The sequence below is a fragment of the Leucoraja erinacea genome, chromosome 5 (assembly GCF_028641065.1).
Source record: "Leucoraja erinacea ecotype New England chromosome 5, Leri_hhj_1, whole genome shotgun sequence".
NCBI classification, from domain to species: domain Eukaryota; kingdom Metazoa; phylum Chordata; class Chondrichthyes; order Rajiformes; family Rajidae; genus Leucoraja; species Leucoraja erinaceus.
Window position 1 is genome coordinate 18,098,949 of NC_073381.1, and position 1,074,486 is coordinate 19,173,434.

The following is a 1,074,486-nucleotide window of genomic DNA, read 5'->3' on the forward strand; positions in this document are numbered from 1 at the left end:
TCTTCCTCGCAGTTCACCACTGCTTCAAGTTTTGTGTCATGTGCAAATCTGAAAATTGTGCCCTGTACCCTCAAGACCAAACCATACAAAGAAAAGCAGTAGCTCAGGTAGCAACCCCATTCAGTACTTCCTCTTGTCTGCAAAGCAACATTTCACCACTTCTGGTTCCTGTTACTTGGCCAATTCTATATCAACATTGCCACATATCATTTTATTCCACGGTTTGTAATCTTGATGACATTACGATCTATTACATGGCACTTTGTCAAACGTCTTTTGAAGGACACACACACCACTGCGACCGCATTTCCCTCTTTGACCTTCTCTGGTACTTCATCGACCATCTCCATCGGTCATAATTTACCCTTAATAAATGCACACTAAGTTATTTTTACATTTATCTGAGTGGTAAGTATCTTTTTGGTTATTGTTTCCAGAACGTTGTGCTAGTGGGGAAGGTGTGTTCAGGATTGAGGCGGCACAGTGGGGCAGCAGTAGAGTTGCTGCCTCACAGTGCCAGCAACCCGGGTTCGATCCTGACTACGGGTGCTGTCTGTGTGGAGTTTGTCATTTCTTCCTGTGACTGCGTGGGTTTTCTCCGGGAGCTGCAGTTCCCTCCCACACTCCAAAGACATGCAGGTTTGTAGGTTAATAGGCTTCTGTAAATTACCCCTAGTGTGTAGTGTGGATAGTGGGATAACATAGAACTAGTGTACGAGTGATCCATGGCTGGCATGGACTCAGTGGGTCAAAGGGCCTATTTCCAATCTGTATCTAAATTAAACTAAACTACAACTTTTCCCATCATTGAAGTAAAATTGGCTAATCCACAGCTCTTAGGTTTAATCATACAACCTTCCTACAGATGTTATCGATGTTTTTTTGATTAACTGTATACAGTTTGTATATACAACTTTGTATCCATTCCAATTTATTAATATCCCATTTCTAATCATCGCAATCCAGTTACAATATCCCAGCCTAGCAACGCAAGCTCACTTTCTGCCACGTTACATTGCCAACAAGAATCCGCTTCTTTCCATCATAAATGTACAGTGGCGGCAGTGCAGTTGTTAGTCTGGCCACACAGGCTCCGGCAAACAACCCAGACACCTGAATTCAAATCCCAAATCAGTGGCTTCGGAATTTAGATCGTACAACATTGGGAAGCATCGAGCCCAACGTGTCTGCTCTGCCATTCGATCATGGCTGATCTGTTTTTCCCTTTCAACCCCATTCTCCTGCCTCTACCAGACACCATTGGTGGATCAAGAACCTATCGATATCTGCTTTACAAATACCCAATGACTTGGCCTCCACCTCCATCTGTGGCAATGAATTCTATAGGTTCGCCGACCTCTGGCTAAAGAAATTCCTCCTCAGAGCAGCGTAGGTTCACCAGGTTAATTCCTGGGATGGCGGGACTGTCATATGTTGAGAGGGAGCGGCTGGGCTTGTACACTCTGGAATTTAGAAGGATGAGAGGGAATCTTATTGAAACATTTCAGATTATTAAGGGTTTGGACACGTGAGAGGCAGGAAACATGTTCCCAATGTTGGGGGAGTTCAGAACCAGGGGCCACAGTTTAAGAATAAGGGGTAAGCCATTTAGAACAGAGATGAGGAAAACCTTTTTCACACAGAGAGTTGTGAGTCTGTGGAATTCTCTGCCTCAGAGGGCGGTGGAGGCAGGTTCTCTGGATGCTTTCAAGAGAGAGCTAGATAGGGCTCTTAAAGATAGCGGAGTCAAGGGATATGGGGAGAAGGCAGGAATGGGGTACCGATTGTGGATGATCAGCCAGGATCACATTGAATGGCTGAAAGGGCCGAATGGCCTACTCCTGCACCTATTGTCTATTGTCACGCTTGCATCTATTATTCACACCCTGTTCGCAGAGCTGGCTCGAGGGGCCGAATGGCCTACTACTGCACCTATTGTCTATTGTCTATAGTCATCTCCATTCTGAAGGTACAGAATTACAGGGGGAGTGACTCCATGCAGTCAGATAATCAAGGTCTCCATCACTGTGTGATGAGGGAGGTAGATCCCCAGAGATGGGAAACCCAAAATAACAGTCATCTGCCATTCCATTCCAGTCATGGAGAGTAACGCAATGTGGAGAGTGGAGATGGAGCGGAGTGACTCCGTGTAGGGACCAGAGATGGAGAGTGACTCCAGGTAATGGCCAGAGATGGCGAGTGATGACAGTCATGAGGGGAGTGACTCCATGTAGAGAACAGTAATGGCAGGGAGTAACTCAATGTAGAAACCTATCATGGAGTGGAGTGACCCTGTGTGGAGGCCATATATGGAGAGTGACTCCGTACAGAGGCCAGTGCTGGAGAGAGTGACTCCATGTAGAAACTGGAGATGGAGAGTGACCCTCCATGGAGACGGGTGATGGGGAAGAGTGACACCAAGTGGAGACATTCGGTGGAAGAGCGGATTAACTCCTTGTCAAGGCCAGCGATGGAGGGGAGTGACTCCATGCGCAGACCTGTCCAGGACTGGAGTAACACTGTGAAGAAGAATGAGCCAGAGCAGAGACTAATATTGGAACGGAGTAACTCCGTGTGGAGACCTGTGAGTGAGAGGAATGACTCGATGCATAGAATAGGGATAGGAGGGATTAACTCATGTGGAGCGAGAGCGGCACACAGACTCTTTGTGGAGGTCAGAGATGGAGGGGAGTTAGTCTACGTGGAGACCATGACGGAGAGGAGTGACTCAATGTGGAGCCGAGTGTTGTAGAGTGACTCCGTGTGGAGATTAGTGGTGGTGCAGATTGACTCCATCTGTTGACCAAGGACGTAGACGAGTCTCTCCATCTCGAAGGCGAGTGGAGACCAGTGATGGAATGGAATGGTTCATGTGGGCAGAGTAATGGTGAAGGTGCCCTGCTATAGAGGGGAGTGAATATGGGGACACCAGTGATTGAGAGTGACTGTGTGTGGAGCCCAGTGACGTATCACAATCCTCTCACAATGGTGCCACTGTACCGGTTGTCTACATTGTAGCCCAGTTCCTCGCTCCAATCCTCCTCTCCCCCCCATTGATTCAAGCCTCCAACATCAGGCAACCAACATAATCAAGGACCACTCACACCCCATTTATTTTCTCTCTTTTATGTTGGGCTGAAGATACAAAAGGTTGAAAACATGTAACCCCAGTTTCAGGAACAGTTTCGTTTCTACTGTATCAGACTCTTGAATCGACCTCTTTATCATATAAGGATGAATTTCCAATCTTCCAGACTACCTTGTGTCATTGTATCTTCTTTCCTTTCTTCTGCATTGTCTGTAGCTGTCAGAGCGTGTATATTTTCTCGCTGGTTATTTCTCCCTGTTTTTGCACTGTTTATTTTGTCCCTTGCACTCCCTGGTGGACTCACGCATGGTTTGATTTACCTGGATAGCACGCAAATCAAAGTTTGAAGAGTCAAGTGTATGTAATTGTCATATGTACTGGCAACGGAACAATGATATTCTCATGTGCTGCAGCTTAACATGTCTGGTAATGTAATAACGAATATCCAACAATAAAATAATAAATTATCGCTAACACTAGGTAACCATCAAACCGTAAAACCAAAATCTGTAGTGTAACGGAAAATAATCGCCATTAAAAAAATTATGGAGACAGGAATCTTAAGCAAAACGCAAAATGCTGGAGGAACTCAGCGGGTCAGGCATTATCAATGAAGGGAAATGGATGGACGATGTTTCTTCAAAAGAAGGGTCACGACCCGAAACGCAGTCTGTCTATTTCCCTCCACAGATGCTACAATGACACACTGAGTTGCTCCAGCACCATGTGTTTTCCATAGATTATAGTTGCTGAGGTGGTGGTTAGTATCGTGCACTGTTCAAGGGCCGGATGGTTGTTGGGAAGAAGCTGTCCTTCAACCTGGTGGTCATGGTTTTCAGACCCTTGTATTGTCTTCCCAATTGTAGGAACGAGATGAGAGCGTGGACAAGGTGGTGTGTGTCTTTGATAACATTCATAACATTAGCTGTGTTTTGAGACAATGCCCTCTTATAAATCCATTTGATGGATCTGTGATGGACTGGGCAGTGCCTTCCACACTCTGCAGCCTCCTTCATTCCTAGGTCTTTGAGTTACCAGATCATAATGCAATTAGTCAGTATGCTTTCTACTGTACCTAGAAAAATGTGTCAGTGTTTGGCAACATACTGAATCTCCTCAATCACCTGAGGAAGTAGAGGCATCAATGAGCTTTCTTTGGATTGCATCAATGTGCTGCGCCCAGGACACATCTTCAAAGGGGTGCACATCGAAGACTTTGTGCCTGTTGATTCATTCCCCCATTGTCCCGTTAATGAAATCAGGTTCATGGATCCTTAGCATTCTCTTCCTGGTCAACAATCAGCTCATTGATAAAGACCAAGATTGTGGTTCAGGCGCCAATGAGCCGAGTTTCCAATGAGCCAATCCCCCCCCCCCCCCCCCTACACTTGCCTATGGTTACCAATAATTCATCCAACAACAGTGGTATCATCGGCAAATGTAAAGATGGTGTTGGAACTGTGTCTGGCACCATAGTCAATGGTGTAGGGAAAGTAGAGCAGGGAACTGAGCACAAGGACTTAAGGTTCTCCTGTGTTGATGGTTATCTAGGAGGAAGTGTTGTTGCCAATCGCCCACCGTTTCCCAACCCCCAACTCAGAGCGAAGGGGGCAACGTGTGAGAGATGCCCTGCAGAATACTTTGGCTCAGAAGGGGACTTCTGATGAAGTGACCCATCTGGGCAGAATTAATCAGGAAGGGCCGCTGTGACTGCGACCCCTACCCACGGTATAATCCGCCTAACAATGTCTCCCCGGCAGTTTATCAAACGCCTGCGCCCGGAGTTGAGATTGAATGGACGGGGGGGAGAATGGTGCAGCCACAAAGGAACTGCAGATGACGGAATCTGGATCAAAAACGTAAAGTACTGGAGGAACTCAGTGGGTCATGCAGCATCTGCGGGGGGAATAGAAGGGTCTGAAGAAGGGTCTTGACCCGAAACGTCACCTGTTCATTTCCCTCCACAGATGCTGCCTGACCCGCTGAGTTCCTCCAGTACTTTGTGTTTATCCGACAAGTGGAGGGAGGGAAGGGGGGGGGGGGGGGGGTGTCTTGGACGCCTGTGCTGCCTGTCCTGCTGAGTTACTCCAGCTTTTTGTGTCTATCTGTGCTGTTCCTCTTTATTTTTTTTACCAGGAAAGGGTTAATTTTACAACGGCGAATTATCCACAATTTCCAAAACCGGAAAATAGTGAAGGCTATTTTAATTTTGTTTTGCATGTTCCCAATAAATGAGTGAGCGCTGAGATAATGTTGAATGGGTCTGTGCAAACCAGGGGCTGGCGAACGGGTGGGTAATTGTCGGTGCAGTATCCGACCCCCTGGTGGGGTCCAGGCAATGAGAGGCTGGCGGGGGGAGCGAGGGCTGCATGAACAATATCGCGCTGACCTTGCTCAGGAAAGTATTCTCAGCGATGAAAGTGCTTAAAACGTATTTAGGTCTGGGCGATTGAAATAAACACTCGGGCGCTTCTGAGATCAAAGGGCTCGGATCAACGAGCTGCGCCGATTGAATAATAATTTACATTTGCACAAACTTGCTTTGGTGGGGGCGGGCTTCTTCAAATATATTTCATCATCCTGTGATATAGATTGTTTGCAAGAACCTCGTATCCCCTGTTGCCATGGAAACCTTCGACGTACTTCTCCCAGTCTGTCCAATGTTAATGGGTCGATTCTTGACAGTGATTGCTCTAGGGACTTGGCTCACAGCGCGTTGCCAAGTCTCCGCCGGCACAATCATATTCGGTCTGGGGAACTGTTTCACAATCAGCCTATTTGACATATATATATATATATATACATACACAAACACACACACACAAGTAGTAAAAAGGCAAGTAGTCTACGGAACACAAATTCCTTTCTTGGTATTAGCCGCGGGGAAGAATGGTTGCTGAAAGCCAAGTCGTTTATCTAATTATAGTTCCTCCAGCTGGTCCCATTAGTTAGCATTCCTTGTTTAGTATCGACCTCCCCCCTCCACCACCACCACCCGGCCCCTCTCCTTTCCTCCCAATCTCCTGCAGCAGAATGCAAAGGGATGTGTGTTTTTTTTCTCTCTCTCTCTCTTTGTGCAGTGCCCGGCGTTCGCTGTTAAAATTAGCATTCGCCTCCCCTGCCCAAAGCAGCTGGGGTCTGGGCCCCGCTTGGTGCGGCGCTTACATTCTCTGCACGAATATTCCGACCTACATTGCTGCCTCATGTGGGTTGGGGGTGGAAATGGGGAGAGGGGGAGAGAGAGGATTGATTCAGTTGCACAGACAGATTGGAAAAACATAGGGGTTCTCCGTAAACCGGGTAAAGTGGGGGAGGGAGGAAGAAGGAGGAGAGGGGGAGTTGATGAGAGTTGAGACTTGGAGAATGCTGATATAGTTAACGGGGAGACGCTGCACCATATGGGCCGTGACCCCAGCGTTTCAGGTCGTCGGGAAAATAACCAGAGGGAACATTTTTTTAAAATTTACAGTGAGTTGTTTTGATGAGGGATGCGTAGTCTGAAAGGGCGGTCGGGAGCAGATTCCAAAATAACTTTCAAAAGGAAACACGCGAGAATAAAAACAAGCCCTCGGCTGCAGCGAGGGGGAGCACGTGACTCTGTCAAAGGGATTCCACGGGTAGGTTGGCCCGAACGGTCTCCTGGTTCATTCATTTCCGCTTCGATGCAGGGGCCCCGGACGCCAGTATAGTACCGTGTGAGGTTTCAAGGGGGAAATCGCTGGTGAAGGGGAAATGGAGAGGCTGTTGGTAGATAACGGGACCTCTGGCAAGTGAGAAGCTTTGAAAAGTGAGAGTGTGTCGTGTTTTAAGAGCTAAAAGGCAACTGGGGAGGGGGCGAATAGGTCCACATAAGCATCAGTATGGTCGTCTAAGTGTGTAGCCACGGGTGGGAAAGGTGTTAAATGAACATGTTACCTCTGTATTTGGTATAGGGAAGGTCATGGGAGCGACTGAGTTCAGAGAAGAGGACAGTGATGTCCTGAAACGTGTTGATATCACAAAACAGACGCTGGGCGGCCTTGAAACACATAAAGGTGGATATGTCCCCTGGAACAAGCCAAATTTATCCTATGGCATTGTGAGAAGAAGCAAATAAAACAAATTGCTGGGGCCCTTTCAGAGATGTTTGCATTTTTGTTAGCTGTGGGTGAGATACCAGAACACTGGCGGGTGGCTAATGTCGTGCATTTATTTAAGACGAGTTGCAAGAACAACCCGGTGAACTGTAGGGCCCGTGGGCAGAACATCAGTGGGGAACTTACCCGAAGGGATTCTGCATTGGAAATGGAAATACAGACGAGGGATAGTCCGCGTAGTTTTATATAAGGCAGGTGTATCCCCAAGACAACACAATTAAACCATGACTTGTGTGGCCCCCATTGGTGTGTGAAGTTTCAAGGTGAAATTGGGAGAGTGCTCATAGGTGCTGGTGAAGCCATCTCGGATTTGGGAATTGGTGTGAATATAGGGGGGAGATCTCTGATGTCTTACAGTTACCCCTTTCACAAAGAATGTGCGTTCTTGTAGCATCTTTTGCGGCCATGACACCAACCCAGTGGTGTGGTTGAAGACACAAGGGACTGCAGATGCTGGAATCTACAGTAGAACACAATGTGCCGGAGTAATTCAGGGGTCAGGCAACGTCTGTGGATAGAATGGACAGACGGCGTTTGGGATCGGCTCCCTTTTTCAGACTTCAGTGTTGTTGATGTGCAGTCTCCGTTTTAATGCAGGGGTGAGTCTTTTAAACACCGTGTGATCTCGGCAGGCAGACTTGTGAGGTTTTACGGGTCTGCCAGCCTTCCACAGGAAATTTACATGTCAAGGCAAGGAAGAAAAACAAACCAACTCCTCAAAACATGCCCGCATACCTTGGCAAATGACAGCTGCCGTGCAAATTCTTCCCCTTCATGCAGGAGCTTGCTCGCTCTCCCTGTGCTGTGTGTAACACACAATGTGTGGCCGTCATACACACAAAGCCTCCGGGCACTGGCGGTGCTTTATTCCTCCGTGTCTGGCTCTGTTGCCCATTCAAACTTCCAGACCACAACAACGTGTGTGGGGGGGGTTGACTCACCGTAGACTGGATCAAATAGGATGGCGCGTTCACCTCACCCCAAATAAAATGGTGCCCATCTCTCCCACCTCACACCCCATCCCACTGCCCCGCACAACCATGTTTCGACGAATATCTTGCAAAAACAAAAAGCCAGCCCGGACTTGCCATAATTTCAACGTGAGTTTTAATGTTTGCCGACCTGTAATCAAAGGTGCCACGTACGTTCAAAGTAACTCCATGTCTAACCATGGTCTGGGTTTGTAAAATCAAGTTGCAACTATCCTTGTTAACACCAGCTGAATTCCTCCAGCACAGTGTGTTTTGCTCAAGATTCGAGCATCTGCAGTTCCCTGTGTCTCTCTTTGGTGAGAAAAAAAACTTTTTGGGAGTCCACCATACTGTAATGGCACAGGGCGGTCCACTTACTGTAATGGCACAGGGTCCACATACTGTAATGGCACAGGGTGGTCCACATACTGTAATGGCACCACAGTCATTCTTCATTTGGCTGACCTTTTGCAAGTCCAAAGCATTGCACCTCGCCTCTGATGACTGAGACCATTGGGAGGTTTAAATGTTATAAATGGAATCCATACAAACAGAAGCCGCACAAACCAACAATATAAAAGGAGCATGTGCGGCTGACGGTCCGAGTCTGTGAAACCATTGCCCCTCAAAATCAATTCAGTAACTGCAGTAGCGAATGAGAAAGGGGGCCACATAGGTCTAATCTCAACCTCCCCACTAACACAACGCCATCCAATTTCATGCAGCCCTTTGGATACTTGGAGAGATTGTGAATGTATCTATATTCTATATTCCGTTGTGCTGATGCAAGAATTTCATTGTCCTAACTGGGGCACATGACAATAAACTCTTGAATCTTGAATAACCTAACAGGCACTTCCATCAGTTTTCTTGTTCCATGTCCCCTTCATATGTATTTTTTTCTGCGTCTGTTTTAAGAATGGAGTCATTAAGCTTATTTTTTCCCCCTGCGAAATCCAACCCGGTTAACACACAAGAGGCCTAGAGTAGGAAATGTGGAGCGGAATGGAATGTGAATTTGTAGGGGGGAGGGGGGGAGGGGGGGGAATGTGAATTAAATTTGTTTGAAGGAAATCGCCAGTTTAAGGAGCTGGGCATGTGAGACAAACAGGGAAAATGAACTGTATAGTTCCTTTAGGAGACATGTAGATATTGCTGCTGGCCTAGTACCGGGCAGTCCCACGAGTAGCTGTGGGTTATTGACACCGTTGTTTGACTGATCGTATAACTCGGCTCCCTGACTCTCAGATTTTCCATCGGTTTTCCAGCGGACCATATCAACGTCACCTTTCCTTGGAAATGGCAGAGAAGCTGCAATGAGGAGTGAAGTGTGGCCTGGGGACTGCCAACCTGCCCATGTTTGTGGGAGAGGTGGTATTGGAGTTGCTTTTGCAGCTGCCCCAGGCTGTTGACAATTTACCAATCACATTGCACTGCGAAAGTCTGCTTGGTCCATCGCGTATGTGCTAGCCCATTTGGAATGAACTTTCCACTTTGCCCCCACTGGTTAGCACGCAAAAAAAGCTTGTTACTGTACCTCGATGACTCAGGAAGTGGAGGAATAAGTGAATTATCTGCTTATTCCAGACCAGGGCAACTCGCCATTATCAGAGTCTAACGAAGGGCCTCGACCGTCACCCATTCATTCTCTCCAGAGATGCTTCCTGTCCCGTTGAGTTACTCCAGCACTTTGTGTCTATATTCACCATTATCAGGGATACAATGCAAGAATTCCCAGAGTGACAGTGGTTCGAATCTACAGCAGCTCTTGGTTAGGCACACACCACCTTCACATTGGAACGGAATCATTCTGTGAAATCAAACGTAACTAGAGACTGGACTATTGAAATATCTATGTCAATAAGTAGTGACAATGGTCAGTGAATTAGTCTTAAATCCGCCCTGTGACTGGCACACTGGTTTCTCCACTTCTCTCCCACTGGAAGTAATCCAGAGATGGGTGTAGCAACTTGAAACAAGGATGCTGATTTACAAAAAAAAGACACAAAGTGTTGGAGTAACTCAGCAGATCAGGCAGCATCTCAGGAGAACACGGATAGGTAACATTTCCGGTTGGGACCCTTCTTCAGAATGATTGTGTGCGGGGTGGAGTGAAGAAAGCTAGAAGAGAGGAGAGGCAGGACAAAACATGGAATGTTTCATTTAGATCAGTTGATTGTCACGTGTACTGAGGTACAGTGATAAGCTTTTGTTGCATGCTAACCAGTCAGCGCAAAGCCAAACATGAATACAATCGAGCTGGCCACAGGATACGGATACAGGATAAAGGAATAACGTTTAGTCATAGATGACTTAGTACAAATGAAAGTTCAGTGAAGTCAGTTTAAAGATAGCCCAAGGGTCTTCGTAGATGGTAATTCAGGACTGCTCTCGAGTTGTTGGTACAATGGTTCAATTGCCTGATAAGAGCTGGGAAGAAACAGTCCCTGAATCTGGAGGTGTGCATTTCCACAATTGTATATGAGGGGGAGTTTTGATAGGTAGATGATTGGACAAAGGCCAGAGATGGAAAAAAAAATGATTATGGTATTGTTCGATAAGTTTATTAGGGACATGGGCCAAGAGCCCCTGGAGTAAGGCTGGGCTACCATTGTCCTATGGGGGCTTGTGTGACTGCATCTTACTCACCACTGGGGTAATGGAAACAAAAATCCCAGTAGCTCTCTTTACATAAATAAATAAATCTGTCTGCTTGTAAGCTGTCACCAACAAAACATGTCAAATCAGAATGTCTTCGAATGTCACAGCTGCTACACTGATGCCACATGTACACTTGATGGGCTTTGTGGCAAACTTCCCGAGTCCTGAATATAACCAGTGCAGGAAAATGAAAAGGTAAGGAATATGGCCTTGAATGAACAAGCACTGTGATAAGACTATGGAGTCTTGCACTGAAATGAACAATTGCATTAGACATAACAGCTGACTAGTGCAATAATGAAACCCACCCACTCCGGAGGTTGAATTTTCACTTAGCCTTTTAACAAGATCACTGGGCTGGATAGTCCCCAACCTTGCAGGAAATGGGGAGATTTATTTGCCATTTCAACAGCCACTTAACATACAGAGCATGACCATCTTGGGAGGTTTGGTAAGACGCCTTGTTCCTTCTGGAGGAGTAGCAAGAACAAAGCCTCATGTTTGATGGCACTCTCTGCAGCCAAACAGAGAGCAATGTGTCAGAACGGCACCCAACCAGGCAACCTTACCAGTATAGCTGTGGTGGAGTTACTGTAAGGGGATGATAGGGAGCAGTGTTAAGGAAGTGGAGGGGTATTAACATCAGGCAGGCAAGTTACCCGTCCCTGCTACTTTGCAAGAAGAAGCCTAACGTCTGGATTTATTTAAAAGTAAAAGGATAGTGGAGGTAGAGACTTTGGCTCAATTAATGCAACACAACAGTTTATGCTTTAGAACTGGAGTCCTTAATAACTAGCCTTTTGTTTAATTCAAAAGGGAAGCTTTTAAAACAGAATCAGATAGTCACAAACAAAATCGAAAAATGTTAACATTTTACAATATTATAATTTTAAATATCGAAATATAATTGAAATGTTAAAATTCTATTAGGTTTTAAAGTATAATTAAAAATTCTATTTGGTTAAAACCAACAGGATTTGAATGAACAAGCATTGGTAGGGATTTGCAGAGGGTTGTGGTAGATTGGATGTGGAAGTGTAGACAGAGGCATTCCCTTTCAAGACCGGCATCTCATTGTCATCTCAGAACACTTACAATAAAGTCAGTCCTGGTAGGACTATAATTAATTATTTTGGTTGCACTGAACTAGCTGTGACAGGAGGCGTGCTAACGCCACATTGTATCGGAACAAAAGACATTGGGTGACTCAGGGATTCCAGAAGCTGTAGATCCTTAAAAAAAAATACTGAATGATCTCATATCGTCAACTAAGGCTCGGGAAGATGTTAATGCTGACGGGCTGGGTTTAAGCCACCAAAATAAACATCAACGGGATTTTTTTTTTAATCTCAAGATTTCTACACGAGTAATTAAAAAATATTCTGGCTTCAATGAAAATCAGCAAATTAACTCCACCCTAGGGCATCGTTCCATTTAAAATGATTTAAAATGGGTGGAACGTACAAAAAAAAACAAACGTACAGGCTCGTTTGGTTTTACTGCACGATTTTCTTTTCACAAGGGCGAGGTTGCTTCATACATTTAAACCTAGCATTACATCTCCTAGGGTAACAAACAAACACAATCCATGATCGTTAAAGGCAGACGGGGCGAGTGCGGGAAAACAAACGAGGATGGTTAGAATATTTTGTAACATTCTTCCTGTTGCAACAGTTTAAAAAAAAAACGTGTACTCCTCTCTCGTGTGTGTAGCGCTGAAACTCGCAGCCGTTGATCATGAATGTACATCTGAGATCAGTCTTTTGTGTCAGGGGAAATCACGTGGCCTGCCTCCACTGCTGATGCTGCAGATTCCCCTCCCCCTGAAGTACAGTGATGCAGCAAAACAACGTGCACCATTCACACGGGTCCTCACTCAAAAACACGGCCGTCCTCACCCCTCCACCGCACCGATTTAAAGAGAGGGGAAATCTAAATTAGTGTTTCTTTGTTTTTGTCTCGAGGAAAGGTTCAGGACAATCGGGTTCAAAAGTTAGTAGTGTGCTATGGCAGGTTTGTGCTGCTGAGGATGTTTACTTAGATTTTTTTTATTCCTGCAGCACCGCACCCTCCTCAGCACTCCTAGTTTTGTCTGTCAATAATCGCTGAAAATATTAGCATTAAAGACCCTCTATTCTGTTTTATGTCTGGCAAGTGCGAATTGCTCAAAGTCACTCTCAGCTGGCCCTTGGAACGGCACTAAATGGAAGCTTTGTTAAAGAATTATACTGCCTGCCAAAATCTAAACACTGAATTATGCCAAGCAAGTATAATGGTCTAAAGGGGGAGAGGGTGTGGGTGAATTTACAGATTTACCCCACACTACCCTGGTTCTTTGTATGTGTGTGGTGAGTGAAAGAGTGATGCCTTTGGCAATTATGGCATATATATGGAGTTATACGGCATGGAAACAGGCCCTTCGGCCCAACTTGCCCATGCTGACCAAGCTACCCCATCTACACTAGTCCCACCCGCCCGCATTTGTCCCACATATCCTCTAAACCTGTCCTGTCCAAATGTTGTTATAGTAAGCAACTTCCAGAGGTGCTATCAGTCTAAAAAAAATCAATCATATATGTGAGTAGCCGAACATTAATAATAGTCATGCTAGTAAAGTCAAAGTACGAGCATGTTGCCATGTTTTGTACACTAAAACAGGAACGTCTGCAGTTTTCAAGGTCAAACTGTAGCAGATCTCTTTTACACAACCTCACACCCTACTGTACACAGTGACATCACAGCGTTTCAGCAGTACTGTCAATGTACCATACCCACGCACCACCCTCCTGCACCCTACACCTTACCAGGAAAAAGTCACAGACACTAAGAGGTATTAATAAAATGCCAGAAAACTGTATTTGGCAATTTTAACAAGTGCATACAAGTACAGCTAGAAGCATTCAGTTTTTTTTTGCCAAGTGCTCTGAAAGCAATATTAGTCACAGTCTACATTTAACAGTTACTGTCACCAAGAAAAGGCCAGTACACAAAGATTTTACCAATAAGGTATAATAACGATTTACATCAACAGAGAGAGAGAAAAAAACCGGGAACGGTCATTATGAGAACATACCTTGGTAATCTTCAAAAAATATAGAAAGACAATGTATTGAAAATCAAAATTTTACAGCCATGTTTACTTGTTGAATATATACAATTAATCAGTTTTTTGGGGGGAGAGGTTTCAAAAGAGTGTCTTTAAAAAAAAAACCACAAACACACTAACGAATCATGGGTCTCTCTCCTTTTTTACTTTGACGTCTCCAGCCAGAATGGTGGCGATTTCTCCTTGCATGAAAGCCCAGGGCACGTTGGAGCCGACCAGCGGGCACTTCTCGCCGCTGGGACAGTACACCTCGCCGGTGGCACCCTGCTGCTTAATGCTCTCCCGGGAGCAGGGGAAGCAGAACTTGTGCGAAGGCACCGAAGGGCACTGGACGAAGTGGGTGTCCTCCAAGCGTTCGTGGCATATGGTGCAGCAGAGCGGCACGCTGTTGGGCACCGACGAGTCTGGAATGTTGGGCGGGTGAACCGGCTCCATGCCTGGGTGTGGGGTGCCCACCGGCGCCGGCACGTCCCGGTGACCCAGTCGCCGCTGGCTCAGCGACGCCGGCGACAGGGGGCTACTACTGTTGCGGCGGGTGGTCGAGTGCACCTGGCCGGCCTCCTTGGGCGAATGCACGCTGCCCGCGTTGTCCGCCACCAGGATCAGGGCCGCCATGGGCGACTGTCCGTTCTGCCCGGCGTCCGGCGGCGTCGAGTGCGGAGAAGGCGACGGGGCGTACGACACAGAGGTCATCTTCAGGCCATCGGCCGACAACGGTAGCCACGACTGCACCTCTCCGTTGACCTTGTTACCGAGTGGTGGTCCCCCACCTTCGGAATCGGGCTCGGGGGAAGCTTTCCTCTTGCGGCCTCCTCGGGTACCTGGTTGAGGGGGTTAGGGGAAGGAAGGTCGGGACGTTACATCAAAGGTTGTCTGACCAGCACAAGGACTTCAAGCCGAACAGCCCATGCCACTTCCTGGAAGAGGCGTGCTGCGGATAGCACAGGCGCTGAGGGCAGAACGGCCTCCTGACATGGCACTTACTAAAACTCCGCTCCCCCCCACCCCCTCCCCGAACTTAGCTCCACACGCACCTGGCATTATCCTTTAACATTGTGGAAAATAAAATACAACCAGAAAGATCCACTGCATGCAATACATTCCCTGCCATCCCAACAGCGCGTTTGCATTCAACCCATTGCAGGATGGGGGAAGCCCGTGTGCAGCAACTTTCATTGCTTACCTGATTTGGCCGACGCTGTGGCATCGAAGGCGAGCACCCGGCCATGTTGCAAGGGGTGCTCCTTCTTGAATCGGACGTCGAAGGGCGGGTGTCCCGGTAGACTTAGCAGCGTGTCCTTTACCGTCTTGGGCTTGGTGGCCCAGTCGTCGCCCCGGCACTTCAGGCTGTCGGGCAGCTCGTCCGCCCGGTGCTTGCTGTCCTTCGCCTCATGCTCGGCGCCGCTGCCGCCCGGCCGTTTGTTTACATCCATCAGCCGCCCGTTGACGCCGTGAACCGGGGGCGGCGGGGGCAGCGAGTGCGAGCTGCCGTTCACCATGGGCACCAGGTTAGGCGGAGGCGGCGCGCCGTGCGCCCGCCGAGAGTTCGGGCTTTGCCGATTCAGCTCCGGTGGCTCGTCCGCCTTCGAGTATCCGTTCAACAAGTTAACGGCGCCGTTTTGCCGGGACGGCGGGAAGTCCAGGCGAGGAGGCGGCCGGTCGGAGGCCAGCGGGTAACGATCCAAGGGCTGTGGCGGGCGAGACGAGCAGCCATCCGCCGAGTGCACCATCGAGACGGAAGACTCTTTGGTCAGGGTTGCTTTGCCTGGGGTCGGGATGGGACCGGGTGAGCGGCCGTCTTGGAATCCGTGTGCCCTCTTGAGCTGACGGGCGGTGTCGATCACGAACTCGATGCGGTCGGCTCCTTCGTAGTTGACGCACCCTCTGCAGACGGGCTCCGTGAAGTCCCAGATCATCGCCCACGGCATGCGGGGCAAGTCACACAGGTAGCAAGACTGCCTTCTGGTCGATGCAACCGCCGCGGACGACATGGCGCCGGCTCTCTATCCGTGTGTGTGGGTATAAGGGGGCTTCTCCAAGTGCACGCTGGCAAGTCTGTGTCTGGGTGTGTGTCTCACTGTCTGTCTGGGGGGAGGGTGGGAAGGGGGGTGTGTGTGTGTATGTGTGTTTCTGTGTGCACAGGATTCCCCCCTGTCCCCGCCCCTTCTGCTGACTTTGCAACAACCCCAATGTTTCCAAAAAAAAGAAAAAAATCTCCCCAGAAAAAAAGAGAATGGAAACAAAGTATCTACATGAGCTGGTTACTAACTTGCAACTTCATGGCAGTCAGTGCCTGTACCCGGAGCGCGCGCCCCAGACTCGCTCGTTCTCTTTCTCTTTCTCTGCCCCTCTCGCGCTGCTACTCGCTCACCCCCGGCCTGACGTCACCTGTCCCTCAATCACTCCCTCCCTCCTTCTCCCTACTCGGTCGTCTTTTCATCAACGGTTCTTGGACAGCTCCGCGGCGCGCCTGCGCAGTCGCTGCCCCCCACTCCCCCGCGCCTGCGCACCGGCTCGCTCACACAACAATGTAAATAAGAGTTCCGTTTACCAACATTCTTTGGAATGCCGGGCGGGCGGGCGCGCGCGAGCGAGCGAGCGCGTCACCGGCGCCGTGCATCGATCGATCGCCTGCCTGCTCTGCAGATTTGCAAGGACGAACGAGGGCGAGATTCACATTTGCAAAACTGTGGCAGCATAGCAGGCGGAAATGATGAGTTAAGAGCCGAAGCGAGTACTATTTACAAAAGCAACACATAGGACAGTGAAAGAGGATTCTGAGCATTGGAAATTAATGATTCAACCACTCTAAAATTAGAAGCGTGTTGTCATGAATGGGACTTTTCTTTTACAAATTAAAAGAAGTGTAAATGTGAATATCCGTGTTCACGACTGTGGATTCTTTTCTCCATCTGGGTCACACGAACGGGCTTCGCCTTCTTTAACCCAGGGGAGCCTTGGCTGCATTCCAAATTTCATTAACCCTTTCCTAGCAGCCCACAGTCAATTCCCTTTTGATGAGGATGAAGTGCATTCGGAACTTTGAAAGATGCTCACCCGACCTCCCAAATGGCGTGCAAGCTGAGCTATTGCAACCAAAGATCATAGATGATCTATGATATTTGATTGCAACAGCTGTATATAAAAAAAATAATAAAATTAATGGCGAACGTCGAGAAGCCGTGCTCTGCTAACCAATCTCCTCCACCCATATAGTGCCGTTTAGGGTGACGTCAGGGCCCGGAGACTGAGCGCTCTTGTTGATGTTGGAAATGTCACAGGAACTGCAGCCAAGAAATGGTGGAAGCGTTTAGGTCTCTCTTGGGTTTTTTTGTACCACAAACGGAGGCGTCTTAAAGTGCATTTATTTACAATTAAAAATGAAACTCTTTTGAGATTTATTTTGCTAATCAAACTGCATGGAAACCTCTTGCTGTACAGTCACAAGCATATATTTTTTAATAGTTACTCTTTAAATCGCTTGGGACTTAAGATTTAAACGTCTGCAGTTGTACATCGTTAATACATTACACATTTTTCGTTCTCAGAGTTCATTTGTCCGTGTTACATTGTGGCGTGTGTACAACTTAAAGAAACTTGTGTTGGCGTCCTGTATAAATAATAATTAATTACAAAATGTGTCATCAAAAATTACTCCGGCGGGGGTGTGGTTGGAGTATTGTACGAGATGTGTCATTAACATTGAACCAGAAATGCGGAACAGTAGACATTGCAATAATTCAAAAGGGGCAAGACATTCTGTTTTACAAAGTTTCTTAAAAGACGCGGTTGAATATTTACAAAACACATTTTCTTGGCGAATGAAAGAACAGTTGTTAAAATTTAACATCGGAGAATGCAGTTTTTGATTAAAAAAACATTTGCTACACTGTGCCACAGGCTGGATACATTCCCATTTTGGTTAACTTAAAACGAATGGCAAGTTAAAACTAGTAACACGTCCTATAGTGAAAATATTAAGTTTGCAATCTTAGCAAAATTGGGCGAGCACAATTGCAATGCACGGAAATAAAAATAAATGACTTTAAAGCTAGTTATATGTTCGAATCGGATTCAATGTAAGTGAGGTTAAGGACGCGCAGTTCTAAATAAATAAATAAAAATGAGGATCTGTTTTTTTCGCCTTGAGGAAATATTTTGGTGAGTTGTAATTGTCTTTCTGTGCGGACATAGGGTTGGAGCAGTAATGTATGGCGCCCGCACTTTCTGTTTTTCCTGCTTCGTCGCATTTGAGCGGTTGCCAGCGAGGTTGGGAGCCCAGGAGCAAGCAGGGTGAGGCAATGCGTAGGAAATGTGCAGACACGGAGCACAACAAGGACTCAGAGGCTGGAGGGGGTGGGGGAAGGGTGCGCGCCGCGGCTGCTTTTATGAAAGAGGATGTTGGACGGTAGGGTCACGTACACTCTCCCAAACCCTGAGGCTCTCGCTGAGCCGGGCACCGAGCCAGGTGGCAGAGCGCATGCGCGCCTGTCCTGGACGCAAGCCAGAATCAACTGCAGCACGGAATAACTCAGGCAAGCGCCTCCATCGCAGTCACTACACCATTGCCAGATAAGCCGTGGCTCACATTTATAATGATGCCTTTCAAACACACCCATAGTTTGCACATATTTATCTAAAATACTAGTATTATAAAAAATAGTGGCTGTTATTATAAAAATAGTATTATAAAATAACACTAGCTATAAAAATACTACTTTTTATAATATTTTATAATAGCATAATACAAAACATTTTAGTATAAAAATACTAAATAATAAAATAATACTAGAAATAATAAAATAGTATAAAATAATACTAGCTGTAATAAAAATGTTATATGGCAAGCTCGTATTTTCAAATACTATTAGTATAAAATAAAATATTTTCCTATAAATAATGCTAGCTAGTATTAAATAGTATTGGCATAAAATAAAAACAAATAGTATAAGAATACTAGCTAGTATCATAAAATAGTAGTACGAAGCAATACTAGTTAGCGTAATAGTTATCAATTTCAAATTTTTATTTCAAAAATAAACTTTATTTAGAATAAAAATATAAACACAAAACAGAAACTACAAAAACTCTTCCTGCATTCTCCATCCGATAGTGTCATATTCAATAATTAATCTCATTGAGGATTTTATTTTGCTCCAGGCGAGGTGAAGCGTGATAGGAGGTGGGTAGAAACGCTAATACAAGCTTGTTAGGAGGCCGAGTGCTCCAAATTTTAAGCGCCCACTGGTGCATTGATCATTATTTTTATAACGGCCTGTATTGTGGTTAAAATATGTATGTGTGCATGCATGTTAATGCAGGGGCCTCTGGGGTCGCTAGTAATTCGATCCCGAGAACAACTCGCCTTTCATTTCGCCTTCAGTAAAATTATTTAGCGGGAGGAAATAAAATTTGCCACGCTGAACCAAAATATTGCGAAATGCCGTGGCATGAAGCGCTTTTCACAGCCGTGTTAAAAATAAATGGAATATTTCCCGGGCTTCCAAGACGCTGCTGGGAGACTGTTGCTGAGATGCCACGTCGGCTCATTTCTCAGCGCCTGCTCTCTCCCGGGCTAGCCATTCCAGCAGGCAGAATGTCAGCATTTGCAACGGGGTGTTTTTTTTTGCAGTGGAAATATCGCATGGACGTGACCTGACAAATGCAGAGAGGGAGAGAAAGAGAGATGGCGGGGGGAGAGAGAGTCTGGGAAACACACCACTGGTATCAGCCCTCTCTGTCTCCCAACTATTTAATACATGGAACTGGAGCTGAACTGTGATGCCGGATATTTCTTAACACAATCGGCCAATTCTGATAATCGGACTCCCCAGGGCGTGTGTGTGTGGGTTGGGATTGGTGGGGGTCTTGGTAACAGTGCCTCTGTTTTCAATTTCCATGCGCGCTGGGATATGTTTTCTGTCCGACATGTTCTATATCCCTATCCTCTAGCAATGTGCACGGCCAGAGACTGGGTTCCAAAAATGCGTCCACACGGTCTGTTTTTAATCAACCAGCGTTGGAAAGAATATATTAATCCAGCTAACCCCCCTCTTCCAGTCCTCCATGTAACAAGAAATCTCGTGTATTTGATGCAAGCGACGAAATGTAGGTTCTGACTGTCTAATTTCCCATGTTTAAACATTCGCTGCCAAATCCATTGCCTTTTCCTGTTAGCCTCATGGAAAAAGGACATACAGGCGGGGGAGAAATGTCAGACTAGAGGGGGTCTCGGTTGAGAGCGTTTGTGTTTTTATTAAATAACTCCTCATAACAAGTTGGGAGAGGTTTGTGTGTTAATGGCCAGGGCAAACGAGCTTAGTCATTTCGCCCCGGTACAACAGTGAGTGGACTTTGTTCACTCGTACAGATAATCTCGTGGTCTGAAGCAACACGTGGCCCTGGCGCAGACAGCAGATGGGAACTTTCTGACATGAAGTATTTTGCAAAAAAAAACACATTGTAACCCTTTAAGCTCTGCATCATATGTTTCAACAGCGCCAAAAGGATTACAGGAGCATATTGATTTCATTAAAAGAAAGCTGTTTCACTGTAGTAAGGCGAAGGCTTTCAGGCAATTCCTGCATTTCATCATCTTATAAAAAGAAAGGGAAGGGCTTACTTCCCTTTCAGTGTGAAATACTCTCCATACACGACTTGCCACAGGCTTCTTCACTCAGTGACCAAGCTACCCACGTCACACCCTAAGCAAACAGCCGACAGTGTCTAACTTGAATTAGCCGGGAAAACAAGACTGGTGTCTCAATTTTCCCTGAGTCAGCGGGGTGATATCTGTGGCCAAATTAAGTCTTCGTTGCATGATATGTATTTCGGTTATGAAAGTGATGTCACTTGACACAAGGTCTGCCAAGACAGCTTTGCTCACTTCTGTGGAATAGGATTTGGAACCACTTGAATCTTCCGATGAGAGTCACAGCTAATGGAGATACAAGGAAGTGTAGATGCTCGACTCTTGAGCAAACACACAATGTACTGGAGTAACTCGAAGGGCGGCACAGTGGGTTAAGGGGACACCTCTTAGATGGTCTGAATTAGCCTTCAATAAGATCAGCAAACCCTAAGAAAATTTTCACCATGCAGGATTTCATGCTAAATATTTCAGTTCAAGGAGCAGATTGGCCTGAACGAGTTCCCAGGAGCTGGGTTCCAAGGGTATTCCTCCTGTCTCCTTCAACCTCTATAGCATTACCCCTCCACACTCTGCCCCTCCCTCAACAACAGCAGCCAAAAGCCTTTCCTTTGTTTATCTTCCAACCAGACTAACCAAGGCACATCTGGCTGAGCTCCCTCCCTCTACTCTTCACGCACAAGCTTGTCCTATCACCTACTATCCAAGAGTTTATCTAGTAAGGGCCAAATGGCCTCCTTTAGCATCTTCAGTTTTCTTTGACTGGTCTCACCCCATTCTCTACTTGAACCAGTCTAACTGACTTTTGAGAGTATCGCCGTTGATTTTGAACTTACCTCTTCACAAGGTTGTAGATATTTCCAGCCCCAATAACACACCAAGATATCTGTACTCATCCATTGTTGTACCCTTGCTTCCAGGTCGACATGTGCCAGTTGCACAAAACACTGTGGTGTTGAGACCGCATTTAATCACTTAGAGACTAGCGTACAGTTCCAGATGTCTCACTACAGGAAGGCTGTGACAGCAATAGCGAGAGGGCAGAGGAGACTCACCAGGATGTTGTCTGGAAAGGAGGGCTGTGGTTATAAGGAAAGATTGGAAAGACTAGGTTTATTTTCATTGCGGGGTGGGAGATTGCAACCTTCGCGTGGTCCACCCTGTTTTGACTAATGCAATCAACCCGATGTGCACAAGCAAATAAGATCAAATAGAACAAGTTGACCTACAACTTTAGGTTGTGCAGGCCGTGCGCAAGAAGATTTTCATTGCAATGTAGGAGGCTGAGTGGTGACCGTCTGTAGGTTCAGAAAATCATGAGGGGCATAGATTGGGTTGATAGTCAGAATTCTGTAAATCCTTCGCTCAGTCCGCCTGGACTAACCTGATCTCCCAGTTGCCAAACACTTTAATTCCCCTTCCCATTCCAACACTGACCTTTCTGTACTAAACCTCCTTCACTGTCAGAGTGAGTCCAAACACAAATTGGAGGAACAGCATCTCATATTTCGCTTGGGCAGCTTACAACCCAGTGGAATTACTTTGATTTCTCTAACTTCAAATAACCATTGTATCCCCTCTCTCTCCATCCCACCCCACCCAAGCCTAACCAGCTTCAAAGTCATCCTGTTCTCATTGTATATACTCGTTCACACCTAGCAAACAGCTAATAATGGCCTGTTTCCTTTCTCATTGTTACATTTTTGCATATCTTTCATTCATTTGTTCTGTATCTCTCTACATCCCCACCTATATCTCTCGTTTCCCTTTCCCCTGACATTCAGTCTGAAGAAGGGTCTCAACCCGAAATGTCACAACTTCTTTTTCTCCACAGATGCTGTCTGACCCGCTGAGTTGCTCCAGCTTTTTGTGTCTATCCTTTTTTGAAAGACGGGGAGTCCAGAACTAGAGGAATCATGTGTAATGCGAAAGAGATGTTTAAAGGAGATCTGAGTGGTAGGTTTTCCACACAGAGGGTGGTGAATATTTAGAACAATGTTCCAGAGTAGGTAAAGGAGGCAGATGCAATGTTTAAATGGCATTTGGACTGATACTTGGATAGGAAATGTGTAGAGGGATAAATGCTAAAGTGGGAAAATGGGATTAGTGCTGCTAGTCATCATGGTCGGGATGAGCCAAACAGCCTGTTTCAGTGCTGTACCATTCCCATCTCTATCTTTTGTACCTCTCCACCTCTCATTCCTTCTTCAAGGATCTTCTTACAACCACCCCTCACTGGTGACCATCGGCTGTAGCCTCACCAGGCTCAGCATCAAAGAACAAAGTGCTGGAGGAACAGAGGGTCGTAGCATCTGTGGAGGGACTAAGCAGACAACGTTCCGAGTCGGGACATGTGCACTTTCTTGCGTCAGCTTCAAAGTGTGCTTGATAAAACACCTCTGAGGTCTCTTGGTTCTCTTTCTGCTTCTAAACCATTGAATGGGTTTCGGGATGGGAATGGGACTTGCTGTCATTCTCTATGTGGTTATATTAAAAATCATTTTTAATTGAATGTTTGAGAATGAATTGAGAATGTTTGTGGGTAAAAAACAAAAATGTTGGTCACAAAAACATGCTATCAAAACCCACCAATCTTACATGGGTGTTTAAGAAGGAACTGCAGATGCTGGAAAATCGAAGGTACACAAAAAAGCTGGAGAAACTCAGCGGGTGCAGCAGCATCTATGGAGCGAAGGAAACAGGCAACGTTTCGGGCCGAAACCCTTCTTCAGATCTTACATGGGTGTCTCTCTGGCTTTTTTTGATGCAGCTTCATGAAGTGAGGTGACGTTTCTGTTCCTGGAGCAGATAGGAGAATTGCAATCAGTATAATAACAGACCTCTCCAATGCCACTCATTTTGTATTACATTACATCCAAACAATAACTACATGTGAAATGGGAAATAATGGCAAACTCACAACATTTGTGATAAAAAACAAATTCACTTGGTTGCAAAGATGTTGGAGGTGTCGCCACTGTGCACTAATGTAGTGAGTGGAACAACAAACAGAACACTGGGAGAAGTCCAGGTCAGGTGTGTTTAAGTGTCAATCAGTATGTACCACAATGGAACAATAACATTCTTATTTGCAGCAGCACAACAGGCCTGTAAACATGTGTAGGCAGGAACTGCAGATGCTGGTGTAAACTGAAGATAGACACATAATGCTGGACTAACTTAGCGGGATAGGCAGCGTCTCTGGAGAGAAGGAATGGATGACGTTTCGAGTTGAGACCCATCTCCAGACTCTGACATAATACACATGTTATATATTATGCATGTAACAATAATACACATATAATAAAGAAGCATGCAATAAATTAAAAAGTGCAGAAACTCCCAAAGCCCTTAGTGCAACCAAAAACAGTCCATAGTACATAGGTTTGTGCCTATGTCAGGCAGCATCTGTGAAGGCAGGAGGTGTTGGTCGAGGTTTTAGATTAGGACTTTGTACCAGGACGTTCATTCCTTTGAATGTACAAATATGTGTCAGTCAGTCCCTCCGCCCATGACAGTAATACATACAACATGGAACAGCACAGGAACAGGCCCTTCAGCCCGTAATGTCTGTGCCGCACAAACTCTTATCTGCCCGCACGTGATCCATATCCTTCCATTCCCTGTATATCCAGACTCCCAGGTAAAAGCCTCTCAAACGCCCCCATCATATCTGCCTCCACCAGCAATGTTGATCATCTGTTGACAAATGTCTATCAAGATTTGATATCGTAATCTTATCTGGGCGTCAAAGGGAATTATTGACAACACTAGTGAAGTGTGCTGAAGCAGTGCTGTGCCATCAAAGTGTCTTGGGTTCATGGTTAAATCTCCAAAGACTCCAGGACACAGCTGGGAGTGGGTTGTTTGGCCCTCCAGCGCAGGGCTTGATTACATCTGTGGCTGCTTGCTGTATAGAAATTGGCGGCTGTGTTTCAGAAGAGGACCTCATCGGCTGTGAAGCATTTTCGGATGTGCTGAGTCATGACGGATACCATGTACAGGTAAGTACAAGTTTGCCTTTCTTAGTCCTCCATTTCACATTCCCCTGACACTGTGATTGATTGTAATCCTTTCAATGCAGAGAACAAAGGAGTTGCACCAATTCCATTCTTGGATCCTCCTTGCTGTAACCTAATTCCACCCTAGTTACAGCATGACCCAGATTTCAAAGGAGGCCTCGAGATTAAATTCCACAACAGAGTATAACTCATGTGCCTGTTAACTTCAGACAGTCAGATATGAAAGGTCTTGTAATTAGCAGTTGAAGATATAAATTTAATACCATCAAAACATTTGACAAACGGAACAGACAAGCTCCTTATTAAAGAGCATCAACCCTTTGACCAAAGAGATGGTTACAGAGTCTTTGAGTCACAGTTTGTCACCAGGTCCTCTGGCACACCATCTATCAACAACACATTGATCCCAACCCACTTTATGCTCCTCACTTTCCCAACAGCTCCTCCTCCACAATCTAACTCTCACTCACACGTTTACAGCGGGCAGTTAACCCGCCAACTCACACCTCTTTGGGCTGCAGGTGCCACAGTGTCACAGCTGGTAGAGACGTCAGAGGCCCGGGTTTGATCCTGTCCTCGGTTGCCTGGAGTTTGGAGTTTTGCACATAGACTCCCTTCCTCTTTGTCACACTCCTTTGAGTTCAACACAGTTGCCAACACTTTATGCTCAGTCTTTCCAACAGTACAGTTTGTCCAAACACTTGAGTGTCCTGGATAACGGCACTCATACCTCGGGCACAGTCTGAAACATCGTGACCTTTAACACGTTCATAGGAGGCCCGGGCATTGATCACACACCATGTTTAACATGCAGGTTCCACCTCACAGCAACGTTTACAGCGGCCAGTTAACCCGCCAACTCACACCTCTTTGGGCTGCAGGTGCCACAGTGTCACAGCTGGTAGAGACGCTGCCTCGCTGCATCAGAGACCCGGGTTTGATCCTGTCCTCGGTTGCTGTCTGTGTGGAGTTTGCACGTTCTCCCTATGAAAGTGGGATAACATAGAACTCGTGTGAACGGGTGATCGTTGGCCGGCGTGGGCTCAGTGGGAGTTATTTACCGTCCAAAACCACTCCCTTAAGTGGTTTTGGATAAGCACGTGCGTATACATGGAATGTGCAAGAATATGGATCACGTGCAGGGAGATGGGGTTAGTTTTACTTGGCAACATCGTGGGCTGAAGAGCCTGTTCCAATCATGTACTATGTTCTATGTTGTTCTATCACCAGAAGACACCTGACTGATGCAGGCAGGCTGACACTGTCCTCGCCCTGCTGAAGCAGATGCCTTGAGCTGATAGTTCCCCAATTATTCCTGGTAGCCTCTAGTCTCAAAGCAAGAGAGCAATAACGTGTGGCCTTTGGCAGCTCTGACCTCCTTGTGGCACAGAATGCCATTTGCAAAAGAATATCAGCAACCTGCTCCCCTGAAGTGAATGCAGCAAAAGTGAATTCCCTCCCTGTGTTGTGAGCGTCTGAGAAGCAGCATTAATATTTAAACAGATTAAAAAACCTTTCTCCAATATTAAGAGTTTTATAGAGATTAAAACTATAAGATGCTATGATTCCGTCACCGATATCTCTCCTGCTGTTATTGCAGGCCGTCTTAATTAACTGGAGTTGTTTGGTAGCAATGGCAGGTAAACCCATTCAGCAAAGGAACCAGCATGTGCCACGTGGACAGGTACAAGATATTGGCCTCTGCTTCAGGAGCGGAAACCAATATTGGTCAAAGTTCATCCTGGCGATATTCCTCTGCTGACAGGTTAGAAAGGGAGCCTCAGCAGTAGTCTAGTTTAGACTCTAGAGATACAGTGTAGAAACAGGCCCTTCTGCCCACTGAGTCTTCCCTGACACTATCACTGTACACTAACACTATCCTACACACTAGAGACAATTTAACAATTTTCCCGAAGTCAATTAATCTACAAACCTGTTGATCCTTGGAGTGTTGGTGGAAAACCAGACCACCCGGAGAAAACCCACGTGGTCACGGGGAGAACGTACAAACTCCGTACAGACAGCACCCATAGTCAGGATTGAACCCGGGTCTCTGTCGCTGTAAGTCAGTCATTCTACTGCTGTACCACCATGCCACCTTGGTTCCTATGCTTCAGGAGGCTTGAAAAAAACTAACACAACAACCTCAAGAATGGCAGAGTTGGTCACCAGGTAGGGAGAAGCAAATTCACTTACTTCCTTGTAACCATGTATTCACCAACATTGGATTCAGTATACCTCTGTTAAGTCAGTCTATTTCCGCAGCTCCGCACACATCGTTCCACAGTTTTCAAAAGCTGACGGACTTTCCATAGTTGACAGAAATGTGGGAGATACTGTAATGTTAACAGAGCGGCTATATGCAAGATGTCATTGCCTGGGCTGTGATCTGTTGTGGAGATTCCCAGTTCAAATTGTGATGCCTCATCTGGCCTGCTCCAGACTGTGGGAATACGTGCTGAGGGACTCACTGATGCTCCGTGCTGCCAACGCAAAGCTCTGTGGGGGAGGACCACAGTCCTTCCACTGCTGCTCATTGAGGGGCAGAGTCTCAAACAAGAGAGAGGATATCACCCCAGGGGGGCCACATGAGAGGCAAGTGTGTAAAGACAGGTGCAAACACTATGGAGCAAACACTATTGAAAGTATAGATACTGAGAATGTAGGAAGAGCTTTCATACGATTTTGGGTCTTGTATGTTTTGATTCTGAATAAAGTTTATTTTTTTGAAATTGTAAACAAAAATGGCTGACGGGGAATGTCTCACGTGCCTTGGGTTCCTGGGTGCTAAAGCTGTGCATCATTCACTTGGGAAAGGTTGTAGGGAAGCAGGAAAGTATGAGAGCAGGGAATATCCCCATGGATCCTGCTGGACAAGTAATCCTGTGGGATCCATGCATTCAGAGAGGTAGCACCTTTTAAACGATATCTTCAATCAAGGCATTGTTTGCCCTTGGATGTTAGAGATCCCATTATATTTCAGTTTCTTGTACAGTGAAAAGCTTTTTGTTGTATGCCAACCAGTCAGCGGAAAGACTATACATGATTACAATGGGGCCGTCCGTAGTGTACAAGTACATGATAAAGGGAATAATGTTTAGTGCAAGATAAAGTCCAATTGAATATAGTCTGAGGGTCTCCAATGGGGTAGGTAGATGCTCAGTACTGCTCTCTAGTTGTGAGTAGGATGGTTCAGTTGCCTGATAACCGCCGGGACAAAACTGTTGGTGAATCTGGAGGGGTGTGTTTTCACACTTTTGTACCTCTTGCCTGATGGGAGAGGGGAGCAGAGACCTAAGACCACGATCCCATTATATTATTCACGGGACATGTCCCAAGTGTTCTTGTTAACATTTTCCTCTTCTGACCCCACACAAACAGGCCATCTGTCCATTATCCCATGGAGATGGTAATGTCTAAAGATGTCTGGCTGTAGGAGATGGTAATGTCTAAAGATGACCGCTCTGTCTTGTGCATTGCATCTAGCTGATAAACAAGTATCGGGAATTGTTGCTGTTGTTTTCTTCAGGAGAAATTTTAGTTGCTGATGCAAAAAGTACCTTTCATTAAATTGTGTTGGCCATACATGATAGAAATGCTATTTCTCGTCAAATTGGAGGTGGTTAAATCATTGTCCAACCAAAGCAATCCAGGGGCGGCACAGTGACGCAGCAGTAGAATCGCCTGACACGGTTTCGTTCCTGATTATGTCTGTTATCTGTACGGAGTTTGTACTTTCTCCCCTTGACCGCGTGGGTTTTCTCCAGGTGCTCCGGTTTCCTCCCACACACTAAAGATGTAGAGGTTTGGGTAAAGTTGTAAATTGTCTCTAGTATGTAGGATAGTGTTGGGGATGACTGATCAACGTGGGCTCGGTGGGCCATGGGGCCTGTTTCCACGCTGTATATCTAAATCAAACCAAACCAATTGATCATGGGCAGATAGTTTGCACTGTGTAGCTATCTTCCACTCACTTGTGTTCTGCTGCAGAAGTCAGCGCACTGTTATCAGATGTAGAAGGGGCTGCAGATTTATAAACATGTTCCATTAAAGTAGATGGCAGATTGTTTCTCTCATGTGTTGAAATATCGACTGTCTATTGAGTAGAGGGCATTGTTTACTGAGCAAATAGACTTTTATTTGCTGTAAAACAACTTGGTCATTGAAAACCCCACAGTATCCACTCTCACATTTCCAACACATTAGATGACGTCAAGGTAGTCTGCTCTAGTCTACCATTAAAATGGTCTTTGACATATTTCCCCCATTTAAAAAAAATGTTACTGGAGCGATATTTCTGACTTTCACTGCTATCAGATTCCTGAATCGAGCACCTCTTTCACAGCTCCCACAAGTTGCAGCCTTGTACTCACGTGGTATCTCTGCCTCATTCGGTTATCCCATTACTGCACATTAGTTATTTTTTGCACTACCTCAGATTGCACCATAATCTCTGTACAACCGCCGTGATGTTTTTCACTTGTCATTGTTGTTCCCCAGTGTGGGGAGGAGATGAGGGGCCAGAGCAGGGGGTGGGGAAATCTGTTACGCCAGGCGCTGTCCTACCCCCACCTCTCTTCCAGCTTCCTCCCCACCCCTACCACAATCAGACTGAAGGACCCACCTCAAAATGTCACCGATCCATGTCATCCATAGATGCTGCCTGACTGGCAGAGTTACTCCAGCACGCTGTGTATACTGCGTTCCATGTGTAATGTTATACTGTGAGCTTCATGTGAATGAGGAATTTCATTGTATGCTGATGTATAGGACAATATACAACTGAAGCTGATGAGGAGAGTAACGTCTAATTTCCTGCAATTCCCGGACTGTGCAAGGGTGATCACCCCCTACCATTACAGTACACAATTAACTTGAATCGCCTTTGAATTTGGCTGTGCTGTGTTCTATAAATAGTATGTAGGCTTCAGAACAACACCCACATCCCGGGATTAGATTTCAGAAAAACAACCTACACTTGGACCGTTTAGGCTAGATGAATCATGCGGTACAGTGGTATGGCTGGTAGAGTCGTTACCTCACAGCTCCAATCACCCAAGTTCAATCCTGATTTCCGGCGCTGTCTGAGTGGAGTTTGCACGTTAATAGAAACATAGAAAATAGGTGCTGTAGTAGGCCATTCGGCCCTTCGAGCCTGCACCGCCATTCAATATGATCATGGTTGATCATCCAACTCAGTATCCTGTACCTGCCTTCTCTCCATACCCACTGATCCCTTTAGCCACAAGGGCCACATCTAACTCCCTCTTAAATATAGCCAATGAACTGACCTCAACTACCTTCTGTGGCAGAGAGTTCCAGAGATTTCACCCTGTGCCGTGGGTCTCCTCTGGATGCTCTGCTATCTTCCCACTTTGCAAAGACGTGCAGGATGGAGGGTTAAATTTGCTCTGAAAGTTGCCTCCAGGGCAGGGGAGGGATTGCAGGAGACGGCATGGGATTGGTGTAGGTTTGGGGTAAGTGGGTGCTTGATGTTTAGTGGACACTCAGTGGGTAGAGGAGTCCGTCGCTGTGCCCCTTGACACCAAGTCAGTAGTTATTTTAATGTTGGTGCTAGCTCTTCAGTTGCGTCAAACATTGCACTTTGTTTAAAAAAAAGTCTCTGATTAGTACAGGGGCGCAAATGGGGAGCATCAGGATCACAAGACCAGCAGCTCGTTCACCTTCAAATACTGGACTCACTTCATTGGCAGCAAAATGCTCACTCCCTGTGCCACCTGCACCCTCTGGCTGTGGTGTATCTGCCCACAGACCTCCCGCACCCACCCACCAACATCACACGCCCACCACGTGCGTGCGTGCGTGCACCAGCTGAGGGTGGCAGTGGATGGCGATGCTGAACAATTCAGGTTCTTCTCCAAATCTCTCATCAAACCGGGTTTGGAAGAATATCACCAACCCTTCACCGTCACTGGGTTGAAACGCTGCGATTCCCTCCCCAACAGCACCTTGCCAGCAGCTTTGTGGGCAGCACAGTGGCACAGCGGGTAGTGTCGCTGCCTCACAGTGCCAGAGTCCTGGGTTCTATCCTGACCTCGGGTGCTGTCTGTGTGGAGTCTTCCTGTGACCACGTGGGATTCCTCCAGTTTGCTCCCACGTACCAAAGACGAGCTGGTTTGTAGGTTCATTGTTCTACGTAAATTGCTCCCTGTGTGTAGGGAGTGGATGCAAAAGTAGGATTATATGGAACTAGTATGAACAGGTGATCGATGGTTGCCGTGGATTGGATGGGCTGAAGGCTTGTTTCCATGTTATGTATTTCAACGTGAACCTTTTTCCCAGGATTGTAAAAAAAACGAATACGAGAGGGAGTAGCTCTAAGGTGTGAGGGTTAGAGTTTACAGGAGGTATAGGGCAACCTTTTTACACAGAGTGGGGTTAAGTGCCTGGAATGCACTGCCATGGTTGGCGGAACAGGCAGAGAGGTTAGTACTTTTAAGAGGCTTTTGGACAGGTACAAGGATATGCAGGAAGTGGAGGAATATGGACTGTGTACAGGCAGATGGTCTAGCATCATATTCTACACAGACATTGAGGGCCGAAGGGCCTGTTAGTATGCTGTACTGTTCTATATTCAAATCAATTATCCTTCACAACACTGCAGTTGTTCAACGAGGCAGCTCACTGCCACCGTCTCAAGGGAGAGGTGGGGCTCACAATAATCACTGGCCTTGCCAGGAGCATCCACAACCCAAGAATTTAGAAGAAGTGCATGGCTGGAACTCACTGTGCAGTATATGTCCTGCTCAATGGTGGGCTTAGAGCCTATCCATTGTACACAAAGAGGCCAATGACCTAAATGATGTGTCACCCAATAAACTAGGCAGCACTGTGGCGCAGCTGATAGAGCTGCTGCCTCACAGCGCCAGAGACCCGGGTTCGATCCTGACTTCGGCTGCTGTCTGTGCAGAGTTTGTCCTTCTCCCTGCGACCGAGTGCTCTGGTTTCCTACCACATCCTAAAGACCTGCAGGTTTGTCGGTTAATTGGCTTCTGTAAATTGGCCCCCAATGTGTAGGATGCAGAAGGGGGATAATATTGAACTAGTGTACAGGGTGATCGATGGTCAGCATGGTCCCAAAAGCCGGTTTCGATCTCTAAACACTGAAAGACCCATGCAGCAAATATGTTCCAACTAAGCTTCCACCCCTCCCCATAAGCTGAGATTCTGTCTAATTCACCTCTACCCCATTGCAGAAATTGGACTTTGTCCATGAAACTGGCACACTAGAATGTCATATTCTGCACTCTGTATCTTCCCCTTTCCTCTACCTACTGTTCTTGAGTTTGGCTTGATTGTATTTATGTGTAGTGTTATCTGATCTGATTGGATAACATGCAAAAACAAAGCTTTTCACTGTATCTTGGTACACGTGACAATAATAAAACTAAATGTAAACCTATTCTATCTCTCTCTCCTCCTTGCAGTTGGTTAATGCTAAATATCCACTTTATCACAGGCTATCTCCTATTTATGGTCCCTGGCTCGCTTGTGTAATGGAAGCCATATCAAAAATTCTTCAAACTACTCCCGCACGATAGTGATCTCCAAATGTTTAACAACATTTATTGCGAGTTCTAACCTTGTACCCTGCCCGAGCAAAGCCAGCCAAATTACTTCATTGGTCATTTCTAAGTATGCAATTGTAATTTATATTCATGGTCATTTGTTTCCATAGAAACCGTGGCACTCACCAATATTTTTTTTAAACTTTTTGAACCTCCCTTTATTTTGACACAGCGCAGTGAGTGATTTTAATAAAACGCTTCGTGTGGGGGTGTTTTCTGTGACAATAAATGCTTTCATCACTACCTGTCACTTTAGTCCCACTGAACAACCAGCAACAAACAGCCTTCAGTCTCAATGGCGATCTCCACGCATGCTTCTGTTTCCCATTGGGTGTTTTCTCTATGTTTGGTTTTGCACCCATCGTATATAGTGTTTCAAAAAATTCTGTCCTGTCTCTGCCTGCAAATAAATGTCCTCCCCAATGAGATCACAACAGCAAAATACCCACAAAATCAAACTGAGGCAAGGCAACTTTCTTAAAGATATGGTTGCCATGACAATTAACCATCCATCCAACCTAAAAGTGTGTTAAAAATATAATTTCACTTCAAGTTTCCCATTATAAATTCCTGTGCCTGCTTATAATGGATGACTACTGTGTAAGCATGACATACAGTGATTTCTGTGTGGGCTCCTGCCAGCAACACGCATAGTAAGTAGGGAGAGACTTATCAAGCAGTAAGGAGAGATGCCAGCATAATGAAAGGGTATAGACATTAGGGTATGTCTGCGGGCCGGCACGGGGGCACAGCGGTAGAGTTAATGCCTTACCGCGCGTGCTAGAGACCCAGGTTTGATCCTGACTACTGGTACTTTCTGTATGGAGTTTGTACGTTCTCCCTGTGACCGCATGGCTTTTCTCTGGGTGCTCCGGTTTCCTCCCACATTCCAAAGATGTACAAGCTTGCAGGTTAATTGGTTTCGGTGAAATTGTGTATAGGATAGGGCTAGTGTATTAAGCGAATACTGGTTTGCTGGGGATTTGGTGGGCCAAAGGGCCTATGCCCACACTAAAGTCTAAAGGTGGAAACTGCGGATGCTGGTTTACCATGGAATGACGCACAGGGCTGAAGTAACCCTGGAGAATAGGGATAGATAATGTTTTGGTTTGGGATCCTCCTTCAGACTGGGATATGTAGCATGGAAAACGGCCCTTTGACCCATTGGGTTGTGCTCTCCATCAAACGTCCATTTACACTAATCCTACACAAATCCCATTTCATTCAACCAACATTCTCATCAAGTCACCCCTCATCTGCCACTGGGGGCAATTCACTGTGGACAATCAACCAACCAATCTTTGGAGTGTGGGAGGAAACCCCCGCGGTCGTAGGGAGGACGTGCAGACTCTGCACAGACAGCACCCGAGATCTGGATCTAACCCGGGTTTCTGGAGCCACGAGGCAGCAGCAGATGGGTGTGGAGGTGGATGAGGAGGGAAGCAGGGAGAGAATGAGGAAGGTGGTTTTGTGGTAGTCCGTGTACTACGGGTCTTTGCTGGGTTTTCCTTCCTGTGGAGCAAGACCAGCAGGAGACAGCAAACACACCAATGAACACAACGTGGATTTGTGTTGACTTTTGCTGTTGCTGTTTCAATGAGATCACATCGGGGGTAGGTGAAGAAAATAGCAAGTCCATCAGAATGCCACAGATCTGCTCTCAACGTCTCCCATCCAGACTAACCTCTGTTTGACCGGTATTTCTCACCAATGCTCCTGGGACTTGTGGTTAATGCTTTACAACCAGAGCTCTCTAGGGATGTCCATTAGTGACACAGCATCTGGACAACAGCACACCAGCGTGCGAATTCAAAGCCGGTTACTTAAAGCAGCAATGCTCACACACTCTTTCATTAACTTTTTAAAAATAGAATGGAAGGCTGTGGAGGCCAAGTCAGTGGATATTTGTAAGGTGGTGATCGACAGATTCCTGATTAGTGCGAGTGTCAGGGGTTCTGGAGAGAAGGCAACAGAATGGGGTTGAGCAAGAAAGATAGATCAGCCATGATCGAATGGCAGAGTAGATTTGATGGGCCAAATGGCCTAATTCTGCTCCTAGAACTTATGAACATGATTTGGTATGATTTGCCTGGTAAGAATTCAATAGGCAAGGTCTTGGTCAAGGTGAAGAGCTGTGAAGTTGGATATAGCCGTGTTAATTGTTTCACTGTGCTTGGTGTATGAAACCTTCAGATCTCTTTGAGTGATCGCTTGTCTTCGGTGCCTTGTTTGGAGTGTCCAGACGGAAAAATGAAGAAAACCCAATGTTTATTTTAGTTTATGCAGGACAGCAATAAATAGATGGGTTTCCTGGAGAAAACCGTGATTCACTCATTCAAAGAAAACAAGCTAAGATACAATTGTGCCAACAACACAACATACCTTCAGTACTTCCCTCTCAGCACTGCCTCTCCAACATTGCACACTCCTCCAGTTGTGCACTAGTAGTTTAGGTTAGAGATACAGCACGGAAACGTTGGCCCACTGCGTCCACACCGACCATCAATCACCCATTCACACTAGTTCTATGTTATCCCACATTCTCAACTACTCCTTACATATGAAGGGCACGTTTTCAGAGGCCAATTAACCTACAAACTCACACGCCTTTAGAATGTGGGAGGAAAGGGGAGGAAACCCAGGGAGAACGTGTAAACTCCACACAGACAGCACCAGAGGTCAGGATCGAACCTGGATCTCTGGCGCTGTGAGGCAGCAGCACTACCAGCTGCACCATTGTGCTGCCAATATCTCACAGTGGAGCCTTTCTCAGTTGTTTGAACCTTGACCATGTCCTGGGCGTACATCCATTGAGCCAGTTATTGCAATGCACGGTGTTTGTCTTGAGAGCCCTTTAGGGTGGAATTGTTCTCTTTGGATTCATTCCCTTGGCCGGCTTGTTATGTCTGAATCACATTTCTTTGCAGATATGACATGGTTTGCTGCTGCCTGTCCAACAATAACACATGCTCTGCAGCCTCATGTTTAATGACAGACTGTACTCTGGCTCATCTCCCAGCTCCTTGTTTAGGAACCGGTCCGCGGCCTTGGAGAGGGAGCCACATTCCCGCGAGGAATTCAGCGAACCTTGCTGCTGATATGACCATGATATTATGGCACATCCGTGCTTGGGAGCTGGGCACAGCTGGCATTGCAACTGGTAACGGGGCAAGCACCACCTCATTCTTTGTACTGGGCTTTGTTGAATGATTGCCTTTAATAAAAACGATAATAGATGCTTTTTAGAAACAAGGAACTGCATGAGACAGGTCCACTGCAGGCCGTGCCAGACGTTACCTCCAGCCTGCACCAGCCTGCTCAGTTGCTCTCCTGTTGCAATGCCACCACACTACATCCTCTCCTAAATCAATAGGAACCACAGGGAGAATGCTCCAGTGTCGGGTTAGTGTGAGATCAGGGCTGGAGGGAGCGCAGGAATACCAGAGTGGGAGAAGGCCACTCGGCCCTTCTGCCCCTCCAGCCTGCCCCACCTTTCAACATGTTGTGGCAGAGACACAGGAGGCTGCAGATGTTGGAATCTTGAGCAAAAAAATCTTCATCCAGCAGTTTTTCAAAAAAATTGGCTGATCTGCCCCAGTCCTCAGCTCCAGTTCCCTACAACCCTTGGTTCCCTGACCTTATCCACTTCCTCTTGTTTTCCCTCGGTGATCCAGACTCACACCTGACGATCCCATGGATTCACTGCACTCGATGAACTCCAGCCTATACACCTCAGTGTTAGATTGCTGTCTCTTACCTTGTCTGCTGCTGTGAGATGTGAATCTGGAATATTTACAGCTTCCATAGAACGTAGAACAGAACTGCACATGGACAGGACCTTCGGCCCACAATGTCCATGCCGAACATGATGCTAGTTAATCTCTTCTGTTTGCACATGGCTTTATTCATTGGAGCGCAGAAGGTTAAGGGGGGACTTGATAGAGGTCTTTAAAATGATGAGAGGGATAGACAGAGTTGACGTGGATAAGCTTTTCCCACTGAGAGTAGGGAAGATTCAAACAAGGGGACATGACTTGAGAATTAAGGGACTGAAGTTTAGTGGTAACATGAGGGGGAACTTCTTTACTCAGAGAGTGGTGGCTGTGTGGAATGAGCTTCCAGTGAAGGTGGTGGAGGCAGGTTCGTTTTTATCATTTAAAAATAAATTGGATAGTTATATGGACGGGAAAGGTATGGAGGGTTATGGTCTGAACGCAGGTGTATGGGACTAGGGGAGAATATGTGTTCGGCACGGACTAGAAGGGTCGAGATGGCCTGTTTCCGTGCTGTAATTGTTATATGGTTATATGGTTATATCCCACCAGTCACCTGCATAGCCATGTGCTTGTCTATAAGCTAACATGGAACATAGAACAGTGCAGTGCACGAACAGGCCCTTCAGCCCACAATGTCCATGCTGAACAAGATGCTAGTTAAACTCCTCTGCCTGCAATTGATCCATATCCCTCCATTCCCTGCACACCCATGCGCCAATCTACAAGCCTGTTAAATGCCACTATCACATCTGCCTTCACCACTCGCAACATAACGTGACATAGTTCTATCAGGTCTCCTCTCATATGCTCCAGAGAACACAATCCAAGTCTGTTCAACCTCTCCCTATACCCTCTAATCCACGCAGCATCCTGGGAAACGCACCCTCTCCAAAGCCTCCACATCTCTCCTGTAATGGGGCAACCAGACCCCCACACAATGCAACCTGCCCGATGCAGCCTGCCCACAGTTATAAAAAGCTCCGTTGTTGCTGTCTGACCTCCTGAAATTTTCCAGCAGCTTCGTTTTACTTCCTCGTGGTTCTTCATGATCGCTGCTTCTTCATGGTCTCTGGGTCTGGATCGAGAAGGACTGCAGCAGTTCAATAACTTGTGGATGGGCAATGATTGCTGGCAACACCCACACACCAAACATGATTGCAATGCAAGTCAATTCCAAGTACTGCAGGACATAAAGTGCTGGGGTAACTGAGCGGGTCAGGCTTCATCTCTGGGGAACATGCATAGGTGATGTTTCAGCTCAAGACCCAAAACGTTGTCTATACATATTCTCCATAAAATAAGCCTGACCTGCTGAGTTACCCAAAACATCACCTATCCATGTTCTCCAGAGATGCTGCCTGATCCCCTAAGTTACTCCAACATGTTGGGTCCTTTTGTGCATTAACCAGGATCTGCAGTTGCTTGTTTCTCCATTCTCAGGAGATATTGCAGAATAAGCAGCCACTGCATCCTGAGGTGACGCACCCTCCCTCAGCTCAGCGCCTCACCGCGTGTTTAAGGAATGAGCAACAACATTGGTTGAACAGTTAGATCCATGAATATTTTTGCTCGATAAAATAATATGAATCAAACGCCACAGAGCTGCCAGATGGTGCAACATGCCGATGCTTTGATACCACCTTCCGGTTCTCCCCCACTCCCCTGCCCTGTGCCTGTGGGCAAGTGTTTTTCCTTCTGAAGTATGTACGCAGTTCGGCTGATGAAAGTTATTGCTGCTCCAATCCTCTTTTCATTGAAGTGTCAGACTTGATTAAGTGAACAAGCCTCGGGAGTGGGGCTGAACCCACAACCCTGTGACTCAGAGGTGAGTGCGCTAAAATTAGCCCACACTATCACCGTGGAAGCTGCGCCAATGCAGGGGTCACTCGTCCTGCTGCATGTCTGCCTGCATTGTTCTGGGAGGCTGTGGATGAGTCAACGTGAACTGAGCCCAGTCGTGTTCACTAGGAACTAGAAAGAGATTTTGGATGTGGTTCAGTGGAAAATAAATGTCTGATGTTCTGCCAGGCTCCAGGAGAGTATCAAACAGCGGAATTCTCACGAAGAAGAAGGTAAAAATTCCTGGTTTAAATCCAGCCCAGTAACCGAAAGACTTACTGATACAGTCCAGACATGGTGATACTATCGCAACTACTCACGTATAATCACACACACACTAATGTATATTCACACACACACATGTATTCACACACACACATATACAAATACACACACATACACACCAACATACACATGCACACACTCACACAAATTCACACACAGATATGCACTAACCTCACTCATACACACAGATGCACATTTATTCAGAGACACACAGATTTAAAGGACAAAGGACATTTATTGTCACATACACCAATTAGTGCAGTGAAATTTGAGTTACCATACAGCACACAAATAAGATAAACACAACACTATAGAATTTAATATAAAACATCCCCCACAGCAGAATCAACGTTTCCCACTATGAGGGAAGGCAGCAAAGTTCAGTCCACTTCCTCTTGTTCACCCGTGGTCGGGGCCTATTGAGGCCTCTACAGTCGCCGCTACGGACTGCCCGATGCTTCAGGCCCTCTCGCCGCATGATGGTACCCGGCGTCGGAAGAACACTCTCAGCGGTTTGGAGTTTCCGAATCAGCCGCTTCCTACCATGCACATAGACACACACAAAGATACACACACTCATACACAGATACACATTCACTCACACACACACACACACATTCATATTAATTCATATATGCACATTCATACATACACTTACCATTCATACCAACATTACCATACACATGTGCACTTACAGATACCTACATACCTATAGATACGTCAATATATTAACTCACAATTATTCACATATACCCATAAAATTATATCCATTCACATTCATACGCATAAATGAGTAAGCAGTCAAACAAGTATACACATGTATTTGTACACATTTCACACACACACACACACAAGTATACGCGTCATGGAGTCATACAGCATACTTGCCCATGCCGACCAAGATGCTTCATCTAGTCCCACCTACCTGCTTTTGGCCCATATTCCTATAAACCTTCCTTATCAATGTACCTGTCCAAATGCCTTTTAAATGTTGTGATAGTACCAACCTCCCTTGGCAGCTCGTTCCATACCCCGACCACCCTTTGTGTGAAATAGTTGCCTCTCAGGTTCCTGTTAAATCTTTCCCCTGTCACCTTAAAACTATGTCCTCTGGTTCTTGATTCCCCTACTCTGGGTAAAAACTAGCCCCACCTGCCTGCGCTTGGCACAGGTCCCTCTAAAGCTATCCTATCCATGTACCTGTCTAAATGTTTCTTAAATGCTATGGTGGTACCTGACTCAACTACCTCCTCCAGCAGCTCGTTCCATACATCCACCACCTTTTCTGTTAAGAAAGTTGGCCTCAGGTTACCAAATCTCACCTTAAACCAATGGCCTCTGATTCTCGACTTCCCGACTCTGGGTAAAAGACTCTGTGCATTTATCCTATCTATTCCTCTCATGATCTAGTAAGATCACCCCTCATCCTCCTGCGCTCCAAGGAATGAAGTCCTAGCCTGCTCAACCTATCCTTATAGCTCATGCCCTCGAGTCCTGGCAACACCCTTGTAAATCTTCTCTGCACCTTTTCCAGTTTAACAACACCTTTCCTATAGCAGGGTGATCAAACTGAATACAATACTCTAAATGTGGCTTCACCAATGTTGTTTACAACTGTACCATAGCAACCCAAATTCTATACTTAATCCTCTGACTGATGTAGGCAAATGTGTAAAGCCTTCTTATCCACCATGTCGACATGTGATACAACATTCAAGGAACTCTGTACCTGTACTCCTAGATCTCTCTGCTCTACAACACTCCCCAGAGTCCCGCCATTCACTGTGAGAGTTTGCCCTGGTTTGACTTCCCAAAACCTCACATTTCTCTGCATTAAACTCCATCAACTATTCCTCAGCCCACCTGCCCAACTGATCAAGGTCTTGCTGTGATGTTGTTGTTGTTTATGCACTGGGACTGTTGGAGAGGGAAGGTGGCCCTAGGTTCTATTCACTCAGCTCCTTAGTTTGGTTTAGTTTAGTTTAGAGAAACAGCATGGAAAGAGGCCCTTCAGCTCACACGGACCATCGATCACCCATTCACACTCGTTCTATGTTATTCCACTTTCTCCCTACACCCTAGGAGCAATTATAGAGATGAATTAACCTCCAAATTTGCACATCTTTGGGATGTGGGACGAAACCGTAACACCTGGAGGAAATGCACACAGCAACAGGGAGAACGTGCAATCTCCACACAGACAGCACCTGAGGTCAGGATCGAACCCGGGCTTTTGTCTCTATGAGGAAGAGACTTCGGTTTCTACCCACATCTCAACGACGTGCGGGTTTGGGGGTTAATTGTCCTCCTGGTGTGTAGGGAGTGGATGAGTACATGGAATAACATAGAGCCAGTGCGAGTGACCAGCATGGAAAGTGGGCCGAAGGGCCTGTTTCCACAATGTAACTTTCAATCAATTAACCTATGACTTGTAAAATCAACTAGGCTTCACTGTGTCACATTTTCCTCACAGGGAGCCTACCAACACAAAGAGCAGTTTGTTTACTCTCCATAAACCACTGGTGACCTAATTTGCAAAGACGTCTGTTCCGACAATGCCTTTCAGAGGCTCAGTCCAGCCCTGCAGCCAATGGGAGTACTCTCTGGTGCAACTCTGGGTATAGCTCAGGCACTGCAAGCTCCCACGCGCACCAGCAACATGAATGTACAGGCAGCCTGGCTCATACTGTGCAGCACCGTGACGCAGTGGTAGAGCAGCTGCCTCACAGCGCCAGAGACCCATGTTCAATCCTGACTGCTGTCTGTGTGCAGTTTGTACCTTCTCCCCGCTATATTTAACATAGAAACATAGAAATTAGGTGCAGTAGTGGGCTATTCGGCCCTTCGAGCCTGCACCGCCATTCAATATGATCATGGCTGATCATCCAACTCAGTATCCCGTACCTGCCTTCTCTCCATACCCTCTGATCCCCTTAGCCACAAGGGCCACATCTAACTCCCTCTTAAATATAGCCAATGAACTGGCCTCGACTTCCCTCTGTGGCAGAGAGTTCCAGAGATTCACCACTCTCTGTGTGAAAAAAGTTCTTCTCATCTCGGTTTTAAAGGATTCCCCCCTTATCCTTTAGGTGTGACCCCTTGTCCTGGACTTCCCCAACATCGGGAGCAATCTTCCTGCATCTAGCCAGTCAAACCCCTTAAGAATTTTGTAAGTTTCTATAAGATCCCCTCTCAATCTCCTAAATTCTAGAGAGTATGAACCAAGTCTATCCAGTCTTTCTTCATAAGACAGTCCTGACATCCCAGGAATCAGTCTGGTGAACCGTCTCTGCACTCCCTCTATGGCAATAATGTCCTTCCTCAGATTTGGAGACCAAAACTGTACGCAATACTCCAGGTGTGGTCTCACCAAGACCCTGTACAACTGTAGTAGAACCTCCCTGCTCCTCCTATACTCAAATCCTTAAGAGGGAGTTAGATGTGGCCCTTGTGGCTGGGTGTGGGCCGAAGGGCCTGTTTCAATGTTGTATCTCTAAAGTCTAAAGGGGGGGCTGGAGGGGTGGGGTGGGGGGGATTGGACCACGGGGTTACAGCGGGCAAATCCATCTTTTGTCAGGCACTTCCCCAACCCCCACCATCCCTCCCTCCCGAATGTGGAGGTGATGTCACCACCGTGCCCAGAGGCAGCTGGGAGCAGAGGAGAAAAAAACAAGTCCTTTCAGGGCTGGTGGTGCGGGAGGGAGAGGCGAGCAGCCAGGAGATGCTGGGAGGGGAGGGGGAAGGGAGTGGTGGGAAACCAAACAGGAAGAGGAGCCATTGGCCTGCAGCGGCAAGAGCTGACAGCCCTGTGCGTCAGAGCTTGGCTCAAGGCGAGCTCCTTGTTCTGAGCTGCTGCTGCTCCCCTCCCCTCTCACTCCCTCCCCCCTCCAACATCCAACATCCAACATCCACAGCTGCTCAGCAGCGTAGGTGGGAGGGAGCTGCACCAGTGCGGGGAGATCAGAGCTGGAGGCTGCAAGGTCGGGGGGAAATAACTCCCCTCCAGTGTGCCAGATGCAGGGGGAGGTGAGAGGCCTGGCGGGGCTGGGGCTGGGGCTGTGTCTGTGCTGCTGAGCAGAGTTTCCTTGCCGGAGCAGGGAGGGGAGAGAGGAATGTTATACAACACGTTGTGGAGCATTTGGTTCCCTCCCAATGGAAACACACACACACAGTTGCGGGGCAGGGTTTGAAATGTTGCCAGGGTAGCTTCCTGTGTTGTCAAGTGACTGTCCATGTGTTGTATTTCACTTAATAGGCACGGTTTAACCCCTTCTGGCCCAGGCTGCTCACATTATGGCACCCCCTGCTCTGTTGCAGAGCATAGAGTCAAGGGGAGATACAGCGCAGAAACAGGCCCTTCAGTCCACCCAGTCCATGCCAGCCAACCTTGCATTAATCCTATCCTAACCCATGTTATTCTTTCCACATTCCCATCAGCTGCCCCCAGATTCTACCACTCCCCCTACACACCGGGGCAATTTATAGAGCACAATTAACTCGCGAATATTTTTGAAATGTGGGAGCAGACAGGCGCACATGGGAGGAAACTCAAGCGATCACAGGGAGAATATTCTACATTAGTAACATACTCCACATCATACCACACATACTACACACAGACGCATGTACTCACACACATACAAACTGCCCTTCACACATAAAGACATGTACATACACACGCACACACAGATACATACACTCACACAGACGCAGCACTATAGACACACTCAGAATGTTGTATGCTCTCAGATTCATACACAATCACAAGGATATGTACTTTACATTCACTTTGAAACGTAAACACTAATTTCCACATATATATTTTCACACAAATACACAAGACTGCTCTCTCACTAACTTACAATTATACCCAGTCTCACTCATAAATTCCATCATAAAGTCACAAACCTCCGCAGAAGAGGTTTCAGTATTGCAGCTTCTACAAAGAGCAGGCAGATCAAACGCCAGTAATTATTGCTGCCCAGCCATGTTTCCAGGCAAACACATCAAATGGCAGGGACACAACAGATCTCCCCATCAGTAGCAACTCACTCAAATTCACTTCTCCTGTGCAGTCTACCGTGTTTTATTTTATAAAATCATTTCTATGCGGTGAGTGTGCTTCTGCTGAAGCCCAATATGTAATCAGAATGTTGTGTATGTGTATGTACGTGTGTGTGTGTGTGTGTGTGTGCGTGTGTGTGTGTGTGTGTGTGTGTGTGTGTGTGTGTGTGTGTGTGTGTGTGTGTGTGTGTGTGTGTGTGTGTGTGTGTGTGTGTGTGTGTGTGTGTGTGTGTGTGTGTGTGTGTGTGTGTGTGTGTGTGTGTGTGTGTGTGTGTGTGTGTGTGTGTGTGTGTGTGTGTGTGTGTGGTGTGTGTGTGTGTGTGTGTGTGTGTGTGTGTGTGTGTGTGTGTGTGTGTGTGTGTATGTACGTGTGTGTGTGTGTGTGTGTGTGTGTGTGTGTGTGTGTGTGTGTGTGTGTTTATGTGTGTGTGTGTGTGTGTGTGTGTGTGTTTATGTGTGTGTGTGTGTGTGTGTGTGTGTGTGTGTGTGTGTGTGTGTGTGTGTGTGTATATGTATATGTGTGTGTGTGTATGTATGTGTGTGTGTGTGTGTATGTGTGTGTGTGTGTGTTTGTGTGTGTGTGCATGTAAGGTACCCTGGGGTTTACATGACATCGGACGGCAGAGTGTCAAGGATTGCTCAACGAGGGTACTCCTGTAGTCTGTGACAGAGGTTAGAGGGCAAAACCTCACCCAAAGACGGTGGGCAGATCCACACTGATGTGCCGGGCCAACGCTGTACTGTGGCTTTCCCAAGCCTGAGCCGTGCTGACAGTGGATGGCAGGTCTGAACAGCACTGCCAATCTTCAGCCAGGCACCACGATGGGCAAAACCGGGCCTCCTGAGCATGTCAAGCCAAGTCAAGTTTATTGTCTTCTGCACAAGCGCAGCGAGGGTACAGGTACAATGAAAATCGTGCTTGCAGCAGCACCACAGACACATAGACTCAGACAACACACAAAACATAAATTATGCATCAATTCTACATGACTGTGGAAAGGAAAACTTTGCAAAATCCGAGACATCAGTGCCAAACATGACTAGAAAAAAGAACATGGTGCCGCAATAGGTCCGTGGTGTTCCATTGTTAAGGTAGGATTAGTGTTGTGTGGGTCCCTTCAAGAACCTGATGCTGCCTGTTCCACTGAGTTACTCCAGCTTTTTGTGTTTATCTTCAGATCAGCATCTGCAGTTCCTTCTTACACACTGATGGTTGCACTGTTAAACATGGAAGTCTAAGCTGCCCCTATCACTGGAATTGCCCTGGAATCTGCCGGAGTTACTGGGATTTTCCAGCATTATTCTGGGAATGTTCTGTTCGCTCTTAGACTCTTGCACTCAATAGGCGCACGGATCACAGGCGTAGGGTGGGGATAAAGTAAATTGAAATTATATTGGAAAGACACAAAATGTTGGAGTAACTCAGCGGGTCCCAACCTGAAACGTCACCTATCCATGTTTTCCACAGATGTTGCTTGACACACTGAGTTGCTCCAGCACTTTGTGTCTTTCTTTGGTTGAACCAAGAGTCAAGAGTGTTTTATTGTCATGTGTCCCAGATAGAACAGTGAAATTCTTACTTGCTGCAGCACAACAAAATATGTAAACATAGTACAGTAAACAATATGATAAACAAGAGGAAAAAAAAGTTATGTGTGTATATATACACACACACATACCCACAAGTACACACACACATATATATATATATATATATCTATATTACTTAAAGTCTGTTCTTGACCGGTTTTGCCCATCTGTGCTGCGATTTCTGAGAGAACGCCGCCACCTACGGCCGTCATTTTTGGCCACCTTGCTCAGAGCCCCCCCTCCGCCGCATGTGTGCCGAGGATTTTTCCCGTCGATTAAAAATGACAGAGATATTAATGTTTTTACAAAATTCCCCATTCTCTTTGCTGCCCCTGCTGGCGGTAGGGGGGAGGGACTATAAAACCAGGAAGTGGTGTGCCACACAGTCTCTTCAAGATGGAGGAAGGCAGCGGATCACGTTTCTCTGAGCTGTGAATAACACTGAACACATGTCTACACAAATGTAAGTGCCCTTAGTGGTTCTAAAATGCTTGCAGAATGTGTCTATTGGTTCTAAAGCTGCAAAAAAGTGCCTATAGGTTCTAAAGCTTGCAAAAAAATGTCCATTGGTTCTAAAGCTTGCAAAAAATGTCTATTGGTTCTAAAGCTTGCAAAAAGTCTCTCTATTGGTTCTAAAGCTTGCAAAAAGTGTCTATTGGTTCTAAAGCTTGCAAAAAATGTCTATTGGTTCTAAAGCTTGCAAAAAATGTCTATTGGTTCTAAAGCTTGCAAAAAAAAAAGCTTGCAAAAAGTTCTATTGGTTCTAAAGCTTGCAAAAAAAGTGTCTATTGATTCTAAAGCTTGCAAAAATGTCTATTGGTTCTAAAGCTTGCAAAAAGTGTCTATTGGTTCTAAAGCTTGCAAAAAAATGTCTATTGGTTCTAAAGCTTGCAAAAAAAATGTCTATGGTTCTAAAATGGTTCATACTAGCGCTCCAGAAAGCCCCCCCCTCCCCCCACTGGTCAGCAATATTGGAAGTGGTGCAGAGGTGGAATAATGCGTTGGGGGACCAGCCCTCCCGTGTGAAGCTGGAACCCAATGGGTCCCACTTAGTCTAGTATATTACTAAAAGTCTGATCTTGACCACTTCCTGTTGTTCTATATATTGATTTTAGAAAAAACGCTGCCACTTAAGGCTGTGATTTTTGGCCATCATACTCAGAGTCCCACTCAGCTGCGCAGGACAAGAGGATTTTCCCCATCCATTAAAATAAAAGAGTTATTAGTGTTTAAAAAATGGTGAGATTCTCTCTGCAGAAGGCCACTCCCCTTCCGGAGAGACTATAAAACCCGGAAGTGTTGAGTGCCTCAGTCAGTCTCTGCAAGATGAGGGAACGAGAGGGCCCGTTTCTCAGTCTGAGCTGTGAATAACACTGAACACATGTCTACTAAACTATGAGTAATTTTACTGACTTGTCAGTGCCCTTAATGGGATTTGAAAACATAGTTTGGAAATGCTAAAGCTGTGTTGCTTTTGGTTTGGAAATGTTAAAGCTGTGTTGCCTTTGGTTTGGAAATGTTAAAGATGTGTTGCCTTTGGTTTGGAAGTTGCCTTACCTAATTAAAGTTGCCTTCTATATAATTAAAAGTCTAATCTTGACCACTTCCTTTATACTGCGCTTTATATTGGTTTTGGAAAAAAATGCTCCCACGTATGGCTGTGATTTTTGGCCATCTTACTCAGTCCCCCTCCGCTCATCAAGTGCCGAGGATTTTCCCCATCGATGAAAAAGCATAGAACGCATTGAGTTCGTCAGGGAGTGATGGTTCGCTGTCGCTTGAGCTGCCTACTGGTTTTGCCTTGTAGGAGGTGATGACATTCAAGCCCTGCCACAGTTGCCGAACATCCGTCCCATCCTCCAGCTTTGAGCAGAAGTCCCTTATGGCCTTTTTGATGGCCTTGTCAAGGTCGTATATGGACTTCTTATAGACCTCCATCACCAAACCTGAATGACCGGGATCTGGTCTTCAGAAGAATGCAGATCTCCTGGTGCATCTAGTTAGGAAACACTTGAATGTTTTTTGTTGGAACACAGTTCTCCACACATTTCCTTATGAAGTCTGTAGCGACTGTGGCAAATTCATTCAGGTCCATTGCCGAGTCCTTGAACATTGCCCAGTCTACTGGCTCCATGTAGTCCCATAGTTGTTCTTCTACCTCCCCAGACCAGCTCTGTGCAATCCTCACCTCTGGGGGGTGCGCTCTTCAGTTGCTGCCTGTATGCAGAAAGAAGCAGCACCGCTGAATAGTCAGATTTCCTGAAGTGAGGGCGAGGGATAGAGCGATAGACATCCTTGATGGTTGTATAGCAGTGGTTAAGGGTGTTTAATCCTCTGGTGCTGCAGGCGACCAGCGTCTGCAGTTTCTTGTTTCTACATCTTAAAATTATATTGCTTAGTCTTAGAGCTTGTAATTATTTCTGGGGTTATTGTGTTTTAATTCATTATAAATAAGTGTGTTTTTCTACATTATTTATTTATTTCTCAATATTCCCCATTTAACAGTTGTGAAGCATTTTCCGATGTCCAGGACATTGAAACGACTCGCAGTGACTCCAGTTTTCCCAGGACAAGACACTGCTGCTCCCAGACGACGCACAGCTGTCCAATATCAAGAATGAACCATTTCCTATCTGAGAGCTGCAAATGAGTCAGGTCCCACATCCCCCTCACCTCACTGCAAACTCGCCCCCATTACAGAAGTGTCCACGTCACGGGGCTGGAAACTGGAAGTATCCTGAGCTAATTCTGCTACCACCATTCTCTATTGCAACAAGTGATCGTCGCTGGATGTTTGTGTCCTTTTCAGGACGGACGATGAGAGCGATGTCAACATTTGAAACATGGAAGATGGACACCATATAACCATATAACAATTACAGCACGGAACCAGGCCATCTCAGCCCTTCTAGTCCGTGCCGAACACTTATTCTCCCCTAGTCCCATATACCTGCACTCAGACCATAATCCTCCATTCCTTTCCCATCCATGTACCTATCCAATTTATTTTCAAATGAAAAATCTAACCTGCCTCCACCACTTCCACTGGAAGCTCATTCCACACAGCCACCACTCTCTGAGTAAAGAAGTTCCCCCTCATGGTACCCCTAAACTTCTGTCCCTTCATTCTGAAGTCATGTCCTCTTGTTTGAATCTTCCCTACTCTCAATGGGAAAAGCTTATACACGTCAACTCTGTCTATCCCTCTCATCATTTTAAAGACCTCTATCAAGTCCCCCCTTAACCTTTTGCGCTCCAAAGAATAAAGAATAAAGAATAAAGAATAAATGCATTTCGTTGTCTCTGTACTGTACACTGACAATGACAATTAAATTGAATCTGAATCTGAATCTGAGACCTAACTTATTCAACCTTTCTCTAGTTGCTGAAACCCAGGCGACACGAAAGAAGAAGACTGCACACTCCACCCCCAGAAATTAAAATTAAAATACTGCCAATGTCTAAATACATGTTTTGTTTAGAGTAGAGATGCAGCATGGAAACAGATGCTTCGGCCCACTGTCCACAACCATTATCGATCACGCCTGTTCACACTAGTTCTATGTTATCCCCTGTTCGCCTCCACTCCCTAAACATTAGGGTAACTAGGGAGGAAACCGGAGCACCCGGAGAAAACCCATCGGGAGAATGTGTAAACTCCACACTCACACAGCACCCGAGATCGGGGCGGACCCTGGTTTCTGGTGCTGTGAGGCAACATCTCTGTCAGCTGCATCACCGTGTTGCCTTGTATTGAAAGGTTTAAACCCAATCGTCAGCATGGGCTGGATGAAGCCAGTGCCGTGTCGCTGTGTTGCTTCGGGAGGGGGCAGGGGGAGTTGAGGATTGTGTTCCACATTCCTCTCCCAGTCTGACGCTGCTGCACTTCATTTACTGACAGGTTGCGTCCAGACCCATCTCACTGAATGCGGGCCGTTTATAGATTCCAATCCTCAGGTTTCACTTACTGTGCGGCAATCTATGAATAGAGGAACATATGAAAAGGAGAAGCCTATTTCAGCCCTTGACCCTGTTCCACCATTCAATATGATCTGTGACCTACAGTAACGATATCTTCTCCTTTTCCCTGTATGTCTCCATATCATGATTCACAGCGTCACAGCATGGAAACAGGCCCTCGGGTCTGCTGAGTCTGCAGTAACCATTAACCAGACAGTTGCTTTAATGCTACCTTAATCCCGCTGTTTTTTAGATTATTCCCACGATCCCATCAAATTCCTCCCCCCACCCACACTTACTAAGGGCAATTTAAAGTGGACAATTATCTCACCGTCCCATACGTCTTTGGGTTGCGGGACTCAGGGGAAGACCAGGACACAGGTAGAACGTGCAAATTCTACACAGGCTGCAGTGGATGTCAGGATCGAACCTGGTGCAGCGGGGCAGCATTTCTACCAGATACACCACTTGGCTATTGGAACCTCTCGGATTTAAAACTGACTATTGATCGGACACTGGCTGCAGCTTGCAGATTTCTACCATGCTATGGGCAGGGGGTCTTCCCATTCTGCCCATCATCTGATCATCGCTACAACCAATACCCTCACTGGTGTTTCTGACCCTTCCATCTTCCCACCTTCACGGCTGAACCACGTCTTGCCCCAGTCCTGGAGCGTACAACCAGGGGAAGTGATTAGACTCCATCCATCCCTGGAAACCAGTGAAGGGAGCCAATAATCTGCGGAGCAGCATGTCGGGGTAGAATAGATATCGCAGGGAGAGAGATACCAAAACGTTCCACTGTGGGGATAGTCCCTTAAGTAGTTGATTGTGGGGGAGGTGTGGGGAACAGTGTGCAAGAGACGTTGTGTGAGGGTGGACACAAAACCAATGGTGAGACAGATTCAAGGCGATGGGGATTGAGCAGATGATATGGGGAAGGGGAGTGAAACAGCCAGATGACTGGGTCTGTTGAGGTGTTATTGAGGGTGAGTTGGAGCAATTGAATACAGGATAGATGGGGGATCAGAAACACCAATGTGGATTGGTTTAGAGATGATGATGATGGGTTTTGGATAGATGGTGGATCAGATGGAGTGTGGGCAGATGGTTAGGGGTATGATGGAGAGGGGTTGTGATCCCGAATGCATTTCGTTGTCTCTGTACTGTACACTGACAATGACAATTAAAATTGAATCTGAATCTGAATCTGAGATGACAGGGAATCAGATAAATGTGTGGATGGGGTGGGCTGTTTAGAGGGAATCAGATATTGGGGTGGGGTGGGTTGGCCAGTTGATAGGGTGCAAACAGATGTGTGGGGTGGGCTGGGTAGTGGATAGAGGGGGGTTCAGACAGTTGTGTGGGGGGGAGGTTAGATGATGTGGGAATCAGGCTGGTGTGTGGGGGGTTGTTGGACTGATGGTGGATCAGATGTGGGGTGGGGAGGGGATAAGACTGGTGTGGGCTTGGGGATGTTGTACAGTCGTAGGTCAAGCAGATGTGGACAACAGGACAGATGATTAGGTTGTGATGTTCAGTGTACTGTACTACAGATGGGTGGGGGGGGGGGGGTAAGTTGGAGAGTCAATAAAAGGAGGTAGGGAGGAACTGCAGATGCTGATTTACACCAAAGATAGACACTAAATGCTGGAGTAACTCAGCGAGGCAGGCAGCATCTCTAGAGAAAAGGAATAGGTAACGTTCCGGGGAGCGGGTTGATTTGATGAGGGTCCTTGCTGGCAGATGAGAAGAGATGGGATCCTTTACCATTCCCTGGACATACCATTACGTCCTCAAAAGCACTCAGTCAAGTTTCTCCGACACAACCCAGTCTTTACAAATCTTTCCTCGCTCTCTGATCCCTGCGAATGTTCAATGTTTTCAGTTACCCTGGTCTTAATTAGAGACTGAAGTAATTTCCTGCCAACAGATGTCATGTCAATGACACTATAATTCTCTGGTAGTCTTTTACCAATTTTCTTAAATAGCATTGCGACATGCACTGTTTTCCAATTTAAAGGAACGGTATCCAAATTACACGGACTGTGGGAAATTATAGGTTGAGGATGTGAAATATTCTCGTCATACTCATGAGGAAGCCACCCAGCCACGGGGTTTGTCACTCTTTAGAGCCATTGCATGATTCATCACTTATGTCAGTGTTGGTGAAGCCCCCTCTCTCTCTCTCTGTGCTCTTACACCCTACCTTGTGCACCTCTGTGTATCTCCCCCAGTCACCACACACCCATTAGTTAGCTTGCTCTCTGTTTCTTTTGCTGCCTGTGGCAAATTAACTCTGAGCTGATCCCGAGGGGTACAGTCAATCTGCATTCAATTAAGTCCCTTTCAAGACCTTCTCCTGTTGTTTTACCACACGCAGACCAGTGGGCTGATGGTGGGCAGACTCTCTCTCCCTCAAGTTGAACGCTTTTTGCTTTTCCAGAGCAGATAGAAGCAATTGGGTGTCCTCCTCCTGTTCCCACATCATGGGATCGATGGGCTGAACAGCCTCCTGCCGTTCTCATGTATCAGGGTCGATGGGCTGAATGGCCTCCTCCTGCCCCATGGATCAAGATGTCTGTCTATCAGCTGCCTCCCTTCATCACTTCATTGGGGTCCCGGCAGAAGGTCGGCTGGTCGCACTTCGACCTTTCAACCCTTGGCTGGTTACCCGGAAACAGCAGGAGTCCATTCAGCCCCTCAATCATTTTATATAGGGACAGCAGAAGGGTGTTCAGCTCATCAATCTTGAAACATGGGGGAAGAAGGAGGCCAATCAGCCCATCGATCCCGATATACAAGAACAGCAGGAGGCCGTTCAGCCCATCGATTACATAATGTGGGGACAGCAGGGGGGCACCCAGTTGCTTCTGTCTGCGCTGGAAAAGCAAAAAGCTTTAAACTTAATATTTGAAATAAAAAGAAAAATGCCGAGAATCCCAGCCTTCCGGGCAGCAGTTGAGGAGAAAGAAACACAAAGCAGTGTTTCAAGTTAATGGCTTCACATCAGCTGTCTCTGTTTCTCTCCGTAGCCCTGACCTGACCTGATGCATTGTAGGCTGCCCTGTAATCTTGCCTCCAACCCTCAGGCCCACCTCTTTAGTGACAGGTTAAACCCCCAGGTACTCCTGCCAGCACAGTACCCCGGCTAAAAATGATAAAATCACATATTTTTCTTCCTAATATCTTTGGTGCACTTTTGAAGGGTGGTGCATTCAGGGACGGGAGGTCACATTGAAGGTTTGAGAATCCCTTCAGCCTGATGTGCCAATGCCACAGAGAGGCTGCATGCTCTTGCACTGCTTTCCCAAGCCAGACCCACCTACTAGACCATGGTGAGGGTCACATGGTGAGGATCCTCCATTGAAAGCATCAACATGATACACTTTCTCAAGAAGGTGGCATCTATCATCAAGGAACACAAAGTGCAGGAGTAACTCAGTGAGTCAGGCAGCATCTCCGGAGAACATGGATAGGTGACATTTCGGATCAAGACCCTTCCTCAGACTGCTGAAGACCCCAGTCTGAAGAGAGGTCTCGGCCCGAAACGTCACCTATCCATGTTCTCCAGAGATGCTACCTAACCCACTGAGTTACTCCAGCACTTTGTGGCCTTTTGAGTGATAACCAGCAACTGCAGTTCTTTGTTTCTACATCTATCATCAAGAATCCCCACAATGTGGACCATACCCTCTTCTTGTGGCTATCACCAGGCAGGAGTTACAAAAACATAGAAACATAGAAATTATGTGCAGGAGTAGGCCATTCGGCCCTTCGAGCCTGCACCGCCATTCAATATGATCATGGCTGATCATCCAACTCAGTATCCCGTACCTGCCTTCTCTCCATACCCCCTGATCCCCTTAGCCAGAAGGGCCACATCTAACTCCCTCTTAAATATAGCCAATGAACTGGCCTCAACTACCCTCTGTGGCAGAGAATTCCAGAGATTCACCACTCTCTGTGTGAAAAAAGCTCTTCTCATCTCAGTTTTAAAGGATTTCCCCCTTATCCTCAAGCCTGAGGTCCCAAACCAACAGGTTCAGGAACAGTTACTTTCCTACAACCTTCAGGTTCCTGAACTAACTTGCACAACCCGAATCCTACCTCGGCAACTGCTCACTACAGTCTCTTGCTCTTCTGTGGACTTGTATTGATTTCTAAGCATGTTTTTGCACTCTAATGCCCTGTTGTCCGTAGTCTTCTTTCCTTTAAGAAATGTGTGTGTAACTTATGCATCATTTGTTTATGTGTGTGTTGTCTGAGTCTGTGTACCTGTGATGCTGCTGCAAGCATAGTTGTAATTGTACCCGTACCTCACTGTACTTGTTGAACTCGATGCAGGGTCTCAAACTGATATGTGGACCAACACTCTGCCCCAATGGAAGCAGCCTGAGTTCGCCCAGCAGTCTGTTTCTGTTGCGGGGATTTTACTCAAAGTTCATCCCCACACCTGCAAACCAGAATTGGGACACTCCTCCAGATTCAGGGACAGTTTCTTCCCAGCTGTTATCAGGCAATTGAACCATCCTTCCAACAATTAGAGAGTGGTCGTGAGCTACTATCTACCTCATTGGAGATCCTTGGACTATCTTTGATCAGACCTTATTGGATTATCTCGCACTAAACATTATTCACGTTTTTCTCTTATCATGTATATGTACAATGTGGACGGCTCGATTGTAATCTTGTATTGTCTTTCTGATGACTGGTTAACACGAAACAACAGCTTTTCACTTTATCTTGGTACACGTGACAATAAACTAAACTGAACTTGCGAAGGTGTGTGGGAATAAACTGCAGATAGACACAAAATGCTGGAGTAACTCAGTGGGACAGGCAGCATCTCTGGAGAGAAGGAATACATGACGTTTCGGTTCCAGACCTTTCTTCATAACTTGCGAAGGAGCCGGCGCTGAGGAGGAATGGAACCAACAATAGGAAATGCAGGCATGTTTTGCGAGGATCTGCTCCTTCAAGCTGAGAAGGTGAAGGAAGATTCAATGATAATGGAGGAGCTTTGACAGAGTAACTATGGAAGAACTGTTTCCTTTGGCTGGAGGGTTGGAAACCAAGGGTTGGAGACTTTAGATAATCGGCAGCATCACTGGAGATGGTGTGGAGTGACTAGGTTCACCCGGTGAGATGGCAGCACATGGTTTGGGAAGGAAGATTCAGTAACAGGTGCCGAGAACGTGCACAATGAGGTATAGTACAAAGGGCCAGCATAGCCCAATGGGCTGATCAGCCTCTTTCGATGCACCAGGATCCTAGGGACCCCAAACACTGCACAGGGGAGGGGCTGTGGGGGGAGGACGGCAGCAATGTGCAGCCCATTACCAGCGGCCAGTGTGAAGCAGTATTACAGTGTGTAGCGCATTCCTGGCAGCAGTGATGCAGTATATAGTGCATTCTGGGCAAGTAACGGGAACCATTGTTGCAGTTTGCAGTGTGCAGCAATTCGGCAGGCAGTGTGAAGTAATGTTGCAGTATGCAGCCCATTCCCAGTGTGCAGTGTGAAGCAGTGTTGCAGTATGCAGTCCATTCCCAGTGTGCAGTGCGAAACAGTGTTGCAGGATGCAGTCCATTCCCAGTGTGCAGTGTTGCATGCTACAGCCCATTCCCAGTGTACAGTGGGCAGAGTTGCAGTCTACAGCGCATTCCCAGTGTGCAGTGTTGCATGCTACAGCCCATTCCCAGTGTACAGTGGGCAGTATGCAGCCCATTCCCAGTGCTACAGCGCATTCCCAGTGTGCAGTGCACAGTGGGCAGTGTTGCGGTTTCCAGCGCATTCCCAGTGCACAGTGTGCAGTGTTGCAGTATGCAGCCCATTCCCAGTGGGCAGTGTTGCAGTATGAACTCTATTCCCAGTGCACAGTGGGGAGTGTTGCAGTGTCACAAAGTGGGAGCTGAGCTCGGCCTTTGCAAGGTTAATTATCACCCAACCTTCTCTTCTGTTTCATGGCCTTGGAGTACAGATAAGCCCCTCTCTGATATGATTGCACACTGCCTATTGCACAAGACATTGGCTGTGCCTGTAGACACAACTCTCCCACTTTCAGCCCCAAACCAAGTCAAAACTAACTTCCTGAGGTGAGGCTCTGGGTCCCAGGGTCTCCCAGTTGTTGCTGCTCCTTGCCCTCTGGGCTCTGTGTGTGGGGCTGCTCCTTGCCCTCTGGGCTCTGTGTGTGGGGCTACTCCTTGCCCTCTGGGCTCCGTTCAGTTCAGTTTAGTTTAGTTTACTTTAGTTTAGAGATACAGCGAGGAAACAGGCCCTTTGGTCCATCTAGTCCGCACAGACAAGCAATCTCAGTACACCAACGCTATCCTACGCACACTAGCGACAATTTACACTTTTTACCAAAGCCAATTAGCCTACAAACTCTTTAGAGTGTGGGAGGAAACCGGAGCACCTGTAGAAAATCCACACGGTCACTGAGAGAACGTACAAACTCTGTACAGCCGGCACCCGTAGTCAGGATCGAACCCGGCTCTCTGGCGCTGTAACACAGCAACACTACCGCTGCACCACCGTGCCGCCCTCTGTGTGCGGGGCTGTTCCTTGCCCTGTGGAGGCTGCTAGCCCTGTCTGTCAGCCCTTGGCGTGACTTCTTGCCTCCCAGCCTTATCCCCACAGCATCAGTCAGGCCTGGTCACTGGGACAGAGACCAGTTGGAAAGGGAACAACCTTTTGGTATTTGACAGCATGGTTCTCAGCTCTCAACTTCCCTCTTCTGGTACCTGTGCACCTTTCCCTGGCCCTTGAGGCTGAGGACTGGAGTTGCTTCCTCTCCAGTTGCTGGGGATGGGGGGAGGTGGAGACCCTTCCACAGGCTGGCCAGTTAGGAAGCCAGTCCTCTTCCTCCACCACTGCTGCTGGGCTCCTTTGTGGTGGCATGGTGGCACAGCAGTAGCGTTGCTGCCTCACAGCGCCAGAAACCTGCGTGGGTTTTCTCTGAGTGCTCCAGTTAAGTAAGTAAGTAAGTAAGTAAAAAAGTTTATTGGCCAAGTATTCACATACAAGGAATTTGCCTTGGTGCTCCGCCCACAAATAACAACATGACATAGTGACAGTTATGAATGACTCAGAAAACACTAAACATTAATATTAATAAAACATTAATGATAAAACACCACTGATTAAGCATGTGAACCAACAAAATACCAGATCAAAGGGAGGCTACAGATTTTTGGTTGTTGAGTAGAGCAACTCAAAGAGTTCCTCAAAGATGTGCAGGTTCGTAGGTTAATTGGCCTCTGTATAATGGCCCCTAGTATGTAGGGATTGTATGAGAAAGTGGGATAATGTAGAATGTGTTAACGGGTGATCGATGGTCGACGCCGGCTCGGTGGGCCAAAGTACCTCCTTTGACGAGTGCAGCCAGGTTGTGCTGACATTGACCAGTGGAATTGGACCCTTCTGGGGCAACAGGCCAGTGGGTAGTGTTTAAGAAACATTTAGACAGGTACATGGATAGGACCGGTTTAGAGGGATATGGGTCAAATGCAAGCAGGAGGGACTAGCGTAGATGGGGTGTGTTGTTTGGTGTAGGCAAGTTGGGCCAAAGGGCCTGTTTCCATGCTGTATGACTGTGACTAAGACAGAAGAAGTACATTGTACGCTGTTGAGACCAACAGGCAGCACCACTGGGATCTACTGCCTGTACCAGGTCAAACAGAGGTGCAGTTGATCACTCCTCACCCTCCCCTTGCCTACTTTCACAGCTACCTAATCCAGCACTCAAACTCCCGTGTTGCTTTTGATTCAGGATCTAGAACAGTCACAACTGAGCCACATCCCTCAATCACAAACAGGTCTTATCATTTAAGTACCAAGGAGATCTTGTTGCTGTTACTATAAGGGAACTGTGCTCCCTTGTAATGGCGACATTATACGTATGGCCGGCTCAATCTCTCTTCGTCAGCGGATAATCATTAACAAGAGTCAAGGGAAAGGAGGCCTTATTCTTTATCAGCAGAGATCTCATTTATCAGGACAAATAAGTCACCCAACTGTTACAGCAGGCAGCTGCCAAAGCCTCAGATCTGAGTCCCGGTTTCTGTCAGTGAGTTTAATCACTAACGTACTGTTATTTGATTTATGCAATCGGGCTACAGAGGACGTTTCTGAGCTGCTGGCTGTTAATTAACAGAGTTTACTGAAGGGTACGGCAGTTCACCTGCCGGTCTCGGCGGAGGAGTGGAGAGTTCACATTGCTGCTCACCTGGCAGCTCACCACACCAGTTCATGCACATCCCCAGCAGCTACAGCCGGTCCACGCAGCCCCACTGGTCAATCCTCACACTGACCACATGTACCCAGCCAGACTGCAGAGTTATGAGGAGGCACGTGTGAGGACCTCATCTATGGTGGAAGAGGGGAACTGCCATTCCCTAAAGAATGAGGACACCTTGGATGCCCTGGTATGGAATACCTCTTTTTGGGCACAGACGCGGCATAGACGGAGGAATTGGGAGGAAGTGTTTGCAGGAAGCAGAGTGGGAAGAAATGTAGTCAAGATAGTTGTGGGAGTCAGTGGGTTTGTAAGAGATGTCAGCCAGTAGCCTATCTCCTGTGATGGAAAGTGAGAGACCAAGAAAGGAGAGTGAGGTGTCGGAGATGGTTCAAGCGAATTTGAGTGCAGGATGAAAATTGGTGGTGGTTAATAAAGTCCATGAATTTTGCATGGGTGCAGGAGGTAGCACCATGCAGTCGTCAATATAACGCCAATAGAGTCTGCAGATAGGACCAGTGAACGCCTGGAACGGATTGTTCAACGTACCCTACAAAGAGGCAGGCATAGCTGGGACCCATGTGAGTGCCCATAGCTATGCCTTGGATTTTGTGGAAGTGGGAGAAGTCGAGGAGAAACATAGAAAATAGGTGCAGGAGTAGGCCATTCGGCCCTTCGAGCCTGCACCGCCATTCGATATGATCATGGCTGATCATCCAACTCAGTATCCCATCCCTGCCTTCTCTCCATACCCCCTGATCCCTTTAGCCACAAGGGCCACATCTAACTCCCTCTTAAATATAGCCAATGAACTGGCCTCAACTACCTTCTGTGGCAGAGAATTCCACAGATTCACCACTCTCTGTGTAAAAAATGATTTTCTCATCTCGGTCCTAAAAGATTTCCCTCTTATCCTTAAACTGTGACCCCTAGTTCTGGACTTCCCCAACATCGGGAATAATCTTCCTGCATCTAGCCTGCCCAACCCCTTAAGAATTTTGTAAGTTTCTATAAGATCCCCCCTCAATCTTCTGAATTCTAGCGTGTACAAGCCGAGTCTATCCAGTCTTTCTTCATATGAAAGTCCTGCCATCCCAGGAATCAGTCTGGTGAACCTTCTCTGTACTCCCTCTATGGCAATATCTTTCCTCAGATTAGGAGACCAAAACTGTACGCAATACTCCAGGTGTGGTCTCACCAAGACCCTGTTATTAACGGTGTTAAGAAGTTATTAAGGGTGAGGAGAGTGTTAGTAGAGGGAACTAATGGATGGTACAAGTGAGGGGCAGTTTGATTAGCAAATGGGAGGAGTAACTAACAAAGACCAGAGATGAAAAGAAGACAAATAGGTGGAGGAATAAAATGGATACACAAAACTGTAGATGCTTGTTTCAATAAAGTGCTCACCTCAACAAAGTGCTGAAGTAATTCAGTGGGTCAGAGATTATTTCTGGAGAACATGGATGAAGGGTCGAGGCCCTTCTTCAAACTGATGGTGATGAAACAAACTGAGGGCAGAAAGCTGGAAGTGAGGTAGTGGAAGATAAAAGCCTGCTAAGTGAATAATGGATTAATACCCATGGCTGTGATATTGAGTCCGGATCAGATAAAGTGAGAAGTGAAATATAAAGCCAGAGGGAGGGATGGAGGTGGAGGGATATGGAGTGGAGAGAGATGCAGGATAGTCATAGAATGGGTGCATTCAGGGATGTGCATTGCAGACCACAGGAAAATTTACTTAAAATTGGAGAATAAGTTCTAGAAGCAGAATTAGGCAATTTGATCCATCAACCTTTATTCTCTGGAGCGCAGAAGGTTAAGGGGGGACCTGATAGAGGTCTTTAAAATGATGAGAGGGATAGACATAGTTGATGTGGACAAGCTTTTCCCTTTGAGAATAGGGAAGATTCAAACAAGAGGACATGACTTCAGAATTAAGGGACAGAAGTTTAGGGGTAATATGAGGGGGAACTTCTTTACGCAGAGAGTGGTGGCGGTGTGGAATGAGCTCCCAGTGGAAGTGGTGGAGGCAGGTTCATTGGTATCATTTAAAAATAAATTGGATAGGCATATGGATGAGAAGGGAATGGAGGGTTATGGTATGAGTGCAGGCAGGTGGGACTAAGGGGGAAAAAAAATTTGTTCGGCATGGACTTGTAGGGCCGAGATGGCCTGTTTCCGTGCTGTAATTGTTATATGGTTATATGGTTATAAGCCTACTCCGCCATTCAATCATGCGTACTAATCAAGAACCTGTCAGTCTCCACCTTAAACGTTTCCATTGACTTGGCCTCCACAGCCTTCTGTGACGATGAATTCCACAGGTTCACCACCCTCTAACTAATGAAATTCATTCTCATCTCCTTTCAAAAGGTACGATCTTGCATTCTGAGACTATGGCCTCTGGTCCTAGACTCCCCCACTAGTGGAAACACCCTCTCCACATCCACTCTATCCAAGACTTTCACTATTCATACCATTGTGTTTTAAGCTACCCAGGCGTGGCAGTGTGGAGATTGGATGAATCTTGGGATGTTGAATCATGGATCTTTGTTCAGCAAGGTTTACTGTGGGCCGGGACCCGTTTTACTCTTGGGTCAGCAGTGGGGAGCTCACCTGAATAAGTTTGCCAGCAACTCCAAAGAGGGAGTACAGAGAAGGTTCACCAGACTGATTCCTGGGATGTCAGGACTTTCATATGAAGAACAACTGGATAGACTCAGCTTGTACTCGCTAGAATTTAGAAGATTGAGGGGGGATCTTATAGAAACTTACAAAATTCTTAAGGGGTTGGACAGGCTAGATGCAGGAAGATTGTTCCTGATGTTGGGGAAGCCCAGGACAAGGGGTCACAGTTTAAGGATAAGGGGGAAGTATTTTAGGACCGAGATGAGAAAGTGGCGGCGCTGGTGAACGGCTGCGGCTCGCCTGCAGTCCGTTTGTTTTTACTTTTTTGGTGTTGTTTTTTTCGTTTTGTTTAGCTAAGTTTTTGGTTTTAGGTTATGTTTATGTGTGTGGGGGGCGGGAGGGGGGGTTGAAACGGGGCTTGCTGTCTCTCCCTTCAAGGTAATGCAACTTTTTTGTCGTAGCCCCCTTACCTGCCTCCATCTGCGCTGATGCCTAATAGCGGAGCTGGCGACCTCGAGGCTCCGGAGGCAGCCAGTCAGGACTCGCCCTGGGCTTGCTCCCATGAGGGCGGCCCAGCTCGGGGCTGGAACGGCGCTCCCGTATGGGGCTGAGACGCTCCCGTCCGGGCGGCCCAGCTCGAGGGTAACGGCGCTCCCGTCGGGGCGGCCCAGCTCGAGGGCAACGGCGCTCCCGTGGGGGTGGCCTGGCGCGGGGCTGAGACGCTCACGTGAGGGTGACCCGGCTCGGGGCTGGAACGGTGCTCCAGTGGCTGAGAGCGGTGGCCTGAGTCCGGGGTTCGGCCGTGGGCCAGTGGACGACGTTGTCAACAGCTGTGTCCGCTGGACTGGAGGGCGGCAGCTTCGACCCCCCCCCCCGGGCCGCGGTGTTTGAACCGGCCCGTTCGCGGAGCTCGGTGAGCCGCGGGACTGATTTTAACATCGCCCGGTGGGGTATCGCCTCAGCGCAGAGGGAGAAGAGGAGGGAAGAGACTGCAGCCCTAAGACTTTTGCCTCCATCACAGTGAGGAGGTGCTTGGTGGACTCACTGTGGTGGTTGTTAATTTGTGTTTACTGTCTGTTCTGTTGTTTATTATTGTATTATTGTATGTATGGCTGCAGGTAACGACATTTCGTTCAGACCGTAAGGTCTGAATGACAAATAAAGGATCTATCTATCTAAAAACATTTTTCACACAGAGAGTGGTGAATCTCTGGAATTCTCTGCCACAGAGGGTAGTTGAGGCCAGTTCATTGGCTATATTTAAGAGGGTTAGATGTGGCCCTTGTGGCTAAAGGGATCAGGGGGTATGGAGAGAAGACAGGTACGGGATACTGAGTTGGATGATCAGCCATGATCATATTGAATGGCGGTGCAGGCTCTAAGGGCCGAATGGCCTACTCCTGCACCTATTTTCTATGTTTCTATGTTTCTAACTGCTAACGTTGTGCAATGCCCAGGAGACCCACACCTGGCCCAATCCAAGAAACCTTGCACGTTATTGTGCTTGTTGGGATTTTATTTTTCCTTTGTAGAGACGTTGGAGAGTTTTGGGTGCGGTGCAGGGATTATCGGAAAGGCATGTTCGAGCTGGATAAATGTTCACCTTGCTCGGAAATCAAAACAATTTGAGAAGGGAAAGATCGTCATGAAATTTGGAAAATCCTGACTGACGCCTTGAGGTGATTGCTTGGAAATAGAGTGGGGAAACAATTTGGAAACTCTCTCTTCCTCCATCAGGCCGTCCTTTGGGTGCCAGGAGGACGGTTTCATTTCTGATTAAACTCACAAGGGACATTAGTCGCTGCCACGTGTGGGCCTGACAGGACGGATACACTCTGTCTGCCACTAACACTGGCCTTCTGTGTTCTCCTCGTGCTTGGGCCGAAGGTCCACCCAACACCAGTCTCCCGAAGCAGGCACACCCTTCCCAATTCTGCCATGGTGAGAGATTGTGTAGAAAGGAACTGCAGATGCTGGTATATGCCCAGATAGACACAAAGTGCAGGAGCTAATCAGCGTGTCAGAGGATTCTTTGGAGAAAAAGGATGAGTGTTTATTGGATGGATAAAGGGATTGCAGTCCTAATACAGCATGGAAGCAAGGTTATGACAATACAGATGGGGAGGTGACCCTCTGTCCACCGCTAACACCAGGCCTCCCTGTTTTCTTAGTGCTTGGGATCAACGTTCTCAGTGCTGCTCCAAATGCTAGTTCTTTACTTTGAGCGGTCGTTGGTCAGGGATTCCAAGAGGTTGCTAGGGATGTTACTGGGCCTGTTCAAAGGGGCTTTAACAACACCCTTCAATCAAAGGGTGCTAAAGAGGCATAAATCAAGAACTGGACAGCTTGAATTGTAAGCAGAGGCTGGACATGCTGGGACTTTATTCCCTGGAGCGCAGGAGGCTGAGGGGTGACCTTATACAGGTTTATAAAATAATGAGGGGCATAGATAAGGTGAATAGCCACAGTCATTTCCCCAGGATAGGGCAGTCTAAAAGTAGAAGGCATAGGTTTAAGGTGACGGAAAGTTATAAAAGGGAACTAAAGGTCAACATTTTCACACAGAGGGTGATGAGTATATGGAACGAGCTGCCAGAGGAAGTGGTAGAACTGGGTGCAATTACGACATTTAAAAGATACTCAGACAGGTATGTGGATAGGAATAGTTTAGAAGGAAAGGGGCCAAGTGCAGGTAAGCAGTTCGGTAACTTGGTTGGCATGGACAAGTTGGGCTGAAGGGCCTGTTTCAGTGCTGTATGGCTCTATTATTCTATATCCTTTGACCACCTGGAATCTTTTATCATGATGAAGCTGGGAAGGGAGCCTGTTTCGGGAGTCTAGTGTCTGGAAGCCAATCAACATGTCCTGCCAATGTAGTCAATCAAGTACAATCTTTAGCTTAGAGATGCAGAGCAGAAACAGGACCTTCAGCCCACCGAGTCCACGCTGACCAGCGATCCCTGTGCACTACACTATCCTACACACTACGGACAATTTGCAATTTTACCAAAGCCAATTAACCTACAAAGCTATACATCTTTGGAGTGTGGGAGGAAACTGGAGCACCCAGAGAAAACTCACGCAGTTACGGGGAGAACGAACAAACTCCTTACAGACAGCACCCATCGTCAGGATCGAACCCGGGTCTCTAGCGCTGTAAGGCAGCAACTCAACCGCTGCGTCACCGTGCCGTATTATTGGGGCATTAGCTCAGGGTGCGTTGACCTGAGGGAGGAATGTAAAGTGGGTTTGTTGACCTGTAAATTTGGAGGATTTTGTAGAGACAGTATCGGAGATGACTTCCCAGTGCCTGGAAACTCCTACTCCTGGCAGTCCATATCTCCAAAGCGTACAGGATGGCAGAGATCACTGCTGGCTGGTAGACCGTGAGTTTTGTGCCAGGTCTGATCTCTCACACCCTTTTCCTCAGGTGCACAGGTGGGCACAATAATTATCCTATTCCAAGAAACCTCATGCTTTATTGTGATTGTTGGGATTCCTGGAGGAAAAGATTTGAAAACAATGGGATTGTTTTTTCTGTTAATCCCAGTTTTTTTTTTACTGGTTATGAAACACATTTGAAAATGGAAACATAGGCTGTCTGTTTGAGAGTCAAACTCTCCAGGAACATGGCAATAAGGGTTAGCGTCCCTAATGCCTGACAGAATAGGAGGGCAGGTTGACTGGATTGGGCTGGAGACCTCATCTATTGATACTCCAAAAACCTACAGATACTGAGAATCAGAAACAAACGCAGAAAATGCTCCAATATTCAGCAGGTCAGGCTGTATCTGTTTTGCTTCCCACAGATGCTGCCTGAGCTGCGGGATAGCCCCATCCATTGAGTGTAGCAGGGCCAGAGGCTCCCTCTCCCAGGCCGAGTGTCAGGCGGTTCTCCCAGGCACCGTAAGCACCGACACAGAGAGCTGCCAGATCCGATTACACCAGTTCTAAAGAGAAGGCGTGTGTTGGAAACATTACTCACGGAAAGTCCCTTCAACTCCCCACCCCTTGACCCAGCCCTGCTCCTTTGATACAACGACCTTTGACCTTACTGACGGTAGAGGAGGAAAACAGGTTTGACGTAGAGGCAGTGTGTTCCTGGTAAACAGTCACATGTTGTAGAGGGGGTGAGCCAGCTAGTCGATGCATGGAAACCTTATCCTCTACATCGGCTGTTGTTTACATCACCGAGGTGGTGGGAGGGTGGAACTAGTGCAGCTGCTGCAGAAACAGCTAATTTTTTTAATAAACTAGACACAGGAAATGCCGGCATGAATGGAGAGATTTCAGATTGTGAATCTGCAGAATGACAGCTGAAGGACCTCTTGAAATAAACAAAGACACACGTCTTCTCACATCCCCTCCAACACACCTCACCACACACACACACACACACGCACACCACATAAACACACACACACAATGAAAACACGCACATTCCCACGATTTCTTGGATGACACACACATATTCATGCACACGCATATACAAACACACACAACACTCACACACACAACATAAGCATTTGCACACATGTATGGATGCATGCACTCACACAACTCCATAATCTCTTCCACACACACAAACACACTCACACACAAACAATGCCCCACACACATGTACCCACTGATATTTGCATGTACATAAACCTACCCATGAACACCCTCGTTCAGTGCGGGCAGTGGAGAGGCCATAAGGATGTGTGTGAGTTCTTGTGGCTCCACCAGCCACAATCTCAAGAGAATCTCAAAGAGGTTTTCAGTTGGCGTGTGGCCAATCTGGCTTCTTGTTGGTCAGTAGTGGTGGCAATACTAGAATGGACGGTATGCTATGGAATACAGGTACAATAACAATATTTAAAAGACATTTTGATAAGTACATGGATTGGAGAGGTTTAGAAGGATATGGGTCAAATGTGGGCAAGTGGGGAAGCTTAGATAGGGTACCTTGGTCAGCATGGACAAGTTGGGCCAAAGGGCCCGTTTCTGTGCTGCATGACTCTGTGACCGTGTCACAGTCAAGGTAGTTATTTTAAGTATTCCTTCCGGGAGCTGTTGACTTCTCTATCATAGAAACATAGAAAATAGGTGCAGGAGTAGGCCATTCGGCCTTTTGAGCCTGCACCGCCATTCGATATGATCATGGCTGATCATCCAACTCAGTATCCCATCCCTACCTTCTCTCCATACCCCCTGATCCCATTAGCCACAAGGGCCATATCTAACTCCCTCTTAGATATAGTCAATGAACTGGCCTCAACTACCTTCTGTGGCAGAGAATTCCACAGATTTACTACTCTCTGTGTAAAAAATGATTTTCTCATCTCGGTCCTAAAAGATTTCCCTCTTATCCTTAAACTGTGACCCCTTGTTCTGGACTTCCCCAACATCGGGAACAATCTTCCTGCATCTAGCTTGTCCAACCCCTTAAGAATTTTGTAAGAATTCTGGCATCTATCTCCATTCCTAGCTCGCAGTGCAGTGGGAGTTGGGGCAGAGATAGATATATAGATATATATATATAGATATATATAGATAGATAGATAGATATAGATATGCCATTTATTGTCACTATACATGTACAGTGAAACTGAAAGCTGCTCGTACTCAGTGCATACATACAATTTAGCACAAAAAACAAGAAACAGAAAAAAAACATAAACAGAATGGAGAGGGGGGGGGGGATGGGGGGGGATAGGTGCACAATTCTGCGGCGCTACATACATATATACATATATACAGATGGAAGTCCGGATGTTGGGCAGTGAAGTCAGTGCATGTGTGAATTTGAATTAAGAGTAGTTATAATTCTCGGAAAGCAACTATTTCTGAGTCTATTTGTCCTGGATTTGATGCACCTATAGCGCCTTCCAGAGGGCAGCAGGTCGAACAGTCCAAACGCAGGATGGGAGCTGTCTTTGATGATCTTCTTTGCCCTGCTAAGGCAGCGGGAGGTGTAGATGTCCATCAGGGAGGGGAGAGGGCAACCAATGATCTTCTGCGCTGTCCTAGTTACCCTCTGAAGCCTCTCCCTGTCTGCCATGACACTACTGAGGAATCTGTTCATGCCAAGGTAATCAACGAGTTGCTGGACCTCCTGTACTCCTTCCATACTCCACATGTTCTTAGGTCTTTCTGATAGACTTTGGCCTTCAGCTGCCAGTCAAACTGTTCTTCCCTTGAGAATGAGTGATTCCAATCCAGCCATATCAACAGCACTGGGCAAGGGGTCGAGGATTGGGATTCCAGGTGAGCATGATGAGATTGACAGATTCTTGATTAGTACGGGGGTCAGGGGTTATGGGGAGAAGGCAGGAGATGACGAAGGTTGAGAGGGAAAGATAGTTCAGCCATGATTGAATGGTGTAGTAGACTTGATGGGCTGAATGTCCTAATGCTGCTCCTAGAACTAATGAAGGATCTAATGAGAAGGACCCTTCTTCCCAAGCCGGGGTCTTGGTGATTGCTTCAGCGTTCTTGCGATGAGGCATTTGCCAAATAACTTTGACCGGCTGTCCGGAAAACTATCCCATACAACCCATCTCTTTTTCCCTGCAGGACATTCCATGGAGACCACTGCCTGATTCACTTATGGTGAAAGGAGTTTTTGCGCAGAAAACATTCCATGTAGGACAGGGTGCCACACACGTGGTGATCTAGACACTCTTGCAGCCTCTCACTTGAAGTAGTATAATCTAACAGGTGCCTGTCCTAGGACCATGTGCCACGGGCTCTTACACTTTTCTATCTGGTGAAACAACGAACAAATCACTTTCAACAGTTTTTTTCCTCGCTGTTATCACAGCATTGGAATCAGATAGCAAACTGCGGAGTGCAGTGAGGAAACACCACCAATATAGGTTGGTACCTATATGGAACAATATGCCAGACAAAGTGGTTGAGGCAGGTGCAATAGCAGCATTTAAAAGACGTTTGGACCTAGATTGGGAAGGTTTAGATGGATATTTAATTTTGTTTATTTTTATGTGTACTGAAGTTCAGTGAAAAGCTTTTGTTGCGTGGTAACCAGTCACTGGAAAGACAATACATGATTACAATTGAGCCATTCACAATGGACAGAAACATTATAAGGATATGGGTCAATCATGGACAAGTGGGACTTGCTTTGATGGGTACTTGGTTGGCATGGACTAGATGGGCCAAAGGGCCTGTTAATATGCTGTATGAGTAGTCTGTCCGCCTTCGCGTTGGGGGAGAATAAAGCAATTGATGCATCAACCAATAGCACTGCCCACATCGAGACATAGCAACATGGCTCTTCACCGGCCTCGGAGGTCCCACAGTTCTGGAATTAGCAACAGCAAGAAATTGCAGGCCTTGTCCATGCCCCTGAAGGAATATCATCTTGTATCTGCCTGAAATCTCCAGCCTTCTCCTGTGGGCGTCTGATCACCCCTCTTTGGAGCTTGACTGTTCAAAGTTTCTGGCTCAGAAGCTCCTTTCCCAAGCCTCCCTTTCCTCCATCCAGTCACTCCTTAAAACCTCTTCCTCTGACGAGTTGTTGACTGTAGATAGACACAAAATGCTAGAGTAGCTAAGCGGCTCAGGCAGTATCTCTGGAGAAAAAGGATGGGTGATGTTTCGGGTCAGGACCCTTCTTCAGACGGGTTCCTGACCATCTTCCCTGAGAGCTTCATGCGTAAGTTAAGTGACGTGCTTAGTTTTGCATGACTCCTGCACTCTGGGTGTGGAAGGGTTAAGTGTCGAGTGCGCCGCCGTGCTCATGGGCTGAACAAGATGGAGTGGCAGGGTGGCAACTAATGAATCAGCCATGCCCACCAGGCACGTCAGCTAATCTCTGCTGCTGCAGTCAAGACCCTGAACCGGACTGATAGCTGCCACACACTGCCTTCAATGAAACACTGCAATCCTGCAGGCTTATGTTTACCGTCACTGCAAATCAGCAGCCAGGCGGTGATGGAGGTTCAGCCTTGCGCAAGCCTGAGATCAGCTCCCTCATCACACTGTGTAGGAAGGAGCTACAGATGCTGAAGATAAACACAAAATGCTGGAGTAACTCAGCGGGTCACGCAGCCTCTCTGGAGAAAATGTTTGGGAGATGCTGCTTGACCGGCTGAGTCACTCCAGCATTTTGTGTCTATCTCTCATCACACTGATCTCTTCTAACAGTCTAAAGGGCAGCATGGTGGCGCAGCGGTAGAGTTGCTGCCTTACAGCACCAGAGACCCAGGTTCAATCCTGAATACGGGTGCTTGTCTGTACAGAGCTTGACTGTTCTCCCCGTGATCGGTGTGGGTTTTCTCCGGGGTCTCAGGTTTCCTCCCACACTCTAAAGATGTAGAGGTTTGTAGGTTATTTGGCTAGGTATAATTGTAAATGGTCCCTAGCGTGCGTAGGATAGTGCGGGGGGGGGGGGGGGGGGGGGGGGTCACTGGTCGGCACGTACTCGGTGGGCCGAAGGGCCTGTTTCCTCACTGTATCTCTAAACTAAATGAACTCAATTGATGGGATTTCAATTCACCCGTGATTTCAATTTTCCCTACAGCCCCTTCGAGACCTCAGTGGCCCTCATTCCCATATTCCATTATTGGCAGATATGCCCCTTACAGGCAAGGCCCTAACCTGTCAGACTCCTTCCCTGAGCGTCTGTCTCCTCTGGTATCAGCATGGCTCTGGTGGCTGCTTCCCCTCATCATCTGGAACTCCCACCTCATCCTGCAAGTCCTGGCCTCAACATCTGGTCATATCATAAACGGCAGGTGCCGCCAATCTGAAATAAAGCAGGGAATCAGGTAGCATTTGTGGAGAGAAAAACAGAGTCAATATCTCAGTCATTGACCCAGCTAGAAACCAGTGAGTTAAGATAAAAAGTCAGCCACCTGAGGCACTAACTATTTCTTTCTCCACAGTGGCTGCCTGACCTATTCAGTGTTTCCAGCACTTTCTGTTTTATTTTTAATATCCTTGCATGTGTGTCAAGCCTAGTTATCAGCTGTTATCAGGCAACTGAACCATTCTATCAATAACCAGAGAACGGTCCTGAGCCACTGTCTACCTCATTGGAGACCCTTGGGCTATCTTAATCGGACTTTATCTTGCATTAAACGTTCTTCCCTTTATCTTGTATCTGTATCTATGGCTCGATTATAATCATGTAGTCTTCCGCTGACTGGTTAGCACACAACAAAAGCTTTTCACTGTACACGTGACAATAAACTGAACAAACTACAGATGTAACATCTACATACATGGTTATTAATAGCTTCAATTCCTTTGTCCAGCAGAAAGCTAGAAACATATTGTCAGAGATGACTGGTGACAGTTGGGAGTATTCCTCACACTGTCAGCTGCAAGGCAATTGCAGTCGACTCTCTAATGTAATGCTGATGACAAGAATCGAATCAGGGAGTTGTCACCACACACCATGCATTGCTCCCTGGGCGAGTCTCCATAGTGCAATCTGAGTTCCCACCCACAGTGTCCAAGATTGGACATTGCCTGGCCCATCGCAGGTATTGACCTCCCCACCATTGAAAGGATCTTAGCACAGGGTTATCCAAGCTTCTTCCCATTAACCATCAGACGTTAAACCACACTGCACAACACTATCCACAGCCCCACCTCAGCAAAGAACTACTATGGACTTTGTATAACCTTGTGCTAAGTACTTCAGCTTGTACTATATGGTCTGGTTACCTACAGTATAACTGATAATTTATTGCATGGTTATATATATATATTAGAGTCTGAAGAAGGGTTTTGGCCTGAAACGTTGCCTGTTTCCTTCACTCCATAGATGCTGCTGCACCCGCTGAGTTTCTCCAGCATTTTTGTGTACCTTCGATTTTCCAGCATCTGCAGTTCCTTCTTAAACACTTTGTATATTTATTTATTGTGTTAAAATGCCTGCAAAGCTGCAGTTAATAAGATTTTCATTCTCCATGTTCCTGTGTTCTCTGTTCCTGGGGCATATGACAATTCAACAGTCTTGGCTTGACTTAGTATATCCCTGAAGACTGTGCTTACATGAGATCCTCCAACTGCCCCCATCCTCCTGTACCCTCATGAATTGTAAACCATGGACAGACCCAGTGTGCCCACACACTGTCTTGCAGGAGTGGAGAGATGCCACTCTCTCTTGAGCAGTCCCACTCACACAACTGGACTGTAGAGAGAGCTGACTCGGAAGAGGGTGATGGCTGCAGGCCGCAGACACTTGGGATTTGGAGCCAGTCAGGAGGTCCAAGGTCAAGTCTTGGAGCCAGCACACCATGTATCATTGTCCAACAAGTGCCCCAACAGGTGGCCTGGTCTGTACCTTCAGGAGACTCTTGTCCTCTCACCATATCACCATTTCACATCGCAACACAGCCTATCAGCCGGCACATCACAGCAGTGCCCACAGGTTGCTCCTTCAGTCTGACGCTGCTCCTTCTAGAGCAATGTCTTCTCCTGGATTATCAAGGACATCTGTGTTAGCTCAGAGTGAAACAGAGCAGCCTTTCAGAAGCCAAACACAAGGCATAACCAGGCATTGTGCATGCTGAAGGTACCTACAAGGTTGTGAAACAGGAAAGATAGCATGGTGTATAACTTTACAAAAAAGGTAATGATTTTCCATTATAGAATCACAGCGAATCATAGTCATACAGCCCAGCTTGCCCACACCAACCTACATGTCCCATCTATACTAGTCCCACCTGCCTGCGTTTGGCCCATATCCCTCCAAACCTGTCCTATCCATGTATTAATTTAATTGTTTCTTAAACATTGTGATAGTCCCTGCTTCATTAATGTACCATTGATTTGGTTAAAAACAATTCTCAGGTTATTAGTTTAGTTTATTGTCATGTATACCAAGGTACAGTGAAAAACTTTTGTTCCATGCTCTCCAGTCAGCGGGAAGACTATAAATGTTTACAATCAAGCTGTCCAGAGTGTACAGATACGTAAAGGGAATACGGGTTTTGTGCAAGATAAAGTGCAGTAAAGTCCGATTAAAGATAGTCTGAGGGTCTCCAATGAGGTAGATGGTAGAAGGACTGCTCTCTAGTTGGTGATAGGATGGTTCAGTTGCTTGATAACAGCTGGGAAGAAACTGTCCTGAATCTGGAAGTGTGCATTTTCACACTTCTGTCACACACCTCTTGCCTCAGGTAAAATGCCATGTTTAATTGTACAGAGATAAATAACCCTGATGTAGCAACTGCTGGCATAACCTGCCATGACTCACCTAGAAAGATTGCTACATTGTGCATGACATGTGACGATGCTCACCCTGAATGCAGGTCTTGGCAACATATTGTTTTCCTCTTTAAAAATGGAGCCTCATTGCTGTAAGGCCCAAATTGCGAAATATTGATATTCACGTTATTTCTGCCATTCTTCCAGCACTACCCTGCTTGTTCTTACAATTCTGTGTGATAGAGAATGGAAACAGGCCCTTAGGCCCAACTTTTCAACATGATGCCGTATCTACATTAGTCCCACCTGCCAGTGTTTGACACATATCCTTTTAAATCTTTCCTATCCATTTCCCTGTTCAAATGTCTTTTAAATGTTGTTATAGTACCTGTTACAATGACCTCCTCCAGCAGCCTGTTCCATATACCCACCATGGTCTTTGTGGGAAAAGTTGCCCCTCAGGTTCCCACTATTTCTTTCCCCCTCACCTTAATCCCATGTCCTCAGGTTCTTGATTATCCTATGCTGAGTAAAAGGCAGGCTCAGGTTTTCCAAGTCCTCATCGCCATGGCCTTCCCTGAGAGAGCGAGTCCTATGACAGGAAGAGAAACATAAGGGGATTTTCACGGTGAGATGAACGTTTTGCTCCAAGGTTCCCCTCCCTGACGAACTCCCTCGGTATGGATTACCAAAGGGGACGGGATTTGGTGGGAGAGCCTTACTGAAAAGCAAAATAGTGCAGCAAAGTGTGATGCTACCTTCATCAATCCTGTGTCGTGAGCTGAGTGAAAGTGGGTGCTTCTACTTCTGCCTCTTTGTCGGTTGTGCCCCTATAGCATAAAATGGTCAATGTTACAATGATTTAACACCAGCCTCACATGGGAGTTTCATTTCTCTTTGTCAAATGATTGTGCACTTACATCATTGGCATAAAATGTTAGTCTCTCAACGCATCTCCCTACCGAGTGCCTAACTGATCAGAAGCCTGTTGTGTGTCGGACTCACTACTCTGTGGCAATATGTTGACCGTCTAGAGTTCAAGGTCCAACCAATGAGTGCAACTACTGATTTCAGTGGTGTACTTTGTGCCCAGATGACGCGGCTTAATGAGGTGATCTCAAGTCAAGGGTCGTCATGCCAAGTCAAGAGAGTATATTGTCATGTGTCCCAGATAGGCAATGAAATTCTTGCTTGCTGCAGCACAACATTGCAGAATATTGTAAGCATAAATACAGAACAGTTCAGTGTGTCAATATAGCATAGACCACACATATACACATAAATAAACAGATAAAGTGCAATAGGCTGTTACAGTTCAGAGTCTATTTGTTGGCGAGTTTAATAGCCTGATGGCTGTGGGGAAGAAGCTGTTCCTGAACTTGGATGTACCAGATTTCAGGCTCCTGTACCTTCTAACCAATGGTAGCAGAGAGATGAGTGCGTGGCCAGGATGGTGTGGGTCCTTGATGATTGGCTGCCTTTTTGAGATAGCGACTGCGATAGATCTCTTCAATGGTCGGGAGGTCAGAGCCGGTGATGGCCTGGGCGGTGGTCACAAATTTCTGCATTCTTTTCCGCTCCTGGACGCTCAAGTTGCTGAACCAAGCCACGATGCAACCAGTCAGCATGCTCTCTACTGTGCACCTGTAGAAGTTCGAGAGAGTCCTCTTTGACATACCGACTCTCTGTAATCTTCTCAGGAAGTAGAGGCGCTTGCTTTCTTTATAATTGCATCAGTGTGCTGGGACCAGGAAAGATCTTCGGAAATGTGCACGCCTAGGAATTTGAAGTTCTTGACCCTTTCCACCATCGATATATAAACTGGATTGTGGATCTCTACCCTACCTCTTCCAAAGTCCACAATCAGTTCCTTGGTTTTGCTGGTGTTGAGGGCCAGGTTATTGTGCTGGCACCATTTGATCAATCGGTCGATCTCACTTCTATACTCTGACTCGTCCCCATCAGTGATACGTCCCACAACAGTGGTGTCGTTGGCGAACTTGATGATGGAGCTCGCACTATGACTGGCTATGCAGTCATGAGTATAGAGTGAGTAAAGCAGGTGGCTGAGCATGCAGCCATGAGGTGCTTCCGTGCTGATTGTTATCGAGGATGACACATTTCCACCAATACGGACAGACTGTGGTCTGTGGATGAGGAAGTCGAGGATCCAATTGCAGAGGGATGTGCAGACCCAGATCTGAGGTAACCAGCTTGGAGGGGATGATTGTATTAAATGCCGAACTGTCGTCAATGAATAACAGCCTGACATAAGAGTTTTTGTTGTCCATCTCATCCTCCAGCTTGGAGCAGATGTCCCTTTTGGTCTTTTTGATGGCCTTACCAAGATCGTATCTAGACTTCTTGTAGACCTCTGTGTCTCCAAACCTGAATGCCTGGGATATGGAGTTCAGAAGAGTGCTGATCTCATGGTTCATCCAAGGCTTCTGGTTAGGAAACACTCGGAAGGTTTTTGTTGGGATGCAGTCCTCCACACATTTATTAATGAAGTCTGTGATGACTGCGGCGTATTCATTCAGGTCCGTTGCCGAGTCCCTGAACATTGCCCAGTCTACAGACTCCAAACAGTCCTGGAATTGTTCCTCTGCCCCCACCCCGACCAGCTCTGTACAGTCCTCACCTCTGGAGGTGCGCTCTTCAATTGCTGCCTGTAGGCAGGAAGACACAGCACCGCAGTATGGTTGGATTTACCGAAGTGAGGGCGAGGGATAGAGCGATAGGCGTCTTTGATCTGTACAGCAACTGCACTCTCTCCATTGACTAGTGGTATGCTGGCGTTAAGGACCAGACTGTGTGGAGGGTCACTTAGTTTACACTGGGCATTGTGTAAGAGTCATCTCTCTATGAAAGTTCCTTCCAATTCCTGGCATCCAGTGAAATTATTCCCGTTAGCTTCGCCATTGCACTTTAACTCCTTCTGTTTTCTAGGCCATGCATCAGTCAGGGCTCCTTTCCCGCACCTCTGCCACTGACCACGATTGGAAAGTCTGGAGAATTTAACAGTGGAGTCTCTGCTTCTTGACCGGAGTGCGCTACAGGACATCCCTGGAATGATGCCGGCAATGAAATCTCCTTGATAGAACTATTTCCATTAAGATCCCCAAACCTGTGTTCAGCTACTGTGAGTGGAGATTGTACTCTGGTGAGGAGAGAGGTGGTCCTCTCTGTCCATATCCATCTGTCCAGGCAGTTCCAGCCAGTGAAAATGTCTAGAAGTGCAGACAAATCTAGGGTAAAGGAGACATGTGGGCTTCCTGGAGACACGACAATCTTCTTGAGAACCACAATGACCTGAACATTGTGGGAATGAAGACCTTTCCTGTTGACGGAGGATTGGACAATCACATGTGGCTCTTACAATCGATAGCTGCTTGCAGTGGGTGAGCGAGCAATGCTGGCAAATCCCGGTGCTCAAGATGCCAACTGGTCTTCACCGAAAACATCTCTATGCTCACTGTGCCCGTGCGACCTCTGATAAAGTGGTGAGCAATGAACCGAGAGGGACTGTGGCTGCTCAGAAAGATCCCATGGTGAGGAAGTTGTGAGCCGACGTGACCTTGATGTTGATGAGGGGAGTCCAGGCATGGAGGCACCAGTGCGTGGACTTGCTGCAGGTCATCCCACATCATGGTGACGAGGCTTTGGAAAACCTGAGTCTGTCACTATATTATACATAGGACAGGCCCAGATGGGACATGGTGTTTCTGCTAACAGTGGGAGGAGGTTCCCTGGATGGGCAGGTCAGTGCCTTCTGCCCAGAGGTCCCCGACTTCCTGACTGGCCACAAACACACCTCCGGTACTGAACGTTACCCACTGAGTGAATGCTGGGGAGAGGTCGGCTGTAGCCCTCCCCATGGACTTTGAACAAGAGCAGCCTGCACTGAGATCTGAATCTGTCATCTCAAGTCTACCCACGTCAGCAAGCCCTATAAATAGCGATAAGATTAATAGAACATACCACAATGTGCTTCTGGTTGTATTTAGATTGGCTGCAGGTGGTTTAGTGTGGATCTTTGGTTGTAATTTATGACATTGAGAGTTGGGCAATGTCATATTTGGGTGGGAGTACACAGGGCTGCCAACATTGGGTGAGAGTTGGCAGCCATGGAGTACATCAGGCCTCCGAAGAGGAATTGTGCTTAAGTGACTGGTCCCATGGCAATTGGAGCACAATTACTAATTGCTAGCATGATTTACTATGGGCGGAATCAAAATATATTGCAGAAGTACTGACAAAACTCAAGCCAGTTTCTAAGCCAAGCTGCAAGAGTGAGAGAAAAGGCAGCAGCTGCTAGCCAGCAAACAGGCCCAACATGTGTAAATTAACCTAGGACTGTCCACCTTCAGATGGTACAAGGTTCCACCGTGCTACTTCAAGCTGACCGTTTCTGACTCAGATTGACTGGGCTTGCACATTATGGCCCTGGTTTGTGTTTCTTTTCTGTCGTCAGACCGTTTGCTGCTTTTGCCTGCATTGCATTTTAAAACATGCCACAGGACATGAGAGGCGTGTCTTCCTTCTTTCTTTCTGTTCTCGATTCTTGCCAGCAGATGATTCATCCTGCCCGTCACAAGTAGAGTGAGAGCTGCGAGTTCAAATGGTTGCAGGAAGCACCGGGGCTAATCATCGTCAGCCCATTGAGCTCGTCTGTGTCAGCACAATGGGCTCATTGAATTCTGCACTGCCTACAGTCAGACCACATTCCTTCCAGTTTCAGGAGCTGGCTTCAATCCATCGCTCTTCAGCTCACTGTAGTTGTTGAACTAAGGGAGAAACATCGGAAAAGGAATAGGCAGTTCAGCTATGATTTAAAAAAAAACCCTTATCCATTTAGTAGATTCAGGCCAACCTTTACAGTAGGTCTATTTACCCAAAATAATTCTGCAATCCCTCAATGAAACTAAATCCTACTTCAAACGTGGAACACCATGGTCCACCTCTGCCATGGATGTGTTTTTTTTCTCTCACTGGCTATGTTTTGCACTAATATCTTTTTTTTGTTTTTGCAGTCTTTTTATTTTAATTTTGTATGTAATTTATGTAGAAATTGATTTGCCTGTGATGCTGCTGTAAGCAAGATGTTCATTGCGCTTATACTTTGCCGTACTTGTACATATGACAATAAACTTGAACTTGATGCAGGGTCTCAAACCTGAAATAGGGATCGCGTCGCTGCCGCCACAGAAGCTGCTCGACCAACTGAGTTCCCCAGCTGCTGTTTGTTTCACAAGGATTTTGTCGAATGAAAATCTTCGCCCTATTCCTCACTGTACTTGTGCATAAACTCGAGTTGACTTGATTCAAAGGTTGGTCAGTTTCAGTCGACTGGAAGGGTCTAGAGCAAGTTTTCTGTGATCAAGTGCTTCCTGCTTTCACCCCCCATTCCTCCTACTCGCCCGGCTCTAAATTGAAAGCCAAGTCCTTCGGATCTGGACTCTGTGTAGACCCAATCAAATCTTTTTAACATTTTACACATTCTAATCACTTTAATTTTCTGAACTCATGAGAAAGCAACGTGTGCTCAGATCTTAACTCCTTCATCCGTGCTATCAGACTGGTGGATCAGTGTAATCCTCTCCCTCACAGCTGTGCATCCCTGCTATTATACTCAGTCACAAACAAAATTCTCCAACTCAAATTCAACCAAACCTTGTGTTAACTCAAATAGAACAAGCACTTCATTATATTCCAGTTTTCCTCAAATGAACTTTGTTGCATCCGCCTGGCAGTTTTGATGACTTCATTCTTCAGATTAAATCACTTGGATGATCCATGGCTCCTTGCTTCTTACCACTTACAAAATAACCTTGATGATTCCAACTGTCCGACAGTACCTGAAGCAATCAGACAAAGCTTGCTGCAGAGAGCTGGCCCATCAGAAGGAGGCTCCCGTTCTCAGAAGAAAATCTTAACGATACGAATCAAATCAGAAGACATCCTCTCGCCTTGTGTGGAAAAGCTGAAAGCAATTGATGCAACTGAATGCAAAGAAACAGCTTCAAACAGCCTGTTCCCGCCTGAACAAGTCTACTGACCTGAAACATCAATTGTTCATTTCCCTCCATAGCTGTTGTCTGATCTATTGATCTCCTCGAAGTTTGTATTTTGGTCAAGATTCCAGCATCTGCAATTTCTTTTGTGTCTGTTGCTCCATTTGATGAGACAGTCCCCGCAGAGGGCTCAATGCCACAAAGCATGTACCAGGTACAAGTTCCCATCCCATGCCAAGCCCTTGAGTGACCATTCATGGACACTTCTGGTGCGGTCACTGCCTTTGGATGAGGTGTTGAATCAAGGCCCCACCTGCTCCCAAACGTGAATGTTCTTGACCACACAACCCTCCTTTGAAAAAAAGCAAACAACTCTTCCTGTTGTTACAAACAATAAATGCCCATCAGCTACAACTATTGAAGCAAGGTATCTGGCCATGAATACAATGCCTGTTGTGCTGAGACAAAATACTATGCTCCCTTAATCATACTATAATAAATCAAGAATCTGTGAAATGCTTTGGGCTAGGCTGGATGTTGTGAAAGTAGGTGCATTCCTACCGATGTTACACAATTGATGACTTCACCTCCTCCACTCTTCCTTGCGGGGTTTCCCAACCTGTTAACTCTCTGCTGCTTTCTCATGGGGCTAAAGACTAATCCACAGAGCCTTCCTGTAATTAATCCTGGAGCTAAACTACAGCAGGTAGTAAAAAGAGATATGAAGAAGGGTCACAACCGAAAACGCCTGCTGCATTCTTCCAGCACTGTGTGTCTTTTTTTTTTGTAAACCGGCATCTGCAGTTCCTTGTTTCTCCAGTCAAAATTCAATGCTGGTTTTGAGATTCAGCTCTTTTAGAATTCCATTTCGCATTTTGTATCCAACCAGTCCTCCTCCTCCCTCAACCCCACCACACTCTGCACACCCCCAACCACCAACTCTCAATGTGTAAGAAGGAACTGCAGATGCTGGTTTAAACCGAAGATAGACACAAAATGCTGGAGTAACTCAGCGGGACAGGCAGCATCTCGTGAGAAAAGTAATGGTTGACGTTTCAACCCCTCAGGGTCTCAACCCTCAATTCCAAGTCACCTCCTTCAGGATTAAAGGAGCCAAGATCCTTGTTGCTCAGAACTTCCACAGAAGACCAAATACCCTGCCAGCTACTTTGCTCCTTTTAAAGGGCCAAGCCCTTCGTGTTACAACATCTGACAAAAAACTTTCATAAAGTGTTTACAAAGTGATGACACTGAATCTGGTCAGAACAGACTGCTGGATTAATTGCTTGTTTGTGACAGAAGTTTCCCAATGAACCCATGGTCAAGTTGCCTTTAAGGACAGGAACAGTGTATTAATACGAAACTGCTTACATCAGGAATTTGCTATGAATTCACTTTTTCCATTTACGGTTACCAGAAGGCTTGTTTGAGGCTGACTTTTCTTTCTGAACTCACATGCTTTTAATCAGGGGAAGTTTCTAAAAAAAAAACTGTGCGCTCTTAGTCAAGGGCTGAAATACCACACTCAAAACAAAACCCCAGCTCTGCAGTCACATGCTTTCGTCAAAGGCTTGCTTAGTAAAAGTGTCTGCCTTGTGCCAGAATCTGGCTCTCGTCCAACAAAGTAAACCAATGACAGACCGAGGCCACTCAGTTTCAACTTGCTCACTTCAAGCTCGGTATCACCAAGTGGAGTTTACTTTTGAACCGATGACTCAGTCTTGAGAGTTTCAAAATCCCCCCACACCCACTCCAAGGCTGAGCTTCATCCCCCAGTCACGCTAATTTCCTGGCTGGCTCCCGCACTGGTCTCAGGCACACAGTGGCTGCGAGCGGGGGAAGCTCTGAAATGCAGTAGTACATGATGCAAGAGCGGTCACGCTCCCTGCCGTCTTATTGCCCCCAAAGTGAAGACTTCTTCCCGCACCAGGGATGTAGGAACTGAAACTGTACTCAGAGGTAATGGAGAAGCCAGAACATGTCAAAATGAAACCTTCCTCGGCACAATGCTGCCTTTTCCATGGTTGCCTCATTCTGACTGACATCCCATGTTGACAGATCTTGGCACACAATGCAGCCTTTATTATTCTGTCTCAAGGCTTAAAACTATTAACTTGAGAATAATCCTAGTTTAGCTGGAATGGCACTGTTTCTATCAGGGAGGACGGATTCAAGTCCCACACTACAGCTCCCAGTGCGGTGCTGAGGGGCTGGTGTTCGGTGTTTTTGGCAAGATGTTAATCTTGAGGTCCAATCTCAGGAAACTATTTCCATTATTCTCCCTGCAACCCCAGGCACCATTTAAGATCCCTCCATTCGTACGGCCAAAACACTCGGCCATCACCACATTGCTGCCTGCGGGATCTTGCTGTGCACAGGTTAGCCCACATGCTATCCCACATGCCAGCCAGCATGTGAAGACATTGTAATACCCATCTAGAATCTGAAGAAAAGTCCTGACCCAAAGTGTCCGTCAATAAGCGAGTTTGGTATTCCGACTGCGCATGCAAAGGTTATAGGTCACTCACTATAAACATTCTCGGCAACTGTGGTGCTGCATTGTGTGCAGGCTTGCGTTTCGTCCAAGGTCGGCCCGGGTGTCCGGCACTGTTAAATTGCTGCTGGACCGTCCCCGTTCTCTCCTGGGTGTCCCGTCCCTGTCCAGAGGTGTCCGGGGTGGCCTTGGGCTGGCGGGGCACCGGCTGCAAGACCGGGGCTGCCACCGCCAGTCCAGGGCTGCCAGCCAACCCGGCGGGAAAAGCAGAGCCGAGCTGGAGCCAGGTAGCAGGAGAGCGGGGTGTAACAGCGTGAGAGAGGGGGCAGATGCGAGTGGGAGACAGAGGGGGAAAGGGATGGTCCAGTGGCGGTTCAGCAGCGCTGCTGGGGACCCAGGATCGATCCTGGCTGCAGATGAGGCGTGGGTCTGTGTGCTCGCTCTCCCACTCACCCCCGTTCCTCAGATTTAATATATTTTTACACATAAATCATGAATAAAGATAAGAATTTGTACACAGTTTATATAGCCAGCATTGTCTTTATAGCTGGTGACATTTTCTTTATAGCGAGTGACCTTTGACAAATCACATGATTCCTTCTGTTTTTCGGAATACCGAACTCGCTTATTTCCCCCCGCAGATGCTGCCTAGGGTTGCCAACTGTCCCGTATTAGCCGGGACATCCCGTATATTGGGCTAAATTGGCTTGTCCCATACGGGACCGCCCTTGTCCCGTATTTGACTGCTGCTATCGGGTTGAAGGGACTGTCGGGTCAGAGCGCCGCGTCCGGCCCCGTCCCTGACTTAGTGCAGCCAATGGAGTGCAGCAGCAGTGCCTCGCCCATGGCCCCGTTGGTCGGCAGCCCGGCCAGCTGTCCGACCTTTGGACACCACTACCCTTCCTTCTCATGGCCGATCATCGGTTCATGAGTTGGATTAAGGTGCCGGACTTTGAGATGAGGGCCAACTCCTCATCTCGCCCGCCGGCTGGGCTTTGTGTGCACTCCAGCACCTTGGCCAACCATCATTCACCTAGCCACGGCCGAGTCGGTCAATGAATTGCCGTCGGGAATTTGTCCCTTATTTTGGCCTTTTGTCCCTTAGTTGGGAATGAGAAAGTTGGCGACCTTAATGCTGCCTGACCTGCTGAGTTCCTTGTTTCTTGCACCGGTTACTCACAGGAACGAACCCTTCGTCCACAATGTTTGATCCCAAATTGATGCTTAGCTGAACTGATCTCATTTGCCTGCTGATCCATGGATCAACTGATCCATATCCCTCTATTCCGTGACCTTCCATGTTCTTATCTAAAAGCCTATTTAACACCACTAACATATCTGCCTCCACCACCACTGCTGGCAACGCTTTTCAGGCCCCCAGCATCCTCTGCGTAAAAAAACATGTCTTGTCCTATTTCCCATTTTTATAATTTTTTCAATATCTTCCCCTCATCTTCTTCCTAACCTCTCCGATCTTCTCTTCCCCCTACACCCGGACTTGGTCGCAGGTTGCGTAAACAGAACTAAGATGTGTGGTGTAGAACTTCCACCTCCAGACGGGCCGTATAATCTGCTCCAGGTTTTCAGTCAACTCGTTGGGGGGGAAATACTTTGCTTGCAGCAAAGGCCTTGGCTCAGAAACACACCTGTTCTGCCAGAGCATGCGTACAGTATATACATGAATATATAACTGCAGCCCAAGACTGGCAAAATAATTAAACGTCTGTCTGCAGAGAAAAAGCAAAAGAATAATTCATACTAGACAAAAAAGACAAAAGCCCATCTGAACTTGAGAAGGAATGACTTGAAGTGGGCCAGCAGGTGTTTGTGTTTGATCTTCCACACAGTCGGAGGGTGTGCAGCTGTGGATATGCTTCTGATGTCCACTTAAGGCATGTGGGACAACGTGGCGTCTACTGACACTGTGTCAGCCAGAGAGGTGGTGCCTGCCGTGGTGAGACTCGGAGCACAAGGGCTATTTTATAGCAAAGAATGTCTGCACCTTGGGCAGAGTCTATTTAAATAGTCCAAAAAATGCAGCTTGGGGAGTCTATTTAAGGACACCACTCACCACAGCAACGGTGTACTAAGTCTAAATCAACCTCTACAATTCAACCATCTCACTACACCACCCTCGTGCATTGGGTCATTGAAAATGTCACCCATTTCAAGCGCCAGTAATGTCTCCTCACAATAGCAGGATCACTTATCCAATGTGATGCGGTGATTTGAGAATTTGGGTAAATGCCAGATTTAGAGGCTTTTGTAAATGCTCAGCACCCCCCCACCCAGCAGGGAGCCTTTAAATCCACGGCTCTCCTTGTGCCCAAGTTACATCCAAACCTGTGATGGGAGGAAACTGGAGCATCCAGAAGAGATCCACACAGTCACAGGAAGAACGTGAAGACTCCACCTGAGGCCAGGATCGAGCCCGGGTCTCTGTCGTAGTGGCTCTACCAGCTGCATCATGTGTGGTAATGAAGGAAATATAACAATCAATCAGCACACAGCAAGATCCCACACAAAGCAACGTGATAGTGACCAGATTATTGGCTTTAGAGGTGTTGATGAGGAAATAAGGCCCACACACTGGCTAGAAGCTCACTGCTCTTCCATTACTGCACTGGCATCTCTGACAACCCCACTCCTCACCCAGGGCAGCGCATGCAATACTGCGCTAAGTTCTCTCTGAAATTGAACTCTGAGCCAGAGCAACGAGTGCTACACACTGATCACAGACTAGGCCCTGACTAACAACATGGGTTCCATCCTGATCTTGGGTGCTGCCTGCCTGGGGTTGTTTGCATGTTCTCTCTGTGACTGCTTCAGTCTCCTCAGGGTGCTCCAGTTTTCTCCCACACAGGCTGGGATATGACGGGTCAAGCCAGTACTTCATGAATAAATGCATGGCGCTGCATGCTAAATTGGGCCTTGCTACCCGCCTGAGGCCATCAGGTTCAGTATGACTACCACAATGTAGCGCCGCAGAAATTGTGCACCTATTCCTGCCCCCATCCCCCCCCCCTCTCCCTTCTGTTTTTTGTTTTTTCTGTTTCTTGTTTTTTGTGCTAAATTGTATGTATGCACTGAGTACGAGCAGCTTTCATTTTCACTGTACATGTATAGTGACAATAAATGGCATATCTATATCAGACTGCATGTGGCAGGTATGGGTTGGGACAGGTATTAGTCCCGGGGCTCAGAACAGAATGGGTGGGGCTGGCTCTATAAGTGCACACACTTCTACTATACTAGGCCGAGTGTTCACACATCCCCAGCAGTCAGGCAGTACACTCGAGTCTCCTACTGTAAACCCCCTCATCTCCGACCTTCTTTCATATATCTGAAGCCCCCCGTTCCTGACTCAAATCAAACACCCAACCTCTACAATCCCTGTCATGAGCTTCCTCCCACAAACCTCTCTCAACTTTAATTCCACAACACTTACTACTTAGTTTAGATTTCAGATTTTTTTTAACTGTTGTTAAGCTGAAAAGATTTACGAAGACTGTCAGGACTCGAGGGCCTGAGCTGTAGGGAGAGGTTGAGCAGGCTAAGACTTTATTCCTTGCAGTGCAGGAGGATGAGGGGTGATCTTATAGAGCAGTACAAGATCAAGAGAGGAATAGAAAGGGTAAATGCACAGAGTAGGGGAATCGAGAATCAGAGGCCGTAGCTTTAAGGTGAGATTTAATAACCTGAGGCCAACTTTCTTTACATGGGTGTATGGAATGAGCTGCCGGAAGAGGTTGTTGAGTCAGGTACCACCATTACATTTAAGAAACATTTAGACAGATACATGGATAGGATAGGTTTAGAGGGACCTGGGCCAAATGCAGGCAGATGGGACTAATGTAGATGGGGCATGTTGGTTGGTGGCAAGTTGGGCCAATCGGCCTATTTTCACGCTGTATGACTCTACTCATGACCCTCATTAACAATCCCACTGAATATTAATTCCCCAAACCTTTCCTTGACCCAAACCCAAACTCACCCCCCCCCCCCCCCCCCTCCCCCCGTTCCTCTCCTTCCCCAAACTTCTCCAATCATATTCCACTTTGTAACTTTGTCACAACTCTACATTTGCAGACTCTTTGCATTCTACGTTTATGGTATGCAAAATAAAGAATTTCATTGTGACATGTCGTGTGTGATAATGAGAAGGTAAACCAAAATGCTGGAGAAACTCAGCGGGTGAGGCAGCATCTATGGAGCGAAGAACTGGGCGACGTTTCGGGTCGAGACCCTTCTTCAGACTCAATACTGTGATAATAAAGTATTAATCAATCGTATTCCTAAAGCTTCACACTCTCCATATCTGTCCCTACAATTGCCACTTGTCCTCAACTTTCAAACTAGTATGCGCTTCTTTTCATTGCTGTGACCAGGCATTAACCTTTATCCTGTCCATACGTACCCTTGTTGCAATTTGCTTCTACCCAGTTTAATGGGGGGCACCTGAAGTTTGATTAACCTGGTATTATTCCAGATGGAGGGATGGGCTTGGAGGACAGGTTAGGGAATGGGATGGTGATGGTTCTTCAGACTAGAAGTCCAGAACTGTAGTTCAGAAGAGACATCACCTTATCATTACAGTTCAGCTACTGAGGAAGTGCAGTCTAACTCAAAGATCATCACAACGCATTGCAGTGGAAATACGGCACTCTCTCCCTTAGGAGATCATTAAGCCTGGTGTTCAGTTGAAGAAGGAACCAAATTCAGCAACAAGTTCAGGAATAGCCTCTTCCCAACTACCATCAGGCCATTGATCACTATGAACTCCAACTAAATTTCAAACTACCCAGGTTGCTTTAAGGAGTTTGGGCTTTGTTTTGATTGGTGAACAATATAGTCTTTTTTTCATTGAACTGTTTTTTTTATGTCTGTTTATTATATTATCTATTGGGTACTGTGTTTACAAACCCTTTGTGTTGTTGCAAGTAAGAATCTCATTATTCTGTTTTGGTAAAGATGACAACAAAACCTTCTTAATTCTTGAATTGTTCCCGATGTTGGGGAAGTCCAGAACAAGGGGTCACAGTTTAAGGATAAGGGGGAAATCATTTAGGACCGAGATGAGGAAAACATTTTTCACACAGAGAGTGGTGAATCTCTGGAATTCTCTGCCACAGAAGGTAGTTGAGGCCAGTTCATTGACTATATTTAAGAGGGAGTTAGATGTGGCCCTTGTGGCTAAAGGGATCAGGGGGTATGGAGAGAAGGCAAGTACAGGATACTGAGTTGGATGATCAGACATGATCATATTGAGTGGCGGTGCAGGCTCGAAGGGCCTACTTCTGCACCTATTTTCTATGTTTCTATGAATTAACCATGATCTCACCGACTGGTCAGACTAGTCTAAATGGCCTCTTTTTTCTCTTCCTGTGGGGATATCTGTAGGATACACATCTGATGGAATCCAGCACCTCGAGGAGACCATTTGGCCCATTGTACCAGGACCAACTCGATGAAGGAGGGATCTGCCATCAGCATTAGCTCAAGGTGTTCTGATGCTCATTGTTGGCAGGGCCCACATCCTGTAATCCCAGCCTTGCACCCTCTTCCCACGCTGTGTGACTCTACTTGCACCCTTTGTTGCTGTCTCCAGCTTTGGACCCCGTCTCTGAATGAAAGTAATGGAGCAGGGTGAAAAAAAAATAAAGCGGTTGCAGGAACATCTGTTTGGTTTCGTTGTTATTGCCAGCTGCAGCTCAGGGGTTTTCCACAGTGCAGAAGGAGACCGAGTGTCAAAAGCTGAATGTTTTTAACCACAAACTGCTGGATGGAGGAAGCAGTGATAGTTGCCGAGGCCCTGCGAGAGTGGGAGTAGGTGGGGGCGGTGGAATGTGTAAAGAATGGAATTACCAATAAAGTCTGGAAGCACTAAGCCTGCTGTTAAACACTGCCTGTGGCTGAGTGTGCACCAGTCTTGACTGAGCCAGAGACCAGGATCTCCAGACTTACGATTTGAGCAGATAATCCAAGCTGAGAGTCCCTGAGCAGCACTGGTCAGGGCACTGCAAACTGTGCCCCCCCCCCCACTCTCCCTGTTATCTTAGGTGAATGTAAAGACCACACTGTACAACTCAAGTCAGTTCAAAATGACTAGGCCAATATTAAAAGTGGATCATCAGTCCCAAAGGACAAAATGGCTTCTGCGTTTCCTTCACTGCAGTTGTGAACAGACTTGAAAAAGACTTCAATCAAGCTTTCATCTCAGATCCCAAATCATCCCTCAAAGTGACTAATGACACTCCAAAGACTGTGACCATCCTAATCTATGTCTTCCCTAATCGTCCTTTTCAAACTCTCTACCCCTGTGATGTGGGTAACCACAGTATCATCCTTCAATGACCTTTCAGTGGGGAGGATTGTGTGTTCCTGGTTCTATCATCATCTGTCTGGTAATGGTCAGATTACTTCCAACAGTTGTTTGTGCTCCGCGTCATTGCCTGTCCCCCTTCCTGGGCCCCCTGGTGTTTCTCAATCGTATGCAACCACTCGGTAACATCATCTGAAAGTACAGTTTCAATTTCCACATGTATGTTGACAATACTCAGCCCACCTCAGCCTTGCTTTACTGCTCCGCATCTTCTGATTTGACCCACTACTCCCTTGGTAGCCAGCCACGGTAGTTCACACGCAACTCCTCCAACTTCCTCTACTGCAACCGGCGTTCCCCCATATGGCCTACTGTACATCGGCGAGACCAAATGAAGACTCGGCGACCATTTTGCTGAAGACTTCCGCTCGGTCCTGCAAGGCCTACTGGATCTCCCCATTACTAACCATTTTAACTCACCTGCCCATTCCAATACCGATCTTTCTGCCATTGACAGACTGAGGCCACACGCAAAACTGAGGAACAGAACCTTGTAGGTTTGTACCCCGTTCCAGCAATATGAATATTGAATTCTCCAATTTTCCAATTTTAGCTGACAACACTCTCAGTCAGTCAATTTTATTTGGAAAGCACATTTAAAAACAACTCACGTTGACCAAAGCGCTGTACATCAGTGCAGGTACTAATGTGCTACATACAATGGTACACAGACCTAACAATACATACATAAACTGTTTACAGCGCCCCCTCAGAGAGCCTCAAAAATGCTAGGGAGTAGAAATAGGTTTTGAGCCTCGACTTAAAGGAGTCGATGGAGGGGGCAGTTCTGATGAGGAGAGAGATGCTGTTCCACAGTCTAGGTGCTGCAACCGCAAAACGCGCGGTCACCCCTGAGCTTAAACCTAGACAGAGGGATAGTCAGCAGCCCCAAGTCGGCCGACCTGAGGGACCTGGAGGTAGAATGGTGGGTTAGAAGATTTTTGATATAGGGGGGGCAAGCACGTTAAGGGCTTTGTATACGAATAAGAGGAGCTTGGTTGATTCTGTACCGTATTGGGAGCCAGTGGAGAAAGGCCAGAATCGGGGTGATGTGGTCCCTTTTACGGGTACCCGTCAGAAGTCTCGCTGCGGCGTTTTGAACCAATTGCAGGCGGGACAGGGATGATTGGCTGATGCCAGTGTTAGGGAGTTGCAGTAGTCAAGGCAGGAGGAGATGAATGCATGGATGATTTTTTGAAGGTCGTCGAATTGGAGGAATGGTTTGATTTTAGCTACAGTATGAAGCTGGAAGAAACTAGCTTTTACCACAGAGTTGACTTGCTTGTCAAACTTTAATTCAGTCAAATATCTGCCTTGCCTTACCTACACACTTTGTCCTGCCTCTCCTCTCTTCCAGCTTTCTTAACCCTCCCCCCCACATCAGTGTGAAGAAGGGCCCGGACCTGAAACATCAAACTTGTGCAATTTTGGTCTCCTAATTTGAGGAAGAACATTATTGCTATTGAGGGAATGCAGCGTAGGTTCACCAGGTTAATTCCCAGGATGGCGGGACTGACGAATGATGAAAGAATGGTTCGACTGGGCTTGTATTCGTTGGAATTTAGAAGGATGAGAGGAGATCATAGAAACATATAAATTTTTTAAGGATTGGACAGGGTAGATGCAGGAAAAATGTTCCTGATGTTGGGGGCATCCAGAACCAGGGTCCACAATTTAAGAATAAGGGGTCATTTAGGAGTGATATGAGGATTTTTTTTTTCATCCACAGTTATGAATCTGTGAAATTCTCTGCCACAGAAGTCAGTGGAGGCCAATTCAATGGATGTTTTCAAGAGAGTTAGATTTAGCTCTTGGGCTAAGGGAATCAAGGGGTATGGGGAAAATGCAGGATCTGGGTACTGATTTTGGATGATCAGCCATGATCAGATTGAATGGCGGTGCCAACTCGAAGGGCCGAATGGCCTACTCCTGAACCTATTTTCTATGTTTCTATGTCACCTATTCATGTTCTCCAGACTGTCTGACTCGCTGAGTTACTCCAGCACTTTGTTTCCTAACAGTATTTTCCTCCACTTAAACACAACAAAATCCAAAGCCATCTTTTCTGATCCCTGAGCGAAATAAAGTGAGCTGCTGGAGGAACTCATGTGTCAGTCAGCTTCTGTTGGGGGAAATTTATAGTGGACATTTCTGGTCAGGATCCTTCATCCATTCCTTTCTACTTAGAAACATAGAAAATAGGTGCAGGAGTAGGACATTCAACCCTTCAAGCTAGCACCGCCATTCAATATGATCATGGCTGATCATCCAAAATCAATACCCCGTTCCAGCTTTCTCCCCATATCCCTTGATTCCGTTAGCCCTAAGAGCTATATCGAACTCTCTCTTGAATCTTGAGACTCCTGGCACACGGCCTGCTCTCCAATAATCAGCTTCATCCCTGTCCCTGCCAATTCCCTAAGCTTGGCCCATTGGCAGTGGTGCTACCATCTTTGACCCTGCACCAGGGCACAAGACCATTTACATGTCAGCCCTTACCTGTGCTCAGATGAAATCCTTGCCTTTGCTGCCTCTGTGTTTCACTCCCCTCACCCATCCAAGCACTAATCCTGACCCCCCACCACTGTAGCTGCGCCTCTCCTCCACAATGGCCAAGCTTTGGGCCAAATTATTCCTGTGCAACTCAGAGTCAAATTCTTGCAAGCGGCCTTGGAACATTTACAGTCTTACGGGGCTGTACAAAATACAGAATCCAAGGCTTCACATCATGCAGAAGGGCCCTGACCTAAAAGCCACCTATCCATGTTCTCCTAAGCTGCTGCCTGACCCGTTGAGCTACCCCAACCCTTTGTGTTTCATTGTAAACCAGCATCTGCAGTTCCTTGTTTCTATCTTTCACATCTCTTTTTGCTGCTATATCACAAGGGCGAGGATCAGTCAGAGCCGGGGATATCCGCACCACCATGAGTGAACAGAGTAGGTGAAGATCCGAGCTCTTCCACTCACCATTCCTTTAAGGCTTTCCCTCAATGGTAAACACAGCAAAATACCATTGAGGGAAAATACACAGCTCAGTAGTGGAGGTGCAGCTCCACCTTGTGGGGATGCTGCGGTATTTCTGCAGCATAAAATGGAGGCGCTCGTCCCGATGCATTATGGATCAGGCTGATGTTACCTCAGAATGACACAAAAGTGCTTGAATAATTCAGCATCCTGCAGGTTGTGTCTTTATCTTGTAAACTAGCACCGGCAGTTCCTTGTACCTGCTCTTACCTCTGGCCAGGCAATCCACATAAAAACTACTTCGGAGGGCATCCCAATCCAGAGCGTACTCGGAATGATGTTCTGATCTCAGGAACTGGATGCACTTCCTATCTGGTCCCTCAGCCTCACCCCAGCTATGTAGCATGACTCCTTTCATTGGAATTAGCTCACCAACCTGAATGAAAAGATTAGTGGCCTGGTTATTCTCTTTCACATTTCATTTTATCCTAGCATTTTTGATTTATTTCTAATCATTTAACGTGCCTAATATATAGCTTTATTTTTGTTATTAATTACCTGAAACTTACCAAAACTATTTGAACTGTTGTTAAATGTTTTTGATTTTCAGAAACAATTAAAAATGGAGCAAAGGTCTTTGACCCTGATAAGCTGATAGAAGACGAAAAGGTTGTGTCCAGAAAGTGATGGCCAAGTGCTGAAGACAAATATGGGCCATAATATGGAGAATACAAGGCATCTTCAACCTCTCATTTCTATGGTCTGAGGTACCCATCTGTTGTACTGGAGCATAAGAAGCGAGGGTCGCCAAAGAAGAGCTCAGACTGCCGGCCTGCGGCCTATAGGAGTGGCCGATTCAGGCACTCCAGGCCGAGTGTGTTCGACCGTCCCGACGTCGGAGTTTCGATCATCCCGACGAGAGGGCATGTACATCCGGCTGTCACTAGCAGCAACTGCAGAGGGTTTATGGCCCCGACCACAGATGAACAAAGGAGGACTGACTGAACTTTGTTGCCTTCCACTACAGTGAAGAATGCTGTGGTGGATGTTTGTGTTAAATTCAATTGTGTATTGTGTTATTTTTTCATCTGTATCGCTGCATGGCAAATTCATTTCACTGTACCTTAGATGCTGCATGTGATGAATAAATTTGACTTTGACATAATTGACTACCAGTCTGAAGAAGGGTTTCGGCCTGAAACCTTGCCCATTTCCTTCGCTGCCTAGATGTTGCTGCACCCGCTGAGTTTCTCCAGCATTTTTGTCTACCTTTGATTTTCCAGCATCTGCAGTTCCTTCTTAAAAAAATTGACTACCGTCTGGTACCACTTATGTCCACCACAATGAAGTTCTTCAAGAGATTGTTTTTTGCTCAAATAAACTCCTGCCTCAGAAATGGCCTTGGTCTGCTTCAACTTGTCCAACACCATAACAGGTCAACAGCAATGGTATCTCACTGCAGCTCCACTCTGCCCTGGACCATCTGAATAATGGGAACACACGTCAAGGTGCTGTTCAACTACACGTTGATATTCAACACAATAAATCCCTCCAAACTCAGATTGGAGCCTCCGTACACCTCCTTGTGCAACTTATTGAGATCATCAGCTGATCTCAATCAGTATGTATCAGTAACAGCTCACTGCCCATAAAGACAGTGTGCTTAGCCCCCTGCTCTACTCTCTTTACACACGAGTGTCTATGTAGTTATAATATATAAATTTGCTGACTTAGCCAAAACACGGGTGTGATTTGTCAGCGCGCAGGAAAGTGATGAAATCCCTGGTTGAGTGTGCCGCAATAACAATTTCTCGCTCAATGCCAACAAAACTAAGGAACTAATCATTGATTTCAGAAAGGGGAAGTCAGGAGACCACATGCCAGTTTTCATTGGCGGGTTGGAGAGTTTGCAGCAGATTTGACATGTCACCAAATACTATCTAAATGTACTGTCCGATGTACTGTAGAAAGTATCCTGACTGGTTGTATGGTAGCCTGTACTTCCAACGCACAGGAATGCAAAGGGCTGTAGAGTGCTGTACTCGGCCCGGTCCATCACAGGCACAGTCCTCCGCACCATTGAAACCATCTACATGAGGCATTGCCACAAGGCGGCATCTATCACCAAGGATCCCTCTTGCTATTATCATTGGGCAGTCGATACAGAAGCCTGAAGTATACCACCACATTTACGAACAGTGACTTTCCTGCAAACATCAGATTATTTTACTGCCTATAGAACCCTAATCCCACCTACTGCACTACCAGACTTTTCTAATTGTATTTTGCACTGCCTTGTAGAATATATGTTCTTGTGTGTTATCTGAATGTGACTGATGCCACGGCAAGCAATTTTTTCATTGCACCTGTAGCTCACCATATTTGTGGTCATACAGCACAGAAACAGGCTCTTCAGCTCAACTAATCTATGTCAACCAAGATGCCCCATCTAAGTTAGTCCCATTTGCTTGCATTTGGTCCATATCCCTCTGAACCTTTCCCATCCATAAGCCTGTCCAAGTGCATTTTAAACGTTGTTATTGTACCTGCCTCAATTATCTCTTCTGGCAGCTCATTCTATACACCCATCACCCTCTGATTGAAAATGTTGCTCCTCAGGTTCCTACAAAAACATTTTTCCTCATCTTAAATCTATGTCCTCTGGTCGTTGATTCTCCTACCCTGGGTAAAAGACTGAACACAATACTGCAAATGCAGCCTCACCCTCAATGTACGTATGACAATATACTCAACTTGATTCAAGGGTGTTCTTGGACATGGCCTTAGGATCTGCCACTTAAAGCCTAGCCACCACTCAAGCGCGACTCAATGTCAGACTCTTGCGTAGGGATGGTTGACTCAGGACCCATACAGATCGATCCTACAGTGATATCACAGGAAGAGTGGCTAACTGCACCAACATGGATGGGAATGAGCGGTTGAAATTAGACACATAGGTAAAAATTGACCGCACGTCAATGTACAAGCTGCACGAGGCAGAGACAGCTAATATCATTTCTTCACCCACCCCTTTACTGCAGCACCTTGTAATAACAATGCAGTCATAAATAGGTTCCCTAGTCCCAGGTGCTATTTCTAGCTTTTGGAAAAGATGATAATCAAACAGTGTTCATAAGTGATAGGAGCAGAATCAAGCCATTCGGCCCATCAAGTCTACTCTGCCATTCAATCATGACTGATCAACCTCTCCCCTCTCCAAATCGCCTGCCTTCTCCCCATAATCCTTGACACCCGTTAACAAATATCAAAAAGTGAACCTTCAGCTAACCAAAGGAGATAGATTAGAACCCTGCTATGTGCATCTGAAGATCTTTTCCATTTACACATATTTCATGTCAATACGGGTTTAGCTTAGGTGGGGAAGTTTTGAAGTTTGTATTTTTTTAGCTGAAATTCAATTTATTGCTAAATATGTAATTCCATTCAACCTGTCTTCCCAATTTAAGTGCAATGCCATTGTAACTATTGAAACGTGAAATGTAATTCAAAACAGTGGAATTATAGCATTTTATAATATTAAACAGAGTAGAGGGGGAAGGCAGCTCAAGTCCAGTTCGATCAGGCTGGGGAGGAGTACATTGTCTGACCCGCAATATTCTCATTGCTCCAGAACGTTTCTGGGAGACAGAAGCTTGTACAGCCGCACGCGAGACACATTGACCCTAATTGCAGGTATTCACAGATGGGCTTGAATTCACAGCACTGGTAGCCCGTTTTTTTTCAGAGCTCCCCCTATGCCGCAAAATCAAAGACAGTCATTCTCATCTCTGGTGCTCAACACTCTGGTCCATGTTTGGAACAAGGCTGGAATGATATCTGGAGCCAAGCGGTCCACCTTGGACACGCCCTAGTTGTGGTGAACAGAGTATTCCACGTTGCCTGGTAATGCCAGTGTTGTAACCAGTGCAACAACTTGGTTGAAGGCACGGCTAGTTTTGGTGCACAAGTTGCCAGCACTACACCTGGTGGTGCCACAGCCTTGCGAGTGCTCTCAGCCATGCATTACTGTGCAGAGTGACATGAATTGGTTTCTATGACAAGTTGAAATCTTGGAAGCAGAAATGAATCATCCATTCATCGCGGTCACAAAGGGTCTCTGGCACACTTATGCTGTGCCCTCCCTTTATTGTGGATGGAGAGTTGAAACACCACCGTTCAAGGAAGGGGACAAGCAGAAAGTTAGAAATTATAGGCCATTTAGTCTGAAATATGTCATTAGCAACATCCTGGAATCTGTTACCCAGGGAGCAACAGCAGGACATTTAGACAAAGGTAAGAAAATCAAAGGGGAAACAGTGCTCTATCAATTTGCTAGAGATCTTTGAGGATGTTACAAGCAAGACGGATAAAATGGAACCAGTAGATGTATTGCATCTGGATTTCTAAAAGGCATTCAATAAGGAGCCACATAAAAAATATTTCTGCACAAGAGTACACAGGGTTGGGGGTAACATATTGGACAGGTGAGGGTTAATAAACAAGTTTTTCATCAGACTGGCAACTAGTAACTAATGGGGTGCCACAGCGATCAGTGCTATCGCCAGAACTATTAACAAGCTCACAGAATCAAACGGAATAATCAAATCAAGAAACTATGGTTTGAAATAGTGCATTCTACCACAATGGCTTAATTCCACCGTTTTACATAAACCTACATTAAGCATTCTTCAACAAAAGATGCTTCAAGTTTAATAACTTTATTAAAAATCTCTTTAGATGATCAGCATTCATTTTAAGTCAGACAGATGTGGAGCTCTGGTTTTGAGATCCAGATGTGCAAGGAAAGAAGGTTCCTGTTGTCAACCCCAACACATTCTGCATCAGTACGTTCCCAACACAGTTAAGCTGAGAAAAAAACTTCACTGTCAGCATTATAACCGCAACACAAGATCCATCAACGTAGTATCGAAATATAGCCGGCACACTGGCACAATAAATAACGTGATGCTACAGGAACTTCTAGTGAAGAGGACCACATTTAAATTTCCCAGTTTCAATCCAGAGTCCATCTTACGCTAAATATATACAATTAAGGGGGAGGGGGATAGAGGTTGTGTCTGCATGTTGTGGTCCGGCCTGTCATAGGTAGCTCACTCCACATCATCTTCAACCAGGCTCTGTGCAGTCACGATCCTCTGCAGAGAAAAAGGGCAACGATTAACGATCTCCACAATTGGCCAAAACTATCCATTGGGCAAGTTCTGTATCAATTTCTCCTCCGCCTCCTTTCCTTTTCATGGTCACACCATCACATTTGTATTTTTGTGGACAGCTGCTGTAACTCTGCTGGCACATTATTTAATAACACTGGTGGCCATAAAGCAAGTGGAGACTTCATAGATCAATACTTACAGTACGCTCTACACCTTCCCAACGTAATTGTGGAAATGCAGCACACACCAACCTCCCACAGAACGATGTGGCCGTGACGAGCCAAACTGATTTTTTTCCTCCATGATTTTGATTGCAGGATAAACACTGGCTTGGACACCGGAGATAATTCTTTTGATTTCGAAACCAGTGCTGAGGGGTGTTTCCACTCAACTTTTGAGTCAGAGGCAACAGCTGCTACTTGTTGAATCAATGCTCTGTTTGTTTAGAGATGCTTCATTCCAAAGTGAAAATAGAAGCAGGAACAGCAGCTACATTGATGGAGTTTTAACCAACCAAAGTCCTTAATGCTATTCAAAATCATCCAGATCACCCTTCTACCTCCAACTCCACAAACATGCACCATCTCATCACGAGTGTTTTTAAACCCTCCTCTTCATTTACAACTTCAGCAGCACTTGGTGTATAAACTCTCACCCATCTCTCCAGGCTCACAACCCCTGTTCCAGATTGGGCCAAGGACAAACTTTCAGCTGGAAAGCTTGGAGCTGCCATCAAAGGGTGCAATAGCCTGAACCTTTGTAAACAGACGGTTCCTTTCCCCCTGGTCATTACCATCTCAATGGATATTTTTAAAGCAGAGATGGATAGATTCTTGATTAGTATGGGTGTCAGGGGTTATGGGGAAAAGGCAGGAGAATGGGGTTAGAAGGGAGAGATATATCAGCCACTATTGAATGGCAGAGTAGACGATGGGTCGAATGGCCTTATTCTGCTCCTATTATTTATGACTTATAGTTCCGTGATGCTGTTAACACTAGTAATGAGAGGAGGAACAATCTTCCACCTGTGGAAATGTATATCTTCCATCAATGGGCCCATACAGACATGTCAGAGATGTGAAATAGTGACAAGCACAAGTGAAGCTCAGCACATTGGAATTCTCCGGAGATTTCATTTAGCATTCCATTTTGTCCTGGATGTTGAGATCCAAAACAACCAGGAGGTTTGAGAATGCAGCCCTGACATCCCAAAACACCTGCATGCTTAACATAGACATTCAATAAACTAAACACAAACAATAAGTGATCAAGAAATCTTAGAATGGCAAAATTTAAACAGTGGAGGACAAGGAATACTAGTCAGAAAACCTTGGCATTACAACCTCCTCCCGCTTGCTGTCCAGAATGGCACCCACCCACGCACCGTCGTCACACCCAAATCCTTTCCAGCACAAGACTATACACATTCCCCCAGCAGTCTTGGCCAGATTACTTACCAGCTACTAGCAGCAAAACAAATATTAAGTGTCATGTTTTGACACAGAACATTGGGAGAAAGTCATTCCAGGATTAGTTACAGAGGATGCAAATTTCAGAAAATTGGCAAACGGAACCTGGAGTCTTATTTAAAGAAAATTATTATTTGCTGTTAATTGAGACTCTCACAGGGGAAGGAAACCGTTAACGCACAGATGCGGATCGAAGACTAACTGGAAAAAGTGGACATGTTTTTTCTGGTTGGCGGTGGGTAATAGGGGGAGTTCCATGTGAATCTGGAACTGCAGTTATGTACAATTTATATAAACTTGATGATTTTGAGAATCTATATCAATTACTTGTATGAATGTGCTAAAGGTATGGATACTAAATTTGTTGATGATAAAGGTAGGAAGGTAAGATGTGAAGAGGATAAGTGGAGTCTACAACTGGATGCAGCAGCGGGCATAGATCTTGAATATAACGTGGATAAATGAAAAACAGTCCGTTCTGACAGGAAACATAACTAAGCAATATTATTTAAATAGTGAGAGAGTGCAAAGTTCAGGGAAGCAGTAGGCTCTTAATGTCATCATGCACAGTCAGTGTGCAATTAAGAATGCTGATGGAACATTATTGTTTATTGCCAAGGGAATTGAATGTAAAAGTAGGCAAGTAGAGGATGATGGTGAAGCAACATCTGTGCAGAATCAGTCTCTTTACTCTCAATTCAGAAAGGATGCTGGTGCATTGAGAGTAGTTCTGAGAAGGTTTACTAGACTAATACCTGGAATGGGCAGGTTATCTTATGAGATAGGGTGACACGATTATGTTCCCAGATGCTGGAGTTTAAGGTGACACGATTGAAACGAGATCTTCTGACAGGTGTTGACGTGATGGATATTGTGAGAATGTTTCTTCTTGTTGAAGAATCTAGAATGTTTTTAAATAACACCATGCCCATTTCAGATGGAAGAGGTATAGTTTTTATTTGAGGGCTGCGAGTCTTTAGACTGCTCTTCCCAAAGGGTGGTGCAGTCCTTTAATATTTTTAAGGCAGACGTAGATATGTGACACGCAAGGTAGTGAATGAAGAGTTGAGGTTATTATCACATTATCCATGATCTTATTAAGCAGCACAGCAGGGTCAAGGGGACGAGTGATCTAGCCCTATATGTTCATATTTTCACTCGACTACTATTCAAAAGGGAGAGTGCATATAGAAAAACAAATGTTGCCGGTCTGTCAGGAAAGAGCAAGCACAAACTGAATTGATTCTTTGGGTGGCAACCTAATTCCTAGCATGGCTGTCATGTTTCAGAGATTGACACATCTGCCAATGCAGACAGAATAAATAGTAAACAAATGTTATACATTTGTGGAAAACCATGGAGCAGCCTTGCGAGAGTTACAACTGCAGTCAGAACCGCTGGGGTTGAGAAGTGGAAGCCTTGCAGAGTACAAAGAGTTGAACTCCCTAGCCCCCATCATTACCAACCCCTTGCCTCTTACCTGACTGATGGTAGGCAGTTTGGTCAGCAGCATCTGGAAGACCGGTGGAGGCAGGGTTTGCTGCAGCACCTGCAAGAGCTGCTGAGGTTGTCCACAAACAGCAATAGCGTTCGTCAGGTGGTCCACACCCTTCTCGTAGTCACCTGCAAAAAAGGGAGTCACTTAACTTTCAGCGAAGTTCACATAAAGCTTTGAACTGAGGTTTACAGGGCGCTGTTCCAACCCTGGTCCTGGATCAAGTCCACACTTCCCATCTCAAGGCCAGTAGATGAGCTTCCAGCACTCTAAGTTCTGAAATACCTTCCAAGCTGCTTCTCTGCTATTCCTTCCATGACACTCCTGAAATGTACAACTTTGACAAAGTTTTTGGTCACCTATCCCAATAGCTCCAAGCATCAAATTGATTACATTCCTTGGAAACAATCTTGGACATTATACAGCATTAAAGATGCTGTGGTACTGACCCTCCAAGTGGAAATCTCATCTGTTTCAGTTAATTGATTCAAGTATCACCACATGATCTAACGGACACATCTGGATCAGTACTGAGAGAGTGTTGCACTGTCAGTGATGAGAAACCAAGACTCGACCGCCGTTCTCAGTCAGGCATCTAAAATCCCACCATAGCACTCTGAAGAGCATGGGAGTTCTCCCCGGTTCTTTGGCCTCGTGCCTCAAGTATACATCACTGAAACAGATATTAGTTTCCAATCCAACGGGGCTTGTGGGAATTTGTTAATAAATTCAGGAATACTGCCTTCACCAGAAAAAACGACTATACTTCAAAAACACAGTAAAACTCCAGTATTCCGGCATTTGATTGCTTGAAAACCCCGATGATCCTCCACCTACTATTTTTGGGGCAGGTTTTAAAATGGAGTTTAGTTTTAGGTACAGTGGCTAAGGACATCAACCTTTTAAATATAACATTATCTTTACCTGGAAAATATACTCACTTAGTTAGCAACTGGTTTAGTAGCATTCAGTTATTAAAAGTAATTTATAGACGGCGGACTATATGTTCCGATTAAAATGTTTATTTTGTGTCCTATTTTCAGCTATATCAATAAAAATGCATTCCACTCAAACACATGATAAAAGTTCATAGTCATACCGCTCAGAAACAGTCCTTTCGGCCCATGACTCTGGGCTGGCCATCCACCACCTATTAACATACATCCTATATTAATCCCAGCCTGCAAAGTGGGATTTGAATATTGCATTCTAAATACTAATTGATGCCATACACTGAAGATTTGAGCAAAATCTTGAATGGCAGAATCCCATAGGGAAAATGTACTTCTCAAAAGACCAATTCTGAAAGCAATTTCCACCCAAAGCAGCAAATTCTGACCAACTGTCCTGGTCTGTTCAGAGTTGCTGTTCAACAGCAGAATGGAAAAGCCAAACCTGCACACCATAGCAGTTCCACACCATCCCAAGCTGGGAACCAGCTCGAACCACAAACACCTACAAGTTTCCAGTGGAGTGGCATCAAAATGGACTTGGAGTCTAAAACACATCACTTGTCCCAGAGAAATGCATCATTCATTATAGTTGGAACTTTAATATACTGATGACAGCTCAACTAAAGCAAAAACACCAATTAATTTAAGATGGAAGGCTTGCTTCTTCACTCTGTAGATTACATAATTCTTTATGCTCGTCTCACAAAAGTCTTTATGCTCGTCTCACTCTCTATTCCTTTCCACTCATGTAGCTTTCCAGTTTCCTCTCAAAATACATCTACACTCTTCATCAACGCCTGACATAGAAAATTCCCCATTCCAAATAAATTCATTTTGAACCACAAACAGCTGTAATCTGTTCTGTTACACTCTTGAATGTTGTTCTGCAGTTTGGTTTGATTCACTTGACTGCTCACTTGCTTTGTTGCGACGTTGCTTTCCAACTTTTTTTTTTTTTTTAAATCAACTGAGCAAATACAGATTTACAAGATTCTGGAACTGCATTTTGCATGAGGAGCATCAGACAGGGCACTGAATGGATTCACTGTTTGTGAAGATAATTATTGTGGCGGGCCACACCATTGAATTGGTGCTGTTCACTCAGTACTCCACAGTCAATCACCTGAACCTCATTTAGTCTTGGAGCAAGTTTCTCACCGCCCCCTCCCCTCCCCTCCCCCATGACAAATTCAGTGAAACAATGGTGATGTTATGGCAATCTTCCTTCACTGCCACTTCCACCTGTTCACTAGCATTTAATAATCTAGAGATGACAAAGGCTTTAAGTTGTGGATAATGAAGTAGATTTTCAAAGTCTACAGAGAGATTTAGGCCATTTGGAAGAGTGGGCTGAAAGATGGCAGATGGAGTTTAATGGTGATAAGTGTGAGGTGCTACATCTTGGCAGGACAAATCAAAATAGGATGGACATGGTAGCGAATTGAGGAATGCAGTTGAACAGAGGGATCTAGGAATAACTGCGCATAGTTCCCTGAAGGTGGAATCTCATGTAGATAGGGCGGTAAAGAAAGCTTTTGGTGTGCTGGCCTTTATAAATCAGAGCATTGAGTATTGAAGTTGGGATGTAATGTTAAAATTGTACAAGGCATTGGTGAGGCTAATTCTGGAGTATGGTGTACAATTTTGGTCGCCAAATTATAGGAAAGATGTTAACAAAATAGAGAAAGTACAGAGGAAATTTATTAGAATGTTGCCTGGGTTTCAGCAACTAAGTTACAGAGAAAGGTTGAACAAGTTAGGTCTTTATCCTTTGGAGCACAGGTTAAGGGGGGGGGACGATAAAGGTCTTTAAAATGATGAGAGGGATAGACAGAGATGACGTGGATAAGCTTTTCCCATTGAGAGTAGGGATGATTCAAACAAGAGGACATGACTTGAGAATTAAGGGACAGACGTTTTAACATGAGGGGGAACTGCTTTACTCAGAGAGTGGTAGCTGTGTGGAATGAGCTTCCAGTGGAAGTGGTGGAGGCAGGTTAGATTTATAATTTAAAAATAAATTGGATAGGTATATGGACAGGAAAGGAATGGAGGGTTATGGTCTGAGTGCAGGTAAATGGGACTAGGGGAGAATAAGTGTTCGGCACTGACTAGAAGGGCCGAGATGGCCTGTTTCCGTGCTGTAGTTGTTATATGGTTAAGCTGAAAACATGGTCTGAAAATTGTATGAGATGATACTTCATGCAGTGGTAGGGCGAAGCGTAGCCATCTGCCATGATGGGAGACTTTGATCCACTTTCTGCAGAAAGTCAGCTTCATAATCCAACCTTTGCTGAAAGTCACTTTATTTTATCAGTCATTCAGAAAATGACATACAATCTAAGTTTATTTTTACAACTCCAGCTTCCTGTTCACACCTTCCTCTCAGGAGGAAGAGTATTCTACACTCTATACAGAAACTGGCTGCACTCACCAGTACTGTACCTTGTATTATTACAATAACAGAACAAGCCAATCAGTACACAATATTAGCATTCAGACTTGCATCAGGCCGGTCCCAAATGTTGGAACCAGGCCCAAGTCTCAGATCCCTGACTGCAAGCCCAGCATCGAATATGTCCCAGGAAGCCACCCTTACCCGTCTGCTGCCACACCACTCTTCAGAGACCAAGCAGGCCAACAAACGCATGGGCCACCCCTTTTAAGGAGGCGGCGGTGTCCCTGGGATTCTTTAGAATGGTGACGAGTATACAATTGGGGCAGCAAGGGCAGTGAGCGGCTGTGGGCCTGACTGGACAAGCAAAAGTCACCACACTGTCACCACGGCTCCGACAGTAGACCGGGAGGTTGGAAAGCCACACGCAAGGTTGGAATCCAAAGGTCCAAAATTTCACACCCACAAACTTAGTTTGTGGGAGTTCAATTGGTTTTCTCTCTCCTCTCAATCCAGTGCTAATCCTGTATATTTGGCTTTTTGTTGTTTATGAGAGGAAAGGGCCTGATTTTTTTATACAACAGAAGATATTCTCAATATGTACAAACCTTGTGCCAGCAACTCTTCACCCAGTTGGATTTCTTCTAAGAAAAACTTCTGCACCGCTTCTGCATCTTTCAGGTCTGGTAGCTGCAAGCCAGAGAGGAAGCAGGTAAGTTACAGGAGGCTTACTATTCAAAGCCAGCATACAGTGGAGATTGTAGGGTGCTGCTTGTAGAACTGAAGGTCTTAAAAGCTGCAAATCGGGACGTGGCACCCCTTTGATGGGCGAGGTGACCAAGCCCAGACACTTGCTGCAAGTGGGACCCAATAAGCATCAAATGCAAATGACCAGAGTCTCCTTGTCTTCACCCAAGTTCAAAAACTAAAAGGCACAGCAAAACATTTGCAACACCCAGAGAAGACCACTCTTGGTTGTGACCCCACACCCCCAGATGGTGGAAAAGCATAAGAAACATCAGCAGTTTAGCATGGTTTCAAAATATTTTACGACGCAAGAGTAATTAACTTACTAAACCAGCAACATCATACGGATGACAGGAAAGCTATGGAAATACCATAGTAGCCAAGTTCCCTTCCAGTCATTCACCATTCAAAATTCCTTAATTGTCAAATGCTTGTAATTCTATACCCAACAGAATTTTGGCAGCCCTTTCAGTGCATGTGTTGGTGGAGTTCAAAGAAGACATCTCACTAACATATCCTGAAAGGCAATTGGTGTTCCCTTTAAGGCAAAATCCACATTCTGAAAAATAGGCAATGTTATTTATTTCATAGAACACTATGACCAGACATCTATAAAAAAAAAAGACAGCCATTAAGGGGAGGGGGGGGGGGGCAAAGAAGAGTGCCTGCACATAACACCACTTGTACCCAGGTAAGGAACTAATGCTTCAAGATAAAATTCTTACTAGACTGCTCAAAGGCATATGGTGTGAGTGAAGGAGGAAAAAAAGTGAAATCCCACTTACATAATAGTGTCCCAAACCCAGGTACCAGTTCAGCACTCAGTTCAGTCACCTCCCTACTCCAGACCCTGGCTCCTTCGCAACCCAGAATGAGGTCCTTCCTGCCGCCTTACTTTCAGACTGCAAGAATACCTGGGGAGCAGTCATCAGTATGCCACACAGTAGGGGGGGACTGAGGTTTGAGAGCAATTAGGATCGTTCAGCACTGGGTACTGGCCAAAGGTGAGCAATCTTTTCAAACTTCCCAAAGATAGGCACAAAAAGCGGGAGTAACTCAGGCAGCATCTCTGGAGAGAAGGAATAGGTGACGTTTCGGATCGAGTCTGAAGAAGCGTCTCGACCTGAAACGTCACCCTTCCCTTTTCTCCAGAGATGCAACCTGTCCCACTGAGTTACTCCAGATTTTGTGTCTAAATTTGGTTTAAACCAGTATCTGCAGTTCCTTCCTACACTTTTCAAACTTGCCACTCCCTCACCCCCAGCCTGTTCTCTATGTTTCTATGAAAATGCCCAATCACAGTTCAATGGTCCTTTACAGACATGTCAGAGACGTGAAATAGTGAAAAGCACAAGTGTAGCTCAGCACGTTGGAGTTCTCTGGAACTTTCATTTAGCATTCCTTCTTGTCCTGGGTGTTGAGTTAGCAAAAACACCCAGGGGGTTTGAGAATGCAGCATCAATAAACACGCAGACCGCACAACCCTGTCGTGCCTTCATCAAACTGAACTCTAACAAACAGACCAGTAATACAGATAACTAGCACTATAATGGAGGCAAGTCACAAACCAAGCCCTTACTTGTCATTGCATCATACAGCAACAAAACAGACTCATTGGTGCAACACATCCAGAACTGCCAACTTTTGTCAGAGTATTTCAGTATACTAGTACCTGAAAATCAGTATTTTGCTGAGGAAATCAGTATTTTTACGCGGTTCCATTTTGCTGAAAATTATTTTTTTAATGTGTGGTCATACCCATGTAAGAGTACAAGAATGCATAACTTGGCTACCAATTGACATGTCTTCTACGCACCTTACTTGACAGTGCATTCATTGCCATCTCTTTGTATACTGCTGTTTGAACAGCTGCTTCCTGCTTTTAGCAGCAGATGATGTAGAAGCCATTTTGGAAGCCTCCCTCTCCCACCCTCGCTCCCTCTCTCTCCCTCCCCCACTCTCCATCCATCCATCCCTCCCGCCCTCTCTCCTCGTTCCTTTTTTTCTCCCCCCCTTGAGCCCACCCACCGTCTGTAAAATCAAGGCCAATCCCAATATAAAGGCAATAACACTGGTACCCTTTCACCACTAGACTTATCCAGAATTCTGCCAGTGCCTGAAAAGTAAGCAAAGGCTCAAAGAGAATTCCAAAGACTCATTGTTATACGGGAATTTTCCTGAACAGTCTGTAACCCATAGCACTGTGGCCATAGCGCTATGTGTAAAGCCCATAGCTCTCCAGCCGGTAGCGCTATATTTAGATCACAGCGCTATAGCCGACAGCTCTTTGTTTCAATTCACACGAGTTCAACTGACAGCGCTCAGTTTAAACCTGGAGCAGGACAGGCAGCGACTCTGGAGAGAAGGAATGGGTGACGTTTCTGGTTCCTTCTTCAGACGGAACTGAACGCCGTAATTAAAATCCGTATTTAACAACACAAAATCATACATCCGTATTCTAATCGCTCTGCGCATCCATGCCAATCTGCAATTACTAACTACATTACTAATTACTAACTACACTAATTCCATTTACCAGAACCTGGGCTGTGGCCTTCGATGTCATGGTCATCAAATTCTAGACACTACTTAAATCTTGTGAGAGCCTCTGTCTCCACCAGCCCCTCAGGCAATGTGTTCCAGATTCCAACCATCCTCTTAGTGATCAAATTCTTCTTCAGAATCCCACTAAATCTCTTCCCCATTACTCTCTAGGGTTTGACATCTGATATATGGAACATTTCCTCTAACTACCTTGACTATACCACAAAAACCAAAGTGGACATCTTTGTGTGGAACCTTAGGAGATGGGCAAGGTCCTCAAAGAATATTTATCCTCTATTTTTACTGCAGATAAATACATGAAGATGAGGGAACTTTGGACTGCAAATGGGAATGTATTGAGAACAGTCTGTATTATGGTTGAGGAGCTGGACATCCTAAGGTGGATGGAGTTCGATAAATCTTTTGGGCCTGATCAGATATATCCAAGAACACTTTTGGCAGCTAGAGGAGAAATTGCAGTTCTGGCTGAGATATATAAATCATCCTTAGACACGGGTGAGGTTCCTGAAGACTAGGGGGCAGCTGGTGTTGTGCCTCTATTTAAGAAGATCTGCAAAGAAGAGCCTGGGAACTTTAGGCCAATGAGCCTAACATCTGTGGTAGGTAAGTAACTGGAGAGGTTTAGCAGAGATAAGATGTACATGCATTTGGAATGACAGGAGACAGTCAGCCAGGTTTTGTGCTCGGGAGATAGTGTCTCGTGAATTTGATTTGAAGAAATAACCAAGGTTGACAACGGCAGGGCTGTAGGCGGTCTATGCAGACTTCAGCAAGGCCTTTGATAATGTTCCGTATGGTGGACTGCACTGAAAAGTTAGATTGCATGGGATTTAAGGAAAGGAAGCTAGCTGAATATGGAATTAGCTTTGTGGTAAGGTAGCAGAGGGTGGTGGTTAAAAGTTGTTTTCCAGACTGGCAGTCCATGACTAGTGGTGTGCCTCAGGCATTGGTGCTGGGCCCATTCGTGTTTGATATCTACATCAACGATTGGGATGGAAATGTATAGAGCATGATTAGTAATTGCTATAATAGGTGGTATCGTCGACAGTGAAGATGGTTATCAAAAATTACAGTGGGGCCTTGAACCATTGGGCCGATGCAATTCAATTCAGATAAGTGTGAGGTGTTGCATTTTGGGAAGTCATACCAGGGCACCACCTTCACAGTGAATGGCAGGGCTTTGGCGAGGATTGTAGAGCAAAGGGATCTAGGAGTATAAGTTCATAGTTCCTTGAAAGTGCAGTCACGTGTAGACAGGGTGGTGAAGCAGGCTTTTGGCATGTTGGTCTTCATCGTCAGGGAATTGAAGTTGGGATGTTATGTTAGAGTTGTACAAGACATTGGCTTCACTTGGGGTAATGTGTTCAGTTTTGGTTGAGGGCTGAGTATAGGGAGAGATTCGGCAGCCGAGGACTTTACTCATTGGTGATCTATTAAAATTCAACTAAAACTTTATCTATATTACTAAAACTCTGTTCTTGACCGGTTTTGGCTTTCTGTGCTACGATATCCGAGAGAACGCCGCCACCTACGGCCGTCATTTTGGCCACCTCGCTCAGAGCCCCCCTCCGCCGTATGTGTACCGAGGATTTTTCCAGTCGATGAAAAATGACAGATATTAATGATCTTACAAAATTCCCGATTCTCTCTGTTGCCCCTGCTGGCGGCAGGGGGGATGGACTATAAAACCAGGAAGTGGTGTGCCTCAATTAATCTGCAAGCTGGAGGAGGGCAAAGGGTCATGTTTCTCTCAACTGTAACACATGTCACACAACTGTGAGTAAGTACGTAAGTACCCCTAATGTGGTTTGAAAATGAAAATATGGTTAAAGTAAAAAAGCACTGCCTGCAAATGGTTGTTTGGGGGATTTGGGTTGAAGTAAAAAGGCACTGTCTCTCCCCCCCCTCTCCTCCTCCCTCTCCTCCCACCTCTTCTCCCCCCCTCCTCCTCCCCCCCCCCCCCTCCTCCTCTTTCTCCCCCCCCCTCTCCCTCCCCTCCCCCACCATCCCCTCCCCTAACCATCTCCCTTCCCCACACCCCCTTCCCTCCACCCTCCCTGCTCCTCACCTCTCCCCCTCACTCTCACCCCTCTCTCTCTCTCCTCCCCCCACCCCCACCTATCCCCTCTCACCCACCCTCCCTCTTCTCCTCCTCGCCACCCCCTCTCCCTGTGTCTCTGCCCCTTCTCTCTCTGCCCTCACTCTCTACCCCCCCTCCCCAGATGTGACTGCAAGTTGGGAACTATGCGTCAGTAGATAGGGTGGTTATGGGGTAAAAGGAGCAAATTAATAATATTCATATAATATCAAGGGGGGTAATTAGCGTGTGTGGGGGGGATAGTTAGTGTGTGAGACGCTGCATGCCAACCCCCCCACAACCGCACGTTGGGGGAATAGACCCAACGGGTCTGTACGGTCTAGTAGGTGTATAAAATCTTGAGAGGAATAGATAGAATGCAGTTTTTCCCAGGGTAAGGGAATCAAGAACTAGGTGGCACAGGTTTAAGATAATACAGAAAGGATTTAATAGGAACATGACAGGGAACTTTTTTGCACAGAGGCTGGTGAGTTTATGGAACAGCCTGCCATTGAGAAAGTAATTGAAGCAGGTACAATGATATTTCAAAGACATTTGAACAGGTATATGGATAGGCAAGATTTAGAGGGATACAAATCAAAAGCAGGAAAATATGATTAGCTTAAATGAGGCATCTTCATTGGCATGGATGAGTTCGGATAAATAGCCTGTTTCCATGCTATATGCCTTCATGGCCTCTCATAATTTTGTACACTAGCTCACTCCACAGTACTGAAAATTGATACTTACCCGTGAAAGCCCAGCCTTTTGTCTGGCAAGTTTCTGCTTCCTCCTTCCTGTAAAGTGAAAACGTTGGAAAGTGTCAAAACATAGAAACAAGGAACTGCAGATGTTGATTTATACAAAGTGCTGGAGTAACTCAGCAGGTCAGGTAGCATCCTTGGAGAACACGGATAAAACCCATCTGAAGAAGGGTCTTGGCCCATAACGTTATCTATCCGTGGTCTCCAGAGAGGTTGCCTAACCTGCTGAGTTACTTCACCACTTTGTTTTGTAAACAGGCTTTAATGCAAGTACCGAACCTCTGCTGAAATATAAGGACTAAGCCAACAATGTTGTAAAAGGAAGGTAGACATAAAATGCTGTAGTCTCAACCCAAAAAGTCACCCATTCCTTCTCTCCAGAGATGCTTTCTACTTTCGATTTAAACCAGCATCTGCAGCTCTTTCCTACACGTTGTAAAAGGATTTTGGCTATCAGAGAAAAACAATCTAAAATATTGGAAATCTAAAATAAAAGCAGAAAATACATTGGTAACATGCAATAGGTCAGGCCACGCCTGTGGGATGAGAAACACAATGAATGCTACAGGTCAAAGTCTGACAAAAACTCTTGTACCTGTTAAGCCAGTTTCTCTTCCCAAACGTGTCCTGACCTGCTGAGCATTTTTAGTTTCTATGGTTAATGGAGTCAGGCATCAAAGTAACCCATCAAGATTGTGCCAACTCATTAACATAAGCATTTTATTCGACCCACTGCCCTTGCCAATATCTGGTCAACCTTTTAAGGTATTTTTTTCCAATCTGTCTTTGAATCTTGTTAATGAGACTGCGATCACCGGCTTTTTAAGCAGAAATAATCATTTACAAGCTATGTCAGAGAGGTGAAATAGTGTCAAGCACGACTGCAACTTAAGCACGTTGGAAATCTCCGGAGTGATCATGTAGCATTCCTTCTTGTCCTGGGTGCAGAGGTGGTCAAGGACACCCAGGGGGTTTGGGAATGCAGATACCCCACAGCTGCCCTCTGGGGAGTGCAGAGCCTGGGGGTGGGGGTGTGGACATTCGGCCCGTCCTCAAGCCCCGCGCTCTCTCTCTCCCCCACCCACCCACCCAACCCGTCCACAGCGGGGCCGCGCCTGCACCACGTGCGACCCCAAGATGCCGGTCCTGGCGGGCACGCGCGGACACAGTGACCCACGCGGGAACGCGCGCCCCCCCCCCCCCCCACACCCACCCGCCGTCAATGAACCCCCCCCCCACCATGAACCCCAATCCCCCCCATCTCCACCCGCGCCGCCCCGGTACGCACGCTCCCGCAGCCGGTTCCTGAAGTCGGGGTCGCTGCGCCGCTTGCGGTCGAAGTAGATGCAGTAGGCGACGAAGAGCGCCCCGCACAGCCCAGCCGCGATGGCGCCCGTCCTCCCCGCCATCGCTCCCGCTCCCGCTCCAGCTCCCGCCACGGCCCCGCGCCGCCCGCCCGACCAACCGCCAACCGTCCACGCGCCCGCGCGCCTGAACAAGGACCCCGCGCGCGCGCGCGCGCACCCCCGCATGGGTGGCCGCTGCGCTGCCTGACGCCGCCACCAGCCAGCCCCGCCCCCGGGCAGTGGGGCCAGCGACGCGACCCGACCCGGCCCGACTCACGGCACTTACTCGGCCGCGGTAGGAGACAAAGATCCTATAGCCATCGCCTCTCCTACCAAAGATCTTATAGCTATAGGATCTTTGGTGGGGATAGCACTCCGTGCTTGCATGTCCCACCCATGACCAAGGATCATAGATCTTTGCCCATGACTTCCCTCCAGCGTGGCGCCCGGTTGTGAGAGCGCTGCCCAAGAGTTGGTCCTGGTCCTGGTCCTGCTTCTTACAGCGCTGGGGATCAGCATCCGACCCACTGCTCCTTGCTCAAGTTGCTGGACCCCCAGAGAGCAGCCCTTTTAAAGCGTGTCCCTTCCCTTTTAAAGCCCCTCTATTCTTAAATTATAGGAGCATAATCAGGCCATTCGGCCCATCGTCTACTCCCGTCAGTCAATCAGGGCTGATCTATATCTCCCTTTCAACCCCATTCTCCTGCCTTCTCCCTATAATCTCTGATATCCGTCCTAATCAAGAACCTATTTTAAACCCCCTAAAATTAATTTTAAATCGATCATGTTTTATTATTTAATGTTTTATGTGACATTCCTAATTGTCACTCATGTTTTCGACAGTAGGCCATTCGGACCTTCGAGCCAGCACCGCCATTCAATGTGATCATGGCTGATCATCCCCAATCAGTACCCCGTTCTTGCCTTCTCCCCATATCCCCTGACTCCGCTATCTTTAAGAGCCCTATCTAGCTCTCTCTTGAAAGTATCAAAAGAACCAGCCTCCACCGCCCTCTGAGGCAGAGAATTCCACAGACTCACAACTCTCTGAGAAAAAGTGTTTCCTCGTCACCGTTCTAAATGGCTTACCCCTTATTCTTAAACTGTGGCCCCTGGTTCTGGACTCCCCCAACATCGGGAACATGTTTCCTGCCTCTAGTGTGTCCAAACTCTTAACAATCTTATATGTTTCAATAAGATATCCTCTCATCCTTCTAAACTCCAGAGTGTACAAGCCCAGCCGCTCCATTCTCTCAGCATATGACAGTCCCGCCATCCCGGGAATTAACCTTGTAAACCTACGCTGCACTCCCTCAATAGCAAGAATGTCCTTCCTCAAAATAAGGTAACCAAAACTGCACACAATACTCCAGGTGCACTTGCGGCGGAGCACCAAGGCATATTCCTTGTATGTGAATACTTGGCCAATAAACTTATTCATTCATCCCACTCCCCGTCAAAGCCCCCTTGAATCATTTGCCTCTCGAGCTAATCTAAAGGGGTAACAAAGTAAAGAATAAAAAAGATGCTCAGCAGTCATGCCACATCTGTGGCAAGAAACATAGAAAAATAGATGCAGGAGGAGGCCATTCGGCCCTTCGAGCCAACACCGCCATTCATTGTGATCGTCCCCTATCAATAACCCGTGCCTGCCTTCTCCCCATATCCCTTGACTCCACAAGCCCCTAGAGCTCTATCTAACTCTCTCTTAAGAGAAGCAGAGTGAACAGTTTAATGTCACAATCCACACAACCTGCCAGCTCATCTTTGGGAAGGTAGCAGTAGAAGGGATGCCCTTAGGTTTATTATTGTCAAAAGATACCGAGTACAATGAAAATCTTTATTTTGTTTGATATCCAAAACAGATCAGATATACCATAGGTTACACAAAAAAGCTGGAGAAACTCCAGCGTGTGCAGCAGCCATCTATGGAGCGAAGGAAATAGGTAACGCCATCCCGGGCCGAAACCCTTCTTAGACTGATCGGGGGCGGGGGTGGGTGGGGACAAGAAAGGGAAAAGGAGGAGTAGCCAGAAGGCTAGGGGATGGGAGGAGACAGCAGGGGGGCTGAGGAAGGGGAGGAGACAGCAAGGACTAACTTAAATTGGGAGAATTCGATCCCCGTTCAAGCCCCCTTGGGTGCAGACTCCCCAAACTAAATAAAGAGGTAACAAAGTAAAGATTTCCGGTGCTGCTCGCTGTGGCCATGGAGGAGACCCAGGACAGAGAGGTCGGAGGAGGGAGTGGGAGGGGGAGTTGAAGTGCTGAGCCACCGGAGGTCAGCTTGGTGATGCGTCCCCGATCGGAGGTGTGTTCGGCGAAACCTTCTCCCAACCTCCTTTGGTCTCACCGATATATAGATCTCTATCTAGAGCTCTCTTAAGAGATGAGAGTGGAAGTGGTTTCGGCCCGAAACGTTGCCTATTTCCTTCGCTCCATAGATGCTGCTGCACCCGCTGAGTTTCTCCAGCTTTTTTGTGTAACCTTCGATTCTCCAGCATCTGCAGTTCCCTCTTAAACACTCAGATATACCATACATAGATACAATTAGTTCAAATGCAACTACAATAGATAGAGCAAAGGGATAATATAGAGTGCAGAATATAATTCTCGGCATTGTAGTTCATCGTTTTCAACGGGGGAAAAGGGGGAAGATGTTATCAAAGATTTAAGGCAGTGAAAAAAAAACAATTAAGGTAGAGATTGATGAATATTTGAAAGGTTGAGGGTTATGGAGAACTTGCACAGATGAGATGAAGCCAAATGGATTACCACAATATTGAATGGAGGGACCTACTCCTGGTATATTCTTGTGTCAGAGATTGTGAGACAGATTAACAGAACAAATATCAAGAACTTCCCCTTGTTGGCTGACCTAAGTTGGTACCCACACATCCAAGATAATAAATCCAACTGCGAATGCAGGAGACACTTACTCACCCAGCGTGACTGAAATTTAAATCGTATGCAAATTTCAAAGGCAAATGTAGATAAGCACGAGTGGAAATTATGTTGATAGGATAGGAATGGAGGAAGAATTGAAAGCTGACTAAATACTGGTATGGAACTGTGGGGCTGAATGTCCTTTTTGTGTTACACATTCAGTGGAATTACACTATTTTAAATCAATATTTGTCCATTCCCTCCACAGATGTTGACTGACCAGCTGATTTCCTCCCCTACTTTGATTGTTTTTCCTCTCAAGACTTCAGCAGCTGCAGTTTCTTGCACCTCTTTAGTGTTAGTCTATTTTTCATTGAAAATTAGACTATGGCCATCTATTTGTACCTGTCAGTATTTTATAAAACACTATAAAAGGTCACCCCTCAATCTACCTCACTCTAGGGATAACAATCCCAACAAATTCAATCTCTTCTTATGACTCAAGCCCTCCAGCCCAATCACATACTTCCTAGTGTGGTAACCGGACTGTGCACAATATTCCAGGTTTACTCAGAGTCAGTTTTTGTACAACTGTAACGTGATGTCCCAACTCTTGTACTCCATGCCGGTCGATGAAGGTAAGTGTACAATGTGCCTTTTCTTCACCGTCTTCCTGTGTCACCAGTTTTAGGGAACTATGTACTTGTACCCCCAACTCTTTCATCTTATTGATGGTAAAGGGCTGGACAGGCTACTGCTGCTACTTTGGTTCAAATTACTTTCTTATTAATCTTGACTGCAACAGTTAAAATGAATAAAAGACTTGAATGGTTAAGTGAATTCAATGTGTAAAGAATGTTCATTTCATCATCTCCCCATGTACTGATCCCTATACGGGTCCTCTGGCTCAGGATTCCTCTGCAAAACTTCCATGTCCATGAAATTTGGACAGGAATAACTAAAACACATGGATATTCGGAGTTTGAGGCCTGGACTGCCTGGTCCCGAAAGCACTTTACTTTACATCCGGCCAATGTTTCCCCCTCTACTCTCAAGCTCTGTGCTTTACAACTGGCACTGGTCTACACAGACATTTTCAACCAGTCCCTGCAAACCTGTACTGTCCCTGCCTGCTTCAAAGTCTCCACTATTGTCCCTGTACCCAATAAGGCAAGGATTACTGGTCGTAATGACTACCGGCCTGTCACACTGACCTCTGTAGTCATGAAGACCCTTGAAAGGCCTGTGCTGGCCACGCTGAAAAATATCACAAACCCCCTGCTGAACCCTCTGTAGTTTGCATATCGGGCTAATAGATCTGTGGGTGACGCAGTCAACCTGGGCCTGCACTTCATCCTCCAGCACCTAGACCACCAGGGGACCTATGCAAAGATTTTGTTTGTTGATTTTAGCTCTGCATTCAACACCATTGTGCCACAGCTACTACACTACAAACTTTCTGAGTTGACTGTGCCTGAACCCCTCTGTCGGTGGATCACCAGCTTCCTGACAGACAGGAAGCAACATGTGAGGCTGGGAAAGCACATCTCGGACCCACAGCATAAGAGCACAGCTAGGCTGCATACTCTCCCCTCTCCTCTACACCAATGACTGCACCTCCACCGACTCCTCTGTCAAGCTTCTCAAGTTTGCGGACGACACAACCCTGATTGGACTGATCCAGGATGGGGAGGAATATGCCTACAGACAGGATGTGTCACAGCTGGCGTCCTGGTGCCATCGCAACTACGTGGAGCTCAATGTTCTGAAGACAGTGGAATTGATTGTAGACTTTAGGAGAGCTCTCCCTCCACTCACCATCAACCGGTCACATCTGTGGAGTCTTTTAAGTTGCTGGGAACCATCATCTCCAAGGACCTTAAGTGGGGGGCCACCATCGACTCCACAGTCAAAAAGGCACAACAGAGGATGTACTTCCTGCGGCAGCTGAGTAAGCACAATCTGCCACAGGCAATGATGGTCCAATTCTATACGGCCATCGTAGAGTCTGTAATCACCTTCTCCATCATGGTCTGGTTTGGCTCAGCCGCCAAGCACGACATCCAGAGGCTGCAGCGAATCGTCCGATCAGCTGAGAAGGTTATTGGCTCCAACCTTCCCTCCATTGACAAACAACACTGCAAGGGCCAGGAAGCGAGCGGGTAAGATCATCTCTGACCCCTCTCACCCTGGCCACAAACTCTTTGAATCACTTCCCTCTGGAAGGCAACTCCGGAATGTCAAAGCTGCCACAGCCAGACATAAAAACAACTTTTTTCCACGAGTAGTAGCTATACTCAATAACCAAAAATCTGTAGTCTCCTTTTGCTTTGGCATTTTATTTAATTCACATGTTTAATCAATAATGTTTTATTTTTAATGTTTTATGTGTCATTCCTAACTGTCACTGTATGTTATGTTGTCACTTGCGGGCGGAGCACCTAGGCAAATTCCTTGTATGTGAATACTTAGCCAATAAACTTATTCATTCATTCATTCACATCCACAAAATATTTCTTGATGCTAGTTGTAATGGGGACAATATGGTTGTCCTGTGCAAAGAAAGCTCACAATTTTCTTTACGTCAGAAACACCACTTCGCCCATCAAACAATGCACAATCACAATCCACTGGTGAGAAAACAGTTCACACAAGAGCCTCCTGGAGATCCTCCATGTTGTCATTTATATCTATTTTATTTCATAAGAGTGCTGCACTGACCATTTGCTATCAATTGAACTGCATTAACATTTGCAGTTGAATATTCTTAGTCATACCCTTAGACAAACGTACCTCCAGATGAGGACTATGGTTGATTAAATGGGATGATGGTTAAACTGGGATGTGGTTTAATGGAGCATACAACGGCAGGATAACGTACAGTGTTTTAAAAATGTCTCAAAGAATTGAGTCGAGCAGACAACACCTTTGATGCAAGGTAATAAAATCAAACCACCCAAGGAAACTAAGGTCTGCTGGTCAATTTTTGATGACCCATCTAATAACCCTCATTAATTACTGAGTGTTAAACGGCAGCTGTCCATGTCTAAACACTTGCTTTTGGCAGAAGAGAAGCAGCTTGTTGAATGAGTGGGTCTTGTTCTTCAGTTTGGCTCTAGCCTGACCGAACGCTGATCAGTGTTACTGCAGTTGCCACTCAGGATGGATTTTGGCCGAGCTTGGACGTGCTGCAACCTCTCATTTCTTCTTTTTCGACTTGGTCTTCCTCTGGACTCGGTTGCTCTTCTTCCCTTGATTTTTCTTCTTGTTTTTTTTTCCCTCCACTGGCTTTGCCATCAGCCCTGTGAAATCCTTGGCTGCAGGTTTCATCCTCTTCCCCTTTTTTTCTTCCCCCGCTGCTGGGTCCTGGGAGACTCTCTCCTTCTTCACCGAGCGGTTGATTCGCACCTTGCGTCCTTTGAGCTCCGAGTTGTTGAGCTCAAGGGCCAGTGTCACGGAGTCCGTGTTCTGCCAAAACAGAAACCAAGCTTATTGTCGGGTCACGCAGCACAGAAACGGTCCCTTCAACCCCATTCACCCACGCCAACCAAGATGCCCATCTGTGCTAAAAAAATGATGACTTGCAATGTCACAGTTTTCAAACCCAATTAAATGAAAATCAGGATTTTATTTTGAAAACTGATTCAATATTGCTTTGTTTACTTAATTATCTAAAGTACATTTTTTATATACTTGCTCATAATTTTTTTTAAGATCCCACATTACTTTTGTTAAAGAGCAATTTGGGGGTGAGGTGGGGTTGAATGCTAATTAACATAAGAAAGGCAAGGTAAACTCACTAATTCCTTCACAGCATACATGCACTCGAATGAAGTCTCTGATTCTAAGCTTCGGAGAAAAAACTGATATACAACAGGTCCCCCCACCAAGTCTTTATCACCTTACCTGAAAAAGCACATATCCAAATCCCTTCCCCATTCCTGATTCTCGGTCTCTCACTATCCGTACCGACTCCACTTCTCCACATTCATAGAAGTGATCACGCACATCATTTTCCTGGATATCTGTGTCCAAGCAGATTATTGATTATTGATTTAGTCCTTTGGGATGACTTCTTAAAAGTAAACAATTTTGTAAATCTTAAAACAGATCAAAAAGCATGGAGGAGGAGTGGTTGCTTTGTGGACAACCATCTCGCATACCTACTGGCTACATCAGGAAAGAAGGCTATTCAACATAGAGTTGGAGCTGTATAGCACGTACAGGCTCTTTGGCCTAACTAGTGCATGTCAACCAAGTTGTCATTCTTTGCTAGTACCATTTACCTGCATTTGGCCCATATCTCACTAAACCCTTCCAATCCATGTATCTGTCCAAGTGTCTTTTGACATTACTATAGTATTATTTTCTCTAGCTTTCTCAGGTAACTTGTTCCTGAAAGGGGCCATCCTCCGAGTGAAAATGTTTTCCCTGAGGTCCCTATTAAATCTCTACCTCTCACCTGAAGCCTATGCTTTAAAAAACTCCACTCTGGGAAAAAGACCAAGTCTTCACTTTATCCATGATCTCAATCCATGACCCTCACGATCTTGCATACTTCAATAACTCAAGTTTGCAAGGCCAAGGACTATCCTAATGAACAATTCTGGACCCTTTCTAACTTAATGACATCCATCCTATAGCCGGGCAACCAGAAGCGTACACAGTGTTCCTTTTGGTCTCACCCACGTCTTGTATAACTGCATTATGATGCCCCGGCCTTTGTACTCATACATTTCTCAATGAAGGCAAGCATGCCAAACACCTTCTTTACCACCCAGTCCCACCTGACTTGAGTTCACCCTACTGCAAGTGTCCGTGTAGTGACTGCCGAACCCTGTGTCATCCCTGGTCCCACAACCCAAAACGTCACCTATACATGTTCTCCAGAGATGCTGTCGGACCTGCTCCAGCACTTTGTGTCATTTTAATCATCCATTCATACTAGTTCTATGTTATCTCACTTTCGTATCCACTCCCTGCACACAAGGGGCAATTTATCAAAGCCATTAACCTGCACTTCTTTGGGATGTGGGAGGAAGCTGGAGCACCCAGAAGAAACCTGCACGGTCACAGGGAGAACATACAAATTCCACACGGACAGCATCTGAGGTCAGGCCAAGCAGCATCTGTTGAAGGAAATTTACTGACAATGTTTTGGGTTGGGATCCTTCTTCAGATTGTTGCAGTAAAGGAGAGAAAACTGGTAGAGGGGTGAGGAGAAAGTGTGGCGCAAAAAACAGCAAGAGATAGATGGATACAGGTAAGGTGCAGTGGAGATAGTAACAAAGAAATGAATGGAAAAAAACCGATGCAAGGTAAGGAAAAAAGGAGTGAAATATAAAGCTCCAGGCAAGTCTGTAACCTGTTCTGGAAAGTGCCAAGGTGGTGGAAGGTGCTTTGTGTGACCATTGCCATAATCAAGTTCAGGTGTTATGGTAAGGATACAAATTTGAAAATCTATTCTGCATAAATAATAAATTCCTATTTGTTTTAAAAGAATGCTGCAGTTCAAAAGAACAGAGTGAAAATTCAGGAGAAAAGCACAGAGTGTCTTACCATACGGCAAGTTGCCCAGGAAGATAGATCGCCGGTGGTTATGCTGCAAGAAACAAGACACATGAGATACCAACCATGGCCAGGGAAAGCACAAATTGGTCGACTGCCGTTCATTCATGACTCACATCATTCCAGTTGCTTGCCAGGTCCACTCGAATATTAAATCCCGTTTGTATTTCACATCCATTCCTTTTAAAAAAAAAACAAGATTTGTTTAGTCTTTGTTTTTGCAAAATAATGGAAACAGATCCATTATATCTATAAACGGAGCATAAGAAATATCTTTACAACTGAATTGAAACACTAAATGCGGACTATAACTAAAAACATGGAATGCAGTTTATAAATGAATTACTAGAGTTAAATTATAGATTACCTAATAAACATTCCACACAGGTTATAAAGGAGGAGCAAAAGACAAAGTGCTGGAGGAACTCAGCGGGTTAGGCAGGATCTGTGCAGGCGTTCAGATGTTTTGGGTCGGGACCTGAAATATCGAATCAGTCTGAAGGAGTTTCTCCTGCATGTTGGGTTCTGCTTGAGTTTCCAGCATCTGCAGTCTCTTGTGTATCTATTATAAGACACAGCATAACAATTTTCCCGATGCCAATTAACCTACAAACCTGTACGTCTTTGAGATGTGGGAGGAAACCGGAGCACCCAGAGAAAAAATAACACGATCATAGGGAGAACGTGCAGACTCCGTAAAGACAGCACCCATAGTCAGGATCGAACACAGGTTTCTGGCGCGGCAACTCCACTGCTGCGCCATTGTGCTGCCTCCTCAAGGGAAGATGCAGCCCTCAATAAAATTTAGTGCACCGTACGAGTTTCTATTGACTGCAGTCATGTGAAACTGGTCAATAGCATCCAGAAGCAAGAGACAGAACAGAAGTTGGAATCGTACTCGTACCTTGCTAGTGCTTTGACTGCAGCATCACTCTGCCGAAACACAACGTAGGCATTCATGTTTTTTCGTTGAGGATGAACCTTCCTCCTGAAAAGGGGGTGGGGAGAAGGGATTAATTAGAGGAGGGTATGAGGGCAGTCATCACAGTGAGGATTCTGCTATCTTTTAAACCTCAGACTTGCATCAGCTGCAGGCAAATGAGGAAGACTATTTAAAAAATAAAGATAGACACAAAGTGCTGGGCTAACTCAGCCAGGCAGGATGCATCTCTGGAGAACATGGATAGGTGACATTTCAGGTTGGGACTCTTTCTCCAGAGATGCTGCATGATCCACTGAGTTACTCCACCATTTTGTGTCGACCTTTGGTATAAACCAGCATCTGCAGTTCCTTTTTATTACAGCTTATCTCCGAATCTGCAGATTTCCCAGTAGCTTCTCATCCTTTGAAAAGCATGATGACCAGGATCGGGTGCAATCCAATAGTCCTGATAAATGGCTGTTATCTGGAAACTGAATCATCCTACCACTACCTGAGAGCAGCCCTGAACTACTATCTATCCCGTCGGTGACCCTCGGACTATACCTATTCGGACTTTGCTGGCTTCACCTTGCACTAAACGTTATTCCCTTATCATGTATCTATACACTGGAAATGGCTCAATTGTAATTGTGCATTGGCTTTCCGCTGACTGGATAGCACGCAACTAAAGCTTTTCATTGTACCTTGGTACACGTGACAATAAACTAAACGGAATATTCCAGCTGTGGTGCAAACCTGAATCAGCATCACCTTCCTGCCTTGTACTCTGCCTCCATTTATGATGCTTGGGATCTTAAATACTTTACTAACAGCCTACTCAACAAGCACAATTACTTTCAGATATTTATGTGCATTTAACAGTTATAGCAGAAGAGTGCCATTTTGTTAAATTCATTTCTGCCCATTCAGTTACTTCACACCAGTGCTCCACATTTCCCCTGCCTCTTCCCTGCCCATTCTGACAGTCTTTGTTCGCACTTTATTAATATCCTCCTCACTGTTTGACACTGCTTAGAGTTTGGTGTCAATGTGCGAGTTTATTTTCCACACCCGGGTGGTGCAGAGACACAGTTACCAGAGCAGGTACACAAAAATGCTGGAGAAACTCAGCGGGTGCAGCAGCATCTATGGAGCGAAGGAAATAGGTAACGTTTCGGGCCGAAACCCTTCTTCAGACCCTGCTCAGTTACCAGAGCAGTTGCCACACAGCTCCTGTGACCTCTGTGGTTTCTTCCCACATCCCAAAGATAGTCACAGAGGTGTTACAGCACAGCACAGAACCTGTCACTTCAGTCCGTCATGCCCTTGCTGACCTTTTTGCCCATCTACACTAATTCCATTTACCAAAAAAGCCCTGGAAACATCATGTATGCCTCGCCAGTTTAACTGCCTGCTTAAATGCCTCTAAATATCTTCATTGTATCTAGCAGCGAGTTCTTTTTATATCCCCACCCTTTGCGAAAAAAACAAAAACAAAAAAAAACCTTGAGTCCCCTTTAAACCTCCTTCCTCCTACTTTAAACTTAGGGCCTCTTGCTTTTGATTCCCTTCCATGGGAAATTGATTCTGATCATCTACCCATTCCATCATTCTTGTAATTTTATGTACTATTATATCACCTCTTGGTGGAATGTGGGAGAATAGAATGGGATTAGTATGGGGTTGATATGAATGGATGATTGAAGACAGTGCGGACACAATGGACTGAGGGCCCTGCCTTTATTCTGTATGTCCCTACAACTATCACTTTATGTCATCAGATTCACCATCTTCTTTATCATCTGGGTATCTCCCTCTGTGAATGTACCTGGACCCGTGCACAGGAACATTTTAAGGTCTTCTATTATTCTGCTACACTGCATTTTTGCTCACCGCACCCCATGATACAATGTTCCTCAAGTGCCCTCCCATGTAAGAACACGTCAATTGCTTTCCACAAAACCAGAACAGTCAATCCCTTGTTCTGCATTGTGCCAAAGATGGATTTAATAGGAAACTGAGGGGTAACTTTTTCCACACAACGGGTGGTGGGTGTATGCTGCCAGAGGAGGTAGTTGAGGCATGTACTATCAGCAACGTTTAAGAAACATTTAGACAGGTTCATGGATAGGAAGGGTTTAGAGGGATATGGGCTACACGCAACCAGATGGGACTAGTGTAGATGGGACATGTTGGTTGGTGTGGGCAAGTTGCGCCGAAGGGCCTGTTTCCATGCTGTGTCACGGGACCTGTCTCTACCTACCAGGGAAGTCTGCATGTAAATGCACTGGTGGACAAGCAGAGTCACTTACTGGATGGTGGCCAATTTCCTGGAGATGGTGGGTTCCTCACGTGCCTTCAGCCAAGGGAATAAAAGGGGGGAAGAGGATTAGACAAAGCACCCCTACCTCTTTAAATAGGAGGAATAAAGCAGTAACAGACTAGGGGTGAACAAAGTATCATTGAATGCATGCTTTCAGCGCCACAGTCGGTATAGTTCAGTGCAGACCCACCCTATCAATCAGCAGCTTCAAGCAGCACTCACTCTTCAGTAACCTGCTTATACCCTCTCCGTAAGATCACAAGACATTGGAGCTAAATCAGGCCAGTTGTCCCATCAGATCTACGCCACCATTCGATCATGGCCGATTTACCTCCTTCCTTCTCAACCTCATTCTCATGCCCTTACTAATCAAGAACCTATCAATCTACCTACCCTTTAAAAATACACAATGATGGCCTCCACAGCTGTCTATTGCAATGAATTCCATAGATTCAGCACCTTCTGGCTAAAGAAATTCTTCCTCATCTCCTTTCTAAAGGTACATCCTTTTATTTTGAGGCTGTGCCCTCTGGTTCTGGACTCTCCAACTACTGGAAGCATCCTTTCCACATCCACACTATCTATAGAGTGCCTATTTAAAATTCCCCTCACCTGTATCAACCTATTACCTGCCATGCTTTGTCTAGCCCCTTCTCTGTTCCAGCTTCCCCCCCACACCCATCCCTCTACAATCCCCTCTACTATAAAAGGACTGGACAAGCTAGATGCAGGAAAAATGTTCCCAGTGTTGGGCAAGTCCAGAACCAGGGGCCACAGTCTTAGAATAAAGGGGAGGTTATTTGAGGTGAGAAAAACCGTTTTCACCCAGAGAGTTGTGAATTTATGGAATTCCCTGCCCCAGAGGGCAGTGGAGGCCAAGTCACTGGATGGATTTAAGAGAGAGTTAGATAGAGCTCTAGGGGCTAGTGCAGTCAAGGGATATGGGGAGAAGGCAGGCAAGGGTTATTGATAGGGGATCACAATCAATGGCGGTGTTGGCTCGAAGGGCCGAATGGCCTCCTCCTGCACCTATTTTCTATGTTTCTAATCAGTCAGCTCCCATCCCTCTTGCCTGGGTAGTAAGGTACGTTTATATTACAGGGGTGTGTATTTGTAAATGGAAGTGGATAGAATGCCTCCCCACTGCCCGGTTTATCTTCTGCACATCCAGGAAGGGATGTAAAGTGATCACTTCACGAGAGCCAGAGTAAACAAAGGTAATGTTGGATATTACCCTGCACCACAGGACACCAAGTGGTCACCAGCGTCAGTTTTAACCAGCTTCACTTCATTCCTAAAAAACAGAACTAAATGAACTTACCACTGAACGGAACCGCACAGATTCTATCGGCCCAAACTCCTTAAACAGCGCTGTGATCATCTGTTTAAAAAGATACAAACAATCACGAGTAGATTAGGATTTAGGTTTATTATTGTATTTATCGGAGGAATAAAGGAGGAGAAAAGCTATGTTTTACAGGCTATCCCATCATGTCAGATAATACTATGCATAGATATACTCAAATCAAACATGTGCAATAGGAAGAATGAAGGGAGATACAGACAGTGTGCAAAATATAGTTCTAAGTATTGTACCGCAACAGATCCAGAGACAAACCTCTACAATGGGTAGAGGACATTTGGACAGTACCCTGGCTTATGAAGGATCGTTCAAAACCTGGATAAGAGAGGGGAAGCAGCTATTACCGAGTCTGGTGGTGTGCGCTTTCAAGCATCTGTATCTTTTGCCCAACAGGAACGGGGAGAAAGAGAAATGACCGGTGTGGAACAGGTATTTCATTATATTGGCTGCTTTCCCAAGGTAGTGTGGCATGTCGATGGAGTTAGTGGAGGGGGAGTCCGGTGTGTGTGATGGAATGGGCTACTTCTACAACTGTCTGCAATGTCTTGCTGTCTTGGATAGAACTGTTCCCATCCCAAGCTGCGATGCAACTACTTTAGATGGTAATTGGGGACAAATTGAATTGACTCTTTCTCCTGAGGAAGCAGAGGCAATACTGTGCCTTTGTGGCTGTTGCTTCAATGTGTTGGTCCATGGCAGATTGTTGGTAATATTTATACCAGGTGATCATTGTTTTCAGATACTGAGAATACTTTGTATTATTTCACTCCAATTGGGTAGGAAATGTTAAATGGAAGCGATGAATATTCATTTAGTTTTGCTTCAATCTTCCAGGTATGTGCAAGAAAGGACTTATCTTTACATTACGCTGTCCGTTCCGTGAGCTATTTCAAAAACAAGGTGCTGCAGAAACTCAGTGGTCCAGCAGCATCGAGGAGGAAACTGGAGAGAGGATGTTTCTTTTGGGTTGGGCCTTGGATAATGGAGAATGTAGTAGACAGGACTGTAGAGTGATGGACTACTTACATCCACTGAAATAGCCACAATATAATCAGAAAATCACTTTTAACGGGGTTGTTGAGGGAAACATAAAAGCTAGATAAAAATGACAAATTAACAGATGGGATTTTGAAATAAAAACAGAAACTGTTGTGTTGTACTATTTGTTCTGTGTTCTATCTCCTTTTCAAGGCTCAGATTCCGAGAAAGCTTCTGCGAAGCATCTTGGAATATTTAATCTATTTCAATGCAAGATGTTGCATTGTCAGCATTGTTTAAATCTGTGGCAATAAATCACTGATTACCTATGGTCTATTAAGCACTCCACTTCTTGACTAGTACATTGAACAGCAGGCGGGTCACTGAAGAAGCCACCTCTCACCTCTTTACTGTATTCAAAGGGCAGGTTCCCCACAAACAGAGTCCTCTCGCTCTTTAGCTTCTCCAACTCGGTGCTGACCAGGCGTTTCCTGCGACGTTTCACCTTCCGTGTCTCCAGTGCTGCCAACGATCCATCTTCTGTCGGCTGCTTCTTTCGCCTCTGCTTCGTGCCGCCGACCCCTTCGCCGTCCTCATCTGCTGCGCTCAAGGCTCTCTCCCTGCGAGGGGCACGAGGGCAGTCAGCCACAGGCAGGCCAGGACCGTGCAGAGGAACATGGAGAGAGCTCAGTCACTGCTCCCACCCATCGTTACATAGACCGTATCCAGTATGCACCGATCACAAGGCAAGTAACCGAACTGGAGAGGGGGCCAAATGCATAAAGGGAGTTGTTTTGGGACGACTTTGGATATCCACAAACATTCGTACTCTAATAGGTCCTTAAGCTCAGTCACAAGCTCCCTCATACCTCTTAGCCTACAGCTACTAACAATTCCCTCCACCCAGAAAAATTGTAGACATTTACTACACAAGCAAAAGCCATTCAGCCTGTCACATCCATGCTAGCCAATGATGAAGTTATTTTGATGACCTGTGTCCCAAATTCCAGTGCCTGTGAATATTTTCATTCATCTTTCAAGTGTTTATCTAGCTTCCCCTCAGATACCTTATTTTAGTCAGATGGTGGTGAATCTGTGGATTTCATTATCATAGACGGCAAGTCATTGGGTATTTTTAAAACAGAGATTGAGATATTCTCGATCATTATGGAGAGAAGGCAGGAGAATGGAGTTTAGTGGGAAAGATAGAACAGCCATGAATGGCCGAGTAGACTCAATGGGATGAATGGCCTAATCCTGCTCCAATAACCTACAACCACCCTTCAGTCAGACTTCCAGATCCTTATTATTTTTGGGTGCAAACATTTTCCTCAACTATCTTCCAATCCTTCCAAATCTGTACCCTGTATCCACCTCTCTGCCAAGGGAAGTGAGTTCTCATCATTTACCTTGTCCAAGCCTCTTGATTAATTTACCTTTGGTCTCCTTTCCTTCTAAGTAAACCACCGTAACCTCTGCAGTCTCTCTTTACAACAGTATATCTCCAGCCATGGCAATATGCTTGTGTATTTCCTGCACCATCTCCAACACCATCAACATTGTTCAACAGCATTGTGACCAGAACTGGCCAAGGGCCCCCGACCCAAAAATGTCACCCGTCATGTCCTCCAGAGATGCTGCCTGACCTGCTGAGTTACTCCAGCAATTTGTGTCTTTTTAGTGTTTATTACACCTCCTTTCTCATACCTTTGTCAATTAAAGCAGGTTCCACCTCACCAGCGGCATTGCTAATAGAAACATAGAAAATAGGTGCAGGAGTAGGCGATTCAGCCCTTCGAGCCTGCACCGCCATTCAATATGATCATGGCTGATCATCCAACTCAGTATCCTGTATCTGCTTTCTCTCCATACCCCCTGATCTCTTTAGCCAGAAGGGCCACATCTAACTCCCTCTTAAATATAGCCAATGAACTACATTTTGTGGCAGAGAATTCCAGAGATTCACTACTCTCTGTGTAAAAAATGTTTTTCTCATCTCAGTCCTAAAAGATTTCCCCTTTATCCTTAGACTGTGACCCCTTGTTCTGGACTTCCCCAACATCAGGAACAATCTTTCTGCATCTAGCCTGTCCAATCCCTTAAGAATTTTGTAAGTTTCTATAAGATCCCCCCTCAATCTTCTGTACTAACGAGTACAAGCCAGTCTTTCTTCATATGAAAGTCCGGACATCCCAGTAATCAGTCTGGTGAACCTACATCCCAGGAATCAGTCTGGTGAATCTACCACCACTCACAAGACAAGTCCACAGATATCTTCCCAAAGCCTGGAAATTCTTCCTCGTCATCAACCAAGTACTATCTCCGTACACGTGACAATAGTAAAACATTATTATTACCACTCTGTACTTGAATTCCCATGTTGGCAACTTCTGTCATCAATATGCAGGTTTCTCCTCAATTCCCAGTTCATTTACTGGAGCCTCCGCATTTGTGCAGCTACTGGTTCTGGTCTCAGCAGCTTGGAAATAGTGTTAATAAAAACAGCAAGCGAAGGAAACATTGGCTAGGTGGGATCATTGACGATCATTGCCAGTGTTCCTCTTTCTCTGGATGCTGCCAGAGCTGTTGAGTGTTGCCAGCATTCACTGCTTTTAAATGTTCAATTATTGTGGATTCTCACCCCATCCCCACCCTTCCAGAACAAGGGGTCATAGTTTAAGGATAAGGGGGAAATCTTTTAGGACCGAGATGAGGAAAACTTTTTTCACACAGAGAGTGGTGAATCTCTGGAATTCTCTGCCGCAGAAGGTAGTTGAGGCTAGTTCATTGGCTATATTTAAGAGGGAGTTAGATGTGGCCCTTGTGGCTAAACAGATCAGGGGGTATGGAGAGAAGGCAGGTACAGGATACTGAGTTGGATGATCAGTCATGATCATATTGAATGGCGGTGCAGGCTCAAAGGGCCGAATGGCCTACTCCTGCACCTATTTTCTAGAGGGTGGCGGATTTCCGCTTCCTGGGAATCCATATTGAGGAGGACCTGACGTGGAGCGTGAACACCACTGCGCTGCTGAAAAAGGTCCAGCAGAGACTGCACTTCCTGAGGGTGCTCAGGAAGAATAACATCACTCAGAGACTGCTGCTGTCCTTTTATCGGTGCTCCATTGAGAGCATACTAACATACTGTGTATGCGTGTGGTACACCAGCTGCACAGCGGCTCAGAGGAAAGCGCTCCAGAGGGCCATTGACAATGCCCAGAGGATTGTCGGCTGCCCTCTCCTTACCTTGGAGGACTTACACAGTTCCCGCTGCACCAAAAAATCCCAGAATATCATAAAGGACATTTCCCACCCCGGACACTCCCTGTTTGAACTGTTGCCGTCAGGCAGACGGTACAGATCTACAAGGACAAGGACAAATAGACTAAAAAACAGTTTTTACCCCACTGCTATAAAAGCACTAAATGTAGCCGCCAAGGAACGCAGGGGCGATACAGACTAAGGGACTGTGGAATCGACAGAAGGATGGAGGGTTGGGTGTGTATGCGTGCTTTGTCCGTGATATTTATTTAGTTGTTTATCTTTAATATTTTACCTTGTATGTATCGTTAGCTTTTAGAAATGTTTGAATGCTGCACTGACTGGCTGACATTTTAAATTTCGTTGTACATGGTTCATGTTACAATGACAATAAAGAAACTATTCTACTATTCTATGTTTCTCTATCCTATCCGACCGTATATAATGATATTGGGCCATCCTTAAATATTTTCTTTCTACAAAAAAACAGCCACTGCCTGTATAACGTTTCCTGAGAGTTATAAGTTTGTGGTTTATAGTATTGACCTTGTGCAGCCTTTATTTACAGATTTTCCAGTGCCTCTCTCATCATTCCATGACACAGTGCCAGAACAATACAGGGTGCTCCAGGCTGCTTTGTGAAGTTAACTGGACCCAGCGATCTCCTACTGTCAGTGAATGCTCACCGTTGGGCCAAAATCTGCTCAGCCTCTGTGGGCACCTTCCGTCGGACGGTCTTCTTCCCCAACTTTTGTTGCTTGGCCTCTTTTCCAACAGCAGGCTCATCCTCTGGAATCTTTCTTTTCTTACCACTGACCTGGAATGGAGAACACAATCCCAACTCACTGCATCATAGAAGCAAATAGATTCATTTTTCTTAGTGTCGAAAGGATAAGCATGAAAATACTAGGGCTTCTTAAGTGCCTCCATGACCTCAGGATATTCCATCATGCTTTTCTGCCAATAAAGTGGAGTCATTGTTGTCACAGAGAGCAGCAGATCATTTACACACAGCAAGACCCCAAAATTAGCAGCGAGATACTAACCTTGGTGATAGCAATCACAGAATGAATATAGGCCTGTATGCATGCTCTTCTTCAAGATGCACAACGAGCACGGTGGCGCAGTGGTAGGGTTGCTATCTTACAGCGCCAGAGACCCGGGTTAGATCCTTACTGCAGGTGCTGTCTGTACGGAGTCTGTACGTTCTCCCCCATCACCTGCATAGGTTTTCTCTGGGAGATCCCATTTCCTCCCACACTCCAAAGACGTACAGGTTTGCAGGCCAATTGGGTTGGTATAATTGTAAATCGTCCCTTGTACATGTAGGATAGTGTATGTGTGTGGGGGTTGCTGGTCGGCATGGACTCAGTGGGCCGAAGGGCCTGTTTCAACACTATAGGGAGGTTTCACGGCAGTCGGGTCACGACACATGACCCGTACTGTTGCTACGCTACTCCAAATGGATTACACGCGATGTACTGCGGGTAGACACTTACCATTGTTTCCAGCGTAGCGGGTCCGTTAAAACCCGCCGAAATTGTCAATTTTTGTGCTGTAAATAATTATAGATATCGGGATAAGCGTGTGAGACATTTAGCCTACTTCAGAATTCCAAAAGTGAGGAGAAATTACGGTAGATAGAAGCGAGAGCTGAAGGGACAACAACAGCCAGAGTGCTTGGCGAATATTGGCCGTTTGCTCACTGCATTTCATCAACTAAGGCATTATTTGTGTTTTTTTCTTGATTTCTTTGGCATCTAAAAAGTTTCAGAAGTGATAAACCTGGCTGTAAAATTTTTAAATCGCCCATGGTTCTCAAGTGTGTTTTTAACATACAAAATGAAAACGCATCTGAAGAAAAATTTACATTCAGATTTATCACTTCTGAGACTTTTTAGATACCAAAGGAATCGAGAAAAAACACAAATAATGCCTTATTTTTGATGAAAAGCAATGAGCAAAGGCGATATTTCCCAATATTTTCAATTACGATATCTGCACAACCAATGTTTACCAAGCACTTTAGCTGCTGTTGTCCCTTCAGCTCTCGCTTCTCTACCTTCATTTCGCTTCACGTTTGGAATTCTAAACTTGGGTATATGTCTCTCACACTTACCCCGACTTCCACTATTTTTTACAACGCAAAAATTCAACATTTTGGCGGTTTTTAACAGGTAGGAAAGTACGCGTGTCAAGCCCTATGACCCAGTGACCTTATGTGCAACCCCCCTATATCTCTAAACAAAACTATAGTAGATGGGCTTAAATTTAGCATTTCATTTGAAATGTGGGGTGGTGGTGGGGTGGGGAGGAGGGTGCCAACAGTTACCAAACTCTCCTCCTCGGCCAGAATGTGCCAGCTGTTTTCCATGCATGTGTCCGAAAAGAGCTGCGACTTACTTGACCTTAATCAGACCTCAACGGCCCCCCCCCCCCCCCCCCCCCCCCCCCCCCCCCCCCCCCCCCCCCCCCCCCCCCCCCCCCCCCCCCCCCCCCCCCCCCCCCCCCCCCCCCCCCCCCCCCCCCCCCCCCCCCCCCCCCCCCCCCCCCCCCCCCCCCCCCCCCCCCCCCCCCCCCCCCCCCCCCCCCCCCCCCCCCCCCCCCCCCCCCCCCCCCCCCCCCCCCCCCCCCCCCCCCCCCCCCCCCCCCCCCCCCCCCCCCCCCCCCCCCCCCCCCCCCCCCCCCCCCCCCCCCCCCCCCAGAGCCTGGACGACTTTACTTGACCTCAAAAGCCCACCTCTACCATGCTCTGCTCTTCTTGGTCCTTCTTACCTCACATCCCCCCCCCCCCCCCCCCCCCCCCCCCCCCCCCCCCCCCCCCCCCCCCCCCCCCCCCCCCCCCCCCCCCCCCCCCCCCCCCCCCCCACCACTTTTGGCCCATCTCCTGCGATCTGCCATCCTACCTTCTTACCGCAACACCAGGGCTTTTTTGGCCCCTTTCCCCCCCCCCCCCCCCCCCCCCCCATAGTCCACGTCAATCTCAGTCACCTGCTTATTTTGTAATACTCAGTCTTTTTCCATCGGCCATAATATCCCTTGATTCCCACCACCTCCTACCGCGAGGCAATTTTAAAGCAGCTCCTTCACATAATAAACCTTTAATGCAACTGATCAGATTCATTTTAATTGTCATTGTCTGTACCTACATAGACAACAAATGCATTTACATCTCCTGGAAGATCTACATAGCAAACGTTTGCATAAATCCCCCCCCCCCCCCCCCCCCAATATAAGGGGCCGGGGGGTGGGGGTGTTGGCAGTCCCCGAGGTACGTTGTTGAGTAGAGTGACAGCCGCCGGAAAGAAGCTGTTCCTCGACCTGCTGGTTCGGCAACGGAGAGACCTGTAGCGCCTCCCGGATGGTAGGAGGGTAAACAGTCCATGGTTGGGGTGAGAGCAGTCCTTGGCGATGCTGAGCGCCCTCCGCAGACAACGCTTGCTTTGGACAGACTCAATGGAGGGGAGCGAGGAACCGGTGATGCGTTGGGCAATTTTCACCACCCTCTGCAATGCCTTCCGTTCGTATTAACAGAGCATTTGGCCATACATACTGTTAACCAACGTTGGTACGGATGCTCTCGGGGTGCAGCGGTAGAAGTTTCACCAGATCTGCGGAGATGGGGGTGTGCGTGCCGCCTCTGACTTCCTGAATCTCCACTGAGCTCCTTGTCCTTCTTGGAGTAAAGGGCCCGGTTGTTGTCAGCGCCCCATGCTGCTAAGTGCGTGGACCTCCTCCCTGTACCGCAGCTCATCGTTGTTGCTGATGAGGCCCATGTCACCGTTGTACATCTGGTTTTTTGAAGGTGTTAGTATACAGGTTCCAGGTGGTGGCGTCCTAGGTGAGATGGAGTATAAATGGGCTCATCAACAGCCCCTGGGAACGCCGGTGTTCAGGGTGAGGGTTAGAGGTGTGCTTTGTCTAACCTCACAGACTGGGGTCTGTGTTAGAAAGTCCAGTATCCGTTTGCAGAGGGAGGGTCGATGCCAGGGTTACCGAGTTTGGTGATCATTTTTGGATGGTATATAATGGTGTTGAATTCTGAGCTGTAATCGATGAACAGCAGTCTTACGTAGTGTCCGTCTGTTTTGTCGAGGTGGGAGATAGCGTAGTGAATTGCCGTTGAGATGGCATCCTCCGTACTCCTGTTCTTGCGGTAGGCAAACTGATAGGGATCCAGTGTGGGGGGTAGGCAGCTTTTGAGGTGTGCCAGGACCAGCCTCTCGAAGCACTTGGTGATGATGGGGGTAAATGCAACTGGGCGGAAGTCGTTGAGGCTTGCCGCAGTGGAGTGTTTTGGCACTGGCACGATGGAGGTGGTTTTAAGGCAAGTGGGTACAAGCTGCTTTGGCAAGTGACGGGTGAGATGTCAGTCCACCGGTCGGTCAGCTCTGCGCAGCCAGGGCCATGATCCGCGCCCGGGGATGCCGTGGTCCAAGCTTGAGCACTAACAACGGGATTAAACTACAACAGGTTTCGTTCAGTTTGTAGAATACGCCGAAACAGGCCATTCCGGCCCACCATCGTCAGCGCTGTCAGCCATCCCTGCCACTACCCTATCCTACCCACACTAGGGACAATTTCCAATTTTTACCAACCAATTGACTAAAAACTGACGTCCTTTGGGTGTGGAGTAAATCCGGAAGCTCCCGGAGACAAACCCGCACGTCACAGGATAATGTACCAAAACTCCGCACGAGGCAGCACCTGTGGTCATGATCGGACCCGGTTCACCTGCCCATCATGCTGCCCACTGTCTGAACTAACTTCCATCCTACATGCTTTTTGGTCCCATTTATTCTGTGCGTTCTAAATTCTCACTTTGAGCCGTAATTTTTGGAACTCACTCTCAGCGCCCTTCTCGGATCATTATCCAAGGCTTGGCCATGGTATTATATGTATAAGTATTAGGGGATTGCAAGCGAGTTTGCACAGAAGCGCCAGATTCTGGACTGTGATTACAGAGCTGAACCAGGCACCTCATAACCTTTTATCACGAGTGATTCCAGACGCTTCAGAATTTTATTGAATAACGATTGCTCGCATCAGCGAGATGCCTTGCCCTAGCCGTCTGCTTACAGGACAGATCTGTCTTCCACTGCCCCTGTGTAGCTTCCCTGTTGCTCTTTTTCTGATAGTGCACAGCAAGAGGAATCAAACAAATCAAGAGTGTTTTTAATGTCATATGTACTGGCAAAGAACAATTAAATTCTTACTTGCAATACACATAGATATATATAAATACAAAATGAAAGAAAATTTTATTTTTCTCCCCTCCCAGCCTTCTCTCTGATGTCTCCAATGGTCCCTTCTTAACTTGCTCTATCATCCTTCTCCCCACAGCTCTTCAAATTGTCCATTTCAGCACTTTGCCATTCCTCATTGAAAATTAATTTCCACCAATTCACTCAACATTTCAGATGTTAAAACAGTGTTTCAACCTCTCACTACAGCTGCGGTCACCCTCGCAGATATGTTTATCTCCTCCAAGCACCCTTCCCCATAATCGCCACATCTGCCAGTACTCCCTTCTTCCTCCTGCCTCTGTTTACTTTCCATGCTCTGGCCCTCCTGTACCAGGACCCACTCCACCATCTTTAATAAAATGAGAAAACTAATACCACAAGGTAGTATCTGTGTGGAAGAGTTAACTCTAAGTCTTTCCAGTTTTCATATACTTTGTAGAAACTGGGAAAGTGGACAAAGCAAGTTAGTGGTCATATGTGGGAGGGTTTGAGAGTAAGGGGGAAAGGTGGAAATGTTCGAGTAAAAAGACAAAGAGAATGTCGCATAGAACACACAGTGCCCTGGAGTACTCAGTGGGTTGGGCAGCATACTGTAGGACCAGGATGAGCGATGTTTCGGTGGGACCCTCCCTCCCCCCCCCCCCCCCCCCCCCCCCCCCCCCCCCCCCCCCCCCCCCCCCCCTTCAAAGTCACTCATTCTTTTCTCCAAGATGCTGCCTCACGGGTTACCTCCAGAACTCTGTGCTATCTGCGATATTTAGTGCATCTACAGTTCCTTTCTATTCAAGAGAATTTCACAGATAGGTGAGGCAATATCTTTTCCAGTCCCTCGTCCAGTCCCCCTCCCTCCCACAACCCGCCTGCCAGACCACTGAACACCATTCATCCACCCACCCGTCCAATCTGAGCCTCCCTCCTCTCATCCCCTCTCCAAACTTCCCCGCCGCCGCTCCTCGCCAATCTCTCCCACTATCCGTCTCTCCAATCCCCCACCACCTTTCCTCACTCCTCCACCCATTTCCCTCATTCCTCCACCGTCCCCCCATCCCCTCACTCCTTATCCTCTTCCCTCCCCTTCCTTCCCACCCCCTCCCACTCTCCCCCTCCACCCCCTTCCCCAAAGCCTCCCCCCTCCACCCCCTTCCCCCTCTCTCCTTCCCCTTCCCACTCTCTCCTCTCCCCTTCCACTCTCTCCCTCTCCCCCTTCCCCACTCTCGCCCCTCCACCCTTCCCCACTCTCTCCCCTTCCCACTCTCTCTCTCCATCCCCCTTCCCCCCTCTCTCTCGTCCCACCCCCCTCCCCCCCTTCTCTCTCTCCACCCCCTTTCCCCACTCTCCTCCCCTCCAATAGCAAACGATTTGAAATAAAATAATATAAAAAGTGTCCCCCCCCCCCCCCCGGGGGGGGTGGGATTTAGCCAAGCAAGTCCACCGCGAGGACGTTGTTTTGATTTTAACCCTCCACCCCTTCCCCACTCTCGGGAAATCCCCCTTGTTCCCGGGAGCCTTGCGGTTCCGCCACCGTAGGAGACCCTGTAGCCGCTCCCCGATGGTAGGATGTAAAACAGTCCATGGTTTTGGGTGGAGAGCATCCTTGGCGATGCTTGAAAGCGCCCTTTTCTCCATAAACAGCGGTTGCTTTTTGGACAGACCTCAATGTAGGGGAAAATCGAGGAACCGGTGATCACCTCCCCCCCATCCCCCCCCCCCAGTTTTTTGGTAAAGGATGCTGCTCGATGGTGCAGCCTGAAGTTCAACAGGAATCCTGAAGGAACCAAGATAGGACCTTCTTCAGTCTCCCCCCTCAGGAAGAAGAGAACGCTGAAGAAGCCTTCGTGTCCACCCCCACCCCCCCCCCCCCCCCAAGAGAGGTCATCCGAGAAGATGTTGACTCCCCAGGCACCTGAAACAGCTCCCCCCCCCCCCCCCCCCCCCCCCCCACCCCCCCCCCCCCCCCCCCCCCCCCCCCCCCCCCCCCCCCCCCCCCCCCCGCCCCCCCCCCCCCCCCCCCCCCCCCCCCCCCCCCCCCCCCCCCCCCCCCCCCCCCCCCCCCCCCCCCCCCCCCCCCCCCCCCCCCCCCCCCCCCCCCCCCCCCCCCCCCCCCCCCCCCACCCCCCCCCCCCCCCCCCCCCCCCCCCCCCCCCCTCCGTCCCCCCCCCCCCCCCCCCCCCCCCCCCCCCCCCCACCGCCCCTCTTGGACTTCCCTGAAAAGTCCCTACCAATGAGCCCTTTTTTCCTTGGGTCGTCTTGGCCGTTAAGGGCCATGTTGTTGTCAGCGCACCACTGCTAAGTGCTGGACACACCCTCCCTGGTACCCCCCCCCCCCCCCCCCCCCCCCCCCCCCCCCCCCCCCCCCCCCCCCCCCCCCCCCCCCCCCCCCCCCCCCCCCCCCCCCCCCCCCCCCCCCAGCTCATCGTTTGTTTGCTGACCCCCCCCCCCCATGACCCCCCCCCCCCCCCCCCCCCCCCCCCCCCCCCCCCCCCCCACCCCCCCACCGTTTTGTATCCATTCCCTGCATACTTTTGATTGTGTTGTTAGTACCATGTACAGGTGTTGTTGGCACCCCCCCCCCCCATGGTGAAGAAGGGAGTCCCCCCCCCCCCCCCTTCAGCACACAGCCCCTTTTTGAACGCCGGGGGTTTTCACCCCCCCCCCACCCCCCCCCCCCCCCCCCCCCCCCCCCCCCCCCCCCTTGTCCCCCTACCCTCACAGACTGGGGTCTTGTTTTGGTTTGAAAGATCCAGTATCTTTTCAGAGGGAGGGGTTCCCCCGATGCCCAGGTTTACCCACACCACCCCCCCCCCCCCAGTTCGTTTTTTTTTTGATGGTATTAATGGGTGTTGAAATGCCCTGAGCTGTAATCCCGATGAAAAACAGCCATTCTTCCTTATGTCCTCTTGTTGTCGAGGTGGGAGAGGGCCGGATTGAGTGGGCCGTTTTGAGGAGTGGCATCCTCCGTTCTCCTGTTTCCCCCCCCCCACTGTGGCCAAAACCCATAGGAAAATTCCAGTTTGTTGGGGGGTAGGCAGCCCCCCCCAAGGTTTTGCCGAGGACCGCCTCTCGAAGCACTTAGTGATTGATGGGGTTAGTGGTGCAACTGGCGGAGATCGTTTGAAAGGCTTGCCGCAGTGGAGGGTGTTTGGCCACTGGCACGATAGGTGGCTGCTTTTAAAGCAAGTTGGGGGACAACTGCTTTGGGCAAGTGGACAGGTTTGAATTGTCCCCCAGGTCCCGAGACGTCTTCAGCTGCGCCAGCCACAGCCCCTGAAGCACTCACCCCAGGATTGCCGGGGGCTTGGCACTAACCAAACCAGGGCTTAAACTAAAATCAGGTTTTTCCGTTCATTTTTAGAAGAATACAGCACCGGAAAACGGCCCCAGTGTCGTGGCCCACAACCGCTTATCAACTGGCGCATCCCCTTGCACACTAACCTATCCCACACCGCTAGGGACAATTTCCCAATTTACAGCCACTTTATACCTAAAAAAACCTGGAACCGTCTTGGAGTGGTTGGGAGGAAAAAACCGGAGCTCCCGGAGACAAACCCAACCCACGTCCAATCTTCTTCTTCCTCCTCACCCCTTCTTACCAGCCACCACCGTCTTTCACCCCAACTCCCATTTCTTACAGCACAAAGGGCTTTGGGCCCATATTTAATCGTTTTGCCAGTACTCAGAATAGTCACATCAATCTCATTCACCTGCTTATTTTGTAATAACTCAGTCTTTTTCATGGGCCTATTAAATATCCCTTGATTCTCCAACCAACCTCCTACAGCAGAGGCAATTTACAGCAGCTCCTTCACATAATAACTCATGTAATTGGAATATGCCATTGGTTTAACTATACAGTCTAATTGCCTGGGGATCAGAAGCAAATTTATAAGATTCCCTGACTACATTTTGCGTTTGCTTTGATAGAACAGCATACCTTTAATGCAACTGATTCAGATTCAATTTTAATTGTCATTGTCAGTGTACAGTACAGAGACAACGAAATGCATTTAGCATCTCCCTGGAAGAGCGACATAGCAAACGATTTGAATAAATAATAATAAGTGTCCGGGGGGGTGGTGATTAGCAGTCACCGAGGTACGTTGTTGAGTAGAGTGACAGCCGCCGGAAAGAAGCTGTTCCTGGACCTGCTGGTTCGGCAACGGAGAGACCTGTAGCGCCTCCCGGATGGTAGGAGGGTAAACAGTCCATGGTTGGGGTGAGAGCAGTCCTTGGTGATGCTGAGCGCCCTCCGCAGACAGCGCTTGCTTTGGACAGACTCAATGGAGGGGAGCGAGGAACCGGTGATGCGTTGGGCAATTTTCACCACCCTCTGCAATGCCTTCCGGTCAGAGACAGAGCAGTTGCCATACCATACTGTGATGCAGTTGGTAAGGATGCTCTCGATGGTCCAGCGGTAGAAGTTCACCAGGATCTGAGGAGACAGATGGACCTTCTTCAGTCTCCTCAGGAAGAAGAGACGCTGATGAGCCTTCTTGATCAGAGTAGAGTAGAGTTATTGTGGGTCCAAGAGAGGTCATCGGAGATGTTGACTCCCAGGAACCTGAAGCTAGATAAAACACGTTCCACCTCCGTCCCGTTAATGTGGATGGGGGTGTGCGTGCCGCCTCTGGACTTCCTGAAGTCTACAATGAGCTCCTTGGTCCTCTTGGAGTAAAGGGCCAGGTTGTTGTCAGCGCACCATGCTGCTAAGTGCTGGACCTCCTCCCTGTAGGCCAGCTCATCGTTGTTGCTGATGAGGCCAATCACCGTTGTATCATCTGCATACTTGATGATGGTGTTAGTACCATGTACAGGTGTGCAGTCATAGGTGAAGAGGGAGTAGAAGAGGGGGCTCATCACACAGCCCTGTGGAACGCCGGGTGTTCAGGGTGAGGGTTGAAGAGGTGTGTGCTTGTCTAACCTCACAGACTGGGGTCTGTTGGTTAGAAAGTCCAGTATCCAGTTGCAGAGGGAGGGGTCGATGCCCAGGTTACCGAGTTTGGTGATCAGTTTTGATGGTATAATGGTGTTGAATGCTGAGCTGTAATCGATGAACAGCATTCTTACGTAAGTGTCTCTGTTGTCGAGGTGGGAGAGAGCGGAGTGAAGTGCCGTTGAGATGGCATCCTCCGTACTCCTGTTCTTGCGGTAGGCAAACTGATAGGGATCCAGTGTGGGGGGTAGGCAGCTTTTGAGGTGTGCCAGGACCAGCCTCTCGAAGCACTTGGTGATGATGGGGGTAAGTGCAACTGGGCGGAAGTCGTTGAGGCTTGCCGCAGTGGAGTGTTTTGGCACTGGCACGATGGAGGTGGCTTTAAGGCAAGTGGGGACAGCTGCTTGGGCAAGTGACAGGTTGAAGATGTCAGTCCAGACGTCTGTCAGCTGCGCAGCACAGGCCCTGAGCACGCGCCCGGGGATGCCGTGGGTCCAAGACTTTGGACACTAACAAACAGGGATTAAACTAAAATCAGGTTTCGTTCAGTTTAGAGATACAGCACGGAAACAGGCCAGTCGGCCCACCAAGTCAGCGCTGATCAGCCATCCCTGCACACTAACACTATCCTACACACACTAGGGACAATTTCCAATTTTACCAAGCCAATTAGACTAAAAAACTGGACGTCTTTGGAGTGTGGGAGGAAACCGGAGCTCCCGGAGACAAACCACGCACGTCACAGGGAGAATGTACAAACTCCGCACAGGCAGCACCTGTGGTCAGGATCGGACCCGGTTCTCTGGCACTGTAAGGCAACAACTCTACTGCTGTGCCATCATGCTGCCCACTCTGAACTAACTTCCATCCTACAGGCTTTTTGGTCCATTTAGTCTGTGCGTTATAAAATTCTCACTTTGAGCAGTAATTTTGGAACTCACTCTCAGCCAGCCCTTCGGATCCATTATCCAGAGGCGTTGCCATGGTATTATATTGTACTAAGTATTAGGGGAGTGCTTATGCTGCCAGTCTAACTGTGACACAGCAAGCGAGTTTGCACAGAAGCGCAAGATCTGGGACTGTGATTACAGAGCTGAAACCAGGGCACAATTCTAACCACATTACACAGTGATTACCTTACGCTCCAGAACAGGAGTGAAGAACGACTGGCTCGTGGAAATTGAGGGCGTGGAGAAGAGAAGCATCAGCGGAGATGCCTTGCCCTTAGCCGTCTGCTTACAGGACAGACTGTCTGCCACCTGGCCCACTGTGTAGCTTTCCCTGTTGCTCTTTTTTCTGATAGTGCACAGCAAGAGGAATAAAACAAATCAAGAGTGTTTAATGTCATATGTACTGGCAACAGAACAATTAAATTCTTACTTGCAATACACATAGATAATATATAATACAAAATTAAAGAAAATTTATTTTTCTCCCTCCCTAGCCTTCTCTCTGATGTCTCCATGGTCCCTTTCTAACTTGCTCTATCATTCCCTTCTCCACCACAGCTCTTCAAATTGTCCATTTCAGCACTTTGCCAGTTCACCATTGAAAATTAATTTCCACCAATTCAAATAAGACATTTCAGATTTTAAAAAACAGTGGTTTCAACCTCTCACACAGCTGCGTCACCCTCGTCAGATATGTTTATCTCCCCAGAGCACCCTTCCCCCTAATCGCCAACACATAACTGCCAGTACTCCACTTCTTCTTCCTGCCTCTGTTTACTTTCATGCTCTGGCCCTCCTGTAACCAGGACCCACTTCCACCATATATTAATAAAATGAGAAAACATAAGAAACACAGGTAGTATCTGTGGGAAGAGTTAACTCTTAAGTCTTTCATTTTTCAGATACTTTGTAGAAACTGGGAAAGGGACAAAGCAAGTTAGTGTTCAGATGTGGGAGGTGAGAGTAAGGGGGAAAGGTGGAAATGTGCGAGTAAAAAGACAAAGAGAATGTCGCATAGAGACACACAGTGCTGGAGTAACTCAGTGGGTTGGGCAGCATTACTGGAGGAAAAGGATGAGCGATGTTTCGGGTTGGGACCCCTCTTCAGAGTCACTCATTCTTTTTCTCCATAGATGCTGCCTCACTGAGTTACTCCAGAACTCTGTGTCTATCTGCGATATTTACGTGCATCTACAGTTCCTTTCTATGCAAGAGAATTTCACAGATAGGGTGAGGCCAAGATCTTTTCCAGTCCCTCGTCAGTCCACCCTCCCTCCCACAACCCTGCCAGACCACTGAAACACACATTACATCCACCCACCCTCCAATCTGAGCCTGCCTCCTCTCAGCCCCTCTCCAAACTTCCCCCGCCGCTCTCGCCAATCCTCTCCCATCTATTCCTTCTCTCCCCAATCCCCCACCCACCTTCCCTCACTCCTCCACCCATTTCCCTCATTCCTCCACCCCATGTCCTCACCCATCCCCTCACTCCTTATCCTCTTCCCCCTCCCATTCCTTCCCACCCCCTTCCCCACTCTCCCCCTCCCCCCCCCTCCCCCCACTCTCTCCCTCCCCCCCCTTCCCCACTCTCCCCCTCCACCCCCTTCCCCACTCTCTCCTCTCCCCCTTCCCCACTCTCTCCCTCTCCCCCTTCCCCACTCTCTCCTCTCCCCCTTCCCCACCTCCCTCCCTCCACCCCCTTCCCCACTCTCTCCCCCTTCCCCCTCTCTCTCTCCTCCACCCCCTTCCCACTCTCTCTCTCTCCACCCCCTTCCCCCACTCTCCTCTCCCCCCCCCTTTCCCACCTCTCCCCCTCCCCCCCCTCCCCCCTCCTCCTCTCCCCCTTCCCCACTCTCCCCCTTCCACCCCTTCCCCACTCTCCCCCCTTCCCCACCCTCTCCCCCACTCTCCCCCCCCCACCCTCTCCCTCCATCTCCTTTCCCTCCCGTTACCTCTCTCCGCTCTGTGTCTCCGCCATCTCCCCGGCGGTGCAGCCTACACCGGAAGCACGCGCTGCGGCCGGTCCCGTCCCGTCGCGTCACTTCCCCCGGGCAGGTGCGGGGCCTCTCCACCGTGGTCCCTCCACCGTGGTCCCTCCACCGTGGTCCCTCCACCGTGGTCCCTCCACCGTGGTCCCTCCACCGTGGTCCCTCCACCGTGGTCCCTCCACCGTGGTCCCTCCACCGTGGTCCCGCCGGCAGCGCCCACTGATCCGCTCCGGTCCGCTCGCCCTGGCCCCGCTCTGGTGGCGACGGTCGGACCGTCAGTCTGCAGTCCAGGCCGGTGGCTCAGTGGCCCCACTACACAACACCGCTCCAGCCCTCACATCTAGATGATGGTTGCTTCCCTCGTGTTATAGAACATCGTGATTAAAAAACCCAATTGTATCAATGGGTAAAATAGGACAATAACAAAGTTGTTTTTTCTGTAGTATTTAAACAAAAAATGAAGGTCTTTTTTTTCTTCTTTTATTTTATTAGAAGTAAGTACAATCATATGGCACCAAAGTGCCTAATATATATTATCATAATATTATCATTATCATAATATGTACAACTTCCTTTTTTTTAAATATTAAAGAAAGATTAGAATAAGAAAAATAAATTAGATAGTAAAGGATAGAAAAGCCTGAGTTATATAGTGTGTGAAGAAAAATAAAAAAGACGAATGAGTGAAGAAAGTTGAGAAAAAGAAAATAGAAAAAAGAGAATAAAACTAAAAAAAAAAAAAAGGTAAGGAGATCATTGTTTATAATCTTGACCAACCCTCGTCCGGTCCTGAAACAGTTAGTTTTTACAATTGTGTTGCACCATATGATTCCAAAAAGACGACAAATTGAGACCAACTCGTTATGAATTGGTCTGATTTATCCATTAGGAGGAATCGCATTTCCTCAAGATGTGCGGTGTCCAACACACTTGCAATCCACATTTTAAGCGTTGGTATTGATGTATTTTTCCAAAATTTAAGTATTAATTTTTTAGCTATTATTAAACCATAGTTAAAAAATAAATTTTGAGATGTGTTCAATTTATTCCCATCTTCCATTACGCCAAATATAATCATTTCAGTTGGTTACTCAAAAAAGCTGGAGAAACTCAGCGGGTGCAGCAGCATCTATGGAGCGAAGGAAATAGGCAACGTTTCGGGCCGAAACCCTTCTTCAGACTGAAGAAGGGTTTCGGCCCGAAACGTTGCCTATTTCCTTTACTCCATAGATGCTGCTGCACCCGCTGAGTTTCTCCAGCATTTTTGTGTACCTTCGATTTTCCAGCATCTGCAGTTCCTTCTTAAACACTTTGTATATTTATTTATTGTGTTAAAATGCCTGCAAAGCTGCAGTTAATAAGATTTTCATTCTCCATGTTCCTGTGTTCTCTGTTCCTGGGGCATATGACAATTCAACAGTCTTGGCTTGACTTCAGGGTTTCGGCCCGAAACGTTGCCTATTTCCTTCGCTCCATAGATGCTGCTGCACCCGCTGAGTTTCTCCAGCTTTTTTGTGTAACTTTCGATTCTCCAGCATCTGCAGTTCCTTCTTAAACATAATCATTTCCGTATTAGGTTCCATTCTTATCTTAAATAATTTTGTAAATATTTCGAAAATATCACTCCAAAATCTATAAAGTTTTATGCAGGAAATTAAGGAGTGTGTTATAGTTGCATTTTGGGATAGAAATGGCGGATATATTTGGATAAAATTTGTTCAATCTTGTTTTTGAATAATATAATCTATTTAAAATTTAAAATTGAATTAGATTATGTCTTACATTAATCGAACATTTGTGAATATATATCAAGTACTTTTCCCATGTAACCTTCGTAATTTTTATCATTAGTTCCCGTTCCCAATCTTCTCTCAGTACCTCTGTCAATGGTAGGTCTATATTTAGAATACTATTATATAAATATGTCTTTTTTAATAACTACCAGTTTATTTGTTACTGCAAGCTAAAAATAACCAAAGGCTATATGTTGTGTTACATTATAATCTGAAGTCTGGATGACATTATAATCTATAGTCTGAGGAAGGGTTTCGGCCCGAAACGTTGCCTATTTCCTTCGCTCCATAGATGCTGCTGCACCCGCTGAGTTTTTCCAGCATTTTTGTGTACCTTACACTATAATAGTGTCCTTTGACAAGTGTTAGAGCAATTACTTGTCAATTTCAATGCTCCCCCCGTGAAACCTTTGCTTCAGATCGTGTTCTTAAGAGACAACGGTGCTTGATTGCAACAGGAAGGTTAGATATTCCCTCAGACTGTTTTTTTCTCTGCTTGTCAATTTCCAAAATATTTGGAGTGTTTTTGTATTTGCAGTAAATCCAAAGCATTTCAGTGGATCTGTAGTTCTTGGTTGAAATCCCGCTGTAAGTAGTTTGGACCACATAATACAAATACTGCGCCTTAATTCATCATGTATCTTTTATCCAACTCATGTTGTGGAAACACACATTATAGCCGAAATACCTGTATTCTCAACAACTGAGTCTCCACCTATCTTGGATTCAAATATTACAGAATTTAATATATTAAACTTTATCCTCTGGGTAAACACATTTCTTCTCGTGTCCTCCCTGAATGTGCCAACCATTATTTTGGGATAGGTCCAATATGACACAAAGGTGAAATATCAATTCAACCTCAACTTTCTCAAGCCTTTTACGAATTGTGCACATTCAATGTACATTGGCCATATACTTGAGATTAGTATAATGTAAATTATGAATTTGAAGGAAAGGCCTGTCACAGCAGAAATTGAACAGATGATTCAGAGGCAGGGAAAGGGGACATATAAGGCACAGAGCTACTGCCTTACAGCGCCAGAGTCTGGTTCGATCTTGACCTTCAATAGTTTACACATTCTCCTCGGTACTCCCAATTTCCAAAGATGTGTGGATTTGTAGGTTAATCGACTTCTGTAAATTGCCCGTGAGTAGGGAGTGATGAGAAAGTGGGATAGCATAGATTGGTTACAATGTGACAGGCAAGAGTGAATTGAAAAGTGCTGTGAAGGGGAAGAGTATTGTGGTTGGTCATGTTGAAGGTTACTGGATAAAATCAATGGGATAATGGAGCCCTGTTGTGGACACTTGGCTTAGAACTCTTGCAGCAAGAGGAGCATGATACTAATTGAACCCATTTCATCATTGGGCATCTCAGCTCCATCTACACTATATGGTGAACCAATACCCAAAACAAAATCAGTCCTGATCTTGACATTTTGAATTGAGCCTCAATTCCGGTGCAATAGGAATGGTGGAAAGATGAACTGGGAGCAGCTCCAGTAATCCAATTTCAATCCTGACCTCCAGTGCAATCCATGCGGGGTTTGCACATTCTCCATATACAGTGCCCTCCATAATGTTTGGGACAAAGACCCATTGTTTATTTATTTTCCTCTGTATGCCACAATTTGAGATTTGTAATTTAAAAAAAAAATCACATGTGGTTAAAGTGCACATTGTCATATTTTATCAATATGAGGACCAAAGTTGTGCCAATGAAAGCCAAAGAAGCCATTATGAGACTGAGAAACAAGAATAAAATGTTAGAGACGTAGGCCAAACCTTTGGCTTACCAAAATCAACTGTTTGGAACATCATTAAGAAGAAAGAGAGCACTGTGGTGAGCTTACTAATCGCAAAGGGACTGGCAGGCCAAGGAAGACCTCCACAGCTAATGACAGAAGAATTCTCTCTATAATAAAGAAAAATCCCCAAACACCTGTCCGACAGATCAGAAGCACTCTTCAGGAGTCATTTGTGGATTTGTCAATGACCACTGTCCGCAGAAGACAGAAATACAGAGGCTACGCTGCAAGATGCAAACCACTGGTTAGCCACAAAAATAGGATGGCCATTTTACAGTTACAGTTTGTCAAGAAGTACCGTATTTCCTGGCAATGAAGACGCTATTTTTTACCCCAAAATAAGGCACGAAAATTTACCTGCGTCTTGGAGGTTAAGTTGTTAGCCAAGATAGACTTGGCTATCCCTCAGTACAGCAACATCGAGAACAATGTCAAGTCTATCCCTCATTGCTGGCAGCTGATGGGAAGCGGCTGTAAAGTGGGAAGCGTCTGTAAAAGGCCAGCGCCGCTGTGGGTGGGGGGGGGAAAGAGTTCCTTTCACAGCGTGTGGGGAGTCTGGCCGGGGAGGAAAGTAGCTCGGGTGGCTGCGAGCGGCCGCCGGGACCGGACAGCGGATCCAGCTGCCACCTCACTGACTTCTGCCGGCCCGCCCGCCAGTCAGCCACGGTGTCCTTCGGCACAGGCGCAACTGGTGGAAGTGGTGGCTACTGTGCGGCAGGCTTGCTGCTCCGTCCCGGGCTCGCTCCCTCTCTCTACTAGTCCCAGGGCAGGCGACCTGGGAACTGGGAACTGAAGCCAGTCCCCAGTTCTGCGAAGGATCTAGGAACTGAAGCCAGTCCCGGGGCACGCAGGCGATGTTGCCGACCCTGGACTAAACCAAACCCTTGATCCTGTCCCGCCATTCTTTTTTCAAAATGTAGCAACTTAAATTGGGGGTGCGTCTTCGACGCAGGTGCGCCTTCATTGCCGGGAAATATGGGTACTTAAAAGAGCAACCACAGTTCTGGAAAACGGTCTTGTGGACAGATGAGATGAAGATTTACCTATATCAGAGTGATGGCAAGAGCACAGGTTGGAGGAGAGATGGAACTGCCCAAGATCCAAAGCATACCACCTCATCTGTGAAACACAGTGGTGGGGGTGTTATGGTCTGGGCATGTATGGCTGCTGAAGGTACTGACTCACTTATCTTCATTGATAATACAACTGCTGATGGTAGTAGCATATTGAATTCTGAAATGTATAGACACATCCTATCTGCTCAAGTTCAAACAAATATCTCAAAACTCATTGGCCGGCAGTTCATTCTACAGCAAGACAATGATCCGAAACATTCTGCTAAAGCAACAAAGGAGTTTTTCAAAGCTAAAAAATGGTAAATTCTTGAATGGCCAAGTCAATCACCCGATCTGAACCCAATTGAGTATGCCGAATATGCTGAAGAGAAAACTGAAGGGGACTAGCCCCCAAAACAAGCATAAGCTGAAGATGGCTGCATTACAGGCCTGGCAGAGCATCACCAGAGAAGACACCCAGCAACTGATGATGTCCATGAATCGCAGACATCAAGCAGTCATTACATGCAAAGGATATGCAACAAAATACTAAACATGACTACTTTCATTGACATGACATTGCCGTGTCCCAAACAATATGGTGGCCTGAAATGGGGGGGACCATGTATACATACAGTTGTAATTTCTACATGGTGAAACCAACATGTATAAAAAATGGCCTTTATTAAAATCTGACAAAGTGCACTTTAACCACATGTGATTTTTTTTCTATTACAAATCTCAAATTGTGGAGTACAGAGGCAAATAAATAAATGATGGGTCTTTGGCCCAAACATTATGGCGGGTACTGGAAGTATGTGGGCTTGGCCCATGTGCTCTTGCTTCCTCCTACATTCAAATCTATGCTAGTATATTGTTTGGCCACTATACATTGACTCTAGTGTGGTTCTAGAGTGGTTAGGTAACCAGAAGATCTAGGGAAGCTGATGGGCGTGCAAGAGAAAATAGGTTACAGCAACGTGAATGAGATGATACATTTATGAAAGGGCTCAATGAGCTTGTGTAGATTTGATAGACTGCACGTTTGAAGGTTTGATGGAACCTTCACCGAGGGTCACCACGTTGTCGTAGTGGAGAAGCTTGCAAGTGCCGAAGATCCTGTGAGCTAAAGGTCTGAAGGTATGTTTCTGCAGGGTCACCCATGGCGGGCAGGTTGAGAAGAGGCTCTTAAAGTATGGCCCAAGGAAAAACCTCAACAGTGATGGTGGCTGGTGAAGCACCACAATGGCTGAGAAGGCAAATGAAGGCTATGCCATTACATCCGGCTCTGTCTCTGTCAAGGACTGTATGTGGTCTATACACCAGTCTTGTCACGTTAAAATAATTTATTTTTTTTCAATTTATTTTTATGAGAAGCAGTGTACAAAAGTATAAACCGCGGCATATGACAATACATTTATTGTACAGCTTCAATTTTAATTTTTAGCTAAAGAGAAAGAAGAAAGGAGAAAAAGCGAGAGAGAAAGTGAATGTGCAAGAATACAACCCTAGACTACCAAATTGGTGTAGCCAGAGTGTAGTAAAAGAAATAAGAAAAACGAAAAGAAATAAAAAGACAAAAACAGAAAGAAAAATAAAAAAGTGACGATATACCTGCTTCGTTTCTCTTCCCACCCATCACCCAACCTGTAATTCGATTTAATTCCAAACTTGTGTTGCACCATACTATCCTTGTAATGAATCAATGAATGGTGTCCATATCTTCGAAAACGGCTCTGGTTTTTCTGCTAGGACTAGTCTCATATTTTCAAGATGTAGCGTCTCAGACATGTTTGTATTCCACATTTTAAGAGTAGGGGCAGATGTGTTTTTCCAGAATTTAAGTATTCATTTTTTCGCCATTATCAGGCCATAATTAAGGAAACGTCTTTGAAATATTGATAGCTCAGGGCAGCTTCTGATGTTCCAAGAATAATCAGTTCCGCGTGGGGGTCCAGTTTTGTTATTAATGTTTTTGAGAAAATTTCAAAAATTATTTCCCAAAAGTTATGTAGTTTTATGCAAGAGGTGAGGGAATGTGTTATAGTTGCTTCTTGAAGGAGACATTTGAAAATATCTTATTCAATTTAGTCTTTGAATAGTACAGATTCAGATTCAATTTTAATTGTCATTGTCAGTGTACAGTACAGAGACAACGAAATGCATTTAGCATCTCCCTTGAAGAGCGACATAGCAAACGATTTGAATAAAAAAATAATAAGTGCCCGGGGGGGGGGGGTGGTGATTGGCAGTCACCGAGGTACGTTGTTGAGTAGAGTGACAGCCGCCGGAAAGAAGCTGTTCCTCGACCTGCTGGTTCAGCAACGGAGAGACCTGTAGCGCCTCCCGGATGGTAGGAGGGTAAACAGTCCATGGTTGGGGTGAGAGCAGTCCTTGGCGATGCTGAGCGCCCTCCGCAGACAGCGCTTGCTTTGGACAGACTCAATGGAGGGGAGCGTGGAACCGGTGATGCGTTGGGCAATTTTCACCACCCTCTGCAATGCCTTCCGGTCGGAGACAGAGCAGTTGCCATACCATACTGTGATGCAGTTGGTAAGGATGCTCTCGATGGTGCAGCGGTAGAAGTTCACCAGGATCTGAGGAGACAGATGGACCTTCTTCAGTCTCCTCAGGAAGAAGAGACGCTGATGAGCCTTCTTGATCAGAGTAGAGGTATTGTGGGTCCAAGAGAGGTCATCGGAGATGTTGACTCCCAGGAACCTGAAGCTAGAAACACGTTCCACCTCCGTCCCGTTAATGTGGATGGGGGTGTGCGTGCCGCCTCTGGACTTCCTGAAGTCTACAATGAGCTCCTTGGTCTTCTTGGAGTTAAGGGCCAGGTTGTTGTCAGCGCACCATGCTGCTAAGTGCTGGACCTCCTCCCTGTAGGCCAGCTCATCGTTGTTGCTGATGAGGCCAATCACCGTTGTATCATCTGCATACTTGATGATGGTGTTAGTACCATGTACAGGTGTGCAGTCATAGGTGAAGAGGGAGTAGAGGAGGGGGCTCAGCACACAGCCCTGAGGAACGCCGGTGTTCAGGGTGAGGGTTGAAGAGGTGTGCTTGTCTAACCTAACAGACTGGGGTCTGTTGGTTAGAAAGTCCAGTATCCAGTTGCAGAGGGAGGGGTCGATGCCCAGGTTACCGAGTTTGGTGATCAGTTTTGATGGAATAATGGTGTTGAATGCTGAGCTGTAATCGATGAACAGCATTCTTACATAAGTGTCTCTGTTGTCGAGGTGGGAGAGGGCGGAGTGAAGTGCCGTTGAGATGGCATCCTCCGTACTCCTGTTCTTGCGGTAGGCAAACTGATAGGGATCCAGTGTGGGGGGTAGGCAGCTTTTGAGGTGTGCCAGGACCAGCCTCTCGAAGCACTTGGTGATGATGGGGGTAAGTGCAACTGGGCGGAAGTCGTTGAGGCTTGCCGCAGTGGAGTGTTTTGGCACTGGCACGATGGAGGTGGCTTTAAGGCAAGTGGGGACAACTGCTTGGGCAAGTGACAGGTTGAAGATGTCAGTCCAGACGTCTGTCAGCTGCGCAGCACAGGCTCTGAGCACGCGCCCGGGGATGCCGTCAGGGCCAGCAGCCTTACGTGCATTAGTCCTACTCAGTGCCACGTACACGTCGTAGGGGGTGAGTGTGAGGGGTTGGTGATCGGCAGGTAGCACAGCCTTGATGGCTGTCTCTAGATTGTCCCTGTCGAAGCGGCCATAGAAGTGATTAAGCTCCTCAAGGAAGGAGGCGTCGCTGGATGTGGGGGTGATGTTGGAGGGTCTGTAGTCCCTGATGGCCTGGATGCCTTGCCACATGCGTCGGGGGTCGGAGTTGTTGTTGAAGTGCTCCTCGATCCTGAGCTTATGGCAGTGCTTGGCCTTCCTGATGCCCCTCTTCAGGTTAGCCCTGGATGAACTGTAGGCTCGAGCATCGCCTGACCTGAAAGCGGTGTCCCGTGCTTTCAGCAGTAGCCTGACCTCGCTGTTCATCCATGGCTTCTGATTCGGGTATATGGTCACCTGTTTGAGGGAGGTGACACTATTGATGGTGGAGTTTATAAAGTCCAGAACAGAGGATGTGTAGGAATCAATGTCCGTGTGAGAGTCAAGGGTGGCCTGGGCTGCAAACGCCTTCCAGTCAGTGTTTCCAAAACACTGCTGAAGTGTGAAGTCCGCTTCCTCTGAATAGTAGAGTCTGTGCAGTGTTTTAAATTGAATTAAAGTATGTCTAACTTTAATCGAACAGTTGTGTATACATAAAAGATTTTCTCCCCATCTGTCTTTTGGAATTTTTAGGCCTAGTTCCTCTTCCCAGTCTCTTCTTATTGCGTCTGACGATGGGATTTCAATATTTAGAAGGGTGTTATACAAATATGATGTTAAATTGTTTGACTCCGAGTTTCTATTCATACATTTGTCTAATAATATCTGGCAGCAGAGTTTGGTAGTCATGGGTCTATGTTTTCAAATAGTCTCGAATTTGAAGATATCTGAAATATTGATTAATTTTCAGGTGGTATTTCGAATAATTCCTGAAATGACAGAGAGTTCCCATCTTGTAGAGATCTCCAAGTTTTTTAATTCCTAGTCTTTCCCAATAAGTAAACGTTTATCTATAATAGATGGCTTGAACAAAGGGTTATTAGCTATTGGTGAGAGAAGAGATACATTTCTTAGTTTAAAAGTTGATTTTACTTGTCTCCAGATTCGTAGCGTGCCGTGAATAATCGGATTTTTATCATATAGTGTGTTCTTCAACTTTGTTGGGGAGAGAAGGATCGCGCCTATATTAAAAGGCGAGCAATTCTCTCTCTCCATTATTAACCAGTCTACCTGTTGGCATGAGTTATCCAGCCAGTAAATTACATTTTTAATATCCGTTGCCCAATAATAGTATAACAAATTGGGGAGAGCCAATCTGCCCATTTCTTTGGGTTTACATAGATGTCGTTTATGAATTCTATGTGTTTTATAATCCCAGATAAAGTTTGTAATCCGAGAATCAAGATTTTAAAAAAAATGTTTAGGTAGGTATTGATTGATTGATTGAAATAAATAGGGAATTTGTGGGAGGAAGATCATTTTTACAGCATTTATTCTGCCTATTAGAGAAATCAGAAGTGTTTTCCAAAATTGAATAAGAGCGTTTAATTTAGTAACTAAAGGCGGGAAGTTTGCGTTGAATAGAGAAGTATATTTTCTGGTTACCTGAACACCCAGATATTTAACTTTTTCCGTAGCAATTCTGAAAGGGAATTTTAAAAGATGTGTCGGCTCTTGAGGTTTTATTGCCATAATTTCACTTTTGTTCCAGTTTATTCTATATCCTGAAAAGGAACAGAATTCCTCTATAAGATATATTTGGAATGCTAACTTGGGAATTGGTGATATATAATAATACATCATCTGCATATAATGATATTTTATTATTTATTTAGTATTATAGCCGTGAATGTTCGGATGTGCTCTTATACTTTCCCCTAGAGGTTCAATCGCAAGGGCAAATAACAGGGGTGATAATGCACATCCCTGTCTATTGCCTCTGGATGGCCGAAATTTAGGAGAGAGTATATGGTTAGCCAGTATTCTGTCAGTCGGCTTATCATATAACAATTTTATCCACGAAATAAAATTTTCTCCCATCTGAAATTTTTGCAGTACTGTGAAAAGATATTTCCATTCTACTTGGTCAAATGCTTTTTCTGCATCCAATTGAATAATTGATAAGTCTTCTTTAGTTCTGCGCGAGTACATTATGTTAAAAAGGCGTCTCAAATTATTAAACGAGTGTCTCTTGGGTTTCAATCCCGTTTGATCCGAATGTAATTTATTAACGTATTTACTTAATCTTCTTGCCAACGTTTTCGCTAGTATTTTCTGATCTGTATTTAGCAGGGCGATTGCTCTGTATGATCCCGGGTCTTCTAGATCTTTATCTATTTTGGGTATAAGTGTGATAGTTGATTCAGCTAGTGTTTGTGGTAATGTCTGTTCTTGAAATGCATATGTATAAAGATTGTATAAACATGGGGAAATTACCTCATAAAATCTTTAATAAAATTCACTACTAAACCCGTCTGGTCCTGGTATTTTACCGTTCTTCAGTGAATTACTTGTCTCTTCTATTTCTTTAATTGAAATCTGTGCTCCTAATTCCTCTTGTTCCAGCGGATTAAGTGTTGGAAGTTTACAGTTGTCAAGAAAGTTTATAATTTTTCTGCTTTCTGTTGATGTTTTGGATATGTATAAGTTTTAATAAAATTTGGCAAATCTTTCATTAATGTCTTTTGGAAGCGTTAACAGTTCACCTTTATCTGATTTAATTTTTAGGATAGTATGGTCCTTTTCAAATTTTCTCAGCTGGCGTGCTAAAAGTTTGTGTGGTTTGTCGCCGAATTCGAAATTTTCCTGTTTTGTAATTTGAAATAATCTAATAACTCTTGCAGATAGATTTTAATTTAGCTTAAATTTCAATATTGCTATCTTGTTGTGTTTATCTATAGTCGGATTATCACGTTTTCTGAATCAAGTTGTCTAATCTGTTCTTCTAATTGCAATTGTTCCATCCTATTCTTTTTATTTTGAGATGCTTGATATGAAATGATAGAACCTCTAATAAAAGCTTTAAAAGATTCCCATAGTAAGGAGGGCAAGATATCTTGGTATCATTGGTCTCAAAAAATAGTTCCATCTGTTCTTGTATTTACAACAACCGGATTATTTAGTATTTGAGGATTAAACCTCCAGAACGATTTTTTAATTAAACATTCCTTCTAGTTTTAAGGAAAAGGTTAGCGGAGAATGATCGGAAATAGTAATATTATGGTATTTAGGGTTAGTTGTGAAGGGTATTAATTTAGTGTCCACTAGAAAGTAGTTAATTCGTGTATAGGTTTTATGTACTGATGAGTAGAAGGAAGGGTTTGCAATCTTCCATACGTCTGTTATATTTGTATTTTAGGTTAAAAGATTTCACGTTAAAAGATGTCACGCACTTGTTGGGATATACTAAAACTGTGGCTCCATTGGCCTCTTCAGCCAACTCATGCCTCACTGAAAGGGCCCACCAGGAGTACAATCATATTCAAGCGAGTGATCGCCGATGATAGACTGGATGGTTTCCATCTATACATAAGGAAATATGAGAGCTTTAAATGTGAGAATGCAAGGGGTGAGCAGTTTGAACCCTGCAGATAAAAGACATGTTCAAGTGGAATCAAAGAAGTTTATAGCGAATGGGCAACTATTTATGGGTGTTGGTTATATGAGTTGGGGAATTGGGTGAAGGTGGAGAGGCAGAGGGAGTTACTAATTCTCCAGGATTGTTCTAGTTAGCAGGAAATCGAAGCAGGAAAATCGGATTTTCCCCATATTTTTGAAATACTCCTTTTTATGTTTTTGAAATAGATCAAAAGGGAGGACTGTTAGAGGAGAGAAACATGGTGAAATTGCCAGGAATATGTTGTATCATAGTTGAGAACCCCAGGGTTTGGGAAGTTAGGGACGGTGTTTTTTTGTGACTCCCCAGTTGCTGTGTGCTGGACAAAGGTCGAACGCTAACACTGCAAATTGAAACCTTGGTTACGCAACACATGTATTAAACTATAACTTCAATTTTGGTGTACGAGAAAAAAAACTTTCACAAACTATGGCATTTTATTTCAAATGGAAGCCTTTCAATTTGCTTACATTTTTTTTACAATAAATTACATAATTTCCAATCTGTTTGGAATCTAATAAATATTATATAACTTTTAATAAGTTCTTTTTAAAGTACATTGAGCTGTCAAACAAAGGTCCTACAGTCATGTACAAGGTCAAAATATTCTGAAACCATTGTCAAAAATTGTTTTTAAGAGCACAAGCTACACAGACCAAACGAATAGGCTTTTCCTACAAAGATCCTGTGTTAATTCAGAGGCAAAGAAAACCCAACAGCTACAAACATAAAACCACCTTGCAGGTCTTGCAAAAGACACACACCCCCGTCAACACTTTTTGATACTTTTTAAAAAAAGATAAAAAGCAACATGCTAACTTTGAATCAAGGTACACCAAAGTTATCATCAAAACAGTGAACAGTCTGTACAGAGACGTGCAGTGCATTAATAGCACTGCTCTTTAAATACAATTCCAAGGGGGTTGGTGGGTGGGGACAGGGTGGATGGTAGGGGAGTGTTCTAAATATACAAAAGGCATTATAAAAAGTAAAGATTCACTGGTAAGTACATGTGTTGGACAAAGACAAGACCTATTGTTACATACAACAAAAAAAACAGGCAGAGGGTATTTTTTGTTTATTCCAGGGCATGGCTGTGAACTGTGTATCTTGATTTTAAATCCTTTGACTCTACCTTAATAATCACAGCAGATCCCAAAGAGAGCAGATAGGCAGCTGCTACATCGCCAAGATGTGAACAAAGCCAGGTTTTGGACTGCTTCGTTGATGATAAAATAAACATTAGAAACCAAGTATTCATGTCTTCAGAAAAAGAAAAAAAATCCTCTTTTCATTTACAAGGAAAAGAAAACACAAAAATATAACTTGTCATCATTTCCCTAGAATAAATATATCTTTTAGGCTGGCAAGTACAATGTTCACTATACACAGTTCTTTTAAAGATTTTTTTAAACAGTTTTTGTTAGGTATTTTCTTTCATTTTTTGACGAAATGTTCTGTATCAAAATTAAAGAAAAAATATCAATGACTTTATATAAAAATGACAAAATAGGTTTCCTCTCCAACTGAACAGGTCAGGGAAAACTCACAGTAACCTTTCCCCTAGATCGAACCTGTAAACACAAGGCAGTAATCAGGAAGGAATCTCATCCGCATTTTGGTTACACGTTGAAGGCTGATGCCAAAAGCACTATGTTCCACCACTGTCTGCCCGCTGTGATCTTTGAATTACCTGTGCTTGTGTTACACAAAATAATGCAAGCAATTTTCCATTTTGAGTTTTAAAAACCTTAACAGTAAAATTCATTTAAGAAACAGCAAGCTTGTGCAGTAAAAGTGAATCAAATCAACACCAGAGATCGTCACGTGGTCCGGCTTCAATGGGAGTGGAGGATATGGTAAGGTGGGGTGGGGGTGGAGGGGGCTGTAGCAGAGACAAATCTCGCCAACACTACTTGAACTGGTTAAAATCGGCCCTGTAAAATAGTGTGCTGTGCATGGAATCTTCCAACAAGGAACACACAGAGGCAAACGTCCTTCTTGCAACCGCACTCCCACCCACAAAACAAATAATGGTAGGCCCGTCCATCAACAGTTACAAGATTCCCAGGCAGACTGCAAATGGTTATTGCTCCGACAGAACACTAAATTGTACTTCTACATCTTCATGAAAGTGCACTTAAGTGCTGTTAGTTTTGCTGAGAAGCAGTTTTTCTTGTGGCGTACAGCGCTAGTTGAATTGTTATTTTGCTTTGTATTTTTTCTTTGTGCCTCTATCCAGCGTCTCTTTTAAAAAAAAATATTAATAATAAAAAATAAAATAAAAGTAGCCCCGGGAGCCGTTTAAGTGCACTGTGCGTCGGGAGGTCCTTTCATCACCTACATTCTACCGACAGCCCATTCTGTGATGAGTTGGATACGGACGGGTCGGCCAGCGTTAACATAACGGCTGCTGTGAGAGAACTGGATGAAGGCGAGGAAGAGGAGGATGCCGTCGTCACAGTCGCATTTGCTGCAGATTAGGGAAAACAAAAGACATCCTTGAACATCTTCCCAAGCAAATTTGTACATAAAACTGAAATAAAATTACTGCATTTATATATATGAGCAGTTAAAAACCCCCGACATGTCAAAGGACTTTACAGACAAGGACGTTTTTTTGAAGAAGCTATTATTGGTTTGTTACACAGGAAAAATAATGATCAAAGTGTGCCCAGAATTATTGCATAAACACCGAGATGGTAAGCCAGATAGTCTGCCTTGGTGATAATTGAGAAACAAACATTACCCAGGACAGTGGAGAGCAGTCTCTGCCTTGTGCTGGCATTTGTATCTACCTGCAGGTAAATGGAGTAGCTGGTAGAGTTGATGCCCTATGGTCCTGACCTCCGGTAGTGTCTGTGGGCGGGGAGATGCATGGTCTCCCTATGACTGTGTGGGTTTCTTCCGGGTGTTCCAGTTCCCCCCCAAAGTCATGCAGGTTGGTATCTCAATTGGCATTGTAAATTACCCCTAATCTGTGGCTAAGTAGTAGAATCTGAGGGAGTTGATGGGAATGTGGGGATGATAATAACAAAAATATATATGGCTATCAGGATGAGTGGTAGGGTGCAGACTTGGTGGTCTAAGGGCCTGCTTTAGTGCTGTATCCCTCTGACTCCATGAGATGTATCAGATCCCATGGTACAATATGAGAAAAAGCATGGAAGTTCGACCCAGTATCCAAAAACCAACATCAATAAAACATATACAAGCAATATTGCAATAACATAATTGCTCTGAAAAGGCTTAACAAACGAGGGACAGATCTAGGCAAATCACCTGGCATTTACCTTGGCATTGAATTCAGACATAGCAAAGTCACTCCCTACCCACTGAACTTTGCAAAATCCACCTCACTCCTCTGGGTTTGTATACTGGGAGTGCTGTGCCCCAGACAAGTCGAGCAACAGCCATCATCATAGAGCCATAGCTTGCAGACAATGTGGCACTCAACCCCTTCAGCAATTCCTAAAAAAGTTTGGCTTAATCAGCAGCACAGATCCATCAGAATGGCTGTACAGGCAAGAGAGTGCAGCTTCGGAAGTAATCAACATTCACTTCAGATTCCACAAAGTCTCGTAGTATTAGATCAAATATGGTCACGGATCCCTCCTCCTAATTACCACCTACCATCTTCCCTCAACCAAGGAATCTGTGCTCTTTCATGTTGAACAACACTCAAAGGGAACACCATCGTCAACAAGGGCACAGAGTGTACCCTTCCAGGCCACTTCATGGCTGACATACCTCTCAATCTACCATTATGTCAGGCCAAGGGCACAATCAGAGTGCAGAGGGCATGCCTGCAGCAGCACTTGATCCACTGGAAAATGAGCAGTCAACCAAATGCAATAGCAACATTGGACTAAGTGCACATGAAACAGCTTGGAATAGGAGGCAAGTAATCCTTCAGCTAATATGATCAAAGCACTGCAGTACTCTCAGATCCAGTCCAGAAAGGAGATAGACAGTTAAAGAAATAAAGGAGGTCATAAGTGATAGGAGCAGAATTAGGCCATTCGGCCCAGCAAGTCTACTCCACCATTCAATCATAGCTGAGCTATCTCTGCCTCCTAACCCCATTCTCCTGCCTTCTCCCCATAACCTCTGCCCCCCGTACTAATCAAGAATCTATCTACCTCTGCCTTAAAAATATCCATTGATGGCCTTCACAGCCTTCTGTGGCAAAGAATTCCACAGATTCACCAACCTCTGACTAAAGAAATTCTTCCTCATCTCCATCTTAAAGGAACATCCTTTAATTCTGAGGCTATGACCTTCTGTCTTAGACAATCCCACTAGTGGAAACATCCTCTCCACATCCACTCTATCCGTCTTTATCTATTCGGTACATTTCAATGAGGTCCCCCCTCATCCAAACTGCAGCAAAAAAAGACACCGTGTTGGAGTAACCCAGCAGATCAGGCAGCATCTCTGGAGGACATGGATATCCTGACCCAGTGTTACTCCAGCACTTTGTGTCTTTTTTTGTAAACCAGCATCTGCAGTTCCTTGTATCCACATTTTATGGCATCTAGCTGTTCATAAATTGATTGCCACGTTTTCTATACACTACATTTTGACTTATTTATTTTGGGACGTATTGAGGTTGTTAAAGGGTCTATACATTCGCAACTCTTGATTTCCCCCTCTCCCAAATTATGGTGCCAGCCTATTACAATGAGCCTCATTGTAGAACACAGAGACTTGGTTCTCCGCTGATGGATATCTAAAGGGCTTTTTAAATCTCCATTCCCTGCTTCTTTGCTCAGTGTCTGCTTGGACAATAAGATCAGATAGTTATACAGGGACTACCTGCAACATACCCTCCTTTCATTGTTCCAGGACAAGTCATGACTCTACTTGCAAACACATCTCTATTTGTACAGCAGATTCAATACCCTAATCTGCTTTACCCTACAGGACCATACAAATTGTGAGAGTGTAGGGTACTTCTCAACTTACTATCACGGTCCTTCTTTTTCATGCGCTTTCTTCTTCTGTCAATAGAGGCCACCTCTGATTTTAGGGAGAGGTAATGTCGCCTGATCTCTTGTAGCTTCTCTTGAAGAAATGCGATGCGTTCCACACCATTCATATTCTCAACATCAGCTGAAGACAGAGGCGTTAAAATAATAAATAACATGCATTGGTGTGGTAACAGTGGCAAATAAAATGCAGCCTGGGAAGGTGCAGTGTATCCCCATGTTAGGAGGGGTTGCAGTCCTAGAGAGCAACTAATTGGCTGTTATTTATTTTGGAACATTTTGAGGTTGTTAAAGGAACTGTATATAAGCACAACGTGATTTCCCCAATCGCAATTTCCCTTTTTCTCATATAACATTGACTCCCATGTTATAAATGAAAATGCCTTCCTATGGGAAGTTTTTCTTTCATTGTCCATTGTCTGTGCTAGAAGCAACCTGAAGGTAGTGGAGAGGCAAACTGGGTGGACAAGTATTTTATTCCTTTGGAAAATAAAGGAGTTCGATGAAAGATTTTATTGAGATATATAAAATTGCTAAGGGCCTATATTGGAGTGAATAAGCAGAATATAATTCCTAGAAGACAGGTACTAGTAACCAGGTGGCAGACTTTAACTTACTGGCAGAAGCATTGGAGTGAAAGATTGGATTTTTTTTCCTGACACAGATTTTTGTCTGAAGGTTCCAGGACAAACGTTAGAGAATGCAATTGGGATATAGTGTTTTTCTTGTCCCATGGAAAGGTTTACATTACACATGTATGTGGTAATCACTTATTTGAAACATTAGCGATCTTGAACACATCAACAGCAATTTTCATTGATATGGCAGCTTTAATGTAACAAATGTCACTGGAACGTTAGCCAATCACATTTGGCACCGAGTCACATTAGCAATCTTAACACATTACCTAATGCTTACTTGAAAAGGTGGGGTTTAAAGAGTGAAGATTACCAAGTGCAGGTGTGTAAGCGCAATTTACAAGACGGATAGTGTACACCAGCTCATAGTGATAAAGGTACGATTCTCATCAATAGTAACAGTTTTCACAAGTAAGCTTAGTTGCAGAGATTAGCAACAAATTGTCCAGTGAGGTTGCCTTAAGTAGATGCACGCCAGCAAGAATTATATCCATAGTGACATAGTACATTACAAAGGTATATCTGCCTGGATTTCTAAAACATAGACTACTTCATGATGGAGCTAAAAGAAGGGAATAAGTTCATGTTGCAAAATTAAGTAAAGGTAGTTCTACTATAATGCATATTTTCATAATGCAAATCGGATATAACACCATTAATGATTTAGGAATCTCCATTTGCATTGTGGTTTGGTTTGGTTTATTATTGTTATTATTAGAGTACCGAGACACAGTGAAAAGCTTTTGTTTGCATGTTATCCAGTCGATTGTGGACTAAATTGGTTGTAACACGATTTCTATTGGGAACTAGAGAACCACTTAAAAGTTACTTTGGAAATTAACAAGCAGAAAAACTGCTGTCTCGATAAAAAGTGATTCGATGGAACATCCTCCGCTGTAATCAGGCAGCATAATCTCTCATGAAATGTTTGTCAGTTTCACCGAGGATGGGCCCTGCAATAGGCGAGTTCGGTATTCCGACTGCTCATGCCCAGGTCATAGGTCACTTGCTATAAACATTCTCAGCAACTGTGGTGCTGCGTTGTGTGCAGGCTTGCGTTTCGTCCATGGTCGGGGTCTGGCCCGGGTCTCCAGCGCTGCGGGCGCTGTTGAGTTGCTGCTGGGCTATCCCCGTCCCCTCCCGGGTGTCCCGTTCCTGTCTGGGGATGGCCCTGGCGGTCCCGGACTTGGTGGGGGAGGCGTGGCTCCAGCTCGGCTCTGCCTGTCCCGCCGGGTTGCCCGACAGCCCTGGACTGTCCCGCCGGGTTGACCGGCAGTCCAGGGGCGACCCGGAGCGGTAGCGGTTCGGCCGCACTTGTGGCGCCGGGAACCTGGGTTCGATTGTGGCTGCGGATGAGCCGCGGATCTGTGTGCTCGTAGCTGCTGAGACTGTCTCTCCGTCGGTCCAGTCTCTCCCCGTCTCCCACTTGCATCGGCCCCATCTCTCTCGCTGTTACACCCCGCTCTCCCGCTACCTGGCACCCTGTTCCTCAGATTAAATATATTTTTACACATAAAGCATGAATAATGATAAGAATTTATACACAGTTTATAGAGTCAGCGCTTCATTCGCTTTTTCTTTATAGTGAGTGACCTTTGACAAATCCCACGATTCCTTGCATTTCTCGGAATACCGAACTCCCTTATTAACAATAATCTCTCTATTGACATTTGTGCAATGATTAAACAATACAGCCTTTAGTAATTTTAGTTTGGAGTATAAATAAAGATACATTTGCAGCTATTAAAAAGGCCTATGTGTTGAAAATTCTATGGAAAAGTAACTTTGTTATTGTGAGTAAAATTCTCTAGGCCCTGAACCCCGTTGAATATATTTCTGATGAGAAATAACTTAAGGATATTTCATACTCTGCAGATCGATATGGACATGATTACAGAGTTGTTGTACACATCGGTGCCACAAGGAGGAGTCAGTTGTCTAACGGTTTACTTTCCATTAGCCATCACAGCTGATTTGCAGTCTATTCAAAAGACGGGAATTACCTGGTTTCACTGCTGTAATTGTGGAATATTAAAGATCAGACTGAGAAAGGAGGGTAGGAAAGAAGGGTTAAAAGTTTAAATAATACCCCAAACTTGTCTTTCCGCTTTACTATGCAAGAAGAATCTACTTGAATTACTTTACTGTCAGAGACAGACTCACCCATCTGAATACTCCATTTGTATGTTCTGGAAGACCTGCTGCCCTGTTCCTGGGTGGCATTCTTCTCCCCGTTCAGAGGAGATTTTCCGAGGGTCAGTACTTTGGTGGCAGATGTACTTCCTGGCAGAGAATTGATTGCCGCTGGTACGACGGAGGAATTGTTCTTCACTTGTACAGATTTGGCAGTATTTTCACCCGCAGACATCTCCTCACTATCACTACTGTTTGCTGTACAGGGAAAGATAAAAATGCATTTACATACTACCTTTTGTGGCCTCAGGGTACCCCAAGTGCTATTTGTGAAGCACAATAAATTTTGCATAACTGGAAATGTAGCCCATAAATTTGAATGAATGAATGAATGTTCATTGGCCAAGTATTCACAAACAAGGAATTTGCCTTGGTCCTCTGCCCACAAGTGACACCATGACCTAATGACAGTTAGGAACAATACAATAGACAATAGGTGCCATTCGGCCCTTTGAGCCAGCACCGCCATTCAATGTGATCATGGCTGATCATCCCCAATCAGTACCCCGTTCTTGCCTTCTCCCCATATCCCCTGACTCCACTATCTTTAAGAGCCCTATCTAGCTCTTTCTTGAAAGTATCCAGAGAACTGGCCTCCACCGCAAAGAATTCCACAGATTCACAACTCTGTGAGAAAAAGTGTTTCCCCGTCTTTGTTCTAAATGGCTTACCCCTTATTCTTAAACTGTGGCATCTGGTTTTGGACTCCCCCAACATCGGGAACATGATTCCTCCCTCTAGCATGTCCAAACCCCTAACATTCTTATATGTTTCAAAAAGATCACCTCTCATCCTTCTAAACTCCAGAGCGTACAAGCCCAGCCGCTCCATTCTCTCAGCATATAAAGTTAATAATTCCTTACTTTTGATAAATTCAGCGAGCAAACGCGATAATTCCCGATATTTTGGACCTGTAAATATCCACGGCAAATGTCGGCTGTTCATTTCCGCTGGTTTTCTACCTTCAGTTCCCTCTTGAATTTACCTTATTTGCTATCTTTTTTTCCCCCTGTAAATCTAGGTAGCTGTGCCTCACGGTCACCCCGACTGGCACAGTAAATTGCAGCTCACAACCTCGCCGTTTTCTATGTTTCTAACGGGTGGGAAAATGCGTTTTTTCCCATCCACTAACATGTACCGAACCCTCGAGTGTCCTCCACTTGAGAATTTTGGTCACGTGGGTGCGGATCTACGCTCCAGTGACCTTTAGTGAAATCACCCTATACTCGACTTCTCTTGTTATAAAGGCCAACATGCCATTCGCTTTCTTCACTGCCTGCTGTGCCTGCATGTTTACTTTTGTAGACTGATGAACAAGGACCCCCAGATCCCGTTGTACTTCTCCTTTTCCCAACTTGATGCCATTTATATAGTAATCTGCCTTCCTGATTTTGATACCAAAGTGGATAACCTTACATTTATCCACATTATACTTCATCTGCCACGCATCTGCCCACTCCCCCAACTTGTCCAAGTCACCCTGCATTCTCATAGCATGCTCCTCACAGTTCACACTGCCACCCAGCTTTGTGTCATCTGCAAATTTGCTAATGTTACTTTGAATCCCTTCATCCAAATCATTGATGTATATGGAAGAAGATACATGAAATACTAAACATTAATAATAAAACATTATTGATTAAACATGTGAATTAAATAAAATATCAGAGCGAAAGGAGTCTACAGATTTTTGGTTATTGAGTAGAGCAACTACTCGTGGAAAAAAAGCTGTTTTTATGTCTGGCTGTGGCAGCTTTGACAGTCCAGAGTCGCCTTCCAGAGGGAAGTGATTCAAAGAGTTTGTGGCCAGGGTGAGAGGGGTCAGAGATGATCTTACCCTCTTACCCGCTCGCTTCCTGGCCCTTGCAGTGTAGGGCATAATAAACTCCAATAAAGTGACAAGATAAATCACTGGATGATCTTTCCATAAACCGATGTTGATAGAAGGATAAATACTTGCCAGGTAACAAGGCTATTGCTGAATTAGTGACTTAGGATTCTTTGCAAAAACCTGTGAGGGCAGGTAGGGTCTCAGTACTTAGTTTTCGGGATACAGCGTGGAAACAGGTCTTTCACCCCAACCACAGACTGTTTACCCTCCTACCATCCAGGAGGCGCTACAGGTCTCTCCAGCAGGTCCAGGAACAGCTTCTTCCCTGCGGCTGTTACATTACTCAACACTGTACCTCTGTGATTGCCTATCACCCCCCCCCCCGACACTCCTTCCACCAGTAAAAAAATAATTGCACTACTATGACTGTATGCACATAAATATATTTATTTATTGCTCATATTCTATGTCGCTCTTCTAGGGGGATGCTAACTGCATTTCGTTGTCTCTGTACTGTACACTGCACAATGACAATAAAGTTTGAATCTGAATCTGAATCTGAAATCTTCGGCCCACCAAGGGGCCGGAAACCAGAGGCAGCTTCGTGGATACCACAGGAAAAATGTGAATGTACTCAAAAGAGTACAGTAGAGATTTACCAGAATGGTTTTAGGGGTGAAAGATTTCAGCCACAAGGTTAGATGAAGTTATGCCTCTTGGAGTGAAATGTTGAGAGATGTTGTACATATCACGTGGGATTTAGATAGGTAAATAGAAAGTAGCTACTCTTATTCAAGGGAATATGTTTCAGATTTAAAGTGATAGGCAAGGGATACAGAAGGTATGTAAACAAAAAACATTTTCTTCTGCACATATAGGATTTACACCAGCAAGGGTTAACAGAGGCTTTCAAAAGTAAATTGGATAGACCATTGATGGAATACAATTTGGACCTCCATCGAAAAGGAGCAGGAGGGCGATTGAATTGCTATACAATGTGCTGGCATATGCTCAATATACCTCTGTGCACTTCTATGATTTAAGGTTTGTTGAATTAGCCTGGACTTTGCTGCAATCCAAGATCTTGTTCCACTATTAAATTGATGGTAAAAAACATTAAAGAGAGTGTGGGGAAACAGCAAGCTCCCAGGGTCAGGCCAGGAGATTGGTATCAATTGATGTGATGTTTTTAAAGAACTGGTATGGGAGCAGTTAGGAAATTGTGTGGTCTATTAAATGTGGTAGAAAAGTAAAAAAATATTCACATTACATCCTAAGATGGTTTAAACCTCCTCCAGTCAAACTAAAACAAAACAAGTAGCAATAATATAGACAAAGTCAGAGAATCAGGTTTACCAAAGTCCGCGTTGACCAGCGAATTATAGGACAATTTACACACTAGGGACAATTACAATTTTCCAAAGCAACCTGTCTCTACGTCTTTGGAGTGTGTTGAGAAAACCCAGAGCACCCGGGGGAATCCTATACAGTCACGGGATAGAACGCGCAAACTACGCGCAGACATATGTTCTGATCGCAGTCAGAAACAAAAAAATTATAGGGAATAAATAATTCCAGCAAGTCTCTCCTCTTATTGTTGTCCATCCTATACAATGGATAGAGTGAAGGAATATGTTCTGAGCGCAGACAAAACTGGCAGTAAGCCACCAAATAAATGGTTATGATTATTCATTCACAAATCGTGTAACTTTCTGGCAAGGCTGACACGTACTGCATTCTGAAAGGGAATTGTGTTTGACAAATCTACAGATGTTTTTTTTGAGGATGTAACTGGAGGAATAAGATAAAGGAAAATCAGTGGACATGCTGTACTTAGATTTTCAGGAAGGTGATAAAATCCCACATAGAAGATTATTGTGTAAAACAAAAAAAAAAACCCCATTGTATTGGATGAATACTATTTGGATGTACTGTTTCTTAAACGTTGGGATAGACCCAGCCTCAACTACCCCTTCTGGCAGCTTGTTCCATACACCCACCACCCTTTGTGTGAGAAAGTTACCCCTCAGATTCCTATTAAGTCTTTTCCCCTTCACCTTAAACCTATGTCCTCTGGTCCACAATTCGCCGACTCTGGGCAAGAAACTGTGTATCTAATCTGAAATGAAATAGAGTGTGATGGAGAAAGTAGCAGCGTAAAGGGCCTGTCCCACTTTCCCGAGTTATTTGCCGAGTTGAAAGGACCGTAAAAAAAAAAAATCAAGATTTTTGTGATCTACGAACTCCTCCTCCGGGCTATCTTTTTACTCGTGGACATTTTTTATCGGGCTGGAAAAAACGTCCCGACTTACCTGATGCCCCGAGTACCTACGTCTGGCATAACGAGCCGCAACGATATATCTACGGACTCCTATAGCCTCGCTACGGACGTTCTCCGAGTTTGAATCAAGGGGAAAACTCGGGAGAATTCCTGAGTAACTCGGGAAAGAGGGACAGGCCCTTAACTGATCCAAGAAATGAATTGAAAATTGTCAACTTGAAACATTAACTCAATTTCTCTCCCTCAGATGATGTCTGAACTGCTGGACATTTCCAGCATTGCTTCATTGAATACTTCCATTGTTTTTCTGTATTTTCTTCTTGAGTGAGCATGCTCATAGTCAGAAGAAAACACACACAATGTTTTTATAAAAGTAGTAACAATTAGATATCCTCACCAGTTTGACTTTTCTTTTTATTGTTGATCCCTGATCGTTTGTGGCTGCGTTTTTGCTTCTTCGTTGAACTTCCTCCCTGAGCATCTTTTGGCCGTTTATGACCAGATGCAACTGGAACAAAATGAAAACACAAGCAAAATTAGAGCCCATGTCTGAAGAATTGAAAATCAAACAAGGGTGGGCAAAATCACTCTGATTCTTAATGCCCAATATAAATGCCGACGTTATTAAATCTTCTCTACCATACTTCAATATGGACAAAAATGATTGGCAAATGTAATAGTTTTACATTGAAACTACAGACTGCAGCACTGATTTAATCGCATTACATTAATGGACCATCTGTTTTCATGTGTCTAACACGAGCATTTTACATTCAAACATCAGAAGGCTTGACATTTCACAACAACGCTATGCAGCCAGATTGGATCAGAATGGGATTAGCTGTACCAGAGAATGTACACAAGAGGGCACCTTTGTCAACTGCGTAAAATAAACAACACAATCAAGACATGCAACTCAATGGCGAGGAGTCAGTGTTTTTGTTGTAAGTGAGCTTCCTCCCACCATTGTAAGAAACCCTCTTCATTTCTTCTTTGCAGTCTTTGCAAGTTTATTTTCGGCATGAAGGATGCACTCGGCAAGACGTAGCATCTTCAGAGCACAGCAAGGAACCATCAACTTCAACCAACAGCTATGAGATTATGCAGTAAGTACAAAGCAGGAATAATAAATAAAAACCTTGGAAACTGGAAATCTGAAATAAAAACAGAAATTGCTGTGGACACAGAGTGAACAGAAAAACAACGTTGCTGCATCGGTTGGTTCAGTCTCATCATAACTAACAGATGTTGAAAGATTCAAGAGTTTTTAAAAGATACTATGGAACTGTTGAAAAGAATGGACTGGGAAAGAGCAAACGTGAATTGATTGGAGCACAGGAATGATTGAACAAAGGGGAGGGTAGCACTTGATAAAAGGGATGGACATGCTGCAAGGAAACAAAAAGGGTAGAGAAACTGTAAATTGTAAATGGCTACAACTATATGTAGAGGGAAATAAGCATAAAAATCTGGAGAAATCTGCCATGACTTAGGATAATGGATCTAAGAGGTAACATAGTCCCAGTGTAAAAACAGCCCACCAGTCATGTGAGTTGAGCCATTCTTACGAGCTTCGATTATAGGAAAAGGCAGGTACATTCAATGCATGAACTGCATTTAAGTTTTCATTTTAAAATCTCAAACCTTCACTTCTGTCTGCTTTTTCCCTCGAACCCAGGCATTCCAAGCTTGCTGTTTTGATCCACAATTCGGCAGTGAGACAGAACTTGCTTATATAAAGCAGCTTATCATATCCTCAGGACGTCTCAAAGTGCCTCACAGCTGATGGATTACTTTTGAAATGTTGTCACTGTGGTAATGTAGGGAACGCAGCAAGATCCCACACACTGCAAACAAAATGAATGGTCAGATGATATGCTCCAGCCATGCTGCCCGAGGGATAAATGTTGACCTGATCATTGGGGAGATTCTCCCCTGTCCTTTCATAGTGCCGGAGATTTTGCTAATCACCCGAGTAGAGCAGACAGGGCCTCGACTGAATATCTCAAATGAAAGATAGTACCTCTGACAATACAGCACTTCCCCAGCTTTGGCATTTGGCTGTATTTTTATTTTATTGCAAATGACATTGGGATATCCTGAGGTCATGAGAGGTGCTACAACAATGAATGTCTTTCTTGCATTGCTATTTGAATTTGAAATGTAGATCCCACATTTATCATAATTAAACCCTATTGCTAGTTGTCATGGGCCTGATAATGGCTTAAACAGTTTGATACTGTGAGGCTGCAAAGGGAGAAATGCAAAAGCTAGGAATTTTGGTGGAGTTCCAGTAAATATTCCTGTAAATATGATGAAATGATTCCGTAAAACTCTTGTCGCAGTGTGATGAAGGGTTCCGACCCAAAGTGTCGCCTATTCATTCCCTCCCCAGAGGATGCCTGACTCGCTGAGTTCCTTGCAGCATTTTGTGTTTTGCACAGTCAATCTTCTCTTGGGACGTGTAGAAAAAAACGGAATTTCTCAATTAAGAAGAGCAATCATGGACTCATAAATCCCCCAGCATCTGCTGAAAGAAAGCGTTCTGCACAACAATTGAATAATGATTTTGATAAGAATTGATCAATACCTTATGAGCGTTTGTAAGGTGGGATTATGCTCACTGTCTTTACTATGCAGAATCTCTGTATTATTATGAGTAGTACAGAATACTGTTAGAGTGGAAATGAACCAATAAAGTAAAATTTATACCATGCCTTCATTAAAAATACTATGTGCTTCAAAGTCATTGTACTGTAATCACTGCTGGAAGGTAAGAGACAAGGTAACTAACTGGTTTAGAGCTAGATCTGATCACTACATGAAAATGCCCGTTCTGAGTGAGTGGTGGAAATGACAGTTTTCAAAAACAATCAATTCAAGTTTCACATTCCCTCCCAGATGTCATGGCCAATACTTTGAAGAGAAGTAAGATTCTCAAGTCAAGGAGTTTATTGTCATATATAAGCATATGCACAGTGAAGTACAGGTACAATGAAAATATTGCTTGCAGCAGCACCATATAGACACGGGCAAACAAAAACATATATTAAACATCAATTATACAGAATTTCCGGTGCTTCTGCAAGACAATAGGTGAAAGATTGCAAGAAACAAGATATCAGTGTGCAAAATGATTAGAAAAATATGTCCATGTTAATGCAAGAGGAGTTCCATCTTGTTCAGTTGCGGAGATGTGTCCTCACCAATACACATGAACAAATAAATCCTCAAACAAATTACTGGGACACTGTCGAATGTGCAGCTTTGCTATATGCAACTTGGCGATCTCAACAGTGAATACATGAAATAAGTATTTCACTGATGCATCATTTGGACCAGCCTGAGGAGAATATATTGCACTGTATAATAGCAAGACAAACTGCATTTTTCTGTTTTTTACCATGCTAGTACCACAATATACTGCATGGGACATTGGCAGTTAATCATTAAAACAACAGGAAAGTTCAGCTCACAAATTAAAATAAATCTACCTGCACATATTCTTCCTACAATTTAAGCTTTTTATTTAAGCTGAAGATTGTTATTTATTAGGCTGGCAGTCCTCACATGAATGGAATCATCACATTTCCATACTACATCTTAAGTGATTCAGTGAGTGCAAACCATTTGAGATAGAAACATAGAAAATAAGTGCAGGAGTAGGCCATTCGGCCCTTCAAGCCATTCAATATGATCATGGGTGATCAGAATCAGAATGCTTTATTGTCATTGCACGTGTCACATACAACGAGATTACTGTGTCTCTCCATTTAAAAGAACTTCAAACATTCCCATACTCATACTTTTTACACGCCCTCCCTCCCCAAACCCACCCATGGATTCACATTTACATAAATTAACACTGTCTCCCACCCCCCCTCCTTCCCCATAACCCGCTTCCGAGACAGAGTTCAGTTCCAAGATTGCTGATGGGTAAAAGCTGTTCTTGAGTCTGGCAGTGCGTGACTTTAGCGACCTGTACCTTTTTCCTGAGGGCAGCAGTGTGAAAAGGTGGTGACAAGGATGTGTAATGTCTTTCACGATATTACAGGTCCTGCTGCGGCACCTGGAGTAGTAAATGTCCTCCAGAGGGGGCAGGGGGAGTCCAATGATACCCTGGGCAGTTTTTATCACCCTCTGGAGAGCTGCTCTGTCAGCTGCTGAACAGTTCCCAAACCAGGCAGTTATGCAGTAAGTCAGTGTGCTTTCTACCGAACAGCGGTAGAAAGACTCCAGTAGTTTAGCAGACAGATGGGCCTTCCTCAGTGTTCTGAGGAAGTAAAGTCTCTGTTGCGCCTTTTTTTACAACTATAGCAGAGTTCACAGACCATTTAAGATCCTCACTGATGTTGATCCCCAGAAATTTAAAACTAGGCACCCTCTTCACCTCCTCGCCCCCTATCTCCAGTGGCCTGAGCTCCGCTCTATGTCGCCTGAAATCAGTGATGATCTCCTTTGTCTTTTTAGTGTTCAGAGAGAGATTGTTGCGAGCACACCACAATCATCCAAAATCAGTACCCCATTCTTGCTTGCTCCCCATATCCATTGATTCTGTTAGCTGTTTAGATGTTTTGAAAAAGGGAAAGGGAAAGCACAATAAAAACCCATCTTCTGTTTGTTATCATTGACATTCACATTATTAACAGTGTCATTCTACTGAAATTCAAATTTGCAGCAAATAATTGGGACGCCTAATGCAACATATTGCACATGTTGGAAATCTAAAATAAGACAGAAACTATTAGAAAGATTCAAAATATCTCATAGCATCCAAGGAAAGAGAAACAGAGTTAATGCTACCAGTTGCTGACCTTAATTCTGTTTTTTTGTCTCCATAGATGCTGCCTGGACTGCTGTGTGTTTTCAGCAATTGTTGTGTCACCTGAACCCCATTAAATTGGCTTCAGCACACAAATCTGAACACAAGCAGGTTTTAAGATGATTACTGTTCCTGGTCAGTTATGGAGACTTAAAGATAAAAGTTGATCAAAATGGCATTCAAACAGGAGCAGGCCATTCAGCACTAGCCGCAGTCCCATCCTGAAGATCGTTGCTGTACACATTCCATTTCAACACCATCTTTCTCGCCTCTATCTCATTATACCCATTTCACAACAACTCCTGGCACCAGGAGATGAGGGAGCTGTTCTAGAGTTCAATCTCTTCACCCTTTCTGTGAATTTGTGTCCATTTTTTGCACGTATCTATGACACTTGAATTTTCCTTTTACATGGACTAATCTCCCTGCCCACCATCTCTGATAGCATGCTGCACAAGTTCAAAGTGATGACGTTTATTTGCTATGTTTCTCCTGTTCATTGAATCTTATTGTCTTTTTCTAAATCAATGCCTGTATAGAAACATAGAAACATAGAAATTAGATGCAGGAGTAGGCCATTCGGCCCTTCGAGCCTTCACCGCCATTCAACATGATCATGGCTGATCATCCAACTCAGTATCCCGTACCTGCCTTCTCTCCATACCCTCTGATCCCCTTAGCTACAAGGGCCACATCTAACTCCCTCTTAAATATAGTCAATGAACTGGCCTCAACTACCCTCTGTGGCAGAGAGTCCCAGAGATTCACCACGCTCTGTGTGAAAAAAGTTCTTCTCATCTCCTTTTAAAGGATTTCCCCCTTATCCTTGAGCTGTGACCCCTTGTCCTGGACTTCCCTAACATCGGGAACAATCTTCCTGCATCTAGCCTGTCCAACCCCTTAAGAATTTTGTAAGTTTCTATAAGATCCCCTCTCAATCTCCTAAATTCTAGAGAGTATAAACCAAGTCTATCCAGTCTTTCTTCATAAGACAGTCCTGACATCCCAGGAATCAGTCTGGTGAACCGTCTCTGCACTCCCTCTATGGCAAGAATGTCTTTCCTTAGATTAGGAGACCAAAACTGTACGCAATACTCCATGTGTGGTCTCACCAAGACCCTGTACAACTGCAGTAGAACCTCCCTGCTCCTATACTCAAATCCTTTTGCAATGAAAGCTAACATACCATTCGCTTTCTTTACTGCCTGCTGCACCTGGATGCCTACCTTCAATGACTGGTGTACCATGACACCCAGGTCTCGCTGCATCTCCCCCTTTCCCAATCGGCCACCATTTAGATAATAGTCTGCTTTCCCGTTTTTGCCACCAAAATGGATAACCTCACATTTATCCACATTATACTGCATCTGCCAAACATTTGCCCACTCACCCAGCCTATCCAAGTCACCTTGCAGTCTCCTAGCATCCTCCTCACAGCTAACACTGCCCCCCAGCTTAGTGTCATCCGCAAACTTGGAGATATTGCCTTCAATTCCCTCATCCAGATCATTAATATATATTGTAAATAGCTGGGGTCCCAGCACTGAGCCTTGCGGTACCCCACTAGTCACTGCCCGCCACTGTGAAAAGGACCCGTTTACTCCTACTCTTTGCTTCCTGTTTGCCAGCCAGTTCTCTATCCACATCAATACTGAACCCCCAATGCCTTGTGCTTTAAGTTTGTATACTAATCTCTTATGTGGGACCTTGTCGAAAGCCTTCTGGAAGTCCAGATACACCACATCCACTGGTTCTCCCCTATCCACGCTACTAGTTACATCCTCGAAAAATTCTATAAGATTCGTCAGACATGATTTACCTTTCGTAAATCCATGCTGACTTTGTCCAATGATTTCACCACTTTCCAAATGTGCTGCTATCCCATCTTTAATAATTGACTCTAGCAGTTTCCCCACTACCGATGTTAGACTAACTGGTCTGTAATTCCCCATTTTCTCTCTCCCTCCCTTCTTAAAAAGTTTGCTACGCGCCAATCTTCAGGAACTACTCCAGAATCTAAAGAGTTTTGAAAGATTATTACTAATGCATCCACTATTTCTGGAGCTACTTCCTTAAGTACTCTGGGATGCAGCCTATCTGGCCCTGGGGATTTATCGGCCTTTAATCCATTCAATTTACCCAACACCACTTCCCGGCTAACCTGGATTTCACTCAATTCCTCGAACTCCTTTGATCCGCGGTCCCCTGCTATTTCCGGCAAATTATTTATGTCTTCCTTAGCGAAGACGGAACCAAAGTAGTTATTCAATTGGTCCGCCATATCCTTGTTCCCCATGATCAACTCACCTGTTTCTGACTGCAAGGGACCTACATTTGTTTTAACTAATCTCTTTCTTTTCACATATCTATAAAAACTTTTGCAGTCAGTTTTTATGTTCCCTGCCAGTTTTCTTTCATAATCTATTTTTCCTTTCCTAATTAAGCCCTTTGTCCTCCTCTGCTGGTCTTTGAATTTCTCCCAGTCCCCCGGTATGCCGCTTTTTCTGGCTAATTTGTACGCATCATCCTTCGCTTTGATGCTATCCCTGATTTCCCTTGTTATCCATGGATGTACTACCTTCCCTGATTTATTCTTTTGCCAAACTGGTATGAACAATTTTTGTAGTTCATCCATGCAGCCTTTAAATGTCTTCCATTGCATATCCACCGTCAACCCTTTTAGAATTAATTGCCAGTCAATCTTGGCCAATTCACATCTCATACCCTCAAAGTTACCTTTCTTTAAGTTCAAAACCATTGTTTCTGAATTAACAATGTCACTCTCCATCCTAATGAAGAACTCAACCATATTATGGTCACTCTTGCCCAAGGGGGCACGTACAACAAGATTGCTAACTAACCCTTCCTCATTACTCAATACCCAGTCTAAAATAGCCTGCATGATTTACAGTGCTGCCAACTTGTATACATTGCAGGTACCTGTACAAGCCAATTTAGACATTCAAGCCCAAAGTCTGGGCTATTAGTGTTTGTGCTACTCTGTAAAAATGTTGCATTGTCCAAGAAACAGTTTATTTTGGCTTCTCCCGTCTCAGATGAATATAAATTATTTCACAGCCACTATTCTGATGAAGGACCGAGGAGCTTACATAGAAACATAGAAAAAAGGTGCAGGTGTAGGCCATTCGGCCCTTCGAGCCTGCACCGCCATTCAATATGATCATTGCTGATCATCCAACTCAGTATCCTGTACCTGCCTTCTCTCCATACCCCCTGGTCCCTTTAGCCACAAGGGCCATATCTAACTCCCTCTTAAATATAGCCAATGAACTGGCCTCAACTACCTTCTGTGGCAGAGAATTCCAGAGATTCACCACTCTCTGTGTGAAAAATGTTTTTCTCATCTCGGTCCTAAAAGATTTCCCCCTTATCCTTAAACTGTGACCCCTTGTTCTGGACTTCCCCAACATTGGGAACAATCTTCCTGCATCCTGTCCAACCCCTTAAGAATTTTGTAAGTTTCTATAAGATCCCCCCTCAATCTTCTAAATTCTAGCGAGTACAAGCCAAGTCTATCCAGTCTTTCTTCATATGAAAGTCCAGACATCCCAGGAATCAGTCTTGTGAACCTTCTCTGTACTCCCTCTATGGCAAGAATGTCTTTCCTCAGATTAGGAGACGAAAACTGTACGCAATACTCCAGGTGTGGTCTCACCAAGACCCTGTACAACTGCAGTAGAACCTCCCTGCTCCTATACTCAAATCCTTTTGCTATGAATGCTAACATACCATTCGCTTTCTTCACTGCCTGCTGCACCTGCATGCCTACTTTTAATGACTGATGTACCATGACACCCAGGTCTCGTTGCATCTCCTTTTCCTAATCGGCCACCATTCAGATAATAATCTACTTTCCTGTTTTTGCCACCAAAGTGGATAATCTCACATTTATCCACATTATACTGCATCTGCCATGCATTTGCCCACTCACCCAGCCTATCCAAGTCACCTTGCAGCCTCCTAGCATCCTCCTCATAGCTAACACTGCCCTCCAGCTTCGTGTCATCCGCAAACTTGGATATGTTGCATTCAATTCCCTCGTCCAAATCATTAATATCCTCAGTATTCCTCAGTATTTGAGCCAATACTTATGCACTGACTGAATTCATAAAACAGATTATCTGGTTGTTATCTCATCACTGTTTGTGGAAGCTTGCTCTGCAGCCATAATTAGCTGCCAAGTTTCCCACAACAATTAATCAACTTCAAAAAGTCCTTTGTTGGTTGTAAAACATTTTGAGGAGGCATAAAGTTGTGAAAGGCCCTACTTTAGCACACATTTCTCTTTACTGGCAGGATAACAGCCAGACATCAGAGCAATAGCCAAACCACTCATTTAAATGCGCCACAAATGAACAGCCAGCTGAGGTGGTCAATGAGAACCTCAGTTGACTTTTTCCCAAATTACGGGAGGGAGATAACGCCAAACATCACCTCAATCCCAGGAGCTTCCTGAACAAGCTCAAAACTGTTTAACTTAAGACGTCAAACTTTGTAAATCAATGCTCACTCATTGGGATGGGCCAATCTTTCTTCACACATTATATTAAATAAATGACAGTGAGTCAGCACTGCATTTTACATCTTATCAATAGGAATAGAAAGTAGGGAGAGATGTAGAACTGTTGCCAACTCCTTATCATTCAAAGTCAAGTTCACTGGTTCAACATGCTAAATCCCCCTTCACTGTTAGTCCAGATGAACTGAGCTGGTGGAAACATGGTTCTGACAAGCATGTGCCAGGGAAAGGTAGAGCAGACTGGAAGAGCACCACTCCTCTCAATCACAGGAAAGGACTTCCATTGGACACAAAGTGCCATCACTGTTGGAGTGTGTGGTGAAGCCCACATCCTATGCTTGCCCTGCATCAGTCACCCGAGCCATCTTCGCTGGAGATTCAAGTTGGATGTTGCTTACTTACAAAGCATCAATCTCCAAAGAAATTGGCAAAAACTGCTCCCAGCATGACCTTGAATCCAATGGCTATCACTGTGTGTGGTTGCATTGAACTTTAGTAGACGAGCATCAAGCGTCACCATATGCTGGTGTCCTCAGTATACTGAAAGATGGGCCTGTGCAGGATACCATGGAACATTACATTCAGTTGGATCATGGTGAGCTATCCAACTATTCAAGAAGAGAAGAGAGACCTCTTTTGGGGAAGGTGCGACCTGTACAGAAAGGACGGGTTGCACTTGAACTCGAGGGGGACCAATATCCTGGCGGGGAGATTTGCAAAGGCTACTGGGGAGACTTTAAACTAGTATGGTTGGGGGGAGGGACTCAAATTGGGAAAGCTAGCAGTCAGTGTGTGAGGCAGGAGGCAGAGAATGGTAGCACTCTGACCCAAAATGTAGGGGAGAGAGAAGAAAAAGACAATAAACAGAGAATAAGATAGGGTGGGTTTCTTAAATGTGTATATTTTAATGCTAGGAGCATTGTAAAAAAGGTGGATGAACTTAGAGCCTGGATTGACACCTGGAAGTATGATGTTGTGGCGATCAGGGAAACATGGTTGCAGGAGGGCTGTGATTGGAAACTAAATATTTCCAGGATTTCGTTGCTTCAGGTGTGATAGAATTGGAGGGGCAAGAGGTGGAGGTGTTGCATTGTTTATCAGAGAAGATATTACAGCAGTGCTTTGGCAGGATAGATTAGAGGGCTCGTCTAGGGAGGCTATTTGGGTGGAACTGAGAAATGGGAAAGGGGTAGCAACACTTATAAGGGTGTATTATAGACTGGTAAATGGGGAGCGAGAATTGGAAGAGCAAATATGTAAGGAGATTGCAGATATTAGTAGTAAGCACAAGGTAGTGATTGTGGGAGATTTCAATTTTCCACACATAGACTGGGAAACACATTCTGTAAATGGGCTGGATGGGTTGGAATTTGTAAAATGTGTGCAGGATAGTTTTTTGCAGCAATACATAGAAGTACCTACTAGAGAAGGGGCGGTGCTGGACCTCCTGTTAGGAAATGAGACGGGTCAGGTGGCAGAGGTATGCGTTGGGGAACAGTTCGGGACCAGTGATCACAATACCATTAGTTTCAATATAATGATGGAGAGGGTCAGAACTGGACCTAGGGTTGAGATTTTTGATTGGAGAAAGGCTAACTTTGAGGAGATGTGAAAGGATTTAAAAGGAGTAAATTGGAACAGTTTGTTTTATGGGAAAGATGTGGAAGAGAAATGGAGGACATTTAAAGGTTTTAAGAGTACAGAATCTTTATGTCCCTGTTCGGTTGAAAGGAAATAGTAAAAATTGGAAAGAGCCATGGTTTTCAAAGGAAATTGGACACTTCGTTCGGAAAAAGAGAGAGATCTACAATAATTATAGGCAACATGGAGTAAATGAGGTGCTTGAGGAGTATAAAGAATGTAAAAAGAATCTTAAGAAAGAAATTAGAAAAGCTAAAAGAAGATATGAGGTTGCTTTGGCAAGTAAGGTGAAAGTAAATCCAAGGGGTTTCTACAGCTATATTAATAGCAAAAGGATAACGAGGGATAAAATTGGTCCATTAGAGAGTCAGAGTGGACAGCTATCTGCAGAGCCAAAAGAGATGGGGGAGATATTGAACAATTTCTTTTCTTCGGTATTCACCAAGGAGAAGGATATTGAATTATATGAGGTAAGGGAAACAAGTAGAGTAGCTATGGAAACCATGAGATTCAAAGAAGAGGAAGTACTGACACTTTTGAGAAATATAAAAGTGGATAAGTCTCCAGGTCCGGACAGGATATTCCCTAGGACGTTGAGGGAAGTTAGTGTAGAAATAGCAAGGGCTATGACAGAAATATTTCAAATGTCATTAGAAACGGGAATAGTGCCGGAGGATTGGCGTACTGCGCATGTTGTTCCATTGTTTAAAAAGGGGTCTAAGAGTAAACCTAGCAATTATAGACCTGTTAGTTTGACGTCAGTGGTGGGCAAATTAATGGAAAGGATACTTAGAGATAATATATATAAGCATCTGGATAAACAGGGTCTGATTAGGAACAGTCAACATGGATTTGTGCCTGGAAGGTCATGTTTGACTAATCTTCTTGAATTTTTTGAAGAGGTTACTCGGGAAATTGATGAAGATAAAGCAGTGGATGTTGTATATATGGACTGCAGTAAGGCCTTTGACAAGGTTCCTCACAGAAGGTTGGTTAAGAAGGTTCAATTGTTGGGTATTAATGGTGGAGTAGCAAGATGGATTCAACAGTGGCTGAATGGGAGATGCCAGAGAGTAATGGTGGATGGTTGTTTGTCAGGTTGGAGGTCAGTGACTAGTGGGGTGCCATAGGGATCTTTGTTGGGTCCACTGTTGTTTGTTATGTACATCAATGATCTGGATGATGGTGTGGTAAATTGGATTAGTAAGTGTGCAGATGATACTAAGATAGGTGGGGTTGTGGATAATGAAGTAGATTTTCAAAGTCTACAGAGAGATTTATGCCAGTTGGAAGAGTGGGCTGAAAGATGGCAGATGGAGTTTAATGCTGATAAGTGTGAGGTGCTACATCTTGGCAGGACAAATCAAAATAGGACGTACATGATAAATGGTAGGGAATTGAAGAATGCAGGTGAACAGAGGGATCTGGGAATAACTGTGCACAGTTCCCTGAAAGTGGAATCTCATGTAGATAGGGTGGTAAAGAAAGCTTTTGGTGTGCTGGCCTTTATAAATCAGAGCATTGAGTATAGAAGTTGGGATGTATTGTTAAAATTGTACAAGGCATTGGTGAGGCCAATTCTGGAGTATGGTGTACAATTTTGGTCGCCTAATTATAGGAAGGATGTCAACAAAATAGAGAGAGTACAGAGGAGATTTACTAGAATGTTGCCTGGGTTTCAACAACTAAGTTACAGAGAAAGGTTGAACAAGTTAGGGCTTTATTCTTTGGAGCACAGAAGGTTAAGGGGGGGACTTGATAGAGGTTTTTAAAATGATGAGAGGGATAGACAGAGTTGACGTGGAAAAGCTTTTCCCACTGAGAGTAGGAAAGATTCAAACAACGGGACATGACTTGAGAATTAAGGGACAGAAGTTTAGTGGTAACATGAGGGGGAACTTCTTTACTCAGAGAGTGGTGGCTGTGTGGAATGAGCTTCCAGTGAAGGTGGTGGAGGCAGGTTCGTTTTTATCATTTTAAAATAAATTGGATAGTTATATGGACGGGAAGGGAATGGAAGGTTATGGTCTGAGCGCCGGTATATGGGACTAGGGGAGAATATGTGTTCGGCACGGACTAGAAGGGTCGAGATGGCCTGTTTCCGTGCTGTAATTGTTATATGGTTATATGCTCCTGTTGGATGGTTACTTGAGCGGAACCTTCATACACGCACAGAAAAGGATGTAGTAGTCTTTGTCAAGGTTCATCCCGAGTAGGTACTCTGTGCTTTATGTGTTCCCGAGGACACACACTAAGACAAACATCCATGTCTGTTGAATGATTATGAGCGGTGAAGAAGCCTTTGGTGGCTCTAAACTCACTGGTCTTCCAGAGTGAAGAGTAGGCCATAGAAGACTGTGGACTGGCGCGTTCCATGGTTCAGAGCTACATACTGAGGGATATGCTGAAGATCAGTGCGGCCATCCAATGCTCCACAGTAAGGGCTATAGTAAAAGGCCCACCCCAGTATTGCACACCAAGGGTTGTAATCCCTTCCACTTAACACTTGTGGGATACACGATCAAGCAAAATTTATTGCATTGTAATCTAATGTATATACTGAGAGCTCATAGAATAATATTTCTTGCAGAGCGATTGGTGACATTTGAAGATATATTATATATTTGCAAATTTAATGTAACAGGTATACTTTAAAACAAGCCACTGACCAACTGAGTTCCTCCAGCAGTTTTTTTTTTTACTCAAGATTCCACCATCTGCAATCTCTTGAGTCTTCACTGAATACAATCTGCCACAGGCAATGATGGTCCAATTCTACATGGCCATTGTAGAGTCTGTTCTCACCTTCTCCATCATGGTCTGGTTTGGCTCAACCACCAAGCACGGCACCCGGAGGTTGCAGCGAATCGTCCGATCAGCAGAGAAGGTTATTGGCTGCAACCTTCCCTCCATTGATGAACTGTACACTACAAGGGCCAGGAAGTGAGTGGGCAAGATCATCTCTGACCCCTCTCACCCTGGCCACAAACTCTTTGAATCACTTCCCTCTGGAAGGCAACTCCGGACTGTCAAAGCTGCCACAGCTAGGCATAAAAAGTTTTTATCCACGAATAGTTGCTCTACTCAACAGCCAAAAATCTGTAGCCTCCCTTTGATCTGGTATTTTGTTGGTTCACATGCTTGATCAATGGTGTTTTATCATTAATAATAATAATAATAGTTTATTTATATAGCACTTTTCAACAAAATCAATTTGAACCAAAGTGCTTTACAGAGATTGATTAAACTAATTGAACAGATGAAATGTCAATAAATCCATACAAAATAAAAAAGAAAAAGAAAAAAAGAAAAAAGAAAAAAGACACAGAACAGTACACTATAGAAATCAACAAGAAACGTCCCCCCACAGCAGAATTCACTGTGAGGGAAGGCACTAAAAATACCCAGTTCTCCCCCTCATAGTCCACCCGAGGTCGGGGTCTATATGTGGCCTCCTCAGCCAACTCGATGTTTTCAGGCCCTCTGCCGCGAAGCTGGATCATCGGCGTCGGGTGAACATGCTTCAGCGGCCTGGACTGAAGCGGCCGCTTCCTCCCTGAAGACTGCAATGTCCAAAGTTCTCAGGCCGCGCTGGCCGGACCTCTGACACTGGCGAACTCGGATACCAGGCCCCGCGGTGTTGAAATCCAGTGCCGCCCGCCCGTGGCTGGACGCTCTGCAGCCGCAGCTCAACGACGTAGGTGTCCCAACATTTGCACCGCCGGCGAATCTGCAGTCCCGGCAGGAAACGCCGCCCCAGCGCTGCTCCAGCGTGATGGTAGGCCGCACAGAGAGGACGAAGAAGCGGTTCGGAAGAAAACCGCATCTCCGACCAGGTAGGACTGGGATTAAAACAGTTTCCCCTTTCCCCCCCCCCACCCACCACATAAAAGAAGACCTCCAATAAACATTTTGTACGGACAGGACTAAAAATAAAAATAAAAAAGGGTGAAAGGACGGACTGCAGGAGTAGCAGCCATACACAACGGCGCATCACCCCCGCAGTCCGCCATTTTTTAAAAATGTTTTATTATTATTAATGTTTAGTGTTTTCTGTGTAATTCATAACTATCACTGTATGTCATGTTGTTACTTGTGGGCGGAGCATCAATGCAAATTCCTTGTATGTGAATACTTGGCCAATAAACTTACTTACTTACTAATAATTGGGACTCCAGATTCCACAGCAAATGAAAATCTAAAATTCCAGCTGCATTGTACCAGACAACATCGCTCCTGTGCTGCAGAATTGTAGAACATTTGCTATCTCCTCCATCCTTTCTTTATATACTTTGTTCAAGCACATGGTACAAATAATATTTGCTCTGCATGACAAGCTGTGGTCTCTCCCAGAGTAATGGGCCACAACCATTCCTGTTCTAACTTCCACAAACATGGTGTAACAAGCACTGTGATCCATTTTCCAGCTGTGGTCCATCTGCCTAAACAATAAAGTACATTTGATGAACCGGTGTTAGATGTTCAAGAAGGAACTGCAGATGCTGGAAAATCGAAGGTACACAAAAATGCTGGAGAAACTCAGCGGGTGCAGCAGCATCTATGGAGCAAAGGAAATAGGTGACGTTTCGGGCCGAAACCCTTCTTCAGATGTTGGGTATCCTTGAGAAAGCAATGAGGTACTTTGGAAATGCAAGGTCTTGTATTCAAACTTAGGCCAGCACTACAGCAAATATGCTCCAAAATTATACAAAGTGGCATTTTGGATATTTGATCTTCCAGTGTGCGATCTAACTCAATTTGCCTTTTCGTTGGTATTTTAAAAAAGTTTTAACAAAGTCACTGGTCCGAAGATAACTTATAATCAAATTAACGCCATGTGCACAGACTCCTGCCACTAGATCCATGTGTGCATATGTCAGCAACTTTAGACGGACTGGATAAAATGAGCATGGATGTGGTGGATGGGCCAAAGGAACCATTTCTGTGCTGTTCGACTCTATGATTTCAAGTTGGGAAAAGGTAGGTCGATGTGCTTCTTTAGCCTATCCATGTTTGGCATGGGCACGATGCTGTACAAAGCCCATTCTTCCACTACTGAGACAGGATTTTGACAACACAGTGGAAACAATCCATATGTTTCTATGTATCTCATCCTATCCATGATGTTTTCAATCAACCTTGACACCACCTTCACCTAATGATAACAATTCAATCGTGATAACGTCATGCACACATATTCTAGCTGTGAAAACCTCAGTAGATATAAAAGCAGTGTAGCAATCAATCAAGGCTTTATCAATAGCACCATTCAAACCTGTGACTTCTAGCAACAAGGACAAGTGCAGAAGACACATTGACGCACCACCACCTGCAGGTTCCTGCTCCCAGAATGCAGGGTCTTTCTACATGGAAATGAATAATGTTGTTCCTCCATCGTCACTAAATCATAATTGTGTAACTTCCAAGCTAATCCTGTCATGGAGAGATTGCAGCTGTTCAAGGTAACTCTGCACCATCCGGGAAATGCGGACAAGCAATAATGCCACCTTGTGAACAATGCCTGTATGATGGAAGTTAATTTTAAAGAAAGCGATAAAATTCTGTGAAATATAGAAAATGACAATTGAATTTTTTTTTTTTGTGAAATTTGATCTTAAATTATTGGTTAATGTCACAGTCGTCAACATTAGTTTGCACTTTATTTACAACTTCACAATGATCCCATTACCTCGTACTCCATTTTCAGCAATCAATCTTCCCAATCAAGGATCAAACATGAACATTACTGCCACAAACTTGGGACAATAAATTAATTTGCTTTCCATGGAGCCAAAAATAACTCTGGAACCACAAATATGGCTAATTTATAACAGGTTTTCAACCACAATAGATCATAAATGCAAATGTTGGCATACACATGTTTGGTCACATGTTCACATTCTTTTGTGCATACATGAATATTCACGCGCACTGTCAGAAGATAGAGAAGAATCTCAGACCTCCAACTAAATTCTTGAAATAATTGGTTTGTTGAACAAATGCCTTTGTTACTGTGCAATGCCTTACCTTTCTCCTTATGCTCTGGTTCTGGCTGATTGCTGCTGCTTGAGCTAATGCTAGCGTCAAATCCAGTTGGAGAGACGTTGCCTTCAGACTGTCCCTCTTGCATCTCCCCGGTCATACTATCAACCTCATTCGTGCTGTCAGTCTCGCTTTTAACACTCTGGGCTTCCTCCTGGCTTGGAACCAGCCTTTGAGGGATCACTGTGTTTGGCTGTGGTCTGTTGGCCTCTGTCACTGTAACCAAAACAGGAGACTCAGGGGTGGTGGGCGGAGTATTGAGCACAGAGTTGCTGCCACTGCTGGGCATCTCACCCTTCTTGTCCACTTTTTCTGTTGGCTTCTCTTCATTTGGTTTGACTGGGGAAATAACTAATGCAGCTGTTTCTGCTTCCACATGTGGCAGCCTCTCTTCCTCTTTAGCAGTTTCAGCCAATGTCTCTGCCTTTGCCTCTTCCTGGGCCACGGGTGGGGATGACGTGGTCTCAGTATCAGAATCGGAAAAGAGCTCCTTGAGAACTTTTTTAGGCCACTGGACCTGGATGCTTGACCACACATCTTTTCGGTCCTTTACTTTTGTGTTGTGAGCCCTTAATTCAGAGTTATTTAAAAGCTTGACCCTTTTCTCAGGCACTTCTGAAAAACCAGAATACAGTTGGGTCACATGCAGTGGTTTCCTCTTTTCCTGCAGACCATTATGCTTTCTAGTGGTGCCATTTTTCACATCAGTTCTTTCCTCATCCTCATCGGAGCTGGTGTTGCTGCTTGTGCTGTTGAGGGGAGACTCTTTGCCCTTCGACCTCTCACCCTTGCGGTTTGGCGATTCTGTCTTCACCCAGTCTTCAGCACCTACCTTTCTCCTCCTGGCACGTTTCACATGTGACTTTATCCGCCTCTCACCCAGTTCTTTCTGTCCCGTTAGTTTTGTGGACTCCTCTCCTTCCTCCTCATCCTCTTCCTCCTCAGAGCACTTGCCTCTTCTCACCCAATCTAGAGAGTCTGATAAGTTTCCCAACTTGGTGCCAGTGGGAGGCGTGCCCGGCCGCCCGGCCAGTGGAATGCTCCTCTGGTCCTCGAAGGTGGTCTCATTACTTTCCTGAATCCTTGCATCCTCTTCTAGGCCTTTTCTCCAAGTGGCCTCACTGTGGTCATCATCATCATCACTCTCTTCAGAGCTGTCTGAGCCTGTCAATAAAAAAAGTCAAATAAATGAGTCTTCAAACCCCAGTGGTATGCCACTCTTCCTACCGATAGGTTTTAAATCCTTTATCTGTATCATTCAAATGAACCGTCTTATTCAAAATGTTTAAGAAGGAACTGCAGATGCTGGAAAATCGAAGGTAGACAAAAATGCTGGAGAACCTCAGCGGGTGAGGCAGCATCTATGGAGCGAAGGAAATAGAAGGGTCTTGACCCGAAACGTTGCCTCACCCGCTAATTTTCTCCAGCATTTTTGTCTACCTTCTGATTCAAAATAGCCACAATTAATAACTATTTACCTGAAATATGACAGCAAAAAGGTAACACAACCAAAAGTTTAGATTTTCCTCTCCCACCACCTTGACATAGCAGAACACCCATGTTATTGGAATATTGCTTTCTAATGTGCAACATCCGTTGTATTAGGACAAATCCTGTTGACCTTGTGATTTTAAGCCTTGCTTTAAGTAAACCATAAACTGTGAAAATTGAAAATGCTCGAAACACTCAGCAGGTATAGGCAGCATCTGTGGGTAACCTTTCAGTTCTATTGATGGGTCTTCAATGAGTAACATTATCAGTGAGCATTTCCAGTAATTTGTTTGCTTTAATTTCTGGTCTTTTTGAGCTGGGCTCCTGTCTTAGGGTGTTACACTTGCTCTAACGTTTAAGCAAACTACCCAAACTGGTAATCTGACATGGTGGAGAGCATCTGTACATGATATAGGTTGAGACCAATAACTAAGGCTTTTTTCCATCTACTCAGGCAGGCAGGCACAGATGATTCCTCTGTATGAATTGAAATAAATTAGGTGAATCTTCTGTGTTCTGATGATATTTCACACTCACTAAAACAAACTAATAACAGGTTAAAATGTCAATGATGCTGCATGGGCCTTACCGAATGCAGCCATTTGGTGACTTGATACTGGATATGTTTTGAGGAAGTCATAAAGGTGGCATGTGCAGCCTGATCCTACTTTAATGTGATTACAATGTACACATACATATAATTATGCAGATTGTAATTCATTTATTAGCAAAGGAATTAAGGATACAATGAATGAAATGTGCATGTAACATTTGCAAAAAAACGATGTTCCAATGACTTTGTTGAGGTGGACCAAAGTATCCACAAGGCCTTTTTTTAAATTAAATTATTTTTTTTTAAAGCAAATGTACCTAAAGTTTTTTTTCTCACTTAATTTGTACAACTGTCTTTCCCATTCTCTTTTTTACCAGCAGTACATTCCTTTCTTTCTCCCTATAAATTCCAATTCAAGCATGAATCAGACTACCCCACTTGTCCCCATCATTGCCCATCAATCTTCTCCCTCTTCTTCCACAAATGTTAAAATCATTTTTGAAAAGTATTAGCCATTGGAATAGTCTATCTTCTTCAATTTATGCAAAGATGTGCTGCAATTATTGCAGCCTCACAACCAATGCCCCTCAAATCTTCATTCACTCATTCAGGTTTCTACAAGTCGTGTATGAAATGTGTTTTTACAGTCCCCTTTCACAACCACAGGATGTTCCAGAGGCCATTACAGCTATAAACTACACTTTGAAGTTGGATAATGGTGCAGAACATACAGTAGAGAATTAATGCACAGAAAGTCTTGCAAACATGAATGGCATCACATAAATGACCAAATGCATTGATATCATGATGTTGGTTGACAGATAGCTATTGTCCAGCTCACAAGGGAAACCTATTAATGACCCATGACTGATTACAAAATAGTGCTTGGGATCCTGCACAACCTCTGAAGGAAGACAGGCTTTGGTTTAATATTTCTGCATAGGAAAGTGCAACACAATCTTCCAGCAGCAGAAGGTGATGGGCTACATTATCTCCTAATGTCTTGAGCGAGACCCAAACTCATGACATTCCCACCCAGAAACCAAAGTAAGGAATACAAATCATACAGCCCCATTCATGCCATTTCCACCACTTACCAGAGTAGAACTTCACCCTTGAGATTAGTCTCAGATCATTTACCAATCGCTTAGGGAATAAAATTAATCAGGGTGCTTAGTGTTTTTTCCAAATATCAGTCAGAAACATATATTGTTCTTACATTGTTCGGGAGTACTGCAGTCAAGCATTTAGCAAATATTATTTTGTTTTAATCAACCAATCTAAGATGCAAGTATAAATCCTCACAACGTTCAAGTGCCCCTTTTCAAAAGTTACTTATTACCTTGCACTCCATTGATGATGCCCATTGTAGAAATGTCTGCTTCACAGCTCCTCGCGCCAGCTCCCATTATTTTGGGGGAAATGTCTGACGCCACAGCATGAGCTGTGCTCTTTAAGAGCCGGCGGACACGCATTGACTTGCTTGGAGATTTATCTTCCTTATCTTTTTTATCGCTCCTTTCCTTTTCTTTATCCATCTTACTCTGAAATGCAGATGGACATCAACATTCCCTATTTTGCAAAATATATTTTTCCCCAAGACAGCAATGTATTTTATAAATCAGGTACACAAAAATGCTGGACAAACTCAGCGGGTGCAGCAGCATTTATGGAGCGAAGGAAATAGGCAACGTTTCGGGCCAAAACCCTTCTTCAGACTGATGGGGGGGGGGGGGGAGAAGAAAGGAAAAAGGAGGAGGAGGAGGAGCCCGAGGGCTGAGGAAGGGGAGGAGACAGCAAGGGCTAACAAAATTGGGAGAATTCAATGTTCATGCCCCCAGGATGCAGACTCCCCAAACGGAATATGAGGTGCTGTTCCTCTCATTTCCGGTGTTGCTCGCTCTGGCCATGGAGGAGGCCCAGGACAGAGAGGTCGGATACAGAATGGGAGGGGGAGTTGAAGTTCTGAGCCACAGGTTGGTTAATGCGGACCGAGCGGAGGTGTTCGGCGAAACGATCGCCCAGCCTCCGCTTAGTCTCACCGATGTAGATCAGCTGACATCTAGAGCAGTGGATGCAATAGATGAGGTTGGAGGAGATACAGGTGAACCTCTGTCGCACCTGGAACGACTGCTTGGGTCCTTGAATGGAGTCGAGGGGGGAGGTAAAGCGACAAGTGTAGCATCTCTTGCGGTTGCAAGGGAAAGTGCCCGGGGAGGGAGTGGTACGGGAGGGAAGGGAAGAATTGACAAGGGAGTTACGGAGGGAGCGGTCTTTGCGGAAGGCAAACATGGGGGGAGATGGGAGGACGTGGCGAATGGTGGGGTCACGTTGGAGGTGGCGAAACTGATGGAGGATTACTTGTATGTGACGGCTAGTGGGGTGAAAGGTGAGGACTAGGGGGACTCTGCCCTTGTTGCGAGTGGGGGGATGGGGTGAGAGAGCAGTGTTACGGGGTATGGAAGGACCCTGGTGCGAGCCTCATCTATGGTTGAGGAGGGGAACCCCCTTTCCCTGAAGAATGAGGACATTTCAGATGCCCTGGTGTGGAACACCTCATCCTGGGAGCAGATGCAGCGTAGACGGAGGAATTGGGAGTGGGGGATGAAGTCCTTACAGGAAGCAGGGTGGGAAGAAGTGTAGTCCAGATAGTCATGGGTATCAGGTGTTATTTTTGTGCAAATTTACCTGAATTGCATTTGTATTATGATATTCAATTCTGCACAATTTACCTCAGGAAAGATACACCAGTCTATGAGAGGATGTAGTTAAGATTCTGCAACATCTTACCAGGCTAAATGGCATGTTGGCCTTCATAGCGAGAGGATTTGAGTATAGGAGCAAGGAGGTCCTACTGCAATTGATATAGGGCCCTGATGAGACCACACTAGGAGTATTGAGTGCAGCTTTGGTCTCCTAATTTGAGGAAGGACATCCTTGCTATTAAGGTAGTGCAGCATAGGTTTATCAGGTTAATGGCCGGGATGGCGGGATTGACAATATGTTGAAAGAATGGGTCGACTGGGCTTGTATTCGCTGGAATTTAGAAGGATGAGAGGATATCATAGAAACATATAACATTTTTAAAGGATTGGACAGGGTAGATGCAGGATATTGGAGTAGTCCAGAACCAGGGGTCACAGTTTAAAAATAATGAAAGGCCATTTAGCGTCATGTCTGGAAGAAATCAGGCACCGCTCATCACCTGGCCAATACCATACCTACGGTGAAGCATGGTGGTGGCAGCATCATGCTGTGGGGATGTTTTTCAGCGGCAGGAACTGGGAAACTAGTCAGGGTCGAGGGAAAGATGAATGGAGCAAAGTAGAGAGATCCTTGATGAAAACCTGCTCCAGAGCATTCAGGACCTCAGACTAGCGCAGAAGTTCACCTTCCAACAGGGCAATGACCCTAAGCACACAGCCAAGACAACGCAGGAGTGGCTTCATGACAAGTCTGTGAATGTCCTTGAGTGGCCCAGCCAGAGCCCGGACCTGAACCCAATCGAACATCTCTGAAGGGACCTGAAAATAGCATTAACGCTCCCCATCCAACCTGACAGAGCTTGAGAGGATCTGCAGAGAAGAATGGGAGAAATTACCCAAATACAGGTGTACCAAGCTTGTAGCGTTATATCCAAGAAGACGTGAGGCTGTAATTGCTGCCAAGGTGCCTCAACAAAATACTGAGTAAAGGGTCTGAATACTTATATAAATGTGATATTTCAGTTATTTCTTTTTAATTATTTTGCAAACATTTCCAAACACCTGTTTTCGCTTTTTTATTATGGGGTATTGTGTGTAGATTGATGATAATTGTTTTAAAATTTAATCTGTTTTAGAATAAGGCTGTAACACAACAAAATGTGGAAAAAGTGAAGGGGTCTGAATACTTTCTGAATGCACTGTATGTTGGCTAACTAAGCAATCTCATTCTTAACTAGGATTCCCTTAATCTATTCTTCCTATATTTCCATTACGAGCCTCCAGATTCTACCACTCACACCTTGCAATTTACAGCAGCCAATTAACCTTCCAACCTGCATGCCTATGGGATGAGGGTGAAAACCAGAGCACTCGTAAGAAAGTTATTGGCAAACACCATATAGACAGCACCAGAGGACAGATCACAGCTTTACTAGTTGTGCCACCTTTTACATCCACTTAGATACCTATTATCCCCTCTTTTCTGATGGTAATGTAGAATTTCGCCCATTTATAATTATAATGACCATTTCAACAGTGATAACAGCCGAGAAGTGTGTCATCTCATCTGTTCACCTCATCTAGGTTTCCCAGCTCCATGCATAGGTTGTACCCTTGGTGCCCTATCCTTTCCTTAGTTATTCTTTTGCCCATATGTGTTGTCTGTCAATGCTAGTTCAGGCACCCTCCCAATTCCTTTTAAATAGATAGTGTATTTTTTAATTTAGTTTAATTTAAAGATACAGCGCGGAAAAAGACCCTTTGGCCCACTGAGTCCGCGCCGAACAGCAATCCGCACACACTAACGCTATCCTACACACACTATGGACAATTTTACCGAAGCCAATTAACCTACAAACCTGCAGGCCATTCATGGCCCCGACCGCGGGTGAACAAGGGAGGAGGACTGGCTGAACTTTGTGAAGAATGCTGTGGTGGATGTTTGTGTTAAATCTTATTGTGTATTGTGTGTTCTTTTTAAGTGTATCGCTGCTGGCAAATTCATTTCACTGCACCTTCGGGTGTATGTGACGAATAAAATTGACATTGACTTTGACTTGTTTCCCTCCAGTTCAGGTGCAACACATCCCTCTTGTACAAGTCACCTCTACCCAGAAGAGAACACAAATGTCCACATAACCTTGCTCCTTGTACCAGCTCCTCAGCCACTCATTAATCTGTCCTATCTTCATGTTCCTACCCTCACCAGCACGTTGTTCTGCAACCAATCTGTTGATCCTATCCTGGAGGTCCTGCTTTTTTATCCTTTCACCTAACTCTATATGCATTTTGTAGGACCAAATTGATTTTCCTACCCATGTCATTTGTGCCATCATGCACAATGACTTGTGGCTGCTCACCCTCTCCCTTGAGAATGTCATGTACCCGCTCCAAGACATCCTGGACCATGGAACCAGGGAGGCAACATGGAAAGGTTAAATGTTTTTAAATATATAAAAGATACATGGTGGAATACTTGACTAGGTTGTAGCTTGTATTCCAAGTAGTAAAACATGGCTTGTCTCAGGTGATGTATATTGAGACAATGACCGATGCCTTTGAAATGTCTTGTCCTGTAAGTACCAACTGATACCAACTGATAAGATGCCTTTGAAATGTGTCTACTAAATGATAAGAGACAAGCTCAGACGCGTCGTCAGACGTGATGTATATTGGCTACATTTAGACCATGACTAATATCTTTGGTTACACAGAAAAGCTGGAGCAACTCAGCGGCTGCAGCAGCATCTATGGAGCGAACCAACTAGATAAGTTTCGGGCCGCCTTCTTCAGACTGATCAGGGGTGGGGGTGGGTGTCTACTAAAGAGAAAAGGAGGAGTACGGAAGGCTCAGACAGCAGGGGAGTCGTCAGAGACGTGACTAACAGAATTGGGAGAAGTCGATGTTATGCCCCCGGGGTTGACTCCCCAAACGGAATATTAGACCATTTGACTAATATCTTTGGAATGGAGGTGACCCAGGACAGAGACGGAGACGGAGTGGGAGGGGGCACTGAGCCACCGGGAGGTCAGCTAGGTTATTGCGGACCGAGCGGAGGTGTTCGGCGAAACGATCGCCCAACCTCCGCTTGGTCTCACCGATATAGATCTGCTGACATCTAGAGCAGCGGACGCAATAGATTTCGGCCCGAAACGTCGCTCCATAGATGCTGCTGCACCCGCTGAGTTTCTCCAGCTTTTCTGTGTAACCTTCGATTCTCCAGCATCTGCAGTTCCCTCTTTAACACTAATATCTTTGGAATGTGACTAAGTGACGCACACACACAATATAAAACACCATGCTAAGCTTTGTTCATTGAAGTGGTAGCATGGGGAAGTCAAGTGTCTGTTGCTTACTTGACTGGTATATCCCTGTCATTTCCGCCGGCCGATGATCTGTAAAGCTTGAGTTGGTTTACCTAACGTTTTTGTGAGTTGTCTGTTTATTAAGAAGTGAACCTTATCATTGGCGTAGTCGGCAGGATCTCACTGGGACCATCAACAGATGACTGTGTAAGGGGCTACAGAGTGACCAGGATCGGACAGGGAGAAAACAGCTCTAATCGGACCCTTTGAGATCGACTCCCGTAGAATCTCCCGGGAACATCTGTGGTCCTTCTCCAACGGCACAAATGAGCTGGTTCCCCGCTGAGGTCCTTAATACAGACAACGGTAAGAACATTTGTGCCTATATCTTGCTACTAAGAGAGTAGTCAGCGATTGGATAGAGCAAACTAAAAAAGTTTGTCATAAATTATGTATTTTGTTACGAGGAGAGTAGTCGGCGATTGGATAGAGCAAACTAAAAAGGTTTGTCGTAAATTAATGAATTTTTGCTACTTGGAAAGTAGTTGGTAAGAGATTTTGCTGCTAGGAAAATAGTTGGTAAGGTATTTTGCTACTAGGAGAGTAGCCGGTAAAGTGTTTTACTACTTGGAAAGTAGAAGTAGCCGGGCTGAGAGAAACATGCAGTTAGATTGAGAAGTTGCCAGCAGAGAGAAACTCACGGCTAGGTTGAGAAGTTGCTGTGCAGAGAGAAACTCGCGGCTATGGGGAATAATCTGGATAAAAGTGACGGGGAAACACCCGTCCCACATATGTGTTATTTGAATCCTAAAGTAACAAAGACTATAAAATATTAAGTTATAAGTTAACCGAACGTTTGGGAGATGAATCCTGGTCAGTCGGAGGAACATGGAATGTAGAAACTGTTAAAAAGGCAGAAAAGATGAAAAAGGATGGTATACCTAAGGATTGGGATGTGTTACAAGTAGAATGTAATTGGCATAATAAAACAACAGGGAAAGGCCAAAAAGGTAAAGACCCGATTGAGTCGCAAATTAAGCGACAATTAGTAAAAAGAAAAAAGGCGCCAAAACGAAATATCCCCAGGGACCCATTGTCTGGCATGGCGACCCTGTTTATGGAAGAGGGGGGGGATAAGGAACAAATTCGGGAGGGAAGGGGGAACAAAGTTGGGAATAGTGTACACCTACCCTGTATGTCCTGGCAGCAGGAGCTACCCCACTAAGATCCCATAGGGAGAGAGGGGGGGTTTAGAGAGACAAGAGGAGATTGTGAGTGACCCAACGGTTTGTGGGGCGTGGCATGATCCTGAATGACAGGGAGTATGACCAATCACAATCTGGATCACTGTCTAATCACAGCCCCCAGGATCCTGACTGACAGGGAATTGGACCATCCCATTATGAATGATAATGCCCATTCCTAGCAGATGAGTGTTTTCTGTTCTGGGCTTGGTTAATTCTTTTTCATTTTAACTCTCTCATTCCAACGAGAAGACAACTTTCACAACTTAAAGACAACGCTGGCCACTGCTCTAGCCACACTGCTAGCCTCAGCCCTCCCAGTCCACCTGGCCATTGTTAAGTGCAATGCCCATACGAGTGGCGTGACAAAGTCTCCCAGGGGAATGCCCTAGCTTGCGAATTTTGCACATTGGTCCCCACAGAACCAAAGATTCTAGTAGACAGAATGACCTTGCCAAGACATGGGTAATGTAAAGTTAATGCAGAGGGACGCCTCTAACGTGCAGCGCGATTTTTCGAAACGAGAGGGCTGCGCCATTGACTCTTTGATTGGCCTCTGACCTCGCCCTCTCGGACAAGTTTGTGTAACTGATGTTTTTCTGTCCGTTCTTTCATATTATATACATTGCCTTACGAATGCTGGTAACAATGGAGATATACATTAAAATTTAAAAACTTAATTCTGATGACCATTTTCCTTTGTGAAAATTCCATGTTAATTCAGTACATCACGTGTGGAATGGTGGGCAAGCTTATGAGTGTATTTGGGTGTATCAAAGTTTTAAGATTTTGAATAATTTCCATGAGGTGTGTATAATTGTGTTACTTTTGAGTGAGAATTTTGTTTTAAAGTGTGTGAATATCTGTGAGATTTAGCATATGGCATGAGGTGTGGCAACATGTGAGTGAATATCCCAGAAAAAAAATGAATTAAGAGATAGTGTCTCTTTATTAAGTTGCAGTTGTGTGGGGGTGGAGCCACACAGTTAATTTATTTCCCTTTGTTCTTTGGATATGCTTATCTATTTATGTGGAAATTAAATGATTCTTTGTTTTCTTTTAGCTCTTAAACAGAGGAGAGATGCAAATATGCAGTTTGTTTTGTATTATTGCTATTTTAAGGTTTTTTTTCCCCTATTTCTTATCTTTTGAACTGAGTTCAAAAAGAGACATGAATGCTTTTGGCATCTTGGTTAGAGTGAGATGAGATTGGAGCCAATATCACAGAGAAAAAATGTTAATTGTGGGAAAATTGTGATTAGTATACATTTATGAATTTGGGGAGATAGATTGGAACTGGGAATAATTTTTAAATTGTTTTTTCTTAAAAATGATCTATTTTTAAAGGGTTTAAGGATATTGGATTACTGATTTTGAGTTGAGTTGTTTTGAGAAAACTTGTTTTGATGTGATCATAGTGTTTATCTTTTAGAATGCAAATGAGCAGCCAGGTTCCTGTCTACAGGGAAGTAAATGTGTGGAGGCTTGAAGCATGTGCTGTGTTAGTGCTGTGGGAATTGGCAAACCTCTGAAGACTACTAAAACAGATGATATGGTCAATATCTCATTGACATTGTGGGACCTTCCAAATACAGTTCGCAAATTGGTTACCCTCTTTCCAGATTATACCTCAATAGATTTAATTGGCTAAAAACCACCAGCAAATCAGGATATTATAAAAGTCATCACACCAATTTATTATCGTCTGCTCAGCAATCCATAAATATATAGATGTTGAGTATTAGTTGAGCATGTTTAGTCCTTTATCCCCTTGATTAACATTCTCCTGAAATGCTCATACATCAGAACGCCCACGGTTACAAGCACCTACAGGGATGGCAACTTGTTTGGAATTCACTCTTAAAAATCAGGGATTGTTACATTATCAATTTTTACTTCTGCTCCCTACAATTGAAGAGATATTGAACTAAGGGAGACGTTACATTGAAGTAGAATGCTAACTGGCTGGAAGAAATGAAAATATAAACAATATTATAAAAAAAGAAGCTATTTTTGTTAGAATTGTAGGACAAAAGACTTCAAAATACTGAATGGACATTGGGACGCTGTGGAAAGTGTTATGTAAGTCAAGCAATTAAAGCAGTGATCATGTTAACTAGTTAAAGAAAACAGGAATAAAACAATACAGAACACAATATCACAGGGTTACAATGTCATTTGTTGAGAATAAATGGTCTAATTGCAATATTTATACTACTTTGAAATCCAATGCACAGACCTAACTATTTTTCAACAGGGCCATGATCAAACCATGATACATCATTTGTACAGTTTAAATATATTAGTTGTTCTTTTACAGAATATTTATATGTCAGGTGTCTGATATTAATATGCCTACCTTTATTTTCTTTCTGTGTTTGATTTTTGGAACATTTTTATCTGCAGGTCGCACTATTTTATCTGCCTTAATCCATTCATCATACCTGAAAAACAAAAAAGGAAGCTCACACCATGTGTTGGAATGATTAGCACAAGTAGTACAAAAGGTTCACGTATCACAATTGGCTCCCCACTGGAAGTGCAGTGTGAGTGAATCCACCGGCAGTGTAAACACTTATGATCAAAGCAAAGCTCACTTGAAATGAGAGAATACATGTATATAATTTAGCATTAAAATGTGCTTAATCCTGCTATGAGCCTCAGACAGAAATGAATATTAAAAGTTGCTGCCATGTGAATATGAATTCCAACAACATGGTCATCTTGAACAACACTTCAACATAGAAAAAAAAGAGAATAATTAATTTAACATAACGTTTTCTTTAACTGGTCCATGCAAACTAAATATGTGAGCAATGCTTTGAAATAACTTCCCCAATTAATTGGTAAAAATAAGCATGCATATCTTTCTTTTCACAAAAACAATTGAACAGCCCATGCATGGTAATGCCACTGTCAAAGTAAACAAGCCAGGGTTAAAAACAACCATGCTGCAGAATGGCTTTCTGGAACTTTAACAAATTAGCAAAATGTGTTTTTTGAAAGGGTTCAAATAGGTTCTAAAATGTATTCCAATGAACCAATTTGCTCGAATTATAAACTTAAGGAAATTCTCAAATATGTGCAACAAAACATTTTTCCACTTGGGTAGAAAATCATCAAATGGCTTGTTAACAGATTGGTCAAAAATTCTAGAGAGCTGTGGGAGGGATCGGTTGGGATAGTGGGGGGGAGAGCAGTGCAAGAAAATACTGCGGTAGTCTAAAAAAAACAACCAGAGGAATTGTAAATTTTGCTCCCCGCTTCAACTACATTTTAATTCTCCCCAAAAAATATTAACTCCACACCTTCCTTTTCTGAAAGGGAGAGTGATACAGAGCTGAGCTACTTCTACACCACTACGACAGAGCAGAGGGAGACAAGCCACACTTTCACCCACCCTCAATGCAGGCTCCACACAACATTTCAGGTTAAAAACAGAGCAGATTGTTTGCACAAGGAGCTCTGAATTGCTAGTGCCTCAACACTTAGTGAACCTTCCCATCAGTAAATCAGTAAACGCATTTACTCTTAGGCAGCTAAGAAGAATTGCATGTCCAAGAGGATTCTCTCAAACTGCAACAGATGTGCTGTAGATAGTATTCTGACGCATCTCAGCCTGATATGCCAACTGCTCTGTTCTTGACTACCTGAACCTGCAGAGAATGTTACACTGAATCCATCACAAGCTCACCACATCCTTCGATCCAGTCCATCTTCACGGTCCGTTGCATCAGGAAGGCTGAAAGTATTGTCAAGGATGTCTGCCATCCTGCCCATTCCCATTTTCTCTCTCCTACCTTTTGAGAGAAGATACAGGAGCTCGAAAGCCCAGATGATCATATTTTAGAACAGCTTATTCCCCGTGGCTATCAAACTCCTAACCAAATGTCACTTTCACATCCTCTTCCTGGAGGTGCTGCTATTACTCTTATAGCTCTACCTCATTCGGTTATTCCATTATCTTTTTACACTAATTCAGATTGCACTGCAATCTTACATCCTGCTGTTTTGCATTTGTTGTTATATTCATTGTTGTTAATACCATTACTGAATGCTATCTACTATATAAGCTACATGTAAACAGGGAATTTTGTTGCATTCTGGTCATATGATAATACACTAATCTGAATCCGCATATTACTTCTGAGAAGCAAAGTGAGCAGAACCATCTCATGAGTAAACATGTTCTCACTGTGCTGGCATCTTAAGTCACACTAAGTTCCATACATGCAGTATTACTCTTGCTCATCTGTGCTAGCTCCCCAATTTTAATCCTAATGTTCAAACATATCCACGGTTGTGCCTCTCGTCATGTCTTAACAAGATTTCAGTGCTTACTGACTCTGGCCACTTGTCCTTTCTAATTTACACCACTCTCCCCCCAACCTGCAAATTGTTGCTTTCTCATCACTCCTCCAACCCCAAACTCCATATCAAATCTCTCTGATCTCCATCCATTACCAAGCTTTTAAACATCTTTGCTTGGTATTATCTCTTGTGGCTTAGTTGAATTTTGTTTAATATGCAGGTACTATCGCAACATTTAAGAAACATTTAGACAGGTACATGAATTGGACAGGTTTGGAGGGATATGGGCCAAATGCAGGCAGATGGGACTAGTGTAGATAGGACGTTATTCAGTGTGGGCAATTTGGGCCGAAGAGCCCGTTTTCATGCTGTGTGACTCTTTGACTCTATGCCTGTGCACCACCTTGGGACATTTCCTCAGTGAAAAGCCAAACCAAATGCAAGTTTATTTAAGGAACACGCCAGACATTCAATTTAACAGTTAGAAGCACTACACATGCCTCATTCTTCGGGCACCGATGGGATAAAGTAGTTACTACTTTTGCCCTTTGAAATTCAACCACTCAATTCTGTTAGTTAGGAAGAAGGATGTTTTTAAAGGTTGATTGGTTTGCTCCCTTCTTTGCCGTAAATGCAAAGCAACCAGCGAACCCAGGCTTCTGCAGTTGAAAGGCATCTGGCGTTCAGATAACAAGGTACTACCTCTCATAACCACTGGTTACCTAACCCAAGATGATTATGCCAGAGGTTTATCACAGTGTCAGAATCAAGGATAGACACCAAAAACTGGAGTAGGCAGCATCTTTGGAGAGAAGGAATGGGTGACGTTTCGGGTCAAGACCCTTCTTCAGAATAGAATCAAGGATCCAGATTGGAGGATACAAATTTTCAATGCAATCTTTAAATTATACCCAGGGCCTCAGCCCTCCTTTCTTTTTCCCCATCTAAGTTTTTTTATTTACTAGAATCTATAATCACAAAGAAACAATCTTCAAGATTCTCCAAATCAGACTCCATGCACGCCTCGTTTGTGTCAGTCCAATGTTGGCAGCAGTGCCTTCAACTGCCTAGGTTCTCCCATAGGCCCACTTTTTCCAGTTTTGCCTACTTCTCTGAGACTCTCTTTAAAACTTTCACTTGTATGTGGTCATAACTTCCATTATTTCCTTAGGTTTCTTGGTTTTCCTGTGAAAAGTCCTGGGATACTTTTCCACATTAAAATGGTGTTTCAAATGCATGTTGATGTTGGTTAATATGACGTGTTCAGTGTAGATAGTGTTCAGTGAAGTAATGCTTTTATTATGCTCAGTTTTCTTGCCCCCTTCATTAAGGAATGGAAACACTTCACATCAAGCAAGAGCATCTCCGAGCCAGTAGCAATGGAAAATGAGGGAGGGTCAACAAAATTTGAAAAAAAAGTCAGTCTCTGCAGTTAATGCAATGATGCTTCCAGTACAGGAATCTAGCATTTAGCGGGACTAACAGCGTAATTTACAGCAGCAAGGCAGAGAGTAAAAGTGCAAATACGTCAATTTACTTCAAGGGTGGTAAAATATTACAGCAACAGAAGGAAAAGTGCTGGGCAATGTTCACTAGATCTGCAGAAAACCCAAGTCCTCCTGCACAAGTTCCAAAGCACTAACTGGAAGTCTACAGGCTAGAAGGATAACAAGACTATTAGGAAAGAGAAGGAAGATGCGCCATATTAATGGAGTGATTTAATTTGCATTGACCTTCCCCTTTAACAACTCTGTATGCGGTTTATACTTCTAACTCACCTCACGTTCCAGCCACAGTAGTGTACCAGGTACAGGACCATTCCACCCTCCACGTCACAATCTTTAATGCTGGCTTCATAGAGCTTCTGGTTCCTCCCTCGACCATATCTCACTTGGACTTTCATTCCTGGTGGGTAGCACTCAAATTCTTCCTCTTCATCTTCCCTCTCTTCACCATCATCACCAACCTCCTCCTCTTCATCTTCCTCATCCTCTTCATCTTCCTCATCCTCTTTACTGCTTTCATCCCTAACCCCGGACAAATGAAAGACATGTATGTTTTTAAAACAATATTAACAACTGCCTTTTGAATATTAAAAATGGCCACTGTGATGTGGTGAAATACTGCAGTATGGTTGTACTAGCTTCTCTTTCCAAAATATTACTAATGCTGAGCACCCACACCGTGCTTCCTTCTGCAGTAACAGTGGAAACTTGTGCTGAAAGTATGCCCAAAGGATAAACAACTCTTGACCACCTTTTATTACCACTTTAAAAGTGTTGTTTAAAAATGCTATTATATGGAAGTGATTTAATGCAGTATTATTTTAAATACATGAGGGGACTCCACATTTCCTAAGCAGCTGAAGCAGTTTGCAATGGTGCAGAGAGCCAAGGGCAGACACTGCACACCCGAAGGATGGTACTGAAAAGTGTGTGATAGTTGGAAGATCTGTCACCTTCCAAGGGAGGTGAGCAGAGACAGAGAAAATCCTTCCTCAGCACTGCACGCCACAACTGCCACACACAGACACAATGTTCACCATGCATTATATACCCAATGCTAGCACCATTAGAAACACTTTTAAACTTGAATTAGAACTATACAATGCGGGAATGTTTGTATAATTCTCAAGTTTTCATCTAACTTTTATTTAAAAATAATTTTACTCAAATTATTTTTGAGTTGCATGGATGACAAGATCCGACCGAGGTGACAAACTAGATAATAAAAAGGTGCCCACATCTTTGCTTATAAACCATAAAGCTCTCAGGTTCTGCCAATTCCTGCCTTTAAGGTCCAGCAGTGCAGCCCTACCTGTGCTTCTATACCTATTTTTTTTTTCTGGTTTACCTTGTTTGAACATTTTGCAGGCACAGTAGCTTGGTAAAGCATTCATTTATTGCCATTGTTCCATAGGCAGATGTAGTCTCAGTCTGTTAGGAGCAACCATCTGATACATCAAATTAATGGGAAAAGTGAGTTCCAATTCCAGGTATTTGAGGTTAACATAGAACACAACTCAGTGCAGCACAGGAGCAGGCCATTCAGCCCACATTGACCGTGCAGAATGTGATGCCAAGATCAACTCTTATCTGCCTGCATATATTACATATCCCTCCATTCCTTGCGTAGCATGTGCCCATCCAAAAGTTTCCTAAATGATACTATCATAATCTACCTCCACCACGACCTTCGACAGTGTGTTCCAGGCACCCACCACCCTCTGAAAAAAACTTGCCCTGTCTACACCTTCCGTGGTTGTATATACTTCTATCAGGTCTCCCCTCCACGTCCAGCTTTCGTTACCACTCTATCTACTTGTGTTGCCACTTTCAGGGAGTTATGGACTTGGACCCCAAGATCTCTCTGAACATCAATGCTGTTAAGGGTCTTGTCAATAATTTGAGATTTTCCCCTTACATCCATGAGAGGAAAAGATCAGGTATATGCACAGAGTCTCTTGCCCAGAGGGCATAGGTTTAAGGTGAAGGGGAAATGATTTAATAGGAATCTGAGGGATAACTTTTTCACACAAAGGGTGGTGGCTGTATGGAACAAGCTGCCTGAGGTGATAGTTGAGGCAGGGTCTATCCCAATGTTTAAGAAACAATTAGACAGGTACATGGATAGGGCAGTTTTGGAGGGATGTAGACCAAACACAGGCAGCTGGGATGTTGGTCGGTGTGGACAAGTTAGGCCGAAGGGCCTGTTTCCACGCTGTATCACTCTATGACTCTATTCGACCTCCAAAGGTGCAACACCTCATGCTTCCTCGGATTAAACTTCATCTGCCATTTCTCCACCCATTCGTTGATCTATATCCTGCTGTATACAACAGCCTTCCTCACAGTCTTCAACCCCAACAATATTGGTGTCATTTCCAAACTTACTAACCAACCCATCAACATTTATGTTCAAGTCATTTGTAATTATCACAAACAACGCAGATTCCTGTGGAAATCCACCGGTCACAGACCTCTAGCATATATTCCTCCAACCACAACCCTCTACCAGTAAGCCAGTTTTTAATCCATACGATCAAGTTACTGGCAATCCAGTGCAATTTAATCTTCTGCATCAGCCTACCCTGGAGGACTTCATCAAATACTTTTCTACAATCCAACACTGTAGATCATCAATCACCTTTGTCACCTCCTCAAAATAAAATCAATCAAATTTATAAGGTATGACCTGTTGCATAGAAAGCTGACTGTCTCTAACTAACCCATTCTTTTCCAAATGGGAGTAAATCCTATTCCTAAGAATCTTCTTAAATAGTTTCCCTAGCACTGACAGGAGTCTCACGAACATAATTCCCTGGATTCTCTCTACTTCCCTTCTTAAACAATAAAACAATATTAACTACCCTGCAGTTCTCCAGGATCTCGCCCATGGATAGTAAGGATGCAAAGATCTTTGTCAAAGATCCCATAATCTCTCTTGTCTCTCTCAATAACTATGGATACATTCTGTCACGTCTTGGGGATTTATCCACCTTGGTGTTCTTTAAGAACCTCAACACCACCTCCTTCTTAATCTCAAACAGCCCTTGCATATTTAACTCCATATCCTCCTTCTTGGTGAAGGCAGATGCAAAGTACTTGTTTGGTACCGCACTTACATCTCCTGCCTCAAAGCACAAATTCCCTCCTTTACCCTTGAGAAGTCCTATCTTCTCCCTGGTTACCCTCCAGCTTTTAATGTAGGTATAAAGATCCTTGGGATTTTCTTTAATCTGCCTCACCAGTGACATTTATTGGCCCCTTTTGGCCCTTCCAATGTGCTGCTAGAGTACTTTCCTCCTTGTTTTATATTCTTCAATGTTCCTGTCGGATTTAAATCCTCTTAAATCTTGTATACGCTTCCTTTTTTTTGGACCAAATTTAAAATGTTTTTATTCATGCAAAGTTCTATCCTCTTTGCTATCCTCATCCCCTCTCCTCACTGGAACATGATTGTACTTTGATCAACTGGCCTTTAAATGACTCCCACATGTCAGATGTACCCATAACAACACGTTCCAGGATAAACACGATAAAACCAGGTAATTCACAATGTTTTATATATTTTTTCCTGCATGAGATACTCCCAGAATCTAAGTATAAACATTATCTCGTAAAGTAAAAGTTCCAAAGATATATTTCTCAATTAATTTTATCGTCACGAGCAACCTTAGCAACCTTTGTGGAAGCTTTGATTTTTTGCTCTATTTTCTCCCTCCCTTTACAGCACTGCAAAGTCTTTCTCCAATAAACAAGGAACACTGCAGAAGTGGAAGTTGTATACTTCAACAAACATTCCACAGGGATTTTAAAACAAGATTCTGATTAAAGTAATCTTCCATATAATTAGAGTAAAGCCTTGTTTGCTCTTCAATTGACTGACAGTTATGAAGTAAGCCTGCTGCCTGGAGCTAAAATAAATTAGATCAAATTAGTCTTCACATTTGGCTCGCTCACAGCCTGCTCAATACAATTGGAACGAACGTTGCAGCAAGTTTAATGATGCAGCCAAAAAAAACACAAATGATTACGACATCTTTGCAATCCATCCCACTCTGTATCCCATCTCAGTCTGAATTACTAACTATCCAACTATGTGCTATATCACTATAGGGAGGTTTCACGGCAGTCGGGTCACGACCCGTACTGTTGCTACACTACTCCAAATGGATTACACGCGATGTACTGCGGGTAGACACTTACCATTGTTTCCAGCGTAGCGGGCCCATTAAAACCCGCTGAAATTGTCAATTTTTGTGCTGTAAATAATTATGGAAATCGGGATAAGCGTGTGAGACATTTAGCCTACTTCAGAATTCAAAAAGTGAGGAGAAATGATGGTAGATAGAAGCGAGAGCTGAAGGGACAACAACAGCCAGAGTGCTTGGCGAACATTGGCTGTTTGCTCACTGCATTTCATCAACTAAGGCAGTATTTGTGTTTTTTCTTGATTCCTTTGGCCTCTAAAAAGTTTCAGAAGTGATAAATCTGGCTGTAAATTTTTTAAATCACCCATGGTTCTCGTGGGTTTTTACATACAAAATGAAAACGCATCTGAAGAAAAATTTACAGCCAGATTTATCACTTCTGAGAATTTTTAGATACCAAAGGAATCAAGAAAAAACACAAATAATGCCTTACTTGATGAAATGCAGTGAGCAAACGCGATAATTCCCGATATTTTCAATGTTTACCAAGCACTTTAGCTGCTGTAGTCCCTTCAGTTCTCGCTTCTCTATACCTTCATTTCGCTTCACATTTGAAATTCTAAAGTTGGGTACATGTCTCTCACACTTACCCCGACTCCCACAATTTTTTTCAGTGCAAAAATTCAACATTTTGGCGGTTTTTAACAGGTAGGAAAGTACGCGTTTCTAGCATTAATAACATATACCGGAAGTGACGGATGTCTTCCAGTTGGATTTAGCGGCTCCGTGCGTCGAGCCTTATGACCCAGTGATCTTTCGTGCAACCACCCTATTCCTGCATCAATCTACCCGATCCTGATTTGAAAAGCAAACCTACTCTAATTTTACTCACCCATATCCAGATATTACTTGGGTACACAAAAATGCTGGAGAAATTCAGCGGGTGCAGCAGCATCTAAGGAGTGAAGGAAATAGGTAACGTTTCGGCCCGAAACATTACCTATTTCCTTCGCTCCATAGATGCTGCTGCACCCACTGAGTTTCTCCAGCATTTTTGTGTACCTTCGATTTTCCAGCATCTGCAGTTCCTTCTTGAACTCCGGATATTACTTGCCAGGTTTTGGCCTGCCCCTCCCCTTTTCCAGCTCCCTCCCCTCCCCCACCCCAACATCACTGAAGAAGGGTCTCAACCTATCCATGTTCTTCAGAGATTATGCTTGACCCACTGAGTTACTCCAGCACTTGGTGTCTTTTTTGTAACCCAGTATCTGCGGCATCTCTAATCTTACTAACTATATTGTCAGTTTTTGTGCCTTTTCTTCATCTTGAATACCTCTGCTACTTTTACTCATGATCCCTCCAGAGATTTCCTTGTCTTTGTATTATGTATTCCTGTGCTAGCATTCCTATCGCTACTTCCCTGTTTGCATATTTCATCCTTCAAACTCTAAACTCACAGTCCCCATTAACAAAAGGTACACAAAAATGCTGGAGAAACTTAGCGGGTGCAGCAGCATCTATGAAGCGAAGGAAATAAGTAGGCATACCTTGAGATTTCGCAGTGGAGTAGACAAAGTGTTTAAGAAGGAACTGCAGATGCTGTAAAATCGAAGGTACACAAAAATGCTGGAAAACCCATTAACAAAATGTCATTCCCATGTATTGCAATTTATATAAATTGCAGACCCTTGAATTACCCTCTTCATAAATTGACTTAATTGAGAGTTAGGCAAGAGACACGAGCGAGTTAACTCCCCCTTTCCCTTCCTCTCTACCCTCCTCTCATGCCTTGTTGCATGTTCTCTTCATACTTTTCTCCACAGTACCTTTTCCTCTGCATTTCAGTTCAAGGGTCTTTTAGCCTTTCCTCTCCTCTTTATACTTTTTATCGCAGGCGCGCTTCTTTCCCTGTTCTCCCCTGCCAAGAATGAGTTCAGAAGCACAGCCAAATTAAGAAAAGTACCATGATATTCCATTCTCAATCACTTCCCCGATTCATCCTTCATTAGACTCCATGCGGCATGCCTGACATGGATTGAGATCATTACCCTTAGGAAGGGATATTTTTTTCACAGGGTGGGGAAATGGAAAGGAGAGGCTGGGATCTATCCTGGAAGGAGCTATTACAATGCTGTTTTGGAAAGTTAAGTAGCTAAACATATTGAAATATTAATTATGTTTTCAATACCTATCGATATAACCTGGTGCTTCATTGAACGTTCATTGAAATAAAATAAATAATCAAGCAAAGGAAATACATGAAGATAGAAGTAAAGTTAAACGTAGAAAATAATTGACTTGCATAGACTCAAAGATTACATTTCAGCACACGTAAGAATTTGGGAGCCAGCTTTATTGCCGTAGAAAAAACAGCCATGTGGTAATGGCCAGAATCATTGGCTAATCTGAACAAAGCCATTTGTATCAAAAGTCTTGATTTCACAGCAGCAAAATTCCTTTAATTTGCAAAATATCTAAAACTGTCAATGTTTTTGTTTTGAAAAGCATAAATTCCTTTAAAATGCAAAACTGAAACAACACAAAACGCTGAAACATTCAGCGGGTTAGACAACATCTGTGAAGAGAAAAACAAGGGTAATGTCTTAGTCTATGATCTTTTGTCAGAACTGGGAGAATTTGTTTTGCGCAGAGTGGGGGGAGAGGGGGGGGGGGAGATAGAGAGAGAGCGCAAAGGGAATGAATGACTGTGAAGATTTGGGGTAGGGTAAAAGACCTAGAAAGACTAAGTAAACCCCTCAACTGAGAGGCTGTGAAGAAGACTTTCACAAACAGCAACTGATCGGTCTGGAGGAGATGTAAATAGAAATCACAGGAGAAAAACAAAAACATGCTGGAAATGTGTGACATAGAACACAGCAATTGCTCAAAACCTGAAATAAAGGAAAATGTCATGAAAACACTTACCATGCTAAAACTTTGACATTTCTTCATCTTTCCATAATCCTGGCTTCTTCTCTACCATAGCTGACATGCTTCAATCAGTCCGTTTTGTTTCCTGCACTTCCTCTCAGAGAAATGGCAAAGTTCCCTTTCTTCTCTCCTTCCACCTCACTGGCCTCCACATTCAAAGGATTATCCTCCATGTTTCTGCCACCATCAAGATGCCATGACAAAATACATCTTGCCCTTCACTCTGTACCTTTCAGCATTCCGAAGAGATTTCCTCTGCGTCTCCTCAGTTCAGTCTCAGATCTTCACCAACATCCCCCCCACTTCCCACAGTACTTTCCATGCACCCACAGACAAGGCAAAGCTTGCGCTTTCACCTCATTCCTTCCCAACATCTGCAGACCCAAACACTCCTTCCAAGTGAAACAATCAATCATTTGTACTTCTTCCAATTGCATTTAATGTGTACAATGTAGTCTCCTCTACAATGGAGGAACCAAGCTCAAATTGGTTTACCTGGAATTTCCAGTTGACCATCACTTTAATTCTCAACACACAGCCACTCCGACTGCTCTGCCTTCATCTTGCTACACGTTCCAATAATGCCCTAAGTAAACTTCAGGAATAACACATCGGAAGGGTCTTGACCCGAAACGAGTCTGAAGAAGGGTCTCGACCCAAAACGTCACCTTTCCCTTCGCTCCATTGATGCTGCCTCACCCGCTGAGTTTCTCCAGCATTTTTATCTACTTTCATCTTCAGTCTAGGTTCGCTACAGCCCTTGGGGTTCAACAATGAACTCAACAATATCAGAAAACCAGCCTTTCCAGTTTCTGCCAAAACGACAATTCTGTGTATTATAGAAACGTGGTTGTGAGAGGCATGCGCCTGGCAGCTCAATGTGCCCAGGTTTTGACCTTTCAGACGAGATTGGGGGAAGGGGGGGGGGGGGAGTAAAAAAGATGGAGATGCTGCTTTACTAATCAGGGAGAATATCATGGCGTTACTCATAGAGAGGGTACGTCCACTGAGGCATTATGGGCTGAGCTAAAAATAACAAAGGAGTAATTACTCCGATGGGATTATATTATAGGCCATCCAGAGCCAGTGGGAAATAGAGTATCAGATATGTGGACAGATTATGGAAGGATGCAAGAACCACAGGGTTGTTGTAGTGGGTGACTTTAACGTCCTCAATATTGACTGGGACAAGACTCGGGGCAAGAGGATCAAACGGGGCAGAATTTGTTAGGTGTATACAAGGTGGTTTCCTTAAACATTCCACGACTTGTGCAATAGGCGACTCTCGTACTCAATTCACAATAGGTTGTCTTGTTTCCTGAACGACCTGTGTTATTGCAACGAGAGCATGGCGAGGGCCTCATGTCCGCTACACAGGGTTATTGTGGCTCTTGATATAGCCTCTGGACGATAGCAGGTGAAGAAAGGCTCACTGGTGCAGACTAGTAGTGGCTACTAGTTTTAAGGTGAAATGGCACAAAGCGCTGGAGTAATCAGCAGACATAAATCACCTTAAAGAACAGACCTGACCGGAAATGTCACCTATCCACGTTCTCCACAGATGCTGCCTGACCTGCTGAATTACTTCATTACTTTGTGTCATTTTGTACATTAACCAGCCTCTGCAGTTCTTTGTTTCTACCTGGTATATAAGGTGGAAAAACTTGCATAAAATCTGACTTGCGTAAGGGTTTATCGAACATAACCCTTACATAAATCAGGGAGTGTCTCTATGCGAATAGATCGACATGAAGAGGGACCATACTGGACTTTTTGTGAGGAAACGAGCCTGGCCAGGTATCTGGTGCTATGGTGGAAGAAGATGATCCTTCACTGTTGGCTGATCCAAAAGATTAAGATGTACGGAATTCACAATGACTTGGTCATATGGATTCAGAACTGGCTTATTCATAGAAGACAGAGGATTGTGTAGGAACTGCAGATGCTGGTTACACCAAAGATAGACACAAAATGCTGGAGTAACTCAGCAGAACAGGCAGCATCTCTGGATAGAAGGAATGGGTGACGTTTCGGGTCGAGACCCTTTTCCAGCCCTGGAGGATTATGTTGGAAGATAGATATTCTAGCTGGAGATCTGTGACCATTGTAGTTCCACAGGGATCTGTACTAGGGTCAGAAAGTAGGCGCTGTTGATGATAGCAAACTTTGAGGAGTTACAGACAGTGAGGAATGCTGTCAGATGATACAGCGGGATATAGATCAGTTGCAGGAATGGGTGAAGAAATCGAGTAAATGCTAGTATGAGGCGTTGCACTTTAGGAAATTGAATGGAAGGAGAGAATATACGGTTATTGGCAAAACCCATAACAGCATTGATGTGCAGTGTGAGTCCAAATTCATAGCAGACTGAACGTGGCAGCACAAGTAGATAGGATAGTAAAGAAGGTAGTCGCTAGGGGTATAGAATATAAGAATCAGGAAATCATGATGCAACTTTGAATATAGGATATAGGACTTTGGCTAGGTCGCATTTGGAGTCATAGAATTATATAGCGTGGAAATATAGTGTGGAGTACAGTGTGCAGTTCTGTTCGCCCCATTACAGGAAATATTAAAAGGCTTTGCAGAGGGTCAAGAGGAGGTTTACCTGAATTAGAGGGTTTCAGCTACAAGGAAAGGTTGGATAGACTTGGATTGTATTCCCTGGAATTTGAGGTTGAGGGGAGATTTGATAAAAAAATATTCAAAATTATGAGGCATAGATAGGGTACACTATCTATCATAACCTTTTTCCAAGGGTGGAAATGTTCAATACTAGAGCTATATGGTGGGAGGGGGGAAAGTTTAATGGAGATGTGTGGGGCAAGTTTTTTGTTTTACACAGAGAGTGTTGGGGGCCTGGAATGCATTGCCTGGAGTGGTGGTGGAGGCAGATACGATAGTAGCTTTTAACAGGCTTTTATTTTGGTACATTGAAGTGCAGTCCATTCTATTCTTCCACAGTATGGTATAACATTTTCTTCAATTCATTAACACATCTTGCAATTCACACACCTTCCCCAAACACATTGCACAGGACATCTTTAACACCTTTAGATGAAGCAATTTCATGGTTTAGAAATTAGTTTGCATCAGACCCAATCTTTAGCACAGCTTCACTATGCGATTAGACGGAGGGGAGAATCAACAGCTTTAAGTTCCTGGGCATGCATATCTCTGAAGATTTGTCATCAGCCCAGCACAGTGAAGCAAGCATAAAAACCCCCAAAAGCCTCTACATCTGCAGAAACTGCAGAAAATGGTCCATCATAGATACTGACCTACCCACCACCGAAGGGAACTGCTCAAAGAGGCAGCTAATATCATCTAAGACCCACACCACCCTGGCCACAATCTCATCTTGCAACTACCATTAGAAAAAAGTTACAGGAGTCTGAAATCCCTGACCTCAAGGTTCACGAACAGCTACTTCCCAGCAACTATCAGGCTCTTGAACATTGCACAACACTAACCACAATGTTACCTTAGCAAACTATGATCTAGTAAGGACTTTGTTTTAGTTTGCATTACATTATTTGATTTTGCACTATTATGGTCAGGGTATCTAGTATTACTGAATATTTATTTAATGTATTGTTGCATATTTATTTGTGTGTTTTGCATCGATGGGCCTGTAAACCTGCAGCCAGTAAGAAATTCGGTGTTCTGTTGCCGGTACACGCCAATGAACCACCCTTGAGATAAGCAACTATGCTCAGTAATTCCTTTTATAAAATTATGGAATACTCACCCATGTTTTTCTTTATCCACCATTTTTTGTCCTTTTAATTCTTCAACTTTAAATCTTGCTTCATCTTTGGCATCATAGATTTGACCTGCTTTCCCTTCCGCACTTTCTTCAATTTTCACTTTGCTGCTATCTGGTGCCTGTGCCAAGCATTCGGGCTGGTGTCGTTTTCTTGCCTGAGAGGATAGAACAGCTTGGTTATTAACTCACAAAGATGAGGCCCATTCTATTTGTCAGGTGGTTTTGGAGGGGTAAGGGAGCAACGTGCAGGATTAGGGGTTGTTAGAGGGTGGCAGGATAGAGTAGTAGATAAGGGTTGATATGCTCTCAGTTTCACTTTTGCATACAAAGGCGTGGGATAGAGAGCAGGTTTGTTCTGAAGATAGATCTTTACAGTACCTCAGAGGTGATGGAATAGACCAAGAGTTATCAGCACCAAGTCACTGATTCAATGATGACTTGGCGAAACCCGATGTAGTATTTTACCAGAATAATGCAAGCCACATGACAAGTATTTCCAGTTCCCAGTGGTTTTATGAAATGTACCCAGGCTTATCTCTCAGAAGGAGGTCACACTTTCAAGCTGCTGATTGAACTTGTTGCCTTCTTATTCGATGTTTACCAACTAAGCCACATTTAATGGTCCTATCAGGAACAGTGGGCAAAACTAGGACACAAGACTTTTGGATGTGGGTAATATCCAAGGCAGGGCTCCGGTCAATGAACACAGGATCATGTATCAAAGGAAGCCATTCAGCCCACTGTATCTCTAATATCAATTGCTACCAGAAGCAGCAAGATCCATTGGAAGAGAAAAGGTCTGCATTTCTGCAGCACATTTCGTACCTTCACACATGTTAAATACTTTAAAGCCAGTAAAGTACAGTACATATCAATTTCAGGCATTGATGTTTTGCAAGCAAAGACAACAACCACAAAAGATAATAGACGTAAACGTCTCAATCTGTAAATCTGATTTTGTGCTTAGTTGATAATACTACTTGAGGAACAAAAGTCTAGCAGGACAGCTGGAAGAACACCAAAATATTATCATCAAATCTTTAACATCTAATAAATGAGAATGAGGCCTTGTTTCAGCCTTTCATCGTAGAAATGGTACCTGCAATAGTGCAACACTCCCCAGTACTGCCAGTCTGAGGTTGTCAAGTATATGAAATAAGGACCGACTCTGGTAAAGTTGACAATATGGGATAAACCTCGATGTGTGTGTGTGTGTGATGGCTTGCTTGGGTAAGACAGATGTTCCAGGGTCTGATATAATGCACGTTTGATTAAAGCCAGTTGTAACATGGAAAACAACAGCCTGTTACAAGGCTGATGGCTGACGATGTATATCCACCTGTGATATACAATGCATCCAATGAGTATACATGATTAATCAAATCGCTTTTGAAAGGCACCATTGAATCTATCCCATTACTATTTCAGACAATGTATTTCACATCATAGCAATTCAATGCGGAAATATCTTTCTCTTCATCTCAGCAGTACTATTTTCTATAATTTCTCTGGGTCTAGAAAAGGGCATTATTGTATTGGCTTTTTATGGCATTAAAACAGCAGAATAATGCTGCTTGTGGAAGTCGTATGATCAAGATTTTCAAAAGCATGGTTCACAGTGGTGTCATCAGGTTTCTATGAATCACGTCCCGTCAACTTCAGTACAATTTATTTTGAGTGAACTATTACGATTCTTAAAGCAGTTGCTATCTCAGCGGCCAGTGTTAAAGGGACATATTACAAGATAAACAGTACTCCTCCAGCTACAGTGAAGTATGGCCAATGAATAGATGTTGCAATGGTTGGAGGGAGGAGAGTGCACCCAGCTGTCTGTTGCCAAGAACAATATATTGTCCAAGAAGCTCGTGGAGCCCCTCAAAACTAATAGACTTGTCTTAATTGACAAACAAGAATTATTTGCTAGAATATGGTCTCCATTTATTGACTTTTTGAAAGGGTAAATTGGTCCTGCACGGACGTCTGACTGAAGCTTGAACCCAGGATTAGATGAATAGTTATGTTTTATAATCTACGGACCTATCTCTAAAGTTGTATTATTGATAATTTATTTTATTCTTTTTTTATCATGTTTTTTTCTCTTCTTTCTCACTATCTATAAAAAAAAATAAACAAATAGAAGCAGAGTTAATATATAATTGATAAATGAGAATCCCTATTACTCTGATAGCTGGAATCCCATCTATTAACAATATGTAATTGATATACTAAATGTGTTTTGATTATGATATGTACATGCTTCTAATAAAAATATTATTAAAGAAAAACAACAAAAAAAACTACTGCTTGGCAGGAGGTAATCAATGAGGTTTATAGAGTGGAGTCCATGAAAGCCCACGCTTTGGGGAAGCCTGCAGCCACAACAAATTCAGTTTCCTCACTATGCCTGCTCTTGTGGATCGAAGAGAAAATAGAGAAATTCTGTCACCATATGGTGGAACTCCTACATACTGTAGATGTGGTAGGAGAACCCCAGAAATAACAGACGTGCCTTGGTTAAGTCTGATGCAACTATGGGGCAATGTGAAGAACTTGCTAGACCATATCCTCTTTTGTGACGGAAATAGTTTCATTCATTCAAAAAAATTCATTCAGGAATTTGAGTATCTGTCAAATCTCCCCTCAACATTCATTGTTGCAAGCAATAGACAATAGACAATAGAAAAACTCTTTTTTTTTCTAATCAAAGTGCAGAGTCTGCCCCTGGACATCTGTTAAAGAGTTGCACTCTTTAAAGAATTAAAGAATTAAATTAAAGAATTATTCCAGAGCCACACCTTCCTTTTGTTCATCCTACAGCTGTTGGCAGTTTAATGAAACAAGACAAAAGTAACCAGACAGCAGCCATTTGATAAGGCGAAAATTGAAAATAACAGCTGACTGCCATCCTCACCTTTGACATGAGATATTTAAAGGGTACCAGTTATTTTTACCCTGCACGTTGCAACAATTCACAAACATCAGCCAACAAATTAAAGTAATAAAATATCTTCCAAAACTTACCCTTAGGGATTTTGCTTCCTGGCCCTTCAGTTCTTCATCCTGCACAATCCTTTTGCTTTCATTCTCATTTTTGCCTTCAAATTCGGCCACTGGTGATGTAATACTGGCAACCTTGTCTTTTTCTTCTTTGTGATCAAGGTCATCATGACCCTTTTCACACTCTTTTTTTTGTTTTTCTGCTTTAAAGTCTGCTTGCAGTGATGTTGGAAACTGAATGTTAGCTGACTTGCAATAGTCTTCAAAGCCACATAAATACCTGAAAAGAAGACAAACATTTAAGATGCTAAAATGTCTAGTCCCTTCAACAAGCCAACAAGGGTATCAAAGGCCTCATCTACTCTACAATTCCTTCACAGATAATCGTTAACCAGCTTAGTTCCTCCAGCAATTTATTTTTGGCTCCAGGTTCTTGCATGTGCCGGCTCTTGCATCTCTCGAGCCTCCTTCCTTGCTGTATTTCCACATCACTTGGTTGGATACACAAACGGGAGGACACGTTTAGCATGAATAATTTGGACAGGCGCTTCATGGTCATATGCTGATACAGCATTCTAAAAATTAGCTAGAGTGCCAAATGATTTGCAGCATATCAAATTTCTGCTTTATGTCGGCTAATGAATGCAAAAGGAAAACTGAATGAGGTCATGCAACTGATGTGAGGTTTTGCTGTGAAATACGAGGTATTAATAGATGTTGCCTTCATTAAGCTTTAGATAAATTCAATCTTTTAAACAACTCACGATGTTATCTCCATAAGCATGGAGCTGTTTAATTATGACGAGGAGAACACAGGACTGCTGAACTTGGTTTGGAAGTGCGATGAATCAATGTTGTAAATTATGTTAAACCACAACGCAAAAATGATAATTAATAGCTTCAGGGGGACACCTTACCAAGAACATAATAAAACTAGTCTGCGAATCATTTGAAACAAAAGTAAGCTTTCAAAAGGGAGCTTAATTAAAAAATATTACTAACATTTTCTCAAGTTTAACAGTAAGAGAATTAAACAGCTCCTGGTTTATGCAGATAACATCATGAGTTTAAAACTTCTCATATTTCACAGCAAAACCTCACGTCAAACAGTTCTTTTTGTTCTCCATCACAAATGGAATCATAGAAAACAGGAGGGGAGCATTAGGCTCATCGTGCTTGAGCTGGCACTTTATGATTTATCCAATTAGCTGCACACCCCACCCCCACCGCTATTATCCGTACATCCCTGAAAAAATGTCCCTTTTCAAGCATTTATTCAATTTCCCGTTGAAAGGTGCAACTGAATTTTCCACTGCCTTTTCATGTAGTGCATTCCAAATCATGGTCAGTAGCTGATTAAAAGATATTGTCCTCATTTCCCTCTGGCCCCTTTGCAAACTATCTTCAACCAGCGTGTTCTGGTTACCAACTCTCCTGCTGTTGCTCTTAGTTTCGCATTAAAACTGTTTGCGATTTTCAACACCCCTGTTAGATCATCACTTACAACACAGTATGTTTATTCCAGAAATTGTTCCCTTCCAACTTGGTTATCTGGGTGTTTTTTTAATTAAAAAAGAGGCAAAAGGGTGCATATGATCATACACAATCCTGTTTATATCAATGGGTCGATGGTGGAGAGGGTCAAAAACTTCAAATTCCTGGGCGTGCATATTTCCAAAGATCTTTCCTGGACCCAGCACACTGATGCAATTATAAAGAAGGCACATCAGCGCCTCTACTTCCTGAGAAGACTATGGAGATTCGGTATGTCAAAGAGGATTCTCTTGAACTTCTACAGGTGCACAGTAGAGAGCATACTGACTGGTTGCATCGTGGCCTGGTTCGACCCTTGAACGTCCGAGAGCGGAAATGACTGCAAAAATTTATGAACACTGCCCAGTCCATCACCGGCTCTGACCTCCCCACCATCGAAAGGATCTATCGAAGTTGCTGTCTCAAAAAAGACAGCCAACATCATGAAAGACTCACACCATCCTGGCCACACACTCATTTCACCATTGCCATCGGGAAGAAGGTACAGGAGCCTGGAAATTGTAATGTCCAGGTTCAGGAACAGCTTCTTCCCTACAGCCATCAGGCTATTAAACACTACAACAAATAAGCTCTGAACTACAACAGACTATTATTATTATTGCATTATATTTATTTATTTATTGAGTATGTGTGCATGTGTATATACACACACACTGAACTTTTTTTGTCCCGTTAAGTACTATGTTTACATATTCTATTGTGCTGCAAGCACGAATTTCATTGTCCTATCTGGGACACATGACAATAAAACACTCACTCTTGACTCTTGATGATCACATAATAGCTTTAACAATCGACAAACAACAAGACAGGAACAATTAACCCTGTAACGCCATTACATGAAAATATCAACTGTGAATTCAACTCGAATGAATCAACATTCAAGGGATGGTCTAATGGAGGTACAGTGCCCTCCATAATGTTTAGGACAAAGACCCATCATTTATATATTTGCCTCTGTACTCCACAATTTGAGATTTGTAATAGAAAAAAATTACATGTGCACATTGTCAGATTTTATTAAAGGACATTTTTATACATTTTGATTTCACCATGTAGAAATTACAGCTGTGTTTATACATAGCCCCCCCCCCCCAGTTCAGGGCACCATAATGTTTGGGACACATGGCTTCACAGGTGTTTATAATTGCTCAGGTGTGTTTAATTGCCTCCTTAATGCAGGTATAAGAGAGCTCTCAGCATCTAGTCTTTCCTCCAGTCTTTCCATCACCTTTGGAAACTTTTATTGCTGTTTATCAACATGAGGACCAAAGTTGTGCCAATGAAAGTCAAAGAAACAAGAATAAAACTGTTAGAGACATCAGCCGAACCGTAGGCTTACCAAAATCAACTGTTTGGAACATCATTAAGAAGAAAGGGAGCACTGGTGAGCTTACTGATCACAAAGGGACTGGCAGGCCAAGGAAGACCTCCACAGCTGATGGCAGAAGAATTATCTCTAAAATAAAGAAAAATCCCCAAACACCTGTCCGACAGATCAGAAACACCCTTCAGGAGTGTGGATTTTATTAGGCATGTTTATGTCTAATAAAATATACCTAAGCAATAAACTTACTTCCTGTATGCACACTTGACATTGTAACCGGCAGCAGAGTTCATCACAGGGATCCCTAGATCCTGATAGACCTGCTTCCACACAGCACCACTTTCAATCTTGGAGGAAAACAAAAAGCAGTAGATGAGTAACATCACATTGAAACAAAAAAGAAAACACCAAAAATTCCAGCCCTAGTGTAAAATGTTGTTGAAAAATTAACCTAAGCAAAATGAACTGCTGCTCAAATGTGAAAGAATTTGAGAGAATTATAAAGAAACATTAACCTATTGAATCTTTTTGAAGTATAATAAACACCCAGTGAGAAATTCTAGCTCTCAGATGTCACCCATGTCTCCTCCATATCCCATGATTCCCCCTGCCCCCAGACGGAACAAGACTGGCGGACACTGGTCCTCACCTTTCACCCCACCAGCCACTGCATCCAACACATCATCCTCTGACGTTTCTGTCACATCCAACATGATTCCCACCACCAGTCACATCTTCCCATCCCCACCCATTTCTGCCTTCCGCAGAGACCGCTCCCTCTGCAACTCTGTGTTCAGTCATCCCTGCTCACCCAAAGACAATAGACAATAGGTGCAGGATTAGGCCATACGGCCCTTCAAGCCAGCACCGTCATTCAATGTGATCATGGCTGATCATCCCCAATCAGTACCCCGTTCCTGCCTTCTCCCCATATCCCCTGACTCCGCTATCTTCAAGAACCCTATCTAGCTCTCTCTTGAAAGTTTCCAGAGAACCAGCCTCCACCGCCCTCTGAGGCAGAGAATTCCACAGCCTCACAACTCTCTGTGTGAAAAAGTGTTTCCTCATCTCCGTTCTACACAGCTTACTCCTTATTCTTAAACAGTGGCCCCTGGTTCTGGACTCCCCCAACATTGGGAACATGTTTCCTATCTCTAGCGTGTCCAAACCCTTAATAATCTTATATGTTTCAATAAGAACCAGGTACTTTACCCTGCAACCGCAGGAGATGTAACACCCATCTCTATTGTATTGTATTGTATTGTTGTATTGTATACCTCTTCCCTCACATCTTTTCAGGAAACTCAGCAGTCCATCTAGGTGCGACAGAAGTTTACGTGTACATTGTCTAATCTCATCTACTGCATGTGGTGTTACCGATGTGGTCTCCTATAAATCGGCCTGCTGGATCTCCCGGTTGCCAACTCCTCTTCCTATTCCTACATAGACCTTTTTTTCCTGTGTCTCCTCCACTACCAGGGAGAAACCAGATGCAAACTGGAGGAACAACACCTCATATTCCGCTTGGGTAGCTTACAACCCAATGGTATGAACATTGAATTCTCCAATTTTAAGTAGCTACATAACCCTCAAGTAAGAATGTAATTCTTGAATTTCACCCCCTCTGCCTTCTTCCCCCCCTATAACACCCCCCATCCTTATTCCCACTCCTCTGTGCCCCACCTGGACTCCACCCCCCACCTATATTCCTTCCTCCGACTTCAAAATTCACATCTCTTCAATCCTTGCTCACACCTCCTGTCTTTTCATCTCTGGCATTTTGCCCAAACATCTACCTATCAAACAACTGTCCTCACTTGTATTGACCTATTACCTGCCAGGCTTTGTGCTGCCCCTTCTTTCTTACAGCTTTCTTTCCCTCCCCACCATTAGCCCGAAGAAGGGTCCCAACCCGCAATATCACTTATCTATGTTGTCCAGAGATGCATCCTGACCCGCTGAGTTACTCCGGCACATGGTGTCGTCTTTTGAAAACCAGTATCTTGAGTTCCTTTTTTCTACCCAACTCTCAATGTCAGTTAACAAAAAGGTATATTGAAAGGATATGAAAATTCAGTTTTGATAAATTCATATGAATTTAGCATTGTCTGCTAATTGGAACCGCTGCAAAACCTTAAACTGAAAGATGAAGCTTCCATAAAACTGACCAACTGATAAGCTCTTTGGAGAAACCCTCCAAGCCAGACAATGCAGGTGCCGAGCAGCTTGTTTGCACCAACAATGAGCTGAGATGGAACCCATTTATTCAGTAAACCCCTTTTATCAGAATGCTGCAATAAGGCATCTAACGAAAAGCCACACGTTACTTTTCATAAAACATATATTTGCATACAACGTACTTGATCTCCTGTTAGGGAGTTCTACTATTGAGTTTTTGAAAAATAATAACTACTCACATTATCAAATCCTCCCAGTTGATGGACAAGTCTATACAGCTTGAATAAGTTCAAATCCCTGTATCCTAGCACTGGGCGTTTGTTAATTGGAGTACCTGTGATTAAATTAAGATAGACATTACAAACTATGATCTTCAGTAGGGATTGACAACAATCAAATAAAATTGACAGGGACCTATCACGCAAATCTCACAATTACACAAAACAATTATATATTAAATTGGGGGAGGCAAGGTGGCGCAGCGGTAGAGTCGCTGCCTTACGGGACATGGGTTCGATCCTGACCACAGGTCCTGCCTGTACGGAGTTTTTACATTCTCCCTGTGACCGCATAGGTTTTCTCCGGGAGCTCTGTTTTCTCCGGGAGCTCTGGTTTCCTCCCATACTCCAAAGAAGTACAGGTTTGGAGGTTAATTTGCTTCGGAAAAATTGTAAATTGTCCCTAGTGTGCAGGATAGTGTTAGCGTGTATGGATCGCTGGTCAGCATGGACTCAGTGAGCTGAATGGCCTGTTTCGGCACTGTATCTCTAAAATAAACTAGAGTTGCAATTAAAAGACAAATAGAGAACCTGCAATATTCATTTTTGAACTTTAGCTTGGTTTCATACTGTGAGGCTGGATGAACCTCACTTTGAAAAGAAGAAAAGGGCTGATGAGTAAAATGGTCAATAAATTACAGGGATTCAATATCACCCATACTGGTCACAACCAAACCCACAAATCAGAAACCAACGTGACTGAAAAAATCATGCCACTAAAACTAAATCCCATTTAGCTGATACCCTAAAAGCTGATACAGGACTTGCTTTAAGGTTAAAACAAAATGCCAAGACAAGTCCCCTCACCTCGATCCTCCATGAACTTGTACAATTGTTGCAGGAAATTCTCTCTTTCCTCTGGAAAAGGCTCCACCTCTTCCTATATGTTTGGTACAGTGGCAGGATATAGGAGAAAGAGAGAAAAATATATTAAACATTTGCTTTTTAAGTTATAAAACCATGAACTGGCAAGAGTAAAAACTTTAAAATTTATAAAGAAAGGAAGTCAAACTTTTCTTTAACTTTAAGATGAAAAGTAGCAAATCAGGAATTCAGGTTAAGAGTTTTGGATCATTCGAAGGCTGTGTAAGGTGCAAAAGAATTGAAACCATCCTTTTAAAAGCAATCAAAAATGCTGGGAAATGTCATGCTAAAGTATGGTGGGAAATGTCATGCTGAGGTAGGATAAAAAGTAGGATACAAATAATAAAAATGCTCTGGTGTTTAATATTGAAAATGTCCATTAACCCTTGCATTGGAGATTAAATGAGTTTTGGTGTACAGATTGTGCAAGGTGCCAGACTGTAGGGTTTGGTGGGTTAATAAACCAAGACTTAAAAAAAATAAAACTAAAAGCACCTTTCATTAGAAAACTTTAAAACAGTAACAACAGATAAGAGGAAAAACACGAGTGAAAATACAATGGCTGCCGAGTGATACTGTTCAATTATTTGCACGTTAAATTTAGAGTGAAAAAAAGTTCCAATAGTAACAGGGTGTGTATTTAAGTGTTATATTTCACTGAGAAGTAAATCCAACATATTCAAATTTACAGTCCATAAACTGGCTATTATGTTCAAAAGGTCTATGTAACAATGTTTTCATGACTCTTCTTGTACTTGATCCAGAGCACGCTATCATCATTCCTTTTACCTTTTTAATTTCACATTATCTAGCTCACCTCACTCTCCCATAACAGCTATGTTCATCATCCCACTTCGCTACTCATCCCACCGTAAATATATCAGCATTGATCCCTCCTTTCACACTTGCTTTATGACAATGGCTGCATTGTCTCCCATCTATGACAATGTTACTTCTCCCTCTCACTAGTTCCCAACTTGCAGTGTTATTATGCTCTTTCAACTAAAGTTGTGATGCTGCCAATCTCTCATGCATTCCCTGGATTGCTTCACTTCCATTCTGCAGAATACTATGCATCCACATTTCCACTGCAAGCAACTGCTATACAAGTCCCTGCGAGACCAGATTAAATTTCCAAAGCTTTGCCAGTATGGAAAGAGCAGTGGATATTTTGCTGGATGGATGGGATTGACAAATCGGGAGTATAAAGATGGAGTTAAAGGGGAAGTGAGTGCAGGAAAAGTTACAAAAGGCTCCCAAATTAATGGGAAGGAAAAGTTACAAAAGACTCCCGAATTAATGGGAAGGAAAGTTCGAGAAGGGATAAAAGAGTGAGGTCAGGGCCAATAGTTAGCGGTGTGATGGGAGGTGAATACCAAAGTCAAAGTGTTGTATATGAATGCGCAAAGTATAAGAAATAAAGTGGACGAGCTTGAGGCTTAGTTAGAAATTGGCAAGTATGATGTTGTGGGAATTAGAGACATGGCTGCAAGAGGGCCAGAGTTGGGAACTGAATATTCAAGGGTATACCTCCTATCGAAAAGACAGACAGGTGGGCAGAGCAGGTGGGGTAGCTGTTGGTGAGGAATGAAATTCAGTCCCTTGCAAGGGGTGACATTGAAACAGATGTGGAGTCAGTATGGATAGAACTAAGGAATTATAAGGGTAAAAAGACCCTAATGGGACATCTATAGACCCCCAAACAGTAGCCTGGATATAGGGTGCAAGTTGAATCAAGAGTTAAATTTGGCATGTCGTAAAGGTAATGCTACGGTTGTTATGGGAGATTTCAACATGCAGGTAGACTGGGAAAATCAGGTTGGTACTGACCCCAAGAAAGGGACTTTGTGGAGCGCCTCCGTGATGGATTCTTAGACCAGCTTGTACTGGAGCCTACCAGGGAGAAGGCAGGAGAAGGCAATTCTGGATTTTGTGTTGTGTAATGAACTGGATTTGATAAGGGAAATTGAGGTTAAGCAGTCATTAGGAGGTAGTGGCTATAATATGGTAAGTTTTAATCTACAATTTGAGAGGGAAAAGGGTAGATCAAAGGTGTCACTATTACAGTTGAACAAAGGCGACTATGGAGCCATGAGGGAGGAGCTGGCCAAAGTTGACTGGAAAGATACCCTAACAGGGATGACAGTGGACCAACAATGGCAGGTATTTCTGGGAATAATACAGAAGGTACAGGACCAGTTCATTCCAAAGAGGAAGAAAGATTCCATGAGGAGAAAGGGACAACCGTGGCAGACAAGGGAAGTCAGGGACAGTATAAAAATAAAAGAGAGGAAGTACAACGTAGCAAAGATGTGCGGGATGCCAGAGGATTGGGGAACATTTAAAGACCAGCAGAAGATAACTAAAAAGGCAATACGGGGAGAAAAGATGAGGTACGAAGGTAAGCTAGCCAAGAATATAAAGCAGGATAGTAAAAGTTTCTTTAGGTATGTGAAGAGGAAAAAATTAGTTAAGACCAAACCCTTGAAGACTGAAAAAGGTGAATTTATTATGGGGAACAAGGAAATAGCAGATGAGGTGAACAGGTACTTTGGATCTGTCTTCAATAAGGAGGACATAAACAATCTTCCTGATGTACTAGTGGCCAGAGGATCTGGGGTGACGGAGGAATAACTGAGGCAGGAAATGGCGTTGGGTAGACTGATGGGACTGAAGGCTGATAAATCCCCAGGGTCTGATGGTCTGCATCCCCGGGTACTTAAGGAAGTGGCTCTAGAAATCGTGGACGCATTGGTGATCATTTTCCAATGTTCTATCGATTCAGGATCAGTTCCTGTGGATTGGAGGGTGGCTAATGTTATCCCACTTTTTAAGAAAGGCGGGAGAGACAAAACAAGGAATTATAGACCAGTTAGCCTGACACCGGTGGTGGGGAAGATGCTGGAGTCAATCATAAAAGATGAAATAGCGGCACATTTGGATAGCAGTAACAGGAGTCAGCATGGATTTACGAAGGAGAAATCATGCTTGACCAATCTTCTGGAATTTTTTGAGGATGTAACTAGGAAAATGGACAAGGGAGAGCCAGTGGATGTAGTGTACCTGGACTTTCAGAAAGCATTTGATAAAGTCCCACATAGGAGATTAGTGGGCAAAATTAGGGCACATGGTATTGGAGGTGGAGTGCTGACATGGATAGAAAATTGGTTGGCAGACAGGAAACAAAGAGTAGGGATTAACGGGTCCCTTTCAGAATGGCAGGCAGTGACTTGTGGGGTACCGCAAGGCTCGGTACTGGGGCCACAGCTATTTACAATGTACATCAATTAATTAGATGAAGGGATTCAAAGTAACATTAGCAAATTTGCAGATGACACAAAGCTGGGTGGCAGTGTGAACTGTGAGGAGGATGCTATGAGAATGCAGGGTGACTTGGACAGGTTGGGTGAGTGGGCAGAAGCATGGCAGATGCAGTTTAATGTGGATAAATGTGAGGTTATCTACTTTGATGGCAAGAACAGGAAGGCAGATTATTATCTGAATGGTGTCAAGTTGGGAAAAGGGGAAGTACAACAGGATCTGGAGGTCCTTGTTGATCAGTCAATGAAAGTAAGCATGCAGGTACAGCAGGCAGTGAAGAAAGCGAATGGCACGTTGGCCTTCATAACAAGAGGAGTTGAGTATAGGAGCAAAGAGGTCCTTCTGCTGTTGTACAGGGCCCTAGTGAGACCACACCTGGAGTATTGTGTGCAATTTTGCTCTCCAAATTTGAGGAAGGACATTCTTGCTATTGAGGGAGTGCAGCGTACGTTCACAAGGTTAATTCCCGGGATGGCGGGACTGTCATAGGCTGAGAATGGAGCGGCTGGACTTGTATACTCTGGAATTTAGAAGAATGAGAGCGGATCTCATTGAAACATATAAGATGGTTTGGGCACGCTAGAGGCAGGAAACGTGTTCCTGATGTTGGGGGAGTCCAGAACCAGGGGCCACAGTTTAAGAATAAGCGGTAAGCCATTTAGAAGAGAGACGAGGAAACACTTTTTCCGCACAGAGAGTTGTGAGTCTGTGGAATTTTCTGCCTCAGAAGGCGGTGGAGGCTGGTTCTCTGGATACTTTCAAGAGAGAGCTAGATGGGGCTCTTAAAAAATAGCGGAGTCAGGGGATATGGGGAAAAGGCAGGAACGGAGTTTTGATTGTGGATGATCAGCCATGATCAAATTGAATGGCTGTGCTGGCTCGAAGGGCCGACTTGTCTACTCTTGCACCTATTGCCTATTGGATGTAAATGCCAAAAAACGGCAAACTTGCAACTCAAAATAGGAATTGGTGAAGAAAATGTATTCACGGGTCACACTCCTTCCCCTGACTAAAACAAATGACTCACCTCCTCCTCACTGCTCTCCTCTTCCTCATCATGTTCCTCTTCATCACTGGTGGAGCTCTCTTCCTTCAACTCAGTCTTCCAGTTGTGGGGAATGGTTCCACTCCTCAAGAATTCCAGTGCCTGGTCCAAAGCTGAAAACCCCACATAAACACTCATGACTATGTTTTGAAAGTCGAGACAATTCGTTGAGATAATTAGTAACAGTAAAGTGATATCCCAGGATGCTGGTGGGAATTTGGGACATTAGCTCCCATTTTAGATGAGCCTTCATCTTAATGAGGGCAGTGTTGGAGAACGAGTAGAGTTTGTGTCTCATTAAGTAGCAGCAGAGAATGTTCCAAATCAGGTCAAGAAATTAAACTGGCTGTTTGATAAAGGTTATCAATGTGCAATGTGAACTCAGTTTTTCTCTCCGCGAGCACTGCCTGATCTGCTGGGTTTTTCCTGCACACACTTCTATTTCAGATTTCCAGCAACTGCACCGTTCTGTACACAACGGTCGCACTAATGTTTTTTCCATTAGATTTCATTGGTCTCCCTGTCCTTCAGAAATATCAGCTCCAATTAATAGCTTTCACCTCCCAATCTCTGCTGTCATCATTGCCGTTTGTATCATTCTCCTCCTCTTGGTCTGAATCCAATCATCATCATTTCCTTTAATCTCATCACCTATCTCTACACTGCAACTTAAAACATGCTTTTTATTTGTCCCCAATTCTGATTAAAGGACATAATTCCAAAATGTAAAGGAGAAGAAAGGAACCGCAGATGCTGGTTTACACCGAAGATATAGACACGAAATGCTGGAGTAACTCCAGCATTTTTGGATAGAAGGAGTGGCTGCATCTTTGGATAGAAGGAATGGATGACGTTTCGGGTCGAGACCATTCTACAGACTCCAATCTGAGATTCAGATTCAGATTCAAACTTTATTGTCATTGTGCAGTGTACAAGTACAGAGACAACGAAATGCAGTTAGCATCTCACCCAGAAGTGCGAACACAGAATAATGGAAGAAGGGTCTCAATCCAAAACATCACCCATTCATACTATTCAGAGATGCTGCCTGTCCCACTGAGTTACCCCAGCGTTTTGTGTCTATCTTCAATCCAAAATGTAACTCAGTTTCTATCATCTTGCCTGCTGGCCAGATGATTATTTCTGAGATTTTCTGTTTTATTCCAGCAGCTGTAGTTTGTTTGTTGATTTTTCAGGCACAGAGTGAATCTTATAATCTCTAATGCACGGACTAAAAGCATGATTCGAAACAGATTCAAACGACACTTTCAAAAAGTTGAATACAAATTTTAAGTGAAAAGATTTTGATGAACATGAGAGAGAGGGGCAAGAGTGGAACTAATTAGATGGTTCTTTCAAAGAGATAACGCGTTTTCAATAGGATGAGTGGTCACTTTTTGCACATTATTTACTGCATTTAATGCTGCCGCAGCTAAACCAGTAACAAAACTGCAAATGGGAATACCAGAGCTTTCCATTAGGTTATGAGGATATAAGCCTGGGGCAGTTCTGGATTCAGATCTGGACGTTCCATAATGCCATAAAACATTATCACTGCAGAATAAGTGTATTCATATATCCTGCCCAAATATTTCAAATGGTCAACATTTCAATTTTTAGGCAAAGATGTTAAAGGTATGTCAATGGGATGGGCAGATGAAGATGAGCTGGAGGTCAGCTTGGTCTTTCAGTAAGGTTGAACAGCCTGAATAGCCTCCTTCAGTTCCTCAATTCCAATCAGAATTCTTCACCTGTTGTCAGCTTGTTTATATTGCAGTGATTCAATGTGACTTTGATCACCTGTTCGATCATTTCACATGGACTCACCAAATCTCAGCGAGGTGATTAGTAAATATGATCTTGCACTATAGCACATGGGATATGACTGTTTTCTGCTTATTGGTTTTGCATGACAAGGCATAATTCTTTTTACCTTCCTTCATAGCTGCATCATATTTGGAGGCCATTTCACTGTCAAATTCTGCAACGTCCTTCCTGGGCACAGCCACACTAGGCAATAAATCAGACACAGAATTAAGGTCAGTGGAAGCTTTGAGTACAACATAAATACCTCCCTGGGCTGAAGAGTTAGTTTTTGTGTAGCAAAGGTATGTGATTCTTGGATTCCGCATTTTTAACCCACGACTTTATGTTTGTGAGGCGACATGACAACACAACTGCTGCAAAAGCAGAAAGACAAAGCCTACATATGAGCAACAGGTTCCAGCAACTGTTTACTAATATGCCATGTTAAAGATCATCCAAGGACATTAATCGAACAGTATCAGGGAACCACACAATAGCGAATAGGGAACAGAGGACCAGCAACAGGAATAATACCAGACAGAACAGTGAAAACAAAAGAGATTGCTTAATCTATGTTTTCATCAAGTTCAGTGGCAATGTTACTCCACTGAATGCAGAATATTTAGTTTGAAGAAATTTCAAATACTGGATGCTATTTATCTGAATATACAAACCAATAGAAGAGTCGAGAGACTAAACAATAGCGTTGCAGTAGGAATGTGGAATCTAATATGTGCACAGCAGAAATGGGAAATGTTAAAGACAGCACCTCAGTAGTGAAATTCCCAGATTCATTAGAAAGGTTAGAGAATGTAAAAATCAGAATAAGATGCCCCCATTTGAAAACTGTCAGACTTCAACTGGATTCAGCAGCAGCAGAAGATGTTGAAGCTTTGAACAATATTACCATGCACCCTAGAATGTGAATATGAAACTTAAGAGTTCTCTATTTGAGACCTTTTTTTCTTTGAACAACATTGTGCGATGATATAACAGTAATACAATAATTTTGCAAGGATGGGACAATGTCTGGTAGTTATTCAATTACATATAAAGGGTTAAAAAACACAAACACGAGAACTTCAGAATGGAACAAAAGAAACATCAAAGCAATATTTGAAAGGCTGTGGAATTCTCTTCCAACATTAGTAGCTGAGGCAGAGATTATGTCCACTCAAGGGTTAGTTCAGTTCAGTTTATTGTCACGTGCGCCGAGGTACAGTGAAAAGCTTTTGTTGTGTGCTAACCAGTCAGCAGAAAGACAATACATGATTGCAATTGGTCAATTTTGGTTTGGTTTATTGGTGCATTGATATGAAAGCAGGCTTTCTGAAATCTCGGTCATACAGCAGCTCGTATCCCTGCCAAATATCGTGGCCATCTATACTAAATCAATACAGGCCTGCAGCTGCCTTCTGTGCCTTGGCTATTCAAGGAGCATCGAGTCACTTATTAAAATGTCATGAGAGTACTTGGCTCTACCATGTTCTCAGTCTGTATATTTGTAAGTACTACTTCTGGGTGAAAAAAAGTCTTCAGATTTTCTCCAAACTCTTAAATCAACTTTAAATTGTGTCCTTTGGTTTTGAATGTCTCCATTATGGTCCATGGTTTCTCACTGGTCATCCTCTGCCCCTCATTATTTTGTATACCTTTCTCAGATTCTCTCAGCTTCTTCTGTTCCAGGGAAAATAAACCCAGCCTATTCTGTCTCTCCTCGTAACTGAAACATTCTTTGACAGCCATATACTGGGAAAACATCTCTGCACTCTCTCTCAGTGTAATCCTATTGTTTGGCAAACTGCACGTGGGACTCCAGCTGTGGCCCAACCAAACTTCCATGACCTTCATACTCTTATATTCTATTCCCTGGCTAATGAAGGCCAGCATTGTGTATGCCTTCCTCACCACTTATCTACCTGTGCAGTCACCTTTAGGGATCTATGAATTGATGGTAGATTTCCCACCCTTATTAGACCTGCCAAAATGCATTACCTTGTACTTATGAGGATTAAACTCCATCTGCCTTTGCTTCACCCAGTTTATCAGCTGATCAATATAATTCTGTAACCTAAAGTTATCATCCTCCCTTCCAACAAAACCACAAATGTTTGCAACAACTATCATTCCTCCCACATTTGTTAACACCTTTTGCAAATAGTAAGAGTCCCAGCACTGATCCAATACTTGCATCACTGGCCTCAAGCTTCCAGTCACAAAAACAGCCATCCTATTGCCAAGCCAACTTTGTATCCTATCTACCAAATTGCCTGGATTCCATGGGCTCTGAGCTTTTGGATTAGATTTCCATGTTGGACCTTGTCAAATGCCTTGTTGATGCCCATGTAAAATGAGAAATTATGGATTTAATAAGCCTGATAACAAATGTCAGGAAAATACTGGACTCCATAATTAAGGCAGGATAAATGTGAAACGTTAGGAAAATTATAATATATTCGGGAAGAGTAAACAAGTTTTTCTTGAAAGGACACAGTGATAGGCAAAACAGATTTTTTTTTAAGGATATAACTAACAGTTTCAAAAGGCAATTGATTAGGTTCCCAACCAAATGTTACACAAACTATGGGATAGTGGATTTGGAGGTATCCATGTGACAGGAAGACAAACAAAAGGAGCACAAAAGGGGTATTTTCAGGTTGACAGCTGTTGGTCTGTGCTTAACAGTGATCAGTACTAGGCTCTCTGCTACAGTATATGCAATTTACATTGCTTCAAAGAAATAGTGGGAATAGTTCAAACAAGAGGACATGACTTCAGAATTAAGGGACAGAAGTTTAGGGGTAACATGAGGGGGAACTTCTTTACTCAGAGAGTGGTAGCGGGGTGGAATGAGCTTCCAGTGGAAGTGGTGTCGGCAGGTTCGTTGGTATCATTTAAAAATAAATTGGATAGGCATATGGAGGAGATGGGAATGGAGGGTTATGGTATGAGTGCAGGCAGGTGGGACTAAGGGAAAAAAGTTGTTCGGCACGGACTTGTAGGGGCCGGGATGGCCTGTTTCCGTGCTGTAATTGTTATATGGTTATGTATGGTTATATGGAATGAAAAATTCATTTGAGAGCAAAGTAACAGCAATAGTGGGTGAGTACAACAGAATCTGTACGAGTGTCAGAGGTTATGGGGAGAAGGCAGGAGAATGGGTTAGGAGGGAGAGATAGATCAGCCATGATTGAATGGCAGAGAAGAATAGATGAGCCAAATGGCCTAATTCTGCTCCTAGCACTTATGATCTTATGAATTTTGCTGCGCTGGTATATGAATTAAGACAATATTGATTTTCTAGGGACACATGGGCAGTCCTGTAACTTGGGTCTATTTCCTGCTGGTTTCCCACCACTCTTTATTCCCCACATATGTCAACCTCAGCTTTGAATATACTCAACAGCCAAGCATCCACAACCATCTGTGATGGAGAATTTAAAAGATTTGCAACGCGAGTAATAAATTCTCTACTTTTACAATTCACTACCATAATAGTGGAATCTTATTTTGATATGATCATCTAGTTCGAGATTTTCCAGCCAGAAATATCAATCATTCAATATCTATGGTGTAATTCACTTTCAGAACCTTATATATTTCACCATTCTTATTTTTTCAAAAAACAGCAAATGTAATCCAATCTTATTCAATCTCTCCCCATCCATCAAAAAAAACTCTTTGCAGGAATTGATCTGATGAAAAATGTGGTAGTGCTACCAACGAAAGCACATATTAGAAAAGAAGGGGAATCAAGAATGTGAACATCGGGAAAATGGACCTGAGGTATAGCCTCAGTCATATTTTTGTGAAGCAGAAAGCAATCTCAAGGGGATTTATGGCCTACTTCTACTGCTGTTTTACTTTGCTTTTTAAACATACTTAAACGTTCAATTACAACAAAAGGAATGCACAGCCGTGTCGGGACAGAGCCTCTGTTTTTAATGATGCTTCCATCAGCATAATGCAAAACGCACTCTGAAAATGTGCTGTTCAGTAAGATTGAATTTCAGGATTAAATTTGTGCGTCAATAAATTTGAGTCGGGTCCCATTTTGCACAACCCAATCCATGAAAGGACTTACAATTTCCCATCCTTGAATGAGCGAACTAAAACACTGTCCTTTTTCACTGTGACTTCATCACTGCAATCTGGAGAAATAACCTTTAGAAACAAAACAATGATTTTTGATTTTTGCAGATGAACATCAAAAAAAAAAAAATCAATTTGATAGAATACGTAGCAAACCATAATAACATGTGCATAAACACATTGCAGAGGGATTGTTTCTACATTGATGTCATCAAGTGTGTGTTTTGTGGTTAAACCTTTGATACATTTTTAAAAAATCACTGCAGCTGATGATTTCTTTAAAACAGAATATGCGGTAAATGTTAATCCTGGATTTTAAAGTTTCATCAACATTTCAATGATTTGGTTACATAGGGTGGAAGGTAGTACAGCAGTTGGTTCTACTGCCTTACAGCACTGGAGAATCAATCCTTTCTGTACGGAGTTTGCATGCTCTCTCTGTGACCTTGTAAATTTCTGCCACATGCTGCAGATTCTTCCCATATCCCAAAGCTGTGCTGAGAGGCTAAAAGGCCACGATAGATTATCACATAGTTTAGGATAAAAAGCCTACTGCCTTTTGCATTGAAAGGATCAAAGCTCCGAGGAACCAGCTGTTGTGATCTATGGCTCCTGTAAATATATTGATTTGAGGACACCAAGTATAGACTTGACAACACGACAAATATAAAGCTATGTTTTGTTTTATATTTCCTGTATTTTCTTCCATGAATACAGTTTACTTTTGAAATTAAAAGGTCCATATTGGGGTTTGGCCTGCGCAGCTGTGTAACGGAGGACTCTCTTGATTTATAGGCTGTTCCCATGGACACACACATGTCTCACAGATATCAACTGCAGCTGAAAAATCGTGGTTTGCCCAAAACATTGCCATTGCAGAGTTAGGAGATGTCCCAACATTTACTGTTGCTGACCAGACAATTCCAGGGTGCAGGAAAACGTGATGAAGGACACACTGATGCTCAGTACAGCCACTACAAAAGCTCTGTGAGGAAGGATAACAGTCTAGGGTCCTGCCGCTGCTGACACTGAGGGGCTGTGCTCTGTGTAACAGCCCCCTCAAACACTTTGTGTTTGTTATAAAGACAAACAGTACTGCATTGTAAGAGAATGCATTCATATGATTGAACAAGATTGTGACGTAAGACATGGAGTTTTGTTATTTTCTAGAAATAAAATATGTATTTAATTTTTTTTAAATTACAATGCAATTTCGAAATAGCCAAAATGGAGGCCAATCATAGCAGGGTGTCTGATTGGACGGCTCCATTGTGTGGACAGGACTCTTCAAAGCATATTGTTCGACCCTCCCCCTTATTGCCATCTCTTTCTATTTTCCACTCTCTCAACTCTGTTTCTCACCCGTTTCCATGGTAGCCAGCCATGAAGAAATCACTTTAAAGCACTAACACACTTCCCAGTGGGCAGTGTACAAGCGAGATGGCAGCTGTGTGTTGAGGTAGCAGCAGCTGCTGGTGTATATGCAAGTCAACATATAATACTTTGAAATGAGACAAAAACCACAAAAACAATTTATTAAAACAGCAATGTTCCAATTTAGTGATTTTCTGGTAATACCCATTTGGCAATAAAGCAAAATGCTAATTTAGTGTCCAATTGCATATCAAAATGTGGTAAATTCAGATTTATAGTCAATTGTATTTAAACTTAATTTACATGCAAACTTAAATGTAAAAGTTTGCTTACCAGAGCTGGGTACCGGGATGTCTTCCTTTTGTCTCCATTAGAACACTCTACACAGACAATTTTTCCAATTAATTCATCGCTTAATCGTCTGTTTGCATCATCTTCATCACTAGATGAAGATGAATCTTCATCATCAGGGCTGCAATGAAACCACACCTGAAATTAGATTATTCTGCCCACATGTACAATATCTAAAGTCTCAAGGCATGTAAAAATAATAAAAACCTCATTGCAAGCCAGGGCACTACCGAAAGGTAAAGAGTGTAAAATTTGAAGGTGATGATTGTGAATGTATAAACTTGGGACAATGACAGAATTTACAAGCACATTATGACACGAGTTAAATATAGGCTTTCCCTGGGTTATGAAAGCCTAACGTATGGACATCCCTACATATGAGGTCCCATAACATTATTGAATTAAATGTCTGATATGCGTACATAAGGCTGTTCCTACGAATAGCAGAACTATTTTTAAAATGAAAGCAAACAAACAACATTGAATAATTCATTGGGTAAGTAGCGGGATGAAGGAAGCTCTGAACTCACATGGCTGACATCTAAATAAGGGCATGCACATAATATGAGAATTGCGGATTAGTGAGAGAGATGGGGATTTTGTAAAGTTACTTTTGGATGGGGAAATAGTTAATCTGGTGGAAATTCCATGTAAAGGTGGGAAGCAGCAGCCATTGTGCTCAGTTTGGGCTTCTTAAGGTCGCTAGAGGTAACTGGAGGACATTTATTGCATCGACGGCCTTCATGTACATGCAGTGGGCATAGCTGAGAATTTGTACGGTAGTGCCTAACTTAGCATGCAGGAAAGGGATCACAGCAGCATTATACATAGAAAGATGCACCAACCGCAGCACTGGAAACTTGACGTGATCCCTTGTGCTCCCTTACCAATGCTGCGCTGGGTCTTTGACTGAGGGATCAGCTCCTGCTAGTGCTCCCACAACAATGAAATGCTTTACATGATCGTATCGTCACGTGACTCCATGTGGTGGCTACCTGTGAGGGCATGGGGCCAACGGTGCAGCCATTCAGCATTGAAATGTGGAGCGCAGGGGTGAACACAGAGAGAGTGGGCATTTCTGGGGACGCAAAGTGGCTGGATCCTATGTGCACCCCAATCATCTCCTGCCCTCTCTTGTCTGGATGTTTTGCTCTCTCCAGCCCAGAGATTTTGCCACACTAATCTTTCTCTATGGTGGTCACCGACCGGCTGGTGAACTCATTGCCTCAGGGAATATCTGGACTGAGAAGAGCTGTGCAGACAAACAAAAAGAAGGGGCGACAACAGCTTTCATCACATCCAAGGGGAGGTAATGAGAAAGATGGTACAATTGGGCACTATTTATCCAGACTTCTGAAGTATGGTCTACAAATACACAGAGCAGCCTTGACTAGGTCCCACTGAGGGCTTCCACTCACTCTTCTGGCAAGATGCATTGAGGGCCACAGAGGGCAATGGAGGCCAAATCACTGGATAGATTTAAGAGAGAGTTAGGTAGAGCTCTAGGGGCTAGTGAAGTCAAGGGATATGGGGAGAAGGCAGGCACGGGTTATTGATTGGGGACGATCAGCCATAACCACAATGAATAGTGGTGCTGGCTCGAATGGCCGAATGGCCTCCACCTGCACCTATTTTCTACGTTTCTATCTATGCAGCACCTCCCCCATATAAAAGTTTGTGTAAATGTTCTCCGGTTTGTTTTACATGGGGGGAGGGGGAGGGGGTCGGAGGAAACTTTTTTTTCCAGTTTCTTACCTTGCCGGAGATGCGATTGCTTTCCAGATCGCATCTCCGGTCGTTCTGCGGCCTAACATCGTTGGAGCTGGAGGCCTCCTCGGACTGACTTTGAGCCTCACCTGGGTTGGCTCCACCTGTAGACTTTACTATCGGGAGAATGTTTTGGGGACGCGACTATCGTATGTTGCAAAACATACTTGGCTAATAAAGTATTATTGTGATTGGGATTGTGATTGTGATAAGGAAGCCCCTCCACACCAAACCAGGCACCATTTCATTGCTGTCTCAGTCCCGGCAAAGGGCGGGTATTTGTACTGCGCTCCTGGCATTGTGCATTCAGAATAAATGTCAGCTAGGATACATAATGATAAGTGTTTGGATTCCAGGATCAAGAGCACTATAAACATCAGCATTCCATCAGTGCCAATAGAATAAGCATAACTTAAATTTTAAGAAACTAAGCGCTCAGCTGATTCATCAGTATCAGCTCAAAAAAATCTCAAAAGTGCAGTTTGATACATGCAATTTATATTCCATAATAATCTTCCCTGCCAAAATAAACCCTTCATAACATGCTAATGAATTTGTTAAGCATATCATAACCAGTGTTTTGATCATGTTGCAATTCATTTTCAGAATTGATTGACTTGACTTGGTGACTTTCAAAACACATTACAAAGATAAACATGTTTTTATCCAATTACTTCTTAAGTTAGGTCTACAAACCACAGACAGGAATAAAGTAAAACACAAGTAAAGAGTCTTTACTGAGAGCATCCCTGTGCATGGAGAATGCTGCACTCATTTCAAGATTAAATTTTTGTTTACCTTTTTAATTGGAGGGGATGGTCACACTTTGAACTGCTACTTTCAGCTTTATATCTGCATTCAATGGCAAAGATCGATCTTTCAGAATTGGATTATACACAAACCATTCCCAAATGACAAAGGTCCTTCTCACTTGTGAGACAATGACTTTGGGACTCTGCTTAGGAATCTCACTCAACATAGTCCCAAAGCTTTGAACACAACGGCATTGTTGTGCATGTATTAACCAAATTAGACTGGGAGATATGGAAACATTTTTTGAAGCCATGCGCTCTGTAACTTTGTCTTCAATTTCATCCAAATTTAACAGATTGGAAAATATTTATACAGAAAATGATCCAATTTTAACAACATTGAGTAATGTTATAGTCATAGATCAAACTCATATTTTACTCCAAAAAGAGTTATCAGGAAAACAATCACGGGAAATATCACAAAATTCTTACAATCGCATGCTGGATTTATATTCGTTTCCAGAAATGCTGAGAATATGGCACACTAAAACAAAACAGATAATGTTCCAGCCAGCAGCAGAGATTTTATATATAGAACAGCAAAATCAGCATTTCAAGTATGGAGCCTTCTTCAGAACTTCAGAAAGCTACTCGAAATGAACAGCAAGGCACCACAAAGGGCACATGTACACCACAGATGGTTTAAAAACTCCAAATGATATTAGAGCAAGATGATAGGAATCATGCAAAGAGAATGTCACAGAAATAAATGAGAATTAATCACATGAAGGAAACGGGTGTTAAAACAAGAACAAAGAATAACATCTCCAGAAGCACATCTGACATGATTACTTAACTGCTTTATCTACAGGTACTGAATGTCCACCTAACAACTTCCAGAATTATTAATTTCACTTTCTAGCCTATGTAAAATTCTTTCTATTTGGCTTTTGCTCATTTCAGATGTCAAACAAAACAATTACAAATAAAGCAGCTCTTCTCCCAATCAAGAACAGTTTTGTTTACACCAACTATCCCTGGATCCAGCCACTAACAACACACAAAAACATGACATTGCAGCTAAACGATAACCAGCTCTATGAAGGCCATTTATACAAAACTGCAATGGCCTCATTACTGAAAAACATAAGGGAATTGAGAATGAGAAGTTCATAGACACACTGTCAACTCGTGCTCATGAGGCTCCCTGCTAGTAGTTAAACTGTGAAGTAGGCGACACAATATACTGATTCATCTCCTCACTGTGTAACAGAGCAAAAACATACAAGAAAACTCTGAGCTCATTACATTCATTTGTATATATAGCCTGCACAGTCAGTGAGATTGCATAAATGCAATTTGCTTTGGTGCAGTATCAAGGGCAAGAAACAAGTGACAATGCAAGGCAGTGAAAGGAGAAATCTCAGAATATTTCTGTTCAGCACATAAAGGAGGGGATTCCAAAGCTACAGCGACAATGAAAACACAAGGACACCATTCAGACTTTACAACCTGCCCCACCAATCAGTATTTAATTCCATCGTTTCACATTGATTTCATACCGCTGCGTGCTGGTCTTTTAGTCTCAGTCTTAACATTTCAATTAACCATCAGCGTCAACAGGAGTGTGGAAGTGAGTGGTCTAGTTTTCCAACACCCGCTGTGTGAAGACTCTTCTTAAAACTTACCTCCATTATTTACATGATGCCTAAAGCAATCTAACCGCCAGGCCTCTGTAACAGAGTGGTTAAATCGTACAGGAGATGCTATCTCACATTTAAATACAGAGCTGGGAACAATCAACTCAAAAGAATACAAAGTGCTGGCGTAATTCAGCAGGTCAGGCAGCATCTCCAGAGAACATGGATAGGTGATGTTTCAGGACAGGCCCCTTCTTCAAACCGACCCGAAATGCCACCTGTCTATGTTCTCCAAAGATGCTACCTGACCCGATGAGTTACTCTAGTACTTTGCATCCTTCTATTTAAACCAGCATCTGCAGTTCTTAGTTTCTACTGCTACAATTCAATTTAGTTTTAGTTATATATGTTAGATTATACTTAACTCCAATTTTAAATGCCAAGGAAAAAAACAGAAGCAGAGGTATAATGATCACAAACTGGCAAGGAGCAATGTTAGGAGGCAATGGTGGGAATGTGGTGCAAGATGAAAGAACAACCCATCACAAGTCCTTGCCTGACAATATAGTGACACTTATGCTGCTATTATCTCCAGAGATGATGCCTGCCCCGCTTAGTTACTCCAGCATTTTGTGTCTATATTTTCTGGAATAAGTAAGTGGGTCAGACTGCATCACTGGAGAATTTTAAACCTAAAAACCCACGTCTTTGGGATGTGGGAGGAAACCCATGCAGTCACAGGGAGAACGTACAAACTCATAACATTTTATGCCACATATCCTGTCCATGAATGTAAATTTACATTACGTAAACAAAATTTACACTGTCCTTTATAAATATAGAAATGTGCAATGTTTGCTATGCTGCACTTTTTCTCTCCCACCCGTGACAGTATTACAGTGCCTCAAGAAAAAGAAATATGCAATTACAACGTGCTAGATTTAAGTAGGTAGTTTATGTTACAAGCGCTCGCGCTAATAATAGAAACAAGTTGACAGGTGTGTGCTAATTTATAATTTTTATAATATTAATAAACGTTTCCAAAAGCAACGACAAGGCAACGTCTTTGCAAGCTATGATCGTACATGTTCCAAGGATAGCTAACAATGTAGTCACAGAATGGTCAATGCTCCAGCATGGAACAGTTGCTAACGTAATTTTTCATTGCATGATTTAAATGACAAGTGACCTCTGAAACAGTTTAAAATAAATGAGGGAGACCCCCATAAAGGGGAAGTCAACTTTTCATTTGGATTAGGTGTAAATCATTTATACAGTTTTTCTTACAGCACCGAAGAGAACTATTTGACATGTCAGCATAAATGAACAGAAGGGCTCGGAAGAATGTAGATGTCGGGGATTCAAAAATACACCTAAACGTTTGCTCATTAATGGCTTGTATCTTAATATTTATTTTCATTTTCCAAATTTATGCGTTGTAAGTTATTACTCACATTGGATTGGACCTTCTTCCGCGGTTAGACTTCTTTCCGATGACAGGGGTGCCAAAATGTTCAGGATTAGTAAGAGGCAACTGGTCAAGAGTCTAAAGCATCAAACAAAACACAAGTCACCATCACCGTTTGTAGAAAACACTGGATGAAATGGGCAACTGGTAATGCTTTTTTTCTCCACTCACCTCACTTTCAGCGAAGTGTCTCTCTCCTTTCAGGCAGAGGGAAGTCCGTCTCAATGTTCTCTCATCGCCATCATCAAAAACTGGAACCAGACACAAAGCACTAGTCAGTAAAACTACTGCAACCGGGATACATTACTTCCCCAATGTAATTGTGGACAGGAAGGTATTTCCAAGAAACTATAAATCTTCATTGACACAACTAGCAAATGTCCAGACACTGACAGTCATATTACAAGAGGTTCCAGAGGCTCTCATGAAAAATCATTTGTTTGAAAGGTTAAATGGTTCTCTCTTCATAGATGCTACCTGACCTGCTGTGCATTTCCAAAATGTAGCTTTATTTTTTGAGAGATTACACTAATTGCTGTGCTTCATGTCTAATCCAGCTAGCCTGCAACCAGGAAGACCACCGAGGAACTGATGTGCATGACATGCAGCTCCTCCAGTCTCCAACATACATGATTATAATCAACTGTGCACAGTTTACAAATAAAATATAAAGGGTACAACATTTAGTGCAAGATGAAGTCCAAATAAACATTATCCTATATGCCCAGGATTGCACTGTAGTTGGTGAGAGGACAGTTCAGTTGTGGGATAACAGCTGGGTAGAAACTGTTCCTAATTCTGGAAGTATATTTTTTCAAACTTCTATACCTCTTGCCTGATGGGAGAGGGGAGAAGAGGGAAGGGGTGAGGCTGGGCCTTGATTATGTTGGTGGCCTGGTGAGGCAGGGTGAAATGTAGATGGAGTCAAGGAAAGGGAGGTTGGTTTGCGTGTTGGACTGGGCTGCGTCCACAACTTTCTGCAATTTCTTGCGGTCTTGGATGCAGCCGTTCCCAAACCATGCTGTGATGTATCCCAATAAAATGCTTTCTACATCGTATCTGGAGACGTTGGTGAAGGCTGTTGGGAACATGCTAAACTTCCTAAGCCTTCAAAGGAAGTAGAGGTGTTGGTACGCTTTCTTGGCAACCCATAGTTTTGACGTGGCTGGTCCAGGACAAATTGCTGGTGATATTTACACGAAGCTCTCGACTTCAAAAGATAAAGGTCAGGTTCAAACAAAATTCATTCAATGTTGAGCTTCTTAATACAAGGGCCAACATTCCATCAACATTTTTGTTTTTTATTAGCATACCAAAGTAATCATTATGTTTTAATGATCCACAACATGAACTCCTAAAACTCAAGCCTCCATTGTTCCAAATCTTTTTATAATTTAAATAATTCTCTGACCTGCATAATGTTTGGTCCAATTGGATAACCTCAATTGTCTGCATTGAAAATATATCTGACAGATTACCCAAGTGGATAAATTGGTGCATGGTCTGTCTCTTGGTAATTTTATACTTACATCAGAACCGTGCACATCTGAAACAGGTTTTGTTACCCTCTCTCTTTATACTCACCCGACACACTGAAACAAAATTATACTGCTGTGTAATATCTTTTTTTTTTTTTTAATTGAAAGTTGTTGGGATATAAATCTGCCAGTCCAGCAATAAAGTTCTCAGGGTGCTGGATTATTGGAGTTTTATTGCACCTCCAAATATTTATGCAAATTTTGAGTTTTGGAGCGTACTTTAAAATAGTATGATGTAATTCTGAATATCCTTCATCATTCTTCCTAAAAAAAACCATACAAAGCTGCAACATTTTTCTGTTAAATTTAATCTACAATGTGCCCACTAATTTGGTCAATCGTGCCTCCACAGGTCCACAAATATCGTCCTCACTGCTTGCTTCATTTCCTAATTAGGCAGGTCATTTGCAAATGTTAGAATAAAAGCCTGCACCTGCATGTGCACATTATTAAAGTGTAGCAAACACAGCAATGATCCTGCTTATGATCCCTGGGAACCGCCAATATATACCCCCCCCCCCCTTCAGTCTAAAAATAGTTGCTGACCATAATCCTGCTGCGACAAGTGTCGAATTTTGCACCATCTACATTTCTTAATCATGCCTCTGAATCGTTGTCATAAGAGGGGTCTTTGCGCTCAGTCCTACAAAACCTGATTATAAACAGCCTTGCTTACATAAAAAATACTCATCATCCTACATATGATGATCCATCACAATATTTTCGAATAAGATTAGGTTGTTTGGCCTATGACTACTCGAGCAAACCATTGCCTTTGTATCCTACCACTAAGTGAATTTTGGTTCTAACCTACTAAACCTGCAACTTGCTAAACTTCATATAATCTAATGCACTACCCTTCTTGCCCTTTCTTTGTACCTTCTCAAAATATGTGATTATCAGTTAGATACAACCTTCCTAATACAGATCCATGATAAATATTTTGATTGCCGTTCATAATGATGTTCTATCACAGTATTTTCAAATAAGATTAGGTTGTTTGGCCTAGAACTATTCAAGACTATTCCTTTCTCCATTTTAAAACACAGCACAATGTCAGCAGTTTTCTAGCAGCTCCCTGTAGCTAGAAAGAGTGAAAGACAACATTCAGAACCTAACACCAGCAGTCTCGGTTACAGTTCATCCATGACTGGCAATTTATTTACCTAAAAAAATGCTGAGATTCTTCATACTTCCTTTCACACTACGATTACCTCAACAAATACTCCATACACCTCTCCTCAACTACCTTGTCTACAGAGGCTTCATATTTTGCTGGTCAACCCATTTTCTGCAAATAACCATCAAATAAATCAAATCAACTTAAATATAACATTTCTTCAATAAATCCCTGCTCTTCGTTTCAGAATCCGGTAATGATCTCCAATATTCCCATTATTGATACTCAATCCGTAATATTTTTTCTTTCCCGTTTTGCTGCATGCTACCAGTAAGATCTAACGATACGTATTTTAAAGTTACTGTTTTCTTACCTACGGTGTACCAGCTTGCATCTGTCAGCTTATTGATGACTGCTTCTTGGCAAGTTCCAGCAGGGCTCTTGACTTCAACAACTGCTCCAACCTGCAGTGTAAGTCACACCCAATCAGTAACACATAAAAGTATCATTCATCAGCTGCAATTATTAAAAATTGCTGTAACCTAGGGTTAGGAAGAAGGCTGTTGGATCGGAGTTTACTTTGCATTTTGAGAACTGAGCAAGTATCCAGAAAACAAAGTAGCTTACTCTCAATAATATTCAGGGCAGCCTAAAACTCATTTATTTTACAGTTGTGACTCGTTAAATGCAATACCGGCCAGCATCACATACAATAACTTCTCTTAAAACAGCACCTTTAACATACTTTTTGCCCCAGAGGGTAGCAAATATCTGGAATGCTCTTTAGTTGGTGCAGTGAGTGCCAACTGTCTTCCTCAAAATGGAGTGGGAAGAATTGCTGAATGGGCAGCAATGACATCACAAAGAAGTATCTTTACAGATAATACTGGGTACACATGATTAACTGGACTGGATCTGATCACCCAAGAGCAAAACAGTATTTTCTCGTAGTTTCTGTTTGTTAGGATGGAGTGGTGTAGATGTATCTTCAGATGTTGCGAGACAAGCTTGGTGGACTAGTTGGTCTTTTCCTGCCAATCATGCGTATATACAAGGTAAAAGAAAAGGCCGATTGGCAACTACATAATTATATAGGACAGCTAATTGTCTAGGTTCACTTCTGTTTTTATCAAAGTAATTTATACTCAGGAAAATAGAGTTTGTTTCATAAGCAGGCTAAACAGAAACCATGGCTATTTCCCCCCCCCAATAAAAGCAAACAAATTTTCCTGGAAAATGCAGGAAGCCGAGCATAATTACAGAAATATGATGTGTAAAATCAATCTGAATCACTTATACCAATGTAGTCTTTACTCTCAAATTACTTGGCAACTACCCAAACACTCCTCTAACTGTGAATATCACTGTCACTAACTGTAGCCAAAAGCAAAGCTTATCGAAACAAATTCATGGGATGTTATTAGATCATTTTAAGTCTAGTCAACATGAGAGATATTGGGCAGAAAACCAAACGCTAGGTCAAAGAGAGAGAATTGAAGTGCTGAAGAGAATAGGGAAGGACTTCCATAATTTAGGGTTCAGACAGCCCTGGACTGACGGGTCACCGGCCTGGAGCAGTGGCGGCCCCAGGCTCACAGCCAGGGATGTTGGTTAACCCAGCAGGACAGGCAGAGTTGAGCTGGAGTTAGAGCTTCTTCTCCATGCTGGCCAAACACCTGGGGCCGCCACTGCTCCGGGTCGGTGTCCCGTCAGTCCAGGGTCACCCCGGACAGTGATGGGACACTCAGGAAGGGACGGGGACGGTCCAGTAGCAATTCAACAGCGCTTGCAGCACCGGAGACCCGGGTTCGATCCTGACTACAGATGAAACGCAGGTCTGTACACACACAGCAGCTGAGCTGTCGAGAATGTCTCTCCACCGGTCCAGTCACTCCCCCTGAATCCCACTCGCATCTGCCCCCACTCTCTCTCTCTCTCGCGGTTACACCCTGGCACCCCCGGTTCCTCAGATTAAATATATTTTTACACATAAATTATGAATAAAGATAAGAATTTATACACAGTTTATACAGCCAGCGCTTCGTTCACTTTTTCTTTATCACGAATGACCGTTGACAAATCCCATGATTCCTTGCGTTTTTTGGAATACTGAACTTGCTTATTCTGACAAGATGATCCCTGGTTCTAGATTTGCCAACCAGGAGAAATATCCCACCAGTATTTATCTCACTGGTGCTTTGAGTTTCCAATGTTTTGGCCTCAAGGGAAAATAAGGCAAGCCAATTCAATGTCTCCTAATTGACCAATCACTTCATCCAAGTTGAGTGAAGTCATCCTGTTCTGCAGGAGTTCCTTCAATCTGACAACCATCAGAAACTGTGTAATATTGTGGGCATGTGAAGAATATAATATAGATACTCAAAATTGCAAGAGGATACTGTAAACCAGATTACTCAATAGGCATGGTGCAGTACTGGAAAAAAGAAACAGGATCATGGATTCCTGATTCATGGGGTCAATTAAGGAGGGGCAGAGATGGAGTCTGTCTGACATTTGGAAAGTATAAGGTAGTGGGAACTGAATGGAGGAGAAAAAATGAAAACATGGAAAGTTGTTAAAAATAAGAAACCGCAAACATTCCCTTCCACCGGATTGTCCCGAAACTCATTTCAGAAATATAAAACGAGGACAAGAAGAGGCTTTACTGTCTTAGTCCAAGATATCGAATGATGCCTTAGATGCCAAATGATGTCTAGATTCAAGCAAAAGGAGTGTTGAAAAAAATTCATTCTAAGGGGAAAGAGTAGACTTCAATGATCTCTATAAATATGTGTACCCAATAAGAAGGAAATCCCATCATTTATGTGCAAGTTGAATGCTAACCGTATCCAACTATTGCCACAGAGAAAGCAGTATGAATTAATGGGATCTGATTTTTTTTCTGAGCTTTTGATGATAACATGTAAGGCGTCAGACACAGGAGGAAAGAAAGCATATTTAAGAATCATTACATCAAAGTGAAATGCAAAGTATAATCAGTGGAAGAAATAATTTGTTTTAACAGAAATGGCAAAAAGTGCATATGAAAAGTTACAAAATTGATTTTGCAGCATTTCCACAACCTCCCCCCCCCCCAAATACTATATCGATCAGCCACTAGGAAGGTCTCTGGTTACACCAGCCGCCTCTGTGATGTCAGCTGATCGCATTTGAATCAGAGACACTGCTAATCTCAACATTCTATGTTGGAAAATGAGAACAGATCAATAAACCAAGCGATGCAACATCGGGCAAGGACAGGATTGGAGCGAACTAGAACTGGAGTTTCAGGAAAAAGCAAGATCAGTGTGACCTGAAATAACCTGTGTCTCAGGTGAGGACAGGATTGGAGGTTGAATACAACATTCTGTGTTTCAGCAAAGAATAGGATCAGGGTCTCATGGAATGACAGATATGGCTGGGTGACTGGCCAAAAAAAAAATCTTTGTTTCTGTTGAACAGCCCCTGTTGTGATATTTCAGGCCAATAAGCATCAGTAGACCAACATCTTTTTTAAGAAAAGCATGTTAGGAATGTGGTACGAAACAGAACAGAACCACATTAAGATTTCCTTTATAAATTCAAATCAGCACGGTGCTGATTTATTGGATAAACATTACGCATTTTAGTGCAGTAAATTTGGGTGACAGAAATACATTCAGTAGACTCAGAAATGGGTTACTCTGTTTACAGGAAGGGTAAATCAAAGCCTTATGAATGATAATTAGTATGAATTACAGTAGTCATGATATGAAAACTAGAATCATAAACTCCAATAACACACGTCTCATCTGTTACATGTCAAGTTCAATCTGCCACAGCCAATATTATAGATTCTAATTCTGTATAATTTAGATCATAAATAATGTCACTTGTCTTTCTCTCTTTAGTGCCAGTTTAAACAAATCTTCTATTCTGATATGTGGATGCCACTGGCAAGGTTAGGATTAATGGACCGTTACAACAACCATCTTCCATTATGAATCATTTCAGTTTTTAGTGTTTAAATAATTTTGAAACCACTGGCATCTGGACAAGCAATGAAAATCAACACATTAAAATGGTACATCTAATGTAATGCATCACACAATCACTCAATGGGTGGGTGGGGTGAATGGGATATCTTCCAGACTTGGCAGTGGGTAGCAGAGTAGGATATATGTGATTTTTTGCTTTGAAAAATCTGGAAACTGGCAATGAAATGATCTGCACACTCCAGCGAGAATGTTATTTGCAGGATAGAGTAGGAATGGGAGGCACTCACATCATCTCTTCACCTCTATAATTCTGGGAAGGAATGTTTCCTGCCAAATCTTTTTCCATTAGCATGGTGCTCAATAACTCAGTCCTGGTGTGGTGTGGCGGCGCCTAACAGCAGCGGCTCGACTGCAGTCCGTCTGTCGTTTTTTTATTTTTGACTCGTTAAATGTATGTTTTGATTCTAGTTTTTTTTTTTAAAGCTGTGTATATGTGGGGGTGGGGGGTGAGGGAAACCGTTTAATCTCTTACCTGTTCAGGGACCCGACTTTTTCCCTGTCGGGTCTCCAATGTCGTTGGGCCTAACATCATGGAGCCGGCAGCGGCCTCCGACCGGAACCAATCTGAGGGCTCCAGTCGCGGAGCCTGCAGACCTGCAGAGCTGGCCGACTTCGGAGCGGAGAGAGCTGTGGTGGCGCGTGGCTGCAACCCGGCTTCGGAGCTTCTGAGGCTCCGGCCGCAGGCCCGGTGGACAGTAACATCGGGAGTTCGCAGGTCCCGGGTGGGAGACCACTTTTCGGAGCTCCTGCAACGGCAACTTCTCCCGCTGGAATCGCAGGGTGAAACGACTTGGAGCGGGGCCTAACATGGCCCGGCGCGGCTTAACGGCCGCGGGACTTACCATCGCCCGCCGGGGGCTTTAACATCGGGAGCCCCAGTTCGCCTCGACGTTGCAGTTGGACTGCTGGACCGCGGGAGAAGACCAAGGGAAGAGATAAGACTTTTGCCTTCCATCACAGTGAGGAGATTCACTGTGATGGATGTTTGTGTAAAGTGTGTTAAGTGTGGGTCTTGGTTTTTTTTGTAATTGCTAAGACTGTAGAAATGCAATTTTGTTCAAACCAAGCTGTTTGAATGACAATAAAAGGCATTCTATTCTATATAAAACAAACTTTTCAAAGTCACAAATTGAATCCTCTGCGACTAACTCTGGTAAACCTCTTTGCAGTGGGTCAACACTTGTGAAATGCCTGCTTTTCCCAAATATCTAGCCCAGCAGGAGTGTATATATATATATATACCTGTTGTGTTCAAGAAGGAACTGCAGATGCTGGAAAATCGAAGGCACACAAAAAAGCTGGAGAAACTCAGCGGGTGCAGCAGCATCTATGGAGCGAATGAAATAGGCAATGTTTCGGGCCAAAACCCTTTTTCAGACTGATAGGGGGTGGCGGGGAGAAGGAAGGAAAAAGGAGGAGGAGGAGCCCGAGAGCTGGGGGATGGGAGGAGACAGCCTGTGGGCTAAGGAAAGGGAGGAGACAGCAGGGGCTAACAAAATTGGGATAATTCAATGTTCAAGCCCGCAGGCTGCAGACTCCCCAAGCGGAATATAAGGTGCTGTTCCTCCAATTTCCAGTGTTGCTCGCTCTGGCCATGGAGGAGACCCAGGACAGAGAGGTCGGATTCGGAGTGGGAGGGGGAGTTGAAGTGCTGAGCCACCGGGAGGTCAGGTAGATTCTTGCGGACCGAGCGAAGGTGTTCGGCGAAACGATCGCCCAACCTCCGCTTGGTCTCACCGATGTGAATCAGCTGACATCTAGAGCAGCGGATGCAGAAGATGAGGTTGGTGGAGATACAGGTAAACCTCTGCCGCACCTGGAACGACTGCTTGGGTCCTTGAATGGCGTCGAAGGGGGAGGTAAAGGGACAGGTGTTGCATTTCTTGCGGTTGCATATATACCTATCCAGTGGATACTCCATCTCATAAAACCACATCCGCCAATATATTTGCCATTAGCTCCAAAGTCTTCCAAAGATCCCTCTTGTCTCTCTTTTTAGAATGTTGCTCCTTGAAGATAACATCTCCAACAGCTCACAGCGAGTTAGAAAGGTTGGTTAACATCGATCACAGATTAACTATAATTTTCTTCAGACAAAACACTGGCAGTCTGTCAGTAACTCCATTTTCCATCAACTTCATCCATGTCATCTTATTCCATCCCCAGTGAACTAAGCTAGACCTTAAAATAAACTCATAGGCCAATTTACATCCATGAAATCAGTTAAAATTACCCACAAAAGGCAAAAGATATGGAGGCTGCTGCAGGTGCTGGAACCTTGACCATAAATATAAATGCACGGAAAAGAGGAACAGTTGGGTCAGACAGACAGCATCCACACCGCCACCACCTGGCGTAAAGAAGAAACTTGGACAGGCGACAAAGGGAAAAGCTTGTCAGACTCATCATTTTAAAGAAGTATAACCCTGTCCTGAAACTTGAGTGAGGAACTGTCCATCTGGGAAGAAATGGACAGGCCCTCTCTAGACGTGGCCTGTCCATTCCCTCTCTAGATGCCTGACCCGCTGTTTTCCTCCTGCACTCTGTGTTCTGCTCAAGACTCGCATATCCTTGTCGCATTTTGACTTGAATGTGTTAACGCTCTCAAGGCCAGCTCTTAGTTTCATCAATCAGGTTATCTAAATGTGTCCTACCTCCTACTGCTCTCACCGATCATAGAAGAAATCCCATTCATTCATCATTGGTAACCTAAATTGATTTCCAGTTCTCCCATCACCTCAAAAGTTAATTTGATCACTGAGATAATTTCTGTCCGCATTAATAAGGTTCTTTTCCCTCTTCCCACAACCCACAATGACATCACAATGGGATCTAATTTATCCATCCCACCATTACATCACAATGGGATCTCTACATTAAAAACTTGCTGTTACATTGGACAAAAACATTGCTGGGCTGGGGTTCCGCCAGGGGGGCTGCTGCTCCGGAGCGAAAAGCACGCTGGACAGACACAGGGGCGACACAGACTGGGCCCGTAGCATGGTTTACTCCTGGGGAGGTGAGGAGGGAGTTGGGGGGATTGAGGGGAGAGGAGGGTTAGGGATGGGGGCCCTGAGGATAGGGGGTGTGGAGCGGGGGAGGATGGGGATCGAGGAGGGGGCAGGTGCGTTATGGAGGGAGCCCAGGGGTGAGGAAGTTGCTGGTCCGGAGCGAGAGGAGCCAGATAGGGGTAGGCCGCAGGTCTCGGCTTCTCAGAGGAGGGTTGGTGGAGGGTGGGGATTGGGAGTGACTCCAGACCGCTGAAGAGGGAGAGTGCGTGCTCCCTATCATATAACCCGTGCCATTCTGATCATGGCTGATCGTCCCCTATCAATAACCCGTGCCTGCCTTCTCCCCATATCCCTTGATTCCACTAGCCCCTAGAGCTCTATCTAACTCTCTTAAATCCATCCAGTGATTTGGCCTCCACTGCTCTCTGTGGCACGGAATTCCATAAATTCACAACTCTCTGGGTGAAAAGTATTTTCTCACCTCAGTCTTAAATGACCTCCTCTTTATTCTAAGACTGTGGCCCCTGGTTCTGGACTCGCCCAACATTGGGAACATTTTTCCTGCATGTAGCTTGTCTTATTTTTCACAAGTTATTGTCAAAACTTTAAATTTTAAAAACGTCAGTTGCGCATGCAAAGTTGGGAGATATAGGCGAGTTGTGGAATATTGCGTTCGAGGACCAACCGTCCTGTGTGACAATTGGTCCCACTTGCGTTCTCGCGCTCTCTCTCTCTCTCTCTCCATCCATCTCATCTTGTTTGTTTCTGTGCGCGTGTGTGCGTGTGCGTGTGTGTGTGTGCGTCATTGTGATCACGGAACTAAGCCAAAACGGTACACGATAGCGCTAAAATGTTTGCACCACCTTACTCATAATTGTCCGGTGGTGGTTTGTGTCATTTTTCGTTCAGATTGATGTTATATTTTACATGTTTTTTTACATTTTTAGATTTACAAAACCCTAATTTGAGAAAAATGTCTTCCCTGTGCTTACAGCTATGTCATCACAATGGGATTGTAGCCCTGCTCACAACATTGTTGCTATCCATGAATCCTGCTAGCCCTATCAAGGGCAAATGCATTTTTTCGAAAGTCACCATAAACCGAGTTCTGCGAGTTAGCAAGTGCAATTGGATTTTTTTTTAAAGTTTAAAAATGAGGGAGGGTGACTAAGGCGAAATGAGCACCCTCTGCACAGTTGGGAGCTATGGGTGAGTGGTGGAATATTGTGTTGGGGGAACGGGTTGAGTTGGGGAAACAGATGAGTGGTGGAATATTGCGTTGGGGGACCACGCCTCCCATGGGGGCTATGGGTGAGTGATGGAATATTGCGTTGGGTGGAATATTGCTTTGGGGAACGGATTGCGTTGGGGGACCAGGCCTCCCTTGGGCGAGTGGTCGAATATTGGGTTGGGGGAACAAGTTGCATTGAGGGACAAGGCCTCCCGGGTGACAAGGACCTAACGGGTCCTGATTGATCTAGTATAAATCTATATTACTAAAAGTCTGATCTTGACCACTTCCTGTTGTTCTGTATATTGATTTTAGAAAAAAACGCTGCCACTTACGGCTGTGATTTTTGGCCATCTTATTCAGAGTCCCCCTACTCTGCGCACGATAAGAGGATTTTTCCCATCGAAGAAAAATAAAAGTTATTATTGTTAAAAAAAATTTTGAGATTCTCTCTTCTGAAGGCCACGCCCTTTCCGGAGGGTCTATAAAACCCAGAAATGTTGAGTGCCTCAGTCAATCTCTGCAAGATGGGGGAGCGAGAGGGTCACGTCTCACAGTCTGAGTTGTGAATAACACTGAACACATGTCTACTAAACTGTGAGTGGTTTTACTGACCTGTCAGTGCCCTTAATGTGGTTTGAAAAAATAGTTTAGAAATACTAAAGCTGTGTTGCCTTGGGTTTGGAAATGCTAAAACTGTGTTGCCTACTTAAAGTTGCCTTGCCTAGTTAAAGGGAGTGGGGGAGGGGAGGAGGAGAGGAGAAAGAAGAGGGTTGGTGAAGAGGAGGGGGAGGGATGAGGGGAAATGAGCCGCGCCTGCGCAGTTGGGGGCTATGGATGAGTGGTGGAATATTGCGTTGGGGGAACGGGTTGCGATGGGGAAACGGGTGAGTGGTGGAATATTGTGTTGGGGGAATGAGACCTAAGTGCCTTTCTTCCTTTTGATTCGGGGCTTCCAACACACTTCGAAACAAAGTTGAGTGAACACTGAATATTGCGCAGCAGGGGGGAGGTGCAATTGGGTTGCAGGGGAGTGCTGGAAACTTACATGGCAACGCCTTCAGTTCCATTGGAGGAGACGGGTGCATGGTGGAATATTGGGTTGGGGGAATCACACCATTGGGGGAGCAGACCCAACGGGTCTGCACTTGGTCTAGTGTATTACTAAAACTCTCATCTTGTTTGTTGCTGTGCCTGTCTGTCCGACTGTGATGCCCTGAAATTACACCAAAACGATACACAATAGCGCTACAATTTTGGACCTATCTTACTCACCATTGTCCTGTGGTGTGTTGTATCAAGTTTCGTTCAGATTGATGGTATATTTTACAAGTTATTCACATTTTAAACTTTACAAAACCCCAGTTTGACAAAAATTTCTTCCATCTGCACTGGCAGTCAGCAGCGTATGACGTCACAATGTGATCTCGTTTACATAAACTGCCCGTAAGCAGTGTTGCACCCCACAATTACATCACAATGGGATCTCATTTACATTAAAAAACTCCCATTTAAAAAAAAAACAGCTGCGTTCCACCATTACATCACAATGGGATCTCATTTACATTAAATGAATATTGCGTTCGGGGACCAGCCCTCCCGTGTGACATGGGCCCAACGGGTCCCACTTGGTCTAGTAATCAATAAAATTCACTCAATAGATCAGTACAGATATTACAAACTGCTATTATAGGTACTGGGATTTATTTCCATCAATCATTAAAATAATGTATAAGCAATATATAAGAATGGGAGTTCATACCTTGAGTGGTCCCTTGATGTGATCATCCTGTACTTCCACAGTCGATGAATCATGTTTGAAAGTTACCTATAAGAATAAAATTATCAAACAATAGTAAGGACAAGTGCAAAAATCTGTCAACACTGACAAGTGTGTTAACCTTTATATATACCTCTTCTGGTAAATAAACAGACTTTTGTGCAATCAATTCAAACTTCTCCTTGATTATGTTCTGTATCATTTACAAGAAATAGAAGTCATAATGTAGTAGTTCTACATTTTATCCTTGACCGCAGGTTTCTTTAAAAAAACCAATTTCAAATAAATTTTATAACAATTTTGAAGAAGAAATCATGACAATTAAACGGCAGTGGCTTAAGTTATTTAGTTCGGTCAATTGAAATGTAATCATGTTGAGGAATTTTGTAGGAATGCACAGATGCACTGGAATATCACCAACTCATATTTGTTTACTTGATCACACCATGCTGTCCCTGTTTTCAACAATGATTTCTTCAAAGTTGTGAAGATAAAATTGTGCATCTCCCAAACACCGCAAAAGCATTTTTACTAAATAGTTCAGAGATCAAAGCAGCTCACTGCCACCGTCATTGATGCAACTAGCAATGGGCAATAAGTGAAGACACAAAATGATGGAGTAACAGCGTGTCAGTCAGCATCTCAAGAGAACATGGACAGGTGACATTTTAGGTTGGGTCCCTACTGATTGTAGTGGAGGGGGGTTGAAAGCTGGAAGTAGAGGTGAGGGCGATACAGGCATGCGATACAGATGGGGGAGGGGTTGATTGGCAGGTGGGTGGACAAAGACCAGATGAGAAGAAGACATAAGGCTCTGAGACAAGGAGAGAAGATGCACAAAAAGTGTTTCCACCACTTCCTCACCTCTCTTCTCACCTACCACAATCAGTCTGAAATAGGGCCCAGTCCCAAAATCTATCCATGTTCTCCAGACATGCTGCCTGACCCACTGAGTTACACCAGCACATTATGTCTCTCTTTATAAACCAGTATCTGCAGTTCCTGTGTCTACAATGTGCACTGTGCCTGATTTCTAAGGAATACTATTTTAACATACTCGTGTTTCTCACAATGCATATTAAGGGAATCGTGTAGCTTCCATATTGTTTTGATATTAAATCATTTTAGAAGATCAAAGGTTGGAAAGAGACACAGACATGGACCAACAAGCAGGAATGAGCCATTGATTATTTATCCCTTCCCTATCCTTAAGGGCCTCTGCTGCCTTCGTACACAGCACAATTTTTTTAAAGCATTTTGGGTGATAAACATGTAGTTGAGAGTGAAAATGTGTTTGATTGGAGTCCAACAACAAATGGTCTGAAGGTTTCAGCATGTACGGCTGAAGTTGTACAGCTTTTCCATGTGGAACTCCCAAACTAATTTAGCCGAACACGTGCACTCGGTCTGTCAAGGCCTAATGGATCTCCCAGTTGCTAAACATTTTAACTCCCCTTCCCATATTGAACTTTCTGCCATGAGCCTCTTCCATTGCCAGAGTGAGGCCCAAAGCAAAAAGGAACAGCACCTCATATTCTGCTTGGGTAACTTACAACCCAACAATATGAATACCGAATTCTTCATTTTTTGGTAACCTCCAACAACTCCCCCTTCCCACTCACACACAACCCCCCCCATGCCCCACCTAAACTCCCACCTATTTCTCCCGTCCCATCTTCCTCCTACATTCCTTCTTCTGGCTGCACAATTTGCAATCGTTTCGTCTCAAACCTTTTTTTCATCTCTGGCCTTTGTCCAATCATCTGCCTATCAAAACCTACTCCCCTGTGTTGACCTGTTACCTGCCATGCTTTATCTTGCCCATCCTCTCTCCTAGCTTTCTTCCCTCCCCCCTACATCTGACCTCTTATTCCTATACAGGCTATGCTTTCACAAGGTTCCCTTTTCTGTACTTGTTTTGGTTGCAGCGGTTCAGTGGTTAAGTTACAGCCAGGATTTTTGAAAGTCCACCAAGATAGTTGAAGAATTTAAATTCAAGTAATCAGTTCTTTTACATTTGACTTAAGGGACAAAAAACAACATGCCGCTTTAAGTTTAAGCCTCCAACTAGTCCAATGCCTTGACAGTGATCAACTCCCAAGATATTGCATCGCAGCTTCGGTCACAGGCTGTGTGTTATTATGTCCCCCGTAATTTGAATAAATCAATACAAATATGGAATTAAAACAACTAGTAGACATGGTTTATATCATTATAAGCGACTGATCAGCTACTGGAAGACCAAACATCAGAGTTTACATATCCCTAAACAGCCGTCAAGCTCTGTTGTTCTGTTGGACAATGCTTTCAAAACAAGGCAGCCTAGCCAATAAAGATATCACTTTGTTCCAGGGGGTATGGGCAAAGTTGGCGTTAAGGCAAAGATAAACCACCTCACTGAATGGAAAGAAACAGGCTAAATGGCTTATTGCAGCTCATGTCTTCACAATACAGCAATCAACAGGATGAACCATGCCTTTTTTATCCTCTCCCCGACCTGGAGTTTCAGAAAATTATAGAACCTTAGTTACAAGGATGAAACATGCTGACACTTCATAGGCTAAAAGATGAGGCTCTCGGCTTCTATTTATATGGCTCCCTCAATGTTAAAATCTTCCCTTTAATATTATTATTTTAAGAAGCACACAATGACATGCATTAGCAAGAGGATTGTATTCTGTGGAAGGTAGACAAAAATGCTGGAGAAACTCAGCGGGTGTGGCAGCATCTATGGAGCAAAGGAATAGGCGACGTTTCGGGTCGAGACCCTTCTTCAGACTGCTGGGGGGGGGGGGGGGGGGGGGGGGGGAAAGAAAGGAAGGAAGAATGCGTACATATTCGCAAGCGTCATGCAAGCCGTCTTAAATGACCACCTAAACTGTCATTTGGCAAACGACATTTCCTAATACCACCACTGCTACTGCTGTATGGACGTCTGGAAATTCAGCAAAGCTGCAAAGCATCAGGTAGAAAGAACAAGGACAGGACCATTTCTAACTATCCTACATCATAATCCTGCAGCATTATAGTCTGTTCATAGCCTTGGCCTATGAACAGACCACAATATTCAAACTGCAGTGACACACCAAAGTTCCAATTGTGTGACTCAATAGTTGGAGATATGCCATTCACTCCTGCTAGCTGCAACATATAGAACCAGGAAATGCAAAGGCATTGACAAAAGCGCAGACTCTTCTTGAGAAGACCACGTTTCAAGGTCATAACAAGGCCTGCAATTTCACTTGACCCCATGATGCAATCTGCTCAACCACAAAGAGTGGATTGCAAGAAAGGCTGGAAAATTTGTTGTGATCATACATATTTCAATAAAGCAATAGATGCACACAATAAGCACACAGACAGGTCTTCAATACACGAGTGCATACATGGCTGAAGGAGAATCAGAGTCAGAGCAAAAGAAAATGTAGTTGCTAAATTTGATTTATCAAGGTCTATCATAAATAGAACTCTGGGTAACAGCAGGGCTCGAAATTAGCGGTTACCCGGGTGCCAATGACCACCTAAAGTGCCGCCGGGCCACCTAAATGCCGAGTCATTTTGCCCGGCTTGGCACTGCAAATGCTGGTTTATACCAAAGACAAACACAAAAAACTGGAGTAACTCAGCGGGTCAGGCAACATCTCTGGAGAAAAGGAACGTGATGTTTTGAGTCGACAGCGGCAATAGCTGTAGTGCGGGTCAAAGATACTAGGTGCGGAGTGACGGAGAATCGGAGTGAATGACGGGCCCCGCACAGCAGCAGCGACAGTGGCTCCTCCTGCCCGTCCTGACAGCGGCAGCTGCTTGCCACTCTGCCAGCTACGCTTTCAAAACAAACCCTCTCGCACGCCGAGGCCGGGAACAGGGAGCGAGCGAGCGGGAGGCCCCCTTCTGCTGTCTGAAGCGTCTGCACCGCTCGGCCGCTTGAGGAGATCCATATAACCATATAACAATTACAGCACGGAAACAGGCCATCTCAGCCCTACAAGTCCATGCCGAACAAATTTTTTTCCCCTTAGTCCCACCTGCCTGCACTCGTACCATAACCCTCCATTCCCTTCTCATCCATATGCCTATCCAATTTATTTTTAAATGATACCAACGAACCTGCCTCCACCACTTCCACTGGGAGCTCATTCCACACCGCTACCACTCTCTGAGTAAAGAAGTTCCCCCTCATATTACCCCTAAACTCCTGTCCCTTAATTCTGAAGTCATGTCCAACTGCCTCCCCCTTTGGTGGTGGACAGGGACGGCCTAGGCAGCAGGGCAATGATGCCGGTGTTGTCTGAGGAGCCCTGACCTTCCTTCCTCCCCACCTCCTCAATCTCCCTCTCTCCCTCTCTCTCCGTCTTTGTCTCTCTCTGGTCTCAAAACCGCCGGCAAGGCCGCAAAGCTTGTGTGCTTGGGCTTCACTGTCGGGTTGTCAATAGGCCGGGGACGAGCGAGTATGAGTATTTGAACCACCGCCTTCAGGACAGAGCCAAGGCAATGGTCCGTAGGTGCGACGTGTTCGTGAGCGCCTGTAACTAGGGGCCAGTGCTCCTTAAAGGGGCGTGATCTAAGTGAACACATGATTTAATGCCTGCCACCCGGGGCAGGATCTATGTGAACACGTGGTAGATGTGCCCCGCCATCCGCTCACAGACATGCGTCCCGGCCCCTATGCAGAACAAGGTTGCCGACCCCTGGTCTAAAGCCTCCACGCTCATCGTTCCCCAGCCCCTCGCGGCCCGATTTTATCTTCTCCCCAAAATCCCAAACAGATCCAAAGGTCTTATAGCGGAGCTAGATGGCCTACTCCTACGCAAAACACGTAGTACGGTCATGGGCAGATTCATGGGCGAGTATAGGACCCATTTTATTTAGTCTGTTCAATCTCTCACTATAGTTGCTTCATTGAGCTCAGATAGTCGAGGCCTCATGGCACCATTCTCTTAAAAATCTTCTCCTCAAGAGCATTTTCTTTCTACCTCCGTGTTATTTAATGCAGAATATGAACATATTGACTCTTTTGTACTGAGAATTTTATTAAGTCTGCCCGAAATTTCACGAGAGCTCAGATTATGATCTCTCTGGGTACTCCCCTTTGTCTCAGGTACAGTCGAGGCCTCAGGCCAACATCCTTGTACTGAGAATTTTATTAAGTCTGCCCGAACTCTCACTATAGTTCAGATCTTAGAGTTGAGTGCTCCCCTTTGTCTCAGGTACAGTTGAGGCCTCAATAGACAATAAGTGTAGGAGTAGGCCATTCGGCCCTTCGAGCCAGCACCGTGGGCATGGCTAATCATCCACAATCAGTACCCCGTTCCTGCCTTCTCCCCATATCCCCTAACTCCGCTATTTTTAAGAACCCTATCTAGCTCTTTCTTGAAAGCATCCAGAGAACCTGCCTCCACTGCCCTTTGAGGCAGAGAATTCCACATTCGTCAAATAACTGCCATCTTATGTACATTGTGTGAAATTGTGATTTGTTAGCTGCGCAAAACAATGCAAATGGCGATTTATTTATTATTGTATCTACGTTGGACGTTTTGCTCTTTGGTGAAGCAGGGGTAAGGCTATCATTGTGTTACATACGTTGAATTGTATATCACTTGCACTGGTTAGCTGATATGCTGAACTCTGCAACCCTGTATATCTCGCGCACAGAATAATGTGAATTATGTAATGCTTATTGTGTATGTCAGAAATAAAGTGTTAACCATGTTAATGGATTTCTATTATGAATTATTTAAAATTGAGTGGGTTGATGCAATATTGGTGCCATATGTTGCTAATGTGTCGTTATCAGATATTCAGTGTTAAAAAGAGAAATAAATCACAATAAAAGCGAAAAGATGTTCCTTCCACAGCGTCTGGCCTGGATCAGCACGGCTGAGGCCCCAGGGTGAAGTCGCGGGGAGGTTTACAATGTTTTTTTATATAATGTTGTCCCTTGTCTAGTCTGAAATAAAGTTCATCATTGGATATAAAAATCGGAAGAAATGTAAATGTGTGTGTTATATTATTATATACATCTATATCACATTCATGTATGTGTGTTCTTTCCAGCACAATCTAATCAGTTGTATGCTCGCTGAATAAAACCATCCTTAAGTTATACATCATTTGTAAATCTTGCTTACACAAATTTAATTTTGTGAAATACTTAATTTAGATAACCCCACCATTTACAGACAGATCTCATTCCACTCTCTGGCTATCGGGAAGACCAGACCCATTTTATTGTTGAGAAACAACTCCATAGACACAAAAACATTATGTAACATTCCAGGGCTAGAGCAACTGGAATCTTCATATTGCTATTATTTTCCCAAATACTGCAGTTGTGAACAGTGTGATTGAAAAGAAAAGGAGATGACCAATGAATTACAGAGTGCAAAAAAAAAAAATGGAACCAAATCATTAGGAGGAAACTCAAACACACTTGCAATCCACATTTTAAGCGTTGGTATGAGTACCCTTCCATTTAAAAATTTTTTTGCTATTATTAACCATATTAAGGAATAAAACAATTTATTCCCATCTTAAAAAAAAGAAAGTATTACCAGTCAAATTTTATAAACATTTCATTCTTTAAAAAGAACTATCACCGAATTTTATGAATCTAACCCTACATATGAACATCATTTTTCCCACACCTTCAAACATTAATTGTTCCCCCCTTCGCTAAGTACGTTGGATTACTTAGAATTATTATATGATATTAAAAGCTTCAATATTCATTGCTTCTTCCAATAAGTCAGGAGTTACTTTTTGATATCCTTGTATATGTTTTTTCACAAAGTCGCAAATCTGAAGATATTTAAAATATTGGTTGTTTTTCAATTTAAATTTTAATTGTAGTTGTTGGAATGATAGTAGGTTTCCTGTTTCGTAGATTACTGTTAATATGTAAAAGAATATGTGTGTTTATGATTGTGTTTATAGTTTGTTTGGTTGTTTGTTTGTTTGTCTTTTTGCACAAAGTCCGCGAGCATTGCCACTTTTCATTTCACTGCACATCTCGTATGTGTATGTGACGAATAAACTTGACTTGACTGCGAGTCGGGTCGGGTAGGTTCCGGTTACTGGAATGGACAAAAAAAATGCCCACGATCCGCTCCGTAGCGTACTACACGTCAGCCCATTGCATTTCGCAGGAGTGGCCTATCTTGCTCCGCTATACGATCTTTGAACAGAACTGTCCTAGCAGACCCATTGTTTCTGCTTGTTCGTGTCCCACCAAATTAATTTCCACATACCTCGACTACATCCTATTCCCCCTGGTCCAATCCCTCCCTACCTATGTCCAAGACACCTCACACGCTCTTATAAAAATCAGACTCGTGACCAGAGTCCTAACTTGATTAGCCTTTCCATACCTAGAATCCCTCTAGTGAATTTTCGCTAAACTGCCCCATATTAAATAATATCCTTTGTTAAAGAGGATTACTAAAATTGTTCACAGTATTCCAGACGTGGGGTATCTTGCGCCTCATGTGGCTGCAGTAACACATTACTAGTTTTCTACGGCACGAACATTAGATAAGCGCCAGATCCGAGGCGATTCTTGTGTACTGCCTAGGTGAGGTCTGCGGTATGAATTTACCGGGTTACATGTGACAATAAAGTACCTTTTACTTACCCACTCACCTAATGCATGTGCAAGCTTTCTCCTTCTCACTTACTTTCTTACTCCAAGTTATTTATTTCCCATAGGTGGTCTTTGGCTTGAGACTGTGCACACAGGTTCTACAGAGTATTGTGCTGCCCAGTCACAGAGACCAAGCTTCAATACTGACCTCTATTGCTGTCATTGCAGTTTGCGTGTTCTCCCTGTGATGACTATGTGGGTTTCCCCCAAGAATTCCCACTTCCCAAAGATGGATTATTTGGCTCCTGTAAATTGCCCCTAGTGTATAGGTGAATGACAGATTGAGGGAGAGTTGATGGGTATGTGAGGAAATTTTTTTAATGGGTTAGTGTAAATGCGTGCTTGATGGTTGGAGAACTCAGTGGGTCAAAGGGTCTGTTTCTCTGCTGAATCCTGCTACGACTGTGACCCTATGGTAGGGATGGGTGCTGGAATCAAGATTATTGGAGGGTATCTGAGTGGTGTATTGGGGCGAGAGCAAGTCAAAGAGTCGGTCTCTGAATGTGTTGTGTTTGAAGGTAGGATTTTCTAATTCTTCAGCATAGTCTGTGTTCCTTGACCACCAATAGTGCAAAACTGGGCAAGTTTACTTTGGCATTGGCCTTTGGCTGCTGAGTAGTTTTGCATGCCAGGACCCAATGCAGTAAATACAACGTGGAGAGCATCTTTTATAATTAAGGCTCACTTGTCAGTTCAGTAGAGCCAGTCCCCCTAATCCACGAGAGAGGAACAATGCCCCTGGAGATACGGCCAAACATTCCTCCTACCACACGTGGCAGGAAGAAACAGTGACCTTGTCAATCACCCATTTGCTGTTATTAACATTACTATGGCAATCCAACAATGGTGACTGTTGACAGGATTTCAAGGCAATGCTCAATACACATTTATCTTTTATTTGAGGGGCCTTTTGGGAGGATCCAACTTTGCTAAAAAAAACTCATACAAAGAGCAATTTCGGTTTGTGCATACGAAGCATATACTGTATAACTTCCCAAGCAGCTGGTCTCTGTAAGTTAGAGTTCTGGAAGTACACGTGCATGGGTCCAGGGCATGACTTGCACAGTAAATGGCAGAGCCCTGGAGAATGTTGCAGAACAGAAAGATTTGGTGCATGGTTCCCTACAAGTCAGGTGGAAAATGTGGCGAAGGATGCGTTTGGCACAAGTGCCTTTGTTAGGAAGGGCATCGAGTGCAAAGGCTGGGACATCATGATGCAGCTCCACAAGCCGTCGGTGAGATCTACACGTGGAGTGATGCAGTTTCTGGTCACCCAGCTATGGAAGGATGTCATTGAATAGGAAAGGATGCAGAAGAGGACATTACCCGCAGGCTTGAGTTATAAGGAGAGGTTGGATAGGCACTTTTCTTTGGAGAGCAGAAAGCTGAGGAGTGGCTTTATTGAGCGGCACATGATCACGAGGAGCATAGATAAAATGAATGCTATTTTTTTCCTAGGGTAGAGAAATCTAAAACCAGAGACTTCAAGTAAAAGGGGAGATGTTTAAGAGGGACCTCAGGGGCAACCTTTTCACTCAGAGGGTTTCCATATCAGGAATGAACTGACAGATGAAGCCATAGAAGCAATATAATATAAGCAATACAAGCAATATATAAATTTCTGAATATAGAATCACGAAATCAACAAATAACCTCATCTTCCCCTCCATCTCCTGATAAAGCCAGCTCTATGGGACAATGACTCAAGAGTAAGTACTGATAGGTTGTCAGATTTGTAAACTCTACTCTGCCTTGCACTGTAATAAGGCAAGTAACAATTCACACTGCTTTTGCTTTGCTCCTTAGTATCTTCGTATATATATATATATATGACTTTTTACAATACTGCACACAAAAATGTGACAAATGGGGTCAAATTTCAAAATCCTTCAAAAATGTTGACAAGCACTTTATTGGGTTCATGACTAACATGGTATCAAAACAAATATAAGAAAATATAGCATTTTGATGGCAAGTTTCTAAAAATGGCATCAGAATACACAAATACATTTTGTGTAACGGTTGTTGCGTGGTGTCCACCAGTGACCTGGTTGGTACAGTAAGTACACATATTTCTTATTTATTTCTATGTTTATGAATAGTACATGGAACAATAAAATTGCAAACACCATTTCCACTTCATTTACCTGATCATGTAGTACAGGGGTCGGCAACCTACGGCCCCCGGGCCGAATGTGGCCCGTAACCCGGAATCATCTGGCCCGCAGGCGTATTTTTTTCCCTGTAATTATATGGCCCGCAGACTCCCGTCATCTCCAGTACTCCCCGGGCCCGAAGCCGTGGTGCCCAGGCGCAGTGATGCAAGGTGGCCGCAATGATGGAGCCGCCGAGCTCTGGCTGTACCGCATCCTGCGCAAAGCCGCTGGCATGGTCGCGCGCCTTCTGTGACTGGGCTTCACTGTCAGGATCGGGGTTGTCATTTGAGCCACGTATTTGAGCCACAGCCTTCAGGACAGAGCCAAGGCAATTATCCGTAGGTGCGCCATTTTCGTGAGCGCCCGTAACTAGGGGTCAGTGCTCCAGGTGGGGTCTTCGAAGGGGAGGGATCTATGTGAACACGTGATTTGATGCCTGCCATCCATGTGGATGTGGCCCGCCATCCGCTCACAGACATGCGTCCTGGCAGAACAAGGTTGCCGTCCCCTGATGTAGTAGAATACTGCATCCATCTGAGCAGACAACGCGACGCGCGTTGCACATCATACACACAAACTTTTGTTTGGGTGTCCCAGCGAAAACCAAGCATTTTCACCAATGCAATCTAAATGGCACATTACCTTATGGATCTGAGCGAGATCGATAGCCGATGATTTGTCAGATCGTTTGATTTGGGTGGATTTTTTTTTGTAAGTGAAAAGTCTCCGTAACGGTTGTTACGGAGCTTCCCGAAGTTGACACGAAGGAATGAAGTTAGCGACTTGGTCTGTACAAAAGGTAAACAAGAGGCAGTGTGTTGCCAAATCGAAGATTGGCTCAGTTTCTTTGTTTTGATTTATGTCAAAAAAACGCTTCAATTTTTTTTTTTTTTTTTTAAAGTTGGGAAATATCATAAACTAACGTTGCTTTTTTGACACCACGATGTTTTTGATATATTAAAATGCAAAATAAGAAAAAATAATTAACTCACCCAAAGATCGCAACTACCATAGGATACTTCGTTGGGTGTTTGAAAAGTATTAGAGGTTTGGAGCGTCCCTGGTTTAACTTACGGAGGTACCGGTTGTTGTGACAATGGACACCAAACACAACGTCCGTTACAGGATCTTTACTGTACTGTATTACCTTTATGTTACTATATTTTTCTCCTAGTATAGATGAAGATATTTCCCTAGGTCATTATCAACACGTATATATGGCCATATGAAGTTTATTTATGAATTAAATATTCATGACTAAATGTGGCAGAGACACCCAAACAAATGTTACACTTTTGGTGTCCAAAATGGTGGGAAAACAATGAAAATTTGTCTATTATGAAAAAGGTTTTTGACTTTTGGTCTTGAAGTTATCTAAGTTATATCTGCTATTTATAAGGTTTCACATGATGGGTAGATTTTTGTTAAGAACAGTGTATTGGTGTACAAAAGTGAATACTAATCTTGTTCGTCAAAAACTCTCCAGTATTGTAAAAAGACACATATGCTTTTCACCTTGTACTATTTTTCTTTACACCATATTTAGAACTTTAGGCACGGAACTGTAGATGTTAAATTTTGAGTAGAACAAGGTGCTCAGCGGATCAGCAGCATCTCTGGATGACATGGATAGATTAAGTTTTGGCTCGGGACTCTTCTTCAGACTGATTGTACTGGGGGAAGACAGCTGGAAAGGAGGTGGGGGCAGGGCTAAGTCTGGCAAGTGATAGGAAGTAGAGTCCGAATGGTTGAAGACATGATGTAAGAAGTGTCCAAAAAAACAGCAACAACACTTATCATGAAATAAAATAATAATCTTGCAGCAAAACTAATACAATATTTTTGAGTAGTTAATCAAATTAGTAAAAGCAGTTTACAGGAAGAGTTTGGAAAATGCATTCAGGACAATTTTCTGCAACAATGTGTAGTGTGAACAGCCAGAGAACAAGCTATCTGAGATGTTCAGTGTGATGAAACAGTAATTAGTAATCTCACAGCAATAGATCAAGGGAAAATAATTATCACTGAATTTTACATGCACTTTTGGAAAACATCTCAGTCCAAAACTGGAATTATGAATTTCATTAAATCCAATTATGAGTATTGGAGTATGTATTGTAGAGTTACATTGGAAAATTAGTATAATACGTTTGCTCATACATAAACAGCAGTAAGGATTTAAAGAGATATTTCAAATTTCGCAACAAATTAAGATTCCATGGAGAAATGTTAAAAGTCTGCGTTGAAAGTGATTTGTCTGTGACTAACCAAGAAATTTAAGAATTACATTTAATTACACGAGGCTTACTGTAAAACACAGGAGTTTGGTGGTGCCAGACAAACAGGTTTTAGAACTATTGGATATTACTCATATTAATGCATAAACAGGCTTTTAATTTACTTTTTTTTTTTCAGATGACACAGTGGTATAAATCTTCTAGGGAATCTGGTGAATTTAAAGGAAGCGGAGGAAACAAAGCCCCATAAATTTAAAGGGATTGCTGAAAACAGGTCCTCGGATGTTAAAGAGAACAATACCCATGTATGTTTAAAGGGACTGCTGGAAACGGAATCAGGTGAGCCAAATTATGAGCTAAAGTGACTTCCCAACAACAGGATAGCAGATGATCAGAGTTTTACTTTAAAGCATGGAAGACTAAAGATTCGCAGAAGTTGTCAATGCAGATGGAGAAACTGAAAATAGAGATCAGTGTCTTAAAATAAAGTCGGACATTTGGAGCTAAGGTGGGAAGAAATTTCTGATGCAGATGGTATTAATCTTTGGAATTCAGTTATTAACTATATTCAGCAATGACACTGATAGATTTTTGGTCTCAAAGAGGACTGGGGACACAATTTTTGAGTTCAAGACAAAGGGTCAGCCGTAATCTTACTGAATGGCAGAATCACGTGGCTTAGCCCTGCTTTATTTTTTATAATCTTACCGCCAGCTTCCGGACTTGATCTAACCCCCATTTGCATTTCTGCACTTCAAAAAGCACATGCTTTGAAAACCTCAACTTGGCAGCTCTGTCAAAAAAGCTGCCCAAACAGATTGTGCTAGCAACATTTTCATTTTTTGCTTTAAATAACAAGAATCTTTTGCTTTTTTTTTAAATAGTTGATTTCAAATCAGCTTCTTCAGAACCATTATGACATTATTAACACACACTTGCAAAGACAGATTGTTCAGAGCAGCTAGCGAGGAGAGAAAATAGTTTGTTTTCATTGATAATTAAATTGCAAGTTAGGCTTTAAGCACAGATTTTGAGAATGAATTTAACATAAGAGAAAACTACTGACATTATTTTTTATTAGAGGGATATGAATAAGAATGGCCTCCAGTGGTCAGCATGAGGACCAGTTATCCGAACTGGCCACAGATGTGCATGTCTCACAATCAAATTGCGCTGATCAGGTTAAATGAATGAGTATGATTAACAGTGAAGACATTAATACATGATTTGGAGGGATTTGGACAGGAATATTAAGCAACAGATGTCAGATTTAATGTGCTATGATTTGTCCTGGGGAAGTTAAAATGGAACATACGTCAAAGGAATAAAGGAATAAATTGACTTTTTTTAAATGAAGAAAATAACTGAAAGTTTTGATGAAATCCTTTTTTTTCTCTAACAAGAAAATGTTATCATAAATTTGATGGTGGTTTGAATATTGAAGCCAATTTTAAGAAAAGGGAACAGAGATATTTACTATGATGTGTGAGAAGGATCTCGACCCGAAACGTCAGCCATTCCTTCTCTCCAGAGATGCTGCCTGTCCAGCTTCTAGAGTTATTCCAGCTTCTTGTATTTACTATGATAGCAGGTCTGCAAGGTTCTAGCTATAAAAGGAACTGGAATTATATCAGTCTGAAGAAGGGTTTCAGCCCGAAACGTTACCTATCTCCTTCGCTCCATAGATGCTGCTGCACCCGCTGGGTTTCTCCAGCATTTTTGTGTACCTTGGAATTATATTCAGTAGAGCAGTTGGCAAAGACAAGGAAGATGAAAATCAAGAGGGGATTTAACAAGATAAATGGGAAATTGTCACTTCCAGTGACAATGTGACAGAAAAATATCACTTTTATCATTATGACAACCACGAAGATCAGGAAAGATTTTAATGCAGAGAGTTATCCTGATATTGTAAGCTGTATCCACAATAGGTTTTAAAAGGCAAGTTGATAAAATTGTTAAAATTAATACTATCATGTTGCATGAATGGGCAAAGGAATAAGAGTGAATGCATATATCCTTGTAAGAAACAAAAATCTGTTATCAGGCAACAATGAAAGGTCCTCTCATCAGCTAGAATGCAATTCTGACCTTCCATCTACTTCATTGGAGACCCTCAACTATCTTTAATTGGACTTAATCTTACACTAGTACCTATTATCTAGTACCTAATCTTGTACCTATTATCTGTGCACTGTGGAAGGCTTGATTGTAATCATGTACAGTCTTTCCTTTGACTGTTTAGTTAAGTCTAGTTTAGAGATCAAGTTGTCTTACAACTTTAGGCTGTGCACGCCACATGCAAGAAGAAGAAGTTTAGAGATACAGCGCGGAACAAGACCCTGCAGCCCACTGAGTCTGCACTGACCAGCAACCCCAGCACATTGACTCTAGGGACAATTTACAATTATATCAAGCCAATTATCCAACAAATCTGTATGTTTTTGGAATGTGGGTGGAAACCAGAGATCCCAGAGAAAACCTTCCATTGCCAGAGCGAGCAACACCGGAAATTGGAGGAACAGCACCTCATATTCCGCCTGGGTAGCCAGCGGCCGGTGGGCATGAACATTGAATTCTCCCAATTTTGCTAGCCCTTGCTGTCTCCTCCCCTTCCTTAACCCTCGAGCTGTCTCCTCCCATCCCCCCCGCCCTCGGGCTCCTCCTCCTCCCCTTTTTTCATTCCTTCTCCCCCCCCCACCCCCTATCAGTCTGAAGAAGGGTTTCGGCCCAAAACGTCACCTATTTCCTTCGCTCCATAGATACTGCTGCACCCGCTGAGTTTCTGCAGCATTTTTGTGTACCCACCAGAGAAAACCCATGCAGGTTATGGGGAGATCATACAAACTCCGTACAAATAAACACCAATGGTCAGGATCGAACCCGGGTCTCCAGCATTGGAAGGCAGCAACTCTACCGCTGTGCCACCATGCCGACCTGATAGCACTGAAATTTAAAAAAAGCTTGCACTGTACCTCAGTACACATGACAATAATAAACTAAACTAACAATATTCTCCTGGCAAACATTCTATTAATCACCTTGTATGAGCACAACCAGAACTCCATATTCTTGACCCAATCTAGATATTAGCTCAGTGCTTCCACACCTCAAAAAAAAAAATTTCCTTAAACAGAATCCCAAATTTCCTACAATAACAATGTTAGGCGTCAGCTTTCGTTGCCTCCAACAGCTTTCGTTGTCTCCGTTTTTTCAACCAGCTCTCATGTCGCCTAACATTGTACAAGTGAGTAACAGAAGCAGGCAGATACGGTGTAGTTACATAGATCTGTTTTGCCTTGTTCTTTGTGTTGTTAACTTGTGCTCGCGAAAAAAAACCCAACAACAAATAGCACGCAGGAAGCATTTTTGAAAATTAAGGGACAGAAGTTTAGGGGTAACATGAGGGGGAACTTCTTTACTCAGAGAGTGGTAGCGGTGTGGAATGAGCTTCCAGTGGAAGTGGTGGAGGCAGGTTTGTTGGTATCATTTAAAAATAAATTGGATAGGCATATGGATGAGAAGGGAATGGAGGGTTATGGTATGAGTGCAGGCAGGTGGGGCTAAGGGAAAATAATTGTTCGGCATGGACTTGTAGGGCCGAGATGGCCTGTTTCCGTGCTGTAGTTGTTATATGGTTATGTGTCTCAGACTCTGCTCTCTCTCCCTCTCTCCCTCACTTCGTCTCACCCTCACTTCGTCCATCCCTCCTTCTCCCTCCCCCTCCCTCCTTCTCCCCTCTTTCTCTCACCCGCTCTCTCCCTCCCCCCCCTTTCCCTCCCTCCCTCTCTTCCTTTTTTATCTCCTTCCCTCTCTCGCTCCCCCTTCCTCTCTCCCTCCCTCCTCCCTCTCCCCCACTCTCCACTCCTCCCTCTTGGCCCCTTGAGCCCACCCACTGTTCTGTAACATCAAGGCCAATCCCAATGTAACTGCAATCCCATCACCCACTGGTAACATTTCAACACTAGGCTTCTATCACCATCTTTTCAACACCCAGAATTCTACTACTGCCTGAAAAATAATTAAAGGCTCAACTTCCACTGAGAAAGAGAATTCCAAAGACTCATTGTTATACGAGAATTTTCCCAAACAGTCTGTGACCCATAGCGCCGTGGCCATAGCACTATGTTTAAAGCCCATAGCACTGCAGCCAGTAGCGCTATATTTAGAACCCATAGTGCTGCAGCCAACAGCTCTTTGTTTAAATTCCCACGTGTTAAACTGACAGCGCTCCGTTTAAGCCGTTGAGTGCCAAACCGGCAGTGCTGTGTGTATTACCTTTACACCCCTTCGCGGGCCGGATGCAGAAATTTCCCAAAATTCTTCCATTTCCCTAAAATTACCCGAAGACAACCAGAATTTCGGGTAATTTCCTTCAAAGTGGAAACACTGTTAACACCATACTTATTATACTTATTAGTAGGTTCTACTATGGTCAACAAAATAGTCGCACAAGTACATGTGAACCAGAAGGCAATCAATCAACAGAAAGCCTGGAAAATCTTAATCCCTCTCTTACATGAGGCTGACAGCCACTCTAGTCTCACAAACACCACACAACAGTTTGCAGACAGCGGAGTAAAAGGAATGAAGAAACACAAAAAAAGAAAATGTTGACTTTCAGAAGGCTTTCGACAAGGTCCCACATAAGAGATTAGTATACAAACTTAAAGCACACGGTATTGGGGGTTCAGTATTGATGTGGATAGAGAACTGGCTGGCAGAGAGGATACAAAGAGTAGGAGTAAATGGGTCCTTTTCAGAATGGCAGGCAGTGACTAGTGGGATACCGCAAGGCTCAGTGCTGGGACCCCAGCTATTTACAATATATATTAATGATTTGGACGAGGGAATTGAATGCAACATCTCCAAGTTTGCGGATGACACGAAGTTGGGGGGCAGTGTTATCTGTGAGGAGGATGCTAGGAGGCTGCAAGGTGACTTGGATAGGCTGGGTGAATGGACAAATGCATGGCAGATGCAATATAATGTGGATATATGTGAGGTTATCCACTTTGGTGGCAAAACAGGAAAGTCGACTATTATCTGAATGGTGGCCGATTAGGAAAAGGGGAGATGCAACAAGACCTGGGTACACCAGTCATTGAAAGTAGGCATGCAGGTGCAACAGGCAGTGAAGAAAGCGAATGGTATGTTAGCATTTATAGCAAAAGGATTTGAGTATAGGAGCAGGGAGGGTCCACTGCAGACCACACCTGGAGTATTGCGTACAGTTTTGGTCTCCAAATCTGAGGAAAGACATTCTTGCCATAGAGGGAGTACAGAGAGGTTCACCAGACTGATTCCTGGGATGTCAGGACTTACATATGAAGAAAGACTGGATAGACTCGGCTCGTACTCGCTAGAATTTAGAAGATTGAGGAAGGATCTTATAGAAACTTACAAAATTCTTAAGGGGTTGGACAGGCTAGATGCAGGAAGATTGTTCCCGATATTGGGGAAGTCCAGAACAAGGGGTCACAGTTTAAGGATAAGGGAGAAATCTTTTAGGACCGAGATGAGAAAAACATTTTTCACACAGAGAGTGGTGAATCTCTGGAATTCTCTGCCATAGAAGGTAGTTGAGGCCAGTTCATTGGCTATATTTAGGAGTTAGATGTGGCCCTTGTGGCTAAAGGGGTCAGGGGGTATGGAGCGAGGGCAGGTACAGGATACCGAGTTGGATGATCAGCCATGCTCATATTGAATGGCGGTGCAGGCTCGAAGGGCCGAATGTCCTACTCATGCACCTATTTTCTATGTTTCTGTGCTCAATAACATGACAACACATGTGGAAGATGTACAGTCAAGACAAAAATAGTGGAAGACATAGTAACTTAAGGAGAACAATCTTTGTCAGTGAGCAACAGCAGAGGAGATCCAAGTAGCAGGCAAACAAATTAAACCTTCCCCCAGGCCATATGCTACTTTGGAATTCAGTCATCAGCTGAGGAAATCCCCAACAGCACATAGCCCGGCGCCGCAGTATAACCTGTTGTTCTCTACTCAGTCATGCTCACTACGCTAAGAAAGGGACTAACCAAATCTTTACCCGAATAAGAATAGCATATTGATCTTTTATGAACTGGCTGATAGAAAGCAGATATAGTAAATGTATTACCTAAATAGGAGGGAAGTAGAAACAGCAAAGGGGAGATTTGGTCAGATTAGAAGAGAAATTCTCCTCTTTCTAGCAACTATTTGAATTCCAATATATGATTGTCACTTTGTTCTTCAGTAAAGTTACAACAGCTACAACATAAGGTATGCAATTTTAGTTTACTTTTTTTGGGTAAAATTTTCAATCTACCATGCAATCAATGATTAATACCATGCCATAACAATCATCAAAAGTCATTATTGTCATAATGTATTAACTGCAAATTAACAAATTGACTGTTCATTATCAGCGAACCCAATACATTCCAAAAAGGTAACATTTACACTATTTTTTAATCCCATGGTTATTTTACAACAGCTCTCCAAAATATTCTATCCGGAGGACAGGACATGTTGTTCTATAAACAAGATCAAGATTTTTATTTTGATAGCTGCTAATATATTGAAAAAAAGTAACACATCAACAAAACATCCACGTGCACTATCTATAGTTAAAGATCAGGCTTCTGTTTCAAGATCATGGTACAGCTTTTGTGATTCAATGAAAGGATAGAAAATTGGCGACAGAATGGAAAATAGAAGGGCCTAAGGTTAACATTAGGATTAGCAATCGATTAAAAGATATATTCCACAAGGATCAATTATATTACACTAAACGGCACAGGGGCGCAGCTGATAGAGCTGCTGTCTCAAAGGGCCAGAGATCAGAGTTCAAACGTAACCTCAGTTGTCTGTCTGTATGGAGCTTGCACGTTCTCCCTGTGTTACCACGAGGGTTTCCTCCCACATCCCAAACTCCTGCAGTTTTGCCAGCTAATTGACCTTTGTAAATTGCCCCCTAGTTTGTAGGGAATGGGATAACATAAAATTAGTGTGAATGTGTGATCTGTGGTCAGCATGGACTCGGTGGGACAAAGGACCTGTTTCAATGCTGTGCCTTTAAACTAAAAATACAAATTACAAAGTGTAGTTAACATGGCGAAGGGCAACAGCCAGGATGATGTAAATGCCTGCAATTTGCACAGTAACCTCAATATGTAGGTGTAAAGTAACACATTTTGTTGAGAATAAGAATAAAGATACGAATTTCTTGGAAAGCCAGTGTCTATTACAGGAACAGAAGAAAGATGAACACATACAGATATATGTATCAATTAAAGTTAATAACACAAGTAAAAAGCAAACATATAACTGTTCATTTTTACGTGAAACACAAATAAACACGCATGGCACTGGTTACATCAAACAGTGAACTGAGCACAATCGGGTCTCAATATTTGTAAAATGTCTGTCAATATTAAGAAAACAAGGTGCCCAAATCTTAAGGCTTCCAGAGCCCTTTTCTGGTCAGAGCAGAAGTTTGTATGCTAGAATTGGTGCCAGCATATGCATGCCTCTGAAATGCTAAGGGAATAAGATTGGTACTCATGGACATGGTTTGGGATTTTGCAGGCATTTTAAGAATGGCTGCAGAAGTCAGTTTGACTGGGTTAGGATCATGGGATTCAGGGATTTGTGATATTTCAGGATTTTAAATTGTGGGGGATGATGGCTAATTTCCTCTGGTGCACCAGTTTTCTTTTGCATTCCTAAAATATGCGAGCTTGTTGGTTAATTTGCTGCCCTAAATTGGCCATACATGTATTTGAATGATAGAATCAGATGAGAGTTGTTGGGAATATTGGGAGAATAAAGGTGAGACCAAGTAGGATTAGTGTAAATGGGTGGACGATGAGCAGCATAGACTTGGCATATTAAGAAGGGTCTATTTCCAATCTGTCTTTCTTGATGACTTTATGACTGGACATGTGCATAATATGTATAAACTCGACAACCTAGTAGGGGACTTGCTGGAATGCTGTGGCCGGCTTCGTTGCAAGACTGAAGGGTTTCACATGACCAGAATTGGAGGAATTTAACATGCAGCCATGAACATGGAATAGATCACCACAAGACCTGATTATGGGGAATGGCGCAGAGACATTTCACGTTGAGCCAGCATCGCAGAGAAAGAAATATGGTATTACGATAGGCTTAGATGAAGAGTGATGGCACAGGTTTGCTTGAGTCACACATACTGGCATGGATCTGTGCGGCAAAATGGTCTGATTCTGTGCAGTAACTACCACGTAAGAATAAAAGTGCTTCTTTGTTGCATTCAGCAACTGATTATTCTTGTTGTTCCTGAAATCAGGCATCACCAGCATTTATTGCTCTCGAATTGCTGTAATAAGATGGTACTACACACTCTTCCTGAACACTTCAGAAAGGTTTGATAGAAATGAAGGGCATTCTATGCTGCTTCAAAGAATAGCTTAATCTTCCAATTGAGATCTACTTCAGCATTCTAGCAAAGCAGTGAACTGAAAACCACATTCCTATGGAATGGAAATCACAAAGGCTTAAATTGGATAAGTATGTTAAGCTCCCTTATAATAATGACAACACAAAATCACTGGGGTATTTATGATGATCTGTCAGCCTTTTACTGCACCCAGATTTTTATTTCCACACATTAAGAATAAATTCAAACACTTGGCAGAATCAGAATGTACATTCTACAAGAAAATTGGTGTAATGACTTCGACCAGTAATTCTTTCTTCATCGGTAGTTACTAGGAATTGAGAGCAGCTTACTTCCAGCAGTTCTGTTGCTTCTAAGAGTGACTGGAAGGGCAGTGTGGGGCTTACAATTGTGTCACTGGTAGGGCAGGAATTGCTTGGCAGGACGGGCTCATGAGCAGTTTGGGCGGTGATGTGCTCCTTCAGCTGTTTATGTCAAACATCTGAGCACTGTAAACAAATAGTCTTCATCCTATGCAGTCGAGGATAGTGGATGATGGGTGTTTTGTATTACAGGAAGTCTGCAACAAGTGACGGGACTGCAGGCAATAATGTTGGTACATTTGTTATTTGTACTACTTCCCTACTTATGCCACAGGCGACTTATGTAGACAGGCACTTACGTAAGCAATTACATACTCAGTCCCTAGTGCAATCAAGGAAGTTTGTAATTTTCACAACACTGTATGTCGCAAGGTTACATCGGAAACAAGCCAGCAATGGCAGCGGTGCTTATCCAGAAGGCCGCTCACCGCAGAAAGTTCCCTGGATCACCTGAGACAGTTAATACTCTCAGCGAGTTATTTTGGGCAGGGAATGGGGATTTAGACTTGTGCAAAGTCTGAGTTATGTGAGAGTACACGGAACCCAACCCTTACGTAAATTGGGGAGCATGCGCACGTGACTTGAATGAGAATGTAGTTGGCCTCATTAGTAAGGAGCAGCACAAGAATTGGTGGTCACAAATAGTAAAAGAACTTGAAGAATGCAGCAGGGAAAACATCAACTGGAAATTTGGGTGGTGATGATAGCAGATGGAACATAAACCAGACAATTGAGAGGTAATGCACTTTGGCAAGACAAATTCTATAGGAAATATGGAATAAATGGTAGGGACCTTCAGAGTTTTAATGAACAGAGGATTCTGAAGTGTAAACCCTAGCTTACTGAAAATGGCAACACATTTGGATAGAGAAGAAAGCATTTGGTACGCCTGCCTTCATGAGTCCTGACCCGAAACTTTACCCATTCCTTCTCCCCAGAGATACTGCCTGTCCTGTTGAGTTACTCCAGAATTTTGTATCTATCTTCTTTGAATATATGAATTGGGACATCATGTTGCAGTAGTTAGACTGCACTTCAGTACAATTCTGGTTGTCACTTTACAGGAAGGATGAGACAGCAATAGAGTACAGAATATATTCACTAGGATGCTGCGTATAATGGAGGGCTGTATTTATGAGGAAAGATTGGATCGTGTGGGTTTGTTCTTGGTTTCTGATCATCTGGTAAGCTCTTCCCAAGAATGAACTTGGAATAAAGTGTCTGCAAGTCTGGCGTGCAAACAATATGTACCGCCCAAAGGAATGTAACTGCGTGTAATGAGGCCTCAGCACTGGAAATAACCATATAACCATATAACAATTACAGCACGGAAACAGGCCATCTCGACCCTTCTAGTCCGTGCCGAACACGTATTCTCCCCATGTCCCATATACCTGCGTTCAGACCATAACCCTCCATTCCCTTCCCGTCCATATAACTATCCAATTTATTTTTAAATGATAAAAACGAACCTGCCTCCACCACCTTCACTGAAAGCTCATTCCACACAGCTACCACTCTCTGAGTAAAGAAGTTCCCCCTCATGTTATCCCTAAACATCTGTCCCTTAATTCTCAAGTCATGTCCTCTTGTTTGAATCTTCCCTACTCTCAGTGGGAAAAGCTTATCCACGTCAACTCTGTCTATCCCTCTCATCATTTTAAAGACCTCTATCAAGTCCCCCCTTAACCTTCTGCGCTCCAAAGAATAAAGCCCTAACTTGTTCAACCTTTCTCTGTAACTTAGTTGCTGAAACCCAGGCAACATTCTAGTAAATCTCCTCTGTACTCTCTCTATTTTGTTGACGTCCTTCCTATAATTAGGCGACCAAAATTGTACACCATACTTCAAAATTGGCCTCACCAATGCCTTGTACAATTTTAACATTACATCCCAACTTCTATACTCAATGCTCTGATTTATAAAGGCCAGCACACCAAAAGCTTTCTTTACCACCCTATCTACATGAGATTCCACTTTCAGGGAACTGTGCACAGTTATTCCCAGATCCCCCTGTTCACTTGCATTCTTCAATTCCCTACCATTTACCATGTACGTCCTATTTTGATGTTTGCGATCACTCGTTTCTCTTTCCATAGATGCTGTCTTCTGTTGAATGTTTACAGCATGGATCACAGATATATAATAACACAGCAGAGGGACAGCCCTTTTGCCCCAAAACGTCCATGCTGAATATGATACCAAGTTAAACTAATCGCTCTGGTAGCGTGTGATCCATAGCCCTTAATTCCCTGCATATCCATGTGCCTATCTAAACGCCTCGTAAACGCCTCTGGCAATGCTTTCCAGGCATCCACCATTCTGCATTAAATAGCCTGCCCTTTAAACTTTGCCCCGCTCACTGTAAACTATGCCCTCTATCCTTTGACTTTCACCCTGAGAACAAGTTTTTGTCTAGCATCTATACCGCTCATAATTACATAAAAACACAATCCAAGTTTCTCTAACCTCTCGTGATAGCCTCTATCCTCTAATCCAGGCAGCATTTGCACCATCTCAAAAGCGTCCACATTCATCCTACATTGGGGCAATCAGAACGCACACAATACTCCAAATATAGCCATGTTTAGTCCTAAAAAACGGATCATGGCTTCATATACATTTCATATACTCCATCCCCCACTGATTAAAGCAAGCATACCATATGCCTGCATTGCCACTCAACTTGTCTTGCCACTCTCAAGACTCTGACCCCCAAGATCTCTCTATACATCAATGTTGTTAATGTTCTTGCCATTAACGGTATACTTTCTCCTCACCCTAGCTCTCCAGAAGTACAACACCCGACACTTGCTCGGACTAAATTCCATCTGCCATTTCTCTGCCCATTTCTGTAGTTGATCTATATCGCACTGTACACATTCACAGCCCTCCTCACTAACCGCAACTCCACGAATTCTGGTTATAGTCTGCAAATTTACTAACAAACAGAGTTTCTAGCACAGATCCCATCGGAACTCCTCTGGTTATATTTCCTATTATTTTTAAGATTTCCCGTATCGGTAGTTAAAACAAATTAATTTACTCTACACCTTGTAAATGATCTTGCCTCAATCACAATAATTCAGCCCTAAAATAGTTACTTGTGCAAGCACTTCAGGTGCTGTTACCAGGCGCCATTTTAAATCAAACGCGCAAGTTTAACCTATTTTCTAAAATCTTGTTTCCAACTGTTAACTTTGGTAACTACCTCAGAAATTACTGCTGCGCCACTTCATCTTTTGTTCAATAACTTAGCTAAGTGGGAAAGCTTCAGAGGTCAGGAAACTGGCAGCAGTGAGAAGTGTTGAGAAATCCAGTCATGCCCTGGATGAGTCAGGACCAAAAGCTGATATCCAGCTTTCAAGTGCAATGGAACAACTCATTTTCATGAACTATATCCAGTGATAAATCATTATCTTCCAGTGATATTCTCTCAAAGCATTAAAGACTGCTTTGCAATGTGATCTTATAACAATCTCTCAATACAAAAACACTCTCATGGCCTAAAACCATTTTATTTTACTAGGTCAAAGATAATTGCTTAACCAAACTTGATTAAAGTAATGACCTCAAAAATATTGCCAGGTTTTAAAACCACAGTTTAAATAGTCGAACTATTATCAGCTGCACCATTTAGGATCATCATTTGAAATCGTTTTAAAAAAGTGTTTCCGAAAATGATGCAAAATTGGTTCAATTTCCCTGTCACAGTAGTTGTGCATTTTAAGTGCTACAATGATTATTTGCAGATTATAAGTTAGAAAAGTTATTATACACTAAGAATCATAAGTGAGCCCTGACATATTTACATAAGGCGACCAGCATCCCACAAGTAATGACTCAGCAGATGACAGAAAACATTTACACATGCAGCAAAACAAGATTGTTGGCAAAGTACAACTTTATATCAGGATCCAAAGTACATTTTATGTCATTACATAAAATTATTACAGTGATTATATTGATACAGACACAGGTCCAAATGGAAATGTCAAAAATAATGAAATAAATGTCTTCTCTTCTGACATCACAGCAGTATGTAATATCACTGATTAGGTCTGAATTATTTCAAGGATTGCAGCTTCTTTCCCTAATTTACAAAAACCTTTTAATGTGACCACCTTAATCCATATGCTTCCTATTTCTGGCACTACATTTAACCTGGGCACTAATACAAAGACAGGAAACATAACAAAAGCCAAAAATTTGAACCCCACATTTCTTGTTATCAATAAGTTACATACCTTAACTTTCACAAGCCTTTTTGCTGTCTTGATCTTGGCTTCACAGAATGCTCCTCTGTATTTAGCACTCACATCAGTACCAACTGTTAGATAAGGAGGTTCATCGATTGCCTTTAAAAGTAAACAAAAGCATACTTCAACATCAGTGGTCCAGTTAGCTGCAGTTAAACAGAATGCAATGCACAATATGCAACTTCTGCAAGAGCTATCTTCCTACTTGAAATGTGTTGAGAACATAATCTGAGCCCATCAAAGATGGCAAACTGCAAGTTGGGAGTGCCTGCTTCCCATTCATCTTGGTAGAATATTAAAACAACAGAGTATTCATTCATGTTCCATTCCCGGTTGGTGAAAGTGGAAACAGCACCTTACACTGCAACACGATTATGCGCTGGAACACTAAACAGAGTACAACCTAGGCACTAGAACTTCAGATTCTAGAACTTACAGGAGTAACAATCAAAACAATTAATTACTCTATGTAGCTATCTCAGTAAGCTTTCAAATCAATGGTTCTTTATAAGCTATTTGAAAAGATGGCATTGTCTCAGTTTCCTTGTTAGACTCGGAACTCAAAATCAAAAATGTTACCAGCTTCTTCCCAACTTTGATTTCCCAGCTGGAAATATTCATGAAGCAGTAACTGAAGGAAACATACCATTTGAAGTTATCATATTTTAGTTGTAAACTGCAGGAGCTAAACATTACAGTTTGTTACCATCTGATTTTTTTCAGTCTTTGAGTCCCTAACAAGTAAAAAGAGTAACTTATACCAAAAACAAACATAAGGAAAAAAAAAACAGATATTTAAAGTGCCCAATAAATGAAATGTAATTTCTCTTGGGAGGGTGGTTTTTCCAAATTTGTAATTGTGTCATTTTCAGTTAAACAATTGGAGAAAAATATTGAGGTTGATGGTTTGTGGAAATTAGCAATTTTGTTCCCAATTGCAATTAGAAATACTCCCTGTCATCAACACTGATTGGAACATGACCTATCAATATTTACCTTCCTACATTGCCTCAGAACTCCAATGAAAACAACAAAGCACATTCCAGCATCACACTCAATTTTTACAACAATATCCAGGTCCTGCAAATAGACACAAAAATGCTGGAGTAACTCAGCAGATCAGGGAGCATCTCTGTAAAAATGGATATGTGACATATCAGGTCGTGGCTTTTCTTCAGACTGGTCACCTATTTATTTTCTCCAGAAAAGTTGCCTGGCCTGCTGTTACTCAAGCATTTTGTATCTAATTTTCCTTATAAACTAGCATCTGCAATTCTTTTCTATATCAAGTTCTGCAGCTAATCTTAATTTACGTGAACGTAGCAGCCGACACACTCGTTACACTGAATCAGTTAAGTGGGTGTGTAAAACCACTGTCTGCAACGATTACTTTCCAAACATTCTGCTGCAGCTCAGTTGGCAGATTATTGGTTCAGATCCACTTACGTAGGAAACTCAAGTATAAAAATAAGACTGATAATCAAATGAGCCAGATTGAACTCTTTTGTATGAAACTTTTGCTTCCAGGTGCCCTCCAAGACAGGAGAAATTCCATGGCATTACTTATTAGAAGCGCTAGGGAGTTCTCTATGGTGTCCAGGCCAGATCTCAATCAGAATTGCAAAAACACATTATCTGGTTATCAATCTTATTATTTGAGTGTAAATGTGCTGCCGTATTTCCTACAACATTGACTGCACTTCAAATAAGTTCTTCATTGCCTGAAGAATATCTTAAGACATCCTGAAATTATATAAGAAGCCACAGAAATTGAAGGTATTCTCTTTGTTCAAGGTATGCATTTGTTCTGGATGGATGAGATTTAAACAATCACTGGTTTATTGTGGTGACCATTTTAAATGTCAATAAACTAGGAGATTCCAAAAATGTTACCCATGATTTAGCAATGCAATTGAGTGATCACATTCATTTTTTTGTAAACACAACTCTAGCTGTACTGTGCACTCCCATACTTTCAGAATGCAGCAAGCACCCAGTTTCACAATTATAACATACTTCCAAGACACACTGTGCACAATTTTAAAGCCAAACGTTAATTACAAACGCAATCCAGATACAGGTGCACAACCTTTTATCCGAAAGCCTTGGGACCAGACACTTGTCGGATTTCGGACATTTTCGGATTTCAGAATGGAAGATTTTTAGCGTAGATTAGGTAGGTAGCGCGGGCGGCTTGAAAAGTCTGGAGCAGCTGCCTCCTCCCCGGAGAATCATTGCATAAATGTTAGTCAGTTAGTTTGGAGGGATTTTATGTGGTGGTGGTGGTGTAGGGGTGAAGGGGGAAACTTTAATTCTTAGTCCCCTACCTACCTGGTCGGCGACTCCCAACCTCGCGGAGCTGGGGGCTCCGTCCGGCCGCGGGCGGCGCCGTTTGGAGCTCCGACCCCGGCAACTCTACCCCTGGCTGCGCGGCTCCAAATCCAGCGACGCTCCGCGATGTTGTGTGTCGGCGGCCACAGCGCTCCGGAACTTGCCGCACGGCGACCCGGTAAGGCATTGCCCGCACCCCGCTGGTGCGGAGCTGGGGCGTCCGGCCGCGGGCCACGCTGGATTTGGAGCGCCTCGCAGCCAGGGGTAGAGTTGCCGGGGTCGGAGCTACAACCGGCCACAGCGCTGCGGAGCTTACTGCACAGCGACCCGGTAAGGCATTGACCGCTCCCCGCCTCTCCGACCAGGTAGGGGACTAAGAATTAAAGTTTACCCCTTCACCCCCTTCACATAAAAGCCCTCCGAACTAACTGACTAACATTTAAGCAATGATTTACAGATGTTTAAGCGTCTCCCGGTCTCCAGGGAGGAGGCAGCCGCTGCAGTAGTACAGACCTGGGTTGACCGTGGGTCGTTTTGGGTCAGGTTTGGCGCCAAACGCGAGCTTTGGTGCGCAGACGACATCTGGAAAAAATGGCCGGTTTTCGGAGCTTTTCGGTTTCTGGAACACCGGATAAAAGGTTGTGCACCTGTATATTCATTTGTAGTGCACCTTTCTCTTTCTTGGGACAGCTAATGCTACAGAAGGACTTTTTGGAACAAGGACACTGCTATAACATGGGGAATGCAGTGACCAACATAATCACGCATAACAATGAAGCAATCTGACTTTGAGATACATGTTGAGTCGATATGCATGTTGAGCCAGGATTCACTACTTTCCACCTCAGGGATGATAGTACTGCCACAGAACCACTAAAATTAGAGTCCTCCTTGTTGTACTTCATTGAAAGGGCTTAGATTAACACAATTAAAAGTAATGCTGTATATTTAAATCATCACATTGAAAACACAGATACAACTTTTATATCTGAAATGTGCAGACGGTGCCTGGCAGACAAGTCAGGGAATTGTGGCGAGATTTTGAAGAATTGTAGTTGAAAATATTCTATGCATTATATCAAACTGGAATGTGGGTTACAGATTAGTTCCTGTAATGGAAATTCAAAACCTGTTCTTTGATCCCTATGAGTGACATCTTCTAGAATGACCTGTTTAATGGATATGGAACAAATCGGACTGATGAACATTTACCAAGGGCATGATGTGCTATCTACCAGTTCCACTGGTCCACACACCATCTACTTTCAGAATCATCAATCTCTTCTTCCCAAATTTCCCACCTGAATACCTGTTGGAGCTTGAGGATAGCGTGAAAAACGAGATTTTTTTCCTCACACAATAGGTGAAACTCTCCCATTTAAACTTATTCATGGTCAAAGTCGAACACCGATTTTCCGGGAAGTGATGGTCCGCATATCCCTATAATCCGGAAAGTTTTTTTCGAGAGCACAGTTGAAATTCCCTGAGCGGCTACAGATGGCATTGTGAATGGCCAGCAATCTTTCCTGTTGTGACCCTTCATCATGAAAGAATCAACTATACTTTGTCTGAAGAAGGGTTTCGGCCCGAAACGTTGCCTATTTCCTTCGCTCCATAGATGCAGCCATATAACCATATAACAATTACAGCACGGAAGCAGGCCATCTCGGCCCTTCAAGTATTTCAACAATTTCTCGTTTTCAGGTTTGCCATCAACAGTACTTTGCTTATGTACTAAACTTATTTTTGAATTTAGAGCAAATAGCAGCGACATAGTTCAATGATTATTACTAACAATATAATCATATAACCATATAACAATTACAGCACGGAAACAGGCCATCTCGGCCCTTCACGTCCATGCCGAACACTTATTTTCCCCTATTCCCATCTACCTGCACTCAGACCATAACCCTCCATAGAAACATAGAAAATAGGTGCAGGATTAGCCATTCAGTCCTTCGAGCTTGCACCACCATTCGATATGATCATGGCTGATCATCCAACTCAGTATCCCATCCCTGCCTTCTCTCCATACCCCCTGATCCCTTTAGCCACAAGGGCCACATCTTACTCCCTCGTAAATATAGCCAACGAACTGGCCTCAACTACCTTCTGTGGCAGAGAATTCCACAAATTCACCACTCTCTGTGTAAAAAATGATTTTCTCATCTCGGTCCTAAAAGACTTCCCTCTTATCCTTAAACTGTGACCCCCTAGTTATGGACTTCCCCAACATCGGGAATAATCTTCCCGCATCTAGCCTGTCCAACCCCTTAAGAATTTTGTAAGTTTCTATAAGATCCCCCCTCAATCTTCTAAATTCTAGCGTGTTCAAGCCGAGTCTATCCAGTCTTTCTTCATATGAAAGTCCTGCCATCCCAGCAATCAGTCTGGTGAACCTTCTCTGTATTCCCTCTATGACAAGAATGTCTTTCCTCAGATTAGGAGACCAAAACTGTACGCAATACTCCAGGTGTGGTCTCACCAAGACCCATTCCTTTCCCGTCCATATACATAACCAATTTATTTTTAAATGATAAAATCGAACCTGCCTCCACCACTTCCACTGGAAGTTCATTCCACACAGCTACCACTCTGAGTAAAGAAGTTCCTCCCTCATGTTACCCCTAAAATTTTGTCCCTTAATTCTCAAATCATGTCCTCTTGTTTGAATCTTCCCTACTCTCAATGGAAAAAGCTTATCCACGTCAACTATGTCTATCCCTCTCATGATTTTAAAAACCTCTATCAAGTCCCCCCTTAACCTCCTGCGCTCCAAAGAATAAAGACCCATCTTGTTCAACGTTTCTCTGTAACTTAGGTGCTGAAACCCAGGCAACATTCTAGTAAACTTCCTCTGTACACTCTCTATTTTGTTGAGATCTTTCCTATAATTTGGCGACCAGAATTGTACACCATATTCCAGAATTGGCCTCACCAATGCCTTGTACAATTTTAACATTACATCCCAACTTCTATACTCAATGCTCTGATTTATAAAGGTCAGCACACCAAAAGCTTTCTTTACCACCCTATCTACGTGCGATTCCACCTTCAGGGAACTGTGCACAGTTATTCCTAGATCCCCCTGTTCAACTGCATTCCTCAATTGCTACCATTTACCATGTACATCCTATTTTAGAAACACAGAAACATAGTAAATAGGTGCAGGAGGCCATTCGGCCCTTCGAGCCAGCACCACCATTCATTGCGATCATGGCTGATCGTCCCCTATCAATAACCCGTGCCTGCCTTCTCCCCATATCCCTGGACTCCACTAGCCCCTAGAGCTCCATCTAACTCTCTCTTAAATCCATCCAGTATTTGGACTCCACTGCCCTCTGTGGCAGGAATTCCATAAATTCACGCCTCTCTGGGTGAAAACGTTTTTTCTCACCTCAGTCTTAAATGACCTCCCCTTTATTCTAAGACTGGCCCCTGGTTCTGGAATCACCCAACATTGGGAACATTTTTCCTGCATCTAGCTTGTCCAGTCCTTTTATAATGTTATATGTTTCTATAAGATCCCCCCTCATCCTTCTAAACTCCAGTGAATACAAGCCTAGTCTTTTCAATCTTTCCTCATATGACAGTCCCGCTATCCCAGGAATTAATCTCGTGAACCTACGTTGCACTGCCTCAATCACTGCTTTTGATTTGTCCTGCCAAGATGTAGCACCTCACACTTATCAGCATTAAACTTCATTTGCCATCTTTCAGCCCACTCTTCCAAATGACCTAAATCTCTCTGTAGACTTTGAAAATCTACTTCATTATCCACAACACCACCTATCTTAGTATCATCTGCATACTTACTAATCCAAATTACCACACCATCATCCAGATCATTGATGTATACGACAAACAACAGTGGACCCAACACAGATCCCTGAGGCACCCCATTAGTCACCGGCCTCCAACCTGACAACAGTTATCCACCATTACTCTCTGGTATCTCCCATTCAGCCACTGTTGAATCCATCTTGCTACTCCACTATTAATACCCAACAATTGAACTTTCTTAACCAACCTTCCATGTGGAATCTTGTCAAAGGCCTTACTGAAGTCCATATAGACAACATCCACCGCTTTACCTTCATCAATTTCCCTAGTAACCTCTTCAAAAAATTCAAGAAGATTAGTCAAACATGACCTTCCAGGCACAAATCCATGTTGACTGTTGCTAATGAGACCCTGTTTGTCCAGATGATTATATATATTATCTCTAAGTATCCCTTACATTAATTTGCCCACCACTGACATTAAACTAACAGGTCTATAATTGCTAGGTCCCTTTTACTCTTAGATCCCTTTTTAAACAATGGAATAACATGCGCAGTACGCCAATCCTCCGGCACCATTCCCGTTTCTAATGACATTTGAAATATTTCTGTCATAGCCCCTATTTCTACACTAACTTCCCTCAATGTCCTATGGAATATCCTGTCAGGACCTGGAGACTTATCCAATTTTATATTTGTCAAAGTGTCAGTACTTCCTCTTCTTTGATCCTCATAGTTTCCACAGCTACCCTACTTGTTTCCCTTACCTCACATAATTCAATATTCAGCGGCTCAGGATCTCTGGGGAAGACGGATAATTGACATGATGGTGACATAGACTGATTCAGTCAACTGAGTTATGCCAGCATTGTGTTGTTTCACTTCAAAACTAAGCTCCGATGTCACTGGCTAACACCCCTCCTGTTCACCAGCGAGCCCTTCTTCACCGGTTCATGCAGCTAACATTTTCTTCAGCGTGCCCCCTCAAGCAGAACACGTTCAGTCTCTCACCTGCTGTCATTTCCAAGGTGATGTCGGCGACTCCAGCACAGGAGACGGCGGGGGGAGGAGAGGAAGGAAGAGGAGGAGAGGGATAGGACCCAAAGAAAGCTCTGTCGCCAAAGGCTACAACACAAATTACTGCAGCCATGTGAACTGGTGAAGAAGGGCTCGCAGGTGCACAGGAGGGGTGTTAGCCAGGGGTGTATTGTTGTCTCATTATCACATGACCTCTGTTGGCCTCGAAAAACAGATAAACCGGAAAGGCTCTGAATGTGCCAGAAAATCGGTGTTCAGCCTGTACGATTGCTTTTCGAATATCGCTTTTGTTATTTCTATTTAGCTCAATCTAAACAGCAGTCTGTGTGTGGAAATACTAATTTAATATCAGCTAGAAATAACAGCCAACAGAAAAGCCAAGTACTGTATCTCTTTGGTCTACGTATTTTGTGACAAATGCAGAATCTCTCTCCACTATTTTCAAGTTTTATCTCATTTGGACCTGTATCCGAGATGTTTATTACAATTCTCATATAGTACTGCAAATTGTAGCATGATCCAATCATGTAAATTGGAATAAACAGCGGTATGTTTACCCCCAGATTATTTTTTCACATTTAGTATTCGGCACAAAGTCAGCAGACTAATCAAAGTACAATATGTCAGAGAGATTTAAATCAGTACTATACAGATTTGGTAATAACTTAACAGCAAGCACAGGTTCTTCCTTCTGCCAATATCACGCAATGCTTGTGTCAGTCAACAACCGAGCAATACAGACAACTTCAGAATCTCAAAGTACTGAAGAAAATAGCTCAAGCACATGCCCATTGTTAACAGACTAATTATCTTAACCAATACCTTTGAGATCCATGTTTTTCATAAGATTTAATTTGTTTTGATTATTACATTTCTTATCTGTGTGAATTGCGTTTACGGGTTTGTTAAGCTGTTGCAAATAAGAATGTCATTGTTCTTTTGTCAGTATGTATGACAATCCAACACTTAAATCTCTTAATTGCTGCCCATAATTTTAAACTATAATATTAAGAATTCAGAACACTCACAATTCCAATTATAGTATATAATATTAGCAAACCGATCGGGAAGACTAGACTCATTAAAGACACAACTTACAGTTCTATAGCATCTCCCACAGCCTCAGCTCATCTTAAAGTGCTTTATAGGCAATGTGTAGTTTTATGCTGTGGACATATTGCAATATAGGAAACATGGCAGTCAATCTGTGCACATTATGATCCCTCAAACAGCAATTTGATAATCTCCAGACAATCCATCTTTGTGATGTTGAACGAGAAGTTAATTTTAACCAGGATACAGCATAATTGGTAAACTTTCTCATAATAGTGCTATCAAATCTTTTACATTACCCAGAAGGCCAAATGTAAAACAAATATAGAAAAGGTTATACAAGCGGGTACAATCACAATGTGTAAAAGACATGAACAGGTACATGGATAGAAAGGTTTCAGAGGAATATGGGCCAAATGCAGACTCCATGACTAACATTTGCTCCCTTGGGTGAATGCAAATTCTTGTATGTTCACTACAGTTCTTGTAATGAAGGCACTCACAAATGTCAGCACTTCTAATTGTTCAGTAAACATTTTGCAAAAGCCATATCCGTCTCAGTCTTGCAAGTAAATCTGATATAAATGGGCTAGCAATTTTCTGTAATTTGTAAACAGGATCCAAGAACTAGGTAATTACAGGTCGAGATACATATCAAAAAATTAGTCTTTCAAACCAAAGGATTATACGTGCATGTTAAACAGCAAAAAAAATAGCATGGAATTGACAGAGCACTCTAAATCTGCCAAGTCTAGTCATAAATAGCGATTATCAAGCAAGCAGCCACCTGGAAGACGAGATTCTAAGGACGTCCTAATCCTTGTTGTCACTAATAAAGATGCTTCGCATGAGGCTGAACTTCCAAGTGAATAATTCATCACATTTTCTTTCTAATATCCCTCCATCACAGAAGTCATTCAAAATAGTATCAACAAATTGCTGAGATCACCATTTACCACAAAGGCAGCTGTATTCCTGAAGACCTGCGCTCCGGAACCTGCCATGCCTCAAGCCAAGCTCTTCCAATACAATAACTTGCATTCACTCAAGGCAACCAATATTAGAATTGAGTTATACAATATGGAAACAGCCTTTGGTCCAACATGTCCTAAATAGAGAGGGTGGCACAGTGGTAAAGTTGCTGCCTTATAGCGCCAGAGATCTGGGTTAAATCCTGACTATGACTACAATCTTTACGGAGTTCGTACATTCTCCCTGTAGTGTGTAGGATGCGAAAGTAGGATAACATAGAACTAATGTACGGGTGGTCGTTGATTGGCCTGGACTCCGTGGACCAAAGGGCCTGTTTCCATGCTGGTACACAAAAAAGCTGGAGAAACTCAGCGGGTGCAGCAGCATCTACGGAGCGAAGGAAAAAGGCAACTTTTCGGGCCGAAACCCTTCTTAGATGCTGCTGCACCCACTGAGTTTCTCCAGTTTTTTTGTGTACCTTCGATTTTCCAGCATCTAAAGTTCCTTCTTAAACAAACTGTTTCAACGCTGTACCTCTCAAACTAAAGTTGTATAATTTGGGAAATTACCTAGCTTTGTCCTGACCAAAAAAAGGAGGAAAAGTACAATATGTACAATTGGGCATTGAGAGGAAATATTCCATTTGCTGGAGTCATACCTCACATGCAGGCTGTGGTTATTGGAGATTAATTATTCTAGCTCTAGAACACAATTACAGGAGTTCCCAGAGCAGTGACTGAGGCCTAACCATCTTCAGTTATTTCATAAATAAACTTTTTTTCAACAAAAGCTCAGATATGACAATTGCACAATATTCATTCCATTCAAAACTCCACAGCAAATGAAACAGTCCATGCCACATGCAGCTAGATTGTAATGGCATTGCACCATGGTCTGATGGTGGCGAGCAGCATTTATGCCACAAAAGTGCTGAGCATCACTATGTCCAACAAGAATATCCCTGCACATATCTTTGACTTTAATGCTATTAACATCAGAATTCCTAATCTTCAATATCCTCAGAGGATATATAATCATTTGGATTGTCATCACTACAAGAACAGATATGAGGCTTGGTGATGAGCAACTTATTGCCTAACATCAAGCACTCAAGGCACAAGTTATGATGAAATAGTTTATCTTGTTTATACTGAGGTACAGTGAAAAGTTTTGACGGTTATGGTATCCAATTAAATCAGATAATACCCAGGCACGTGCCGTCAGGGTAGGTAAGGTAGGCACGTGCCAAGTATCTTGGGAAACAAAGAGAGAAGATTGGAGCTCTATTTGTGTACTAATAACGTGGTAAGTATATTTCTTGGTGCTTTACGTTTTTAAATACCGTATTTCCTGGGGTGGGGGGGAGAGCTCCTTTCACAGCGTTTGAGGGGTCTGGCCCAGGTTAAAGTTGCGGGGAGGGCAGGAGCGTTGTGAAGGAGGGGATCGGGGCCAAGTAACCCACTTGCGACGCTCGGGGGAGTGAATTAGCTCGGGTGGCTGCTGGGACCGGACAGCCCCTTCTGCCGGTCCCCGCTCACCTCAGGCAGTGCTCCCCGTCTGAAAACCTCTCTCCTGTCAGCCGCTTCCCGCAAATCCTTAAATTCCGACTGCGCGATCGAGGGACCAATTGAGGCAATTCGGCTGTGGGAATTTAAGGATTTGCAGGAAGCTGCTGACATGAGCAAAGCCGGTGAGAGGTGTTCAGATGGAGAGCACTGCCAGAGGTGAGCGGGCCGACAGAAGGCGCTGAAGTGGCGGCCAGTTCTGCTGTCGGGTCCCGGCGGCCGCTCGCTGCCATCCAAGCTGCTTCTCTCCCCGGAAGTGGCAGCCAGTTCTGATGTCCGTGCCCGGAGCGCTGCGGCAGTGGTGAGCGAGTGAGTGAGTTACTGACATAATCCCCAACCCCCTCCTTCTCAACACTCCTGCCCTCCCCGCATCTTTAACCTCTGACACTGACTCTCCACACACTGTGAAAGGAACTCTCCCTCCAATTGGTCCCTTGAATTAGTATTGTCATTCAATAAGATGACAACTGATTCAATTTGTCCCGCTGTGCTCCCTTTTTCCCCACCATCTCTTCACCTGCCATCATCCACCACCCATTCAGTAATTAAAGGAAAGAGATTTAGAAGCCTTGGGAAAATTGAAATGTTACTTATTTTTATTTTTTATTTTTACGGAAACAACAATCTGCACATGCGCGGTTTAAGATTTTTTTTTTTTTTAAAGCCGACTGACTGCCTACCTTGAGTAATTACTCACGGCAAGTGCCTAATAATACCATACGCACATACAATCAAGTCAAATACAATGGGTAAGCGAAGACACAGAGGGCAGACTATAGCTCTCAGCATTATAGCACAACAGTTCCAGAGACAACATCCAATGTATGCAATGAGGGAGATGAGAATAAACTGTGCAATAGTTTGAGGAAGGACCATTTAAAAGCCTGATAACTTTATACACCTTTATTTTAGTTATCACATGTACCAAGGTACACTGAAATTCATTTTTGTATACAGTTCAGTACAGTATCACTATACACAAGCCCTTAGATACATCTCGGATAAGCATCTCTGATACAGTACAGGTGTATACACCGAGCAGTGGAACACTGAGATAGTATTAAGCCACGGTGTCCTCTACTGCTGGCTGTTGGATGGTCCTCCTGTGGCCCACTCCACCGTCGAGGCACTGCAATGCTTCCTGCAGGCGGTCTGCTTACCGGCCCTCGTACCACTCCTTCCACTCTGGGTGGGTGAGCCGGCCAGGTTCCCAGGGTCCTCATGGCAGGCGAGCCAAACCTTCCAGCCGGATCCAGCTGTTCCTGGATCTCGTGACTCTCAACCATTTCCATTTTGGCACCATTGATGCCGATGGGAGTAAGTACTCCACCATTCTTCCGTATTCCACCATGCTTCCTGGTCAGTAAATGTCTCTTACAACTTGCTAAATTTGAGGGAGAGGTTGCAAACCTGACACCTGTGACTAAGTTCTATATGCCTGTACTGAGTCTCACCATTGTTCCTGATCTGACCCATGAAAGTGCTGTCATCAGCAAACGTGAAGATAGGAGTTAGATTCAAATATGGCTACGTTGGCGTCATTATATAGTATAGTATACTGAGAATGCATGCCTGCGAGCATCAGCGCTGAGAATTATTGGGGAGATGATCATCTATCCTCACCGATTGTGTTCTGTGGGTCAGAAAATTGAGGATGCAGTGACAGAAGGGGGTCGCCAACTCCTACATCCAGGAGTTTGGAGATGCATCTGTATGCTATTATGGTATTGTCATTATGGCAGAGTTGTTTTCTAGAGTTACATTGCCTTGTGGTCCAAAGACAAACTTAGTGCCAGGCAGGAGACGAATGCTGTGGACCTGTTGTGACAATATGCAACTGAAATGGATCAAAGCTGCCTGGGAGGCTGTAGTTAATGTAGGCCATCACTAGTATTAAAGCACTACACGATGGTGGATGTTAGAGCCACTGGACGGTAATCATTATACTTTACTTTGGATTTTACCAAAGTCAATTAACCTACAAACTTGTACGTCTTTGGAGTGTGGGAGGAAACCAGAGCACCTGGAGAAAACCACGCAGGTCACTGGGAAAACATACGAACTCTGTACCGACAGCACCCGTAATCAGGATCAAACTCAAATCACCGACCCAGAGTAAGGCATCAACTCTACCGCTGCGCCACCATTTGCTTGGTTCTTTTCAGTACAAACTTTGTTAGAATTTCTGGAAGAATTCTGGTGGGGCAGATACTAGACCCGTGAACCTTTCGAAGGAAAATGAACACCAACTTTAATTCAAGGTTTCTTCTCTTGGAAAGTAAACATGTGCTGTTTTTTTTCCATTTTACTTTAGGTGCCTCCTCAAAGCTGACCAAGGTGCAGCAGTGACATCCTTACCATTCCTTGCTAATGATCCCCACAACCCATTCTACAACTGAAGACAGCAGCATGGATGCGAGAATAGAAAAGAAGCATTATATCAAATGGAGAATACTGTACAAAGCCACCACAGAAATACTTTCATTAAAATGCAAGAGTTTTGCATACTTCACATTGCACACTCACCTGAAAATAAATAACAAGTTATTGGTTAAATTCGTCCTCCATCACACCAACTGACCTGATTATCCAGGCCAACACTTAATGTAGTACCGAGATGACAGCTTAAAATACTTCATTGCAGCCTGCGGTGGGGTTTGTAGTATGTTCAAATTCACACATTTGAGCAGTACAAGCCTGGCAACAAGAGGCAGAGCCTAGACCTTTAAAGAAGGGATTTCATTTCTACAGTGATCTCAGCTACTTTACTGTCAATGCAATGCATTTGACGTGCAGAGACTGTTGTGATATCGGCAACATGACTTTCAATTCCCATAAATAGCAATTTTAACAGTGTTTTAACATCCTATCTGATATCCTTCTCACATCTACAGTTTGGTGCAGTCGGATAATAGGCAAGGTACTGGACTGGTATTCGCAGATCTGGGCTTTTAACTGAGAGGCTCAAGTCTGAATTCAACATGATCAGCTAGGTGCTTTGAAATCAAGTAATTAAATGAATCTGGAATTAAAAACTAACGATCAATGATTGTGATCCTAGACTTATCAAACTATCATTAAACTCATCTAGTTTACTAATCTTCTTCAGAAAAGAAAATCAGCTGCTCCTGCATAGACTGGACTAAAGGCAACTACAAACCACAGCAGGAGCATTGATGCCTTACATCCTGTATCTCTAAAGTTCAAAGCAACCTGAAACGTCACCCATTTCTTCTCTCCAGAGATGCTGCCTGTCCCATTGAGTTACTCCAGCTTTTTGTGTCTATCTCAGAAAAAGAATGATTAGCAATAAATGCCAGTGACATCTACATTCTACGAAAAAATAAAAGTACACTGCCTGTTTCAAAGAATCATCAGACAGGACTTTCTGCACAAACTCAGAAGTGAAAGTATAACTGAATAAATCACTGCTAACAGGTTGGCTTTGATACAAATGAAATATCAGTGCAGCCAAAAACATGCCAGTACAATCAACCCCTTTAAACCCTTGACAAGCAATTGAGCTCATTCTCCTGAACTATCAACTCACCAATAATTTTCAGAATAACCGAGGGCTAACCAATGCTACAATGGTCCTCCCTAAACACACAAATGTATGAAGAGCATACACTCGGTTGTTAAAAAACACCTGAAACAAGAAGCAGTGAGAATGCCAGAGACCGCAGCATATGGTCTCTTTGTTCTTTTGGATATTCTGTTCTTTCCATTTTCTCTGTATCCTTGCCCTGTTCTTATACAACAAAATATCCAAATAACTTCCGCAAAAGCTCAGAAAAAGTGGTAGACTTTTAAGATCACCTCAAAATAGAATGGCTTAGAGGGAATTGTGAGCTTTGGGCCAAAACATAACGTGGTCTCTGACAGAATTCGAGAACTCTCAGACGATTCTAGAGGTTGGAAGAGGTCACAAAGAAATGACAAAGAGAAGCCTCAAGTGATGCTCTAAGTACTCTAGCATTGTCAGAACGGGAGTCAGAGTGATGAGAGAATGAGAACTGAGAAAAGCTCGACAATTGTGTGGCTACCTGATTTTTTTCTTTCTCTGCCACTGTAAGGGGTAGGGTAAACAATAATCTGACCTGCAACAAGTAATTCATGCTAAGGAGACCACTGAGGTTAAGACCAGTTAACCTTCCACGAGGGATACAAACACAATGATTCATCAAGGCAGGGGCTTCTAATGAGCACTATATGTGCAATGTTACTGTTACAACAGTTTGAAGATGCTCAACATGATGCTAAAAAAATGTATTTATACATTTTAATGTGATTAAAACATACACTAATGTCATAACTCACAAATTCCTACAATAAGACAGCGACTAATCTGATATATTAATGTAGTGGTGGGATTTAAACCAAAAATATTTAGAAACTGGAATGCTGGAACTATTTATAGACTTTTAAAACATTTTAGCATAGTGCACTCTGACCTACAAGTCATTTTGACCCACTCTGCTATGGCAAACACCACTCCCATTGGTCTGCAGGCCACTGCAGGTGTTTCAGCCAAGGGTGACAAACCTATTATTTTGGAGAAATCTTAAGGGAAACTTACCTGATCAGAATCACAAATGTAATTGTAATTACGCACAAAGCTTGCTTCTGTGCTATTTACTTATGTATTAAGAGCAATGTTTCTGTTAAATTCAAAAGAGTATGAATCAATCAGGTCGGTCTGTCTGTCTATTACCCACAATTTCCATAGAAATTTGTGGAGGTCGTTTGAGGAGTACTGTATGGTTGTTTCTCTGTACCCTGTAGAAGTAAATAGACAAAGCAAGAGCCGGCTTCGGAAGCTGGTTAATAGAACATAACAATGACTAAGAACTGTTTTTTCTGTAAAGCGCCGCGGAACCGAAACTAACCCTGAGTAACCATTTGCAGAAATACAAGCACTGGCCTCGACTTTTAATTCCGTCCCAGTAGCCTGCCGTTAAAATACGGTGTATGAAATACAAGTCAAAATAGGTTTATCTGATTACATTGTTTGCACAACTCAGTCGAAATTCTCTGCATCGCCTGAGAAGCTTCGCTTTTACAGAAAAACGCAGGTAGCGCAAAAATACCATTGAGACGTTTCAACCGAGTCTCAAGAAATCAACATACAAAAGGAGATTTTTTTTAAAAATCCAAACATTTAAAAACTAACGTAGCTTATACACACACCGGTTGAAGAAACAAACAACCCGATCATTCCGTCAGAAATGTCACTGCTTTACTTATACTGGCAGTTGGAGGAATAAAACGGTCCCTGTGTTACACCGCCTGAGCTAGCCGTAATGTTGCCGCACTAAATAATCAGTTTGTATTTGCCGTTGCTTTGTCATGCAGCATACTCCAACTACATCAAACACACAGCTGCAATGGGAAAACCCCAGTGCAATAACACGACATCCGAAAAAACATAATTAAACTACAAAACCGGTCGATTATTTTTTTTTTCATCAACCCGGAGGAAAATATCCAACGTTTTCTTTTACCTTCATGTTAATTCAAAATACACCAACAATCGGCGTCCGAAGCACGAAAGTCAACTGTCTTTATACCTAAAGAAAAAGAACACAAAAAAATCCATTTGGAAAAAAAGAACTGATCGACATCTCCTTTCAGGATCAGACTCCCCACCACCACCCCCCAACCCCCACATCGAGAATGGCAAGCGAGGCAATGCCAACACAGGATCATCGGTCGCAAGTGACGATGTAATTCCCCACATTATCTTTATCACCTCGCTTAGATCAAACGCTACCTTTGCCCAGCACATAGTCACAGCGCCGGAAAGAAAAGATGATGAATGGCGGATGGGTTGAAGTACATGGGATCAGGAGGGGTTGCAATCGTGCGGCTCAGACTGATGGAGCTGATGCGTTTCTCTCCCCCCCACCCCCACACTCCCCACCGACACTCTAGTTATGTCAATGACGCCATTTCAACCAGATCCCAAAGTTACACAGACTGCATCAGTGCCAGTGCTCGGGGAATGTGAGACGAGTTAAGAGGGCGAAGCGATTGAGGAGGAGAAGGGGGTGGGAAGATGGAAGAGGTCAAAAGAGAGTAGTAAGAAAAAAGCAGGTGAAGGGAGAAAATAGATAGATGGAGTCTTCTCAATCGTTAGCCACACGTACACAGAGCGGAACTGGCACGCCATGATCACCATTTAATTGCGAGGCGCTACTGGAGATCCCGCAACCCTCTCTCGGCCGAGATCAGAGCTTGCCAGAGCACCGACCGACACGGCTTGAAAGAGGGCCAGAGCCGCTCAGTGGCAGGCCTGGTCTTTCCTGTACTTCGCTAGGTCGCGCCTTGCAGGAGGAGGAGGGGGTCGCGGAGGTGATTTTGACACGAGTGCCCCTCGGACTCGCCGCGGCTGCTCATTGTTTGAACCGACCTCCCCCCTCCCACCTTGCCCTCGCCAGCTCCTCTCCTCACCGAATGTGTAGACTGCAGCAAGCAGCAACGTCGCTTCACAAGCCAGGGCCGCCCGCCCGCTGCCCGGCCCGGCTCTCGTTCGGCATTGGAGCCGCGATCAAAAGGGACGGTACCTCCTCCTCCTTCTTCCCCCTCGGAGCCGCACGCAAGGCCGACTAACTGCCGGGACTGACAGGGAATGCAGGCCGTTGTTAAAGCGCCAGCCAAAAGCAACAGAGAGGGAGCGGAGCGGAGAGAATAAAAAAAACACACACACTCGACCCCACTCAGCAACAAACAACCCTTCCCATTGGCTCGCCGTCACACGGCAACCACGGCACCAGCGCTCCCATTGGTGTGTCCCCTCCTCCCGCTGGCCTGTGCAGCACGGGCGGCGTCAAAGCCGCCGGGAGATGTAGTTCCCGTCTCCCCTCCGTCGCAGCGACTACATCGTCAAGGAACTACATCTCCCGGCGCGCTTTGCGAAGCACAACGACCCTAAAAAAAATCCGCATGCGCACTAATCAGGTGGGTGTCTTTATAAGAGATTCCTGCGCAGGCGCACTGATATTAGGATGGCGTATTTTTTGATGAACTAAAGTAGGGGGAATTGTCTGGGGCGATTACTCGGCGGTGAAGGGCGGCGAGTCGGCTCTTTCTTCCACCTACTGAGATGGGATATCGTGACCGTTGTTGCTCAATCGTGTTTTCAGACGACGTTGGATTGTTCCGTTAATATTATAACGTTTTTTTTTTAAATCCGCGATGAAATAAAATTAGAAAAAAAAGGGAGGCGAAAGCGGAAGTGGGAGCGCCGTGACCCGGACGCAGATGCTGGTAGGTACAAGGCGGATTTTATTGCTGCGTCATGTTGTCCAGGCTCCTCGAACACGACAGCTGTTCATCTCCACCACGCCTACACCACCGTCTACCGTTTGGATGTACGATCCCTGTTGTGATGTGGGTAAAGTTGAAGCCAATCGGGTACAGCAAGACCCACATACCTAAATACAATAGACACTATATAATCTTAAAACGCATCAAGTTCCCAAAATGGGTGGATGCTTCGATAAAGTGTTGAAACCTAGCAACGGGGTTGCGGGGAATGTCATGACGAGTGTTGATCACGACTTTAGGCCTGTACATTTCTCAGCACTCTACCAATTAAATGTTTCCTCACGAACTCACTGGAGTTACTGGGCTTGGTGTTCTCAGTCTCAGGGGTGCAAATTGAAGAGCAGCGCCTCCTATTCTACCTGTGTATTTTGTGGCATGAACGTTGAATTCGGGTTCCACAAATGTACACACATATTTCCCACATCACCCTGTTCCTTGCCACGTATCTTCCATTCTCCCATCCTATATTTCCCTCTCCACTGTCCCATTCTACCCATATCCCTCCCACTGTCATTACATTTCAAACTCCCTTCTTTATCTTACATCATTTTGTCTTCTCTTCACCTCCAGCCTTTGTCATTTCGCCATCTGCCAATCATGCACATATAACTTGCCACCACCCTTACTCTGTTCAGTCTGAAGAAGGGTTCTAACTTGAAATATGTGTCCATTCCCTCCACAGATATTGCCTGATCTGCTGCGTTCCTCTGGCACTTCAGATTTTTCTATAGAATCTGATGTCTGCTTTCCCCACTAGTCCATCCAATTCATTTCTTCGGTTGAACCATGTATTTTCATCTGACTACACTGCTCCTTGTAACTCGTGCTCTTTCTCATCCTTGCCTTATTCTTGCACTCTAAACTGTCCAGTGGATCCTTGTTCTTTTAGGTGAACATTGTTTCTCAATGATTCTTGAGATTTTGCATTATAATCTCCTGAGTGTACACAAAGGTATTTCAGATTTTTACAGTAATCTTCATTAATTAGTATCCCCCTTTGACTGTCTGATTCTCTCACGCTTATCTTCATAAATGTCACGTTGTATTCATGGCCATTTCTCAGTGCCTTGCTGTTCCTGCTTGTGATCATAGTGCATCACCATCCATGTGCATCTTCAATTTACCCCTCCCAACCTATGTGTATTTCCATTAGAAACATTTTGCCACTTATTCTGCTATAGATTCCATTCCAGAAGTCACAATTATGTAGCCTTTGGCCCTTCGATTACCATGGCACTTCTTCTTAAACTCTTTGCTCCCCAAGGGAGCATAGTCCATTGCCAAATGCCACTCTCAGACATTTCTGTAACTCCATTTCTCCTTCAAATTTGTAAGTCAGTGGGCTCCTGGCTTGTTCTTTTCCACAAGTCCACATTGTTTACTTTGTCTCTCCACCAGATGTTAAGTATTTTCCTAAGGCAGATGTTGATGAATGTTTGCAGCCTGTTTGTAGTGTGTTTTGTTTTCCATGTCTCTGTTCACAGCATCGCCTGTTTCACATTTGAGTTAAAGATGCGTATTTTGGTGTTGATTGAGGTGTTTTGAGCTCCAGACCTTCCTGAGCATGTTAAACATCACCCTAGACTTATTGATTCTACTTTTTACATCTGCCTCTACCCCTCCCATGATGTCCACAACACTGCCTAGGTATGTGAATGTTTCTACATCCTCTAGAGCAGTGCTGTGCATAAGGATAGGGTTGCTGGTTTTGGAGTGCATCCTCATCACCTGTGTCTTTACTGTATTGGGTGTTAGACCAAGTTTTGAGAGAAGCAGCTTGTGAGAGTCTGTCTTCTCCTGCATTTGTATTTGTGTGAAAGGAGAGCTATGTTGTCTCCAAAGTCAAGATCATCTAGCTGCTCCCACATTGTCCACTGAATTCCATTTATTTTCCCTTCAGTTGTTTACACCATGAGCCAGTCAATTGCCAGGAGGAACAGGAATGGTGACAATAGACATCTATACTCAATGGTGATTGAGTGATTCAGCCCACACCACTCAACAAAGTTGTTGAGTACACCTCTTTATTCGGCTTCCCTCCCCTCACTGATGTAGCCCACAATTACAGTCATCCAAAAAGGTGGTAGGAGGTGGCACGAGGCAGGTGAGATGGCACCTTCTGCAGGTGGCAAGAGGCAGGAGAGATCTTTCCTCCCTAAATGTGTTCATTCAAGTTTCCGAAACATTATGATTTTGACACCATAAATCCAGAAAGTATTCTGCTTTCAAAGAGGAGACTCTTTACTTTTCCTTTTGAATATTCATTGCAAATAGTGGTTCATGGGGTGAATTGCTTGTAACTTGACAGAAGCTCAACAGTTTGTAGCTGTTGGTTTTGTGGTTATTGCTGCCAGTTAATTTCATCAAATTATTGTAAGACCACATTTAACAACTAGTTTCATTCCCTGACACACTTTGAGAATGAGCTGATGCACTAACATCCTGTTCCTCTGCTGCACAGAAAGGGTATGCTGCTGTTTCACAGAAAGAGGTTTTAGTTTAGCTTAATTAATGTTTGTCTTTGACTATTGTCCAGAGAAAAGCATAAAATAAGAGTAAAATTTAACTTGGATTTGTTTATTGATCTCATGAAGAATTGATTACTTGTTAAATGTTTAAATATAATCTTCGAGCTCGTATTAGTAATTATGGAGTTGTTACTGTAATATTCTTGCAGACAATATACACAAACGTATCAGCTTTGGTCTCCATTGTTATTGACTAAATATTTTGGAAATGGTTTCATTAGAATCAGCTGGGATTATAGATTGCAACTCTCTGTCCAAAATGCTGAAAATTATACCATCATAAGAGAATGTTTATTTGGCAGTGCTGCTGGTAATACTCGGGTCAGTGGTTCATGCTTGTTAAGTGCTCTTCGCCACAAGCATGTTGTGAAGGACAATGGCCCTTTTGGCCAATTAAGACGTGAACATTTTCAACATTTCTGAACTTGAAGGGTATAAGATAATGCTAGAAACGTGATGCCTCGTGTAGTGCCTCAGTGTAATCTACTGTTCTTACACTCTTGTGTAAAAGGAGGAAGACTGGCCAAATTTAGTGCCTTCCGCCACAGTGATGAATGCTGTGGTAGCTGTTTATGCTAAATTTTTATTGTGTTTTTATGTGTTCTTTTTCATTGTAGAGCTGCTGGCAAATTCATTTTACTTGCATTTTATTTGCAAGTGAAGAATAAAACTGATTGATTGATTGATTGTGCTTAAGTATGATTATGCCTAAGTATAATAAGGTTTTTACTGTATTTTATGCACAAAAAAAATTTAATTGTATGACAGTTCTCAGTGTCATTTCCATTATGTTTGGGATCGTTGTCTTGCTGTCGAATGAACTGTCGGCCAATGAGTTTTGAGGCATTTGTTTGAACTTGAGCAGATATGATGTGCCTGTACCTTCAGCAGCCATAAATGCTCAGACCATAACACCCCCACCACTGAGTTTCACAGATTTGGATCTTGGGCAGTTCCTTTTCTCCTCCCTACTTTGCTCTTGCCATCACTCTGATATAAGTTAATAATCTTCGTCTCATCTGTCCACAAGACTTTTTTCCAGAGCTGTGGTTGCTCTTTCAAGTACTTCTTGGCAAACTGTAAGCCGGCCATCCTATTTTTGCAGCTAACCAGTAGTTTGCATCTTACAGTGTTGCCTCTGTATTTCTGCTCATTAAGTCTTCTGCGGACTGTGGTCATTGACAAATTCACACCTGACTCCTGAACAGTGTTTCTGATCTGTCAGACAGGTGTTTGGGGTTTTCTTTGTTATAGAGAGAATTCTTCTGTCATCAGCTATGGAGGTCTTCCTTGGCCTGCCAGTCCCTTTGCAATTAGTCAGCTCTCCAGTGCTCTTTCTTAATGATGTTCCAAACAGTTGATTTTGGTAAGCCTAAGGTTTGGATGATGTCTCTTAACAGTTTTATTCTTGTTTCTCAGTCTCAAAATTGCTTCTTTGACTTTCATTGGCACAACTTTGGTCCTCATGTTGATGCAATAGAAGTCTCCAAATGTGATGGAAAGACTAGATGCTGAGAGCTCTCTTGTACCTGCTTTAAGGAGGCAATTAAACACACTGAGCAATTACACACGCCTGTGAAGCCATGTGTCCCAAACATTATGGTGCCCTGAAATGGGGGGACTATGTGTAAACACAGCTGTAATTTCTACATGGTGAAACCAAAATGTATAAAATGGCCTTTATTAAAATCTGACAATGTACACTTTAGCCGCATGTGATTTTTTTTCTATTATAAATATCAAATTGTGGAGTACAGGGGGCAAATAAATAAATGATGGGTCTTTGTCACAAATATTATGGAGGGCACTGTAATAGAATGAAAGCTGGATTCCATGTTTAATACAAAAGTACATTAAATGTGACAAGTGTCTAGCTTGAACTAGTTTGGGAATTACAAAAAATTATAGAGCATCCTCGTAAGCCCTTGCCACATAACGCTTTATTCCTCGCTTATCTAGCTTTCTCTTGTTTCTTTCCAATTTCCCCATGTGATAGTGAAACTGTATGCTAGTTTTCCTTGGTTTCCTTGTGAATTCATCAGTGATTCTAAGTTTTATTTCTAGTTTATTTAATGATGGTATGACGTGCCCTGCTACTATTTTCAAATTCTCTGACATGAGAATTTGGGGGCTGGGGGGAGAATTACATTTTCCTCCATTTGAACACTCGGCAGGAAACTGCATTCTTTGTTTATCCTCTGTCCAATGATGTGAAGCTAACTGTAGAGATACAGTTCTATGATAGTTATCTCGCACAGGTCAAATCGTGCCATCTGAACCTGTATTTATATTCAGCTATGTTTGTAGAAAGTTTTACTTTCATATAGATTGATTTATACAGTCTCCCTATTTCGGAAGAGTAGTGAGTTTTTGAATTATTTCATGCAACAATGTCCTAAATCCAACAAAGGAATTGGTTATATTAAATTTACTATTACGTAATTAAAAATTAGTTAAATGTTCACACCTAATATTACTGAAATAATGATCATATTATTATTTGTAACATTTGAGAAGGAGAAAAATGAGACCGTTGGAGTTCCAAATTTAGTTAAGTGTGACTTCTGTGCAATGAGATGGTTGAGTAAAGATCCTTGTATTGTCTTTTATCCCCATTCCCCTTGAGTCACGAGCATTGTTTTTCTGTTAGAGCCGAGTGTTCATCTCTTATTGTCCTAATCTGGGTCTGTACACAGTGAATTTTTTGAACCTATGTTTGACATTAACTGGACAATTTGCTAATGTGCAAAGTTAAAATGGAGCAGTGGGAGGTGTTCAAAAAATAATTTTGCTGTGGTACAGAATTTGTTATACCCTTACAAAACTAAAGTTTTCAAAAACAGCCGTGGTTAACTCGAAAGGAAAGGTACATAAAATTCACAGATGCACAAAAAGGGAAACCATTGTTTAATCTAAGAACTGCAGATGTTGTGACATCAAGCACCTGGGAGACCTTCATTGGTACCTCAGTGTCAAGATGCATTCCCAGGAGGGAGGGTGCTGGTGGAAGTGACACTGTTTTGTTTTTGCTGATGGCACTGCTTTTGAGTTCAGCACTCTGCTGTTAAATTGATCTCATAGCTGCAAGGCTTGGTGTGAAGTGAATCACCAAAACAATGTGCTGGTGTTCACTAGACTGGCAAGTATTGCTGCTGCTCAGCACTGAGATGCAATGCTCAGGAGGAGTGCATCATGACCAGGACTGAGTGTGTGTGTCTACCCACAATACTGTTCACTTGTGGTCAAATTGTCTGCTTTATATTTTCTCTTCTCACCTACTACTGCAACCCTCACCCATCTTTGTTGCCACTGACCCTTTTATATTCGTATGCTTTTTCTTAGTCAGCCATTTTGTTGTAATATGCACTTCAAAAAAACCTTTTGTTTCCACCAGCTTGTTTGGCTGGTACTTCCAAGAACTGTTGGTTGCATTTATCTGTCCTCTAAGCAAATTGTGACCTCCAGTCTTGGTGTAATTTGTAAAGCATGCAATGGCTGCACCAGACGGTAATAAAGTTAAATGCAAACAAAATGAAATGTGATAGAAATCCAACATCATAACCAAGGCCACATCACAGCTGATTTGTTTTTTGTTCCTCGGACAAGTGGGTACCTATTTTACTATTCTGCATGACAATGAGAGTATTCATTTTCTTTTAAGATGTTTAACTTTCTTTATGTTTACAGCTATTCTAAGTCAATGGGCTGTGGATGCTTGATATCTCTTGATCGGCTAATCTAGATACCACTAGTAGAGGCCACCTCTAGTTTACTAACACCCAGTTTGTGTTGAAAGCATGAGAAAGCGTTTGGGAGATCGGCAGGATAAATCTCCTGGCTGCTACAGGATTGCAGCCGACTGTTCTTGACGTTGCCTGGAATTTTGTCACATCAAACCCAAGAAAACACATTTTAGTTTACACATTGATGTACATTGAATCATGGCTATATATGTTAGTGTTTTTTTCTAAAATCAATATACAGCGCAGACAGGAAGTGGTCAAGATGAGTTCTAGTTATATAGATGTCCTTCCTCAGATTAGTCTTATAGTTATAGTGGCGCAGAGGTAGTTGCTGCCTTACAGCAAAATGCAGCACCAGAGACCCGGGTTCGATCCTGACTATGGGCACTGCCTGTACGCAGTTTGTACTTTCTCCCCATGACCTGAACGCGTTTTCTCCGAGATCTAGTTTCCTCCCACATTCCAAAGACGTACAGGTTTGTAGGTTAATTGGCTTGATAAATGTGAAAATTGTCCAGCTACCAGTATAGTCCCTGGTGGACTCTTCAGAAAGTGCAAGATACAAGTCATGTAATGAGTGCAATAGATTGGGTAAATGCACAGTCTTTTACCCAGCGTAGGGGAAATAATGAATCTGGGAAAATGTGTTTAAGGTAACAGGGTGAAGATTTAATGGGAACCTGAGGGGCAATGTTTTCAGAAGGCGCTGGTTATCTGGGATGTGCTGCCAGAGGAGGCATTTGAGGCAGGTACCATAACATTTAAAAGGAATTTTGACAGGAACATGAACAGCTCACTGTACCTCCGTACACGTGACAATAAACTAAACTGTAACTAACTGGATAGGAAAGATTTGGAAGAATATGGGCGGATTGAACCTGTGAAAATCGGTCATCTTGGTCAGCATGTACAAGTTGGCCTGAAGGGCCTGTTTCTGTGCTGTATGAACTCTGACTCTAATAAAGCTGACGTTTTGAATGGCAAAACAAGGTATAAATGCTTCTCCAGACTCTCAATTCTTATGGGCTAACCAGGGACATGTGGGATGTCAATTTGTGGCTGCATATCCAACATACAAACTGGGTTATCTGTAGCATGTTTTTCCTTTCTGTCTACCTTTCCCTGAAAATGCCAATTCATTTCCAATTTAATCAAACAGCTTTCTTGTTTGTGACGACAACAAACCACCCCAAACACATACTTGACCAGACGCACAGTTTTATTAAGCCAGTCACATCCAGTACAATGAAATTACACTCCGAATAGACGGTCTGTTCTGAAACCTTGGGTTTGTCCCCAAGTGACTGATCTCTTATTTTGATGTGTTTACTGCAGCTTCTCCTTGTTCTTTCTCTGTAACACCATATTCCATATTATTTTTCTCTTTGAAGTTACCTGCTAACCTAGTTTCCAGGGATATTGTGACCCTCTTTCATAAAAACATAGAAATTAGGTGCAGGAGTAGGCCATTCGGCCCTTCGAGCCTGCACCGCCATTCAATATGATCATGGCTGATCATCCAACTCGGTATCCCGTACCTGCCTTCTCTCCATACCCTCTAATCCCCTTGGCCACAAGGGCCACATCTAACTCCCTCTTAAATATAGCCAATGAACTGGCCTCGACTACCCTCTGTGGCAGAGAGTTCCAGAGATTCACCACTCTCTGTGTGAAAAAGGTTCTTCTCATCTCGGTTTTAAAGAATTTCCCCCTTATCCGTAAGCTGTGACCCCTTGTCCTGGACTTCCCTAACATCGGGAACAATCTTCCTGCATCTAGCCTGTCCAACCCCTTAAGAATTTTGCAAGTTTCTATAAGATCCCCTCTCAATCTCCTAAATTCTAGAGAGTATAAACCAAGTCTATCCAGTCTTTCTTCATAAGACAGTCCTGCCATCCCAGGAATCAGTCTGGTGAACCTTCTCTGCACTCCCTCTATGGCAATAACGTCCTTCCTCAGATTTGGAGACCAAAACTGTACGCAATACTCCAGGTGTGGTCTCACCAAGACCATGTACAACTGTAGTAGAACCTCCCTGCTCCTATACTCAAATCCTTAAGAGGGAGTTAGATGTGGCCCTTGTGGCTAAAGGGATCAGGGGGTATGGAGAGAAGGCAGGTACAGGATACTGAGTTGGATGATCAGCCATGATCATATTGAATGGCGGTGCAGGCTCGAAGGGCCGAATGGCCTACCCCGCCGCTATTTTCTATGTCTATGTTTCTCTGTGACCGCGTGGGTTTTCCTTTTTATGCTTATTTACTCTCCCACACACAGAACACTGATTAAGTACTTTATTTTGTTAGTATGTTCCTGGTAGGTTTAATTGGTTTGTTCTATCCCAGGTGATCTTACACCATTACACCACAATCTTAAATTGGTGGCCTGGATCTCTCATCCTGCAAGTTGAAAACATTTTTGCATTTAAGCCCATTCTGTGCAGTTGGCATTCGTGATTTACTTAACTAGTCATTGTGCTTTGCTTCTCCACTTTACAACATGTAGTGTTTGGTATTAAAATGTATTCTCTTTACAACCTTTGTTAATGATCATTACAAATGTTCTGGTGCAGCAATAATATATGGCCATCACAAGCACTTTAAAATAACGTTGTACTTAATGCATATTGGTAACAAGTAATTCATCTTAGACTTGTTATAGTTTCTGTTGCTTTTCCTTTTTATCCTGGCACTCAAAGTTAATTCTATGATCCTTGCTTTGGTCCTTTCTCATGTAATACTTGCTGATTATAATGGGAACCATGTGGAGCATTGACAGGGAATTTCCTCAGTGGGACTGGGCCAAGAACATTCTTTCCTCCTGAACAAATGACAATGATCGCTGATTTGGTGTTGAAGATATTAGGAAAGGAAATTTATGCCATTGAACTAGGCTGGAAATAAGCAAAGAGAACTTAAGGGTGAAAAAGATTTACACAGATTTGGCACTGCTGCAGGTAACCAGCTTGAAGTATTCTAACTCCAAATTGGAAGATAAGGTTTTGATATCTTGGGATATTCTTGTGGTCACCGTGAGAATGTGTAAAATCTCCATACTACTGGAGGTCAGCAGAAAACCTGGATTGCAATCTGCTGGTGCAGCAATAGGTTCACGGTCACTTGTTCTGCACTTTTTTTTTTTTTTTTTTTTAACCCCAGTTTTTAGAGACCGCACCGACCAGCGATACCCGCATTAACATTCTTACATACACTAGAGCCAATTACACTTATACCAAGCCAATTAACCTACATACCTGTACGTCTTGGAGTGTGGGATGAATCTGAAGATCTCGGTGTAAATCCACACGGTCACGGGGAGAACATACAAACTCCGTACAAATGGCACCTGTAGTCAGGATCGGACCCAGGTCTCCAGCACTAAGGCGACAACTCTACTGCTGTGCCGCCCGTAAATTAGGACCATTTCTTGCTGGCATTCATCAATTGTTATGATCCCAATACTGGCATCCAGTTGGAGTCCCATAGATTATTTTCTCAACTGATACTTTCCAATTGAAGTAGAACTACTTAAGACCTAGACGGGCTGTCCAAGGGAGTTGGTGAAGAATAAAATTGAGAAATTTGCATTTTCTCTACTGAAAGAAAAAAAATGCTGGGTGTGTTGCCCAATTAAGGAAATTACTAACAAGTAAATCTTCCCAAATTTGTGCAGTCTTAATGATAAACCAGGAAATCAGGTAAACCAGGAAACCAGAGCAGGTTCACTGACCTATTTTTGCTCCTGCTCTCCACTGCTATCTGTATGGAGTTTGCACATTCTCACTGTGCCTGTTTCTGCTTTCAGTCTGCTGCAGCTTTCTCCCATAAACCAAACACCTGGTTGATGAATTGGCCGTTGTGATTTGCCCTCATTGTAGTTGAGAGCAAAGAGTACATTGGGTCGAGTTCATGGGCATATAAAAGAAAATGGGTCACAGAGAGCTGGCAAAAACTTGATGGGCTAAATGACCCCCTCTTATAAGGGAAATATGAAATGATTTGTTGATGAAGGCTTGCTGCTTTTTCTAAACTCATTTATTTGCACTGTTGCCCTGTTTGGAGTGTTAAAACAAAGGCAAGTATATTGTTCTGAAGGTGCAAATGTGCAATGAAGTTCTCAAGTACCAAATAACACACAGGACCATTTTGAACAATGGCTTTTCTGATTTGTGCTCTATTGATTGTAATTTCCAGTTCAGAGTCTATTCCCTTTGTGCATTGTAACCCATCAGTCACTAACTGACAGGTTTTAGAATTATTTTTTCTATTCTTAATCCCTTTCAGTCTCAATCATTTCCAGCCTACATTCTGTGCAATTTACGGTTTGATTCTGTCATAGATTCACCCAGTGCTCTGCACTCTCATTCTCCAATAAATTTCCAAGTATCCCTGTGACCGTTTAGTAATATAACATTTGTCTTTCATGAGATGCTGACTCGCATCAATTTTTCACTTTATATCCCCTCTTTTCTTCCTCTCGCCTCCTTCCAAACCAACATTATTCATTGTTTTCAGATTTATATGGTACACTGGCTGAAATTACGAAACCAAGTATTAACCCGCTTCCTTGCATTTTCTCCAAGAAAGTATTTATTTCAATGCAACAAATGGCCCTAGCTGTTTTGCTGCCTTTTGTGCGGGATTAAAGTTTGCAGCAGCCAATTTGAGATTCCACTTTGAGAATGAAGAATTTGCGCAGCCAGAATCTTTCTGATAATACTATTCCTGATGTATTTGAAATATTTTGCTTCAATGTGATGGGATTCTTTCATCATCAGCATGCCAGCCATTTGGAAACTTGGCATATTTGAGTCTGCAAGCCAAACTGCTGTGAAGTTTGCATTCATTACAGGATTTCTCAGATTCAGATTCAGATTCAATTTTAATTGTCATTGTCAGTGTACAGTACAGAGACAACGAAATGCATTTAGCATCTCCTTGAAGAGCGACATAGCAAACGATTTGAATAATAAAAAATTGGCAGTCACCGAGGTACGTTTTTTAGTCTGACAGCCAGCTGTTCCTTGCTGGTTCGGCAACGGAGAGACCTGTAGCGCCTCCCGGATGGTAGGAGGGTAAACAGTCCATGGTTGGGGTGAGAGCAGTCCTTGGCGATGCTGAGCGCCCTCCGCAAAGCGCTTGCTTTGGACAGACTCAATGGAGGGGAGCGTGGAACCTGTTCAATTCTGTCGTTCTGTTTAAAGAAAAAACTTTTTTTCTGTAAGCTTTTCATTTGTTCGTGTTCACCTCACAAAGCACTTCATTGGCTCTTCAATTTTAAGAAAACACTTTAAATCATTATCATACCAAACCCCACTGCCCCATGGCAAATTCCCCTTCAATTCCTGTTAATTGTATAATGTTCAATTTGAGCATAATCCAACCTCCTGGTGTTCAGTCCAATCAAATAGCTAGGTTTGGCTGGAGAATTATTAATGACACTAAAAACTAAAACACTACACTCCTGGCTGAATCATTGGCCACAAAGCCTTCAATCCCCTCATCCAAATCATTAATACACAACATAAAGAACACTGGCAGCCAATCAGAAAAAAACAACCTTTATTGCCACTCCTTGCCTTCTGCCAACCAGGTATCCATGCTAGTATCTGCCTTTTGATACCATGGGCTCTCAGCTTGGCAGCCTCCCATGTGGCACCTTATCAAAGGCTTTCTGGAAATCTAGGTCTACAACATCTACTTAGTCTCCTTTATCTGTCCTGCTATTTACTTCTTCATAGAATTCCAGCAAATTTGTCAGGCAAGACCTCCCCTTCACAAAGCCATGCTGATTTTAGCAAATTTTATTGTGAACTTCTAAGTACTCCGTACTCTCATCCTTTATAATGGCCTCGACAATCTTACCAACTACCGAAGGTAGACTAACCAGCCCATAGTTCCCACTATTCTGCTTTGCTCTGGTAAAGAGCTGGTAAAGTATTAGCTTGGTGGAAAGTTGATCTGAACAAACTTTTCAAAATTGAATTGGTTGAAACTTAGTAGTGCCATTTCCCCACAAAAAATAAAGCTGTGTTTCTATATTTAATGTAAAAAGTGAACAAAGCAAAGATGGAGTGCCTGCCTTGGGGTTCTGCTTGCTTTTTTCTTTAACGCCCCAATGTTAGTTTATTGAATTGAAAGTCAGACATTGGTTTGGTTAAATGCTTCTTTTGTTGAGAACGTGGATTTTTTTTTGGGGGGGGGGGGCAGCTGGCAAGAGATTGTTATTTCTGAGCAAGAACCTCAATTCTTGGAAGCCATTTCTGTAAAAATGTCTAACAGAACTGGCAAACGTAAAATACTGCATTTTTTCTCCATCGGGTCAGTTTGAAGATAATTTAAAGTTGAGATTCATATTAAATTTCAATGACAATAGACAACATTGTCTATATTGTCAGACAATGTAAATCATTATTTTCCTTGTTTTTTTATGTCAAGGTCATATTTAATTAATGCACTTTATTTCAGTATGGACCAAAGGTTTAAAAAGCATAACATTATCATAATATACATATCATCCAAAAAGGGGATATCCAAAAACTGAAATTCTGCCACTTTTTTGTCAATGTTTTCATAACTTGTATTTCTAAAAGTTAGTTTGTAAATAACTTTCCCCCATATTCCATACATCCTTTGTTTGAATTTCATTTGGTTATTGCTTCATGCTATCAGTTTTAGTAGTGTTTGTGTTTGCCACATAACTTTCCAACAAAGCAAATTTAGAGCATAAAAAAACAAGGAATGCCACGTTTGACATACAAGATGCTGGTTTGCACCGAAGATAGACACAAAATACTAGAGTAACTTTGTGGGACAGGCAGCATATCTGGAGCGAAGGAATGGTGACATTTTGGGTCGAGACCCTTCTTCAACTTGGATTCCAGTCTGACTGTCCTACAGATTATATTTTACCTTGCATGCCTCGTTGTCCTCCTTCCCCTAGCTAACAATGATCTATTCTACATTTTCCTTGACCTCCGTCCCCTTTGATCTCTCGTTTTTCCACACCTTGCCCTTCCATATCTCATGTTTTTCTCTCCCCTGGCTCTTAGTCTGAAGAAGGGTCTTGACCTGAAATGTCACTCGTTCTGACTGTTGAGATATGGTGCCTGTCCTGCTGAGTTACTCCAGCATTTTGTATCTATCTTCGGTGTAAACCGGCATCTTCAGTTCCTTCCAACGCAATGAATACTGATATGTGGACTCCCAACCTTCCCTTTTCTTAAATCAACGATTAGTTTATAAACTTTGAGCTAAAGCTGCTACTTGCCAGTTTTAACAATGTAATTCTAGCAGTTTTGTAGCTGGAAGAAAACAAAACTCTTTTCTGACCAAATTGGGGCACTGTTTCAACAATGGAGTATAGTAGTGCAAGACATGGTGTAGGCTCCATGAATTGTTGAAGCATAATTGTTGCCACTGGTCCAGACAGCCGTCCTTTCTGTTTGATCTGAGGAGCAATTCTTTCAGTTCCATTGCACTGCTCTTTCCTGTAAGCCTACAAATTATTCATTTGTCTCTCCAATTCCTTTCAGAATGCACTGATTCTGTTTCTGCTGCAATGCTGTGAATTCCAGATCCTCAGTCAGCCCCTAGGTATTTTCCCAAAATCCATTTTGTCGCTGGTCTTTTGTCGTCGTCCCTCTACTTTGTTTAATCAAATTTTATAAATCACCAATAATTTTCAAATTCCAAGGAAAACAACCTTGACTGTAATCTTGTAGCTTAAAATGCTAGTCTCCACAAAATGTTTTCTGTGTCCTCGATGACCCATCTTATTCTTACTGAAGAGAGCAACAAAAATTGTATGCAGTGTCTAAGTAGCCTAACCAGTGTTTTGTATCTGTTCAATGTCTCTTTTGCATTATTTCTGTTAATATATCCCAGGATCTCATTGTTTTACTACTGCTCTTAACATGCCTTTCAACTTTCAAAAATTGAATACATGTAAATCAGTCCTATTCCTGTCCACATTTTAAAACTATGGCAGTTTATTCTGTTTCATTTATACAAAGATACTTTGCATAACACTTGTGTATTTTGTTTAATCTGCATCTTGTGTGCTCATTAAACCCAAACTATTATCATACACCACAATGAAGCAGGTGACCAAGTACTGCCCATTGGAAACTCCAGACTACCAACATTGGAATAACACCTATTTACTACTCTGCTTTCAGCCTGTCCAATTCCCTTTCTATACTGCTTGGACCCCTTTAATTACATGGACCTCAATTGCATGGGCTTTCATAAATGCTTTCTTAATTTTGCAGACAACATTCTTTTCATTCCATGAAACAACTTTCTGAATTTGTTTTACTTGGGTTGGTCAAATCTGGTTGCCATATGTCATGTCTGCATGTCTTTATTTTTCATTCAGATTTCGGAGGTAGGCCTTAAATAGGGAGAAGTTAATGCCAAGGTATGGTGTGAGCATGGTTCTGCATTTGCCACAGATATAAACCTTTGGTTTATTTTGTTGGGGGAATTTAGTTATGAACACTTGGCTGTTGAGATTTGTCTCGAATAATGAAATCAACCTTGATAGATGGTATGCATATTAGAAGTAGTAATGGAAGATGAAAATGCATATTGTTCCCTGTTCCCATAAAAATGCCAGCAGTCTCTGACCTAACCTAGGAAATGTTGGCATACCAACTGATGCCAGACTAAAGATGGGAGAAGTGATCCTCTGCCCCAACCACCACATGCTACTGAAAAATCAAATTCATACTTGTAGGTGATTGCTGGTGTGAACCACATTAGAACCCAGTGCAATTTGTAAAGAGCGGTGTGGTTCCGAAACAGATTTGAGATTTTATCCAGGGTTTATGTCAGTCTGGATTACCACTTCAATGCAATTTATTTAATCAACTAAGCATGTCTTGGTCATGTATGCAAACTAAGGTTTGACATTGTAAGACTGCTAGACTGGAATATCATACATCTGTTTTGGACCATTTTATTATTTTAAATCTGTTGCCTTGATTACTCGGAGAATCGAATATTGATAGGTATTCTAAGGCAAAACATTTTCTAGCTTCAAATTCTGCATAAATCTAATTCCACATTATGTCCCTGGCATTAAAGCTGGAAAATAACATAATTCTTACATAATCCTCCAGCATTCTCAAATTGCACAATTTTCTCTGGACATTTTAAAATTTAGTGCAACAATATGGCCCAGTTTAGTTGTTCCTCGGTAGTATGCGAGGGCAGCAGCAATATTCTATTTTCATTACAGCTGATGACAATAAAGGCATACAATCACATTTTTCTGGAGGGTTGCCATGTTATTCAAAGTTAATTAATTGCATTTTGCAGCCAAGTTGTGTTCATGCAACTAAAGCTAATTTAAAACAATTTCTCTCTTGGAAGAAATATTAATAGCAGTTCTATTATAACATGTTAATGTTTTGTCTACAAATGCTTGTTACAGATTTGCATTTGTCCCTACAACTGAGAACTATGGAGAATAAAAAAGGAACTTCTGAACAGATCCTACTAGAGCCTTACCATTACGTGCTTCAGTTACCAGGTAATGTTTTTATGATTCCCTTGTTTAAGAATGGTATTAAACGGTTTGAGAAGGAGGGGTAGTCAGCTGTTTTTATTTTGGAAAGCATTTGCTGTAACAATATTGCATTCTAACATTTTGCTTGATTCTTGCCATTTAATCTGGGGAAGAGGGTACTGCTGCCATTTGTTGCCTATATGTGCTTTGATGTGTCTTGGGGGTAGTTAAGACATCCATATTGACATAGGCTGTAAAATGACATGCCCTGACAGATTAAGGCTGCAGTGTTTCCTACCTGTAGTAAGATATTTTGAATCTTTGCAAATGCAAACCAACACATCCGGTCTGCAAATCCTCAGTGGCAGCACTGGTCTTTCTTGTGGGAAGGTGGCTGTATTGGTTGGATGGCTTGTTGATTACAGAGATGATTGGCATGGAAACCCTTGGATTGTTTTGCAGCTGTGACCTTTGGATAGTACAAAGTGCAGCTGACTTGTTGGGTATAAGTAGTGCATGTTGCAGCTACAAACTATTTTCATCTTTTTAGTTTGGTTTATTATTGTCACGTGCACCGAGATATAGTGAAAAAGCTTTACTTTGCGTGCTTTCCAGTCAAAGAAAAGACAAAAGAGTCGCCAAGCTCTGGCAACATTGTGGGCTAACGCCCTTCATTTTGTTTAAACTGAATTCGTAACATCTAATTGCCCTTAACAAATCCTATTCTCTGGTTGCTGGTCCTGTAGCACTAAACCAGTACCTTCATTTGGCTGTTGATTATCAAAAGGTTATCATATTATTAATATCTGATTATTGTCAGTGGCTGAATTGGCAACACGTGCTCCTGAGTCCATAGTTGGAGGTTTAAGGCCATCCCAGGATTTAAGCACAAAATGACATTTGGCATTTGTGTTTTTGATGCATTGGATAAAAACTACATGTATTTAGATGATATAAGATTCCATCACAATTTCGAGGAAGAGCAAGCCATGTACCCAGTATTTTGCCTTATGCCAAGATCACCAAAAATGGGTGTTAATCTGATTCCTGTTTATGGGATAAAAAGGAAATGCAGATCATGCAGATACCAAAGATAGACAAGCAATCCTGCAGTAACTTAGCTGGATGGGCAGCATCTCTGGAGAAAATAGATGGGTGACATTTCGAGTTGGGATCCTTCTTCAGTCGGAAGGGCCCTGAGCCGAAACGTCACCAATCCATTTTCTCTTAAGATGCTTCCTGCCCTGCTGAGCTACTCGAGCATTTTGACTATCATGTTTGGGAGAGTTTTCTTGACTCATCTTTGTATTTCTTACAACAGTGACCACGTGTTCAGAAAACCTATTCAATTACAATTGCTTATGAAGAACTTTGGGATCTGAAGTTGTGAAAACCATTATGTAGATAGATATCTATATAATTAAAAGTTTCATCTTGACCACTTCCTGTCTGCTCTCTATATTGATTTTAGAAAAAAATGCTACCATATCGCTATGATTTTTGGCCATCTTACTCAGTCCTCTGCTGAGCAGGACCCAAGGATTTTTTTGCATCAATGAAAAAAAAAGTTATGAGTGCGTAAAAAAAACCTGTCAATCACCACGATGAAGATAACGCCCCTTCCGGGGAGGGGGAGGGGGGGGGGGGGGGGACATGACATTAAAATCCCGGATGCCTGGACGTAACTCAGTCACTCTGCAAGATCGTGAGGGAGAGGCCATGACTCTCATTCTAAGCTGTGAATTGACTGAACTGTGAGTCTGCAATGTACTTGCAATAAATGATTTGTTAGCCCTTAATGACAATGCCATAAGTTGTTTGGCCTGCTGCCCTGCCTGTGCTTGAAACTGCAATGCTTTATTAGGTCCAACTGTGTTTGGAAGGAATAAATGCTTTATTAGACTGACTGTGTTTGGTTCAAAAGTCCCGCTCATTTCGTGACTTCCGCTTAATGGACAGGTTGCGCTGATTGCATTATTTCTGGTGAGTGCAGAGGTCGCTCTGATTGCGTAATTTCTGTTGAGAGTAGAGGTCACGCTGATTGCGGAAGTGCCGCTGACTGCAGAAGCCCCAAAGTGGAGAAGCCACACTCAGCCGTGTGAGTATTCAAGAAAGTTTACTGGTGGAGAGGTGGAATATTGCGTTGGGGGACCAGCCCTCCTGTGAAGCTGGAACCCAATGGGTTCCACTTAGTCTAGTTTTTTTATAAATTGCTGAAACTGCAGTGCAATTGGAGTCCTACTCTTTTGAATAATAAACTGATTTTTTTTTGCTCTATGCAAGGGAAAAAACAGATGGATTTTATCTACTGTCCGAGCTAAACTGGAATAACCTAAATTATAACCAACATCCCTTTAAAGTCCCTTTAACTCCATACAATAAGCAAAATGGTTGCTGTACTCGCCTTTTTTTTTTAATCAATGGGCACAAGTCTTTATTGACCTGTGCAAAACCATTTGGAAAAACCACATTGCCAAAAACATTATGAAGATAATACTATCATTATTACAGAAGTTTTCAAATCGCTCATTTAGGCACCAAGATGTGTCCAATTGCATATTGATTTATAAACTTGTTCATACATTCAACATATTCAGCTGTTTAAAGTCTCTGGCAAGTCCTAGAACTTGCTACCCCTTACTTACACGGTTAAATGAGCCTTTACAAAATTAAGATGGAAACTGCCAGGAATAGTCATTTTGGAAAGCCTTGCCGAGTAAGGGAGAGGGTTGACAATTTTTGGATCTAGAATTTTGATATGAAATCTCCAGACACTGACCAAAGTATTTCAACAATTTCTAGTTTTCAGGTTTGTCATCAACAGTACTTCGCTTATGTACTGAACTTATTTTTGAATTTAGAGCAAACAGCAGCAACATAGTTCAATGATTATTTCTAACAATATAATCCACTGAGTAACTTCAGCATTTTGGCTGTATATGGCATCTGCAGTCTCGGGTTTCCATGGGTGCTATCAGACCCTCCTAGATTCCTTTGGGAAAGCTATAACTCCATTCTTGCCTCTGAAATTGGCCAAAATTAGATCGGGCAAGGAGGCAAATATGTCCCTAGTTAGGAAAACTCTAGTTATTGCAGTGAGAGGTGAATTATAGATGTTCACTTCAATCGTACTCTATGGTTAAGCTTTTACAGCATAAAATTCTAAACTAAAATTTTAGCTCCTAAAACTGAACTAATTTTTGAAGTATGCTACATTTAGAAACATAGAAAAAATAGGTGCAGGAGTAGGCCATTCGACCCTTCGAGCCTGCACCGCAAACATCAACAAATTTAAAAACACTTGCATTGTGTTTCCAGGAGAACGTTTTATGGTTTGGTTGTTTAACAAGTGCTTCATAAATTAGTGAGAAATAAGTGATTTGGACTGCACCCAGCAGGATCACAGCTCTCTAATCAATATTTGCTGCACATGGCTGAAGCAGCTCAAGTAATCTATGCACATGTTTGGGATTCTATTCATGAAATTTTACATTTATATGCCTTTTAATATGGTAAAACCAGGATCTTTCATGAGTAATAAAGCAAAATTACACGATACTCAAACAGATTATCAAAAGCTTGGCCATAGATTTGAGTAGTAAAAGACGAGACATTGGCTTTGTGAGGTGATTCTAGAATTTGGATCTTTACACCTAATCGAGATAACTACTGGTGGTGTAGTAATTTATAATTTGTAAGCAAAAGGTCGGCATTGGAAGGTTGCAGATATGAAGGTTGCATCATTAAGGTTACACAGCATGGAAGCTGAGAAACTGCAGAGGTCAGTAGATGTAGTGGTGATGTGTGAACACAACTTGTGTGATTTAAAGAACTACTTTAAATAAGCATATCTTTATTTAGGCAACAAATTGGGAGACTACCAAAGACTGCAATGGATTAAGAGGTGTATGGACGAGACTTTTGTGTGCAGGTGATCCAAAGTAGGGTTGGAGCCTTGGTTGGACAGGGTCTTGGTGAGACCACACCTGGAGTATTGCGTACAGTTTTGGTCTCCTAATCTGAGGAAAGACATTCTTGCCATAGAGGGAGTACAGAGACGGTTCTCCAGACTGATTCCTGGGATGGCAGGACTTTCATATGAAGAAAGACTGGATAGACTCGGTTTGTACTCGCTAGAATTTAGAAGATTGAGGGGGGATCTTATAGAAACTTACAAAATTCTTAAGGGGTTGGACAGGCTAGGTGCAGGAAGATTGTTCCCGATGTTGGGGAAGTCCAGAACAAGGGGTCATAGTTTAAGGATAAGGGGGAAATCTTTTAGGACTGAGATGAGGAAAACTTTTTTCACACAGAGTGGTGAATCTCTGGAATTCTCTGCCGCAAAGGTAGTTGAGGCCAGTTCATTGGCTATATTTAAGAGGGAGTTAGATGTGGCCCTTGTGGCTAAAGGGATCAGGGGGTATGGAGAGAAGGCAGGAACAGGATACCGAGTTGGATGATCAGCCATGATCATATTGAATGGCGGTGCAGGCTCGAAGGGCCGACTGGCCTACTCCTGCACCTATTTTCTATTTCTATGTTCTATGTTGTATTGTGGCCTCTCAAATTATTGTCCATCTTCAGTGAATCATTGTTTGAATTCTTCCAGTTGGGTTTATGCCTGTTGAATTTGGAAATAGTCCCGATCAAAATCACAAATAATAGTCAATGTGATTGTGAGAAGTTATTTTAGATATTTCAGTGCACAGTTAACAACGATATCCACTTGTCATCACCAGTGCATCACCATCTTCATTCAGATTGTGGAATTATCAATATCTGTTCCATTTTTATCCAGTCGTAGCCCAAGAATATTGAGCATTGGCTTCTCGTATCCTCTGCACAAAACCATTACTCATGTCTCCAAAGATCCTAGTTTTTATTTCTCTCAATCATGTACTCTTTCAAGTCAAGTCAAGAGATGTTATTGTCATGTGTCCCAGATAGGACAAAGAAATTCTTACATTGCTGTAGCACAACAGGATATTGTAGTCATAAATACAGATCAGATCAGTGTGTCCATACACCATAGAATATATATACACACATCAGTAAGATGAAGTGCAATAGGTTGTTATAGTTCATAATTTGTTTCAAGTTGTGTTTAATAGTCTGATGGCTGGGGGGAAGAAGCTGTTCCTGAATCTGGATGTTGCAGATTTCAGGCTCCTGTACCTTCTACCCGAAGGCAGCGGATAGATGAGTGTGTGGCCAGAATAGTGTGGGTCCTTGATTTTGCTGGCAGCCTTTTTGAGCGATAGATCCCCTCGATGGTAGGGAGGCCAGAACTGATGATGGACTTTTTGTGGTTACGACTTTTTGCAGCCTTTTCTGCTCCTGGACGCACATTGCCGTGCCAAGCCACGATGCAACCGTTCAGCATGCTCTCTACTGTGCACCTGTAGAGTTTCGAGGGAGTCCTCCTTGATATACTGACTCTCCGTAATCTTCTCAGGAAGTAGAGACGCTGATGTGCTTTCTTTATGATTGCATCAGTGTTCTGGGACCAGAAGAGATCTTTGGAAATATGAATGCCCAGGATTTTCAAGTTCTTGACCCTTTCCACCATTTGATATAAACGGGACTGTGGGACCCCATCCTCCCCCTTCCTCCACTTAATGGCACCTCCACTTCCCACTTTTCACCCAGCTGAGCATTATCTAGACTGATGGCAGACACGTGTACCTTATTTTATTCCCTAACTGTTCTACTGCCCCCGAATTGCCAGATTATTTGACATCAAGTATTGTACAAGTAGAAACTCGCCATGCTAAATCCTGGATGATCCAAGCCTCTGCTTTGTCACAACCTCCCCTTTCCTAGCCATCCTTCTAGATTTTGTTCTTTACTGTTGGCATATTTGACGTGGTAAGCTTCAGTCCACATTATTGCAATGCAGTTTTTAAAGCTACTTCTGGCTCGACTAACCATGTGAAACTCTTGCAACGGTTTGTAGGTGCTGCTTGGCTATTATAGCGTACTGTCTTCTACTCTTTTCTTAAAATGTTGCCTGAAACTATGCTGCTCATATTTTAATCTGCACCAAATCCTGTTTACCCATCACTCCCGTGCTTTTTTTTAGCTCATTGAGAAAACCTCTGGCCCTAATTTCCAAATGAACTTGCCATCCAATTTAAGTTAATATTTTGTTAACGTGAATGCAATTTTTCTATTCACAAAAGTTACATGAGCTGAATATTTAGTCTGTTTTTCTCTTGTGGCTTCCAGCACTTTTTTTTGTACCTCAAGTTATTGCATCAGATAATGTTACTTGGAATGGGGAAGATGGGTGGACATGACCATGAATGGTACTGGTAATAGAAGTGAATGTGGGTGGAAGTTTATCCTCGAATTACACCAAGCTAGCAAGCAGAGGAGCAAAAAGTTAAGTGCGAGGAAGAACTCAATGGCACAGGCAGCATTTGTGGAGTGAATTGCGTTGGCACCCTTCAGCGTGAAGACGGGGCCTGATCCAAAACGTTGTCTTCCCTTTCCCCCCCACAGATGCTGCTCTCCTGTTGAGTTCCTTCAGCATTTTGTTTTGCTCAAGATTCTACAATCTGAAGTCTTTTGTGTTTTAGATTTTGTTGATGGCCAGGGATAAGAGATGATCCAGGACAAGGGGTCACAGTTTAAGGATAAGGGGGAAATCCTTTAAAACCGAGATGAGAAGAACTTTTTTCACACAGAGTGGTGAATCTCTGGAACTCTCTGCCACAGAGGGTAGTTGAGGCCAGTTCATTGGCTATATTTAAGAGGGAGTTAGATGTGGCCCTTGTGGCTAAGGGGATCAGGGGGTATGGAGAGAAGGCAGGTACAGGATACTGACTTGGATGATCAGCCATGATCATATTGAATGGCGGTGCAGGCTCGAAGGGCCGAATGGCCAACTCCTGCACCTAATTTCTATGTTTCTATGATGGATTCTGGATTTTTTCTGTGCTTAATTGAATGAAGTTACTTGGAGTGAAGAGGTCAGGATCATTGGTGAAATGGAGTAGGACATCGGCCAACGTGTGGAAACAGTAGGACAGGCCCATCTGTTTTCTTGAATTTGAAGCCTACCATTTGAGGCTTGAAAGTACATGCATCGGCTGAGGGGTGGGTGAGGTTAGCAGATGCATCAACTTTGTGTTCCACCTGGACCTAATTGAGGGATACCCTGTAATGGACAGAGGAACGGATACACTTCTTACCTGCTCCTTCGCTTTTCTTACAATTTATGCAGCCTGCATTTGTTTGAAAAAGGAGCTTGACTAAAGCATAACATTTTTATTTTTAATGTACACAAATTGAATATGGTTGTAAATTATTTTTTCACATTTAAACTTCAACTGTAATAATTTCTGATCATAGGCCTGTAGATATGGTGAACAACTCTATCAGGCTACCCTGTAGCACAGCTTGCTTCTCACCTGCAGACTGATTCATTTAGCAGAAAAGATGCAGCTGTGAGGGCAGCAGATAGTTGGGTGCAAAAGGTAAGTGAATGCGAGGCATTTGCAGGGTTGGGTCTAATACACCCCAGTGTTTTGAATGATCTCTGTGTGGCAGTGTGTGTGAGAAATGTGAAGCACGAAGAATAAACCATTGAGAGTGTGGTAATGGAACTGGAGCAGGACAAGATACTGCAGATAATTATCTTGTAATGTCTGGCTAGAAAAGAACAAAATCATTTGAAGTTAATTCAAGATTCAAGAGTTTATTGTCATGTGTCCCAGATAGGACAATGAAATTCTTGCTTTGCTTCAGCACAACAGAATATTGTAGGCATAAATAAATACAGAACAGATCAGTGTGTCCATATACCATTGAGAATGTATATGTAGTGCAATAGGCTATTAAAGTTGAGATTTTTGTTTGAGTTTGGTTTAATAGTCTGATGGCTGTGGGGAAGCAGCTGTTCCTGAACCTGGATGTTGCAGATTTCAGCGACTGTGGTAGATCCCCTCGATGGTAGGGAGGTCAGAGCCGATGATGGACTGGGCAGTGTTTACAACTTTTGCAGTCTTTTCCGCTCCTGGGCGCACGTTGCTGAACCAAGCCATGATGCAACCAGTCTGCATGCTCTCTACTGTGCACCTGTAGAAGTATGAGATAGTCATATCTATTTAGCAATATGGGACAGTGATGTGGTTAACAATGCCACAGCCCGTGGAAGGTTTGAGATATAAAATTACGTGTCATAATCACAAAAGTATGTCATTTGCTCATTTGACCTTGGAACATTGATTGGAGGAAAGATGGGCACTGATTTGGGAGGAGGTACACGTTGGAAAGGGGTGGTAATTCACAAGGGTGTTTGTTTCTGTGGAAATCCATGCTACTGTATGAAGGTTGAGGGACATGTGGGGTCCTTGTGTAATTGTTATTTTTCTTGGCATGAGCTATTTATCTCATGACTTCCTCACACCCCTTGATCATTCACTCCAAGTTTTTCATTTCACGAAAGTATAGGTCATAAATTTGCACAGTCATGTTGCACAGTTCCATTACATCGATCTTGGGTTATTAACTCGTTCAATCCATCTTTGTCACACAATTGTTAATACCTTTGCCTAACAATCTTTTGTGGTAGTTTTGAAATAACTATCTGCCTCAACAACTTTGATGGTGGGATTAGAAACATAGAAAACAGGAGGAGGCCATTCGGCCCTTTGAGCCAGCACCACCATTCATTGTGATCATGGCTGATCGTCCCCAATCAATAATCCATGCCTGCCTTCTCCCCATATCCCTTGATACCACTAGCCCCTAGAGCTCTATCTAACTCTCTTAAATCCATCCAGTGACTTGGCCTCCACTGCCCTCTGTGGCAGGGAATTCCACAAATTCACAACTCTCTGGGTGAAAACGTTTTTTCTCACCTCTGTCTTAAAATTGTTATTGGGAATATTTTTCCTGTGTCCAGCTTGTCCAGTCCTTTTATAATTTTATATGGTTCTATAAGATACCCCCTCATCCTTCTAAACTCCAGTGAATACAAGCCTAGTCTTTTCAATCTTTCCTCGTATGACAGTCTCGCCATCCTAGGGATCAATCTCGTGAACCTACGCTGCACTGCCTCAATCACAAGGATGTCCTTCCTCAAATTAGGAGACCAAAATTATACACAATACTCCAGATGTGGTCTCACCAGAGCCTTATACAACTGCAGAAGAACCTCTACTCCTATACTGAAATCCTCTTGTTATGAAGGCCAACATTCCATTAGCTTTCTTCACTGCCTGCTGTACCTGCATGCCAACTTTCAGTGACCAGTGTACAAGGACACCCAGGTCTCGCTGCACCTTCCCCTTACCAAACCTAACCCCCATTGAGATAATCTGCCCCCTTGTTTTTGCCACCAAAGTGGATAACCTCACATTTATCTATATTATACTGCATCTGCCACGCATCTGCCCACGCACTCAATCTGCCCAGGTCACCCTGCATCCTCCGAACATCCTCGTTATAGTTCACACTACCATCCAGTTCTGTCATTCACAAACTTTCTTGTGTTGCTCCTAATTCCCTCTTCTACATCATTAATATATATGGTAAACAGTTGTGGTCCCAACACCGAGCCTTGCAGCACTCCACTCGCCACTGCCAGCCATTCTGAAAAGGACCCGTTCACTCCTACTCTTTGCATCCTGTCTGCCAACCAATTTTCTATCCATGTCAATACTCTACCCCCAATACCATGTGCTCTAATCTTAGTCACCAGTCTCCCGTACGGGATCTTGTCAAAGGCTTTCTGAAAGTCTAGATACACTACATCCACTGGCTCCCCTTCATCCATTTTAGTGATATCAGGATTTCCCGGTGGCTCAGCACCAACTCCCCCTCCCATTCCGAATCCGACCTATCTGTCCTGGGCCTCCTCCATGACCCGAGTGAGGTCCACCATAAATTGGAGGACCAGCACCTCATATTTCGCTTGGGTAGTTTATACCCCAGTGGTATGAACATTGACCCCTCCAATTTTAGGTAGTTCCTACTTTCTCCTTCTTTCCCCTTCCCAGCCCACTGTCTCCCCCTCTTCCTTTCTTCTTCCCACCCCCACATCAGTCTGAAGAAGGGTCGCGACCCGAAATGTTGCCTATTTCCTTCGCTCCATAGATGCTGCCTCACCCGCTGAATTTCTCCAGCATTTTTGTCTACCTTCAGGATTTCCGTGATCATTTACATTTGAAATGTTCCCTCGATACCTCCAAACTGATCAAAAAGGCGCGGCAGCGCCTTTACTTCCTGAGGAGGCTCAAGAAAGCTCACCTGTCTCCCCAGATCCTGACCAACTTTTACCGCTGTACCATCGAAAGCATCCTGACCACCTGCTTCACGGTATGGTACAGCAGTTGCACCGTAGCTGACAGGAAGGCACTACAATGGGTGGTGAAAACTACTCGGTGCATCATCGGTGCCCCGCTCCCTGCCATGGATGCCCTCCACCGAAAACGGTGTCTGAGATGGGCCGGGAAGATCATCAAGGACCCCTCCCACCCTAACCATGGACTGTTTGCCCTCCTCCCATCAGGGAGGCGGTACAGGAGCCTCAGGTCTCGTACAAGTAGGATGAGGAACAGCTTCTTCAACAACACTATCACATTGCTGAACTCAGAGTCCCGCCGATAGATTTCTCCAGTCTCCGTCCACATTGTTTGCTTATTCTGTATTTTTATTTCTATATTGCACTATTACTACGAACAGACGCTAAACTGCATTTTGTTGTACCCATACCTGTATCTGTGCAATGACAATAAAGTTGAATTGAATTGAATTCACCTTTTCTGAATAGTTAAGCATAAAATTGACAACACTGGGACAGTACTTCGCAGGGGTAATATTTTATCAACCATGCTTGCATATTGCTATTACCTTATCAGTGCAAACATGTCGACGATTATCTGTATACATGCTTGTAATGCAGTACAATCCAGTCAGTGATCATAACTACTTTCCGCCCAAACTATATAACCATATAACAATTACAGCACGGAAACAGGCCATCTTGACCCATCTAGTCCGTGCCGAACACTTATTCTCCCCTAGTCCCATCTACCTGCACTCGGACCATAACCCTCCATTCCTTTCCCGTCCTATACTTATCCAATTTATTTTTAAATGATAAAAACGAACCTGCCTCCACCACTTCCACTGGAAGCTCATTCCACACAGCTATCACTCTCTGAGTAAAGAAGTTCCCCCTCGTGTTACCCCTAAACTTCTGTCCCTTAATTCTCAAATCATGTCCTCTTGTTTGAATCTTCCCTACTCAATGGAAAAAGCTTATCCACGTCAACTTTCTATCCCTCTCATCATTTTAAAGACTTCTATCAAGTCCCCCCCCCTTAACCTTCTGTGCTCCAAAGAATAAAGACCTAACTTGTTCAACCTTTCTCTGTAACTTGGTTGCTGAAACCCAGGCAACATTCTAGTAAATCTCCTCTGTACTCTCTATTTTGTTGACATCTTTCCTATAATTTGGCGACCAAAATTGTACACCCTACTCCAGAATTGGCCTCACCAATGCCTTGTACAATTTTAACATTACATCCCAACTTCTATACTCAATGCTCTGATTTATAAAGGCCAGCACACCAAAAGCTTTCTTTACCACCCTATCTACATGAGATTCCACCTTGCAATGTATAAAGACTCAGTAATGGCAATTAAAAAATGTAATTGGCAAAGAGGCTGATTTATTAATATAAGGGATCGCAGGTGTTAAATGTGGACCAAAATATTGTGGGATGTAGCTGGAGAAACCACTTGGTAATGCACCACTATGATCTCGCCAAGAATGGTGTAGGGAGGAAGGCAGGTAGTTTTAGCAAACCAAATTTATTTTAAAAATTTCAGTTGCTTAAGGATCAGCTCTGAACAAATAATTACATTTTAGAAGGGGTGAGCTAGAAACAAACCTTTAAGTCTTGTGGTTTTGCATGGTAAGTTGCACCTTAACAAGGTGGCTTTGTACATTTTTCTGCTTGATTTACACTATTCTTTTGAGTGCAGTAAAAGTAGTGTGGCTTGCACCTAAATGCATGTTATCACTGTTTAATGCTAGAATCTAGGTAAACGTCTTCTACATGAGAAACCTGTTTTTGCTTGGATTATTTCATTGCCTTTTGTGCAAATGAGTACATTGAAATGTATTTGGGGTTGTATTTTAACCTTTCCATTTTACAGGTTTTTCTACATTAGAGGCAAAGGAATAATTAATATGTCATGTAATCAAATTTATAGAATTGTGAATTTTGAATTAAGGTTCAAATTGAAGTACAGGTGCACAACCTTTTATCCGAAAGCCTTGGGACCAGACACTTTTCGTAATTCGGAATTTTTCGGCTTTCGGAATGGAAGATTTTTAGCATAGATTTTAACGGCTGGCTCGGTGGTAGAGTGCTCGGCTCATATGCGCAAGGTCGCGAGTTTGCGCCTCGATCCCGGCAGTTACTCGATTGCGAGTTTGAGTCTTCAATGTAGTTTTTTTTTTCTTGCAGAATAGGAGAGAATAGGGAGGGTTGGGCTGGGATAATTCTCTGCGAGATGATCTTAGTGCGGGAGACAAGTGTAGGAGAGGTGTACTGACTGTGTGGGCAGAACTTTGGAAGTGATTGCCCACCGTTCTCAAAAGCCGCTGCGTCTCCCTGTCCCTCCAACTCCAGAGGAATTCGCTCCCCGATGGGCCGCTACGGTGACAAGTGGCAGTTCGCCCACAGCCCGAGCTGCGCCACCCCAAGAACAAGACGTACCTTGCACACCATCAGCTTCTGCCCCTACGGGGAGCGTGTTCCTCTGGAGTTGGAGCGGGGCTGGGCTGGAGTTGCTGATCTGGGATCTCCGTGCTTGCAGTGGGCCTGGGGGTCGGTGTCCCGTTGGTCCTGACGTCTCCGGTGACTGGCACTGACCTGCTGGCATCGCCGACGTGAAGACAGTGCAAAGCCCCCGCGCCGGTGCAATGGGCGGGGAGTTGGAGAGGGGCGGGAAGGGGTCACACACATGGCCGGGAAGCAGAGGGGTGTAGGTGGGGTGAAACTGAAGGGAGCGACAATCTGCTGCTGCCTGCCCGCTGAGTTAAAAAGTTCCCACGCAAGACTCGCGATACACTGTGTATCGTGAGTCTACCGTGGGAACTTTTTAACTCAGCGGGCAGGCAGCAGCAGATTGTTAATTATTAACCCTCCCACACAATATACCCTCACCTTCTCTTTTATGAATGGGGATTTAGTTTCCCTTTCTTCGAGGACCGACCGGAGGTTCCACTGTCATCTCTGCGGGCCGCCCTCGGTGAACGTCTTCAAGGACCGAAAAAATGTCCGCTATTCGGAGCTTTTCGTTATTTGGAACTTCGGATAAAAGGTTGTGCACCTGTAATATTATTCTTGATTCACTTATCTCTTAAATTATGCATTTTAGAGCCTGAAAATGAGCCACAAAAATTAATTGTTTGGATGTGATGAATTGATAGTGTGATGGCTTCGGTATTTAGTGCAGGAATGGCAGGACTGTCATATGTTGATAGAATGGAGTGGCTGGGCGCGTATACTCTGTAATTTAGAAGGATGAGATGGGACCTTATTGAAACGTATAAGATTATTAAGGGTTTGGACAAGCTAGACGCAGGAAACGTATTCCTGATGTTGGGGGAGTCCAGAACCAGGGGCCACAGTTTAACAATAAGGGGGAAACCATTTAAAACGGAGATGAGGAAAAACTTTTTCACACAGAGGTTTGTGAATCTGTGGAATTCTCTGCCTCAGAAGGCAGTGGAGGCCAATTCTCTCTATGTTTTCAAGAGAGAGTTGGATAGGGCTCTTAAAGATAGCAGAGTTGGGGGTTATGGGGGAAAAGGCAGGAATGGGATACTGAGTCTGGATGATCAGCCATGATCACAGTGAATGGCGGTGCTGGCTCGAAGGGTCGAATGGCCTACTCCTGCACCTATTGTCTATTGTAATGTAAAGTTACATGAATTATACTGGTCATATGGCAGGGGAAACATGCTAAGGATCAGTCTCTGAGAAATCCTGCAACATTGTGCATTCTAAGATTTGGCACCATCCAAGGAATACTGGCTCAGATCATGTTGCCTAGAGATGATTCATGGAAAAGGTAGCAGCAATAACGAGAATGAATTGAACTTGCAGTATGACAATTTGACTTTAATAAAAATTGTAGAATTGAAAATTTTAAGGAAGCTTTTAGGTTGTTATTAGTCTTATCTTGTTCATGTTCTTCAGGAAAGAAAGCATCTGCTATTTATGTCGGACTTCAGCTACATACAGTATGAATGTCATTGACTTTTGTCCTTGCATCAGTGCCCACCCATTTATCCTGAAGATGTTAAATTTGTGTACACAGTAGGATACACTCCTGCAGCTCTCAAATTTCAATCTCCCAACTATCTGGAAAGACAAGGCCTCAGTGTCACACATTTTATCACATTGTTCTATCGTCGTCATTAGTGATTCTCCTGGAAGATATTGGAAACCTGGATACGACCTAAAAAATGTTCACCATCACAAAATGTTTTATTTTTGTTGGTTCAAGCAGGCGAATTATTACTACCATCTAGAAAACAACCAGGTATAGCCAATACATTCAGTCAGGGAAATGGATTTAAAAAATAATTTGTGTGAGGTTGCATATCATATGCGGTATTATTAGTGTCAGTAAAACTCGTACTAAAATGTAGATATTAATTGAAAAAAACAACTGCCCAGGAAATTGGTGATTCCATCTCTTGGTCTTCTATTTTGTGGGTACAGGGCTGAAATGTGAAAGATGACCGTTAGCCACTAATTGTAATTAGTCTTATTTCTTTCAACAAGGTAAACAAGTGAGAACCAAACTTTCACAAGCCTTTAACCATTGGTTGAATGTCCCTGAAGAAAAATTGCAGGTAAGAAGAGTTCCTTCCTTTGTCTTGCATGATTTGCAAATAACTTATTTCCTGAAATACAATGTCGTAATTGAGTAGATTAATGCTGAAATGGGAAAACTGAGGGGATTCTATTCTGTGCAGCTGAAACCAATTAGCAACAACCCATTTGTCAAGTTAGGTGAACTTAAGTGGAAGATTTCTTCAAAGGTGTATGATAAAGGTGTATGGTATGCTAGCCTTTATAAATCAGAGCATTGAGTATAGAAGCTGGGATGTAATGTTAAAATTGTACAAGGCATTGGTGAGACCAAATCTGGAGTATGGTGTACAATTTTGGTCGCCCAATTATAGGAAGGATGTCAACAAAATAGAGAGAGTACAGAGGAGATTTACTAGAATGTTGCCTGGGTTTCAACAACTAAGTTACAGAGATAGGTTGAATAAGTTGGGTCTTTATTCTCTGGAGCGCAGAAGGTTAAGGGGGGACTTGATAGAGGTCTTTAAAATGATGAGAGGGATAGACAGAGTTGATGTGGACAAGCTTTTCCCTTTGAGAATAGGGAAGATTCAAACAAGAGGACATGACTTCAGAATTAAGGGACAGATGTTTAGGGGTAATATGAGGGGGAACTTCTTTACTCAGAGAGTGATAGCGGTGTGGAATGAGCTTCCAGTGGAAGTGGTGGAGGCAGGTTCATTGGTATCATTTAAAAATAAATTGGATAGGCATATGGATGAGAAGGGAATGGAGGGTTATGGTATGAGTGCAGGCAGGTGGGACTAAGGGGAAAAAAAGTTGTTCGGCACAGACTTGTAGGGCCGAGATGGCCTGTTTCCGTGCTGTAATTGTTATATGGTTATATGGTTATAAATAGCCATACAGTTGTTAAAAATTTCTTGACGTTGCTCTGACTGCTACGTCTGATATCTGCTTTGTTTACGATGGGTAATAAATTTTGGCAGAGTTGGAACCTAGTGCATGTTGCTTCTGGTTTTACGGATTTTAGATTTTGTGCAGGCTGGGACGCGTAGTTTGAATTTTAATATGTTTAACCTCCATCATAGTGAATCTGTTATATCAATGATAGGGTGAGGTTTTTTTTATTGACAAGCAGAAGAACATTGCAAAGTTGGGACTAGTCATATTTAGGTCCTGATCTCATTCCGTCAGAATTTTTATTGTTGATTAAGGCCTTCGCAATTACAATTATACATCAACTCTTGAACACTTTGTTCAATTTTGCTACTGTGAGTATTCACTGGCTCTCATCATGCCCTGTTACTCTGTAATTGAGTGGTCAATGCAATTCATTATTTAAATGGTATCCTGGCAAGGGTGTCATTATTGTCTGTCCCTAATTGCCCTTGAAAGTCGAGAGACAATGCTGTAGATCTTGTTATTTTTTAACATAATTTATATTATTGAGCCCAACATCTCATCTAGCTGTATTTGACAGGACTTAAAGGTCAGCATGGCCTACTGATCATTTATCTTTGTCGATAGTCTTGGGAGCTTTTCCACTCCCGTTGATTTGCTGTCCAGTCATGTTAGTGGCTTACAGAGGCTAATTAATAAACTCTCATAAATTGGAGACAAGAAATTGAAGATCTTGGAATCTTGAGCAAAAAAAGTGCCGTGGGATCTCAGCCGGTCGGGCAGCATCTGTGAAGGAAATGCACAGGTGTTTCGTGTCAGAACGCTTCAGATTTGAAGGATGCTGGCCTGAAATGTCTGTGCATTTGCTCCATGGGTGTAACCCGACCCCTCCAGCGCTATATTTTACTGTCATAGATTTATCTTTGGTTTTGTTCATGTCCAGTCCAGAGCCACCATAGGAGCCTGTTTGCATCTTGGTTGAGCACTTGTTGCAATGCGACACAGGTTTTGCACTTCAGTTGCTAAGTGCAAATATTGAATATTGATCTTCAATGCTGCATGTGGAAAGTAAAGATGACATAAATTTGCTGAAACTACAAAAGTGTGTAATTAAATATTAAAATATAATGGAACCTATAATATGAAAGTACTTTTTGATATATGTCTGCATTTCCAGCATTGCAAAATGACACGATGCACTTCACAGGAACCTTATCAAACTAAATTTGACACCATGATATATTTGGGTGCTGGTATGTCTTAAGCAATGTAAAATGGGGAAAGCAGCTTTGAGGATAGAGACATTTCCAGAGCACTGGTCTGAGCATTTGATAGATATTTTGCTGATGAATAATTAAATTCACAAATACTCGGTCGGGAAGAAAATGAGGGCTGTAATGTTGGAGGAGATTATTCATGCACAAGTACAAACAAAAGACAACAAATGGAATGCAAGGAGAAAAACTTTAAAACCCTTGAACATTGCTAACTCCTGGTGCACCAATTAATTATTGCAAAGTTGATGTGCGAACAGAGCCGAAACATTTGGGTAAATTCTTGAACAAGGCTCTTTTTAGTACTGTTCCAATATCTGCTGCGCACTTCATTTTATTTTAGGAGCTTCATTTCACATTTTGTGTGTTTACCCTTTAACTCCCAAACTCACTGCTGTCTCAACTTGGTCTCTCAACTTGGTCCATGTGAGTTTCTGGTCATTGATGATTCCAGGATGGTAATGACATTGGACTGAATGTAAAGGGTAGATTCTGCTTAGCATTTTTTTGCAAAACAACACCCTATGCCGTGCAGCTTGAGTCTCGGCTCATTTGCTGAGACGTTGAGAATGGAATTGAATATTCAGACAATGATTAGTGATTATCCCAACTTCTGTCCATAAGGTCATTGCTTAAGTAGCTGAAGATGATTGGGCGTGGACCTTCAACTATTTTTAACAATAGGCAGAAAATTATGTGCGCAGCAGCTACTTCCATCTTGCACTTTTGCTGCTTACACCTAGGTTTAAAATCCCCTTGCCAACAAGCTGAAATGTTGATCCTTGAACCTTTCCATGTTAATAACATGAATCTTTGTAGTTTCTGTGGTAGAAGTATATTTCTGAACGTAGAAGAAAGGCTCCCATTTAGTCTCATGCAGGCACACCCCGGCTTAGTTGAAGATTCTGTTCCTTTTCAATTCATTTTATTGAATAATCTCCCTAATACGACCCAATTTAAACTAATGGAATATACGCTTTATTCACACTGTATACAAAATGTTTTAATTGTATCCTCAGTGAATCTGTGGTTGTACCTGTTTCATAGTTGTACATGTGCATCTGTTGAGCCTGAATATTTGGCACATTCACACTGGTATGCAAAACTACCCAGAGCGCTCTCACTCGGCATCCTCCCAGACTCTGGGATGGTTTTGGGGAAGGTTCAATTCATGTTCGAATGGTAACGAAAGCTTCTTCAAAATATGAAATGGTGTAGAAGAGTTTTACATGCCACGGACTGGAAAAATTGCAAAACTGGTAGAAATGGGTAGTCTTTGATTAGTGGAATATACACTGCATCCAGTCATACTGTATACCATGTTAAAATGTCATGGTAGAACACTGAAAGTCAAAGGCTTCTGGAGTGTTTTTATTTTGGGGACTGAGTGCACAAGAGTTAAATGAGTCTACTGCTGCACAAAGCCCTGTTTATGCAGCACCATGGAGAACGAAGAGCAGTTGTGATCTTTTGAATGATTTATGGGTCTTGGAGGAAGTATGGTAGAAATTTCCTAGAATAATATTGGAGCTCCTGGTATTAGATTCAGAATAAGTTACACAACTATAGCTGTATTCTTTGGAATTTCAATGGCTTAAGGAGCAATTTTTTTCAGATTGTAACATGTTAAAGGATTCTGATGATGGAAAACCTAATTTCCATGAAGCAGTCTTAAAATTAGGACCTGGCCTTTGGGAAGCACGAGGTTAGCGGAAATTAGGAATAGTCTTCTGCAAAGCCGGCAATGTCAACTTTAAACCGAGGTTTTGAGAGAGAGAGGGAGTGTGTATAGTTAATCAGTCTTGATATCAATGAATGGTGGAACGGGCTAGAAAATATATAGGCACCTCCTGTTTGTCTTAAAGTCAGGCCCCTTATTAGGAATTGGTGGAATTATCTGTCTGCCTCTCATTCCTTTTCAACCCTTTCACATTGTCCTGGAACTAATGACATTTTTGGCAAACACTAGAAAAATTGTGCAAACTCTAGCATGGACCACAACCAAGTTACCTGGTTTGTACATTTCTTCTGTACATTGAAGTAAACAATTCAGTTGGGACATGTTAGCTTAAAGAAAACAGCTTTTCAGCTTGGATAGCAGTAATGACAGCCATACGATACGATAGAATATTTATCGCAGGAGAAAAATTGATCTGCCAATAGTCATAAAAACACAAAATACATGAAATGAAAGAGACGAGGAAAGGATTGGCAATATGCAAAAATTGGGTGAGGGTGGGGGGGGGGTCAGTCTCAGTCTACCCCATGATGGAAGGGGAGCGAGTCGTACAGTTTGTTAGTCACAGGGAAGAAGGATCTCCTGTGGTGTTCTGTACTGCATCTTGATGGAAAAAGTCTGTTGCTGAAGGTACTCGGGTTGTTTAAGAAGGAACTGCAGATGCTGGAAAATCGAAGGTAGACAAAAGTACTAGAGAAACTCAGCGGGTGCAGCAGCATCTATGGAGCGAAGGAAATAGGCAACGTTTTGGGCCGAAACCCTTCTTCAGACTGATGTGATTCAGGTTGGCCAATGTGTCATGGAGGGGGTGAGCTGCATTGTCCAGAATGCTCTGCAGTTTGATGAGCATCGTCCCCTCCAAGACCATGTCCCATGAATCCAACTCCGCCCCCAGGATGGAGCCAGCCTTCCTGATGCGTTTGTTAATTCTATTGGCACCCGCAGCCTTCGCCCTGCTGCCCCAGCACACTGCAACGAAGAAGATGGCACTGGTTACCACCGATCTTACTGCAGACATTGACATTCTCAAAAAGTACAACCAACTCTGTCTCTTCTTGTACAGGGCCTCAACGTTCCTGGACCAGTCCAGTTTACTGTCCAAGGCAATGCACTCCTAGGCATTTGTAATCCCTGCTAAACTGAACATGCACACCATTGATGGAGATAGGGGACAGGGGTGTTCCTCCCTTCCTAAATTCCACCATTAGCTCCTTAGTCTTGTCTGTGTTGAGCTGCAGGTGATTCGGCCCACACCACTCAAAGTCATTGAATGACACCTCTGTAGAGTCAGCTGAAACCTTCTGCGGGTGGGAGAAGTCCAAGTTATATCTGAATTCTGAGGTATATATGGTAAACAGGAAGGGAGAGAGGACCGTCCCCGTGGGACCCACTGCCATGTCCGGGACACCGTTCTGTAGCCTGACATATTGTAGTCATCCAGTCAGGTTGTTGATGATCCAGGATACCAATGGAGCATCCACCTGCATCATTTTGTCAGTTTGTTCCCTAGCAGTGCAGGCCGGGTGGTGTTAAAAGCACTGGAAAAGTTTAAAAAAACATGACTCACACAATGCTTCTTGACTTATCCAGGTGAGCATAGGAACAATGGAGCAGATGGATGATGGCATCCTCAACTACCATCTTTGTTTGGGGGTCCAGGTAGGGTTTAACCAGGGGTTGCAGGTGAGTGAGCACCAGCCTCTCCAGAGACTTCATGATATGTGTAGTCCGTGCCACCAGTCTGTAGTCATTGGAGGAGTTGGGCCACTTCCTCTTTGGTACAGGAACCAGGCAGGATGTCATCTACATCACAGGAACCCTCTCCAGGCTCAGGTTGAAGATATGCTGGTGTACTCCACGCAACTGGCTGGTACACGCCTTGAATACCCCAGGGCTGCAACACTGCTACCCCGCTGAGTTTCTCCACTGCTACCTCAAATTGGGTTGTGAACACTACAACCTCAAATAAGCGAGGCCCTGCCATCAAATCTTTTTTTTTTTTTTAAAACAGGTTTAGCTCATTGGCCCAGTCCCGATTGCTTTCCCTCCTCAGGCTATTGGTCTTCTTGTCGCCTGTAATGCTCTTCATACAGCTTAAAACATCCCTCGTGTTGTTCTGCTGAAGTTTCAGCTCCAGCTTCCTCCTGTAGTCGTCCTTGCCCTGTCTCGGTCTCGCCTTCAGGTCTTTCTGCACCCGTTTCACCTCCTCCCTTTCACCATTCCTGAAGGCCATCTTTTGATTGAGAAGGGCCTTTATGTCAATTATTGTTGTTTGTTGTTGGGGAAACAGTCTCACGGACAATGTTATCTACACAGACCTTTATGTGGCTGGTAACACGATTTGTAAATCCACTAATGCCCTCTCCATGGGGAGTACAGAGTGCTGTCAGTGTCACCCGATGGTGTCAGTCTGTGACCTTAAAATAACCCTGTAGAGCATCACAGGCCTCCTGTGATACTCTATAGTTTAACAGGAAGCAAACATTGCAAACCTTTTTAAAGTAAACTAGACCAAGTGGGATCCGTTGGGCCCCGTTCCCCCAACGCAATATTCCACCATTCGCCCATAGCCCCCAACTGCGCACGTGCGGCTGAGGGGTTCCCTTTGTGACACCAGAGATTCCCATTGTGACGCGAGTCAGGGCAGCCCTCCCCAAACTGGAGCCTCGCCATCCGTCTTCCTACCACTATCCCCCTCAATTCCTCCATTTCCCCAGCACTCCGTCCCTCTCCTCTTCATCCTCCCTCTTCTTTCCCCTCTTCCCCCCCCCACTCCTCACCTCCTCCCCTATCCCACCCCCTCCACAATGAAAATTGCGATGTTTTTAAAAATGAAACCTCCCCCTTATCCCCCCACTGCCCTCTTCCCCTTCTATCCCTACCTCTCCCTCTCCTCTCCATTTTCCTCCCCCACTCTCCCACCTAACCTGTTATCTGTTAATGAAAAATCAAGAATTTGATTAAGACGGAGTTTTTTTTTAAATGGCGATTTAAAAAAAAAAAAAAAATGTAAATCAGATTCGGGATCCCATTGTGAAGTCATTGTGATGTCGAACGGGGCTGACGGGCAGGGCAGGTGGAAAAGTGGTTTGAAAAGTTAGTTTTGTAAAGTTTAAAATGTCAATAACTTGTAAAATATACCATCAATCTGAACAAAACTTGTTTCATTTACCTCACAGGACAATGGTAAGGTTGGACAAACATTGTAGCGCTATCGTGTACCGTTTTGGGATCGCACACACTCATACAAACAAGATGAGGGTTTTAATAATATACTAGACAAAGTGCAGACCCGTTGGGTCTGCTCCCCCAATGGTGTGATCCCCCAACCCAATATTCCACCATGCACCCGTCTCCTCCAACGGAACTGAAGCCGTTCCCAAATGTAAGATTCCAGCACTCCCCTGCCTCCCTAAGCAGTGGATTGAAAAAAAATTCCGATTGCACCTTTTCTGCCTGGTGCAGCAGTTCCAATTGCAATACCAATTGGCCCTCCCCCTCCTGTTGAAGCACTTGGTGTAATATCCCATTGAGGTGAAAAGTTCAGAGTGTTCCAGTCTTGCAACTTTGTATTGAAGTGTGTTGGAAGCTGATAGGAAGGAGCAGCCGTCAAGGAATGAAAAGGCAGCCGGACGGACGGTAGGCGGCAGCCACATAGTTTGGTAGGTAGGTAGATAGATAGATAGATCTGTTTTTGCAGCTGGAAAGGCTTCATCATTCATTGTGTTGGGAGCAGCTAAACACATTGTTATAGGCATTATTAGGTAATTGTTTAATTTCCCTGGCTGCAATGTCCCAAGTGAACTGGAGTGTTCCTGTCTTCAACTTTGTGCGAAGTGCGTTCAGATGATCATGTAAATGGAGAAGCCTGTTTTTTTTGAAATACTTTTAAGGGAATTTTTTATTAAAAGTGTACTTATTACGAAAGAATGAGGAGTTATAATATTAAAGAAAAAAGAATCTCTTCATATACATATCAGATTGGGCGTACATGAATCAAAGGAAAATTTTCAGCCGTTATCAATGAATACATTTGATTGGACATCTAGAGTTTTTGATTTTTTATAGAATCGAAAGAGAAAGAGGGTAGAAAGTTACAAATAAAAAAAACAGAAAAACGGAAGAGGTGGAATGGGTCACCTGTAATATGTCAATGGAGATAGGTTCGTAGATTATATCACTGCTTTTCTACACCTCTATTTTAAGATTGTCAACACGAGTGGTGGCCATTTTCAATTTTGGTCATTGTTCGGGAAACACCTCATAAAACATAAATTGACAAATTTATTGCTTTTTAAATTGTAATGTCTTAGTGCTTCAACAATCTCCACATTTGTTGCTTCAACTTTATTTGGACATTGTTGAAATGAATCGGTGTTTGTGAAATATGTAACCCAAATATACTCCTGAAACAGTAGTAATTTCTAAAGTAAGGAATCCGAAGTCAAATCATGCATTGTCTTTGAAAGTTACGCACCAGAGTGCAATGGGAAAAGACTGCTGAATACAACATTTTAAGATTGTCAACATGAGTGGTGGCCAATCTACCCTGTCCAATCGTCTAAGAATTTTATGTTTCTATAAGATATCCTCTCATCCTAAATTCCAGTGAATACAAGCCCAGTCGATCCATTCTTTCATCATACATCAGTCCCGCCATCCCGAGAATTAACCTGGTGAACCTACGCTGCACTCCGTTAATAGCAAGAACGTCCTTCCCCAAATGAGGAGACCAAAATTGCACACAATACTCCAGGTGTGGTCTCACCAGAGCCCTGTACAACTGCAGTAGGACCTCCTCGAGGGAGATTGGGGATTGGGAAATTGGCCTTCACTGGTCTTGTTTTGAGATTGTTAATGAAGTAACTTGGTCTGGTCTCGCTTTGAGATTGTTAATTAAGTAAATTGGGTACCTAGAATGTAACCAGGTGACTGTGCAAAAATCTAGAACATTTGCACAAGGCAATGACCTGAGTGGGGGGAAAACATTTGTGCACCTGATGGCCATGATCTTGAAATTCACACTAAATTGGGAAGTCAGAGAGAATATTATGGAGTTCTGAAAGAAGTAGTGAAAGTAACTGGATTGCTCTTGCAAAGTGCTGGCATTAACTCCAGTTGAATGATTTTCTTCCATCCTGCAACCTTAGATTTGATTGGCATCAATTGACTAACACATGCCATTTCTTCTGACCCAGTGCAAACCCGCAATTAAACAAAAACATTCCATCTGTTTGTGCTGTACCTTTTGGGCATTTCATAGTGGTGTAATAATTGACTGAATAATGTAACTGTTTTAATAGCATCACTGACTTCAGATTGTGATTACCAGTCAAAACATTGTGAAAGATGTCTTGATGTGCAGGGTACAAAGGTTTGTCCTTGATCGTGACAGCTTGAGATTTTACAGCAAATATGCCACTATAGACAAATAAGTGTCATTCTGAGTGCTGAGCAGATGCTGTGACCTTTTTTAGGAGGAGGTGGGGGGGCAGGGTAGTGAGGGGAAGGTGTTGTGATAATGAACATTGAATATACATTCTTCATTTCACTGTCTTTTTGAGGTCTGTTTTGAGCCTATTGTAAGTGCAGTGTATAATTTTGTTTTCAATATTTCCATCGGTGTGTTTTAGCAATTTTGTAACTGATTTTCATAACAAATGTTGCACTAAAATAGTTGGACATTAAGAGTTATGGTGAAATATCCACAATTCTTGTCCCGGGGTAAAGCATCTTTACTGAATGCTTGATTGCTTTAAGCTTATTAGGTCATGACTGCAGTTTCAACATAATATCAGCATTTGTTTTGGAGCAGAGTTTTTTAAATGAGGGATACAAGTGCATGAAGTAATGCATTGCTAATAATAGCTCTTTTGCGCAGTGCTGTCATTTGATATTTAAGTAGGAAGATCAAAAGTGGTTGTGTGGTTAACGATTTAGACGAGGGAATTAAATGTAACATCTCTAAGTTTGAGGATGACAAAGTTGGGTGGCAGTGTGAGCTGCGAGGATGCTATGAGGCTGCAGGGTGACTTGGATAGGTTGGGCGAGTGGGCAGAAGCTTGGCAGATGCAGTATAATGTGGATATATGTGAGGTTATCCACTTTCGTGGCAAGAACAGGAAGGCAGATTATTATCTGAATGGTGTCGGATTAGGCGAAGGGGAGGTGCAACGAGACCTGCATGCTCCGTTTCAATCACTGAAAGTGAGCATGCAGGTATAGCAAGCCAATGGCATGTTGGCCTTCATTGCGAGAGGATTTGAGTTTGGGAGCAAGGAGGTCCTACTGCAGTTGTACAGGACCCTGGTTAGACTGCACCTGGAGTATTGTGCACAATTTTGGTCTCCTAATTTGAGGAAGGACATTATTGCTATTCAGGGAGTGCAGCGTAAGTTAACCAGGTTAATTCCCTGGAAGGCAGGACTGACATATGATGAAAGAATTGGTCGACTGGGCTTGTATTTGCTGGAATTTAGAAGGATGAGAAGGGATCTTATAGAAACATAGAGTCCTAAGAAGTCCAGAACTAGGTCACAGTTCAAGAATAAGGGGTAGGCTATTTAGGACTGAGATGAGGAAAAACCTTTTGACCCAGAGAGTTCTGAATCTGTGAAATTCTCTGCCACAGAAGGCAGTGGAGGCCAATTCACTGGATGTGTTCAAGAGTGAGTCAGATTTAGCTCTTGGGGCTAAGGGAATAAAGGGATATGAGGAAAAAGCCGGGATGGGGTATTGATTTTGGATGATCAACCATGATCATATTGAATGGCGGTGCTTGTTCAAAGGGCCGAATGGCCTACTCCTGCTCCTATTTTCTATGTTTCTATGTATTGGGCTGTGAAAAATGTTGGATTGAAATTGGAATGTTTTTGTTATTTCTGCCATTTATTTGATTTTCTGGGGATGTTGTCTTGAATAGTGATTAGTATAAAAGGAATTCTTTTTGTAGCTCAGATTATTAAAATAACTAGGAATAAAATAGCTCATTAGGGTCAATATCTATAATTGGGTTTCCATTCACTGCACTCTGGGGATGGGTACAAAGTTTTTGATCATTTAGGAAGCTTGACTAAACTGTTCAAAATATATATTTTGAATAGATATATTTTGTGTGCCATATTTAGTGTTTTCTCCCACTCCTGATCTTTGATTGGGTGCAATACTATGGAAGGTTTCAAATCTGATATTCAATTGATCACAGACTTCAGAAAATCCTTTGAAAAGTCATGATGTTTTGATCCTTAGTAACTTGGCAAGATCGAGGAGGAAAGAATCGCCTGTGGCAGAAACTGCTGAAAGCATGGTCTTTCTTGGTGGGGTGATGTGGTTTTGGCATTTGTGAAGAATGAGGCAGTGAAATTGAATAATAAAATTAGAATCCTGCGCCGTTAAGACTGTGCCACACTGGCTGATTTACACATTATTGGATTTTACTCGTATTAATACTCAACACAAAGTAATATAATTTTCCAGCAAGCCCATTGAATTTAAAGGAGCATGGAAAACACGAGGTGAGCCAGGTGCCAAACCACAAGTATTTCATTACAACCATTGCAAGAGTTGTACTGTAGATGAGAATTTTAAACTGTTGGTATTGGAAACAATTGCAAGTGAGGATGAATGGAGAGTGCTGTGGTGAAATGGGACACAGAAAACACAATTTTGGATGCCTGAGTGTAAGATGGATGACAAATTCACACTCTGAAAATAACAAAAGCACAGTTGTTTAGTAGATGAACTTCGTCGATCGCAGATGACACTGATGTAGTTGGGAGCTGATGTGTGGGATACCAAGTCACAGTAATCAGCCTCAAACAGTGGACTTGAGTGCATTACCATAGATGTAGTGGAGCTGAAGATAACTGCTTTGTTCTATCCATATATTTAACTGGGAGTAGTTCCAGCCCATCCAAGCAGTCTGATGACAGTGGAAATATCTTCACTGCTAGAGTTGGGTATCATCAGCACACACAACCAGTTAACATAATTCCCAGATGACTGAATGAACTGGAAAATATGTGTGGTTTAAGAACTTAGTACAGGTGTCAGAGGTTATGGGGAGAAGGTAGGAGAATGGGATTAGGAGAAGGTAGGAGATAGATCAGCCATGATTAAATGGCAGAGTAGACTTGATGGTCCGAATGGCCTAATTCTACTCCTATCGCTTATGACCATGTGAACTTGGAAAAGGAGTAAGTTTGATTATAGGGTATTTGCAAAATAGACTTTTATCTATTTGGCAGCTTGAAAAATCGAGCAAATATTCACAATGACTAGCACGGGAGGAGGTTGGGGGTGTTGTTAGTTTGGGTGCAGTTAGAAATGAATTGAACGGGACAATTCAGTGGGGCAATATGGGGGAAGAAACTGGACAGATTTCGGAAGGAAGGATTTGGAAATGATGTAGCAATAAAAGATTGGTTTGCGCTCAAGTGTCAGATTTAACGGGTCACTCAATTAATAGGCTTCGTTGTGGCCCCTTCCACTGTTGGGAAGTTGAGATGGAGATGGGTTTCAGGAGGAAGTATTGTAAACCGTACTGTAGGGAGGAACTGCAGATGTGGTTTAAACCAAAGACGGGCACAAAAAGCAGGAATAACTCAGTGGGTCAGGCAGCATCTCTGGAGAAAAGGAATAGGTGACATTTCGGGTCGAGACCCTTCTTCAGTGTCTGTCCAATTCTTTTTCTTTTTTTTTTATCTAGTCAGATCTAGAAGGGGGTAATGTTCATGTGTGATTTTTGTTCTTCAACTTGGGAATAAACATTTTTTCTTTTTGTTCCAGGTTATCATAGAAGTTACAGAAATGTTGCACAGTGCCAGCTTGCTAATTGACGATATTGAGGACAATTCGAAACTGCGCCGTGGTTTTCCTGTGGCACACAGCATCTATGGCATTCCATCCGTCATAAACTCCGCCAACTATGTCTACTTCTTGAGTCTGGAGAAGGTGCTGACTCTCGGCTGTCCAGAAGCAACTAAAATCTTCACCCAGCAGTTGCTGGAGCTGCATCGTGGGCAGGGCCTGGATATCCATTGGAGGGATACCTACACCTGCCCCACCCTGGAAGATTACAAGGCTATGGTGCTGCAGAAGACTGGAGGCCTCTTCGGCTTGGCTGTAGGCCTCATGCAATTGTTCTCTGCCAAGAGATTGGATTTAAAGCCGCTTCTTGACAAATTAGGTCTCTTATTCCAAATCCGTGATGATTATGCAAACCTGTTTAGTAAAGAATACAGCGATAACAAGGGGTTTTGTGAAGATTTAACAGAGGGCAAGTTTTCATTCCCTACTATTCATGCTATCAGGTCACACCCAGAAAGTACTCAGGTGCAGAATATTTTGCGTCAAAGAACTGAAAATATAGATGTAAAGAAGTACTGTGTGAATTATCTTCAAAAGGTTGGTTCTTTTGATTACACGAGGCAGACTCTCCTGGAGTTGGAAACAGAAGCGTACAAAATTATTGACAACCTTGGAGGCAACCCACAATTAATAGCACTAATAGAAAAACTTGGCCAATTGTATAAAGAGAGTTGAAAGAACTTTCACTTTTTTCCTTTGCTCACTCTTAATTCCTTCTGTGCATTTAAGCATACTCTCATGCAGTCCTATTATTCGTGAGCACCCTCTTCAGTCTTTTGAGCTCACCCAAGTGTTCCTGAACCTTTTCTCCCCCAACACCTCCAATCGTGTGGAATGAATTTAAACATGTACTTGCGTTTGTGTGTAAGGATATTTATTCTGTAATATCCTTGCCCAGCTAAAGAGTATTGGCTGTGATGGAACACTACTTTTAATATGGCGATAATTAGGTTCCAGCATATTGCTAGGATTCTACCCATGACTAGACATATGATCTGTTCTTTCAGTGACTGAATTTTGAAGAGTTCAAGAGACATTTATTATCATATGCACCAATTGGTACAACGAGATTTGAATTACCATACAGCCATACAAATAAAAAGAACACAATACACAATAGAATTTAACATGAACATCCCCACACAACAGAATCAACCTTTCCTATTGTGAGGGAAGGCAATAAAGTTCAGTCCTCTTCCTCTTTGTTCACCTGTGGTCAGGGCCTTTAGGCTCTCCGCAGTTGTCGTTATGGGCGGCCCAATGTTTCAGGCCCTCTCGCCGGGATGATCGGAGCTCCGGCGTTGGAACGGAGAACACTCTCAGCGGCTTGGAGCTTCCAAATCGGCCACTTCCTACCGGAGACCGCGGCTCCCGAAGTCCACTGGACGAGCTGAACGGAGCTCCAACATTGGCAATCCTCGGCAAAGATCCCAGGCTCCGCAATGTCAGCACCGCCCGCGGCTGGAAGCCCCGCAAACCACAGCTCCACGATGTTCAAGTCAGCTGGCTCAACACTCCAGAGCCTCAACACAGCGATCCCCAGTAAGGCATCGCCCGCTCCGCGATGGAATAGTGCTGCGCCTCCGCTGAAGCTCTGCCAGTCTCCGGCGGGAAAGGCCGCGCCAATCAAGATGGGAGGGCCACGAGAGGGGGGTGGGGGCGGAGGGTGCGACTCGGAGGATAGACGCATCCCGACCAGGCAGTGACTGGGAAACAGTTTCCCGCTTCCCCTCCCCACCTCTCCCACATAAAAAAGATTAAGCAACCCAGGAACATATTTTAAACTGATTAAAAATAACAAAAAGGGTGAAAGGACGAACAGACTGCTGGAGAGGCTGCCGCGCAGCGCCACCCAATGACATGAGCATGGACTTAAGCTGCTCGCTACCATAGCAGTAGTAACCTCTTCTCCAACCTGCTGCAGCAACTGGAAGTGCTATTGAGACACTATTGCCAGTCATCCCAAGAATGCCCAAAAGGCACTGTTTTCATACTTGCCATACAGGTATTGAGAAAAGTTGGAAGAAGGTTGAACAAAGACTAGGATCTTACATGAGATCTTTTAATGGGGTGAGACTATCACTGATATTTTTTCGGGCTTGCAGATCTGCCACGTGTAATTTCTTTCTTGTGCACTGGGACTGCTGAGGCAATTTCAGTAGATAAGAATGATATCTTGTTTTCTCAGATATTGCAGATTACTCACTGCTCGTACTGTGGTAGCAAATGATGTTCAATCACAGTTTGCCAAAAACATGCACATTTTCTCCCAGGGATAGTGTATAAAATATAAACCTGCAAATGCTGGTACAGAAAAGCCCATATGTCAAACATTTTAAAAATAAATTGGGTACTTTATGAGGCCACGGTCATGATTGTTTTTACATTTTTATGCAGATCAGTCTCCAAGTGATGCACATTTGGGCCTTTTCAATGTTTTGGAAAAAAAACCTCTGGTCCATTGTTAGTGAACTTTTGTGTAGAGAAATAGGCCTGGCAGCTTGCTTTCAGAGCTGGACAAGGAGAGTTTATCGCCAAAAATTATGTAGGGGGTGCTTTTTTCCAGTAAACATACTTCTAGGATGTTTTTTAAGAATGCTAGTATAACTGTCTGTTGTGTAAGTGGTATTAGGTTATTTGCAGGTTCAATGTCTCTATGCTGTGTGCCTTAGCATTTTTGCACTGTTCTTCTTACTCCACTCAGTTATTTTGTTTCCTTGGTGGTGGGGTATGGTGAACTTGAAATTTGTCCTTGTAAGCACTCCGGCAATTTGGGATTTGCGATCCCTTATGATATGGTTATGATCTGTATCCTTTTGTTTGCTCATAGCCATTGGCAACACTCAGTTTGCTTCAGCTAATTTTAGACCAATGTTTATTGATCTTGTGCACCATTCTGATATTGTAAAACCTCTATATAAAAATGCCACAATTTTCAATTTTAATTCACTCTGCTTCTCAATTACTTCTATTTAGTTAGGATCTTAAGTGCAAATGAGACATCCTACAAGGACTGTTATCAAATCTACCTTGACACTCGGCTACGCTAAAATAATTGTGTGAGTGGCTATGTAGTCAAGCTCTATGTAGATGCAAGATCTTAAAATGAAGGACCATGTAGGACCTCTGGCCCATTGTTGAAATATCCATAACCAGAACAAACATGAGTAATCCCATTCAGGTAAATTAAAGGAGCATGACACAAATATAGTTTTTCCAGATAAATTGTTGGATTGGGCTGGAGTTGAGATTAATGGAACATCATAAGATTAGATCTAGGCTATTCAGGAATGACATCAGTAAGCAGTTAAAAAGCCATTCATGATTGTTTGTCTTCTAATGATTTGTTATGGGGATACAATTAGTTCTCAGGATTGATCTGCTTCTGGTAAGGATATTAGGGTAAATGTCATTTGGATACCACACTACCAAAATTTGAATTGCATTTGGCCTAATAGCCACAATTCTTAGTCAAACATGAACTGAGCTATGTTCTGCCTATTTAGCAGTATGTAAAGCTTTTGGGCTCATTGATTATCCTGATTTTTTTTTTTTGTCCCCCTTGCCCTCCACTTGCCCTTTAATTCAACCTGTTTATATGCATCATGTTTGATTATAGATCTTTCTTTTGGTCAGCACTTGTAGTTGAACAATGACCAATGCCTCTAAGATATGAATCTTATTGGATTTCTGTGCACTGAATGCTGCAGTAGATTGACATTGTGTGGAATTCAGCTTATACCTCCAGATCTTGATCATAGTCAAGGTCTTGCACAATGCAACACTTTTTCTTAAGAAAATAGCCTATGTCGGCTCTTTTTAGGGAGACCACGGGTCAGTGAGGTCAGCAAGCAAATGGGTGTTCTATCTATAATATACCACTGCTGAATGGACTTCAACACTCCTTGGAATTGATGGAATTTGCACAATGGGATTTTTTACAATTATGTAAAACAAACAATAAAATCAAATGCATTATTCAACCAATGTGTGAACTTTGATTCCAGTATTATAGCATCTCATTATCTGTGGTGGTTCTGATAAGGTACATCCTATTTGTGCAGTGCAGGAGATCCCTAGGTTATGAATGACCTGACTTAATGAAACTTCTTTCATACATTTTTCAAGCTGGCAATGAAATGGTTCATGTTATTCATTAATGACTGGGTACATTATTTATTCAATTAGTTTAGTTTTGGGTAGTGTTGGGGTGAATATTCAATGAATTGAAAGTAGAACGATCAATATGTGTAACTACCGAAAATTGTTTCAGACTTAAAGAGAAATTTGCTTAAAAATATCTCTGGAATGGAATCCAGGCTTTTCCATGTGATTGTACATAACATCCTTGGCTCATGAACAAAATAATAGATTGTAAAGTCACATTGGATTGAGTGTGACTGCTGGTAAACTCACTTTGGCCTTACTGGAACAACCCACAGAACTACTAAAGTCTGTTGGTCTTAAATGTGGAAAGATCCTCTTTTCCATGTGATCTCTACACTGTAACCTTGATGGTGATGAACCTGCAGTAGTGCTTTCCTCAAGAGGAGTTCATATGTTGAGTCATATTGCAAATGTACTCAAGTCACTCCACAACTTTGCAGGACCAATTTTTTGAAATGCTCCTTTTGATTTGACCTGCTCCTTACCAGCTGGTAAAGCACTTAATTCGCTCAACCTGTTGTAAGATGAAGCTTATTCTACCCATCTTTCTGAGGCACATTAATTTACCCTTCTCTTACATCTGTCATACCAAATCATTTCTGGTGCCTTCTTGGGCAAATTTCATCCAGTGTTGGTAACTCTGGACAGGTGTCCAATCTTTTCAAAGTTTTGAATTTGAGCCCATCTAAAACTTTTTCAATTTCTCTGTCATCCCCTACTGGGCCTGTGGACAATTGAAGTAAAAAGTCGAATGAAAATTAGAAGGTAGACAAAAATGCTGGAGAAACTCAGCGGGTGAGGCAGCATCTATGGAGCGATTGAATGGGTGACGTTTTGGGTTGAGACCCTTCTTCAGACTGATGAGGGGGTGGGGTTGGGTGGCGGGAAGAAGAAAGGTAGAGGCGGTAACAGTGGGCTGTGGGTGAGCTGGGAAGGGGAGGGGAAAGGGAGAAAGCAAGAACAACTTGAAATTGGAGAAGTCAATGTTCATACCGCTGGGGTGTAAACTACCCAAGCGAAATATGAGGTGCTGCTCCAATTTACGGTGGGATCATGGAGGAGGCCCAGGACAGAAAGGTCGGATTCGGAATGGGAGGAGGAGTTGAAGTGCTGAGCCACCGGGAGATCAGGTTGGTTATTGCGAACTGAGCAGAGGTGTTAGGCGAAGCAATTGCCAAGCCTACGCTTGGTCTCACCAATGTAGAGCAGCTGACACCTAGAGCAGCGGATGCAATAGATGAGGTTGGAGGAGGTGCAGGTGAACCTCTGCCACACCTGGAAAGACCGCTTAGGTCCATGGATGGAGTCAAGGGGGGAGGTAAAGCGACAAGTGTAGCATTTCCTGCAGTTGCAAGGAAAAGTACCGGGGAGGGAGTGGTTTGGGTGGGAAGGGAAGAATTGACCAGGGAGTTATGGAGGGAGCGGTCTTTGCGGAAAGCCGACCGGGGAGGAGATGGGAAGATGTGGTCAGTGGTGGGATCCCGTTGGAGGTGGCAAAAATGTTGGAGGATTATCTGTTGTATGTGAAGGATGGTAGGGTGGAAGGTGAGGACTGGGGGGACTCTACCCTTGTTACGAGTGGGGGGGGATGGGGGGGGGGATGGGAGTAAGAGCAGAGTTATGGGGTATAGAAGAGACCCTGGTGAGAGCCTCCTCTATAATTGAAGAAGGGAACCCCCGTTCCCTGAAGAATGAGGACATCTCTGATGCCCTGGTTTGGAACGCCTCATCCTGGGTGCAGATGCGGCGTAGACGGAGGAATTGGGAGTAGGGGATAGAGGCCTTACAGGAGGCAGGGTGGGAAGAAGTGTAGTCCCGATAGCCATAGGAGTCAGTGGGTTTATAGTATATTAGACCAAGTGCAGACCTGTTGGGTCTGTTTCCCCCAACGGCGTTTGCGGGGGGGGGGGGGGGGGGGGGGGGCTGTGGCATCACACTCACATTAACCAACCCCCAAACACACAGGTTGGGGAGGGGGGGGGTGAGAAGAGGGGAGGGAGGGGGGGATACAGGACAGATTTGGGAGGGAAAGGGAGAGCGGGGTAGGGGGGTGAGAGGGGGATGGGAGGGAGGGAGGGAGGGGGAGAGGGGTGGCGGGAGAGAAGGGAAAGAGTGGGGAGGGAGAGTGGAGGGGGAAGGGTGGAGGGAGGAAGAGAGGGGTAGGTGGAGTGATGGAAGAGGGACAGAGGGGTAAGGTGAAGGGGGCAGGGGAGAGGGAAGGGGGGTGGAGGGAGAGGGAGGGGAGGAGAGAAGAGGGGGAGAGAAGTGGAAGAGGGGATGGAGGGAGGGGTAGCGGGAGTGATGAAAGAGGGATGGGGAGTGGTGGAAGAGGAACAGAGGGGAAGGGGGGGGGGGGGGGGGGAGGGGGGGGAGAGAGAGGGGTCTGTTAAGGGGAGAGAAGTTTGAAGAGGAGGGAGGGGTAGGGGAGAGGTTGAAGAGGGACAGAGGGGAAGGGGCGGGGCGAGAGAGGAAACGGTGGGGTAGAGAGGGAAGGGGGTGGGGGAGAGTGGGATGGGTGGGAGAGGAGGAGGAGAGGGAAACATAATAACATAGAACTTAAGTGCAGGTGTAGGCCATTCGGCCCTTCGAGCCTGCACCACCGTTCAATATGATCATGGCTGATCATCCAACTCAGTATCCTGTTCCTGCCTTCTCTCCATACCCCCTGATCCCTTTAGCCACAAGGGCCAGATCTAAACCTCTTAAATATAGCCAATGAACTGGCCTCAACTACCTTCTGTGCCAGTGAATTCCAGAGATTCACCACTCTCTGTGTGAAAAATGTTTTTCTCATCTCAGTCCTAAAAGATTTGCCCCTTATCCTTAAACTGTGACCCCTTGTTCTGGACTTCCCCAACATCTGGAACAATCTTCCTGCATCTAGCCTGTCCAACCCCTTAAGAATTTTGTAAGTTTCTATAAGATACCCCCTCAATCTTCTAAAATCTAGCGAGTACATGCCGAGTCTATCCAGTCTTTCTTCATATGAAAGTCCTGACATCCCAGGAGTCAGTCTGGTGAACCTTCTCTGTACTCCCTCTATGGCAAGAATGTCTTTGAGCATTGTGACATCACACGATGGAACTTTCACCAGGGGCTGTGGCAGATTCTATGGGTGAGAAGCTAGTATTTTTTGAAATATTGGGGGGGGGGGGGGGGGCTGCGGCATCACACTCACATTAACCACCGCCCAAACACACAGGTGGGGGGAGAGGAGGGGAGAAGGGCGGAGGGAGGGGAGTGGAGGAGGAGGAAACGGGACAGATTTGGGAGGGAAAGGAGAGCGAGGTAGGGGGTGAGAGAGGGGGATGGGGAGAGAGAGAGAGATATGGGGGAGGGGGGGATAGGGGGGGGGATGGGGAGGGGAAGAGGGAGGGAGGGGGAGAGAAGTGGAAGAGTAGGGAGGGAGGGGTAGTGGGAGTGGTGGAAGAGGAATAGAGGGGGTAGGAGGAAGGGGTGGGGGAGAGAGGGAAAGGAAGGGGAAGAGAGAGGGGTGGGGTAAGGGGAGAGAAGTGGGGAGGGAGGGGTAGGGGGAGTGGTGGTAGAGGGTCAAAGGGGTAGGGCAAAGGGGGTGGGGGGAGAGTGCAGGAGTAGGCCATTCGGCCCTTTGAGCCTGCACCACCTTGTCGGCTTCGGAAGCTGCGGTCTCCGGTAAGGAAGCGGCCTTTCCAGGTGTCCCAAGCCGCTGTGAGGACTCTCCCGACGCCGGAGCAACAGCACCCGGCGAGAACGGCCTGGAATATCGGGCCTCCATAGAGGCAACTGTGGAGGCCTCAATAGGCCCGACTATGGGTGAACTGGGGTTGGGGACTGGACATTGTGCCTTCCCTCATAATGGAAACCATTGTGGGGGGATGTTTTTATGTTAAAGATTCTTATTGTTCTGTTTCCAAGATGGCTGCCAGAAGGGAGAGTGAACGCTGGTGCGATTAGCTGCCGCTGCTCTATCTTTGAATTGTGTATTGTTGATGTCTTTACTATTTTTTTATTTATTTTGTTTTGTTTCATTCCGCTTACATGTTTTGTAATCTGTGTACTAAATTTTGTAAGGTGTCCTTGAGAGTCTTGAAAGACGCCCATAAGTATAATTTATTATTATTATTATTATTATTATTCCCTCAGCACTGTGGTCCAACATGGGAGCACTTCCTCAAGATAACTGCTCCCACAATGCATATTCAGTCAACACTGCCCCTCCAACAATGCATTACTCAGTTGGCGTTGTTGATATTTGTCCTTGCTTCTTCCCTCCCAGTAATGTGTTGTATGCCCAGTTGGTGTTGCCCCTCCACACATTGGATTTACTGTGCATTAATTATCTTTTTCCCTTGGGGTAGATTTTAGTGCAACATCCAGCCAAGGCATAGTGAGTGTTCTGAATGCAGTAAAGATTCTGGATTCATTTTCAGTTTGTAATGGTTAACCTAAACCTGATGAGAGTTCCACCTCTGCTTTGCAATTTGTTAAAGTCATCAGTCTGGTCAAGTACAAGAGGATTGTTCATTATCAATGACGACAACTTTGTATGCAATCTGAAATAGCTTGATTTCACGGTGTAGAAGCAGCCTCAGTTCATTACATGCAGAGCTCGTCCCTACATTATTTTGACAAATGAGTATTGAGCTGTCAAAAGTCACGTATCACCCGTCAACTATTCATAGCAAAGCTCCCAGGCCAACTCTTTTCTACCTGCACGTAATCCATATCGCTCCATTCCCTGCATATCCATGTACCTACCCAAAAGCAAAGATCGTAGAGGGACAAGATAGACCACTCCTTCGAAATTCAATGGGCTGACGTGTAGTACGCAACGGAACGTCACGGCCGCCATTTGTTACAGCGACACTCGACTTCCGGTATTCCACCCGCTGTGATCCAAAGCAAAGATTACAGAGCTCCGCTATAATCTTTGATCCAAAGCAAAGATCCTCAAGTATCTTGTAGCGGGAACAGCCCCCTCCTTTGTGTAGTTTCCCTTGCATTGTATTGCTTTAACACACACTGCAAAAAATTAAATTTAACGTATATATATTTAATATATTTATATGAATGTGTGTCTGTGTGTGAGAGGCAAGTTAGAGATAATAGTTTATTCTCATGTATCAGAAGCTACTTTGATTTAAATAATCGCTATTAATTTATTTGTCTTGTAAGATGATATACATAAACCATAAAGGCAATTATATATATAATTATATGGTAATAATATATATATATGCATATATATATTTACACACACATATATATACACATACACATATACACACACATATATACACATACATACATACATATACACATACATATGCACACATACAAATACACACATACATATGGATACATTTATATGCATACATACACACATATAAACATATATATACATACATATATACACACATATACATATACATATGCATATATATACACATACATATATATTTATACATATGATTAACATGTAGAGGAACCAACGAGAGAGCAGGCTATTTTAGACTGGGTATTGAGTAATGAGGAAGGGTTAGTTAGCAATCTTGTTGTACTGCCCCCTTGGGCAAGAGTGACCATAATATGGTTGAGTTCTTCATTAGGCAGGCAGTGACTAGTGGGGTACCGCAAGGCTCAGTGCTGGGACCCCTCCTATTTACAATATATATTAATGATCTGGATGAGGGAATTGAAGGCAATATCTCCAAGTTTGCGGATGACACTAAGCTGGGGGACAGTGTTAGCTGTGAGGAGGATGCTAGGAGACTGCAAGGTGACTTGGATAGGCTGGGTGAGTGGGCAAATGTTTGGCAGATGCAGTATAATGTGGATAAATGTGAGGTTATCCATTTTGGTGGCAAAAACAGGAAAGCAGACTATTATCTAAATGGCGGCCGACTAGGAAAAGGGGAGATGCAGCGAGACCTGGGTGTCATGGTACACCAGTCATTGAAAGTAGGCATGCAGGTGCAGCAGGCAGTGAAGAAAGCGAATGGTATGTTAGCTTTCATAGCGAAAGGATTTGAGTATAGGAGCAGAGAGGGGCTACTGCAGTTGTACAGGGTCTTGGTGAGACCACACCTGGAGTATTGCGTACAGTTTTGGTCTCCAAATCTGAGGAAGGACATTATTGCCATAGAGGGAGTGCAGAGAAGGTTCACCAGACTGATTCCTGGGATGTCAGGACTGTCTTATGAAGAAAGACTGGATAGGTTTATACTCTCTAGAATTTAGGAGATTGAGGGGGGATCTTATAGAAACTTACAAAATTCTTAAGGGGTTGGACAGACTAGATGCAGGAAGATTGCTCCCGATGTTGGGGAAGTCCAGGACAAGGGGTCACAGCTTAAGGATAAGGGGGAAATCCTTTAAAACCGAGATGAGAAGAACCTTTTTCACACAGAGAGTGGTGAATCTCTGGAACTCTCTGCCGCAGAGGGTAGTCGAGGCCAGTTCATTGGCTATATTTAAGAGGGAGTTAGATGTGGCCCTTGTGGCTAAGGGGATCAGAGGGTATGGAGAGAAGGCAGGTACGGGATACTGAGTTGGATGGTCAGCCATGATCATATTGAATGGCGGTGCAGGCTCGAAGGGACGAATGGCCTACTCCTGCACCTAATTTCTATGTTTCTATTATTTTCCAACGATCAATAGATTTACGATCAGTTCCTGTGGATTGGAGGATAGCTAATGCTATCCCACTTTTCAAGAAAGGAGCGAGAGAGAAAATGGGGAATTACAGACCAGTTAGCCTGACTTTGGTGGTGTGAAAGATGCTGGAGTCAATTATTAAAGATGTAATAATGGGGCATTTGGATAGCAGTAAAAGCATTAGTCCAAGTCAACATGGATTTATGATTTTACAATGCATTTAAGCCTCTCCCATTTTTATGAGATGAATTCCTGGAATATGCAGGAAGTTTATTGTAACCTAGTGCTACTTGCCTGAACAATGGATGATATATCACTTAAATGCAATTGTTTTCAGTTGTGTGGAGAGACCTGTATATTGAAACTGTGTTTTGCCTCTAATATGTCAATTTACCTTAAATGTAGAAGAGCTTATTAAAATCTTCTTACAAAGACAATTAAGTATTTTCTATCTATCCTCTTTTGGACCCAAGGCATAGCAGAGCTGCCAACTCTCACGAAGAGGTAAGGGAGGGAGAGATGGAAGGGTGGGAGAGAGGGAAGGGAAGGAGATCGCGAAGAGAGGGAGAGAGAGAGAGAGAGAGAGAGAGAGAGATCGAGAGAGAGAGAGGGGAGCGAGAGAGGAGGGGAGAGAGAGAGATCGAAAGAGAGGGAGAAGGGGGGGGGGGAGAGGGAGAAGGGGGAGAGGGAGAAGAAGGGGGAGGGAGAAGGGGACAGGGACAAGGGGGAGAGGGAGAAGGGGGGAGAGGGAGAAGGGGAGGGAGAAGGGGAAAGGGGGGGACAGGGAGAAGGGGGGAGGGAGAAGGGGACAGGGACAAGGGGGAGAGGGAGAAGGGGGAGAGGGAGAGTGGAACGATAGCACATTATAACGCGCAGCCGTCCCATTCCGACCAAAGATTATAGAGCAGAGCTCCACTAGTGTCTTTGATTGCGGCCGCCGCCACCGAACCCCCCGACCCACCATTGCACCCAAAGATGATAGAGCAGAGTTATATAATATTTGATTGCACCCTTCTTCACGGCGGGCTTGTGATGTCTTGTATGTATGTGAGTGTTGTTTGCTATGTCCCTATGTTCGAGGAATATAATGGGTAACAGCCGCCCATTCTCGGACTCGAAAAATCTCCTGGTCACTGGACCTGATGTGTCCGCGGGCCATATTGTGCAGACTAATCCCATACAAAACAAAACCAAAAACGTACAGAAGTGTTAAAATTGTCTTTATTATTGTGGTGAGTAAAGAACTATTAAAAATAAGTCTAAGAACTTTCTAATGTACCGACAAACCAAGTTTCCCAATGGCCGTTGATGGGAGAACAGAAAATACCATTTTCACGACAGAATATCGACTGAAAATAATAAAAATATTTTCTCACCTTTCTTTTTTATTGGGGAACCTAAAGAATGACAGGTTGGGTCGTTTAGATTTACGATTAGAACAGTTGATAGCGGAGCAGTGAGATGTAGATTTAGCTGAGGACGCCATTACAGCCCAATAAATGCTTAACAATATGGCGTCGACGGTCACACACGTCATACTACGCGTTTTTCGAGGAGTGGTCTATCTTGTCCCTCTACGATCTTTGCCCAAAAGTCTCTTAAATGCCACTGTTGTATCTGCCTCTACCACCACACCTGGCAGCATGCTTCAGGCACCCACCATTTTCTGTGTGTAAAAAAAATACTTGCCCAGCACATCTCCTTTAAACTTTGCCCCTCTCACCTTAAAACTAGGCCCTCCAGTGTTTGGTATTTAATTAATTAGCTTCCTGTAATTGTCTTAAAGAAATCTCATCCCCCACACCCGCCCCCAACTCCCTTTCTCTGTGGCTTTGAATTCATTGGGTTGCGGAGGGTAACAGTGGATCATGGTGCCTGCCATCGATGACATGTCTTCACGCACACCTTCATGTGCACATTCAACATCAATCGACCCTTGTAAAGAGTGAGGGTGTGTAGTTGTGTGACTGCGATTTTTATTGAATCCAGTCTGGTCATTTTGTTATCCCATGTATCCATCTTTCAATCCAAGTTGCAACATAAAATCCGCAAGGTCGTAGGGAGAACAAGCAAACTCCAGGAAGACAGCAGGGTCGCTGGTGCTAAGGCAACACTTCTGTGTCATTTCTGTAATGGAGCGACCTCTCACTTTCTGTTACAAAGTACAGGTGTAACTCAGCGAGTCAGGCTGAGATGCTGCCTAAACGGCTAATTTACTCCAGCACGTTGTCTTTTTTTGTAGATCAGTATCTGCTGTCGCGTGTGTCTACTTTCTGCTCTTTGCCTATTCCACCAAAGCCGACGACTCTTCGTGTCTTTATTCCTTTCTCTTTGTCCTCTGCGTCGCTCTGCTGCGCCGTTCCCTCCTGTCCAGGCAGATAGTCCCGGAAACCACCTTAACCCGAAGATGGTTAAGCCACAGAGTTCCAGGCAATGATTGTTGGAGCTATTCGCGGCCGTAGTTCGCTTGGTGTGTACGCGCAAGGTCGCTTCATAAGAAACAACATCACTGCATTCTGCAGGATTCTGGGAGCCAGTGGCGTTTCAAGACTTCGATTGATATATCTGGGTTCTACCAGTGCGTGGCATGTCTGAGAAAAAGGCAGAATGGAGAAATAAATCTGTCCTGGGCTAATTGAATCCCTTAGACTCAAATGATTTTTATCCTACTCTTCCCACGTAGCCGAGATCTGTAAAAGCCGGTCACTCATCAATCAAGTAGCAGAAATCTGATTCCTCAGCATGGGGAAATCGCCACCACAAAGAATGATTAAGAGCGAGTAAAAGATGTATTTAAGGGGAACCATCACTCACATACGGGAGGAACAGACTACGGAGAGGTGACTCGGATAGAGCCTGTGTGGTGTACAAACGGGATGGCTCCCCTATGCCGACTCCTCCCTTCTCCCATTCTTTTCTGTTCCTGCTTGCTCCGCCAAATGCATTACTCTTCAGCATCTCTTACCTTTGCTCTTTGTTCTCTCCCCACATTGTGGCAACGTGAGCTGTTGTCCGAGAGGGTGCACCCAGTAAATCTTGCCGTTCACAAGCTGCCAGGCACGGCCCTCTTGTCATCATTGTCCCGGGGATTAAAGAGTTCCCGTGGAGATGCAAAGAACTGCAGATGCTAGAATCTTGAGTAAAACACAAAGTGCTGGAGGAAGTCAGCGGGTCAGGCAGCATCTGTGGCGAAAGTGGATAGGCGATGTTTCGGGTCTGAGCCCTTGATAGATTCCAGAGGAGATGTGGGTTCATTTATGTGTGTGCATTTAATTGCATGAGAATATGTTTTGGCTCAATACCGAGAAAGTGTGGTCAATTACAAAAAAAAAAGTATTTGGACAGTATTTGAGCAGTATTTCAATAATGCTTTGATTACTTGCAATTTTTGTGTGCTAAGTTACTATTTGATTCTGTTTCTCCGTAACACTGGGCTGAGTATTGACTGTTACTGTCGCCTGCTGGATGAATTCAGTATTACAGAGTGGACAGAAACAACAGGGGAAACCGAACTAGCACTTAAAGGCCATTCAACCCTCCCAGCTCATTGAGCTAATAAATTCCTTCTCTTCAGAGATGCTGCCTGCCCCACTGAGTTACTCCAGCATTTTGTGCCCATCTTCGATTTAAACCAGCATCTACAGTTCTTTCATACACATTTTGTCTGCTCCATTGCAAAATCTAGTCGAGGTATGTCTACTTGAGGATTTTAGTTTCAGAGCAAGGAGGTCCTACCGCAGTTGCACAGGGCCCTGGTGAGACTGCACCTGGAGTATTGTGTGCAATTTTGGTCTGCTCATTTGAGGAAGGACATTCTTGCTATTGAGGGAGTGCAGCGTAGGTTCACCAGGTTAATTCCCGGGATGGTGGGACTGACTATGATGAAAGAATGGGTCGATTGAGCTTGTATTCGCTGGAATTTAGGATGAGAGGGAATCTTATAGAAACATAAAATTCTTAGAGGATTGGACAGGGTAGATGCAGGAAAAATTTTCCCGATGTTGAGGGAGTCCGGAACCAGGGGTCACAGTTTAAGAATAAGGGGTTGGCCATTTAGGACTGAGATGAGGAAAGACTTTTTCACCCAGAGAGTTGTGAATCTGTGGAATTCTCTGCCACAGAAGGCAGTGGACGCCAATTGACTTGATGTTTGCAAGAGAGAGTTAGATTTAGCTCTTAGGGCTAAGGGAATCAAGGGATATGGGGAAAAAGCTAAAACGGGGTACTGATTTTGGATGATCAGCCATGATCATATTGAATGGCGGTACTGGCTCGAAGGGCCGAATGGCCTATTTCTGTACCTATTTTCTATGTTACTTTTGAAGGTCCTCTCTGACGAGAATTCAGCAACATCCTCTCCCATTCTGTAATTCCTTCTGTTCTCAAACTCTCTTCTACATTTTCCATGATCTCCATTCCCTTTGTCCTGTTTTCACACCTTTCGCTTCCTTTATATACACTTCCTTATCTATGTACCTCCCACTCCCCTGACATCAGTCTGAAGAAGGGTCGCGACCCGAAACGTCACCCATTCCTCTCTCCTGAGATGCTGTCTAACCCGTAGAGTTACTCCAGTATTTTTTCTTTTTCTCTAAACAAGCACCTGCAGTTTCTATTTTAAACATGATAGTAGCAGAGAGCTGCAGCCAGCTGAGGTTAGCGGGAGGAGAGGGGGAGGGCGGTAAAGGGATAGCGATTCCAGCCACTTAATGCCCCGAAATAGCAAACGGAACTAAGATTCAGTTAAATGGAACGAACGGCGAGGCAGGAAGCAGGAGGAAGCTGACATTTTTAAATCGTTTTAGCAATTGAAGCAATCGATAACACGAACTGTAGAAAATGTAATTTAGGAATATCCAGCAAGTGAACAACATTTGTGTGGAGGAGTCAACATGCAGAAACAAACATTGCAGATGTTGGTTTACACAAAAAGACGATGTGCTGGAGAAACTCAGTAAGTCAGGCAGCATCTCTGGAGAACATGGATAAATGAAACGTCGTCTATCCATGTTCTCCGGAGATCAGCCGCATTACGCCAACATTTTTGTGGGTGGAGGAACGTTCCAGGCAAATGACTACCAAAGGCACCCGAGACCGACACATTTTCTCACCCAAGTCTATGAAATATTCTGATCATTTTAAACACCCGTTAATTACTTCTTAAAAACCCATCAATTCAACCGCTAGAAATACAATATAAAAACGTGGTACACGATGGGATATGGTGTTGCTTCTTTGTTTGTTTATTGTCTTTGGTTGGCCATTGCCGCAACATGCAAAACTTATTACATTTTTAACACATGAAGATAAACAGATTAAATGCGATAGGCCAGAGAGAAACTATCTTTTGTGCAGGGATCTGAAGCATGACCTAGAGAATAACATTAAACTTAAAAAACGGCAGGTGCTGAAAATTTGAGCAAATCCCAAAGAGCAGGAGGAACTCGGCGGGTCTGGCAGCATCTGTGGAGTGGAGATGATAGACACAACGTTTCGGGTCGGGGCACTTCTTCGGGGGGAGAATGCTGGAAAAGAGGCTTGGAGTTTGGGAGGCATGCAAGCAGCGAACCAAGGACTGGTACATGAACAGAAAAGATTTCGGGGGATATTGATAACACGCGAACAAACAGCTTGCTCGGCATCGATGAATTGACGTGAAGCTAGAAACAAAATGCTGGAGTAACTCAGCAGGTCAGGCAGCTTCTCTGGGGAAAAGAAGGATCGGGCCGTTTCTGACGCATCTGCAGACCCCTGAACTGATGTTTCCATGGCCTTTGACTGTGAATAAATCACACCCAGACAGTCCAGGGACGGAGTGGGGGAATCTCCCTGTCCGTCTGGGAGATTTCGGGGTCGCCGCGGGAGGTTGAGTGTTTTGTTGATAAAGTTGTCGTTATATTAATTTGATGATCGTTTGTTTGTAAAACTGTCAACACAGGCAGTCTTTGATAAAAGTATTTGTATAATTAAAAAAAAGACAGACCAGGGACAGTGGGAGGCGGCACCCGAGCGCCGTGGGCAACCTGCCCCCTCACCTGGAGCCCTCCCTCCCTCACCTGATGACAGCACCTGGAGCTCGCGCCGCTCACCTGTCACCTGATGACAGCACCTGGAGCCCTCCCTCACCTGTCACCTGATGACAACACCTGGAGCCCTCCCTCCCTCCCCTGCTGCCAGCACCTGGAGCCCCCCCCGCCTCCCTCACCTGTTACCTGATGGCAGCACCTGGAGCCCGCGCCGCTCACCTGTCACCTGATGACAGCACCTGGAGCCCTCCCTGCCTCCCTCACCTGTCACCTGATGGCAGCACCTGGAGCCCGCGCCGCTCACCTGTCACCTGATGACAGCACCTGGAGCCCTCCCTGCCTCCCTCACCTGTCACCTGATGGCAGCACCTGGAGCCCTCCCTCACCTGTCACCTGATGACAGCACCTGGAGCCCTCCCTCACCTGTCACCTGATGACAGCACCTGGAGCCCGCTCCCTCACCTGTCACCTGATGACAGCACCTGGAGCCCGCGCCGCTCACCTGTGACCGCGGGCAGCAGCAGCCGCTCCCTCACCTGTGTCCCTCGCGCGTGTTCACTGCCGTTTCCCGCGTCCCTCTCCCTCCCGCCGCCAGGGGCCGCCAGCGCCCAGCAACAGCAGCAGCCGCCGCCGGTCCCCGGTCTCCACACCAAACCCGTCCGTGCGGGAAACGGCGGCGCCTGGGCTGCAGTTCCGCCGCGTTGCCTGGAGACCGAGGGAGGCAGGAGGCGATGGCGGGTGAGTGAGTGAGTGAGTCAGTCTCTGTGGGACCAGCCTGGGCATCGCAGCGGCACTAGGGGGCGGGGAGCGGGGGGTGGAGGTCGCGGCCCCCGGCTGGCGGGGCGGGGCTGAGCAGGGCTGGAGGCCGATGCGGCTGGAGGGAGATGCGGCGGCGGCGGCGGCGGAGACCCCGGGAGGGAGGTGGAGGTGGAGGAGGGGATGATGGAGCCGGGATAACCCCTGTCCCGGGGTGAGGACCAGGCCGGGCCGGGCGAGGAGAGGAGAGGAGAGGCGAGAAGGTGAGGTGGGTTTATGACTGATTGCTGGATGGGCTGCACAGCGACGGCGACATGAGTCGGCTTTTCTTCATCCAATAAAACATCGTTTCAGTTGTGATCTGGTGAAAGTGTTTAGTGTGTGTTGCTAGGGAGACGACCCGTTTCCTCTGGCGAGGAGTCTCAACACAAATGTTAATACTGGAACAAGGCTAGTTAGCGATGGGTAGCTCCAACTCTCTCCAGAGCCTGTAGGGCAGAGACAGGCCCCTTTGGCTCTCTGTGTCCATGCCCTGGCTAATGGAGGACTCTTCACCTTCAAGGATTTATGGGTGAAACACCAACGTTGCTTTAATCATCAATCCCACTGGAGATCCACCATTCATGGAGCACTTTCCCAAAATACGTCAGTTTACAAGTACATAGATTAAATTCGGTTTGCATTTGTTTTCCCCATTTTATAATCTGGTCAGAAAAAATCAGTACCAAAGACTGTCCTCTCCACTAGCCATGTTATTTTTTTTGTTAATTGCTAATTGTACCTACTGCATTCATATCCAATTCATCAATGCAAATGACAAACAGTAAGAATCCCAGCAATGATTGCCCTGGTACATCACTGGTTTCCAATCACAAAAGCATCTCTTCAGCACCATCCTCTGCTCCCTGTGATCTAGCTCAATTTAGATCCAATTGTCAATTTGCATTGGATCACATGAGCTCTAATTATTTGGACTAGTCTACCGCATGGGCCCGCTGAAATGTTATGTCAACCATAACACTACACTGTCTCATCAATATATTATTTTATTTCTTCTAAAAGTTTAGTTAAACTAGTAAGGCAGGATCTCTCGTCAGTAAATTGTGCTGACTATCCCAGATCAAACACTGCACTTTCAATTGTAAATTATTCTTGTCCCTCATGATTTTTATTCCACCATGGGAACTGGGTGCCGGCAATTAGTTGCCCAGTTGCAATTGAGACTAGGGCTTTTAGTGGTTACCCTGGCAGATAAAATGCAGATCAGGTGTGATCTAATTAAATTACATAACAGACAGATGTTGAAATCTGCTCCTGTTCTTGTTTTCTCACTCATGCAGCATTTATCCTGTGGAACTTGCATCTTGATCTCTGTCTGGCCTTAAATCATCCTAAACTTCATTTGTTGGATACGTGGCTGTACAATGTTTAACTCCGCAGTGTACATTTTGTTAAAACCCAAGCAAATATATATTAGTGACCTCAAACATGCTGTGACCAGGTGCCAGCTCTTTGACACATCCTCGTACCTACCCCTTGACCAGGACCCCATAGACAAACACCCCATATCATCTCCCAAACTGCTACTGATTTCACCATATCTGGTGATCTCTCCTCCACATCCTCCAACCTTATCGTTCCCCAGCCCCACACTGCCTGTTTCTATCTCCTCCCCAATATCCACAAATGACTGCCCCAGCATCCTGCCTGCTGCTGTTCCACTGAACTCATCTCCACATACTTCGATTCCATCCGATTCCCCCCCCCCCCTTGTCCAGTCCATTCCTACCTACGTCCAAGACACCTCGTATGCCCTTCAACTCTTCAATAACTTTCATTCTCTAAGTCCCACCATTGCCTCATCTTCACCATGGATGTCAAATCCCTTTACACCACCATCCCCCACCAGGATGGTCTAAAGGCCCTCTTGTTTCTTCCAATAGGGATACAATCCTTTTCCCTCTACTAACATGATGGGTGATGGGGATGAAAGTTGGAAGAGTGGAGGGGCAGGATAAGGCCTGGCAGGTGATAGGCTGACACAGGTCTGGTGGATTATTTGATGGGCAGATGATTAGACAAAGACCAAAGACGAAAAGACAGAAAAAGGTGAGACAAAATAATTAAAGAATTGAGAATCACTTGCAAATGCACAATGCTAAAAACAATCAAATTCCTCTGACCCAAACTCACTACAGTTCCTTGTTTCTGCTTTTTACATTGTCTTTGCAAGTTTCTCATCTCTTCTTGTCTGGATTTTCTTTGATTGATTGAAAAATACAGCACGGAAACGGCCCACCGAGTCCATGCAAATCAACAGTTTACGCTGAGGTAGACATAAAATGCTGGAGTAACTCAGCAGGACAGGCAGCATATCTCGAGAGAAGGAATGGGTGACATTTCGGGTCAAGACCCTTCTTCAGACTGTTACGCTAGTTCTACGTTATTTCACTTTCACCTATCTGACCAGTTAGATTTCTTTGCAGCAAACTAATTGTGGTATTTACAAGTTTAATTGCTTCAAAGAAATGAAGATTCCATTTATTATAACAGTAGGTATGCAAACTTTATTTGTAAGGAGTGGCATGGTGGTGCTGCATTAGAGTAGCTGCCTTATAACGCCAGAGACCTGGGCTCGATCCTGACTATGGGTGTAGTCTGAACAGAGTTTGTACGTTCTGCCTGACTCCGCATGGGTTTCTCCGAGACATAGAAACATAGAAAATAGGTGCAGGAGTAGGCCATTCGGCCCTTCGAGCCTGCACCGCCATTCAATATGATCATGGCTGATCATCCAACTCAGTATCCCGTACCTGCCTTCTCTCCATACCCCCTGATCCCCCCCAGCCACAAGGGCCACATCTAACTCCCTCTTAAATATAGCCAATGAACTGGCCTCAACTACCCTCTGTGACAGAGAGTTCCAGAGATTCACCACTCTCTGTGTGAAAATCTTTTTTCTCATCTTGGTCCTAAAGGGTTTCCCCTCTATCCTTAAGCTCTGACCCCTTGTCCTGGACTTCCCCAACATTGGGAACATTCTTCCTGCATCTAGCCTGTCCAACCCCTTAAGAATTTTGTAAGTTTCTAAAAGAAACTTTGGTCTCCTAATCTGAGGAAAGACATTCTAGCTATAGAGGGAGTACAGAGAAGGTTCACCAGACTGATTCCTGGGATGGCAGGACTTTCATATGAAGAAAGACTGGATAGACTCGGCTTGTACACGCTAGAATTCAGAAGATTGAGGTGGGATCTTATAGAAACTTACAAAATTCTTAAGTGGTTGGACAGGCTAGATGCAGGAAGATTATTCCCGATGTTGGGGAAGTCCAGAACATGGGGTCACAGTTTAAGGATAAGAGGGAAATCTTTTAGGACCGAGATGAGAAAATCATTTTTTACACAGTGGTGAATCTGTGGAATTCTCTGCCACAGAAGGTAGTTGAGGCCAGTTCATTGGCTATATTTAAGAGGGAGTTAGATGTGGCCCTTGTGGCTAAAGGGATCAGGAGGTATGGAGAGAAGGCAGGGATGGGACACTGAGTTGGATGATCAGCCAGGATCATATCGAATAGCGGTGCAGGCTCGAAGGGCTGAATGGCCTACTCCTGCACCTATTTTCTATGTTTCTAAGATCCCACCTCAATCTCCTAAATTCTAGCGAGTACAAGCCGAGTCTATCCAGCCTTTCTTCATATGAAAGTCCTGACATCCCAGGAATCAGTCTGGCAGACAGGAAGCAAGTCAAGTCAAGTCAAGTCAAGTTTATTTGTCACATACACATACGAGATGTGCAGTGAAATGAAAGTGGCAATGCTCGCGGAACAACAAAACAACCAAACAAATTATAAACACAATCATAACACACATATTATTTTACATAATAAATAATAGAAGGAAAAACGTTCTGTACAGTTAGTCCCTGGTGAGAAAGGCGTTTACAATCCGAATTGCCTCTGGGAAGAAACTCCTTCTCAACCTCTCCGTTCTCACTGCATGGCAACGGAGGCGTTTGCCTGACCGTAGTGGCTGGAACAGTCCGTTGCAGGGGTGGAAGAGGTCTCTCATGATTTTGTTTGCTCTGGAGTTGCACCTCCTGTTGTATAGTTCCTGCAGGGGGGTGAGTGAAGTTCCCATAGTGCGTTCGGCTGAACGCACTACTCTCTGCAGAGCCTTCTTGTCCTTGGCAGAGCAATTCCCGAACCAGATGGTAATGTTCCCGGCCGGACAAGATGCTTTCCACCGCCGCTGCGTAGAAGGACTGGAGGATCCTCGGAGACACTCTGAATTTCCTCAATTGCCTGAGGTGGTAAAGGCGCTGCCTTGCCTTACTCACCAGTGCTGAGGCGTGTGATGACCATGTCATATCCTCAGAGATGTGGACTCCCAGATATTTAAAACAGTTCACCCTATCCACAGGATCCCCATTTATACTCAATGGAGTGTACGTCCTCGGATGATGTGCCCTCCTAAAGTCCATGATCAGCTCCTTCGTTTTTTTGATGTTCAAGAGGAGGCTGTTCTCCTGGCACCAGAGTGCTAGATCAGCCACCTCCTCCAAAGAGTAGAAGTTAACGGGTCCTTTTCAGAATGGCAGGCAGTGACTAGTGGGGTACCGCAAGGCTCAGTACTGGGACCCCAGCTATTTACTAGGTGGTGTCCCAGCACTGAGCCTTGCGGTACCCCACTAGTCACTGCCTGCCATTCTGAAAAGGACCCGTTAACTTCTACTCTTTGCTTCTTGTCTGCCAGCCAGTTCTCTATCCACATCAATACTGAATCCCCAATACCGTGTGCTTTAAGTTTATGTGGGACCTTGTCGAAAGCCTTCTGAAAGTCCAGATACAACACATCCACTGGTTCTCCCTTATCCACTCTACTAGTTACATCCTCGAAAAATTCTATAAGATTCGTCAGACATGCTTTACCTTTCATAAATCCATGCTGACTTTGTCCAATGAATTCACCACTTTCCAAATGTGCTGCTATCCCATCTTTAATAACTGACTCCTTACCGATGTTAGACTAACTGGTCTGTAATTCCCCGTTTTCTCTCTCCCTCCCTTTTTAAAAAGCGGGGTTAAATTAGCTACCCTCCAATCCTCAGGAACTACTCCAGAATCTAAAGAGTTTTGAAAAATTATCACTAATGCATCCACTATTTCTGGAGCTACTTCCTTAAGAACTCTGGGATGCAGCCTATCTGGCCCTGGAGATTTATCGGCCTTTAATCCATTCAATTCACCTAACACCACTTCCTGGCTAACCTGGATTTCACTCAGTTCCTCCATCTCCTTTGACCCGCGGTCCCCTGCTATTTCCGGCAGATTATTTATGTCTTCCTTAGTGAAGACGGAACCAAAGTAGTTATTCAATTGGTCCGCCATGTCCTTGTTCCCCATGATCAATTCACCTGTTTCTGACTGCAAGGGACCTACATTTGCTTTAACTAATCTCTTTCTCTTCACATATCTATAAAAACTTTTACAGTCAGTTTTTATGTTCCCTGCCAGTTTTCTTTCATAATCTATTTCCCCTTTCCTAATTAAGTCCTTTGTCCTCCTCTACTGGTCTCTGAATTTCTCCCAGTCCTCTGGTAGGCTGCTTTTTCTGGCTAATTTGTACGCTTCATCTTTTGCTTTGATACTATCCCTGATTTGCCTTGTTATCCACGGATGCACTACCTTCCCTGATTTATTCTTTTGCCAAACTGGGATGAACAATTGTTGTAGTTCATCCATGCAGTCTTTAAATGCCTTCCATTACATATCCATCGTCAACCCTTTAAGAATTAATTGCCAGTCAATCTTGGCCAATTCACGTCTCATACCCTCAAAGTTACCTTTCTTTAAGTTCAGAACCATTGTTTCTGAATTAACAATGTCACTCTCCATCCTAATGAATTAACAATGTCACTCTCCATCCTAATGAAGAACTCAACCATATTATGGTCACTCTTGCCCAAGGGGCAACGCCCAACAAGACTGCCAACTAACCCTTCCTCATTACTCAATACCCAGTCTAGAATAGCCTGCTCTCTCGTTGGTTCTTCTACATGTTGGTTTAGAAAACTATCCCACATACATTCCAAGAAATCCTCTTCCTCAGCACCCACTGCCAATTTGATTCACCCAATCTATATGTAGATTGAAGTCCCCCATTATAACTGTTTTACTTTTATTGCACGCATTTCTAATTTCCTGTTTGATGCCATCCCAAACTTCACTTCACTAACACCCACTAGCCCCTTGGCTGATCATCCAAAATCAGTACAGGTGCACAACCTTTTATCCGACGATCCAAATAACGAAAACCTCCGAATAGCGGCCATTTTTTCGGTCCTTGAAGAAAGGTCCTTGAAAACGTTCACCGAGGGCGGCCCGCAGAGGTGACAGCGGAACCTCCGGTCGGTCCTCGAAGAAAGGGGAACTAAATCCCCATTCATAAAAGAGGTGAGGGTATATTGCGCGGGAGGGTTAATAATTGACAATATGCTGCTACCTGCCCGCTGAGTTAAAAAGTTCCCACGGTAGACACGATACACAGTGTATCGTGAGTCTTGCGTGGGAACTTTTTAACTCAGCGTGCAGGCAGCAGCAAATTGTCGCTCCCTTCAGTTTCACCCCACCTACACCCCTCTGCTTCCTGGCCATGTGTGTGACCCCTTCCCTCCCCTCTCCAGCTCCCCGCTCATTGCACTGGCGCGGGGGCTTTGCACTGTCTTCAAGTCGGCGATGCCTGCAGCACAGAGCAGTCACCGGAGACGTAAGGACCAACGGGACACCGACTCCCAGGCCCACCGCAAGCACGGAGAACCCAGAGACCCACAGCCAGCAGCAGCCCAACCCCGTTCCAACTCCAGAGGAAAACTGCAAACTGGCCGGAGACGTCAGGACCACCAGAAGCCGCTCCCCAATGGGCCGCTACGGCGACAAGTGGCAGTTCGCCCACAGCCCGAGCTGCGCCGTCTCATCGGGACACCGACCCCCCAGGCCCACTGCAAGCACGGAGATCCCAGATCAGCAACTCCAGCCCAGCCCCGTTCCAACTCCAGAGGAACACGCAGTGTATGGGTAGAAGTTGATGGTGTGCAAGGTACTTCTTGTTCTTGGGGTCGCGCAGCTCGGGCTGTGGGCGAACTGCCACTTGTCGCCGTAGCGGCCCATCGGGGAGCGGATTCCTCTGGAGTTGGAGGGGGAGGGGGGTATTGTGCTGTTTGATCGCCCCCTACTATCCCAGGGACAGGGAGACAGGACGTTCACCGAGGGCGGCCCGCAGAGGTGACAGCGGAACCTCCGGTCGGTCCTCGAAGGGGAACTAAATCCCCATTCATAAAAGAGAAGGGGAGGGTATATTGTGCGGGAGGGTTAATAATTGACAATCTGCTGCTACCTGCCCGCTGAGTTAAAAAGTTCCCACGGTAGACATGATACACAGTGTATCGTGAGTCTTGCGTGGGAACTTTTTAACTCGGCGTGCAGGCAGCAGCAGATTGTCGCTCCCTTCAGTTTCACCCCACCTACACCCCTCTGCTTCCCGGCCATGTGTGTGACCCCTTCCCTCCCCTCTCCAGCTCCCCGCTCATTGCATCGGCGTGGGGGCTTTGTACTGTCTTCACGACGGCGATGGCTGCAGGTCAGTGCAGTCACCGGAGACGTCAGGACCAATTGGACGTCGACCACCAGGCCCACCGCAAGCACAGAGATCCCAGAGACCCACAGCCAGCAACGGCCCAGCCCAGCCCCGCTCCAACTTCTTCTGCCGGGATCAAGGCGCAAACTCGCGACCTTGCGGATATGAGCCGAGCACTCTACCACTAAGCCAGCCATTATAATCTACGCAAAAAAATTTCCATTCCGAAGACCGACAAATTCTGAATTACGAAAGGTGTCTGGTCCCAAGGTTTTCGGATAAAAGGTTGAGCACCTGTATCCTGCTTTTCCCCCATATCCCTTGATTCGTTTAGTCCTAAGAGCTAAATCTAACTCTCTTGAAAACATCCAGTGAATTGGTCTCCACTGCCTTCTGTAGCAGAGAATTCTACAGACTCGCAACGCTCTGGGTGAAAAAGTATTTCATCTCAGTCCTAAATGGAGTACCCTTATTCTTAAACTGTGACCCCTAGTTCTGGACTCCCCCAGCATCTGAAACATTTTTCTGGCATCTACCCTGTCCAATCCTCTAGAATTTGATGTTTCTATAAGATCCTCTCTCAACCTTCTAAATTCCAGCAAATACAGGCCCAGTTGGCCCTTTCTTTCATCACATGTCAGCCCCGCAATCCCGGGAATTAACCTGGTGAGCCTACGCTGCACTCCCTGAATAGCAATAATGTCCTTCCTCAAATTAGGAAACCAAAATTGCACACAATACTCCAGGTGTAGTTCACCAGGGCCCTGTACAACTGCAGTAGGACCTCATTGCTCCCCCAAATTATTTTGCAATGAAGGCCAACATGCCTTTGGCTTTCTTCACTGCATGCTGTACCTGCATGCTTACTTTCAGTGACTGATGTGCAAGCACACCCAGGTCTCGTTGCACCTCCCCTTCTCTAAATCTGACACCATTCAGATAATAATCTGCCTTGCTGTTCTTGCCACCAAAGTGGATAACCTCACATTTATCTACATTATACTGCATCTGCCATGCTTCTGCCCACTCACCCAGCCTATCCAAACCCTGCAGCCTCATAGCATCCTCCTCGCATCCTCCTCGCAGCTCACACTGCCACCCAGCAGTGTCATCCGCAAACTTAGAGATGACGTTTAATTCCCTTATCTAAATCGTTAATATATATTGTAAACAACTGGGGTCCCAGCAACGAGCCTTGTGGCACCCCACTAATCACCTACCATTCTGAAAAGGACCCGTTAATTCTTACTTTCAGTTCCTCCCTCCCACTAGATCCTCAGTCCCCTCGTATTTCCGGGAGATTGTTTGTGTCTTCCTTAGTGAAGACAGAACCAAAGTACTCGTTGACTGTTCTGCCATTTCCGTGTTTCTCATTATAAATTCACCTGTCTCTGACTGTACGGGACCTACATTTGTCCTCACTAATCTGTTCCTTTTTACATACCGTTAGAAACTTTTACAGTCAGTTTTTATATATCCTGCAAGCTTTCATTCATGCTCGTTTTCCCAGTCTTAATTAACCCCTTTGTCCTCCTCTGTTGAGTTCTAAATTTCTCCGAGTCCTCTAGTTTGCCGCTTCTTCCTTGGCTTTAACACTATCCTTGATTTCCCAGGTTGAGTCGCCTTCCCAGTTTTATTTTTTCGCCAGACAGGGATGAACAATTTCTGGAGTTCATCCATGCAGTCTTTAAATCTTTGCCATTGCATCTCCACCGTCAACCCTTTAAGTATAATTTGACTGTCTATCCTAGCCAATTCCCAACTCATACCTTCAAAATCTCCTTTATTCAAGGGGCCTTGCACAACAAGATCACTAACTAATCCGCCCTCATTACACAATACCCAGTCTAGGATGGCCTGCTCTCTAGTCGGTTCCTTTACATATTGGTTTAAAAATCCATCCTGTATACATTCCAGGAAATCTACCTCCTCAGCACTGTTACCAATTTGGTTGACCCAATCTATGATTAAAGTCATACAGGTTTATAGATGAATTTGCTTCTGTAAATTGTGAATTGTCCCTAGTGTGTCAGACCGTGCTAGTGTATGGGTGATCCCTGGTCTGCGCAGACTCGATGGTCCGAAGGGCCATTTCCCCCGCTGAATATCTAAATTCTACTAAATTTTGTTGTGCATTATCGTGAAGGTTTTAGGCCACTTGTTGCATGAGTGCTCCTTAACTTTATTACACTCTTAAGATTGGAAGTTCTTCAGTACATAGCTAATATATATTTTGGCGACATTTTGGAGATACAAGGAACTGCAGATGCTGGTTTGGAAAAAATTACACAAAGTGCTGGAGTAACTCATCGGCTCAGGCAGCATCTCTGGAGAACATGAATAGGTGATGTTTTGGGTCAGAACCCTTTTTCACAGGAGACATTTTGGTGCCTTTCTCCAGATGCTGCCTGACCTGCTAAGTTCCTCCAGCACTTTGTGTTTTGCTCAGGATTCCAGCATCTGCAGACTTTTGTATCTTTATTTGATGGCATTGATATGAACCAGGATGATGGGCGATGGCTTTGTTCCTTCCACCCCCTCCCACCCTGCACCCCCATGCTTTACAAAAAGATGTTCTTTCTTTGGGTATTGACCAAAGTTCCTTCATTTTGGCCAACTTCACCCTTCACCTGAAATCCTTGCAGGTTGCTATGCTACTTCCCACATCCCTTCTCTTAAATATGTTGGGCTCTTCCAAACTGTGTCCACCTTTTCCTGATCTCCAAGTTCAACTTGGGTATAAAATGAATACCCAATCTTACTCAACCCCCAAGGACTACCTGACCCTAACCAGAGATGTATGATTATTATGATGGCCAACCTGTTCTAAGTCCACCACACATAGTCAGGTCTAGGCCCTCCAGAGGGTGCTGCTCTGAGCCAGGGCTCCACCAGTTTGACAGTGGGCATCACCTTGGACATTGTCTTTGGGGAGTTATGAAGGGGGTGGGAGGTTGAGGGAGCTTTATACGTCAGAGGTGCACGACCCTGATGCCCAACTACGGATTCCATCCCTGTCTCTGATAACTGAGCAGAAGGGAACCAAACTATTTGTAACCTTGGAATTGTACTTGACCCCTGAGGTGAACTGCATAGCAATGTCTGTGCTAACACTGCTGCCTCTGCAACATCACTTCCTCTGCAGCTCCCACCTTCCTCAGCTACTACGCTGCTGAAACACTTGTCCTTATCTTTGTTACCTCTAGACTTGACTATTCCAGTGAGTATACTGTTGCCTGGCCGTCCTATCCTTGATAAACTTGATCACATCCCAACTCTTTCCATGTTTCATTCATCCATCATCTCTGTACTTGCTGACATGCTTTGCCTCCTTATAACCATATAACCATATAACAATTACAGCACGGAAACAGGCCATCTCGACCCTTCTAGTCCGTGCCGAACACATAATCTCCCCTAGTCCCATATACCTGCGCTCAGACCATAATCCTCCATTCCCTTCCCATCCATATAACTATCCAATTTATTTTTAAATGATAAAAACGAACCTGCCTCCACCACCTTCACTGGAAGCTCATTCCACATAGCTACCACTCTCTGAGTAGTTAAGTAATCCTTGGCCTAGTTTTGAAATCCTCCAGGGTTTCAGTCCACTGCTTTCCTTCTGTTTACTTCCTCCTGCTTTGCGACTCTACACTTTGTTTATGGTTATCCATTTCTAGCCTTTCTCTTACAGTGCCATTCAATCATTACACCATTGGCATCAATGGTCCGAAGCTCTGGTAATGAAAATTGCTCGTTCTAAGCTTCCCCCCAGTCTAGTTTCAGTCAAAAATCACTGAGTCAAGCACGTGCGCATCTAAACTTTATTTTGACAAAACACAATTACAGTTCCTACTACTGTACCTAACCACCGCGGGTCCGATCCTCGTACCTGCTTGATCAAGCCCCCTTGGCCTCACTCAAACAGAGACACTCCAGAAGGTAACGCAGTCCTAAGCGCTCTCCCAGAAGATCGACACAGGACCTCGTGGTACTGGACTCCTCGAGGGGCCAACCCACATGGGGGTGGTCTCTTTACAATCCAATTACAGATATCGATAAATCCTACACATGACAGACATTTCCCTAACCCAATAATACACTGGGGAATACATTGTAGTCAACAGTTTCTCAGAGGAAACGAACATTGCAACATGTGCCCTGATATGCAAGAAAACCAGACAAGGCTCAATACTTAATCCAATCAACATCCAGCAAAGTAGCTTTGCAACATTATTTACAATGTGTATGTCTGGTTTGCATTCATCCAATTCATTCTATACATTTTGCACTTAATTGTCAGGGTCTGCAGATGTTCCCATTCTCTTCCTGCAGCTCTGATCTAGGCTCTAGAGAAACTGGCACCATTCTGCAGCTTGTCCCATTTCTACAGAAAGTACTTTTAAATTGACCAAATGGCCCAGCAGCCCAGAAGCCTTTACTCAATTTTAGGGTCCTGGCATCTCCAATTTGGCCAGAATTAACAGTAATTCCTCCATAAACTACTGTGTACTGCTTTTCCTTTAAAATGTTGCTTGATCAACCTTGATGTGTGATTTGTTTCAAGTTTTGATTCACAGCTATCATTGGTTTGTATTCTTGTTATTTTTTCTGTCAAGTGGTTGTTTTAGATTTACTTTTGCTATAACCCATATTCATAAAGTACGTTACTTATGTAATTGCACACCTGTAAAGGGCCTGTCCCACTTACGCAATATTTTTTTGGCGACTTGCTGGCACCCGTCATAGTCGCAGTAGGTCGCCGTTAAAAATCCAGCGGCAACCAGAAAAAGGTACGACTCTTTGGGCGACTACTCACGACCAAACAGGCGTCACCACGACCATACAGGCGACATGTCGCAGGGTGACGCCTATATGGTCGTGAGTCGTCGCCCATGGAGTCCTACCTTTTTCTGGATTTTCAACATGTTTGAAAATTTTCGGCGACCTACTGCGTCTATGACGGGTGCCGGCAAGTCGCCGAGAAAAAATTGCGTAAGTAGGACAGGCCCTTTATCATATAGAGTGGCTACTGGATGATGTAATATATATATTTTTTCTCAACAAATTGCTGACTGTTTCTGATAATGAAAAACATGTTACAAAATATTTTGGATATTAGAAGATAGAACAAAATTGGATCCTCTAAATTTTTTTTAATTAAAAAAAAAACATTTTTATTAGAGGTATCTGCATATCATAATCCAAACCAGTACAGACTTTGTTTAACAGTTACATATTAAATATCCAGGTTTCCAGGGACCCAGTTACCAAAGTAGCTGGGATCCTCCTTTATCGGTTACCTATTAACATTGCCTCTAATTATTTATTTATAGATAGGAAAAATAAAGAAAGAAAGAAAGAAATTAGAAAAATAGGATAAACTATCAATAATACAACTTGGGAGATAGGTCCGTAGGTCAGAGAACATAACTATTCATCTAGTCCTGGGTTCAGGCTTCAGTACGGCTCCGTGCCGGTCCAATCTACCCCTTCAAATAATCTATAAATGGAGACCATATTCTAATAAATAATTCTGGTTTGTCAATTAAGACATATCTAATTTTTTCCAAATGTATCTCCATAATCCACATCCTGACTGTGGGGGTGGATCCTCTAAATTCTAACATCCAAAATAACATTTAAAATGTGTTTCTAATTATTTGGTCCAGGATTATATGATATAATTATCTTAACTATAATAGAAACATCAGTGGAGGAGGCATTTTTTTGTGATTGTGTTTGTGGAAGTTTTTTGTAAGAGTTTGCTTGAAAGGATCAGCTTCCCCTCAACTATCTCCACATGTTTTGTCCTCTTTGACTGTCCATTCACTTCCCTCATGCGAGTTACTGGCAAATCTGCGATGCTTAGATAAAGAATTTCAGATTGAAACTATCTTTCAGTAATACTGTTCTGTTTTTTTCAGTAATACTTGACATCATTGTCATATAACCATATAACAATTACAGCACGGAAACAGGCCATCTCGGTCCTTCTAGTCCGTGCCGAACAAAGATCCTATAGGATCTTTGGTGCCGAACACTTATTCTCCCCTAGTCCCATCTACCTGCACTCAGACCATACCCCTCCATTCCTTTCTGTACACTAACTAGTCATTCCTCATTTATTCATTCTGAATATCTGATAAATTGAGCACCTGCCCTCAGTCTCTTCTCAGCTTTCAGTCTTTATTTTTTATTTATTTTTATTTTATTTTTATTTTGCTCAAAGGCCTCAGACTCTCTGAAGTCTGTGCTTGGTGATAATTAATTTTGAATCATAGAAAATTTACAACACAGAAGGCCATTCGGCCCTGGCCGATCAAAGAGCTACCCAGCATAATCCCAGTGCGTGATCAGTAGCTCTGCAGATCACAGTTCTTCCAGTTCACATTGGGCTCCTTTTACAGGTGATGAGGGTAACATTAAATTCTGGAAATTTTTGGTTGGCTACATTACAATGTGATGTGAAGAAATGCAAGAGGATATGTTTTAAAAGATTTATTCAATTGCATCTCTGCTTTGTTTTTTGAGGGTCTGTATGAGTGAGTCAGGTGGAGTTTATTGTCATTTGCACAAGGGAAGGTACAGGTTTTTAACAGGCGCCTACCTGATACATTACTCAGGTCACCCTTTTATCCTAAATTAGTCAACTTATGAAATTAGAAAGGTTTGAATCCAACTAATTACCTGACTTATTTTTCTCTCGAAGTAATTATTGTAATTGCTTCCACCTGTGAGGCACAGATTCTAATTAGCAGCAACTAAGCGTTTACAAAATAATAATTGAACATAATTAAATTTCAGTGACTGAGATGTCTGTAACAGTACTCGTGAGCAGAGATCTGGATATATGCCTGGTGTCTCTGGGGCTTATGCAAACTAAAAAAAAAACTTAAATGCCTCCCCTGCCACTAAAAAAAATATTGTCCCGATTTCCTAATAAATCATTTCAGTAGTGCCAGAGTAAGTAGTTGGGGCAGGTACAATACTGTAAGTAACATTTAAGGGACATTTGGACAAGTATGTGGGGCAACTACAGCAAAATGGCACAGTGGTAGAGCTGCTGCCTTGCTTAGAAAATAGGTGCAGGAGTAGGCTATTCGACCCCTCGAGACAGCATCGCCAATCCTAACTGTTGCTGTATTGAGTTTGTACGTTCTCCCCGTGACCGCTTGGGTTTTCTCCGGGATCTCTGGTTTCCTTCCCACGCTCCAAAGATGTACAGGTTTGTAGGTTAATTGGCTTGGTAAAATTGTAAATAGTCCCTATCGTGTGTAGGATAGTGTTACTGTGCGTGGATCGCTGGTCAGTGCAGACTCGGTGGAACGGAGGGTCTGTTTCCGCGCTGTATCTATAAACTAAACTATGTGAATAGGAAATGTCTAGAGGGATATCGCTCAAACAAAATCAAATCAGAGATGGGCGTCTTGGATGGTATAGGGCATAGACGAGTTGGGCTGAAGGGCCTGTGTTTGCTGTATGCCTCCACGACTCTTGTGCCCTCATAATAAATCCTCTGTCCTACTCTGAGGAACACAAGAAATCTGTTAGGAACAGGTGAATTCTCTCAAGTGCAGACTTTAAGGGTAAAGGCATATTCAAATGTAACTGGCTCCACATTATTGGGATTTATTTATCTTCACTATTCAGAATACTGAACTGGACTACTTGGATAGTGTTTGAAGAAGCTGCACGTGTCTTGTCCCTGCATGTGCCTTGTGTAACAGAAGGGAGCTGCAGACTTTGGCAGGAAGCAGGATGTGCCAGACTGTGACCTGGTAATTCTCTCAGCACAATCCATGGGATGTGTGTACAAAAGGTCAGATTTTTGCTTTGCACAACTCTATAGATTTGGACGAGCTGTGACATCTGAGGCAAGGCGAAGATGATGCAGAGTGACAGTGTACCCAGCGATGCTGTGGGGCGACGGATCGCCTGTCGGGATGAATGTGGCACTGTGCGCTTTGTGGGAAAGGTCACATCAGCACCAGGTATATTTCTTGATCCTTGTCGTGATGGTTAAATAAGGTAGTTTTGCTATAATATGTGTCTCCATACCATGAATCGCATATAATGATATTGATGAATTAGGGAGCTCTACTAGTATTATGCAGGCTGATTTGGTTAAAATATGATTTAGATCAGAAGACTACTTAAAAGTTACTTTGGAAATAGGCAACAGTAAAAAAGACGCCTTGCAATAATAACAGTCTAGGGACCAAAATAATTGTTTCGATGTAACCTTCCCGCAGTAATCACACACCCATTGTCTCTCGAGAACGCAGTCTGACCCTTTCACGACAAGTGGCAATTTAAATTTAAAGCTTAGCGTCTATTAACAAGTACAATGATACTCTATTAAATAAGGTTACTTATGGCCTTCAGCACTTTAAGCACACAGTAACAAAAATAACACTAAAAATTGGACACTAAAAAATACATTTTCAAAATCTTTGAAAAATGTTTATTATTACGTCTGAAATTCTCTAGGCCAGATCCACCTTTTGCCCATTGACACAATAATTTTTCTAATGTTAAATTTCTCTAACACAAGGTTCACCACTTGTACTGATTTTCTCCCTTATCCGTTCTACTCATATACATTCTCAAAGAACACCAGCAGATTAGTTAGATGTGATATTCCTTTCGTAGACCCTTGCCTCCGATCAGATTTTGGGTTGCAGTCTTGGATTAGAAACTTGAACAGATAACCTCTAGAGCAGTGGTTCCCAACCTTTTTTTGGCCATGCCCCACCTAATCACCTCTAAAATCCTGATCCCCCCCCACCCGCATGTGGTGATATATAATTCTTATCATTTAAAAAGTGAACTCCGTTTCAGCTGAAGAAGCTTAAAACGCCAATATCTTGGTTTAAACAAGCGTGCATGAAGAGCGATGGCGCGGTGATTATGTAATAACTACACAATAAAGACCTTTTTTACCCCCAAAAAATTATTTACTCAAAATAACATCTCAAACATAAACTACATATGTTTACCTGATGGAAAATCCAAAAAAATAAAAATCGAAAATTTGGACCCAGACCTCCTCAGTCGCGCTCAATTGCCCCCCTTAAAAATCAAATTGCCCCCCTGTGGGGCGTACGCCCCACGTTGGGAACCACTGCTCTAGAGTAACTGCAGTTCTGAGGGAATTTTGTATTGTCGCAGGTAGCTACCTTTGGGCAAGACATTAAATTATGGTTCCATCTGCCTCATGGGATGTAAACGATACATTGGCATGAGAGGGAAAGCAAGAAGGTTCTTGAAGTGTTGGCCAAAACGTTTCAGCCAACAGATTATTCTTGCAACTCGTGGGACCTTGCTATGGATAAATTAGCTGCTGTGCCCTTTACAATTTTACATAATTGGATGTAATTGAAAAAGCTACTTTTCTTAACAACTGAACAGGTTCGCTTCTTAATAAACAAACACCACACAAACTGTTTGGTAGACCAGTTCAAAACTTTACTTATTATCGGCCGATGGAAGGGAAGGAGAACTCCAGTCAAATGACCAATACAGGCACTTGACCGTCCTCCGTCCACTTCTCTGAACAACAGAATTACATTGCATTAAATAGTTTTTTTTTGTCCCCTTAGCACATTCCACAGACATTAGTCATGGTCAGAGGTACTGGAAAAGGTTTCCACAGAATGCATCACATCAAAGGCATTTTGTTTACATGGTACAAGATATACTAAAAACATTGGCCATTTGGTTTACGACATTTTATCTTTCTACTTCCCTGGTTCCTCTCTCGTCACTTCGTCCCTCATAAACATTGGCCATTTGGTTTATGGCATCTTACATCAAAGAGATCTCTCTAGCTTTTCCTCTCTGCTTGTCACTTGGGAGACAATGTTATAGGATTTATTATCTCACACACCGCAACCTGAGGCAATTTGAGACTAAATATAAGCTGTAAGCTAGCCCAGAAGCCAATTTAATATCTTCTTATATTTTTAACTAAAATTCGGTTTCATCATAATGTGCTACGAAACATTCAAAGGTTATGAAAGGCAGTGTAGGCATGAAGTCTTTGCTTTCATATGGGACTGGATTGATGCTCTGTAAACTAAAATAAATTAATTCTTGAAAATTGAAATCACTTAATCTGTAAAACAAATTTATAACAAAACATTTCAGATGCTGCCTGACCAACTGAATTCTTCCAGCTGCTCTTTGTTTTTTGCTTTTAGAATGTGATATTCATGTTTGCCTTTAACTTTTCTGCTGCCATAAAGATAGTGATAATGGTATTTTAGAAAATGTATAAGATGACTTATGCCTATTGCTAGAAATTGTGCTTTGATAGTATGCGATGTGACTGCAGAATCACCAATGGCTGCTTCTCAGAAGCTGCATATCGGGTGAAATCAATGTGGCCATTGAAATACATGTTGTTTTCCAGAAATTTGGCTGGGTGTGGAATGGGACAATCCCGAGCGAGGAAAGCACAACGGAACTCATGAAGGGGTGCATTATTTCCAGTGCAGGTGATTGAATTTCTTCTTTGTGTAATTTTTGTACTCTGGAATGACGTGTGTTTAAAACATATATCACTTCCTATTTTCTGCTGACTTTGTTTCCTTCCCATGAACCAACATTGAGAGCATGGTAAGGTGAATGAAAGCCAGACCTGTGCCATTCCTATATCACTGTACATTCCCAAAATATTTTGCTTTCAACATTTCCTCGCTGGTGACGAGGCAGACACTCACAACGTTCAGTTTCCTCTTGCATCTCAATGGTACTGATACAAATTGTGATACTGGTTGATAGATTGTTATGTGTACTGATTAACTTTATACACATGTTAGTTCAGTTTAAAGATGGAAACAGGCCTGCAGCCCACTGAGCTCACGCCAACTGTTCAAGCCTGCTCTATATTATCCCACTTTCGTCTCCACTCCTTGTGCACCTGGAGCAATTTACAGAGGACAATTAATCTACAAACCCGCACATCTTTAACATGTGGGAGGAAACTGAAGCACCTGGAGGAAATTCATGTGTCGGGGGTTATGCGGAGAAGGCAGGAGAATGGGGTTAGGAAGGAGAGATGGATCAGCCATGATTGAATGGCGGAGTGGACTTGATGGGCCAAATGGCCTAATTCTGTTCCCATCACTTATGACATGACCGTATGCGGTCACAGAGAGTACATGCAAGCTCGACACAGAGAGCACTCGAGGTCAGGATCGAACCGGGGTCTCTGGTCCAGTGAGTCAGCAGCTCTACCAACTGCGCCACCACATGAAGTGCTTCAGTCTGAGTAATGTGTTTTCCAGTAACATTTGTGCATGTTTTAGTCTAGTTTAGAGATACACTGCGGAAACAGGCCCACCGAGCTCGCACCGACCAATGATCCCTGCATATTAACACTACCCTACACACACTAGGTACAATTTACACATAAACTGTCAATTAACCTACAAACCTGTACGTCTTTGGAGTGTGGGAGGACACCAAAGATCTCAGATAAAACCCACGTGGTCACAGGAAGAATGTACAAACTGCGTACAGACAGCACCCGTAGTCGGGATCGAACCGATTTTTAGCAATATATTATTAAAAGAAAAACATGGATTCTGCTGTGTGGCATTGTTGGTGACCCTGATGTTTTAGCTTATTCCAAGTTTCCCAAATATTTGATATTGTTGAGAACTAACAGTCAACAACATTGCACTTTCTTATGTGTGCTAATTAAGTGCCTTCCCTAAAGGGCATTGAAGCACTTAGGTGTATATAACAATCCCGACGGTATCACAATCACTTTTATTTCCCGTTGACTTGAAACAATTCCTTTGTCAAAGCCTCTAATGTGGACCTTAGTTTGCATTGTCTGGATTATTTCTGTTTGCATCAGCCCCCTTCCCTGCTTCCCCCTTCAAGCACTTCATACCTATAGATAAGATATTGTGATCCTTCCCTTAGTATTTATGTAAAATCAAAGGTCTTTCCCAAAGATTAGCCAAGTCCAGTCGGTCATCATTTCACCATCCATTTTGCTGCCACAGACCAAGAGTATCCCAAACCACCACAGTTTCCTGGCTGGAGGGATCGGAGGAGGCTGGAGCTAGAGCTAATTTTGAACTTTATCTCTACATTAGTCATCCCACAGGAGGATCGTTCATTCGTCCCCAAAAGGCAAGCTTCGGAGTTGATTTCCTCCTGGCATTGAAGGACCGCTACGGGCAGGAGGGAAATCAGGGAATACAGGATTGCCGAGGCAATCCTCTCCGCTGGTGCCAGAAACCCATCGAATTTTTGGGAAGCCGAGATGCAGAAGTTAAACAAAGGTATTGCGAGGATAGTCGCGGTGCAGGAGGAAGCTCTTTGAAAAGGCTGTCTCCTTATTCCCACACCTTCTGCTCTGATATATTGTAGCAAATATAGCACAAGGTTTACTGCATTATGACATATGCTGGTCATATTTCTAAGATGTACTTGTCTTTTTATCTTTTTATATTACAGGTAGTTCTGCGAAAACAAGATAGTAACATTCTTAAGAAACCTTGCATTACAGAAAATTGTGTTATAAAAACATTTTTGTCAATGGGAGAAAGGGTTGCGGACTGGCGAGTTCCAGACTTGCAATAACAATGATAAATCTCCGACAGGACCTGCACAAATAAAGGCATAATTTTTTAATAGCTGTTGTCATATGTGCAGAATACATTTAGAGTCACACAGTTGTACAGCACTGAAACTGGCCCTTCATGCTGACCTTGTTGCCCATCGACATTAATTCCATGTGGCTGCATTGGTTCCATGTTGTTCTGTGCCGTGCCCATTTAAGTACCTGTCCAAATCAATCCAAAAATAAAGTGAATGTATCTGAATTTATCGCCATCTCTGTCAGCGAGTTCCAGATATCACCACTCTCCGTGTAAAAGAAAATCTTTACAATCAAATTTCCTTTAAAACTCATCCCTAAGAGCCCTCAAACTGAGAGGACCTTATATATGGATAGGTGTACAGTGTAACTTTGGTTGATCTCTGTACTTTTGTTTTTGGACTTTCATGGCCTGGTTTACTAGGAATAGGTGATAATTTATTGTATATTTATTGTTGCAATTAACGCGTACCTTAAGCTGCAGCTGGTAAAAAATATCATTGGTCCTTTGCAAATGACAATAAATAAAAAAAACTCAGGACTAGGAACAGGAGTTTGTCCTTGGTGTTTACCCATTACTCATGGCTAACAGCTATTTAACCTTGATTCCCTTCTTTTATTTAATGAGATCATGGCTCATTTGTGACTTTCTTCCTTTAGCAGCATTTGGCCTTTTTTGCTAATGTCTTGTTAACAACAAATGCATCAATTGCTGCTTTAAAATGAGCCTTTGCAAGTGAAAGCCAAAACTTTACTATGCTCTCTGCTTAGAAGTGTTTCCTAAATTCTCATCCGAAAGGCCTGGTTCTGATTTGGATTTCCCAATCAGCAACAAAAAAAGTTGTTCATTTCTATCTATCTATATATTACTAAAAGTCTGATCTTGACCGCTTTTGGCCCACTGTGCTGCGATTTCCGAGAGAACACCACCACCTATGGCCGTCATTTTTGGCCACCTTGCTCAGAGCCCCCCTCCGCCTTCCGGGACCGGAGGATTTTTCCCATCTATGAAAAATCAGAGAGATATTAATGTTTTGTTAAAAATTCACCATTCTCTCTGCTTCCCTCGCTGGTGGCAGGGGGGTGGGACTATAAAACCCGGACGTGTTGTCCCTCACTCAGTCTCTGCCAGACTCAGGAAGCGAGAGGGTCACGGCTCTCTGAGCTGCGAATAACACTGAACGCACATCTACTACACGGTGAGTCCCCTCGATGCGGCTATAAAGTGGCTGCTGCCCAATTGTTTGCCAGGCAATATTGGAATTGATGGAGAGGTGGAATATTGCGTTGGTGACCAGCCCCCCCCTGTGTGATGCTGGGACCCATCGGGTACCACTTAGTCTAGTCTATTATAGTCAGTCCTGAACCTCATAAAATGCAGAGAATACAACCTAGTATTTGCAAATTTAGTTTTTTCTAGAGCTCCAAATATCATTCTACTAAATCTTTGTGGTACTGCCTCCAAGCCCAATGTGTAATTCGTAAAATATGTGCTATTCACAATACTTGGGGTTATGTCTGACCAAGGGTTTGTTTAGCTACAGTATAATGACTAAGTTATTATTGTCAAGTCCTTGGAATCTCTGTGATGTAACATCCATTAGCCTCTCAATCTATTGTTTTTTGCTGTTCCATAATCCCATGTTCACAGATCACAACGTTTATTTTAAACTAGTCTGTTGTCACGCAGAAAGTGCTCTGCTCTGCCTTTTAGCACTGCTTTGTATAGGTCCAAAGTGAATAATTTTATGATGTTAACACTGAGATCTCTGTACTTGTCTGCGGAATCCCCTGAATTCCCTACATATCAGATAGCGAAAGAGAATGATGGTAAATGTCTTGCATTAAAGTTCCCCAAAACACAGACCACAATTCTATTACATCTCTAGATCTTCTGAGAGTATATGACATCAGGAATGTCCTTTCACATTACATAAAGTGTTACAGGAAACATTTGCCATCATGCTGTGAAAGCAGGTCAAAAACTTGGAAGCATGAGGCACTGCACCCATGGTCCCCATTTAAGATAGTTAGCATACATATGTACAAAGACAAAGTTAACTTGATAATTACGTGCATACTCAACGCGACTTATCTTGAACCAGGCATGAAATGAAGATATTGAAAAATGTGGGATTTTTTATTTACACATCGTTTTAGCTTGTGCTTTATGAACTACATTTCACTAATCCATGTGTGCTTAAGTGTCATGTTTCTGAAAGCCATTGTATTTTTGAACAAAAGTGCCCATGCTGGGAATGAGTAAGAGCTTTAACCATTCTCTCCACCTCCCTTATTTACAGGTGGTTTGATGCATTGTTGGTTGTTTCAGTCAGAGAGTGCCATGTGAGCCATGTCATAGAAGAGGACCAAATCTCCAATGTCTGTCCCAGTATCCTTGCAATGTTCAGTAAGCTGCATCAATTTAAAAAAATGCTTAGGAACCATGAATAAAATGCAGTGTTTTTTCTTTCAAAGTCCCAACCTATTTGAACCTCTTGTAGTGTCTTCAAGCATTGCAAGTAACAGAGATTGAATGAAGGGCAAAGACTAGCTGATCCACAAACCCTGACCAAATACCGTGGTGGTCAACACGTGACTTTTGTTGTGCTTAATAGTATGGACATAGACAAACAATTTCTGCTTGTGCTGTATCCAAACCTGAGCCATTCAAATAAGAATCACCATAATTCCAGGAAGAAACATGTTTAAGGGGAGGGGGCAGTGGCGGACCTACAGCAGGCAGTGAAGACAGTGGCAGACCTACATTTTTGGGGCCCTGAAGCTTGAACTGTTATGGAGCCCCTTCACAACCAGCAACGAGGTCTGGGTAACCACTGTTATCTTCTCAACTTAACTAAACCTTCCATCTCACGACTAAACCTCCGACCTCACGACTAAACTCCACCTATCACCTAATCCATGCCTTGACTAATCGCTGCCTCTCTCCCGCTCCCGCTATTTATAGGGCCCCCCCCGGCCGTTGGTGGCGCCTCATGTGAGCGGAACAGCACCAACCAAGGGGAGCGGGGCTGAGCGCGGGCGCATTGCCCGAGAGAGCTGGTTGGAGAGGAGGGGCGCACACGCGCTGATGCTGAGACCGAACCCCGCCTCCCTGCCCGTGGTGGCTGCAGCCCCTCCCTGCAGGAACGGAAGAGAGGTGGCGATTAGTCGAGGCGGGGATTATGTGTGAGGTGGGAGGTTTAGTTGAGGCGAGGTTTAGTGAGTTGAGGTTTAAGTGTGAGGTGAAGTTTTGTCGAGGCGAGGTGTTTAGTCAAGGGGAAAAATCAGATTAATTTCTAGGAAAACAAAAAAATCGGAATTCCGATTTTAATCAGAAGAATATCTGGACTAAAGTTGCTGCTGGGGCCCCTCTGGGATTAGGAGCCCTAAAGCTTAAGCTTCATTAGTTTCATAGTAGATCTGCCCCTGGGAGGGAGGAAGTAGGCTCTTCTTGCTTATTAGGTTTGTTATAGTAACACAAGAAACAGTAGATGCTGGAATCTTGTGTAGAATACAAAATGCTGGAGTTATTCAATGATTCAGGCAGTATCTCTGAAACACGGATAGAAATCTTTCAGGTCAGAAGCCTTGTTGTGGAGTAGTTGAGCCACTTGACCAAGTTTTATGTTCTGGATTGCAGTTGTGGTTTTCAAATTCTGCATGTATAAACACGCCTCAAACTGTGTTGATGTACAAGTGATATACAGCATGTGGTGTGTGTGTGTGAAGTTTTTAAAAAGTGGGAAAGTTTTAAAAGGTGCTCCTGGCAAGTGTCTAAAGTGTGGATTTGGCCACTTAACACTTTTCATTAGGCATTAACCGTTCGTTTCCTCCTGCATAATGCTGCCATAGAGAGTATGGTCAACACTTGTATAACTTGTTTGTTCAGTAGAACAGTAGTGGTGCCATATTTTGGAGAATTTCTCCTTCTTCAGACTTGGTAAAAAGGCAGGTGTGTGCTATTTTTTAATAGTGTTTCAACCGTAAAGTCTAAGGATGAACAGCTGGAGATTTTTATGCTTCCCGGTGAATTGGCATGCTGCTCCCTGTACTTGGAGGGAGACCCTTGAGGGCTTGCACAGCATGGAAATCTCCATGAAAGATACAAAAACTTCATTCCAAATTAATTTAACCAGTACACTTCAGTGAGACACCAAGTTGTTTCTGCTTTGGCTTTCTTCACCTTTCATTACATCTTCACTGGTTTTCTCGAAGCTGGGAAGTAAGGCTATTCGCTTAGCTGAGGTCATGATTTGTAAAGCTATTCCTTCGAGTTAAATGCAAGTACTGGTTGGAGCTGCTCTCCAGATAATTCTCAACACTTCACAATGAGCATCAAACCCCATGCTCACCTGGGGTTGCCGTCATTGATCCAGTGATTTACTCTTAACCCAATGGTGAAATCAACGGGGACTGCATCAGGACAAGCTGGGATATGTTGGATGAGGTGGGAATGAATGTAAGCATGTGTTTAATGTAGAAACAAGGAACTGAATACCGGTTTACCAAGGAAAGACACAAATTGCTGGAGTAACTCAGCAGATCAGGCATCATCCCTGGAGAACATGAATAGGTGATGTTTTGGGTCTGCACCCTTCTTCAGCACATTTGCTAGTTTAACCAGCAGATGGAGCAGTTGGAACACCTAATGTAGATACTGGCGGTCTCCTGGCTGTCTCCTGAGAATTCGTTGTAAAGGGCCTGTCCCACTTGGCTCGCAAATTACGGGACCTCATGGTCGCTTGAGGCGTACGGGCACCGTATGGCCGGGCGGCGCTGGTCCCACTTAGAAGCGCGGAGGAGTATGGAGTTGTGCGGGGACGGTCCTGACATCGCGCGGGGCTCTGAAATTCTTGCAGTGAATGAAATCTTCGCTCGCCAACGGCCTTTCGCGGAACTGACGGCCAAAGTGGGACAGGCCCAAGACCCTGGCGCGATGCAAAGTCTCACCTCCAACAGCAGCAGAAGCAAGCAAACGATCGCCGAGCTCGGCCTGGCGCTCACGGCCGTTGCGGAATTGGATCCGCCCTAACTTCTACTCCCAGAGCAGGGCCAAGAAAATTGAAGATAGACACAAAATGCAGGAGTAACTCAACGGGACCGGCAGCATCTCTTGAGAGAAGGAATGGGTGACGTTTTGGGTCAAGACCCTTCTTTTCAGACTGAAGAAGAGTTTCGACACGAAACGTCACCCATTGCTTCTCTCCAGACATGCTGCTGGACCCGCTGAGTTACTCCAGCTTTGTGTCCATCTTCAAATAACGTCACGTGCTCCAGACGGCTGTGTGTACGCATGTAATCGCGCCCGACCTTCGCTCGAACGTCTCAGTTCAACGCGACCATGAGGTCGCGTAATTTGCGTGCCAAGGACACGTAAGTGGGACAGGCCCTTAACCTGAACTGTTTGCAAGTCAGAAATGGACAGAACCACTGTCACGGAAGAGGGAGCAGGCATGGGAAGAGATCTCACCAGCTGGCCTTGCTAACCGAGTGAGTGAGTTAGCTCAGTGCTCCCAGCTCTGCTCAGCTTTATCCAGCCACCAGTCGCTGTGACTCGGGAGGGGTAGGGGGCGAAGGCACATGAAAATGCCACGTAACCACCCAGCAAGTGATGCCTAGAACCCTATTGCAGCTGTCAAATCCACCCTGCCAGTCTCCTGAACACTTGCATGTATATACAGTGCCCTCCATAATGTTTGGGACAATGGCCCATCATTTATTTATTTGCCTCTGTACTCCACAATTTGAGATTTGTAATAGAAGAAACTTCACATGTGGTTAAAGTGCACATTGTCAGATTTTATTCATTTATTTTATTATTTTTATACTTTTTGGTTTCACCATGTAGAAATTACAGCTGTGTTTATACATAGTTTCCCCATTTCAGGGCACCATAATGTTTGGGACACATGGCTTCACAGGCGTTTGTATTGCTCAGGTGTGTTTGATTGCCTCCTTAATGCAGGTATAAAAGAGCTCTCAGCACCTAGTCTTTCCCCCAGTCTTTTCATCACCTTTGGAAACTTTTATTGCTGTTTATCAACATGATAAACACAAAGTTGTGCCAATGAAAGTTAAAGAAGCCATTATGAGACTGAGAAACAATAAAGAAAACCGTTAGAGACATCAGCCAAACCTTAGGCTTACCAAAATTAACTATTTGGAGCATCATTAAGAAGAAAGAGAGCACTGGTGAGCTTACTAATTGCAAATGGACTGGCAGGCCAAGGAAGACCTCCATAGCTGATGACAGAAGAAATCTTTCTATAATAAAGAAATATCCCCAAACACCTGTCCGACAGATCTGAAACACTCTTCAGGTGTGGATTTGTCAATGACCACTGTCCGCAGAAGACTTCATGAACAGAAATACAGAGGCCACTGGTGCAAAACTAAGATGGCCAGTTTACAGTTTGCCAAGAAATACTTAAAAGAGCAACCACAGTTCTGGAAAAAGGTCTTGTGGACAGATGAGACGAAGATTAATATATCAGAGTGATGGCCAGAGCAAAGTATGGAGGAGAGAAGGAACTGCCCAAGATCCAAAGCATACCACCTCATCGAGGATGTAACTAATAGAGTGGATAAGGGAGAACCAGTGGATGTGTTATATCTGGACTTTCAGAAGGCTTTCGACAAGGTCCCACATAAGAGATTAGTATACAAACTTAAAGCACATGGTATTGGGGGTTCAGTATTGATGTGGATAGAGAACTGGCTAGCAAACAGGAAGCAAAGAGTAAGAGTAAACGGGTCCTTTTCAGAATGGCAGGCAGTGACTAGTGGGGTACCGCAAGGCTCAGTGCTGGGACCCCAGCTATTTACAATATATATTAATTTGAACGAGGGAATTGAATGCAACATCTCCAAGCTTGTGGATGACACAAAACTGGGGGGCAGTGTTAGCTGTGAGGAGGATGCTAGGAGGCTGCAAGGTGACTTGGATAGGCTGGGTGAGTGGGCAAATGCATGGCAGATGCAGTATAATGTGGATAAATGTGAGGTTATCCACTTTGGTGGCAAAAACAGGAAAGTAGACTATTATCTAAATGGTGGCCGATTAGGAAAAGGGGAGATGCAACGAGACCTGGGTGTCATGATACACCAGTCATTGAAAGTAGGCAGGTACACAAAAAAGCTGGAGAAACTCAGCGAGTGCAGCAGCATCTATGGAGTGAAAGAAATGGGCAACGTTTCGGGCCAAAACCCTTCTTCAGATTGAAAGTAGGCATGCAGGTGCAGCAGGCAGTGAAGAAAGTGAATGGTATGTTAGCATTCATAGCAAAAGGATTTGAGTATAGGAGCAGGGAGGTTCTACTGCAGTTGTACAGGGTATTGGTGAGACCACACCTGGAGTATTGTGTACAGTTTTGGTCTCCAAATCTGAGGAAAGACATTCTTGCCATAGAGGGAGTACAGAGAAGGTTCACCAGACTGATTCCTGGGATGTCAGGACTTTCATATGAAGAAAGACTGGATAGATTCGGCTTGTACTCGCTATAATTTAGAAGATTGAGGGGGGATCTTATAGAAACTTACAAGATTCTTAAGGGGTTGGACAGGCTAGATGCAGGAAGATTGTTCCCGATGGTGGGGAAGTCCAGGACAAGGGGTCACAGTTTAAGGATAAGGGGGAAATCCTTTAGGACCGAGATGAGAAAAAAAAATTCACACAGTGAGTGGTGAATCTCTGGAACTCTGCCACAGAAGGTAGTTGAGGCCAGTTCATTGGCTATATTTAAGAGGGGGTTAGATGTGGCCCTTGTGGCTAAAGGGATCAGGGGGTATGGAGAGAAGGCAGGTACAGGATACTGAGTTGGATGATCAGCCATGATCATATTGAATGGCCGAATGGCCTACTCCTGCACCTATTTTCTATGTTTCTATCTGTGAAACAAGGTGGTGGGGGTGTTATGGCCTGGACATGTTTGGCTGCTGAAAGTACTGGCTTTCTTATCGTCAATGATGATACTACTGCTGATGGTAGTAGCATAATGAGTTCTGAAGTGTATAGACACATCCTATCTGCTTAAGTTCAAACAAATGCCTCAAAACTCATTGGCTGGCAAGACAATGATCCAAAACGAACTGCTAAAGCAACAAAGGAATTTTTCAAAGCTAAAAAATTGTCAATTCTTGAGTGGCCAAGTCAATCACCCGATCTGAACCCAATTGAGCATGGCTTTTATATGGTGAAGAGAAAACTGAAGGGGACTAGCCCCCAAAACAAGCATAAGCTAAAGATGGCTGCAATACAGGCCTGGCAGAGCATCACAAGAGAAGACACCCAGCAACTGGTGATGTCCATGAATCACAGACTTCAAGCATTCATTGCATGCAAAGGATATGCAACAAAATACTAAACATGACCCCAACCAATCTGGAAGTCATCATAATATTGCTCTACTGGGCAGGTTTCTAATGTCTGGCAGTTGGTTATTCCCACTTCCCCTTTTTGTCATGTCCACAAAGCCGTTGCTGTTTTGAGACCTTGCGTAAAGTGGTTGGTCTGCCATGTTTCTGCTTTGCCACAACACCACACTTCAAAATGTCTTCTCTGTCTGCGGTGGAGCGTATCTGGGGTGATCTGAGGTGTTGAAAGATGTTAATTCAATGTATTTATTTTTCTTTACTGGCACTCAGAGGGGGTCTTTGATAATTTTTATTTTTCATACAAAATTAAGTTACAGCTCGCTCTTGAATAGTGATGTTCCCTGGGTGAATTTGTGGCCCCAAACAAGATATTGTAAGATGGGGTATTACACTCTTGATCACAAATACGGCAGGTTTGTCAAATCTATTCCTTCACTATGTTCTTTCAGATATTGTAGAGCTGGATTTGTCCAAGAACCTGTTTGCATCTTGGGAAAACGTAGCACAAATTACTCGACACTTAAGGAACCTGGAACATCTTGACCTCAGGTATAGAATCAATGTAGGTTACTGAAGAATGTTAAATGGGTTTTCAGGGATTAAGATTGCCTTGCTTTTGACATATGACTGCAATCACAGAATGTGGAAGTGGGTCATGAAATAACTTGATCTTGCATTTACAGTCATCTCTTCCTGATGAGTAGGAAGTGCCATTAACGTTACAAAACGGGAGTTATCCTTCCGTTATTGCTTGGATTGTGAATGTGTCTTTCAAATAAAATATGAAACGTGAATATGTTTGCAATGTACATATCTGTGTTTGGGTGAATAGGTAAATTACTTTGGATTATGTAATTGATCTGTGCAACTGGATCAGCATGTGCTGCATTTTCTTTGTTCCTTAAATGATCGATAAGGATTCCCCAGCCACCCTCCAGTGCAGACCCGTGTAGCTTTTCTGTTCAATAACCTTATATGTGTTTTTTTTATTTCACACCAGTCAAAACAAGTTGTTGCTCCTTTCTAATCCAGTCTCACTGTCTGATGCTTTTGCCAACCTGAAGGCCTTGGCCATTCAATACAACGGACTGACGTGGGCCCAGGTAACCCAGTTGCTGTTTCTTTCATGAACTAATTGAAGGGATGTGGCACAACGCTAACTCTGATCTCATCGCAGGTTCTGGAATGTGCCCCAATGTGGCCTGTGCTTGAAAGAGCCCACCTAGCATCTAACGCCATTTCGGTATTGGAAAGGTAATGCTAATTCTTCTGCATCTTATCATTCCCAGAGATTCACAGCAGTGATGGGTCCGGATCATAAACAGGCAGTTTGGTACCTGACTAACTCATCTCTTACATTGGCCGACATCTGGAGCACAGTGGAACAGAAAATAACTGGACTGAATGAATCTATGATTTTCTGATCAAATATTTTAGACAGGGCTTCAAGTCATATTTCTCTCCATTAACTCTAGATTTTAGATCGATTCTTTCCTGTGGGTTTATCATAAATAATGTTCAAATTGACTTTATTGTTATATGCACATGTATATTGGGATAGGCACAATGACAATCTTGCAGCAGCATTACAGGCACAGACTTGAACATCACGTGAAAACATAAAATACACACACTTTCTGCAAGATAGTAAAAGAAAGACATTAATGTAAATCAAAATTAGAAAACAAGTCCATGTTAGTGCAAAAGGTGGTCAGTAGTGTTCTGTGCCGAAGTAGGATTAAGGTGATTCGAGAACCTGATGGCTGTTCCTGAACACAGTGGTGTGGGACTTCAAGTTTTTGTACTTCCTGCCTGCCGATTGCAGCAAGGGGGCATGACCTGAATGGTGGGGGTCCTTGTTCTTAGACCCTGCCTGCTTGAGGCAGCACCGTGTGTAAATACGTTCAACGGTGGGGAGGGCTGTGTCTGTGATGGACCAGGGTGAGTCCACCACTCTGCAGCCTCTTGCGTTCCTGTGCATTGGAACTGCCTTACCAGGCCATGATGCAACCAGTCAGGATACTTTCTACAGTGCATCCGTAGATGTTTGTTAGATTATTCATTGACATGCCAAATCTTTCTCATGCTCTCCAGAAGTAGAGACGCTGGTGCGCCTTCTTCATGATTACATCCATGGGCTGGGCCCAGGATATCTCATCTGAGATGTTAACACCCAGAAATTTGAAACTGGTAACACTCTCCAACATTTCAGCGCACAATCTACAAACATTTACTGTTTTGATTATTTAATCTTTTGAAGCCTGTGGTCCCAGTTTAATGCAAAATTGATTTCTGGGTTTTCTGACCTTTTTTGCTCCATCCTAACCACCCACTCGTTGATCTTATTCTGTCGGATTTGACCTTTGACCGAACAGTCAAAATGTGTTGAATTATGGTGCCGTACAATACAGAAACTTGCCCATGCCGACCAAGATGCCCCAATGAATTATGAGGTCAGTTTGCATTTGAAAGCTCAAGGGATGATCTGGTAGCGTTACTTAAGATGATTAGCGAGTATGTTGAGAGAAACAATTTCCTTTGGACTATGGGACATGATAAAATCGGAGTTAGTGTGAGCAGGGGTGATGTAAGGAAGCATTTGTTCACAGATTGAAGTGAAATCGGGCTTAACCCCCAGAAAACTGAGGTTGGAGGTGAATGGTAAAATTTCAAAACTCAAGATAGAAAAATGTTCACAAAATATTGAAATTTTGGGAACAGAGACAGGCCAATGAAATTACAGAACAGCCATGATCAGTTTGAAGATAGAAGCAAAAAGCTGGAGTTACTCAGCGGGACAGGCAGCATCTCTGGAGAGAAGAAATGGGTGACGTTTCGTGTCAAGACCCTTCTCCAGACTGAAAGTCACGGGATAGGGAAGCGAGAGATATAGACGATGATGTAGAGAAATATAGAACAATGAAAGAAAGATATGCAAAAAAGTAACGATGATAAAGGAAACAGGCCATTGTTAGATGTTTGTTGGGTGAAAACGAGACGATGGTATGACTTAGGTGGGGGAGGGATGGGGAGAGAGGGTTCCATTCCTCCCCCATATTATGTTTACCAATCAGTCAGTATGTGTAAAATTACTTTAAGATGTTTAATTTTTTTAAAAAGCTCCTTGCTGTTCTTTACCTAAACTTGACTTGTTTTATTGAAGTGTGCTTGAGTATGTGCGTGCATGTTAATGAGCAGTACCTTCTGCATCATTTTGATCATTCTGTGCCTTATTTCCAGGCCTGTCGGGGTTCTGCAGAACTTGATATTACTGGACCTCAGCTCCAATCTGCTGGCAGGTGCAGATCAACTGGTACACATTGCGTATTTGCCAAGGTTAGAGGCTGCTCTTTGTGCTGCAGCTCCAGATTCAACTGTAACCCAATTTCCTCTTTACTTTCAGTGTAACCTTTATTGACACTGTTGCTTCCCTCATCACATAAGTGTAATTCCGCTTCCCTCAGTTAACTTTCTTTAGTAATATCACTTCAAAGCATTACACTTTTTTTGGTAAATGACTCCCATTATCCTTATCCTTTGGTTTTTCATTGCATTTATCACTGGTACTTTCAAAGTGATGGATTTTGCTGTATCCAAAATTAGCTGCAATAATTCTTGCATTACCACCGTTGCTCCTAGAAAAATACTTTGAGATATCCTGGATTTTGAAAAGCACCAGAGAAATGCAAGTTTTTTTTTTTTCTCGGTGTCTTCCTTTGTCTCTTTCCCTGCACTTAGATCCCTTTTGTTCCAATAACAATGCAAATTCCTGTGACGTGTGCAATATGGGATCTGCATCACAATCCTGTTTTTGTAAATCTGATTTTATCCATCATAGTTTAGGTATTGCTTTTTTATTGTCACAAATACTGAGAAACAAAGGGTAATTTTTGTTTTGCATGCTCCAGTCAAATCATGCCATACGTGAGGACCAAAGATACTCTATGATCTTTGGTGAGGACAATCAAACTAGACACAAGTGCAGCAGATAGTGCAAAGAATAAAATGAGCAGAGTACAAAATGCCCAATAGCTACAGCAAAAGTGCAGATAATAATAAAGTGTGAGGGCTGCAATGCAGTAGGTTGGGACATTGGGACTTAGTTTCTGACACATCTGCTCAGTAGTTTGGCAACATTGAATAAGAAACTGTTCCTGTTGGCACATGCTTTCAAACTGTTGTATCTTCTGCCTGACTGGGGGAAGAAGGAATGACCGGGATGTAAGTGGTCCTTGATTATGTTGGTATACTTGTCTGTGGCAGCATGGTGTATATGCAGTCGATTGGTGGTGGGGGTTGGGTTGTGGGGAGGGAAGAGAGCTGGTTTGTGGGATGAGTTGGGCTACCTTCACAACTTTTGGCCATTTCATGCAGTCTTGGGGAAGAGCATTTGCCAAACCAAGCTGTGATGCATCCCAATAGGATGCTTTCTATGCTGCATCTATAGAAATCGGTAAGAGTTAAATGGGTTGTGCTGAATTTCTCCAGTCTTGTAGAGGCTTTGATGTGCTATAGTATCAATGTCTGGGAGAGATGAAGGCCTCCACCATCTCTACTTCAACACCATATATGCTGACTGCAGAGTGTACACCATCCTTTTCCTGAAGTCAATATCTAGCTCCTTTGTTTTGATGACATTGAGGGAGAGGTTGTTGCCTGCACATGTTACTAAGGTCTCTATCTTCTATTGTATAATTTAGTTCCATGTACCAAATTAATCTTGTGTCATTGCAGGTTGGAACAACTCATATTGTCAAATACTGGGTTAACTTCATTGTATTTTGAAGATATTCAACCAGGTATGTGAAATTTTAACGTAAATAATCAATATATTAGAGGATTTGTTTTCTTAATCCTCTTGCTCTATCACTCACCACAACTTGTGGCAGCAAACTCTGAAATCTATCTTCAATGCCTGCCATTCCAAGGGCCTTTTATCACACTGTATGACTCTAAGTATTAGAAACCGTGACACATCTGAATGAATTATTAACATGCTGTGAAAGGTGGAGAAAATAGTCTCTGATGCTAACTGATTCATTTAGAGTAACAGTGGGGAAATAGGCTATTTGGCCCACCAAGTCCACGCCGAGCATCGATCACCTGTTCACACTAGTTCTATGTTATCCCACTTTCTCATCCACTCCCTACACACGGGGCAATTTTACAGAGGGCCAATTAACTTACAAACCTACACATCTTTGAATGTAGGAGGAAATCAGAGCACTAGGAGGAAAAGGATCGAACACTGGTCTCTGGTGCTGTGAAGCTCTACCAGTTATGCCACTGTGCCACCCGTAATGATGCATAAAGCCTGTTTATTCTATATGGTGAAGTGTTCTGAGGACTAGCCCCAAGGATGAATATATTAACACTGGAAAATGATGTGGTGTAGATTTACCAGAATGCTACCTGGGCTCTGAGGATCTCAGAAGAAAATATACAAGCTCTAGACTTTTAATTGTTAGGGTAATCTGATCAAACTATCAAAATATTGAGGGAACTAATGGCATAAATAGAAAGTATTATTTGGTAAGACTAGGAATTGGGGGGGGGGGGCACAGATCACAAATCTCTAATGAACTCCGAAATCACACGGGTGCAAGATGTTGAGGTTCTGTGAAAATGATACGCTATTATTAATTTCTGAAATTAATTATCAAAAATCTTCCGAAGATTGTGCCCACATTTCAGGTTTGTTGTCCTCTGCAGAGAATTGTGTTGGTTGTAAAAATGGACTCTCTTTGCCATCCTCTAAGTCTAAACTGTGAACGGATAATTAAATAGTTTTAAAACTTGGGTCATATGGATGTTGTTCATGTGATTTTACAATTTCTTCAGCTGAAATGGTGAGACAATTGCAGTACGTTTAAACAGCTGCTTCAGGCTGGTCATGCTTTATCTGCATTTGCATCTCATGCAAAATAATGCAATAGGCAGGAGATTCTCTTCCTGAATGCTGGGCTGTGATTTCTGTAGCTGTAGCTTCATACTTGCCAATATGTTGATTGACTTAAAGGGCAGAGGGGAGTGCTTGGCTCCCACAGCACAGACAGTGAAGGGGAGTGAATACTCCATGGGTCATGAGAATCCCATAGGATGTCAATCCAAGAGTTTTACTGGAGCTCCAGTCTCCCATTTGTCAGGACTGGCATGAGGAGGAATAAAAATTTGATTCTAAGAGCAAAGTATGATTTTGCGGCCTTTCTCCCAGTCAGTATAACTGTCTCAGTTTTCCCCTTTCCCACACCATTTCTGAATTGAATTGAATTGAATTTCCTTTATTGTCATTCAGACCTTACGGTCTGAACAAAATTTCGTGCCTGCAGTCATACATACAATGATACAATAATGAACAACAATAAACACAAATTAACATCCACCACAGTGAGTCCTCCAAATACCTCCTCACTGTGGTGGAGGCAAAAATCCACTTTGCTCTCATTTGATCATTGAGCTCTCCTATCTCACCAGCATCTCTGTATCAAATTAGAGTTCATCTTCCACCTTGTGCCTAGCCTCCCCTGTTTCCCCCACAATCTGCTGCAACCGAGTGGTTTGAAATCTGGCACCTAATGCAATGGTGGCTGGAGTTTATGTTGTGAGAACTCTTGTCCACAGCCCAAGGGAATATTTAGTTCCTCCTGTGCAAATGGGGAGCAAGCTGGCACGAGATCCAAGCTGCTTATTGACATTACAGATCAGATCATTTGAATTGTTAGGTGACCTGTAGTTGGCTTTCAGGATTATTTAATTAATGTTTGGAATGCGTTATTTTGTGTTTTCACTCAGCTCTTTCTGTTCTCTGTCAGATGGTAAAACTGCAATGTTTCCCAAATTAACATTCCTGGCTATCGACAAGAACCGAATATCAGAGGTAAATGTATATCTGTAAACTTCATTCAGTAAAGTAACACAAGGACTGGATGAATATCTGTCCATTTGTTTTTGCTTTACTCAATTTACTTCGGAATGTTAATATTGTCTACTTGCAAATTGCTGAAAGTCGTTTAGAAATAACATAAATCGCTTGATGTGTAACGTACATTTTTGTAAGAGATTCTACTGTTATATTCTTAATCCAATGTAGTGGATTATCTCTTCTCTCTGCTGCTTAGTTCAATCTGGACTTGGTTCTGCAGACTGGAAAGCAACTATTTTAGTAATGTTCCTCGAATACAGTGTGGCTCCAGAGGATCAGCAAACTAGCAGTTCTTTGCAGAGGGATAAGGGTACTAATTACAGACCAGTCAGCATTAACAACTGTCATTAATTTATGGGTAAAAGCTCTAATGGATATTACCTTCTGTCCGTCTAAAAAGATGATTTATAATCCAGAATAGCCAGTGTGGTTGTGTTATGGAAATCGAACGTTCAATTAAAGATTGACTTTATCTCCTCAAGATCACTCGATGAGAGCATAGCATTTGATATACTCTTTTTAAAATGTGACAAACACTCTGGACCTTGCAAAACTACCCATGTTACTGACCTTCTGGACAAAACCCAGCTCCAATAACACACAGGGCCCACCTTGGCTCTGACGACATTCCACGCTTTTAGCGTGGATCCACATTCCAAGTGAGCTTGGTGCCAAATAATCGTATTTTGGATCATCGGGCTTTATTGGCTCTGACATACCTTACCAAGGAAGAAGATCGTTTCTATGACAATAAAAACACCAAAGTGGGCCTCATCAGGGGTACTCTGCACTGTTCCAGTCACACATCAATCTTGAGGCAACAGAAAGAGTGAGGGAACATGAGGATTTTGCAAAGCGGGGAAACTTTAATTATGAATAAAGGGCGGTCACGGTGGCAGAGTTGCTGCCTGACAGCAAATGCAACGCCGGAGACACGGGTTCGATCCCGACTACGGGTGCTGTCTGTAGGGAGTTTGTACGTTCTCCCCGTGACCTGCGTGGGTTTTCTCCAAGATCTTCGGTTTCCTCCCACACCAAATCTGTACAAGTTGATTGGTTTGGTAAATGTACAAATTGTCTCTAGTGGGTGTAGGAGAGGGTGTAGTGTAATGTGCGGGAATCGCTGGTCAGCGCGGACCCGGTGGGCCAAACTAAATTAAACTAAACTAAAATAGAGGTTAACTAGGAAGACCTGGTTTCCTTTGGACAGGGTAAGCGGAAAATACTTATCTACCTTAGCGGGGAGGCCAATAATACGAGTATATAGATTTAAGGTAAAAAGATGAGATGAGAAATGTTTTAGCCACTCCTCAGGTGGTGAACATCTGGAAGTCACTAACGGCAGTAACCAAGAGAAGGTGTACTTTATCAATGCGTGCATTTTGGCACTAGCCAGTAAATGGAATCATAAGTGATTGGAGTAGAATTAGGCCATTCGGCCGATCAAGTCTACTCCGCCATTCAATCATGGCTGATCTATCTCCATCCTAACCCCATTCTCCTGCCTTCTCCCCATAACCTCCAACACCTGTACTAATCAAAAATCTATCTATCTCTGCCTTGAAAACAACCACTGACTTGGCATCTACAGCCATCCCCCTCTTCCATCTCCAGACTGCACCTCCATCCTGAATCCAGATTGAAGAGCTACCACCAGCCCCTCCCTAATCCTCCTTCTCTACCTCACGGTTACTGGCTTTCATAAGTAATAGGAGCAGAATTAGGCCATTTGGCTCAAGTCTACTCCGCCATGCAATCAAGGCTGATCTATCTCTCCTAACTCCATTCTCCTGACTTCTCCCCATAACCCATGACACCTGTACTATTCAAGAATCTATCTATCTGTCTTTAAAATGTCAATTTATTTGCCTTCTGTGGCAATTAATTCCACAGATTCACCACCCTCTGACTAATGAAATTTCTCCTCATCTCTTTCCTAAAAGAATGTCCTTTAATTCTGAGGCTATGACCTCTGGCCTTAGACTCCCACTAGTGGAAACTTCCTCTCCACATCCACTCTATCCTAGCCTTTCACTATTCTGTATGTCTCAATGAGGTCCCCCCCTCATTCTTCTAAACTCCAACACTCATCACAGGTTAACCTACTGTTTCCTGGGATCATTGTTGTAAACCTCCTCTGGGCCCTCTACAGAGCCAGCATGTCCTTCCTCAGATGTAGGCTCAATATTCCAAATCCGGCATTACTAGCGCCTTATGGAGCCTCAGCATTACATCCCTGTTTTTGTATACAAGCCCCTTGAAATAAATGCTAGCTTTGTTTGCAGTGGGAATAAGCTTATGGAGCCTGCCACCAACACCGTGACTGGGTGCCAGGTTCCTGGGCTTCGGTTTCTTTACCAACTACCTGCTGCCCACAGGCTGACACACCTCTGGGACTAAGCTGTTTGTGGTCTCCCTGTTCTGGTCTAGTCGCTGGAGTACAGAGACTTGCAGCCCTTGTGCTCCTCTGTGAAAATTATAGTCGAACCACTTCCTCTTCAATCTGCCAGCACACCCATGGATTGGGGATCTGAAATGTTACTCATCTATTTAATATTAGATAATTCCCCAAGTAGCTGTCATTGCTACTTATAAACTTTCTGCTCTACACATTTGGTCATTGGGAGTTGTCCAGGTTCACTTTAGTTTGGGGGATGGGGAGCAGTGCTTTACTTAAGATCCTAAAGCTGTAGTGCTAATGCAGAGTTTGGCCTTTCCCTTCCCTCTGCTGCTTGGTTCCGTCTGGACATGCCTCCTTAGATTGCACCAGCCTGCAGTTCATTAGGACCCGACTAATCCCTGCCTATCCATAATGTTCCGCAGTAGACTGCGGCTACATTCTTGATGGATCACTTTTTTCCAGCCCAGTAAACTAAAGCTTTTAGCTGTCTGAGGATAGGCACAAGCTGTATGCTTTTAGCTCCGGTTATTGTTAACAAGGCAATAAGAGCATTAGTGATTCCCAGAATTGCACTCTCATCGCTAAATGTTTATCCTTCCATCCGTTTATTCACAACATCTTAGTGTTCTCTCAATGGGAGAATATGTTTTATTGCTTGTGGCAGTTCAACAGCATCTTCCATTTATAATGCAATAAAATGTCTCCAGAGCACATATAAACAATGTGACACTGAGTCAAAGGACAAGACCTATTAATGCAAGGGGTTGACTTTAATGAAGAGCGAAAGGTTTAAGAAACATCAGCATAACACCCAATGGAAGTGCAGCATTTAAGAGATTTAATTCACATCTGATATTTTCCAAAAAGCTGTACCATTACTGATGCTAGCTTTTTACTCCTGATATAGATTGACCATATTTAACATTTTTAGCTGCCACAGGGCTTTTTGCACTGTGTGTCAGGATGATCAGTCAGTTACATAACCACAATGCTGCCATTCCCTTTATTGCATAGCTTCTTGTTAACAGAAAAGGTAATGACAATATCATCGAAAATGTTCTCCTTTTGTGTTTTGAAGTTTTCAACGGTGAACGAATTAAACAAGTTACAGAACTTGGAACAACTGAAATTTAATGACAATGCAATAGTGGAAAGTGAGAAGAATGCAAAGACAGTGCGGCAGCTTATCATCGCAAAGCTAGGAGGCCTGAAAGTATTAAACAGGACAGAAGTAAGTGCTTTTACGTAGAATCTCGTGAAATGTACGCCACAGAAAACAGACATCAGCCCAACAAGCTAGTACTGGTGTTTATAAAGCATGCAAGCAATTTTCCATCCCCATTTCATTTAATATTAATAAATCTCTCCATTTGCAGTTTCTCCTTAAATGTACTTGAGCTGTTCACATCGACTGTTGTAGTCTATTCCATCATCTCATCCCTCTGAGTTTCTCCTGAATTCCAAATTGATTTCAATGTATACCACATCTATTCTATAGAGCTTTCTGAAATTTTAAAAGTAGCCAGGCAACTTGATAAGGCTGCGTTTGTTTTCTAAAAAAAAGTGTTTGTTAGGGATATAGTTCTAAAGCAATAAGTTATGCAAAAGCTGGCTGAAAGGTTATAGGCACCACGCCTTAGCAAAGGGTACAGAACTGTTATGAGCATTGTGAAGAGATTTATTAAAATGGATGAGGGACTGTGTGGGAAATGAAGGTTCTGTTCACAATTCTCTGACAAGTTTGTAATATATAAAAATTCTTCCATGATATCTATGCTGTTGGACTGTAGACTACCAGGTGGAATATGAGATGCTGTTTCATTTGTGTGTCATGTCAACTCCCTGCCCATTCCCACACTGACCTCTCTCTCCTTGGCCTTTTACACTACCACAGTGAAGCCAAATGCAAATTAATTCTATCCTGTCCTCATAGTTCTCACACTTCCTTTCATGAGATAATATCTTGGTGCACTCTTAATCTTTGAGATACCTAGCTTGGGCTCTGATACCTAAGGAAGTTCAACTCAATTTACAATTAAAAAATTTAGAAGCAAAGGCAGATGCTGTCAATTTGAATGAAAGGTGGAAGAAGCTGGATACACTCAGCAGGCCAGACAGCAACAAGTTTTTGTTTGGCCTCACTGGTAGTGGAAAGGCCCAGGAGAGAGAGGCAGATCAGTATGGGAATGGGAAGAGAGTTGAAATGACACGCAAACAGAATGATAACATTGCACATCAGGGATCATAATCAGCTTTGTTTGTTTGAAAAGTCCTGGATTAAAACATCAAGTGTTTCTCTTTCTGCAGATGTTGCATGCTGGCTGAGAGTTTCTTGTATTTGTTTTTCTTGATTTTTCTTGAATTTATACCTGTATAGTTTAAAGATTAATACCAAGTGAAGACGGTCTGATTTATTTATACCCAATGATTATCGCTGCAATTATATTGATTTAATAGCCCTGTCAATCCTGCCCAGTTAAAACTTCCTTTATTGCGACCTGATAGTGTTTGTCTGAGAACTCTTGACCACACTGAATTAATTCCAGATATAAAAAAGAGGCATGTATTACCCTGGAACATAATTCATCATAGAATGATTGCTGCTATTAATCCTCTCCTGCCTATACACTTGGACATCCACTCCATTTCCACCTATATATGGCACCACTTGATGTTATTTGGCTGTTGCATGTTTTTTTTTTACAATTACTTGTTTGAATATCTGTTCCAGTTCAGTGGCCAGTGAAATCGTTTAGGAAAGTTGTTGGCAATACCTTTATACATTTTTGGATGCATAAGCCTCCATTTAATTAATGTGTTCTATTTTTCTGTTCTTATTTCTTCTACAGTACGTTTGATTCATAGAACATAGGAAAGTACAGCGCAGGAACAGGCCTTTTGGCCTACAATGTCTATGCCAAACATAATGCCAAGATAAATTAATCACATCAGCCTGCATGTGATCTATATCGCTGCATATCCAAGTGCCTGAGTAAACATCTCTAAAACACCACTATCGTATCTACCACCACCACCACTGGCAGCGCGTGTAATTAATAAAAACTTGCCCCCCTCACCTTAAAGCTATGCTCTCTAGTCTTTTGACATTTCCACTCTGGGGAAAAAGGTTCTTCTGCCCGTCTATCCTACTATCACTTCACTAATGTTTGAATCTTGGTATAGATTTCAACTGACGAGAGAAAGGGAGCAGAACTAGACTATCGCAAGAAGTTTGGGAAGGACTGGCTCAAGGCTGGAGGGAGTCGTGATCCTGCAAACAACACACCTGATAAGGAATTCTGTGCCGAACATCCCAGATATCAAGTACTCCTAGAGAGTGAGTAAATGGTTAAAAGTACTTGCAATGTGTCAGGTCAGTCTCTCCTCTTCCCTGATTACATTTAAAGTTAGTGATTGGTCTTCAATGAGCTGGTGTAACTTATGAAGCCAGGCAAACATTTCCAGACTGAGATGATAATACTTTTATTGGTAAATGTATTAAGGAAAGCAGAACAAAGTTGTTTTGTTACAGTTGTACACAACATTGTTGAGGCCACATTGGAGTATTGTGTTCTGTTTTAAGATGGAAAGAGTGCAGAGAAGATTTACGAGGATATTGCCAGGACTTGTGGGCCTGAGCTATCGTGAGATGTGGGACAGGCCATGACTTAATTCCTTGGAGAGTAGGAGGATGAGGGATGATCCTATAGAGATGTATAAGATCATGGGGGGAGGAGATGCACAAAGTATTTTACCCAGACTCGAGGAATCATGATCCAGGTGACATAGGTTTACGGTGAGAGGGGAAGGATTTAATAGGCATCTGAGGGGTAACATTTTCACACAGTGGGTTGTATATGGAATGAGCTGCCACAGGAGGTAGTTGAGGCAGATTTTCTAACTGCATTTAAAAGACATTTAGATAGATAGATAGATAGATAGATATAAAAGGTTTAGAGGGATATGGGCCAAACTTGGGCAGGTGGGACTAGTGTAGATGAGGCATCTTGGTCAGCATGGGCAAGCTGAGCGGAAAGACCTGTTTCTTTGACTGTGACAAAGGAAGTAGAGATTTTCAGCAGTCGTGAATTGAATGAAGGAATGGATTCATTGGGTGGAACGAATTCATTCTGTTTTTGTTATTTTTCACTTGGAAATTTGTGAAATCCTGCCTCGCATTAAGCACCAATTTAACCCTTTAATGTGGAGTTTACCAGGTTCAATAGCACAATATGTTGAGAGTAGAAAAATATTAATTTTGTAATAGTTTTTAGGACTGGTTTTATTTTTGGCCACTTATAGTCTCTTATTTGGTGAACAATAAGGATGGGTAAATATTTGGTATGAAATGTGTTCTGGTGCATGAGGGTAGTGGTCTTCGAAATGTTTTGGAACGTGAAGGAATGGATCAAAGGAATATGTTGCTCTAAATGGTTAAATCTTTTCATTTCCTGGAGGTTATAACATTACACACTGCTGAAATAAATTTTACAGCTTTTTGGGGCCACTTATTAACATTTGCAAACACTAAAATTCACCGTTAAGCTTGTTAAATTACCTTGAGACTGGCATGAGATGTCCTTCCTTTTGTAGGTATTCTTATTTTCAAATTGGCCTCTGCACATTATTCTTTTTGACCAAGATAGTAAATGGGAAGGTTTTGTTTTTATCCAGTATTTGTATAATTAATAGTAAGCCAGATGGGACTTCAGAGCAGGATGTAAAGAGGCTTCAAGAGCGATAGATAAGCTAACTAAGTGGGAGAATACATGACTGAAGACAATGTGAAACAATGTTAGGTTATCCACTTTGCCCAAAACAAGTGTGTGTTAAATGGTGATAGATGAAGTGGTTTTGATGTTCATAGGGAGCTAGGTGTGCTTGTGTCCGAGTCAATGAAGGCCAACATGTAGCAAGTAATTAGGAGGATATGTTGCTCTTTATTCCAAGAGGATTTGAATACAAGAATAAAACAGTCCTATTGCAATCGTATAAGGTCCAGATTTGGATTCACCAAGAACCATTCTGGGTTCCTTGCCCAAAAAAGGATGTGCCTGTCATAAAGCAAGTGGAGTGAACATTCACCAGACTGGTTCCATGGACGGGTTTGTCTTATGAACAATAAATGAATCTCATTGCAACTTACCAAATTTCTTAAAGAGCTTGACAGGGTGGTTATGGGGAAGATAATTCCATTACTAAGGGATCTAAGGCCAAACTATGAATAGCGCTAGGCCACAGCACTTACATGAGTTTGATAGTGGTGAACCTTTGGAGCTGTCTACCTCGGGGAGCTGCGGAGGCTCAGTCATTGTGTTCACTCAACACAGATCATTAGATTTCTGATGTTTAAGGCAGATAAGGGCTTTGGGTAGTATGCTGGAACATGACGCCTAGATAGAAGATTATAACGAACCCAATGAACGGAGATGGGTGACTGACTTTTGCTCCAATTTCTTATGTTCAAAGCAGCAGAGAAGATGTGCAAACCAACCCCAGGGAAAGAACAGTTTCCCCAAAAGTAAAATGTTAATGTAGGAGCAAGCAAAATTAATAAAAGCTTTGCGGAAGGAAATAATTTATTGTGCAAATTGTTTCCTGGATCTGATCTGCACTTTATGCTGAGTACTTGCTCATTGAAGATGGTTATAGTTTGTAATTGGTGACCTTTCGTGATCGCCTCCTACAGACTTTATTAAGCAAAGCACCATTGGTCTTTCAATAGCCTTCCCTCATCCATTCTATAGAAGAGTCCTTTCATACACTTTTGAATTGTTTTATATCTTAACACGTACTTTACCATTGGGCATAAGAGTGGCTTGTGTTTTGGGTGTGAGTTTGATTTGTATGGAAATATTGTTTAAATACACTCTTGTTTTAAACATTTAATCTAATGGACTGTGGTTTGAAAGTTCTGTCCCTCCTGCCGCAGTTATGTCAAAGATCAGTGTTTTTCGTTGTATTTGCTGCACTCTGGGATATTGTCCAGAGGCCAAGAGAATCCCAAGTAAATCCACCAGTTTAAGCAAACCTTTGCTCAAGCATAAATTATGTAATTGGTCATGTGATTTCTGTTTGAAACTGGGTTGATCTTTACAGTTTAGCTTTCAAGTGTTCAATGTCTCCTTTGATTTTCCTGGGCAGTGTATGGCGTTCCTGAAGAGGCTGAGATGGAGCAACAGAAGTTGTTTGCCCTGAAGGATCAGCTGTTGGGTGAGAACATGTTTGCTAGAAGTGAAAGTTAAACTGTGCTACAAAGCTTTTTTAAAATTTAAAACATGAAGTGTTACTGACTATAGGAACCAGTTGAACAATGAGATATTGCATTTTGATAACAAGAATATTCCTTGTAAAATCCCTGCATATGGTGGGTCTTGGGTCACAAAAATCCAAAACTTGAAAGTAGCAAAAAAATCAAACAGCTGGAGGAACTGAGCGGGCCAGGCAGCATCTGCAAGAGCAAAGGATGGTGGACATTTCCGGTTTAGACCCTGTATGAAGAAGGAAGAGTGTAGAGGGAGGCGAGGCAGTATAAAGGGAAGTGGTGAGACGGACTGACAGGTGATAGATGCATCAGGGGAATGATGTTTAGATGAAGCTTTAGGTTGCGGGCTGGGGGTTGGAGGAGTATAGAGAAAGAGGCTGGTTGGTGATGGATGGAAACGGATAAGGAAAAAATACAGGCAAGTGGAGCTGGATTAGAAATGGGTTGCCCGTTGTAGGCTACCCGTGGAATATGAGGCTTTGTTCTTCTAGATCATGTGGCAATGGAAAAGGCAGGGAACAGGTGGGTCAGTGTGCGAATTAGGAGCAGAATTTGGCCATTTAGCCCATCAAGTCTACTCCCCTATTCAATCATGGCTATCTATCATTCTCTCTCAACCCTGAAATGACATGCAACAGGTAGTTGGCAGTCGCCTAGTCTGCACGCTCCAATATGGAGGAGGCCACATCAAGAACGTCAAATGCAGGAAACAAGGCGTGGAGGAGATGCAGGTGAATCTCTGCCTCATCTGGAAGGGTCAATTAGGTCTCTGGATGGTAGTGAAAGAGGAGTTGCAGGGACAAGTGTTGCATCTGCTAAGGTTGTAGGGCCACTCTAGGTCAAGTGCTGAAATAGCTACAAACTGCAGCGAGAAGCAGACGATAGAAAAATCTGCTGGTCATGATGGGCATGAGGGATCTGCTGCTTGTGCTGGGGTAGGAGCCTGGTGCATTTGTGCTGAGTGCTTTGTTAGTCGTGTGCAGAGATTAAAGGTGGCGTGAATAATGGTATTTATTATAAATTATGTTTTTACATTACAAGTTGGCAATTTTTTATTGTATTAATTAAAATGTAACTATTTGTAAAGTAGAAAATATCTTAAACTCTTTGTTGGGTGGATCAAAAGTCCAAACAGTTATTGAGTTCCAAACTAATAAGGGTTTTGATATCTTTAAAGAAAATTATATAATTTGTGCCCAAAAATCCTGTGTTTTAACCAAGGAAACAATTACCTCCATGCTGTTTCGAAATAATCAAACTTGAGTATTATTTACATCTTTATCCAAGTGACTGATGGTCGAGTGTGGTTAACATAAAACATTAACAATTTTGAGATAACATTGATTGGTTGCTTGTCTCCACTGTATTGAAGGCACTATACCTGAGCGGTGGACTATGTCAGGGCACTGTGAGTGCACCTAAAGATAGATAGATCTGAGTTTTAGTTCTGGGACCACAACGATGGAATTGACTGAAAGGAATGCATTATGGTCATGTTGGGTATGTGAGGGAGTAGAAGAACTGAATGGTAAAGTCATGCTTTATTAATTTGTCATTTGTCATAAAGCTGTTCATTTGTCCCTCAGTTTTATCTATTAAATGTCCAGATAATCCAGATCAGAAGTTATTGGAGAAGAAACTACCAGGTAAGAAAAATAGTTAATTATCTACACTTTTGGAAAAGGATAAAGCACCTGGTATACCTGTATAAAGAATATTCATTTCTATAATACCCCTGCAACCATAAGATTACCCAAAGCTTTTTACCAACGATGAGTTATTACTATATGTAGTCATGATTAAAGAGAATCATGGCTGCCAATTTCTGCAAAGTCATCTCATAAATATCCATATTGTGGGTGGGGTCCTGTGGCGGCTCCCGAGGGTCGGGCCATCCTGTCAAACCCCTCGGCACGGGAATGGTTCAGTCCAGAGGCAGCCCTTAACCAGAGGGTTTAAAGGCAAGCATTTGGGTGCCATCTATTTCTCGTGGACTTCCCTACAACCGGGAAGAACATAAATAAAGGTGCCTTTCGAAATACCTGACTCCTCTCTTTCGTTTCGGGACCTACGCACCACAATATTATGATCATCTACTTAAATCTGCCTTCTGGAGTTTTGGAATATTATCCATGGAAAATGAAAATTAATTAAAGCCAGATCACTTAAAAATGAAACAAAATATACTTTATTACTTGATTTTTTTTAAAACTGAAATTGTCTTCCTCTTACCTTACCCAGCCACTGAAATTTGAATGCTTCTTGGGATAGTATTCAGTAATTACTTCTGACTTTTGCCTCCATCACAGTGAGGAGGTGCTTGGTGAACTCACTGTGGTGGATGTTAATTTGTGTTTATTGTGTGTTGTTTATTTTTACATGTATGGCTGCAGGCAACGACATTTCGTTCAGACCGAAAGGTCTGAATGACAAATAAAGGATTTAATTCAAGTAATATATATCATGGTATTTTTAAGGTAGAATGTGTTTGCGTACCAGTCCAAAACAACCACATCCCAAATCCTAAATGATTGCACATTATAATACAGAAAAAACTGCAATAATCTAGCCCCTGCAGGTCATTGGTGCCGCACTGGAGTGTTGATGTTATTAATATGCCACCACATTCTTTCTTAAGGATCCCTTAACTACAAGATTATTATATTAGATCTGACAAAGGTTACTGGAGACATAAGGAGCTGCAGATGGTGGAGTCTTAAGTAAAACACACACTGCTGGGTCAGGCAACATCTCTGGAAGACATAAATTGGTGACGTTTTTGGGTTGGGACCAATCTGAAACACCGCCTATCCCTGACCTCCAGAGTTGCTATCTGACCTCTGAAGTTACTCCAACATTTTGTGTTGTCCTCCTTTTGTAAAAGAGCTTGCTCATCAGTTTGTACTTAAGGAATCCATCTTGTACAATCTCCATGAATTTATCCTCAATGCTAATCCTTCTAATTGGGTTGCCCAGCCAACCCACGATGAAAATGGAAAAATGTGCATGCTGGAAATACAAAATACTGGAAAAACTCAGCAGATACTATCTGACATGCTGCATTTTCCAACAGCTTGTGTTTTTGGTGTAAATGTTATTATTGTTTGGCTCTTATTATATGTACCTCTAGTTTCCTGATTAACATTATATTCTATGTCATATCCGTTGATTATCAGCCAAATGGCAGATCCCACCAATGCTTTCTGTCACTTGCTGTTTTTGACCTCAACCTAAAGTGACTATTTGGTTATTCACGTTAAGATCCTTACTCTCGGCTTTTTTTCTGTCATTTATTATCATAGCAACTCTATGTCCACCTCATTTTGCCTATCATTTCTAAATATTTCATTCCCAATCCTTGCTCAATTTGCAACTGTGTGTCTAAATACTACTAATTTATTATTTCATTAGCTTTGCAGTGTCTTAGGCTATTTATCATGTTAAGAACACACTACAAAAGAAAATGATTCTTCTTAACGGAGATCTTAAAACCTTCAACTCACAAACTAAACTATGTTTTGTCATTAATATAGAGTCAATGACCATTCAGAAAGTGAGGGGGCTGCTTCATCGACTGCTGAGAGTTCCAGATGCTGAACTAAAATTAACTTACGTCAGTTCAAAGGTGAGGCAATTCTAATTAAGGCGGTGCTAAATGTTGCTTAGTTATTTTGGCAATCTGATGGCATAGAATTACAATATACAAGGACATGTCAGTGTGGACACACAATTCTGCATAATACGGTACTAAAATCAACACCCCAATGAACATGTATTATGTGGTTTTGTATTAGTGTCAATTGCAGTATTATAGGGGCTTATCTTAACATTGTGGTATTAAGAGTTTTACATTAATACGCCATGCAGTAATCTAGGTATTTTACTAACATACTATTCTGTATTGTATAATCCTATGTTAGTACAATGCGTAGTATGTATGATTTCACTTAACAATGTGCATTATTGAATGTATTTACAATACTAATTTGTGCCAAATATTTTGTTCTTTTGTTAGATGGACATGGAGATAGACATGGATAATGATCTGAAGTCTCTTTCATATTACTCAGTAGAGAGTGGAGATTGTATATTAGTGCGATGGTAGATGTGTACCTATATATTAAGGAATGGAAGAACATTCAGCGCTTAAGGGAAGATATTTTGCAGCATTGATCCAGCACCCTATTGCAGATGCACGTGATCTTGTGATACATACATCTTTGGGATCAGTTCCTGTCACGTGCTGTCAAGCAGCAGTTTCTGAGTGTGCTGATTTTAAAGCCATAGAATGTGATGCGAATGTTACTGAGCTTTCTATGTGATTTGCACCTGCAACTTAACTCTGAGCTTTCCATTGAATTGTTTCTGGTTTTAAAAAAAGGAACACGGTGCAGAGCTGAAGGTGCGGTTCTAAAATAACATCATCTGTTTTCCCATAGTTGTAACTATCATCTCTAAATGTTGCAAACATTGAGTGGTTATGTTTACTCTTTGCATCCTGTGGTTCTGAACCCAGAATAATTTGAACTGAGCTGAAAGGTTCACTGTTAACTGTCTTTTGGTGGTTTAGGCATTTAGGCAATGTTACTGCATTGGACACTTGATTCAGTTACTGAACAAACATTTTAACTTCTAGTAATAAGTGAGTCTGGATGATTCTTGCCTGAACTTTGCGGTTGAACATGCAATGATTCTATACCTTCCTGGGGAGGGACATTATAAGTCCTGCATTGAATGATTGAGTGGAGCATTGTCAGAAAGTTTTAGTTAGGAAGCACTTGCTAACATACACCATGAGGTCAACGTTATTTCCATCAAGAATTTCAAGTAGGTGTTAATCCTTTAAGTGAGAGTGTTGTTCAAGCTTGGCCCCACAACATCTTTAACAGTATTGAGCAGATCTTTGGTATTGAGTATCACAAAAGGCTGACAATCTCCACAGTATAGTGCTGTCAGATAGGCAAGTGAAGAGTAATAAATAACACAAAGTTAAACCTCAAGGTTTTATCACAGTGTAATCCGTGCTGTAACAATATCCTCTTCCTATTTAATTTCTATATCTTTATGTGAAAGGTGTTCAATTTACTTAAGAGTGATGGGATCTAAAACAGAATTGTGATGAAGGGGTAGATCAGAAACATTACCTCTTCTCTTTATAAATTCAGTCCCTCTCTTTTATTGTCCACTCAGGTTTAAAAAATCTTGAACTACCTGTCTTTTTTTTCTTCTTGTAAGACTCAGCAAAATTCCCAGAGACTCGTACATCTTTAGGATGTTGCATGGCAAGTATTGTGGGTTCTAAGAGTTCTGATTACTTTTGACATTGAAAAGCACTGTAGAAGAAACTAATACAAAATCCATTCCTCTCGCTCTAAATAAAAGTTTTTTGCTTCAATCAGATTTCTATTCTCATTAGCTGAACTGAAACAACATGGACCTTTCACACAGAGTACAATGTCTGTTTGGTAATTATAACATGGTTTGCTGTGTTCTTTAGACAAGGTGGTTATAAAACTAACTTTGTGTGTGTGTGTGTGTTAATCATTTTCACATAATGTAATAAAATTGGCATTATACACTTCACACTGGAAAGTGCTAGCTGTACAGTTAGTGAAATACTTCCATACATTTTGCTTAAGATGCACAAGAAAGCCTTCCCTATGTTAAGTCTATGCGATCATTTTCCCTTGCTCATTTCCTTGATGCATGGACTTTGTTTTCAACTTCTGTGCTCTTTGGCCCTCAATTAAGACAGAGCTAGGCTTTTCTAATGCATCAGAGAAATTACAATGTACCTTCAGCTGCAATCTCACCTCATCCTACTGCAAAATAACAAGCACTCTTGACATTTAGTGCAGCCTTTGTGCACTTCCTTCCCCCAAAACGAACAACTTCTACCTGGCCCATTCCTTCACAGTAGGAGGGTTGGTTGATGATGTGCATGGGAGAGAAACAGTTACTGTAGAATTAAGGGAATGGGATTATTGTGAAGGGTGAGCTGGATTTAATGGGCCAAATGAACTCCCCCATTGTGAGAAGGAAGAAAATACTCACCAATCTGGTGTGAAGATAGTAAACTTCGACGGTGGACGTGTACTTTCTTGGCAGCTTGAATTCTTCCTCCCCGCAGCGTGTTTGTGTTAATATTGAACATTTACTTTGCTAAAGAGATTAAGAAATCCCTGTAAAGTCATCTCTAAACTGCTTCATTTAACACCAGTCCTCTTGGAGGTTAGCTGTCCTAATCTCAATTATCCCTTCACGACAGCATCCAGAACCGTACATGCCAGCCACAGAATGCGTCCCACCAATTTACCTGCTCGGAAGTTTACTTAAGTTGCACGTCTAAACTCCTGAGTGAATTATTCAGCAATCTCCCATTATAAACATGTAGCTGCAACTATTTTGTTTTTTTACAGTTTACTGCTTCAATCTAATTACCAACAAACTTAGATAATGGAAAGAGTTGTATAAACTTATCACTGACAAATAAAATAAAAGGTTGGGGTCCCAATTTTTAATTTCCCCAGGGAACTGTAGACAGATGCTGCTACTCAGAATCAAGACTACTTAGCCCCAATTTCCCATCTCCTATTCAATCCCTGTCCTTTTAAGATGTTTTCCACTCAAATCCTCTTACCATTAATTTCCAGCTGTCATCTTCTAGTCCCCTATTTTTAAACTCTGTTAAATTACAGCAGACAAAAGATCCTGAAAAAAAGGATTTAGAGTACTTTATTTTTTCGGAAATACAAAAATAGGAAAGTTTCTATTGTTGGCTTAATGATCAAGACCATCTTCCACTGTTACCCAGAACAATGTGTGTAGCATGTGGCACATAGAATACCATCAGCTCCCAACCATTCTGAAGATTGGTAGCAGGTGCTCAGTAAAGGCCATGGGACCAAATGGAGCTGGCAGCACACGCCTCCAATCCTTTCCTACCCACACCTACCTAGTTCACAACTCTGATGCATCATTCTTTGATAATAGATCGGTCAGAGTGAGCAAACTGCAGCAAAGAGAAGAATTTGCATTCTGGACCAACAGCATTCAAAGTCTTCGATGTTTATCCTGTCTCGTTCAGAACCCACTAGTGGTCTTCACTTTTGACAGTGACAGGGGTTTCCACACTGTTCCTTATTGTTCCACAGGTCCATCAGCTCTTCTGCAGAGTACTGGGGAGACGAGAGTGCACCTGACAGACACTTCTTCTCACACAGCCACAGGGGGTCCTTCAGGCAAAAGCAGGAAGAGAAAAGTGATGTGTACACTTCCTTGATCGACACTGATAAATGCATTCAAAGTGAAGAGTACCCCAAAAGTGAGTTGCAAGAAACAAAAGTCACGCTTTCAATGCTAGAGGTTTTGAAACAAGGACAGCGAAGTGCTGCAGCTGGTAGAGTTGCTGTTTCACAGCACCAGTGTTGAGCCCTGACCTCCAAAGCTGTGCAGTTTGCATATTCTTCTAGCAACCTCCTGGGTTTTCCCCTGGGTCGTCCAGTTTCCTCCAACGTCTAAACACATGCGGATTGATAGATTAGTTGGCCACTGTAAAATTACCACTCACCTACAGTAAAGGCACACAGTCTAGGGGGAGCTAATGGGAATGTGAAGAGAATGAAATGAGATTAATGTAACTGGATACTTGATGGTTGGCATGGACAAGGACTAAAGGGCCCGTTTACATGATGTATGATTCTAAACCTACTACAACATTTAAGATGGTCTCAAATAATTTCATACGGTTTAGAGAAATTAGGTAGGACGTGATAAAGAGAAAGGTAGACTAATAGTAGGGAAACAAGACAGGGTGAAAAGGCAATTCGTATGGGTCATCACAGTATTCAAATGGCCTAACTGTTTCTGTACTTTCGATTCACTCCTAAAGTGCAAAGCCAAAGGCACTGCAAAAACCAGCCCCTTGCACAGATTTTAAGCGTTCAGTCAACACTAGAAGTGTGTATAGTTGATCTACCTGATGTCGTTGGGGTCCAACAGCAGCCATCCAGATGCCCATGCTGACATCTTCACCCTGCGACCACAATACAGACAGCATGTTACTTCACAACCACAGCCTGCTCAGATTGAACTATTGTTTGTAAACAGTATCAGAAGGTTAATTTGAAGATTGTCATTTGAAACAAAAAATAAAGCCATCTATCCAGCCAGTCCCAGCAGATGAGGACAAATGGTGATTACTTTTCAAGTCACATATAATCCCATCAATCGCTTGACCCAACACAATGAGAAACCACTTTACAATATCAATTGCAATAGTTCAGCAAAGATCCACCATCACCACCTCATCAGTGAGCAGAGTGGACAGCAAAGTTCTACACTTCTCAGAGACATCTGCCCGAAAATACTTCTCCTGACCTATGAAAAACCCAAGCTTCATTTTGAGTTGGATCTCCTGGTTTCACTTTATGCGACAAGAAATTGAAAATGAGGTGGAAATAACTGCGGATGCTGGTTTAAACCGAAGATAGACATAAATGCTGGAGTAACTCAGCGAGACAGGCAGCATCTCTGGAGAGAAGGAATGGGTGACATTTTGGTCAAGACCGTTCTTCAGACAAGAGTCAGGTAAGGGAAACGAGAGACATAGACGGTGACTTAGAGAGATATAGAACGAATGAATGAAAGATATGCAAAAAATAACGGTGATAAAGGAAATGGGCCATTGTTAGCTGTTTGCTGGGTGAGTACACTTTCATTCCCATTCCCATACCCATACTGACCTTTCTGTCCTAAGCCTCATCCATTGTCAGAGTACCTTTTTGTACTTTTTTGCATATCTTTCATTCAATTGTTCTATATCTCTATATCCCGGTCTATATCTCGTTTCCCTTTTCGAAGGCCTCGACCCAAAACATCACCCATTCCTTCTATCCAGAGATGCTGCCTGTCCCGCTGAGTTATTCCAGCAATTTGTGTCTATCTTCAATTGAAAACGAGGTCAAGTTTCCAGTGACAATCTGTTGAGGGTATGAGATGTGAATTGGCCAAGATAGACTGGCAATTGATTCTTAAAGGGTTGACGGTGGATATGCAATGGAAGGCATTTAAAGACTGCATGGATGAACTACAACAATTGTTCATCCCAGTTTGGCAAAAGAATAAATCAGGGAAGGTAGTGCATCCGTGGATGGCAAGGGAAATCAGGGATAGTATCAAAACAAAAGATGAAGCATACAAATTAGCCAGAAAAAGCAGCCTACCGGACTGGGAGAAATTCAGAGTCCAGCAGAGGAGGACAAAGGGCTTAATTAGGAAAGGGAAAATAGATTATGAAAGAAAACTGGCAGGGAACCTAAAAACTGACTGCAAAAGTTTTTATAGATATGTGAAGAGAAAAAGATTAGTTAAAACAAATGTAGGTCCCTTGCAGTCAGAAACAGGTGAATTGATCATGGGGAACAAAGACATGGCAGACCAATCTGAAGAAGGGTTTCGGCCTGAAACGTTGCGTATTTCCTTCGCTCCATAGATGCTGCTGCACCCGCTGAGTTTCTCCAGCTTTTTTGTGTACCTTCGATTCTCCAGCATCTGCAGTTCCTTCTTAAACAATTGAATAACTACTTTGGTTCCGTCTTCACTAAGGAAGACATAAAAAATCTGCCGGAAATAGCAGGGGACCGGGGGTCAAATGAGATGGAGGAACTGAGTGAAATCCAGGTTAGCCGGGAAGTGGTGTTATAGGTAAATTGAATGGATTAAAGGCCGATAAATCCCCAGGGCCAGATAGGCTGCATCACAGAGTACTTAAGGAAGCAGCCGCAGAAATAGTGGATGCATTAGTGATAATTTTTCAAAACTCTAGATTCTGGAGTAGTTCCTGAGGATTGGAGGGTAGCTAATGTAACCCCACTTTTTAAAAAGGGAGGGAGAGAAAAAAACAGGGAATTACAGACCAGGTAGTCAAACATCGGTAGTGGGGAAACTGCTAGAGTCAGTTATTAAAGATGGGATAGTAGCACATTTAGAAAGTGGTGAAATCGTTGGGCAAAGTCAGCATGGATTTATGAAAGGTAAATCATGTCTGACGAATCTTATAGAATTTTTTGAGGATGTAACTAGTAGAGTGGATAAGGGAGAACCAGTGGATGTGTTATATCTGGACTTTCAGAAGGCTTTCGACAAGGTCCCACATAAGAGATTAGTATACAAACTTAAAGCACACGGTATTGGGGGTTCAGTATTGATGTGGATAGAGAACTGGCTGGCAGACAGGAAGCAAAGAGTAGGAGTAAACGGGTCCTTTTCACAATGGCAGGCAGTGACTAGTGGGGTACCGCAAGGCTCAGTGCTGAGATCCCAGCTATTCACAATATACATTAATGATTTGGACAAGGGAATTGAATGCAACATCTCCAAGTTTGCGGATAAAACGAAGATGGGGGGCAGCGTTAGCTGTGAGGAGGATGCTAGGAGGCTGCAAGGTGACTTGGATAGGCTGAGTGAGTGGGCAAATGCCTGGCAGATGCAGTATAATGTGGATAAATGTGAGGTTATCCACTTTGGTGGCAAAAACAGGAAAGTAGACTATTATCTGAATGGTGGCCGATTAGGAAAAGGGGAGATGCAACGAGACATGGGTGTCATGGTACACCAGTCATTGAAAGTAGGCATGCAGGTGCAGCAGGCAGTGAAGAAAGCCAATGGTTTGTTAGCATTCATAGCAAATGGATTTGAGTATAGGAGCAGGGAGGTTCTACTGCAGTTGTACAGGGTCTTGGTGAGACCACACCTGGAGTATTGCGTACAGTTTTGGTCTCCTAATATGAGAAAATACATTCTTGCCATAGAGGGAGTACAGAGAAGGTTCACCAGAATGATTCATGGGATGTCAGGACTTTCATATGAAGAAAGACTGGATAGACTTGGCTTGTACTCGCTAGAATTTAGAAGATTGAGGGGGGATCTTATAGAAACGTACAAAATTCTTAAGGGGTTGGACAGGCTAGATGCAGGAAGATTGTTCCCGATGTTGGGGAAGTCCAGGACAAGGGGTCACAGTTTAAGGATAAGGGGGAAATCCTTTAGGACCGAGATGAGAAAAACTTTTTTCACACAGAGAGTGGTGAATCTCTGGAACTCTCTGCCAAAGAATGTAGTCGAGGCCAGTCCATTGGCTATATTTAAGAGGGAGTTAGATGTGGCCCTTGTGGCTAAAGGGATCAGGGGGTATGGAGAGAAGGCAGGTACAGGATCCTGAGTTGGATGATCAGCCATAATCATATTGAATGGCGGTGCAGGCTCGAAGGGCCGAATGGCCTACTCCTGCACCTAATTTCTATGTTTCTATGTTTTAATTCTGCCAATTCTTAAATTAAGTGCATTCACAGCAGCACCGCAGTGTTCAGTACCTGGTAGACTTTGAGTGCCCTTGCATTATCTGCCAGCCACTGGATCAGGTTGTGAGAGGCAACGTAACCAGAGCCACACGCAAAGTCAGGATACACCAGGCTCGGATATTCCAGCTCCATCCATTTCCCACTGCCGTCCACTGCCCAATTCTGCCTGAAACTGGGAAACCATTCAGGACAATCAGTGCGCTGCAAGACGTTGGATATTTGTAAAATATTTTACACTGTTAAAAATCTGAGCTGGTTAAATAACATCCATTTGGAGAGGAAAAAATAAAACTAATTAAACAGGAAGATTGCTGAAACACAAGTTTCAGCAATCACATCTCATCTTTCTACAAGGCCCATTACAGCTTTCATATTCAATATACAAATTGAGGAGCCTCTCTGCCTCTGAATCTGAAGAATTGTCCATACCCGTAATGTCGCCTATTCCTTCCGCAGATGCTGCCTGACCCGCTGTGTTACTCCAGCACTTTGTGCTTTACTCAAGATTCCAGCATCTGCAGCTCCTTGTACCTCTTATTCATTGGTCATTCCATGATCTTTAACACCTGCTGTACACACGTTTATTTTTCAGATTTTGCCCATGATCAGCAGCCCCGGCCCTGCACCATCCTTTCTATCATCTTTTCACTCCTGCCCTCTGCTCGACAACACAATGTACCTTTTGCTCACCCTGCAACAAAACCCACTTTGCCATGCCCTACTGACTGCAAGCACCACAGATCAATGAACTCTTTTTATCTATGCTACAAATCGTTAAATTAATATTTTGCAATTTGAGCAAAAGATCACAAACATCTGTTTGCTGAATGCTAAGATTGGAGAGATGAGGTAGAAAATTCTGCTCACCCCCCCTTCTTGACCTTGCAGCTCAGCAATTTTAACTTACAAGTAGACATACAATTACACTCCAAGTATTACTATTATAGGTTTCCATGGTTCATTCAGGAGAGTATTTCAGATCACAATGCTGTTTAAAAGAAAAAGTTTCCTTATGTCTTTGGCCGACCAAATTAAATGTGTGCCTGCTAGCTACCAATAATTCTGGTTCTTGAATCAGTTTTCCTTTTATTTATTAAACCAATCACAGTTTTGAGCATTGTGATCACATCTCAACTACCCTTGCTCTAACAACAACCTAACCTCTCACTTGAAGCCACTCCTTCCTTCCTGGCATCAAGACAACAATATGTTTTCTGCACCTTCTCAAAAGCCTTTACAGAGTTATGTGGTCTGCTGTACATGTACTGTGGAGTTGTTATTTTATAAAGTTTCTAGGCAGCTTTCTTGCTTTAAGAATGTAGAACAGTACAGGAACAGGCTCTTCAGCCAACAATGTCTGTCAAACATGATGCCAAGTTAAAATTCTCCTGGACCACCCATATTGAAGCAACGACCAACAAAGCACACCAACAATTCTACTTCCTTAGAAGGCTTAGGAAGTTTGGCATGTCCCCAACTCTCACCAACTTCTAGTGTGCAGTAGCATTTTATCAGGATGCATCACACCTTGGATTGGGAACCACTCCATCCAAGACAGCAAGAAATTTCAGTGAATTGCAGACATAGCCCAGAGCATCACACAAACCAACCTCCATTGACTCCATTTATACCTCACGCTGCCTCAACAAGGCCAGCAGCATAATCAACGTCACACCTTGGCCACTGCCACTTTTCACCCATTGGGCAAAATGTATAGAAGTGTGAAAACGCACACCTCCAGATTCAGGGACAGTTTCTTCCCAGCTGTTATCAGGCAACTGAACCATTCTATCGCAACTAGACAGCAATCCTGAACTACTATCTACCTCATTGGTGACCCTCAGACTATCTTTGATCGGACTTTACTGGCTTTATCTTGCACTAACCGTTATTCTCTTATGATGTATCAGTACACTGTGAATGGCTTGAATGTAATCATGTACTGTTTCCACTAATTAGTTAAAACGCAGCAAAAGCTTTTCACTACATGTGACAATAAAATAAACGGAAGCTAAACTGATCTAGAAAAGCATGATGAGTTAAAAATGGAACCAAAGAACATGAAATGAATGCAGTGTTAAGGTGACAGATAAATTAGTGTGTAAGTTGTAAGACAGATAAATTAGTGTGAGGCATGGTGAGGGCAGAGGCACATTAATTGCACCCCTGGGCTTTGGTCAACAGACGTTACCCAATAAAAGGAATAATGAACCATGTTAAACAAATGTAAACTGCAGCACATCATTGATAGCCAGTTCCACATTAACAGCAAAGCAAGTCACCAAATCATCAGAATCACGCACACCATAGGAGCCACTAACCTACTCTTTGCTAAAGAGACCCGCAAATCTCTCCTTTTGAACTACTTAGGATTAACGGATTTTGCAAAGAATTTATGATTACACTGACACTAACTTTCCCCACCACACGTTCGTTGCTTCCAGCCGGTCTCCTGCTCTCTCCAGCACAGCCTCGATATCCACATAACAGTCGTCGTCAGTTTTTAGAAGCAACCGGAAGTTCGTCGATTCCACAGACCTGTTTGTAACCAAAAAAAGGCATAGTTTGAATTCAGTTCATCACTAAAATGTCTCCAGCTGCTAGTTAGATTGGGAAATGCTCAATGCTCAACCTCCAAACTTAAGATCATTGTATATTTAAAAATACTTCTCATCTCTAACTCCAGAATCTCCCTCAAGTTATCTTAAAGCACTTCACTGGATTGTACGGTTTCATGAAGTCATATTGTGGGAGACATTGTAGCCAAATTGGAAACAGCAATGGCAATTAAACACTCTTGTCTGTTGACCCTGGGGTCCAGAAACTTCTAAATCAGATTGGACCTGGATACCCACCAAGCCACAGTTGACACAACACATGAATATATTGATGAGTATCTCTTACCATTGATAAAAGTGCAGTAGCTTATGTGGCACATTTCTGTAGGTGTCTATCACATCCACAAAGACAATATCCTGATAGGTTTGGCTTTCTTCCTGTAAGGCAGCATTCTCTTCCCTGAGTTTGTTTTTGTGGCATTCAAAGCGCTTGGGCCTTGTGGCAAGGCTTTCCAGCAGTGCGGCACCATCTGAAAAAGAAGAGCAGAATGTCTTGCAGAGTTTGTGCTTGGAGAGATTCCTGTTTGTCACACTCTCTGGCAAGTCTCAAATAAGTTGTGCTGGAAGGAAGTGCTGGAGGTGGGAAGCCATTGGTTGGGTACAGCAGAGGTTGCCCAGATTGGTGGGTAGTGGGCTTTGTTGTATGACGAGTGATTGTAACGACACCATCAAAGACCCACATCACTCCTATCATCAGGAAGAAGGTAAAGGAGTCTGAAAACTATGACCACCAGGTTCAAGATACGTTTCTTCCCAACAACTATCAGTATCTTGTACACTACACAGCACTAACCTCAACAAGGGTGGCATGGTGGCACAATGGTGGAATTGCTGCCTCACAGCGCCAGAGACCTGGGTACGATCCTGGCTACGGATGCTGTCTGTATGGAGGTTGTACGGTCTCCCCGTGACCTGCGTGGGTTTTCCCGGGATTTCCAGTTTCCTCCCACACTTCAAAGACGTACAGGTCTGTAGGTTAATTGGCTTGGTACAATTGTAAATTGTCCCCAGTGTGCAGAAATTGCTGGTCTGCGCAGATTTAGTGGGTCAAAGGGCCTGTTTCCACGTTGTACTAAACTATGAACTTCTGTGAACTGCCTTTGGTTGCACTGAAGACTTTGGGTTCTTTGCACTAGTATTGCAGTTAATTAATTCATTATTTATTTTTAATTATATGGTATCTATGTTTATTGTGTTTACGTGCTTGCAATGCTGCTTCAAGTAAGAATTTCATTGTCCCATAGCCAGTACATTTGACAATTAAACTCTCTTGAAATGATTAAAAAGATACATTATCTTAAACCAAGCATGGGCACAAAGATGACTAATTCAGTTGGACCAGCATGTCCAATACTGAGCATCACATTTGAGGAAGGACATGAAGTCGTCAGAGACAATGCAAAACAGACTTATTAGAACTATCCCAGGGAGCAAGGACATACATTTACAACCTGCATCCTTACTGAAATTGTGACACCCAGTTCTGGACTCTCTATCCAGCAGAGACCTCCTCCCTTCCTCCAGGCTGTAAGAATTTAGCAAATTTCAATTAAATCTCCTCTCATTCTTCTATACCCTACCGAAGTCAAAGAGGACACTAGAGAAAGTTGTTTAGATTTTCAAGAGGAAGGTCTCAGTGGTGGATGGGACACAGGAGTGTAAAAGGCACCAGACAAGGAAACACAACGCATGATCGGGATTGCTGTGCACTTCCTTGCAGGGGAATGGAGGAAGGTTCAAAAAGAACCTTAACAGGAAGTGTTAAGTGTTGAATAGGGAAGTGGGGCAAGACAAGCGGAATGAAGTTGGTTGATATTCAAGTGTAGATATAGACCCGGCAGATCCCCCTGTGCTCTCGCTGTCAACCCTCACGACTAAAATGTTTTACACCCATGTCATGCATTCACGTAGTCATGACTGCAGTGTGATAAGGGCATTCCAAGGATAACCTCTCCTTTAAAAGGATGTCATATTCTGCTTGCCCGCGATAACGGCCTTTCCTTCGGAAGAGAAGGTGAACGCTAAGCTCCCATTTATGAAGCCAAGTCCTTGGGGCCTGGACCTTCCTTCCCAGCTGCATCACTATTTTGGAAGCACTGCTGTCATGTTCAGGGGTGGAGAGGTTTACATAGCAATGTGTTGGATGGAGTGGTGCTGGTCTCCGAGTGACTCACCGTGGATGGTGTAGGTGAAGCCTCCCGCCACTGCTGCCACGTCCTGGCCAAACCCATCCTGGATCACTTCCTGCTCAGCCTGCAGCTGGGCCTGGGGTTCAAACACAAATACAATTCAACATTGTGGGAGGCAGACGGAACTATCCATAACACATCCACCACCTGGCCAGATGGGCACCACGCCCACACACACCGACCACTTGTCTGCTTACATGTGGATCACATCTGCATGCAACAGACCGCATACCCACACATGCAGACAGCATGCCCACAAACCTATCCACCCACTTAAGTGGAACACACACAAACACACGGGTGCACGCACACACACACGCACACACACAAGCAAGAGCACACATGCATGCACACACCCACACAGGCCTACCACACACACCCCAGACAACTATCCCACTAATATCAAACTCCAGTTACATTGAAATCACTAATTTCAGCACATTTAACTGGAGTGTTCACTCCGACAAGGCAGTGGGGCTACTGTAAACACTCCCTGGTGTTGGCCTGAAAGACACTGTAAAGCTTTTTTCTGCCATGGCTGACATCAATCTATTCAGAGGCTGATTGCCTCTTGCCCATTTGGGGATATATTCCTGTGTGAATACCATAATACGAGGATCAACTTACTGCAAAGAACCTGAGGACACCTCCTCCATTGTTAAGCAGAACATCAGAGAGGTTCATGGTGATGAGATAGTCTGAGTCCTGGGTCTCCCAAGCAATTGTGCCTTCAAAGCCCTGGCAGAAGGAGGAGAGGGTGTAAAGTGTGTGAGCCATCCCTGCTGCACAGTGTGGACTGGTCCCACACGTTCACAATTTAACCACAACAAATTGCAAACACTAGATCTGCTGTCATTTGAACAGCTACAAGCGACCCAGCCACATGTGGAGTATTGTGTACAGTTTTGGTCTCCTAATTTGAGGAAGGACATCTTTGTGATTGAGGCAGTGCAGCGTAGGTTCACGAGATTGATCCCTGGGATGGTGGGTCTGTCATATGAGGAAAGATTGAAAAGACTAGGCTTGTATTCACTGGAGTTTAGAAGGATGAGGGGGCATCTTATAGAAACATATAAAATTATAAAAGGACTGGACAAGCTAGGTGCAGGAAAAATGTTCTCAATGTTGGGTGAGTCCAGAACCAGGGGCCACAGTCTTAGAATATTGTTCTCGATGTTGGGGAAGTCCAGGACAAGGGGTCACAGCTTAAGGATAAGGGTGAAATCCTTTAAAAGCGAGATGAGAAGAACTTTTTTCACACAGAGAGTGGTGAATCTCTGGAATTCTCTGCCACAGAGGGTAGTTGAGGCCAGTTCATTGGTTATATTTAAGAGGGAGTTAGATGTGGCCCTTGTGGCTAAGGGGATCAGGGGGTACGGAGAGAAGGCAGGTAAGGGATACTGAGTTGGATGATCAGCCATGATCATATTGAATGGCGGTGCAGGCTCGAAGGGCCGAATGGCCTACTCCTGCACCTAATTTCTATGTTTCTAATAAAGGGGAGGTCATTTAAGACTGAGGTGAGAAAAAACTTTTTCACCAGAGAGTTATGAATTTATGGAATTCCCTGCCACAAAGGGCAGTGGAGGCCAAGTCACTGGATGGATTTAAGAGAGAGTTAGATAGAGCTCTAGGGGCTAGTGGAGTCAAGGGATATGGGGAGAAGGCAGGCACGGGTTATTGATAGGGGATGATCAGCCATGATCACAATGAATGGCGGTGCTGGCTCGAAGGGCCTAATGGCCTCCTCCTGCACCTATTTTCTATGTTTCTACTACATCTTGCATTACAATGAACTTGATTCCTAATTGTATTTTATTGCACAGTCTTTTTCTTTTCACTGTCTTATAGAATTTATGTGTCATTTATGTATAATTTGTGTAATTAATTTTGTGGATGTTGTCTATGTGCAAGCAAGATTTTCATTGTACCTATATCTCAGCATACTAGTGCATAAGGCAATGAACTTGATTTGACTAGGGAAGCACAGTGGCGCTGCGGTGGAGTTGCTGCCTTATAGCGCCAGACACCCGGGTTTGATCCTGACTAAGGGTGCGGTCTGTACAGTTTGTATGTTTGCCTTGTGACCGCGTGGGTTTTCTCCGGGTGCTCCAGTTTCCTCCTACATTCCAAAGACATGTGCGTTTGTAGGTTAATTGGATTCTGTAAATTGTCCCAAGTGTGTTGGATAGAACTAGTGATGGGTGATTGTTAGTCAGCGCACACACAGTAGGACAAAGGGTCTGTTTCCACTCTATATCTCTAAACTAGATTAACTTGCTTGACTAGTCTTTGGAGAGTCTGGCCAGGAAAGTGTTGGTGTTACGGGTGGAATGGAGAGACTGAACCACATGCATGGGGGAAAAAAAATTAACATGGAGCTGGTTGGTTGGTTGGTCAGGCAGGAAATGGAAGTTGAGATGGGAAGGAAGCTGGAGAAAATGAGGACTTGAAGGCGACTACCATCATATGATGCCTGGGCCCATAATCAAAATAGTCGAAAGACTGAGCCTGGGTTCGGTAGCCACATGTTTTCCTGAGGGAAAAGAGCAGGGATTCCACGAGAATCCAAGGCTACTCACATCCCGTTGCCCATTAGCCAGAGAACAGAGCGTTACATCACCCAACCTGAAAAACGGAGAGATCAAACATTGCGGAGCTACAAACTGAGCTTTCCAACACTTGTTTAGCACAGGCTTTATATAAAGGAAAGAGGAAATAAAAACAGGCCATAGCCTTTGCCCCTACCTTTGGCAAGAGGAACCTCTCCACAGGTTTATACCACATCTGGTTGACTTGGAGCCCAGAGCTGAGTGGACTGAAGCGAGCACTAACAATCACCTCCTGGAAAACATACGCATGGTGAAATGGTTACTCATGAATTCTTGACATCGTTACAGTGCTGCCTCATTCAGCTCACTTTCCACAACACTCACTATCCAATTTACAAGGACTATGCTACTCATCAGCTGGTTGCCACAAGGACTCTACTGGTCCAAGAGGAACGCCTCTTATTCATCATGAGAACCAACATATGGCAGCTATGTCACCAGAACATGTGAATGAATAAACCAATAAACGTTTGAGACTTTCCATAGTACAAATTCCCCTTTCACGTGAACATGGAAAGTATTGAGATCTTCCGATCTCAATCATATGGGAGATATGAGGAGAGGCTTGATGAAACTCTAAGTCAAAATAAGGAGGATGCGGGGTGTGGATTGCTGAGATTAGGATCAAGTAGCTGAATGTACACGGGTCACGAGCATTGCAACTAAGGCAATATTTTAACGAAGGATGAAAATATTACGCGGGCCATTCATTGCCTGAGGAAATCACTATATCCCGCATAACATTGGTGGTTGGATTCTGGTATGGTATCGGATAGAGGCAGCAGAATTATGGAAGAGATATATAGAATATAGAAAATAGGTGCAGGAATAGGCCATTCGGCCCTTCGAGCCTGCACCGCCATTCAATATGATCATGGCTGATCATCCAACTTAGTATCCCGTACCTGCCTTCTCTCCATACCACCTGATCCCTTTAGCCACAAGGGCCACATCTAAGTCCCTCTTAAATATAGCCAATGAACTGGCCTCAACTACATTCTGTGGCAGAGAATTCCAGAGATTCACCATTCTCTGTGTAAAAAATGTTTTTCTCATCTCAATCCTAAAAGATTTCCCCTTTATACTTAAACTGTGACCCCTTGTTCTGGACTGAACAATCGTCCTGCATCTAGCCTGTCCAACCCCTTAAGAATTTTGTAAGTTTCTATAAGATCCCCCCTCAATCTTCTAAATTCTAGCGAGTACAAGCTGTTGTAAGAATCAGTCTGAAGAAGGGTTTCGGCCCGAAACGTTGCCTATTTCCTTCGCTCCATAGATGCTGCTGCACCCGCTGAGTTTCTCCAACATTTTTGTGTACCTGCCTACTTTCAATGACTGGTGTCCCATGACACCCAGGTCTCGTTGCATCTCCCCTTTTCCTAATCGGTCAGATAATAGTCTACTTTCCTGTTTTTGCCACCAAGTGGATAACCTCACATTTATCCACATTATACTGCATCTGCCATGCATTTGCCCACTCACCCAGCCTATCAAAGTCACCTTGCAGCCTCCTGGCATGCTCCACACAGCTTACACTGCCCCCCAGCTGCATGTCATCCGTAAACTTGGAGATGTTGCATTCAACTCCCTCATCCAAATCATTAATATATATCGTAAATAGCTGGGGTCCCAGCACTGAGCCTTGTGGTACCCCACTAGTCACTGCCTGCCATTGTGAAAAGGACCCGTTTACTCCTACTCTTTGCTTCCTGTCTGCCAGCCAGTTCTCTATCCACATCAATACTGAACCCCCAATACCGTGTGCTTTAAGTTTGTATACTAGTCTCTTATGTGGGACCTTGTCGAAAGCCTTCTGAAAGTCCAGATATAACACATCCACTGGTTCTCCCTTATCCACTCTACTAGTTACATCCTCGAAAAATTCTATAAGATTCGTCAGACATGATTTACCTTTCATAAATCCATGCTGACTTTGTCCAATGATTTCACCAGTTTCCAAATGTGCTGCTATCCCATCTTTAATAACTGACTCTAGCAGTTTCCCCACTACCGATGTTAAATGAGAAAGAGGGGTTTGACCTGAAATTGCAGAATTCGATGTTCATGCTGTTGGGTTGCAGGCTACCCAAGCAGAATCTTGCTGGACAGGATATAGAGTAAGAAACACAACCCGGAGTTAAACAGGACACAGCCAGCTTATGTGCAACTTGCCTCCAGCGTGGTCTGGTAGAGTCGGACTGTGAGGTTCTGGTTAAAAGCTGCTTCCCTCTCATCGTGGAACACACCCAACCTCGTAATGACAATAGGATGGAGAACTCGGAAATCAATCTTTGAAACTTTGCTGCCAAGCAACATCAAGTCAGGACTTCCAGATAGGGTGACCGCTTCAATTTCCTGTCCTATGACTGTAGAAATAAAAAGAAAATTACTTTCCTAGAGTGGGTTCCACAACCTCCAGATGTTCAAAAATAGTGCAGGGCTACAGAGCCGATGAAGATATTCCTTTCAGGTGAAATTATATAACTTTTTTAACTGATGGGACACATAGTAACAAAACCAATGGCCAGTTTTGTTAATGTTGATTGAAGGATGAATATTAACCAAAATATGGGAGAGAACCTCTTCTATTTTCATCTGCTTTAATGGGCAGAAAGGCTCTCAGTTTAATGTCTCATCTGAAAGACAACACCATAGTGCATAACTCTGCCATTGAAGGGTGTCAGCTCAGATATCATACTCGAGTCTCTAGAGTGAAACTTGCACCCTCAGCCTTCTCGTACAAGTATACAATTGATCTGTGACCGGCATATTGATTATGGATGCACGGAATCAAATTTATATCCATAAATCATACTTCAGCCTCGAGATTAAGTCTATTGCGTGTGCTATTTTGTAAAACCTGGCATTTGCTGATAATAAGGGTTGATTTGGTGATGGTGAGGAAACTGGTTCAGGCAGTTGGAGGCATGACCATAGCCCATCTGTCTGATTTACTGGTGTAGTCGAGTGGCCAGTAGCTACTTCTGCATTTGTCAATGCAAAGTGCCCGGTGAAGGTGCAGCCTCTGACCTGCGCCTTTCACTCAAAACAAAACGCAGCAAACCGCACAGAACCGGCAAAGAGGCACAAATGAAAGGGTTCCCATAGGTTGGAGATATAAGCCTTCAGAACAACGTAACAAAAAGGAACTGCAGGTTGATACCAAAGATAGACACAAAAAGTTGGAGTATGGCAGGTCAGGGCGTATCTCTGGAGAAAATGAATAGGTGATTGTTCGGTTCGGGACCCTTCTTCTGACTGATTGTAAAAGGGAGAGTGGGAGGAATAAAAACTGGAAGCAAAAGAGAACAGGACAAATTAAGGTCGGCAACAGATGACCTCAGGCAAGGAGGACTCCCGATAGGCCAATCTATGGACAGAGACAGGTGCGAGCCCAAGTGATGTCATTAATCCATTTTCTCCAGAGATGCTGCCTGACCCGCTGAGTTACTCCAGCATTTTGTGTGACGCCTTCAGGACAACACTGTGTGTGGATCCGAGGTAGAAGCAGCCTACGCAGGGTTGGAGACAATGGAGGGAAGATCTGCAGAAATGATGGAAGTTGGTGCAGCTTGTTCCACCTCCATCCTCTTCCATAATCTCTTCAGAATGCCTTCTCTGTTCTTAGCTTCTTGTTCTTTCCTCGCCTCCCACATTCCCCTATATTGCTTTCATAAGTCACAAACATGAGCACATCTTTCACTGGTCAACAGACTGAGCACATAGATGTCAATAGTATCCAGAGTGCCTTACCTGGGTCAGTAAAGTTCAGCAGCTGACAGGAATAGGGGTCCTCTCGATCCTCGTCAGGGATGTCACAGCCGTAAGAACCGATTATAAACTTTGCAAGTACTCTGCCGGAGACAGAAAAAAAGAGACAAGGACTTGAACTTCATCAGGACTTGTAGTTTGATATTAGCAGCAAGAATGAATAACTTGTGGTGAACCTAAAATTGATCAGAAGGTTGACTGAACTACCTACCCCAATGTGCTGTGAGCCCCAGTATCAGAGGTCAATCTGTCAAACAGACTAATCTGCAGAGGAAGCCCTAAACCATATAACAATTACAGCACGGAAAACAGGCCATCTCGGCCCTTCAAGTCCGTGCCGAACACTTAGTCTTTTCCCTAGTCCCATCTACCTGCACTCAGACCATAACCCTCCATTCCTTTCCCGTCCATATACCTATCCAATTTATTTTTAAATGATAAAATCGAACCTGCCTCCACCACTTCCACTGGGAGCTCATTCTCACCAGCTACCACTCATGTCACCCCTAAACTTCTGTCCCTTAATTCATAAGTCATGTCCTCTTGTTTGAATCTTCCCTACTCTCAATGGGAAAAGCTTATCCACGTCAACTCTGTCTATACCTCTCATCATTTTAAAGACCTCTATCAAGTCCCCCCTTAACCTTCTGCGCTCCAAAGAATAAAGACCTAACTTGTTCAACCTTTCTCTGTAACTTAGTTGCTGAAACCCAGGCAACATTCTAGTAAATCTCCTCTGTACTCTCTATTTTGTTGACATCCTTCCTATAATTAGGCGACCAAAATTGTACACCATACTCCAGAATTTGTTTGTTTATTATTTGTTAAATGTTTGTTTATTTGAAGGACAAACTCATGCTGGACCCATGCTGTGTGACATTGTCATCACAGGAAAAAGACATTATTTAAATAACAAGATGTCTTCACTGCTCAGCATGTTGGTAGGTGTGATTATTAGTGGACACACTTGTTTACAAGGTTTTGATCAATAAATTTAAAATTAACTCTTCTCCTTCAAAGCGTTTTGACAGCGTAAAGAAATAGAGCATGGAAACAGGTCATTTGGCCCACCAAGTCCACATTGACCATTTAAACCTTTCTGATGATAATCCCAATCTTTTTTTTACTTTCCCCACAATCAAGAATCAAGAATGTTTAATTGTCATATATGTTTCGGCAAGGAAACAATGAAATTCATACTTGTTGCAACAGGGTAAACAAAATGACACACAGATTACATACATATAATAATCAATAATACAATAAAATAAGAACTATAATGTCTTTGGGATGAGAGAGGAAATCAGAGAACCCGGAGAAAACCTACATGGCCACAGGGAGAACTTGCAAACTCCACACAGACACCAAATTAGGATTGAACTGGTGCTGCAAGGATGTGGCTCTACCAGCTACACCACTGTCCTGCCCAATGCTGTGTTAGACATCCAACACTCTAAAATAGCAATGCAGAATGGAGACAGTACAATCAAAAGGGAAGATTATAATCACCAATGTGATAGAAACATAGAAAAATAGATGCAGTAGGCAATTCGGCCCTTCAAGCCAGCACCGCCATTCAATATGATCATGGCTGATCATCTAAAATAAGTAACCTGTTCCTGCTTTTTCGCCATATCCCTTGATTCCCTTAGCCTTAAGAACTAAATCTAACTCTCTCTAGAAAATATCCAGTGAATTGGCCTCCACTGCCTTCTTTGGCAGAGAATTCCACAGATTCACAACTCTCTGGGTAAAAAGGTTTTTCCTCATCTCAGTCCTATATGGCCTACCCCCTATTCTTAAACTGTGACCCCTGGTTCTGGCCCCCCAACATCGGGAACATTTTTCCTGCATCTAGCCTGTCCAATCCTTTAAGAATTTTATATGTTTCTATAAGATACCCTCTCATCCTTCTAAATTCCAGTGAATACAAGCCCAATCAACCCATTTTTCATAATATGTCAGTCCTGCCACCCTGGGAATTAACCTGGTGAACCTAGGCTCTACTCCCCCAATAGCAATAACATCCTTCCTCAAATTAGGAGACCAAAATTGCACACAATACACCAGGTGCGGTCTCATCAGGCCCTGTACAACTGCAGTACGACCTCCTTACTCCTAAACTCAAATCCTCACCCAATGAAGGCCAACATTCCATTAACTTTCTTCACTGCCTGCTGTACCTGCATGTTTACTTTCAGTGACTGATGTACAAGGGCACCCAGATCTCGTTGCACCTCCCCTTTTCTTAATCTGACACCATTCAGATAATAATCTGCCTTCCTGTTCTTGCCACCAAAGTGGATAACCTCACATTTATCCACATGATACTGCATCTGCCATGCATCTGCCCACTCACCCAACCTATCCAAGTCACCCTGCAGCCTCATAGCATCCTCCTCGCAGCTCACACTGCCACCCAACTTTGTGTCATCTGCAAACTTGGAGATGTCACATTAAGTTCCCTCGTCTAAATCGTTTATATTGTAAATAACTGGGGTCTCAGCACCGAGCCTTGCGGCACCCCACTAGTCACTGCCTGCCATTCTGAAAAGGACCCATTAATTCCTGCTCTTTGCTTCCTCTCTGCCAACCAGTTCTCTATCCGTGTCAATACACCAGCTCCAATACCATGTGCTCTAATTTTGCACACTAATCTCTTGTGTGGGACCTTGTCATACACCACAACCACTGGCTCTCCCTTATCCATTCTACATGTTACATCCTCAAAAAATTCCAGAAGATTAGTCAAGCATGATTTTCCCTTCATAAATCCATGCTGACTTTGATCGATCCTGTCACTGCTTTCCAAATGCACTGCTATAACATCTGGAACTGATCCAGAGTCGAGAGACATTGGAAAATGATCACCAATGCATCCACGATTTCTAGGGCCACCTCCTGGAGTAGTCTGGGATGCAGACCACCAGGCCCTGGTTATTTATCTGCTTTCAGTCCTAGCAGTTTACCTAACATCTTTTCCTGACTAATTTGGATTCCCTTCAGTTCCTCCCTCCCACTAGATGCTCGATTCCCTAGTATTTCTGGGAGATTGGTTGTCTTCCATAGTGAAAACAGACCAAAGTACTAATTTAACTGTTCTGCCATTTCCTTGTTTCCCGTTATAAATTCACCTGTCTCTGATTGTAAGGGACCTACATTTGCCTTCACTAATCTTTTCCTTTTTACATATCTAAAGAAGCTTTTATATATTCCCCGCAAGCTTTCTTTCATGCTCTTCCTCCCCCTCTTAATTAACCTCTTTGTTCTCCTCTGTTGAGTTCTAAATTTCTCCCAGTCCTCTGGTTTGCTGCTTCCTCTGGCCAATTTATATGCTTCTTCCTTGAATTTAACACTATCCTTGATTTCCTTCGTTAGGCACACTTGAGCCGCCTTCTCCGTTTTATTTTTTTGCCAGACACGGATGAACAATTTTTGGAGTTCATCCATGCGGTCTTTAAATCTTTGCCATTGCATCTCTACCATTGCACCATGGCATCGCCATGCCATTGCATCTCCACCCTTTAAGTATAATTTGCCAGTCTATCCTAGCCAATTCCCATCTCATACCTTCAAAGTCTCCTTTCTTTATGTTCAGGACCCTAGTCTCTGAATTAACCACTCTCCATCCTAAAGCAGAATTCCACCATATTATGGTAACTGCTGCCTGAATTATTAGCAAAAAGTGCTGACAGAGGGAGAAATAGCTGCAGCTACAGGTTCCAAACTGTGCTATGCTGCTCTATCCGGCTTATAAGATTTTCCCCAATTGAACACGTTCAGACTAAACTAAAAAAGAATAGGCGTAGGTAAAATTAACCGCATACACTTCACAAACACTGGACAAACCAAAGTGCAGTACAACTATTCACGTATTTCCGGTGTACAAGATCAGGGCAGATATTTTGAGCAGAGTCCAACAAACAACTACAAAAGCTCTGGTTACATTATAAGATTTAGCAATGAGGGGTAGGCATTGGCTAGAGCACCATGCCTTTAGCTATTAATGCCACAGGATCTTTCGTTGATCATCAACCTGACACTTTTAACTTCTCTCTCTACAGAAGCCTCCTGACCTGCTGAATGTTTCCAATATTTGTGTTTTAATCACCGTAGATGTTTTTGTGCACACATTACTGCATCATTACTCAAGGAGCATCAAATGAAACTGAATTTAGATCAATCTTAGACAAACACCACCTGTATTCTGTATGAATAATGGAGGCAGAGCAATTTTCAGAATTCAGTTAATTCATCAGTGACCATGGCCTCTTGACATCTCTCATGAGTGAGAAAATCATTCTATATCCACCCTATCAAACCCATCCATGACTTCAAGGACCTTGTCTTGTCTCTATTAGAGCAATTCACTCAGGAGACACTGAGCAGCTGATGTGGGGAATGATAAAATAGAAAAAAATAGCAAAATAGAACAAAAGCATTGTTGGAAGAAAGTATATTAATAAAAAGAACACTAGAATACTGGAGGTTACAGATAGACCTGGCAGAAATATATAAAATTAGGACAGGCAGAGTTAGGGTGACCACTCAGAATATTTTTCCTAAAATAGAAAAATCAAATACTCGAGGGTATAGCCTTAAGGTGCGAGGGGCAAAGTTTAAAGGAGAGGTGTCTGATAATTTTTTTTTTAAAAACAGGATGGTGAGTGCCTGGGACGTGCTGCCAGGAATGGTGGTTGAGGTAGATTTGATAATGGCATTTAAGAGGCTTTTGGATAGGCACATATATGCAGGGAATGGAGTGATATGGATATGCGCAGGTAGATATGAGATAGTCTTGGCATCATGTTTAATATAGACATTATGGGCCAAAGGGTCGGTTTCTGTGCGGTACTGTGTGCTATTTCTAATATTTTTTAAAATAATGGTCTTTCTGATAACAATGTTTTGTTTGTTACTGCCAGCAAAAAAATACTAAAGGATGTATATTGCATTGTTTAATAGCATATCATGGCACAAGCGTTGACAGACGCGTTTGTTTGTCAATTTCAACGGCCTCTGCTGTGAAACTATGTTAAGAGATGACAGTGTCTGATCACTGAAGTTATATAGAAGCAGTTTGTGCTTCTAGAATGTGTTTTTCCTAAGACAACATTTTTTTCTATTGTCAATTTCCATAGTAACTTTTAAATGGTTTTCCAGTTCCCAATCAAAATTGCGTTATAATTCTGCCCATGTAATATGAATAGCACTCCTTAATTCATCAGTCGCCTTATATCCAATCAGCATTATGGAAACCTATACGTGGACATGGTAAACAATAAGGAGGAAGTTATGGTGTAAATATGTTGGCAGATTAAACTGACAGCAATTTAAAATGGAGAAGTGTGCAGTGATGCATTTTGACAAAAAAAAATAAGGATGGACAAGGTAGTTGACACACTGTTCTAGAGGGTGTTCAGGAACAGAAACTGTTCTGTATTGCATCTATATGAATCATTGATAATGAGACTTGCTGACAAAGAAGATAGTCAAGCCAATGGGATCCTGCGATTCACAAATATAGACAGAGCACAAAAGCACAGGAATGATGTCAAATCTTTAACACTGGATAAACCGCAGCTGGAGTAATTCGTCCAATTATATACCCCTTTAGTTAGGAAGGATGCAAATGTTCTTGAGGAGGTGCGGAAACGTCCTGCAATGATTCCAGGGACGTTTTACATCGTTTAGCTTATACAAGTGACTGCAGATGCTGGTTTACAAAAACAGACTCAAAGTGCTAGAATAACTGCAGGTCAGGCAGCATCTCCAGCAAACGTGGACAGGTGACTTTATGAGTCAAGACCCTTCTTCAGGCTGAAAAAGTCCCTGATGATTCAACAACTGGGAGCATGGATTTAAAAGGATGAAATATTGGTATGGACAGACCATCACTATCACTCAGTCAAAATCCTGGAACTCTCTCCCTCTCCCTAACAGCTACTCTTCTAAGGTGATTTTAGTTGTAAAAACTCTTCATAAGCCAAAAGCATTGAAGAGAAACACTGTGTTTGGGGAAATGCACTCACCGCTGGTTGAGTTGTGGAACATGCCCCAGCCAGGTCTTCCGTAGGGCACTCCGTAGGTCATGATGGTGACGAGCTGATAATATCCCAATCACAAGATCATACGGGTCTGTTGTCCACCCTGTAGGAGCAGGCAGAAGCAATGGATCTGTCAGGGTAGTCCTATTTGTGGATTTTGGAAAGGAGATAGAAACAGGCACTACAGTTTGGGGAAACTATAAGCTTGGAAGCCGTGAAGGGGAGATCGCCAGAGGTGATGAGGAAATGGTGGCCTGATGTTCATCCTTGGTGTTATGTACAAGTGATAGGTATGGAGAGATGTCCGAGAGCTGGTGCGTGGCACATGACATTGGAGCCCTAGTCCTACCAGTGAAAATGCAGCATCCTAACAACAGTGGTTGAAATCCTAGGGTACTATCTGATTCACCTCTCTCCCATTGAGGAAATTGCATTTTGTCTCTGGAACTAATATACTACAAAGCTGAGAATTATATTCTGCTTTCTGTATCTTCCCCTTCTTCTTCTTATTGTACTTGATCCATCTTGACTCCGTTGCTTTTCAACGTGTACATCCATGACCTGCCAGAGACCATCGCTGGAAAATATGGGTATGCCGACGATCTAGCCATCCTGATGAGCCATAAAGAGTGGAAGACAATCGAATGCTCCTCGAATCATGACATGGGGACTTTGGCAGTATACCTATGACAGTGGCGTCTAAAGCTGAGCGAAGACAAAACAGTGTCAACAGCATTTCATCTAAGCAACAAGGAAGCTAAGTGAGAGATAACTGTCTTTGTTAACAATAGGTGCTTGGACTTCCAACAAACACCCACTTACCTTGGTGTAAAGCTGGACAGGTCGCTTACATTTCGTCAACACCTGGCTGGTCTCCACGACAAGGTCATGGCACATAGTGGCCTCATCCGATGCCTGGCAGGAACAAGTTGGGGAACCAGTCCATCAACTCTTCGCACTTCTGCCTTAGCTCTTGTGTATGCCCCAGCTGAGTACCTGAGCACCCATATGGAGTAGAAGCAGACATACCAGCCTGGTAGTCACGAGCTTGAACAGCACCTTGCGAACCATCACTGGGTGCCTTCAATCTATTCCAGTCGAGCAGCTCCCTATACTTGCAGGCAGTCCGCCTGCAGGGATCCGAAGGCAAGCAACAACTCTGGCACTATCTCGTCGTGCCATGGACCCAGATCACTTCCTCCATCAGGCTATCAGCAGAGAGCAGAGGCCACCCCGACTGATGTCCCGTCACCCTTTTATTCCAAATGGAAAACAACTCCTAGCTTCCATCCAACCAACTGAGGCAAAAGTACACTGGATAGCCACCAAGTGGTCACAGGAGTGGAAGGCAACCTCATCTCCATTACACAGCTACGTCTCTTCACCAGATAAAAGATGTCCAGGGTCTGATCTCCCCAGAGGAGCATGGGTGAAACTCAACATTCTTCGTACTGGAGTTGGGAGTTTCAACGCCAGCATGTGGAGATGGGGACTCCGCCAGAGCCCAGCCTTTGAATGCGGAGCAGAACAACAGACAGCCAACCATGCCATCTCTGGGTGCCCACTCTTCCTTTATGAATGAATCTCTTTATTGTCATTGCACATGGTACAACGAAATTTAAAAGTCAATCCCACGGTGCGATTCACAAGAGCAGTTTAAATATATAAGATAAGGTAAAAATACATACATATAATAAAAAAATAAAAAAATTACAGATAAATTACAATAGCAGCTGAGGTAGAACCATTCAGTTGAATGTGAGTGTTATTTCTTATTTTGCATTATTAAGTTCACGTATGGCTATGGGGTAGAAGCTGTCTCTGAGTCTGTTTGTGCGAGTTTTGAAAGACCTGTACCGTCTGCCAGAGGGCAGCAGGTGGAACGGGTTGTGTCCAGGGTGGGAAGGGTCCTTTAGGATGTTGGCTGCCCTGCCAAGGCAGCGAGAGCTGAAGATGTCCTTCAGGGAGGGCAGTGGGCAGCCAGTGATTTTTTGTGCGGTGTTGATGACCCTTTGAAGGGCTCTCCTGTCCGCTGCAGAGCAGCTGGCATACCATGTGGTTATACAGTACGCCAGCACACTCTCGATGGAGCAGCGGTAGAAGGACACCAGCAGCTTCTCCTCCAGGTTGTTTTTCCTGAGGATCCTCAGAAAGTAGAGTCGCTGCTGGGCCTTCTTGACTGCTGTGGTGGTGTTTGTAGTCCAGGAGAGATCCTCCGTAATTTGTGTGCCCAGGAATCTGAAGTCTGAGACCCTTTCCACACAGTCCCCATTGATGTATAGGGGTTTGAGGGCTGCACTGTTCTTACGAAAGTCTATGATAATTTCCTTTGTTTTTGTGGTGTTTAGGATGAGGTTGTTGTCTGAACACCACGCTGCCAGTCTTTGGACTTCCTCCCTGTAGGCTGTCTCATCTCCTCCTGAGATGCGTCCAACCACAGTCGTGTCGTCCGCAAACTTGACGATGGTGTTGGTGGAGTGGGCGGGGGCACAATCGTGGGTGTAGAGGGCGTAGAGGAGTGGGCTCAACACACAGCCCTGTGGGGAGCCAATGCTGAGTGTGATGGGGGTGGAGAGGTGATGGCCCAATCTGACGGTCTGGGGGCGGTTAGACAGAAAGTCCTTGATCCAGAGGCAGATGGGTTGGGAGAGTCCTAAATCCATGAGTTTGGTGACCAGTCTGCTGGGGATGATAGTATTGAAAGCGGAGCTAAAGTCAATGAAAAGCATCCTCACATAGCTCCCCTTGTGTTCGAGGTGGGTCAGTGCAGTGTGAAGAGCAGTGGCGATGGCATCCTCAGTGGACCACCCACCAAATGGAGCTCAGGGCCTGGCAGACATTGATGCAGAGACAATAACCTGGCTGCTCAACACCCGGCTTGAGTAACTATTCCTTCGGCCCACTGAGTCCGCACCAACCAGTGATCACCCTGTGCACTAACTCTAGGGGCACACTAGGGACAATTTCCAATTTTACTTAAGCCAACTAAACTACAAAGCTGCACGTCTTTGAGGTGCGGGAGGAAACCCTAGCACCCTTAGGAAAATCCAGGTGGTCCCCCCGAAGGTTGTAGAGGCCAATTCAATGGATATTTTTAAGGCATAGATAGAAATAAAAAGATTCTAAACTAGTTTAGTTTCAAGATACAGCGTGGAAATAGGTCCTTCGGCCCACTGAGTCTGCACTGACCAGTAATCCCCGCACATTAACACTATCCTACACACACAAGGGACAATTTACACATATACCAAGCCAATTAACTTACCTACTTATACTTCTTTGCAGTGTGGGAGGAAACAAAAGATCTCAGAGAAAACCCACATGGTCACGGAGAGAAAGCACCCGTAGTCGGGATCGAACCAGGGTCTCCAGCGCTTGCAGCTACCTTGGAAGGCAGCAGCACTACCGCTGCGCCACCGTGGCTGCCCACATTAGTACAGATGTCAGGAGATATAGGAAGAAGGCAGGAGAATGGGGTTAAGAGAGATAGATCAGCCATGATTGAATGGCGAAGTAGACGTGATGGGCCGAATGGCCTAATTCTGCTCCAAGAACTTATAAAAACCCACATGGTTGCGGGGAGAATGTACAAACTCCATACAGACAGCACCAGTAGTCAGGATCGAACCCGGGTCTCCGGCGCTGTAAGGCAGCAACTCCACTGCTGCGTCACCATGCCACCCTCTGAGCTGTTTGGATAGCCCAACTACCTGATGCAAAAACAAAGCTGTTCACTGTACTTCGGTACAGGTGTCAATAATAAACCTGAACCTAAAGTAATTGAAGCAACAGGACCATGGAAGCACATGTATTTTGGTACAAGGGTCAATCATAAACCTGTACCTAAAGCCATTTAAGCACCAAGACCATCACCCATTCCTTCTATCCAGAGATGCTGCCTGTCCCGCTGAATACCTCTAGCATTTTATGCCTTTGAGTCAATGTCACCAACAACTTCTCCTGGATCACCCATATTGAAGCAACGACCAAGAAGGCATACCAACACCTTGACTTCCTTAGAAGGCTTTGGAAGTTTAACATGTCCCTACAACTTTCACTAAGTTCCACAGATGCACCATAGAAAGCATTTGATCAGTCTGAAGAAGGGTCTCAAGTCTCAACCCATACCTTCTCTCCAGAGATGCTTCCTGTCCTACTTCAGCATTTTGCATCTATTATCAGGAATGCATCACAGCTTGGTTTGGGAACAGCTCCATCCAGGACCGTACGAAATTGCAGCAAATGTGGACGCAGCCTAGGCCATCACACAAACCAACCTCCCTTCTATTGACTCCATTTATACATCATGCTGCCTCGGCAAGGCCAGCAGCATAATCAAGAACAAGTTGCACCCTGACCACACCTTCTTCTCCCCTCTCCCATCAGGCGAAAGGTACAGAAGTGTGAAAATGCACACCACCAGATTCAGGGAGTTTCTTCCCAGCTGTTATCAGGCAACTGAATCATCCAACCGCAGCCACAAAGCAGTGCTGAACTACTGCTTTGGTGAATCCCAGACTATCCTTGACAGGACTGGCTTTAACTTGCACTAAACGTTATCCCCTTATAATGTATCTATTTTTGCACAAAAGTCCGCGAGCATTGCCACTTTCATTTCACTGCACATCTCGTATGTGTATGTGACAAATAAACTTGACTTGACTTGACTAAACTGTAAATGGATTGATTGTAGTCATGTAGTGTCTTTCTGCTGACTGGCTAACACACAAAATCTGAGGAACCTAACACACCTAATCTGAGGAAAGACATTCTTGCTCCTAATCTGAAGAAAGACATTCTTGCCATAGAGGGAGTACAGAGAAGGTTCACCTGGGATGGCAGGACTTTCATATGAAGAAAGACGGGATTGACTCGCTAGAATTTAGAAGATTGAGGGGGGATCTTGTAAAAACTTACAAAATTCTTAAGTGGTTGGACAGGCTAGATGCAGGAAGATTGTTCCCGATGTTGGGGAAGTCCAGAACAAGGGGTCACAGTTTAAGGATAAGGGGGAAGTATTTTAGGATCGAGATGAGAAAAACATTTTTTCACACAGAGAGTGGTGAATCTCTGGAATTCTCTGCCACAGGAGGTAGTTGAGGCCAGTTTATTGGCTATATTTAAGAGGGAGTTAGATGTGGCCCTTGTGGCTAAAGGGATCAGGGGGTATGGAGAGAAGACAGGTACAGGATACTGAGTTGGATGATCAGCCATGATCATATTGAATGGCGGTGCAGGCTCGAAGGGCTAAATGACCTACTCCTGCACCCATTTTCTATGTTGCTAAAAGCTTGTTCACTGTACCTCGGTACACGTGACAATAAACTCAACTGAATCTATGATCGCGGCGCGCGCCCGCTCACTCGCGGTGACGTCACAGCGCGTCCCCGCCGCCGCGCGGAAGCTCGGCCGTTAAACCGCCATTACCTGGGAGCGGCGCGAGGCGGCCGCGCCGGCAGCCGAGCCGGAGCCGGAGCCCGAAATGTACGGTAACGGCGAGGATGCAGAAGCAGGCCGCCGCCAGCACAGCCGCGCTCCGCATTGATTACCATGTGAAGCCCCGCTACCCACGCGTATCGCCTGCCAGCTGATGGGCGCCCGGCGCCAATCCACACTTTCTTTTACCGCTCTTGGGGAGGCCGAGCTTCCCCTCCGCAGGTTGTGCGCAGACGCGGGCGGCGTGGAGGCCTCTGGGAGTTGTAGTTTCAGGTGTGCTCACAAGGTGCAACAGGTGCTGGTAATCTGAATTATAAGCAGCTGGTGGACAAGCAAACTGGACATGTCACATGGATAGTCTTTCAACAGTACTAAGAATATGTTTATATTCGGGTGTTATCGAGATTAAAAATTCCTACCGACCTGAAAAATTAGAAGGTACACAGAAAAGGTGGAGAAACTCAGCGGGTGCAGCATCATCTATGGAGCGAAGGAAATAGGCAACGTTTCGGGCCGAAACCCTTCTTCAGACTCTTAACCCTTAACACCTGAAAAATGAGAGCCTTTTCTGATTTGATTTAAGAGTTTCCAACTCCTGATTATTTTTTTGATTACTATTGAATTCACAACACTCTTGTAGGAATGAACTTGGGAAGTGCTCTGCTCCTTTCATGGACAAGATTTCTGCCTTGTTTTACATTTAGTTTAGAGATACAGTACGCAAATAGTGTAGGAAGGAACTGCACATGCTGGTTTATACTGAAAACAGACACAAAATGCTGTTGTGACTCTGGGTCAGACAGCATCTCTGGAGAAAAATAATAGATGACGTTTTGGGTCAACCCTACCAGACATTCTGAAGGAAGGTTCCGACCTGAAACATCACCTATTCTTGTTTTGTCCAGAGATGCTGTCCGACCCAATGAGTTACATCAGCATTTTGTATCTATCTGCAGCATGCGAACAAGCTCTTCAGCCCACGCCAACCATTATTCACCCATTCACATTAGTTCTATGCAATCCCAATTTCTATACATTAGGGCCATTTCTACTGAGGCTAATTGGCCCTAATTTGTAGGGAGTGGATAGATTATGTTTCAGGACTAATCTGAAGAAAGATCCCGACCTGAAATGTCACCTATTCATGTTTTCCAGAGATGTTGAGGGCACTGAGTTGCTTCAGCACTTTGTGTCATACTCTTGTTCTCCAATAGTACTCAGTCCCAAACCTGTCCTTAATCTCACTTCATCCCCACCTATTTGGTGTTTCAACACAAGGTAATTGGCCTGGAATTTTAACTGTCTTTCTCTCCATAGATATTGCTTGACTTGCCGAGTATTTTCACTTGCTTGACTTGCTGTGTTTTTAGTTCTGAGCGTGTAGTTGCGTGTGAGGACATTGGCTGTTTTAGCAGGTTAGGATCAGGCTCCCCTGATTTTGAATGTAGAAATCAAAAAGTATAGATCCTTTCTAAAATAACCCAAAGTGAATCCCAGAATCAGGAAATCCTGTGCTCATGTCCTATTTCAGAAACCCAAAGGTGTAACCCAGACCCTGAAGACCTTGTTGCGTGCTTACTGACTGCTGTGTTTCTGCTCTGGGATAAAATTAAAAACTAACCCATGTTTGTAATTCTTACATACATGACAAATGCAATAAATATTAGTTTCAAACAAGTTTGAATTAGTTTCAAAAATGTTTGAAGATCAAATAACAAATATTGATCCTGACCTATAAAATACTGAGTTGGGTCAGCACTGTGTAGCCTGATCCAAACTTGGTTCTTTCATCAAATTGTACATGCCACCCTATCTGACCCTGATGCAAGTGGTCAGGTTACAGTGAGCTTGGGTCAGACACAACTTAGTTCCAACAGTAAAAGTATTTAATCAGCTGTAAATTGCATTGAGGTGTTCTGAGGTTGGGAAAGGAGCTTTATGAATGTTCCCTTCACGAAGAAAGAAATAAACAACAAAATGTGTGACAACTGAATATCTCTTTAATAATTTCATAATCTTTACTAATCACCAAACAGGAAATAAACAAAAGCACCAACCAATTTGCTCATCTGAGTCATGATGTAACAAACTAAGGTTTGCACCTGATTTTTCTAATATATTTTCTCAGAGTACAATGTGAAACTAACATGTTGAGGCTAAATACAATGTTTATCTTACAACAGTGCGTTTCATCTGCACCCAATGCAAGTGCAACATATTGGACAACCATTAAAAGTTAGAAGTCTGTGCATTCCTCCCAGGAAGAGTGATACCAGGATTTAAAAAGTTTCACCTTTATCCCGGGAATGTACTTTAATATATCAGTGCTCTTCACAAAGTTATCAAAATAAACAAAGGGAAGCAGACTTGGCACATTTCTCACAGAAATGCATGCACCACCACAAATCATGGTAAATTTGTTTTATCCCAATGTCAGTTTTTTTTTCTTATCTCCTTGCAGCAAATTACTTTGGGGTATTTTGGTTACCTTAAACTTCCTTTGTAAACACCCACATTGTGACTTGGGATTGCGCTCATCATAACCACAAGGACTCAATTCTGTCCATCCCACATCAACTCCCTCTATTATAGATAGAAAATGCTGGAGTAACTCAGTGGGACAGGCAGCATCTCTGGATAGAATGTGTGACGTTTCGGGTCGAAACCCTTACTCCAGCATTTTGTGTCATGCTGCCTGTTTCGCTGAGTTACTCCAGCATTTTATGTCTATTTTTGGTGTAAACCAGCATCTGCAGTTCATTCCTACACAACTCCCTCTATTGCTACTGCACTGTGTTTTATCTACCAGTGATAAAATAACAATCTTTGCCAGAACCTCCCAAAACTGTGGCCACCACTTTCTAATCTGACTAGGATAGTGGAAACTTGGAAACGTGACCTCCAAGCCTCTTCCAACTCACTGAATGCACATTCTCCTTTCTTTCATTGCTACCAGGTGAAATGCCTAAATACCGTGGACCACAATTTTTCCTGAACACATTTACCACAAGGACTCCATGGGTTCAAGGCAGCAGCTGATAAAAGTAACTCAATGACAGCTGGTGTTGGGGAAATGGCATTTGAAACAAGTTTACAAGATGCAGGGAGGCACACTTCAAAGGCTTAGTGCCCCAAATGCTGTTACAAAGAATTTAAAACTCCGAATTATTGAGGTGGTATCCCAACGTATTCAACTTGGAATGGCTGCTGCTAATTTGGCTGGAGAGTTGCAGGTGACCTATGGCCTTCCCTGAATGGTTTGGAGATTATTTGGATTACATTACTAGAACTGTGAATATTGAAACCCATTCAATACAAAGTTCCCTGGCAGAAGATAAAGTACCAACACGCAGTTTATCACTGCCTAGAGAGTCAATGTGGTGGGTTTCACACCAAGCAGTCACTAGTTATGGGGTAGTATCACAAAATAGGCAACAGATTGTCAGCCAGGAATATTACAATATGGATAGCATACAAACAAAAGCTTTTCACTGTATCTTGGTACGCGTCATAATAAACCGATAACAAATATTTACTTATCAGAGAAAGGGTTCGTGGTTGATGTCTTTCCGCCGCCTAGCCTTTCGAATACCATAATCATCTCCAGTGCTCCAGGGTTTCATATAGCAAAATCAGCTTTACCTTCACTCGTGTAATCATTCTTTGATCCTATCAAGAACTCCAATAACCATACTCCTACCAAAAGTACGCTCTGCTGTGGAAGTTGTGTAAATGTTAAATGTAAAATTTGGTTGAATGGTTCATTGGCACTCACTACCACCTTGTCACAAAGAGCAATTTGCTAGACAGCTACCATATCTTTGCGAGGGTGTCATCCTTAAGAAGGGTGAGAAAATTGGCCACAGAAAGCAAATGTGCTTCTCATGAGAAATGTTCCATATTTAAAAAAATGAGGCTGACACATCATTAGAAATATAGTGAACATGAGATTTTTTAGTGTTAAAACAGATTTCAAAATTGGGGTTTGAATGTACCAGGGTATGAAGTAGCTCCAACACGTTAAAGCAAGAGTTTAAAGTGTGTTTTAACACATGCTTAAAAATAATCACGTTTTAAAATGTTAAGACAGAAATTTGCAATTTTAAGATTGTCTCAGTCACTTCTCATACATGTGGATTTCAAAACAGATGATTATGAGGAAATTGTTTTTTTCAAATGGAGTCTTCATTTCTGAAAAAGTAGCATACTCCTAGACAGACCTTATTGGTGGTACCATGTATATTGATCATCAATGAGAAATTCAAAGACTTCATGCTGTGCCAGATACCAGGTGTCAGGGCCAGATACCCAATCTCTGGTGGCATCCGAGAAACAAGAAAGCACCAGAGAAATGTGTGTCATTCAGCATGGAAAAAAGGTGTCCAAGTGATGAGCTGGTACAGAAATACATAATGGTTTAGGGAATGGAAAGCACAAATTAAACCATTGAAGTAGGAAAAAGGATGGCTGTTCCGACTAGTAATTTTAAGACAAATCTGTAAAAATAATTCTGCATGCACAGCTCAGGACGTGCAGACTACTGGATGAGAAAGTCATGGAATCATTTATTAATTAACCAGATGGCTCAGTGGGGTAGAGATGAATGAACACGGCCAAATTATCTTGTGAACAAAAATCCTTGATGTGGGGTGATGGGCAATGAACTCAGGACATCCTCCCCATCCATTACATCTATTGTTTTCTTCACAATTAAAAAAACATTACGGCAATAGATTTCCCCCGCTCAATCATTAACAGACATATTTCAAGCCTCTCATTACCACACATCACCAACTCTGGTTGGATTGTTCCTGAAAGATTCATCGCAGAACATTTGCTTTCAACTCTCCAGTCCATTCAAGCAGTCTAACCCCTCCCATCTCTAATGCCTTCAGAGATGTTTTTTTTTAATGAAAATAATGGAAGCAGGTTTTCTCAATGGACTGTGGTGATTTTTTTTTCTTGGATATAGCTCACTGGCACTGATGAGGAGATTAAACTTTAAATCAGAGAGGTTGCAGAACAATCCTATAAAGTTGGCAACCATTTATTGACATTTTATTTTTTCAATTTTTGCACAGCGATGCTTGTTCCAAGTCTGCCTCTAGTTTTGAACATGAACAACAACGCAACATGACATGACCACAAAAAAACAATGAATTGTCAGCATCTGCCTCTTCATTATTCTCAAAGCAGGTGATGACTTGGCAAACTACATTTCCCCTTTAAGTACATTTTCAAAAAGCATCTCAATAGTTGAAACAGGGTAAAACAAAATGGAAAAATATCAAAGGAAGAGGAAGCCAAATGTTGATTGACTTCCTGTAATGTGAGGCTTATTGAGTGACACATCAAAAGTTAAAACACTGGAATTAATTTTTAATCAATTTATATTTGACATTCAGATTTACAGTGCAATTGTGCTGAACACAAAATTGTACATTTTATTATATGTTTGATGTATTCCTATTAATTTTAGATGCAACCAACATCACAAGATCATTTTTGTTGAAAGCAGTCTCATGGGTTATTACACTTCTGCTTGCAGAATACCAGCCTGTCTATCCTCCCTTTGAAGCATCCAGTTGTTCCTTAGCTGACCAGCAGTTTGACTCCAGCTGATACTCATCTTCCGTGTAAACCAATACCTCCTGAATTCTTGTTCTAAGTCAGCTCTCCAGAGCCCTGTAGATTCTAAGCTCTGAATTCCCTCTGTCCAAACATTTTAATTCATCCATGACTCATTTTAAAACCTTTGGTTACTTATCTGTTCTTACTCATCCACGATCTAGTTAGGGAATAAGATAAAGCAAATATTTTCCTCGATGAATGTCGTTCTTTGCTTTTGTCTTCGTATTTATCCTGACATCAAGGATCAACACAGTAATATCTCTGTTCACCTTTGAAAGAATAAACAACCTTCTTGTATTGAGGTAAAGACCAGAATCTGCTTCAGCACTACATTTTTAACAAAATTTTGCAACGCTGCACTCTCAAACATTCTATGCATCATTGTGGTTAACTCTATAATGTCTCCTTAGTTCAGGAAATATTACAGATACCAGCAATGTCCACAACAATGTACAAAAAAGTCCAATGGATACTTTATTTGAAAATATGTTCGGTACATTTTTGATTCTTTGCACCCCACCCAGCAGTGGAGAAAACCTTCTCTATGATTGCGCGATCATGAAGTGACAGCATCCCAACTACAAAGAATCCCATAATGAACTGGTCAACACTGACTCACATTTATATTAAATTATCCTTATTGTATTTCATATTAAATAACTAATGGAGATACATTTTATGATTGATGGCTAAGATACTTGAGTTTTGATTTCATCATTCCCGATTTCAAGTTTCTCTCATTTGCATTTCACAAGGCTCAGACTCATGTCTTACATGCCATACTTTAAAAAGCTTTGGGCAGAAATCACCAAAAACCACAACTGAAGTAAAGGAGGGTGATCGCAATTTTGCTTCACTCTGCTACCATGGAATATTCAAAACTCATCAGTAATCCTGACTGAATAGTGAGGCCACATCCCATTTGGCATGAAACCATGCCCAAGGTTGTTCCCCGGTTCAGATTTCTGCTGACGTTCTTCAAGTATGCAGTCTCTTTAAGTCCAAAGAAAGGCCTGTGTTTTTGGAAAAAAGAAGTGGACCTGGTGCATGATATTTTAGATTATGGAAGATGTTTCTACTTTCAATGGACACCAAAACTAAAGGTCCTGTCCCACGAGCATGCGACTCCATGCGGCAAGCGCGACCTAAAGGGCCGATCCCACCAGCATGCGCCTGCATGCGGCAAGCGCGACCAAACCAGAAGCGGGAGCCGCGCGGAGGTCGAGTGAGTGACACGGCGTCGAGACGGTCAGTTTTTCGGAGCCCCGCGCGATGTCGGGACCAGCTCCGCACAACTCCAGCGATCGAAGTGGGACCAGCCCCGCGAGGCCGTACGGCTCAAGCGACCACGTTAGGTCGCGCTTGCTGCATGGAGTCGCATGCTGGTGGGACCGGCCCTTTAGGTCGCACTTGCCGCATGGAGTCGCATGCTTGTGCGACAGACCCTTAAGTATCATTAATAAAATACAGTGACTAACAAATCCAGCAGGGAGTTCCCTCTTCTTCCGTTATTTAATCTGAGATGTGAAATCTGTTACCACATGCAGTTATTGAGGTGAAGAGCACAGAGTGGAAAAAGGATGGGAGGATGTCTTCAGAATGTGATGAAGAGTACAAGGACCTCACAAAGAGCATAACACCTGTATACCAGTTTCCATTTTGGAAATTCCTTGTTAAATACAGCTGGGATTCTGGACACAAATTCAAGCTCCAACCAATGGAATATACATTGATTCATGTATTTAACGTGGCAATATTTTTAGATAAGGAAGCATTTCAAAGTTATGGCCAGATAAATTAGGATATTAGATTTGTTTTCGGAGAGCAAAATATAATTTCCTATAAAAACAAGTAATTTTTGTTCCTGCATCATAGTTGGTTTCACGGTAAACATTTCTTGATATGTCCCTTTACATGGAACTTCAATACTGTTGAGATTGGGTAAATTCAGTCTACCTTCACTATGTACAATCATCAAAAATAGAATGGCTATACTTGTCTTCTCCCCAAAGCCACTCTTCCCTGTCACCACCAAATGGATTGTGCTTTAAGATTTTATATTTAATATACAAAACACAAGGGTCCAGTTAGAAAAATTCATCTAAATTCTTAAAAAAAAAACTTTTCTGAACTGACACGACACTGTGCCATCAAAATAATGATTAACACAAAACACTTAGTAAGTTTATTCCTCTAGAATAGGTGCAATAATCACAGCATGCACAAGTGACACTCCCAACATCTACAGTTCCTCTGTTTGGACACAGTATATCCCACCTCACTGCCCACTTAGTTGCACGTTGTCAGAGGATGATACAGAAAAACTTCTTCTCCCTGAAGGGGTTCTCTGAGGCAGGCAGTGGGGCGATGAGTGGGTCATCCCTGAGGTGAGCATCGCAGTAAGCCATCAGGTCAGCTGACGCCTTTGACACCTACAGCGGGCCAAAGAAAAATCAACCATTAGGTTCAATTTTACCTGCCTGATGTATTCCTGGGGAGAAAAAACAAGTTACCCGTTAATATAGCTCACTTGTGATACCAAAACTAGGGTTAAATTAAAAAGAACACAAATATAAACTTGGCTCATGTTCCATTATAACTTTTAGTGATGAAGCCACATAGCATGGAAACAGGCCCTTCAGTCCAATTCATCCTTTCTGATCAAGTTGCCTAACCGAGCTGGTCCCACTTGCCTGTGCCTGGCCTATATCCCTCCAAACCTTTACTATTCATGTACCTGCCCAACTATCTATTAAATGTCATAATGATACACACCACTACCAGTTGCTCTTGGTTTCTTGGTCCTCCAATAGAAGTAGTAAAAGTTGCTTCTCAGATCCCTTTTGAATCTTTACCCTCTTACTACAAACCTATGCCGTTTAATTTTAGACTCCCCATACCCTGGGGAAAGGACTGTGATTAATCACGTTTTTTATCCCCCTCACGATTTTATAAATCTCTCTATAGTCTTCCTCGGCCTCCCAACATCCGGTGAAAAAAAGAGCCAACTTATCCAGGCTTCCCTTAAGTCTGAAGAAGGGTTTCGGCCCGAAACGTTGCCCATTTCCTTCGCTCCATAGATGCTGCTGCACCTGCTGAGTTTCTCATGCATTTCTGTGTACCTCCCCTTATACCACAAACTTCCAGATCTGGTAACATCTAGTAATATTTTCTGCACCCTTTCCAGTTTATTGACATCCTATAGTGATTTAATTGGTGGAAGTCCAACCAGAGCTGGATGTTCACAGTGAACTATAGGGCCCTTGCGAGTGTGGTAAAGCAGAGGGATCTAGGAGTACAAGTACAAGTTCTCTCAACATGGCGACACACTCAAATGCTTTCTAAACAAGTAGTTTCTTTCTTTCAGGTTTTAGATTAAGCAAAAATATTTCCCTCTAATCCTACTGCCTATGACAAATCTATTCTCTAGTATTGATTTCTAGTAATTGGCCTTTGCTGACAAAGTTGTCCTTCTTATTCAGTTTCAATCAGTTATTTTTTTGTATCCTCTAGTAGTCCAAAATAATCTCAGCCGAACTATTTCTCTGCCCCAGGCAACATCTTTGTAGATCTTCTCTGTCAAATGTCTCATAGCCTACCCAAGGAAACTAAAGCTGTACACTGCACTCTAGCTGTAGCCTAATAAGTGGCTTTCACACTTACAGCATGAAATCCCAGCTCTCATATTCAGTGCCTTGGCTACGGTGTGACTCTGTATCCCCCTTAATCATCATTTTCATTGTCACACTACCTTCTACTCGAGTAGTACAGTGACACAGCAGTAGAGTTGCTGCCTAACGGTGCCAGAGGCCTGGGGTCAATCCTGACTATGGGTGCTGTCTGTACGGAGTTTGTACATTCTCCCTGTGACCACCTGGGTTTTCCCCGAGTGCTCCGGTTGCCTCCCATATTCCAAAGGCGTGAAGGTTTGTAGTTTAGTATTGGCTTCTGTAAATTGCCCCTTGTGTGTAGGATAGAGCTGGTGTAAGGGTGATCACTGGTAGCTGCCGAGAGGCCTGTTTCCAAACTGTATCTCTAAACTAAAAATCGGGATACACGCTCCCGAATCCCTTGTCCCCAACCCATCTGTGAATCCTACCATTTATTTTGCATTGTCTTTGATTCCTCTGTCCAAATGCAATCTCTAAAACATCTCCATAATGAAATCCTTTTATCACTTCATGCAAGGTTTCAACCTAAACCCTCTCTCCCCAGCAGCTTGTTCTTTGCTCCAGATTCTAGCATCTGTAGTCTCATGTCTTTACCATGCACTGATCATCTGATATTCTCCAGCTTTCTTTCTTGTTAACCAACAAACATTTTATTTTCCTTAATGGAACTTAAAATGCAAATGGTCTAGATTCTGCAATCCGCTCTTTTTCTTGGAGGAGCATGCTGTCTGACTCATCACCTTTATCCTGGAATGCTTTCCACTGCTCTATTTATGTGTCTATTTTTGTGTTTCTTGTCGCATTTTTAAAAGCAAATCTGTTTTGGAAAATTGGCCAGTCCCTAAATGATCATTTTCACTCGAGGTCTACTTCTCCTTTTCCGTAAATCACAAACTTTGAGTTAAGTTTTGATTACAACCACATTGGTGGTGTAGCGGTAGAGTTGCTGCCTTACAGCGCCAGAGACCCGGATTTGATCCTGACTCTGGGGGCTGTCTGTATAGAGATTGTATGTTCTCCCCGTTACCTGCATGGGTTTTCGCTGGAAGCGCTGATTTCCTCCCATGCACCAAAGACGTACAGGTTTGTCGGCTAATTGGTTTGGTAAAATTGTAAATTGTCCCTAGTGTGTGTAGGATATTGTTATTGTGTGGAGAACACTGGTTGGCATGGATTCGGTGGGCCAAGGGGCCTGTTTCTGCGCTGTATCACAAACTAAAGTAAAACCACCAAAATATCCTCACTCCCATGATCTATAATTCCACCCATATTCCTTAAAACTAAATGTAGAACTCCATCCTCTCATGGTGGTCCTGTCATGCACTAGCTTAAAGGCTCCCCTTGAAAGCACAACGAGAATTCTGTACCTTATGTCCTGTGTATATTGATTCAATTGATTTATTGGGTAGCAATAAACCTACAGTAGTGTGACTGTTCACTTCTTGTCATTAAAATGCTTCATTTAAAGACCCTTCTAGTATCTAGAAGGGGCAACGTCACGGTCATGGACGACTATTTCACACACTACCAGACTGGGAATAATTAGATGTTGGACTTCACAAGGAGATATTGGGAGTGGTGAACAGAAGGTTTAACGAGGAGGTCAGAGAGCACATTGAAGGAAGAAAGGCATGAGGAAAGGTTCAGAGAGGCAATTCCAAAAGGTATGATTTGGGCACCTGAGGCAAGCCTTTCAACATTGGAGCAAAGGAAATTGGGTCTGTGCATAAGGCTAGAATTGGAGAAAGATTAAGATCACAGATGGTTCAAAGTTGGAGAAGGGTACAAAGCAGGGGTAGTTTGGTGGCTGGAAGAGAGAATATAGAGAGAGGGAGGGTTATCAGGCCAGAAGGAGTTATAGAGACAGGGACAGAGTTACTGAGAGGAAAGGGTCCAGGGGCTGGAGGGGCTATTGAGAGAGGTAGTGTAGGGCTAGAGGGGGCGTGCAGATGGAGGAGTGCAAAGCTGGAGGAGGTTTCAGGGAGAGGGAGGTGTGCAGAGCTGGAGGAGGGTTAGAGCAGGAGGGGTTATAAGGAAGGAACGAGGTGAGAGATTAAAGGGAGATGGAAGCTTGTAGGGGTGGAGGAGACTGCAGAGGGGGTGGGGTAAATTCCTTATTGAACACAGTATAACATTTTAAATTTGAGTAGCCGGGTGATGCCTGGGTGTAAAACACCACTGACTCTCAGTGTAAAATGCAGAAGGTTAGTCTTCCAAGCGATGCACGAAATGGTGGATAGGCTGTCCATTCACATTAGTCATGCCCCATAAAATCAAGAAATCAGATGATGTATAGCTCAGTAATTGTGTTTTCCAGACGCCGTGCCCATATCTCTGTACTCTAGGAAGATCAGGATTGCAGATGAAATGTCTGTGTGAATTCCGAAGAGTGCTATGTAATTATCCTGGAAGCCTCAGTGACAGCAGAGAAACCTTGCTGAAACCATCACGGTGCCTTGTTTTCCTGAGAGGATGCAGCATTCTGTGCTGCACATTTGAAGCGTCTATTTTGCAACCATCCCATTCCTGGTTCCATTGTCATCTGATAATAACAATCTGTCAGCTCCTAATGGGAGCAGATCAAAGGCTCCCAGCACCTGGGACAGTCACACAATTCAAATAAAAAGCAGCATCACGGGCAGTGCCGATTTCTGGTGGCATGAAAGGCTCTAATTAATTTGTTTGCTGCCTTTTTCGGAGAATTTCAACGTTACAAAGCTAAGAGCTGGCTTTAAAATCTCATTATTTAGTCTTTTTTAAACAGCCGGGCAGGGTTAATGAGGCGTTCTGAAATGCTATTGAGATTATTTTCTCACCATGCTCAATTGCCTGGTGGGTGTACCATTATATTAAAATGTCTGCATGGAGCCGTAGACTGATGTAGGATATATGATCATGAGTAATATATCATTAAATGCTGTGTCATTACCATCCAAACAAGAGAGGGAATGAACCTTGTGAATCACTGGTCCTCCTGCTCTTTGTATCTAACACAGCTATCAGTTTTGCTTTCTGTCTCTGTCCACCTTTTGGTTTGCCAATCCCTCAGGATCGCTTTGCAATGTCCACTGGTTAAAGATTCATCTCCTTGACCCACTGTTAAGAACTAACACCCAAGAGCAAAATTGTATGGTCATTAAAAATGTGTTTTGTCCTCATTTCACTTCGAACATTCCTGATTGTGAATTATATAACCAGTTGAAAAGGGGAAATAAGGCTTCATAACATAGTCACGTGAGGATATAGAAACATAGAAAATAGGTGTAGGAGAAGGCCATTCGGCCCTTCGAGCCAGCACCGCCATTCAATATGATCATGGCTGATCATCCAAAATCAGTACCCCGTTCCTGCTTTTTCCCCAATATCCCTTTATTCCGTTAGCCCTAAGAAATAAATATAATTTGTTCTTGAAAACATCCAGTGAATTGGCCTCCACTGCCTTCTGTTGCAGAGAATTCCACAGATTCACAACTCTCTATAAGAATACGTCCAACACCTGCCAGTATCAACGTTACACTGAGCCCAGACAACCAAACCATCCTGTAGCTAATAATAAAGGTGGTACAGTGGTGCACCAGGTAGAGCCACTGCTTCATAGTTCCAGCATCCTGGGTCCAATCTGATCTCTAGTGCTGACTGTTTAGAGTTTGCATGTTCTTCCTGTGGCACGTGGGTTTCCCATGGGTGTTTTCATTTCCTCTCCCTTCCAAAAGACTTGAGGGTCGGTAGGTTAACTGACCACTGGAGATTGCCCCTGCTCTGTGGGTGAGACTCTGGGTCGGGGGGGAGTTCAAAAAAACACAGGGAAAATAAAATGGGATTAATTTAAGATTAATAAATTGATGGTCAGCTTGGACTCTCTGGACTGAATGTCCTGTTTCTCTGCTGTATCTCTCCATGAATCTATGACTCTAATTCAGCTATAAATACTGCAATATGGAGGAGTAGCAAGCAGTGGAGAAGTTAGAGGAGGTAGAGAGGGTAACGAGGAATGAGGAGAATCTTTGAGGTCTTTTGGAGGTTGGGAGTTGAAACATTTCAATGGGTGGATGGTGGTGGTATGTGAGGTGGAGAATAAGTGGATGCATAAAAGATGCCAGTATTGGTGAGTAGGAAATAGGCTGGAGTTACAATATTGAAAAATGATCGACAGGCAAAGACCAGATGGTGAATGTGATATTTCTAATGCATTACGCATCCTATCAAGAGACTGCTCACCATCTCTGTCACTCTGTCTCCTGGGAAAGGAGGAACTCCAGCAAATTACAAGTAACATCTCTGGATCAACTCTGGTCCTTGCTGTCCACCTAGGCAATTGAAACTGATCCAAGAGACCATACTTGGGTCCAAGCATTCTCAAACGCAAGCATATTCCCAGGACATGATGGGGTTTGTACAGTTTAATGCTGATTCTCTCATATCTCCATTCCCAGTCAATCAACAGAATGACTATCTGCTGTTTTACCCACAGACTGTCTCAAGAGTATTATATACCTCTACATTTGCTTCAGAAATTGACACTTACCTTCATTCTGTCCATACAAGCTTCCATCTTCAGCTGCTCCACTGCTTTCCTGGCCTGAGATATACTGGCTGTGCTGTTGCTCGACATCTTCCCTGTCACCCTGCAAACCTTGAAAATCAAATGTCCTGAAGTTTGTGGGTGTAACATATTAAGCTGACAATAACTAAACATCATTCTGCAAAAACGTACACAGGCAAGCCACAGGAAATTACTGCCGAATATTAATTGCCTTCCGATTGTAATGGTGGCTGTTGCTATGCACCACTATAGCTATTTGTTGCAATGATAGGGCTTGAAAAAACCTGTTCACTGGAAAGTTTGGATTCCATTGGACTTGATCAAGAAGATAGGTTTTAAGCAGCATCTTAAAAGAAAGGAAAAGGTTGAACATTGACGAGGTTTTTAGGGCAAGAATTCCAGAGCCAGGAGCTTTGGTATCAACAGCCACTACATGTTACATTTGGGAATGATATAGACCACTATTTCCTACACCTAGCAGGTTAGAAGGGCTGTAGAGCTTGAAATATGAAGCCAGGTGAAGGATGTTGTAGTTGGAACGAGATGGAGGGTGTGTGGGGGAGAATGGAGAAAGGAATGAGGGACTGTGGGAGAGATGGGTGCACATCTAGATGGGGCACAGGGAAAAAGGGGAGGGGTGTGTTTGTTGGTTATTCACCAGGAGGTGGGCGGTGTTCTTCATGGTGACACAGAAATCCGAGTTGAAACCAGCCACATGCTAAACACACCAGATTTTCAGAGAGACAGCGCTATCTGCAGAGGCACAGGTAATACCAAATGGGACCCTCCGCAACAAACGAACAGAACAATGAGCAAGCTAATATGACAGGTATAATCCACACTCTGATCAGAGGGTGTAGTGCTGGGAACTGGTAACAACCTCAAGCATGAAAAATTGATGCTGTGTGTGTGTGTGTGTGTGTGTGTGTGTGTGTGTGTGTGTGTGTGTGTGTGTGTGTGTGTGTGTGTGTGTGTGTGTGTGTGTGTGTGTGTGTGTGTGTGTGTGTGTGTGTGTGTGTGCCATCTCCATTGGTCCTTAACCTGATGCTCTCTGGGAGGTAAGTGGTGCTGTCCCACACCCAGTCAATCAACCTAAACGTCAAGACTGATATTTAAAAAAGACTTCAAGAGTAGGAGTAAACGGGTCCTTTTAACAATGGCAGGCAGTGACTAGTGGGGTACCGCAAGGCTCAGTGCTGGGACCCCAGCTGTTTACAATATATATTAATGATCTGGATGAGGGAATTGAATGCAACATCTCCAAGTTTGCGGATGACTCGAAGCTGGGGGGCAGTGTTAGCTGTGAGGAGGATGCTAGGAGGCTGCAAGGTGACTTGGATAGGCTGGGTGAGTGGGCAAATGCATGGCAGATGCAGTATAATGTGGATAAATGTGAGGTTATCCACTTTGGTGGCAAAAACAGGAAAATAGACTATTATCTAAATGGTGGCCGATTAGGAAAAGGGGAGATGCAACGAGACCAGGGTGTCATGGTACACCAGTCATTGAAAGTAGGCATGCAGGTGCAGCAGGCAGTGAAGAAAGCGAATGGTATGTTAGCATTCATAGCAAAAGGATTTGAGTATAAGAGCAGGGAGGTTCTACTGCAGTGTTTAAGAGGGAACTGCAGATGCTGGAGAATCGAAGGTTACACAGAAAGGCTGGAGAAACTCAGCGGGTGCAGCAGCATCTATGGAGCGAAGGAAATAGGCAACGTTTCGGGCCGAAACCCTTCGGTTCTACTGCAGTTGTACAGGGTCTTGGTGAGACCACACCTGGAGTATTGCATACAGTTTTGGTCTCCAAATCTAAGGAAGGACATTATTGCCATAGAGGGAGTGCAGAGAAGGTTCACCAGACTGATTCCTGGGATGTCAGGACTTTCATGGAGGAAAGACTGGATAGACTCGGCTTGTACTCGCTAGAATTTAGGAGATTGAGGGAGGATCTTATAGGAACGTACAAAAGTCTTAAGGGGTTGGACAGGCTAGATGCAGGAAGATTGTTCCCGATGTTGGGGAAGTCCAGGACAAGGGGTCACAGCTTAAGGATAGAGGGGAAATCCTTTAGGATCGAGATGAGAAAAACATTTTTCACACAGTGAGTAGTGAATCTCTGGAACTCTCTGTCACAGAAGGAAGTTGAGGCCAGTTCATTGGCTTTATTTAAGAGGAAGTTAGATGTGGCTAAAGGGATCAGGGGGTATGGAGAGAAGGCAGGTACGGGATACTGAGTTGGATGATCAGCCATGATCATATTGAATGGCGGTGCAGGCTCGAAGGGCCGAATAGCCTACTCCTGCACCTATTTTCTATGTTTCTATGCTGAGAATCTGAAACAAAAAAAAATGCTGGAAACACTCAGCAGGTCAAACAACACCTGTGGGGAGTGGAGGTCCAAGATGTTTCAAAGCAGGTCTTTATAAGGGGTCTGTCCTTGCAACAGCTTGACATGAAGTTTGATTTATCTAATTTTGCTGGACACACATTGTTTTTTCCTGCTACATCTGCAACCACAGAAGTTCCAGCAAGCAATAAATATTTTCTGTCTAGGGCGGCATACATTAACAAAGCTTTCCCCTTGCATTCTAAAATGAAAGCAGAATATGCTGCAACTACGCAGGCTGCATTGGGAGCAAGAGAAACCATGCTATTGTTTCACGTCTGAGATTAGGAAGGAGATAGAAGCTAGTTAATGTGCAGGGAGGGTGATAAACTGGAGTGACCATGGGGATCAGCTGCAAACAAGTCGTCTGATCAGGTCAGCAGTTGAAGGGTAAGAACGTAGGCAGAATGAGGAAGTTGTAAATGGCAGAGCAGGAAGAACAGATGGCAAGCTCAGCCTGTTTTCATTCTCACTGGGAGTGGAGGACATGCCCAGCCTGACTTCTTCACCTGCTCTGCATTTTACAACCTTCCCATCCAGCATGCCCAGTCTCATACCAACCACTCAGTCCCGATGCAGAGTGTCGACCTAAAATGTTGACAATTCTTTTCTCCACTGGGGTTCCTTGCCCTGCCGAGGTCCTCCAGGAGTTTATTTTATGCTCCAGATTCCATTATTTGCAGTCTATAACTGGCATCTATAAATTATTTTGTCTATGTTCTCTCTCTCTCCAACTGCTCCCACTCACTTGCTGCCCAGGTACCATTGTTTAGGCCTACCCCCATGGTCACCCCGGTTTTATCCCATGAGAGGCATCCTAAATCCAAGACTTACAAAATTCTTAAGGGGTTGGACAGGCTAGATGCTGGAAGATTGTTCCTGATGTTGGGGAAGTCCAGAACAAGGGGTCACAGTTTAAGGATAAAGAGGAAAACTTTTAGGACCGAGATGAGAAAAACATTTTTTACACAGAGCGTGGTGAATCTGTGGAATTCTCTGCCACAGAAGGTAGTTGAGGCCAGTTAATTGGCTATATTTAAGAGGGAGTTAGATGTGGGATAAAAGGATCAGGGGATATTGAGAGAAAGCAGGTACAGGATACCGAGTTGGATGATCAGCCATGATCATATTGAATGGCGGTGCAGGCTCGAAGGGTCGTATGGCCTACTCCTGCATCTATTTTCTATGTTTCTATCCCCCCCCCCCCTCCCCCCTGCAGCCTCATAAGCATCTTTTATCTTCTTCAAAATGGTGTAGCTGCCTCAGTACTGGGCTGGATCCTGTTCTCCGGTGCTGTCAGTGTGGAATTTGTATGTTCTCCCTGTGACTGCATGGGTGGGTTTTTGCCCATATCCCAAAGACGTGCAGATTCGCAGGTTCATTGGATACAATTCCCCCTAATGCGCATGGTTTGCAGGAGGAAGTGGGATAACAGAGATCAAGTACAAACAGATAATCGATGGTCAGTGTGCACTTGGTGGGCTACAGGGCCTGATTCTATGTATCTCAAAACTAAACTAAGTTGGTTGAGGGGGACTAAATGAGACCAAGGCTAAGTTGGAACATGAATACAGCTGTGGATATAAAACCAAGGGGATATAAGCAAACTTAGTGAGTGCACAACGATTTGGAAGGTGAAATATGACATAAAAAACTGTACGGTTATCCATAAACAAAAATGCCGTGTTATTATTTTTTAAATAAGAGTGAGTGACAAGTCTTGATAAATAACCATATAACAATTACAGCACGGAAACAGGCCATCTCGACCCTTCTAGTCCGTGCCGAACACATAATCTCCCCTAGTCCCATATACCTGCGCTCAGACCATAACCCTCCATTCCCTTCCCATCCATATAACTATCCAATTTATTTTTAAATGATAAAAACGAACCTGCCTCCACCACCTTCACTGGAAGCTCATTCCACACAGCTACCACTCTCTGAGTAAAGAAAGTGGATGAAAGTTGATGATTACAAGTCACCTGGCAAGCAAATGGAATAAGCTAATAGCAAGGCAAATTATTCTGGAGGATGCGAGTAAAACTGGTTGACACCAATTATACATACAGGAGCGACTACACCTGCAGTTCTGGGTATATTTTTTTGTCTGATTAAAATGTATACTTGCTATAAAAGGGTGCATCAGGTTTGATTGATTGGATACTGGGCCTGTCATAAGACATGAGAATGAGGGGACATGGAATGCTTTCACCAGTGGGAATATTTAGGAAAGAGACCATTATTCTCCAAAGAGGCAACATCAATTAAAAATACATAACATTTTAGGGTGCTTGACAGGGCAACTGTGAGGAGGATGTTTCCCCTGGTGAAATATATCTAGAACCAAGGTCATTCGGGGCTGCAAGGAAAAGAAGCACCACTTAAAGGAGCGCAAAACTTTGAAATTCTCTATCCTGGAGGCGCAGCCCTTGATTATATTCAAAATTTCCGGATATTTGGGCAATCAGGGATAGGGCAGGAAAAAATGATGATTGGCCAAGATCTGGTTGAAGGAGTGCTAGGGATAAAACGGCATCTTCGTGTTACTACTTCATACAGTTTCCAACTCAAAACACACCATTAATGGTGGTGAGAGATGAGGAAGAGTGGAGGAGCCTTGTGTGGACAATATAAAGATTAATACTGGATCTAGCGTTGTATTTCTGTGCTAACTAAATCTCAATCCAGCATCTTGGTTCACTGGAGCATTAGATTGTTAATCGGGGTGTTCTCACACGATAAATGACACATTCACAAGGAAGTGGTCTGCGGAATGGTCTGAAACCTCGTCCCCAACAGTACACCTGCCGCAGATGTGCATCGAGGAGACAGGCAGACAGATGAGACAGGATGTGCCGTGTGCGAATGTCCCACCAGAGACATTCAACCCCCTCAGCACCCTGCGGGAGGCAGAGGCTGAGGATGTGATAATTACTGTCAGCTCAAACATGCAGCAGAGATGTTCAAAGGAAACATCTGCATTCAATCCTGTTTCAGTGGTGAGAGGCAATTAGCACCACAGGGAGGAGAAGTGAGCGAGGGGGAGAATCATTTGCTGGCATGTACCACTGCTGGAGTCCGTGACTCGCTTCGATTTTTTAAAAGAAATAACCCTTCATCAGTGCATCAGGAGCCGGCACCCTAAAGGTTTCCGTTGACATGGTGGGAAATTAGCTACAATTATATTTTGAGCAGTTTCTCACAGCTCTCAGCTATGGGGACCCGCTCACCCTCCCTCCACACAAAACAGGAGACTTAAGCCAAAATATAAAGACAAGTTATTCAGCTTTCATTTGTGAACCAGCATCTTCCGTTCCTTCTACCTCCTTATTCAGCTTCTGTTATACCTGTTAGTTCTATGGCATGCCTGGAAATTCTAAGTTATATTATATGGAAAATACCAAATAGTTAGCACAGAAACAAATCACTCAGTCCTCCTGCTCTCTCACAAGCCTCCTCTTACCCTACATTTCACCCCATCAATATACCACCTTTCTCGTTCATGCACATTCACCCCCTTTAGGACATCCATGTCTCATGTCTCAGCACATCCATGGTACAAGTCCTCCAAAATAACCACTCTCTCCGTCGAGACACAAAGGAATCGCGAGCAACGAACAAACTACGGTTGGATCTCAGCGGGTCAAGCAGTCCTCTCCCTCCCTCAATGATCTGTGAACATCCTTCAGCCCTCCTTGGTTCTCCAATCGCCCACTAACCCCAATCTTACCACTACCCCGCTCCTGTTGATACCGTTCATCTTCCCTTTCCACTCGCAGTCCTGATGCAGGGTTGGCAATTCCTTCCCCCCTCCCTCACAGATGCTGCTTGATCCACTGAGTTCCTCCAGCAGATTGACTGTTGCTCCACTCTTCACAGTGATGTGCTCCTAAATGATTCTTCAAAGGGGGAGAGACAGCAACCAGGAGCAGAAATTAAGAACCTCCTTGGATCCGGAGCTTACGCATCATTTATTGACTCCTCCAGCCTGGTTGGTGACCTTTTCTGCGTATTATATAAAGACTGGAGCGTTATATATTCATAAAGACAAAACATCGCTAAACAATGAACAGGCTGGCATGCAGAAATACTGTGATGAACTAAACCATGCATTTTATCAGTGGGAAAAAACTGAATTAATGGCTCGTGTTGAAGAACCATACTGGAGATTTGATCATATAACCTCGGCTGGCATTTCACTGCAGTGTTGAGGGAATTATACACCAACAAGGATGCCAGCTCCAGGGTGCGACGTTGAACTGGGGCCCTCTCTACCTGGTCAGGGGGACGATCCCATGACCACAATAAAACTAATTATTGGAGGGGGTGGAGAGTTCTCCCAACTGCCCTGAATTTAAACTACTTCAAATAACAACACTCAAATATTTGATCATTACCACGTTAAATTGTCATTGCCACACAAATTGGCAGCTCTGCTTTCTGCATTACAAAGCCGACCATACTTTAGTAGTACTTAATTGGATACAAACACTTTAGGTCTTTGGGAAGAGGGTAAACCACAGAGCAGAAATAGGCCACAAAGTCTTTCCAGTCTGCTGCACTATCCAGAAAGGTGGAATCATGGCCAAAACTCCACATACTTGCTTGTCCCCAATCATCCTTAATTCCAGCCTAGAGTACACTCAATGGCTCCATCTCCACAGCTTTCTGGGGCAGAGAATTCTAAATAATTGATTCTTCTTCAAGAAGAAACTCTGCCTCATTTCCATCATAAAGGGGCAGACTCCTCATCCTGAAACTATGCCCACTTGTTCTATATTCAACTATGAAGGGAAATGGCATCCACCTCCCCTTTAGAATCCAACAGGCTTCATAAGATCATCTCTTCATTCTAAACTCCTGAGTACAAGTCCAACCTGCTCAACCTTTCCTCATGTCAACCTTTCCCATCATCTGGAATCAATTGGACCTTTTCTGAACTACCTTTTCTGAAATTCAAGTGCATTCTTCCTTCAGTACATAGAACAAAGAACAATCCCACTAATCTAATTAGTTTAACTAATCGCCTCTGCCCGTAGACCAAAATCAAAATAATTAGATCAAAATCCTACAGTCACACCAATGCACAGTACAGTTATAGCAAGACCCACCTACTTCATTCCCTTTGCAATAAAGACCAACATGCTTCACCTGAATGCTCACCTGATTGTTCCAAAAAAAGAAGCCAGATCTCACTCTACCACAAACTTCTGTAGTTCCACCATTTAAATAATGTTATGCCTTTCTATTCTTCTTACTAAAGTGGATGTTACACTCCATCTGCCAAATTTCCATACGTTCATATGTGATGGGAGCAGAATTAGGCCATTCAGCCCATCAAGTCTACTCCGCCATTCAATCATGGCTGATCTCTTTCCTTCTTAACCCCATTCTCCCGCCTTCTCCCCATAACTCCTGACACCCACTTACAATAGGTGCAGGAGTAGGCCATTCGGCCCTTCGAGCCAGCACTGCTATTCAATGTGATCATCCCCATCAGTACCCCGCTCCTGCCTTCTCCCTATATCCCATGACTCCGCTATCTTTAAGAGCCCTATCTAGCTCTCTCTTGAAAGTATCCAGAGAACCAGCCTCCACCACCGTCAGAGAATTCCACAGACTCACTGTGTGAAAAAGTGTTTCCCCATTTCCGTTCTAAATGGCTTACCCCTTATTCTTAAACTGTGGCCCCTGGTTCTGGACTTCCCCCAACATTGGGAACGTGTTTCCTGCCTCTAGCGTGTCCAAACCCTTAATAATCTTATGTGTTTCAATAAGCTTAATCTAGCTGCATCCCTCTGCTGACTCTTTATGACTTTGACACAATACACTTTCTCACCCTTCTCCATTTCATCGACAAATACGGCTTCAATACTTTTCGGACACTTCAACTAGGTCATTACTGTCGATTCAAAATGGTCAAGTCCCAACACTGATCCTTGTCGCATCCCAATGTTTGTAACCTGAAAATGTTTATCCCAGCTCTTGACTTATCAATCTATGAATGGTCAATCCTGTGACCATTTATATAAACCCCAGTGGTTAATGGGTGCAGAATGCCTTTGAGTTTTACCTTACTGATTACCTTCTAGAAATACAAAATATGTCCACTGTTCCTCTTTTATTCATACTGTTCAAAAATCTCTCTAAAAACACACATCCAACATAATTTATCTTTCAACGGGTCGGAAGACATCTAAAATAGGGTTGGATGTGTGATATACAGCACAAAAATGGGATGGGAAGGGAGGGGTGTGAATGGAGGGGTTGAATGGAGTCAGCACAGGGTCCCAAGGTTTATGAGCAAGGATAATAAATTCCAGGCACAAGAGATAATATACCCATGTTAAAAGGTCAGAACTAAAAGCCATCTTCAAGCCATAAGCCCTGATTCCACTCTCTTACTGGCTACCATTTTAGACTGAACTCCACTCTATTATGGCACCCAATTTTTCCTCAAGCTGAGATTTCTGTGCCGCATGCTCTCTACCATCAATATCACAGACTTTTGCACGTAAACTCGGCTCATCCTGGTCCACCTCAGTCCATCTCTTACGATTCATCGTTCATGCCTATAAGTACTTCTGGCCAAGATTATTCAGATCTGTCCTGTCCTGATCTGCCACTATCTGGAAGCCTGCACCCATCTAAACCAGCTTCCCAAATCTTAACTCACACCCAATTCTGTCCACCAATTCTGTCTGTGTTCTTGCAGTTTCCATCACTTTATCTTTGGTCACTATACCTTCGTACTGAGTCAGTGGTATATCCTCATGACACTTTTCCACCCTTCTCTCCTCCATTTATAATACTTAAAACCTAACTCTGGCTAGGTTATTGATATTCCATCACAGTGAGGAATGTGGAGGAGTCACTGTGGTGGATGTTTATGTTAAAATGTATTTTGTGTGTTCTGTTGCTTTTTATTTGTACGACTGACTTGGCAAATCAAATTCCTCATATGTTGCAAAACATACTTGGACAATAAAGTATTATTGTATATCTCATCAAATGGTTCATATTTCCTTTCATTACTTTCCTGTAAAATGTGCAATAAATTCTTAAATTACAAAATTCTTAAGGACAGGCTAGATGCAGGAAGATTATTCCCAATGTTGGGGAAGTCCAGAACTAGGGGTCACAGTTTAAGGATAACAGGGAAGACTTTTAGGGCCGAGATGAGGAAATCATTTTTTACACAGAGAGTGGTGAATTCTCTGCCATAGAAGGTAGTTGAGGCCAGTTCATTGGCTATATTTAAGAGGGAGTTAGATGTGGCCCTTGTGGCTAAAGGGATCAGGGAGTATGGAGAGAAGGCAGGTACAGGATACCGAGTTGGATGATCAGCCATGATCATATCAAATGGCGGTGCAGGCTCGAAGGGCCGAATAGCCTACTCCTGCACCTATTTTCTATGTTTCTAAATGGTGGCTTTACCAAGCCACACCCACGTCCCGGGAAAAAATGAATTACAAAAGATTCTTATCAATTAAATGGTTTTGAGATGACAGAAACTGGGACTATACTACAACATTTCACAGATGTATCAAAAAGTTAAATAGTAAATCTCCATCCCCACTGGTGGAAGATGCTTCACAGGGTGGAATCCATTTAATACTACTTCCAGAAGACGGAGGAAAGGGGGGCGTTTGATTTCACAGATCAAATAAGAAGTTTGGATCTATAATAGCTTTTCAAGGAATCGCATCGACTTGCAGGTCGGCACCCGGACATTGATACTACTGGAGTTTCTTCCAGACCAGCCAAAGCTCTGGGGCGCGCCCATCGCCGCGGGAATTCTCGCCTCATCTTCAGCCTCGCCCTCCCTCCCACCTTGGTCCACATAAGATGTTTTTTGTGTTTGCAGTCAGTGGTGAAATTCAGTAAAGCACGGGGAGGAGTGGAGGCAGCAGGGGCTGTAGCAACGTGGGCTTTGTGTGTGGGCGGGAGATGAGATAGAGAGAGAGAGATAGACCACGGCGAGCAAAACCCAACAGCGGAAGACCAGGAAAGGTGAATTAAAATAAGGGGTAAAATCATTGTTGGTAATAAAACATTTTGGGGTGGGGCCACTGGCGGAAAATGCAACAAACTTACAAGCGAGGAGCGTGGGGAGGACTCTGCCCCACGAAGCAGGAACACATTTCCTCTCCTCACCAGCCTAAAGCGAGTACTGTGTCTACCCTCTCCACAGACCCCTCGTCCACACCGTTCCCAGGTGGAGGGGAATGATGGCTAAGAGATGGGTCAGAGGGCTGGACATATTTGACATCAAACCAAACTGTGCAGCGATTACCCCCTCATTTTCCCCCTTTCCCGCAGTCCTTCCTTCCCCCTGCGCCCCTTCCTTTCTCCATCCCGCTACTCTCTCTCTACCCCTTCCTTTCTCTTTTCCCACACCTTTCTTCTCTCCATTTCCCCCCTTTCTTCTCTTTATTCCCCCTCCCTTCCCTCCTCCTTCTTCCCCTCCCCACCCACTCCGCTCCCATGCAGAGGGCAACAATACAGTGGCCAATACAAGAGTCTAAGGGGTTTGACTGCAGCTGGAAGGAAGCTGGCGAAGCGACCATAACATGCCCACTAAAGGGGGGAGGGATTACCCTGCCACCAGCCCCGAGTGTGGGCGATCTCTTCCACTCGCTGCCCTTTCCCCTACACACAGGGTGATGCGAGGGGGATCCTTGTCCACTGCCTCTGCCTTCAACCCACAGCGGACAGAGGCAGACGATCCTTACCCCGCTCCTCGGTCGGTTCTGCTTCCCTCACTCACGCCGCCGGCTCCCAAATCCGCTCGGCTCCGCTCTCTCGCACCGTGGGAGCAGCTCAGACCCCGCCCGGCATGGTCGCGGAGCCCAGGCTACATCAACATGCTGGCGGGATGGCCAGGGCCCGCGATCCCTCTCCTCTCTCCTCTCTTGCCGGGGGTATTCCCAGAGCTTTCCCAGTCAGCCTGCCTCCAACGCCCAGATCCTTGCAAGTGGAAGAGGGGAGTAGGAGGAGGCGGGGGAGGGAAGCTCCTCTTCAGAGAATGTGCCAACCGTGTCGGGGAGGGGAGCGGAGAGAGGAGACGGGCAGCACCAAGCGCCGACTCCAGGTCTTGCAGCCGATTCCCGTCCCCTCCGCACTATTTTACGTGACGGGTGGGCGAGGTTTATTTTGCACAAGCGGAGCCCCCTGTCTACGGGGTGGAGGGTTTGATGTATTGCAATCTCTGCCAGGCTTTGCATAATGTTCCCTGTCCAGACACAGCTTTCGCCCACTTCCCTTTTTGATTTAACTCAAAGTAATGGATCTGTTTAAGCCTAGATCCTCTTTTTTTGGTGGGGGGTGGATTCACGCTTGAGATCCGCCCGCAAAACCAACTCGCGCCTTTAAGGTACAGCAAAAACTCGTTCGCCAAACTGAATCCCGCCTTTCACAATCCATTGAGCTTTGTATTGGAAACCACAATAAATAAACCGTCCCACGATTTATACCACCACCCAGGGCAGGAGTGGCCCATGAACCTTTCCGGGGTTGCTGGCTCCCAACATTTTCTGCAAGACATCCGCCCTCATTCCAGCTCCCAGACACACTACATCGTGTTTTCAGTCACATTCACTTGCCACACCACCATTTTGATACTAGATTAATTCATACCAAGAATGTGCTTTATAAGTTAAAATCCAGCGCAGAGTTACATCCACGGCTGAGAACTCCCAGGTTACATCAGACTTGCACATAGCATAACACGCAGTTAGGTTTGCAAAGGCATTCCACCAGCTGGAATTGCCCCAGTCACTGCAGCTGAGTCGGTTGTGACTGCCAGGAGCAAGTCACCCGGGAGGGCAGCGGCATAACTAATTCTTGCGAGGGCGGCAAGGTCTGCGTTTCCTAGAAAAGAACGGGGACTCCGACCTGAAATATTAATTTTGATTCATTTTCTATAGACAGATCCTTCCTGACCTGCTGAGTGGTTGAAATAAAATTATATATTTCTAGGTTTCCTGATCAGGTAAGACTGTCCACGGTCATACAAACATAGAAAAATAGGTGCAGGAGTAGGCCATTCGGCCCTTCGAGCCTGCACCGCCATTCAATATGATCATGGCTGATCATCCAACTCAGTATCCTGTACCTGCCTTCTCTCCATACCCCCTGATCCCTTTAGCCACAAGGGCCACATCTCACTCCCTCTTAAATATAGCCAATGAACTGGCCTCAACTGCCTTCTGTGGCAGAGAATTCCACAGATTCACCACTCTCTGTGTGAAAAATGCTTTTCTCATCTGGGTCCCAAAGGATTTCCCCTTTATCCTTAAACTGTGACCCCTTGTCCTGGACTTCCCCAAACATCGGGAACAATCTTCCTGCATCTAGCCTGTCCAACCCCTTAAGAATTTTGTCATCCAGAAAGGAAATCAGGCACTGGTTCATACGCAAAAGGAGAAAGTACTGGAGTAACTCACGGGTCAGACAACATCTCTGGGGAACATGGAAGGTGACATTTTGGGTCAACACCCTTATTCAGGCTGAGAGGGGTGGGGGTCGACACAGATAAGGGGGCATTTTTTTACAGACAGATGGTTGGAACAAAGGCCAGAGATGAAAACAGTACACAAGTTTGGAACATGATTGAGCTGGAAAGTCACATTTTAATTTTGTTTCACATCCCACCCAGGCAGAACTACAACACATCTCTTTTGTCCCTCGTCCAACAGCCCTCATCCTCCCCCGCACATTACACTGACCCAGCTCACTCACCCATTCTCATCCCTCAGCCCAATCCTCATCCCAGACCCATACTCCCATCCAACCCACCACACCTCAATTAACAACCATGCTTTGCTTTGTCCCACTTACTCATCCTCACAATACCCCATCCTCTACTTCCCATCCCCAATTCCACCTCTTTCCTCTACCTCCCAAGCCCACCACCCTCTGATCTTCCTAACACATCCTAATCATTCTGTCCACCTTCCCCTCCATTAACCCCCTATTCCTACCACCTCACCCTCGCCATTTGTCCCACACCCTCATGCCTCACATTAATCCTTATCCCTCCGCAACTTCCAAATTTCCCCGATTCCCACACTCCCTCTATCTCTGCTCCTCAGCTCAGGACTCAAACCTTTATATTTCAAGATTCTCCTGTATGGCAAAAAAAAGTTTTTCCCCATTAAAATGTCCAGTATAATATGGAATTATTGGCAGCTTGATTGCGAATACTATGGTGCAGATAATAGGCTGGTAAAATGGTGCAGTACTTAATGGTACTTTCTTCAATGCATGGCATCCAAGAAATAATCCCAACGAGCCAAGGGCACATGCAGATTTTTGGAAGTATGACTATGTAGTTAAATTATTGAGCTAGGAACTCTGTCTAAAACACAATCTAGCGACCATTTCAAATCCTACCATGGCAACTGTGGAAATCAACATACAGTTCATAATCTGGGTTAACATCAGTAATGATGACCACAAAATTATTTGTCATTAAAAACAAACTCACCTGGTTTACTATCCACTCTTGGAGAGGAATCTGGCCATCTTTACAATGGGCCTCAGGGTCTCCCGGCAATCTACAAATGCCACGATGATTGTCCAGAGGCTTCTTAAACGTTGCCAGATTACCTGTCTCCACCAAGGAGTCATAGAGTGATACAGTGTGGAAACAGGCCCCTCGGCCCAACTCACTGCCAACAATGTCCCAGCTACACTCGTCCCACTTGCCTGCACTTGGTCCATATCCCTACAACCCTGTCCTATCCATGCACCTGTCTGTTTCTTAAACTATGGGATAGTCCCAGCCTCAATTACCTCCTCTGGCAGCTTGTTCCATACACCCACCACCCTTTGTGTGAAAAAGTTACCCCTCAGATTCCTATGAAATCTTTTCCTCCTTCACCTTGAACCTATGTCCTCTGGTTCTCGATTCCCCTACTCTGGGCAAAAGACCGTGTATCTACCTGATCTATTCCCCTCATGATTTTATATACTTCTATAAGATCTCCCCTCATCCTCCTGCTCTCCATGGAATAGAGATCCAGCCTACTCAACCTCTTCCTATAGCTCACACCCTCTAGTCCCGGCAACATCCTTGTAAATCTTTTCTGAACCCTTTCAAGCTTGACAATATCTTTCCTATAACATGATGCCCAGAACTGAACACAATATTTTAAATGCAGTCTCACCAACGTCTTATACAACTGTAACATGACCTCCCAACTTCAATAGTCACTATTCTGACTGATGAAAGCCAAAGTGCCAAAAGCCTTTTTGACCACCTGCGACTTGACCTTCAAGGAACCATGCACCTGTACTCCTAGATCCCTCTGCTCTACAACACCACCCAGAGGCCTACCATTTATTGTGTAGGTCCTGCCCTTGTTCGACGTCCCAAAATGCAACAAGTCATAATTTTCTGTATTAAATTCCATCAACCATTCCTCCGCCCACCTGGCCAATCGATCCAGATCCTGCTGTAATCTTTCACAACCATCTTCACTATCTGCAAAACCACTAACTTTTTGTATCAACAAACTTGCTAATCTTGCCTTGTATGATCTCATTCAACTCACTGATGTAGATGACAAACAGTAACGGGCCCAACACAAAACACTGAGGCACACCACTAGTCACAGGCGTCCAGTCCGAGAAGCAACCATCCACCATCACCCTCTGCTTCCTTCCTTGGAGCCAATTTGCTATCCATTCAGCTATCTCTCCTTGGATCCCATGCGAGGCCAGTTCATTGGCTATATTTAAGAGGGAGTTAGATGTGGCCATCGTGGCTAAGGGGATCAGGGGGTATGGAGAGAAGGCAGGTACGGGATACTGAGTTGGATGATCAGCCATGATCATATTGAATGGCGGTGCAGGCTCGAAGGGCCGAATGGCCTACTCCTGCACCTAATTTCTATGTTTCTATGATCCAACCTTTCAGAGCAGCCTACCATGCAGAACCTTGTCGAACGCCTTACTCAAGTCCATGTACACAATATCTACAGCTCTTGTACATGTACACCCATCAACCTTTTTGGTCACGTCCTCAAAAAATTCAATCAAATTTGTGAGATACGACCTTCCATGTACAAAACCATGCTGACTATCCCTAAATTGCCCTTGCCCATCCAAATGACTGTATGCCCTATCCCTCAGAATACTCTCCAGTATCTTACCAAATGCAGATGTTAAGCTCATCGGCCCATAGTTCCCAGCATTTTCCCTGGAGCACTTCTTGAAAAGAGGCACAACATTTGCCACCCACCAGTCTTCCGGCACCTCTCCTGTATTTAAGGACGACTCGTAAATTTCAACCAATGCTCCCGCAATTTCGACTAGTTTCCCGCAATGTCCTCGGATATATCTGACCAGGCCCTGGAAATTTGTCTACCTTCAAACACGACAGTACCTTCAGTACTTCGTCGATGGTAACCCTGACAGCTCTCGAGCCACTTCCAGTGACTGCTCCAATTTCCTCCGTCCTACTGTCTTTCTCCTTGGTAAGTAGAGGAGAAATACTCATTTAGTACCTTGCCCATCTCATGTGGCTCCTTACAGAGGTGGCCGCTTTGATTCCCGAGAGGTCCCACTCTCTCTCTAGTTACCCTTCTCCCCCTTATGTATTTATAAAATCTTTTGGGATTGTCCTTATTGCTACCCGCCAGAGCTATCTCTGGGCCCCTTTTTGCCCTTCTGATTTCCATTTTTAGTTTACTCCTTAATTCCCCAAACTCTCTAGGGATGCATTTGATCCCAGTTGCCTATACATGTTCCATGCATCCTTCTTGTTTTTAACTAATGTCTCAATTCCCCTCGTCAGCCAAGCTTCCTTACGTTTGCCTGCTTTGTGCTTCACTCTAACAGGGACAAACACATCCTGAGCTTTCTTCAGTACACTTTTATAAACATCCCACTTGGCCTTTCCCCTCAAATAATCTGCTCCAGTCAACTTGAATGAGACCTTCCCTCATACCCTCAAAGTTGGCCTTACCTCAGTTGAGCATTTTAATATGTGGATGCTCTCCGTCCATATCCACAACTATCTTAAACCTAATCGAACCATGTTTTCAGGCAGTGCCTACCAGATTGCAACTACTCACTGACTGACAATATTCTTCCTCAGATCCCCACTAAACTTAAAACTCTGCCCTCTGGTCTTAAGACATCCCTGCCAAGGAGAAGGATTTCCTACAATCTACACCTCCCATAATTTTGAAACTTCTCAAATGAATTAAAAAAAAATGAAACTAATCTAAATAATGAAACTGTTTGTTGTTTTTCAGAACACACAATCCCTCCAACACTTTTCAATGCGAAGTGCTGAACTTTGGCCAGGTTTAGCCTTAAGCAGTAGAAAACTCTTCTGTCTCGATGGATTCCACCTTAACAGCACCAGGATGGCTATCACTAGCAGAAGCAAGGCAGGAGATGCCAATGCAAGCCAATAACAACACTGGACACTGGAACCTGGAGTTAATCAAATAAGTGCTGACAGAGGTGGAAGGTATGGCCTGAGGCATTCAGAGGAAATAGACAGCAAAAGGCAACATATAGTGCCCTCCATAATGTTTTGGACAAAGACCCATCATTTATTTATTTGCCTCTGTACTCCACAATTTGAGATTTGGAATAGAAAAAAAATCACATGTGGTTAAAGTGCACATTGTCAGATTTTAATAAAGGCCATTTTTATACATAGAAATTAGGTGCAGGAGTAGGCCATTCGGCCCTTCGAGCCTGCACCGCCATTCAATATGATCATGGCTGATCATCCAACTCAGTATCCCAACATTTGGTTTCACCATGTAGAAATTACAGCAGTGTTTATACATAGACGTTACACCCCCCCCCGCGCAAATGAAAGTCGTCATGTTTAGTATTTTGTTGCAGATCGTTTGCACGCAATGACTGCTTGACTGCGATTCATGGACATCACCAGTTGTTGGGTGTCTTCTCTGGTGATGCTCTGCCAGGCCTGTATTGCAGCCATCTTTACCTTATGCTTTGTTTTGGGGGCTAGTCCCCTTCAGTTTACTCTTTAGCATATAAAAGGTATGCTCAATTCAGTATAGATCGGGTGATTGACTTTGCCACTCAAGAATTAACCATTTTTTAGCATTGAAAAACTCCTTTGTTGCTTTAGCAGTTTGTTTGGGATAATTGTCTTACTGTAGAATGAACCGCCGGCCAATATGTTTTGAGGCATTTGTTTGAACTTGAACAGATAGGATGTGTCCATACACTTCAGAATTCATTATGCTACTACCATCAGCAGTTGTATCATCAATGAAGATAAGTGAGCCACTACCTTCGGCAGCCATACATGCCCATGCCATAACACCCCCACCAGTGTTTCACAGATGAGGTGGTATGCTTTGGATCTTGGGCAGTTTCTTCTCTCCTCCATACTTTGCTCTTGCCATCACTCTAATATAAATTAATCTTCGTCTCATCTTTCCACAAGACCTTTTTCCAGAACTGTAGTTGCTCTTTTAAGTACTTTTTGGTAAATTGTAACCTGGCCAGCCTATTTTTGCGGCTAACCAGTGGTTTGCATCTTGCAGTGTAGCCTCTATATTTTTGTTCATGAAGTCTTCTGCGGACAGTGGCCATTGACAAATCCACACCTGACTGCCGAAGAGTGTTTCTGATCTGTCGGACAGGTGTTTGGGGATTTTTCTTAGAGAGAATTCTTGTCATCAGCTGTGGAGGTCTTCCTTGTTTCTCAGTCTCATAATAGGATGTGGGCCGAGCATCAAAAATGTGTCTAGAAATAGGATTTCGTGACCCAAGTCACCAAACTACATGAAATGTTCACATATTGTGTAAACAAATGTATATAAATCACCCCTGAAACTCGATATGAAGAAGACTTGCACATCTTTATTAAATTAGAGAAAAAACGGAAAAATGTTGGGAATTTTTTAGTCCAATCAAAGCACGTTTAACATTGAGTTGTCTGCCAGTTGGCCAATCACGCGCTTTGTTTCAGGCTAGTACACAACATGGCTGAGGGGGCATCACAGATGCCTGTTTTACTGGAGATTCCGATGTGTTGTTGTGTGGAATAAATGCCGTGGAAACTTGCAGCAGATAATTGTATTTAGTGGGAAAAGCATAAAAAAGGCTGAAGAAAGTGCTGCGGTGGATTAAAGTGCAAGAAAGCCTTCAAAGTCCCTGCTGATGTGTGGGACACAAAGAAGGCCCCCATGAATCAACTCTAACTGAAAGGTAAGATTAAAGTCTGAATTTATGAAAATCTATCTGTATGGAGTTTAATTAATTTAATTGCACCATTTTATAATGTGAATAAATTAATTAATTCATTCATTCCTTATTCATTCACCCACTCACACACTCATTCATTCATTCATGAAATTGAGGGCCTAAACTATAACACAGTCAATTAAACATTACTCTACAACAAGCTGGCATTAGTGACAATAAGTCTTTAACAGCTAATCTCGGAGCTGCCTGCGAAAACTTACCGGGAAAAAGTGCTCCGACCGCGGGGCCTAGGTACTCGCGGTAAGGTGAAGCCGCGGCCTCAATTAATAAGCGGCCGATTCACGATTGCGGAGCGGGGCGGGCGAGGCTGTACATAGTGCCGTCTGTAGCGGTCGTTTTCAGACCCCGATAACGGGAGAAAAACGGAGGGATATCGATCGCTATTTACCGCGAGTACCTTGGTCCCGTGATCGGAGCACTTTTTCCCGGTAAGTTTTCGCAGGCAGCTCCGAGATTAGTTGTTAAAGACTTATTACTGTACAACAGGCTGGCATTAGTGACAATGTTTAATTGACTGTGTAATAGTTTAGGCCCTCAATTTCATGATTGAATGAATGAATGAGTAATTGAGTGAATGGATGAATAAGTGAGTGAGGGAATGAATAAGGAATGAATGAATGAATTTATTCACATTATATTAAATTAATTAAAGTCCATACAGATAGATTTTCATAAATTCAGACTTTAATCTTACCTTTCAGTTAGAGTTGATTCATGGGGGCCTTCTTTGTGTTCCACACATCAGCAGGGACTTTGAAGGCTTTCTTGCACTTTAATCCACCGCAGCACTTTCTTCAGCCTTTTTAATGCTTTTCCCACTAAATACAATTACCTGCTGCAAGTTTCCACGGCATTTATTCCACAGAACAACACATCGGAATCTCCAGTAAAACAGGCATCTGTGAAGCCCCCTCAGCCATTTTGTGTGCTAGCCTGAAACAAAGCGCGTGATTGGCCAACTGGCAGACAACTCTATGATAAATGTGCTTTGATTGGACTAAAAAATTCCTGACATTTTCCTGTTTTTTCTCTAATTTAATAAAAATGTGCAAGTCTTCTTCATATCGAGTTTCAGGGTTGATTTATATACATTTGTTTACACAATATGTGAAAATTTCATGTAGTTTGGTGACTTGGGTCACGAAACTGCAGAATAAAGCTCCTCGGCCCACAGCCTATAATGGCTTCTTTGACTTTCATTGGCACAACTTTGGTCCTCATGTTGATAAACAGCAATAGAAGTTTCCAAAGGTGAAGGAAAGACTGGAGGAAAAAATAGGTGCTGAGAGCTCTCTTATACCTGCATTAAGGAGGCAATTAAACACCTGAGCAATTACAAACACCCGTGAAGCCACGTCCCCCAGACATTATGGTGCCCTGAAATGGGGGGACTATGTATAAACACAGCTGTATTTACGACATGGTGAAACCAAAATGTATAAAAATACCCTTTAATAAAATCTGACAATGTGCATTTTAACCACATGTGACTTTTTTTTCTGTTACAAATATCAAATTATGGAGTACAGAGGAAAATAAATAAATTATGGGTCTTTGTCCCAAACATTTTGAGGGCACAGTATGTGTAGAAGAGCACAAAGAATTTTAAGTGTGTTTCCAAGTCATGACCTTCGTTGATTTCAAACATTAATATAATATTAATTAAAGATTGATAGAAAGGTAGAATTCTCAGATTATAATTAATTTAATGTTCAAATATTCATCACAAATACTTTGTACAGATATATAAGGAATAAGTACAAAAGACAGCATATGCTCACTTTCAAAGTTCGAGGAACACTGGTTTGTGAATGTTTAAATTAATAAGATACGTTTGCCAATTTTTATATATCAGGAAAACAATTGACAAACTAGGTCTTCAAAAAACTTGCAAAATGCACATTTTCTAACACTATTTTTAAATACGATTAAGGACAAACACAAAAATAAACCAACTTTCAGAGGGAAGTTGCAGTCAGGGTTTAGAATATGTGCCCTCCAGTTAAATAAGTGGTCATATATTTATCACATGAGTGGGGAACAGCCTAACCATAAACAATCTAATTGACAACAGTATTGTGTCTTCAATAACGCCAACATCATTTTTGTTTTTGGATAGTTAGTTATTTGCACATCAACTCACTTTAAGACATAACATTTATCCTTTCATGCAATCTGGCAAGCACCAGTTAAGCAAATCCTTTTCTCAATTTAGGGTCTGCTTAATGCTTAGTATAAAAAGTTACAATCTGAATCATATCAAATTATTACAAAGATTAATTTATTTTTGAGGAAAGACACGAGAAATGGCAGAACTTGCAGAGATGAATTGTAAACGTTCAAGGCAGATGTCGAGAGATGCTGCGTGCACAGACATTGTTTTAAGGTGCTTTAACATAGGTATTTCCATGCTATTTCATGTAAATTATTTCATTATTCTTGTACCTCAATAACCTGCTTGGTCTCATGCACATTGTATGTGAAAGTTGGGAGAATCTCAAGTAGAAAATATTGCACTTTAAATCTAACAACGTGACAGATTGCATAATTTACATCAAATTTAAATCGGTGTTACTGAGTTTTAGTCAGCTACAAACTGACTACTTTGAAGGACTGCATATGTGACAGAGTGAAGGAACAGGAAGAGAGCAGACTACAATTATGAAATCTGCTCTATAGTATTGTTTTCCTGTTTCATCTTGTCCTGCTGATGAGGGGGGGGGGGGGGGTGGAGAACACCTGGTCCTTTTATGGGTTGCACTTGGAATATTTACATCTGGGGAGGGAATTCTTCTTTTTCCCCCATCTTCCTCTCAGCCCCACCCCCAAGAGCACCGCGGGCTCCGTTCTTTGCACAGTGACTGGTACAAGCAAATCTGCAGGTAAGTTTTCATCCAGCCGCATAACTGCTAAGGAAGGAAAAGAATATGGGGAGCTTCATCCGCTGTTGGTCTTTGCGACACCACGCTATCACAGTGCCGTCGATGTTTGCCGTGTAGAGGTGATGGCCATCACAGGAGAAGGTCAGACTGCATGAGAAAAGATTAAAACCATGAAAGTCAAAGGTACTTTTATCAAAATGCGGTAGCAAATTAGAGATTTTATTCACATTCTTTATCTGTCTGCTGACTTGCAGCACACTTAAAATGATTACTACAAATGTCAAATCAATTTTTCTACTCCTTTTCAGATTTTTTTTTTCCTCTTGCAGGTTCTTTGCCACAGCCTGGTTTCACAAGGTCCCTCTATTAAATTTTAATAGTTCTACATTCACACTGCAGACTCATGGAGCCTAGCACATTTGCTCTTCAGCTGTAGAATCCTCATGATAAACTGTGTAGTTAAATCTCAAGGTGGACCAGTCAAGGTTCCTTGGAGAAAGCTATTGCAAAATCTAGACACCACTGCACAAATTGTTGTTTCATTTCACATCCTAATTGGAAAATGCATAGATACTGTTAGACTTGGGTATTTTTTAAACCCTACTTGACAGTTGAAATATTGAGAAGATTATAGATACAGCTCAGTGGTCACACTTGCACTTGAGATAAAAGATTATGGTTTCAAATCAAGCTCCACAAGGCACGAGCAACAAACAATCCTCTGGAGGAAGTCAGCTGGTCAGGCAGTATCTGCAGAGGGAAATGCACTGTGGACATTTTGGGTCATCCCTTCATCTGAAATTAAGTCTTCGTAGAAACATAGAAAATAGGTGCAGGAGTAGGCCATTCGGCCCTTCGAGCCTGCACCGCCATTCAATATGATCATGGCTGATCATCCAACTCAGTATCCTGTACCTGCCTTCTCTCCATACCCTCTGATCCCTTTAGCCACAAGGGCCACATCTAACTCCCTCTTAAATATAGCCAATGAACTGGCCTCAACTACATTCTGTGCCAGAGAATTCCAGAGATTCACCACTCTCTGTATGAAAAATGTTGTCCTCATCTCGGTCCTAAAAGATTTCCCCCTTATCCTTAAACTGTGACCCCTTGTTCTGGACTCCCCCAACAATCTTCCTGCATCTAGCTTGTCCAACCCCTTAAGAATTTTGTAAGTTTCTATAAGATCCCCCCTCAATCTTCTAAATTCTAGCGAGTACAAGCCGAGTCTATCCAGTCTTTCTTCATATGAAAGTCCTGCCATCACAGGAATCAGTCTGGTGAACCTTCTCTGTACTCCCTCTATGGCAAGAATGTCTTTCCTGAGATTAGGAGACCAAAACTGTACGCAATACTCCAGGTGTGGTCTCACCAAGGCCCTGTACAACTGCAGTAGAACCTCCCTGCTCCTATACTCAAATCCTTTTGCTATGAATGCTAACATACCATTCGCCTTCTTCTCTGCCTGCTGCACCTGCATGCCTACTTTTTATGACTGGTGTACCATGACACCCAGATCTCGTTGCATCTCCCCTTTTCCTAATCGGCCACCATTCAGACAATAGTCTACTTTCCTGTTTTTGCCACCAAAGTGGATAACCTCACATTTATCCACATTATACTGCATCTGCCATGCATTTGCCCACTCACCCAGCCTATCCAAGTCACCTTGCAGCCTCCTGGCATCCTCCACACAGCTTACACTGCCCCCCAGCTTCATGTCATCCGCAAACTTGGAGATGTTGCATTCAATTCCCTCATCCAAATCATTAATATATATCGTAAATAGCTGGGGTCCCAGCACTGAGCCTTGCGGTACCCCACTAGTCACTGCCTGCCATTGTTAAAAGGACCAGTTTACTCCTACTCTTTGCTTTCTGTCTGCCAGTCAGTTCTCTATCCACATCAATACTGAACCCCCCAATACCGTGTGCTTTAAGTTTGCATACTAAACTCTTATGTGGGACCTTGTCTAAAGCCTTTTGAACGTCCAGATATAACTGGTTCTCCCTTATCCATTCTACTAGTTACATCCTTGAAAAATTCTATAAGATTCGTCAGACGATTTACCTTTCATAAATCCATGCTGACTTTGTCCAATGATTTCACCACTTTCCAAATGTGCCGCTATCCCATCTTTAATAACCGATTCTAGCAGTTTCCCCACTACCGACGTTAGACTAACTGGTCTGTAATTCTCCGTTTTCTCTCAACCTCCCTTTTTAAAAAGTGGGTTTACATTAGCTACCCTCCAATCCTCAGGAACTACTCCAGAATCTAAAGAGTTTTGAAAAATTATCACTAATGCATCCACTATTTCTGGGGCTACTTCCTTACGTACTCTGGGATGCAGCCTATCTGGCCCTGGGGATTTATCGGCCTTTAATCCATTCAATTTACCGAACACCACTTCCCGGCTAACCTGGATTTCACTCAGTTCCTCCATCTCATTTGACCCCCGGTCCCCTGCTATTTCCGGCAGATTATTTATGTCTTCCTTAGTGAAGACAGAACCAAAGTAGTTATTCAATTGGTCTGCCATGTCGTTGTTCCCCATGATCAATTCACCTGTTTCTGACTGCAAGGGACTTACATTTGTTTTAACTAATCTTTTTCTCTTCACATATCTATAAAAGCTTTTGCAGTCAGTTTTTATGTTCCCTGCCAGTTTTAATTCATAACCTATTTTTCCCTTTCCTAATTAAGCCCTTTGTCCTCCTCTGCTGGTCTCTGAATTTCTCCCAGTCCTCTGGTAGGCTGCTTTTTCTGGCTAATTTGTATGCTTCATCTTTTGTTTTGATACTATCCCTGATTTCCCTTGTTATCCACGGATGCACTACCTTCCCTGATTTATTTTTTTGCCAAACTGGGATGAACAATTGTTGTAGTTCATCCATGCAGTCTTTAAATGCCTTCCATTGCATATCCACCGTGAACCCATTAAGAATCAATTGCCAGTCTATTTTGGCCAATTCACGTCTTATACCCTCAAAGTTACCTTTCTTTAAGTTCAGGACCCTTGTTTCTGAATTAACAATGTCACTCTCCATCCTAATGAAGAACTCAACCATATTATGGTCACTCTGGCCCAAGGGGCCATGCACAACAAGACTGCTAACTAACCCTTCCTCATTACTCAATACCCAATCTAGAATAGCCTGCTCTCTCGTTGGTTCCTCTACATGTTGGTTGAGAAAACTATCCCGCATACATTCCAAGAATTCACTTGGAATGCATTCACTTGAAAAGTCGACTAGTCCATTTCCCTCCACAGATGTTGTCAGACACAGAGTTACTCCAGCAGATTGTTTGTTGTGCAAGATTCCAGCATCTGCACTCTCATGTCTCTTTGAGGAAAAGCTTTTTCACTCAGAGAGTTGTGAATCTGTGGAATTCTCTGCCACAGAAGGCAGTAGAGGCCAATTCACTGGAGATTTTCTAGAGATAGTTATTTAGCTCGATGGTAGACACAACATGCTGGAGTAACTCAGGGGGCCAGGCAGCATCTCTGGAGAGAAGGGAATGGGTGACGTTTTGGACCAAGACCCTTCTTCAGACTGATTTAGCTCTTAGGGCTAAAGGAATCAAGGGATACGAGGAAAAAGCAGGAACTGATTACTGATTTTGGATGATCAGCCATGATCATATTGAATGGCGGTGCTGGTTCGAAGGGCCGAATGGCCTACTCCTGCACCTATTTTTCTGTTTCTATGTCTCCAAACATCACAATCTCCGTTAAAGAAATGTGCCACCATAATGCAATGTTTACGAGTGGGGCATTTTGCCGTCTAATAAAATTTATCCGTCAGTGGCATCACTAAATCAGATGACAATGGTTCCAAAATCTTGCTCGTTATAAAATGGCTACACGATTTTCCATATTTCTCAACTGAATATTCTGCAAATTTACTTTATTGTCATGTTCTGAGGTTGCAAAGGGTCCATAAAAAAGTACAGAGTGACAATTTTCCCTTTAAACTGTCAAAGTTTATGTTTCCAATCTAAGATTGGAGAAAACTTATTTTGGGATAACGTTACTGAAGGGCAAAATGAGAAATACGAGGGGCCAAAAATATTCCTGTGGGGAAGGGCCTGAGAAACACTGAGCAAAACATTAGACATTTTACCTGGTGGGGGAGGGGTGAAGAGAAAGAAGCAGTAGAGACATAATTAGACTCTGTGACAACTTAGTGAACACCTAAGGTGAGGATAGTAGAGAAAGAAAAGGATTAGGACAACAACTTTCAGAAGAAAAAAAAAAATAAAGTGGCTGACAGATTTGGTTCAAATCATGAAACCAACTTTCCACCAAATATTTTTGTCTGTATCACCTGGATTGGGGGGAGGATTGATGAAGGGATTGCAGTATATAATCACCAACATAGCTTCTCAGAATAAAATCACATATAAAAAGCTGATTAGGAAAATTGAGGTGCAGGAAATTTAAAGGTCAACAGCTGCATGGATAAGGAAGGTACACAAAAATGCTGGAGAAACTCAGCGGGTGCAACAGCATCTATGGAGCGAAGGAAATAGGCAACGTTTTGGGCCAAAACCCTTCTTCAGACAGATGGGGGGTGGGGTGGGGAGAAGAAAGGAAAAAGGAGGAGGAGGAGGAGCCCGAGGGCTGAGGGAGTGATAGGAAGGGGAGGAGACAGCAAGGGCTAACAAAATTGGGAGAATTCAATGTTCATGCCCCCAGGATGGATTTATAAGGAACTGGTTTAAAGATAGGAAGAAGCGAGTTGTGTTAAATGGTTGTTTCTCAGCCATGAAGATGGCAGACAGTGGTGCTCTCATGATCAGTATGCGATCATAGTTCTGCAAAGACTATAGAGTTCTGCACAGGCGAACAGGGCAACATTTCTAAATTTACAAATGACATGAAGCTTGGAAGTGCAGTAAACAATGAGAAATCCAGTAATAAACTGCAGGAAGACGGTATGGGCAAACAATATTTAGTACAGAGAAGTGTAACATGATACACATTGGCAGAAAGAATAAAGATAAATAATATTGACTAAAACAGCGAGGTTCTAAAGGGTTGCAGAATCAGTGCCCTGGGCGTGCATGTCATAAATCCTTGTTGATGGGAGAAATATTTGAAAGAATATTGCATGTGGCATCCTGGTGTTCTGAAACAAATCCGTCGAGTTCAAAGCACAGTTCTTGCACTGAACTGTCAAGAAAACTGACTAGCCACAACGAGGGATTCTCGGTACCACAGGAACGTTGTTAGGAACGAATGAATGGAATGAAGAAAATCCAGAGGTAGGAAAACAGATTTATTAGAATGCCTCCATGAATGAGCGATTTCAGCTGCAAGGTTAGACTGGAGAAGATGAGGTTGTTAATTCTGGAGCAATGTTCGGTAAGGGATTTACCTGCGGTTTACAAGATCATGGTTGTCTTAGATTAGGCAAACAGAGAGATGTGGCTCCCGATAACAGACAAATCAAAGGACCAGCGTATACAAATATGAAATCTTGGGCAAAAGATGAAAGGGAGAATTAAGGAACAGCCTTTTTTACTAAGCGATTAAGGAAAGGTGGAAACAGAATCAGTGTAGTTGGATAAGAATTTGGAGAAGGGTGGAATAATGCAAATGATGCAATTGCTGCTTTCTGACCCAGCACATATTTAATGGGCCAAATGACCTCCTTCTGTACCAAAATAATTTGATGATTTATCTAACTGGCACAGAATGGGAGAACTCCCAATCTTCTCCACAAATATTTCCTCTACCTAAAAACACCTGGATGCTCTCAGTGTGACCTACAATTCCCTCTGAGTAGGAATGAAAGAACTGGAAACTGCTGATGATCTGTAAGGCGCTGGTCAGCCACATTTGGAGCATTGTGAGCAATTTTGAGCCCCATATCGGAGAAAGGATGTGCTGGGTCTGTAGAGAGTTCAAAGGAGGTTTACAAGAATGATCCCAGGAATGAGTGAGTTAAAATATGATGAGCGTTTGATGGCACTGGGCCTCTACTCGCTGGAGTTTATGAAACATACCAAATAGTGAAAGGCCTGGATAGAGTGGATGTGGAGAGGATGTTTCCACTAGTAGGAGAGTCTAGGACCAAAGGTCATAGCCTCTGAATTAAAGGATGTTCCTTTAGGAAGATGAGGAGGAATTTCTTTAGTCAGAGGGTGGTAAATCTGTGGAATTTCTTGCCACAGAAGGCTGTAGAGGTCGTCAATTGATATTTTTAAGACAGAGATAGATAGATTCTTGATTAGCACAGGTATCATGGGTTATGGGGAGAAGGCAGGAGTATGGGGTTAGGATAGATAGATCAGCCATGATTGCATGGCGCAGTAGATTTGATGAGCTGAATGGCCTAATTCTGCTCCTATTACTTATGAAAGCCAGTAACCGTGAGGTAGAGTAGGAGGATTAACGAGGGGCTCTTCAATCTGGATTCAGCGTGGAGATGCAGTCTGGAGATAGGGATGGCCCTAGAGTAATTAAAAGAGTCAAAGCAATACAGCACAGAAACAGGTCCTTTGGTCCACCATGTCTGTGCCAACCACCAAACTAATTTATACTAATCGCATAATACCAGCACTTGGTCCATTGACGAATATGCTTTGGCAATTCAAGTTCTAATCCAAATACTTCTTAAATTTTGTGAGAATATTTGCCTCCACTATTTTCTCAGGCAGTGCGTTCCAGGTTGCAACACCCTCGGAGTGAAAAGACTTTTCCTCATATCCTTTTTAAACTGCTCGCACCTCATCATAAAGTTAGAAGCAAATGTATATGTTTTAGCTGTTAATGTGAAAATCATGGAGGTCTCAGTGTAGGTTTAGACTTCCTGTTATATTTTATATACATTTATGTTCACTATATGTTTTTCGGGTTTGCAGCCAAAACCAAATGAAGCAGAAACCCAACAATTAGTGTCACCACATTTTATTATCCTCCAACAACAGTTTCCATTTGTTAACTTGGCAGCTTTCAAACAACAACTCTATTTATACAGCAATTTTAACACAAAAAACATTCCAAGACTCTTCACAGGCGTATTATCAAATAAAATATAACACCAAGCCACTTAAGGAGATTGTGAAATAAAAACAGACAATGTTGAGGATACTTGCTGAGGATACTACTATGGGCGGCACAGTGGGCACAGCTGACAGAGCTGCTGTCTCAAAGTGCCAAAGATCCAGGTTCGATCTTGACCTGGGGTACTGTCTGTGCAGAGTTTGGACGTTCTCCCTGTGGCTGCATGGGTTTTTGACAGTGCTCCGGTTTCCCCCCACACCCCACAGACGTGCGGGTTTATGGGTTAATTGACCTCTGAAAATTAACCCTAGTGTCTGGGGAGTGGATGAGAAAGTGGGATAACATAAAGCTAGTGTGAACGGGTGATCGATGGTCGGCATGGACTCTGTGGGCCAAAGGACCTATTTCCATGTTGTACATCTAAAATCTATCAGATCAGTTTGCATCAGCAGAGAGAGTGATAGTTAATTTTCAGATAAATAAGCTTCCATTAGAAATAGGAAATGTTAGAATCAAACATGGAGCCCATTCATATCAAATGGCACAAGTATTGGTGCTATTTTAAACATGTTAGATTTCAAACTTTTCTTAATCCTGTTGGAATCATCATTGATCCAGAACATTATCTCTATTCCTCTCCCCACAACTTATCTGCTCATATTATCTGCTTATATTTCATGCATTATTTTTAAATTTCAGATATCCAGCATCTGCAGTTATAAACTTAAGGAGAGTTTGGGATAGCTAGGTGAAAGACAAAGTAGGTTTTAAAAGAGAGACAACAAAAATAAAGAGGGAATTACAGAGTTTCGGACCTAGGCAGCTGAAGCCATTATCTGAGATTAAGAAGTAAAATAGAAGATAACAGTAGACCTGTAAAAATAGTACAAAAGTAATTTCCAGGCCATTCCCACTGAAATTTGTTTCTCCCTGTGAAACTTCCTGGTTTATTCCTAGAATAAGGCATAATCTCGAGTCATAGTGTGGAAATAGTCCCTTCTGCCCACCGAGTCCAGTCAACCATTTGAACAAAACCCACAATATTTCCCCAACATTCTCATCAACTCCCCTAGATTCTACCATTCACCTACATATAGGGACAGTTCACAATGGCCAATTAACCTACCAACCCACACATGTTTGGGATGTGGGAGGAAATCTGCAGGGTCACAGGGAGAATGTGCAAACTGCGCACAAAAAGCACAGGTTGGAATTGTTCTTGGGTTACTTTGCTCTGATAACTGTGCTACTGCACTGTCCACCTAGATACACTCTGGGTTATAGGGCTGCTTGAGCACCATTCACACAGCCAAACATAGATTAAAGTTTTTATGAGAAAGAATCTTGTACAAGTTCCAACTATCAAACTTTAGTTAATTAGTCACCATGGATAATATTTTGCTCATTCTTACCTGACAATAGGCCAGTTTGATTTAGGGAAGATAATTTCTCGAACAGGTTTCAGATCCCATGTACTCCACAACCTACACAATACAAAAAAGGTTTTCCTACTTATTATGCCAAGTTCAATTTTTATTGCAAGAATCATGTCAGCAAAGTCTTAAGTACTTCCAGAGAAACAAACAGAAGTGAAATATGAACACAAAGTTATAAATGTACTACGTGGAGAAAGATTCCCAGCATAGCTTCGGTGAAACTGTATGTATTAAATCTATCAATTTGTTGTTTCATCAGAAATGTCCAATATTTTATTTTAACCAGATTACCATTGTGATTAAAATAAATGAAAAAAATCAGAGCATCTTTAACAGAACAATGATGGTGCCAAGTGCCTTCATTCAAATATTCACCAGAACCTTTCATGGAAATGTTTAACTTACACACTTGGGAGAAGAGGAGTGATGTTTTGTTCATATTCTCATACCTTTAACAATGGACAATCAATCAAAAATGGAATAGCGTCATTTCTCTGACATCACAGAACTGAAACATGATCTATCCATTGACGTTGGACGGTCAAAAAATGTGTGCAGAAAATGAGATGGGTCCAACCACAAGGTTTTTTTATTTAGGTTATCCTTCATATTCAGTGGCTATGTTACTGGACCAGCAATCCAGAGGGCAAAAGGTCCAATCCCAGAGTTTGAGTTCAGTTGCCTGACACGTTTGCCACAGCATACTATGCTATGTAGAATGCTACATACATGCTATTTAATGCTACATTCTACATAGCATAGTATGCTGTGGCAAACGTGTCACCATCAGCCTTGATCTTGTCATTTCACAATCTTAGTGGCCTATTGATATATAATCAATTGCACATATAGAAAATGCTGATGGTTTTATGAAGTATGTATAAAATGGGTACCACTGGAAAGTCCATGAAAGCCCATCGTTTATATCAGATATGAGCTGTTTTTCTTTAAATAGTTGTTGTCCGTATGATGAAGATAGTCCCATAATGCTATCAGGGGAAGGAGTTCCAGAACTTCGATCCATGATGATGACAGAACAGCAATAACCGGCTCTGATTTGTTCTGTACCTGTTCATACCTCTAGTTTCCTTCTCCCCTGACTCTTAGTCTGAAGATGAGTCTCAACCCGAAACATCACCTATTCCTTTTCTCTTGAGATGCTGTCTGACCCACTAAGTCACTCCAGGATTTTAAGCAGAGCATAACCCCCAGGGTTGCTAGCACAATGGTGCCCATGTTCGATCTTTGGATAGCAGATGGAATCGGGACTGAAGAATAATAAGCCACCTAAATGAGCCACGTAACAGTACACCAGTACTGGTATTATCACTGCGCTTTAAAATATACCTCCTCTTGTACATTCCAAATGGCTGCTTCCCTATATGGAGACTATTTCTCTTAGTTCTAGACTCCCAGCTTTGTCTCTCAACGGTTCACAGAATTGTTTATGTCTCAATAAAATCACCTCCACAGACTCCACTGTCAAGCTTGCACATGACACAACGCCTACAGACAGGAAGTGACACAGCTGGCGTCCTGGTGCCTTCGCAACAACCTGGAGATCAATGCTCTTAAGACAGTGGAATTGATTGTAGTCTTTAGGAGAGCTCCCGCTCTCTTCCCCCCACTCACCGTCAACAACACCATAGTCCTTGGAACCATCATCTGCAGGGACCTTAAATGGGAGATCACCGACTCCACAGTCAAAAAGTCCCAACAGAGGATGTACTTCCTGCGGCAGGTGAGAAAACACAATCTGCCACAGGCAATGATGGTCCAGTTTTATACTGTCATCGTAGAGTCTGTCCTCACCTTCTCCATCATGGTCTGGTTTGGTTCGGCCACCAAGCACGACATCCGGAGGCTGCAGCTCATCGTTCAATCAGCAAAAACATAGAAACATAGAAAATAGGTGCAGGAGTTGGCCATTCGGCCTTTCGAGCCTGCACCGCCATTCAATATGATCATGGCTAATCATCCAACTTCATCCGAAGGCTGTTGGCTGCAAATTCCCCCCATTGACGAACTGTACACTGCAAAGACCAGGAAGCGAGTGGGTAAGATCATCTCTGACCTCTCTTCCCCTGGTCACAAACTCTTTGAAGCACTTCCCTCTGGAAGGCGACCAGACTGTCAAAGCCACCACAACCAGACATAAAAACTGTTTTTTTTTCTACGAGCAGTAGCTCTACTCAACAACCAAAAGTCTGTAGCCTCCTTTTGCTCTGGTATTGCATTTCATTATTCACATGTTTAAATGATAATGTTTTATTCTTAATTGTTTACTGTATATTGTGTTGTTACTTGCACCAAGGCAAATTCCTTGTATGTATACATACTTGGCTAATTAAATTAATTAAATTCAATTTCTTTCTTTTTAACCTGAGTATTCGCTAAACATCAATACCCCGTCATAGGACAATCCCCTAATCTGAGGTATTAGGGTCACTGATTTGAAAATATATCCGTATTCAGGTGAGGAAAATAAAACTGCACATACTTCAAAAGGGATCACAGAAAATTCCTGTATAATATGAGCAAAACGTAACTATATTATATTCCAACTGTCTATTTCAGACATTCTTCTTCATAAGTGAGTGAACAGCATTTTCAGTCTTTTATAGACTCAAATTTAGTTTGTGCCAATTTTCCTTGTGGAGATGATGAGGATATACATTATAGCTCAGTTACAATGGTATGACACTAACCTTACAATGCCATTTTCTAGCCCTCCAGCAATCACGTTGACAGATACACCTTCAGGTTGATTGGAAAAAGCTACAGAGCAAATTATTTCTCGACAGTGCACGTGGCCACTGAGATCTCCATTCACTGTCCACAGTCTCAGGTCACTACCACCACCAACTAAGGGAAAAAAAAATTACAAAACAGATCTGTTACAGAGATAGGTTGAATAAGTTAGGTCTTTATTCTCTGGAGCGCAGAAGGTTAAGGGGGGACTTGATAGAGGTCTTTAAAATGATGAGAGGGATAGACAGAGTTGATGTGGACAAAGCTTTTCCCTTTGAGAATAGGGAAGGTTCAAACAAGAGGACATGACTTCAAAATTAAGGGACAGAAGTTTAGGGGTAATATGAGGGGGAACTTCTTTACTCAGAGAGTGGTAGCGGTGTGGAATGAGCTTCCAGTGGAAGTGGTGGAAGCAGGTTCATTGGTATCATTTAAAAATAAATTGGATAGGCATATGGATGAGAAGGGAATGGAGGGTTATGGTATGAGTGCAGGCAGGTGGGACTAAGGGGAAAAAAAATTTTGTTTGGCACGGACTTGTAGGGCCGAGATGGCCTGTTTCCGTGCTGTAATTGTTATATGGTTATATGGTTAAAACTAAAGTCATCCTTCAGGATAATGAACGTTGCAATGAATAAACTGCTGTCTTCAATCCAATACAATAAAGATTATTGCAGCTCATGAAAGAAAACATGTCAAAGAATTATGTTGTATATGTTGTCATAAATCCCTAAAAACTTGGTTTTATCACACAAAGGTTACCAACTGCTCCATCAGAATGCAAGAAGAGACCCGAGCATAGGCTGCAATATATTGAACAGTCTAACTCATATAAGATTCTGAAGAAGGGTCTCGACCCAAAACGTCTCCCATTCCTTCTCTCCAGAGATACTGCCTGTCCCGCTGAGTTACTGAGCATTTTATGTCTATCTTCGGTGTAAACCAGCATCTGCAGCTCCTTCTTTCACATAAGATGCCACTGGCTTAAAATTCCTTTGCTTATCTGTGACCTGTGAATGGTGCCGTCCTTTTGTACAGAAGGTCTTCATGAGGGTTGTTCAATGGAACTCAAAGGGGACCAGTTCTGGGCCTTGGATACTGGCAGATGGAACTACCCACAGGAAGCTACCTACATCTATTCCAGAACCCAACCTTACTGTGGGGGCTACACCACTCAATGCGAACTTTGACTTCAATCACTACATCTTCCCTCTCTTGATCATTCACTGCAACTCCATCCATTCCCCAAGTTCATTACCATTTCCTTAACATTAGTGACTTAACACTTTAGTTACCCCACGAGTACCCAACTGTGAATCTGGTGGAGGAAAGGTCTTTGTGAATGTTTAGTTGTGCAAGAGCTAATCCATTGCACAAGGAGTATTGCCTGTTCATGTACAAAATGGCTTTGTACCAACTGACCAGTTTAATGCACCTATTGTGGCAAGGAAACATGTCTAAACTGAGGTTTGAACTGTGAAGTAAGTTGACACGTATTTTCCCAGTTTTATTGTACATTTTAGTCCATTCTTTTTTTTAAGGACAATTTATTGATTTCTATTTCTCATCTTCTTTTCATAGCAGGATGTAGATGAACTATCTGAACTATTCTAGAAACATAGAAAATAGGTGCAGGAGTAGGCCATTCGGCCCTTCGAGCCTGCATCACCATTCAATATGATCATGGCTGATCATCCAACTCAGTATCCTGTACCTGCCTTCTCTCCATACCCCCTGATCCCTTTAGCCACAAGGGCCACATCTAATTCCCTCTTAAATATAGCCAATGAACTGGACTCAACTACATTCTGTGGCAGAGAATTTCAGAGATTCACCACTCACTGTGTGAAAAATGTTTTTCTCATCTCGGTCCTAAAAGACTTCCCCCTTATCCTTAAACTGTGACCCCTTGTTCTGGACTTCCCCAACATCAGGAACAATCTTCCTGCATCTAGCCTGTCCAACCCCTTAAGAATTTTGTAAGTTTCTATAAGATCCCCCCTCAATCTTCTAAATTCTAGCGAGTACAAGCCGAGTCTATCCAGTCTTTCTTCATATGAAAGTCCTACCATCCCAGGAATCAGTCTGGTGAACCTTCTCTGTACTCCCTCTATGGCAAGAATGTCTTTCCTCAGATTAGGAGACCAAAACTGTACGCAATGCTCCAGGTGTGGTCTCACCAAGGCCCTATACAACTGCAGTAGAATCTCCCTGCTCCTATACTTAAATCCTTTTGCTAATGGGACATACTTCCACCAACATCGTGATTTTACTAATTCAGCCAAAGGATATTCTTGTTATATCAGCTTTGCAAATCACTAGGATAAATAGGTCAAGGGAGAAGGAATCAGATGTACCGTCACATCTGAATGAGGTCTACGACCTCCTGGTAATAGGTTAGCGGAAACAACAGTAACCTGGAAGGCGGCCAGATAACAGTACTATCGAAAACAGCAAATAGCCAAAGATCCATTACACTTACCTGAATCGCAAACTGTTGCAGTGTCACCCGTTGTTTCACTAGTAGAAACCGCTGTCACTGGACTTTTATGTCCTGTTAAACTTTGAACATAGCACAACCTGTAGGACAAGGAAGAGAGATGAGAGCAATCAGGACTTGTAAATAACCATCATAGAACTTTAAAGACTAAAATTAAATTTCAAGAACAGTAATCACACAATGCAAAATGTAACCTGCTCCTAGATATCAGGCAACTGAACGATCCTATCACCAACTAGACAGCAGTCCTGACCTACCATCTACCACATTGGAGACCCTGGGACAATCTTTAATCGGGCGTTACTGGACTTTATTATGCACTAAATTTTATTCCCTTTATCTTCCATCTGTACACCATGGATGGCTTGATTTTAATCCTGTACAGTCTTCCCGCTGACTGTATAGCACGCAACAAAAAACATTTGCACTGTACCTCAGTACACATGACAATAAACTAAACTAAAAGGATACTTGCACATTGAGAGAACAAAGGAGTTCACTATATAAAGAAAACAGCACCTGGTCACATTATATCAAAGCAACTTTAATGTATGTTTAGGCTAGAGGGCCAGGGAAAAAGACTGATATGCAAGTGATGACAACAGTGGGCTACAGGAGGAAGTAGTAACATTTAAGCATAATGTCCCCTATTCCTTCATTGGCTCCCCTGCACCTCCTGTTCTTTCCTTCCCTCCCATTCCTTCCTTCCACCACACCTGTTCCCTCTTCTTTCCTTTCTTTGTACTTTGTGGATGTAAGGCAACTGGCAGCAACTTTGAGCCAGTGAAAATATATGAGGCATTTTTTGTATATGCATTCTTGTACAATTTCTTCAGAATTTGTTATGTTAAAATTAATTTATGACCACATAAACTGATTCTTAGACAGCCTTGTATAAAAAATATTTATTCATCAAACCTGTTCAAATCCCATATAATGCAGGTTCCATCCCTGCTGACACTGATGAGAATGCTGTATGGTTTGCAGACACACAAGCTGGTTACTTCTGCAGTATGGCCATACAGGTAGACTTTAGATTCCACTTCAATTTCAGAAGACTAAAAAAAATGAAATAAAAATGTCAGTATCTTAACCACATTTCTAATACATACTGTACATTCCAGCATCTCTGCTAATCACTGAATTGCAGACACTACATATTTTCAGTGGAGGAGTTGCTTTGGACAGACTTGGATGTCCTAAGATATGCTAAAATAGTTTTACAGCCTCTGATATAATTTAATAAGTATAATCATTGTTGTAATGAAAGAAACATGACTTATAATTTTTACATACCAATGTGGTAACCATTACTTTAGTGATATTAACTGTTGAATAAAGCCACCTGAGACTTTGTTTAATATTGCATCAAAGATAACACCTTTAACCTGCTGACCTGCAGTCTTTCAGTAATATGGTGTTAGCAAGTGTTTTCATGTACAAATCTCAGGAATGGAACTTAAACTCACCACATTCTGATTGACATAAGAATCATCTGTAAACAAAATCCCAAGAGAAACACTAAACAATTTTGATTCAGTTATTCAAGTCTTAGATTAGAGTATTCAAGTATTCAGTTATTCAAGTATTAGTCATGGAAACAGCTTCTTCAGCCCACCACACCCAGACTGACAATTAATCAGTTACCTGAAGTGGAATAATGATAATCCTCTCCACTATTTTAATTCAATTTATAAATGCTGTAATATGATAAAGCTTACACCTGGAAAACAGTTGGAGACCAATGAACACAAACGGAATCTTTTACACATACCGTGCTGCTGGTGAACCTGCTCGAGTATGCAGTAACCACTCCACACTTACTGCCAGTAAAAAGCTGGCAACTGTCAGGCACCCACGCACAACTTGTAACCTGTAAAAGAGCCAATGATAATTTATAACCAGATTCAAAATTAGATTGTAATGTTTAAATCAGCTGCCAAGACATGACTCTTAAAATATATTATGAACTTTCAGAAAATGTTAATTTCTTTGATATCAAAGAATACATTTTTTCAATATTTCATCAAACTTCCCAACAGAATTACAATTGGTCATTTGAGGATTTATGTAAGACTTCATAAGCATTAGCATGCCACAGACGGTAATTTTATTAAAAAATATATTTAGACTGGAAGACACTGGAGTAACCCAGCAGGTCAGGTAGCATCTCAAGAGAACATGGAGCGGTGACTTTACACGTTGGGATCAGCCTGAAAAAGTGTACAGTTTAAAAATGTATCCAATCCATGTTCTCCTATGATGCTGCCTAGCTCTTTGAGTTACACCAGCAGCTGCTGTATTCTCCTCTCATATATTTGGATTGTAAACAGTTCAGAGACTGCTTGCTAGACTGATTTCTCAGATGAAGACGTCATCTTATGTGTTAAAATGGAGCAGACGAAGTCCATAATATTTTGAAATTTGATGAACACAAAGTGATCTTACTAAAATACATTACATTTTTTGAACATGCAAAAAAACTGAATATGGATGTTTCATCTTGAGGGAAAATTTAGAACTTGGGCGGTGTTTATAGATAGCGATGACGAGGCCACTCTTCTCTTGGAAAGTTGTGAATCTTTAGAATTCTCTATTCCAGAGAGCTATGGAGGGTTGTCCAGTCATATGTTTGATCTACTATGAAGGCAACATCGGTGGGAAAAAGACTGGAAAGTGGAGTTGAAGTCTAGATCCGGTCAGCAACCATCTTACTATCAATGATGCAACAGACTTGAGATGCTATTTGGCCTAATCCTGCTCCAAATTCTTATGCTCATATAAACTTTGAGAAAATCTCCTGTAAACTCTCTCCAAGGCCTTGAGATTCTTACTAAACTGTGGTGCAGAGAAGTGACCACATTATTGTAGCTGTGATTTAAACAATGACTTATTAATATTTAACATAACCTACTTAATTAACCATGTGCTAATGTTCTTATGGAGGAATAAAGGACTGAACTAAGATTTAAGATAATTGTGTGGGAAAATAAAAGAATAGTTGTTAATCTTTGACCAATGTTGTTAAACATTAATACAAAGGTAAAAATAAGGAAAAATTGTGAGTCTGGAAATAGAAATTAAACCTGTGGACTGTAAGAAACCATGAGATCTCTACTGCAGACCTGAATTCATACCTGGTGCAGAGGAGAGCACTGAATGAAGTTGATTGGTGGCTCACTTTGTTTGCTCTTCAGTCTTAGTATGTTATCAGCATAACCCCAACTCAAAATGGCTGACCACTGGATATCTGTATTGTGCATACTTCGAACACCTATTATTCAGATGGAAATAAATAAGGAAGCAACAATCAGGAAACATGAAGCTCTTTTTTCTTGAATTTTAGTACACAGGGTGATGACGTGATAAGTCTCTTTGGTCGGGTAGAGAACTTGCTTCCAATTGATGAAGTACGTATCATGAATATGAGATGATTTAAAAAAAAATCCACTGTATATACTGATAAAAAATACATTATTCAGAGTAGTGAGAATCTTCTAAACTTATCACAAAACTCAGAACTGGGTCTCTGCTCGTCCCTTTGCAAATGGATCATCAACTTTCACACAGGTATACCATAATCAGTGTGAATTGGCAGCAACATTCCCTGCTCGATAACCATCAACACAGAAGCACCTCAAGGCCATGTGCTCCATCCACTGCTCTACTCATTCTATACCCATGACCGAAGCCGGATAGAGCTCCGTTGGTGTCCGTTGTTGCCAATTGTCTGCTATAACCGAGTACAGTAATTTCATTGTATAAGTAGCAAAAACAAACAACTGTAGTTGCTGGTTAATACACAAAATAAATCAAACTGTTGGGGTAACTCAGCAGCTTAGGCAGCATTTCTGGAGAACATGGATGGGTGATGTTTCGGTTTTAGACCCTTCTTCAGACTTGGTCTGGAAATGGGCCTGGACTCCAGGTGAATTGATGGCTCTGGCCTGCAGGTGGAGAGGGAAGTGGAGAGTGTCGGCAAGGTCAATGGTGGCTGTGTGGACCGCCAGTGGCGGCTGTAAGCTCAGCCGGGGAGATGGCGCGAGCCAGGGGAGGCGTGGGGGCTATAACCAAAATTCATTATAGATATCTGCTAAACGCGGGTTACTGCATTATATGGTACCCAGCATTATTAATTATTAATTTATTGCATTATTGATTATTGTCTATTTATTTGTGTATTATTGAGTTAATGTGCCTGTAAAAAACGTAGCAAAAAACAATGTAATTGCTCATTGCCAGTATAGATGACAATTAAACACTTTTGACTTGAATATGCAACTCAAGATCACAGGGAGCAGAAGGAACAGTGGAATAATGGTTAACGTGATCAACAGAGTGTGGACAAATGCTCCAGAGACGAGAGTACAAATCTCTTGGAAATTAAACTATTCATTTCCCATGGAAATTAATCTTAGTGAACATTTAATTAACACGTTGCCCTATAATTCAAGCTGATACCAACGTATCAAAAATATAACAGGGCAATATTGTTTTTGCCATTTCAACTTTGCAAAGACCCCCTTCATAATAATTTAAAAACAATCACGACTGGCATCTGTTTTAGGGTATCTTCCCTGCCAACCAGTCAAGCTCAATTTGAAGAATCATATTGTTCAACTAATGGATAACATTCTTTATTTTAATGTCACAACACACAAGAGCCTGCAGATGTTGGTTTACATCGAAGATAGATAAAATGCTGGAGTAACTCAGCGAGACAGACAGCATGGCTGGATAGAAGAAATGGGTGACATTTTGGGTGGAGACCCTTCTTCAGACAACTACCCTGGTCATCCCTGTTCACAAAAGCTGAACAAATCCAATGTGGCTAACTATCCTGCCAAGAACTTTCCCAAACACCATCAAAATAATGGAAGTGTGATCAACAAGACGATCAAATAGAATGTTTGAATGGGCTTAAGAGGTGAATAAATCCCCGCAGCTCAATGAGATGTTTTCCAGGCTGGGAGACGAGGAAGATTACCGGAGCCATGGCAGTGATTTTTAAATGGGCACAGGTGATGTGCCAGATGACTGGAGACAGCAGATGTGGTATTCTTATTTAAAAAGTGGAGCAGTGTTAAGACAGGGCAGCGAGTCTAATGTCAGTGGTAGGAAAGATGCTGAAGTATTCTGTCCAGTTCTGATCACCATACATTTAGGGTGGCATGGTGGCCTAGTTGGCACAGCTGCTGTCTCAGTGCTAGAGACCCAGGTTTGATCCTGACCTTGGGTACTGTCTGTGTGGAGTTTGCATGTTCTCCCTGAGACCGCACGAGTTTCCTCCGGATGCCCTGGTTTCCTTCAACATCACAAAGATGTGCATGAACTTTAGGTTAATTGGCTTCTGTAGATTGCCCTTAGTTTGTAAGAAGGTCAGCATGGCTTTGGTGGGTCGAAGGGCGTGTTTCACCAGAGGGATTCCAAATGCCAACTCTACACTTTGACTGTATTACCGGCTTCAACCCACTACCATCACCATCCTGACAACACTAACCAGAAATGTATTTGGACAAACCACTGAAGTGCAATGATTGTAGAGCATGTTGAAGACTTGTTCTCCAGTTTTACTATCAGCAGGACACAAGCCGCAAGCATGAAAGAATACTTTGCACTTACAAATGAAAAAATGCAGATACTTAAAATCTGAAAAAAAGGGAAAGTGCCTGAAGTACTGAACACATCAGACTGCATCTGTGGAGAGAAACACGGGTTCAGATGATCTGAAACATTAATTGCGCTTTTGTCTGCTTGCACCCCTGAGCATTCCACTTGCCCTCTACTTGACTGAATATGTGTAGTCACAAAAACCTTCAAAGCCTCAATTGTATTCAGGACAGAGCAATCTGCTTGCCTGGCATTCTCTGTTTTTATTGCACTGTATATCATTCACAAAATGCAAGGCAGTTACATCATCACATTTATCTTTTCAATATCCTTTATAGTCATAGAGTGATACAGTGTGGAAACAGGCTCTTCGGCACAACTTGTCCACACCAGCCAACATGTCCACACCACCCAGCTACACTAGTCCCACCTGCCTGCGCCGTTAGGGGTTACATCCCAGATTTCCTTATCTAAAAATACTGATAATCTATTATCTAATGCGAACAGTAGCATTGTAGCAGTCCATCACCACTTTCATGGGGAACTGGGAAATAGATGACATGCCATAAAGGTAAAACATTTAAAACTGGAGGCATATTGAAGGGAAACCTAGAAAACCTCACAAGGGTGAAAGAAATAGGGGGATTTGCTGGTGGGGCAAGATGAGGAGAAGGCAACTCACATGGAGCATAAGTATCATCAGGGACTGCCTGGGCCTAGTGGCTTCCTACTGTGCTCTAAGTTGCATGTCATGCAGACCTTTTGTATGAAGAAGGTACCTTGCTCTTTGCTGTAAGTCATCATGAGACAAAACTTGCTTGACAGACCACAGATGGCTCTGGTGGGCAATGCGAGTAGTGATCCAAATTGTTCTCCGTGGAACTGACTGAAGCAAATTACAGGATCTGGTGCACTAGGAGAACCCACATACTCGCCCCACTTCAGTCCTTTAATCCACGACAGAGGACTCTAGTTATATGATATTAAAGAAAAACAATCAATCACTACAACTCTTCCAAAACATTTTTGTTCAAGAATTATTATATAGGGCTAGAAGGTGGTTAGTTGGCATTAGTAAGCACCAAGCTTACAAACAGAGTTAATTGATGATTAAATGGACAATTAACATTTCCCAAATTTTGGAAGAAAGAAAATCTCAGTTGAATAAGTACAAGATCACTGATAACGTGATTATTCATGATCCCAGATGCAACACTATCGTGAATAAATTTAAAAGAAAACAATCTAATGTAAAAAAATGAAATAGCAACAAAAATGAATAACCTCTGTCAAGAAACAATGTTAAAAATTAAAACACTAATCAGTATGTCCTGTATGTTTCAATTTTACAAAATAGCTCTAATTATGATGAAAAATAACCCACGCTACTTAGAAATACACCAAGATTATTAATTATGGAGACTATTCATCATCTATGAACAAGGAGAGCGAAGTGGCCATCAAGTCTCCTCCATAAGGAACTAAACTGGTTAACTTATAAATGTGTAAACTCAAGAATCATTTATAACCACATAACAGCTTGCAATAAATACCGGGTAGATGACTTCTTTGGTGTGCTCTCTGCTCTCTCTGAAGGCAAACTGCACAAGGAGACCCATGGCTGCAGGCAATTCCCCCTCCATTGACAGTCTAGGCCCGTGCTTGCTTGGATGAGTAGCCGTGAAGAGCTGCCGAGGTGTCTGGCCATAGGTCTTGATCATAGTTTCCAGGGCTCGCCTTTGCACTGGGTCTTCAACAGCAGACACATCCATGCCAAAATAAGTCTATCAGCAAAATATGGAGTAAGTTTATTGCAAAACTGATTGAAAATATTTATCCTTTTCTGTAAGACTCACAAGGGTATCAGCCATAGGGTATCTATGCCAGTTCTCAGAACAACCCAGTCTCCTACTTATTTCCCTGTAATCTATTCTCACACTTTTCATTAACACCCCTCTGATCCCTCCATCAACCACTTACACTGAGGGGTGAATTAGAGTAGCCAATAATTTTAACACCAGTGTGCCTTTGGGATATGGGAGGAAATCAGAAGATCGGGGAAACCCATGTGATGGAGCAAGAACATGCAAACTCCACGCAATGACAGCACTTGAGGTCAGGATTGAATCTAGGTCACGGGAGTTGTGACACAAATGCGCTCCCCACATCATCACTGTGCCACCCTCCATTTGTATTGAAATATTTTCACCAGTCCATTGCAATGAAAGAATTGAAAAGAAAATGCCACTGAAAATGCAACTTTTGCTTGACATGGGAGACTTTTGGCTATATGATGTTTCAGGATGGCTCACCAATGAGAAAGGATCAGCTTCTTTGCTGAGCAGTTGCAGAACCTTCAGGACAAGCAGAAGTCTTCATTCACCAATGGATACTGGATAGAATTGGATCCCAGATAAATATGGCAAAATCTGATCTTTCCAAAGAGAAGCCCAGCACAGAAAATCAAGAGCTTTTAGACTACCTCTTTTAAATTAGATTTTTGAAACAAGCCTTTGTTTTTTTTGCCTTGAGTGGAAAGATTAGGGTGGCAAAGACAGGTAAAAAACCCCATCAGAAATCTAAAAAAAATCAAACTAGGTTTTCTTCCATCCCCATACATGGAGCTGCCCTTTAAAAGTTGGATTGTATTAATCTTTCCCAGTAACAACCACATTTATAAAGTTATTGTTTTAATCAATTAGTATAATTGTAGATTGTCTCTTGCTAAAATTTACAATGAATTTACCATTTTATTACAGAAGCTAACAGTGCATTAGGCCATTCGATCCATCTGGCGTGCAATGAATGCCAATGAATTCAATTTCCTATCACTTTAGCATTGTAGGTATACTAGAGTACAATGGAAATATAGAACTAATTTCAGGGCTAAAATGAATCATTTATAACAAATAAACAATATGCAAATTCAGCTCTTGAACTTTATGAGCAATTGCCTCCAATGATCCTTGCAACTTTATAGTACAGAAAATAATTCTAAGTTATGATTTTTGAGATGTAGCTCTTTTTTCTTTGTAACTGCTGCCTAACCTACATGGTATCTTCATCATGTGTTTTCATTTCAGATTTTAAGTATTTGCTATATTTTTATTTATCATTCTTTATATTATTTCCATTATGATCTGAAATGGATTAACATTAGCAAAAGGTAATTTTAATTTGTTGTATTTTAAAACAGGGTTTAAATTTATTGAAGGTGTGGAATCTGTGAGATAATGGTCTGGTGTAAATCCGTGAGACATCTGTGAAGTCTGTGTAATACTGGCCATTAGGTTATAATACAGATTGACAAGATGTTGATGTGGCTTGAATGCCCCCTCCTCGAGTTCCTCTATGATGGAAGAGGAGGAAAAACAGTGGGAATGACACAATTAAAAGCAGAGTAGCACGTTATGAGATGATGAGAGGGATAGACAGAGTTGACGTGGATAAGCTTTTCCCCATTGAGAGTAGGGAAGATTCAAACAAGAGGACATGACTTGAGAATTAGGGGACAGAAGTTTAGGGGTAACATGAGGGGGAACTTCTTTACTCAGAGAGTGGTAGCTGTGTGGAATGAGCTTCCAGTGGAAGTGGTGGAGGCAGGTTCGATTTTATCATTTCAAAATAAATTGGATAGGTATATGGACGGGAAAGGAATGGAGGGTTATGGTCTGAGTGCAGGTAGATGGGACTAGGGGAACGGACGGACTTGAAGGGCCGAGATGGCCTGTTTCCGTGCTGTAATTGTTATATGGTTATTTACCCAGTAAATATGGGGAGGGAGCAATTTCCTCCCTTCCACCTCCCCTTTCCCACTCGCAGACTCAAATTCATTTCCATTTTACATGATTAAAAAAAAAATAATCAGATAATCATTAATCTTATTTGCAATGTCCTACACAAAGCACAGCTCAGAATTAGTTTCTGCATTTCAAAATTGCTTGGAGCCCTATAGACGATAGTTCATAGAGAGGTTTGCATTTGAAAGCTGAATATGAGAACTGAGTGAGATGGAGACTTACCGCAGGATGAAAAACATTGATAGCATAAACTGCAGCTCTCCCCTTTTGCTTGTTTCCAAACACCAAGTCAATCCAATTGCAAATAGTTTGTGAAACATGATCTGACTCCAAGGCTTGTCGATGAATCAGGATGAAGAGCCTGGGGTCATTACGAGCCCAAGGTGGAAGATTTACATGATTCACTCTATCTCCATTCTGCCGCATTCCAAAGTCAAAACCTACAAATAGAAATGCTTCAACTTTACAATGGTATGAAAAATTAGTACCATGACGATCATTTTTACAACACAATCATGCCGATAATTAACTTTTGACACATAACACCGTGCAGATATTATGCTTTTAATATAGGGGGATATTTCAAAGCAATTCTTTGGAATATGTTCAAAGTTTGACATGGAGAACAAATAAATATTAGGATAAACATAAGCATGGTTGAAGAATCTAGTACAAGGACCAGTTTGGAAGAAGAGGAAGTAGATAGGTTGTGATGGAATTTTAGTGTGTACTAGACCAAGGGGGACCCGTTGGTTCCCGTCCCCTCAACGTGCGGTTGCGGGGGGAGGGCTACGGCGTCACACACACTAACCACCCCCACACACACGGGGGGGGGGGGGGGGGGGGGGGGGGGGGGGGGGGAGGAGAGAGAGAGAGAGAGGAGAGAGAGAGAGAGAGAGTAGAGGGGAGGGACGAGTGGGGAGAGAGGAGGTGCAGAGGAGGGTAGTGGGGAGAGAGAGGGACAGAGGCAGAGAGAGGAACACAGACGCAGAGAGGGGGACAGACGCAGAGAGGGGGACACAGACGCAGAGAGGGGGACACAGACGCAGAGAGGGGGACACAGAGGCAGAGAGGGGGACACAGAGGCAGAGAGGGGGACACAGAGGCAGAGAGGGGGACACAGAGGCAGAGAGGGGGACACAGAGGCAGAGAGGGGGACACAGAGGCAGAGAGGGGGGACAGAGAGGGGGACAGAGGCAGAGAGGGGGACACAGAGGCAGCAGAGAGGGGGACACAGAGGCAGAGAGGGGGACACAGAGGCAGAGAGGGGGACACAGAGGCAGAGAGGGGGACACAGAGGCAGAGAGGGGGACACAGAGGCAGAGGACAGAGAGAGGGGGACACAGAGGCAGAGAGGGGGACACAGAGGAGAGGGGGACACAGAGGCAGGACACAGAGGCAGAGAGGGGGACACAGAGGCAGAGAGGGGGACACAGAGGCAGAGCAGGGGGACACAGGGGGACACAGAGGCAGAGAGGGGGACACAGACGCAGAGAGGGGGACACAGACGCAGAGAGGGGGACAGAGAGGGAGGGGGCAGAGAGGGAGTGGTGAGAGTTTGAGGGGTTGGGCGCGTCGTCAGAGGCGAGGGCTGGTTCTTGAACGCAATAATCACTCACTCCCAGCAGCGCGAGCAAGAAGACAGCGTGTTTTTTTTTTCAAAGGTCTTGCGAGCAGCGAGGCCGGGCGAGTTCTTCAAAAGCAAGCCGGTGACCTCGGGATCTGCAGAACTTGCTCGTTCTTTCTGCAATAACAACCACCGCCGCCATGCTGTTGAACTTCAAGAAGCCCTGTGGAGCATGCTGGATGACTTGATCACGTGTTCACGGGCTTCAATCCACGTAACTGGCTGTGCATGGAAAATCTGCACAGCTGGTCACGAGAAGCAAAGGCATTGTGATGTCATCAGCTCGCTACAGATTCAGTTACATTTTAAAACAATTTTTGTAAAAAACTCGGGTAATAATTAAACACATTTTCAGATGAGGAGATTTTTGAATTGATGAAGTAAATCGCTACGGGAATATGTAAAAATGTCTCCGTTACCACGTCGGGTTTTGGAGGAGATGTGACTGACAACCAAACAAACTAACTAACGAAGAGAGTTTGAATAACTATGTGATGTCTGAGGTAGCTTGCAAGCTCATTTTTTATTTTATTTTTTTATTTTTTTATTGTTTTTTAAAAGATGAGAATAAGAAAAAGAGGTTAGATAGTAAAGGATAGAAAAATGTGAAATATATAGTGTGTGAAGAAAGAAAACGAGTAAATGAAGAAAGTTGAGAGAAAATAGTGAAAAGAAAAGGAGATCATTATTTATAGTCTTGACCAACCCTCGTCCAGTCCTGAAACAGTTATTTTTTACAATTGTGTTGCACCATATGATTCCAAAAAAACGACGAATGGAGACCAACTCGTTATGAATTGGTCTGATTTATCCATTAGGAGGAATCGCATTTCCTCAAGATGAGCGGTGTCCAACATACTTGCAATCCACATTTTAAGCGTTGGTATTGATGTACCCTTCCAAAATTTAAGTATTAATTTTTTTGCTATTATTAAACCATAATTAAGGAATAGATTTTGAGATGTGTTCAATTTATTCCCATCTTCCATTACACCAAATATAATCATTTCAGTATTAGGTTCCATTCTTGTCTTGAATAATTTTGTAAGTATTTCAAAAATATCATTCCAAAATCTATAAAGTTTTATGCAGGAAACTAAGGAGTGTGTTATAGTTGCCTTTTGGGCTAGACATTTATCACAAGTGGCGGATATATTTGGATAAAATTTGTTCAATCTTGTTTTTGAATAATATAATCTATGTACAATTTTAAATTGTATTAGATTATGTCTTACATTAATTGAACATTTGTGAATATATATCAGGTATTTTTCCCATTTAACCTTCGTAATTTTTATCATTAATTCCCGTTCCCACTCTTCTCTAAGTACCTCTGTCGATGGTAGGTCTATATTTAGAATACTATTATATAAATAGGATATTAATTTTTGTGAGTCAGCTTCAATATTCATTGCTTCTTCCAATAAGTCAGGAGTTACTTTTTGATATCCTTGTATATATTTTTTCACAAAGTCGCAAATCTGAAGATATTTAAAATATTGGTTGTTTTTCAATTTAAATTTTAATTGTAGTTGTTGGAATGATAGTAGGTTTCCTGTTTCGTACATATCCCTGATCCTTCTAATTCCGAGACTTTCCCATTGGTTATATGTCTTATCAATAAGAGATGGTTTAAATAAAGGGTTATTCGCAATTGGCATTAACAGTGATAGATTTCTTAATTTTAAAGATAATTTTATTTGTTTCCAAATTCTTATTGTACCATATATAATTGGGTTCTTCTTATATATTGTGTTATTCAGTTTTTTGGGGGAAAAGAGGATCGTTCCTATATTACAAGGATGACAATCCTCCTTCTCCATTTTTATCCATTCTGTCTGTTGTGTAGAACTTGTGGTAATTGTGGTAAGAAGATCATTTTTATTGCATTTATTCTACCTAATAATGATAAGGGAAGTGTTTTCCAAAATTTAATCTGTGTATTAAGTTTATTTAATAAAGGTATGAAATTAGCATTGAATAATGCTTTATATTTTCTAGTAATCTGAATACCCAAATATTTAAATTTTTCTGTTGCGATTTTAAAGGGGAACTTCAGTAAGTGTGTAGGTTCTTGAGGTTTTAATGTCATGATTTCGCTTTTGTTCCAGTTTATTCTATATCCAGAAAAAGACCCAAATTCCTCTATTAAGTTTAATAAATTTGGTATGCTCGTTTGTGACTTTGTAATATATAAAAGTATATCGTCTGCATATAATGAGATTTTATTCTTTGAGTCCCTGGTATTATAGCCCTGAATATTGAGGGCTGGTTCTTGAACGCAATAATCACTCACTCCCAGCAGCGCGAGCAAGAAGACAGCGTGTTTTTTTTTTCAAAGGTCTTGCGAGCAGCGAGGCCGGGCGAGTTCTTCAAAAGCAAGCCGGTGACCTTGGGATCTGCAGAACTTGCTCGTTCTTTCTGCAATAACAACCACCGCCGCCATGCTGTTGAACTTCAAGAAGCCCTGTGGAGCATGCTGGATGACTTGATCACGTGTTCACGGGCTTCAATCCACGTAACTGGCTGTGCATGGAAAATCTGCACAGCTGGTCACGAGAAGCAAAGGCATTGTGATGTCATCAGCTCGCTACAGATTCAGTTACATTTTAAAACAATTTTAGTAAAAAATATCGGGTAATAATTAAACACATTTTCAGATGAGGAGATTTTTGAATTGATGAAGTAAATCGCTACGGGAATATGTAAAAATGTCTCCGTTACCACGTCGGGTTTTGGAGGAGATGTGACTGACAACCAAACAAACTAACTAACGAAGAGAGTTTGAATAACTATGTGATGTCTGAGGTAGCTTGCAAGCTCATTGAACATGAGCAAAATAATAATACAGATCATTTACGGTGACAAATTAACGATTTTTGACAGAATTATTACATCTTGAGTTTATTGTACGATTTGGATATCCAAAAGGAGAGATTAGTTGGGATAATAGGGAAGCAGCAGACAGAACAATATCCTAATTGTCTTGAAAAAATGAACGCACCATTGCCAATATATACATTAACTGTAAGATGACACTAACATTTGGAATGGTTACTTTAAAATGGCAGGCCAATGCAGTAGAATTTGAGCATTATTCAACAGAATGAACATAGTTGGATGGCAGAAGCAATATGGATATGTTGCTAACGTAATTGGCTCTCAAGGGGGCAAGGCTTGCTCGTACTTTGGGTTTAAAACATGAGCCAAGATTAGTTTAATTAATGGCGCCAACATTAGGAGTGTTGCCAACAGACTGTGGATTAAATGCAACAGAGGAAGGAAGGCACAGGTTGTTGGGAGCTGATCAATGACAAATGAGTCATCATACTTCACCAAGAGTAGCTTAGTTTTGAGATACATTGTGGAAACAGGCCCTTCGGCCCATCAAGTCTGCGCTGACCAACGATCACCCATACACTACACACTAGCGGCAATTTTACAGAGGCCAATTAACCTAGAAACCCCCTGCACGTCTTTGAAATGTGGGATGAAACCGGAGCACCCAGAAAACACCAACGCAGTCACGGGAAGACCATTCAAACTCAGTACAGATAGCACCCGTATTCAGGATCAAAGCTGGGTCCCTAGTACTGCAACACAGCAACTCTACCGCTGTGCCACAATGCCACCCTAGGAGTGGGTACATTTAAAATCATCCAATTTTGTTGAACACTGTTGAAATATATACATGCATTGACCTTTTTTATTACTTACAACCCAGATTCATTAATACTAACTAATTCTCTCTCTCCTACAGCCATCAATAATGTTGCAGGCTGGGCATGGACAAAAACTGTAGTCTGGGAAGTGTGGGGGGGCTTCTAGAAGAGGCAACAGAGGTAGGGAGGAGCAAGGCCATGGAAAGATTTGAAAGCAAAGCTGAGAATTTGAGAACTGACAGGTTAGCTGACCAGCTGAGGCAGGGGGTGGCAGATGAGGGGGAGATAGACTGCGTTTCAAAACAAGCAGCACACATGGATCATTAAACCAAAAGACCGTAGGTCACCAGACACATAATTGCATAATCAGTCTTTTTCAGATTCTAGTTGTTGGATTTAGATAGTGCATTGCCAGATTTCCCCAAAATATTTTAACCATCAATGCACTTTTTTTTTGGTAGGCAAATTATGTTTCTGAAAGTTGCCAATGTAATTTTGGCTTGTAGACAAATGAACATGTGATATTTTCTTTTTGACATTCATCTAGGCTAAATAATTTTAACATCAATAATTGAAAAAAACCCATTTCCTCAAAAACTATTTGAATAAAAGAATAATTTGCTTAAAAAAATAATGCACATCCTTTCACACATGGTATAAGTAGTAAATAGACGGTGAAATACTAATTTATAGTGCACACCTTCTCTATTGACCAAAAACTCTGGAAGGTAAAAGAATTCTGGAATGAGCTCCTTCACATCAGTCATTGATTCATACGAGGACAGGCGCCAGGTAGTATTCATAGAGTGAAATGTTCGATCTGGGATATCAAAGCTTTGATCTAGGCATAGGGAATACAATTCACAGTCAATGTCACATGAGAGGCATATTTCAACAATGGGCCATTAAAAAAAATGTTCCCTTCAGGCTTGGCAACAAATATTCCTGCATTTGAATCATACAGCACGAGATATTATTCAACCCAACTTGCCTATGGCATCCCTGAAAAAACACTACCCAATTAGTCCTGCTCTCATGCTCTTTCTCCAGAGTACTGTAAATACTTCCCTTAATGTAAATATTGAGATTGTTTCCACCACCCTTCCAGGTATATTCAATTTCATAACAGTAATTTAATCAGCTACCTGGAAAGAATTGTCTATAAACATCATGTTCCTGTACCCCCGTTAAAGTAATGAACTGTCTCATGATTTTATGGGACCATGCTGATAAAACGTAATAACATCCAGCAAACACTTTCCATTTCCTTTTCATTTACTAATTTTGAACGTTGAAACGAAAGATTAATCCAATGGATCTTACCCTGATAAGCCAGAAACATCTTGGTGAATGGTGGCATTCTGACTAAAAAGTGCAAAACTGTTCCACTGTTCGAATAATGAGACCCGTAGTGATATGGCTGGACTGGTGGCATAGGATCATCTTCTTGAGCCCCTTTGCGAAATTCCTCCTCCAGGTACTGACAAGAAAGAACAATCATATTTGTTTAACTGCTACGATCTGACACCACATCATTATTGAGGCAGCTTGGTGGATACAGTTGCAAAACTTCTATAGACCAGAAATTGAAAAATGTGATAAGAAATGCTAACCTAAAGTATGACAAACTGGTCAGAGTGCCACCCAAAACTGGGGTTTACTCCACCATCCATGCCAATCAAGGACAATAAAGCTCATTTGAGACCTTTCCTCCAAAATCACTTATGGAATTAATAGAGTATGTTATGAACTGCCAAAAGTTTCCCAACATGAAAACAAAATCCAACCAGCAAACCAAAGGCAGTTGACAACAAAAAAAAACTTTTAAATACTGCTGAATGTGGAGCCAGAAGGCGGGGGGGGGGGAGATGTTCACTAAACTTGTTGGTTGTTTAAAGTCTGTGATCACCCTTTTACAAGATACTTCACCCACTTCACTCAGACCGCTGGCCAATTCCCTTTTTCCTATCCTCACTCAAAAGTTGTATCTCATTGTAATTGTGACCAACAGCTTATTAATACTTTGTTAAAAAGAGTGACAGAATAATTAGCAGTAATCCATAGCCAGCTTTAAGAGAGTGCAGCTAATGCAAAACATGGTTGGCATGCTCGTATATGGAGGCACTCCAATTTCTAGTCCAAGATTTGTAAAAGGCATTAGCCTTTCAATGTTTACAACGTACCTGGGTTATTTTATATCAAATTAATTGACAATATAAGTTAAGATATATTTTCTTCTATTCCAGTAGCCATCCACATATATGACACTGAGAAGATGTGGAAACCACACGGTGCAGTATACTAATATATATTGACTTCTCAATCTTGCAGTCTTCATTCAAATTTAGAACGGAGACGAGGAAACACTTTTTCTCACAGAGAGTGCTGAGTCTGTGGAATTCTCTGCCTCAGAGGGCAGTGGAGGCAGGTTCTCTGGATGCTTTCAAGTGAGAGCTAGATAGGGCTCTTAAAAATAGTGGAGTCAGGGGATATGGGGAGAAGGCAGGAACGGTGTACTGATTGGGGATGATCAGCCATGATCACATTGAATGGCGGTGCTGACTCGAAGGGCCAAATGGCCTACTCCTGCACCTATTGTCTATCGTCTAAAACAGGCCTACAGTGATGTCTTATACTTCCAACAACACAGGAGGCCACATTTGGCCCACTCGAGTCATGCCGGCTTTCGAAGAAACAATCCCATTAATCCCATTCCTCCTCTCCTTAATTGCCTGCCTATCCTCTCCCTTTACTTTTTTGCCATGAGTCTAATTTACAGTAGTCATTTAACCTATCAGCAAATCTTTGTGATATGGGAGTAAACTCATGGCCATGGAGAGAATGTGTAGATTCCACACAGACAGCACTAGAGTTCAGGAAAATGCCCAAAGTCCGACTGACTGCAACTCTACCTTAGCAATCCAAGATATCTATTGATGAAAGGATTGCGAGTCAGAGAAGGTTATGAGAAGGGGGAGGTGCAGGGGGGGGGGGGAGATCTCAGATTAGAAAATGGGAAAAATATCCTATTGTTGAACAATGCTCATGGTGTAGTCTACAAATAGGAGAGGTACTCTCCTGTAATAGTGGTGTAACCGATCTATGGGTACAATGACAAATGGAATCTAAAATGAGCTAACATTTTTCAGCACCAATTTAGCCCTCTTTGACAAGCTTACAAATTTATATATGGTATAAAGCACCCAAAATATTAATTTTAACTATAACAAAGGTGAATACTATTTATGTTAATCTCCAACCTTATAGTTGTCCACATATCGATCTTCCTTCTCTTTGGACTGCACAGCAATAGGCTTTAGAAGGTTTCTGAAATGATTGTAACAATGTGCATTCATCAGAAAAGAGCTCCATAGAAGTTACATCTTAAAATATGCACCAGATAATTCCCCATATAGAGCGAAATTCTTCGATCCCATGATATTAGGCAAGTTATCCAATGTCAGTTACATCCAGGACTGGCAAAAAAGACACCTGCAGCAGATGTTCACATTTAACAAAAGGAACGTGATTTTAAAATAAAAAAAAACAATCTGGACATAAAGTTACCTGTAAATGGCAGGTTCAGTCAGGTCGACTGTTTCACTGGAATAGTCACTCAGCATGAAGGGAAAAACAGGATATTGCATAAGATCATTGAAGGAGCGGCCAGCGTGCTTGTTCAAATGTGTCAAGTACTCAAAATTTGTTATCTGTCCTGAGCACCACAGCTGAGTCAGAGCCGTAATGTTTCCATATTCTAATAAATTTGGGAGACTGGAAGACAGGATGTTGTGATGAACATCATCCCGAACCTAAATGAAAATAAAAAACAGATCTAAGTTCATGAACAATCAAATACAACTGTAGGAACTATATACACCAATTATCGACAGTATTTGCAAGTCAATTGACATTACAATATGCCCAATCTATAAACAACTCTTTCAAAGATCAAATGAAGTACCAATTTTTTCAGCAATCATCTGGAAGACCAGATTTGACAAAACTTCCAGTAAAATTGGGTTCCTTTGCACAAAAACAAAAAATGAATATAGATTACCAGAGAAAGCGTGTTCAACACTGGCACAAACACAATGGATTTAACGGTCTGCCGCTTATTGTGCCATAAATGGCCATAGTTCTGACACATTTTGAGAATGGGTGTCACTATGAGCTAGAAGTATAGCATTAAGAAAGCACAGATTATCAGCTGGAAATTTTTGAACTGAAGGTCACCAGTGAGTTCATTGTTAAGGATGGTAGATAATTCTAAATCTGCCCAAAATCTCGCAGGACTGAGATGAACTTTAATCCCTCAGCTGCAGAGGGAATCCAATCTTCTATTTTCCTTTTGTGATTTTCGGCCATGGGATGAGGTAGAATGCTACTTCCAGCAGGGATATGATGGTATGAAATTACTTTGATTAAATTGGGTGATCTGCTATCTTTCATCAGACAGGAGACAATGAAAGATATCCAAGCCTTTTCTAATTTTTTGTTTTAATTAGTTCATAACCCTGTAAAATCAATTTCCTTTAACGCTATTAAAATAGTGACAATACAACATTTTGACCTGCAAGACCATGTAAGAAAAACACTACCATGACAGCTTAAATTGATTTTGTTGAACTGGAATTACAGGATAGATGTCTATCACATGATCTTGATAAGTGAATCAAAGCTAATTCTATCTTTTTGTAAAAATGGGCAACATAGGGGCCAGGCTTGATCTCTGACTTGTCATGTTTGTAATAAATTGCCTCAGCACTTGTAGCGAGGAAGAAACCGACCTGACCGTTTGCCACTGAGTTTCTTTGAGCATTTCCTGTAAAAGTCAGTTCCAACAGTCAACCTTACCCCAGCAGTCACTGTTTCTTACAAGGCACACATGTAAAAGTTGAAACGAGGGAGGTGCTGTTAGGCCCCTTATTTTATGGAGTAACACGCATGCAAGGAGTTTCAGTCACATAGAAGAGAAAACAGGAGCGGAATCATGAAACATAGAAATTAGGTGCAGGAGTAGGCCATTCGGCCATTCGAGCCTGCACCGCCATTCAATATGATCATGGCTGATCATCCAACTCAGTATCCCGTACCTGCCTTCTCTCCATACCCCCTGATCCCCTTAGCCACAAGGGCCACATCTAACTCCCTCTTAAATATAGCCAATGAACTGGCCTCAACCACCCTCTGAAAAATGCCATCATGGTCTTCCATGAAATATCTTCTCTCTACAAGAAAAGACTGGAATGAAAATGCTTCCAAGATGTACCTTTGTATTGTCAAATGCCAGAAGAAGAGTTTTGCCGTTGGTTAGGAAGATTTCCAGTGCATTGTCTCGCAGTTGCCACCAGCGCTTATGGATCTCCTTGATTTCTTCATATGTCCAGGAGAATGAAGCTGGTTCCATTTCCACTGCAGAACTCTTCAAAGCAATAGTTACATGGGGAGAAGAAGTAGTTATGTTTTGTAAATATAAGCATCAACATTTGCAATTAAACAGCTCAGGGTATTCTAAAATATCAGTTAGGCAAGATGATGGGAAAATTCCCCCCATTTTGCTTTGCATGAGATCGTGGGATATTTTATGTCTTCCTGAATTGTCAGGTGAGGCCTTAGTTTAATAGCTCATACAAAAGACAACACCTCCAACAGTAGAGTATTCCTTCAGTATTGCTATGACTGACTATTCATATGGTAGGAAAGCACAGTTGCATTAGCTTTAGTCAGCAGGGTTCAAGGCAACATATTTGGTTCTCATAATTTAGACATGTTCATATAATACTGAGCCAAGCTGACATTTGACGACAACTTCCTACTTACAAAACTGAATTATTCCATTCCTACCATATTGTTAAAATATCTTCCAAAGCTACACTTTAAGTATTCGTTTGCAACAGAAATATCACATTTGAAATTCAGCAACTTTCCAGAGAAAAATGTTACATTAAATTTGATGTTGATACATATGAACCTTTTAACAATGACTGAACTTCACAAGAAAATTCTCAACTCCCAAAGTAAAGCAAATTCAATAAAAACATTTAAAAAAATGTTACTTACAGGATGCTCAAAGGCATCAGCAGCATTATCCTCAACAAAATACATTCCTGATTCTCCTGGAAAACAAACAAATGTTCATGGCATCTGAACTCTCAATGCTAGGGCAAAACCTTGCAGAGAATTTACAAATGGCACTAACCTAGAAGGAGTTCACCAACTGTTTCTCGAGAAGGGGCGACATTGATACATTTGCGTATGAATCTAATTAGAAAACAAAATATTAGTCTCATATGATCATCAATTATCATAGTTATAATACTATTAATCTCTTCACTTTTCACAGAAGCTTGAAAGTGTGCACCATCAGACAGCTAACAGCTTCTGTTATCAGGCTTCTGAACGGTCCTTCCATAAGCTAGGGTGCTGTCCGATTCACCCTATCCCTTTGAAGACATTGGACTTTGTCTATGTAATTGATGCGCTACAATGTTAAGTACTACATTCTGCGCTCAGTATCTTCCCCTTTGCCCTATCGTACTCGAGTTTAACATGATTGTATTTATGTAAGGTATATCTGATCATTTTGGATAGCATGCAAAATAAAGCTTTTCATTACATCTTGGTACGCGTGACAATAATAACCCTAAACGAGAAAATTATTTTAATCTGAATCACTAAGTATTTGGATTATAGGAAAAATTTGCAGGTATAAATTTGCAGGTGCAAGAAGCAAGAAATTGGAATTAACCTTGAAAATTGGAATCAAGCAGCTGACATGGGTACAAATGGTGGCCGATTGGGAAAGGGGGAGATGCAGCGAGACCTGGGTGTCATGGTACACCAGTCATTGAAGGTAGGCATGCAGGTGCAGCAGGCAGTAAAGAAAGCGAATGGTATGTTAGCTTTCATTGCAAAAGGATTTGAGTATAGGAGCAGAGAGGTTCAACTGCAGTTGTACAGGGTCTTGGTGAGACCACACCTGGAGTATTGCGTACAGTTTTGGTCTCCAAATCTGAGGAAGGACATTATTGCCATAGAGGGAGTGCAGAGACGGTTCACCAGACTGATTCCTGGGATGTCAGGACTGTCTTATGAAGAAAGACTGAATAGACTTGGTTTATACTCTCTAGAATTTAGAAGATTGAGGGGGGATCTTATAGAAACTTACAAAATTCTTAAGGGGTTGGACAGGCTAGATGCAGGAAGATTGTTCCCGATGTTAGGGAAGTCCAGGACAAGGGGTCACAGTTTAAGGATAAGGGGGAAATCCTTTAAAACCGAGATGAGAAGAACTTTTTTCACACAGAAAGTGGTGAATCTCTGGAACTCTCTCCCACAGAGGGTAGTTGAGGCCAGTTCATTGGCTATATTTAAGAGGGTTAGATGTGGCCCTTGTGGCTAAGGGGATCAGGGGGTATGGAGAGAAGGCAGGTACGGGATACTGAGTTGGATGATCAGCCATGATCATATTGAATGGCAGTGCAGGCTCGAAGGGCCGAATGGCCTACTCCTGCACCTAATTTCTATGTTTCTAATAGATTGAGTACCATATTGCAGTGCTATGATTTGTCTATTGCCATTCCTACTAATGAAGCTATCACGTTGCACCTTATGCAGACATCAATAATTACTTTAAAGAATCATTTAAGGCCATCGAAGGTGATGACTACCTGATGGGTTCACTTGTTGCTTTATCCTTCACAGTTGATGAAAAAGATGAACGGGATTTATCCTCGAACAAGAATGACAGAGGTGGTTTCAGTGGTTCTGCAAAAAAAAGAGAAAGTATTAGGATAATAAAATCAGAATCAAATTATAGAAAACATTCAAATCTTATCCCATCTTTTTACCTTCAGGTTTTTGTCGATTTCTGAGCAGATATTTGTTGGGTATGGTCAAATAGCATCTCTGTAAACGTCGCCTTTCTCTGTTTGGACCTTCAGTTGGATCCAGTTGCCATGAAGTTGGGTAAGACACTGGATCATACCATACTGCCCTAGAAGTGAAATTAATGAAAACGTTATACATAAATAACTAGTTACTTATTGGTACATATGTCAATATCTATTGACATATGTATCTATTAAGTTCATTCTTTAGGGAACGGGGGTTCCCCTCTTCCATTATAGATGTGGCCCTCACTAGGGTCTCCTCGATATCCTGCAGCTTTGCTCTTGCTTGCCCTCCCCCCATTCGTAACAAGGGCAGAGTCCCTCTTGTCCTTACCTTCCAACCCATCAGCCGTCGCTCTCAGCAACTAATCCTCCGACATTGTCGCCACATCCAACAGGATCCCATTACTAGCCACATCTTCCCTTCTCCACCCCTTTCCGCAGAGACCATTCCCTCCGCAACTCATTGGTCAACTCGTCCCTTCCCACCCAAACCACTCCCTCCCGAGGTATTTTCCCCTGCAACCGCAGGAGATGCAACATCTGTCCCTATACCTCCTCCCGAGACTCTGTTCAAGGACCCTGACAGTCTTTTCAGGTGAGGCAATGATTCATTTACACCTCCTCCAACCTCATCTATTGTACCCGCTGTTCCAGGTGTGGACTCCTGTATATCGGTGAGACCAAGCGCAGGCTCGGCGATCGTTTCGCTGAACACCTACTCTCAGTCCGCCTAAACCTATCTACAAGTAACTATCGCGTTGATTGCCTCAGAACATAACCACCATGGCCCCAATTTTATGAATGCCTGCCACCTGATCAGTCAGGCTCACAATGATCAAAGACAGTGTTCATCTACAAATGAAAATACTCTGTGGTTGGAACAAGTCATGCAAGTTATTTATGGCAGCAGAATGCTTCAGAACTTTCCAGAACATGTATGAATCCTAAGATATACACATAATTAAAGCAAGTACACTAATTAAAGCAGGAGAGGGAAATAAGAAATGCATGAGTATTTCATTAGAGGAATTCAAGTTGAGTTTATCGTCATATGAACAAGTATAGCAAGGTAGAGGTACAATTAAAAATGTTGGTCAAAAAATAGAATTCAGACCAGGAACAGGCCCTTAGGCCCACATTGTCTGCGCTGAACATGACGCCAAGTTAAACTAATCGCATCTGCCTGCATATGATCCATATCCATGTGCCAATCTAAAAGCCTCTTCAACGCCACTATTGTATCTGCCTCCATACTATTCCAGGCAGTGCATTTGAGGCATCCATCATCCTCTGAGTAAAAAAGACCTGTCTTTGGCATTTCCACCATGGGAAAAGGTTCTGTCTACCTTATATATGTCTCTCTTAATTGTGTTATACTTATATCAGGTCTTCCCTCAGCTGCGGAGTTCTAGAGTAACTGTGCAACCGCTCCCTGTAGCTAATATTCCCTAAACCAGGCAGATTTCTGGTAAACTTCCCACATCCTCTTTAGAGACAGCATCACAGGCGCATAGACTCGACAAACAAATACAAAATAAATGATACCTAAATGAAACATAACATGTCTAAATGAAAGACTTTGAAAAAAATAATTAAGAAGACATGGCCCACCCACGCCTGCTGATTCAACTGGTTGTTAACCATTTTAATTCCCCCTCTCATTCCCGTATCAACCTTTCAGTCCTGGGCCTCCTCCATTGCCAGAATGAGGCCACATGCAAACTGAAGGAATGGAGGAACAGCACATCATATTCTGCTTGGGAAGCTTACAACCTGATGGTATGAACATTGAATTCTCCAATTTTAGGGAACAACATCCCACCATTTTTTTCTTCTTCTCTTCTTCCCCCCCCCCCTCCCCCCTTCATGGCTACCCCACTCTCCAACCTTGTGTGCACCCAATTCTCCAACCATACCACCTCCCTTCCTTCCACTTATGTCCCTTCCCTGGTTTTATATTTCATTCTTCTCTCCTCATCTGACACTCTTTTGTCTTCTTTAGTCCCCCTTTGTCACCCATTTGTCTCCCTTTCATATCCACCCACCTGCCAATCAAAACAGCCCTCACCTGTATCCACCTATCACTTGCCAGACTTTGTCCCACCCCCACCTTTTTTTTTTACTGTTTTCTCTCCATTACAAAGTCTGAATGAGGAGCCCAACACAAAACATTACTTATCCATGTCGTCCAACTGAGTTACTCTATGGTGTTCTATACAAAGGACTTAAGATTATAACAGATGTTGTGTATAGGAGACCCTTGTAGCCATATAGAAGTGGCAGAATATATATAAATTCACAAATTTTCTAAGCATTAGTGAGGACTAATGAGCAGGTTCAAATTAGGTACCTGCACCAACATCACAGATCCTTTTATGAAGGAAGAACATTTAAATTTGGTGTTGAGAAATCTATGCAAAAGTGCACCAAAAGTTATTTAATAATTATAAAATGTTCCAAGTTTAATGTAGCAAATAAAGGGAAAAACGTGCAGCAAGCACTATGATTCTATAATTAAGCAAAGCAGAGATCAAAGCAATGAAATAGTGACCCTTCATTGTTAACACTGTAGACTTGTTAATGGGCAAAACAACAAATCAAACATGCTTTTAACATGATATACCCTCCAATTTATACCCCAAAGGGACAAGAACTCTTACTTACCAAAAAAAAGCATAAGATGACTAAAGAGGTGAGAGATAATCTAAAACTAAAAGAAACAGCACAGAAAAAGACAAAAACACAGATGCTGGCAATTAGGAGAATACAAAGAATCGCAAAAGGTAACAAAACATACAGTAACAGCTAGAAAAAAAGAGAAATGAAATTATGAAGGAAAATCAAAATGTACTGTGATTGCCAGGATTACTACAGACCTTGTGAAAGTGATTGTAAATTAAAAAAAGTAATGGATGTTTAATTGCTTTGCTTCAGTATTTATAGTAGAGCACATGGTTAGCAAGTTGGGCATCACAATGAATTAATATTTAATTAAAGACATGTCATAATAACAAAAGCAAAGCAATAATAAAGACACTAATGCCACTTTAGAGTGCTAAAGTCCCAGGACCAAATATCTTTGAAACCAGTATTTTAACAAAGTAAATAAGAACAATGCCGATGTCTCATTTGAATTATCCAATGTACTCTTGACTTCCTTCCTTTAAGTTGCATTAGTGAGAAGGGAACGTTAAATATCTTGGAAGCTGATATCCTAATATCTATTATCAGTACATTACGAGTATTTTATTAAAGATAGAATTATTAAAGATCTTACATGTACCTGTATTAAGATTTTGTTTTACACTTTGTGAATGAGAACAACATGTCACAGGCTAAACATTATATATTACTTTGAAACTTAATAAGTTCCCCATTCAAACTTTGGTCATTGCCAAATAGTGTACTTGCAAGGTACTAGCAATTGCCTTGGGAAAACATTTCTCTTTCTAACTAAGTAACTTCTAATTTTATTTCTGATATTTACCTTTCATGTGTTAGCTGTTGAACAAGTTCTCGCCAGTGTCTGCCAGCACTTAAATCTACCTTATACATTCTCCTGATATGCTGAATCACTTTCTTCCTCTCCATGCCTTGCTGCAGAGAGATGTTCTGAGTGATTTCAGCCGCTATTTTGGAAATATCTTTGGACTTTAAATCCAGCCGTTGTAGGAGGCTAAAGAAAAGAAAAATCTTGAAAATTATAGGAAAAATACTTTTCATATGGCGCATAGCAATCTTTATTTCCCTCCTTTTACTTTTTAGAACAGTTGCATTTTCTCTGAGAGCCTTTCAATCCTGCTTTCAAGACTCTAAATTCTCATTTATGATCTTGAACATTTTTTAATAAACTACTTGATAATAGAATACATCCCATTTTCATCTGATAAGTATATTCTTGCACTTTTTAGTGGATATTAGTTGACAGTGATCATAGCATCATACAGCATGGAAACAGGCCCTGAGCCCACTTGCCGATGCAACCAAGATCCCCTACCGGCACTAGTTCTACTTGCCCCAATTTGTCCCAAATCCCTCTAAACATTTCCCATCCATGTACCTGTCCAAATGCCTTTTAAATGTTGTTATAGTACCTGCCTCCACTATCTCCTCTGGCAGCTCATTCCATATACCCACCACCCTCTGTGCAAAAGTTGCCCCACTGGTTCCTATTAAATCTTTCTCCACTCAGTTTGAAACTATGCCCTCTGGTTCTTGATTCCACAACCTGTGCATTCATCCCATCTATTCATTATACACCTGGTCTTGAAAAGCAAAAGAAAACAGCTGATTCTGGAAATCTGAAATAAAAACCGTTAATATTGGAAATACTGTACGTCAGGCAAATATGAATCCCTCCTCCTTCGCCTTCCATGTAAACATTTATTCAGCTTTGACATGCATGGCAAATATACCATGACGCATCAAGATTGTTCAGTTACTCCATTCACACCAGAATAAAATATTTAAATCCTCCCAAAGTTTTATCTCAACTTCGAGCTCAAGAAGTTATCTCACATCATTTCCCCCATCCTTGAATGGTAGTTATTTGCTTAGCTCCACACATTTGTCATGATTACTCTGACTTCGATTCTGTCACTATGGAGATCCCACTCTTAATCTCTTCGTTTCAAACATTTTATTCCTTTTGTAGTTCCCCTCAAACCTCACTCCCTTTACAGACCCCTAAAGCATTCTTTTACTTGATAAGGGCTTTATAAGTCAAAGTCACCATCAACAATTTGCAAATGGAATGTTGCCCTTTTAAAAAACAACAACATTGCAGCATAAATAAATATTTTAACAATTGTATTAGTTGAAACTACTGTCAGTAGATAAGACATAACTATAACCAACAAAACAGGGAGTTGGTTTACACCCCAAGTATCAAAGCTTCTGCACTTTAACAATTGATGGTAAATTCACCACATAAACCCCCAAGACTTGCATAGAAAATAGGTGCAGGAGGACGCCATTCGGCCCTTTGAGACAGCACCGCCATTCATTGTGATCATGGCTGATCGTCCCCAATCAATAACCCATGCCTGCCTTCTCCCCATATCCCTTGATTCCACTAGCCCCTAGAGCTCTAATAGAAACATAGAAAATAGAGTTGAGTTCCTATTGAGTCTTTTCTCTTCCTTTCTGGTTCTTTCCAGAAAGGAAATACCAAGATGGGGCAGAGCTTGCATCCTGTAGTTCAGTGCGTTAATGTATACGCTGCCAATTGCAACTTTACCTCTGCTGAGAAGTCGCCATTTTCTTTTCCCAGGCAATTTTATTTGCAATCTCCTCATTCACATATTTGGTCTGCTCCTGAAAGTCAATAGCATATATTATTAATGTTCAAAAGCTGTTTTTTATTATTCAGCTCACGCAATCAAAAAAATGGAGACAGTGGTCAACAGCTTGCCCTGTCCTATGTGTGCAGAATCAAGACTTGCCTATCTGTGCTACAAATGCAGATAGGTAAATCTCAGTAGCAGGCACAATGGTGTACCAGGACTTGGGCAGGACTCGGCTCTGAAAGCAAGGATCTTTTCCAGCTATCTACAAAACTGGAAAACTTCACTCATCTCCATTTGCCTCTCTCAGAAGGAAAAGGAGAGAGTAATGTAGTTTTAATATTAATAATGGGGCACTGGTTAAGCATGACCTCAGTTCACAAAATCAGGAGACAGAATCACTACAGGCAGACAATATGGTGGGATCATTATCAGCAAAATAAATGCTGTTGTAAAAATCAACAATAATGTCAGAAGTTTTTTTTAATCATAGAGACTGGGAAAATCAAATTGGAAAATGAACTTGCTGGACAGTCATGCTTACAGTTGCCAAGGCCCTAATTTACCTCTTAAACTACCCTGCATTGCTTCCTGTATTCAATATGCTCTTTAAAAAGTAAATTATTAACCAAGCTTAGTTATCTCAAAACGTGGCCAAACATCAAAATATATTTGATAATGCCTCGGTAAAAAATCTTGGGATGTTTTTTAACGCTGAAGCTTCATGAGGATTACCATCTGTCGTCTTTGACCTTTCAGACCCAGGTAAATTACTTTCTTATTGGAGAAACATACTAAGCACCTGGGAAAACTCTGAAGTATAATTTTAATAGAGATAATGCCACCTGACAGAAATCTGGCGTATCTTGAATTTTGTAGAATCTGTAATGAAAATATGGATCAAACTGTTATTCATAGGTGCTCAAGGCAAGATGTGAATAGAACATAACACCAGAGGGGCACTCTCTCCCAAAATCGTGTAATAGAGGATACCTTCATTATTTCTAACTTTTTATTTGAATATTACCGTATTATCAATGCAAAATATTAAACGCTGTGCCTGATCCATTCCATTACAGATGCAATTTTATTTTGTCAGTAGAACAAAAAGTATATTATTGCATTATTACATTTGTACATGTAAGGAGACGGGGGACCCATGTGACTCATTGCTAGAAATAATAGAGCCTGCACCATTAATGTTAAAATCGCTATTGCTATCGTTCAAAATTAGTTCCATATTACAAAGATAATCATGCATCATATCCGTCTGACTATTCATATCATACCTCTTCAATGGCTCTAATGAGATCTGCTTTGGGTGGAGCACCAAGAGGAATACACTTGTGTCCACAGAGCTTTAAAGAGGTGTAAAAGTTGCTTGCTGCAGATTGCTGTTTCTTGGACAAGGCTTCCATATGGTCATGCATCAGTTCATACAAATACAATGCCAGCTTGGGTCCATGCTATAGTTAATCAGAACCAAAAGATCCACACCTTTAAAATCTGTTTCATTGTTTTTGTTTTAAGACATTCATATTTCAGTAGGTAATATAATTTAGACAATTTACAAATATCAATGTACTGTAGTGGAGTTGTGTTAAAAATATGAGTATTCACCTTCACAAACAAAATCTCATTATTTTACATCAAATAATAGAATAAGTTATGGTATAACATTACATGGCTCAGCTGCCATGCTTCAGCACAACATCTTGCATTTATCTGGCAAACGTACACGGAATCTGCCTTACCTCCAAAGCTTGACCAAGACATTCTCTCAGAATCTCCTGATGGTTTGGTTCATAAGCTATTTCCAAAGCCATTTTCCTTTCCTCTAGCGAGCGGGCGGGACACAGAATGTGAACAAGCAATCGACCCAACTGGGACCGGAATGTCTCTCTGCAGGACCAGAGCATGCGCTTCCACTGCTGTCGTGGAGGGCTGTTTCTACCCGCTTCCTAAAACGATTCATATCAATAAATTACAGTGAGCAAGATGGCGACAATTTTCCAAGAAGCTTAAATCAAATTGAATAATACCCAAAGAATTATACCTAAATAATACCATGCAGTATGCTCTACAAATGAAATACGTTTTACAGGCAGTTTGCTCGCAGAAGGCAAAGTCTGCAGATTTCCACACACCAGCCAAACACGTCTGCCAATGTCGCATTTTCAGGAGAGTAAAACATCGCAATGCACTTCAATAAAACATTAGTAAAAAAAAAATTGAGACAGAGCTGCAAAAACGTTCATTAGTACAAATCACCAAAATTTTGGTTAAGGAAGTAGACTTTAAGGATCCCGAAACGGGTGTAATTAGTACCCCAGGTGGCTCTTTGTGTGGGCCAGACCTTGCTGGCTGATAGGGATCCACTAGTTCAGCCATTCACACAATTGTCTTTGAGAGGACTGATACTTCAATCCTAGTGTCATCATCAAGTCCTGTGTTAGAGCATTAACTCACTAACGAGTGAACCCGCATGCACTTTGCAACTCACGCTCAACCTTACATGAGGGAGGGTTCATATTGGAACATAGTAAGTCTTTCAAAATGTTTTTACATCTGTTCCAATCGGCTTTGAGTATCTCTGGAGACACAACGCAGAGCCCATTCTGCCTCAGTGGACGCACATCAGGTACAGCAGGTCAGCTCACTTGGCTCTCCACATCTAGAAATAGTACGTGCAGATGCCAGAAGGCAGTCCGGCCAGGTCAAGCTTAACGTTGTTGATGAAGATAAAAAGCATAATTGGATCAAGTAAGCCTTCCCATGAGATTCATGCGTAATAAATGACATTCAAATCCTTTGGCAAAGTCCTGTATAGAGTAACAACTCACCAGATATGCAGCATACCAATGTGGGATCCAAAATTCTATCCACATTGCAACAATAATTTCTGAACTAAATTACCATTTCAACATTAAGAATCAAATCACTCACCAAGGATATTTTAATTCCTTCAATCATCAATTTTAGCATTTCTTTCTGGAATATCTTTACGTTGTTGTTGGGTAGTTCTGATGCACCTTCCTCAAATCCTTCTCCCTCAGGGACCACACTCTGATGTGAATATTCAGATGTGCTCAATAAATCCAGAAAGTCAGAGTCAAGCTCTAAATAAGTAAAAGAATGACACATTTCAACACATATAGCCAGATTTAAAAATATATAGTTTTAAGTAAGCAATGAATAGCACAGTGTAATTGTATGTTTACACTGCCTTGGCTATTGAAGCATTTAACCTATTTTGGCAACAATATTTGGCTGACAATTCAAGCACACAAATGATGCCTGGAGTTACCAAACAAAACCCACAGGCAGTTTTTAGGAGATTCACTGTGTCCTCAGAGACTTTGATTTTCCTATTTCATTCATAATTAAAAATTAAAACATTCTACAAGGGAACATACTGCTCTTGATGTTAGTTTTGAAATTACTTGTCTCTTCTCTGAAAACAATACATATTTAAGTATTGCTTTTTAAAAATTGTTTCTACTTAACTGAATAGAAAAATGGGACATTTGGTCACCAAGTGCAGGTTGTGAAAATAAATCCAGTCTAGAAGGCTATCAGTTAGAAACTTTAAACCATTTCACCCAATTTTACCCCTTTTACCATTTAACCACAATTGCTCCAAACCTGCAGGTGCACCAACTGACAATGTATTGTTGTGGCATTCATTGTCAATTGAGTAATTCAGATAACAGCAGGGTACCAGTCTGTAAACTCACATTTAAGAATTAATCTTTGTAGTTTTTCCCAAAGGACCTGCATTCTTTTATTGAAATAGTTATTTTCATAGCTGATGGAAAGTAATAAATGACAGCCTAGAATTTAGATATTCACACTAAACACTCCCCTGCCCACCAAGTCCTTCCTTCATTCAAGTTGATGTACAAAGAGACCTTCCTTGCAGGGTGGTACTATGGTGCAGCGGTTGAGTTGCTGCCTTACAGTGCCAGAGACCCAGGTTCAATCCTGACTATGTACATTTTTCCTGTGATGGCGTAGGTTTTCTCTGGGTGCTCCGGTTTACTCCCAAAATCCAGTTGTGCAGATTTGTAGATTAATTAGCTTCTATATATCGTCCCTAGGATGTTGGATAGAACAAGTGTGCAGGTGAATGTCAGTCGGCGTGGATTCGGTGCGCCGAAAGGCCCATTTTCCATGCTGTATCTTTAAACTAAACTCCACAACACTTCTCAGGACAGGGTTTTCTGGATACAAATCCCATCACATGACAGGATTAAATCAGGACATGGCTTCAGAAATGCAGCTGGCCAATATGCATAGCTGTCAAAAAAGTCAATAGGAATGTTTCTGGCATTTCAAACACATTTCTAAATATTTAGATTGCATCCTAAATATTTTACACAGTCACTCCTATCATGATTGGGCTAATTTGGACCTGCTTGATCTACCAATTTTTTTCCCTTTGAAAATCACATTTAACAGTATTTCTACCATTTCTGTTAAATTTAAAGTAGGACTGTCAATTATTATAATTGCACAAGTGCAATCATGTTAATGGTAACAAATCGCCTTTAATATGGTTGCGTTACAGATATAAATAGAGAATAAATGAAAAGTGAATTTGAGTAAAGTGAAGTCAATAGTGTGCTTGATTGAGAAGCCCTGCATGATGGGATAACTTTACAATAAAGTCTGGCTACTTTGGTAAGAAACTTGGCATCTGTGTACTCAAATAAGAATAAGCTATGTAAGTGGAGTAAATGGTAACTCAGTCACCTACCTTGGTAGATCAACCTGTTAACAGATAAAATGGTGAGTCTCTGTAGTCTCTGTACAAACTCTGTCTCAGTTGCTCTCATTGCGTTTTCATGGCTCATTCTCCTTTGCATTAGAATAGAGAGTTCATCGCTAGCCATTGACCGCATCTTCATCAACAAAGCATCAGATGGAGCAGCTGAAAACCTGTGAGAACCTAGCAATAAGAATCCATGTTAAATCCAGCTTCAGTAAAGTTTATGAACTGACTACTTTTTATTTACAATCACGCTGAAGATTATCTCAAGATTATACATTTTACTTCTTTTAGAGACACTATTAAGCTCAAGCAACAATAAACCAAACTCCGTCAAGCTGGGAAAGCATGAGGCACATAAGAGCAAAGAAAGATTTGTTTTGGTAGCACATGATTTCAACCATCACTATCACACATGCTTCTGATGATGTCACATTTAAAATGATCTTACCTGCCAGATTGATAAGGTTTGTAAATGTTTTCACAGATGTTTTTGTAAATATTAACAAATTAACTGTCTGCAGCTGAAAGGAGTACTAGATTTACAATAGTGAAAGGCAAAAAGCCACATATACTGCCAAAACATCACTTTATGTAAATTGGTGAATAAATTATATCCAAAATAATTTCAAATGTAATAGTTTATCTCTACTCTATGACAGCATTGTTTTGGTTAGTATCTGTTGTAGCAGAACTGCAAACAAATCAGTGGCACTAAGGTGTATTCAAGCACTGATTTGAACTTAATACTGTAAACCTAAAAATACATAAGACTTTGCTGATATTCTATTTCTGAGCATTTCTAATTCCCATTTCGGAGTCTATCTACTTCATGCTGAAACATACTGGCAATTTAAAACAATGTCTTCAAAGGTCTGGTAGGTTTACAGTATCAGAGGTGATTTTTTTTACATCGACAATGCATACTTTGCAGTCTGCTGTTGACAGAAAACATTTCTGAATGAAATGGTTTTCCAGGATCTGAATTCAGAAGTCCATTACTACACCTGCTTCTGAAGGGAAAGAATAAGATATGGATCCAGTTGGGAGTGGCAAGGATGACTCCTGATGCACTAGGTTCAAGCTATAGGCCATTGGAAGGTGACCATACGAGGAGAAATGTTGTCTTGGTAGCCGTGGAATAATGGAATCTTTCAATGCAATTGAACCTTGTTGTAAATAAACAAAATATAGAGATATATGCAGGGGAGAGTGAAACAATGGCTAAAATGGTACTGCCTGCAAAGGATTACATTAGTTTGCAAAACCCACATCCAGCTAAACATTTCCCAACTAAGTTCTGAAGTCATTTCTCAAATTAATAATTGATTGTTTTCCTCAAAAATTCAGAAAACAATTAAAGAGTTAAATAAAATTGTTCAACCTATGTTTACATACATAGCAAACAATAGGCCCAGCAATGTTCATAAAGAGTTAAACAAATATTCTTTCACCTGTCTGTGTGTGTGTGAATGTAATACAAAGAACAAATTTATACTCAATGAGTCACCCTAAGACTTTGAAAATATTGCAGGCCCTCCCTTTTAAAGTGTTTGCCCGCAGCTTTATTGTGAACATATCGTTCCTTCCACCATTCAAGACCAGCTATGAATACATTCCTCTAAGAGAGGAAAGGAAAATAAAAACATTGAAATAAGTAGCAGCTACTATAATTTGGAGAATGTGAGACAAGATAAAGGTGATTTTGTTCAGTGCAAAACAAGATAATTGTAGATTAATTCTGTCGCTCCCATCAACCTGCAGCCTCTTAAACTATGCAATCCAGAGATGACAAACAGCATCCATTTTCATGGAGACAAGAAACTGGAGATGCTGGAATCTTGAGCAAAAAGACCCAGCGGTCCAAACAACCTCTGTGGATACAACGGACAGACATTTTGCGTCAGGACCCTTCTTCAGACTGACCCGTCTGAAGTAAGGTCCTGAATTGCTGCATATTCTAGCATTTTTTTCCTGTCTCTGAACATTCTCTCTTTGGCATTATGCTGTCCCAATCTATACACTGGTTTTCTAACTTCAAACTGCATTATTCCAATAGAAACTCTGATTTTTCTAACCACCCCCCCCCCCCCCCCCACCCAACTAGACAGATCCACTATCCTGAATCTCACACCGATTTCGAATCACACAATCCCAATCACCATTCTGATTTTTTAACTTCAAATTAGTCCGATTTTCTAACTGAATTGCCAAATCTACTCTCTGATCTAACTTTGAATTACATAGTCCCAGTTTATACACTGGTTATGAATTGCATCATTTATTATTTCCCCAACCCTAAATTACCCCCATCTCAGTCTACATCTTACATTTTTGATTCCCAAGAAAAAAGAATAACACTGTGGGAGCAGTGCCTTTATCTGAGCATTTATTTTTGAGCTAGTCCTTAGCTACTGTCCTAGATACAGTGCCCTCCATAGTGTTTGGGACAAAGACCCATCATTTATTTATTTGCCTCTGTACTCCACAATTTGAGATTTGTAATAGAAAAAAAATCACATGTGGTTAAAGTGCACATTGTCAGATTTTAATAAAGGCCATTTTTATACATTTTGGTTTCACCATGTAGAAATTACAGCAGTGTTTACACATAGTCCCCCCATTTCAGGGCACCATAATGTTTGGGACACAGCAATGTCATGTAAATGAAAGTAGTCATGTTTATTATTTTGTTGCATATCCTTTGCACGCAATGACTGCTTAAAGCCTGCGATTCATGGACATCATCAGTTGCTGGGTGTCAAATTTTCTAGCTTTGAAAAACTCCTTTGTTGCTTTAACTGTATGTTTGGGATCATTGTCTTGCTGTAGAATGAATCGTCGGCCAATGAGTTTTGAGGCATTTGTTTGAACTTGAGCAGATAGGATGTGCCTTTACCCTTCAGAATTCATTATGCTACTACCATCAGCAGTTGCATCATCAATGAATATAAGTGAGCTAGTAACTTCAGCAGCCATACATGCCCAGGCCATAACACCTCACCACCTTGTTTCACAGATGAGGTGGTATGCTTTGGATCTTCTCTCCTTTATACTTTGCTCTTGCCATCAATCTTTGTCTCATCTGTCCACAAGACCTTTTTCCAGAACTGTGGTTGCCCTTTTAAGTACTTGGCAAACTGTAACCTGGTAATCCTATTTTTGCGCTAACCAATGGTTTGCATCTTGCAGTGTAGCCTCTGTATTTAGAAACATAGAAAATAGGTGCAGGAGTAGGCCATTCGGCCCTTCGAGCCTGCACCGCCATTCAATATGATCATGGCTGATCATTTCTGTTCATTAAGTCTTCTGCGGACAGTGGTCATTGACAAATCCACACCAGACTCCTGAAGAGTGTTTCTGGTCTGTCCGACAGGTGTTTGGGGATATTTCTTTATTACAGAGAGAATTCTTCTATCATCAGATGTGGAGGTCGTCCTTGGCCTGTCAGTCCCTTTGTGATTAGTAAGCTCACCAGTGCTCTCTTTCTTCTTAATGATGTTCCAAACAGTTGATTTTGGTAAGCCGAAGGTTTGGCTGATGTCTCTTACAGTTTTATTCTTGTTTCTCAGTCTCATAATGGCTTCTTTGACTTTCATTGACACAACTTTGGTCCTCATGTTGATAAACAGCAATACAAGTTTCCAAAGGTGATGGACAGACTGGAGGAAAGACTAGGTGCTGAGAGCTCTCTTATACCTGCATTAAGGAGGCATTTAAACACACCTGAGCAACTACAAATACAAAGCCATGTGTCCCGAATAATATGGTGCCCCGAAATGGGGGTATTATGTATAAACATTGCTGTAATTTCTACATGGTGAAACCAACATGTATAAAAATGGCACTAATTAAAATCTGACAATGTGCACTTTTAACCACATGTGATTTTTTCTATTACAAATCTCAAATTATGGAGTACAGAGGCAAATAAATAAATGATGGGTCTTTGTTTCAAACATTATGGAGGGCACTGCAGCATAGATTCGGGGTCATTGCCATTCTGAATGTCATTTAGGAGCCACAGGAACCTGCAAATAACAGTGTGGACCACCCATTGATTGCAGTTTCTTTTAATTTGTGTTTGGGTTCCGTATTAGTCACTAAGAGCTCCTTTCATTTAAAAACACAAATGACTAAGAGCAATTGTATTTTAAATTCTGTTTATTCACACCCATGAATGAAAGAACCACAGCACAATCACAACCAACTATTTCAAGCTTTACTGTATGGGCTCTAGTTTTAGAAATTGAATGCTTACACATTTTCTTACCAAACTGCAATTATTTACACTTAAATAAGTCTACAAACTCAATAACTATTTCTGTGTATTTGTAACACCCCAACCCTGAGAGACTGGTCATAACATATATCACTTTAGATTTCTTTGAAATAAAATGACATATACTTTGCAGAATTATAAGCAAATTAGCCCAATGCCGCTTGAAAGGTTACTATGCTTCACTCCACACATTTACACAAAGGGGCTGATTAGAATTCATCATAACACACCGATAAAACCAAAAATTGCAAAACTATATTGAAATTGCCACAAATCACATACAATTCTAACTGTGTAAACACCTTGCTCAATAGTCATTTAGTCCAGTTACCTATAAAGCAGCCAGTTGAAAATTGAAACACTCACCAGCAATACTCTTCCTCTTCTGATGAATGGCATGATGCTGAGTTGCAGGTAAATGGAAGGAGCTACTCATATTTTGTGCATCCTGAGTAGCTGTGGTTTTGATAAATTCAATTGCACTCTGAAGCACCCGGAACTGTAGGACAATGGCCATTTCTACACAAGAACAGACACTGATTACATTTACACCACAGACACTGCCTGAGATGTCACTTTAAGAAAGGAGAACTTTCATTAAACTCTCTCTATTTTTTCTATTTCAAAACAAAATTTGCCATGTGGTGAACAGTAAAGATGAAAACTTGAAAAAGATATCAATGATCAGGTGGGCAAGAAAGTGGCAACTGGAATTTAGTCAGAAGCGGTGTGAAGAAATTCATTTCGGAAGCAAAGTAAAGAAAACACATTAGTTCCTTTACCGTGTGCATTTAGAAACAAAGAGGAATAGAGGAACTTGAATTGTACAGACACACATCCCTGAAAGTAGCAGGACAATGAACACTTGAGGTGTTGTAAACCACCAGGCTAGAGAGCAAGAACTAGATTTTTGTTTTGGTTAATGTGTATTAGGGCCAAATGACCCATTCTCTGCCATCCCATAAAATTCTTTGATTTTATAATTAGCCATGATCTAACTGCACGATGAATGGCTTAATTGACTAAATGGTTTCCTCCAGTTCCTACATTTCCAGAAACCCTGCATCTCTCCCCATGTTTGTTTTCTGCACCTGGCTGTGGTAAAGGAGAAAAAAGGGGTTGGGGTGAAGAGGTATTGTCAAAGTTAATTTCCAGAATTTTATCTATAATGCTGTTGATTAGAAAATTCTGAATTCAGTCTCCATGTGCTTGTGCCCAAATATTTAAACCCATCTGTTATGACTTCCCAAAGTCAATGGCACTTCTTTTGCACACACCAGCAGTGGCAGTATAAACTCCACTCTTAGTGTAGGTTCCTGATGCATAAGACTAATTATTTGATGTAGTTATCGCAGGAGAAACACATGCTTCCCTTAGGAATCATTCTGGTTGTGGAAAAAATATATATTTTTCCGAATTCTTCACACTTGGTTAACGTGTCTGGGTTGCTATATGAAACGTTGCTGTGACTGCCAAATTTCCAGCAGGAATCCAGATCTTAGTTTGAAACTTTACTATCTTACAGGCACTTTTTTAAAGCTAGTGCACTGTAACATAATGTTTACATTTTAAAGCACTCCCTTTTCCCAACAGCAGATTCATGGACATGGTCTTTCATTGATCCACAATGGTGCTGTTAGGTTTAAAGAGCTGTTCAGCAAAATGAAAGTGAGGAGATGGATCATTTAAGGTGCTGCACTCCACATGGCTATAGACAGACATCTGAGCATTAGAGAAAGTTCGGCGTTTTTTGGTCTTGCAAGAACAAAATGAGCCAAAAGGCCACAGCTGTGTTAATAAATTTCAATGATTCTACGACAGATTTCTGAAGTGCTGAAAGTACAGCATCTATGGCTCAAAATTATGGCACCATATTCCTATTTCCAGTGTGAGTAAAATATTCCACAACAGGTAGGTATCCAGGAATGTTATTTATTGGACTTTCAGGAGGTATTCAGAGGTCCAAAAATGAGCACATATGGAATTTGAAATAAACCACTGACACAGACAGGGAAAATGACAAGCAAAAGAAAATAAGCAAAATAAATATGTACTCTAACTGTAAGGATGTAGAAAGGTGACCCAGGACTTCAACTTTTACAATATTTATACTTGACCTAGACAAAGAAATGGAGAACTGAACATTCATGTTCAAAGTCAGGTAATACATTCAAATGTTGAACTTTAAATGCCAGAAGAAAATTAAGGAGGAATAATTATAGATTGTCTGCTGCCCTTTTCCTGCTTTTATATTCTTAAATATAAGAAGATGCCTTAGGGATACTGACAGCCTAGAATACAAAGATTAAACATCAATACCTTAACAAAATATCTCAACTATTTGTTAATACATCCTTCATACTATCTTTTACCTACAAAATCTAAGCTTGATTTAGTTCTGGTTGAGTATTAGATCATAGTATTAACAAAGTTAAATGAAGGAAAAAATGACAATATTTTCATTTAAATGATTTGATTTGTAATAATTCAAAACTAACGAGAAATGAGCTTAGACAAAATGCTGGAGTAACTCAGCGGGTCAGGCAGCATCTCTGGAGAGAATGGATAGGTGACGGATCGAGTTGGGACAGTTTCTTCAGACTTTTCAGATGGAATGCTGCCTGACCCGCTGAGTTACTCCAGCATTTTATGTCTAACTTTGGGGTAAGCCAGCATCTGCAGATCCTTTTTATTACATTATTATAGAAATGAGCTTTCTAGCTACCACTCCTGCATGTTTCTTATAGAAACTTACAAAATTCTTAAGGGGTTGGACAGGCTAGATGCAGGAAGATTGTTCCCGATGTTGGGGAAGTCCAGAACAAGGGGTCACAGTTTAAGGATAAGGGGGAAATCTTTTAGGACCGAGATGAGAAAAAAAAATTTCACACAGAGAGTGGTGAATCTCTGGAATTCTCTGCCACAGAGGGTAGTTAAGGCCAGTTCACTGGCTATATTTAAGAGGGAGTTAGATGTGGCCCTTGTGGCTAAAGGGATCAGGGGGTATGGAGAGAAGGCAGGTACCGGATACCGAGTTGGATGATCAGCCATGATCATATTGAATGGTGGTGCAGGCTCGAAGGGCCGAATGGCCTTCTCCTGAACCTATTTTCTATGTTTCTATGCTGATCCTTCACGTTGCTTCAACAACATTCCTAATTTCCTAGTTTGCAGCAATTCCTAAAATTATCAAACGTGAATTGGTTACAATAATCCTCTACTGTCCCTTTTTAAAAATTGTTCAAGGTCCAATTATAATTGAATAAACAGGTAGCTGGTTTGAATGGTGATCATTTGCGAAGAAAATGACAAACAAATTAAAATAACATTAATGTTTAAATTATTTGGTATTCTTAATGATTAACTTTTACCCTATGAAAGACTGTAATCAGTTTGAAAATTTTAAGGCGACCTTTAGTTTTTGTGTCCTTGCTGTTCTCCAGGTATCCAAGCAGTGATATTAAATCCTCTATTATGCGAAAATATGGTAAACCAGACGAGCTGCAGGAATGGATGGTAATTGCGACCAGCAGCTGCTGAATATCACACAACAGCAATCTGTACTCACTCAATGGAATGCTATAATGAAACAAAATCATTGAATTTAGCAAAACAATGCAATGCTAATGCAGGACTATTGCATACGATGCCATTCTACAAATATAAAACCAAAAAACAACCTCTATTAAAGACTTTTAAAGATGGCTGAGAAACGAGTGGGGCTGTTTAAGCCAGGACATTACTGAGAAATAGGGTCAAACTACAAGAATAACTTGTTTATATATTAAAGTAAAAAAATATTCCAGAACACATCATTGAGAAAAAATAGACAATGTCATTTGCATCACTCTTTAAGGATACCCAAAGCAAACAGCTATTTATGGATAGGGATGGAGTGAATCGGATTGCCTATTTGGATTGGAGAATCACAGTAAGAAGCTAAGATGAATTTTGCATTCAAAATGTCTGGCAAATGCTTCAATTTGGTCTCTGCCATTATGGAGGATGGAATGTCCTCCGGTCCGATTTTTTTCAAGAGCATAAGTAGCACATTTGGCCCCTTGTGCCTGCTCAGTGACTGAACAAAATTATTGTCAATGCTTTATCTCAGCAGCACTTTCCTGCACTTGCCCCATTTCCATTGATTTCCTCAATACTTAAGGAATTTTGTTCTGAATAAACTCAGCAACTGAGCTTTCACAACCTCTTGAGTGGAGAACTGCAAGGATTCACCACCCTCTGGGTGAAGATAATTCCTCTAGTTTGTGTCCTAAATGACCAACCCTTTGTTGCGAAACAATGGCCTATGATTCCTGTCACCCCAACCAAGAGAATCATCCCCATGGCTGCTACACTGTTGAGCCCATAAGAATAATATGCCAAGTCAGCTGATTACAGAATGCGGCATGATTGTCGCTCATGTCTAACATCACACACGCTTTCATAACAAGCAGCTACCTTAACTAAACAAGAAATGTACATTGAAAAATATATTGATTTAACATTTTCTACTTTCCCTCACATAAATTCGATCAGCATAAACTTTATTCTATGTGGCAGCTGGCCACATATTCCCCTCTCCTGCAAGCTTTTCTAAAGGATTACTTCCTTCATGACTCCCTGGCCTGCTCTTCCCTTCCCATGTCCCACGCCTCATCTTATGACACTCGTGACATCCCACGCAACTCCACGAGATGCAACACCTCTTTCATTACGAAAGTCACTTGACGTACTTTGGCTTTTGCACTATCACGGACTGGTTTACTTAGTGTAGTGGCCATTTGGCTTGTTTTGTGGGTCATTAATTATGGCACGTGTCTTTAAATTTTAGACTGCCCGTTGTATTGTGGGTGGGATTTATGACGTATTTTTGGCCGTGTTTACAGCTACGTTTCTTGCGCAGAAGCTTAGTGTTTAGTTTAGTTTGGAACCAGCATGGAGAAGGTTTACCCTTTGACCATGCGAAGTGTAACGGAGGCACGAGGAGTTTTCTAATGTTTAAAGCAATAAGCTGGAGTTCGATGAAGATTACAGTAACGAGTCGGAAGAAGTTTGGATGTACCTTATTGTTTTTCATCAACAATTTATTCATCAAAAGACTGCGTTTTGAAGACTTATCTATGAAGAAGCTCTGAAGGTCTCTGACGGTGAGCTCGCATGCGTAAAAAGACATTCCCCTTAACCATGCAGTCCATTTAGCGGCTAGAGGGAGTAATCTCTTGTACGATATAAAAATCTGCCACTACATTTAGAATAACTGATAATTTATTGTATATATATTGTTGTTGCGTCTAATGCGCATTTAAAGCTGCAGTAAGAAAGAACATCATTGTTCGAACTGATATCTGCTGCATATGACGAATAGACACTTTTGAACTCTTCCATTCCCAACTTTCGGGGATGGAAGATGGCTCTCCAGTTGGGGCAATGATTCAGTTGTACTTCATCCAATCTGGTGTCCTGCATTCTCCACATTTGAAAAAACCAAACACAGATTCTACAGAACATGCATTCAATCATAGAGTTGCCTGCTGCTTTAATTCTCCATCCTACTCCCACTCTCTGCCCGTGAACTCCTTATTGTTATCAGGCAACGGAATCATTCTATCACAACTAGAGAGCAGACTTGAACTACTATCTACCTCATTGGTGACCCTCGGACTATCATTGATTGAACTTTACTGGCTTTACCTTGCACTAAACGTTATTCCCCATCATCTATCTATACACTGCATATAGCTCGATTGTAATCATGTATTATCATTCCGTTGACTGGTTAGCACACAACAAAAGCTTCTCTCTGTACTTTGATACACGTGACAATAAACTAACCTAAACTAAATTAAAACTTCATAGTTCCAACAAGATCCAAATCAAGTTTCAGGAAAAACACCTAATTTTCCATCTGGTCCTGCAACCTTCAGGACTCTATTGAGAATGATCCAACTTTATATAATTCATTCTTTCTGTCAGTCTACATTTGAACAGGCCATTTCTGCCCACTATAAATGTTTTCTATTTGTATTGTCTGTTTTGCTGGGCATTTACCAGTCTATTAGCAACACAAATAAGCATAATCTGATTCTAACTGTTATAATAGACAATAGGTGCAGGAGTAGGCCATTCAGCCCTTTGAGCCAGCACCGCCAATGTGATCATGGCTGATCATCCCCAATCAGTACCCCGTTCCTGCCTTCTCCCCATATTCCCTGACTCTGCTATTTTTAAGAGCCCTATCTAGCTCTCTCTTGAAAGCATCCAGAGAACCTGCCTCCACCGCCCTCTGAGGAAGAGAATTTCACAGACTCACCACTCTCTGTGAGAAAAAGTGTTTCCTCATCTCTGTTCTAAATGGCTTACTCCTTATTCTGAAACTGTGGCCCCTGGTTCTGGACTCCTCCAACATAGGGAACATGTTTCCTGCCTCTACCGTGTCCAAGCCCTTAATAATCTTATATGTTTCTATGAGATACTCTCTCATCCTTCTAAGATTTAGAGTTACATTTACTAATTTGGTCTCAGGCTAGAGATACTCCCTTTGTGCTACTTATCCATCTTCCACCTTCTCAGCTGTTGAAAACTAACTTGTTTTCTCTGCCAGTTATGATGAAGAGTCTTGGACCTGAAACATTAAATGTTTCTTTTTTCCACAGCTGCTGCCAGACCTGAGTGTTTCCTACATTTTATTTTCCATTTCAGATTTCCTGCATTTGAAGTAATTTGATTTCCATGTGTTATTTGGCATGATATTAATTTTGTACAAACCAATGGAAGTTGTCCACAGTGTAAATGAAGAACTTTGTCAATATACAGCAGATAGTTATTCGAGACCTAGTTCAAATAGGTTTATCCATTGCACTGATTTTCAGAGATGGAAACAATCCCTTCGGCCCACCGAGTCCACGTCGACCATTGATCATCCATACACTAGTTCGACGTTATCCTGCTTTCCCATCCAAAACACTTGGGGGTAAAACACTTAGAGGCTAATTGACCTATAAACCTACGCGTCTTTGGTATGTGGGAGGAAATGGAAGGACTCAGAGGAAACCCACAGGGTCACAGGGAGAACACACAAACTCCGCACAGACAGCACCCATAGTGGCGATCGAACCCGGGTCTCTGGCGCTGTGAGATAGCAGCTCTACTGCTGCGCCACAGTGCCACCTCTTGCATTACATGTCACAGGCCCAGTCTTGCAGACGTGTCCTCCGGGACTCAGCCAGCTCAGTCAATGTCGATGAGGCATTCCAGGTACCTGTAAATACAGTGGCCTCCATAATGTTTGGGACAAAGACCAATCATTTATTAATTTGTTTCTGTACTCCACAATTTGAGATTTGTAACAGAAAAAATCTCATGTGGTTAAAGTGCACATTGTCAGATTTTATTAAAGTGTATTTTTATACATTTTGGTTTCACCAAATGTTGGTTTCATGTAGAAATTACAGCTGTGTTTATACATCGTCCCCCCATTTCAGGGCACTATAATGTTTGGGACACATGGCTTCACAGGTGTTTGTAGTTGCTCAGGTGTGTTTAAATGCCCCCTTAATGCAAGTATAAGAGGGCTCTCAGCACCTACAGTCTTTCCTCCAGTCTTTCCATCACCTTTGGAAACTTCTATTGCTGTTTATCAACATGAGGACCAAGTTGTGCCAATGCAAGTCAAATAAACCATTGTGAGACCGAGAAACAAGAATAAAACTGTTAGACATCAGACAAACATTAGGCTTACCAAAATCAACGGTTTGGAACATCATTAAGAAGAAAGAGAGCACTGGTAAGATTACTAATCGCAAAGGGATTATCGCAGGCCAAGGAAGACCTCCACATCTGATGACAGAAGAATTCTTTCTATAATAAAGAAAAATCCCCAAACACCTGTACAGCAGATCAGAAACACTCTTCAGGAGTCAGATGTGGATTTGTCAATGGCCACTGTCCTCAGAAGACTTCATGAACAGAAATACAGAGGCTACACTGCAAGATGCAAACCACTAGTTAGCCGCAAAAATAGGATGGCCAGGTTACAGTTTGCCAAGAAGTACTTAAAAGAGCAACCACAGTTTGGTGAGTGGGGGCGCTGCGAGTCGGCTGCCCTTCGACTTTTTTGTTTTTTTTGGTGTCCAAATGTTTGTTTTAATTTCTCTCGGTATGTCTTGTGTGGGCACTGGTAGGGAGGGAAAAAAGGGGGGAACTGCTTTCGGTCACCTCCTCGACAGAGAGGCGACTTTTTCCCATGTCGCCTCCCTCGCGGCCCAACAGCTTGGATTGGAGAGGCCTTTCCTGGAGTCTTTCCCAAGAGCTTCAGCAGCGGGCGCAGCGTGGACTTTTTCCATCACGGAGTGGGGGCGAACCCTTGCCGGGGGTTGCCAGAAAGGAGTGCTCTGATCGCTGGCCTGGTGACTTTGAAATCATGGGGCTGTGGTCTGCGGAGCGTCTAGCCACGGTTGTGGCGTGGACTTACCATCCGGAGACTGGGATCCCTTGCCGGGGATCGCTGGAGAAGAGCTCCGACCGCCGGCCTGCGGCCTATAACATCCTGAAGCCGCAGTTTCTGGGAAGAAAGTGCCAATTCGGGCACACCAAGCCGCGGAGTGTGTTCAACCGTCCCGACGTTGGAGTTTGGATCATCCCGACGAGAGGGCCTGTACATCGGGCTGTCCGTAGCGGCGACTGCGGAGGGTTCATGGCCCCGACCACGGTGAACAAGGGAGGAGGACTGGCTGAACTTAGCTGCCTTCCACCACAGTGAGGAATGCTGTGGTGGATGTTTGCGTTAAATCTTATTGTGTATTGTGTGTTCTTTTTAAGTGTATCGCTGCTGGCAAATTTATTTCACTGCACCTTCGGGTGCATGTGACAAATAAAATTGACTTCGATTTTGGAAAAGGGTCTTGTGGACAGATGATACGAAGATGAACTTATATCAGAGTGATGGCAAGAGCAAAGTATGAAGGAGAGAAGGAACTGCCCAAAGAGTAACACCTCATCTGTGACACATGGTGGTGAGGGTGCTATGGCCTGGGCATGTATGGCTGCTGAAGGTACTGGCTCACTTATCTTCATTGATGATACAACTGCTGATGGTAGAAGCATAATGAATTCTGAAGTATATAGACACATCCTATCTGCTCAAGTTCAAACAAATGCCACAAAACTAATTGGCCAGCGGTTCATTCTACAGCGACAATGATCCCAAACATACTGCTAAACCAACAAAGGAGTTTTTCAAACCAAAAAAATGGTAAATTCTTGAGTGGCCAAGTCAATCACCCGATCTGAACCCAATTGAGCATGCCTTTTATATGCTGAAGAGAAAACTGAAGGGTACTAGCCCCAAAACAAGCATGCTAAAGATGGCTGCAATACAGGCCTGGCAGAGCATCACCAGAGAAGACACCCAGCAATCGCAGACTTCAAGCAGTCATTGGATATGCAACAAAATACTAAACATGACTACTTTCATTTACATGGCATTGCTGTGCCCCAAACATTATGGTGGCCTGAAATGGGGGAACTATGTATAAACACTGCTGTAATTTCTACATGGTGAAACCAAAATATATTAAAATGGCCTTTATTAAAATCTGCCAATGTGCACTGTAACTATGTGATTTTTTTCTATTACAAATCTAAAATTTTGAAGTACAAAGGCAAATAAATAAATTATGGGTCTTTGTTCCAAACATTATGGAGGGCACTGTACTTGTTAGTATTTAAGTATTCCATATTTGTTTTTATTGTTATTAGTGTTTCTTCCAAGTAACATTCAACATAGAGTGGAAATGATTCATCAGTTTAGGCAGGGTTCTCGATTGTGAGTAGTCACGGCTTTGCTTAATTTAATGTTTGATATTACCTAGTCTGTGGCTGCAATACTGAGCAATCCCAGGCAACTCCTTTCCAATTCTCAACCACTGCACTGCCACTTCTGCCAGGTCAGTTCCTGTTATTGAGTCAGAACACAGATGGGGCTTTTGGAGATGTATATTTGAGATGTTGTTTGAAAGGCCCAATACAGATTATTCAAGATGGTGATAAGCTGTGAGACAGACCTTCCAATTAAGACGCACCACAATTTTTATGGAAAACTATGCAGGGACATACCCAAATCCTGCCAATGGTTCAATGTCCGAATAGAATAGAATAGAATAGAATACGTTTATTGTCATTGCACAACAACTGTACAACCAAATTCCATTGCATCTCCTTCGATACGTACAAGCAAGACACAGGAGAAAAGATTTAAAAAGAACAAAACACAACAGCCATTGACTCACATATACACAATATCAGTTAAAAAAAAAAGAATAAATAGGTATTAAAAATATTTTAAAAGAATATTGCGCATTATCTTGCACCCCAAATTATATTGTGCTTCCCCCAGTGTTCTTTGTTAGAGTTCTTTTATCGCACATGGGTAGAAACTTTTTTTTTTCCCGTTGTAATTTTAAAGTATCTGAGAGCTATGCTAAACAGTTTCAGAATTTTGCACTAAAGAGTTAATACAAACAATGGGGTGAGAAAAATTGGCAGTTTCTCTTCCCTTAAGAACAGATGGTGAACCAGATCGCAACTATCAGTGGTTTCATGGTTATCGTTACTGGTTTTAGCTTTCTACTCAAGATTTTGTACTTAACTGAAGTTCTCCAGTTGCCATGATGAGATTTAAAATTACTCTTATAATTTAGGAAATGCAGTTATGCCTTTCCACACAGCAAGGACCTTAGAAGTTGTAATGAGATAATGCCCAAATAATCTGTTTTAGCCACATTACGTAAGAGCAAATATTGGGCAGGAAACCTGTTAGTTTAACACCTGTATCTGTCGTAGGGGAATTTAAGAACTTTATTCACACTTCAAATAGAACATAACATTTGTTTCAAAATTAACAATGAAAATTGAGCTACGGCATTTGCAAAGGTTACAAGATAATTATAGAAATGTACTGTTTATTAAAACTAACCATAATAACTTCCTTACCCATTCTCTAGTCCATTAAGTGCTGCCAAGGTGTTGAATAAGACATACAGCAGGCCATTGTCGAGAAGTATATCAGCTAACTTGGGGCAGGCATTCAGAAACTGGAGTAAAACATACAATATATGGTGCACCAATGTATTTTCATATAGAGAGTTTTCAATAAGGCCCAACACAGGAATAATGCACCTTTTATGGAATGGGTCAATGTGAGCCATTGCCTCTGGATCTAACCTGTTCAGATTCAAAAACAAAAGACATCATCAGAGGAACAGTAAGATAAAACCAGCCAAATATGTATATTTATATATTTATAACCAAGACACAGATACTCCCAGGCTTTAATGCTCCTTAAGTAATCCAAAAATAGATTCTGAAGAGATGGTAAATACAATCGCCAGCTTCTTCTAAATATAAAAAAATATTTTTTGGAAAAGCATGAAGCAACCCATTTTTGGTATAGGTTTTGCCTTGCAGTTTCAACATGTTAATGCATCTATTTTCTTAGCAGATCTGCAAATTGTTACACTTGAGAAAAGATCCAATTGCACCTCTGCATTCAGCTGCAATGTGGTGATTCTGATATTTAATTTGCTTAGTCATCATACAGCGGCTTAAATTATTGAGACTTTCAAAAGTACCAACCGTTGGTACATGAGATGAGGAGATCAAGAATAAGCAGTCATGTGTCAGGACAACAACCTAGCCCATAACATCAGCCAGGCAAAATAATTGTTTTTGTCATAAGAAATGATGTGAATGCAATCCTATCCTCATCATCTTTGTTACTTCCTTCCATCCTATCCATCTTCACAGTCCGTTGCATCAGGAAGGCTGGAAGCATCGTCAAAGATGTCCACCACCAAGGCCATTCCCATGTTTCTCTTCGACCTTCTGGGATACAATAAAGGAGCCTGAAAGCCCAGACGTCCACATTGAATAACCAGCTTCTTTCCCACTGCCATCAGACTCCTGAACCCCTATCACTCCCCCTTTCTAGGAGGTGCAGCCACACACTTTTAGCAGTACCTTAATCAGTTATTCCAATATTTTACTTTAATATATTTTTTTGCATTACTCCAGATTGCACTACAATTTTACACTATCCTCAAAAAAATGAACATACTCTTCATCCAGATCGACTCCTCGGCCCAACATCATTTCAAGAAAACACTCCATCAATCCTTGTGTCCCTTGGTGAAGATAAAGCTGATTGGCCAACAACGAAAATCCATGGTTTTTCAGGAATTTTTCCTTTTGTTCCTTTGATGCCCGTGTGAAATATGCATCCAGCAACTATTAACAAAACATGTTAAAACTGAATTAGGAAAATTACACCCGAGGAGTGTTGAAATAAAAATCTCAGTTATAAAATAATACAAATTGAATCACAGACTCATTCAGAAAGGAATTTCTTCAGCCACTTTCCTGTACCAGCTTTTGAAAGAACTGCAATTTAATCTCATCCTTCTGCTCTTTTTTCCTAGTACTGCAATTTTTTTCCATTTTACTGAGAGATATTCTTTTGAAAGTTACTGCATAATATGCTTCTACCAGTCAAATGACTAAATTCAGCAAGAGTGCGAGAAAGCAAGAATGCAGAAGAGAGATTGATCTTTTACATTTGTGTAATTTATATATCATTTAAGTTTTTGTGTGTTGTCTGACTTTATGCCTGTAATGCTGCTGCAAGCAAGATTTTCATTGTACCACTAGCTCGCTGTACTTGCAAACACGACTCAAATTAGAGCATTTCTAGAGCACAGAAATGCATGACATTGCTGTTGTTTCATCTTATTCTTAACCAGCAGCAAAATGATGTAACAGATAATGGCAATGCTATCAAAATGGCGTTACCATACTGAGAAATACTTCAGCTTGGTTCTTAAATGACTTAAAATTCATTACTCCCTTAATGTAAACATGAATAGATGAGGTGGACTCCAGTAGTTTGGTAAAACCAAGTACAGGTGCACAACCTTTTATCCGGAGTTCCAGAAACCGAAAAGCTCCGAAAACCGGCCATTTTTTCCAGATGTCGTCTGCGCACCAAAGCTCGCGTTTGGCGCCAAACTTGACCCAAAACGACCCACGGTCAACCCAGGTCTGTACTACTGTAGCGGCTGCCTCCTCCCTGGAGACCGGGAGACGCTTAAACATCTGTAAATCATTGCTTAAATGTTAGTCAGTTAGTTTGGAGGGCTTTTATGTGAAGGGGGGTGAAGGGGTAAACTTTAATTCTTAGTCCCCTACCTAGTCGGAGAGGCGGGGAGCGGTCAATGCCTTACCGGGTCGCCGTGCAGTAAGCTCCGCAGCGCTGTGGCCGTTGGGGCAGCGGGCGGCGCCGGTTTTAGCTCCGACCCCGGCAACTCTACCCCTGGCTGCGAGGCGCTCCAAATCCAGCGCGGCCCGCGGCTGGACGCCCCAGCTCCGCGAATGTCGGGAGTCGGAGGAGTCGCAGCGCTGGGATAGCAATGCCTTACCGGGTCGCCGTGCGGCAAGCTCCGGAGCGCTGTGGCCGCCGACACACAACATCGCGGAGCGTCGCTGGATTTGGAGCCGCGCAGCCAGGGGTAGAGTTGCCGGGGTCGGAGCTACAACCGGCGCCGCCCGCGGCCGGACGGAGCCCCCAGCTCCGCGGCTCCAAATCCAGCGACGCTCCGCGAATGTTGGAAGAAGGCGGCCACAGCGCTCCGGAGCTTGCCGCACGGCGACCCGGTAAGGCATTGCCCGCTCCCCGCTGGTATCCCAGCGCTGCGATGCCGCCGACTCCCGACATTCTCGGAGCTGGGACGTCCGGCCACGGGCCACGCTGGATTTGGAGCGCCTCGCAGCCAGGGGTAGAGTTGCCGGGGTCGGAGCTACAACCGGCGCCGCCCACGGCCGGACGGAGCCCCCAGCTCCGCGAGGTTGGGAGTCGCCGACCAGGTAGGTAGGGGACTAAGAATTAAAGTTTCCCCCTTCACCCCTACACCACCACCACCACCACATAAAATCCCTCCAAACTAACTGACTAACATTTATGCAATGATTCTCCCGGTCTCCGGGGAGGAGGCAGCTGCTCCAGACTTTTCAAGCCGCCCGCGCTACCTACCTAATCTACGCTAAAAATCTTCCATTCTGAAATCCGAAAATGTCCGAAATCCGACAAGTGTCTGGTCCCAAGGCTTTCGGATAAAAGGTTGTGCACCTGTATCATCAAGAAGCTCCAGAAAAATTGACGCCATTGGGAATCAGGGGTAAAACAAATCCTTTGGTGGAAATCATACCCAGTATTGTGGATAGTGCTTGTGAAAAATGGATGTCAATCACCTCTTCCTCAGGACAATGCAGATTTTTTATGTAGATGTCCTAACTCCAACCATCTTCAGTGTTTCATTAATTGATTTCAGGCATGGAGATGTTTGTTAATGATTATGACATATTCTGTTCTACTTGCAGAGCTTAATTTATGGAACAGGCATTCATTCACAACAACACAGACATGTTTCCTATTTAATCTGATAAACTTTAACATTTGTGCCACACAAGTGCCAGGCAATTACCGCATCCAACAAGAACATTGAACCACTTCACCTAGACACTCAATGCATGATTAGTCAATTATTATTCATTACCCTACCATAACACCTTGGAGGGAGTCACTGCTGATCAAATACTTAATTGTATCAATTGACGGGGATTATTCAGGAATTGTGGAATTATTTCAAAGAAAAACCTATTCACTATTTAACTTCCACTGACACTTTGAGGCCATGAAATCAATCAGGTGTGGTATATTCTGATTCTATACCATTGTAACTGTGCAGTGGGAGACTATTAATGAATGGTTAATTGGCTCTCATGATGACATCAGGAAAGGCAGTATGTGGCCATCTCCGATAACAACATCAATTAAGGCACATTACTGCCACATGATGTACAGTTCAGGACATGTCTGTTTTGTCACTAAACATGCTGGCTGTTGCATATCTAGGGAACCATCCCTCAAACACTTTAACAGAAGTAGCACATTTGGGTATTTGGTGTTTTGTGCTCAGAACTCTCGGGCCAATCACCGGTAATTCAATATTTGAAGGTGTTAAGCTGTGCTTCCACTGTCAATATATAATTCTGCAAAGGTTAATTGTCTACATTCAAAATATGAGTTAAGTACATAATTAGACCCATTGAAATTAGTTTACTGTTTTGTGTTTAAAAAAAGATCTAAAACATTTCTGTATCATAAATTGTCTGGGGAGAAGAAACAGATTCTCCAGAACATCCACTTGTGATGAGTAAAAATCTTGTACATCTACCTGCTTGTCTCCAGTGAGTCAGTCAGTCACAGCAGCCACCTGCATGTCAGAGCAGGTCAGAATTCTGCTGTGAGTGATTCACCTCCCAAGTTGCCAACGTCTTTTCAACATTTATAAGGCACAAGGTCAGAAGGGTGATGCTATATTTTTTATGTGCTTGTAAGCAAGCAGCTTCAACATCCAAAATCCTCAACTCCATCCATGCAAAGCAACCCCCTTGCTTCACTCCATCTCCAAGTTTAAATGTTTGCCAGTGCAACATGCCTTCAGTGCAAAGCATCTGCTGAGATAACATAAGAAACGCTGCAGCAATTTGCAGAAACATTTTTGCCAGCACGATCAAATCTATAGTATCTATCGTCAATCATCTACAAGGACATGTGCAGATGGAGAATGGAACAACAGTACCGGTAAGCATACTTCGAAGACATATGCCATCCTGGCATGGAAAAATGTATCAGTATTCCTTCATCATGGATCATCCACCCACTTCCTCCAACCCAAAGCCCTTCCCATCTGACAGCAGAGAAAGCACTTTTGCCACAGAGATTGCAGGTTTAAAGACATGACTAAGGAGCAATTAGGGATGGGAATAATTGTGGGCTTGCCAGAAATGCTCATTTATTTCCCCTAAACATTTTTTCCTTTGGAAATATATCTCAATTTCTCAAGTCTATTTAGATAGTTCCACAGGTCTGGGAGTGTGCCAGTAAAACTCTTGCACATACTCTCCAAGGCCACAATGTCCTTCCTAATGTATCTATCATTCCATGAGCTGACTCTGCAAGGCTGCAAATAATAAATCAGGATCAACTGCCACATTGGAATGAAGACAAATTATCCACTCCTCTTGAGCAGAACACCAAAGTGCTGGAGGAACTCAGTGGATCACGCAGCATCTGTGGGGAGAAATGGACAAGCAATGCTCATTTCCTTCCGCTGATGCTGCCTGACAGAGTTCCTCCAGCAATTTGGGTTTTGCTCAAGATTCCTGCATCTGCAGTTTCTTGTGTATCCATTCCTCTTGTGTTTCTTATTCTCTTCTGTAAAATAAAGCTCAGCAAATTATGTGATCTTAGATTTAAGAAGGTGACCACTAAATAAGACTTTTGAATGGTACTTTCACAGTCAATATCGGTTCAATACTATAATTACGACCTAGTTGGGATGTTAATGCGGATTAAAGCAGGTGATAGGATAGAAAGTAAGTAAAGAAAAATAAAAATAAAAGGAAGTAGAGATAGAATAAAAATAGAAAATGCTGGAAATTCTCAGAAGGACAGACAGCATTTGTGGAAAGAGCAACAGAGTAAGCGTTTCAGGTCATTTTTGTTTTTATTTCAGATTTCCAGCATCTGCAGTTTTTGGGTTTTCTGGCATAGGAAGGAGAGTTCCAAGTGCAGGGAAGTACAGAATAATACTATTAAGGGGAGATGACACAAAGTAATGGTTACTTGAGGTCACTTCAGCAAGGTCATCCGTAAAAGCAAGAAAAGGTAGGAAGTCTACAATCCTTTGGGAGCTGGTCCCATCCTCAAATCAGCATCCAGCTTTAGAAAATGTTGAAGACGACAATACTAAGTCCCAGAACAAGGCGCAAATGACTGCAGAGGGGTAACAAAGTAGAGTAGAAATGCCAGAATCATTAGAGAATAAATAATAAGAGATAAACAGGAATTTATATGACCATTAACTTACGTTCCATGTGGTGTATTGCCTCTTTGGAACTAAAGGTGGGGGGAAGGGAACGAATAAGAAGAATTCACTGTATACAGCAAACCAGAAGAAAATATTTGAGATCAGACAGTGGAAACCAGAAGATGAGGAAATATAAAAAGGGCATCAAATCATTGCATTGCTCTCAGAGTCATGTTCCAATGCAAGCAGGTCGAAGATAACTTAATTAAGTGGATACCATACAAATGACACTGTAGAATGGCATACAAATTCGTAAGATATTGGGATCAGTTCTGGGGTAGATGGTTGGGCTTCTGCAACAGACCTAGGACCAGTATCCTAGTGGAAAGGTTAGTGAATTGCAGTTTAGGGGTGGAAGGTGGTGTTCAGAAAAGAATTGGAAGAATAATACCTCTGGCAAGTAGCACACAAGAAAGGAATATGGCACATAGAAGATCGGAACTGGTAGACAGTGCTAGAGTAAAATATATATATGTGTCTCGCACTAACATTAGCGAGACAACAATAGATTTATACCATGTTTATAAACACAGTGTTGAAATGAACAAAGGCTGGTGAGCTACTGGAGCAAATAGCCATGTGGAATATGATATAGTGAAAATTGCTGAGACATGGCTCATAAAAAAAGCTGAATAAGACACTAAATCTTTCAAGGTGCACCAGGTGCCAAAAAGCTATTCATTGGGGGGGAAATGGAGCAGCAATACTGATTAAGAAAGAAAATACAGTGCTGGAGAGAGAGAGAGAGAGAGAGAGAATGTCCTTGAAGGGTTGAAGACAAAATCCATTAAGTTAAGCTTAGCAAGAATGGAACAGAGTATTATGACTGGGGTAGTATTTAAATATAGGGCAAGGAAGAGAAGTAATTTAAACAACATTTTATTTAGCAGAATTGTTTCAGTATGTTTCTGCCTCAAGGTTAGAATTGTTGGTTGATCTGATTCTGGGGAATGAAATGGGCCACATTGACCAAGGGAATACTGAGCAAAGGTACAAATTGTCAAAGTCAAAGTGTAAAGAGTGATTTGAAGCAGAGCTGGTACTTTGGTGGGATGAGAAAGCATCAGATCGTGTGGTTTGAAATAACCAAAGAACTAAACTCAAAACATTTATTTGATTTTTGAAGTAAAATTGAGCTTTTAACATAGGCAAACACTGATGTGATCAAGTGAACTTCTCATATTAGAATTTAGAAATGAGGCCAGTAACTTCACTAAGGCTATCAGATATATCAGTCTTTCTCATTGATGTCTTCAAACATTTCTTTACTCAGTAATACACCTAACTGCCAACTTTTATACAATTTGAAATTAAACCTGTTCTCGTCTCCAATATTTTTTATAATCAATAAAGAGTTGTTTTTTTTTTTAAATAATTAAGTACTTACTTAACTCTTACGATTTTATTTCTGGCTTTATTCTTGAAGCACCCAACCATTTAATTTTAAAGACTTTAGGACCATCCTCAAGGAAAGCTCAGGCATTTTACATGACAAAATTCATGCTTAAAATTTAGAACAGAAATTGTAAATCATATTTGAATCTACTAGCCTTTGTGGCAGACATAACACTGTGCCACAATTGTCAATTTGAACATCAACTGTGAAAATGTATTGCAACATTAAAATTCATGCAATGTAAACAACTGAGAATATGTTCACTATAACACTGTTAATGTGGATCACAACCTGGTGCTAGACATTACGGTTATCCATTTGTTGTGCAAAGTTTCATGCTGCCGTGAGCAAATCTCAGAATGGATCAACTGGTTATTTCTCTTACTTTAATAACTCCTTGCTGTATAACTGGAACTGGGTGATTCACCAGGACGATTAGTGCTTCTGGTTGAATTAACTTATCCATCACATCAGCGAGCATCACATCTGGCAAGATGAGCAGGATTCCTCTCAATAGATTATAAAGACCACAGCAGATGAGAATCAGGCAATCCTCTGTTATTGATCTAGATACAGAAAACATTCATGTCAATCAGAAGAGAAATAGACTCACGAAAAAGCCCTATTTAATAATGTAAACGTCAACTTTATGACTGTGGATGTTTTAAACTTCATGGTGTTATTCTGCAAAAATAATTATCCCAGACTGATCCCCACATGTAGTCAGTCAGACAGTGACCTGGAGTTTATTTGTAACAGATGAGACAATGAAACATTTTGTGCATGAGAAGTATTTCAAACCTGGAAGTATTTATTTATACAATTAAATGTCCTGTGTACTTTGCCAGAAGCGTTAAATTTTATTGTTCAATGACTGCTGAAATTAATAGAAACTGGCCTTTACTGCAGAATATCTCCCACAAAGATTCTACCTGTGTTAAGAGTTTATTTTTACATACTTGCAGACTGCACCATTTATTGACATATACAAAAAGCCAGCTACAATAGCTACTAGATAAAACAGCACGTGCACCAAGTATGATATGGTCCATTTTTAAATGAAATTCAAGCAACCATTTTATTTGTTTATACTTTGTAGACAGAAAAAGGGTGAAATCACAAAATATTTCATTCACTATGATTATGTAAAGAAAATAACACCATGGAAAAATTACTGAATAAAACTTCCTGACGTTTTCTTTTAGTCTGTTTATCAAATGTAGTGATTCAGAACATTGTGTCAACTCTATCATTTGTATGCAAGATGTACTGTGTAATAAATAATGTAATATTTCCAGAATTGAACAAAAGATTGAAGGAATTGATTGGTATACTTTTCCTCAGCTGCACACCACGCTCCAGGATTCACTAACACAACAATGGTTATTATTTTTGTTTGCTTTATCTATTTGTTCTTTTTTTTTGTTCGTTTTATCTGTTTGTTCTTTTATTTCTGAATTGTTGTTGTATTATTTATTATGTTTACATATTCTGTTGTGCTGCAGCAAGTAAGAATTTTATTGTTCGATCTGGGACATATGACAATAAAACACTCTTGACTTAGATGACAAGAGATATTGAGGCTCTAATCAAGAAAAAGAAGGAAGCATACGTCAGGCATAGGCAGCTGGGATCAAGTGAACCCCTCATGGAGCAAAAGGGACATAGTAGTATACTTAAGAGGGAAATCAGGAGGCATGAGATAGTTTTGGCATACGAGGTAAAGAAAAACCCAAAGATATTCTAAACAAGTATTTTAATGGAAGAAGAATAACGGGTGAAACTAGGGCTGCTTAAAGATCAACAAGATTGTCTATGTATGGAGGCACAGGAGATGGATGAGGTGTTTAAAGAATATTACTAACTGTAGAAAGTCAGGAGGTAGGAACTCAGAGAAGCTGCTGTCTTGAAAAGAGTCCACATTATAGAAGGGGGGGGGGGGGTACTGGATCTTAAACTCAGGGTGGAAGCAGAGGATGGTGGTAAAGAGTTCTTTTGTTTATTGTTTGTTTTTTAGTGTGTACGTATGTGTGAGTGTGTGTGTATATATATATATTGTGTGTGTGTGAGTGTGTGTATATATATACATTGTGTGTGTGTTTATATATATATATATGTTGTGTGTGTGTGGGTGTGTGTATATATTTGTGAGTATGTGTATATACACACACTGAACTTTTTTTTCTCTCTTGTTTATTATATTGTACTATGTTTACATATTACGTCAGGAACATGAACGTTAACATTACCTCTTTACATCAGGAACATGAACGTTAACGGTAAATCCAGATGGAGTCTACAACATTCGCCACATAATAACTCCAAATTTAGTTTAGACAATGGCAAAGAATTCAAATCCTTGTCATAAAAATCAATGCCCTGTAGAGTTCTAGGGACACTGTGTATTTCCACATATCACACCACATGTATGTCATGAATATTTAGCAGCTGCAGCATTCTGATTAGCTGAAGTAATTACCAGATTAGTTTGCACTGGACCTCAGCTGGCAGTTCCATCTCATAACATGGAATATTATTTTTTAGATAGTTACTATGAATGCATGTGTCTGTTGATTATGTAAACACAGAATGAGTCACAAAGAAGCAACATATAAAAAACGAAGAGGAGGGAGTCCAATAATGGATCTGATGATAATGGAGAGCAAGGAGAAGCTGTGGTGGAACCATGCAAGGATAGTTCTACCAACCTGGGCAATGGAGAAAAGGTGGCTGTAATTTGATATTGTCAAATGCTGTGGAGAAATCAAGACATTGACAGTAAAGATAATATTTTCTACCTCCTTATTCCCCATATCTAAAATACAGATACACTATTTTCTTTACAAAAGCTGACTCAGTTTCATTCGCAAAGGAAGCCAAATGGGTTAATTTAAGTCCTATCATTGAGCACCCTCTCATCCTCAAGAGTTGGTTTGTATGAATGTAAAAGGAATTTATTCCATTTTTTTTTAAAAAATGTTCTGAATAATATTGGTATAACAAATGTAGTTAATGATTAAAATAATATCATTTTTGTTAATTTGTGAGCACAATTATACCTATCTGGGGTACTGTCTGTTTGCTTGTAGGGTCGCTCATAAAGAGGTGAGAAACCAAAGCTTTCCCATTCTTCAGGAATCAAATTCATGCCAACCACGCTTGGCAAATGTCCACCAACTAAAGATCCATTTTGAGATGGAAATGCTAAGCCCAGGCCAGTAAAATTACTCTGACTTCTTTGGAACATCTGAAGTCCTTGGAGACTGTCGGGCCGATTTACACCATCACCTGATCCTTCCTGTTTCAGTTCCGGTTCCAAAGCTGATAAACTCTCATCTGTAACATGTTCCACATCAATCTTGATGTTCACAACTGCTGGGCTACCTGCCTCCACCACACGTTCCAATGATTCTTCTATGTGATCATGTGCAATAACCGTTCTTGTAAAAGCCCCCTTTTCAGATTCACACAAGGTTTTTGTTGACTCACTGCTACTGAGATACACTTCATCCTGTATTCGACCCATAGTTTCTGCAATGGCCATTTTAGGAACATTCTCCGGCAAAAAGCTTTCAGAGTTTGACTCGCCATCAGAAACCTCCTGTACATCATGTTTCATGTTTTGGATTTGCATTTGCGGCGACAAGGAAGGAGTTAATGGTTGACTTTGGAGGTGCGGCTCATACACTGGCAGTAATGGAGATTCTGGTTTTTCATTGTTTAATGTGCTACTTTGTACATTTTCTCCTAGAAAAGGGGAGAAAAAAAATCAGAATGTTGCTCCATTATCTAATATTAATTCTTATAAAATGTTTGATATTTACCTACATCATAGGCATTAGTTTATTTTAACCACAGTTTTCAATGAATTTCAATGTTTATGAAAGATAATTTCAACCATTTCTTAAAACTTTTATTCTTACATTAATTAAAGTATTCTTTGCATCAACTAATTATTCTGTACTTTGAGATTTTCTAATTTTGATAACTTCTTCCAAGGAAAAGGAAATCAGTGTGAGCTATATACTTGCGAGTTGTTTCCTTAGAATTCGACATAGCTTAGTTCAGTTTAGTGTCACCTGTACCGAGATACAGTGAAAAGTGTTGCGTTGCATGTTATCTAGTCAGAGGAAAGACTATCCATGATTATAATCAAGCCGCCCATGGTGCACAGATACACGATAAAGGGAATAATGTTTAGTTCAAGATAAAGTCCAGATAAAATCAAGATTTTGCTAAAAGTATCTAAGCTATTCCTCCAAGATGAACAGACAAATATAAATTCCTTTCTCATTTTTCAAATTAACTGAACTCTAATGAAAACATAGAATTACAGAATTTAGATGAGTAAATAACCATATAATATAACATATAACAATTACAGCACGGAAACAGGCCATCTCGGCCCTACAAGTCCATGCCGAACAAATTTTTTCCCCCTTAGTCCCACCTCACAAGAGCTCACAAGATATCTATCAGACAAATACTTGTTCACAAGCAGATAATAAGAAGTAAATTATGTAGAGTAACATAATTGAGCAACAATTAACCATGTAATTTAAACTAAATCATAAATCATTAAGAACGTCTAACCTTCTGGTAAGACCACAGTAAATGCAGATGGCGACAAAAAAACAGGACTTTCATTACATTTTCCACTACTATTAGAATGTCGCAACAATTGGATCGATTTAACCTTTTCATGAAAGATCTTGCCATCTAAAAGCAAAAATAAATGAATGTTTTTTTAATAATAGCTGAACTATTTTCAACCACATCAGTTATATTAAAGCCTATTAAATTACCTCTGTGATGGTAATTTTCCATATAATACCTATTTTGGTATTTTCACTCATTAAACTTATTGGTTGAAGTGTTATTTTGAATGAACCCTTGAAAACAATTCAGTTTTTATCTAGTGTCTCCTTCATGTGTAATTGAAGCAATTAGCTATTGAGTTTTAATGAACAGTGACCTCTTATTTTGATCAAGATTTTTCTAGTGTGTGAAGGTGTTAAATTTGGAAATTGCAGAGAAAAGGTACTGTCTCCAGAGAAACTAGACAGTGAGTGTGTAGTCTAGGATGGGATTAGATAGAACTAGTTTAAAGGTAGAAAATGAAATATTTGGAGCATACATCATAAGATGTAAAAGAGTGTGCATTTGTTATGCAATGAAAATGAAAGAAAATTGATCTACTATGAAAGGAAACAGAAGAAATACTATCTCTGATTGATATGCAGGCACAAACATAGAAACATAGAAAATAGGTGCAGGAATAGGCCATTCGGCCCTTCGAGCCTGCACCGCCATTCAATATGATGATGGCTGATCATCCAACTCAGTATCCCATCCCTGCCTTCTCTCCATACCCCCTGATCCCTTTAGCCACAAGGGCCACATCTAACTTCCTCTTAAATATAGCCAATGAACTGGCCTCAACTAACTTCTGTGGCAGAGAATTCCACAGATTCACCACTCTCTGTGTAAAAAAATGATTTTCTCATCTCGGTCCTAAAATATTTCCCTCTTATCCTTAAACTGTGACCCCTAGTTCTGGACTTCCCCACCATCGGGAATAAGCTTCCTGCATCTAGCCTGTCCAACCCCTTAAGAATTTTGTAAGTTTCTATAAGATCCCCCCCCCCCCCCTCAATCTTCTAAATTCTAGCGTGTACAAGCTGAGTCTAGTCTTTCTTCATATGAAAGTCCTGCCACCCCAGGAATCAGTCTTGTGAACCTTCTCTGTACTCCCTCTATGGCGAGAATGTCTTTCCTCAGATTAGGTGGCAAGAATGTCTTTCCTCAGATTAGGGACTCCAACTGGACAGCAGAGCATTTTATTTACAATAGAATAACAATTGTTTTTATGGGTAATAACCTGCAACCTTGAAATGTCTTATTTTATGCCCATTAACACTACAAAACATTGAAGTGAGTCAAAGCACTGTAATGAAACCGATTATTCAGATATCAATGTGGATTTTGCAAAAGGTTGGAACACATTGGAATTTTTTTATCCCACAAGGGTACGTTGATGCTCAGTCATTTTAGTATAAACAAGATTATAGGGAATAAAGGGATTCAGGTCCATGAGGATTAGGATGGAAAGTGCAGGAAGAACTATGACCTTACTGAATGGCAAAGCAGGTTGAAGAAATCATTTTGCTTATTTTGGTTCTGCCACTGGCATCAAACAGCTAATTACAACCGTACATATCTTTCCATCTTCAAACTGATTTTAACAAGTTGCAACTCATTTTATTTGTAAATCCAGCACAAAATAAATCACTAATTTCTAGACAATGGAGATTTTCCCTATAGTGAATTATCTCAAAATACTGCATGCTATTAATCAGTGTTACTATTTGCCAAAAAGGTGCCAGTATGCATGATTAATAAATATATGTGCCACATGGCCAGAAAATGCTATAATCACACTAACATTTTTAGATGTGCTGGTATGCTGTACCGTGTGTGCCGTCACAAAAACATACTGCAATTAATCATTTTTAAATGAAGTGACTGACATTAAGATAGTCCAGAGGTTATATGCGAAAACATAAATTAAAAAAATGTTCCACATCAGTGCCCTTCATCCTTAGTTGTTTTAGTAAAACATATCAAAAGCATTCCATTCACCTATGTGGAGGGAAAAGTAAAAGCCTGGTGGAGTGTGACAAACATAGGTATTAGTTGGAGGATGCACTGCCAACAAAAAATTGTAAACCAGCTTCAGCAACTCCAGATCTGGAGGTGACCCAAGTACTTCTTCAATGATCTTCACAAATGATCTGCAGACCTCCCGAGGGATAGATGTCAGCTGTTCATCTCGGTGTTCCTAACAACCCAGATTGGGGAAAACAAAGAACAAGAGTGCAGGTGAGGTACCAGAACAATTGATCCAACATTACGTTTTGCTTAGTATAATGGAAACTTATCAGAAATGAATGGAATTTTTCCTTCCCAATTTGGAAACAAAAGAATTCTAGTTCACCACTCGAAATTACACTGTAATTTTACACAAAACTACACATTTTGCAGATTAGTTCAACAAAATATACTTTAAGATAAGACAACAGCATCACCATGCACATTATAAAATAAATGTCATGAGGCCTGAAATAAGTTAAATAATAAATTTCTGTAATTATATATTTCTTTCATTATTTAATTGCATAGATAAGAATATTGCATTAGCGCATGATTTAAAAAGAGCCGTCAGTTCTTGAAATGATCAACTGAGTATGTGCTGAAGAAAGCATACTAAACTGATTGATATAGTAATTGCTCAGATAAAGGGGGAGGAGGCTATTGGATAGTCGTGCCTATGGGATGCAAAAGTGAAAGAGAATAGTTAACTGCTCTTTGAATCCTCCCTTTTCAGAGATGGGATGGAGGCAATGAGAAAGGCGAGGTCATTTTGCAGTTATATAAGACGTTGGCATTTAGAGTATTGTGTTCAGATCTGGGCACCGTGTTATAGGAAAGATGTTGTAGTTAGAAAGAGTGATGAGAAGATTTTCAAGGACGTTGCCAAGACTGCCGAGGGTCTGTGATATAGAGACAGGTTGAGCAGGGTGGGTCTCTACTCTACTGATAGGACAGGTTTCGAGGGATACGGGCCAAACACAGGCCAAGTGGGACTAGTGTTGGTCAGTGTGGGCAAGTTGGGCCAAAGGGCCTGTTTCCATACTGTATGACTCTATGACACTAATACACAAGGAACTATCTCATCTTCATAGTGTGGACAGAGCTGTTTGATTTCAGGTTACACAAAAAAGCTGGAGAAACTCAGCGGGTGCAGCATGCATGAACATCGTATTCTCCCAATTTTGTTAGTCCTTGCTGTCTCCTCCCCTTCCTCAGCCCCCCTGCTGTCTCCTCCCATCCCCCAGCCTTCGGGCTACTCCTCCTTTCCCTTGCTTGTCCCCACCCCCCCCCCGCCCCCGATCAGTCTGAAGAAGGGTTTCGGCCCGAAACGTTGCCTATTTCCTTCGCTCCATAGATGCTGCTGCACCCGCTGAGTTTCTCCAGCTTTTTTGTGTAACCTTCGATTCTCCAGCATCTGCAGTTCCCTCTTAAACGCTGTTTGATTTCAGCTAGACTTGCAATTTAGCCTTTCATTGAGAGAACAAAATGGGATTTTGCATTCTTAATTGTCGTTCAATAATGTAATGCCAAAAGCCAATGGACGGATGCCAGAAGAGAAGAGTGTAGAGCTCAGCAATGCGGAATTTTACAGTTAATGATCTGGTGATGGTCACAGTCTAGTAACATGTGAAAAATAGACAGCTGGACAAGGTGTCAAAAAGTATAGAGCATCCATTAACATTTTCCCCAGTAAGACATGGGGAAACACTGGAGAAAAAATAAGATTGGTGTAGAACCTTGGATTAGAAAGATAATTCATACCTGAAGAACCTGGCAAGTCAAGAGGAAGCGATAAACCACTTGAGCCGTTAGAAGTTGTTTGATATTGAACATCTGTTTTGGATGATTGACTCTAATGAGCACTTCAAGAGCTACCATCAGCGTTTCCCAGACACCATTCTATTTTCAGAATAAATAGACACACTATTGGTAATTGCAATACTGCAATACATTACAATGCCATCCATACCACTGCGGTGCAGGCTCGAAGGGCCGAATGGCCTACTCCTGCACCTATTTCCTATGCTTCTATACAAGATGAAGAGCATTGCTGCTATTCTATTTGATTCAATTGTGCACAGTGAAAATTAAAATTGTTTGATAACAGTATGGGAAAGATAAAGATATGCAGTAAAATTCAGGGAGATTTGTAATATTTTAGCAGTTGCCCAGGTGAAATGTAATCTTAAGGCAAATGTGAATGCAAATGTAAGGTGATAACAAGCATGATTGAAATGATGGGAAATGTTATCAAGCATTTAGACAGAAATAATCCAAAGGAAAAAAACTGTTAGATTATGGTAGCAATTTAAAAAGCCAAACAAAATATCAATGTACAAATAACTTCCAAGAATATACAGAGCTACATTTAGAGACATATTGTTTGTAGGAATAAACTTGCAATATTGTGTCCAAACAAAAACAAAAAGGTTCTGTGCCAACACAAAATTCTCGGTTCTAGATCAATGTGTTATAAACAGATCCAAAAAGAAAATTGTGCATAGCGAGCAAAAGAAACAAAACAAATAACATGTTTAAGAAGGAACTGCACGCAATGGAGTAGATGAAATGTTTAAGAAGGAACTGCAAAAAACATGCTTCTCGGGATCACTGACATACAGAAATCCCCAACAACTAATCCCACCCAGTTCAGGACAAAGGAATTTCTGATTAATTGAAAGCATCACAATAAACATTTCATTTATTGAAATATTTGCACATGTTTTTTCCTTCTCATTAGGTTTTTCATCAATAGAAATTTTGTTAGCCGCTGTATGTCATTTAATAATTATTGCTCGATGTAAATTGGAATACTTCAATGCAGTGGTAGCAACAAATGTAAAAAGGTAGATCAAAACCTGTGCCTTGGACCAGATCTTCCAGTCCAGTAACAATTCTGACAGAATCTTCACATCCTGAATCACTGCATTAGATTCAGTATCAATCTCAAATTGACTTGTAGACTCCTTAAAGTTAAGTACTGGAGCACTGCAACATCCATCAAGTAAAGTCTGTAAGATATACATTTTATTTTTTCTAACTGGATATGATAACTGTTAATGAAAAAAATTAAATGCACAGTATAATATTCAAAATAAAACAGTACAAACCAGACAAGAAGTTCTTTAGTCATTGTGAAAAACAATACGTGCATCCTATGCAATCACTAGTGTTGAAATATAGTATAAAGCTAATTCATCAGCATATTGGGAATGAAATGATTTAAAATACCTACCAGAAAAGTATTTTAGGGGGTGGAGAGCTAGTTTTGGTGAAAATAATTGTGAACAGGTCTGGGGTAATCACATTTAGATTGGAAGGGCCCTGACTATTCTCCATTGTAAAGCTTTAATAAATGTTTTTTTTAAATTTACAGATTATCTTGCTACACCTTCTGTTTGTAATGTCTTCCATCTCCCTTTCTATTTATTCTTTACTGCTCTGTGTTTTGTCACAAACTTGATGTGTCATTTACACATTATACTTCTCTTCTCACATAAGTAATTTGTTTTGCTTTAACTTATTTCCTTTCCATGTTGAAGCCAAGACCTTGCAATTTCCAACAAATCCTGGGCTGTAAATATCTCCTCGAAACGACCAGGAAATAAACCCTCATGTATTGTAGCAGCATAAACAGATATAAGAGAAAGACGGGACAGAAAACTGGATGTTTGGGTGGGTGAGAAGGGAGAAAAAGAGTGAAAGCAGCTGAGTTTGATTGATCAGAATATGCTTCCAACTAACTGCTAATGACGTTAATCACAATGCTGCCTTTCGTTAGTAACAAGAAGCAAACAAGTGGATCGTCAGATTTGTTAAATCAGATATTTAGTATCACTATTGAAAATTATGCCGATCTAACGATATATGTAATGAATACTGCATACCTTTAAGATGTGAAAGCCGACAATACATTTTGTTTTGATGAGCACTTGGTGAATCATTGCATAGCCATGACAGCTTTCCATTTCTTGAATTCTCTGCTGGTTGTACTTTGTCAAAGTCAGTATAACATTCAGTGCTAGAGCTTGAGTCTTTTCGCAGTCACTTATCTCAACAGACTAGATAGAAAAGAAGATACAAATATTTCTCGATCCTTCACATTAACATACAACAGGTAATTTCTCAGTCGCGTATTAGTAAAATAAAATGCACCTTTTTTCCCCCTCCAAAATAATAATACTTTATCCTCCGAGTAAGTCGCCCTGATTTAGTATATTGTATAATGTTATTGAAAATCAAAACAAATTAAAATTACAAGTTGGACCTGTATCTATTTACAGTGTAAAGTGTAATAAATATCCACATTATCTGCACAATTGGAAGCAATGCTTTGTTCATGCATTGTCAGCATATCCCTTCAATTCATTAATCTGTTCAACTAATTAAATAAACTGCAATTGTACATACCCAGTGTAAAACCTATATGCCTTCCTGAAACCAGCTATAGCAGTCCCATTTCTCCTCTCACCCAGGTAATGCTTTTGTAGTCTGGAACTAGATACCGCAAACCTTTAACACTTCCTGAGGGTTCCAAACAGGAAGCGTGACAAAAAAAAATCATATGTTCCCCTCTATATTGCAAGATTCAATTAAAACATGGAGGATGGTCATTTTCATCACTCTATTTGGGCAGTCAAGCCATCATGCTGATCCAGCACTAGGGGAGTATGTTCAGACACTGAAAACCTGTACGAATTCAGACATCTAAGTATTGTGTCATCTTCACTTACTGCCTATCTTGCGTGCCAATCTTCACTTAGTCTACCAAGATGTATTCTCAGCTGAAATAAATTAAGTCTACACAGATAAGTTGACTAATTCCTCCAGTACAAATTGTAGGAAATAGCTGCAGATGTAACTATTTTTGCAATTAACGACAGCATTGCTAAGTCTGTCATGAGTAACACCTCTTACCCTGGCGAAGAGAAAGATGAATGAACCAGTTCCTCCAATTTTGTGGAGGATTCGCTGAAGCTCTTGATGTTCCAAAGGTTGCAAACTCTTTAATTTCTGGGGCTCCATGGTATTATTCTGGACATCCTTCAAACTGAAAGGCCTTTGCGCTGATACTATTCTTATTTGTCCCTTGGGTCGAATAGCAGTCTCGTAAATGGTATATTGAGCAGGACATTGAGGGTTGTAAACAATAGCGAGGCTATCCTGCAAAAATAACAATCAAGGTATAATACTTCTGGGTTTCCTCTAACTTAAATAATCAGACTCTTAGTGGAATAAACTGGTGACATGCTGATGCCTCAAAGGAGCTGTCCAATTTTCCCACTACGTTGCTCTTTATACACAACCAGTCAAAGCCGTACTTTTAAAATATTTACCCAATTCTTTTTGAAACTATCAATTCTACTTTCAATTAGGCAGAACATTCGCGACCTGCTTTACCAACAAAAATTCTCATTTCTGCTTAGTCATATTGTAACTATGTAGCACTTCATTTGAAAGAGGATTTAATCAAGTTGGGTATTTGAGTGAGGTACTCACCACCAGAGGGCCAGTGTCTACTTCCTTGTTGTTCATGATAACTTCTTTAATTTGATCACACTGTAAAATTTCCAGAGTAACATACTTGGAGTAATTTGCCTGAATTTTCCCAAATTTACAGGGCATAATGGAGGTGAAGTCAGGTCCACAGACATACAAGTAATATGCTTCTTCTGGCCCTATCCTGGCGCCTATATTGAAAAAGAAATATTTTCAATGATATTTACATTTTTATCTTTACTGCATTTAAAAATTTAAAATAGTTATACGAATTTTATATGAAGGCTTAAGTAATTTTATATGCTATTATACAGCTCAGTGATTTTATACAGAGATTTTTTATTGTTATAAAATATGATTGGCACCCTAAAATGGATACGGTAAGACTTTTTTGATCATATGCCGATGCGGCCCAGCAGCCATCTCCAGTGTACAGGATTAGAAAACAAAACAAAATTCAATCACCTCGTTCATGTACGTACTGCACTTAGTGCATTAGAATTTTCCGGTTGGGGTTTCAGTAAGCTTTATACTATTTCAAAGGGATTTTCCTTCAGTCAGCAAATACAAAGAACACACAGAAAAGCTTGAATTTCTCATCAAACCATTACCATTGAAAAGAAGCAAACTTCCAATATTCCATCTTCCAGCTAATCTGGTGGAATCTTGAGGGGCTGCAGAGTGGCCGATCAATGCAAATGTTTTATTACCATCAGATGAGAGGCTGTTTTTTCGAGGAATTAAGTAAACCAAGGCCAAGTCAGACTTTCTGTAAAACAGAGAAAACCTTTCATCAAAATCCAAACAAATCTTTGTCAATTTTGTGGCAGTCGACTCTTATCAATAAATACTATATTGCTGTGTCTCCATGCAATGCATATTTAACATAGATTACCAATAATTGATATATATAGTGTAACTGTATATATCCCTGTCAAGTTGCACATCACCCTAAAGAGTGAATGTATAATTGCACCGTATTGTTGCTGATCTAAATTCTGGATTGAATGACTATCTGTATCATAGCAGTACCTTCAACAGAAGGACCACAATAAATTGAAGGCAATGTATTCCCCACCATATTCACATTGGGCAGCATAGTAGCGCAGCTGGTAGAGCTGCTGCCTTACAGAGCCAGAGACCTGGGTTCGACCCTGACCTTGGGTGCTGTCTGTGTGGAGTTTGCACGTTCCTCCTGTGGCCATGTGGATTTCTGACGGGTGCTATGGTTTCTGCCCACATCCCAAAGACATGTGGGTTTGTAGCTTAATTGGCCTCTGTGAATTGCCCTGAGTGTGTAGGGATTGGATGAGAAAGTGATAAAACATAGAACTAGTGTGAACGGGTGATGGATGGTCGGTGAGAACTCGGAGGGCCAACGGGCCTGTTTCTATGCAATATCTCTAAAAACTAAACTAAAACAAGGGTGATGAGGGATGTTCAATACTGGCATTACCATCAATACCCACCACCCAAAAATCAATATATATTATTTCTCATTTTCTACTCATAATGATTAAAAAAAACTCTGGTCCAAAAAGCTCTGTAACCTGTTATTTCTGCACAACCCCTCTCTCATCCATGTCTCTCTAATGCACAACAGACAAAATCACATCTCGCTGCTTGAACTTTTCATCACTTCTATCTCTTTTGCAGATTTTTCAACAACATTCTTAGTATAAGAATCCTTCTGTCTATGTAGGTCATAGATTTATACAGCAGAAAAACATAATTGATTCAAGTGCTCATCCAGATGTTTTTAAAATGTTTTCAGAGTGCCTGCTTCCAATGTATTTTTTTGAAAACTACCCACTGGAGGGAAACATAAATATTTCTCAGGTCTCCAAATCTCCAGCTCCTCACCTTAAATCTATATCCTCTGGTCTTAAACACCTCTGCCATGGGGAAATGTCCCTTACAATTTTATCTCTCATAATTTTGTATACCTCTGTCAAGTCCCTCCCTTTAGTTTAAGAATTAAACAAAAAATCCTTTAATCTTCCTCACTGTAAAAATACCTCTAAACTATTGAATTTCCTCAAGACATCTTGGAAGAGTCACCATTCACTCAAGCTTTTATTAAAAGAACAATAACAAACAATGGGAAAATGCAATCTATAAAACAATTGCACATCTTAACTTCAAGGCAATTTGGTATAGGCAAAATTGTAATTAGTGTGCAAAGATCCTGAGAGGTTTCCTTATAATGGTTATTGTAAAAACATTCAGAGAACCTGTGTAATCTACCATGTTTAAGCTATGTACAGTGGCTTCTATATTAAAACTGGTGCCCTCCCACCCCAGTCCGGTTCCCTTCACCAGAAAATAATCAGAATCGTACCACGTGGACACAAACCTTCCAGGCGATGTCTATGCCTACCATCACGCACGCGCCTGCATTTATGGCATTTTCCTCTAATATCCTGATCACCATACGTCACCCTCACACCCACACCAGGGACAATTTACCGTCCCACCAGCACATCTTCACCAGGGTCAGTAAAATCAACTGTACTATTTGTGTGCCTTGAATAAATATGTTTCACCAGAATGAAAGAGTAATTGGAAGGTTTAGTAATGAGTACAGGTTTCATAGACTAGGCTTGTATTCTCGTTATTAGAGAAGATTAAAGGATGATCCAATTGAGGCATTTGAGATGATTAAAGGATTTAGCCGGATAGATAGAAGCTATTTCCTCTTCAGGGAAACCCAGAACAGGTGATGAAAACCTAGATATCAGGGCAAGATTATTCAGGGTCGAGGTCACTTTTCTTAATTACATAGGAAGCCCTGTAAATCCGAAATACACTCCCTCAAGAAGCTGTTGAGGAGAAAGAGGAGTGGTGGGAGAGGAACTAAGATGGTGTTAGACTTCATTGAAAGTCTAATTTGTAGAAGTCCAGGGGTAATGGATATGGCATCAAGACAGGATAAACAGTAAAGACACAGATCAGGTATGTTCTCGCTGAATGGCGGAACATGGTCGGTGGCAGAACAAAATTTGATCCACTGATTTCTTTAAGCGATACTTGCAAACCCTGAACAATGATATGTTATTAATGCTCGTGATTAATACATTGCACATGATGAATGTGGTAATTTTTCCTCATGATGAATGTGGCAATTTTCCCTCATGTTACTCATAAAGCACTACAGAACAACTCGTTGGGAATGGTTAAAGGGCCCCGAGTAAAAAAGGTCGTGAATTAGGTCGTGAAAGTGGGACAGGCCCTTTATTCTGCTTTAGTCGCAGATATTCAGAATCAATTTTATGGTGCAGTGCAATTACAAGTGAGATATTACAGCTTAAACAGTCAATTTCTGGACGGACAACATAATCTAGCCTGCAATGCTTTACAGTTGTGGTGAAATATAATTGATTTGAAGGCTTTAACATGATTTGAGAGGATTGTAAGAATATACCTTTGCCCCGATATCCAAAGTGAAAGCATGCCATTAACATTCTTTTGGTTTTCCGACCGTTGTGTGTAGGTAAGTGCTAAGTGCTGCCATTTGCCTGGAGTTATAATATTTTGTTGTGACTCGGCCTGTGCCAGAATCCCTGCTTTCAAGTCATCATTTGAATCATTGCAAATTCTGCAAAAGGAAACCAAGTTACTTTTCATGCATCCCATGCATCTTTATTATTTGAGCCAACTGTAGTCACAGAAGTGTTAATGCATGGTGATTAGCAATCATTACCAAAACATTATAATACTTTTTTTTAATGATTTGTTACTCAAGGCTCTCCAAAACCATCAACACACTTACAAATTCATGGGAGCAAGCATTGGGCAATTAACTAAGTATCATCCATATTTTAAATAACAGTACTTATTATCAAAATAGTAATAAAGACTGCAGACGCTGGAATCTGAAGCAAATAAACCAATTCAGCCAATTGATTTCTGATATATATCCCACTCAATATCCCATTATACTTCAGAATGTCATACTCCACCTGAATACAAAACCACCAGTGTTCAAATCAGCCCAAACTTGCAGCATCATTGTTTTAGACCCCAATGAAATGACATGAAGACAATCATCTTCAATCAGTTTATCACCATCATAATATAAGCCTGTTGTTTTCTCGTCTTCTGCAAAACAAAATACATTTTTTTCATCACCAGGAAAGATGAGCAGGCACATATTGCAACCATGTTACCAATACAGTGGGGGGGGGGGGGGGGGGGGGGGGGCAATGCAGATAGCTATCTTTAAAATTGTCAGGAACTTGAATGAACAACCACGGATAATCTTCAATAAAGATTAGTGAAATTTAGTAAAAACTGAAATAATGAAAATTGTTAGCTTTGTTTTAACTTGAGCTCCAATGAAATTGTGAACCGCAGCAGAGAAGGCTCTATGGCTCCATATTCTCAAGGGTTTGCCACCTTTGAAAGATGATAGGTCATGAGGTATCTGTTCTGGCTCAGTAAATGCTAATCCCACTCCAGAGATACGAATCCACTGGTTGGCATCACAATGCTATACTGAGGGAGTGCTCACCCATGAGGAACTGCCTTTCAATTGAGATGTTAAACTGAGATAATCGCCTCCTGAGAGGGACATAAAAGACTCCATGACCCGTCAAGAGCAGCAGAGGTCTCTTTAATCTCCTAAACAAAACCTATCTCACAACCAACATCAATAAACAGTTGCATTAGCCAAAGAAGATGCTATAGGATGATTAAAATTAGTATTAATTTAGACCTGACCAAGTTGAAGTTTGCAACCTTAAATCTTAAATGGCAATTTTGAGTACAGTTCAAAAATACTTCACTAATTGCAGTTATCGGGACTAAACATTGTGAAAATTGTTCTTTCCTTTCAGCTAAAAGAGATCTATTTTGGATCTTACTGGATCTTCACATTAGTGTATCTATCTTGTTTCTGTGACAAATATTCAAATGATATGTTAACCCACTAAAATACTGTCATTAAATAATATAGTGTTATCCACACATATTCTGTCAATCCATCCTTGTCTGGCTTCCCTTAGAAGCTTGAACCAGATCATTATAAATGTAAATGCAGCAGAAGCAACCTGAAATTACCATTTTCACAATAATCAGACCGAGTTAAGTGCCCATGAACTCAAATTGTGTATTTGTGATAGACCGATGAAAACATGGAAACGTACAGCATACTCTGTTCTTAAGAAATGACAACAGTTGTGGAAAGTTCCTTACATATTTGGTTCATGATGCAAATCGTAATGAAAGACCTATGGTGGTCAGAATTTGTATAATCATCACTTTGCAAATTATTGTTTTTTTGCTATAGAAGACCATAATGACACTGCTCTCATTTTTCTCTCAGAGAGGATATAATTGCTGTTTCAGTTACTTCAGTTCAGTTTCAGTTTGGTTTATTGTCACGTGTACCGAAATACATAGAAAAGCTTTTGCTGCGTGTTAACCAGTCATTGGAAAGAGAACACATGATTACAATTGAGCCAGTTACAGTGTTGAGATACATAAGGGAATAACGTTTAGTGCAAGGTAAAGCCAGTAAAATCCGATCAAAAATAGTCCAAGGGTCAACAATGAGGTAGACAGTAGTTTGGGACTTTTCTCTTCTTGCGGTAGGAAGATTCAGTTGCCTGATAACAGCTGGGAAGAAATTGTCCCTGAAAAGGAGGTGTGTGTTTTCACACCTATACCTTTTGCCCAATGGGAGAGGGAAGGAGAGGGAGTGACCAGGGTGCGACTCGTCCTTGATTATGCTGCTGTCCTTGCCGAGGCTAGGTGCGGTATAAATGGAGTCAATGGGAGGGAGGTTGGTTTGTCTGATGATCTGGGCTACGTCCATAATTCGCCGCATTTTCTTGCAGTCTAGGATGGTGCTGTTTCCAAACCAAGCGGTGATGCATCCCGATAAAGTGCTTTCTATGGTGCATCTGTAGAAATTGGTGAGAGTTGTTAGGGACATGCTGAACTTCTTAAGCCATCTGAGGAAGTAGAGGTGCTGGTGGTGTGCTTTCTTGGTCATTGCTTCAATATGGGTGGTCCAGGAGAACTTGTTGGTAATATTGACTCCTAAGAATTTGAAGTTTTTAAACCATCTTTATTTTGGGACATTAATTGCAAACGGGGGTATGTGTACCACTTCGCTTCCTGAAGTCAGTCACTATCTTCTTTGTCTTGCTGTCTTTGAGAGAAAGATTGTTGTCTCGACACTAGACCACAAGGTTCGCAATCTCCTTCCTGTACTCTGTCTCATTGTTATTTGAAATCTACTTTGCCTCACATCATCACGTTAAAGTGTTATACAAGGATTTTGCCACATGAATGTTATCTGGAGTAAAGTAGGGACAACATGCATTCTCAATTCCGAACTTGCACTCTCAATTTTAGACTTTACAGCTAAACAATTGTAGGTACACTAATCACGAATGCCTGGTGTGAAGACTTGCTTAAATAAATTAACGTTCAAAATAGATCTCTTATAGATTTAACATTTAAGATGTTTCTAGTGCAAACAATAGATAAGCAGAAGTTAAATTGGCCACAAATTTGCACAATGTGGTAAGCTTCCTCATTCCTAAAAATCTTTCATGAAAATTATTTTGAAACAATACTCCATTACATAAGTTATTAATTTGCAATAAAATAGAACAATTAATTCTATTCTTACCAGTGATGTCAACACTGTTCTCTCTGGAAGTGTCTAGCAAATTTCGTTTTTGCTTTTTAACTTTATTTAACGCATCCATTCCTTTAGGTACTTCCACTTTTAACCACAGTGAAATGCTAAAGCCATCCGACATATGTGGCCAACAGATTTGACCAACAATTGGTAAGTGGAGTGGAGCCACGTGCCAAGGAGAGTATAATTGGTGGATGTATCTGTCAGGTTCTGTCTCTCTTCTGCTTTGTGAGATCTTGACACGCTTTAGAGGGTTAGAGCTCTTGTTGCTGATGGCAGAACTGGATTTCTGCATGGATGAAATGCTACCAGAAACTTTAGAGTTGGATGCTATTGGGAAAGCAAGGTACTGCATTGGGACCATATTTATATTTGCTTCCACTATGCTCAGAATTCCTCCAAGCAGTATTTTCTGAAATATAAAAACAAATACCAATTCTTCAATATTTCATTGTACAAGTCTTAAAGTAATGGCTCCCAGATGAAGTAACAATAGGAAAATATTTATATTTTTGCCTGGAGACCCTGCATTTGCACTGCCAATCACAATCCCCACCTATCCATACTTATGTGGGCCAGATGCCGAAAGCTGAATCAGCTCACTCTGCACAAGTGGTGTCCAGTGTGACTCGCAAGACCACGGCAGTAAGCACGGCACCAGCTGGTCCTGCACTCTGACAGGAAGCAAAGATGCAGTGGAAAATACATTTCTGTGAAATCCTTGGACCACTTTTACAAAGCCTCTGACATTCAGCAATAATTAAATACTATAAATCATGCTGTAAATTATTGTGCAAATTTAAAATAAAAATGTATTCATAAATAATCTAAAATAAATAATTTACTGAGATTCTACATAAAGAGGTGGAGTTGAGTAAGATGTACACTGGCATTCTTACTCAGGAAAGTAAAAGATCTGCGGGGTATTTTTTAGATGGAAATTTTTGATGCACAGAGACCTGGGTGTCCTTGTACACAAGTCACTGACAAAAAACATGCAGGTCCGGCAGGCAATGAAGGCAAAGTATCCAAGTACAAGAGTAAAGATGTCATTGTGGCGTCAGCTGATAGTTAGACCACTTACGGTCGAACCCTCTTCAGTGGTTATGAGGGCTGTCTCGTGACGACATGGGTTAAGGGGAGTGTCCTGCTACATAAGCAGATCTCACCTGGAGATCATCAGTCGACAAGTAGCTGCGCTCGAGACAACACCCTCGCGCAGCTGCAGTATCAATGACAATATGTTAGACCAAACTTGCATGTACGTCAACCAAGTAATGTCTGAATAAAGCAACTGATGCCACTACATCATTATAATAAGGAGCCTAGGTTAGACCACATCAGAGTACAATTTTGATAAGCTTATTAAAAAATATGTATTTGCCTTACAAGGAATATAACAAAGATTCATCAGATTGATTCCTGAGAATGGCAGATTATTTATACGAGGAGAGACTGAGTAAGCTAGGCCTGTAGTTTATAATGAAAGGTGATGCAATTAAAGCACACTAAAATGTTAGAGGTCCCAACAAGATATATGGGGAATTATACTCCCTTTGACTGAGTCTAGAATTCAGAGCTAAAATGTCAAAATAAAGGGTAGACTCCAATGAGGAGATATTTCTTCATTCAAAGAGTGAAGGATCTATGGAGTTCTATATCCCAAAAGGCTGGAGGCTCAGTCATTCTGGACATATATAAATGGAATTAGCAAATCTCTGTATGTTAGAGTAATCAAGAAGTATGGGATAAAGCAGAACAACTATGTTCAAGTGGTAGGTAGACTAGCCACAATCGTGTTAAATACCAGAGCAGTCTTGTGGGTTCCTACTTCATATGTTCTCATTTCCCAGGTTAAGTCCAGGCCTACCGAACATTGGGGCATCTGAATGCCAGCCACGCTCTTCTGAACTATCTACCGCAGCCAGCACAATGCACTGCTTTAAAAATCTCTGGAACACCACGCCTAACAATCTACAATTAACTATGGTGCATCATAAAGCAAAGGAATGGAATGAAAAATGAGATTAATTCCAAACAATTGTTTCACTTATTACTTTTCTCATTTCATCATTTGTTATGCTGCCCTCCACTGCTTCCTTCTTCTTTCTTAATACATTGACATCAAACTAGTAGCCTATTAAACAAATATTCCTTGAAACTAGATACTGGTTATCTATGATTCTACTAGTGAAGTGAGGATGTGGACATTTATTCATATATTGTATTCTTTTAGAATCAGAAAGGATGCAAGGCAAGTGAACTAAAATGTACCTAGATGGAATTTTCTCAAAGATCACAGCAGTAAAAAATACCAGAAACAGGAAGAGCACCTCATATTTTGCTTGGGAGGAAGAACATCTCATATTATTTTTGGGTAACAAACAATCCAACTGTGTGAACATTGAATTCTCCAATTTCAAGTTATATCCCCCTTCCTCCTCTCTCTTTCCTGTGCTATCCTGCCCTGGTGCACACCCATTTCTCCCGCTATTTCCACCTCCCCCGTCACCCTGCTTTCCCATCCTTTGTACACTAATTTCCCATCACCAAGTTCCTCATTTCTATTTATTATCCCCCCCCCCCACCTCTCCCCTTCCATCTATAACCATCTCTCTGGCTTTACATGTCACTCCCATTCTCTCCTTATCTGGCACCCTTTTGTCTCCTATTTGTGGAATCCAGGGATATGGGGAGAAGGCAGGCACGGGTTACTGATTGGGGACAATCAGCCATGATCGCTTTGAATGGTGGTGTTGGCTCAAAGGGTCGAATGGCCTCCTCCTGCACCTATTTCCTATGTTTCTATGTTTCCTTTCCACTCTAGTCTTTGTCACTCACTTACAATGTACAATCAACCCCCTTCACCTGTAATCATCTATCACTTGCCAGGGTTTGTCCACCCACCTCTTTTGTCCAGCTTTCTCCCCCTATTATAATCAGTCTGAAGAGGGTCCCGACCTGAAACGTCACAATTCCCTGCACAGATGCAGCCTGACCTGCTGAGTTCCTCCAGCATTGTGTTTAGCTCAAGATACCAGCATCTGCAATTCCTTGCATCTCCAGGGAGCTGCTCTTGGCTTTCCCACAATCTCCCCCATAAAACTATGTCGACTAGAATGTTTTGTAATTTGGAAGTTTGGAACATTAAGTATTCCGTCATGATTTCCTTCAGAACAGCACTTTTGAGCATGTTCTGCCATGAATTCTCCTGTGTATTCTGCGCAAAATTGAATTTCTGACAATTACATTTCTTCTTTGCTCTCTTAATCTAGTTGCGAGATTAATTCAGCTTTGGAAAACATTTTCAATAAAACAATTAGTACTCACAGTTGGAGGGGTCTTTTCCAAAAACAATTTCAGAAAAAGGGCTAATTCTTCTGCTGACAATCTGGATCTGGTTAAAATCACCAATAATTCCACAAGTACTGCTTGGCACTCTGTATAAACAAGCAAAAATGATTACCGGGTCATGGAATTGATGGTGAACTGCTAATGGTTATCGCATTTCCAGACAGGTCATATTGCTGCACACTAATGATACACTTTAATAAATACAATTAGAAGCTCCGCAAAATAAAGTTTACACATACCCTCCAAATGTATCCCAGACTGGCTCAAAATATTCTGAAAACCACTTAGAATAGTTGTTACTGCTCCCTGAAATAAAGCATGAAAACATGAAAAATAGTAATTGTCATAAATGCAGATTTACATTTCGCTTGAAAAAGAAAGTTCTCTTGATTATATATTTTTTGAAATAAGATCAGTTTAAACCATTTCAAACATTGTACTTAAGTAGTTAGTGATCCAAGTCAATAAAGCAGAAGATAAGAGGTTGGATGCCTTAAATTTGTTAACTACAGCGGGTCAGCAGCATCTATGGAGGAAGGAACCAGACAACGTACCAGCCGAAAACCTTCTTTCAGACTGATTCCCTTGGGGACAGGAAAAGGAGGAGTAGCCATGAGTTTTAAATTGGGAGGAGACAGCAGGGGAGCTGAGGAAGGGGAGGAGACAGCAAGGACTAACAAAATTGGGAGAATTCGATGTTCATGCCCCGGGGGTGCAGACTCCCCAAACGGAATATGAGGTGCTGTTCCTCCAATTTCCGGTGCTGCTCGCTGTGGCCATGGAGGAGACCCAGGACTGAGAGGTCGGAGGCGGAGTGGGAGGGGGAGTTGAAGTGCTAACCGGGAGGTCAGCTTGGTTATTGCGGACCGAGCGGAGGTGTTCGGCGAAACGATCGCCCAACCTCCGCTTGGTCTCACCGATATAGATCTATATATTTTCTTAACTATTATCCATGAAAGTAGAATATATTACACCAGTTCCAGGTCATACAATAGAAGAGCCAATACATTAAATAAGAGTTGACTGCAATCCAAATCACCCATTTGAATTACTGAATATTCTACAGGCATAACAGACCATCTGATGTTGTTTTCTTTAATTTGATTAATTAAAATTACTATATCATTTGAATACTTAACAAGTGATTTTATCCCATCAAGATTCGAATACGTTTAAATTTCTGCATCATTTTTCCCCCCCACTCATACTCAATTCTACCTGCTGGTAAATGGAGGCAGCATTTTCTTCATTGTGTTGAACAATCTCCAGCAGGCTGCTGAAGACATGGGTTAGGACATCAAGGCTGGGACTGCTGACACTTAGCAGGGTGAGCTCCAGCATACAGATCTCAGGATACACCAACTTGCCCAATGTACTCTCTGTAGGGTTTCCAAGATAACTAGAAGACTGAGTCAAGGAAGAGAGTTCTGGCTTTACATCTGTAATACAGAGAATAAAAATAATTTGCTCATTTTCCACTTTAATCCAACATACAATTGTGATTGGAAGTAGTTGAACAGTTTGGATTAGGAGGAACAAACTGAAAGATCTAATCTAATAGTCAAATCTAAAATTGAGTCATTCGTCTACAAAAGCATGGACTAGTAGAACAAAAGAATGGCTCGGTGCCAAGTCTGAATGACTTTGTAAATTATATGGAACACAATATGGAGGACAAGTTGTCTTTTCAATAAAGAAATTAAGATGGAATCCTGCAGTAATAACATGTGCTTCATTCAAGGCCATAAAGAAGCCAAGATTGAAAAAAATAGCTGACGCTCCAGAGATAAGTAATAACTTGTTATTGGATGAGCTTGATTTGGACCCAGCTTTTCTTATATTCTGAAAGGCTACAGAATCTTTCAGTCATGCCATATTCAGACCTGGTAGATGCATTCAAGAGAGAGCTAGATAGGGCTTAAAAATAGCGGAGTCAGGGGATATGGGGAGAAGGCAGGAACGGGGTAGTGATTGGGGATGATCAGCCATGATCACATTGAATGGTGGTGCTGGCTTGAAGGGCCGAATGTCCTACTCCTGCACCTATTGTCTATTGTCTATTCTATGTTCTACGTTCACACTGAGGGACAACTGAAGTCCATCCATCAAACTGCTGCTACAACTGCTTAATTTCTGATGTCAAATTTATGTAGGATCGGCACTTTACTATCTCTATACTTATAAAACTCTGATCTTGGATGTGTATTTATTTGAGTGTGTGATGTCCGTGTGCGTTTCACATCTCCTCGAAAACACGACGCGCTAACGGTGAAATGTTTACATATTCCGATAGAGATTTACGCCACGATGTCATAAATTGCCTTATCTAAAAATTTAATGCATTATTTCTCGAGTTATTTATGAAAATGTTCACAAATCTCAAATAACTTAGAAAATAAACGAGATGGTCTCCCTGATGGCGTCACAATGGACCTGACTGCCTGCAGCTTGACTGCCGCGATTGACTTCACCCCTGTTATGTCTTTGGTACTTCTTGGCTTCTTAACTTTCACTTCGTTAAATTTGTCACTTAGCATTTTTAAACTGCTGCTCAGGTCGTGCTGTGCGCTCCACTGAGCTCCTTGAAGTTCTAGAACATGGCGGCGGCGGTCGTTATCGCCACCCGGATGAGGGTGCGGGACAGCACGATGGGAAGGTGGCCATGGCAGCCATTACTCCCTCTGGGAGAGGCCGTCTATGGAGACCTGCGATTCCTCCGTCTATCGCAGGGACTCGGGGAATCATGACACCTTTTCCTCGCTGGTGATCCCTATCCCACCTGACGATATTTGGCCGTCATGGGGGATGACCTCCCCTCCGCCTCCCCCGCCCAGATCGTCTGTCACGGGGGTGGGTGGGTTTCCCCTCGCGGAAGCCAAGATCGGCCAGCCCTCCGTTGCATGGAGAGTGGTACCGCCCGCTCAGCATCCGCATGCCTGGTGGGGAGGCTGCTGCCGCGGGAAGAGCCAGGCTCGATGCATACTTGTCTGCCCGCAGCCTCCCTCGAGTCCACGTCCGCCCGCAGCCTCCCTCGGCTCGACGCCCGCCCGCAGCCTTGCTCGGACCCGGCGCATGGTGGGGAGGCTGCTGCTCTCTGACCTTGGTAGGTGCTGTCTCTCCCCCCTCCCCTCCCTCTCTACCCCCTCGCACTTCCTCTCTACCCCCTCCTCCTCGCACTCTCTCTCCACCCCCTCCCTCTCTATCTCCAGCTCCCTCTCTCCCCCATCCCTCTCTCTCTCCACCCCCTTCCCTCTCTGGCCTCCCCCCTCCCTCTCTGGTGGATTATTGCGTTCGGGAACCAGCCCTCCCCCCTGTGATGCTGTGCCCCCCCCCCCACCCTCAATCACTACCCCCCATCCCTCTCCACCCCCTCCCCCTCTCTCTACCCTACCCCCCCCCCCCCCCCTTAGCCGCACCTGCACAGTTGGGGGTTATGTGTGAGTGGATAGGGCGTGCAATGGGGTAAAAGGAGCGAATTAATATTAATATAATATCTAATATCAAGGGGTGTGTGTGTGTGTGGCCGAAGCCCCCCCCCCCCCGCAACGGGTCCCACTTGCTCTAGTATTCAATAAAGTCTTCAGTGGATACCACAGCTCGTTCCTCATTTAAGGATTTTTTAAATTCTTCGTCTAAATTGTTTCAATGCATCTTCTGCAAGAGATGTATTTGTGATTCATCCTATAATCAATAGTCCTAGTAATCTCAAAGATCAGCCTGTCTGTTCAAAGTCGATAAGAAATTGTCTGCTATCGCTTGTTCCTCATCACCACATCCAACCATGCCCACGTCCAAATTACATCTTGGGTCATTCTTTCTTTCTTCCTATATACTCTATTTGTTAATTTGCAGACCTAGGTCTAAGTTGCATTGTTTAAAATTATGAAAAGGTCAAAAATAGCTGTTAGAATAATGAAGACTGGTGTTTTGTTAAATCTTTCAACCTTACGACAATAATGCCAAAAGGAAAATAAAAGATAAATCATGCCATTGCAGACATTTGGTCTGAACGGTGGCGAGGGACGACGGTTTGTGGGTCATTGTGTCCGAATCGAGGAGTAGGTGGAGTCAGCTGCTGAAGACCCTGCAGTAGCCTGGGTCTCGATTGGATTGGGAGCTACTGCAGGGATCAGATGCTGCCTGCAGCAGTACGGAGTGGTGATGCAGCAGAGGATTGGCACCAACTTCTCATTGCCAGGCCGACCCTGCAGCATTGCCAGGACCAAAGATCTCCGCTCCAAGATCTTTGGCCAGGACAGCAGGCTTTTGTGGCCAGGTCAAGAACTCTACATTTGTAACAACTTTCAGACTTGGATTTGAATCATGAAAAACGGCGCCAAACATGGCAACTCATGCATACTCTCAGTGTATTATTCCTATACACGTGTACTTAATTAATTTTGGGCTTATGCATAGTAATACTCAGTAATATTCGGCCGCGGGCCCAGTGGACGACAACGTCTGGAGCTCGCAGGTCCCAGGTTGGTGACCGGTTCTCCGGAGCTCCAGCAACAACAACTTCGCCCACTGGACTGAAGGATGGCAGCTTCGTCCGCCCTGGGCCGCGGAGTTTGAACCGGCCCGTTCGCGGAGCTCGGATTCAGCCGCGGGACTCACCATCACCCAGCGGGGTCCCAACATCGGAAGCCTGGATCGCCTCCACGCAGAGGGAGAACAAGGAGGGAAGAGACAAGGACTTTAAGACTTTTGCCTTCCAGCACAGTGAGGAGGTGCCTGGTGGACTCACGGTGGTGGATGTTAAATCTGTGTTTATTGTGTGTTTTGTTATTTTATTCTATGTTATGACTGCAAGGCACGGAATTTCGTTCAGACATGACAATAAAGGATACTTTACTTTACATGTGACAATAAAGTACCATTGAACATTAAAAATCAACACACATCAAGAAAAACCTACATCAGTAACAGTAATAAATGTGAATTCCATACCAGAGGAATGTAAAGGGAAAATACAAAGCAGCAAATAAAAGATGAGACTTATTAAAATACAATGGAAGGAGTTAGTATATTTTAAATTCATGTCAGGGATATTTGTGCAGGTTTGTGTGAATAGTGTCATGTATTACAGGGAAAACAGGATGCATGAAACTGCAGAAAGATCTCTGATGAGGAAATTAAAGTACCAGGGTATTAATTATGAGTCATGGCAAATAGAAATTCAGAAATGCCAGTACCAGAATTCACCCAATCCCACTTGCCTCGTTCCATTCCAATGTCACTTCCAAAATTTGGGCATTTTGTTATTCAGGCCAAATTAACATACAAATATCTATTTGTGGTCAAAGAGCAAAGTTGAATGACTAAACTATGTATGCCAGAAACCAGTTCTTAACCCCTTTACTTCTCATTTATTCTCTCACATCCCACTTTACGCCATTGGTCATGTTCTCACTTCCCTTTTCTAGTTGCAGCAAATTTAATTCAGAATTTTGACATATTCTGTAACCAATTTATTACCAGTACTTACTTGAAACAGCAAACATTTGTTGGTGGGGGCGCTGCAAGATGGCTGCCCTGCCAGCAGCGTGTTTGTCAATTCTACTTTTTTGGGGTTTTTTTTAGTATGTCCAAATGTTTGTTTTAATGTCTCTTGGTGTGTCTTGTGTGGGGGGTGCTTACGGACTTGTAGGGCCGAGATGGCCTGTTTCCGTGCTGTAATTGTTATATGGGTGGTGAGGGGGGGGGGGTAAGGGGCGAACCGCTTTAGGTCGCCTCCTCCACGGAGAGGCGACTTTTTCCATGTCGCCTCCCTCGCGGACTAACACCAAGGATTTGTGCGGCCTTTCCCGGAGTCGGGCCCGGAGCTTCAGCAGCGGGTGCAGTGTGGACTTTTCATCACGGAGCGGGCGAGCCCTCGCTGGGGGTCGCCAGAAGGGAATGATCCGACCGCTAGCCCGCAGCAGCCTGAAGCCGCGGTCTGCGGAGATTCCAGCTGGCGCAGCGTCCGGAGCCTGGGATCCCTCGTTGGGGACCCCGGAGAAGAGCTCAGACCGCCGGCCCACGACCTACAACAGCTTGAAGCCGCGGGCGCGGCGGGGACTTACTTACTTACCTTCCGGAGTGGGATCCATCGCCGGGAATCCCTGGAGAAGAGCTCCAACCGCCGGCCTGCGGCCTACGTCTTCTTCAAGCTGCGTTCTCCGGGTAGGGAAGCACCGATTCGGGACTTACCTTGCCTGTACATCTGGCCGCCCGCAGCGGTGACTGCGGAGGTTTATGGTCCCGACCACGGGGAAAATTGGAGGAGGAATGACTAAACTTTGTGCCTTCCACCACAGTGATGAATGCTGTGGTGGATGTTTCATGTTGAATTTTATATTATGTATTGTGGGTTCTTTTTTATTGTACCGCTGCTGGCAAGTTCATTTCACTACACTTCATTGTGCATGTGACGAATAAATCTGACTATTGACTATTGTTTTACAATTTGCATTTATCAGAAGTTTAGAGGGATATGGGTCAAGCGCACATAAATGGGACTAGCAAAGATGAGCCTCGTGGACAAGACTTAAGGCCCTATTTCTGTGCTGTATGACTATGATTCTCTGGACAGCCAATTTATTCAATTCAATATAAATTACGATAAACTTCTTTAAAGAGTGTTAAAAATTCTTATGAGCACATCAACCAAAATATGACTTACACTTTTTATTAATTCATAAGGAAACGGAAAAAGATTTATTTCAAAAGAAAAAATCTATAGATGTCAGAAGACTCAGATGGTCATGCAGCATTTCAACAGTTTAATATCCTGAAATATTAAATGCCGCCTTTTTCTTTTACAATGCTCCGCTGATTTTTTCCAGTATTTTGTGTCACAGACACAAGATGCTGGAGTAACACAGCCGGTCAGACAACATCTGTGGAGGGAAATGAACAGCTGATGTTTCAGGTCGGGATCCTTCTTCAGACTCTTCAAAGTCACAAACACTTTTTTATCTAAACAGTTATTAAACCAAATGCGTGCCTAAATGATGCCCAAAGTAATCTACAATCTGCAGAATTCAACATTTTTGGTATGAAAAATATGCATTGGATAAATAACATTACCATTTCAATCACATTCTCGATACTCTCCAAGTTAAAAATTGCCAGAGCATAAACCATTTTATGTGCCTTTTTGTAACTTCTTAAATAATGACCTACTTAGTTTGTGTTGAAGTTGGATAATGTGATTAAACACAGCAATCACTCATTTGCATTATGCCTCCTCACTGGAGCAAAGTTTACCAAAGTAAGAGAAAGCGAAGTCCATAAAAAATGGTTCCAAGATTACCTTCATCCTTAGTTGTACCATCTTCTGGGTTACTTTCACTATCAGCCTCATACCCTTCCTCTTCTGCAAAAAGTCTGATACTGTAATAATGAGGTTCCTCTGTTTCCTCTGAAAAATCACCCATCTGTAGTCCTGTCTCGTCATTCATTTTCCGCTGCTGTAGAAAAAAAATTAAGTTTTACGTTAATGATCCTAAAATAAACATTCCATTTTAAATTTAGAAAATGCAATCTGTAAATCAAATTAATTTTCAATTGGATTATTCACAGCAAGACTACAAGATTCAAAAGATGGAAAGGTTGCAATATACTAGTTTCAATAATATATTTCCCTTTTTTTTCTGTACCGCCGCAAGAATTATAGCCTTGAAATTGAGAGGGATCGAAAACTAAAAACTATCGGGTTTCAAAGGAGTAAGGATATCATACGGTAATTTAGGAAGCATTAATCACTTTGCACTCAAATTTCTTACAAACATCAATGTAACCATTAACCCTATAATCTATTTTTGTGATATTTATGGGCACATGAGTATTGGATGCAAGAATTCCTAGTTAGTTTTCAAAATTAGACCATGATCCCCCACCACCAATCATGAAGGTAGGTAAGACTTCTGATCTGCGAAAGGCACCAAGTGTGCGCTCAAGTTTCAAGATGGGTTTACACCATGGCCTTCTATTTCAAGAATGCTATAACTGAGCCAAGGCGGACATGTATCTCATTATAAAAACTACAAAATACATCTGCAGAAGGACAGAGTTCCTGCAGAACTACAATTCATTCACAAGCTAAACAATTATTCAAATTGTGTTTAAAGAAGACAACATACTGTTCGCAAAGCAGATGTAAACTCAATTAACAGTTACCAATCCAAATTGGTCTTGATCACGCTAAAAAAGAACTTTGTGTCTTAAACCAATTTGTGGAGGACTCTATGTTGTTGTGATGCATCTGATCCATCCGAATTAAGCTTTTGGATGGGATTCTTCTAGATAGGATTTACTCCCGGGAAGATAATTGGGATAAGTAGGGACAGTCAGCAAGTTAGTAGGTTGTGCCTTACTAACTTGATTGAGTTTTCTGAGGAAGTGATGAAGGTGGTCAATGAGGATAGGGCGGTGGATGTTCTCTATATGGATTTGAGTAAGTCATTTAATAAATTCCACCATGGTCGGCAGATCCAAAAAATTAAGATGCACGGGGTAACAGTGATATGGATAATTAAAAACTGCTTTACTGATAGAAGACGGAGGGTTGTGGTGGAATGGCAATATTCAGGCTTGACGTCTGTTCCACAGGGTGGTGCCAGCAATGGCTGCCTCGCCAACAGTCTGTCTGTGCCTGCCTTCTCTTATTGTTTGTTTGTATGTGTTAAATGTAGGTTTTTAGTGTTCTTTAGCTTGTGGGGGGTTTATGTGGGGGGAGGGGGAGGGGGAGTTGGGGATTTAAAAAAAAAAAACTCTTACCTTGAAGGAATTGCAATTATTTTCCGTATCATATCTCCGTCCGCACTGCAGCCTAACATCGAGGAATTGGCGGCCTTTGCTGGAGATCGATTGGGAGATCCACCGCGGGTGGATGCGGACAACATCACGGAGCTCGAGATCCCTTTCCCAGGGATCAACCTCTGAGCTCTACTACGGGAGTCTGCGGGACTTTAACATCGCGGAGCCCGCGGTCTTTGGTCAGAGACTGACTTTGGGAACTCCAAACCGCAGGAGTTTCGACCGCCCTGACGCGAGAGCTTCGATCGCCCTGACGTGGGAGCTTCAATCACTGGCTGCAGGGGCTTCGATCGCCCTGACTGCGGATGGTTCGACTGCCCAGACCGTGGGAGAATAAAAGAGGAAGAAGATTGGACTTTATTGCCTTCCATCACAGTGAGGAAGGTGGAGAATCCACTTTGGTGGAAGTTTATGTTAATATTTATGTAGTTGTGTATCTTGTTGCTGTGTTTTTGTATGGCTGCATGGTATATCAAATTTCACTGTATCTTATTAGGTACAAGTGACAATACACTGACCTTGAAACCTTGTTAAAAATTTTTTTAACCATAACTACTGCGCTTTTACCATTACGTAGAAATGTTACAAAAGTTTAAATTTGCAAAGGAATTGCAAAGGACAATAGAAAACAAGGTCTATATCAAAACAATTTGTTGGGAACATACAGATCAGGCAGATCTGTAGAAAGAAAATTCAGTTCACATTTTGTATAGAAGACCCTTTATCAGAGATCGTGATTGAATAGAAAAACGCAATGAGAAGGGAAATGAGTATTGGTAGAGATGGATAAGTCAACATGGAACTGGTGAGGTGGAAGATGTGAACCTAATCCTTTTTGTGGATGGGAGGGGCTCACAAATGGAATAGACCCAGGCAAGAGTTTAGGTATGAATGCAGAATTGAGGCATTAACACTTAGCAGTGCTTATAACATCCAGGCAAATTATAACATCAGAGCAAATTAACATGAACTAAATCAATTTTTAATTTTTCTTACAATAATTCAGCGATTGCAGTAAAAATCAGATTATATACCAAGAGTCTTCCTTGTATTCAAAATGATAGGCAAGTCCATGAGGGTATTATAGATATATACAAACATTTTGAATCCGAGGTAATATCTGAACAATCCCTCCTGATCTCTGTCAAAACTGGGCATCTCCTTTTTCTGAAACTATGCACACTCCTCTCCTCTCCCCGCAAGATACTCCACTTGGGGAAACAACTTGGAATCCATCTCATTGATCCCTCTCAGCATCTTATATGATCCAATTGGAGCACCTTCTATTCTTCTGAAGTCCAATAATTTATAGGCTTGACTTCTTTAACCTTTCTACATGCACACAACAACCCCTCCTTTTTAGGAATCAACTATAGTGTTGAACAGCAAATATATTATTCCTTAAACATGAACCCCAAAATTGTATACAGTCTCACCAGTGCCTTTAAAGCGGCATCAATTGTCCTTATTGTTTCATTCTTTACTCTGTGCAATAAAGGTCAACAATAGTTCTCCCAATTACTTGCTGTAACTGCATACCGACTTTGTTTCATGTGCCAGGACGCTCGTTCTTTCTGAACCGCAACGCCTTGTAGTTTCATTCCACTCAAATAATAACTTGTTTTATATTTCAATGTCTATCCTTCATTTCAACGTGGATCATTTATATTCCTTTCTAGGCCCTTTGCATCCTCATCGCATCTTGTTAATCCCATCTATTTTTGTATTATCAACAAACAGGCTTTGTATTATCAGTAAATCAGCTGGTAGTACAACCTCTTCATCCTTGTCGAGAACATAGATTGTAAATAATTGATACCCCATCTCTGATCCCTATGGCACTTCACCAGTTACAGAATGCCAAAACAAAAATTATCTGAAACATGAAGTATTTGTCTTTCCATAGTTGCTGCCTGATTTTTTGCAGAAATCACCGATTTTATTCCTTAATCCACTCTATTTGTCACACCCTTAAAGAACACTGGAAAGAAAATGAAACATTGTTTCCCTTCAAACGGAGACCAGAAAACAGGAACAGAAAAGTCCTTCAGGCCTTCCAAGCCATTCAATATGATCATGGTGATCAAAGCTCAGGCCACACAGAGGCCTCCACAAACCTGCAGAGTAATGGGCGACCTAGGCGGCTTCCAGCAGACTGGCGGCGACTGTCACGAGACAGACAGACAGACAGACAGACAGACAGAGACACACCTTCCTTCATTCCTGAATTTTCTAAAAAATCAACACGGTGCAAGGCCAAGGTGATACAGACACACACCGCGATGAACAGGAAGGTTGGCACTGTAAAAAGACGGCTAAAGCACAGTATACGGTAAGTCCTTTAAAAGAGGGGGGGGGGGGGGGGGAAAGAGGGAAAGAAGGAGGGAGACAACTTTTAAGAAGCCAGAGATACACGGCTGTGAAGCTCGGCGCGACATTTAACATTACCGGTCGGTTATCCTTGGTTCTAAAAACTTCTGCTTACCTTTTTTACCCAATGAGCCAATGAGATTCACCAGTCAGCAGCGGCTCCAAAATCAGAACCTCAGACTTCCTGGCAACCCACTAGGACCCTGACGATCCACCTACGGCTCGAGAATTCTCGCTATTCTCCATGGCGGCTTCATTCTAGTCGCCGCTAATTTTAACATGGTGAAAAATTTGCGGCAACGATAATGAGGCCGCAAGTAGTTCCCAGAATGCGGGAACTCCCCACGACCATGAAGGCCATACCCCGGCAACCACCCGCGAACATGTGGCGACCACGTGGTGACTGCATAGTCTCCTGCAGTCACCTAAAAAGTCGCCTAAGTGGGACAGGCCCGTAAGAAATTCTGAAGACACACCATTCTCCGCAAAATGAAATTTCTTTACACCTAGTTGCATGTTCTGTTCTGGTTTCCTTGTCTGAGGGTCTACTACTATACTGGAAAAATTAGCACCCCTTGGAGCCTCCAAGGATCTTGAATATTTTTAACATTGAATTATTCAGCAGGGAACAGCCTACGGTATCTGTGCCGAAGATGATGTCAACTTAAACTCATCTTTTCCACCTGCATGTTATCCACATTGCTCCATTATTTGCATATTCATCAGCCTGTCTAAAAGCCTCTAAAGGACCTGTCCCACTTGGGCGTCACTTGCGAGTCATTCTAAAAATTGGTTGGCGCGTCGTGACACGCACATGGCGCGTGATGAGGCGTGGTGGTGTATGCAGTGACGAGCAGTAGCGCGCCGCTCCAGGATTTCGGGATGCTCAAAATCCTTGTGCGCCATCTGTGTGACACGCAAATGGCGCCCAAGTGGGACAGGCCCTTTAAACACCACTATTGTGTCTGCTTACACCACCTCCACACCCATATTCCAGGGGTGGTAGTGGCAGCAGCATCAATAGAATGTTGCCTGGACTTGCTGCAGGAAGTGATTGGACAAACATAGATTGTTTTCTCTGAAGTGTCAGAAGCTAAGGGGTGAGGTAATATAAACATAACATTATGAGAGGCATGGATTATGAGCACATTCAGAACCTTCCCGCCCCCCCCCCCCCCGGGTAAAAATTCCAAATAGAGGTCATGGCTTTAAGATGACAGGGGCACGATTTTCTTTTAACACAAAGATCACTATTACGTTTGCTTCCACCACCAGCCCTCGAATATGCTGCCGGTGTGGTGGTGGTGGAAGCAGAAACAATAGTGGCGTTTAAGAGACTTTTAGAGAAGCTGATGAATAAGCAAGGAATGGAGCAATAAGGATCACACACAGAAAGGATTAGTTTAATTTGACATCATGTTTGACACAGTGAAGAAACCAGTGGAAGAACACCCATTCCGTATCTTCCCCTGAATTCAACCACTTTCAAAAACTACTGACTGTTTCAGCAGATAGGCAAAATGTTTTAGTAATTCAGCGGGACAAGCAACATCTCTGGAGAGGGGACTGGGTGACGTTTCGGGCAGCCTCCCCATTCCATATCTTATAGAAAGGATTCATGAATATCACAAATGAGCACACCAAATGGAGATGACAAGAGTAATTATTTTGGCACTTAAAGATGGGAATCACGTTTCATATGTAGCTGGCTTCCATTTCTGTACCTTTTTTTGGAGTTTTCACATGGAGAAGTTGTGGTTTCTGTTTCCTATGCTTTTAAACAAACTCTCTTTGCTAAGAAATCGAAGGTTTCCTGTTGTGAGACATGTGCACTGTCTAAACAACTCATTGGATTCAGTGCTATCAATACACACTCAATATAAAACCAACTTAGTATCAATTAAAGACAAGTTAAATAGGCTGTAAAATTCCTGCTGAAGTTCATTCTTGGTGTAGACACATAAATATACACCTCCTGCTTCCCCCCCTCCCCTCATTCACAATCTGTCTGAAGAAGGGTGCCGACCTATACTCCAGAGATGTAGCCTGACCCCATTGATTTGCTCCAGTCTCTTTTTTTGTAAGCCAGCATCTACAGTTCCTTATGTCTAACACACATGTATTGCCTTGGCAAGGCTAATATATATTGCACTACTCAACCCATTCAGCACTGTAATACTTTTGCTACCAATTCAGAGCTCAAGGCATATGAGGAAGTATTTTGCCCTTTACTCAAATAGAAAAGACAACCAGAAATAAAATCACGAAAATACTTTGCAGCTGCATAGATCTTTGGTTGAGTGTGAGCATCATTTTAATAACATTTTAACATTGCACACAGCAATCAATTAGTTAATTCACAACAAGTAAAATACGATGGGTATTGTACATAATTCTAAACCAAGTTATCACCTTTTTCCGTTCTTGCTCAATGGAACAGCCTACTGGAGTACTTCTTCCCAAGGCTACACATTGCAAGGAATCGAAGAGGGGCTTGGCTAGATGAGAATCAACTATACCCGAACAAACAAGCAGGTTTCGAATTTCGGTCAATATTTCATCCACAGAAAGGTTCTGGAAGTTAAGAAATAAAAATGTAAATTTCAAAAACAACATCCTGTAATTCTCATTCTAAACCTCTCTACTTTCTTTGATATGCTGCTTAAAACAAGCAGGTTTTGAGGAGGCAGCCTTTGAAAGCCAGGACCGTGGCCAAGGAAGATAGGCACAGGGACAATTCTAAACAAAAATGATTAAGGAAATGAAATAGAACTTATTAGTGTTAGCACTTGGAGCAGATTCATAAAACACAGTAATCAAAAGTATAAAAGGTTTAATCGATTAGTTTTACATCTTCCATGAACATACATTTTTGATTGCACAATAACAACAATCAAAATTGTATGTTGATTTATCGTCTATAGTGGATTGTGTTTAAGTTGAATTGATGGTCATGAGAGTCCAGTGCAAAAAAAAGGTGCAACACTGGCAACCTTTTGACTCTTTTCCCTGGGCTTCTGGACACTACACAAAGTGCGAAAAGAAACAAAATTAACTTCTCTATTTTACATGGTATATAACCAAGAGGATAGATAACAAGTGACCATCTTCCAGGTCTTAACAAAACTCAACATTTGTTAAGAATTGCATTTGTGAACCAGAATTGATCCCACTACCATAATTACTATCATGAGGCAACAAGATAGGAGAACAGAATTGTAGAGTAGAAATTACTGCACTATGTTGCATTTTGCACTATGTATCATGCCACTAGGAATCTAGACACATTAATGAAAAGTGTACCTGTGGAGAATGCTCCGAATCTGTTCTCCCAGAAGGATCAGAAGCGTGTAAACAGATGGCCAACAAAGCTTCCAGCAGCCTGATGCTCTGCAACGCCCATTCCTCCTCTGTTCTAGTTTGCTCTTGCTCCACAAATTCCCAATCTTCTTCACCTTCTATGGAAATACCCTGCTCGTCTAATTGATCTGCTGATTCTTGAACAACTTCACGGTCTGGTTGAGTTGATTCTTCATCATTGTTGACATATGATTCGCCTTGTTCAGCTATTGGATTTGATGATGAATGCAAAGAAATTTCTACTTCCTCTGGATTATCACACTGAGTTAATGTTCTTTCTTTATTTTCTTTTGCACTGTCTATAATTATTTTGGATATCCTCTGAATGATGATTGTCAGTAATCTACGACAGGCCTCCAGACCACCTAGTTTATGGAACTGTTTTTGGAACACTATATTTTTCAAGTAGATTGAACGACAAACAGACCACACATCTGCTGCCCGTCTGATCTGCTCGTTTGAAGGTAAAACAACACTGTCTGGTGATAAGTGAGGAAGCATATTATCCAGAGCTTCACTGGCAGAGCTATCATAGCCTGAGGTATCTTCAGAATCATTAACCGAGTCACGATCAGATTCAGGCTCTTGACTGATGCACATAAATGCCACGCAGAGAAACAGGTTTATAACATTTAGGTGGATGTCTATATTTCTAGCTTTCTTCTTCCTGGGCTGTGATTCTTTCAGAACTGCATAAAACCTACTTAAACTGTGCTGCATTTCATTTTTATGTAGTGCAGTATGTTGGGGACTTGCAGTGTCACTGGGATTCAGAGCAGAGTACTCTGCATTTGTTTCTTCATCCAGTTCTCCATTTGTATGTTGATCTCCAAGACACAGGATTAAAGTTTCAAAAACCATCAGTGCACTTGATCTAACACAGTCTAGATAAATGAGTTCTGTCATTTGATTTAATCCGTTGCAGCTCAAAAAGAGACTTCTGACTAGCCTGCAAAACAAACATACACATTTTCTTTGTGCAAAACAGACATGATAATTAGAAATATGCATTGATGTGCAATATTTCATGTAGAAATCTAAAATTCTTGAAATTCTTTGCAGGTTCAACTGCTGCTAAAAGCAGAAGTACATTTGCTTTTTTGAACAGTATGAACATGTCTGACAGAGTTAACTGCTAATTATGTCTCATTCTTTTGGGTGTACTGTCATATTTCTATAACAAGTCATTAAACAGAATTATCTCATCTGGGTGAACCATATGAACCACTTAAACATTGACGAGTGTAAATTGTATTAAACTATTATTGTTATTATATCGTTTGACATCACATATGTGAAACTAAATAACTTCCAAGAAGGGCCAATCCATGCAATTTGAAACAATATGCCCTCAGAATCTCTTACTCCTATTAAGGATGGGAAGTGAGGAGGAACAGGATTAGTAGACAAGAGGGAGAGGGAAATCTTTCCAGAAGAAGAATCTGAATCAGATGTCTAAGCCCAGTTCCTTTAATTAATTTTGTTTTTTTCCCCATCACCCACTTGCCATCTGCTTTAGGATTAGGAAAACTGTGCTTAAACTGCATAGATGGAAACTTGGAAGCTGGGCAGATGGCAACGGTTTATTCTGGGTTGGCATCACTGGTAAGGTTTGGATCTGATTGCATGCTTACTCAGACCTTTCACATCACTTTGAAATTTATTCTAGTTTACCTCACAACAGTTTGGTCACCAAGTAATGAGTGAACTCTTATCAAACCAAAACAAGAACGACTTCAAGCATCCCTGTTTTTGCTGTATCGATAAAAGATTAACTCATTGTGCAAGCATAGCAGTACTTGTAACAAAGCTTTCAATTTATTAATAGACTATGTACACCGTGCAGAAATGGTACATCAATGGAAATCATGGACTATATATTTTATATATCCCAGCTATGTAAAAAAAAATCCAATGATTGTAGGACGTTACTGATGGCCAAAGGTATTTAAATTCTATGATGGTTTTAAATCTTTAATGGTAACAATGGCAAAACATTTTCTTCGAAACTATTCAAATTTAAATCAAAGTGGTTTCTTTGTACCACTCAAAAATGGTATTTTATCTGGTTTAGCTGTGTGATTAAGACATCGTTAACTATAATTAATCACAATTATCTTTTTTTGACTGTTTGAAAGCTTATTTTACTACTTTTCACAAGATCTATCTTACTCGCCACAGTGAAACAATAATTTCTTTCAATCTGCAGCCTCAATACTTTGTACACTCGAGATCATGGGTAGCAAGAGTTTATATTCTTGTGAAATTTCATTCAAATATGCCTGGTCATGAATACCAAAGGAAAAATAGAATAAAAATTGTACACCATTCCACAATGGAAACTCAAAATGAGTCGTCTTTGTTTCAGATTCTCAGTATCTGAAATCTAACTCCAATTCCATACTAACATGAAATATTACAGTACGTAGATAAAATTGATCCTAAAACTAAATGTATATCTTCAACTATGCAATTGAAAATTTGGAATTATTATAAGTAATCAATGCTATTTTCAGGAATGATTCCCTGCATTTAGTTTTAGTATAGCATGCACTCAAACCAAATACAACAGAACATTTGAAGTCTACATGTTTTTCATGGTACCTTTGCTCCCCAAGTGGATCTAAATTAGAAAGGAAAACACAAGGTTTTCTTTTTTTTAAAAACAGAATTGAACAATTGGCACAATTGGCGGCAGCACAGTGGCGCAGATTGTAGAGCTGCGCCAGAGACCTGGGTTCCAACCTGACCTCAGATGCAGTCGGTGTAGAGTTTGCTCATTCTCTCTGTGACCACATGGGTTTCCTCTGTGCTAGAGGTCAGAATGAATCACGACCTGGAAGAAACGTTTGCAAGGACCAAAAAGCTGAACGAGACTAAAAAGACAAATTGAAGCAACCCAACATAAAACCTAGAACTGTTCCATGTTTGCAAGTTAATTCCAACGTGTCAAAGTAACGATTGCAGACCGATACTGCTGGAGGTTGCTGTACGAATGTCATCCTTCTGGTGCTACCATACTGTTTCCACTACTGCAATAATACACCATCTGCAAAGTAACAAATAACAGCCAAGTTTTGGCTACAGCTGAATAGTACCATTAGTATTATTTTCCATGTTGCCTTGAGCATGTAGATGACATTGAACTGCTGACCCTATATCTTAATTTCATTTTCTATGTTCTTACTACTTGCATCAAATCTAACATAAACATTTGATTTTATTACTATTGTTGCAGTAAAGCTGGAAACACAACTTCCAAACAAAACAATTCTATTGACAGCTATGGCAAGGTAACTAGATAATCTGTTTTAAATTGTGATTCAGAGACAAATGTTGACCAAAATACCAAACCCCCCTGTCCTTCAAAGAGGAGTGTCTTACATTCACCTGTCAAGCCAGATGAGGTCTCAGTTGAATGTTATCTGAAAGCCGGCACATTAGTAACATCCTCAGCTGCAGGAGAATGTCAGCTTAACATTTGAGTATGGACTGGACACCTGCTTCAGAAACAAAAGTGCGGCCTCTGAGCCAGGGTGTTTTATTTTAAACTGATAACATCAGTAGTTTGCCATAAACCTACACATACTTTAGTTACAACCTACATCATACTCAAAGTGAAGTCAGTATCATAGTAAACCAGGAAAAAAAGCTTTACTCACTTGGATTGAAAGAGTGAAGGCAATGTGTGCAGGTGAAGTTGAAGAACATCACGAGACAAATATTTGATGTGGTGATTATAAGCTTGGGTACAGGATGTTGTTACTCTTAGCTGCTGTCCATGGTGAGACAACTCCACTCCCTTTTGAAGCACACTGTTAATGACGTGAGTGTAAAGTTGCCATTTAACCACAGCATTGCCTTTTTGGATTAGGTAGCATATATGACTGGCAACCTGCAAACTCAGCTGTGCATCTTCAATGAAGAGAAGATCTTGGTAAGCTTCCAAAGCTTCCCAACTCCACAACATGTCTCGGGACCCTCTGCTTGGTAAAATACCATCTGATCGGAAATTGGGATTGGAAAGACTGGAGGAGGAACCAATGCCTATGATACCTTCATGTAGACCCTCTGCAATATCAGGTGCCTGACTACTGTCGACTGTGCAAATATTACAGCTTGCACGTTTCATTTTTACTGAAATTTCCCCACCTCCAAGCTGCTCAAGGATAAATTTACTCAGAATATTCAAGATATGCACGTGACTGTTTTTTAAAGATTGTGATTTCATGGCATAAAGCATGGGGGCAATGACAGATCTTGGGTCCATGCAACAGCAAATTCCCACAGAATGCACACCTGATAAAATTTGCACACAAGTGCTAGTTAAGCTGACTTCTTGCAGCAAACGCAGACACTGGTGGGCGCACACTGCAATACAGCAGCAACGATTGGGATAGCAGATTTCACCATCCAATGCAGTGTCAAAAGGATTTTTTGACTGCTGGGTTTTGAATGCTGCAACAGGGAGACCAGACAGATCTCTGTGATGGTGCATGAATTGAGAATATTCACATCGTCTGTGTCTCTTGCGTGTACAAACAGACTGATGGAGTTGTTCTGATTTCACTTTCTTGACAATGCTGATTATTTTCATAACATTACCAATCAGCGATTTGATGTGCTCTGCTGCCTCTTTAGACTGGGGTTCATTTTTTGTAATCAACGTTTCCATCTCAAGCACTGTACTTTCAAATAATTCAAAGCCATGATGCTGTGTAAACTCATGGACCAGGTCCATGGCCTGACTGAAGAAGAAAGGATTGTTGGAAGCTGACTGCAGGGTACAAAGGAGAATTTGCAAAACTACTTCGAGTAACTCGGGTAGCAGCAGCAATTTATGATGAGAAGATGAGAAAGAAATATCTTTGCTGAGCTCTTGCAGTGTCTTCTTTGGCTGTGGAACAAAAGGATCTGGACGCTTTTCAATGCAATTCCTAATCTTCAATGTTGTCCTCAGCAAGTCTACAATATTTCGTCGAAGTGTATCGGGCATGTTACTTCTACAATTTATTTCAACTGACATCAAGTGCAAGACAGTTCTTAAAAGCATTCTTTGAACCAGGGCTGCTGGTTCTGTTGTCCATCCTGTAGCAAATTCCTCAGCTTCAGATATGTTACTATTGCAGCAGTTCCCAAACCTTGCCAAAAATTCAGTTAATGTGGGAACTACACTAGCTGCTAAAGCTGGATTGTGATTTAAGGCCATGTCAAACTTGCAAACTTTTTCTAACAGAGACAATAAAATGTGACAAAGATCAAATGGAGTATTTGCTACCCTACTTAAAATGGAAGGCTCCATGTCTACTTCTTCCAAAATGGCAGCACATTCTAAACTTGGGCTATCCTGTGTTACTTCACTGACTCGCAAAGATGGGAGCAGACAGCTTCTGGGGGAACTGTAGTCCTCTCTTGGCTGATGAGTTACAAAAGGCTGCAAAGTCTGCTGCCGTCTTTGTCTGATGATGACTGAATTGTCATCACCCAAACTAGTGTCGGAATCAGATGTAGAAAGCGGAACTTTTCTTGCATCCCTCGAAGCATGGCACTGAGCATTTCTACGTTGTCGCCTAGTCTTCCAGTTGCTGGTGCTGCATCTTGATGGTACCTGAGCATATAAAACTAAGCTTCCATCTGCTGTGTGACTTGTTTTTTCCTGAGAAGATTTGGATGCAGAATATTTGGTCTCTTTGGTAAACAAAAAATCTTCAAGTGCAGATAGATTATAATCTGAAAAATAAAATAAAAAGTTAGGGTATAAAATGGTGTAATACAACATCTAGATATCAAGAAAAGCACAAAAAAACAAACGTGAGGGGACATGCTTCAAAACGATGCAATTTTGTGTAATTGTACAATTCCATTACTATATGCAGCTTGCAAGCAACCATGACTATGACTTTTACATGTTGGTAGTAATTAGTCATTATAATGAATCAGTTCATACTTCCACATTAAAGTAATGAAGTTGCTGAGCTATGACAGGTTCCTTTCCGTGCCATATGCAGCAACAAACATATATTTTAGTGGGTAAAGTTGCACTGATAATCATCAATTCTCCTCAAGATTAAAGTAACCTCTGACCCATTATTTGTAGCCTTGTACATTTTAATATTTTGTTTACTGCATTACTTTGAATGATCTTTTATGGTCATCCCTACTACCAAAATAGTTGCACGGTGCATTTTTCATAAATATCTGAAAGAATATCATGAAAAATATATAATGCCATGATTTATCTAGGTAAGCAGAGCAGTTATTATGTATAAAGCAAGATCTCACAAATAGGTGATAACTGTATGAGCCATTGTCTTTTCCAATAACGTTGAATGTCATTTATTGGCATTTTGGCTACAACCTGAAAAATTGTACTCAAAAAAGGCAACTATATATTTTTAATAGTTACCTGCAGGGAAAATGCATCCAATGTGTCTCGTTGAATGACAGCTTTTCAAAACAGAAGATCCCTTGGTATGTTTTGAATTCTTACCTTCACTGGCCTCATGCTATAATTGTCTATGGTGTTTCTTCAGTTGCCTCTCCCTTCTAAACCTCCTAAAAGGCCACAGCTTTGATCAAGCTGGACTGTGTTATATATCCTTCTTTTCCCCGGGATTCAAAGGTTACAAAAATATCTGGAGCAGAAACTGAACTTCCCTTTTTGGATTTAATCCTTTCAAGCCTACAAACCATTTGGTCAAATTAAGCTATCTATGACATCTATGACAGCTGCAGCTCCATCCTTATGAAATGATCACAAAAACATTTTAGCACCATTCTTTAGTAAATGTGGTTTCCCTCTTCTGTCATAGATGGATCCTGCACTAGCGTCCCGTAATTGTGCTGTTGCTCCCCCTCCGCCCAAACGGAACAAGGACCGAGTTACCTTGGTCCACACCTTTCACCCCACCAGCCTCCACATTAAACATATTATGCTCCGACTGTCCTGTCACCTCCAATGTGATCCCACCACTAGTCACATCTTCCCATCGCAACCCCTTTCCGCATTCGGCAGAGACCACTCCTCCGCAATCCTTGGTTCACTTGTCGCTTTCCACACAAACTACCCCTCCACAGGAACTTTCCCCTGCAACCACAGGAGATGCAACACCTCTCCTGATACCTCCTCCCTCAACTCCACCCAGAGTCCACGTCAGTCCGTCAGGTGAGGCAGAGGTTTACTTGCACCTCTTCCAACCTCATCCACTGTATCCAGTGCGCTTTTCACGTCTGACCCATTTTAACTGTTGCTGATTTGAAATTAAAATATTTTTGCAGCATTACTGCACTAACTTTGTAAATATAAGTAATTAAATAAACCTGGAATTTAAAAAAGTTAATACCAGTAATGGCAACCATGAAACCACCAAATTATGGTGGAATAAATATGGCTCATTCGATGACATTAAGATATGGGATAAGAAATTATCCCATGCCACATATCTGGCAATGACCAATTTCAACAACAAACTCTAACCGCCTCTTCTTGACATTCAATATTATTACTATAACCAAGTACCGCACATCAATATCTTCAGTATCCTAAACAGAATCTCAGCAGGACAAGCACATAAATATTGTGGTTATAAGTTACAGAAACTACATATCCTGCAGCATGGCTCAATGCCAGACACAATAAATCCTTTCCACATCTACATGGCAGAAGTCTGTAGTGAGATGGAATGCTCTATACTTGCCTGAATGATTACAGCCCCATCAACGCGAGAAGCTTGGCACCTTAGACATTCACTCACTCCGCCTTCAGAGCACTTATGGCTGTCACATATACCATCTGCAAAATACACTTCACTCCCACATATCTACTTTTAACACCGCTGCTCTAGATGTCAGCTGATTTACATTAGGGAGACTAAGCGGAGGTTGGGCGATCGTTTCGCCGAACACCTCCGCTCAGTCCGCAATAACCTACCTGAACGCCCGGTGGCTCAGCACTTCAACTCCCCCTCCCATTCCCAATCCGATCTTTCTGTCCTGGGTCTCCTCCATTGCCAGAGTGAGCAACACCGGAAATTGGAGGAACAGCACCTCATATTACGCCTGGGCAGCTTGCGTCCGGATGGCATGAACGTTGAATTCTCCCAGTTTTGCTAGCCCTTGCTGTCTCCTCCCCTTCCTTCACCCTCGAGCTGTCTCCTCCCATCCCCCCGCCCTCGGGCTCCTCCTCCTCCCTTTCTCCTTCCTTCTCCCCCCCACCCCCCATCAGTCTGAAGAAGGGTTTCGGCCCAAAACGTCGTCTATTTCCTTCGCTCCATAGATGCTGCTGCAGCCGCTGAGTTTCTCCAGCATTTTTGTGTACCTTCTACTTTTAACACACTTGGAAACAACTTCTCCTCCAAATTGCACCTCACTCTGAATATCATCATTTCTTCTTTGTTTTTACACCTAAGTCCTGAAACTCCCTAATCAACACTGTGAGAATATTTCCACTACAAAGACTGGCGGTTCAAGAGTTTGCCACAACCTTCAAAAGAACTGTGGATGTGCAATAAATACTCAGATACCCTTAAATGAACAGAGTAATTTGGGAATAGAATCTACCATGTTTACTGTTTGTATAATTAACTCTTAATGCCCCCTGAAATTGTTACTCAGTTCTAAGACAATTAGGTGTGTGCAATACATTTTAGACCGGTCACAGTAGTTCCATCCAAGAATGAATAAAAAAAACACTCAAGATAATTATTCTGCTGAATAATTGCTGCGTACTCAGTTGTAAGAAAATTAGAACACGTAGAAGATTAAATTTATGGCTTTAATCGCACCATAATCTTACTGACGACTGCTACAAGAATCATTCAATCAGGATGGTTAAGACGATTTCGCATTCAAGGGACAAATTTCACAATGCCAAATCAAGGTTAAAAATCATTGTATCCTACAGCTCATTGAAAATAATGTTTTGATCCCTGACTTAGCCTGTTGTCTTTGCGTGATACCGAAACCCCTCCTTTTCCTGTATCCTACTCGAGAGTTGAAAGAGTCAGGGGTATTTAATTGTCAAGTGTACCAAAACAGAACGATGAATTTCTTACTTGCAGCACCACAAGTTCGTACTCAATAGCTAACATAATAAACTAAAAAAGTTAAATAAATAAAAAACACAATACAAACATTCCCTGACTTACGCAAGGGTTATGTTCTGAAAAACCTTACGTAAATCAGATTTAACATAAGTTGGTATCACCTTATAACTAGGCAGATACAAAGAACTGCAGATGCTGGTTAATGAATTACTCCAGTACTTTGTGTAGTTTCACCTTAAAATTAGGCACTGATGCTGCTTGTCTGCACCAGCAAACCCTTCTTCGGCAGCTGCCGCACCATTGACGCAGCTGTTGTTGCAGCTCACGTTGTAGCCCCTGGCAAAGAGCGCTTTCTTCAGGCCGCCACTATCGACAAGATGTGCTCAGTCACCGTGGCGCTCCTTCCCCTCTCACCAGCTGCTGCTTCTTCCTGTCGGCCATCACTTTGTCCGTTTTGTCGCTCCCTCCTCCAGGTGGAAGGAAGTGGAGGAGGCAGCGGTGGAGAGGGAGAGGCAGAGTGGACAAACTATGGGAGAGGGAACAGGCGGAGGCGGTGCTGGGGGGAGCAGCGGAGTGGAGAAGGCGACGGTCAACAGAAAGAAGTGAGAGGTGAGAAAGCCCCATGGTGGCCGAGCAAGCGCCTGAAGAAAGCACTGTCGGCCACCGCCTCCCTCATCCTCGCCTGCCTTCATAGTATTGCACTGACAATGGTTGAAACTGGAAGAGCAGCGAGCCTGGGCGACATTTTTATATCTACGAAATGGACGGTAAGCTCTCCAATTGCAATAACACAGGAAATGGGCTCACCTATTGTGAATTTTTTATACAAGTGCAAGTTTATGTAACTCGCCTATTACGCAAGCCATGGAGTGCTTGCATAGTGCAAAACTATAAAACAAAAGCCCCAAATGCCTAGTACAGCTAAGGCAGTTTGTAGTTCAAAGTTTAATTGGTGCTTGTTGTGTTCAATAGCCTGATGGTTGTTGAGAAGCTGTTCCTGAACCTGGAGGTCACTGTTTTCTGACTCCTATACGCCCTTCCTGATGGCAGGAGTGAAATGAGAGCATGGACAGGGTGGAAACGGATCCTATAGATCCCTTTGATGGTGGGGAGGTCATTACCCGTGATGGACCAGGCAGTAGCCACCACTTTTTGTAATCTCCTTTGGTCCTGCGCATTCCAAATCTAACCATCCATTTCTAACGTTTCTGATTTGGAAATTTTCTGAAAACTTCTCCCTTTATTTTGCTTTATATGAATTACAGTCCAGGGACTGTCACAATCTTAGTCATAGCCCATCAGTTTCAATTTTGTCAACATTTCCATTATTGGCCTTTAGCCTTTAATCCCAGCACATTCCAGTCCAAGTGCACTGATTTTTGATTTATCTCTCTTCTTGGCTATGCTCAGCTTCATTATGTCAATCCTAGCAATGCTTTTTAAAATCCCTTCTAATCTGGAAGTTAAAGATTTCATCTGAACTATGCTTGATTACAATAATTGACTTTGTGAAGATGACGAGACCAAATGGATGGGCTTTTATAAACGGAAATCTAGATTCAGCTTGTAAATCCAAGAAGCATATGACATCTCTCAAAATACAAAATGATTTTCAACAAATTACATCAAACATTATTGGAACAGGGTTGAACCTTAAAAGAAAGATTTGGTTATCGAAATTTTGAACAGCAATTGATTTTTCTCAAATGAACTATCAGCTAAAGGAACGGATAGCTTGTCAAGAAATAGAGAAGGGTACGCCTCTATTCAATGGAAGAAATACCAAAATTAAAAATCAAAATGGGAAAGCAGCGTTTGTATATATCAAGTAAGTTAAATTTGAGATATTGGAAGCAGAGCTTTATTTCCTTTAGCTTTGAATTACTAAATCAAATTTCAGGCACTCCTTTAGCAAAGGTTTTACTGGTAGAAGAATAGATTCCCTCCATATCATTCATAAGTGAACATATCTGGTACTGTCAGAAATATCATTGACAAAGAAAGCATTTGGGGCTGGAGCTAGGAATGGCACTGCTGCAAATAAATCTAAAAATTTCTCAACAAACCCATTAAAAAACAAAACAAAAATGCTGAGTAGCCAATCGTATTTTGTCCAAAGAACAGTGTATGGTCGAATCTTGCATTTGGAATATAACTTGGATCATTCACTGCGACAGCAGCTATTTCTCAAACTGCTGCAAATTTTAAATTCCTGACTACCTGGCCAGCACAAATGAACCATTCTAAGTTCATAAGTAATAGGAGCAGAATTAGGCCATTCGACCCATCAAGTCTTTTCCACCATTCAATCGCAGCTGATCTATCTTTCCCTCTTAACCCCATTCTCCTGCCTTTCCTCCCAAATCCCTGACATCCATACTAATCAAGAATCGATCTATCTCTGCCTTAAAAATATTAATTGATGGCCTCAACAGCCTACTGTGGCAATGAATTCCAGATTCAATACCCTCTGGCTAAAGAAATTCCTCCTCATCTCAATAGACGCGGGAGTAGGCCACTCGGGCCTTCAAGCCAGCACCACCATTCACTGTGATCATGGCTGATCATCCACAATCAGTACCCCATTCCTGCCTTCCCACCATATCCCCTGACTCTGCTATCTTTAAGAGCTCTATCTAACTCTCTCTTGGAAGCATCCAGAGAATTGGCCTCCACTGCCTTCTGAGGCAAGGAATTCCACAGATTCATAACTCTCTGCGATGAAAAAGTTTTTCCTCATCCCCGTTCTAAATGGCCTACCCCTTATTCTTAAACTGTAGCCCCTGGTTCTGGACTCCCTCAACATCGGGAACATGTTTCCTGCCTCTGGCATGTCCAATCCCTTAATAATCTTATATGTTTCAATAAGATTACCTCTCATCCTTTTAAATTCCAGACTATACAAGTCCAGCTTATACAAGCCCATTCTATCACCATATGACAGTCCCGCCATCCCGGGAATTAACCTTGTGAATCCTCAATAACAAGAATGTTATTCTGCACCCCCTCAATAACAAGAATGTTCTTCCTCAAATCTGGAGTCCAAAACTGCACACAATACTCCAGGTGTGGTCTCACTAGGACCCTGCACAACTGCAGAAGGACCTCTTTGCTCCTATACTCAACTCCTCTTGTTATGAAGGCCAACATGCCATTCACTTTCTTCACTGCCTCTGCTACCTGCATGCTTACTTTCAGTGACTGATGAACAAGGACCCCCAGATCTCGTTGTACTTCCCCTTTTCCCAATTTGACAGCATTCAGATAATAATTTGCCTTCCTGTTTTTGTCACCAAAGTGGATAACCTCACATTTATCCACATTAAACGGCATCTGCCAATTCACCCAACCTGTCCAAGTCACCCTGCATTCTCATAGCATCACACTGCCACCCAGCTTTGTGTCATCTGCAAATTTGCTAATGTTACTTTTAATCCATCCATCTAAATCATTAATCCATATTGTAAATAGCTGTGGTCCCAGCACCGAGCCTTGCTGTACCCCACTAGTCACTGCCTGCCATTCTGAAAGGGATCCGTTAATCCCTACTCTTTGTTTCCTGTCTGTCAACCAATTTTCTATCCATGTCAGCACTCTACCCCTAATACCATGTGCTAATAGAGATTTGCCCACTAATCTCCCATGTGGGACCTTATCAAATGCTTTCTGAAAGTCCAGATACACTATATCCACTGGCTCTCCCTTGTCCATTTTCCTAGTTACATCCTCAAAAAATTCCAGATGATTAGTCAAGCATGATTTTCCCTTCGTAAATCCATGCTGATCCGGACCGATCCTGTTACTGCTATCCAAATGTGCCGGTATTTCATCTTTTATAATTGACTCCAGCATCTTCCCCACCACTGATGTCAGCCTAACTGGTCTATAATTCCCTGTTTTCTCATTCCCGCCTTTCTTAAAAAGTGGGATAACATTAGGTACCCTCCAACCCACAGGAACTGATCCTGAATCTTTAGCACATTGGAAAATTATCACCAATGCGTCCACAATTTCTAGAACCACTTCCTTAAGTACCCTGGGATGCAGACCATCAGGCCCTGGGGATTTATCAGCCTTCAGTCCCATCAGTCTGCCAAAAATACCATTTCCTGCCTAGTGTGCATTTCCTTCAGTTCCTCCGTCACCCGAGATCCTCTGGCCACTAGTACATCAAGGAGATTGTTTGTGTCTTCCTTAGTGAAGACAGATCCAAAGTACCTGTTCAACTCATCTGCCATTTCCTTGTTCCCCATAATAAAACCACCTGTCAGTCTTCAAGGGTCCAACTTTGATCTTAACTAATTTTTTCCTCTTCATATACTAAAGAAGCTTTTACTATCCTCCTTTTATATTCTTGGCTAGCTTACCTTCGTACCTCATCTTTTCTCCCCGTATTGCCTTTTTAGTTATCTTTTGTTGCTCTTTAAAAGTTTCCCACTCATCTTTGCTGTTATATTTCTCTTTTATTTTTATACTGTCCTTGACTTCACTTGTCAGCCATAGTCGCCCCTTACTCCCTTTGGAATCTTTCTTCCTCGTTGGAATGAACTGGTCCTGCACCTTCTGTATTATTCCCAAAAATATCTGCCACTGTTGTTCCACTGTCATCCCTGCTAGGTTATCTTTCCAGTCAACTTTGGCCAGCTCCTCCTTCATGGCTCCATAGTCCCCTCCGTTCAACTGTAATACTGACACTTCTGATTTTCCCTTCTCCCTCTCCTTTCTAAAGGAAAGTCCTTTAATTCTGAGGCTATGACCTATGGTCCTAGACTCTCCCACTAGTGGAAACATCCTCTCCACAGCCACTCTATCCAGGCGTTAAAGAGACAGATTACCTTAGAGAGTCAAAATGGTTAAAGAAATGAGTTGATAAAAAAAAGGTAGCGATCAAGAACAAACAAGGGTGGCATGGTGGTGCAGCGGTTGAGTTGCTGCCTTACAGCGTCAGAGACCTGGGTTTGATCCTGACTATAGGTGCTGTTTGTATGGAGTTCGTACATTCTCTGTGTACCCTCATGTTTCTGAAGCAAACAGGAGGGCAGTTATCACCATTCCCTTATATACTTCTGAGGGATGGATGACTTACAATGGGTACCTCTAAGCACGGAAGAGATACTCAGAATTCTGTCTCTGCAAAATCCTCCAAATTGACTGGCAGGATAACCAACCAATTTAACCATCCTCTCTCAGGATGATATTGACATCACAGGCCGTTCCAATGGGAATTCTACATTGATTGCATGTCTGACATCGGACTCCCAAAATACACATTCTACCCTGAGTTTTATCAGGGCAAGGAATTAACAGGTGGACACAGGAAACAACTCAGAATGCCCTCAAAGCCACCTGACTCATGGGAATCCTTAAGCCATGATAGCTTAAAATGAAGCAACAGCTCGAGGCAAGAACCTCAGGAGCACAGAGAAGCCGAGGATAAATAACAGACCACTTCTCATGATAATTGTCATCTCCTCTTTCAAAAACATCCTGCCCTTGTGTGGTAGAGTCTGTAGAGTCTGTTAGTTGTGCATTGGCCTCCTAAATCACCTGAAATCCACTGAAATGAAGGTCATCTTCACACTCAGTAGATTACCCAAATGTTGTATATATAGAAATTATTCTCAGTCATTTATTGTAGCATGGGAATCTGGGGAATAATCCAGTCATTTATTTCTTGCCTGCTGCAGTTTTGTTACTGTTTTGAGTGATGCCAATATAGAAATCTGCGCAAACTAATGATCAGATTTCCAATCCTCATATACACAAGGCATCACTTATTTTCATGAGTAAGCTAAAGAACAAGCCATGCAAATTTGAAGGAAATTGCTTTCTGGCATTAAAAGATAGAAACAAAAATAGAAAACGCTGGAAACACTCATGTCTGACATAATCTGTAGATAATCAGAATTAACATTTCAGATGTTACTCCCTTCATCGGGTTTGTATTTCTGGCTTTCAAGCCTCATAACATCAAAATCACTTTTCAGCCAATTGAGAATGAAGTTATTATCACTGCTGCAATGTTAAAAACACAGCCATGAAATTCTACACAATATAATAATCAGTTAATATATTGTATTAATGATCAATAAGAGAGAGAAATATTAGGCAGGGTATCTTGTTATCACCCCTACTCTTCCTCACATTGTGTCATGTGGTCGCTTAATACACTTTGTTAATGTTCATGGCCCAGATCTAACCTGCCCTATGGTTTGAAGGCAGAGGCCAATTTCAAAACTTCCCATATCTATAATGATTAAAATATTTTGCCCATTTTATGCCTTCAGTTCAGCAGTGGCATTGAAATGAGATAAATCTAAAGAGACAAATACATTAAGAGACTCTGAAGGATAAGAATTTAATGAAACCCCATTTAGTGCATTAAGGCAGAAAGTTGATTTTTTAAATTCCATTAGCTTTGATCTGCATTTGAACGTGGGATGATTGATTAACTGGATAGGATACTTTCACATTCTGTTATGCTTGATTAACCACTAAAACGAATTATGCAATAAAGCGGTACAATTCAATTATTTAATTCTCCGAATTAGCCACCTGAAATATCCAGTGTCATCTATAATTTGTAAGTGGGAGGAGGATGGATGTGGGAAGGGATAGGGGAAATCTCACATCTTGGATCAGAAAGTTGTCCATTACTCACTCGAGACTTTAAAACATTACCTACTATAATACCAGAGGTATTATCTTTCAGTCGAAACATTAATCCACCATCATCACGGCCCTCTCCAGTAGACATGAAAGATATCATAGAACCATCTGGAAGAACAACATTTGAGTTCTCCCCAGTTCTAAAATTATAATTTCAGAACCCATTAATTTCACAACAGATTATTTGACAATTATAACATTGTTACGTAGGCACTACTGTGCAAAAAGATTATTGCAACATTTTCTTTTTTTAAATAATAGCAACAACAAAGTGTATATAAAATGCTTTTGAACGTTCTATGGTTGTAACAGATACCAGATAAATGCAAAATACAAAGTGATGGAATAACTCCGAGTCAAGCAGCATTTGTGGAGGGAATGGATAGGGTTGGAACCCTTCCTCAGACTGATTCATGTTTATTCTTCCTAACTATATATTTCTAGCAGACAGAGCTGGACACAAAAAGTTGACATTGTCATAAATAATCATTTTTCTGAATAATTTACATCTTGCGATAAGATTTTGAGTTCAAGAGGAACTATATATGTTTAGCCTATCTTCTGTTGGTTAAGAATGGCCTAACTTACTCAAACTGGAGTCTCTTGATACACTCACACCTTCTGAAAAGAAAGTGAGGGAGTACTAGTTCCAGAATGTACACCAATATTAAAATGAATTATACATTCTATTGTATGGTCTCATGTATTGCAACATCACATATATTCCTAAAAATATTTGCGAGTGAAGCCTAGATTACAACACAAAAATGATGATTCAAGATTCAACATATCCTTGCTGATATGCCAGATAACTGATGAAATGTAACATTCAACTATGGTAACAACATATCCAAAATTCTAGCACACTGCTGTGAAAATAATTTACAAACACAAGAAACACGGACCTTGGAATACAATTTTAATGGAGTGAGTCCGTTACAATACTAAGATTTGCCTTTAAGGAGATTAAAAAAAGATGATTAATTTCTAGTATTGACCTCCAAGCAGTTTGGTTATAAAAGCTATGGAATAGCCATAATGAATGAGAATGGGAGAAAACATTTAATAAGGTCTACATCTGAGCAATGTACAAGCTGTGGAGGATATAAATGCATTTATTTATCTGCCAATGACCACAAACCCTCATTTATCAGCAGCAATATTACAATAGCTACAATGAGGTTAACCTTGATTTTTTTCATGCTCGCTGAGATAGGAGCATGGAAACCAATGTAATGGGATAAGATAGACACAAAAAGCTGAAGTAACTCAGCGGGTCATCTCTGGAGAGAAGCAATGGGTGACGTTTCGGGTCAAGACCCTTCTTCAGGCTCTACTGGCAATTACTGTAATGGCATTACAGAACATCTTAATTAAAATTAATTAGGTGCAGACCAGAATTTCTGCAAATATCACCCGTTGTATTTCCAGTATATTCAGTAATGCCCAATAATTATGTAACATAATAAAAAAGAAAATACTAGTAAATATTAAGTATTTATTTGCCTTAAGGAAGGTTTACATAAGTCAAAGAGATTCATATTATTCACAGTAATGTGACCTGACATTAATCAGTACTGTATTCAAGTGGCTAAGCATTCAAAGTAATATCTAAGGTGAGCAACAGCCAGAAAACTGTATGAACACCGGATTAGTAATCATGCTCACCCTTTTCACGCAAGGCTAAAGATAAATTGATCGACTCTGAATGTTAGGGTCATTCGTTGACATGATAAAACAACTTTGCTGTTATCCCTATAGAAGATTGCCTATGTATTCAATTCAAACAAAACATTCCACACAGTAAATCAAACAGGACTAGGGCGTAGTGACTCATGCGTACTGATACAGCATGATGATCCAAGTTCAGCATTAAATTGTTTGCCAAGACTGCTGGAAACAGAATCTTGTGATCCCATACCCATAAGGGATTTCAAACACAGCTGCAGGCACGCACGCCCGTCCGTCCATCCATCCATCTGTATATTACTAAAACTCTCATCTTGTTTGTTTGTGAGTCTGTCTGTGTGCGAGCGTAGACATGCCTTGAATTACGCCAAAACGGTACACGACAGCACTACAATTTTGGCCCACCTTATTCACCATTGTCTATGAGTGTGGTCAAGTTCCGTTCAGATTGATGTTATATTTTACAAGTTATTCATATTTTTAACATTATAAAATCCGACTTTGAGAACATTTTCTTCCATCTGCACTGCGGGTTAGCGGCTATGATGTCACAATGGGATCTAATTTACATAAACTGCCCGTCAGCAGTGTTCCATTGGCAGTTAGCAGCATATGATGTCACAATGGGATCTCATTTACATACACTGCCTGTCAACAGTGTAATGAGAGATTTGTTACATTGTTGTAAGGAGAGGGATGGTGTGGGGGAGGGGGAGAAATGTTATTTAAACATTATATTTAGTGGCAGAGTGGGATAGGCGGAGGTGAGGAGTGGGGGAGCAGGGAGATAGAGGGAGAGGGGGGTAGGGAGGGTATAGGGGATATGGAGGGAGTGAGGGAGGGAGAGGCAAGGGAGGGAGTGAAGGAGGGGAGGAGAGAGAAGGGGGAGGGTGAAGAGGAGGGGTGAAGAGGAGGGGGAGAGACTGATGGGGGATGAGGAAAAATGAGCCGCTCCTGCGCAGTTGGGGGCTATGGATGAGTGTGAAATATTGCGTTGGGGGAATGGGATGAGTTGGGGGGAAACGGGTGAGTGGTGTAAACGGGTTGTGTTGGGGGAACGGGTGAGTGGTGGAATATTGCGTTGGGGGAACGGGGCCCAACGGTTCCCACTTGGTCTAGTATATATATTTATCTATATAATATTAAAACTGTGTGTGTGTCTGGCTGTGTGTGTTTCTGACTTGTGGCTGCCACCCTTTGATTCGTTGCTACGCCAACGCCCCACCCACAAACGCCCTGATTTTTTCCATTTCGGTAGAGATTTCACTTTTCATTCCAAGTATCCACTCCTCATTAAATTTTGTCATCTTTATGTACACGTTTTTAATAAAATCCTTCTCTCCCCACCACTCACTCATTTTGTCGCCTCCTGCTGGCCAGCAACCATAACGGCTGCTGGCGCCCGCATCTCGCCTCAAAGACGCCATTTAAAAACAGCCGCACTGCTGATTCCTGAGGCGCTTGAGTTGGAGGACCACGTCTCCCGTGTGGGCTACAGGCAGGGAACGGCTGCGTTGGGGGAGCAGACCCAACGGGTCTGCACTTGATCTAGTATATACTAAAATGCTTCCCTTTGTTCTTAACATTCTAAATATCTGTGTGTTTGCAGGGTTGTGTTGGCTTTCTTTTAATCTCCTTAATTTGTATCTTCTTCCAAAAGCTAGGCCACAGCCTTCCTATTTTCAGACATGCTACTCATATTTTTTCAGCCCACTGGATAAATATCTTCCCGTCGCATTTCAACCTATATTTAACAAGTTTCTAACCTTTTAAAAACAGCTTCAAAATATTACTGTTTTCAACATTCTCATTTTCAAGAAAAAAAATTCCGACTGACATCACAATCAACTCGAAAAATCAGATCAAGTTGCAGTGGCAGTTAGCAGCTATGACGTCACAATGGAATCTCATTTACATAAATGGCCGGCTTAACTTTCCTCTGTAAAAAATCCAATTGTCCTGCCCATTACAATGTTGTAAATCACAGGACACTGAGTTTTGGCAGCAAGGGCAATTGGATTTTTTAAAGTGAAAAATCAAATTTTCAAAGTTTAAAAAGAGGGAGGGGGTGAAGAGGGGGAGGGAGTGCTGGGGTTAAGGGGAAATGAGCCACCCCCGCGCAGTTAGGGGCTATGGGTGAGTGCTGGAATATTGCATTGGGGAACGGGTTGCGTTGGGGGACCAGGCCTTCCGTGGGGGGCCAAGGGTGAGTGGTAGAATAATGCATTGGGGAAACGGGTTGCGTTGGGGGACCAGGCCTCCCGTGTGACAGGGACCCAACGGGTCCCACTTGGTCTAGCAAATAATAAAATGGAGTTGTTACATAAAAGGCATTGTCACGCAATGACCAATTACCAATGTAATCCATGGTTTTCTAAGTAGAGAAGAACCAGCTTATTTGATGCTTCACCTAAATCAATTACAGATTTAATTGGAGGAACAATGCCTCATATTCCATTTGACCCTGGTCTTTAAATGCCAGACATTTAATCGAATAATAGTCGCGTCCTCACCAGGAAGCGGCTGAAGGACGGTATCCCCCGCACCGTGCCCTCTTCCCCCACATAAAGACATTAAAAAAATCATAAAAAATACACTTCACATAACTAAAAAAACAAAAAAACAAAAAGATACCCGGCTGAAAGTGGAGGCTGCTGGCACCAGCGCCACCGGAAGTACAATAATCAAGAAAACGTCTTTGAAATACCATTAAATTAACACATGTCTCTGATACTTCCAGTATTATCAGTTTTGGGTCTGGCTCTCGTGGAATTTTCAGTGTTTTAGAAGTAACATTAAAGACTTCCGTCCAAAAGTTTTCTATTTTTGTACAAAGTACAAAAGTATGGGTTAAGGTGGCTTCTGGAGAGTGACATTTATCTCAAAGGGGAGAAACACTGGGGAGGATCTTGCTCAATTTGGTCTTTGAGTAATATAACCTGTGCAGTACTTTAAACTGTATCAGGCAATGTCTGGCATTTAAAGAACAATGATGTATGTATTGTCGGCCTTCGTCCCATATATCCTTGGAGATATGTTGACCCATCACATCCTCCCATGAACGTCTATAAATCTTAGAAGATGGAGTTGGGGTGAGAGATTGCAATCTTCACGTGGTCCGCCCTGTTTCAATGAGTGCAACCAACCTGGCGTTCACAATCAAGTAAGATAAAATAGAACAAGTTGTCCTACAACTTTAGGCTGTGCACGCCATCGCAAGAAGAAGAAGATGGAGTGTCGACGTTTTGGAGGCCATTGTAAATGTGGGAAATCAACTTCTCTGTATCTGCGTGTCTATTCAAACATTCATCTAGTATATCTGGACCTACAGAGGAGCAGTCTTGTATGTATGTTCTCAGGTAATCCCTAACTTGGAGGTATCTGAAAAACGTATTAGTGTTCAAATCATATTTCTCCTGCAGTTCTTGAAAGGAAGAAAGAGTCCCCTTCTGATGGAGGTCTCTCACTGTATTGATTCCCTGATTCTTCCATTGAACAAAAACCACATCAAGAGTGGATGATTTAAAAGAGGGATTATTTGCAATGGGGAGAAGGAGAGACATGTTTCTCAGTTTGAGTTTCAACTGGAAACGATACGGATAGTACTGTGTATTATCGGGTTATGCTCATACATTTAACTTACTCAGGGATATTGGAGACAGGACAATTGAACCTATACAGAAAGGCGAACATTCTTCCCTTTCCATTTTTAGCCAGTTTGCCTGTTGATATGAATCATCCAGCCAAAAAATTATAGTTTTAATATTGGTAGCCTAATAATAAAAGAGGAAGTTAGGTAAGACTAATCCTCCATTCTCTTTGGATTTACACAAATGTATTTTGTGTATTCGGTGGATTTTATAGTCAAAGATGAAATTAGTGACCATGGAATCGATTTTTTTTTTTAAACGTTTATGGAGATGTATCGGTATTGACTGGAATAAGTATAAAAGTTGCGGAAGGAAGATCATCTTTACGGCATTTAGTCTACCGAGAAGAGAGCTAGGCAGTGTTTTCCAAAATTGAATATACGTATAAAGTTTAGTAATTAATGGTTGGAAATTTGTTTTAAACAAAAGGGAGTATTTTCTGGTAACATAATGCTGCAATTTTTGACAACCTTCTTTACTATCTACTTTACCACCCACTTTAGTGTCGTCTGTAAACCTACTAATCATACCTTGTACAATCTCATCCAAATAATTAATATAAATGAGATACAGCAATGGGCCCTGCACCGAACCCCGAGACACATCATTAGTCACAGGCCTCCAGTCTGAAAATCAACCTTCCACCATCAAGCTCTTCTTCCTGCCATGAAGCCTCCTATGGGCGGCTCTGTGGCGCAGTGGTAGAGGAGTTGCTGCCTTACAGCCCTTGCAATGCCGGGGACCCGGGTCCGATACTGACTACATGTGCTGTCTGTACGGAGTTTGTACTTTCTCCCTGTGACCGCGTGGGTTTTGTTCGATATCTTCGGTTTTTCTCCCACAATCCAAAGATTTGCAGGTTTGTAGGTTGCTTGGCTTGGGTTTGTATACTTCGTATAAGTGTAAATTGTCCCTAGTGTGTGTAGACTTGTGTTAATATGCGGAGATTGCTGGTCAGTGCGGACTCATTGGGCCTGTTTCTCTAAAATATATAGCCACTTTTCTATCCAGTCTGCTATCTTCCCTTCAATCACATGCTATCTAACCTTCCAGAGTAGCCTACCATGCGGAAACTTCTCAAATGCTTTGCTGAAATCAAGGTCTACAGCTCTTCCCTCAACAACCTTTTTGATCACATCTTCAAAAAACTCAAATACATGCAACATGATGTCCCACATACAAAACCATGCTGACTATTCCTAATCAGCCTTTGTCCATCTAAATTCAGATATATCTTATCCCTCAGAATACTCTATCCAACTTTCCAACCACAGATGTTAGACCCACTGGTCTGTAGATTCCAGGCTTTTCCCTATAGCCCTTCTTAAATAGAGGCACAACATTTGCCACCTTCCAATCTCCCGGCAACTTACCCGTGACAACTCCTAAATCTTGGCCAGGCCATCTGCAATTTCCTCTCTAGCTTCCTTCAGTGTCCTCGGATATATCCAATCAGGCCCAGGAGGTTTGTCTACCTTCATAGACATTAGGGCCTTCAACATCATCTTGATCATAATACTGATTGCACTCAAAACACTTCCATTGACTTTCCCAAGTTCCCCAGTCCTCATATCTTTCTTCACAGTAAGAACAAAGGAGAAATACTCATTGAGGACCTTGCCCATCTCCTGTGGCTCCAGAGTTGACAGTTTCAATATTATCTGCCAGAGCTATCTCCTGTCCCCTTTTCACCCTCCTGATTTTCTTTTTTTTTAGCATGCTCCTCAGTTCCCAAAACTCCTCCAGGGAGTGTTTGAGTGGTATATGGTTGGTCAAAGGCCAGAGATGAAAAGACACAGTGAGACAAGGAGATGATAGAAGATGTGCAAATTGTGAAGCCAGAGGAAGGAACGTAGGTGGATGGGGACGTAGAATCGCTGACGTCTGCTTCTATCACAGAGGACAGACTATCAACTGACGTCTACTAGAAACCCACAGAATCCCACTGTTTTCTGAACGACACCTCTGCCCACCCTGTCTCTTGCACAAACACTATCCTTTACTCTCAATTACTCCATCACCATAATATCTGCTCCAAGATGAGGCTTTCCATTGTAGGATATCTGAGGTCCGCTTTCTTTAGTAAACATGGTTTTCATAGATGGATCCCTCACCCACACAGTCACTGAGATCACAAATGGTGGGGATATCAAGGTCTTTCCTCTCTTGTTAAAATTGGCTTTGGCAAGAATGAGGAATGTTGCACAGATTCTCATTCGCATCATTTATTAATTTAATTTCTGGCAGAGCGTGGTTAGAAAATTGTTCGATTGTTGAATGCGCATTTACTGAATCTGCTAAAAATGTGGCACCAGATCAAAAGAGCAAACTATTTGCCCAATAATCATTTCTACAAGTAAAAAGTGAAACGTCGCACACAGTTCATTTTCTTCAACACGGCCCACTCCGCATACCTTTAAAAGTTAACACGCAGACATGTATCTTTCAGTTACATTAATAACACAAGCACAAAGAATGCATTATACATGACTCGTGCAGTTTCTTTAAGTGCATCTCCAAAGCTTTTCAGAGAGAAAACTCTTATAGCTTCAAGAATTTTAAATCTCCTATAAATTACACACAGATCTCTCAACAACAAAAGAACATGTGAATTAACACAAACAAAAATTTTGAAAAGGTAGATCACCAACCTGAAGCTCTCTCTTGTTGGACAGGTATCTTCCAAACAAGGGGAAGAAGTGACAGGAGTAAGGTAAGTAATTCCTCTCGGCAAGTTAATTCCTATGAAAAGTAAATGAGATAATGTGAGGACCATATTCAGAACGACCTTCCAACTACATGCCTGAACATTTCTGAGCGTCTGTAAAGCAGGCAATATATCAAGCAATAGCATTAAATTTTACAACTGTCTGTGATTTCTTCTAAAAATAACAAAGCCGTTCAAATCTTTCATGTTAAAAGAATTCCTCACTGTGCAGTGGGAGGATTCATTAGGTGATAATTAAAAGCATGCGTTCTGAGAAATGATTAACTGTGATCCAGTGAGGTGGCTATTTTCAGTTCTGAGTTCTACTGAAACTATAATCAAGTTACAAGGCTACGTTAAATATTTCAGATACATCACACCCCAAAATAGTCATAATAATCGCACTGAACATATTAACAGATCATTAATCAACCTTTATAGGTTATGACAATTTTAACACAGCCATTCTCTGGGGACATTGATACCATGGATTTCTTTTCATTTTTCAACATAAATAACCTTGAATTTAAAACAGTTTTGTGCGTAATTTTAAATTGCTTTGAACCCCATGCTAAGAAAGAAACAAACATTAATTTTGTTTCAAATAAAGCTACCTGAAAGAACTAATTCTTAAATAACCAATTGTATAACATGTCCATTTTAAAAAGTCATAATTCATAATACAGTACCTCACAATACCGGACCTCTAAATAGTGGATTTTGGTTAGGTATCCCATTAAGGCTCCCGTTGCTCTGCCCCCCCACTTTCATCAGTTACCCAATGAGCTGGGGTCACCTGGCATGCTTCCAGTCGTGGTAGCGGAGAGAGTAAGCAACATGAAGGTGGTGTGACTGGGCCCGCTTGTTTAACACCCCCAACATGTCTTTCTTTCCTCCCAGTGTTGGTTGAACTTTATCCGCCCCCTCACTCGGTTATAGTGTACAGTTGGCAATAACAGACCATTATTGCAAGGGTTTACTATAATAATTGATTATCAAAAACAATGGGATGGCCTCAAAAATAGGATTTTTTAATATATTGGCTGTACAACCATAGCGTGTCACATTAAGGAGTCAGTTAATGATCAAGAAACATATAAAGAATAGCCCACTAGGACTTTCAACCAAGCTCAGTTTTTCAAAAAGATCAAGACTGATCTCTTACCATCTCCATTTTCCAGATACAAATCCTTTCTATTCTTCACAATCAAGGGTGACAGCCACTTGCCTTCCTAATCACTTGCTGCTCCTACATGTTAAATGTGCCCTTACCTGCAGGTACTCATTATAACAGTTTTGCATAATTTAAGCTATTACTCACAGAACTATGTAGCATGGAAACAGTTTCTTCGGTCCAACTCATCCGTGCTGACCAAGTTGCCCAACCAGAGTGGATAGATTTGTCTTTTTACCTCCCAACTTGTACCTATCCAAGTATCTTTTAAATGTCCCAATTGTAGCTGCCACTACACTTCCTCAGCCAGTTTGTTCCATTATATTCTTCTTTATAATATATCTAAAATCCTCTGCCTACTTGCTATCTATTCGCATCTAGCCATTTAACATAAACTCAGCAGGACCAACATGTGTGTCGGGTTTGGGTTGATTCAAGTGCATAATCAGATTAAAAATTCATGTTCAGGTTGGGCTAAGCTATGCCAAGCCAATTGAATATTTTATCCAGCTCACTGGTTTCATTGGTTTATTACTTTCATGTGTACCAAAATACAGTGAGAAACTTTGTTTGCATGCTCGATGGGGGCGCAGCGAGTCGGCTGCCCTGCCAGCAGCGTTAGTTTTTTCCACTTTTTTTGTTTTTTTAGTGTCCCAATGCGTGTTTTTAATGTTTCTTGGTGTGTTTTGTGTGGGGCGTGGTGTGGGGGGGTAACGGGGGGGGGGGGGGGTAGGGGGGAAACCACTTTGGCCGCCTCCTCCACGGAGAGGCGACTTTTCCATGTCGCCTCCCTCGCGGCCTAACACAGAGGATCGGTGCGGCCTTTCCCGGAGACGCGCCCGGGGCTTCAGCAGCTGGCGCAGTGTGGACTCTTTCGTCACGGAGCGGGCGAGCCCTCGCCAGGGGTCGCCGGAGGGGACGCTCCGTTCGCTGGCCCGCGGCAGCCTGAAGCCGCGGTCTGCGGTGCTCCAGCCGGCGCAGTGTCCGGAGCCTGGGATCCCTCGTTGGGGACCTCGGAGGAGAAGAGCTCCGACCACTGGCCCGCGGCCTACTTTTAACCGCGGGCGCGGCGGGGACTTACCATCCGGAGCGGGATCCCTCGCCGGGGATCCCTGGAGAGGAGCTCCGACCGCCGGCCCTGCGGTCTGCGGTGCTTCTAGCTGCGGCGCGGCAGGGACTTTAGATCTTCGACCGCCAGTCTGTGGCCTATGTCATCTTCAAGCCGCGGTCTCCGGTAGGGAAGCGCCGATTCGGGATTTACCTTGGCTGCATATGTGCCTCCCGCAGCAGCGACTGCGGTGGGTTGTGGTCCCAACCACAGGGGATAATGGAGGAGGACTGACCAAACTTTGTGCTTTCCACCAGAGTGATGAATGCTGTGGTGGATGTTTGTGTTAAATTTTTATTGTGCATTGTGTGTTCTTTTTTTGATTGTACCGCTGCTGGCAAAATCATTTCACTGCACTTTATGTGCACGCGACAAATAAATCTGACGACTTGACCCAAGCATGTTATCAGTTTATTTATTCATGTGTGTATATACGTATATAATGGTATATGGACACACTGATCTGTTTTGTAGTCAATGCCTACTATGTTATGTTGTGCTGAAGCAAAACAAGAATTTCATTGTCCTATCAGGAACACATGACAATAAACTCTTGAATCTTGAATCTTGAAGCAGGTGGGAACCTCAGACCTCAGAAGTGAGAGGTTGAAGATGTCCGTAAAAACTCCAGCCAGTTGGTCCGCACAGGTTTTTAGAACACGACCGGGTATATCATCAGGTCCAGGCACTTTATACCAAAGTAGGGGTCCACAGTCAATGATCTTTTGTGTACACCTGAGTGGGGTGAGAGAAAGAGGACGGGGAAAGGGGCCGAAAGGGAGGAGTCCATGGGCAATGGGTGGATGTTGTGGGTGAAAAAGCAACAGGAAGAGGAGAGGCAGGGTGTAATGCGAAAGAAGGGTACGTGCGAGAGGATCAGGGTGGACAAAAGGAATGAGGAAGAGCAAGGGAGTTGGCAGATTACAGAGGTACTGTTCCCCTAGTTTCACTTCAGTTTTCCAGGCCCTCATTCCCCCATTTTTACTGTGGACGTTCTGTCATTCTACACCTCCGTCCCCCACCAGGAAGACCTTAAAGCCCTACCTTTCCTCCTCGACAGCAGTACCAGCCAATTTCCCTCTACTAACACCCTCCTCCCCCCCAGCAGAGCTGGTCCTCACTCTCAACAACTTCTCTTTCGACTCCTCCCACTTCCTCCAAATCAAAGGCATAGCCATCGGCACTCACATGGGCCCCAGTTTGCCTCTTTGTAGGCTATGTCGAACAATCCCTGTTCCAGGCGAACACTAGCCCTATCTCTGAACTCTATCGCCTCTACATTGATGACTGCATCAATGCTACCTCCTGCACCCATGCAGAACTCATGGACTTGATTTACTTCACTACCAATTTCCATCCTGCACTCAAAGTCACTTGGACCATCTCCAACACCACCCTCCCCTTTCTTGATCTCACCGTCTCCATCACAGGAGATAGACTATCGAATGACATCTATTACAATCCTACTCTCCCATAACTATCTAGGCTACACTTCTTCCCACCCTGCCGCCTGCAAAGACTGGGTCCCCTACTCCCAATTCCTCCGTCTCCTAACATTTTCGCCACCTCCAAGGGATCCCACCACTAGTCATATTTTCCATTCTCCACCCCTTTTCACTTTCTGCAGAGACCATTCCCTCTACAACACCCTGGTTAACTCATCCCCTCCCCAGGTACCATCCCCTGCAACCGCAAGAGATGCAACACCCGCCCCTACACCTCCTCCCTCGACTCTGTCCAAGGACCCCGACAGTCCTTTCAGGTTAGGCAGAACCTGAACCTCCTCCAACCTCAGCTACTGTATCTGTCGTTCCAGATGTGGACTCCTATATATCAGTGGGACGTGATCTCCCGATTGCCAAACACTTTAACTTCCCTTCTGACCTTCCTGTCCTGGGCCTCCTCCATTGTTAGAGCGAGGCCAAATGCAAATTGGAGGAACAGCACTTCATATTTCACTTGGGCAGCTTACAACCCAGCGGTATGACTTTGATTTCTCAAATTTCAAGTAAACCTTGCATCCCCTGGCTCTCCATCCCTCCCCCATCCTGGTCGTCATACTAGTTTAAATATTGTACCGTTGAATTTCGCTATCTGTATAACTTGTTTTCACCTAGCCCACAGACAACAATGGACCATTGTGGGCTCCACCTTTCCTTCATCATCATTACTTATTGCATATCTTTCATTCATCTATCTATATAATAAAACTCTTCTTGTGTGTGAGAGTGAGAGTGAGAATGAGAATGAGAGTGAGAGTGCGAGTGCGAGTGCGAGTGCGACTGCGAGTGCGAGGGTGAGGGTGAGGGTGAGTCAGAGTGAGTGTGAGAGTGAGAGAGATGGGCACAATCTGATTCATTCCTATTTTCTTCCAAACGCTAGGCCAGTCTTCCCATTTTCACACATTCTACTCACATTTTTTCTGTCAAGGCGATAAACATCTTCCCAACACATTCCCACCTATATTTCTGAACGTTTTAATCGTTTAAAGTTTTAAAAACAGCCTGAAAACTCACCCATTTTGGGGAAAAAAACCCTGAGTGACGTCACAATGGACTCGTAAGGCAGGACTGGACACTCCGGGAGGGAGGGGCCACTCCAGCGCTCGTGCAGTGGCTGCCGGCGCCCAACACCTGGTGGCGAGGATGGAGCCGCGGGCCCTGGCTGGAGCCGAGCCTGGTGCTCGAGCTAGAGTGAGAGCCAAGCCCGGGGCTTGGGGTGGGGCCGTGACCGGGACCGAGAAATAAGCCGCCGCTGGAACCAAGGACGACCTGGGTAGGTCCTGGGGCAGAGAATGGGAGTGGGACAGGGAATGGGAGTGAGGGGAGGAGGAGGGGGAGATGGGGTGGGGGGGGTGGTGTGGAGGAGGGGATGGGGGGGGGGGGGGTGGTGTGGAGGAGGGAGATAGGGCAGGGGGTGGTGGTGTGGAGGAGGGAGATGGGGCGGGGGGGGGTGGTGTGGAGGAGGGAGATGGGGCAGGGGGTGGTGGTGTGGAGGAGGGAGATGGGGACGGTTGGAGGATGGAGATGCCCCCTCCCTATCTACCCTCACTCTAACCCTATCTACACCCCTCCCTCTCTACCCACTTCCTCTCTACCCTCCCACCCCCAACTCTATCCCTCTCGCTCTACCCCCTTCCCTCTCTCTCTCTCTCGACTCCCCTCCCTCTCTGCCCCTCTCCCTACGTCCTCCTCCCCTCCCTCTCTACTACCCCTCCCTCTCTACTACCCCTCCCTCTCTACCACCCCACCCTCTCTACCACCCCACCCTCTCTAGGAATTGAAGAGGGAGCGTGAAGAGGAAGAGGAGGGCTTGCTGGGCGATGATGATGAGAAGAAATGAGTTGCGCCTGCGCAATTGGGGGCTATGCGTGTGTGGTGCAATATTGTGTTGGGGGAACAGGTGAGTGGTGGTATCTTGCATTGGGGGAGCACCAACGGGTCGGCACGGTCTAGTGAGTACTATATCTCTCGCTTCCCTATCCCCTGACTCTCAGTCTCCACCTCCAGTTTAAATTCCATGTGGAATATTTTGGAGGACCAGGAAACCAAGAAGGGTCTTGACCCAAAACGTTACCTATTCCTTTTCTCCAGAGATGCCTCCAGAGATGGTCTTGGAGGGGAGGATGCTCCTCAAACTGTGCAGTATCTTGGACAATACAGCTCACCCCCTCTATGACACACTGATTAACCTGAGGAGTACCTTCAGCAACAGACTGGTTCCACCAAGATGCAGTACAGAATGCCTCAGAACATCTTTATTCCCTGTGGCTATCAAACTGTACAACCTCCCCCTTCTGTCATGGGGTCGACTGACTTCCCTCCCCCCACCTCCCCAATCTTTGCACATCCCTAATACTTTCCAGTCATAACTTTAATTTCATGTTTCATGTATCTTGTGTTCTATGACTGTCGGTAGACCAATTTCCCTCCTGGGATAAATAAAGTTCTATTGTATCGTACGTTTCCTGACCCTCTGAGTTACTCCAGCATTTTGTGTCTATCTGCCCCTGAGTGTGTGTTTAGCTTCATCCTGGCAGTGGAGGAGGCCGAGGACAGACAGTGGGATGTGAAAGTGTTTTGAAATGGTTTGCAACCAGGAGCTTCAGGTGTCTATGACAGAGAATTTCCACCCATGTCCTCTAGCTTGGTTACTACAAACAGTTTGTCCCATAACTACACCTGACATTTTATTATATTTACTGAGTTCTTCCAGCACTTCATCTTACAGCCTCTTGATTCCCACAAAAAGTTAATTGCTTTACCACGACAGGGAAAAGGTCAAATGCTTTTAAATATATATAATGGAATCCTGGACTATTATAACTTATATTTCATCTCAAGCAGGCTTTCTCCAGTAGATTGATAAGTGAGAGAGATAAGAGGTCGCCCACCGGGTCTTGGTGTTAGAGCCCTTGGCGTGCGCTCGCAGAGTCCCGCGGCCATTCCAAGCCGCGCGGGGCGGTGATGTTAGGCCCCCGCTCCAGGAGCTCCTCGACCCCGCAACTCGGGCGGGGGAAGTCACCGATGCGAGAGCCCTGAAAAAGCGGTCTCCCTCCAGGGACCCACGGGCTCCCGGTGCCGCCGTCCACAGACCTGCAGTTAAAGCCTCCGACTCTCCGGTCGGGCTGCAGCAGCAGCAGCAGCAGCAGCAGCGCTCCTCCACCGCTCCACCCGCTCCGGACTCGGCCAGCCCCGCGATGGTGAGGTGAGTCGTCGGAACCAGAGTCCCCGGTCTCTTCCTGTTGGAGGCCGCTCCTCGTTGCAGCCCCAACGATAACGGAGGCCCGACGAGAAAAGGTCGGGTCTCCCGTGCAGGGAGAGATTTAAAAGTTTCCCCCTCCCTCCCACTCCACCCCCACACACACACCCCAACAAAAAATAACAAAAACTACATAAAAACATAGACAGAAAATAATAAAACGCGGACGGGCTACAGAGGCCACTGCTGACGAGAGTCGTGCCGCCCACCAGAGCTACCAGTTGATGAGAGAGAGAAGCCCAGACTAGTCCCAGTGAGGTGTATTGAGACAATGACCGATGCCTTTGAAATGTCTTGTCTTGAAAGTACCAACTGATAGGATGCCTTTGATATGCGACTGCTGATTGACAAGAGACACTCAGATGCATCCTGTGGTAATGTGTATTGACTGTACCTCTGACCATGACTAACATCTTTGGAATGCGCTTAGGTGACAAAAAAACAGTATAAAATACCATGTAATTCTTTGTTCATGGAATTGGTGACACGAGGAAAGTCAAGTGTCTGTGTTGCTTACTTGGCTGGTATTCTCACCACTTCCATCGGCCAATAATCAGTAAAGCTTGAATTGGTCAACCTAACCGTTTTGTGAGTTGTCTGTTTATTAAGTAGTGAACCTTTTCATTGGTGTAGTCGGCAGGACCTAGCTGGAACCATCAACAGATGACTGCGGAAGAGGCTATAGAGTAGGTATGTTGCAAAGCCTACCTGAAGAGTCGTTGAAAATCTGCCCCAGCCCGTGTGTGTGATTTTGGCGCTGTTTTGAGGGGGCGGGTTTAAAACGCGATTTTCACTAGGCTGTTGCAATCGAAAATGTTCAGCCTAGTAAATCATTAACGAAAAATCGCTGAAAGACCCCGTCGCAAAAGGTAATATTAGTTTTTATGGTCTTGAAAATAGTTATAGTAGTTTAAAAATCACTCTCTAAACCCGCGACCTCTCGCAGCCCCAGGGTTTTATAAAGCAAACAATTAAAGGTATGTACCTTATTTTTACATTAAAAAGGGCTTCTTTAGAACCCTTTATACAAGTTTAATATTGCGAGTAGCTAATTTTGGCCCCATTGTATCCCGCAGTATTTTTCTGGGCATTTGAGGGCACAAATCTACCGCAATGTGAACGTTCTAAACCAGCACGTTCACAGGATCCCACTAGAAAGCTGATTTAAAATGGACTTTAATAGTAAGATTAAACGAGTACTTACCAGTACGAAGTTTGATCTGTATTTTATGAGGAGTTACGATGAGGGATTACGTGAAGAACCCACCCAGCGCGCAGGCGCGGCATACTTCCAAGCAGCGGTGTGGAATCACAGATAGACACTAGTTGAAGTAAAGATAGTGAAGACCAACGAGACATTAGTCCGAATTTGATCTATATAATGAGGGTGGGAGCGGAGGGCACGTAATCCCTCATCGTAACTCCTCATAAAATACAGATCAAACTTCGTACTGGTAAGTACTCGTTTAATCTTACTATTTTACTTCGGAGTCACGTGAGTGACTACGTGAAGACTTCAAAGGTCTGTGATTTCAAACCGTGTAACAGTTATATCACTCACTGCCGAAAGATCATCGAGGGAGGAAGTGGTAGCTAGAGACCAACAAGTTTGTTTAGTTATAAAAGAAATATTTATTAACTATAACAAAAAACAAAATAGCTCCCATGGGCTTTAAATCATAACTTTGCGGTTTTTAAAACGGTATCCGCAAAGACGTCCTGTTCCATCAGCGGGTTTGTTGTAAAATCGTTGGAATGTCGATTCCCTTGACCATCCCGCTGCTCTGAGGATGTGGTCGAGGGGAACCTGCATCCTATCCGCCGCTGAGGTGGACGCTGCCCTGGTTGAATGGGATTTAAAAACATTTGTGTTAATCCCTGCCATGCTGAGGACCTGTTTCAACCATCTGGATAATGTTTGGCTGGTTACCCGTCCAAAAGGCTTTCTGTGGCTAACCCATAAGGCTTTCTCTCTCCCTCTTAGCGTTTGGGTTGTGTCTAGATAATGATGAAGGTGGGTCACCACACACAGCCTAGGTTCTGGAGGGTAAGCCCGGAAGATCAACGGGGAGTTTGATGTACCTGGTCTACTTTGTTTTACCAACCCCGGCATGGTGAAAGTAATGGTATCTGGGGTGGTCACCATGTAGTTCAGATTAAGCTGATGGAGCGACTGAACCCTTTGAGCTGAGACAAGCGCCATGAGCATGAGGGTTTTGTAAGTGACCTGTTCCAGGCTCAGGGATCCCACCGGAGGCCAACCTCGAAGGTGTGTGAGAACTACACTCACATCCCACATGTGAGTGTATCTAGGTGTAGGGGGTTTGGTATTAAAGATCCCCTTAAGGAGTCTGATGACTAGAGGGTGGGATCCCACACTATGCTGTTCTATCGGCATGAGGTATGCGGACAGTGCGCTCCGAGCCGTATTGATGGCACTGTAGCTCATCTTGAGATCATGGTGCAGGTGGGCCAGGAACTCCAGCACATCCGAGATCGAAGTCGTCGTGTAGGATGTCCCTGCGTCCAGACAGTACTGTTCCCATTTCCTGATGAAGGTCAGGTACTGTTTCTTGGTGGAACTCGCAGGGATGCCGACATGGTGGTGATTGTTCTGTCTGATAACCCCAATCCCCGGTAAGGCCTGTTCAAAATCTGGAAACCAGGAGTTTCAATTTTTGGTGGCATGGATGGCTAATGCCAGTTACCGGGTGAGTCAATAATTGGGGGTGGTGTTGAAGGACCATTGGTGTCTCTACCACCATGTCGTGGAACATTGGGAACCATGGTTGGGTAGGCCAGTCGGGCACGACCAGAATGCCAGAGGCTGAGTCTGCCTGAATTTTCTGGAGTACCCGACTGATGAGGCAGAAGGGAGGGAAAGCATAGAAAAAGAAATTTCCCCAGTCCAGCGTGAAGGCATCTACCGCTGCTGCCTCTGGGTCTGGTTCCCAAGCCACATACATGGGTAGTTGGTGATTTAACCTAGACGCAAACAAATCTATATCTGGCGTACCATATTGCTTGATAATTTTAGCAAATGATTTTGGGTCCAACATCCATTCGATGTTGTCGTTGAATTTTCGTGACCTGGTGTCCGCCACTAAATTTAGCTTGCCTGGTAAATAGGCAGCTGATAGCCAAATATGTCTCTCGACACACCATTGCCAGATTATAGCAGTTAATTTGTCGCATGATACTGATTTAATACCACCCATGTGCTGGATATAAGATACTGCCGTAGTGTTGTCGATCATAATTCTAACATGCACGTGTCGCATACCAGATGCATATGCTTTTAGCCCATAAAAGGCGGCGAGCATTTCCAAAAAGTTAATGCCCAGTGATTGTAGTAGCGATGCCTCTGAGTTAGTCCATCTGCCACCTGTGCTGTCTTTGGAGTTAGTAGCTCCCCAGCCTAAAGCACTGGCATCCGTTGCAATGGTTATGTTAGGATTGGTTACGGTGATAGGACTGTGACTGTGCCAAATATTGTCAACCCACCACTGAAGTTCTGATTTGGCTTCAGCGGGTAAATCCATTTTGCGATCATAATGCCCCCTATGAAGGCGTAATGCATGAGTCCTTGCTCTTTGTAGATTTTGATAATGCAAGGGCCCATGTTGGGCAGCCGGAAATGCTGCTACTATAGAGCCAATAACTCTGGCTACATGCCGTATTCTAGGTTGCGGTGTGGCAATTAAATGGCTACAAGCTTCAATGAGTGAAACTGTTTTGTTTCTGGGCAGAGTGACAGTCATGTGAATCGTGTCAATAGTGAAGCCTAAGTAATCCATGTTAGTAGTAGGCTCCAATATTGATTTATCTGGGTGGAGGATAAAACCCAAAGTTTCAAGGAGTTGTTTAGTGGCTAACACTCCTGCGACAGCTTGTTCCCGTGTTCTTCCTAATATGAGAACATCGTCCAGATAGGCCACTACTAAATGTTTTAGTTCTCTCAATTTCTTCATGGCCACTTTAAGAATTTTCGTAAATAGTCTGGGAGCTGTCGTTAAACCATTGGGCAAAGCTCGGTACTGCCATAGCTGGCCCCTCCAGATAAATTTCAGATATTTAAAGTAATCTTTATGAATGGGTACCAAATAGTAAGCATCTTTGATATCTATGCTTGCCATGTAGTATCCCTTGGAGATCAGTTGTCTGGCAGTGACAAATGTCTCCATTTTGAAATGTTGATACTCAACAGACTGATTGAGTGATGTCAGATCAATAATAATGCGACATCCACCATCTTTTTTGGTTTTGAGAAAAATATTTGATACAAATTCTTGCGGCTCGTGTGTGGTCATTTCTATGATGCCTTTAGCCACGAGCCGATCAAGTTCAGCTTGTCCTTCTACCTTCTCAACTGCCGAGGGAAGGAACACCCTTTGGGGCATGTGCTGAACTGGCGGTTCTACGCCTGGTTTGAATTCAATCTTGTATCCACTAATACTGTTGAGTATAAACTGATTGTTAGTAAGGGAGCACCAAACATGCTTGAAGAACCTCAAACGTCCCCCTGTTAATACTACACCCTTTGTCTGTGTATGTTGACAGGAACCAGACCCACCTACCTCCATGTTCACTTGTGGGGTCGTTTCCGGTGGGTCTGGCCCAAGGTTGTCCGTGTTGGTGCTGCGGTGGGGCGGCGCATCTTCCCACGGCTCCGCCCTGGGCCCCGCTCTAAAAAAGAGCACTGGGGGTAGTGGGAGGCGGTCACCAGGCTTTCACCAGCTCGGTATCTGCTGGTGGCTGCCGAGGCGTGCGGCCAACTGGGTGTCTTCGCCCTGCTCGGTCCTGGCCCTGCCCTCATGAGGCCTACTGGTTTTGCCGCCTCTTCCAACTCCTTGAGCCTTTTGGCCAGATCCGCACCAAATAGCAGCGCCTGTCGTTCGGGCGCTGGAGCTTTACAGAGGCCGGCATATGTTGGGTTGAGGGCAGGCCTGATGTTGTCCCGCCGTAGGTTGTTTAGCTCATACGTGGTGCTGCACATCAGTGCGAGGGCATCCTGCTGGGGTATGGTCAGGTCTTCATCCCCAACGGACCGAGCAAAGGCGGGTGACGGCTGCTGAGTGGAGCTTCAGGACTCGCTGCATTTTGACCTCCTGAGCCCTTATGTGCTGCCCCAGCTGGTTCCAGATCTGCCCATTTACCGTCTTGACCCTCAGCGCCTCGCAATTTTCGGGCGCGATGTAGTTGTCAAGGGCCTGCTGGACAGCCTTGTCCTGCAGCGGGTTGTTGGACAGCCAGTTTATAGTTGCCGCCATTCTGGGTGGCAACACCATCCCAGTTGTTGGTGGTGCCGCATATCGGCCCACTACACCCAGTAGCTCTTCTTCCGGCACGCCCGGCATGCTGACGATATCCTCCGCCTGCCCTTGGGATAGGCCAGCCCAGTCCTGGCCTCCCTTACTGCCCTCGAATATAGAGGGTACAGAAGGGTGTGGAGAGGAGGAGGCCAAAGCCCGTCCTCCTGGGAGATGCCGCATCTCCTCATTAATCATACGCTCGAGGAGCTGCCTCATGCAGCTTATCCGAGCGTCTCCCCTTTTCGGTGGGGGAGAGTGTTCCCGTTCCTCCGAATCATCGGAGGACACCGGCCGGTCGGTTTTCTGTGTCGCCTTCCTCCCTGTGCGGGGCGTTGAGATCTGCAGCACTGGGGGCGGCTCGGTGTCGGGTGAGCGGGAGCGTTGAAAAAGCTCCTCCGCTGCGAGAGGCTGCCGTCCCGCTATGGACCCGTCCTCGGGTGGAGTAGGGCAGGCAGTCCTCCTGGCTGGTCGCTTGCGAGAGGCCATTATTCTCTCTAGCGCGACTCTGTAACAAAAAAGGCACTTACCTGAGGTCTCGTCTTTATGCTGCAGCTGGAGAGCCTGGCTCCAGCTGCTGCCGCTGTTGCACTGCTGACGTAATGCCGCGCCTGCGCGCTGGGTGGGTTCTTCACGTAGTCACTCACGTGACTCCGAAGTAAAATTTACAGCAATTGAACACTAAATTCCTTCCATTTGGCCTATAAATTAATGTAAATGAGATTTCAAAATCATGTTTTATTGTGAATTATTTATGGATATTATTTTGACACTTGAGCTATTTAAAAATGTTAATCATTTATTAAGAAATGAATAGATGTTTAGATCTAGTAATTGAAGTTTGAAATTTGCTACACTTGGGTAACTAACTAATTATATGTTTCAATTTCAGGTCATCCAAGTTAGATTATTTTATATTTGTTTCAGAATGGTTCAATCTACGATAACTAAAAATTTCATTCAGTTCTCTTAATTTTTAAGAAGGTTATGGCCTTTTGACAGCACACGATCACAGCTTTTATGTTATGTCCATAGAAAATCAATAGGGGACAAGATGCTAATTTGTGAGTATGAAAATGGCCATAACTTGTTAAATACTTGAGATATGAAAGTGAATTAGGTGTCAAATTAAACTTATTTTTATGCTTTATCTGATGGGATATATTACAGACTTGATTTTTTAAATCTCAAAATTTTGTAACATTGCTATATAGAGTGACTGGGATCGGACAGGGAGAAAACTGAGCTCTAATTTGAGATCGACTCCCGTAGAAACTCCCGGTAACATCTGTTGTCCTTCTTCTAAAGTTGATCCGTTCCCAGCCGAGGTTCTTAGATACAGACAACGGTAAGACCAATTGCGTATGTATTTAAACATTTTTTTTTAATGTTTGTCGAGTTGAGATATTCGGGGCTTAAGTCTGCCAAGTTGAGATATTCAGGGCTCGATATTTTGTGTATGTATTTTTTAAGTCTGCCGAGGAGAGATGTTCGGGACTTAAGTCTGCCGAGTTGAGATATTCGGGGCTCGATTGAGAAGTAGCTGGGCTGAGAAGAGACTCGCGGCCATGGGGAATAATCTGGATAAAAATTACAGGGGAACGCCCGTCCAACATGTGTAATTTGAATCCAAAAAGTAACAAAGACTATAGAATATTAAGTTATAAATTAACCAAACATTTGGGAGATGAATCTTGGCCAGTAGGGGGCACATGGAGAAAAATAGAAGGAACATGGAATGTAGAAACTGTTTAAAAAGGATGGTATACCTAAGAATTGGGATGTGTTACAAGCAGAATGGCATGATAAAACAGAAGGAAAAGGCCGGAAAAGAAAATGCCTGATTGAGTCGTAAATTAAGCAACAGTTAGTAAAAATAAAATGGCGCCAAAACGAAATAACCCCGGGGACCCCTTGTCTGTGGCATGGTGACACTGTTTATGGAAGGGGGGGATAAGGAACAAATTCAGGGGAGAATGGGGAACAAATTGCGACCCAGGGACGGAAAAGGAAGAAGAGAAAGAAGAGGAGAAAGGGCTGATGCAGAAGAGGAAGGAAGATCAGTAATGAATCAGCAGTGAGAGAGTTAAACAATGCAAAGCCAGAGTATCATTGACACAGGATACTACTGTCGGCCCTTGTCTCTGCCAAAACACCAAATTCTGCACATTGGTCCCCACAGAACCAAAGATTCTAGTAAACAGAATTGCCTTGCCAAGACATGGGTGATGTAAAGTTAATAGAGAGGGACGCCTCTTAGAGCGCAGCGCAATTTTTGGAAACGAGAGTGCGACACCATGGACTCTTTGACTGGTCTGTGGCTAACCCCTTTCGGAAACGTTTTGTGTAATTGATTTTTTTCTGTCCGTTCTTTTATATCATATACACAGCCTTACGAATGCTAGTAAGGAGGGAAAACCATGGAGATACAATTTCAAAACCTAATTTTCCTTTGTGAAAATTCCATTTAGTACATCACGGGTGGAATGGTGGGCAAACCTATGAGTGTATTTAGGTGTATAAAAGTTTTAAGTTTGAATAATTTCCTTGAAGTTGTGTATAATTGTGTTACTTTTAAGTGACAATTGTCATGGTTCAAAGTGTGTGAATATCTGAGATTTAGAATATTGAATGAGGTGTGGCAATATGTGAGTGAATATCACAGACAAAAAGGTTTTAAGAGGTAGTGTCTCTTTAAGAAGTTGCAGTGTGGGGTGGAGCCACACTGTTATTTTCTTTTCCTCAGTTCTTTGGAAATGCTTATCTATTTATGTGGAAATTAACTGTTTATTCCTTGTGTTCTTTTGACTTAAACAGAGGAGAGATGCAAAAAAATGCAGTTGTTTGTCTTATCGATGTTTTAATAGGTATGTTACAATACTTACCTTCAGCGGCGCTGCAATTCTGCCTCTGGCCGTGTGCGCGATTTGGGCGCCTTTGGAGGGGGGTGGGGTTAAAACGCGTTTTTGTCCTACCTTATCCTGGATTATATTTGGTTGGAGTGCAAGCTTTTGCTGAAGAATCGTTCTGTGTAATTTTCTTCTTTTTTTTTTTAAATATATAATCGCCCGACAATTACAGCGCTGGAGTAATTTTAAAATCAGCTACAGCCGTCAACGACGACAACGGGGACGGATTTCAGGTATGGGACAGGTAAACGAAAGCCGTTTATTTTATATATAAAAGTGGTCCTTAAGATGCCTTTAGTTCACATTTTAAGTTGCGAAACGATGATTTAGGACCCATACGAACCGGCAGTATTTTTGCTGCCAATAAGGGGTCTAAATTCACCGCAAACCGCAACGTTCCAAATGATCGCGTTCCAGAAAAACCCACTCGCAAGATGATAAGATGATTCCTTCCATTTGGCCTATAGATCCATAAAAATGCAATTTAAAAATTATGTTATATTGTGAATTTTTGTGTGAATGTTATTTGGACACTTAGGCTATTTAAAAATGTTAATCTATTCTTAAGAAATTGATAAGATGTTTAGATCTAGTAATTGAATTTTGTAATTAGCTACAATTAGGTAACTAACTAATTATATGCTTTAATTTCAAGTCATCTAAGTAAGATTGTTTCATATTTGTTTCAGAATGCTTAAATCTACAATAACTGAACATTTCTTTCAGTTCTCTTAATTTTTAAGAAAGTTATGGGCTTTTCACTGTCCTTGATCACAGCTTTTGTGTTAAGTCAATGGAAAAGCAATTGCACAATTGCACAAGATTCAAATATCCGAGTATGAAATGGCCATACCTTTTTTAATACTGAAGATATGAAAGTGAATTAGGTGTCAAATTAAACTTCTTTTTATGTTTTATCTGATGGGATAAATTACAGACTTGATTTTTAAAATCTCAACATTTTGTAACATTGCTAGTTTTAAGTTGGTTTTTTTTCCCTAATTGGAAATGCCAATATCACAAAAAAAAAGAAAATGTTGATTTTGGAAATTTGTGAATGGTATGCATTTATGCTAGGAATTTCAGGTTGTGAATTTGGGGAGATAGATTGGAACAATTGGGAATAATTTTTTTTATTGTTTTTTTCCCTAATAATGATTTATTTTTTAACGGATATTGGCAAAGTTATGGATAACTGATTTTGAGTTTGAGTTCTTTTGGGAAAGCTTGTTTTGATAATAGTGTTTGTCTTTTACAATTCAAATGAGCAGCCAGGTTTCCTGTCTTAATTGTTTTGATGTGATCATAGCGTTTGTCTTTTAGAATGCAAATAAACAGCCAGGTTCCTGTCTCCAGACAAACAAATATGTGGAGGCTTGAAGCATGTGCTGTGTAAGGGACAAATTAAGGTCCATGCAATATTGTGTTAGTTGATCACATCAGACCGTGGCTTACAAAAGGGGGTTTGAGGGAACTCACGATGAGGGGTAAAAAGTGAGAGATAAAATAGATTGGGGAGGAGAAACATATTTGGACAATTGAAGAGATAATATTTAGGTGGGGGTCCCTCTTCAGAAAGACTCGGATCAAGGAACAAGTTAACAGGGAAGGTGATGAAGGAGGCTTCTAAAGACTGATTTCACATTTCAAAACCACCCTCAGAGATTTAGTGGAGGGAATGAATAGGACACTGAAGAGATTAAGTAAATTCTTGACCGAGACTGGACAGGAATGGGTTAAGGTATTCCCAGCCATTCTGAGGATTTATGATTTGGAAGAGAGAATTAGGAGCAACACCAGCAAGTTTGTGGATGACACAAAGCTGGGTGGCAGTGTGAACTGTGAAGAGGATGTTAGGAGGTTGCAGGGTGACCTGGACAGGTTGAGTGAGTGGGCAGATGCGTGGCAGATGCAGTATAATATAGATAAATGTATTATTATCCACTTTGGTGGCAAAAACAAGGGAGCACATTATTATCTCAATGGAAGGTACACAAAAAAGCTGGAGAAACTCAGCGGGTGCAGCAGCATCTATGGAGCGAAGGGAATAGGCAACGTTTCGGGCCGAAACCCTTCTTCAGACTGATAGGGACTGATAGGGGGTGGTGGGGAGAAAGAAGGAAAAAGGAGGAGGCGGAGCTAGTTAGGGTTGTGCAGGGTGATTCAAGAATCTGATGATTGATGGAAAGAAGCTGTTGTAAAACCTGGAGGTGATGGTTGTCAGACTTCTGTACTTTCTTCCCAACGGTAACAGAGAGAAGACAATGTGGACAGAGTGGTGCAAGGCTTTGATAATATTAGTTGCCTTCTTGAGACAACACTTCCTGTAGATATTTCAATGGTGAGGAGGTCAGTATCTGCGATGGACCCGACAACAACCACCACTTTCTATAACCGCCTCTGTTCTTGAGTGATCGCATTTTCCAAACCATGCCATGATGCAACCAGTTAGTATGCTCTCCACCATACACTCGTAGAGGTTCAATAGAGTATTTGGCAACACGTCTAATCTCCTCAAACCTCTGAGCTTTTTTTGTGATTGCATCAATGTGCTGGGACCAATGCAGATATGCTTACACCCAGGAGCTTGAAGCCATTGACACTCAGTATTGCTGCCCCGACAATAAAGACAGGTGCATGATTCCTCTGCATTCCCTTCCAACAAAGTCAACACTCAGCTCCTTGATCTTACTAATATTAAGGGAAAGATTATTGTTCTGGCATCACTCAACCAAATTGTTGATCTCCCTCATATACTTGTTGTTCCCTGTTAGCAGTCTAATAGCAATGGTATGGTTAGAAAATTTAAAGATGACGTTGGAGCTATGTCTGTCTGCAGCATGAACATGGAGAGTAGAGCGGGGGACTGAACAAGCAGCCCTGAGATGCCCGTGTTGATGGACAGCGAGGAGATGATTATGCTCCCAATCCATACTGATTGAGGTCTGCTGATGAGGAAGTTGAGGAAGAGTTTAAACCATTCATGGATATTTTCGGGGCTATGTGGTAGACAATATTCTTCCCATTTAAGAAACACAACTAAGAAAAAATGAGCTACTGGAAAACACAGAGACAAATATGACTGTGCAAATTCGTAAAATCAATAATTTAAGATTAAATGTGCAAATGCTAGAGTTGATCACCACAAACTCCCTAAAATTCTCCAAAGTAGATTGCAGAATGTTATGGCAGATTTTAAAAATTCTTGATATTTAGTTTAGAAATGAGTACATTAAACACACCAATTACAATGACGAAATTAAGTACAGTACCTGATCAACAATGGAATCCAAGGTACTAAGTAGTAGGAATCCTCGACCCCGAACGAGATATTCTCCCAATGCGACCATATGGCTTTCTTCCTCCTCTTCCTTATCCTCAGACCTCTGAGACACAGCATTACAAAGCTGGTGCACATCTGTCAGGAATTCCCGTGCTAAAGCATTACAGACACTGCTCATGTCTGAGCTGTGGAAAGATGCAAACTCTGTTTAGAATATTTTAAAAGCAGATGACGGTCCAATCTCCTTCACTCAACTTTCAAGATAATCTTACTCCTGACTGCTATTTTTGGAAGGAGGGTTCTCAACAGTGATTACAAAAGCTAAACTTTAGAACTAACTAAACATTATGCAATTGATAAGCCTCCCTTTCAAGCAAAACCAGAAGAAAAAATAAATTAAATTTCACAGTCCTGGTTATTTACAAATTTCACAGAAATTATGCATCTATAGCAAGTTAAACTCACCCATTTCACCCATTTTATGCAGTCATATATGAAACTAATGTCAGATATTAAAAAGTTAGAGTTAAACACTAAATCCTTTACATCATTTCAGGCGTCTTGTTTCACTGGGAATATCTGATGCTTCCTAAAAGATCTTGTAAGTTCTTATATTGGAGCCAATTATTGAAATCCTCCACCCTAAATCATTGAGATATGAACAGATAAAAGTCAAGGTCTAGATTCAGAAATGTTAAAACCACGTGGCATCATGTGATATCACATGGATGATCTCCCATACAAAAAAGCATTACATATTACAACATAACAAACAGGCTTACTGTTTCATCCATGCTTGATAATTGATTTAGTAAAAAGTAATGAAAATAGACAGTGCTTTCTCTGCAACATTCTACATTGGTCTAAGACTAAATATCCGGAAGTGGCGGTGCTGCCCGAGCAACTGCGGCTCGCCTGCAGTCTGTCTATCTTTCCTTTTTTTGTTTTCTTTTTGTCTTGTTAGAGGTATGTTTCAGTCTATTTTTAGTTGTGTACATGTAGGGGGTGGGGGAAACTTTTTTTTAATCTCTTCCTTCAACGGGAATGCGACCTTTTCCTTGACGTATCTCCGTCTCCGCTGAGGCCTAATATTGTGGAGCGGGCAGCCTCCAACTGGAATCAACCTTGGGGGCTCCGGTGGCAGAGCTGTGGACTTACCATCATTGAGCTGGCTGACTTTGGAGGCTGTGGTGGCGCTGTGGCTGCGACCCGACTTCGGAGTCTCGGAGACTTCGGCCGCAAGCCCTGTGGACGGTAACATTGGGAGCTCGCAGGTCCCTGGTTGGTGACCGATTTTCGGGAGCTCCCGCAACAGCAGCTTCGTCCTCCCCGAATCGCGGAGTTTGAATCGGCCCGTTCGCGGAGTTTAAAATCGGCCGCGGGATTTACCATCGCCCGGCGGGGGCTTCAACATCGAGAGCCTCGATCGCCTCTACGCAACGGGAGAACAAGCAAGGAAGATATAAGACTTTTTGCCTTCCATCACAGTGAGGAGGTGCCTGGAGATTCACTGTGGTGGATGTTTGTGTTAAATTGTGTTCATTGTGTGTTTTGTTGCTTTTTTTCTGTCATGACTGCATGGTACAAAATCTCGTTCAAACTTGTTTGAATGACAATAAAGGAAATTCAAATTCAAATTCAAATGATTGATAAGTCTGTCTTTCAAACACCCTCTTTCACAACATGCAGGGTCTGAAACTTGCTGCCCGAAAGAGTGGTTAAGGCAGAAATAATCTTAACATTTAAAAAGAGCCCAGATGAGCGCATAATGTGTGCTGCCCCACAATGACATGACCCCAAAACTGGAAAGTGGGATCAGTAGAGGAAGCTTTGTTTCTGGGCAGCATAGATGTGACAAGCTGCCTGGCCTTTTTCTGTTGGGGTATACATTTATGATTATGAATGTAAATGTCAGCAAATCTGCTCCAAAAAATTGATAACTAAAAACAATTACACTTCAAATTTTGGATATTATAAAAATAGATTATTCGAATTTTTTAAAGTTTTGCTTAAAACGGCATGTTGCTCTTATATATCAATCATCTTTTGTGGAATAATTCAATAGGATAATTATTTCAAAATGTTTTCACCAAAGGGAGACTTGTTAATAAGTGCCAATCACTTCTGTAATGAGCATAAATGCACCATGAAGATACAGATCAGGTCAACTTATGTTATTAGGTGCTTAACTGTTCTAGTTATAAAGTATGAATGTTTAACAAACATATATTAATATCTTTGGACATTAAAATAATATAGCAAAAATGTCCAAAAGATTAATTCTGGATTTGTTCAGGTATTAAAACACCTCTGTGAGAAAAGTTATAACTTGATTACCTCCACTGCACAAAGATTTTGTTAATATTTAAGAATATATCCCCAAGTAGATATGACATCCTCAAATTACTGACAGCTAAAGCAACAGTAAACCATATCACCGTGTGCAGTTAACAGAAATTGCATATCATGCACCCGCAGCAATTTGTTTACATATGTAAAATGCGCTTTGCGTGTCTTCCTTTCTATGGAGATTTCAATTAGGTTCACTTAATTATGATGCTTAACTGAAAATGAATGCACACATTTTCATAACTGGGTTCTTCGCAGGCAATGCCTCAGGATTAGGATCACTTGCTTCGAGTTGCACGGGTTCTGAAGAGCAGGAGTTGTTTGATAGGGTCAGCAGATTTCCAATAAAGGAGATGGCGCAATCCTCCTACTGTTTACACTGGGGTTCTGTATGCTTTCCATAAAGCGACGCTAGATTACCAGTGCCATCCCAATGAGAACAATAGCACTATTCAGCATAGGAACGGGCCCTTCAGCCCACGATGTTTGTGCCGAACATGATGCCATATCATAGATGAGGCCCTCACACATCTCCTCTGCATCTCGGAGTTCCGCTCTTACTCCCCTTTCCCCAAGTCTTAACAGTGACCCCTAGTCCTAATCTTTCGCCCCATCAGCTGAGCCATACAACATATTATCTGCCGATTTTTATCACCTCCAACGTGATCCCATCACTAGTCACATCTTCCCATCTCCACTCCTTTCTGCCTTCTGCAGAGACTGTTTCCTCCAGTACACCCTGGTTCATTCATCCCTTTCCACACAAACTACCCCTCTCCAGGAACTTTCCCCTGCAACTGCAGGAGATGCAACACCTCTCCTGATACCTCCTCCCTCGACTGCACCCAGAGTCCACGACAGTCCTTTCAGGCGAGGCAGAGGTTTACTTGCACCTTCTCCAACCTCATCTACTGTATCCAGTGCTCTCAGTGTGGGCTCCTGTATATCAACGAGACCAAGCGTAGCCCCAGTTACTTTCATCTTCAACCACAGGAGATGTAACACCTGTCCCCACACTTCCTCCCTCACATCTATCCAAGCACCCCACCAGTTCTTCTAGATGAAACAGAGGCGCAGGTGCACCTCTCCTCTAACTGCAGCCTTGGGGTACCCCAATAGTCACTGCCTGCCATTGTGAAAAGGACCCGTTTACTCCTACTCTTTGCTCCCTGTTTGCCAATGCCCCAGTTCCATCTTCAACCACAGGAGATGTAACACCCTCAGCACCCACCAGTTCTTCTAGATGAAACAGAGGCGCAGGTGCACCTCCTCTAACCTCATCTACTCTATCCAGTGTTCCCAATATGGTCTTCTGTACATCAGCAAGACCAATCATAGACTCAGTGACCACACTGACCTTTGTGTCCTGGGCCTCCTCCATTGCCAAAATGAGGCCACAAGTAAACTGGAGGAACAGCACCTCATATACTGCTTGGGTAGCTTACAACCCAACTGTATGAACATTGAATTCTCCAATTTCAGGTAACCTCTAACTAATCTCTGTGCAGAGATGCTGCCTGAGCTGCTGAGTTATCTCAGCACGTTGGGTCCTTTTATGTATTAAACAGCATCTGCTGTTCTTTGTTCAGTCCGCCTTGGCCTATACGATCTCGCGGTTGCCAAACATTTTAACACCCCTTCCCGTACTGGGGCCTCTCTGTCCTGAGCCTCCTCCATTGTCAGAGTGAGGCCACACGCAAATTGGAGGAACAGCACCACAATTTGCTTGGGCAACGTACAACACGGTCGTACAAACTTTGATTTCTATAATTTCATGTAACTCCTGCATTTCTACCCCCCTCCACCTGCGCACCGTAGTGGGTCCCATTAGCTCCAGTTTACACCCTTTTATCCCTGCAGTTAGTGCACCTTCCCCAACTAACAATGAGCCAATATGGACTCTACCCTTGCTATTGAGGAGGTGCAGCGTAGGTTTACCGGGTTAATTCCTGGGACGGCGGGACCGACAAATGACCAGTGATGGAAATGGGGGGTATGCAGGGGGACGCCGTTCACCTACTTTTCAGTTTCCAGTTTCCATCCTGTGCGTGAATTCGCAGCTTTATCCTTTGCTACTTAATGAAGGGCGAGCGAACGAGCGGACAGACGGACGAAAGCAACGATCATCGGGCGCAATAGATGACATTTCGGGTCGAGAACCTTCTTCAGACTGAGTCAAGGGAAAGAGGAACAAGAGATATAGACAGTACTACGGACAAATGAATGGAAGTTATGCCTATATTTCCCATCTCCCTTGACCGTCAGTCTGAAGAAGGGTCTCGACCTGAAATGTCACCTATTCCACACTATGATCGTTGCTTTCGTCCGTCTGTCCGCGCTTTCGCTCACTCTGATCGGTGCAGGCCGAGACCAGGAGCAGGGCGAAGGATGACATCAAACGGGTCATGGCAGCTATCGAAAAAGTACGGAAATGGTAAGGGGGAAATTTTTTTTTTTAAAAAGCACCCGAAGGAAACAGATGTTTAACAAAAGAAAAAGGGAGCCGGCGATCGCTCCGTGTCCGTGTCGGAGGGGGGAGGAGGATGGCTTGAGTGGGTGCAGGATTTTCTGGAGCTCCTTCCAAATGGCAATATTTTGTATGTTCAAAGTTAATAAGGAGGACTAGGCAGGAATATCAAAATGATCACCTGCAGCTGAGAAAAAAAAAAGATGATTTGTGCATGAAGAAGCCATGACCAAAGCAACGATACTAGAGCGGAGACGATGCCGGTTACGGAAATGGTGCTGAAGATTACCCATGACCCTACTACGGCTTTTTCGTCGAGTGGACTATCTTGCTCCACTATAGGATCTATGGTTTCCAGTCTCCACGAGATGGAGAGTGTGGAGGAATGTGGCGCTGCAAGGACAGTCCACGTCTTACACCAGCTCATCGGAACTTTTCCCAATTCCATAATGACTGTCTAAGAACTTGGCCCTCATCAGACCTGGCGTCTCTCCGCCGTAAATGGAGTTCACCTCCTGGACACTCAACTCGTAGACCACCCGCTCCTTCCTGAAGCGGATATCAAAGAGCTGTAAAACGCTGGCGGGACTGTGGCGGAACGCAAACTCTCAGTCAAAGTAGTGAACGTGGTTGTTTACAACGTGGTATCTTGGTCCACGTGGCTCGAACTGGAGGGGGCCGTAGGTTTGAAACTTCAGGCGAGGTCTCAGCGAGGCATAGTTGGGATGCAAATCTGTCCTTCGGATCTCTCTCGCTCCTTCTCTCTCACCTAGGCATTCCCAGAATCATTTTGCCATTTTGCGGGGACAGCTGCTACTGCGGTCCTTCCTGTTGAGGGGGGGAGACCCTGACCCATGGCGGGTCCTGGTCCGCTCCCTCTGCGGGTGCCGCCTGGCCCGCTGAGTTCCTCCAGCACTGTGTTTTTTGTTTGGATCTGGAGTTGAAGGTGGACAATGTGGGGGGGGGGGGGGGGCTAGGGTGGCTCAGCAGGTCGGGCGGCGGCTTTGGGGAGTGGGTGGCGTTTCGGGTCAAGACCTTTCTGCAGACAATCACAAGTACTCTCACCGACGAGAGTTCAGTTCAGTCTGAAGAAGGGTCTGCTCTCCAGAATCGCTGCCTGTCCCACTGAGTTACTCCAGCTTTATGTCTAACTTCAATTTCAAGAGTTAAATGAAAAACACAGAGTGCTGGAGGAACTAGGCGGCATCTGTGGAGGGAATAGATTAGGAGTTGTTTCGGGCTAGGATTCTTCTTCAATTGGAAGGAACTGCAGATCAAAGATACTAGAGAGGATATTAGTATCTTTGCTGCAGATAAGGCATGATATTCTTCCGATTTAAACCGGAATTCCCATTTTATTGTTTTCCTATTTTCAATTTTTTGTGCCCGATTCTTTGGCGGCCAATCAACTGCTGTCTCTAAGGGGGTTGTGTCCAATCACCGACCAGCTTCCCTGAAAATTCCCGTCCAATCAACAAATCGGTCTCCTCCCGTTCAATCAGTCATTGTGTCCGGGGGGAGGGGGAGGGGGAGATTTTAGATCATAGGATGAAAGAAAGGATATTGAGGGAGCATCTGAAGATGGTTTGGTCCAGGACACTGCTCTCCAGCATTGCAGCCTCACCAAAGACATTTTTTTGCATGTCATTTGTTGCTCCCACCAATCATTCTGCAGTCCTCAGTGAAGCATGGTTGATGCACTCTTTAGTGAAACATATTTGATTCCCTAACTTAATTGTAATGATGGTGTGGAATATGTTGGACCATAAGGTAAACAACTATGACAAATACAATCCTGTGGCTGCTAACGACCCACAGCTTGTGGATACCAATTTTGAGTTGCTGGGTCGGTTCTGACATGCCCTATTGTGTCATGTTTCACTGTCATCTTGCTAAATTTATCCTATTGAGCAAAATCAAAATGACATTGGAGAATGAATCTTCAGATTCCACAAACAAAATTATCGTCATTGGCAAGTCCAAATTCCAATAAATGATTTTTAAAAAGTTACTTTTGAGATCAAGGACACTGTCAGAATTCTTGCAGCATTGCCAACATTGTCATTCAAATATAAGGGGCATATTCCCTTCTGCTCTTCTTTTCCTGGAACTCCTCCCTGCTCACCTTCCTCCTATTTCCTCAACAACTCCACTATCCACACTGATCCCCCTCCACTCCCCCCACCCCCAACCCTTGCAATTAATGTATTTGGCAGCTTTGACACTTCACAAATAGAGTGTGCAGTTTGGAAAATGTTAACAGAACGAGGAATTCTGTAGCGTTATCACCAAAACGGGACATGTTACCATTAGGATATGAAGTACGGGGAGAAGGCAGGAGCATGGGGTTGATGGGGGGGAAAATAGATTAGTCATGATCGAATGACAGAGCCAATGGGCCAAATAGTCTAATTCTGCTCCTATGTGTTATGATCCATTACAGCATTGCTGGATCACAAATCTCTTTCAGTTACAGGAGACGACTCAACTGTACCTTGATCAATAGTCATTCAGGTTCAAAGATAACCGCCCGCCATTAGGTCTGAACATATGGCCATTGAGCTTCTCACGCCTGCTCTGTTAATCAATCTCATGTCTGATCCTTTATCTCAGCACCAATTTTTTGCACCAACCACATATTCCTCCAATCCCTAAACATCTATTTAAAGAAAATATTTGCATTTGGAAATAGCAGCTTGGTTTGGCCTGGTTTAAAAGTTGCAATTCCCCTTCTCCATGTAATTAATTAACTTTAAGATTTTTACTTCAAGTAACTGTGCCAGTGTTTATTAATCTAACCACAAACTTCCTCTTAGCAATTCATGTGAACATCTTACATTTGTTTACAGCTTACCAACTCACTGATTATGGAGAAACAATGGATTCAATTACAACCTTTAAGAATTATAATGACAATCACACGTGACCTGTCAAGTACCTCATTTTTAATGGGCTGGTGGAGGAGGGTTTATCTTCACAAATCCCTGCAATGTTTTATTGTTGCCAACATCTGGTGCTTACATTTTAGTGTAGTACATATGAAGCCTGAAGAAAAAGAGTTACATATCTCTCTTTTCCTGAAAATTGCATCACAGCTCAGCATTCGTACAGTCAGAAATTTAGCATAATCCAAACTACAAAAATATGAAGAAAGAACACAGAACTGCAGAGCAAATGCGTAGGAAGGAACTGCAGATGCTGGTTTAAACCGAAGACAGACACAAAAAGCTGTAGTAACTCAGTGGGTCACGCAGCATCTCTGGAGAAAAAGAATAGGTGATGCTTTGGGTTGGACCCTTCTTCAGACTGAGATTCAGGGGAAAAGGAAATGCTGGTTTACCAGAAAAGATAAAGTGCTGGAGTAAAGGGCCTGTCCCACTTTCACGACCTAATTCACAACCTTTTTTACTCGTGGACATTTTTCATCAGGTTAGAAAAAACTCCCTGACCTACTTGATGCCACGAGTACCTACAACTAGCATCACGGCCTGCTATGACCTACCTATGACCTCCTACAACCATGCTGCGAGTACGAGTCAAGGTCAAACTCGGCAGAGGTCGTGAATTAGGTCGTGAAAGTGGGACAGGCCTTTAACTCAGCGGGTCAGGCAGCATCTCTTAAGAACACGGGACCCTTCTTCAGACGCCTCAAGCAATGCTTACTATGAATCTCAAGGTATGCCTACCTTGAATCTCCTCAAGGTATGTCTACTTTGAATGCAAAGTCTCAATGTTTGCCTACATGATGTTCTCCTCCTCTCTCATATGTTATCCAGAGAGGCCAGCTGACCCACTGAGTTACTCCAGCACTTTGTGACTTTTTTCTTGTAAAGCAACATCGGCAGTTCCTAGTTTTTACTAGACTAAGTGGTCCCATGTTCAAACGGGAAGGCTGGTCCCCCGACGCAATATTCCACCTCTCTACCAATTACAATTTGGTGGCCAGTGGGGGGGGCTTTCTGGAGCGCTGGTATGGGTTCTTGGGGTGGCAGCTCAGTCCCTCAAGCCTGATCTGCTGGCAGTTGACTCATGGCTATTCCATGAAATTCCATTTCAAGCAGGGTGCAAGGCCACCAAATTAAAGTGCAGTTCCCAACCACTTCAAGCAGGGTGCAAGGCTACCGAATTCAAGTGCAGTTTAATACCACTTCAAGCTGGATCCAAGGCCACCAAATTCAAGTGCAGTTTCATACCACTTTCAGCAGGGTGCAAGGCCACCAAATTCAGTGCAGTTTCATACCACTTCAAGCAGGGTGCAAGGCCACCAAATTCAAGTGCAGGTTCATTCCATTTCAAGCAGGGGGAAACCACCATAAAACCACACAAAACACCAAACTCACAGTTCAGAAGCCATTCAGTGTGATCAGTTGATTCACAACCCATACAGTGTCGTGACCTCTCCCTCCCTCATCAGGCAGAGACTGAACCACACCCAAACATCCGGGTTTTATAACCCCTCCCCCTCCCACCGGAAAATGTGTGGCCTTCATGGCGTGATTGACAGGAGAGAGATTTTCAACATTTTTTAAACACTAATAACACTTTTATTTTTAATTGATGGGAAGAATTCTCTGCACCTGCTGAGCAGAGGGAGACTGAGTAAGATGGCCAAAAAAATCACAGCCGCAAGTGGTAGCGTTTTATCTAAAATCAATATAAAGTGCAAACAGGAAGTGCATTTGCAGTAGTGTCTTTTAACTTCAAGCCAAAGCACACAGGCCGCCATTTTCAGTAAATAGTGCCTTTCAACTTCAAGCCAAAGCACCCAAACCGCCATTTGCAGTAAGTAGCGCCTTTCAACTTCAAGCCAAAGCACCCAAGCCACCATTTGCAGTAAGTAGTGCCTTTCAACTTCAAGCCAAAGCACACAAGCCGCCATTTGCAGTAAGTAGTGCCTTTCAACTTCAAGCCAAAGCACCCAAGCCGCCATTTGCAGTAAGTAGTGCCTTTCAACTTCAAGCCAAAGCACCCGTCACCATTTGCAGTAAGTATTGCCTTTCAACTTCAAGCCAAAGCACCCAAGCCACCATTTGCAGTAAGTAGTGCTTTTTAACTTCAAGCCAAAGCACCCAAGCCACCATTTGCAGTAAGTAGTGCCTTTTAACTTCGCCAAAGCACCCAAACAACCATTTGCAGGCAGTGCCTTTTTACTTCAAACAAACCATATTTTCATTTTCAAACCACAGTAAGGGGACTCAGTTGAGAAGACATGTGTTCAGTGTTATTCAGAGCTCAGAGAGACGTGATCCTTTGGCTTCATCCATCTTGCAGAGACTGAGTGAGGCACGCCACTTCCTGGTTTTATAGTCCCTCCCCCTCCCTCCAGCAGGGGCAGCAGAGAGAATGGTGATTTTTTTTTTAAAACATTAATATCTCTCCGATTTGTCATCGATGGGAAAAATTCTCCGGTCCAGGAAGGCGGAGGGGGGCTCTGAGGTGGCCAAAAATGACGGCCGTAGGTGGCGGCATTCTCTCGGAAATCGCAGCACAGCGGGCCAAAAGCGGTCAAGATCAGACTTTTAGTAAAATAGATATTTTGCTGCTCCACTGCAAAATCTCCTCAAGGTATGCTTACTTTGAATTTCTCCTCGTCTGAGAAAGAGCCCCAACCCAAAATGTTCTCCAGAGATGCTGCCCGACTGCCTTTTCTTTCACAATAAATGATCGTAAGTTTTCACTTTTGACAGATTGTTAAAAAATAATTCATATGCAAGTTGCCACATAACATTCAACATTTGTGAGAATAACCACTGTTCACGCCAAAGATTATAGAGCAGAGCAAGATGCGCCACTCTGCGAAAAAAATCATAGTATGACATGGGTATGACATGACGCCATTTTATTGAGCTGCAATTTACAATAATATTAATAAAATTTACAATAATAATAACTAAATATGTGAAGTGATCGATACTATATAAAACATTGTTCCCTACAAGTTCCCTAGCAGTCTGAAGAAGGGTTTCGGCCCGAAACGTCGCCTATTTCCTTCGCTCCATAGATGCTGCTGCACCTGCTGAGTTTCTCCAGCAATTTTGTGTACCACTGTTCCCTACAACACTGATTACACGAAAGATGATAGAGCGGATCAATCTTTGGAATGGATTACACCGAAGATACTAGAGGAGCCTTGCCCGCTGCCTACTACTAGAGGAGACTCTAGTATCTTTGCGATTCTGTATCTAGTATCTTTTCCCTGCGACCTGATGTAAGAGCAGATTGTATAACTGTGGAGTCCGTCTCCTCTACCAAAGATGTCGCGTTTGGCATAAACAAATGGCGGCCGTGACGTTCCGTTACGTACAACACGTCAGTCCATTGGATTTCGGAGGAGTGGTCTATCTTGCTGCTCTAGGATCTTTGGTTCACGCTGTACACATACATATAAAATTTCATATAACAGAACACAACCAGTTGACAGGTTAAAACAAATGAATAATTTTCTGATCAATGTAGCAAACCTGTAACAAATTCTATTACCAAAAGTCATTCTGGTGTACCAGAATACCAAATATATCTAAATAGGATGCCACATTTGTTTCTCCTGTTATTTTCCCCAGGTTTTGCCGTTTAGAATTATTTTCAGGGGATTCGAGGAGGATCTGTGTAAGTTCACGAAGCACAGGTGAGGTTCTGAAAAACTGGAGTGCAGCCAACATGGTTCCTTTCTTAAAGAAGTGAAGTAGAGATAATCCAAGAAAGTGAACAAGGACTGTAAGGACAAAGTTTGCGGCGATGGAGAAGCTAAGATATTTTATTACAGTGTATAAACTTTAAACTGAACCAAAATAATTTGTGTTTTGTGTATTTTCGGTATAAGAAACTAATATATCTAAATTGCTTTTTTTGATCATTATCAATAGCAAGTTTGCAGTTGACACAAAAGTGGGTGGGATTGTAGACAGTGAAGATGGTTGTCAATAATTGCAGCAGGATAGGCAGGTGCGCTGAGGAATGGTTGGTGGAATTTAAAACAGAGAAATTGAGGAATTGCATTTTGGGACGACTAACATGGGCAGGACATACACAGTAGGGTAGAGGGATCAAGGTGTATAGGTACATAGGTTGTTGAAAGTGACATCACAGGCAGACAGGGGGGGGGGTCAGAAAGGCTTTTGGCACAATGGTCTTCGTCAGTGTATTGGGAGGTCATGTTGCAGTTGTGTAAGATTTTGGTGAAGCTGCATTTAGAGTTCTGGTTCAGAGTTCAGTTCTGGGCACCATGTTATAGGAAAGATGTTGCCAAGCTGGAGGGGAGGATTTACAAGGATATTGCCACTACTCGAGGGCCTGAGCTAAAGAGAAAGGTTGAGCAGGCTATGACTCTATTCCTTGAAGCACAGGAGGATGAGGGGTGATCTTATAGAGGTGTACAAAATCATGAGAGGAATAGATCGGGTAGATGCACAGAATCTCTTGCCCAGAGTAGGGGAATCGAGGTGGGAAAGATTTAATAGAAACCTGAGGGGTAACTTTTTTCACAAAGAGTGGTGGGTGTACGGAAAGGGCTGCCGGAGGAGGTAGTTGAGACAAGTACTATCGTAATGTTTAAGAAACATTTGGAAAGGTACACAGATAGGGCAGATTTAGAGCGATATGGGCCAATGCTGGCAGGTGGGGCTAGTTTAGATGGGACATGTTGGCTGGAGTGGGCAAGTTGGGCAGAAGGGCCTATTTCCACGCTGTAAGACTATGTATGACTCTATTTCTAAATGTCATTCTATGTCAGAGACATTTAAAGTTATTAAGTCAATAGATAGAATACAGTTCATATTTGGTTGTTTCTTCAGACATGATTACATTACACTGATTTTTCCTTGTATTTCCTATTGATTCCATACCTTAAAAATAGGCAGGACATTTTACTTAGCCATCAGCAAAACGAAAACAGAGCAAATACAATTTTAAGTGCAACTTTCCTATTATATCTCAACAAAATTTTACTGACATAATAAAATCCTCCCAAGTGATAGAAGACATACCATAGTGTGCATGATTCAGTGACTTCTAGTGTGGTGCAATTTTCAATTATATGAGAAATCATTGTGAATTTGCAAAAATTGATGACATACCAAAATCAAGTACATGTGAAAAATGGGCATGAATTATTAAATAGCCTCAACTATCCTTGTATGCACAAAATAAAGGAATTGATATTTGGCATATTGAGCTTCCATTTTCTTCTGTTTCTATTTAAAAAAAACATAATCTAAAAACAAATTTATAATCTACTTGCAAAAGAACAATTTTGGTACGTGTTAGTGAAGAATCGTTACAGAATTATAAAGGAATGAGAGATCTTGAACAACTGTTCAGCAAAAAAGCTGAAGGTTACTTAAATATTAAGCAAGTTCAAATGCTTGTAACAGTAAACGGTGCTTTTGATTCAGATTCAGAAAACTTTATTGTCTGTCGTAACAGAAAATCTTCTTTGACGTGGCTCAACATACAGACAGGACAATGTACTGATAAGCAGTCATACAACACAGATTTCTGCGAGCACACACAGTGTGTATCGATCTTAAAAGCAAATATAAAGATTAAAAACTGTAAAAATAGACAAGATAAAAGTTGTGGATACGTGTGAAGTGACAATGCGTCAGGGTTAATTTGTCCATTGTTCATTTTTTATTTAAGATGTTTATGGCAATGGGTATGAATGAGTTTTAATATTCTTTATCCAGTCCCTGATTTTTGGTGTTACCATGACACCATCCTGACGTCTTAGAATTGACAATACCACTCTCGAGGACACCACCATTGAAGACAATAAGGATAGAAAATTTGCCAAGTCTCCCAAAGGATAAAATAGCATTTGTCAACTACAAACAGCAACACAATCTGTATTCTTTCTGGTACCAAACCCAAGGGTTTCAATACTTTACGTTACATAATGGGTGAGGTAGGTGCTTTAGACTATTTGATTAATATAATCCAAGTTTAATTTGCAATACAGGTGCACAACCTTTTATCCGAAATTCCAAATAACGAAAAGCTCCGAATAGCGGACATTTTTTCGGTCCTTGAAGACGTTCACCGAGGGCGGCCCGCAGAGGTGACAGCGAAACCTCCGGTCGGTCCTCGAAGAAAGGGGAACTAAATCCCCATTCATAAAAGAGAAGGTGAGGGTATATTGCGCAAGAGGGTTAATAATTTACAATCTGCTGCTGCCTGCCCGCTGAGTTAAAAAGTTCCCACGGTAGACTCACGATACACAGTGTATCGTGAGTCTTGCGTGGGAACTTTTTAACTCAGCAGGCAGGCAGCAGCAGATTGTTGCTCCCTTCAGTTTCACCCCACCTACAGCCCTCTGCTTCCCGGCCATGTGTGTGACCCCCTTCCCTCCCCTCTCCAGCTCCCTGCCCATTGCACCGGCGCGGGGGCTTTGCACTGGCTTCACGTTTGCGATGCCAGCAGGTCAGTGCCAGTCAGAGACGGAGACGTCAGGACCAATGGGACACCGACCCCCAGGCCCACTGCAAGCACGGAGATCCCAGAGACCCACAGCCAGCAGCAGCCCAGCCCCGTTCCAACTCCAGAGGAAAACTGCAAACTGGCCGGAGACGTCAGGACCACCAGAAGCCGCTCCTCGATGAGCCGCTACGGCAGTTCGCTGCGCCCCCTCATCGGGACACCAACCCCCAGGCCCACTGCAAGCACGGAGATCCCGGATCAGCAACTCCAGCCCAGCCCCGCTCCAACTCCAGAGAAACACGTAGGGGCAGAAGCTGATGGTGTGCAAGGTACGTCTTGTTCTTGGGGTGGCGCAGCTCGGGCTGTCGGCGAACTGCCACTTGCCGCCGTAGCGGCCCATCGGGGAGCGGATTCCTCTGGAGTTGGAGGGGGAGGGGGGTATTGTGCTGTTTGATCGCCCCCTGTTATCCCAGGGACAGGGAGACACAGCGGCTTTTGAGAAAGGGTGGGCAATCACTTCCAAAGTTCTGCCCACACAGTCAGTACACCTCTCCTACACTTGTCTCCCGCACTAAGATCATCTCGCAGAGAATGATCCCAGCCTAACCCTCCCTATTCTCTCCTATTCTGCAAGATAAAACTACATTGAAGACTCAAACTCGCGATCGAATAACTGCCGGGATCGAGGCGCAAACTCGCGACCTTGCGGATATGAGCCGAGCACTCTACCACCGAGCCAGCCGTTAAAATCTATGCTAAAAATCTTCCATTCCGAAAGCCGAAAAATTCAGAATTACGAAAAGTGTCTGGTCCAAGGATTTCGGATAAATGGTTGTGCACCTGTATACGATAATCTGACTTAATAGGCCTATAATCAGCTCCAAATGGGAAGAAAATGAAACAAGATTTGAGTCACAAACAATTTAATTTGCTTACAGAAATATTTATCGGATCACACAAGATCTGAACTTTACCCTTTATATTACTCCAATATTGAGACAAAATCAAAGGAATCTTTATAAAACAATCCTGTTACACCAGTTTACATTCATAGTTGTCACATTTGCCCAAGATGCAAAAAGTAGTAGGTGGAGGACAGTGGGAGGAAGAGGCAAAAAACCCCCAGAGCCATAAAAACACAGGGGCAGCATAGTGCTACAGCTGCTACCTCTCAGTGCCAGAGACCTAGATTCGAACCTGACCTCCAGTGCTGTCTATGTGGAGATTGCACGCGTTTCCTCCAGGTGCTCCGGTTTCCTCCTACATCCCAAAGGCGTACAGGTTTGTAGTTTAATTAAACTTTGTACAATTACTCTAGGGCATGGGGAGTGAGTGGACAAAAAAGTGGGATAACATAGAGCTAGTATGATGGTCAGCATGGACTTGATGGGCCGAAAGGCTCATTTCCATGCTGTATCTCAGAACAAAACTAACAGTAGAAGAACCTTTAATTAATCAATTAAAGCACAGAATACTTTAAAATTTGGAATGATTAGTTTTCAGAGCCCAATGATTACAAAGTACAGCAGGGAGGAAGACAGTCTAGGATACGTTACAGCAAGGAAAAACCTGGATGAACATAAAATGTAAAGCAATGTAGAAAGTGAAAAGGCCTTCTTCTCGGACGTTCAGGATGTAGTCAAATTAACATTCAACTGACAATTGGCGATGAGCACTTTAACAAAATACTGACCAGAACTTGATGGTTTCTGTCGCGTTCAGATTTTCTTTGTGGATATAGTAGTGAAAAAGAGTGAGGAACTTCTCCAGGCAGTCAATTTTGACCTAAAAACAAAAGAATTCATAAACCTCAATACAAGAAATTATACACAACAAACATAAAATTGACTAATGGTAAAAGAACACAATGCACATGTTTATTTGAGGAAAATCAGTTAACATGGAACTCGAGTGCAAAACAGGTTGTTTACCAGGTCAACTTCAATGATAAAGAGCAATACAGCTTCAAAAAGTTTTTGAATGCAATAAGTTTCGTATCAAAGGTACATGAACAAATTTAACATGGGAACGTAGTTCTTAATTTTCAGGACAAGAAATAGAAAAAAAAACATTGCATCTCACTATGTTCTGCCATTCAAATGATCAGTGCAAATCTTCTCTCTACATCTCTTTCTGGACTGGACTGGACTTTCTAACCAACAGACCCCAGTCTGTGAGGTTAGACAAGCACACCTCTTCAACCCTCACCCTGAACATCAGCGTTCCACAGGGCTGTGTGCTGAGCCCCCTCCTCTACTCCCTCTTCACCTATGACTGCACACCTGTACATGGTACTAACACCATCATCAAGTATGCAGATGATACAACGGTGATTGGCCTCATCAGCAACAACGATGAGCTGGCCTACAGGGAGGAGGTCCAGCACTTAGCAGCATGGTGCGCCGACAACAACCTGGCCCTTAACTCCAAGAAGACCAAGGAGCTCATTGTAGACTTCAGGAAGTCCAGAGGCGGCACGCACACCCCCATCCACATTAACGGGACGGAGGTGGAACGTGTTTCTAGCTTCAGGTTCCTGGGAGTCAACATCTCCGATGACCTCTCTTGGACCCACAATACCTCTACTCTGATCAAGAAGGCTCATCAGCGTCTCTTCTTCCTGAGGAGACTGAAGAAGGTCCATCTGTCTCCTCAGATCCTGGTGAACTTCTACCGCTGCACCATCGAGAGCATCCTTACCAACTGCATCACAGTATGGTGTGGCAACTGCTATGTCTCCGACTGGAAAGCATTGCAGAGGGTGGTGAAAATTGCCCAACGCATCACCGGTTCCTCGCTCCCCTCCATTGAGTCTGTCCAAAGCAAGCGCTGTCTGCGGAGGGCGCTCAGCATCGCCAAGGACTGCTCTCACCCCAACCATGGACTGTTTACCCTCCTACCATCCGGGAGGCGCTACAGGTCTCTCCGTTGCCGAACCAGCAGGTCGAGGAACAGCTTCTTCCCGGCGGCTGTCACTCTACTCAACAACGTACCTCGGTGACTGCCAATCACCACCACCACCACCACCACCCCCCCCCCCCCCCCCCCCCCCCCCCCGGACACTTATCATTATTTATTTATTTATTTATTATTTATTGATCTAATATCATTTGCTATGTCGCTCTTCCAGGGAGATGCTAAATGCATTTCGTCGTCTCTGTACTGTACACTAACAATGACAATTAAAATTGAAATTGAATCTGAATCGGAATCAACTCGACAACCCACATGATCCCTTGAATTTCCAAAAATCCAGTGACCTTTGTTTTTCATGCTCAACTGTGCATCAACAGCCATCCAAAAATATTTCTGATCGCAAGCCTAGATAATTATACTAAACTATATTTTGGTTGATTAAGTTTTCACAAAAAGATGGGATATTTTGTGATTGGAAGGAAGACTGCAAGAAACCAAAATGGTTACAAAATCCATATAACTTCATTTTTTAATATCTGTTTCTGACCTGAGGTTTGTAAATATTTTGAAAAGGTTGTTAGACCACATGTTTGATCATGGGCTCTGCACAATAAAAATTCAATGACTTAGGGGGTCTAAAATGTTACTAAACAACTTCCACATGCTTTTGTTCACCTAGTGTGCCATTGAGGAAGATATTGAGTAGAGCAAGTTCAGAATTTGGAGGTGGAGGAGTGCAAGGACACGAAGAATCATCAGATCAGTTAGATGTCAGATTGGGCATCAGGAACAATTGGAGGTGAAAACATTGAGTGGATTGGGGGTAGTATGGAGAGTAAATAAGGGATAATTACCCAAAAGTTTCAAGGAGCAGCAAAATGCTATCAATTTTCTGAAAGTCCCTGACAACGGAAACACAGACCAATGTGACCTAATCACTAATTGTGCAGGGAACATTGCCCAGAGAATTGTGTCATTTTCTGCACATCTTGAATTTTGACACGAGCCAACACTTCAAAGCAATAACAGACCATAGACAAAAGGTGCAGGAGTAGGCCATTTGGCCCTTCGGGCCAGCACTGCCATTCACTGTGATCATAGCTGATCATCCACAACCAGTACCCCTTTCCTGCCTTCTCCCCATATCCCCCAACTCCGCTATCTCTAAGAGCTCTATCAAACTTTCTTGAAAGCGTCCAGAGAATTGGCTTCCACTGCATTCTGAGGCAGACAATTCCACAGATTCACAACTCTCTGGGTGAAAAGGTTTTTCCTCATCTCAGTTCTAAATGGCCTACCCCTTAGTCTTAAACTGTGGCCCCTGGTTCTGGACTCCCCCAACATGGAGAGCATGTTTCCTGCCTCTAGCATGTCCAATCGCTTAATAATCTTATATGTTTCAATAAGATTCCCTCTCATCCTTCTAAATTCCAGTGTACACAAGCCCAGCCGCTCCATTCTATCAGCATATGACAGTCCCGTCATCCTGGGAATTAACCTCATGAACCTAAGCTGCACTCCCTCAATAGCAAGAATGTCCTTCCTCAAATTTGGAGACCAAAGCTGCACACAATATTCCAAGTGTGGTCTCTAGTGAGATTTGGTTGCAACTTCAGAAGGACCTCTTTGCTCCTATACTCAACCCCTCTTGATATGAAGGCCAACATGCCATTAGCTTTCTTCACTGCCTGCTATACCTGCATGCTTACATTCAGTGACTGATGAACAAGGACACCCAGATCTTGTACATCACCTTTTCCTAACTTGACATCATTCAGATAATAATCTGCCTCCCTGTTCTTGCCACCAAAATGGATAACCTCACATTTCTACACATTAAAATGAATCCGCCATGCATCTGCCCACACCCAACCTGTCCAAGTCACCCTGCATCCTCATAGCATCCTCCTCACAGTTCACACATACCACCCAGCTTTGTGTCATCTGCAAATTTTCCATAGGTACTTTAAATCCCTTCATCTAAATCATTAATGTATATTGTAAATAGCTGCGGTCTCAGCACCACCGAGCCTTGTGGTACCCCACTAGTCACATCCTGCCATTCTGAAAGGGATCCGTTAATCCCTACTCTTTGTTTCCTGTATGACAACCAATTTTCTATCCATGTCAGTACCCTACCCCCAATACCATGTGCTCTAATTTTGCCCACTAATCTCCTATGTGGGACCTTATTAAAAGCTTTCTAAAAGTCCAGGTACACTACATCCACTGGCTCTCCGTTGTCCAGTTTCCTAGTTACATCCTCAAAAAAATTCCAGAAGATTAGTCAAGCATGATTTCACCTTCGTAAATACATGCTGACTCAGACCGATCCTGTTACTGCTATCCAAATGTGCTGCTATTTCATCTTTTATAATTGACTCCAGCATCTTCCCCACCACCATTGTCAGGCTAACTGGTCTATAATTCCCTGTTTTCTCTCTCCCTCCTTTCTTAAAAAGTGGGATAACATTAGCTACCCTCCAATCCACAGGAACTGATCCGGAATCTATAGAACATTGGAAAATGATCACCAATGTGTCCACGATTTCTAGAGCCACCTCCTTAAGTACCCTGGGATGCAGACCATCAGGCCCTGGGGATTTATCTGCCTTCAGTCCTATCAGTCTACCCAACACCATTTCCTGCTTAATGTGAATTTCCTTCAGTTCCTCTGTCACCCTAGGTCCTCTGGCCACTAGTACATCTGGGAGACTGTTTGTGTCTTCCTTAGTGAAGACAGATCCAAAGTAGTGCTATATTGTTTGGGATGCCAAGTTTCAGTAGGCAACAAATCAAAATATCTGTTGATATTCAAAATATAGATGACATTACATGAAAAAAAAACAGAATTTTTCCAGAATTTCTCTTATCCAATCTTCTTCCCTAAACCAATAACTCCAGTGTTTGATCATTCATGGGGGGTTTTCGTGGAGATTTATTAATTTATTTACTAAATATTTTTTAAATCTAACATTGAAATAATTCTAGTACGATTTAACGAAAGACTTCAGAAATAAAAACTGTTCACTCACATCATTGCCTCAAGTACTATTTGTGACTACAAGTGCCTGGATGAATTTCCGGAGTGGTATCATTGTATCATTCACTACAAATCATCTCAATAGCATTTCACTCGAGAATAAATTGATTTTAATACACATAGTATGAAAAGCCAGCACCAAAGATACAAATTTCTCAGTCACTATCCCTCTGTGTTATAATTTCACTTTAACATTTTATATGCTTACTGCAACTTGAAGATGATGATATTCAAATAATTCTTATACTTCCACCAATATGGTTCCTCAAATCATAAGCCTACTTCAATGGAATGGATATTTAAACTTTAATTTTCCTTCAATCTTGATTAAAATCACTAAGTAATTCTAGTTATCTTGGTTTCTTTAGATCTTAATTTTACTTAGATTCCATTATTTAAGATCAGAAAAATATATTTCTATCATCTAAGGGAACTTAGAATATAAAAATTGTATAAAACTCAAATTGTATTAAATGATTTCTAACAACATTCAGAAAGTGGAAAGTCTGTTAGAAATTATTAAAATGAATGATACTGAAGACTAGACTGAAGACTAGACACTACCCCTGAAACTCATATGATCATATTTTTGCTTGAAGACCGTATCTGAATTTTTGATTTTTGAAATTTGTTTTTCACATTCCACTTCAGGCGGGCAACTTTGGCTCTTAGATGTTGGTGGAAATCAGTTACCCTAAGTCACTCACTTACAGTCAAGCTCTTTGTAATTTGGGCTCCATGCTTGGGAACGACTGCAGCATTGTTAAAACACCATCATGGAGCACAAAGACTCACCATGCATTGAGCTGATCACTTACGAAGCCCTCTCCAAGAAATATTGAAACATCACAGAATGAGACATACTGGAAAAATGTTTGTTGCCCCATTTGCCTTTATTATTGTCAATCTTGCAAAGCTGTCACTGATAGCAGCAATCATCTTAAAAAGAAGGGAAGGAGAATAATTGAATGAAAAAATAATTGGAAGAAATTATAACTTGAGAGCAAGTCAGATAGAAATATTAGATAAACATAGAATATCTTGAGATAAACAATAAGAAGGTAGATTGAATTAGGAAGCAGATTAAAGTAATGTATGAACTTTTTGGGGTGGATTTAATGGCACCTATTATGTTCAAGACAGAGGCCAATGGATTTGGGGATATTAAGGGAATAAGGGATTGGCACCACTGTGGTTGAAATCATGTTGAGGTATTATTAGATGAGTTACTATCTTACTGAATGGTGAACCCAAGCCCATTTTAAATACAAATTCAACATATAACATTGCTGGTGTAAAAAAAATCATCCAGTCCATCTATTTTGTACCACACATTATGATTGTTGGAAAGCCCTGTAACTGAACACTTCCTCTTCACCCTTATATTGCATACATGTAAAATTGATAATTTACTTTTAAGCCACGATAATTCTCTTCCTTGATTACATTCAAAACCTTAAATACATCTACAATCACAATATGCTTAAATAACAAATCACACATATCCCCTGTGATTTACTCCCAATATTCTCTAGGTTAAATTATTTCTTCCATCAAACAGGAGAGGGTGGCAATTTTACTGGAACAAATCAGTAGCTGGGCGTAATCAGTAAGTCGTGATAAAATAATTTAGAAAAACTAATTAAATAGTTTCACTGTGTAGAAGGTGGAAATAGTTCACAGAATTAGATGTTGAGTCATTGAGCATCAAGGAGAAAACATTCCAATGGCTAGTTTGCAGTTGGCGGAGGTCTATAATGTCACTGCAAGAGTTCCTCGTTTTCAGTGGCACCATAAATGATTTTCCTTCCCACAAAGACAGTGGGCACATTGGAACATCATCTGCATGTACACCTCCAAGTTGTACATCATCCCAAATTGGAAATATCACCTGGCATTGAGTACCTTTAACAGATACTTTTTTTTTTAATAAATAGGTGCAGGAGGAAGCCAATCGGCCCTTCGAGCCAGCACTGCCATTCATTGTGATCATGGCTGATCGCCCCCAATCAATAACCCGTGCCTGCCTTCTGCCCATATCCCTTGATTCGGACATCGGGCCGCCCGTAGCTGCAACTGAGGAGGGCTTGGGGAGGCCCTGACCACGAGGAACAGTGGAGGAAGAGACTGACTTTGGTGCCTTCCCACACAGTGGGAAACTTTGATTCTGCTGTGTGTGGATGTTTTATGTTAAATTCTATAGTGTGTGTTCTTTATACCCTTTCTGGCTTAATCCCTCCCTTCACCACCTCCAGTTTACATTCCAGTTGGAATATTTTGGAGGACCCAAGAACCACGAAGAACCAAGATTCCACCAGCCCCTAGAGCTCTATCTAATTCTCTCTTAAATCCATCCAGTGATTTGGCCTCCACTGCCCTCTGTGGCAGGGAATTCCACAATTTCACAACTCTCTAGGTGAAAACGTTTTTTCTCACCTCAGTCCTAAATGGCCACCCCTTCATTCTAAGACTGTGGCCCCTGGTTCTGGACTCGCCCAACATTGGGAATTTTTTTCCTGCATCTAGCCTGTCCAGTCCTTCTATAATTTTATATGTTTCTATAAAATCCCCCTCATCCTTCTAAACTCCAGTGAATACAAGCCTAGTCTTTTCAATCTTTCCTCATATGACAGTCCCGCCATCCCAGGGATCAATCTCGTGAACCTACGCTGCACTTTCTCAATCACAAGGATGTCCTTCCTCAAATTAAGAGACCAAAACTGTACACAATACTCTAGATGTGGTCTTACCAGAGCCCTATACAACTCACACTGTAACAATTGAGGGCAGTTCACCATCACCTAAAAGGCAATTAGGTGTGAACAATAAATGTTGTCCTTACTAGCACCATCAAGATCCTGAAGATTTTTTTTTAAATAACACCTCACCCAATACCATTCTTTTACAAAAGAAACAAATAATTAGGGAACTGAGGATTTTTATTAACTTTCATTTTGTAATTGCACCATGTGTATTGAAACTCCACAATTAATTTAGTCACTGCAGATGAAATGTCTTAGTCACTCACCAATTATAACTAATTTCAGTCATGAGACAAGGAGAAAAATATTAATTCTCTGCTCAATGACTTGCTCTTTATAAAATCTGCATTTCCCTGAACCAAAAAGCTGGTGCTATCACAAACTTAATCCTGCTTTTGCCAGAGTAATTTTATGTAGAAAGCCATTAAGTGCAGAGGAAATTAATGATAATAACCCTATTTGTCTGTCACAAATGAAATACACATGGAGCTTTCTTCTAAGGATTTTTTTTGTCGTCTGAATCAAATCTTGCCATTTGTAAGCTACTTTCTCTTCATACATTGTTTTCTACTCAGTTTTTAAAATTATTTTAAAGTCTTTATTAATATTATTCTAGACCAACAACAAATAAGCTGTTTGCAGTAAACAATTAGGCTGAATGCCCTCTATTATCCTGTTTTAATTTGAGGTACAATCTCAATTTCTGGGAGCAGCGGCCCCAACCTGCTCTCACAGTATTCCATCTGTTGAAAAATAAAGGAAAGGAATTGATGACTCTCCTATACAAACCAATTATTTTTCAAGATAGACACAAAATGCTGGAGTAACTCAGTGGGACAGGCAGCATCTCTGGAGAGATGGAATGGGTGATATTTCGGACTGAGAGTCGGGGGAAAAGGAAGAAAGAGATATAGTCTCTCCGACTCTCATTGTCGCACATGTGACAATGAAGTATAAGTGAATCATTAATGGTATTGCAAGCTTGCCCCCTGACAGACATGCGCCTGTTCTAGCCAAGCCCCTATCTTGGCTGAAGCATACCACACCTCTATTGTAATAAATGACTTCAGTGTTATCTGTGATAGTGCCATGAAGGTAAAAGATCACGTGTTAATTTTCACTATTTACTTGCTATTTCAACTAGATTGCAGTTAATGGACATGAGAAAGGTTAAGGGTTTTTTTTCAGGGATGGTTGGCAAGCAGGTAATCAGTGCATGGATTTAGCTCTTCGCTACTTGCAAATCAAAGGAAAAATAGGTTGCCGGTGGTACGATGTGAGGAGAAAGATTTAAAAAAAGTTAAATTATGAGCATGTAGCCTTAGCATAAGGCATCTAAATAACAGCTGTCATCACCCCTCAGAGTCAGGACAAACATGTTGACCCACTTCCCTTGTGGTTAGCCCTTAATGCCTCAGGTTTATGTTAACTATTCTTATTAAACAGGGGGGGGATGTTAAATGAGTATTTTTGAAGACATGGTAACCATGATTGAATAACTGACAGTAAGTGCAAGCTAAGAAGAATACAATAGTGCTACATATATAGAAACATAGAAATTAGGTGCAGGAGTAGGCAATTCGGCCCTTCGAGCCTGCACCGCCATTCAATATGATCATGGCTGATCATCCAACTCAGTATCCCGTACCTGCCTTCTCTCCATACCCTCTGATCCCCTTAGCCACAAGGGCCACTTCTAACTCCCTCTTAAATATAGCCAATGAACTGGCCTCGACTACCCTCTGTGGCAGAGAGTTCCAGAGATTCACCACTCTCTGTGTGAAAAAGGTTCTTTTCATCTCGGTTTTAAAGGATTTCCCCCTTATCCTTAAGCTGTGACCCCTTGTCCTGGACTTCCCCAACATCGGGAGCAATCTTCCTGTATCTAGCCTGTCCAACCCCTTAAGAATTTTGTAAGTTTCTATAAGATCCCCTCTCAATCTCCTAAATTCTAGAGAGTATAAACCAAGTCTATCCAGTCTTTCTTCATAAGACAGTCCTGACATCCCAGGAATCAGTCTGGTGAACCTTCTCTGCACTCCCTCTATGGCAATAATGTCCTTCCTCAGATTTGGAGACCAAAACTGTACGCAATACTCCAGGTGTGGTCTCACCAAGACCCTGTACAACTGCAGTAGAACCTCCCTGCTCCTATACTCGAATGTGAGATAGTGAAGCATAAGTTTGTCAGATGGAAATCGGGAAAGGCGAAGCCATAAAAAGTGAGCGATGGTGCAATACAAGGGTAAAACAGGCTTTTCGGTGAAGATGGAGTTGTCTGCTAACAGTACCACATGTCAAGCAAGCAGGTTCGATTAGAAAATCATACTTTTCTTTCTCAGAGGAATCAGAAACTTGCTTGGCGCCTGATGTAATAAATCATCTTTCTTTTCAGTACTAAGAAGAGCAAGTTTTAAAAACAGACGGCAGCTGTTTGTAGATTAGGATAGAAGCGCAGTCTTATTAATGATACAAGTGCATGCTGCAGCACCACCCTGGAACAGCATCTGGAACAGTGCCGGTGGCATAGAGTTCTCCAATCACCCATAGCAAGCAGGAGTCTCTGATACGTTGAAGGCCGAGAGACTCAATGCCATCAGCCCCCACTCATATCAGTGAAGGCTCAACGAGCAGGATGTTTGATTTATTGCTATATTAATCATTTTTTCTGTACGTTTCCTATAATATAGTTGCTTGCTCTTTCTTTCTCCATTTTTTGTCCATTCATTGATCAAAATCCTCGAACACGTGCTTGTATCATTACTGATGGGTTGCAGAAAATTGTCAGCAATTCATCAATGGACACTAGTTGATCCCACATAGTGATTACACATGAACGATTTAGAGAGCTATTAATTTTCACTCCTTATTGTCATCATCATCATCATGCCACCGCTTGTGGGTTATGCCTGCACATTTAATCTCTTACAACAGTAACCACACCTCCATAAGTGCATGATCAGCTGTGAAGCTTGTTTTGAAATTCCTGAAGTAGTGAAAGGCATTAAAGAAATGCAATTTTCCTTTTACCTAGATAGTTTTGCATGGATTTGATGTGTTGTGCTTTGAATGAGTCATTTAACAGAGACCAAATCCATTCAATTTGCATTATTCACTTTCCAATATATTGAGAGTTAGGAAATATCCCCGTATCTCGGCTCTCCCCTCCCTCCGATTAAAAGTAATTATTTTACAATTGTTTGCAAAGCAATGTAAATACTTCAGCATGATAAGTCATTGAATAAAAAATACTTTGGGGTATTTAAATAATGCATTGCCATGCCCTCACATGAATGATAAAAGTTAAAGTCATCATAGATATAAAGTTCATAAAAAATGAGAAACAAAGAACTGCAGATGCTGGTTAATGCACAAAAGGATACAAAGTGCTGGATTAACTCAGCTGGTCAGGGAGCATGTCAGAAGAAAGTTCTCGACCCGAAACGTCACTTATCCATGTTCTCCAGGGATGCTGTCTAACCTGCTGAGTTACTCCAGCATTTTGTGTCCTTTTGTAAATTGCGGAGCTTTCTAAATGGAAAAAGGGGCTCAGGAGGAAGTGATCATATAGAAATCTTCAAAACTATTAAATATTTTACGTTGGTAAAATGTAAAATGTATTTTTCACTGGTCGATAAATCAATAAATCAGTAACAAGGATGCATGTGAAAAGAATTGTTATTGAAAAATAAAAAGTAAAGTGAAATCTATATAGTTTTGATAAAATAAGATGCACTACCAAAAATGAGACATAAAATACAGTAGAGCACAGGGACAGGCCCTTCAGCCAACAATGTCCATGCCGAACATGATGCTAAATTAAACTAATCTCTGCCTCCCAGTGATCTACACCTCTTAATTTCCTGTAAATCCATATGCCTATCCAAAAGCCTTTCAGATGCCGTTGTATCTGCCTCCAGCACCTTCCCTGGCAGTGCGTGCAGAGACCCAACACCACACCACCTGTGCAAAACATTTTTTTTTTTTTTTTTTTTTTAAATTGTCCCACACATCTCCTTCAATTTTACCCCTCTCAGCTATGCCTTCTAGTCTTTATCATTTCCACCTCGGGAAAAAGATTTCTACTGTTTACCCCATCTATACCTCTCATAATTTTATATCAGGTATCTGCTCAGTGTCAGACATTCCAGAGAAAACAATCCAAGTTTGATCAACCTCTCCTTATTAAGATATTAAGTTCCAGAATACTATGGGCACACAAGAATTATTTTTCGATATGGTGCTTCTTAAAATATTTACGTTTTATTATCAAGTGTTTAATATGGTTGTTAATCTCCTTTATATTAATTGTATTTTAAGACTGAGTTATGAGTGATAGAATCTTCAGAAAATGTTCTGCTATTTTGCTTTTCTCTGGAACACCTACATTTCGTGGGCATGATTTAATTGGCAGAAGTCATCTTCAACCAGTTCGTCAAAAGTCACAAAATCACACAAATACACAGAACATAATCACAGGATTCTTCCATAAGCATCTCCAGCTTTTCACATCCGAGCTATGAATGAGGTGAGTGGACAACAATAGGCAAAGAACAACTGTGGTTGATTTTATTTATCTTTTAAAACGTTAAAGCAGCACTATAATACAACCATCGTCTCAACTCAACACCGCAGAGACTTAAATCTATGACCTACATTCACTCTATATCTCAGTTACAAGCTTAGGTTGCAGTGTAGATGGGGTTAAATGCTATCTAAATATTTCCAACACAGTGCGCTCATCAGTGTAAAATAGAACTTGACCCCATAAAAGCATGTCAAACTAGCCTCAAACACAATACATAAACAGGATGAGATTATGTTTTCACTTCATATGAATGCAATACGCAACTGAATAATTTACTTTTCCAACATATCTTCAAAAGCTAAATAATTAAAATCATGAAACAAAACACTGAATAGAAATTGGATTATATGCTATTCAGAGTAGTCAGATTCCTAACATTGCACTTCCAACAAAACAAATAATAGCAACAATATTTATTACTCATTCTTAATTTCTCTGAATTAAGTAGCTTCCAGCAGAGAAAGAAGGATAGGTGTCTCAGTATAGCTTTAAGGTGCGAGGAGCAAAGTTTAAAGGAGATGTGCGGGGCAGGTTTTTTTTAAAACAGATGGTGGCAAGCAGGGCTGGCCTTAAGCCAATCCGGTGTCCCCACGGACTGTCGGTGTGGTCGAGGGGCAATGACTGTCGTGCTTCCGGCCTGGGGATCTTGCTGCGGGGAGGGAACTTCGCCATCACTGCGGTCAGGGAGGTGGTTGCGGGGCGTCTCCTCGTAGTGGATGTTATGTACCGTGGTTCTCCGCTCCGGCTGATTAATGTGTATGCCCCACCCGTGCGGAGCGAGTGGCTGGCCATTCTCCAGCAGCTCCCAGTGCTGTTGGCCACGTCCCGGCAGCTCGTTCTGGCCGGTGACTTCAACTGCATCATTGATGCGGCTGGACGATCCGGCAGTGCCGACAACAGACTGGACAGCACGTCCAAGTTCCTGATGGAAATGGTAAAAGACGCAAAGCTGCACGACGCCTTCAGCGACCCTGCAGGTGGGTCCCAGCCGCGGTTCACTTGGTCGAGATCGGACGGTTCAGCCCGATCCCGGATAGACTTCGTCTTCACGACGAAGGCCGTCACGGTGAGACACACCGACCTCACGCCGGTGTTCTTCTCTGACCACTGCCTCCTTCAGGCTTCCTGTCACCTACAGGAGGACCGGAAGGCAGGCAGAGGGACGTGGAAGTTAAATGTAAAGCTGTTGACCCCAGAGAACGTTGAGGAGCTAAAGAGGGACTACGCACGTTGGAGAATGGTGAGGCCCCTCTTTGACTCCCCGACACTCTGGTGGGAAGCAACCAAGGAGAACATTAAGAGGTTCTTCATAGTCAAAGGGGTTCAGAGAGCAAGACAGAGTCTGAGGGAATTGTGCCAACTCCAGACAGATTTGCAACAACTGCTCCTTCTGCAGTCGAGGGGGGTGGATGTGAGGGAGGAACTTAGAGAGGTGAAGGACCGGCAAGCTCGGCTCTTTACCTCTGAATCCTCCAAGATCATCTTCCGATCCAGGGTCCACCATGTGGAGCAGGATGAGACGTGCTCACGTTTCTTCTTCCATAAGGTTCACAGGGGGAGGAGCTCTGTGATCAACAGCCTTAGGGAGGAGGACGGCTCGGTAGCATCCTTGCAGACAGACATGCTGAGGGTCTGCAAATACTTTTACACAGAATTGTATGACAGAAAGGCCACAGACAGCACCGCCTCCCAGAACTTCCTGTCCTCTATCACGGAGGTCTTGGAGGACAGCAAGCGGGAGAGTCTGGACCAACCACTGACCCTAGAGGAGCTGACTGGCTCCATCCGCTCCTTTGACTCGAGTAAAACTCCCGGAAGCGATGGCTTACCGGCCAAGTTGTATTCGGCTCTGTGGGACTGGGTGGGCCCGGACCTGCTGGAAGTGTACAACGACATGCTTCTAGCCGGCAGCATGTCAGACTCCATGAGGAAGGGCAGAATCTCCCTAATCTACAAGCAGAAGGGGGAGATGAAGGATATAAAGAATTGGAGACCCATAACATTGTTGAATGTAGATTACAAGATCCTGTCCATCGCCAACCGGGTCAAGCCTGCTCTGGGACAGGTGATCCACCCAGACCAAACCTGTGCTGTACATGGCAGGAAAATCGCAGACAGCCTAGCGCTGCTGAGAGATACCATCGCCTATGTGCAGGACAGACAGGTGGATGCTTGCCTAGTCAGCTTGGACCAGGGAAGGCCTTCGACAGGATATCGCACACGTACATGAGGGACGTGCTCTCCAAAATGGGTTTTGGGGAGGGAATCTGAAATTGGATCAAACTGCTCTACACCAATATCCGTAGTGCAGTCCAAATCAATGGGTGGGAATCAGACAGTTTCCCTGTAAGGTCTGGAGTCAGGCAGGGTTGCCCTCTCTCCTGTCTTGTTTATCTGCTGTATTGAACCTTTTGCCGAGTCCATCAGGAAGGATGCGAGCATAAGAGGAGTGACATTGCCAGGCAGTGGGGGCATTCAAGTCAAGACCTCCCTGTACATGGACGATGTCGCCGTCTTCTGCTCGGATCCAAGGTCGGTCCGCAGATTGATCAGCATCTGCGACCAGTTTGAGTCGGCCACGGGAGCCAGGGTGAACCGCCGGAAGAGCGAGGCCATGCTCTTTGGCAACTGGCCCGACCGTCTTCCGTCCCCTTCACCATCAAGCCTGACTTCTTGAAGGTGCTGGGGATCTGGTTTGGGGGGGCTGAGGCAAGTAACAATAATTGGCTGGAGCGGATAGCCAAGGTGGGGAAGAAGCTGGAGCTGTGGAGGCAACGCTCCCTCTCCATAACCGGTAAAAATTTGGTCATCAGGTGTGAGGTGCTCTCGGGGCTGCTGTACTTGGCACAAGTGTGGCCTGTCCCTCCCTCCTACGCCACGGGGATCACCCGGGCCGTCTTCCAGTTCATCTGGGGGTGGAGGATGGACCGGGTGCGACAGGCCACAATGTACGTCGGCAGACAACGGGGGTAGAAGTGTGCCCAACGTCGCCCTCACCCTGATGGCCACCTTTGTGTGTGGCTGCATCAGCCGGAGTGTAGAGCCAAGGCTCTACCTGCTGAGGTTGTACCTGTCCCCGGTGTTGCGAAGGATGGGCCTGGCGCAGATGCCACGCAATGTGCCAGTCAGCTGGACATTGCCGCCCCATCTGTCGTCTGTGGAAAGGTTCTTCCGGACCAACACCTTTGACCACAAGTCAATTGGTCAGTGGTCAGCACGGAATGTCCTGCAGGGAAAGGACTCGATGGATCTGGTGGCGTGGTTCCCAGAGCAGACTGCCCAGCTTGTCTGGCAAAATGCCTCATCGCCAGAACTGACCAACAAGCACCAAGACCTGGCTTGGCTGGCGGTGAGGGGAGCCCTCCCAGTTAGATCCTTCCTGCACCGTCGGAACCTCACTACCAGCGCACACTGCCCTCGGGACGGCTGCTATGGGGAGGAGACGGTTGCCCACCTCTTTGCAGAGTGTGGATTTGCAAAAAGAGTCTGGAGAAGTATGCAAGGGTCCCTGGAACGATTTATCCCGAACAGCTCCGTCACAGAGGACTCTGTGATTTACGGACTGTTCAAAGGGGCACATTCAGAGGCTGACATCGAGTGATGCTGGAGGGTCATCAACTCGGTGAAAGATGCTCTTTGGTCTGCCCGAGCGTTGCTCACCACCCAGCAGAGCGAGATGTCCGTCAGGGAATGTTGCCGACTGGCCCACTGCAGATTGTAGGAGTACGTGCTAAGGGACTCGCTGAAGCTTGGTGCAGCCAACGCCAAGGCTCGGTGGGGGAGGGCCACAGTCTAGGGTCCTTCCGCTGCTGGACATAGGGGGCACGGTATGGTGGAGACGCCCCTCAAATTAAATTAAGGGAAGGTATCCCACACCAGGGGGCCACATGAGACATAAACTGTATTGAACAATCTCTATAGCCCACAAAAATGTCGGATGAATTTTTTGTTCGAATGGTTCATGAATTGTATATATTTATCAAATGAATAAAGTCTATTTTGAATTTTTTTTTTTTAAATAAATAAATAAAAATCCCAAGAGAGAGTAGAGGGGGGGAGGGGGGGGGTGTGAGGGGTGAATAGAAAAGGGGGAGGTGGGTCGTTCCCTTACGGTCCCGTGGCAGCACTCCCAGTCGCCGTGTGCTTCACCCCTCTCTCTCCCTGGGGAGACGCGGTGAACAATACAGGAAGGGCCGGGCCGGGGGTTGGGGGGAGGCCAAAGCAACGTTTACAAACCTCGGCATACGCTCCCGCCGGCCCTGCACCTCCTAAGGCCGGCACTGGTGGTAAGCAAAGATCCTAGAGCTCTAGGATCTTTGGTGGCAAGTGCCTGAAAGCCTGCTTGGTGGTCGAGGCAGATACGATAGTGGAATTTAAGAAACATTTCTATAGACATATGAATATGCAGTGAATTGAGGGGTATGAAATATGCGCAGGCAGATAAAATTTGGCACTGTTCTGTACTATATAGTTTAAAACAAAATCTCTTGCAGTAGTCTGTGACTGTTATCGTGCATATCCAATAAGCAGATAAATAAATACTGTTAATACATCTAAAAGCCCAAACTGGCTTTCATTATATTTCTATGACTCCAAATCTGAGGAAGGACATTATTGCCATAGAGGGAGTGCAGAGACTGATTCCTGGGATGTCAAGACTGTCTTATGAAGAAAGACTGAATAGACTTGGTTTATACTCTCTAGAATTTAGGAGATTGAGAGGGGATCTTATAGAAACTTACAAAATTCTTAAGGGGTTGGACAGGCTAGATGCAGGAAGATTGTTCCCGATGTTGGGAAAGTCCAGGACAAGGGGTCACAGCTTAAGGATAAGGGGGAAATCCTTTAAAACCGAGATGAGGAGAACCTTTTTCACACAGAGAGTGGTGAATCTCTGGAACTCTCTGCCACAGAGGGTAGTTGAGGCCAGTTCATTGGCTATATTTAAGAGGGAGTTAGATGTGGCCCTTGTGGCCAAGGGGATCAGAGGGTATGGAGAGAAGGCAGGTACGGGATACTGAGTTGATGATCAGCCATGATCATATTGAATGGCGGTGTAGGCTCGAAGGGCCGAATGGCCTACTCCTGCACCTAATTTTTATGTTTCTATGACTCACATTGCAAAGTTACCATTTCCATTTTGGGATACAGCAGCAGAGATGCATTACAGGTCTGGTAATCCAAAATCTTGAACTAATAATCCAGAAGCACAAATATAGATTCCATGTGGAAATTGTAAATCAGTTAATTAATTAAATAAATCTGAAATAAAAGGCTAGTGTAAGTATTTTCAGACACAGTGACTGACTAACATAAAAGCACATGCAATGAGGAAATCTGCCATCCTTCACCATATGGCCTCTTCAAGACTTAAATGACCCCTGAAATTTAGTTATGTTCAGTTTAGAGATACAGCGTGGAAACAGGCCTTTCATGCTCAGCCCACTGAGTCCACACTGACCAAAGATCCTCCGTACACTAGTTCTATGCTATCTCAGTTTTGCATCCTACACTCCAAGGAATTTACAGTAGCCAATAAATAAATGTATACATCATAGTAGAAGTAGGCCATTCAGCCCATCAAGTTTACTCCTCCATTCAATCATGGCTGATCTATCTTTCCCTCTCAACCCCATTTTATTGCCTTCTGCCAATAATCCTTGACACCCTTACAAACCAGACACTTTTCCAACAATTTCTCGCACGGAATGGATATTTTTTTAGTAAGTGTGGAGGCATCCCAGAGCGAGTTTGTAATCCCGGCATTTTTAGAGTTTGAGTCTTCATGTATGCAGAATAAACTGTATGATGCAGTGTGTTGAATGTTCACTGGTTTAATGACCGGCACTGGGTCACCCTAGCGCGGGTACTGCCCTAGGCGGCCTTGACATTTTCAACTCTTTAGAAGGACGCCAAACGTGAGCAGACGACATCCTGGAAAAAATGTCTGGTTTCTTCCAGGTAGGCGATTGAGTTCCCCTTTCTTCCACCGATCCGAATAGTGAAAGGTCTCCCGGTCAATGTACCCTCATATGAAGTGGATCCCCCTTTGGAGCAGATACCTCTTTCACTAGATTTGAAGAGTTTAGAACCAGAGGGCATTGCCTCAGATAAAAGAGATGAGGAGGAATTTATTAAGTCAGAGGGTGGTGGATCAGTGGAATAAATTGCCCCAGACAGCTGCGGAGGCGAAGTCATTGATTTTTAAGGCAGAAATTGACAGATACTAGATTGGTAAAGGTATCAAGGGTTATGGGGCGCCATGATTTAATGACGGAGTAGACTCGATGGGCCAAATGTCCTATGTGTGCTCCTATGGCGTAATATAGGAGCACAAATAGGTTACAGAGAGACTGTACAAACTCTGTATAGAGAGCACCGATAGTTGGGATTGAACCAGGGTCTCTGGCACTATAATGGGCCTGTCCCACTTAGGTGACTGCAGGATACTATGCGGTCACCACATGTTCGTGGGTGGTTGCCGGGTAGTCTCCATCATGGTCGTGAGGAGTTCCGCGCGGCCTCATTATGGTCACCGCAAATTTTTCGACATGTTGAAAAATTAGCGGCGACCAGAATGAGGCGACCATGGAGAGTACCGAGAAATCTCGTGCTGTAGGTTCAGTGGTAATGGGTTGCCAGGAGGTCCAAGGTTGTTGCAGGTTCTCGTACGTTCTAGCCGGTGCTGACTGGTGAATTTCATTGGCTCATTGGGAAAAAAAATGTAAGCAGTAGTTTTCAGAATCAAGGATAACCAACCGGTAATGTTAATGTCCGCCGAGCTTCTTAAAAGTTGTCTCGACTCCTTCTCCCCCCTCTTTTTTAAAGGACTTACGTGACCTTTCCTGTACACTGCGCTTTCAACGTCTTCATTACAACGCCAACTTTCCTGTTCATCGCGGTATGTGTCTGTATCACATTGGCTTTGCACTGTCTGAATTTAACTCGGACAACGCTTCCCCCGCTTGCTTATTAACTGGCTGCTGGGATGTGTGTGCGTGTGTGTCTGCGTCTGCGTGTACGTCTGTGTGAGCATGTTCCACTCTGACAGTTGCCGTTCCAGACGCAGGTTTTTCAGGCGACTGCCGGCAACTTGACAGGCGCCTGAAAAATCGCCAAAGTGGGACAGGCCCATAAGGCACCAACTCTACCACAACGCCTCTGTGCCACCCTGACCTAGCAAACCATCAAATCAAAAGGAAATTAGGAAATTCTAGGTGAGACTAAGCAGAGGCTGGGCGATTGTTTCGCCGAACACCTCCGCTCGGTCCGCAAGAACCTACCTGACCTCCCGGTTCTTCCAATTTCCGGTGTTGCTCACTCTGGCCATGGAGGAGACCCAGGACAGAGAGGTCAGATGGGGAATGGCCAGAGTGAGCAACACCGGAAATTGGAAGAACAGCACCTCGTATTCCGCTTGGGGAGTCTGCATCCTGCGGGCATGAACATTGAATTCTCCCAATTTTGTTAGCACTTGCTGTCTCCTCCCCTTCCTCAGCCCTTGGGCTGTCTCCTCCCATCCCTCAGCCCTCGGGCTCCTCCTCCTCCTTTTTCCTCCCCAGCACCCCCCATCAGTCTGAAGAAGGGTTTCGGCCCGAAACGTTGCCTATTTCCTTCGCTCCATAGATGCTGTTGCACCCGTTGAGTTTCTCCAGCATTTTTGTGTACCTAGGAAATTAGGAAGGATCAATACAAAATGGGCATGCCAGCCACACCCCACATGCTGTGAATTAATCTCTCTTTTTTTTTAAACTGCTTTTCTTTTAAATTTCAAGTCACAAGATCAAGGACAATATTGAATCTGCATGGTCAAATTATTGTTAAAACAAACATGCAGAGTTTTATTTAGAACTGAAAGCTGTTGACATACAAAACAAACAGGATTGAGAAAACTAACGTTGTTTAGTTTTCTAAAACTAATCAATGATTACAACCTGGTGATACAGTAAACCAGAACAAATTGAGGATTTTCTTGAAGAATTGTTCCACAATTTCTTGCGTCTATTTTCTGGATAAGTATTCTTTGAATCCACACCGTTGGAAGGTGAAAAATAAGAAATTGGTACACATGCTAGATTTTGGAGAATTCATAATTTACAGCTTTTCAAATTGAACATTTTATAGCAGTTGTGTTCTAGAAGTCAGAAATTAATGCTTTGTTTATTAATAATTTTGAGGCAACCCATAAACTGTAGACTGAAAGCAAAATTGGTGAAACGAGCAGTCTGTTTTCTTAGAGACAATGTTGTCTGATGACTGGGGGGAAGTTCCATGGAAACACCCATTCTTTATTCCCCGCAGGAGAGTTTTTGTTCCCGCTAGTCAATTTCCAAAGTAACTTTTAAGCGGTTCTCTAGTTCCCAATTGAAATTGCATTGTAACATAGAAACATAGAAAATAGGTGCAGGAATAGTCCATTACGCCCTTCGAGCCTGCACCGACCGCCATTCAATATGATCATGGCTGATCATCCAACTCGGTATCCTGTACCTGCTTTCTCTCCATACCCCCTGATCTCTTTAGCCACAAGGGCCACATCTAACTCCCTCTTAAATATAGCCAATGAACTGGCCTCAACTACCTTCTGTGGCAGAGAACTCCAGAGATTCACCACTCTCTGTGTGAAAAATGTTTTCCTCATCTCGGTCCTAAAAGATTTCCCCTTTATCCTTAAACTGTGACCCCTTGTTCTGGACTTCCCCAACATCGGGAACAATCTTCCTGCATCTAGCCTGTCCAACCCCTTAAGAATTTTCTAAGTTTCTATAAGATCCCCCCTCAATCTTCTAAATTCTAGCGAGTACAAGTTGAGTCTATCCAGTCTTTCATATGAAAGTCCTGACATCCCAGGAATCAGTCTGGTGAACCTTCTCTGTTTTCCCTCTATGGCAAGAATGTCCTTCCTCAGATTAGGAGACCAAAACTGTACGCAATACTCCAGGTGTGGTCTCACCAAGACACTGTACAACTGCAGTAGAACCTCCCTGCTCCTATACACAAATCCTTTTGCTATGAATGCTAACATACCATTCGCTTTCTTCACTGCCTGCTGCACCTGCATGCCTACTTTCAATGCCTGGTGTACCATGACACCCAGGTCTCATTGCATCTCCCCTTTTCCTAATCGGCCACCATTCAGGTAATAGTCTACTTTCTTGTTTTTGCCACCAAAGTGGATAACCTCACATTTATCCACATTATACTGCATCTGCCATGCATTTGCCCACTCACCCAGCCTATCCAAGTCGCCTTGCAGCCTCCTAGCATCCTCCTCACAGCTAACACTGCCCCCCAGCTTCATGTCATCTGCAAACCTTGGAGATATTGCATTCAATTCCTTCGTCCAAATCATTAATATATATAGTAAATAGCTGGGGTCCCAGCACTGAGCCTTGCGGTACCCCACTAGTCACTGCTTGACATTCTGAAAAGGACCTGTTAGCTCCTACTCTTTGCTTCCTGTCTGCCAGCCAGTTCTCTATCCACATCAATACTGAACCTCCAATACCGTGTGCTTTAAGTTTGTATACTAATCTCTTATGTGGGACCTTGTCGAAAGCCTTCTGAAAGTCCAGATATACCACATCCACTATTTCTCCCTTATCCACTCTACTAGTTACATCCTCGAAAAATTCTATAAGATTCGTCAGACATGATTTACCTTTCATAAATCCATGCTGACTTTGTCCAATGATTTCACCACTTTCCAAATGTGCTGCTATCCCATCTCTAATAACTGACTCCAGCAGTTTCCCCACTACAGACGTTAAACTAACTGGTCTGTAATTCCCCGTTTTCTCTCTCCCTCCCTTTTTAAAAAGTGGTGTTACATTAGCTACCCTCCAATCCTCAGGAACTACTCCAGAATCTAAAGAGTTTTGAAAAATCATCACTAATGCATCCACTATTTCTGGGGCTACTTCCTTAAGTACTCTGGGATGCAGCCTATCTGGCCCAGGGGATTTATCGGCCTTTAATCCATTCAATTTACCTAACACCATTTCCCGGCTAACCTGGATTTCACTCAGTTCCTCCATCTCATTTGACCCCAGGTCCCCTGCTATTTCCGGCAGATTAATTAAGTCTTCCTTAGTGAAGACAGAACCAAAGTAGTTATTCAATTGGTCTGCCATGTCCTTGTTCCCCATGATCAATTCACCTGTTTCTGACTGCAAAGGACCTACATTTGTTTTAACTAATCTTTTTCTCTTCACATATCTATTAAAACCTTTGCAGTCAGTTTTTATGTTTCCTGCCAGTTTTCTTTCATAATCTATTTTCCCTTTCCTAATTAAGCCCTTTGTCCTCCGCTGCTGGAATCTGAATTTCTCCCAGTCCTCTGGTAGGCTGCTTTTTCTGGCTAATTTGTATGCTTCATCCTTTGTTTTGATACTATCCCTGATTTCCCTTGTTATCCACAGATGCACTACCTTCCCTGATTTATTATTTTGCCAAACTGGGATGAACAATTGTTGTAGTTCATCCATGCACCCTTTAAATGCCTTCCATTGCATATCCACCGTCAACCCTTTAAGAATCAATTCTAACGGCCAATTCACGTCTCATACCCTCAAGGTTACCTTTCTTTAAGTTCAGAACCCTTGTTTCTGAATTAATTATGTTACTCTCCATCCTAATGAAGAACGCAACCATATTATGGTCACTCTTGCCCAAGGGGCCACGCACAACAAGACTGCTAACTAACCCTTCCTCATTACTCAATACCCAGCCTAGAATAGCCTGCTCTCCCGTTGGTTCCTCTACATTTTGGTTTAGAAAACTATCCCGCATACATTCCAAGAAATCCTCTTCATCAGCACCCCTGCCAATTTGATTCACCCAATCTATATGTAGATTGAAGTCACCCATTATAACTGTTTTACCTTTGTTGCATGTATTTCTAATTTCCTGTTTGATGCCATCCCCAACCACTACTACTGTTAGGTGGCCTGTACACAACTCCCACTAGCTAACAAATTCAGCACACATCACACTGTGCTACTCCACATCTGCAGGCTAAATGGGCCATTCTTCACTCACAATCACTATTCTTTCACTGATCATATAATTGGAAACCCTTGGTGGTGTTTGAGGAGAGCTTTTATTTCCACCCTAACATAAAAGTACACAGCTGGGAAACATCATCATTGCATAATCATCTGGGAGGAAGCTAGAGTTCAAGAAATCAGGGCTTGAAATTAACGGTTGCCCGGGTGCCAATGGCGACCTAAAGTCCCGTCGGGCAACCTAAAAGCTGTGCCATTTTGACCGGCATGGCGAGCACACGGGACACCTATCGTTCAACTCTAAGCGGGCCCAACTCTCTATCTCTCTCTCTCTGTCACTCTCCGTCTCTGCCCGTCATCCGTATCCGGACTGCCAGTTCTCCTTTCACCACTCGCTCCTCATCCACCTGGCACGGCCGGCCACCTTGCACATGCGCACTGCCACGGCCTGCACATCCTCCCCTTGCACATGCGCACACCCACATCATCGGCCGTGGTTGTGCGCATGTGTCGCCCTACACACGCGCACTGCCATGGCAACTGGTCAGCAAAAAAGGGTTCTTGGGGAAAAAAGAGCTATCTTAAATTTAGTTGCGTCTGGTTGGGTAACTATGGTAGGGTGAAGACTATTCCATGCTTTAATTGTGCGGGGGAACTCCATGGAGCAGCCAGCATCTCTGGATAGAAGAAATTGGGTGACGTTTCGGGTAGAGATCCTTCTTTAGATTTCCTCTGGTTTTAGTGTTTTTAGTTTAATTTAAAGATACAGGCCCTTCGGCACACCGAGTCCACGCCAACCACCGATCTATCCAACACATTAGCGACTTAAGTCAAGAGTGTTTTATGCTCACGTCCCAGTTAGAACAATGAAATCCTTACTTGCAGCAGCACAACAGAATATACCAAAACATAGTACTTTGTAAACAATGTTAGAAACGGGAAAACAAAGTGTATATTTATATATAAATATATAGCTATATAAATATGTGTGTGTGCGTGTGCGTGTGCGTGTGCGTGTGCATGTAATATATATACCCACACACACACACAATTTCCCTCCTGGGATTAATAAAGTTCTATCTTATAGTATTGTGTGTGTAGGAAGGACCTGCATATGCTGGTTTAAGCTGAAGATAGACAGAAAAAGCTGGAGTAAGTCAACAGGTCCGACAAAATCTATGGACATAAGGAAACAAGAGCACCCGGAGAAAACCCATGCGATCAAAGGGAAAAGGAGCAAACTCCATACATACAGCATCCATATTCAGGATCAATTCCAGGTCTCTGGCACTTTTGGGCAGCAGCTTTATGGCCAATGTACTGCCCCATAGTCTTGAACTGAATTAAAATATACAGTAGCTGCAAAGGGCGACCATAGCGTCACTTAGAGATTTAAGACTGAAAATGGATAGTTCTTTTTTTTTTTTTTTTAGTAGCCAAAGTTATCAACGTATAATTTTTTGTGTGTTGGAAAACAAAATATAGTGGCACAGCTGGTGGACTTGCTGCCTCACACGCCAGAGATCTGTGTTTGATCCTGTCCTCGGGCACAGTCTGTGTTGAATATGCACATTCTCCCTGCAAGCGTGTGGGTTTCCTCCCACATCCCAAAGACGCATTGGCTTTGTAGGTTAACTTGTCTCTGTAAAATTGCCCCTAATGTGTAGGGAGTGGGTGAGGAAAGTGGGATAACAGAACTTGTGTGAATGGGTAGACAAAAATGCTGGAGAAACTCAGCGGGTGAGGCAGCATCTATGGAGCAAAGGAAATAGGCGACGTTTCGGGTCGAGACACCTTCAGACTGATGTGGGGGGGGGGTGGGGGGAGGGGGACACAGGAAAAAGAAAGGAAGAGGCGGAAGGCAGTAAGCTGTGGGAGAGCTGGGAATGGCAGGGGAAGGAGGGAGAAAGCAAGGACTACCTGAAATTGGAGAAACCAATGTTCATACCGCTGAGATGTAAACTACCCAAGCGAAATACGAGGTGCTGTTCTTCCAATTTGCGGTGAGCCTCACTCTGGCCATGGAGGAGGCCCAGGACAGAAAGGTCGGATTCGGAATGGGAGGGGGAGTTGAAGTGCTGAGCCACCGGGAGATCAGGTTGGTTATTGCGAACTGAGTGGAGGTGTTGTGCGAAGCGATCGCCAAGCCTGCGCTTGATCTCACCGAGGTTGATCATACGCTGAATAATCCAATCACATTTTTGTTTGGAAGTGGAAAGAAATAATAGAAATTGCATTCATTGCACCGTGTAAAAAGAGTTGAGATACTGTATATACTGCATTAATATTTTGCCTCATTTCATTGTGGTATATATGTCTTGATTGGTGAATATATTTAGTTTGTAACTATTTGAAGCAGAAATAATAAGTGAATGCTTCATTGAGCATAATTCCGACTTGTAACTACGCACTTCGGCCGAGCACATTATCGCACGCGTCATGCAAGCCATCTTAAATGACCACCTAAACTGTCATTTGGCAACCTAAAATGCTGCCTTGGTTGCCCGGCTGACAACAGAGGAAAAAAAGTTAAGTGAGAGCCCTGGAAATGTTTCAAATATTTATTTTTTGAATAATTGGGACTGACGTTTATCTTGTCTTCATTTAATTGTGTGTCCAAAATACCCACCACAATGACTACTATTTTGAACACAAAATTAAATGGACAATGCTCAGCAAACTCATTTCCTCCTCACCATCATGCCCTGCCAAAGTGAACTCCAACTGAGCCAAAACACTCGCAAGGGTCAGCATCTCTCCTCTCTATCAGAAAAGTCGAATGAGCTATTGACTGGATCTCCAAGGAATCTGAATGTGTTCCAGTCCCACCAGCCAAGGGGAGAAAACATCCTAAAGGATTGCCAAGAAAGCGTGATTAGATCTGCTGATATTAGTGAATTGATCCATAGTATGCACAATTAATGAAGCTGTATCAGATGATGGGACAATTCTGTAACCAAATGAAAAGAGTTGATTCATCTTAGTAGTAAGAAAAACAACACTTCAATTGGAATCATATCTAGTTGATTAACATGGAATGAAATAGCTGTATGATCTGTTAAATCTACTATATCATTCCATAGATCATGGTGGATTGAAGATAGGCCTTAGCTTCACTTTCCTGTCTGACCTCTGTAACTTGCATCTCAAAAATCAATTTCACCTTTCAAAATGTTCAAGTTCAGTTTCAAAGTCATCTTCGAAGTAGGGAATTCCAAAGATCAACACTTTTCAGAAGAAATTCCCCTTAATTTCCATCTAACATTAACAATCACTTATTCTAAAATTACCCTCCACCTTCAGTTCTGGCGTGAAAGCTCAGTCTTTTCTCTTGTGATATAGTTACCCATCAAACATTTATACTCACCAACTTTTAGCATGTTACAGTAATTATACTGAACCAATTATTTCATTCATTCAGATTCAGAATATCAAGCTAACATATACATATTATTACACAAAGAAGTGCATTGCTTAATAGCACTCCCCAATCTTGGTTATGTTCCATCCTTAAAAATAACACTAAATTGAAGACCTATTTCTTTAAGTTTTTACTTTTTACTTTTCCAAATATGTTTGAATATGACATGAAAACAAATTCCAATGATTAATTTGAGCCAATATGTGTTTGCTCCATGAGTACGAGTCATCTATCTATATTACTAAAAGTCTGATCTTGACCACTTCCTGTTGTTCTGTATATTGATTTTAGAAAAAAACACTGCCACTTACAGCTGTGATTTTTGGCCATCTTACTCAGAGTCCCCCTCTGCTGCGCAGGACAAGAAGATTTTTTTAATCCATGAAAAAAGTTATTAGTGTTTTAAAAATGTTGAGATTCTCTCTCCTGAAGGTCACGCCCCTTCCAGAGGGACTATAAAACCCAGAAGTGTTGAGTGCCTCAGCCAGTCTCTGCAAGATGGGGGAGCGAGAGGGTCACGTCTCTCAGTCTGAGCTGTGAGTAACACTGAACACATGCCTACTAAACTGTGAGTGGTTTTACTGACCTGTCAGTGCCCTTAATGTGGTTTGAAAATATAGTTTGGAAATGCTAAAGCTGTGTTGCCTTTGGTTTAGAAATGCTAAAGCTGTGTTGCCTTTGGTTTGGAAATGCTAAAGTTGCGTTGCCTAATTAAAGTTGCGTTGCCTAATTAAAGTTGCCTTGGCTAATTGAAAAGTTGATTTGAGAATGCCTTGCCTAATTGAAAGGTTGGTTTGAGAATGCTAAAGTTGTTGCCTAATTGAAAAGTTATTTGAGAATATAATTAAAAGTCTAATCTTGACCACTTCCTGTTTGCCATCTATATAATTAAAAGTCTAATCTTGACCACATCCTGTTTGCGCTGTATATTGATTTTAGGAAAAACGCTACCACGTACAGTTGTGATTTTTGGCCATCTCACTCAGAATCCCCCTCCGCTCATCAGGTGCCGAGGATTTTTCCCATCGATGAAAAATAAGAGTTATTAATATTTAAAACTGTTGAGATTCTCTCTCCTGTCAATCACGCCATGAAGGCCACGCCCCTTCTTGTTGGAGGGACTATAAAACCACGAAGTGTGGGCGTGGCTCAGTCTCTGCAAGATGGAGAGGTCACGCTCGCTGTCCTTAGTGGCCTTGCACCCTGCTTGAAATGGTATGAAACTGCACTTGAATTTGGTGGCCTTGCACCCTGCTTGAAATGGAATTTCAAGGAATAGCCGTGAGTCAACTGCCAGCCCACCAGCAGTGAATGAGTGAGCTGCCAGCACAACAGGCTTGAGTGACTGAGCCGCCAGCCCAAGAAACCATTTGGCCCACAATGTCCATACTAGCCCTCTGAAAACCAGTCTCTTCAGCCCACAACACCCATACTAGCGCTCCAGAAATCTCCCCCCACTGGCCACCGATATTGTAATTGGTGGAGAGGTGGAATATTGCGTTGGGGGACCAGCCCTCCCATGTGATGTTGGGACCCAATGGGTCCCACTTAGTCTAGTATATGGGTCCCACTTAGTCTAGTATACTTATAAAACTCTGATCTGACCTTTCGTTAGTTCGCTTGCGAATCTAATCTTCTCCAAAACCCGACGCGTTAATGGTAAGATTTTTACATATTCCGGTAGAGATTTACCTCATGATGTCGAAAATCGCCTCATCAGAAAATTTGATTAATTATTTCCTGAGTTTTTTACAAAAATTGTTCACTAATCTGAGATATTTTTAAAATCTAACGTGCTGGAGCGAGCTGCAAGACGTCTGAAGAAAGGTTTCGGCCCGAAACATTGCCTATCTCCTTCGCTCCATAGATGCTGCTGCACCCGCTGAGTTTCTCCAACACTTTTGTGTACCTTCACAATGCCTTTGCTCCTCGTGGCAAGCTGCGCAGAATTTTCGGCTCGCTGCCTGCTGGACACTGTTTTCCAGGAATGATGTCACCACCCCCCCCACCCCCCTCCCGTTCTTCAAAAGACGCAGAAAGAGCGAGCGTGGGCTCTGTACTGCAGATCCCGAGGCCACGAGCTTCCCAGCTTGCTTTTGAAGAACTTTCTACTCGTGGCCTGCTGCTCTGTTCCACCCACACGGCGAGTGAAGTCGTTCCCCTCTCCCGCCCCCTTCCTCCCGCTGCTACCTGCTGCTCCCCGTTGCTATCCGCCTCTCCCCGCTGCTAACCACTCCTATCCGCTGCTGCCCGTTGCGCCCCGCGGGGACTAAACCCCCCTCCACCCCCTCCCCCCTCACCCCCCCCCCCCCCTCCCCTCCCTTTCCCTCTCCCCCACCTACTCTCTCTAGCCCCCCCCTCTATCCCCCCCCCCTTTCCCCCCCTACTCTCCCCCCTCCTCCCCCCCTCCTCCCCCCCCCTCCCTTCCCCCCCCCCACTCCCCACTCTCTCCCCCTCCTCTCACCCTCCCTTTCCTCCCCTCTCACCCCCCCTGTGTGTGTGTGGGATGGTTTGTGTGTGTGTGACGCCACAGACTCCCCATCCGCAACCGCGCATTGAGGGGAGGGGACGGGACCCAACGTTCCACATAAAATTGCAAAATTATCACAGGACACTTCACTTTTCTTGAATGAACAAGGATGCTTCATTAGCTATCCTGCACAGTGCAGAATACACAGCAATATTGCTGATGAGGTTGCAACCAGGTTATTCATTTTTAAAGGCTTTTATCTGCACAAACCACTTCATTAGGATATATGTTAAGGTATTCTTAACTGTACGTAATATGAATTTAAGTATTTATTTTAGTTTTATGAATGTTTCAAAAACAAGAAAGCAATCCAGGATCAGTGACCTGAATCATGCAGCTAGAATTACAGACTTGGAACATCTTATCTATAATGTATACATACAGTTTAATACAGTAAAGGCTTTATTAAACTAGGCCAGATTTCTTGCCTCAAGCAGACGTCAATGCATTTAATTTCTCAGAGTCTCAGTAATGCTTGTACAAGGGATTTATCAATATAGTCGCACAGTGCAGGTAAAGGAATTATTCATTAAACAAGCGCAGGTTTTGCCAAATAAACACAGCAAAAGCAACAACATTGCAGCAACTGAATTGTTAATCAGTTCTATGTAAATAAAAATAATTATCCAAATGATAAAGTGTTAAAACTTCACAAAATAGTCGCATTTAGAATGAATATATTTAGCTTTTCCATGCTCTAAATTGCACTTTATAACTAGTGAACAAATTCAGAAAACTGAGGCTGTTACCAAATCAAACAGCGTTTCATTATACCAGACCATACATTGACTAGTGAACACAGTGCAGCACAAAATATTCAAAAATAAGGGCTATATCCAAACAAACAATGCCATAAACTATAAAGCAAAACTCCAAAATAAACAGATCAGATCAAAGCTCCACAGTTCTGCCTCATATACTGGAGAGTTAAATTATTGACAGCTAAGCAGCAATGTGAAAAGGCCGAAAGAAAACCTCAACACAAATGCCAAAGGAAAGGCTGAAGCAATTGGATGCATCTTTAGCCAGAGTGTCCAATGGCCCAGTGGCCGCCACTTTATTTTTTTGCTGAGATTTGTATTATTGCCGTAGCTAGTTTTCAGTTAATTTATTTCACTCCCTGAGATATTAAGAAGTTGACAACAAAGGATACGACAAAAGCTAATGACTAGATGACATCCCATGTGCAGTACTGAAGAATTACACTTTGGAACTTGCAGCATCTCTATGCAGCCTTCACTCACCAATAAATATCTCATCAATGTTTAGCACATGTTTTACCTGCACCAAAAATAGTTTAGATGACCAAGGCAATGACATTACAAACATTTGGAAATTAGTATATATCTATCTATGTTACTAAAAGTCTGATCTTGACCACTTCCTCTTGTTCTGTATATTGATTTTAGAAAAAACGCTGCCACTTACAGCTGTGATTTTTGGCCACCTTACTCAGAGTCCTCCTCCGCTGCGCAGGACAAGAGGATAACACTGAACACATGCCTACTAAACTGTGAGTGGTTTTACTGACCTGTCAGTGCCCTTAATGTGGTTTGAAAATATAGTTTGGAAATGCTAAAGCTGTGTTGCCTTTGGTTTGGAAATGCTAAAGCTGTGTTGCCTAATTAAATTGCCTAATTAAAGTTGCCTTGCCTAATTAAAGTTGCCTTGCCTTCCATATAATTAAAAGTCTAATCTTGACCACTTCCTGTTTGCGCTTTATATTGATTTTAGAAAAAACGCTACCACGTACGGCTGTGATTTTAGGCCATCTTACTCGGAGTCCCCCTCCGCTCATCAGGTGCCGAGGATTTTTCCCATCGATGAACAATAAGAGTTATTAGTGTTTAAAAAATGTTGAGATTCTCTCTCCTGTCAATCACGCTATGAAGGCCACGTCACTTCTGGTGGGAGGGGGGCAGGGACTATAAAACCCAGAAGTGTGGGCGTGGCTCAGTCTCTGCAAGATGGAGGAGGGAGAGGTCACGACTCGCTGTCTTTAGTGGCCTTGCACCCTGCTTGAAATGGTATGAAACTGCACTTGAATTTGGTGGCCTTGCACCCTGCTTGAAATGGAATTTCAAGGAATAGCCGTATCAACTGCCAGCCCACCAGCTGTGAGTGAGTAAGCTGCCAGCACAACAGGCTTGAGTGGCTGAGCCACCAGCCCAAGAATCCATTCAGCCCACAATGTCCATACTAGCCCTCTGGAAACCAGTCTCTTCAGCCCACAACACCCATACTAGCGCTCCAGAAAGCCCCCCCCCACCACCACCACTGGCCACCAATATTGGAATTGGTGGAATATTGCATTGGGGGACCAGCCCATGTGATGCTGGGTCCCAACGGGTCCCACTTAGTCTAGTATATAATGGAATTTCTCCTCCTGGAAACATCCTTCCTTCCCTTCTATCACAGCTAAGACACAAAGTTCTGGAGTATCTCAGCGGGACAGGCAGCATTCTTAAAGAACATGGATAGGTGAAGGGACCCTTCTTCGGACTTTTTTTACCTTCTTTTGTAATCTGCAGTTCCTTGTTTCCACATAGAGTCTATATGCAGTGCCCTCCATAATATTTGGGACAAAGACCTATCATTTATTTATTTGTCTCTGTACTCCACAATTTGAGATTTGTAATTTCCCCAGCCATCAGGCTATTAAACCTGGCTCGGACAAAACTCTTGATTATTAATAACCCATTTTCTGTTATTGGCACTTTATCAGTTTATTTATTCATGTGTGTATATATATTTATATTATGGTATATGGACACACTTATATGTTTTGTAGTAAATGCCTACTATGTTCTGTGTGCTGGAGCAAAGCAAGAATTTCATTGTCCTATACAGGGACACATGACAATTAAACTCACTTGAACTTGATACAAAAAAAATCACATGTGACTAAACTGCATATTGTCAGATGTTATTAAAGGCCATTTTTATACATTTTGGTTTTACCACATAGAAATTGCAGCTGTGTTTATACATTACCCCCCCCCAGTTCAGGGCACCATAATGTTTGGGACACCTGGCTTCACAGGCGTTTGTAATTGCTCAGGTATGTTTAATTGCCTCCTTAATGCATGTATAAGAGAGCTCACAGCACCTAGTCTTTCCTCCAGTCTTTCCATCACCTTTGGAAACTTTTATTGCTGTTTATCAACATGAGGACCAAAGCAGTGCCAATGAAAGTCAAAGAAGCCATTATGAGACTGAGAAACAAGAATACAACTGATAGAGACATCAGCCAAACCTTAGGCTTACCAAAATCAACTGTTTGGAACATCATTAAGAAGAAAGAGAGGTGAGCTTACTAATCTCAAAGGGACTGGCAGCCCAAGGAAGACCTCCACAGCTGATGACAGAAGAATTATCTCTATAATAAAGAAAAATCCCCAAACACTTATCCGACAGATCAGAAATACTCTGCAGGAGTTAGGTGTAAATTTGTCAATAACCACTGTCCGCAGAAGACTTCATGAACAGAAATACAGAGGCTACACTGCAAGATGCAAACCACTGGTTAGCCGCAAAAATAGGATGGCCAGGTTACAGTTTGCCAATAAGTACTTAAAAGAGCAACCACAGTTCTGGAAAAAGGTCTTGTGGACAGATGAGACGAAGATTAACATATCAGACCAATGGTAAAGCAAAATATGGATGAGAGAAGGAATTGCCCAAGATCCAAAGCATACCACCTCATCTGTGAAACACAGTGGTGAGGGTGTTATGGCCTGGGCATGTATGGCTGCTGTACTGGCTCACTTATCTTCATTGTTGATGCAACAGCTGATGGGTAGTAGTATGAATTCTGAAGTGTATAGACACATCCTATCTGCTCAAGTTCAGACAAATGCCTCAAAAATCATTGGCTGGCGGTTCATTCTACAGCAAGCGAATGATCCCAAACATACTGCTAAAGCAACATAGGAGTTTTCAGAGTAAAAACTGGTAATTTCTTGAGTGGCCAAGCCAATCACCCGATCTGAAGCCAATTGTGCATGCCTTTTATATGCTGAAGAGAACATTGAAGGGGACTGTGTATAAACACAGCTGCAATTTCTACATGGTGAAACCAAAATGTATAAAAATGGCCTTTATTAAAATCTGACAATGTGCACTTTAACCACATTTCTATTTTCTCAAATTGTGGAATACAGAGGCAAATAAATAAATGATGGGTCTTTGTCCCAAATATTATGGAGGGCATTCTATGACCTCATATGCCACATATGACCTTCCAGTGCTCTTTGTCACAAGCTCGGATTGAAAGAATGTAGATTTAGCATCATTGGAACAGTCTATGCTGAGGTAATTATCCTTACACGATTGAGACCGAGGGGATACTTAAAAAACTGCTATTACTGGAAAATTGAAGGAAAATAAAAATGCTGGAAAAGCAGGTAAAGCAGCATCTACAGAAATGGAAACAGAGTTAACATGTCAGTTCCGAGATCCTGCTATTTCTCATTTCTACAGATGGTACCTGACTCACTGAAGGTTTCCAGCATTTTCTGATACTGAGGGAATATTTCTTTGAGCTGCGATAAATTACAAGAAGACTATCTAGGGCAAACAGCAAGGACCTATTTCCCTTCGAAGATAAGTTAGTCGGTAATATACATGGATTCAAATTAATTGCTGGAGAAATTAGAGGGAAATTGAGGGAAAAAAAAAAATTCAGTCTGAAAGGATTATGAAGGTAAGAATCTTCACGACATTTATTATCTACTGTGACAACCTGAAGAGTCTACAAGCTTAATGGAAGTAGAATCAACCCAAAGCCAATGTTTATGATGACATGGACCCGCTGGGCCACATGGCTTCCATTCGGTGCTGTAAATATCTAATTCCCAATAAAGTTGGATGAAAATGCAAAACTGGCAAATTTACACTAAAGTGTTTATATTTTTACTAGCGCCTGTAAAATCTCAAAACTATTCCATCACAGCTCTATTCTTTCTTAATTATACTTTACTAAAAAAAACTCCATTTTAAAGACTCAAATGTTTTGGAATGCATATAAAGAACTGGTAAATCACAAATAAAAATACAGTAATAAAAGCTGCTCACTTGCAACTACTAAGAAATCAATGAGGGGCAATATGCATTGCAACTGCTTTATACACTGTACATAAAAATGTAATCCAAATTGGAAAAGAAAAAGCAATGTTTTAAAATAACATGTCAAAATGAGAAATTAGTGATTCATTGGTGAAAAAAAAAGAACATTTGCTCACAAAAAAGTCCCAAAATATCTTTGCATGCCATAACATGTTATAAAATATAGTGTATAATCTTTTTAAATGTATATTCTTTCAAACCCTTGGTTGTAAAGGACAAGGATTCCCAATATGTCTTTTGATCATTATCAAGCATTCTTATGTAAATCATTTTGCAGCAGTGATCGTTGACAGAAATTGGGTCAGCCTATCTAGATATTTCCATAAACGGCACAGATTGAAATAGAAACACAGCTGGCCAATAATCTCTGATTCCTGTACAATATTTTCACATATTTCAAAGCAGCTTAGGCTACATCGACAGCATATGTGTGAAGAATTGCAAGTTGAAACAATAATTTATTTACCTTTTGTTATGTACATAAATTCTGTAAAAGCAACTTTTATTCCATATCTCTTGGGGAGTAAGTTGTACATTATGCAAGGACTAATTTCTGTATGGCCGATCCAAACAGTTGTAGCATGAGCTTTGCTTGTACAGGTGCACAACCATTTATCCGGAGTTCCGGAAACCGAAAAACTCCGAAAACCGGCCATTTTTTCCAGGATGTCGTCTGCACACCAAAGCTCGCGTTTGGCGCCATACTTGACCCGAAACGACCCACGGTCAACCCAGGTCTGTACTACTGTAGCGGCTGCCTCCTCCCCAGAGACCGGGGAGACACTTAAACATCTGTAAATCATTGCTTAAATGTTAGTCAGTTAGTTTGGAGGGCTTTTATGTGAAGGGGGGGGAGGGGGGGGGGGGTGAAGGGGGAAACTTTCATTCTTAGTCCCCTACCTGGTCGGAGAGGCGGGGGGAGCGGTCAATGCCTTACCGGGTTGCCGTGCAGTAAGCTCCGCAGCGCTGTGGCCGCCGACTCCCAGCTGGGGCTGCGGGCGTCCGGCCGGCGCCGGTTGTAGCTCCGACCCCGGCAACTCTACCCCTGGCTGCAAGGCGCTCCAAATTCACCGCCGCCCGCGACCGGACGCCCGCAGCCCCAGCTCCGCGAATGTTGGGAGTCGGCGGCGTCGCAGCGCTGGGATACCAGCGGGGAGCGGGCAATGCCTTACCGGGTCACCGTGCGGTAAGCTCCGGAGCGCTGTGGCCGCCGACTCCCAACATTCGCGGAGCTGGGGCTGCGGGCGTCCGGCCGCGGGCGGCACTGGATTTGGAGCGCCTCGCAGCCAGGGGTAGAGTTGCCAGGGTCAGAGCTCCAACCGGCGCCGCCCGCGGCCGGACGGAGCTCCCAGCTCCGCGATGTTGGGAGTCGCCGACCAGGTAGGGGACTAAGAATTAAACTTTCCCCCTTCACCCCCCACCACCACATAAAATCCCTCCAAACTAACTGACTAACATTTAAGCAATGATTTACAATGATTCCCCGGTCTCCGGGGAGGAGGCAGCCGCTCCAGACTTTTCAAGCCGCCCGCGCTACCTACCTAATCTACGCTAAAAATCTTCCATTCAGAAATCCGAAAATGTCCGAAATCCGACAAGTGTCTGGTCCCAAGGCTTTCGGATAAAAGGTTGTGCACCTGTATTGATTTTCAAACACTATTTTACTGCTGTTTACGCTCTGGTAATTTGCAGCAATATGCCTCTCCTCCCACCCACCACTTACCCTCCTACACAGGCTAATAGAGCACACACTATAGTACAATAAAAAAATAATACATTTCATTATCACACTTACATGGTCTCATGGACTTCCAAGTGAGTTTAGCTCGGATAAGAGAGAAAACTCAAGAATTTCAAGCCAGCAACGTAAGGCCTGGGTAACTGCCCTGCTAAACTTTCCTCTTCAGGCCAAGGCTGTATAAATATTTAATAAATATCAGTACAATAATTCCATATATTTCAGAGTCCTGTTGATTTTTAATGCCAATTTTATTGCTGATGATATGGATAGAACAAATTGCAATCTGCCACTTCCCACCATGAGCCTCCCCACCCCATTCCCGAGTTTGTTCCAGGCAGAAAACAGCGTAATATTAGATTCATTGGAACAATCAGTTTTCAACAGAAAAGGGTCTCGATCCAAAGAAGGGTTTTGATCTGAAATGTCACCTATTCCTTTTCACCAAAGATGCTGCCTGGCCTGCTGAGTTACTCCAGCTTTTTGTGTCTAGTATCCAACATAGTTTTGTTAACTTTATACTTCCCATCACAGCCACTCAGAGTAATGGAGTTATACAGCGAGGAAACAGGCCCTTCAGCCCAACTTGCCCACACCGACCAACATGTCCCATCTACACCAGTCCTACCTGCTGCCGTTTGGCCCATATCCCTCCAAATCAATCCTTTCCATGAACCTGTCTAAATGTTTTTTTTAAATATGGTGATAGTACCTGCATCAACTACCTCCTCTGACAGCTCGTTCCATATATCTACCACCATTTGTGTAAAACAAAAGTTGCCCCTCGGGTTCCTATCAAATCTTTCACCCCTCATCTTAAACCTATGCCCTCTGGTTCTTGATTCACCTACTCTGGGTAAGAAACTCCGTGCATTTACCCAATCTATTCTTCTCATGATCTTATACACCTCTATAAGATCATCCCCCGTCCTCTAGAGGCTATTTAAGAGACCAATTAACCTACAAACTCGGATGTCTTTGAGATGTAGGAGCAAATTCTGCCAGCTGTGTCACTGGGCTGCCCCGGAATTAAAAAAAATAAAGGACTATTTTTAAAGAGCAAATTATTCAAGTCCAGGCTAGCTACATTCTCCCTCCAATATATTTAAGGACTTTCTCTGCAGCATCTCTACTGACAAAATCCAATGCACTAAATCCAATTCAGCCGCTTCCTGGCATCACAGCTTCATCACTTGTGGCCTGTGGAATTCCCAAATTCCAACTTCTCTTCACAGATCTCATTATACTCAGCTCCATAACTAAAGGGGCTATCCCACTTGGGCGACCTAATCTGCGAGTTTAGAAGAGTGTCTTCAACCTTCAAACTCGCAACATGGTCAACACATGGTCCTTGGAGGTCCTATGAGGTCGCAAATCTCGTTCTCTGACCGGACATTTTGGAGTTGGAGTTTTCAGGACCAAGGTAAACCTACCGGTAGGTAAAATGCCCGCTAAACTCTATTATACTTCTTAAAACTGTCTCCACTCCTTCTTTTCTCCCCACCCCCCCGAGGCTTTCCAGACGAGTGCCCTCGAACTTGAGTCAAAGACACTCTTCTTAACTCACAGATTTGGTCGCCCAAGTGGGACAACCCCCTAAATTCTAAACCTTTACTGTCACTTCCTCCAAGCCCCACTCTCTTCAACCACCTGCTTCCTCCAAAGACTCAGACACATCTCATTAATTCATAGATTCTGCTGCACCCACTGAGTTTCTCCAGCATTTCTGTGTACCTTCGATTTTTCAGCATCTGCAGTTCCTTCTTAAACATCTCATTCATTGTTTATTTATATATACACGTTTCAGCACTGGAAGGACATTTAACTGACTGCACAAAATTAGGTTATATGACAAGCCACTTTTTGAATTTGCCTACATGGGGTGGGGAGGGGCCCAACAGTTCTAGCAATTCAAAAGAAAAGTCACCTATGAGATTGGAAAAAGGTGTTTAGAGATGGAAATGGATTGAAAGCCAAGAATCATTTGTATAATTGTACAGCATGATCTTCATTTCCAGCATTATACGTTTAAATATCTAGTGTAACCAACAGCAATGATTTGCAAAATGTTCTATTTATTTTAAAGATCCTCCACAAAGTTAATTTTAAACCAGTGGTACTGAACACTTAGATACAAGGAACCACAGATGCTAATTTACAAAAAAAAAACAGCACTGGAATAACTCAGTGGGTCAGGCAACATCTCTGGTGAACATGGACAGATGACATTTCAGGTCGGGACTCTTCTTCAGACTGATTGTAGTAGGAAGGGAAAGTTGGATGAAGCGGGTTCAGGACAAAGCCAGGTAAATGATAGGTGGACACGTGGAACTGCAGGTGCTGGTTTACAAAAGACACAAAGTGCTGGAGTAACTCAGAGGGTCAGGCAGCATATCTGGAGAATATGGATAGGTGACTTTTCAGGTAGATACGGTGGGGGGGTTTGAGTAGCAGACGGGTGGATAAAGGCCAGATGGGAAGATGATAAAGGAGAGACGAAGCATGAAATGTGAAACATAGAAAATAGGTGCAGGAGTAGGCCATTCGGCCCTTCGAACCTGCACCGCCATTCAATATGATCATGGCTGATCATCCAACTCATCCAACTGTACCTACCTTCTCTCCATACCCCCTGATCCTTTTAGCCACAAGGGCTACATCTAACTCCCTCTTAAATATAGCAATATGTGAAGCCAAAGGAAAGGACATAAGTGGAAGAGGCAAAGGGTATGCAGGGGAGCAAAGTGTGAGAAAAAGAGCTCAATCAATTCGTTCACGGTACTGAAAAGTTGTTCTGTCGCTAAATTTATTTTGAAAGCTTTTAAAAAATGAGAAGTAACAAAGAGGAATTAACCATTCTGTGACCCATTTGCTACTTTTCAATTTAGTTTACATCCTGAATGTGGGGATCCCAGATCTCCCATCCGAACAGCACTGTGTGGGTACTATCTTTATTAGAAGCATTGCAGAGATTCGTGGTGACTCACTACCATCTCATCATGTGTATTTAAAAATAGATAATAAATTCCAGTTTGGCTCATGAATTAATTAAAACAAAATGTTTACAGTTGCAAGATGGATTGCATTAATATTGTTTTGCCTTTTTTTTGAGAATACACATCAGTTAATCTTGATGTAATGATAAGTTTGACATCAACTGGTATTACATTCTCAATTAAGAGAGATATAACTTTTAACTGTTCGTAGGGGGCGCTGCAGTGGCAGCGCCTGTCAGCAGCGCGTTAGTCTTTTCAATTTTTAGTATGTTTTAAAGTATGTTTTAAAGTTTGTTTTAATGTTCCTTTGTGTGTCTTTGTGTGGGGGGTGGTGTGGGGGGGTAAGGGGGAAACCGCTTCGGTCGCCTCCTCCACGGAGAGGCGACTTTTTCCAGGTCGCCTCCCCTGTGGCCTAACAACGAGGATCGGCGCGGCCTTTTCCGGAGATGCGCCCAGGACTTCAGCGGCTGGCGCAGCGTGGACTCTTGGCGTGGAGCGGGCGAGCCCTCGCTGGAGGGGAGCGCTCCGTTTCGCTGGCCCGAGGCAGCCGGCAGCCTGAAGCCGCGGTCTGCAGAGCTCCAGATGGCGCGGTGTCCGCAGCCCGGGATCCCTCATGGGGGACCCGGGGGAAGAAGAAGCCATCACAGCCGGCCCGCGGCCAACTTCTACCGCGGGTCCGGCATGGACTTACCATCACCCTTGGAGGGGAGCTTCGACCATCGGCCCTGCGGTCTGCAGTGCTTCTGGCTGCGGCAACCTTAAATCTTCGACCGCCGGCCTGCGGCCTACACCAGCCTGAAGCCGCGGTCTCCGGTGGGGAAGAGCCGATCCTGGACTTACCTTGACTTTGACTTTGTCCCTTACCATCTGGACACCCGCAGCAACGGCTGCGGAGGGTGGAGGTCCAGACCACGGGGGAAAATGGAGGAGGACTGGCCAAGTTCTGTGCCTTTCACCATAGTGATGAATGCTGTGGTGGATCTTTGTGTTACATTTTTATTGTGGTTGTGTGTTCTCTATTATTGTACCACTGCTGACAACCCAAATTCCACCGACCCTGGTTGTGTGGCAAATAAATTCTATCAATTCTATTCAATTCTAACTGTTTCCTTCCATGGTTCTGGTCCACAGATAGAACTTGAGTAAATAGATGTCAGAAAAGGTACACAAAAAAGCTGGAGAAACTCAGCGGGTCCAGCAGCATCTATGGAGCGAAGGAAATAGGCAAAGTTTCGGGCCGAAACCCTTCTTCAGACGGAAAAGCATTGATTATGCAAATATATTATTTAAACTCATTTAAATAGATTCCTTTGTGAACCCATATCTTCACCAAAGAGCTAAAAACCGTTGAATAACATCCGCCAATAGGATTTCAATAAATTCCTTTGCCATATTTTCAGAGATGTGCTTTTGCTCTGAACTGTATTTCGTCTGGGAATACGAGAAGCTGAAACACAGATGAAGTGTACATATCGTGACGATAGAAAGTGGAAACACAAGAAGATTCCCTTTGACTACCACAATTTCTTTTGACAACTCTTTTAAAAGTAGATACGATAAGAAAATCAAACAAGAAATAAAATCAAATTTTACCTTTGGCATAATATTTCAGGCTAGTATTTGTCACCTGTATTGCAAATCTGATTTAAGAAAAACAACGAATCTACATGGGCCAACTGCCTAGAAAATGATGAATAATACAATCATATGAATTTATTATAAAGCAAGCCATTTGACCCATCATGCTTATACATAAGGGCTGATTTATCCCTGCTAATGGGTGTGATTAATCACTTGCCGAGTTTATACTTCACTCCTGGTACGATGACGCATTTAATCAGCTCCTGTCACTTGGTACTAGCTTTGTTCTCGACTCTTGCGTGGGCTCTAAACAAACTCTTTGACCTTGCCTTTTAACCAACAATCCTATCTGCCCCAACTTCTGTGCCTGCTTTAAGTTGAGTTTCTGCTTCTCTGTACATGCTTCTGTGCCTGACTGAGCATTTTCCCAGTAGATTTCAAATATCTACACTATCTTCCTTTTGCTTCGACAATTTCCGGACATTTTTCTACTTCACAGCTGAAGTCCTTCAGAAGGCAGTTTCATTCCAGAAAACATTATGCCAAGACAACTGAGAATGTCAATATCTGGGGAAAGTGAGGGAAGAGAAGGAGAGGAATCTTGATTGTTATGAACAAAAAAACCCAAAAGAAATAGAGGTAGTAAGAAGATAGAAATATTAGGGGGGAAAAAAACTAAGACTACTTTAACCGAAAAACAATATGTGCAATAAAAAAGTGCACTCATGTATTTCTGGCAAGAGATGACACATCTATAATTTGAACATAAGGCATGCTAAAGACACTGTGCAGCCAATTACAGAGTACACATATACACTGATGGTACATTGAGGCATAAGACCTGGCATTCACTCAGAGTGCTTGATGCATACTCACTCAGCCACTGATAATCTGCTTCATAATGTTCATAATGAGAAATAGGCCCTGGGCCACAGTGATGGAAAACATATGTGTGCTCCAAAATAATACTCAAACCTGCCCAAGCTTTCTTCAAAGATGTAGCAGAGAGTAAAGCGCATCAAAAATGAGTGGGGAGGGGTAAGGTCAATGTTGGAGTACAAGATGCTTTACAATTTATTCTTCCAGCACCCAGAAATAATAAATAAACAAAGCATCCTTCCTGCAGTTTAATCACAATACTACCCATATCCTATGATAGTTTGTCCTTTATCCTTCAGTTTTACTTATTCTCCATTCCTTTTTGTTAATTATTGCCTCTTTTTATTTTCAGCTGCTCGTTCCGATTGAAAATGTCTGTGTAGACTGGTGCCAGTTGTTCGGCACAGAGCTTGAGGGTAGAGGGTGATTTTTTTTTTTAATTTAAAAAAAAAATGTGATTGTTAATTATTGGTCTTTTTAAGTATTTATTGCTCTCAGGTAGTGTCAACGTTGTATTTTATGTATTTTCTGTCTGCGTTCATTTTGAATGTGTGGGTTTGTTGGTTGGGGGCTTCTGGACATCTGAATTTCCTTGAGGGGATCAATAAAATGTTTATTATTATTATTTAACCATTGAATCCTGGAGATTTCCGGCTTTTCTGTCTCCCGAATAGCTTTTCCACCTTCTCAATTGCTTTTATTAATGTTAGTGTGTAATAAATGTTTAGTTTACTTATTTTAGAGACACAACTTGGAAATAGGCCCTTTGGCGCACCAAGTCAAATTGGGGGCAATTTACACTGGCCAATTAACCCAAAGTTCATTCATTTTTGGATGTGGGAGGAAACTGGAGCAATAAATAATAGGTGCAGGAGTAGACCAATCAGTACCCCATTCCTGCCCTCTCCCCATATCCCTTGACTCCGATATCTTTAAGAGCTCCATCTAACTCTCTCTTGAAAGCATTCAGAGAATCAGCCTCCACTGCCTTCTGAGGCAGAGAATTCCAAATTCACAACTATCTGGGTGAAAATGTTTTTCCTCATCTGTTCTAAATGGTTTACCCCTTATTCTTAAACTGTGGCCGCTGGCAGCTGGAGGAAACCCACACAATCACAGAGAGAATGTGCAAACTCCACACTGACAGCACCCAAGGTCAGGACTGAACCCGGTCTCTGGTGCTGTGAGGCAGCAGCTCCTCCCAGCTGCATTACTGTGCCACCCTGTGTAGAAAACATGCACTTCGACAAAATAAGAACAATTGTCCAGGCCAAGAGGGAACACTCATCTGACAGATTATATCCCCTAGCAATACATCATTCAGTAATTCAGTTCTGTCACCCTAGATTAAAGTAATTGTGTGCCTGGAGTAGATCTTTCTCATTATCTTCTATGCCAAACTACATTACTCTCTTCCAATGCCAATGCATGGCACCCTCCTACTCACTCCCAAAGGTGTCATCACAGCGTCAAAGCAAAACACATTCCTTTTGAAAGTACATCATCTTTTCCAAACTATTTAATCTATATGAAATATACATAGCATGCACTATCAAAGATTATCATTCTTGCTGTGCAACACCAAGCCAGTCTCCTCAAAATCAGCCACTATCCCAACTTTTCATGCTAAAGCACGACATTGGCCAAACCATTCCCTGCAACAAAAACCACCAGCCTTAACACCCTGCACTAATGACAACTAGCCCTGCCCCCCTCCTCCTCAATCATGGTGCTAGTGAGTCATTTCCCACATCACCCCTTCTGCCAAAACATGTTATTCTCCCATGCCAAAACTTAACACTCTGCCCACATTAAAGTACCACCCCACCCATCATGCTGTGTGCCCGGGCTTGCCATCCATGCGGACTCTTGCCCCCTAACAAACCACACCCGGGCAACATTCCCTGCGAGGCGTGGCATCTCCTGGCCACCCTTCCCACAGTTTGTTGCCTCCACGCTGGGCGCTGCAAACTCTGCAACCCCCACAAGCCACAACTCTGCCCGTGCCTCGGTCTGCAGTCCGGGCCGGTCGGCTGCCGTGCATCGGGACGGTGCAAGGTCCCCCCCTCTCTCCTCCTCTCCACTCATCTCCTCACCTGCTGCTGCTGCTGTTGCTGCGACTCTGCCTCCCGGTAGCTCCGCCACGCATGGTTCAAGCTGTCACTCGGGCTCCGGGGCATCTCTTCTCCCCCCCCCACACACCACACAAACTTTTGCCGGGCTCCTCGGCAGCCCAACCTCCTGCGGGATGGTGGTGGTTGGTAGGGAGGTAGGTAGGTAGGTAGGCCGGCCGGCAACTCCTGGCAGCGGTTGTTCAGTGTCTCGCCGCCGCACTGCAGCTGTGGCCTTAGTCCTCCCCCTCCTCCTCCCGCCGCCTCTGCTGCTGCTGCCGCTGCCGTCCCCGTCCCCGCGCTCGGCCCCGTCGCCTCCGTCCGTTACCCGCTCCCGTCTCGCGACCTCTGGTCCGCCTGACGTAATCACGCAACGTGCGCGGGGCGGGGCGCGCGAGACGAGCCCGGGCCGTGCAAAACCGCGCGCCTGCCTGTGAGTCAAGATTAGAGCTCACGCCGGCTGCACCTCTCTCCCCCTCTCTCTGTGTTTACGCCGAAGACAGACCCATCAAATGCAACACAACTGGCAGGGACTCAAGGGACAGCCAGCATCTCTGGAGAAGAAGGAGAATGCGTGATGTTTCGGGTCGAGACTTTTCTTAGTCTGCCCGTCCCGCGCTGAGTTACTCCAGCATTTGTGTGTCTGTCTTCGGCGCATAACCATCACCTTGCAGTTCGTTCCTGCACATATGTGGTTTTTCGTCTGCGAGCTGGCATTGGACTTGAGATTAGAGTGTCCCGTTGCAATCCTCGAATGTTGTTGCCACAGATCCGTTTTCAGCCCAAAACTACACAAGCAGTTGCATTGCAGAAAAATGCATTACATAACTACTCCGATCCAATTAAACCACAGTTTACTTTGAAAACTTTCCTGTAGGCATTGATTGTACGTTTTGATGATTCATTTGCAGGATTTTGGTGCAACCCCAACCGTCCGCAGCAATGGCCAGACCTCAACCCCAATGTGCTTCAACGATATTCTTTGTGGTTTTGCTGCTTCCTGTAGTTACTGCGTAATAGTAATGTTGACAAAAGAGCAACGATATTCTGTTCTGAAATAAAACAACATGGCAAAACACATAAGTTGCTCTGAATATCAATACCTCATCAGCGTATTTCATAATTTAGCACCTAGCCTGCTCACTGAAACTTCATTGCAACCACTACAATGCGCGTAAAAAGAGGGAAAAACATAAAGGAATTCATAATATCGAAATCATAATTTATAATCTCAAAGAGTACATAGGCAATTTGTGATCTCGCCAGTTTTCACCAGATAATTAATATCTGCTGGAGCATGTCAAAAACAAGGAAGTAACAACCCTTGTGTTTATAAATCAAAAAAAATGCTTCCCCCAATAACCTGATGACTTCCTCACACTCCCTTACCCAGCCTATTTTCCAATTGCCCCAGACCTAATCTCCAGATGCAACTACAAAACCCAGTGCCCAGCCAGTCCCAACTCCTGTGCCTTGATACCACCACCCTGCCAATTGCCACTCCAGTCAGCTCTAGTCCCAGACTTACTTCCCGGCATTACCAAGCAAATGTGAAGTCAAAGGTGCAGTGCGTGCAACTGAATATTGTAGAGTCAGGTACAATGCACAATGACCTTTGCAAGCCCACTTAATTGTATCATAAGTGATAGGAGCAGAATTAGGCCATTCAGCCCATCAAGACTATTCTGCCATTCATTCATGACTGATCTATCCCTCCCTCCTAACCCCATTCTCCCCATAACCTCTGACACATCAACCTATCAAAACATTCATCGGCTACACTGTTATTGTCATCTTTATCAAAGGAAATTATTACCTTTTTGTCTATTTGTTTTTACACTTTCTTTTCCCTGTAAAATCTGGACAGCACATAACGCATACCCAGAAGTAGAGGTTGACTCTAAAAGGTTTTGTGTGTGTATTCCTGCATTTCTCCATTGAATAATTTACCCCCATTATTAAGGGATTGGACATGCTAGATGCAGGAAACATGTTCCCGATGTTGGGGATGTCCAGAACCAGGAGCCACAGTTTAAGGATAAGGGGTAGGCCATTTAGAACTGAGATGAGGAAAAACCTTTTCAACCAGAGTTGTGAATTTGTGGAATTCTCTGCCTCAGAAGGCAGTGGAGGCCAATTCACTGGATGCATTCAAAAGAGAGTTAGATAGAGCTCTTAGGGCTTGCGGAATCAAGGGATATGGGGAGAGGGCAGGAACGGGGTACCGATTGTGGATGATCTGCCATGACCACATTGAATGCTAGCTCAAAAGGCCAAATGGCGTACTCCTGCACCTACGGTCTACATATCTATGTCTATGTATCTATGTGTGTCCATAAAATTAAATGCGGAGCATCCCAGAGAGCTTGTGGAGGCAGATGGGAACTTTTGGGAATGAATAAGTTTATTGGTCAAGTATTCACATACAAGGAATTTGCCTCGGTGCTCCATCCGCAAGTGACAACATAACATACAGGTTAAATAAAAGAAAACACATTGTCAGAGGATAGACACAAAATGCTGCAGTAACTCAGCGAGACAGGCAACATCTCTGGAGAGAAGGAATCTCTGGAGACAAAGAATGTGTGACATTTTGGGTCGAGGATATTGGGGTGAGGGAGTGGCAGGGAGAAGGAATACGAATTGAAACCATTTGAGATAGGCTGCTGAGCAGGATTGATTAAATGACAATGGTACAAAGCAATTTGAAGGAGATGCTGACATTGCAACTGCATTTAGAATGGTAGCAAGGTGGTAGTAAAATAGTAGTGATGCAATGGTCAGAATGTTGGTCTAAATCGCTGGTTTCCAACCTCCAGCTGCTGCCAAAAATTGTGCCGTGAAGGATTGAAATTGGGCCGCAAGGGTGTCCACATTTTTTTTAAAGATATTATGGAATATTCCAGCAAAAGTTGTTCAAATGGTTGACACGCAGCGACACAGCTGTTGTGCATGTTTCATCAAGCAAGGGCCAGGTGGGTACATTGGTTGCCGGCTTTCGATATATTAACAATGTTCATTATGAATAAAATAGAATAGAATGCCATTTATTGCCATTCAAATAGACATGGTTCAAACGAAATTTTGTTCCTGCAGTCTTAACATCAAAAAAAAAACCAAGACACACAATTAATACAATTTACATAAACATCCATCACAGTGAATCTCAAAAACACCTCCTCACAGTGATGGAAGGCAAAAGTGTTGTCTCTTCACTGTTCTTTATTCTTCTTCCACGGTCCAGCAGTCCAACTGCTGCGTCAAGGCAACCGGGGCTCCCGATGTTAAAGCCCCCAGTGGGAGATGGTAAGTCCGGCGGCCAATAAGGCCGCGCTGGGTGATGCAAGGCCCTGCTCCGGGTCTTGATGTTAGAGCACCTGGCAGGCGATGGTAAGTCCCGCGGTCGTTAAAACTGCGCCAGGCAATGTAAGGCCCTGCTCCGGGTCGTTTTAACCCCGCAATTCGGGCGGGAGAAGTTGCCATTGCGGGAGCTCCAAAAAGCGGTCTCCTGCCAGGGACCTGCGAGTTCCCGATGTTACCGTCCGCAGGGCCTGCAGCCGGAGCCTCCGAAGCTCCGAAGTCGGGTCGCAGCCGCGCGACATCACAGCTCTCCACACTCCGAAGTCGGCCAGTGAGTGGTGAGTCCGCAGGCTCCACTACTGAAGCCCTCAGGCTGGTTCCGGTTGGAGGCCGCCGGCTCCACGATGTTAGGCCCAACGACAACGGAGACCCGACAGGGAGAAGGTCGAGTCCCCGTACAGGGAAGAGATTTAAAAAGTTTCCTGCACACCCCCCCCTCCCCCCTCCAACCTCCCACATATACACATCTAAAAAATAAAACAAAAAAATACACCTAACGGGACAAAAAGAAAGAAAAGACGGACGGACTGCAGTCGAGCTGCTGCCACAAGGCATCGCCACAACAATGTCTTTTATTTTATGTTTAATTTTGTTTTCCCACTAGTTAATTTAATTTTAATTTAATAGTTTAACTTCATGATTAATAAGCTGTAAAGCTAAACTAAAATGTTTTGAAAATTCAAATCAATTTAACAGTATGATCAATTCATTTATCATGTTATCTTAATATAAGTAAGTCCAAATATTTGATCAATTTTTGGCAACGGATGAAAAAGGTTGCGAACCACTGGTCTAAATAGTGACCAAAATAAAAACTTGAATTTACATAGTAATTCTCACAACCTAAGGATATCTGAAAACGCTTTTCAGCTGATGGAATTATGTATCTCAGAGGAGGTTTCAAGTGCTCAGTGACCATGATCTTAAAAGGTTAAATGTAATCTTGAGGCTGGAGGCCAGTAAAGAGTCTCAATAAAAGACAAATGCTTAGGAATTTGATTGTATGCATTTTTGTTATGTTTAAAACCAAGGACACGGTTTAGTCTGATCCCAACTGGGTCTCCTGCCAAAATAAATCATTCAAATTGACGAAATTTAGTTTGAAATGGTATTAGGATGGTTAACAACTGAACCAGATCCTGGATGATTTTTAATGTATCTTCACTCAATATTGTGCATCTCCTGCTACGTTGCTGCCTAGCAACCGGAGAAGGGTACCTGCCAGCCTTTGAAGGCACATTCCCCAGGGCAGCTACAGAACACATTCCTGCTGCAGAGAAGAAGCTTCCATGTTCGTTCAAAGGGAAATGCAAGTCCTGGTCAAGCCAGGCGTAAGATGCTGGGCAGTGGGAAGGCCAGGAGACTTGCCAGCTCCAGCAATAGAAGAGGCTGTCAGGGAATGACTAGTAATCCCCGGGCAATGCTGACAGAAATGTCATGACGTCACCAGATGCGTTAAGGCAATCTGGCATTTCTGTTTACATTCGCAGGGGGGATATCCTCACAGCAATCCCTGGCTATTTGCAGAGGTCTGAGATTTCCAAAGCAAGGTGCTCTCAGCAGGAAATGCAGAGATGTTGTGGCAGCCTATGAAAGTGGCGAGGCAAGAAAATGCAGATGCTGGAATCTTGAGCAAAGCACAAAGTGTTGAAGGAACTCAACGGGTCAGGCAGAATCTATGGAGGGAATGGATGGGTGATATTTCGTGTCAGGACCCTTCCTCAGACTAGTGGTTAAATAAGCGACCCGACCTGAGATGTCACTTATCCATGTTCTCCAGAGATACTGGCTGACCCGCTGAGTTACTCCAGCACATTGTGTCTTCTTTTTTTTGGTTGGATCTGAGCTCAATCAGTTATGTGTTATATTCATTGGAAATGAGAGAGGGTGTAATTTGGGCCCTCATAACTACTTATTGGTGGACTCTATTAATGTTAGAGGTTGAAGAGAATAGGCAGAGAAGAAATTGGATCGTGCGATGTTTGACAATTGAGGATTGTACAATACAATATCAGGGTTTTGTACCCATAGCTATCTGTGACTAGGCATGAGTCAACACGCTACCTAATCTTCTTGTACAACCTGTCATTTCTTCATGAACAGGAACAGGAACAGTGATAATGGCCAAACTTTAACAGGAACTTGTTTAAGAAGGACCTGCAGATGCTGGAAGATCGAAGGTACACAAAAATGCTGGAGAAACTCAGTGGGTGCAGCAGCATCTATGGAGCTAAGGTAATAGGCAACGTTTCGGGCCAAAATCCTTCTTCAGACTGAAGGGGGGAACTTCTTGAACCATATCAAATTCCATTTTACTACTGGCCAAATTAATTACCAAATTACCTGAAAAAAACAATTTTTTTGCAATTGTGAATCAAGAAAGAGTGTGTCACGCAGTTTACTTGTGGCATAGTAAGACCAAGCAAGAAAAATCCAGAAGAAAACAGGCCATAGTGTTGGTGAAAGCAGAGTGAGAGACAGTCATGGTCACAGTGAAAAGTGAAATGGGACCACACATTGCACCATACAGAAGCCACAAAAATCAAGTGGGAACTCTTAAATCCCAAGGAATGGCCTAAAAAGATTCAGACATAATATTGACATACCATTCCACACACCAGAATCCTTTGATTCTTTGAACATAGACAGTACACCACAGGAAAGTCTCTTTGGCCCACATTGTTTGTACTGAACATGATGCTAAGTTAAACATCAAATCTGCCTGCTCATGATCCATATCCCTCTATTCCCTGCACTTCTATGTGCCCAGCTAAAAGCCTCTTAAATGCCACTATCGCATCTGCCTCCACCACCACTCCTGACAATGCGCTCCAGGCCCCCACCACTCTCCAGGCCCCACACCACAAAGGTTCCCGATGTTGGGGGAGTCCAGAACCAGGGGCCACAGTTTAAGAATAAGGAGTAAGTCATTTAGAACGGAGACGAGCAAACACTTTTTCCTCACAGAGAGTGGTGAGTCTGTGGAATTCTCTGCCTCAGAGGGCGATGGAGGCCGGTTCTCTGGATGCTTTCAAGAGAGAGCTAGATAGGGCTTTTAAAACTAGTGGAGTCAGTGGATATGGGGAGAAGGCAGGAACGGGGTACTGATTGGGGATGATCAGCCATGATCACATTGAATGGTGGTGCTGGCTCGAAGGGCCAAATGGCCAACTCCTGCACCTATTGTCTATTGTTTCTATGTAAAAAACTTGGCCTGTACTTCTCCATTAAACTTTCCCCCTCTCACCTTATAGCCCTCTAGTGTTGGACATGCAACCCTGGGAAAAAACGCTCTTACCGTCTACCCTATCTATGCCTCTCATAATTTGATACAGTTCTATCAAGTCTCCCCTCAACCTCCAATGCTCCAGAGGAAACAATCCAAATGTATCCAACTTGTTGGAATCAGGATTCAGGATTCTTCATTGTATTCATGTGTAGTCTTTTCTTTGACTTAATTGCACCTGACAAAATGAACTAAACTAAACTAAATTCTTCTTGTAGCTGAAAGCCTCTAATCCAAGCAGCATTTTGGTAAACCTCCTCTACATGTTCTCCAAAGCCTCCACATCCTTCCTGTAATGGGGTGACCAGAACTGCACACGATACTCCAAATGCAGCCCAACCGAAGTCTCAGACAGCTGCAACATAATCCTAACTCAAAGCTTGGAAAGCTGCCCCAAATTTACCCTTGACTTTGAATGTTGATGAATGAGATTAGTTGTCTTAGTTCTGCTTTTGTGCCTCATCCTCGCCAAACCTGCTAACATAAACCAGGACAAGAAAGGTTACAAGGTCTTGTGCTTGCTAGTTATATAATAGAAGAAAAGCAACCATTGTGTTGCAATGTCTTTGAAATGCCTTGAAACAGTCATGCTCAGATACTAATCTGCCGTGTTAATTCATTTTCTGCTCCCATTTCAAGAATGACTCAGACCTCAACACAAAGTCCCATGCTTTACTGTCCTCATTTTTCTTGCACCATACTTTCTTCCCCCTTTCAAAGAACATTCAACAACATTTTGAATTTTAGAAAAACAACACATTCATTCATCAGGTTAGTAATCGCGTCATTCGATAAGATCAACATTACATTAAAACAGAAAGATTCGGTTAAAGAAATCGTATGATGGCAATTGAACAGGATATTATAAGTTACAACCTGTTAATTTTTAAGGCAACCATAGGAATCACTGACAAGTTCAAGAACAACACAGTACGTTTATTGCATCCAGTTAAAAGTGCTTTACAAAAGTACTCACAAAATGGTGCAGTGGTTAGTGCTGCTGCCTCACAGGGGGGAGGAGGAGGGGGGGGGGGGGGGGGAGAGGGGGGAAAGGAAGGGGAGTGAGGTGGAGGTGGAGGGGAGGGGTGAGGGGAGGGAGAGGTGAGGGGAGGGAGGGGGGGGAGGGGAGGGGGGGGGAGAGAGTGAGGAGTGGGGAGAGGGAGGGGGAAGGGGGGAGGTGAGAGGGGAGGGGAGGGGGGGGGGGGAGGTGGAGGAGGAGAGAGAGAGGCGAGAGAGGAGAGAGGAGTGGTGGGAGAGAGGAGGGGGGGGAGGAGAGGGAGAGAGGGAGAAGAGAGAGAGGGGGCAAGGGGGGAGAAAGGAGGGGGAGAGAGGGGGAAGAGGGAGAGAGAGGAGGGGGGCAGATAGGGGGAGGAGGAGAGAGAGAGGAGGGGTAGTGAGGCGGGGGGAGAGGGGGGAGGTAGAGAGAGAGTAGAGGGGAGTGGGGAGAGAGAGGAGTGGGGAAGAGAGACGGGGAGAGAGGGGGTCGTAGGGGGGTAGAGGGGGGGAGAGATAGTAGACGGGAAAGAGGAGTGGGGAGAGAGGAGGCAGGGCTCTCACTTAACTTTTTTTCCCTGTTGCCAGCCGGGCAACCTAGGCAGCTTTTTAGGTTGCCAAATTACCGGTTAGGTGGTCATTTAAGACGGCTTGCATGACACGTGCGATAATGTGCTCGGACGAAGTGCGTAGTTACCAGTCAGAATTATGATCAATGAAGCATTCACATAATATTTCTGCTTCAAATAAAGTCACGAACTAAACATATTCAACAAATCAAGACATGATATATACCACAATGACATGCAGCAAAATTACAATACAGTATCTCATCTCCTTTTACACGTTGCAATGAATGCAATTTCTATTATTTCTTTCCACTTCCAAACAAAATTCTGGTTGGATTATTCAGCAATTCCCCCTCCCATTCCGAATCCAACCTTTCTGTCCTGGGCCTCCTCCATGGCCAGAGTGAGACCCACCGCAAATTGGAGGAGCAGCACCTTATATTTTGCTTGGGCAGTTTACACCCCAGCAGTATGAACATTGACCTCCAATTTCAGGTAATCCTTGCTTTCTCCTCCGCATCCCAGCTCTCCCTCAGCCCTCTTTCTCCACCTCTTCCTTTCTTCTTCCCACCCCCTGCACTCTTACATCAGTTTGAAGAAGGGTCTCGACCCAAAACATCGCGTATTTCCTTTGCTCCATAGATGCTGCCACACCCGCTGAGTTTCTCCAGCATTTTTGTCTCCACATTCACACAAGTTCAGTTATCCCACTTTCCTCACCCACTCCCTACACGTTAGGGGCAATTTTACAGACAAGTTAACCTACAAAGCCAATGCGTTTTTGGGATGTGGGAGGAAACCCCCCACACGCTTGCAGGGTGAATGTGCAAATTCAACACAGCCAGTGCCCGAGGACAGAATCAAACACAGATTCCTGGCTTGTCAGGCAGCAAGTCCACCAGCTGTGCCACTATATTTTATTTTCCAACACACAAAAATTATACGTTGATAACTCTGGTTACTAAAAAAAAGAAACAATCAATTTTCAGTCTTAGATCTCTAAGTTATGCTATGTCACCCTTTACAGCTACTGTAGGTTTTAATTCAGACCAAGACTATGGGGCAGTACATTGGCTATAAAGTTGCTGCCTAAAATTGCCAGAGACCCGTAATTGATCCTGAATATGGGTGCTGTCTGTATGGAGTTTGCTTCTTTTCCCTTTGATCGCATGGGTTTTCTCCGTTGCTCTTGTTTCCTTCCACATTCCAAAGGACTGCAGGAACCTTTTTCAGACTCAACCCAAAACGTAATATTTTCCTTTTGTTCAGAGATTGTGTCTGACCTGTTGAGTTACTCCAGCTTTTTGTGTCGATCTTCAGTTTAAACCAACATCTGCAGTTCTTTCCTACACACACGATACTATACGATAGAACTTTATTAATCCAAGGAGGGAAATTGGTGTGTGTGTGTGTGTATATAGTTATATATTCATATATAAATATACACTGTTTTGTTTTCTCGTTGATAACATTGTTTACAGTGTACTATGTTTACATATTCTGTTGTGCCACTGCAAGTAAGGATTTCAATGAGACATGAGAGAATAAAACACTCTTGACTTACGTCGCTAATGTGTGGGATAGAACTAGTGTACGGGTGATCGGTGGTCGGCGTGGACTCGGTGGGCCGAAGGGCTTGTTTCCATGTTGTATCTATAAATTAAACTAAAACACTAAAACCAGAAATCTAAAGAAGGGTCTCTACCAGAAACGTCACCCAATTTCAGATTTCTTCTATCCAGAGATGTTGACTGCTCCATGGAGTTCCCCCGCACAATTAAAGCATGGAATAGTCTTCACCCTACTATAGGTACCCAACCAGAAGCAATTAAATTTAAGGTAGCTCTTTTTTTCCCCAAGAACCCTTTTTTGTTTAAGTCCAAGTCAAGAGAGTTTTATTGTCATGTGTCCCAGATAGGACAATGAAATTCTTTGCTGCAGCACAACAGAATTTGTAAACATAATACAGAACAGGAGATTAAAGTTCACTGTGTCTTTATACCATAGACCATATATATATACACAATAAATAAACAGATAAAATGCAATAGGCTGTTATTGTTCAGAGTTTGGTGGTGGTGTTTAAATTCCATTTCGAATATTTTTGGAGGATCAGGAAACCAAGAAGGAAGAGTAACACCAGGGAGTTACTCCAGTTCGAGCGAGGGATTCTGCGAGGGTTTTCAGGAGTGCGAGGGCGAGGGACAGAGGCGGGGAGATCTCCCACCATGCAAAGGGAGGGAGAAAGGAGGGGGGGGGGGGAGAGAGAGAGAGAGAGAGTGGGGAGAGAGAGGAGAGAGAGAGAGAGAGAGAGAGAGAGAGATTAGTGTGTGTGTGTGACAGTGTACAGGGCCCGACTATCTGGAATCCGGAGGCTGGAGCAGGATAGGAGCGGTTAGCAGTGGGAGGGATGGGCCGGGGGAGCGGGGGAGCGGCATGAGCGCCGGGTGACCTTGGGATTTGCAGAATTTGCTCGTTGTTTCTGCCAAAGATCCTAGAGGAGCAAGATAGACCACTCACTCCTCAAAAAACGCGTTGTATCACGTGTGTGATCGTCGACGCCATTTTTCGAGGCATTTATTGGCTTCCCCCACACTGTCATGGCGCCCTTATCTAAATTTCATCTCACTGCTCTGCTATCAAGTATTCTAATCGTAAATCTAAATGACCCGACCTGTCATTCTTTAGGTTCCCCAATAAAAAAGAAAGGTGAGAAAATATTTTTATTATTTTCAGTCGATATTCTGTCGTGAAAATGTTATTTTCTGTTCTCCCATCAACGGCCATTGGGAAACTGGGTTTGTCAGTACATTAGAAAGTTATTAGACTTATTTTTAATAGTTGTTTACTCACCACAATAATAAAGACAATTTTAACACTTCTGTACGTTTTTGGTTTTGTTTTGTAAAGGATTGGTCTCCACAATATGGCCCGCGGACACATCAGGTCCAGTGACCAGGAGATTTTTCGAGCTCAGATTCAAGTCCAAGAATGGGCGGCTGTTACCCGTTATATTCCTCGAACATAGGGACATAGCAAACAACACTCACATACATACAAGACATCACAAGCAAAGATCACAAGCCCGCCGTGAAGAAGGGTGCAATCAAATATTATATAACTCTGCTCTATCATCTTTGGGTGCAATGGTGGGTCGGGGGGTTCGGTGGCGGCGGCCGCAATCAAAGATACATGTGGAGCTCTGCTCTATAATCTTTGGTCGGAAGAATGGGATGGCCTGCGCGTTATAATGTGCTATCGTGTTCCTCTCCCTCTCCCCCTTCTCCCTCTCCCCCTTGTCCCTGTCCCCCTTCTCCCTCCCCCCCTTCTCCCCCCCCCCTTTCCCCTTTTCCCCCCCTTCCCCTTCTCCCCTCCTCTCCCCTTCTCCCTCCCCCTTCTCCCTCTCCCCCTTCTCCCCTCTCTTCTCTCGATCTCTCGCTCCCCTCTATTCCTGTGAAGTCTCTCTCTCTCTCTCCCCTCATTCTCCCCCTCTCTCTCTCTCTCCCCCTCTCTCTTTGCGATCTCCCTCCCTTCCCTCTCTCCCTCCCTTCCATCTCTCCCCCCCTTACCTCTTCGTGAGAGTTGGCAGCTCTGCTATGCCTTGGGTCCAAAAGAGGATAGATAGAAAATACTTAATGGTCTTTGTAAGAAGATTTTAATAAGCTCTTCTACATTTAAGGTAAATTGACATATTAGAGACAAAACGCATTTTCAATATACAGGTCTCTCCACACAACTGAAAACAATTGCATTTAAGTGATATATCATCCATTGTTCAGGCAAGTAGCACTAGGTTACAATAAACTTCCTACATATTCCAGGAATTCATCTCATAAAAAATGGGAGAGGCTTAAATGCATTGTAAAATCATAAATCCATGTTGACTTGGACTAATCCTTTTACTGCTATCCAAATGCCCCATTATTACATCTTTAATAATTGACTCCAGCATCTTTCACACCACCAAAGTCAGGCTAACTGGTCTGTAATTCCCCGTTTTCTCCCTCGCTCCTTTCTTGAAAAGTGGGATAGCATTAGCTATCCTCCAATCCACAGGAACTGATCGTAAATCTATTGATCGTTGGAAAATAATAGAAACACTTATAATAGAAACATAGAAATTAGGTGCAGGAGTAGGCCATTCGGCCCTTCGAGCCTGCACTGCCATTCAATATGATCATGGCTGATCATCCAACTCAGTATCCCGTACCTGCCTTCTCTCCATACCCTCTGATCCCCTTAGCCACAAGGGCCACATCTAACTCCCTCTTAAATATAGCCAATGAACTGGCCTCGACTACCCTCTGCGGCAGAGAGTTCCAGAGATTCACCACTCTCTGTGTGAAAAAGGTTCTTCTCATCTCGGTTTTAAAGGATTTCCCCCTTATCCTTAAGCTGTAACCCCTTGTCCTGGACTTCCCTAACATCGGGAGCAATCTTCCTGCATCTAGTCTGTCCAACCCCTTAAGAATTTTGTAAGTTTCTATAAGATCCCCTCTCAATCTCCTAAATTCTGGAGAGTATAAACCAAGTGTATCCAGTCTTTCTTCATAAGACAGTCCTGACATCCCAGGAATCAGTCTGGTGAACCTTCTCTGCACTCCCTCTATGGCAATAATGTCCTTCCTCAGATTTGGAGACCAAAACTGTACGCAATACTCCAGGTGTGGTCTCACCAAGACCCTGTACAACTGCAGTAGAAACTCCCTGCTCCTATACTCAAATCCTTTCGCTATGAAAGCTAACATACCATTCGCTTTCTTCACTGCCTGCTGCACCTGCATGCCTACTTTCAATGACTGGTGTACCATGACACCCAGGTCTCGCTGCATCTCCCCTTTTCCTAGTCGGCCGCTGTTTAGATAATAGTCTGCTTTCCTGTTTTTGCCACCAAAATGGATAACCTCACATTTATCCACATTATACTGCCAAACATTTGCCCACTCACCCAGCCTATCCAAGTCACCTTGCAGTCTCCTAGCATCCTCCTCACAGCTAACACTGCCCCCCAGCTTAGTGTCATCCGCAAACTTGGAGATATTGCCTTCAATTCCCTCATCCAGATCATTAATATATATTGTAAATAGCTGGGGTCCCAGCACTGAGCCTTGCAGTACCCCACTAGTCACTGCCTGCTTAATGAAGAACTCAACCATATTATGGTCACTCTTGCCCAAGGGGGCACGTACAACAAGATTGCTAACTAACCCTTCCTCATTACTCAATACCCAGTCTAAAATAGCCTGCTCTCTCGTTGGTTCCTCTACATATTAATCATATGTATAAATATATATGTATGTGTATATGTATGCATGTATGTGTATATATGCATGTATATGTATATGTGTGTATATATGTATGTATATATATGTTTATATGTGTGTATGTATGCATATAAATGTATCCATATGTATGTGTGTATTTGTATGTGTGCATATGTATGTGTATACTACGTATGTATGTGTATATATGTGTGTGTATATATGTATGTGTATATATATGTGTGTATAAATATATATATGCATATATATATTATTACTATATAATTATATATATAATTGCCTTTATGGTTTATGTTTATCATCTTACAAGACAAATAAATTAATAGTGATTATTTAAATCAAAGTTACTTCTGATCCATGAGAATAAACTTAACTATCTGTAACTTGCCTCTCACACACAGACACACATTCATATAAATATATATAATATGTATACGTTAAATTTAATTTTGTGCAGTGTGTGTTAAAGCAATACAATGCAAGGGAAACTACGCAAAGGAGGGGGCTGTTCTCGCTACAAGATACTTGAGGATCTTTGCTTTGGATCAAAGATTATAGCGGAGCTCTATAATCTTTGCTTTGAATCACAGCGGGTGGCATACCGGAAGTCGCGTGTCGCATTGAAAAATGGCGGCCGTGACGTTCCGTCACGTACTACACACCAGTCCATTGGATTTCGAAGGAGTGGTCTATCTTGGTCCTCTAGGATCTTTGGTTTCTGCGCCTTTCGAAGAACGGGGGGGGGGGGGGGGGGGGGGGAGGAGGGGTGGCGACGCAACTCGTGGAAAACAGCCTGTGCCTGCGCATTGACAGCAGCTGCTTTAATCCAGAGCCGGGGGTGGGGGTGGGGGGGGGGGGGTGCCACGAGCCAGGTGTGCCATGAACAAAGGTATTGTGATGTCATCAGCTGGCCAGCGGTTAGATTTGAAAAAAAAAGGGCAGATTTTGTGAATAATTTTAGTAAAAAAACTAGGGAAATAATTAACCAAAGGTTATATCCCATGAGGTATATATCTATTGAAATATGTAAAAGTTTCACCGTTTCAGCATCTTCATCAAAGGTGAAATCACAAACACACACACACACAGAGTTTTAGTGAGTACTAGACCAAGTGCCCCCAATGCGCGTTTGCGGTGGGGGGTGGGGGGGGGGGAAGAGATAGTGAGGGAGGGGGAGAGATAGAGGGGAGAGAAGAGAGAGAGAGAGAGAGAGCGGGGAGAGAGAGAGAGAGAGAGATGGGAGAGAGAGAGGGGGGAGATAGAGAGAGATGGGAGAGAGAGAGCGGGGGGAGAGAGAGAGCGGGGGAGAGAGAGGGAGAGAGAGAGAGAGAGAGAGAGCGAGGGACAGAGAGAGGGGAGAGTGAGGGCGAGGGAGAGAGAGGGAGGAGTGCGAGGAGAGGGGAGAGATAGGGAGGGAGGAGAGGGGAGAGGGAGGGAGAGGGTAGAGAGAGGGAGAGGGGAGAGGGGGGGAGAGGGGGAGAGGGAGAGGGATTAATGCATGCGCGTTGACAGCAGCTGCGTTAATCCACAGCGGCTGGGGAAATAATTCCTCAACATCTTGGGAAATAATTGACCAAATTTAGAGAGGGATTTCTGAAATCATAACTTAAATCCATACCGAAATATGTAAAAATCTCCGCGTTTTTGCATCTGGTTTTCGAGGAGATATGTTTCAAAGGCAAAATGACACACACCCACAAACACGAGTTTTTAAAGTATATAGATATGATATGATATATATATATATGATATGATGATGTGATATATGATGCCTTAACTGATGAAGCCAAGCAAGCTGCACACTTTTTTAACCTTAATTCTTGGCTCAATTCTCAGTCTTAATTCTTGCTAAGTGACAAACTCATGGAAGACTCAGAACATAATTGAATTTAATTCAGCCAAATCTTGAGGCGAGTAGTAACTCAGACAGAAGCAAAACGATAATGTTTGAGTGTTAACATTGCACGACATCAGACATTGAGAACTGACATTGGAGCAATAGTTGAACCACCAAGAGATATCTTGGGAAAACGAGAGGTACAATCAGAGGTGTGCACATAAATCACTTAAATCCTGCGAATGATATGCAAGACAATGTATAATGTTGAGTGTGTTCCAGAGGGCGATCCAGAGGAGACTGTAGAAGAAATAGACAAGACGATACCAGACTGAAGTTAGGAATGACATTTTGCTTGTCAAGAAATGGATACCATACAACCACACATACCATCTCGAAGATCAAATGAACCAAAAAATCCTGTGAAGTTTATATTTATAATGTGGAAATATGAATCAGGCTTTCTCTTTGATAAGGAGAAAGAATGTGCACACATGATGTACATCCACATGCAGAGTGCAGATGAAATATGAATAAACAAAATGCATATGATGTAATGGCACTTCTTGTTGCCATTATTCTCAATATTTCTTCTGCTACAACCGTTGGAATAAGTGACGTTTATATACACACATAAGTTAGTGTTCAGAATCAGCTATTGTTCGGTTTAGTTTAAGGCCATTTATTCAGCAGCGCCTTGGTTATAGGAGATGGTTTTAAAAAATATTTATTGAATGTCTGCATTTGTATATTTGTAATTGGGAGAACATTTGAATCTAAAGGTGAACATTTTAAATTGGAAAATTATGTTAGATATTTTTGACAAATGTTTTCTCGACTGTTATGAAAAATGAAAAGTTTGTTTTAAAAAAAATACCATGTGACCCAATTTCTAAGCTTCAGTGTCTGGTTGAATCCTGGTGAGCTTGCTCCACTCGTGGAACTCTGTCCTGATACCTATAACTTTTTCAGCTCGCCTAGGATCTCAGGTCGTGGTGGGGGCCTAGCCACTGTGTTAAAGAAGCATTTCAACTGCCGCCTTCTGAACACTGATCATGTCTCCAGTTTTGAACATCAACTAATCAGTTTGTCTAATCTGTCTGCTTTTAATTGTTCTTGTGTATCGCCCACCAAAAACGAATAAGGACAATTTGGTGATCTTATCGCTAGCTTGTTGCCAAAATTTGACCGGGTCCTGATTCTTGGTGACTTTAACATTCATGTCTGCTTTCTCACAAAGCCTCTTGTGAGTGAATTTATGAACCTGGTTGAGTCCTTCAATCTGTCTCTACTCACCACTGGACCCACGCAGAAGCTTGGCCATACACTAGACCTAGTGCATTCGTCTGGTCTCCCAATTTGTAATACATAAATTATTGATGCCTGTCTATCTGATCATAGTCCAATTATAGTCGATACATCTCTGCCTTACTCTCCCTCAAAATCCCATCTCCCTGCTCGCTACTCCCGCTACGTAAACTCCACGACAGCCAATAAGTTCTCCGAGGCTCTCATAGCCGCCCCCGACATCTCCACTATTAAGGCGTCTCCCCTCCATCTCAGCAGCGACGACCTCATTTCTTTATTCAATACTACTTGCTCCTACATTCTGGATTCTGTTGCTCCTCTTAAAATGAAAAAGCCTAAGCCTAAAGCCAGGCCGTGGCTCAATGACACCACCAGAGCCCTAAGAAGAGAATGCAGAAAATCAAAACGGAAGTACAAATCTGATGCTTTAAATTTCCTTTGAACTTCAGAAAAACAATCTTCACAAATACCAGGAGGCTGGCCAAATTGTGTGCCTTCCACCACAATGATGAATGCTGTGGTGGATGTTTGTGTTAAATTTTTATTGTGTTTTTGTGTGTGTTCTTTATCATTGTACAGCTGCTGACATTCATTTCACTTGCACTTATGTGCAATGTGACAAATAAACCGTATTGTATTGTATGGTAAGCGGTAAAATCTGCAAGAACAAAATACTTTTCCACCCTCATCTCCACCCTCATCTACTCTGATCAAGAAGGCTCATCAGCGTCTCTTCTTCCTGAGGAGACTGAAGAAGGTCCATCTGTCTCCTCAGATCCTGGTGAACTTCTAGAACCGCTGCACCATCGAGAGCATCCTTACCAACTGCATCACAGTATGGTATGGCAACTGCTCTGTCTCCGACCGGAAGGCATTGCAGAGGGTGGTGAAAACTGCCCAACGCATACCACCGGTTCCACGCTCCCCTCCATTGAGTCTGTCCAAAGCAAGCGCTGTCTGCGGAGGGCGCTCAGCATCGCCAAGGACTGCTCTCACCCCAACCATGGACTGTTTACCCTCCTACCATCCGGGAGGCGCTACAGGTCTCTCCGTTGCCGAACCAGCAGGTCGAGGAACAGCTTCTTTCCGGCGGCTGTCACTCTACTCAACAACGTACCTCGGTGACTGCCAATCACCACCCCCCCCCCCCCCCCCCCGGACACTTATTATTTTTTATTCAAATCGTTTGCTATTTCGCTCTTCAAGGGAGATGCTAAATGCATTTCGTTGTCTCTGTACTGTACACTGACAATGACAATTAAATTGAATCTGAATCTGAATCTGAATCTGAAAACCGCTCATAATTCCAAGGTGCTTTTTAGCACCATCATTGTCATTATTTGTCCTGCCCCCAGCACCAGCTTAACTGGGTCCCCTGCTAAGTGCGAGGAATTTACTACATTTTTCACCAGCAAGGTAAAAAACATAAGAACAAATATTTCCCCTCCCACCTGTGACCTGGCCTGCTCCTCAATGGTCTGCTCCTCAAAATTAGACTGTTTCCAACCCGTTACTCTACCCTCCCTTGTAAAACTGGTCACCACCATGAAATCTACCACCTGCCCCCTCGACACTATCCCCTCTGCCCTTCTAAAGGATGTCATTACAACAGCCAGTTCCAGCATCCTCACCATCTTCATCAGCTCTCTGGCCACTGGCCCTGTTCCTACCTGCTTCAAGCATGCGGTGGTCCAGCCCCTCCTGAAAAAACCTAACCTCGACCCCACCTTGCCAAGCAACTACAGACCCATTTCTAAACTGCCTTTCCTTTCAAAAGCCCTTGAAAAAGGTAATTTTAAGTCAACTTATGCCTTACCTTCACCAAAATACTATCTTGGAAACTTTCCAATCAGGTTTCAGGGCCCACCACAGCACAGAGTCTGCCTTGTTGAAGGTACATAATGACCTACTGCTCACCGTTGACTCCGCGACTGTGTAATCCTGCTCCTTCTCGACCTCAGCGCAACATTTGATACTGTCGACCACACCATCCTAATTGACTGTCTCTGGTACGGGGTTGGTATTGATGGCACTGCCCTGAGCTGGTTCATCTCCTATCTCAAAGGTAGGAGTTTCACTACTAACATAGGCAACTCTTTCTCCTCCCCAGCTAATCTCTGCTGTGGGGTTCCAAAAGGTTCCATCCTTGGCCCCATTCTCTTCTCCCTGTATATGCTCCCCTTAGGCCGTCATTCAAAGGCACGGCATTTCCTTCCATTGCTACGCAGACGATACACAACTCTATCTCCCCCTGAAGCCCAAAACCCAATCAAATCTGCTTAACCTTACCCGCTGCCTTGAGGATATAAAGTGTTGGATGGCCCAGAACTTCCTCCAACTAAATGAGAGTAAGTCTGAGGTCATCCTTCTCGGCTCCTCGGACTCAATCAAAATGATAGCAGGCAGTCTTGGAAGCCTTACCCCATTACTCAAACCTCACGTCAAAAACCTCAGCGTGATATTTGACTCAGCACTGAAATTTGACAAACAAGTCAATGCCATGGTAAAAGCCAGCTTCTTCCAGCTTCGGATGATAGCTAAAATTAAACAATTCCTCCACTTTGATGACCTCGAAAAGATCATCCACACATTTATCTCCTCCCGCCTAGATTACTGAAACTCCCTCTACACTGGCATCAGCCAATCTTCCCTGTCCCGCCTGCAACTGGTCCAAAACGCCGCAGCGAGACTCCTGACGGGCACCCGAAAAAAGGACCACATCATCCCGATCCTGGCCTCTTTCCACTGGCTCCCTGTGCGGTTCCGTATACATTTCAAGACCCTCCTCTATGTCTACAAAGCCCTCAATGGGCTTGCCCCCTCCTACATTAAAAGTCTTCTCACCCACCACTCCATCTCCAGGTCCCTCAGATCGGCCGACTTGGGGCTGCTGAATATCCCGCGGTCTAGGCATAAGCTCAGGGGCGACCGCGCATTTGCAGGTTGCAGCTCCCAGACTGTGGAACAGCATCTCCCTTCCCATCAGAACTGCCCCCTCCATCGACTCCTTTAAGTCAAGACTAAAAACTTATCTATACTCCCAAGCCTTTCCTGACGTCCACTGAGTGAGGGTTATATGTATATGTGTATGTAGTTTGTTTGTTTATACAGGTACTATTCTTATAACAAATGTAAAGCACTTTGGCCAATTATAACAGGAAGAAACAGCACATCTCTGAATTCTGCAATGGTCATTTTCAATTGCTAGTTAATGTTTTACATGAGAGAGTCCTACTCTTGGACAGGAGACCGAAGTGTATAAAAGTTTGTTAGTATTCAACCTCACTGTGTATACACACTTTTGGAATGTTGACGTGATTATGTTGTTCTGTCTGATTTTTGTTTCAAGGGAATACTTTGAATGTTTCAAAATTACACAAATCGAACTTTTTAGTTTGAAGAAAATTGATTTAAAAAAATCATTACAGCATTTCTGTGCAGTTTTAATGTGGGGGTTTTAATAGTGGTGATATATTACCAAGGTTATAAGGTTATAAGTGATAGGAGCAGAATTAGGCCATTCAGCCCATCAAGTCTACTCTGCCATTTAATCATGGGTGTTGTATCGTTCCCTCCTAACCCTGCCTGCCTCTCCCCATAACTCCTGACACCCATACTAATCAAGTGAGGTAGAAGTGCTTCCATTTCATGGAAAACACTACAGAGTTACAGAAATGAATAGGAATCCGGTATAAATCATTGGTGATAGAAAAAGGATTTAGATTTTACAAAAATAGTAATATAACACTGCTTGATTAAATCTGTCTAAGAGGCACAGGGAAATTTGTGACTGGTTTAGCTTGCACCATGAACCATTTTTCTTGTTCTAGCACTTTCCAAAGATGCTCATTGACTTCAGCTTCAGAGCCTTTTGATCCGTCACTCAGTCAATAAACTCAGATCATAAAAGATGAAGTACGAAGGGAAGCTGGTCTGCAATATAAAGAAGGACAGTAAAAGCTTCTTTAGATATGTTAAGGGAAAAAGAGTAGCAAAGTCAAATGTGGGTCCCTTGAAGGCAGACACGGGTGAAATTATTATGGGTAACAAGGAAATGGCAGAAGAGTTGAATAGGTACTTCGGATCTGTCTTCACTAAGGAAGACACAAACAATCTCCCAGATGTACTGGAGGACAGAGGATCTAAGGGGGTAGAGGAACAGAAAGAAATTATCTTCAGGCAAGAAATAGTATTGGGTAGGCTAATGGGACTGAAGGATGATAAATCCCCTGGGCCTGATGGTCTGCATCCCAAGGCCCTCAGGGAGGTGGCTCTAGAAATAGTGGACGCATTTGTGATCATTTTCCAATGTTCAATAGATTCGGGATTAGTTCCTGTGGATTGGAGGACAGCTAATGTTATCCCACTTTTCAAGAAAGGAGTGAGAGGGAAAACGGGGTATTACAGACCAGTTAGCCTGACTTCGGTGGTGGGACAGATGCTGGAGGTAATAATGGAGCATTTGGATAGCAGTAAAAGGATTAGTCCAAGTCAACATGGATTTATGAAAGGGAAATCATGCTTGACTAATCTTCTGGAATTTTTTGAGGATGTGACAAGTAAAATAGATGAAGGGGAGCCAGTGGATGTAGTGTATCTAGACTTTCAGGAAGCCTTTGATAAGGTCCCGCATAGGAGACTGGTGACTAAAATTAGAGCACATTAGAGCATGTGCTCTCCTCACCTCTGCAATTCAGCTCTTTGGACAATGTTTGGACCGAGACTGTGATGAAGTGTAGATCTGAGTGGTCTTGATGAAATTCAAGTGAGTGATGGCGCCATCATCAAGACCCTCCTGCTTTTAGTGGCAGCAATTACTTCCTTCCAGGAGCCTGAACAGTCAGAGCTCTATCTGTTTTTGGAAACATGAAATGCTGCATTCACAACATGAAATGAACAAACTATTTTTTCCTGCAGTCACAACCTATTTAATTATGTGACATTTTTAACCAGGAAAAAGGCAAACCAGGAAACTAACTGTATGCTGTCTCATGCAAAACATATACATTGGCATATGGTCAAGAGCCTTGATCCAGTACCATCCATCCGGTGATATAGATGCCCGCTGCATAGTGAGCCCCACAGATTAAAATCCAATTTGCAGTCCGTAACTTTTATTCCCATCTGGTTATTTACCACCTTGCAATCATGACCACAGCGCAATCCCAATGTATTTCACAGTTCAAGTACTTCTGAGGCACTGTCAGTGATAAGCACCAGGAAACATGTTCGCTAGATCTCACAACCTGCAACATAACTGTGACCAGTTAGCCGGTATCTTTTGTTCAAGAAGGAACTGCAGATGCTGGAAAATCGAAGGTACACAGCTGGTATCTTTTGTTCTTCGGTGAAGGGACAAATTTTAGTCAGAACAGCGAGGACTGCCCCTCTCCTCCCTGGAATAATGTCCATAGGTTCTGTGGTTGATGGTCAAAGCGTCAGTAAACTGGTTTCTCTGGAAGACAGCACATCCAACTGTGCTAGGCTCCAACTCTGGGTGATTCAGCCTTGAATCTGGGCTCAGGTCCATGAGTGATGTGGTCTGAACAGACTCAAGGGTGAGTGAGGCCAGGTTGAATAGCGTGTGCAAAAGGGTGAGGAAAGTTGAGCAAGAGAAATTTGGATAATTGGGTAAACTTTATAAGAAACCAAAGACTGAGGGAACGTGTTCAGTGCGAGGCAGTTGCAGGCAGATGTTTTTTCCAAATGCACAATTGCTGAATTAAAAAAAGGCGATTTACCCGTGTTGGACTTTAAAGCTCCCCATGAAGATGAATGCACTTGGTTTGTCAGATCTTCAAATACATTCCTCATCAGCAGTACCGCAGCATTCAGGAAACCCAATAAGATGAAAGAGACAAACCCAGTTTTCCCCTTAGTTTGTGGCTCAATGTGGCCCTCTGATGGCCATGTTATGAATTACACAGCCGTGGCAAGAAGATCACATTAACTCCTGAATGCTGAACTGTTGTTGTCTTCACAGAATTTGACATTGACCCTGCAGTCTTTCATAGAGTAATTCTTCCAATCCTGCTAATTATTATAATACGTTTCAAGCTTAAACTCTTGGAAAAAAAAATTTAGAACACATGGTATTGGCGGTAGGGTGTTGACGTGGATAGAAAATTGGTTGGCAGACCGGAAACAATGAGTAGGAGTGAACGGGTCCTTTTCAGAATCGCAGGCAGTGGTGAGTGGAATGCTCCTCTATAATCTTTGGTGGCGAGTGGAGTGCCGCAAGGCTCGGTGTTGGGGCCGCAACTGTTTACCATATATATTAATGATTTGGAAGAGGGAATTAGGAGCAACACTAGCAAGTTTGCGGATGATACAAAGCTGGGTGGCAGTGTGAACTGTGAAGAGGATGTTAGGAGGTTGCAGGGTGACCTGGACACGTTGAGTGAGTGGGCAGATGTGTGGCAGATGCAGTATAATATAGATAAATGTGAGGCTATCCCCTTTGGCAGCAAAAACAAGGGGGTAGATTATTATCTCAATGGGGTTCGGTTAGGTAAAGGGGAGGTGCAGCGAGACCTGGGCGTCCTTGTACACCAGTCACTGAACGTGGCATGCAGGTACAGCAGGCAGTGAAGAAAGCCAATGGAATGTTGGCCTTCATAACAAGAGGATTTCAGTATAGGAGTAGAGAGGTTCTTCTGCAGTTGTATAGGACTCTGGCGAGACCACATCTGGAGTATTGTGTACAGTTTTGGTCTCCTAATTTGAGCAAGGACATCCTTGTGATTGAGGCAGTGCAGCGTAGGTTCACGAGATTGATCCCTGGGATGGTGGGTCTGTCATATGAGGAAAGATTGAAAAGACTAGGCTTGTATTCACTGGAGTTTAGAAGGATGAGGGGATATCTTATAAAAACATATAAAATTATAAAAGGACTGGACAAGCTAGATGCAGAAAAATATTCACAATGTTGGGCGAGTCCAAAACCAGGGGCCACAGTCTTAGAATAAGGGGAGGTCATTTAAGACTGATGTGTGAAAAAACTTTTTCACCCAGAGAGTTGTGAATTTGTGGAATTCCCTGCCTCAGAGGGCAGTGGAGGCCAAGTCACTGGATGGATTTAAGAGAGTTAGATAGAGCTCTAGGGGCTAGTGGAATCAAGGGAAATGGGGAGAAGGCAGGCACGGGTTATTGATTGGAGATGATCAGCCATGATCACAATGAATGGCAGTGCTGGCTCGAAGGGCCGAATAGCCTCCTCCTGCACCTATTTTCTATGTTTCTATGTAAATGCTTATGGTGCAAATGTTTTGAAACCCACTACTCCCGACGTTATTGAGTTACTTAGAATTGGTCACTAAATGACCAGCATGTATTTTGAGTAGTAAACCTGCGTGCACTCCTCGTTAAGGTTTAGATTTATTGTTGTGACAAGGTACAGTGAAAAGCTTTTTTTTGCATGCTATTCAATCAGATCAGTGAGTACTTTACATAAATACAATTAAGTCAAACTCAAGTACAACAGATGCAGCGGAGGGAAAGATACAGAGCGCAGAATGTAGCTCTCAGCATTGTGGCAAAACAGTTCCATAGACAAATTCCAATTCTCCCAGAGGTGAGCTTTCACCTTTCCAAGTTCCATGTTGTTAACAGAAGATGCATGTGCAAGGCTCAGACAGCCATGGAGGCCAAGTCATTGGGTACTTTTAAGATGGAGATTGACAGATTCTTGATTAGTAAATGCCCATGTTCCACTTAGGAAGGAAACCGGAACGGAAACCTCTGGAGACTTTGCGCGCCCGACCGAGGTTGCAGGTAATGGAAGCAGGTAGGGAGACGGACAAAAACCTCCGGGAAACACAAGGAAACCTCGGGTGGGGCGCAAAGTCGCCAGAGGTTTCCGTTCAGGTTTCTTAAGTGGGACAGGGGCATAAAAGGGAGTCAAAGGTTATGGGGAGAAGGCAGGAGAATGGGGTTGAGGGAGAGATAGATCAGCCATGATTGAATGGTAGACTCAATGGGCCAAATGCTCTATTTCTGCAACTATGACATGAATTTATGAACTTATTAATGTTATATGGAAAAAAAACCTTCCTGCACCGCCGTCCCCACGCTCCGAGGCCGGCCAATCCCACGATGGTGAGTCCGCAGCTCCGCAGCTCCGCAGTCTCCCGAGCCCCCGGGTCGTTCAGGCTGGAGGCCGCTCCACGGTGCTAGGCCCCAACGACAGCCGAGACCCGACAGGGAAAAAGTCGGGTCTCCCAGACAGGGAAGAGATTTAAAGAGACACTACATTTAACTGCAGGCTGTAAGTCGCGCCGACTAATTCTGGACCCAGTAGTGGGAGCAGCACTGACTGAGGGGAAAACGCTGGTCCTGTCACTGTTTACTTGGTACCGTGATATTCCACAATCCAACTGTTCTGAAATTCTGATGATTTGGCATGTGACTCACTGGGACTGGTTGTCGTGCCGGGAATCATTCACCTGAACCCTAGTTGCTACATTCCCTTGAAACTTACCTCTTGGAAAAATGTATTGTAATATTGTCTAACGTGTTAAAAAATTTAAAAATATGTTAGAATATTAATAAAATTAACATCCAATAGTTTAGTTTAGAGATACAGAGTAGAACTCGGCCTTTCTGCACACTAAGTCCACACTGACCATCAATCACCTGTTCATATTAGTTCTATGTTATCCCATTTTCACATCCAACACACTGCAATCCAGAACAAGGGGTCACAGTTTAAGGATAAGGGGGAAATCGTTTAGGACCGAGATGAGAAAAACATTTTTCACACAGACAGTGGTGAATCTCTGGAATTCTCTGCCACAGAAGGTAGTTGAGGCCAGTTCATTGGCTATATTTAAGAGGGAGTTAGATGTGGCCCTTGTGGCTAAAGGGATCAGGGGGTATGGAGATACCGAGTTGGATGATCAGCCATGATCATATTGAATGGCAGGTGCAGGCTCGAAGGGCCGAATGGCCTACTCCTGCACCTATTTTCTATTTTTATAGCTAACTAGACCAAGTGCAGACCCGTTGGGTCTGCTCCCCCAATGGTGTGATCCCCCAACCCAATATTCCACTATGCACCCGTCTCCTCCAACGGAACTGAACCCGTTCCCAAATGTAAGATTCCAGCACTCCCCTGCCTCCCTCAGCAGTGGATTAAAAAAAACCTCCAATTGCACCTCCCCTGCCTGCTGCAGCAGTTCCAATTGCAATACCAATTGGCCCTCTCCCTCCTGTTGAAGCACTTGCTGTGATATCCCATTGAGGTGAAAAGTTCAGAGTGTTCCTGTCTTGCAACTTTGTTTTGAAGTGTGTTGGAAGCTGATAGGAAGGAGCAGCGAATCAAAAGGCAGAAAGGCAGCCGGACGCCAGGCGGCAGCCACACAGTTTTAATATATAATAAATAGATTAACCTACAAACCTGTACGTATTTGAGATGTTGGAGGAAACTGGAACACTCGGAGGAAATCCACACGGTCATAAGGAGAACGAGCAAACTCTGCACTGACAGCACCGTGGTCAGCATTGAACCCAGGTCTCTAACTCTGTAAAGCACCAGGTCTACCGATGTGCCTCTGTGCCGTCAATAGTCTGAATCTATTGGCGAGACCTGCATCACCAAAGTCTGAAAAAGGTTCCCCACCCAAAACGTCACCTATCAATGTTCTCCAAGGCTGCTGCCTGACCCGCTGAGTTACTCCAGCATGTTGTGTCTTTGTTGTATACTGAAGGGGGTTAGGATCAGTTGCAGACAATCTATCCTGCAGTCATGGCCTTAGTTAACATTTTGTCCAACATACGGATCCTCCAATGGTGAAATATTTGAGACTGCACTGAGCTATGTTGGGCTTTGTTAATATACTCTTCCCTCCTCATGTAACACTTTCCGACTTAAGAGACAAAAGCATTACCCACTTAGCCCTATCTGGATGGCATGCACACGAGTTGCAGGATATGGGAGCTAATATGAAGAATGCTGCTGATGACAGCTGGAATTAGCCATCTGAGAAATCTGATAAAAGTAATTACTGGAGCTGCTGTAAAGTATCCCTTAGTTACCCTTAAGGATTAAGGGGGAGTTAGTGGAATGTGAGAGAGAAAATAAATTGCATATCTACAAGTGAATAAGGAGTGGGGCAGATCAGTTTGTTCTGCTGAGGGCTGGCATTGGCCTGATGGGCTGAATGGCCCATTTGAATATAAAGATGAGGGTTTAATTACAACCTTTTGAGGCAGGAGTCACTGATGATTGGTGGGAGAGGAACGTAGTACATAGCGGGCAGCAACACATTGATAAATGGGTTTCAACTGATCAGAGCTGTTAGGAATTGCTCTGTGGTAGTGCCTGAATCAGAAAGAGCAGTTTGCTTAAATGTAGCCAATCTTCAGTGAAACTGGAAAGACCCGTCTTGTCCCTGGAAATAGGTTTTCCAGTGAATCATCCAATCGGCAATATTCTATGTGAATCTGGGTTGAGGAAGGTTACTTAACAATGAACCACAAGCTTCTGACTTTGATTCAAGAACGCTTCTCACTGGCTCCATCTCTCTCCCCCAACCTGTCACCCGTTACCACTTCCCTTACATAAACAACCTCAGTAACCCCATTCTAACCCATCAACCTCAATGTTTCACTCACCACGACCTACAGTGCCCTCCATAATGGGGGGGACAATGTATAAACACTGCTGTAATTTCTACATGGTGATACCAAAATGTATAAAAATGGCCTTTATTAAAATCTGACAATGTGCACTTTAACCACATGTGATTTTGTTTTCTATTACAAATCTCAAATTGTGGAGTACAGAGGCAAATAAATAAATGATTGGTCTTTGTCACAAACATTATGGAGGGCACTGTATCACCTGCTGCATCTCCCCCACAACCCAGCATGCTTGGTTTCTTCCCTCTCCTCCCACCCACCAACCACAGCACCCCCACCCCCCCATCCCACCCCCCTCCCCCCCCCCCCCTTAGGTTCTAGGTTTTCCATTTCCCCACTACCCTCACCCTGTCCTAGGTTGTCCATCTCCCCGCATCCTATTGCCCTCAGTTCCCCCACTCTAACCACTCCACTGACCCTTTATTTTTTAAATCCTCCATTTAATCCTCCTGGCTCATACAGCTCTGCTACAGCACTCCTATCCACCTTATTGCTGAGCAATTTTGGACTGCCCTTTCGTTCTCCTTTCTCATCCCTGCCTTTATCCCTTTCCCTGGTTTTCTCGCCCTCTCTTCGGCAGCCTTTGGTTTCAATTTTTTACCCCACACACAGCTCCCTCCTCCCTCACCCTCCCTCTCACACGCGAGTTCCAAGTTTCTAGCCCCTAGCTCAGGGTGGCAGTGCTCGAGATCCAATCCTGATCTCTGGTGCAGAGTTTGCATGTTCTCCGGTGGGATTCTCCCGGGTGCTCCGCCTTCCTCCAACATCCCAAAGCAACACAGCTCGCCAGGTTAATTCATCGCTGTAAATGGTGCCTAGATTGTTTGTGACTATTAGACCCTCGCAGGGAGTTAATGGAAAGAATAACATATTTCACAGAAAACACCAGGAGGCACATCCTTTTCAGGGGCACAGGTCCCAAAAAATGGCTGGGAATTAAATTTCTGTTTGATTTTCCCCAGTAACTTTTTGCTTTAAAAAGCCTGTGGTTATAGGGCATACAGCCAAAAGATTCTACAGACATCTGTTCTGAGCTGGTCTGTTCATAGCAGATCTATGGTGAGATTGCAAAACAAATGAAATCAAATTCATTAAGACCTCTTCTAATGGAGTGAAGTTATTTGGAAAAATCCCATGTTCATGGTGACATTTAAATATTGTTTTGTACTAATTCATAGGCTGCAGAAAACGGTGGACATCGCAGGAACTGATTTCCCCACCATTGAAGGGATCCACAGAAAGCACTGCCTCTAAAGGCAGTTAATATCACCAAAGACCCACCGCACCTTGGCCCCACTCTCAACTCGCTGCTACCATTGGGATAAATATACAGGAGCCTGAGAACCGTGACCACCAGGTTGAAGAACAGCTTCTTCCCATTAACCAGCAGGCTGTTGAATTACAATGCACAATCCTAACCGTTACCTCAGCAACGATCTCCTATGGACTTTGTTTAGTTGCATTATGTACTGTGGTTTAGACGATTATGGTCTCATTACCTGGTGTTCCTGATATTATTGTATGATTCATGGGCCTGTCCCACTTAGGCGAATTTTTCAGTGACTGCCGGCGATTGTCATAGTTGTAGCAGATCGCCGAAAAACTGGTGCCTGGACCCCCCTACAGAAATGTCTACAACAACCTACCACCTAGTCAAGGTACCGACAACCGGCGACCCATTAGGACATCCTCCTACGACCACATCTCCGCCAACCTTCCTCCACCCCGCGACAAGCTATGACCCTGTCAGCGACAACCGAAGACAACTTAAGACAATTCAGTCGCCGGTTGACGTAGGTAGTCGCCAATGGAATTCACCAAAGTCAGCACCGGCAACAACCTACGTCATCCTGGCGACAACCTACGTCAGGAATAGTCACGCTGCGCTCACTGGCGTCAAGCCAACTGTCGCCTAAAACTTTTAAACATTTCAGAATCCAGCGGCGACCAAACGCTACAATTCTTTGGGCGACTGAGACGACCATACAGGCGACACCCCGGCGACAGATAGTCGCCTAAAAAACTGCCGAAGTGGGGCAGGCCCATTACTGTTTGCTGTGTTGGCGCATTGATGTGCATGTAAAGCAGCAGCAAGTAAGAATTACATTGTTCTCAATCCATATGACCCACATACTGACTTGCGGCGGAGAGGCATGCACTACAGACGATCTCCGCAGAAGCACAGATGTGGCACTGGCTATGGCAAAGCGATGGCAGAACCTCATCTGACACATGAGCGAAAAATGCATATGACAATTAAACACTTTGACTCTTGATATAGAAAAGGGATTAGATAATCAGCGTCAATTTTTTTTATCAGGGCATTTACAAACATTTTCTTTTTTAACATTTAGTGCACATGATGCCCCCATATTCACCAACATTCACTGTCCTGATATAAATCAAGGCTTTGATGGGTTGGTTTAAGTCCCACTCCAGAGAGGCACAGCCCCGCAGAGACGCTGCCTCACAGCTTCAGGTGAGGAGTTTGCACGTTCTCCCAGATAGTGTGCGCTATTTCCCACGAGTGCTCCAGTTTCCTCTCACCCAAAAGATGTGTGGATTGGTAGGTTGATTGGTTGCAGTTAATATGTCCTGGTGTGTGGATGAGAGGTGTAATCTTGTGTGGGAGGAGTGGGATCGATGGGAAGGCGTGGCAGAACGTCTCGGTATACACAGGTGAAATTATTGCAATATTGTTAGTGGTACAGTGGGTCGAGGATACTAGGCCTTTAAGGACAGTTATTTGTTCAGATTCAAGTTTAGCAATAAAGAGTTTACAGCACAGCCATTCAGACAGTAGACCAGACATTTTGATTGAAATACAACAAACACGATTCAGAATTCAAATGATGGGGCTTACAGTCATATTTTTATGGGTACCAGCACACATTGGCATTAGAGGAAACGAAATGGCAGATAAGGTGGCAAAAGAGGTAACAAAAAGAAGTAAGATTGATTTAAGTATTAACATAGGTAAAACTGAAATCAAAGACATTATTAAGCAAAAGACTGAAGGAAAAATGGCAAAAGCAATGGGAGGAAGAGCGGAAAGGACAGTGGTTCTACAGTCCAAACCCTTAATATCATAAACTTCATACAGCTAAAAAACTTTCAAAAATACAGTTTCCTAATTTTACACCCAAAGTGTGAACATGAATTCTCTCCAGATGGAAATGGGTCTCGTCTCCTGCAGAGCACTCTTTCCCAGAGGAAAGTGGGAGAAATGAGGTGCAGGAAAAAACAGAAAAGAGGAGACAGTAATTTCAAGAATTAGATTTGGACACACTGGTCTGAACAGTACACTTTTTATAATATATAAAAACAAGCATAATACAGGCAGATGTGAATACTGTGGGCAAGAAGAGACAATAGAGCATGTCATTGTACATTGTGAGAGGTATGAGGAGGAGAGAGGACGGATGAGTGAGCAGTTCAGAAAAAGAAAGAGTACAATTTGATTTGGTAGATATTTTGCAAGGGAGTTCATATAAGTGCTATCAAATCCTGTTGCTTTTTCTTAGGGTTACCAATTTGTTCGGAAGGATATAGGTTATTAGTATATGTAATGGTGTTGTTTGATCCACACTCTATGCCAGTTGGTGGCGGTAATGCACCAAAAAAGTTGTTTGCCAACCGCCAAAAAAAACTACATAGAAGTAGAAGAAGACCCTTCGTCAGTCGAGACCCTTCTTCAGAACCTGAATATTATCTAACCCCTCGTCCGCCAAAGATGCTGCCAGGCCCACTGAGTTGTTGATTTGCATCAATCCTCGGTGATTTGCACCCCCTCCACTCTCTCACCATTGGTCATCCAACATGATACTCTGCCTACCCTACTACCTAACCATCTGGTATCCAACATGTCCATCTTCATAAAGCCCTGCCCACCCCACTCTCCTACCATTGAATATTCAACACGTCCATCCTCACAATGCCACATCCTCTCAATCAGTTGAAGAGCGACTTAAATGTGCTTCCACCAAAAAGGCAAATAATGTTTATTTTTAAGCCTCTGGGTTTGTTGCCAGCCATATCCTGGAGATATGTCTACAATTGTTGGAGGTTCGTCATCTCCAGCTGCACTACACAACTGCAGTAGGTGTTCCCATAGCTCATCTCCTGCCTGTTATGCTGCTGCAAGTAAGAATTTAATTGTTCTGTTTTCAGTACATATGATAATTAAACACACTTGTTTCATAATCTTTAAAACCGTTTAGACACCCTACCTCTCCTGACACTCTTTCTTCCTACATGATTCCATCCTCTGGGTCAGCCTAGCTTGGCTGAGAGTCCACTCTAAAGTGGCTTGTTAGGGTCAGTATTTTCCTTCAGGTCCATGCAAGATGAATTGATAAACTGAAGGTATCCAGTGAGCCAGTGCAGCACAGTGACACAGCCATCAGAACTGGTGGCTCCCAGCACCAGAGGCCTGGGCTCGATCTAGACTTTGGGGGCGGTGTGTATCAACCCCTTCTTAGCTTTTCAATTAAGACATATATTGACATTGACATATTGTCTATGAATATTGAAATATTGACATTGAATATTGATATATGACAATAAAACACTCTTGACTCTTGAATCGAGTTGAAAATCCTTCCCTCAGATAATCTGGCCTGGCCTCAAAATAAATTGCTTTTGTCTGTGGATAACTGATCAAACCCCTTGTCCTATGTCACTCGAGACAACGTTGCCAACACTTCTGGAGTCTGCAGCAATTATGTAAAGTTACTGCACCTCAAATGTTGGACCTTTGATCCATAACGCTAAGGACTACCTAACGAAACTGCGATAAAAAGCTCTGGATGAATACAAATTGTTTCTACAGTAATCTAACCTGACATTTTGAAAATCAATATTAAATATTCTGCCTTCTGAGATTCCCAATCAATCAGTCCACTTGGCCTTGTGAGTATTTATGCTGTACTTGTACTGCAAGGCTGCCATCAATGTAAAACAGTTTCATTGATTTTGGGTTGTTGTTTAAACAGCATCTGAACCCAGAGTAACCCAGCAATAGACAAGATCTCCTTCAATCACAGCTGCCTTAGATCAATTCTCCAAATTCATATATCCAGTATCATGTGAGAATTAAGTCTGTTTGGGCCTGAAGCACTGCCAAAATAGGAGGACCATTTTAACCAATGTAAAACTCGCACTGTAACTGCAAGTCCCGAAACTGATCATTTCTAATCCTGTTTAAGTTAAAACTGAGGTTGCTTACATAAGCCTATCACACGCAATCTTTCATTCTCAGAGGATGGCCAGCCATTTAAACCAATACTACTTCAATCCCATTTTTTCAATCTCCCCAGATGTTACCAATCACTTACAAATAGGGGCAATTTGCAGTGGTTAATTAACTGACGTTAGGGATGTGGAAAAAAATAGGAGCACCCAGGAAACCTTGGTGGATACAGATCGCACCCGAGGTCAAGATCGAGCCCAGGTCTCTGGTGCTGGGAGCCAGCAGTTCACACTGACTGTGCCACTGTGCTGCACTGGCTCACTGGAAACCTTCAGTTTATCAGTTCATCTCACATGGACCCGAAGCAAAACACTGATCCTAACAAGCCACTGGAGAAGACTCTCAGCCAAGCTGGGCTGACCCAGAGGATGGAATCATTTTGGAAGAAAGGAGTCCGGAGAGGTGGGGTGTACAAAGGTTCTTAAGATTATGAAACATTTTGTCAGCACAATTTCAGCAGGATATTTCTGCTAACGGGACACTTCAGAACTAGAGATGTTTGACCCCATAAAAGTACAAGAATCTAATGGGAATTCAAGGAGAACTCCTGGAGCCAGAGAATGGTCAGAATTTGAGCCAGATGCTGGGGGGGGGGGGGGGGGGGGGGGGGGGGGGGGGGGGGGGGGGGGGAGCATTGGGGGCTTTGAGTTGGTTAAATACAAGAAAGAAAAAAAGACCATTAATAGAAACAAGGAACTGCAGATATGGTTCACCAATGAAAGACACAAAATGCTGGAGTAGCTCAGCAGGTCAGGCAGCATCTCTGGAGAACATAGATAGATGAAGTTTTGGGTTGGGACCCTTCTTCAGAATGATTGTGTCCCAATTCACTATATTGCCGCTACAGGTGTTGCCTGACCATTTGAGTTCCTTCAGCACTTTGTGTGGGGGTGCGAGATTGCAACCTTCACGTGGTCCGCCCTGTTTCAACGAATGCAATCAACCTGGCGTGCACAATCAAATAAGATCAAATAGAACAAGTTGTCCTACAACTTAAGGCTGCGATTGTATGGAAAACAAAATGTCACACCCATCAGCTGGAAGTGAACAACAAGTGAACCAAGGCAATTGTCGTCATGTTTTCCAAAAGAAAGGAAATCCCAATGAGTAAAATCCACTAGGCTGGCATTTGCCAAATCATTACATAAACAAGACCAGCCACAACTAAAGAGACTAAACTATCTGACAGAGCAATATTTATATTTCTGTACTGACTTATGCCACAACAAGTTTAGGGTCAATCTTTCTGAAACAGAGTATGGGAAATGTCTGTTGCACAATTTAACATGGGTCAGACGGAGGGTGACTCACAGAAATCTGTATCTCATTGAATCTCCGTTAACATTACAACAGCTGAGTATGTTGTGCGGCACTGTTGTGTTTTTCAAAGAATAATTTAGGACAAAAATATCCTGCAATAAGTTTTAAAAGTCTACACATTTAAATCTGAGTACTACCAAATTATTAACACACAGCACAAAGCGCATAAGTTAAATTCAATGCCAAATTATTATTTTTGTACCATTTTCACACTGCAGACCATTAGGTTTCAGGAGATTGTAGCCAACAGAAACCCCGACATCTTTGATTCATTTTAAATCGGGGCAGCAGTAAGATTGCGATCATGCTTGTTTGCGAGTGGGTCTTGCACCAACGCACAGTTTCCTTGCCGTACAATGAATATAGAGGTACATCACTCCCACTACATCCTCTTGCTCAAAGGCTGAATTCTGTCCTCGATAAATCAAATATCTAAAGAGTTAATCATGATCCAATTTATCTTCCAACTAAACCATTTTGGAGAGCAAGTTAATTATTTTCTAACCGGGTCTGTGAAGATGTAATTCCTGACATCCCTTCAACAGCCTGGCTCCAATGTCAAGGTTATTACCTTCCCCCCCCCCCCCCCCCCCCTCCCCCTCCCCCCCCTCCCCCCCCCAGACCAGGTTCAAAGCTTTCCCTCCCTCCAGAGGTTTATCTCTGTTCCATCAACTTTTAATCCCCTCTGCAAAAGAGAATAATAATATTGATATAGTGAGTTTAACAGAAGCTCAGAGCACAGGCCACTGGGGAATTTAATGGGAATTTAGTGAGTTTAACAGGAGCTTGTAGAATGGGCTCCTGGTGAGTTTAACAGGAACTCGGTGACTTCAGGCAAGTTTATCAGGAGCTTGGTGAGTTTAACAGGTTTCCATGAGCACTTGGGTCTAGTGTAGATGGATTGTTGGAGGGTTGTCATCTCCAGCAGCCCCATTTTCCTGAGCTTTTTTTGTAAATGATCTTACACTGTGACCTCTGGTAACTGAGCCACCCTCCATTTCAAAGTTTCTTCTTGTCCATTCTATCAAAAATCATGATTACCTCCGATAGCACTAACCTCTTAGCTCAGAGGAGAACTTCCATCTTCTCCCGTTCTTCCATTCCCCTGCACAATTCAGGTCCAAACATCTCTGAAAGGAAAACTTAGTGACACAACCTCCTTGCTTTTGTACTCCATTAAGCACGGCACCTGGTTTGCTTATGTACATAAACAACATCCTTTACCCCCCCCCCCCTGCATCCATTATAGTCCGATGTATGTTAACCAAATCCCACCCCCCTCCCTCCCTATACCCAACCCCTGCTCCCCACGTCTTGTTGCTGCTGCACCTACTTTAAAGTCCAATCCTTACGTTCAACTCTATGAATCTATTCCAAGAGCATGTCGCCCTGACCTCCAAAACCAAGAAGAGGGAGGAAGAAAGCTACAATATTTTAGGAACTGCCCCAGATACGTTTCACAAGATTATGACCATCAATTCCAATATTCCTAATTGGTGCCAGGTTAAAATCCTGGGATGCTTCACTCAACAGCACCTTCACTGTAGGGACGGCAGGCAGCAGGTTGAGAGGATGGTTCAGTGCCGCTCAACATGGAGATGTTTGATCGTGACAGGCAAAAAATATCAGAGTAACTGGCCAACCATGCAGGGCCTGCTAGCCTCTCCGGCTTCCGATCCCCTGCAGGAACAGCAGTAGCAGAGCAGGGTAGGGATCAAAAATCAAAAATTCGCAAGGAGAAAATGGTACAAAAAAAGGTTGGATTTTATTTTGTTGGCTATATTTTGAAAAGCTTCACAGAGCATAACATAATACCTGATGTGTTGGCTTCATTCACGGCGAAGTGACAGTACAGTGAAGCAGCATACAGTTTAAACTAAATATCACTCGGAATACAATTTAGTGAACTGTAAGAAAACATATTTACAGTTGTAATTTTATAAAAAAGTGAATTAACATCCAAATAAAAAAGTAATTAAAAAAGACAAAACATATTTTTAAAATGGTATTTTAAAATTTTCACGGCAGAGTTTGGCTTCTGAGGAAGAGCTTTGACTCTTAACAGTAATGAGAACTCGCTGAAACACTCAGCTGTTAGTTTGACTCCAGGCAGCTGACGGATGTCACGGTATCAGGACAACTGCAGGACCTTCTCTCGGGTGTTGCCAGGCATAGATGAGTGCAGCCTCCATTGTTTACAGCGCAGTGGTTCTGCCCTATTAAAATCAATCCAAACAGGCATTATCCACATATGTCTGTGCCTTCAGCATTCAACAACTCACCTTTATATCGCACCAATGCTCAAGTGAAACTGCGGGAGGAGAGTCACCAGATTGTTAGGAAGAGTTTACAGGGATCAGAGTCAAACGTGGGCAAATGGGACACGATCTCATACAGCATGGAATGGGACCAGGCAAATGGATGGGCATCTTGGCCTTTAGCATGGACAAGTTGAGCCATTGTTTCCGTGCTGTATAGCTCCAGGCTACACAAAAAGCTGTTGATGGGTGATCCAAAGCTCGGTTAAAGAGGTCAGTTTTAGGGAGGAGAGGAAGGTGACATGGCAGAAAGCATTTAGGCAGTGCTTTGGAAGCTGTAGGATTGGCAACTAGGGTGACATGCATGCATGCTAGAATGTCAGACAGTCAAGAGGGCAGAATTGAAAGAGCTAAGATAGCAAAAGAGGGTTGTGGGAAATTACCGAGAGATCAAAGGGATGGTGTTGTGAGGGGACAATAAGAATTTAGAGTAAGATTTGGGCGGCACAGTGGCGCAAAAGATTAAATAACTGGTAGTGCTGCTGCCTCACAGGGCCAGAGACCCAAGTTGGATTCTGACCTCAGGTGCTGTCTGTATGGAGTTTGCATGTTCTCCCTGTGATCGCATGGGTTTCCTGCAGGGATTCCGGGTCCCACCCACATCCCAAAGATGTGGGTTTATAAAATAATTGGCCTCTGTAAATTACATCCAGTGAATGGATGTGAAAGTGCGATAACACAGAACTAATTGTGAATGGTTGGTTGGCTTGGACTTAGTGGGCCAAAGGGCCTGTTTTCATGTTGTATCATTCAAACAATCAGAGTGAAGCTTCTTGACAGCTCTGGGTCTGTAGTCACTGGAGTTTAGAAGGATGAGGGGGTTCCTCATTGAAACTTACAGAATAGTGAGAAAGGTGATGATGAGAAATGTCTTCAGTCAGTGGGTGGTGAATCTGTGAAATTCATTGCCACAGATGGCAGTAGAGGCTAAGTTATTGGATATTTTTAAAGCAGACATTGACAGGTGCATCAAAGGTTACGGGGAGACGGGGAGGGCAGGAGAATGGGGTTGAGAGGGAAAGATAGTCGGCCATGATTGAATGGCGGAGTAGACTTGATGGGCCGAATGGCTGAATTTTGCCTCGGTGACTTTATTATGAACATAAAAATCCAGCTCAAAGCACTTGAATCAAAAATTGGGAAAGCAGAGGAATGGTCTTTCTAAAGTTAGCATTACATGTCCGTGTGACAATCTGTAGTGAAGGCAGCAATGATACCAAACCAAACAGCCCAAACAGCACGTTCAACTCCAGACCCAAATCATTTGGTCAATCATATAGCGTCATACAGCGTGGAACCAGGCCCCCAGCCCAACTTGCCCAAGTCCACCAACATGCCTCATCTACACTAGTCCCATCTGCTTGCGTTTGTTTGGCCCATATCCCACTAAACTTATCCTATCCATGTATCTGTCTAAATGTTTCTTAAAAATTGCAATAGCACCTGCCTCAACTACCTCCCGCAACAGCTCGTTCCATACAACTACCACCATTTGTGTAAAAAGGTTAGTCCTCAGGTTCCCATTAAATCCTTCCAACTTCATCTTAAACTCACAGAACTGGATCTCTGCACATCCCTCTGCAATTGGATGCTCGACTTCCTCATCCACAGACCACAGTCTGTTCGAATTGGCAGAAACACTTCATCCTCAGTGATAATCAGTACGGAAGCACAAGGCTGCGTGCTCAGCTCCCTGCTCTACTCACTCTATACTCATGAAAGGTTACGGGGAGAAGGCAGGAGAATGGGGTTGAGAGGGAAAGATAGTCGGCCATGATTGAATGGCGGAGTAGACTTGATGGGCCGAATGGTTTCTCACCAGGGACTAACTGTACAGAACGTTTTTCCTTCTATTATTTAATATGTAAAATAATATGTGTGTTATGATTGTGTTTATAATTTGTTTGGTTGTTTTGTTGTTCCGCGAGCATTGCCACTTTCATTTCACTGCACAGCTCGTATGTGTATGTGACAAATAAACTTGACTTGACTTGACTTGACTGTGTAGCCGGACTTAGTGCAAACTGCATTTTAAAGTTCGCTGACGACACCACTGTTGTGGGACGAATTACAGATGGTGATGGCCGACCGACCATATTGACCGACTGACCATATGATGCCAGCACAACAACCTGGCTCTCAATATCACAAAAACCAAAGAACGGATTGTGGACTTTGGAAGGGGAAGGTTGAGGACCCACAATCCTGTTTACATCTGGTGGAGAGGGTCAAAAACTTCAAATTCCTGGGCGTGCATATTTCCGATGATCTCTCCTGGTCCCAGCACACTGATGCAATCATAAAGAAAGCACATCAGCGCCTCTACTTCCTGAGAAGATTATGGAGATTCGGTATGTCAAAGAGGATTCTCTTGAACTTCTACAGGTGCACAGTAGAGAACATACTGAATGGTTGCATCGTGGCCTGGTTCGGCAACTTAAATGTCCAGGAGCGGAAATGACTGCAAAAAGTTGTAAACATCACCGGCTCTGACCTCCCCACCATCAACGGGATCTATCGTAGTTGCTGCTTCAAAAAGGCAGCCAACATCATCAAAGACCCACACCATCCTGGCCACACACTCATTTCACCATTGCCATTGGGAAGAAGGTACAGGAGCCTCAGAACTGTAACGTCCAGGTTCAGGAACAGCTTCTTCCCAACAGCCATCAGGCTATTAAATACAACAACCTCATAAGCTATGAACTACAATAGACTATTATTATTATTATTTCACTGTTATTGTTTGGTCTTTTTTTCTGAGGTTTTTGTTCTATTATTTATTATATTTACTTATTCTGTTTTGCTGCAGCAAGTAAAAATGTCATTGTTCTATCTGGGACACATGACAATAAAACACTTTTGGCTCTTGACCTATGTCCTCTGGTTCTCGATTCCCCTACTCTGGGCAAGAGACTGGGTGCATCAACCCAATCTATTTATGTCGTGATTTTGTACACCTCTGTAAGATCACCCCCCCCATCCTTATACGATCCAAGAAACAGGGTCCTAGCCTAACCCTAACCTCCCTGGAGCTCAGGCCCTCGAGTCCTGGCAACATCCTCGTAAATCTTCTCTGCACCCTTTCCAGTTTAACACCATCTTTCCTACAACATGATGCTCATAACTGAATACAATACTCTACAACACATGTAGCAAACGCAGGGTCAGAGGGAGTACAGAGAAGAGTGCCCATTACCTGGGGGACACTGTGAGTATGCCGTGGTTATTCCATAGAGACGTGATCGTCTAGTTGCCTTTTGTTCATCAGTCTCTCGTCCGATAGCACGGTCCACAGCTACGACAGCGTCCCTTCAGCAACACAACGCAGAAGCAAGGTTAAACATCTGCCGGACAGAATCCAGCTGAATTTATTACTAATTTTCTTAGACACCGTGTCAACTGTGGTATACGTGGCTATACTTAAGATAATATTCCTTAGACTTCAAATCATACAAAAGGCAGTCATTTCTATGGCTCTTTGATATGTCTCACTTCTCCTTGTGTCACAGCTCTCCAAATGTTTTCCTTTCACATATAAACACACACACACAATCCCTAGTATTGAATCTACTTGCATCAAGCTTTCAAACTACAACTTTCTGCTTAAAATCCAACCAAGTGTCACCTCTGTCCCTTCTGCCAGCTGCCTTGAATCTGTGTCCATTAGATATTGACCTTCCTGCTTCTCTTAACACCATCTCGCACGGAACAGTACAGCACAGGAACAGGACCTTCGGCCCACAATGTCTGTGCTGAACGATGCCAAGGTATCTGCCTGCACATGATCCATATCTCTCCATATCCGTGTGCCTATTGAAAAGCATCTTGAACACTACCATGGTACAAGATAAAAATACTGGAGAAACTCGGCGGGTGAGGCAGCATCTACGGAGCGAAGAAATAGGTGACGTTTTGGGTCGAGACCCTTCTTCAGACTGATGTGGGGGTGGGGAGAAGAAAGGAAGAGACGGAGACAGTGGGCTGTGGGAGAGCTGGGAAGGAGAGGGGAAAGAGGGAGAAAGCAAGGAATATCTGAAATTGGAGAAGTTAATGTTCATACTGCTGGGGTGTAAATTACCCAAATGAAATACGAGGTACAGCTCCTCCAATTTACGGTGGGACTCACTCTGGCCATGGAGGAGACCCAGGACAGAAAAGTCGGATTCGGAATGAGAGGGGGAGTTGCTGAGCCATTGCCCGAAATGTTGCCTATTTCCTTCGCTCCATAGATGCTGCTCCACCCGCTGAGTTTCTCCAGCACACTTGTCTACCTTCGATTTTCCAGCATCTGCAGTTCCTTCTTAAAAACATCGGGAGATCAGGTTGGTTAGTGCGAACCGAGCGAAGCAATCGCCAAGCCTACACTGTGTCTCACCGATGTCGAGCAGCTGACATCTAGACCAGCGGATGCAATAGATGAGGTTGGAAGAGGTGCAAGTGAACCTCTGCCGCACCTGGAAAGACTGCTTGGGTCCTTGAATGGAGTCAAGGGGGGAGGTAAAGCGACAAGTGTAGCATTTCCTGTGGTTGCAAGGGAAAGTACCAGGGGAGGGGGTGGTTTGGGTGGGAAGGGACGAATTGACCAAGGAGTTACGGAGGGAGCGGTCTCTGCAGAAAGTCGAAAGGGGAGGAAATGGGAAGATGTGGCCAGTGGTGGGATCCCGTTGGAGGTGGTGAAAATGTCAGAGGATTATCTGATGTATGTGACGGCTGGTAGGGTGGAAGGTGAGGACAAGGGGGACGCTGTCCTTGTTACGACTGGGGGGATGGGCAGTGAGAGCAGAGCTACGGGATATAGAAGAGACCCTGGTGAGAGCTTCATCTATGATAAAAGAGGGGAACCCCCGTTCCCTAAAGAATGAGGACATCTCCAATGCCCTGGTTTGGAACACTTCATCCTGGGTGCAGATGCAGCATAGACAGAGGAATTGGGAGTAGGGGATAGAGTCCTTACAGGAAGAGGTTGGGAAGAAGTGTAGGGAAGCAGGGTGGGAAGATGTGTAGCATCCATCACCACTGGCAGTGTTCCAGGCACCCACCAACCTCTGTGGTAAAAAAACTTTCTCTGCATGTAGATCACATTACTCCAGTACTGAGGTCTTTACACTGGCTTCCTGTCTGTCAAAGAATTGATTTCAAAATATTACTGTTGGTTTACAAAGCACGGAATGGTTTAGGGCCAAAATACATTTCTGATCTTCTGCTTAGCTACGAACCACCCAGACCTCTCAGATCGTCTGGGACAGGTCTGCTCTGTGTACCCAGAGTCAGAACTAAACATGGAGAGGCAGCATTTAGTTTTTATGCACCACATATCTGGAACAAACTCCCAGAAAACTGCAGGTCTGCTGCAACTCTCAGCTCTTTTAAATCTAGACTGAAGACTTTTCTGTTTGCCGTTGCCTTTCAGTAAACAATACAATTTATTAATTACCTATACTGCACTGTAACTTCTATTCCTGGTTTTATTCTATTTTAAATATTTTATTTGATTGCTTTTAATTTTGTAATTATTTTATCTGAATAATCTAATAATCGTTTTACATCTAAATGTCATTTTATATGTGTTTCTTTCAAATGCTTTAAATGTTTTATGTAAAGCACTTTGAATTACCTTGTTGTTGAAAGGTGCTATACACATAAACTTGCCTTGCCTATTGTGGTCTCCTTTAAACTTTGCCCCTCTCGCCTTAAACCTGTGCCCTCTAGTCTTTAACATTTTCACGCTGGGTAAAAGATTCTGACGTCTTTCAATTTTGAAAACCTCCATTAAATCTCCCGTTAACTTGGTTTGCTCCATGCCAACCCTGTCTTCTCTTCAATTGTACCTTCAAATTTCTTCACTGTAGGTGAACCATAAAATCCAGCCTGTTAGATGCTTGAAGTGCCAGAAAGGTTGTGCCAAAATGTCAGTCACTTCATTACTTTTACTTTAACCTTTTTAACACGAGGCGCATCTACAATGCAATCACTAAAAAAACAAAATTAGAATTGCCTACTTGAAACCTTTACGGTCAATTCACTAATCAAGCAAAGAGGCATTTGTACATTTTTCAGCTAAAAAAAAACGAATGTGTGGTGCAACACCATGAAAATGTCCCAGGATGTTCTGTTTCAGTGTAGCTTTTTGCCTGACTTCACACACTGGAAATTTATTTGAATATGTTCAGTGTGTGGACGGAAGATTTTTAACTAAACATTTCATTTAAAATACTGAATAAACTTGGTGTCCAAGATAAATTAAGGCATGCCGGATATTATTTGTAGTCACAACAAGAATGGCTCAGTTGTGTAAGACTTGATGTAGGCTAAATGTCAGAAGGTGTTGGTTTTCCCAGAGAAAAGTAGACCTCTGGAACAGACTCTCATTTTGTGATGTAAAGACAACTTGTTTCTGCGGCTTGTGGAGATTTCCTTATGTGCAAGGTCACTACTGGGCAACACGCTGGCTTTCTTTGGCTCCAGAGCTGGAAAGGATTTTGTAACTTGTACTTCTGTTCCTGTTTCTCACCTCCCTCGAGGTCACATTGTTTCAGATGGAATGCAGAGTGTTGATAAGGCGATGTGCAGAATTATGTGGCGTAGGCTAAAACGAACAAACCTTCCTACTGCCATATGTTTAGGAAAAGACTAAACAAGCTGGCCCTTTTCCCCAGGAAAGAGAATGTTATGGGTTGATACAAAGCACTGCAGATGTCGGTATGTGGAACAAAAACACAAGCTGCTGGATGAACTCAGCAGATCAGGGCTGCATTTGTGGTGGGAAAGGGATGGTTGATGTTTCAAGTTGAGACCCAGCATGCCTCTTATTTGTTATTGTTGTTGGTTTATTCTTGTTACATATACTGATGTATAGTGAAAAAAAACAGAGCTATCCAGATAGTACAAAGGGAATGGAAACACTGTGTAGATGTGGTGTTGCAGCTGGCATTTTGGCCAAGATATTTAGTATTCTGAGAAGCTTATCAAAGGGAGGTAGAGGGCTTTAAAATATTTGTATATGTAGCCTGTAGGATTGCAAAGGATTTACGATTCAGCAGACCATTTCACTTGTTGCGTCTGTGCTATTGAAAAAGAGCTGGCAACCTGATCCACTTTCCTGCACTAGGATCCTGGCCTGTAGGTCACAGCTCATCAAGTGCACACACAAGTGCTATTTACTTTTTAGATTTTTCATTTTTTTAGAAATACAGTGTGAAAACAGGCCCCCACCCCTTTTTCCTTATCTCCCTAGTAAGTAAAAGGATAAATTGAAATAAATCCCTTCCCATTTGTTCAATCCATGTCACTCAATCGTTTACATCTCAATTAAGTCCCCAATCCCCCTCCCCTTCTTTGTTCCCAAAAAAATCAATCATATCTTATCCAATCTTTCTTCTCAGCCAGGATTTTCAAGCCCTGATACCATCCTCATCAATCTTCTCCGCACCCTCTCTAGTACATCACGTCCCTCCTGCAACACCATGCCTAGAACTGTGCAGAATATTCAAATTGTGGCCCGGAGAGAGTTTGGAATCTTGGAATGCCACGACAAGCAGGAATGGAAGTGAATGGTCTTGGATATATCTCTTGGGAAGTAAGATAAACACACAAGGGTGAAAGAAACAGAAGGATGTGTTCACAGGGTGGGCTGAAATTGGGCAGACTCTTTTGTAAGAGAATATACATCAACGTGAGCCACTAGTAGAGCTACAGCACCAGCGACCCAGTTCAATCCCGAATATCGATGACGTCTGTATATAGTTTGCACGTTCTCCCCGTCACCAAATGTTTCCCCCAGGTGCTCGGCTTTCCTCTCATATTCCAAAGAGTTGGGGGTCGGTAAGCTCTGTAATTGTCCCTTGTATGCAAGCAATTGTTAGAATCTGGGGGCAATGTGAGAGCATAGGTTACATGGAAATTAGACAGGAGCTGCTGTGAACTGAAAGACTCAATGGGCTCCTTCCATATTGTAAAGAAATGTGTTGCACCGCCCGCAGCAAATGGGCGACTTTATGCCACAGATTCTCTGTAATACATGGCGCTATCACAGAAACCCTGGTGGAAATGGTTACTGCACCTCCTCCAGTCCGTGTAGTACAGGTATCTGCCGTAACTGGTAATTCCGAAGGGGTACTGGATACCCTGAAGGATCCTCTTGCGACCAGTGCGATTCGGATTTATACACTCTAACCTCTGGGTCCCTGCAGCGAATGAAATGGTTACATAATGGTTAGAAGATTGAGGGGGGATCTTATAGAAACTTATAAAATTCTTAAGGGGTTGGACAGACTAGATGCAGGAAGATTGTTCCCGATGTTGGGGAAGTCCAGAACAAGGGGTCACAGTTTAAGGATAAAGGGGAAATCTTTTAGGACTGAGATGAGAAAAACATTTTTCACACAGTGGTGAATCTCTGGAATTCTCTGCCACAGAATGAAGTTGAGGCCAGTTCATTGGCTATATTTAAGAGGGAGTTAGATGTGGCCCTTGTGGCTAAAGGCATCAGGGGGTATGGAGAGAAGGCAGGTACAGGATACGGAGTTGGATGATCAGTCATGATCATATTGAATGGCAGTGCAGGCTCGAAGGGTCGAATGGCCTACTCCTGCACCTATTTTCTATGTTTCTATATCTCACCACAGAAGAATGCTGGTTTTGGTTAAATGTTACTGGACGAATTATCCAGAAAAACTCATCTTCAAATCTCACATCAGCAGCAGTCGACTTAATTTCAAATATTTATATGAAGTGCAGAATTATGGCAGCATAGAACCACTGTATTATTAAAAACCCATTTGGAGAGAGAGAGATCTGACATCCCAGTTCGGCCCATCGGTGTCTTCACATCTTTGCCCGCTGTTTGATTTTTACCTGCCTAGAAAACCACTCATAATCAAAAAGGATAACAAAATTCAGATGCTGGGAAGTGGGAGGAAATCAGAGTGACTCTGGGGAATCCACACGGTCACAGGGAAAACTTGCAAACCAAACTTAGAAACTGTACTAGGCCCGGACCGAGGAACTGAGCAGGAGTTTCACCAAAATAATTTGGTGAACACAGATATTTGGTGGACACAGGGCTACTTGTTCCACGAGAAATAGTGCGAGAGGCAGGAGGTAAAAGATGGGTGAGTGGGGGGGGGAAGAAGGGGGGCGGTAAGCGTGTCCACAGGAAAGAGGGGAGGTGGGCGTGTCCACAGGGGGGGGGGGGGGGGGGGGGGGGGGGGGGACGCGAGTGGTAGGATGAGCAGGAGACCAGAGGGGAGCAGTAGATCAGGAGCGGGTGAGCTGACGATGGCAAAGATGGAGGAAAGAAAAAGTTTCACCAGAAGAATTGCACTGATATTTGTTGAACACAGAGCCTGCTCTTTAAGAATTTATTGCAATAAAACTTTAGATAACCTCTTAAGTGGGCTCCAAAACATGAATCTGTAAAATCTGACGTGGAGTGATGCAGTTGGACCTTCAACACTTGTGCATTATTCATTGTTGAGAGGGCGTGGGTGTTGCTGGATGAGCCAGCATTCATCACCCACCCCCAGCAGCTGCAAAACCTCCCTCGTGCCTTTACTACAAACACGTCCCAGTTTAGAGGCTGAATATTTTTTCCTCCCTCCAATACAATTTAATATTTTATCAACAGAAGCTGCAGTGTTTGAGCTCCCACTAAACAGAGGAATGGAGCCTCAACAATGGACTACAGGGCACCGACTGGAGATCACAAAACAGTTAGTTATTTTCTGTCAAACATTAATCCCATTCAGAAGTGCTCAGTGATTTACATACATCACATTTTTATCCTTCGATGTTCAAATCTCTCTTGCATATATCTGGGACTTTTCAGCTCTGGAAATCTTTTCAATTATATCCAACTCCCATTTGCGACAGTGGTTTTTAATGTTCACCTGGATGATGTTTCCCCACCCTTGATGAATGTTTATCAGACGGGCGCACATCAAAACATCAAGTACTGGTGGGGTCAAGTTATTTTACGACAAAATGATGGTTTGAAATGCATGCAAATCGGTTATTCAATTGTAATCCTCAAGAGAAGCAACAGAACCCATGTCCAATATGGAGACAGCAATGTAAACATTGTATGATGTATGCAGCACATACTTGCAGTGAGGGGTCAGATGAATTGGGAAATGTTTAGATCAGCTAAAAGAGCTGCAGCAATGTAACAGCATTGTGGGGTTAGGTAATAAACGCATCTACATTGAAAACCAGTGATTAGAAAAATTCTCCCACTTAAAATTTTGGAAAAACCCAACAACCCCCACAATCAAATGTGGATTATGGAGATGTCGGAGACCTTACATTTGGAAAAAATTAGATTTGTCTTAATTGACAAACCAGAATTATTTATTAGAATATGGTCTCCATTTATAGATTATTTGAAGGGGTAGATTGGACCGGCGCGGAGGCCGTACTGAAGCCTGAACCCAGGACTAGATGAATAGTTATGTTCTCTGACCTACGGACCTATCTCCCAAGTTGTATTATTGATAGTTTATCCTATTTTTCTAATTTCTTTCTTTCTTTCTTTCTTTCTTTTTCCTATCTATAAATATAAATAAATAATTAAAGGCAATGTTAATATGTAACCGATAAAGGAGGATCCCAGCTACTTTGGTAACTGGGTCCCTGGAAACCTGGATATTTAATATGTAACCGTTAAACAAAGTCTGTATTGGTTTGGACTATGATATGCAGATGCCTCTAATAAAAATCTATTAAATAAAACTAAAAAAACTCTCCCACTTGCACATACCTGCATCAGCCCAGCATAAGACTGCAGCATAGGGGTCATAGGTCAGGCCATTGGGCAGGCCCAGATCATCTTTCACAAGAACCCGTCTGTTTGTTCCGTCCATGTAAGATGTCTCAATTTTGGGAGCGGCTCTGTTCCAGTCTGTCCAGTACAGGTTTCTGAAAGAATACAATTGCCAGGTAGTCACAGTGTTGGGATGACACTCAAAGATTTCCGTGCGTGACTGATAGCAAGACGGAAAGCTGGAGTCGGCGGGTAGAACGGAAAGTGGGCATAGCAATTCAGTGCAGAGAAGTGCAAGGTAACACATTTAAGGGCAATCAAACTTGCAAAAACAAAATAAACGGGGGGACACGGAGTATAGCGAAGCAGAGCATTCTTGGAGTGCCAGAATAGGCACAAGTGTAGAATGTTAAAGCACAAAGGCCATGTTGGCCTGTGCCAAACTCCAGCTGGGCCAGTGTACAGTGCTTACAGACCTATTAGGTTGCTACATGCAAGAATTAAATACTCTTGACTACACTATGCTGTGTGCGAAACATCGCCATGCTACTTGTAATGGACTTCTGTGCAATAGTTCTCAGGAATCCAAGTGGCACATCTTCAATGTACCAATAAAAACACAATTGCTAGCCATCAATATGTGAAGTGGTGGAATTAACTAGTACCTGGAAGGGTGCAACATGAGTGTTCATTTACAAATCTGTGGGCCAGCACTGGGGAAGAGAATTAGCCAAATGGTCTTTTTTTTGGTCTGCATTGACATAATGGGCTGAATGGCTTCCTCCTATACTGTCAATTTTTCCATTTCTGGGGGAGTTTGGCAGAGTGTGGTGGGAGTCAAAACCAGCAAAGAAAGACACTTACAGTACTAAACTGGTTCCTGCTTTTTGAAAAAGCCATCTATCTAGCCTCAGTCTCTCTGCTACCTTCCCATAGCCCACAAACAACTTATTTTCATGTATTTACCCAAATCCCCTTCGTATGGCATTGATTGCATCATTGCATCCGGTTGTCTAAACCAGGTCAAGAAAACTCACTGGATAAAAATATTTCTGACTCCTTCCTGTTTCTTAAATCAGCATCGCCAAATGGCCAACCACATCACCAGTAGAAAATGTTTCTTTATATTTATGCAATTGAAAGTCTTCACATTATTTGGAACCGTTACATCAAATCTTTTCTTAATCTTTGTTTTATACAAAACCTCCTCCAGTTATTCCCGTGCTTTCGACTTCCCTCCTCCCTGGTAATTTACAGGTCAATCTCCTCCCACAACATCTGGTTTATATACACCACATAGTTAAGCAGAAATATGAGCAAAAACTCTTGCCTGCCTAACGTAATGCGTTATAATATCTAATTCAGCACTGCTGGCGTACCATCCTACCAGTCCACATCATATCTTCTTTCTTTCTGTTCCCAATTATCAGCTTTCCACATTCTCTTACCCATTTTACTGTTGCTCCTAGATTGAAAACAATGTATTTAATCTCTATTGTCCCCGAAATATATAACCCCCCTCCCCACCTCCTGTCTTGCTTATATTTCTTATGTCAGGGGCTTTGGGGCAAAACCAGAAGAGGGTTGAGAGGGAAAGTTAGATCAGCCATGATAGAATTGCGGAGTAGACTTCATGGGCCGAATGGCTTAATTCTGCTCCTAGAACTTATGAGCAAGAATTTTCAAAGTGTTTAACAATCTAAACCAGGACAGGATCTAATGCAGGGTATTGAAGCGCAGTACATGTGTGCAGTCTGTGGGAGGATCCACTTGGAGTCACACATGGCCCTTGCCAAGTGCCCACACACACACACACACACTGCTAACTACTAATTTAGGTAATTAGCCATAGAACAAGGCAACAGATCATCCGGAGTCCCCAGATGTTTGCTGTGCTGTACATTTGTGAGGGCGGATGCACAATAACCAGTATAAATGTGTTCACATGGGCTGATCATTATAATCACTGCCAGCTTGTGGCTGTCGTTGGCAGGACAGACATGTTTGCTCATCTCTAGTTGTTCTGAGAGGGGAACAAAAGAGATTTATGTCAGCTGGTGAACCTCTTCTGCACGCTGCACAAAGCCTCCATACCTTCTTGCAATCCAGTGATCAGAACTGCAGACAGTTGTTATGAATGTGACGCAACCAAAGTTTAGTAATGTTGCAACATCACTTCCTAACTGTTATACACCAAACCTGATCAACAAAGGTGAGTATGCCGTGCATTCTCTATCACCCTATCTACTTGTGTGGCCACTTAAGGAGTTGTGGACTTGCACTCCAAGATCCCTCTACATGTTAATGCTCTGACATAATTCTGCAAATGTTTCATCAGTAATTCCTGCAGGACATCACAAGGTTATTTGAAATACCATCCACCAGAGTTGCAAGGGAGGAATTTCAACACATTCCTGTTTCCTGGACTTTTGCTCAGCCTTTACTTTCAGCATTGCACCAATATGGAATTTCAGGTCAAAGTTCAATCCAAACACTGCTTCGGGGCTCCAAAAACAACTGTACATTCCACTCCCCCAATTACCGGCAATCAATCAATCAATCAATCTACCAGCGGATACAACCCGCCTTGTCTACCGTACATTTGAATGAAATGTCAGCTATGAATGTACGGATGTGAAAAGCACTACGCAAGTGCAACCTCTGTTCTACACTTTAGATATTAAGAGCATTACTAGCGAAGGTTGAGGGAGTTCTCACATACCCGTGGACAGGATCTGCAACGATTGCCCGTGGGTTTACTAGGTCATCATTAAAGAGCACCCGCCTCTGGTCACCATCCATTTTAGCCACTTCAATCCTGTTCAGCCCAGAGTCCGTCCAGAAGATGTTGCGGCCCAGGTGGTCAACGGCTATTCCTTCGGGGCTCTCGAGATCTTAAATACAAAGCCACGCAGTAAGTTCAGATGCAGGGCAGATGGCACAATTAGACCTTGAACAGTCAGCGAATTAAGAAACAGGAGTAAAATAACTACTGCAGATTACAGGTCTCTTCTGCACAAAATTAAAACCCAGTCTGAATTTGAACCCAAACCAAAGGAGTGACAATATGATAAAGGTTCCAATGATGATATTTGAAATTGTTGCATGAACATAAATGAATCAATTCCAGGCTCACGTTTTACTTTTAAGACATAATGCGATTAACCAAAGGATAAACTCAGACCAAGACAATTTAGTTACCTGCTACCCAAATAAGACTTACTTCATCAAGTATATCTAATTTGTAACGGATTTAAAATGGAAGGAAAATATAAGCATGGGATAGGATGAGGCACACCAGCACTATTCCAAAAAAAATTCTTAGTTCTTGAAATTTCATTTTTCCCCAGTCCCAAAACATTTCAACATTCTTTAGAAAGTGTTGCCGTTTTCTTCCCCTTACACCCTCAAAGATTAACAGCTATAGCTTAGTTTAGTTTAGAGATACAGCGTGGAATCAGGCTACTATTGATCACCCATACAACATTAGTTCTATGTTATCTCACTTTTGCATCCTACACACTGGGATCAATTTACAGAAGAATTAACCCGTATTTCTTTGGAAGGTGGGAGGAACTGGAGCACTCAGGGAACCCACAGTCACAGGGAGAACGCACAAACTCCTATGTGCGGAAATCCTGGGGGGTACGGGGGGGGTGGGACGTCCACTCCATGTTTTTAGAAGTGGGGGACAATTCCCCCCATGTTTTGTAATCCGGATTTTGAAATTTGGTAAAAAATGTTTTATTAAAAATCTCCACTTTCCAAGACAGTGGGGGTGGGACTGATGATCGAGGGCGCCGGTTGGACGAGAGAGACGTCGGTCAGCAAGCGGGGGGGAGGGGGCGGGACATGATGATTCAGCGGGATGATTGGAGGAGGGAAGTGTCGATCAGAGGCAGAAGTAGGGGGTTGGAATGAGGATAGAGCGCGGTGATAGGAGGCGCGAGACATCCTGGTGGAGCAAAGATCATAGAGCAGAGCTTGAATCGGCCCGTTCGCGGGGCCTTTCATCGCCCGGCGCGGCTTAAGATCGGCCGCGGGATCTTCCACCGCCCCGCGGTCAAATTGCTGCGTCGAGGTGATCGAGGCTCCCGACGTTGAAGCCCCCGTCGTGCGATGGAAGATCCCACGGACAGTTTTAAGCCGCCCAGGCGATGAAAGGCCCTGCGAACGGGCCGATTCAAAGCGGATGAAGCTGCTGTTGCTGGAGTTCGGAGTCGGTTACCAACGAGGTCAGCTCCCGATGTTACCGTCCACAGGGCCGACGGCCGAAACCTTGTGTGTGTGTGTGTGTGTGTGTGTGGCCACCAAGAAATTGTCGTCGTCCCGTCCCCCCCCTCCTCACCACCCATAGTCAGGGTCGAACCAGGGTCTCTGGCACTGTGAGGCAGCATCTCTACTGCTTTTCCACTGTGCATTTGAATTTTATGGTGGCTCTTAGCATCAGCAGCCCAGTCACCTTACAACTGTAAATGCTACAGAAAGCAGCTTTGGGAATTCTAGATTCAGAAATGCAAATTGCAAACCAAGTACTGAAATCTCTCAGGATTATTAATATGTCTTATCTGACTTGATGGATCTTTGATGTCAGACTGGATCATGTGCTCCGCTCTCAGGATCAATGTTGTTCTGTTGCGGTTGGTTTACTATCGTGTGGACGTTGAATACATCAACAGATGGTGATCATATGGGAAACAGGCAGGGAAGTTGTATCTGTATCTGATCACTGAGTAGCTTGGGTCTAGACAGAAGAATGAATAGACTTCTTTGTGGATCAGGCCACAAATAAAGCAAATATGTTTCACATGGTCTGTAGCTGGTGTTTGACATCTTGGATCCAGGATAAGAGCTTCATACAATGACTCATCCTTTCTCCATATGGAGCAATTATGAGTCAGAGTCGCACAGCATGAAACAGGCCCTTTGGCCCAACTTGCCCATACCAACCAAGATGCCCCATCTAAGATCGTCCCATTTGCCACATTTAGCCCAAATCCCTGTTAACCCTTTCTTTCCCTATACCTGTCCAAACATCTTTTAAATGTTTTCATAATACCTGCCTTAACTACCTCCTTTGGCAGCTCATTCCATATACCCACCAGTGTGAATTATGTCCCGCTAGTGTGTAGTATAGTAAACAAATATATTTATACGAGAGAGAATTGGGCAAGTATATTCAATCCTGGTACAGCGTAGTCAGTAAATGCTGAACCAAACAAAACACTATCAATTGTGCCTAAGCCCTCTTGCCATTCACCAGCGATACTGAGCTCTGGTGAGCTCCTCCACCCAGCTATGTACAGACACAACAAGCCGATGACCATTCGTCCACCCGGAAGCCAGTCACCAAATGGCACCTTATCAGAATTGCAAACCAAGTACTGAAATCTCTCAGGATTATTAATATGTCTTATCTGACGATGGATCTTTGATGTCAGACTGGATCATGTGCTCAGCTCTCAGGATCAATGTTGTTCTGTTGCGTTTGGTTTACTATTGTGTGGACGTTGAATGCATCAACAGATGGTGATCATATGGGAAACAGGCAGGGAAGTTGTATCTGTATCTGATCACTGAGTAGCTTGGGTCTAGACAGAAGAATGAATAGACTTCTTTGTGGATCAGGCCACAAATAAAGCAAATATGTTTCACATGGTCTGTAGCTGGTGTTTGACATCTTGGATCCAGGATAAGAGCTTCATACAATGACTCATCCTTTCTCCATATGGAGCAATTATGAGTCGGAGTCGCACAGCATGAAACAGGCCCTTTGGCCCAACTTGCCCATACCAACCAAGATGCCCCATCTGCGCTAGTCCTATCTGTTCACGTTTGGCCCATATCCCTCTTCACCTTTCCTATCCATCAACCTGTCCAAACATCTTTTAAATGTTTTCATAATACCTGCCTTAACTACCTCCTTTGGCAGCTCATTCCATATACCCACCAGTGTGAATTATGTCCCGCTAGTGTGTAGTATAGTAAACAAATATATTTATACGAGAGAGAATTGGGCAAGTATATTCAATCCTGGTACAGCGTAGTCAGTAAATGCTGAACCAAACAAAACACTATCAATTGTGCCTAAGCCCTCTTGCCATTCACCAGCGATACTGAGCTCTGGTGAGCTCCTCCACCCAGCTATGTACAGACACAACAAGCCGATGACCATTCGTCACCCGGAAGCCAGTCACCAAATGGCACCAGGTGGCACATTTTAAATGGCAGAGTCCTTGGGCACAACTCAGTGGAAGTTGGCAGTGGTTGATTGTGGTCACCTCTGTGTAGATTACCTTGGAACTCCAAGGCATAACTGAGTTAACGGAGAAAGATAGGTTAGAATGACAATGACGAGGATCACCAATTTAGAGCAACAAATAAAGAAACCCTCATTCATTTGTTCTATATCTCTCTACATCACCGTCTATATCTCTCGTTTCCCCTTCCCCTGACTCTCAGAAGAAGGGTCTCGGCCCTTAACGTCACCTATTCCTTATCTCCAGAGATGCTGCCTGACCGGCTGTTTCTCCAGCATTTTGTGTCTATCTTCTGTTGGTCAGGCATCTATGGAGAGAAGTGAGCTGATGATTTTTCAGGTCGGGAGGTCCTGATCCGAAATGTCATCTGTCCCCTTCCCTCAACAGATGCTGCCTGACCCGCTGAGTTCCTCCAGCAGTTTATCTTTTGCCCAAAATTCCAGCATTTGCAGTGTTTTGTATCTCCATTAATTTAAAACGCTCACCAATGGTACGGCAAGGATTGAGAAAAAGGACCAGCTTCAGAAACTAGAGCAGAATTTAAAAGTAAAATTGGATGAACATTTCAAACATCTGAGAATTTGGGAAGAAAATGGGACATTGTAACAAAGTTTGGATCGTTCCAGCAAGAGCCAAAAGGGAAAAAATGGCCTTGTCTGCTTTGTGGATCTGCGATTGTTTGAAAATGCTGCATAATAAAGGAGCATAAAATAGCCACATTCTGGTCCAAGAATCACTGCATTTGATACGCTTCATTTCACAGTTAAAGTGAACTTTGTGCTTTCAGAAGGTGGTGCCAAAGTTTCTACAATCTTCTAATTCCACTTAGTGGATGCAATGACAACGAATCTACATATGTTTGGCATCCTTGTGACGTCTCAAGGCATTCGGATGAACCAAGTGCTAAGTGTAACCAAGGTATGTGACAACCTCATTGCAAATGGAAATGTCCCATAAATGAATGAGATAACAGCCAGGTCACCTGCTTTAGTGAAGCTGATTGAGGGATAAACATTGATCAGGATTCTGGATTAATTTCTCCTGCTCTTATTTTATAAATAAGACCAAGCGCAGGCTTGGCGATCGCTTCGCCCAATACCTCCGCTCAGCTCGCAATAACCAACCTGATCTCACGGTGGCTCAGCACTTCAACTACCCCTCCTATTCCGAATCCGACCTTTCTGTCCTGGGCATCCTCCATGGCCAGAGTGAGTCCCACCACAAATTGGAGCAGCACCTCATATTTCGCTTGGGTAGTTTACACCCCAGCGGTATGAACATTGACTTCTCCAATTTCAGGTAGTCCTTGCTTTCTCCCTCCTTCCCCGCCCCTTCCCAGCTCCCACAGCCTACTGTCTCTGCCTCTTCCTTTCTTCTTCCCACCCCCACATCAGTCTGAAGAAGGGTCTTGACCCGAAACGTTGCCTATTCCTTCGCTCCATGGATGCTGCCTCACCCGCTGAGTTTCTCTAGCATTTTTGTTTATATTATAAAAGACCATGGTATCTTTTATGCCCACCATGTTGACAAGTGGAATTTCTCATCCAAAGATGGAACTGCCAACAGAATTGCAACCAGATGCAGCACGGTGGCGCAGCAGTAGAGTTGCTGCCTTACAGCACCAGGGACCCGGGTTTGATCCTGACTGCTGGTGGTCTCATAACGGAGTTTGTACGTTCTCCCCGTGATCATGTGGGTCTCCTCCCACACTGCAAAGTCGTACAGATTTGTAGGTTAATTGGCTTTGGTAAAAATTGTAAATTGTCCCTAGTGTGCAGGATAGTGTTACCAGTGTATGGGGATCGCTGATCGGCATGGACTCTGTGGGCTGAAGGGCCTATTTCAGCGCTGTATCTCTAAAAAAACTATCCTCAATGATCAGCCTGGATTATGGACTCAAGTTTTCCATTGGGGCAACTCCATTCCCTTCTGACTGTGATGAAAATAACCAAGTTTATGTGATCATTCAATATTACAGGTTGCACGTAAAATATTTGTTGGGCATAGATGTCATTATGTATTCTTCCCAGTTTTATTCTCACCTAGTGCGATGATGGTCGTCGGTTCTCCTCCTTGAAGACTAGCCCGGCTGATAGTGCGTCCGGCAATGTCAGTCCAGTACACCATCTTGTCTACGCAGTCATATGCAAGACCAATGACCACCTTGTCCTAAAGGCACAAGAGGTGGCAAATTAGCCGTATGTTACCTTTTCAGAGCAATGAAAGAAAACAAGAGAAACTGAAATATAGATCATTCTTGCTTCGCAGCAAAGACGTAAAATATACACCGTCCTTGCTTCATTAAGGGCCTGTCCTACGAGCATGTGACTGCATGCGGCGAGCGCGACCAAACCGGAAGCGGGTGCCGCGCGGAGGTCGAGTGATCCCCGTACAGGGCCTGTCCCTCCAGCATGCGGCGAGCGCGACCAAACCGGAAGCGGGTGCCGCGCGGAGGTCGAGTGATCCCGTACGAGTTGACGTGAAGTTCGAGCGAAGTCCTCAGGAAGTCCGCGCTAGGCGTACGCTGTCAAGACGCTGCGTACGGCGTCGAGACGCTGCGCACGCCCGTCGAGGCGGTGAATACGGCCTCAATGCAGCTGTGGGCCGGAACGCCGTTGCCGCGCGGAATTTTTGGACAGTGTCAGTTTTTCGGAGCCCCGCGCGATGTTGGGACCAGCTCCGCACAACTCCATACGGCACCGGCGATTGAAGTGGGACCGGCCCCGTGAGGCCGTACGGCTCAAGCGACCACGTTAGGTCGCGCTTGCTGCATGCTCGTGGAACAGGCCCTTAAGAGCGCATTCTTTTCCCATAAGTATCTAATATTGACAAATTTTCAAAACCCAAAGCTGACAATCTTCAAAGAGATCAGTGAAAATAGGGGGCATGGGATATTACCAAACAGAAACTCAAATGAGGACTGGACAAGTTCACCAAACGTGTAGATTTTAAGAAGTAGAGAGAGAATGAGAAGTTTTAGGAGAATTCTAAAGTACAGCACCATGGTGGCTGAAACAAATTATCCGCTAATGGGGCTGGAGCGAGTGGAATGCAGAGTCATCAAAGTCTGAGAGAGTGGGCAGAGATCACAGCAACGTTCACGGGCGATAATTTTGATGGATGTGAAAAAAGTATGAGTATTTAAAACCAATCAGACACAACAGGAAGTGTTATGTTAGTCTTGTTTACAATTATGCTAATTATTGTGATATGAAAATCTATTAAATGAGAAGAATTTACTATTACAAGTAATTGCATAACTTTTTGCAACAGAGCAATTTGGGAACGTGTTCAGTTCAGGGACTCAGCACTTCAATCAGGGAGGGCAAGGCACAATAAATGCTGAACTTGCCAGAAATATGAACAAGTATCTAAACTACTTACAGTTGACAGAGTGGATGTAACAAGTTTTTGACATTTCTCTCTGCCTCTCCCCTCCTTATCTGACACCCCTTTGACATCACCTCTAGCCTTTATCTCTTACTCCATCCATCTACAAGTCATACATACCCCTGCTACCTGTACCCACCGATCACTTCATAAATTCATGCGATAGGAGCAGAATGATGTCATTCGGCCCATCAAGTCTACTCCACTCTTCAATCATGGCTGATCTATCTCTCCCTCCTAACCCCATTCTCCTGCCTTCTCCCCATAACCCCTGACACTTGCCGGGCTTTGTCCCACCCCACCTCTCTTTTACAGCTTTCTCCCCCCACCCCCATTCCAATCAGTCTGAAGAAAGGCCCAGACAGAAGTATAACCTATCCACTTTCTTCCTTGCCCAGATGCTGCCAGATCCTCCGAGATCCTCCAACATTTTGTGTTTTACTCAAGATTCCAGCATCTGCAGTTTCTTGCATCTGCATTTTTTTTTTAAACATATTCATTTTTCAGTATTTGAATGTTGCTGGTAAGGTTGGCATTTGTTGCCCTCCTTAATTGAACTGCTCAGTTGCTGAACTGAAGGTGTTCACAAACAGCACTGTTTGGGAGGAAGTTCCAGGATTTAGACACAGCAATGATAAAGGACTTGACCCGGTGAGGGAAACATGCAGATGGTGCGTCCCCAGTCACCTGTTACCCTCACCCATGTGGTGGAAGAAGATACACATTTAGAAGACACATTCGTATAGGGGAGTATTTGAAATACAGATCATAGATAACACACACTTCAGCAGTGTGGATTGATGACTGTAGGAAGTGAATTATTAGGTCATTGATACAATATAAGGAATTGTTGTGCCTCGATCTGTTTAGTGTTGAATTGGAGCTGTAGCCTTTCAGACAAGTGGCAAGTATTCCGTTGTGCTCCCACCCATTGATGGTGGAAAGGTTTGAGGTGTCAGCAGGTGCATTATTCATCACAGGGTTGCAAGCCTCTGATCCGATCTTGCAATCATAGTTTTTACGTGGCTGCTGACAGATACTGGGTAATTGTGTGCCCCCGGACATTGCTGGAGAGGGGAATGTTATTGAATGCCCTGGGTATATAGAAACATAGAAAACAGGTGCAGGAGTAGGCCATTCAGCCCTTTGAGCCAGCACCGCCATTCAATATGATCATGGCTGATCATCCAAAATCTGTACCTCGTTCCTGCCTTCTCCCCATAGCTCTTGATTCCGTTAGCCCTAAGAGCTAAATCTAACTCTTTCTTGAAAACATCTAGTGAATTGGCCTCCACTGCCTTCTGTGGCAGAGAAATCCACAGATTCACAACTCTCTGGGTGAAAAAGTGTTTTCTCATCTCAGCCCTAAATGGCCTACCCCTTATTCTTAGACTGTGACCTGGTTCTGGACCCCCCCAACATCGGGAACATTTTTTCCTGCATCTAGCCTGTCCAATCCCGTACGAAATTTACATGTTACTATAAGATCCCCTCTCATCCTTCTAAATTCCAGTGAAATGCCAGGCTAGACTCTCCAATTGGAGGTGGCCATTGTCTGGCAATGTTGTGTTCAAACATTCCTTGTCACTTACCAGCCCTAGGTGTGGATTGTGGTGGGCTGCTCAAGCTGCTGTCAGATTGTGAGTAGAATTGAATCCACTGCAAACTTCACTGCTTTTGATTTTACAATGGAAGGAAACTTAGGAATGACACAGCAAAATATGGTTTTGTTTATGATTGCCCTGAGGATCACCAGCAATGATGTCCCATGCTGGGCTGATAAACCTCCAACAACAACCTCTCAGTGTGGGAGGTACAGCTCCATCCTCTGCCTTGTTTTTTTCCTTTCATGCTGAAGACTTGAGTATTACCAGGACTCCCTGGCCTTACACTCAGTCGAATGCTGCCTTGCCATCAAAGGCAGTCACTCCAACCTCACCTCTGCAATTGGGCTCTTTGGTCCACAAGGCTGTGATGATGGGTGCACCTCGCTCTCAGAGTGTGGATTTGAGCCTGATCTCCAGTGCTGTCTGCATAGAGCCTATACGTCCTTCCCATGGACTTTCCCCAGCCTCTTTATTTCCTCCCACATCCTAAAGACACAGTTAAATTTCCCCTAAGTGCTGGAAATGGCAAAATAAACAAAGAGGAATTCATGGGCCATGAATTCGTGAGAGAGAATACGTTTCAGGGATACAGAGAAGAAAATGGGGAGAGGAAATGAGGCTGGTGGGATTATAATGCTGGGAGGTGGCATGGACTCAATGACCCCAAATGGCTACCCTTCTGTAATGTAACAAGTTGGTTACAACTGGAGTTGAGTGGTGAAACCTAAACATCAGTGAGCAGGTTATTGATGAGGAATTGCTGCTTGGTAGCACTGATGATGACAACTTCCATCATGTTGCTAATGACTGATGACTGACTGGGCCATAATTAGCTGGATTGGAGCAGTTTAGATTTAGCTACATAGACAATAGGTGCAGGAGTAGGCCTTTGGGCCCTTCGAGCCAGTAGCGCCATTCAATGTGATCCTGGCTGATCATCCACATTCAGTACCCCGTTCCTGCCTTTTCCCCATATCCCTTGATTCCGCCACCTCTAAGAGCTCTAAGGTTTAGGTTCAGAGATACAGTGCAGAAACAGCCCCGTACACTAGCACTAATGTACACACTAGGGACATTTCACAATTTTTACCAAAGCCATTAACCTACCAACCTGTTCGTTTTTGGAGTGTGGGAGGAAACCGGAGATCCCAGAAAAAATCCACGCGATCACAGGGAGAACGTACAAACTCCATATAGACAGCACCCATATTCAGGACTGAACCGGATCTCTGGTGCTGTAAGGCAGCACCCCTACCGCTGCACACTGCCACCCCAAATTGTCCCACTTTTTTGTTTGTGAACAGGACATACCCAGATAATTTTACATCACTGGGGAGATGCAAGTGTTGTAGCTGGAAAGCCTGGCCAGTTAGTTCTGGAGTGCAGGTCTTCAGTACAACAGCTGGGATATTTCCTGCCCGTTGCTTTTGCTGTTTCCAGCTTTCCCATCTGTTTCTCGTTATAACATGGAGTGAATTAAATTGACTAGCTTCTATGACATCAGAGATTTCAGGAAGAAGTTAAGACAGATCATCTACTCAACATTTCCGGTTCAATGTTGTCACGGCTGTTTCAACCTTGGCGCACCATTCCAAAAAGATTTTTTCAAATAAAATACAAAACTTGGACAGTAAGATGCCTTTCCCTGAAATACGAGGAGGGACTTGAAGTATTCTGAACCGTTAGCTTTATGAAATTAGTACAAATGGCCAACAAGCTCTTTCCAGTAAGAGAGGGCAAAAAGACCGAGAGGAATTACATTGGATCTTCCCAGAATTTGCTTTAAAGAAATACTAGTTATGTTCCTGGGTTATGGATGACCTGACATTGAGAAAGCCGACTTACGCAAATCCTGCCACAGGTCTTTGAAGCATTTTTTCAAGCCTGTACTAATAATAATATGCTTCATAAGTTCATGTCATATGAGCAAAATTAGGCCATTCAGCCCATCGAGTGTATTCCATTATCCTGTCATGGCTGATCTATCTGTCCCACTCAACCCCATCCTCCTGCCTGCTCCCCATAACTCCTGACGGGCCGAATGGCCCACTCCTGAACCTATTGTCTTACTAATCAAGAATCTGTCAATCCCCACCTTATAAATAATCAATGACTTGGTCTCCAATGAATTCCAGAGATTCACCACCCTCTGACTAAAGATATTCCTCCTCATCTCGTTTTCAAAGGTGCGTCCTTTTATTCTAAGGATTCATGGTATTCATTAGAAACATAGAAAATAGGTGCAGGAGGAAGCCATTCGGCCCTTCGAGGCAGCACCGCCATTCATTGTGATCATGGCTGATCGTCCCCTAGTGACTGGATACTCTGTATATTCCATTAGTTTAACTATGGATTGTGTTAGGGTGATTATGCAATTAAGTAAAATTATGGCAAGTGTATGAAGAGTGATACAATATGGATAGCTAGAGAAAATAAAAGTTTCTGACTCATGGAAAATTTTGTCTGCCTGAATACATGTTGTAAAACACCATGTCTAGTAGACATTTTTGAATGAGTCAATTTGCTAAGTGACTGCAGGGACTGCAACTGCTATGTCTCAAAAACCTCTTCAATGATATGTCGATAAACAATGTGAGAATTTGTAAGCATGGATAAATACGTCCCCACCCACTATGTGGGAACAACATCAGAAGCTATTATGAGAATTTAAATTGCACCAAGTGGTAAACCGTTTGAAAATATTCCTTGTTAACTCCTTCCATCTCAGGAATCATCCCATTCAATGGTCAACCTGTGCTTGAGAACTGAGCACATTGCTCCAATCAAGATCAAACCAGTAATGAATAAACTTACATCACCACAGTCCTCACTTGTGCCTTCACGTACAAAGGAACACAAACACAAACCCAAATAACTTGTTTTGCAAAATCTTGAAAACATTGTGCATAAATATTCCCCAAATTACACCAATTTCAGCTTGCATTACCTAGTTCTTCTAACAGAAATTAAATGTGAAAAGAAATGCTGTTGTTGATAGTTTCTCTTGAAACGCAGTCTGGGATAAAATGTGCAGAACAATGAACAGACTCCGAGTTGATTTCCTGCGATAGTTTTAGCTGGGCAGTGGGAACAGATGGGGGAGAGAGGGGGGAGGAAAGGATAATATTGAACAGCTGCTGCCCTCAGATTGCTCTAAGAGGCCGAGAGGGGGGTGGATGCAGGGTTGTGGGCAAACCAAATAGTAACTCAATGCTTCTGAGCATGTGGCAGGATCGGTCGACACACAGCTGCACAGTGCCCGCCATAATGTTTGGGACAAAAAGACCCATCATTTATTTATTTGCCTCTGCACTCCACAATTTGAAATTTGTAATAGAAAAAAAATCACATTGGTTAAAGTGCACATTGTCAGATTTTAATAGAGGCCATTTTTATACATTTGGTTTCACCATGTAGAAATTACAGCTGCATTTAAACATAGTCCCTGCATTTCAGGGCACCATAATATTTGGGACACAGCGATGTCATGTAAATGAAAGTAGTCATGTTTAGTATTTTGTTGCATTTCCTTTGCATGCAATGACTGCTTGATGTCTGCGATTCATAGACATCACCAGTTGCTGGGTGCCTTCTCTGGTGATGCTCTGCCGGGCCTGTATTGCAGCCATCTTTAGCTTATGCTTGTTTTGGGGGCTAGTCCCCTTCAGTTTTTTCTTCAGCATATAAAAGCCATGCTCAATTGGGTACAGATCGGGTGATTGACTTGGCCACTCAAGAAGTGACCATTTTTTAGCTTTGAAAAACTCCTTTGTCGCTTTAGCAGTTTGTTTGGGATCATTGTCTTGCTGTAGAATGAACCGTCGGCCAATGAGTTTTGAGGCATTTGTTTGAACTTGAGCAGCTAGGATGTGTCTATACACCTCAGAATTCAATATACTACTGCCATCAGCAGTTGTATCATCAATGAAGATAAGTGAGCCAGTACCTTCAGCAGCCATACATGCCCAGGCCATAACACCCTCACCACCGTGTTTCACAGATGAGGTGGTATGCTTTGGATCTTGGGCAGTTCTTTCTCTCCTCTATACTTTGCCCTTGCCATCACTCTGATATAAGTTAATCTTCGTCTCTTCTGTCCACAAGACCTTTTTCCTGAACTGTGGTTGATCTTTTTAGTATTTCTTGGCAAACTGTAACCCGGACATCCGATTTTTGTGGCTAACCAGTGGTTTGCATCTTACAGTGAACCTTTATATTTCTGTTCATTAAGTCTTCTGCGGACAGTGGTCATTGACAAATCTACACCCGACTCCTGAAGAGTGTTTCTGATCTGTCGGACAGGTGTTTGGGGATTTTTCTTTATTATAGAGAGAATTTTTCTGTCATCAGCTGTGGAGGTCTTCCTTGGCCTGCCAGTCCCTTTACGATTAGTAAGCTACCAGTGCTCTCTTTCTTCTTAATGATGTTCCAAACAGTTGATTTTGGTAAGCCGAAGGTTTGGCTGATGTCTCTAACAGTTTTATTCTTGTTTCTCAGTCTCATAATGGCTTCTTTGACTTTCATTGGCACAACTTTGGTCCTCATGTTGATAAACAGCAATAAATGTTTCCAAAGGTGATGGAAAGATTCAGATTCAGATTCAATTTTAATTGTCATTGTCAGTGTACAGTACAGAGACAACGAAATGCATTAGGAAAAGACTGGAGGAAAGACTAGGTGCTGAGAGCTCTCTTATACCTGCATTAAGGAGGCAATTAAATACACCTGAGCAATTACAAACGCCTGAGAAGTCAATGTGTCCCGACATTATGGTGTCCTGAAATGGGGGGGGGGGGCGGGGGAGCACCATGTATAAACACAGCTGTAATTTCTACATGGTGAAACCAAAATGTATTAAAATACCCTTTAATAAAATCTGACAATGTGCACTTTAACCACATGTGATTTTTTTCTATAACAAATCTCAAATTGTGGAGTACAGAGGCAAATAAATAACTTATGGGTCTTTGTCCCAAACATTATGGAGGGCACTGTTTTTCCAATTCTTGCAAAGCCACTAAAATCCATTCATGTGTGAAGACAGATAACCTACTGCAGGGCTATCTGCAAGTGATGCAAGTTACACCCATGGGGTCTCCAGCATTTCTTTTTAGCTCAGACAGTCATTGCTGGTCACTCGGACAGCAGCAAGCCCAATAAAAGCAGCTGATCTCTGCAAACCCTTGCTTTATGCAGAGATGGAATTTACTACCTAACAGTGATCTGGATTGTGTGTATCAATTGGATTCAGCTGATCAGAAACATCCAGGTAAAGTGTTCTGGTAAGCAGAAACATTCAGGTAAAATATTCTAACATTGTAGTGGCAGTAGACACTTGCTTCAGGGTTTTAGTTGGTGTTTCGCAAGTCAGTGAAAGCCTGCATTGCATGCTCAGGACTGAAACAACAAAGGCATGTGACAATACCTGGGCTAAAAAGCTGGAGTTACGAATTATCTTTTGAGAAAAACGATGTTTGTTTTAGCAAATCTTACGGGAACGTGGAGTAATGTCTTTGCTTCGCTTTTCTTCATGCTGAACCCCTCCACCGGGATATGTTCTATTTTCCCATTTTGCGCAAAGAGAAGATGCGTGCCTGGGGGCAGCGGAACGACATCTGGTCTCGGTGTGGGCCCAAAAATAACTGTAGGAGTGACTGAGTCAAGGCCTGTCAGAACAGTGGAAGGAAACCAGATGGTTATGTTTGGACAGCACGACATCACACCAAGTTTAAATCAGCATTCACATTCACCGCAAATTCACTGCAAGAGCTTAACCCCTTCAGTCAGAATTTATTTTTTGGAAAAGATAGTGTAAATTAATAATGTACAGTTATTAAAAATGGAAAGATGACATTGGGATTTATTTAGAGCACGAAGGAATGAATAGTTGACAAAGAGATGCAAGAGACTGTAGAAGATTTAACCTGGAATAAATAACAAATTACTGGAGGATCTCGGTGCATCTGCAGAGGCAAAGAGATAGTTGACATCTTGGGTTTACACCCTGCATCAGGACCGAGAGCGTGAAGAGGAGAGAGTGGTGTGAAGAGAGAAGGCAGGTGGGAGAAGTGAGGGAAAAACTGGTAGGCCGTAGGTGGATCCTGGTGGGAGAGGTTGATAAGCAATTAGAGAGACGTGGGAATGGGAAAGGCGGAGAAAACGAGAGGGACTGGGAAGTGATAAATGAAAACAACAAAGGCAGTAGATTATGGAAATTGTGAAGAAAAGGTGATCAATGGAACCCAGGAAAGGAGGGATGAAAGGGAGATGCTATCAGGTAGGGGAGGAGAAAGTCACTGGGCTGGGGATGGGGCAGTTGGTTTGGAAGTAAGGGTGTGCACAAGAGGACTTGGGCAGATCTGAAGGAAAGAGAAAGGAACAGGATTGTTGACTACCCAGGCGTAATACAAGCTGCTTTTCCTCTAGCTGTGTTTGACTTCACCTTAACAGAGATGACAGGCAGATTGGTGTAGGAATGGAGAGGGGAATTAAAATGGCTGACTACCAGGACCTCAAGATGGCCATTGTGGACAGAGTGCAGGTGTTTGGCAAAGTAGTTACCTATTCTTCATTCAGTCACAACGACATTGGGGAAGCCATATCAAAGGCACTAAATGCATTAGACGAGGCTGGAGATTGTGTTTGTGGGCTTGGAGCTGGTATTTGCATCTCTTTTATTTTTAAATTGCGCTGTGAACCACTCATTTAAAAAAAAGTTGTCATCAAGTTTGCTAAAATATAACAGCTTGCTGGAATATAACACCAAAGGGAATTTCTCGTGCGAAAGAATGTGGTGGGGATCTGGAACACAGGGCTTGTAAGGATAATAGAAACAGAAACTCTGAACACTTTCAATCAATGCCTGCATTGCAAGTTAAAGGGCTGTAGCCCAGAAACCTAGATGGCAATCTGCTAATACGGAATTTCTCAGTAATTTTTTGGCTGGTTTGGTTGGAAAGAGCTAAGTGCCTTTGACTGCAACCTGCCTATTGCTGCCGGCTGTCTTAATTTTCTTTTAAAATAACCATTTCAAATGACCTAATACGGTCATCAAATTGTTACAGAGATGTATATACAATGATTTTATTTTATGTCATGTTCCCTTATAAGTATTAAAAATTCACATCTTGATTATTTGCGCTATGAATAACCCACGCGACGCAGTGGACAGCAAATTCCTGAAATACCATTTCTCTTGAAAACACTAGGGTAAAAAAGAAACATTTTGCAGCCCATGAATTTATAACAAATGCTTTGCTAGCATTTCTGTGCAGCCACTCCACTGTGCAGAAGACGCAAGGGCCAGAGAAGGGCGTGAATGAGGGATAAAAGGGGTGTGCAGTAGAGGAGGGAAGGATCACACGGGGGGGGGGGGGGGGGGGGGGTGGCAGAGGGGGGGAGGGGGGGGGGGGGGGGGGGGGAGGGGCAGGGGGGGGGGGGAAGGAAGGAGGGGGGGGCGCAGGGGGGGGGGGGTACAGGGGGGCAAGTGGACAAAGGGGGACACAGAGGAGGGGTTGAGGGACAGAGGGGGCAGGAGGACAGTGGGGGATAAAGGGGGAGGGGGGGACCGAGGGCCACATGTGAGGAAAAGGCACAAGTGAGGGAAACCATAAAAAAGATAGCTTGTGTCCATTACTTTCTAAAGTACAAATATCCGTTGTCAATACTTGGGAGAGATCAGCACAAATAGTTCAACTGCAACAGAAGGAGATACTGGGAGAAGGCTGGGATTTAAAGTTTTTTTAGGCAGTCTTCTTTCCCACAGGATCAAATGAAACTATTTGCAAACAAATGCATCTGGGCTTTCGTTGGTGCTCATCTGGTGGACATTCTCAGCACGACCAGCTGAATGCTCTGTGGGGTTTTTGAACTATCTTTGACACACAAAGAGCTTGGGAACAAATGGAAGTCACTGGTCCTACACTTGTTAACATTAAGCTCTCATTTGTATCTCCTCACCTTGACCAGCCCCTGTGCTTTTAGCCTACGAGACAAACAGGTTGCTGTAGATCTGGCCAGAATGGGTGAGGATGGCAGATTTTTTTTACTGAAGCATGTCATTGAAGCAGATGCGCTTTCACAATAATCTGGTGATTCTTGTGGTCGTCATTCCGACTCTGGCTTATCATTCTAGACTTATTTAGTTGCTTGCATTTAAATTTCACAGTACCGTTTAAGGTTGTGTACAGGCCGTGGGCACTCTCGTTCCCCTTTCCCCCCCGACTCTGTCTGAAGAAGGGTCTCGGCCCAAAACGTCACCTATTCCTTTTCTCCAGAGGTGCTGCCTGACCGGCTGAGTTACTATAGCCTATTGTGTCGATCTACGGGATATTAAGTTGCATTTGCCCTTGCTGCTTCCTTAAACATTGCTCGGTCAAGAATTTCCTCAAAATGTACCCCACTGACCAAGTTACGGGCCAACTATCTCAATGCCTCCCTCCTTCTTAGCTTGGTATTATATTCCTTGTCACCTTAGGACATTTCATTGTGTTAAAGGAAATGAATTTGCAATTGTTGTAAAGTTAGTGTTATTAACCATAATTTTAAATAAAGCCGTCATAAAAGTATCCAATACCAATATCTCCACATACACAGGCCAATTCAGTGGATTATTCGCTTTAGTATCTGATTGATGGTAATAATTTGATCCAAGAGTGCTGTACTTACAAGTGGGTCGAACTCCTCCCAGAGTCCTGGTTCCTGCAATTTCATTACCATTTGCATCGACACACCAACAGGTTTGTTGAGCTTGGTGACATTGTACCGGCTGATAGTTGCCATTAGCATCGCACTGTGGGACGTAGTGTTCGACAGGCCTCGGTCCTCTGGGCAGTGGGCTGCCCCACGCATTGTCCCTGTGGCGCTCACACTGTGTTTTCGGGGAGCCTGTCAAGCAAGAAGGTTACAAGAGATAACATTTAAAAGGCAGTCTGCCTTGGCCCACGCAATCTCCCGGTTTTCAAATAATTCGACTCCCCTTCCCATTCCGTCCTGGGCCTCCTCCACTGTCAGAACGAGGTCACACGCAAATTGGAGAAACAGCACCTCATATTTTATTTGGTCAGCTTACAACCCAGTGTTATGAACGGTGATGGCAATTGAAAACACGTGGGTTTTCTCTGGGTGCTCCGATTTCTGCCCACTCTCCAAAGATGTACAGGTTTGTAGGGCTTTTAGTTTCAGTAAAATTTTTAATTGTTCCTTGTGTTTACGATAGTGCTCGTGCATGAGGTGATCGCTGGTTGGCGTGGACTGAGTGGGCCTGTTTCCACACTGTATCTCTAATGACTAAATGGTATCCGGATCAGATAGAGACAATAGGTCCATTGCAGAATAAATCACATCCATAGTCAGAATAATCATGCCTGTTCTGCCTTCCCCACCTCTGCTTCCTGAACTGGGATATGAAAGTAGAATCATCCAGCAGCTAAATAGCTCATTCCCTTCAGCATGTGAACCACTCCAGTTTCTAGACATGTGGCTATTTTCATCTCCAACCACAGTTTGAACTACAGATTTGTTTAATGTCAAAAAATTGTCAGAGTCTGGAGCTAATTACAATCCTGAGAACTCCAGTTGCAAGGAATTAGTTTTTACTTCACTGAATCAGATTGACCATGACCATTACCACATGACCATTCATGCTTCTTTTGTTAATTGTCAGAAAATAATTATGGTATATAAGAGGTGACTGAGATACAACTTAAGGCTGTGTAATACATTGACCCAGATCTAGCTGGTTAAAGGAGCTTTTAGATTAATGATCCATTTCTTTGTTTTCAGCCTCTTTTGTTCCGTGTAGCAAACCCAATCCCTTATCTAAAAGGTCCTCTTTCTGCACCGGATTTGGCTGCAATTTAACCAATGTCCTTTTTTGTTCCAGTTTATTCATCTTCTCTCTTTTAACTCATTGCTGCAAGAGTTTGCTTGGTGTCTCTTTGTTCACTGAGGTCCCTTTGCCACAAAGAAAAACAAAATCAATAGCATAGTGGCGCAGTTGGTAGAGTTGCTGCCTCACAGTGCCAGAGATCCGGGTTCAATCCCCACCTCGGGTGCTGTCTGGGTGAAGTTTTCACATTCTCCGTGCCACCACATCCCAAAGACTTTGTATGTTAATTGGCCTTGGGAAATTGCCCCTCAATGTGTAGGAAGTGGATGGGAAAGTTGGACAATATAGATCTGATGTGAACGGGTGATCAAGGTGGTCGACGTGGGCTGGGTGGGCCAAAGGGCCCGTTTAGATACTGTATCTCAAAACTAGACTAAACTGTAGAGAAAAATTCTAACAAATATGGCATGCCACAAGGCAAGGTATTCAACAAAATTCTGCTCTATTAAGTTCAGTTCTGGTTAAATTAATCCACATCCAACACTAATTTGCATTGCATTCATCACAAGGCTCTTAAAAAAAACAAAAAAACAGGCAGTTACACTTGTAACTCCCAACTTTTATTAATTGAACTCGCAAAGGGTTTAGGGTCTCCCAAGCATAGGTGCAAGTCGCACTCAGCTCCCAGTTTACAATAGAAGACACCAAAATCCATCTTCCAATTGAACTTGCACTAGAGCTGATTGCCCATTATCCAACGCATCCATTGGGGGAAAGATTTCAAAGGCTGCCAACAGATGGGTGCAGAACTTTCATAAGTGATATGAGCAGAATTAGGCCATTCGGCCCATCAAGTCTAATCCACCATTCCATTATCCTGTCTTTTCTTCTTAACCCCATTCTCCTCATAACCGCTTGGGTATAAGATTGAAACCATGACCAAGTGCCTGTAGCTTACTCGATTCCCAACTCATCCATCGCCCCAAGTATAGCAGTCTAGGGTGTGTTGCTCACATGTGGTGATGGTGGACTTGTCGATCAGAGATACATAGATTTTAATTTGTACAGGTGCAGAGGTTATGGGGAGAAGACAGGAAAATGGGGTCAGGAGGGAAAGATAGATCAGCCACGATTGAATGGCAGATGGGCCGAATGGCCTAATTCTACTACTATCACTTATGACCTTATGATCTGACTTGATAATGTCCTGGACTGGACCCATCTCAACTGGAATATGTTGCTGGATAATGCATCAATCTGGTCTGAGCCTAACATGCCATCACACCCCCACTGAACTGGGTCTGTGTAGCCAAGCTCAAGCAGGGTCGAAATGGCCATTTCCTTTTTAGATAAATGAATGGCGTGGACTTAACTATATTTAATTGTTTGAGCATCCTTCAGAATGTTTTCACCAAGGAATACAGTGCCAGCCTATCCTTATGAGATATTTTTATTCTTTTCTGAAAAGAGCTCTTTGAAAGTAGTGTTCAAATACTTTCAAAGGACTCTTTTTTTTTGGAAAATAATAAAAATATCATTTAAAGATAGGCGGGCATTGAATTCCTTGACACAAAGGAGGCGGCAGGGTTTTTATTAAATCAGAACTTCATTCTTCCACAAACAGGGAACAGGCTGCTGTCTCAATTCCAAACCACCAAGTGTAGATAACCTCAGATTTATTCAATAATTTAAAATATTTTTATACGTTTTAATTGCCGAAATAATTGATCTATAGGGAGTTATGTCACTTAAAATCTGGAATAGCCTACACTTCAATCAATCAAAACCTTATTGTAATTTAGAAATATGCAATACATGTAATTCTAAACGAAATTCCGTTGCATTTGGCTCCCCGTGCAACACAAAAATAAACAGAAGGATAAAATGGATAAAAAATTTTAATGGATAAAAAGATAAAATAGATAATGGTGATGGCCCATTACATTCAAGAGTCTAATGGCTCGTGGGAAGAAGCTGTTGCAAAACCTTGACGTTCTGCTCCTTATGCTATGATATATTTTGCCCCGAGTGAACAGTCCATGATGGAGATGTGTGGGGTCCTTTATAATACTGTTGGCCTTAGACAAGCAACGTTTGCACGCAATGTCCCCGATCGAGGGGAGAGAAGTCCTGATGATTTTTTCAGCCGCCCTCCTAATCTTTGGTTGTATTACATAGAAGTCCTACAATTTCAGGTTGTAGGGAACATGCTGGACTGGCAGGGTTATAGATAGGATAGATAATCACAGCCCTTCCCAGGGTAGGGGATTCCAAAACTAGCTTGCAGAGGTACACGTTGACAGGGAAAGATTTAAAGGAGATCCGAGTTGCAGCTTTTTCACACAGAGGGTGGTGGGTATGCCAGAGGAAGTGTTTGAGGCAGCTGCAACTGTCATGCTTAAGACATTTGGACAGCTACATGGATAAAATAGGTTTGGAGGGATTTGGATCAAATGCAATCAAGTGGGACTAGCAGAGATAAGCATCTTGGTTGACGTGGAATGTTTGGGCTGAAGTGCCTGTTTCTGTGCTGCAAAACACCACAACTCTGTAGACATTCACTAATCAGCAAAACTGTCCTCATAACTCCCTCAAATTCAGGCATAATTTTGGTTCTAGAATAGGAGTCAACTATATAAGAAAAAGAAGGATGTAAGATGCAAGTTGACCTTTCCCATTCCACAGTGGTTGATCTTGTCCCTCCTGGAATCCTATTGATGTCTCAACATGTGGTTTCTGAAGAATAGTTCATCATTTGAATACGTCTCAAATATACTCGTTATTCCTTCCACTCTGATACTTGTGGACTTTAAAAATAAATTTTGGCTCAGTGCAGTAGGCAAAGCTGACTCACTGTCCCAATAAACTGAACATCTTAACATATAACCAATTTCACAGAAGAACATTACTTTTCTTGTTCAAACAAAAGCTATGAGTGTCTAACTGTGGGTCAGGATGCAAACTCTGCTGGTTTGTACTTTCAAACTTACAGCATCAAAGGAATTCCAAGTAATTAGAGGTGTTTTGGTTTAAATTTGTCAATTTTTACAGTTTTTAAAATATGAGTTGCCATACTCTAATCATTCAATGCATGCTGATGTTCCCAGGGCAACACCAGGGAATCTTTTTAGACAATCCATCAGATTGTCACAGCGGTAGAGTTACTGCCTTACAGTGCCAAAGACCAAGTTCGATTCTGACTACAGGTGCTGCCTGCATGGAGTTTGTACGTTCTCCCTGTGACTGCGTGGGTTTTCTTTGTGTGCTCCAGTTTCCTCCCACACTCCAATGACGTACAGGTTTGCAAGTTAATTGGCTTTGATAATGGTATGGAAATTGCCCCTAGTGCTAGGACAATGCTAATGTACGGGGGTGATTGCTGGTGGGTGCGGACTTGGTGAGCCCAAGGGCCTGTTTCCGTGCAGTGTCTCAAAAAAGTTTTCTTTAAGTTAGGATTGAGGGTGATTTGCTTCCACTCCAATTTGATGATTTCTCAAGTGACTGATGACATCAATGAGGGCACAATGGACTTTGCAATGTTTGAGGCAGGAAATGCTTGGCAAGGCAGGCTAGTGTGTACTCTGTGTGTGTTCCCGTTGCTTTGTATCAACGCTCTCAATACCACCCTGAATGCTCGTTACACACACACACACACCACTCTCTGAGTGAAAAAGCCGAGTGAACCCTCGGGTTCCTAGTAAATCTTCCCCTCTCACCTTAAACCAATGTCCTCTAGTTCTTAATTCCTCTGCCCTGGGTAAAAGACTGCATTCACCATATCCATTCTCCTCTAACTCTTCCTGACCTTTCACTCAAATGAACATAATTGATCCTATGGCATAACGTAGAAGGTGACTGGAGAATTCTCCAACTTGTACTGGTAAATAATAATAATAATAATAATAATAATAATAAGCCTTTATAGTCATTGTACTTAGAAATAGAACGGAATTAGGAGAGCTACTCCTGATCAGTATACCTTCAACCAATATCATTCAAACAGATATCTGTTTTTTTGTAAACATCACTCTTCTGGGACATGGATACAAATTCTCTGACTCGCCACGAGAGCAGCAGCATTTCAAAAGTACTCCACCAGCTGTAAAACGCTTTGGAATGTCTAGAGTTTAAAAGAGGCTGTAAAAATACAACACCCTTTAGCTTTACTGCAGCCACAATCAGTTTTGTCGAAGCATAAAGTAAACTCTAAAGACATAACAAACTGGTCAGCTAATACCACTGCATTTAAGAGCACTGGATACACCATTATTGGCCATCTGCTGTTAAGTGCATTACCGCTTTGTGAGGTAGCTTAAAGAAAGAAGCTGAACTGCTTCCCAAAGGTTCAAAATGCAACAATTTATAAATATACTAGACTAAGTGGGACCCGTTGGGACCCATGTTCACACGGGAGGGCTGGTCCCCCGACACAATATTCCACCTCTCCACCAATTCCAATATTGGTGGCCAGTGGGGGGCTTTCTGGAGTGCCAGTATGGGTTCTTGGGGTGTCAGCTCAGTCCCTCAAGCCTGATCTGCTGGCAGCTCACTCACGGCTGGTGGGCTGGCAGTTGACTCATGACTATTCCTTGAAATTCCATTTCAAGCAGGGTGCAAGGCCACCAAATTCAAATCCATGTTCCTACCATTTCAAGCAGGGTGCAAGGCCACCAAATTCAAATCCATGTTCCTACCATTTCAAGCAGGGTGCAAGGCCACCAAATTCAAGTGCAGTTTCTTACCACTATGAGCAGGTTGCAAGGCCACCGAATTCAAGTGCAGTTTCATACCACTTCAAGCTGGATCCAAGGCCACCAAATTCAAGTGCAGTTTCATTCCACTTCAAGCAGGGTGCAAGGCCACCAAATTCAAATGCAGTTTCATACCATTTCATGCAGGGTGAAACCACCATAAAACCACACAAAACACCAAACTCACAGTTCAGTAGACATTCAGTGTGTTCAGTTGATTCACAGCTCAGAGTCATGACCTCTCCCTCCCCCATCATGCAGAGACTGAGCCACACCCACACTTCTGGATTTTATAACCCCTCCCCCTTCCACCGGAAAAGGTGTGGCTTTCAGGGCGTGATTGACAGGAGAGAGATTCTCAACATTTTTTAAACACTAATAACGCTTTTGTTTTTCATTGATGGGAAGAATTCTCTGCACCTGCTCAGCGGAGGGGAGACCGAGTAAGATGGCCAAAAATCACACCCGTAAATGGTAGCGTTTTAAAATAAATCAATATACAGTGCAAACAGGAAGTAAGTGCATTTGCAGTAGTGCCTTTTAACTTCAAGCCAAAGCACCCAAGCCACCGCGTGCAGTAAGTAGTACCAATCAATTTCAAGCAAAGCACCCAAGCCACCATTTGCAGTAAATAGTGCTATTCAACTTCAAGCCAAAGCACCCAAGCCACCATTTGCAGTTAGTAGTGCCTTTCAACTTTAAACCAAAGCTCCCAAGCCACCATTTGCAATAAGTAGTGCCTTTCAACTTTTAACCGAAGCTCCCAAGCCACCATTTGCAGTAAGTAGTGCCTTTCAACTTCAAGTCAAAGCACTCAAGCCACCATTTGCAGTAAATAGTGCCTTTCAACTCCAAGCCAAAGCACCCAAACAACCATTTCATGCAGTGCCTTTTTACTTCAAACAAACCATATTTTCATTTTCAAACCACATTAAGGGTACTCACAGTTGTGTAGACATTTGTTCAGTGTTATTCAGAGCTCAGAGAAACGTGACCCTTGGCTTCATCCATCTTCCAGAGACTGGGTGAGGCACACCACTTCCTGGTTTAATAGTCCCTCACCCTACCTCCAGCAGGGGCAGCAGAGAGAATGGTGAATTTTAAAAAAAACATTAATATCTCTCTGATTTGTCATCGACGCACCCGTAAGGCGGAGGGGGGCTCTGAGCGAGGTGGCCAAAAATGACGGCCATAGGTGGCGGCTTTCTGTCGGAAATCGCAGCACAGTGGGCTAAAAGCGGTCAAGATCAGAGATTTAGTAATATATAGATTAACCCGAGATCTTCCCAAGACCTGGAGAAAACAGATGCAAAAATCTACATCCTTTTAAGGAGGTTTTTAAATAGAGAAAGTGCTTCCATTGATGCAGTGCATAACCAGCAGAAACATATTTAAGGGAACTGACTGAAGTGCATGAGGCAATACGAGGAGAAAACAAGTTATTATTATTGGCTGAAGTCGTTTGGAAACTAAATAGCAAAGGAAAATCAGATAAATAACTGAAAAGAGAAAAAAAAATGCCAGGCTCTGGCAAGAGAGCCGACAGAACATTTCTAATCTGGAAACTGCTTCAAAGAGCTCAGGCAGGCATGGTGGTTAGGGTAACCTGTGCACGCGAGCTGTATCCACATTCCTGCTGAGGAGTCCAGGTACTAAGGTTCGGCGACTGCCACACTTGGCAAGCTATCGCAGGAGAACGCTGTGCAAAGAGGTGCAAACTCAGCCAAGACTTGGAACAAATCTCTTTCATAAAATAGCGACCTCACGTTGAAACTTACATCACCTCTCTAGAGCTTAGTGCCAGGCTGCTGAAGCATGGCAAGCTTCCATTTTCAACACAAAGGTTTTTCATTTGAACACCAAGTTTCAGTAAATGAAACCTTTTTAAGGCACACACAAACCATGTCTCCTTACTGCGTGAAAGGAGATGAGCGTTTACAATGAGTAGATAGTTGAAATCCTTGAGAGTGTTGGCTGAATAAATAAAACTCAGATTAAAATACAAAATATTCAAGGAACTCAGCGAATCAGGCAGCATCTGGAGAGGGAATGGACAGGCAACGTTTCAGTTGGGACTCTTCTTCAGATGCGGAATCAAAATTCTTCCAAAAACGTAGATATGTTCTTAAATGGAGTAAAATTCATCTGGTTTTGGATCCAATGATCAACTTCAGAAACTTGAAGCACTGAATTACACGGTGATAACGTTAAGGTTAATACAGGTAGGATGAGGTTCTTACCTAAGGGTGTACACTGGAACCCATCGCCTTGATAACCAGGGGCACACCGGCAACTGAAAGATCCAGGAATGTTAAAGCACTGAGCGTATCGATGACATCGACCTGGCTGGCACTCATCAATATCTTGAGAAGGAAAATATGTTTGTTTAATAGGAGCACAACATGGCCATTCAAACACATCCAGTGCGTTCGGCCTTTTGACTGTATCTCTGCTAATTTGGATTTTAATGCCATCCATCCGCTTCCCGTCCCAAAACCCAGCCCAAACAAAACCCATCAGTGTCAGTTTGGACGTTCTAATTGACAACAGCAACTCTCTGCCACCTCCAAAGCTTCACCATTCTGGGGTACAGAGTTTCACAGTTCCACCACCCTGTTATTACTAAACGTTAAACCACCACCAAACGCTATTCACGTTATTCTCTTGACAATGTATCTGTACACTGTGGAGTGGTTCCCTTGTAATCATGTATTGTCTTATAGAAACTTACAAAATTCTTAAGAGGTTGGACAGGCTAGATGCAGGAAGATTGTTCCCGATGTTGGGGAAGTCCAGGACAAGGGGTCACAGTTTAAGGATAAGGGGGAAATCCTTTAGGACCGAGATGAGAAAAACATATTTCACACAGCGAGTGGTGAATCTCTGGAACTCTCTGCCACAGAGGGTAGTTGAGGCCAGTTCATTGGCTATATTTACGAGGGAGTTAGATGTGGCCCTTGTGGCTAAAGGGATCAGGGGGTATGGAGAGAAAGCAGGTACAGGATACTGAGTTGGACGATCAGCCATGATCATATTGAATGGCGGTGCAGGCTCGAAGGGCCGAATGGCCTACTCCTGCACCTATTTTCTATGTCTTTCTGCTGACTGGTTAACACACACCAAAGGCCTTTCACTGTACCTGGTTGCACGTGACAATAAACTGAACTCAGTTTGACGAAGAGCCCCCTGGAAATACAGCTACTTATTCTAGACTCCCTCATAAAAGGCAGACACAAAATGCTGGAGTAACTCAGCGGGTGAGGCAGCATCTATGGAGAGAAGGAACTGGCAACGTTTCGGGTCTTCAGTCTGAAGAAGGGTCTCGACCCTATACGTCGCCCATTCCTTCTCTCCAGAGATGCTGCCTCGCCCGCTGAGTTTCTCCTGCATTTTGTGTCTACCTTCGATTTTACCAGCATCCGCTGTTCTTTCTTACACATCCCTCACAAAAGGACCCGTTTCCCACAGCATATCATTTCTCATCTCTCCAAGTTTGTAAATTGGATAACCTTCTTCCTCTCCTTTGCTGGATGGAAAATGCCCAAGTCTATGCACAGGTCCTCATCATTAATTAAAGTACTGAAACAAAGCTTCTCTGCACAACAATGTGAGCACAGTGGTTTTGATCTCCCCTAAATGAGCTTGTAACAGCACAATCTGATTTGAATGTCCAAAAAAATAATTCTGGACTGCCATAAACTTCCAGATCAACCGGGTATATTATCGATGGTCCCTGGGGTCCATGCATATATTCCAGAAAAATACGTCAAGTACTTCACTAAAAGTAGGATATTACATACCGTCACAAGATTTTCCATCCCCAGAGAATCCTGCTAAACAGACACACATGTAGTCCGACCCTCCGACGAAAATGCAACGGGCACGATCAGGTGAATCACAGTCGTGAGTTCCAGTCTGGCAGGGATTTTCAGGACGGTGAACAGCTACAAGTTTAAAAACACATGAAGATTATTCACATTTTATTGACCAGTCGTCATCTTTTATCAACATTCCTAACACAATGGTAAATTCTAAGGAAACGGTGATGTAGAATCAAAAGACATTTAAGACCCGATGGGATAGATTTTAAGGAGTACATTAAAGGAAGTGGATTTAGTGGTTTTAGGAAAGGAATTCCTAAACATATGGCCAGAAGTATGGCCATCAACAATGGGACCTGAATTGCTTTGGGTCTTTTAGTTTGTTTAGAGATACAGCATGGAAACAGGCCCTTCAGCCCATTGCATCCACACTGACCACTGATCACCCTTAGACTAATTCTATACTCCACAGTAGGGACAATTTACAGAAGCCAATTCACCTACAAGCTTTGGAATGTGGGAGCAAAACCGAGCACCCATGCAGCCACAGGGAGAATGGACAAACCCCATGCAGACAAAACCCGTAGTCAGGATCAAACCCAGGTCTCTGGCGCTGTAAGGCAGCAACTCTACCACTGTACTGCCCTAGTCTCAAGCTCTGTTAGGCTAGAGACATGTTTCATGTTTTCTCTGGGTCTGTTGGACTCAAGATCTGATAGAAGACAAGATTTCAGGATCAGTAAAACTCCAGCATCATGACTTTACTTCACTGAAACTAATAAAACAGAGTATATATTTTTTCAGTACGATAGTAATACGTTTGGGGCAAATTATGAAAGTGACTGAGGACGCAGATTGCTTGTAATAAGTCATTAACTAGCACATTTTAAAAACAAGATTGTTTAAAGTCTTGCAAATGACTAGTAAAACCTAACCCATCAATGTTATTTATTGCATTGCAAGTATTATTTAGAAAATCTTGTTTCCAATTTAAATTGATGTTGGTACACTGGGCATGAAATAAATGGGAGATAGACAAAAAGCTGCAGTAACTTAGCGAGTCGTGCAGCATCTCTGGAGAAAAGGAATAAGTGACATTTTGGGTCAAGACCCTTCTTTAGTCCCGAAACGTCACTTATTACTTTTCTCCAGAGATGCCACTGAGTTACTCCAGTTTTTCATGCCTTTCTTCAGTTCAAACCAGCATCTGCAGTTCCCTCTCACATATGAAATACAATAAATGGGACTGGGATGAGAAATCTGCTTTAAGGAAAAGGAATTAAGAGACTAGAGGCATTCCCCAGACAAAGAATTTGAAATTCTCCATTAGTATTTGCACACTATAGATTACCAAATAGATCACAAGAAAAAGGTGGGGGCAAAGGTCACGGGCTAGAACGGTTCTGGAAAAGTACAATATTTTAGAGTTTGACACTTTTGCATGGGACATTGTCACTTTATCTTAATACAAAACAAGTATTACATAGTTTCATTTGTTTAACGTCGAATGTTCAATTTTAATTGTCAGTGTCATCATACAATCAAAATTAATTTTATTGCTTAACTATTTTAGCCAACTCCCCAGTTTCCATATTTCAGTCCAAAACCAGCAGAAGATTATATATAAGCAATGTGATTTTAGACAGTATTCCTCTACTAAATAAACAGCCCCTCTGTCCAATTAACCCTTACAATTGTACTTCATTGACAGTTTAGATGATAAGATGTTTGCATATGGTTCAATTCTCTGTCTGTGATGTTTGTTCATCTGACATGGAGACACAAGTGGAGTACATTATTCAGTCTCGAAGGCTGATGAACACTTGCCAAAAAGCAAGGGTTCCCTTTCCTAAATTGGCATGCCAGAAATTATTGTACCCAGTGGTCAGGGCTGGGAAGTGTGCTTAGAAGCAGAATTAAGTGTGGAAGTAATATCGCTGTTGGGGAAGATATCGGTTGGCGAGGCAAAGGGAAATAGGAAAGTAGAAGACAAGAAAAATTAAAAAATATTTTGCTCTGGTCAATTCAGCCTAATTTATTCATGCTATCTTTTCATGGTAACCTTATCTAATTTTAATTTATCAAACCATCAAAACATTAAATCCAGCAGTAACATTGAGACACCAGAGATTACAGAGGCTGGAATCCTGTGCAGAAAAACAAACTGCTGGAGGAAGTCAACAGGCCAGGCAGCATCTGTGGAGGCGAATGGACAGAAGATGTTTTGGTTCGGGTCTGAAGAAGAGTCCTATTTCACCAAGGCTAAATAATTGTAGTGGGCAAAATCACTGGTCATAGAACATCCTCCCCAGCAAAACAAATTGTTTTATTGTTGTCCTTGTTACACAAGGAAGGGGAGTGTGACTAGAAAGATTCCTCCAAGTCATACGTGGAGATAAGGTGTAAAATCAGAGCCCGTTGCTTGTACATATCATTCAGTCACCACATGCAACTTTCAAGACTGGTTTGACATTGGGGCAAAACTGAGGGCATTGCAAGTGGCCCAGAAGACTGCCTGTCCTTCCCGACAAAGATTTGAAAAGGCATTATGCAGACCTTTTCTGAAGCTGTTGAAAAAAAAAAAAGGAATTCATGAGTGAACCCAAAAAGAATCTATTCCATCCCCCCAAAAATAATCAGCAGCCAAGCACTGAGAAAGGGCACATCACATGTCAGACGCAGAAATCATCTCAGTAGCCGGTGATAAATGCTTCCTGACCAACCCTATAATTACTAATTGGCAGTTGACACGGAAGAGAGGAGCAGAGTGCAATATGGGTTGTTGCAGTTGCTTGGTTGAACTTCCACTTCAAATCCACCTTCGAGCCCAGTTCCCACAATTTTCCTGGTGCCTCCATGAAAACATCCAGGCTTTAAAGTTACTCAACTGCTGAGCATCCACTTTGCTAGCAAATTCTAAAGATTACAACTCTGAAGAATATTTCTTCATTTCAGCCATAAAAGGCAAACTGTTTTCCCATGATCATGACCTCTTGCTTGCTCAAGGCTTTTCTGAACAGCTCTCATCAAACCCCAGGGTGTGTTTTGGCTTAACTTCACTAATTGGATTCAGGGGTGTTCTCACCAATGGCAACTCCCGAATGTGGAATGAAGAAAAGTCAGATACAAACAACTGTTCACAAAAAGGTCAACACATTGAAACACAAATATCAGGGTAATTAATTGATTTAAATATAAATATATTGTTAGAAAAGGAATAAAAATATTTAAATAATAAATTAAAATGTATTGAACAGGGATGTGGACGGAATGAAGGTTGATGGGTCTTGTGTCCTAAAGCCAAGAGAAAAGAAAAGTTTGTTTTCAGTAGCGGGAAAGGTGGATGGATGATAGGTAGATAAAAAAATGAAAGGATTTTTGAAAGGGCAAAGCCGAGTGAAGAAGTATGATCAGATTAAGCATCTCTGTTTAATTTCAGGACAGCCCAACGCACCATTCCGTACAAATTGAAAAACTGAGGCAAGAATGTCCCATTTTGATAAAGACAGAAAGAGTGAGTTATGTAAAATTGGAGAATTCATTATCTGGTCCTGAATGATGCAACATGTTTCGAGGGCAGATAAGGCATTATTCCCCAAGCTTGCCTTGAGGCTCTGATAGGAGGGAGATATTCTCTTTATTCAACTGATCCCTCTCCATCCGTCCCTGCTACTGAAAAGTAACATTTTCCCTCTTTCCCAATTCTGCTGAAGAGTCTGAAATTGTACAATTCCACAACAGTACTGGGAATAGAAACAAGACCTAATCAATGGGGGTTTTGGTGGGATAGAGGATTTTAATAGTACATCCCTTTGGGTCTGGACTTCCCATTTAGCAATAACACCCTCTCAGCATTGACCCCGTTCAGCCCCCCATGAAGCTGGGTTATGATCTGACTTAAAGAATAATAATAATAATAATCTTATTTATATAGCACATTTTTAGTCAACTTGCATTGACACCAAAGTGCTTCACATAATTACATTACATTTACACACAGGCAAAGGTGGGTGAAGTGTCTTGCCCCAAGGACACAACGACAGTATGCACTCCAAGTGGGATTCGAACCGGCTACCTTCCGGTCGCCAGCTTAGCCCATTGTGCCACCTGTCGTCCCGAGTGTTGAAAACAGATTCGATATTATCTTCCAGAAAGGAATTTGATAAATATTTGAAGGGAGAGAATCAGGAAAGGGAAAGGGAATGTTGCACAGTGAAACTCCAATACTCCGTGATCCAACCACTCGGAAGCCCTGATGAATATGCATGTGACTCACCACGTAATTCAACTTGTTGGGCTTCCCAACTCTGGTTCCTGCACTCTCTTGATACCCAACATTGTGTTGTTTCCTGCACTCCCCTTAAACATACCTGGTTCACTGGGGTATTTATTATAATACTGTAGAATAACTTAAAAACATAAAAAATGTGTTGGGGTATTAAAGAGAATTCAATAGACAAAGAGGAAAAAAAAGCTAATCCATCACCAAATTCCTAAGTGTGCCGGATTATCCTCGACTTAATTTATTGGGATAGTTTGTTTGGAGGCCAGCACAGGAAACTAGAGTTGAATAACCTTCCATCAATAACACTATTCTAAGTTCCGAACAACTGATTTACAATTAAACATCCAAGGAAGAAAGTGCTTCGATAGGGTTCTTTATAAACCCAAAAGACATTCTGAATCAAATCTTAAAATGCTGTCATTACAAAGAAGCTATTGCGAAGAAGAGACAGGACTCACCAACGCAGGTTCGACCGTCTTCTGCAAACTGATAGCCTGCGAAGCATTCACATCGGAAAGTCCCCGGCTGATTGTTGCAAACGGCATAGTTACCACAAATAGATGGGTTGTCTCTGCATTCATCAACATCTGCAAGATCACAAAACAAGAACACAAAGGAGGTTAGGATGGGTGAACAAAGACTTTGTTAATGAAGAAGCTTAAAAGAAACTTCCAAAAGGTAGAGGAGAGGGTAAAGTGGAATAGCAGGGAATTCCAGGCAGTTAAGATAGGCTGTCAATCATACAGCGATTAATATCTGAAATGTTCCAGAATTGCCCAAGGACATTTTCCAATAGCAAACATGCTGTAAAACGGAATGGAATACTTTATTGTCACATGTGACAAGGCACAGTGACATTCTTTCCAATGTGTGTAAATATGCTTAGTAATGCAGAAGTGGATGCAATTTACTCAATGGAGCAGGCCATCCTCTTGGTCAGGAAAGACAGTTGATTAGGGTTCAATTCTGGACACAGTCTAAAATGTGAATCTGATTCACTTCATTATAACCGCAAAACAAGTGGGAAACAGATTTTAATTTCAATTATTTCAACCGTTCCTTGCCGTACCCCCGGAGCACACCTCTTTCATGGAGAAACAATTTGAGCCATTTTAACCATTCCAATGGATATATCACCTTTTTGCTCTGCCTCTTTGTTCTTTGTGTAATAAGGAATCTTGCCTATTATTATGCTTGTGCTTAATTCTGCAATTTGGGAATCGCTTGGGACAAATTTCTTATTTACTTTGCATGTAGAACTCTGAGTTGTACAGTGGGCATCTAAGCCGAGTGTAGAAACTTAGAAACATAAAAAATAGGTGCAGTAGGCCATTCGGCCCTTCGAGCCTGCACCGCCATTCAATATGATCATGGCTGATCATCCAATCCTGTACCTGCCTTCTCTCCATACCCCCTGATCCCTTTAGCCACAAGGGCCACATCTAACTCCCTCTTAAATATAGCCAATGAACTGGCCTCAACCAGTTCTGGGCAGAAAACTCCACAGATTCACCACTGTGTGTGAAAAAAAAAATTCTCATCTCGGTCCTAAAAGACTTCCCCCTTATCCTTAAATCGTGACCCCTTATTCTGGACTTCCCCAATATCGGGAACAATCTTTTTGCAATCTAGCCTGTCCAACCCCTTAAGAATTTTGTACATTTCTATAAGAACCCCCTCAATCTTCTAAATTCTAGCGAGTATAAGCCGAGTCTATCCAGTCTTTCTTCACATGAAAGTCCTGACATCCCAGGAATCAGTCTGGTGAACCTTCTCTGTACTCCCTCTATGGCAAGAATGTCTTTCCTCAGATTAGGAGACCAAAACTGCACCTACATGCCTACTTTCAATAACTGGTGTACCATGACAACTAGGTCTCATTGCATCTCCCCTTTTCCTAATCGGCCACCATTCAGATAATAGTCTACTTTCCTGTTCTTGCCACCAAAGTGGATAACCTCACATTTATCCACATTATACTGCATCTGCCATGCATTTGCCCACTCGCCCAACCTATTGCAGCCTCCTAGCATCCTCCTCACAGCTAACACTACCCCCCAGCTTCGTGTCATCCGCAAACTTGGAGATGTTGCATTCAATTCCCTCGTCCAAATCATTAATATATATTGTAAATAGCTGGGGTCCCAGCACTGAGCCTTGCGGTACCCCACTAGTGTACTGCTACTTGATCCAATGCTACTTGTACTGCTAATCCAAATTCTCAATAATCTCACCACTTGGGAGAGCCAGCATGTCACAGGAGAGAACATTTTGAACAGGTTGTTCTCCTATCTGCCTCCCCCACCACCTCCATTCTGAAGAAGGTTCATAAAGTTGAAACATTTACCGTTTTCTATTTCCACGGATGCTGCCTGATTTGTTGAGTATTTCTAGATTTCTTTTAATTTCAGATTTCCTACATCTGCAGGTTTTAATCTTTCCAATTACAATTGTACAGGGTTGCCCTTGAGTGCCTCAACCAAGATTCCCTCTCAAATGTGTGGAAAGCCTGTAGATATGCAACTGTGAAGAAACGACAGCTCTTTCCCATCTATACAATTGGCTGTGTCCGGTTGCCTTATTGGAGAAATCTACACCACTGTGCTAAGAGAACAGAGAGACCAGGGAACATGCTGCATGGATCAACCATAGCAAATAGCTTGGCTGCATTTAAGGGGATGCTGGATAAACACCAGGGAGAAAAGAAGAGGATATGCTGATACGGTGAAGAGTAATTTGGGCTGCTCCTATGGAACTGTGTTGTAATTTCAATGGAGTTCGATGCACAACATCCAACACCATTGAGCAATCCTTCACACATAATCACCAGGAAGGGTTTACTTTGGGTTCTACTTTGGGTTCTTTCATTTCACTGCACATCTCGTATGTGTATGTGACAAATAAACTTGACTTGACTTGACTTGCCAGGACGGCTGAAGCCAAAATCTGAAAGGAACTGAAAGCAAGTCATCCATTTCCCATCATAGTCTTACCATAGCACGTCTGGCCGTCCCCATAGAAGCCAGCAGAACATTCACAAGTGAAGCGATTTCCCTGCCCAGGGCGGCATGCTGCATTGGTGTCGCATCCATGGGTCCCAGTGTAGCACGGGTTCTCATTCACCGGCCCAACATCTGAACAAGAATCAGAATTTGATTTCACAATAGCATCTACATACACCATTGTTATTTTGATCTAGCCCCCCCCTCCTCTCCTCCCAGTATAAAATTCATCATATCTCAAGTTTTGGTTTAGCCTAATGGACCACCAGATTCAAAAAATGCTTCTCCTCAACAACACAGGCTCTTGAACACTACAAACAACAACTAAACTACAAATTGTCTTGGTTGCACTACGGACTTCGAGCTTTTTGCAACAACATTGGCGATCTAATTTATTGAAATCTTTGGTTTATTATATTATCTATGTGTAATGTTTACATGCCTGTTATTATTAATTAGGCCGTTTGACCCATCAAATCTGTTCTGCCATTCAATCATGGCTGATTATTAATTCAATCAGGCCTGCAAGTATTAATTTAACGGTTCTGTTTTTTTGTACTTATGATAATTAGTTACAGGGAGAAGGCAGGCACGGACTTGTAGGGCCGAGATGGCCTGTTTCCGTGCTGTAATTGTTATATGTTATATGTTATATGAATGGGTTTGAGAGGGAAAAATAGATCAGCCATGATTGAGTGGCAGAACAGATTCGATGGGCCAAATGGCCTAATTCTGCTCCTATGTTTTATGATGATCTAAACATTATGGACTCTTGAATGTAAACAACTCTTCTAATACTTTCTTACATCTATTACTTGCACAACAATCCATGCAGAATAATTCGCATTTAGACATGGACCCCTGGTCTTCCAATCAACAAACGCATCATTAAATAGCATCTTTGACGTAGTAAAGAATTTCAAAAGAACTGACAAACAAAAGCGCCTCACAAAAGTGCTGACACATAAAACGTGGCACCATCATATGAAAAGTTGAGCAGCTGACCAAATACTTGGTCAAAGACACTGGTTTAAGGTAGAATCTTAATGCTGGGGCTAGAGGGAGAAACGTTTAGGGTGGGAATTCCAGAGTTTATCGGAGGGCAATTCCAGCAATAGATTAAAATCAAGACGAAAAAAAAACAAAATGCTAGAGGAAGTCAGTGGGTCAGGCAGCATCTGTCGAAATTCAACACATTTTAGCACAGATTTTTTGGTAACTGAACAAGATGTCCGATTTGTAGGGCATTGTGTTCCCAAAGATTTTGTTGGATATTAGACCCTTTTCCCTTGTGCTTTTCTCTGGGATTAAAGAGCATTCTTGTAATTGAGCTGTCTGTCCCTGGAGCGTGTTTCAGCTGCCCGACATTCACTTAATTACCGTGAGCCTCAGGGTCAGACCTGATAATTGGATACTTCACATGCCATTACATCGTGTCCTTGCATCAGAAAATGCTAGAACAGACAATCCCGGGTATTGTTCAGACTGCTAACTGCTATCAACATTTAAATAGCATAACACAGGGAAACGGTGTCAACTATTGCCATTTGCGTTTTCTGAGCTGAGGCGTTGACCTACAGAAAGTTAGCCCGAGTTAAACATAGAAACATAGAAAATAGGTGCAGTAGTAGGCCATTCGGCCCTTCGAGCCTGTACTGCCATTCAATATGATCATGGCTGATCATCCAACTCAGTATCCTGTACCTGCCTTTTCTCCATACCCCCTGATCCCTTTAGCTACAAGGGCCACATCTAACTACCTCTTAAATATAGCCAATGAACTGGCCTCAACTACATTCTGTGGCAGAGAATTCCAGAGATTCACCACTCTCTGTGTAAAAAATGTTTTTCTCATCTCAGTCCCGAGAAGTCCTAAACTTCTGAAATTCTTTGATTCACAGAATTGTTATTTATTAGGACAGCAAAGGAGGCCATCGTGTGCATGTAGTCTACCGGCAGAACAATCCTATTCCTCTTTTCCTGTATAATCCTGTACTTTTTATTCTTTCTCTCACATGCACATAAATGCCCCATTGGTTCTTGAACCACATCTACCCTGCATGTAATTTATAGTATTTTAGAGATGTCACCAAGTCTATGCCGACCATTAATCGCCCCTTCACACTAACTCTATGTTAACCCACTTTAATAAGTCATAGGAGCAGAATTAGGTTACTCGGCCCATCGAGTCTACATCACCATTCAATCATAACTGATCTGTCTTTCCCTCTCAACCCCATTCTCCTGCCTTTGCATCCACTCCCTACACATTAGGGGCAATTTTTTACAGAGACCAATTAACCTACAAACTCGCATGTTTTGGGGATGTGGGAGGAAACCACAATCCCTGGACGAAACCCAGATGGTTACAGGGACAATGTGCAAATTCCACACAGACATCACCTGAGGTGAGGATCAAACCTGGGTCTCTGGCACAGTGAGGCAGCAGCTCTACAAGCTGTGCTACTGTGCCACCCTAGTTGTAGAACATGTTGGAAACACTCAGCAGGTGAGGCAATACGGAACAAGGGCCTCTTTCAATGCTGTATGACTTTATGATTCATTATGCTGCCTTTGCAACGATGTTTGCCAGCCAGTTTATTTTGTAAAGCAAACATGTAATATAACTGCGAAAGGAGGGACTGCAGATGCTGGTTTACACCTAATATAGACACAAAAAGGTGGTGTAACTCAGCGGGTCAGGCATCATCTCTGGAGAAAAGGAATAGGTCTTGTTCCGGGTCGGGATCCTTCATCAGACATCATTATAACTGCAGTCAGTCAGTCATTTTGGTTGGGGTGAAATTTGGAAATGGATTTGGTTGGATACCTTGCAGAATTGCAGGACGACTTTGTTCATTATCCTGGGTTGGAACAGTCTACATTCTACAAGCTGACGTTTATTTTATTTGTGTTTGGTTGCATGAAAAGATATCAGCACTCCTCCAATTATCACAATTCTTCCCTCGACATTCTCAAGTGTATAGACACATCCTATCTGCTCCAGTTCAAACAAATGCCTCAAAACTTATTGGTCAATGGTTCATTCTACAGCAAGACAATGATCCCAAACATACTGCTAAAGCAACAAAGGAGTTTTTCAAAGCTAGAAAATGGTCAATTCTTGAGTGGCCAAGTCAATCACCCGATCTGAACCCAATTGAGCATGCCTTTTATATGGTGAAGAGAAAACTGAAGGGGACTAGCCCCTAAAACAAGCATAAGCTAAAGATGGCTGTAATACAGGCCTGACAGAGCATCACAAGAGAAGTCGCCCAGCAACTGGAGATGTCCATGAATCGCAGACTTCAAGCATTAATTGCACGCAAAGGATATGCAACAAAATGCTAAACATGACTACTTTCACTTACATGACACTGCTGAGTCCCAAACATTATGGTGCCAACATGGGGGTGGGGGGGGGAACACTATGTATATTTTGGAATCTTGAGTAAAACATAGTGTTGGCGTAACTCAGCAAGTCAGGCAGCATCTGCGGAGGGAATGGAGTCTGAAGGGGAGTCCTGACCCGGACCGTTGCCTATTCTTTCCCTTCTCAGATGATGCTGAACCCGCTCCAACACTTGAAACAGAAGTCTTTTGCTGTTAACATATAACATATAACAATTACAGCACGGAAACAGGCCATCTCGGCCCTACAAGTCCGTGTCGAACAACTGCTCTCCAAACACAACAATATTACCTCTGGGTTTAACAACCAATTCTGCACATGTACCAAACATTTCCAGCAATTCTTGTCTTTTATTTCATTTTCATTTCCAGCCTTTCTTCAGGACCTCTGAATATATATGAACTTAACTCTATCAGGATTCTTTGTTATGCTCTCAGAATAAATTATATTAACAATACTGCCTCTTCATCAAACTGTACAATCTTTTCCCTTTCAGATAAAACATGAAGGTCTCGACCCGAATCATCATATCCATTCCCTTCCCAGATACAATCTGATCTGCTGAGTTCTTCCAGCACTTTATCTTTTTAAATGGTTTCCATAACTATTATACCAACAAGACAGAATCAGACGGCATGTGGTTTCAGTGTCGCTGACAACAAACACTCTACAGCTCTTGCATCATCCTAGATTTTAAGATCAAGTCTTGATCCTTGAATAATCCTACATGTTTGTAACTTAAGAGATGGGAATGCTACAACAAAGTCAAGCTGAGATACAGGGCAAAGGAACGAGAGGGACACAGGATTTCAGGTACTTGGTGCATTAGCCTCCATTAAACAAATGGTGACATTGGGAAATAATGTGTTAGTTTCTAATATCTCGCAAATGAAGATCAATTTTTGAAGGGTGTGTCAAATAAAGGGATGAAAACTTGCTGTTTCAGCAGAATCACTGCTTATTTGACACCACTCAGATCCTTGGTGTGTCTCTATCTCTGCAGCTTTCAGGCTAATTATTTCTTGTGTTTTGTGTTGATTAATTTATCCTTAATGCTTCCAGCTAACTCAAAACTTCTGTCCTGTAGAGAAGCCAGCACCCAGGATCATAAAGGCCATTGGATCTATCATGAACATTTGCAAAGCTATTTCATCACATTGGCAACCCTTCACCATAGCTCTGCGATTTTCCATTTCCCCTTTTTCATATGGAACATAAATAGAAAATTACCCTTTAATCAGCCACTGCCCCCCCTTTTACGCAATGCATTCCAGATTACATGTGAATGATTAAAAAAATCTTATCGCACCCTTGATTCTTTTACCAATCATCAAAATCATCTGCACCTTTCAATTAATTACTCCACTGTCAGAGAAACTGCTTCTCTCCATTTATGTTCTCTCTATGATATGTCTCAGGTTTTGAGAGGTGAGCAGCAACGTGGGTCTTAACAAGATGTTGAAATTCTTTCTAAGCTCTGAAAGATCAACTTTGGGCTCGAGTTTAAGGCTGGGCTGAGACAGACAGCTAGCTGCAGGTACAAGTGCAAGACCAATTAACCACTTCCTTCCTCCTACCTCCAGTTCCCTCACTTCTACATGCAGTCTGAAGAAGGGTCCCAAGGTCACCCATCCTTTTTCTCCAGAGGTGCTGCCTGATCCGCTGTTACTCCAGCATTTTGTGTCTATCTTCGGTATAAGCCAGCATCTGCATTTCTTTCACTAGTTGCTTGCACAAAGCCCTAACCTCAGCTGCTCAATGATTGAAATGCAGCCAAACATTTCACAGATGTGAATGAACCAGCATTTGTTGAGGCATCTAGGACTTTTCCACAAACTACTGGGCTGATTTGCTACATTTTGTGTGAACCATATCGTTTGTTGGCAAAATAGTGTTTGAGACCAAATCAAAATTCTAATCCAATTGTTCTCAAAGTTTTGCACTTACGTAAAAAAGACTTCCTGTTCCCGAATGACCATAAATACCTTCTACCCTGAAGGCAACTTTCCAGAACACCCGCTCTGGGCCCCTTAATGACACAAGTCTAACAACTGCTTCTTGCAAGGTTTACATGCTTGAAACAAAACATGCATTGTAATTGGGACAGGCTGCTCACAGCATGTAAAGTGTACAAACCTTGTAGAGCAGCCAACACAGCAGCAAATACAACAGGCAGCAATTTGCATGAATTGATTTAACAGCAAAGTAAGAACGCAATTTAAAACATAGCAACATAATTTTGTTGCATTATTATATAAAGAAAAGTTAACACAATGGCTTTCACTAACTCAGGATATCTTGATGCATTTTGCAACCAATTATTTAATTTTGAAGCATTGTAATAAAGGAAATGTAATAACCAATTTGTACACAGCAAGTTCCCAGAACTGGCCAGACAAAAATGTTCTGGCAATCAGCAGTGGAAGTTTGTAAATCTGACTTTTCACAGCTCAAATTATTCCGGTTCAAGATGGGAATGCGGGGAGAATATAATGGGATTCATGTCAATGAGTGGAGCTACAATTGTATTCTCCTCTCTGGAGTGAAGCTTCAGCCCATGATTTGTGGCTTGAGGTGAAAATGGTATCCACGGAGTTGGAGCTGGCAGAGATCACTCACATCTCCTTCACAATGATGCAAGGCCCACATTGCCATCTTTTCACCATCAATAGGAAGTCTAACAATTTTTATTTCAAATCATATATTTTATTCATAATATACTGCGAGTATAATCGCTGCTTGTCTTTCATCGTTCCACCATCAATTGAAACATTCTCATAGCATGTCATGTTTCCTCGAACAATACACCCTGTGAAGTGTTGAAGAGGCTTCACATAGGGTCCTCCTGTCCAGTGACGATAGAACTGTGGTTCTTCCTCACAGAGCCTTCACTGTGGCTGCACTGAGCTTTAGGATGTCCCTTGCATGTTCCTACACCCCAGAATGTGTCAGTCAGCAGCATTCACTTGCAGTCATCAAGTGTAAGGACAACCAAAGTGTGTCCTTCACTCAACTGATAATCTTCCAAGAGCAAATGATGTTTGTCTTAGTATGCATCCCTCGGAACAGGTTGTAGTACTACAACCTGCACTACAAGAGCAAACCTTGACAAAGAGTGGTGCCTCTGTTTCTAGTCCTTCTTGGCAAAGGCACAGCCCACAGGAAGAGGGACATCATTCTCATGTGCACCGCAGCCATCTCGTAGACAGTGTGCAGTGGGAACAAGACTCCAGCTGTGCAGGAAGGATCTGTCCGGGAGAGTTCCTCTCACTGTCAGCCAAGCGAGGTTGGCGGTCTGTGAATTCTGACAAATTACATTGACATGCTGCTCGGGAAACCATCCAGCCGGATCCACCGTCCCATAGAGTCCTGCAGGATGTTCCACTGCCTGATGGATGTGTGGTCAAAGGAACTTATTAATGCAAAGACTTTCCCGTGAACTACAGGTAATGTGGCACGGTCCAACTGAATGGAACATTGCACACGGACAAGGCCAGGCCTATCCTTTGCAATGTCGGGGACCACTGTGACACTCAGTGTCTGAATATTCCACATCTACATACTGCTTGACGCAGCCACTAAGGTGACCTGGGGTATGTGTACATCATGACCCAATGTACACGATCAGATAACCAGCATGTTCAGGTAGACAGACCAGGCAGTGAATTGCACATTGGGCCAGATGCCAAAGGACGTAGCCACACTCTTCCTGCAGTTAACTCTGGCCCCAAAAAGCCAACTGCAGGAACGGTCAAACTGGTCAATCTGCAGAGTGGCTGCAGAACCAAACACATGGCAATGATGTTGTCTATGTCCATAGGGGCTTTGTTTGAAACCTGCCCCCCCCCCCCCCCCCCCCCCCCCCTCCTCCTGGCATTAATGCTCTTCTCATGCCCACGTCCTTCCTGATTGATTTGGTAACAAGGTCAAAACAGCGCATCCATCAGGTATGCATGCAATATTATGTCCATGTTCTTCTCTTGGTCAAGCAATGGTATTTCTCTACCGTGCTAGGCATCAGAGAATTTCCAGCTAGGTAAGACATGGATCTGGAGACACAAGGATTTGCAGATATTGGTCCCTTGCATCCATCCAGGGATCCGAGCAGCCCTTCCAGGGGAGATAGTAAATTCATATGCACCTTCTCTAACCTCATCTACTGCGCGCTCCCGACGTCCCCTCCTTTTCATTGGCAGGACCAAGCATAGACCAGGCAACTATTTTGCTGAACAATTGCACTCCGTCTGCCTGGGCCTACAAGATCTCATGATTGTTAACCATTTTACCTCCTCTTGACCTTTCTGTCTTGGGCCCCCTCCATTACCAGAGTAAGGCCACATGCAAACTAAATGAGCAGCACCTCAAATGCAGCTTGGGTAATGTGCAACCCAATGGAATGAATGCAGAATTTTCCAATTTTTGGCCACACCCCTCTTTTTATCCTCCTCTCTTCCCTGCGCTCACCCTGGTCCCGACCCATTTCTCCCATGATCACGCCCACTTTCTTCCCCTCCCCTGTGCCCCATCTCCTATATCCATCCATCTGGCTTCCCATTTCATTCTGCGTCTCTCCTTATCTGATACCCTTTTGCCTCTCGCCTTTGTCCACCTATTTGCCATTCATACCCCTCTCACCTGTATCCATCTATCACGTGTAGGAAGGAACTGCAGATGCTGGTTTAAACTGAAGATAAACACAAAAAGCTGGAATAACTCAGCAGATCTGTCAGCATCTCTGGAGAAAAGGAACAGGTGATGTTTTGGGATTGAAGAAGGGTCTCAACCCGAAATGTCACCTATTCCTTTTCTCTAGTGATGCTGTCTGAACCGCTTTTTTTTGTGTCTATCTTCCACCTATCGTTTGCCAGGTTTTGTCCCACCTCAACTTCTTTTCCAGTTTTCTTACCCCTACTACAATGTCTGAAAAAGCATCCTGATGTGAAACGTCACCCATCCATCCCCCAGAGATGCTGCCTGAATTACTCTAGCACTCTTTGGGTTTTTTTTTCTAAGGCATAGGTTTGGTCTGGATGGATTCATTGCCCAGAATAGACAATTTGCGATGACTTTGGACAAAATCTTTTCATCCACATTCAACAGTGAAATGCTTTGTCAATTTGTCCTTCCTTTTCCCCTTCTCTACATCGAAGAAGATGATGCCCTTCGTCATGAATGCTGACATGACATGCTGCCAGCGAGAAGCACACATTTGTACACGTAGTAAGTCGGGGCCCATCCAGTCCCACTGAACCAAGTACAACTCATCTTCTGCCTCCTTTTCATCTCTAGCCTTTGGCCACCCATCTGGCAATCAAACCACCCTCATCTGTATCATCATCTAGATCTCTTGTTTCCCTTATCCCTAACTAGTCTGAAGAAGGGTCTCGACTGGAAATGTCACCCATTCCTTCTATCCAGAGATGCTTCTTTCTCTCCACCCACCACATTCAGTTTGACGAAGGGTCCGATCTGAAATGTCGACTGTCCATGTCCTCCACAGATGCTGCCTGACCCACTGAGTTCAGCCAGTAATCTTTTGTTTCCTGGAGTCTTAATCATATCAAGAGAACAGATGGAACTTTGCAGCTCATCCAAAATATTCCAACTAGAATTTAAACTGGAGGTGGTGAAGGGAGGGTTTAAGCCAGAAAGGATTATTGGGAAGAAAGAGCTACTTTAAATTTAGTTGCATCTGGTTGGGTAACTATAGTTGGGTGGAGATTATTCCATGCTTCAATTGTGCGGGGGAAGAACAAATTGCTGTACACATCTGTCTTTGTAGCTGGGATCACAAATTGGATCGAATGCCCTCGTCTGCTCCTAATTGGTTTGGGTTTGGTGTAGGTCTTGTAATCTATGTCGAGCTGACCATTTAACATTTTGTAAAAACAAAACGGTGGGCCGAAGGGCCTGTTTCCGCGCTGCATCTCTGCAAACAAATCTTTGAGAGTCGGCAAACTGTGCCTTCCACACAGATTTCATCATCCCTCAATGCAGGGGAAGGATCTTTTAATGCATACAAAGTGCAATGTGGCGCAGCGGAAGAGTTGCTGCCTTACAGCGCCAGAGACCCGGATTCCATCTGTACGGTGTTTGTACGTTCTCCCCGTGACCTGTGTGGGTTTTTTCCGGGATCTCCGTTTTCTGCCCACACTTCAAAGATATGCAATCATTGAAGCTCTGGTGGATGCCATATGGGAGAATAAATACTTTGGTAAAACAGAGCACTTCAAATAGTTTCACCTTGTTCTTTGTTCCAGAATGGACAATACATTAAACATGCTTGTTATCTAAGGAATCTCAATGAGTCACACATATGAACATCCTTTAAATAGACACCCAGGAAACTCAAACAAATGAAGTGGCTCATCATGCAGAACAACTCAGAGGATAAAGAAACAACAAACTGCAGATGCTGGTTTATACCAAAGATAGCCACAAAGTGCTTGAGTAACTCAGCAGGTCAGGCAGCGCTTCTGGAGAAAAAGGATGGGTGATGTTTCCGGTCAGGACCCCTTATCAGACTTTGACCTTTCTCCACCCTTATCTTAGGAATAATACATGCAGATGCTGGAATCTTGTGCAAAAAACATAGTGCTGGAGGAACTCAGTGGACCAGGCAGCCATCTCCGGCGGACACGGCGAGGTGACATTCCGGGTTGTGTCCCAACAGAAAGGATCCCAACCCTTCGTCAGGACATCTTCAACCTCTCTTTACTGAGCTCTGAAGTGCGCACTGTCTTAGTCGCGACCGCACCTTTGTGGTTGCAGCCCCTAGACTGTGGAACAGCATCCCCCTTCCCATCAGAACTGCCCCCTCCATCGACTCCTTTAAGTCAAGACTAAAATCTTACCTTTACTCCCAAGCCTTTCCTGACGTCCACTGAGCGAGGGTTATATGTCAGCAGCGTGTCCGTTTTTTTTTTCAACTTTTTTTGTTTTTTTAGTATGTTTTTTGTGTTTTTTTGTGTGTTTTTGTGGGGGGGGGTGGGGGGGGGGGGGGTAAGGGGGAAACCGCTTTGGTCGCCTCCTCCACGGAGAGGCGACTTTTTCCAGGTCGCCTCCCCCGTGGCCTAACAATGAGGATCGGGCGGCCCTTCCCGGAGACGCGCCCGGGGCTTCAGCGGCGGGCGCAGCGTGGACTCTCGGCGCGTAGCGGGCGAGCCCTCGCGCTGGGGCTTGCCAGAGGGAAGCGCTCCGTTTCGCTGGCCGGCAGCCTGAAGCCGCGGTCTGCAGACCTCAAGCTGGCGCGGGGGACCCGGGGGGAAAAAGAAACTTCCACCGCTGGCCCTTGGCCAACTTCTACCGCGGGCCTTGCGTGAACTTACCATCACCCCTAGAGGGGAGCTTCGACCGCCGGCCCTGCGGTCTGTGGTGCTTCTGGCTGCGACGCGGCGGGGACTTTAAATCTTCGACTGTCGGCCTACACCAACCTAAAGCCACGGTCTCCGGTGGGGAAGAGCCGATCCTGGACTGACTCTGGACTCTTTTCCCGACCATGGGGGGAAATGGAGGAGGACTGGCCAAATTTTGTGCCTTCCACCACAGTGATGAATGCTGTGGTGGATGTTTGTATTACATTTTTATTGTGTATTGTGTGTTCTTTATCATTGTACCGCTGCTGGCAAATTCATTTCACTTGCACTTTACGTGCAATGTGACGAATAAAACTGATTGTTGTTGATATGTATATATGTATGTAGTTTGTTTGTTTATACTATTCTTATAACAAATGTAAAGCACTTTGGCCAACGAGAGTTGTTTTTTAAATGTGCTATATAAATAAATGTGACGACTTGACTTGACTTGAAGGGGAATCAATAATACCAGTGCCCAAGAAGTGCAAGGTGACAGGCCTTGACCAACTGGTGGCACTAATGTCCGTGGTGATGAAGTGCTTTGAGAGCTTGGTTATTGCGTATACCAGCTCCTACCGGGACTCACTACATTTTGCCGACCGCCACAATAGATCACAATGCGATCTCGCTAGCTCTCCATTCTGCACCGGAACACCTGGACAATAACTCGGCATTCAACACCATTATCCCCTCTGAACTTGTTACCAAGCTGAGGGAACTGGATCTCTGCACACCACTTTGCAAACTGGATCCTCGACGTTCTCATCAACAGAACACAATCAGTACAAATTGGCAACAACACTTCCTCTACACTCATGGCTTCGTACCCAGATACAATTCCAACTCGATTTTTAAATTTGCCAACGACACCACTGCTGTTGGATGAATCACAGGAGGGAGATTAACCGTACAATTGAATGGTGCCAGAACAACAATCTTGCTCTCAACGTCAGTAAAACCAAGGAGCTGATTGTTGACTTTAGAAGAGGAAGGACGAGGATCCACAAACGTGTCTCATGAATGTGTCATTGATGGAGAGATTCAACAACTTAAAGCTCCAAGGCGTGCATATCTCTGAAAATCTGTTTTCATTGATGCAATCATAAAGAAAGTCTATCAACGCCTCTACTTCCGTGGAAGATTAAGGAAATTTAGTATGTCGACGAATACTCTCTTAAACCTCTACAGGTGTATGGCAGAGAGCATTTAGACTGGTCACACTATGGCCTGGTTCAGCATCTTGAACACCCTGCAAAGAAGGAGATTGGAAAGAGCGATGGACACTGCCCGGTCCATCACAGGCACTGACCTCCCCACCATCAAAGACATCTATAGGAAGTGCTGCCTCAAAAAGGCAACCAGCATCATCAAAGACTCCTCCCACCCTGGCCACCCTCTCATTTCATTCCTGCCGTCAGGAAGAAGGTATAGGACTCTGAAAACCATGACCTCCAGGTTCAGGAACAGCTTCTTCTTAATCATCAGGCTATTGAATATTACAAACACCAACTAAACGTTGTACTACAAGCTGCCTTGGTTGCACAAGGGACCGAGCTTTTGTTTCGTTTTGCACTTCATTGCTTTTTTAAACTTATTATTACATCTTTTTATTTCCTTCTTATGTTATCTATTGAGTATTAGGTTTACAAACCAGTTATGCTGCTGAAAATCAGAATTTGATTGTTCCGCCTTGGTATATATGACAATTAAACACTCTTGCCTCTCTTAACATGCAAACATAAATGTTATCTATGTGTTTGGATAACATGTCTCTCCAAAAGCAGTCAAATCTATACTTTTTGCATGCCCTGGTTGTTGTGTAACCCGGTTGCTGTATTTACCCTCAACAGAATACAGATTACATTAAAAATGCCTCATAGCATTAAAGTTGTTAAGGGTATTCCAAGAAGCTATAAAAATGCAAGTCATTCATTGTTAGCTAGAATACATTTTCAACCAGGGTAACACAGGTCGCTGGAGAGAGTTCTCTCTCCGCTGCCCGCATGATAACTCCAGCTGTGGTCAATACCTTAAAATGACTAGAAACTAGCAATAACCAAAAACACAAGGCTTATGTTCTAACATGAAGAAACATCTGCCACACAGTAGCTCTGGAAATCCCTACACCCTCTGGATACAGAATCCAGCTCCAACTTTGGGCCTGAAATTAATTGAAACTGGCAACTGACACAGATGGGCAAAAGCACTTGCAGGAGAAACACAAATGCTGAATCACACTGCAACATCCAGCAAGCACCATTACAATTAGATCGTGAACAAGTACAATACAAGTCCTCAGAGAATGGAAGCCATTCATCAGTATATAACAGGGAATGTAAATGGCTCATGAGTTCCAGAGTCAATTGCCAAATTATTTGGGGGTCAAGGAAAGGTTGATTGCAGATAAACAACTACACTTTAAACATGGGATATTTCTGTCTAAATATCTATAACAAACATCCTGACTGAACAATCAACATTTAACACAAATAGATAGCCTCACTATTCCACAGAGACCGTAATTCTACCAAACACACATTGGTATCAAATAGCTGAACAAATGAATATCAATAGATAGACACAAAATCCTTGTGTAACTCAGCGGGACTGGCAGCATCTCTGGAGAGAAGAAATGGGTGACGCTTCAGATCCAGACCCTTCTTCTCAACTCTCATTCATACAGCACAGGACCTGGCCCTTCGGCCCACAACGTCTGTGCCGAACATTCCTTCAATATCTTACTGCGCTTTTTCACCTCAAATAGTTTTCTGCAATGTGAAGAGCAAAACACGTCAGATGGGCCAGGAAAAGATAAGCTGAAAGAAGTAGTTCTCCCCAAAGAGAGAGTAGATAAATGAGAACTCATTCAAGAGAACAGAAATAGGAGGATTTGAACGTTTCCACGTTGTTGCATAGGACAACTTGTAACTGGGAACAAATGAAGCACAAAAATAAAATGCTGCAGATGCCAGAAATCCAAACTAAAATCTAAAAATGCTGCAATAGTCACTGACTAATGGATGTCAACTATATTTTTCCACTCCCTACAGAACAAGGACATTAACCTTCAAAACCCAGTGTCTTCGGGATGTGAACTGAAGCACCCAGAGGACACCCATGCGGTCACAGGAAGAATGTGCAAACTCCACACAGAGAGCAGCCGACACAGAGAGCAGCCGATGCACAACTATGGTCTTCAGAGGGAGATCAGAAATCGTAATTAGGAATCTAAGCATTAGTTGGAGGTAGAGTTGGGTGGCAAGGCAGGTTAAGTGAGTGGAGAGAGGATGAAAGCTACCAGTGTTCCAGCTCCCAAAAGCCACCCAGCCACTCTGTTGGGGAATGGACACAATGGGGATTGGAGGCAACATGTTCAACGGTTCAACGGTTCAATGGTTCAACTGTTACACACTCCTAACTTGGAAAATATGCCAAAGACTGCAACAGATGGCTGAGGAGCAGGAGTCAAGCAAAGCATTCACTTTGGAAGTGAAGGAATCAGGGACTGGAGATTGTCTTCGTATGTGGTAAGGATGAGCATAAAATATACAATGTTCTAAAATGTACTAAATGGTTCTAAAATGAACAAAGACACAGGTTTCTTAACTTATCCGCTAGAGATGATAATCAAGATTGCAAGACATCACAGATTACTCATTAAAATTCCATCAATTACACTGTCATTGTCATAGAACAATCTCCCCTGATTTGCCTCTTCGAATGAAATATATATCACCGCACAATCTCAATACATAGTTAAGAGCCACTGGTCATCAGGGACCTTTGATGCAGTTTCTGTCTAAAATTGCTTTTGTGAATGTCAGCAGATATGTACCTTGGACTGGTCCAATCTTGTTGGTCATTGCGTATCGGAATACCTGCTCATTTTTTTCATACAGGACGAAGGTGCGATCCACAGAGAGTTGCTGAGTGGCAGGCACTGGTTGAGCATCGTCGTGGTTACAGCCCTGGAAAGTGATGGTCTGCTTCAGCTGAAAGGAATAGCTCTGCGAGGACTGGTCGGGAAATTGTACCATGTACTGGATGTTGGAAGAGGACATGATTACTGGAGGAAGAAAAAAATGAAACGAATTGAAGGACAACATCTTTAAGTAAATACCCATTAAAAAAAAAACAACAACACATCAGGATGTTAACAAAGTGCTTTGCTTTCTTTAAAAACATAGCTGTTATTGTCGGAAATGCTAATTCTCTGGAGAGCAAGGAGCGACAAACAGCCCTGAGATAAAGCTGCAAGTAATTCAAATTGGCTATGGGTAACACCCCAAAAAAAACTGCTAAACTTCTCATATGTTTAAAGAGATTTTAGCATGCAACCGAACTCACCAACAAACCTCTGCATATGAACTGTAGAACGTATCCCGACTGGTTGCATCATGGCCTGGGATGGTAATTCCAATGCACAGGAACGCAAGAGGCTGCAGAGAGAGGTGGACTCAGCCTGGTCCATCCTGGGCGCAGTCCTCGCCAACATTGAAAGCATCTACACGAGGTGATGCCTCAAGAAGCAGCATCTATTAATACGGGTCGCCACTGTCCTGGCATTGCCCTCTTCTCACTGCGACCATTGGGCAATTGTTGAAAAGCCTAAAGTCACCACCCAGTTCAGAAACAGCTACTTTCTTCCAACTACATTCTTGAAACCAACCCGCACAAACCCAATCGACAACAGAACACTACAGTTCATCTCTGGCGCCACCAGGGATTTGTTTTCTAAATGTGTAATTTTGCACTAAATGACTTGCCTTTAACACAGTATTTTACACTTTACTATCTTCTGTGTAATTTATGTAGAATTTGTGTACAATTTAAGGTTGTATGTATTTGTCTGAGTTGATGTCCCTGTGATGCTGCTGCTAGGACAACCTATGATGTACCTGCACCTTACGATACTTGTGCATATGATAAAAACCCAACTTGACTTAATAGTGCGACCAAATCTTTACATTCACCCAAGAAAGCAAACAAGATCTCTATTTAATCCCATCTGAAGGTTGGCAGCATTCCCTCAGTGCTACACAGGGAGTTTTAGGCCTGGATATTAGGCAGACTTCCCGGAGGTGGATCTTCAACTCGTAAATGTCTGACACAGGTGGGGAGAGTGTGCTTTCCACCCGACCAAGGTTCATAGGGTACGATACGATAGAACTTTATTTATCCCAGGAGGAAAATTGGTCGGCCAACAGTCATAAAATACAATATACATGAAATTAAAGCGATGAGTGGAAAGGATTGGGGATGTGCAAAGATTGGGAAGGAGGAGGGGAGGGGGGGGGGGGGGTATTCAGTCTACCCCACAACAGAGGGGGAGGAGATGTACAGTTTTATAGCCACAGGGAAGAAGGATCTCCTGTGGCATTCAGTGCTGCATCTTGGTGGAACCATCTGTTGCTGAAGATGCTCCTCAGGTTGATTAGTGTGTCATGGAGGGGGTAAGCTGTATTGCCCAAGATGCTCCACAGTTTGAGGAGCATCCTCCCTTAGACTGCAGGTAGCAGGCATGCTGCACCTGAGTGTAATTTTGGATAGTGTCTTTAGTCCTGTGTAAACACAAGGAACTGCAGATGATGGAATCTTGAGCAAAATACAAAGTGCTGGAGTAACTCAGTGGGTCAGGCAGCATCTGTGGAGGGAATGTATAGGTGACGTTTCGGATTGGGACCCTTCTTCAGGCTGATCAATCCAAAGTGGGTCCCAACCCAAACGTAGCCGATACATTCCCTCCACAGATGTTGCCTGACCCACTGAGTTACTCCAGCACCTTATCTTAGGTCCTCAGTTCAGAAGGGAACTTAACTGGATGAGTTCAAGATCAAGGCCATCCAGCTCTAACAATTAGCAGTTAACCCGCCATCTTAAACATTAATTATTTCCACTACTAACTTCTCTATCAAGAGGATAACTTACAGTAGCACATAGACTGCTCCCCCTAGGAGCTCCTAAACCAACACCTTGGGGGAAGAGTGATCCAAGATGGCGGCGCGCACAGTCGCAGCGGCCCCTCGGGAGATAGTCGGAGCTTTTAAAAGTGTGCGAGGCTCCGCTATTCACTGGGAAACGTCTTTTCATTTTGCACTGTACTTGTTGCTTGCAAGATGACAATAAAGGTTGATTGATTGATTGATTGATTGAAGAGAGCAGGAACTGTTCAGGAACAACATGTTCTTGTTCAGGACATGTGCCACTCCAACTTGGAAATGAAATGGACCTCTCCTTCATCAGCCACAGATCCACATTCTGCAACACTGAAACTAACATCATTGTGGGAGCATCTTGCACACCGATTGCAGATCGCAGATCATTGCTAACTTCACAAGGGCAGTTCGAGGATGGCTTTTAAATTCGCACACTGGCAATGCTCATGTTCTACAAATTTTTTCCAATTGTCACCAGTGCCAAGATCAGCCTAAAGAGTGAACCTGAGAACCGGGGCCACCAAACGGAGTCATTTAAAAACATTGGAGCCCATTAAGCAAACAAACCCGATGCTAAAATCACAGGATCCCATGAACATTGACTCAAGATACGTTCAGACATGAGGTCTCGGAAGCTATCGGAATTTCTTTCAAATTTCACGTGAAAAAAGTTGCATTTGGAAAATAACTCTGCTCTGTGGAATTTTTATAAACTGCTGGGTCATGAAATGCCAGAAATCTACCAAAGGTTCTGCGTTTTTTGGAGCAGGAACTACCAAGGAATTCACTCCTCTTTCTGTGGAGAATCATCATGATTGTGGCCTGTAGCAAAGGGTGGGTCTCATTAGCATGGAATATACTGCAGCACAGTCACAAAGAGACCATGCTTAAAGATGATCAAATAAATCTGATAAGGCCTGACAATTTCCTCTGATGATGATGATGATGGGGAGAGGAGAGGAGGTTGAAATAGAGGACAATGTATTAAACGAATAATCGGCTCGGCTTGCTGAGATGGCAGGCAGTGTTTCAAGGAGCATCTATGGATATACAGAACTTGCAAAAGGACCATGCGACCATTTGAGACAAAAAACAGGGCAAAAACCATTCATTAAAGAAGACTGGTACAGGATACTGAGTTGGATGATCAGCCATGATTATATTGAATGGCAGTGCAGGCTTGAAGGGCCGAATGGCCTACTCCTGCACCTATTTTCTATGTTTCTAAAAACCAGCATTGGCACTTCAGGGCATTACGTCAAAAATAAATCAATGCGTTAATCCTCACAGCACAGGATCATTCAGGCTGCCAAGCAATGCTACGTATTTGATGCGAGTTTAACCAATTTATCCCACCCCTGCACCTTCCCTGTGGCTCAGCAACGTACAATGAATGCTTAAGTATGAACTATTCCACACAATTTTTCATCTCGCAATATCAAAGTCATCTCCTGGATTTTGCTGGCCGAAAGTGCATCTTACAAACCTGGAGATTTTTGGACAATCCAGAAGGATTGGCAACTCGACATGCAACAGAACGAGGTTAATTGGAGCTAATTCAGTAATCTTACTGAGTCACAGTTCTCCCCAGCCCTGCCAATTGGCCTGCAGAAGGTGGTCACATTGGTTCTTAAAATCAGAAACCACCACTTCTTTGGTGGTTCAACCAACATTTCCAAGGCATTAAATAAATTAAGCCCAAAACCTGGATAAAATTTGGATGAATAACACAAATTAAATATAACACAGGACAATGTAGCACAAGAGCAGGCCCTTCAGCCCACCATGTCTGTGCAGAGCAGACCATCTGTTTGTACGTGCTCCGTATCCCTCCATTCTCTGCCTCTTCATGTGCCTGCCTAAAGGCTGCTTAAATACTGCAACACGTTCAAGGCTGATTGTGGATGATCAGCCATGACCACATTGAATGGCGGTGCTGGCTCGAATGGCCAAATGGCCTACTCCTGCACCTATTGTCTATAACCCTCTGTGTAAAAACCTTGCCCCACACATCTCCTTTAAACTTTGCCCTTCTCACCTTAAACCTTAACCCTTCTGGTATCGGACAGTTCCATCCTGGAATATAAATTCCAACCATCTACCATATCAATGCCTCTCATAGTTTGCATCTCTCAGGTCGTCCCTCAACCTCCAATGCTGCAGAAAAAACAATCTAAGTTTGTCCAACTTTACCCTCTAATCTTGACCACATGCTGGTAAAACTCTGCTGCACCTGTTCAAAACCTAGAAATCCTTCCCACAGTTTGGCAACTAGAACAGCACACAACACTCCAATGTGGCCAAACCGCACTTGTGCAGATTAAACTTCATCTGACATTTCAACAGCCAGTGTTCCAACTGATCCAAATTCTGATGCATTCTTTGACAACCTTCCTTGCTGCCCTCAACTCTACCAGTGTTTGTGTCAAACGCAAACCTGCTAACTGATCACCTGCATCCAAATCATTGGTGTCCCAAACACAGCATTGATCCGAACAGGACATTGCTGGTCAGAAAAAAACACCCCTCTACCACTACCCTCTAATGTGACTTAATCTTCTAGATTAACCTACCATGTGCAACTTTTACCAAATGATTTATTAAAATTCATGTAGACAACATCCACTTCCCAATCCTCATCAAGCATCTTTGTTACCACCTCAAAAAACGAGGCGGAATTACTTTAAACCCTATAACAGTGTTATGTTTTAAACAGTGGAAATACACGTCAGAAAGCACATGAAAAGATATGGTGATATTTATGAATTATTCCTTGGTAAACTGAATGGAAGAATATTTACTCAAAATGAATAATTTTCTATCCCTTCTATCAACTGAGTGACAGTTCCTCTTGACATGGTAGTTGTTTATCAATGTTGTTTGATAACCTTATCCAAAGCAATACTGTTTAATAATTCCCCGTGTTTGCGTACCAGAGCTCGAGTAGTGGTACAGCTCAGTATATGGCTCTATGTGCACGGTTGATTCTTGTGGAATTTCAGGCACCCGTCCTTCTATAGTGGTAGTAATCGTGAGGTGGTTATGCTCATCGATCCCGCCGAACTGTTGGTTGATAGTCAGCTGCTCATTACCAGGGTTGAAGGTCACCTCTGCCCGACGTGTGAATTCGCCACCTAGTAAATAAACAAAACACAAGTTACCGCCCAGTTCAAGAGTCAAGAGTAGTTTATTGTCAATGTCCCAGATACATCAATGAAACTCTTACTTGCAGTTATAACTAATCACCAGATGCCAGTTTCCCTATACTGAAACACTGAACATAAGTAGCACCTTTAATTATTACCATCATTGAAAGGTAATTAGTTAAAAAAACAACTGACATTGAGCCTCTTAAGATAATACCACAAAAGACAACCATGAGCTTGATTAAAAAGGTTGGTTTAAAGATGAGGAGGTTAACTCCAAATTTCTGGCCCTGATAGCTGAAGGCATGATTTCCACTGGAGGAAATAAAGGAAAGAGGAAATAGCGAAAGAGCCCTGAATGGGACAACTGCAGAGTTTTTGAAGGACTGCAAGGTTAAAGTTTTGTGATACAAGGAAAATCAAGACTAGGAAGGGATGATGGTATTTGAACAATGATAAGAAATTAGAATCCAAGGATGGACCAGGGGCCAATGCAGGTTTACAAATGTGCACATGATGTTAACAGATACATAACATGCATATTCCAGACTTATCATCACAGAACACTACAATTCTGAAGTTGCCAAAAAAGCTCTGGCCTTGGCTAATGCGGTTAACATCTGTCTTCATCCACACGTTGAGACTCCCAAATGATTTTAGCGATCAACATTAGCTGGTAATTTTCGAAAATGTTTCATTTGCCAAAAGGATTTTCACGAGGATTTTACAAATTTAATAACAAGACCCAGTGAATATTTGGAGTCCCTTCTGAGACATTTTGGAATTTGTATAACCTGGCAGAACAAATTATTCCAATTCTCAGATACGATGCTCCCACAAAATAATTCACAGTAATGCCTTCCAAAAACGATTTGAAGTAGCATTCAGCATGAAATAGATGGAATTATTGAAACCAAGACTATCAGAATCTGCCAAGTGTTGTAATGCATGCCTGCAGCATGGGCTGCGGAATGGGGGGGGGGGGGGGGGGGGCTGCAGTAACCCCCCCCCCCCCCCCACTTTTTTGACTAGACATGTTTCAATGGCTCCGGATTTGGACGAGTGCTCTGAGCCACCTGGTGTTGGAGAGCCGGGGCGGAGGGAGGGATATAGCAGAAGCAACGGTGGGGACAGAGGCGGACGGGTAGCCGGGCCTGGCGAATGTTTGCTGGGTTGGCAAGCCGTTTGCTGCAGCAACGACCATGGAGCAGCCTCAGTGCAAGAGTCCCGGGCCGTCGGAGGCGTCGGTGGCGTTGCGCTGTTGCCGTGAGAGTCTTCGCCGAATTTGCCCTGGTGACCGGCATGGACCAGGCTGTGGCTCGGGTAGGCCAGGGGTAGGCCATTTAGGACTGAGATGAGGGAAAACTTTCTTCACTCAGAGAGTTGTGAATCTGTGGAATTCTCTGCCACAGAAGGCAGTGGAGGCCAATTCACTGGATGCTTAGCTCTTGGGGCTAGCAAAATCAAGGGATATGGGGGAAAAAACAGGAAAGGGGCACTGATTTTAGATGAACAGCCATGATCATATTGAATGGCAGTGCTGGCTCGAAGGACCAAATGGCCTATCCTGCACCTATTTTCTATGTTTCTATGCTTGAGTATATGGCAATAAAACTCGACCACTTGATTTTGAAGCATTCATGCATGGTGGAGGTATAATGTACACAGAGTTATACAGTGTGAAAACAGGCTCTTCGGTGCAACTTGCCCACACCCGCCAACATGCCCCAGCTCCACTACCTGCTTTTGGTCCCTATCCCTCCAAACCTGTCCTATCCTTGTTTCAGTCTAACTGTTGGGATAGTCCCTGCCTCAACTACCACCTCTGGCAGCTTGTTCCATACACCCACCACCCTTTGTGTGGAAAAAGGTTACCCCTCAGATTCCTATGAAATCTTTTCCCCTTCACCTTAAATGTGTCCTCTGGTCCTTGATTCACCTACACTGGGCAAGAGACTCAGTGCATTGAAATCTATATTTCTAATGCATTTTAAATTTCTCAAAAGTATTACTTTAAAAAAAATAAAGTTTCCACAAACATATACCCCCTTTATTAATGTCATGGTTTGATGATTCTAAATTCAAATCAAAATGAAATATGTCAAAAGGAGAATGCATACTTTCAAAATACTCAGATTTTTTCCCCCCCGAGCAAAACACAATTTGTATGACTTTGCAAAATCAGGAAATTTTATGATAATTTCTTGTCGCTTTTTCCAACTTCAAAAAAAAAAATAGCACTTGCAATTATAACACATTTAAATATTTTTTTGTCAAATGTTCTGTACCGTGGAAGGCTCTGGCATCAATCCATCAATCGGGGTGGGGGGGGGGATGATGGGGGATATATTCCCCCAGTTTTTGAGGTGGGGGATGGCCTGTATTATTATCCCCCAGTTTTTGGAGGTCGAGCGATAACAAAAATAATAATCACCTGCTCCTATCTCTCATGTAGGCCCTACATCATCATAAAAATAATGAAAAACATTGAAATCATGCTTCTACATTGCACTAAAACATGATTTTAATACAAATTTCAAAAAGTCCCAACGGTGGGAGGAGCTGCGCCCCCCTCCCACACCATCCCCCACACTCGGTTGCTCCACTCCCTCACCGGGTACCCCCAAGGCCAGTGATCAGTGATCGCTCAGCCCCCCCACTTTCAAAAATGTGGAGGCCCCTGTGCAGGTACCTCCAAGGTGTGTTAGTACCACAGTGAACATGGACTTGGTTTACACCTTTTCTCAGGGGGTACAAATTGGGAGCAAGAGTAGGCCACTCAATTTCCCAAACCTGCTCTGTCATTCAATAAGGTGTTAGCTGATCTTATAGAAACCTCAACTTCATATTCTGGTTTCGACCTGAAACGTCACCTATTCCTTTTCTCCATAGATGCTGCCTGACCCACTGACTTATTCCAGCACTTTGTGTCTATCTTCAGGGTAAACTAGCATCTGCAGTTCCTTCCTACTCCATACTCCTTCCTACCACAGTAACCTTTCACCTTGCTTATCAAATGTATACCTTTCCCTGCAGACTCCACTGAGTTTCAAAGATCCAACAACCTCAGAAAAAATGGCCTCGCCTCAAACAGGCCACCCTATATTTTTTAACTAAGACCTCCAGTTCGAGAGTCTTCCACACGAGAAATGTCCTCTTCTCATCCATTCTTTCTCAACAATTTAGTATCAAGCCCTGTCTAACTCCAACAGATACGCCACTGATCTGTTCAACTTTTCTTCATAAGACAATGTGCCTATTCCTGGTATCAGCCCAGTAAACCTTTTTGTGAACTGCTTACAATGTACTTGCATCCTTCCTCAAACAAGGCCAAACCTATACACACATAACCTGTTTGGCAAAATGAAGAGTTCATAGCTGAGTGGTCCATGCAACTGGCCTCACTAAGTAACACAGGATAATCATAATGATATCTCCACTAACAGCAGGATCCAAGCTAGGGGCCATAAACAAGAACATTCAAAGAAGCTTGATTTCTCATGCTTGTACAATGTGGAAACTCGAAAGAGGTTGAGGTGCATGGAATAGGTAGGAATATAATGGGAAAGCTCAATATGCTTTTAAAATTGCAATGATAAAAGCGGAATGGAAATAACTGTTGAGCAGTTAGACAAAGACGGGTAGAAGGAGGCACACAAAGGGCATAGCTATCACCACCACTGATCAGGCAGGCCATTTGATCTCCAAGAGACATCAAGTAGTTACTACACACAAATTAATTTTTGAAGCAATATGAAGATGATAGGGTCTGATAAGAAAATTATTTCCTCTAGTGTGAGGGTCCAGTAAAGGAGACTGAAAAATGGAGCTAGGCTATTAAATACTGATAAATAACTTCTTTGCAGCCTGCAATAGAAATCTGGAACTCTTGTCCGCCGGGGGTTAGATGATAACAAAAATCCATCAATCTTTTTGTAAATTAGGAACAGATATTGTGGGTTAAGGAAACAAGGCAGGAAATGATCCGCCACAATATAAGAATAATTAACTTTAAATCTGACGGCTATTGATTTTTGCCACTCCAGTTATGGGATATGGATCTGTGGAAGATACAGTGTGTGGAATTAGGATGCAGGTAAGGTATGGTCTTTGAAGTGAACACTCAAATCTAAGGGAAGAATGGCCCATTCCAAATCCAATGTTCATTATCAAAATTTAAAAGACACTTGGACAGGTACATAGATAGGAAAGGTTTAGCAGGATATGGGCCAAACACAGGCAAGTGGAACTAGCTTAGGTGGAGCAGCTTGGTCGGCATGGACGAGATGGGCTGAAGGGCCTGTTTCTGTGCTGCATGACTCTGTCAACTGGGAACTGCTGAGGCTGTGAACAATATAGGGAGAGACCCAGTTATGCTTCACCTTCTCACATAACTGCTCCAGAGTTGGTGAGTACCAGACAGTGAAGGACTTCTAATAGCCAATATGGAGCTTGAATCAGCATCACAGTGGAAGTAGAACAAGGGGATCTCATTGCTCTGGTATGGTAACTGTGCTGAACAGATCTACATATTTCAAACAGTCAATCCAAAGATTGCCAGAGGAAAGAATAAAAGTTTGTAAAAATCTTATCTAAAGAACGGAACTTTATGGCAGTAGTTAATTTAATTTCTAGCTCATCCTTTCCTAATTGTGCCTCAAGGTACAAAGAGGGTAGAAAGTAAATTGCACAGCTGCGGTTTGAGATTTCCTTTCCGTTTGGCTAATCCACTCTTGGGGTTGCAAACAACAAGAGGGACAATACTTAAACACTCCTGATTTCACAATTTGAACGATCAAGTGATTTGACATCTGCATCCTAATTCAGTAACTTCTCTGGGAACATCTGCTACATACACCAATATTCAACATTAGGAACTTGGATTAATATAGACATCAGATTAAACAAAACACATCGGTATCAATGAGTATTTTAAACTCATTCCCTGAACTTGCACCAACTTATAATTCATCATTGATATCTGGATCACCGACAAGGTTGGATACATCCCCACCATATATATTGTCTATCGTCTGCCTAATTCCAGACTGGCCTCTTCGAAAGTTCACAACCTTTGCATTATTTTCCTGGCAGCGTCTCTACCAACTGCACCACTGTGCTGCCCAATTGACTTAGTCCTGTTCATGCACAAGACACCTAATTAGGTAACCAAATTATATCGCAACAATCAAAAACTAAAGAAAATCTATTCTTGAGCAGTTTTTTAATGTAGTTAAGCATCCTGGGGCAGTTCATAAGAGTTAAATCAAGCAAAATTGACACGGAGCTCTTACAGGTAGCGTTATAATGGAGCTAGAAGAGGGTGGCATAATAACGCAACTCCGGTATAAGGTAATGTTATAGTATAGTGGAAGTAAAAGGTAGGAATATAAAGACAATACAAGAGGCAATGTTATAATGTAGCTATAACACATACCGTTATAGTGTAACTAATGAGAGGTAGCGTTATAATAGAGATATAAGAGGTAGCGTTAAGGGCCTGTTCCACGAGCATGCGACTCCATGCGGCAAGCGCGACCCAACATGGTCGCTTGAGCCGTACGGCCTCGCGGGGCCAGTCCCACTTTGATCGCTGACCGTGTTCAAAAATTCCACGCGGCAGCGGCCTGCCGGCCCTCAGCCGCCTCGTCGCCGTACGCATCGCCTCGACGGGCATGTGCAGCGTCTGAATGCGCAGCAAACGTCTCAGGGAGAGGGGGGGGGGGGGGGGAGGGGGCGTGGGGGATGGGGCAAAGGGGGGGGGGGGGGGAGGGGGCAGGGGGAGGGGGCGGGGGGGGGGGGGGCAGGGGGGGGGGGGGGCAGGCAGGGAGAGGGCAGGGGAGGGGGGGCAGGGAGGGGCAGGGAGAGGGGGGCGGGGGGGAGGGGCAGGGGAGAGAGAGGGGGTCGGGGGCAGGGGGTCGCGGACGGGGTTCGACCTGAGACAACGACCCGTGGACCGAGAGCTCGGCGGCTCCAGTACAGGGCCCCGACTTGCTCGTTTATTCTGCGCCTTTTGAATAACCGCGGAGGGGATGTGGGTGACGTCACTCGCAGTGCGTGGAAGAACGGTGCGCGGAGCAGACCCATTGTGACATCATCAGCGAAAGGCAGTCGTTTTTAAATTCAAAGTTCTGTCACACACAAACAAATAAACACACGGACAAATACACAGACATACAAGATCAGACTTTTAATCGGTATATGATATGATATAGATGGTAAATAGTAAGAGCCGGTAGCGGTAGAGATATTTAGGTTGGAGATTCCTGAGCCTGGAGAGCTGAAGGCACAGTTGCCAATGGTGGTGCAATGAAAATAAATTATTTCTCACAGACATCTACAGCTACAGAAACGACTTACCAACAATACTGAATCCATTTTCATAGTCAGGTTGCTCCAAAGCAAACATCCATCCAATTATACTTCCAACTGAGGACAGTGGTAAAAGCGACCATCCCACGGCTGCGGGGATTCTGCTTATTGCCGTGTACGATCGCCCATCGTTAACCACCACATACGAATGAAGGTCGATGTCCTCAAACTGGACAGGCACCGGGTTGGTTCCCACAAAGATCTTTCCATTCACCTTCCCGTTCACACGCTGTGGGGTCCCTGATAATGCAAAACAAAAAGGAATCTGTAGGACACCATGCTCTTGAATTTATTTGACTGAAGAACTTAAAGGAGATTTATTTTTAAATGATTCCGATGGTTAAATTATCATCAGCGGGTGTGTGAAGGGAAACAGCTTATGGCCTGGTGCAAATGAATCTATATTAGGTAGTGGGGAGGGGGCTGCAGTGATGGGGGGGAAAAAATGGCAGCAACATTGTAATCCAGAGCATTCTCCTCCCAATCTTAGATCGCATGTGATCCAAGGAGAGATAGCTGAATGGATGGAAAATTGGCTTCACGGAAGGAAGCAGAGGATAGGATAGGTTTAGCGGGACATGGGCCAAACGAGGCCAGCTGAGATTAGTGTAGATGAGGCATGTTGGTCAGCGTGGGCGTGGGCAAGTTGGGCGGAAGGTTGATGCTGTAAGACTCTATGACCCTATATTGTCCTATGATCCTTGTTGGAACATGCACGGTGGACATCATATCATGCAAGATTAGATTCAAATCCCTCCCACAAAAGAACGTCTGGAGACAAATAGAATTTAAGACTAAAAATGATGATTTTGTTTAGCAAGGTTAAATATGGATGCCATATTCCATTATAATCAGACACCCTGTGTCAGCCTGTCTTGGGTTCTCAAGTGTGAATTGAGTTCTCAACCAAGATATCACCTTGTAATAATCTTCCTAATTTCAAAATAATGAACCAGCACCTCTCGGATTAAGTCATAAATCAAACAAAATGACCGTTCCCCACCCTGCACAGAGATCCAGTTGGAGGAAGTAATGTGAGAATACTCACCCTCTGAGACGCACTGTTTGCCATTGCCATAATAGCCAGGATTGCAACGGCAACAGAAGCCCGCAGCGTGGTCTCTGCATTGGCCATGAGCGGAGCAGACGTGATGATTGTTGCTGCACCTCAGCTGCCTCTCTGTATTGTACGTAAAAACTGGCAGAAATGGAAAGAGAAGCTTTAGAGATATACACGCTGGGAATAATTTACAATTTTACCAAGCCTTCAAACCTGTATGTCTTTGGAGTGTGGGAGAAAGCTGGAGATCCCGGTGAAAACCCACGCAGGTCACAGGAGAGAATGTACAAACTCCTTACATGGAACCCATAGACTAGATCGAACAGGTCTCTGGCGTTGTAAAGGCAGCAACTCCCGCTGCCTCACTGTGCAACCCTCAAAGGATTCAACTTGTTACAGTGGCTGAACTTTCCAGACAATTCAACTTCCAGTCACCACCAACCACTGCTGAATGAAGTTCTCGAGAGCAACATGACTCTAATTGGGAAATCTTGTCCCAATACTCTTAACATTTAAAACCCCTTTAACAAGTATTGCAGGATTCCAGTTTCACTACGGCTCTTCTGGACATAGATGTTGAATTTTAAGTCAGGAATTAGAACAATCTAATTTAAAAGGTCCTGCTATGAATTGTTTGCCCTAACAACTTATTTTATGCAATAGGATGGATCAGAGCATTTGTTTTTGTTTCTTGCAATGTTAATGGAGAACCAGGAGGAGACACAAGAGGCTGCAGATGCTGGAATCTTGAGCAAAAATCAAAGAAATAGGACCGAGATGAGAAAAACATTTTTTACACAGAGAGTGGTGAATCTCTCGAACTCTCTGCCACAGAAGGTAGTTGAGGCCAGTTCATTGGCTATATTTAAGAGGGAGTTAGATGTGGCCCTTGTGGCTAAAGGGATCAGGAGGTATGGAGAGAAGGCAGGTACAGGATACTGAGTTGGATGATCAGCCATAATCATATTGAATGGCGGTGCAGGCTCGAAGGGCCGAATGGCCTACTCCTGCACCTATTTCCTATGTTTCTAAGAACGCAATGGGACAGGCAGCATCTGTGGAGGGAAATGGGCAGGCAACATTTTGGGTCGGGAACCTACTGCAGCCTGAAGGGCCGTGAGCCGAAATGTAATCTCACAATATCTCACTCAGTGGCGGACTGACCAGGGTGTCAGCTTGGGCCCCTGGTGAAGTGGCCCCCCTACATTAAGTGGGCCCCCTTTGTCTCCTGGCAACCAATATTTTTAGACCCAGTCCACTACTGATCTCACTCATTTATCACAAGGTGCAATACTTTGTTTTACACACTAACATTGGCAAATGCCATAAACTCACCTAATTGCCAATTACAACAAATACAGTTGTCTAACAAAGGATCTTGAAATGTTTGTAAAATTAATTAATGGAACTCTTGCCAATATTCTCATACCATTTCCAGTCACTTCCAGATCCAAATCTGTATCCAACAGAACACTATGATGGGGATATTGTGGACGGCGGTATTGGACAGGGTTCACGGCCACAACTGGAACTTGGTCCACAATGTGAGACTCTTCTGGATTCTGCTCCGACGTGGGCTTGTAGGCTACCATGGTTTTGACTTTCTGTTCTTCTTCAGTGGAATCATAATTCAGGTCTGCGCCATTCTCAATTATATCCAGAAAAGAATTCTGGTGGTCCATAGTTGAATGAGTACTAAAAGTGTTTGGGACGGGGTCATCGAGACGTAGTGTGCCACCACTGGCAGGTAGGATGGTGTGGTTAGAGTAACTCCCCAGATGGAAGATCCAAACTCCTCGTTCTCCAGAATTATCATCTCTATGGATACAAATTTTGGGCAAACTTAATAGAAACAAAGCACATTTTGTTTTTAACTTTGAAAGAAGCAAGCAACATATTAACCCAAACTAGCTAGAGGACAATAAAAAAATCAATTGCTCAATTAAAAACAGCATTATTGGTTGTTTTCCAGTAAACTGTTTAATTACCATAAGCACAATACTAATATTAAAGGGAAGAACAGTCAAAGTAATTACATGTTGTAGTCTTACCCTTTATGTTTCTAGTATTAGAAATACAGAGCACAGATGTTGACCAGTCAACTCCTTCCCCCTAAGCAAGGACCTTGTGCTGCCTCTCCACCTGTCTCCCTATGATTATTTTTCTTCTCACACCAACTGACATTTTTTTCTTCAAAATCCATTATAGAAACATAGAAAATAGGTGCAGGAGGAGGCCATTCGGCCCTTTGAGCCTGCACCGCCATTCAATATGATCATGGCTGATCACCCAACTCAGTATCCCATACCTGGCTTCTCTGCATATCCCCTGATCCCTTTAGCCACAAGGGCCACACCTAACCCTCTTAAATATAGCCAATGAAGGCCTCAACTACCTTCTGTGGCAGAGAATTCCACTGATTCACCACTCTCTGTGTGAAAAATGTTTTTCTCATCTCGGTCCTAAAAGATTTTCCCCCTTATCCTTAAACTGTGACTCCTTGTTCTGGACTTCCCCAACATCGGGAACAATCTTCCTGCATCTAGCCTGTCCAACCCCTTAAGAATTTTGCAAGTTTCTATAAGATCCCCCCTCAATCTTCTAAATTCTAGCGAGTACAAGCCGATTATGGGGCATGCTTCCAACAAACTAAAATTTAAGTATGCCAGGCAATCTTTGAGAGTGGGAAAAAAAAAAAATTCATTTAATCCAATCAGTAGGTGGTCTACTTATTCTTTCTTCCAAATTGCATATTGAAATAACCTACTAATTGTTGGTGCTGGTACATTATTATTGTTTCCCCGAATATTCTCATCAATATTCATACATTGCAATGTAGTATCAAATGTTATCTTAGTAACAGTACGTCCTGCTTCAGATGGCACAACTGCCTTCAAAACTGCTATCTGGGAAAAGCCCAGTCTCAGGTTCTGGGTTTTGACCGGAATTTAATACAATCTTTTAATCTTTCTTTCTAATGAAGTTTAATTATTTTAGATTCGCAATGTTTACATGAAAGAGTAGTTCTCACACAATTAAAATAATTGCTGTGAAAGTGTACATGACATGCGCTCAGACGCTCGGCTAAAATTACATGAGAAATAATCACGTTAAGCCAAGAAGTTAAGAAGCGGGTACACTTCTACAATGGGGACGGGACCACTTCCTTCTCCCATTATTGCCTCCTCCTTTTCCTGTTGACACCACCCCAGATATCAACTGGTAAGAAGTGTCTGTCAGGGCTTGGGAGATACAAGTTAAAGGCCAAGTTTTACAAATGCAATTGCTACTTTTTTTTTTGCATTTGAGCAATTTTCTCTGCTGCATGCATAAACACAGCTAATGCTACTTCCAATTCACAAATCCTAATCAATAATGTGAACAGTGAACGTAGGTGGTCCTAGCTGCATTCCATGTGTGAACAACACTTGCTACCTTTCATCAGTCTGAGTAGCCATGCTTAACACCCCCTACCCCCCACCCAATGGATCCTGCTTTGTAATCAACTCCACATCAGTTGCATTACTCTGATTCTCCAAGCTATAACACAAAGCACTGCAGTAACTTGCCGCTGAGTTACACCAGCACTATGTGTCCTTTCTTGCGAACCAACATCTACAGTTCCTCGCTTCTCCGTGCTGTTCTTAGTTATGTCCTATGGATGTCTAACTACATTTGGCCTAATACACCAGCCTACCCTATTCTTTAAAGAACTGACGAAGATCAGTGAAGCAATACCTTTCCTTTTGAAACAAAGCGACTGGTCTCATTATATTTTTCTATTACATCTCTGTTTAAAGAAGCTATCATGGGATGTCAGGACTTTCATATGAAGAAAGACTGGATAGACTCGCCTTGTACTCGCTTGAGTTTAGAAGATTGAGAGGGGATCTTATAGAAACATACAAAATTCTTAAGGGGTTGGACAGGCTAGATGCAGGAAGATTGTTCCCGATGTTGGGGAAGTCCAGAACAAGGAGTCACAGTTTAAGGATAAGGGGGGAAATCTTTTAGGACCGAGATGAGAAAAACATTTTCCACACAGAGAGTGGTGAATCTCTGGAATTCTGCCACAGAAGGTAGTTGAGGCCAGTTCATTGGCTATATTTAAGAGGGAGTTAGATGTGGCCCTTGTGGCTAAAGGGATCAGAGGGTATGGAGAGAAGCCAGGTACGGGATACTGAGTTGGATGATCAGCCATGATCATATTGAATGGTGGTGCAGGCTCAAAGGGCCGAATGGCCTACTCCTGCACCTAGTTTCTATGTTTCTATCATCTCTCCAACCACCAATGTTAACCTGATTGACCAATGGTTACCCGAGTTTGCTCTGCCTGCTTTGTTAGATACAACAATCACATTTGCTAACTAACTAGCCCTGACAATATTCCCCACTGTGTTCTTTTCCCTAACTTTCAATACATGCATCCAAATGAGGTAATGTATGCAGATTTGCATATTAGTTATCTCTCTCACCCCACCTCACTAAATGTCTATATCTTTCATGATTTCATTTTTGAATGTCATGACCACCTTTTTACACATTGTGGTAAGTACAGAAGCAAAATCAATCAATACTTCCACCATGTTGCTGTTATTCATTAGTTTGTGCATTTCTTGGTGGTTTTCTCTCAGATATGATATTTCTGTTAGATATTTATATTTTATTTTATTTTCATTTCCAACCTCTTCATATTCAATTTTTACATCCTGGATTTTATTCTCTATGTAGTATTGTTTAGTTTAGATTAGATTAGAGATACATCATGGAAGCAGGCCCACCAAATCCACGCTAACCATAGATTACCCGTTTACACTAGTTCTGTTATCCCACTTTCTCATCCACTCCGAACACATCGGGGACAATTTTAGAGGCCAATAATCCTACTGAACCTCACGTCTTTGGGATACGGGACGAAACTGGAGCACCCAGAGGAAGCCCACACAGCTGCAAGAGAACTTGGAAATTCCACATGGACAGCACCTGAGGCCAGGATCAAACCAGGTCTCTGGCACTGTGAGGCAGCAGCTGTACCAGCTGCACCACTGTTTCACCCTCCAGCCTACAATATCGTGGTTTCCATTTGACCTTCATCTCTTCTTTCATCGTGGTATTTTGCTGGTGTTTGCTAAAAGATGTATAATAGTGGTGGCTGTGGACAGCTCAACAAATATGAGACCCAAGTCAATTATCATCTTTGCGGTTGAACCAGCTTCTGATGGTAGTTATCAGAAATCTATGGAAACCCACAATTGCAATACCGCTGAATCACAAACTTGAAGCTAATTAGTGGGTTTTTTTTTTAAACAACGGATTTACAACCGCTTTCAGGGTAGAGGAAATGGTTTTAATAGCAGGAAGCAGAGATTTGAAGAAAATATCTCCTATTTGTAGCGAAAAGAAACTTGGAACAGCTTCCAATTAGTGATATCAATGCAGTAACAAGATTTTCTCTATCCAGTATATTCACCCACAAGAAAAGCATCAAAAATTGTACTCAACTTTAAAACAATGTACAAATGTCCTTACAATATAATTTTAGTCTTTACCCCAACACATTCACAAGTGTTCGCTTTTCTGCAAATTTGGAACGGTCAACTATCAGCAAAAAAAGCGTAATCTATTATACTATAGATAGTATTATTACTCAATCTTATCATACATTTTGCAGGATCACACAAACATCCTTGGAAATGTCCCTGTGGGAAACATACAATTCCTATTGAAATAATGAATTAAGCAGCTGGGCAGCATGGCTGTATCTTTTCTATGCATCACAGCTGCATATACATTACATAACAATAGCTATCCATATTCACAAGCTTAGCTAACCCATGGAAAATTGCCAATATAAACAAACATGCACAGGATATGCAGGAATTCTGTTGGAAAGGTTTATTACACAAAAAATGTGGTCTAGTATAAATAGTAAATATAATGAGACCTATGACCCCTCAAGCCTATTCTATCGTTCAATCAGAAAAGGGAGTGCTCCGTCATGACTACCTGGTCTTCCAGCAGATAATGTCCTTTGCTAAGAAAAATTCTCAGTTTTGTCTCTCGCCGTACATTGCTTGCACCCTCCCCAGCCCAACCCAAGCCTCAATAGTTTCATGGGGGAAAAGTATCCCATATTTCCAGTGTGAAGCGATTCCAAATATCAGCCTAATTTTAAGGCAATACCCCCCTCATTCTGGGATTCCACACCTGAAGGATAAGTTTTTCCATCTCCCTCATCTTTTAAACATCATTTACACCTCAGCTGGAGTCCAGTGGGAACACCCCTCAAACAAGGGAGTGACATTAACCCAGGAGGGCAGATGAGTGCCAGTGGTGTGATGTTGAAAGGAAACCAGAAGTGTCAGCACTACTGGGTACAATATCAGCAATATTGAATTTATAGGCACTAAGAATTTTTTAAATATATTTTGTATATATATTTATTCGGAATAAAATGTATCTTTAAAATAGTGATATAACACCTCAGTTGGATTCATCCTTTATCATCTGCTTCCAGCCCCAGCCAGCGTCTCATTACCCTTATATGCTAGACAGCAAACAAGATTTAAATAATTCACACACATTCACCCCTTCTTCCTCCCTCACATCTCCTTCTATCTATGTTCCTTCCTCCGCCTCCACGTCACACCTTTTCGATCCTTATCTTACACTTAATGACCTTGTCTCTGTCCAACATATCTGCCTATTAAAACCTCCCCCCCCCCCCCCACCCACCTGTTACTTGTCGGGCTTTGTCCTTGCCCCACAATCTTCCTGATTTCTCCCTTCCCCAGCACAATCAGACTGAAGAAAGGTCCAAACCCAAAACGTTCCAAAACCACCTGACCAGCCGAGTTACATCTTTTTTTTAAGATTTAAATAATGTTCAGCAAACTTCACAAATAGGAACAGGAACATTTCTACTTCATCATTTAACAGCATCATTTATAAGTAAAGAAAAAGCACAAGCTAAAAATATTGAATATAACTACAGACCCATCACCCAATAACCCCGCACTAGCTCTTTAGAAGTTACAGAATAGTTATCATTTTCCCTGCTGATGCTTTCCCTTTCCAAATATTTAATCAGAAAGATCAACGGATACGTTTCAGATTAGGAAATAGTAATTATGCTTACTGGTGAAGGTTTTGAACAGATTCTTCGCTGCCAGATGTCACAGCATAGGATGAGCCCTCCAGGGTAAAGAGAATGAAACTCCTTTCTCCACTGCTAAAGCCCACTCGAGCTGGTAGCTCCAAGCCAATGTTATTAAGCGTTTTGGGTTGCGTGCTGTAAAACTGCAAACCACCTTCAGGGTACAGAAGAACAGCGTAGGAACTGGATTCATCAGAAGCCAAAACTACTTGGAAGGTGTTTCTCTAACAACATAAAAAAAACAAAAAACCTCATTAATATATCAATACACAAACAGGAATCTACAACAAAAAGCTTTGACGATTCTCTGACCTGAATAGGATGGAATCACATACAAGTCCTACTTCAAAGATTGAATGTACTAATTCATGTTGCTGCAGAACAAAGGGATTGTCACCCAGTCAAAGATGCCATCTTTCAAATGGGATCTTACGCCGAAGCTTACCTGCTCCCTGTGGAACCATTCCAGAGGGTAGCACGGTTAAGCCCAGTGTCATGGCCAATATGTATCCATTAAGCTACAACCGAATAGATTTACCTGGTCACTTAGCGCATGGCTACCTACGATTGCTGTCCACAAATTTCAATACGTCTTCATTGGTTGTTTAATGGGACATCCTGATGTTAGAAGATATTCACAACCAAACCTTTTCAGTTTATCCTTTTGTAAAGTGCCCCAACACATTTACACACACATACACATTGTTGTTTACTTTTGTTTAATCTTGAGATACAGCACAGAAATGGGTCCTTCGGCTGACCGAGTCCACGCCAATTATCGATCACCCGTTCGCACTAGTTCCATGTTATCGCATCCACTGCCTACACACTAGAGGCAATTTACTGAGGTCAATTAACCTGCACATCTTTTTGATGTGGGAGTAAACCGGAACACCCGGAGGAAACCAAATGTGGTCACAGGGAAATTCCACACAGACAGCACCCAAGGACAGGATCAAACCCAGGTCTCTGGCGCCGTGGGACAGCAGAGCTCCCACTGCACCACAGTGCTGTCCTTTACATTTATTAGGTTGTTCTGTGAATAAAAAGTACAAACAAGTTGTAAATAAGTCAACTTCCGTGGGAAAAAGGTATAAACAAGTTGGAAATAAGATATCTACAGTATATATCTTTTTGTGGGATTCGGTTCAGAAATGATCTGAAAACATTTGTAACTCATGGCAGTATTCTGTGTAAAAGCAAATGGCTAGAGGTGATGCGAGGGTTACGAATTTAAAGTTCACAGCTGTCCACGGATTTTGGTTCTCAAGATTCTTTCCTAAGGGTGTTATTTAAGGCAGAGAAGTTTTCTTTGGGGGGGGGGGGTGCAGGAAGTGAGCAGATGGTGGCAGAAAAAATGAGTAGGAAGAAGAACATTTTGTGCAAATGTTGAACAGCTTGCGCATTCAGTATAAGCTGCAATACTCTGTGAAGCATTATTCTCATATCTCTCTGAATAAAAACATGCTGGACTGGTGCCACGGAGAGGCCCGTATGAATTATCTAAAAGGACATTTTTAAACCAGACAATGTATTTTACATGGAGACACAAGGAATTGCAGATACTGGAATCTTGAGCAAAACAAAGAGTGCTGGAGGAACTCAGCGGGTTTGACAGCATGTGTGGAGTAGTCAAGTCAAGTTTATTCGTCACATACAGTGCATTGAGAAAGTATTCAGACCCCTTCACTTTTTCCACATTTTGTTACATTACAGCCTTATTCTAAAATTGATTATTCATTTTTTTAATCATCAATCTACGCACAATACCTCATAATATAAAAGCGAAAACAGGTGTTTGGTAATTTTTGCAAAATAATTAAAAATAAATAACTGAAATATCACATTTACGTAAGTATTCAGACCCTTGGCTGTGACTCTCAAAATTGAGCTTCGGTGCATCCTGTTTCCATTGATTATCCTTGAGATGTTTCTACAACTTCACTGGAGACCACGTGGTAAATTAAATCCATTGTACAAGATTTGGAAAGGCACACACCTGTCTACAGTTGACAGTGTATGTCAGAGCAAAAAACAAGCCATGAAGACGAAGGAATTGTCTGTAGACCTCCGATACAGGATTGTGTTGAGACACAGATCTGAGGAAGGGTATAAAACATTTTTTGCAGCAGCGCAGGTCCCAAAGAGCACAGTGGCCTCCGTCATTCTTCAATAGAACTTTGAAACCACCAGGACTCTTCATAGAGCTGGCCGCCCGGCCAAACTGAGCAATCGTGGGAGAAGGGCCTTGGTCAGGGAGGTGACCAAGAACCGATGGTCACTCTGACAGAGCTCGAGAGTTCCTCTGTGGAGATGGGGGAAAACTTCCAGAAGGACAACTATATTTGAAGCACTCCACCGATCAGGCCTTTATTGTAGAGTGGCCAGAGAGAAGCCACTCCTCAGTTAAAGGCACATGACAGCCCGCTTGGAGTTTGTCAAAAGGCACCTAAACAAGATTCCCTGGCCTGATGAAACCAAGATTGAACCATTTGGCCCGAATGCCAAGTGTAATGTCTGGAGGAAACCAGGCACCACTCAACAACTGGCCGATACCATACCTACAGTGACGCATGGTGGTAGCAGCATCATGCTGTGGGAATTTCTTTCAGCGGCAGGAACTGGGAGACTAGTCAGGATCGAGGGAAAGATGAACGGAGCAAAGTACAGAGAGATCCTTGATGAAAACCTGCTCCAGAGCGTTCAGGACCCCAGACTGGGGCGGAGGTTCACCTTCCAACAAGACAACGACCCTATGCACACAGCCAAGACAATGCAAGAGTGGCTTTGTGACAAGCCTGTGAATGTCCGTAAGGGGCCCAGCCAGAGCCCGACCGAATATCTCTGGAGAGACCTGAAAATAGCTGTGTATCAACACTCCTCATCCAACCTGACAGAGCTTGAGCGGATCTGCAGAGAAGAATGGGAGAAATTACCCAAATACAGGTGTGCCAAACTTGTAGCGTCATACCCAAGAAGACTTGAGGTTGTAATCACTGCCAAAGGTGCCTCAATAAAGTACTGAGTAAAGGGTCTGAATACTTATGTAAATGTGATATTTCAGTTATTTATTTTTAATTATTTTGCAAAAATTTCTAAACACTTGTTTTCGCTTTATTATTGTGGGCTACTGTGTGTAGATTGCTGATAAAAAAAATGAAATTAATCCATTTTAGAATAAGGCTGTAACGTAACAAAATGTGGAAAAAGTGAAGGAGTCTGAATACTTTCCGAATGCACTGCACACATACGAGATGTGCAGTGAAATGAAAAGTGGCCATGCTCGCGGACTTTGTGCAAAAAGACAAACAAACAAACAACCAAACAAACTACAAACAGAATGTAACAGAATCACATATTCTTTTCCATATTAAATATTGTGGGCGAAGGGAAAAGGGGGAAAAACAGCAAATTAAAAAAAAAAAGCAGTAGAGTGGTTCAGTAAAAGTTAGTCCCTGGTGAGATAGGAGTTTGAGAATGGCCTCTGGGAAGAAACACCTTCTCAACCTCTCTGTAAATGAACAGGCAACATTTGGGTCGGGACCCTTCCTCAGCCTCTGAATCTGAAGAAACGTCCCAACTCGGGGTTGTATAAATAAGTGTCCCAGTCCAAAACGTTATCCATCCATTTCCATCGCAGCATGTTTTTATTAAGAGAGATATGAGAATAATGCTTCACAGAGTATTGCAGCTTATACTGTGTAAGCAGTTTGTGTTTTGCTCAATACATTTTACCTAGTGCTTTTCAATGTGGTGATGCATCTCAAGGCATCACTCGGGAGCACCATGAACTAACAGTGGGGTAGATGGCAAAAGAGCAGACCAGAGGGGACAAATGGCCGAAAGGCACCAATTTATTTTTTTAATGTATTTATTTTTCTTGGATCTGACAAACAGCATCCGTTGCCCATCCCAGATTGTCCTCAAGAAGATAATGAATGAGCTATCTTCCTAAACCATCGCAGACCTTCTGTTCAAGGTACGTCAGAATGGTGCAAGACCTGGTGGTGGTCCCATGTGCCCCCTACCATTGTCTCTCGGTGGTGGATGCCACAGTTTGAGGAGATGGTAAAAGAGTGGGCTGAGCACTCTGTTGATGGTATATCCTCCGAGTTGGGAGTAACAGACTGCCATCAAGCAATGGTCAATGGTGCTTTTACTGTCACATGTGTGAAGTGTGAACGCAGTGAAATTCTTTTTTACTTGCAAACAGTCCAGTAGAGTATTTCAATACCCCAATTCTCAATTATCAAGTGTAAAGAAATAGTCTACTGAGCCCACATGAAAGAGGCATGTTTTGATGTCATTTTCAAAGTCCACGCTCCAGTTCTTATGAGCTGTGCCTGTTCCAGGCAAGTCCCAGCCTGTTGTGGGCCCCCAGCCATCTCTTCCCTTGGATACCACATCCCTCTCCTTGCCCGTCCACCTTTGTTCCCTGGGGGAGCCTCCCATAGCGGACCACAAGGGCCTAGTAGGCCAGACCCTGGTTCCCACTCCTCTCCGACTGATCTCACTCCTCAGCCATCATCATCATCAGTTCCATCCTCCTGGTCTTCGGCAGATGAGCAGGGACCAGCACAGCGGGCTTCCCCTTCCAGGCTGCCAGACAAAACGATCAGTGGGCTCCCTCTGAATCAGCGATCCGCCAGGTCTTTGTTTGGCCATGGGGAGAAAGGCTCGCCTGGCTCCCCTTGAAGCTGCAATCAGCTGGTCCGGGTCTTGAGTTTGGCCGCACAAGGACTGCAGCCTCCTGATCCTTCCAGGCCAGAATAACTTCCTCTGAATTGCGTCAAGCTTCATGACAGGATCCTGCAGGAGGTGGTACACACTCCAGCTATTCCATGGCAATGGAGGGAATAGGTATTTGAGAGATGGCTTCAATCAGCTGGTACATTAATCCTGTATGGTGTTGAGTTTCAATTGTAGTTGGAGCTGCATTCACCAGGTAAGTGGAGCATGTTCCATTAAACTCATGGCTTGTGTTCTGGAGATAATGGAAAGCCTTGGGATGTCAGGAAATTAGTCAGGGACAAAGCAGGAGAACCAGCTTCTGATCCACTGTTGTAGGCACAGGATTATTCTTGGAGATGGTCACTGTCTGACATTTTTGTGGTGGAAACCTTACTTGACACTTACCAGCTCAACAAGAATGTTGTCTAGATATTGCTGCATTCAGGAATACTCTGCTTCATTTGCTGAGGAGATGCAAATGGCATTGAGCATCCGAATCATCGCAAGAATTCCCACATCTTCCCTCATGATGGAAGGAGAGGTCACTGCAGGTGTGCTCTTGGTCTTGGGATGATTGTTCTCTCTCATCCACAACCATCCACCTTTGAACAATGTACGACGCCAACAGCTGAATGATCCCTCCTGATACCCAATGGCTTTACCAGGATACATGATGCCATTCTCGGGCAAATACTGCCTTGAATGAAAGGGGCAACCATTCTCACTTTACCATTGGAACTCCAACCCATGATCCATCTTTGGATCAAACCTGCGAAGGGGTCTGGAGCTAAATAACAGTGGCAAAATCCAAGCTGAGTAACGATGTGCAAAATGCTGGTGAGTAACATTTGCTTGAAAGCATCTTTGACGGCAGCTTCATTTAATTAGATAAATATTGGAATTGGACAAATTCGATTTTTCCTGCTCTTCGTACATGGGACACTTTACCGAGGCAAATTATCTGTTTAGAAGAAGGGTCCTGACCTAAAACGTCACCTATCCATGTAATTCATAGATGCTGTCTGATCCACTGAGTTACTCCAGCATTTTGTGTCTTTTTAGGCTATTATCCATTGTTGGGGAGATATCCGTGTTATAACTCTAGTGGAACAGTTTGGTCAGAGGTGAAACTAGTTCTGGAGCTCAGGACAGCAGTACAACAGTTGGGATGCTGCCTGGACCTTTGCTGCATCCAGTGCTCTCAGTATTTCCAAGCATTACTTGGGGCAAATCAAATTGCCTGAAGACTGATGGTTGTGATGGGCATGATCCCAATAGGAAGCTCAAGTTAATTACAGGAGTTGGGCAAAACCGACGCAAGGCAACATCATTGGGAGGGCGGTTTAGACAAAGGAAAGACAAGAGCCTAGAATTGGAGAAGTGCAGAGTTTTGAGAGGATTCACAGGATGGAGTAGGTTGCAGAAACAGAGTACACTTAAGCCAAAGGATTTAAAGGCCAAATCAACGTAGGTCAGCAGAAAATCGACAGCAGGCAACAATCCCCAGCATCATAAAACACATTCAAACACTTAACAGTTGGAAGAAAGCAGGAACTGGTTCCAACTACAGACAGCTGGGATCTCCCCGGCCAGAAACCATATGAAAACGATTTAGAGCACACAATTGAAACCACAACAGATGGTACCAATACAGAAGGGGATGCTGCACTGCAATCCTAAATTTCCGAGGCCAGGTTAAACCAAGGCCAGCCAGCCTGCCCCTTTACAAGGAGTAAAACTATTCTCCTCAGTGCCCTGATCAACATACTGTATACAGGCTTCTGCTAGTATCACTAAAATAGATTACCAGCCATTATCACATATTGCTGTTTCTGCAGTCTTACAGTGTTAAAAAATGGCCACTGCGTTTCCTATATTACACTGCAGAAGGTTTTATTGCTGTAGAATACTTTGTAACATCAAATAAACTCCCATTATATCCTTTCGCACCCTTTTGTGCCTTTCAGAGAGCAATCCCAGTCAAACAAGGATTACAAGGGTTGGAAGGAACTGGAGTTCTAGAACTGGTGCTGGAGTATTGCGTAAAGTTTTGGTCTCCAAATCTGAGGAAGGACATTATTGCCATAGAGGGAGTGCAGAGAAGGTTCACCAGACTGATTCCTGGGATGTCAGGACTGTCTTATGAAGAAAGACTGGATAGACTTGGTTTATACTCTCTAGAATTTAGTAGATTGATAGGGGATCTTATAGAAACTTACAAAATTCTTAAGGGGTTGGACAGGCTAGATGCAGGAAGATTGCTCCCGATGTTGGGGAAGTCCAGGACAAGGGGTCACAGCTTAAAGATAAGGGGGGAAATCCTTTAAAACCGAGATGAGAAGAACTTTTTTCACACAGAGAGTGGTGAATCTCTGGAACTCTCTGCCACAGAGGGTAGTCGAGGCCAGTTCATTGGCTTAAGAGGGAGTTAGATGTGGCCCTTGTGGCTAAGGGGATCAGAGGGTATGGAGAGAAGGCAGGTACGGGATACTGAGTTGGATGATCAGCCATGATCATATTGAATGGCGGTGCAGGCTCGAAGGGCCGAATGGCCTACTCCTGCACCTAATTTCTATGTTTCTATGTTTACACCAAAGATAGACACAAAATATTTGTGTAACTCAATGAGACAGGCAACATCTCTCAGAGAAGGAATGAATGGGTGACGTTTCAGGTCGAGATCCTTCTTCAGACAGTCAGGGGAGAGGGAAACAAGAGATAAGGAAGGGTACAAAAATAATGTAAGTGTGAAGTGTGAATGTAAGGTGTGAAAAGGTCAGATGCAAGCAGACAAATTTCAGGAAAATGTACCAGGGTAGTGCAGTTCATAGCCTGGATATTCGATACAAAATACATTTCTTTTAATCCAGAGCCAGCCTAAGTATTCAGCTGGAGTGAACCAACATTTACCTCTTCCCTGCACCTTGAAATTACCAAATCTGAATGTTTCTCATGACAATAAAGTGGCCCACTTAAACAGACAAGTGAAGGAGTTGTGTCTTCACCAACACTGGTGGATTTGTCTCACTCAAAACCTGCGTCTTCAGGTCATTACCCACCATCTTGTTCCTCCTTTTGAAGGAGTGGACTTTGCACAGCTCTCTCATGAGCAAGTCGGGCTTTATACCACCTGATGTATGCTTCGCCAAAGTCCAAAGCTACTTAATTGGGCAAGAGGACTCAATAAGTCCTGACAGTAACCTTACATAGATACATAGAAAATAGGTGCAGGAGTAGGCCATTCAGCCCTTCAAGCCAGCACCGCCATTCAATGTGATCATGGCTAATCATTCACAATCAGTACCCCGTTCCTGCCTTCTCCCCATATCCCTCGATTCCGCTAGCCTTAAGAGCTCGATCTAACCCTCTTTTGAATGCATTCAGTGAATCAGCCTTCACAGCCTTCTGAGGCAGAGAATTCCACAAATTCACAAACCTCTGGGTGAAAATGTTTTTCCTCATCTCAGTTCTAAATGGCCTCCCCCTTATTCTTAAACTGTGGCCCCTGGTTCTGGACTCCCCCAACATCGGGAACATGTTTCCTGCATCTAGCGTGTTCAATCCCTTAATAATTTTATATGTTTCTATTAGATCCCCTCTCATCTTAAATTCCAGTGAATACAAGCCCAGTCGTTCCATTCATTCATCATATGACAGTCCCGCCATCCCGGGAATTAACCTTGTGAACCTACGCTGCACTCCCTCAATAGCAAGAATGTCCTTCCTCAAATTACGAGACCAAAACTACACACAATACTCCAGATTTGGTCTCACCAGGGCCCTGTACAACAGCAGAAATACCTATTTGCTCCTATACTCAAATCCTCTCGTTATGAAGGTCAAAATGCCATTAGCTTTCTTTACTGCCTGCTGCGCCCACATGCTTACTTTCAGTGACTGATGTACAAGGACACCCAGGTTTCATTGCATTTCCCCATTTCCTTATCTGACGCGATTCAGATAATAATCTGCCTTCTTCTTCTTGCCACCAAAGTGGATAACTTCACATTTATCCACATTATACTGCATCTGCCATGTATCTGCCCACTCACCCAGCCTGTCTGAGTCACCCTGGATCCCTCATCACAGTTCACACTGCCACCCAGCTTTGTATTATCTGCAAATTTGCTAATGTTCCTTCACCTAAATCATTAATATATATTGTAAATAGCTAGGGTCCCAGCACCGAGCCTTGCGGCACCCCACAAGTCACTGCCTGCCATTCTGAAAGGGACCTGTTAATTCCTATTCTCTGTTTCCTGCCTGCCAACCAATTTTCTATCCATGCCAGTACTCTACCCCCAATACCATGTTCTAGTTTTGCTAACTAATCTCCTGTGTGGGACCTCATCAAAGGCTTTCTGAAAGTCCAGATACAGTACATCCACTGGCTCTCCCATATCCATTTTACTTGTTACATCCTCAAAAAATTCTGGAAGATTAGTCAAGCAAGATTTCCCCTTCGTAAATCCATGCTGACTTGGATCGATCCTGTTACTGCTATCCAAATGCACGGCTATTACATCTTTAATAATTGACTCCAGCATCTTCCCCATCACCGATGTCAGGCTAACTGGTCTATAATTCCCTGCTTTCTCTCTCCCTCCTTTATTTAAAAAGTGGGATAACATTAGCTACCCAATCCACAGGAACTGATCAAGAATCTATAGAACATTGGAAAATGATCACCAATGCGTCCACAATTTCTAGAGCCACTTCCTCGAGTACCTTGGGATGCAGACAATTAAGCCCTGGGGATTTATTAGCCTTCAGTCCCATAAGACTACCCAACACCATTTCCTGATTAATGTGAATTTTCTTCAGTTCCTAGATTGTCTGCCACTAGTACATCTGGGAGATTGCAGAGCTCCCTGAGTGAAGACAGAACCAAAGTATCTGTTCAATTTGTCTGCCATTTCTTTGTTCACCATAATGAATTCACCCGTTTCTGTCTTCAAGGAATCCACATTTGTCTTAACTAATCTTTTCCTATTCATATACTTAAAGAAGCTTGTACTATCGTCCTTTATACTGTTGGCTAGCTTACCTAGCTCGTACTTCAGCTATTCTCCCCGTATTGCCTTTTAAGTTACCTTCTGTTGTTCTTTAAAAGTTTCCCAATCCTCTGGCTTCTCGCACATCTTTGCTATGTTATATGTCTTCTCTTTTAGCTTTATACTGTCCTTGACTTCCCTTGTTAGCCACGGTCACCTCTTACCCCCTTTAGAATCTTTCCTCCACTTTGGAATGAAATGATCCTGCATCTTCTGGATTATTCTCAGAAATTCCAGCCAATGCTGTTCCACCGTCATCCCTGCTAGGGTCCCTTTCCAGTCAACTTTGGCCAGCTCCATCATCACGCCTCCATAGACCCCTGTGTTCAACTGCAATACTGACACCTCTGATTTTACCTTCTCCCCCTCAAATTGCAGATTAAAACTTATTATTATGGTCACTACCTCCTAATGTTTCCTTTACCTTGAGTTCCCTTATCAAATCTGGTTCATTACCCCAGGAATAAAGGAATGCTGGTTTAAACTATTGCAACTCACTTCTCCTTGGCATCAGCTCCACCTACATCAACCGACTCCAACTGGTCCAGAACGCAGCCGCCCGACTCATCACCCACACCAAATCCTGGCATCACATCACTCCAGTCCTCAAACAACTTCACTGGCTTCCCATCTCCCACCGGATCAACTACAAAATCCTGATCCTCACCTACAAAGCCCTCCACCATATGCCCCCCCCCCCATATCTCACTGACCTCCTCTCCCCCTACCAACCCTCACGGTCCCTCAGATCCACATCAGCTGGTCTCCTCTCCATCCACAAGTCCAACCTTCGCAGTTTTGGGGACAGAGCCTTCTCCAGGGCAGCTCCCAGGCTCTGGAACTCCCTCCCCCAACTGATCCGCAATTCCGTGTCCCTCGCTATCTTCCAGTCCCGCCTCAAGACCCATCTCTTCACCTCTGCCTATCCTTAGCCCCACGTCCCCCTCCCTTTCCATATGTGCATTAATTGCCTCATATTGTGTTTTGAATTGTTTTCTGTCTTTACTTTGTGTACTAGTCATGTCTCTACTATTTATTTCATTCCCCTTACATATTTTTCCTCTACCTGCTAAATTTTTGTAAGGTGTCCTTGAGACTCTTGAAAGGCGCCCATAAATAAAATTTATTATTATTATTATTAAACTGTCGACACAAAATTCTGGAGTAACTTAGCGGGACAGGCAGCATGTCTGGACAGAAGGAACGGGTGACATTTTGGGTCAAGACCCTCCTTCAGACATCGGGAATGCAAGTCCATACTTTTACTGTCCCCTCCCTAGCCTCGGGCATCCACTGTAACAATTAACAGCAGAAGTTAGCCAGGATGATAGACTTATAGATTAAAGGTGGAACTGCATGAAACAATGCCCTTGGTATACATCCCATCAAAGATGATAGCCTTCCAATCACTGACATTAGAATAAAAAGAATTTCTAAACTGAATGAACCAAGCGGGTTATTAATATAAATTTCATCGTTTTCAACAAAAAAATGACTTCAAAGTGAAGTACTCTTCCAAATCTTAAATTTCCATTGAACACCCACCTTAGTCCCAGCGTCATTATTCAGTGGCAGGTCTCCTCGCCGAGGTTCCACATGCGCACTCACGTTCTCCCAGGTGGCAATGAAAGTGTTAACAGGTTGGAAGTTTAGGTTGCTGAAGCCCTGGTTTATCATCCATTCCACACGTTGAAGGGTTTGTGGAGAGGAGTCTTGCCTGTAGTAGACCTTCCCCACTCCATCAGAAGTGTCCAGGTCAGCCAGAAATGGCGCAACGGCTCCAAACCTTGGTGGGAACGTGCTGACATAATCCACCTCTTTTGGCGGCTTGCTGATAGCTATGATTCCATTTGTGTTCACCTTGAGTTATAAGATAAAGCATCAGATAAAAAAATATTAAAAAGTAATTGTAATGTGAGCACCTCACTGCCAATCCTCCAAGCGACAGTGCTGGTAAGAATTTAGATAATGTATTAATAGAGCAGTACAGCACAGGAACAGGCCTTTTAGCTCACATTGTCTGTGCTGGATATGATGCCAAATTAAACTCCCAGAGTCACTTCTCTCTCCATGTGATCCACACCATGCCATATTTATTTGTCGATCTAAAAGCCTCTTATGCCACAATATACATGCTTCCACCACCAACCCTGGCAGCTCTGCAGATCAATGTCAAATTCCAGTCTAACCAAAGGAGCTATGCCCTTGGACTATACACGCTGGAAAATGGGTTTTGTCTACCTTATCTATGATTCTCATAACTTAAAATTAACTTTGATCAGCTCTCCCCACAACCATTTAGCTTATCGAGAACTGCACCATCATTTAACAAGATCATGGCTGATCTTAACCCCATTGACCTTTGCATTTCCATCTCCACCCCGACCTATCAAAAATCCATCAGTCACTCGTCTTGACAGTTTCAATTGACCCCCTGCAGTCTGAACTTCTGCGAGATGAAGAGTTTCAGATTTCCCCCCTCTCCGGAGGGTAAAATGCTCCCTCATTTCAATGAGGTGGCTCTAATTATAAGATTTAAAAACTTGTCCCCGCGAAGAAAGAAACTCGGATTAGAAGACGTAACAAATAGACCACCAGGATCAATCGAAAGCCAAGAAACAGGCGGTATTAATCAAAATATTGAGTGACTAGGTGAACAAAAGTGGCTAATTGTGACAGAAAATCAAATCGGCTTAGATTTTTTCCCCTCCACTGGAATATGTTATTGTGGGAATATGTGGCAAGGGATATACAGCGAATTTACCCTAACAACTTCAATGAGGCAAAACAACACAAATCGTGCATAACTTTGTTTAGACCTTCGAAAAGCTCGCTCAAAACTTAACGGTTGAGAATGAAACAAAGTAAATTGAAATTGCAATGTTTCGCTGTCTGGAGAAGCCGGAGGCAGCGATTGAGGAGAGGTGAAGCCCCTGCTCATGTCGACCCCATTAGACTTGATGCTCGCTCCCTTCGGGTGATCAGCAACACGTCGACCTGCCGGATACTCACGTACAAGTTCTTCACTGTCTTCTCGAATAAATGCAGAGGCTGCGCCAACCTCACTGCCTCGGAGGAGACATCGTCCCCGGGCTTCAGCACTTGGTCCCCAGCGTCCTCGCCGTGAGGGAGCAGCTGCCCGGGGGAGAGACCCCGGAGCCCGGCCGCCTGCAGCAGGAGCAGCGCCAGCAGCCGCAGAGATCGCGATCCCGAGCCCATCAGCACCATGTCCACAAACTGACCCGCACAGAGTGCGCCTCACAAACTACCCCACTCCGCCCAGACCCCAGTCCCAAGCCCAGTCTCCGCCCCCGGCGCCGCCCAGACCAGTCCGCGGTCCCGGTGCCGGCTCCGCCCTCCCTGCACCCCGCCCCAGCGCTGAGCTCCCGCCCCTGACGCCGTCCCAAAGCCACTCCACTGACTGACCCAGCGTCGTCGCCCACTCCCCTGGTCCAGCGCCGCCCTCTCCCATGCATCGGCCCCACACCCCACCCCAAACATCACCTATCCATGTTCTCCAGAGATGCTGACTAACCCCGTTGAGTTTCTCAATCAGGGCTTTTAAGGTTATGGGGGGAATTATTTCATAGCAACCTGAGGAGGTAACTGGAACTAGCTGCCGGAGGAGGTCGTGGAGGCAGGTACTATGTTAACATTTAAGAGACACTTGGACAGGTATATCGATAGGACAGGTTTAGGGGGATATGGGTCAAACGTAGACAGGTGGGACTAGTGTGGATGAGGCATGTTGGGCGGTGTGGGAAGTTGGGCCGAAGGGCCTGTTTACATGCTGTATGGTTGAGCTCACCCCAGCGACGATCCCACCTGTCAGGCCGAAGCCGCCCATAAGCTTGCCATGGCCCCGCTTCACCCACACTCCCCGCTTCAGCGGTAGCTCTGCGATCCCTGGCCCCACCCACTTCCATTCGGCCCAACAAGTCAACTCCGCCATTCAATCATGGCTGATCTATCTTTCCCTCTCAACCCCATTCTCTCCATAATCCCTGACACCCATACAAATCAAGAATCTATCAACCTCCGCTTTAAAAATATCCATTGACTTGGCCTCCACTGCTTTCTGTGATAATTAATTCCACAGATTCACCAACCTAGACATTCTATTCAAGCAATTCTATCACAACATCATATTGATGTGGATAGTATAGCCGCTGCTTCATTCTACCAGAGTTCCATTTTGACTTTGGGGTTCTGTCAGTGTGGGGTTTATACATTTTCCTTGAGATTGCTTGGGTTTCCTCTGGATGCTCCAGTTTCCTCCCAAATTCCAAGGACACGAGGGTCGGCTGGTTAATTTTCCACTACACTGCCATTAGTCTGTAGATGAGTGATGGAATTCGAGGGGAGTTTAGTTGTTTAGAGATACTGCGTGGAAACAGGCCCTTCGGCCCACTGAGTCCACGCCGACCAGCAATTCCCGCACATTAAAACTATCCCACATTAAAAATAGAGACAATTTTTACATTTACCAAGCCAATTAACTTACAAACCTGTACGTCTTTGGAGTGTGGGAGGAAACCAAAGATCTCAGAGAAAACCCACGCAGGGCACGGGGAGAACGCACAAACTCCGTAAGACAGCACCCGTAGTCGGAATCAAACCCGGGACTCCGGCACTGCATTCACAGTAAGGGCGCAACTCTACCGCTGCTCCACCATTACCGCCTGTTGATGGGAATGTGGGGGGAATAATAGTGGGATTACTGTAGAATTGGTGTAAATGGTGGTGTAACTGTTTCCGTGCATATCACTCTATGATTGTGCCAATTATTTTGTACGATCTAAATCCCAAAGACATTGGGGTTCGTAGATTAATTGCCTCTGTAAAATTGCCCTTGATATGTAGGGAGTGGATGAGAGGGTGGAATCACTTGAAGCTAGAGTGAACATGTACGCAATGGTCGACGTGGACTTGGTGGACTGAAGGCCCTGTTTCCACACTGTGTCTTTCAATCAAATCAATCGATTAAACTTATTGTATGTTATTTGCCCTTTTTTAAAATATGATTCCCTTTCCTAAATCATTTGCATGGATCAAGAGTTTCAAACCTAACCCTACAAAAGCTGCCCTTAACTTTTATCTTAAAATGGATTGATCTACGTGGAAATGTGTACAGCAGCAATGTGCATCTTCACATAGAAAAATGTCCAAAGACCCAAGCTGACGATCATTCAACCAAGAAAATATTAGGACGGTTGCAGGAACAGTGATGTGAAGGTGTTGGAAAAGGTGAAGGGACTGTTCGAAAAGTATGGAAGATCTTTGGCTTCATAAATAGTATCTCTGAGATCAAATGCAAGGGAAGCTCAGCCCTCTATTATAAAACACTCCAGCAATGGTAAGCGGTCAGTTCTGCCCATCACACTCGAGGGTGTCGCCACCTAAGAGAGGATGGTGAACAGGATGGTGCTGGGATCAAAAACTTGATCTACATTGAAGGACAGGAAATGGGTTTAGGCTTATCACTGTCACATATACAGAGGTCCAGAGAAAAGCTTTTGTTTGCATGCAATCCAATTGAATCAGATAATGATAATACATGACAACAATCAAGTCAGACACAAGTACAGAAGGTTGAGCAAAGTGAATACCTGTAATCTATGAATCAATCCCACACTGATATTGTTAACTCTTAACTATCTGCAGAATTGGCCTAGCAATTACAAGGAAGCACAGCGTGGATAGCAGTAGCTCAAGAAGAAAATCAATTCTACTTTCCCAAGATTTGCAAAAGATGTTAGCCAATGTCCACATCCCAAGAAAGACAAAAAACATTGGCTGGACAATGCTGTAATTTTTAAGGTGAGGTTATCATTGGTCATCATAATTAATGAGTAGACAAAACTGCTATGTGTGTGTATAGGCAAACACTGAAAGTTGATGTCTAAGATATTCTACACTTTGAGATGCTTTGCATAACTTTCTCTCTGAGGGACGTAATTTGTGTGTGCATGACGTACTAAACTCAGTACAAGAAGGTATTATTTGTCCTTTTCAGTTTAAGTGATTTCTTAATGATGTGATAAATATTAATTATTACCAAGCACCCTCTCGTGCACAGAATATTAACCCACAAAGGGCAGAGTCTCATTTATTTTAAGGTTAAATTACATACGACAATAATAGTAAACTAAATTAATAAAAGTGGCATCATTTATGTTTTACTTCTTTGACTTATCTCACTATTAATCGTAATCCTTTTGCCTATCTTTATTTTATTTTACAATTTTCTAATTTGACAGTTGCCTGGTTCAGATTCAATGTTCTACAGGAATCATTGGCTGTGCTAGTTCACAGTTGTGTATAAATTTGTGATCATTAAATTAAAAATAATTTTACATAGACCTATGTAAGAATTCAAAATCTGACAATCTCTTCTGAGCAACTGTGACCAAATTAGTTTGAAATGCCAGAAACACTTTATTTTACAGTTGTAAAGCCTTAGTACACGTTGATTCAATAAGCCTGAGATATAAATTATATATTTTTAAAGTAATAATTATCTAACCAAGTTAAATTGTGAAATTATATGGCTTCTCCAAACCATTTCTAAATAAAAATCCTGCCCATATTTCACATAAATGTTCCGAAACGAAGGCTATATTTTAGGTGTGAAGAATTTGTACTAAACTGACTACTGAGCATTTATTTATTGCAGATAAATTATTATTTAGCCTGTGGCATAAAACTCCTATTTGTCTTTTTCAAAAATCCTAATGGTGCTTTTTAACATTTCCCCTGAGTTCAGTTTTTCATGTTGGGAAAAATATCTCAGTTTAATTTACTGCATCCATCATTGCTTTCTTTGCTTTTAATCTTACAGCAAGCTTCATTTCAACACCTCATACTCATTTATTAATTCCAGAGCCAAGTATTGTACCAACTTCACATTTATCAGCCAGATGTTCAAATATTTTGAAAAGTTGCAGATTTTGTTTCATCTTTAAAAATAAATCTTGTACAGATCTATTCAAGAACATCAGAGGCAGGCTTGTGAGAAAGCATAGTTACAAGATTAGGAGATGGCAATTTAAAACTCAAAGGTGTGGGAAATTCTTTTCTGGAATTCTCTACCTCGGAGGGTGCGGAAGGTAGATAATTGGAAGTATTTGAAGAGGAGGTGGATAGATTTTTGAAAGATTGGAAATTGAAGGCCTTGGGGTACAGATACAGTGGAGGGGATGAGACCTTTGTCAGATCAGCCATGATCATATTGAATGCATGTCAGGTTTGAGGGGCCTAGTGGCAAGTTCCTGTTCCCAATTTCTTGTGTTAGAAAGTAATACAGAACGGAAACAGGCTCTTCGGCCCAACTTGTCCACGTTGACCATGAGGTGCCCTATTTGGCTAGTTCCATCTGCCTGCGTTTGGTCCATATCCCTCTAAGCCTTTCCTATCCAGGTACCTGTCCAACTGTCATTTAAATATTGTGAGAGTATCTGCCTCCTTTGGCAGCTCGTTCCATATACCCACTACTTACAGTGATGTTACATTCTAAGAGATTGGTGAACTGCAGGCATTGCCAAGCTGCATGCTGAGGGCCTCTGTTGGATCTCTATGGAACTGCAGGCATGACCACACCACACACTCATGTCCTCCTGGTTAAATTTGTGCCTCAGCTGTACAAGCATTGATTATGTTACCTCACCCAGAGTTGGGGATGGGTGGTATGGCTTTCATCACAGCACTGGCAATAATGTTATGTGCTTCCAAGTCTATCATTGTCGCAGATTCAGAACGTAAGAATATAAAAGAGGACCGATCAGTATACTCAGTATACTCTGTAGAATATTTGGCAAGACACCGAATTTCCTCAATCTTTTAAGGCATTGATGAGCTTTCTTTGTGATTACGTCAACTTGCTTTGGCTAGGACAGATATTCTGAAATATGCATGCCCAATAGTTCAATAGTGTCACATATGCAACTGCACAGTGAAATAGTTTTTGCAAAGTCCAGTCGGCCATGCGCTTGATAAACTGGAGCAGTTCCTGGCAACCGATGCCTCTCCTCTCCTCGCCATTTTGTGTCCCGGGGGCACCTCCTGCAGCCGACCTTGGAGGCATTACCCCAGTTCACCCTACTACCGGCCCTTGTTCCTCGTGTCCGACGTCTCCAGCTTCCTCCAGTTCCTACCGACCGACGTATCTTTGGGTGGGTTCCCGACCCCACCAAGCCTTCGGGTGGTTCCTGGTCCCGCCGAGCCTTTAGGGTGGCTACAACGAGCCTTCAGGCGGGTACCCAGTCCTGGCAAACTTTCGGGCGGATTACCAGTCCTGATGTCTGACGAGCCTTCGGGCGGGCCCAGACGAACCTTTGGGCAAGGTCCCGCCAATTAATGAACCTTCCAGGCGGGCACTGCAGCCAATGCACCTCAGGATGCCCATTACGGCACCTCGCTGTCCACTCTCTTCACTGCCATCCCATTGATGTAGATATGTCATCCAGTTCAACCAGATTGTACTTGTGCATGACTTAATTGTATTCATGTATAGTAATATCTGATATGATCGCATAGCGTGCAAAAATAGTTATATTTCGTGCATTAATAAACCAATACCAACTCCAAACAGGTCATTTGGTCCAATTCATCCATGCCTTCCAAACCTCTGGAGTTAGTAACTCCATCATCTGTCACGGTCCATGGAAATATGGGGAAAATAGATTTCAGGGAAAGTTAGAGGAGGAACCAGATTGCTCTAGGAGCCAGTGTATAGTCGATGAGTGAGTAGCCCCCAATGTTGCAAAAAAATATGAAATTGTGTGTGGCATGATATTTCTTAACTAGGAGATAAATGTTTCTTAACTAGCTGATAACATTATCCTGAGCAGGTGCCGAGATAGACACAAAAAGCTGGACTAACTCAACGGGACAGGCAGCATCTCTGGAGCGAAGGAATGGGTGACGTTTTGGGTCGAGACCCTTCTTCAGACTGGTTAGGGATAAGGGAAACGAGAGATATAGACGGTGCTGTGGCGAGATTAAGAACAACGAATGAAAGATGCAAAAAAGTAACAATGATAAAGGAAACAGGTAATTGTTAGCTGTTTGTAGGGTGAAAATGATAAGCTAGTGCGACTTGGGTGGGGGAGGGACAGAGAGAGGGGGAATGTCGGGGCTACCTGAAGTGAGAGAAATCAATATTCATATCACTTGGCTGTAAGTTGCCCAAACAAAATATGAGATACTGTTCCTGCAATTTGGTTTAGCCTCACTCTGACAGTGGAGGAGACAGAGGATAGAAAGGTCTGTGTAGGAATGGGAAGGAGAATTAAAGCATACAGCAACCGGGAGATCAGGTTGGTTCAGGCGGACCAAGGTGTTCAGCGAAAATATTGCCCAGTCTGTGTTTGGTCTCATCGATGTAGAAGAGTCCACATCTTGAACAATGGATACAGTAGATGAGGTTGAAGGAGGTGCAAGTGAACCTCTGCCTAACCTGAAAGGACTGTCGGGGACAGAGTCGAGGGAGGGGGTATAGTGGCTGATGTTGGATCTTCTGTGGTTGCAGGGGAAGTTACCTCGGGAGCGGATGGTTTGGGTGGGAAGGGATGAGTTAATCAGGAAGTTGCGTAGGGAACGGTCTCTGCGGAAGGTGGAAAGGGGTGGAGATGGGAAAATGTGGCTAGTGGTGGGATCCCGTTGGAGGTGGCAGAAGTTTCAGCCAGAAGTGATGAAATCAATGATGGTGTTTGAGATTAAGGCCTGGTGCTCATCTGTGGGATCATGGTCCAAGAATAAGTAGGAGGAAGTGTCTGAGAGTTGTCACCTGGCCTCAGCTCGGTAGAGGTCAGTGTGCCAGACTACCATGGCACCTCCCTTGTCGGCAGGTTTGATTATAATGTCAGGGTTGCCACAGAGTGAGCAGAGGACTCCCCTTCCCTACTCCAACTTCCTTCTCACGCAGAGATAGAGACTTTTGGTATACTTGAGACATTGAATGCAGGACCAGAGCTGAGACAACCTACAGCCATGCTACTAGGTGCCACCAATAACCCAGTGCCCTGGCAGCAGGGGATGTAATGTTCTTATGCAGTGCCTTGCGTGGCATCCTGATAAAGAGCCAGTGGATTTTTGGGAAGACCTGGGTTTGTCTGCTGCCCATATTCTGACTAACTTGAGTTGCGCAGACAATTTCACAATCAATCAAATGTTAAGATTTACTACTGAGGGTCATGGGAAAGAGAAACAAGAGAAACAGGCAGTGCCTATATATCGGTGAGACCAAGGGCGATCATTTCACTGAACACATTCGCCTTGACCTGCTTGATCTCCTAGTTGCCAAACAATTTAACTCCCCTTCCTATTCCCACACTGATCTTCCTGTCCTGGGCCTCCTCCATTGTCAATAGCAGCACCCCATATTTCACGTGGGCAGTTTACAACCCAGCTCTGATCCCTCCCCCACCCTAGTCATCGTACTTTTGAGTTGCACTGTCTGTATAACTCGTTATCACCCAGCCCACAGCCAACAATGGACCATTGTGGGCTCCACCTTTCCTTGATCATCGTTACTTTTTGCATATCTTTCATTCATTTGTTACATATCTCTCTGTATCTCTCGTTTCCCTTTCCCCTGACTCTCAGTCTGAAGAAGGGTGTTGACCTGAAACGTCACCTATTCCTTTTGTACAGAGATGCTGCCTGATCCGCTGTTATTCCAGCTTTTTCTGTCTATCTTCGGTTTAAATTAGCGTCTGCAGTTCCTTCCTACACATTTAAGATTTACGATGTGTCTTTAAAAAGGATCAATGTACTCACTCAGCAGGCTGTGAAACCCATAAATAACATGTTAATCATGGGTGAAAAAGGTTAGTCATAGAGTGATACAGTGTGGAAACAGGCCCTTCGGACCAACTTGCCCACACTGGCCAACATGTCCCAGCTACACTAGTCCCAGCTGCCCACATTTGGTCCATTTCCCCCCAAACATGTCATATCCATGTATCTGTCTAACTGTTTCTTAAATGTTAGGATAGTTCCTGCCTCAACTACCTCCTCTGGCAGCTACAGCAGGTTCACTGTGTTTTTCGGCTTGGTGTTGCTGGCAGCTTAGTTATTGACTGAGATGCCAGGTGGTTAGCCTGGCTACTCTTTAAATAAAACTCTCGGCAATTGTATACCTACCTGTGTGAGATTCAAGGTACCATCTTAAAGATGTTAACATGTGTAGGATGGAAGTGCAGATGCTGGTTTGGATTGTTTCTGCAAGTTTAGAAACAAAATGCTGGAGTAACTCAGTGGGACGGGCAGCATTTCTGGAGAGAAGGGATGGGTGACGTTTCGGGTTGAGATCCTTCTTCAGACCTAGATGTCACCTTGGGCAATGCAACAATCTGAGTGTGCATTGACTCTTTTAGAAAGGAGGTGAGGAGGAACTTCTTTAGACAGAGGGTAGTTTTGTGGAACTCATTGCCGCAGAGAGCTGTGGGGGCCAAGTCAGTGGATATTTTTCAGGCAGAGATAGACAAATTCTTGATTAGAACAGGTGTCAAGGGGAGAAGGCAGGAAATGGGATTAGGAGGCAGAGATCAGCCATGATTCAATGGCGGAGTAGACTCAATGGGCCTAATGGCATAATTCTACTCCTATAACTTGTGAACGTGTCTTCATTCAATTTACTGCGATAGATCCTGAACCACAAATTCCAATAATTAGATAAATGGATTAAATGCTGCATATGGTGTACAAAGGACCTGTTTCCACGTTGAATCTTTCAATCAATTTAATTAAGGTCGCCCATGTCAACGAGACTCCAGATGGGTGTATGCATTGCTGACCATGGTTTACTGGATCTGCATTAGAGTGGGTCGAGGGATCAGGATATCTTTCCTTTTCCCACAGAGGATGATGCTGAGTTAAGAATCAGGTGTGTGGAATGGAAGACCAAAGTTTCGAGCCAAATCAAACCAAAGCTGTAATGTTGCTGCCTTGATCATTGCTCCACTGTGAACTGATTCCTCGGGGGAGTTACTGTAATGATCCAACTGGCTGTGGAAATTTAGATCCCAAAAGACAGTGGAAACATAAGCACAAAATAATGTTGCAACAATATACACGTCACTAACTCGTTCGTGAGGTTTCTCTTAAAGCATGAACATTGTGATGTGGTGCCTGTGTATTTTTGACACAAAACAGTTGGGCTGTACAGTACTTTGATTTTGTATCTTTGCAATTGTAAATCTTTTGCTAGCTAACAATATTTACATAGAAACATAGAACATGGGCCAGAAGTAGGCCATTCGGCCCTTTGAGCCAGCACCGCCATTCATTATGATCATGGCTGACCATTGAAAATCAGTACCCCATTCCGGCTTTTTCCCCATATTCCTTGATTCCCATATCCCCAAGAGCTAAATTTAACTCTCTCTTGAAAACATCCAGTGAATTTGCCTCCATTGCCTTCTTTGGCAGAGAATTCCACAGATTCAAAACTCTCTGGGTGAAAACGTTTTTCATCATCTCAGTCCTAAATTACCTATCCCTTATTCTTAAGCTGGTTCTGGACTCCCCCAACATCGGAAACATTTCTCCTCCGACTACCCTGTCCAATCCTCTAAGAATTTTATATGTTTCTATAGGATCCCTCTCATCCTTCTAAATTTTAGCGAATACAAGCCCATTCAAACCATTTTTTCATCATATGTCAGTCCCGTCATCCCGGTAATTAACCTGGTGAACCTACGCTGTACCACCTCAATAGCGATAATGTCCTTCCTCAAATTAGGGCACCAAAACTGCACACAATACTCCAGCTGCAGTCTCACCAGGGTCCTGTACATTGCAATAGGACCTCCTTGCTCTTAAATTCAAATCCTCTCGCAATGAAGGCCAACATGCAATTAGCTTTCTTCACTGCCTGCTGTACCTGCATGCTTACTTTCAGTGGCTAATGTACAAGCACACCCAGGGTCTCGTTGCACCTGCCTTCTCCTAATCTGATGCCATTCAGATAATAATCTGCCTCCCTGTTCTTGCCACCAATCAGGATAACCTCACATTTATCCACATTATACTGCAACTGCCATGCATCTGCCCACTCACCCAGCCTATCCTGCAGCCTCATAGCATCCTCCTCGCAGCTCACACTGCCACCCAGCTTTGTGTCATCCGCAAACTTAGAGATCTTACATTTAATTTGTTTGTCTAAATCGTTAGTTTATATTATATCCCAGTAACGAGCCTTGCGGCACCCCACCCCACTGCCTGCCAATCTGAAAAGGAACTGTTAATTCCTGCTCTTTGCTTCCTGTCTGCCAACCAGTTCTCCATTTGTGTCAATATCCAACCCCCAATACCATGTGCTCTAATTTTGCACACTAATCTCTTATGTGGGACCATGTCAAAGGCTTTTTGAAAGTCTAGATACACCACAGCCACTGGTCTCCTGTATACATTCTACTTGTTACATCCTCAAAAAATTCCAAAAGATTAGTCAAGCATGATTTCCCCTTCATAAATCCATGCTGAGTTTGACCGATCCCGTCACTATTTTCCAAATGCGCCGCTATAACTTCTTTAATAATCGACTCCAGCATCTTCCCCACTACCGATGTAAGGCTAACTGGTCTATAATTCTCCATTTTCTCTCTCCCTCCTTTCTTAAAATTTGGAGTTACATTGGCTACCCTCCAGTCCACAGGAACTGATCCAGTCGAGAGAACATTGGAAAATGATCATTGCATCCACAATTTCAAGGGCCACCTCCTTGAGTACTTTGGGATTCAGACCATCAGGCCCTGTGGATTTATCTGCCTTCAGTCCCAACAGTTTACCTAACACCATTTTCTGACTAATGTGGATTCCCTTCACTTCCTCCCTCACACTAGATCCTTGGTCCCCTAGAATTTTTGGGAGATTATTGTGTTTTCCTTAGTGAAGACAGAACCAAAGTACTCGTTTAACTGGTCTGCCATTTCCTGTTTCCCATTATAAATTCATCTGTCTCTGACTGGGACCTATATTCGGCTTCACTAATCTTTTCCTTTTTACATACCTAAAGAAACGTTTACAGTCAGTTTTTATATTCCCTGCAAACTTTCTTTCATGCTCTTTTCCCCTTCAATTAACCCCTTTGTCATTCTCTATTGTGTTCTAAATTTATTCCAGTCCTCTGGCTTGCCACTTTTTCTGGCCAATTTATATGCCTCTTCCTTGGATTTAACACTATCCTTGACTTCCCTCGTCAGCCATGGTTGAGCTGCCTTCCCAGTTTTATTTTTTTGCCAGAGTGGGATGAACAATTTCTGGAGTTTGAGATGGGTCAACAAATCTCCAACAATATATGGGACGAAAGCTTACAATATATCCACTATTGCTCCTTAAATGCCAGGCACTGCCTGATACAGTTCAAAGTGCTGCACAGGCTATACTACTCAAAAACCAATCTGAGAAAGATTTTCCCTAGTGTTTCCCCTCTTTGCGATAAATGTCAGTCTCAAGAAGTCACCTTAACCCACAGTTTTTTACTGTGTACAAGAATAGCACGTTTTTGGACGGAAGTATTCAGCGTCATCTCCAAAACACTGAAAATCCCATTAGCCAGACCCAAAATTGATAATACTGGGAATATCAGAGGCATGCCGCAATGTAACGGTCTTTCAATGGCGCTTTCTCGATTACGGTCTAATATCAGCAAAAAAACCTATACTTAAATTCTGGAAAAAGACTGCAGTCCCTTCAGTGAAGATGTGGATTACAGAAATGACGGATACACTACATCTAGAGAGAATTAGGTTTGTCTTGAATGATAAACTGGGACAATTTGTAAAAATATGGTCTCCTTTTATTGAATTTCATGAGCAATACAATGGTTGAACACAAATTCAAAACTGATGAAAGGCCTGGGGGAGCGGGCGTATGGCTGGGTCGATGGATATATCTCCTCTCTTTTCTTCTTTCTTTCTTTTCTCTCTCTTCTCGTTCTCTTTTTAATTTAATGTTCTGTTTGGAAAATGTTAAAAATCAAAGCTGTTCACAAAGTTGTAACATTGTCAAGTTTTTTGTACAATTGCTTCCAATAAAATAAATATTTAAATAAAGAAAGAAATAAAATTGTTTGGCAGACAGGAAACAAAGAGTAGGGATTAACGGGTCCCTTTCAGAATGGCTGGCAATGACTAGTGGGGTACCGCAAGGCTCGGTGCTGGGACGTAGCTATTTACAATATACATCAATGATTTAGATGAAGGGATTCAAAGTAACATTAGCAAATTTTCAGATGACACAAAGCTGGGTGGCAGTGTGAACTGTGAGGATGATGCTATGAGAATGCAGGGTGACTTAGATAGGTTGGGGGAGTGGGCAGATGCATGGCAGATGCAGTTTAATATGGATAAATGTGAGGTTATCCACTTTGGTAGCAAAAACAGGAAGGCAGATTATTATCTAAATGGTTTCAAGTGGCCCTTGTGGCTAAAGGGATCAGGGGGTATGGAGAGAAGGCAGGTACAGGATACTGAGTTGGATGATCAGCCATGATCATATTGAATGGGGGTGCAGGTTCGAAGGGCCGAATGGCCTACTCCTGCACCTATTTTCTATGTTTCTAAGTTGGGAAAAGGGGAAGTTCAACGGGATCTGGGGGTCTTTGTTCATCAGTCTATGAAAGTAAGCATGCAGGTACAGCAGGCAGTGAAGAAAGCGAATGGCATGTTGGCCTTCAAAACAAGAGGAGTTGGGTATAGGAGCAAAGAGGTCCTTCTGCAGTTGTACAGTTTTTTTTTTTTTTTTTTTTTTTTTTTTTTTTTATTTTTTTTTTTTTTTTTTTTTTTTTTTTTAATTTATATTTTTATTATTATTGGAGATAAGTACATAGTCTATTACATCATTACTGTCTTACATTTTTAAAATGATAACATTGACAGTTATTATTACATTGTCTCCAATATTTTTTACATTTTTCTTCGTTTTTTTTTTTATAACTAGATAGAACTAAAAGGATAGGTGAAATAGAGGGAAAGAAGAGGGAAAAAGAGGGGGAAAAAAAAAAAAAAAAAAAAAAAAAAAAGGAGAGAGGGGTGAAAAAGGTAATTAAGGAAGAATGGAAAAGTTTGTTTAAGTTTAAAGACATCATTCGAGATATGTTCGTATATTTCAAAGTGTAGTATTTCATCCAATCTTTAGTCCGGGTGCTAGTCAGGTTCCTGTGCTGAACTATTCTGACCCTTTAAGTACTCAATAAAAGGAGACCATGTTCCAACGAATAATTCCTGTTTGTCCAACAGGGCAAGTCTAATTCTTTCCACGTTTAAGGTCTCCGTCATTTCTATAATCCACATTCTGATTGTGGGGGCCGTAGGGCCTTTCCAAAATTTTAGGATTAATTTTTTTCCTGTTATTAAACTGTAATCGATAAAGTTTCTTTGTGTTATTCTAAGTGTTTGATTTAATTCTAATATTCCGAGTATTATTAATTTTGAGTTTGGTTCCAGTTGTGTTTTGGTTACTTTGGATATTATACTAAAAATATTTACCCAAAAATTTTTAATTTTTGTACAGCTTGTAAACATGTGCGATAACGTAGCTTCTGAATGTTGACATTTATCACATATAGGTGAGATATGTTGAAAAATTTTATGTAATTTTGTTTTGGCGTAATGTAACCTATGTATTACTTTAAATTGTATTAGAGAGTGTCTGGCGTTTAGTGAACACTGATGTATGTGTTGTAAACTTTCTTCCCAAGTGTCTTTCGTTATTACCTGATTTAATTCTTTTTCCCATGCTTGTCTATGTAAGTCCGTCATAGGGATGTCACTGTCTAATAAGATATTATATATAAAAGATATTAATTTTTCTGTATTAGGATGCTTATTCCAACATTCGTCAAGAATCTCTGGGTTTCTATTTCGAAAGTTTTTAGAATTTGATTTAACATAATTTCTAAGTTGAAGATATCTGAAATAATCATTCCCTCGAAGTCCATAAACCTGTTGCAACTCCTGAAATGTCAAAAAAGAGCCTTCCTTGTAAAGGTGTCCCATATTTTTAATTCCATTATTCTTCCATTGTGTAAAACCCCCGTCTAAACATGAAGGCTTAAACAATGAATTATTCACGATTGGAAGAGAAAGAGATAAGTTATCTAATTTTAATGTATTTTTTAATTGTTTTCCAAATTTTTATAGCACTAAATATTATAGGGTTTTCCCTGTAAATTTTCTTGTTTAATTTGGACGTAGCAAATAATATCGAACCAATGTCATAAGGCATACAATCTTCCTTTTCCATTTTTAACCAGTCTGGTTGCTGGTCTATTTCTCCCAACCAGAAGTTCATATTTTTAATATTAACTGCCCAGAAATAAAACAAAAAGTTAGGTAAAACCAAGCCTCCATTATTTTTTGATTTACACAAGTGTCTTTTGCTTATCCTATGATTCTTATAATCCCAGATAAAATCATTAACAATAGAGTCCAATTTTTTAAAGAAGTTTTTTGCCAGGTATATCGGAATCGTCTGAAAAAGGTATAATATTTGTGGTAAAAAAATCATTTTTATGGCATTAATTTTGCCAACCATTGAGATAGGTAATGTTTTCCAGTATTGGATATTCTTATGTAATTTATTCAATAATGGAGGGAAATTCGCTTTAAATAATGATGTATATATCTTAGTTACGTAGATACCTAGATATTTAAATTTTTCATTTACTACTTTAAATGGGAATTGTTGTATTATCTGTTTGTTATGTTCCCTTATTGGCATAATTTCACTTTTATTCCAATTTATTTTGTATCCTGAAAGTGCACCAAATTGGTTTATTAGTTTTAATAGGTTTGGGATACTAATTTCTGGTTTAGTGATGTAAATTAATACGTCATCTGCATATAAAGAAATTTTATTCACTGTGTCTTTAGTGTTATACCCATATATTTCCGGATGCCCCCTAATTCTTTCTGCAAGTGGCTCAATTGCAAGTGCAAATAGTAATGGAGATAACGGGCATCCTTGTCTACAACCTCTAGATAGACTGAATTTAGATGAAAGTCTTTGGTTGGTAAGTATTCTAGCCGTAGGATTTGTGTATAGTAGTTTTATCCATGTGCAAAATTTCTCCCCTAGCTGCATCTTTTCCATCACCGAAAATAAATAAGGCCATTCGACCTGATCAAATGCTTTTTCAGCGTCAAGTGAGATTATTGCTAAATCTTCATTAATAATTCTCTTGGTATATATAATATTAAATAATCTTCTTAGATTATAATATGAATACCGTTTCTGAATAAAGCCTGTTTGGTCAGGGTGTATTAATTTATTTATCACTGTACTTAATCTACGTGCTAGTATTTTAGTTAGTATTTTCTGGTCTGTGTTCAGAAGTGCAATTGCTCTGTATGATCCCGGATCTTCCGGATCTTTGTCGGCTTTAGGAATAAGCGTTATTATAGACTCATTTAAGGTGTCTGGGAGTTTCTGTTGAGTGTAAATGTAATCATATAGTCTTTGCAAGCGTGGGCTCAGCAGATCATGAAATTTTTTGTAAAATTCTGAACCTAAACCGTCTGGCCCTATTGCCTTACCATTTTTTAGAGAGACAATAGACTCCTCAATATCCTTTATCGTAATTTCCCTTTCTAATAATTCTCTATCATTTACATCTAAACCTTTTAAATTACATTTTATTAAAAAATCTGCTATTCCTTCTGGTTGTGCTACCGTTTTAGTTGAATAAAGGTCATGATAGTATTGTAGAAATCTATCATTTATATCTTTGGGCATTTTTAATAATTCTCCTGTCTCTGTTCTAATTTTATGAATTATTTTTTCCCCTTCCATTTTTCGCAACTGGCGTGCTAATAGTTTTTGTGGCTTGTCTCCAAATTCAAACTGTAATTGTTTAGTTTTTTGGTAAAGTTTTATTACTTGTTCTGAGTACATTTTATTTAATTTATATTTCAGTACAGCAATTTTATTATGTTTTAACGTAGATGGCGTTCTCGCGTTTTCTATATCTAGTAACTTAATTTCACTTTCCAGTGCTTGTTGTTTAATCCTGTTTTCTTTATTATAAAATGCTTGTGCAGAGATTAATGTACCTCGCGCATACGCTTTAAACGTCTCCCACATAAGGGAAGCAGGTGTGTCAGGGTTGTCATTTACCTCAAAAAATATTTGGATTTGTTTAGTAATATATTCCTGGCATGATCTTTCGTTCAAGATTTGTGGGTTAAGTCTCCAATATGTTTGTTTCTCGGACATTCCATTTAATTTAATCATAAATGTTACTGGTGCGTGATCTGAAATTATGATGTTGTGATATTTTGAATTATAAATAAATGGAATAAACGTAGAGTCAACTAAAAAGTAATCTATTCTTGAGTATGATTTGTGTACTGGTGAATAAAATGAATATTCCCGTCCGGTTGGGTTTTCTATTCTCCAGATATCCTTAATATTAGTGGTATTAATAAATGAATTTAAAAATACACTTGAATTGGATTTTGTTTTTTTTTTTTTTGCCTTGATGATCTATCTAAGTATGGGTCTAATGTACAATTGAAGTCTCCTCCAATTATTAATTTGTATTGTGCAAATTCAGGAATTTTATTAAATGTTTTGTTGAAAAAAGTGGGGTTATCGAAGTTAGGCCCATAAACATTTAGGAGGATCACTTTTTTTCTCCTCGTTTTAACTCTCCAACCACTATTATATATCTGCCATCCATATCCACTATTATTGAAGAGGACACAAAAAGTATTACTTTACGAATTACTATTGCTACTTCTCTTGACTTGTGGGAAAAAGAGGAATGATATGATTCGGCGATCCACTTAGCTTTAAGTCTATGTTGAGATTGCTTTTTAAGATGTGTCTCTTGAAGAAATATTATATCTGTTTTAATTAGATTTAGGTGTGCCAAAACTTTACTTCTCTTAATTGGTTCATTGATTCCCTTGACATTCCAACTACAAAATGTTATTCCCTGACCCCTTCTTGTCATGTTAGCATCTTGCATATTGCATCTGAGGTGGTCTATAACCGGGCAGAAGGAACAACACATAGAATCTGACCCTGCTCCCAAACCTCAGATAGATGAATTTAAATTCGAATACATCATTCTTCCGATCATATCTCCTTGCCTTGGTCTTGTTTTTCCATTCAAACCTTGAGTTAGAAAAAATATTTGAAGAAAGAAAAGTGATAGGGTTGGTTAGTGTAGGGTGAGGAAAAAAAGAACTACATTTACGATTTGTGTAGTTAGGGATAGCCACCCTAACGTGGCTAAAATTCTAAGGACTTCCGTAGCCTTTGTAAAACGAAAAAAATTCCCAGCTCCGTGCCCGAGGAAGGAAAAAAAAAAAAAAAAAAAAAAAAGGGAAAAAGGGGGAGGAAATTATATTTAACATTCAATAAACTTCTTATGGGAGTATCAAAATTTATTTACCTAGTCATACTTATACCCACACAATATATATGCTCCTACCTACGTATACGCTTATATGTATATGTATACATACCCACATGCCTATTAGTATCAACGCGTAACCCTGTAAGAAGGTTCAAGCCACCAAAATGATTTTAAATTGAAAATTAGAGCGAAAAAAAGAAAAGGAAATACGTCTATCTTAGTTATGATATAGGTTAATTTACTTCTAACCTATCTTTCTATGTACTATATTATATAATTCCTTTCTTCATTTATCAAAGACTATTAAGTGTTGATCATTGTTATCCATCTTATACCGTATTAACTTTTATAAGAATTAATAATGTTAATAATATTAGTGGAAATAAAGATATTTAATAAGTATTAGTTGTTACCTATATAGTTTGATATGAATTTATATATAATAGCAGTGATTAGTAACCGAAGAAGAGCCCAAACAAAAAAGAGAAAAAAGAGGGAAAAACCCTCGAAAGATCGCAGTTTTTATCCAATGTCCTCCATCATTTTCAGTTTCCAAGTGTCTTTAAAGTTCTTGAACGAATTTTAAAGGTCCTTTTAGATCTGGCGGTCATCGTAGACCATGTCTCCTAAGGAGTGATGTAGATTCTTCAGTCTGGAGGTGTGTTACCGACTTCCTTGGCGAATTCGAGTGCTTTTTCATGGTCTGTAAAAAATAACTCATTGGAATTGTAGGTGACTCTTAGTCTTGCGGGATAGAGTAGGCTGTATTTCAGATCCGGTACACTCTTCAATATTCTTTTGGTCTCATTGAACAGCATTCTTTTCTTGAAGACCTCTGTCGAGTAATCTCGGTATATGCTAAATCTCACGCCTTCAAAAAGGAGTTGACCGCTCCGAACACTTTTCTTCATTATCTCATCAAATTCATGATCCTGTAGGACTTTTACGATTATTTGTCTTGGGTGGGCAACATCTTGCGTACGACGTCGCTGTGCTCTATGGGCACGACCGAGTAGAGGTTTGTGATCCAGTTTTAAGACTGTATGTAGAAGGTCTGCCACGAAATCCCGAGTGCCCATTTCCCTCTCGCTTCCTTCTTTCACCCCTACAATTCTTAGATTCTTACGTCTTTGACGCCCTTCCAGATCAATACATTTATCATTTAGTTTGCTCACCATACTTGTGAGACGTTGGTTTTCAATAAGGAGCTGACTTACTGTTTCTGCACTTGTCGCCGCACATTTCTCAAGCTCGGTTATCGCTATTCTGTGTTGATTAAGTTCGTGGCGGATAGGGTCCATCTCTGTTTGAACCTTTGTTTCCAACGAAACGAGTTTAGCTTCCATCGCTTCCATCTGGTTTTTGACCTCTTCCTCCCTCGTCCGCTTCCAGTTTTCAAACATTTGTTCAACTGTGGCGTGTATTTCTGCTTTAAGATCTACCTTGAAGGTGTCTAATTTCTCTCCAAAAATCTTCAGTTCAGCAGCCAAAAAGATTCTAAGATCATCCATTTCCGTTTTTCTCCCTTTGGGTTTCTTTGGAAGTTCTTCTTGGGCCATCACTTTCTTTGGAAGCTCTTCTTGGGCCATCACTGTAACTGAGGCCGAGGCTTCTGTAGGGCCTTCTTCTTCCGTCTGGGATCTTCCTTTACCCGGTTTTCTTCCACGGGAGGGGGTGTGTTGTATCGACATATCTTGAGTCGCAGGCCTGATGACGTCACGCAGGCTGCCGTTTAGATTACGATCGCTGCAGGTAGGTCCCGTTTTCTCCCGTTTTTTCCCTTCCTCGAGTCGGAGCTGGTTGGCGCTGGACTTTAGGTCTCCATAGCGCCACCGGAAGTCCAGTTGTACAGTTTTGGTCTCTTAATTTGAAGAAGGACATTCTTGCTATTGAGGGAGTGCAGCGTAGGTTTACAAGGTTAATTCCCGGGATGGCGGGACTGTCATATGCTGAGAGAATGGAGCAGCTGGGGTTGTATACTCTGGAATTTAGAAGGAGGAGACATATCTTATTGAAACATATAAGATTATTAAGGGTTTGGACACTAGAGGCAGGAAACATGTTCCCAATGTTGGGGGAGTCCAGAACCAGGGGCCACAGTTTCAGAATAAGGAGTAAGTCATTTAGAGCGGAAATGAGGAAACACTTTTTCACACAGAGAGTGGTGAGTGTGGAATTCTCTGCCTCATAGGGCGGTGGAGGCCAGTTCTCTGGATACTTTCAAGAGAGAGCTAGATAAGGCTCTTAAAGATAGCGGAGTCGGGGGATATGGGGAGAGGGCAAGAACGGGGTACTGATGTGGATGATCAGCCATGATCACATTGAATGGTGGTGCTGGCTCGAAGGGCCGAATGGCCGACTCCTGCACCTATTGTCCATTGTCCATTGCATCGTGGTCCACGTCCATTCAGTTCATGTAGACACAAGGAGCTGCAGATGCTGGCTTATTTTTAAAGCATGAAGTGCTGGCGTAATTCAATGAGTCAGGCAGATTCTGTCTTGACCAAAGATACTAGAGGAGTTCTATAATCTTTGGTCTTGACCCTCTGAGTTGCTCCAGCACTTTGCGCCCATTCCATTAATGCTCCGTCTGCGTGTCTCTACCAAAGCGGAGAGTGTTCTCTCGGTGAAAGCCGGGCTGCTACAGTAGGGTATCTCTGTCTTCTGACAGAGGGAGCCTCCCTTTTAATGAATCATTTTGCTTTGGTCATGTGCTTCATCTGCCAGTCTCCAGCTGCGGGAGCAGGAAGTATAGCCTTTTGTTTTGTTCACCCGATGACATGAAGCGCCTGATCTCATGGCTGCACAGACCTGCCAGCCGGCAGTGAAGCGATGGACGCGGAGGGCGAGGCGCCGCTCTTCCCCACCCTCTCTCCAGCCATCTCCTTTGTGAAGCTGGGCCTGACAGTCGCCTACACCGTCTTTTACTCGCTGCTCTTCGCGTTTGTCTGCGTTCAGCTCCTGTTGATTCTGCACTATCGGCACAAGAGGCTGAGCTACCAAACCGTGTTTCTCTTCCTCTGCTTGATCTGGGCTGCCCTGAGGACCATCCTTTTCTCGTTTTATTTCGAGGATTTTGCGCCAGCCAACTCGCTCGGTCCCTTCCCTTACTGGCTGCTGTACTGTTTCCCAGTCTGCCTCCAGTTCTTCAGTTTAAGCTTGATGAACCTGTACTTCACGCAGGTGAGTGCGGGCGCGTTTGTTTCTTGTCCACAAAAGCCTTCGAGTTGCTGAACTGCATTCTGACAGTTAAGCTTAGAAGTAAACATATCGCTTTTCATTTACAGGGAGTTTTGCTATAACGCGTCCCTAAGTGTGATAGTAATCGCGTTATAAATGTCCCAATCAGCAAAGGGGCGAGGTTGGGGAGTTTCAGATTCACAATAACGAAGTTATTTCCTCCCACAGGGGTTTCAAAAAAAACAAAGGCCTGCCTTTTTAATAGCTATGTTTATTTTTGTTGCTGCAAGCTAAAAGTAGGAAAGGCTGCGTGTTTTATTATTCAATAGACTATTGGTGCGCAAGTGTCAATAGCCGCTCGCTTGTCAATTTCGATGATCACCCGGGATGAAACTGTAAGAGACGATGGTGTCTGATTACTGGCGGGAATGGAAACAAGGAAACAGTTTTTCCCCTGACATTGTTTAAATACAAGACAGAATTTTCGTCTGCTTGGCAGTTTCCAAAGTAACTTTTGATTGGTCCTCTAGTTCCCTATCAAATTTGTGTTGTAACCAACTTAATAGTGATATTATTGTTACTGTAGTAACATGTAGTAACCGTGTCATACCAATAGTATTAAGCTTTCAGACATCTTTGACCTGAATTATTCACTGTTTCTCTTTCCATTGATGTTCCCTGTCCAGTGGAGTTTCCAGCAATTTGCTTCTTTTTAATTTGCATTTGGTGTGTATTTCACCTGATTACCTCCAGAGAGGTTATTGTGATGTTATATTATTGAGGGCAGGAATCAAGCTAGACACTGAAAAGGTGGCAAATCCAGGGATCAGTCTGCCCAGGCTATTCTTCTGAATTTGAGATTTTTAATTAAAAATTAAATTTTAAAATCCACTTTGCTTCCACTGTGATCCAGGGAGCTGTGATGTTGCAGCATCTTCCCTCAAAGTGATTCCTCTCTCTGTGACCATCCATTAGCAGCTGCCAAATCAGCATGGTGGGTGTGAGGGAGACAAATAGTCTTGCAACAAACGGTCCTAAACACGTCCCTCTGCCACCTCATGGCACTCCTTTTGCTGTTTTCTCACTGGTTGCTCACTTGCTGGATGACCCACCTACCTGACGTGGGGAAACCAGACTGCAGTCAGACTTGGACTTGGTCCTCTCCTGCTGGGTGAAGGTGGGCACTGAGAGACATGAGCAGAACCTCTCTGCTTTAAGGGTGCACAGATTTACAATTACGTTGGACAGAAATAATAGGTTGCCAAACTTAAAAGGCTTCAGGAATAGCATTGCGATTAGTAGGTTAGGCAGATGTAGGGGGAGGGACCGCCATGAAAATGTTCAAATCCAGGAACTCATTATATCTCCCACGGAATAATAAAAGCACAAAAAGCAGAACTGAAATCAGTTGAAAATGAAGAACTGACAGACTTCACTAAAGCTTCTCCTTTTCCCCATGTAACGCCCTCATTGATTTACCACAAGCTCACAAACCCCAAGAACCACTTTTTTTCCCAGCTCCACTACCTGCACATTCCCAATTCCTCCTCATTTGCCCAATTACACTATTGAACCATGGCAGCCGCAGCAGGGCCACTTGCAAGCATGAGAAGCCCACCTTGAGTTGCCCACCATCTATCGACCTGTTAACTGCAACAGGTTCTGTGCAGAACCCTCAATATTCTGAAATATAACTGATAAAACCTTCCCATAACTTTCCCTGCTGTAAAGTAAACACGGTTCTCCACGTAATTGTAGTTTTTTGTCATTCCTCAAATCCTGAAATGATTGTAATTGCTAAACAGAGTTTTAATAAAGGCTACATATTCCATACCACAAGTTAAGAAATCCTGGATCCCATGTGTTTCGTGCCCAATAGGGACACCACAACCAGTCCTGCCATCTTTGAAGATGTGTGTGAGAGGAAACCCCTCGATCTTTTTGTTGCATTGATCCCTGCCACACAGTGGCCACAAATATCCCTGACGACAGATCAGTATCAGGGTCAGTTTATGGAGCATCATCATGGCACCTAGTTGTCTTGATACTTTCCCCTCATGTTGATCATTTCCACCCATTAAATGAATGGTTTCAAAGCAATTCCTTTAATACTTGGTCCACAGCGTAATCCTTTCTTTTGTCCTCCTTGTTATAAAACAAGCTGTTAAGGTATTCCTTTTCTTGCCTCTTAGTTACACTTTTGCTAACTAGTAGTACAACAAACAGAATGAGGACAGATTTATGGATCTGATATAACTGGTGATTTTGTAGGCAAAACCTTTGCCAAACCTTCCTTTAACGTTCTACTTCCACTCAGCCCTTTCAAGATGGGATGTGAGAACGTGTTTCGCTTTGTACAGGCTTTTCGCTTTGTTTGCTTTGTTTGCTTTCGCTCATGAATGTTATTTTGTCTTCTCTTTGAGTCAATGAGCCACTCAATATTGGGAAAACAAAGCCTTTGTCTCCAGTGTAAACCTCCAATTCTATGTCCTCTTTGTCTACCTTTCCCAGATTGGTGACAGTACTCTTCTCATTACCATTCCTTACAACCTGAGAGCCTGCGTCATGAATTTGAGACCTGCACACTCAGTTCTTCCAACATTCCAGAGGCAAGGCTCCCGTCTTAAGCTCATTCAAAACTCATTTGTCTGTATCCTACTTCACCCTAAGTTCTGTTGACCTATCATCCTCGCTGACTTGCGCTGGGTTTTGTTCAGGTAACATATTGCTTTTAAAATTCTCATCCCGAATTTGAACCATAGCCACACTCCTTTCCATTGCTCTGTAGCCGCCCCCTGCCCGAAAATACTCAGAAAACCATTGACTGCCTCCAAGTATATCTCTGACACATCATCCACTCCCTTTATCCCAACCGCACAAATCGTGGTGTTATTAGATTATGTTCTAACTCGTTGTATCACCTTTCTAAACCTTTCTGCCTTCACGGTCTCTTCTTCCTTCCAGGCTTATTCTAAAAGCTGAAAACACTCAGTTCCCCAAATCCCTCGACTTCCTGATTTTTCAAAATCTACCTCCATTCTCTGCATTGTCACCGTCACGGCATTGCCCTACAGCTCCAGAGACTTGGTGAATCCTCACATCTGGTGCTGTCTTTGTGGAGTTTGCACATTCTCCCCGTGACCATGAGGGTTTCCTTCAGGTGCTTCAATTTTCTTCCCCATCCTTATTTTCATGAAGGGGAGAATTAAGGTCATCAGTCATGGAATTGAGTATGAAGGTTTGGACACTATGTTACAGCTGTACATGTAAGAATTGCACTTGGAGTATTGTGTTCGGTTTTGCTCAGCCTACTATAGGAAAGATGCCATTAATCTGGAAAGACTGCAGAGAAGATTTGCGAAGACGTTGTCGGGTTTGAGGGTCTGACCTATAAGGCGAGATTAGGCAGGCTAGGACTTTATTCCTTGGAGTTCAAGAGGCTGAGGGGGATCTTATAGAAATGTATCAAAGCATGAGGGAAATAGATAGGGTAAATGCACAGTCTTTTTCTCAGAGTAGGGATATCAAAAACTAGAGGGCATAAGTTTAAGTTGACAGGACAAGATTTAGTAGGAACCCGAGGGGAAACATTTTCATGCAGAGGGTGGAGGATATACGGAACAAGCTGCCTGAAAAAATATTTAAGGCAGGTACAATACCACCATTTAAAAGACATTTGGACAGGTACATGGAGAGGAGAGGTTTTGAGGGATATGGGTCAAATTGACAAAAGAAACAAGCTTAGAGGGGTATAGTGTGGATGAGTTGCGCATAAGGACCTGTTTCTACTTTCTATGATTCTAAATTAAAAAATATGCATATTACGGTGGTGCAGCAATTAAATCACTGCCTTACAGCTCCAGGCTTGTAGGTTGATTGACTTCAGTAAGAAGTGTAAAATTGTCCTTAGTGTGGAGGATAGTGCTGGTGTACGGGTTGATCACCAGTTGAAGGGCCTGTTTCCGCGCTGTATCTCTCTAAACATGGGAGGTGTAGAAACTAGGGGAGCTGATGGAAATGTGAGGAGCTTGACAAAATGTGTTAAGGTGTAGGAATTGTGTAAAAAAAAGGTGCTTGATGGTGTGGAAATGGTGAGCTGAAGGGCCCATTTCTCTGCCATATCTCTCTCTATCTATGAAATAACCTCCAGCGATCTCTGGGGTAGAAAATTCCAAGTTGTTGTTTGCTAGCAGCATAAGAACATTTATGATGAAAAATCTGATAAATGGGATTCATTCAATGCAAAGTTCTTGCAGGATATTTTCAGAAAGAATTCTTGGGGAATTCCATCTTCACCATGTATCTATTTTTAATTGCAATTTCATGTGTTTTGTAGTCAATGCCTACTATGTTCTGCTGTGCTGAAGCAAAGCAAGAATTTCATTGTCCAATCAGGGACACATGACAATAAACTCACAAACTTGAAAATTAGATATCTTAGAGTGCTGGGTTTAAAGCTCTATAAAGAGCAGAGGGTTCAATGAGATTTTGTCTTGGTGTTTTTTAGTGTTTAACCATATAACATATAACCATATAACAATTACAGCACGGAAACAGGCCATCTCGGCCCTACAAGTCCGTGCCGAACAAATTTTTTTCCCCTTAGTCCCACCTGCCTGCACTCATACCATAACCCTCCATTCCCTTCTCATCCATATGCCTATCCAATTTATTTTTAAATGATACCAATGAACCTGCCTCCACCACTTCCACTGGGAGCTCATTCCACACCGCTACCACTCTCTGCGTAAAGAAGTTCCCCCTCATATTACCCCTAAACTTCTGTCCCTTAATTCTGAAGTCATGTCCTCTTGTTTGAATCTTCCCTATTCTCAAAGGGAAAAGCTTATCCACATCAACTCTGTCTATCCCTCTCATCATTTTAAAGACCTCTATCAGGTCCCCCCTTAACCTTCTGCGCTCCAGAGAATAAAGACCTAACTTATTCAACCTATCTCTGTAACTTAGTTGTTGAAACCCAGGCAACATTCTAGTAAATCTCCTCTGTACTCTCTCTATTTTGTTGACATCCTTCCTATAATTGGGCGACCAAAATTGTACACCATACTCCAGATTTGGTCTCACCAATGCCTTGTACAATTTTAACATTACATCCCAGTTTAAAGCCCTGTTTAGGGGAAAGTGAGCTGGTAAGGGGATGAAGGAAAGGGCCTGTGGGGGGTGAAGGGGGAGGGGGTCAGTTGTTACGGATTACCTAAAATCAGAGCACACCTGAATTTCCTTACACCTCCGATTTCTGTATCCTCTTCCCATTTTGAAAATAATCTATGCTTTTATTCCCACGACCAAGGTGCATGACCCCACGCTTTGCTACGCTGTATCCCATCTGCCAATTTTTTGCCCACTCTCACAACCTGTCCAAGTCCTTCCACTGACTCCCAGCTTCCTCTACACTACCTGGCCCTCTACCTATCTTTGTGCACTCCACAAACTTGGCCACAAAGTCATCAATTCATCAAAGTCATCAAGCCACAAAGGCATGCAGGTGCAGGAGGCAGTGAAGAAAGTGAATGGTATGTTAGCATTCATAGCAAAAGGATTTGAACCTAAGAGCAGGGAGGTTCTACTGCAGTTGTACAGGGTCTTGGTGAGACCACACCTGGAGTATTGTGTACAGTTTTGGTCTCCTAATCTGAGGAAAGACATTCTTGCCACAGAGGGAGTACAGAGAAGGTTCACCAGACTGATTCCTGGGATGGCAGGACTTTCATATGAAGAAAGACTGGATAGACTCGGCTTGTACACGCTAAAATTTAGAAGATTGAGGGGGGATCTTATAGGAATTTACAAAAAATTTAAGGGGTTGGACAGGCTAAATGCAGGAAGATTATTCCCGATGTTGGGGAAGTCCAGAACAAGGGGTCACAGTTTAAGGATAAGGGGGAAGTCTTTTAGGACCAAGATGAGAAAATCATTTTTTACACAGAGAGTGGTGAATCTGTGGAATTCTCTACCACAGAAGGTAGTTGAGGCCAGTTCATTGGCTATATTTAAGAAGAAGTTAGATGTGGCCCTTGTGGCTAAAGGGATCAGGGGATATGGAGAGAAGGCAGGTACAGAATACTGAGTTGGATGATCAGCCATGATCATATTGAATGGCGGTGCAGGCTCGAAGGGCCGAATGGCCTACTCCTACATTCTATGTTTCTAATTCCATATCCAAATCCTTAATATACAATAGTGAAGAGTAGTGGCCCTAGCATCAACCCCTGCGGAAATACACTAGTGACTGGCAGTCAACCAGCCAAGTGCCCTTTATTCCCACTCTTTGTCTAAGGCCATTCTGCCAAGCTGCAATCGCTGGTAGTACTTTCCCTCTAATACCATGGGCTCTTATCTTATTTAGTAGCTTTTCATGCGGCACCTTATCAAAGGCCTTCTGAAAATACAAGTAAACAACATCCCCTTTGTCTATTCTGCTATTTACTTCCTCAAAGAATTTCAACAGATTTGTCATGCAAGATTTTGTGATCCCTTCTCAAACCCATGATGATTTCAGCCTATTTTATCATGTGCTTCCAAGTATTCTGAAACCTTATCTTTAATATAATGGACTAAAATCTTCCCACCCACTGAAGTCAGGCTAACCGGCCTATAGTTTCCCTTCCGATTCCTCGTTCCTTTCTTGAACAGCGGAGTAACATTTGCAATTTTCCAGTCCTCTGGAACCACTCCTGGCTAGTGATTCTTGAAAGATCGTACTGAGACCTCCACAATCTCTAAAGCTACCTCTTTCAGAGCCCTGGGGTGCAGTCCATCTGATCCAGGTGACTTATCCACCTTCAAACCTCCCTGGGTGAAACATGCAGTGAGATTTGCCCACCAGCAAGAAGGGTACCTTAAGAAAATCATTATCTCGGTTTCAGTGTTGAAGCAAGCAATGAGAATCTAGAGGTTCTTGTAAGCTGATATAAATAGAATGACAGACATGGCATTATGTCTACAATCAATGTTAATTCTTCATCTGAATCCTTTTAAAGCCCCTTGGCTTTTTTCCACATCTGTTTATATTCTTCCTTTTAAATACTAATCCAATTCCCTCTTTAAATGTCATTAACGTTTGTCAGTTGCCCATTGTGTTCACTCGTCTATGACTTCCTGTGTAAAATATAACCAGGAAAGTACATGCTAACAAGCTAATTATAGTTAGGTAAGGCGATACAACTCAACTGAGACCGTCTGTCTAATTGGAATTGGTGCATCTCTTCATCAGTATTCTCTGTGAGGCTTTATTCTTTGTTCTAAGCCAAGTGCCACAATTTCCCTCAAGTAATGTTCGGAAATAAAAAATTGAAAAAATATATGTGGTCTGCAGCATTGTTCCCGATGTTAGGGAAGTCCAGGACAAGGGGTCACAGCTTAAGGATAAGGGGGAAATCCTTTAAAACCGAGATGAGGAGAACCTTTTTCACACAGAGAGTGGTGAATCTCTGGAACTCTCTGCCACAGAGGGTAGTTGAGGCCAGTTCATTGGCTATATTTAAGAGGGAGTTAGATGTGGCCCTTGTGGCAAGGGGATCAGAGGGTATGGAGAGAAGGCAGGTACGGGATACTGAGTTGGATGATCAGCCATGATCATATTGAATGGTGGTGCAGGCTCGAAGGGCCGAATGGCCTACTCCTGCACCTAATTTTTCTATATTTCTATGTTTCTATTAAATGCACTGTATTGGGAGTTAACCTATGTAGAGCGTTTAACACAACTGGCATGAATGTTGAGGCAACTAATGCCCTCAATGCTCTTTCATTTATCCACTTGTTCCTCTGTGCATCTGATGCATCAACACAGGGGCATCTGGGCATCCGTGACCCATGCACAGTCCATAGACCACAGAGGCAACCAGTACAGGGACAGACCTTCTCACCACTTGTAAGCCCCCATTGGTGAAATTGAAGTGTTGAGTGGGTCCTGGGTCTCGGAGTCCAGCCCTTAAACCACCTCAGTTAAAATACACATTCTTTATGGGGGATATACCTTGGCTTTCCATCATTACCCCACAGATTGCCTCATGAGCCTGGCCCTTGACACCACCCTCCTCAAACCAAATGTTGCCTTGACCACATTCAGCATTCCAGCTGGCCTCCAGCTCAGGAGAATTTTACTGGTACATTTTACCTCAGTCCAGTGGTGCCTTGGTCTCACATGTCATTGGAAGTGGCCCTCCGAGAGTGCCCTCAAAAAGTACTCCAGCATTTTCAAGTTCAAGTTCACATTTATTGCCACATGCACCAATTGGTACAATTAAATTTACCATACAGCATACAGCATACGCATAAAAATAACACAATGTATAATTGAATTTAACATAAACATCCACTACAGTGAAATCAACGTTTCCCACTGTGAGGGAAGGCAATGAAGTTCAGTCATCTTCCTCATTGTTCACCCGTGGTCGAGGCCCAGAGCCCTCTGCAGTCGCCACTGCGGACGGCCCGATGTACAGGCCCTCTCGCCGGAATGATCGAAACCGGCGTCAGAACGGATTGGAACACAATTGGAGTTTCCGAATCGGCCACTTCTTACCGGAGACTGAGGATTCCGAAGTCCACAAGCCGAGCTGGGCGGAACTCCAACACTGGCGACCCTCGGCAAAAGATTCCAGGCCTCCGCGATGTTAAAGTCAGCATCACGCCCGCGGCTAGAAGCTCCGCAGACCACAGCTCCACGATGTTATAGTCAGCAGGCCCCGCTGGACGGAGCTCCAACACCGGCGATCCTTGACAAGGATCCCAGGTGCCGCGATGGTAATTCAACGCTGCGCCTGCTGCTGAAGCTCTGGGCCAGTCTCCGGTAGGAAAGGCCGTACCAATCCAGTTGGTAGGCACGAGATGGGGGGGGGGGGGCGAAGATGCGACATGGAGAAAAGATGAATCTCCATCCAGGAAAGTGACTGAAAATCAGTTTCCCCCTATTCCTCCCCCACCACCCCTCACATGTCATACCGAGAAACATTAATACATAGCTTTAGACGCACTAAAAATAACAAAAAAGGCGAAAGGATTGACGAGCTGCTGGCGAGGCAGTCACGGCGGTTGATGAACAGATTACAGGGTTGATGGTGCCTTCTGTTGGATGAAACGTGACAGTGAGATCCCTTCTTTCCTCTTTAGCAGTTATAAATATCCCATGACACTATTACATAACTTAGTTTAGTTTTCCCGTCTAAAGCAGAATTTCCTGCCGTTACTAGGATGTTCCTTGTGGGACCTGTTGTGAACACATTGCAGCCGTGCTTTCCCTGTTGCAACAGGGACAGCACTTCACAGGGAGTTCAGTGCAGGTGATGTATTCTGCGGCAGCTTGAAAGAAGCATGGAGGCTATCAAAGAAATGCAACATTCACTGCTTTAAAACTAATAGCATTTCTGCCAGGATCGCTTGTCAAATTAATCAAATTAATATTAATATTACATCAAATTACATATTGTCCCCAAAGTGAGCTATTGGATTGGTTTTTAATGAGTTGAGCAATGCTAAAAGGAGAACAAAACACAAAGTGCCAGAGACTTCAGACCCATAAAATTACCTGTCCATTTCCTCCACAGTTGCTGCCCTACCCACTGAATTCCTCCAGCACTTTGTGTTTTGCTCAAGATTCCAGCACCTGCAGTTTCCTGTCTCTCCTAGAAGGAGAGTAGTTGACAAGGTTCACGTCGCCTGCTTCAGGTGCATGGAAACACTGCCACCTGCTGGCCTGTTGCAGCCACATCAAGTAGCTGACAAACTCTCTGCTCTCCTCTCTTGACGTGACCAACTTCATCTCTTTCCCACAAACTTCCCATCCTTGACTGCGTCATTGTTACATAGCATCCGTGCTTGGTCCAGAGAATGTTGGGTTTAATTCCAACTCTGGAGACTTTGTCGAAAGTCTACTCGTACTGTCTCGTGATGTAGGAGACTATTCAACCCATCTAGTCTGTGGCAGCCCTCTGAGCAATCCCATCAACTGCATTCCTCCACTTATTTCTCTGTAATCTGTTCATCAACATCTTAATGCCCCTCTCATCCACCTAATATAGGAGATAACTTTAGAGCAGTCAAATAACCTGCCAACCAACATGTCTTTGACTCGAGAGTAAAGAGACTTTAATTATCACAGAACAATTAAATTCTCACTTGCCGCAGCTTTTATAGAACATTAACACTCCATGATAAATAATCATACAATAAATAATGCAATGAATTATCAGTCATACTAGCTAAAAGGACCATAATTTGAGGAAAGACATTCTGAGGAAAGACACAGGCTAGATGCAGGAAGATTGTTCCCGATGTTGGGGAAGTCCAGGACAAGGGGTCCTGGTTAAGGATAAAGGGGAAATCCTTTAGGACCGAGATGAGAAAAAGTGGGAGAGTGGTGAATCTCTGGAACTCTCTGCCACAGAGAGTAGTTGAGGCCAGTTCATTGGCTATATTTACGAGGGAGTTAGATGTGGCCCTTGTGGCTAAAGGGATCAGGGGGTATGGAGAGAAGGCAGGTACAGGATACTGAGTTGGATGATCAGCCATGATCATATTGAATGGCGGTGCAGGCTCGAAGGGTCGAATGGCCTACTCCTGCACCTATTTTCTATGTTTCTATAATTGTGCAAGTCAAAGCACCTTGTGCAACCTATACAGCCCTTAGTAGTTTGGTCTGGGTAAGGTGGTGGTTAGGGTTGTGCAGGCTGGTTCAAGAACCGGATGGTTGATGGGAAGACACTGTCTTTGAATTTACAGTTTTCATAACTTTCCAGATTTATTTAATTGCATTTAAATTCCCCAGCTGCAAGAGTAGGATTCAAGAGTCACGTGTGTTTGTCTTATGTACTAAAATAGAACATCAAGAATGTTTTACTTGCAGCAGCATAACAGGCCTGTAAACGCTGTACTCACTAGATTACATAATAAAAACAAACTCAAAAAGAAGTTCTACTACACAATCCGTATTTATCTTACAAAATTATAAAAAAAATAAAACTGCAGATGCTGGAAGTCTGAAAATGCTGGAGATGCTCAACATGTTAGGTAGCATCCGTGGAGAGAGAAACAGAGCTGATGTTTCAGGTCGCTGACGCTGTATCAGAACTGGAGAAGACACATTTATCTTGAGTGGAAAATGACATGCGGGATGAATTTCTTTATTATTTAGTTTGAAAAAAGGCAATGCTGCGTTGCCAACATCAACATTAACTTTGTGTTGTGGTCAGTTTCAATTAATGTTCAAAGGTCCTAATTGAAAGCCTTGTGATGAAATGAAGCTGGGGAAAATCTATTACCACTCCATCCTAGCAACATTGTGCCTTGGTAATGAAGGTATTTTGGTAAACTGTGGATCTGTCAGACACATGTTGGTCCATCTGTGAACAGTGAATCACATTGTATAAACAGGAATTTCTTTTTCCATATTCTAGGTGATTTTCAAAGCAAAATCCAAGTACTACCCAGAACTTCAAAAATACAGGTAAAGCATTTCCAGTGCGCACTTCATTGCTGCCATGTAATAGCCATGATCTACAATGTGTTGTCATCGTACAGACAAGTCACAGTGTTGTTTACATTGCACGCTGTTTACATATTCTGTTGTGCTTCTGCAAGTAAGAATTCAATTGTTGTAACTGGGACATATGACAATAAAACACACTCTCTCCCTCTCTCTTGCAAAGTGACTCTCTAACATGAGAAGGAATACTTTAAACTCAAGCTTGTGTGGGGGCAGATGCTAGTGTGGTTCAGCAAACACAGATGTAATATGTGCCAATGGGGCTTGAGTGGGTTAGCATGCAGGCAGCAGATTTTTGGAATGGCCTAAACATATGGAAATATTAGGACAAGGTGCAGGCTGAGAGCATTGAATAGCTGAAATAAGAGATGACAAAATGAGGGATGAAGATTTTAATGGAAAATGGGCTGAGGTGGGCTGAGTTGATATTGGTTTCTTTTCCATTCCAGGCTCCCCCTTCAGCTGGTTTTCCTGTTGGCCAGTCTCCTGTTCTTTGTGGTCAACTTAACATGCGCCGTGCTGGTGAAGATGACACACTCTGACACCAGGACCATTGTGTTTGTCCGCGTGGCCGTCAACGACACGCTCTTCGTGCTGTGCGCAGTCACCCTCTCCATCAGCCTGTACAAGATGGCAAAAATGTCCCTGGCCAACATATACTTAGAATCTAAGGTTTGTTTATCCAACAATTTCATGGGGTAGAGATTAGCCTCGCTTTCCATCAAAAATATTGCATGGAATGTTCTTACCATATTTATTAATTCAGAACCGAATTACCCATGAAATCAATTCTCCCGCGTCACGGTGATGTAGCAGAAATAATCAAGGAGTGTCGGTATTAACATTGGGAAGGCATGTGCATTGGGAGGCAGGAGCATTGATTAACATCAGCCATTGAATTGGTTGTGATTCCTGTGTAGTGATATACATTTAGAGTCACTGCAATGGGATATTATTTAAGGACAGAATCAGGAACCAACTGAAGAGAACTGAGCCAGTTTGTTTCAGAATCAACTTATTTGGATGAACAATGAACACATTCCACTGGGTAGCTGACAACCCAATGGTATGAACAATTAATTCTCCAATTTAAGGTAACTAATCAAAAAACATTCCTCCCCTCCCACTTTATCCCCCCCCCCCTTTTCCCCCCCCCCCCCCTCTCTGTCCTCGCACCTGAATCCACCTATCACTTGCCTGGCTTTTTCCCGCCCTCAACTCTCTTCCCGCTTTCTCCCCCCTACTGCAACCTGTCTGCAGATGGTTCCTGACACAAAATGTCACCTATTCTTGTCCTCCAGAGATGCTGCCTGACCTGCTGAGTTACTACAACACTTTGTGTCATTTTTTTTGAAAAACAGTATCTGCAGTTCTTTGTGTCAACACCTCTTTTATACTTGGTTTTAAATAAGACTCTTTTAGATTGCAGTTAACCAGGGTTTATATAAAATGGCTTTTTTTATTCATTTACAATTCTCTGCCTTGAGTATATTGTGATTGAGTGAAGATCTGGCAGATTAAGCAAAAGCTGATAATCTAGCAAATGGAGAATAATATGGGAAAATGTGAAAAACAAGTGTATTATCAAACTGTTGAGAGTTTGCAGAGCTGTGAGATGCAGAAGGATCTACGAGTTTACAATTTGAATAAGGGCCACCATGCAAGTCCAACAAGAAATTCGGAACATTGACAAAATGTAATCATTTATTGCTAAGAAATAGTTCAATGGTTTATTTATTGTCACATGCACAGAGATAAAGTGAAAAGCTTGTTCTGCATGCTATCTAGTTAAATAATACCACAAGAATATCTTAGACTCTCTTCTGGAACAGCACACAAAGAATCCCTGTGTTCCGTTGCCATAATTGAAAATAAATGTAAAGATTTTATAATTAAGTTATAGAGGGCACTGATGAGAGTGCATTTGAAATATGCATACTGTGTATGGTTGTGGTCCCCTTGTTTCAGCAAGGGTGTTAATTTATTAAAGACAAGAGGGTGAAAATTTTCTGCTGGTTTATGGGAATGGAGCAGTCAAAGCAGCCATGATCATATTGACTGACAGAGAAAGCACAAAGAGACAAGTGGTCCACGGGTGCTCCAAGGTAATGTGTTTGTTTCTTTATTGCCACAGTGTGCATTGATTAGAATTAAAATAAAGGAATAATTGAATACATCTCTCATTTCCCCAACTATAATAAGACACTAATTTGATAACAATTATACAATTTAGCTTTGTAGACTCAATATTCTGATCAGCTTTTCTTGTTGGTTGGTACTGGGGCCACTTCATTCATAGTGGCATTACGTCCTATATACAAGCAAATACTATTTACTACCGAGGCAGTAAAGCTGAAATCTAAATTGAAATGCGGGCCAGGCAGCTTCTGTAGAGAGAGTAGTACCCCATAGCCATACGTGAACTTAACAATGCAAAATAAGAAATAACACACATTCAACTGAATGGTTCTTACTCACAAGCACCTTAAAAACATCCTGAATGTACTTAACCATTTGCACTACTATATAACTGTATATAACTGTACAACACCGAATACCTCATAATGGCAAATTAGTGGCAAAAATTATCTGTAATTTTTTTATATGTATATATTTTTACCTTTTCTTATATATTTAAAATTGTTCTTGTGAATCGCACCGTTGGATTGACTTTTAAATTTTGTTGTACCATGTGCAATGACAACAATAAAGAGATTCAGATTCAGGGTCAATGTTACAAGCTGATGACTTTTCACCTGAACAGGGGTGTGTTTCTCTTTGTAATGAGAGTGATGTGGACCTATTGGGCTATTTGTCCACTCTCTGTACTCGAATCCTTAATGGTTCTTCGGGTCCCTATCTCAGTCAAACACTCCAACAACCAAGTCACCTCTGTAACCGTCTGGAAAGGGCAGCAGTCTGTGCTGATCTCCACTGGCTCATTTCAATCAGCAATACTTTAATCCACCATCTTAGGTGAAATTAAAACCAGAATTATGCAAACTTGTACAAATATATTTCACAAGAGGAAACATCAATGCATCTTCCTGCAGATTATTTGGTATTGATTATAGTCACTGTGTACTTGAACAGAAATCGAGGGTGCTTGTAATTAAGACCCACCTTGTGTTTGTATTTGCAGGGAACATCATTGTGTCAGGTTGCAGTGGTGGGATTGGTAATTATATTACTGTACACATCGAGGGCCTGCTACAACCTGGTCGCTATCACACTCACCTCCTACAACCACGTGAAGATGTTTGATTATGACTGGTATAACGTATCTGATCAGGTCAGTGCAGCTTTCTTGCAGTTTTTCCTCTTTCCCCCCCCGCAGAATTACACAGGAGAAAAGGAAATCTTTACCACGCATTTGGACCCGAATGAGATTTGTACAAAAGATTCCGACCATCTCTATTTCCAAACTTTTCTTACAGCCTTGCAGCTACTTTCCCTTCAGATATGTGTATAACACTATTGAAAATTACCATTCACCAATTAGCACCTTTCATTCAGTAACGATTCAATATAAGAGGATGTCTCCTCTGTCAATAACCCTAAGTCTGTGACCTCTTGTTACTGACTCCACTGAAAGAATGGATCCTCACTGGTTAAAAGCCCTCATTATTTTGAATGTCTTTATTAAAGTAGACTTGCTCCTCTGCAGCCCAGCTTTCTCCAATGTCTCCACACAATTGAAGTAACTTACTTTACGTGGCATTCTTGTGAATCTCTGCACTCTACTGAAAGGTGGTGCTCAGAACTGGACACAATACACTCGCAGAGGTGATTGATAAAGGAGTAGTATATCTTCTGTGACATTCTTCTGTTTAAAAAGTCAGGATCCTATTCCTAGTTCAGTCTTCATCTTGCGTATGGTGACCTAAAGTTGTAAGTCAACTTGTTCTATTTGATCTATTTGTTTGTGCACATCGGGTTGATTGCATTAGTCGAGACAGGGTGGACCACGTGAAGGTTGCAATCCCCCCCCCCCCCCAGTTCAGTGAAGCAGCCAGATAGAAAATGGTTGTAGAGACCAGGCAGACGTTTCGGTTTCTTTTCTTGTCAAGTTTCCGCAGGATCCTGGTGCATCTGGGAAAGTGAGTATTTATATCCCTAATTGCCTATGGGATGGTGTTTGTGAGTTGCCTTATTGAACAGTTGCAGTCTATATGGTAACGGTATGATGAATATTGAAGGTTGAGATAATATTTTACAGAACCTTGACTCGTAGATGACGATGGCAAGACCATGCCAGGATGGGGTGTTACTTGTCTATGGTGGAGATCCCGTGCGTCTGTGGTTCCTCTAGATGATGTTGGTAATAGGCTGGGAGGTGTTGGAGTAATCTGACTGCATGCCGACAGTTTATTTTGTAGACGTTACATGCTGCAGCTATAACATGCCATAGGAGGAGGGAGTGAGTGTTTAGAATGGTGGGTGGGGAACTAATCAAGGAGTTGTTTTATTCTGTGTGCTGTTGTGCTAGTTGGAGCAGCACCCATGCAGGTAGGTGGACATGGTGCAGGACGTTCCATACTGACCACTGCTCCATGGTGTTGGTCCAGAAGAACCTTTCCACGAACGACAGATGGGGCAGCAATGTCCAGCTGGCTGGCACATTGCGTGGCATCTGCGCCAGGCCCATCCTCCGCAACACCGGGGACAGGTAGAACCTCAGTAGGTAGCGACACTTGGTGCCCACGTGCATTGGCTCTACACTCCGCCTGATGCAGCCACACAATGGTGGCCATCAGGGTGAGGGTGACGTTGGGCACGCGTTTACCCCCGTTGTCTGCTGATTTGTGCATTGTGACCCGTCGCGCCCAGTCCATCCTCGACCCCCAGATGAACTGGAAGACGGCCCGGGTGATCCCTGTGGCGTAGGAGGGAGGGACAGGCCACACTTGCACCAAGTACAGCAGCCCCGAGAGCACCTGATGACCACATTTTTCCCCGTTATAGAGAGGGAGCGTTGCTTCCACAGCTCCAGTTTCTTCCCTACCTTGGCTATCCGCTCCAGCCAATTCTTGTCACATGCCTCCACCCCCCCGAACCAGATCCCCAGCACCTTCAAGAAGTCAGGGTTGATGGGGAAGGGGACGGAAGATCATTTATTGCTAAGTGCGCTGCAATGCTATTTCAGAAGGCATCTAATGGACAACCACATTCAAAAGTCTGGAGTCACAGATAAGCCAGACTAGGTAAGGAGAGCAGATTTCCTTTCCTGAAAGACCTTAGTGAAGAAGAAGGATTTTTTACAATGAAAGATCTTGTGTGGCGACTAGATTCTTTAAATGTCGGATTGCGAATGGTGGGAGAGTTGAACTTGTTATTCTCTGTATTGTTATTGCAGTACTTTATTAACTGTTTCATCACCACTAGCCAATGTTGCTTGGCCAGATGTAAATGTTGTCCTGTTCTTGTACCACACAGACGTGGAACACTTACTTAACTGAGGAACTGTGCAATCATTTGAGGAAGTGGGTTCTTAATATAGCCAGCTGTGATGGCCTGGGCCCTTTCCCAATCGCAACATCTTGCATAAGATGTGACTGCAGCTGGTGTTAAGCTTCCAGCATAAACATGCAACCCCAAATTCCAGAATTTCTGGTAACATCAATGCCACTGAGGTGCTTTGCTGCCTCACTCTGTCACATGCTGACTTCATTATAGGGGCAGTTTCTCTCATTTCACCACTCGATTTTGTATATTCTCACTTCTGTTCAGAATAAGGTTCTGCAGTGAATTCGTGCAGGCAGAGCCCAAACTGAGCAACAGTGGGCAGTCGGTGAGTATAGGCACTGTTGCAGCATATCCCTGCTGCCAAGTGAGATTGTGATACATGTTCTGCCATTAATGGACAGCATTGGACATAGCACCTTGTTGGGAATGCCAGAGATCGGTAGCATACGAACAGGAATGTGGTTAATTTTGGAACATGTATTCACAATTGCAGCCAGGACATTGTTAGGGGCCTGATTTTGCTGGATCCCTTGGTTACTTCAACGCCTTTCCATCAACTGAGTGAATGAGATAACTCAGCGGGTCCCATCTGTGTGGTGTGAGACCCAGACAACATTCACATATGCGGAGGGAATGGATAGAGAATATTCTGGTTGTGATTCTTCTGTCTGAAGAAGGGACCTGAAATGTCCTCATTTCATTCTCTCCACAGATACTGCCTGATCTGCTGAGTTTCTCCAGTACTTTAAACTATGCTCAAAATTCCAGCATTGGCAGTTTCTTGTGTCTTCTAGATGGTGAGATGCTGGGAACCTAGGAAGCTAAGATGGAGACTGACCAAAGGCCACCTCTTCCCTCTGTTGCTGGGCTCCATTTCCTGTTTTTGTTTTTTTTGATATAATCGCAGGAACATAGAAGAAGCCTCGACTACGCGGAAACCACTTTCCACCATTAGGGAGAGCGACCAAAACCTCCGGGAACCTCACGGAAACCTTGGGTGGGGCGCAAGGTCTCCAGAGGTTTCCGTTCAGGTTTCCTAAGTGGGACAGGGGCATTAGCGGTAAAAGGTGATAAAGCACTAGAATTGGACAGATGGTTGAATTTGGTACAAACGAAAATTGTCCAGTGAAGAGTTTTCTAATGTAATATACACCAATGCACCAAAACCTCTTTTCCTCAGGTGATTGGCCTCTCGTGCAGCCTCTAATTTTGCTGCCCCACTGTGGGTGCTGTAGCTTCTAACTGCACCTCAGTAACAAGATCATAATAAATCTACACCTAATGGCCAAGGCCCTCATTTCTTTCTTAAATCTTGCTCTCTCTCCTTGACGATCCTCCTCAAATGTTACCACTTTGGCTCGTTGTGCAGTCAACTTTTCTCAAGCACTATATCAATTTTCTGTCAGTTTATATGTCTGTGCGTGAATTTTGACAGGTATTCAATGTTAAGGACGGAATATAAATGCAAGTTATTAATGAGGTATTATTTGGTCTCACACAGGCAGATCTACATATTCAACTGGGGGATAAACAATATTTGGTGTTTGGGGTGATCCTATTAATCTGGGAACTGCTTCCCACCACTCTGGTCGTCCTGTTCTTTCGTGTAAGGAGACCCACGCAAAGTCTGGTAAGTAGGTCAAACATTGTCTTTGAATAAAACACAAAATGCTGGAGGAATGCAACAGATCAGGCAGCATCTGAGGAGGGAAATGGACGGGAGATGTTTTGGGTTGAGTCTCTCCTTTAGACAATGTGCCAGTGTGCACCATCTCAGTTAGGGTCCTGAACCAAAGGTTGCCCTGTCCCTTCCCTCTGATGCTGTTCCTCCAGCATATTGTGTTTTGTTCAATATTCCAGCATCTGCAATTTCTTGTAGTATTTGAATACATAGTCAACTGGACATTGGTGTCACATTTACAAACCTCTCTAGCGTAAGTGCTGGTGTGAGGGTATAAACATTTTTTTGACAGTAATTATCACACCTCCTAGGCTAGTTCATGAAGGAAAATAAGGGCATATTAAAGCAAGATCTGTTGGGAGACTATAGTACAGGAGAAGTGGTAACGCAGTCAGACTGAAATAGAGAAGGAACTTATTGTTAGAAAGGGCATTATGGTCCCCACATCTCACCACATTTGACAACCCGTGTGGGCCACCATTACTAAACTAGACCAGCCAAGTAAGACTAGGTCAGAGACCAGATGCTACCTAGTTAATGAATGACCTCCTGACTCTTTAAAGTTCCCCACTGTCTCCAGGGCAGAAGCCTGACGAAATATTCGTCACTTCTCTGATCGTTTACGACTCCAACAATATTCAGAGGTTCAGTGTCACCCAGAACAAGGCAGCCTATCCAGCACGCAAAATATTCAGTCCTTCTAGTAATGGTGCACAGTGACTGCAGTGAGCACCATCTACAAAATATACTCGTTACTTGCACGAGCCACTCCTGCACTTCTCAAACCCACAACGTCCACCACCAAGAAGGATAAGGGCAGCAGATACATGGGAACACCACTAGCTCCAGGTTCTCTTCCAAGTTGCAAACCATCCCGACTTGAAAATATATCACCATTCATTCACCATTGTGGGGTCTAAACCCTAGAGCACTAAGTACCTTGAACATAAGGACTGCAGCAGATCAAAGTGGCTCACCATAGTCAACAGTACTTAGAGGGTGGCACAGTGGTAGATTTGCTGCCTTACAGCGCCAAAGACCCAGGTTTGATCCTGACAACGGGTGCTGTCTGTTCAGAGTTTGTAGGTTCTCCCTGGGACCGTATGGGGCTCCAGGTCTCCGGTTTCCTCCCACACTCCAAAGACGTATAAGTTTGTAGGTTCATTGGCTTTGGTAAAAATTGTTCAGAGTGGGTAGGATTGGGTTAGTATACCGGGTGATCGCTGGTGGATGCCGACTCGGTGGGTCGAAGGACCTGTTTTCACGCTGTATCTCTAAAGTCGAAAGATTGATGATAACTTCTGGATTTCCAGCAAAGCACACATCCATAAACATAAAAGCAAAAGGGTCAAATTGACAAGACAAGGTGAGAAGGGCACAGTGTGGAGGAGTTACGCTGGACAATTTAAAAACATTTTTATTACAGAGAGTGGTGGGCGCCTGGAATTCGATGCCAGCAGTAATGATGGAGATAGATAAGTTAGTGGCATTTAAGAAGCTTTAAAATAGGCACATAGATATCCAAGAAATGGAGAGACATGAATCACGTTCAGGCAGTGGAACTTGGCATCGAATTCAGCACAGACATTATGGCCAGAAGGGCCTGCTGCTGTGTTGTACTGTTCTATGGCACAGGGCAATAACGATTACACCCACATCACAGGCTCCCAAAAAGAGTTGCCACATCCCAAGAGAACAATAGTGTGAGTGAATATAACAGTGTCACCACACAAAATTTACATTTCTATGCCGCTGTTATTTGCAGTGATCATTGTTTTAACGACTGCAACAGAAATTCAAAGTGTGTAAACAATAAATGAAAGTTACAGTAGATGCTTGGTGTCCCTCTGATACAGATAGTGAATTTGAACATGCTACTGTGTTGGACTATTTTGTTTTATATTGGTGAAATATAAATGTAAAAAAACACTCATGATATTGCATATTCCCAGCATATCACAACACACTTTACACTCTTGCTGGCAGAAACTTGACAGGGGAGAGTGTGTCTTTTGTTCTGGCCTGAAAATAACCTTCCACCAGCTCGGGTCTGGGCCACAATCATTGATAGCTTTTCCTGTATTTTGCAGATGGATAACGGAATACCTTGCAGACGTGGATTCTCTCCCAAAGCGTTTTTCTTTGATAATCCTCGGCGCAATGACAGTGGAGATGATTTGGCCTGGAATGCAGTTTCCTACAGTGCATTCAGCAGGTAATTACTGGAAACTGATCTGGTTTGACTGCTGATAGAGGGTGAATCGTAAACTCCACTGGATAAAGAGGGGACCACCCAGCCATTGTGCTATGTCAGTTCTTTGAGTATCCAGTTAGTATCACTCCACTACTTTAGCTGTGTGACTGCGTCCTTTGCAATGATACAATTTGCCGTGAAAAATTATTTTGTTTCACTGCACTTCCCCACTAGCTCAGCCTTCCTAGGCCTTGAGCTGCTCATTTTATATCTCCGATCTTTGGTTACTGATCATTATACCAGCAGAGTCTCTGCATTAGTACCATCAAAATATTAATGAGCACTTAATGTTTTCAACAGCAATCATGGCAAAGTCATAAGAAATAGTGACACGGAGTGGGCCACTCGGCCCCTTGAGATGTTTTGCTATTCATCTAACTTTACTTTCATGCCATGTCCTCTTCCTGTACTAATCCTTATTTCTCCTGATTAAAGAATCTATGTCAGCTTTTAATACCAACCTGCACAGGTTGCTGGGCCAAGTAATTCTGAAGAATCACAACCCTTTGAGACAAGTAATTCCTTCTTGTCTCAATTATAACTAAATGCCTTATTCTGAGACCGTGCCCTCTAGACTCTCCCATGAGAAACATCCTCCTGTTGTTTTGCCTGCTACACCCCGACTAAGAATCTTACATATTAAAAAAAAAACTTTCATTGTCCCAAACTCCAATGAGTACCAACACTGCTTAACATTTAGTTCAGTATTTTGCAAAGTGGTTAATATGAAACTCTTGTTGCTTATTTGAGCAGCTGTTGCCTTCTCCCAATGGTAAAAAACATTTTGACTCAGTTCCTCATATCAGTGATGTGAAGAGCTGTAGATATTTAATAGGTCCCAGGTTCAAAAAACAATAAAGTGTATAACTAATTATACGAGTACCATGGACATCATCATCATTTATTAATATTGCTTTGTCAGTGAAGAATAGCATCAATGACTAAGTAACATGACAAACAGGAGCATATTATATTTCACGTTTAGTAATCCATCAGATACAATAACCATCTTAATAACATGCCGGTTTCACTTACAAGTTCTGCATTGCCAAGTGCTCATTTGCATTTCTTGTGCAGATGCAAGATGTACCAATTCTAGGTTATATTACAGTTTCACCCTCTCTTCCCCCAGGGGAAAAAAATCAACCCACCCCATCCATCTTACTACATTACGACTACAGGATCTCCCCAGATTAAGAAAGGGAGGTGTTCTAGACAACAGTTAGTAACCTAAGGTACACAAAAATGCTGGAGAAACTCAGCGGGTGCAGCAGCATCTATGGAGCGAAAGAAATGGGCGACGTTTCGTGCCGAAACCCTTAGTTTCTCCAGCATTTTTGTGTACCTTCGATCTTCCAGCATCTGCAGTTCCTTCTCGAACAGTTAGTAACCTAAGCAGCTTGTAAGTCACAAATGTGGCTGCTGGGCAATATATTTAGATAAAACAGGCCAACCAAGGGCAATATGTAGTTAAACCAACTCAAGCAGATTTCTCTGAGAGATGCAATGATATTGCTGCAAACCGAGTTCCCACATGGTAGAAGATGCCTGTAGCCCTGCGTCAAATCCATCCTGTTGGTCAATAAAACGTTGTAGCTGTAGACGTCAAAGCAATCATAATCTAGAGTGGACTAGATTCTCTTTTCCAGCATCCAGTATTTAAAAAAATTAATTCTGTAAGATTACAATTTCTTAGTCATGCGCATGTTTCAAGATGCTAATTCTTCAACCACAGGCAGTAAATGTCACAACTCGTTAAAAGTTTGAGAAATTGAAAAAAATGGCTTCATCAAATGTCAATGTAATTTTTTAATATAGGTGGCAAGAAATGTTTTTCAGGGAGGATCCCTGTGACAGGATTTGGGATGTGAATCTTTGATGTTTTGTATAGCAGGGAAGCAGAGTCTCAATGCTCCACTCATCATTGCAGCACTAGATGAATCATCTGCTTTGAAAAAAGTCTGGGGATTCAAAAAATTGGGATATGGCACAGCATGTTTTTGCTGCTGTTTTATTGACATCTGTAAGAAACGATGGTATTGGTTCTCTGGCACAAGGCAACATTACAGTCTCTGATTTCACTGTATCCTTTCTTTGTTAACAGCACAGCAGATCAATATGGATCTAGGAACCAAAGCTATGAGGACTTTACTTCACATGATCACGTGCCAATAGTTGCAGAGGTCCATCTGTACAACTCCACCCCTTCAAGCATGATCTGAAGATAAAGTGTTCAAGAAGGAACTGCAGATCATCACTTTTGAGAAGCGAATTGCTCACACTATACAGTACTTATCAGATATTGCAGAAATGAGCTCCCACAAAATGAGTGGTAAAGACAACTTAAATTGGACAGTCTTACTGACAATGTTACCTTTGTGAATGTAATTTTTCTTAAAGATTCAGTTCATTTTTCTGTGATTAATCAATATAGCTATTATGTGGAACTTTTAGAATGGTGTCTGTGAATAGTGCACAGCTCCCATTAGAATCAATAATCCATCAAATTATAATAAATATAACATTTTTCCATCCTTCTAGTCGCCAGTGATTTTTCTTTTGCATAGGAGAGTTCTCTCAACTGTACTGGTGCCTAAACCACAAATTCATTTGAAGATGGGACCACAGAAGCATCAACATTAGGCTTAACAAACCAGAAATTGCAAGCTTAAAATACAAAACTGGTATCAGTAATTGTTGCCATTTGTTTGCCAGTTCTGCACAACCGAGAAAGTCACTAGATTGGATAAGCTTACGTGTCCTTCAGCGACGAGTTGAAATTATTCAGCCTTTCATGACCTTGGGACTTCGAGCTTTACTGCAAATATGCATATAGCAAAGGACAAGGCAAACGTGATAAATGTTGTGGTATTTAGTTATAACATGGCTGAGCTGCTGATTCTAAAAGCCACCATAAAACCAAAGCACAGTGGCGCAGCGGTAGAGATGCTGCTTCACAGCACCAGAGACTCGGGTTTGATCCCAATTGTAAAAGCAACAAAAAGCAGCATTAAAAATTCTAGGGTCAGGAGTTCTTAAGGAGTTGGTCTCCTTTCATCGACTTTTTAGAATCATGTGATGCAGCGGTACCGTAAAGATTGCTGATTTCAGTTCATGACGCGGATAGATCTACATCTCCGAATACAGATTTGAAAAATTCTCTTTTAAGGGGCCTTCTCTTCTATTTCTACTTTCCACTTTCTCTCTTCCTTTTTTATTTTTTATATACACACTTCATGTTTTTCTACTCTCTACCATCTATTTTTCCACTTTTCCCTCTTTCTATTGTTTTCTTTGTCTTGTCTTGCTTACTTCCTTCTCATAACATAAAACTAGAGGTTGTACATAGAATGGATTACGGTATTACTTAGTTGGCACCTAAAATTAGGTTCCACTGTACTGTTTTGTGCTGTATTAACTTCTAATAAAATAAACAAAAAAAAAAAAATTCTAGGGTCAGAAATGCAAATTGCAAACCAAGCACTGAAATTTCTCAGGATTATTAATATGTCTTATCTGACCCGATGGATCTTTGATGTCAGACTGGATCATGTGCTCAGCTCTCAGGATCAATGTTGTTCTGTTGAGCTTGCTTTACTATCTATCGTGTGGACGATGAATGCATCAACAGATGGTGATCACATGGGAAACAGGCTGGGCAGTAATATCTGTATCTGATAACTGAGTAGCGTGGGTCTTGTCAGAACAAATAATAGACTTCTTTGTGGAGACAGAAGGATCAGGCCACAAATAGAGCAAATACGTTTCACATGGTCTGTATGACAGCTTGGATCTAGGATAAGAGCTTCATACAATGACTCATCTATTCTCCAAATGGATCAATTATGAATCATACAGCATAGAAAAAGACCCTTTCGCCCAAATTATCCACGCCGACCATCTAAGCTCATCCTACCTGCTCACGTTTGAGACATATCCCTCTAAACCTATCCAAACGTCTTTTAAATACTGTCACTGTCCCTGCCTCAACTACCCCCTCTGGCAGCTCATTCGATATATCTACTGCCATAGTCAGGATTTTTGTTCCCCATTTAAAATTCTTCCCTTTTGGACATAGAAGAACCTGCATTTGTCTTCTCTAATCTCTGCGTTTTACAAACTTGAAACTTTTATAGTCCACCTTTATGCTCCTTATAAGTTTGCACTCAGTCTATTTTTCCCCTCAATCAAATTAAACTGTTGGGCCTATTTGACAACTTCTACACAATTCCTAATCCCCAGACATGATAACCTTACATGTTTGACAATAGACAATAGGTGCAGGAGTAGGCCATTCGGCCCTTTGAGCCAGCACCAACATTTACTGTGATCATGGCTGATAATCCACATTCAGTACCCCGTTCCTGCCTTCTCACCATATCCCCTGACTCCGCTATCTTTAAGCTCTATCCAACTCTCTCTTGATAGCATCCAGAGAATTGGCCTCTGCTGCCTTCCGAGGCAGAGAATTCCACAGATTCACAACTCTCTGGGTGAAAACGTTTTTCCTCATCTCCGTTCTAAATGGCCTACCCCTTATTCCTAAACTGTGGCCCCTGGTTCTGAACTCCCCCAACATCGGGAACATGTTTCTTGCCTCTAACGTATCCAATCCCTTAATAATCTTATATGTTTCAATAAGATTCCCTCTCATCCTTCTAAACTCCAGAGTATACAAGCCCTGCCGCTCCATTCTATCAACATATGACAGTCCCGCCATCCCGGGAATTAACCTTGTGAACCTACGCTGCATTCCCTCAATAGCAAGAATATCCTTCCTCAATTTTGGAGACCAAAACTGCACACAATACTTCCGATGTGGTCTCACTAGGGTCCTGTACAACTGCAGAAGAAGGGTTTCGGCCCTAAACGTCGCCCTATTTCCTTCGCTCCATAGATGCTGCTGCACCCGCTGAGTTTCTCCAGCTTTTTTTTGTGTACCTGCAGAAGAACCTCTTTGCTCCTATACTCAACTCCTCTTGTTATGAAGGCCAACATGCCATTAGCTTTCTTCACTGCCTGCCACACCTGCATGCTTACTTTCAGTGACTGATGAACAAGGACCCAGGTCTTTTTGTACTTTTCCCAACTTGACACCATTCAGATAATAAACTGCCTTCCTGTTTTTGCCACCAAAGTGGATAACCTCACATTTATCCACATTAAACTGCATCTGCCCACTCACCCAACCTGTCCAAGTCACCCTGCATCCTCATAGCATCCTCCTCACAGTTTACACTACCACAGAGCTTTGTGTCATCTGCAAATTTTGCTAATGTTGCTTTGAATCCCATCATCCAAATCATTGATGTATATTGTAAATAGCTGCACCGAGCCTTGCAGTACCCCACTTGTCACTGCCTTCTATTCTGAAAGGGACCCGTTAATCCCTACATTGTTTCCTGTCTGCCAACTAATTTTCTATCCCATGTCAGTACCATGTGCTCTAATTTTGCCCACTAATCTCCTATGTGGGACCTTATCAGATGCTTTCTGAAAGTCCAGGTACACTACATCCACTGACTCTCCCTTGTCCATTTTCCTAGTTACATCCTCAAAAAATTCCAGAAGATTAGTCAAGCATAATTTCCCCTTCGTAAATCCATGCTGACTCGGACCGATCCTGTTACTGCTATCCAAATGTGCTGCTATTTCATCTTTTATAATTGACTCCAGCATCTTCCCCAACACTGATTTCAGGCTAACTGGTCTATAATTCCCACTTTTCTTAAAAAGTGGGATAACATTAGGTACCCTACAATCCACAGGAACTGATCCTGAGTCTATAGAACATTGGAAAATTATCACCATTGCGTTCACGATTTCTAAAGTCACTTCCTTAAGTACCCTGGGATGCAGACCATCAGGCCCTGGGGATTTATCAGCCTTCAGTTCCAACACCATTTCCTGCCTAATGTGAATTTCTTACAGTTCCTCTGTCACCATAGATCAAGGGTGGGGAACAATTTCGTGAACGGGTCCTTTTCAGAATGGCAGGCAGTGGCGAGTGGAGTGCCGCAAGGCTCGGTGTCGGGGCAACAACTGTTTACCATATATATTAATGATTTGGAAGCGGGAATCAGGAGCAACACTAGCAAGTTTGCGGATGACAAAGCTGGGTAGCAGTGTGAACTGTGAATAGAATGTTAGGAGGTTGCAGTGACCTGGACACGTTGAGTGAGTGGGCAGATGCGTGGCAGATGCAGTATAATATAGATAAATGTGAGGTTATCCACTTTGGTGGCAAAAACAAGGGGGCAGATTATTATCTCATTGGGGTTAGGTTAGGTAAGGGGGAGGTACAGCGAGACCTAGGTGTTCTTGTACACCGGTCACTGAAAGTTGGCATGCAGGTACAGCAGGCAGTGAAGAAAGCTAATGGAATGTTGGCCTTCATAACAAGAGGATTTCAGTAGAGTAGAGAGGTTCTTCTGCAGTTGTATAGGGCTCTGGAAGACCACATCTGGAGTATTGTGTACAGTTTTTGTCTCATAATTTGAGGAAGGACATCCTTGTGATTGAGGCAGTGCAGCGTAGGTTCACGAGATTGATCCCTGGGATGGCGGGAATGTCATATGAGGAAAGATTGAAAAGACTAGGCTTGTATTCACTGGAGTTTAGAAGGATGAGGGGAAGATCTTATAGAAACATATAAAATTATAAAAGGACTGGACAAGCTAGATATAGGAAAAATGTTCCCAATGTTGGGCAAGTCCAGAACCAGTGGCCAGTCTTAGAATAAAGGGGAGGCCATTTAAGACTGAGGTGAGAAAAAACTTTTTCACCCAGAGAGTTGTGAACTTGTGGAATTCCCAGCCACAGAGGGCAGTGGAAGCCAAATCACTGGATGGATTTAAGAGAGTTAGATAGAGCTCTAGGGGCTAGTGGAATCAAGGGATATGGGGAGAAGGCAGGCACGAGTTATTGATTGCAGACGATCAGCCATGATCACAATGAATGGCGGTGATGGCTCAGAGGGCCGAATGGCCTGCTCCTTCAGCTATTTTCTTTCTAAGATATACTTCAAAATGTACATTATTTTGTAAAAATCTAACTACCATGTCCTAACTTCAAGAAAATGAAAAAAAATTGTTAATTCTAAAATTAATTAACCTTTTAATGACTTTGTTGTGACTGCTTTTTGTGGGAAAGCATTTGAATATTTGGTTGCAACATGGAGGTACGCAGTTTCAGCTGATCTTCTAGATGGGTATCCGTCATTTGTGACCTTAAGGGAGTCTTGATTTGGGTTAGGTAGGAGAATGTAGATTCGCAGCAATGTGATTGAAAAGCAAGAAAGCATTTTTCGTGCATGTCAAAGTTAACGTACATTCTAGAGTCGCATTAGGAGTAAATGATGAGCATTACAGCCCTCATGACTTACTAATGTTTTAATTGTGGCCATCAGTCGGGGAGGATTATTTCGTTGAATCTTCTTTTACTCTTTGGTATTTTAAATACGTTCATTTTAAGATTAAACAAAAACATATTAATAAAAATAAAAGGATTTGTTCTACAAAATTTGGATTCATTCAAAAGGCCGCACTTAATGGCCTAAAAGGCCGCAGGATCCCCACCCCTGCCCTAGATCCTCTGGCAACTAGTACATCAGGGAGATTGTTTGTGTCTTCCTTAGTGAAGACGGATCCAAAGTACCTGTTCAACACGTCTGCTATTTCCTTGTTCCCCATAATAAATTCACCTGTTTCAGTCTTCAAGGGTCCAACTTTGGACTTAACAATTCTTTTCCTCTTCACATTCGTAAAGAAGCTTTCACCATCCTCCTTTATATTCTTGGCTAGCTTACCTTCGTACCTCATCTTTTCTCCCCGTATCGCCTTTTTAGTTATCTTCTGTTGCTCTTTAAAAGTTGTAATACCTTTAAATTAAGTACTAATGCTAATTTCTTCTGTAAGCCATTGTCAGGTTTCATCTACTCCATCTATTTCATCTACTCCATGTGAATGGTATAAATGTGGAATTTTCCAATTCCAGGTAACTCTCACCTCCAGTGTTTTCTTTCCATAAATACTTACCTATCTACCTTGTTTTGTTCTCCCATTTTTCCCCTTCCCACATCTGGTTCCATCTACCCACCAGCGCCTCCTCACCTGGCTCACCTCACTGTGTAAGAAGGAACTGCAGATTTGAACCAAAGATAGACACAAAAAGCTAGAGTAATTCAGCAGGACAGGCAGCACCTCTGGAGAGAATGAATGGGTGACTTCTGAAGATGGGTCTCGGCCCAAAATATCACCCAATCCTTCTCTCCAGAGATGCTGCCTGTCCCGATGAGTTATTCCAGCTTTTTGGGTCTATCCACCAAACACTGTCTTCACCTCTCCCCTTTTACTACCTAGTTTAATCTACCAATCATCCCCCTTCTACTTCTTCTTGCGTATGGCATGCACAGCCTAAAGTTGTAGGACAACTTATTTGATTGTGCATTCGTCGAAACAGGGCGGACCACGTGAAGGTTGCTATCTTCCACCCCATCCCTCCTCATATAATTCCACCTATCAGCTTCTGCCCGACACCCTCTCTCCCCACTATCTGTCTCCTTGTTACCCACCAGCCTCTCTCCCACCCCTCTACAAACTGCACCTTCCCAGTCCTGGTACACAGCCTAGACACCTATTGTGTCCACAGATGCTGCTTAACCCACCGAGTTCTTCCAGCATTCTGTTTTGTGATGTTGGTAAACTGATGAGTTATTATGCTTACAATTATTGAGAATTTATTTATTTTTAAGTAAATTCGTAGTTTTCATTGGATTTGGCCCAATTTTTTGGATGTAGCTCCAGACTCTGGAATATTCACAATGTTCTTTAATGACTACACCATTATTGGATTGGATCAGGACCAAAAATGGAAAGGAAATTTTGGCCCCCTAAGACGAGGTAATTCTGACCAGGAATTCGATAAATTCTTGCCTGTTATGACAGTCTTTGCACCTGCCAAGATTTATCCAGTTTAGTTTTGTAGATACATTAGGTAACTCACCCAAAGATCAATTGGGTTGTGCAAATCCCTTTTCTAAGCAGCCATTCAATCTTCATTGCATAAAAGATTGCAACTGTTCAAAAGCTTAGGGAGGGAGCATGGTATTTAATGAAAATACAGACGAGAACACTGACGTTATAAAATTACATATTCTTCCTCTTTTGTGCACATGGAAATGATACAAAAAGACCTTTAACAACTCAATAATTTTTAACTTGCACCTTAAGAATCATAAGGAAATCTGGTTCAGCCCTCCTTTAACAAACAAATAGTTCTTTACATAAAATGACAGCTTTTGAAAGTGGATCACCAAGAAAATTTATTTATCTTTCAATAAATATGACAAGTGTGGTAAACAGTGGTTGCATTTCAAAACATTTTGTTCCAAACTGAACAGCTGTTTGGTACATGTAGATCGAGACAAACTTAACTAGGAATGATCTAGAACATAGGCGAGTAGTAATCAAATAACAAAAAAAAATACAATCAATTTTGTCACATTAACTGAGCACTTGTTTTACTTAAGGCAGGGCAGAGTTGCACTGAAATATTAGTGCTGATCATGCAAATGCAAATCAGGGAAGCATTAAAGCAACGAGGTGCAGAAGCTATTATTAAAGATGACAGTTGTTTTTTTAAATGAGCTTAAAGCAATAGTTGGACTTTTGCTTGTTCACACAGGTCTGGTTATTCCAGTCATTTTGCAAATGTGTTCAATATACTAATTTAAAAACATCTACAGTAATTTAGAAACAAGTATTGCAATTTGCAATCACTTTTATTAGTTGCTTGCCTATATTGATCTTGACCACAAGACCTTGATGGAAAACTATAACGGAGCTTTATATTGCAAGTTTTTAACTGAATTTGAGTGATGCAACATTTGAGGAAAAGAATGATGGTTCAGCATTTGTACTTCACTCTGAAAGTACCCTGTAGATCAAAACAGCAGCTTATTTAATTTGCCAGAATGAAATTATTGTTGCATTTAGTTAGACTATTAATTTATTAGTTAGAAGACACAAGCGATAGCAGATGCTGGAATCCTGAGCACAAAACATACAGCTGGAGGAACTCATTCAGGCATCAAATGAGGGAAATGGACAGTCATCTGTTCATTTCCTTCCACTAATGTTGCCTGACCCACTGAGTTTCACCGGCAGTTTATTTTTACTCAATGTACTGTTAGCACTAGAAACTCATGCTTTTAGCAACTTGTTTTTCTATACATGAGAGATTTTCCATTCAAAACAAAGGAATCATTATTCATGCACTTCCTAATCTTAAGAGTCCATAGCAACTAAAACGTAAAGGATCAGACATAAAAACACAATGCTGTAAATACAGATCAAAGGGTGACTATTTTGTGGCATGTGACATCTCAAATTTTCATCACCATCTACAAAGACATGTATTCTCTTGCCAAGATGAGGACAGTTCAAAACACTTCTCAGGAAAAAGTGGCCCTTTTTATTGGCAAGCCACCACCACCTTAACCACTCCTTCCCATCAGCAACAGATTATACCAGTACCAACTCAGGTTATACCAGTAACTAGACTGCAGAATTTAACTAGGCTTTTTTGACAGCTAGCAAACTTTACCATAGAGGGACAAAAGTAGTATATGTATAGGAACAAGAAAGCATTATATATATAGCCAGTTCAACAGCCTTCGTATATGCATTTAGTGATAGCATTAAATGCTGGTCTTGCCAACATCGCTCACGTCATGCATGCCTTTTTAAAAAGGCTGCAGGTGGAGAAAACGTGACTACCAATACTAGATAAAATTAATTTGACTTCTCCAAATAGAGGCCACTAATACATGCCAAATTGCCAATTTAAAACAACTAAAATAAATATATTACAAATATGGAATCCTCTAAAATAACAGTTAATTGTAGGAATTTGACAAAATTAACGCTGTCGTGTGTGTCACATTTTCATTATAGCAGCCTCTCCCTTTCCCCCCTATTCCTATTCAAGTGAATGCACCTGGCAAACATCCGAAACCCAAACTGGACCTCAAATAAAAGATAATCACTGATAATGCAACAGGGATTATTGAATTCCTTATTGCTTTTTGATTTGTATTTTAGTGTACCATCACCAAGGTTTGAAGCAGAAATAGTTACATTTAATACAATAAAGAGTTCTATAGATCCTTGTAACAGTCACCAAATGCTTTTCTGAAGTAGTCTTAAAATCCATTATATGAATTGATTACCAACATTTAAAAACCCTTCTCCACAGGATTTAACTGTTAAATGTTGCATCAAAGTCCATATATTTCATTGCACAGCAGTCAAATTACAACCCAGCCTAACGGTTACTTTTATTTTTTTTTAATTACAAAAGTCACATTTTATCACAATATACAAATGACACCATGACAGTTTATGCACCCCAAAGTAACAGAATATTCTCTTTTGAAAAAGTTTTCAGATTCAGAAATTGCATCTTATATATATTAGAGATGCATATTGCATCTCTGAGAATTTTAAGGGTCAATTATAATTTTAGTAAGCCAATGATCGAAGATACTGTGGTACTTAAGAAGACACTGCATTGCCAACACTGTTGGGGTTCAACAAAGTTTTCTCAAACCACAGGGATCAAAAACAAAATTATACTCCATTAATAATAGACAAATCTACCACTGCAGGGATTTCAAATTTCCTTAATGGGTAAGGTTTGGTGGTATTTTTAAACAGATTCTTGTTTATTTTGCAAGTAAATCAGAAAAAAGCTTGCGCATGGTGAATGCCGAAGGTTTGGAAATACTCAAATATCTTAAGAGCACTTCATTGGATTAGGTTAAGAAGGAAATGTTATTGATTGAAATACAGATAGTTGTTCTCTATTACCAAACCCAATTCATCTCTGCTTTTAACTGGACGTAGTTCATACCAACGCAATACCGTGAAGTCTGCAATGGCTACTGGATCCCTGAATTTCTGACAAACATCAAAGACTAGGCAACTTCAGTCTCTGCTCTGTATCCATAGTTGTCATTTCCAAAGCACGTTACCTTTTAGCCGTAAGCAGCATTTTGAAAATCTGCAACTCGTGTATGCTTGTTGAAAGTCTGAAATAACAAAGTTGACCAATGCAGAGTTACAGCCCAGCCTCAAAACCATATGAAGTAACGCATTTATATGTATTCAGTATATATAAACTCTAAAAGGTTGCATTTGGGAATGAGGAATTTTAGAAAATAGCAGGAGTAAGCCATTTGAATCATTTAGCCTGCTACATCATTCAATACCTTCATGGCTGCTACTCTCTTTCAACACTATACTCTCACTCTCCCCCCATACTTCAGAATAGCCGCAGAATAAAAGGGCGTAGCTTTAAAAAGATGAGAAAGAATTATTTTAGTCAGAGGGTGGCAAATCTGTGGAATTTATTGCCACAGATGTCTGTGGAAGCCAGGTCATTGGGTATTTTAAGGCGGAAATTGACAGATTTGTGATTAGTAAGGGTACTTGGGTTATGGGGAGAAGGTAGGAGAATGGGGTTGAGAGGGAAAGATAGATGAGCCATGACTGGATGGCGGGGTAGATTTGATGGCCTACGTCTGCTCCTAGGGCATATGCAGTCTTATCATCCTAGAAATTCAGTTGAATGTTTCTGCATTCCTTCTCAGTACGTCCTTTTGTTAGGTAAGGAAACTGAAACTGCACACAATATTTGAGATGTGGCCACACAAAAGGCCTATAAATATTGTAGCAGAGCATCACCATTGTATGCAGAGCCTCTTGATTTGGAAGCCAACATATCATTTGCTTTCTGAATTGTTTAGTGCAACTACATGTTTGCATTTATTGACTGGTGTTCAATACCACCCAAACCCCTCTGTCCATCAACATTTCCCAATCCAACACAATTTAAATGCTCTGCCTGTTTTTCTTGACAAATGCATAACTTCACAGTTTATCTATGTTATAAGATTTCTACCATTTAAGTCCACTCCCTCAATCTGTTTGTGCACAATCTGTTAAAACCATTTGCCTTCCAGATCTTGTTGATGATGTTGTCAATTCCATTGATACTTTCCCCATCATCCCCTTCTTTACAATGCCTCTAGTATTTTCCCCATTATTAATTTTCTACTAACTGGTCTAAAATTGACTCTCTCTGTTTAAAAAAATAATTATTTTAAAAATAAATTTGTCATTCTTCAATCTGTAGAAACCATTCCATGATCCAATGAGCTCTTGAGGATGTCAACCAATGCACTTACTATTTCCAAAATGTCCTCCTTTAGGAATGAGGAAAATAGCCAAGAGCTTCACTGGCAAGACAAAAAACTGTATCCTAATGAAAAAGCTACTTATCTTAACTACTAAAACAGGTTCGCTTCTTAATAAACAGACACCACACAAACTGTTTGGTAGACCAGTTCAAAACTTTACTTAACATCGGCCGATGGAAGGGAGCAAGAATTCCAGCTAAGTGACCAATGTAGATACTCAACTGTCCTCGGTCCTCTTCGCTGAACAACAGAATTAAATTGCATTAAATAGGGTTTTTTTGTCCCCTTAGCACATTCCACAGACATTAGTCATGGTCAGAGGTACAGGAAAAGGTTTCCACAGAATGCATCACATCAAAGGCCTTTTGTTTACATGGTACAAGATATACTAAAAACATTGGCCATTTGCTTTAGGTCATTTTATCTCCAAAGAGATCACCCTAGCTTTTTCGCTGCTTCCTCTCTGTCACTTGGTCCCACATAAACATAGGCCATTTGCTTTATGTCATCTTATTTTTCCACTTCCCTGGTTCCTCTCTCGTCACTTCTTCACTTGGGAGACAATGTTATGGTATTTATTATCCCACACACTGCAACCTGAGGCAAGCCTAATTTGAAACTAAATATAAGCTGTAAGCTAGCCCAGAAGCCAATTTAATATCTTCTTATATTTTTAACTAAAATTCGGCTTCATCACTAATAGTAAGCTCAAAAATATTGTGCTCTCTTTCAGTGGTCCCAAGGAGCATTTTCATGCCTTCTCTTAAGTTACTGAATTACTTCTTAAACAAATTGAGCGCAAGAGTGCACATTTCTTTGGAAAACCCAACTAGGGTGTCTGGAACTCATGGAGGAAAAAATACATAAGGGATAAAAGATCAGGATCTTATTGAATGGCAGATCAGGCTAAATGAACCAAATGACCTATGCCTGGCTTCTATTTCTTATGATCAGCAAGCTCTTGTTTGATCTCTATGCTAGTCTTTGTAGATTGTTTTCTTTTTTTTTGGGGGGGGGGGGGGGGGAAAGAGAGAAAGGAATGAGAAGACTAAGCTAGCAAAATAGTCACTGACAAAGTTATCTAGGACTTTCACTGAGATATCTTGCAAAAAATCCACAATAATAATAGACACCCTGTTTCTCAGTTCCTCCAGAACTTCCCTGTTATACATTCAGCAATTAAATTGGCTTCCTGTTTTAGGTGATTTGAGAGCTTTGGACTTTTATTTATTTTAAATGAGCCAAAATGCAAGACATTTTTCCAGTTTTATGACTTTCTTCGAAAATTAGTTAAAATGCAGGACCAACATCATAATTAACTTGCAATGTTATGATGTCAAATGGGCCGATCTAAATAATTTGCTAATCTTTCACAAGAGCAGGCACCCTATAGTATTTCCATGTTGGGGTTTTGTGCCGTGCACTAGTTGTAGGGCTATTTGCAACATGGAAATGAGTACCATAATATTTGCACGTTTTTTCTGTTCTTAAAAATGTTACTTTTCCACTTTCGAGTTTACATTCTCCAGGGGATGTCTTGTATTTTAATGTTTAGTTTTTCTCAAATGCTCACAAATATGCATTTATAATCTATGTACTATCAGTGATAAGATCGTGAATAATACGAAATGAAACCATAACTATTAAACCAGATATTGCTCTGCGTGACCATCCTAAATCACAAGACAGATTTCGCTTTTCTATCAAATTTGTGTCAAAGCCAGGATGTAATCAAACGTTTCATAGCTATATCAGAAATACTATATTCAAAAGGCAGAGGTGGCTTTGATGTGTCACTAATGCAAATGGAGCACATTCTGGAGTAAGTTCTTACCTGTTAAATGCATTCAACAGAGCAACAACCTCCTGTCGGGTGAGCTGAAAGCCTGCTGAGGGGCTGTGCTCAGGGAGATTCTTAATTTCCCGCTCAGAAAATAAAATCTTCAGTGCAGTACCTAAACCCTGAGTCTGACGAGAACAGCAGAAAGGTTTAGTTATTGAGTTATAGAGCACAGATATTTGTTCTTCAGCCCAACATGCCCATGATTACCATCGTCCATATCTAGATTGATTCTAGTTTCCAGCACTAAGCTCATCACGTTCCATGATGCTCACGGTCCTCTGCATACACCCCTACTTAGGCGAGAAATTCCAGATTTCAACCTTCACCCCCTGTAAACCTCCTTCCACTTACCTTAAACCTATGTCTTCTAGTTTTAGACACATCTACGACATTATGATGTTTTACCACCTAGGCTGCGCCCTCAATTCTGTGTACTGCAGTCAGGTCTATCCTCAGCCTACTCTGCTGCAAGGAAAACAGCAGCAGACTGTCCAGATTTGCGTCATAATGGAAATGTTCCATCTCAGACACACCCTGGTTAATTTTCTCTGCACTGTCACCAGTTCAATCATATTATTCCTAAAGTGTAGTCACCAGAATACCACAAAGCACTCCAGCTGAGGTTAATTAACATTTTACTTTGTTATACCAAAAACTCCTGATCTCATATTCTCTGCTCTGGCTAACAAAAGCATCCCATGGACCATTTTAACCAACTATTTACCCAATCTGCTACTTTCTGGGATCCTTATGCTTGTTTACCAGGGTGTCTCTGTTCTTCAATAATCCCAAGGCATCTTACCATTCAATGTATATGTCTTACCCATCTTAATCCTCCCAAAATAAATCACTTCACACTTGCCAATATTCCATTGCTTTGCCCATCTCACTAATTCATCAATATTGTTCCATTACCCAAAATTATCCTCCGCACTATTAACAAAACCACCAATGTTCCTGTGATATGTAAATGTATTCATGATACTTGCTACATTTATATCCAAATCACTCACATGCACAATTGCACTGCTGACAGGTGAGTTTTGAAACACCCCATTCACCATCTGAGTAATGTATGCCAATGTATGTTACAATACTTACCTACAGCAGCGCTGCAGTTCTGCCACTAGCCGTGTGCGTGACCTTGGCGCCTTTTAGAGGGGAGGGGGGGGGGGGGGGGGCGGGATTAAAATGCAGTTTTCTCCTGCCTGTCGGAGTCAAACTTTCTCAGGCTGTTAAACTGCTGCAGAAAAATCGTTTCGACTTCCTTTCTCAGAGGTTTTAAAAAAAATCGCGGGACAATTTAATCCCTGGTGTAAAATAAAAAGCTACTTCTAACGCCGTCAACGCCTACAATGGGACGGATCTTATGTAGGGGACAAAACAAAATGTAGGTCGTGTATTTTACATATAAACTTTCTTCTTAGGATGACTTTAATCAAGATTTCCTTGACGATAATGTGATTTTGGCCCCATACGAACCAGCAGTGTTTTTCCTGCCGATATGGGGTTCAAATTCACTGCAACCGCAACATTCCAATCGATTGCGTTCCACAAAAACCCACTCACAAGATGATTAAAATGCCCATTAATTTACAGGAATTAAACATTAAATTCCTTCCATTTGGCCCATAAATTCATGACAATGAGATTTAAAAATCATGTTATATTGGGAATTCTTGTGTGAATGTTATTTGGACACTTCGGCTATTTAAAAATGTTAACCTTTTCTTAAGAAATGGATAGATGTTTAGATCTAGTAATTGAATTTTGTAATTAGCTACAATTAGATAACTAACTAATTATATGCTTTAATTTCAGGTCATCCAAGTAAGATTGTTTCATATTTCTTTCAGAATGCTTCAATCTATAATAACTGAAAATGTCATTCAGTTCTCTTAATTTTTAAGAAAGTTATGGGCTTTTGACTTTCCTTGATCACAGCTGTTGAGTTAAGTTAATGGAAAAGCATTAGGGAACAAGATACTAATTTCAGTATGAAAATGGCCAAAACGTTTTTAATACTGAAGATATGAAAGTGAATTAGGTGTCAAATTAAACTTCTTTTTATGCTTTGTCTGATGGGATAAATTGCAGACTTGATTTTTTAAATCTCAAAATTTTGTAACATTGCTACAATGTACACAATTCAACCTGCACGTGCACTGTTTTTCTACATCAAAATGATTTCCACTCTAAATCACACATGGTTTATTTGAGAATGTTCTGAATACAAACCTGCAGTTTACCCCATACTCTGCATTTGTCACACCCAACACAGTCCATTATCCGTGAAATGTTCTTAAAATGGAGCCTGAATTCCTCCTGGGTAAAAAGAAAACAATTACAAGCCATCAGATAATTTGGAACCTTCAAAACTAAATTAAGCATGCAACCATAAACTGAACATGAAGTGCTATTTCTACCCATCATGACAAAGGGAACTCTTTGTAAGTGGAACATAGAACAAAGAACAATACAGCACAGGAACGGGCCCTTCAACCCACAATGTTTGTGCTGAACATGATGTTTAATTAAACTGATTTTTCTGCCCAAATACGATCCAAGCCTTCTATTCCTTGCATTTCCATGTGCCTATCTAAAAGCCTTCTTAAACACATCTACTTAATCTGCTTCCACCAACACCCCTGGCAGTGTGTTCCAGGCCACCAACACTGTGTAAAAATAACATGCCCTACACATCTCCATGAAACCTTACCCATCTCCTCTTATAGCTATGCCCTCTAGTGATGGATATTTCCACCCTGTGAAAAAAGTTCTGACTGTCTACCCTATCTATGCCTCTCATAATTTTATATTCTTCTATCAAGTCACCCTTCAACTTACGATGCTTCAGAAAAAACAATCCAAGTCTATCCAACCTTTCCCTATAGCTGAAACCCTCAAATCCAGGCAAGATTCAGGTAAATCTCTTCTGCACTCTTTCCAAAGCTTCCACAACTTTCCTGTAATGGAACAACCAGACTGCAGGCAATTCTCCAAATGCAGCCTTACCAAAGTCCTATAGAGCTACATATAATACGACTCGTATATTCAGCACTCTTAGCAATGAAGGTCAGCGTACCATACTTGCCTTCTTAACGTCTCTATCTGGTGGAAGGAAAATGCTGATCAGAAGATTCAGATTCAATTTTAATTGTCATTGTCAGTGTACGGTACAGAGACAACAAAATGCATTTAGCATCTCCCTTGAAGAGCGACATAGCAAACGATTTGAATAAAAAAATAATAAGTGTCCGGGGGGGGGGGGGGGTGGGGGGTGGTGATTGGCAGTCACCGATGTACGTTGTTGATTCATTCCAGTACATCATAAAATTTATCAGCTGTGCGCCTGAATTGATTCTTCCATATTTTAATCACTTTCCATTGTGCATCATATAACGTGCATAGCACAATAGGTTTTGTTCGTCTACATTCAGAACTTTGAATTCAATGCATTATTCTTTACCCAAATATATATTTTGAAAATCTGGACATAAAAAACTCTCAAAACTTGATTACTGCAATTCTTACAAAAGAATGCTCTTAACTTCGCACCTTTAGAGTCTTAGCTTCTTTCTTGTCACCTGCAAACATTGACTTCTCATCAAAGTGCATAGGAAATAGTCTAGAGGAAAGGAAATGGAAAGACAGAAGTTGGAGGAAATGGTTTCAATGGATTTGAAATACTTTCTCAATCAACCAAGAAATAAGCAAAAACTGTGCTCTAGCAATGACTTACAAAGTAAAATGGTACCACGTAAAAGTTGGACTTTAATAACGGAATACAATAATAGTCGTACATTTTAAATTCCAATGCAATGCACAGAAGTAAGGAATAAAACATTTAAATGTCAAAATATAATCAACCTTCAAAAGGCACTGGGAGTGGGTGGGATGACCGGGAGACACAAATCAAAAACAATTAGCATCTGAACATGAAATTTATCAACAAACAAATATTAGTGACCAAATCAAACATTGTTTCAGAAATACAAAACTCAGGCAGAAGCCTGGTAAGGGTTAAGGAAATTGATGTAAATAGAGTGGTAAATGTGGTATACATGAATTAGAATGGAAAATTCTGATAAGACATAGAATAAATAAAACCATTGATGTGCAGAAGAATCGTTGGGTTCAAGTCCATAGAAAGCGTCAATACAGGTGGATATAAGAGAATAGGATAGATTGGATAGGCTAGGTTTATTCTCCTTGAAATATAGGAAACTGAGGAGGGACATTGTATGTAGTTGAAACAAAGAACTGCAGATGATGGTTCATACACAAAAGGACACAGAGTGCTGGAGTAACTCAGCGAGTCGGGCAGCATAGTTGAAGAACATGGATAGGTGATGTCGGGACACTTCTTCAGACAGATTCAGTTTGCTTAGTTACTCCAACACTCAGTGTTATGTCACCTTAAAACTAGGGTGTTTTAAAACTAGTACCGTTGGTCTGCACCAGCAAAGGAAGAACAGGCATGTGGTGAGAGGCGTGGGAGCCCCATGGTGATCGGGCGCATCCTGGCCGGCAGCAGCTGCCTGAAGAAAGAGCTGCTCCCGGGGCAACAACATGAGCCACAACAACAGCCTCGCCAACTGGACTGGGGGATGGGTGAAGAAGGGCTCGCTCGTGTACCATGCAAGCCGGATAGAAGCCAGGGGGACCATGCAAGCCGATAGCGCCGGTAGGTCTGTCTGCTATAACCAAAACTCGTTATAAAGGGGTCTATTAAAACAAGAGTTTACTGTAACTCATCCAAATTAAAAAGGGTAACTGAAATTTGATAAATTTTTGCAATCGGTAACTTTATAAACAAAATCACATTGAACATCCCAAAGATTAAGCACTTTTCTTACTTGGTTTCGTTGAGAACCTCCAGTAGCAGCTTTTTGGTAATTGTATCTTCTGTTGTATTTCCAGTGTATAAGTCCACAATTGAACGCTCAAAATAGACAGCTACTTTCGACAAAGCTCTCAGTTGAATTAGGTACAAAAAATAAAGGTTTTTCAATCTTCTTGGGCCTTCTCCTTTCGTTTCAGCAGGGTGAAATCGAAATCGAAATTCTTCTACATTTGGTCCCCATTTTGCTCTTCCCCACATATCTGAAAAAAATGTGTCAATGATAGTTAAAGTAACACATTCAAAAGTGATGTCCATTGCTGAAATAAGTTATAATTAATAATACGTAGATGAATGTAAACAAATAATTTTGCTGCACATGAAGAAAGAACCATCTAATAAAGTACAATATGCATTCAGTCTGGTAGGACTGCCTCCTCGAATTGCGAGAGTTTCTCAAATACTTCTAATTCCATGACAACTAAAAAACATTATGTACTTCAAAAAAATAAGTATTTCAATTTTATGGAGAAAGCTGTTGCTGCATTTGGTTTCAAATTAGACTTTCAACTCAAAAAGATTCATCTTGGTTGCCTTTTGCTTTTTCAGAGTTCTGTAAATTTGGGGAAATCCTCAAATAACCCAATGTAACTGCTGTTAGCCAGGGTAATCCCCTTTGGACTGCCTCTAATTCTTGTCTGATAAGAAGACCAAAACAGTACACAGTACTCCAGATGTGGCCTTGCCTACATTGCCTTCTATTGAAACAAAGCCTTGCCCTCAAATAGCAATATTGCACAGGATTTTAACCAAAGACAATTTGATTTATGAGTCAAAGATAGGCACAAAAAGCTGGAGTAACTCAGCGGGTCAGGCAGCACCTTTGGAGAAAAGGAAATGGTGATGTTTCGGGTTGAGACAATTCTTCAGACTGAGAGTCAGGGGCAAGGGAAACTAGAGGCATGAAAAGATACAGAACAAAGCAGGCAGCACCGATGGCCAAAGAGCTCACAATGGTTCCTTATTGGCGGAGGTGGAAACAAAGGGATAAGATCAGTCAAACTAGCAAGACTAGGTTGGGGGAGGGAGGGAAATGACTCATTCAAGCTAAATATACCTAAACTTCAGTTATTCCAGTGTTCCCCTTATGCAATTTAATGAATCCCTACAATATAAATAGTTTCTTCCTCTGCCCCTTTCACATCAGTCCTCAAGGTTATGCACTTAATATGCTTCTGAGCCACTTCTCTTGAACTGAATGGGAAAACCTGCAGGAATTAACTTTTAGTATTAGCATGTAAAAATACCCAGCAATCATGACCCAGCCAGGGTAAATAACAATAATAATAATAATAATAAAGCTTTTATTTCAGACACAGGTCCATATAACACATCATACAGTATAAGAAGATACAAACAAATACATTAAAACAAATTTGCATATTAGCCTATAAGATATACAAGCTATTGCACCAATGCCATCTTAGCCTAGAAGTGAATCTATAGCAGCTTTTCAGAGGGCTGACTAGGGCTTCAATTATGTGGTTCTCTGACTTGTCCAGGCGACACATAAAACTAAACATCAGCTGTCTTAAGAGTGCCTCACAGGTTGGCACTCTAGTGGACACAAACAATTGACTGGCACTATGCCACCTAGGGACATGAAGCAGCAACCTCATTGCATCATTGTATGCTACCTTGAGCCTCTGCATACTCTTTTTCTTATAGTTAGACCACAATTGAGCAGTATATAACGGTGTGATATAGGTTCTGAACAAGGAACACTTCACAGAGTCAGAGCACATAAAAAACTTCCTTATAAGTGTGTTAGCTTGAAAATAAATTTTACAGCGCTGTCGGTAGAAGTCTTTGTCATCCGTCCAGTCATCGGATATGACATGCCTTGGTATTTAATTTCCTCACACACAGCAAGAGGACTGTCTGACAAATAAAAGGTCGGAAAAGTTGATTTCCTGTCCTCAGCGCTTCTAACTATCATTATGCAGCTTTTCTTAGTGTTATACTTTATGTCATAATCAAGGCCATACTGAGAGCACACCTTCACCATCTGCTGCAGCCCAGCACTATATGGACAGAGCAGGACCAGGTCGTCTGCATACATAAGATGATTAACAATAGTGTTGCCCACAAGACAGCCAGTTTTTAACCTATTTAACTGATTTGATAATTCATCCATATAAACATTAAATAAAATAGGAGACAAAATTCCTCCTCGCCGCACTACGTTACTAACACAGAATGGAGCAGATACAACATTGTCCCATTTAACCTGAAACGTTTGATGGGCATACCAAAACACTAAAATTCTCACTAAAAGTTTATGGGCACCTCTTAGCAATTTTACAAACAATTGTTCATGATTAATTCTATCAAATGCCTTGGACGCATCAATAAAACATAGGAATACAGATGAATTCAGGCTTGTGTACCTGAACACAATCTCTTTAAGAGCATAGATAAACTGGTCAGTTCCACGTTTTCTTTTGAACCCAAACTGATTGTCAGTAGTAATGACATACATTTCTAGCTTTGTTAGCAGTATTCTCTCCAGTACTTTAGACAAGATATTGGCTAATGCAATAGGTCGATAATTGTCAATACTGTTGAGCTTACCAGCCTTGTCTTTAATCACGGGCACTAACATTACAGACATAATAGCATTTGGCAGGACACTATGAACCAGACAACCATTGAAACATATGGAAAGCAAAGGGCAGAGCTTATAGCTGGCATATTTTAGATGTTCTGCTGTAATGCAGTCCATACCGCAGGCTTTGTTGTTATCCAACATGTTAATGGCATCATAGACATCTGCTGCCCTAACTATCATATCTACAGAGAGATCAATATGTTCATGATTGATTCTAACTGGGTTACTTTCAACACAATTAAAAAGGTTACGGTAGTGCTCACGCCAAATCTCAGCTATTTTTTCTGGGCTACTAACACCTTCAATGTCAGACGGTAGGGGTGTTTTATTGTTATTCATTATTTTGACCTCTTTCCAGAAGTTAGTAAGGTTGTTGTTCTGTAGCTTTCTGGCAAGAGTGTCTGCTCTCATTGTGTTTTCATTTTTCTTAATAACACGAAGTGCATACTTAACTCTAGCATTTGTGAGTTTTTTCATATCTAGCAATACCCCCTGTCTAGGCCTACCTGCCTCTGACCAGAGTCTAAAGGCCTCTCTTGCCTCAGCGTACTGCTCAGCCACAAACACATTCCACCCAGGTCTGATGTTGGGTACCTTACATTTACTTTTACGAAAGGGTTCACTGGAAGCATTGATACATTTCACAATAACATCATACATAGCACAGAGTTTTTCAGCATGTTGCACATCCTTACAATTCATATCTGAGCACATTAGGGCCTCTTAAGGCAATGCAATATTATTTTAAAAACTGTCCGTTCGCAGTGAGTATCCAGCCATAACCTCTCTGCTCAGTTTTGATGCTGGGACTATATGAAATTAGCATGCAATGAAGTGTTAAATTATACAACACTAATTAAATAGCTCTCTGATATATAATGAAATATTTCAAATTGTTTTTGCCTGACCAAACCTTTCATACATACCATCAAGGAGATACTTGGCACAAAGGTGTAAATTGATACTAGCATGGAGTCCAGAAATTAACCTGTAAAATACTCTCTTTTCAAGGCAAAGACCTGCAAATAAGAACATTCAAACAGGAAAGTTAATTTGGAGATTTTATAATGCAGAAAACATATATTTTTTAAATGTACAAGCGAACGTAAAATTAAATATCAAAACTTTAATTGATATTCTTTCATCAACTTGGCCTGGAGCTCTGAAAGAAAAATTCCAGCTGAAGATTAAAAAAAAAATCATTAAAAATATATTAATGTTAACTGATATAAACATTATGATAAATCCTAAACTTTGTATTCCCTTTAATAGCCTTCAATTATGAAATATCATCCAGACTATGAAGATTGTTGCTTCCACTGAAGATTATGGGCATCTAATGCTCCATTCCTTTTGAATGGAATGTTTTTTTTTTTTTTTTTTTTTTTATTTTTATTAGAAGTACAGTAAATTACAATAATACACATCAGATATATCTATATATTACATTTGTTGTACCACTTTGTTTTTCGAGCTTTAAAAAAGATAGAAATAAAAGAAGTAAGGAAAGTGAGCAAGAATCGTGAAGGTGCAGGAAAGTGTTGGGAAAAGAAAGCCCCTTAGGGAGGAAGTTAGGGAAGGAAGTAAAGAAAGGAAATAAGACCCTAGAAAGAAAAGAAAAAAAAGGAAAAATCAATCGCTCTATTGTAACACAAAACTCGCAAAAAAGGATATACCAACCGTGTTTTAAAAAAATATATATATTTTATACCCCCCGTTACCAGATCCTGGTACCATTTATATTTTAAATTACTATTGCACCTTATGCTTGTAATAGTTCCATAAATGCAGACCACGTCTTTTGGAAGTGGTCTGCTTTGCCTGCTAGGAGGAGTCTCATCTCTTCCAAGTGTAGTGTTTCGAACATGTTTGAAATCCACATTTGTATTGTTGGTATTGGAGCATTTTTCCAAAATTTGAGTATAAGCTTTTTTCCCCATTATTAGCCCGTAATTAAGTACGTTTTTTTGAAACACGTTTAATTCGGGGTTACCTTCTGATATTCCAAAAATGATCCATTCTGCTTTTGGTACAAGTTTTATTTTAAATGATTTTGTGAAGATTTCAAATATTTTGTTCCAAAATTTTTGAATTTTTATACAAAAAACAAAAGAGTCTGCTATGGTAGCTTCTTGTGACTGACATTTATCACAAATGGGTGGAGACATTGGGAAAAAGTTTATTTATTTTAGTTTTTGAATAATATAGTGAGCATTAAATGTATGAATGTGATAATTTCTCATCACAATATTAGATGCTCTCTATTATGAGTGGTATTATTAAAACTGGTCTGCTGTTAATCCTAATTATATGTTAGTTACATTTTAATATCTAAACTGTTCTTTGCTTTCAGGCAATCTATTTTTTCCTCAAAACACCCACAAGAGAACCTTCCCCGCATCCTTCAGGTATAGTTCTTCACTTTGGTAACCTGCAATGATGAGATGTCATCTTCATTAATTGCAAGTTAGCAAAGTGAATGCTAAAGCCTACCATTTACCAGAATGTTTATGATTCAACAAATTATTAGCGAATATAAAAATCTACACTAATGTTCAAAAAGGATGTTATTGATAATCATGAAAAATGAATTGTATATCATGACATGATTTGAATATTTCAGATATATTATGAGGTTTTACCCCAGGGGCTTTGACTTTCCTCAATATGACAATACATTGGGTGTTAGAATTACTAATAAAATTCTACAGCCCAAACTGAAAAGCTTCCATGAGAATATTGGTAACATCAAGTAAATTGTAAAGACTCAGAGACATCTAATTGAACTGAAAAAACAAGCCTTTGAAGTTATAATGATTAACAGAATGTAATTTTAATTTGAATCACCATCACCTGTTTCATTACATTAAGAAATTACAATCAAAAATAAGCATGCCACTACATTTATAAAATAGTTGAACCATGAAAGTTCAGTGTCACTCTTGAGTGGATTAGGAAAATACTCAAACAAGTTAGTCTCGTCTGGATTTATATTTCCACCTTGTTGGCAAAACAGCACAACCTAACCTGTTCCAATAAACTTTTAATAAGAGGATTTTTCAAAGAATTTTAAATTTATGTTTCATTACCTTCCAACCAGTTGTAGAAAGGTTCGCCTGCAACAACAAAGGTAAATCACAATTTAGGACAAAATATACAATTCATCTTCCCACATTTATTAATGCTAACATACCTCACTATACAATACCAATTCATTTTCCTTCCCTCTCAAAGACGTGAACATATGCTTGAGAGCGCTGGCATCATTAACTCCTCAATCAATTGGATTGTGGTCACGGTCATGTGCAAACACAAACCAAAATTGCTGGAACATTGTTTTGGACCATCCACAGCCGAATTTAAGCAGTTTACAATTAAAATGCGTGTACATGCAACATCCAGCAACACCCACTAAGCAACTAGCCTAATATTCCAATCAATGAATTAGACATCAAGACCAGTTGCAGCATCACTGCCCCAATGGATATCTGAAAAATAGCACAGTTTGGAAGTCAAACTGGTAAGTTTTCTGGTCTACCTGGGTATTTCCAACTCCATATGCAGCAGTAATGAAAACAGTCAGGGTTTTTCCAAAAAACAAGTTTACGCTATTCTTTTTAAAGCTATTGAGGCACAAAATAACCATTTTACAATAGACTATAGGTGCAGGAGTAGGCCATTCGGCCCTTCAAGCCAGCACCGCCATTCAATGGGATCATGACGGATCATCCACAATCAGTACCCCGTTCCTGCCTTCTCCTCATATCCCTTGACTCCGCTATCTTCAAGAGCCCTATCTAGCTCTCTCTTGAAAGTATTCAGAGAACCAGCCTCTGAGACAGAGAATTCCAGACTCACAACTGTGTGAAAAAGTGTTTCCTCATCTCCGTTCGAAATGGTTTACCCTTTATTCTTAAACTGTGGCCTCTGGTTCTGGACTCCCCCAACATCGGGAACATGTTTCCTGCCTCTAGCTTGTCCAAACCCTTAATAATCTTATACGTTTCAATAAGATCCCCTCTCATCCTTGTAAATTCCAGAGTATACAAGCCCAGCCGATCCACTCTCTCAGCATATGACAGTCCTGCCATCCTAGGAATTAACCTTGTGAACCTACGCCACTCCCTCAATAGCAAGAATGTCCTTCCTCAATTTTTGCTTCACTTGTTCACTGGTCAGCACATAAAATTACTAATACTAGTGGTTATAAATTTCTCATTCCTGCAGTTTTTTTGATTTAGTGCAAGGCAACATAACTATCAAAAAATACATTTCTCATTACATTCCAAGTAAATTTGCAAAAATAATAAACTTTATCAATCCATTACGCATGAAATGGATTATGCACAAGTTTGCAAAGAATATCAAAATGAAATTAATTACTTGTCAAAAGCAAAATATGTATTTACCAATTAATATACAAATATGATTGCTTAACCATTTTGGTAATTAGAATTCCTTTAAGGCAAAAAATTTATTTAAACCATGTTTACGCAAATAGTTTATGTTGCAAACCAAATGCAGAAGTTTGTAACATCAGAAACTTATAGTTCATACACATTTGTAGCCATCTCTTCTGCTCTTACCATCGTCATCTCCTGAAAGCAGAAAAGGTAAAGAATGAAAATCAGGCCAATTACGACAATTTGTATTATTTGCTAAAATCTAGATCAATATATAAAAATAAGAATGATTGTTCTCTTAGCCTCGCAGACATACACAAGTATTCTGCTGAAGTAATGAATCTGCTAGATGTTACTTCCACCCAAAAGACTATGCATTCCAGCCTCATATCGTGACTTTATTGCATATAATCCAAGCTTATTGTTCAATGTGTGCCACTTGAGTACATGCTGCATTGCTACTTAATCACTTGAAGCAAGATCAGCTTACTTGTCCAGGTGGAGGCAATACTATTGCAATATTTGAAGAACACTGAGTAACTTTCAATGTTTGCCTAGTTTTGTGACCAACATTCTTCACTTGACAATCACTAAGAATAGATTTGCTCAGCACCCATGTTATGGCTATTTGTTCGTTCTTTCTACGTAGGAATGGCTGCAGCTTTCAACTAGTGCACTTCAAAAGAATAAAAAATCAACGCAAATCCATGATTTATTTGAGATGCATAAGGTAAAAGTAATTTTTTTCTTTCTATTCTTGCATTCGATTTCTCTGGAGCAACTAGAGTATTAAAGATGAACAATAAATAGTCTTCTCAAGAAATAATAAAACTGCTTTTCTTGAAGAAAAGAAAATATGGTAAATATGGTTAATATAATTTTAAAAATATATACACAAACTCACCTCTGCCAGGTGTCAATGGATTTAGAGGGCGATAGACAGATCGAGGTCTGCAAAATATATTAAACGCATTTTTCATTTCATTTTTTTCGAGTAATGTTTGGAACAACATAATTCATGATAATGAAAGAAAGTAGCTTGAAGCAAGTATAATTATGACATTTAAAAGATACCTGCATAGCTACATGGATAGGGAAGGTTTGGAGGGATATTTACCAGGTGCAGGCATAGATCTAGCTTGGTTAGGCATGGACGAGCTAAGCTTGGTTGGTTTGTACGGGTTGGCCTAGTTTCGGGGCGGTTTTCCTCTGACTATAAATTTTGCTATGAACTTGGCTCTCCTCCAATCTTAAAAAACACCAAGGATTACTTTCCCCCAACTCTCCCCTTGATTTCAAAAGCCCATGTGTCGTAAACATAGCTTATTACCACCTTATTGGGTTACTGATAAATGTACTTTCTGTTCACAGATTTATTCAGCTGCGAGTAAATATTCCTGAAATATTCCAGAACACTTCAACCAAGATGAGATTTAGTGGCACCAATTTCAGGGAAATTAAGATTTTTCACAATTGTAATAAAGCACTACTTTGATCTATACCAACAGAAGCATAATCTCAAATTTAGTTGCCATAGGACTACAACACATTCAGAGCAGTATTGTTTTCTCTTTCAGAATCATCCAAGAACATTGTAAAATTTATTTTTTCTGATAAGGACTTTGATCATACATCTTTCCTCCTAGTGCAAATTTGTTCTCTACACATCCTCTTTGCGAGGTTTCTGTCATTCCATGTTATTCATGGAAAAAAAGTTGTTTTAGAAATCAAATCAAATCTAAATTATCACAATAAAATAATGATGACCAAAACAATCTAGAATACAGACATTGTCGAAGTAATCATAGGTAGAATGTTCCAAGAAAACCTGAGGTTAAAAGGAACAGATTACAAAATAAAAGTGATTATAGTTTATATAGATTGAGATCCGGGTTAATTACCAACTCATCCCTGATTATCCAAAGTAATGCCCAATATTTGCTCGTCATTTGGTCTTTAGACTTACATAACATTTGATTACCAAATTACATGCAAATGATTTATTGGTCTTTCAATGCATGCTACAGCAAATATATGATATATGGAAAGTAAGCAAATAAGAGATACAAATGTAAATTCTGAAACCACTGAAAATAAAACAATGTATAAAATAACTATTTTGATGGCATCTTCGAACTATCTTCTCTACATGCCAACAGCAGCAGATATGGCAATAACCAAAGTGTGCAAAATTACTTCAATTTATCAAGATAATTATTCAGGCCCATTTAGGAGACATTTGGCACAGGCACAAACATGTACATTGATGATGAGGAACTTAAACTTAAGAACATGAAATGGGTCATTAACATCAACAAAAACTGAGATTTCTGAGTAGGACCAATAGAAAAATGAAGATTTGGACTGATAGACTGATAAACCTTTTTTGTTCACTGATCATAGGGCTTTAAAGATGGACAGAAAATGAATTTTGAAGAGGCCACAAACGTAACTACAAAGACAAATATCCAGAATAAGTACAGGTTTTCTCAGCTAGAATTCAAACCCCACACCTGCTCTGGGAAAATGATAATAGTTTATAAAAGTATTAAAAAAAGGAAGTACTTGAAACAGTTCTCTTCATAGATGCTGTTCCACACCCTCCAAGCTGACCAACCCCTGTATCCAGTGTAACGCTCAGGATTTAGGAGGAGATCCACATATTCCGCATCAGGAGACAACTCATCTATAAAGGATTAATCAGATTAATCAGTTTCAGAAAATGCCTTTTTTTACATCTAAAAAAGCAACAATCAATTGAAAAATACATATTTTGATATATCTCATGATTTCCTTCATCAGAACTAGACAACAATGGGCATGTCAGGAGGTAAAGAGGCGCATCATGACAAGCAACAACTGGAAACACAAATAGACACAAAGTGCTGGAATAACTCAGCGGGCCAGGCAACATCTTTAGAGAAAAAAGATAGATGAAGTTTCAGAAGAAAGGTCCCAACCCGAAACGTCACCCGTCCTTTTTCTCCAGAGTTGCTGCCTGATCCACTGAGTTATTTTTTGTCTATCTTTGGTTCGACGGGCCAAATGGCCTACTCCTGCACCTATTTTCTATGCACCAACTGGAGACAGGTGATTATTAGATAATGAATTGAAAAGATAAGACAGCTGCAACATAAAGACTAAATGAAAAATATGGAAACCATGGAAAAAAAGTCAAATGATAAAGGGAAGAGAAAGTTGCAAGTTCGTAAAGTGGACAATACTAAGAAAATACAGTCAGTCTGACTTGAATGAAAACAAAAAGACCAACAGGAACATTAGGCTGAGGCAATCTGCTTGTCTTGCCTTCAAACACTTTACAAGAAAACATTCAAACCCTCTGTTAACGCAGCTCTTGCAACAGACCTGTAACATGACTGGCATTCCTGCCTTTAAATGACACAGAGTAGCACAGCCTAGGTATAAAGTTAACACAATTTGTGGTCCAGCCAAAGTATGTTTATGAAAAGAGCTAAATATTCCTGTTGTGTTTAAAGAAGACGAAACGCGGGAGATTGAAGTGGAAATGTGATAAGAGTTAAAACTGTGAGTCACTGGAAGTTTGGCGCTAAGCAAACACAATAGTAACGTCACCAATTCCTTCTCTCCATAGATGCTGCCTCACCCGCTGAGTTTCTCCAGCATTTTGTGTCTATAACAGTAATGCATGTGGTCATCCAATCTCTGCTTGCTCTTTCCCAAATTAGAGCAGCAAAAACAGTATAGATCACTTCATATTAGATCACTTCAAACTATTACATAATCAATTGGAGACACAAGAAATTTTAGATGCTGGGCTCTTGAGCAAAAAAAGTGATTTGGAAACTCAGCAAGTCAGGCAGAATATGTGGTCAGAATGGATAGACAACATTTCAGATCAGGACACCTCTTCATACTAATGGAGTAGGTAGTGATAAAGCTAAAAAAAACTCTCTTTTCGTGCTATCCCAGTGGCCTACTGCCGTTGTTATTTTCTTATGTATTATCAACACAAATATGAACTCGATCAACATAAATCCAGTACTACTCAAAGCTATAATTATCAAACACACTAATTGTAACTTTATGATGGATAAAGTAATTTATTTGACAACTGCAAATGGCTGGGCTAACCCCGAGTAACAACCTTGAAAGTGGAATGGGGCTGATGGCTAGTTTCTTTGATGGAAGTGACCTCATGAAGCTGCAATTGGCCATCCATTTGGTAATTTTGGGCAGCGAAAAATCTATTCACCTGTAGTTATATTTAAAACAAATAATCTTGAACCACTTGCCGTTTGTGACAGCGATTCCAAAACTTTACCATCCTTTCTGTGTAATTATTTTCTGAATTAACTGGCTCTAATTTTGAAACAGTGCATCATAGTACTAGATGACACCCAGATCTACCTTGGCACCAAATCCCCCCACAACCCCCCCCCCCCTCTCCCATATCAACTCCTGTTTGTCAGCTATAAAAACCTGGATGCAACATAATTTCCTCAAACTCAACAGCAATAAGACAGAATTCCTCCTCATAGGCTCCAAAGCCACACTCAGCAAAATCAATAACCCCACTCTCACCATCGACGGAACCACGGTCTCCCCATCTCCCCAGGCCCGCAACCTTGGCGTGATCTTTGATTCCACCCTCTCCCTTGAGCCTCACATCCGCCATGTCATTAAAACCTCCTTCTTTCATCTCCGCAACATCGCCAAACTCAGACCCTCTCTCACACCTCCCGCTGCTGAAAGACTCATCCATGCTTTCATCTCCTCCCGACTGGACTATTGCAACTCACTTCTCCTTGGCATCAGCTCCACCTACATCAACCGACTCCAACTGGTCCAGAACGCAGCCGCCCGACTCATCACCCGCACCAAATCCTGGCATCACATTACTCCAGTCCTCAAACAACTTCACTGGCTTCCTATCTCCCACCGGACCACCTACAAAATCCTGATCCTCACCTACAAAGCCCTCCACCATCTGGCCCACCCATATCTCACTGACCTCCTCACCCCCTACCAACCCTCACGGTCCCTCAGATCCACATCAGCTGGTCTCCTCTCCATCCACAAGTCCAACCTCCGCAGTTTTGGGGACAGAGCCTTCTCCAGGGCAGCTCCCAGGCTCTGGAACTCCCTCCCCCAACTGATCCGCAATTCTGTGTCCCTCACCATCTTCCAGTCCCGCCTCAAGACCCATCTCTTCACCTCTGCCTATCCTTAGCCCCACATGCCGTCCCTTTTCATCTGTGCATTAATTGCCTCATACTGTGTTTTGTATTGAATTCTGTATTTACTTTGTGTACTAGTCATGTCTCTACTATTTATTTCATTCCCCTTACATGTTTTTCCTCTACCTGCTAAATTTTAGTAAGGTGTCCTTGAGACTCTTGAAAGGCGCCCATAAATAAAATGTGTTATTATTATTAGATTCCCCAAGCAGCAGAATTTCTCTCTATCTTACCCAAATGTCCAAAATGTAATTTACAAGCTATGCACAGTACTTAAAAAAATATACACAATTTAAAGTAGCTTCATGCTTTTTAAATAAGTTTACTTTTAAAATTTTAAATGTTTTAAAAAGCTCTTTCAACTACATCCAAAATGTCTCTGACCCCCTCCCCACTGCCTGACATGTTATGAAAAAATGAAAAAGTTATCTGACAAAATAAGGCTTTAAATTGGTATTAGGATGGTCTTTCCCTATAAAGGTCCTGGGATATAGTGCATCAGGGAAGAGCATAGTAGCAAAACTGGAAGCAGTGTGGGACCTGTAAGATTGCAAATTTGGCATGGCGGTATGGCTAGAACAGAAAGTGATCATGTGCTAGTGTAATTGTGAACATTTCCATTTGCATCTCCTTTAATCATGAAACCAGTCTTACCCAGGTTAAAATTTACCATCTTTCCAATTTCTTTCTCTGAATCAATAATACAGGCCAAACCATTATACCATCCCAAAAACGTATTCTCACCATCAAATATTCCACTATCACTAACCTTGGGGGTCAAAATCCACTTATTTTGAAAAATACTGAACCATTTAGTAAGCCTACAACAGAGCATCCTTTCTACCATTCCAATAATAGCTTAGTCAGGTCTACACACAAAGATAGGATAACCGATGAACCAAATGCAACACAAGCTTATTTGCTATTGTATCTCACTTACCTATGCACAAAAATATCAAAAAAAAATAAAAATAAACACACCTGCCTATATGAATTTCCAATTATTTGCTTTTTTTTTTGCCTTGTCTTTTTTCTTAATGACATGCAGAATTTTGTGTCATTTACGTATAAATTGTATTTTTGAGTGAGGGAATGCACAAATAATGCTTCGGGTCAGGACCCATCTTCATCGGTCCAAAGAAGGGTCCCAACTCAAAAAGTACATTTCCTCCATAGATGATGGATAACCCACTGAGTTCCTCCAGCATATTTTTGGCTCAAGATTCCAGCATCTGCATTTTCTTGAGTCTCCATTATGTTTTTGTGTATTGTCTGTCTATATGCCTGTGATGTTTTTGCTGGCATGAGTTTCATTGTACTTGTATCTCACTATACATGTGCATATAACAATAAGGTTGACAATCCTTTGTAAAATTGATAAGATTGGGGAAAAAATCATTTTTTAAATGGGTAGGAACAGCAATGAAGCCGCCCGACTACCTACCTAATCTACGCTAAAAATCTTCCATTCTGAAATCCGAAAATGTCCGAAATCCGACAAGTGTCTGGTCCCAAGGCTTTCGGATAAAAGGTTGTGCACCTGTAATGAGTTTGAGTGAGAAGTAACATGCAAATTGAATTGGGATAAGTATCAGAATTGACTCATGCTAATTCAACTACCTCCATCTGCAGATGCTAACTAATTATTTCCCATCTGTTCCTTCAAATACAAGCAACAAAATAAAAACCAAATTAAAAACAAAAAAATATGGTCAAAGAAAGAGAAATAGTTTTAAATTAAGAGTCAAAATCACATTTAAAATAATCATTGTCAATCTCGTCGTACTACTGCTGCAAATTCCAGAAAAATCTTCAAGCAAAGTGGATTTTGGTGAGGGTGTTGATTGGAAGACAAAGTGCAGCTCCCAGGAAAAATTTGTATATTATTTAATTTATATATTTCTATGTCATTTACATTTGTAATAAAATGCGTATAAGCTCTAACTGCCATGGTTCCAGACAATGTTTTCACTAAGTGTTAGTATATATTTTAATGTTTATGGTTAAAGTTCATTTCTGCTTTGAATATTTCCAAGTATCGTGGAATCCTGAGGCATAAACAACACAGAAAAACTTACCATCAAGTTCACAGAAATGGTCTTGTGCATCATCATATCTTGCCCAATCAATGAAAGCCTCTTTTGTTTGGTTACTACATACAAAGAGAACAATCTGAGACAGAACTATAAGCACACACACCAAGTACATTGCGTAAAACAAATGTTCAAATTGTATTGCCCGGCAAGTTGATGAATACAAATTTACTTTATAAAATACACACAGAACAATCGGAAAAGTAAACTTTAGAGCCTTGTTGCACAGAACTATCAACTGCCAAAATAGGCAACTATTCCTGTGATAACTGGTAGAAAACTTAATTGGCAGTTACTGCTGCCATGTGTGCTGAAGTAACAAAAAATACTGGAACATTGTTTATTTTTAATTTGCAATACTAACAGGAAACCTTCACTGCTCGTTCAAATCCATTTACAAATATTAATAAAAAGTATCTAAAAGTTGAAAGAAAACTTTTGATAAAGTGTGTTTTGTGGAAAGGAAGTACATAGCTCAAGCAAGATTTTTTTTGCCTCAATGTAAGACAAAGTGATCGACTTCAGGAAGTGAAGCGGTACACATATAGTGACGGCACCAGAGCAGAGATGGTTGAATGCTTCAAATTACTAGGACTAAATATCACCAGCAACTTGTCCTGGACTGCATTGAAGCAATGGCCAAGAAAGCACACCATCGCCTCTACCTCCTTAGAAGGCTTGGGAAGGTCGGCATGTCCCCAACAAATCTCACCAACACTATTGATGCGCCACAGAAAGCATTTTATCGGTTTGGGAACAGCTCCATCCAAGACCGCAAAAAAATGAAAAGAATTGTGGACGCAGCCCAGACCATCAAGCAAACCAACCTCCCTTCCATGGACTCCATCTGCACTTCATGCACTTCGGCAAGACCACCAGCAAAATCAAGGACGAGTCTCACCCAGGACACTCCCTCTTCCGTCTCCCATCAGGCAGGAGGTGCAGAAGTGCAAAAACACATACCTCCGGATTAGAGACAGTTTCTTCCCAGCTGTTATCACCAACTAGGGAGTGGTTCTGACCTATCATCTACCTCATTGGAGACCCTTGGACTTTCTTTAATTGGACTTTATTTTTTAACTTTAGTTTCGAGATACAGCCCGAAAACAGGCCCTGTACACTAACACTATCCTACACACGCTAGGGACAATTTACAATTTTACCAAGCCAATTAGCCTACAAACCTGCACGTCTTTGTAGTTTGGGAGGAAACCGAAGCATCTGGAGAAAACCCACACAGGTCAAGGGGAGAACACACAAACTCCATACAAACAGCACCCGTAGTCAGGATTGAACCCTGGTCTCTGGCGCTGCAAGTCAGCAACTCTACCACTGCTCCACCGTGCTGCCTTGCACTAAATGTTATTCCCTTTATCCTATATCTGTAACTGTAGACAGTTTGATTGTGCAGTCATGTATAGTCTTTCCCCAGACCGGACAGCAAACAACAAAAAAAGGCTTTTCACTGTTCCTCTGTACACTTGATAATAAACTAAACATAAAATACACAAATATGAGCAATTAAATACAACACACATTCATAAAAGTATGCAGGGATAGACAGAACGTGGGGAGACCGCATTTTCATAAGCCTGGTTAAGAAATTGTGAAGATTTGGATCTCTTTCAAAAAGATAAATCAGCAATAGTGCATTCTGCTGATTTAGTTCCTGAAAAACATTTCCCTATGTTCAATATTTAACATGCTTTGTCACCACTATATGTCACAGAGGCAGTGTCGTGTTTCTCCTGCTAGTGGGTGTGCCTTAAGAAATGATCTTTTCACAATTTTACATTCCACGTCTAAAATTTAAAAGTTATATTTAAGTTTTATCAACTCATGAATATCACGAAAAATTAGTAAATGAGTAAACTGAAATAGAGATGAGGTCAATAGCCGAGTGTGGAAGGGCAACACATGCAAAGTTCTGAATGACTACATTGTGTTTATACAAAATAACCAAATAATATTAAAAACAACTGCAATGAATAAATCACCTCAACGTGCTGTTGACAGCGCCCAGTTTATTTGCCTCCTCACAGTCTTGCAACTCTTCTGCATTCACTTCCTTATAATATTAACAAAAAAATAGTAAATCAACAATGCCTGAAGTATTTACAAACCAATTATTTTTACTGATAACTAGCAAATACAATTATGAACAATTATGTATTAGCTTCAGAGAATGCACATATTCTGGATTTCCAAATTAGGAAATAAATATTGATAGATTAAGAATAAATAGATTTTCTGTAGTATTCTCCCATTTTAGCTGAAATTTATCAGATAGTATTACATTCCCAGCTTTCTGTCAGAATGATAAACGTGTATTCAGATATTCACTTACTTTATTGTAATTAGCTGCTTTAATCCCAATTGGTATCTCACTCTAAAAATGAAACAGTGATAAAATTGAACACACATTGAATGAAGTAAGAATTCACAACACATTAAGAGCACAATATATTCATCCAACCATTATAAATTATTTCAACTGAGCTTTGGAGTAATTATATAACAAAATAGATTCGCTGAAAATACAAAAAATACTGAAATGTTAATTTTGCCCTAAAGGTGAGCAAGCAGGAGAATGAGGTTAAGAGGGAAAGATATATTAGCCACAATTAAAATGGCAGAGTAGTATCGATGGCCTGATTTTTTTCCTACGACTTAAACAAAATAATGATTTTTAAAAAAATCAATACGATAGTCTTCAAACCTGCTGGATAACAGCTGTTATCTTGTTTGAATGAAACCTTTTTTGGATATTTTATTGATTATTATATTCATCTATTTTCCAGTTTAACTGCTCACAAGGGGCTGCTTCAGATCCCTGTACTATTGACCATTGAGTCCTGTCACAATTTATGTTTCAGTATTTCATTTCATCAGGCACTCTCTTACCAAAATTGCTTTCTTTGCTTCCAGATTACGATGGGATTTGAGGGTTGAATAAAACACTATCAAGCAACATTTCATGAATGTTTTGAGCAACATTGACATGCAAGTATATGCCCCAAAAGATATGTGGGGCAAACCTTTATGCAAGTCATGTATAAAGTATAGACCTTCCGTACCATTGAAAGCAAAGAAAAACCCTGCAAGCTTACATGTGGAAAATAAAATCAACTAATTAATTTTTCAACAAACATCAACAATGTATAATTTACACCAATGACTGTTTCGATAATGCTGCATGTGACTTTTGATGACCAACTTCTAGGTCACTTATATTGTAATAAGTTAATATGATATGAAATGCCCACATGTTATTACTTTCAAATGTGATTGTGCTTTAGAGAGACTAAAGGTTGATCTCTTGACTGACTTATTTTTGTAATAAGGACATTTCTTGATTTGTTAAACATCAAAACTGGGAATTGGGAACAAACAGCCCACCCATCAAACTGAACCAGAAATAAACACCAAAACCTTCATATCATAGCATTAAAAAAACATTTTTACCTCAGAACAAGGCTCCACATGACAGTCGTTAATTGAACAGTGTCCGTCATTTAACCAGAAGGGGCAGGGCCGTTTCATGTTTACCTATTAAAAGAAAGTGAACATTGTAATTTGAGCATCGATATGATCGGTCTGATGAGCAAATCCTTCTTCACCTCCAAAACCACCTTGGAAATAATATCTAGATTTAAATGAAACGCATTGTTTAATGCTCATTAATACGGTTAAATTCAAATACTCATACCATATAACATTACACAAATCCATGAAAGGGATTGCATTAAGCTTATCAGTGGCAAATGAATTTCAATACAGAAAGATGAACAGGAAAGGGAAAATGTACACACATTTAAGACAAAAAAATGTTCAGGATTTGGTCAAATTAAATTTGTTTACCCATTCTTAACCCTAACCAGCCAGTTCAAGCTTATTCATCAGGCAAGACAGTAGCAATCATCGTCTGAAGGGTCCTGATCCAAAACGTCACTTGTCCATTCCTTCCACGGATGCTGCCTGACCCTCTGAGCTATTATAAATCATTAATAATCCGAAAGCATGGTAATCTCAGAAAACTATCCCCTGTATGAGTTATTCATGAAAATAATTATTGGAGTATATGCAGTTATACATTGCATAGCCACAAATTGAATGTTGTACCATGTCAATGAAAACTTTGTTTTATTTATACATGTACACGATAAATCAGCAGTCAGCTTTACCTAATATCACAAGTAAATATACTTCTGCCACAATATCCAAAACAGTTCATCAGCAACCATGGAATTACTACAGAACAGCACCCATTTGTGTGCACTTTATAAAAAATATGGTTTTAAGCAAGTTTCTTACTTTGTAATATCTGAAGTAGTCTCTTTCATGCAATTTTTTCAATTTAGGAAAGATCTTGTAACTGTTGAAGTCATCAATACTTTCTATGTCGCAGAAGCAATCATCCAAGACACCTGTCAGCTGTAAGAGATAACATTTCATACAAGATGCATTTATCAATATAAAAAAAATAGTTGCACAACAAGCCCATCAGCATTCAAAAAGCAATCCTTTCAGATGTAAATAATATAACAGACTAGAAAATGGCTTACCAAAACAAAATAGAGAATAAGAAATGGAAAGTCAGATAAATTGTAAAGCTACTTTTAAACCAGAATTTTTACAATATGAATATGTGAAATATTTTGTATGTGGTGTGCCAACTTGATAATATCAATATTAAATCGGGTTTCTTCCACTCGTATTATGCTACAATCCAAAGGCGACTACTAATGGGTTAAGCAGTAGCTTTACCGACTCTAATACAGATATTTTAATCAACAGATCACACACTTTGTATTATTTTGGGCAAATGAAAAGCAATTGAAAATTTGGAAATTAATTCAAAATTTGTTAAATTTATTCCAAGACAAAAGAGGGACATTTTTAAATGATTATGAAAACTGCAGCTGCTGAATAAGTGCAAAATGAGTATTCCACATAACTAGGTTTATTCTGTGATGCTGATGGAATGGAGCTCCTTAAAATTATTGAGGCTTTCATAGGTAAAGACACCTATAGTGGGGAATTCATGAAGAATAACCTAAAAATTATATTGCGGAAGGATATTGCAAAGATATTGCGAAATGAAATCAAGAAGATTCAGGTTTAAACAAAATAAAGTAGGCCCTGATGAAATAATAGGTGTTATTGTGTGAGGGGAATGATGAGGAGAAACCAAAAAATGAGTGAAGAATAATCCAAGATATTTTACAGATTATGCAGTTTACAGATAAGATTAAATGTAGATACGATCAAATGTTACCGCAGATGTTTGGTGTTTGTTGAAACGGAGCAGAGAAGAGCACATTCAAGATAATGAATAAATAAAGATAAATGATTAGTATAAGGGATTACTTCATGCAGAAACAAAGGGAATAAATAAACTATTTGGTCAAATGGGACAATCCTAGATGGGCCACATTGGTTGGCATGGATGAGTTGGATGAAGGAGCCTGTTTCCATGCTGTATGGCGATGAATATTAGCTTTGTTACAGCGTCCATGTATCCAAAACAATGCATAATAACATTCTTGCTTTATGGACCTATGGACGTATGGTTTTAATTTTTGATTAAAAAAATATTATTCTCCAAGATGAAAAGAGATATTAGGTCATCTTTTGGAGGGTGTAGTGTCCTCAGTGTCGCAAGAATATTGTCTATGCCACACTTACATTTTGTTATAAAAACCTGTGGAACAAACTTCCAAAAAACAGAGCTGCCTGGAAGTCAGTAGGCCAGGCAACATCTGTGTAGGGAAAATTGACATATGACGTTTTGGGCCAGGACCCTTTTTCTTCAGTATCTCAAGTATCTTTGGAGAAGGAAAAATCAACAGAAATTTTGTATGATAAATATTTTCCCCAACATAATACTCAATGTAAATTGGTTATTCCTTACAATAACTGATCCATTTAGGTATCCACTCTTTCTGAAATGTTAGGTTGCTGATGATACAGCAGTTTTAAAAGTAAGCAATAGATTTTGAATTAGTATAGCAAAGCTAATCATCTTGCAACAAAATTTTTTAGAATGAGTGCCTCAAGGGCCTGTCCCACTTACACAACCTTTACAGGCGACTGCCGGCACACACATCATAGGTCGCGTAAATTTTCAACATGTTGAAAATTCAGCGGCGACCAGAAATACGCTACGGCTCTTTGGAGACCTCTCATGACCATAGGCTGTATGAGAGGTCTCCTATGGTCGTGAGAGGTCTCCTATGGTCGTGAGAGGTCACCCGCAACATGGCGCCGGGGTCGCCTGTATGGTCATGAGAGGTCTCCTATAGTCATGTGAGGTCTCCAAAGAGTCGTAGCGTCTTTCCGGTCTCCACTGAATTTTCAACATGTTGAAAATTTCGGTAAACTATGACGGGTGCCAGCAGTCGCTTGTAAAGGTTGCGAAGTTGGGACAGGCCCTTCACCCTTTCAGGCCAAAATCACAGAAGGCAAGTTAAGAATGCACTTATTTTTGTTTACATTAATGCTCAGGTGGTGAATGCAGTCAGGACCCCAGTGCATTGGACAACATGGGATACAGCAAACAATTGTCAACAATCTCTAAGATAAGTCTTTGGGAAATATCTAGACGCCCTGTCATGCACAATATAGTGTAATACTCAAACACCTTCTGCTGCTTTTGACTGCAATTAGAGACACCCAGCATACCTCCTAAAGCTGTACATGTGATGGAACAAATTTGCACAATATCTTCTACACTCCTCTAGGGACCTCAACATTACCATCCCCCCTTCCTCACACGCATTAATTTAACCCTCATTTGCCCGGTGAAAAATGGTTAGACAATAGAAGTAAAATAATTTGCAAGTTTGCAGCCAAAAATCAGAGGCAACAGGAATAATTGCTCTAACAAAACACTGCATGGACTAAATAGCTTCTTGTGCTATAATCTATCCATCTATCTATCTTAACCATATAACAATTACAGCACGGAAACAGGCCATCTCGGCCCTACAAGTCCGTGTCGAACAACTTTTTTTTTTCCCCTTAGTCCCACCTGCCTGCACTCATACCATAACCCTCCATTCCCTTCTCATCCATATGCCTATCCAATTTATTTTTAAATGATACCAATGAACCTGCCTCCACCACTTCCACTGGAAGCTCATTCCACACCGCTACCACTCTCTGAGTAAAGAAGTTCCCCCTCATATTACCCCTAAACTTCTGTCCCTTAATTCTGAAGTCATGTCCTCTTGTTTGAATCTTCCCTATTCTCAAAAGGAAAAGCTTGTCCACATCAACTCTGTCTATCCCTCTCATCATTTTAAAGACCTCTATCAAGTCCCCCCTTAACCTTCTGCGCTCCAGAGAATAAAGACCTAACTTATTCAACCTATCTCTGTAACTTGGTTGTTGAAACCCAGGCAACATTCTAGTAAATCTCCTCTGTACTCTCTCTATTTTGTTGACATCCTTCCTATAATTGGGCGACCAAAATTGTACACCATACTCCAGATTTGGTCTCACCAATGCCTTGTACAATTTTAACATTACATCCCAGCTTCTATACTTAATGCTCTGATTTATAAAGGCTAGCATACCAAAAGATTTCTTTACCACCCTATCTATATGAGATTCCACCTTCAAGGAACTATGCACGGTTATACCCAGATCCCTCTGTTCAAATGTATTCTTCAATTCCCTACCATTTACCATGTACGTCCTATTTTGATTTGTCCTGCCAAGGTGTAGCACCTCACATTTATCAGCATTAAACTCCATCTGCCATCTTTCAGCCCATTTTTCCAAATTGCCTAAATCACTCTGTAGACTTTGGAAATCCTCTTCATTATCCACAACACCCCCTATCTTGGTATCATCTGCATACTTACTAATCCAACTTACCACACCTTCATCCAGATCATTGATGTACATGACAAACAACAAAGGACCCAACACAGATCCCTGAGGCACCCCACTAGTCACCTGCCTCCAACCCGATAAACAGCCATCCACCATTACCCTCTGGCTTCTCCCATTCAGCCACTGTTGAATCCATCTTGCTATTCCTGCATTTATACCCAACAGTTGAACCTTCTTAACCAACCTTCCATGAGGAACCTTGTCAAAGGCCTTACTAAAGTCCATATAGACAACATCCACTGCATTACCCTCGTCAATTTCCCTAGTAACCTCTTCAAAAAATTCAAGAAGATTAGTCAAACATGACCTTCCAGGCACAAATCCATGTTGACTGTTCCTAATCAGACCCTGTTTATCTAGATGCTTATATATATTATCTCTAAATATCTTTTCCATTAATTTGCCCACCACTGAAGTCAAACTAACAGGTCTATAATTGTTAGGTTAACTCTTAGAACCCTTTTTAAACAATGGAACAACATGCGCAGTACGCCAATCCTCGGGGACTATTCCCGTTTCTAATGACATTTGAAATATTTCTGTCATAGCCCCGGCTATTTCTACACTAACTTCCCTCAATGTCCTAGGGAATATCCTGTCAGGACCTGGAGACTTATCCATTTTTATATTTTTCAAAAGTGTCAGTACTTCTTTTACTTTGAACCTTATTTATCTTGATACTTATAAAACTCTGATCTTGGATGTGGGTATATTGTGCGATGTTCGTGTGCGTTTCACATCTCCTCGAAAACACGACGCACTAACGGTGACATTTTACATATTACAATAGAGATTTATGCCGTCAAAAAACTCCTTATCTGAAAATTTCACGCATTATACATCGAGTAATTTATGAAAATGTTCAAAAATTTCAAATAACAAAATAAACGAAATGATCTCGCTGATGACATCACAATGGCTCTGTTCCTCGCGGCCTGCTGTCCTATATTCCACGTGCAGTGAGTGACATCACTCCCCCCCCCCCCCCCCTCAGTTCTGCAAAAGATGCAGAAACAATGAGCAAGTGGGCTCTGTACTGCAGCTCCCGAGGGCTTCACGCGAGGTCCCAAGTGCTGCACGCTCACGCTTCGGCTCGGGCTCCCAAGCTTTCTATCGGCTCCTCGGTCGCCTCTTCTCTCTCTCCCCCCTCCTGGCTCTCTCTCTTCTGGGCTCTATCTCCCCCCACCCCCCCCCCCCCCGGCTCTCCCCCACCGGGCTCTTCCTCACCCCCGGACTCTCCCTCCCCCTTTCTGCCCTCCCAGCCTCACCCCCCCCCTTTCACCACACCCCAGGGCCTATCTTCCACCCCCTCTTCCCCCACCTCTCCACGTTCTCTCTTCCCCTCTCTCCCCCACTCCTTCCCTCTCCCCCCCCTCCTCTCTCTCCCCAGCCTCCTCTCTCTCCCCCCCCCCCCCCCCTCTCCCCCCCCCCCCCCCCCCCCCCCCCCCCCCCCTCCGCTCTGAAGGGACGGGACCCAACGGGTCCCCCTTGGTCTAGTATACATAAAACTCTAATCTTGGATGTGTAATTATTTGTGCGATGTTCGTGTGCGATTCACATCCCCTTGAAAACACGACGCGCTAACGATAAAATGTTTACATATTCCGATAGAGATTTATGCCATGTCAAAAATCGCCTTACCTGAAAATTTCATGCATTATTTCTCGTTATTTATGAAAATGTTCAAAAATCTCTAAAAACTTGGAAAAACACAACTTTTGCTTGTTCCTTGTGCTTAGCCCTGCTCGCAACATTGTTGCTATCTAAGTAAACTGAGCTGCTAGCTAGCAAGTGCAAATGTATCTTTTTAAAGTCACAGTACACTGAGTTCTGCTAGCTAGCAAGTGCAAAATGCATTTTTTTTATTAAAGTTTAAAAATGAGGGAGGCTGAATAAGGCAAAATGAGCAGCCCCTGCGCAATTGTCAGCTATGGGTGAGTGCTGGAATATTACTTTGGGGGAATGGGTTGTGTTGGAGAAAGGGGAACGGGTTGCATTGGGGGACCCGGCCTCTCTCGTGGTGGAATATTGCGTTGGGAGACCAGGCCTCCCATGTGACAGGGACCCAACGGGTCCCACTCGGTCTAGTATATACTTATAAAACTCTGATCTTGGATGTGTGTGTATTTGCATGATGTTCATGTCCGTTTCACATCTTCTCGAAAACACAACGCGCTAACGGTGAGAATTTTACATATTCCAATAGAGATTTACGCTGTGAAGTCAAATATCGCCTTATCGGAAAATGTCATGCATTATTTCGCGAGTTATTTATGAAATTGTTCAAAAATTTCTAAAAACTTGGAAAACCCCCCCAACTGTCTTTCACTTATTCCCTGTGCTTAGCCCTGCTCGCAACATTGTTGCTATCCATGTACACTGAGTTCTGCTAGCTACCAAGTGCAAATGCATTTAAAATGCAAAAAAAGTTTAAAAATGAGGGAGGCTGAATAAGGTGAAATGAGCAGCCCCTGTGCAGTTGTCGGCTATGGGTGAGTGCTGGAATATTGCGTTGGGGGAAAGGGTTGTGTTGGAGAAAGGGGAATGGGTTGCGTTGGGGGACCAGGCCTCCCGTGGGTGCTATGGGTAAGTGGTGGAATATTGCGTTGGGGAACGGGTTGCGCTGGCGGACCAGGCCTCACGTGTGACAGGGACTCAATGGGTCCCACTTGGACTAGTAATTCTATGAAAATGCACTAACACCATTAACTAACATCACCAAATACAGGATATCTAATTCATTACAGATGTTTATCAGATCTTTGTGAATGCAAATTGCTTTATTTGTGTGCGTTTCACATCCTCGAAAACACGACGCGCTAACAGTGACGTTGTTACATATTCCGATTGAGATTTACGCCATGATAAGGTCCCAAATAGGAGATTACAAGATACATTTATTTGTCACATGTGCCAGTTGGCACAGTGAAATGTAATCACCATACAGCTATACAATAAAAATAAAGAACACAACAGAGTTGATAGAATTCAACATACAACTGTGAGGGAAGGCACCAAAGTCAGGGCCTGGGTGATGTAAGTTCGACGTCGGGACTGGGGGCCCTCCTCAGCGGCCTGGACATCCGAGTCGGCCACCATTAGTGGGCAAAATTAGGGCACATGGCATTGGGGGTAGAGTGCTGACATGGATAGAGAAGTGGTTGGCAGACAGGAAACAAAGAGTAGGGATTAGCGGGTCCCTTTCAGAATGGCAGGCAGTGACTAGTGGGGTACCGCAAGGCACGGTGCTGGGACCGCAGCTATTTACAATATACATCATTGATTTGGATGAAGGGATTCAAAGTAACATTAGCAAATTTGCAGATTACACAAAGCTGGATGGCAGTGTGAACTGTGAGGAGAATGCTATGAGAATGCAGGGTGACTTGGACAGGTTGGGGGAGTGGGCAGATGCATGGCAGATGAATTTTAATGCGGATAAATGTGAGGTTATCCACTTTGGTAGCAAAAACAGGAAGGCAGATTACTATCTAAATGGTGTCAAATTGGGAAAAGGGGAAGTACAACGGGATCTGGGGGTCCTTGTTCATCACTCTATGTAAGTAAGCATGCAGGTACAGCAGGAAGTGAAGAAAGCGAATGATATGTTGGCCTTTATAACAAGAGGAATCGAATATAGGAGCAAAGTGGTCCTTCTGCAGTTGTACAGTGCCCTAGTGAGACCACACTTGGATTATTGCGGGCCGTTTTGGTCCCCTAATTTGAGGAAGGACATTCTTGCTATTGAGGGAGTGCAGCGTAGGTTTACAAGGTTAATTCCCAGGATGGTGGGACTGTCATATGCTGAGAGAATGGAGCAGCTGGGCTTGTACACTCTGTAGTTTAGAAGGATGAGAGGGTATCTCATTGAAACATATAAGTTTGTTAAGGGTTTGGACACGCTAGAGGCAGGAAACATGTTCCCGATGTTGGAGGAGTCCAGAACCAGGGACCACAGTTTAAGAAAAAGGAGTAAGCCATTTAGAACGGAGACGAGGAAACACTTTTTCTCATAGAGAGTGGTGAGTCTGTGGAATTCTCTGCCTCAGGGCGGTGGAGGCAAGTTCTCTGGATGCTTTCAAGAGAGAGCTAGATAGGGCTCTTAAAAATAGCGGAGTCAAGATCATGTCTGCTGTACTTCTTGTAGGTATGTTACAAAACCTACCTGAATCGTCATTGGGAATCTGCCCTCAGCCATGTCGGCGATTTTGGCGCTGTTTGGAGGGGGCGGGTTTAAAACGCGATTTTTACTAGGCTGTACTAATCGCACATGTTCAGCCTAGTAAATCATTAACGAAAAATCGCTGCAAGACCCGGTCGCAAAAGGTATTATTAGTTTTATAGGCCTCGATAATATAGTTATAATAGTTTTAAAATTACTCTCTGATTTCGCAATCTCTCGCAGCCCCAGGGTTTTATAAAGCAAACAATTAAAGGTATGTACCTTATTTTTACATTAAATGGGGCATATATATAACCCTGAATATCAAGTTATCTATAACGAATAGTTCATTTTGGGCTTTTTATATCCCGCAGTATTTTTCTCGGCATTTGAGGGCACTAATCCAGCGCTATGTCAACGTTCTAAACCAGCGCGTTCCACATGAACCCACTAGAAAGCCGATTTAAATGGGCATTTATTTACAGCAATTGAACACTAAATTCCTTCCATTTGGCCTATAAATTAATGTAAATTAGATATAAAAATCATGTTATACTGTGAATTATTTGTGAATAATCTTTGGACATTTAGGCTATTTAAAAATGTTAATCTTTCCTTAAGAAATGGGCGTTTGACTATCCAAGATCACAGCTTTTTTGTAATGTCCATTGAAAATCAATAGGGAACAAGATGCTAATTTCCGAGTATGAAAATGGTCATAACTTTTTTAATACTTGAGATATGAAAGTGAATTTGGTGTCAAATTAAACTTATTGTTATGCTTTATCTGATGGGATAAATTGCAGACTTGATTTTTTAAATCTCAAAATTTTGTAACATTGCTACTTCTTGGCTGCTTAACTTTCATTTCTTTAAATTTGTTACTTAGTGTTTTTAAACTGCTGCTCAGGTCGTGCTGTGTTCCTTGAAATTCGAGAACATGGCGGCAGCGGTCATTATCACCGCGCGGGTCAGGGTTTGGGGCAGCGTGATTGGAAGGTGGCCCGAGTGGCCATTACTCCCTCTCGTCACGGGGATTACCTCCTCTCCGTCTGCCCCGCCCGATCGTCTGTCACACTGGTGGGTGGGTGGGCTTCCCCTCGGGACCGTCCGCCCACTGGCAGCAGCAGGGCCGCCCGCTCAAAAGACACCGCAAATCGGAAATCCCAGTTCCAAAAGGCAGCGGACACCCGGAAACCCCAGCTCCAAAAGGCAGCAGGTTCCCCTGCCTTTGTGTCCCTCTCTGTGCCTCCGTCTCCCTTTCTGTGCCTTTGTGTCCACCTCTCTAGTCGCGCCTGTGAGTTGGAGGCTACGCGTGAGTGGATAGGGCGGGGCATGGGGTAAAAGGAGTGAATGAATAATATTAATATATCAATGGGGTGGTTAATGTGTGTGTGCGTGGGGGGTGGTTAGTGCGTCTGTGAGAGGTTGGCTAGTATGTGTGACGCTGCACTCCGTTCCCTCCCCCCGCGACCGCGCGTCGAGGGGACGGGACGCAATGGGTCCTACTTGGTCTATTTCCATAAAATTGAAAGGGTTTCAAAAAGTAATCATGTTGTTGTTTCATCTGTTTCAGATTGCGGCTGCGCATCTATCCCAATGGCATTGCACCACAGTTGGCAGGAATGTCTAATTCCCTCCAAATTCCCTGCTTTTGAGGCTTCACATTGGTATTTATTTTTGGTTATGATTCTCTGTATTCCTTCTTTTATTCCCTGTATTAAGAAGTTGTGTGAATGGTTGCAGAATTATTGACAATTTTCACAAAGCAATCACCAGTAGAAGGGTATGCCAAATGGCTCGTTCTGCTTCACCATTCAATGCTATCATAACTGATCTTTTACCACAGCTAAACTTTTTAGTACAATCCCCTTATCCCTCAATACCCTTAACATCCAAAAACTCTCTGCAATGACTGCAACACTTTTACACTTAATCGTCATATCCAGGGATGGAAAATAGAATGCAATCACAATGCAACTATACTTGCAAAATTAAACACATAATCATTCAAAGGTGTATGATTTGGAGCGTTCCTCTATTCTAAGCTTCAAAGAATACCTTATTGCCCCTTTATGCAAAAATCTCAATATAATTTTACTACGTAGGTGGAATACAGATCCAAATAATTGTTTGTTTGAGCCAGTAAAATCTTATTCTTCTCTATCTTTCCTCAGAACCAATCATCAATCACAGAAATCACTCATCTCCAATGTACTATTACATTTGTTTCTTAGGTGCAGATGCCAAAAGAACAAATTCCTTCATCTATACTTCATGCATGATCTTACTCCTTACAATAGGAGACAGGTTTTCTCATTTTTATACTCCGATCCCCATGCATTTAAAGTCAACAGATAATTTGGGTTCTTAATTGCTGGCTGTGTCCACATCCTAACTTCCTATACTTGAATGATCCATGTTTTCCGAATATTAGCATTTACTAGTTTCAAAATGATCAGAACTGAGTAACTTCACATTCCAACCAATTTGAGTAATTTCACATATCCATCATCTGGCACCCTTTGTCCACTTAATTAACATGTTTATTAAAATCAAGAATGTCTCCTGCTCACACCTTACTTTCCCACTAGCTTTGGATTATCTGCTAACTTGGATTAATTATCGACTATTGGTGCAGCCTGGTCATGAATATAAACTTTAAAGAGCTGAGGCTACACAACTATTACTACAACACCCACTGAAAAATTACCTGATTATTTTTTCACTAGTTAGTACAAAACCATCTTTAAATCTGAATAAATGTTTGATTTGAATGCTAACCAGCAATATTCTTGCAATGAAAGAGAAAACTACATTGCTTGTTTAAGGGGCTAAAAACATTATCAAAATGATTTTTGAATAATTTACATTATAATTGCTATTGACCCGAATAAGCTTTGAACAAAGAATAGAATGCTATTTATTGTTATACAAACATACAAGGTTCAAACAAAATTTTGTTCCTGCTGTCATTACAGCAAAAATCAAAACACACAATTAACAAAATTCCACACAAACATCCATCACAGTGAATCTCCAAACACCTCCTCACTGTGATGGAAGGCAAAAGTCTTATCTCTTCCCTGTTCTCTGTTCTTTATTCTTCTCCCGCAGCCAAGCAGCCGCATCGAGCTGATCGAGGCTCTTGATGTTAGAGCCCCGGCGGGTGATGGTAAGTCTCGTGGCTGTTTAGGCCAAGCCGGGTCGATTTAAACCCCTCGATTCAGGCGGGCGAAGTTGCCATTGCCGGAGCTCCGAAAAGCGGTCTCCCACCAGGGACCCACGAGCTCCCGATGTTACCGTCCACAGGGCCTGCAGCCAAAGCCTCCGAGCTCCGAAGTCAGCCAGTGGTGAGTCCGCAGGCTCTGTGATAGGAGCCCCAGGTCGTTTCCGGTTGGAGACCGCTGGCTCCACGATGTTAGGCCCCAATGACAACGGAAACTCGACAGGGAAAAAGTCACGTCCGCGTACAGGGAAGAGATTAAAAAGTTCCCCCCCACACATACACAGCTAAAAATAAAGTAAAATTAAAACCAAAAACATACACCTAACAGGACAAAACAAAAGAGACGGACTGCAGTCGAGCCTCTGCCAAAAGGCGCCGCCACACCGAGAAAATAACCCTTGTTGGGAATGGGCCAATGTTGAAAGTATCATTTGTATGGTCAGAGCACGCAATCACTAAAAGGTGCATGTTAAAATTGAATATTAAAGTTTGATAGGTAGTTGACTGAGGCACTGAAGTGGACTGCTTCAGTCTCTCTATGCACCTTCTGGCCATAGTTTGCACTGTGGCTTATAACTGCATCTCATTATCAATGAAGTTCAGCATAATTCATAATGGCTATTTCTCACATTCATCTCATATTCAAAAACAATTATATATGGCAGGTGAACATCCATAAACTCAATGGCCAGATTTTAAATTATTTTTTGCTGGGAGCTTCTGCAAAACTGTTAGATCTTGTGAAAACAGAAAATGATTCATAACATGTACAGGTTACTTGATAAATGGGTGATATCTTCAATGCTGTGGGAGATATGGTTAGCCACTATCTTTTCATATTCTAAGTATGGAAGAATCTATTCATACCATACAGAAAGTGTCATTTGTGAACAATGAGAACCATAGAAGCAACATTATTTTAGAGCACTTAATACTTGGATAGTGGTATTCAACCAATGTGTTTACGTGTCACTTGTGTGGACTTTGGCACAACATGGGAGCCGAGCTTGAAACCAAATCAAAAGTTGCAACTGCACTTAATCCTTGCAAACAGCTTGTCTATGACATCTCACACTCAGGAAAAGATCAAAACACAATTCACACTGCCAAAGAAAGTTAAGAGGATAACGGAGAACAAACAACACGTATTTATAATACTTTTAGCATTTGGATCCAAGGACATCAGAAGGTGCAATTTAAATGAGCAATCAGACAAAGTATTAGGAAGGCATAATCAAAAATAGAGTTAGAGGTGAGGGAATTAAGTTGAAATGTTTGGAAAAACAACATCAAATTTCTCATCCTCATATTTCAATATATTTTATTATGAATGTTTTATTTTATTTTTTAAAAAGCAGTGAATGTAAAATTCTGTACATATTTCATATTAGACACTTTGGCACCATATGGTTTGATTAATACAATCATCCTACCAAAATGGCTAAAACAAAGGTAGACTTTGTGAATGAAAATTTAAAATCAATGGCTGTGTACTGCTCTGCACAGCACCTTGAATGCAGGAAATATTTCAAGATGTTTCACTGGAATAATATTTGATGCTGAACCACATAAGGAAATACAATTGCAACCTCCACAACTCGGCAAAATGGCAGTTATAAAGGAAGAAATTAAAAAAAGATGCAAGTAATGTTTGCTGGGTGCACGTCAATCTTGGTTGCAAACAGAACATTTGAAATTGAACCAAAACATGCAATTATTCTGAACACTGGCAAATTACTAACTAAAGCTATGTGTAACAGAATATCTGTTAAAACATAGATGTACTGCTCAAATTTGCCAAAACCAAGTCAACAAGCATACCTCGTGGGATATCTTGAGAACACGACTTTGTTATGAGCATTGCCCTTAACGATATTCTAGTTTATTGATGTATATTTAATGCGTAGGAAAAAAGTCTTAAGAAGGATCTCGACCCGAAACATCACCCATTCTTTCTCTCCAGAGATGCTGCCTGTCGGGACTCCAGTCTGAGTTACTCCAGCATTTTGTGTCTACCTTCGATGTATATTTAATATTTATATCTATTTTTCTATATTTTTAGAATTCAATGTAGACATCAATATCTGCTGGACCTTCCACATTTTATACTTTTGAGTTGTTGAATTGAGATTACACTTTCAGTAAAAGATCAAATGGTACTATTTTGACAAGCAAGGTTATATTTAGAGACTTGGCCAATATTTACCCCTTAGGATCACGGAAACTTTTTTATCATTTATTGCTCCTTGCATTGGCATTATTCCTGTATGAGAACAGTGATCACATTTCGGTAATCCTGAACGACCCCGGGTTGTGAAACGTGTTCTAGAGATGCAAGTCTTACCATATGATTACGTATTATAACAAATCAATTCAAATTAATAAATAAACAATGTATATACCCAGATTTGTATCTAAACGAACCTTGGATCTAAATACAAAACTGTCAATTTTTCGCTTACGATATTATCCAAATCACACAAATTCAGGACTAGACACAAATCATAAACGTTTTATTTGTTTTAAATGAGTTGCCAGCTTGTTTTTTTAAATGCATGGGGCCGTCACCGCTTAATTCTGGATTTCGTTGACTAAGATAAGGCTCTCTGTGCAGCAGTATATAAAGACGTACGATAAAATTCATACGTTTAATAGAAGCAGCAATATTTTGGCTAAATGAACGTGACTTTTTTTTCAGTTCCAACGAACGCTTTAAAAAAAAAAATCAAATCAAACTACGAGACATGCATCCACGGAAAGCGAACGTAATTGGGGAAAAAGTTGCTGCGAGATGGATGGCAGTCGCGAAACAAGGCAGCGCACAAGGTTAGCTTGGTCCTGCACCGAGCCCGGGGATGGCGACGTGCCGATGACAACCCCCCCACCCCCGCCCCCCGTACCTGGCCGGTGAAGGTGTCGCCGGCAGCCCGCAGCGCACACAGGCTGAAGAGGGCGGTGAGTGCGGCTCGCAACGGCCTCATCGCTGCCGTGACCGTTAGCCGGGGCTCGTGGCGTGGCGTCGCGCGCCCTGATCTGTGTAGTCCGTTACTGACGTCAACGACGGGTGACGGACCGTTACCGTTACCCGGAGACGGACCGACTCCGATCAAGCTGCTGAGTGACTGATGGACACGCCGGTGGCATGCGTCGTGACTCTCATGACCTTAATCTCTCTCCTGCATCTCCGCCTTCGAGGAGGAGGAGGAGGAAAAAGAGAAAAGTAGGCGGCGCCACCCGCAATCACTTCCAAAGAGGATCACTTCCAAAGGCATCATCGCGCTCCGCAACAAGAGTTCTGGAATAAGGGGAGTCAGTGCGCAGGTGCGTCGCGCTCGGCCTCACGGGAATTGTAGTCCGCTCCACCTGTCCCGACGTTCTCTGCGCCGTGGACGCCGACACCCCCATCACCAGCTAGCCAGCCAGCCGACATTCCCACCCTCAACACTCCTCCTGATATTCCCGGACAACCAATGGAGGTTGGCCACATCGACTAAGCGGCGGCACCGCAACACATCCTGCCAAAGGGAGAGAACGGTGGGTTGTATATCGCTTTAACACTATTCTGCACCCTGGTATTTTTCAACCTACATGGCTCGATTGTACTCATGTACAATATGATTTGAGTTGACCAGATAGCGTGCAAACAAACGCGTTTTTACCAAATATCATAGAGCTCCGCTCTATAATCTTTGCCTTTTACTGTATCTCAGTACGCATGACTATAGTAAACCCATACGAGTACGGCAGGATGGTATTCATTGACGACAGCTCAGCCTTCAACATAATACAAAATAAGACCAAGGCCCATGAGTTTGTTGGGCTAATTTAGCGTTCAGATGTTGCAATTTTATTGCAACGGGTAACAGCTCTTCCCCAATAACATGCAATCTGTTGGGACATGAATTTGCAAATGAGAAACCACCTAAAGAATTACATCTTCAGAAACTTCATGATCTTCAGCTGAGATTCACCCCCCCCCCCGCGCCCCCCATGCAGGAGCTTGATCGCCCCGACGAGGGGGCCTGCCGCCAGTTATTATGGGAGTAAGATCGTCCCGTCAACAGAAGGTTATAGGCCCCCGACCGCTGGAGGACAAAGAAGGGAGAGATTGAACTTTTTTTCGTCTTCCATCACAGTGAGGACTGCAGAGGAGTCACTGCGGTGGTGGATGTTCATGTTAAAATATATTTTGTGTGTTTGGTTGCTTTTTATTGATATGACTGTATGGCAAATCAAATTTTTTGTATGTTACAAAACACACTTGGCTAATAAAGTATGATTATGATGTCAATACTCTACCCTCAATACCATGTGCTCTAATTTTGCACACTAATCTCTTGTGTGGGACACTGTCGAAGGCTTTTTGAGAGTCCAGATACATCACATCCACTGGCAATCCCTTATCCATTCTACTTGTTACATCCTCAAAAAATTCCAAAAGATTAGTCAAGTACGATTTCCCCTTCATAAATCCATGCTGACTTTGACCGATCCCATCATTGCTTTCCAAATAAGCTGCTATAACTTCTTTAATAATCGACTCCAGCATCTTCCCCACTACCGATGTAAGGCTAACTGGTCTATAATTCCCCATTTTCTCACTCCCTCCTTTCTTAAAAAGTGGAGTTACATTGGCTGACCACAGGAACTGATCCAGTCGAGTTAACATTGAAAAATGATCACCAATGCATCCATGATTTCTAGGGCAATCTCCTGGAGTACTCTGGTCTGCAGGCCATCAGGCCCTGGGGATATATCTGCCTTCAGTCCCACCATTTTCTGACTGATGTGGATTTCCTTCAGTCCCTTCCTCCAACAAGATCCTCGGTCCCCTAGTATTGCCAGCTGATTGTTTGTGTCTTCCTTAGTGAAGACAGAACTAAAGTACTAATTTAACTGTTCTGCCATTTCCTTGTTTCCCAATATAAATTCATCGGTCTCTAACTGCAAGGGACTTACATTCGTCTTCACTAATCTTTTCCTTTTTACCGTCAGTTTTTATATTCCCCGCAAGTTTTCTTTCATGCTCTTTTTTCCCCATCTTAATTAACCCCTTTGTCTTAACCCCTTTAGTGTGTCTTAATGTGTGTTTTTAATGTTTCTCTGTGAGTCTTGTGTGGGGGGGGGTGGTGGGGGGGGGGGGGGGGGGGGGTAAGGGGGAAACCGCTTTGGTCACCTCCTCCACAGAGAGGCGACATTTTCCATGTTGCCTCCCTCGTGGCTTAACATCGAGGATCGGTGCGGCCTTTCCCGGAGACGCGCCCGGGGTTTCAGCTGCGGGCGCAGCGAGACTCTTTCGTCGCGGAGCGGGTGAGCCTTCGCCGGAGGGGAGCACCTCGTTCGCTGGCCCGCGGCAGCCTGAGGCCGTGGTCTGCAGAGCTCCAGCTAGCGCGGCACCTGCAGTCTCTTGTTAGGGACCCGGGTGGCCAAGAGCTCCGACTGCCGGCCCGCAGCCTACTTGTATCGGGGACGCGGCGGGAACTTATGGAGAGGAGCTCCGACTGCGAGGTGGGAGATTGCAACCTTCACGTGGTCCGCCCTGTTTCGACGAATGCAATCAACCATGCGTGCACAATCAAGTAAGATCAAATGGAACAAGTTGTCCTACAACTTTAGGCTGTGCCCGCCATATGCAAGAAGAAGAAGAAGAAGAAGCAGCTCCGACCTCCGGCCCTGCGGTCTGCAGCGCTTCTGGCTGCGGCGCGGCAGGGACTTTAGATCTTCGACCGCCGGCCTGCACCATCTTGAAGCCGCGGTCCCCGGTGGGGAGGCACCGATTCAGGACATATCTGGACTTATCTTGTTTGAACATCTGGACGCCCGCAGCGGCGACTGCGGAGGGTTGTGGTCCCACCCACGGGGGGAAATGGAGGATGACTGACCAAATAGTAGTTATGGTTAGTATTTTGTTGCATATTCTTTGCATGCAATGACTGCTTGAAGTCTGCGATTCATGGATATCACCATGATGTTGGGTGTCTTCTCTGTTGATGCCTCTGCCAGGCCTGTATTGCAGCCATCTTTAGCTTATGCTTGTTTTGGGGGCTAGTCCTCTTCAGTTTACTCTTCAGCATATAAAAGCTCAATTGGGTTCAGATCGGATGATTGGCTTGGCCACTCAAGAATTGACCATTTTTTTGCTTTGAAAAGCTCCTTTGTTGCTTTAGCAGTATGTCTGGAATCATTGTCATGCTGTAAAATAACCGTTGGATAATGAGTTTTGAGGCATTTGTTTGACCTTGAGCGGATAGGATGTGTCTATAGTGGGGTTGCACGTAAGGTCACCGGGTCATAGGGCTTGACGCATGGAGCCGCTCAATCCATCTGGAGGACATCGCAGCTTCCGATATATGTTGTTGATATACGAAACGCGTTCTTTCCTACCTGTTAAAAACCGTCAAAATGGTGAATTTTTGCGCTGAAAAAAATTGTGGAAGTCGGGGTAAGCGTGAGAATTACCCCGACTTCCACAATTCGGAGTCGAATTGTTCCCAACTTCAGAATTCCAAAAGTGAAGTGAAATGAAGGTAAAGAGAAGCGAGAGCTGAAGGAACAACAACAGCTAAAGTGCTTGGCGAACATTGGCCGTGCAGATATCGAAATTGAAAATATTGTGAATTATCGCGTTTGCTCACTGTATTTCATCAACTAAGGCATTATTTGTGTTTTTTCTTGATTCCTTGGGTTTCTAAAAAGTCTCGGGTGATAAATCTGACTGTAAAATTTTAAAATCACCCATGGTTCTGAAGTGGGTTTTTACATACAAAAAGAAAACGCTTCTGAAGCTAAATTTATAATTAAAAAATTCTCCAGACTTACGAATGCTGTGTGGAAAAGTAAGTCTTCCATCATTATGCTATTGAGATGTATATTTTGGCAAATAATAAAATGTCCTGACAGCTTAAACCCCCACTCCCTTTCAATATGATATTGTCAATTTGCTGAGGTTGATTATGTTCAATTAACAGCTAACAATTATGCCATTCCTTGGCTTGCATCTGAGTAAAATGTAATTCAGAACCCACGTACGGTTTGCGATTTTTATTTAATGATAAATTTTGACTCGGAGACGTTTTCTTTTTGTATGTAAAAACCCACTTGAAAACCATGGGCGATTTTAAAATGTTACAGCCAGATTTATCACTTCTGAGACTTTTTAGATGCCAAAGGAATAAAAATACCCCCACAAATAATGCCTTACTGTTGATGAAATGCAGTGAGCAAATGGCCAATGTTCGGCAAGCACTTTGGCTGTTGTTGTCCCTTCAGCTCCCGCTTATATCTACCATCATTTCTCCTCACTTTTGGAATTCTGAAGGAGGATAAATGTCACTCACGCTTATCCCAATTTCCATAATTATTTACAGCGCAAAAATTGACTATTTCGGCGGGTTTTAACGGGCCAGCTAGGCTGGAAACAATGGTCAGTGCTTACCTGCAGTTCATCGCGTGTACTCCAGTTGGCGTAGCGTAGCAACAGTGGGGGTCATGGGTCGTGACCCGACTGCCGTGCAACCTCCCTATACACTTCAGAATTCATTATGCTATTACCATCAGCAATTGTATCATTAATGGAGATAAGTGAGGTAGTACCTTCAGCAGCCATACATGTACAGGCCATAACACCCCCACCGCCGTGTTTCACAGATGAGGTGGTATGGTTTAGATTTTGGACAGTTCCTTCTCTCCTCCATACTTTGCTCTTGCCATCACTCTGATATAAGTTAATCTTCGTCTCATCTGTCTACAAGACCTTTTCCCAGAACTGTGGTTGCTCTTTTAAGTACGTCTTGGCAAACTGTAACTTGGCCATCCTATTTTTCCGGCTAACCAGTGGTTTGCATCCTGCAGTGTGGCCTCTGTATTTCTGTTCATGAAGTCTTCTGCGGACAGTGGTCATTGACAAATCCACACCTGATTCCTGAAGAACGTTTCTGATCTGTCGGATAGGTGTTTGGGGATTTCTCTTTATTATAGAGAGAATTCTTCTGTCATCAGCTGTGGAGGTCTTCCTTCGCCTGCCAGTCCCTTTGTGAATAGTAAGCTCATAAGAGCTCTCTTTTTCTTAATGATGTTCCAAACAATTGATTTTGGTAAGCATAAGGTTTGGCTGATGTCTCTAACCGTTTTATTCTTGTTTCTCAGTCTCATAATGGCTTATTTGACTTTCATTGGCACAACTTTGGTCCTTATGTTGATAAATAGCAATAAAAGTTTTTCCAAGGTGATGGAAAGACTGGTGGAAAAACTAGGTGCTGACAGTTCTCTTATACCTGCATTAAAGGAGGCAATTAAACACACCTGAGCAATTACAAATACCTTTGAAGCCAAGTGTCCCAAACATTATGGTGCCCTGAAATGGGGGGGGACGGGGGGACGGGACGGGACTATGTATAAACGCAGCTGTAATTTCTACATGGTGAAACCAAAATGAATAAAAATACCCTTTAATAAAATCTGACAATGTGCACTTTAACCACTCATGATTTTTTCTATTACAAATCTCAAATTGTGGAGTACAGAGGCAAATAAATAAATGATGGGTCTTTGTCCCAAATATTATGGAGGACACTGTATATATAACTGACCCAAAAATTATCAGTATCATTATTTCCACAAGGATAACTGGCTAAAAATTCGGCACCAGTCAATATATTCAAGTTATTGTTTGCAGTTGGCCTGTTGCAAACAATTAAATGGCAGCATTCAGTGCAATTGAATGCAACTAAGTCAGTCCATCAATCACAAATGGCCTCGACCTGTTGCCAACTGGCATCCACATTTAAGATTTATTGTGTGGCATTCATTTTCATCAAGGCCTGCTGCAAAACAAATGCGAAAACCAACCACGCGATAAAACATACGGTCTTTCATGGCACTGAACAGGCATTATTTTCCCTTGCAAACATGCAATTTGACGACACTGATTAAAATATTGTAGTTTTCAGCAAAATGTCCCAGCAAAAGGTTATTACACAAACTGTTGTATCAGGAACATCACTTGAAAATCCATTAAAAAAAAGTCAAAGTAATTAAAGACATATCCAAGCATGTATCAGTGGTTACTCTGTGGCAATACTCCCCACTGATCCTTAATCCACAATGCTCAAGGTTCACTGGAAAGACATCCATAATCAAGGTCATCGCTCCAGTGCAATACTGAGGAGATGCTGTCACTTTAATGAAACATTAAACCTAACCTCTTAGTGAAGCAAAAGATACAATGACATACAGAATTGAGTAGGTGAGGTTAGAGGAGGTGCATGTAAACTGCTGTCTCCCACCTGGAAGGGCTGCTGGGGTCTCTGGATGGAGAGGAGGGAGGAGATATAGGGACAGGGGCTATAATTTCTTCAGTTGCAGGAGAAAGTAACTGGAGAGGGTATGGTTTGCGTAGGAAAGTATGAGTGAAGCAAAGAGTTGTGGAGGAAGAGGTGTTCCTACACCTCCTCCCTCACATCCATCGCTGGTCCGTTTTCTGCTTAATGAGATAATGAACTTAAGAGATGCTTAATGACTCACTGAGATACTTAGTCTAGATTTAGTTTAGAGATATAGCCTCGCCTACAGTCTGTCTGTCTTTTCATCTTTTTTGTTATTTTTAGTGTGTTTTAAAAAGTATGTTAATATTCTCTGGTTTGTTTGATGTGGGGGGTGGGGGAGGGGGTCAGGGGAAACATTTTGCAATCTCTTACCTTGCCGGAGATATGATTGTTTTCCAGATCTATCTCAATAGACAATAGACAATAGGTGCAGGATTAAGCCATTCGGCCTTTCGAGCGAGTACCGCCATTCAATGTGATCATGACTGATCATCCTCAATCAGTACCCCGTTCCTGCCCTCTCCCCATACCGCTTGTCTCCACTATCTTTAAGAGCTCTATCTAACTCTCTCTTCAAAGCATCCAGAGAACCGGCCTCCACTGTCCTCTGACACAGAGAATTCCACAGACTCACAACTCTCTGTGTGAAAAGTATTTCCTCATCTCCGTTCTAAATGTCTTACCCTTTATTCTTAAACTGTGGTCCCTGGTTCTGGACTCCCCCAACATTGGGAACATATTTCCTGCCTCTAGCGTATCCAAACCATTAATAATCTTATATTTCAATAAGATCCCCTCCCATCCTTCTAAACTCGAATATACAAGCCCAGCCCAACATATGACAGTCCAGCCATCACGGGAATTATCCTTGTGAACCTACGCTGCACTCCCTTTATGTCCTTCCTCAAATTTGGGGACCAAAACTGCACACCAGGTGCAGAACTCCAGGTGTGGTCTCACTAGGGCGCTGTACAACTGCAGAAGGACCTCTTTGCTCCTATACTCAGCTCTTGTTATGAAGGCCAACATGCCATTCACTTTCTTCACTGCCTACTGTACATGCATGCTTATTTTCAGTGTCTGATGAACAAGGAACCCCAGATCCCGCTGTACTTCCCTTTTTCCCAATTTGACACCATTTAAAAAATAATCTGCCTTCCTGTTTTTGCCACCAAAGTGGATAGCCTCACATTTATCCACAATGAACTGCATCTGCCATGCATCTGCCCACTCACCCAACCTGTCCGTCACCCAGCATCCTCATAGCATCCTCCTCACAGTTCACACTGCCACCCAGCTTTGTGTCGTCTGCAAATTTGCAAATGTTACTTTTAATCCCTTCATCTAAATCATTTATATTGTAAATAGCTGCGGTCCCAGCACCGAGCCTTGCGGTACCCCACTAGTCACTGCCCGCCATTCTGAACGGGACCGTCACTCCCTACTCTTTGTTTCCTGTCTGCCAACCAATTTTCTATCCATGTCAGCACTCTACCCCCAATACCACGTACTCTAATTTTGCACTGGACGCTCTGCGGCCTAACATCATGGAGCTTGCGGCCTTGTTCGAGCGACTTTGAGAGCCCCACCGCAGGGCCGTTAACTCACCATCTGAGCCTGCGATCCCTTGCCTGGGATCGACCCCCCAACCGCGGCCTGCAGATTTCAACATTGAGGAGCTCGCGGGTTTGAGTAGAGGCTGATGTTGGGAAGTCACAGAAGGTTCGAGCAGCCCTGACCTGGGGCCCGATCACCCAGGACGGGGGACCCGAGATGCCCCGATGAGGGAGCTTGTTCGCCCCGACCTGGAGGGCCCGTCCGCCGCCGGCTACGGGAGCCCAGCAACGGAAGAATTGAGTGCCCTGATCGCGGGAGAACAAGGAAGGGAAGAGATTGAACTTTTTTTCGCCTTCCATCACAGAGAGCAATGTGGAGGAGTCAATGTGGTGGATGATTATGTTAAAAAGTATTTTGTTTGCTTTGTTGCTTTTTATTGATATGACTGTATGGCAAATCAAATTCCTCGTATGTTGCAAAACAAACTTGGCTAATAAAGTATGATTATGAAAGAGCCCTGCAATATTGACCTATTAGTAGAGACTGATCAGCTATGATTATTCATCAGTTGTATCATCTCAATATCAAATTGGTCATAGGCAATTGAGAGTGCCTCAACTTTCCATCTGCTATATCCTTTTTATGTGGAAGTCTTTTGAGCTGATAATACGAATTACTTCCCAATTATCTGCCAGGGTATTATGCAACATTAGATAGTGGTAAGAATTGTGAAATAATTCACCGCAGGTTAGTGTAACTATGCATCCACAACAGTAACTTATGCAGGGCTGCCAACTCTCACGCATTGAGCGTGAGAATCACACATTTCGCCAAATTCTCACGCTCTCACACTGATCACAAATTTCTCACGCTCTGTCGTGAGAAATTCTGTGATCAACAACAATTTCAAAACTGATATCAACTGCACTGGCCGTGGGTGTTGGAGAGCCGGGACTGAAGGAGGGATGGAAGCATAAGCGGCGGCGGGAAAGATGTGGACGGGGAGCCGGGGCTGGCGAGTGTTTGCCGGGCTGGCAAGTGTTTGCTGGGCTGGCAAGTCGCTCGCTGCAGCTCCGGCCATGGAGCAGCCTCAATGCAAGAGTTCCAGGCCGTCGGAGGCGGCGGAAGCGTTGCACCGCTGCCGTGAGAGTCTCTGTGCCGAATTCGCCCAGGTGACCAGCATTAATCATGCTGCGTCTCGGTCCAATCTGGAGGACATCCAGTGGCTGCTGGAAGTAAGTACCAAGCACTGGGTAAAAATGGTGGAAGATAGTGGCCTTGAAATGGGGGTGATTGGAGAAAGCATCCTGCTTGCCTGCTAGATTTTCACTTACTGTAACTGCAGGAAAAATGTTCTCAATGTTGAGGGAGTTCAGAACCAGGGGTCACAGTTTAAGAATAAAGGGTAAGCCAGTTAGGACTGAGATGAGGACAAACGTTCTTCATGCAGAGTTGTGAATATGAGGAATTCTCTGCCACAGAAGGCAGTGGAGCTCAATTCACTGGATGTTCTCCAGAGCTCTTGGGGCTAGCGAAATCAAGGGATATAGGGAAAAAAACAGAAAGAGGTACTGATTTTAGATGAACAGCCATGATCATATTGAATGGCAGTTCTGGCCCGATGGGCCGAATGGCCTATTCCTGCACCTATTTTTCATGTTTCTATGCTTGAGTATATGGCAATAAAACTCGACCACGATTTTGAAACATTCATGCATGGTGGTGGTAGAATGTAGTCATAGAGTGATACAGTGTGAAAACAGGCCCTTCGGCGCAACTAGCCCACACCCGCCAACATGTCCCAGCTACACTACCTGCTTTTGGTCCATATCCCTCCAAACTTGACTTATTCATGTATTAGTCTAACTGTTTCTTAAATGTTGAGATAGTCCCTGCCTCAACTACCTCCTCTGGCCCATTAAAAAAAAAATTACCCCTTAAAAAGTTACCTCTTAAAAATACTTCAAACAAAAAACATTGAAATCATACTTCTACAATGCACTAAAACATGATTTTAATACTTCAAATTTCAAATGTTCACCCCCCTCCCACACCCTCCCCCCACTCAGTTGCTCCACTTTCTCACTGGGCATCCCCAAGGCTAGTGATCGCTCAGCCTCCCCACTTTCAAATACGTTCCGTGGCCCCTGGTTCAGACAGAGAGCACTGCCAGATGTGAGCGGGAACTGAGGCCAGTTGTCCGTGATGTCTGGATCCCAATGCTTAGCTTCGTGTTTCGGAGTTGGCTAATGTTATTTATTTGTAATTAGCCTGATTTGTAATTAGTTGACAAAACCTTAATTTATTAATCTGGAATATCCAGGGGGATGGGATAAGTGTAATATTAAAATGGCATGCAAGGTGTCAGCAGGCTGTCTGTCACAACATATGGCCCCCATAACCCATTATTTCCTTCAGTAAAATATTGGGAAAGTAGCACTATTGTCATTTGTCACTCAATTATTATGTTTGTTTACCTCACTATTTCTAACCCCCCCCCAAATTCCTTTGACAGGTGAACATCCTCAAGGAGTGTAATCAGATGGAAACTGATTCAGATGCGATGTTTAAGCCTGTTCAAAGAAGGGGTATATTTTAAATGGAGTGACAGAGATACTTGCAGGGGAATGTGTGAGGAGGTTATTATTTGTCTTTAGTTTTAGCTTGAACCAGGACATCTGAAGATTCAAAGTTTAATGTAGTAATTGTGCTGATACTGACTCCAACCTACCACGTAATGAATATCATCCATTCCAGAGGTTTGATTTTTCTGATCCCGTTTAAACTTCACTTGGATTTCAATCACTTCAATGTAAAAGTAATTGGGAATGGGGAGCATTGGAACAAAAATTTGCCCTTGGTACATATTAACTGTAATATAATAATGTATGCATATTGGTAGGTGCAATCAAAACAAAGATATTTTTCTCATTGTTGTGTTTTAAATATCACAGAAAATATGATGTACTATCAAGATCACATTTAATAGAATAATATTGCTCAAATATATAGTTATTGGACTGCATTTCGGAAAAGTCCCAGCTGAGAGGAAGACAGCAAAGTACTGAAAATATTGGGGGTAAAAATGACTTCAGGACAGTTTGTTAGGAAAATGAAGGAACTGCTAACAGAATACTTATACAGCTGAGTGAGTATAATTTTATGGATGAGAAATTGTGTTCAACCAATTGATGACTTATTTGACAAATTAACTAGCATGTTAGATAACATGGAAGCCAATGGATGTAGCAAATTTTGTTATACAACATTTGGTCTGTGAAGTGCCCCCATAAAAGATTACCGCATTAGATAAGCACCTGTGGACTTGAACGTAATAGGTTAAGTCCAGGGGGTCAGATATGGGGCTTTATGTGTGGGCCAGATATATTGTCAGTGGAGAGGGGCTAGGAGCAAGGCCAAGTGTGCATCCAGAGTCAAGGTCTGGAATAGTACTGGGTGTGCAGACAAAGCGGAGACAATGCGAGTGTTCAGCACTGGAAACCTAAGCAGGTAAGCAGCTATGATCAGGGTAGAATAGGCAGCCAGGTGTAAGGCTGGACACAGGGCCAAGAATGAGAGAAGGTATGCAACTGGAGTCAGGGTCAGGAGTAGTACCAGGTGTGCAGTGAGTCCCAGGTTTGTCAACATGGGCCAAGTGTTTGATCATAATCTGATTTCCATACATGAATATACTAAGATAATTCATGTGCAACACCTGTTGATCAGAACCTGGGTCCACTGCGGAATCTAATTTAGCCTAACCGTATTCATAGCTAATCCAATTTAATGCATAAATATTGCATTCAAGTATAAGTTAAAAGACTCGCTACAGTATGCACCAGATTGCACAATTTCAAGCTGAAAAATGCAAAAGCTTCGAAACAATGGGAGGGGGACACCCCACTCCCACGGCGCTACGCTTCCTCAGGCTTGGTCTCTCCCAATTTCTCACTCCCAACTCTCACCCAAAGTTGGCAGCTCTGAACTCACACAACCTTTCACCCCCCTCCCACACCCTCCCCCCCTTCGGTCCCTACACTCCCTCAGGCTTGGTTTCTCACAATTTCTCACTCCCAACTCTCACCCAATGTTGGCAGCCCTGACTTATGTATCCTAGAAACATAGAAAATAGGTACAGGAGGCCATTCTGTCCTTCGAGCCATCACCGCCATTCATTGTGATCATGGCTGATCGTCCCAAATCAATAACCCGTGCCTGCCTTCTCCTTAATTGCAGAAGAACCTCTCTACTCTTATACTGAAATCCTCGTTATGAAGCACAAGATTCCATTAGCTTTCTTCACTGCCTGCTGTACCTGCACGCCAACTTTCAGTGAATGGTGTACAAGGACACCCAGGTCTCACTGCACCTCCCCCTTACCTAACCTAACCCCATTGAGATAATAATCTGCCCCCTTTTGTTTACCGCCAAAGTGGATAGCCTCACATTTATCTATATTATACTGCATCTGCCACGCATCTGCCCACTCACTCAACCTGCAACCTCCTAACATCCTCTTCACAGTTCACACTGCCACCCAGCTCTGTGTCATCAGCAAACTTGCTAGTGTTGCTCGTAATTCCCTTTTCCAAATCATTAATATATATGGTAAACAGTTGCGGCCCCAACACCAAGCCTTGTGGCATTCCACTCACCACTGCCTGCCATTCTGAAAAGGACCCGTTCACTCCTACTCTTTGCATCCTGTCTGCCAACCAATTTTCTATCCATGTCAACACCCTACCCCCAATACCATGTGCTCTAATTTTAGTCACCAGTCTCCCGTGCTGGACCTTATCAAAGGCTTTCTGAAAGTCTAGATACGCTACATCCACTGGCTCCCCTTTATCCATTTTACTTGTCACATCTTCAAAAAATTCCAGAAGATTAGTCAAGCACGATTTCCCTTTCATAAATCCATATTGGCATGGACTAATCCTTTTACTGCTATCCTAATGCCCCATTATTACCTCTTTAATAATTGACTCCAGCATCTTTCCCACCACCGAAGTCAGGCTAACTGGTCTGTAATTCCATGTTTTCTCTCTCGCTCCTTTCTTGAAAAGTGGGATAACATTAACTATCCTCCAATCCACAGGAACTGATCCTGAATCTATTGAACATTGGAAAATGATCACCAATGCGTTCACTATTTTTTTGAGCCACCTCCCTGAGGACCCTGGGATGCAGACTATCCGGCCCAGGGGATTTATCATCCTTCAGTTCCATTAGCCTACCCAATACTATTTTTCGCCTAATGAAAATTTCTTTCAGTTCCTCTACCCCCTTAGATCATCTGTCCTCCAGTACATCTGGGAGATTGTTTGTGTCTTCCTTAGTGAAGACAGATATGAAGTACCTGTTCAACTCTTCTGCCATTTCCTTGTTACCCATAATAATTTCACCTTGTCTGCCTTCAAGGGACCCACATTTGACTTTGCTACTCTTATTCCCTTAACATATCTAAAGAAGCTTTTACTGTCCTTCTTTATATTCCTGGCCAGCTTCCCCTCGTACTTCATCTTTTCAGCCCGTATTGCCTGTTTTGTTTCCTTCTGTTGTCCTATGAAAGTTTCCTAATCCTCTGGCTTCCGGCTACTCTTTGCTGTGTTATGCATCTTTTCTTTTAGTTTTATTCTATCCCCAACTTCTCTTCTCAGCCACGGTTGCCTCCTAATCCCCTTAGAACCTTTCTTCCTTTTTGGAATGAAATGATCGTGTGTCTTCTGGATTATGCCCAGAAATTCCTGCCATTGCTGTTCCACCGTCATTCCTGCTAGGATGCCTTTCCAGTCTACCTTGGCCAGCTCCTCTCTCATGCCTTCATAGTCCCCTTTGTTCAACTGCATCACTGACACTTCTGATTTAACCTTCTCCTTCTCAAATTGCAGATTAAAACTAATCATATTATGATCACTACCTCCAAGCGGTTCCTTTACCTCGAGTTCTCTTGGCTGAAACTCTTTGGGCAACACCTCCTGCCCAAAGATACTAGAGGAGCCCCTGTATTTTTTTCACACAGAGAGTGGTGAATCTCTGGAACTCTCTGCCACAGCGGGTAGTTGAGGCCAGTTCATTGGCTATATTTAAGAGGGAGTTAGATGTGGCCCTTGTGGCTAAGGGGATCCAGGTACGGGATACTGAGTTGGATGATCAGCCATGATCATATTGAATGGCGGTGCAGGCTCGAAGGGCCGAATGGCCTACTCCTGCACCTAATTTCTATGTTTCTATGTAGTATCTTTGCTCCTGCCTTTACTGCAAGGCAGTGCTGCCCCCTAATGGTAAGATTCAGTTGAGATGTTAAAAACGACTCAGATCTTTCAGGGGGATGTCGGAAGAAGGGCAATGATGTCCATAATGTCTTGGACAACATTTATTCCACCAACATAGTTGGAAGTAGTCAATTTCTACTTTCATCAGCTAGTGGTTTACGTGATCTAGTTTACGCTAGTGGATTACGTATAATTTTGCCCAGACTCTTCCCCATGGCACAGGGAAAAACGATTCCAAATGTACCACACACAGCAAGCAGGGGGGTTTCCGATAACTAAACTTAGGCCGAGGCCGTGGAGTGAACTTACGTGACAGAAACAGTCCTCGGTGTCGGTGTCGGTGTCGGTGGGCTTGAGCCAGGCGTCGCCGCCCGCGGCCCTGCCCAGGAAGAGCAGCACGGAGACCAGCGTTGCCCCACTCCTCATCGCCCCCAGCATCGGCCGCTCAATCCCCAACACGTTTGTGGGCTGAAGCAAAGATCTTTGGGCTGAAGTCCAGCCGGTTGGTGTCTAATCGCGAAGTCGCGGGCAGTAGCCGGAAAAGGAAGTCGCGGGTTTGGACCCAGCGGCAGACGAGCTAAAAGATCACAGTATCTTGCTCTCGTATCTGTGGCTGTAGGATCTTTGTTTCGGACGTGCCGGACGGGGGAAACGTGATCGACACAAAGTAACTAAGCGGGTCAGGCAGTAGCTTCAGAAAACACGGTTAGGGGCCGGGTTCCTTCTTCAGACTCATATGCTTGCGACAAAGTATTGACAATAGAGCGAGTGCAGGAGGCGTTGTTTATGAATGCACGAAACATTTGTAACAAAATGAGAATTAATAGCACAAAGCAAGATTTGAACCCATTAGTTATTTTGAAATATATTCGCACGGTGACCAATAGTGTATTAAATACTACAGTTACTTATCGTTTTGAAACCGAAGATGAAATGTTAAAGGTTTGGGTTGGCCTGATAATAAAGGATGTCAGAAGAACCAAACGAGGAACAAATATTGGTCCAGAACAGGAAATGGAATCAGTTTGTGGAAATAAAAGATAGCCAAATATCAAAAGCTTCAGTTGGGGATGATTTACAAGCTCCTAAGTATAGCCCAACAATGACAGATCAAGATAAAGAAAGTTAGCAAAATTAGTACAAATCAGGAAATTTCAATCTTCATATCTATGGCAGCCTGCGGTTAATTTCTAGAGTAATGTCCAAATGATTGGGCAATTTAACTTTGCATATCACTGTCAATCCTATCACAACAGTTTCGCAATTGAAACTCAAATAATTAAATCTGGAATAAAAAAATAACTCCTATCAATAATGGTGACCATGAAGCTATTGGACTGTTTAAAAAAAATCAATCATTAGTGTCCTTGAAGGTAGGAAAGAAATCCACTGGCTAAGCTCATAGGAATCCTCTGAACTACCATGCTGGTTGACTGGCTTCTCGGTGCAGGGGCAGTTGGATATATCTAATAATTGGTGTCTTGCAAGGAGATTTACCTGGCCCATAAATATAAATAAATGTTTCAATATCTAAAATAATTATCATACAACTGCTATTAAATGGGCAAATCAAAACATCAGCATTAATTTTGAGCTGTAGGAAAGAATTTCTACCTAACATTAATTTGAAGGCGAGTTCATACATTGCATTTGATGGAATGGAAGGGACGGATTTAAACAATTATTTCAAAATTCTCCAAAGAACATCCCAACGGAAATGCTCCTTGGGAAATATAATCCCAATTGATAATTAAGGAAGTCAGGTATTGATATCAAAAAGAATATCATGCGGTACTGGGAATATTTTTTGACAGTAATATAAAAGCTTTTACATGAGACACAAAGTTACTCTGCTGCTATGACAAATAGCAAGTTGGGCTACACTGTAAAAGGGCTGGAGAGCAAAAGTAATGACGTTTTGCAGAGATTGACACCCCCCTTCCACCCCCTCCCCGGGTTCCACGCGCCCTCGGGCTTGGTCTCTCTCAATTTCTCACTCCCAACTCTCACCCAATGTTTGAACTTGCACAATCTTTCACCCTACCTGTAGCCAAAATATATTGGTGAAAATTATAGTCTGAAGAAGGGTCTTGACCCAATACATTTCCTTTCATATATGTTGTATGTCCCACTGTGTTTCTCCAGAACTTTTTTTGCTCAAGATTCCAGCATCTGAAGTCTGGTATCACAAAAGTAAAATCTTCCTTCCTTTCATTTTAAAGTCTGTGCTGTATATTACTTTTTAAAACATGGTGCAGGGCTCCTCTTTTGTTCTCTGTTGCAAAACTTCATATTCTTCTTTCATAATGGCAATATCTTTATTATCTTCATCTTTCAGGAACATAGATTTGGTACATTAAACATCATGCCTCTCAAAGTTCATTCTACTGTTTGGGTATCATAGCATTTAATCTTTCATGTTTATGTTTAATATTTTTCATGTTTAATATTTGCTAATATTATGCACCCTTTTTACCTTGGTTCCTCTTTAAGCCTCCTCCATTCCCTCCTCAGATGCTGCCTGACCCGCTGAATTCCTCCAGCACTGTTTTGTTGAAGGTTGCACATGCACTCTGTGACTGTGGGTGCTCCAGTTTCCTCCCACATTCCAAAATTATAAATAGACTAATTGGCTACTATAAATTACACTTTATTGTAGATAAAAGTATCAAAGGGGATTAGTTTCTCTAATATTTTCATGATATAGAAAACTATTCAGGCCATTAAGTATATGCCAGTTCTCATCAATCCTATTCCCCCATTTATTTACCAGTAATTTATCCTCTTACACATGCCCATAAACATTAATTGATTCCCCCACTCAATACCTATACGAGGGGTTATTTGCAGCTACAAAATAGCAAATTTCTGGTATGTAGGAAGAAACCAGAACATAGGTTAATGAGAGAGAACCCATTTGAAGGTTTCTGGGGGATAAGGAAATAGGACTGATGGGATTTCTATAGACTTGATAGGCCAAATGCCTCCCATCTATGTCATATGTAATCAATCTTTCTAGTATTCCCCAACTTGGTTTTTGGTACTGATATGAACCCAAATGTGTTGTTACAAAGGATATTCAGCAGTCACTCTGTAACATCCTGGATTCCGTGGCACCTGGGAGACAACACACCACCCTGGAATCACATCTATGGAACAGAGAGAGAGAGAGAAAAAACACATAACAGTCAAATTCCCTATCACTGCAGCCGTCCTGCTTTTTCTATCCCAACTCTTTAGTTCTGAATCAGTGACTCTACACCTCCATCCCCCACCAGGAAGGTCTTAAAGCCCTCCGTTTCTTCCTCGACTGCAGAACCAACCAATTTCCCTCTACCAACACTCTCCTCCCACGTCCTCCAAATCCATGGCATAATTATGGGCACTCGCACGGGCCTCAGCAATGCCTGCCTCTTTGTAGGGTACCGCTTTCCGCAGAGAGACCGTTTCCTCCGCAACTCGTCACTTCCCACACAAACCACCGCCTCCACAGGTACTTTCCCCAGCAACCGCAGGAGATGAAACACCTGACCCTGTTACTCCCCCTGTTCACTTGCACCTTCTCCAACCTCATCCCCTGTATCTGCAGTTCCAGGTGTGGACTCCTGTATATCAGCGAGACAAAGCTCAGGCTCGTTTCGTTGAACACTTCCGCTCAGTCCATCTGAACCTACCTGATCTCCCGGTTGCTGGAAACTTTAACTCTGCCTCTCATTCCCACACTGACCTTTCTGTCCTACATATTCCTTGATCTCCATTCCCTTTGTCCTGTCTTTACACCTTCACAATTCCTTATCTATCTATCCCTCCCCCCCCCCCAACCCGGACATCTGTCTGAAGAAGGGTCTTGACTCGAAATGTCATCCATTTCTCCTCTCCACAGATGCTGCCTTTGCTTGTTCACTTTGCTGGGAACATTCTACCATGTCTCAAACTTGTCAGACAAAGAAATCTGTCTGACAAGTTAGAAAATAAATTTATGCACTAATTTCCACAAAAATAACATGACTGGAATCGGGGCAAAATTTAATAACCCCAACAATAATTGTGGAAGCAATAGAGTGTAAGATATTTTTTAAAAAAAACAGAATTCTCAAATGCGTTTGAACATTTTAAATCAATATGTAGCAAGCCCAACAAGCATAGGGGTGATTTTGGATTTAGGTTTAAGGAATGAGCCTGGACAAAGGAATAAGTGATACTGGGAAGTGTTCAGCAGCCACTCAGCAACTCTATTCCTATTTTGACTCCATCCATTTCATCCCAAATCCCTGTAACCAGGAATATTGAGCTGCCACTCCAGCTTCTGTTAGGATCACTAATGTTATACTCCCACATGGTTTCATGGGTCTTCAGTTTGAAAACTGTATCAGGAGCAAATGGGAATTAAAGAATAGTCACACTGCAGTGGTCGTTTTTTTTCCTTCCAACCTTTGTTTCCGCCTTTTAAATTTATTTTTTTACTACCAGTTTTTGTCTCACCAAATATCTTACACATTCAATTTTACCTCTCCTTCTGAAATTGCAATATAGTTCCCATCCAAATCCTCCCCTAACAGCAAATCTCCCTGGAAGGAAATAGTTTATAGCTCTTTGAACAGACTTCACTGGCTTTATCTGGCATTAAATGTTATTCCCTTTATCGTGTATCTGTACACTGTGAATAGCTCGATTGTAATCATATATTGTCTTTCCACTGACTGGTTAGCATGCAACAAAAGCTTTTCACAGTACCTCGGTACACGTGACAATAAACTAAACGCAAACTCAGCTCATCATTCAATCTTCCCTTGTCACAAAACCCACACTTTCCACTCTTTAAGTAGTACTCAGGTGAAATGTGACCACTTTGTGTCATAGTCTATTTGTGAGTCCTGCCCTGTCACAATGTAGTCATTTGTTTAACTGGCCACTGAAATGATAAGGAAACTGCAGTTGCAACTACCATCTTGTTACATGCGGGATAGCATGGTATTAATTACTGGGCTTGGCAATGATATTACATTCCACATGAGAATAAACAGTATAATGTTTGTTAATCAGTTCCAGAAAGCAACCCACAATCATCTTCAAGGACAATTACAGTTGGACATCAAATGATGGATAGCATCTTGCTAACAATCCCCTATCACAAGTCCATATTAAAAACAGAAAATGGTGACAAAATTATCAAGTCATGCATTATCTGCAAAAGAGAAAGATTCAATGTTTCAGGTCTGTGACCCCCTCATAAGAAAAAAAACCTGTGTTCTCAGGAAGTCATCCAAATCAATCAGATTTTTAAATGGTCTTTTTCAGACCGGTTTGCAAGTTGAAGCAACTTACCGTGTCAAAGTTAATTACTCTCCATTTTCTTTTTTTTGTACTGATTATTAATTTCATTTTGCTGAATATAATATCAATTAAATCTTTTCAACAAAATCAAAGTAATAACAGTTAAGAAAGTCAGTTAAGAAAATAACACTTGGTTTCAGTAAACAATAATAAAAGTTTTATTTTTTATTTGCAACTTTTACAAACAGGCAATTCATTTCATAATTAACACTGTTTTATATTATAATGTTCAAACAATACTAAAGAGCAGTAATTTATGTGTATGCTGTGGAATCTTTAACTGCAGCCCTCATGTCACATGGAGTTTTAAAACACTGTCAAACAAGAAAATAGCTGGATGCTTTACCATGTAGAAAATGCAACAATGCACCATAGTGCCAAGTCATCTATAAGTGTTGACAGCAGAGGACATAACATTACATAGGTGCAGCCTGAGCAGAAAGTATTCAAACTGAGTCAGTTAAGAAAATATCTGTAATGAAAACAATTGTGTACAGAATGGGTTCACTGGTTTATTCGTAGTCAAATAAATTTCATAATTACTTTAGAAAATTAGGGGACTGTTGCCATTGTTGTAACAAAGTACTGCTTCAAAATAAGCAATGTACAAATAAAACAATATCCAAACCAATTAAGTATTTGACATCTTGGTTAAAGATTGTGTACATATTCTATCTGGTTAATATATTAAAACATGTTTTCCAACCTTTTTTTAGGAGGACCATTGATATAAGCGCTGGTGGTTTATCCCATGGTTGAATCAAACTATCGTTTTAATTAAAAATTAAAAAAAATCTTGTTTGGTCTCTCTCTCATACAAGGAATCTCGCCATGAACCTAAACATGTGTCAGATAAATAATAAGTCCCAGTTGCAGAGCAGCTATAACGACACCAAATTCATAGGAACAAAAATTGGGGACCTTAACTAATGGCAAAAGTCAGAAAATTAAAAGTTGTGACGTAACAATGAAAGTACATGATAATGGTCAGAATGGAATAAGTTGAGGGAAATAACAGAAAAATAGACTATTTGAAAGGCATGCATATGTTGCTCAAAACCAAGTAACAGTTTTTTTTTAAATACTGCTTGTGATGAATGGCTACAACCAAAATTATTATTGAGTTGAATATACATTGCATTTATATTTAAAATGCTTGCAATTTCTCACCAGTGACTCTGAAACTGAAATCAGGCAGAAAAATCAATAGTTTCCTCATGATTATCATGAATGCAGATTTCTTGATCTAACATAGGTTACATTTTATTTTTCAAATTATCCCAAATTTCAAATTAATGAAATATAGGAATGAGATTCTATGACTAAGAAAAAAAGACAAATAGAGAGCATTTGAATAATTTCTGGCATTTCTACATTTCACCATTCCAGCTGGGGTATTTCTGTTCCTGTTCCAACCAAAGCATTTCACACAAAACAAAAACATCAGAGATAATGAATACAAAGTAAAGCCTTGGCAGTTAGGTTCCATTCTTGCAGTACAATTTGTCGCTGAATTTCCATCCTCAGTCATAAACTGTAGTTATTATATTCTTCATCCACTCATTTGGCAGCATTCATGAGGTAAAGTTATCTCAATGGAAAAGAAAGCTTTAAAATTCTTTCAAATTGTCTTTCGAAGGTTTAGTTAATTCAACTTTTACTCCCTTTTCACCTGCATTCATAAAGGAGTAAAATAAAATGTGGAAATCATGGCAGAAACAAAATAAATAGCATATATATTTTAGATATATTTTCTCTTTGCAATTATTCTACTCTGCCCCATTATGCTACTTCAGTCCTCAGGCAGAAAGCTGAATGGTCTCAGTTTTGAAATCCTGCATTGTTATTAGCTCAAGATTTAATTCCACAATAATTAAATCCTTATAACTTGTCACAATTTGTGTCACCAAGTAGCTCTTTTGAAATCTTATCAGATTCAACAATGGTAAACCAAACAGCATTGCTGACTACAATTTTATTTGCACTTAGAACAAACATAACAGTTTGTCTTACTTTTTACAGTGCATTTCAGAAGGATTATTATATGCCGACATTTGGGTCTTTGATGTTGGAGATCATTCTTTAAAAAAAAAGTGAAGACATGAACCATTGAGACAAACACTGCGAGGGGAGATACCCCAAAACATAGTCTGTTATATATAAAAATATAGTCTGAAGAAGGGTCTTGACCCAAAACGTCATCCATTCCTTCTCTCGAGAGATGCTGCCTGTCCCGCTGAGTTACTCCAGCATTTTGTGTCTACCTCCAAAACATAGCATTTCTTTCCCAAACTACAGAATTTTAAAATGTGTGGTCAGCGCAAGTTTAAAGACTGTAAAGTGAGGATGTCATGAATCTTGAATGTTCACAATCAATAATTTTATTCTTTCCGTTACCACAAAACTAAATCTTATCTCAAGTACTTACAAGATGCCACCTTAACATTTCATAAGATCATAAGGAATAGGAGCAGAATTAGGCCATTTGGCCCATCAAGTCTACTCTGCCATTCAATCATGGCTGATCTAGGTCTCCACCCTAACCCTATTCTCCTGCCTTCTCCGCATAACATCTGACACCTCTACTAATCAAGAATCTATCTCTGCCTTAAAAATACCCAATGACTTGACCTCCACAGCCTTTTGTGGGAAAGAATTCCACATATTCACCACCCTCTGACTAAATAAATTCCGAGGCTCTCACACCCTCTCCACACCCACTCTATCCAAGCCTTTTGTAGTAGCCATTTAGCTTAACTCAGTATGTTATAACTATAACCAGTTACCTTTAAATTTTATCTGCTGTAATTATGTGGGTGGGATTTATACGTTGTCTGAGGCGTGTTTGCGGCTGGGATTCTCACGCAGACTCGCTAGTAGTTTTAGTTTAGTTTGAAGAAGCATGGGGGAGAGGTCACAGCTTTCGACCATGCATGAGTTTGACCACAAGTAAGATCAAAATGTACTTATACCAGAAGAAGTTTGGATGAATATCTTACTGTTTTTACTACTACAATAAAGAAACTATTAATCAAGAGACTGCTTTTGGAAGATTTATCTTTCGATGGCATTGAATATCTTGTGGAGAGCTCGTGAGTGCGTTTTGGTTATCTCCTGAACCCCTATCTTCAATCATAGTGACTAAAGGAAAGATTCCTTGAAACAATATGAAAATCTGTCACTGCACCTTTCACTATTTTGTGTTTCAATGAGATTCTTCTAAATTCCAGTGAGTACAGGCCCAGTGCCAACAAACGCTCATCATAGGTTAACCTACTCATTCCTGGGATCATTCTTGCAAACCTTCTCTGGAACCTCTCCTTCCTCAGATATGATGCCCCAAATCCTTCCTCAGATATGGTGCCCCTAATTGCTCTCAAATGCGGCCTTACCAGCGCCTTATAGAGCCTCAACATTACATCCCTGTTTTCGTATACAAGCCCTCTTGAAATAAATGCTTGCATTAAGTTTGGTTTCTTTACCACCTATTTGACTTGCAGAATAACATTTTGGAAATCCTGCACCAGCATTCCCATGTCCTTTTGCATCTCTGATTTCTGGATTCTCACCCCATTTAGAAAATAGTCTACGCCTTTATTCCCCCTACCAAAATGCATGGCTCCGCACTTTGCTACATTATATTCCACTTCTCTGCCCACTCTCCCAGCCTGTTCAAGTCATTCTGCAGAGTCCCTGCTTTCTCTACACTACCTGCCCCTCCACTTATTTTCATATTATCTGCAAACTTTGCCACAAAGCCTTTAATCCCCTCGTTCAAATCATTAATATACAACGTGAAGAGTAGCGGCCCCTGCACCGACCCTTGCGGAAAAAGCCCCCTTTATTGCCACGATTTGTCTTATGCCATCTAGCCAACCTGCTATCCATGCTAGTATGTGCCCTTTGATACCATGGGCTCTCATCTTCCTGAGCAGCCTAACATGTGGCACCTTATCAAAGGCTTTCTGAAAATCTAAGTAAACAACATCTACTGACTCTCTTTTGTCTGTCCTGCTATTTACTTCTTCAAAGAACTCCAGCAAATTTGTCAAGTAAGACCTCCTCTTTATAAAGTCATGCTGACTTTGTCCTATTTTATCGTGAACTTCTAAGTACTTCCCTTACAAAATTGTCAAAGGAACCACAAAAATGTGTAAGGTTGTGCAAGATCATACCAATAGGATAAAGGCCAAGGAAAAGGCCAGCAAGTAAAACCACTACCTTCTGGTCCCCTTAACTTTGCACACCATTAATCCTCAGGAATATATTGCCATTCCTTGAGTAACCCAGGAATTAAATCCTGCAACTTCGTACTCAATACAATTGTGGGCAAAGCCCAGCAGAAGGACCAGAGCAGTTTGAGAAGGTGATCCACCACCATTTTCTTCAAGGCAATTAAGGAATGGCTATAAATATAGGTTCTATAAATGTTATTGCCTTCTGAACTTTCATTTTAAAATCACTAACAAACACAAAATGCAAGTTGAATTTTTCTTGTACACAGTGAAATTCATGGATGAACTCTGGTTACTCAACATGATGGTCCTTTTTTTAATAAAATTATCGGTACTTATTATAAAATTACTGATACTAAACAAAGGTATGTGAACACACATTAAAAATAGAATGGATATACCAAGTCCACATTCATGTTTATCATTTAGGCATTTTTAGTTACTTCCAAAGGTAGTCATATTGAAATGAAATATTGATAGAACAAATAATTAGTAGAGATCTTAAAGGCTAATCACAGTGAGTGAAAGGGAAGTTGACTTTTGAAGCTCAACTGGTGACATTTATAAGGCCATAAGATATTGGAGCAGAATGAGGTTATTCAGTCCATCGAGTCTACTCCGCAATCCAAACATGGCCGACGTATTTTTCCCTCTCACACTATTCTCGTGCCTATTCCCCGTAACCTTTGACACCCTTCCTAATCAAGAACCTATCAATCTCCGCCTTAGAAATACCTACCATCTTGACTTCCACAGTCATCTGTGACAATGATTACCAAAGACTTTCCAAGCTTTGGCTAAATACATTTCTGAGGCTGTGCCCTCTGGTTCTAGACTCCACCATTACTTGAAACATCTTTTTCAAATCCAATCTACGCCTTTCATTTTCCAGTAAGTTTCAAAGAGATCCCCCTCTTCTTTGCAAACTCCAGCGAGTATAGGCCCAGAGCCTTCAAATGCTCCTCATACATTAACCTAATCATCCCCAGGATCATTCTCGAAAATTACAAACATAAATTCCAAATCTGTGAATGAAAATATTTCTGCAAATATATGGATCTAGGAATTACCTTTGGTTTCAAACTGAAATATGAAAACCGTAGTTTGAAAAAAAGTAAAATTATTGATAATACAGGTGGGTTAATAAATCACTTGCAGGTCAATAAGTTAAAATTATCAACTTAGATCAGAGAAACCAATAGATGGGACAATCTATTTACTGCCGGAAAGGTTCAAGCCGTAAACATAGAAACATAGAAAATAGGTGCAGGAGAAAGCCATTCGGCCCTTCGAGCCAGCACCGCCATTCATTGTGATCATGGCTGATCGTCCCCTATCAATAACCCGTTCCTGCTTTCTCCCCATATCCCTTGACTCCACTAGCCCCTAGAGCTCTATCTAACTCTCTCTTAAATCCATCCAGAGACTTGGCCTCCACTGCCCTCTGTGGCAGGGAATCCATAAATTCACAAAGAGACATACAGTATGTTGTTAAACATACTGAAACTGGAGACTAACACAGTATCACAGCACGGAGATGATATGTTGGATACCAATTGGACATCCCAATTATTGATACAAGCTGTAGTGTTGTAAAGCAGAGGATGAACTTCCATATCATTTCCAAACCTCACTATCTCCATCGCAGGTGATAGACTTCTGACCGACATCCACTGTAAACTCACTGACTCCCATGGCTATCTGGACTACACTTCTTCCCACCCTGCTTCCTGTAAGGACTCCATCCCCTACTCCCAATTCCTCCGTCTACGTCGCATCTGCTCCCAGGATGAGGCGTTCCACATCAGGGCATCGAAGATGTCCTCATTCTTCAGGTAATGAGGGTTTCCCTCTCCTACCATAGATGAGGCTCTCACCAGGGTTTATTCGATACCCCGTGACACTGCTCCCTCTCCCCAACCCCCCACTCATAACAAGGGCAGAGTTCCCCAAGTCCTCACCTTCTACCCTACCAGCTGTCACATACAACAAATAATCCTCCATCATTTTCGTCACCTCCAACGTGACCCCACCACCTGCCACATCTTCCCATCTCCTCCCCTGTTTGCAGAGACCGCTCCCTCCGTAACTCCCTAGTCAATTCGTCCCTTCCCACCTGAACCACCTCCTCTCCGGGCACTTTGCAGCCACAAGAAAATGCTACACTTGTCGCTTTACCTCCCCCCTTGACTCCATTCAAGGACCCAAGCAGTCATTCCAGGTGCGACAGAGGTTCACCTGCACCTCCTCCAACCTCAGCTATTGCATCCGCTGCTCTAGATGTCAGCTGATCTACATCGGTGAGACCAAGCGTAGGCTTGGCGATCGCTTCGCCGAACACCTTCTGCTCGGTTCGCAATAACCAACCTGATCTCCCAGTGGCTTAGCACTTCAACTCCCCCTCCCATTTCGAATCTGACCTCTCTGTCCCGGGTCTCCTCCACGGCCAAAGTGAGGACCACTGGAAATTGGAGGAGCAGCACCTCATATTTTGCTTGGGCAGTTTGTACCCCAGCAGTATGAACATTGACCTCTAATTTCAGGTAGTTTTTACTCTCCTTCAAACCCTTCTCAGCTCTCCCTCACCCATCTGGCTCCTCCTCTCTTCTTCCCGCCCCCCCCGACACCCTCACATCAGTCCGAAGAAGGGTTTTGCCCGAAACGTTGCCTATTTCCTTCGCTCCATAGATGCTGCTGCACCCGCTGAGTTTCTCCAGCATTTCTGTCTACCGAAGAACTATGACCAATAGTTTATAGTAATAGAACTGCCAGAAGATATGAACATCAAATGAGTACACATTTCACAATGAATGGGATCTGTGCAATGTACATAGACATAATAGATAATAGTGTGGCAACTCAAACAAGTGACTTCCTTAAAAATATTGAAATAATTATGCAATAGACAAAGATTAGTGCAATTTTCAATTGACAGTATATTACAATTTATGATCAAGCTGGTAAAATATATAACATTTCGGAATTGATCATTTAACTCCCATATCAAACAGAAAAAAATATTTTTAAAAAGTATAAATACTCAGATGAGGCCACTGTACCTGTTGAATATTTGTCTTTAGCTCGTGTTCGCTCATCTGCATCAAAATACCAGACTGTTATGGCGTACCTGAAGTTTAAGATAAAAGTAGTTCATGTTTTTTATTATCCTAACAGAGGCTGTTTATTTAAGTAAACTCATGACTTGCATTATTTTTACTAATCACACAAAACACTGTGACTAATTAATATATTGTCAATGAACACCATCATGTACCACTATATATTTAGAACATAGCTATTCTAACTGTAGAAAATAAAGGAGTGGCAACGTTAAAGGGCATTTCAGTCTTGTGAATATAAAATTCTGCATGACTGATTCTAAAGTCTCCTAACTATTTTTCTCATGTCTATGACTAATTATCTATAAAGCTGCTGAAGTAAAAAAACATTGCATCTGGCAGCTGGGTGTCATTAAGATGGCCAAGGGGGGTTATCAGATTAAAGAATTCTCATAAATGCAAGCCAAAGAAAATTATCATTATTAACCTGAAACATTCACTTTGTTTGTTCCCCCCATAAATGCTGCATGATTTCCATCCAGCACCTTTTGTTTTATTTAAGTTTTTCAGCATATGTAGTCATATGGTTTTGGATCATTTTTAAAATTTCACTGACAGATTGTTATATCAACATGGGCACATGCATAGATGACCAAAGTAGAAGTTAACTTTCATTATATTTTGAAATGTCCTGGTGCATCTCAAAACTATGAACTCAGAAATAATCCAGAATTGCTAAACCAAGGCTGCTGCAAAATAGAGATGGACTTTACTAACCAAACTCGGTAACTAGTTTTGTTTCCATATATAATTCAATCCATGAATTCTCCAACCAAAAGTGAACTTTGTTAAGTTGACGTTATCCAAGGAGTTCCTTTCTTCAAAATTTGTCTCCTCATTCCTTGTTCTATATGGCATTACCCAACATAAATTGCATAGTATAGGAAGGAACTGCAGAAGCTAGTTTAAACTGAAGATAGACACAAAAAGCTGAAGTAACTCTGGAGAGAAGGAATGGGTGACGTTTCGGGTCGAGACCCTTCTTCAGACAAGTGAAAAGGGAAATGAGAGATCTAGACGATGATGTAGAGAGATAATGAACAATGAATGAAAGATATGCAAAAAAGTTACGATGATACAGGAAACAGGGCATTGTTAGCTGTTTGTTGAGCGAAAACGAGAAGCTGGTGCGACTTGGGGGGGAAGAGGGATGGAGAGGGAGGGAATCCTCAGGTACCTTCCCCTGCAACTGCAGGAGATGCAATTCCTGTCCTTATACCTCCGCCCTCGATTGTCTAGGGACACCGAGTCCTTTCAGGTTAGGCAGAGGTTCACTTGCACCTCCTCCAACCTCATCTACTGATCCCGTTGAAGGTGGCGAGAATGTCAGAGGATTATGTGTTGTATGCTACGGCAGATGGGATGAAAAGTAAGGACTAGGGGAACTCTGTCTCTGCTGCGACCAGAGTGAGGGGGAGCAAGGGTGGAGCTGCAGGGTACTGAGGAGACACGGGTGAGGGCCTCATCTATGATGGGAGAAGGGAACCCCTGTTCCCTAAAGAATGAGGACATCTCAGATGTATGGAACACCTCACCTTGGATGCAGATGCGGCATAGACAGAAGAATTGGGAGTAGGGGGATAGAGTCTTCGCAGGAAGCAGGGTTGGAAGAATTGTAGTCGAGATAGTTGTGGGAGTCAGTTGGTTTGTAATAGATGTCAGTCAATAGTCTATCTCCTGTAATGGAGATTGTGAGATCAAGAAATGGCAAGGAGGTGTCGGAGATGGTCCAAGTGAATTTAACTGCAGGATGGAAATTGGTGGTGAAGTTGCTATCATGTCATGTAGTTACAGTGCTTACAGTTAAAACCTTGCAAAATACACACATTACACATATCTCAGTCTTGTATGTTTGTTTAACAGCTACCACCACTCAGTAACCAAGGAAAGCATCTACATCAGCAAAAACAACACAGTGTTTTATTCCGACAATCAAGCAAACTTAAAAAATTTGCCTATCGATTAATTTCATTATGAAATAACATAGGCTATTATCCACTTGAAGACACTATAGGAAACTGGAAAGATATTATCAGTGTTCAATTCATCAAGTTTCTTAAGAATCTTCAATAATTTCATATAAGGTGTGCTTCTCCAAAGTAAACAAACTCAGGGTCTTCACCGTCCTTAAATCTCTGATCAGTCAAGTAGTCAAGTATCCTTTATTGTCATTGTCAACGCTGATGCATTGCTTGGGCCTTTTCTACACAATATGCTTTACCCAAATTTCCTTATTACCAGTATTATACCATAATACCATGCCAGTGTATTTATTAATTCCTCTCAAGATTTCCATTGTACTCCCCTGCTTAACCTATTCACTGCCAAGAATTTTTGTCACTTGTATACTCTGATCTGAGTATACTCGGGGGTGGCACTGGACAGGTCAATGATCCAATAGCTTCCATTGAAGCTATGCAGACCAATGTGTTTAAGAAGGAACTGCAGATGCTGGAAAATCGAAGTCTGAAGAAGGGTTTTGGCCTGAAACGTTGCCTACCTCCTTCGCTCCATAGATGCTGCTGCACCCGCTGAGTTTCTCCAGCATTTTTGTGTACCGATGCAGACCAATGTTGGTTTCAGTAAACTCTCCAGTAATCCTGGGGTCTAACTCCATAATACACTGGCAGAGATTCATAGACCTATGCAGGATGGAAACAGGCCCTTCAGCCCATCCAAGTTATCAACCATGCTAACAAATTTGCCTAACTGAGCTAATCTCACTTTGTCATTAATTACTGCACCCTCCCAACCGATCCACAACTTTGTTTGAGATTATCAAAACATCCAATTTAGTAAAAACTTTAAATTTAAATATTGTTTCTATTCTAGGTCAATATCATTTATAAACACTGCAAATAGAAATGTTTCAATGCGTGTTGAATAAACACACAACTGTACCTACAGTCCACTGAGGTAGAAATTCCAAAGGTTCACCTTCAGCAGGTGAAGAAACCTTGCATTGCCATCCTTAATAGCTTCTCAATTTTGAGATTGTGCCCGACCCCAGCTCCCCATCCAGTCCTAGAATCTAGAACCAGTGGAAGAACATCTTACCTGCATCTGGCTTTAAGAATTTTGCACATTTCAGCGATATCTTCTTTAATTCCTCCTAACTCCAGACTACACAGGGCAAGAGAGATGGTTTCGTAATCTTTAGCAAAAAAAAGAGCAGCTGGAGGAACTCAGCAGGTCAGGCAACATCCGCGGAGGGAACTGGACAGTCAACCAGAAGGGTCGAGACCCTTCACCTAGAATGAAAGAGCAGGAAGGAAGTAGTTGGGGGTCGGGATGGAAGAGGTGGGGCAAGCAATTGGTGGACCCAGGTGAGAAGGGGTTGAGTGCAGTTAATAGTCAGATGGGGGAGGGAAGAGTGGAGAGCTCGACAGAAGGTGGGAGGCGATAAATGGAAAATAAAATGCTGCAGATTCTGGATGAGATAGGAAAGGAAGACGAAGATTTAAAATTAATGAGAAAGGGTGGTGGCAGGTGATAGCAACATGGGGAGAGGCAGGGTGATCAGTAGTGAAGGCTCCAGTAGGAAGAGTGTGTGAGGAGAATGGGGGGAAAAGAAACAGGGTGATGGGAGTTGGGGGGGGGGGGGGGGGGAAAAAAAAGGGAATGGGGGTGGGGGAAATCAGGGTAGATAGGAGAGAGAAAAATACAGTTGGGACATAGCTTATCTGAAGTTGAAATATTCAATGAGCACGCTGTTGACTAGACTAACCAGGTGGAATTTAGGTGCTGGTACACAACAGGTGTTACACCTCCTATGCTTGCAGGGGAAGGATGGGCGGATAGGATTGAGCCATCCAGGGACTCAACGGAAATCAGAAATGGATGGAAAGGAGAGGATGTGGGATGAAGAATAATATGCTAGATGTGAAGGGTAGTGGGATGAAAGACGAGGAACAGGGGAACTCTATCCCTATTCTGTCAGAGTGGAGGAGGGGTGAGAGCAGATGGTTGGAAATGTAAGAAATGCAAGCAAGGGCACCAGGGGGAGGGGTAGCCCTGTTCCTAGAAGAAAGTGAGCATCTCTGCAAACAGGTCCTTCGGCTCACCGAGTCTGCGCCAACCAGCGATCATCCGTACTCTAGCATTATCCTTCATTCTATGGACAATTTAAAGTTTACAAAAGCAAATTAACCTACAAACCTGTCTTTGGAGTGTGGGTGGAAACCGGAGCACCCGGAGAAAACCTATGTGGTCACAAGGTAAACGTACAAACTCCGTACAGACACCACCTGTGGTTTGGATCGAACCTTCAGTCTCCCAGGTGTCCCGCCATCCCTGTCGGGGGTGGTTGGAGGTGTCGGGCCAGGCTTGCAGCCGGTGTGGGGAAGAGGCCGAGTTGCTGCAGCTCTTTATGTGTATGGCTGTCGGGGAGCGGGGTTGGGCGGAGTTGGCGCTTCTTCTCCGCACCGGCTGTGGGCCTGGGGTCACTGGTGCTATCCGTCGGCTTGGCGGCAATTGAGCTGGGGTTGGCTGAAGAATTCCATTGCCTTGAAATTGGGAGAATTGTGAAAGGCAATGGAATTCAGCAAATCCCAGCTCAACTCCCGCTGGGCCAACAGCACTCTTTACATTCTTCTCTTTGCACAATCTCATTTGGTTTTATATTGTTTTTATAAATGTAATAAATACGCATGGAAATATCGCATTTGATCCCCGCAGCTAAATTGTTGATGCAAATTTTGTAAAACTGGTACACAAATAACAATCTCCAAAATATCACAGAACTCTCAGCCTGTGAAATATGGATTTATCCTCACTCTTCTGCTTTCTTCAATAACCAATTTTCAATCAATATTATTATACCACCTCCAATTCCATGTGCTCTAGCCTTGCTGACCAACTTCTTATGCTAGATCTTATTAAAGAGTTTTGAAAATCCAAATACAACACCCACTAGTTCCTCCTTATCATTTCTACTTATAACAAAGAACTTGATTAGTTAGAAACAATTTTCTTTTCATAAATTCATGTTGGCTTTAGTCAATCCTTTTAGTATTTAAGATAATCGATTACTACATTCATCAGCAAAGATCCCAACATTTTCCCTCTCACTGATATTTGGCTGACAGGTCAGTGGTCTATGATGTAGGTAGGACGTGACCAATCGGACCAATAGGTCCATCGGACCAATAGGTCCATGCGAGCTCCCAGAGGAGCATCCCATTAGTGCCACTCTCTCTCTTCTTAATTTCACCGTACATATGCCCATTAATTCCCCTTTAATTTTTTTTGCCTTTAACTACGAAGTACCAGGAGGAAACCAAAATCGGTCAACGAGAGAATGTGTAAATTACACAGACAGCACCAATGACAGGATCAGACGCTGCGACACTTCCCTCCCTTTCTCTCTTCATCCTTTCTTAAAATGTGTAGTCACGTTCTCTGTCATAAAATTAAAAAATATAGAAATTTGGAAGATGATATCAGAGCATCTATAAAATCATCTCTTTCTTAAGTGATAGGAGCAGAATTAGGCCATTTGGCCCATCAAGGCTACTCCGCCATTCAATTATGGCTGATCTATCTCTCCTTCTTAACCCCATTCTCCTGCCTTCTCCCCATAACCTCTGACACCGGTACTAATCAAGAATCTATCTATCTCTGCCGTAAAAATATCCACTGACTTGGCCTCCACAGCCTTCTGTGGCAAAGTATTCCACAGATTCACCACCCTCTGACTAGAGAAATTCCTTCACATCTCCTTCCTAAAAGAACCACCTTTAATTCTGAGGCTACGACCCTGAATCCTAGACTCTCCCACTAGTGGAAACATCCTCTCCACATCCACTTTATCCAAGCCTTTCACTTTCAGTGCATTTCAATGAGGTTCCCCCCTCATTCTTCTAAATTCCAGCGAGTACAGGCCCAGTGCCATCAAACGCTCATTATATGATAACCTACTCATTCTTGGGATCATTCTTGTAAACCTCCTCTGGACGTTCTACAGAGCCAGCACATCGTTCCTCAGATATGGTGCCCAAAATTGCTCACAATATTCCAAATGTGGCCTGACCCGTGGCATTACATCCCTGTTTTTGTACCCAGGCCCCTCGAAATAAATGTTAGCATTGCTTTGGCTTTCTTTACTACCGATTCAACTTGCAGATTAACTTTTTGGGAATCCTGCACCAATCTCTTTGTACCTCCACTTTCTGGATTCTCTCCCCATTTAGAAAATAGACTACACCTTAATTTCTACTACCAAAATACATGACTCCACACTTTGCTACACTATATTCCATCCTCTTTCAAAAACGGAATCAGCAGTACTCATTTTTTATTTCTACTTTGGTCCTTCAGTTCCCACTTCCCATTAGAAGCCAAAAAGGTATCCTCTGTGGGGCGTTGGATCTAAATCATCACTTTGTGCCTGTCTTTATAAAAGTGAATGACATTTGTAATTCAAGCCAAACAGAAGGAAATATTAAATATGGAAGGAGAAAAAAAAAATGGTTGAACAGTTTATATAGTAGATGAATCAACAGCCAAAATTAGAATGTATGCTGGAATGTTTGAAAAAAAAAACAGGGGGGCAAAAGTGCAGGCTCTGACGATTATTTTCCAGTCCTTTCTAAAGACAGATAAGCTGTTGGAATGCCGGGAGGTTGCTGATAAGGCACTGCTGTTTTAGAAGGGAGAGGTTACAGATCACATTACAAGCTTTTTAAACCGACCACAGTGCTTTTTTCGTATTGTTTTTGAAGTTTGAAAAACACTAATTTATTAATGATTATCAGGGTACTTCATCAAGGGAAGGTTCTGTTTGATCAGTCTGCCTAGAATGTTTGAAGTAGGAGCAAAGAGAGTTAATGAGGGTAGCACATTAGGTGGTCTTTGTGGATTTCAGCAATATGCCTAAAAGGGTCTGATATAACAGATGCAAAAAGCAGAAGTCTCAAGGAAAATAGCAGGTTGGAGCTGAAACTGGAAAAGGAGCAGGATTAATGAAATAAAGGTGGAAATGTGCTATAATGGCTGGAGGACTGTTTTGAGATTCACTTGGACTAGGTGCCAAGCTCTTGTCTTATTGTGGAGTATATCTATAATAGGTACATATTATACCTATCCTTTGTGACTATTGTGAACTGCAGATGCTGTTTTAGGAACTGCAGATGCTGGTTTAAACTGAAAATAGACACAAAAAGCTGGAGCAACTCAGTGAGACAGGCAGCATCTCTGGAGAGAAGGAATGGGTGAAATGTCAGGTCTGAAAACGGGTCTTGACCCGACACGTCACCTTTTCCTTTTCTCCAGAGATGCTGCCTGTCCCGCTGAGTTATTCCAGCTTTTTGTGTCTACCTTTATGACTTTCGCATTCCTTTCATTCAATAACCCTGTAAAACACCACATGAACTGCCTTTTATTTTGCTGCTTCAGCAAATGAAATGCAAGTTGTAATCTGTTGATATTCATAATATAATTCATCTGGCTTTGCTATCTGACTGGAAGTAAACAACCAACTCTCCGAGTTCAACTGCTCACTAAAATGTTTCATCAAGGACATAAATTGTGAAGCAGATTGTGGGGAATTGCTGAATGTTCAGAAGAGATACAAATTTAATAGTAAGATTAAACGAGAACTTACCAGTTCGAAGTTTGATCTGTATTTTATGAGGAGTTACGATGAGGGATTACGAGAAGAGCCCGCCTCAGCACGCATGCGCGGCATACTTCAAAGCAGCGGTGTGGAATCACAGATAGACACAGTTATTTGAAGTAAACATAGTAAAGACAAGGAGACATCAGTTTGCTAGTTTGATCATATATGAGGGTGGGAGCGGAGGGCACGCAATCCCTCATCGTAACTCCTCATAAAATACAGATCAAACTTCGAACTGGTAAGTTCTCGTTTAATCTTACTATTTTACTTCGGAGTCACGTGAGTGACTACGTGAAGACTTCAAAGTTCTGTGATTTCAAACCGTGTAACAGTTGCCGAAGTCATTCGAGGGAGGAAGTATGTTATCGTAATCAACCATGAATCTGTTTGTAAAACAATAATGGTGTTATTAACAACAACAAGATCAATTGCTCCCCCGGGCTTAAATTATATATTTTTGCAGATTTTTCTGCAAACGATACAGGTTCTGTCAGTGGTTTGTTAAAAAACGTTTGGAACGTATACTCCCTGGACCAACCTGCAGTAGCCAGGATGAGGTCCATAGGATCTTCCATTCTCTTAGTCACTGACGTGGGAGCCGTCCTGGTGGAATAAGACTTATACACGTCAGTATTTTCTCCAGCAACTCCTAGTACCTGCTTGAGCCACTAGAGATAGTTTAGCTCGTCACCCGACCAAGAGGTTTATTGTGGCTGACCCATAAGGCTTTTTCTTCTCCCTCGGTATTCCTTATTGTGTCGATGTAGATCTCTGAGTGGGTCATGACACATAAAACGTGGTTCAGGTGGGTATGCCCGGAATTTCATGACTGGACCTGATGTTCCTGGTCTGTTCTGTTTGGCCAACCCTTGAATGGGAATGTGACACTATCTGGTGTCATAACCATGTTGTCCCATCGCAGTAGATGGGAGAACTGGCTCTTGGGTTGATGTAAGGCCACCAGCATGTCCATCTTCAGGGTAGGCTGTTCCAGGGTGAGTGACCTGGCTGGTGATCATTCCCTAAGGTACGTCAGGGTTTCACTGACATTCCAATTTGGGTGTACCTATTTCTGGGGAATGGACTGAATATACCTCTCCTGTATCTGATCACCAGTGAGCGGTACCCAAGTTGAGTAGGCTGACAGAACATTTCCTTCATTGTGGTGAAGACCTGCCAGGCGCTCCAGTACAGTTTTGTTGTAGTTGAATGTGTAATTCATGTTTTAGAAAAACAGTGTCTCATTTCTTGATGCTCCTCAGGTATGTTCCTTAGGATATGCGACGGAATGCTGTCATCAGGTTGATAGCGCTGCTGATCCAAACACAGCAGTGGTCTTCCCAATTTTGCAATTCTTTTAATGACCATATCGAGGATCACTGGGAACCATGCCTGTGGACTTGGTCCACTGTAATTTGCGTAGTACCCGACTGATGAAGCCGTAGTACCTATTGAAGAGGTAGAAGGAAAGGAGAATTTAGAGATTAGATTTCCCCCACCCTTCAATACGTGGGAATGTTTCCATAGCCGCTGCCTTGAAATTGGTTTCATGTGACGTAAGTTAATACGTGGTGATTTGATTGGATATAAGGAATCGATATCTGGTGTCCATATTGCTTAGTAATTTCAGCAAATATTTTTGGTTTAAATGTATGTTTACAGTATTTAGCTCACCTGATAGGTGAGGTTACTGATGGTCAAATATGTTTGACGACATACGGTTACCAATTGTTAATAAATTGTCACCTAATATCGATGTTCCCTGCCCAAGTGGTTTGGTATATGCCACCACTGTGATGTTGTTAACTTATAAATGAACATGCAAATTTGGTGGGTTACTGAGCAAATGCTTCACTAGAATTAAGTAAGTTAATATATAACACGTTTAAGTCAATTTGCATAGGCACTAAGTATTACAAGCTCAGTAACACATCAGGACACATAAGATGTTACTCAAAACAGGTGGAAGAGTACAACCATAATCCTTCCTGCCGATAATTCCATGATAACACTCCAGATTAATCCATATGCCCCCATATCACAGGTATGGATATAGTTTTGAACACTAGTATCTCAGCTCATAGGAAAGGTACAATGTTCAGTAGCTGGTAATGCTGCTACTATCCCAATACTTTGCCACGTAGTTGATTGGTGGTTAATGTTACCATAACTGATAGTCTTAATGAATACCAGATGACAAAGTTGTGGATGGTCACGTAATATCTGGATATATGGCAATGCCCGCTAAATAAGTTAGTATCTAATGCAGCTAACGCTGTATCACAGGATAGTGTGTCGTTAATATAAAGACATGCCATGACGGATGTTTCTTAAGTGTCAGGGCTGGTTGATACTGGATAGCTTTGACTTAAATGCCGCAATGCTCATCATGGTTACTCCATCCAGGTAATTGCGGTATCCGAAACTTATATGAGAAGGTACTGAATAGTATGCATCTTCAAGGTTGATGTCTACCATAAAGTATCCTTGGTCCCATGGTAGTAGTTACAAATCCCATGAATGGGTATACCTGGTGAATACTCAAGTGGTTTATCAATGATGGTGCGAGATTCACCATCGCGGGAGGGTAGACCCCTTGGGGTGCTTGCTAAATTGGTGGCAAGATATTGTATATACTACCAAAGTGATAGCTTCCTAACCAGGTGTGATTCACCCACCCCTTGTTAGTACAACCCTTCACCTTTATGTGGTGGTAGGAACCATACTTATCTGTCTTTATTGCTGTTTTCTTTGGTTTCTGGTTCCTTATTCTTGTAGGGATGATGTTTGTTGGGGGTGGCACATTTTCCCTGGGGCCTGCTCTGGGCCGTGGCCTAAAAACCTACGGGTTTGGCATGCAGGCCCCGAGCTTTCACCAGTACCTTGGGGTAGACGCCGCTGGTGGACGCGGAGAGGTACTGCTGTCTGGTATTCTGTGTGGTGCTCATTCCAGACTCTGCCCTCTTGTGCCGAATAGTTTGAACACTTCGTCCAGTTTTTTAGGACTGGTTTGGTAAATGCCAGGTAGCAGGTTCTGTGCTTGTGAGGTCGGCATTCTCATAATCCTGTTAATTTCTTAGATTGAGGGCAGGTTTGTGACTTCACTAGAGAAGTTATGGGGTATACCGTTGAACATTTGGGTCAGGTGTTTTGCCATACTACCCTGCCCTTCTGGAATGAGCAGGTGGACATGATAGCAGACGTCAGGTATCAAATGCATTTTTAAAAACATTTAGGTTAAATGCGCTGTTCAATGTATCCCCCTATAATGGCGGGCACTTTGAGTAAATGCAATTTAGGGGTGGCGTGATAAATCCAACGCCTCATGGCTACCTGTCTTGGAGAGGTTTTTTGGAAAAGACAGGTAGTAGGCTGGCCATCAGTTGAAACTGAAGCCATTTCGCTCGTGGTGAAACCACATAGCGGCCACACCCAGCAGCTCTTCCTGTTCCTGTACCTCATGCGTACTCCCGATGTTGTTTAGCCAGTGCCCCTCTTCTTGACCAGCCCAGCTCTGGTCGCCAAAGCTGTCCTTATATGAGGAAGAAGCAATGGCCAGTGCATGAGGCACTGTGGAGGGAGTGCCTGAACTACCTCTGCGAAACTGCTCCCCATAAGCAAGTCTCGCTGGAGCTTATGCTCCACGAGCCGCTCCATGCGGCTCAGGCGGCTGTCTCTGCCCTAAGCGGGCGGTGAGACGTCCCCGTCCAACGAATCGGAACCACCGGCCGGATTGTTGACATCCAGTCCGCTGCTCAGGCGCTAGTGGAACTGGGCTCGGCTCAGTGTCAGGGATGACGGAGCGCCGGGTTGGCGGTCCTACCGCCCTCTGTCCCCCTGTGATGAGACGCCTGTCTGCTGGAGCCGAGCTGGGGACAGGTGTCTTGGAGAGACTTGTTCTGTTCTTTCTTCTTGGCTGTTGGAACAAGCAAAGAACTCTCCTTTGCCAGTTAAACCGACCTCAGAGTAGACTTACCTGATGGTCCATTCTTTAGCGGGAGCGCCTGACTCCCGTGTTTTCTGGACTGGAACCCGGCACAGCTCCCTGTCTGTGGACCGCAGCGTGTGCGGTCCTGGTGGCATCTTTCCCCCCTTCCGCGAACGGAACACTCCTTCCCCGGAGTCCAACGGGGGTCGCTTGCGTCCGGACTGACACCGGTGCAGCTCCCTGTCCATGGACCGCAGCGTGTGCGGTCCTGATGGCGCTCTCCCCCTTCCGTGAAACGGAAAATACTCCTTACCCAGAGTCAACGGGGGCCGCTTGCGTCTGGACTGGTACCGGCGCAGCTCTCTGTCCGTGGACCGCAGCGTGTGCGGTCCTGGTGGCGTCTCTCCCCCTTCCGTGGAACGGAACACTTCTTCCCCGGAGTCCAACGGGGGCCGCTTCTTCTGCTGCTTTGCTCCTCCTGGAGCAACAAACAGACGCGAGTCGCTGTTGGCCTGAAGGTAAGACTTACCTAGCTTCCTTTCAGGTTGTAGCGGGAGAGCCTAACTCCCGCCTGCCGCTGTTGCCTGCTGAAACGTAATGCCGCGCATGCGTGCTGAGGCGGGCTCTTCACGTAGTCACTCACGGGACTCCGAAGTAAAATTGAAGTAACATAAACAAACTTAATTTTAAAATACCTTTTTAATTTAAATTATTAGCCCGACGTATATATACTATATATTTAATTCTATGTCCCACTGTTAACAGAGCAAACTATGACTGTAAATGAACATATTATCACATAAGAAAACAGTCAGATTTTTCATATTTCTTTTCATAAGATGCGAGATTTCATCTGGGAAACTACATTTGGGAGCTAAACTAATAGCACTATCCTACACATTAGGGACAATTTACAATCTACAAACCTGTATGTCTCTGGAGTGTGGGAAGAAACCAGAGCACCGGGTGAAAACCCACGCGGTCACTGGGATAACATACCATCTCCGTACAGATAGCACCTGTAGTCAGGATCAAACCTGGGACTCTGGTGTGTAAGGCAGCAGCAACACCATTGCGCTGCCCACCGATTTCCTTCCACAGATGCTTGTCCCGCTGAGTTCCTCCAGAAGATTGTTTTGTGCTTCTGACGATATATAACCTATCTATGCCTCTTATAATTTTATATTTATTTATCAGGTAATCCCTCAGCCTTCTTTGCCCCAGGGTAATATAATCCACCCTATCCAACTATAACTCAATTCTTCCAATCCAGGCAATATTCTGGTGAATCTCTTCTTTCAAGAACCATGATCTTGAACCCCTAGATCCCAGTTTATCAGCATTCCAGAACACCCTACCATTTACAGTGTGTTATATGATTTCCTAAAATGCATCGGTTTACATTTGTTGTGAAATTCCATCTGCCAATGCTAAATTCCATCTGCTAAATTCCATCTGCTCCGCCTAACTTTCCATCTGATCTTGCTGTAGTCTCAGACAATCCTGATCATTATTCACAAAACCACCACATGCTTGCATAAGATGGAACTTGCACAATTTATGGAGGTACCATTGGTAACTTCTCAACACATTTTTGCTTTCTGTTTTACGGACATTTCACCCAAGTTGGTTATTTACATTAGTTTCATACAAATCAATAGCTGTAACACTGAAGGCCACCTAAAGAGCACCTGCTAGGCAACAACCTAATTAAACATTATCCATTTTCCCTCTAATGGATACATTATACAGCATCCACTCATAAGATGAATTAAAAATGATTAAAATTTCAATACAATTTCAGCACCCATTGTCTCTGAAAGCATTTCATGGAACTTACCTTGTGGCAAAAGCTGATTGCCACAAGGCCCACTCCCACCGTCAAGAAACGACACATATCTGCTCACTTGTGAAGTCCGGTTCACAAGATGGCAAGATGCTGTCCCAGTCATCAACATTTCAGTGGAAACAATAGCCCGCACTTTTGAGATTTGAACTTGTATGATTGATTTTTATGCAGAACCATATCAAATATCTTCTGGAAATCCAAATATTTTTTTCTACTGGTTCCCTTTTGTCTACCTTGTTTGTTACACTTTCAGAGAACTCCTTATTTTCTTGAATAAGGATATTATATATATACTTTTGCAGATTGTTGGGTCCTTTTGGCAGACTTCAAAAACATTCATAAACCACAACAAATGCATCCACTAATATTGCAGTCAATTATTTTATCAATCTAGGTTGTGGGCTATCACGTCCAGGAAACTTGTCAGTGTGTAGTGCCATTAAGTTTCCTATCTTTTATGATTGTGATCGTTTTTGAATTCCTCTTTCCATTTCTCTCCCAAGTTCTCTATAATTATTGGAATGAAGAACGATACCAAATATTTGTACAACGTTTCTACCAATTCCTCATTCTCTGCCTCAGGGGATTCAATATGAAGGAATTCCCATTGTTAATTCCCTCATCTCATCCACCAAGGGATCAAACTTTACCAGAGCTATTCTTTCTTGTTTATATACTTAACACAATAAGGTCTAAGCTGGAGCAAAAGTTTGCTTATTTGAGTGACTAGAGCATTTTTTTCCAGTTTGGTAAAATGTCCCAATTTAATGTGCACGATTTGAAATGATCTTGTCTTTTGCATGAATTTTCATACTACTAAAGTTGCTGAAATTGATAATTTAATAATTATGGCAAGTTTTTTTGATGCAGGCTATCATTCAGTCAATGTGATACTTAATGGGATACTTTCTCCCTATAATTAACACAAGAGTAATAGTGGAGTTTGACAAATAGATAATTTTCAAAAAGAAATGTTGCCATTATTACTGAATTTAAAAATAAAATGCGCAATGCTTTGATTAAAAATAGGTTCTCATATTTGTATTGAGTAGAGATTGGTCCATGTGGCCCACATTCACATTGGGTTTCCCTGGTTTTACGGACATTTTTCCCAAGTTGGTTATTTACATTAGTTTCATACAAATCAATAGGGTGATTTCACGAAAGGTCACTGGAGCATAGATCCTCACCCACGTGACCGCAAAATCCAACTGGGGTACAAACGTCACTTCCGGTACATGTTATTGATGCTGAAAACGCGCACTTTCACACCCGTTAAAAACCGCGAAAAAGGCCCGTTTTTGAGCTGTAAATAACTGTGCCAGTCGGGGTGACCGTGAGGCACAGTTATCTCACTTTACAGTCAAGAAGATAGATAAAACCAAAGGTAAATACAAGAGGGAGCTGAAGGAGCAACAACAGCGGAAGTGGTTAGCGGCCATTCGCCGTGGAGATATAAAGATAGAAAATATCGGGAATTATCGCGTCTGCTCGCTGCATTTCATCAAAAGTAAGGCATTATTGACGTTTTATCTTTATTCATTTGTCATATGAAAAGTTGTAAAAGTGAAAAATCCGTCAGTAAAATTGCAAAATCGCCCATGGTTCTCAGGTGGGTTTTAACATGCAAAAGTAAGGCATTATTGACGTTTTATCTTTATTCATTTGTTCTTGTGCACGTTGTTTATCCTGCTCACAGTGGGTGCCCAATCAGGATTGGTGACATCATTCCATGGCCAAAAAGGCCTAAGGCAGGCAAGGCCATTGTAGTGGGAGACTCCATTGTGAGAGGTACGGACAGGGGTTTCTGCGGCAACAGACGAGATGCGAGGATGGTGTGCTGCCTTCCTGGTGCCAGGATCCAGGATGTCACGGACAGAGTGCAGAAAATCATCAAGGGCGAAGGTGAACATCCGGAAGTGGTAGTGCATGTCGGCACAAACGATGTCGGAAAGAAGGGGATGAATATTCTGCAGCGTGACTTCAGAGAGCTCGGAAAAATGCTGAGAAGCAGGACCTCCAGGGTTGTTATCTCCGGTTTGCTTCCAGTTCCTCGTGCTGGCGAGAGCAGGAACAGGGAGATACGGGACCTGAACGTGTGGCTGAGGATCTGGTGCACGGGGCAGGGATTTAGATTCTTAGATCACTGGGATCTGTTTTGGGGTAAGGGGGAACTGTACAAAAGGGACGGATTGCATCTTAACAGGTGTGGGACCAGCATTCTGGCAGGCAGGTTTGCCACTGCTTATCGGGTGGTTTTAAACTGAATAAGGGGGGTGGGGTGTCGAATGGGATAGTGGAGGATGGAGTTAAAGGGAAAGGGTTTCTTAAATGTGTGAGCGTAGAGACAGAGGGGTGTAAAATGAGGGTAGAAGAAATAGGTAGCAAGGTGAAAAGTAAAAGTGGCAGGCAGACAAAACCAGGGCAAAAATCAAAAAGGGCCACTTTTCAACATAATTGTTGTAAAAATAAGCCTGTGTCTGAAGGCTTTGTGTCTCAATGCAAGGAGCATTCGTAATAAGGTGGATGAGTTGAATGTGCAGATAGCTATTAATTACTATGATATAGTTGGGATCACGGAGACATGGCTCCAGGTGACCGAGGCTGGGAGCTGAACATCCAGGGATATTCAATATTCAGGAGGGATATAGAGAAAGGAAAAGGTGGTGGGGTAGCGTTGCTGATTAGAGAGGAGATTAACGCAATGGAAAGGAAGGACATTAGTTTGGAGGATGTGGAATCGGTATGGGTAGAGCTGCAAAACACTAAGGGGCAGAAAACGCTGGTGGGTGTTGTGTACAGGCCACCTAACAGTAGTAGTGAAGTTGGAGATGGTATCAAACAGGAAATTAGAAATGCGTGCGACAAAGGCAAAACGGTTATAATGGGTGACTTCAATCTACATATAGATTGGGTGAATCAAATTGGCAGGGGTGCTGAGGAAGAGGATTTCTTGGAATGTATGCGGGATAGTTATCTAAATCAACATGTAGAGGAACCAACGAGAGAGCAGGCTATTTTAGACTGGGTATTGAGGAATAAGGAAGGGTTAGTTAGCAGTCTTGTTGTACGTGCCCCCTTGGGCAAGAGTGACCATAATATGGTTGAGTTCTTCATTAGGATGGAGAGTGACATTGTTAATTCAGAAACAATGGTTCTGAACTTAAAGAAAGGTAGCTTTGAGGGTATGAGACGTGAATTGGCCAAGATTGACTGGCAATTAATTCTAAAAGGGTTGACGGTGGATATGCAATGGAAGACATTTAAAGACTGCATGGATGAACTACAAAAATTGTTCATCCCAGTTTGGCAAAAGAATAAATCAGGGAAGGTAGTACATCCGTGGATAACAAGGTAAATCAGGGATAGTATCAAAGCGAAGGATGATGCGTACAAATTAGCCAGAAAAAGCAGCATACCAGAGGACTGGGAGAAATTCAGAGACCAGCAGAGGAGGACAAAGGGCTTAATTAGGAAAGGAAAAAATAGATTATGAAAGAAAACTGGCAGGGAACATAAAAACTGACTGCAAAAGTTTTTATAGATATGTGAAAAGAAAGAGATTAGTTAAAACAAATGTAGGTCTCTTGCAGTCAGAAACAGGTGAGTTGATCATGGGGAACAAGGATATGGTGGACCAATTGAATAACTACTTTGGTTCCGTCTTCACTAAGGAAGACATAAATAATCTGCCGGAAATAGTAGGGGACCGTGGGTCAAAGGAGTTGGAGGAATTGAGTGAAATCCAGGTTAGCCGGGAAGTGGTGTTGGGTAAATTGAATGGATTAAAGGCCGATAAATCCCCAGGGCCAGATGGGCTGCATCCCAGAGTACTTAAGGAAGTAGCTCCAGAAATAGTGGATGCATTAGTAATAATCTTTCAAAACTCTTTAGATTCTGGAGTAGTTCCTGAGGATTGGCGGGTAGCAAACGTAACCCCACTTTTTAAGAAGGGAGGGAGAGAGAAAACGGGGAATTACAGACCAGTTAGTCTAAGATCGGTAGTGGGGAAACTGCTAGAGTCAGTTATTAAAGATGGGATAGCAGCACATTTGGAAAGTGGTGAAATCATTGGACATAGTCAGCATGGATTTACGAAAGGTAAATCATGTCTGACGAATCTTATAGAATTTTTCGAGGATGTAACTAGTAGCGTGGATAGGGGAGAACCAGTGGATGTGGTGTATCTGGACTTCCAGAAGGCTTTCGACAAGGTCCCACATAAGAGATTAGTATACAAACTTAAAGCACACGGCATTGGGTGTTCAGTATTGATGTGGATAGAGAACTGGCTGGCAAACAGGAAGCAAAGAGTAGGAGTAAACGGGTCCTTTTCACAATGGCAGGCAGTGACTAGTGGGGTACCGCAAGGCTCAGTGCTGGGACCCCAGCTATTTACAATATATATTAATGATCTGGATGAGGGAATTGAAGGCAATATCTCCAAGTTTGCGGATCACGCTAAGCTGGGGGGCAGTGTTAGCTTTGAGGAGGATGCTAGGAGACTGCAAGGTGACTTGGATAGGCTGGGTGAGTGGGCAAATGTTTGGCAGATGCAGTATAATGTGGATAAATGTGAGGTTATCCATTTTGGTGGCAGAAACAGGAAAGCAGACTATTATCTCAATGGTGGCCGATTAGGAAAAGGGGAGATGCAGCGAGACCTGGGTGTCATGGTACACCAGTCATTGAAAGTAGACATGCAGGTGCAGCAGGCAGTGAAGAAAGCGAATGGTATGTTAGCTTTCATAGCAAAAGGATTTGAGTATAGGAGCAGGGAGGTTCTACTGCAGTTGTACAGGGTCTTGGTGAGACCACACCTGGAGTATTGCGTACAGTTTTGGTCTCCAAATCTGAGGAAGGACATTATTGCCATAGAGGGAGTGCAGAGAAGGTTCACCAGACTGATTCCTGGGATGTCAGGACTGTCTTATGAAGAAAGACTGGATAGACTTGGTTTATACTCTCTAGAATTTAGGACATTGAGAGGGGATCTTATAGATGCCCTTATATATGGATGCCCTCCACCGAAAACGGTGTCTGAGACGGGCTGGGAAGATCATCAAAGACCCCTCACACCCCAACCATGGACTGTTTGCCCTCCTCCCATCAGGCAGGCGGTACAGGAGCCTCAGGTCACGTACTAGTAGGATGAGGAAAAGCTTCTACAACAGCACAATCACACTGCTGAACTCGGAGTCCCGACGATAGATTTCTCTGGTCCCTCCGTCCCCTTTGTTTAATCATTCTGTATTTCCTGATTATTCTGTATCTTCCCTCTTTCTATTATTTTTTGTTTTTTCTTTATGTACAATTACTACGGACTGACGCAAAACTGCATTTCGTTGTACTGATACTTGTATTTGTGCGATGACATTAAAGTTGAATTGAATTGAAATGAATTATAGAAACTTACAAAATTCTTAAGGGGTTGGACAGGCTAGATGCAGGAAGATTGCTCCCGATGTTGGGGAGTCCAGGACAAGGGGTCACAGCTTAAGGATAAGGGGGAAATCCTTTAAAACCGAGATGAGAAGAACCTTTTTCACACAGAGAGTGGTGAATCTCTGGAACTCTCTGCCACAGAGGGTAGTTGAGGCCAGTTCATTGGCTATATTTAAGAGTGAGTTAGATGTGGCCCTTGTGGCTAAGGGGATCAGAGGGTATGGAGAGAAGGCAGGTTCGGGATACTGAGTTGGATGATCAGCCATGATCATATTAAATGGCGGTGCAGGCTCGAAGGCCGAATGGCCTACTCCTGCACCTAATTTCTATGTTTCTATGTTTCCATGCTTCAGGCTTGTCTGTTATTAGATGATAAATAAATAAGTAGTTTGGGTGATTGTGCAGGCTTTAAACAAGAAACATTGAGAAATATATTTTGGCAAATAATTAAATGTCCTGATTTTGTCCAATTAACAGCTGACAATTATCCCATTCCTTAGCTTGCATCTGAGTAAAATTTATTTCAAAACGCATTGATAGTTTACGATTAATTAAATGGTAAATGTAGCTTCAGAAGCTTTTTCATTTTGCATGTTAAAACCCACCTGAGAACCATGGGCGATTTTGCAATTTTACTGACGGATTTTTCACTTTTACAACTTTTCATATGACAAATGAATAAAGATAAAAAACGTCAATAATGCCTTACTTTTGATGAAATGCAGCGAGCAAACGCGATAATTCCCGATATTTTCTATCTTTATATCTCCACGGCGAATGTCCGCTAACCACTTCCGCTGTTGTTGCTCCTTCAGCTCCCTCTTGTATTTACCCCGACTGGCACAGTTATTTACAGCTCAAAAACAGGCCGTTTTCGCGGTTTTTAACGGGTGTGAAAGTGCGCGTTTTCAGCATCAATAACATGTACCAGAAGTGACGCTTGTACCCCAGTTGGATTTTGCGGTCACGTGGGTGAGGATCTATGCTCCAGTGACCTTTCGTGAAATCACGGTCTAGCTGTAACATTGAAGGCCACCTAAAGAGCACCGGGCAGGCAACAGCTTAATTAAACATTATCCATTTTCCTTCTAATGGTTACATTATACAGCATCCACTCATAAGATGAATTAAAAATGTGGTCTCTGATGGTTAAAATTTCAATACAATTTCAGCACCCATTCTCTCTGAAAGCATTTCATAGAACTTACCTTGTGGCAAAAGCTGATTGTACTTCATGTGGGTTTCGTCGATCTGACCAAAAAAATAGTAGCCTGTCAAACTTTGGTTCAATATCAGCAAACTGTGATTTGTCTTCTGGAAAAATTCGAAGAAGACCTCCGTTTACCTAAAAAGTCAAGTATTTAGTTATCAGTAAATATCTGTGCATTTTCTCTCAAACCCTAGGTGGTGGATGAAAAGCAGGGCAGCGATAAACAAGACCATTTGTAATATTTAAGATAGGTACTATATTTAATGAATAACTGTATGCCACAGCAGTGATCAAAGTATCCATCAGTATCCAACAGCTCCATCCAAAACTGCAGGTAGAGAGTGGTGGACGTAGCCCAGACCATCAGGCAATCCAACCTCCCTTCCATCGACTCCACTACACTTCACACAGCTTCGGCAAGGTCACCAACAAAATCAAGGACAAGTCTTACCCCAGTCACTCACTCTCTCTTCTCCTCCCTGTAATGTCTGAGTATTGTCCTGACCTACCAACTACCTCATTGGAGACCCTCGAACTACTTTTATCTTGCCCTAAACATTATTTACTTATTCTGTATCTGTGCACTGTAAACAGCTTGATTGTAATTATGCACAGTCTTTTTGCCGAATAGATTGCTTTTCACTGTACCTCAGTAAACATGACAATAACACTAAACTAATCATAAAAAGAGATAGTGCCTTTTTACTTCAACCCAATCCCAAACAACCATTTGCAGGCAGTGCTTTTTTTTTTACCTCTAACCATATTTTCATTTTCAAACCAAATTAAGGGTACTCACAGTGCTGTAGACATTTGTCAGTCATTCAAAGCTCTGATTGAGGCACAACACTTGCAGAGCCTGATTGAGGCACACCACTTCCTGGTTTTATAGTCGTTCCCCCTCCCCCCAGCAGGGGCAGCAGAGAGAATGGGGAATGTTGTAAAAACATTAATATCTCTGTCAATTTTCATTGACGGGAAAAATCCTCGGCACACATGCAGCGGAGGGGGGGCTCTGAGCAAGGTGGCCAAAAATGACGGCCGTAGGTGGCGGCGTACTCTCGGAAACCGCAGCACAGAAAGCCGAAACCGGTCAAGAACAGAGTTTTAGTAATATAGATTTAAGCTTCTGACTTTGTTGCTCCAGCAGTCAAAGAAAAGCTAATATTTTCAATATTTGTATAAATTTAAGTAACTGGTCTTAATATTAAATCAAGCAAATGTTTTGGAAGTAGAAAGTTACATCATTGGGGAGATTTACTATTTTCTTTAATTGACTGCTTCAATAATTATCTTAAAGCCAATATTATTCCAGCCCTAGCTGTTATCTCTGGTGAGTAGTTATTAATCATTATGTACTGGAAACTAGTGCATCCAGAAAATGTATTTCAAGACTGGACTAGTAACAAGGGGGAGAGAAAGTCGAATTGATTGCCCAAAGGAGACGTTACAGTCTGAGTAGCAAACAATTAGGAAGGCCAACAATATGTTGCCACATATTGCAAGAGGATTTGAATATATGTCTAATCCAATAATATTAAGCCCTATTGAGACCACGTCTGGCAAATTACATGAGAACTACTTCCCTCAAAAAAAGGATATACTTGCACAGAGATTGTATTCAGGATTTACCAAATTTGATTGTGGGATGACAGATTTGCTGTTAAACAGACTGAGCTTACACTCTCAAGTTTAGAATTAAAAAAGATAATCTCATGGAAAAACGCAAAATATTTCAGGGGGTCAAAATGGAGATATGCAATTGATGTTTTCCCTAATTAAGAAAGTCAAGAACCAAGGTTCAGTCTCGAAATATGCACCCAGCTATTGAGGATCAAGGTGGAAAGAAATTTATTTCCCAGAAGATAGTGCATCTTTATACTTCACTTCCCACGAGTGCAGTTGCAGCATACATTCTAAATGGTAATTAAGATTGTTAGATATTAATGGAATCAATGCATATCAGGTTAGTTGAGGAAAATGGCACTGAGGTATGATCAATTTGAACTGCAGAACGCCAGGGCAAATAGTTTCCTCCAACATTTACTTCTTCTGCTTGGCAATAAAAACAGTTTTTACTAAAAGGACAACATTGGTCACTATTCTTCAATGAAAGATTGACCAAGAATAGTCTTATTAATTGGACAGTAATAATGGTGCACTTATATTGCATTATATCAATGTGTCATGAATTTTCAAGTAAGTTACCTTGAGAATGACAAATCACAATGAAATTCCTGGGGCACTGCATGTATCTGACCAGAACAGCGCAAATTCAATTTTAATAGCTTCACTCTATGTAAAACGTCTAAAATCCACTTTATTCTGTTATGATATCCTGATCACTGCCAACATTTATACTGAACCAGAATAATGCTGGCAAACCAACCCAAAACAATTTATTGCTCCAAAATCACAGTAAATCTAATTTATATGGGATATGAGCATCGCTGACAATGTCAACATTTAATAATATCCTGAAACTGGAGGGTTGTGATAATGAATAGACAGCAATCAACTTTCAAGTTAAGATCCATGGAGGGGAACTTGCAAGTTAAAGGACTGCCATGTCTTTGCTTTCCTCATTCTTCTTGACGAAGGATGTAACAGGTGTGAGAGCCGAGGGTGAAGACAACTCAACAAATGATTGAACTGCATTTTCAAGATGATACTCGTAGTCAGTGGAGAATGGAATCCAAATTATAGATTTTAATAAGTTGTCAAACTATTAGACAGTTCGTGGATGATGTCTAGCTTTTTAAATGTTGCTGGAGCTGCAATCATCCAAGTCAAGTGTAAAAAATTCCATTAGATTCCAAAACTATTTCATCTGTGGGAAGGCTTTGAGGAATCAGGTGGTGGGTTGCACACGCAACATCTCACGCTCTTGAAGCTACAGTATTTATTTGGCTGATTTGTTTAAATTTATGGTAATTACTTATCCTTGCATGAGAGGAAACAATAATTTCTGCTTGATAATTTGATTATCTTCAATCAATATGTCTTGATTTAAAACTCAGAACAATTGAAGCAATCTTTCACTACTCATCCATGTGTATCATAATTTTGATCATTTTAAATTACATTTTCCATGTAACTTTATTGTTCAGGGGAGGTGGGGCGAGCATATAGAACTATTCAGCCTTTCCTCAAAATTATACCCAACCTCACTAATTTCATTATCTTGCGCTTAATGAAAAGAAAAAAATGCAGTATCCAACTGATATTGTACGTTGTTTGTATAGGATTTCTCCACTAGTTTCCTACATGCTGCTGGATCTTCTCCATGTGGTGAAAGACTGCAGAACTCCGAGACGCAGAGGGGTCTGCTTATCTTATAGCATGATCTGCAAAGGATTACAGCTTCTAAGGAAAGCTAAAGGAATGTTATAATTTATTGCTTGGGGAACTGAAATCAAAAGAAGGGTCATTATACATCAGTTCCATAAGATATTGGTGAGACCAAATCTGTTTAGAGTGTACAATATTGGACAACTTAATTAAGGAAGAACGTTAATGAGCTGTAAGCAATTTAGAGTAGATTTAGTAAAATAATAAATACAAGGGGCCCAATTATTTGGCGTGGAAAGATTACACAGGCTACGTTTTTACCTGTGGTTTAGACGAGAGGTGTTGACAGAATGGATTTGGAGAGGATGTTTCCCCTTGTGGGAGAATCTAGAACTAGGGGTCACAGTTTAAAAAATAGGATAGAGCTGAAGCAATTTCTCCCCCATCAAAGCATTCTGAGACTGAAGAAACATCATCCTCAAAGGGTAGTGGTAATCAGCACATTTATTATTTACACTTGAGTAAGATGGACTCTAGATAAGCAAGGACATGAAAGGATACTGTGAGTAAAATGGAATGTGAAAGTTAGGTTACCATCAGAACAGCCATGATTTTATTACTTAGGGGAGAAGACTCATGGGGCCAAGTTGTCTATTCCAGGTTCTAATTCATATGTTCCTAAGCCTGTCTGTCATGGTCTCAGGCCCCTCTATCATTTTCCTTATATTTTTATATTTAGGCAATTTTGTCTTCAGTAAGCAAAATGTTGATCCTTGGGGACCAAGGAATAACCTTTACTACACTTTTTCACAGCTACATTTAAAATTCACCAAAACTGTTTATTTCACCTGAATCCACGTTGCCAATCCAGAAAGAGCAGTTTAATGTTATTGTCTTATTCTGGCGATTTCTTTAATATCTTTATTTTGTCACAACCATTCTCTATGAAACATTTTGCCAAGTGCCTTCCAAAAATCTGTTCTCAAATTATCTGTGCATTGTGATTTCACAGGAGAAATCAAAAACAAGTTGGTAGGAATTGATTAAATAATTGATTGAGGATTTATTTGCTTTATCTACTTGCACCGTTAAAATACAATGCCAATATTTTTCAACTGTTCTTAGAAAGATTGCTTGCCTTTGAGAGGAAGGCTTGGAGACAAGAGAATAGTATCATGAAGACAGAGGGAGGGAATGAGAGGAAGGAAGAAACAAGTGGAGGGAGTGAAACAGAATAAAGGCAAGAGAGCTAGAGCAACATTGGTTCAGTCATGAAATGCAGAAGGTCTGTATGGAGTGCTCTATCAATGTCATGGGCGAGGAAAGAGCTGTAAATGAATGCAAGCCTCTACTTTCAGTTGAAGGAGCCAAGACCAGACTCTGTTCTTGGAGAACCCAGGCCTTTGGTGCATTCCCTCTACTTCTATTTCTATTTGCTCCTCCAAACAACTCACCGTCACTTCCCCACCCACAAAAACCAACCACTCTTTATCTTAAGTTCCCACAGCTCAAAAATATCTGAAAATGAAACTTCCCTGTTCATAAGCACAATGAATGCCTCATTAACAGTTAACATTCATCATTAAAAGCAGTCGATCTGTTCATTACAAATCAAGCGCTGCGTCATTTACTATTTACACTGATCATGTTATGAACTCCGGAAATTATCTACTTCTGCCCCATTAAATTACTTTTAGCTGTAGAGAATAATCATAGCTTTATTTATTGAAGGAAATTCCTTACAAACAATATAATCCCCCCCCAAATCTTTCTTGCACTGTCAACAATTAGATATTAACTTTTTCCAGTGATGCACAGATTTCAAAGCTAATTAGAGAAACATATTATCATCTTAGTCTCAATAAAAAGGTAATGCTTTTCAAATAAAATGTATTATCTGTATAAATTCAAATGTAAGTGTATCTGCCTGTACCAATAATATACAGCAGGTGGCATTGAAAGCTAATTTTAGGAACAACTTCCTTGGAATTTCAGTAGTTTGACTGTGCGTGTCTGAAATGTTGTCATTATTCAGAAGTAGAATTGTTCTGGTACGGCATTGTGAACCAAAAATAGCAGCATAAAGTGTTATTGATGACTGTAAATCCATCAATCATGTTATATTTGTTTAAAAAAAAGCCATTTCAAAATAACAAAAATTAAAACACACTTGAAATTATATCTATTGTTCCAAAATGCTTACCATTTTCAGAATTTGAAGTTGTGATGATAGATGTAGTTGGAGGACCTAGCAAAGCGTATATACATTACAGTTATAGAAAGCCAAATATTTTTTAACAACGAAGAATTTTCTTGCGAATTGTTGCCCAATACACTTATGTAGTGAAAACTTTATAACTGAACGCAGATAGTGGAATTAAAACTTTTCCACCAAAAATAACCAGAACAAGGGGTCACAGTTTAAGGATAAGGGGGAAATCTTTTAGGATCGAGTTGAGGAAATAATTTTTCACACAAAGAGTGGTGAATCTCTGGAATTCTCTGCCACAGAAGGTAGTTGAGGCCAGTTCATTGGCTATATTTAAGAGGGAGTTAGATGTGGCCCTTGTGGCTAAAGGGATCAGGGGGTATGGAGAGAAGGCAGGTACAGGATACTGAGTTGGATGATCAGCCATGATCATATTGAATGGCGGTGCAGGCTCGAAGGGCCTACTCCTGCACATATTTTCTATGTTTCTAACTCAAAACAATGTTGATTTTTTAAAATTACCTCACAAATACAAATTTAGAGCAGGATTATGAAACACAGCACAAGATAAAAGCATCTGTGCATCCTTGCAGTTTTCAATAAATTTCCATTACACCTGTGAATGTAATTATACTACAAGAGCTTAAATCTGGAAATTCATGCTAAATCAGTGAACTGTCATGTTATTTGTTATTTATAGATCTGCATTTAGAAGATTGTCCTTCAGTACCACCATTTTTCCATAGCTCTAAATTAATAATAAAGGAATTTCCTATAGTTCAGTATACATTTCCTAAGGTTTCAAGACAAAAATTGTTTTTAAACAGCTTTTGATTTTGGATTGGCCACCATCGAAACACTATCCATGTTAAAATTAACGCAGCAATTCATAGTGGTCGGCCACTTTAATTAACAACATTTCACTCCTTGCGAAAATTAAATGACTCTCATTAGTGAGGTGTCAGAGTCTCTCCTTCACAGTATAATACCCGTCCAAATGAAACTAAAAAATTATTCTTCAGAACACTGCTGTTCACGACCATATTAAACATTCCCATCAAGAACAACAGGACAGAATTAATTATATCCACTTATTTTGTTTCAGATCTTTCTTGACCATAAAAGTCATCTGCATCCCTTCCTTTAATAAGCTGTTGATGAAATCGGTTGTAAAACGTTTGTGACTTTTTCCACAATATCTTGTGCTGCTGACTCTTCATGCAAAATTATGAAAGGCATTCTAGATATTTACATTAGTAAAAACACCTTTGTATCTTTCTTGAATTTCCTGCAAGTGTTTTTTCCTCATGTGCCAGTCTTATACCCTTTCATTCTGGGTTGCTTTCAACTGTATTTCTTCTGTTAGCAAATTCATCAGCCTCTCTCTCACACGTCAGAGCACCACAAAATTCATCAGATCTTTCTACCAATCTATCTTCCATTTCCAGAATTCTTGAACTTCCTAATCCTTTTTTCTTTATAAAGCAGTAGCTGAACATCAATTGGCTGATCTAACATTCGGCTAGATTATCAACACTGCTTTAAGGAATGCAATAATTTACATCAGTAGTAACCACTACTACAATGTTTTGCCCCCACTGGTTGTATTTACCATTATTGCCTCTGTGTTTTCATCTGGTGTATAGATCAGAACAACTGTCCATACTTAACCTCTTTAATTCTAACCCATCATAACCATCTTCACTGTTATTTTCTTTCTAATAACAATAAATTCTCAGAAATGAACCTACTTCTCTCCCTCAATATTATCTCAAGGTAAGATAGACACAAATTGCTGGAGTAACTCAGCGGGACAGGCAGCATCTCTGGAGAGAAGGAATGGGCAACATTTTCTGGAGACAATAACAGCATCCATGTGTACATCAAAAGTACTATGCACATGACCATTTCTCGAAACTTCTCCACTTTTTTTGGTAGAAACCCTGTAAATAAATTTATGAATTTCTTATCTCTGATGATTGTCTAATATTGGACTCGAGTATTTAGAATTGAAGTATCATATTAATTCCTGCGCTCTGCATTGAAGATTTTAACTTCAGTTTCAAACATCATTTACTTCTTCCTGAACATCATTTGCTTCAGCTGCTATGGCACCGAGTCCCTCATCTATGCTGTTGTCACCTCCAGGCTCTATGCAATCGGTGCTAGATTTGAAATCTCCTGTTTCCATGCAAGTTTGCTCATCCAAAGTTCTGTTGCCTTTGTGTTCTCGAACAACTTATCACCTTTTTATGGCCAATAATTTAATTATATCCTCAATAAATCTTAGTTGAAAATTACAATTTATTGATTTTTTATGTTAAAGATGATTTCAACCATCTGGGAGAAAACACTCACTGCAGAAACTGAAAACAATCATAATTTAATATTTACTATTTTGTACTGATCACAGGAAATTCCGAGTTAAAAGTTCCGAGGTAAAAAACGAAGATTTTCTTATGAAGTTTCTTATTACACCTATCAAGTGCTACGGAGGATTTAGTAAACAATATTTGACTTCGAGTCATAACCACCTGCTTTAAGACCTCTATCATTCAAGAAATGCAAGGTGGTGTGCCTTAATAACTACCATCTGATGGCTCGGACATCCACCATGTTTAAATATTTTAAGAGATTGGTTATGGCATGCATCCACTTCAGTATCTAAGACAGCATTGGTCCACTGCAATTTGTCTATCGTTGCAACATCGCATTCTCAGCCACTTATTGTACTCCCTATACACCCTTGACTCTGCTGCCAAATTCTGCTCAAACTCCATTTACAAGTTTGCAAATGACACCACCGTAATAAGCCGGATTTCAAACAAAGACGAAGTAGAGTATAACCATATAATTCCAAGTTAAAAGAAGTAGAGTATAGGAAGTTGGTGGAGAGCTTAGTAACATGGCGTCAAGATATGAACATCTGTCAATGTCAGCAACACAAAGGAATTAGTCATCAACTTCAGAAAACAGGGAAGAGTACACGTCCCAGTCTACATCAACGGTGCTGAAGTGGAATTGATTGAGAGCATCATGTTCTTAAGACATTAACATCACTGTAATGTATATAATGTAATTAGCATATGTTATGTCTTGTGCGAGGGGAGGCATGCGCTAGAGGAGACTCATGGTGGCGTCCTGAAATAAAGAAGTTTGTTAGTTTACTGCTGTATCTGCGAGTTCTTTTGAGTCAGTCCCAAGTACCCAAAATACACTACAATTGTCGACGAGGATGGGATAGAGTTTGTGAACTCACCCACAGGACTGTTTTGCAACACACAGGATTGTTTAACAGTTTAAACTGTAGATATGGAGTTGTGTCGCAGTTGTTTGGCCTGCAGATCCCTCTATGCCGGGGACTGCATTTAAAACATCAGCTGTACAAGTTGGCGAGTTTTGTCAGGCTATCTCTATGTTGTGTCTACGTGGCAAGATGTCGTCCTTCGGATTGTTACTCATTTTAGACTGAATTTTCCTTTTGTCAAATTCCTCAAGCTGAATAGTCTTTGTATAAATTTTAGGTGAATTGTTACACTAAAACACACAACAACAGCACGAAGAGGATAAAAGAACAGAAAAGGAAAGAAGGACTGTCAGAAAAAAAAGGTTGTGTTTGGAAACAAAGTGGAACGGCACCAAGCCAAAAGATTTGGCGCCAAATGGTTTTGAATTGGCGCCAAAGAAAAGACAGGTCGGAACAGGAAGCAAGGAAAACAAGTGGGGCAGTAAGTAAGTGTCACCGAAGAAAGCAGCCGAAAGCTGGAAGCCCAACCAGTAGGACAGCGACGGTGTCAACTTACCTGGAACATTTTCCAGGGCTGCGTAGCCAAGGCAAAAGAGGCAGAAGAGGCCCAGCAGCTGCCACCGACTTCGGACGTTTTCCAGGGCTGTGTAGCCCACAGCCAGGCCCAGGAGCCGCCAACGACGTCGAGTGAGGGCCTAGTACTGGGTAGGTCACGGACAGGTCCAGTGAAGCCACCGATGAAACGGAGTCAGCCCGGCTGGGAGAAGAGTCAACCCGGTCGAGGGAGAAAGACGGCCGCGTGAGAAGCAGACCAGCAGCGAGAAAAAAAAGCCCGGCCACGCGTGAGAAGTGGACCGGCAGAGTAAAAGAAAACTGGCCGCGAGAGAAGCGGACCGGTCGTGAAAGAAAGCCCGGTCGGGAGTAGTCAGCCCGACCGTGAGCAGAAAAGAGGGTCCGGCCGCGCAAGAGAAGCGGACTGGCCAAGGGAGAAAGCCCGGACGTGAGAGGAAGTCCAGCCCCGAGCAAAGAGTGGGTCCGCACGAGAGAAGCAGGACAGCACTCAAGCACTTCAGCCCAGTCGGGAGTAGAGTGAGCCCGGTCGTGAGGGCTGTGGAGACAGCGGGCAGGCAAGTCAGCAGAGCAGCAGTAGTCGACTTGGCAGCGAGCCAGCAAAAGCAGCAAAAGTGGAGGTCTGGCGAGGCCAGCAGCAAAAGTGCCGGTGGGGACAGCTCGAGAGGTTGAGAAGACACCGGAGTCCATAGGCCGAAAACCGACCAGTGAAATTCTTCAAAGTAAAGGCAGGACTGTTGAATGTAATGCGTTGTTCACTATTCCTTCACTGTAAAAGCGGGACTGTTTGGATGTAATGCATTGGTCACTGTTATTAATAGTAAATCTGTGTGCATAGCAGGAATATGGTTAAAATGTTCTATATGTCTATTAACATGAAATGTTGGTTAATAGTATAAATCTATTATTATAAGAATCAGTAATAGTCAGTGGGCTGGATCACTTCTTAGTGTGCAGAATGATTAAGTCTAGTGCAGAATACACAGTGAGAGAAAAGAAGATAGTGCACCTGAATAGCAACAGGTAGCATGGCTTTTCAAATTGTAGGAAATGTGCCCCAGTTAGAATATGGGTGTGATTATGAGAAATGGACCGAAGTTTTGGAGGCTTGTTTCATTTCTAATGATATCGCTGCAGAGGTGAAGAAGAGCATGGTTTATATTAGACTTAGGAAGAGAGGGTTATCAAACCTTACGTATGTTACTGCTGCCAGCAACGCCCACAGATAAAAAGTATGAGGAGTGTAAGGAGGCTTTATTGGCTCATTTCTCTCCAAAACCTCCAAGGGTATCCAGAGGCAAGGAGACTGAACTAAAGAGGGCAGAGAGTCTCTCAAAGGACCAAGGTCAAGTGCAAAAGGACAAAGGTCAAGTGCAAAATAACAAAGGTCAAGTGCAAAATAACAAAGGCCACGTGCAAAAGGACACCGGTCAAGTGCAAAGGGACACAGGTCAAGTGCAAAGGGACACAGGTCAAGTGCAAAGGGACACAAGTCAAGTGCAAAATGACACAGGTCAAGTCTAAGGGACAAAGGGCAAATGCAAAGTGGCAGAAGTCAAAGGCAAAGAGAAATTGCCATCCAAAGGGCAACCCTAGCTATTCAAGCTGCATTCAGGGGTATGAATGTACGGAAAAAAATCCGGAACAAACAGAAGGCAGCAACGGCAATACAAGCAGCAATTAGAAGGCACAGAGTATACCATCAATACAAGGCAATGAGATTGGCAGCTATAATAGTACAAACCCATTATAGGGCACACCTTCAAATGGAAAGTGATCGCAAAACTTACATGAAGGTACGCAGAAGCGTTGTACTGCTTCAGGCAGCCTACCGTGGAATGCTTGTTCGAAGGCAACTGCGGCAAGGTCATACAGACTTATTATCAGATGTATAAACAGCGTCAGTATTTTAAGAAACTACGCTGGTCTGCCATTGCGGTACAGCAACGATACAGAGCATGCCAGATAAGAGATGTCCAAGTGAGACAGTATAAGAGTTTGAGAGAAGCAGTGGTGTGTATTCAGGCCTTATACAGCGGGATCAAAGCCAGAGTATTGGTAGGGAAAACCAAGGCATCATGCTGTATTGTCATCCATAAGAATGTGCATTATAAGAAAGCATTTCTTGATGCAAAAGGCGGCTGTAGTCAATCTGCAAGTTGCATACCGTGGTTACCGATTTAGGGTATGGTACAGAGCTATGCGACAAGCAGTCATTTTGATCCAGAGATGGTACGAAGCATGTAAAATAGGGCATTCCCAGTTAGTGCAATATCAGTCAATGAGGGATGCAACTATTACCATTCAAACTGCCTACAAGAGTATGGTGGTTAGGCAGTGGGTTAAGCAAAAGAGAGCTACAGTAAAAGTGCAGTTAGTACTCCGTATGAGTTGGTATAGGAAAGACTTAAGGAGACAAATAGATGCACATCAGAAAAGACTGACACGATACAAAAGGCTTAAACGATATAGGAAAGACTTCCTCAAACCGATTTATACAGCAGTTGTAGTGCAGTATCACTACCGTGCTTATGTAGTAAGAGAAATATACAGAGCGCAAATCAAAGCCACTGTTGTATGGCAAGGACAATATAGGTCCTACTTCTTGATGAATAGCCAGAAAGGTGTTTTAAGAAGACAAATAGACGAACAGCAGAAAAGGCTTAAACGTTGCAAAGAACGGTTAAATAAATGTGTGATGATGAGCAAAAAGCTGTTAACAGAAAAGTCTAAAGAAGAGAGGCTTGTCGGTCGAGACAAAAGTATGCAAGACCGATTGCTATTAGGCCACTTCAGTATAGTCCAGCATGGAGCTTCCTTCACTGAGCAATGGACAAATGTTTATGCATTGCAGAACGTCATTATACAACAAGAGCAGATAAATATGCAGCGCCAGGAAATTGAGCGACTGAAAAACGAAAACCTGCAGTCATGTGTCAGATCCCACCTACAAATAAAGAACAGAAACAGAGGAAATGTTAACTTTAGCAGAATATCAAGAACAGGAAGAAATCTGCAAATTAGATTAGGATATTTAAAAAGGGAAGAGGCAGAGATACAGGTAGAGCTAGAGTGATTAGAAAGATGAGTGGAATGAACCATTATAAGTGCTAAGTGTAGATACAGTTTACAGTTATGAGGATGTAATGTCAGATGACTGTAATAATATAATTTTGCAACTGTGTGTTAATTAATTATATTTAATGTAGTAGAAATGGTGTTATTCGCCTCCAAGCTAAAGGGGGAGCAGTGTAATGTATATAATGTAATTAGTATATGTTATGTCTTGTGCGAAGGGACGCATGCGCTAGAGGAGACTCATGGTGGAGTCCTGAAATAAAGAAGTTTGTTAGTTTACTCCTGTATCTGAGAGTTCTTTTGAGTCAGTTCCAAGTACCCAAAATATACTACAATCACCAACAATTTGTCCTGCTCCAATTGACATTATGGCCAAGAAAGCATACCAACATCTCAACTTCCTCAGAAGATAAAGGAAATTCGGTCTCTCTCAATGGACTCTAATTTTTATAGATACACCACAGCTTGGTCTGGCAACTGCTCTGCCCAAGACCAAAGAAATTGCAGTAAGCTGTTGACGCAACCTAGCATATCATGCAAACCAGCCACCTGGCCCCATTGTATCTCTCTACACTTCACGCTGCCTCGGGAAAGCAGCCAACATAATCAAGGACCACTCACACCTATTAACATAGGTGAACCTCAGATGTAGCTACCTAAAGATACAGAATTCTTCTCTGAAATTAACCATTAATCATTCATGACATGTTTCCACGGACAGGTTTCTGGCATTGCTAGATAGAGAACTGGAAAATCTCGTACCCTTGGTATCATGTTGACATTATTTACCTTCTTAATTACAAATTCCTATCAATATCTGATAATAGCAGCATTGTTACAATCCTTGGGCTGTATCGTGTATTTTTCTACAAAACCCTCATACACATTTCAATCACAATCTACAGAAGCACTAATTTTGATACATCAGAGAATTATACAGCATGGAACCAGGGATTTTGGCTCAAACCATTCAAGATTGATTTACATTAATCATAGACTATAGTGGCCAATTACTTCACCAACGTATATCTTTGGGATACAGGAGGAAACTGGAAGAAACCCATGTGGTTATAGGGAGAACATGCAAACATGAAAGACAGCATCGAAGAAGTCGTGGAGCTCTGAGGTAGTAACTCTACTGGCTATGCCATGAGGCGATCTTAATATATCCCACTGCTTTTAATTATATAAAATTTCTCATGTATACAGATCGTGCATGTCAAATCTGCATTTATCTAAACATATATTTATTAATCTAAATTTTCACATTTTCTGCCAAAATAGATCCATTCTCACTGAATTCAGTCAAACCCAGTATACATATGCATATTTTAAGTTCTGCAATATTTGAAAAGAGGATTCATTTCCTTTCTCTGTGTACCTAAAGAAGTAACAATTTTTACTCATTTCATCCATTGGAATTATAGCGGTATGCATTTAATGAAGCAACAGGGACACCTACATATATATCCCTCTACCTCCTCCCTCACTTCTATCCACAGACCCGAGCAGTCCTTCCAGGTGAGACAGAGATTCACATGTCTAACCTCATCCATTATCTAACTTCATCCATTACATGCAGTGTTCCCAATGTGGCCTCCTGTACTTTGGCGAGACAGCTTAGACCCCTTGACTGTTTCGCTGAGCACGTGCTGGATTGGTCAAGGCCCACTGGATCTCCTGGTTGCTAACCATACTGACCTGGGCCTCCTCCATTGCTAGAATGGGGTGGTACACATACTGGAAGAACAGCACCTCATGTTCACAAAATGCTGGAGTAACTCTATCCAGGGAGAAAAGAAATAGGCGATGTTTCGGGTCGAAAGCCTTCTTCAGACTGGCGGGTTGGAACGGTAGGGTTTCGACCTGAAACATCCGCAATTCCTTTTCTCCAGAGATGCTGCCTGACCCGCTGAGTTATTCCAGTATTTTGTGTATCTTCAGAATAAACCTGCAACTGCTGTTCCTTTCAACAGCACCTCATATTCCTCTTCAGTATGAACATTGAATTCTCCAATTTTAGATAACTACATAACCTTTGTCCTCTCCCTTCTCGCCCACCCCCCCAACATATATCCCCCCTTCCTCCCCCCACCCCCCCCCCCCCCCCCCCCAAATATCGCTCCTCTCCCCCACCTGGACTTGAAGCTATTTCTCCCCTCCATTAGCTTCACAACTTGCAACTCTTCAATCCATCCGTCTCACACCATTTGTCTTTTCATCTCTGGCCTTTGTCCAACCATCTGCCTATCAAAAGACCCTACTCACCTGTAACAACCTATTACCCCCCCCCCCTCCCCACCAATCAATCTGAAGAAGGGTCTCAACCCAAAACATCACCTATCCATGTTCTCCAGAGATGCTGCCTGACCTGCCGACTTACTCCAACACTCCAGTATCCAGTTGGTTAACAAGATGTTTCTGTGTGATTATTATTGTCGTTGTTATTATGTGGCTTTGCATGTAATGATTAAATAACATGATCTTTTGCAAAAAAAACAAGGGGTCCACCAATTAAAAATGATCACAATTCAAATCACTTTTGACTCATCAGTATCATTCACCTGTTTAAAAAATATAATTACTAAAGTTACTATAACACTGGCAAGCATGAATTTTTTCCTATTATTTCACCTCAATTGAAAAGGTATACTTTCTTCCCCGTTACTCTACATTTCAAGTTCTGCACAATTTTCTGCATTTTATCATTTAAAAATAAAATGGATAGTTATATGGACGGGAAAGGAATGGAGGGTTATGGTCTGAGCGCAGGTATATGGGACTAGGGGAGAATACGTGTTCGGCACGGACTAGAAGGGTCGAGATGGCTTGTTTCCGTGCTGTAATTGTTAATACATAGTTAATGTTACATACCTGTGCATCCCAATTTTTATTTAGATAATAGATACATGTGACACATCGTCCATCTCCATTAGGATTGTCAACGTGACGTACATATCCGGTTCCATTGCCTGGGTAACATGCAACCATTGCCTGTAAATCAATTTACAAAAAGAAATAAAATCATTACATTTTGAATTTAGCCTGACATCAGTCTGAAGAAGGGTCTTGACCCAAAACGTCACCCATTACTTCTCTCCAAAGATGCTGCCTGTCTTGCTGAGTTTATCCAGCAATTTGTGTCTACCTTCGATTTAAACCAGCATCTGCAGTTCTTTCTTACACATTATTACATTTTGAATTGCAGTTAACTTTTCACGTTCCATTCTTTCTTTACATTGTAGTTTACGAGATGATAATCTTGTCCATTGAACGTTCAGTCAGCCGTTACCTGTGCTATTTATGCCTACCTTTTTATATTTGGTCTTAATTAAGCCATTATATAAAATAAAGTATCTGGATTCTTCCATATTGCAGGAATGACTTTGTATATATAATCAATTAACTTGAAAATGAGGTGAGTTAGCTTTCCTTCAAATCTTTTAATTGGCACTTCATACATGAAATGTTGCAAAGATTGCCGTAAACAGTTAGTATTGAGATTGATTGTATTAGAAATATTACCTTGGGAGAAAAAAATCCAAATCAGCCAAACTAAGCAAAATCCAACATTGTACATTATTTTAATTGGATAAGTTGCAAGAATGAGCATTTTTCTATAAACAGTTAGTATTGGGATAGATTGTATTAGAAATATTACCTTGGGAGAAAAAAATCCAAATCAGCCAAACTAAGCAAAATCCAACATTGTACATTATATGGTTATATGGTTACATTATTTTAATTGGATAAGTTGCAAGAATGAGCATTTTTCTATAGAATTCAGAAATTACAATAAGTTTTAGAAAGTGAGAACACTCTAGCTGCCTAATTAAATAATGTGGCTGATTTGAATATTGAATTCTCCAATTTAAAGTAATAACTCGCCCACCTTCCCCAACCCTCCCCCCACCCCACATATTTCCCTACCACCCCAGTTACCCTGCTACTTTCTCCTTGTTTCCCCTCCTCCATACATTTTGCTCCCACTCCCAAGACCCACGTTCTTTCTCCTTCCCCCTTCTGCTAACCCCCTGTCCCCATCCATGCATATCCTTCTATCTGGCTTTACATTTCACTCCTCCACTTTCCTTATTTGGCACTTATGTACCCTTTTTGTCTTTAACCTTTGTCACTTTCTCCACCAATCTGCTCATCACCTGCCCTCAGCTGCATCCACCTATCACTTTCCAGGATTTGTCCCACCTCCACCTCTTATTCCCACCTTTCTCTCCACCATTACATTAAAATATTGACTATGCTCTCTATCTCAGTAACTCTTTTGCTTAATTTTATTATGGATGACGCAAAATGTCATCCATTCCCACAACAGATGCTGCCTGACCCGCTGAGCTCCTCCAGCACTTTGCTTTTTGTTCGATAATCCAACATCTCCCGTTTTTTGTGTCTACATTCAGATGTAATGTTCTTCACTACTGTGACAATGGAAAATCTGACAGCCATATTCAAATGTTGAAGTTTAGAATCTGTTTAAATTACTCGAGGCAAAAGGGGAGGATAAAGGTAGTTTGTAATGAAAACACGATCTTAAAAATTGAAGGATAAAAAAAGATCAACAGTATCTGAACAGAGAAAATAATGTCCACTATTTAAAGTTATTTGAATCAGCAAGGATGATTGCTTAAATGTCTTTTTTGTATTAACCAGCATCTGCAATTTAGTTCTTTGTTTCTATACCAAGGGTGATTGAAGAGTCTATTAGGCAGTCTTCTCACTTCAACAAAATAGTTTTCAGATGGTCCATAAGTTTATCCGGGGAACAAAATTAGGCAAAAGAGAAAGTCACTGAGATTATGAGTGTTGTCAATATTTTAAGTTACAACAGTCCTTACCAGCTGCTATGGTTGCCTTAAATATTCCCAGATGTTCAAAATCATACCCGTACTGGAATATGTACTTACAACAAGAAAGGAAGATACACAGAAGACCCATAGTAGGTAGCAATGCCATTGAAATGGTCATTGCGGTGAAGTGAGTGGAAGCGTGATAGTTGTAAATTAATGACGAGGACTAATATGGGAAGAAAGTATATTATAAATGGCACAATTTTAAAGAGCAGATGAGGATGTTGTTGATGCCTAGATTAATTATTTAAAATGAAATAGTAAGTATTTACAAGCTAAAGCATTTGCATTACTTGTGTTTAAGTTGACGGATAGAATCCAAAAGCAAAGCTATGACGGTGAAACAATTTAAAAAATGTGATTAGACATTAGTTAGGAGTATGGTGTTATTGACAGTTCCAAGTATTACGCCTCAGGAAGCATACTAAGGTATGAGAAATGGGACAGAGTAGCAGTACAAGGACGGCCTCACGCAAAAGAGATGAAGGGTGGAAAAGGTAGGACTAAAGTAAGAGTCACACAGCTTGGAAACAGGCCCTTCAGCCCAACTTGCCCACGCCGTCCAACATGCCCCCTCTACACTAGTCCCATCTGCCCACACTGCCCGTTTATTAAACGTATTATATCCATGTGCCTGTCCGAATATCTTTTAAACATTATAAATATCTTTTAAACATTATGATAGTGCCTGCCTCAACTACCTCCCTGGGCAGCTTGTTCCGCATACCCACCACCATTTGTATAAAGATGTTAACCGTCGGATTCTTATTAAATCATTCCCTCCTCACCTTAAACCTATTTCCTCTTGTTCTTCATTCCCCTACTCTGGGCAAGAGACTGTGCGTTTTCCTTTTCTATTCTTCTCATGATTTTATACACCTCTATGAGATCACCCCCTATTCTGCTGCATTCCATGGAATAAAGTCCTAACCAGCTCTACCTCCCCCTATATCTCAGACCCTCGAGTTCTGCCAATATTCTTGTACATTTTCTCTGTACCCTTTCCAGCTTCACAACATCTTTCCTATAAGAGTGATTTTATACACCTGAACATGACCTCAGAAAGCTCAACACTCTGATTGATGAAGGACAATGTGCCAAAAGCCTTTTTTGACCACCCATACAGCATTTTGTCCTTCACTTCACACATTCACTTCAATTATGTTTCTCAAGAGAAATGTTCAATTCTCAGTCCTAGCTACTGGCTGCTGAGCCAATGTCTGGAAGTATTGTTCATTTCCAGTGAAATTAAAAATACCCACTTTGAGTAGCAGATGCTCAATAGTTATCGCTTGAGGAAATATTATATAATAGAACTGCTCGGATAGTGACTTTTATATAAGCTAGGCAATTTGCAAGAGAAAAGCTTAAGGTTTTCAGAAACACATGTATCCTAAAGAAATAAAGTACAAAGAAACACACACACAGGGAATGGATGAATCAAAACATAGAAACTCTAATCTGAACCTGCATATTGCTTATGCTGTTTATTGCTTTGAGGCAATTATAACACTGGAGGAAATTGTATTTGATATGATTTCGTGTTGAAGAATGGATTACTGAATAGGGCCTCTTCTTAGGCCAGAGGTAATCTTCTCTTTCTCTATGGCACATTTTTGAGCTCTGATGCGACATGAAGATGAAGAGTTATGGCCGGTTATGCTGAGATTGAGACAGACTTCAAGGCTGAAATATAATAGACTCTGTAGTTAGCTTTGGCTATGTTAAATTATAATGAGGTTAAGATAAGGGATGGATGCTTGGAGAGGAAGAGAATCAGATTGATGGATTTGTTTATAGAAAGTCGAAGAAGCATATGTAATTCTGATGTAATGGTCTGAGTTGTGAATTTACGCTTTGTCCTGTAATATTTGTAAAAGGCCTTGCAGAGAGATTGGAAATCCAGCTTCCAGATAGCAGGAAAGGGGCTGCAAATTAGAATGAAGTTGTATCCTGGCACCAAACACTTATGTAATTAAGTTGCCAGATTTACGACCTATGTATGCTTGGTAGGGAGGTGTTTTGAATTTAAACTTAGAAACTGTAATTCGGCGAACTCATATAATTAATGTTTTAATACATAGGTAATAGTATTTTAAACTGTGTAAAATTGTAGTGAAATAATTTATGAAATGTATTGTGTCTTAGTAGGACTGTAAACATTAGACTTTTTCTAGATTTATAGAAATATCTTTCTTCTTGGTATGGAAAGTGTGTATGACTTGTGTGATCATTGTATTACATAGGTATCTTATATTTTGAGGGGTGGTCTTTGATAATTGAGCCTACTGGGGTTTTGCTGTGTTGAAATAAAATAATTCTAAACAAAGTTATACCACAGGCAAACAAAGGTTGTAAAATGAGGCCAGGGGGAAGGGGGGGGGGGGAATCATGTGACTGATGTTGTAAATCACCAGAAGGACTCAGATGATTGGTTACTAGGTTGTCATACCCTCCATCTGAAATGTCTAATACCTATATAATACCATGAGTTTCTATCAAAGCTACTCTTCTCTGGACCTGCCCCAGAGCATCAGCTCTGTGTTGGAAGGTTCAGAGACTAGTCTCAGCTGAATAAAGAATTGATTTCAACAGCTACAAGCGTTTGAGTCAAGTTGACTTTAGATTGACAAAATAACTCAGTTTAACACTCAGACATCAGGGAAAAACCCTCTCGATATTAACTCCAAGGTAAGTGATAACTTACCCTCAAGAGAATCTTAGGCTAGTGATGTCGAACAAAACTAAATTATATGCTTTAGTCTGAAGAAGGGTCTCGACCCGAAACGTCACCCATTCCTTCTCTTCAGAGATGCTGTCCTGCTGAGTTACTTCAGCATTTTGTATCTACCTTCGATTTAAAGAGCATCTGCAGTTCTTTCTTACACATAAATTATATGATTAACAATTTGGTCAAGGGGATCCGAGCAGTATTATTCTTATTCACACTGAAATATAACTAACTGGATGGGTACAGCAGAAACATGATGGTTTGGATTTTGCTGAGTCGGGCCAAATTGTGCCTTTGATGTAACTGGAAAAAAGTTAACTTGCTATAAGTAAACTTCCTGGACTCAGTGAGGAAACCCTTGTATGGTGTAAAGGCTACATACAATGGAATTGCTTACAGAGCAAAAACTATCAGTTTGACGAAGGATCCAAACCCGAAATATAGTCTGCCCATTTCCTCCACAGTTGCTGCCTGACCCGCTGAGTTCCTCCCTACTTTGTCTTTTGTCCCTACTATGAAACTTCTTAGTACATATTGACAGTCAAAGCCACATTCCCCAGTTTTGCATCAGTTGTTCTTTCAATGTTTCTGAATGTCATTCAAGAGATATCACCACAAGAAATCAGATCACCTCAAAATCCTGTAAACCATTTTGAAACCATTATAAATAAAGGAAATGCAAATAATCTTTAAAAACATACCGTCAAAAGACCACCCTATCTATCGGTGATGCCACTTTAAAGGAACTATGTACCTCCTAGTTCCTCTGCTTGACAACACTCCTCAAACCCCTGCCCTTGTTACTGCCCAAAATGCAACACCTCACACTTCTCTGTATTAAATTCCATCAACCATTCCTCAGCCTACCCGATCAAGATCCTGCTGCAATTTTTGATAACCATCTTCACTATCTAGAATACAAATACAATACAAATAAAAATTTGGGGTTGTCGTAAATAATGAAAATAATATTCAAAAGATGACCCAATTGAGTTTATAAAGATGTGAACTTTTGAGAGAGAAAACAGATCCTTTTTGAGTGAATCAATAACCAGTGGTCTCAGATTTAAATTAATTGGCAAAAGAGTTCAAAGAAAATGAGGACACCCAAGCTTTGTCAAAATCTGGAATGCTCTCCTTGAAAAAGTGGTAGAAGTTGATTCCATTAATAGTTTAAAGGGAGCTGACAGGTACGTGAAGCTAACTAACTTGCAGAATAATGCACAAAAAGTAAGCAGAGATGTCGATATAAGCACAACCACTCAAAATGTCTATGATATTTAAAAAATATAGCACCTTTCATAAACTTGGGTCATTCCAAATCACTGTACACACAGAATAGATTTGAAATACTGTTAGAGCAGAAAACAGAATTTACTTTCAACAAGCAATGACAAAAAGCAATATTACAATCACAGAATAATTCAATTTGTACATGACAATTCCCTTACCCTTCTTTGAAATAATAAGATATTTTCCTTAAATATGAGAGTGTAAATGGAGCTCCACCTGATCGGAGCCCACCTAATCTGTAATGCTGTAAGTGGTAGGTTATTTTCCTAATTGTGTATTTGTCCTATAGAATAACTTAGATGTATAATCATAAAACCTGCTTAAGGTGCAACGTGAATAACCTTTATTTTGTAGGTACATTTATTTTAAGGTAGAAACAAATATTAAATGAAATCAACTTTCACATATTACTAAACTATTTCTTCTTCTTATTGGGTCCACATGCAAGCCAGAGCTAAACACACTTCTCGGCATCTGCACAATGGTATCTGTTTTGTGCTTCTTGTGCATGGTGGCGGAAAGATTGATAGAAACAGGACCGCGACGTGAACACTCATTCCTTCACCCCTAAACTAGCTCTATCTTCCTGAGAGCAGTCGAAGGAAAATAAATCATAGACACTGCAAGAAAATATAAAAGCAAATCCTCTACTGATTGGAATGATATTGATATGATTATAATAAAAAACGTTATTGAAGAAATTGCAGAACCATTAACATATCTGTAACTTGCCTTTTCAATCCGGTAAATTTCCGAACAAAATGAAAATAGCAAAAGTAATAACATCATATAAAACTGGGGATAGACACCATTTCACAAATCACAGGCTTGTTTCTTTACTCTTCGGTGGTGGGAAAGATGCTGGAGTCAATTATTAAAGAGGTAATAATGGGGCATTTGGATAGCAGTAAAAGGATTAGTCCAAGTCAACATGGATTTATGAAAGGGAAATCATGCTCGACTAATCTTCTGAAATTTTTTGAGAATGTGACAAGTAAAATGGATGACGGGGTGCCAGTGGATGTAGTGTATCTAGACCTTCAGAAAGCCTTTGGTGAGGTCCCGCACGGGAGACTGGTGACTAAATTTAGAGCACATAGTATTGGGGGTAGGGTGTTGACATGGATAGAAAATTGGTTGGCAGACCAGAAGCAAAGAGTAGGCGTGAACGGGTCCTTTTCAGAATGGTAGGCAGTGGCGAGTGGAGTGCTGCAAGGCTCGGTGTTGGGGCTGCAATTATTTACCATATACATTAATGATTTGGAAGAGGGAATTAGGAGCAGCACTAGCAAGTTTGCGGATGACACAAAGCTGGGTGGCAGTGTGAACTGTGAACAGGATGTTAGGGGGTTGCACGGTGACCTGGACAGGTTGAATGAGTGGGCAGATGCAGTGTAATATAGATCAATGTGAGGTTATCCACTTTGGCAGGAAAAACAAGGGGGCAGATTATTATCTCAATGGGGTTAGGATAGGTAAGGAGGAGGCGCAGTGAGACCTGGGAGTCCATGTACACCGATCATTGAAAGTTGGCATACAGGTACAGCAGGCAGTGAAGAAAACTAATGGAATGTTGGCCTTCATAACAAGAGGATTTCAGTATAGGAGTAAAGAGGTTCTTCTGCAGTTGTATAGGGCTCTGGTGAGATTACATCTGGAGTATTGTGTACAGTTTTGGTCTCCTAATTTGAGGAAGGACATCCTTGTGATTGAGGCAATGCAGTGTAGCTTCACGAGATTGATCCCTGGGATGGTGGGACTGTCATACGAGGAAAGATTGAAAAGACTAGGCGTGTATTCACTGGAGTTTAGAAGGATGAGGGGGAATCTTATAGAAACATATACAATTATAAAAGGACTGGACAAGCTAGATGCAGGAAAAATGTTCCCAATGTAGGGCAAGTCCAGAACCAGGGGCCACAGTCTTAGAATAAAGGGGAGGTAATTTAAGACTGAGGTGAGGAAAAACTTTTTCACCCAGAGAGTTGTGAATTTATGGAATTCCCTGCCACAGAAGGCAGTGGAGGCCAAGTCACTGGATGGATTTAAGAGAGTTAGATAGAGCTCTAGGGGCTAGTGGAGTCAAGGGATATGGGGAGAAGGCAGGCACGAGTTATTGATAGGGGATGATCAGCCATGATCACGATGAATGGTAGTGCTGGCTCGAAGGGTCGAATGGCCTGCTCCTGCACCTATTTTCTATGTTTCCATAACGTATTGCTGAATCATCGATTATTCTAGTATATACATGTAATTCGATCACTGCCCCTTTGTGTGGGGATGAGAACTCTGTATAGTCTGTAATCTGCATACTGTTAAGAGTTTTACCACACCCGCCCGGCCAAATAAAGATTGTACTGCTTGATCACTGATTTTATTTGTTTTTTGTCTGTTTAAGCATATTAGGGGCACGACAACATGATGTCCCACTTCTGTACTTAATACCCTGACAAATTAAGGCTGATGTACCAAAAGCATTCCTTGCCACCCTATCTACCTGTTCACTTTCAGGGAACTGTGCACCTGTATCCTAGATCTCTCTGCTCAAAAACACTCCCAGGGCTCCACCATTCATTGCGAAGGTCCTGCCCTGATTTGAGTACCCAATGCTACATACTTATTTGCATTGAACATTATAAGTTATTCTTCCACATTATAAGTTATTCTTCAATAGCCCACTTGCCCAGCTGATCAAGAACCTGTTGTAATTTTTGATAACCCTCTGCATTGTCTACACTACCACCTACTTTTGTGTCTTCTGCAAACTTACTAATTATGCCTTGCACATTCTCATCTCCATTGTTAATAAACCACAAACAGCAATTGGCACTGCACCAATCCCAGAGGCACACCACTAGTCATAGGCTTCCAGTCCGAAAAACAGCCTTCCGCCATCTCGATGATACCAAACTCAAAAGTCAATGAATACTTTTATGAATAAAGGCTATAAGCCAAATCCATTATTTTATATTTAAGAATCCCTTTATTATGAAACACATATAACAAACATTGGGTCCAGATCCTTATCCCCCTTGCCATAGGCAACCTTTTGAGTTACAGAGTTTCAACCTACAGCTTTTTTGGAGGTATATCTCTCACAGAACTTGGGGATTGACTTTACATGGTTAACCCATCCACTATTGAAGATAGAGACTTCATAATTAGGGAACCAGCCCTCCCCTGTGACACCGCGCCACCCCCAACCTTCCCCCCTCCCCCGCAACCGCACGTTGAGGGGACGGGACCCAACGGGTCCTCCTTGGTCGAGTTTAATTAAAAAATTCAGATTACTGATTATCAGATTATGAAATTTGTCACGTGCACTGGTATGCTTTTACACCTCCAGAATATCCTGTGCTCAAGTCCATTAAAACTCTTTCAGTAGACAGCTGCAAAAGCCACAGGTAAAGAATTATTTAATGTGCAAAATAAATGTTTTTCAAAACAATTATCATCTGTTCCAATAGCCCACAAACTTACAAAGCTACCATCACAAACGCTCAAAACTATCAAATAAAAACAGTATCTCGTGAAATAATACTATTTTTACAACAGATGTTCCGTTTTCCTCTTCTTGCACACTATTGTATGCGAATTTAGCCACCACCCCAGATTAAAATGAACTTGTGTGAACTTCCTGGTATTGGAAGTGTGCCAGACAGGCAATGTTCTTAATGATCTTGCTACGTGCAGTACGTGCAGAAGCTTACTGCTATCTACAACTATGCCGGGCACTGCGAGGAAATCTCAAGGATGAGTAAACATATCAATCAATGTCAGAACAGTGTGGGTAGCTGAACATTAACAACCTACATTTTTGGAATGTTTCAACATATCAATAAACCAACAAGCAAAATTACAATATATTGTATAGATACATCCTGACTACACTTTGACCAGGAAATCATATATATAAAATTACTATATGTTCAACCAAATATGGATACTGAAATCATACTTGCAATCATTAACTGGTTTAAATCAAGTACATTTGTAGAAACCCAGTCAAAACATGGAAATATTTTTAATGTCCTCAAAGTGATTATTTTTCTCTAATTTTCTTCAGTTCCTAAAAATATCTGGAAATTATATTTAAGGCTGAACATAATTAACTCATACGCAGTTAAAATATCCAAAGGGTCATTATAAGTTACCCTGCTAAATAATGTCAGTTTCACCGAAAATATTCTAAGCACATATCCAAAATTGAATTGGCCCGCACAACATTAAAGAATACAACTAAATTTATAATTAAATTAGTCATTGTTTATTATTGTAGTGATGTGGCACCTTCACACCCACGTTGGTTTTGCATACAGCCTGTCACCGCTGTTGACTCGCCAGCAACCTCACGAGAGGGTCCAGCCACAAGAGCTCAATAACAATTCCAAGGTCAGACGCACTAATTGGCCTTATCTGCACACAGGTTATGATTGGTGAGAATTTAGGTAAAAGGGGCTTCTGGAATAAACGTGGCATAAGGTGTCTGACTTGGTTAAGTGTAGTTTGTTCATTGCTTTCTTCGTGGGATTCAGTCGATCCTACAACTGGTGACCGCGTTGCTACATGCAAACTTCCACTCACTCACAAAATGTATGACGATAAAAGTGACACGGTGTCAGTCGATGAAGTAAAACTCGACGTCCCAACTCTTTTTACAACCAACGCGAGAGCGTGGTTTTCAACACTAGAAGCTCGATTTCATTCCCTCAATGCCACAAGCCTACGGACAAAATTTGCGTTCCTAGCAGCTCCTCTTCCAGAGCAGATCGTTTGGGGAGTAGAGCATGTGCTCCTTAATCCTGAAGAAATAACGCCATATGACGTGCTTAAATCCGCTATCTTGGAACGAACGAAGCCCTCAAAGCAAGCCTGCATTTCCAAGCTGCTGGGAGATGATAATCTCGGCGATAGGAGGCCATCACAAATGCTGCAGAGATGGCAAAGGCTGGCGGTAGACAGAAAGATTGACAGCGATGTCTGGAAACGGACGTTTCTCTGCTGCATGCCTACTCAGGTGCAGATTCGGATCTTTATTGTCATTGTGCAGTGTACAGTACAGAGACAAAGAAATGCAGTTAGCATCTCACCCAGAAAAGCGAACATAGAATAATGAGCAATAAATATATATACGTACATACAGTAGTGGTAGTTCAATTTTTCTGGGGGAAGGAGTGGGGGGGGGGGGGGGGTGACTGGCAATCACCGAGGTGCAGAGTTAAGTAGTGTAACAGCCGCAGGGAAGAAGCTTTTCCTGAACCTGCTGGTCCGGCAACGGAGAGACCTGTAGCGGCTCCCGGATGGGAGGAGGGTAAACAGTCTGTGGCTGGGGTGAGAGCAGTCCTTGACGATGCTGCGCGCCCTTCGCAGACAGCGCTTGCTTTGGACAGACTCAATGGAGGGGAGTGAGGAACCGGTGATGCGTTGGGCAGTTTTCACCACCTTCTACAGAACTTTCCAGTCGGAGACAGAGCAGTTGCCATACCATACTGTGATACAGTTAGTAAGGATGCTCTCGATGGTGCAGCGGTAGAAGTTCACCAGAATCTGAGGAGACAGATGGACCTTCTTTAGTCTCCTCAGGAAGAAGAGACGCTGGTGAGCCTTCTTGACCAGTGTTGCGGTATTGTGGGTCCAGGGGCATCTGATAAGTATGTTTCAATTGGCCAGCATAGATGAGCTCGCAAAACAGATCGACATTGTCAAGGTGACAACCACTGCGCTGCAGGTGACTGTGGTTAATGCAACAACAGTAAAGACGGAGAATGCACAGCAGGAACAGCAAATTGCAATGCTCACTGCGCAAGTCGAGACTTTGGCAGCCCAGCAGAACCATCCCCATTTCAGGTTTAACACAAACCTCAGGGATCGTGGCGGGGTTGAGGCAACACCCAACACATTTGCTGGAAACACTGGAAATATGGTGTTCACACTGTGGTCACTCTGTTCAGGACGTTGGAATTTCTACGGATACTGTTTGGTTTACAAAATGCAGCATAATTATTCCAGCGTTTCATGGATCACGTACTCTCCGGTCTTGATTTCGTCTACGCATACATTGTGCTGGTAGCGAGCTCCAGTGAAGGTGAACACAAGAAACACCTCGGATTACTGTTTCGGCAACTTGACGAATATGGTAATGTCATTAACACGAACAAATGAGTGTTTGGCGCTCGCGAACTCTCTTTCCTCGGGCATCGCGTGATGGAGAATGGCATCCTGCCCGGCGAATCAAAGGTGCAGGAAATCTGAAATTACTCAGCCTTAAATTCGTTTAACCAATTACAGTGATTTTTGGGGATGATGAATTTATACCGCCGCTTTCTACCGAACGCCGCAGGTTCCCTATTACCCTTGACCAACGTACTCAAAGGTTCTGACAAATCGTCTTCAAAGAAACTGTTGTGTTTACAGGAGGATGCAGTGCAATCCTTCAACGCAGCTAAGAGGACTCTCGCCGAAGCAACTATGCTGGTCCATCAGAGGCCCAATGCCTTATTTTCACTCACCGCTGATGACTCCAACAACGGCGTGGGAACCGTCGTGAAGCAGCGAATCAATGGCAGGTGGGAGCCTCTGGCATTCTTTTCGGCAAAATTATCACCCACTCAGATGAGGCACCGTACGTTCGGGCGAGAACATTTGGCTATGTACCTTGCTGTCAAGCATTTCCACCATCTGTTGAAAGGCCGTCCCTTCACTAATTATACGGATCACCAACCGTTCACATGCTCTACTCGTACAAGTGTGGGGAACTATTCACTGCGGGAAATTCGCCACTTGGACTTCGTTCTGCAATTCTCCAGTGACATCAGGCACATTCAAGGAAAAGCAAATCCCTTTTATCTACCTTGTTTGTTGCACTTTCAGAGAACTCCTTATTTTCTTGAATAAGGATATTAAATTTATAGTTTTGCAGTTTGCTGGGTCCTTTTGGCAGACCTCATAAACATTCATAAATCACAACAAATGCATCCACTAATATTGCAGTCAATTATTTTATCAATCTAGGTTGCGGGCTATCACATCCAGGAAACTTGTCAGTGTATAGTGCCATTAAGTTTCCTATCTTTTATGATTGTGATAGTTTTTGAATTCCTCCATTTTGCTCCCAAATTCTCTATTATTATTGGAATAAAGAACGATACCAAATATTTGTACAACGTTTCTACCAATTCCTCATTCTCTACCTCAGGGGATTCCATATGAAGGAATTCCCATTGTTAATTCCCTCATCTCATCCACCAAGGAATCAAACTTTACTGGAGCTACTCTTTCTTGTTTATATACTTAGCACAATAAGGTCTAAGCTGGAGCAAATGTTTGCTTATTTGAGTGACTATAGAGCATTTTTTCCAGTTTGGTAAAATGTCCCAATTTAATGTGCACGATCTGAAATGATCTTGTCTTCTGCATGAATTTTCATACTACTAAAGTTGCTGAAATTGATAATTTAATAATTGTGGCAATTTTTTTTGATGCAGGCTATCATTTAGTCAATGTGATACTTAAAGTTGCTCCCTATAATTAACACAAGAGTAATAGTGGAGTTTGACAAATAGATAATTTTCAAAAATAAATCTTGCCATTATTACTTAATTTAAAAATAAAATGCGCAATGCTTTGATTAAAAATAGGTTCTCATATTTGTATTGAGTAGAGATTGGTCCATGTGGCCCACATTCACATTGGGTTTCCCTGGTTTTCTCCCACAGCACAAAGACAAGCTGCTTTGCGGATACATTAATTACACTAAATTTCCTGCAGTGTGGATGGGTGGTAGGAGAATCAGGTAGGATTTGATGTGGAGCCGAGAAAAGAGGATAAAGGAAATAGAGAAGGCACAGGATTGATAGTAGTTATTAGAATCGGCATAACGTCAACAAGTCAAACGGCCTCCTTCAAAGTCATAAGGAAACATGAGAATCTGTTCTAGTAGCACTATCACAGAAGCTAGAAGTACCCTTAGTTCCACAGAGAAGGCGACATAAATTGAATATTTCCCCATTCATTCAGATAAGGTGCAATATGAAGAGAATCCAGAAATTGGAGGTCCAAAGGGACTTGAGGATTCCCAAAAAGTTAATCTGCAAGTCGAATCGGTAGTAAAGAAAGCAAACTGCTAGCGTTTATTTCAAGAGGGCTGGGATGTAATGCTGAGGCTCTATAAGGCGCTGGCAAGGCCGCTTTTGGAATATTGTGAGCAATTTTGGGCACTACGAGGCTCTCTTTTTTTCTCTGATGCCAGCCTGGCAACCTCGGCAGCTTTTTCGGTTGCCAAATGAGTTTAGGTGGTCATTTACGACGGCTTGCCTGACACGTGCGATAATGTGCTCGGATGAAGTGCGTAGTTACCAGTCGGAATTATGGTCAATGAAGCATTCGCATATTATTTCTGCTTCAAATAAAGTCACAAAATAAACATATTCACCAATCAAGACATGGTATATACCACAATGACATGCAGCAAAATTACAATATAGTATCTCATCTCCTTTTACACATTGCAATAAATGCAATTTCTATTATTTCTTTCCACTTCCAAGCAAAAATTTGGTTGAATTATTCAGCGCATGATCAACCTCGGTGAGATCAAGAGCAGGCCTTGCGATCGCTTCGCACAACACCTCCACTCAGTTCGCAATAACCAACCTGATCTCCCGGTGGCTCAGCACTTCAACTTCCCCTCCCATTCCGAATTCGACCTTTCTGTCCTGGGCCTCCTCCATGGCCAGAGTGAGGTCCACTGCAAAGTGGAGGAACAGCACCTCATATTTCGCTTGGGTAGTTTACACCCCAGCGGTATGAACAATGGCTTCTCCAATTTCAGGTAGTCCTTGCTTTCTCCCTCCTTCCCCTCCCATTCCTAGCTCTCCCACAGCCTACTGTCTCCGCCTCTTGCTTTCTTTTTCCCCACCCCCCCCCCCCCCCCCCCCCCCGACATCAGTCTGAAGAAGGGTCTTGACCCGAAATGTCGCCTATTCCTTCGCTCCATAGATGCTGCCTCACTCGCTGATTTTCTCCAGCTTTGTCGACCAACGCGATTCCACCACTGGCCACATCTTCCCATCTCCTCCCCGTCGGCTTTCCGCAGAGACCGCTCCCTCCATAACTCCCTGGTCAATTCGTCCCTTCCCACCCAAACCACCCCCTCTCCTGGCACTTTCTCTTGCAACCGCAGGAAATGCTATACTTGTCGCTTTAACTCCCCCCTTGACTCCATTCAAGGACCCAAGCAGTCTTTCCAGGTGCGGCAGAGGTTCACCTGCACATCCTCCAACCTCATCCATTGCATCTGCTGCTCTAGGTGTCAGCTGCTCTACATCGGTGAGATCAAGCATAGGCTTGGTGATCGCTTCGCGCAACACCTCCGCTCGGCTCGCAATAGCCAACCTGATCTCTCGGTGACTCAGCACTTCAACTCCCCCTCCTATTCCGAATCCGACCTTTCTGTCCTGGGCCTCCCCCATGGCCAGAGTGAGGCCCACTGCAAATTGGAGAAACAGCACCTAATATTTCGCTTGGCCAGTTTACACCCCAGCGGTATGAACATTGACTTCCCTAATTTCAGGTACTCCCTGCTTTCTCCTCCGCTTCCCAGCTCTACCTCAACCCACTGTCCCCGTCTCTTCCTTTTTTCTTCCCGCCTCCCACCACCCTCACATCAGTCTGAATAAGGGTCTCGACCCGAAATGTCGGCCTATTTCCTTCGCTCCATAGATGCTGACTCACCCGCTGCGGTTCTCCAGCAGTTTTGTCTACCCATTCACACAAGCTCTGTTATCCCACTTTCCTCACCCACTCCCTACACATTAGGGGCAATTTTACCGAGACAAGTTAACCTACAAAGCCAATGCGCCTTTGGGATGTGGGAGAAAAGACGCACACTTGCTGAGAGAATGTGCAAATTCAACCCAGACAGTGTCCGAGGACAGGATCGAACACAGAACTCTGGCGTGTGAGGCAGCAAGTCCACCAGCTGTGCCACTATATTTTATTTTCCAACACACAAAAATTATACGTTGATAACTTATTGGTTACTAAAAAAAAAAGAAACTATCCATTTTCAGTCTTAAATCTCTAAGTGACGCTATGTTCCCCATTACAGCGAATGTATGTTTTAATTCAGTTCAAGACTATGGGGCAGTACATTGGCCATAAAGTTGCTGCCTAAAAGTGCCAGAGACCCGGAATTGATTCTGAATATGGGTGCCGTCTGTATGGAGTTTGCTCATTTTCCCTTTGATCGCATGGGTTTTCTCCAGGTGCTCTTGTTTCCTTCCACATTCCAAAGGAGTGCAGGAACCTTTTTCAGACCCAACCCAAAACATAATATTTTCCTTTCCTCCAGAGATTCTGTCTAACCTGTTGAGTTACTCCAGCTTTTTGTGTCTATCTTCAGTTAAAACCATCATCTGCAGTTCCTTCCTACACACACGATGCTTCCTGAAAACACAATGTAATGGCCACTGAGAGGAGCTTCAAAGACAGAATAGAGACCACTCAGCAGTTCTGTAATCATTTCTGCCTCCTTGTTTTCCAAAGCCTTGAGCTTCTCCCTGCAGTGGCACGATAAAGTTGCCAAGGTCTATGTGAAACTCCTCTCTGCCTAATATTAGATCCTCAGCAGGGAAATCAGTTACAGAATCCTTGTTTTTCAGTTGATGTGGTTTCTTGCATTTGTTGGCATGGTGCTACAGTGAGACTGAACTAGTAGACATCAAATAGTTACACAGCGTGGAAACAGGCCCCTCTAAACATACTCATGCCAACCAACATGCCACATCTACATTAATCCCATCTGCTCGTGCTTGGCCCATACCCCTCTAAACCCAACCTTTGTTAGCTGTCCAAATTTCTCTTAAATGTTACGAAAGTACCTGGCTTAACTACCTCCTCAGGCAACTCGTTCCATATACCCACCACCCATTTGTGTAACAAAGTTATCCCTCAGGTTTCTATTAAATTTTCCCCACTTCACCTTAAACATAGATGTGTTGTGGATTAGCGTCAAGAACACCGGAGGAATAGAACCTTAGTTAAGGAATTTTGCACAAGCTCCTTCCAATGGGTACTGACTACCTCTCCATCTTTGATTAACTCTCCTCTCAGCATGCTGGGCCTTTTGGTGTTGGTGCTATTGATAACCTTAACATTACTGAAGAATCCACACTTTTCATGGACATCTGAGATATTGGATCTCCTGCACTATTTCCACTCACCACGTGTTCTTTATGCCTCAAGTCTTTTGTTGGACATTGACCTGTTGAACTGTTTTCTTCTTGAGGCCTGATGTAATTTCCAAACCATGAATGCTTTGTCAATTAAAATTGCAAAACTACTGCGGAGCATATTCGAAAACTTTACTGAAAAAATCATGATACAAGTAAGAGCTTTTATTGTGTTGGTGCGAAATATGGAATGAACAATATTGTTAACTGATGTTTAACAGTGGGGCTCTTGTTACATGAGACATTCTGTTAAACTCACAGCTATCTATCGAGTTTTAACAACCAACAGGGTAGGAAGTGAAACCACTCACTAATTATTCAGTACATGAATGGAACTAACAATTAAAACAAATTCCACTTTAATTTGAGTCTCTAATCATGATGAGAGAAGAGTAAACCATTATCCAACATTATGGTTAATATGTGAACTAACATAGATTTAGTGAATGGTTTCACTTCCCATCCTTTTGCTTGTTAAAACTCGATAGATAGCTGCGAGTTTAACAGAAACCGTCTCATGTAACAAGAGCCCCACTGTTAAGCATCAGTTAATATTATTGTTCATTCCATATATCGCACCAACATAACATAGTATTTTATGATCCAATTCTGAGGTGAAGCTGAACTAAGCTTACTATGTCCAAATGGCTGGCAAAGATAAGCTTAGGTCTTTATCAGAACCCAGCAGAAGTTATTAACAACCCTAAAATGTGCCTATCCCAGTTCCATCTCTTAACTGATTAAGTGTTGAAGCAATGAACAGACTGGGCTTAGTTTTTGTCAATGATTAAGTAACTACACTAATTGCCTATCTTGCAAATAAGCCACCATTTATGCAGCATGGAATTCTACTTTCTCGTGTCAGTTGGTGCTTTTACTTTTACAAGACAGATTAATAAGCAAATGTGGCAGTCCCTGGGGGTTAGGCCACTCCTTGGGTCCTCCCCCTCGGCTCTTGAGGGACAGGGACAATTGTCTGCCCACGGGGTTTTCTGGGTGCCGGCTCGCGGGCGTTCTGTGTGTTTGCCATGCTTCATTACACGACTTCCGAACCTGCCTGGCGTCTGGCCTTTTCCTGATCTCATCCAGGTCACTGCAACTGGTGACCCCGACGTTCATCACGCATCGTGATGGAAAACAATGTCGTTGCGCTGAATCTCCCGACTTTGTGGACCGAAGAGCCTGATATCTGGTTACAGCAGACAGAGGCAGTTTGCTCTGCGAGGGGTGACGGTAGATGAAACTGAGTACTTTTATGTGGTCAGCGCTTATGACCAGGTGACTGCGAGGCGGGTTAAATCTTACCACAGCGCCTCGCGTTAACTAACAAATATAGGGGCCTCAAGGCCCTGCTCATCAGGAGGTTTGGCCTTAGCGAATCTGAGCGGGCAGCTCGGATTCTCCTAATGGACAGCCTAGGTGATCGCCGGCCGTCGGCCCTCCTGGAGGACATGCTCGCCCTCATGGGTGACCACGAGCCCTGTTTTTTATTTAAATATGCTTACCTTAAGCAGCTCCCGCCCGACATCTGCCTGCAACTCCCCACCGATCCCTTTTCCGACACGCAGGCGCTGGCTGAGCTCGCCGACCAGCTGTGGATGTCCCGTCAGCGGGATCTGAGAGCAGTCCTTGGCGATGCTGAGTGCCCTCCGCAGACAGCGCTTGCTTTGGACAGACTCAATGGAGGGGAGCGAGGAACCGGTGATGCGTTGGGCAATTTTCACCACCCTCTGCAATGCCTTCCGGTCGGAGACAGAGCAGTTGCCATACCATACTGTGATGCAGTTGGTAAGGATGCTCTCGATGGTGCAGCGGTAGAAGTTCATGAGGATCTGAGGAGACAGATGGACCTTCTTCAGTCTCCTCAGGAAGAAGAGACGCTGATGAGCCTTCTTGATCAGAGTAGAGGTATTGTGGGTCCAATAGAGGTCATCGGAGATGTTGACTCCCAGGAACCTGAAGCTAGAAACACGTTCCACCTCCGTCCCGTTAATGTGGATGGGGGTGTGCGTGCCGCCTCTGGACTTCCTGAAGTCTACAATGATCTCCTTGGTCTTCTTAGAGTTAAGGGCCAGGTTGTTGTCAGCGCACCATGCTGCTAAGTGCTGGACCTAGGCCAACTCATCGTTGTTGCTGATGAGGCCAATCACCGTTGTATCGTCTGCACACTTGATGATGGTGTTAGTACCATGTACAGGTGTGCAATCATAGGTGAAGAGGGAGTAGAGGAGGGGGCTCAGCACACAGCCCTGTGGAACGCCGGTGTTCAGGGTGAGGGTTGAAGAGGTGTGCTTGTCTAACCTCACAGACTGGGGTCTGTTGGTTAGAAAGTCCAGTATCCAGTTGCAGAGGGAGGGGTCGATGCCCAGGTTACCGAGTTTGGTGATCAGTTTTGATGGTATAATGGTGTTGAATGCTGAGCTGTAATCGATGAACAGCATTCTTACATAAGTGTCTCTGTTGTCGAGGTGGGAGAGGGCGGAGTGAAGTGCCGTTGAGATGGCATCCTCCGTACTCCTGTTCTTGCGGTAGGCAAACTGATAGGGATCCAGTGTGGGGGGTAGGCAGCTTTTGAGGTGTGCCAGGACCAGCCTCTCGAAGCACTAGGTGATGATGGGGGTAAGTGCAACTGGGCGGAAGTCGTTGAGGCTTGCCGCAGTGGAGTGTTTTGGCACTGGCACGATGGAGGTGGTTTTAAGGCAAGTGGGGACAACTGCTTGGGCAAGTGACAGGTTGAAGATGTCAGTCCAGACGTCTGTCAGCTGCGCAGCACAGGCCCGGAGCACGCGCCCGGGGATGCCGTCAGGGCCAGCAGCGTTACGTGCATTAGTCCTACTCAGTGCCACATATACGTCGTAGGGGGTGAGTGTGAGGGGTTGGTGATCGGCAGGTAGCACAGCCTTGATGGCTGTCACTAGATTGTCCCTGTCGAAGCGGCCATAGAAGCGATTAAGCTCCTCAAGGAAGGAGGTGTCGCTGGATGTGGGGGTGGTGTTGGAGGGTCTGTAGTCCGTGATGGCCTGGATGCCTTGCCACATGCGTCGGGGGTCGGAGTTATTGTTGAAGTGCTCCTCGATCCTGAGCTTATGGCAGTGCTTGGCTTTCCTGATGCCCCTCTTCAGGTTAGCCCTGGATGAACTGTAGGCTCGAGCATCGCCTGACCTGAAAGCGGTGTCCCGTGCTTTCAGCAGTAGCCTGACCTCGCTGTTCATCCATGGCTTCTGATTCGGGTATATGGTCATCTGTTTGAGGGAGGTGACACTATTGATGGTGGAGTTTATAAAGTCCAGAACAGAGGATGTGTAGGAATCAATGTCCGTGTGGGAGTCAAGGGTGGCCTGGGCTGCAAACGCCTTCCAGTCAGTGTTTCCAAAACACTGCTGAAGTGTGAAGTCCGCTTCCTCTGACAAGACTTTAACTGTCCTCACAGTTGGTTTAACCCATCTGATGAATGGGGAGTACTTAGGGAGCAGGAACAATGAGATGTGATCAGACTGACCAAGGTGGGGGAGGGGGATGGCTTTGTAAGCTTCAGCCATGTTGGTGTAGACTTTGTCCAGTGTCTTGTCTACTCTAGTGGGGAAGGATACATGTTGGTGGAATTTGGGGAGTACAGTCTTCAGGTTAGAGTGATTGAAGTCACCCGCAACAATGAAGGCTGCCTCGGGGTTGTGCGTCTGTTGATTGCTAATGGCAGTATGCAGCTCTTTCATTGCAAGCTTGGCATTAGCATCAGGAGGGATATAGGCTGCAGTCACAACAGTGGAGGTGAACTCTCTGGGCAGATAGAACGGTCTGCATCTAACCAAGAGGAACTCAAGGTTAGCTGAGCAGTGACTCTCGATGATGGTGGAGTCCATGTACCATGCTTTGTTTACATAAATGCACAGGCCCCCACCTCTGGTCTTACCGGAGTCTGATGTCCTGTCCGCTCGGAGTAAATGACGCCCGATAGCTGGATGGCGCTGTCAGGAACATCAGTGTTGAGCCAAGTTTCCGTGAAGATCAGGATGTTGCAGTCCTTGATCCTGTTGTGGGAGGTGATCCTTAGCCGGAGTTCATCCATTTTGTTTACCAGTGAACGCACGTTGGCGAGGAAAAGGCTAGGAATCGCTCCCCTGTGTGGGGCTAGCTCTAACCTGGCCTTTAACCCACCTCTGCGTCCCCGGCGGTGTTTTCGTACGCGTCGCCGTCTGTTGGTGCTTCTGGTGGGCCGAGCTGGCTTGGTGCGCGCTGGTGTTCTGCCGCTCCGTTGGTGATCACCAAGGAAAGTGGTGATTCGGGTGCTCCAAGCTGCAGAGTGTGTTCGACCGTCCTGATGCCGCAGTTTAGATCATCCCTACGAGAGGGCCTATACATCCGGCCGTCCGAAGCGGCGACTACGGAGGGTTTATGGCCCCGACCATGGATGAACAAAGGAGGAGGTCTGACTGAACTTTGTTGCCTTCCACCACAGTGGAGAATGCTGTGGTGGATGTTTGCGTTAAATTCTATTGTGTATTGTGTGTTCTTTTTTAAAATGTATCGCTGCCTGGAAAATTCATTTCACTGCACCTGCATTGGTGCATGTGACGAATAAATTTGACTTTGACTTACCTGACTAAATGTTTCTTAAACATTGCGTCAACCACCTCCTCAGGCAAGGGTGAGACTAAGCGGAGGTTGGGCGATCGTTTCACCGAACACCTCCGCTAGGTACGCAAGAACCTACCTGACCTCCCGGTGGCTCAGCACTTCAACTCCCCCTCCCACTCCGAATCCAACCTCTCTGTACTGGGTCTCCTCCATGGCCAGAGTGAGCAACACCGGAAATTGGAGGAATAGCACCTTATATTCCGCTTGGGGAGTCTGCATCCTGCGGGCATGAACATTGAATTCTCCCAATTTTGTTAGCCCTTGCTGTCTCCTCCCCTTCCTCAGGCCTCTGGCTGTCTCCTCCCATCCCTCAGCACTAGGGCTCCTCCTCCTCCTTTTTCCTTCCTTCTCCCCGCCACCCCCTATCATTCTGAAGAAGGGTTTCGGCCCGAAACGTTGCCTAATTCCTTCGCTCCATAGATGCTTCTGCATCCGCTGAGTTTCTCCAGCTTTTTTGTGTACCTCCTCAGGCAGCTTATTCCATACACCAATCACCCTTTGTGAGAAAAAGTTACTCATCATGTTCCTATTAAATCTTTCCCCCCCTCACCTTAAACATATATACTCTGGTTCTCGATTCCTCCATGTCGGGCAAGAGACTCTGTGCGTCTACCCGATCTATTCCTTTCATGATTTTATATACCTAGAACATCCTCCTGTGCTTCAAGGAATAGAGTCATAGCCTCTCCCTATAGCTAGGCCCTTGAGTCCTGTTCATTTAGAAAAAAATCTTTATACAGGTTTAAATAAATGTAGTATAAATGTCTGATGAACTTATAATCTTAGATGCTCCTGAAACATTGTAAACATTTTGCTCTCCTAATCAATATGGATGGATTAATGTTTCAAAACTACACATAGGTGGCTTTATTTTAATCAATCATTTTCCCCCAAATAAGCAAAACATATTTAAAATAAATTGGAAATCAAAGACTAAAATTTCACTTGTAGGAATGCCAGGATTTAGATCCAATGATAATGAAGAACAAGGGATAAAAATCTAAATCAGGACAGTTTACAACTTAAAAGCAGCAGTATGCACAAATAAAAATTTTGTAACAGAGCAACAGTAGACCATTGGTCTCTCATGTCTGCTTCACACATAAAACCCGGCTCAACTCTGCATTCCTGGCAACCAGGAAAAAGAATTATACTGCGTATTGTGCAGCCATACCACAAGTTCAGAGTGCAACTGGGGCTGGGGTCTGAAATGCTTGCATTAGGCTGTGGGCTGAGCATCAAAAATGTGTCTAGAAATCGATTTTCATGACCCACGTCACGGAACTACATGAAATCTTCCACAGATTTAGATGAAATATAATTGAGAAGGATGTCATAACTCGCCAGTGCCAAAAGTTGCACATTAATTAATTAAACTAATTAGAAAATGAGATCGGGAAAATAAGTGCCATCTAGTGGCCAATGCCCATATTACACCATGAGCAGCCTATTTCCGCGTTGCAGTCCATTTAAATTATATTATTCTACCTACATTATATATATATATATATATATTGTAAATATGACTGTAATTATATATAATTAAGTATAATTTACAGTCATATCTACAAGTCATATATATATATATAAAATATAGGCATAACTAGACCAAGTGCAGACCCGTTGGTTCTGGTCCCCCAACGTGCGGTTGGGGGGGGGGGGGGAGGCGGCATGCAGCGTCACCCAACCTAACTATCCCCCCCCCCCGCCCTCACGCTAATTACCCCCCCTGATATATATTAATATTATTAATTTTTTCCTTTTACCCCATAACCAAGGTATTAACTGGCGCATAGCCCCCCAATTGCAGTCACATCTAGGGGGGGGGGGGGGGAATGAGAGCGAGGGCAGAGAGAGAGAAGGGGCAGAGACAGAGAGAGAGACAGAAACACAGAGAGAGGGGCAAGAGGGAAAGGAGGGTGGGGAGGAGAAGAGAAGAGAGGGGGGGAGAGGAGGGGGGAGGGGAGAGAGGAGGGGGGGAGAGAGGGGGGGGAGTGAGCGGAAGAGATGGGGAGAGAGAGGGGAGGAGGAGAGGGGAGGATGGGGAGAGGAAGAGAGGGGAGAGGGGTGGAGCAAAGAGAGGGGAGAGAGAGGAGGAGTGCGGAGAGACGGGAAGAGAGAGGGGGGGAGAGAGGAGAAGGAGAGAGGGATGGGGAGAGAGAGAAGGGGGGAGAGAGGGGGGGGGAGAGAGAGGGGGGGGGGGGAGGGGGGGGGGGGGGAGGGGGGGGGGGGGGAGAAGAGAGGAGGGGAGAGGGAGAGTGCCTTTTTTATTTCAACCCAAACAACCATTTGCAGGCAGTGCTTTTTTACTTTAACCATATTTTCATTTTCAAACCACATTAAGGGTACTTACTCATAGTTGTGTGGACATGTGCTCAGTTTTATTCACAGCTCAGAGAAACGTGACCCTCTGCCTTCCTCCATCTTGAAGAGATTGATTGAGGCACACCACTTCCTGGTTTTATAGTCCCTCCCCCTGCTGCCAGCGGGGGCAGCAGAGAGAATGGAGAATTTTGTAAAATTCATTAATATCTCTGTCATATTTCAACGACGGGAAATATTCTCGGCACACATACGGCGGAGGGGGGCTCTGAGCAAGGTGGCCAAAAATGGCGGCCGTAGGTGGCTGCGTTCTCTCGGAAATCGCAGCACAGATCGCCAAAACCGGTCAAGAACAGAGTTTTAGTAATATAGATAAATGTCAGTCACAAGAAGCTACCACAGCGCACTCTTTTGTTTTTTGTATAAAAATCCAAAAATTCTGGAACGAAATATTTGAAATTTTCACAAAATTATTTAAAATAATACTTGTACCAAAAGCAGAATGGATTATTTTTGGAATATCGGAAGGTAACCCCAAATTAAACGTGTTTCAAAAGAACTTACTTAATTATGGGCTAATAATGGGAAAAAAGCTTATACTCAAATTTTGGAAAAATGCCGACAATAAAAATGTGGATTTCAAACATGTTCGAAACACTACACTTGGAAGAGATGGGACTACTCCTAGCAGGCAAAGCTGACCACTTCCAAAAGACGTGGTCTGCATTTATGAAACTATTACAAGCATAAGGTGCAATAGTAATTTAAAATATAAATGGTACCAGGATCTGGTAACGGGGGGTATAAAATAAAATTTTAAAAACATGGTTGGTATATCCTTTTTTGCGGAGTTTTGTGTTACAATAGAGCGATTGTTTTTCCTTTTTTTTCCTTATCTTTCTAAGGTCTTATTTCCTTTCTTCTCTAACTTCTTCCCTAAGGGGCTTTCTTTTCCCAACACTTTCCTGCACCTTCACGATTCTTGCTCACTTTCCTTACTTCTTTTATTTCTACCTTTTTTAAAGCTCGAAAAACGATGTGGTACAAAAAATGTAATAAGATATATGTGATGTGTATTACTGTAATTTACTGTACTTCTAATAAAAATAAAATAAAAAATAAAAATAAAAAGTATAATTATATTATATAAAAATAAAAATGATGAATATAATTTTGACAGATTTTTTAATGACACTGTCGCAGAGGTCCTGCTCCTGAAGCAGCCTAATTAATGGGTGAGGGCAGTTCTTATAGGTTCCTCCCTTTACTGAGCCCCACTGACTGCCAGTGTGCAGAGTGGGGGTCATGGCTATATTGGGACTGGGGCAGTTCCAGGCTGGGAGACAGTCCTGCAAGGCATCTTCCAGTCACTTTAATAGGAAATTTAATGAGACTGCAGCAGAGGTCCCAGGTTTTAAGGGCTCATGAACCTGTCTAATTAAACGGTCAGGACAGATCCTCTGGGTTCCCCCATTTACTGAACCCCACTGACTGCCATAATGGGGAGAGTGGGGGTAACGGCCATAGTGGGACTGGGGCAGTGCCAGACCTGTAAGAGACCTCTTATTTCTGACGTAAATGTCACATCTGACCAAGAATCGAATGCTCTGATGTTTACTCGATGAGTATTAATTTTAAGCTACAATGAGCCTATATTTATGTTAGAGACCCCCCCAATGGTGCCTTTGCAAATGAGGGCTATTACCTTTATAGGCTGTGGGCCGAGGAGCTTTTTTGTGCAGTTTTGTGACCTAATTCACGGAACATGAAATGTTCACATATTGTGTAAAAATATTATAGAAATCATCCCTGAAACTCATCAAGAACAAAACTTGCACATTTTTAATTAAATTAGAGAAAAAACAAAACATTTTCGGGTTTTTTTAGTCCAATCAAAGCACGTTTGACATTGAGTCGGACACCAGGTGGGCGCGCTTTGTTTCAGGCTAGTTAGGCAGGGAGCACACAACATGGCTGAGAGTACTTCCTCGGATGGCTGTTTTAATAGAGATTACGATAAAGGTTCTTTGTAGTTCTGTGGAATACATGTCGTGGAAACTTGTAGCAGCGTAATTGTATTTAGTGAGAAAAGCATTAAGAAGTCTGAAGAATGTGCAGCTAAGTGGATAGAAGTGGGACAAAGCCTTGAAAGCAGAGTCCCTGCTGAGGTGCTGCAGTCAAACTTTGTGAATCAATTGGAACTGAAAAGGTAAGATCTAAAGTCTGAATTTATGAAAATTAATCTGCATGGACTTTAATTAATTTAATTGCACCCTTTTATAATGTGAAAAAATTAGATTTGGAGAATGTACATTCACTCACTCATGAAGTTTAAGGCCTAAACACATTTTAATGTCGATCGTTTCACTGTTTATTTGGTCAAATTATTTAAACAATGAGTGAATTACTTATGATAATGGCCTGCTGGTGAAAGACAGTGCGACAGTCCACTCACACACATCCATCCGTACGCACACTTCCATGCATGCACACACACACACATACATCCGCACTCACACACACGTCCACCCGCACGCAGACATACATGTACACATCCATGCACACACACACATACATCCACAGATACACGTTTGAGAGGTATACACAGACGCACACACAAACTACAGATACTCAAACAAAGCAACACTAGTTTGTGTGTGTGTGTCTGTGTATTCCTGTCAAATGTGTATCTGTGGATGTAAGTGTGTATGTATGTGTGGATTGATGTGTGAATGGATGGATGTGTGGATGTTTGTGTGAATGTGTGGATGTATGTGTGTGCCTGGATGTGTCCATGTATGTCTGCGTGCGGATGTATGTGTGTGTGTGTGCGCATGCATGGAATTGTGCGTACGGATGGAAGTGTGCGTACAAATGGATGTGTGTGAGTGGACTGTCGCACTGTCTTTCACCAGCAGGCCATTATCATAAGTAATTCACTCATTGTTTAAATAATTTGACCAAATAAACAGTGAAACGATCAACCTTAAAATAAAACTTTATATCATCATTTATTCCCCCAATTTATTTGTTTACATTACATCTGATCTTCATCTGAATATTCTTCATCAGATTCCAAGTCTTTTGATAAGTTTTGATAAGTCCATTGATAAGTTAGTTCAAGTGGAGGGTCAGGCAGAGGCTACAAAAACAATCTCATAATCATTAAGTCTGTATGGACATCAATTCATAAAATTCAAACCTCCTCTTAATGTTAATGAGAATAACCGTTATTACCATAGATAAATTAGTTCAAGTTCAAGTTCACATACACCAATTCATTTATACATAAACATCAGCCATTTCTGACCATATCTCACTCCAATGGAAGCCTATAAAGTGCAATGAATATTCCTTGGTTTTTCTCCCGTGTTCGGGGCCTGGAAACGGCCGCTACGGACGGCACCATGTACAGACTCTCTCCCCCCCCCCCCCATGCGAGATGATCCAAACACACTCCGCGGCTCCGTGTTCGCGACTCGGCCGCTTTTTAATTGAGACAGCGGCTTCACTATGTTAAGTATATAGGCCCCGTGATCGGAGCACTTTATCTCGGTAAGTTATCGCAGGCAGATCCGAGAATAAATGTTAAAGAAAAGTTATTAGACTTCAACAAGCTGGCATTAGTGAAAATGTTCAATTTACTTTGTTATGGATACACATAGTTTAGGCCATCAACTTCATGAATGGGTGAGTGAGTGGGTGAGTGAGTGGGTGAGTGAGTGAATGGGTGAGTGAGTGAATGGGTGAGTGGATGAGTCTGTACATGGTGCCGTCCGTAGCACATTTGGAAAGTGGTGAAATCATTGGACAAAGTCAGCATGGATTTACGAAAGGTAAATCATGTCTGACGAATCTTATAGAATTTTTCGAGGATGTAACTAGTAGCGTGGATAGGGGAGAACCAGTGGATGTGGTGTATCTGGACTTCCAGAAGGCTTTCGACAAGGTCCCACATAAGAAATTAGTATACAAACTTAAAGCACATTTGATGTCAAGTCTTAATTTCTTTTAATTTTTTTTAAAAAACAGATTAATAGGATTTTGAATATCTCAAAAGACACTGATGTAGAAGGTACATTGTTACAATAGTACCGAACGGCAGATCTGGTATGAGGTACTAACTGGTCTATTCCTGTTTGAATGTCCAGATATAAAAATATTTCATTGGAAATAAGTTTATTTCCTAGAATTTAAAAGGGAAATGGTCCTGATGGAATTTTTAAAAAAAAATTGATAAAGGAATTGTGATTGAACAATGGAACACAATGTATTGATGATAAAATAAGGCAAATGGAAAATAAAATTATGAACTTGTAAAGATGGAGAGCATGGATGAGGGATTTAACATTTGCTTCATCAGACTGCAGCAGCTCCTAGGTACCACATCATTAATGTTTAAAATAAAGAAATCTAATTTATCTTCAAATTCAGCAGGGATATGGCAAAAATCAACGACATTGACTCGGTTAGTTTTTCCACTGCAAGCTGACGGTCACTTTCATATCTAAAATCCAAAGACTTAAAAATTCAGTATTAACTGCCATTGCAGTTTAATATTATGAATCACTATTAATGGAAACATCTTTCAAATAAGTGTGGAATACAATATATCCAATGATGCTATTCAAAGAATTTCCCCCAAGTCTACACCAAACATTCCAAAGACACATAATTTGATCATTTGTCACAAGAATGTTCTTGACCAATTTAACTTCCACATTTGCATCCATATTCAGTACGAGTACATTTTATTCCCCATCTCAAAATTTTGGGCAGTAAATTGTAAATTCTGTTAGGATGAAATTTCTGTTACCTTTTACCAGAATTGCCAGTGCCTCAAAATGTTAGAGACTAAATTACTATAGACAAAAAAGGTGTCTTTTCTTTTTGAACAATCAAAAAGTCTAGACACCTACTAGCATATCTTTCACTAATTCACTTTAGTGCTTAGTTCTTTACATGTTGTCAAGCATATTGGAAATTGAAAATATACAGGGAAGATGTGCTACGTGGCTGCTGATAATGAAATCTGTTCAATATAGTAAATTTTACTTCGGAGTCACGTGAGTGACTACGTGAAAGAAACCCGCTACGACGCATGCGTGTCATATCGCATACACGCATTGAACGAGTCAGACATGGGAGAGGACGTCTCCCTAGAGGGAAATGCAAAAGAAGCAGGTAAGAGACTGCAAAATTTTTCCCACTTACCTTGCAGGTAGGAAAGGCAAGGAGCTGCGGGAAGCTGGAGGGGAGAACCGCGGAAACAGCGGACAGCCAGCAGCCACCGATGCGCGAATCCTCCGGAGAGGATTCCTAAAAGGCTATTTTTAGCAGCAGCAGAACAGCTGTGCCCGACGTCGCTCCCCGCACCGGCAAGATTGACTGCTGCCGGGCGGGAAGCGAAGCAACGCGTCCCGGGGGTTTTCCAGACTAAGCAGTCTATGTTGGATGCAGTCGCTAGCGGCTCTGGGGCCGATTGAAGCGGATGCGGGACCCGGAAGAGAGCAGGACTACTCCGTAGCCGTCAGCCAACAGCCGACAGCAGCCCAAGGACCTACGCTACGGGGTCCGTGGGGCTGCGGGAGGAAGGACGTTTCCTCCCAAACGACAGGCGGAAAACCAGTACAGGTAAGAACAAATTTCCCTTACCTTTGGTTCTTTTTTCCAGACGTTGCTGCTGTATTCTGAAGAGCAGCAGGCAGCCAGCTAAGGACGTCAGGGCACAGCCACAGGTCGTTACTGCTGTGTTCTGAACAGCAGGCAGCCAGCTACTGATGTCAGTATAGAGCTGAAGTGCTGCCACACACAGAATTGCTCCTGCTTAATGACCAGCAGCAGGCAGCAATGAATGTCGGCACCAGCATCTCCCATAAGGGAGCGAGTGCCAAATTTCACCCTAAATGGGTAGAGGTGCCCATGAGTACCAGGACCATGGGGAACGACCAGTGCCCGTAGGCATGGGGACCGGCTGCGGGAAATACCGCGTGCGACTAGTGCCAGAGAGCACCAAGGTCGGCAGGAGCGGTCCCATATATATTAAAGCACCCGCGACGACTAGTGCCCGAGAGCATGTAAGTCGGCTGGAGCGGTGGCTGGAGGAAATTTCTCCACAGTGGCAGGCTCCGGGATTGGAGGATAGCCACAGTGGGCAAATAAATATAAGTCCCACAGCAGTTTCCCATAAGGGCTGCATTAAATGTCAGACGCCTCTGAGGAGGGTATGGAAGGTCTGACGGGGTAAAATCTGAGCAGGTGAACAACCTGCTGAACATGATGAGCCAGTGCTGCCAGCAGAAACACACTGAGAATGATCTCGAGAAGGTGGCTGTGAGTATTGAAGGACTGTGAGTCCACCCATCAACTTCAAGCTAAATATTTTTGCTGAAGTGTTGGCAAGGCTTTTTTACCCCGGGGATATTGTGCTGCTCTTAATGTAGCCATTGTTACAGGTGCATTTGCAGACATGTTGGGAAGGCCGTTAGGAGTCGGGATATTAAAATCCGTAATACTCTGAAAGGTCTCATAGCGGGCATAACAGTTTTGGCCCGCATGTTAAAAAAGGTGGACAAAATTAGTGACCACAAGGATGCCATTAGCACTATTTTTGCGATGTGCAGTTTGAAGGGCCATTCAGCCAGCTCTAGACCCTAGTTCGCTATACTATGTAAGCAAAGGGCTATAGACCCCGTTATTTCTACCGCTCGTCCATCGAGAGCCTGCTGACATACTGCATTACAGCATGGTATGGCAGCTGCACCATGGCAGACAGGGAGAGGCTTCAGAGGGTAACCAGGACAGCGCAGAGGATCATTGGTTGCCCTCTCCCCTCCCTGATGGACATCTACACCTCCCGCTGCCTTAGCAGGGCAAAGAAGATCACCAAAGACAGCTCCCATCCTGCGTTTGGACTGTTCGACCTGCTGCCCTCTGGAAGGCGCTATAGGTGCATCAAATCCAGGACAAACAGACTCAGGAATAGCTGCTTCCCGAGAATTATATCTACCATAAATTCAAATCCACACATGCACTGACTACACCGCCCAACACGGACTTCCATCTGTATATATGTATATATGTATGTAGCGCCGTAGAATTTGTGCACCTATTCCCCCCCCCCCCCATCTCCCTTCTGTTTTGTTTTTTCTGTTTCTTGTTTTTTTTTTTTTGTGTAAAATTGTATGTATGCACTGAGTACGAGCAGCTTTCAGTTTCACTGTACATGTATAGTGACAATAAATGGCATATCATATCATATCATGGGGGGGGGGGGGGGGGGGGGGGGGAGACCTGTCTAAACAGGTAAAAGAATTGGCGAGGAGGCTCGACTTTGGGGCTGATTAGAGCATCCAAAGGATATCTGGGGAAGACATTAACCTTATGTGCATCCTAAGAGAGGTAGTGTTTTGTAATTATACTACAAAGAATGGGGCAGAGGTACCCAGCAGCAGCGTCCTGTTTAGGGTTTGGCCCGGGACGACCACTGTGGAAGATGCAAAAGTCTCTACGTCAGCATCTACCCTAACATTAACCTTTAGGCTCTCCACAACCGCGTATGAAACCAAGAAAATAACTTGGTTACCATCGATAACCATGGAGGTAGGTGAATTTGGGGCTCCAGCATTAATAGGGAGCACGGAAGTTGGAGGGACATTGCAACTTCATGTTGAAGCTTGGTGTAATATATCTATGGATAGATATATCCTTAGCAGTTTTAAGGGATATCTGATAGAGTTTCTACACAAACAAAACCCTACAGTACAACATAAACCGGACAGATATACATGCTGGTAATGGAATAAACCAAACCTGAACAACAGGGTTTGTCTCAAACATCTTTATTAGAAATAAGAAAGATGGGGGTCGCCGTATTATTATGGATTATCAATACTTCACAATGTTGTGCAATATATTCATTTTAAAAATGGATACTTTTAGCAGTGCTAAAGACTTAGTTTTCAGCAGGCTACTGTATGGCAAGTATTAATCTTTAATATCCTTGCTATTCAATATCCAACGAGGGTAAAAATTTTAAACCAGCGTTGGGACTGCTGCAACACCAAAATCATTGAGTAATGGTATAGTTGGATGATATCCTTATTGTGGGAATAACTTATGAATCGGCATGTTAGGCAGTGGTTGCCACTAAACAATTGTTTGAACAGCTGGGATTCATTGTCCATCCACTTAAGTCAAAATTGACACCATTAACACATTTAATATGTTAATGACTTTACTAATATAAGCCACAGAGTTCAATGGGCTCATAATTATAGAGGTCATTTATTTTGGCCAATGGAGCTAATGATAGAAGCTATAAAAGAATGTTGGGAACACAATGTTAAGTATTGCTCCAAACCCAATAGTTATTCTCAACCCGTCTGTGCTATTACAAACAGATGCCAGTGCAATTGGTTACGGTACAACTGATACCATCTCGAGCTATGGGGGAGATGGAATATATAAGAAGCTAACCTACATAACACTAAGGGTTAGAAATGTTAAGTGCATTTCATGGGCTAAAATCTTATTGCTCAGGAATGAAACTGCAGCATGTTAGATGGTAGATAGATAATACCTCGGTGATGGCATATATAAGTCATATTGGTGCAAAGATATCAACATCTTGTGATGAATTGGCAAATTCAATTTGGCAATGGTGTGTCCAAAGGAATATTTGGTTATGGGCTACGTATCTACCAGGGATACTAATTCAGTGGCAGACACCAGGTCACGAAAATTTATTGAAAGTACTGAATGGATGTTGGATAGAACGGTATTTGCTAAAATCAGTAAAGTATGTAAGGCCGGATATTAGAATTGCATCCAGGGTTAAATCACCAGTTACCGAGGTATGTATCATTGGTACCAGATCCTGAGGCAGAAGCTACAGATGCTGTTTCACTGTACTAGGGGAGGGTTTTCATTTATGTATTACCTCCTTTTCTACTTTATAAATTTGGGGTATTAAGGGAATTTCAACAGGAATCGGCATCGGGGATGTCTTAGTACCTGATTGGCTTACCCAACTATGGTTTTCCGGGGTACAGGACATGGTGCTGGAACCATGTATAACGGTAAGACATAGTCCTAAGTTGCTGGTGCATCCAGTAACTGAGGATAGCTATCCATGTCATAGAAAATATTGATTTAGTAGGTTGTAGACTCTAAAACACCGCTACGGGACATGGGGCTATCAAAAGAACTGTGGACATGATCACAGCAGCACGAAGAAGGTCTACACAATAACAGTGTTTAGGTCATATTAAAATGGACTAATTACTGCCATAATAACTTTCTGGACCACAGAAATAAGGATGTTCCGGCGGTGCTAGAGTTTCTCACCAGCCTGCTATATGGAGGACTGAGTTTCAGCACTGTGAATAGTGCCAAAAGTGCATTGTCAAGTTATTGGTGGCAAGGAACAGAAAGACAGTCTGTGGGATCACATCCTCTGGTAGTTAAAAATTTTAGAGGATATGTTAACACCAAGCCACCAAAAATAAGATACAACTATATCTGGGATGTAAGTGTGGCTTTGACCTTGCTAAGGAATTGGTCGCCGGCTACAGCATTAAATCTGGATAACTAACTAGAAATGGTAATGCTGATGGCGCTAGTCACAGCGCATAAGCTCCAGTTATTGCTAAAAGTAAGACTGGATGGCTTCACTATTGCGGCACGAAGTTTGGGGTTTGTGATCCAGGACCGTATTATTAAACAAAATAGGCCAGGATCAGCGGGGCAGGTCATAGAATTGTTGGCCTACCCGGAGGACAAACGCCTCTGTATAGTGAAGCACGTTTTTTTTGTTATACAGTGAAAATATAAAGGCTATCAGAGGCAAGGAATTGGCGTTTAATCAGCTATAAGATACTGTACCATAGAGTGTAACTCAGACCATTTCGCGGTGGCTGAAATATGGGTTATGATAGGCGGGAGTGGACAATAACATATTTAATTATCACTCCACCAGGGCTGCAGCTACATCCGCAGCAAAACGCCTTGATGTATCCATGGACCAAATCCTCAGGATTGCAGGATGGTTGTCGGAGAAAACGTTTCAGAAATGTTATAACAAACCAGTTAGCAGTATGGGAACGTTTTTCGGGGAACATTTTAAGTTCTGTATGATAATTTATCCCTGAAGAATACAGGGTTATGATTTGAATTAATTCGATATTATTTATCATTTCCATTAAATAATTGGTATGAATATTTTGAATATAATTAACAATTTCTCCCTAACTACCAAGGCAGTTGTGAAGCATGGACTCGTTTCCACGGCATGAGGTCACAGAGCTTTGAAATCTTTCACGTAGTCACTCACGTGACTCCGAAGTAAAATAGTAAGATTAAACGAGAACTTACCAGTTTGAAGTTTGATCTTTATTTTATGAGGAGGGACGTTGAGGGAATACGTGCCCTCCGCTCCCACCCTCGAATGGTCATATCTTAAACTGGTATCTCTTTAATAATCTTACTATTTTAGGTCATTATAGTGTATCTGTGACCTCACACCGCTGCTTTGAAGGATGACGTGCATGCGTCGTAGCGGGTTTCTTTCACGTATTCCCTCAACGTTCCTCCTCATAAAATAAAGATCAAACTTCAAACTGGTAAGTTCTCGTTTAATCTTACTATTATCCCACCCTACTAAGTATTTCACAAAGGTTATTTTTCAATCAACCTAGTTTTTTTGGAGGTATTAATCAATTTTCAACTTTTGCGATTTGCAGCAATGAGCATTTTAAGGCCAAACAGTTTAAATGCCTGATGTTTTCAAGCCAACTCTTTCTGACCCAGACAACTTGCATTAACCTCAACCTCAATAAAAATTCCTAACCATAATTTCCTTATGAAAAAAAAACCACATCAATTTGCCTTTATAATAAATGCCTAATGTTACTGACTGTTAAAGTATTCAGCACAATTATACAATTGATTCTATAAATAAGTGTGAAAATAATCCACTTTCCCAAATACATGTTTTCTGGACACAAATAATTACTTCATCAGATACTATATAAAATCATTATTAATTTTTCACAACAATCCATTTCCTATCACATTAAGTAGAGTGATTAACATGAAAGTCTGCAAGTCCAGGTGTAGGTTTTATAATATACAATTTAATCTGCACATCTTACTAAGATTTATATTCATGAAAAATAAATACATTTAAATAACAATGTTATTTGAGGCCAATATTATCAGTTTTACCACAAGGGTGACATCATGGACCCAACATCTCCAAACCACTTTAAAAAAATCAATAACAAGTGATAACTAGATCAATATTTTGAAACCTCAAGGTCTTTAATTAGTCCGATTTTAATTTTCCACTTCCACAAATGACTGTGCCCCAAATGATGTAATTTTTATACTAATTTTATGTTAAATCTGATGTATTCAATAGATGATTATATTGTTTCCCAGGAAGGCGCAGAGTGCAAAATATTGTATAATCTTAAATTTTTTCCTAAAAAGCAGAACAGAATAACACAAGAACCAGCCCTTCGGCCCACAATATCAAACATGATGCCGAGACCAATTCTTATCTGCCATCTACTACATCTACCACTAACCCACTGACTCCCATTGCTATCTGGACTACACTTCTTCCCACCCTGCTTCCTGTAAGGACTCTATCCCCTACTCCCAATTCCTCCGTCTACGCCGCATCTGTACCCAGGATGAGGTGTTCCAAATCAAAGCATCGGAGATGTCCTCATTCTTTAGGGAACGTGGGTTCCCCTCTTCGACTATAGATGAGGCTCTCACCAGGGTCTCTTCTATATCCCGTAGCTCCGCTCTCACTCTCCATCACCCCACTCGTAACAAGGACAGAGTCCCCCTTGTCCTCACCTTCCACCCTACCAGCCGTCACATACAACAGATAAACCTCCGACATTTTCCCCACCTCCAACGGGATCCGACAGCTGTCCACATCTTCTCATCTCCTCCCCTTTCGGCTTTCCGCAGAAACCGCTCCCTCCGTAACTCATTCCAGAACCAGGGGCCACAGTTTAAGAATAAGGAATAAGCCATTTGGAACGGAGAAGAGGAAACACTTATTCCACACAGAGAATGGTGAGTCTGTGGAATTCTCTGCCGCAGAGGGCGGTGGAGGCAGGTTCTCTGGATGCTTTCAAGAGAGAGCTAGATAGGGCTCTTAAAAATAGCGTAATCAGGGGAGAAGGCAGGAACGGGGTACTACTGATTGGGGATAATCAGCCATGATCACATTGAATGGCGGTGCTGGCTCGAAGGGCCAAATGGCCTACTCCTGCACCTATTGTCTATTGTCCTTGGTCAATTCGTCCCTTCCCACCCAAACCACCCCTGGTACTTTCCCTTGCAACCGCAGGAAATGCTACACTTATCGCTTTACCTCCCCCCTCGACTACATCCAAGGAGCCAAGCAGTCTTTCCAGGTGAGGCACAGGTTCACCTGCACATTCTCCAACCGCTGCTCTAGGTGCCTACTGCTCTACACCGGTGAGACCAAGCGCAGGTTTGGCGATCGCTTCGCCCAACACCTCCACGCAGATCGCATTAACCAACCTGATCTCCGGGTGGCTCAGCACTTCAACTCCCCCTCCCATTCCGAATCCAACCTTTCTATCCTGGACCTCCTCCACGCCAGCGTGAGACCCACCGTAAATTGGAGGGGCAGCACCTCATATTTTGTTTGGGTAGTTTACACCCCAGCGGTATGAAAATCGACTTCTCTAATTTCAGGTTTATTCTTGCTTTCTCCCTCCTTCCCCTCCCCTTCCCAGCTCTCCCACAGCATGCTGCCTCCGCCTCCGCCTCCTCCTTCCTTCTTCCCACCCCCACCACCCTCACAGCAGTCTGAAGGGTCACCTATTCCTTCGTTCCATAGATGCTAAAGGGCCTGTCCCACGAGCATGCGACTCCATGCGGCAAGCGCGACCTAATGTGGTCGCTTGAGCCGGAAGCCGTATGGAGTTGTGCGGAGCTGGTCGAGACATCGCGTGGGGCTTCGAAAAACTGACAGTGTTCAAAAATTCCACGCGGCAACGGCCTGCTGGGCCACAGCCGCCCCGACGCCGTACGCACCACCTCAACGGGCGTGCGCAGCGTCTCGACGCCGTACGTCACGCGCGAACTTCCTGCGGACTTCGCTCGAACTTCACGTCACTCGCTCGACCTCCACGCGGCCCCCGTTTCCGGTTTGGTCCCGCTTGCCGCGTGCAGGTCGCATGCTCGTGGGACAGGCTCTTAACCCACCCGCTGAGCGTCTCCAGCATTTTTGTCAACCTTATCTGCCTGTAAGTAGTTCATATCCCTCATACCCTGAATATCTATGTGGCTATCCAAAAGTCTCTTGAATGCCACTATTGCATCTGCCTCCACCACCACCCATGGCAGTGCATTCAACGCACTTACCACCTTGTGTGTAAAAAAGCTTGCTCCGCACATCTCCTTTAGACTTTGCCCCTCTTACCTTAAACCATGCCTCTAGTATTTTTTATTTACGTCGTGGGAAAAATGTTCTGTCCACCCTTTCTTTGCCTCTCATAATTTTATGTACTTCTATCAGGTCTCTCCTCGAACTTCAGCATATTAACACAACTTCAGTTCTGAAACCATCTAATCAAACACCCAAACTGACTAATCAAAAGCACCAAAATTACTTGTCATAGAAACATAGAAATTGGGCGCAGGAGTAGGCCATTTGGCCCTTCGAGCCTGCACCGCCATTCAATATTATCATGGCGGATCATCCAACTCAGTATCCCGTACCTGCCTTCTCTCCATACCCCCTGATCCCTTTAGCCACAAGGGCCACATCTAACTCCCTCGTAAATATAACCAATGAACTGGTCTCAACTACATTCTGTGGCAGAGAATTCCACAGATTCACCACTCTCTGTGTGAAAAATGTTTTTCTCATCTCGGTCCTAAAAGACTTCCCCCTTATCCTTAAACTGTGACCCCTTGATCTGGACTTCCCCAACATCGGGAACAATCTTCCTGCATCTCGCCTGTCCAACCCCTTAAGACTTTTCTATAAGATCCCCCCTCAATCTTCTAAATTCTAGCGAGTACAAGCCAAGTCTATCTAGTCTTTCTTCATATGAAAGTCCTGACATCCCAGGAATTAGTCTGGTGAACTTTCTCTCTGCTCCCTCTATGGCAAGAATGTATTTCCTCGGATTAGGAGACCAAAACTGTACGCAATACTCCAGGTGTGGTCTCACCAAGACCCTGTACAACTGCAGTAGAACCTCCCTGCTCCAATACTCAAATCCTTTTGCTATGAATGCTAACATACCATTTGCTTTCTTCACTGCCTGCTGCACCTGCATGCCTACTTTCAATGACTGGTGTACTATGACACCCAGGTTTTGTGCATCTCCCCTTTTCTTAATCGGCCACCATTCAGATAACAGTCTACTTTCCTGTTTTTGCCACCAAAGTGGATAACCTCACATTTATCCACAAGTCTGGTGGTACAAAATGCAAAGAGATCAGTAAACTCTAAATAGGCAATTCTTAGTTAGGGTAATCATGTAGTATTAAGAGGCAATTATAGGATAAATAATATTATATTATATAATATTATAGGAAAAATTCAAGAATTCCTCAATTTTGTTGATTTAAAAAAAAACTGGAAATAAAAATGGCTAAGGCAATTAAAAAAAAAAAGTATTTAATGCAGTCACTAAATATAGGCAGTTGGTGAAGATTAAGATTGTGTCAAAAGTTTAACTTTAAAGTGTTTTAGTTGTTGCATAAATATTTACTGTACACAGGCCAACAGCAAGTCTAATTTATTTCAACAGCCTTGGGACATTAGTTTGAATAGAAAAGATTGTTTCCTTTTGTTGGGAAATAAGCATCCATAAATAATTTACATAATGGTATTACTAAGATCAAGCAGAACAATTTGGAAAACAATTTTCACACGCACTATTATTGTATAGGAGGCTTTGTGATTGATCATTTATGGCAAAAAAACAGATCATTTGGTGCATTAACTAACATTGGTTAGGGGTAACGGGAAAGTACTTGGGTCGCAACAGTACTTGTAAGAAAAATGAACTGAATGACCCATTCTGTCCTGTACATTTCTTTGCTTTTAAGATTTTAAGCAAGATTTTCCATGGTCTATTTTGCTTTTCCTTATGTCCTCCGCTCTGAAAATATTTGATGAATATTGATAGGCGTTTGAGAATTCTCAGGCTCAAAGCTGTAAAATGTTGTGTTTGTCCAAAAGGAGCACCTCAGAAAGGAAAGAAAGAAACTACAACTGCAAAAATCTGACAAAAGCTGAATAGGTCTTGGTTTTGCCAACATGAAGGGGTCTGGAATATCTGTGGCAAGTTTTTTTAGCAACAATGAGCAGATGTTTAAATGAAACAGAAACCTTCCTTAGTTAAGTATCCAATCCATATTTTGCAGGTCAACAAAAGCAAACCTCAACCTGATAGTTAGAAGCTGGTTTAACTAGTGATGTAACATTTTTTTTTATGACAGCACACAATGAAATATACAAAATGACCTACACACCCAAATCTATGTGTACCAGCTTGCTGACAAATTAAAAGATTTTTTGGATTTATCAACTATCACTGACAACTATCACCGATACGGTTAAAATAATATTCCGTAATTTGAAACTTTTGATGAAGATAGTAACTATTACAAATCTCCCTGTTTATTCAGTTTTTTTTAAAAGATATGATGCTTCAAATAACATGGGTTCAGTCTTAAAGCAGAAACAATCTAATTGGCTGGTTAGCCTCAAAATATAGGTCCACACACTAGTCTTGACACTATTTCTTAGCTGGGAAGCACACAATCTCTTCCACTCACAGGCAAGAGAAACTAGAAATTCACAAAGGCATTATAGGGTGAAAAGTATAATCCTCGGGTGCACTGCTTGCAGTTTCTCCTGGATAATTAAGGCAACGTATAGTTTGTACAAAGAGCAATAATCCAGGCACATAAAAGCAAAATATTGCAGATGCAGAAAATCTAAAAATAAAAACCAACCATGCTGTAAATATTCAACAGGTCAGGCACTATTTAATGAAAAAAATGTTTTGGATGAATTACCTTTTTCAGAACAAAGGAAGGTTAGAAATCAAACACATACTAGATGAACAAGTGAGGACTAAGTTTTTCGTGTACTTGATTTCACTATCTGGTTCAAGACTTTTTTCCAAACATCTTCTCTTACATACCGTGGGAATATTTGAGCATCTTATTAATTTCAAATCAATTAGCAGACAATAATGAAAGAGAATGGTAATTAAACATCATCACAATTATACTCACTTTGAATGCAATAACCTTTATGGCATCTCCCATCTCCTTAAACAAAATCATTTAACTTAGAAGAAACCAAATCACAGTATCATACTTGTTTTAAGAACACTGGAAAAAAAGAGCCAAAATATTACAGAACAGTCACGAGCGGAATATCACATCATCCAATGTTCACTGGATTGAAGTGTAAAATACTGTATCTCCGCTGTCTAGATAGGTGTTTGACAATTTCCACCTTAATGCAGAAATACATTAAAAACACGTTCCTGGTTCGCAAGAAGGGTTAGAAGAGCGAGATAAATAATGAGGCAGTAATCAAGATGTATTGGGAAGAGGATTTAAAAAAATAAAAGGTGGGATATGGGATGTGAGGGGTTGGGCAAAAATAATTAAGAATTTAAACACAAAGATGAGAAATAGAACAGGGAAAAGTACAACAGATGAACGGGTATTTTGACCCACAATGTCCGTGCCAAATATGATGCCAAGAAAAAACTCATATGCCTGCACATGATCCATATCCCTCCATTCTCTGTACCTATCTAAAAGCCTCTTCAATGTCTCTGTTTTATCTGCCTCAGCAGGACACATGGCAGCAAGTTCCGGGCACCCATCACCCTGTGTAAAATCAATGGGAGGTCACAAATCAATACAAGTTATGGTTAGAGCAAAACTACAACAGGATGAAAAATGAGCAAAGTTTCAGCAGATGTTTCTATGATATGGTGAATGGGATGATAGGAGTGCATCAAAATTGGTTACACTACCTTAGATTAGAGGATTGACAGTATGTTAACAAGAAACAGAAAGGAGCAACATTAAAGTTGGAAGCTTTATACGACAACAATGATGGTAAAAGTGGCCATGGAATTTGCAGCCGTTTTAGAATGCGACTGCAAAAAATCTGTTTTCCCAACAACATCAGAAGAAGGGTTTCGACCCGAAACTTTGCCTAATTCCTTCGCTCCATAGATGCTGCCTCACCCGCTGAGTTTCTCCAGCATTTTTGTCTACTAACAAATCTTAGGAATAGGTTTAACTTTTCTTTCTCTCCAATTCCTGAAATTGTTTCCAAATCCTCTGTTGTAATTCCAATTATTCTAACAATTTTAGAACTGTTGATTAAATGTTGATTAACTGCTGATTAATATGGAAATGATGAACACAGGGACAACACTAAAAACATATCAATAATTATTTGATGACAAGAGATTGCAGAACCTTGTAAAAAAACAAAACACAAACTGCTGGAGGAACCCTATTGCTGTTTAGAATCCAGGTACTCATGGAGTGATACAGTGTGGAAACAGCCACACCAGCCAACAATGTCCCAGCTACACTAGTCCCACTTGCCTGCGCTTGGTTCATATCCCACCAAACCTGTCCTATCCATGTATCTGTCAAACTATTTCTTAAACGATGGGATAGTCCCAGCCTCAACTATCTCCTCTGGCAGCTTCTTCCATACACCACCCACCACCTTTGTGTGAAAAAGTACCCCTCCGATTCCTATTACATCTTTTCCCCTTCACCCTGAACCTATGTCTCCTCTGGTCCTCGATTCCCCTTACTCTAGGCAAAAGACTGTGCGTTTACCCGATCTATTCCTCTCAAAATAAATTCCATTGTACAACCTACATATAACAAACCTGTGCAACAACATCTGAATTTTGATATATTTAGTATACTAGGGGATGTAAATCGGTGTTTGCAAGAGGTTGAAGACCAACATTTAAAATAGACCAACATTTAAAATGCACTTCAGGAATGATCAGCCACAATTCACGGGTTCTTCCACCTCCTCTAAAAATAATCAATTTGGTTAAACCACGTTCACCAACAAAATTTATATAGAACTATAATTCTTAAATTAAAGAGATTCAGAAAAATTGCACATTGAAGACAATAACGCTGGAGCAATGACAAGACAAAAAACGTACTTGAAGATAACATTATTTAAATGTTGCATTACACTAAAATATTTAAACGCTATGAATCGTGGACATCCGAACAATGCCGGTGTACTCACTTTCGTCCTGCCATTAATATTGTAGTTGCCCAGTTTCCCGTTGCAGTGCCTGATCAGATCATCCATGTTGTTCATTAGGATCCCGATCTGCGTGCAGCCCGGTTCTTTGCCATCAATCCAGGTAATCTGGTCGCCGCGAATGTCCCTGGAGGAGTCTCCTTTCTGATTGACCACTTGGCCGTCAGTGAAACGGCCCCGGCGGTGCAGTTCCCTCACCTCCCTCAGCACACTGTCACCCGTCTCCTCGCCCAGGAAGTTATCCACCACGCAGATGCCGTGCTTGTTCATGCATGGAACAATGTACTCCAGAACCAGTTTCTGAGAGCCGCCGCTCAGACCGTGCGGCCCCCGATGACTCCGACTTCTGATGCCTGCTCCGGTGAGCAGGTGGCCTGCCGTTCCTTGAGTTTCTTGGTTCTTCTCTGGCTGTTGCCCATTGACGGGGTCCCGTGTGAGGTGCCGCCGCGGCAGCTGGTGGTTACTGTTTGCTGAAGTGTTGTGCGTACCCTCGTCCGTCGCTCGGCCCTGCCGGCTCGCCGCTTCCTTACAGACTTGCTTGTGCTTCTTCCAGTCCTGCTTCTGGTGCTCTTTGCTACAATAGAAAGACATTTTACATCGTCCGCACAGTAGCAGCTTCTCCATTTTGCCGCACAGACCGCAGCTTTGGTCTGAATCGACGGGCGGCGGCGGCCGAGATTCAGGCGCCGGGCGATTTTCGCTAGCCATGTTCGTAAAGGGAAAAGAGGGAGGGGGGGGGGGGGGGGAAGAAGGAAGGAGAAGTGGGGATGGGGGCGGCCAAGACACGGGTGGATCGGGGTGGCAAAGGGGGTGAAGGGGAGAGGAAGGGAGGGTGGGGAAAAGAAGGAAACCCTCCGCCGCCTTTCTTGACAGCAATCCGCTCGTCTCAGTCTTCCCTCCCACGCTGGCTCGCATGCATGCGCGCGCACACACGCGGGTCTGTTGTGGGTGCACGTGCGCCGTGTCCACCCCTGGATGGCCGCTGTCAGATACTTTAAATTCTAACCGCCCGCCTCGCGCAGCATCGTGCTCGGCGGCTGAGCTGGATGATAACAAGGTTTATTTATTTATTTGTTTATTTATTCATTCATTGCCGCCGCCGCCGCCTCGCCTTCTCTTAGCTTATGAAGAGACCGCCGCCGCCGATGGACTCCCATGGTGGAGCGTTTGCGGGCGACTTCAACCTTCGCTGACCGGACTGATACAAGAGTACACGGCAATAATCTTTGGTACACGGTGTTCCCTTTCCCTTATTTATCTCTAGTCAACGATGTGGTGGGCGGAGCCTGCCTTACAGCAACTGACAGGGCCTGTCCCACTAACGCGACTTTTCAGCGACAAGCTCGATGGCACTCGCCTGAAAAACCGGCCCGCGAGCCGGATCGACCGTCTACACACACACATACATCGCAAAGGCAGGGTCCAGGGAAAGCGGGGGAGCGCTGTCTGAAATTCACACCCGAAAGCGGGGGAGCGAGGGGGGGAAAGGGGGGAGAGAAGGAGTGAAGACACTTTTAAGAAGCCAGACAACTTTTAACAAAGTTTAGCGGGCATTTAACATTACCGGTTGGTTTAAGGGGCTGACCCACTGCGGCGACCTAATCCGTGCGTTCAGAAGAGTTTGCACTCGTGGCCATTTTTCAGCATGATGAAAAATACGCCGTGACCTAGCTGAGGCCTCGAGTACGCGGGGCTACTCTCGAGCATGAAGGAGAGTTACAAAGACCTCCTAGGATCTCGCGTCGACCATGCTGCGAGTATGAGCAGGGCTCGAATTTAGCGGTTGCCCAGGTGCCACTGACCACTCAAAGCGCCGCCGGGCAACCTAAACACCGAGTCATTTTGCCTGGCTTAGCAACCAGACACTGGTTTGTACCGAAGATAGACACAAAAAACTGGAGTAACTCCGCGGGTCAGGCAGCATCTCTGGAGAAAAGGAACGCGACGTTTTGCGTCGGCGGTGACGGCTGTATTGCGTGGGAAAGATACTAGGTGCGGGGTGAGGAAGGGTCGGAGGGAATGACGGGCCCCGAACAGCGGCAGCAGTGGCCGCGACAGCGGCTCCTTCTCCCCCTCCCGCACCCCGCTCGCCATGACAGCGGCGTTTTAAAAAAAAACCCTCCCGCACGCCGAGGCCGGGAGGGAGGGAGGGGGAGATGGAGCCGCTATCGCGGCCGTTCCCCCCCCCATTCATCTTGCGCTGATCTACCCCCCCCCCCACATCCATTCTCTACTAATCCTCCCATTCAAGAAGAATGGGGGGAACAGTCTGAAGAAGGGTTTCGACCCGATACGTTGCCTATTTCCTTTGCTCCATAGATGCTGCCTCACCCGCTGAATTTCTCAGCACTTTTGTCTACCCCCATCCATCCCGTACTGAACCCCCCATTCAACACCACTGATATCCCCCGTGCTCTCCCCTCACAATTTTATCTACTCCAACCAACACGTACTAATTCACCTGCCTCAATCATCCATTCTGCACTGACTGCCTCCCCCCCCCCCCCGCCATCTATCCACCCCGCACTGATTCACACACACCCCCTCCCTGACCCAATTGTGCTGGAAATGTCTTCAGAGCGAACATTGACTGTTTGATAACGGAATGCAATCAAATGTGTTTTAATTCGCAATATTATTATTTGTTTTAATCCATAAAAATGCATTAATTTAATTGTGAACACGTGAAACATTAAAACCGCAGTGTTCGATTGTCACTGCTGCCATTGACACATTATTACAGAATTCATTTTAACGGCAAATCAATGCTCTTAATATGGAGTATCAGTACTGTAGTTATTTAATGAGCAACATTCACAACTATACTACGCATATATGTTACCATGGTCCAGGATTTATTGACACAGGTTGATCATATGCTGAATAATCTAACCACGTTTTAGTTTGGAAGTGGAAAGAACTAATAGAAATTGCATTAATTGCAATGTGTAGAAAGAGTTGAGATACTGTCTTATAATTTTGCTGCATGTCATTGTGGGATATATCACGTCTTGATTGGTGAATATGTTTCGTTTGTGACTTTATTTGAAGCCAAAATAATATGTGAATGCTTCATTGAGTATAATTCCGACTGGTAACTACACACTTCGTCTGACACATTATCGCACGCACCATGCAAGCCATCTTAAATGACCTCCTATACTGTCATTTGGCAACCTAAAAAGCTGCCAAGGTTGCCCAGCTGGCAACAGGGAAAAAAAGTTGAGAGCCCTGATGAGTCGAGGGCAAACTCTTCTAAACACGCGAATTAGGTCGCCGTAGTGGGACAGGCCCTTAAGCGATACCCACACTGTGAACGCGTTTGTTCCCGAGACTGAATTTAACACTTCAGAACTTGCATTTATTTGGTTTATTGTTGTCACATGTACCGATATGCAGTGAAAAAATGTGCGTGTTATCCAGTCAAAACATACCATAAATGAGTATAATCAAGTCGTACACCAGGTAGTGCAAAGAGGAAAAATACCAGCGTGTAGAATATAGTGTTACAGTGTTGTACTATTACTGTTACAGTGGTTGCTGTTACAGAGAACATAGGCAACGTTTTAGAAACATAGAAACATAGAAAATAGGTGCAGGAGTAGGCCATTTGGCCCTTCGAGTCTGCACCGCCATGCATGGCTGATCATCCAACTCAGTATCCTGTACCTGCCTTCTCTCCATACCCCCTGATACCTTTAGCCACAAGGGCTACATCTAACTCCCTCTTAAATATAGCAATGAACTGGCCTCAACTACCTTCTGTGGCAGAGAATTCCAGATATTCACCACTCTGGCCTACATCCTTCTTCAAACTGATTGTAGTGGAGGTGAGAAAACTGGAAAATAGGGCAGTAATGGTTGGACCAAAGTGCTAGAGTAACTCAGTGGGTCAGGCAGTATCTCTGGAGAAAATGGATAGGTATTTAAGAAAGAGTTAGATAGAGCTCCAGGGGCTAGTGGAGCCAAGGAATATGGGGAGAAGGCAGGCACAGGTTATTGATAGGGGACGATCAGCCATGATCACAATGACTAGTGGTGCTGGCTCAAAGGGCTGAATGGTCTCCTGCACCTATTTTCTATGTTTCTATATAAAGATTGACGACTGGCATTTACGTTGTACATTGATGACTGCATAGGTGCTCCTACTGTACCCATGCAGAACTTATAGACTTCATCAACTTCACTAATTCCATCCTGCACTCAAATTTACTTGGACCATCTCCGACACCTATCTCCCCTTTCTTGATCTCGCAGTCTCCATCACAGGAAATAGACTATCGACTAACCCACTAACTCCCACAACTATATCGACTTCACTTCTTCCCACCTTGTTTCTTGCAAAGATTCTATCCCCTACTCCCAATTCCTCCGTCTACACTCAAGATGAGGTTTCCATTACCAGGAAATCCAAGATGTCCTCATTCTTTAGGGAATGGGGGTTCCCCTCTCCCATCATAGATGAGACCCTCACTCATGTCTCCTCGATACCCCGCAGCTCTGCTCTTGATCCCTTTCCCCTAGTCGCAACAGAGACAGAGTCCCCTAGTTCTGATCTTTTACCCCATCAGCCATCGCATACAAAACATAACCTTCCGTAATTTTCGCCACCTCCAACGGGATCCCAACACTAGTCACATCTTCCCATCTCCACCCTGTTCCGTCTTCAAAGACCTTTCCCTCCGCAACTCCCTAGTTAACTCATCCATTCCCACCCAAACCACCCCTTCCCCAGATACTTTCCCTGCAACCACAGAAGATGCAACACCTGTCCCCATACCTCCTCCGTCGACTCTGTCCGGGGACCCAGACAGTCCTTTCAGGTTAGGCAGAGGTTCATTTGCACCTCCTCCAACCTCATTTACTGTATCCATTGTTCAAGATGTGGACACTTATGCATTGGTGAGACGAAACGTAGACTGGGCAATCGTTTCGCTGAACATCTTCGCTCAGTCCGCCTGAACTTACCTGATCTCCCGGTTGCTAAACACTTTAATTCTCCTTCCCATTCCTACACAGACCTTTCTGTCCGAGGTCTCTTCCATTGTCAGAGTGAGGCTAAATGAAAAATTGGAGGAACAGCATCTCATATTTGACTTGGGCAGCTTACAGCCCAGTGGTATGAATATTATTTTTTCTAACCAAGTAGTCCTTACATTTCCTTTCTCTCTATCACTTCCCTACCCAAGTCACACCAGCTTCTCATTTTCACCCAACAAACAGCTAACAATGTTTAAGAAGGAACTGCAGATGCTGGAAAATCAAAGGTAGACAAATGCTGGAGAAACTCAGCGGGTGAGGCAGCATCTATGGAGCGAAGGAAATAGGCAACGTTTCAGGTCAAAACCCTTCTTCAGACTAATGTGAGGGTGGGGACTACCTGAAATTAGAGCGGTCTATAACAACAGCTAACAATGACCTGTTTCCTTTATCATTGTTACTTTTTTGCATATCTTTTATTCAATGTTCTGTATCTCTCTACATCATAGTCTATATCTCTTGTTTCCCTTATCCCTAACTAGTCTGAAGAAGGGTCTCGACCTGAAATGTCACCCATTCCTTCCCTCCAGAGATGCTGCCTGTCCTGCTGAGATACTCCAGCTTTTTGTGTCTACCTTTGGTTTAAACCAGCATCTGCAGTTCCTTATATAAAGATTCATATTTTATGAGTTGGGATTCTGGATAGAGGGTGAACATTATTACACTGATAGTGGAGCAAGTTAAAGGTAAGGATACAAGAATACAAAATGTATAGGGGAACAGATAATGTTATGAACAGGTAAAAGAAAAGGAAAATGAATATGAAAATAAAAGGGGAGAGAAGCAAGCAATGAGAACTAGAAGGGATAGAAGGAGATGGAAAATGAGGGATGTATAATGATTGCTGAATGGCAACAGCGTGGAAGGAGGTCTATAGGAAATTCATCCATCTCCACTGTGCCTTTGATCTCCCTTACCTATCCCTAGCAATTTATTTCCTTTCAGGTACTAATCCAGCTCATTTTTGATTGCTGCAATTGAATCTACCTCAAGTATTAATAAGGTAGTAGATTCTGAGCCCTCACTGCTCATTTTGTTTTTTAAAAAGTTACATTACTTTTGGTTCTGTTATGAATAACCTTTATTTTTATAAAGGTTTTTGAACCTACCATCAATGGGAACAGTTTGCACCCATTTGGTCATTCCTTTAAATTAGTGGTTCTGTAGCGGCACCTAGTGGTTAAGAAACTCTTGCTATGTGAATCCTCGGCAGCCACGGGAAGGCAGTCACGTGATATAGAGGTGTGCCCTAGTATATAAGAACTGACCTTCCCTCTCTCTCTTTTCCTCTTCCTCTTCATGAGAGTGACCTGCCACCTCAGCAGGAGCTGAACTGAGCCCACGAGGCAACAGCCTCTAAGCAACAACAATGACTATTATGTTAGAGTGCTAAACATGCATGTATATCTAACCTACAATGCCTAAATAAAGAATCCATTTATTCACGACATTGGTGACCCCGACGTTCCAAAACGGATATTTTGGATTTCAAATAGGTGGTGACTTGATGTCTGCAGCCGACAGCCCAGCCCAGCTCTATGGTAATTAACGCTATGTATGCAGCCATCAACTCTGCGCGGCATCTGGACGCCACCTTGTGCCCTGCCGCTGCAGTTGGTCCGCTTGATTCCCACCTATGCCTGCTCTAGCTGATCGCAGGCCGCCTGAGTCGACTGCCCTGGCCCACCGCAGCAGTCAGCAGCGCAGCAGCCTTGGCCCTCGCTTTCTCTCCCGCGGGACCTGCCCGGAGCTGCCCTCCGGGGCTGAGAGGCCACGTCTGCCACCGTTCCTCCACCAACTGCTGCAGGGGCTGCGAGTGTAGCAGCTCTCCGCTCCCAGCATCACCTTGACCCGCCTGACGGCCTCGAGCGAGGGGAGGGAGAGAGCGGGTCCATCCATTACCCCGCTGGCCGCTGCTCAAGGCCTAGCCACCTGATAGGGCGGGCCTACCTGGGGCGGCTGCCCGAAGATGTCCTCGCGCAGCGCGGATTTTGCCGCACCGACTACAAAAATGGCCACTCCAGCTACTACAAAAATGGCCGCCCTGGCCGGCCTGAAGCAACGCACGAACTGCTGACTGCCGTCAATAGCGCCACCTCTGTTCCAGTGGTGACTCTGCAGCCCGACCGCCATCAGCAGCGCCACCTCTGGTCGAGTGGTGACTCTGCAGCTCGACCGCCCTCAGCAGCTCGACCGCCCTCAGCAATCCCCTGCTGGTCGACGTCACTGGTTTATCCCTCATCCGTTCTGCGTTTTTTGCGTTAGTCTTCTGGCACCCCTCGGCATACCTCGGGATCGCCCACAGCCGGAGCGTCGACTGCGCCCGCAGGCCCCTCCGTCCCGACTCACAGCTGGGGTGCCACCGACCTCACAGCAAGAGCCGTCCTTGATCATGTTTCGCACCCCTTTTTCGATGTCTGCCCTCACGGTCTGCCTCCGGTTCTGGGGAGGGGCTATAGCGGCACATAGTGGTTAAGCCACTCTTACTATGCGAATCCTCGGCAGCCACGGGAAGGAGTCACATGATATAGGGGTGTGCCCTAGTATATAAGAACTGACCTTCCCTCTCTCGCTCTCTTCCTCTCTCTTCATTAGAGTGTCCTGCCACCTCAGCAGGAGCTCAACCGAGCCTACGAGGCAACAGCCTCTCAGCAACAACAATGACTATTATGTTAGAGTGCTAAGCATGTATATCTAACCTACAATGCCTGAATAAAGAATCCATTTATTCACGTTTGTGTCTCTACAGTTCTTAACCTGGGGGTCGTGACCTCCATGGGGGTGGTTTGGAGTTTTTCCGGGGGGTTAAGAAGGGGTCATAAATAACATCAATTTGTTGAGCCCATTTTTAGGAACCTAACGAAGGTACATACTACACACAGTATTTTGTTCGAGCAAGCGCGTACGTATACGCACATTAACTGTGTGTGTTGTGAACCATGTCTGCCAAGAAGCGCACGTATAGTGAAGCATTTCTCAAGTTCGGTTTCACTAGCATTGTTCAAAAATCCGTGGTCAAGCCGCAATATGTTATCTGTGCCAAGGTTTTGAGCCACGAGAGCACGAAGCCCAGCACACTGAAGATCTATTTGGAGTCTTGTCACAGCAACCTGGCGGGGAAGTGCTTGGACTATTTCAAACAAAAAGAAGCCGCACTCAAGGGTTCCCGCAGCGATTCGACGGCTCACTGCGCTCATCAAAATGAAGCAGCGCTGGAGGATCAAACAAGTTCAGGCAGATTTCCCTTTCGAATGACACAGTCAAAAGTCGAATCTTGGATATGAGTACCTGTAATGATATTCTGCTGCAAGTAGTGAGCGCTGTGAAGAGCAGACCAGTGTATTGGATGAGTCAACAGATGCAACTGGATGAGTCACCAGATGTTGCCTCGTTCCCAACTGCTAGTCTACGTGCGTTGCCTCGACGGAGAAGCCATGAAGGAGGTTCTCGGCCTGTTCTCGGAGCCATTGGCCACAACCACTTGGGGAGAAGATGTCTTCAGTACTTGTCGGGGTGTGTTCAGATGGGGCACCTCCCATGGTCGGATGCAGATCTGGCTTCAAAGCTTTCGTGAAGGATGTCACACCCCATGTTTCCTTCAACCACTGCATGATACATCACCATGCATTAGCGATGAAGACTCTCCTGGTCTTCGAGAAGTGCTTTCAGATGTGGTGAAAATTGTGAACCAATCCGAGGGAGCACAATAAACTTAAGAATCTTCAAAGCGATGTGTGAAGAAATGGGAGCCGATTGCACTGTTTTGATATTCTATGCAGAGATGCGCTGACTTTCGCATGGTAAAGTTCTCAGTCATGTGATTTAACTTCAAGAGGAAATAGCGCTGTTCATGGAGAGAGGGTGTACCGAGAAGGAGAATCAGCTTCATGAAAAGGTGCAGGATGAACTGTTCATGATGAAGGTTGCTTACTTGGCTCTCTTTTTCGCCAAGGTGAATTCCTTAAACCTCCTAATGCTACACAAGGCTCTTGACACATGGTAACTCTGAAAACAAAGGCTTGTGATCGATGCTGACATGAGGTGCTGCCTGTCGAGCATTCATCCTCGTTTTGATCGCCTGATGGCTGTGAAGCAATTTCAGCCATCCCATTGACTGAGCATTGGCAGTCATGTTTTAATAAATCGGGCTGTGTTTTTTTTCAATTTGTGTTTCGGGGGTCACGGTACAGACCAAGAATATCGGATGGGGTCGTGGGGCCAAAAAGGGTAAGAACCACTGATTAAATAATGATGTTGGGTATCTCTTCAATAACTTCTTGTAACCTCCTCTATTCCAAGGTGAACAATCCCAATTTCTCCAGTCTATTCACTTAAATTTCTTCATCCCTGGAATCATTTTGGTATATTTCCAAAACATTTGCATTTTTCCAATTCAGTGTTGCTCATAAATGGACAGTATAGCAATTGCGCTGAACCAAGGTTTTACAAAGGTTAATTGTGAGTTCTGTGTTTGCCTACTCTATAAATAAAGTCCACAATCCCACGTGGCATTTCTGAATCAATTTCATAACATGCAATGCCAATTTAAATGATCTGTGCACGTATAACCTTGGACCTTATTGTTCTTGGAATCCTTTTAAAATTGAGCCCTAAAAGGGCTTTAGGCTGCTACTTCCTATTCTTCCTACCAAAATGTATAATTTCTCAGCATCGACTTTAAGTTCAAATTGTTATTATATGTTAAGAAAGCAATGGATCGAGTACTGACTCCTGGGACTAAAATACTCTAAAACCTACAGCAGGCCACTTAGAACAAATTAACAGAATAATTGAAGACACTTTGCTTTGTGAAGGGGTTGCTTTAGTTAGTACCTGGAATGGGCGGGTTATCTTATAAGGAAAGGTTGTATTGCTGAAGATCAGAAGAGTGAAACAGGACAATATTGAAGCACTTAAGACCGTGAGGGTTATTGATAGGGTAGATTTAGAGAAGATACTCCATTGTGCAGAATTTAAAACTAGAGGTCAGTGTTTAAAAATAAAGTCATCCTCATGAAGCATTTTCTTTCTCTCTCACTGGAAGTGGGGATTAGAGGCTCAATGATTTGAAAAACAGTACAGATCTGGCACTTAATATATTTAGAAAGGCAACATAAATGAATAGGTGGGAGAGCAGGACAGCAACAGTGGTTTGTAAGTGTGACATTGGAAAATTCAAATGTTACGTTGGCAGAAGACAATACTGTAGATCGGTGTGTGTAGCGTGGATTATATTCTACTACCATAATTGTACATAATAAATTACACAGCTACAAAATTTTCAAATAGCAAGGTAGCACAGAGTTTATCATGAGAGCATTTATCCTATACATGTAGAAGTTAAGGGTTAATATTTACACCAACCCCCATATATACAATGGGGAAAAGCTTTACATAGTTGTCCTCTATCATTATCGACACTCCTTTTCACCTCTGGCCTATATCACCATCTCCATATCATTTACCAGAAAAATTATGATTCTCTAGTATCCATCAAATAATTTATGGGATTTTCTCAGGGTAGTTTGTAGGCCCTCTCTCTTTCTGCTTGCTTCCTCAGTGTATTGCATCTGTCTATAATGAAACACCCAACCTGAAATGTCGACAGTCTATTCTCTTTGCAGATGCTGCCCAACCTGCTGAGCTCTCTAACCCCTCTCACCCTGGCCACAAACTCTGAAATACTTCTCAGAGTTTGGGAGGCGACTTTTTAATTCTGGAAATAAATCATAGATCTTGCATTGAATCTTATTTTTTTAGTGACCTCATTCCTTGGAAGAGGTTTGAGCAGATCTGATGTATAAATGAAGGCAATACCCCTTATTGGGGTAATATTTTGGAACTAGAGCAAATATAATTAAGATAATTGGCAAAAGAATTAAAACTAACATTAGGAAAATACTTTTGTGCAGCAAATTATTATTTTATAAACTGCAAACGTTGGAAGACTGACAAAAATAGAATACTGTAAAAACTCAGTAGTTCTGTGGAATTTCTGTGGAAAGCGAAACAATGTTTCTCATTGCAAAGATACTGCTAGACGTGCTGTTTTCTGCATTTGTTATATTTTTAAAGCAGCAAATTATTGTTTTTGGAATGCACATCTACGAGTAAGTGGCATATAGTAGAGGAGACAGTATCAACTGTAATTTAAATTTTAAACTTTTAAGTATCTCAGCGGATCAGACAGCATATCTGGAAAATGTGATTATTTTCTACTAGCCAATTTGTACATAATAAATTACAAGCTACAAAATTAATGAATAGCAAGATAGCACGAGTAAAATATGCATCCTATACCATGTAGAGGATGCATGTTGTGGTTAATTTCGGGTTGAGACCAGTCTGAAGAACGGTCTCGACCCGTAACGTCACCTATCCCTTTTCTTCGGAGATGCTGCCTGTCCCGCTGAGTTACTCCAGCGTTCTGTGTCTATCTGCAGTTCCTTCCGACACATCTCGTCTACTCCCACCGATAAAGGAATATTTTTGTTCACACACGCCGATGAAGTAAAAACGAGCAAATGTATATTGCACATACGATTTGAGACGAAATCCATCATCTTTACTATGTGATTGCACAGGGTACAAGACCAGATGTAACAGTGCTATGCGATCCAAAGATCTTATCTTTGATGCTATCCTAAGAATATACAAGGGTTAAATGTATCGTAGTTAGAGGTGGCTGTCGCTCTAGCCTGAGTCATCGTTACTCAATAAAGCGGTCTAATGACATATTATTGTTTTGCAGTATTGTCAATTTTTGGTTCTAACTTTTGTACCTTAAATATAAAAATACGAATGTGTTTTGGAATGGAAGGCGGTTCAGGAAAGCATGTGGTTACACCTGCGGGGTCCTGGCGCGGTAGCAGTCTGACCCGATGGCTGTTTAGGATCCTGAGTGAAGGGCTTTATCCAAGTATTGGCCCAAATCTAGACCGAGCTTAGGTCGCGGAACCAGCCTGAACCCGAATTGGTGTTGTACAAGACCCCGACGAAGTTTGATCAGACGAGACAGGGTTTCAACCTTAGCAGATCAGACCAGAACAGGCAAGGCGGGAGCTAGGCCGGCAATCTCACTCTCGACCGGAACAGTGTGAGCTTGAGTAAAAATCAAACTGTTGGAGGAACACGGCCTGTCTGACTATCGAGAGCAGGCAAGATGAGTAAAGAAGGTATTTTACTTTCAGACGTAATATATTGGTTGTTTCTATGGCCGTTGGTCGAATAATATAAAATTGGATCGACACGCATTTATAGATAAATACAAGAAATTAAATGAAAAAAAAATTACATCCCGGCAACATGCACTGCGCTTCAGTCGTGAAAGGAATTAAACTTTTAGGAGTTTGGATGTGGTAACAATTAAGTGGAATGCGTTTAGTTTAGTTTGTCACGTGTACGGAGGTACAGCAAAACACGTTTTTGTTGCGGACTAGGTTGTCAGCGGAAAGACTACATGATTACAGTCCAGATGGTACAGATGAAGGATAAAGGGAATAACATATAATGCAAGATAAAGTCCAGTGAAGTCCAATTAAAGATAGCCCGACGGTCTCCAATGAAGTAGAAGATTGCAGCTCATTATTATTTGTTTTTGGACCAAGGCCATTGAGATCTGGAATTGAGTGAAAATTATGAAGTCCAAACTGGGCATCAATGAGTAGGTTAATAAATGCCTCTTGTTAGCATAATTGATTTGTGGGGCACTGCAGGGATCAGTGCTTAAGCCCAAGCTCTTCACAATATTAACCAATGATTTAGATGAAGGAACTGACTAATAATCCAAAGTTTTTTTGAGGATATAAAATTGGCTGGGATTGGGATAAGGTGAAGATGCAAAGTGGGTTCAAAGCAATTTAGAAAGTGAGTGTTCAGATAAATGTAGATACAGGATACCAATATGAACTTATTCAATTCAGTAGGAAAAGCAACAGTGATGGATAGCGTCACCTGTTCCTTTTCTCCAGAGATGCTGCCTGACCTGCCGAGTTCGTTCAGCACTTTATGTTTATCTATTGTGTAGAGGGATCTGGATGTCCTTCCGTGCTAGTCACTGAAAGCAAACAAGCAGAAGGAGCAAATAGTTGAGAAGGTTGATGACATGTTGGCCTTCATTGCTACATGTTTTGAATGCAGGCGTGATTATAGGGTGATTTCACCAAAGGTCAAATGAGCGTAGATCACCCCTCACGTGACCGAAAATTCTGACTGGAGGACATCTCTCGATTTGGTACATGTAAGTGAATGGGGAAACACGCACTTTCCCACCCGTTAAAAACATGGAAAACGGCCGATTTTTGAGCTGAAATTTTCTGTGCTAGTCGGGGTGACCCTGAAGCACAGCGACCTAAATTTTCAGGCAAAACAAAAGATAGAAAGTGAGGTAATTACAAGAGGGAACTGAAGGTAGAAAGCCGCGGAAATGAACAGCTGACATTTGCCGTGGTGATTTTAAGATCCAAAATATCGGGAATTATCGCATTTGCTCGCTGAATTTCATCAAAACTAAGGCATTATTAACTTACTTTTGATGAAATTCAGCGAGCAAATGCGATAATTCCCGATATTTTGGATCTTAAAATCACCACGGCAATTGTCAGCTGTTCATTTCCGCGGCTTTCTACCTTCAGTTCCCTCTTGTAATTACCTCACTTTCTATCTTTTGTTTTGCCTGAAAATTTAGGTCGCTGTGCTTCAGGGTCACCCCGACTAGCACAGAAAATTTCAGCTCAAAAATCGGCCGTTTTCCATGGTTTTAACGGGTGGGAAAGTGCGTGTTTCCCCATTCACTTACATGTACCAAACAGAGATGTCCTCCAGTCAGAATTTTCGGTCACGTGAGGGGGGATCTACGCTCATTTGACCTTTGGTGAAATCACCCTATAGAGGGCCTCTGTGAGATTACACCTGGAGTATTGTGTGCAATTTCAGACTCTTTATGAAAATAAATACTTATCATACGAGTGTAGTAATGTTTGAAATATTGCTTTAGTAGGGCGATCGTACAAGCAGGGATTGGATCAAATAGGCTGGTTTTATGAAGTTTAGAAGAATGAGATGGGATCTTGTCAGGCTAGATGACAGAGATGTTGGAATGGATGGAGTGGTATCCTGAACCATAGATTTTTGTCAACCAGCATCTGCCCTTTGTGGGGTATGACATTATTTGTATCCGTGCCCCCCTCCGTCCCTCCCCTCCGTCCCTCCCCTACACCCCCCATCCCTTTCCCAAGTACCTGCCGTTAGCGTTACGAGTTCCGACGTTCCCGCTACGTTAATTCTACTTGATTACCACGAGTTTGATTTGTTTTAAACTCTGGATCACTCGTGGGTGGACTCGCACTGTGAGACAGGGCCATTACTCAGCATCTCTGGAGAACAGGCAGCATGTCTGGAGAGAAGGAATGGGTGACGTTTCGGGTCGAGATGCTTCTTCAGAATGATTGATTGTAATGGATTCATTTACTTATATCTGCCAGTCTGAAGAAGGGTCTTGCCCCTAAACATCACCCATTCCTCTATCCAGAGATGCTGCCTGTGCCTATCATATAAACCAGCATCTGCTGTTCTTTCCTATTAGTAATTATTGGATTTTCCTTTGAACTCAGGTAGATTTCGAAAGCGAAAGCATGACAACATGCAACCCCGTAACCAAAAAGAGGAGGGGCAAAGTACAGTAACATCGACACCTGTGCTGTTATCTTTCGAGTGTAAGTATGCACTATTCATCCGCAACTTTCATTATTACTTGCATCCAATTTTTAGCGCTCAGCACTAGTTAAGAACAACTTTGTGCTTTCATTGTTGGCAAAACATTTCAGGATCAATACAATGGTTTCAGACAAATAAATAGGAACGATAAGAGAGACGTGAAAAAAAAAAATAATGTGACTATGAGCATTCAGAAATAGAATTACAAGAAGATTGATCAATACGTTTACATAGTTAATAGTGCAGACTGATAGCATAAATAGCAGGTATTGAGGAGGGGTGGTTTGTGGACACCAGAACGAAACCATTGATTCTCTTTGAGGCATCGTGGGCCTAAGTCAACCACAAACCAGTGAAGGGAGGTGTCCACTTGTTAACTCCAATGATATAATGGCATTTACATGCTTAATTTTTATTGTCCCATAGTTTAACAGTATAAAGGCATTTTAGATTCTCAAGTGGGATTGGGTTTCTTAGTTAAACACTTAGCTTGTGTACTTATTAATATGTAGATAGATTATTACTGAATATGGAGTTATTGTTCTATAGCTCCATAAATGTGTATAGGCAGTGTAGATACTACATTGTCAGGGCTCTCCAGCTTTTTGTGTCTATATTCGGTTTAAAGTAGCATCTGCAGTTCCTTCCTACACACACACGATACAATACGATAGAACTTTATTAATCCCAGGAGGGAAATTGTGTGTGGGTATATATATTATATGCGCACACACACACACACACACTTACAACAGAGTGCAGTCCTGTCCTTGCTTGTGTTTTGTCAGAATAAGAATAGATTTATTGTGCATCACGTGACCCTCATCGCCATACATTCAATTCAAGAGTGTTCATCTATAGCCTTTGAGTAGACCCAACATGGATAATATTTTTATGAGTATTATAATGTTCTGATATGTTAATGATATGTGCATCATTTTCATTATTAAATTTTGAAAGTTTTTGTTATTTTTGAATGGCAATTGATAGGTTTTGTATGATGTTGTGTGCTTTCTGACACGCCTAAGGGTTATGACAGTTCAGAAAATATGCTTTGATTGTTTTCAAAAGCATGAATCTGATGTACAGTCTCTGACTACAGTGCATTATTATCTGATTTTGTTTTTATTCAATTTTTAACATTTCCTTCCATCTCATATTCTCAAATTGTATTTCTCCTTTTTTTGTATTCTCACTTTTTGCGCTTGCACTTTCATCTTTCTAATTTCAATTCTGCACACTTTCTACTTGCTCACTCTTGCATTTTGATCATTTGCACATTCACACTCCTTTTCTATATCTCACTGCTCGACTAATAACATACTTAAGGTTGTGGATTCAAATGGGAACAAATAATTCAGATTGGCCTTCATTATTGTACTGAGGCTTTGAATATATTGTGTCCTGGATCGTATGAAGATTCATTGGCTCTATTTGCAGTAGAGCTAAGAGGACTTGATGTTTCAATCCCTGTAGCAAATCGGCACTTGATATTGGCAGCGGGATTGGAGTGGTGAAAGGTAGGGTAGGAGAATAAGTTCATTTTATTCTGGCCAAACTTCCTCTCTCTCTCTCAAAATATGTAAATCGTTTGAACTATCGATGAGAGCTTGCTTTATGTGTATTTGTTTGCTGTATTCACCCACATAAGAATAATATCTACTTCACAAGTACTTTATTATAAGTGAAGTAATTCAGGATTTCCATATTGAACCATGCATTCATTATTATTAATTAGCATTATTAATGCAGTATTAATATAGTACATCCTCCTATATTTTCTCACTATATTTGCGAATGTTTCATTATATGCATGGGTAAAGTCAGTTAACCTGCAGCACCAATTATACGTTTTTCATAAGATTTTGTTCTTTGTAACTCTAGTTGTTTGTATGGAGAATATATATATTTATATGACATTTGGTATTAAAATCTGAATGAACCATGGAATAAATCACGTGTTCAATGTTTTTAACCTTTTGCTAGGTTGACTGATATGTGGTTAACAGGAAAGAAACTTTGATTTATAAAATGGTTTGAATAAATTTCTGCTATGGAGGTTACCTCAGGATTCTTTTGACCTCAGGGATTTCTCAAGAAATGGTTTTCAATGTTAACAGAAGTGAAAAAAGGCACAATTTCTATTGTTATTGAAGATGACATGTTTGCAATGAATGGACTATGGCATTTTCACAGAAACCAAAATTGTGATTGCTAATACTAATTATTGTCTTCATTTTTATTTTGATCAGCTTTTCAAAAGGAACTTGATGCAAAGCATGATAAATATGAGAGGCTTGTAAAACTCAGTCGGGATGTTACTATTGAAAGCAAACGTACTATTTTTCTTCTGCACAGGGTAATCAGGTATGAGATTTTCTAAAGCTTTTTTTAAATTAGTAAATGTAAATTCCTATTCATTTCTAAATCAAATGTGTCACAAAGTTGTTCACATGAAGTTAATGAATGTTGCCTAATTAGAACAGGAGTACATATTTCATGCTGTTCGACCCCGAGTCATTAAGGCCCAAAGCAAAAACATTAAATAAACAGAACCATTATTGGTGTAATTGTTGTTTAGATCAGACTTTGCAAATTGATGTGTTAGTGACTTTGATTCTCTGCCTGTAAACCAGTCAGCATTTCTAGATTATTTCACCAGTTTCTAGGTTTATAAAATCTGGTTTGTAACTGATTCCAAGGAGCAAATTTAAGTTTATGATGTGGATTTTTATTCACTCTTTGCGACCTGGACTTAACAGTCAAGTCCAACATGCTTATCAGTATTTGCCCTGGTGGTGGTGGTGAGTTGCGTGTCATCTTCTTGAACTGCTGGGGAAGATGATCCCATGCTGACGTTGAAGAGGAAGTTCCAGAGTTTAGACCATGTCAGGATGGCCTGGAACTTGGAGGGGAAATCTGTGGGTTATGGTATTCCATTGGCCATTAATTTTTGGTCCTTCACAGAAAACATGCTTGCATCAATCTGTAGTGTGCATGGTTAAGCATATACGCTATCATGGTCCAGGATTTATTGACACAAGTTGATCATACACTGAATAATCCAAGCACATTTTTGTTTGGAAGTGGAAAGAAATAATAAAAGTTGCATTAATTGCAATGTGTAAAAACAGTTGAGATACCGTTAGATATGTGATAATTAGCATATGTAATTAGCATATGCAATTAGTGTCTTGTCATATGTTGTGCAAGTATGAATGTGCGGGGAGACTCAAGGTGACGTCCTGTAGTAAAGAAGCTTGTAAGATTACTCCCGTGTCGGAGTCTTTATTCAAGTGTGCTAAGCATTCCGAATACATTACAGATAGTGTATTATAATTTTGCTGCATGTCATTGTGGTATATATCATGTCTTGATTGGTGAATATGTTTAGTTTGTGACTTTATTTGGAGCAGAGATAATATGTGAATGCTTCATTGTGTATAATTCCGACTGGTAACTATGCACTTTGACAGAGCACATTATCGCACACGTCATGCAAGTCGTCTTAAATGACCACCTAAACTGTCATTTGGCAACCTAAAAAGTTGCCAAGATTGCCTGGCTGGCAACAGGGGAAAAAAGTTAAGCGAGTGCCCTGGTATGGAGAGAAAGCAGGTACAGGATACTGAGTTGGATGATCAACCATGATCATATTGAATGGCGGTGCAGGCTCGAAGGGTCGAATTGTCTCCTCCTGCACCTATTTTCTATGTTTCTATACACTTTGTGCTGATAGCAAAGGGAGTGAGTGTTTAAGGAGGTAGATGGGGGTGCCAATTTTGTGGGCTGCTTCATCCGCAATGTTGTTGAGCTTGAGAGTTAAAGTAGTATTGACCCAGTCAAGTGTAGAGTTTTCTATCACACTCCTCACTTGTGAAGAGACTTTGGGGTATCAGGCAGAGAGTCAGTTGCAGAATATGGATTCATTGAAATGCTCCTATAGCCATGGTACACATAGCTGATCTTGTAATGCCATTGAACATCAGGGATGCCAGCCAATTGCCATCTTTCTTGATGGGGATGGTCATTGGTACTTTATGTGGCATGTATTTACTTGCCATTTATCAGCTGAAGTCTGAATATTATTTACATCTTTCTGCAAACATATGTTGTCTGCTTCATTGAGGATTTGTGAATGGAACTGGGGACAGCAACATAGTGGTGATATGAAGTATGTGATATCTTATTCTGCAGCTGATGTGGTGGTGTAAACTGAACCATTTTTTTACTGCTTTTAGAGTATTTAGTTTGTGTCTACCATATCTGTTCTCTTATTAATACAGCATATTTTCACCTGCGTAGCTTTGGTAATCTCATACCTTAATTCAAGCCGCCATTCGTACGCTTGTCTCTAGTCTTCACTGTTTTCATACTATTTTTGACTATCCTCTCATTTTCCAGTCCTACATAAACATGCTCACCCAAAATTGTGCTGGTTTTACTGAACTTGCAACTCATTTCATGTTCTCTCTATACATAAGTTTTCTGATCTATGTTAACTCCTGCTCTTTTCAATTTTTAAATCCTCATCGTAGCTTTTAAGTTCTTTCACTGCAATCATCATCATCATCATTACCTCACCACCTTTGATCCTGGCTTCCTATGGTTTCTTGATTTTAATCACTCCACGCTTGATGTCAAATTCAAGCCAATAATAACTTTAAAAAGTTTGCTACTGATAGTTAATTAATTACTATATTTAATCAAAGTTTCCCTTAACAGTGTCGGTGATGTTGGTGAATTACTTCATGAAGCTGATGTAAAATTTGGTGACATTAGATTAAAGATCCAGCAAATTGCTCAAGAACTGATTGGTGAAGATACTTGCCAATTTCATCGAGCATTTTCTCCAGGTAAGAAACCAATTTACATATATTTTGAACATTTAGGACTTGAAATATGTGAACAGTATTTGAATAAAATGCCTAAATATAATTTATGTATTTCTAAATAACTTGTTCTGTAGTAGACTATAGGCAGTTTATAAATTACTTAAATTGATTAAATTAAATTAAATCAAGCCTAGACACATAAATGTCTTTAAGCTGTAAACATGGAGCAAAATAAATATGATCTCTGACTATAAATGTGGCCTGTAACATTTTTTTCAGTCTGAACATCCTCTACGTATTGTGGAAATCTCAAGATCTTTAAAGGTTACTCCAGATATACACTGTATTAGATGATTTATTACTGTGTAACAAGTTACTTAAAACAAGACATCCAGAAATAAGATGGTTCCACATTACCACAGCTATAAACATGTTTCCTATCCCGACCTATTGTTCAACTTCCTCTCTCGATGTTCTTGACTATCCCATTTCCCAATGTGTCAGTAAACAAAACTTGTATTCTTAACCTAAATATTTTACGTCAACAGAAGGTAATCACCAAACAGTTAATTTGTATCCTAGCACATTAAACTTCTGTCACTGAATTAGGAGAGCTGTCCCAGAGATTATTATAGTATAGGCTGACATAGATGAGCTCTCAAAATCGTACATTGCAAACAATAGGCCCGACCCATTCCTGACAGTAGCTCATTGCATCCTATACTGACCCTTTACTAGAAGTAATAATATGGTGTATATGAGGGGGATATCCTGGGAGTTCTCAAATTTGATTCCAGACCCTATGAGGTTCGGGCATCTGGACAAACTTGTACAAGACTCTCAAGCCACTCTCTGACCTCAGCTGATTAACTCGGTGTTCCTCACCAAAAGTAGCAAGGGCACGGAATTTTGGTATCCACCACAAAGATGCTGAACTAGCATTCACCATGAAGAGAGGTTTGGAAGGAACTCCATTTTGAACAACCATCTGCAGCATAAGCAATGTATTACACTTAAATTTGTAAACCCATGGTCCAGCTTATGTCTCCTTTACCATTATATTCAGTCCAGGAAATTAACCCTGTTCCAATGAGAAATGCAAAAGGACAGGCCATTACAAATGCAACATAAAATACTTAACATCTGTATGCATCATAGCTGATATGGTAACTGCTCTGCTCAAGTCTGAGAATTTGCAGAGGGTTGTGAACACAGCACAGTCCATCACGTATACTAGCTTCCCAACCATCAACTCCATCTGTACTTCATGCTGCTGCAAGAAAGCAGCCAACATAAAGACCACTCCAACCCTGGTCATATTCACCTCTCCCTTCTCCTGCCAGGCAGAACATACAAAAGCTTGAAAATACATACCACCAGATTCAAGAACAGGTTCTTCCCTGCTGTTATCACATTCTTCAACCAACCTCTTATAAGCTAGGGATGAATTTCCTATCTTCCAATCTGCCTCTTTGCAGCCCTTGCACTTTATTATCTGTACTTTCACTGCAACTGTAATAGCCCTGTCCCACGGTGCGAGTTCATTCTAAGAGCTCTCCCGAGTTTAAAAAAGAAAATCAAACTCGTGGTAAGCACGGAGAATAAACGTAGCGAGTACGTCTGAGCTCGGGGACGTCTCTTAGCACTAACGCCAGGTACTCGGTAAGACTGGCTAATGGCAGGTAAGTACGGCAAGACTGGTGAAGATTTTTCAACATGATGAAAAATGTCCACAAGAGCCCCAAGTACCGACGAGTGGCCATTACCGTAAATCTCCGAGTTCGAATCAGGGCAAACTCGGGAGAACTCGTGGAATGAACTTGTACCATGGGACAGGGGTTTAACACTACATTCTGCACTGTTTATGTTCTCATTTGCATTACCTGATATACAGTACTAACATATGGTATGATTTACCTCAGCACGCAAAACAAAGTTTTTCACTGTCTCATTATGTGTGACAACAACAAATCAATACCAATACCAGTAGCAATATCAGTTGGCCTTCTTAACAATCTGGTCAAGCTGTGAGACAGTGCATATATTTAACATATAAGTAGTTCTATCAGCATGTAGAAAGCACAAGGTGATGCCACAATCTTCAGATTACATCAACACCCTGTCGCCCTGTTATATCTACTGGTGAACTATTGAACTATCAATAGTAAGTGAAGAATTCAAGAACACCCCTGTACTTGGTGATAATGGGGCCTGATATTTGAGTGATAAAAAAATAAAACCAAAGCATTTGCAACTATGTTCAGCTAGCAAGCTAAGTGGACAACCTCTTTTTTTCTGAGATCCCTGCTATTACAGAATTCAAACTTCAGTCAAAGGTAGACACAAAATACTGGAGTAACTCAGCGGGAGAGGCAGGGTCTCTGGAGAGAAGGAATGGGTGGTGCTTTGGGTTGAGACCCTTCTTTGGGGAGAAGGAATGGGTGACGTTTCAGGTCGTGGCACTTCTTCGTCTGGAGAGAAGGAATGGGTGATGTTTCGGGTCGAGACCCTTCTTCCGAGATTAATCTTCAGTCATTTCAATTCATTCCATGTGATACCAAGAAATGGCTATGAGCATTAGATACAGCAAAGACAATGGGACAGGGAAGTCTGCTGGTTGTAATACTGAAGACATTAGCTCTACAACTAGGCACATCTTTGGCTAAGTTCTTCAGTGACTCAATTAGCATTTACCTAAAAATTGCAGTTGTGTCCTGTCTATGATAAGTAGCTCAATTCCAAGTTAGCAACTCAACCATCATTCATCTCTCAATTATCACCTTTTTGTTAAAAGGTGCTTCCAAATTGAGAATGACTTGCTTCCACTCCAGATGCCAAGATCAACGCTTATCTGCCTGCACATAATCCATATCCCTCCATCCTCTGCATATACATATGCTATCCAAAAGTCTCTTACGTGCCACGTAAGTCTCTTATTTGCCTCAACCCCACCCCCCATTCTCTTTCAAAAAACATCCTGTCTTTTAAACTTTGTCCCTCTCACCTTGGAGCTATGCCCTCTGGTATTTTATTTTTCCATCCGGGGGAAAAAAAAGGTTCTCCCTGTCTATCTTATCTATGCATTTCTATCGGGTCCCCCCCCGCAACCTCCAGCATTCCAAAGAAAACAATCCGTCTGTCCAACTGCTCCCCATCGTTAATACCCCCTGATCCAGGCATCATTCTTAAAAACCATATTCTTAAAAACGTTTCCTACCCATGTATCTGCCCAGATATCTTTTAAATGTTACGGCAGTTCATTCCAATCACCAACGAACCTCTGTTTTAAAAAAAATATTGCCCCTCGGGTTCCTATTGAATCTTTCTCCTCTCACCTTAAACATATAACCATATAACAATTACAGCACGGAAACAGGCCATCTCGACCCTTCTAGTCCGTGCCGAAGTATGCTGTTGAGATTTTGATTTCCCTACTTAATTTACTGGGGGTAAAAAAAACTCATGATTTTATACACTTCCATAAGATTAGCCCTCAACCTCCTTTGCTCCAAGGAATAAAGTCCAAATCTACCCAACCTCTCCCTGCAGCTCAGGCCCTCGATTCCTGGCAACATGCTCGTAAATCAGCTTAATGGTATCTTTCCTATAGCAGGGTGAACTGAACACTCCAAATATGATCTCGTCATTGTCTTCTATAACTGTAGTATAATGTCCCAACTTTAAACACAATTCCCTGACTGATGATGGCAAAAATGCTAAAAGCCGCCTCCACCATCCTATCTACCTGTGACGCCACCTTCAGTTCATGATGTACTTTTACACCTTGAACCCTTTGCTCTACAACACACCCCGGGGTCCAATTGTTCACAATTACGGCCCTGTGCTGATTTTACTTTCTAACATGCAACACCTCACATTTACCTGAAAGACTCCATTAGCCATTACTCAGCCCACTTGCGTAGCTGATCCCATTGTAATTCTTGGTAACTATCTTCGCAGTCCATAGGACAGCCTGTTGGGTCAGGCAGCATCTGTAGGTGGTGTCGACAAAAGGGAGAGGGAGAGTCTATTGTCTATCCCTGGAAAACATGGTTAGGTGACGTTTTGGGTTAAGACATTTCTTCAGACTGAGAGGGAAATGAGAGATATAGATGGTGATGTAGAGAGATGTAGAACAAAGAAATGAAAGATATGCAAAAAAGTAACTATGATAAAGGAAACGGGCCATTTTTAGCTGTGGCTGAGGAGACCAATTAGCCCACAGCTAACGATGTTAATTTTTGCACATCTTTCATTCATTTGTTCTATCTCTCGCATCACCATCTTGTTTCCCTCTCCCCTGGCTCTCAGTCTGAAGAGGGGTTGCGACCTGAAACATCACCTATTCCTTTTCTCTGCTGAGATGCTGCCTGACCTGCGAGTTACTCCAGATTTTTGTGCCTAATTTCAGTTTAAACCAGCATCTGCTGTTCCTCCCTCCACATTAGAAGTATATGGGCCAAACATGGGTAGGTGGGACTAGTGTAGATGGGGCATGTTGGTCAGTGTGGCCAAGTTGGGCCGAAGGGCCTGTTTCCACATTGTATGTCTCTGTGACTTCATAACTCTAAAGGTTATTGTCATATGCTAAAGTTTCGTTTAGTTTAGTTTATTGTCACGTGCACCGAGGTACAGTGAAAAGCTTTTGCTGCGTGCTAACCAGCCAGCGGAAAGACAATGCATGATATCAATCGAGCCATTCACAGTGTACAGGTACATGATAAGGGAATAACGTTTAGTGCAAGGTAAAGCCAGCAAAGTTCAATCGAGGATAGTCCGAGGGTCGGCAATGAGATAGATAGCAGTTCAGTGAGATGCAGGAACTATGAAGATATCACTTGGAGAAGGTCAGTCAGCACACAAAGCTGGATGCTTTCAAGAGAGAGCTAGATAGGGCTCTTAAAAATAGCGGAGTCAGGGGATATGGGGAGAAGGCAGGAACGGGATACTGATTGGGGATGATCAGCCATGATCACATTGAATGGCAGCGCTGGCTCGAAGGGCCGAATTGCCTACTCCTGCACCTATTGTCTTTTTAAAGAGTTGGGAGACTGGTAAGTGGTTCTATCATACAGACATCAATCTAGGCTGGGATATCATCCTATTACCTCTGCCTTCCAATTCCACCCCTCCCCCAACCTGATTCCATTTGTTTTCCATCCTTCCTCTGTTCACCAATCACCTTCTAGCCTCTATCTCATCACTACCGCTCTCCTCTTTATATTTGCTATCTTCCCTCTCCACTCAGTCCTGATGTGGGCTTTCGACCTACAGGTGCTGCTCGACCCACTGGGTTCCTCCAGCAGACTGTTATAAATACAGGGCTGCCAACTGTCACGCTTTGAGCGTGAGAATCACGCCCTCAAGCAAACTCTCATGTCCTCATGACGATCAGAAATTTCTCACGCTCTGTGGTGAGAAATTCTGTGATCAAGGAAAATTTAAAAACTCGGATAAACTGCATGGTCCACGGGTGTTGGGGAGCTGGGACTGAAGGAGGGATGGGAGCAGAACCAGCGGCGGGAACAGATGCGGGGAGCTGGGACCGGCGAGTATTTTCCGGGGCTGACGAGTGTTTGCGGGGCTGACGAGTCGCTCGCTGCAGCTCCTTCCATGGAGCACTCCGGACAGTGCGAGTATCCCGGGCCATCGGAGGCGTCGGTAGCGTTGCGCCGCTGCCGCGAGAGTCTCTGTGCCGAAGGGACAGACTCTCAAAGTGAGGTGGAGAGAGAGAGGGGAAGGAGACGGGGAGGGAGAGAGAGAGGGGAGAGACAGAGGGGGAGTGAATGGGAGAGGGGGTGGAGATGGAGGAGAGAATGGGGAGGGGGAAGAGAGAGGGGTGGTAAAAGAGAGAGGGGAGAGAGAGGGACAGAGAGAGAGAGGGGGGAGAGAGAGGGGGGCAGAAGGAGAGAGAGGGACAGAGAGAGAGAGAGAGAGAGAGAGAGAGAGAGAGAGAGAGAGAGAGAGAGAGAGAGAGAGAGAGAGAGGGGGGAAGAGAGAGAGAGAGAGAGAGAGAGGGTGAGGGGAGAGAGAGAGAGAGAGAGAGAGAGAGAGAGTGAGAGAGAGATTAGAGTGAGAGAGAGAGAGAGAGAGAGAGAGAGAGAGAGAGAGAGAGAGAGAGAGGGAGAGAGAGAGAGAGAGAGGGGAGAGAGAGAGAGAGAGAGAGAGAGGGAGAGAGAGAGAGAGGGAGAGATAGGGGGGGAGGGAGAGAGAGAGAGAGAGGAAAGAGAGAGAGGAGAGGAGAGAAGGGGAGAGAGAGGCAGGGCTGAGAGCATTGAGCGGAGAATCAAGCAGGGGACCAAAGACGCTGATCACAAATTTCTTACGCTCTGGGGAGAAATTCTGTGATCAACGAAAATTTCAAAGAGATCAAGAAGGGGGTCTTGAGAGGAGAGAGCGCGGGGACAGAGCAGAGGGGGGTGAGGTGGGCTGGCGAGTCGCTCACTGCAGCTCCGGCCATGGTGCAGCCTCAGTGCAAGAGGCTGTCGGAGGCATCGAAGCGTTGCGCTGCTGCCGTGAGAGTCTCTGTGCAGAATTCGCCCAGGTGACCAGCATGGATCAGGCTGTGGCTTGGTGAGAGGACAACCAGTGGCAGCTGGAAGTAAGTACCAAGCACTGGGTAGAAACGATGGAAGATCGTAGTGAACTTTTCACAAACTCCCATGCATTGAGCGTGGGAGAATCACGCATAATTCTGGATGAGGGAATTGAAGGCAATATCTCCAAGTTTGCGGATCACAATTTCTTACTAGGAGACTGCAAGGTGACTTGGATAGGCTGGGTGAGTGCTGGTGAGAAATTAATGTGATAAAACGAAAATTTGGCAAAAAAAAACAGATTATTATCAACTGCATGGGAAAGGGGGGCCAGCGAGACGGGTCTTTGAAGGTAGCAGAAGCAGCGGCAAATGGGGCTTTCATACAGTATAGGAGCGGACAGTTGACAGCGGGGACCACACCTGGAGTATTGCGTGCGGTTTTGGTCTCCAAATCTGAGGAAGGACATTATTTCCATAGAGGGCTGGCGAGTTCACCAGCTCACTGGGCAGCTCTTATGGCCATGGTGCATACTCCTAGAATTTAGGAGTGCAAGGGGATCTTAGAAACTTACCTTAAGGGGTTGTCGGAGGCATCGAGAGCGTTGCGCCGCTTAAGGATAAGGGGGAAATCCTTTCCGAGTGAGAGTCACACAGAGAGTGTGCAGAATCTCGCCCAGGTGACCCAGTTCATGGCTATATTTCAGGCTGTGGCCCTGTGGCTGATCAGGGGGTATGGAGAGACAACAGGTACGTGGATACTGAGTTGGAAGTATCAGTACCAAGCACTGGGTAGGCTCGAGGGGAATGGCCTACTCCTGAATTCAAATGGGGGGGGTGGTTGGTGAAAGTAACCTGCTTGCCTGCTAGATTTTCACTTACTGTAACTGCAGGAAAAATGTTCCCGATGTTGGGGGTGTTCAGAACCATGGGTCACAGTTTAAGAATAAAGGGGGGGGGGGCAGTGAGGACTGAGATGAGAACAAACTTTCTTCACGCAGAGAGTTGTGAATCTGTGGAATTCACTGCCACAGAAGGCAGTGCAGGCCAATTTGCTGGATGTTTTCAAGAGAGTTACATTTAGTTCTTGGGGCTAACGACATCAAGGGATATGGGGAAAAAACAGGAAAGAGGTACTGATTTTAGATGAATAGCCATGATCATATTGAATGGCAGTGCTGGCTCGAAGGGCCGATGGACTATTCCTGCACCTATTTTTTATGTTTCTATGCTTGAGTATATGGCAATAAAACTAGATCACTTGATTTTGAAGCATTCATGCATGGTGGAGGTATAATGTAGTCATACAGTGTGAAAACTGGTCCTTCGGCTCAACTTGTCCACACCTGCCAACATGTCCCAGCTATGCTATCTGCTTTTGGTCCATACCTCCAAACCTGTCCTATCCATGTATCAGTCTAACTTTTTCTTAAATGTTGGGATGAACCACCTCCTCTGGCAACTTGTTCCAACACCCATCACCCTTTTTGTGGATAAAGTTACCCCTTAAAAAGTTACCTCTTAAAAATACTTCATACAAAAAACATTGAAATCATACTTCTACGATGCACTAAAACATGATTTTAATACATCAAATTTCAAAACGTTCCTACCCTGGGAGGGAAGACACCCTTCTTCCACACCCTCTCCCCACTCGGTTGCTCCACTCCCTCACCGGGTACCCCCAAGGCCAGTGATCGCATAGCCTCCCTCCTTTCAAAAACGCTCCAATCCAATTTAAAGCATATATGTTGCATTTAAGTGTAAGTTATTGCACATTTCCCCCCCCCCCCTCCGGTCGCTATGCTCCCTCAGGCTTGGTCTCTCGCAATTTCTCACTCCCAACTCTCACCCAATGTTGGCAGCCCTGTAAATATGATTTACCTTTGAAGGAGATAATCGTAATAAAAGGAGGATATTTGATTCATTTTATTCATATTTCTAAAGGATGAGTTGCATATACAATGATACAAATTTGCAAAAATAGATCACAGTTGCATACTTTAAATGGTTTTCAGATTAGTTATGCACATTGTGACAAGGTGAACAAAGAGGACATTGTTATTTTCTGCGTTGCTTCCTCTTGGATTTGGTTCAAGTAGTTCTGACCGACAGCTAGTTGCAAAATGTTGCTGTAAATAGCAACATCCAGGTGATCATTGTAATTTATTTTTTAAAGTTTCAAGGTAAATCCTCAACTGTTCCTAATAGAGCAGCTACTCTCCATTCCAAGTGTAAATCACAGGAACAAGCTTGTCAGTAGCCAGAATGTCGAATATAATTTAGAGTGCAGCTGAACAGCAGTTTTTGACATATGAAGGACACATTTTTAAAGTGAGCATTAAGTGCTTTGTTTAAGAAAGAACTGCAGATGCTGGAAAAATCAAAGGTAGACAAAAATGCTGGAGAAACTCAGCGGGTGAGGCAGCATCTGTGGAGTGAAAGATTAGGTGACGTTTCGGGTCGAGACCCTTCTTCAGACTGATGGGGGGGGGGGGGGGGCGAGAAGAAGAAAGGAAGAGGCGGAGACAGTAGGCTGTGGGAGAGCTGGGAAGGGGAGAGGAAGGTGGGAGAAAGCAAGGACAACCTGAAATTGGAGAAGTCAATGTTCATACCGCTGGGGTGTAAACTACCCAAGTGAAATATGAGGTGCTGCTCCTCCAATTTGCGGTGGGAATCACTCTGACCATGTCGGAAGCCCAGGACGGAAAGGTTGGATATGGACTGGGGGGGTGGGGGAGTTGAAGTGCTGAGCCACCAGGAGATCGAGTTGGTTAATGCGGGCTTGCGGAGGTGTTGTGCGAAGCGATCACCAAGCCTGCGCTTGGTCTCACCGATGTAGAGCAGTTGACACCTAGAGCAGAGGATGCAATAGATGAGGTTGGAGGAGGTGCAGGTGAACCTCTGCCTCACCTGGAAAGACTGTTTGGGTCCTTGGATGGAGTCGAGGGGGGAGGTACAGCGAGAAGTGTAGCATTTCCTACGGTTGAAAGGGAAAGTACCAGGGGAAGGGCTAGTTTAGGTGGGAGGGGACAAATTGACCAGGGAGTTATGGAGGGAGCGGTCTCTGCGGAAAGCCGAAAGGGGAGGAGATGGAAGATGTGGCCAGTGGTGGGATCCCCTTGGAGGTGGCGAAAATGTCGGAGGATTATCTGTTGTATGTGACGGCTGGTAGAGTGGAAGGTGAGGACAAGGGGGACTCTGTCCTTGTTACGAGTGGGGGGATGGGCAGTGAGAGCAGAGCTACGGGATTTAGAAGTGACCCTGGTGAGAGCCTCATCTATAGTCGAAGAGGGAAACCCCTGTTCCCTAAAGAATGAGGACATCTCCGAGTCCTCCCGAGTCAAAGGAAAAGTTGTTGAGGGTAAGGACCAGCTCAGCTAGGCGGAGGAGAGTATCAGTAGATGGGGATTGGTTGGTTCTGTGGTCAAGGAAGAAACGGTGGGGTTTAAGACCCTCCTGGTGGGGAATGGAGGTGTAGAGTGATTTCATCCATGGTGAAGATAAGGGAATGGGGGCCTAGAAAACGGAAGTCATGGAGGAGACGAAGAGTGTGTGAGGTGTCTTGGACATAGGTAGGTAGGGATTTGACCAGGGGGGCTAGGATGGGGTTGAGATGTATGGAAATAAGTTTGGTGGGACAAGAACACGCAGAAACAATGGGTCTGCCAGGACAGTCGGGTTTGTGGATTTTGGGGAGAAGGTAAAATTGGGCCGTGCGGGGCTGGGGAACGATGAGGTTGGAGGGCAGGGAGCAGGAAGCGATGAAGCCAGTGATAGTGTTTGAGATAATGGCCTGGTGCTTGTCTGGGGTCATGGTCCAAGGATAAGTAGGAGGTGTCTGAGAGTTGGCGCCTGGCCTCAGACCGGTAGAGATCAGCGCGCCAGACTACCACGGCACCCCCTTGTTGGCAGATGTGATCACCCAGTCTGGGTTGTTGCAGAGCGAGTGGAGGGCTGTACGTTCAGGGGGGAGAGGTTAGAGTGAGAAAGCGGCGTGGAAAAGTTGAGGCAGTTAATGCCCCGCTGGCAATTTAAAATAGAAAGGTCCAGAGCAGGTAGATGGCCATGAGGGGGAGTCCAAGAGGAAGGAGTCATCACTAGGGGTAAGGACTCCTTCCCATGGAAAGACGCTTGGATGCGGAGGCGACGGAAGAAGAGCTCCACATCACGGCGGACACGGAACTCATTGAGGTGGGGACGGAGGGGAACAAAGGTGAGGCCTCTGCTGAGGACAGACCATTCGGTATCTGAGAGGGGGAGGTTAGGGGGGGGATGGTGAACACAAGGCATGGATGGGGGGGTTAGGGCCGGAGGAAGGCAGGTGAGTGGACGAAGTCCGAGGCTATATCTGGTAGTGCGGTGGAGGATGGTCAGGGAGGAGGGGGGGTATGAGGACTATAGTGTAGGTGGGGAGGAGCTGGGATCACATGGTACGAGGGGGAAGGGGAAGACCCAGTGGAACCCCCACTGAGATTCCCTGTGTTGGGGGCGGGGGGGAGCACTAGGACCCCGCACATTCAGGCCCCGTGGTGTGAGAGGCTGCAGTGTGGAGACTTCAGGCCCGGTGCTGAGCCTAGGACTCGGGTAAGGCGATGGCTGCAGCCTGCTGGTGGGCGGTGCAGTGGCGAGGGTCGGTAGAGTCACTGATGAGGCCCGCGGGGACTGGAGTCTGGGTCAGCAGGCGAAGCGTCGGAAGTCCCGGTCAGCAAATGGCCGGTGAGACGGCGAGGGTCGGCGGTTCCGGTTGAGGCTGCAATATTTGGAGGTAACTCTGAGGCAGTGAGGATTGGCAGTCCCGGTGAGGCTGCGATAGTCTGAGGTACCGATGAGGCAGCGAGGGTCGATGTTATCGGTGAGGCGGCGATAGTAAGAGGTACCGGTGAGGCAGCGAGGTTCAGCGTCATCAGTGGGTAGGTGAAGGTTGGCGGCGGTGGCATCTTCGGTGGTCCGGGCCTGAGATCGGTCAGGGAGGCGGTGAGTGTTGGTGCTGCTCCTCGTGGCAAAGATGGCGTCGCGGGACTCAGCCATGTGGTGTTTGGGCAGGCGGCGCGGGCCAGCTTTGGGGCACGGGGCCTGCAGGTGGTCAAGTCGATCTGCCGTGTAAGCCTGTTGGTATCTATAGTCTGACTTGGGTCCGAACTGGGAGGTAGGGAACTGGAGCTGGAAACCATGAGATACAAGATGGAGGCGCAGGCGAGTCCCGAGAAAGCAAACGTGGCTGTGGTAATGGGTCTGGGTTAAGATGTGGCTGTAGAATTGGAGGGAAGGAGGAATCACAGTGAGAGAGGAGTTTGTTAAACGGCCTACGGAGAGAGGAAGAGAACTTCTTCAAAGAAGGCATACCAGATTTTGCAGTGGAGTAGACGTGCTTTGATGTCTGAGAATATGGGCTGGTGAGGAAATGGGGAATGCATGAGCCATATCTCTTGGTATATTGAGATGCTAACTGGCTCTTTGCCGTTGCTGATTATTCAACATTCAAACACACTTGAATTTGAATTTTTTTCATTTAAAAACTTGGAAATTGCAGGCCATTGTCTCCTGTCCCTGCTACAAACACTGTACCCAAGCTGCTAACTCCCTCTTCCTGGCAGTTGTTTGAAAATGAACAGATATTCACATCCTGCATGTCATGTTTGACCTTAAAGCAAAATCTGCTGTTATACAAAAGTAAAAATTAATTGTTCAGTTTTGGTACTTACGACAATCAAACGCTTGACATCAGAAGTTTCTCCATTTTGGCCATAATATAATTAGAAAAGATTAACATTTTCCATCATGGAGGTGCATTTGTTAAATTTTGCTAAATTTCATTAGGTTAACAATATTTAGGGTTGTACGTGCAAAAAAACAATTATTAAATGTGCAAAAAAAGCATTAAATAAAAAATCTAATAAAATAATTAAATGGTACCTATTGGCGCCTCTTGGAGCTTGTGTCATATCAATCACTGCCACTTCTACTCCTTTTGCGTTCCCATTCCAGCTTGAATCAGGATAATTGCTTGTGAGCTGACATGAAATATAAACAAACATGATATTCACTGCATTACATTAATAATCTTGGCTTTAAAACCGATATATGGTCCCAATCTATGGTCCAAGATTATTAAAAAAACGGACACATTTCTGCTCCAGTATTAGCTCTGTGTCTGCTCCAGGCCAGAAAAGCAGAATTGTACCCATTATTAAAAACGGGTGCGTTTCCGATACGAGTGAGTCTTCAGACTAAAAGATTACGAAAAGGTTAATAAGCATCTTTCATCAGAAGGATTTCTTATGGGAACAACTAATCATTCTTACTGTGATTATAAAAAAAATAACTTCATGATTTTGTTTACAAGTAATTTCAAGGCTCCTAGATAACTGCATAAAATATTTTGTACATTAGCATTTCCTTTAGAAGTTGGCAGACATTAGAATCTGATGGAAAAATATTTCAAGATTGCAAGGGAAACAAATGTTAAAAGGTCACAAAAACAAACTCAAATTGGGACGACCAGCCTATTCCTATGTTGATCTATTGTGCTATTCTTTAAACAATGCAAAATGTAGTCAAGATTATTATGTATTTAGTAGTTCATACGTGTACCTCATTGTATATAAGACCATATTAAGGCTGCAGAATCACCAAATGGCTATAACCTTGCAGTTTTTAATTGGAGAAAATGTCTGTTCTTGGTGTTAATTCAGTTCAGTTTAGTTTATTGTCACATGCACTGAGGTACAGTGAAAAGCTTTTTGTTGCGTGCTAACAAGTCAGATAGGAGAAAGGTAGCCATAGCCTTTGGAAAAGGCAACATGTTAAAGGATCATGGATAGGATGAATGCATGCAGAAAGTTGTTTACACATAGAAATGGGATTAAAGCTATTTTTGAAGAAGGTGGTGGTAAAAGCAGATTTAATGGAAGGAGATGGTATCAAAGAAGTGGGCACAAAGTGCTGGAGTCACTCAGTGTGCCAGGCAAAAGGTTTCTTAAAAAATTATGGGCGGCACAGTGGCGCAGCGGTAGAGTTGCTCCAGTACTTTGTTATTTGTGAACCAGCATCTGCAGTTCCTTGTTTCCACATAAAGAAGTGAGAATTGTTAATATCAGCAGACATGGGAGTGTGGGGACGTTAAACCAGCGTTTCTCAACCTTTTTACCCTTGCGGAACACTTTAAATCATTTTCATGTCTCAGTGAACCCGAGTTGAGGGTTGCCGGGCCCGCCACCATTTTAGGATCATCAGCCGCACCTGTGCAGCTGGCCCGCTGCCATTTTGAGATTGCCATTTTGAATTGCGTCACAACGGTGATATCTGTTGTCACAACGGGGACCTGTCAGCCGCGCCTGTGCAGTTGGGGGAGGATTGCCGGGCCATTTTAACATCCAGCATAGTGTATAGGTGTATGTTACTGGGGGAATATTGCGTTGGGGAAGGGGGACCCAATGGGTCCACGCTTGGTCTAGTTTATCAATATTTCTCTCGGAACCCCTAGCAACCATTCGCGGAACCCTAGCATTCCAGGGAACCCCCGGTTGCAAAACGCTGCGCTAAACCATCAAGATTTTGGCATATTTCCTGAAGATGAGCCTAGAGGTGAAATAGCCGTAGGATAATCCAACTTTTCCAGTTTTATTCCCATCATTTGCCATTTCTCATTTTCCCGTAGGATCACCTTAGTGTGAAAGGATTGTGTGGGTTGGGTTTTTTTTCAAATGTATTCAGGTGAGCCTCTGTGCCATTAATCACCCTACTCTGGATGAAACAGTTCCCAATCTATTCTTCAAAGGTGAATCTTGGTAAGTTGTTTAATTGTCAATGGCAAATGTTTTGGAAGTTGACCATAACTCTAAATTTCAAGGTACAGTAGTTATAGGGAGGCTAATTTCAACATAATTAATGGGACCTGGCAAATGTAAACTGGCAGCAGCCACTTCTGGATAAATCATACGGGTGGGGATCTTAAATCTGAAATTCAGGGCCATCGTGTTCCATTAAAGGCAAGTTCAGTGAGACCTGGATGTTTTAGAGTTTAACAAAGGGGGAAAAAAAAGAAAGCATTTGGTAGGTATAGTGTACTGAAAACAGGGAGGCCCTTCAGGAGTATAGACAATGTAAGGTAAAACATTAGAAAACTTAAGAAAAACATTAGGAGGGCAAAATGAAATATTGCTGGCAGATAAGATTAATGAAAATCCAGTGGCATTTTACAAGTATATTAATTGCAGGAGGGTAGCCAGGGAAAGAATAGGATCTGTTGGAGACCAAAAGTGAAATCAGTGCAAATGTTATTATAGCTGGAGATTTTTGGGAGAGAGCTGATATCTAGAGCATAACATTAAAAATGAAGAGGCATTGGAGGTCATAGTGGACATCGTGGTGGATAAATCCCCAGCCCTTATGAGATGTGTCCCAGGCTACTATGGGGAGCAAGAGAGCACTTGGCTATAGTTAAGGCAGATTTTTTTTTTTTTTAATTGACCACTAGTGAGATGCCAGATGCCTGTAGGTCAAGATATGTGGTTGCTTTCTTTCAGAAGAGTAGCAAGGATTAGCTATTGAGTTTTACGTCAATTGTAAGAAAGTTATTCAAAAGAAATTCTGAGCAACAGGATTAATTAAACCGGGAAGTGATTAGAGCCAGTCATCATGGGTTTATTGGTGGAAGTTCCTGTGTGACTAATTTGACTGAGGTTTTCAAAGATATAGCTGGATATAATATAGATCTATCTCAATCTCAGGGTAGTGTGGTCGGTGTGATCTTTATGGATTTGAGTACGACATTGGAGAAAATTCCAGGTGGAAGGTTGTTCTTTAAGATTAGACACCTTGTGATTGAAGACAAATTGGATTTGGCATTGGCTGGTAGTGGAGATTTACTTTTATGATTAGAAGCCTGTAACCAGTGTTTACCACAGGGATTGGTGTTGGGATAGACACAAAGTGCTGGAGTAACTCAGTGGGTTACTCAGTGGGTCAGGAGAGAAAGGACTGAAGATGCGTCCCGACCCGAAACATCGCCCATCCTTGCTCTCCAGAGATGCTGCCTGATCCGCTCAGTTACTCCAGCACTTTGTGCCTATCTTTGGTATAAACCAGCATCTGCAGTTCTTTGTTTCTACAATTGGTACTGGGACCCTTCCTGTTCGTTATTTACATTTAAGACTTCAATGTTTATGTAGGAGGTGTGATGGTAAGTTTGCACAAAGATTGTTTTTGTGGATAGTGAGGTAGATAATATCAGCCTGCAAAAACGTATTGATCAATTGGTAAAGTAGGCAGAGCACTGGCAGATGGAATTTGATCCAGATTAGAGCAATATGTTGCAATTTAGGAGATCAGGTCATACGTAATGAATGATACTATCCTTGGGAGTATCAAGGTACAGTGAGACCTAAGGGAGTGGTGGAAGTAAATACTCTCTTAATGTTTAAGTAGTATCTTGAATCACCAAGACATTGTGGCGATGGACCATGTGCTGGATACTTAGTGAGCTGCAGGTCCTGTATGACACTATGAAAGGTACAACATTGGGAGTAACTCCTGGTCGGCTGTGAAGTCATGGAGGCATTTGAAAAGATTATGGCCAACAACAAAGAGGAAGGGCAAATGTTTAAAAAGATGCTGAAGGATAGCCCAGGACATCCAAGGGCTAAACAAACAAAAACAAAATACTGCAAATACTTGCAGTTCTGGCAGGAAAGGAACAGATTCAACATTTTAGGTTGAGGATCTTCCATCAGAATTTGGAAAAGTTAGATTTTAAGATACAGAGTAAGTTCAAGAGGGTAGAAGGGAACTAAAGGTTGGGTTGAGGCAAGAATAATGAAATAATAAGAAATAATATAAAACTGGGAGGAGTAAAACAAAAGTTTGGTTTGGTGTAGATGTAAAGAGAAGCAGATTCTGAATATACTGATATAGGAGATTGAAATGAAAACAGAAAATACTGCTCATTGTCTGAAATTGTTGAACTCTATGTGGGGTCTGGAAGATCATAACATTCTAGTAAGAAGATGAGATACTGTTCCTTGAACTTGTCAGTAGAGTGCAGGAACCAGAGAACAGACAGTCTGTGCAATTGCTCAGTTTGAATTAAACTTTCTCACCCAGAATTATATTGTAATGCGGAAAGGATATGTGCAGAAGATTATCATTATACATAAGAAAAAGCAATTTATCTATAGAAAATATATGTTTTTTAATATGTAGTATGAACTAGAAAAGATAAATTATGAGTATTGTTACAGGAGATCAGGGCCTGCAAATGTCCTGATTGAATGAATATTAAAATGGTTACAATTTAATTCAATAAAGAGTACAATATAAATGGGAAAAGCAGTGCAAGGGTAGATGTGGGGTGTAGGATCCATTAGATTATAGCAAACTTGTTAATGGCTGCGACAAGCTATCAAATAGACTTTCAGAAGATTTCAGAGAAAAGTAAGGAAATTATACTGCAATTATCCAGGGCGCTGGTCAAAGATCATTTAAGATACTGTACTTAATTTAGGCACCCTGTTGGAGGAAGGATACATTGGCCCTGGAGAGATTCTATGATGAATCATCAGAATAATACCTGAAATTAAGGCACTGAATAATGATGTGAGATTTGGTTATATTTCCTATAGATGGAATCATTTTACTAAGATTTTGAAATGGCAAAGGGACATTGTAGGTACAGATGACTCTTTCCCCTTGTGGGGTAATCTTTCTGTGATAGAACTAACACAACATGAATGATAAATGAAGTCAGGAAAGCTTTTGTCATGCAAGAAACATTGAATAATGTACTGCAATTTGTATGTATGTGCTCTTATACATTAGGAACTCACTTGGCTGTTTATGAATGTTTACAAATTCATCACTTGTAACATTTTTGTGGCTGTTTTTTTTAACAATAATAATAATAATCTTATTTATATAGCACATTTTTAGTCAACTTGCATTGACCCCAAAGTGCTTCACATAATTACATTACATTTACACACAGGCAAAGGTGGGTGAAGTGTCTTGCCCCAAGGACACAACGACAGTACGCACTCCAAGCGGGATTCGAACCGGCTACCTTCCGGTCGCCAGCCGAACACTTAGCCCATTGCGCCATCTGTCGTCCGCCATCTATCTGAAAGATACTAGAATATAGATTATACTACTGCTCGAGCCCGTTCTGTCCCATCACACCACATGACAGCTAATGCTTATGCTCCTTGTAGCCATTGTTTTCCTTTTTTTTAATGTCAAAGTATGATCCTAACATTCCTGAAATCCAAAGTGGTAAAGAATTTAGCTTATACAGTCATCTTAAGCTTCAGTAATGTGCATTTGTTCTGGGGTGTTTTTCAGTATGAATGTTTGGAGTTTGTTAATCTTTCTCTGAATCTTTGCAGCTTTTTCTTATGAAGAGGAATTAGTGGAGTATGTTAACCTGTCCAAGAGATCAGTTTCTGGACTCAGTTTTCTACTCGGATCTACTTTAGAAATGATACTTCACTATAAAAAAATTATATGCTCGCAAAGACTGGGCTTCAGAATGATTTTGTTTTAATTGCAGGTTTACAGGAATACGTTGAAGCTGTTTCATTTCAACATTTCATTAAGACTAGAACCCTGATTAGCCTTGATGAGATTAATAACCAATTAATCTTCACTCCAAAGACAGACGAAGTAAAATGTTCTGAGGTGAGAATTATTTTGCCTTTTTTAAGATGGTGAATACATTTTTTCATGTTGTAACATAATTCAGTTATTTGAAATAAAGTTAGAGAAACTTGACTGTCACTGGAAGCCACTATTGTTATGGATTTCCTGAAAAATCTATTTCTACTTTTTGATTTAATGATATGAAATATGTGGGTCTATATGTTCAAAGCAAAAACCTGTAGATCATTGAGACTCAATGATAAAAGATCAAAAACAACGAGAGAACAGAGTCTGTTTAATGGTAGACAAAAATGCTGGAGAAACTCAGCGGGTGCAGCAGCATCTATGGAGCGAAGAAAATAGGTAACGTTTCGGGCCGAAACCCTTCTTCAGACTCCATAGATGCTGCTCCACCCGCTGAGTTTCTCCAGCATTTTTGTGTACCTTCGATTTTCCAGCATCTGCAGTTCCTTCTTAAACACAGAGTTTGTTTAATGTTTCTCCTGAATTAGCTGAGCACAAAGATTGTAATTCTTTTTTAAAGTTATGTTTTTGTCCCCACCACTGGAACATTCTCTTTCTACCTCTTTTTCTTTTTAAGCAGCTCCTTGAAATCTAATTTTAGATTTGGCATTGTTCAAAATCTTCTGATGACCTGCTCACTAGTCTGTCCTATTATTGTAGCATTGCAGTTCAAGGATCTCATTTAGGCTCAAAAGGGCTACTACATTTGTCCATGTAACAGTCACAGTTTTTATATCTAATTTGTTGTAATTGAAGCAATGAGATATTGGGGATATGCAACTATCAAATTTGCTTTTTTAATGTAGAATAGATAGATTCTTGATTTGTACGGGTGCCGGAGGTTATGGGGAGAAGGCAGGAGAATGGGGTTAGGAGGGAAAGATAGATCATCATAATTGAATGGCATACTTGATGGGCCGAATGGCCTAATTCTACTCCTATTCCTTATGACTAAGTAAAAGTTATATCAAACATGTAAGAAGGAATTGTTTAAACCATAGACACAAAAATCTGGAGTAACTCAGCGGGTCAGACAGCAACTCCAATGAAAAGGAATAAGTGATGTTTCTGGTCGAGACCCTTCTTCAGACTGAGTCTTCTACTTTTCCTCCTTTCTTCTTTATTTAATTTCAAACTTTTTTTTACGCAAGTAGATTCTAATAGTTGAATCCTCCCTCTTTTGAACATATTTGACCATTATTTCTGTTACATTGCTTATATATTGGCACATGCTATATAGTGAAGCATCTAAAGGTTTCAGAAACAAATATTGGGATAGGTCCAAAATCTTGATCTTTGAAGTTTGAAGCAGAGAGGGTAGACAGGCAGAAGGACGTAGATAGAACATAGCAGAGATCAAGCAGCATTTTTTGTTTTTTATTTTGGGGAATTTGGACATTACTGACAAGGCCAACATGCATAGGATACCACTAAGTGCATCAAAGATTGTGAAAGACCTCTTTAAACTTAAACCACTTAAGTCTTTCTAATGAAGGTACTCTGACATATCTATTAGGTAGGGAAATAAAAGATTGAACTGCTGTGGTGATGAAACACTGGTAAAAAAATTGTTAAAGCACAATAGTATGTAATATGACAGGGAACCAGTAGGTGTTGATGCTGATGTGTACCTGCTATTCTCACCTTGACTGCCAGGAACATCCGGTTGCTAGCTATTTTAATACCCTTCATATTTCCATACTGCATTGTCTGTACTTCATCTTCTCCACTGCAAACTAGAAGAACAGCACCTTACATGCCTCTTGGGTAGCCTACAACCAAATGGCATGAACATTAAATCCCAGTTAACGCCTGCTCTCTCTAATCTACCCAATCCCCCTTTGGCCATGCATGACTTACTTTCTTGGAGTTGCCATTACTTATGGAAGTGGAAAATATTCCATCATGCTCCTGGTTTGTGCCTTGTAAAGGGTGAAAAGGCTTTGGGATGTCAGGTGGTGAGTTCCTTGTCCAACAAAGTACCCTGAAGGTAAACACAAAAAGCTGGAATAACTCAGCGGGACAGGCAGCATCTCTGGAGAGAAAGAATGTGTGACGTTTCGGGTCGAGACCTTTCTTCAGACCACTAGGTGATGGGGCAGGTAGTGTAGAGAAAGCAGGAACTCTGCAGAAGGACTTGGACAGATTGGGATAGTGGGCAGAGAAGTGGCAAATGTACCCTGAACATTTCTGCTTGGAGGTAAGATTGGAAGAGGCTGCATCGAGGACTTGGGGAAAAGTGTTATGAAATTATTCTTTGGCACATACAATATTTTGTCCCAACATTGGTTACTTCAAGTATCCAAGCCCAAAGAGCAATTCTGGATTGGAAAAACCAGGTGGTCAATATTCTAATTTTTTTCATTGTATCTCCCACCCATGCCACACTTCCTGGCTACTCCCAAACAATTAAATATAAACTGATTAATACTAATAATAATTTATATGCAAAAAAATATTTTTCAGCAGAGTTAAACAAAGTGCTGGAGTAACTCGGCTGGTCAGGCAGCATCTCTAGAGAATATGGATAGGTAAAGTTTTGGGTGGAGACCCTTCTTCAGACTGAAGTATTGCAACCTGTAGAAGGGTCTTGACCTGTATATTAATGATTTGGACTAGGGGATTGAAGGCTTTGTTGCAATGTTTGCAGATGATACGAAAATAGGTGATGGGGCAGGTAGTGTAGAGAAAGCAAGGACTCTGCAAAAGGACTTGGACAGGTTGCGAGAGTGGGCAGAGAAGTGGCAGATGAAATATAATGTAGCAAAGTGTGGAGTCGGGCATTTTGGTAGTAGGAATAGTGTAGACTAGTAGTTTCTAAATGGGGTGAGAATCCAGAAATCAGAGGTGCAAAGGGACCAGGAAGTGTTGGTGCAGTATTCCCAAAAAGTTGAATCGGTAGTTAAGAAAGCAAACTCAATGCTAGCTAGCATTTATTTCAAGAGGGCTTGCATACAAAAACAGGGATGTAATGTTGAGGCTCTGTGGAGTGCTGCTAAGGCGGCATTTGGAATATTGTGAGCAATTTTGGGCACCATATCTGAAGATGTGTTAACATGATGAGGTTAACTTATGATGAGCGTTTGTCGGCATTGGGCCTGCACTCGCTGCAGTTTAGAAGAATGAGGGGGGTGACATCATTGAAACATACAGAATAGTGAAAAAATTGGATAGAGTGGATGTGGAGAGGATGTTTCCACGAGTGGGAGAGTCTAGGACTAGAGGTCGTAGCCTCAGAATTAAAGGACGTTCTTTTAGAAAGGAGATGAGTAGACAGAATGGGAGGCAGGAAGCAGAAAAGGGAAGCACTCGGGCACAAGAGGAGAAAGATAAAAAAGGAAATAAACAGAGAATAAGAGGCGGGGGGTTTCTTAAATGTGCATATTGTAATGCTAGGAGCATTGTAAGAAAGGTGGATGAGCTTAGAGTCTGGATAGACACCTGGAAGTATGATGTTGTGGCAATCAGTGAAACATGGTTGCAGGAGGGCTGTGATTGGAAACTAAATATTCCAGGATTTCGTTGCTTCAGGTGTGATAGAATTGGAGGGGCAAGAGGTGGAGGTGTTGCATTGCTAGTCAGGGAAGATATTACAGCAGTGCTTTGGCAGGATAGATTGGAGGGCTCATCTAGGGAGGCTATTTGGGTGTAACTGAGAAGTGGGAAAGGTGTAGCAACACCTATAGGGGTGTATTATAGACCGCCAAATGGGGATCGAGAATTGGAAGAGCAAATATGTAAGGAGATAGCAGATATTAGTAGTAAGCACAAGGTAGTGATTGTGGGAGATTTCAACTTTCCATACATAGACTGGGAAACACATTCTGTAAATGGGCTGGATGGTTTGGAGTTTGTAAAATGTGTGCAGGATAGTTTTTTGCAGCAATACATAGAGGTACCTACTAGAGGAGGGGCAGTGCCGGACCTGTTAGGAAATGAGACGGGAGAGGTGGCGGAGGTATGCGTTGGGGAGCACTTCGAGTCCAGTGATCACAATACCATTAGTTTCAATATAATTATGGAGAGGGTCAGAACTGGACCTAGGGTTGAGATTTTTGATTGGAGAAAGGCTAACTGATGAAATGCGAAATGATTTAAAAGGAGTGAACTGGGACATTTTATTTTATGGGAAGGATGTAGAAGAGAAATGGAGGACATTTTAAGGGGAAATTTTAAGAGTACAGAATCTTTATGTTCCTGTTCGGTTGAAAGGAAACAGTAAAAATTGGAAAGAGCCCTGGTTTTCTAGGGAAATTGGACATCTTGTTCGGAAAAAGAGGGAGATCTACAATAATTATAGGCAGCATGACGTAAATGAGGTGCTTGAGGAGTATAAGGTATGTAAAAAGAATCTTAAGAAAGAAATTAGAAAAGCTAAAAGAAGACATGAGGTTGCTTTGGCAAGTAAGGTGAAAGTAAATCCAAAGGGTTTCTACAGCTATATTAATAGCAAAAGGATAACGAGGGATAAAATTGGTCCATTGGAGAGACAGAGTGGACAGCTATCTGCAGAGCCAAAAGAGATGGGGGAGATATTGAACAATTTTTTTTCTTCGGTATTCACCAAGGAGAAGGATATTGAATTATGTGAGGTAAGGGAAACTAGTAGAGTAGCTATGGATACTATGAGGTTCAAAGTAAAAGAAGTACTGACACTTTTGACAAATATAAAAGTGGATAAGTCTCCAGGTCCTGACAGGATATTCCCTAGGACATTGAGGGAAGTTAGTGTAGAAATAGCCGGGGCTATGACAGAAATATTTCAAATGTCATTAGAAACGGGAATAGTCCCCGAGGATTGGCGTACTGCGCATGTTATTCCATTGTTTAAAAAGGGTTCTAAGAGTAAACCTAGCAATTATAGACCTGTTAGTTTGACTTCAGTGGTGGGCAAATTAATGGAAAAGATACTTAGAGATAATATATATAAGCATCTGGATAAACAGGGTCTGATTAGGAACAGTCAGCATGGATTTGTGCCTGGAAGGTCATGTTTGACTAACCTCTTGAATTTTTTGAAGAGGTTACTACGGAAATTGACGAGGGTAAAGCAGTGGATGTTGTCTATATGGACTTTAGTAAGGCCTTTAACAAGGTTCCTCATGGAAGGTTGGTTAAGAAGATTCAACTGTTGGGTATCAATGCAGGAATAGCAAGATGACCTTATGAAAAGTCACGTGTACTTTGGAGATGTTGCCTGACCTGCTGAGTTACTTCATCACGTTGATTATTTGTATATTGTATGTTAACTAGCATCATTGTTTTTACATTTTTATAGAAACATAGAAAATAGGTGCAGGAGTAGGCCATTCGGCCCTTCGAGCCTGCACCGCCATTCAATATGATCATGGCTGATCATCCAACTCAGTATCCTGTACCTGCCTCATTAAAACTGAAACAAAACCTCAAGCTTTGGCAGAACATGAAGCCACAATTTTGACTCTACCTTCCATGAAAGGCTGTCATTGCAATAGTTGCAAGGTCTTAGTACACCACTGCCTGTGGCCTACATGCCATTTGACTCCCAGGTTTTGAGAATCCATGAGATTGGACTTCAACATTTGCGCAGAGGGTGTGGGTATGATTTTAGGCAGTGTTCCAGGTTCAGGAAGATTTGACTCATTATAAAGAGCTACTTTACACTGGAATTAAGGATCAAACACAATCAAGTTATAAGTAATTATGCTTCTGGTTGTTAACTGCTTACAATTCCTCTTTTGTCCATAGGTTAATCCACTTAATCCCAGATCAAACGTACGCTGACAGGCCATAAATATGGTCTCCTGTTATTGTAATGTCCTGTCGAATGTGGGTATTTTGGGATCCTGTCTTGATATCTTGATGCGTGTCGTTTTTCGCCCCTCTTGTCTTTTTTTGTGATGCTGTAAATTTTGCTTCTGTGAAGCAAAACAAATTTCAGACTCGCTCTGACAATAAAGTATTATCGTATCGTGTAGGTAATATTTAATGTGTCTTTTTTTAAATCCTGCTTTTACCATCTAGGATTTGGCATCATCCTGTTCACAAGATGAGAAACAGGAGCAGCAACCTCTCTGTCTGCAAGTGACTCCTACAGACTACCTCTTGGGCATTGCTGATTTGACTGGTGAATTGATGCGCTTGTGTATCACCAGTGTAGGAAATGGTGATATCGAAACACCCTTTGAAGTGAGCCAGTTTCTACGTGCTATCTATGATGGGTTTACTTACATAGGCAATACTGGACCATATGAAGTTTCCAAGAAGCATTATACATTGAAACAAAGTCTTGGAAAAGTGGAAGATGCCTGTTACATGTTAACTGTAAGGGGTTCTGAAGTTCCAAAACACGTGCTTGCTGATGTACTCAGCTCAAAACCTTCCAGGATTGACCAGGAAGAAGGGGTGTAGTTATTGACATATTAAGCGAAAATGTTTTGATCTGTTGAAATTTCCAAGTTGATTATTTGGCTTAATATAATATGAATGTATAAAAATGAATTTGTTTTACACAGCTTGCAAAATTATTATCATTAATTGTGGATGTATTTCTTCAAAATGTATTCGGTTATGAAAAATCTATGCATGAGATAATGGGGACTTTTTTTCTAGAGATTTCAGCGAAAAAATTAATGTGATGTTTGGAACAGAATTTTTAGACTGTCAAAAGCTGCTCATGTTTAAAATGAGTAGAAGTATTTCCAGTACAAAATCTGTATCCATTTATATTCTCCATGAATAAAAACTCATGTTATTTTCCATGAATAACAAAATTGTTTGTTTAGATGGATTATTCATAACCTAATTTTATCAAACTGATAATGTTTCCCCACTGCAATCTAGTTACCTTTTTGAATGCTTTTGTTTTAAATGCCACAACCTTTTGGTTTTGAGGCATGGTGTCTTGTTCATAGTTTGAATTCCAGCCCGCTGTTAAAGGTTGATTTTTGCATTGTTTGTGTATCAAAACTATTTGGTTTATGTCAATAGAACAAAATCTCACTGTGCTGTTTTTGGATTATATATTCTAATTAAAATTGAAATAATGAATTGGCATTATTATATGGACCAGAGGACTGAACGATGTACCCTTGAGATAAAATTAAACTCACGCAATTGATATTTTGGGGTTTGACTATGTGAAGGCTGGATTAAATTTGAGCTGTCAATATGAATGCGCAAGTTTCATTAAGATTTTTACAGGAAGATTTTCTTCCACATTGTGTACTTATTTACTCGATAATAAACTCTTAAATCCTAAAATAGTAGACTCGGGTATCTCATTGCCCTAACTAAATGAGAAGCATGTCATTCCTGTCAGATCCTCACCTTAATAAACACACTTCAAGGACACTGAACATAAATGCTTTGGTTTATTCGTCTGCCATTCAATTACATCCCCGCAACATGTGTCCTCTGACCTTTCTGACGTAGTAGTAACGCGTGATATATTTAAATATGGCGTTAATTACCATGACATCCCTCTCTTATCAAACAAAAAGAATATCCGCATCATCACATTGTAAACTGAACATTCATACACCATTTAGGATATGGCATTAGTTACAGCGAAAATGTATAATTTTCACATCTCATAGTCCTCGTATCTCTTGTGTGGTCTTCTCTGACATTTTGGACTGACCACTGCCTCTGTTTATGCTGGTACTAGATTCAAATCTGTCATTTCCTGTTCCACCTGTTCATGATCTCTATTCTGGTTTTGCATAGTGCTTTGATGCCCATTTTCTGCATCATGATCCCTCACTTATTGGCCACACAACAGTTCTGCTGGACTCTTCCCTGTAATGCTGTGTGGTTTAGCTCAATATGCTGCTACACATGATAAGAGCATCTCCTTCCAATCTTTGTCTCCTGCAATTCTCATCCTCTTCTCTAGAGATTGGTTCTGACGTTCCACTTCTCCATTAGCTTGCACCCACTTTGGTGTAACTTTGTGATGGTACACACCCTCCAGCTGTGTATAGTTCATCTCTGATAGCTGCATATATCCTGTGTGGATATTCCTCCCAGTCACCTCTTTGGATCCTCTCTCTAACATCTTGTAGTTCTGGCTCCTTGTCTGACTCTTCTATTCCCATTGTTCTCATTGCTCCTGGTGTAGAGTGCACTGCAACAAATCATACAAACGATCCTGCTTCTGTCTCCCGTGTAGATCCTTGCAGCAATCTGGATAATGTGTCAGCTATATTGTTCTTTCCAGTGATGTGGATCCACTGTATTTGTGCTATTGGAGTCTAAGCATCCATCTTTCAATCGATGGTTTGGATCGAGGGGAGTAGATTGTTTCCAGCAGTTTATGGCCTGTCCACAACTCAAACTCGATGCTATACAAATATGCATGAAAGTGTTCACATGCCCACACCAAAGACAAAGCCTCCTTTTCTGTCTGGGAGTATCTTCTTTCTACTTCTGTCAATGACCTCCTTATATACGCTATGACTCTCGATTGCCCCGCTTCTGTACAGGTACTGCTCCTAACCCCACCAGACTTGCATCTGCAATAACATGGGCTGGTGCCTTTAGATCATAGTATCCCAACGAATGGGCACCTCATCAAACTGTTTCAACATCTGAAATGCAGTTTGTTCTGGACCAAACACAAAACACACATTGCTTGTCCCCACCCACCCCCGCCCCCGATCAGTCTGAAGAAGGGTTTCGGCCCGAAACGTTGCCTATTTCCTTCGCTCCATAGATGCTGCTGCACCCGCTGAGTTTCTCCATCTTTTTTGTGTAACCTTCGATTCTCCAGCATCTGCAGTTCCCTCTTAAACACCACACATTGTTCCTTGTCAACCTCCTCAGTGGCTCTGTTACAGTAGCTAGGTTTGGAATAAATCTTGCAGAAAAATTCACCAAACAAAGAAAACTCCTTACTTCAGTTGCATCTCTTGGTTCTCTAACTTCTTCCACATTAAAAAAAAATATTTTATCCATCATCTCTGTTTGGTTTCGCTGGGGTTCAATACTTCTTTGCAAAATGGTATGTTTTTCATCTGCATGTTTGACCCCTGGCAGGGCAACTTTAATCCTTGGCAAATGTCCAAAATTCCCACATCTAAAACACTCGCTGTCATCTTCAGTTTTGGAATGACCTTTGCCATGTCCTTGTCCCTTGCTTGTGCCAGTAGATGTTATCATGTTAACTTGGCTTCCTCGATCCAATCTCAAGGTCTGAAACTGGGTTTCTACAGCTTCAAATGAACAGGCAATTTTCAATGTTTCCCTTATGTTAGCGTGCCACCTTTCTCCAACAACTTACATTTTAAGCCATTTGATTTACAACTTTGTACAACCTGATCCCTGATTTGATTCTCCAACTCAGCTCCATAGTTACAGCCCTCAGAAACTTGATGCAATCGTACGACAAACTGACCAATGCTTTCACTCTCTCTCTGTGTATGTTGCCGGAATGCATGTTGTTGAAGTGTGGCATTTGTTTGCAACACATAATGCTTCTTCAAAGCAGCAGCAGCCATTGCGTAATCTGCTTTTCCTCCCATCTCTGGAAGTGTTTTGAACGTGTCCCTTAAGCTCCAGCACTACAATAACAATGCTCTCCGTCTTGTGAGCTGCACGCCGTTGCTCCTTTAACAAGCGGACTTAAACCCCTGTCTCACGGTACGAGTCCACCCACGAGTGATCCTGAGTTAAAAACAAATTAAACTTGTGGTGACCACGTCGACTTAACGTAGCGGGAACGTCAGAACTTGTGGACGTAACTTAGCAACTCGTAACGCTAACGGTAGGTACTCGGGAAACTTGTTAACTCGTGAAAAATTTTCAACATGTTGAAAGATTTCCACGTCAAATTTACTCCTGAAGGAAAAATTTGAAAATTTTAAACTCATCGTAATACCGTAGTAGCCCGTGAGTTTACTCGTGGGTTTGACCTGAGTGCCAGAAGTGAAATGTTGAAGATTAGTCATCTCCGGCGAACTTGGATAGGTGACGTTTCGGGGTTGGGACCCTTCTTCAAACTTTAGACCCTTCTTTCACCCGAAATGTCAGCTGTTTATGTTCTCCACAGATACTGCCAGAAACGTTGAGTTATTGCAGCACTTTGTATTTTTTCGTAAACCAGCAGTTCCTTGTGTTCCAATATGTAATGCTTTATAAATGTCCAGAGATGCTGCCTGTCCTGTGGAGTTACTCCAGCACTTTGCGTCTATCTCCCTGGAGACCTTGTTTCCCACGAAATGTGACATCTACCGTGCATACATTGCCAACTGTTGTTTTGGCAGCAGCAACATAATCTCCCGGTTAGTACACTCAGTGTTGCTGAGGCCTAGTTTATGCAGAGCCAAGAAACTGCAGATGCTGGAATCATGATCATAAAATGCACACAAAGTGTTGGAGGAACTCGCACAGCGCTGGAGTAACTCAGTGGGACAGGCAGCATCAACGGAGGGAATGAACAGACGTTGATTCGGCTCGAAAAGAAGGGACCTGATCCAAAACATTGCGTCTCCATTCCCTCCACAGATGCTGCCTGACCCGCTGGCTTACTTCGACACTTCATGAGTTCATAAGTCATAGGAGCAGAATTAGGCCATTCGGCCCATCGAGTTGCTCCAACACTTTGTGTTTCACTCAACATGCCAGCATCTGTGGTCCCCCATGTCTCAATTTGACAGCTGGAAGAACTCAGCGGGTCTTGGAGTCTGAAGAAGGACCCTGACCCGAAACCTCGCCTGCCCGTTTCCTTCCACTGATTTCATGTAGTCACTTTTCGATAAAACCCCACTGCCCCAGTTATTCCAAGTCCATTTAATTCCGCGTGTCTCCATTTCATTCATTAAGTCGTCGGTACTGCCACATCGTTCATTTTCGGTCAATACAATGGAACAGTCTGAAGAAGGGCGACGATAGACACAAAAAGCTGGAGTAACTCAGCGGCACAGGCAGCATCTCTGGAGAGAAGGAATGGGTGATGTTTCGGATCGAGACTTCGACAGACTGGTAAGGGAAACGAGAGATATAGATGATGATGTATTGCAGAGAGATAAAGAACAATGAATGCAAAAAAGTAAAGATGATAAAGGAAACGTACCATTGTTCGCTGTTCGTTGGGGGAAAACGAGATGCTGGTGTGACGGGTGGAGGAGGGATAGACAGAGAGGGAATGCCAGGGTTACTTGAAGTGAGAGAAATCAATATTCATACCACTGGGCTGTAAGTTGCCCAAGCGAAATATTAGATGCTGTTCCTCCAATTTGCATTTAGCCTCACTCTGACTGGAGGAGACCTCGGACAGAAAGGTCAGTGTGGGAATGGGAAGTGTTTGGCAACCGGGAGAGTCGCGATCCGAAACGTCACCCATTTCTTCCCTCCAGAGATGCTTTCTAACCCTCTGAGTTACTCCAGCTTCTGGTGTCTTTCTTCGGGGTAAACCAGCATCTGCAGTTCCTTCCTACTCAACAGAACAGTATGAGGAGCGGTTAATGTTAGAGGCTGCCCACTAACCTCACTATGTTTACATCGTCCTCTCTAGCAATGAATAAATATCATTCGGTTACCGTATTATTGACTACAACCGCCCGTTTAAAAACATTAATGACTGCTCTTTAATTCTCAACCACTGGATATTTGCCTGGAAACATATTGCATGTTTTCGTTCAATGAGATAATTCAATTTTAATAGACTGAGGTGTTAAATCCGGCGCCACTTCACAACAAACTAAACGACCTATAATTTAATAGAGCATTTAGGATCGATAATAAAATTCCCAAGACTATTTCACATATATAATTCCAGCACCACTTCACACTGAGCTGTCCGTTATGTTTAAAGGGGCTGGCATCTGCCCTGATCCATTGTTCGGATAAAACACTGATATAATTTGACGTTTTGAAATTAATCCTCGCCGCCTAATGTACACTTTGGGCTAAGATTTGATCCCTGCACAAACGCAATGTAAACGGAATGGAATCTCTATTAACCTTCTGAGACTCTACATAATGGAAGTGATCACATTCGGCCCTTCGAGCCAGCATTGCCATTCAATATGATTATGGCTGATCATCCAAAATCAGTACCCAGTTTCTGCTTTCTCCCCATACCCCATGATTCTGTAACCCTAAGAAATTTAAACATGGGAGGCTTTTTATAGTAAAAAGAAACTGCATGACATAATTTTTACCATGTGATGATTTTTCCACGCGTTGGTAGTCGTTGTTGGCTCAAGAGTAACTCGGGAGAGGAACTTGGTAACTCGGGAGATGAACTTGGTACATCGCAGAAATGGGAAGTAAACGGCAAACTTAGACATACACGTGGGAACTCGTTTAAACTCGTGAACATAAACTTGGAATCTCGTAGAAAACCACGAATTTGATTTTTTTCTTTCACTCGGGATCACTGGTGAGTGGACTCGCACCGTGAGACAGGGCTAATAAGCTATCTGCGTCGCAGTCAAATTCCTTTAGCCATGCCTTAAACTTTGCACTTACCTTTGCCATATCTGCTTCAAAAGTTAAACTAAACAATTACTAGTTCATCCTTGTCGCCAATATCAGATCCTCACCTAGATCCGAATGTAATAAACCCACTTCAAGGACACTGAACTTAAAGGCTTTGGTTTATTCATTAGCCATTCCTTTACATCCCCGCAACATGTGTCCTCTGACCATTCTGACATAGTAACACGCGATACATTTAAATATGACGTTAGTTACCATGACAATACCCAGTTAACCAATATGGTTGTCTCAAAGTGTTATAGTTTTTACACTCAAAACAATGCATAAGGAGAGTAAAAAATGGTATAGACCAGACAGGCTGCAAGTAACATTCAGGAAATAACTTTAAATTCAGAACTGGAAAGAAGGGAGGAACCCGGGACAATTGTAATCATTGTGCAAATTGATGGAGCTAACGGGTATCTGGGTCCAGATGGACTTCATCATGGGTCGTAGAAAATACGGCTGGGGAGAAAGCAAATGTATTAGTTTTAATTTTCCAAATTATCTAGATTCCTTCCTTAGATATACATAGAAACATAGAAATTAGGTGCAGGAGTAGGCCCTTTGAGCCCGCACCGCCATTCAATATGATCATGGCTGATCATCCAACTCAGTATCCCGTACCTGCCTTCTCTCCATACCCCCTGATCCCCTTAGCCACAAGGGCCACATCTAACCCTCTTAAATATAGCCAATGAACTGGCCTCAACTACCCTCTGTGGCAGAGAGTTCCAGAGATTCACCACTCTCTGTGTGAAAAAAGTTCTTCTCATCTCGGTTTTAAAGGATTTCCCCCTTATCCTTAAGCTGTGACCCCTTGTCCTGGACTTCCCCAACATCGGGAACAATCTTCCTGCATCTAGCCTGTCCAACCCCTTAAGAATTTTGTAAGTTTCTATAAGATCCCCTCTCAATCTCCTAAATTCTAGAGAGTATAAACCAAGTCTATCCAGTCTTTCTTCATAAGACAGTCCTGACATCCCAGGAATCAGTCTGGTGAACCGTCTCTGCACTCCCTGTATGGCAATAATGTCCTTCCTCAGATTTGGAGACCAAAACTGTACGCAATACTCCAGGTGTGGTCTCACCAAGACCCTGTACAACTGCAGTAGAACCTCCCTGCTCCTATACTCAAATCCTTTTGCAATGAAAGCTAACATACCATTCGCTTTCTTTACTGCCTGCTGCACCTGCATGCCTACCTTCAATGACTGGTGTACCATGACACCCAGGTCTCGCTGCATCTCCCCCTTTCCCAATCGGCCACCATTTAGATAATAGTCTGCTTTCCCGTTTTTGCCACCAAAATGGATATAAAAATATTCTGAGCACTGGTTCTTGATACACCAACCAGGGGAAATGTAGAGGTCTATAAGGAACTGCAGATGCTGGTTTACCAAAGAAACCATTCTTCAGTCTGAAGGGTCCAGGCCCAAAATGTCACCTATCTATGTTCTCCAGAGATTCTGCTTGACTCGCTGAGTTACTCCAGCATTCTTTCAAACATCACAGTTGACCTTATAGGACTCAATATTACAATCCCTACTATAATTGGCACCTTCTTAATATCTTAATGGGGGTAGGGGTAAAAACTTCATTAGGGTCATCAGGTGGGCACCCTCCTTCCTTGGTGTTTCGTTGATAGGCCCACGACACCCCCAGTGGTTCAACAGCAACACCTGGCGTCCCAGGTGCGTTCCCCTCCGTTTTACCCCTCTTGCTGGTCATTTTGCAGCCCATTTGGAGTCCTTCCTCTTCAGCCAGAGCCAGTTGCTGCTTCGCTCGGCAGCCTCTGACAGCGACCTGACGGCTTGTCGGAAGGCCTGTCCTCGAACTCCCATTCCCTGCAGGAGTCTGGTTGTTGACATGGCTACAAAACCTCTACAACCAACCTCTACAGGGAAGCACCTGGGTACGCCAGCCAGGTTGTTCTGCCTCGGCTGCTAAGTCTGAATACTTCAGACATTTGCGTTCATGCGCTTCACCAACTGCAGCCTCCCAAGGCACAGTTAACTCCACGATGTACAGGGACTTCTGTGAGGTTGACCACAAGATCAGGTCCGGCCTGAGATTAGTTGTGATGATCTCTGGTGGAAAGATGAACTTCTGGTCTAGATCAGGTCCAGTCCCAGGCAGTGTCCAGGAGGGTCGGTTCCTTTCTTGCAAATGGCTTCTCTGGAAGTTGTCCTGCCCTTACAAAAGGTATGTTGTTCGAGAAACCAGGTGTTTGGGGAGGGAGGGCACTGGTGGTCGTTCTCCGTCCTTCCAAGGTAATCGCCAGTTGTCGCAGGACCTGATTGTGCCTCCAGGTGTAGCGGCCTTGTGAAAGGCTGGTTTTGCAGCCATTAAGGATGTGCCTTAATGTTGTACGTGGCTCTGATGATGAAGCTAAGATGGCTTCCTTCCATCTCCCACAAATCCCTCCAGGTAAGCTTACGATGCTCCATGTTTTCCCAGGCAGTCCACTGGCCCTGTTTGGACTGTGAGACTGGCTTTGCGCATCTCTCTGCCTCCTCTTGTTGACGGACCTCAGCAACTATCAGCTTCTCTGTGTGGATGTTGCCTTGTGCCATGTGGGTCGACTTGCCCCGAGTCCAATCCCACCTCTTCCCTGCTGCACCTGTCCTATAATGTCTCCATGCCTGAGAGCAGATTTTGCTTGCTATACAGCCTCCAATGGGGTCCACTTCCTCCCAGTTGCCAGTCTGGGAGCAGCCGCTCGTACCGCTTCATCATGAGACTCGGTCAGGGTCATGTCCAGCCTCACTTTGGTGCATTTGTATTCTTCTGTGAGGCTAGAGACAGGCAGTTCCAGAGTGCTGTGTCCATACAAGCCAATATTGCTGAGGCAACGCGGGAGTCCAAGCCACTTCTTGATGTATGAACTGACTGTACTCTCCAGCTTCTCGACTTTGGTGATGGGGTCCTCGTACACTGTCAGAGGCCACAGCAGACGGGGGAGCAATCCAAACTGCAGGCACCACAGTTTCAGCTCACCATGAAGCGAGGTCTTGTCTATGCTAGCAAGGCCTTTGATGGTTTTTTCCCTCAGTTGGTCACAGTGGTCTGAGTCTTTGAGGCTTGCATTGTACCATGGTCCTAAACTCTTGACTGGCAGCTCTGACACCATCGGAATGTGTGTTTCATCAATGTGGAATCTGATGATGGATATGCTCCTGGATTTGCTGGGTTTCAACTTCATCTTGGCCCATGTTATGCTTGCATGAAGCTTTTCCAGCAGGCGCTTGGTACATGCAATGGTTGAGGTCAAGGTGGTCATGTCATCCATGTAGGCATGAATGGGAGGTAGCCGCTGCCCAGACTGCAGCCGCTCTCCTCCTACGATCTACTTGGAAGCTCGGATGGTCACTTCCATCGCCATGGTGAAGGCTAGCTGGTGCAACCTGCTATTATTCCCACTTCCAGTGATTGCCATATATATATAATATAATATAATATTATTTATATAGCACATTTTTAGTCAACTTGCATTGACCCCAAAGTGCTTCACATAATTACATTACATTTACACACAGGCAAAGGTGGGTGAAGTGTCTTGCCCCAAGGACACAACGACAGTATGCACTCCAAGCAGGATTCGAACCGGCTACCTTCCGGTCGCCAGCCGAACACTTAGCCCATTGCGCCATCTGTTGTCCCATGATGTCGTGTATTCTGTTCTTGTAATACAGAATTGCAAATCTTGGAAGTAGTTTCTGACCAGGTTTGTAATGGTCTTTGGCACATGGAAGAACTCAAAGGCTGTCCAGAGGAAAGAATGGGGAACAGTTCCAAAAGCATTGGCTAGGTCCAGGAATAAGACGTGCAGATCTCTTCCTTCCCTTTTTGCAGACTGGATTTGATGCCATATCATGCTTGTGTGTTCTAAGCATCCAGAGAAGCCTGGTATACCAGCTTTCTGTACCAATGTATCAATCAGGTTGTTCTGTTTCAGGTAGGTTATCATCCTTTCAGCAACAATGCTAAAGAAGATCTTCCCTTCAACATTCAAGAGATTGATTTGCCGGAATTGGTCGATGTTTGAGGCATCTTTTTCCTTGGGGATCACCCTGCTCTTCGCCATGCTTTTGGGATGGTTTGCTTTTTCCATACTATCTTCATTTTCCTCCCTAAGAACCGTAGAACATTTGGAGCATTTTTGTACAGCTGGTATGGAACTCCGTTTGGTCCTGGAGCTGAAGCTGCCCTTGCCTTCCTTACGGCTTTCTCGACTTCGCTCTACCTTGGGAGGCTGTCGTCCAACTGGTGTTCTGGTTGAGGAATGGGTGGCATGTCCGGCGGTATCCCCCTCTGTTCAAATCTTTGGTTGGCTGTGTACGTTGATTTCAGGTGGTCCTTCAATTCCCTCTTTGACACCTTGATCACCAGGAGATGGCCGCCCTGCCGGCAGTCTGTTCGTTTTTCCATTCTTTTTGGTTTTTTTAGTGTGTTAAAAGTCTGTCTGAATGTTCCTTGGTTTGTTTTATGTGGGGGAGGGTGGAGGGGATCAGGGGAAACTTTTTTTTCCAAGTTCCTACCTTGCCTGAGATGTGATTAATTTTCGATCACATTCTCCAGCCTCTGCAGCCTTTAATCGCTGGAGCTGGAGGCCTCCTTGGACTGTCGTGAGCCCCACTGCGGGGTGCGGACTTAACATCGGAGCCGATCTCTTGCCTGGGATCGCTCCTACCGCAGACATTACCATCAAGTGCTCGCAGTCTTCGGGAGAGGCTAGTCGGGAGCTCCAACACCGCAGAAGATTCAACCAGCCCTGACGCGAGGTTCCATCATCCAGCACGGGGGAGCTGGGCGGATCGCCTCGACACAGAGGGCCCAAATGCCGCCGGCAACGGGAGTCAAGATCGTCCCGTCAACAGGTGCTCGAGGCCCACGACCGGGGAAGAACTAAGGGAAGGGACTTGAACTTTATTTCGCCTTCCATCACAGTGAGGAATGTGTAGGAGTCACTGTGGTGGATGTTCATGTTAAAATGTGTTTTTGAATGATCTGTTGCTTTTAATTGTATGACTGACCTGGCCAATTAAATTCCTCGTATGTTGCAAAACATACTTGGCGAATAAAGTGTGATTCTGATTCTGAACCTAAGTGACCCGCTCTTTTCCTTTGTGAAGTGGCCTTTCACAAATCTGAAGGGATCCTTGTAGAAGGATGTTCTAAACATAGAAAATAGGTGCAGGAAGAGGCCATTCGGCCCTTCGAGCCAGCACCTCCATTCATTGTGGTCATGGCTGATCGTCTCCTATCAATAACCCGTGCCTGCCCTCCCAATATCCCTTGACTCCACTAGCCCCTGGAGCTCTAGATAGACTCTCTCTTGGCCTCCACTGCCCTCTGTGGCAGGGAATTCCATAAATTCATAACTCTCTGGGTGAAAAAGTTTTTATCACCTCAGTCTTAAATGACCACCCCTTTATTCTAAGTGTAGTCCCTGGTTATGGACTCGCCCAACATTGGGAACATTTTTCCTGCATCTAGCTTGTCCAGTCCTTTTATAATTTTATATGTTTCTATAAGATATCCCCCTCATCCTTCTAAACCCCAGTGAATGCAAGCCTAGTCTTTTCAATAATTCCTCATATGACACTCCCGCCATCCCAGGGATCAATCTCGTGAACCTACGCTGCATTGCCTCAATCACAAGGATGTCCTTCCTCAAATTAGACCAAAACTGTACACAATACTCGGCCCGAAACGTCACCTATTTCCTTCGTTCCATAGATGCTGCTGCACCCGCTGAGTTTCTCCAGCATTTTTGTGTACCTTTAATTTTCCAGCATCTGCAGTTCCTACTTGAACACAATACTCCAGATGTGGTCTCACCAGAGCCTTATACAACTGCAGAAGAACCTCTTTACTCCTGTACTGAAATACTCTTGTTATGAAGGCCAACATTCCATTAGCTTTCTTCACTGCCTGCTGTAAGCCAACTTTCAGTGATCGGTCTACAAGGACGCCCAGGTCTCGCTGCTCCTCCCCCTTACCTAACCTAACCCCATTGAGATAATAATCTGCCCCCTTGTTTTTGCCGCCAAAGTGGATAACCTCACTTTCATCTATATTATACTGCATCTGCCACGCATCTGCCCACTCACTCAACCTGGCCAGGTCACCCTGCAACCTCCTAACATCCTCTTCACAGTTCACACTGCCACCCAGCTTTGTGTCATCTGAAAACTTGCTAGTGTTCCTCCTAATTCCCTCTTCCAAATCATTAATATATATGGTAAACAGTTGCGGCCCCCACACTGAGCCTTGCGGCACTCCACTCGCCACTGCCTGCCATTCTGAAAAGGACCCGTTCACTCCTCCTCTTTGCTTCAGGTCTGCCAACCAATTTTCTATCCATGTCAACACCCTACCCCCAATACCATGCGCTCGAATTTTAGTCACTAGTCTCCCGTGCGGGACCTTATCAAAGGCTTTCTGAAACATAGAGACATAGAAACATAGAAAATAGGTGCAGGAGTAGGCCATTCGGCACTTCGAGCCTGCACCGCCATTCAAGATGATCATGGCTGATCATCCAACTCAGTATCCTGTACCTGCCTTCTCTCCATACCTCCTGATCCCCTTAGTCACAAGGGCCACATCTAACTCCCTCTTAAATATAGCCAATGAACTGGCCTTAACTACCTTCTGTGGCAGAGAATTCCAGAGATTCACCACTCTGTGTAAAAAATGTTTTTTCTCATCTCAGTCCTGAGAAGTCCTAAACTTCTGAAATTCTTAAAAGATTTCCCCCTTATCCTTAAACTGTGACCCCTTGTTCTGGACTTCCCCAACATCGGGAACAATCTTCCTGCATCTAGCCTGTCCAACCCCTCAAGAACTTTGTAAGTTTCTATAAGATCCCCCCTCAATCTAGTCTAGACACACTACATCCACTGGCACTCCTTCATCCATTTTACTTGTCACATCCTCAAAAAATTACAGAAGATTAGTCATGCATGATTTCCCTTTCATAAATCCATGTTCTTGGACTAATTATTTTACTGCTATCCAAATGCCCCATTATTACCTCTTTAATAATTGACACCAGCATCTTTCCCATCTCGCTCCTTTCTTGAAAAGTGGGATAACATTAGCTATCCTCCAATCCACAGGAACTGATCCTGAATCTATTTAACATTGAAAAATGATCACCAATGCATCCACTATTTCTAGAGCCACCTCCCTGAGGACCCTGGGATGCAGACCATCAGGCCCAGGAGATTTATCATCCTTCAGTCCCATTAGCCTACCCAATACTATTTCTCGCCTAATGACATTTTCTTTCAGTTCCTCTACCCCCTTAGATCCTCTGTCCTCCAATACATCTGGGAGATCGTTTGTGTCTTCCTTAGTGAAGACAGATCCAAAGTGCCTGTTCAACTCTTCTGCCATTTCCTTGTTCCCCATAATAATTTCACCCGTGTCTGCCTTCAAGAGACCCACATTTGACTTTGCTACTCTTTTTTCCTTGGTTTCCGGCTACTCTTTGCTGTGTTATACATCTTTTCTTTTAGTTTTATTCTATCCTTAACTTCTCTTCTCAGCCACGGTTGCCTCCTAATCCCCTTAGAATCTTTCTTCCTTTTTGGAATGAAATGATCCTGCGTCTTCCGGATTATGCCTAGAAATTCCTGCCATTGCTGTTCCACTGTTATTCCTGCTAGGATGCCTTTCCAGTCTACCTTGGCCAGCTCCCCTCTCATGCCTTCATAGTCCCCTTTGTACAACTGAATCACTGACACTTCCGATTTAACGTTCTCCTTCTCAAATTGCAGATTAAAACTAATCATATTATGATCACTACCTCCAAGCGGTTCCTTTACCTCGAGTTCTCTTATCATATCTGGTTCATTGGACAACACTAAATCCAGAATTGCCTTTTCTCTGGTCGGCTCCATTACAAGCTGCTCTAAGAATCCATCTCGGAGGCATTCGACAAACTCTCCTTCTTCGGGTCCTGAACCAACCTGATTTTCCCAGTCTACCTGCATATTGAAATCCCCCATCATCACAGTGACATTACCTTTGTTACATGCTGCAACTTACACCCTACATTCGGGCTACTATTTGGGTGTCTGTAGATAACAACAATTAGCGTCTTCTTGCCTTTATAATTCCTCAACTCAATCCACAGTGACACTACCTTGTCAGTCCCTATGTCTTCCCTAGGTAATTGCAGTAAGGCAGTTAGCTTTGAAACTTCAATCCCCTTGCCAAGTGCCAATATATAATTTGCATTTATAAATGCCTGGTGTACCTGCATGTTAACATTTAGTGATTTATGCACAAGGACACTCAAGTTCCCTAAAAACAGTCTTTAATCTTTAAGCATTAAAAACAATCTGCTTTTCCTCTTTTTCTTCCAAGGAATGACTTAATAGTTCTCACATTATATTCCACCTGCCTTGTCCTCACTCAATCACTATAACTCCTTGACGCCTCTCTATTCTCCTTACAATTCCCACTCCCAACCTGCTTTGCAACTATTGGTAAATTTTCATAGGTATATTTCATGGTTGACTCGTGTAAACCTGCTGAGTATTTCCAGGTTTTTTTTAATAATGTTCCATTTTGATTATGTGGGTTTCTAAAAATATGCAGCCTGATACTCTTACAACTTATGTCTTCTGAGCTGCTCTTTTATTTTTATCACTAACTTGTTTTCCCTAAACCTGTTTCTGGGGCGAAATCAATCTTGTGGGGATATAAATTATCCAATATTTCTTGAGTGTCATTTGGTTTCTTTAAATTTAGATTGGCATGGTCTGAAAACAGCTGAACCATAGGTTTTAAGAACATGGTTACTTCTACTTTAAAACATCTCAGATCTATAGAGTTAAAAATAGAAAATGCTTGAATATTCAAGAATCAAGAGTGAAGAGTGTTTTATTGTCATATGTCCTGGACGGGACAATGAAATTCTTACTTGCTGCAGCAGAACAGAATATGTGAATATGTAAACATTGTACATAATGGAGAAAAAAAAAAAGTTCAATAAATAACAAATATAGTGCAAATAACAATATAGTGTTTTGCCGATCAGAGCTCATAGCTTATTCGTTGTGTTTAATATCCTGATGGCTTTGGGGAAGAAGCTGTTCCTAAACCTGGACGTTACAGTTTTCAGGCTCCTGTGCCTTCTTCCTGATGGCAGTGGTGAGATGAGTGTATGGCCAGGATGGTGTGGGACCTTGATGATTTTGGCTGCCTTTTTGAGGCAACGACTACGATAGATCCCTTCGACGGTGGGGAGGTCAAAGCCAGTGATGGCCTGGGCAGTGGTCAAAACTTTTGTAGTCTTTTTCGCAACATTCACAACTTTTTGTAGTCTTTTTCGCTCCTGGACTTTCAAGTTGCTGAACCAGGCCACGATGCAACCAGTCAGAATGCTCTCTGACATTCCCTGACATTTGAACTCTTGCCCATATGCTGTCTGGTTTGCTGAGTATTTCCAGTAATGTCTGTATTACTAGGATCTGCAATACTCACTTTTCAAATAGAACTATTCCAGTTCCAATCAATCCAGAGTCAGATACATAAATACGTGTAAATGAACAGGAGAACATTATGTATGGCAAGGGTGTGATGTTTGGTGGACTGTGTGGGGTGGGAGGACCCGTTGCTCCACCCGTGCAGCAGGTGGCGCTGCACAGGACAAAGGGAGATGTTTTGTATATAATTTATCCTGTCTGTAGATAGTGTGTGTGCAGCCATTTTGAGTTGTCTTGCTGCCAGCATTGGGTAAAGCATTAAAGACCAGGATCTTTGTTAAAGACTTCTGTTGTAAATTGAAGACTCAAGTTTTGTGCAGACCTAAAAAAATAACATGAAAAAGAGCTTTGAATTGACTTCCAGATTTAGTGATTAAAACATGTTTAAAAAATTAGATTGGACTAAGGTCTGAAGTGTTACAGGAGCAGGGTAGGTTTGGACTGTTTACTCACATAGAGTGTAAAAGTCAAATATGGCCATTTATGGGCTGTCAGGCTTTCATACAGTAATTATAAAATTAAACAATAAAAAATACAATTTGCCAGAACTTTCAAGTCAACGTTTTGAGTAAAAACATTGCAAACATAAAAAGCAACAGCTTGGCAATAAAGTTTATCCAGACATTCCCAATTGAATCTACCATGGGCACTCTTTAACTCAGCGGGACAGGCAGCATCTCTGGTGAGAAGGAATGGGTGATGGGATGACATTTCCAAAATTCTGCTGCATCTTTGCGTTACTCCAGCACTGTGTGTTCACGTTTTGTCAACCAGCATCTGCTCTTTCTTGTGTATGACATTTGTATCCGTGGCAGTTGATTGTCGCTCCCTCCAGTTTCCCTGGGGGTTGGGAGGGAAAAGAGGGGGGGAGGGGTTGGGGTGACTTAGTACGGGAGACAAGTGTAGGAGAGGTGTACTGACTGTGTGGGCAGACACTTTGGTAGTGATTGCCCATGGGGCTCACTGTCGAGGACTTCATAATGCAGAGAGCATTATAAACAGTTGTCGCAAAAAAAGATTTTGCATGGATCTGGTATATCTGGGTATTGAAGGCGCTTTTGGTCTGCAGTGTGCAATAGTCATCAAAATACATTGCATCTTTAGAAAGGAAAAATACAAAACATGTAAATCCCACTGGATAGGCCTTAGTCATGGTGCTGTACAACACGGAAACCGGTCCTTCGGCCCAGCTTGGCCGTGCCATCCAAGTTGGCGTCTTGGGGAAGTCCTACTTACCTGCATGTAGCCCATAGCATGTAGCTCTAAACCCTTACCATCCATTTATCTGTCGTTAATAACCTCAAGAAAATATTAAGTCTACGTGAGCCTGCTTCAGTCCAACTCAGAGAGTTTACTGTCCAGGTAAACTCCAAGGTACTTGTACTCCTTGGTAAACTGCACATCCACTCCCCTGATAGGGACAGGGGTGTTCCTCTCCTCTAAAGTCCACCACTAACTCCATAGTCTTGTCGATGTTGAGCTGCAGGTTTTTTCAGCCCACACCACTCGAGAAAGTCATTGACTACACCTCTGTATTCAGCTTCCCTCCCCTCACTGATGCAGCTCACAATTGCAAAGTCATCTGAAAACCTCTGCATGTGGCAGGAGTCTGAGTTGTACCTAAAGTCTGATGTGTAAATGGTGAACAGGGAGGGAGGACTGTCCCCTTTGCAGCCCCTGTGTTGCTCACTTCCATGTCCAACACACAGTTCTGTAGCTTGACGTACTGTAGTCGTCCAGTCAGGTAGTTGGTGATCCATGACACCAATGGAGCATCCACCCGCATCTTCATCAGTTTGCTCCCTAGCAGTGCAGGCCGGATGGTGTTAAAAGCACTGGAGAAGTAAAAAAACATGCCTCTCACAATGCTTCCCGGCTTATCCTGGTGAGCATAGGAATGATGGAGCAGGTGGATGATGGCGTCCTCAACCCCCACCTTTGTTTGGTAAGCAAACTGCAGGGGGCCGAGGTAGGGTTTAACCAGGGGTCGCAGGTGAGTGAGCACCAACCTTTTCAGGGACTTCATGATGTGCGAGGTCAACGCAACCGGTCTGTAGTCATTGGAGGAGCTGGGACAGCGTGTCCTCTGGTACAGGATCCAGGAAGCAGGCATTTATCCTGTTAATATGCTAGGTGGAATGTAATCAGTGTTTTCAATTACTTTTTTGCTATTTTAAATTGTATTTTAATGGACCTCTTCTTCCTTGTCCTTTTCAGTAATTTAGCTTGATTAATTTTTTTGCAGGAAGACACAAGTATGTTTTTGTACCTTAGTTTCTCTGGAAAGTTGGAAAGTGATGGTGTGATGGGGAATATGAATCTCAATTTTTTTAAATATCCTTGCGACGGATTTTCCCTGACCGAGATGCTGATAATGTGAATCTCACGGCCCTGAGAAATGTCAGGCCATGGTCCAACATGCAGCTGTTCGAAAGGAAATGAAATTATTGTTTCACAAACATGTGCAAAGGCTTTGTCCACATGCTGAACACACGAGTGTCCTCTTGTGGTTGGTTACCCATCATACTATCATGTAACAATAAAAAAAAAAATCCAATGGGTCTTCTTCTTCTTGCATATGGCATGCACAGCCTAAAGTTGTAGGACAACTTGTTCTATTTGATCTTATTTGATTGTGCACGCCGGGTTGATTGCATTCATCGAAACAGGGCGGACCACGTGAAGGTTGCAATCTTCCACCCCGTCCAATGGGTAAAACAATTACACATTTGCCCGCATTTAAAAATTCTCTCATTCTAATTCTTATGCTGGATATTTTTAAATGTTCAATGATGGTTTGAAGACTGTTAATGCTTTTATGTTGACAAATAGAGGAAGGAAAAAACTTAGTAATCAAGGGCCAGTTAAACTTAAGTCGTGAGTAAATTATCAAAATTATCGAAAATATCGAATAATTGAGGCATAGTTAATGTGGATTAATTAAGGAAAGCTATCTTTGACTATCTTCATTGTTTTATTTTTGTGTTGAGATAAGCTTTTGATGGCAGTGTATTTAATGTAGCCTGTATTCTTCCGTGTTCATGAACAACTAACATTGAAGAAGAGTCTCAACCCGAAACGTCACCCATTCCCTCGCTCCATAGATGCTGCCTCACCCGCTGAGTTTCTCCAGCATTTTTGTCTCCCTTCGATTGTTCCAGCATCTGCAGTTCCTTCTTAAACATTGTGTTTAGGTTATTTTAATGAAAAAACGCAATTTTCATTGAGAATTTAATTAAAAAATGTCTTTAAAATATTGCGTTGAGGGACGGGCCCCAATGGGTCCGCACTTGGTCTAGTATATATAGGAGGAGGAGAGGGGAGAGAAGAGGGAGGGCGAAGGAGTGCTGGGGATGATGGGCCCAATGGGATCCCGAATTTCATTTACATTAAAAAAATCGCGATTTTCATTGACATTGATTTTATTCAAAAAAAAACTCAAGTTTTAATCAAATTCTTCCGTTTTCATTAACAGCTAACATTGTGTTTCGGTTATTTTAAAGAAAAAACGCGATTTTCATTGAGAATTGCATTTTTTTTAAAACATCACGATTTTCATTGTGGGGAGGTTTCATTTAAAAAAAACATTCAGTTTTTCATTCAATTAAATAAACGTATTTAACGGAATCATTAGTGTTTAGGAGCAAAAATATTTGGAGCCACCTTTACAGAACATATATCCCAAGAACATTTCATAATACTTCCCAATTAATGAATCACTGTTAGATGAGAAATGTAGCAGCCAAGAAGGGTTAGAATGTGGAAATTTGTACCTAAAGCCGTCATTGAAGCAGAATCCATAAATGTTTGAAAAAGTTTAAGATTTATATAAACATCAATCGGAAGATAAAGATGATGTTTTTTGGTTCATGAAGTGCTGTGTTACTAGCTACCTTTTGCCCATCTCTAATTTTCCCATTATTTTATTCATTGGTAGATCTTTCCTGCTAACAGAAGAAGTGATCATATGAGAGACCAGTAAGGACAACAATTATTTTTCTTAAAGATATTAACGAGATTAGCTTTTTTTAAAGATTTTTTTGCAGTAATTTCATGATCACCATAACAGGTAATAACCTTTTTCCTTTCAGCCATTACTCCGTTGGATATTTTTTTATTTTCGTTTTTCAGCGCATGCAATGACTTGAGGCTTGTATCCACCCATCATGGTCAATTGTACAAAGTTCGTATTACAAATCGCTAGTAACTACAGAAACCCCATGACATTTTGTTTCCTGTAATGAAGCAGCTGACTTCTCATGATACCGCAGCTGTGAGCAACTAATTGCAGAGTAAGGGATGTGGAAGGAAAACCACGATATGCTACAGACACCACATGCTGATGCTGTACAAACACTGCCACCACATAACGTGATAAAGTCTGGTAAAATTGTAGCCGGACAGTTCAATTTGAGGCGGAAGAACATGACCGAAAAAAATCAGGTCCGGGATTACTTTCAGAAGTATCTTGCCATTATCTCTTCCAAAAGCCAGGAGCTTTAACAATACAACACTCTCATCCCAAGGAATACCGTTCATGAGGATAACATCTAAGTTAACACATGGTTAAGGCACTGGGGTTTAAATTAAAAAAACCTTTATATCAATGGGGATTAGACATGAGAAAGGAAAGTTAAAAGCATTATTACCAGAACTAACAGAAAATCAGTACAATATATAAACACAAAATGCTGAAGTAACTCAGCGAGACAGTCAGCATCTCTGGATAGAGTGAATGGGTGAGCTTTTGCGTCGAGATCCTTCTAACATTACCCATTCCTTCTTTCCAGAAATGCTGCCTGTCCTGCTGAGTTACTCCAGTATTTTGTGTCTATCTTTGGTGTAAACCTGCAGTTACCTACTACACATCAGTACGGTATAGATTGTTTGAGGATGGGGACAATTGATGGTTTAAACATCATTTTGAGTGACATCTGCTGGCTAAAATTGGTAAATGCAGAATGAGAATGACTGCATTTCGATACCACTTTGCCTTTACTTCAAATTCACAAGTTATGAGTAGAATTAGGCCATTCGGCCCATCAAGTTACTCCACCATTCAATCATGGCTGATCTCTTCCTCCTAATCCAATTTTCCTGCTTTCTCCCCATAACCCTTGACGCCCATTCTAATCAAAAATGTGTTTATCTCTGCCATAAAAATATCCACTGACTTGACCTCCGCAGCTCTCTGTGGCAATGAGTTCCACATATTAACTACCCTCTGTCTAAAGAAGTTCCTCCTCATCTCCTTTCTAAAAGAGCACCCGTTGATTCTGGCGCTCTGGTTCCAGACTCACCCACCAGTGGAAATATTCTTTCCACATCCACTCTCAGAATAGAATAGAATAGAATAGAATAGTTTCTTTATTGTCATTGTAACATGGGCCATGTACAACGAAATTTAAAATGTCAGCCAGTCAGTGCAGCATTCAAACATTTCTAAAGCTAACGAAACATCCACGGTAAAATAATAAAGATAAGCAAATAAATAAAAATCACAGACAAAGCACGCATACACACCCAACCCTCCATCCCTCTTAATGCCTGTCATTATTCTGTAAATTTCAATGAAGTCCCCCCTCAACCTTCGAAACTCCAGCGAGTAGAGGCCCAGTGCTGTTAAACGCTCATCATATGCTGCCCCACTCATTCCTGGAATTATTCTTGTAAACCTCCTCTGGACCCTCTCCAGAGCCAGCACATCCTTCCTCAGATATGGGGCCCAAATCTGCTCACAGTATTCCAAAAAATAAACATCATCTTTATCTCCTGATTGATTTTTTTTTTTTTAATCTTAAACTTTTTCAAGCATTTATGCACTCTGCTTCAATGATGGCTTTAGGTACAAGTGTACACAATGCTTGTGGGGCTGCACTTGAGTACTGTGTTCAGTCTTAGTCACCTTGTTATAGGAAAGATTCAATAAAACTGGAAAGAGTGCAGAGAAGTTTTACGAGCATGTTGTCAGGATTTTATTGCCTGAGCTATAAGGAAATGGTTGAGAGCTTCAAGTTCCTTGGCGTAAATATTACCAACGATCTGTTGTGGATCAACGACATTGAAGCCACAGCCAAGAAGGCACAACACACCACTACTTTCTCAGGAAACAGGAAATTATGTACATCTCCAATGACCTGTCTAAACTTCTACAGATGCACCATAGAAACTATTGATTCCATTGTTACTAATTTCACTTGGGACTACAAAAGCCACCGAAAACATAAACGACACCTGTGCAAATCCAAAGAGAATGGAGGACTAGCCTTACCTAATTTCCTCTTTTACTATTGGGCAACAAATATTAAAACCATAATTTTCTGGCTGGATGATTCGCACCAACAGGCAAACTGGCTAAAAATGGAAAGAGAAGATTGCTTGCCTTTCTCCATAGGCTCGATTGTCCTGTCTCCAATATCCCTGAATAAGTCAATGTATGAGCATAACCCTATAATACATGGTACTATTCGTATCTGGAAACAGTTGAACCTCAGTCTCAAATTGAGAGACGTGTCTCTCCTTCTTCCTATTGCAAACAATTCCTCTTTTAAACCCTCTATTTTAGATGGTGTTTTCGTCCAATGGAAGAACAAGGGAATCAACACTGTGGGAGACCTTTATCAGAAGGGGATTCTTTCCTCCTTTCAAGACTTGCAAGAAATATGATCTGAACACTAATAATTTTTTCAGATACCTCCAGGTTAGGGACTATGTGAGAACATACAGGCAAGACTACTCCCCTGCAGGTCCAGACAAACTCAATGAGTGTTTGAATAGACATGCAGATACAGAGAAGTTGATATCCTACATTTACAATGTCCTTCAAAACATCAACACCCCATCATCTGAAGTTTATAGACGTGCATGGGAAGATGAGATGGGTCAACAAATCTCCAACAATATATGGGACGAAAGGTTACAATACATCCACTATTGCTCCTTAAATGCCAGACACTGTCTGATACTGTTCAAAGTGCTGCACAGGCTACTCAAAAACCAAGCTGAGCAAGATTTTCCCAAGTGTTTCCCCTCTTTGCGACAAATGTCAGTCTCAAGAAGCCACCTTAACCCACAGTTTTGTACTGTGTACAAAAATAGAAAGTTTTTGGATGGAAATATTCAGCGTCATCTCCAAAACACTGAAAATCCTATTAGCCAGACCCAAAATTGATAATACTGGGAATATCAGAGGCATGTAGCAATATAACGGTCTTTCAATGACACTTTCTCGATTATGGTCTAATATCAGCAAAAAAACATACTTAAATTCTGGAAAAAGACTGCAGTCCCTTCAGTGAAGATATGGATTACAGAAATGACGGATACACCTCATCTAGAGAGAATTAGGTTTGTCTTGAATGATAAACCGGAACAATTTTTAAAAATATGGTCTCCTTTTATTGAATTTCATGAGCAACACAATGGTTGAACACAAATTCGAAACTGATTATAGGGCTGGGTATGGCTGGGTCGACGGATATATCTCCTCTCTTTTCTCTCTCTCTTCTCTTTTTAATTTAATGTTCTGTTAATGTTAAAATCGAAGCTGTTCACAAAGTTGTAACATTGTCAAGTTTTTTGTACAATTGCTTCCAATAAAAAAATAAATAAATAAAAGACTGCTTTGGGAACAGCTCTGCTCAAGAGCACAAGAAATTGCAGAGTTGTGAAGGTAACCCAATACATCGCACAGTCCAGACTCCCCACCATTGATGCCATCTACATTCACGTTTACTCTGGAAACCCACCAACATAATCAAATCAGTTTCCACTCCGGTCAGTCCTTCTCCCTGCTCCCAGACTTCTGAACTGCCCAACTATAGGCTGGGGTACATTCCCAATTCTCTAACTTGCCCTTTTTTCTCTGAAATTGTTATGCCACAATGCTAAGGACTATATTTTGCATTCTGTATCCTTTTCATGTTGTCTATTGTACTTGAGTTTGGATTGATTACATTCATGTACAGAATTATCTGATTTGATTGCACATTGCATAAAAAAAAAGCTTTTTGCTGTACCTTGGTACATAAACCAATCTTACAGTGGTGCATCATAGCTTTAGATTTATTATTATCACGTGTATAACGAACAAGAAGGGTTTCGGCCCGAAACGTTGCCTATTTCCTCCTTCGCTCCATAGATGCTGCTGCACCCGCTGAGTTTATCCAGTATTTTTGTGTACAAACACTATAAACCTGTTTTGCATGCTATTCTATCAGATCAGATAATATTATACATAAATACAATGAAATCAAACAGAAGTACTATAGGTAGAGCAAAAGGAAAGAAGGCTGCAGAATATAGTTCTCAGCATTGCAGCATACCAATTCTGCAGACAAAGTCCATTGCCAATCTAATAATATCTAAGGCATCATGAAGTGTAGATGGAGTCAATGGTGGGGCGTCTGGTCTATGTGATGAACTAGACTATACCCACAACTCTCAACAATTTCTTGCTGTCTTGGGTAGAGCTGCTCCCAGATCAAGCTGTGATGCAACCCAATAGTATGCTTTCTATGGTGTATCTGTAGATGTGTGTAAGTCATTGGAGACATGCCAAATTTCCTCAATCTCATAGGGAAGTAGAGTTGGCATGACTTCTTGGCTGCCACTTCAATGTGTTTGGTCCACGACAGATAGTTTGGTAATCATGAGAGGAAGAAATAAGGAGAATGCACAGAGTCTGTTTTCCAGGGTTGGGGAATAAAGAATTAGAGGTTTAAGGTGAGAGGGAAAAGATTTAATATGAACCCAAGAAGTAACTTTTTCATGGAGAATAATGGATACATGGAATGAGCTGCCAGAGGAATTAATTGAGGCATGTGTAATAACAACATTTAAGAGATATTTGGACAGATACATGCCCAAATATCTCTAAAAATGTTGAACCTCAGAGATATATGAACCAAACACTGGAAAGATTCAGAGAGATATGAACCAAGCGTTATGAATTGGAAGGATGCAATTGGCTAGCCCATAATGACTAGCCTGTATTCACCACTCTGCAGGTTCAGGCAGCCAAGAGTATAGCAGTTGTCACCCCATGCTGATGTGCATCCTGTCAGAACTCTTTCTACAGTAATCTGTACAGGTTTGAGAGAATCCTCATGGACATACCAAATTAGGGGCGGCACAGTGGTGCAGCGATACAATACAATACAATATTTATTCATTGTCATTTGAACCTCAAATGAGGCTCAAACAAAACTCTGTTTCCACAGCCATACAAACAGAACAATTTCTACAAAACACACAAACAAACTAGGATAGAGAAACAGAGCATTCTCTAAACAGGAATTAATTAAAGCACAGACGTATTGAATGGAAGTTCTGGCAATTACCTTTGGTGTTAAGACATTCCATTAATTCTAACGGGGACAATTCTTTGTTCTCTTTCTTTATAAAATTATTGTTCGTGATCCTAAGTCCCAAAGCATAAATTCCAATGTAAGCACTGTCTAGATTACTTCTTAAGTAATCTGATATAGGCAATGAAAGCATAATCTTTACACAACACAGGTCCTAAATCAAATGCATGGTCATTCACCTCAGCATGATGCAGTGAATATGAAAGATTGGACGTGTATAGACAAATGCTCAAGTAAAAACTTAGGCAGTAAGTTGGAAACAGCAACCAAAGTAAAAGCCAATGACTCAAGACAAAGAAACAATTCTGACAAAGTTAGAGTAAGTATTATCTGTCCTATGAACAAGGGCAAGACCCAGCAACAAAATCTTGGTAAAGTATTCAAAGTATTCCTTACTAATATCTCAAGACTTGTATATATAATCTGTACTCTGTAAAGGTATTTTGTACACTTTGGAAATAAATGTCACTAGTATTTGATCAGATGATCTGAGCAAAGGACATAAATACATCTACAAAAGGGATATGTAATGCAAATCTATTCAAGTCAAGAGGGTTTTATTGTCATAACAATGAAATTCTTACTTGCAGCAGCACATATATGAGAAAAGAACTCTGTAATACCCATAATAAACAACAAAAAGTTCAGTATATATAAACAAAACAGACAAATAAATAGACAACAGTAGTGAAAAGTAAAACATGATGCCTTCAATGGTGGGGAGCTCAGTACCCGTGATGGACTGGGCAATGTTTACCATTTTTTGCAAACTTCTTCATTCCTGGGCGTTCAAGTTACCAAATCAGGCTATGATGCAACCAATCAATATGCTCTCTATTGTACTCCTGCAGAAGTTCAAGAGAGTATTAGGTGCCATTCTGAATCCCTTCAATCTTCTCAGGATGTAGAGGCGTTGATGGGCTTTATTTATGATTGCATCAATGTGCTCAGTCCAGGAAGGATCTTCAGATATATGCATGCCCAAGAATTTGAAGCTTCTGACTCTCCACCATTGTTTCGTCAATGAAGCCAGGTGTGTGGCTCCTCATTCTTCCTCTTCCAAAGTCCACAATCAGTTCCTTGGTCTTATTGACGTTGAAAGCAAGGTTGTTGTTCTGGCATCATTTGATCGGTTGATTGATCTCCCTCCTATACAACTCATCATTATCTGTAATTCGCTCAATAACGGTGGTTGCTTCGGCAAATTTGAAGATGGAGTTTGAACTGTGTCCAACTACACAGACACTACATATTATGCTCTATGCGAGTGAATAGAGCAGGGGTCCGAGCATGCAGCCTTGAGGTGCTGCTCTGCTGATGGTCATCAAGGATGAAGTGTTACTGCCAATTCATACAGATTGTGGTCTGTTGATGAGGAAGTCGAGGATCCAGTTGCAGAGGGATGCACAGAGACTCAGTTCCATGAACTTGATAACCAGCTTGGAGGGGATGATTGTGTTAAAAACTGAGCTAAAGTCTACGAACAACAGCCTGATATATGGGTTTTTATTGTCTGTGGTCCAGTGCAGAGTTGAGAGCTAGTGAGATTGTATCACTGACGCAAATTGTAGCAGCTCCAGGTTCTTGTAAAGGAGTTCATATGCGTCATAACCAACCTCTCAAAGCATTTCATCACGACGGACGTTAGTGCCACCAGTCGACAGACATTGAGGCACATCACCTTATTCTTCTTAGACACCGGTATTATTGATTTTACTTCGGAGTCACGTGAGTGACTACGTGAAGAACCCTGCCCAGTGCGCAGGTGCGGCATTAACGTCCGGCTGTGCAACGGCGGCCCAGCGGGAGTCGGGCGCTCCCGCAAACCAGCCTGAAATAAGGAACGTTAGGTAAGTACCTACCTTAATCGGGCCTTGTGTTTTTTGCTCCAGGGGGAGCAAAGCAGCAGAGGAAGCGGCCCCCGTTCGACTCCAGCGAAGGAGCCGACAGTGGAGGGGGATAGGCGCAAACGGGACCGCACACGCTGCGGACCACTGACAGGGAGCTGCGCTGATGCCGGTCCGCTGAACAGCTGTTTGATTAACAGCAGCGGACCGGAGGGAAATTTAAAACCCGACCGGCAACCCCTGCAGACTCCCGACAAGGAGAATCGCCGCCCGGGAACCGCTAGAATGCCGCCCAAAAACGGCAGGCAGCCTCTAACAACAGGTAAGACAAAACCTTACCAAAAATACAGGTTCTACAGAATCAACTTTCCTCTAACTCTGGAACAGGCTGGAGACAGCAAAAACAAGTATGTCTGTCTCCCCAAGCCAGAGGAGGTCATGGAGCTAAAAACCTCCAGAAAAACGAGGGGTCACTGGCTGAATGCCAAGGGAGCTAACACTCCCACCCCAGTGCTATTGCACTAGCTATCTCCCTTGTCGAGAGATTGATGGGACCACGGAGGTAGGGCATATGCCTCCTCCACAGAATTTACAGCACCCCTTTGCTCCCTCTTTATTCGAGGCTAGCAAGGGAGGCCAGGGCTGGGCTGGCTCACACCCAGGGCAGGCGGACGAGAGCAGGAGTATGCCAGGGGAGCAGGATCATGAAGAGCTGCTGGGTGTCGTGGGCCACTATATGGCACCTCCACGGGCAGGAAGACTATTGGAACCCAGATGGCAGCCAGTATCAACCATCTTTCCAACAAAGCCCTGCAGGAGAAGGCCTTTCTAGAAGCTTTAGAAGAGTACAGCGCCTGAAAATTGAGAGGCACTAAAAGTAAAGAGTGTCAACGGTCAAATCTGCAGGCAGCTGGGTCAGCAGACTCGCAGTCAAGAGCTAAAAAAGCAGCGAATTCTGAAGCTCCTAACATCGAAAATCACCGCCTTTGCTCGTTCCACGGATCATACTTACCTGGAAGGGGAGACACCATGATCACCAAGATGGTTCTCCCAGGACGAGGCTATCCCATTGCACTTTGGGTGTGCTGACGCCTGCGATGTCCCGAAATGCGGGATACTCGACTGCAAAATTTGTGGTAGTGGCATATAAGACCTGCCCTCAACTCCAAATATGCGGGGCTATGCAAAACCTCTGCAGCGGAAAGAGAGGCAGCTAAACCTGTGGGCCTCATGAGGGCAGGCCCGGGAACGAGCAGGACATCTCATCCAACACCCAGCTGGCAGCACCCCTCAGCATCCACCAGTCAACACCCACATCCAAGGACTGGTGAAAGCTCGGGGACCGCTGCTTATTACCCCCAAAGGTCTTTTTTAAGACAGGGGCCCAGAGCGTGACCCCAGGGAAAATGCGTCGCCCCACCGACAGCACCAGCATACCAGCAAAACTGAGCCTTCATGAAAAAACAATGAACATGGAGGTAGGTAGTCTGGTTCCTGCCAGTTTACACAAAATAAGGGTGCTCTACTAACTGGGGGGGCATTTACACTTGTTTAAAAAAGCATGGGGTACTGTCACAAATAACAAATATATACTCAACAGTATTAGTGGATACAAACTTGAATTCAAATTGGGCATATTACCGCCAGTTCAGCAATGCGCCCAAAGGGCATTTTTCCCTCTAAGAAAGAGAAGCGAGAAGGTCAAGCTGAACTAGAAAGGCTCATTACAAAAGGGATCCTGGTAAAAAACCAAACATGAACCATTGGAATTTGTATCGAATATATTCACCAAAACTACAAAAGATGGTGGATGTCGCATCATCATTGACCTACATCACTAAATAAATCTGTTGAGTATATACACTTTAAGATGGAGACGTTTTGTCACTGCCAGACATTTGATCTCCAAAGGATACTTTATGGCAAGCATTGATATTGATGCTTACTATCTAATACCCATACACAAGGATCATTGTAGATACCTAAAATTTATCTGGATGGGGCAACTATGGGAGTATAGAGCATTCCCAATGGTCTAACCTCTGCCCTAAACTAATTACAAAAATACTAAAAATAGCCATGAAAATATTAAGAAAACAAGCATAATCATGGCATATATTGGATGATATCCTCATATTAGGAAAAACAAAGGAATTAGCTGTGGCAGCAGTTCAACTACGAAACAGTTCCTTGAAACACTGAGGTTCATCCTACACCCAGATAAACCAAAATTGAAGCCGTTAACTGCCATGGATTATCTGGGCTTTAATATCAATTCTATCCATATGACTGTTACTTTGCCAAGGTGCTCGAGTCACTATAATCAAATCATGAATGTACCCACTGAAGCTATATCAGAATTACAGTGGTGGGCAGACAATGTTTGGCACAGTTTCAGCCCTATTATTATCACCAATCCTAACTTGGTTATTAAAAACCGATGCCAGTGCTTTAGGCTGGGGAGCAACTAACTCCATATCCAGCACAGGTAACAGATGGACCAATTCAGAATCATCGTTACTACACACACTGGGCATCAACTATTTGGAAATGGTGGTCGCCTATTGGATTAAAAGCATATGCATTTCAAATGCAGCACGTGCATGTACGGTTACGGATTGATAATACTATGGTGGTGGCTTATATTAACCATATGGGGAGCATAAAATCATTATCGTGCAACAAATTGGTTAAACAGATCTGGCAATGGTGTGTCAAAAGACATTTTTAACTATCGGCTGCCTATCTCTTAGGTAAGCTAGAACACAGTGGGAGACACCACGTCACCGGGGAAAAATTTATGATAACATTGAATGGATGTCAAACCCAAAATATCTGCTAAAGTTATTAAGCAATTTGAACGCCAGATATCAATTTGTTTGCAACAAGACAGAATCACCAGTAACCTATGTATGTGACTTAGGAACCAGATCAGAGGCAGCAGCGGTAGATGCCTACACGCTGGATAGGGGGAATTTCTGCTTTTGCTTCTTTTCCCTTCTGCCTCATCAGTCGGGCACTTCGCAATACAGATGGAATCTGCCTCTGGGATATTGAAGGTGCCCGACCGGCCTACATAGCCATGGTTCCCAGTTCATCACGACATGGTGGTCGAGTCACCTATGGATTTCCCTAGTGGACCACGGTTGTTGACTCACCCAGTATCAGGCATAAGCCACCCATGCCATAAAAACATCTAACTCCTGGGTTGTAGGTTTGAATAGACCTTACCAGGGACTGGGATTACCTAAATGAACCATCACCACCATGTCGGCATCCCTGCGAACAGTCACCAAGAAGCAAACATGGGAAAAATACTGCCAGGATGCAGGGACAACATACGAAACTACTCAACCACTGACGTATTGGAGTTCCTGGACCATCTACACCATGATGAAAAGATGAGTTACAGTGCCGTAAATACAGCACGAAGCGCCCTGTCTGCTTATCTAAAAACAGCAGGACAGCAGAGCATGGGATCCCATCCACTGAAGATAAAACTTATGAAGGGCATTTACAATAACAAGCCACAAAACCCAGGTATACCCATGTATGGGATATCAGTGTGATATTGACATATCTCAGAGGATGGCCACCAGCTAGATCCCTCAGTCTTGCGCAATCTACATTGAAAACGCTCATGCTTATGGCTCTCGTATCCGCTCACAGAGTTCAGTCACTCTATAAAACTAAGACTGGATAACATGGTGATCACCCCAGACCGCATCACGTTCATCATTCTAGGTCTGGTAAAAACCAAAGCGACCAGGAACGCCCAATTCACTGGTGGTATTCCGGGCCTACCCACCAGAGTCCAGGTTGAGTGTGGTGACCCATCTACAACAATATATAGACACAACCCACAATCTTAGAGGGAGAGGAAAAGTCTATGGGTCAACCACAAGAAACCCCAAGACGGGGTAACGAGCCAAACCACTTCAAGGTGGCTCAAACAGGTACTGAAAGCTGCCGGAATAGATAATAATACATTTTAATCCCATTCCACTAGGGCAGCATTGATATCAGCGGCTGAACGAATGGACGTCCCGGTTGACCACATTCTCAATACGGCAGGATGGTCAAGGGAAACGACGTTCAGAATATTTTTATTGTAAACCGTTGATAAGCCTGATTTAATTGCAGACAGAATATTACAAACTGCAAATATTTAATTTAAGCTCAGGGGAGCTATTTATGTTGTTATTGTTAATAAATACTTTTCTGTTTCTTGAGAAAGCAGATCCATTGGTTGATTACGATAACACTTCCTCCCTCAAGAACTTCGGCAGTGAGTGAAATTAAAACTGTTACACGGTTTGAAATCACAGACCTTTGAAATCTTCACGTAGTCACTCACGTGACTCCGAAGTAAAATAGTAAGATTAAACGAGTACTTACCAGTACGAAGTTTGATCTGTATTTTATGAGGAGTTACGATGAGGGATTACGTGCCCCCCGCTCCCACCCTCATTATATAGATCAAACTAGTAAACTGATGTCTCCTTGATCTTTACTATGTTTACTTCAA

The 1,074,486-nt window shown here is 42.8% G+C and overlaps 14 protein-coding genes, 3 long non-coding RNA genes, 3 other non-coding genes and 1 pseudogene across 43 annotated transcripts; 8 read left to right on the forward strand and 13 right to left on the reverse strand.

The window, feature by feature from the left end:
• Positions 1–13,687: 13,687 nt before the first annotated feature.
• Positions 13,688–16,377, reverse strand: irf2bp2a (interferon regulatory factor 2 binding protein 2a). The gene is made up of 2 exons (XM_055635143.1): positions 15,146–16,377; positions 13,688–14,783 (listed from the first exon to the last, which is right to left on the reverse strand). The coding sequence occupies exons 1-2, from the start codon at positions 15,951–15,953 to the stop codon at positions 14,086–14,088; spliced, it is 1,506 nt and encodes a 501-aa protein (XP_055491118.1). The 5' UTR covers positions 15,954–16,377; the 3' UTR covers positions 13,688–14,085.
• A 76,946-nt stretch (positions 16,378–93,323) lies between these two features.
• Positions 93,324–107,717, reverse strand: tomm20a (translocase of outer mitochondrial membrane 20). The gene is made up of 5 exons (XM_055635144.1): positions 107,549–107,717; positions 106,247–106,293; positions 100,716–100,797; positions 96,745–96,887; positions 93,324–93,777 (listed from the first exon to the last, which is right to left on the reverse strand). Exons 1-5 carry the CDS (start codon positions 107,667–107,669, stop codon positions 93,733–93,735), a joined length of 438 nt encoding a protein of 145 aa, XP_055491119.1. The 5' UTR covers positions 107,670–107,717; the 3' UTR covers positions 93,324–93,732.
• Positions 94,860–94,993, reverse strand: LOC129697711 (small nucleolar RNA SNORA14). The gene has a single exon (XR_008723565.1). It is a non-coding gene; the product is annotated as a small nucleolar RNA SNORA14 (small nucleolar RNA).
• On the reverse strand, positions 102,175–102,310 carry LOC129697712 (small nucleolar RNA SNORA14). The gene has a single exon (XR_008723566.1). It is a non-coding gene; the product is annotated as a small nucleolar RNA SNORA14 (small nucleolar RNA).
• Positions 107,108–107,245, reverse strand: LOC129697713 (small nucleolar RNA SNORA14). The gene has a single exon (XR_008723567.1). It is a non-coding gene; the product is annotated as a small nucleolar RNA SNORA14 (small nucleolar RNA).
• A 92-nt stretch (positions 107,718–107,809) lies between the features above and the next one.
• LOC129696988 (uncharacterized) lies at positions 107,810–121,824 on the forward strand. Its single transcript, XR_008723428.1, has 3 exons — positions 107,810–107,901; positions 110,758–111,127; positions 121,500–121,824. It is a non-coding gene; the product is annotated as an uncharacterized LOC129696988 (long non-coding RNA).
• On the reverse strand, positions 113,165–138,141 carry rbm34 (RNA binding motif protein 34). 2 transcript variants are annotated; one of them, XM_055635145.1, is made up of 11 exons: positions 137,983–138,140; positions 136,217–136,376; positions 125,591–125,721; positions 122,047–122,263; positions 120,624–120,683; positions 119,292–119,335; positions 116,962–117,045; positions 116,174–116,237; positions 116,049–116,091; positions 114,396–114,514; positions 113,165–113,957 (listed from the first exon to the last, which is right to left on the reverse strand). In XM_055635145.1, the coding sequence occupies exons 1-11, from the start codon at positions 138,006–138,008 to the stop codon at positions 113,688–113,690; spliced, it is 1,218 nt and encodes a 405-aa protein (XP_055491120.1). In that variant the 5' UTR covers positions 138,009–138,140; the 3' UTR covers positions 113,165–113,687. The 2 variants fall into 2 exon arrangements, with proteins under 2 accessions (XP_055491120.1, XP_055491122.1); XM_055635147.1 differs by lacking the exon at positions 116,962–117,045 and having other exon boundaries at positions 137,983–138,141.
• A 12,210-nt stretch (positions 138,142–150,351) lies between these two features.
• arid4b (AT-rich interaction domain 4B) lies at positions 150,352–286,981 on the reverse strand. 3 transcript variants are annotated; one of them, XM_055635148.1, is made up of 25 exons: positions 286,641–286,977; positions 285,692–285,757; positions 269,432–269,542; positions 244,348–244,413; positions 234,680–234,770; positions 231,820–231,899; positions 231,635–231,726; positions 228,587–228,640; positions 226,004–226,142; positions 224,289–224,368; positions 220,332–220,408; positions 218,381–218,511; positions 213,976–214,048; positions 213,130–213,224; positions 210,962–211,059; positions 207,856–208,111; positions 204,817–204,989; positions 194,260–194,508; positions 190,530–190,614; positions 182,258–182,459; positions 178,857–180,035; positions 162,224–162,334; positions 157,685–157,912; positions 154,861–155,007; positions 150,363–152,365 (listed from the first exon to the last, which is right to left on the reverse strand). In XM_055635148.1, the coding sequence occupies exons 2-25, from the start codon at positions 285,695–285,697 to the stop codon at positions 152,229–152,231; spliced, it is 3,960 nt and encodes a 1,319-aa protein (XP_055491123.1). In that variant the 5' UTR covers positions 285,698–285,757; positions 286,641–286,977; the 3' UTR covers positions 150,363–152,228. The 3 variants fall into 3 exon arrangements, with proteins under 3 accessions (XP_055491124.1, XP_055491123.1, XP_055491125.1); XM_055635149.1 differs by lacking the exon at positions 228,587–228,640 and having other exon boundaries at positions 150,352–152,365; positions 286,641–286,981; XM_055635150.1 differs by lacking the exon at positions 194,260–194,508 and having other exon boundaries at positions 150,368–152,365; positions 286,641–286,976.
• Positions 255,457–285,328, forward strand: LOC129696991 (uncharacterized). The gene is made up of 2 exons (XR_008723429.1): positions 255,457–256,736; positions 282,502–285,328. It is a non-coding gene; the product is annotated as an uncharacterized LOC129696991 (long non-coding RNA).
• A 181-nt stretch (positions 286,982–287,162) lies between the features above and the next one.
• Positions 287,163–334,912, forward strand: ggps1 (geranylgeranyl diphosphate synthase 1). 3 transcript variants are annotated; one of them, XM_055635151.1, is made up of 4 exons: positions 287,163–287,456; positions 303,226–303,324; positions 318,120–318,190; positions 330,849–334,912. In XM_055635151.1, the coding sequence occupies exons 2-4, from the start codon at positions 303,255–303,257 to the stop codon at positions 331,602–331,604; spliced, it is 897 nt and encodes a 298-aa protein (XP_055491126.1). In that variant the 5' UTR covers positions 287,163–287,456; positions 303,226–303,254; the 3' UTR covers positions 331,605–334,912. The 3 variants fall into 3 exon arrangements, with proteins under 3 accessions (XP_055491126.1, XP_055491127.1, XP_055491128.1); XM_055635152.1 differs by lacking the exon at positions 287,163–287,456 and adding an exon at positions 287,483–287,603; XM_055635153.1 differs by lacking the exons at positions 287,163–287,456; positions 318,120–318,190.
• A 13,439-nt stretch (positions 334,913–348,351) lies between these two features.
• tbce (tubulin folding cofactor E) lies at positions 348,352–398,130 on the forward strand. 2 transcript variants are annotated; one of them, XM_055635159.1, is made up of 17 exons: positions 348,352–348,496; positions 364,002–364,143; positions 366,567–366,651; positions 368,266–368,454; positions 371,075–371,163; positions 377,597–377,696; positions 378,148–378,250; positions 378,325–378,401; positions 380,388–380,483; positions 381,882–381,946; positions 383,960–384,024; positions 387,549–387,701; positions 389,654–389,807; positions 392,615–392,683; positions 394,322–394,381; positions 396,269–396,360; positions 396,751–398,130. In XM_055635159.1, exons 2-17 carry the CDS (start codon positions 364,038–364,040, stop codon positions 396,838–396,840), a joined length of 1,593 nt encoding a protein of 530 aa, XP_055491134.1. In that variant the 5' UTR covers positions 348,352–348,496; positions 364,002–364,037; the 3' UTR covers positions 396,841–398,130. The 2 variants fall into 2 exon arrangements, with proteins under 2 accessions (XP_055491134.1, XP_055491133.1); XM_055635158.1 differs by having other exon boundaries at positions 348,370–348,496; positions 363,803–364,143.
• A 1,324-nt stretch (positions 398,131–399,454) lies between these two features.
• b3galnt2 (beta-1,3-N-acetylgalactosaminyltransferase 2) lies at positions 399,455–426,988 on the reverse strand. Of its 7 annotated transcripts, XM_055635164.1 has the most exons (13): positions 426,760–426,880; positions 421,742–421,944; positions 421,318–421,435; positions 415,268–415,368; positions 413,687–413,880; positions 411,651–411,746; positions 409,530–409,640; positions 408,888–408,978; positions 407,000–407,183; positions 406,505–406,633; positions 404,108–404,267; positions 400,714–400,770; positions 400,003–400,252 (listed from the first exon to the last, which is right to left on the reverse strand). In XM_055635164.1, the coding sequence occupies exons 2-13, from the start codon at positions 421,764–421,766 to the stop codon at positions 400,037–400,039; spliced, it is 1,482 nt and encodes a 493-aa protein (XP_055491139.1). In that variant the 5' UTR covers positions 421,767–421,944; positions 426,760–426,880; the 3' UTR covers positions 400,003–400,036. The 7 variants fall into 7 exon arrangements, with proteins under 7 accessions (XP_055491138.1, XP_055491137.1, XP_055491140.1 ...); XM_055635163.1 differs by lacking the exons at positions 400,003–400,252; positions 421,742–421,944 and adding an exon at positions 399,455–399,970 and having other exon boundaries at positions 406,511–406,633; positions 426,760–426,988; XM_055635162.1 differs by lacking the exons at positions 400,003–400,252; positions 421,742–421,944 and adding an exon at positions 399,455–399,970 and having other exon boundaries at positions 426,760–426,988.
• A 1,762-nt stretch (positions 426,989–428,750) lies between these two features.
• Positions 428,751–452,773, reverse strand: LOC129696996 (guanine nucleotide-binding protein G(I)/G(S)/G(O) subunit gamma-4). 2 transcript variants are annotated; one of them, XM_055635169.1, is made up of 3 exons: positions 452,641–452,773; positions 440,596–440,703; positions 428,751–434,831 (listed from the first exon to the last, which is right to left on the reverse strand). In XM_055635169.1, exons 2-3 carry the CDS (start codon positions 440,680–440,682, stop codon positions 434,703–434,705), a joined length of 216 nt encoding a protein of 71 aa, XP_055491144.1. In that variant the 5' UTR covers positions 440,683–440,703; positions 452,641–452,773; the 3' UTR covers positions 428,751–434,702. The 2 variants fall into 2 exon arrangements, with proteins under 2 accessions (XP_055491144.1, XP_055491142.1); XM_055635167.1 differs by lacking the exon at positions 452,641–452,773 and adding an exon at positions 451,737–452,087.
• LOC129696997 (uncharacterized) lies at positions 450,277–472,440 on the forward strand. The gene is made up of 3 exons (XR_008723430.1): positions 450,277–451,014; positions 457,269–457,489; positions 472,080–472,440. It is a non-coding gene; the product is annotated as an uncharacterized LOC129696997 (long non-coding RNA).
• On the reverse strand, positions 460,960–669,351 carry lyst (lysosomal trafficking regulator). 3 transcript variants are annotated; one of them, XM_055635156.1, is made up of 54 exons: positions 669,084–669,351; positions 626,091–626,182; positions 610,157–610,352; positions 591,568–591,658; positions 571,527–573,594; positions 567,808–568,813; positions 566,917–567,078; positions 560,630–560,786; positions 554,551–554,771; positions 553,572–553,638; positions 553,309–553,418; positions 549,967–550,390; positions 547,286–547,424; positions 546,748–546,921; positions 543,935–544,092; positions 543,324–543,514; positions 542,742–542,987; positions 541,712–541,885; positions 540,683–540,835; positions 539,586–539,723; positions 537,813–538,011; positions 535,764–535,889; positions 534,230–534,917; positions 531,556–531,736; positions 524,905–525,074; positions 523,782–524,012; positions 516,205–516,371; positions 513,159–513,311; positions 509,518–509,679; positions 508,499–508,690; positions 506,686–506,858; positions 505,494–505,700; positions 505,029–505,205; positions 503,694–503,770; positions 501,942–502,130; positions 498,410–498,555; positions 498,230–498,326; positions 496,759–496,820; positions 496,620–496,675; positions 495,829–495,981; positions 494,124–494,368; positions 493,817–493,883; positions 491,880–492,036; positions 491,257–491,397; positions 485,490–485,707; positions 483,021–483,251; positions 482,247–482,436; positions 478,995–479,131; positions 477,632–477,730; positions 476,776–476,915; positions 475,840–475,937; positions 473,315–473,471; positions 470,583–470,654; positions 460,960–462,302 (listed from the first exon to the last, which is right to left on the reverse strand). In XM_055635156.1, exons 1-54 carry the CDS (start codon positions 669,162–669,164, stop codon positions 462,164–462,166), a joined length of 11,745 nt encoding a protein of 3,914 aa, XP_055491131.1. In that variant the 5' UTR covers positions 669,165–669,351; the 3' UTR covers positions 460,960–462,163. The 3 variants fall into 3 exon arrangements, with proteins under 3 accessions (XP_055491131.1, XP_055491130.1, XP_055491132.1); XM_055635155.1 differs by having other exon boundaries at positions 669,081–669,351; XM_055635157.1 differs by lacking the exon at positions 509,518–509,679 and having other exon boundaries at positions 669,081–669,351.
• Positions 669,352–704,688: 35,337 nt separating this feature from the next.
• nid1a (nidogen 1a) lies at positions 704,689–800,472 on the reverse strand. Its single transcript, XM_055635170.1, has 20 exons — positions 800,205–800,472; positions 798,738–799,052; positions 787,390–787,631; positions 781,681–782,069; positions 780,240–780,389; positions 779,180–779,431; positions 772,607–772,807; positions 767,573–767,803; positions 752,959–753,099; positions 750,424–750,552; positions 745,660–745,803; positions 744,100–744,222; positions 735,947–736,165; positions 732,773–732,945; positions 724,325–724,451; positions 718,745–718,916; positions 716,020–716,177; positions 713,323–713,446; positions 708,460–708,572; positions 704,689–705,158 (listed from the first exon to the last, which is right to left on the reverse strand). Exons 1-20 carry the CDS (start codon positions 800,418–800,420, stop codon positions 705,037–705,039), a joined length of 3,741 nt encoding a protein of 1,246 aa, XP_055491145.1. The 5' UTR covers positions 800,421–800,472; the 3' UTR covers positions 704,689–705,036.
• Positions 800,473–820,251: 19,779 nt separating this feature from the next.
• LOC129696999 (G protein-coupled receptor 137Ba-like) lies at positions 820,252–844,181 on the forward strand. Its single transcript, XM_055635171.1, has 7 exons — positions 820,252–820,746; positions 832,158–832,207; positions 832,696–832,918; positions 835,389–835,538; positions 839,214–839,342; positions 841,484–841,608; positions 843,752–844,181. Exons 1-7 carry the CDS (start codon positions 820,396–820,398, stop codon positions 843,867–843,869), a joined length of 1,146 nt encoding a protein of 381 aa, XP_055491146.1. The 5' UTR covers positions 820,252–820,395; the 3' UTR covers positions 843,870–844,181.
• Positions 844,182–850,943: 6,762 nt separating this feature from the next.
• On the reverse strand, positions 850,944–909,018 carry ero1b (endoplasmic reticulum oxidoreductase 1 beta). 2 transcript variants are annotated; one of them, XM_055635172.1, is made up of 16 exons: positions 908,738–909,018; positions 880,295–880,414; positions 879,446–879,529; positions 878,328–878,369; positions 877,978–878,048; positions 875,966–876,039; positions 871,234–871,354; positions 869,573–869,619; positions 868,852–868,863; positions 867,355–867,381; positions 865,192–865,284; positions 861,611–861,857; positions 860,310–860,379; positions 858,990–859,076; positions 856,743–856,876; positions 850,944–853,738 (listed from the first exon to the last, which is right to left on the reverse strand). In XM_055635172.1, exons 1-16 carry the CDS (start codon positions 908,864–908,866, stop codon positions 853,678–853,680), a joined length of 1,419 nt encoding a protein of 472 aa, XP_055491147.1. In that variant the 5' UTR covers positions 908,867–909,018; the 3' UTR covers positions 850,944–853,677. The 2 variants fall into 2 exon arrangements, with proteins under 2 accessions (XP_055491147.1, XP_055491148.1); XM_055635173.1 differs by lacking the exon at positions 908,738–909,018 and adding an exon at positions 894,174–894,399.
• A 770-nt stretch (positions 909,019–909,788) lies between these two features.
• Positions 909,789–1,000,029, reverse strand: egln1a (egl-9 family hypoxia-inducible factor 1a). Of its 4 annotated transcripts, XR_008723431.1 has the most exons (6): positions 998,976–999,895; positions 956,436–956,555; positions 941,165–941,301; positions 924,174–924,367; positions 921,057–921,124; positions 915,371–915,434 (listed from the first exon to the last, which is right to left on the reverse strand). XR_008723431.1 is itself a non-coding variant. In XM_055635174.1 (5 exons), the coding sequence occupies exons 1-5, from the start codon at positions 999,699–999,701 to the stop codon at positions 911,495–911,497; spliced, it is 1,134 nt and encodes a 377-aa protein (XP_055491149.1). In that variant the 5' UTR covers positions 999,702–999,895; the 3' UTR covers positions 909,947–911,494. The 4 variants fall into 4 exon arrangements, 3 of the variants coding, with proteins under 3 accessions (XP_055491152.1, XP_055491149.1, XP_055491150.1); XM_055635174.1 differs by lacking the exons at positions 915,371–915,434; positions 924,174–924,367 and adding an exon at positions 909,947–911,577; XM_055635175.1 differs by lacking the exon at positions 924,174–924,367 and having other exon boundaries at positions 914,486–915,434; positions 998,976–999,889.
• On the forward strand, positions 999,312–1,044,017 carry tsnax (translin-associated factor X). Of its 5 annotated transcripts, XM_055635178.1 has the most exons (7): positions 999,312–999,354; positions 1,000,115–1,000,222; positions 1,013,645–1,013,746; positions 1,016,000–1,016,114; positions 1,018,473–1,018,603; positions 1,036,663–1,036,790; positions 1,042,779–1,044,017. In XM_055635178.1, the coding sequence occupies exons 1-7, from the start codon at positions 999,327–999,329 to the stop codon at positions 1,043,163–1,043,165; spliced, it is 999 nt and encodes a 332-aa protein (XP_055491153.1). In that variant the 5' UTR covers positions 999,312–999,326; the 3' UTR covers positions 1,043,166–1,044,017. The 5 variants fall into 5 exon arrangements, with proteins under 5 accessions (XP_055491153.1, XP_055491157.1, XP_055491155.1 ...); XM_055635182.1 differs by lacking the exons at positions 999,312–999,354; positions 1,000,115–1,000,222 and adding an exon at positions 1,000,000–1,000,050 and having other exon boundaries at positions 1,013,649–1,013,746; XM_055635180.1 differs by lacking the exons at positions 999,312–999,354; positions 1,000,115–1,000,222 and adding an exon at positions 1,000,026–1,000,050.
• Positions 1,044,018–1,070,962: 26,945 nt separating this feature from the next.
• On the forward strand, positions 1,070,963–1,071,117 carry LOC129697761 (U1 spliceosomal RNA; annotated as a pseudogene).
• Positions 1,071,118–1,074,486: the final 3,369 nt, after the last annotated feature.

Coding starts and splice junctions, on each gene's coding strand:
- ggps1 (XM_055635151.1), top strand. CDS start 303,255: ATGGAGAATAAAAAAGGAACTTCTGAACAGATCCTACTAGAGCCTTAC. Junction 303,325..318,119: donor TTACGTGCTTCAGTTACCAG/GTAATGTTTTTA, acceptor TCTTTCAACAAG/GTAAACAAGTGAGAACCAAA. Junction 318,191..330,848: donor TCCCTGAAGAAAAATTGCAG/GTAAGAAGAGTT, acceptor TTTTTGTTCCAG/GTTATCATAGAAGTTACAGA.
- ero1b (XM_055635172.1), bottom strand. CDS start 908,866: ATGCTGGGGGCGATGAGGAGTGGGGCAACGCTGGTCTCCGTGCTGCTC. Junction 878,370..879,445: donor ATGTGGAGCCTTGTTCTGAG/GTAAAAATGTTT, acceptor TTTCATTTTTAG/AGTGAGATACCAATTGGGAT. Junction 853,739..856,742: donor CTGTTGAATGCATTTAACAG/GTAAGAACTTAC, acceptor TTGTTATTTCAG/ACTTTCAACAAGCATACACG.
- tsnax (XM_055635178.1), top strand. CDS start 999,327: ATGACTCCGACTTCTGATGCCTGCTCCG. Junction 1,013,747..1,015,999: donor TGTGCTGTTATCTTTCGAGT/GTAAGTATGCAC, acceptor TATTTTGATCAG/CTTTTCAAAAGGAACTTGAT. Junction 1,016,115..1,018,472: donor CTTCTGCACAGGGTAATCAG/GTATGAGATTTT, acceptor TTCCCTTAACAG/TGTCGGTGATGTTGGTGAAT.
- arid4b (XM_055635148.1), bottom strand. Junction 226,143..228,586: donor CATCCCCTCCAATTAAAAAG/GTAAACAAAAAT, acceptor GTTTCATTGCAG/CCCTGATGATGAAGATTCAT. Junction 194,509..204,816: donor GTGGATAAAGAAAAACATGG/GTGAGTATTCCA, acceptor GTCCGGGGTTAG/GGATGAAAGCAGTAAAGAGG.
- b3galnt2 (XM_055635160.1), bottom strand. CDS start 426,874: ATGCGGAGCGCGGCTGTGCTGGCGGCGGCCTGCTTCTGCATCCTCGCC. Junction 415,369..421,317: donor GTTCCACAACTCAACCAGCG/GTGAGTGCATTT, acceptor TGTCTCCGGCAG/AGTACTTGCAAAGTTTATAA. Junction 404,268..406,504: donor GTGTGGTGGGGAAAGTTAGT/GTCAGTGTAATC, acceptor ATGGTTTCCCAG/TTTCAGGCAGAATTGGGCAG.
- rbm34 (XM_055635145.1), bottom strand. CDS start 138,008: ATGGCGGAGACACAGAGCGGAGAGAG. Junction 116,238..116,961: donor GCAGTCAAAGCACTAGCAAG/GTACGAGTACGA, acceptor TTTTTTTAAAAG/GAATGGATGTGAAATACAAA. Junction 116,092..116,173: donor TGGCAAGCAACTGGAATGAT/GTGAGTCATGAA, acceptor TGTTTCTTGCAG/CATAACCACCGGCGATCTAT.
- LOC129696999 (XM_055635171.1), top strand. CDS start 820,396: ATGGACGCGGAGGGCGAGGCGCCGCTCTTCCCCACCCTCTCTCCAGCC. Junction 820,747..832,157: donor TGAACCTGTACTTCACGCAG/GTGAGTGCGGGC, acceptor TCCATATTCTAG/GTGATTTTCAAAGCAAAATC. Junction 832,919..835,388: donor ACATATACTTAGAATCTAAG/GTTTGTTTATCC, acceptor TTGTATTTGCAG/GGAACATCATTGTGTCAGGT.
- tbce (XM_055635159.1), top strand. CDS start 364,038: ATGATGCAGAGTGACAGTGTACCCAGCGATGCTGTGGGGCGACGGATC. Junction 384,025..387,548: donor ACAAGAACCGAATATCAGAG/GTAAATGTATAT, acceptor TGTGTTTTGAAG/TTTTCAACGGTGAACGAATT. Junction 394,382..396,268: donor ATTGGAGAAGAAACTACCAG/GTAAGAAAAATA, acceptor TCATTAATATAG/AGTCAATGACCATTCAGAAA.
- lyst (XM_055635155.1), bottom strand. CDS start 669,164: ATGCCCCGGAGCCCGAGTGACAGCTTGAACCATGCGTGGCGGAGCTAC. Junction 573,595..591,567: donor CCAACAAGAGAGAGCTTCAG/GTTGGTGATCTA, acceptor TTTATTTTTCAG/ATTATAATCTATCTGCACTT. Junction 495,982..496,619: donor CTGATGCCTTTGAGCATCCT/GTAAGTAACATT, acceptor ATTGCTTTGAAG/AGTTCTGCAGTGGAAATGGA.
- tomm20a (XM_055635144.1), bottom strand. CDS start 107,669: ATGGCGGGGAGGACGGGCGCCATCGCGGCTGGGCTGTGCGGGGCGCTC. Junction 100,798..106,246: donor AAAAGGCTGGGCTTTCACGG/GTAAGTATCAAT, acceptor TCTGGCTTGCAG/CTACCAGACCTGAAAGATGC. Junction 96,888..100,715: donor TGAAGAGTTGCTGGCACAAG/GTTTGTACATAT, acceptor CCTTTTTTGCAG/GTGACTACGAGAAGGGTGTG.
- irf2bp2a (XM_055635143.1), bottom strand. CDS start 15,953: ATGTCGTCCGCGGCGGTTGCATCGACCAGAAGGCAGTCTTGCTACCTG. Junction 14,784..15,145: donor CACAGCGTCGGCCAAATCAG/GTAAGCAATGAA, acceptor CCCCTCAACCAG/GTACCCGAGGAGGCCGCAAG.
- LOC129696996 (XM_055635169.1), bottom strand. CDS start 440,682: ATGTCGAGCAACAGCACAGCCAGTATATCTCAGGCCAGGAAAGCAGTG. Junction 434,832..440,595: donor CTTGTATGGACAGAATGAAG/GTAAGTGTCAAT, acceptor GGCCCGCTGTAG/GTGTCAAAGGCGTCAGCTGA.
- egln1a (XM_055635177.1), bottom strand. CDS start 999,908: ATGCGAGCCAGCGTGGGAGGGAAGACTGAGACGAGCGGATTGCTGTCA. Junction 921,125..941,164: donor CAATCAGCTTTTGCCACAAG/GTAAGTTCTATG, acceptor CTTAAACTTCAG/GTACGCCATAACAGTCTGGT. Junction 911,578..921,056: donor TAAAGACAAATATTCAACAG/GTACAGTGGCCT, acceptor TCTGTTCCATAG/ATGTGATTCCAGGGTGGTGT.
- nid1a (XM_055635170.1), bottom strand. CDS start 800,420: ATGGTGCTGATGGGCTCGGGATCGCGATCTCTGCGGCTGCTGGCGCTG. Junction 772,808..779,179: donor AAATGGATTCAGTATTGTTG/GTAAGTCGTTTC, acceptor TTTATTTACTAG/GTGGCGAATTCACACGTCGG. Junction 713,447..716,019: donor CTTATGCTGGGCTGATGCAG/GTATGTGCAAGT, acceptor CATTCGCTGCAG/GGACCCAGAGGTTAGAGTGT.